Source organism: Pleurodeles waltl, chromosome 4_1, assembly GCF_031143425.1.
Source record: "Pleurodeles waltl isolate 20211129_DDA chromosome 4_1, aPleWal1.hap1.20221129, whole genome shotgun sequence".
Classification (NCBI taxonomy): domain Eukaryota; kingdom Metazoa; phylum Chordata; class Amphibia; order Caudata; family Salamandridae; genus Pleurodeles; species Pleurodeles waltl.
In genome coordinates this window covers 998,788,153-999,815,590 of record NC_090442.1, presented here as the reverse complement: position 1 = coordinate 999,815,590, position 1,027,438 = coordinate 998,788,153, and the positions used below count along the sequence as shown (strand labels likewise).

Below are 1,027,438 nucleotides of genomic sequence, written 5' to 3'. Positions count from 1 at the left end.
GATAAAGTGAAACTACCAGCCCCAGAATGCAACGTGCTGTTTGCTGATACGGCAGGACTGGTTGAAGGAGTCACATATAAGTGCATGTGCTCTCACCTCTAAATATGGTAGTATTGGCTCATCACCAATTGGCATATTTAATGTACTTATAAGTCCCGAGTAAAGTGGTACAGTAAGTACCCAGGGCCTGTAAATTAAATGCTACTAGTGGGCCTGCAGCACTAGTTGTGCCACCCACTTGAGTAACCCTTTAGCAACGTCTCAGGTCTGCCATTGATGAGCCTGTGTGTGCAGTTTAAACTGTCATTTCGACCTGCCAAAATAAACCTTTTGCTATGCCCAAGCCCTCCTTTCTGCTCATTTAAGTCACCCCTGTGGTAGGCCCTGAACGGTGCTCTGTATTTACAAAGTAGGACATGTAATTTTAAGTTTTACATGTCCCAGTAGTGAAAAACTCCTACATTTGTTTTTTACTATGGCTAGGCCTATCTCTCCCGTAGGATAACATTGGAGTTGCCTTATCACACGTTATAAGTGTAATTTCAAAATGGGAAGAGATAAGTGCTTCAAGTTTTGTGTCTCTGGAATCACAATGTCAAACCCTAACTTATGCTAAAGCCAGATTTTAAATGGCAATACTGAAAATTCTGCTTTTTAGAAAGTTGGCATTTTCTTGCCTTAGCCGTTTGGTTCCTGCAGCCTGTCTCTAGTCACCTGACTGGGTGTAGTTGGCCGTTGGGATCGCCAGTGCGAGGCTCCAGACTGCCCATCCCCGACCCTCGGCCTGCTTCTCACATCACGCAGACCATCACCAGCGATGCTGTTTTTGCTTCTGACGAACTTCATTCACTCAAACTGAACTCTTGGCAGAAAACTTGCAAAGGTTATTGAAAGCAGCAAATTGGCTGCCTAGGAGCTCTGTGTCACGCAACACTTTCAGCCAGTCTTGAAAATCAGCTCTAGTAAAGTGGTACTGCAAGTATCCAGGGCCTGTAAATTAAATGCTACTTATGGGCCTGCCACCCACTTAAGTAGCCCTTTAACCATGTCTCACGCCTGCCATTGCAGAGCCTGTATGTGCAGTTTTAACTGCCATTTCAACCTGGCAAAATAAACCTTTTGCCAGGCCCAAGCCTTTATTTTTAATACATATAAGTCGTCCCCCCCCCACCTCCCATCCTCCACCCCCACTGCATGGTAGTCCCTGGACAGCCCAGAAGGCAGGGTGCAATATATTTAAAATATGGGACATGTACTTTTAGGTTTTGCATGTTCTGGTAGTGAAAAACTTCTAAAGTTGTTTTTCACTACTGCAAGGCCTATCTCTCCCATAGGATAACATTAGAGTTGCCTTATTACATGTTATAAGTCTAATTTACAAATGGGAAGAAATCAATGCTTCAAGTTTGGTGTTTTTTGAATCACAATTTAAAACCCTAACTTATGGTGAAGTTGGATTTGAAATTGTAATTTTGAAAATGCCACTTTTACAAAGTTGGCATTTTCTTGCCTTAGCCATTTGGTGCCTACAGCCAGTCTCTGGTCACATGACTGGGTGTAGTTGGCTGTTAGGCTTTATGTATTCCTCCTAGAAAGCCACACACAATGGGAACTTAGGTGTGACTTGATGGGCCACCTCAGACGGGATGGAAGGGAGGAGCTGGACACAGTCTCATTTATATCTGAATAGTCTGTGCCTTGTCCACACACATAGGGCATAACTACCTGCCATTGTCACTCTAGCCTGCTTAGAGTAAGGGCAGGGAAGGCAGGGAATTGTTTGCACTTCAATCCCACTCTATAGAGGTTTCTCTCACCTTCCAGAACCAGGGCACCAGGGTACAAATACTGGACCTCAGACACCACCACTTCAGTACTTTTCTGGACATTTGGATACCCTGCCAGGAAAAATAACTGCTCTGATGATCACAAGATTGCACTCTGCTAGATTGCTACTCTGAAGGAGCTGTTGCTTTTTTGTTCTGACTGTAGTGTCTTTGATATCATGCGCATGATACCTTGCGGTCCTGGGTGGACTCTAGACAGGAATTACGTACTTTGATGGGAGCTGTTAAGGTGTGGTTAAGAAAGTTATGATGCAGTGTGTGCAGAGCACGAAAGCATGCTGAGGAATACAGACATCTGTTACAAAGCTCAGTGTGTGGCATATTCATTTGCATGCTCTTGGGCTGGGGAAAATGCTACAACTGGCGACAAGTAGGGGATACATGCCCCGAAGAAACAAAGCTGCTCTCCCTGAGAGTTTGCAAAGGTGCAGCAAACTGCTTGTGCATGCCACTCACACCAAAAATCGATGCAAAGCAGTCTGCGATTAGCAAATGTGGAGTCAAAACCCTACTCCAGCCCATACACAGTCATCGAAGAAGTTGAAGGCCCTGCAGAGGAGCACATTTGAAAAGCTGAGTGAAGTGCTTTATGACCTTGAAAATCAGACAAGATGATCAGACCCAAGCAACCCTGTGTTGCATGAAGAGGTTGCCAGTCCTGCTTTGTAAGAAGAATGCTGCCTGAACAGCACAAGCTCAAAATCGCGACAGAAGGGACCACAAAGTACAACATGGCTACATTCCTGAAGCCACCACCTTTGTTTGATATAGCGAAGAAGTAGAACATTGGTGCCAGGTGGACTGCATGGACTGAAATGTTTGGTGACTTCGTAGATGTGCTAGGAGAAGAAGACAATAAGGAAATCCTTAAATATTTGAAAAACCTTGCTGGTGATGGAGTGAAAGAAGTGTTAAAGAGAGTCTCACAAGCTGATGATATATCATACCAAAAGGTAAAAGGAGCATTGGATGCCAAGTTCAATCTGGTGGTGAATGTCGACTACAAGAGGTACATTTCCAACCAAGCACGACAACAAGCTGGTGAAACAGTGCATAAATTTGTTGAGAGACTTGATGCACTTCTCAAACACTGTAAGTTCTTTAACTTTAATGATGACGAAGCCATGCGCCTAAGAGTTATTGATGGCTACCTTTCAGATTCCTTCAGAAGACGAATGTTGAGAGAGCAACTCAGTTAGGAGAAAATGCTAATGGCTGCAAGATCAGAAGAACAAGCAGATCTACAAGGTGCTGATATGGAAACGGGAACAGCGCATAATGAATTAGCGTTGATCATGAAAAGCAAGCAAAAACACAAAATAGACACACACAAGTTGACTTCCCAGAAGAAGAAAAAGTTATTCTTCTGATGTGGGTTTTCATTTCCCCATGAAGGTAAAAGTCCAGCGATAGGGCAGACATGCAAATGCTGCAGGAAAAAAAAAACTCTTCATAACGGTCTGCAAATCAAAAGAGAAACCAAATGCTTCACAGCTAGAAGCGAAAATGAATGCCAGAAGGTTCCAGAAGCATTCTGAACACAGCCAATAGGCCAAAAGGCAACATAGGACAAGTAGAAACCAAGCCCAGCCGATCATCATCAAATTCATCATAAAAAGGCTGTTCAATGCTATTATCAAGCACTAGCACAGCAGGCGGATGGGCTTTGATAATATCGACTAAGGAACAACATGCATATGTAGGAGTAGCTGCTTTCAAAGAAAATCAGAAGTCAAAAATGAATTACCAAATGAATAGACAAAATTCAATAGGACACTATCCTAAAGTTACATTAAAGGTGAACGGTTGCCCCATAACCTTCTGTATGGACAGTGGTTCGGCAATTAACATCATGCCAGTAGAAAAGTCCAACAGCCTGACTCCTGTGCCATGCCTTACTCCATCAAACATGAAGGTATGCACATGGGCTGCCTTTCAACCGTTACAGAGTCAAGGGTCATTTACAGCAACTTTATGACACAAAACAAAGTCAGTGCAAGCACCAATCCATATTTTTCAGGTAACTTCATGTAGTGCATTCTTAGTTAGCATTGCCACTGCTGCTGACATGGGATATCTCTCAACAACAACATCCATGCTTAGGCTGAAATTGTGAGTCAGTTCTCGTCAGTGTTTCATGGCTTAGGAAGACTTAAAAAAGATGAAAGAGCAACTTCATATTAATGAGGACATTCGCCCTGTTGCCCAACAGCACTTCAGAGTCGCTTGTCACTTCCAAGCAGCCGTTGAGAAAGAACTAGAAACACTGTTTAAAATGATGTATTTGAACGCTTTACTGGTCCTATGCCGGGTGTTCCGCCCATAGTTGTGTTACTGAAAAAGTGAATGATGTTGAATTCCAAAAATTCAAAAATGTACAGGATGAGTTATCCGTCATCCTAGATGGTATTGTCCTACATGAAAGCCTGAGACAGCAAGTCATTGAGCTAGCCCATGAAGGACATTGTGGCATTGTAGCCACTAAAACAACCCTAAGAGACCTATTGACTCATTATGAGTCTGGTGGTCCTCAGACCGCCAGACTCACAGTGGTGGTCGGACTGCCGCGGTCGTGGCGTTCCGACCGCCATATTATGACCGGTGCGGAGTTACCACGGCCCAACTGTCGACATCGCCAGGCTGCCTGCAGCCTGACCGTCCCGGCGGTTGTAATCCACCAGGGCAGCACTGCAAGCAGCGCTCCCCTGGGGATTATGAGTCCCCATCCGCTAGCTTGTCCCTGACAGTTTACACCACCATGGAAAGGCTGGCAGAATGGGGGATTCGGGAGGGGCCCTAGCGCCCCTGCACCACCCATGCACTTGGCATGGGCAGTGCGAGGGCCCCCACGCACAGCCCTGTCACGCACTCCACTACGGGCAGTGGAATGCACGACAGGTGCTGCTGCACCCGCCGCACCGCCACATTGCAACTGGCTCCATTAGGCCGCATAGGCGGACGGATGGTGGTATGAGTTTGGCGGGCGGCCTCCGCCACCTGCCAAACTCAGAATGAGGCCCCTACTGTGGTTCCCTTGCCTAGATGAACGAGTTGAGAGGGAGCTAAAAGCATGGCATCTGTGTAACTGCCTATCCCCCAAGATGATGCAGCATCCATTGACAATGACTGAGCTTCTTGCACATGCCTGGGAGAGAGTTACAATTAATTTCTTTGGGCCTCCAGAAAATGGGCATCATCTCATGGTAATCATTGACAAATACACATCTTTTCCTTTGGTGGAAAATTTTCACCGACAACCCATGAAAAAGTCATTGAGCAGCTTGATGACATCTTTGCAGCGTGGGTCATCCCCGCTATTCTCAAATCTGATAATGGCCCGCCTTTCAATAGCAAAGAATTCAAGGAGTTTTTTGGTGGACTCAATGTTAAGCATCAAAAGAGTACACCTCTCTGACCCCAAGCCAATGGTGTTCGTGAACGATTTATTAGCACCCTCAAGATGGTAAATCAGCAAGTATTGGGGAAGGGAATCAGTCTAAATCAAGCCCCGTGCCCAGCCCTTCGTGCCTATTGATCAATTCCTCACTCTGCAACTGGTGAAAGCCCTGCCACCTTGCTATTTGGGAGAGCCGCCAGAACTAAGCTACCACAATGGACATCGGACAGATAGATGAACGCCGATATAGTTTGTGTCACACATACTTCTCAAAAGTGCAATCAGCACTGATGCACCAAGGAAACAGGTTTTAAAAATGGGGACTGGGTACTGGTCAAACAGAAATGGAGGCGAAAAACAGACACTCCGTTTGCTGTCGAACCTTTGAGGATTGTGAAGTGCAAAGGGCAAATGGTGATAGCACATCGTCCCGGAAATTCATCACATGGGACTTGTCACACTTTAAACACTTACCTCAATGTTCGTCAACTCCTGAGATAACAAGTGAGGTGACCCTGCCTGAATGTCCAGACCACACATCTGAGCCTATGTCATCAATGCATATTGACAGTGCATCCCAACTACTTTCTATCACCTTATCTGCCAGACCAGTGCGAGCGCCTCAGCAAGTCATTGAAGAAATATGATGCTAATGTTGTTTGCACTTTTTATTTTACAAAGGAGGATATGCAGTGTCTTTGATATCTTGTACACTTGGACCCTTGTGAACTCTAGACAGGAATTATGTAATCTGATGGGAGATGTCAAGATGTGGCTATGAAAGCTATGACGCAGTGCATGCAGAGTGCGAGCGCATGTTGAGCAATAGAGACGTCTGTTTCAGAGCTCCTTGTGTGGCATATTCATTTGCATGCTCCCGGGCTGGCCTGCTTACAGGTATATTGTGTAATTTTCACAGCATGAAATTTGAGAGATCACATCAAATTTCGTTGGTGTGACAAAAATTCTACCCAGGCATAAATAAAAGGAATAGCTTCCAAGAGTCTCCTTCAACTAGCAATCTGCATACCTTTGCCTAAGCTGACCTGCTGCCCTCTTACCTGGGGAAGAAGAACTTGACCTGCAACTCCATCTTGAACCCAGGACTCCAGAGTGACTCCCCAGAGTGGCTCAAAGATCTAGTCTCCTGTTCTCCTGATCTGAGCCTCAGGGACATAACAGGCTTCCCACAGCTCCTGCACCCATCCTCAATGAGTTCCTAAACCCCAAGAGGCACCACTTGGGTCCTGGCCCCTTGGTGTGGCTCTCGAGCTCTTCAATTCAAGCTTTTGGGCTTTTAATGACCGTGAACGGTCCTGTTCTTACTGGAACCACACCACTTGTGCAGAAAATCAGCGCAAGCCATCACAAGTCCATCTCTTCGCACAGCAAGCATTGTCTGCCCATGTAGATCCCCAACGAGAGGCTCTAGCCTGCCTATTTACTACACCCAGCCTGCTCCCTGTGCCACACCAACCATCACCAGTAACGTTCTTCTTGCTCCTGGTGAACTTCCTCCATCAAATGGGGCTCTTGGCACAAACCTTGAGAAGGTAAAACATCAGCAGGACTAATGTCGGACTGCATCTGACCTATGCTCCATCACAGTCAGCTTAAACTATTGACTTTGAGACAGTCCAGCGCTTTCTGCTTTTAGGTGCTATATTGCAATTTATTCTTTAAAACTATATAACTCTGGTTCTCTGATTGGATTTCTGTCGTTTTGGTCTTGTGTTGTTCACTAAATTAAGCTCTACATTTTCTAATCTGGTCTGGGATACTTTTTTCTGGTGCTTTCACTGTTTTATTGTTTAAAGTGTTGCACAAATACTTTTCACATTGTCTCTCAGTTAAGACTGACTGTTCTGTGCCAATCTTCCATGGGGTTAAGCAGATCCTCCAAAAACGTGATTTCGAGAGCCAACAACTGAGTTTCACTTCACAAAGAATTTTCATTGTGTACCTAGTATACACCAATTCATCTGGTAAAATATAAAGAATGAAAAATAGTGATCAAGGAAACCTAGATATTTATTGAATGCACAAAAGACAATAAGTTTAGGAACAGTGGTTATTTGTACACCTCTGAATTTGTCGGTACCAATACTATCATAAATTTGAAGGCATTTTGCAAAATGTCTACTTTCTTGTACACTTGTGTTTGGAAGCCACAAATACAGAGAAATGTAACTGGTAATAGCAAATGTTCCATTATTCTGTGTTTCCACATGTCTCTCAATAAAAACTGTATCTCACTTATGTGGGTGGCCCTAGCTCATGGGACAGGAAAGGGATCCAGAGCAACATGGATAGATGTAAGTTTTTCCTCTCAAAAGTGACCCTCGTTTTGCAATGTGGTTAGCTGTGGATTTTGGGCCTGGATTCAGACGCCTCGCAGGGAAACCTACCAAACCCAGGCATTTCTGAAAACTGGACACCCAAGGAAGTGTAGAGTGGTGTGACTAGTGTGGGAGCAAAATGCTACCCCAAAATTGAGACACCCGCAAATTTACCTAAGTCATATTTTCCACAATTTACTGGATTGGAGAAGGTGGTAAGCCTCAATTTTATGAGGCAATGTGCCCCCGCCTTAAGGCATCTCAGAAGCGCTAGAATCAAGCAAAATACAATACATTAAAAATTTAAGATAAAATGGGTGGAATCAATAACTGAGTTAAAAATAAATGAAAAGTTAAAGGGTTTTATTACAGAATTCAAAAATAAGTCCATGCCATGAAGGCTCTCAAAATGCAGAGTTATACATAGTATGTAAAATAAAAAAATGATTGTAAGTCTCAATAGGCAGCAGAATTAGGAAATAATCGGACAGCATTCCTAGAATGAGAAAGTTTTCCGACTGACTCCCAAAATCAAAGTTTTTTATATACAATGCTTGCATAGAAAATGAGAACTTTTGCAGAATTATTGTGCGTGAGCAAATGTATCATTTATTGAGCACCTTAAAAATAAATGTCTCAGTACCTTAACACCTAAGCACTATCTCACTATATGAATACTATTCAGCACTCACTATGCTAATATCATCTAGAGATGTTCAAACAGAACAAGATACTTTTACAGCATCATGTTATGTGAATGAATAGGTTTCAGTGAACAAATGAAAGACATAGCAGCATGTTGCAAGTTACATCTGAACTACAGAAATTCACAGCAAAAAGAACAAGAACAACAATGGAAATATCCTAATACGTTACAGCTTCACTGTGTGCTGCAGAGCTTGTGGAGAGAGAATGTGAGCAGGAGGGGAAAGCACAGGGTGAGTGGCAGAGATGATCTCCATCTTGGTCAGGATGCATTTTCCACAGAAATGTGGCCTAATGAACACAGATTAGAAAAAAACCTTCTACACAAAATAAAAAAAACGTGTTTCAAAATCAATTGTTTTAAATCAGACTCTGAATGTGGAATTAAATGTAAAATTGCATTTTTCTCATTGCTAAAGATTCACACAAATATAAATCCATAACATTCTCATACACTAGCATGGTTCTTAGGGGAGGTTTTACCCAGAAGCCCTTGCAAATCTCAAAATTTGGCTAAAAATACACATTTTCTCAAATTTCTGCAATAGAGGTTCCAGAATCTGCTGGGACCCACACATTTCCTACCACTCAGAGGGTTCTACAAGTCTTCCGATCTAAACACTAGCCTATTTGTGTGGGTGGTCCAAGTGCCAGCAACAGGAAAGGCCCCAAAACTCATCATGGACATATAAAATGATTCCACTCAAAATCAACCTTTATTTGCAATGTGGTCCGGGGCTTGGCTGGCATCCAGAGAAACTTGCTAAACCCAACATTTCTAAAAACTAAACACCCTGTGGAATCATGGGTGGAGTGACTTGCATGCCTCTCACAAGGCTTTTTATTTTACCCACAAGCCCTTGCGAAACCCAACATGAGAATAAAACACACGCAATTCTGTGTGGGTGTCTAGTTTTCAGAAATGTCTGGGTTGATTAGGTTTCCATGGATGGCTGCCAAGCATAGGCCCCAATACTACAGCTACCCCTATTGCTGATTTCTCCATATTGAGTTTTTGTGGCCTATTGTGTGGTGGGTGCTAGGTCCAGCCACACAAGTGGCGTACTGGTTTTATTGGGACAAGTGTGGAAACGCTGGGTAGTAAGAAATATCTGGATCACTGCAGATTCCAGAACTTTCCGTCACAGAAATGAGAGGTTTTCAGGGCATTGTGAATAAGAAACAAAATATGGGATCAATCCAAGGCACACCACCCAGGAGTTCCCTAGGTGTCTACTTTTCAAAAAACATTTGAGTTTAGTAGGTTTCCCTGGAGGGCAGAACACAGGCCTGGATAGTGCAGCCAATCAGAATGGCAAGTAAGTGTCACGACTCACGTGCTGCTTGCGCCTGGAGTTTGCAGATCTTGAGGCGTGGATCTTGAGAGTTCGACTTTGGCCCAAAAAGGGGCGACTCTTTCTGGTAGCCACGGTGCTGTAGGCAAAGGAAACGCCAAGGACAGACCGTGACCGTGAGAAAGTAGCGCCAGAGGGAAAAAAAACCTTCAGAAGAAGAGGAAAAAACCTCCAAGAAGATTCGCAGAGGATTCCTGAAACAAGAACAGAGGAACAGGAATCAAAAGAACTGACGTAATAACACAGAAATGGCGAAATCCAGAGCCAAAGGCTTGGAAATCAGGAGCGAGGACACTAACTGAACAGAGAGTGTTGCAGCGCAAAGAGGAAAAGAAAACACCACCCTTAAATACCATAAAACAGGAAGTGACCCACAGGAAGAAAAAGGACACCATCTTGGATAGGGAAAAGTAGATAGAATAGACTGGAGCAGAAACCATAGAGAATAGGGAAGGAGGAATGCTGGGAAGACAAGGGTAACCTGGGAAGGGGAAAAGACATAAAGGAAAGAGTAAGAAACAGACCCAAAAAGGAAGAAGACAGAAGAAAGAAGAAAAGGAGCCCAAATAGGTAAGAGGGGTCAGGAGACCCCAACAAAACGGAGGGAGAGAGCAGCGCGAGGCCCCAAGTAAGCCTTGGGGCCTCGTAGGGTGCAGGAAAGGCTCGGGGCGCGCCGCGTCTTAAAGACGCGCAGCGCGGCCCGAGCCGAACGCGCGGCTTGTGCCGAACGCTCGGCTCGCGCCGCGCGGTGCGGCGCAACAGTAGGTCCCCCTCCCGAAGGCCCTGGTTTGAAAGGAAATAAACGGTGAAAGCGCTGAGTCAGAAGAGGAGCATGAACAGAAGATGCATCTTCCCAAGAACATTCACTGAGAGGATAACCCTTCCAATGAATCAGATACTGCAGACGGGTGTGAAAAAGACGAGAGTCACAAATCTCCTGAACCTCATATTCAGGAACATCATCCACTAAGACAGGAGGAGGACAGGAAAACTGACGAGAATACGGATCTGGTACATAAGGTTTGAGTTGGGAGACATGGAAGACTGGATGAATATTCCACGTGTGAGGCAAGTGAAGACGGACAGTGACAGGATTAAGCAACTGGAGAATACGGAAAGGCCCGTAGTAGCGAGGTGTGAATTTGTTCTGAGAAAGACGTGAGGGTAAGAATTTTGAAGAAAGCCAAACTTTATCCTGTGGATGGTAGTCCGGAGTGGCCCTACGTTTCTTGTCTGCTACTTTCTTCATCTATCTCTTGGTGTGTAAGAGATTAGAACGAATCAGTCTATGGATTTGCAGAAGACGTTTGGAAAAATGAGTAATAGCGGGCAAGGGAGTGGGAGACAGAGAAGAAGTAGGCAAAGAGGTAGGATGAAAACCATAAGAACAGAAAAAAGGAGTGGTCTTGGAGGCACTATGGACTGAATTATTGTAAGAGAATTCAGCAATAGGGAGATAAGTGTTCCAGTTGCTTTGAGTTGAGTTGCAAAAACAACGAAGGTATTGTTCTAAGCCTTGGTTCAGACGCTCGGTCTGTCCATTGGTCTGAGGATGGAAGCCCGATGACAGAGCTCTATCGATGTTTAGTGTCTTACAAAAATACCTCCAAAACCGGGAAATGTACTGAGGTCCTCTATCAGATATAATAGTATGAGGAAGTCCATGAAGACGGAAGATATGTTCGATGAATATCTGGCTTAATTCTTGGGATGTAGGTAGCTTTTTCAAGGCAGTGAAGTGAGCCATCTTGGTAAAGGAGTCCACAGTGACCATGATTACCCGGTTTCCTGCTGAAAGTGGTAACGAACACATAAAATCAGTAGAGATGGTGTGCCATGGAGTTGGCGGAACCGGCAAGGGCTGGAGTAATCCTGCAGGTCTGGTTCGGGGAATCTTGACTTGAGCGCATGTGGGACAAGCCTGAACGTATGTTTCAATATCCTGTTTCCAAGTAGGCCACCAGAAAAATCGTGATAACAGTTCTTGTGTGGCCTTGATGCCTCTATGACCAGCAACCGGTGAATCATGACACATTTGTAATGCCTTTTCTCTCACTCTGTTAGTAGGGATGAATAACAGATCGTGATAATAATAGTATCCTTGTCTCTTATGTAAAAGAGGCCTTAAGTTCTCTACTTCATCATCAGATAGATTGGGGTATTCCAGTTGTACCTCCTCCAGAAAAGACTGAGCTACCCCAATGATCTTATTAGGTTCCAGTAGGGGTTGAGCTGGGACAGGAGTACAATCTGGATAACGACGCGACAGAGCATCAGCCAGAATGTTTTGGGAGCCAGGAATATATGTAATGTAGAAATCATACTGGCTGAAGAAGAAGGCCCAACGAGCTTGACGACTATTTTGGCATACGAAATTTCGTAAACATTGTAAGTTTCGATGGTCTGTTCTCACTTCAAAAGGTTCCTTGGAACCCATCAGAAACTGTCTCCATTCAATACAAGCTGTTTTCAGAGCCAACAATTCTCTTTCCAGTACTGAGTAATGTTGTTCTGCAATAGAGAGTATATGAGACAAATAGAAAACAGGATGTTCAAGACCATCATCCTCTTGTTGTTGGAGTAGGACGGCACCAATGGCTTTTTCAGAAGCATCGGTGACGACAATAAATTGTTTGTTGGTATCTGGATGTCTTAAGATGGGAGCTTGTGTAAATGCCTTCTTTAAATCCTGAAAGGCTGTTTCGGCAGCTTTAGTCCAGACAAACCCTTTAATAAGATTTTCCTTCTTTAAAGTGTGAGTTATATGGCTAGTTTGTTTTGCAAAGTCTGCGATGAATTGTCGATAGAAGTTCGCTAATCCTAGAAAGCATTGTGTTTCTTTAATAGAAGATGGAGAAGGCCAATCTAGAATAGCTTGTACCTTTTCTTGATCCATAGCTACACCGGTGGTACTTAAATGATATCCTAGATATTTGACTTCCGTCTTGTCAAACTCACACTTTTCGGGTTTGCAAAATAGTTGATGTGCCCGGAGTCGTTGAAGGACTTGTTTCACATGGAAAGAATGGAGTTCGGGATTTCTGGAGTAAATAAGAATATCATCAAGGTAGATTACAACTGTCTGATTCAGGAGATCCGAGAATACTGAGTCCATAAATCTCTGAAAGATTGCCGGGGCATTAGTAAGACCGAACGGCATTACCCTGTATTCAAAGTGACCAAATGGAGTCCTAAAGGCCGTTTTCCACTCATCTCCTTCTTTAATGCGTAAGAGGTGATAGGCTCCCCGTAGATCTAGTTTGGTAAACCGTTGGGCCCCTCTGACTGCCTCTAAAATGTCCCTTATGAGAGGCAAAGGATAACGATCTTTAATAGTTATTTTATTCAGGCCTCGAAAATCCAGGCAAGGGCGAAGATCCTTTGTCTTCTTGGGTACGAAAAAGAGAGGAGCCCCGGCCGGAGAAGACGATGGAACAATAAGACCACTTTGAATATTTTCATCCAAATACTCCTTTAGTACTTCCTTTTCAGTTTCCGTGAGGGAATACATCCTGCCAAAAGGAACGATAGTGCCAGGTTCCAAGGGAATAGCACAATCGTAATCTCGATGTGGAGGTAACACAGGTTTGGAAGGTTTTTGGAAGACATCTTGAAAATCCAAATAGTGTTCAGGAACTCCTTGGACTGTATTTATGGTCGAACCGGTAGTACCCTCCGTGATTATTGATCTCTTAGGCGACCAATACTTGTCTGAAGCAAAACAGTGCTCGTGACAGAACTGTGAAGACAAGGAAACCGTCCGGGTAGCCCAGTTCACATATGGATTATGTCTGATGAACCACGGGATTCCAAGAATGATGGTATGGTTGGGGGAAGTTATAAGATCAAAGGAGATGTGTTCCTGATGGTTACCGATCTGTAGATTCAGCATCAGGGTAGTTGTATCTACTGGACCCGATGATATCAAAGATCCGTCCACCGTGTGTACTTGTTCTGGAATCTCCTTAGGTTGTATAGGAACTTGTTGAGTAGTGGCCCACTTCTTATCCATATAAATACCACTTTCTCCACAATCTAGTAGTGCCATAGTCTTCTCTTGACGGCCATCAGGTAATTGTAACATGACTGGTAAAATGAACAAGGATGTGGTATTGTCATTGAAAGAACTGATGGAAGGTATAGCTGCTAATCCCGTCCCCTCCCTTCTTACAGAGGACGGGAAGCGGCGTTTCCCGATGGCCTTGATGGACGTACTGGACAGGTACGCAGTATGTGGCCGGCAGAACCGCAGTATAAACACAAACCCTTCTTTCGTCTATCTTCTGGTTCGCTAGCGGAGAGAGGGCCTCGAGTTGTATCCACCTGCATGGGTTCTCCTTCGGTGTCTCTGACAGGAGGGCGAGGTTCCTCAGAGCGATGCGGAAAAACTCGTGAGGTGCTTGGTTGAAAAGACCCTCTGCTCTTTCTCTTCTCTGCTCTCCGTTCCTGAAGGCGATACTCGATGGAGAGGGCTTGATCCATCAGGCCACAAAGATCTTCCACTCTGGTGGAATGTACTAGTTCATCTTTTATTTCTTCTTTGAGTCCTCTACGAAACAAAGTCACCAAAGTACGTTCCACCCAGGTGGTCTCTGCCGCTAGTTGACGAAAGCGTGTAATGTATTGAAGGACATCTTGGGAACCTTGATGAATATCGCATAAGGCTTCTTCCGCTGAAGCCTCCAATCCCGGACGACTAAACATCAGCTTGAAGCGGTTCACAAAGGCGGAATAATCCGACAATACCGGATCGTTAGATGATACCATCGGGGTTGCCCAGGCCAAGGCAGGACCAGATAAGGCACTGATGAGATAACCCACCTTTGTTCTGTCATGGGAGAATTGGGTGGGTCGGAAGGCGAAGTACACTGTTAAGGAATCAAGGAACTCACGCAGCTTGGTTGGTTCACCAGAAAAACGATGGGTAGAGGCGGAGAGCGTCGGAACATCACCACTGCGGAAAGCCAAAGCCTGTCGCAGCGCAGCATTCTCACTACGTAGTTGCTGTAATTCGTGAGCTTGTTGCTGAATTGTAGTTAGAAGAGCTTGATCCGGATCTGCAGCAGCTACCACAGTGTCTTCCATGGTGTTAGAAGACGTCGGGATGGTTAGGCGCTGCAATCTGTCACGACTCACGTGCTGCTTGCGTCTGGAGTTTGCAGATCTTGAGGCGTGGATCTTGAGAGTTCGACTTTGGCCCAAAAAGTGGCGACTCTTTCTGGTAGCCACGGTGCTGTAGGCAAAGGAAACGCCAAGGACAGACCGTGACCGTGAGAAAGTAGCGCCAGAGGGAAAAAAACCCTTCAGAAGAAGAGGAAAAAACCTCCAAGAAGATTCGCAGAGGATTCCTGAAACAAGAACAGAGGAACAGGAATCAAAAGAACTGACGTAATAACACAGAAATGGCGAAATCCAGAGCCAAAGGCTAGGAAATCAGGAGCGAGGACACTAACTGAACAGAGAGTGTTGCAGCGCAAAGAGGAAAAGAAAACACCACCCTTAAATACCATAAAACAGGAAGTGACCCACAGGAAGAAAAAGGACACCATCTTGGATAGGGAAAAGTAGATAGAATAGACTGGAGCAGAAACCATAGAGAATAGGGAAGGAGGAATGCTGGGAAGACAAGGGTAACCTGGGAAGGGGAAAAGACATAAAGGAAAGAGTAAGAAACAGACCCAAAAAGGAAGAAGACAGAAGAAAGAAGAAAAGGAGCCCAAATAGGTAAGAGGGGTCAGGAGACCCCAACAAAACGGAGGGAGAGAGCAGCGCGAGGCCCCAAGTAAGCCTTGGGGCCTCGTAGGGTGCAGGAAAGGCTCGGGGCGCGCCGCGTCTTAAAGACGCGAAGCGCGGCCCGAGCCGAACGCGCGGCTTGTGCCGAACGCTCGGCTCGCGCCGCGCGGTGCGGCGCGACAGTAAGAGGAAATTTGGATTTACTCCTACACTGCTGGTCCATATGTCAAAACTGTGCACCCCAGCCAGGCAGAAAGACTGTTGGTGTTTTAGTGGTAGGGGTTAGGCCAAACACCACGGTGGTCCACTGACCCCTCCCCCATATGATTTTTCTAAAACAAAAAATATATGGGGGTCATTACAAGCTTGGCGGGTGGCTACCGCCGCCCGCCAAGCGGTAACCGCTGTGCGGCCGCCAATGCGGCCGCACTCCCGCGGACCCCATTACAACATCCCCGCTGGGCCGGCGGGCGCAAACCTAGTTTACGCCCGCCGGCCCAGCGAGGATGCGGCCGCAACATAGGAGCCGGCTCCTAATGGAGCCGGCGGTGTTGCGGCCGTGCGACGGGTGCAGTAGCACCCGTCGCGCCTTTCACTGTCTGCTATGCAGACAGTGAAAAGCTGCATGGGGCCCTGTTAGGGGGCCCCTGCACTGCCCATGCCAGTGGCATGGGCAGTGCAGGGGCCCCCAGGGGCCCCAGGACTCCCCTTACCGCCAGCATCTTCCTGCGGTACCGCCGCGGTCGTAATACGGGTCTCCGTACCCCCAGCCTGTTGGCGGTACGGATGCCACATTACCCCTGGCAGTCGGAGACCGCCAGGGTCGTAATGACCCCCTATATCTTTAGTGTCTAGTGGGATGTATGCACTCCAGGGAGCAGATTGGAGGTAAACTCTCCCATTTGACCCCTGTGGGGCAAAACAACTGTTGGGCCCATCTGGGGTAAAAGGTTTTTCCCTGGTGGTCTTGATGACTTTCTGCCCTCACCAGAGGCAGACTGATGGTAAAGTTCCCACATCTTCTCCTGGGGTCGGGGCAGGCAGACTGTGAGGCCTCAAGAAGAGGAGAACACAGGCTTATGCACATGGGATGGCTGCTCCACCTCCCACAAAACAGTACATCTAGCATCTCTAGATATTGCGGGCACAGGCCATGCCCATTTGGTGGTTGCTGCAGGTTTTTGGGTGGATGAAAAGATGGAAGCAGGTGGTGTTGGTGGTACTACCTTACTCAGAGCAGGTTAAATAGAGGTGATTTGCACTTCCTTTGTGCCACTCTCCATACAACTGCTAGTTCATCATCTAGCTCACTTCCAAGGCTTTTGTGAACTTTCCTTTTTCTTTGCCTCTCACGACACGTCTCGATCGCGGTACAATACATGTTAAGATCATCGGAGCGGTGGGCTTGCGGAAGCATGGAGATTGTTTTTTCTTTTCCTTGCAAGAAATTGTGAAGATATGTCCAAAGGAAGAGCAATCACAGCACCAGCTTGCTTTGCAGAAATCTTAACTTCCTGCTTTGCTCCTACCTCCAGAAGATCAGGTGTAGCAGACTGGTTGCTGTTGAGTTTCCTGTGAAGATTCAGTTTGCTCACTACCTATAGGCCATATTCCAGCCCTCTCAGTAACACAAGAGGAGAGTGAACTCGCCTTCTTAAGCAGGCGGGCATTGTGACGATGGGGGATGTCTACCCAGAAGAATGATTCATATAGCCTAGTGACCTGAACTTTATACGACATATGACTGCGCTCTTCACCTTTTATTGCCACCTCCTTAGAGAGGCAGTCAAGATGTTGTTCCCATCTTTCCCGGAAGAGCCCCCAATACTACGTGCCCTGCAAACACTACTCACTAATCCTACTCGTGGCCATCTGGTGACCAACCTACATAATGTCTCACAAGATGACAGTATGCCGCTGGTGGACAAAGCACTGGTGCGGTGGAACACGTTATTAGACACACCTCTAATGCAGGAGGAATGGGCTTGCTGCTGTGCACTGACTGGGCTTCTAACCCCCAAATGCAATTTGCATATCATACATTTTAAATATTTGCAACAGATGTATTATACCGCTGCCAGACAGCATTGGTACAGCCCGAGGGAGGGTGCATTCTGCAGTTGATGTGGGCTAAATGATGCAGATTTCCTGCACCTGGCCTGAAGCTGTGACAGGGTTCAGCACCTCTGGCAACAGGTGGCGCGCAATCTGATCAATATGACAGTGGACTCTGTAGACTGTACTGTCCATATGTTCCTACTAAGGTTGGTACAGAAGATTCAGCTGCATGGGTGCAGATATGTGGCTGTGGTGCTCTTACTGGCCAGGAGAAGGGTAGCTATGCTTTGGGGACAACGCACCCCTCTGAAGCACAAACAATGGTTGGTAGATCTAGTACACTGCAGACACCGTGGATACATACACAGAAGAGCTGCCAGGTTCTTCACGCCCCAGATATATATGGGCCCCCTTGACTACTCATTTGTTAAACCATCCGGACATACTCACTGGGCATTAGTAGACTGCTGTTGAATCTCCATGACATAATGTGAATCAAGGTGTGGGTAGTACTAGATCCTCATGTAAAATGAATGCACAATGTGTTATGAGTATGTACAATGCTGCTGGCATGTTAACTTTTTCCTACTATTTGAACTCAATAAAATTTAATTTAAAAAAAATCAGTTTGCTGCTGTGACATATTGATATCAAACTCATTGTTCTCAGCCATGGCTCGGCTTCAGTTTTGGTGGTGGTAGTGGTATTGTTGTTCGTTCAGAGGTGATGTTTTCTTCAGACTCTTCCTGGCCAGAGAGGGGTGCAGAAGGTTCACCTTTCACCATGTTGCAGGAAACAGGATAAGGGCTTGCTGCCAGTGATGGCAATAGACTTCTCACTGGCTACTTTCTTGGCAAAAAACTCCTTCTTTGAGCCCCCCTTCTTTACTTCTTGTATGTGTCAGCTGCACAATCAGAAGAACTTAGAAGAGAGATATCTCGACTTTGATATGAAATATTTCACAGACTTCTCTTCATCTCAGTTAGGGCCTCATTTACAAAGAAGTGGTGCAGCAGCAAATTTTGCAGCATTGTGTAATTTGAAAAAACACAGGGATGCACCGTATTTACTACAAAATGGCGCACCACTGTATTTTCCCTAGCGCTGGCGCTAAAATTAGCTGCCCAGGGCCAACGCAGGCGTGCCTGTGTTGCAGGGAATTATTGTTTATGTGCAGGAAGGTGTTCCTTCCTGCACATAAACAATTGATAATGGCGGTTTGCTTGTCCTATGTGTGCTGCAGAATGCAGTACACATAGAAAAAGAAAAAGCGAGGAGAAATAAAAGTATTTCTCCTCGTTGCGCCACTCTAACACCGCCCCTGGAGTGGCGTTAGTTTTTTGCCACTGCCTCAGCTTTACAATTTCTTGTAAATCTGGGGAAGTGTCAAAATGCAATGGGTGTTGTGGTGGAACGCCCACAGCAACACCCATTGCACGCCCCTTTCGTGCAAAGTAATGCATGTAAAGGGGCCATATTTACAAGGCGGAGTTAAGCCACAAAAAGTGGCTTAACGCCGCTTTGTAAATATGGAGAAGGGCATTGTGCCAACGTAACATCAGAAAAAGTGACATTCCACTGGTGCAACACCCTTGTATATGGGCCCTTAGGCTTGGCAGTTCTTGTCAATGGAATGCATGTCATAATCACATCACCATCATAAAAATATTAGAATAGTGGTGTCTCTTCAGAGACCATGGGGACCCTATGATAGGCAGGCAACAATCAAATAAATTAATTTAGAAACAACTGGTGTCCGGCTAAGGTCCAGGGGAGCGCTATGGAAGACAGACAAAGATCAAATAAATTAATATAAAAATATCTGATGTTCCTCCTGGGCCCATAGGGCACCTATGGGAGCCAGGGGTAGGCAGGCAAAAATGTATTTAAAACAACTGTGAACTACAAACTACTACTACTGCCACGAGCACAGATAAATATATTAAGAATATATATTTGGATTAAACTAAAAATGAACATAAATGACTTGGTTTCTAATATCAAGCGTCCTAGAAAATGTTTTTTTAAAGTGGGATGGAATTATTATTAATCAGGAAAACACACTGGCCCTCATTCTGACCTTGGCGGGCGGCGGAGGCCGCCCGCCAAAGTCCCGCCGTCAGGTTACCGTTCCGCGGTCGAAAGACCGCGGCGGTAATTCTGACTTTCCCGCTGGGCTGGCGGGCGGTCGCCTTCAGGCCGAAGGCGACCGCCCGCCAGCCCAGCGGGAAAGAGGCTTCCACGATGAAGCCGGCTCGGAATCGAGCCGGCGGAGTGGAAGCTGTGCGACGGGTGCAGTTGCACCCGTCGCGTATTTCACTGTCTGCGCAACTGTCATTTATATAACTTTGTCGCATCTGAAGTAGAAGGAACGTGTGTACTTCCAGTTATTTTCTACTGAGTAACTGAGTCATCAAGGTTAGCTGATCCACAAATATTGCTTTAGTAGGTGTAATGTACTCCTGACTTACTTCTGATTTACCCTTGATTTTCCAGGAGCATGTCACATGTCACACCTGCTCGTGGAAACAAACTTTGTGACTCGTGCTCTCTATATTAAATAGTACAAGGAGCAAGCCAATATCTTTTCACTGGGATTCACCAGAAAGTTGCCAGTGTTTCAGACCCAACAGCGAGATCCAGATGCATTAGCACCTCTCATGTTTCTGAGCTGCCAACCCCCATGCACCCATTTCTGTCAGTGCTTAATTTGTGCTTGTTGTTTCCGGTGTTGAGCACCGGCACTTATTTGTGAGGGCCGTGGCTTATTCTTAAGCCTCAAGCATTTGCTGCGAGCAAAAGACACATATGGGAAAGACAGAGGAAGGAAAAACTAAAAAGCGTCATAAAGGGAGAAAGTAGAAAGTTGCAGAATGAGCTGAAGGGGCATGGGTGGCCGTAAATGGTTTGAAGAGGCCCGAGATGGCTTCAGGATTACGCTGCCTCAGTATTCAGTGCTGGCAGATTTAATTACAGCAGCCTCGTGTTTAAGAGAAGGGCTTTGAGCACCGGCACCTCTTTGTTTACAAATTAAGCACTGATTGCTGTCTTTACTAACCAGGAAGTTAGCCTGGTTCAGAGTCTATGGGTAGCTGCTGGCCAGTGGCGTAACGAAACTTGAGCTCCCCTCTCCCCGCAAGCTATATGGAGGGGCCCCCTCCGGACTTACTCAGGACTCTCAAGACCAAGCGCTGTGCTGAGGGGGCTCTCCGCACCGCAGGGGTTGCAGGGGCTTTTGTTACGCCACTGCTGCTGGCTACTGTAGAGCAAGGCAGGGTCACTTAGGGCCAGATGTAGCAAGCCGTTTGCATGGCGCAAACTGCGATTTTCGCAGTTTGCGCCCTGCAAACGGCCGAATGCGATGCTCATTCCCAAATCGGTACCTACTCGCAATTTGGGAATGCGACTCGCAAATAGGAAGGGGTGTTCCCTTCCTATTTGCGACTCGCATCGCAATTCAGAGTTGCTTTGTGACCGCGAATGCGGTCGCAAACCAACTCGCAGTTACCACCAGTGTCACACTGGTGGTAACTCATTCGCAAAAGGGAAGGGGTCCCCATGGGACCCCTTCCCCTTTGTGAATGTCGACAAAAATATTTTTTTAGAGCAGGCAGTGGTCCTATGGACCACTGCCTACTCTGAAAAAAACGAAACCAAATGGTTTCGGTTTATTTTTCATTTTGCAACTCATTTTCCTTTAAGGAAAACGGGCTGCAAAATGAAGAAAAAAAAAAACTGCTTTATTTATAAAGCAGTCACAGACATGGCGGTCTGCTGACTACAGCAGCCCATCATCCCTGTGAGTGCAGGGACTCGCTATGGGGTCGCAAATGAATATTGATGAGGTGGGTCTTTGCAACGACACAGCGAGTCGCAGAAGGTGTCTAAGACACCGTTCTGCATATGCTTTTGCGAGTCTGAAATTGCGAGTCGCACCGACTCGAAATTTCAGACTCGCAAAAGCATATCTTCCTACATCTGGCCCTTAATGTTTCTCACAGCGGAGATGGGCCACTAACCGTCGGTTACGAATGGTAGCTAAGGGACGACAGAAAGGGCAGACATAGATTGGACAATATGCACTGCAGTGACGTTTCACATTATATGGAGTGTGCACCTCCCCCTGTCAAACTGAGTGACCTCATGGGTTGCTGTAGATCTGATTAGGCCTGCTCGCAAAGGATTCACTCACACACAATTCATTATTTTGAGCTTTGGCATGAGCATTATTAGTTCTCTCAAGTGGTTGCAATTCTGAGCCCTGTGGTTTCCCTTGCAATTCCTCCTCTTCTGGACCAGGATTTGAGATGATGGGAACCTTGTGCAAACCGCACGAGCCAGCAAGGAATTAATGACCAAGGATTTGTTGTCTGAGTAACAGGTAGGAGGGTAATCTTTCAGAAGTGCGCAGGAGTTGCACCTGCTCCCTTTTGTACCACCTCTGGATGGCTTTTAATTACTTCTTCAACCTTTTAAAGTTATTCGTTATTTTAACACTGTAGATTTTAATCAATTTCCTTAGCTCTCTTTAGGTTCAAAGGCAATGCACTTATACTTCCTGTTTAGCCACCTGGGTAAAACTGCTGTGATGCTGTGTCAAGTGATGTCATCAGGGGATGGACATCACTTCCAGTAACCTTTTACTTTGGTGAAATTATGTTAGTGTTTGTCAAGTGTCTCTCTGTACTCATTCACAAAACTCCCGATAGGCAATATTGCAGATCAACTGCACATAAAATAAAAAAGAATTATGGAACATGATCGTGAACAGGCTGTAAACAGAGTTGCTACAGGTAGCTGCCAGCTATTTTAACCGCCACACCAACAAGGTACATACATAATGCTGTATTTTTCAGCAATGTACTGTCTCTCTGAGTAATCTTGCAAGAACACATTTTAGGCTAGGGATGTTTGCCTTTCCAACTTTCACATACTGCTTCGTCGTTTATAAAGACAAGAAAGTATCACACGGGGCCTTTCTTTCTTTTTTACCAATCTTGCAAGCAATTTAATGTTTTCTTTCGGCTTGGTTTTAATGGCTTTCAATTGCTACTGTTCATAGGAAGAACATTTTCTGTATGAAAATACTTATCCAAATAATACTTCTGCGCTGGCAGGAAATTTTAAAGAGCAATGTCAGTCATTCGACTCGAAGTAGTCTTTACTGCTGATATTTTACAGTATATAAAATAAATCTCTGAAAATACAAAACAAGGTTATGTAGGTTTTCACATTCTACACTGAAGAATTCGTAACAAAATCTGTTAATTGGCATGTGTAGCCATGCTCTATAATACAATTACTTAATAGGAAATAGTATATATTTGATTTTGTTGATTTAAAGTGGGCTCTGGAACACAGGAGACCCGGAGCACAGCAACATCTGAGAGAGTGAGAACTCCGGCAGCAGTGAGGCAGGACTGGCTGCATTGCTACTTAAACATTGACTTAGGTCACCCGTTCACACAGCTGACAGTTGATTTGTTTGCAGTAGATTAACAACTCTGAGCAAAAACACCTTAGTATTAAGAATTCCTGGGTCAGATGTACATAGATGTTTTCAGGTCGTAAATCGGGCCGTTGGCGACCGGAAAATGCCTTTTACTATGTACCAAACCTATTTTGAGATGGGTAACCTATTACCGAATTGCAAAATGGGTTAGCGATTCGGTATTAGGAAGGGGCGTGTTAAGGGCGTCCCTTCCTAATAGCGATTCGCAGTGGCATGAAAGAATGTTTTTAGCAAATGAAATGCGGTCACAAAACATTCTCAGTTTACCACCTACTTTAAGTATGTGATAACCCATTCACAAACGGGAAGCGGTCCCTAAGGGACCCTATATCCTTTGTGAATTTTTGAGAAAACGTTTTTTAAGAGCAGGCAGTGGTCCACAGACCACTGCCTGCTCTTAAAAAATGAAATGAAAACTTTTCATTTTGTTTTTAAACCTATTTAAAAAGCAAACACAGACATGGTGGGCTACTGTCCCCAGCAGACCACCATCCCTATGAGTTCAGGCCATTCCCAGTGGTTGCAAATTGTGACCTGCCTCATGAATTTTAATGAAGCAAGTCCCTTGTGACCCATTTGGGAATCGCACTGTTGTACATCAGAGTGTGTGACTCGCAATTTGCGAATCGTTAAAATTCACAAATTGCGAGTCGCAAACTCTGATGGGCGTACATCTGACCCAAAGCTGCATGCCTTAGTGTATGCCAGGTATGTGCAGTTGCGGAGCTTTAGTGGCATCATTGTATACAGTTGCCAAAATTGTGGGCTCTTTATAACAGAAATGTGTTCAATCATTATTAGGGCTGCAGAAAGTTATTGGTTTAGTTGCTTGTGCCTTATTCAATCAATCAATCAATTAAAAAAATGTATAGAGCGCGCTACTCACCCGTGAGGGTCTCAAGGCGCTCTTTAGAACAGAAATGTGTTCAATCATTATTAGGGCTGCAGAAAGTTATTGGTTTAGTTGCTTGTGCCTTGTTCAATCAATCAATCAATTAAAAAAATGTATAGAGCGCGCTACTCACCCGTGAGGGTCTCAAGGCGCTCTTTAGAACAGAAATGTGTTCAATCATTATTAGAGCTGCAGAAAGTTATTGGTTTAGTTGATCGTGCCTTGTTAGTGGTTACAAGGGGCTAGAAAGGAATGAGATCAAACTCTCTACCTTGGTGTTGAACTTGAGTGTGTGATCGATAGAGCTGAACTGTTTTTCCATGGGAACTGGAGGCACATGATGGTTAGATTGTCTTTTCTTTATTGTAGTTGTTCTCACGAGTAGCGCATATCAGTTTACTTCTGCCTAAAATAGCTTGTGTAAGGGGATGAATACTAAGCAGGAAAAGTCTTGCATGGAGATAATAGTCACCACTGGTGAGAAAACACGATGAGTGCATGTCACTGTTTTTTATCAGGAATTCCCACAAAAAACAATTATGATGTGCTCATTATTTGTCAGCAGATGATAGTTCTAGAATTGTTCCCAACGTTTTGCAACAGTTGTTTAGCACATTGGTACACAGAAAAGGTGACGTTTAGCACATAATTGTCCAAAGTTCTAAAGTACATATCAATCAAACAAGTGGAACTGTACTTCCATGATTCTCTTATATATAGGGCTTCCTTAAATGTAGAGTTGTGTTGGTGTCCTCATAGGTACTAAAGTCATGGAATACATATCAGTTTTTGTTTGAAACCAGTCGTTTTCACCTTGGGTCCACTACAATCAATCTATGTTGCAACTATTTAGGAAGTCTCTGGCTACCATAAACATCTGGTATGATTCCGGTAATCAAGCATCAATACTAGACACATCAATTTTAAACAAATTTGGAAGAATAACCAGTTTTAAACACCCTCATATGGACTTTTTACAAATACCAATCCTGTAGTTTATAATTATATAACTTTATTATACTGTTCATTTAAATAGCGTAAATAAGATTTTGTCAGGATATCGAGGACAGAAATATCAGCATGCAAAGATTTCAAGAGCCAAAATATTATGAAGGTAAATATTTACAGCTAAGTACAGATTTCATATTCTTAACTTCACATTCCTGTACATTGAATATATATATATATATATATATATATATATATATATATATATATATACATACATATGTATATATATATATATGTCATCAAGGTACATATGTAGAGTTAAGTATAGTAAGGTATGTTCTTACCAATATAATATTTTATTGGTCAATATTTTGGTCACAGTATTTTTGTAGGATGATATATTTCATCCCATATTATACCCTAAATCATCCATATATGTATAGAGAATCGGGGCTTTTGACATTTTATAGTTATACTTTGGCCTACCTTTGAGCTGGTGGAGGCAAAGATCATGACTATCAAAACTATGACCGGCATTTGTAGCCCATAGTCAGAGGGTCGGTAAAACAGACTGATTTACAGAAGGACACTTCATTGGGCTGTGGAAATCCTATACTCCTCAAAGCACTGGGTAGCTATTGCCACTTTCAGTATGGATTTTTGATGTACTGTGGGGGTCACCTTACTCTAAAAATGACAAAACTTTGGAAGATTATGAACATGTTGAACTTCTCAAAGGACATTGTCCCAGGAGTGACCTCAAAAGATATGGTTGAATAGTGAAACTTTGATCTAAAGAGAAGAGGTGAGATTTACTCCAGGGGCCATGACTTAGGCATAAAAAATGCTTTGTTGAGGTTTGGTCAAACACATATTGGATAGGTGTCCAGCCCTATCTGGAATAGAGAGTTGGGAGGAGCATAGGAGGGGACTAGTTTTAATAAAGAGCTATCCAGTGAGTTTGGGGTTGGTCTTGAAGGGAGGTGGACATAGCCTGGCAACCCTCTTTTCTCTGTGGAAAGTAATGCTACTTTTCATACTTCGACATGCAATTCACAAACTTCCAGACAGAGATTACTGCCTTCTTAATCTTTTCTGTAAGAAGATTATTGCCCCGGGTGGAGCTCTCCTTGCATATACAGTATGTATAGGTTTTAGTAGAGTGTTGGAGGGACAATTAGAGTGATGGGAAAATCTAGATTTAGTACTACAGAATGGGTGGTGTTCATGGAAATTTAAGAGAAATTTAAGGGAGAGCTGTGCAAAAACAAAAATACAATCATCAAAGCCACAGTGGCAGAAGTACTGGTATGAGTATAACCAATGGAGGAACTATCTTTCTACAACTATCCCCTCATAATGTGGGGCATTCATATCTGATTGTCATCTGAATTTTAAGGTACAGTTCCCTATCCAGTAATCTATCTTTCAAATGCTATCCGTCTTGAAGGGGGCCTCTGAATATCCAGTATGCACTTACCAATTGAACAACATTAAACGAGAGGGAGGTCTCCATATACCATCAACCAAAGAGTCACCGGAGCAGATGTGTTTCTCTCTCTCTCTTTCTTCTCTCTCTCTCTCTCTCTCTCTCTCTCTCTCTCTCTCTCTCTCTCTCAATTTCTCTATCTCTCTTTCTCTTGCTCTCTCTCCTTAGTCTCCTCTTGCTGCCACCTATGTTTCATCAATATATCAGCAACACTTGTGGTGGCAAAGGTGTTAAATTAGTAGACTTCCCATTAAAGAGGACCGCAGAGAGAAGTAGAGTAATTTCACTTCTTTATTTAGGGTAGAAGTATAAGTCAGGACATCCCAGCCATCTGACTGACTCAGGCACCAGTCAAATCCGTTTTCAGTCTTTTCATCCTATATATCGAACGAAGCTGTGCCTGAGTTCCATTATACTGACATATTTAACACCAGCGCGTGAAACAGAAATCGTGCCAACTTATATATAACACATCTCCCTCCCATAAACAAGAACCAACTACAAAGAACATATCTACAATATCATATATTTGTGCGGCTACATTAGATAGGCTAAAGTCAAAATTTTGGCTGTACAAGACATAAGAATAATTTCACTTTAAAATATAGTCATTTAGATATGACAGAGTTTAGACGTTTCTGCCAGAGTTCCGTATGCCTGCATCTTAAGAATTAGCATTGTTCCTATCGTCTCAGCTATTTGACTGTTATCTATATTGTCATTTCTTTTATCCACATTGGAATAAGGATTTTCTTTGTCTCTGAACTTTATCACTCTGTTTAGATTCTACACTTAGTGACATCTGTTTTGATAGCATATGTGAACATTTTTATTACCCTCATGGGCTTGGATAATTTTCCTCCACCATTCCTCCAAACCAGGTCTTTTTATCATCACCCAATCACGAACCCCAACTACCTTCTTCTTGACCGAATTTCTTTTGTCAAAATGTTGTTTGCTAATGTTTATACTTTTATCCTCTTTAACTCTCCAGTTCTCAGAAACCACTCTCTTTCCTCTGTCACTCAAGAACTTGTTTACCCTGCATGGTTCCAGTACTGCATTAGGTTGTCTACCATGAAACAATGCAAACAGTGACTCTCCCACAGTGGTATGTGGTGTAAATCTGTATACCCCAACTCTCCTGACCACCTCTTCCTTGCACCATAGTTGGTGGCTTTTGCCATGTCAACAGTCTCTTTCAGCACGTGATTAAACAACTCTACCATTACTTTCAGGATGATATAGAGCCACTTTTATATGTTTTGTGCCACATCCTGCTAAAAAATCCTCCATCTCCTTTGATACTGGTTGTATGCCATTTTCTGTGAGTAATGTTAATGGAATCCCCTCTCTCGATATCAAATCTTTCAAGAACATTATCACATTCTTCATTTCAATGCTCTTGGTAAAATACATTTCTGCCACCTGGAGAACATATTCATTACTACAACTACATAATTCTCTGAATTATGACCATGAATAGGTCCTAATATATCCAGAGCGATATCTTGCCAGGGACCCGAAGGAAGACCTCTGACAAACATGGGTTTTACCTTAGGTTTCATGGCCTTCTCACTAATGGCACACTTTACGCACTCTCGCACCACGCTCTCTGCTTGAGTGTCCATACCCGGCCACCAGTAAGAACACAACCTCTGTTTAGTTTTAGAGATACCCATATGGCATTTATGTGCATGATCGAACAACACTCCTCTTGGACTGCTAGGGGGAACCAACCTGGTGCCGCTAACCAACAAGTCTATATTCAATGATAGTTGGTCTTTAATCCCCCATAAATGTTTACATTAGAGTCCACCTTGACCTTTATATTTCCATTCTACGTCCAATAAGTGTATAACTTTATTTAATAGATCATCTGACCTTACTTCCTTTCACTACTTCTCTTCAGATATGATTTCATAATCAATCTCACAGACCCTTTCAAGTTTGTTCAGAATCATCACTCATTCCATCCTCTGAACATTTGTTCTTATCCGGCACTAGTCTTGATGGGGCATCTGCAGAAATGTTCCCTATGTCTGGAACATATTTTACCTCAAAATCATACTCTTGCAGTCTAACCACCCATTTAGTAATTCTGCTTGAAACAGCATCAATCCATTTTGATTGAAAGATCTCACATAAGGGCTTGTGATCGGTCCTAACAATGAACAAATTCACCCATAAAAAACATCTTTCATTTTCCAATAGCCCGATGTACTGCTAGAGCTTCTCTCTCTATAACAGAGTATTTGCTCTCAGCCTCCCTTAAACTCCTGGAAATTAACATGATGGTGTTATCAGGCCCTACACCACCTTGTTCCAACACTGCGCCTAAACCCTTAAGGCTGGCATCCTTGGTTAACGTAGACTCTTCTTTGGGATCAAAGTTTTTTAACTTAGGTGCTACCGATAATTTATTCTTCAAGTCTACAAAATGCCTCTCATATTCTGAGTATCATAAAAATTCAACCCCCTTTTTTAACAAATGTCTCAGATAGTAACATGATCCAGCAAAGTCCTTAATGGATATGTTATAGTATTCAGCCATACCTAGAAAACCCATAAGTTCCTCTTTGGTTGTAGGAGAAACCATGTGTTGGATGCGGTTAATCAGGTCTGCTTTTGGCATTACACCATCACCTGTGACGGTGTGGCCTAAATAGTTAAGGTGTTGGTACTGAACTTGCATTTCTCTACCTTGACTGTCAGATTGCGATCACTTAGTTTGTTTAATACATTTCTAAGCCCTTCATTGTGTTCAATGGTATCCTTCCCACATACAGGTATATCATCCTGGTACACACACACCCCATCAATCCCGCTCAAGATTTTTTTCCATCACACATTGAAAGACTGAGGCTGCCGAGATTAACCCAAATGATAGTCTAACAAACCTAAAAGTACCAAAAGGTGTCACGAATACCGTGAGACTTCGGGATGATTAATCTAATTCGATCTGATGGTAGGCTGAAGCTAGATCGATAGTATAGAATACATTTGCTCCCCCAAGCATCGTTAATAACTCCAAGATATTAGGGAGGGGATACTTATCAACTAAAACACACCTGCTGAGCTTACGGAGATCTACGCATAGTCTCATACTCCCATTTGGGTTTCCTCACAATAACCATGGGCGCTAACCATTCTGCACCCTCTACTTCTTCTGTTACTCCTTGCTTTTGTAATTTTTCCAATTCAATACACATCTCATGTCGTACTGCTATTTGTACATTACGAACATTGCTGCAAAAAAGTATCACTCCCGGTATCATTTGTATTTTGTGAGAATAACCCTTTGTGCACCCTAGACTATTTCTGAAAACATCAGGTAATTCTTCTCTTAAAACGGTCTGAAAAGTAGAATTAGAAACGTCATCATTCTCAACTTTGTTTACTGTGTGTTGTCTTTTAACAATAATGGGTGGAGAACTATTAGGATCTAACATTACACCAATATCTTTTTCATGCCACCAGCTTATGATGATGTTGCCACACTTAGACACGTAAATGTTTCCTGAAACATAGTGTTGATCATGTTAAATTAGGCCAACAAAATAACTATGCAGTTCTATCAGTACTACACCATACGTTCAAGGTCTGATATCAGGCTTTAGCAATTTGACCTTTCATTTAAGTTTATTCTCAGAGAACTTATTTGCTATTATGGTAATCTTAGCCCCAAAGTTAAACAACACCTTGTTCCTTTTCCCTTCAACTAGGATATAGTCCAAAGGACCACCTTCAGTTGTGTCCTCAACCTGCAGAATTATTTGTCCACATTCAAAATCGGCTCTATATTATCTTCAGCACTACGCACATCCACCTCACTTACACTTTGTTTAGCTTTCCTCAATCTACAAGTAGAAGCAAAGTGCCCCTTCTTTTTGCAAAACAAACAAGTCCCTTTATGTGCTGAACACGTTTTGTCATTGGCAAAATGTCCTTATTTGCCACACCTAAAACACTTTTTTATCTGTCTTATCCTGAATGCCCAATTTATGTGAAATATTTAGCTTTTTCACTTTCTTATCGTCTCTAGCAACGTTCACCTCCTTGCCGGAATCTTTTTTCATAACTTCAACACACTTCACGGAATGCTCAATTTTTTTGGCAATTGTTAAAACCTCATCTAGAGTAGGCTCACCACGTAACCACAGTTCATCCTGCGCTTTCTCAATATTACACCCTAACATAATTCTTTTATCAAGTAAGGTACCAAATTTACATGAGGAATCCAAACGTCTAATATCTGTTACATAGTTCTCAATGGATTCACCCTCATTTTGTATTCTTTTCCCAAAATAGTACCTTTCAAAAATGGTACTCACCTTTGGTAGACAATGTAAATCTGAGTTCCTTATGCATGTTTCATATTCATTAAGAACTACCGCTGCATTGTCTGGAATATCAGACAGGTGGTCAAATACCTCCTGACTCTCAGCCCCAAGACAATTAAGCAACAGTGCCATTCTTTTCTCAGTACTCGGGACGTGCCAAACACTCTGGAATATCTTTCAAATACCTTTTTCCATTTACCCTACTTATTAGGAGGATCACCCGGGCTTGCCAAAAAGAATGGAGGTGCAGTAACATTCTGCATCTTGGATATTAGTTAATGCAAATATTTATGCCAGCAGTGAAATCTATTTTCTATTCATATGTGTTATACTATTACACATGCTTACACATGTGTAATAGTATAACACATATTGAATAGAATAACACATTCATCTTTTCACTTCAGTTGCACAAATGCACAATACACATTGGTATGTACTGTGTGTGTCTCAGAAATAAGTATTAATGATAACCACACTTTATGATGTTAAAGTAATTAAAGACTGAACCCTTCCACGAATGGGAACGGATCAGTACGAATTACTAGTCACTAGAGTTGTATGTGTCCAATAGCAGTCTTTAAAGCATGCCTGTCGCTGGGTTTCGTAAGTAAGTGTAGGAGGCTGGCCTGGCTTGTAGTGGGTACCAATGGTACTTACACCTTATGCTATTCCCAGTTATCCCTTATTAGTAGAGTGTAGTAGTGTTATAGCAGCTTAGGCTGATAGAGGTAGCTATAGCAGAGCAGCTAAGGCTGAACTAGGAGACATGCAAAGCTCATGCAATACCACTTATATCATATAGGTACTATATCATAGGAAAGACAATACTCATAGTTACTAAAAATAAAGGAACTTTATTTTAGTGACAATGTGCCAAAAATATCTCAGAGGATGTACTCACTTAGGTGGTAAGTAACATACACTAAATGTACACAACTAACCAAATCAGGTAAGTAAAACAGTCAGAAAGTAGTGCAAACACTGTCAAATACAATAGGATGCAATAGGCCTAGGGGCAACACAAACCATATCCAAAGAAAGTGGAATGCGAACCACGAATGGACCCCTAGGCAAGTGTAGTGTGTAGAGGGTCGCTGGGAGTGTGAGAAAACACTAAGGGTGTAAAGGAGACCCCAACCCAAGACCCTGGAAAGTAGAAGTAAAGTACTACTATTTCCCCAGAAATACACTAAAGTTGTGATAAAGGATTTTACAAAGACCACAACAGACTTCAAAGCACTGAAGATGGATTCCTGGACCTGAAGACCTGCAAAGGAAGGGGACCAAGTCCAAGAGTCGCTAGAGTGCCTGGTGGGGCAGGAGCCCACTAAACCCCGGATGAAGGTGCAAAATGGCTGCCTCCGGTTGAAAGAAGCTGCAGGATTTGCAACAAAGAAAGGAGGTAGGATGTTCTTCCTCATGCAGAAGATGTTCCACGGCGTGCTGGAGAATGCAGGGTTGTTTCCTTGGCAAAATACCGCAAACAAGCCTTGCTAGCTGCAAGAGTCGCGTTTAGAGAAAAAGGGTGCTGTCCGGGCCCAGGAAGGACCAGGATGTCGCCACTTGGGAGGGGAGACAGAGGGGGCCCTCAGCAACGTATAGAGCCCATGGACAAGAAGGAAGCACTGGCAGAAGTCCTTGAACATGGGTTCAAGAAGTCTGAACGTAGCGGTCGTCTCAACACTGCAAAGAGAGGTCCCACGACACCGGAGATCAACTCAGGGAGCTGAGCATTGCAGGACAGAGTGCTGGGGACCTAGGCTCGGCTGTGCATGCAGGATTTCTTAGAAATGTGCACTGAAGCCCTTTTAGCTGCAGATCACACAGTGCACAGGATTACTGTCTGGGGAAGGGAGGAAAGGACTTACCTCCTCCAAATTCAGACAGTTGGACCACTGAACAGTCTGGGTCACTTGGGTCCACCAACTGTGTTCCAGGGGCCACGCTTGTCAGGATGAGAGGGGACCCAGAGTACCGGTGATGCTGAAGTTTGGTGCCTGCTGTAGCAGGGGGAAGATTCAGTCGACCCACAGGAGATTTCTTTGTGGCTTCTAGTGCAGGGTGAAGGCAGGCAGCCCCCAGAGCATGCACCACCAGGAAACAGTAGAGAAAGCCAGCAGGATTAGGCGCTACAATGTCGCTGGTAGTCTTCTGGCTACTTTGTTGCAGTTTTGCAGGCGTCCTGGAGCAGTCAGCGGTCGATCCTTGGCAGAAGTTGAAGAGAGAAGTGCAGAGGAACCCTGATGGATTCTTGCAAATCATAATCTGAGGGAAAGCCCACTGGAGAGACCCTAAATAGCCCTCAGAGTAGGATTGACCACCTAGTCAGATATGCACCTATCAGGAGGGGTCTGTGACGTCACCTGCTGGCACTGGCCTCTCAGAGGCCTCCAGAGTGCCCCCACACCTCTGGAAACAGGATGGCAGGGGTCTAAGACACACTGGAGGAGCTCTGCACACCACCCCTGGGGTGGTGATGGACAGGGGAGTGGTCACTCCCCTTTCCTTTGACCAGTTTCAAACCAGAGCAGGGACTGGGGGTTCCCTAAACCGGTGTAGACTGGCATATGCAAGGAGGGCACCATCTGTGCCCTTCAAAGCATTTCCAGAGGCTGGGAGAGGCTACACCTCCCCATCCTTTAACACCTATTTCCAAAGAGAGAGGGTGTAACAGCCTGCTCTCAGAGGAAATGTTTTGTTCTGCCTTCCTGGGACTGGGCTGCCCAGACCCCAGCAGGGCAGAACCCTGTCTGTGGGGTGGCAGCAACTGTAGCTGCAGAGAAAACCCCAGAGAGCTGGTTTGGCAGTACTGGGGGCTCCGTAGTGGAGCCCCAAGGATGCATGAAATTGGCTATCCAATAACAGATTTGGAATGGGGGGACAATTCCATGATTTTAGACATGTTACATGGCCATATTCTGAGTTACCATTGTCAAGCTACATATAGGTATTGGCCTATATGTAGTGCACACGTGTAATGGTGTCCCCGCACTCACAAAGTCTGGGGAAATGGCCCTGAACTATGTGGGGGCACCTTTGCTAGTGCAAGGGTGCCCTCACACTTAGTAACTTTGCACCTAACCTTCAGCAAGTGAAGGTTAGACATATAGGTGACTTATAAGTTACTTAAGTGCAGTGTAAATGGCTGTGAAATAACGTGTGCATTATTTCACTCAGGCTACAATGGCAGTCATGTGTAAAGGTTTGTCTGAGCTCCCTATGGGTGGCAAAAGAAATACTGCAGCCCATTTTAATCTCCTGGAACCCCAATACCGTGGGTACCTAGATACCATATATTAGGGAATTATAAGGGTGTTCCAGTATGCCAATTGAAATTTGTAAAAGTGGTCACTAGCCTATAGTGACAACTTTAAAGGCAGAGAGAGCATGAGCACTGATGTTCTGATTAGCAGAGCCTCAGTGACACAGTTAGGCACTACACAAGCATACACATTCAGGCCACAAACTATGAGCACTTGGGTCCTGGCTAGCAGGATCCCAGTGAGACAGGCAAAAACATACTAATATAGATGTAAAATTGGGGGTAACATGCCAAGAAAGATGGTACTTTCCTACAGTAAGTTTCAGGTGTTCCTACTTCAAAGGCAATACGAGAATTTAAATGTATTAATAGTCTATCGCTGTGTGCAAACAACTGACAGGCACGATCTGAAGGCATGCCTGTCGCAGAGGAATAGCTCAGAAAGTTCAAATATCTCAATCCCAAAGCGTCTCGCCAACAGGTTGATGTTGCTAGGAGTTGAAATCAGCTAATTGCATGCCACGTCCACTGTGTGTTCTCATTTGGTCCAAAAACGCAGAATGGTGTAGATTAATGTAATTTTCTCCCACTTGTCTGGCTTCACTGTCGAAGATTGGGCATTTGAGGGGCGTTTGCGGGCACCAAGCGTTCATAGGTTTTTAAGCCTGCACGAGTTTAGAACAGCGTCGTCTGGAGGGTGTGAGCCAGGGGCCCCAGCAGAGAATAAAGATATCTCTTCACAGTAAGGCAGCGCAAGGAAGTTTTATATGACACTTAAACAAAGTCTAAAAAGGCATATGTCTTCAAAATCGAGCAAGAGGGCACCAGCGGACAATAACGACATGCCTTCACAGCAAGGCAGCACGAGGAAGCCTTGAATCGCATGCACAAGTACAGTTAAATCAAATAAAAGTTATTTAAATAGGATTGAAATGTTACTCGAGACAGGCTTGATCGGCAATATCCCACAATGCTTAATTGGTTGAGTCAGAATAGACAAAGAGTCGCCACGTACCCTGTGGGTAACAATAATATACAGCACAGTCCCTATGCGATGTTGCGATGTCCCTTCCGTTAGGGTCGTCGCCAGTGTTAAATTAGTAGACATCCCATGAAGGAGGACCCCATAGAGAAGAAAAGTATTTTCACTTCTTTATTTAGGTTAGAAGTATAAGTCAGGACATCCCAGCCACCTGTCTGACTCAGGCACCGGTCAAACTCGCTTTCAGTCTTCACATTCTATATCGAACCAAGTTTGTGAAACAGAAATCATGCCAACTTATAAATAACAAAAGGGATGGTTGGGCTTATGTTGTGTTCGAAGGACCCTGGTCTTTGACAATAGACAATAGAGTAAATGTAAGATGGCAAGTGAATGGTATAACGCCGAATTGATGCTGTCAGGATGCCCACTGATGTCATCTGCAGGGTTGGTCATAGTGTGGTCACCAGGGGTTGTTGTCTCACTGTAACTGATGTAAGCAGTAGATACAAAGTAATGAGACAGCCAACCACAACATTATACATGTATGGTGATGTCTTCTCTCTTCTCCTGCATGCTAACCCCTCGATTTAAGATTACATTATTGTGCTGACATTGCAATTACTTGTTAGAGGGGAGATGTAGAAGTTGCATTAAAGTACAGGAGGAAGATAAGTGTAGCAGCAAGGAAAGTTAAATTGAGGAGGCGTCCTAAAGCAAAAGCCCAAGTCACCATGCCTCCATCAGAGAAATGCCATTTGATTTGCCTTCTTCAACAAACTTACTTAGATACGTCATTACAAAACAAAATACACTAAACTATATATATCAGGACATCCCAGCCACCTGTCTGACTCAGGCACTGGTCAAATCCGTTTTGGCGGTTGCCAGTAGGTAGTAATATTTAGTTTCTATAGGAAAAGTGTTTTTTTGTTTTGCTAATAACTTTGGTGCCGTTTGACAAAACTTCAAAAGTTTTTCAAGACTAGTTTGCCACTCACTTCAGCTGCTGTCTTGGAAATTCCAGGGTGATTCATCAAGCGGGGACACCCCCAAAATACATTTTGCAATGCAATTTCCTATAGGGAGTTAAGATATGACTACAACCCGAACTGCTGAACGGAATTACACATATGTGCCAGAATGCTAGATTTTTGTACAGAAATATCTCTTTTTGTGATTTCTGTTCAATAGTTTTGGAGCTATAAAAGAAAACAGGTTTATGTATATCTAGGGACGCGGGGGGTCTGGGGATCCCATAGATCTCAAAATGAGATCTGATTAGCTGCCATCACTTCAACAAGAAAGTGGTGGCAGTCATCTTGCGACTCAGACTCAGCTAAGTCCCAAGACAAAAAGGAAAACACAACAGAAGAGGGCAGGGTAGGAATACCCTGATCCCATAGGCCTGATGGTGGGGCTCCTGCCGGGGGGAAAAAACATTTTTTCAAAATATTCCTATGAATTCACAGAGGATCGGTGGGAATTTTTTAAAATAAAAAACACACATGATTACCTGTGCTTACTCTTTTTGCCTCCCCCTTCGGGTGGGCCAGGTACTGGGGGGAATTTAATTGATATATTATGGCAAGGGGTACAAGCAGTCCCCCTCCCGGGCTGATTTTAGCCCTGGGGACCCCATGCCATGGGGCCCAGTCTAATTTGAAAATTGGCGGGGGTCCTCCCAAGGACTCGGCCATGTCTAAAAAGGGTGAGGATGACCACATGGCCCCTTCCCCAGGCTGTTTTGAGTCTTGAGACCCAACCCCCAGGGCTCAGCCATGCACACAAAAGGGGGCAGTGTGGCCCCCCTGCCAGAGCCATTAATGGCCCTGAGGAACCCATTTCCCAGGGCCAGGTCCAAGTAAGCCCTGGGATGCCCACCTCCAGGACATAGCAGTTTCCCTGCTCACACAGGTGCGGGCAGGGAAACCTATGTTTGGTTTCGCTTGGCAGGAGCAGTTACAAACCTGCTGCCAAGCGAGAGCAAAATGTCTGCTCCCAGCGTGCGGGAGCATGAAAAATGCTACCGCCCGCTGGGAGGGGACCTTTCATCTGTTTCTCTGCCCGCACTGAAGTGGTCAGGGAAACAGATGAAACAATGGTTCCTGCCCGCAGGGAGCAGCATTTTCAGCTGCTCCCTATGGATGGGAGCAATGCCGGCTCCCGCTGGAAGAAAGGAGCCAGCTGGGGCAGTAGGGGCATTGAGGATCCCCCTGAAGCCCCCAACAAAGGAGCAGTGGGTGCCCTGGGTGGGCTCCAGGGCAAACACCATTTACTGGCTGGGCCCTAGGGAATGGGGTCCCCAGTTCCAATATTGGCCCAGTGAGGGGGGGCTCCGAGCCCCCCCCCCCTCCTAATATGGCTGGGTCCAAGGAAGTGTGCTCCCCGGGGCGATTTAGCTGTGTGGCCCCACTCCCCACTTATTAATAGAAAAGGTCGAAGGGATGGGGTCCCAGGAACCAATATTAGCCCAGGGAGGTGGCTGCATGCCCCAATTCCCCTTCTAAATATGACCAGACCACAGGAGATGGGGACGCCGGGGCCAGAAATTGGCCCAGTAAGGGAGGCTGCATGCCCCACTCTCCCCTATGTATAATAAGGCCGGGATCGGTGAAATGGAGTCCCAGGGGCTGAAATGCATCCCGGGGAGAGGGTCCATGTGCCCCCCTCCCCTTCAAAATATGTCTGGGCCCCAGAAGATGGGGTCCCTGTGGCCAGTAAGCTGCCAGGGGAGGGGCTGTATGCGCACCTTCCCATTTACAATGAGGCCAGGCCCCTGGAGATGGTGTCCCCAGGGCCGAAATATGGCCCAGAGAGGAGGGCCACATACCCCCAGCCCTACAAAATGTGTCAGGCCCCAGGCGAGGGGGTCCCAGGGGCCGAAATCAGTCTGGGGAGGGGTAGCTGTGTGCTCCCCTCCCGGGTTTATCTGCCTTTAGGGGATTAGCCACAGGGTGTGGCCAACCCCAGCATTATAGAAAACCCTAGAAATTCACTGACAAAAACAAAGGAAATAGAATTTGTGTGGTTTGAACCTGGAGCGGAGCCTCTGCTAGTTTGGAAGTGTGGATTCTGCCTTCCTTTATCCAAGGAGATTCTGATTAGAGGAGCACCTCCCTCCTCCCTTCCACGGGGGCCTGAGACTGGTGATTGGCTCTCTAGCTCCCAGGCACCCTGAGCCCTCCTCTCACACCTGCACTGGGCCTTTAAGTTTGTGGAGGGAACCCCAAGACAGCCACCTCCATTTTGTGAGCCCAGCTTTTCCTGTGCCCTAATACAGCCCAGTGAGCAAGAGTCTTAGGAGACTGATAAGACCCCAGACTTTCAGTGTATTCTTGTTATTTGTTAAAAAGTGTTTTTACTCCCTCGCGTGCCTGTTTATATTAGGCTCCCTGTGTTTCAGCAAACTTGGTGTTTTTAAGCTGCTGTTTTTCACAGGTGACTGTTTGAAATTTTCATCCTAGTTTTTCACAAAGACTGCATAAAGCCCCACCTCTAGTTTAAAAAACAAAAGGCTACATACACCTCAGTGGCTAACTAGTGTGTTTGGTAGACTGCTTAATCTCCTTTGTGATTTAAACTGTGTTTGGAAAGTGTATGCACCACTTGATTTTGCCTTGAAAAAACATATATTTGAGTGTGCGACAATCAGTATTTCAGTTGTTTCAAATCTGTCCCTTACCTGAAGAGGAGACTTTGTTAGCTTAGAAGTGTGGTTTCAGTCTGTCTGTATACAAGGAGATTCTGAATAGAGGAGCACTTCCCTCTCCCTTTCACAGGGGCTTGGGCCTGGTGATTGGCTCTCTAATTCGCCGGGCAACCTGAACCCTCCTCTCACAGCTGCACTGGGCCTTTAAGTTTGTGGAGGGAACCCCAAGACAGCCACCTCCATTTTGTGAGCCCAGCTTTTCCTGCATCCAAATACAGCCCAGAAAGCAAGAGGCTTAGGAAACTGGTAATTCCCCAGGCTTTCTGTGTATTCTTGTTATTTGTTTAAACGGGTTGTTACTCCTACCCGTGCCTGTTTCTATTAGACTTCCTGTGTTCCAGCAAACTTGGTGCTTTTAAACTGCTGTTTTTTACCTGTGACTGTTTGAAATGTCCTAGCGGCTAACTAGAGTGTATTTATGAGACTGCTTAATCTGCTCTGTGATTTAAACTGTGTTTTGAAAGCGTATGTATCACTTGTTTTTGCCTTGAAAAAGCCATATATTTGAGTGTGTGACAAGCAGTATTTCAGTGGTTTCAAATCTATCCCTTACCTGGAGAGGAGACTCTGTTAGCTTGGAAATGTGGATTCTGCCTCTCTGTATCCAAGGAGATTCAGAATAGAGGAGCACTTCACTCCTCCCTTCCACAAGAGCTTGGGCTTAAGGTAACTTGGCCCTTATATGCGTTTCTATTGGTTGTTGCATATGTTGTGATTGGTTGCTGGAGCTGATATTTCTATTGGCTTAAGGGTTAGGGTATGTGTTCTGATAGGTAGTAGGGCTAGGGTTCCTATTGGACTACGGTTTTAGGGTTAGTGTTGTGCCTGGCTGTCAGGGCTAGGGCTGTGATTGGTAGTAGGGCTAGAGTTCCTATTGGACTAAGGTTTTATGGTTACTGTTGTGAATGGCTGTCAAGGCTAGGGTTGTGATTGTTATTAGGGCCATGTATCCCATTGGCTCTGGGGTTTAGGGATAGAAATCTGATTGGTTAGGGTCAGGGCTAAGGTTCCAATGGCCAATAGGGCTATTTAAGCTTAGGGCTCAGGACGTCTCAGTCCGGGTGTCAAGGCTAAGGGTGGAGAGGACAAGGGCAGTTGCCTGTTTGGGCCGGGTCGGGCCTAGGGCCAGAGATGCTGCACAATTATCCACCTTTCAGGAAGGACCTTAATCCCTCCACATCCTCCCACATCCAAGCACAAAATCAGTATAGGCATCCAACTCATGCACTACAAACAAACCTCATACAGATATCAATATATCAACAACCAGAAACCCCACATACCACACCTATACACATATCCACTACAACTACAACATTAAGACACCTTCATTCTCATACCAAACACAACTCTGTCCATTACCACTAACACATCCACACATCGCCCACACAACAGAAAGCCACATTATTCACAACTTTCATCCATCCAGACACAAGCTCCCTATTCATACAAAACACCAGTACTATCCTCTATTTGCTCCCACCACACCCCTTTTAATCATGACAAAACCTATACTCAACCTTGCATAACACCATCCACCAACACACTCCTCATCTTTTGACAACCATGCAATCCTTGCACACCACTCCACCACACATATTACTGCTTCCAGTGATCAAATCTAACACAAACACTCTTAACTCTTGCCCATCCCCTCTTACACACCTCATACACTCTTCTCCAAAACACATCACACCATCCCATATACTATTCAAACACCACTCACCAGCAGTAACTCACATGCAAATCCTTCACAGGAAACCACTACATCAATATCTCCTCTGACTACTCCACAAAAACTAAACAATCCACAAAATCTAAACAAACCACTCACAATAACATAAATGTTCGTAATACTTTTCATCACACTGACTCCCACTCTCATGACTACACAAATGATACAATCCTGACCAATCTTTACTCCAAAATTTTCACTCCTCACCAACATCTACCACATACACCCCAACATAGCAACATTCATTCACCCGCCTCTCATTCATTCCACAATTTAGATCCTTAGATTATGATCCACATGCTCCTCCACCACTCTTGACCTATACTCCTTCCACTCTAAACAGGCACTAACAAAATAAACAACATGCCACTCTTAACAACTTCATAATCGTTTACACAACAAGGCTACTCTTCAAAAAGGAGTACACTCATCATGTCAATCTCAGCTACCAAGTCCACCACCAACAAACACAGAACTAACAAAATGCCTCCTAAGCCTGCTGGATGAGAAACACAATATAGAAAAACAACAATATTGTGACCCTCATACAGTTATCACAACTATTAACACACATGCTACAAGCTCTGCTCACCCTTCTCCAAAACAAAATGACATCACCACCAAAACACATTTTCTAAACTGACTGCTCGTAAATCCTCGATTACGCTAAAAAAACAAGCACCACATCTACCACCTGCTCACTGACACACAACCTGATTTACTATTCATAACAGGATCATGGTTGGGAGATGAAATGGCCCCAGTGTTGCAGGAAGCTGTTTCTCTAGGCTATCAAGCCATCACACAAAACCATATAGGCAAAAGAGGAGGTGGACTAGCTATGATATTCAAACAAGCAATAAAACTCAGCAAAACAGAAAACTTTTCCATACAAGGTTGTGATGCCCTCATCACCAGGTGCTACCCAACACCAAATTCCTCCTGTAACTTTTCCTACGTTGCAGACCTCCGCCTAACAATTCAACATTCCCAGACACATTCCTAGACACAGTTTCAAACCTTATAACGTTATACTCCAACCTCTGCATTCTTGGGGACCTAAACATTTGGTTTGACAAACTCAATATGCCATATCCAAAAAGTATCACCACTGGCCTAGTCACATTGAACCTACATCAGATTGTACACAATCCCACACACATCACTGGACACATCCTAGATGTCATTTTTGCAAACCCGGAACTAGTTACTATTCAAAGCATCATGCCAGTCACATGGTCACACCACCATTTGGTAACTTTCCAACATAGAACACCACAGATCAACACACCAAAGAACACCTTACACACATACATCTATCAACCATGGAGCAAACTCAATTATGAAGACATAGAAACACAACTAACAGCCAACACAGATCTATACACAATACATTTTGTTCCAAAACTTTATGAGTGGCTACAGGAAGCTTTCGGTATCCTAATGCCACTAAAGAAAACTAAACAAGACAAAAGAAAAACAACACCTTGGGGAAATACAGAACTAAAAGAAATAAAACAACAAATCACCTAGCTCAAAGCAAACAACATTCATGCTAAACTTCAGTTACACAAACGTAACAGAATATACAAGTCAACAATCAAAAAAGCTAAAAAAAAAAGGTACTACTCAGACAGAATTCAAAATGCTAAATCTGCAAATAAAGAATTTTATAAAAATCTCAATGAATTTCGAAAACGTAAATGCATGGAAGGAACTTATCCCATTTCTCAAGAATTCCCAGACATACTGGCAAATCATTACACAACCAAGGCAGACACATTGGACTCCTAATTAAAACAAAGGAAAACCACCAGCACCAACCTGTTTCCTAAAATCCCCTCCAAGAGTATGCCAACCCAGCCTCTGCACTCAAACAAAAATCACAAAGTGAATCTATGGATTTGGTCAAAGCAAGCAGGCCTTCTGGCTGCCCTTCCAACCCTTGTCCACCACACGTCTTCAAGAACATTCTTTTATCTACTTCTGCTGCCCCACCAGTAAGAAGGAATCATCAATAATTCTTTAACTACGGGAACCTTTCCTGAAGGCCTTAAAAAGCCATAGATACGCCTGTTATTAAAGAAAACAAACCTGGACCCACATGACCCCAAAAACTACAGACTGATTACAAATGGACCTTTCCTATTCAAAGTGATAGAAAGAGCACCATTCGCTCAGATGTCACAATTCATTGAAGATAACTCCATACTTTCAGACTACCAAACTGGATTCCCCCCAGGAAGAGGCACTGAATCTGCACTCATCGCAATTTGGGATGATCTTAAAAACAATGCAAACATATTATTACCTTTCCTCAAATATTAGAATGGGTACAAAGACCTTGTTCATTATACTAAATATTGTATTCTTGAAGCCAGAATCAAAAACAACTATATATGATATAAATTTATTTTGTATACACCTCTAAATATCATCTATAAAAGAGATATATATTTGAAACTTAAAACACAATAATGAATTTATTAATTTAGACAATCATGAAAACTACTGCAGGTCCGAAATAGAAAACTACTCAATCACAACACAGCGTCCCAAACCTACATTCATACTAGAAACATTCAATAAAAGCAACTAGCATAAAATCAGATTCAATAGTGACTCACCAAACTAACCAAAACGGCAAAAGCAATATGCTGCAAAAAATGTATGCATTAATATTTGTTATCAATTTCTTGAAACAATGGTTCAACTTCTCATTGTAGGTTCAGTATTGATATTCAAAATGCACAACTTGGCATTTTGCAACTGCTGTTACCAATGAATAATCCATAAATACAATTTCACTTTTTATATAAAAAATGGTACTCAAACTTCCAGCATTGGGTCTTGCAGTCCTCTATATGTGCATTGAATTTTACAGTCCACAAATGTGCTAGCAGAGCAGATTATCCATCTTTGTATATTTGAAAATGATGCTCGTTTAACAACATAAGGTTTTGCAGTCCACTATATGTGCTAGCGATCCACATTTTTCACCATATTTTTCGCCGACCCACGTTTCGGTGGGAAAGAACATAGATCAAAGACCACTTTCTTCAGGGTGAAACTGTTAATACAGTAAATAATGGACCCCAGGATTGATTCTCCGAATCTCAGGACAAAAATATGGTCTGCTTAGGCATACTAAGTTTGTCCGATAAAAGAGAACAACTAGCTGTATTAGGAAGGTAAAACCAATCTGAATGGCTAGATATTGAGGGTTAATGACATCTCACTGTATGGTGTCCTATAAGTGGCGAGGAGGAGTGGAATTGGACGACGTTTCACACGAGCCCATCTGCCTGGACTCTGCTGTTCCAGTCGTCTTCATGAAGCTGTGCGGTTGAACACTGCCAATCAGTTGAAGGAGCTCCCAAGCGATGCTGCTCCTGACCATGCTTCTCAGTGGTGCCCTCAGCAGCACATTTTCTGCCCTCTGGAGCTCAGAATATCCTGTTTCTATTTGGGACCTGCAGTAGTTTTCTTGATTGTCTAAATTAATAAATTCATTATTGTTTTTTCAGTTTCAAATATATATCTCTTTGTATTGGTGATATTTCAATGTGTATACAAAATAAAATAATGTATCTTGATTTATATTACATATAGTTGTTTTTGATTCTGGCTTCAAGAATACAATATTTAGTATAATGAACAAGATCTTTGTACCCATTCTAATATTTTAGGAGCGGTAATAATATTTTTTGCATTGTTATTACGCGTTTCCCTGGTTTTAGCTCTCCCTATCTTGCCAGGGGCCCTTTTGGGGCTTTGATGATGATCTTAAAAATTAAAAACACAGTCGACCGCAATGGAGTCGCTGCACTGCTTCTCTTGGACCTCTCAGCAACCTTTGACACTGTTGACCATGACACCCTTATTCAAAGACTCCACGAAGCATGCATAGAAAGGACTGCTCCCAAATGGATCACATCCTACCTTCAAAACAGAACAAATGTCATCTATTCTCCCCCTTTCTTGTCCAAACCCTACTTCACAAAAGCAGGGGTCCCTCAAGGATCAATCATCTCACCTATTCTTTTCAACATCTACATGATGTCATTACCGGAATTGATCAATGATTTTTAACTCATATGCTAAAGCTATGCAAATGACACACAAATACTCCTTAAATTGGAATGCCCCAAATACACTGGAAACTCACAAATCTTCAGTTGCCTCAGAGTCGTTGATCAGTGGATGACTTGGAGCCATCTCAAACTGAATGCTTCTAAAATAGAAATACTCACATGTGGCAACTGGAAAAAATATGACCCACTGTGTGTATGACAACTAGGACCAACTCCTCAAGTATCTAAGGATGTTAAAACACTTGGAATTACCATGGACTCCAAGTTAACAATGAATGCCCAAGTGGACAAATTAGCACAATCAAGCTTCATCACCTTGAAAACTCTGTGACGCATCTTTCCCCAACTTGGATTTCCACACCAGGTGCAGGCTACAATCTCTCATACTAGCTAAAGTAGATTACGCCATGGCCTTTACCATGGACCATCTCTATCTACTATGACAAAGCAACAACACATTTGGAACTCAGCTGCCAGACTACCATTACATGTAAAGCCACAAACCCACATCTCCCCTGCCTTGAGGGCACTACATTGGTTACCGTGTGCCAAAAGATCCACCTTGAAGCTGCTTTGTATCACCCACAAAGAAATACATCGAACAGGATCACTTTTCATCAGTGATAAAATCACCAAAAACATTCAACACAGAAAACCTCCACTCAAGATTGGCACCCACCTTAAAACACCACCATACAAGAAAAAGACTATAGGTGATACATCCTTCTCTGTTAAATTGGCTAAACTATGGAATTCATTACCCTCAAATATAACATCCACAGATAACTATCTTGTCTTTAGAAGACTAGTAAAGAGTTGACTCTTTCCTTCATAAGCACCATACCCAAACAGAAATGGACTGCATATGCCTGTGTTGGTAAACATTTATAATCTGACTGTAGGAAAGTCCTCCTTTTTGCCTTGGTCACCCCAAACCTTTTGGACAGATACTGGTGGTTACTGACACTTGGCTGTGTCCTGGGTACTACTTACCAGTCCCAGGACCAGTACTCTGTGTAAAGTGGATATGCAAATTTGGCTAATTAGAATTGACAATATTAACCTACCTATAAGTCCCTAGTATATGGTAGGGCATGTAGGTTTAGGGACCCCAGCATAGGTAGTGCACCCATAGGTGCACTGCTGAGATGCCCAGTGTCATTTTAAAGGCAGGCCTGCGTTGCTGGCTGCTTTTAAGCTAAAGTTATATGCAAATTCGACTTTGAAATTAAAATTACTTCCAAAGTCTTAAACTACCTTATTCTTACATATAGGTCACCCCTAAGGTGTGCCCTGTGTGCCCCTATGGTTGGGTGTCATGTAACTATAAGCAGGGACCTTATAAAAATTGTTTTATAAGCCCTGGTGAGGTAAAATAGCCAAATGTGTTTTTCCCTCACTGTAGTGAATGGTCTCCAGAGGCTAAAATGGGGAGACTTTATTTTAATTAACAAAGTCTGCCTAAGTGTCAGATACCTCAAGTATGGTATCAAATTAATTGTTATAATGAATCCAACAACTTACAATTGTTGGATTTTATATAACTAGTTCAGGTAAAGAGTTTTAAACTCTACCTGAAAAGTTGCCAACTTCAGCTCTGCAGTTCCCTTCTCTGATTTGCCAGCCTCTGGCAACCTGGCCAAGCTGCCTTGATGAGGTGTGAAGTGGTCTAGGCTGAACACAAAGAGATGTGCCTGAGGGAGGAGAACTACCTCAGCAGATGGGGAAGCAAGAAGGAGGGAAGGCTGCCAAACTGGTCTTCAAAGGCAGGAAAGGACATTTGGAGAGCCCAGCACCTCCCTCACATCCTGAAACCCCAGACAATTAGGTGCCCTCTTGATTAGATTAGGAGAGGGCAGGAAAGGGATGTGTTTAGGATTTTTAGCCACACCAGTGGGTGGGCTCACCCAGATGTAACCTCCAAAAATCATTTTCAGCCATGATGGATTTTTGAAGAATGTTGCTCCCTGGGATTGATTTTTGTAACGCTTTCCAAGAAGTGGTCATCACAGGGGAACGGACCCTGCATCTGATTGGAGAACCAGGACCCCCCTGTTTTTCACCCAGGAGAAATGATAAATATGGCAGAGCTGCACCCACACCTCAGATCCCTAGAAGGAAGACCATCAGAAGAAGAAGGACTGCCCTGCTGGACTCCCTGACCTGCACCTGGGCACTGCACTCTGAATGACTGCACCAGCTGCACACTTGGGCTTCACCACAAGAAGGACTTTGCATGGCTTCAACTGGTTCAAGGAGGGACTCCCTGTTTGCTACAGGTGAAAATTGCTAACCAGAGTCCCCTGCATCAAATGCTGAAGACACTGGACAGCTGACCACTGTCCAGTGGTCAATTTGGAGTTTGAGCCAGGTGCACTCTGGGATTTGTAGTCCGTGCCCTCAAGGAACAACTCAGAGCTTCTGGAACCTTGAGGTGAGCTCTGGACTCCTAAAATACCTTAAAAGACCTTCTGGAAGAAGATCCAGAAGTTTGGAGAACATTTTGGAAAAAGCTCTTTAAAAGGACTGACCCGCCGCAGCAACTCTAGCCAGCTTGCCTCAACCGTGACCCAGCCTGACTTGCAGGTTTGTCCCGCTGATGAAAATCTCCAAAAAAGTGACTGCGTCCGAATGTAGGACGTTGACTGGGACATCCCAGACAGTGTATCTGAAGAGGGCTCCAGGGACGTTGGATCAAGATTCAGGTTTGCCCCGGTCGAAGGATTTTCATCTCGAAAATCTTCACCGATGGCTCCTGTTAGAAATAGCCCTTTTTGCAGGGTCATCCCCAGTCTTTTTGCCTCCTTCCTCCTGTTTTTTCTGACCTGTTTTTGTTGGCTTTAGGACTCTGGGCACTTTACCACTGCTAACCAGTGCTAAAGTGCATATGCTCTCTGTGTAAAGTGCACTGTTGATTGGTTTATCCATGATTGGCATATTTGATTTACTGGTAAGTCCCTAGTAAAGTGCACTAAAGGTGCCCAGGGCCTGTAAATCAAATGCTATTAGTGGGCCTGCAGCACGGGTTGTGCCACCTACATTAGTAGCCCTGTAAACATGACTCAGACCTGCCATTGCAGTGTCTGTGTGTGCAGTTTTAAACTGCCAATTTGACTTGGCAAGTGTACCCACTTGCCAGGCCTAAACCTTCCCTTCTACTACATGTCAGGCACCCCTAAGTTAGGCCCTACGTAGCCCCATGGGCAGGGTGCAGTGTATGTTTATAGTAGGACATATACTACTGTGTTTTCTATGTCCTGACAGTGAAATACTGACAAATTTGGTTTTCACTGTGCAAGGCCTATCTCTCTCATAGGTTAACATGGGGGCTGCCTTTAAATATCCTTAAAGCGCAGATTCTCTTTGAGAGCAGATAAAAATGTGGAGTTTAGGGTCTCTGAGCTCACAATTTTAAAATACATCTTTTACTGAAGTTGGTTTTTAGATTGTTAGTTTGAAAATGCCACTTTTAGAAAGTAAGATTTTCTTGCTTAATCCATTCTGTGACTCTGCCTATTTGTGGATTCCCCGTCTGGGTCAGTTTGACAGTTGGACTGTTCACACCTCTCCTCTAGACAGTGACACAAAAGGGGCTGGGGTGTAGCCTGCATATCTTGATTAGCCATCTGTGCTGGAGGGGAGGGGAGGAGTGGTCACTCACACCTGAAAGGACTGTGCCTGCCCTCACCCAATGCAGTCTCCGACCCCCTGGTGAGTGTCTGGGGCCTGGCCTGGACAAGGAAGGATCTTGCAAACACTTGAGACTTTGCTATGAAGTTTGCCAACTTCAAAGGCAGAACTGGGTATAAGAAGAAGACCCAAAACCCCAGACTTTTATAATCTTTCTGGAATCAAGAGGAACCTCTGCAAGGAGAAGAGCTGAAGAGCTGGAGGAGTACTGTCCCTTTGCTGTGTTGCTTTGCTGGACTGGCCTGCAGTTGCTGCTTCTGCCTGAAAAGAGTGCAAAGGGTGAACTTTGCTGTGTGTCCTGCTTGAGAAAATTCTCCAAGGGCTTGGAGTAGAGCTTGCCTCCTGTTGGAAGTCTCAGGGACACCAAAGATTTCAGTTTCCTCGACCTGCAGCAGTGGGAACTGTGTGTTTTGTGCTGTTCAGGAGGAGAAACCACTGCAACGCCGCCAACGATGCCGCTGGCCTGTACCGTGACCTGCTGACGCCACATGGATTCGCATTTCTCCGCTTCGCACCGCGACCCTGGTCTCCCCGATGCCGTCATCAGACGACTTCACTGAGCCGCTGCTCGCACCGTGACCCGTGGGCCCCGCATTGCGGCATCGCCTGCTCACACCGCAGCCTGGGCATCCCCGACGACGACGCTCCTGCTGACACTGGTGCCACTGCCTGCAATGTGGACTGTGGACACCACTCGTGAGGTACACAAAGCACCGTCCGGTCCCTCACCGCAACCCCGGTCTACCGACGCCAGCACCATCGACTCCTGTGTCGTCACCAGGCATCCTGCCTTCACCGTGGCCTGTGGACACCGCTCGTGAGGGTCATGAAGCACTGTCCCGTCCCACACCGCTGGCTTGAGCCTACCGACGACAGCGCTTCAGCAACGATGATGCCGCTGCCTGCACCATGACCTGTGGGCACTGCATGTCGCACCGCCCTGCTTCACACCGCAGCCCTGGTCTCACCGACGCCCCTGGATGCCGTCACCGAGCGGCTGCCTACACCGTGACCTGTGGGCACGGCATGTCGCATCGTCCCGCTTCGCACCGCTGCCTCGACGCCATCCACGCCGGCGCACCTGACTTAATCAACCTGGAGGTCAACCCGCAATGCGTGGGACCTCAAGGGCCTGACGACTCCTGCACCGACTCGGAATCGACACCATGACGTCAGCAACACCGTTCTCCGGAGCTCACAGCGAGGATCACGACACCCTGCAAATCCAAGGTACTGTTTGTGGGTCTTCCCGACACCATAGCTGGTCTGCAATGCCTCGGCCGGCCTGAACTGTTGGTTTTGTCGATCACAACGCCGTGAAAGCCCCGGGTGGAGCTATCGACTTCAAGGAACTGTATTTTTGAGTAAATCTTGCAGAATTTATATTTTACTTACTATGTGTTGGATTTTTATCGTATTTAGTCTTGTTTGATATAGATAAATATTGGCTATTTTTCTAAAACTGGTGTGGTGTCCGTCTGTAGTGTTTTCACTTATTACTGTGTGTTATGTGCAAATGCTTTACACATTACTTCTGAGATAAGCCGGACTGCTTGTGCCGAGCTACCAAGGGGGTGACCAGGGGTTATCTGAGCGGGTATCTCCCTTATCCTGACTAGAGTAAGGGTCCCTACTTGGACAGGGTGCAAACCGACTTCCAACTAGAGACTCCAATTCTAAAAGCTCCCGCAATGCGTATCCGAGGAAGGGCTCCAGGGAGGTCGGATCGGATTGGTGATTTCGTCCCGCTGAAGAAAGTCTTAAAGAAAACGACTAAGTCTGAATGTAAACTTTTGACCGAGGCATCCCGCTTGCTGTAGCCGAGCAGGGCTCTATCACTGTTGGCCTTAAACTTTGACTTTGCCCCGGTCGAGGTGCGACCAGACAGCCCGATTGGCACTATTAGTTTCTATGCGCTAAAAACACTAAGGGCCTGATTACAACTTTGGTGGAGCGGGTTAATCCGTCTCAATTGTGACGGATATCCCACCCGCCGTATTACAAGTCCATTATATCCTATGGAACTCTTAATACGGTGGGCGGGATATCCGTCACATTTGGGATGGATTAACCCCCTCCGCCAAAGTTGTAATCAGGCCCTAACCCTTTAAAAATGTATATCTCCGGTTCCCTTTATCCAATTGTATTCGTTTTGGTGTCATTTTAAAGCTAAAAATATTTCCTATTTGTATGAATTGGTTTGGGATTTTTAAACTGTTTTCTGTGTTTTATTTAATTACTGTTTTGTGATACTTGAATGCTTTACACTTTATCCCCTAAGTTAAGCCTTGTCGCTTGTTGCCAAGCTACCAAGAGTTGAGCTGGGGTTAATTTATTGAGACCTAACTGAACCTAGTGGGGGTTGGTGGCCTATTGCTAACTGTAGGTACTTACCTGCCCTTACCAATAATCCACTTTACAACATTGATTATGTGTATATATATATATCTTGATATGTGTACTTCTTTAAGAAATATGGATAATTACTACGGTTAAATGTATATATGTGTGTGTATGTGTGTGTGTGTGTGTATGTGTATATATGTGTGCATATATGTATATATATTTATGTATACCATGTATGTATGTGTATGTGTGTGTGTATACATATCTATGCTTAACATGTTCATGGGCCACTGCATGGTTCCTAGATAAGTTGTTAGATTAGATACTTATGAACCCCTGCTTTCATTTTTATCTATCACAATGAGCAAATGTTATCTTAACTATTTTATCAGCAAACATTTGCTATTGAAAATTGAGGAAAGATAAAATAATGTGAGAAAAGTACACAAATAAATTAACTTCAAATATTGCAAATCTTGAAAGTCTGTGTTTATACAACACAACTTTAAATCTCTAAATATTATATCCATTATTATATCACTTACACATCTATTCCCTTACTAAGTATTGACATATCTATTTATTTATTACTATAGTCTTACTGTACAAGAGAGGGAAAAACAAAATTCACCTTTTTTATTGTAGCCACGTGTGGTGGTCCCCACGGCTGCGTTGCGATGCGCAGCTCCCCCATTTTTAATTGGATTTAAGCCTCAGGGAGGTGGCAGTCCCTAGGGCTGCGGGGGGCCCCACGCCCCACTGCATATTACTGAAAAAACCCTGGAAAGGTGTTGGTCCCGGGGCTGCGGGGGTGGCTGAACTCCCCTGTTACAATTCTTTGGCACCCCGGGGAGGCTGTGGTCCCCGGGATTGCGGGTGGGCCGCATGTCCCCCGGCATCATTTAGATTTAAAGCCCTGGAAGATGACGGGCCCGTGGCTGCTGGGGGCCAGGGCGACCTCCCACACACATAATTTTTATGGCCTAGGGAAGGTGGTTGTTCCCAGGGCAGCGGGGGGGGGGGGTAGCAGCCTCCCTCATTAAAATGGTAATGCCCCCAGGACCTGGTCCACCCGGAGGCTTATTACAAAAAAAATGTAAAAAACTTTCATCGGATCCATCGCGAATCGCGGCGAAAATTAAAAAAATATATAGTTTTTAGCTCCAGGGTGGGGGTTCCCTCTGGGACCCCAGCACTAAAGCTTTTGTTTTTTCACACTTTTTTCTGGGACTCGGTTGAAGCTGAGTCCCAACATGGCTGCCAACACTTTGTTGTTGAACTGTTGACAGCCAATCAGATCTCAGCACGAGACTGGGAGGGTTCCCAAATCCTTTGCGTTCCTATATATACAAATTTGAATTTTCTTTAATTTCTCTAAAACTACTGAATGGATTTACATCAAATAACTACAAGCGTTTGCAATGCAAGAGGTCTCGCATTTGCTTGAGTTAGAGCTATTGGCATTGTAAATCAATAACTGGACTTTTCTTGCCACATAAACTGGTCAACTCTGCCTCATAATTTCATCTTTGCCTGTCATATGATTCCAGTGGCCCTACATATAACTAAACCACTTCCATTTACCTTCTTCATCTATCTACAGCAAAAAATGAAAATGTTGCCATTTAGTATCCTTATTTTAATCTGCCATGCTAATTCCAATAGAATACCATTTTCACCAGCCCACCATAAGAGTTGCTGGCTGGCTAACACAATTCCCCAAAAAAGACACAAGACAGCCACATAGGAGAAATAAACTAGAATCGCCGCCCAAACATATCAAGAGTGTTCACACAGTCATAGTGTAATAAGGATGTTCAAGTGGCCTGAATCATGGTCATAATTGTAATAAGGAGAGATTATTAAAACATGTACAATTATCATGTACACCTTTATCTGGAGTAAACTTTTGGCACTAGACTGCAATGCTCAAAACAGCCCCTAGAGAGCACTATAAGAAAAATATAATTTGCAAAAAACATGGCCATGTAACCATATTGATAGACTCTAGAGGGCATAACTCCATGAAAAAACAGGAGAAAGTAATGCAGAGTAACCATATACTTAGCCCTTAGAGGGTGTTTTTAGGGCTAGCAGGCCTACTGCAATGATATTACAAACAAGGCCTTTAAAACAAAACTTCTCCCAGCTGTAAAACAAAGGTTCTAGCCATGAGAAAGCTTAAAAGACACTGAATGGTGGGGGAGGGGTATTATTTTGGGGTCCCCAGTAACCTAGTGTGGGGACCCAGAGATGGTGTAGACAGAAAGAGTGTTTTGAAGGTGGTCCCATTGCCCTAGAAGAGTTATGAGGAAAAATATTTTGTAAAAGTAATGCCCAGCAAAGCATTATGTGGCAGGTTTTCGTGCCATGAATATTATAGTATTTTGACTGCAATGCTCAGAACAGCCCTTTGAGGACACCATAATAAAAGTAGCATTTGTAAGAAACATGGACATCTAACTATATAGTTAGCCCCTAGAGGACATAACCACACAAGAAGAAAATGGTTAATGCAGTGTAATCATATATTTATCCCCTTGAGGGCATAGTGCATTACACATTTTCAGGGGTAGCTGACCTATAACAATGATATTGCAAACAAGGCCCTTAAAACATAAGCTATTCCTAGCTATAAAACAAAACTTCCAGCCATGAGAGTGCTTAAAATTACACTGAATGGTGGGTGGGGTTATTATTTTGAGGTCCCGACTAACCTAGTGTGTGGACCCAGAGATGACCTGAACAGAAAAGGGCATCATGCTGAATGTTTTGAAGGTGGTCCCATTGCCCTAGGACCACCACAGACTGAGTTATGAGCAAAACGTTTTGTAAAACTAATGCCCTGCAAAGCATGATGGGACGAGTTTCCTGAGTGCAGTGAACACTGTAGTATCAGTTCTCCCGCTGTGCCAGGAGAGACACTTTTGCGTTGAGGATGTCTGTTTCATGTAAAGCATTTACCAATTTCAAGTGTTTCTCAGGGGAGTGATGCAAAAAATTACTCTGATTAGGAAACTGTGAACAATATGACCAGTGCTTCAATACCGCTGATCGAGTTCACGCTGTTGTGACTGGTTGCGCTGTGAGCTCCATGGCCGCCATACAGCACGAAGGGGTGAGACAAAAGAAAAGAAAATAGTTCACCTACGCTAAAGTATATCGGCAATCATGCAATAATATGTGTACAGGGGCAGTCTGTAAGGCGTGACAAAAACAGCCTCAAGGCAGGACAAACGTAAAGCATTTACCAATGACATCAAGTGATTTTTGAAAGGCAAGCCCACAAACGAGTGAAAGTGATGGACCTGAAATGAGCATGGGTAGAAGCCCACAAAACTGACAACAGGTCAAAGTTCCTGCACACTGGACCTAAAAAGGCCTCTTTCCTGGACCAAAAGCTACCTTTCTGCCAAATTTGGTGTTATTCCATCCAGTAGTTTGGGCGCTATCGCTGTTCAAAATCCCTATGGAAAAAGTAATGGGGAAACGTGTTTTGGGATCACCCCTTTTTCTCTGCCCCCGCTTGACAGATCACCCCAAAACTTTCCAGACAGCAGCTGAAGTGACAACCATCATTTTCTGGAACTTTTCATGAAGATTCATCAAACGGCGCCAAAGTTATTGGCGAAACAAAAAACACTTTTTCCATAGAAACTAGGTCCCAACTATAACTACCTAGTGGCGATTGCCACTGGGTCATAGATGTAGACATATATACATATATGCATAGAATGGAAATAACTTAGGCCCTGGATGCTAATGTGGTTGTGCATTTTTTGTATATGGTGCACCATTTGCAAATCATTAAAGTTTGACTGAATGTAGTACATTTTAAACAAGTTGAAGACTGAGCCCATCTTATTACTGTTATTAGAGAGTGGCGCTTCAATGTATTAACATTCTCTGCTCTCTGTGCTCAGTTTATGCTGTATATTTCAATTTTGGTGGGGAATTCTACTACAACAACCGAGGAAATGGCAGCTGGAGAACAGCACAGAAGAGAAAAAGACCAGGAAGTTCAGGAGGAGGCTATGAGCTCTTCCCAGTCCCCTGTTTGGGACTTCTTTTCAATCCCTCTAGGAGAGAAGAAGTTGTCAGCAAATATGGTAACATACAACCACTGCCTCAGATAATTTTCCAATGGTATTGGAAAGAAGTACTCATTCAGGATTTCTGGAATTAAAAAACATGCTTGGCTCGCCACTCAGTACAATGCTGGCAAGCGAAGGTGTAACAAAAATGAAAGAGACATAACATCATCTGCTCAACTCCAAACTCCCCAGCCTGGAAAATCAGTTGTTCGCACACTCACCCAAGACACCAACCCATTTATACAGTGGTATTGTCCTGTATTTCACATCATATCCTAAAATAGCCTCTGTTGGAGGACAGAGTACAGCTCATTGAGACTAACTGTTAGCTGCTTACAAAGCAAAACTGCAATAATATATATATATTTTCTTTTTCAGATCCACGTTTAGATGGCCTACTTTCTAGTTATTTATAGTTAACCCCCTAAAAATTGTTTTAAAAGTACATCAACATTTTTAAAGGCATATTCAAATGTTAAAGAAAGAAAAATGAAAATAACAAAGGTTCTTGTTAGAGCTACCTCTCTTAGAAATAGAAAAAACTATGTTGTTTGTCACAGTTGTGTCTGAATGATAAACTGTGTTAAGTTGTGTTTGTATTTTTAAATGGGCGCATTTAATTTTGTTTGGCACAATGTTGTGCATTGTACAAACATCGCCCAGATTTACTAACAGTTTTCTCAGGCTTTGCATTACTTTTGACGTAAAGAAGCATTCCAATGGAATGTCTCCAGCCAGGCTCTGCACAAAACCCTGTTGCAAGCAACCAACTCTCACTGCACAAGTCCTTTGTCTGTGCACAGTAAGAGGTTGGCCATAGGATCTGCCCTCTGGTAACGCCCAGCAAACAACCTCCTGCAGAGGCCCAACTCCCTGCTGCCTATGGCTGTGCACACTTGAGATTGTTTGCAGAGCCTTTCCTCTAGCCAGATGCAATGCACAACCCCCTGCTGGGGTCCAGCCCTGCCTTGGGCATCCAATCCCCTCTGCTCGCAGCTTTTTGCTGTATGCTGCAGTGGCTTGGCCACAGGGCCTAGCCTCTGGTCAGGCCCTGCACCCAACATCCCATGGGTGCCCAACCCTCCATGAGCATCCAAACCCCTGCTGCGTAGGGCCTTTGACCCTGGAGCAGGCACCCAAGTTCCCACTATGGACAGTCGAAGGCCCTGTGCCAAAGCTTGTATCCAACTCACTGCTGGTGCCCAACCCCCCACAGTACACAGGCTTTGCCCATGCACATGAGGGGATTGGCCTCAGGACCTAGACTCCAGCCAGACTCTGCAGCCCACCCCCTGTGGACACCCAATTCCACCTCAGGTGCCCAACCCTCTGCTGTGCATGGCTGAAGGCCCTGCTCCAGGCCCTGAATGCAGGCCAGCATAAGTGCCATATATCTTTAAATATGGGGAGAGGGCATGTGGCTCCCTCCCCGCACCTGAGCCTTTAGGAGGCCCTGGGAACCCCAACCCTAGGACATATACCTTTAACTTTTTAAGGGAATGTGCTTCAGACCCCCCTCCTTGAGCCACAGGAGGGCCCGAAGACCCCTTCCCCCAAGCACAGAAGTGTGCAGTGTCCCAGGGACCTCACTCCCAGGACATTAACTTGTTCCCTATCTGGGATAGTGAGAATGGGGAATGTAAACCTAATTCCCTGTCCACATTCTCCCGGCGAGAGAACACAGTTTTGCTCTCACCTGGTCAGAGCAGAGGAAAAAACTGCCAGCGGGCAGGTGATAACCATCGGAGCCAGCTCTCACTAGCACCCAGGATGGGTGCTGGCTAAGGAGCCAGTATGAACCCCTGTGGCCCCCAAAATTTAAAAAAAATGTGGAGCATACAGTTAAAAGAACATTGACCAGCGTTTACTGGCACCCAGAATGGGTGCTGACTGGTTAGCTGCCATGGGCCACGGAGTCAAGCGGCTCCCACGCAGCCCCAACATTAAAAACCATTTAAAACATTCAAAACCAAAATGTGGGTGCCCCAGGTGGGCCCCCAAGGTAAAATTATGAGCAGCTCTCACCAGCACCCTTTTCTTGTAGACTATGCGCCCAACTAGCGCTTTCTGAACAAGGCCACAAGAGTCCTGTTCTCTCTATAAGCACCCCACATCCCTTGTGTGTTTGTAGCCCTGGGAATAACCTGGGGCCGCAAGGTACATTTGAAGTGTCAATGATCAGTGTCCTGCGTGTGCAGCAGAGGCGGAGGAAGGCAGCACCACCCATTCGCCAACCACACAGAAAGACGGCCGGGCACCCCATCAGGCTTCTCCTCTGGGAGTCAATCTCCACGATTCAAAGAACATCACCAGAAGCTCAGCCCGGGAGCCTCCCCATGGGAAGGGGGGACTCCCAGAGCAGCACAGGGGCCAGGCAGCCCCACCACTGCTGGTCCCTCCCAGAGGACCAGGAGGAACCACACGAGTCTTCAAACCCCTACCCCAGCCACACGGGACCAGGGAAAGCCAGGTACCTGGCAACAAGGGATGGTTGCCCCACCTGCACACCAGCTATCCGCCACCAGATCTCGACCTCTGCAAGTTGAGAGTCACTGGCTTAAGGCAGCAGCCCCTAGCAGTGCCAGCGGGCTGGGGGATAGCCCACCCCCACTGCCTTGACCAGAGGTGCCAGAAGGGAAGAGCCCCCCCCTCCAGCACAACCCCACCCAGGGGAGACAGGGTTCCCTCACAGCCCCAGCTCCTCCTCGTCCAGGCCCCCGCCACCCGAGAAGGGCCACTCTTCAGTCACCTGAAGCCCAGGCAGACCCTTTGGATTCCCTCCCAGGGTCATGCTGGGTGGGCGTGGGTTCCATCTGAGGAGGGGCTTTCTGTCTTCCCGGAAGGAGGAGCCATCCCCACACCCAGTCCTCCCCCATGCACCCCAGTGGCTGCAGACCGCTTGTTACCCAGGAAGCACAAGGGGAGGGCCAGGCCCGGTGCTTACAGGTCTTCCATTGTTGGAAGTGGCCAAGGGCTTCAGGCTGGCACCGTCGGTCTCTTTGGCCACTCCGCCATTAATGATCCTTCTGCAGGTTCACCTACGGAAACTTTGTTATGACTTTTACTTCTTCTAGATAGCCAAGTTTGAGCATCTTCTTGTTGTTCCACCAGGGCCGTTGACGACACTGGCAGGATCGATCAAAGGATCTCCCTAAACCATCCAATCGGTAGTAGCAACGTGCGGTGTGTACAATGGGCAGGGACTTGATCAACGCAAGTTTATGACCCACACTTACTGGGAATTCCTCATTCATGGCAAATAATTGCAATCCTCAATCCCTATCACAAACGGGGTTCAGTGGGTTACTCGCACCTGTCGGCATAGGGTAGACACATGCTGATCTGTTCAGTGTAGCGCATGTGCAGCCCCAGACATCTAAGGGCATCCCAGACCTGTTATTGCTCAATCTCGTGTGGCGCAATGTCACTTGTTCCTCTAAGAAGTTGGACGCCGACCATTGGGGGTCGCATTACTAGTTAGCATGGAGGAGTCTCGCTCGTTATAAGAATTATCCAGACAAATCACTCCACCAACTAAGAACGGCCACGCACCACCACCCACAGATTCAAGAAAGAGCTATCAATCTGTCAATCCTTTCCGTGCCTGGGCTAGGTGAGGTTTCCGGTGTTGAGTCAAATTAAGCCAAAGGCTCCATTCCTGGCGGTGCCCTTCAATCAATTCCTTTAAGTTTCAGCTTTGCAACCATACCACCCCCAGAACCCAGACTTCGGTTTCCCAGAAGCTGCTTGACGAGTCATGGGAATAACACCACCGGATCACTGGTCGTCATCCTTTATGGTTGGAACTATGACGGTATCTGATCGTCTTCGAACCTCCGACTTTCGCTCTTTATTAATGAAAACATTATTGGCAAATGCTTTTGCTATGGTTAGTCTTGCTCCGGTCCAAGAATTTCACTTTTATCGGCACAGTACGAATGCCTCCAGCCGTCCCTCTTAATCATGGCCCGAGTTCTGAAAACCAACAAAATAGAACCGGAGTCCTATTCTATCATTCCTAGCTGAAGTATTCAGGAGACCAGAGTGCTTTGAACACTCATTTTTTCAAAGTAAATGCTTCGGACCCCCCAGGACACTCAGTCAAGAGCATCACGGGGGCACCGAGAGGCAGGGGCTGGGACAGGCGGTAGCTCACCTCACAGCAGACCGCCAGCTCAATTCAAAGATCGAAATACGAGCTTCTTAACTGCAGCAACTTTAATATATGCTATCGGAGCTGGAATTACCGCGTCTGCTGGCACCAGACTTGCCCTCCAATGGAACCTTGTTAATGGATTTAGAGTGTACTCATTACAATTACAGGGCCTCAAAAGAGTCCTGTATTGTTATTTTACATCACTACCTCCCAGAGACGGGAGTGGGTAATTTGGGTGCCTGCTGCCTTCCTTGGATGTGGTAGCTGTTTCTCAGGCTCCCTCTCTGGAATCGAACCCTGATTCCCCGTTTCCCGTGGTCACTATCGTAGGCACAGAAAGTACCATCAAAAGTTGATAGGGCAGACATCCAAATGTATAATTGCTGTCATGGGGACATGCAATTGGCCCAAGGTTATCTAGAGTGACCCAATTGGCCGGGCAAGCCGGGATTGGTCTTGGTCTGATGAATGCACACATCATCGGAGGTCAGCGTTCATTGGCATGTACTAGCTCTAGGATTACCACAGTTATCCAAGTAACAGGTGGAGCGATCTGAGGAACCATAACTGATTTAATGAGCCATTCGCAGTTTCAGTGTACCGGCTGTGTGTACTTATACGTGCATGGCTTAATCTTTGAGACGAGCAAATGCTACTGGCAGGATCAACCAGGTAGCCACATCTGCTGGATGAGGGGAGAGTCGCATGCCTGTCTTGGACCAACCTTCACACCCCACAAGGGGAAGCCTACTGCGGCAAAACCACCCCTGGGGCTTGCTAGCGAGGACATGGCGGTCACACAGGCACCGGCAGGCACCAGCTATCTCCACAGGCGAGAGACAGCCAGGCCTACGCGCAGCTTGAGCAAGAGACAGAGGTGCCTGCCGGCCTGGGCCAGCAGAGGCGCCCCATGGAATGGTCATTCTGAGCTGCTGCGGAAATGTGCTGGGTGGAGGAGGATGATAGCACACAGGTGCCTGGACTGCCAGGCAGCTTGCAGGACCTGGCACCACCCAACCCCTTCCAGTCTGGTCAGACCGCTGGAGGGGCACAAGCTGCTGGCTGCTTGGCCTTCGCTCTGCCGGGTAAGGGAAGGGCCTCTGTAAACCGCAGACCCTCGAGTCGGATGGTCCCTGGTGGGGTGGAAGCTCTTTGCTTGACACAACAGCCGAGGCTGGCCAAGCAGTCCATCCCCAAACAGACCAAATGTGCCCAATCAATCAGAGTACAATGCTGGCTGAACCCTCTTCCCCAGTGAGTAGGGAGGGGGGCACATTGCATGGTGATGTCAGGTTGCACTCTGGGAAGCCAGGTTCGGAGGAGAGACTCATCAGACAGGGCTGCAAGTTGGCTGCACACACAGTCCCCAGGGCAGGCCAGCCCATGCCCTGGCAGCACCCAGTTGAGAACCACTGGACCACAAGGGGTTTGGCATACTTTGTCCCTAGTAATCCGGAGGAAGTCTACCCCCTTTCTTGTACTCTGTGCGCACTGATGGACAGAGGGGACCACCAGTGAGAACGCACTCGACCTCCTGGAGCCCTGGCTGGGCTTGAGGAAGCGAATGAGCCCTCATCGGGACTTCCGGGGCAGCCTGGCCATCTGGATGTGCCACAGAAACACATGGAGTAAGAACAGATGACCTGAGTTGTCAGAGCGACCAGATGGCCAGACCACAAGAGCGTAAAGGAGCCCTGGCTTTGGGGGGCTGGAAAACAAAGACCAGGATGGGGGCTCCCACCCCGGGGCAGCCCAGCCATCTGGACGTGCCATAGGAATGCATGAAGCATGACCAGATGGCTGGGCTCAGAGAAAGGCCATCTGCTAGCACTGTGCATTAACATAAGGGGACAGAGACTCTGTGGTCTGGGTTCTCAGAGCCCCTGCTGGCCCTCAGGCACTGGGCTCTGTGGTGGTCCCTGGTGGACCGCCGACCCAGGGCTCCGAGGCCTCTTTACATGCTGGTGAAGCCCTCCCAAGGCTTGCAGGACTCTGTCCCAGGCACTTTCCCACCCGCCGGGCCGGAGGAAGAATCCCAGAACGGGGTCTCCCACCCTGGGGTCACTGAACCTGAACTGGTAGGGGAAGCCTCCCACCAGCCCATTGGACTCCCAGCCCCTTCATGGTGCGGCACGCTAGAGGAAGGGAGTGCCCACCCCAGAGCCTGGTGGGCCTGGTCAGGGCTCATGAACTCGGACATGCAGGTGAGGCCTCCCTGGGCCCCCCGGGACCCGTCCCAGTCACATTGCCACATGGTGGGCTGGAGGACGAAGACCAGGATAGGGGTTCCCACCCCGACCCCTGTCCCAGGGAACGGATGGGGCCCCAGAGCATGACCTGGTAGGGGAAGCCTCTGTGTACACCGAGGTACGGAGGGGACCGTCGGCGAGAACGCACTTCGTGGATCCCTGGCTAGGTTTGAGGAAGCAAATGAACCCTCATCGGGAGATTCGGTGCAATCTGGCCATCTGGACGTGCCATAGGAACGCAAGGAGCACAACCAGATGACCTGAGTTGTCTGAGCGACCAGATGGCCGGGCCACAAAATTCCCCCCCCCCCCGGAGCCCTGAACTCAGGGAGCCAGAGGACAAAGACCAGGATGGGGGCCCAGTCCCGGGACCCAGCTGGGGCTCCTGAACCCGAACCGGAAGGGAAAGCCTCCCCAGGCCCAGCGGACTCCCAGGCCTGGGCCCCTGAGGGTACAGCAGGCTGGTGGAAGGGAGCACCCACCACATGGCCTGGTGGGGGCCGTGTCGGGTATACCTGAACCCAACTGACAGGGGAAGCCTCGCTTGGCCCAGTGGACTCCCAGGCCTGGGGCCCTCGGAGTACAGCAGGCTGGAGGAAGGGAGCGCCCCCCAGGGCCCGGCAGGGGCCAGGAGCGCGGTCGGAGCTCTCTGAACACAGCCATGCATGGGAGTCCTCCCAGACCCTGTCCCAGGTGCCTTGCCACTTGGTGGGCGACAGGGCTTAGCCCAGGACAGGGGCTCCTACCCTGGGCCCCGCTGGGGCCCCTGAACCCAAACTGACGGGGGAAGCCTTGCTTGACCCAGTGGACTCCCAGGCCGGAGCCCCTCAGGGTACAGCAGGTTGAAGGAAGAGAGCGGCCGCCCCAGGGCCCGATGGGGACCCAGCTGGGGCCCCTGAACCCAAACTGGCAGGGGAAGCCTCTCTGGGCCCAGTGGACTCCCGGGCCTGGGCCCCTCAGGGTACGGCAGGCTGGAGGAAGAGAGTGTCCACCCCAGGGCCCGGTGGGGCCCAGCCGGGACTCCTGAACCCAAACTGGCAGGGGAAGCCTCCCAGGCCTGGTGGACTCCCAGGCCCCTCAGGGCACGGCAGGCTGGAGGAAGGGAGCACCCACCACAGGGCCCGGCAGGGGCCCAGTCGGAGCTCTCTGAACACAGCCATGCATGGGATTCCTTCCCAGACCCTGTCCCAGGTGCCTTGCCACTTGGTGGTCTGGAAGGCAAACCCAGGACAGGGGCTCCCAACCTGGGGCCCGATGGGGCCCCTGAACCCAAACTGACAGGGGAAGCCTCACTTGGCCCGGTGGAATCCCAGGCCTGGGCCCCTCCGGTCACGGCAGGCTGGAGGAAGGGAGAGCCCTCCCCAGGGCCCGGCCAGTGCCCCTGAACTCGAACCGGCAGGGGAAGCCTCCCAGGACCGGCGGACTCCCAGGCCCGGACCCCTCAGGGTACAGCAGGCTAAAGGAAGGGAGCACCCGCTCCAGGGCACGGCAGGGGCCAGGGGCCCGGTCGCTGCTCTCTGAACACAGCCATGCATGGGAGTCCTCCCCAGACCCTGTCCCGGTTGCCTTGCCACTTGGTGGGCTGGAGAGTTTAGCCCAGGACAGGGGCTCCCAACCCGGGGGCCCGCTGGGGCCAATGAACCCAAACTGACAGGGTAAGCCATGCTTGGCCCGGTGGACTCCCAGGCCTGTGCCCCTCAGCGTACAGCAGGCTGGAGGAAAGGAGCACCCTCCTGAGGATCCGGTGAGGGGCTGGCCAGGGCCCCTGAACCCGAACTGGCAGGGAAAGCCTCTCTGGGCCTGGTGGACTCCCAGGCCTGGGCCCCTCAGGGTACGTCAGGCTGTAAGAAGGGAGTGCCCGCCCCAAGGCCCGGTGGGGGCCCAGCCGGAGCCCCTGAACCCAAACTGGCAGGGGAAGCCTCCCCTGGCCCGGTGGACTCCCAGGCCTGGGCCCCTCAGGGTACAGCAGGCTGGAGGGAAGAGAGCGCCTGCCCCAGGGCCTGTGGGAGCCTGGCCAGGGCCCATGAACCCAAACTGACAGGGGAAGCCTACCCAGGCCCGGTGGACTCCCAGGCCTGGGCCCCCCAGGGTACGGCAGGCTGGAGGAAAGGAGTGCCTGGCCCAGGGCCTGGCAAGGGCCAGGGGGCCCGGTCGGAGCTCTCTGAACACAGCCATGCATGGGAGTCCTCCCCAGACCCTGTCCCGGGTGTCTTGCCACTTGGTGGGCCACAGAGCTTAGCCCAGGACAAGGGTTCCTACCCTGGGGCCCGCTGGGGCCCCTGAACCCAAACTGACAGGGGAAGCCTTTCTTGGCCCAGTGGACTGCCAGGCCAGAGCCCCTCAGGGTACAGCAGGCTAGAGGAAGGGAGCGCCCACCCCAGGGCCCTGTGGGGACCCAGCTGGGGCCCCTGAACCCTAACTGGCAGGGGAAGCCTTTCTGGGCCCAGTTGACTACCAGGCCTGGGCCCCTCAGGGTACGGCAGGCTGGAGGAATAGAGTGTCCGCCTCAGGGGCCGGTGGCGGCCCAGCCGGGGCCCCTGAACCCAAACTGTCAGGGGAAGCCTCCCAGGCCCGGCGGACTCCCAGGCCCAGGGTCTCAGGGTACGGCAGGCTGGGGGAAGGGAGCACCCACCCCAGGGCCCGGCAGGGGCCCAGTCAGAGCTCTCTGAACACAGCCATGCATGGGAGTCCTCCCCAGACCCTGTCCCAGGTGCCTTGCCACTTGGTGGTCTGGAGGGCAAAGCCCCGAACAGGGGCTCCCAACCTGGGGCCTGATGGGGGCCCCTGAACCCAAACAAGGAGGGGAAGCCTCACTTGGCCCGGTGAAATCCAAGCCCTGGGCCCCTCAGGGCACGGCAGGCTGAAGGAAGGAAGCGCCCTCCCCAGGGCCCGTTGGGGGCCTGACCAGTGCTCCTGAACTCGAACCGGAAGGGGAAGCCTCCCAGGACCGGCGGACTCCCATGCGCGGGCCCCTCAGGGTACGGCAGGCTAAAGGAAGGGAGCACCTGCTCCAGGGCACGGCAGGGGCCAGGGGCCTGGTTGGAGCTCTGTGAACACAGCCATGCATGGGAGTCCTCCCGAGACCCTGTCCTGGTTGCCTTGCCACTTGGTGGGCTGGAGGGGTTAGCCCAGGACAGGGGCTCCCAACCCGGGGGCCTCTGGGGCCCCTGAACCCAAACTGACAGGGTAAGCCTTGCTTGGCCCTGTGGACTCCCAGGCCTGGGCCCCTTAGCGTACAGCAAGCTGGAGGAAAGGAGCACCCTCCCCAGGGCCCGGTGAGGGGCTGGCCGGGGCTCCTAAATCCGAACTGGCAGGGGAAGCCTCTCTGGGCCCCGTGGACTCCGAGGCCTGGGCCCCTCAGGGTACGGCAGCCTGGAAGAAGGGAGTGCCCGCCCCAGGGCCCAGTGGGGGCCCAGCCAGAGCCCCTGAACCCAAACTGGCAGGGGAAGCCTCCCCAGGCCCAGTGGACTCCCAGGCCTGGGCCCCTCAGGGTACAGCAGGCTGGAGGAAAGAGAGCGCCTGCCCGAGGGCCTGTGGGAGCCTGGCCGGGGCCCCTGAACCCAAACTGACAGGGGAAGCCTCCCCCGGGCCTGGTGGACTCCCAGGCCTGGGCTCCCCAGGGTACGGGAGGCTGGAGGAAAGGAGTGCCTGTCCCAGGGCCTGGTAAGGGCCAGGGGGCCCGGTCATAGCTCTCTGAACACAGCCACGCATGGGAGTCCTCCTCGGACCCTGTCCCGGGTGACTTGCCACCTGGTGGGCTAGAGGGCAAAGCCCAGGACAAGGGCCCCTGAACCCAAACTGGCAGGGGAATCCTCGCTTGGCCCGGTAGACTCCCAGGCCTAGGCCCCTCAGGGTACAGCAGGCTGGAGGGATGAGAGCGCCCGCCACAGGGCCTGGTGGGAACCTGGCTGGGGCCCCTAAACCCAAACTGACAGGGGGAGCCTCCCCGGGCCCGGTGGACTCCCAGGCCGGGGCCCCTCAGGGTACGGCAGGCTGGAGGAAGGGAGTGCCTGTCCCAAAGCCCGGCAAGGGCCACGGGGCCTGGTCGGAGCTCTCTGAACCCAGCCACGCATGGAAGTCCTCCTCAGACCCTGTCCAGGGTGACTTGCCACCTGGTGGGCCTGAGGGCAAAGCCCAGGACAAGGGCTCCCAACCCAGGGCCCGCCAGGGCCCCTGAACCCAAACTGACAGGGGAGTCCTCGCTTGGCCCAGTAGACTCCCAGGCCTTATCTCTCAGGGTACGGCAGGCTGGAGAAAAGGAGTGCCTGCTCCAGGGCCCGTGCGGGCCTGGCTGGGGCCACTGAACCCAAACTGGCAGGGGAAGCCTCCCTAGGCACCTTGGACTCCCAGGCCTGGGCCCCTCAGGTTACAGCAGGCTGGGGGAAGGGAGCGCCAGTCCCAGGTCCTGGCAGGGGCCTGGGGCCCAGCCGGGGCTCTCTGAACACAGCCACGCAGGGGAGGCCTCCCTGGACACCATCCTAGGTGCCTTGCCACACGGCGGATTGGAGGACGAAGCCTAGGAGAGGGATTCCCAAACCGGGACCTGCCAGAGACCTGGCCCCAGGGCCCCTGAATTCAAACCAGAAGGGGAAGCCTCCCCGAGCCCGGCAGACTCCCAGGCCTCGGCTGCTCAGGCTACGGCAGGCTAGAGGAAGGGAGCGCCTGCCCCAGGGCCCGCCAGGGACCTGGGATCCGGTCAGGCTCTCTGAACACGGCAAACCTCAGATTTAGCTAAAAAAAATCACGCTTTTCTCACATTTCTGGCTGAGATCACATTGCCAGCACAATTTTTTTAACACCCAGCATACCCCTTGGTCTCCCGAGTAAAATGATACCTCACTTGTGTGGGTGGCCCAAGTGCCTGCCAGAGGTAAAGGCCAAAAAATATGTAGAGATTGAAGAGATATCACAGCGAGTTGATAAGCGAAATTTTTCAAATGTTTTTAGGCTGACAGTGCTTTGGGCACCCACACAAGGGAGATAGTTTTCCGGGATCCACCATTGTTTTCAGACCAGTCTCTAACTGGAAGAAGGTTGAAAGCACAAAAATAGGAAAAATTGGGTATGTCCCCGTAAAATGCCAAAACTGTGTTGAAAAATGTGGTTTTCTGATTCTAGTCTGCCTGTTCCTGAAAGCTGGAAAGATGGTGGTTTTAGCACGGCAAACCCTTTGTTGATGCCATTTGCAGGGAAATAACCAGATGCTTTCTTCTGCAGCACTTTTTTCTCATTTTTCCCCAAAACTCCAAATTTTTGCTGTATTTTGACTAATTTCTTGGTCCTCATCAGGGGAATCAACAATCTCCGGGTACCTTTAGAATCTCCAGGATGTTGGAAAAAAGGAGGCAAATTTGGCATGGATAGCTTATGTGGACAAAAAGTTATGGGGGCCTAAGTCCAAACTATCCCAAATAGCCAAAAAAAGCTTGCCACAAGAGGGGGAAAAGGCCAGGCAGCAAAGGAGTTAATGGTTTGCAGCTGCTGCTGCTGCTGGCGGGGAGGGTGACGCTCCTCTGCCATAGCGGAGGAGCCGCCATTGTCTCTGGGTCCGCCTACCAACTATGAGAGATTTGGACAAGTTCTCCCATCTGCCCCTGTGGACCACTTACCCCTAAGGCCACACTGGCCACCCCTGTAGAGGACATACCAGTAGGTGGTTTCTTAGAAGAGACAGAGTCCCCCAGCTTGTGTCCTATTTGAGAACAATCAAAGCTCTGGGTTTGGAAATGAGATGCCCCCTGGGCCACCGCCCACCAGAACCTCCTCCATGTTTCTCTGAAGGGGCATGGGAACCCTTTCCCCCACCATGTTCTGAGACTTGTCTGTGTGTCCCTGGACCTCTCCCTCACACTGCTGGAGGGAACCTGAACCACTCTTCTTGGGGTCCCTCCCAGGTATCTTCTTGTGGATCCTGGTGCTGATTTAGAAGCCTGCTACATTTGCAAGCTCCCTCGAGCCAGGTGTTGGTGCAGCTCCATAAAACAAAGACTGAACGCGTGCTGTCTTGCCATCGAAATGTACAGCCCTTGGTAATCTTTTACTTCACTGCTCTTTACCCAACCGTCCAGTGCCTTGCAAAAGGAATTTACATAACTCTCCCCATAACTCTCCCAGGACTGATAGGAGAATTCTGCCATCTGCCTTTACTTTTCTGTGGTGAGACCATATTTCCTGATAAGGGTGTCCTCTGGCCCCTCAATCCTCCTCAGGGACCTATATATCTCCAGAGCAACCTCATAGGCTTCAAACCACTTATCGATGTCATCTCCCACAACAAAGGTAGGCACCAGATCCATTGGGATGTGGACCCTCTTGTCCTTCGAGTGCAAAGGTGGTATGCTGCCACCATTGTTGCCAATCTCCACTTGTTTAACTCTGATGTCTTGCTCTCTGATATTTAGCTCATGGGTCATTCTCCTTTCTTTCAGGACCAGTTTATTTTTCTCCATGGCTGTCTGAGCTGCTGAATCCTCTGTCTTGAGTTTCACTATTTGCAGCCTAAACTTTCTTTCAGCTAGCCGATTCATTGGCCCCTATGGGGGCAGGTCATTTGGCACACTGCTGTCCACTCTGGCAGGGAGTTCCAACTCAGGGGACAAATCATTCCCCTCTCCTGAGTGCTGCATCTCAGGGTTTGCATCCAAGCCCTGCTCCTCCATGTCATCCTCTTTATTCCCATCCTCTGTTGCTGTCAGAAACTGGTCACTTCGGTGCAGACCCTCAGAGCTTTGTAAAGTTCCAACTTCTTTGTGACTTTCTTGGTTGGAAGTCCCCTTTACTTACAGAACTGCTTTATCTCAACCACTTTGTAGTGTAGCCACCGGCACAGACAGTCAGGTACAAAGAGTGTGGATTTGGCAAAAGCAAAAGTGCCAACCAGGGAGAATTTTTGAAAAATTTGAATCGGTATCAAATTATTTATCAAGGATTTTAATATGCAAAATCATTGTATGGCACTGCACAGACACAAGTACAAATCTCCTCGCTGAACACCAATGTAAGAAAATTAGTTATTGGTTGATGAGGGTGAACCCCTAAGCAAGCAGCAACCATAATCTCTGTCAGAGTGAAACACAAGCAAACCTCACATTAACCTATGCTTAACCTTCTGGTAGCTTGGCCAAAGCAGTCAGGCTTAACTTAGAAGTAATGTGTAAAGTATTTATGCAGCACCTCATAGAGTAGTAAGGTGAAAACACAACATAAGAAAAATCCCTCACCAATTTAGAAAAATTGAGTAAAACTAGACCAAAACAACAAAAATTCAATCAGTAGAATCGGAGATATACAATTTTAAAGGTTTAAGTGAAAATATTGCTTAAGAGCACAAAGTGCCCACTGTGGTTGTTTGGTCTTACTGGACTGGGACAAAGTCACAAGTTCAGGCCAACCACAATGGAGCGCGGGCCAGGCACCCGAACCTAGTTAAGCCCAAGTTGAATCCTGGTTGCAGAGTGGTGTGAGATCCCACCTTGAGGTTGCGTCACACAGCAATGATTCTGAGGAAACTGCGGAGTTGTGATGCAGAGTCCTGTATCATCATCCAGAATGCCGTAGATGAGGGGCTTGCTATGCAGAGTCCTGCGTAAAAAATGCATCATGCAGTGGTCATTCCAAGAAAAGTAGAGGCAGCTGCATTGGTTCTGCTCACAGGACCACAGTTGGGCTGGCAGAGCACCTTCAGGCACACTTCCAAGGGTCCAGGACAGGGGTGGCACCACTTGGGGGATAAGAATCACAGCTAACTAAATCCAGGTGCTGGGTTCAAAGCGGATAGAGCATTTTCTGTCCCTGAGACTCTGATCAAGAGGCCAGCTAGTTAGTGCTTGGAGTCCCTCTGGTCATCCTTGTTTCAAGATACAGGTCCAATCCTTTTACTCAGGCAGCAGGGCAACAGAGAAGCAGTCTGTCTTGCAGAGCAGTACAGCAGACCTTCTGAGAGTACCATAGTTCCGGAGGTGTACTGAAGAGTTGAGTCTGAGGGTCCAATATTTATTCCTGGTGCCAGCTTTGAAGTAGGAAACGTTTCTGGAGGTTTGCAACTCCAGCGGTGCTTGGAATTTCCTGCCTCCTTACCCTGGCTCCAGTTTGTCTAGGGGCACAAAGACTACTGTCAAACACTGTGTGAGTGTACTAAGGCAGAGGCCTTGTGAGGTGCAACTGCAAGTACGGTAGGTGACTGTTCCTCCCCCTCATTAAGTCAGTGATGGCCCATCCTACCAACACCTATCCCCGTTTGTCTCACAGTATGGCCACAGTCCAGGCCCTGCGGGCAACCCCCAGCTGTGTTTAAAAAACCCTAGAAATTTACTGAAAAAAACAAAGGTTACAGGGACGTTATAGTTAGGTGCCCTTGGGGGCCGCCAGGGCCCAACAGTGGCTCAGTAGGGGAGCCGCATGCCTCCTCCCTTTTATTTCAGATTGAGCCCTGGGGTTTGGGATCCTAGGGGCCTCTCTGAGGCACAGTGTGGAGCTACATGCCCCCCTCCCCTTGATTTTAGATACAGCCTGGGGTATGGGGTACCCATGGCCCTAGAGTGGTTCAGAAAGGATGGCTGCATGCACTCCTCCCCCTTTTTTTTACATTCAGCCCTGGGGGATGGAGTCCCCTAGGCCCAGGAGTGGCTCTGGGAAAAAACTGCAAATCCCCCTCCCCTTTATTTCACATTTAGTTTAGGGGATAGAGTCCCTGGGGCCTCAACAAGGCACGAGGAGTAGGACCACACACCCTGTTCCCCTCAATAAATGATTTTCCCCGTGGGATGGGGTCTCTGAGGCTTGAAGAGGCTCGGGGTGGGGGCCACACGCCCCCTCCCCTATTAAACTTTACCTCCCCTGGGCCGTAACCCACCAACATGCATGATCTAGTGCTTTTTGTTTTTACCAAGTATACCCCAGCAAATTTGAAGCAAAATGTTAAAAAAATATATTATTTGACCCCAGTGGCGGTTTCTATGGGGCTCCCCCATGTCACCAGGCCTAGGGGGCAGGGTATCCCTAGATTGCCCTATAAGTTTGTTTGGCCTTTTTCTCAGGACAGGACACTGAGTCCCTGAGTCCTGAGACATGGCAGCCACATCTTTAGTGATAAATGGAAACCCTACTTTAAAAATACTTAGGGCCTGATTTAGATCTTGGCGGTATTACCACCAATCTGCCCCGGCGGTGGACCCGAAAACACCTTCAAGTCGGCAGTGTATAACGGCAGTTGCTATGAGATAGAGGTAAGTCACACACACAGTACCTTGCCCATATGTGTCCACCTGCATAACACATGACACAACACACCACATGCACACTATTATGCATTGCCATTCCACCACAATATAACACACACATGCCGAAAACACACATTGCCATACATCCATGACACAACATACACACAACATTGATACAACACTCACACACAATACAACCACAACAACCAACACATCTACACATTCATTTACACAAATACACTCGCACAAAGGCATACCTACACACATCATGACAAAGACCGCCACACCACAACAACACTCTACTGAATGTTGAACACAAATAGGGAAGCAGCACACAAACACACCACCCACTCCAGCTCCATCCACCTCAACCAGCCAATCCAATCCCACACACACATACACGTAGTGACTCACATTCACAACTGGCAGCACAGCATTACAGATCCAGGTCCCCTTGCAATGCGCACACATGGACATAGTTGACAAGTGCTATTGTACTGTCATTGTGGTGCCAGCATTCACTTGGCAATGAATACTGGTGGCATAAAGACAGTTGTGTGCGTGTGTGATATGTGTCATGTACCAGAGTGTCCTAATCCATGTTGGACACAGTTGTTTCCCCAACATATGCATGTCAAAGTAATTTAAAAAAATTACTGCAACATGTATATGACTCCAGTGGTCCCAAGCTCATGTACACTGGCCACACAACGGACACAGGCAATGCAGGTTCCCTACCATTGAGTCCAGCGTCGGGGGTCATGTTTTCCCTGTGGTCCAGAGGCAGCTGTGACAGAAGGTGTTGACCAAACGTGTCCAGTGGAAAACGAAAGTGGGATCAAGAATAAAAGTATGTTTTTACCTCATTTCCCCCCGAATCCGCTAACTAAGTAGTGTAGGTTGGACCACCACGGTTGGTCTAGTGGTAAGGCATTGACATGGATGGGAATCCTTGGTGGAGACGGCGGGACTAGGGCGGGTTTTCGTCTATGGGCCCACCAACATTTAAAACTGGCAGGCGCATCGCCAAGCCAGCAAATGGGTTTTCCATCAAAAAAGTGGCGGCTGACCTGTTACCGCCATGATCTAAATCAGGCCCTTAATAAGTTACTCCTAAGTAGGCCTTGTAGCCCACAAGGTAAGGTGGCTGGCATTTAAAAGGAAGCAAGTAAGAATTTGAGGTTGGCATTTTCCTACAGTGACCAGCCCGCAAAAACTAGTTTCACTGTGTAGGGCCATAGCTGTTTCTATGGAAGAAATTATTAAAATGTAATTTTGGTAACTATGGTTTAGAATAAGCTGCAGAATCCATTCAGCCACTGTTCGTAATATTCATTAAGAATCCAATTCAGTGGTAAAGTTGGATATTTGATAAATATACAGAAAGGGTTACTTTAAGAAAGTTAGACATTTCCTCCCTGAATCTCAAGTAGATTAATTCGCATTAGCCTGACGACAGCTTCCCTCTCTGCCAGTACTTTGCCATTGATGAAGTGTGAAAACTACATCCAGAGCAGAGACAATGGACTGAGCCTTTTGGCAGGAGGACCCAGGTGTGAGGTATGGGACTCATCCTCTTCCAGGAATGGCATTTGGGGAAGGGCCAGGAATTTGATTAATTCGAAAGGTAAACAGTAAAGCTTGCTCATTCACAATTAACTGTAAATTGAAACCTGTATAAGAGGGGTCCTTTCATCATCATCAAATATGTTTACTTCAGGAACAAGCACATAAAACATACAATAAAAACAAGTTAAAAACAGTCATATAAATATAGTAAAAAAACTATACAAAGCAGCATGTGGCATTGTAACTATTCTCACCTGTACATATAAGAGGACAAGCACTAAAAATATTCAAGCTTGTTAATATGTGTACAAAGCAGCTATGAGTACATCAATCAATATAAGAGTTATAAGAGAAATTCTATAATGGAATTCCTGAATCTTTCCTTATATGCCTAGTTAAGTGCCATCTGGGTGCTACAATCTGATCTAAGGATCCCAGAGGCTTTGTTAAAGTGTCTTGGGCCAATAGCAATGCACAGTGGTTTTATCCATAGTTTCCTCAGTCTATCATAAGCCAGGAAAAAGAAAAGCAGATGCTACACATCCCCTGAGTGATAGTTACAAAAGGGACAGTTTGGCACACTGGGCTTGGTGAAAATTTCTTCAAAAGCAAAGTACCAACCTTTTTATCAACAGGGTTCAGGCTAATGGTGGAACAAAGGCATCTATGTAGGGTTCTAAATGAAAAGCTTTGAATAACAAAAAGTTGTCTGTTAACCCTCCTGGTTTGGCATTCTGATTATATGAATCTAGTGTCTGGGTCCAAAACTTTTCTTTGACAACAGTCTTTGGGTTGCTATTAATTTCGGGAGGATTGGACCATACCATACTCAGACCTAAAGTACTCAAATGAGATTTAATATAGCTAAGCCATGGCTATTTCTAGTGTTGATATCCTCCTCCAGAGCCGAGCTATACATAAGAAGGACTGGGATGGACCACAATCTAAATTAATAAAGAAGAAGCCTTAATCTAGCTTGATCACCAGTTCTTTTTAGCCAGGTATTGAAAAACAACCGGACTGTTGGAATACTACTTGGAAGGTTAAACAAGGATTTAATGAGCTCATTTTCCTTTGTGACCAGCCCGCTAAGGTTCTCAGTACCCAATAGTTCTGCACCGTATAAGGCAGCTGATTGCACCTTCGCCTTATGTAGCTTAATAACTGGGGTCACAGATTTTGGTGTGGATGCCCTATATTGCTTCATAACTGCAGGAGCACTGTGTAACAAAGTCATTTCTGATTTAACAATTTGGGCCCTCCATCTAGAGGTTTTATCGATCCTCACACCCAGATAATCAGAATTATCCACCTGGCGCAGTCTTGCCTCACACATAGAGACTCCACCCTAAATTATTTTTGGGGATTAATTACCATAATTTTAGTTTTGGAAATAGAAACTTCAAAGCATCTAAGATCACAGTACTCAACAAAGCAATTAAGAAGATTTTGCATGCCGGCAAGGGTGCAAGAAAGTAACACAGTATAATCTGCAAAAAGTAGGGCAGGAGTTAACAGGTCCCCCCAGCAGATGGCTATGAGCGACACAAGACAATAAATGCTCAACCAGATTATGTATATACAAGAAGAACAAGGCAGAGTTGAGCGCACAGCCCTGACGTACCCCACGAGCAATTGGCTCAACCCCCTTTTGAGCCAATGTAGACCACAACAGATGACTTGGGACCAGGTTAAAAGCACCCCTCAAATCAATAAAAGCTAACTGGAGGTGATCATTTGAGAGCATCAGAAATGTCCATATTATTAAATTAAAACGAAATACCTGGTCAATGGTGCTCAGGTATGAAACCCTGCTTGAAAAGGCGATAGGGTGTTTCTCTCGTCCATCCAGATCTGTAATCTAGCTAAAATGTGATGCTAAAAAAAAACTTCTGGAGGTTATCTGTCAAGCTAATAGGTCAGTAATTGCATGGCAATGTTCGGTCACTCTTTTTATAAATATGGATTATTTCAGCCCCTATCCAAGAGGGGGTATACTTGCGCCTTGTAGAATGTTATTATATATGGTGTTTATATAAGGACCCTGTTTTCCAGGCTCTGAACTGAAAAGGTCGCCTGGAATCTTATTCGGTCCAGGCACCTTGCCAGGATGTAATGAATTAATAGTCAATAGTGTCTCCTCCAAAGTAAATCGAGTGAGCACATCACTATTTGAGTCAGCTATAGTATATGAATCTATTTTACTTTTGGCAGGAGAAGTTGACTGTGGAATTGCAGCATACAAATCTGTAAAGTGTTTAACCCATTGCTGGAGCTGAACTGCAACATCTGGCTGACTTGAGGTCACTATTGGAAATGGCCCTTTTTCAGGGCTTTCTCTAAACTTTTTGCCTTCTTCCTCCTATTTTTTCTGACCTGTTTTGTTGGCTTTAGGGCTCTGGGCACTTTACCACTGCTGACCAGTACTCAAGTGCAAGTGCTCTCTGTATACATTGTATTGGTGATTGGTTCCTCCATGATTTGCATGTTTGATTTATTAGTAAGTCCCTAGTAACATGCACTATGTGTGTCAAGGGCCTGTAGATCAAATACCGTTAGTGGGCCTGCAGCACTGATTGTGCCACCCACATGAGTAGCCCTGTAAACATGTGTAAGACCTGCCACCGCAGTGTCTGTGTGTGTAGTTTTAACCGCAAGTTCAACTTGGCAAGCACACCCACTTTCCAGGTCCCAACCTTCCCTTATACTACATGCAAGTCACCCCTAAAGCAGGCCCAAGGCAACCCCATGGGCAAGGTGCAGTGTATTTAAAAGGTAGGACATGTACTGGTGTGTTTTACATGTCCTGATAGTGAAATATTGCTAAATTCATTTTTCACTACTGAAAGGCTTATCTCTCACATAGGTTAACATGGGGATTGCCTTAAAATACCCAACTCACAATTTAAAAATACATCTTTTGGTAGAGTTGTTTTTTAGATTGTAAGTTTGAAAATGCCACTTTTAGAAAGTGGGCATTTATTTGCTTAACCATGGTGTGCCTTTGCCTGGCTGCTGAATACACATCTGGATTAGAATGACAGTTGGGCTGTTTGTGAATTCACGCTAGATAGTCACACAAAGGGGGCTGAGGTGTGTCCTGCATATCTTGATGGGTCTTCCTGGGCGGTGGTGGGAGGAGCTGACACTGCACCTGAATAGGACTGTGCCTGCCTTCACACAAAGCGTTCTCAACCCCCTTACAGCATGTCTGGGACCATGACAGGTACAGGCAGAGTCTTGTGCACTATAAAGACTTTACTTTGAGGTCTGCCTGCTTCAAAGGGAGGGAGAAGAGCTGGATGCTGGAGGAGGACCTGTCACTTTGCCTGTTTCTTTGCTGGCCTGCTGCTACTTCTGCCCTGGGAGTGAAAGGACTGGGCTTTGCTTTCTACATCCTGCGTTCCAGGATTCTCCAAGGGCTTGAATTGAGCTTGCCTCCTGTTGTGAAGTCTCAGGGACATCAAATACTTAATCTGCCAGTGCCTGGGCTCTTCTGCTGAGAGTCCTGACTTGCCAAGGGGTGCCAAATCCAGTCCCTGGGCTCTTGGAAGTGGAAGTTGGTGACCTAAAGAAAAATCCATGCACTGTGGCTGTTGCAGCTGAAAAATTGACGCAGCCCCTGCACCGTGGCCAAAGAAATCGTCACAGTGCCGGCAAAATGGACGCATTGCCTGCTTCAGTGCGGATCCATCATTTCCATGCATCTGCATTTTCCATGCATCGTCCCTGTGCATCAAATCTTCAACATCAGTGCAAGGAACTGAGGCTGCGTGGCCAGAAATAAACGCATCCTTTTCCTGCAGGGAAAGAATCGATGCATTGTCTCACGGCAGGGAAAGAATCAATGCACGGGCTCATTCGCAAGTAGAGAATTGACGCATCGCCTGCTTTTCTGATACATCACCTCTCCTGCGGCTTTATTTTTTACACTAACCAGGTACTTGGTGATAAAACAACGCATCCAGTGACTCCTATAGATTAAGGCTCTTTTAACTTTAAAAATGTATATATTTTCCTGTGTAGGTGGGTTTTTTGTCATTTTAGTCTTGTTTAAATATTATCTATTTTTCTAAACTGGTGTTGAGTGCCTTTGTGGTGTTTTCACTGTGTTACTGTGTGTGTGTATACAAATACTTTACACATTGCCTCTGAGATAAGCCTGACTGCTTGTGCCAAGCTACCAAGGGGGTGAGCAGGGGTTATCTTAGATGTGTGACTCCCTTACCTTGACTAGAGCGAAGATCCCTACTTGGACAGAGTGTAAACTGACTGCCAACTAGAGACCCCAATTCTAACAATCATCATTCGAACAAATCTGCCAGAATAGCTTCTGGTCATTATCTCTAGAAGAATGGATAAGTAACAATCAGTTTGAGTCAATCTAACGATACTTACTTTGGGCTATAGTAGTTTTATGATTCACACGTTTTTGTCTAATTGAATCACAGTCTTCCAATTTTATTGTCCTTAATAAAAGTTGCTTTGCCTTTCTGTACTCATTCGAGTACCAAGGGGGAGCAGGGCTCGACCTTCCCTTACAGGCCTTCATGGCTCTGGTACATACAAAATGCAGGGCATTAAACAAATCACTATGCAGTTTTCCCCAGGGGACATCATCGAATGGGGTGTCCTCAAAAGGTCCCAGAAAATTACTCAATGCAACATATATTTGCCTAAGTAAATCTGAAGTCAGGCTAATTCTGGACCACTTAACTGCTTTCCTGTTCCTATTCAAGGACAAGACCAATAAAGATAGCGGAGCGATAAATGTTCAGGACTTTACCAAGTTATTGGTCATTGTCAACTGAAGTGCATTGTGGTCACTATCTTGACAAGACACCACTTCAAAATCAAACGCAAAGTGCCAGAGGTCAACGTTGAGGAGAACAAAATGTATTCTACTCATGTGCCAGAGGTCAACGTCGAGGAGAACAAAATGTATTCTACTCATGCTGGACCCTCTGGTATATATTGGTGCACAGTGCTGTCAGAGATAAATGTACAGTTGCAGGGGTCCTTTCATTACAGAGCCAGTAATAGCCAGCCTGGCTCAATTCTAGTGCAAGGGCAGCTGATCCCAGATCAGTTTGTTTTGGTTGAAGAGGAGGGAATTGCTCATTTTTGCTTGATACGCCCCTGGCAGAGCCTCCATCCTTCTCCAGGATCACAAGGGTTCTGCTGTGTTAGATTTCGCTAAGAATAAATCACTGTGGCTAGTTAATAGTAAATCAAACAGGAAATGCTAAAAAAAAGGGAAAAGGTTTGCCCTTGGGAACTTTTATAGTCAATAGTATAATAGTGGCACCTCCCACCCATCTCTTTAGAGCACCTCTAGCTCAGGACCTGCTCTCTGTGACCTGTGCGGAGCCCTGGAGTGCTGGACCTGCTTCTAAATGTACCCGGGATTGTGAAGTGAACTCCAGTCAGTTGACTGACGTCCTATGTGGCTACAGAAACCCAACAAGCTGCAAGAGGCCTTTTCCTGGAGTGACCAGTTGTAACTGGTAACATACACATAGGCCCTCATTTCAACACTGGAGGGCGGCGCAAGATGAATCCGCCGCGCGGTCGCCAATGCCGCCGCACTCCCGCGGTGGCTATTTGGAGATCCCCGCTGGGCCGGCGGGCGGAAACCTACTATCCGCCCGCCGGCCCAGCGGGGATCTCGGACGCAACATGGGAGCCGGCTCCAAATGGAGCCGGCGGCGGTGCGACCGGTGCAGTTGCACCCGTCACGCTTTTCACTGTCTGCTGTGCAGACAGTGAAAAGCTCCATGGGGCCGTGGCAGGGGGCCCCTGCACTGTCCAAGCCAGAGGCATGGGCAGTGCAGGGGCCCCCAGGGGCCCGCAACTCCCCTTTCCGCCAGCCTATTCATGGCGGTCCATACCGCCATGAAAAGGCTGGCGGGAGGGGGACTCGTAATCCCCTGGGCAGCGCTGCAAGCAGCGCTTCCCTGGGGGATTAGAACCACTGGAACCAATGTTGCGGGAAACTGCCGGTCCCGGTGGTGCTGCGGTCGAATCCCATGGGAAGCACCGCCAGCCTGTTGGCGGTGCTTCCGTTGAAACAGCCCTGGCGGTCTTTGACCGCCAGGGTTGTAATGAGGGCCATAATGTTGATGAAAAACAAACCAAGTCACCATCTAAGAAAACCCCTTTTGTGGGTAAAAATGCCCTCACCCGCTAATTGTGGCATGTTCTCCATCAGACTACTACTACACTCCCTGAATGGCCATCTGCAGGGGTGGAGCAAGTGGGTTCTGATTGATTTTAAATTATTAATCTTAGGTCAAGATTGTGCAAGTAGTGATGGGCTAAAACTGCCTCAAGGGTACCAATTTAATTTTGATATATTTAATTCCTTGGTCCTGTAGACAGAATTAAAAATGACTTCATTTGATGGTCTATGGGCTTGTTTTTCGCCATACATATCTCTAAATGTTTTCCATAGTCTGGGCATAGACTGGGCTCTTCTGGTGGCCTCTGCTGGAGAGTGTTCTGACTTGTTACACCTGAGAGCCTGTAATCCTTAGAGATGATTAAGAGGAGCTACTTCAAAAGGTTGGGGTGACCTTGGTGAGCAGAAAAATCAATTTAGTTTTGCTCCGAGCTTTTTGCTGCACAAAGAAGACTTTAGCGGACCCTCACAGCTTTGGTGGGAGGCGCACAAAATCAACTTCAATGCTTGTAACACACTGGAGGTTGTTTCTAAACTTTAAATAACAGATTAAATCTCAAAGTAGAAATCCTGACTGGGGGAAAGTGCGAAAAGTGTCCGGCTGAAGAGAGGACTTCGGCAGGCATGAAATTTGAATGTTCTTGCTAAGTGCTTTTCCCACCACAATCAACAGCTTCAGCAGGACTTCAGCCAACTGCTTTCCGACTTTGAGAGTTCTTCGACGGGTACAGCTTCAACCTTACCCTGCATGAGGATTTCAACTTTCATAAAAAAGAACTAACCCTGTACTACAGCCAGGATACAGGAAAGTTCCACATTGTTAAATGTGAATAAAGGCAATGCCTCAAACGGACAAAGGGGGTATTTAAATAGTGATTAGCAAACAGATGCAGAATAATGATTCAGAAGTATTAACTGTACAAAATAAAGAACTCACAATATTGTGAGTACAATAATTTTGAAGATGGGAATATCAATGATAAGTATATTGTTTTTTTCTACGTTAATATCAAAGTTTAAAATATTGATTATTTAAATATTATGGCATATCATATATTGCCTTTAATAATGTGTCCTTATTTTGTTTTATTTTATATTGTTAGTAATAATATATAATATTTATAAATTGCTTAAAATGTTTATATTTTTGCTTGTTTGGTTTTGATTATTTGGAGGTAGTTGTTTTTATAAGTCTGTACTTTGGGCATTTTGTATATTTTAACTGATTGTTTCAATTGATTTTTAATAATATTTGTAATTATTGAATTAATATATTATTTGGGGGATTTTTTTACCAGCATGGGCATTTTGTATAGCAGTGGTTTTTAATCTGGGGGTCCGTGACATCAGCTCAGACAGTCCGCAAACATTTGGAAAATAAAAACAATAACATTAACAAATAAATGAAGTGTTTGTAGATAAAGAGGCAAAATGTGTATTTGTTTGATGAATGCTTGATTCCTTAATTTTGTGTATTGTTTTTGTGGGTCAAATAAACGAAATTGCTTAATCTTGGGACCCTGGATTCTAGTAATGATTAAGTGGGGGCACAGAAGTCACAAGGTTAAGAACGACTGTTCTAGATGAACAGGCTGTTTTACATATTTTGTATGTTTTTAAAATAATATTAATCTTTAAAATGTTAATTTCTTTTTTAAAACATAAATGATAAAAGTAATTAATAAATAATATAAACAGTTATCTAAATGTTTTATTTACATTTATTTTTATGTAGTTATATGTATTTAATTACAAAATCAGTGATATTTGAAAAATACAAAATATCCTAGCATACATTTTATAATATTGCTATTAACATTCAATATAATGGTATTACATTGGTTATATTTTCAAATATTTCTACAATTTTAAAGTGTGTAAGTTTGGATTTTAAAATTCAAGTTAGAAATATTTTTAGGAAAACATCTTAAGGCCATACCATTTTTGTATTAATTCTGATATCAAAAAATATATGTGTGAAGAATAGTTTACACGATTTTGCTAAATATATGCATTTTCTGTAACACCACTTTGACTGGAGTTAGAAAAGTAATTCGGACTCCCTTGAATATATGCTCTTTTTCTGATATTCTTTGGAGAGGGGTTAGTACAGTATATGCAATCCCACAATCAAAGCTTATTTTTATATAGGTTTTTATCATTTGAGTGAATTATTATATATTATAAATTGTTTTAAGTTTTTATTTTATTTTATTGTTTGAATATTAATTCAGAGCTTCTAAACATCAAACAGGTAATGTCTGGGTATGGCAGTGCCTAGTGCGCAATGGGCATGGGAATTGGCCTTAGCCAACTCCCTGTGGCAATACACTGCCTCTAGGAACCATTGGGCCTAGTCTGAAGCTGTGCCCAGAGGGCACTGGGCACAGGAAATGGTCTAAACCCATGCCCCCTGGCCAGCTACCCTGCTTGCTGTGCAAAGTGGACACTGGGCATGGCTAATGGTGACCGCCCTTAGACTCTTTAGTACGTTATATGACTTCTTACAAACGTCACAATTTTACAAACGTTGTCAGTTCTTAAAACTGCAGGTATCCTGAAACACTTTTGCCTGCTCTGCCATGCATATTCATGGCTCTCCCAGATCCAGAATTATGGAGCCGAACTGGATGGAGGGCTGCTTTGAGCCTTTGTATGGTGGCCTCAGAGTGGCTGTGCAGTATTGATGGTTGGCAGAGATGCTCTGAGCTACTCACGTGGGTGACTGTGGCGTACATGGGACACTTGTGCTCTGCACACCTGGTGTAGATGTCTCTGGTGGCAGGCAGAGGTGCTACGTGCTTTTCATTTAGGTGGCTGTACAGTGCTGTTGTGATGCATGCCTACTCTCATCTTTAACTGTTGATGGTTGTGTAGTATAAGTGCGCACAGTGATTTTAATGGAAATATAGACGTGGAGGTACACACTATTTAGACTACCTATTTGCTCCTGATTAGTGCTGGTACTTTCCCATTAATTGTTTTGCAGCAGTGCTGAGGAGTGCAGGTATTCTCCCTTTCAAATTAAAGAAGAGCAGGTACTCTTTACCTACCCATTTAAAGTACTGATTGCTCAGCAGAGGCGCTATAGGCTACTGTTGTGAGCAGCTCTGTAGAATTGGTGGGCTCAAGAGTGTTCCAGTTGGTGGCTCTGCAGCGTTGGTTGTCAGCTGCAAATGTTTTCTGGGTACCTGGTGTTAATTGATCTGCTGTGTTGATAGGCTGTAGGGTGTTCTGGACCCCTTGTGCGTGTGGCTCTGTATTTCTGGGTGCTGGTAGAGATGTCCTGGGTCCTTGGTATAGGTGGCTGTGGGGTGCTGGGAGCTGTTGAGATGCCAGGGTCCAGGTGTTGGTAACTGTAGTTGAGGGCTGGACGTGTGCTCAGAGCTGCTTGTGTAGTAGAGTATGCAGTGCTAGGGAGCTGCTGATGTATATAGTGTCTGTTTTGGGTACCTCTGCAGCGTTGGAGTCAGCAGACGAAATTCTCTGTTCCCCTGGCGTGGGATGTTCTGCAGAGTTGTCAGGCATCAGGATTTAGTAGTTTGATTGTGCCAGTGGAGTGCAGAGGGTTTCTGTATCCATAGGAATAGGCAGAAAATGAATACCTCCCTCCTCCACCCCCCCCCACACACACACTGAACCAAACCTTTAATGACACTGAGTAAAGTATGTATGCCTGACTTTGTAGAATATGTTTTGACCCGCACATTTATCTATCTATCCATTCATCCTCCTATCCACATTCCACTTTCACCTTATCATCCTTCTGTCATTGAATGCACCCTTTTATTCCATCCATTCTTTCACCACTCCTTCCATCAAAACCCACATTCTTCCATTCATCCATTTTTCACCATTATGTTCAGTGATAATACCGTTCACACACTGATCTATCCACCATCCATCTTTCCCTCTTCCATCCATTCATCCTTTCACCCTTCCAGCCATCCTCCTATCCAGTTACCCATCCTTCCAATCATTCATCCATTCCATTTTCTTCCCATTCTTTCAAAACGTTAATCATTTAACCGTTCAGTCCATACAACGTTGCATCTTTTCTTCTTTTGTTCTTTTCACCCTCCCTTTAAGCTTTTCTTCCTCCCTTTCATGTTTCCGTCATTCCTTTTTCCAGTCCTTCCTTTCACACAAGTGTCCTAGTTTCATCATCCCCTTACATCTTGCCGGTTTCTATCACGCCATCATTCTTTTTTTGTCACCTTAATTTCCCTTTCTCGTATTTTTCTGTCCCACTTGCTTTTTGTCTTTGATGCTCTCTCTGTGATTCCTCCTTGTTGTTTTTATAATTTGCGTCCTTCACTATACATTTACCTGGAAGCCCCTCACCCTCGTATTCCCTTCGAGTACTTTATGAGCTTTTTGTTGACAGAAAGGACAGGGCAAACAATTAACAAATGTTTAAGTGGGTGGGACCCATATTATCAGGTAATCAGTTCCACTGCTAACTCCCACCACCTCCTGTTCCAATGTAGCTGCTAAAGCGGAGGGAGGGCGAGGAGGGGTTTACAATGTCATTGTCTATACCGCTAGAAGTGAACTCTGCAGGACGGGTGGGCTGGGGAGCTGTTTGGGGTCACCGGTGTGTTTGATTATTCAGTATCGGTGGGCTGTAGAGATGCTGTGGTACGCTGGTGTTGGTCACAGTGGCTTTGGATTGCTGGTGGGCTCCAGGGGTGGATTAGCTTGGCTGGCAGGTGTGGGTGACTGTGCAATACTATTTGGCTCAAGGTGCACCATACGGCCCTGCATTGCTGGTGGGTTGCGACTGCAAAAGTGCAGATTCACACACCCCGGGACCCCGGTGTGGGTGACTCTGCATTGCTGGTGGTCAGTAGAGATGCTCTCGCGGCGAGGGGGGCTCCGCTACCCTGGTGCCCGCGCTGCTGGCGGCATGTGGGTTGCTCTGCCCCAGGCTTTAGCCGTCTGTGGAGAGGCTCGGTATGCGCAGGGCATCCCCGGGCGTGGACAGAGAAGAAAGACTGCTCCAGCTGCCGCTGCAGACACCAGCGCGGCTCTTCCTCCGGTTCCGACGCAATGCCCTGGATGGGCGGTTGCCATGGTTGCGGGGTCACATGCGTGCTGCGGGCTCCTGTGGCTGGGGCGCAGCGCCGAGTGACGGAGGAGAGGCGGCGGAGCGCGGCGTGACAGCTGCACCTGGAGCGGACGCTGTGCCTGGCGCGGGGGCTGTGGGGGCTGGCATCACGCGCACACCCGGAGCCGAGCGGCGCCCACTGCGCAGGTTGCTAGGGCGGACCTGCGCCCACACTGCTGCCCAGCCTGCGCGGGCGCTTTGAATGTACAAGGGTTTCCCAGGGCGAGCAGTGCAGCCCTGGATGCGGTATACGTTTAGGTGAACGGGCCCATCTGGGTGCGCAGTGTTCACCACTGTCCACTGCCCTTGAACCCGGTGGTGCAGTGTCTTTGATCTACTGTGACCCTGGAATTAAGTACACGAGTGTGACCGCAGTACCGCTGCAGCCGAGCGTGCAGTGCAGGCATGAAGTGCTCCAGAACCTGAACAGTCTGTGCCACTTAGTGTGCAGCGTTCTTGAGTATACAGTATCCCTCGGATGCAGTGTCCCGTTAACTCAGTGTCGAGCCCTGGATGTGGGTGAGCAGTGGAATCGAGATTTGCCTACGTTGCACTTGGACCTGGGCAGGGTCCCTGAAAGAGAATTGAGAGTCCTATATTTGGGCAGGGCAATGCTACTGGGTCTGAGTGTGCAGAGCATCTGGGTTTTGGTTTTCATTGCATCTGGACCTTAGTGCACAGTGTCCCTTGGTCTGAGTGTACATCGCCCCACATTTGAGTATGAGATGCCCCCTGCTCTTAGCTTGCAGTGCTCCTTGGTCTAAGTGTAAAGTGCCCATTAGAATGAACGTATAATGACCCTTGGTATGAATGTGTAGTGCCTGTGTGTCCAATTGTGCTGCACCACTGGATGGGGCCCAGTTCTAACTGTGTATTGTGCTAGAAGTGTTGTGCCCCCCGGACCAGTGTGTGCCGCGCTCCCAGGTGTTTATTCTCCTCGGTTGTTCGGAGGCCCTGGCTCTGCTGTTTTCCAGCCCCTGTGACTGCAGCGTCCCTGGGCCCCATTCCCACGGGTGCCTGGTGGTCAACGAGTGCGCCCCGCCCTCAGGTGCACAGCAGCGGTGCCTGGGCCCCTCGGGTGCTGCCCCCGGCGCCTCGGGCCGCTCCCACTGGCCTCCGCTGCCACCTCCGGGATGAGTATAGAGATCCCGGCGGGGCTGACCGAGCTGCTGCAGAGCTTCACGGTGGAGGTGCTGCGCTCGCAGCCCGGTGACCTGCTGGACTTCGCCCTGCAGTACTTCACCGAGCTCCGGGAGAGGGAGCGGGACAAGGCCGCCCTGGGAGGACTCGGCCATGAGCGCCGCGGCCAGCCCCGGGGTGTCAACTTCGCCCCCGAGGAGCCCATGCAGACAGACTCCGAGAACGGCGAGGACGAGGACGACGACGAGGAGTTCATCGGTAAGGACTGGCGGCTCTCAGCGTTCATCTTTATGCGATCGATAATATGGTTATTATGCTCACCCTGTTTTCAATATGGCCTGGTTGCTTATTTTTAAATTGTATTTGTGTAGTGTGCACTGTACGGGCTTACAGGACGTACAGTGGGCCCCTCCCTCGTATGCACCTACTCGTCAGTCACAGTGTCTCCTCTCCTTGCACCAGTCTCTTTTTGCTTATAGCAACATGTTCCTTCACAGTCCTACTCACCCTCAAAATGCCCTTAAATGCCCCCCACATTGCCCCTATTTATACACTGTAGCCCCCACTCCCTCAAAGAGCCACCTCTCCGTCACATACCGTGGCGTAATGCAGGTCTCTGCAGCATCTGCCGCACAGGGGGACCCAAGACTTCAGAAGCCCACACCTCTTCAAGGAGCCCCTATTCAGCCTAAGGTAAATTAATATCCGCGAGACGCTGGAGACTAAAGGTCCCATCTCCACACATTCTGCGGGGGGAGAGGGGGTCTTCGTTTGCATTATGCCACTAATAACATTACCACCTGTTCTGAGGGTGTTTATGACTGACTCCCGGGGCCTATCCTGGTCTTTACGCTGCCACTCTATCCCTCTATCTCTCAATGCCTTCCCTTGCAGTGCCCATTCTGGTTCCAGAGCCCCTTTTCATTCTGCCTGTCCCTCAGAGCATCCCGCTGCTTCTGCTTGTCCGTGGCCTTCCACACCGGTTACAAAGGTCCCAGAGTAGGGGCATAACGCACGCTCCTGCGGGACAGACCCCCCCCCCCCCTTTCAGGAACCTCAAACACTTATACAGGGAGTGCAGAATTATTAGGCAAATGAGTATTTTGACCACATCATCCTCTTTATGCATGTTGTCTTACTCCAAGCTGTACAGGGAGTGCAGAATTATTAGGCAAGTTGTATTTTTGAGGATTAATTTTATTATTGAACAACAACCATGTTCTCAATGAACCCAAAAAACTCATTAATATCAAAGCTGAATATTTTTGGAAGTAGTTTTTAGTTTGTTTTTAGTTTTAGCTATGTTAGGGGGATATCTGTGTGTGCAGGTGACTATTACTGTGCATAATTATTAGGCAACTTAACAAACAAAAAATATATACCCATTTCAATTATTTATTATTACCAGTGAAACCAATATAACATCTCAACATTCACAAATATACATTTCTGACATTCAAAAACAAAACAAAAACAAATCAGTGACCAATATAGCCACTTTTCTTTGCAAGGACACTCAAAAGCCTGCCATCCATGGATTCTGTCAGTGTTTTGATCTGTTCACCATCAACATTGCGTGCAGCAGCAACCACAGCCTCCCAGACACTGTTCAGAGAGGTGTACTGTTTTCCCTCCTTGTAAATCTCACATTTGATGATGGACCACAGGTTCTCAATGGGGTTCAGATCAGGTGAACAAGGAGGCCATGTCATTAGATTTCCTTCTTTTGTACCCTTTCTTGCCAGCCACGCTGTGGAGTACTTGGACGCGTGTGATGGAGCATTGTCCTGCATGAAAATCATGTTTTTCTTGAAGGATGCAGACTTCTTCCTGTACCACTGCTTGAAGAAGGTGTCTTCCAGGAACTGGCAGTAGGACTGGGAGTTGAGCTTGACTCCATCCTCAACCCGAAAAGGCCCCACAAGCTCATCTTTGATGATACCAGCCCAAACCAGTACTCCACCTCCACCTTGCTGGCGTCTGAGTCGGACTGGAGCTCTCTGCCCTTTACCAATCCAGCCACGGGCCCATCCATCTGGCCCATCAAGACTCACTCTCATTTCATCAGTCCATAAAACCTTAGAAAAATCAGTCTTGAGATATTTCTTGGCCCAGTCTTGACGTTTCAGCTTGTGTGTCTTGTTCAGTGGTGGTCGTCTTTCAGCCTTTGTTACCTTGGCCATGTCTCTGAGTATTGCACACCTTGTGCTTTTGGGCACTCCAGTGATATTGCAGCTCTGAAATATGGCCAAACTGGTGGCAAGTGGCATCGTGGCAGCTGCACACTTGACTTTTCTCAGTTCATGGGCAGTTATTTTGCGCCTTGGTTTTTCCACACGCTTCTTGCGACCCTGTTGACTATTTTGAATGAAACGCTTGATTGTTCGATGATCACGCTTCAGAAGCTTTGCAATTTTAAGAGTGCTGCATCCCTCTGCATGATATCTCACTATTTTTGACTTTTCTGAGCCTGTCAAGTCCTTCTTTTGACCCATTTTGCCAAAGGAAAGGAAGTTGCCTAATAATTATGCACACCTGATATAGGGTGTTGATGTCATTAGACCACATCCCTTCTCATTACAGAGATGCACATCACCTAATATGCTTAATTGATAGTAGGCTTTCGAGCCTATACAGCTTGGAGTAAGACAACATGCATAAAGAGGATGATGTGGTCAAAATACTCATTTGCCTAATAATTCTGCACTCCCTGTATAGGCTCGAAAGCCTACCAATTAAGCATATTAGGTGATGTGCATCTCTGTAATGAGAAGGGGTGTGGTCTAATGACATCAACACCCTATATCAGGTGTGCATAATTATTAGGCAACTTCCTTTCCTTTGGCAAAATGGGTCAAAAGAAGGACTTGACAGGCTCAGAAAAGTCAAAAATAGTGAGATATCTTGCAGAGGGATGCAGCACTCTTAAAATTGCAAAGCTTCTGAATCGTGATCATTGAACAATCAAGCGTTTCATTCAAAATAGTCAACAGGGTCGCAAGAAGCGTGTGGAAAAACCAAGGCGCAAAATAACTGCCCATGAACTGAGAAAAGTCAAGCGTGCAGCTGCCACGATGCCACTTGCCACCAGTTTGGCCATATTTCAGAGCTGCAACATCACTGGAGTGCCCAAAAGCACAAGGTGTGCAATACTCAGAGACATGGCCAAGGTAAGAAAGGCTGAAAGACGACCACCACTGAACAAGACACACAAGCTGAAACGTCAAGACTGGGCCAAGAAATATCTCAAGACTGATTTTTCTAAGGTTTTATGGACTGATGAAATGAGAGTGAGTCTTGATGGGCCAGATGGATGGGCCCGTAGCTGGATTGGTAAAGGGCAGAGAGCTCCAGTCCGACTCAGACGCCAGCAAGGTGGAGGTGGAGTACTGGTTTGGGCTGGTATCATCAAAGATGAGCTTGTGGGGCCTTTTCGGGTTGAGGATGGAGTCAAGCTCAACTCCCAGTCCTACTGCCAGTTCCTGGAAGACACCTTCTTCAAGCAGTGGTACAGGAAGAAGTCTGCATCCTTCAAGAAAAACATGATTTTCATGCAGGACAATGCTCCATCACACGCGTCCAAGTACTCCATAGCGTGGCTGGCAAGAGAGGGTATAAAAGAAGGAAATCTAATGACATGGCCTCCTTGTTCACCTGATCTGAACCCCATTGAGAACCTGTGGTCCATCATCAAATGTGAGATTTACAAGGAGGGAAAACAGTACACCTCTCTGAACAGTGTCTGGGAGGCTGTGGTTGCTGCTGCACGCAATGTTGATGGTGAACAGATCAAAACACTGACAGAATCCATGGATGGCAGGCTTTTGAGTGTCCTTGCAAAGAAAGGTGGCTATATTGGTCACTGATTTGTTTTTGTTTTGTTTTTGAATGTCAGACATGTATATTTGTCAATGTTGAGATGTTATATTGGTTTCACTGGTAATAATAAATAATTGAAATGGGTATATATATTTTTTTGTTAAGTTGCCTAATAATTATGCACAGTAATAGTCACCTGCCCACACAGATATCCCCCTAACATAGCTAAAACTAAAAACAAACTAAAATCTACTTCCAAAAATATTCAGCTTTGATATTAATGAGTTTTTTGGGTTCATTGAGAACATGGTTGTTGTTCAATAATAAAATTAATCCTCAAAAATACAACTTGCCTAATAATTCTGCACTCCCTGTATGGGCCAGAGGCCAATGAATATGTCTAAGATTTGGGAGACACAGGAGCATTCTGCAGGGGAGGCCCATCATTTTAAGTTAGAGCACGGTAGCAGAGGTCAATAGAGGCTGGGACATGCCTGGCCGGGAATCGACTCACTCCTCCGGGGGACAGCTGGACTCAGGGCAGGCATTCATAGTGCAGAGGCGTGGCCGCTGTCCTAAAGATGCACATGAGACGTGAGACACTTTCGTGCCCTTGTATCCCGGCCTGGCCCCTTAAGACAGAGGTGTTGTGCTGCAAGTTAATGGGGACTGTGCGCCTTCAAAGAGACCGAGATAGTGAAAGGTATCCCGTGGAAGAAGCTCCCTTCCAATCGAATGCAGAGAGAAAAAACAACCCCTAGCAGCCCCTCTAAATCTTGCACACCATGCATTTCAAGGCAGTGTCCTTCCGAGGGAATACCCTTGCGCAGCTGTGAGTGGTGTGTTTTGTATGCACGGCTGCGACCGGGCGATTAAATGAAGGGGTGTGGGTGAGCTGTGTATGCACAGCTGAGGTAGTGTTCTTTAATGACATGTAGAGATGAAATTCCTTGAATGCACAGAGGGAGCGAGGTACTTTGGAATGACAGCTGGGATGGGGTACTAAAGATGCACAGCTAAGATGGAACACTACAAATACACACCAGGGGCAGTACACTTGAGCTTCACATCTTGGATGTACTTTAAATATATACTTTGTACCTTCAATGCACTGTTGGGTTGGTGTACTTTGAATGCAGAACAGGGAGCACATATTTTGAAAATTCACCCTTTAATGCACAGTTGGGATAGTGAACTTTGACTGTAGAGCAGGGAATGTATACTCTGAAAACACACCTGCTACTTTGTACCTATAATGCGCAGCTGGGGTGGTGTACTTTGAATGCAGAGCACGGAATATTTACTTTGAAAGCACACCTGATATTTTGTACATTAATGCACAGCCGGGGTGGTGTATTTGAATGCAGAGCCGTGAATATATACTCTGAAAACATGCCTGACACTTTGTACCTTCAATGCACGATTGGGGTAGTGTGCTTTGAATGCAGAGTAGAGACTAAATAGTTTTAAAACACACTTGATACTTTTTGACTTTAATGTACAGTTGGGACAGTGTACTTTCAATGTAGAGCTGGGAATATATACTTTGAAGACACCCCTGATACTTTGTACACTTTAAGGCACAGTTGAGGCAGTGTACTTTGAATGTAGAGCTGGGAATAAATACTTTGAAAACACACCTGATGCTTTGTACCTTTAAGGCACACTTGGGGTGATGTACTCTGAATGCAGAACTGGGAATACATATTTTAAAAACACACCTGATGCTTTGTACCTTCAGTGCACAGTTGGGGTGGATTACTTTAAATGCACAGTTGGGATGCTGTACATTGAATGCAGATCTGGGAATAAATATTTTGAAAACACACCTGCTACTTTGTACCTTCAGTGCACAATTGGGATGGGGTACCTTGAATGCAGAACTGGAACTGTATACTCTAAAAGCACTCATGGTACTTTGTACCTTTAATACATTTCTGGGGTGACGCACGTTTAAGTGCACAACGGCAGTGGTATCCTTTGACATTGGTGTACGTTGAATTGTTGGTTTATTTTTGAATGTACCCTGGGACGGTGGCCATGAATGCTTAGCTGGGATAATGTACTTTGAATGCATGACTGGGAGGGTGTTCTTTGTATGCACACATGGGATAATGTTCTTTAAATGCACTGTAAGTGCAATAAATATTTTTTAAATGCACAGAGGGACGGTGTACTTTGAAAACACAGCTGGTATTCAAATGCAAGTCTAGGAGGATGCATTTTAAATGTACTGCTGCAGAGACGTAGTTTGAATTGACACTGGGGTGATGTTCTACAGTGTACAGCTGTGGTGGTGTACTTTAATGCACAGCTGGGACTGTATACATTAAATGCGCAACTGAGATTGTTACTTCACATGCACAGCTGCAGTGGCATAATTTGGTTTGCACAGCAGGATGTTATATTTTAAATGTAACAGCTAGAATGATATAGGATGAATTGCACATCTAAAATGCTTACTTTAAATGTTCAACTGCATAAGTGTGCTTTGAATTTCACTTTTGGGATGTATACTTTAAATGCACAGTTCAGACGCTCTGCTTTGAATTGCACAGCAGGGATGGTATACGTTGAATGCACATCTCAGGAGATGCTCTTTTAATGCGTGCCTAGGATGGTATCCTTTGCACAGCTGTGATGGTGTACCTTGAATGCAAAGCATAGACTGTATACTTTAAATGCACACGTAGGACCTTTTACCTTGAATACAAAGCAGAAATGGTATGCTTTAAATGCACAGTTTGGATACTTTACGTTGAATTACATAGCAGAGATTTTATACTTTAAATGCACAGTTGGTAAGGTTGCTATAAATGCACAGTTGCAATTGCGTACTTTGAAGTTCACCATTGGATGTATAGTTCAAATGGTTTACTTTGAATTGTATAGCAGGAATGGTACACTGTAAATGCACAATTGGGATTATATACTTTAGGTGCACAATTGGGGTTATTTACTTTAGGTAGACAATAAGAGTTTGAACACACAGCTGGGGTGGTGCACTTTGAATAAGCGGCTAGAATACACGCCCTTTGAATGCACAGCTGGAGTGTTGTATTTTTAATGCTCAGATGGTGATTTACTTTGAATGCGCATCTGGATCTTCTACTTTGGATGTACTGATGCGATACAGGCTACTTTGGGAAGGACTATTTTGAATGCTTCCTGGATCGGTTATTTTGAATACAAGGGATTGCTTACTTTGAATACAAAGCTGAGATCAGTGCTGGGATAAAAAAAATTCTAGCTTACGCGTCAAGAATTGTCAGTTCTATTAAGGACACGCAGGCGAGGATTATGCTTCTCTCTCTCTTTACTGCAGTTTAACAGCAGCCAGTTAAAACACTTAACAACAAAAACGACTTTTCCCATGAACCCCAGTAGTCCATAATGTCCACCAATCACAGGTCTGCTCCCTGTATATCTGTTTCTGCCAGAACAGTCCTTCCTCTTTCTGTGCTGCTTGCAGCCAGCAGATAAGTAGTCATTTACATTTCTTAATTCATATAGCAAACGGTATTTATTTCAAAATATTGCATTATACACTTATAATAGCAGCATGAAGTGAGAGCAGGGCTCTAAGATGCATCGCGATGCTCCAGGACTATTCACGGTGCTACGCGCATCCAATCACTTCAGATGTGATCGCTTCATGCGTTAGGGCTACTCTGTGAAGTCTGTATCAGGTCCAGGACTCAGTAAATCAGGCTCTTATAAAAGCTTTGAAACCTTTTACTCAGCCACTTGCAAGATTTGGCCAATGTGAATTGAGGGGGGCTCTCTTCCTCAATATGGCTCTAAGCATGACAAGAATTTCGAAATGGGCTTTGCCCGACGAACCCCAAAAGGACCAGCCTCATCTGCAGAAATCCTGGCACACATGGCTGCGTCCTTGATAAAGGACCATGAATATGGTTCCTTTCCAGCATTGGAGGTACCGGAGACCGGTATGGAATCCTCTATACAGAGTGAAGAGATTCCTTTGTCAGTCTCACACTCCTCAGGTTCTAACCAGGAACATGATGCGCCTAAGCCGTCTGGTAAACGCAAATGTAAGTCGCACAACACACAGGAGAGTGACCTGGTTCCCCGCACTTTATCATTTGATCCGGAAAACATAATCCATCCGCGATCCACAGAGTGGATCCCATGTGCAGAGGTGGCGCATTATGTACAAGACCGCCTTAGAAAGGGCTTTGACCGTGACGTGTGCAATAGTTTGCGCTCTGAATGCCCTCAGCCCTCGTTGTTGGGCAAAGTGACAGAGACGCCTGATCTCTATCCAAACATGGCAACTTTCATCAAGAGGTTTTCCAAGGACCCGAAGAAAGGCTTAGACCGAGCCTGCAAAGGCTGTCAAGATAAAGTTTTAGATATATCTGGCCCACTCATGAAGATTTTAGAGCTGGTGGTCCAGGCTAAAGAATCTAATACACCTCTGGATACACAAATTACGTTGGAATGGGCTCAACAGGCCATCTGTTTGTTGGGCAACGCAAATTATGCTATGTCTACTGAGCCCAGACGTTCGTTTTTTATATGAACTGACCCTAAGCTGGCAGAATTGGCCCCTAATGAGGCAGGTTCTTTGGCGAATGGTTTGCTCTTTGGTGACAAATTAGTCAAGGACTTGGGGAAGTATGTTGCTACTTTTTTCTGCACTGGACAAAGCCCAATCTTCAATGAAGAAGATGTTCAGCAGGGGCATTTTTGCCAGGACCGGATGCTACAGGGGTCGAGCGCCAGGCCACGGATTCTACCAGACCTCTGGAGGATACAATCAGCAAAGCCAAAGTTCTTACTACAGATCAGGGTTCTACCCTACTAGAGCCCGGAGAGGCCAAGTTTGGGGTTTCCAGAACAACGAGGTGGTTTCAACTCCTCCGAAGGGTCATCTACAGGTGAGAATTATTCCATTCTCAGAAGTTTTTCTGGGGGGGGGGGAGATGGAAGGAACATATTATGGCTTGGGAGCGCATTTCGCAAAAATCCCTTGGGTTCTACAGACTGTGTGGGGGTACAAACTAGAGTTTTACGCCTCCCCCCCAGCAGAACTCCCTTCCTCGTCCCATTCATTTTTCCCAAATAGAAAGTTATTTCATGGACAAAGAAGTAGAAGCCCTTCTACAGAAGTGAGCCATCATCAGATCGAATCCCCACCCTTCCGGGTTTGTCAGTTCTATTTTCCCAGTGCAGAAAAAAAGCGCTGGTTCACATCTTGTACTCAATCTAAGAGTCTTCAACTCCTGGGTGGTTTACCGTTATTTCAAGATGGAGGGTATCCATCTCTAAAGAAATCTTCTTCCGGAAGGAGACTATCTAGTGCGACTGGATCTCAAAGACGCATATCTTACAGTACCTATATATCCGAACCTCATTGTTGATATCTCCAATTCCATTGGCAAGATCAATGGTGCGAATTTTCCGTTCTCCCTTTCGGTCTTTCTTCCGCTCCTTTGTGTTTCACCAAGTTCTTAAGACCAGTGGTACAGTTCCTCAGAGAAAGGGGCATTCGCCTCATTATATACCTCGATGACATTCTGATCTTGGCTCAAACAGAAGAGTCAGTCTTGTTACATCTCTCTTGAACGGTCCATCTCCTACAGGATCTAGGGTTTCTTATCAACTCAGACAAATCGGTACGGACCCCGTCCAGAGTCATAGAATTCTTAGGCTTTCAGGTAGATTCTGTCAAAGCCCAGCTGTTACTGCCTCCTGTGAAGAGGAGTTCCATCAAGAAAGAGTTGAGGAGATCCCTTGCATCTCCGATTATATTGTTGAAGACCCTAGCACGCTTGGTGGGTCTGTTTGCCTCATCTATTCAAGTGATTTTTCCAGGGCCTCTTCATTACCGAGCCCTACAACGACTGAGGATCATGCATCTTCGCAAGAGTTTATCCTATGCGGAACAGATTGGACTGTCGGAGGAAGCCAGAGCAGAGCTTTCTTGGTGGCTGGCACACATGGATGCTTGAAACGGCAGAGCTATCTTTGCATCAGTCCCAGAGATGATTATAGAGTCGGATGCCAGCCGATGGGGCTCATTGTGGTTCAGTTCAAACAGGAGGCCGGTGGTCTAAAGAGGAATTGAAACTCCGTATCAACTGCCTAGGGCTCTTAGCGGGAGCATTTGCAATCCGTTCGCTTTCCACAAACAAAATGTTGCATTCTTCTATGTATGGACAAGATTTCAGTGGTTCAATATATAAATCGTCTGGGAGGGACCAGATCTTGTGTTCTGGTGGGGATTGCGAAGGAGTTCTGGCAGTTTTGCTTTCAACATCACATTTCAGTGACAGCAGAATATTTACCGGGTCGTGACAATCTGATAGCAGATTGGAACTCCTGCTTCCTCAGAGATGGCAGCAATTGGAAGCTCAGTCCTCTAGTATTTCAACAATTGAATCTTCAGTGGGGCCCTTGTTCAATGGATCTTTTTGCCTCGAAATAATAACGGTAAGAAACTCTAGTGGTTAACTCAGTTATGGGAGAGTCCTGTGTTTTGTCCAGTCGCAGTTTTGATTCAGGAAGTAGCATACAGGGTTGATGAGCTTGCTGCAAAGCATATTGTGTAACATGCAGATCAGAGATTTGTATTTTATTTAGGTAGGTAAGTGGGCTACTGCTTTTAACACTTATCGATTTAGTTCCAGTTTACTGCAAGCCTTCTAATACAGCACAGTGATGCATTTACCGTAGATTCTTACTTTTTTTTCCGCTATCTGTTGTTATTCTAAGGTTGTGAAGAAGGGTTCCTTTTGGGAAGTAAAAAAAGTCCTGCTAATAACGACCACCACAATCACAGTGTTAGTCTTCATATCCTGACTTTCTGTTTCTCTGAACCATTCACTCTTTTTTGTTTGAATCTGTTTATTAAATTATACTGATACAACAGGAGATTTAAGCAAAGAGAACATAATATTTTTGCCACTGAGTAGGCATTTGTGAAAGGAGCGATAGAGTAACAAAGAATAATAAACTATCGCCATATAGTATCTCTCAACATCTTGCGATGGGGTGGTTTGGAAGTTAAGCAGTAGCAATATAGTGGAATTTATGGCCCCAATTTTGAGACAAAGGGAGAAAAAGGAAAGGGAGACCTAAACGTTTGAACAGTTTCCATTTATGTTTTTCAAATAAGAATTAAGACCTAACAAGGCAGGAGGACACCTGCATTAAAATCCTTTTGAGGAGTCTTTCTATCCTTCCCTGCTCACCCCACATCTACAGTGCCGCCCAGATCACTAGTATATCAGTTGTGTCCAAATTCCTAAATCAGGGCGTCCGTGGAGGGGAACCATGTGTGGCAGGTGGTGTACCGTTGTTGGTATCATTGTCCGTGTAATGACCCTGCTCAATGATAGCTAGTCGGCCATGTCCAGGTGGGTGTTGGTTCTAAACTCTGAGAGGAGAGTGTCCCTGCAAGAAGCTATTGGGTACTTACGGAGCCCAAGATTGTCCTCCCTGTGTAATGCAACGCTTTCTGTCTGGGCCCATGTAAGAAAACAGTTGGTCCATGACACCAGTGCCGGAGGTTCAGGAGATTTACATTTCCTGGTAATAAGGTGTTTAGCCATTAGGAAACTCAAGTCTAGGAGATGAGTGGTAGTTTTGGTCTTCTTGTGTCTGTGATAAAGTCCTAAAATACATATTTTCCATGTGTGCAGGTCCGGTCAGTCTGTACAGCGGGGCAGGAGAGATGTGACACCTTGCCAGTAAGGCTGTAGGTTTGGGCAAGCCCACAACATGTGGAGCAAATCCATGTCAATTTGATGACCGCGAGGGCAGTGTGGTAATTGTTGTTTGTAATCCAACAGGGTGGAATATAGGGTTGGAATGTAGAGGGATGGAACGTGAGAATGTGAGAGCTGGCAGTTGGTCGGACAGGGGATGAAGCAGCATTGTTCTCCTTATACTGGTGAACTGGAATAAATACATTTCATCATCGTGCTGTTTCCGGTGTTAACTTAACATTGGCAACGAGTGGGCGAACTACAGGTTATGAATTCGGGAGAACATCGCCATACCTGTTATTGATTCTGGTCTTTCCGAATGGAGATGCTAGGTTATTTGGTTTCCAATTCCTGAATACACTGCTTCAGGTTTCCAATTCCTGAATACACAACTTTAGGTTTCCAATTCTTGAATACACCAATGGATGTGCAGGAGTTGCGGTATTTTCGATGAAGGGAAATACGTATTCCTTCTCCTTTCTTCGTCAGACAGTCATTGACGTCAGCAGTCCTGGCAGCCATCTTTGAAAGCGTCAGAAAGTGTTGAAAACGTCAGGACGTTCTTCCTTACATGGTGGCGTCCATTTTGGGTAACTCTTGTACGGCAAGTGGCACAGCGGCAGTTTCTAATACGTGGATATTACTGATCCGCACACTTTTTGACAATTTCTTCTGTTTACTTACAGTCCACGGTGATCCGCACACCTTGTGTTTTATGGACTTCAATTTATTATTGAACACATTGTTTTTTATTTTTTTTATTTTATTTATTTATTGTTTTATATTCATTCAATTTGGGTTTTGTTGCTCATTGTGGGTAGACAATTAATAGGGGAGTTTCATAACAGTGTATTGTTGGTTGCTAATTGTCCTTGCTAATTGTAATTGTTTAAAAAAAGCTTCGACAAATATTTTTTATAATGTCATCTATTCACCCACCACCATTTTTCCTTTCTGAGCCTGGATAACCACCTATTCAATGGGAACTTTGGATTGACTTATTTGAGGCATACATAGAGGAGTTGAAAGTACAAGAATGTTCTTCGGAAAGGTATTTAGCACTATTAAAGCATAGATTGGGTGCTATTGGCCTTAGGGAGTTTAAAAATGTATCTGCAGTTGAGAATTCTGAAGGTTGTGATGTTTATGAACTTGCTAAAAATCAATTACATGATCGTTATGGGAAAATAATAAATGCTGTGTTTGAAAGATTTAAGTTTTATTCTAGAACCCAATTAGAGGATGAGACAATTGATCAATTTATGGCAGCCTTAAGAGGTTTGGCAGTTACATGTCATTTTGAACAAATGTCTTATGACCAGGTGTTGAGGGACCAATTGCTGATGAAAACCAAGTCTCGCAAAATTCCGGAAAAGCTGTGGTCTTGTGGAAGTGAACTATCGTTAAAAAATGCTATTGATGTAGCTAGAAGTATTGAGGGCTATGAGAAGTGTATTCAAACTGTAAGGGGGGGAAATTGAGACCACAATATTGAATCAATTATTGCCATTTCTTTACATAAAAGTGTTAAGGAGAAGAAAACAGAGCTGAAGAAAGGTGTTACAATAACTTGTTATAGATGTGGGGCTAATGACCATTTGGCAAATTCTAAGAGGTGTCCTGCGATTAACAAGATTTGTAGTTCATGTAAAAAAATGGTCCATTTCAGCAAAGTTTGCAAAGGCTATAGAAAAAATGTCAGTTATGTGTTAGATCATGAGAGTTACGAAGAGGAGAGGTTACAAAATGTGGTGTTAAGTGTACTGAAGGATGACTGTGGTATGTCTACTAGACCGTTCAGCTTACCATCCTGTAGTTTAATTCTAGATGGTTGTGAAGTAAATGCTATGGTGGATTCTTGCGCCTGGTTTACTATTATGTCCAAGCAGAAATTTGGCAAGTTGTGGCCTAATAGAACCTTACTCTCTGCGGATGTGAATCCTGGTAGTTATACGGGGCATAGAATCCCTTTTGTTGGTTCTGCAAATGTGAATATTAGTTTTGGAAGCAAGCATTGTAAAGGCAAGCTTCATGTTGCTGATAAAGGTCAATTTTTACTTGGTTGGGCACATATTAAAGAGCTTGACATAAAACTTGACCCTGCTAGAGATCCACCTGTCTATGTGGTTCATGAGCTAATAGATGTTCATCTTGAGTAAGAAGATATTGACAAGACTTATCCTGGTGCATTTTCTAAATCCTTAGGTAAATTGAAGGCCTTTAAGCATAGGATTGTTTTACGGGAAAATACATCTCCTGTTAGGCACAAGCTACAGGATGTTCCAGTGAATTATAGAGCTAGACCGAAGGAAATGTTGAAAGATTTGTGTGAGAAGGATATCATTGAACCCATTGAAAGCTCAGATTGGATGTCACCTGTTGTAATTTCTGAGAAAAGTAATGGTGATTGGAGACTGTTTCGATTTAGGATGTGTAAATTAAGCCATTTGGATTGACACGTTTACTCTGCCAAATTTGCAAGAATTGTCATCTGTAAACCATGCTACTGTTTTTTCCACTATGGACCTATCTAGTGCATATCATCAAATTCCACTTGATGAGAAGTTAAAACATTACACAACGTTCGTAACAACAGAGGGGGCATTTCAATTAAAGAGGATGCCTTTTGGGTTAGCCAGTGCATCAGCTGTTTTCCAAAGGGAAATTAACAGGATTTTGAGTGAGGTGGAGAATGTGAAAGTCTTCCAAGATGACATTCTAGTTTTTGGTGAAAATAAGTTGGAGCATGATAAAACTTTAAGCAGAGTGTTGTTAATACTTCAAGAAAATAGTTTGACTGTTCGGAAGGAGATGTGTAAATTTGGACAAACTCAAGTGGGGGATTTGGGTCATATCATTTCTCAAGATGGGATTCGTCCCAAGTCTGCCCATGTGAAGGCAATTGTGGAGGCTCCAGAACCAACCAGCAAAGAGCAATTTTTATCCTTCTTGGGTCTTACTGAATTTTATGCACGTTTTATTGAGAACTATTCAACCAAAGTAGAAAATTTAAGAAGATTAGTTAAGAAAAACGCCCGATTTGAGTGGGGTAAAGATCAAGCAGAGTGCTTTGCATCTATAAAAAAGGATGTGTGTCAGGCTCCGTGTTTGAAACCATTTGACATGAATGCTAATTGTATAATTTTTGTGGATGCAAACAATTATGGGATTGGAGCAGGTTTATTACAGACAAAAGGTAATGACAAGTGGATTGTTGTAAATGCTTCACAGACTTTGGCACAATCTGAAAGGAATTATTCATTAATTGAAAATGAGTTATTAGCTGCCTCATGGGCCGCACTGAGATTTAGAATGTATGTATGGGGAAGAAGTTCAAGCTGTGTACTGATCATAAACCACTGGTTAGTATATTGAAACCAGGTGGTGGGAGAAATTTGTCACCAGGACTTGCAAGGCTTTCTTCCAGATTACAAATGTATTTTTTTGAGGTGGAATATGTACCTGGCAGATGTAATACTATTGCTGATGGTTTGTCACGATTACCGATTGATGATATGGATGAGGATTGTAAAAATGGAGACTGTGATGTAGCATTCACATATGATGATGCTGTGACGAGTATTGGAAGTAATGCAGAAGTTGAATATGGAATGTTAACTGAACAAGATTGGGAGCGAGAAATGTTGAAGGATGTTGATATGCAACTGTTGAAAAGGTTTATAATAAATGGCTGGCCACATTAGCGTTTGAGGAAAGGTGAAGGTGCGGTAGTTTGGAAAGTTAAGGATGAATTGAGTGTGTAATGATGTGGTATTAAGAGGAGACAGGATTGTTCCACCTAAGGATGTGCTGGACGTTATAGTAAAAAAAGTAATGTTGGTCATTGTGGCATGTCGAGCAATAAGAGGAAGGTGAAGGAGAATTTTTGGTGGCCAGATGTTGACATGATGGTGGACAGGTTTGTGAGGAATTGTACTATATGTGCACAGAGTGATAAACGTGCCAAACCGTGTTCTGCACCATTGATGCCGGTTTTGAATTACCGGATAAGCCTTGGAGGAAACTGGCCATTGACTGTATGGGTCAGTTTTCTACTTTATCTGAGAGGGAGTCATATACCATTGTCTTAATGTACTATTTTTATAAATGGCCTGTAGTAAGAATTGTCAGCAGAATTACTACGGACATTGTTGTAGATTTTTTGGAGGATGTATTTGCTAGAGAGGGTGTACCAGAAATGTTGGTATCAGAAAACGGTGTTCAGTTTACATCAGAAAAAAATGGATCAGTTTCTCAGGAAGAATGGTGTTGGAGATGTGGAAGTAGCTTTGTATAATCCTTCTTCCAATGGACAGGTGGAAAGGTTTAATAGGGTGATAAAAGAGACTATACAATTAGCTCTCAAACCTGGAATTTCTTGAAAAAAATCTTTACCAAACATGCTTTTGTCCAACAGAGTGACTCCTACTGTTACAGGAAAAATGCCTTTTGAGTTATTAAGAGGGAGGAAATCGTCCACAAGTTTGATGCTGTGGTGGTTGATGGAGAAGAATTGTAAGAAGTTTGGTGTGTTGGTTGATAGTGAAATGAAGGACAAAGTGCGGCGTCATCAAGTGCGCTCTGGATAGTATCGACATAATTGTTTAAAAAGGTGTGTTAAAAGTTGGACAGTATGTACATGTTAAGATTCAGGGTTTTGTTGAAAAAGGGAAATCACAGTGGTCATATCCGTTGAAAATCGTTAATGTTTTGAAAAACTCTGTGCGTTTGGAGGATGGTAAGTTATGGAATGTTCGGTGAGTATTGATTTATAGGAAAGAGAATTTTGATGCAAAGGGTGATCAAGAGGAATGTAATGGTTATTTAATGGGTGGAAGGGATGGCTTAGATGTATATGATTTGAAGGATTATTCGTCGATTGATAAGGTTGTAGGTGTATGTGGTGATGAAGTTATACGGTGCAGTGGAAGAATGAGAAAACCTCCATCGTATTTGGATGATTATGTGAGGAAGTACATTGAAACAATTCTGTATCATATTCTTATTTAAATTTATGTATGTAGAATATATTATAATTCTTTGTCATCATTTATGGGGGGGGAGGTATGTGGTAACTGTTGTTGTTTGTAATCCAACAGGGTGGAATGTAGGGGTGGAATGTTGGAGGGGTAGAATGTGGGAGCCAGTAGTTGGTCGGGGCAGGGGATGAATACATATATTTCATCATCGTGCTGTTTCCGGTGTTCCCTTAACTTAATAGGCAGTCAACATCCAGTTCGGTGGAAGTAACAGTTAATTTTAGCAGGGTACAGTATGCTCTGTGAACAATGTAAAATGTAATACGTTTAAATCAGGTGTTGCATGGAGCATGTGCCGGGCCTTCCAATAAGCCTGCCCATTCTTTGTCTTTGCATGGGTGGGCCAGATCAGTCTCCCAGTGTCTTCAGAGTGCTGTAAGTTCTGGGGTGGTGTGAATGCGCAGTGAGTCTGCAAACCAGCGCACCAGGTGTCGACCATGATTTGGAGCACTTCACTACTTAGAGGTTCTTTGCAAATGGTTTTCTGACGGTTTTTTCCTTTCTTTGTGAGCATTCTCATTTGTTGGTTGGAATCTGAGGACATAAAGGCTCTTCTCTTTTCTTAACGTGGCATTGGGATGTCTGTCGCCTTCTCCAGTTCGGGCCGTTTTTTCATTTTTTCATTTTTTCGTTTTCTTCATTTTTTCAATTTCTTTAATCTTCTCCTTTTGGGAATAATATCTATTTTCATTATATTTGATTATGCATATTGTTATGAGGCACACTTTGCTGCACATAGTGTGATTATCACAGAGTCACTCGGATTTTTCTCTTTTGTGTTTATGGGATCTATGATTGTAAGCTAACTTACCTTATGTACATACTATGTATCCTTTATATCTGTTTCGTTTTTGGTATCTTCTGCAGCCTTGAGGAAGTCGCCAGGAGTATTCTCTCCTATGACGAAACACGTGTTGGCTGTTTTTGCTGGTTTTCTGTTTCAATAAAGGACGAACCTGATACTTTAAGGACCCGATAGGATTTTCTGCCAACCTGTGCATCTTTTCAGACTTGCTCACCTGAAATGTTGATATAGCACCTAGGAACTACAGATCTTATTTATTAATTCAAGTGTGCCTTGACCTTTGTTAAGTAGGTGTCGACCTGTGCCCATCATGTGAAGTACTGAATTGCGAGATGAGATGGGAGTTTGTGTGACATGTCAACTCATTTATGTCTCAGTGAGGAAAGTATGGAGCTGTACAATAGGAACTGTCCAGGGGTAGGCCCTCACCAGTCATTAGAGTGACGTATGAGAGAATAGTGCTGTCTCGATACAGGTTGCCCAATGTGTGGAATCCAGAGGCATGCCTTGTGGTTAGTTCTGATGTCAGGCTGTAAGTGTTTCCCCTAGGAGTGCCCAGAAGCGGTAGTGCAGGTGCATAAGGGACCTGGCAGCACGTGAGGTGGAGGCATCTGCGGTAACAGCGGTAAGCCACATTGAGCAGCAGGGGCCAGGTGTTCGGGCTCGGGTGCATAGATGGAATAAATGTAAAATTGCGGATAGGTCCAGGCGGGAAGGGTCGTAGCTTTATCAGTCAGTATCCAACCAGCGAGCCATCTAGCTCTCCATTGGATCTGGGAGGCACGTAGTATTGCTGTAGGTGTGGAACTGCAAGTCTGCCTTCTCCCACCTATTTACTCTCAGTGTATAATGTCTACAAGTATGGATTATGTGTGATTCCTACACCTTATTGCCCTCACTGTCTTACGAAGCATTTCTTATACAGTGATTTACACACTTGTATATTTTATTGTGCCCCCTTTGTGTGTGATGTAAAGCACTCAGAAACTCTACATTGGGATAAGTAGTGCTATAACAGAATTAAATAAAAAAAAAAGTATGTGCCATTTAAATTAATGTTTGTGGAAATATTAATACAGACAGGTAAATCTTGCATTGTTACAGTGCAAGCAAATCTGTTACATAAGGAACTGAACAAAGTTATTACCTTGCCTCCAAATCATAGTTTATCTTAAGTAGCTGTGAAGTGATAACAAGCTGTGCGACTTTGTTTCCTTTTGTGGCATTGGCGTCTAGTTGTTAGGCTCTAGATAGCTCCCAGCCAGGATGATACTTGAACAAAGGGAGGGCTGATGGCGCTTTAAATTGGACCTTTGGTTTGGGCCCACCTAGATGTTATAATGAGAAAAACCCTTCTCTTACTGCAGTTTGCTGCTCCAAATGAAATGCAGATAACATACGAGCATTGCTTAATTATGTCCCGCTGTCGAAAAATGACAGCAGGACAAATCCAGCATGTTTTCTTGGGTGGACTGGATCCCAGATCCGGTGCTGAAATAGCTGCCGGACCTGGACTCCAGTGGCATACCTCTACTTTCCAGCACTCGCTTGGCTGGAATAGTTTGTACGGAAAGCACACCTGTAGGTGTGCACAGCATCAGTGTCATGACACACTGACCTGAAGCAGTGGAGGTCTCATGAGAGACAAATAGAGTTTACAGCCCGTCTCGTGAGCCACGCGATTAGCGTGTCACTTCCTGTCTTGGTGTCATGATGGCGAGGTGATATTTAGCTGTGGCTGACTTGCTGCTTCCCCCTGTTTTAATATGCGCCATGGTGACATCGGGACCAAAAAGCAGCACATGCATGGCTGGAAGGACACGGTTACCCACACACCCAGGCCCTTTAAGCGTTTATCGGATTAACTACAAGTAAAATGGATTTCTCGCAGGGATAGAGGGCTTTCTGCCAAATGTTTCCTAGGGTAGCACTGAGGTGATCAATAGCTATTCTTATTCTACACAGGACATTCACGCCAGTCTGGGGATACAGTCTTACAATTAACTAATGTGGGTGGGGGGTGCTTTAGCGCCTGCACACATCCTCTGGCCCACCTGTCAGTTTGGTTGCGGGATGGAGGGACCATGGCAAGTGGTCACAGCACAAAGACGTGCGGCCGCCCCACAGCGATACAGGTGGTTTCACATTTGTGGTCTGGGCAGATGAGCAGGTGGAAGGAATATTTAGTACTTAATGCTGTGACATCTCATGGAATGGCTCTTTTTAAATATATGCATGCTACAATCATCGCTATTGACTGCCAAATTCTTAGATGCGTTATTTGTAGATTGTAACGGTTCACATCTGCAATGAGATTTTTATGGTCGTCATGTTTGAGTGATGCTGTTAATAAACATGACCTTTTACTGATGGCGGAGTACAGTGTCTTGTCACTGGTTCGGTTCAGGTGTAGGGGGCGTGGTCAAGACTTAGGGTCTCCAGGTCCTATGAAAACGCAGCTTTGGTGGTAAAATTGGCATGGTGCAAAGGGAGCACCAGGTGTTCTTTGCGTGGCCCACACACAGTCACCCAAGTGCCATGCACTGCAAACAGAGAACTGCAACTATGCTGTGTATGTCACAATCACAGCTGTCGAAGTGTTACGTATGGCACACACAGAGCAGAAAAATGCTTTGTGTGGCACAGAGCTGCGGAAGTGCCATGTATAAAATTCAAAGAATTTCCAACGTGCTGTGCATGGCATACACACACAGCCGCGGAAACTCTGTGTGTGACACAGCTCCATAATGTATGCACGTACAGAGTGCAGGTCACACTAAGACGTGTCAAAGTCCGTTGTGTGGCACACAGGGCTGTCGACTTTTTGTAAATGACGCACTCTCATGAGTGTTGATGTCAGACGCCCTTTAATTGACCCTTTAGCTCCATGGATGTTTCATATGTCTGTGTACCATTTTTCTTATTAGGCGCTTGTGTGTTGTATTCCTCAGCGCGAATGAAATGCCCCTACGGTTTGTATTCACTGTGACAGTGGAAAAAAAATCTGCATCATACTGAAGCAGTCCAAATAGGCTGAAACCGGTTTCGGTTCAGATGGGACCTTGCCAGCGGGACTCCATGCGCTATACCTGTCTGGTGGTGTTGTAGGTCAGAGGTTACTTGTCAATTGGGGGGTAGGGAGATTAGGGGAAGACTGAGCCAGTAAGTCTCCTTCTGCATGAGTGAGATTCTTTGGCCTCTAATTTCTGGGATAACTCTGTGTGGCAGGGAAGAGATTTGCCACGTTTCTTAATCTACTTTGACTGAGGGCATTAAATGGTAGAAGTGCTCTGGATTCTCCTCCAGCCTGTACGTTTATCTCGCAAACTAACTCTTCTTTAATAGACTACCTTTGAGAATCAGTCCAGCATTTTAACCAAGCAAGTGGTTTTGAAGAGATCCAGGATTTTTTCAGCAACCATCCTATGCTAGTTTGTCCTATCCTGGTGCGTATGCCCAGGTGGTCCTTAGTTAAGGTAATTGGTGCTCAAGATGGCACGAATTAGGTGGATTTCCAATATACCAGCTGAAAACGTTGATTCATTGAAGAAGTTTCTTACAGCTGTCCAGGGGGACTTGGTTGCCTTTCCTGTGCAGTGACATACTCTAACTGCACCACTGTTAAACCAATGTTCCTCACACACTACAACACCAGGCCTATGTAAGACATTTCTGCATAGGTATTCATGCACTAAACTAAGAATGCTTAAGAGGCCGTTGAATAATCGCTTGAGAAAGAGTCAAACTATCACCAACTCAAGAGCTCTTACTGAGGAGATACGACAAATAATAGAGACATACAAAGTAAAAGCATGGACCCTGACCAAACAGAAAGACGAAAAACAATGGGCAGAGTTGCATGAGATGTCAAAGCAAAAAAACTCTAGTACATTTTGGAGGTTAGTTCAGCAGAGGTTGAGCGTGACCTTTTCAATAGCCCTGCCTTCTATATCAGCTGCTAGTTGGGTGCAATATGTTTCGAACCTTTATGGTTCACACATGACTAGCCAGTTGGAAGAGACTTGGCCACTGGGTACGGGGTCGCATCTAGACACGTGGGATAATGGTGAGAGAGAGAGTGGATTAAAAAGAACACCTTGCAATCAATAATAGCCCCCCAACGACCCACAGGTGCCCCTGGCCCGAATGGGTTGCTCGCTAGGCTTTTCAAAGTGGCACAAGATGCTTGGTCACACCTCTTAGAGCCACTGTTCAAGCTATGTTTTATCAGAAATGATGTTCCAGATAGTTGGAGGGGATCAACATTATCCCCAATACATGAAAGGGCTCTCCTGACCAGCCAGATAACTTTCGATTAATAGCACTTATTGATGTCGATGGAAAATGTTATGCAAGAGTCCTTAATTGTGAGCTTGAGAAATGGGCCTCAGCTATTGGATTAACCCCGATCACACAGTCTGGGTTCAGACAGGGCTGCAGCATGTAGGATAATTTGGTGATTGTTTCTTCATTGATTGAGGCAGCAAATAAAAAGCAAGTGCCAGCATTGTATGCCACCTTTATCGATTATACTACTGCTTTTGATAAAGTTGACAGAGCAAGGCTTTGGCAAAAGCTTCATAATTGGGGGATTCCATCTGCATTGTTGCGAGCCATCATGAGCTTGTATGTGTAAACATGGGTCAGTGTAAAGGTCTTGGGAATAGGGTGACACAAAAAATCCAGACCAATCAAGGGCCTCCCCTTATTATTCAATCTATATTTGGCTGACCTTAATAATGCTTTGTCTGGAGTGAATGCCTTTCCACCCAAGCTTGCTGGCGTACACTTGCAATGTTTGCAGTATACAAATGACATCATTCTTTTTTACCATACTGCAGTTGGCACGGAGAGGCTGCTGTATGCTCTGTTACACTATTGTAATAAAAATAAGATCTTCATTAACGCCTCAAAAACTAAAATGATGGTTTTCATGAGAAAGAAAGTTAGAAAAAGTAACTGTGTACTGGACCAGGTCAACATTGAGCAGGTATCCAGCTTCAAATATTTAGGCATTTATTTTAATCTACGTGGCTCACATCACACGAACCTTGAGACCATCAAGAGAATGGCAGTAGCAGTGACCATCAGTTTCCAGAAATTGTTGAAACCAATGTCAGGGCCAGACATGATGGCAATTTGCTGAGTAATTGATTCTAAGTTTATTCCAGCACTGACACAGGGCTTGTTGATTTTTAAAGGCAGTCACTACCGCTGTTATGGAAGATTTTTGCAGATCTCCAATGCATCCCTGTCCTCACAAATCCCTTTAGAGTTTAACTTAAGTAAGCAAGTAATTATGGAGGAAACCAGGTTTTTTAATTATTACATGAAACTCAAGACGGCTCCCCCCGGCTCATTAAGGGTTTTGATCTGGTGAAGCATGCAGAATAGTAGGTTGGCATGGAAGAAATACACCAATGAATTCATTCAGGCTGTATTGAAATTATTAGTCTAAACCTTCCAACAAGGCAACGTGCCAAGCTGTTTTTGAAAATTGCGAGGCTGAGATCCGCAGATAAAGACCGACATGATCTGGCCACAAAAGCTCATGCTGACTTATGTATTTCTTTATATCAGTCTAATGGCTTGGACCCCTATTTATCTTGCCCCCTGAAGGTGGGCTGGAAAAAAGATCTAATTAGGTCGAAGTGCAGAATTATACCCCTGAAAGCCCACAAATGCGGCAGTTTGAATGGCTATGAGGCCCAACACTGCAGACTATGGAAGTATAAATTAGACTCATTGTTGCATATAGTGTGTGTTTGTAAAGAACTGAGGGGATTGAGACGCTATTGGTTGATTCTGTTTTTTCGTATGCTAGGGATTAGGAAATCTCAGAAAGAAATTGTTGTATGTTTAAGTGTGCTGCACCCCCAGCTAACTGTAAGATGCCTGAAGTTTTTGAAGGATGCTGGCTTCAATTATTTAATTTTCAGAGTTTCTCTTATTTCTTTGGCACTTTTCTAGATATTGGCACTTCAGTAATATTTTGGGGAATATATTGGGAATGATAAGTGTCATGCATTGAGTTACATTTAATAACGACGAGTGTTAAGTTTTCATTTAATGCAAAGAAGAGACAATGGCCCACATTATTAAGACATTGGCGGTATAAGCCGCCTATCGCCACAGTGACGGCCGCCAAAAGACCATCACCACAGGTACCATCCGTTCGCCAGATTATGACCACAGCCGGATTTCCCCCAGAAGAAGGGCGGAAATGTGGCCGTGGCCATACTGGCGGTTGGTGGTAAGGTGGCACTGCTACCACCAGCAGCGCCACACCAGTAAATAGCCGCAAGCCGTATCATGACACATGATCTGGCCTGGCGGTGTTCTGCTGGCGGGTCCTGCTGGCAGTAGCAGCGCCCCGTCCCGTTCCCTGCCGAAAGACTACCTGGATGGAGGTAAGTTGGGCTTCCGACAGGGGTGGGGGGTGTTGTGTGTGTGTGTGTGTGTGGGGTTGTGTGCATGAATGTGTGAGTGTGTGAGTGAATGCGTCTTTGTGTGTAGTGTTGTTTGCGTGGGTGTATGCCTGTGTGTGAATGTGTGTAAGAATGGAAATGTGAATGCATGTTTGCATGTCAATGTGAATGTGTGTACTAATGTGTGCAAGCATGAATGGATGTATGCGTGGATCTATGTGTGTATGCCAGTGTGAGTGAGTGGGTGTATGCGTCATGCATGTCTGTGAGTGTGTGCGTGTATGGAGGTTGGGAGATCGGAAGGGGAGGAGCATGGATGGAGGGGGCGCCTGGGGAGGTGTTTGGGGGGGTGGGTGAGCCTCCTACTAGTGACAGGGAAGGAATTACCTGTCACTGGTAGGGCCTACCTTCATGGTTTTCGTGGTGTTGCGAACGCCATGAAAACCATGGTGGTAGGCTGGCGCATAATGCTGCCGGCAGTCCTATAGCGGCCGCCGGGCTGGAGATTGTTATCTCCGGCCTGGCGGCTGCTACCGCCATGGCAATAGGAATGGTAAATTGGCGGGTTGGCTGCAGCCAACCTGCCAATGTCATAATGTGGCGTTATGTACCGCCAGCCTGTTGGCGGTACTACCGCCACATTACCACCTACCGCCGGGGTCATAATGACCCCCAATATCTTTTATGTTTTATTTTTAAAGTGTAGCTTGGATTCACTCTAAAGATTAGGGAAATGTTTAAAATGGAATATTTTAGACAAAAGTGTTTGGTTAGTATAATGTAATTATGTTTTTAAGAAGTTAATTATTTTGGGTTATAGGATAACTCGATATAGTGGTTATATTAAGCCTTCATATGCTGTAGTATGAGAAAATCATGTATATTTATTTATTTTTATATATATATATATATATATATATATATATATATATATATATATATATAATATGATCTGTGAGTTTATGTAAATATCGTTTTTCTTGTATACTTTGCATATTATGCTATTGAAGGTCTTTTGAAGTATTGATTAATTAATGTATTTGGTTGATATTTGTACTCTTACGTTGTTATGGTCTAAAGTAACTAAACAATAAAACTTTACCTTACCTTACCCAAATCCAAATAATACAGTTTCTTTCTACAGTCTTGCATCCTCATTTTGCATGCTGTCTCAAAAAGCATCTTCTATATTTCTAAAACCCTGCATAAAACACTAATCTTTATTTAAAGCTTCTCTCTTTTTTTCTTTTGAGTGACCCTCTCCTTTCCTTACACCTTCATCACACTTCCTCTCACTAATCACAGCCCACTCTTGGGGCCAGATGTAGGAAGTTCCGATTTTGCGAATCGGAAATTGCTAGTCGGTGCGACTTGCAATTTGCGATTCGGAAAATTGGATGCAGAACGGTGTCTCAGACACCGTCTGCGATTCGTTATGGGGTCGCAAAGACCCACCTCATTAATATTAATGAGGTGGGTCGCATTTTGCGACCCCTTAGCGAGTCCCTGCACTCACAGGGATGGTGGCCTGCTGAAGACAGCAGACCTCCATGTCTGTGACTGCTTTTTGAATAAAGCAGTTTTTTATTTTTTATTTTGCAGCCCGTTTTCCTTAAAGGAAAACGAGTTGCAAAATAAAAAAAATAACGAAACCATTTGGTTTCGTTTTTTCAGAGTAGGCAGTGGTCCATTGGACCACTGCCTGCTCCGAAAAAACATTTTGGGCAACATTCACAAAGGGGAAGGGGTCCCATGGGTACCCCTTCCCTTTTGCGAATGGGTTACCACCAGTGTGACACTGGTGGTAACTGCGAATTGCTTTGCGACCGCATTCCCGGTCACAAAGCAATTTAGCATTGCGGTGCACGTCGCAAATAGGAAGGGGACACCCCTTCCTATTTGCAAGTTGCATTCACAATTTGTGAGTTGGTACCGACTCGCAAATTGTGAATGAGCATCGCAATGAGCATTTTGCATGGCGCAAACTGCGATTTTCGCAGTTTGCACCATGCAAAATGCTTCCTACATCTGGCCCTTAGTCACATGCATGTTTACTGTAATCTTAATGTATTTCTGCAAATTGCCTAAAACTCATTTGAAAGGTCTGAACCTCTGCTTTTTTGAAAGTCAGACCCTTGCAGCTTAAGAGTACCTTATCTCCTCTAGCTCATCTATTAACCCTGCCCGCCAACTGCATGAACTCACTCACCCCTCCTCCAACTAATGATCATCTGTAACTCCTATTAATTGAATTTACCACAACAAAACTTGTGTAAATACGTGTAACAGTTTGCTTCTGTGCATAAAACTAATCCCAACAACCAACAATAACCAATAACACTGGACTGACCACCGTGGAGACCTCTACATTTTAAAAGTGATAGGGCACAACAAAAATTACATGAAACCCTTTAAAACGAAACTTACGTTTGATGATCTTCTGCAGCACAGCACCCGTTCGGCTCAGCTGCAAATACACATGAAGTTCCTCCTGCCTCACGCTACTTGGTGGATAATAGCATCTAAGCGAGTCCAATCACTGCTCTCTTGCTGCTTACAATGTTAAACTGCGTAAGAGCAATGCTAGGATTGGATGGAATAGTTCAACACAATGCTCCATCGGAGACCTACGGGGCTGTGCCTCTGCTTCTCAGCTGCCTTCCAGCAGTTGATTGCAGAAGCATAAACTGCACCTCAGCCTGGCCACAGTAAAACCACTGGCCAATCTGACATGCGTAGCTCAGATGACACAGCATCAGGTCGTCTCAATCAACTGCTGTGATACAGAGGGCAGGTCAAGGGGTCAGTGCCCCTCCCCCATGTCCGTATGGACAAACTACCACTAACCTTGGATTCTGGAGTAGTGTGCAATCCTGGCATAAAGCACTCTAGCACCTCATTAAGGGTAGTAAGTCCTATATACATGCAGTTACAATGCAATTTGTTTAGCAGTGAAATGGTTGGGGAATCAGAGGCACATATAACCCCAGGAACTGGTGGCCTTTTCTGGTTGAAGAGGGCTGTGTTGATAGAGATGCTTCGTCCCGCCCCTTGTGCAGGAGAGGGTATCCAAGACCAGCTAGTAACCCCTCTGGCCCATCAGAGGGCATTGGAGCATTGCGCTGCCCATTTGGCTGATCTGGGTGTGACAGCCATAGCTCCAGCAAATGGCACATGATCTATGACATACATCTTGTATCAGATGTGTAGCCTTTAGCTGCTGACTCACGTTGTTAGTTTGCCCCCAGTTTTCTATACAAGCAAGATTAGAGCCGGTAGTTACGAAATGTTACATGACTATTACATTGTGGAGATGGGTCTTGTCAGAGACAATAATTGGCTATAAGGTAAAACCAATAATAAACATGCTGATTGCTCCTTTTGACACAGTCCTCCTATAAAGTACTTGATTTGTGATTTTTCTATGTCCAGGCCTTTAAAACTCCTATTAGCTTGCTAACTCCGATATGTCTGTTTTAACGTTTACTCGATTTCTGATGCACAAGAACTATTACACTCTCCAGGTTAGCTATCGTCTATCTAAATTTTTTTAACGTTTTTTTGACTTTATTTTACAGGTCATTATATAAGTATGATTTATATGGTATATTTCTGAGGAAATGTTTACTACATAAACCATTCTAGAAGTTCTTCTCTGGCCAGCTGTTTTTGCACTGCTGGCCACCAGCGCCCCAGCCACTTTCACCTTCCTCATGTGAGCCTGAGCTGCTCTGAAAATGAATTATGACAACTTACAAAAGAAGTACATTTTCTGCTTCTGTCTTTGATGAAAGGATTTACCATTCAAAGCCTTTTAAAAAATGTATTTCTATTTTTGTAAAAAAAAAAATTACGTAAGTGTATAATTAAAATGCAAGCATTATTAGAATTACAAAATGAATGTATTCTAGAATAAACACCTGGCAGCTCAAAAGTGTACAAGTAATATTCATACTGATAAACTATCATCTAAGTTTTCACGAGACCTCTCTGAATAAGTGGAATTTTATCCACATCACTTACCTTTGGTGAGTGGGAGAAGATTCAGGAAGTTAAGTACAAAAGGAAAGCGAAACAAAAACAAGGGATGGAATGTTAAAGAAAACACACCACTGCGATAGTGCATAGATGTTTACATGCGTTTAAAGCCAACAATATAGAGCAAGCATTCAAAACAAGCAAGGCAATTGTCGTTTCAATGGACCAAAGCTTCGCCCTTGATCAGTTGAAGCATATAATGCTAAAATCCATAGATTTCAGTGCTGCGTTTATAGATTTCTTTCTCAAAGAAAGTGAATGGTAGGAGCAACACATGATATAAATTAAGCCTGTAAATATGCACTGACGAGCAGGTGTTAGTATCGTCTGTGGGAAGAATGTGAGAAGACCTTGGCAAACTGATACAACTAGCACCAGCAAGAGCTGACTCTACTATTTTCTAAAATGCTCGCTTCTTTGTGCCAACTTTAGCTTTCCTTAGGATGGTTCAGAAAAAAGTCGTGCAGTGCAGTACACATGATAGAGAACATGAGAGAGATGTGTGTAAGACTGCAATTATCCTAAGGCTTTTTTTTTTTATCTTAAAGGAGGTACAAAAACAAAATTATTAGTAAAATGTAACAGCAAATGTCAGGGTGCACATAGACATTTGCATTTTCATAGTTCACATGTAATTATTAAGGCACATATGCAAGTTAGTTTATGTTGTCAGCCTCCATTTTTCCTCAGAAGGCGAAATTGATACAACTCATTAGCAAGTGAGAGTATTATATCACTTTTGTGTTCTTCATTATCACATTCTTCCTCATCCCCAACTATGCTAAGTGGTGAAGCAAGGTCAATGCTTTTATTGCTGCAAACATGTTGAATGATGTACTTAATCAGTGTAATCAATGCATATAAAATTATTAAAACCAGAATAACTGTAACCACAATTTCAAAAATCTTCATCCTCCACCTCCCAAATATCCTTCCTCAGATGCATACAACACCCAGAGCCTACTATTGCACATACCTCCCCGGAGGTAATCTAAAGCCCTTCTCTTCTGCAAGAACGTGGTCCTTTGGGCATCCGCCTTTGGAGAGGGTGATCTGCAGAATGTCTGACAGCAGGGACTTCATAGTCAGAGTAACAGACCTCCTCCCATTCTTGAGATAGCCAGGGATAGGCTTCCAGGCTGTGTATCCTTCTTGATGTCGATGTTTGTGAAACACCTTACCAGTACGAAGACAGTTTACCGGGGGAGGGTAAAGTACTGTCTTTACAACATTGTCGCTCCAGCTCCCAAAACCACTCTGGTTTCCTGCTTTGCAGTGCCCACAATCTACCACCCATTCTGAAGGAGCAAAGTGAGTGACATCAGGTCTGCAACCACCAACGGGACTGTTATATGTTTCAAGGCCTTGAAAAGACTGTGGGAGATGCCAGCACATTCAGGTAGTCTGTGCTCATAGCCGGACAGATCAAGGCAAGTTTCTTTTTTGCTAAGGTGCACTCCTATCAAAGGTACTCTTCCCCCATGTCATCTGGCAAATAAATGAAGATCCATTAAGAAGAAAGGGTAATCATTTGGCGGTATTTCTTCTAGCAACAGCACATAGGAGTTATTTTCATACACACAGTGGCGGTTCGCTCAAAGATAGATCCAGTATTCAGGATACAGCTGCTTACCTCAGTCGGAGGGGGTAAAAATAAGGGGCGATAAGCACAGCTCAGAGTTGCTATATGTCATGAATACCTCAATTCAAGTGAGTGTATGTCATCACCAATCTTCCTGTTTCCCTCTACACATCAACTTATCTCTTTGTACTGGGCAAGGAAATTAACAATGACCCAGGCTACGGGGAAAATGGGGTAGTGAGCGACGGAGTGATTTAGAGAGACACAGTCAAGTAGGCTTGTATTTGGAATACCCAGAATAGATTTTGGAGGCACATTGTCTCAAAACTGTCAATTTCAAGCGGATAACAAGGCAGGAACCTATATAAAGCAGACAGCTGTCCCCTGTACCATCTCTTCCAAGTTTTGTGTCTCCTCTGCCCAAACGTCTTGAGACCTGACAGTGTAGAGTTGCAGATGAAGAAGGTGGGCACTGGGCATCCGAACCACCAGCAGGTGGCAAAGAAGCAACAGGAACAGGTCAGCAGATGGCCCAGGTCTGGGGCGTGGTGCAGGTCTGGAAATAGGCAACAATGGGCAGTCATCTCGGGAGGTGCGTCACGCTTGCACTGGGAGGAGTAGCTACTCACCGCTAGACCACAACACTCAGCTGTGTTGGTGATAAGCAGGACTTGATAGGGGCCATGCCAACTGGGTTGTAGAGAGGTCTTCCTCAAATGCACACATATGAAAATCCAGTTCCAAACGTTAAGAGTGTGTAGCTTTGGTTTGGCACTCGGGTAAGCCAGCTTGAACCTGAGAACGGAAACTGAAAGGACGCTGTATACGTTTTCTGCATTATAGTAAAACTACATCATGATTCATTTGTAAGTCTAACTTTGCAGCAGAAGTGGGAAGGTTTGCGTGCAACATCAATGAGCACACTATAACTATCTCATATGGGCTCAGCCTGGTTTTCTGTGTCCTAGTGGACCACTGAGCTAAGAGCATGGGGCATGGGCCATTTCAGTTAGGTCTCACAACATATCTTAGATATGTTATTCTTGAGGGTACCATTATTTTGCTCTCTTTTGCCAACTGATTCAGGGCAAAAAGCTCAGTGGAAGTGCTGATCAATTCTTAGGGCCATCTCATCTCTTGCACTATGGATCAAATTATATGTATTCCTCGGTCACTTGTATCCACTAGATTGAGGGAAGAAGAACCATCTCATAGCCAGCCCGGTTTCTCTTCTTAAAACATCTGTAGTGAATGTGGGTCTGTAACAGAATGCACTCGTGCTGTAAAACAGATTCACAGTAGTGAAATCTGTGTTTTGTCTGTTGACTCACACACCTCCGCTTGCTCACATGTTACATCCTGCGCTCCATCCTCCGACTGTTCCTCATGCGCTGCTCCTTTTCCACGTGCATTAGCGACTGCACCCTCCACACCATTGGCTGGCTTGGGCAAAACATCTAGCAAGTCCTTCTTCCTTTGGTCTTCACTCTCCTTCTTTTTAAGATCAGTGATATGTGGCGATAGGGAGGAGGCGGAATAATAGGCGCACAAGCCCAAACTCAGTCCTTGAAGTGATTTATGTGTTATACCCGTTTCTCCAGGGTATTTTTCATACTACAGACTCAGAATGTGTGCTTATGTTTATGGGCTTCTTCATACCATTGTAAAAAGAGTGGCCATTGCTCAGCATCTATCTTATTTTCTGGATGTTTTAGCTTTTTTTGCAGTTTCTCTAATCACTATGTTGGAGGAACCATGTTCAGAAAAGGATTTCTTCCCATCATCGTTAGTCAGTGCCACCCACAGTTTCAGAAACTTACAAGCAGCTTTACCATACTAGTAGTACACAGTGCTTAATTGGAGCTGGTGGTTTCTAGTGTAAGCTGCAATGGCCTCCTGACGAGGGCCCTGGCACTGCTGTGTTTTTTTACAAATTAAAAACTGGTTGTATGTAGTGTGTCCAGGAGTCTCTTATTATAGGCTCTCGCTATATGGAGCACCATTCACTGTTTCTTTGCTTGTGCTCACACAGACAACAGAAAAAAGAATATGCTAGCTTTGTGTCTGCAGCTCATCCAGGGTGGGAGGGGGTATTCTGACGAGGTAATGGTAAGGTTTCCCTCAGTTATTTACCCATTTCCCTTTTACATTCATCCTTCAAGGGGCTGTTCTTCGGATCCTGGCATTCCTGCCTATCTTCCGTATTTCCACACTGTTTCTGGAGCCGTTTGCTCTAAACCATGGATTTACATTCACACAATCACTGTCTCTGGGATTCTTCTATTTCTCCTGATCTAACCAGTCTAATATCACTTTGTCTCCTACTGAGACAACACCCTTTGCGCACATTTAACATATTCCAGACGAATGCAAGACAATTAACCCCTTCGCTGCCAGGCCTTTTCCCCCTCAGGTGCCAAACCTTTTTTTGGCTATTTGGGGTAGTCATGCTTAGCCCCTCATAATTTTTTATCCACATAAGCTATCCAAGCCAAATGTATGCCCTTTTTTCCAACATCCTAGGGATTCTATAGGTACCCAGAGTTTATAGGTTCCCCTGGAGGAGACCAAGAAATTAGCCAAAATACAGTGAAAATTTCGTTTTTTGGGGAAAAATTGGGAAAAAGTGCTGCAGAAGAAACCATGGGGGTCATTCTAACCCTGGCGGTAAAAACCGCCAGGGCGAATGACCGCGGTAGCACCGCCAACAGGCTGGCGGTGCACCGCTGGGCATTCTGACCGCGGCGGTTCAGCCGCGGCCAGTAACGGAAAGTCCGCGGTGTACCGCCGACTTTCCGCTGCCCTTGAGAATCCTCCATGGCGGCGGAGCGCGCTCCGCCGCCATGGGGATTCTGACACCCCCTACCGCCATCCTGTTAGGAACAGGATGGCGGTAGGGGGTGCCGCGGGGCCCCTGGGGGCCCCTGCAGTGCCCATGCCAATGGCATGGGCACTGCAGGGGCCCCCGTAAGAGGGCCCCAAAAAGAATTTCAGTGTCTGCCTAGCAGACACTGAAATTCGCGACGGGTGCTACTGCACCCGTCGCACTCCAGCAACTCCGCCGGCTCCATTCGGAGCCGGCTTCATCGTTGCTGGGTCTTTCCCGCTGTGCTGGCGGGCGGCCTTTTGGCGGTCGCCCGCCAGCACAGCGGGAAAGCCAGAATGGCCGCCGCGGTCTTGTGACCGCGGTGCGGTCATTTGGCGGTAACCGCATGGCGGGCGGCGACCGCCGCCCGCCGTGGTTAGAATCACCGCCCATGTGTTTTTTCTCTGCAAGTGGCATCAACAAAGGGTTTGTGGTGCTAAAATCACCATATTCCCAGCTTTCAGGAATAGGCAGACTTGAATCAGAAAACCATATTTTTCAACACAATTTTGGCATTTTACTGGGACAAGCCCCATTTTTACGATTTTTTTGTGCTTTCAGCCTCCTCCCAGTTAGTGACAGAAGTGGGTGTGAAACCAAAGGTGGATCCTGGACAGGTAGACATTTCTGAAAAATAGACAAAATTCTGAATTCAGCAAGGGGTCTTTTGTGTGGGTCCTTCATGGTTTTCTTACAGGAAGTAACAGCTGAAATAAAAAAAAACTAATATTGAAATTGAGTTGAAAATAAAACAGCCTTTTCTCTCCATCTTGTTTTCTTCTGTAACTTGTTTCAGCAATGGGGGATTTCTGAAAGCAATGTACTGTTACATCTGATGGACTCTTCTGGTTGCGGTGATATATGGGGCTTGAAGGTTCATCAAGAACCCTAGGTACTCAGAGCCAATAAATGAGCTGCACCTTGCAATGGGTTTTCATTGTATTCCAGGTATACAGCAATTTCTTTGGTAAAATATAAAGAGTAAAAAATAGGTATCAAGGAAATCTTTGTATTTACAAAATGGGCACAAAATAAGGTGTTGAGAAGCAGTTGTTATTTGCACATCTCTGAATTCGGGGGTCTGCATACTAGCATGTGAATTACAGGGCATTTCTCAAATAGATGTCTTTCTTACACACTATCTTAGATTTCGAAGGCAAAAATGTAGAGAAAGACAATGGGCAATAACACAAGTCTCCCGATAAAAATGGTACCTCACTTGTGTGGAAAGGCCTAGTGCCCGCAACAGGAAACACAACATGGACTCATCACATTTTTACATTGAAATCTGACGTGTTTTATGGAAAGTGCCTGGCTGTGGATTTTGGCCTCTAGCTCAGCCGGCACCTACCAAAACCTTGCACACCTTTGCATTTTTTTAAACTAGACACCTTTGGGAATCCAGGATGGGGTGACTTGTGGGGCTCTCACCAGAATCCTCTGCAAACCTCAAAATTTGGTAAAAAAACACTTTTTCCTCACACTTTGGTGATGGAAAGTTTTGAAATCTGGGGGGAGCCACAAACTTCCTTCCACCCAGCATTCCCCCAAGTCACCCGATAAAAATTGTACCTCACTTGTGTGAGTAGGCCTAGTGTCCGTGACAGGAAATGCCCCAAAACACAGCGTGGCACATTACACATTTCAAATGAAAACTGACCTGTTTTTTGCAAAGTGCCTAACTGTGGATTTTGGCCTCTATCTCAGCCGACACCCTGGGAAACCTAGCAAACCTATGCATTTTTTAAAACTAGAAACCTAGGGAAATTTAGAATGGGGTGACTTGCGGGACTCTCACAAGGTTCTGGCACCCAAAACCCTTTACAAACCTCAAAATGTGGCAAAAAACACTTTTTCCTCACATTTCGGTGATAGAAAGTTCTGGAATCTGAGAGGAGCCTCAAATTTCATTCCACCCAGCATTCCACCAAGTCTTCCGATAAAAATGATATCTCGCTTGTGTGGGTGGGCCTAGTGCCCACAACAGGTAGGGGTCCAAAGCACAAGATGCACACATCAAAATTATCTATTACAAAACTACCTGTTTTGGCAAGGGGCCACCTGCGTTTTTGGTCCTGGGCTCAGCAGCCATCTAGGGAAACCTACCAAACCCAGACATTTCTAGAGTCCAGGGAGGTGTGACTTTTGTGGATCCCCCAGTGTTTTCTTACCCAGACTCTTCAGCAAACATCCAATTTGGGTAAACAAATCTAATTTTCTTCACATTTCTGTGTGGGATCACTGCACCAGCATAATTTTCCTACTACCCAACGTTCCCTTCAGTCTCCCGATAAAAATGATACCTCACTTGTTTAGGTGTGCTAAGTGCCTGTGACAGGGAAGGGCCAAAAACAAGTTGAAATTGAGAGGGAACCAAAGCGGGTCCAAAAGGGCAGTTTGAAAAAAAACATTTTTAGGTTGACAAGTGTGGCAGAATTTTAATCGGCATACATGTGACTATGCTGGGTGGTAAGAATTTTATGGATTTCGGAAGGTTCTATCACAAAAATGTAGGGAAAACGTGTGATTTCAAGCAAAGTTGGATGTTTGCAGGGCATTGTGGATAAGAAAATGGTGTGGGGTGCATGTGAAGCACACCACCCTGGACTCACCCAGATGTTTAGTTTTCAGATGTGTCTAGGTCGGGTAGATTTTTCTAGGTGGCAGCGTCCCAAAGTCCAGATGCTCACCATTCCAAGTGGCACGATATTGAGAGTTAGCCAAACTCTTTTGGCCCAAATGTAAAATCAAAACCCAAAATAATCAAATGTCCTCTTTCTTGTTGTTAGGATAAGATCCTTTAGTTTGCAAGGGGGCTGAAAGACTGTTACCCCCTTCAGTTGCCCATACTGGTTGGTAGCCCCTACCCTCTATTTTGTTTTTTAATTCCCTGGCATCTAGTAGGCTTTCTGACCCCCCTCTCACCCTGGGAGTGGATTAGGGATAATTGCCCCATCTGCCCACCAGTGGACAGAACAACTTTGTCCCTGTTTATTTGGGGTGGGGGTATGGACATACCCCCACCACCCTCTTTTTTAAAACAAAATTCCTCCCTGGGATCCAGTGGGCTTTCTGCCATGGGGAGGGACCTTTGCCCAAGGAGCAGCCCCCCAAACAAAACACACACACACAACAATCCCTGGTGCCTAAGTGGTTTCTGCCATCCTTGGAGGCTGATGGGCCTAATAGAAATAGGCTGATCTGCCCTCAAGGTGGGCAGAAATGACCTAAAATAATGTGCCCCCCTGGAGAGCGACCCTGGCCTAAGGGGTTGCTCCCCTTATGAAATTATTATTTTTTAAATCCCTGGTGTCTAGTGGTTTCTGCCCCCCTTGAGGCCAGACTGGCCTAATATAAATAAGCTGCTGGGCAGAAATGGCCTACAATAATATTGACCCCCAAGGCAGCGACCCTTGCCCAAGGGGCCTCTCCCCTCATGTGTTTACAAAGTGTAAACACAATCCCTTGTGTCTAGTGGGCATTCCTGCAGCACCATTGCATGACATCAGTGGAAAGGAAAAGCCTTTAGTTTCCTCCAATGCCTCTCTGACCTGATTCCTTCCCCATCCAAGGAGAAACAAATCAGTTTCTTCTCGGGTCACGCTGGAAGCCATGCTTCCAACGCGATGGGGGAGACCTCTGATGAGATTGCGTGCTTACGTCATCAGATGTTACTGGGGGGATTTGAGGGTGGGGTCGGGATGGCAGGGGAAGCGCTTCCCCTGCCATCCCTGCCCAGTGGAGAGGGGTGGTAGGCCCACGGGGGGAATGCTAGTGCTCCCCCCATGGTCCAGGTGCAGGACGTAATGATTATGTCCTCAGCACAGCAGCGCTGTAGCCGAGTACGTAACCGTTACATCCATGGCATCCAAAGTGTTAAGGAAATTCTAACAAACAAGCCAAATTCTGTAAGCGCAGTTAAACTTCATCTAAATTTTCCGTCAGTGGGTTGTGTTCTACCACTTTCACCTGGGAGACATTTCTTGCTTACCTCTTGTGCTTAGGGTTGGGGTGTGGAGTCCAGTTTAGAGCTCTCCAGTTTGCCTAGCAAAGAGGATTCGTGGCACACAATGCACCATGTTATGTAAAAGAAAACTCTGGAAAGCGCATGGAAGATGAACATGAATATAAGGCACAAATAGCAAGCTAGTATTCAAAATACACATGGCAACTATCATTTCAGTGGACAAGGGCTTTACCCCCGATTGGTTGGAGCATATAATACTAAACTCCATACATTTTGGTGCTATATTTATACCATTTTTCCCAATGCAAGTGAATGGAAGGGGGAAGGTATGATAGAAAAAAAACTTGCAGAAAGGCAGTAACAAGAGGGTGCCAGAAGCTTCTGGTGGGAAGAATATGAGAAGACCCTGGCATATTGATACAACTAGCACCAGCAAGAACCGCTCTACTATTTTCTAAAATCCTTGCTTTGTTTTGCCAACTTAAGCTTTGCGAGGAATGGTTCAGTAAAAATGTGCAGCACACTACACAGGTTCACATGGCATAGACTTGTTTAAATGCATGTAAGTCTGCAGTAACATTAAGGCTTTAGTGGTCTTCAAACAGGTACAAAAACCAAATAGTACTTGATTAGTACATTATAACAGTACATGTCAAGGTCTACATGTACATTTGCGTTTTCATAGCACATGGAAATGCATGAATACACATAGGCAAGGTGAATTCACTCTGTCAGGGAAAACTTTCTACATCGACAAGTCTTCAAGAAGAGCATCCCAGTGTGAAGCACGAGCAATAATTTCCATGAGGCATTGCCTCCTGCTTAGACTGAAGAAGAATTTCTGGTATGAGGTATCCCTACGATCTTGGGCAGTCTAGCTCCGAAGCCGCCCAGATTCAGTTGGTTCAAGTCTCAGTTCACCATTTCATATTTACCGTGGGCAAACAATGTGTGTGCCAGCTTTCCGCACAATATTTTATGTTTTGTGTCTGCCACTTGCTTATGTAAACATTAATTATATGGCTGCTAAGCACCCCCCCGCCCACAAACATGAACAACCTTGTACCCCTCCCTCAATGTACTGCAACAACATGCACGTTTTAACTTGTGTTTGGTATTAACTGTGGCGTGGATGCTATGTGTGAAATGTTTTTTTGGTTACAATATTGCTTGTGTCAGCTAGTATAGTCAAATGCTGATGTTCCGGTAGGTATGTAGGTGCCTAGGTTGGGGTCACAGGAAGGTAGAGGTGTGAATGTTGCCTGCACTTAGTTTGCAGACTTGCTTGCTGAAGGCTTGTGGGGTTTAAATGGATGCACTGTTACCCATTACTTGATCAGTCATCAGGGTGAGCAGTCATTATTAGAGGTGGGTGAGCCACTGAAAGCTCAAGTTAGGCTTGAGCCTGAAGACTGGCTGTGACTCAGCTCGAGGTCTTGGAACTTCAAACCGAGAACAAGACAAACTAATGTGCGCCTTCTGCCTGCCTCCCTCCCTCTTGCTGGATGTGGTGTTAGGGCCAGAGCTGCTGACTGTGGAACTCAGGAACCAGGGAACTAAGCTTGAGTCTCAGCATTGGCTCAACATCCGGGGATTCTGGGTAAATCACTTACTTAATCTCCCACTGCCTATAAACAATGCATGTGTAATGTAACTGGTGCTCATGTAAAGCGTCCCAGTACTTTCAGACCAAATGTATGCTGTATTTTTAAAACTCCAGAGGCATGCATTAAGAGGTAAACATAACGGGCATATTTATGTGCACCTTTGGGTCGCTAGAGCGACACAACTGAAAAATGAGATTTATGAAGCCAAGCAAGGCCACCTTGCTTGGCCCTGAGTGACTTCATAAATCTCAAGTAATGCAACACAGTGCAAATTGTTGTGTTGCATTACTCTGCACCAGGGAGACATTTCCCACTCACCATCCATGGATTTTGACACATTCCCAGATTTTCCAGAAGTAGTAGATGTGGCCATGCTCCAAAAACCTATGCCTCCCCAGTTGAGCCATAATAAGGAGAAATGTCTTTATTTCTCCTCACAGAAAGAGGAAAAAGCCTCAGGGGATTGTTTTTGTGCAGGAATGTGTCCCGTCCTGCACAAAAACAATCCTACATCCAACGGGGACTCCATTGTAATGGTGCCTGCATCGGACCTAGGCAGCCCATTATGCACCAGCACTGGGGAAGGGACAGGAATGCACCATTTTTGGATAAATACTGTGTATTCCTGCCCTTTCCCTGTGACGCAACGCAGCATGGTGACATGCTGCGCCGTATGTCACTTGGCCATAAATGTGGCCCAAATCCTTTACATAAGGAAAAGCAAATAGCTTCCCATTTACTTGCTGATCTGTACTGAGTGAAACCAGAAAACCTGGATACATTGCAGCTTCCCAGATTAAACTGTGTGATTTTAGGCAAATATTTTATTTCACCAAAACTCTTTTTGATTTAGTATCAGCTACGAAAGCGTTTTCGATCATAAGTTCAGATTTCCAATTGTACAAAATTATCACTTTTAATAAGTACTTCTCAGGGCAAATGCTACAATGTGCCCTATTATTGTCGATGTTTCCGCCTAGTAAAGATTTTTTTTCAAATCTAAAAGAGACTTTAGCACACTTTACGTGCTTTGCTGTATGATTTACGTAACAGATTTTCAGGGCTCTAAGGTCCGGGCCAGAGCCTTGGCTCGGCTCTCCCTGTCCATCTGTCGGCTCGCCGCCCTCTAGTCCGGAGCTGGTCCGTAGACGCGCTGCAGCCTGCAGCCATGCCACGGAATCCCCGGGGATGTGGCACCGAGAGCTCCTCCCGGTGCTGTGATGAGGGTCCGGTGGCTCTGCGGTGCAGCAGGGTGACCCACATTCTGATGTCAGCGCCGTGCCGTGAATGAGATGTGTGGGCTCCCATTGGCTGCTGCCGGCTGCAGGTGACCTCTTCGCTGGCGACGGAGGCGAGCAGCAGCGAGGTGGCATTTCAGCGATGCGAGCCCTCGCCCCGTGCGCTGGCCCCGTGCTTCCGGCCATGTCTGTCCACTTCGGATCCTTTGGGGCCAGCAGAGCCGTCCACGTCAAAGGCGGTGAGTGGAGCCCCCGGCGGCCAGCAGCCTACTCCACGTGGGGACGGCCGAGCACACATGACGCTTTTGTGGGGCATGCTTTCAGGCACGGCAGAGTTTCTTCATTGGCTCTGCTTTTGTTCTGCGAAGGGTGGATTTGTCAGACTGTTATTAATCCGGCGCCCTTGCAGGATGCGTCTCGAGCAGTAATGGGGTGACGGTGGATGTGTGGAGCCCCCAGGGTGGGGCACGCACATGCCGATACCTGGTGCACATCGGTGCCGTGGGATACGAGTGTCTTTGGAAGGGGCTCCAGTCTGCCCTTCAGTCTGCTGCAGCCAGTGCCTGCTCAGTCAGGCGTGTGTTGTTGCAGTGCAGCGCCTTCTTCTCCGCGCGTCAAACATGTAATCGCTTCCAGTACGTTTCACTGTCTTTCCTCTAAAAAGTCGGGGAAATTCTCTGTTTTATGCTTGCGTAAGCAATGGGCCCAGTCTAGCCGCTATAGCGCTTTCTGCCTCAGCGCTTTGAGTGTTACATATCTGCCTGTTTTATTTTCTGCCCATGAAAGGGTTTCACGTGTAATCTAGATTTGGTGCTGATGTGTACAATGCTTTATGAGAGTTTACAGGGATAGCGGAACTTTAGCGGGTTCAGCCCTCCCAATATACTCATATCCCCTGAGAACACCTGGTGATCGCCCTTTCAGTAGGAAAACAAATTTCACCACAGTAAGAGTCACTTTTGCCTACTCTGTAATATATGTGCACATTCGTGTACATGTTAATGCGCACATGTCGTGTTCATTATGTGGCAAAATACCGTTTATGCAGGCTAAGAGGCGTATTCTGTGGTTGTAAAATTTAAATAGTTTATTAATTTAACGGACGTTGATTCTGCTTGCGCGAACGTTTCACCTCAGTAATTGAATGGCGACCAGAAATTCCCCAAGCGGTCCCAGCACGACACTAAGGGTGTAGCCTGTCTTTTAGTAACTTTTGATCCGTTGTTGTTAGATTTTTTTTTATTAAAGTATGCAAATTGTGCAATAGATCTTGGACATGTAGAAAGTACAATAACTTCATAATTATAAAGAAAATGCTATGACTGCACAATCTAATAATCAGTGGCCTTGCTTTGAATGTGTCTTTAATTTATTACTTTAAATAAATATTCAGTATGGCTTGCTTAACAATCCAGACAGACACTCGCACACTCTTAGAGTGGTACATTATTTTGTATATGTCTCCATAAGGGTCACGAGCTCTCTGTAAATACAGTACTCATTAGTTCCATTCCTCCATCCCCTGCCCCCCACCCCCACGGCTCCTGTCAGTGTGGTTCCGGCCTCCTGGCGAAGAATCCAGATGGGGGAGACAGGATGCGCAGCTGATGCACACACGTATAAAAACATCACATTTAATGCTGTCGAAAGCGATGTCTAAAATGTTAGACGCAAAGTGAGAGGATTGAAAGGTTCGCCTTCTGAGCCTAGCATGAGATGTCGACCAGGACGGAGGGCCTCACACAATAATCTCTGATTGAAAGCTGCATGTGTCAAACATGTCAACATGTGTGTAACGAGCAGGTTTATGTGCAGAAACCTAAGACCATGAGATTTGACACCACTAAGTAGCTTTGTCTTCAGCCTCGGTGGCACCCCAAGGGTTTGACAGGCACGGTGACAGATTTTCCCCATGGCTTTCTCCAGATATCTTCTCTAAAGGTAACAGATGTTGGCGTGGCCTTTTCGGCACGTCGGCTACAACAAATCATATTGTGCGTGTGCTTATAACTTGAAGCCCTCCTGGACCCCATGGCTACAGTTTAGCTCGGTTAATGAACAAAGCATTCACACAAAAATCAACAAAATGAAAACGAAATACTTGAGGTTTTACGACCCCATCTTTGATAGATTGTCTCTTGTTGCGTGACAGGTGTCCAGTGCTAATGCAGGCGTCTAATCCCAGAGACCCTTGGAATAAACCCAGCAAATGAGCTTTTTGCAACTTAGAGCTCTGTAATAATTGTAGCGTGCAGCCTTCTTAGTTGATTTGACGTTTGTAATTAAATTTACAACATAGTTTGTAAAACTGCACTTCACGTATTGGGCAAGATTATTAACTTTGAACCCTGGTGCATTATTTCTCCACAGTCTTTGCAATAGTGGAGCGGGATTCACGTTTTTCGAGGCTGTTAATACCAAAATAACATTTTCACCAAAAAGTCATTATTAGATGGCTTATTGTGTGTCCTGCTGTAGTACTAACCATGGCTGAATTCTGACCTAGATTTTTAAATGTAATCATAATTTTTAAACAGTTCATGCCACTTTTCAGGTAGCTTGCAAGTGCAGCTTTTGAAGCTATCCATACCCAATATGGACTTAATCAAGACAGAGTGCAATACGAAGAGTTCAAGCTCTTCAAGATGGAACAGGCTCTTGTGTCCCCAATTCTTGGACATGGCTGGAGAGGGCCCTGCCATTCTTCCATAGCTTGAAAGGATGAAAACACTACTCCGATGTTAAATCAGAATTAATTGTTGTCAAATCATTCCCGCAACCTTTCTCAGTGATACTAATACACAAAGATCAGATGGACTCTTTCAAGCAGTGGTGTTATTGAAAATATAGAAAGAGAGGGCCCATTTTTGCTAAAGCAAGAGTTGGGAGGAAAATGTGCAGAATCATATATGCTCAGAGAGGAATACAGGCCCGAGTGCTCATGGCATCCAAGTAAAAGGCCAGTGCAGGAGACAGAGAAGAGAGACAAAGGCATAGTTATCCACAAAGCAGCTACACGTAGGAAGGCCTAGAAGCTTGCAATAGATATAGTTACAGGAAAGGCACGCATTTCAAATCCACGTTAATGAGGAAAGGGAGTTTCTGGACAGGAATGTAAAAGCTTTGATGCTAGAAGGTCAGCAGCTGTGTGAGGGAGGCCAGACAGTCGGGGAGAGCTCCAAGCCTGGAGTTAGGAAAGTAGGAGCTACAGACAGCCTTTAGAACGTGAGATAAAAGGTATTGCTGTTTATTAGTAAATGTGCACGTGACAGATATGTAACCTTCGCTTTTCTGCAAATGTGTAATTAGATGCTTTCTCATGAGAAATGCAGCTTCATGCTGACGAAAGCAGTGACACAATGTACCACGTGAGCGCTTAAATCAAAATGCATGACAAGTGATAAGATGCATTCAAGGTAGCAAAAGTATATAAAAAGGGCTGCTTGAGTTGATGATTTTGAGGGCAGTTTCAGACTTAGAGCTGTGCTGTCCTCCCGGCCGTTATTCATAAATGCTCATATTACTTGCCAAACTGAATCCTGTCTTTCTTTATTCGTGACCTGCCAACAACAGTGGTTTGCTGTTGATAGCCGTCATAATCTTAAATGATTTGTTTTTGAAAACAGTGGATTTTCACTCTCCCTGCTGAACCTTCATTGTGTTGCGTTTAGTAATGAATTGTAACTTGTAAAGGGTATAGTTCATTGCTCATGACTGAACATGTAACCAAACCGTCGCTGTAAAACCGTTTAGTGTAAAAATTGCTGAATTTAAGGGGCAAAAATGGCAATTGGACAGAAACCGTGGTCATGAAAGCTAGAGTTGCTCTGATCTGGGATTATAATTTTGCAAACTCTGACACAGTGTGGATGATGACTGCCAAATTGAATGCATTTACTCGTTTTGTATTTTTTCTAATCAGCGTTCAGGTATTAGCGGTCCTCTTACCATGCACTTAACGTTTTCTCCATCTGTCCTTACTCCTCTGTAGTTAGAATCCACCTGTTTAAGGGGACAAGACAGGTGATTGCTTCCAGGCAGGGGCTGCACTGGAGCTATCATTGATTATTCATTCATTGCTTACCTGTTCATCTGTACCGAATATGGTTTTATGAAGATGATCCTTTGGAAAGTGCCAAATGGTAATAGTTCTAATGCCCGGAAGAGAGAATCCAAATGCAGCTCACACCTCCAAGAGAAGTCTATGCTAACTCATGCTTACAGTCCTTTGTTATACTCTGTTCGATTCTTTTTACATAGTGCATCACGTTTTCCACATCTTGGTGCCACTTATGGGTGTCTCTGAGGAGGTGCTTTAATGGGAGGCTCAGTCTCACAAGTTTCTACCACAGCCCCTGTCTGCCTGTCTTTCCACTGGGACTCTTCTAGGGGCAGTGAACGCTGAATACGTTTTTTTTTTTTTTTTAAATCCCTTTTTACTTCTGTGCCCTGCTCACAACATGACCCTGAATAAGGCGCATGTTCAGCCATGACAGTAAATGCAAAGTTCATTATCGTCAGTGGGGTGTTGGAGGCAGCTGTGTGCGTTCATTCTTCATAAAGATACTGTGAATTTCATCCCTGTTGTAGTACTGTGTGTCTCATTTTGATTTTTTTGCACTCCAGTGCGCCTGTCGGTTTGTGTGTTTATAGTGTTGAGTTAATGTTAAGAGAGTAACTCAACACATATGCCCATAAAATAGTAAAGACGGAGATTAGGATAGGGTAAGAGGTGGCAGTGAGAGGAGAACTGAGAAACAGTTTATTTATTTATTCATTTGTTTTATTTACTTGAGGGTTTTTATATAGCACGGATTATTACCATGCAAGTGGCGCCAGAGCGCCTTACAATTACAATAGAAAATTTACAACATTGCTTTTGTTAGTCATATGGAGGCAAAGATATGAGTGTCAAACTATTACCATTGTTTTTTCTTGCCCGGGGGGGGGGAGGCTCAGACAGAGTCACACATTTTTCCAAGAGCAAGCTTATTATTCCAAGATCTACATAGTTTTTTTTAACCTGGGATGTCCATGGGCCACAACGTTTTTGAGTTCCGCAAATGTCTATAAGTTACAGTATAGATAGGTTGGTGTATTGAAGTGTGATTTGTGGCTGGGTGCTTTTGGATGATTTCTTCCTGGTTGTTTATTGTGGAACCCTGAGCTACCGTAGAATTAGTCTAGTTGATAGAGTTTATAACTGTAGTTCATCTATCTCTGAATTTGAAAAGCAGCGCATTAAATTTGAAGGATATTTATGAGGGGTTATAATATTAATATTAAGATGGGGCTAATGACACTGAAGTTGCCCAGTGTTTGAATATGTAATATACAGATTACACAAGGATAACAACAATTCCCAGGTCTGAGGTTACTCACAAGGGTCCTCTTAAATCTAACCCTATTGGTGATTTCACAAGGTCTTGGTTTATTCCACAAATGATCTATATTTTTAAGTAGCTGGGAATCATAAAAGGGTTAAATTTGAATGGTTTACATTTTCGGATTTTCTTGAATTACAATACATTGGAACAGAACAGGAGGGTATGTTTTTAATATTCTAAAAAAGTTTGCCTTAAAAATGTTTCTGTATAACACAATGAATGCTTGAAATTTGGAGGTGAACAGCATTGCCAAGATGGGACGATTTGCTGAATAAATAGCTTAGGGGCATTTGTGTGAATATTACTTGAGGATTTCTTTTTCAGACCTTTTCTTTTTAATACTGTTCTGATATATTTGTTGTTCTTTTTCTTTTCTACCCTCCCCACTGCCTTTCCACTACTCTTGTTTTCCCTTCTCGTCTCTGGCTGGGTGTTACTTAACAGTGGCATTGTGTTTCACAGCACCAGAAATAATATTATAAGGATAATTGAGACATTGTTCAGCTTAGTTCTATCAAATGTTTAAAAGAAAAGAACATTGGTTGCTTTTTCGTATGATACAGTGAAGCAATGAGAGGCTGCAGTTTTCTGCAAAATAAATAGTTTGTAATAGAGGTTTCTACAATTACACCCCCCTTTCATGCTGCCTCTATTACTTTCTCTGACAGTGCAACGGGTATTTCTGTTTTGATCAATTGGGTTTTCCAGTGAGTGAAGAAAATGTGTCATTAACCCGTATGAACAGCACATATTTATTACTGGTAATAAATATTGCCACCAATCCAATATTCTGTATCTGTACTCTTTTTAAATTCTGCAAACCGCATCCACACTGTTTTTAGTTTCTGCTTTTTATGTGAAATGTATTGTTTTGTTAAAGGCAATCTACAGTGACATTTCCAAAAAATAGGACTAATTCATAAAAATATAGAAGCATTCCGTGTCCTCTTATTTGATAACGTTAGCAGATATAGTTATGGTCAGGGATTATTGTTACTTTAGGCTTCATATAATTATTATGTAACCAATTATTGGTACTGGGATCTGGACATTTGGCATTGTTAATCATTTATGTTTATATGTTCTATAAGAAATATGTAATTTTTGTTTGAAGTTTCTTTTTGAACCACAAATTTGCGATAGATACCTTTTTTTCCCTAAAGTGTATGTGGTGACCCCAAAGCTGTCTGCATGACAAGATAGGAGGATGAAATTAGGTGGTTGATGGACAGCCGCAATCCTAGGTTTATAAAGAAGAGAAAATGCCCAACTGTGGGCTAGAGAGACATCCGTCCCTGCTCTGCCACGCACCTGTGCCTTCCTGTGAGCATGAAGGGCTCTTGCTACCAGACAGAATTAAAAGGAGGGAGGCAGGAGTTGTGCTTCTTAATAAATCAGATTTCCTTCAGTCTGCAGCTCTCACTGAGACCTGAGATGGAGATAGAGCAGCCCTGGTAGTCAGCCTGGCTCTCAGCTTTCCGGGTGTGTCCTGATTCCAATCCCTAAGCATACATGTTTCCTTTCAATGCTCAGGCGGTTGGAAACCTTGTACCTCTGATGTTTTCCTATCACCATCGTCGCCATTCTTTTATTTTGGGTATCTCCATTTTAGTACAAACAAGAAACATGTACATTCAAACCACATTTATTTTAAGTCCATGTTACTTACCTATTTGCTCGAACAGCAGTTTGCTAGTTCAAGTGGCCTTACTTGGCTACACAAGACCTGCCTTTGTCCTTATCTTCTTTAAATGCTCAAGTCAATACGGGTTTCTTCTGTCCGCCATATTAGGCGCTCCACGAGCGTACTCCATTGCACCATTTCAAAGCTACAAGTTCTCTCGGTTGGCTGTTGGTTCCAAGTCTGTTTTTCTAAAATCTTAATATTTCATGTATAACACAAGAAAATACAGCTATTTCTTAATTCCTCCCTGATCGCAAACGCCAATATTATTTGTTGTTTTATTTTCCTATTGCCATGTCCTGCTGTTAGAAATAATAAATTAGCTCCTCATTTTGGCATTTTCAATATAGATCAATGTAACAGCATCTACGGGACATGATCTACTTTGCAAACGATTTTCTGCATTCCTTATGTCGTGCAAGGAATATAAATTATGTTTCCCCCCAATCTTCCTGGTCTGTAGTTACCATTGCCTTCTACTCCTGCTATGATAGTTCTAAATTGCCTTGTAGTTTGGTTCTGTTAGCTGGCAGCCTAAATGTACAAATAATGTCAAAATGTGACTGCTTCAGAAAAGTTTCCGTTTTACTCGGATGATATTAATTTTTTGAATTACAGCCTCCAAATGCTTCTATTCCAAGTTAATTCTAAACTCAATTTCACTCGCACGTTGCCTGTCATCCTCTAATATTAGTGTTAAAAAAACATTCAGAATGGTTTAGTCCCCTATCAGCACATGCCAACACCTCACTTTTATAAGAAACTGACGAGAAACTTCATACAAGCAGTTTTTAAAGCCACCTAAAGAAACTGTAGTCCCCTTTACAACTTTGTACACCTGCTTGGTCAATTTTTGGAAACAGCCCAAGTCGGACTATTGCTTTGTTCTCTTAATTATATTTGTCAGCTCCACACCCACTGACTTGTAACAGTTAAAACAATCAATTCAGCAGTAAAGTGTCACTTGAGAGGTGGCAAGGAAAGGACTTTAGAACGTCATAACATTGTACGTAGATCGCTTTACCACCAGGGCTTCCAGCATAGTACATAGGACGGGCTACCTTTAAGGGCTCTTTGGAGTGAGATATCGTATTGAATTGTAAGAGCACTGAGAAGTGTGGCTTCAGCAGGTACCTAGAGGTAGCTGCATAGACCATGAACATTGTGGCATCATATTTTGTTCAGTTAAAGGTAGTGAGTGCCAGGAAGAGATCGCAGTGCGTGCCATCACCATCTGTGAGGTCTGAGCAGGGGCTATTAGCTCATGTATTCTACCAACTAGGTGCCAAATATTGCAACATGGCTTGGACCTGAGATACACTGGAGTGACCCTGGGTTGTAACACAGTCCCCACAGCATCTGTGAGGCAGGAGAGACAGTAGTCCTGATTCAAGAGGTGGGGGCATCACCCACATGTCACTTTTGACCTGATAGTCCACCTCAGTGTGAGGGAGACCCTCCATTTACTCTAGAAGGGGGCACTCCAGTTATGTTAAGCCTCTGTGGTGATAATGCACCAGCTCCTCAGCTGGTAACTTCCCCCTGTTTGCGCTATAGTGACTCTGTATATCTAGTTGTTTGAGTTCATGATGCCAGGGTTTTTGCACAGTTACAGTTCTTGAAAATCCCCCTAATGATCAATACTTAATATAAACATTATTTTGTTCATTGCTCCTACAACAGGTTACACAATTTGGACAGAATGAAAAATATTAGTGGATTCTCGCTTACTGTTCACACTTACAATTCTTTCTGTTAATACTCTTTCGGGTTTTAAACTCAAGCATCTCAATAGCGGGAGCTGGTTTAAATCATTCATCTCCTCAAGGTCAATTTATATATGAATCCCCCGGTCACAGTTTTTCTAGATAATTCCATCTCTGTGCATTAACATGCTTTTGACACTCAGCTTTACCTCTGAATGTATGACCTGCCCAGTGTTGAAAATCTCAAATCCTTCCTAAATTGTCGAGCGAGCTGAATGTCATCACCCTCTCTGACTCTGAATCCTGTGAAGACAGAGTTGGCTAGCTGTTCTGCAACCTCTAAGCATCTCTCTGGTCCCACAAGTGATGTGTCCAGCTTCATCATTGATCAAAACGTCCCTCCAAATTACTATAATGACAAGCTGATAACATCTGCATCCTACCAATTCAGTGTGCAGGCAAAATTTAAGAGAAAAAATATTGTGTGGACAATATATCATGTCAATACTAATATTGAGGACAAAAATATTACAAAGGAAAGTTTCTATAGGTAGGCAAGGTTTTACTATATATAACGCTACTCCTTGACAATACATATATCTTGAAGGTACGTAGATGTGGAGTCAAGAATAGTAAATCTATACTTACCTATCTCCACTTACCTTCTCGATTTGTTTTATTTTTTGGTCCTCGATATTTTTGACACAATATTCTGTCCATTCGATCTTTGTGTTTCCAATATTCTGCCAGTGATCCACCAACTCCATTTGCTCAGGTAGTTGAGACCTTCCATCTCTCACACAGATTTCAGAACTTCAGTACATGCACTCATACCCACTCATCTTGACAGACGTAATGTTATACTGCCAGACCTGTTTGAGCTATCCAACATGATACAGGAGCAAAGAAACCTGATGACATCTCCGCGAGAAGAAGACATTTTCATTGGCTCAAACCTGAGGCAAGAGTTAAATTCAAGATAATCTAGCTTTATAGCCCACGTAGCAGACTATACCGGCCATTAAAGGCCCGCTCCAGCATTAAAGACCTGAGCCAAAGGCGAGGGCCTTTAAGAAGGGAGCAGGCATTTAATGCCCAGTATAAACCAGCTACAACGAGCGATAAAGCTATTAGAACATTCCGCCCCATGAGGGCAGAATGTTCTAATTAATAAAATAGAGGCCTCTTGGAGCCCAAGGAGGTTGGAATCCCCTCCGGGCTCTAGAGCCTTTGTTTCACAGCTCTTGCTGTCAGTGTTCTACAGGTAACAGCATGCTCAAGGCTACAGCTGTTAGCTGTTGAACATTAACAGCAAGAGTTGTGAAAAGGGGCTGAAGTCATCCCCTGGTTCTCCCTGGCTTGGCTGACCTGCTTTTTGTAGTTAAGCCAAGCCAGGGAGACCCAGGAGCTGAGCAGCATTCACCCCTACCTCCTTCTGAAGCCCTAGTGATACTGAGCTACAGGAGGAGGGAAGGGTGAAGGCTGTTTGTGACCTCCGCCGGGACCTCTACCTTTTGCTTTCCTCTGCCGAAATAACATATTTTCAAGAGGCAAGGGAAAGAGAAAGGCAGATGTTGTGCATTAGGACATTGAAATGTTGAGAGCAGCGGGCCTATACCAGTTCATGTAGGCCGCTGCTGCTCCATTGTTCTCAATGAAGCGCTCAACATTCCAATGTTCCAATATGCATTACACATAAAGCAATACATATTGCCCTTTCTCCCTGTGTAAAGAACAAATTCCAATCCACAGACGAACAGTGAAATACCAGGGGCAGCAACTGACTTATTTAAGAAATTCTGAAAACCAGAAAAGGCAAAGAATTCAGGCAGGGATTTTCCCGCCTGACACCTAGATCGTGCGACTCTGTAGCTGACTACATTAGGATAAATCCAAATCTTATTGCGTTCTGGAAGGATTTGCAACACACTTTTTCAGAGTTTAAAGCCCTGGTTAATGATCCCTTTCTTTGGAATCTATTCCCTACTACAACTTTGTATGGTCATGGACCACTTTGTTTTCTGTGAAGCACCCTGCTTCCTTAGTAGCTACGTGAACAATATTGAAATACTTAAAAAACAAATAAATACAGAAGCCTACTGTAAAAACTTAATATGAAAAGGATTTTAATCCATTATTTGCCATCTTATTTTTTTTATGTAACCACTATAGCATGCGTAAAAAATAATTTGGGGATACGGCAGACATATTTTAAATCAGAAACACATTTTTATGTTTTTTTAGGTCTAACATTAGCCTAGCTTTTTTGATTTTACTAAAATATGTATAATAGACTTACATATACAAGGATGCGGAATTCCTATCGCCTGACGCCCGGGACATCTTGTTTGGGGTCAAGGGCAACAAGTTTTTATGTTTACTTTGTCCTTGGGACAAGTAGGCCCAACCCCCTGCAGCACAAACCCTTTGGCTGCCTGTTTACAGAGAGTGGAATTCTCTGCAGTTGAGGTAATGTGTTTCCAAAAGATAATGCTGTTCAAACTTGTATTTATGGTTCATTATTTGAAAGCCTTCATTATTAGGGTGAGTGCTGTAAATAAATGTTTTAAGGTCACACTTCACTACTGACGTTGGTTCCAGTACAAAAAATGTGTACACACATGTTTGAAAAGTTTAGGCTAAGTATAATGCTCCCAGAATGCTCTCTGATTATATGCAAATGAAGTGTCATTTAGTAAAATGTGTTGATGCATGCTAGTATTTCCCAAAAATATTTCTAATGGAAAATCAGTGTAACCATTTTCAACACGATTATGGGAAGCATGAAAATAAACAAACACTGACAAAGCCAACTGATCTGACATATTTTTATAAGTCTTTTAGTTTCATCAATGCGTGTCTTGTTTTGACATGGATTTTGTAACACTTTATTGTTGTAGGAGCTACCAGGCCCTCAACATTGTAACAAACATTGGCAAAACCCCCCCCCAAAAGTTTTTGAACTCTTAAAGCACACGTTGCCACCAGCGGCATAACAAAGGCCCCGCAACTGCCCTTCAGGGGGCCCCTCCAGCACAGCACCTGCCCTGAGTGAGTCTGGAGAGGGGGCTCCTCCATGTTCTTTGCAAAGGGGCACCCTCCAGTTTCGTTACGTCACTGATTGCCACTGTAGTTCCTGACACTGAACAAAACTACTTTGTGTGGCCATATCCTCCTTGTGGAAGAGCAGAATGCGATCACTCACAGTAAAGCCAGATGAAAGAGAGAGAAATAGAAGTTTTTATTAAACAAAATGTCTTTGTTAACACCAGACCTAATTAGGGACCAAGACCCACATGTAGGTAGCTTTTTGCATGTTGCAAACAGCGACTTTCGCTGTTTGCGACGTGCAAAAAGCACATTGCGATGCACAATCCCAGTTTTGCGATTCAGTAACCTGGTTACCGAATCACAAAACGGGTTTGCGACTCGCAATTAGTAAGGGGTGTTCCCTTCCTAATTGCAACTCGCAGTGCAATGTAGGATTGTTTTGTGACCGCGAACGCGGGCGCAAACCAATCGCAGTTTGCACTCATTTCAAATGGGTGCTATGGGTGCTAACACTTTCGCAAAAGGGAAGGGATCCCCATGGGACCCCTTCCCCATTGTGAATGTCACTGTAAACATTTTTTCAGAGCAGGCAGTGGTCCTGGGGACCACTGCCTGCTCTGAAAAAATGAAACGAAAACGTTTCATTTTTCGTTTTTGTTATGCATCTCGTTATCCTTTAAGGAAAACGGGCTGCATTACAAAAAAAACTAAAAAAACTGCTTTATTGAAAAGCAGTCACAGACATGGTGGTCTGCTGTCTCCAGCAGGCCACCATTCGCGAGGGGGGTCGCAAATTGCAACCCACCTCATGATTATTCATGAGGTGGGCATTTGCGAAGCCCTTGCGAATCACAGATGGTGTCAAGGACACCATCCTACATTCGGATTTGCGACTCGCAATTTGCAGGTCACAAATCTGAACCTACCTACATGTGGCCCCAAATTCTTAAAGAAAGTCACAAAAGTGCACCCATGGTATATGTCGTACCCCTATAAAATATTTGTGAACTGTATTTTAGCATGGGTAAATACGATGTGTAGATTTGCTCATGTGAAAATCTATTGAGCATTTGCAAGTTCATTTTCCCTCCAGCCACTTTCTTCCCAACCCTGGAAGAAGTTCTAATTCTGCCATTGTCAGGAGTAAATGTCCAACCTTTCTTATTGTGGGAAAATATTAGAGAGAAGCTGGTAAAAATCTTTAAAACATGCAGGTTAGTAGGTTTGCAGACTCATAGGCATTCCAGCCCTGGAACTATTACTTACTGCTTCCTCCAGCCCCAGTATGCAGATCTGCAGAAAGGTGGGAAAATAAGGAAATTGCTACAGTAGGGATTGAAACTCCAAGAATTCAAGCCCTACTATGGTAGTAGCCCTGGCATAATCAGAGAGGCTATTAATTGCTGCCATAATTTGTCGCCACACTACATGGCACCAAAGGGACAAGTAGATCTTTTTACAGGACAAGTAGATTTGAGAAGCAACCTGTCCCCTGGACAAGTAGATATTTTAATAAATTCCACACCCCTGATATAGGAGCTTTCAGCCACCTCTCTTCATCCAGTGGTCTGTTGTCATGTGATCCATGTTTGCAACCACCCACTATTGCATATAGCAGGCGAAGTGGGAAAGCCTACTTAAGCCACTGGTTATTTTCTCTTTGAGTGACTTCATTTTGCTGTCTCAGTGGGAGCACATTCACACACAAGCTAGTTCCCTTCAGTGCTAGTGTTTTTACTTTATAATTACTTTAGTGTTGCCTTTGTGCTTACAGCCTGATGTGATAGCATGATGCTTCCAATGCACATTTCATGTATTTCAGATCCTATCTCCTCCCAATACTGTTGTAAATTCCTTTTGGAGTGTTATATTTTAATATGAGTTTATTCTATTAGTAGGAGAATAAGGTGGCCAACACATGTTTCGGGACAATTAGGTCACCCCATCAGGGCCAGTACATTGATTAATTATTAATTGATATTCAATTTCCAAGAATTTACCAATTCAAATTAGTCTTAAACATGCACTTTGCATCAATTCATCATCAATATTCTGCTTATCTTCATCATCATTGTAGGAAATTGGGTTACTGGTTGAGGGGGTGAACCCTACTCAAGCAGCAACCACAATTCCTGTCTGGATGAAATACGAGCAACCCCTAAATTAGCCTGTGCTTAACCCTCTGGTACCTTGACATAAAAACAGTCATTCTTAACTTAGAGGCAATATGTCTATTATTTATGCAGTACAAAAACAGTACTAAAGTGAAACGACAACACAAGAACAATCCCACACCAATTTAGCAAAATAGAGTACAATTTATTTCAATTATTTGACACCAAAATGAAAAAAATCCAAATAGTAGAACCGGAGATATGCAATTTCAAAGATTTTGGTAAAAAAATAGCGCTTAAAGAGCACAGCGTCAACTTTGGTTATCTGGTCTCGCTGGACTAGGACATAGTCACAAGTTCAGGCCGACCGCAATGGAGCGCAGGCAGGTTACAGGGAAGAAGTAAGGTCCGCTGAGCGAAGTACCTTAAATACTGGTTGCAGAGCGTTACAAAGTCCTGTGTTGAGGATGTATCGCGCAGCACCTCTTCCAAGGAGGTCTTCCAAGGAGGTCCTGCATTGAGAATGTGTTGTGCAGGGGTAGTTCTGAGGAGCTGTGAAGTTAGGCAACAGGTATGCGTCGCATAGAGAATGATTTGATGTTGAAGAACCGGGAAATGGGCCCTGTGCCCTCTCCCAGAGGTGGACGGTACACCCTATGTCTTCAGGGTCCTATGGAGGATACTTACAAAACAGGTGGAGTCCAGACCGTGAGACAAAAGAAGAGTTTGTCAGACAGACAGAATACAGCTCGAGCCATATACAGAGTCCCAGGACAGTCTCTGAGACTCTCCTAAGGAGGCTGCTGCTTCACTCCGAAGCGTACAGTCTTATATAGTGAGAAACCAACGCCCTTCTGGCCAGGTGCAAGCACATCGCGTGACTAGACGACTGAGAACAGTTGCTCAAGACGTTTTTCCGTTAGCCTGCAAACCCCCCTTTGTTTCCCCTCTCCGAAATATCAAAACAGGGGCTGTAAGAAACACGTCTAGTACATATCTTTACCGCACCCTGCCTATTTCCAGGATTCGAAACAGCCTGCGGTCAAGCTTGAACTGCACATGCAAGCACAACTATTTTCACAGGACTCGGAACATGTTAATCACTGGGGTCAGCAGTAATTTCAGTAAACATGATGAAAGTATGAACAGATACATATTTGTCCTGTTATGGCAAACAATAAAGACGGTTATACTTCGCATTCAGGGGACCTCAAAGTCCAAAACTCCTCAATCCTCAATGTGGAGCTGTGAGGTCATGCATCGCGCGCTTTTGGTTCTGCTAGGACCCGCTTCTAAGGGTCCAGGACTGTGGTGGCACTACTTGGGTGGCAGGATTCAAAGCAAGCCAGTCCATGTGCAGGGTTCAAGGTGGTTGGAGCATTTTCTGTCCCTGAGGCTCTGATCTGGAGGCCTGCCAACAAGCCCTTGGAGACCCTCAGGTGGTCCCGGACTCAAGAGGCAGGCCCAGTCCTTTTCACTCAGGCACCAGGGCAGCTGTCCTTTTTGCAGCAGAGCAGCACAGCAGTCCTTTTTCAGAGACTTCCACAGATCCAGATGTCCACTGAAAAGTTGGGTCTGTTGGTCCAGTATTTATACTTGGTGCCCATTTTGAAGTAGGAGAAGCTTATGGAGTCCTATCTGTACATAAGTATCTGATATGTCTTGCCTCTCTGCCCTGGCTCAACTTGTCTTGGGGCACAAAAGACTAGTGTGAAACGCTTTGTGAGTGTGTTGTGGCAGAGTCTTTGTGATGTGCAAGTGTGGTTGGTGACAGCTACGCCCCCTATCAAGTCAGAGACGGGCCCATACTCATAACTCCTATACCCCCTTTGTCTCACTGTCTAGGAGTAATACACAAAGGCCATGTTCCACCAACACCTTGTCATGTGGCCAGGATACAGGCTGTAGGCACCAAATGGTTAGGGCAAGAAAATGCCAACTTTCTAAAAGTAGCATTTTGTGAATTGTGACTTAAATTCCAACTTTACCATTAAAGAAGGTTTTCAGTTACAATTCTTTAGAGACCAACGTTGACTTTCTTACTTGCTCCCAATTGAATGTTTTCAGGTAATAAATGTAATGAGGTAACCCCAATGTTATCCCATGGGAGAGGCAAGCCTTGCCATAGTGAAAAACTAATTTGAGTTTTTCACTTCCAGGACATGTAAACGTTGAAAGCACAAGTCCAACTTTTTAAATACACAGCACTCTGCTCTATGGGCTGTTTAGAGCCTACCCCAGGGGTGACTTATATGTATTAAAAATAATTGTATAGGCCTGGAAAATTATTTATTTTTGCTTGATTGAAATGGCAGTTTAAACTGCAAACCCAGGGTGCAATGGAAAGCCTAAGTCCTACTTAAAGGGCTACTAAAGTCGGTGGCACAATAAGTGCTGCAGACCCTCTAGTAGCATTTAATTTACAGGCTGTGGATACATGTGGTACCACTTTACTGGGGACTTACAAGTAAATTAAATGTGCCAATTGAGTGGAAGTCAGTGTTACCATGTTTTAGGGAGAGAGCACAAACACTTAATTACTGGTTAGCAGTGATAAAGTGTCCTAAGTCCAGCATAAACAAAGTCTTCAATACCAAGAGTATTGAAACCAAAAAGTTTGGGGGAAAATCACACCAAGGATCTCAGGTTCAACAATCATAAATGAATTGGAGGTACAATTGTAAATATGAACCCTGATCAGTATTTTCTTAGGTATGATCACTAATAATACTTTAAACTACATTTATCGTGAGCCAGTCTGTCCTGAATCAGATTGTGTCCATTTGAAACTATTCTGTATTATCCTTTCTTTTCTTTTCTTTTCTCTTCTTTTCTCTTCTCTTCTCTTCTCTTCTCTTCTCTTCTCTTCTCTTCTCTTCTCTTCTCTTCTCTTCTCTTCTTTCTTTCTTTCTTTCTTTCTTTCTTTCTTTCTTTCTTTCTTTCTTTCGGGAGATCATAGTAGTAAACTGCGGTTTGGGGTGAGCCAGCAGAAGTAGAGGAGGGAGGGAAGAGTCTTGGAAGGGTTATTTTGGATATCATAGAAGTAGAATGGGTATGGGACAGGTCAGAGAGTGGAGATGGAGGATAGATTGATGGGGAGACAGAATAAAGCTTTCAAGGGATTTTCTTTTCTCTTGTACAGTAGGACTAAAGTAATATATAGATACATGATTACATAGTAAGGGAATGTATGTGGAAGGAATATAATATATTGAAATTTAAAGTAGTATCATATAAACACAAACTTTCAAGAGTTGCAGTATTTGAAGTTAATTTCTTTGTGTACTTTTATAACATTATTTTTTCTTTCCTCAATATTTCAATAGTGATGTGCTTGTAGATAAATAGTTACGATAATATTTACCTATTGTGATAGGTAAAATAAAAACAGAGACTCATAAGCATCTAATCAAACAACTTATAGAAACTATGCAATAACCTATGAACATGTTAAGTGTAGAATAATATGCACATATATATGTGTTTCTACATGCATATACATGATATATATATATATATATTTATATATATATATATATATATATATATATACACACACACACACACATACATATGGATGCATACATTAATACATCTAACCATAAGTAAAATATACATTTGTTAAACAGGACTAAAGAGTTTGTATATATTTTAAGATAACATTTGTAATGTACATATTTGCACAAAGAAATACACATATCTAAATATACATATAATACAATTATAAATGTTTATGTACACAGTGATATGCAGTCCACTGCTGTTTGAGTAAGGTGGTTATGTAGAAAACAGCTAACTCTGAGTCTTCTGAAGATAAGATAGTTATCCATGGATCTTATATTTGGGGGTAATGAATTCCATAGTTTGACCACTTGAACAGAGAAAGATGTACCACCTATTGTCTTTTTCTTATATGGTGGTGTTCTGAGACGGGGTGCCAAACTTCAGTGGAGGTGTCTTTGTTGAATGTATTTGGTGATTTTATTCTTGATGAAAAGCGGTCCTGTTCCATGTATTGCTTTGTGGGTGATACAAAGCAGCTTAAGGGTGGATCTTTTGGTAACCAATGTAGGGCCCTTAAAGCAGAGGAGATGTGGGCTTGTGGTTTTACATGTAGGCATAGTCTGGCAGCCAAGTTCTGAATGCGTTGTAATTTTGTCATAGTAGTTAAAGATGAATCATGGTAGAGGCCACTGGCATAATCCAGTTTAGATAATACAACAGAGATAGTAGCCTGCACCTTGAGTAGAAATTCGAGGCGGGGGAAGATGCATCACAGAGTTTTCCTGGTGATGAAGCTTGATCTTGCTAATTTGTCCACTTGGGCATTCATTGTTAACTGGAAGTCCCTGGTAATTCCAAGGTTTCTAACTTCCTTGGATACTTTAAGAGGTGGTCCCAGGTCACCAGGCCCGGAGTGGGACATCATTTTTCCAATTGCCACATCTGAGTATTTCCGTTTTGGAAGCATTTAATTTGAGATTGATCCATGTCATCCACTGATCAACAGCTCTGAGGCAACTGAAGTTTCGTGAGTTTCCAATGACTTTGTGGCATTCCAGTGTAAGTAGTATTTGTGTGTCATCTGCATAGTTGTAGCATGTGAGTTGAAATTCATCGATCATTGCTGGTAATTTCGTCATGTAGATGTTGAAAAGCATTGGTGAGATGATTAAGCCTTGAGGGACCCCTGCTTTTGTGAAGTAGGGTTTGGACGAGAAAGGGGGAGTATGGATGACATTTGTTCTGATTTGTAGGTAGCATGTGATACTGTCAAGAGCAGTCCCATCTGTGCTGGCTTCATTGAGTCATTGTATTAGGGTGTCCTGGTCAACTGTGTCAAAGGCAGCTGAAAGGTCTAAGAGAAGTAGTGCAGCAACTCGACTGTGGTCTATTGTGTTTTTAAGATCATCCAAGTTGATGATAAGGGCAGATTCAGTGCTTCATCCTGGGCGAAATCCAGTTTGGTAGTCTGAATGTATGGAGTTATCTTCAATGAATTGTGACATTTGGGCAAATGCTGCTCTTTCTATCACTTTGCACAGAAAAGGTCCATTTTAAGGAGACTGGTGTAATTTCTCAAAAGGACTCTAATCATAATCCCAGGTTATCTACTTGTTTCAACCAAGGCTCTGAATCACATAGGTGGTCATTACGACTTCGGCGGTCTTGGAAAAAGCCACTGCCACCAACAGACTGCCATATTTTGAGTTTGGTAGGTTTTCCGCCCACTTACGGGTGGATATCCGACCCTGTCGGCCTGGTCGACAGAGGAAGACAAGTGGTTCCACTACCAGCACCGCCACGCCACGCCAAAAAGATTCCGCCTGCCGTAATACAGTACGTAATACGGCGTGGCGGAGTCATGTCGGCAGTGCGGTGCTGGCGGTGGAAAACACAAGGACCCATCCCCTCCCGGACGATCACTGTGCCGGAAAAGGTATGTTGATCATCCGAATGCGGTGTGGGGGGTGTTGGTTTCATGTGTGTGGTGTGTGCATGTATGTGTGTGAATGGGGGTATCTGGGTGTGTGTATGTTTGCGAATGGGGGTGTCTGGGTGCATGTATGTGTGCGAATGGCGGTGTCTGGGTGTGTGCATGAATGTGGAGGGGGGAGAGCATGTGCATGAATGTGGTGGGGGTAGTGCGTGAATGGATGCAGTGGGGGAGTGCGTGAATGAATGTGGAGGGGTGAGGGTGTGCATGATTGCAGAAGGAAGGGTGCGTATATATGTGAGTGCGAGTGGGGGTGTGTGTATTGCTGTGTGTGGTTGGGTGGGAAGGGTGTTTGCATGTGTGTGGAAGTTGGGGGGAGGGTGCGTGCATGTGTGTGGACGTGTTTTCCGGCAACAGGAATGGAGATTCCTGTTGCCGGGTATGTTACCGCCAGGGTTTTTGTGGCGGTGCGATCGCTACGGAAAGCCTGGCGGTCTGCCGGGTCATAATACCGCCTGCCGGCTGTTTCATGGCTGCCGCCGGGCCGGAAGTGCTCACCTCTGGCCCGGCATTCAGACTGCACTGGTGGTACTGGCGGATATGTGGCTGTGTTTGGGTCGGTTTACCGCTGCAGTCGTAATATGGCAGTCTTCAACACCAGCTTGGTGGCGGACCGACCGCCGCCATGGCGGTCAGGTGACTGCCAAATTCATAATAACCACCATAGTGCCTATTAGCCCAGGGAACAATTAGGGATTGAAAAAACACTGGAGACAGTGGTTCTGAACACTGCCAACAGCAGCCTAGGATTGTCTCAGAACCTCTGCTCAGTTATCTTAGAGAGACAGAGACAGAGAGGGAGACAAATGACCATACCTTGTATATCAACAACACTGACTATATCACACCATTTATATTTATGGCTTACCTCCCACTCAGCAAGGACATACTGTGACTAGTGCCAGTCCTACTGGGAATTAAGACCTGGAGCTGAATGACCATGGAGAGGATACAGGAATATCAGAATGCAGCAAGACAGCACACTAGTTCAGCAGGATAGCTGCAGAGTTACTGCAGAAGCTGATACAATTGCCACAGATGTCCAGCTGAACTGTAAAGCAGAAGCACACTTCTAAATATGGAGCACCCAGAGGAGTCAAAAGCAAAATAACTTAGCAGGCTCAAAAGCGAAAAGGGAAAAGACAGAATAATGTAAAAGGGGTTAAAAAAACAAGCAAGGGCGGGGAACTGAGAAGGCTAAAAATAAACAGTGAGGGATTGCGAATGCAGAGTGACAAACTGATGAAAGCGAAGTAAGGTGAAAGATTTTGCCAGGCCCCTATCTATTGCCTGCACTGACCTTTATAGTTACTGGCCCATAAAGTCCCAGAAGTTCCACCCAAAACCCAACTGATTGACTCCAGGGTGTGGGGCATTAACTTGTGTTGAGTGCTCCAACCACTGTGTTGTTGGAGGAACCATTCCCTCATAAAAACACCCCTCCAAGACGGCAGCCCCCGCAGTAGTCATTTCTATTTGTGAGTGAGAGTTATTTGGCCTTAGAAAAGTCGCTCTACCACTGTTGGAGTGCTAACGTAAAATCACAATTATTTTTTTAATGAAGGAGCTCTGGAATAGAAAAATCACATATGAGACCCCTTAGGTCATGGACAACCGGGTGTTTCTATGCGTAGTCCAGAGCAGGCAAACAAGTAGATTTTCACCAAGGAAGAAACAGTACATCTGGGATTAATTTGGGTTTGAGTAGTTAATTAAAAGGCACTGCCTTCTCCTCAGTGCAAACTTCAGTTCAGGATCTCAGTCCCGATTTTGGTATTGTTCAGTGCATGAGGCCTAACTGTCCAGAAAGAGACTGTAAACACGGTAGTCCCTCCGGGCAGTGCAATTATGCATCCTACACCTTCAACAAGCTCTTTACCTCTTTTTAATGCCTCTCATTCTTTAGCTGACTCTGTGGCTATCTGCTTAATCGAGGAGCCTTATCATTTTTATACAGGATGACTCAGCATCTACGGATCATTTACTATTAAAGTACACCTCTATATTGAAATTCTTTTACATAAACAGCAAGGTGAAAGTATTTCCTAACCCCGTATGCCTGAATGTCCATTTCTGCCATGATGATGGCAATGCACTCTGTTTTACTTTCAATTTTAAAGTTAACTAATAAACAACTTGTAGACCAGGAAAAATCTTTGTCAACTCTTCCCCCTGGCTGTGAAGGCCCTTTTGAGGGGAAGTATGTCTTCAATAGACAAATCTGGTCATTACAACCCTGGCGGTCGGTGTTAAAGTGGCGGTAAGACCGCCAACAGGCCGGCGGTAAAAAATTAGCAATTACGACGTGGCGGAAACCGCCAACAAAGGCAGCCACTTTAACACTCCAACCGCCACGGCGGTACAAACAAACAGCGCAGCGGTCACCACCAACAGGCAGGCGGAGGACAATGTACCGCCCACACTATTATGACAGGCCAATCCGCCACCTTTTCCGGGGAGGATCCACTGCTGATAAAAACACGTCAGAAACAGGAATCCCAAAGGGAAAACGCTCACCTCTACACACCCCACGAGGGACGAGGACACCAAGGACCTGTAACTCCAAATGGGGCACCTCAGCCGCTTGAGTGCACAACGCCAAATCCATGAGGGGGCCACATGCCCACTGTTACATCCTGGGGAGTGCAAAGGCACGGTCTCTCAAGTCTCTGCAGTGGGTGGGTTGTCCACTGTTCAATCCTGGGGAGTGCAAAGCTACAGTCTCTCAAGTCTCTACAGTGGGTGGGTTGCCCACTGTTCAATCCTTGGGAGTGCAAAGCCACAGTCTCTCAAGTCTCTACAGTGGGTGGGTTGCCCACTATTCAATCCTGGGGAGTGCAAAGCCACAGTCTCTCAAGTCTCAACAGTGGGTGGTTTGCCCACTGTTCAATCCTGGGGAGTGCAAAGCCACAGTCTCTCAAGTGGATAACAGTCTCCACTGGTTCTGGAGGGGGCATGGTGCCCAGAGTGTTTCATCCTGCTAAGGACAGAGGTAGTGGATGACAGTCTCCACTGGTTCTAGAGGGGGCATGGTGCCCAGAGTGCTTCATCCTGCTAAGGACAGAGGTAGTGGATGACAGTCTCCACTGGTTCTGGAGGGGGCATGGTGCCCAGAGTTCTTCATCCTGCTAAGGACAGAGGTAGTGGATGGCAGTCTCCACTGGTTCTGGAGGGGGCATGGTGCCCAGAGTGCATCATTCACCCCGTGACGAACTCAGTTGCGTCAGTGCCCTTGCCGCTCATGGGCCAGCGGGGCTTGAGATGGCGGTGCCCTGTTCAGCGGTGCTTGAGATGGCGGTGCCCTGTTCAGCGGTGCTTAAGATAGCGGTGCTTGAGATGGCGGTGCCCTGTTCAGCGGTGCTTGAGATGGCGGTGCCCTGTTCAGCGGTCCTTGAGATGGCGGTGCCCTGTTCAGCGGTGCTTGAGATGGCGGTGCCCTGTTCAGCGGTGCTTGAGATGGCGGTGCCCTGTTCAGCGGTGCTTGAGATGGCAGTGCCATGTTCAGCAGTGCTTGAGATGGTGGTGCCCTGTTCAACGGTGCATGAGATGGCGGTCTCCATTGCAGGGTCTCAGCTGCTGGCGGCCCTTCATGGCCCAGCGGGGCATTTGCTGGCGGTCCTTCATGGCCCAGCGGGGCATTTGCTGGCGGTCCTTCATGGCCCAGCGGGGCTTTTGCTGGCGGTCCTTCATGGCCCAGCGGGGCTTTTGCTGGCGGTCCTTCATGGCCCAACCGGCCTAGTGCTGGCGGTGGCCTCCTGGGCAGGTGGGCTGGTGCTGGCCTCCTGGGCAGCTGGGCTGGTGCTGGCGCTGGCCTCCTGGACAGGTTGGCTGGTGCTGGCGGTGGCCTCCTGGGCAGCTGGGCTGGTGCTGGCGGTGGCCTCCTGGGCAGGTGGGCTGGTGCTGGCGGTGACCTCCTGGGCAGCTGGGCTGGTGCTGGCGGTGGCCTCCTGGGCAGCTGGGCTGGTGCTGGTCGTGGCCTCCTGGGCAGGTGGGCTGGTGCTGGCGGTGGCCTCCTGGGCAGCTGGGCTGGTGCTGGCGGTGGCCTCCTGGGCAGCTGGGCTGGTGCTGGCGGTGGCCTCCTGGGCAGGTGGGCTGGTGCTGGCGGTAACCTCCTGGGCAGCTGGGCTGGTGCTGGCGGTGGCCTCCTGGGTAGCTGGGCTGGTGGTGGCCTCCTGGGCAGGTGGGCTGGTGCTGGCGGTGACATCCTGGGCAGCTGGGCTGGTGCTGGCGGTGACCTCCTGGGTAGCTGGGCTGGTGCTGGCGGTGGCCTCCTGGGCAGGTGGGTTAGTGCTGGCGGTGGCCTCCTGGGCAGCTGGGCTGGTGTTGGGGGTGGCCTCCTGGGCTGGTGCAGGCGGTCCTCTCCTGGGCAGCTGGGCTTGTGCTGGAGGTGCCCTCCTGGGCAGCGGGGATGATGGCGGTCTTCTCCGCTGTGCTGCTCTTCCAAGACTTGTCGGGTTTCTTGTGGCCCTTCTCCACCTTGGAAGGTGTCACAGCTGACTCCACACTCCCACCGGGACCCCTGGGAGCGGCTTTGGTGGCTGGAGTCTTCCCCCTCTCCCGCGGGGCACTGGCCAACTTCTGATGCTTCACAGGTGGGGGACTGTCTGTGCTGTGGCTCCGTGCCACACTGGCTGCTCTGGTGGCCGGTGCACTCCAGATTCCGGTGACTACAGGCACCACTGGTCCCGGAGATGTTGTGGTTGAGGTGCTAGTTCGGGACCTAGGAGACGGACGGGGTGGGGGAGGTGTGGGAAAGAGGTCAAGGGTGGACAGGAAAAGTTTTTGGGACACACTGGGACGGGTAGCTGGAGGGGGTTTGGGAGTGGAGGAAGAGGTGGTGGTTGTAGGAGGTGTACGTTTGGTGACTTTGGGTGAAGGTGCATGCGCTGGAGGCTGTCGTGAGGTGGATGGCTGTTGGGTGGGTGTGTGCCTGCGTTTGTGTATCTTGGGAGGGGGCGTCACAGACACACTTGGAGAGGACACAGGGGACGTGTGAATGGTAGTCGGGGTGGTGACTGCACGAGAGCGGGGTGTGGAGGTGGGTGTGCTGGAGAGGGACGTAGGGGCTGTAGATGTAGTGCATGGAGGTGTGAGTGTAGACGAGACTGGGAGGGAGGAGGGAGACAAGGAGGAGGGGGACACAGTGGAGGCAGTGGATGTTGGTGTGTCTGCATGTGTGTGATGCTTGCGTGAGTGCCTGTGGGATGTGTGGTGCTTATGTTTGCCAGAGCTTCCCTTGTGTGTTGACGTGTGTGCATGCTGGTCTGTAGGTGTGCTTGGGATAGGCTGAGGTAGAGGGGATTGGGTCTGGGTGGAGGAAGTTGGACGGGGAGGCTAGAGACGGGGACAATGGCTGCCATCAGTGCTGAGGCCAGAGTCTGAAAAGCTCGCTGAATAGCCGCCTGACCAGAATGAATGCCCTCCAGGAATGCATTAGTTTGTTGCAACTGCCTCTCTACACCCTGGATGGCATTCAAAATGGTAAACTGCCCAACAGTGAGGGACCTGAGGAGGTCAATGGCCTCTTCACTGAGGGCAGCAGGGGTGACTGGGGCAGGGCCTGAGGTGCCTGGGGCGAAGGTGATGCCCACCCTTCTGGGTGAGCGGGCACGGGGCAAAGACTGAGGGGCTGCTGGGAGGGCGGTGCTGGTAGGTGGGGTGGCGGCTGTACCTGTAGATGTGGGGGGCACAGAACAGATGTTGCCGCCACCACAAGGGAGCTCCCATCAGAGGACGAGTCCTTGTCGCTGGTGTCAGCTCCTGTCACTGCCGTGGAGCTCCCCTCGCCCTCCGTCCCACTGGTGAACTCCAAGTCCATAGTCTCGCCCTCCAGGGCCATGTGGGATGCAGCTCCCTCGTGCTCCGGTGCCACTGCTCCTCCGCCTGACGATGCTAATGCACAGAAGAACAGGGAGACCACAAAAAGGGGGGGACGACAGAAGAAAGACATGTTGAGTGCATGCATTACCGCTACCGTTGGCGGACACGACAGACACAGAAGCCCCCTGCACTAAGCCGCGCTCTTGGGCTCCACTGTTCAATTCCTGGGGAATGGCCTACAAGGCTATGGACGACATCTGCACACATAGATGACACAGGGGCATGACTAGGTGTACTTGGCACTCTACAGAGGTGGGGTGGGGTGCCACATGGCCTGCCTTACGGAGGGGCCTTGCCTACGGAACTCGCCCTGGCCTAGGGAAACCCACAGCCTACCTCCCCCACCCAGACCCCTCCACTGCGCGCAAAGTCATCAGAATGAGAGTGTACTCACCCCCTTGTGGCTGCTGTGATGCCCTCAAGCGCCCATCCAACTCCGTGTAGGCCACCGGCAGGATCCTGAACATCAGGGGGGTCACAGTGCGACGGGCACTCCTCCCACGTTGGGAGGCCATCCCCAGCTGAGCCTCCGCCGTCTTCTTGCTCCAGCGGCGAATGTCCTCCCATCTTTTCCGGCAGTGGGTGCTCCGTCTGTGGTAGACCCCAGGGTCCGGACGTCCTTGGCGATGGCACGCCAAATTTCTTTTTTCTGGTGGGCGCTGACCTACATGAAATGTACAGGGGAAAAAGAGAAGTTATTACCAACTGCACTGTCAAAGAGATTGGCCCCCATCCCTACCCTTGCCATGTGGCACATGCATTCACCGTCTTTCATGCACACAGCACTCTCCCCCCTTCCTTCTTACATCCACCCCTCTCCACACAGGCATAGCCCATACAACATGCTCCCTGTGTACTTACCTGTTTGCCTGGAGGACCGTAGAGTAGCATGTACTGGGGGAGGACCCTATCCACGAGCTTCTCCAACTCCTCCGATGTGAAGGCAGGGGCCCTTTCCCCAGACATTGTCTCTTCCAGACCGAGGTCACAGCAGCACTTGCAGTGTAGGTCCCCTCCTGTCGAAGATCAGGTATCGAGTGATTGAACAGATGGAAAATGGCAGTCACATCCGCGGCGGTGCGTACCGTCACCGCCGACGTACATCATCATTGGCTCCTGGGACCCATAGGGTCCAATGTTAACCAATGCAGCATTGCGCCGCGGTCATCGACCGCCTACTGCGATGGTGTACAACGCCAGCGCAGTTACCTCACATCCCATTGTCCCACTTTACAGGTCAGGCAGCCGCCATTTCAGGGGCCCACATGGCTTCATTTTCAACTGCGTCACACATACCTAGGCCTACACTCTACACACATACAGGCCATCTTTTGTGTATGAATGGTGTTCTGTGTAAACTGTGGGTACGTACCTCTGAGTTGTTTGACTCTGTGCTCGCTGTTGTCCTTCATAGGCACCGTCCGCTGGGACATGCGAGGAGATGGCGGCATCCTCCGGTGTGCCGACCGTTGGTGGACCTGTCGACAATGGAGGAGCGACATGTGATTATCACATACAGGCTTGACCGTGCCACAATCCAGGAACTGTGTACCCAGTTGGAGCCAGACCTGATGTCAGCAATCCGCCGTCCCACAGGAATCCCCCCTCAAGTGCAGGTGCTGTCAGCGCTCCATTTCCTTGCAAGTGGGTCTTTTCTAACAACAGTGGCCATAGCATCAGGGATGTCCCAGCCTATGTTTTCCAACGTATTGTCCAGAGTGTTGTCTGCCCTTCTGAAACACATGCGGAGCTACATCGTTTACCCTCAGGTGGAGGATTTGCCTACAGTGAAAGGTGATTTCTATGCCCTGGGGCACATCCCCAACATCATAGGTGCCATTAATGGGACCCATGTGGCTTTGCCCCCCCCCCCCACAGGAGTGAACCGGTGTACAGAAACCAGAAGAGGTATCATTCCATGAATGTACAGATGGTATGTTTGGCAGACCAGTACATCTCCCATGTGAATGCCATGTTCCCTGGCTCAGTGCATGACGCCTACATCCTGCGGAATAGCAGCATCCCTTATGTGATGGGTCAACTCCAGAGGCACCGTGTGTGGCTATTAGATGAGCACCTGGAAGCAAGTCAGTGGGAATGGTTGTCTGGGTCTGGGGATATCCCTCCAGGTTAGTGTGTGTCTAACAGTTGTCCCTCGCCATTTGCAGGTGACTCTCGTTACCCCAACCTGTCATGGCTACTGACCCCAGTGAGGAATCCCAGGACAAGGGCAGAGGAACGCTACAATGAGGCCCATGGGCGAACTAGGAGGGTGATCGAGCGGACCTTCGGCCTCCTGAAGGCCAGGTTCAGGTGCCTCCATATGACAGGTGGATCCCTATTCTACTCACCAAAGAAGGTGTGCCAGATCATCGAGGCCTGCTGTATGCTTCACAACTTGGCTTTGTGACGACAGATGCCTTTTCTGCAGGAGGATGGTCCGGATGGCGGTGTGTGGCAGCTGTGGAGCCTGTGGACAGTGAAGAGGAGGAAGCAGAGGAAGAAGACGTGAACAACAGGGACTCAGTGATCCAGCAATATTTCCAGTGAGACACAGGTAAGAGTACAGACCTGCCTACTACATGTACTTTACCACTACTACCTCTCTACTGTCTGTCGTTTTCACCCAGTGTATGGTCACGGAGTTGTCACTTTCCCTTACGATCTCACAGATGTGGGTCCCACTGTGTGACATCTGCTTAGATTCCTCATGGACTAGAGCTGTGTGACATAGGTATGTTGACATTACAATTGAAAGAGCATTTTGTCACTGTAATTGCTAATACACTATTTCGAAATCACAGACAGACTCCAGATTGTTTTGTGCTTTAAGTGTGTTTATTTAAGTGCTCAATATTGGAGGGGGTAGTGAAATGGTGAGGGGTGATGGCGGAGGAATGTCCATGGCAGAGTCCAGTCCATTAGTCTCACAGGTGCATTGTCCAAAGAGGCATAGGAAGTGGAGCTGGGGCAGTTTAAGTATGGACAGGGTGACAAAGTGGGACAGTAAGATGACAATCAAGGTGGTCTCATTTCTTGGCGGGGGTCTTGGCATCGTGCTCTGTCTTGTTCCTGGATCTCAGGGACCGTTTGCGGGGTGGTTCTCCCTCTGCAGGGGGTGGGCTCCTGGTGTGGTGGTCCTGTGGCGGGGCGTCCTGTCCACTAGCGCCGGCGGAGGTGGTGGGCAGTTCATCGTCCATGCTAGTGTCAGGGGCCCCTTGTAGTGCCACAGTGTCCCTCCTGGTGTTGAGTACTTCCTTCAGCACCCCTACGATGGTGCCCAGGGTGGAGCTGATGGTTCTGAGTTCCTCCCTGAAGCCCATATACTGTTCCTCCTGCAGGCGCTGGGTCTCCTGAAACTTCGCTAGTACCGTTGTCATCGTCTCCTGGGAGTGGTGGTAGGCTCCGATGATGGAGATGAGGGCCTCGTGGAGAGTGGGTTCCCTTGGCCTGTCCGCCCCCTGTCGCACAGCAGCCCTCCCAGTTCCCCTGTGTTCCTGGGCCTCCGTCCCCTGGACCGTGTGCCCACTGCCACTGCCCCCAGGTCCCTGTTGTTGGGGTGGTGGGTTATCCTGGGTTCCCTGTAGTGGTGGACACACAGCTGATTGACGTGTCCTGGGGACGGAGTTATGGGCCCGCTGGGTGGGTGCTGTGCTGGTGTTTCCAGAGGGGGGAAGGTCTGTGGTGGCCTGTGACTAGGTGAGGGGAACCGACTGTCCCGAGGTCCCCGATGGGCCGGGCTGGTCATCTAGATCCAGTTGGACAGACCTGCTGTCATCACTGTGGGCCTCTTCTGTTGGTGGTGTGGACATGTGTGGACGCTCCTGTCCGGTGACGTTGGGTAGGGGTCCTGCATGGGTATAAAAGGATGGTTATTACATCTGTGTGTGTCATGGTGTGCCATGGGTGGGTGACCGTGTACCCCAGTGCTTGCATTCCTGTGTGGGACCTTGTGTGATGATGGTTTAGGGGGTTGTATAGGGATGTGCAGTGGGCATGCTTTAGTGATGGGTGTCCATGCTTTGTTGTTGCATGCAGGGCTTGGTGTTGGGATGTGTGGTTTGTGATGTTGGGACCTATGTGAGGAGTTTGGGTGCTGGGGGTGAGGGTGGGGGTATGTGCTGGCATGCAGGTAGGGTGGGGGATGTAATAATTAAGATTTGTCTTACCAGAGTCCATTCCTCCACCTACTCCTGCGAGGCCCTCAGGATGCAGAATCGCCAAGACCTGCTCCTCCCATGTTGTTAGTTGTGGGGGATGAGGTGGGGGTCCGCCGCCACTCCGCTGACCACGGAACGCACCTTCCCCCGTAGGTCGTTCCACCTCTTCCTGATGTCCTCCCGATTTCTTGGGTGCTGTCCCACTGCGTTTACCCTGTCCACGATTCTTTGCCATAGTTCCATCTTCCTTGCAATTGAGGTGTGCTGCACCTGTGATCCGAATAGCTGTGGCTCCACCCGGACGATTTCCTCCACCATGTCCCTGAGCTCCTCCTCCGAGAACCTGGGGTGTCTTTGCCGTGCCATGGGGTGGTGTAGGTGATGTGTGGGGTGGAGTGTGTGGTGATAAGTGTGCTGATATGTAGTGGTGTGTTGTGTGAGGTGCGTGGAAGTTCTGTGGGTGATGGTATTGTGTGCCTGTGGATGATGCTGTTCTTGCTGGTGCTGTCTCTCTCTGGCCTTCTTTCAGAATTTTTGGTAGTAGGGGTTTGTGGGTGATGTGGGTGTGTGTTTTATATTGTATTGGGTGTGTGGGAGTGGTGTGTGTATGTGTATCAGGTGTGTGTATTTCGAATTGTCCAATGTGGCTGTGTTTTGTATGTGTGTGTGTATTTTGAGCACAGCGGTGTGTAAAGCCAATGGAGTGTGTGGATTCGTGTGTCGTGATAGTGTGGGTGTATTTCTGTTGGCGTGACGGTGGAGGTTTTGTGTTTGCCAGTTTATCACTGACCTTTGGTGTGGCGGACTTGTGTGGGTGTCTGAATTTTGGCGGATTCCGTGCTGTGGGTCATAATAGCTGTGGCGGAATTCCGACGACGCGGCGGTGTGTTGGAGGTCTTCTGCACGGCGGTAAGCGGCTTTTACCGCCAATGTTGTAATGAGGGCCAAAGTGTTTTAAAATTGTTTTGTAACATTTATGAACTCAGACTATTTCGCTGAAGTGACAATAACTGGGTTAAAGTTTCATCAATGTGCAAAAAGGTTCAGGTTCTTCGAGAATTAACTGTATTCTTTTTTCCAACACAGTGGTGAAACAAATATTTTAATTTATGGAAGCTTTTTTTAAATATGGGAATAGGTTTAGTAGTAGATTATTATAACCCAACGCTCACAGTAAAAGATCAATGGTGCATTATGTTCTTCTGTTAAACAGCAGGCTGAAAATGTAATGGTCTCTCATCAACATGGCCTTGGAGAATTGTATGAAAGAGACTCAGATATCATCTCATGGAGGTGAAGAAGCTGAGGCACCTTGGTCTTGGCTCCCTAAGGTTCCAAACCCAGGCTGATATTGGGAACATCATTTGGTCGCTATGTAGATGGAATGTTGCTGGTCTGAAAAACGTATTTGCATTTCCAAATTTTGCTTCTCTTTTTGATTCATTTATGGTTGTTTCTCTGCAGGAAATGTGCTCTTGAATGGCGTTTGAAATGAAAGACTTTAACATCTCCTTGGTTCTATCAATTCCCTTGTTAAAAGAGCATACTAGAGGGGTTCTATGCATCTTACAGGAATCAGTTATGGGGTGGCAAGTCACTGGATTGTTTTCTTCCTTGAACTTTGCAATGATGATCTATTGCTCTGTTGTAGGTATACATGATAGTCTTGTGGAAAATCTTATTTGTCATGTTTACTTCTCACTCACCCATTTGTGACTTCAGAATGATTTATTAGCTCTTTAGAAAGCCATCTTAAATGCAGAAAATGTGTTTCCCGATGCCACTCTATTAATTGTAGGGGGTTTTAATGCTAAAATCTTCTCATCTCTTTATCGGAAGTACAGCTTTTCTGAGCTCAGTACGTTTTGGGACATTGATAAGCAGGCCCTTCGATTACTTGAATGGACACTAGAATTAAAGGTAGCATTGATTAATGGCAGGTTCAGTGACCACACATATGAATTATTTTATGGCAGCAGGGAACCCTTAGGGTTCCTATTAGGTTATGCCTTTATTAGTTACCTGGGTTCTAAATGAATATCCAGTCTTGCATTATATCCCAATTTTGGAGCCGCCATCATAACATAACAGTTTGTCTTAGGTTGTCAAATGATCTACTAAAAACTTGCTGCAGTGGTAATGGAATCATACAATCTTTCCAAAATAGGATTTATTTAAAGAATCTTGCTATGAGTAATAAATCAGGGGCATATATTCAATATATTGCGTTCTCCTTCTAAAGCAATGTGAAAATTCCTTCCTTTGAGAATTTAGGTCAATAACTTTGTAAAGCATTGACCAAACCTATGCACTTCTCTTCTCAAGCCGGCTTCTACTCTGAGAAAGAGCTGATACAATGTAAATTGTTAAAAAAGCAACAAAAAGAGTCTCAAGTAGCAAAAGTATGGTGATTCTTGCCTCGTGCTCTTGTTTCGAGAAATACCAGTAAATTCTGGTTTATTAATGAAAACTGTCTGGGCAAAGACCACTCAAAAAAACAATTCCATTGGATGAAATCCATTGGTGGCCTATTGTATGAGGACACTAGAAAAGAATATCCTTTGTTAGAACTGAAGTCTCCCACTTTTATAGCTTGGGAAGACCTGTCCGTGGAAGAAATCATAAGTGTAATCAAAAAGTTGAACAATTCTCAGTCAGCTAGCCTGGATAAAATTATAGTTGACATATTAAAGTTTTGAACCAATTCTTTGGCAATATACTTAAAACAATTGTTTGATCACTGCCTAAACTCTGGACCTATCCCAACTTTTTGGAGGGGAAGCATTATTATTCCCCGTAAAATAAAAGGGTGATAGGAATGACCGTAAAAGCTACAGACTAATTGCCCTTCTGGATGTAATAGGTAAATTTTTTGCTAAATGTCTCTTAGAAAGATTTTCCGATTGGGTAAACTCAAAACATCTTCTCCCAATGGAGCAGTGTGCTTTTAGGGCGGGTCGTTCAACAATAGATAATATTTTAGCCTTATTAATAATCGATAAATACTATGTAAAGGTGAGAAAGGCTAAACTTTGCATCGCTTTTATCTATTCCAGCAATGCTTTCAACAAAGTTGATTGTCCCCTGTTATGGCAAAAATTAATACATTGGGGCATTCCATATCCGTTATTGAGACCATTGATCTGTTTATATTCTGATAATTGGTTAAAAGTTTTATTTTGGTCTAGGATAGAATACATCTCCAGTCTCACATTTTAAATGGTTTAAAACAGGCTGTATCCTTTCACTCCTGTTATTCTCCTCACATCTGGCTGATTTTTCTAAATGCACACCTTCCTAAACTAGGTGCAAAACCGATTTCAGTATTAATTATAGTGTATGCCGATGAATTAATTCTGAAGTCCCTCACACCTGTTGGTATCCAAAAACAGTTAGTCACTCTGGCAGTTTATCCATCTACCCATAACATAAGTGTTAATTAAGGAAAGACATAAATGATGGTCATAGAGATTCTGGTTTGAATTTGCAATACAAATGGCTTAATGAGCGGTCCAAATTAGAAACTGAGCAGGCGTATACCTATCTCGGGATACTTATTTGAATACTCTTTCATGGTCCAACGATATCAAGGGCCATTTTTCTCAAGCCCCCGCAATTGGGTTTCGTTTAATTCGGTGTGTGTGTCAGGGGGGAGGTTGAGAGACATTTGATCATTATTAAAAGTGTATGCCTGAAAAATCCCGTCGGTAGTATTATATGCGGCAGAGAGTCATACAATAGCTGCCCTGAAAAGTTACATCAGCATTGAGTCTAAACTTTGGAAACGTTATTTAGGCTTGTGCAGTCAGCGCTATATAAATACCATTACAATACAATACAATACAATACTATAGAAATGATTTGTTTAGAGCTGGCATTAGTTACGGGGCTCAAGGTTAAATGCTCCGCTAAGCATGTAGGTGCTTTACTAGTGGTGAAAGTCATTTAGGGAGCATTTGCACATGACTTGAAAGAGTGTTTACTTTTACTAAGTTATTCAGGTATTCAACGGCTCAACTGGCCCTTTCAAAAGATTTAATTTTTGCGTCTAACTCAATTAAAATCCTCTCTTCTAGATTGAAAATACTGATAAAACTCAAAACCTATCATGTGATTTAACACTCTGCCAGCAGAAGATTTCAGGATTACAACTGAACTGTTCATTTGTTGCTCACGGTGCGATGCATTTTAAAGTTTTTAAGAGCAAATTTAGATCCCCAGGCGAGGCCTATTTCCATGAAGTTTAAATTTGGTTTGCTCCCATTAAGCACAAACCCATGGGCAAATTCTGGAGGAGTCCGGAGGCCACCCAGTGGTCAATTTTGTAATGCCATGATTGAGTTCATGTGCTGTTCTTTTGCCCAGGTCTAGAAACTTTGAGATCTAAATATAATGCTCCAATATGGGAAACATTCTCCTTGTGGCATGTAATGAGGCATTATTCTTAATGTTTAACCCGCCTAAATATTTACTATCAGCTAATAAGTTTTAATGTCATTTTTTAAATTGGAAGAAAACCATATGGACCACTTTAAAATTATTTTAGGTTATAACTGTGCACCTCTGTAAACAGCGTCATCGAATGTAGTTAGGATATTTCTATTTGTGAAATATTTGTTTTTTATATAGTTGTCATACATGGATTTAAAATATTAATGATCACTTTTTTACCTAACAGTAATTTGATTGGAGCTGAGAGGGTGATTTTATAACCATAGTTTAATCTTTTTACACGATATGTATGTTTTTAATGTGATTCAGTTTTCACAAGAGCAGTGTCTGTGTGGATACACTGCTGCTTATGTTTTGTAACCTATGACCTACAAAAATAAAAATACATCTGCACTCTGGAAAAAAAACAAAGCGACCTGGATAGCTCCCATGTTTTTTTCTTCTCTACTGGCGAAGACTGGCCTATTCTGCCTTTAAAAGAGGGCTTGAAACCTACGTGCACCTCAGTACTGTGCTAGCATTATCATTCCTGACACGTGTAACCTACTTAAATCATAGTTTTAGAGGGCACAAGTCATCATGAAGCAGACATCAACTTAAATGAAATTGTTGCAAGGCAAACCAAAAACAGGGTAACCCAATTAAAGAATATAGCATTGTATCACATACCAAGTAGGTATTCTGCATATACAAGCATGCATCTCAGAGGCTGAGCAAAATTTGCTTTAGCAGTCCATGTTCATTCATATATAGGTCTTAATTTTATCACTCTCCGTGAATAAAGTCCAGGAATCCTACATTAATAATAAATATCCAAAAAGAAAAAGGGAGCACACTGCCTTGCATTCAAGCGGAAAATAGCCCCAAGGCATCATGGTAAATGCAGTCATTTAAATATAAATAGCAAGAATTTTTAAAAAAATTATTCACCCTTAGTAGGTGCAGCAAGTGCCGTATCGCTGTAGAAAGTCTTTCACCTAAGGTAGGTGCAGCGAGTGCCGTATCTCTGGACACGTGTTTCTGGCTTTCGGCCGTCATCAGCAGAGAGCGTATGTAACTGAAGGGGTCGCTTGAAATGCCGCCAAACGTCTTTACAGGTTTTTGTACCACTCAGTAGGCACACAGGTGCATCGCCAGTGCTCGTCAGCAAGAGGCTCACGGGAGCCGTCATTTAGACATCCAAAAAGAAAAAGGGAGCACACTGCCTTGCATTCAAGCGGAAAATAGCCCCAAGGCATCATGGTAAATGCAGTCATTTAAATATAAATAGCAAGAATTTTTAAAAAAATTATTCACCCTTAGTAGGTGCAGCAAGTGCCGTATCGCTGTAGAAAGTCTTTCACCTAAGGTAGGTGCAGCGAGTGCCGTATCTCTGGACACGTGTTTCTGGCTTTCGGCCGTCATCAGCAGAGAGCGTATGTAACTGAAGGGGTCGCTTGAAATGCCGCCAAACGTCTTTACAGGTTTTTGTACCACTCAGTAGGCACACAGGTGCATCGCCAGTGCTCGTCAGCAAGAGGCTCACGGGAGCCGTCATTTAGACATCCAAAAAGAAAAAGGGAGCACACTGCCTTGCATTCAAGCGGAAAATAGCCCCAAGGCATCATGGTAAATGCAGTCATTTAAATATAAATAGCAAGAATTTTTAAAAAAATTATTCACCCTTAGTAGGTGCAGCAAGTGCCGTATCGCTGTAGAAAGTCTTTCACCTAAGGTAGGTGCAGCGAGTGCCGTATCTCTGGACACGTGTTTCTGGCTTTCGGCCGTCATCAGCAGAGAGCGTATGTAACTGAAGGGGTCGCTTGAAATGCCGCCAAACGTCTTTACAGGTTTTTGTACCACTCAGTAGGCACACAGGTGCATCGCCAGTGCTCGTCAGCAAGAGGCTCACGGGAGCCGTCATTTAGACATCCAAAAAGAAAAAGGGAGCACACTGCCTTGCATTCAAGCGGAAAATAGCCCCAAGGCATCATGGTAAATGCAGTCATTTAAATATAAATAGCAAGAATTTTTAAAAAAATTATTCACCCTTAGTAGGTGCAGCAAGTGCCGTATCGCTGTAGAAAGTCTTTCACCTAAGGTAGGTGCAGCGAGTGCCGTATCTCTGGACACGTGTTTCTGGCTTTCGGCCGTCATCAGCAGAGAGCGTATGTAACTGAAGGGGTCGCTTGAAATGCCGCCAAACGTCTTTACAGGTTTTTGTACCACTCAGTAGGCACACAGGTGCATCGCCAGTGCTCGTCAGCAAGAGGCTCACGGGAGCCGTCATTTAGACATCCAAAAAGAAAAAGGGAGCACACTGCCTTGCATTCAAGCGGAAAATAGCCCCAAGGCATCATGGTAAATGCAGTCATTTAAATATAAATAGCAAGAATTTTTAAAAAAATTATTCACCCTTAGTAGGTGCAGCAAGTGCCGTATCGCTGTAGAAAGTCTTTCACCTAAGGTAGGTGCAGCGAGTGCCGTATCTCTGGACACGTGTTTCTGGCTTTCGGCCGTCATCAGCAGAGAGCGTATGTAACTGAAGGGGTCGCTTGAAATGCCGCCAAACGTCTTTACAGGTTTTTGTACCACTCAGTAGGCACACAGGTGCATCGCCAGTGCTCGTCAGCAAGAGGCTCACGGGAGCCGTCATTTAGACATCCAAAAAGAAAAAGGGAGCACACTGCCTTGCATTCAAGCGGAAAATAGCCCCAAGGCATCATGGTAAATGCAGTCATTTAAATATAAATAGCAAGAATTTTTAAAAAAATTATTCACCCTTAGTAGGTGCAGCAAGTGCCGTATCGCTGTAGAAAGTCTTTCACCTAAGGTAGGTGCAGCGAGTGCCGTATCTCTGGACACGTGTTTCTGGCTTTCGGCCGTCATCAGCAGAGAGCGTATGTAACTGAAGGGGTCGCTTGAAATGCCGCCAAACGTCTTTACAGGTTTTTGTACCACTCAGTAGGCACACAGGTGCATCGCCAGTGCTCGTCAGCAAGAGGCTCACGGGAGCCGTCATTTAGACATCCAAAAAGAAAAAGGGAGCACACTGCCTTGCATTCAAGCGGACTTCTTGAGTGGTACTTAAACCTGTGAATACTTTCAAGGCGGCATTTCAAGCAACCCCGCCAGCTACACGTTGCTCTTCGCTGACGACGGCCAAATAGCCAGAAACACGTGTCCGAAGATACAGCACTCGCCGCACCAACTTATGGTGAAAAACTTTTAAAACTCTGTTCAAATTCGTGCTAATGACTGCATTTACCATGATGCCTTGGGGTCACAAATGCTGGAATGGAAGACAGGGTGCTCCCCATTTTGACTGTTGTAATTAAGGCTCCCGTGAGCCTCTGAGCTGACGAGCTCGGGTGAAGCACCTGTGCGCCTTCTTGAGTGGTACTTAAACCTGTGAATACTTTCAAGGCGGCATTTCAAGCAACCCCGCCAGCTACACGTTGCTCTTCGCTGACGACGGCCAAATAGCCAGAAACACGTGTCCGAAGATACAGCACTCGCCGCACCAACTTATGGTGAAAAACTTTTAAAACTCTGTTCAAATTCGTGCTAATGACTGCATTTACCATGATGCCTTGGGGTCACAAATGCTGGAATGGAAGACAGGGTGCTCCCCATTTTGACTGTTGTAATTAAGGCTCCCGTGAGCCTCTGAGCTGACGAGCTCGGGTGAAGCACCTGTGCGCCTTCTTGAGTGGTACTTAAACCTGTGAATACTTTCAAGGCGGCATTTCAAGCAACCCCGCCAGCTACACGTTGCTCTTCGCTGACGACGGCCAAATAGCCAGAAACACGTGTCCGAAGATACAGCACTCGCCGCACCAACTTATGGTGAAAAACTTTTAAAACTCTGTTCAAATTCGTGCTAATGACTGCATTTACCATGATGCCTTGGGGTCACAAATGCTGGAATGGAAGACAGGGTGCTCCCCATTTTGACTGTTGTAATTAAGGCTCCCGTGAGCCTCTGAGCTGACGAGCTCGGGTGAAGCACCTGTGCGCCTTCTTGAGTGGTACTTAAACCTGTGAATACTTTCAAGGCGGCATTTCAAGCAACCCCGCCAGCTACACGTTGCTCTTCGCTGACGACGGCCAAGTAGCCAGAAACACGTGTCCGAAGATACAGCACTCGCCGCACCAACTTATGGTGAAAAACTTTTAAAACTCTGTTCAAATTCGTGCTAATGACTGCATTTACCATGATGCCTTGGGGTCACAAATGCTGGAATGGAAGACAGGGTGCTCCCCATTTTGACTGTTGTAATTAAGGCTCCCGTGAGCCTCTGAGCTGACGAGCTCGGGTGAAGCACCTGTGCGCCTTCTTGAGTGGTACTTAAACCTGTGAATACTTTCAAGGCGGCATTTCAAGCAACCCCGCCAGCTACACGTTGCTCTTCGCTGACGACGGCCAAATAGCCAGAAACACGTGTCCGAAGATACAGCACTCGCCGCACCAACTTATGGTGAAAACTTTTAAAACTCTGTTCAAATTCGTGCTAATGACTGCATTTACCATGATGCCTTGGGGTCACAAATGCTGGAATGGAAGACAGGGTGCTCCCCATTTTGACTGTTGTAATTAAGGCTCCCGTGAGCCTCTGAGCTGACGAGCTCGGGTGAAGCACCTGTGCGCCTTCTTGAGTGGTACTTAAACCTGTGAATACTTTCAAGGCGGCATTTCAAGCAACCCCGCCAGCTACACGTTGCTCTTCGCTGACGACGGCCAAATAGCCAGAAACACGTGTCCGAAGATACAGCACTCGCCGCACCAACTTATGGTGAAAAACTTTTAAAACTCTGTTCAAATTCGTGCTAATGACTGCATTTACCATGATGCCTTGGGGTCACAAATGCTGGAATGGAAGACAGGGTGCTCCCCATTTTGACTGTTGTAATTAAGGCTCCCGTGAGCCTCTGAGCTGACGAGCTCGGGTGAAGCACCTGTGCGCCTTCTTGAGTGGTACTTAAACCTGTGAATACTTTCAAGGCGGCATTTCAAGCAACCCCGCCAGCTACACGTTGCTCTTCGCTGACGACGGCCAAATAGCCAGAAACACGTGTCCGAAGATACAGCACTCGCCGCACCAACTTATGGTGAAAAACTTTTAAAACTCTGTTCAAATTCGTGCTAATGACTGCATTTACCATGATGCCTTGGGGTCACAAATGCTGGAATGGAAGACAGGGTGCTCCCCATTTTGACTGTTGTAATTAAGGCTCCCGTGAGCCTCTGAGCTGACGAGCTCGGGTGAAGCACCTGTGCGCCTTCTTGAGTGGTACTTAAACCTGTGAATACTTTCAAGGCGGCATTTCAAGCAACCCCGCCAGCTACACGTTGCTCTTCGCTGACGACGGCCAAATAGCCAGAAACACGTGTCCGAAGATACAGCACTCGCCGCACCAACTTATGGTGAAAAACTTTTAAAACTCTGTTCAAATTCGTGCTAATGACTGCATTTACCATGATGCCTTGGGGTCACAAATGCTGGAATGGAAGACAGGGTGCTCCCCATTTTGACTGTTGTAATTAAGGCTCCCGTGAGCCTCTGAGCTGACGAGCTCGGGTGAAGCACCTGTGCGCCTTCTTGAGTGGTACTTAAACCTGTGAATACTTTCAAGGCGGCATTTCAAGCAACCCCGCCAGCTACACGTTGCTCTTCGCTGACGACGGCCAAATAGCCAGAAACACGTGTCCGAAGATACAGCACTCGCCGCACCAACTTATGGTGAAAAACTTTTAAAACTCTGTTCAAATTCGTGCTAATGACTGCATTTACCATGATGCCTTGGGGTCACAAATGCTGGAATGGAAGACAGGGTGCTCCCCATTTTGACTGTTGTAATTAAGGCTCCCGTGAGCCTCTGAGCTGACGAGCTCGGGTGAAGCACCTGTGCGCCTTCTTGAGTGGTACTTAAACCTGTGAATACTTTCAAGGCGGCATTTCAAGCAACCCCGCCAGCTACACGTTGCTCTTCGCTGACGACGGCCAAATAGCCAGAAACACGTGTCCGAAGATACAGCACTCGCCGCACCAACTTATGGTGAAAAACTTTTAAAACTCTGTTCAAATTCGTGCTAATGACTGCATTTACCATGATGCCTTGGGGTCACAAATGCTGGAATGGAAGACAGGGTGCTCCCCATTTTGACTGTTGTAATTAAGGCTCCCGTGAGCCTCTGAGCTGACGAGCTCGGGTGAAGCACCTGTGCGCCTTCTTGAGTGGTACTTAAACCTGTGAATACTTTCAAGGCGGCATTTCAAGCAACCCCGCCAGCTACACGTTGCTCTTCGCTGACGACGGCCAAATAGCCAGAAACACGTGTCCGAAGATACAGCACTCGCCGCACCAACTTATGGTGAAAAACTTTTAAAACTCTGTTCAAATTCGTGCTAATGACTGCATTTACCATGATGCCTTGGGGTCACAAATGCTGGAATGGAAGACAGGGTGCTCCCCATTTTGACTGTTGTAATTAAGGCTCCCGTGAGCCTCTGAGCTGACGAGCTCGGGTGAAGCACCTGTGCGCCTTCTTGAGTGGTACTTAAACCTGTGAATACTTTCAAGGCGGCATTTCAAGCAACCCCGCCAGCTACACGTTGCTCTTCGCTGACGACGGCCAAATAGCCAGAAACACGTGTCCGAAGATACAGCACTCGCCGCACCAACTTATGGTGAAAAACTTTTAAAACTCTGTTCAAATTCGTGCTAATGACTGCATTTACCATGATGCCTTGGGGTCACAAATGCTGGAATGGAAGACAGGGTGCTCCCCATTTTGACTGTTGTAATTAAGGCTCCCGTGAGCCTCTGAGCTGACGAGCTCGGGTGAAGCACCTGTGCGCCTTCTTGAGTGGTACTTAAACCTGTGAATACTTTCAAGGCGGCATTTCAAGCAACCCCGCCAGCTACACGTTGCTCTTCGCTGACGACGGCCAAATAGCCAGAAACACGTGTCCGAAGATACAGCACTCGCCGCACCAACTTATGGTGAAAAACTTTTAAAACTCTGTTCAAATTCGTGCTAATGACTGCATTTACCATGATGCCTTGGGGTCACAAATGCTGGAATGGAAGACAGGGTGCTCCCCATTTTGACTGTTGTAATTAAGGCTCCCGTGAGCCTCTGAGCTGACGAGCTCGGGTGAAGCACCTGTGCGCCTTCTTGAGTGGTACTTAAACCTGTGAATACTTTCAAGGCGGCATTTCAAGCAACCCCGCCAGCTACACGTTGCTCTTCGCTGACGACGGCCAAATAGCCAGAAACACGTGTCCGAAGATACAGCACTCGCCGCACCAACTTATGGTGAAAAACTTTTAAAACTCTGTTCAAATTCGTGCTAATGACTGCATTTACCATGATGCCTTGGGGTCACAAATGCTGGAATGGAAGACAGGGTGCTCCCCATTTTGACTGTTGTAATTAAGGCTCCCGTGAGCCTCTGAGCTGACGAGCTCGGGTGAAGCACCTGTGCGCCTTCTTGAGTGGTACTTAAACCTGTGAATACTTTCAAGGCGGCATTTCAAGCAACCCCGCCAGCTACACGTTGCTCTTCGCTGACGACGGCCAAATAGCCAGAAACACGTGTCCGAAGATACAGCACTCGCCGCACCAACTTATGGTGAAAAACTTTTAAAACTCTGTTCAAATTCGTGCTAATGACTGCATTTACCATGATGCCTTGGGGTCACAAATGCTGGAATGGAAGACAGGGTGCTCCCCATTTTGACTGTTGTAATTAAGGCTCCCGTGAGCCTCTGAGCTGACGAGCTCGGGTGAAGCACCTGTGCGCCTTCTTGAGTGGTACTTAAACCTGTGAATACTTTCAAGGCGGCATTTCAAGCAACCCCGCCAGCTACACGTTGCTCTTCGCTGACGACGGCCAAATAGCCAGAAACACGTGTCCGAAGATACAGCACTCGCCGCACCAACTTATGGTGAAAAACTTTTAAAACTCTGTTCAAATTCGTGCTAATGACTGCATTTACCATGATGCCTTGGGGTCACAAATGCTGGAATGGAAGACAGGGTGCTCCCCATTTTGACTGTTGTAATTAAGGCTCCCGTGAGCCTCTGAGCTGACGAGCTCGGGTGAAGCACCTGTGCGCCTTCTTGAGTGGTACTTAAACCTGTGAATACTTTCAAGGCGGCATTTCAAGCAACCCCGCCAGCTACACGTTGCTCTTCGCTGACGACGGCCAAATAGCCAGAAACACGTGTCCGAAGATACAGCACTCGCCGCACCAACTTATGGTGAAAAACTTTTAAAACTCTGTTCAAATTCGTGCTAATGACTGCATTTACCATGATGCCTTGGGGTCACAAATGCTGGAATGGAAGACAGGGTGCTCCCCATTTTGACTGTTGTAATTAAGGCTCCCGTGAGCCTCTGAGCTGACGAGCTCGGGTGAAGCACCTGTGCGCCTTCTTGAGTGGTACTTAAACCTGTGAATACTTTCAAGGCGGCATTTCAAGCAACCCCGCCAGCTACACGTTGCTCTTCGCTGACGACGGCCAAATAGCCAGAAACACGTGTCCGAAGATACAGCACTCGCCGCACCAACTTATGGTGAAAAACTTTTAAAACTCTGTTCAAATTCGTGCTAATGACTGCATTTACCATGATGCCTTGGGGTCACAAATGCTGGAATGGAAGACAGGGTGCTCCCCATTTTGACTGTTGTAATTAAGGCTCCCGTGAGCCTCTGAGCTGACGAGCTCGGGTGAAGCACCTGTGCGCCTTCTTGAGTGGTACTTAAACCTGTGAATACTTTCAAGGCGGCATTTCAAGCAACCCCGCCAGCTACACGTTGCTCTTCGCTGACGACGGCCAAATAGCCAGAAACACGTGTCCGAAGATACAGCACTCGCCGCACCAACTTATGGTGAAAAACTTTTAAAACTCTGTTCAAATTCGTGCTAATGACTGCATTTACCATGATGCCTTGGGGTCACAAATGCTGGAATGGAAGACAGGGTGCTCCCCATTTTGACTGTTGTAATTAAGGCTCCCGTGAGCCTCTGAGCTGACGAGCTCGGGTGAAGCACCTGTGCGCCTTCTTGAGTGGTACTTAAACCTGTGAATACTTTCAAGGCGGCATTTCAAGCAACCCCGCCAGCTACACGTTGCTCTTCGCTGACGACGGCCAAATAGCCAGAAACACGTGTCCGAAGATACAGCACTCGCCGCACCAACTTATGGTGAAAAACTTTTAAAACTCTGTTCAAATTCGTGCTAATGACTGCATTTACCATGATGCCTTGGGGTCACAAATGCTGGAATGGAAGACAGGGTGCTCCCCATTTTGACTGTTGTAATTAAGGCTCCCGTGAGCCTCTGAGCTGACGAGCTCGGGTGAAGCACCTGTGCGCCTTCTTGAGTGGTACTTAAACCTGTGAATACTTTCAAGGCGGCATTTCAAGCAACCCCGCCAGCTACACGTTGCTCTTCGCTGACGACGGCCAAATAGCCAGAAACACGTGTCCGAAGATACAGCACTCGCCGCACCAACTTATGGTGAAAAACTTTTAAAACTCTGTTCAAATTCGTGCTAATGACTGCATTTACCATGATGCCTTGGGGTCACAAATGCTGGAATGGAAGACAGGGTGCTCCCCATTTTGACTGTTGTAATTAAGGCTCCCGTGAGCCTCTGAGCTGACGAGCTCGGGTGAAGCACCTGTGCGCCTTCTTGAGTGGTACTTAAACCTGTGAATACTTTCAAGGCGGCATTTCAAGCAACCCCGCCAGCTACACGTTGCTCTTCGCTGACGACGGCCAAATAGCCAGAAACACGTGTCCGAAGATACAGCACTCGCCGCACCAACTTATGGTGAAAAACTTTTAAAACTCTGTTCAAATTCGTGCTAATGACTGCATTTACCATGATGCCTTGGGGTCACAAATGCTGGAATGGAAGACAGGGTGCTCCCCATTTTGACTGTTGTAATTAAGGCTCCCGTGAGCCTCTGAGCTGACGAGCTCGGGTGAAGCACCTGTGCGCCTTCTTGAGTGGTACTTAAACCTGTGAATACTTTCAAGGCGGCATTTCAAGCAACCCCGCCAGCTACACGTTGCTCTTCGCTGACGACGGCCAAATAGCCAGAAACACGTGTCCGAAGATACAGCACTCGCCGCACCAACTTATGGTGAAAAACTTTTAAAACTCTGTTCAAATTCGTGCTAATGACTGCATTTACCATGATGCCTTGGGGTCACAAATGCTGGAATGGAAGACAGGGTGCTCCCCATTTTGACTGTTGTAATTAAGGCTCCCGTGAGCCTCTGAGCTGACGAGCTCGGGTGAAGCACCTGTGCGCCTTCTTGAGTGGTACTTAAACCTGTGAATACTTTCAAGGCGGCATTTCAAGCAACCCCGCCAGCTACACGTTGCTCTTCGCTGACGACGGCCAAATAGCCAGAAACACGTGTCCGAAGATACAGCACTCGCCGCACCAACTTATGGTGAAAAACTTTTAAAACTCTGTTCAAATTCGTGCTAATGACTGCATTTACCATGATGCCTTGGGGTCACAAATGCTGGAATGGAAGACAGGGTGCTCCCCATTTTGACTGTTGTAATTAAGGCTCCCGTGAGCCTCTGAGCTGACGAGCTCGGGTGAAGCACCTGTGCGCCTTCTTGAGTGGTACTTAAACCTGTGAATACTTTCAAGGCGGCATTTCAAGCAACCCCGCCAGCTACACGTTGCTCTTCGCTGACGACGGCCAAATAGCCAGAAACACGTGTCCGAAGATACAGCACTCGCCGCACCAACTTATGGTGAAAAACTTTTAAAACTCTGTTCAAATTCGTGCTAATGACTGCATTTACCATGATGCCTTGGGGTCACAAATGCTGGAATGGAAGACAGGGTGCTCCCCATTTTGACTGTTGTAATTAAGGCTCCCGTGAGCCTCTGAGCTGACGAGCTCGGGTGAAGCACCTGTGCGCCTTCTTGAGTGGTACTTAAACCTGTGAATACTTTCAAGGCGGCATTTCAAGCAACCCCGCCAGCTACACGTTGCTCTTCGCTGACGACGGCCAAATAGCCAGAAACACGTGTCCGAAGATACAGCACTCGCCGCACCAACTTATGGTGAAAAACTTTTAAAACTCTGTTCAAATTCGTGCTAATGACTGCATTTACCATGATGCCTTGGGGTCACAAATGCTGGAATGGAAGACAGGGTGCTCCCCATTTTGACTGTTGTAATTAAGGCTCCCGTGAGCCTCTGAGCTGACGAGCTCGGGTGAAGCACCTGTGCGCCTTCTTGAGTGGTACTTAAACCTGTGAATACTTTCAAGGCGGCATTTCAAGCAACCCCGCCAGCTACACGTTGCTCTTCGCTGACGACGGCCAAATAGCCAGAAACACGTGTCCGAAGATACAGCACTCGCCGCACCAACTTATGGTGAAAAACTTTTAAAACTCTGTTCAAATTCGTGCTAATGACTGCATTTACCATGATGCCTTGGGGTCACAAATGCTGGAATGGAAGACAGGGTGCTCCCCATTTTGACTGTTGTAATTAAGGCTCCCGTGAGCCTCTGAGCTGACGAGCTCGGGTGAAGCACCTGTGCGCCTTCTTGAGTGGTACTTAAACCTGTGAATACTTTCAAGGCGGCATTTCAAGCAACCCCGCCAGCTACACGTTGCTCTTCGCTGACGACGGCCAAATAGCCAGAAACACGTGTCCGAAGATACAGCACTCGCCGCACCAACTTATGGTGAAAAACTTTTAAAACTCTGTTCAAATTCGTGCTAATGACTGCATTTACCATGATGCCTTGGGGTCACAAATGCTGGAATGGAAGACAGGGTGCTCCCCATTTTGACTGTTGTAATTAAGGCTCCCGTGAGCCTCTGAGCTGACGAGCTCGGGTGAAGCACCTGTGCGCCTTCTTGAGTGGTACTTAAACCTGTGAATACTTTCAAGGCGGCATTTCAAGCAACCCCGCCAGCTACACGTTGCTCTTCGCTGACGACGGCCAAATAGCCAGAAACACGTGTCCGAAGATACAGCACTCGCCGCACCAACTTATGGTGAAAAACTTTTAAAACTCTGTTCAAATTCGTGCTAATGACTGCATTTACCATGATGCCTTGGGGTCACAAATGCTGGAATGGAAGACAGGGTGCTCCCCATTTTGACTGTTGTAATTAAGGCTCCCGTGAGCCTCTGAGCTGACGAGCTCGGGTGAAGCACCTGTGCGCCTTCTTGAGTGGTACTTAAACCTGTGAATACTTTCAAGGCGGCATTTCAAGCAACCCCGCCAGCTACACGTTGCTCTTCGCTGACGACGGCCAAATAGCCAGAAACACGTGTCCGAAGATACAGCACTCGCCGCACCAACTTATGGTGAAAAACTTTTAAAACTCTGTTCAAATTCGTGCTAATGACTGCATTTACCATGATGCCTTGGGGTCACAAATGCTGGAATGGAAGACAGGGTGCTCCCCATTTTGACTGTTGTAATTAAGGCTCCCGTGAGCCTCTGAGCTGACGAGCTCGGGTGAAGCACCTGTGCGCCTTCTTGAGTGGTACTTAAACCTGTGAATACTTTCAAGGCGGCATTTCAAGCAACCCCGCCAGCTACACGTTGCTCTTCGCTGACGACGGCCAAATAGCCAGAAACACGTGTCCGAAGATACAGCACTCGCCGCACCAACTTATGGTGAAAAACTTTTAAAACTCTGTTCAAATTCGTGCTAATGACTGCATTTACCATGATGCCTTGGGGTCACAAATGCTGGAATGGAAGACAGGGTGCTCCCCATTTTGACTGTTGTAATTAAGGCTCCCGTGAGCCTCTGAGCTGACGAGCTCGGGTGAAGCACCTGTGCGCCTTCTTGAGTGGTACTTAAACCTGTGAATACTTTCAAGGCGGCATTTCAAGCAACCCCGCCAGCTACACGTTGCTCTTCGCTGACGACGGCCAAATAGCCAGAAACACGTGTCCGAAGATACAGCACTCGCCGCACCAACTTATGGTGAAAAACTTTTAAAACTCTGTTCAAATTCGTGCTAATGACTGCATTTACCATGATGCCTTGGGGTCACAAATGCTGGAATGGAAGACAGGGTGCTCCCCATTTTGACTGTTGTAATTAAGGCTCCCGTGAGCCTCTGAGCTGACGAGCTCGGGTGAAGCACCTGTGCGCCTTCTTGAGTGGTACTTAAACCTGTGAATACTTTCAAGGCGGCATTTCAAGCAACCCCGCCAGCTACACGTTGCTCTTCGCTGACGACGGCCAAATAGCCAGAAACACGTGTCCGAAGATACAGCACTCGCCGCACCAACTTATGGTGAAAAACTTTTAAAACTCTGTTCAAATTCGTGCTAATGACTGCATTTACCATGATGCCTTGGGGTCACAAATGCTGGAATGGAAGACAGGGTGCTCCCCATTTTGACTGTTGTAATTAAGGCTCCCGTGAGCCTCTGAGCTGACGAGCTCGGGTGAAGCACCTGTGCGCCTTCTTGAGTGGTACTTAAACCTGTGAATACTTTCAAGGCGGCATTTCAAGCAACCCCGCCAGCTACACGTTGCTCTTCGCTGACGACGGCCAAATAGCCAGAAACACGTGTCCGAAGATACAGCACTCGCCGCACCAACTTATGGTGAAAAACTTTTAAAACTCTGTTCAAATTCGTGCTAATGACTGCATTTACCATGATGCCTTGGGGTCACAAATGCTGGAATGGAAGACAGGGTGCTCCCCATTTTGACTGTTGTAATTAAGGCTCCCGTGAGCCTCTGAGCTGACGAGCTCGGGTGAAGCACCTGTGCGCCTTCTTGAGTGGTACTTAAACCTGTGAATACTTTCAAGGCGGCATTTCAAGCAACCCCGCCAGCTACACGTTGCTCTTCGCTGACGACGGCCAAATAGCCAGAAACACGTGTCCGAAGATACAGCACTCGCCGCACCAACTTATGGTGAAAAACTTTTAAAACTCTGTTCAAATTCGTGCTAATGACTGCATTTACCATGATGCCTTGGGGTCACAAATGCTGGAATGGAAGACAGGGTGCTCCCCATTTTGACTGTTGTAATTAAGGCTCCCGTGAGCCTCTGAGCTGACGAGCTCGGGTGAAGCACCTGTGCGCCTTCTTGAGTGGTACTTAAACCTGTGAATACTTTCAAGGCGGCATTTCAAGCAACCCCGCCAGCTACACGTTGCTCTTCGCTGACGACGGCCAAATAGCCAGAAACACGTGTCCGAAGATACAGCACTCGCCGCACCAACTTATGGTGAAAAACTTTTAAAACTCTGTTCAAATTCGTGCTAATGACTGCATTTACCATGATGCCTTGGGGTCACAAATGCTGGAATGGAAGACAGGGTGCTCCCCATTTTGACTGTTGTAATTAAGGCTCCCGTGAGCCTCTGAGCTGACGAGCTCGGGTGAAGCACCTGTGCGCCTTCTTGAGTGGTACTTAAACCTGTGAATACTTTCAAGGCGGCATTTCAAGCAACCCCGCCAGCTACACGTTGCTCTTCGCTGACGACGGCCAAATAGCCAGAAACACGTGTCCGAAGATACAGCACTCGCCGCACCAACTTATGGTGAAAAACTTTTAAAACTCTGTTCAAATTCGTGCTAATGACTGCATTTACCATGATGCCTTGGGGTCACAAATGCTGGAATGGAAGACAGGGTGCTCCCCATTTTGACTGTTGTAATTAAGGCTCCCGTGAGCCTCTGAGCTGACGAGCTCGGGTGAAGCACCTGTGCGCCTTCTTGAGTGGTACTTAAACCTGTGAATACTTTCAAGGCGGCATTTCAAGCAACCCCGCCAGCTACACGTTGCTCTTCGCTGACGACGGCCAAATAGCCAGAAACACGTGTCCGAAGATACAGCACTCGCCGCACCAACTTATGGTGAAAAACTTTTAAAACTCTGTTCAAATTCGTGCTAATGACTGCATTTACCATGATGCCTTGGGGTCACAAATGCTGGAATGGAAGACAGGGTGCTCCCCATTTTGACTGTTGTAATTAAGGCTCCCGTGAGCCTCTGAGCTGACGAGCTCGGGTGAAGCACCTGTGCGCCTTCTTGAGTGGTACTTAAACCTGTGAATACTTTCAAGGCGGCATTTCAAGCAACCCCGCCAGCTACACGTTGCTCTTCGCTGACGACGGCCAAATAGCCAGAAACACGTGTCCGAAGATACAGCACTCGCCGCACCAACTTATGGTGAAAAACTTTTAAAACTCTGTTCAAATTCGTGCTAATGACTGCATTTACCATGATGCCTTGGGGTCACAAATGCTGGAATGGAAGACAGGGTGCTCCCCATTTTGACTGTTGTAATTAAGGCTCCCGTGAGCCTCTGAGCTGACGAGCTCGGGTGAAGCACCTGTGCGCCTTCTTGAGTGGTACTTAAACCTGTGAATACTTTCAAGGCGGCATTTCAAGCAACCCCGCCAGCTACACGTTGCTCTTCGCTGACGACGGCCAAATAGCCAGAAACACGTGTCCGAAGATACAGCACTCGCCGCACCAACTTATGGTGAAAAACTTTTAAAACTCTGTTCAAATTCGTGCTAATGACTGCATTTACCATGATGCCTTGGGGTCACAAATGCTGGAATGGAAGACAGGGTGCTCCCCATTTTGACTGTTGTAATTAAGGCTCCCGTGAGCCTCTGAGCTGACGAGCTCGGGTGAAGCACCTGTGCGCCTTCTTGAGTGGTACTTAAACCTGTGAATACTTTCAAGGCGGCATTTCAAGCAACCCCGCCAGCTACACGTTGCTCTTCGCTGACGACGGCCAAATAGCCAGAAACACGTGTCCGAAGATACAGCACTCGCCGCACCAACTTATGGTGAAAAACTTTTAAAACTCTGTTCAAATTCGTGCTAATGACTGCATTTACCATGATGCCTTGGGGTCACAAATGCTGGAATGGAAGACAGGGTGCTCCCCATTTTGACTGTTGTAATTAAGGCTCCCGTGAGCCTCTGAGCTGACGAGCTCGGGTGAAGCACCTGTGCGCCTTCTTGAGTGGTACTTAAACCTGTGAATACTTTCAAGGCGGCATTTCAAGCAACCCCGCCAGCTACACGTTGCTCTTCGCTGACGACGGCCAAATAGCCAGAAACACGTGTCCGAAGATACAGCACTCGCCGCACCAACTTATGGTGAAAAACTTTTAAAACTCTGTTCAAATTCGTGCTAATGACTGCATTTACCATGATGCCTTGGGGTCACAAATGCTGGAATGGAAGACAGGGTGCTCCCCATTTTGACTGTTGTAATTAAGGCTCCCGTGAGCCTCTGAGCTGACGAGCTCGGGTGAAGCACCTGTGCGCCTTCTTGAGTGGTACTTAAACCTGTGAATACTTTCAAGGCGGCATTTCAAGCAACCCCGCCAGCTACACGTTGCTCTTCGCTGACGACGGCCAAATAGCCAGAAACACGTGTCCGAAGATACAGCACTCGCCGCACCAACTTATGGTGAAAAACTTTTAAAACTCTGTTCAAATTTGTGCTAATGACTGCATTTACCATGATGCCTTGGGGTCACAAATGCTGGAATGGAAGACAGGGTGCTCCCCATTTTGACTGTTGTAATTAAGGCTCCCGTGAGCCTCTGAGCTGACGAGCTCGGGTGAAGCACCTGTGCGCCTTCTTGAGTGGTACTTAAACCTGTGAATACTTTCAAGGCGGCATTTCAAGCAACCCCGCCAGCTACACGTTGCTCTTCGCTGACGACGGCCAAATAGCCAGAAACACGTGTCCGAAGATACAGCACTCGCCGCACCAACTTATGGTGAAAAACTTTTAAAACTCTGTTCATATTCGTGCTAATGACTGCATTTACCATGATGCCTTGGGGTCACAAATGCTGGAATGGAAGACAGGGTGCTCCCCATTTTGACTGTTGTAATTAAGGCTCCCGTGAGCCTCTGAGCTGACGAGCTCGGGTGAAGCACCTGTGCGCCTTCTTGAGTGGTACTTAAACCTGTGAATACTTTCAAGGCGGCATTTCAAGCAACCCCGCCAGCTACACGTTGCTCTTCGCTGACGACGGCCAAATAGCCAGAAACACGTGTCCGAAGATACAGCACTCGCCGCACCAACTTATGGTGAAAAACTTTTAAAACTCTGTTCAAATTCGTGCTAATGACTGCATTTACCATGATGCCTTGGGGTCACAAATGCTGGAATGGAAGACAGGGTGCTCCCCATTTTGACTGTTGTAATTAAGGCTCCCGTGAGCCTCTGAGCTGACGAGCTCGGGTGAAGCACCTGTGCGCCTTCTTGAGTGGTACTTAAACCTGTGAATACTTTCAAGGCGGCATTTCAAGCAACCCCGCCAGCTACACGTTGCTCTTCGCTGACGACGGCCAAATAGCCAGAAACACGTGTCCGAAGATACAGCACTCGCCGCACCAACTTATGGTGAAAAACTTTTAAAACTCTGTTCAAATTCGTGCTAATGACTGCATTTACCATGATGCCTTGGGGTCACAAATGCTGGAATGGAAGACAGGGTGCTCCCCATTTTGACTGTTGTAATTAAGGCTCCCGTGAGCCTCTGAGCTGACGAGCTCGGGTGAAGCACCTGTGCGCCTTCTTGAGTGGTACTTAAACCTGTGAATACTTTCAAGGCGGCATTTCAAGCAACCCCGCCAGCTACACGTTGCTCTTCGCTGACGACGGCCAAATAGCCAGAAACACGTGTCCGAAGATACAGCACTCGCCGCACCAACTTATGGTGAAAAACTTTTAAAACTCTGTTCAAATTCGTGCTAATGACTGCATTTACCATGATGCCTTGGGGTCACAAATGCTGGAATGGAAGACAGGGTGCTCCCCATTTTGACTGTTAATAATAAATATATTTTTGGTTGTACATCCATCTAGCCATTGTGCTTCTACATCATAGCATCTCAGCCAATATTATACTATCAAAACCAAAGACTAACTTTGTGTAGCATGCTATCAGTAGTCCTCACCTTTCCAAAATGCTAGCAAAAATCTGCTCAAAAACGTCCAACAAATATGACCATACAAAAAAGGTGTTACATTTCAGTTGACTATTCATCCCTATACATAAAACCAAATCCATTCAACACATACATCAGCTTTCTCTTCAATTATTAGGTCAGGCTTAACATCGCCATAAAAATATAGGTGGAATGGGCTTTGGTTTCTCTCTGTGAAGTAACTCTCTGTCACCCTTGTTATTATTAGCTATTTAGGGTATCATACCACTCCTGTGGAATACGCGCATAGCAATGCATGAGGGGCTATTTTACATAATAAAGATAGTCTGAATCATCCCACATTAAAGTATTTCTCTCATAGAAGAATTGTATACAGAAAGCATGTTTTGTTTTGTTTTGACACTACTGCAGGTTTTTTGTAAATGTTTTACTTTTACTCAGGGCTAAAAATGCACACCAGACCTTTTGGGTTTGCCAATGCTTATTGTAAACTGTTTCCATCATTTCAGTAAGGCGGTATACTTTCAAGTGCCTAGCTTGATTGGAGCACTACTTTTCAGCAGCAAAGCTATATGGTTCAACCTCAGGACACATGCCCTGGCGGCACAAAGGACCAAAGTACTTTCAGAAATTGGAGCCCTTCTATGTTTGGGGAAAGACCACCGAGTCCAGACCATCTGCCTTGGTCCACCGTAGATGTCAAAATGGAAGACACATGCTGTAAGGAAACTGTAAACCTGTGATGCAAAGGTCATGAATAAAATGGATCAGCTAGTAAAAATCCAGATCAAGTATCTGGTACTCGGAGGACCTTAAGAACTCACTCATCATTTACTGTTTAATCAAGGATTCCAATTGAGTTAAAAGACAGATAGCCAGATGACATTCAGATACCGCCCCCACTGGTGCTGATTTCCCAGAATTGAACCCATCCTCCTGTGGACCATGAAACTCATGCCTTGGCTATGAAGAGCTCTGGTTGAAACACCCACCACATACCACAGAGCAGAACAAAGGATGCAGAGACACTGTGAAGAATCAGGGAGGCAACACAGCATGTTCATTGTGTTCCACATTCTCTACTTAAATAATTTATTTAAAGTACCTTACTACTGTTCACTGTTGATATTTTGGGGGGCATTACGACCCTGGCGGACAGTGATAATTTGGGGAAAGAGACTGCCAACAGGCTGGTGGTACCTTTTCCCAAATTATGACTTTGGCTTAGGTCAAACCGCCAATGTACCACTCCATCCGTCAGGGTGGTAACGGCCGCTGGGCTGGAGACTTCGGTCTCCAGCCAGGCGGCCGTCACAATCCCACCATCGGGATTATGACCCCGCCTATCGCCATGTTTTTCATGGCTTCCGTACTGCCACGAAAACCATGGCGGTAGGCACTATCAGTGCCAGGGAATTCTTTCCCTGGCACTGATAGGGGTGTCACCCACCCCCTCACCCTACCCAGAGTCCTCCCCCACCCTCTCCCGACCCCCGCATATTTACACACCCACACACGCACACATACACACACGCATACCCACATCCAACCACGCATGCGCACATACATACCCACACACCGCAACACACACTAACATACATTGTTGCACACATGCATTCACAGCATACACGTACACTCACATTCAGTCATTCACACATGCATTCCACTTGCCTCACACCCACATGCACGCATACAGACACCCCCACACACAACACCCCCACACATGCATACAACACCCCCCACCCCCATCTCCTGTCAGACAACCTGACTTACCTGCTGGCAGGGGGTCCTCCGGCAGGAGACGGGACACAGCGCTGCTGCCAGCAGCAGCGTCTGCCAGCAAAACACCGCCAGGCCGTTTCATGGTACATGATACAGTAGGTGGTGTTTTGCTGGTTTGCCTTACCGCCGTCCAAATTCTGCCAACCTTCTGGTTGTAGTTTTGTAAGACAGGTTTTTGGGATGGGAATGTTCCTTGCTTGAATGGGTGTTTATTCCTGACTGCATATGATTCTGGTATCCTGACTTTGATTTTGGCCCCAGCATCACCCGACCTGTGACCTGGAGATGCACACCCAGTGTGCCCTTATGGTGGACAAATGACTGTGTACCCTGGCCTGGGTTTAGCACATATAGCAGTGGAGGCAACACCATGTTTTTCAGATTGATAGTGTGACCCAACCTTTTTGTCTGTGTTAATGAGAGTGTGAACTACTGACCCATTGTGTGTAAAGTTTCACTGTTGTGTGTAGCCCAAAAGTTTTCACTGACACCCTATATTTATGTTAAGTGCATGTATGTTTAGAGTTTGCAAAAAGTACTTATACAATAGTAGGACTTTAGATGTGTGTGAGTCTGGGTACTAAAGCCATTTTTGGTGTTCTGGCTGTAAGATGGCATAAGATGGAGGTTGAGGACAGCTTCCCTAGACAGTGAAAGTGTTTTGCCTGCATTCATGTGGCTGGAACATGGTGCTCCAGACACTAAAGTGAGGACGATAGGGACTGGATACCTTTAGAAATTTCATGAAGACTTTGTTAGCAAGGGGCTGATGATTAGGCCTTCCTGGGCACTGCTATTCTGAGAGTTGGTTAGGGTGAATGGACTGCAGTTTCTGTTGTTCAAAGTAGGGAGGTTTCTTTACCCTTTTGTCTGCCACTGGTTTCTGTTTTTAGAAAGAATGATGACAAGCAGGTGCAGAAAACTCTTAATTTCATTGTGCTCAGTTGGAGGGTGCTCCTTCTTGGAGACAGCACCAGTTTTACCTACTGCAAGAAGCATCACTTCACACAAAAACTGTTTCTAGAAGACAGTTTATCTAACCTACTCAAATTTGTTCCAGTTCCAAGTTCCTCTTGACATAGAAAGGGAGTGCTCCACAGAGTACTTGAAGTGTTGCTGTGTAACCAGGGCAGGTATCTGATTAACGGTCAGTCTCCGAGAGGTGAGTACTTTCTGCTGGAGGAGCTGAGGGTCTGCTAGTGCCTTTAAGTCTGCCTGCCTTCTGAAACAGGTAAGGAGTTTACTTGGGGCTGAACGGGGAGAGACTGTCAAGGAGAAGCCCAGTGTGTAGAACACCCAGAGAATACAGGTACTATCACAGAGCAAAGCCAGGAGTGACCCATATGCCTGAGAACAGCCCCAAAGGCTGTACTAAATCTAGCATAGCCATGTCCTCTGCATCTGTGATTGAAGCCCCCCAACACCAAAAAAAACAGAAGAAGACGCATAGCAATTGTCTACCTCATTACCCTAGGAGTCCGCAACTGCACATCGCCTGAGTGAGTCAGGTTTGCCTGGAAGACCACAACTGCATATCACCTCTGTGAGCTGAATTGACGTGAAAGGTCATACCTACACACCAGCACTGTGAATGGGATTGGCAGTGGAGGCAGTCATTGTTTGGAAGACAACCACACCTGCCTTGCTGCATTCACCCAACAATAGCACCAAAAATAGGCTACCGCAAAGACGACTAACATGAGCGACCCCCACCTCAACACCATTCGACCTGTGACAACAAGTGCACAGGCATAATGAGGCTTCACCTGTGGCTGAAGCAAAAGAACTGAGATATGCTACAAGGAAGTCAAATGCAAGGACTTGAGACTTTTTGCCCAAAACAAACCAGGTAGGAATGAGTGAGTCAGTTCTGCTTTTAAGCTCCACAGGGATAACAGTACATCCGTGCCTAATTCATGTATTTTCAACAGGTAATTAGGACAGTAGCTCCAAGATCTGGTTGGGAAGAGGATACTGGAGTGATGGAGGTTAGCACCTTCTGAAAAACTGAATTATGCAGTATTAAGTTCAGTTGTGTAATTAAAGTACTTACTTTTACTAAAAGGCAAGCAGTGGGCTGCATAATAAATTATTGTGTCTATTGGTTGATTGTTCAGTTCTGAGCTTCTGCCCCCACACTACCTCCTTGAGAAGCCTTTGATTGCTTGCCCTTGTTACCCCGAATGTGAAGGGCAGAAAGTGTGTACTTGGCCCTGTTTGCAGAGCCATAATATGATGGATCCAAGGACACCAGTGGCTAACAACCACCACATTTGGGGGCTGTGACTCCTGTGTGCCCTGCCCCCCCACCTTCTAACCGGGGTTTGACACAAGCACATTTCCCAGGCTCTAGTTATAGTCTTCATGAGTGAGGCTTGCTACCTTTAAGTGCATGTATTTAATTCTTAGCCAAGAGTAAGATGATCCATCCTCCTTCAAATTGAGATAATCACCCCAAAATCAAGCTTCTGAAACCATGTTTGATATCATGACTCTATAGCATTGGCCTAAAATTAGATGGCTGAATCTGTCATTCCAGAACAATTTCAACTATGAGAAGGATAATCTGGTCTATTGGCTAAGTTCTGACTTTGGATTCAAGGCCCCACGTTCTAAACACTATCCTTGGCTTCTGAGCAAAACATGCATAATTCTGGGCGGTTTTGTTACTGACAGTGGGCTTAAGAAAAACCCTCTATAAGCACCATTGCATCTAAGAACGTATTTGTTTCTTTTTCTGCATCATTGCATCTATGAACTCATTGGTTTCCTTTTCTGTAAGTAATAACTTTTAAATTACTTTGTTTTTATTTAAGGTGATGCATGAACTTGAAATCAAGAACATCACCCTGGAAAAAATAAAATAGAGAAAAAAGAGATTAAGTTATTACAAGACAAACGATAACATAAGCACTAGGGAGCAAGAAGAGGTTGAAAATATGCAGCCACCTATTAAGCAAATCTTACACTGGCATATCATATTTTTTTTTAACAGTCCTGTAATGAAGGCCACATTTTCAGGAGCAGGGAGGCATTTCCTTTAAGCTAATTATTACTGTAGAGAATACTAATCATCTATAGACTACTTGATAGATTACAGTTGCGATTAATGACTGGTGGTTGCTGCAAGTGCAGTAAATAACCAGGCACACACACGTGTTGTCTGCCTCTCATAAGGTCTGGGGGCAAGAAAATATTAAGAGTATGCATTTTGTTCCTGATGATGTCTTGAAGATCTGTCCCAGCACCTTGCTGTTCAAGAATTGTAAGGAAATTAAAGAGACCTGTTTCACTGCATCAAAAAGAGTTGAGGTGGCAAAAATATTGGCACAGGAATTGTTCACCAAAATCTTTCTATAATGAAGCATGCCACAATAAGGCCACAATAAGAAGTGCGGCCAGAATGACCTATTAAATAGCTCTTAAGAAAATAATTGGCTGGCTTTTTATAAGTATATGAATGATTAAAGATACTGTTTTATGTACCATGAGTACTTCCTCTGAATGATAAGTGGAGATAAGGAGAAGCCTGCGAGGTCGACTTCATAGTGAATCTGCAAGTTTTCCTACTTTATTTATTAATACATGACAAATACTTTTAAATTACCTGTATTTCTGGACATTAAAACTATCTCTGAGAAAGCTAAGATGGTATACTTATGTCACTTTTTGCTTGACTGCTACATTTTATGAATATTATGATGGAACGATAAAAAAGAGATTCCATCAGTGTTCCTCTCACATTAGTTGAGTCCGCAACCAGTGTTGTGCTGGTAGAGATTTGCTAATTGCGAGGCAGTCAGATAGAAAGTTCAGAATTCTAGTTGGCATAAATGTAAGAGGAAGGAAGGTGCTAAGGTCAATTGGTATATGTGTGACATTATTAAAGTAAGTGGCCAAGACATAGGTTGAGCCCACACCTTCTTTACTGCTCCAAAAATACACTAAAAAGTGACTTCACTGCCAGTGCAGTTTTAAGTGGGTATGCATGAACTAACATATGGTGAACAAATGCTGCATCTAAATGATTGTGGATATTATCTGCTATGTGGAGATGCATAGGAGTGGAGCTGGAGCTGGACTATACTTTCCATAAGTCTGTCTGAGGAGGAGGAGGGGGCTGTCCTTTTGTGCTGGTAGGACGTTACTTAACTCACCTTTTCTGCCAGCCATGCGAGACGCTGCTCTGCATAGGAGCGGAGCTGGACTACACTGCCCATAAGTCTGCCTGTGGAGGAGTAGGGGCTATGCTTTCGTGCCGGTTGGAGGCTACTTAACCCACCTTTCCTGCCTGTGGCACAAGAAGCTGCTCTGCATAGGAGCAGAGCTGGAGCTCAACTACAATGCCTATAAGTCTGCCTGAGAAGGAGGAGGGGCTGTACCTTCCCCGCCAGTTGGGCAATAATTAACTCGCCTTTCCTGCACGCTGCGCTGCTCTGCATAGGAGGGGAGCTGGAATACAATGCCTAAAAGTCTGACAGAAGAGGGGCTGTGCTTTCACGCCAGTTGGGTGCTACTTCACTCACCTTTCCTGCCCACAGGGCGGGATATGTGAGGGACACCCCTGGGTGAATACCAGGCTAAGAGCAGGCCTTACTGCACCTCTCTGTGGCCAGACAAGGCTGGACTGAGTCGCCCCCCACTTAGTTCTTCTGGTCAACTGTATACTCCACTTTGCAGCTCTGTTGGGGATATCCAGCCCCTGAAGGCCAGACATAAAGGGTAAGAGGAAATCTGTAGTGCTGTCTTCTAAGGAGCACCCATTGTCTGCAACCACCACGAACCTCCTCATAATTGCTGTGTTTGCTCTCAATAATGATACAGAGTGTGTGGAAGAGAGGTTGAGGGGAAACAAAAAAGTGCTCCCAAGGATCCCAAATACTGGCACCACCACAGGCACTTCCACCTCAGGGTATATTGTGAACAACAAAGCTATTAGAGAAGATCCTAACCCATTAGTTTTTACTGGTATTCTAGCAATTGACGCCTGTAATGTCCAGATCGACAGTAATGAGAACATGAGTCCCCCTCCCTTAAAAAAGCAAAAGCTAATTGCCGGTTGGCCAACACACATGTAAAAAAAGACCCCAAACACTGGGCTAACACAGCCTCCCTGAGCAGGTGTGGAAAGGAATCCCATGGAGAGGATTCATTGCACGCTATGTTCATTAATGTTCCTGAGACAGATGTGGCTAAATTCTTTGCCCCGGATTAGGGAGCAACAAAGGTGGCAGACAAAGGCTTAAGACCTGTGGGTCCCTCAGATAAAAACAGCTCCCTCCGTGTTGAGACTTCCCACATTGGGAACAGTGATGAGCTGAGGACCGGCCATCTGGGATCCAAATCCCCAAACCCCAATTCATTGTGTAAAGATCCCTCTCCCTCAAGCATTATCCCTGCAGCAGGTAAGTTTGGAAACGTTTGTTGTTCATCAGTCACATGGTAAAGTGGATATGTACAGATGGCCACCTGAGAAAGAGCTGAGACTCTAGAACTGTCAATACCGTCCTTCAGTTGCTGCCTGATGCCACTCCACTCGTGATAGTGGTTGAAAAAAGTTCCTGCTTTAAATAACAACCCGGCTGAGGATAATTTCCTAGTAAAAAACAAAGTTTTACACTGGCTGGCCAAATCAACTGACCTATACAGCTGCGAAGATCTATATAGTGACATAGTCAATGTGCAACAAGTTTACTTGGTACGAAATACCCCAAAAGAGGAATTGGGGGACTGTGTAGTAATACATTTTAGGAATGCACAGATCATAGAAACCCTATTAAACAGGTTGTCCTATGCTTGATTATTTCAGTGGTGTGTCAAGGTGGTGTCCTTGGGATATTTTTATAGGCTAATCAGTATAGTGCTCCCTAAATCCCCCATTGACTGTCTCACTGTATGCAGAAAATGTGTTATACCAACATACAACTGCTTTACCCTTCTTGAACAGATAGATTGACTGCTGAACTCAATGTGATCACTAGATTCAATCTCACGGACCAGTCAATCTCAGAGCTAGGATTTTATGTCCAATACTGGTGGGTGGTTATCACTTTGAAAGGCATGCCGGCATATGGGGCCTAAAAGTCTGTGTGCCCATGGCCGAAAGTTGATAGTCCCTTTAACTTGTGAGGCCCAGGACTCAGCTCTTCCAGGAGTTGAGGTGACAACTGTTAATGATATTAACTTGGTTGTGGCAACAAATATGGTAACATTCTCTGGGCTCACCTCAGATGTTGTTTTACAACCTGCTGTACTTAAACATAATTTTAAATGCTTGTTCTGGAATGTGAAATGCCTCCTGAACAAGGTGAAGAATGTTGATTGGAATTACTTAATTAAGGATTTTCAAATTGTTTGCTTACAAAAGACTTGGGCCCGGAAAGTAGTTCATATAGTTGGATTTGTCTCCATCCATACTTGAGCTGCCTACTCAAGAGGCGGGGGCATCATAGAGGTGGTCTGTTAACATTGATCTCCACAACTCTTAGATAGAAGGATTCATAAAACCTATCTTGATTCACCCCATTTTCAAATTATTTGTTTGTCACACAAGTCCATGGAAATACTCATCATTGTTTATTCTTATCATAACAACTTCATCTACTGTAATACAGACACACCAGCTTTCCTTGATCAGACTTTTAGCAAGGGTTTGAATGAGTTCATTAGGGTTTTGTGGTAATCTGGGGGATGGGGGGAGATTTTGATTGTAGGCTATGACCAATCTCCAGATGCCCTGTTTGTGGGATGTTGGGACATTATACTGAGGATTATTCTCACTTTGAGTACAATTTGTGTGGTGATTGATCTCATTGCGGTCCCTTCACAAAGACACACTACCTTCACTGGTAGAGGCCCAGGCACTCTCATTGTTTTTATCGCCTTTTCGCAGCAACATAAACACAAGGTCATCAACTTTTCGATGTTGGGAAACTGCATGAATGATCATAATCCCCTGGCCCTCTTTCTTGACCTGGGCAGTCAGAAGCAGCAGGGCACACTTACTTTCCTACTAATAGCAGCAAACAGAAATGAGTGCAGTCTTCACAAGTGGGTCATGGTGGACTCAGTGTGCCTGCTCGCAGGCCTTATAGAAATGGGGAGCAGATAGCAGGCTGTTTGGACACCGAACTGGACCCCAAAAGTATGTTGAGGCCATTCACTGGGATCTGTCATACTATTACTGAGCTTTTAACATCTGTCAAAAAGTGTAGGGAGGCTAGGCCACAGAATTAGTTTGACGTAGTGTGCTCGAAGGTTCATAGAGAACTTCTCTGCCCTTGAACAGGTACTAAAAAGAGTAGCAGGCATTGAGACTTTGCAGACAGAACTATTAGCAAGCCATCTTTATTAGGAAGGCAGTGATAAGGCAGGAAGCCTGGGAGGATCTTCGTTAGGCTAGCTTAAAGAACGATGCTTGCCTTGTCTAGAAAACGGTTAACATCCCCTTTTTTGGAGATAGCCATAATGCCCCCTTGATGTTACCATCCTGTCATATAACACTTCTCAAGGGTCTATGATAGTCACACTGAACCTGACAAACATTCCGATACTGTAGTCATCAACCCCTTAGAGGACTGTTCGGACCTACCTCCTTTCACATTAAAAGAGGTTAGATCTGTGATTGAATTGAGTGCCAGGAAGAAGGCCCCCGGCCCTGACGGAGTACCAGTCGATTTTTTTATTGATAATATTGACTTATGGGCTCCGCTTGTTGTTAACATTTTAAGGAGTGCGGTTGCAGTGAGTCCACCCAATTCATGGTCGAATTTATAAGAAGGATCATAGAGCAGACCCCCAACACTACCGGCCTAGCTCTTAAATTGATTCAACAAGTAAAGTATTGAGCAGGATCATACTGGATCGGCTGGAGGCATGGGTGGCACAGAAGGACAGTTTTTCTCTTGTCCAGTATGGATTTAGACAGGGCCTTGGAACAGTTGACCGATATTTAGACCTCAATCTAACCGCCAGCAAGTACACGCAGGCAAAGAAGGGTTGTCTCCATTGAGCATTTATGGCTCTCACCTCAGCTTTTGACTGGGTGAACAAAGGGAAACTCTGGAGGAAAATGATGGAAATAGGCGTGGATGCTTCAGTTGTTCACTTTTTAGCCCAGATGCACAAAGATGTGGCCAGGAGCATAAGGTGCTGGGCTAAGTAGGAATGTACTATCCCCAGTAAAATGAAGTGTGGTGTGAGACAAGGGTGTGTGTTGGCTCCATTTCTCTTTTTTATACATCAATGATAGGGATATCCTTTTAAATATAGTGGAGGCAGATACACACAGAGTGGGCCTGAGTAAACTTCCTTCTCAGCTATATGCGGATGACTGCATTTTAATCTCGAGAACTGGTGTGGGCCTGCAAAAGTTGTTAAACACATTTATCCTATTTATGAGTGATTTGGGATTAATGACAGATATAGCCAAGTAATACACCATGGTCTTTGGGCATACACATTGTAATACAAGGTTACATTTTATCAATGGTGAAAAGCTTCTCTGTGTTCCAACCTTCACATATCTGGGAATACATTTTGATTGTAAAGGTACATGGCTGCAATTAATCAAGGTCAGGAAGTCCCAGTTCGATCAAACCATAGAGGCACTCTTAGATTTACTTTGGAAGCTAGGGTCCAAACCATTGGATGCTATGGATATTATTTTTAAAGTATGTTTTTGCTCCGTTATGACATATGGAACTGGTGTCTGGGGATACTGTGATACTTCTTGCATACCAGTAAGCAAGAATGTGTTTCTGAGAAGGTTTTTGTCTGTACCCAACAGTGTACCCGTATTTCTTTGCCACACGGACCTAGGCCTACTGAATTTGGAAGATTGCATTAAGCTAGGACCACTCTTGCTGTGGAATTCCATCTGGTCTAAACACAAAAACCTTCCTAAATCAGGAGATAATTAATGATTGTCTACATCTTGATAATGCTCACAGTATCCTGGGGCTGAGATATGTCAGAGAACAGTTTGCCTTGTTAGGAAAACTGGATTGTTTCTGCAGCCCGTAGAATATTAACACAGTAATCAATTAAAGCTGGATTTCCTAACTATATGGAGATGGTGTAGAGAAAGTCTAGTGGTAGAAAAGAAAAGGGTGATTACATATCTTCCATTAGTAACTACAGACTGTATTGAACCCCACCTTAGTTTTCTGTTACATCACCACCAGAGATTTCGATTCAACATGGCTCACTTCTTGCTTTCTTACCCCAGCAATGTATACCATGATCCTGACCTTGAACCTTGTCCCTGTGACTCGTGTTCAGTTCAATCTACACTTCATTTTTTCTTTTTCTGTAAATTGTGTGCTACACCTAGGAAAGAAAAATAATTTCACTGCTAAGACGCATGAACGTAAGAAGGTGTAGACCTGCTTTATTTTACTTACAGTTGCTGCAAAGAGAATATATATGATGATCTATAAGTTTATCTCTGCAGCTGTAAGAATGAGAAATTTGGTGAGGACATACATTTTTAGTGGCGACCTACTTATGGAGATCATGAGTATTCCTCTTATCTTTTTGTTTACATGTGCGAGCGTCACTTTATGATCTTAAGTGTTGAACTGGGCCACCAAGATGATTTAAATGCCAATCATTTATTTCTTACAATGTTCTTATCTTTACATTTATTTGTTTAAAAAAAATCTAATTGTTGTGATGTTTTGTAATGCAATGGTTTTTATGCCATGAATTCTTTTATGGTTTTCTAACCCAATAAAGATTGATTTGATTGATTGATTGATATCTGCTGTGTTCTAATGAGTGAGCTCGAAACACAGTCAGGCTTCAAGCTACTGCTTAAGTTTGTGTTCCATTTGCCTGCTGTAAGGTCCAATTTACTAATGGAGGTAACATTTAAATAGCTTAGTTGCTTTTATCTGGAGGCCTGCAGAGAGTGAAACCGAGTCTCTGGTTGAACCTGTAAGCGTTTAAAAAACTGATCGTGGACAGTTCCTATATAGGTTAATACAGAATAGCTTTGAGGTCTTGAGAAAGTTCCACTCCTAAACTGCTCCACAGTAAGGAATAAAGTTAAGATGTTTTGTGATATTGTGGTTTACTATGCAAATGAGCTTTTCACCAGCTTTCAACTAGATAATGGAAGTTTTAGAAAAGTATTCAAGATCAGTGCCAAAACCTGAAGTTCTATTGTTCAGTTTGATTTACTGTTGTCTCTTCTATTTTGTCAGAGGCTACACCTGTTTCATTCAGGCTGACAATATTGTTTGGAACATTTTCAAGCTACATAAGATATATTAAAAGTCACTCTTATAAGTATTCCTGAGATGGAAGTCTCACCATCCCTGGACATTAAAGATGACTTTCAGATGTAAAGACAGACATCACAGATATAGAAATATCCAGGCTCCAGTCTATATAAACAACAAAATGGACCTCATAGGGCTCTATAGCTTTTCTATATAGACCAGAGATCAGTGACTAAGTACCAAGATAAGGGGCAACATTAAAATTTATCACAGTTTTTTTTTGGGGAGTTTTCATACTCCAAAATAATTTTTGTACATCTTAGTCCACACAGTTTACTTGGCATTGCCAGGGCAATGAATTGAGAATATGCTCAATATATTGACCCTAAACTGTGAATGCAAAATATCCCACAGCCACAGAAAAACTAACTCAGTTCTGAAGATGGTAATATTGGGGATGAACATCAAAATGGGCAACCTCCATTAAGTTGCAAGATTGACTGTTGGCCCAGAACCTATCCCTTCCAAATTTGTACTTGATTATGTGATCTTCAAATTACAATGAAAAAGTATGCCATGACACAATGACATAAAACTTTCGGCCAAATGACGAGAAATCAATTGTTCTTGTTTGCGTTCCAAAGCATAAGTCCCAAAATGTGGTGTACAGAGGAGAGGTTGTGCTCTCATTTTGTAAGACATGTTGCCCCTGGGACATGCTTGTGCTAATCTGTTTTCACCCATACCTTGAAAATCCCTCTCACAGGTCCTAATCCCTCCCCCCATCATGGGACCAAATTTGTGGCACTTGCATCGCCACACTCGAGAATACCCGAGAAACTGTCCCTGATAATTAAGCTCTCTGCTTTCCAAACATGCCTGCTGGAAGGACAGATTATTCCCCAGGCAGGTCCTTAGTGTTGTTTACCCTACCTCCACCAAAAGCAGTTAAACAATGTTCACTTAAGGAGTCATCTTGGTGGAAGTGGAGGATGGTGCCCTAACAGGCATATCTTCTACTTCAGTGCTCAAGCCAAGAAAGAGCTGAAGGGTAGATTATGAGTTTTTGCAGCAGCGGGTAGAATTAAAGTGGTAAAAAGATGAAGTGATTTACGTAAAAGCATTCCTAAAACTCGAAAAGTATAGAGAGTCCCTATTATCTCTTCTCCTCAATTGTACAAAAATTAAATTGAAGCTATAAGGGCCAATTAACAAAGACATTTATTAGTACGGAAAGAAGTATACAGGAGCACTGTCTTACATACTCTCACATGCCTTTGTGAATCCCAGTGCTTGAACTTCTTACTGTTTTTCACTCATGCCAGTATAACAACTCAAACAGCAACCAGTCTTGCTCCCTTCTGTTTAATAATTGTTTCTGGTTGGTCTCCAAAGGGAGTAGCTTCCATTGTTTCTGATAAGTCCATATCAAAGTTCTATGACTTTTTCACGGGCAGTCAGAAATGAGCTCAGTTTGAATTGTGGACGGTGTTGAAGGTACTGTTGGGCACCCAATAAAAGGATTAGATCAGATATGCTTTTAAGATGCTACATGACCTATGTGTCATGTGCTATGATGGCAGAATAGCCCCATACTGTCATGTTCACGCCCTTGATGACCGAAAAACTACACTCAGTTGCTCATAAAGCAGAAAACTGTTGACGTGCTTTAGTATTGGTTTCAGTTTTGTTACTTTTGAACTTATTGGCAAGGGACGTTATTTTGCCAAACATCCCTACTGTTGATGTTATGTAGCCCCTCAAAAAGTGCATGTAACCTACATTCCAAATCATACAGTAATTCACCAGCACCTGTTACATTATCACACTTTCACTGTTTAATAAATTTCATTCACCTTCTCATCCCCTGCTCTCAGCCTTCTCAAACTGATCCTGTTCCTGACTTCTGTATCACACATTGCAGTGTGCTGGCACTTATAGATGTGAATGCACCGAAATGCAAGGGGTATCAGAAGTGGGCCTGGACACTCTTTGACCCCCACTGACATCATGTGATTTGTCCCCTCCCCCCTTAAGCCATGAACAGCCTTTTATTTGCAGCTGAAGGTGATCTTGTTGAAGGGAAAGAAGTTGAAACTAAAGAAAGTAAACAAGGTTCTTCTAGCCCAATTTACTTTTCAGTGTTGTTGCTACCTTCAAAGACCCTGGGGCCAGAGCTAGCAAAGGCAGTGCACAGGTACCCCTAATTGACGTCCATGGAACTCCCCTAACCACCAATACCTGCTTGTGTTTAATAATGGAAAGGAAACTTGCATTTTGCTGAAAGTCAATGCTATGTGTGATTCGGCTACACATACCCGTGTTCCATTTGGATTCTACTTCGTGTTCCATATTTGTGCCCTCCAATATAGCTGATGAGCATTACTTGTAGGATTAATTGTTAAGGAAATGCCTGTGGGGCCCATAAGACATTTGAAGGATCAGTAGGTTTGTACATTTTTGTGCAATTTTGAGGTCTAAGAATCACAAATATATTACACCTGGCATGGAGAAAAATAAGAATAGAAAAACTATGCTTGGTTCTGTATCAGTTTATTTACACATATACAAATATTTTTCCTCTTACAGTTAGAAGGTACACATACACTGGTTGGTTTATATACTCGCTCATGGGAAATACATGAAGGAGAAGCTACATAAATGAACAAAAAATATGAATCAGTTTAGACATTAGATTAAAAAACTACATTCTAGTCAAATTCAGCATGGAATGCTGTGGAATGTAATTTATGCAATTTATCTTGATGTACTGTCCTTCCTAATGACCAATGTATCATCTCCATATATTCAAAGCTGTGCTGTACAACCTCCACAAGGACATGCGTGCCTTGACAACATAAGCATCTTTATTAAATAGGCCATACAATGTTCGAAAGAACTTGGGAATTTAGTTAATTGAAGAGATATGTGAAAAATGTTTTTTAATTTACCAATTCAATTCATATAATTACGAACACTGCATAATCAGCAAATATTGATCCAGCCCTGCAAGAGATTGAACGCAAATTATAAATGTGAGGTTGTCTGAAGCATTCTTTGCTTGATTATGTTTTATTGTTAAATAAAAAACGTCCATTTACATAGCTTTATTTCAATAATTGCTAATGTGTTTCATCATAATCATTATTAATGTTATGTATGGCATGTAAGTCATAAAAACGTGCACATATAAAAATCCTTAAAAGCCAAAAGCAGTGAACACTTTTATCATTGAACAATTGCAATTCCAAACTCATCTCACATCTCTATTCTTAGATCATAGTTTAATTTTTCAGGTTATAAAGTACAAAAGAACCTACTACACGATTCTTTAGTTGCATGGAAGCAAACTCAAGCTTGATTCAGCTATAAGTACATAGATCATGAATGTCAATCCATAGATCATAAAGTGTATACAAGTATGGAAAGAGTATGTGTTAATGTATTTATGTGCAGCACTAACCTAACCAAAAGGCAGTGGACAGGACGCAGGAAACTCTAGTACTAAAAAAAATTAAAAAAAATACACCATTACAAAGTAAACAGTCAGCAAATCCTAAAAACACTGCACAAAAGTTTTCTTATCTCCATAGTGGCCTCAAGAGACAGAGACACGAAAGAGCAAACTAACTGAAAATATTGTAGGTTTTTATTCTCAAATATCTTCTTTTAACAAAACTAAGTGCAAAACTTGTTCACGGGAAACAGAATAAAACCTTCAAAAAAGTATAGATCATTCTTTACTAATGTATTTGTTATAAGAAACTATGGCCCTCATTACGACCCTGGCGATGGGTGATAAAGTGGCGGTAATACCACCAACAAGTTGGCGGTAATTACCGCCAAATTATGACCATGGCGCTGAACTCTCCGATAGACAACTAATGTACCACACCGACCACCAGGAGGAAACAACAATCACCACGGCGGTAGCTGCCTACAGCCAGGCGGAAGACAAAGTATCGCCCACCATAGTTTGACACACAAATCCACCACCTTTTCCGGGCCGGTACCAACGGCATCAAAAACCTGGCGGAGACAGAGCACAAAAGTCAAAGGACTCACCATTGGAGACACAGGGATGAACTACGCTGCCATGGAACCCGAACTGCAAGTCATTCTGATGATCTTCTACGTTTTGCTCCACCTGGAACATGAATGCCGGCAAAGACAATGACGGTGAGTACAGCCGCCTAACACACAAGGGAGGGTGGGAGGAAAACGATAGTGACACACACATGCACCACACACACCCGACATACACACACCATACACACAACCTTATGCATTACAAAAACAATTTGGCCACGAAAATCTTCAGAATAATTTAAGGACAACAGGATTTGACGAAAGTGATTGTAATCAATCCAACAATAAAATCAACAATCCGATTTGGCCATGAAACAGATATGTACACTTGTATAAAAAAGGGAGACTGCCCAGTTCATAGTTCAATGGGCCCACATGGCCACAGGGCACAGTCCAAGGCCCAACTCAAATCCTGCACCAATCCAGATAGAACACTGCAGGGGCATCAGTTGTCAAATAGGCAGGCACCTCAAGGGGGGGGGGGCACCTCAGCCAGATGCGGAAACAAGCCCACTCGTTCTGGAGGGAGCAACATGCCCTGTGCTTTGTCCTGGGGAGTGCAAGGCCACAGTCTCTCAAGTGGATGTCTTGCCCACTGGTTCTGGAGTGGGCAAAATTCCCATTTCTTTGTCCTGGGGAGTGCAAGGCCACAATCTCTCAAGTGGGTGTCTTGCCCACTGGTTCTGGAGGGTGCAACATACCCTGTGCTTTGTCCTGTGGAGTGCAAGGCCACCGCCTCTAAAGTGGGTGTCTTGCCCACTGGTTCTAGAGGGGGCAACATACCCTGGGCTTTGTCCTGGGGAGTGCAAGGCCACAGTCTCTCAAGTGGGTGTCTTTCCCACTGGTTCTGGAGGGGGCAGCATGCCCTGTGCTTTGTCCTGGGGTGAGCAAGGCCACAGTCTCTCAAGTGGGTCGCTTGCCCACTGGTTCTGGAGGGGGCAACATGCCCATTGCTTTGTCCTGGGGATTGCAAGGCCACAGTCTCTGGAGTGGGTTTCTTTCCCACTGGTTCAGGAGGGGGCAACATGCCCATTGCTCTTTGACCTGGGGAGTGCAAGGCCACAGTCTCTGGACTGGGTGTCATTCCCACTGGTTCTGCAAGGGACAACCTGCCCTGTGCTTTGTCCTGGGGAGTCTCTCGAGTGGGTGTCTTTCCCACTGGTTCTCGAGGGGGCAACATGCCCATTGCTCTTTGACCTGGGGAGTGCAAGGCCACAGTCTCTGGAGTGGGTGTCCTTCCCACTGGTTCTGGAGGGGGCAACATGCCCATTGCTCTTTGACATGGGGAGTGCAAGGCCACAGTCTCTGTAGTGGGTGTCGTTCCCACTAGTTCTGGAGGGGGCTACATGCCCTGTGCTTTGTCCTGGGGAGTGCAAGGCCACCGTCTCTCAAGTGAGTGAATACCCGACTGGGTTTGGTGGGGGCAGGCCGCCCAGCAGCTCTTGGAGACTGGACTATATGGCGTCCGGCGGCGGTGATGGCTGCAGTGTGGTGGTTGTGGGAGGCTCTTGCTCAGCCCCTGCACTCTCTGATGGCTGCACTGTGGTGGTGGTTGGGGTAGGCTCCTGCTTATCCCCTGCACTCTCTGATGGCTGCACTGTGGTAGTGGTTGGGGGAGGCTCCTGCTCAGCCCCTGCATTCTCTGATGGCTGCACCATGGCTGTGGTTGGGGGAGGCTCCTACTCAGCCCCTTCACCCTCTGGTGACTGCACTGAGGAGGGGGAGACAGTGGAGATAGTGGATGTTGTTGTGTCTGCAACTGAATGGTGTTTGTGTGAGTGCCTGTGGGATGAAGTGTGGTGCTTGTGTTTTCCTGTGACACTCTTGGGTGTTGTCTTGTGTGCATGCTCCTCTTGCTGTGTGCTTGGGATGGGTTGGGGTTGAGGAGAATGGGACTAGGAAGTGGAAGTTGGAGGGGGGACAGTTGAAACAGGGACAATGGCTGCCATCAGAGAGGAGGCTAGAGCCTGGGGTGAAGGAGATGCCCACCCCTGGGTGAGCGGGCACGGGCAACTCCTTGAGGGGCTACTGGGAGGGCGGTGCAAGTGCTACCAGTGCTCCATTTCCTGGCAACTTGTTCTTCCTAAGTGACTGTGGGCTTGGCAGCAAGAATGTCACAGCCAATGTTCTCAAACGTGCTAACAAGAGTGTTGTCTGCCCTGATAAAACACATGTGCAGCTACATTGCTTTCCCCCAGGTTGAGGATTTGGCCACTGTGAAGACTGGGTTCTATGGAATGAGACATATCCCCAATATAATCTCCCACATCAATGCTAAGTATCCTGGGTCTGTGCATGATGCCTTTGTCCTGAGGAATAGCAGCATCCCAAATGTGATGGCCCAACTACAGAGGCACATGTTGTGGCTAATAGGTGAGCCCTGGTTGCCACCCAGTATATATTGGTGTATGCCTATGGTGTTGGCCATATAGGATAGTGTGTGGCTAAATGTTAGCCCTCAATATTTGCAGGTGACTCTGGCTAGCCAAACCTATAATGTCTGCTTACCCCTGTGAGGAATGCAGGGACAAGGGCAGAAGAACAGCTATATTGAGGCACATGGGCGAACCAGAAGGATCATTGAAAGGACCTTTGGCCTCCTGAAGACCAGGTTCATGAGGATGTGAACAGAACATCTGTGATATGTCAGTACTTGCAATGTCACACTGGTGAGACAATGCAACTTCACATTTCTATGACTATTGGTGTATTCTGTGTGGCATTGCCATGCTGGCATTACACACTTCTTTGCCCTACCTACTGTTAGCCCTGGATATTCATTTTGAAGATGTTGGTGATATGACACATTCTCCTGATAGGTTCACAACAGCCATCTATAGGTCATTAATTATATGCTCATTCTATGTACAGTTCATTTGAAATGGTTGTAGCTGTTTCAATCAATACAAATTTGCAATACATTAAATACTAGTAATCTAGTTTTATCCAAGGGTGTTTATTGTAGTGCTAAAATATAGAGGAAAAAGTGTAATGGAATGGGGTGATGATGGAGGAAAGTCCAGGGTATTGTTCCAGTCTGTTTGTAGCACAGGTGTATTGTCCATGGGGACATAAGAAGGGGAGCAATGGCAGTTCAAGGTGGACAAGGTGACTGAGTGGGACACAAGGGGGAAAATCAGGAGAGTCTTATTTCCTGGCAGTGGTCTTGGCAAGTGTCTCTGGCTACTGTCTGGTTCGCAGGGAACGTTTGTGGAGTGGTTCACCTTCTGCAGGGGGAGGGGTGCTGGTGGCCTGTTGGTCCTGTGACGGGGGCTCCTGGCCACTAGCGGCAATGGAAGTGGAAGGCTGTTCAGATGACTGGCTAGTGGTAGGGGCCCGCCGGTGTTACAGTGCCTCCCTCATGATGTTGGCCATGTCTGCCAGCACCCATGCTATGGAGACCAGGCTGGTGTTAATGGCCTGCAAGTCCTCCCTGATCCCCTGATACTGTCCCTCCTGCAGCCGCCTGTTCTCCTGCACGTTGTCTAGGATCCGGTAGGCTCCCAGGATCTCGGAAAGTGCCTCCCGGAGAGTTGTTTCCCTGGTCCTGTCCTCCCCCAGGCACACAGCAGTCCTCCCAGTGTCTCTGTTGGCCTGAGCCTCTGTCCCCTAAACGATGTTCCCACTGCCACTGACCCCATGTCCCTGATTGTCTTGTGTACCAGGTGTGGCCTGGGGTCCCTGTACAGGTGGGCACACTGCTGATTGACGTGTCCTGGGATAGAGGTGTGGGTACGTTGGGTGGGTGCTGTGGTGTTGGATCCTGGTGGGCGATGCTCTGTGGTGGTCTGTGACTGGGCTTGGTTGACCGACTGTCCAGTGGTCCCTGATGGGCCAGGTAGATCGTCCAGGTCCTGAAGTCCAGAGTTACTGTCATCTCTGTGGGCCTCTTCTGTTGGGAGACTGGATAGTGGTGGCACCTCCTCTCCAGTGACATTGGCTGGGGTACCTGTGGGGATGCAAATGATGTATTATGCTTCAGATGTCTGACATTTGTACTTCTGTAGCTTTCCCTCTATGGTTGTTGTTCCCCCGCCAGCTTTTGCTTGTATACGTTGGTGTATGGTGGTTATGATAGTTTCCCTATGCTGTGCATGCTTTGGTGATGAGTGTCCATGCAGGGCTGGGAGGGGTGTTTATGCACTGGTACAGCATGCAGGACTTGGCATTGGGATTAGTGTGATGTGATGGCGGAGTGTGTGGGATTGAGTGGAGTGATGGGAGTGAGGGTGTGGGTGTGTGATGGCATGCAGGTATGGGGGGTGATGATTGTTAAAAGTTGACTTACCAGTGTCCAGTCCTCCTCCAACTCCGGCCAGGCCCTCAGGATGCAGTATTGCCAGTACCTGCTCCTCCCATGCTGTGAGTTGTGGGGGAGGAGGTGGAGGTCCACCGCCAGTCCTCTGTATAGCTAGTTGGTGTCTTGCTGCAATGGAACGTACCTTCCCCCATAGGTCGTTCCACCTCTTCCTGATGTCGTCCCTTGTTCTTGGGTGCTGTCTTACGGCGTTGACCCTGTCCACGATTCTCCGCCTTAGCTCCATCTTCCTTGCTATTGACATCTGCTGCACCTGTGCTCCAAATAGCTGTGCCTCTACCCTGACGATTTCCTCCACCATGACCCTTAACTCCTCCTTCAGTGAAAAGAGGGTGCCTTTTTGGTGCCATGGGTGTTATGTGATGTGTGTTGGTGAGGGTGTGTTGGGTAATGTGTTGGGGTGTGTGATGTGGACTGCGTGAGGGGTGTATGGGTGTGAGTGGTGAGTACGTCTAGTTGTCTCTGTGCTCTTCTTCTCAGCCTCGTGGTGGCAAAAGTTGTTGGTAAAGGGCTGTGGGTAATGTGTGTGTGTGTTTTATAGTGGTGTGTGTGTGTGGTGTGTGTATAGGTGCCTGGTGTGTGTTGTTTGAATTGGCCAATGTGGTGTTGTTTTGTCTGTGGGTGCCCATTGTGAGCGCTGCGGTATGTACCGCCATTGAATGTCCGCCGTGGTGATTCGTGGGTCATAATGTGATGGGCGTTGTTCTGTTGGCGCAACGGTGTGTGTTTTGGGACCGCCACTTTATCACTGACCTTTGGGCTGGCGGATTTGTGTATGTATGGCTGTATTCTGTCAGATTGGTGTGTGGGTGTCATAATATGGTGAAGGTATATTTGCCAGTGCGGCGGTAAGTTGGCAGCCGTTAGCATGGCGGTAAGCTGCATTTACCACCAATGTCATAATGAAGGCCTAAATGACTTGGGATTTTCAATAATGAATATCCTAAAAGAATCAGTGCAAATTTTATATTTAAACATTTCTTCTGTGGTTAGAGATGGGCACACACTATTTGTCTCCTGTGTGAGGTAAAAAATATATATATATGTTTACATGAGGATGTTAGCACACAGGCTTTTTATGGGTTTGTCCTCTGTAACTCAATATAAAATATACTTCTGCTTGCAAATAAGCTGTTTCTACAGTCAGTCTAATTCGCTGGTCCTGTACAAAAATGGATGGCACGTCAGCCTGGACTCGGTGGTCGCTGCTACTTTAAAGAAATTCAGAGTGTTTTCATAGCCATTAACAAACGTTGGTTGATTTACTGGTGAGTCGCATATTTGATAGCAGGAAGTCCTTGCTGAGTGCTTATATTTATGTTATTAAATGCCACCAGTAAGTCGACCAGTTTGCTAGATAATGGTGGTAGGATTGGTCTTCAGAACTCAGCAGGCAACAATAAAGAAGCAGTGAGGCAATTAAATACCTGAAGAGTACACAAGACTGCCCACAAAGCATCAGAATAATTGAAATCAGAATTTCAGTGGCTCCCTAATCTAGCGCTTAAAGGTACTGGATGAAGACAAACGACCACTTATCCTCTAGCAAGGATAATGTGCTTGCTCCCATTTTATATACTCTCGGTATATTCACTCTTAGGACTGTATTGGTTAGCAGTGATTGGCAAAGTGTTTTTCTAAAAGCTACTTGCCCTGAAAAACATTTTTTTTGTTTGTTTACAGCGGGCTGGATTCTATGAGTGTGAAGAGCAGCATTATGCATAGATCACACAAATGTTTTCCTGAAACATAACGTTGATTGTGAATCAGAAGAACTGGAGGGGGCTGTACACCCACTTCCACCTGCGAGTGAGAAAGCTTTACTTGCAATTTCACACATTCATCACCTGGAACAGGAAAGAGCTCTTGCACCCTATGTGTTGTCTATGATTTGGCCCTGGGTGCACCAGGCTATACAAGTCTTGATGTTGCATTTCGAGTTTCTGTTTGTTTGCAAGACAGTTTCGGTTAATTTTTTGTTTAATGTATTTGGATTATCACAGCTTCATCAGCAGATTTAAAAGTGTTTTTTGAGACTGTGATAAATTACAATGCTTCATAAGGTCGATCTATAACTTTATATTACTCTCATGTCCTGATTTTCAGTTGTGTTGGTGTGCACTTGGTGTGCCAAAAAATGTGCAGGGTTTTATTCAGAATTGACGCTTCCGGCCTTAAGAAATGTGAATTGCCTGTGTAGAGTCGTGCGGGATGTGCAAGTGATGCACAACACACTCCTTTATGGTTTACTATCATATATGCATGCAGCTTATTTATGCATGGGTTTCCCACATCCAAGTGATGGATAGTCTGTTCAGCTCATGTCGGAAAATCCCTAATCCTTCATCAAACCAATAGGAGGAAAGCTCTATTGCTGGGGCAAACCTAAAGGGCACATCTTCTGCTTTTCTTAGATTTTCATGTCTACTCTGACAGAGGAGTTCAAATGAATGACACCGACTATGATGCAGCTCTTAAGTCTTGGTGTTAGGAAAGTGAAATGCATACAGGGATCACAAAGTATCTTCTTTGCACCCTTCCCTGAACCCGGTCTGACCAGCTGCAGTACAGTGAAAGACCATACAGAATGATCACACCCTCTTGACTGCCTCTGTTTTTTGTGCAGATGTGCAATGGTGCACTCCGCTGAACATCATGTACACAATTTATGTTGATACAAATGTCAATCATGAATCAGTGCACCTTAAATTTGCACCTTTCATATACAGGTGGAATTTCCACATCCTAAAGTGTGGAACAACCTTCTGCTACACATAAAAGCTTCTTCACTTCTTGAATTCTGCAAGAAGTAAAAAAACTGGCTTTTCAAGTTGTTCCTCTTGGCACTAGGTGTGGTGACTCAAACCTTCTCAGTGCCAGCATATCCTTCCTGGTGATAGTGCACTCTATAAATCTGCATAACATAACACAACTCATCCAAGTAGGCCTTGTTTTGTATGTGCTATTACGTAGAAGGCGATTTCACTGCTTTTTCAATAGTATCCTTCATGGTACTGTGTTGGATGTATTTCTTGTGTTAGGAGAGCATGCTCGCCTCCCTCCTGTGATTGAGAAAAAAGTTAATGAATCTCCTCTGAAGCTTTAGCTTCTGATGATTCAAATGAGGATTTAGCATCCTCATGTTAAGTTTTCTTCTAATTGAATTTTCCGTCCCTAATCTCGTGTTGATTTTGAAAGACGAGGAAGCAACCAGATGTGCGAACATCTGTGGAACAGTGCATCCTGACAAATGGTTCCGAATGATTGCTGAAAATGAGGAGTCAGCACTATAAATGATTACGTAAGTAGAAAGGGAAGTGGCGGGTGCCTTAGTGTTAGTGGCCACTGGTTTCAGAATTGGGTGTTTTGGGATTGATTGTCATTAAGTTTTTCATTCTTTCTGCACTTTTTCTGCTAAACGTACATTAAATTCACCTAAGTTATTAGGTGCAAGCGAAGGTGGAGCATCAGTGTGTTTTTGTATGTGCGTGTGTGTGTATGTGTGTGTGTGTGTATATATATATATATATATATATATATATATATATATATATATATATATATATATATATATATATATATATATATAGGCACCTGAATTTAAGCCAACAACAATCTGGTTGCAAGAGTCACACGAGTTTACTGTAACTGAGCGTCCATGGTCTCAGTAATCTATGCATGTTCTCAAATCACTGTACTACACATCTTGAGTCTCAAGGATATGTACTAAGACATGAAAAACAGGGCTGAGGAAAATGGCAGCAAACTCCTGTCAATGTATGTAGAGGGCAGCTAAAACATTGTGATGTGCTAGGAGTGAATGTATGACACAGACCTTCCAACTACATGACATGTACTTTATTGCTATCTGATCTGGTTATCTGATTACTTGACAGTACAGCTGGCATACTTGCTATAAAGTAAATATGTGAGATGAGTCATCAATGTGATACTTGACCAAAGCGTGTATCTTGTGATTGTACCTTAACCCAAGCAGTACCAATAACTTTACTCAGGTTGGATTAACATATAGTAATTAAAATTAGTTTCTGTTAAAAAACATAGAAATTTACTGAAAGAAACAAATGTTACAGGGATGTTATAGTTAGGAAATAGAACTTGAAAAAACATAGAAATTCATTTGAAAAACCAAAGTTACAGGGACGTTATAGTTAGAAACTGAATTTACTCGCATAAAACTATAGAAATTCAGCAGTTATGGTTAGCTCAAGTAACTATAACTTGCACCCTAAGGTAACTCTAACTCACACACTCGCCATGCACTGCTAATTACCCCACATATTACATCACTCATGGCATCTTTGATAACATCATTGATAATATCAATGTAACAGATGCAGTAAAATTATATAGGAGAAAACTGTGCATGGCGGGGGTGCGAGCTATAGTTACCTTAGGGCACAAGTTATAGTTTCTTGAACCAACTGTAGGAGGCTGGCTCAGTAAATGGTGTACACCTATAAGTGATGCACCCTGCAGTCCAGGCAACCCTTAGTGATAGTGTTAGGGGTTCCTAATAACCAAAGCTCCCAAGGGGTAGCTGTGGAGAGCAGCTAAGGTTTAGCACAGAGGATGTAAAGCAATTACACATACTACAAAGTCAGACAGTGATTTACACACAAGAAGTAACCACACCAAAGTAGTATTTATTAAAACCCAGGCACTAAACTGACTTTGGTATATCTCCTAACTGGAGCTATGAACACACACAAAAAAACTTCAAAACAGGTAGGTGAAAGCATAGAATAACATGGGCCCCTATGGGGACGAAACCTCATGCAAAAAAATGGGTTAAGAACAATACATTCAGGCAAGACTAATATTCAAGAATTCTTTGGACTTTGGACGTACTAGGATACCGAAGGTAAGTAGCAGGAATTCTCTGGGAACCCATGTGCAGAGGTGGTACTTAGCATAGTTGTCCATAGGATAACATGGGATAGTGGTGTTTGGAAAAAGTTTGCAGAAGGACCCTTCCCAGAGGACTCAGAGGAAACCCGTTAGAGCAAGGAATGTTCAAGTGTGCACCCATCTGCAGATACCCAGAGAAGTGGAGTACCTCCACCAGGAAGTCCCAGTGAATAGGTGTGAAATTGTGTCAGAACCTCCTGTTGAAATTAATTGGGACTTCGTCTGTTCAGCTGCTGCAGTGACCCGTGGACCAGTGGAACCCAGGCATGGATTCCAGGCAAGGAGTACCTGAGGAAAGAGGGGACAGGGTCTAAGCCACCCTGAGTCACTCAAGGGGTGCTGGAAGGCAATGCCCCCCCCCCCTTCTCGTGGGTACTTCTCTGCTGGATGGTTGTTGTGTAGGGGCAGAAGGATCCCAGGAGTCATCCAAGAGCTATCGCACCCCAGTCGTTGAATTGGCGGGGGTCAGTGCTAGCAGCCTCGCCAACAAACCTTGGCAAATGCAAAAAGAAGGATGTATGAAGAGTTGCAGAAATGACGAACAGCAAGGTCCAAGGGACTCAACCTTTGCAGGTAAGTCAGGGGCAGCCCTCAGCAACGAGAAGAGCCAGCAGGAATCGATAGAGACGCCAGGAACACGCTGTGGCAGTAAGCACAGAGAGTCGAGAGGAGGCCTCAGCAGCACATAGAAGATGGATGCCCACATTGCAAGTGTTGCAGGGAGGATGTTGGTCTTGGAGCTGTGTGATGCTAGAAGTTGTGGCTTCTTGGAGCTAGGAGGTCTTTGGGCTGAAGAGCCAACAAACCTTGGCAACGACAAACAGACAAACAGACGAGGTGCAAAGGGTTTCCATTCCAGCAGCTCAAGTGAGAGGCCACGACCTTCCTAGTTTTAAAGAGGACAGATCAGACCGCTGGGGAGCCACAGAAATACCACCTGTGTTACAAAGCCTTGAAGAGTCCTTGGGACAGCAGGATCCACAAACCGGCCATCGACGTTGAGGTGCCTGCAGATACAGGGGAGTGACTCCTTCACTCCAAGGGAGATTCCTTCTGGATGTACTTAGTGCAGGCAGAGTTCTTGTGCCTCATGAGGATGCATGGCCATGGAAGTTGCAGAGTCCTTGGAATACCTGGAGACAAAGTTGCAGTAGGATCCCTTCTACTAGTTGCAGTCTTGTCTTGGTTACTGGTGAAGTCCAGCAGCAGAGTCCAGTGTCGCAGAAGTGCCTTGAAGAAGAATCTTGCAGATTAATCTAGGGTCCCACCCTCAGGGGAGCCCTTACGTAACTCAGGAAGGGAGTTGGACAACTGCTGTGATGACCTACTTATCTGTGAGGGGCAGGGGCGCTACTTTACTGGACTGACCAGCCATATGCTCCCAGGGGCCTCAGTTCATCTTTTTTCCAAGATGGCAGAATCAAGTGGCCACGTGGCAGAGCTGTGGGCACCCCCCTAGGGAGGAGCTGGGCAGGGGAGTGGTCTCTTCCCTGTCCTTTGTGTGTTTTGCACCACAGCGGGAGCCTGGGGGATTCTGCCCTGGAAGAAACCAGTTCTGCAAGGAGGGCACCAAATGTGCCCTTCAAAGTAGTCTTGTGACGCTTAGGAGCACTCTCATCCTAGCCCAGAAACACCTATTTCTAAAGGAGAGGTGATATTACCTCTCCTCTACAGGAAATCCTTTCTCCTGTCTTCCCCTCCCCCAGTTAAGCTCAGCAGCAGGAGGGCAGAACAGTCTCTGGTGGGTGGTAAGCACTGGCTTGCACATAGACCCTGCAAGGCTGCACAGGCAGACATGGGGGATTCTCTAAGGAAGCCCCCAGAGTACATGGTATCATGCAACTAACACTGGAATCAGTGTAGTTGCATGATTCCAACATATTTGATACCAAACATGACTAGGTTCTGTGAAACCATTATGTAGTTGGGCATCTCCTGATGACCAGTGTCCACTACATACCTTAAAATGGCTTCCCCGCACTTACAAAGCCCAGAGGATGGAGTCTGGGGTTTGTAGGGGTACCTCTGTTTGTGCAGGTGTACCCTCACACTTAGAACCATGTACCCTGCACTTGGGCTGTAGTGGCCTACCTTAGGGGTGGTTTGTAGGGTCAAAGTGCAGTGATCACGATATAAGGGGAACCTTATATCTGGGTTTAATGGTGCGTGTACCATTTCACACAGGTGGCAATGGCCGGCCTGTAGACACAGTTTTCACGGGCCCCTATGTGTGGTACAATACATGGCTGGAGCCCATGGGGGACCCCTGGTTTACCAATGCCCTGGGTACCAAAGTACCATATACATGGGACGTACAGGGGTACACCAGTATGGCAATTGTGGTGTGTAGAAAGTATTTACGTATTTATGGAGAGAACACTGACACTGGGGTCCTGGTTAGCAGGATCCCAGTGTACTACAGTCAAAACACAGAGACACCAGGCGAAAAGTGGGGGTACCCATGTCAGAAAGATCCCATTTCCTACACTGACCATAGTAATAACTGCTGAATTTCTATGGTTTTATGTGAGTAAATTCAGATCCTAACTAAACATCCCAGTAGTGCAAAAACTACTGGACAGAATTACACCAAATTTGGCAGGAAGGTAGGACCTGCTCCAGAAAGAGTGCTTTTTATGTTTTGGTGTAATTCCATTCAGTACTTTTGAGAAATCAAGGGTAAAACAAATGCGTATATCTAGGGACGCAAAGGATTCGCAACCCCCAACGATCTTGTGCTGTCATCTGATTGGCTGATAACACTTCAACAACAGAAGCTGTTAAAGTCTTGTCAGCCACTTTGGGACTTGGCTTCAGCTGAGTTCCCAAAAAAAACCAAAAGGTGCCAGGGCACAAACACCCTGACCCTTTAGCTCTGATTTTACGAGCAGAGACGTGGTGGATCCGTGAATCAGGCCATAAAAGTTTTTTTTTTAAAGTAAGCACGGTGTCCAGCACTTCGTTAGTTTAATGCCCCCAGATGGGCCAAGTCCCAGGGGCTTTTTAAAAAAAAAAAAAAAGCAGGGGAGGCCTCCTGGCCCTCTCCTGATGCCCCAGGGACCGCCACCTCCCCAGGACTTTTATTTTGGATGTGGGAGGGCCTAATGCCCCCCCTGCTGCCCTGGGGACTGCCACCTCCCCAGGGCTTTAATGTAATATGCCGGGGCGTCTGCCCCCGCTGCCCAGGGGACCACCACCTCTCGGGGCAACACTGTAGTTGGAGTAGGAGGCTGCATGGCCTCCAGGCGCCCTGGGGACCACCACCCCCTGGGGCTAAGTCCTCACTGGAGGGGAGCACCCAGCCCCCCTCGTGGAACCACTGATGGCCCTGAGGACCGCCACCCTCCAGGGCCTTCTCCTGCTATGCCCTGGGGTGCCCACCCCTGGGACATAACTGTTTGCTGTTGCTTGGCTGCAGCGCTGCAACCAAGCCAAGCCACAGCAAACACTTCGGGTTTTGACAGTGGGACCTTTAAAGCAGGTCCCGTTGTCAAAATCCAAAGTTTCATCTCTGCACACGTGCAGGGGACAGAGATGAAATGATTCAACAAGCACAGAGCTGCTGTCAAAGCAGCTCCTTGCTTGCTGAAGCATTGGCAGCCTTAAGGCTTCCCCCGCAGTGCCAGGTAGCCCTGGCACTAATTAAAAAAAGAAAAAGAAAAGAAAAAAGTAGGGAATGCAGGGGAGCCCGTTGAGGGCTTCCTTGTGGTCCCACATAACCCAAAAAAGGCTTTTGGTTATTATTATTTTTTAAATAGATAAAATATGTAAGAACCGTGGGGGAGCCCTTCAGGGCTACCTCGTGGTCCCTGAAAGCCCATAAAAGGCTAAAAAAAAATTAAAATATAAAATAAACCCCCATAGCTCAGCTATGGGGGTTCAAGTCCAGCTGGACTCTTTACCTTTTTTCTTTAATAAAAAAAATATATACTTTAAAAAATATATTAAATACTTTTTTTTGTTAAATCCAACAAAAATATCTCATTCTAAGTACATGAGATATTAAAGCCAAGAAAAACTCTGTCTCTTTCACTTTCTTTCTCTCTTTCTGTCTCTCTTTAAATCAATTTCTCCCACTCACACACCCACTTAGAGACTTACGCACCCACTCACAGACCCACTCAGACACTCGCGTACCCACACACAGACACACACACTCACAGACCCACTGGCACCATCATGCATCCACTCACAGACCTGTGTACAGACTGAAGCACCCACTAAAACACTGATGTACGCATTCTCACACCCAGACAATCTGACAGTCACTGTCACCCCCAGCTTTCACACCTATTCTCACATCCAGCGAAGCTGCGGCCAACTCCTGCCGTATATGGGGAAAGGGCTGTGCCCTGTGGTTGGGGAGTGTTGACCGCAGGGTTTGGCTGAAGGCCAGCTTTTGCGGGCAACCTCCCCTGCGCATGGGTGTAGGACGTGCACGGTTGGGTGCTCATAGTGGGGTGGCCTTTGGCCCTGTGGCTCACCATAAGTGGCAGTGGTTGGATTAACATATAGTAATTAAAATTACTATACGTAAAAAAAAAAACATAGAAATTCACTGAAAAAAACAAAGGTTACAGGGACGTTATAGTTACAAAATAGAATTGAAAAAAACATAGAATTTCACTTAAAAAACCAAAGGTTACAGGGAAGTTATAGTTAAGCACACATTTCAAACGTACAAGACTATAGAAATTCCCCAGTTAGAGTTAGAGTTACCTCAAGTAAATATACCTGTGCCCTAAGGTAACTATAAGTGTAACCTTTGTTTTTTAAGTGAATATATATAAATATAAATATATGTATGTATATATATTCACTTAAAAAACCAAAGGTTACAGGGACGTAACAGTTAGACTCACATTTTAAATGTACAAAACCATAGAAATCCACCTGTTAGAGTTATTTTAAGTAACCATAACTCGTGCCCAAAGGTAACTATAACTCGCCATGCACAGGTTTTTTAATGAATATTTTTACAGCAAGTGTTACAGTGATATTATCAATGATGTTATAAAAGACGTCATGAGTGGTGTAATATCTGGGGTAATTAGCAGTGCATGGCAAGAGCGCGAGTTATAGTTACCTTAGGGCACAAGTTATAGTTACTTCAAATAACTACAACAGGTGAATTTCTATGGTTTTGTACGTTTAAAATGTGAGCCTAACTATAACGTCCCTGTAACCTTTGTTTTTTAAGTGAATTTCTATGCTTTAAAAAAAATTCTGTTTCCTAACTATAACGTCCCTGTAACCTTAGTTTTGTTTTCAGTGAATTTCTATGTTTTTTTTTAACGTAAAGTATTTTTTTGTAATGAATTACTATACGTTAACCTGCAACCAGGCCCTGCAGCTAACCCCCTATAACCACCCACCCCACGCCATGCTCTGCCTTTGGCCCTGCACAACGAGGGATGGCAGTGCCTGTTCCCTATAATCACTGAGCCCCGCACTACGCACAGCTTTTGGCCATGTGTAGAGGGGTTTAACCATAGGGCCTATCCTTCCACTAGGCCCTGCTGCCTACCCCCCTATAACCACCCAATCCCATGCCATGCACGGCCTTTGGCAGGGTGTTGTGGAGGTTGTTCACAGGGGCTGGCCTGCCACCAGGCCCTGCGGCCAACCCCCTATAACCACAAAAACCCTGCGTCATGCACGGGCTTTGGCCATGTGTGGCAGTAGTTGGCCACAGGGCCTGTGGTCAGCCCACGCCATGCACAGCCGAAGGGGTTTGGAGCCTAAAGGGAGGAATGTTAAACATGTGTATTTAGAGGGCCGCACAGCCCCCCCACCCCCAGGCCTTGGGGACCAGCACCTCCCCAGGCCTACATAATAAAAAAGATCTTAAGAAGGCCACACAGACCCCCCTCCCCAGGTTCTGGGGAACCACCATCTCCCCAGGACAACATATGACATATATGAGGGACCGCACAGATCCCCCCGTCTCCCGGGGACCACCACCTTTCCGAGGCTTCATTTTAAAAACTATGTTTGAGGGGGACACGAGGACTCCCCCCAGGTTTTAGGGACGGGCACCTCCCCGGGTCAACATTAAAAAAATATATGGGGGGCTGCATGGACCCCCCCATGCTCCAGGGACCATAACCTTCCTGGGGCTACATTTTAAAAATTATCGGTGGTGCGGACCCCCACCCCCCTCCCCCCCCCCAAGCGACCACCACCTCCCCAGGGCTATTCTAAAAATATTTAAACGGGGACCACAAGGACCCCGGGGCCCTGGGGACCACCTCCTCCCTGGGGTCAAATACCTTTTTTATAAAAGGAAGGGGGGGGCACGTGACCGCCGTCCCTGGGCCAATTTTGGCCTCTAGGGACCCCATCTCCCAGGGCCTGACCACATGTTACTGGGTGGCAAGTGTAAAGTTATGGGGACTGTGGGGGGAGCCTCACGCCACGCCGGTCCCACTGGCTCCTGTCTCCTACAAGAGCCAGTAGTGCTCCTGCCGGCATGGAGCTGAGGCAAATAGAAGCTCCCTGCATGCAAAAGCAATAATTTCATATCTTTCCCTGCCTGCATGGTAGTGGGCAGGGAAAGAGCTCAAAACTCTGCTTTCAGCAAACATGAGTTATGTTTGCTTTCGCTGGGCGGGAGCTGTCATACCTCTGCCAAGCAAAAGCAAACAGCTACTTCTTGAGGGTGGGCACCTCGGGAGGTAGCAGGAACCGGCCCTGGGGGGGTGGTGTTCTCCAGGGTCAGGTATGGCTCCAAGGGGGGCTGCATGGCCTCCCTCCATCTTTTGATGTGGCCCCAGGGAGGTGGTGGTTCTCGGGACCAAGAATCCACAACGGACCCCCTGCTTTAAAGTTATTTGAGCCCTGGGGTGGTGGCAGTCCCCTATTATTGTAATAGTGTTTTGCCCTGTGGAGGTGGTGGTCCCGGGGGTGCCGGGGGCAACGTGGCACCCCTGCATACAGTGAAAAGCTAGCACAGGGGAGGTGACGGTACCAGGGCTCAGGTGGTTCTGCACGACTCTCCCTCTTATTGTAATTGTATTTTGCCCCAGGGAGGTGGTGGTTCCTGGGGTGTGAGGGGGCCACACAGCCCCCGCATACTATTAAGATTGAGCCCCAGGGAGGTGGTGGTCCTCAGAGAGTGGGGCTGCAGCCCCGCATTCTTCATTGATTGATTGCCCCTGGGAGGTGGCAGTGTCCGGAGCAGAGGGGTGGGGTGGGCCCACACGGCACCCCCACATTCTTGAGTCATTAATTGCCCTGGGGAGGTGAGTGTCCCCATAGCACTGGGAGGTTCGTGTGGCACCCCTGCATTCTTCATTCATTGCCTCAGGGAGGTGGCAGTCCCGAGGATGTGGGAGGGTCCACTGAACTCCACCTAGTATCATAGGATTATCTTGCCCCGGGGAGGTGGTGGTCCCCAGGGCACGGGCCCCCCCTGCATATTTTTTTAATCATAGCCCTGGGGGGTGTTGGTCCCTGGGGCTACTAAAAGCCCTAGGAAGCATTCAGTAACGCAGCAGACTGCATTTATTTTTTAAATCAAGGAGAAGTCAGCGGATCCAGCTGCATATATCTCAGTTATTTTAGAAATAAATCTTTTAAGCCTTTCTTAAAAGGGGGGGCCCTGGACCAAGGCTAGGGTGAACATACCATGCCCCCTTTTCCTTTTTTTAAACTTTTTTTTGGAACTCCGCTGAAGCCATGCTTCAAAATGGCTGCCAACACTTCTTGCTTGAAGTATTGGCAGCCAATCAGATCTCACCAGGAGATCTCCCTGGATCCGGTGCCACAGATAAACAAATGTATTTTCCCTTCAATATCTTGAAAACTACTGAACAGATTTACATCAAATAACAAAAAGTGTAATCTGCATACCAGAAGCTACCTTTCTTCCAAATTTTGTGTAATTCCATCCAGCGGTTTCGGCTGTAGTTGTGTTCAAAACTCCTATGGGAATTAACATTGGCAATGCAGTTCTTTTGAACCAACTCCTTTTTCTCGGTCCCCGCTTGATGGATCACCCTGAAACTTTCCATGCACAACAAGATTCATGGCCACACTTTTTTTGGAAAAAAAAGTGAACATTCCTCAAAGGTGCCAAAGATATGGAGAAGTCAAAAATGTTTTTTTTTCAATGGAAACTAGGTCCTAACTATAACTACCTACAGGCACTGCTAGTAGATTTGACGGATCTTCACGAAATGTTACAGAAGTAATGTCTAAGTTACTTTATCTGCTGTATGAGGTTGTAATGTTGCTCACCATCGGCTCACTCCTCAATTACATCTCAGTGCTGAGGTAATAGGAAAAAATGTCTGTCAGCGCCGAGGATCACTCTGTCTTTTTTATTGCAGCCCCTACCACTCTGTCTCTCATCTCCATATCTGCCAGAATGACCATCACCATACCCCTATCTCTTTGTTACTGCCCCTTGGCTTCTTAAGAAGTCTGTAAACTCCTTAACATTTGCTTGCAGAGTTTTGGAGTTTATCATAAGCATTTTGTACAGTATCTTATACATTTCTGTGATCAAGTTCACCTCTTGATTCTGCATAGAGACTCCAAGCACTTTCAGCTGGGGACCCTGTCGTAAGTTATCTAGACACACAATTCCTACCTCCAGGAGTGACATATCTTTAAAGGCACAAGGCGTGAAGTCTACCTAATCTCGTATTGCTGTCGGTTTGCCTATCTGGCTTTCCATGGACTGCATATTCTTCGCTATCAAGCCTTGCTCTCTCTACACCCTTCAGTTTGTTGGTCAGTTCCTCCATTTTATCCTCTACTATCTTCACAGCTCTTTCTACATTTGCACTTTTCTCTACCATTTGAGAGCACATTGAAGTGAGTGAATTTTTTTTATGTTCTGTCACCTGGGTTTCTTTTGCATCTGTCTCCACTCCCTGCCGAAACCTTCCATTAAATTGAAAAAGTCTGCTTTGTTGCATATTTTGTCCATCATTCTCACAGATATATGTAGACATAGAGGGGAACAAGCCATTGTTTTAGTGTAACCCTCCTCATGCGCGGCCAGGGGATCACCAACTCCCTTCAGTTGTGGCCATCCGCAACACAATCTGGGGGGCACCTCGCACTGTTACCTCGGGCAATGGGGATTTTTAGTCCCAGGATCTTGATTGTGCTCTCGGACTCCTGTCTTTTGCTGGCTTCCTCGTTGCGAATGCTTCTTACCATCACCCAGTTAAGCTGTGGCTCAGAGGGTAGAATCTCTCAGTCTCCGCTCCAGGTACCTCAGTTTCTGTTAGTTGTCTGAGGCCGCCTGGTCTCCCACCCTATGAGACAGCCTCTTATGGGTTGCCAGCATTAAGTGATTGTCTCTGGCGGATGCACCTCTGTTTTCGAGGAAGGAACAGGTTGTCACAATGGCTCACTGTTATTGCCGCTGGAAAAGCTAGTCTTCTGTTCCTGTGAGTCTTCTCTGTTTCCAGCTTCTTTTTTGCCTCTTCAGCAGCTAATGTCCCCTGCTGAGAGTGTCTGCTAGCAGTTGCAGCATGCGGGCATGAAAGGGTGGGGAGGGGCACGGGGGAGAGTGGGAATAGACATCAAAATATATATATATTTTTTTAAAACACTTACCTAAATGCCGCGCGCCACTCTGCTACTCCGTCTCCTCTGCTTTATTGCTGGTGCTGCAGGCACAGGCTCCCAGCCTGTCCTGCGGCCAATCCTGACACTGCTCAGAGCTGCATCAGGATTGGCTGGGAGAGCCCAGCCAGGGCACTCCCAAGCAGACTATGAGACTGTGCATGCTCTGAGAGAGCCTTCTGCGCATGTGTGTTTTGATGGCTCAAGGCCGCCGGCCAAACATACATGTGCAGTGAGGGCAAGTGCTGTGCACTCCCCCTCACTGCTCGTCATCCCTGTGGCCCTGCCCCTTTACCAGAAAACGATAATGAACTAAGTTTATTATTGTTTTCTGGTAAAGGTTTTGCAACTGCTGCTGCTGCTGCGAGGACCAATGCTCCTCTACCCCAATGGAGGAGCCGCGCCTGTCCGCTAGTGAGACACTGGGATCCATTCTCAGAGCCTCAGATAATTGCTTCCATCTTGGCCACTGATCAACTCAGCTCTAACATACCCTTTTAAAGCAGCCTGTGATAAGCATACATCTCAACTCCTTTTTTTTTTTTTTTTTGCTCCCTCCTCTGGTGCCCACTAGAGCATATCCACACTATTATACCAGCACTTAAAAATATATTACGCTTTGTTTAGTGCTTTTCATAAATGGCCCTCGAGGGCCAGTATTGGTCAGATCTGTGCCTACAGGTTTTACAAAGGTTCTTGATTCTTTTGGAGCAGTGCTCATAGATTGGCAGTGGGTCAATTGCAACTTCTGGAAACGAATTATTTCTTTCTGTAGGTAAACGTTTAGTTTCAGTAGCAATTTGCTCTTACTAATAGGCCCTCGGTGATTACTTTGCATCCTGGAATGATGCTGAGTCCTCAGGGTAGTCGAAGTAATTGCCCTCAAAGAGCCAGCCATCACTTCATAGTGTTAGAATGCTTATTTTCCAAGCAGCCGCTCTTAAATATGCCTCTCTGGACCACAAGTGCCTTGTTTTTCTCATTCTGTCTTTCTCGCCAGTTTGGACATTTTAGTGCACTCAAAGCTAATCAGATGATGTTGTATTTTGCAGTATGCTTGTCTCTATGAATATTTATGCATAGGCCGTGGTGGCGCTTATTTGAAGCCATAGAGTTCAACACCAGACAGGCAGAAACTTCTAAAAATGGTGGATGGTAGTCCATCAGGGCAGTGGAGGCTATTACCTCTGCCCCCCCCTGCCAAACACTAAATGAGGCTCGATGTTCTTAAATTTCCTGGGCTCTCCTGCCCATTGAACAATCCTCTTCAGGTGGAAAAATGCAGACCTCATGGATATGAATGCATGCAAAATATATAAAACGTTCCTTGTAAATATTGCAGTGGAAGTAGTGCCTTTGGACCTGGGCAGCAAATTAAAAACTGCCTCATCTAAGGCACTGGAAGGATGACTCAGCTGAAATCCCTCAATGAGAAGTGCGTGATAAGATGAATGATATAAGCAGCCTGACCACCTGAAATCCCTCAAGAAGAAGTGGAACAGTGTATTTGGGAGAGGGTTGGCAAATGATAAAAATCCATACCCCAGTTTTGTGCATGCAGCTATCTTCCGGGAATTGTCTTTGATTATGGCTGTAAAAGAGGTGATGCAGATGAGCTCATATCCCTGATATCTTTTCCCTTAATGTATGATCGTCATCCTCTTCGTCTCCCTGCAGTATGCAGTGTTGTTGAGAGAGGTGTGGTGGGGTTGGGGCGCTGGCAAAAGTGTCAGAAGGAGAGAGCGTTGTTAATTCTTTGTGGGCACCACCTTCCCATGTACCACTGTTGATGTTTCTCTAGCACTGACTGCTTAACGTGGGGATGCTCCACACACTCCTCTAAAGAAGCTTATTTGACGTCAACTTGTGGCTGTGCTTGGAGTGGCTCTTGATTTGGACTGCATGCTTCTGAATGCCCAGGCTGCAGGCCTATCCTCTGCAACTCTGGAAGGAATGTACCTTACACTTGTGTGTAAGTTGGGCAACACAGACTGCACTTACAGTCGCCAACACTCCCCTTAAGCAGATGTCACCAGGGAGGCCCTGCGTACAATCAGTGAATTGTGCCTGGAGACTGATCAGTAGTCATTTATACAGTATGCTAAGAGTCTGAATTGTTAACCAAAGATGAGTGATATGATTGTTGCGAATGTTTATGGGATATTTTGTTTTTGGCGATCCTATGGAAATATATTGTTTTGTCCACTGTTGCTTGAATGTTTTACTCTACTGGGGGACTCTAACTAAAATAGAATGCTTGATGTACCCATGCTTAATAGGTCTGATTCGTCCGCCATCCATAATGTCCTTCAACAAGAATTATCAGTCAGACTAGCTCACGGCAACTGCTGTCTGTTATTGCCGTTTTTAGGTTCCTTGGTCTTGGCTGGGTACACTGCGGCCTGTTGAGAAATGTAGATCACTGTTGGGAGAGTCCAAACTTCATGACAATCAGTGGTTATTTCCATTCTTACTACTGCCTCTGGGATTTGGCCAGGAGTGGCCGAGTGCTACCCAGCACTTTAGGGCCTCGGAGGCTTTCTTTGCTAGTGACATTATCTACGGTAGCTTAACTATAGTGTATTTTGGATGACAAATATATGTCAGTGACCTCTTGGGCTACATCTTTATCAAAATAGATTATGGTGTACACCATGACTGGGTGATTGTCTGCATGCCTGCCTCTCTACAGATGTTCAATAAAATCAAACTATTAATTTTCTAGCTATAGTTTTCCAGTTTTTAAGTGAGCATGGTTGCTCTAAATAAAGAATGGAAAATCCTAAATGGAAATCTTAATTTGACCTCAGTGGATATCTTATCATTAGATGCATAGGATGCCTAACTGACTTAATGGTCATAAAAACAAATAGCATAGTTGCAACTAGCACCAGTATAATTTAATTTACAGGTCTGTGTTTCTGCAGCAGCATACACCAGGAAAAACTCAAAGCCGGTTTGCACTGCTGTAAGATTGTAGCATTTCATAAAAAATGTAATTGTACTTAATTGTGAAATCACAGTGGTGTACAATGATGGCCTCGTGTTAAGAAGAGTCCTTCATTACCTCCTCATCAGGTCATCCTTGTCGAAGACCTTACTGCATGAGGTGAGGTGAATTCTCACCCACAGTACAGGCATCTATTGCTTTCCCCATAATCATTTTCTGAAAATAATGTTCCCGTTAGTCAAGACATAGGTTAGTCCTTTTACTCATTTCATCCTTCATGATGAGTATGAAGTAACACCTGCCCTCCCAGAGTTCTTGTTTTTCCTGTCTACATTGAGAGACAGAAGTCTTGCACTACGAAAAAGGGTAACGTCTAATGTTTTCAGAAGTACATCTTGCTGGTCGTTATTAGTGATGCTAAACAGGTCAGTGATTTGTGATACTTTTTGTAGATGACCTTGCTTTTTGTGTAGCAGAAACAAGGCCTGATGATCCTACAGCTTGTACGGGCTGTATGTACACAGATTCAGACGGTCTTTGTCCTCCCCTTGTAATAGTATGTATGTAGGTGTGGATACTGAGGGATATACCAACCAGTGGGCTGCCTGCATCGCAAGGTAATCTTGCAAGAGATAAAGGAGATTTCCCAGGACTGGATAGTTTAAATTCAGACCTTGCAGTAGCAGGTCTATTGCAAACCTCTCTGTTGTGAATCCCGTACTATGGAGGGCAAGAAGTGTACAGAAAAACGCAAGCACATGTGTTCGCCTTCTCCTAAATGCTCCAGTGAAATTACAGCCTCACGTGAGAAACTACAGGAAATTTTGAACAGACCTCTTGCTGCTGCCCTGCAGATTCAGGATGCAGTTAAAAGAACTAGGCTGAAGCCAGGCAATACTGATGATCATAAAGAAGTTAACCATGAACCTCAAAGAAGAACATTGGTACAAAGGCGAAACTGCTGTGTTTTTTTTAATCAGAGACAAATTGGGATTTGATTTAAAAGTGCCTAATGATCTGGATGACTTCTTTAGTTTTCATGGTCCACCTTCTACAGATGTCTTACCAGTCCATAAGGTATTTTGATTCATTCTTGAGAGGGAGTGAATGGATTTGGGAAAAGCTTGAGTCCCTAGATTTGAAGCAAATTTATTCCTAGCTAGCATGTCTTCGAATCTCGCATTTGAGGACTCTGTCCCTCAATATAAACAGACAGAAAGGTCGAAGGGGCACTAAAGTGGGTATATGCCACCTCAAACTTTGCCTTTAGAAGAGTGTCTCACTCTTCTACTTAAAGACTTTCAGGGATGATACGATGATCTACAGAATGGAGACAGCTGCACAGGTACTAGGCACTATGGAAATGATGGTTAGGTTTCCATCATATACTATCTTTGTCTATTTATGTGTGGCAGCCGCATTATCATGTTTGCTGACATTATGGTTGAGCGCTGAACTATTTGATGAAAACAATGGGAGTTGGATAATGTTAAATCATAACAAATCAATCATTTTGAGTATTATGTTTAAAGGTCCAACATTATTTGGAACTTAGCTTGCGGATCTCGTAAAAAAGACAGCAGAATAAAGATAGACTAAACAGCCCTTTGGATGAAATTCAAGTTCCTTTTTTTTCTCGGGCAGGGTATTTCTTCCAACAGTAATCCTTCCAATCAACCCATGTGATTTTACAACACTTAAGAATTTTCATAAGGCATACCTACACATACAAATTGATCAGGAGTTTCAGAACGTTTACAGTTGGCAGTTACCACTTCCAACTCACAGTACTGCCTTTTAGTATGTCTTTGTCTCCTTGGACCTTCACAAAGATATTGACTCCTTTAGTGGCTTTACTGCAATTCAAAGGAAATCAATTGTTTCTTTACCTAAATTATATTTTAATCTGTGCTTCCTTTTTCTTTAAGGCACAAAAAGACACAGACACTGTATGCCAAATGCTGCAAGAGTTCAACTGTCTCTGAAATCAGGACAAATCAAATCGCATGCCATTTGAAGACCAATTGCTTTTCAGGGCAAGAGTCTGGAGATTTGGAGAGAGTATTCTTGAATATCCATGCTACAGCACTATCTGAGTGCATTGTTGTCAAAGGACTGGGCTCCAGCAGAAACATGACTTTAGGTGCAAGGGATCATGGCAGCCACCACACAGTGGTTCCATTGGCTCTCCTGCATCTGAAGCAATAATGTGTAATCATTTGGAATACTGGGATTCAGCAAATATGAATTTCAGAGTGATGGTGCTAGTGTTGCTAAAAACTCAAAAAAACTACTCTAATGGCTAGTGAAAAAGAATTTCTCAAACTGAGTTTTTCTACCCTCACCTTTACTAAAAATAATGGTGACTGATGCAGGTGTCCCCGTTTGGGGGTGATTTTGGAGGATTCAGTAGTGTACAGTCAGTGGTCCCTGAGGGACTCATGAGTTCCAATTAGAGAGAATCAGTGTCAATATTCCAAGCAATACAGGCATTTGCTACTTCGATTCACTTTTAGGCAGTGACGATAAGAAGAACAGACAACAAAGTGGCCCAGTCATATATAATTTTAGGGGGATTCGTTGTCAGACATTGGCCATGTGAGCTCAGACTTTACAACTGTGGGAAGTGAAGAATCTCATATTTCTAATAGCATGCTACATAGGAGGGGCCATCACTATAAAAGCAGTCTATATAAGCAGGATGATTCCATCCTAAAGAACCTTTGCTCTGTGATGGGAAATATTTCTGACTCTGGTTCTTCAGCTAGGGATATTTTTGCATCCCAGGAAGGTGTGTCACTCCTGATGTTTTGTACCAGAACTCTGTGTTCGGAAACTTGTGGTTGGATGTCCTGTCTTATAGGTTGCTGAAATGCCTGCTATATTCATTCCAGTCTGTTTTTCCGTACACCGCTGAAGAAGGTTGAAGTATTGTTAATACCTACATCTTGGTCCATAGGACAGTAGTTTCCACTTCTACTGAAGTTCACAAGGGGACCTCCAGTTCATCTGCTGATGTTTACAATTCCTTTTTATTGGCCTGATCTTTCCTGATCTGCTCTCAGGAGAATTTGCTTAATGGCCTGGAGCCTGAGAGGTTACGTTTGCCAGAAATGGGTTACTTTCTGGAAGAGTATACAGCAAAGTAGAAAACAAACTACTTTAGCCACTTTTGAGGAACAATGGAAATCATTTTCAGATTGGTGTTGTGAGAAAGCTTTAAAAGCTTTGAATCCAAACACACCTAACCCTATAAACGTTTTGGATTTTTTAGAGATATTCTTTCAGATTTTGGTTTCCTCGTTCAAAGTACTGTGAGCAGCAGTCAACATGATTAGAGATGATAGTATTTTACTCTCAAAGGTTGAAACCTTAGTGTGTAGACTACTTATTTTTCAACTGTGCTGGACAATTCTGGCCTGGGATCTTCCTTTAGTTCACAGAATTCAACTTTTGAACAATTATAGCCAGTGGCTTTTTCTTTTTTCCAGTCGACGTTTTTATTAGCAGCTTCATCAACTCAATGTTTAAAAGAACTAGGTGAAAGAGTCACTATGAGCTTTACTTTATGGTCTCACTGGCCACAGTGATTATTTGACCAGGTTCATTGTTTTGACCAAAAGTTGTTCTACATTTCATCTAAAGCAAGAAAATATATTTTGTCAATGTTCTTCCCAAATCCATCATATCCTGAAGAATCCAGGCTACAATTGTTGGTTGTTAGGGGAGCATTACTGGTTTATTTAAATCCAATAGGGTAATTTTACTCTTGCCGTTCATTGTTAGTTACTTTTTGAATAAATGATAAAGAACACAAGTCTACAACTTCCACAACTAATCAATGGTGAAATCAGCTGTTGTCACTGCGTACAAATGAGCGAATCTACTGGCTCCTGTAGGCATCATGGGCAGGACAAGAAGAGGAATGGCAACTTCATGTGGCTGAGGCTATATGTGTCTCAATGTCTGAAAAATATAGAGCAGGATCATGTGCTACCCCTAATAGATGTCTACATTATTATCTTTTGGATGGAGCCTCTAGAAAAGATGGTCACTTTTCAGATACTGTTTTAAGTTCTGTTACATAGGTTTTTTTGTTACTTATTGCATATAAATCAAAATAAAATGTGGTTCTGTATTCAAGTTTTCTATGCATTGTAGTGCTTTATTTCAGCTTGGTGTATACTTTCATGTAATGATCCGATGAGGAGGTAACACTAGAATTACCGTACCTGTAGTCTTTATGATTCAGATTCGAGGTATTTCTCATCACAATAGTCAAATCCTTCCTTTTCCACCTAATGAGTTTAATGATTGATACAAACAGGAAGTCTCTGAGGGTAGCCATAGCTTCATACTTGTTATGTAAAAGTACCACTCTGTGTCTTAAATATCTAGACACGAATTAGAAACTAAATTGTGTTTGTGAGGAAAGCACTAGATGCTTGTCTTGTGGGTGAGGAATCACCTCAGGGGATTAGGAACGTGACAAGGAAGACCCTGAATCAGAGTAATGAAGGTTACTAGTAAGTAAATCTAGCATTCTGCTGCCAATCCGTTATGCTTGGAGAGACTAGAGAGGGTGCTGCTTGCACCTTTTCACCTGCTACTTCCAATCTCAACGATATAGGGGGACCGTACTATGGCCCTCATTCTGACCTTGGCGGGCGGCGGAGGCCGCCCGCCAAAGTCCCGCCGTCAGGTTACCGTTCCGCGGTCGAAAGACCGCGGCGGTAATTCTGACTTTCCCGCTGGGCTGGCGGGCGGTCGCCTTCAGACCGCCAGCCAGCCCAGCGGGAAAGAGGCTTCCACGATGAAGCCGGCTCGGAATCGAGCCGGCGGAGTGGAAGCTGTGCGACGGGTGCAGTTGCACCCGTCGCGTATTTCACTGTCTGCGCAGCAGACAGTGAAATACATGTAGGGGCCCTCTTACGGGGGCCCCTGCAATGCCCATGCCAGTGGCATGGGCACTGCAGGGGCCCCCAGGGGCCCCGCGACCCCCCCTACCGCCATCCGGATCTCGGCGGTCCGACCGCCGGGATCTGGATGGCAGTAGTGGGGGTCGGAATCCCCGCGGCGGTGCAGCAAGCTGCGCCGCCGCGGAGGATTCAATGGGGCCGCGGTACACTGGCGAGACCCCGCCAGTGGTGCCGGTCCGACCGCGGCTTTACCGCCGCGGTCGGAATCCCCATTGGAGCACCGCCGGCCTGTCGGCGGTGCTCCCGCGGTCCTCCGCCCTGGCGGTCAAAGACCGCCAGGGTCAGAATGAGGGCCTATGTCTCAAAATGATCTTACACAACTGTAGCTGAGAAGTTCAGTTTGTTAGCCATAGCAGAACTCTGTGCTTAATCTCTGTTCTCTTGAATGTCAGCAATATGCAGCGTGGGAGTGTAGGACATAGAGAGGGCCTTTAAGGTAGTGTAAGTTAGAAGGACAGCATGTATGATGTATATGTCTGAACTTGGCAGCCCTGATCAGTGGTACATTAGGTATGAATGTTACGAGAGGAAGCCCCGAAGGAAGTTAGGTACCTGGTTCACCTAGTATGATAAATATGAGCTAATCCTTATGGAAATCAGGTAGGAAGAATGTTTGAGGTGAGATGACTTGAGGGAGGTGAGAAAGGATGGCAAGAAAGCAAATATGACATGTAGATTTGAGGTGGGACAAAGGCTTTGATGGAAATAATAGGGTAACTAGTAGTTCCCATATATGATTTATATGATGGAAGTGGGTGAAGGTCAGGGAGGCGGAGGGTCACTAGATATGATCTTGTATATTGGGGGTTGTAGGGAAGGGTTACGCAATACTAGATACAGTACCCCTATGACTGCTTCTCGTACTTCCTACACTTTTGGCGGTTGGGGACAGTTCAGAAGGGAGAAAGGGACACGAGGAAGTCTCAAATGAAAGATAAAAATTGTGCATGCTTTAACCATACATTGCCAGGTTTTTTCCACCTTAAGCATAGAGACACTCGTGGAAACGCCACCATTTATGCCAGTGTCCGCAGTGAAACTGTCCATATACGTCCGATTATAATTTTCTGGCTTTAAACCTCCCAGAATAATCCAGTGAGCATTTCGACTTCGTGTATTACACTGGACACTGGTCCAGATGCCCATGAATTGATGGTCTTTCTGGGGCTGCCCGATGGACTTATACCGTTGTACTGTTGTCTATGCTTTTTTTCTCTCATTCATCTCTCTCACATTATGCACTGACTTTCAGTAGCACAACCTCTTCCGTTGTATAACTGTGATGTGTGATGTGACGCTACCTCAGACTGGTACGTATAGCTTTACAAAATCCGGATAAATACATAAATCAAAACATGTACAAAAGACATCCAGTTTCTATCATGCTCAACATTTAAAGGTCCGGCTGTAACCCGTGAGCTGGGATGTTATTCCATTTTTTGTATAAAAGTTCCAATATAAACACATAATACTCTGAGTTTCAAGATGTAAAAATAATGTCGATAGTATATACACACTCCTTCCGGATACTGGACTCCCTGTTTACTGGAGAGGAGCCAGACGCTGACAGTGTTTGATTCACAGACAGGCAATGATCCAAAATAAAGTAAGTCATGGAACTTATGATTTTTTTTTGTTTTATTGCTGCTAAAGCTTTTAAAATATTAGATTGTTTTCAGCGCTGGTTTTGTAAGCTAGTAAAAGGAGACCTGTGAAATATTACAGGATGTGGTGCAAACTGCAGGACATTTTTGTAAAGTTTTGATTGACTCCAGCCTACGAGAGTTAGGCTGTGTTGTTTAGAATTACGGAGTATAGAAGCTACCGTTACGTTGTTTTCTTCTGAATATAAACAATGATTCGATGACTGCATTTAATCGGCTACATTGCTTTCGAGCCTCATGCAATTTTGCTCTTCGGGGGCCATATTGTGAGAAGTTGAGCTGGCTGGGTTGGCACGGCATATATCATAGGCCGATGGGTCAGCTCACTTCAGACGTACAACATATGTTGGGTATAGCTCACTGAGGCTCTGCAACCAAACTGCACCTGACTGACGAACATCAATCACGGTGAAACTGGCCTTGGTTTGCTTGTGTTCTGGTTCAGAAAGGACCTGGCTGGACTGTTTCTAGGCAGGACGAAGCCTGATTTTCTTATAGCTGGGTCTAATCTGTAGTGACATGATGAGCAAAGTAATGATGGACTGGGATGTGGCTCTGAGTCATTATACGTGGCTGCGATTTATTCAAGCTTTCCCCTTATTATTATTTTTTTTTTAGTGGGTATATTTTTAGGCCTTCACTATGAGCCAGATAGACTAAGCTTTTCGACAGTCACAAATGCTCCAGTTCAGCATTTGCGAGTGTTAATTTGCGTGTTGTTTTATACTAATCCCATTTAAAGAGTCAGAATTTTTTTTCAACTCGGTATCTGGAAGGGGCGTGTTTTAGGCGTCCCTTCCAAATATTGAATCTTATGTATCACCAGGCTCCACGGCCTCATGTACAAATCCCCTTTGTAATCACACACCTTCCGATTCACCAAATCACAAGGTTTGCAACCGTCAAAAGAATTTTCTTTATGTACAAAAGTCAGTCACAAGTTGTGCCTGTCACAAGTTGTAAAAGGGCTTTTGCAACTCCTTCCGAATAGCAAATAAGAGGAGGTGTGAAAAAGGCATGCCCTCCTAATTTACTAGTCACAGAGGACTGTATCAGTATTTGTGACTGCAGTGGCTGTTGCATCTACTGATCTGTTACCAACACCTCAAAGAAGGTTTGTATCAGGTTCACCACACCACTACAAAAGTACTACTAACATAGTACAAAATACTATTCACAAACCTAATTACGGAGGCCTCTGCCTCTCCTATCATTTTTGTGCAGAGATCTCCACTCGATTGCAGAGTTCTCTACACACGTAAGTAAACATTTTAGTAGTCACTGTGGAAGGGTCATGGGGATTAGCTGGAAAATATGAAATACCACGGAATGGGAGGTGTTGAGGGAGGAATAAGGGAAGGTTATGGAAGGATTTGAGGAGGGACATGCACCCATCCACAAAAGAGTAACATTATTACTGTTCACAGACTGTGTTTCTATTGTTATCTCTGCCAAAAGGACTCAAAGCAGTCTTAAATGTACTCTAGTTCCAGCACCACACATGACCAACCTAACTCCCTCCTTAGAAAATAATGAAGGTAGTGACTTACAATAAAAAGCCAGAGGAACTAATGTTAAAATAAATTAAACCATTAAAAAATATAGATTCACTTTGTAATATTAAAAAAAACCTCTATAAATAAAACATACATATTGTGATATATATTATATTAACTTTTTTTAATGAAAAAATTATGAAACATTCATTTTTATTAAAAAGAATGAAACGACATTTAATTAATTTTATACATCACTTTTAAGCATATTAATACAAAATAATATATATATATTTTTTACTTTAGATAGGATTTTTTTTATTTAAAAATCAGAAAGTTTTTTATTTTGATAAGTACAAAAATATATTTTAAATTTAAAATTAAGTTAATGCTGTAATTAAAAAACAAAACATTTTGTACATTCAAGCAATATATTTGAAATTAATTAACAGAAAAATGTAACATATTTTTTTCAGATTTTTAAAAAAGTTTAATAAACTTTAAACCTTTCACTCTACTTTTCCATAGGAAGATCTCCGCCTCAATTGTGAGGTCTCCACCAAGCGTGCGGAACACTGAATACGTCATAAAGTCACTAGCAGTAGTAACCTTACAGACGTACTTGACATTTTTACTGACTCTAACTCCTTTCAGAGATGGGGATATGCAAGTCAACACTTTTGAGTAACTTTTCACTCATAAATTGTTCATAGCCCAAAGTACAAAGTTAATCAAAGGTATAAGAGTAAATGTACTTGTATTAAGTCGTCTAAGAGTAACTTTATTTGTTTTAAGCCTACACATGTAGATTTAACTTAGTGAGTAGGCTCCTATCAGAGAAACCTTTAAAAAAACATTTTTTAAGCACAGTTGTGTTTCTTTAAAAAAAAATCTTTAGTTAACCGCAATCACAGACATGATGAGCTGTTGACCCTTGCAGGCTACCGTCCTTAAGATTGTTGCAAATTGAAGAGGATAGCAAATTGTGACCTGCCTTATAAATGTTTATTAGGCAGGTCATTCTGTTGCACTTTGCAATTGGGTATTTTGTGAACTGACCTAATTATACGTAAGTCAGTTTGGAAAATCAGAATTTATGCACAAAAAGTCAGCGTGCAATTTGAGACCACTTTTTGCAGATCAGTTCTTAGTACATCAGATCCAATGTTTTGTAACTGAAATCAGATTACAAATCATTGCTATTTTACCAACTAACAAAACTAGGTGGTAATTCATTTACAAAAGGCAAAGGTTCTCATTTAGACCCTTTATCTTTTGTGAATGTCAAAAAAATCTTTGTTGAAGAGTAGGCAGTGGTCCGGGTCCACTGCCAACACTTAAACAAACAAAAAAAGTAAACTTTTCTTCTTAAATGCAGTCCAGTATTCTTTAAGGAAAACACACTGTATTTAAAAAATGTCTGCTTCAATAAAAAGTAATAACAAATTACAAAATCTGTGCCTAAATTGATGAACTGATTGTGCAGCATACCTGGCTCTTAGAGGTGATTCAATTGCTCTTTGTATATTACTGTCCCATTTACATTTCTTTACTTTTTTGCACCTTCGGTCATGAAAGTGAGCTTGCTTTAAATTATTTTTATTGTGAGAATCATACAGAGGCAGCTCCTCCATTTGGGCGGAGGCGCGTCGCCGCCCACCAGCAGCGGTGGCTGCAAGCCTTTTACTGAAAAACGATAATAAACTATGTTTATTATTGTTTTTCAGTAAAAGGGGTGGGGCCACAGGGTTGACGAGTAGTGAGCGCAGTCACCCTCACTGTGCATGTATGTTTTGCTGGCCCAGCAACACAGTTGCTGCCCAGCCCAGCAACTGTGTTGCTGGGCTTAAGAGAGCCTGCACAGGACCCCACTCTGCCTAGAAGCGCCCTGGCTGGGCGCTCCCAGCCAATCCCGACACTGCTGGGAGCCTGTGCCTGTTTGCAGCCAGCAACGAAGCAGAGGAGCAGAGCTGTGCGCAGCGGCAAAGGTACATTTATTTTCTTTAAAACATATTTTTTTTAATTTCCTCCCCTACCCCTGCATTCCGCACCACCCCTTCTGCGCTTAGTGAGCCGCCACTGGAATCATATAAGTAAATGTATATTGAGACATTAAACATGTGTATATTTTCTATTCAATAATGTCTGTATGTATGTTTATGACGACATCCAAAGTTACTAAATATGATCTTATTTTAAAATAAGTAATACTTGATCAAGCAGGGTATTTTTACGGCATGGTTGTATTGCAGACCGAGCAGATTCACAATTGATCTTCTGTAGTCACCAAAATAATTTCCCTAGTTTGTTAGCAAAGAAATGTTTTCTCTTTTAATTTTTCATGATATTGAAATATAGCACAATCACTGTTTTAACCCCTCTTCATGTATGTACTTATCATAAACTAATCATACCAATACAGATCTGAACAAGGCCACCTACATCTATTTTTCATTTTAAATCTAGTTTATTTTGAAGAGTCCTATTCACAACAAGCACTACCAAAGACAATATGTCTGGCCTTGGCAAGCCTGCAAACATATGCACATATTTAGCAAATAAATGTGAAAGGCATTAAATGTTTAAAGGTAATAAAAAACAAAAAAAACTGTTTTAAGGTGGTATGGATATGTGTGGAAACGAAATGAAAAAAAATGACACATAAAAGAAAATTAATTAAAAAAGACTACTTTTTAGGCATTTACACAAATATTACTCACAGGGTAGAACCTAATGCCTGGAGTGGGCTGCCCATGCTACAGTGGGCGTAATGGCAATTTGTTTGCCAATAACTTTGGTGCTATTTGACAAATCTACCTGAAACTTTCCAAAAACATATTCTTTTTTTCTTAGCTCCTACCAGGATTTTTTTAACCGCGATCCCATAGTCTTCACACAGGATTGTGATAAAAAAAAGTGATGCCTGGTGTGGACAAGGGCCCATGGGGTCAAACAAAATACATATGGGGTACGGGGGCATGCATGTGGCCTGCCTCCCTCTGCCAATTATGTGCCCGGAGACCCCACCCCGTCGGCCCCAGCATTACTATGTAAGGGGAGAGTGGCACGCTTCCCCGCTCCCCAAGACCCTAAACTGATTACGGCCCTGGGTACCCTAGCCCCTGGGGCCCAGCATAATTATTAAAGGAGTGGGGGTGCACCGCACCCCTTCCCTGAGCCTAGAAAGATGCCCAGCGACTCCATCCTCGGGGCTGCTATCGGGAGGAGGCGTGCGGCCCCCCTCCCTGAGCCACCTAACTCCCCGAGGACACCAACTCCCAGGGCCAGCTCCTTTTTTGTGTCCCGGGGAGCCATCTCCTGGGACACAGTTTCCCTGCCTGAAAACCTATGTGCTCACGCGGGAGCTGCGAAAATACCCTCGCTGGATAGGACCAGACATTTTGCTCCCTGTCCACAATCTTGCGGGCAGGGAAAATTAGATTGTTCACTTCAGGGGAAACAAAAAAAGTACCTCCCCTGTACGAGCAAAGCATCTCTCACTGCACCCAGGATAAGTGCATGCAGGAGGGCCTATGGGGCCATATGTTGTGTGTGCCCCAGGTCGGTACCAGGGCACCCATATTAGGCCCCAGAGAATGAGGTGCCCAGGGCCTAAAAATGCTCATGGAGGGCGGCTGTGGGCCCCTTCTCGCTTTACGAATAGCACCCAGCCCTGGGGATGGGGTCACTAGGGCTTGTAAAAGCTCGAGAATATGGTTGTGCACCCCCTCCCCTTTTAATCAATATTGGGCACAGGGGATGGGTTTGCGGCAACCGATAAAATCGCAGGCAGGGGGCCTGCATGACCCTCCCCTTTTAATAAATGTTGGCTCTAAGGATGGGTCCGCTGGCCTGCAAAGGCTCAGGCGGTGGGGCAGATGCCTCCTCCCCTTTTAATGAATATTTTGCCTAGGAAATAGGGTTTCTGGGGCCTTCCAAAGCTCGTGGAGTGGGGCTGCAGACCACCTCACCATAAAACAGAAATAATTTACTCTGAGGGATTTTATCCCCATGGACAGCATTGGTTTGGGGAGAGAGACACAGACCCTCCTATCCTTTAAATGAAGTCGAGCTATGGGGTATGGGGTTCCCAAGGCCAGTATTGTCTCGGGGAAGGGGACTGGCTGCCCCCTTCCCCTTTAAATGAAGTTTGGCCCCAGTGTATGGGGTCCCTGGGGCCAGTATTGGCTCGGAGAGGGGACCACATGTCCCCCCACCACAGGCCATGCAGCTAATTCTGTTGTGTGTGGCATGGGGTTGGCTGCCGGTTGGGGGGTTAGGCCCTGTGCCCAATCCCTTCCCATGGGTGGCCGAAAGGCGTGCATGACAATGGGCTGGTTGCCTGTTGGGGGGTTGGGGGGGGTTGATGCAATGTCTGGCCAGAGGCAGAGTTTGCTGCCCGTCAGGGGTAAGACACAGGGCCTAGCTGCAGGCCAGGCCTTGTGACCAATCCCACACCACAAATGGCTGAAAGCTGTGCATGTCACAGGGTTGGCTACCTGCGACCAGTTGGATGTGGCCAGGCCCTTCAGTTTACCCCATACCCCACATAACCAGAAACTGTGCAGGGTGTGGGCTTGGGTTTCTGTATGGTAATAAAATATTATTTTACTTTCTGAAAAACTGTAGAAATTCACTGAAAAAACAGAGGCTAAAGCAACATTTTAGTTAGGAATTGTAACTATATCTTACTTGACATCAAAAGAAACCTTACAAATTCACTGATGACACCAAAGGTTAAAGAGACGTTATATATTTTGGTTACAATGTCAGTTAAATCATACCGTTTGAAACAAATCCACTAAAATTCACCAGTTATAGTCATCTCAATTGACTATAACTAGTGCCCTAAAGTAACTATAACTCACACTTTCACCGTGCACTGAGAGTTGCCTCCCTTTTTATATGACATATGACTTGTTCTACTATAACATCACTGATAACATCACTGCAACATCTGACATGACATTATTGATGACAACACTGTGCATGGCGGGGCGAGTCTTGGAAGATAACCTTCTGTTCCTTAAGGGCAGCCCTTGATCGCTTTGAGCAGCTCAAGTTAGCTCTTCTCTCTGCCTTGTAGTATCTAGTCTGTTATGATGTATTGTATTATATATACAAAAAAAATGAGTGCCCTTCCAACGTGGGTTCATAACATTAACAAAAGAATACTAAACTACAGAGCTTCAGAAACATGCATGTAAGATCAATGAAGGTCCATGGGCAAGGCACCATTAAAATAGAAATAGGGCAGATTTCCTTTTCCTAATGTTAGATACTTGTCGGTAACCTCAGAGATTCAGGAGTGCATTGCATAAGTTAGCTGTTTCAGTAGAGAAGGCCCTGTTCCCCGCTGAGGGTTTGCATGTCCTGAGCAGAGATAACATAAAGTGGATCACAACTAGTGCAGAGTGATGTCTAGTAGTAGTTTATTATACCAGAACTGAGGTGCACTACTGTACAATATGCTGTATATGATGATAAGGGAACTGTTTGCAGGCAGGCTGTACACTTCCTGGAAGCTCCCATTAAACACAACGTTTTTGGAAACTATCATTTGCTGGACTCACTTTGAAAATTATGGAGATACATTGTATTGAATAAGCACACAAGAAATGCAAGACATGAGTTTGTATGAGGACTTTATTAACTCATGGGATGATTGGATTCTTGTATGCGTTGTTTATAATTTTTTACTTAGTGTTGACTAACACATGCTAATGGTGTGTCAACCCTAGAAATAATTGAAGCAAATTGATTTTGCATGATGTATAGAAATAATTTGTGCCTCAATTAGTGAATTAGTTTCTACTGTCGAGTCCAAACAGCCAGTGCTCATCAATCCCTATAGGAAAACCCTCTCAAGATAATGAGATTGATGCACAGGTTCACATAGGGGTTATACGAGCCACCTCTTTTCAATAAGAAACTACGTTTTTAGCCTTGTCATCTGGGTTCAGGACTGACTGCATAATGGGCATCTATAATTGGAGAAGCGAGCTAGCCACAACCTTACCCACCATTCTAAATCCATCTTAGGAGGGTTCAGTTTAAAAAAACTCTTTAGCCATCCAGCGGTGGATAATGAATTGAGACAGGGTTGAAAAAGATATTTCAGTTGTCCCTGGGAGCTCAGATTGGAGATAAACTGAGTGTCTCTGCATACGTATCGAATCACATCCCTTGTCCTCCCAGAGGCCAGCCAGAGGGGCCATGTATTTTATGTTAGAAGCTGGGATAAAACAGGCCCTTGCAAGACCCCAGAAACCGAGGCCTTAGGATTAGAGATGAAAGATAGAACGGCTACTGGCTCGACTTGGTCAGTCAGAAAAGAGCAAAACCATGACAGCAACCGATGGTCACACCCTATGGTCTCCAAATTGAATAATGAGGACATCATGGTCCATAGCACTAAAGCTGGCTGACTGGTGAGCAGAACTAATACCAACTGCACTAACAGGACCATGAGCTCAGTACTATGGTCTTTTCTTAAGTTAGACTGCAGCATTGTGACTATTCCTCCAAAAGTCCCACTTGTACCTCAGGTGAGAATCTGCTCGCTTGATAAAGGGAAAGCTCTCCTGAAGATCCCTGTGTTATAAAGGGGAAGCCCTCTTGAAGGTCACTGTGTTTAAGAACTGTAGGAATGCCTTGATGTTTGTTTCTGCAGGAATGGGTGGAAGGCCTAGAACCCTGCTCTAAGGCTGCTTTCACAGCACTCTCTAGCTCATTCTCCATTCTCTCCATCCTTCCTTAGAATAGCCCAGTTGCAGAATGTTGTTTTATTTTGGAGCTCAGTATATTGCATCTAGAACCTCATTATATGTTGGGGGAGGTCTTTCGCCCACTGGCCCTAATATGAGATTCCTGCTGGGCCCTCGGTCTTCAGAGTTTGCGCCCGCTGGCCCAGAGGGAAACTGCCTACAACATTGATGCCAGCTCATAATCGAGCCAGCAGCAACGTTGTGGTGCGTTGGGTGCGACAGCACCTGTCGCGCTTTTCACTGCCTGTAATTCAGGCAGTGAAAAGCGCGACAGGGCTGTTCATGGGGGCCCCTGCACTACCCATGCCAAGTGCATGGGCAGTGCAGGGGCCCTCATCGGGCCCCCAGCATCCCGTCTCCGCCTGCCTTTGCATGCCAGTGGAACCGCCATACAAAAGCTGGCGGATACAGGAGTCGTAATCCCCAGGGCGGATTAAGACAGCAGGCACCGCAGTGCCGGTGGTCGGACCATTGCCCTTTCGCTACGGTCATAATGTGGCAGTTGGACAGCCACATTGGCGGCTGTCTGACCGCCACTGAAAGTACTAGGACCGCCAGACTCGTAAAGAGGGCCTGTGTCCTTTGGACACCTCATACTGAGTAGTCATGTTCGGGCATAAATCTGCACCCCTGTTTTCTTTACAGTGCAGATTTACCACACAAAAGGTCCTGCAATATATCAAAGAAAACAGGCTTTCCTTGTCTAAGGCTAACCGAACGTTTGTGAAGAAGGCCTCTCAGCCACTGTCTATTCAATTGAATCAGAGGATTGGGCGAGGAAAAAGTCCTTTTTCCTTGTTGAACTGGGCTTACGTTCTTTTGAAGGTACTGGTAGCTTCTGCTACTCAGAGCGCAGCTCTCAAATTTACCCAGATATGCATAGTTTACCCACCCTTGCTTGGGGTCCACTGGGTGCTCAATCCGGTATGCCCTCCCAAAATGGATGCGTCGTGGAGGCTCTGTGATCACTGCACTATCGCAGTAAAAGAGTGCGTGCCAGCAGACATCAGTTACCAGCCCCGAGCCTGCCTGCCACTCACACAGTTGTCTTCTGTGATGCACCATACCGGCATGCCAGTCAGTCTGCAGGTCCTCCTCACTGGTACATTGGTGATACCACACAGGCAGCCTCAGAAACAACAGAGACCTGCTCACCAACCTCCATCTCCCGAGAGTCACTAGACCACGGCTGGCGTCCGTTTAAAGGACTTGCGTGCATGTCACGGGAGAGGGCTCACTTTTTAGTCTTCTTTTGGAACAGAACGGCAGCAGCAGTCCCCACACATGGGGCCAGTAGATGCGCGATATCTCACGCAGCTGGACCACTGACTTCAGCTCCTGATCGTCCTGCATGATGTGGCCTGGGAGGATAAGCAGTGCCAGAGCTGCTCACAAAAGCTGTCACCATGAAGCCCAGCCCGCTCAGCCCCTCTTACAGCTATTTTGAAAGACAGTTCTAACTCTGATGGGCTGCACAGGTTAGAACACATTTACAGACAGAAAGCCATTTCTAGAATGCTTTGCAGCTTTTTCATACAAACGTTCAGCCCGTGCAGAACAAAGTGAAGCATTTTCAGGCTGTGTTGCCCACCAACAGAGCTTTCAGTACTGTCACATTGTGTGACCTATGTGACCTGAGTTAGCACTCTAATTCGTTTTCACATGTGTGCGATAATCACACATACCTGTGATGTGAATAAAGTGCATTTTGGGGCTTTTCTCAGATTTTCGTTATTTCGTTATGATTCTTGCAGATAGATAATGCCTCGTATATTGTTGCCATTTTTCCGAAGCCTTTTTAATGGTTTGCTTCTTGGCTCCTTATTTCTCTGGCAGACTGACAAAAAATGCTGTAGATATGTTTTCAGCCCCCTCACTGCGTGGGCACTTAGTACACAATTCTCTGTTTTGTTTTGTGACATTCATTCTTTGGCAAGTCAGCAACAAACTGCAAAATATGGACGTAACCTGTTGGCATTTCAACCTCTGCAAATTCTTTTAATGCAGAGAGGGGACCTCCCTCCTTAGTGCCCTTAACTGCTTCATTACCAAACTTACTGCTTTTCCTATTAAAATAGTTGTTAGAGCCCCAAAATGTTCCTCTGTCAATCAAATAGAACCCCTCCCAGATGTTTTTCCAGTTTAGTAATTTGTAATTTCTGAGTTTGGCGTGCAATCCTCTTCCGTCCACCCAACTGTGGTGCTGATGATGGGCTGCTGAAAAGCTTCTGCTGAAAGTTCAGCAAGGTTTGTATTGGAGCCATCTACTGTTGTTAGTGGACTTCCTGCTTCTACTGCTTCTTTGCCTAATCCTGCAAGTTTCAAGTGGTTTACCAGGCCTTCTCGTCTTGTTATTTAACCAGAGGAAAGATAGACTTTGCTCAGCTGCCTGTCACTTCAAAATTCTGGACCTTAGTGCCAGTGATGTTGCCTCCTTGCATCCAGGATGGAGCCGCGAGGCTTGAAACCCTGTAAAAGGTAGACTGAACAAGGCTACAAGTCTGTTAACTTCTTAGGAGCATTTTGCACTGTTTTAGTAGCTCACAAGCTACCTGTTGGAGACTCTATTAGGAGTCCACTGTGACCAGATGTAGGGGTTGTCTGAAATACATTCTGCTCCACAAGAGCACAATATAACTTCTGGAATTAGTTACAACGTGTCAATTTTCACCCCTGCAGTATGCACTTTTTACGTATTTGGTTAATTTGTAGTGCTAAAACAAAACCTCATCTCAGTGCTTCACCAAGAGATAGTATATTTGTGCACACCTAAAATGAAACCTTGTTCAGAAAGCAGCATGTAAGGCTATTGGTGGCAACAAAACCTTTATTGGCACAACTCCTCCATTAAGGGTCTGCCCAAGGAGCTCCGCCCCCTTTTGTTGGTTCACTTTTCCTCACATTCTGTAGTCTGAAACAGGTTTGTTGTTACACTAGCAGCTACACTTGAGAGCCTTGGCTTTAGAGGGGTTGACCGTCTTTGTTTTGTAGGCTTTGTGATTAGGCACAGTAGCCACTACTGACACATCTGTGTTTGAATGCGATGTGTCACATTAAAGAAGCGTGAATGAGTACATTTACGCTGCAAGAAACTTTCTGCCTTTTCCTTTTGTGGTGATGTTTTTGAGATCAGATACAGTAATTACCACTGTTTTTGTAAACAGGCCAAATAACATGCAAGGGAAGTGTTCGGCATCCTGGAATGCTGCTCCGAAATTCTGGCTACAATTGGACACATTGGGGGTCATTACAACATTGGCGGTATAAGGCGCTTACCGCCGTGCAGAAGACCGCCAAAACACCGTCGCGGCCGCGGTAGACCGCCACAGCTATTATGACACACATCAAGGAATCCGCCGAAATTCAGACACCCACACAATACCGCCACACCAAAGGTCAGCGATAAACATGCGGAAACAAATCCTCCACCTCCACGCCAACAGAAACACGCCCATGCTATTACGACCCACGAATCCACGCGGCGGTCTTTCAAACGCGGGATTCCATTGGTGGTAAACACCGCTGCGCTCAAAATACACACATCTCCAAAACACCGCCACATTGGACAATTCCAAATACACACACCTGATACACATACAAACAACACTCCCACACACCCAACACAATATAAAACACACACCCACATCACCCACAAACCCCTACGACCCAAAATTAGAGAGAAGGCCAGAGAGCGACAGCACAGAATAGAGAACCCCATCACACAGAGGCACACTACACCATCACCCACACAACATCCACGCACAAAACACCACATACCACTACACTCATCACACTCATCACCACATACACCACCTCACACATCACACACACCACCCCATGGCACGCCAAAGACACCCCCGCTTTTCCGAAGAGGAGCTCAGGGTCATGGTGGAGGAAATCGTACAGGTAGAGCCACAGCTATTTGGCTCACAGGTACGGCACACATTCAGAGCCAGGAAGATGGAGCTATGGCAAAGAATAGTCGACAGGGTCAACGCTGTGGGACAGCATCCAAGAAATAGGGAGGACATCAGGAAGACGTGGAACGACCTATGGGGGAAGGTGCGTTCCACAGTATCCAGGCACCACATCGCAGTTCAGCGGACTGGCGGCGGACTCCCACCTCCTCCCCCACAACTAACAACATGGGAGGAGCAAGTCTTGTCCATCTTGCATCCTGAGGGCCTCGCAGGAGTCGTCGGAGGAACGGACACTGGTAAGTCAAATCTTAACTATCATATCCCCCACCTTACCTGCATGCTATCACACACCCCCACCCTCAAACCCTCCCCTATCACCCTAACTCCTCACTAATGTACCCATAACACCAACCACCCATCCCAACACCAAGACCTGCATGACACAACTAAGCATGGATACCCATCACTAAAGCATGCCCACTGCACATACTCAGAACACCCCCCCAACCATCAGCACACAAGCCCCCACACAGGAATGCCTGCACTGCTGTACACGCACACCCAACCATTGCACACCATGAAACACACACATGCAATAATCATGTACTTATACCCCCGCAGTAACCCGAAGGAACGTCACCACACCAGAGGGTCCAGACAACACCACTCCACCCCCAGAAGAGGCCCACAGTGACGAGAGCAGCTCTGCCCTACTGGATCTTGAGGACCAGCCCGGACCATCGTGGGCCTCAGGACAGTCGGTTCCCCTTGCCCAGCCACAGCCCAACACCGAACTTCCACCCTCTGGTAACACCAGCACAGCACCCACCCAGCGGGCCCATACCTCCCTACCCAGGACAGGTCAATCAGCGGTGTGTCCACCACTACAGGGCACCCAGGCTAACCCAACACCCCAACAACAACAGGGACCTGGGGGCAGTGGTAGTGGGCACACGGTCCAGGGGACGGAGGCACAGGAACACAGGGGAACTGGGAGGGCTGCTGTGCGACAGAGGGAGGACAGGCCAAGGGAACCTACTCTAAACGAGGCCCTCTCCTCCATCATGGGAGCATACCACCACTCCCAGGAGACGATGGCAACGGTCCTGGACAAGTTGCAGGAGACCCTGCCTCTGCAGGAGGAGCAGTATTTGGGGTTCAGGGAGGAGCTCAGGACCATCGGCTCCACCCTGGGCACCATTGTAGGGGTGCTGACGGACATTCAAAAGACCTTGAGGGACACCGTGGCACTCCAAGGGGCCCCTGACACTAGCCAGGATGATGAAATGCCCACCACCTCCGCCGGAGCTAGTGGACAGGACGCCCCGCCACAGGACCAACACACCAGCACCCCACCCCCTGCAGACGGACAACCACCACGAAAGCGGTCCCTGAGATCCAGGAACAGGACAGAGCAAGATGGCAAGACCCCCGCCAGGAAATAAGACCACCCTGATTGTCCCCCCACTGTACCACTTTGTTACCCTGTCCAAATCGGAACTGCCCCAGCTCCACTTCCAATGGCCAGATGTGCAATGTACCTGTGAGACTAATCGACTGGACTCTGCCATGGACATTCTTCCACCATAACCCATCCCCATTTCACAACCCCTCTTCATTGTTATGCACTTAAATAAACACCCTTGAAACACTAATAAAACTGGAGTCAGTCAATGATTTTGAACTTTGTATTGTCAATTACAGTGTCAAAAATGGTTACCCATTGGAAGGCCAACATACCAATGTCACACATCACAAGCCTTTCAAGGGTGCAAGCTGTTGACACGTAGGTTACCACATTTGTGAAACTGAAATGGAAGGGGACAACTCAGTTAACAAATAGTGAGTGAAATGTAGGTACAGGATAGAGGTAGACGTGTGAAAGTTAATGTTATGTTAAATTTGAAAATGTACTCATCTGTGTTTCACTGGAAATATTGCTGTATGACTGACTCCCTGTTGTCGTTTTCTTCTTCATCAGCTTCATCCTCATCACTGTCCACAGGCTCCACAGGCTCCACCGCTGCTACAACACCGTCATCTGGTTCATCCTCCTGCAGAAAAGGCACCTGGCGTCGCAATGCCAAATTATGGAGCATGGAGCAGGCGATGATGATGTCGCACACCTTCTTCGGTGAGTAGAATAGGGACCCACCTGTCATATGGAGGCACCTGAACCTCGCCTTCAGGAGGCCGAAGGTGCGTTCGATCACCCTCCTAGTCTGCCCATGGGCCTCATTGTACCGTTCCTCTGCCCTGGTCCTGGGATTCCTCACTGGGGTCAATAGCCAGGACAGGTTGGGGTAACCAGAGTCCCCCAATAGCCATACACGGTGCCTCTGGAGTTGACCCATCATATCAGGGACGCTGCTATTCCGCAGGATGTAGGCGTCATGCACTGAACCAGGGAACATAGCATTTACCTGCGAGATGTACTGGTCTGCCAAACAGACCATCTGGACATTCATGGAATGATAACTCTTCCTGTTCCTGTACACCTGTTCACTCCTGCGGGGGGGACCAGAGCTACATGGGTCCCATCAATGGCACCTATGACGTTCGGGATATGTCCAAGGGCATAGAAGTCACCTTTCACTGTAGGCAAATCCTCCACCTTAGGGAAAATGATGTATCTCCTTACGTGTTTCAGCAGGGCAGACAACACTCTGGACAACACATTGGAAAACATAGGCTGGGACATCCCTGATGCCATGGCCACAGTAGTCTGAAATGACCCACTTGCAAGGAAATGGAGCACTGACAGCACCTGAACGTCAGGGTGGATTGGTGACATCAGGTCGGCTCCAACTGGGTACATAGTTCCTGGATTGTGGCACGGTCGAACCGGTAGGTCACGATCAAATGTCTCTCTTCCATTGTCAACAGGTCCACCAGCGGTCGGTATACCGGCGGATTCCGCCATCTTCCAATATGTCCCAACTGACGGTGCCTAAGAAGGACAACAGCGAAGAAACTGTCACCATTCCTCCAGGTATGTACCCACAGTCACACACAAGACTACAACAGACAATTAACCCATCCGGGAAATGTTTTGAGTGTAGGCCTCGGTATGTGTGACGCAGTAGTAAATGAAGCCATGTGGGCCCCTGAAATGGCGGCTGCCTGACCTCTAAACTGGGACAATGGAATTGTGGGGTAACTGCGCTGGCGTTGGACACCGTCGCGGTAGGCGGTCGTAGAGCGCGGCGTAATGCTGCATTGGTTAACATTGGACCCTATGGGTCCCAGGAGCCAATGAACAGGTGCGCTGGCGGTGATGATGCGCCCTGCCGCGGACGTCACCGCCGCGGACGTCACCACCATTTTCTATCTCTTCAATCACTAGATACCTGACCTTCGACAGGAGAGGACCTACACTGCTAGTGCTTCTGTGACCTCGGTCTGGAAGTGACGATGGCTGCTGCGTCTGGGGAAAGGGCCCCTGCCTTCACTGCACAGGAGTTGGAGAAACTTGTGGATGGGGTCCTCCCCAGTACATACTACTCTACGGTCCTCCAGACCAACAGGTTAGTACACAGGGAGCACGTTGGATGGGCTAGGCCTGGGTGGACAGGGCTGGGTGGGAGAGGGAAGGGGGCAGAGTTCTTACCACAGAAATGCATGGGGATGAATGGGCCACATGGACAGAGTTGGGAGGGGGCCACTCACATTGACGGTGCAGTAGGTAATGACTGTTCCTCTTTCCTTGTGCATGTCATGTAGGTCAGCGCCCACCAGAAGAGGGACATTTGGCGTGCCATCGCCAAGGAAGTCCTGACCCTGGGGGCCCACCAGAGACGGGGCACCCACTGCCGGAAGAGATGGGAGGACATTCGCCGCTGCATCAAGAAGACGGCGGAGGCTCAGCTGGGGATGGCCTCCCAACGTCGCACCATGACCCCCCTGATGTTCCGGATCCTGGCGGTGGCCTACCCGGAGTTGGATGGGCGCTTAAGGACATCACAGCAGACACAAGGGGGTGAGTACAACCTCATTCTGTGGACCGCTGGGCAATGATGGAACGTCAAGCCACATACCAATGTCCAGTGTGGAGATCGTCATGCCACACACCAATGTCCAGTGTGGAAATCGTCATGCCACACACCAATGTCAGTATCCGAACCGCCATGTCAGAGCACCGCTGAACAGGGCAAAGACTGCCATGGCTAAGCACCGCTGAACAGGGCAAAGACCGCCATGGTGAAGACCGCCGAACAAGGCTAACACCGTGTGGGTATGAATAGGCCGCCACATCAGGCATCCTTATCCCATGTGCAGCTGGGACAGTGACAGGACATGAACTTTCACGGGGAGACTCATCCTGTCTGGGCACCAGTCCCACCCAGTACCAGTAGAGAACTGCAGATACTTGCGAAAATGTAGCTTTGCATTCCCCAGGATGGTCTAGTGGGCAACCCACCCACTGTAAAGACTTGGGAGACTGTGGCTTTGCACTCCCCAGGATGTAACAGTGGGCAACCCACCCACTGTAGAGACTTGTGAGACTGTGGCTTTTCACTCCCCAGGATGGTCTAGTGGGCAACCCACCCACTGTAAAGACTTGTGAGACTGTGGCTTTGCACTCCCCAGGATGTAACAGTGGGCAAACCACCCACTGTAAAGACTTGTGAGACTGTGGCTTTGCACTCCCCAGGATGTAACAGTGGGCAACCCACCCACTGTAGAGACTTGTGTGACTGTGGCTTTGACTCCCCAGGATGTAACAGTGGGCAACCCACCCACTGTAGAGACTTGTGAGACTGTGGCTTTGCACTCCCCAGGATGTAACAGTGGGCAACCCACCCACTGTAGAGACTTGTGAGACTGTGGCTTTGCACTCCCCAGGATACATCAATGGGCATGGAGCCCCGTCGTGGATCTGGCTTCGCATTCATCTGGCTGAGGTGCCCCCCCTTCCCTTTCCCCTGAGGTGCCTGTAGTGTTTCTATCTGATGCCCCGGCAGTGTTCTCTCGGATTTTGGTCAGGTATCTATTGTGGGCCTCGCCCATGCATTTTTGGACTGTTGGTGCACGGACATTGTTGTGTACATATCTGCACTACTTCTTGTATTGTATATATAATTATGACAGATTTCCAGATATATATCAGTATTTTTTTGTATGACATGTATATTGGCACATTACAATGTTTTACTGAAATTCGCTTTGTCTTTGCATTCTTCCGGGGGGATTGTGGGTTGTTCATGTGATTTTTGTAAATGCATTGGTGTGTATGTTGTGATATGCGAGGGTTGGGGTGGGGGTGTTTGGTGGGTGTCCCCCTAACTTTTGCCTCCCCCCTCCCCGTGTCGTAGATGCAGTACTCACCGGTATCTTCTGTGCCTACGTAGCTGTTGGTCGTAGAGGAGCAGAAAGACAAAGGCAGGTAGGATTTGGAGTTCCGGCTCCATGGAGTCGTCGTTCCTCGTGGAGTGTGTTAAGGTGAGCGTTTTCCCATAGCAAAAGCTGTTTCCGCCGTGTTTTTATCCACGGAGAATCCGCTTTGGAAAAGGTGGCGGATTGGCCTGTCATAATAGTGTGGGCGGTACATTGTCTCCCGCCTGTCTGTTGGCGGTGACCGCCGCGCTGTTTGTCTGTACCGCCGTGGCGGGCGATGTGTTAAAGTGGCTGTCTTTGTGGGCGGTTTCCGCCAGGGTCGTAATTCCCTTTTTTTGTCCGCCGGCCTGTTTGCGGTATTTCCGCAGCTTTAACACCGTCCGCCAGGGTTGTAATGACCACCATTGTCTTTTTTATCTGAATAGCAATAGATTGTTAGTTACCAATTACATGAACTATGCTGTTAAACAATATAGTATTACATACTTTATTTTAGAATGCATCTGGTGACTCATATACACTTGAAAGACTTTTTATGATAGTCATGAGTTAGAAAGGTATATTAGTATTGCTACAAAGGTCTGCAGCTTGATATTCACTAGTGACTTGAGTATCTGTGTCTCCCACATACCATCTTGCAATGGTTGCCAGAGGCACACTCATCTGAATTCACTGACATATGTCTCATCATAATTGCACATTATTACCTGTAGATGGCAGACAGGCAACTGAAAATAAGGGGTGGCCCATGTCAGTCTGGAAATCGGAAAGGGCCCTCTATAATTGTAAAACATAAACAGAAGCAAGAGGGTGTAGGTGATCTGCTGGCTTGGAAGAGGACGGTCCTTCAAGATGGTTAGTGGTTAGTTTACACATAAGAATGTAGATTTACGTAAGATGTGCAAGGCAGATTTCAGGAAGATACTTGTAAATGTGCATCCACAGGTGAGCAGTCAGAAGTGTGATGATTCTCCAGTTTACATATTTTTATAAAAATAGACCTCAGCGGAGACTGGGTTCGCACTTTGGCAGCCAATCCCTTATTCATATGGGTCATTCTGGAAAGCGTGTGGGTTTACCAATATACAGATTAGGGATGATGGATTTATGGTCCCATCCAGAAAAGATTGAAGTGGTGGTGAGTTGGAAAGTAGCCATGCTGTGCATCTAGACTCTTGCAGTTGGGCCTTAACCCTTGTTAGTTTTTTACTTGGGTCACAACTCTCATCCTGCTCATTGCTCAGTCCATTACTTGTTCCATCCTTGCCATGTCATGTGTTGGTTGTGAGTAGATTTACTGAGGGAGTAAGGCAGCATTTGCTCCATTCCACAATGCTATGGTGAAACCAGGGATGGCTTCTGTAAGTGAAGCAGCATGCCTCCAAGGGTCTTGCAGGGCAACCAAAGAAGACCTGTTACAGTGACATACATGAAAAAAGGGTGAACGCTGAAAATGAGTCTGCAGGCTGAAGAATGTGGGAGCGTGATTTTGTGTGTGTGTCTGATTTAAAAGGAGAGCGAAAGAAAGGCATGTGACGGCAGTACCTGTCAAGAGTTGAGATATAAAGTTGCTACTGCCACTATCCGCAAACATGACAGATAATTTGTCCATGTGTTCTCACTTCTAATGGTATCATGGCAATGTTTGCTTTACTGAGAATTCAGAAATTGGCGGGCGGTCTGGTAACTATTATGGTAAAAGTTCTTGGAGCAATGTAGGTACCAGCATAACAAAGTCTGTTTAAGCTAGGCAATAGAAAACTAGCATGACAGAGTATGAGCTAGCATGGCATTATGTGGCTAATTGGAACTATGTGAAACCCAGGTCCCAGTTTCTGTGAAGTTTAGAAACTGGCATGGGTAGATATGTATAACATGGACAATATTGAAAAAGCTACGACAGTGTCAAAACTGCCATCATACTTGTTTGTGGGCAATTTAAAAATTGCAAGGTAACTATTGCTTAATTGGAGTAATATGAAACTGGCATGTCAGTTTAATGGCTTGCTGATGAGTGCTTACCTGAGGTAATGCGAAAGTAGCTTCTGAAGGAACTTTCAAGATCCGTATTAGGGTTCGTCAGATGTACATATATAGTAGGAGATAGTTCCCTTTTGCCACATAGGGAAATGTAAAGGTGGAATTTGAGAGAGGGGCTTGAAGAGAGGGTAAATGTAGTCCTACCCACTAGCCTCTGTGATCGTTTTTCTATTTGACAATTGTCTTAGAGGCTAGTCTTCAAGGTCATAGCTCCTTTAATTACTGGAGAAAATGGTTACATGTTGTTTTATGTAGTTGGCATTTTAGAACCTTGAAAGAAAGGACCATCTAGACCCATCCATTGTTTTACATGGATGAGGTACATTGTTATAGTTTAGCGATTACTCATATCTACTTGTAGCCCTCAAGATATGGTGACCAATAAGGAACATTATTTCTTGTGTTAAGGTCACTTCAATTGGACAAACCCGTTGCTATATATCATGTGCTTAACTACAGTAAAGTATATTGGCTGAGGCTGTTCACACATGGCATGGGAACGCATTAGAATATGCCAGCATACCCATTGGTAGGCTGAGCGGCCTGAGGCACAGTCAATGAATGCCATATAATCTGTATAAGGACAGTTGGCATGGGTGGGCGTGGCTTCGGGCGTCAAGATGGCGGTCGCACTCTGAGAGTGCTCTGGACCCCTCCGTCATCCGCCCGTAGTTAGAGTGGCCTGACCGAGCCGGAGACGTCGTTTTGACAGTCCTTGTGACCCCTGGGCCCCTGAGAGGCTCCGGCGAGGAACTCCTGGTGAAAGCAGCCCCCGTTGTCGAGCCGCGACCGTCCAGTCCCCGAAAACAAAATGGCGTCCGGGACTGACTTCCGCGGCTGAGCTGGGGCCGGACCGGCGATCCCCCCGGACGCGGACGCGCTGGAACAGAGGTGCGACGGGGTAAGAAGGGGACCCTGGATAGGGTTGAGGCTACGACCCTAGCGCGACTCCCGCGGCGTGTGGGGCGGCGCCGCTGCATCTGGAGGAAGAGAGCGCCGCGTGGATGAGGCTGCGGCCGTGCGCAAACTTGGGGACAGCGGCGGAGGGAGCTAAGCGGCTGCGCTGTACCCGGGACCCCGCTGGCCGGAGCTGGAGCGGCGGAGGGGCGGTTGCAGAGAGGGACTCCCTGGTGCCCTGAGTGACGGCGGAGGCACGCCGGGGGTCCACGGAGCGCGGCGGAGACATCGAGGCAGGATGAGGCTGTGCTAAAGTTACAGATACGGCCGAAAAATCAGCACCGCGATCCGAACTAACGGAAGGGCAATGGCCCTGAGTGACCTCATGGCGCCACTGGAGCAGCGTAATTAACACCGGGGCCGGTCAAGGCTTTACTGAAGGTACCGGCTCGAAGTGAAAACGGGGTGCGGGAGGGGAAAGGAGTCAGGGAGGAAAGATGCCCTACCCCCCCCCTTAGCACTTAATACCTAATGGCAATTGGCAACTGGGCCAAGATGAAACTGGACTCATCAGATCTCAAAGGTGAAGAAGATCACAGCTTGGGCCTGAATGCCTCTCCCCACGCACTCATAATCGCAGTAATAGTAAACGTGCAAGGGATCTAGACTTGATTGGAAAACTACCCGACTCCTGTCTCCGATGCCGTGATGGGGAGAGACAAGGCGAACAAGCAACCTCCATCTTCCCAGCAAAAGATTGACCAGTTCACGACACCGGCTGGCCAACGAGGAGAGGGAGACACAGCTAGCGGAGGCCCCGCACCGGACGGAGTGAGTGCCATCCTTCAAGCATCACAGTCTGCTGTGGAGACTAAGATCGGGGAAGTACGAGAAGACGTGGGTCTGGTTCGGCAAGACCTCAGAAACGCAGTGAGCTGGATCACCGAGGTTGAAACTAGAGTCTCCCAGACTGAAAACGACCTAGCTGACCTTAGAAGTAAAGTGGCCCAGCTGCAGACTCGAACTGGCGAGCTACACCGTCGTGCGGAAGATGCAGAGAACCGATCAAGACGCAACAACCTGCGTTTCATCGGATTTCCGGAGGGCGTGGAGGATGGTGGGGCATCTGAGTTCCTAGAAGGGTGGATTAAAGCATGGATGCCATACCAGTCCCTTTCGCCCTGGTTTGCGATTGAAAGAGCCCACAGGGCATTGGCCCCGCGCCCCCCACCGGGCGGCCCAAAACGACCAATGATTGCGCGCTTCTTTAACTTTAAGGATAGAGACAATATCCTTAAAGAGGCTAGGAGGTCGGAAGATCTTCAATGGGAGAACCATAAAATCTTAATTTTCCCAGACTATACCCGTGAGGTCCAGATCCGCCGCCGGTCTATTGAACACGTTAAGCAGAAACTTAGAGCGATGCAGCTTTCATACATGCTCCTCTTCCCCGCGCGGCTCAAGGTCCTCTTGGCCGGGCGAGCACATTTTTTTGAAACACCTGAAGAGGCTTGGGACTGGCTGACAGAGGAGGGCATCGGTGCCCGGAGGGGGCCCCTGGAGCACACGGAGGGGGCCCCTCGGGTCGGACTCCTCACCCCGGGAGGCCCCCGGAGGAGCCGGAGGCGCACCAGATCCCGGAGAGGGAGACCGAAAGACACAAACAATTTGGACAACAATGAGGAAATCCGAGATTCTGGCTCACAAACAGAGAAGAAATCCACGGACCCTTCTGGGCCTCAGATCTCAGGCCAAACGGCAGATGATAACGGCCTGAGTCAGTCCCCGGTCCTTGGGTAATATGACACACTTGACACCTGCTGATGGGAGTCCAAAATGACTTGAGATGTCCGTTTCACCTATGCAGACCTTACAAGGGTCACTACAGAAGGCGTCATGCCTTTCTACTATAAGATACCTGAGACTTGGCAGGTCACCACTAATTGTAATTGATCCGACTATATGGAGGGGTCCACCACTCCACCCCAAGGACAGTCCTGCTGGCTGTCTGGTTTTGGTTGGGTATTTGGGCGACAGATGCTTCCGGGGTGGGAGTATGGGGAGGAGGGTGGTTGGGGGGAGGGGTTTTTGAAGTTAGCCTAGATAGGAAGAAGTTGATTAGCTTCCTTATTATCTTACTGTTTTGTTTGAAATGGTCGTCCCTGGGTCCACAGCCTGACACTCAGCCCTATGCACCACCTATACAATTCACGCCTGGCACTCATTAACTCAGGTTCTTTCTTGGAACGTAAATGGTCTGTTGGATAAGATTAAGAGGTCAGCAGTATTTAACACTCTCCGCAGATACTCCCCCTTAGAGGTCCTTCTGCAGGAAACCCACCTCCTTGGGACTAGGTGCCCCATGCTCATACGGGGAGGGTATGACAGAGTATACCACGCAGGCTTCTCCAGGGGCTCTAGAGGGGTAGCCATTTTACTTCACCGCTCTCTGCCTGTGGTGATCACAGCAACACAGGCCGACCCACAGGGCAGATTTGTAGTGGCTACGGGGACTCTTCATGGAACTCCGATAAATTTTATATCTGCGTATGCCCCCCCGACGAGACTTGATGTCTTCTTGCACTCGCTTCGCCGAGTGGTTGTGGGATTGCCCCAGGGGACCACCCTGCTGGGGGGGGACTTCAACGCGGTTCTCGATCCGGATTTGGATGTATCCGGCGAGATTACGGCCAGTAGATTAGCCAGGGCTTCGGCTCTTACTAGTTGGACCGAGAGCCTTGGCCTCTGCGAGGTATGGAGAACTTGGCACCCTAGGGATCGCCGGTACACCCACATGTCGGCCACCCACCGGACGCAATCCAGAATTGATCTGGTATTCATGTCTGCTCTGGACCTCTCGAGTGTCACAGGGGCAGAGATACTCCCCCGGGGAGTCTCGGACCACGCACCAGTGCGGGTCCGACTGGGTGGAGCGGATCCCTCCAAACGCCCAGTATGGCGCCTAAACGCATGGTATTTACAAGACAAAGACTACACCCAAGAGATCAGAAATCAACTAACTCAATACTTCGATCTGAATCTGGGGTCGGTCCGCTCCCCAGGATCATTATGGGCCGCCTGTAAGGCTACCCTCAGAGGGCATGCCAAGTACCTTCTCCGTACCCGCGAGCGGGACAGGAACTCCCAGATCTCTGACCTGGAGGCCAGGGCCCTGAGACTGGAACGCCAACAAATGACTTCTTCGTCTGCCGCTGCCCTGAGACAGCTGACTATGGTTAGAGAAGAAATTAAACACATAATGCTAGATTCAGCCAGGTGCATTTGGAGAGCTTCGGTGGCCCGTATATATGGCTGGGGGGACAAAAATGGGAAGCTCCTACATTGGCTGGCCGCGCGTCCTCTGGCCAGCAGGGTTATACCTGAAATTTTGGAGCCCTCGGGCGCCCTCTCTAGGACACCAGCTGAAATCGCACAAAGTTTCGCGTCCTACTATGCCCACCTCTATGCAATGCACCCCCGCCCCGCTATTGAGAAAGAGACTCCCCTCCTGAATGAGATCACTCTCCCCAGGATCCCCCTGGAGGCAAGAGACAGGCTAGATGAAACTATTAGCCTTGCAGAGATCACCAGTGCAATCTCCAGCCTGGCATCGGGCAAGACCCCCGGCCCTGACGGATTCCCGGCAGAGCTATATAGCAAATGCAGTGATATACTGGGTCCCCACTTACTCAACATGTATGGGGAAGCCGAGAAACTAGGCCGATTTCCCACCGAGATTGACCAGGCGACAATAGTAGTGATTCCCAAAACTCAGCCCCCATCGAGACATTGTTCGGCATACCGACCCATCTCACTTCTAAACATTGAGATCAAAGTGCTTTCCTCGACCCTGGCCTCTAGACTGAAAGAGATAATGCCTACACTAGTGCACCCTGACCAGTGTGGCTTTATGCCCACTCATAGCACCAGGCACTGCATTAGGCGGTTGCATCTGGCTCTGGCACATCGCAATACTCTGTCGCACGCACACTTGGCATTACTCTTGCAGGACTTTGAAAAAGCCTTTGACACAGTGGATTGGTCTTACCTTGAACTGGTCTTGCAGAAAAATGGACTCGGTCCCAGATTCCGAGGCCTGGTGAGACTCCTGTACTCCAAACCGACAGCTCGAGTCCGGGTGAATGGAGTGGTCTCTGACCCATTCCCTATTGGCCGCAGAACCCGGCAGGGTTGCCCGCTATCCCCGTTGCTCTTCGCATTAATGATAGAGCCTCTTGCGATACTGCTGCGAGGAGATCCCCTGATCGAGGGCTGGTCCTGGCCTGCCTGTGCAGAAGACTGTGTGGCGCTATACGCAGACGATGTCCTCCTATACCTATCCAACCCGGCTAAAAGTGGCCCCCGCGTGCTAGAGATCCTGGGCCTCTTCGCGGAAGCCTCGGGGCTGATCCTGAACCCCGCCACGTCCCTACTGGTCCCCCTACACCGCTCCGGGGATTGTGTGGACTGGCAGCAAAACATTCCAGTACGAAGAAATAGCTTCAAATATCTGGGAATGTATATTTCACTTCTCCCTGAGTTGTCATGGGAACTTAACATCACACCGTTAACCAGAAAAATCAGAAGTGATCTCCTACACTGGAGGACACTCCCCCTTAACCTGCTCGGTAGAATCGCGCTCTATAAGACGATGATCCTTCCTAGGCTCCTCTACCTCCTGCAAAATTTTCCCCATCCCATCCCTAGGAAATGGTTTGGGGAAATGGACTCATTGGTGCGCCAATTTATATGGAGCGGAGCCCGCCCACGATTAGCGCTCAAAACCTGCCAGAGGGATGTGTATGATGGAGGTTTGGGCATGTCCAATATCCACTCCTACCACCTCGCGACACAAGTACTTGTGATTAATGACTGGATGGGTGGACAGACCCGGCGTACCGACTGGAGCTCCAAACGATGGGTTACCCACGGATTTTGGACACCCTCTATGGAGGTCCGATCTCTCGAGACGTACCAGATGTGACCAGGGTGGTTCTACAGGGATGGCGGACGGCTCAAAAGTCGACGGGGTGGTGGGGACGACTTACCCAGCAGACCCCACTGTGGCATGGGAGGCAATTGGTGGAGGTGGCGGGCTTGGAGGGGTTTCGGAACTGGGACAACATAGGCATCTCCACACTAGGCGATGTCTGGAACGGTTCACACATACGGTCCTTTGAAGATCTCCAGAAAAACTTTTCATACCTGAATGCAGCCTCATGGAGGCCAAGGCATTGATGGGGAGCCTAGGTAGGGGAGGTGTTTCCCAGATATATCGCACCCTGGTTTCCGGCACCTCGGGCTCCCTGGGGGTGCTTTGCCAGAGATGGGAGGGGTGGGTGGGCCCCATGGAAGAGATGGAATGGGGTGAGGCGCTAATGGCCCCGCGGGCCCTGCCGATCGCCACCCGTTTCAGATTGATACAAACTTACTTTTTGCACACAGCATACCTCACACCCGACAAACTACACAGAGCGGGCCTCCGCCCCAACGCGGAGTGCCCTCGCTGCAGAAACCTTACAGCTGACTTCTTCCACATGGTGTGGACCTGCCCGGCCATGGTAGCCTATTGGGGAGCGGTCCTGGGGGAGATTTCTGAGGTGTTGCAGGAGAATATAGAGAGAGAGCCTCTACCCCTCCTCCTCGGGATCATGGGTGACATCGAGCTAAGGAGACCAGATCGAATTTTCCTTGGGGTGGCGTGCTTAGTGGCTAAGAGGGACATAGTGGCAAACTGGAAGGCCAAGAATGCCCCATCATTGGCTAAATGGAGACAGGGAGTGGATTGGTGTGCGCAGAGTGAAAAACTTGTATATGAGGCTAGAGGATGTCCGAATAAATATAATAGGGTATGGGGGAAATGGGAGGCCGCACTAGGCTCCTGAATACTATGTTATCTGTTATCTTTAATACTAGTGCTATCTGGGATCACAGGTTCGACCAATGTTGGATGCCCGTTGGCATTGTGTTATGACGTTTGTATCATGGTTATTTTTTCTTTTGCAAAAATCAATAAAAATTCTTTATAAAAAAAAAAGGACAGTTGGCATGGCTAAGGGTCAGTCACGTGATATGCATGCTTGTAAAAGGCTGGTAACAATATCTTAGATTCAGACGTAGGTCACTGAATTATTTACAGAGTGGGGCACAGTAATACACGTGCCAGGATAACCACTGGAAGGCCGTCTCGGATGGGGCAGAATCAGTCACATATCAGCCTTGCATCAAAAAGGGTGCTCGAGCTAGGGAGAGTCAGTCATGTCCCATGAACCCTCATACATTTGACTGACTGCACCCCAGTGTTACTGCCTATCATGTTGAAAATTAGGAAAACATAACAATTTATAGCCATTTGTAGATGATGCATTTCCTCAATGAGTCTCTTAGCAGTATTGATACTCAGCCTAATTGCACTAATTGTTTCAACTTCAGAAATATGGTAAGCTGGGTTGATCTTTTGGGATGATCATGAGGTTCAACAGATCTGGCAGTTGATGCATTAGTGAACTGAACCCCCACTCCTGAGCTTAATGCGCTCCTTTGATGGATTAAAAAAAACTGTACCTAAATTATTTATTTAATTTCTACTTTAGGACAGTAAGATACGGTGAAACTCTTGTGGGCCTACTACATTTATTAAATTACTCTGCTTGTAGAGACAGTTTAGAGATAATTTGTTAAATGTTCTGTCAGTATTACAAGGGCAATAAACCGTTTGGTATGTTTTTAAAATATTTTGTTTAAAATAAAGAAGTTTTCCCATATGAGAAATTTGAAGTTCTTGTATCTCCAGTTTGGGGAGACTCTTCGTTTTAGAACTGATTGAACACCATTTAATTGCCTCTAGGAATATAGGTTCTTCCAAAAGTGCAAACAGTGCTCCATGAATGCAAAATGACGGACGGTCTCAAATTAATGAACAACTGAAAAGAATATCCGAAGAATAAAAACAACATAGTTAAGTTGGCGCTCATCTTAAAATACATTTTACAACTTTCTGCCCGTCAACTATTTAAAACAAACATTTTGTCCTATTTCTTTCAGTTATACATAAGTAAGGATTGCAAACCGTGCCATTTCTGATTTGTACTTAAGATTTCAAGAAACCCTGGGGTATTTGCTAGCCAGTCTCAGTAAATGGCCACGCTATTGTTGAAATCATCTTTTCGAGCTAATATACCAGAAATAATTGAATCAAAAATATAGACCACAATTGAGATGATCATATTTTGGTGTGAAAGATCTTTGCTTATCTGTACCATTTATTGTACATTTGCTTATATGATAGAAAGTTAAATATGCTAAGACTACGTATGCCCAAGGTCATCTCACTTCACAAAAAATAGTTTTCAGAACTGTGATGGAGTATATCAATACAAGTAGTATGATATATTCAAAGAAAGGAGGAAGGTTACTCGAAGAAAAGATGAAAAGAGGTTAAACAGCAATGAAGGATGACCCAAGTACTTCCTTGACTACAATTTCCTTTATTATACATCTGATAGTTCTGTATTCATTTTCTTTCGGGTTTCTATTAATAATCATGCTTTTGTGTTCTTCTGCACCGAAAACGTACAAATCAAATTAAGAAAAAGAGTAGAAAAAAAGATTAGAGTTCTGTAGATTATTTGTCAACAGTTATAATTGCGCATTTTCATAATGATAACAAAAGTAAAAATGTTTGTGATATTGTGTCGTGTCCTACTTTAAGCATTTCACCCGTGAGTTCTGGTGATGTACATTTTATATGAACGAGTCACAGGTACTCACTCCACTCAATGTATTTAACAGAGGATATAATGTGCCTTTTTCACACAATAACGAGCATCAGTGCATTTTTGTGCTTACGTGCGCACTTACATACGCGCAGATCTGCGCCCATCTCATTTAGCAGTATTTAAAAATTATTTCTGAGTCAACGCTTCCATTTTATCTCGTATTATTATGGCAGCAAGTGTTTTATTAGCTGTTGGAGATGAACTCTATGATCACTTTCTACTTATTAATATTACTTCAAAATATCTGATACGTATCGTAGTAGCATACCAGTGTCATGATGGTCATAGACCGCTGCTGGCAGAGAATACCCTTTTTCCGCCTTGCTGTAGTAGAGGGTGCAGAATCCAGATGGCTCGCGCTCTGGCAGACATTTTTGGATCCGTTCAGTTTTCCTTAAACGATGGCATCTGCAGATTCAGAAACATAAATGGGCAGGATTAGTTAAAACATGAAAAGGCCACTAACCAGATGGCAATAGCAGGGACTGGAGAGGAAAATAAACAAAACAAAAAAAAATAAGCACAAGGCTTTTTGACTGGCAGAGAAAGTCCTCTGATTCTATTACACAGTTAGTAAATCGTAGTGATCGACAATCTTAGTTTTGCAAGTATTTGAGCTTCTGCAGAATATGATGAATAAAAATTGACCCTTCTTACCATTTTGAAAACTTTACACCTTGTATTGGAAACATGGGCGGCCCTCCGCTACAGCGGAGGAGAATCACCCTGCTGCTGAAAGCAGAAAAATAAAGGGATAATTAAAGTAAAACGTCAACAAGTGGAGGAGGAGTAGTGGTGCTTTTCTAAGTGCGACTGTCAGTTTGACTGGCCGTAAAATACAGCTGGGTGGAGACAAAGCACAGTGCCCCACTCCCTCCCTGACTGGCATTTCTGCCCACTCAGGCCAATCGTGGCACTTCTTTCATGCTGTGTAACAACATGAAAGAATCGTCGGGATTGGTTGGGTAAGAAAGAAGACGAGACGCGGCTAGAGCAGGAGAGGCAGATCTCTGAGTGGCAGGTAAGTTTATTATTTTTTTAACTGCCCCCCCCTCCACTTCCCGCACTCCCTGCTCTGTGTGCTGCTCTGTAGTATTGACCATAGTACAAGCTGGTAATTTAGATTAGCTTTTCAAAAGATTAAGACAACATTGTCCATCATCTGATGGTGAGACCAGGATCATCGTGGTGTCTACAGGAAGAGCCATGTTCTGTGCTGAAAGAACAGATCCACACTAACAAACTGAGTTTTCTGTTGTTAACCCTGCAACAGCCTCAGTTTTCCATCCTTGCTGGAGTCTCTTATTGCAAGGATGTGTGGCCAAGTAAAAGGACGCACACCCAAAAACTTTCCTGGCCCTTCGTTAAGGTTTGTGGCTTTACGGGATTGAAAACTAATCTCTACATTGTGGAATAATGATAGAGCCTTGAATTGCCTGCTTTGTCACTTTTCCAGTGGGGTTTCTTTAATATTTTAAAGATGCTTTAAAAAGGGAAAAAGGGAAGGACCATAATTCTACCATGTCTCTTGCCCCAGCCTACTCTATCTCTCACTACACATGAATTGTGAGAGATGTAACTTGGGGCCGCTAGACATGAGGTTGAATTAAGAATTTCATGCAATGAGTGCGTGAAGTGACTTAAGTTCATATTATTTAGAGATGTCTCTGTGTAAGGCTACAGAGACACATTGTGGAAGGGGAATGTATGCCTCTGCAAACGCACCTGGTCCTTAATAAGTAAACTTACAAGGGGACGCGTATAGGCCGATGCACTTTTTGGATCGCATGGAGTATCCTAGTAATGTAATGATCAGTGACATCAATAATCAATGTAATCAATCAATAACCACTAAGAGAATCATTAGTCAATAAACAAATATCACAACAATTCATGAATAACCACAACTCGATGGAGCATTTAACAAATGTTATTTCCCTATTAATTACAATTCTAATGCATTTGATTAACTCAAACTTAATTAGCTATTTAATCAGCTCAGAATTAGTTTATTAGCGACCACAAATAACACAATCTAATCATAACTTGAGAAACCATGTGATCAAAAGCCTTAGCGTAAGCCAACAAAGATGAATATATCAACATTAATAGCAAAGTTCAACATTCAATTCGTCAATCATTTGTCACTGTCAACGTCACCCAGAAAAGAACCTTCCTAACCCAGATTAGCATCAGCATGTGGGATTTCATGCGAGAACAATTTAGAAAAAATGAATTTGGAAAACATCTAGCTAGAAGAGAAAAAAAAAAACTATAAATCAGTGCAGTTGGTACCTAATAGAAAAGGCACAAAGTTAGTCAGTCACATTGTCATAGCTACCTATCCACGGAATGGATCAGCAACAAAGTCAGTCTTCGTCTTCAGGTCATCAATAGATCAGCAACGCATCAGGCTCTCAACAGCATGAGCCCAATGACAGAATCTCAAACCGCGTCTCCTGACGTCATCAATTCTCCCCTCGCATCTGCTGCATCTCCCAAAACTCTGAAGTTTTTTCCCTTTGTCATGACTTTTTATTAGAGTTTTTCAGTCCATCCCCCTAATTTCTAACTGGTCAATTAGTCTTCCATATGTGACGTTACCCAATACTTTTTATTCTACACATCTATGAGTTCTAGGATTTCGTCTTTCTCAGTTCATGGATTGGTCCACTGTACGATGTCTTCATCATCCGGCTCTTCAGGTATCGAAAATGTTGCATGTTCCTCTTCAGTGGGTGCTCTCATTGTTCAAGTCCTGGCAAAGTACATTCAGCCTACTCTACACATAATTGTATCAAATTGACTTCATCATCTCCTGTCCGTTGGTACATTGCAGAAAATTCTAGCTAAGCAACTTTAACATGGGGTGGTTCAGGGTCAGGTTAGCATTGTCGCTTTCTTCCAGCATGTTCTAATAGTTCAGCTACTGTATGAGGCCTGGAAAACTAGGGCACAGCTTTGGCTAAGTTAATTCAACAAATTAATGCAAAACATAGGTTATACATCTCAATATGACATATTACCACATTATTCTTATACATTTTCATTATTTCACACAATCTTAGTTATTTTAGTACAACTTTCATATAAGTAGCTACCACTCCCCGTGGGCACATTTTCAGACGTACACATTGTTTTCCCTACAATTAATTTCTCAATGAGCTTTTTGTTAATCAAAACACATATACATTCATTAATAATTTCTAATTAGCATATCTGCGTCAACACCTCTCCTCTGCATACAAGATGTAGTAAAGACCACAAAACTTGGTGGATAGTCACACTTTTACTTATGGAAGAGGGGGGTTCAAGCACAATGAACGTAGATCAGTGCAACCCCCTCATGTCAATTACGGCAATTATCATCACTTTATCTTTGTCCCAGGCCAAAAGGATACCACAGAAATCCATGAAGGTAGCAACAGGTAGAGTGGATGATCATTGCCCCTTTATTAATCATTCCAATCAAAGACAGCTTAGTGGGAGGGTTACCTTTTAGCTTCTCCAGTGAAAGGCAGAACTGTAGCATCTTGCAATTACCCTGTTTGCCATGTCCCCAGACATTAGCTTGAGATGGCAACACTCATTGATACAGTTTAATAGACCAATTTAATAGCAGGACTGTAGTACAGTTTGATACAGTCCCAACTCATGTGTTGCATCAAAAGACATGATTAAAATTTATAATGTTCTTGTGATCTAAAATTCTCCTGAGTTATATGCCAGGCAAGTAACTAACAAAATGATCCAGTTTTCCCATGGACAAGAGATGGAAGAGCTGTAATGCCTCCTTATGAAATGGGAAAGTAGTAAGTGATTGTCTGGGAATACTCAAGTACCTTTACAGGTATTGGTTGCTTTAAGAAGGAAGAAACACAGATGCACATAGATGTGACAAACACTCTAGCCCTAAGCATGTCACATAAGTGTGATGGACTTGCCGTAAAACATTGAAAACAATTCTGTAATAACTTCAGTCCAAACATTTATGTTAAACTTAAAGTTTCAGGGTGTCTCAGTGACAGGGATTCACTTCTGTATTTAAATCTTATCACTTAGCCCAAGGAAGGTTTCAAATATCAAGAATTCAAAGTCTTCACAGAAACATCGGAGGGTTGCCAACAATTGCAAGTATATCAGAGGACCCAAGGGAGGTTTCAAATGTCAAGAGTTTAGAGTCATCTAGGAGGCATCCGAAGATGGTCAACAATTATCATTGATTGATTGCTACTCAGACTTTTCAGTCTCCATTAGCTGTTAACGAATCTTACAAATTGTCAACCCAGTGAAAGTGTAATGAAAATCAGTACCTGGCTTTCTGGGTCCCATGTTAGTACTCCTTATGTCCTCCACCATTGTCTAAGAAAATCAAATGAAGGTGAAAAATCTGCTGGTGCAACCTTAATATGTGTGTTCCCAGGCAAGCAGATGGCCAGGGGCACACCACACAGGGACATAACGCCATTAGGACCCAAGCCTGTATAAAAAAATACAGTGTTCATAAATCAAGTAAGATGCTATTATTAAGTTATGGAGTTGCTGCAAATTTAACTTGACTTTACTAACAATTTGTCAGTGCTGATCAACTGAAATCACTGATGTTACCTGTGCCCCAGAGATTGACACTGTGGATCACAGGCAGCATAGTAAAAATAAATCAATTACAAAAATATGCCTTTGATGGGACATTATCATCTTCACACTTAAATACTGCTGGTTTCCCAAAAACACAACAGCTGGCTTTGATACAAGAGAAATTGGCTCAGAAGGGTAAAGATCGTGCAAGGTTCTCAGTGGAACACATTTCCCCACGGAAAGTAACCTAAAAAAAGTTTAAGAGGAGAGAAGAAAAATGTTTCCAAACTGCCTTACAATGTCCTAAAAATGAAGAGTAGAAAGGTCTCATAGCCCAGTACAAGTCACAGAAGTCAAAGTCCCAAACTGCACACTGAGCACTCCTAATTTCCATCAGACACACCCAGAAAGATACACTTCTCTGAAGTGCTCATAAATGTGTCCCTATAAAACTGGCCAACGCTTGGTACTGCTAGGAAAGGAGAATAACTTGCTACTGGGACTCTGTGGAAGCCCCTCTTGTCTTTCAGAGGTACATGTTTGTCACCTAGTCATCCAATTTTCCTATGTATCAGGATCCCCAAAGAACTGTGAAGGACATGTTCCTGATAAGGAAAATGTGTATATACCCGATAGGCTAACATGGAGGACAAGATTTGTTTGATGTAGCAGGTGGATTTGATGTGCCTAACATAAAAGACTGTCACTTTACTTTTGGATTCCTCCAAACAAGACATTGGTTTAAATCAAGAGGTAGAGAAACTCTGTTATAGGGAAGTATTGAAAAACACAGGCCATAAAAGACAAATCTTTTTGTATTGTAATATATGCAAAAAGACATAGGCCTCATTTAGCTTTTGGTGAAGCAGGAGGAATGCCACCCAACCCAGTAGTTATCTTGTCAGTATTTCTCTTACAACACTTGTGATGGAGGAACCACTGTTTTACAGAGCCTCAGCTGGCTCTACTGATGGTAACGCCTGGCCCTGTAGTCTCTCCTTCTCAGGGTCACTTGCGTCACAGTGCCAGTAGTCCTCTCCTACTAAAGGTGGGGCTACCATCAACGATTTTCCTACATATGTCTACCAGGCAAGTTATAGTAGATTCCAGGTTGGGATAGCATGCACTAATCACTTTGCACAAGCAGAAAACTCCCTGCACCTCTGTGCTATTTTGTTTTGTTTATAGAAAACAAAACCCCATTTTACTGGTTTGTTTTTTCTAAACAAAACAAAATTACAGAATGGGCGCTTTAAACATGGTTGCCATTCATCAAATCTGTAGTACTTTAAGTGGAGCCACATCACAGCAGCACAGATATGCCTGACAGGTAGGAAAGGATCTTAAATAGGGTGGACAGTCCACTACTAGGGTGGTGGAGGCCATTATGTCCACCCTCCTAGAAAACTAGCAGACGGTCTGCCAAAGCTTAAGCTTTACACACAAGCACAATGATCATAAAAAAATATGTGTTCAACATTCTCATAGAAAATTTGGAGTTAACTTCTATATATAATTGAAAGTTCTTGTGTAGGATATTGCTTTCATATCCATGCATTTTTTAAACAGATTTTTACTGTCATCAACATATAATAGGACCACCATTGCATTTACAGTAAGCCATAGTCAAAAATACAGTATGGACCATCAACTGCAGAGTGTCCAGCTCTGAAGTCCCAGTATTCTGAAACAAGCATAAGGGCATAGAATTAGATGTCTTGGAATCGCCATGCATCATCGCTGTCAGTAGATCCATTCCAGATTGATGTTTATTCATAGGGTTCATGGGTGGTCCCTCACAAGAACATCCAACAATGAACAAAAAAAAGGAACAACCTCCCACTTCCCTCCCTCTCCTGCGGCACCCACTCCCCCCACCCACCTAAGGGATCCAAGAAAGCAATGTAAGAGTGAGGCAGCTCTTTCCTATCACTCCACGGCCTGTGCTCACTCCCGTTGGCCATCACAATGGCTAACACAATCATCTACATCTAGGCATCACCTTTTCAGGGACTTTAGAGGAGTCCCGCCAAGAAAGCCAGACAGCCCTTTTGTGGATCCTCTAGTCAGAAGTATCCCCTGCATTCTTGCTCTCACCCACTGGAAATCAGCCAGTATGGTGCCCCATGCCCATGCAAACTCCATGGATCTCCTGCCCTGACGTGCCTTATGGAGCACTGCAACCCCTTTCCATGCTGCCCAGCACAGTACATCTAAACTCCAGCTCTCCAACCGGGGTCCCTCAGCATGTTTCCAGTGCATCGTAATTCTGCACTTGGTAAGCTCTAAAAATAGGTCTGTGAACTGGGTCGAAACTTTGTGTTTAGCAGGTTGAGGGTAAAAGCCCAGGATGCAAATCCAGGTCTTGGGCCTAGTGTACTGCCCATAGTTTCCACCAGAAGGCACGCTGTCTCAGTCCAATAAGGAGTCAAGCCTTCTATACTAAAGCATAACAAAAAAAATAGTAAGTCCTGGTCTGTGAGTGGCAGACCATGTACATTAGCCTTATATATATTGTACAATTCCAAATGCTCAGGAGTATTGTGATATCATTTGTATACAGTACCATAGAGGTTGTATTATGCAGTCAGCAAAAATAAGTTCAACAGGCGTGGGTGGACACCCGGTAACATTTACTGACCATTTGCGTTCATGTAGTTATTTCAATAAAGAAAGTAGCTGAGGTCAGTTGTCCTGGAAATCTGTCCTGTACTCTGTGTCTTGTGCAGTCTGTCTCAGAAGGTGTATTGTGGATGTTTGGTACAACCTATTGCAGGTCAGCTCGGATGGTGTACTATGAACATTGGATGTAGCTATAGGTAGAGAGATATTGGCGTCTTATGTCATAGCTTAAACATCGCACAAGTCATCTCTTGTAGCATTTTAGTTAGAGTCTATTGACCATGTTGGAAGGAAAAAAATGAATACGGCAGGAAGTGCTCCATCTGGGGTGGCCCTAGTAAGCCGAGAATGTATTGGTGGTCTTGATCTCCCTAGTGTGTCTTTGTGTTAACTGACAAAGCACATCTAGGAGCTGTTGAAAAGAGCATACTCAGGTTTCCCACTCAAAGCCACTACCTTGGAGAATGAGAAGAGGCAGGATACTGATCTGAGAGCCTGATTTAGATATTGGTGGACGAGTTACTCTGTCACAACGTTGACAGATATCCCGTCGACGAAATCTAAATCCCATAGGACAAAATGGGATTTATATTTCAGTGGACAGGATATCCGTCATTGTTGTGACGGAGTAACCCGTCCTCCAATATCTAAATCAGGCCATAAATGTTCAAGTTTCGAACAATGTGAAGTTGGACAAAGTCTCTATATTTTAGTGGCAAACTGACCTCTGTCAAAGAGTTTCCAAACTTTGTAGTTGTGCACACCGAAAAACACATTAGTCATACTGTAGTGAGAGCTGAACACATTCACTTGAAAGGGTGGCTGAGTTATTTGGTATCTTAAGAAACCTATCTCCATTTACAATGTAACTAATTCATAAATGTCTGCCACATTTTTAGGCTTGGAATAGTAACGTATTCTCACTAAAATGTCAGAGGACACTGTATGCCACTGAGTGCGTGTATTTGATGCCTCATTATTACCCAATACATGGTGTATATATCATTGTCTCCATGCCTTCTTGGACACCACTATGGGTATGTCAAAGACTAGGCAACTATTGAGAAGATCCAGTATTGGATTACTAGGGTATGGTTCTGTGGTTCCCTTGGATCAAAGTACAAAATAGCCTTATCTTCTCCTTTATATGGCTCTGGCCTGTAAGTCACTTGTCTCTTTTATGGTAGTAGAGAGAACCCAAGGCCCGCCACATGGGGCACAAAGCTCCCTTGGGTCTTGATGAATTCCAGCAGTTTCCTCCGCGGTTACCACCCAGATAGTCTTATCATGGATGGTGTTAATCCTGCACCTGACGTCTCTCTAGTCCAATGAAGGATCAAACCCAGGAGGGAGGTAGAGGATGCTTCTCATTTCATCATGCATTCTTCATGTACATAAGTTCTGCAGATGGAGATAGTACCATGATGATGAGGTCTTGTGGAGCATTTCCATGCCAACTATTGTCAGCCACCTACAACCATATGTACTCAGGGATACAGTTTCATCAGCGGTAACAGGATGTCAGCAGAATCCACAGAGTATCGTCAGATATGTAATGACATTCATGGGTCTTGCCTACAGAGCGCATGTGCTCTGCTGTGAGACCTGTTGTTTACAATTCAGTGTGCACACACCCAGTCCACAGCTTGCCATTAGGTTTTTTAGTTGTCACTCTCATTTGCAATCTTTCAATTGCTTAGCCCCCGTAGGCTTCTTTTCCTCTTTTGTATTAGCTCCTGCCTGGAGCATGGACCAAGTATGTGTTCTTCCTATTATTTTTGCAATGCACTATTTTTTAATTTGCGTTTTAGGATTATTCATGGACATGCAGTGTGCTTTCTTACTTTTAACACTGACAAATGACCTCTTATTTATGTTGCTTGCACCCTATCTTCTGTCTCTGTTGACACTTTAGTTACTAAAGTACGACTGTACAACTCTTCAAAACTACTCTGCTATTGCACTCTACCCCACTCATCTCCATTTTACACCACTCCACTATGCTCCACTCTACTTTGTCACTCTGCTCAACGCAACTCCACTCAATGTTACTCTACTGTACGCCACTCCACTCTATGCCACTCCACTCCTTGCAGCTCTTCTCCACACCACTCAACTCTAAATGACTCCAGTCCATTTCACATAATACCATTTTACTGCACTCTGTGCCACTCCACGCCACTCAGCTCTATGCCACTCTACATCACGCTACTCTCTGCCACTCCATTCTATTCTACCCACTCCACGCCACTTAAAGTCTCTCTTCTCCAATTCACTCTAAGCCACTGTACTGCACTCTACTCTGTGCTGTTCAACTCTATTCTAAAGCCATTCTACTCTACGTCACTCCACTCAAGGCCACTCCACTATTATCTATGCCACTCTACTGTAAGCCACTCTGCGCAACTTCACTGTATACCACTCCACCGCACTGTGGCACTCTATGCCACTCTACTCTGCACCACTCTACACCACTCCACTCTACACAGCTCTACTGTATGCCACTCCATTCCACTCTACTCCACTCCACTCTCTGCTACTCTACACCACTCTATGGTACTCCTCTCCGCTCTGCTCTATACCACTCTACTGTATGCCACTCCACTCTATGCCACTCCACCACACTCTATGCCACCCTATGGCATTCTACTCTGTGCCACTCCACTCTGCTCTGCACCACTCTATGCCACTCTACTCCACTGTACACTACTGTCCACCACTCCACTCTCCTCTACTCTTTAACAATCAACTTTATGACAGTCTAGTCTACACCACTCTTCTCTATGCCTTAATATCCTATGCCACTCTACAACACTCCAGTCTGTGCCACTCTAGGCCACACCACTCTATGCCACTCCACTTCACTTTACGGTCCTCTACTCTATGCCAATCTACCCCTCCCCATTCTACTCAAAGCCATTCTGTGACTCCACTTGATGCCATTCCACTCTGTGCCACTCTATGCCACTCTGCACCACTCTACTCTTCATCCTACATCACTCCACTCTATGCTACTCCACCCTACTCTACGCCACCCCACTCTGTGATACTCTATGGCACTTTAGTCTACACCACTCTACTCTACTTCACTCAATGCCACTCTGCTGTGTCACTCTACTCTATGCCACTCCACGCCACTCTATGCACTCTTTGCCATTCTACTCTACACACTCCACGCCACCTAACTCTACATCACTCCACTATACCCCACTCTACTCTGCTGTACTTTACACCATTCTCCTTCACTCTCTGTCACTCTATAGCACTCTATTGTACTCCACTCTTTGCCACTCTACTCTACTCTGCATTACTCTACTGTCCACCACTCTACTCTGTGCCATTTCATTCTACACCATTCTACCCTACACCACTCGACTTTAGAATACCCCACTCTACATTATTCTACTATATGCTGCTCTACTCCACTCTCCTCTACTGCACACCACTAACGTTTTAGCCATGCTGACCAGCAGCCGTGCAGCTGTAAAGCATGGCTATATGACACTGGCTAAGCCAATAGCTCTCATATAGGCACGACATATTGGATTGTTGAAATTTTGAATTGTATTTTGAACTACCCTGTCCTGCGGTTGTGGAGGTTGTCAATGTCAAATTTGCACCAGTAATTCTACCATTTGCTGTTGCAGCAGGTAACTACAATTAGAGCTTCAAATACTAATGTGATAATTACTACCTTGAAGCAATAAAATATTTATTATCACCTCTTCCTTTTTTTTTTAACATAAAGGAAATGGTCTTGTTTGGTGGAATCTCGGCTTACACATGTTCAGGTCTAACTCCCATGGAAAGACCGTCTAATCTGGGGTCCAGAATGCGGGAAGGATGAGGAACGGTACAGTGATACATTTATGTCTATAGTACAAGAAGAGTCTTTAAAATTAGCATATCTGCTACCTTTCCTATTGTTGCTAAGATTTTATCCTGTTTACATTTTAAAATGTGATCAGTTGTTATACCTCTTGTGTAAAGCTCTGACAACAAATAAGCTTGAGGATAGGTTTATTTTTTACTATACCCCTGCTGCCTGTGTTCGGTGGCAGCAGTCGGTGACAGCCGCTTTTTCGTGGCTTATTTGTAGTGCTTATTTTACTTCTATCTTGACAATGGTGGAATCTCGGCTTACACATGTTCAGGTCTAACTCCCATGGAAAGACCGTCTAATCTGGGGTGCAGAATGCGGGAAGGATGAGGAACGGTACAGTGATACATTTATGTCTATAGTACAAGAAGAGTCTTTAAAATTAGCATTTCTGCTACCTTTCCTATTGCTGCTAAGATTTTATCCTGTTTATATTTTAAAATGTGATCAGTTGTTATACCTCTTGTGTAAAGCTCTGACAACAAATAAGCTTGAGGATAGGTTTATTTTCGTAAAAAGAGCGGACTGGCAGACTGTATAGCAGACGCTGTGACTTTGTAAAGGTGATTTTAGTCATTGTTCTTAGACATTACATTTTAAAAAACAAACTCTCCCCCACTCTCTTTTTTACTATACCCCTGCTGCCTGTGTTCGGTGGCAGCAGTCGCTGACAGCCGCTTTTTCGTGGCTTATTTGTAGTGCTTATTTTACTTCTATCTTGACAATGGGTGCCATCTTTACCCCAGGCTTCTTGTGCCTAAGGTAGATGCTATCTTGGTAGTGGTCTAGCTGCACGCTCCACCGTCCCCTGACCCCTTTAAAATTTCATTCAGCAGTAGATGCGCGCAGCGGGTGCACCAAAGGGGTGCCAAAGACAAGCCCGTGTGTGCCCGGCCGGGACCGGGGCCAGAGACTCTGCCCTCGCCAGCCGAAATACACAAAACCTTTCAGCCTGCCAACTTTTTTGCCCTCAGAACGCCAGACGCTGGCTGCTGTCTGCAGTCTGTGGACCCTGCTCTGCCTCACTGGTCTTGTAACCATTGCTCATGGACCTCCCAGAATGTGGTCGGGCACGCAAAACAAAAAATCAATGGGTCAGTTGGCAAGTTCCTTTTAGTTAATTGCCGATCCCCTAACAACACACAAAATCTATATTTACTTACTACTTAGCAACCATTTACCAGAAGTCCTGTTTTTATAAGAAATGTGGCTACGTGACGATTCCTCTCTGGACGTCGCCCTGGCCCTGCCTCATGGATACTCTATTAGCCAGTTAGATAGGACACACACAAGGGGCATGGGAATTGCCATAATTTATATAGAGGGCATCACATGTCCTTCCCAACCTTTGACAGCTGACTGTGAAGGTATGACATTCTCCTTAGTAGTGACTCCTACTTTCACACTCTCTGAAGCCCTGATTTACCGCCTCCCTGGGCCTCACAATAGGTTCATTCTTGCCCTCCCTGAACTACCGGCAGACCTAGTGTGCAGCAAATCTAACTTCAGTATTCTCTGGGAGTTTAATTGTCACGCGGATGAGCCTTGTAATGCCGCTGCCAAAAGATTATCTACCGATCTTGAGGTGTTAGGCCTCACACAACTGATTAAGGGACCCATGCGTACTAAGGCCACACAGTAGACCTGTTCAGCAACATAGCTGAATTGTCAGCCCATTTTCCTCTCCCTTTTTCTTGGTCCGATCACTTACTAATTAGACTCGTGCTGCCCTTCTCTGCCACTGACGACGGTAGACAAAAGAACAGCTCATTTGGTCGGCACTGGTCCAAGCTAAACTGCAAGGACTGGATTTCCACTCTTAAGAGCACCAGTGCCACGCACATTAATTCAGTCTCGAGTTCTGCGGACAAATTCATTGAATGGATCTCCACATCCGTAGACTCCATACTACCTATTAAACCTATCACTCGAAGCACAGGCCACAGAAAATCCCCATGGTTCACTCCTCAGCTACTAGTGCTAAAAAAAGAGTGCAAATGGTTGGAAAGGAAATGGAGAAAATCCTATGATATGCAAGCAGAGAAGGACCATAGGAAAGCAATTAGACACTTCTATACAGAAATCAAAACTACGCAGCCCTCTTTTAATGCCTCCAAAATAGATCAATCCTCTAACTCCTCAAAAGAAATCTTCATGATACTCAAAGAAATCATTCACATGCCGGCTCAGATCAATCTGATTAAAGCCTGTGAGGAGAACAATCTGGCCTCTTTTTTCAAAAGAAAATTCTTGACATCTTTTTATCCCTCCCAGATATAACCGCCCAGAATGGTGACCCAGACGGCCGTTCCCAAGCTTTAAACTTCTCAGATCCTTTACTAGACTTCCCACCCCTCACTGAAGACTCAGAAATTAATTTACTACACACCATAAAATCAGGATCTCCTCTGGACCCTGCTCCTCCCCACATTTTGGCACCAGGTTCCGACCTCATTGCCCCCGCCCTGACCAATGTTCTTAATGAGTCCTTAGTAACAAGTCGTTGTTCCATCACATTGGAAACATGCCATCATCAAACCGCTACTTAAAAAGCCTCATCTGGATGCAGCACTATTGAGGAACTACAGGGCCGTCTCGCTCCAGCCTATAGCAGCAACATTGTGAGAAACACGTCAACAGACATTTGGCAGGCTTTCTTAAAGATCATAAAACTTCACCCTTCCAAAATGGGCTTCAAAGACCACCATAGCACTGAGACAGCTCTCCTGGCAGTGGTCGAGGATGTTCGTCGACGACTGGAGTCAGGGGGCACTGTTGCTATTATTCTACTGGACCTAAGTGCCGCATTTGACACTGTGGACACAACATATTGCTTCAAAGAATCTCTTATGCAGGATGTAAGGGTTGCGCCCTGAAATGGTTCTCCTCCTTTCTGGAGGGTAGAACCTTTCAAATTCTCGATCGCAACTTTTTTTCCAACACTCTTCCTCTCAGCTGTGGCATCCCACAGGGCTCCTCTCTCATCCCCACGCTGTTTAATATCTATGTCCTCTGGCTGAGATTGTAGAGCCTTACGGTTTGACTCTGGTCTCCTATGCGGACGACACACAGCTGTGTTTTTTTAATCTCTGCCATCTTCAAGACAGATCAGTCTTACTTGACACCCTGCCTTTAAGCAGTAGCACGATGGATGGCCAACTGTAAACTCGAGTTGAGCCAAGAGAAGACAGAGGTTATGGTTGTAGGTCACTATGGCCCGTCCAAATCCCCCCTCTTCTCCTGCTGGGGTTGGAAAGCCTACCTCCGCCAAAAGATAACATAAAGTCCCTAGGTTTCTGGCTAGACTCTCACCTTACCATGGACTACCAATCAAAAAAACTAGCAGTCACATGCTTTGGCCTTTTAAGACTCTTCAGAAATGTCTTTAAGATCCTTCCATTTCCAGCTAAAAGACTTATCACTCAGGCACTCATATTCTCTTGCCTGGATTATGGAAATGCCTTGTATCTGTGCTCACCCCGTTATGTATTAAGAAGATTTCAAGTAGTACAGAATGCTGCAGCATGCTTACTGTTGAATACCCCCAGACACATCTCGGCGAAGCCTGCCTTAGCCTCCCTCCACTGGCGGCCTGTGGAGCAACGGATTAATTTCAAAGCCCTCAGCACATTACACAGAGCCCTACACAATAGGAGTCCGGCCTTCCTTAAACAGATGGTAACGCCCTATACCCCTCAAAGGGCTCTTAGATCTTTGACTGATTCCCTGCTCAATGTCCCACGGATAAAGAAAGCAAGGTGGTGAGGCCGATCCCTAGCTTTTAGAGCATGACACCTCTGGAAATCTCTATCCTCGGAGCTCCGCCAAGACCAGCAAGAATCTTCCTTCTGCAAAAAAACTGAAAACCTCCCTGTTCACAGTATAAGCTGATTTCCCTTTCTGCTTCTGCTCTAGCGTTGGGAGGCCTTCGGGTAGCCAAGCGCTCTACAAATCCCCCCAAACTAAACTAAACTAAAAAGTTCCCGCTTCTTCATATGGGAGCAGGTGTGGGTGGACTTCCAGAAATGTTATGCTGCTGCTACTTGCACCTTGAAAGGAGAAAAGGTATTCATTGTCACTGTTTACTTCCCTCCCACACTTCAGGTAGCCTCAGCAGACAGCCTAGGCCTTTACTGTTATAGATGGCAGTGAGAACGCTACTGATAGGAGATCACATGAACCAGACACTAAATGACACGTGGATAGGCCAGTGGCACTCGAGGTGGCTTTGCCCCAAGACTTTAAACTCTGTACATTTATTTTGTCATTGGGCTTGGCAAATGTTTTGAGGTAAAGGCACCATAGGAACAGGGAGTATTCTAATTATTTTGGGACTCACTTCTCCTTTTCTAAAGTTTACGATTTTCTGACACACAAGGGATATCAATTTTGATTTAGAGATTAATAATTCCTGGCCTGTGGGACTACTTTCCTCGTGCCCTTGTGGTTATTTGTCGACAATATAATTTCTAGATTTGAGAGTTGGAGATTGGATGCACTGGAGCTGCAAGATATGAAATTGGTGAACAAATTGAGCATTACAAAGATTATATGGAAAAACGGGGTTCGGTCCAAATAGTGATCTGGCTATGGGAGGCACAAAAGACTGTTATCAGAGGTCAGGCAATAGCCAGTGAAGTCAGGGACAGGAGAGCAAGGTGTACAGGAAGCGGTGGAAGCTGAAAGGACCCCTTTGATACCGGAGGGAAAGTGTTAGGAGAAATCGACCTGTTTGCAAATAACTACAGCTGAGGAAACTAGAATTTCAGCATTAGAGACTAATAAATCCCGTAATAATTTCATAACCATGCAGCAAAAGTGCCTTAGAGGCACTAGAAAGGGACAGTGGATTGGGGAGACTGTGACTGCTGATGAATCTGTGATGAAGGGAAATGCAGGAACTGCCCAGACCTTTGTAAACTCATTTTGTAAATTGTGCCTGGCAGTGACAAAGATATGCTCAGATGACCTCCTGGGATTTTGTGAAAGAACTGGAGACACCAAGGGTGTGGTTTAAGAAGTTGTAAAAAACCATCTCTAAACAGATTACCACTAGAGCATCTACACATTTGGGCATTATAGGGAGTTCCACCTTAGGTAAGGTATGGTATCAGGCTGGACTGAAAACATTCAATCATTTGCTGGAGGAATCTGCCTGCCTACAGGTATATACAGTTGGAACATGCTTTGACTGCCTACATTCCACACTCAATCCAGTTCTGATTTGGGAGGTCAAACGTGAACCTGTACATTCCAAGGAAAGGAGTCAGAAGAACATGAGGCCGGCGCCTAAATCCTCTAACACCAAACGCCACTAGGTGCAGTATGGATAAATGATAAACGCAGGAGACTCCTGATACCATATTGAAAATAGGGGATTCAGAGATTTGCGACTTTTCATAACAATATGCAATATTAAGACTGAACTTATGCTTTTAGAAAGAGCTTTTACCCCGAAACATGTATTGATTGTGTTCTAATGCAGTTTGTTTGGCTCTAAATTAAATATGGAAAACAGGAAGCAAGATCATGGAGAGAGTTTGAGTTCACTGTTTATTTGGAGCATCAAGTTTTTTGAATTACTGAGAATTATCCTCCCTTTTCGAAGTAATAGTAAACGTGAACCTGTGTCTTTAGGGATGCCGTCAGGGTGAGCATCGTTTCAATACATTTTGGTTCTGCCCAGAACAAGAGAGTTCTGGGAAGGTGCCTGCCTTGTCTTACCCTCTGCGGTATTACGATATAGATATAGATGTAAACAGAATATTCTTTCTCCAATCCAGTGGCTACGGTAAATAAATGCCTAAGTTGTATTTTTATATTATATGCATGGACATTTTGAAAAATCAATACCTTTTTTAAATGCCGAAAAGAGAAGTTAATATAATTGGTCGCAAATGTTTCTTGGATGGGCGAAAACATTTGAAATGTTTATTTTTTCTGAGCTTTTAACAAGGCCAACTTGTTTTTGTAGCGCTTAATAAAATGTGAAAGTTGTCGTCTTTATGTTTGTTGAAATCTGATGTAGTTGTTTTTTATACCCGCCGCACATAGAGACATCTTAGCTCCTGCAAAATGAGTCCCACACCGGCATAGTATAAGCCAAAAAAATGAATAATGGATCAGCTGTAAATGTAACTGTTTGCTGTGGTCAAAGCTGTGAATGTATGTGTGTGTTTATATTGATATGTTGTGTTGTGTAATTGATGTATGTGTTCCAGTGTATGTGTGTTATTGATTCAGTACATGGTTATGGGTCTCTGTGACTGATTGTCATTCTTTGTATGTGTACCTGCCTCTTTGTTAGGTTGCATTCTCATGGCTCTTGGCTGTGAAGTCCATTAGTGAGCAGTGAGAAAGGTTCACAGTAGCAATTTATCACCACTCTTTCTTCATAGATCTTTATGGTACACCACTATACCAGTATCCACAGAGGCCTGCCACGCATGTCAGATCTCCAGGTGAAACAGTAATTGCGAGAGTAGTTGTTGGAGAGTGGATGCTTGGGTTTAATGAGACATACCTGGTATATGAAGGATTACTAGGGACCAGAAGCATATAGTGCCGGGTACTGGAATTTGATTACAATATTTGACGTGGTTTGGGGCATCTGGACATGTAATACCAGGGGCGGCTCCTCCATATGGGTGGAGGAGTGTCGCCCCCCGGCCAGCATCAGAAGCTGCAAACCTTTCAGAACGAAAGGATAATAAACTATATTTAGTATCTTTTCGTTCTGAAAGTGGCGGGGCCACTCGCCACTCCCCCTCAGACCGCATGTGTGTTTGGCCGGCCCTGTGTTGCCAGGCTGGAGAGAGCCTGTACAGGCTTCCAGTCTGCCCAAGTGCATCCAGGCTGGGTGCTCGCAGCCAATCCTGACACTGCTTTGAGCAGCGTTAGGATTGGCGCAGGGCAGGCTGGGAGCCTGTGCCTGCAGCAACACTGGAAATGAGGGGCGTGGGTGGATGAATGAGGTAAGTTTTTAATTTAAAAAAAAAAAAAAAATTTAATGTACCCCCGCTCCACCCCTCCCCTTGTTCCCCTCTTCCCCGTCGCCCGCATCCGCAAAGCCCCTTTAAAACGCTGTGAGCGACGACTGGCAATACCAGGCTTGTTGTTGAAGCATCTGACCGTGTTACATCAATATTTGGCATAAAGTATGACTATCGTGAGCAGATTGTCAGCATCTAGCCCAATACTGAAGTTGTATGTGTTTCAGAGTCTCCATAATACTATTTCACCCCTTTATTATCACTACATAAATTAACTCATGATAATCACAGTGCATGAATTGTACACCCAGAAATCGAAGCAAACATCGAAACACAAAACCACGTCAAACAAACCATCAACTATCCGACAATACACTGATCCACATTTCATAGCACGCACACTTACAGAGGTAGACTTCACCCAATACTCTGCACCTCTTTGATAAGTCTTATGCACATTTTTTGGACTGGGATGTCTAATTGTAATGAGAACTGGTCACTCACTGGTCACCTGACTCATTTGGATACTTTCACCTGTGGACACAGAATAACCTATACCTTTGTGTGCAGTGGACAGCAGAATAATTGGGGACTAGTGTTTCCGACAATATTGGTAACTAGGAGCCCAACGCTTGCTGGTTGGGCACTGAAGATCTTGTGATTGCTGCTTCTCAAAACTCTGGGAAAATTCTGCTCTGGGGCTGTTCTACACTGTATCACCATAGGCAATTACTGGGAGTTGAATACATCTGTCACTTTTAGGCATTTGTAATGTTGGCACTATTGACAGTTACATATCAGAGCACTCTTGGCGCTGTGCAAATATGGACCTTGTACTAATTTCCAATATGGAGATTCTACTAGAGTTGTTGGTCAGGCAGTTATATGCTAATCTTTATACTACTGTGATAGTGGCACTTAAGGTAACTGGTATCAGAAAACATTTTGAAGGGACGTAGGCCCGCATATAACCTGGAGTAAGAAGACATTGATTTTACCTACATTGATTTTCCTTTCACCATAATTGCAAAACCCACCTTATTTTCTGTCTCAGTTTTACCATATCACTGTGCTTGTTTTTACACATGATCAGTATATACCCTAAAGTCTATAATTTGGTACATAATAACCATAATAGCATGCAAGTCTGCTCTGAGAGTTTTTGTGAAATTTCAAATATTTGTAAAACACAAATGTCCTCTACTCTATTATCTTACACTATTTTCCGTTTTTTACAGCTCCAGTAATAAACAGGTTTACTCGTCGTGCATCAGGTAAGCAAATTACATTTCCAGTTTTTATTGCATTTGTGTACAATCTTCTAGAAATAGTAAATGAACTGTAACATAACTTTCTTGAAAACCAAGGCAGTTCTGTTATTGGACTATACTTTCTTTCTAGTATAAGTGTCAAAATAAATTGTACTTCTGTGAGTGGTGCCTTCCTGTTTCTTGCTGTGCTATGTGCTATGGGAAACAGTTTTTTAAAACTTATTCATAGGAATCAACATCCACTTTAGCGCAGCAACAGTTTGTAATAGTGGATGTCTGGGGTCCTGGTGCCACACAGGAAAATAAAGGGAGTTTCTGAAATAAAAAGTCTTATTCTTGGAAACCTTTCCCTTGTATGTTGGGATATGGCAGGGCCACTGAGTTTGGAATAACTTGTTCAGTGGGCAGGATGTGGTATGGGAGAATAAGCAGCTATTAGAAATGAACAACATTGAGGAAGTGTAATTCGCAGATTACAAGGGCAATAATTGGATCCTGCGCATACACCAGGGAAATATAACTCCATGCACAGTAAGCATAGTACGAAGATGACATCTAACCCTCCTCCTTTATCAGAGCTCTCTCTGCGGAAGCTCTTTTACACCTACCTAACAATTGTCAATGCCTCCTTCATCCAAAGCATCTTCCCAGATGCTCTCAAGACAGGCTAGTTCCCCCACCTCCTAAAGAACCCTACATTAGATCCTGATGACCGTGCCAACTAATGGCCAGTCACTCACCTACCATTTATTGGCAAGATAATTGAAAAGTTAAATCTTCAACCCCAAGATCATATTAATGCTAACCATCTCCTGGACGATTACCAGTCTATCTTCAGATCACAATGCAGCAGGGGGCCCACTACCTTACACATCATAGATGATGTCCCCCTGGCCACAGGTTAAGATAGCTCAACCAACTTAGAATTACTGTTGTTTGAAAAGAAGAACACACACGAAACAGTACAAACCTGGCTAAATGACTTGAATGTTGATGGCTTCAAACCACAACTCTCACCATATGCCACGTCACTAGGATTCACCCTAGACACCAGCCTCATCCTCAACGAACAGTCAGTGACGACTGGTACCCTAAACATGAAGTTGGGCAACCAACCAAATATTTAGGGTACCAGCTGCATGTGGAGCCACGACTGACAGCTCCGGCGTTGAGGGCGAGTCTGATCACAAAATAAAATTAAAAAATAAAAATGCACTTACATCTGCTGGCTCGCCTCCTCCAGTTCTCGTGAGTCCGTCAGCGCTCTGACTGCAGCAGTGGAATTCTCCACACCAATCCAGACACTGCTTTCATGCTGTTGATAATGTTCAGCAGCAAGAGAGCTGCACCAGCATTGTCTGGAGCAGGCTGCCTTGCCACTCCTGGAAGTAATGGTGGGCCTGTGCCTACTCTCCACCTAGCCGTCTTAGACAGCTGGGTGGATAGGTTTACACTGCGCATGTCAGACTGGCCATGGCAACACAGTGTGCCAAAATGACATGCGCAGTGTAATCTGGTGGAGTGAGCACCACTCCCCTGCTGCCAGTCAGCAGCAGTGGCCCCACCCCCAAACACAGCTCAGCTGAGGAAATGGAAAAATAAAATGTAATAAAAGTATTTTATTACATTTTATTTTTCACCTTTGCTGCAGCATTGGCAGCAGGGTGGAGACAAGCCTCTGCCCTAATGGAGGGGCCACTGCTGGGAACAGTAATGGCCTGGTACCCGCTTTCTCTTCCACAGAAAGTGAAAAGTTTTTTCCAAAAAGTCACTTCAGAACTGCCAATCAAGCCACCATTCTCTTTCATCTGTATATTGGTAAAAGTCTAATCCATGGCCCTCAGGACTACACACACGCACCTCTTAAGGGCATCCTACACCCTGCAGCATATCTCATACAATGCCTCCAGAAGAATGATCACATCACCTCCATCCTGATTGAACTCTAAATGCTCCCCTTCCAGGCCCACTGTATCTTCATAACCAGCTGCATCATTTACAAAGTTGTCAAGACTAGCACCCCTGGTTATCTTGCAGACAAGCCCACTATCTTGGGTGGTTCTCAGCATACCTGTTGTCAGAGCACCATTAGACTGTAGATTATGAAGCATAAAAAAGATAAAACAAGGTGGCTGGCCTTTTCCATCTATGCACCCTGGATCTGGAACAGCATTCTTGTATCCATCAGAAATGCCCCAATGTAATTCCTAATTTAGGAAAGAACTGAAGACTCACCTTGTTAAAAAAACAGTACCTCACAATGCATTAACTGTCACAACTCAGCTTCTTCTATCACTCATTTACTTTACACTTGTCTTTGACTCTGTAAAGCACTCCATCATCTTTTGGCTAGGTTTACGCTAAAGAAATACCACATACAAACATACTAGAATATACCTGGAGGAGCACAAATGAAGTGACTCTTCAGACTAGTTACCCTCCAAGAATAGGGGCATTACAGCTATGCATGAAAGGATAGCTGCAATGGGAACTATGCTGAAGTCCCAGTCAGGGATGACGAATAATTTTAGAAATATGAGAGAATGTATGAGATAAATCAAGAAGAGTGATGATGTCTTATCTGTAGCTTTTTAAGGGAATCTGTTTTAAGTTATCACAAGGCTGTGTGGGAACATAGAGGTCTGTGTCTGAACAGGTAATTAAAGCGTGCTTATTTGGTAGGCACAAAGGTACTGATAGGAAATGAGTGGCTCTTTATCTGATATTTTCATGTATCCAAACCCCACATTTGGCCACAAGGAAGAACAAGGAGATTGGTGAAGTTTATCTCCCAGGTACTTTGCATAGAGCACTGGATACGATCCTACCCAGTCTAGGTGAAAATCTTACCAACTGCTAACCAATTCATCCACCCATCTATAAACTGTGGCGCCAAATCTTAGCAGAGGAAATTGACAACAGATTGAAAAGGATTTTATTGACACTCATATATCGGAGTGAGACTGCATTTTTTGCACTTGGAAATATACTGCGAAAGCCATTTACATTTTGTTAAGTTTAAGATTCATTGGAAGATGGACCAAGGTTAATGTTTGAAAAAGACTTTGACACTGAGTTGTAATTGGTTTTGTGGAATTATGACACTAAAACGATTGGGAGAGGGTCTGATAAGTATTAATGTATTGTTATATGTCAATCTAGTTAAAGCTCTATCCACTGGTTTCATAGTCTCTTGTACTTACAACCTACTGCAGAGAACCTAGTATAGTTGCCAATTTGTGATTAGTATTGAGTCACTATCAATGCTGGGTAAGGAATTGTATTGTATTGTAAAATGAAATAGGACTTACTGTTCTTATGTGGGGCTCTGAAGCAGTTAGCAACACATGGAATTTTGAATAGGATGGTGAGACTAAATGTATCTCTCAGCACTAGCTATAGATGGTGTGTTGCTTATTGTGAGATACCTCCACAGTTCATAATCTACCATAATTTAGGCATTTGGATGCATAGCTGACTTTACTGTTTCACGGTCCAAGTCTGAACTATTTGGCGTATCTATGAGTCTTAGCTCAGTCCAAGATAGAATCACCTCTCTGGGGCTGCACATTACTTTGGAAGAAGCCATGTTTTAAGTGAAATGCCAAGAAGGAACTTTCATCCCTTCAAGATGGATTCCTCTGGCAAAAGAAATGTGTCTGATCCTTTATATTTTGTATTTTTTTCATAACGTTTTTTTTCAGTTTTCCAACAAACCAACATACAGCAGTAGACAGTGTACCAGAGCCAGATTCCGACAAGCAAATACAATGAGAACACAATACAAGGCAATTATCAGATATATAATTTATATGACACATAGGCGTTCGTTAAACTCTACCCCTATCAATAACATGTTAATGTGGTGCCTACCTCGGATGTGGTAGTGTAGCAGAGACAGGTTCCATCAAGCAAATACAGTGAAGATGTATTACGAGGCAATTGTCAGCCAAGTAATTTATGACACATAAGCTGTCATTAAAATCTCCCCCTATCTAAGACATGGTAATGTGGTGCCTACCCTGGACGTGACTCTGCTCCTCCCTCCCAGTTGCCCGACCCTCATCTTCATCAGTCATATTGTCACCTTCTGAGGCACTGGAGGTGTCATCCAGGTTCAGTAGTCTGTCGCAGAGTGCCCTCCATACCTCCAGCTTCTCGGCCACTTTATTGTCCCTTCTACTGAATTTTATATGTATTTCCCCCTGCTAGGGCCTGGTCCTTGACATCCCTATGCCAGCATTCTAAGTCAGGTTCTCTTCACCCCATACAGGATATGGCAATTTAGCGTCTTGCTAACAGTAGCGCCAGTTGTAGCAACTTAAAGGCCATTTTCTTACCCTTTGGGCATTTGATGTTACCCAAAAGGCAATGCGAAGGTGTGATCCAGAGCAATGCGCACAGACCTATTCAGGGGCACTACTACTAGACCCCAGTACCTATTCACCTCCCGGCATTCCCATGCTATATGTAGGAATCCTGTGCCGCTGACCCCACATCTAGGGCAGCAATCCTAAAGGGTGTCTGACATCCAGTGGAGATCTTTGGGGGTTAGATAAGTCCAGTGCAGGAAGTAAAAGGGGGCTTATTTAAAATGGCCACTGTAGAAGACCGAGTGTTTGTGGGTGTTAATATGTGCCCAGCCCACTTCCCCTAGTTGCACACCCAACTTCTTCACTGGCCGACCGTGGATGTCACCCATCCTTTTCAGCTCTCATGGCTTTATACAATGGTGTGATCAAGTGGCGGCCTGCCCCGCAGGTCAGGATGATTCCCAGGGATAGTGTTGGACCAGGGGCCTCTAAGAAGGTGGGCCAAGTTTCTCTGGCTATATCAGCGAATCCAGCATAATGCAGGAAGTGACCCTGCCCCAATGCAAATGTGGTGCATGCCTCCTCAGAAGATATAAAGATCATGCTGGGTTAAAGGTTGCCTAGCGTACTACATCCACCTACGCTCCATTCTTGGAAGAGCACTTCCTCCATCAGTGGACGACTGGTTTTAATATCCAGACCAGGAGTTCCCGGTGGAAAGGGGCCCTCTGTAAATCTTTTTGGGCAAATAGTTGCCAGATGGAGGACGTGGTCCGCAATATCTGTGGGACCGTATGTGGGAGTACAGCACCTTTCTTTAGGAGTTTGGGCAAGCGTTTCACCTCCACTCGCTCCACCAGCAAGCTCTTCTCCCATTTATCTCTGGGGTCTCGCCATCAGACTGCATGCTGTAGGTGTGTGGCATAGTAGTATAAGTCAAGGTTCAGGGCTTCCATACCTCCCTCATCATAGGTCATTTTTAGGGTCGACAGGGCCACCCTACAGCACTTACTCGCCCACAGTAGTGAGACAAACAGGGAATCTAGGCATTTTAAAACCCTAACTGAGATGTAACATAACAAGTTTTGTAATACATAGAGACATCTCGGAAGCAGCACCATCTTAGAGATGGCTAGGTGTCCCATTCGCGAGCAGGACAGGGTGTTCAAGAATTGTATTGGTGCACTGAGGCCATCTGTCACATTGTCTATATTGAGGCTAAGTCGACGAGCCTCTGTGTCTGCCACTGTGATGCTCAGGTACCTGAAGTGTGCTGTTTCCCAGTGCAGGCCCGGGGTGGTAGCTCTACAGTGTGCCCCCAGCCAGCAAAGCAAGCAGGAATATCAAGGGGTTGCCTTTGCTTAATCCAAGTCCCGAGAGCACCCTGAAACTTTCAATGAGCCAAATCAATGATGGCATGGAGTCCCTGGGGGAAGACATATAGAACAATACACTGTCCACATAAAGTGATATTATGTGTACCTCCCCAGTTGTATGCCCAAGAGGTGCAGCTCATGGCATGCTCATATTGCCTAAGGCTCTATTGCAAGTGCAATAAAAGTGGGGATAGTGGTCAGCCTTGTTTTGTGCCGTGTCCCGGGGTCCCCCCCTCAGAACGGGTGCCCCCCACCTTAATCTTCACAGAACTTTGGTCCAAAACCTATGATCCACATAACCTCTAGCAAATAGCTACAGTCCACAATATTCAATACCTTTTCCAAGTCGATAGCTACCAACTCCATCTCCTCATCTAGGTCTTGGACCTCATGAAGTATATAGGCTAGTCTGCAAGGGTCATATCAGTGTTACAACCTGAAATGAAGCCACACTGGTCTTCATATACCAGCTGCTGGGTCATATAGGGATGCAGACGAGTTTTGAGTAGTTTATTAAGTATTTTCATGTCTGTGTTGGGAATGACTATAGGCCTTCAGGTAGCTGGGTCAGCCTGCAAACCCCCTGGCTTCAAGAGCATGCAGATCTCACCCTCCCTCATGGTCAGTGGTAGGACACCATTTGCATGGGCCTCTAAGAAAATTTCCAGGAGCTTTTATAAAAGTGGTGCTGTGAAGGTCTGATGAAACTCAGGTGGGAAGCCATCACTATCGGTGCTTTTGAGCGCAGAAAGTCTTTCAAAATTGCCTGGAGCTCTTCCAATGTCCTCCAGTGCTTCTAGCGCCAGCGGATTATGTTTAGGAATAGCTAACCCTTCTAGGAACCTAATATAGTGCTGTTCACCAATGCTCACGTCTGCTTCGTACACCTGCTGAAGGTGTCATTTGAACTAGTCTGGAAGTGACCTTCTTACCCTCGCGAGTCAATAAATGCATTACTATAGGACGGGCAGTTTCCTTGCACAATATGCAGGCCAGTTGCTTTCCTGCATTATCCCCTTCCCAGTGCAATCTTTGGCGGTATTGACATAGGGTGTATTTGTCTAAGCGGTCCGAAATGTGATCCAACAACGCATGCAGAATTCCCTGGCCTGTCCATCGAGTGTACTTGGGGCTTTCACCTGTATTTGTGCTACGTCCGGCTCCTCATGGAGGAGTTCTGACTGTAGTTGCCTACGCACCCTGTATATGAGGCTAAGACATGCGCCCCACCCAACCGCTTTGAGGGCCTCCTATTCTGGGGATCTAAAGGATGTTGGGCTCCAATTTGTTTCCAAATAACCAGTGAGAGCTACAGAGAGATCCTTCCTCCTTTTCTGGTATTCAAGTATGTCAACAGGCATCCACCGTGCTCTGGATTGCCCTCCCTCCTTTCCCCAAACCATCCTACAGCTGACCGGGGAGTGGTCCGAGAGGAATCTTGCCAGGTGCTTCACCTCAACGTTGTCTAGTCCAGGGAACCCAGTGAGCAAGACCCTGTCCAGTCGGCTGAGTGTATTGTGGGTCAGGGAGTGGCATGTGAATACTGTTTGAGTGGGATGCTGCAGGCTCCAAACATCTTGGAGTTTTAGGTTGTGCATCACCCCCCTGAGAGCTTCCGTCAAATTGGGGTTTGTACCGTCCCTCTGAGGCATCCTGTCCAGATTAGGATCCAGCACACAGTTATTCACCCATCCACATTATTGGGGGGCCTAAGTCCTGCACCAATAAGTCCTACATCATGTGAAAGAACCCCGGGTCATCCACATTAGGGGCGTACATATTTAGTTGGGTTAGCAGTTGACCTTCTAACTTTACATGTAAAAGGACATACTGCCCCTGATGTCAGGGTTGGAATAAGTGAGGGAGAAAGGGATTTTAGGGGCAACCAAGATCAAAGTTCCTTCAGCTTAAATAGAACACGAAGAATGATATACTTGACCCTGCCATTTTTTTGCCAAATGCTGGACGTCTATATCTGTGAGACGTGTCTCTTGTAGGCATGCTATATTAATCCTGTGCCGCTTGAAAAATGTGACGACTCTGTACCGTTTTACATATATGCCTAGGCACCTAATATTCCATGTTAGTATTCTAAAGTCATCCTGCATTATCCTCCGCTTGTGCGGGCGAACAAAGCCCCGCCCTGCCTGCATGTAGCCCTAGCATCTGCCATCTGCTGCTGAACAAAACAATCCAAACAATTAATCCAACCCACCCCCGTAAAACCTCCCATGGACAAATATAGTCCAATCATCATACTATAAATGCCCACCCGACATGTTTTCCAGGACTAGCATAACAGGAACCAGTTAACATCTAAAACATCCAATGCTCGCTACGATCCATACACAGCACATTTCCCATGCAATTCAAGCATTCTTTGCATCATTGATTATCGTACCAGCACCTAGTTCTACCTACTGCTTATTGCAGTAAAGCCTCATGTCATGATATGCTCGCTCTAAGTATCCACACAAAGCAGTCAAACTTTGGAGAGCAGTCACTTCACTTTGTTAAGCCGAAGTAGCCCCCCACTTTCACACCGTGGTTCATCAGCCAATCCCCCACCTGCCCCCTACCATTACTATCAGAAAGTTTGCAGACATCAAGTCTCAATCGCTGCCCTGTGCAGGGGTGTCCATGGAGTCCGGTATCGTGTTTTCCAACTTGCATGGTGTTTCATCCCCTGACTTGTCCAAGGGCAGCTGCAAGTCATTCTCCTCCACCCCCAGCTGTGAGGGCACAGTGTGTAATAACATAGTTCCAACCTCTGCAAACGTGACTCTCTGGGATCCAAGGGGAGTAAAAATATGGTTGTCACTGCTTGATGGACGACGTGGAGTTCCTCCCCGTGGTCAGGTCCCCCAGTTCTGCTTCTTGTTATCCCTCACCCCCGTGATTTCTGAGCTATCCCTCAGTTCAAGCCACTCCCATACCTCCCCCAGGCTTTTACAAGAATTAGTTTTGTCTTGAAAGATGATTTTTAGTTTTGTGTGTTATAGCAGCATGTACCTCAGTTGGAGGGAGCGTAGCTTCTTCGTCACCCCTATGAAAATTTTTTGTTGTTCCTAGACCTACCTCCTGTGATCCAGGTATATGACTATAGTGCTGGTGCTAAAGCAGGGGACAGCTTGCCTCCTTGCAGGATGGAGGATACAGTCTCTCCCCCTATAATTTAGCAATTTGGCTATGATTGCTCTGGGTGGGGTCCCTATGGGGGGAGGAGGAACAAGGGCTTTGAGCGCTCTCTCAACAACAAACAGTTATGACTGGTCCTGGGGTTCCAACTCAGTCCAGTCTTCCAAGAACTGTTCGGTGGATGCTCCCTCTTCTTTTTCAGGAAATCCCAATATTCTGATGTTACTTTGGCAGGAGCACCCCTCAGCATCCTCAGCCCTTCTATCAAACTCTGTAGTGTCCTTCTTCATCTGCACCATCTGTTTCTTGAGGTCCTTGACTTCTCCCTGCAGAGCAGCAATATTGGTTTCTGAGGCTGTACCTTATCCGCCACATTCAACAGACATAGGGCGCCATTACGAGTTTGGCAGTCCTGAGAACACCAAACTCGCGGTGGCGGTCCGACTGCTGCAATTCTGGCAGTCCGACAGACAGATTACAATCCTGCCAGGCCATCGCCAGAATCAGGTATCCTGACACCTTGGCAGTGATGAAAGTCATGGCCAGTCACGGTGGTGGTGAGTTCGTCACCACCATGATGATCACGACATTCCTCTCAACCAGCCTTTTCATGGCGGGGTCCCCGACATGAAAAGGCTGGCGGAAAGGCAGAGTTGGGAGCAACAAGGGGCCTCTGCACTGCCCACAACAATCTTGTAGGCAGTGCATGGGTTCCCCTATCAGCACCCTCAGAATGCGCACTGTCTGCTATGGCAGACAATGTGCATTCCGAGGGAGCTGTGTGTGCTGGCTTTTGCCTTGGCTGTCTATTAGAGCCAAGGCCAATGCCACTGCACTGTTTCTGCCAGTCAGCCCGGCAGAAACATCATAATATGATGAAGGTGAGGCTGCCGGCTTGACGTCGGCCTCACCACCACCGCACTGGAGTTCGGGCAGTTCCACCGCCAAACTCATAATCAGGCCCATAGTCTCTATTTGGTGCTCAAGAGCTGTCCGCGCCCCTGAATAGCCACCAAGAAGTCTGCCCTAGAAAGCTCTGCTGGACCCTCCATGGGGTCATCAGTGTCCATGGCAGCTGACTGGCTTGTGATCCTTTGGGTAGGATGCTTTGGGGTGGTGTATTTTGTAATTGTGTTAAAGGCATGAGTGCAGCCCATTTTGTCTTTGCCCATGGCTCCGGCCGCTTTGCGGGGGTCCCAGATGATGCGCCAAAGGGCTCTTTGCTTCAAGGCCACTGTGCCAGTGAAGCAACCGTTTGTGTGGACTCAGGCCAGGCCCAGAGGAGTGCCCACTAATGAGGCACACATTCTACTGCACTACCCTCCTAGGGAGCCATCAGCACCTCCTTGTGGAGCAAGCTCTTGACAGGCAGGGATTCCGCCACTCTTCAGGGAGTCCCCAACCTGGTTATCCAAATCTTAGGTCCACTGACCCACTCGCTCTTAACCCCTTTTTAAGTACCAGGGGTGATCACAGCCGTGTAGCGGTGTTCGTCACCGTCGTATTCAGTAACTTGGGCCTCTTGGAGCTATGTGTGACCAGCAGTTAGGTGTGGCCTTCTGTGCCCCTCCGGGGGGCATCAAGCATCCTCACTGTACAGTGAGCTCTATGCCTTGTCTGGCTGTAGCTTCAATGGCTTGGGGGTCCTGACCCCAGGTCTGCTGAGTGTCAGAAATGCATAGTACCATTGGCGTTACTTTCGGGTTCCCACTGTGGTGTCATGTGCTCGCCTCTTGGAGCCCTCCACATTTCTTGGGGTGAGTTAGAGACATCTAAGGCATTGCTATTAGACGTCACTATGCCACTGTGGAGAAAAGCAAAATGCGTCGCTTCACTTTGTCGCTCTCACCTTCAATGCTTCTTGCTAGTGCCTCCAACCTGAAGGGGAGGGTCCGACGGGACTAAGCATGCCCCCGCAGCACCTCCTCTGCTTCCAGGGCCCACAGGAGCCGAACCTCACTGGTGCAGCCACCCAGTAGACTGAGTTCTACGCAGCTCGAGGGGCGATCACCAGCTCAGCCTGAGGAGCAGCTGTGGGCCCACGGCACCCTTTCCCGACGATTATGGGCATCTGGGTCCACGGCAAAGAATGCCGTCACGGGGGGAGGGGGTGCTGCTCACTTCGTAGTGTTGCTGGCTGCCTCAGGGTACAGCAGATGCAGTTGTCCGGCCCCCATCTTCTCTTTCATGCAATCCAGCTGGGTGCCCTTCTTGGGGGCTGACAGTGCCCTGCTCGCAGGTCCCGCCACTGTGGTTGCCCCCGCTTAAGCAATTGGTTACTGTGGTGGTAGTTTGATGCACTTGCAAAGGGTAGGACATTTCTCCGACTGCTCCTTTGCACTCAGGGTTGCATCCTGGCCCAGGCTCACAGCAGGCTGAGCGAGCCTGTGGCTCCTGTTTTGACCTTGCAGGCACCGCAAACACAGCTCACAGACACTCCTTGTTATCTGTGGGGTGCGACAAGAGCTTAGCCACTTTGGGGGAAAAGGATTATGCAGGATTATAAAGGTTATAGGATGAGGCCAGCCGGGAGCTGTGGAGTTTTACGTATTGGCGGTCATGTTCCTAGGCCATGCCCCTCAATGTGTCCGAGCCCTAATAACCAAATGGGCGGCCCCTCCTTTAGTCACTTAGTGGCACTTCACTGGAATTCCCTACCTCTGGAGATTCGTCCCACTGAGGATCTCCTTGATTTTCGCAAACGCTTGAAGACCTGGCTTTTCCCTTCTTTATTGGTTTTGAGTCTATAGTGTTGGTGTTTTGGTCCAGTGCAGAATATCCCCTGGGGATGATGGTTGTAATTGATAAATAATCTAACTAAAAATAAATTAAATAATAGAAGACAGAAGATACATTTGGAATAGGTTATAGAAATTTGCAGCTAGACATTGGATTCCCTTAGGTGAGATAATTAAGACAGTCTCTATCAATACTTGTACCCCGAAATGTTGTTTAAGATGTACCCAATTATTTCTGATTGCTGTGTTCATCACCCAACTACATCCAGTCGTTCTTAGCAGTTTTAAAGGGAGTGTTTAGGAGTGGCTCTCTTTTGGAATGCAATCACACAATGTTAATGACTACTCACAGCTGCTGCTGGAATATAAGAGACGTAAGAGGGAAGTAGAAGGTTCTACAGTGGTCACTGTCATGCTTGAAGATATAGATGTATAAATGTAATCCCGATTATTCACAAAGAATGTATGATTTTAGGATAAATGCAGTAGTGGAGAGTCAGCAGCCTAAATTGGGCTTAAAATGTTCATCTAGAGAACATTTTCAACTGTATTGGTGTGTTTGAAATGGAAATGGAACTACAGTGGGACACTCAGTAAGAAATTATCTACAAGACACTGTTGGGATTTCAAGAAACATAGCCAAACTGGTTAGTTGGGTTTGTGTGATCTCCACAAAGTGGAGGGGGAGAACTGTATGTTATAATATATTTGACTTAGAATGATGGGGAAACATCTTAGTTGAAGCTTTTAAAAAGATGATATTGGAATGCATGTTTACATACCCAAAGTGCTAAGCAATTGCTTTCATACTGTATCCACAAAACAGATTAGATTAAGCAAGTGTCTCATTGCATGGCAGACATCCCATTACCCTGGCAAACATGTGCATTTAACTTTATGTAGCTGCCTTCCTCTTTTGTTATGTATTAGATTCAGAAGGTAAGAGCAAGAGTGTGAAGCCTTTGTGGAGGGAGGCAAATGTTTGAGATGGGGCAAGGAGTGAAGGCATCCTCTACCTTACTTCAGGTTCACTGTGATCCATGCTTTCTGGCAGGAGGCTGAAAAAATGCTGCCAGGAATCTTGGGCTAGAGTACATTCCTGAAGCTGGAAGAAGCACCATTGGCACTTTTAGAGGACCTAGAATTCCAAAAAGCATGTCCTTACTGCTCATGATAGCAAGAAATGGCATAATTCCAGCATTGAAGTATATATCAGCTACAGATAGTTTCCATAGCTGATGTCATTGGTCCACCACATGATGCAAGAAAAAGCAATTTACTCAATCAGCGATATCTACAAATATTTTCGAAAATGACTTGTTCATAGGACTCCCTAACCATCAGCCTGACTTCATGAATATTACTGTCTTTCCTAGGACTAGATGGCATTGCTTGGCAGACTGGCACCACTGGATTACCTGTGGCTTCATTTTTTCTTGAGGGTTACCCAATGTGTATCTGCTGCCCAGTTATTTCATTATTGTTGTGCAAAGTAACCAATAAGTCCCCCTGTACTTGCATTGCTTGGCGCCTTACATAGCCCTCTTAGTCTACATTTACCTCTGTTTACATAAGCTGTTAGGCATGAAAATGTGAACACGCCAGAGAGTGAGAGGAAGGTTCATAGGATAGACACCAGTGTTTCTTTTTGTCTCTGCCTGACATATCTTGTTTTATGGAACAGCCAGGCCTTTTGGGCACTTTAGAATTCTAATCTAGATGGTTGCTAAGTACTCTTACTGGTGCAGAGAAGGGGGTCCAGAGCTTAGCTTTCTGATTATAGAAAGAGTTCCAGCTGGTCTGGGGTTTTTTTGAATGAGGGAATGATCAAGAGTGGCCTATATGGATTTGAGATTCCTCCTTTGATGTTAGGTTCTAGGTTTGGATTGAAGGTAGGCTTGTCCTGCCCCATGAGTAGCCTGATGTGTAATACAGAGTGGATTGCATGGGTTTAGATTTAGTCTGACCACAGTTTTCTCGATTTGCTGTAGTCTGAGGATTAGATTACCAGAGATGACCAGAGTCAAGATATGGCAGCAGAGTCAAGATATGAAAGTATTCATGGTATCATGGCCTGTCCTTCTGGGGAATCCCAAATGCAGAATGATACATTCAATAGTATCATGGCGCAGCATGGGATTCTTTATTGTTTGGTTACCTTTGTTTTAAGAGAAAGTTTAAAATCCATAATCACATTCAAAGTCTTCACTTCACAAGTGATTAGAGACATCCCAATGTCCTGAGACAATGTGGTGGTAGAGTCATCTATCACAGACAAGTACGTCCACTTTTGAGAAGTTGGATCTCAGGCTAATTTATATACTCTAATGATATACCGGCATACCTTTTTGGGACTGGCGAGGCACACCAGCACATACTTTTCCAAGTCAGACATTTCCTGAGAACAAGAGAGGTAAAAACACACAAAAGGGAAAGAAGGAAGAAAAGAGAGAAAAAGCATCAACAAAGGAGAAAAAATTAGCCTACAAGAGTGAGATAAAGGGACAGATTAGAGTGCCTGTCTGGCTGTGGATTAAAGAGGCATGAGGTGGATTCAGGACAATGCTGCTTTGGTATTTGGTAATAGGCTGCTGTCTTTTGAGCAGTGCTTTGGGCACCATCACTCATTATCTTACGAACTAAGCACTGGTACACGCTTTAGTACATTGAACAAGTGCTGAGGTATCCACTTCAGAGGGGTTTCCACCTTTGAATAATCAACATAGTTGTTACATGGGAGAATGAAAAAGCTAATAAGCTCCAAAAGTGGGAAGAGTTATACATTGAGGAGTAGAAGGGATATGATCAAGCTTTATGATGCCTGCTAGAATAAAAGTGATTTACATGTTTAAATGTTAAATTAAAGAGAAATATGTTTAGTTTTATTTAGGGAAGATGCCAAGGTTTTATGAACATGGTCTTGTTGTTAGTTAGGTTTTAGACATGTTGTTTTAGCTAACTAGGCCTGCCACTGTGCACTTTCACCCTATTACATTTTACAAGGCATTGCTTTGTTTTTCTAGCAATAGCTTAATTTGCCGTCCTGTTTTATTTCTCTTTATCTTCTTGTCCTTTCACCTAGGAAAGCATTGTGTTCTTAGTAGGACATACAGCTTCCTTTGTTCTTTCTCCAAGGCTACAGTCAGATAGGGTTGCCGAAAAACGTATTATGATTTGTCTCCTGCATTCACGAAAACAACATAGTCATACGTGAGGACCATTTCTTAGAATGTGGTCGGGTTTATTATAAAATACCCCTTAGTCCTAGACACGTTAGAGGGGGATTCCAGCCAGATGACCACGACTGTATGCTGATCGCTGCACGCTTCTCTACAGCTACCTGCTTAGATGGCCTAGCCCTGAACCAGATAGGGACAGTGTCTTTTTAGACCTCAAGCCTTTTCATCAGGTATGGGCGATGATATTCTCCCAGGGGGAAACCCGAAGAGCAGATTAGGCTTAGTATGCTCATACTTAGCGTAGGTGAGGAGCTATAGACCCACTCTCTTATTTAGAAAGTATGGGAGGACTGTTCTTGTGCTTTACATTTTTAGTCACATGCCGGCTCCTTTTGTCTTTCATTATCCTCGTTATTGCTATGCACCTGCTTTTATCTAAGAAAAATATATTTTAATAAATGCTTAGTTAAGTATATTCTGCCTCTGTTGTCTTTGCCCGAGTGAGATCTTAGTAACTGAGAGAATGGGATGAGATCTGATGTACCACGATTCCCTGGAGAGCCTGCCTTACCATGAGCTCGGTTGCCACAATCATCTCGGTCAGAGATGGGGTGAAGCTAGTTAGCTGGAAACCTCGGATTAGGCCGACAGGTGTCACCAGGTGTGGAATTGTACTCAGTACCCACAATCCAGACGATCCTACCGTCCAAATCCAGTAGCCTCATTACGCTGATGAGAACCTACGCAACATGGCACCACCAGCGTTTGGTCAGGTACGAAAAATCAGATCCTCCTAAGTATCTCTGTCTCACTGGAGGCTAAAGACACCTCAATACTATATACTGAGACATCCGTGACAGTCACCAAAGCAAGCATGCCGAACGCTAAAGCATTATATCCACGTTGGATACAATGGGCAATGTCTCTGACGGCCACTGATGTTGATTCTGTGTTTGATTCCAAATTACAGACCCAAGAATTCCTACAATACGAACTTGAATATCCTGTTCCAGCAAATACACTACCTATTGAACAATACAAAACAATCTTGTATACCAATGGTTCAGCACAACCTGCTATAGGCACCAAACACCAGTACTCAGCTGCTTGACCAGTCATGAGTGGGTATATGAAGGATAGCAAGTTCCATTCTGAAAAAACATACACCCAAACTCTAGGTGGCTGTTCAGCACAACTTGCAGAGCTTAGGGCTTTGGTGATGGCACTGGAACCTGCGGATCCGGACCAGATTACTCTGATTGTCTGTGATTCGTACTACTGTGTCCAGTCCTTGAATGAATCGTTGCATTACTGGAGACAAAATGGGTTCAGAGATTCAAAAGGCAATACCATAAAACACAGAGTTCTGTGGAGGAAGGTAGCGGATCTGAAGGAAAAGCTACTGAATGTCCATGTTGTGCATACACTGGGACACCAAAATGTTGGAGTACACGTTGAAGGCAACACTTTGGCTGTTGAAGCAGCAAAGTTGGTAGTAGCATTGGCTTCTGTCGTAGCAGTAACACGCTCTAGAATGAGAGTGGATGATGAAACATTAGCAGTTATAGGAGCGACGGTTGAGGGCACACCTATGTCCAAAGCCTATCCCACTAAATATTCCTACTGAATGGGAGGCATATTTGATGCATAAGTAGAAATTGCAGGAGTCGGGTCCGAGTGATTCCCAACAAAGACTTAGGCCCAGAGTTATTAAAACAGCACATGAGGGAGTTGCATCTATACATGCTGGTGTGGGGGTTACAATCTCAATATTGCAATCACGCTATTCGTGACCAGGTCTTTACAAATAGACCACGCAGTATGTCCTTTGCTGTGACAGACACCCCTCTTAGTTTCTAACAAACCTTTACAATGTGTGTACTTGGTCCATCTTGGTCCCCTGACATCGGACAGTGCATACAAATACATTCTAGTCGCTGTAGACTCATGCTACAGATTTCTATGGGTTTGGCCACAGCACTCAGCTGACGCTCAAACTGTTATTAAAGATTTGCAAGTCTATGTTGTTGCATATGCTGTTGCGGTTTTCCATTCGGACCGGGGCCCTGCCTTTGCCTCAAGGGCCTACAGGGATACCATGGCTTCATTAGGGGTCCAACTGCATTACTCGTCTCCATTTCATCCCAAGGGAAATAGTGTTGTGGAGCGACAAATCCGTGATTTAAAACAATCCTTAACAGCAAGAGTATTAGGCACGGGTCGTAGTTGGTTTACACACCTGTATGTAGTTCAGAGAGCACTTAATAATATGCCTAGAAGGTCCCTGGGTGGGCGTACTTCATACGAGTGCCTGTTTGGAACTCAAATGTATGTTCCAGATCTTAATGGTCCTGGCATGGAGGCGGCAGATACGCCTTTTGACATAAATTGAAGTGTCACTGTCTTGCAGGAGTTACAACAATTGCATGATGACAACGCATCTGCCAGTGCTGCCTCCTATGGAATTAGGGATGTACCAGTAACGGCTGGATTCCCAAGCTGCGGGATCTGGTATGTGAAAAGATTGCTGTGACAAAGGAGTTTGGTCCTTCTTATCATGCACCTGTCCCAGTCCTGGGAATACACAGTACCAGAACTGTTATACTACCACCGCAGCCTGGTTCGAAAGAGAATCGTTTTGTCTCCATTGACAATGTCAAGCTACACCATGTGGCCGATCCTGCACTGCAGACCTAGAGGACCCTTGAGTAGTGCCCGAATCCCTCCCACTACCGACCAGGATGTTCCTCTGCAGGTTTTCAACAGCAACGCCGATACCTCTCTGAGCTTGGGGAGGGTGGAAAATGAGCTTTCATTGGTTCCACTGACTACTACTTCATTGAGTCCTGCTGATATAGAGCAGCCTTCTACAACTTCAACACAAATGGATGTTTTAACATACTACACACCACCAAGAGTATCTTCAGCAGTTTCTCCTCCTCCAAATACACCTCCAGCATTTGTTTATACAGATGATGGTTACTTTGTCGATGTTGACAACTTTTCTTCAGACCCATCCGCCTCGACTGTGACTGAATTGTCAAGAGCCCGAAAGCTGATATATGGGCTCAAAATTAACTATCTAATTCATCCTTGGAACTATTTATGGATATCGCTGACTGTGGTTGCTTTTCTTCTTTGGATTGGTTTTGTCATTGTTTTCTTTCTTCTTATACATGGTCATTACCTTCCTGATCATTCGACTGTTGAACCGGTGGATGAAGTCTTGAAACCACATTTTTCTTCACATAAAATATGCAGAGACTTGTCCCTGGGGAACCTTACAGCAGTACCAGTTCCCGATGGGATTGTATGGGATAACGTCTTATTCAACATGTATGGTCCCACAGAGATCATTCATATTCTATATGTGTTCAGACTTTCATTGAGTGATGTAATTACACCTGGAGTGAATTCTGATGATTGGGATGTAAAAACAGTTGATACTATGATGTCTGATCTACAGTATTATACAGTTTTTGAAAATGATGATGTGTACCAATTTAAAGGAAGTTATGGAAATATATTCTGTTATAATCATTATGGACACCATTTCATTCACGGAGCTAGTACCCCGAAAAATATTTTCAAATATGCACAATGGGAACACTGCCCGATTCTGCCAATAGGCAGTTCAAAAATGTATCCTGAAAAGTTTGCATATTTTTCTGGACACAATGTCAAGAGTGCTGAGTCATATTATTTCTAATTGCTAGTGATGAAAGATTTCAATGTATTCTTGACTGATACAAAATTGATATATTCTGATTCCTTTCTTTCCCAATTGGCCATAGTAGGTTATGAACATTGAGTTAATTCAATTGATTTGAAAAGTGTGTGGGGAACAAGAGATTGGCAAATTCGAGGTATAGAAGCTTTATTTCGAGTTTGCATGATTCCTGTTTAGATGATATTCTTAAATGACACAGTACAACAAACGGGCTGTTTAGGCTTAGCAAACATTGAAGAACTAAATGCGCCCAGTATTCCTGTCCCTGCTAAATTTAACAAATGGCAAAGGTATATAAATGCATCTGAAGATCAGCTTAATGAATGGGTACAGAATGGAACATATAACACATCAATATCACATCCTGGCAGGTGGTTATTGTGGTCTGTAGAAACCAATGGGAGGCAAACGCGTTTTATGAACTCCTCTGGGGGTTTTAGAACTAGTAGGCCGGATCCTCGCTATATATCCTCAGAGCACTCGGGTATTGTGACAACATATAGGGGGTCATTTCGACCCTGGCGGTAAAAACCGCCAGGGCCGGGGACCGCGGATGCACCGCCAACAGGCTGGCGGTGCATCCTTGGGCATTGCCGCGGTCAGAAACGGTAAACCGGCGGTGTCCCGCCGCCCTAGGGAATCCTCCATGGCGGCGCTGCAGGCAGCGCCGCCATGGGGATTCCAACCCCCTTACCGCCAGCCTGGCTCTGGCGGTTTTGACCGCCAGAACCTGGCTGGCGGTAACGGGTGTCGTGGGGCCCCTGGGGGCCCCTGCAGTGCCCATGCCAATGGCATGGGCACTGCAGGGGCCCCCTAACAGGGCCCCACCAAGATTTTCAGTGTCTGCCCAGCAGACACTGAAAATCGCGACGGGTGCAACTGCACCCGTCGCACCCCTTCCACTCCGCCGGCTCCATTCGGAGCCGGCATCCTCATGGAAGGGGGTTGCCCGCTGGGCTGGCGGGCAGCCTTCTGGCCCGCCAGCCCAGCGGGAAACTCAGAATTACCGCGGCGGTCTTATGACCGCGCAGCGGTATTCTGACGGCGGGACTTTGGCGGGCGGCCTCCGCCGCCCGCCAAAGTCAGAACGACCCCCATAGTGTAGGCAAACAATGCCAGCAACGGATGAAAGTCTCCTCACTAGATGCTGTTAAAGAACATCTTGGTCTCCTGTCCAATAACCTGTTAGGCCCCAGAAGACAGCACAGAAAACGCTTCATATATGAAACATACAATAAAATTTGGATACTTTCCCAACAAGAAGCGGCTGCCGGTTAAGGCAAATAGATCAGGAAAACTTGCATAAAGCATTAGCCGCCGTAGATAATGGAATTAATACCTTGTCTGACAACATTTACACCCTAAATAATATTGGGCCTGATTCTAACTTTGGAGGACGGTGTTAAACCGTCCCAAAAGTGACGGATATACCACCTACCGTATTACGAGTTCCATAGGATATAATGGACTCGTAATACGGTAGGTGGTATATCCGCCACTTTTGGGACGGTTTAACACCGTCCTCCAAAGTTAGAATCAGGCCCATTGTGTCTTCTGCAATAGCTATAGTACAGAGTGATGTGTTGTTTCTGCAACGTGGGCAAAGTCAGTTACGATCCATCATGCAGTTAAGTTGGACATTACAAATGCTAAATGCAAGTTGCGTCCCCTGGCAACATGTGAGCGCAAGGGAGATTTTTTTAACATTTAATTTAACGCGACAGCAACAAATGATGGCTAAGAAGGAAGCAATATATATGATGTTGAGAATAGAGAAATTAGAAAAGTTGCCTTTTACTGTGGCTGAGGTGCCCTCTGCTGAATGGTTTATACATGAGGTTATTAATCTGCCTGTTTCAACACTTCAATTCACGTCCTGCCTGAAACACATTCTGGTAGGCAGATATGAAAGGCTGGGAGATAATTATATTTTACACAGCATTGCTTTGTTTTTCTAGCAATAGCTTCATTTGCGTGCTGTTTTATTTCTCTCTATCTTCTTGTCCTTTCACCTAGGAAAGCATTGTGTTCTTAGTCGGACATGCAGCTCCCTTTATGCTTTCTCCAAAGCTACAGTCAGATAGAATTGCCGACATACGCGTGTATGCTGTCTCTCCTACATTCACAGAAAACAATACACTCATACGTGGGGACCATTTCTTAGAATGTCAGCAGGTTTATTATAAAACACCCCTTAGTCCCAGACACGTTAGAGGGAGATTCCAGCCAGATGACCACAACTGTATACTGATCGTTGCAAGTTTCGCTACACCTACCTGCTAGACGGCCGAGCCCTGAACCAGATGGGGACGGTGTCTTTTTAGACCTCAGGCCTTTTCATCAGGTATGAGGGATGATGATCTCCCATGGGGAAACCCGAAGGGCAGGTTAGGCTTAATATGCTATGCTCATACTTAGCATAGGTGAGGGGCTATAGATCCACTCTCCTATTTAGACAGTATGGTAGGACTGTTCTTGTGTTTTACATTTTTGGTCGCATGCCTGTTCCTATTGTCATTCATTATCCTCGTTATTGCTATGCACCTGCTTTTATCTAAGATGCAGATATTTTAATAAATGCTTAATCTGATAGAGACGTCTAGTTGCAGATTCCCTACTTTAGAATTTCCCCCAGGCATCAGACTGGAGCCGGAGATTTCTCTTCGAGCAATACCCTTGCACGTTGCTAGGTGGTGTCGGTCAACTCTGCGGGTGTCGTTGGTGTCGTAGTTTTCCAATTGTGTGGAAATATCTCATTCTAAGTATATCATACATCAAACCTAAAAACCATGCGCTCTCTGTCTCACTTTCTCTCTCTCTTTCAGTCTCTTTCTCACTCTCAGACACTTACGCACTCACAGACACATTCAGACACTCAAGCATCCATTCACAGACCCACTTAGAGCCTCGTGCACCCACTCACAGCCCAGTCAGACCCTCCCACATTCACTCACAGACCCACTCAGACAGTTACGCACCCAGTCACAGACCCACTCAGTCTCTCACACACCCACTTACAGACCCACTGACAGCTTCATGTACCCACTCACAGACCCGCAAATACGCTGACCCACTAAACACTGATGTACACACTCTCACACCCAGACAGACACTCTCACAGCCACTCTCACCTGCAGAAACACCCTCTCACACCTGTTCCAACACCCCCGGAGGCCTGCAGCCAACTTCTGGTGCGCACGGCCAAAGGACCGTGCACAGCACGAGGTTGGAAGATAGGGAGGGTTGTTCGCAGGGTCTGGCTGCAGGCCAGTTCTTGTGGGCAACCTCCGCTGCACACTGGCGAAGGCTGTGCACGGTGTAAGGTTGGGTGCTAATAGGGAGTTGGCTTCAGGGCCTGGCTGAGGCAAGGTCATGTCGCCAACTGCCGCCGCGCACGCCCAATAGCCGTGCCTGTAGTGGTTGGATTAACGTATAGTAATGAAAATTATCATATGCTAAAAAAAAATTTAAAAAAAGTTACAGGGACATTCTAGTTAGGAAATAGAATTTTTAAAAAACCTGAAATTCCCTAAAAAACCAAAGGTTACAGTGACGTTATAGTTAGGGTCACATTTTGAACATACCAAACCATAGAAATTCACCAGTTACAGTTAGTTATCTCAAGTAACTATAACTCGGGACCTAAGGTAATTATAACTCATGCCCTCGCCATGCACTGCTAATTACCCCACAAATTATGACACTCATGACATCTTTGATAACAACCCTGATAATATCAATGTAATATTTGAGGAAAAAACTGTGCATGTCGGGCGCAAGTTATAGTTACATTAGGGAATAAGTTGTAGTTACATGATATAACTCTAACTGGTGAATTTCTATGGTTTGGTATGTTTTAAAATGTTTTAAAATGTGAGCCTAACTATAAAGTCACTGTAACCCTTATTTTATTTAACTGAATGTATATATATATATATATATATATATGTATGTTCGATGGCATGTGTAGCTGCAGATACACATGCTGTGCATTAGTCCACCATCTAGTGTTGGGCTCGGAGTGTTACAAGTTGTTTTTCTTCGAAGAAGTCTTTTCGAGTCACGGATCGAGTGACTTCTCCTCTTCGGTTCCATTGCGCATGGGCCTCGACTCCATTGTTAGATTGTTTTCTTTCCGCCGTCGGGTTCGGACGTGTTTCCTCTCGCTCCGAGATTTCGATTAGGAAAACTTTGTTAAAATCTCTTTTCGTCTGTATTGTACTGATCGGGTTCATATTCTTCCATCAACACAGCAGTACCGTTGGAAAAACAACTTTGTTTGCCCTTTGGGGCGTGCGCGCCCAACTCGGGCCGACCCCGTGGAAAGCCTCATGGATCGGTCTCCATTCCGATTCTGTCCTGGGTGCCACGCAAAGTGACCATACACAGACCAGCATCTGGTTTGCAACCTATGCCTTTCCCCGGCCCATCGGGAAGAAAACTGCAAGGCCTGTTAATCCTTCCGATCGAAAAAGACTCTTAGAGACCGAAGAGCAACAAGGCTCGAAATGGCGTCGAGGAGAGGGGAACATCTCGACGTAGAAGAGGAAGAATTGACCCAGACAGCAGTCTCAGTTCGAGATTCGGAGTCGAAGGAGGAATCATAGGAAGACAGACCAGTCACAGCAGGACAACATGTGAGTACCTCTGCCCCTGCACCCTCACAAAAGAAAAAACAAAAGGCCTTGGGTACGCCACTGCTGGAAGGACATGGCTCGGCCCGAAAAAAGACTGTCGGTGACCGACCTCCCAGTTCGGCGTCGAAAAAGGCCACTCCTCCGAAAACGTCAGAGACAAAAAAAAGCTCAGTTTCCGACTCAAGTAGATATCAATTTTCGGAGTCGAAAATTAGAAAGCCAGTTTAGGAGCCGAAACCTTTGTCCTCGTCATCTTTTTCGATCCCGAAAAAGCAGGCTTCTGAGCCGAAAAGACCAACATACACATAGGAGCATGGACTTTCAAAAAGACTTAAAGAAAGCCACAAAACCTCTGAAGAGGAGTTAGAGGTAGAACCAATTCTAGAAATTATGGATGAAAGGCAATCCAGGGTCCACATCCATGAAGAAACTGGAAGAATTCTTACAGCACCTCCTTTAAAAACAAAGAGGAAGCTGGCTTTTCAGGAGGAATTGGACACTATGCAGCCTCCAGCAAAAGTGCTAAAGCAGAAGGAGAAACCATCACCTCCTCAGTCTTCTCCTCCTCACTTACTCTCCTCATTCTCCCCACCTACCTACCTCTCCTCCTACCAACCCTACACCAATGCATTCACCCACTCATTCATATGATTCACAACAGGACACTGTTGATCCATGGGATCTTTATGCCCTGATCCCATTCCAAGTAATGATCCAGACAGCTATCCCTCTAAACCATTACCACCTTAGGATAGTACTGTCTATAACCAGGTCATAGCTAGGACTGCAGCATATCATGGTGTTACCATGCATACAGAGCCACTAGAAGAGGATTTTTTATTCAACACTCTATCCTCAACTCATTCTAGGTACCAATGCCTCCCAATGCTCCCAGGCATGGTAAAACATGCAGATCAGATCTTTAACGAACCGGTAAAGGCACGCATCATAACACCTAGAATAGAGAAGAAATTTAAACCTGCACCCTCTGACCCTGATTATATCACCCATCAGGTACCTCCTGATTCTGTTGTAGTTAGCGCTGCCAGGAAGAGGGCAAATAGTCAGTCATCAGGAAATGCACCCCAACCTGATAAAGAAAGGGTGAAACTTACTATTTCCTCTCCAGTCTGTGCAACAGTTGGGAAAACATTGGTCTTTGAATAGGTTACATTTACCATTCCCACTCTAATCTATGCAACAGTGGGGAAAGCGTTAGACTACGGAGGGATTCCAGTCTGTGCAGCAGTAGAAAAATCATTGGACTTCATAGGGGTTAAGTTTACTATTTTCACTGCAGTCTGTGCAACAGTAGGGAAAGCGTTGGACTTTGAAGGGGTAATATTTACTATTCCAGTTCCAGTCTGTGCCGCAGTAGGGAAAGTACTTGACACATGACAAATTTGAATAACCCTATTAATCTATAAAACATATAAAACTCTAATAAAATCATTATTAAATAACCAAAAAAGTATGTGTGTGATATATATATATATAAAAATAATTTACATGATTATTAAACAATGTATTAATTTATTATCAATAACAAAATTATTTATAACTTAATTACCTTCCCACACTATAACCCCACAAACCTAGCAGCCTACACTTAACATACAAAATAAAATAAATAAGAATAGAACAATTGCCATAATTAGTCATCAATTCAATAATTATAAATAATTATTTATACATTAATAATTAATTGTTAAATAATTATTACTTAAATAATTTCCCATTCTATACTTCTACAAACATTATTAAATAACCAAAGCATGTATGTGTGTGTGTGTGTGTGTATAGATATATGTATATGTATATATATAATATATATATATAATTTACATGATTATCAAACTATGTAATAATTACCAATAACAAAATTATTAATTACTTAATTACCTTCCCATCCCACACTATAACCCAACAAACCTAGCATCCTACACTTAACATACAAAATACAATAAATAAGAATAGAACAATTACCATGATTAGTCATCAATTCAATAATTATTTATACATTAATAATTAATTGTCAAATAAGTATTACTTAAATACCTTCCCACCCTATACCTCTATAAACCCAGCAGCCCGCACCTAATATATAATATAACAAGTATGATTATTGCACAATTTAAATAATTAATAATCAATTAAATAATTAATAAATCAATAATGAATTGTTAATTGAATATTACTTAATTAACTTATCATCCTATACCCTTAGAAACTCAGCAGCCTACATCTAATATATAACTGATAAAATATAATTATTACACAGTTTAAATAATTAACCAATTAAATAATTAATAAAAAATTAAACATTAATTGTAAATTAATTATATTGAATTAATTTCCCACACTGTGCCCCTACAAACCTAGCAACCGACACCTTATATGTAACTAAAGATTAGAATTATTACACAGTTTACATAATTAATAATCAATTAAATAATTACAAACAAATTATTAATTAATTATTAGATTATTATTACTTATCTCCCCACCCTAAACCCCTATAAACCCAGCAGGCGCACCTAATATATAACATAAAAAATAATTATTACACAATTTACATCATTATTATTCAATTAAATAATTAATAATAAATTAAATATTAATTTTACTTAAATGATATCTATTTAACTCCCCATGCTATGCCTCTACAAATCCAGCAACCCACACTTAATATAAAACTAAAGATTATCATTATTACACAGTTTACAGTTAAATAATTAAAAATAAATTAATAATGAATTAAGTCAGTGGTTCCCAACCTTTTGACTTCTGTGGACCCCCACTTTATCATTACTGGAACCCGGGGACCCCCACTGACTCTTTATTGGAATCGGGAGACCCGCCCCACTGAGTCATTACTGAAAGCTGGAGACCTACTCTGTTAATATTATTTAATCAGCCACGGACCACCTGAGAAGGCTTCGTGGACCCCCAGGGGTCCCCGGACCACAAGTTGGGAACCACTGAATTAAGTAATTATTACTTAATTGACCTCCCACCATGTGTCCCTACAAACCCAACAGTCCACATCTAATATATGCTATAAAATATAATTATTACACAAATTGCATAATTAATAATCAATTAAATATTAAAAAATAAATGAATAATTAATTGTTAATTAAGTATTACTTAATTACCTTCCCACCTTATACCCCTACAAACCCAGCCACCTGCATCTAATATAGAACTAAAAAATATAATTTCTACACAATTTACGTAATTAATAATCAATTAAAATATTAACAATACATTAATAATTAATTGTTTAGTAATAACCACTTAATTAACTTCCCACTCTACAAACCTAGCAGCCTGCACCTAATATATAACTTAAATATATAATTATTACACAATTTATATAAGTATCAATCAATTAAATAAGTAATAATATATTAAAAATGAATTGTTAATTAATTATACTTAAGTTCCCATCCTATACCCCTACAAGACTAGCAATCAACTACAACACTGTACATTACTGTTAGCAATTAACTTAAAAATGATAAATTACTTAAAATTACAGACTATATTACAAAACATTACTAACAATTTTACAAACAATAACAACACATAAAAATAATATATGAATTAAAACACATTAAGATAATTAAAAAACTATGGGCCTCATTTTGAGTTTGGTGGTCCCACCGCCGGACAGCCAAACTCACGGAGAGGACACCACAGTCCTGGCAGTTATGTCCACACCGTGCATATTACAAAGTTGACAATGGGCCGACCGGCAGGACCATTGTAATACGTGTTCCCGCTGGTCAGTCCAGCGGGAGCCAATGCTACAATATGTGACTTGAGTTCTATATCGTAGCACGGAGGGGGCTGCCCAGCATTATTTAAAGACACATCTTTCTCCGTTTGTTGTAACCAGCCTACCCGGTTATGCCAGCACAACACCAATCTATCACTATACTACTTTTTTATACAGACAGTGGTTTCAGGCCTTGTGTCTAATGAGGCTGCACAGAGACCACTTCATGTCTACATTTAGTGGCTCTAACTGCTAAGAAACAGCAAAAAATAACTTCACTGTTAGGTTAGCTGGAACTTTTTTCCTAGTTAGTCCCACTACAGAATTCTAATCTGCTGTAACAATATAAAGGTTTTTGGCATGTGTGCTCTTCCTCAGAGTTTGACAATTGCCCATTTGGTCTCTTGGTTATACTGTGTTATTCGGGGTTTAAATAACTCACCATTTGATCATTCTTTGTGCTTGGTCTCAGATTGTAAGCTATCATGTGTAGGTTGTTGATCCCAATCAGCACCCATAGTCAGAGGTCATCCCCAAAGTGTGGCAACAAGAGAAACACAAGTCTAGGTATGGTGACAAAGGACAGGCACGACAAAAGACTAGCCATATTTTTGGTCCTTTTCAGACCTCCCAATCGTCAGCGCTACTGGCATGTGTACTCATGATCGTTGGCTCTCGTTGATAACACCCACAGCCACAATTTGCACCACTCTCAATGCCCTACCCTTTTGCCCCCACCTTGCTTTTATAAGGGATGCTGAGTTTGATCCATATTCGTCCTCCTCAGAAGCCTGACGTCTATCCCCATTTTTCTAACTTCTGCATCCTCCAGCTGCATGTGACCAAGATAAACGTGTCTACACCTTACCTCCACATTAGAGAGGACATCCCAGGGCCATCCTATGAACCAAAGTCTAACACAGATTGGTGGATGTGGAGTGAAAAGACCACTGAGTCCAGTCAAGGCACTGTAGCTCAAAATCTAAAAAAAATCGGCCACGATTATTACTTGTTTGCTCCTGCCACCCCTGCCTTAGTGGAGAAGATTATGTTGTTTGTCGGATTCTCAGCACAAGGCCATTTTGCATTTTTCACTAGGCACATGAGGCCATATCGTTTAATTCTCCATTTGACTTATTAAACCTAGCAGACATTTTCTTGCTATATTGCAGAATAAATCAGTGAAGCTTCAGTTAATTGCACAATTATATATAATATACAGTGAACACACGCGTTGAACTGCAATGTACCATCTGTCACATTTTAGCACAAACTGAAAATTGTAGCAAAAAAGTATTTGGTGATTTAATGAAATACTATCAATTATTTTCATGCTGATCTATGGAAAATGTGGGGTTTTGCAATATATAGGACAAACCTGTTTTCATTTTCTGAGCATCATGATGTGAAATAGGGTCCTTCCATGAAGAACTGTTTCAGGCTAGTCCTTGGGTAAGATTTCTGCTTATGCAGTGGAAAAAGGCAGGCATTAATAGTCATCATTATTGGTTTCTTTGTTGAAATCCATACTTTAAAAGCTGAGTCATGAACTAAATATAGATGTTATAACCGTCCGGGCTACGTGTGCCAGCATACTTCCTTTCAAATGTTTGGAATTTTATGAAATAAATGAAATTACAGCAGTTGATTCTTCTTGTCGTACGAGTCGTATATATTTTAGTGGCAGAGAAGACAATATATTTGGCATTGTTCATCTGCCTGCCTAATTCAAGCTTTGAATGACAGACTGTTATGATAGTTTCAGATCTAGACATTTATACTGTTTTGGGATACGTTTTTTGATTATTGATCGTGCTCTTCTTGATGTTACATTGAGTAGTATCTGAGTGGCCAAGTTGCAAATTTTGGATCATGGTTCTTTATAGTCCCAGCCACAACTCTTGGATGAACAGACGGATCCGCTGAGCGAGACAGAAGAGGATAGGTCTGAGGCCGGACGTGTACTGAGAGGACAATGATGGGTGTTGGGGGTACAACCTTTAGTGGAAGGATGCTGAGCTATGGTAGAGAGGCATGACCCATGTTACAGAGTGTTAAACTCACAAAGAGGAGGGACATCAAATAGAAGGGGGACTGGGCTGTGAAAGTAGAGATATCTACGTGTGTTTACTGAGATGCTCGTTTTTAGTATTTAAATGTAACTCCTCATTATACCTCTACAGAAGTATGTGGTGGTAGGGCTGTTGAGATAAAAGGCAGTGGTGTAAAAAAAAACTAGAGGGGGCCGTCCTGCAAAGTATCTGGAGGGGGCCCCCTCCCACCTGATCCCAGTCAGGGGCCTGCCACCCCTGCACAGTGTACTGTGCGGAGGGCTCCCCTGGAGGTCGCCCCTCCCTGCACCACGGGGGCCTTTGTTATGCCACTGATAAAGGGAGATATTATTCTTCCTCTCTTTAACTATGTTTGACGTTGCTCTCTTTTCCTGTACACCCCTGATTTCACTAGTGACAAATTGAGTCCGTAGGTGTTGGGCAACTGTATTCTCTGAGTAGTTTTTAGGGTCGAGCACGCAAAGCGCCCTTTTCCTGTTGTTATCTCTCTATGACTTGTAACCACACCCATCAGTTTGGTTGGTTCATGGGCCTTGCTTTTTTATATTCGCTTGATTTGATTAGTGAAAGGCATGCATATGCCATGCCTTTTCCGGTGTTTAGCACTCCTCAAGCGCACCAGCCAACTACTGAAAAGATACGAAGCTCCATGTTTTCTGTATGGGTTCTGAACTACTTTTTCTCTTTGTTTCGTAGGCAGCATGATCTCGCTGGGCAGTAGTCGCGCGCTTTGCATGACATCGATCCTGTTACATAGATAATTGCACTTTTGCTGGTTAATGGATAATTGTACTTTTGCAGGTAACATGGATAATTGTGCTTTTGCTGATACGTTTCACTGCTAGCTAACTTCTGTTTCCTTATGTGTGTTTGCTTCGCACTCATGGTGGCCGTCGGCTCGCTTATGTGAAATTACTTTTCATTTTCAGTTATGTGGCAAGAAAAGTCCAGTTAGGAGTTTACAACGCTAATAGCTTTAACTCGAGCAAACGCGAGACCCATTGCATTGAAAATGCTTGTTTGATTAGCTGACTTTTGAGAGGTTCACAAACTCAGTAAACTGTATCTGTCAGAAGAAATGATGCACGTGGTTTGATGTTTACTGGTAGGGCTTTTTATCCATGTGGCATTTTTACAAAACAGACTTTGGAACACTAAAACTGTATTTGATGCTACCAAGTGCCTACCGTAGTAAGAATCCCCCAATCAGTTCCAGCATTGAGGTACCCTATGCACAACCACAAACTGACCACAGTACCCCGTGGTAAACCTAAATAAAAAAAGAGGTTCAAAAGAAAAAGAAATCCAGAAAATATAGGTCAGCCCCAGCCTCTCAATCTCAGAGACATCCTGGTTTTAATCCACAACAAAGGGCACTAGGGATACCTCAAAGCTATCTGCTCTGGTCGGGATCTAAAAGAGATATTTGACATAGTGCTCCCTGTGCTTTAACAACTTATTAATACCTTGTTAGCTGCTGTTCATTGGAATCTGAGTTAAAGAAATGGCAGCCCTATTGTAAACAAGGCCTTCATCAAACACAGTGTAATGTACTAATTCTCTTTACCAATTTTTATGTTTGCGAAATAAGACAACGTACATCAGTTTTCTCTACTTGGCTGCCTCTAGGAACTCCAGAAATCTAGCACTCTTCTGTGTTACCCAAATTGTGGCAGTGAGTTGTTATGCTGCTCTTTTTGGAAACCCCACTTTAATACAGAGTTTCCTTAGGCTCCTCATGGAGCACAGTACAGTTTTAATTCTTCCGCCCTCGCTCGGTTAAACTTATTAGGATCTACAGTCCTCAATTACTTTTTCAAAACACTCAGTACCCATATGAATTTCCAGCATATCGAGGTGTCAAACCCTACAGCTTCCCTCGCTATTAAATCCTATCTTGTGGCTGCTTACCATTGGAACCACCAGAATTTTCTGAATCTGGAATCAAGACTGAGGTTCAGGTATTTGGAATTGAAAATCTATGGACCCAAAATTACAATGCCAGGGTGAAGGGCTCAGTCCCCTTCAATGGCAGGCCAATCCTGAATCAGGTATCAGGATATGCACAGCAGCCAGTGCTTAATTTATAAAAAATAAAAAATAAATTGATAATTGCATTGACCCTGAGTTTTGCTTCGCTGCCTCCTATGGAATGCTAATGTTAAAGAATACAAAGTCTTTCTACTTCATTCTCCCTTTTATAACTTCCTTTCTATTGGTTGGGCCATGTCTGTTGGAAATTGGGTTCCAAATTGAGGGGTGGTGAAACCCTACTTAAGCAGCAACCAGAGTGAAACACAAATTAACATGTGCTTAACCCTCTGGTTGCCTGGCAAAAAACAGTCAAGCCTAACTTAGAGGCAATGTGTAAAGTATGTATGCAATATTTCAAACAGTGATAAAGTGAAAACACAACACAAGAAAAATCTCACACCAAATAAAAAAAATAGAGTACAATTGTAATAAATTATTTGAGACCAAAACAACAAAAATCCAATCAGTAGAACAGGAGATACGCAAATTCAAGGTTTTAGGTAAAAATAGTGGCTAGAAGCACAAAGTGTCAACTGTGGTTATCTGGTCGTGCCGGACTGACGTAAAGGCACAAGTTCAGGCTGAACGCGATATCACACGGGCCAGATACAAGGACCAAATTAGGCCCGCTGAACAAAGTACCTTAAATCCTGATTTGCAGAGCATTGCAATATCCCATGGCGAGGATGCATTACACAGCAGCAGTTCTGTGGATGCCGTTGATGAGTGGTTTCCAATGCAGAGTCCTGTGTCGAAGATGCTCCATGCTTCAGCAGTTCCGAAGGAGCTGTGGGTCCTCGATGTGAAGTCCTGTGGTGTTGCCAAGGATGCTGTTGAGGAGGAGCTTGCAATGTGAAGACCTACGTCGAGGATGATTTGTGCAGCTGCGGTCCTGAGGAGAGTGCAGGCTGCCATGCAATATCCATTGTCAGGGATGCATCCAGCTGCAGAGGTTCCAAAGTGGATCTGCGAGGAGATGCATTGCGCTGTGTCGATTCTGCCCAGAGCTCCACAGCTGGCCTGGCAGAGCACATTTAAGCCCTCTTCCAAGGATCCAGGGCTGGGTTGGCACCACTTGGGGGTAGGACTCGTAGAAGATAGAGTCCAGGTGCTGGGTTTGAGGTTGTTGGAGCCTTTTCTGTCCATGAGGCTGTCATAAGGATGCCAGACAACTAGCTCTTGGAGTCCCTCTGGTGGTCCAGGGATCATGAAGCAGATATAGTCCTCTCATTCAGGCAGCAGGACAGCAGGAGAACAGAGTAGCAGCAGTCCTTCTTGCAGAACAGCAAAGTAGTCCTTCAGAGTCTTCCACATGTTCAGATGCATCCTGAGGAGCTGGGTTTGAGGGTCCAATATTTAAACCTGGTGCCCACTTTGAAGTACGAGAAAGTTCCAGAGACTTCCACCCCCAGAGGTACTTGGAATTTCTTGCCTCCCTGCCCTGGCTTCAGCTTGTATGAGGTTGCAAAAGACTAGTGTCAAACCCTTTGTGAGTGTGCTCACGCAGAGCCTTTGTGATGTGCCAGTGTGGTTGGTGACAGCTCCTCCACCTCATCAAGTCAAAGATGGCCCATCCAGCCAACACTTATTCCACCTTTGTCTCACTATCTGTAAGCAATGCACAAAGACCAACTGCCAGCTACATCTGGTCATCTGACCCAGGATACAGGGTGCAGGCACTAACAGGTTAGGACAAGAAAATGGCAACTTTGTAATAGTGCCATTTTCAGAATTGTGACTTAAAATGCAACGTTACCATTAGAGGGTTTTAAATTATACATCTTTAGACACCAAACTCAATATTCCTACTTACTCCCAATTGAAAGTTAGCAAGTTAACACTTAATTCAATCTAATAAATGTAATAAGTTGAATAAATGTTATCCTATTGTAGAGATAGACTCTGCTGTAGTGAAACAAAAATTTAAGAGTTTTTCACTACCAAGGCATTCAAACTTATAAGTACATGTGCAACCTTTTAAGTACAGCGCAACCTGCCTTATAAGCTGTGTAGGGCCTTCCCTAAAGGGCTACATAAGTGGGTGGCAAAATCAGTGCTGCAGGCCCATTAGCAATTTACAGGCCCTGGGTACATGTATACCACTTTAGAAGGGGCTTACAAGTAAACTAAATATGTCAATTGGGTGTAAGACAATTTCACCATATTTAAAGGAGAGAGAACATGCACACTTTAGCACTGGTTAACAGTGGTAAAGTGCACAGTGTCCTAAGGCCAAAAAGTCAGTCAGCAAACATGGAGGAGTAAAGCAAATCTTTTGGGGGAAGACCACACAACGGTTGACGGGTCTACCAATGTCTGAAGATAAATATATGTCAAGGTCACCAGAAATTAGTGCAGATGGCCACCTGTTACAACCATCTGCACAAATGAATGTCATGAACTTGCCAACTTGCAGGGCCGGAAAAATGACATGAGGCATCATGGAAAAATAGAAAACAGGTCAGATGCATTTTTTTGGAGAGTGGGCGTGTGATGAGTACTAAAACATATCTTAGAGGGAACAAAAACCTAAACTGTGGTTCTTCAGGTTTTATCCCCATAGGCTCTGCTTGGGTGTTTGTGCTTCGTGTTTCCAAACAAGGCATAGCACACTGTACCATCGATCATTGTGTTTGAAGAATCAGGAGCATACTTATTATGTTTGGAAAGCTGCAATCTGAAAACGTATTCACAGCTTACATAGCACTCTGTTTTTCTTTTTAATAGAATATATTTCTTCAATTACATTACAAAATAAGCTTCCATCTTCCTAAAATACTACAGATTCTCCACTATTGTACACTTCTCCGTCCGGATTCTCTCAGAAATGAGTGAAGTGAATGCTGTGCTCTCATGATGGCGTTGTGTTTGATGCTTAGAGGTCGAATCCTATAACTCACAATTACTAGTACAGGTTTCATAGGATTGCTTATACAAATGATCAACATGCGGCCCTTGAGAGGAGGAAGGAAGCTGGCTTGTGGAGCCTGCACTGTCTCATAGGACACCGTCTGGTTGAAAAGAGCCTAGAACAGTATACAGTCGAAATCTCAAAATGTATATCTCATCACTCCTTTACTCTCCCTTCTTTGTAATCCAGGTACACTGTTTTTCAATCCCCCGCCACAGTACTTGTACCCTATGTTCAAATCCTGCCTGAATACTGAAGCGGAATATTTCTTACAATTACAATTTTTGATGGCCTCGATAAGAGAAATTGTGTTTGACTTTTAAAAATGATGCACACATATTCATTTTTAAACCGTGGATGAAACTGTAAGCAGTGTGGTATGCTGTAATCTAATGGGTACCTAGTAATTTTAATTTTAGTGTTTGCTGGAATGGAGTTGGTGGGTTTCCCTTTATTATTTCATTAAAATGCATTTTTATAAAAAGAAATCGGTAATCATGAGTTGGTTTGAATTTACTGAATTTGTTAGTGAAAATTGAATTTACCATCAATATGATTTTTAATTTGGCTAATCTTTACAAGTATATGTTCCTCTTTTGGGCAACATTTAAAAATACCTGGGACTGTATCTTGAGCTCCTTCTGTGCCTACACCAACACAGAAGGGATCTGTAGGTTTTTTACTCCTATCAACAGCGTGCACATGAACTCAAAAAATGTCCTGGAGCCATTCCCAAAATGCAACCCGTTGTGGGTGGCTAACCGTTTCTGCACGTGCTTTTTTACCATGTGTTACGGGGGCTGTAGGCCTGGGCATGACCAGTTCTGCTGCAGGTGTCATTGCCGGGGTTTGCAGACCCTTGGTGTGGATTTGCAGAGCTCTGGGGTCACACAGGAAACTCCTGAACCAGCCTCAGTGTCCTCAGGGGTCATGTAATCTGCTGCAATATTTTTTTTAATTTCTTTACTTTAAAATTGGGGGAGGGAGGAGCAACAAAGCCAGGGACTCAGGAATCTATGCGTGCATCCCCCCCCCCCTTGTAGCTGTTTCATCTATTTTTCTTAGGGTATCAAGTTGCAGCAACGTCCTCACAGAGCTTCAGGTCCACTGGCACGTTTTGGGGTTGTATGTCTGAAATGAACGATGACAGACTAAGCTTTCTCATCTACTCGGATTTAAGTTATTTTTAAAAAAAAGTTTGGTCCACAGATCGACGACAAACCGAGTTTGTGGGCCATCTGTGGACTAACAGTCCAGAAATTTATATCTTAATTGACAACAATTTTCTAATGCTCATTTCTTGAAAACTACTGAACGGATTTCCACCAAACTAAGCAAAGGCACTTCCTTGAGTAAAACTGAACTTTCATGCCACGTTCGGTGTAATTCCATTCAGCTGTTTTTTCTGTCTGAGAGCAAAGAGTCTTATGGAAATTAGAATTCAGCAACAAAGTAATTCAGCAAAAAAAATGTTTTCCCAGGTTTTTCAGTGAAAACGCAGGTCTAGAAATAACTATAGAGGCAAGGATCTTGAGCTGAGACTTAAACCTGGTTCCCCAGGTCCAAAGTCAACAGCTCTGGCCCACACTCCACATTACATATGCAGTTATGCAAGAAATTATTTGGTTGGCTGTTTGGAGTCATGGACAAAATACTTAATACAGCAAGGACCAATATTTTAAAATATTGCACTAGTAAAATATTACAGGATTGCAATTTATTAGGCAAATATATAAATGTGCATTTTGGGGTTATACTTAATTGCAGTTGAAATCAGTGATCCCATATTTTGATAACACCTGATTCTTAAATGTTTTAGTTGTGAACCAAAATTTACCAAGTTCCTTCCTCATTGTTTTGAAGATTATGTAACTATGTTGATGAAGGCTCAATAGAGATATCCACATCCTTGACTTCAGCTCTCTCGGGACCTTATTGTAGCACATTTAAATCAATTATCAATTCATACTGAAGCGTTAGAGTTCCTAACATAATCTGAAATAACAGAACATTTTTAGAGCATCATTTTTCATCATTGCTTAAGTTTGTTGAGACATTATATAAGGGTGTGGGGTGGTTCTTTAACCCCCCATCCTTTGCTCCCCTTAGTGAGTGGCTGCAGCAGTACAACCACTTACCAATAATGAGGATTGATCCTTAGCATAACCAAAGGGTAACATCCGTTTTCCTGGATTTCTGCGTCATGTACTATGCTAATTTCAGGAAACTCCCTTCTGATTTCTTCCAAAATAGCACATAAATATAAATGTTATAATTGCCTTTTAAAGTGCATTTGAACTCATCAGTCCATCAAACGCTAAAGGTATAGTCGTTTTTTTTTAATACACCCAATGAGGTAAATATAAGTACAAAGAATTTCACAAAAAGTATGTGCATACTTGTTGGCCATTTTAAAGACCCCGTCATTCTGATTTTTATTTACTACTTTGTGGTTCGAGGCCGGAGTAATTTAAAGGCAGATTTCCGGAGCCATTCTTAATTAAAAGCTTACTTATGGCCCACTTGCCAATGTAAAGAAAACAATCTGCACACTTCTAACTGCAGAATGCTCCCCCGCCATAGAATCATAGAGAAATACAAATCTGAGACGCCAAACAAATTGGTAAGTAAACCTTTGTGTGTGCTTCGGTTATCATTTCTGCATTGAAGGTTCGCGTGCGCTGTGCTGTCTGTTCAGTAGGAGTCCGATGAGTAATCTAGGGATAATGAGCTGCAGTCCGGGTACCTACCTTCCACGGCTCCACATGTTTCCATTGTGCCCTAAAAGTGTGTACTGGTGCAGCTTCAATATTATTTGCTTACTTTCATTTTAAAATTATGACTGTATTTATGAATTGAACCGTGTGTCTGTGAAGGGAGGGTGCCGATCACAAAGGATGCAGATATTGTACATATTTTTGTGGATTTTCTGCTGTAATTGGCTTGGAGGTTTACCATGTAGTGCTGAAGTCTGTGAACAGACGCCGCAATAAGGATGATCACATAAGCCGCCATGAGGTACTATTGGCGTTCTGGTGCGTCAGTGTCGCTGAACTATAAATCCGGGATGTGTGCAAGCCTATTATTTTTTATAATCCTGGCTCAGATGAGCAATATACTTTTCTGCTACTAATTATCCCATGTATGTTTTTACTCGCGGCTACATTTAATGACATCAGATGTGAAAGGGGAAATTCTAGCTCGAGGGCTTTGACATGACTCCAATAGAGATCTTCTTTAAATATGTCGCGGCTCCTCGGAAGTAGTTTTGGTTTCTCAGAGTGCAGTGGAGTTTTATCAAATATTTCTTGAGGATATGACTTTCCTGTGTGTCCTTAATTTTAATACTCTTAGTTTTTAATTGTTTTTAACATGAATCCGCAGTGCATCTTGTGTCTCAGAAGTACTCTTCTTTCTGTAATATTATGTCTTCTTAAGGCCATGTAGGTACAAACGAGAAGTTGGTCGCACGGTATATAATCGTCCTGTAGCAATGTAAATGTTTTGCTGAATTACTTTCACCCAAAAGAGAAATCGGCACATCCCATAGTTAGCATGGGTGAACAGGCCTATTCCTTTCTTCCTCTCTCGCTCATTCTACATGCTTTGACTGTTTTGTTTTTTACAGCTGTGACTCCTTAATTTTGGTTGCAATATCCTCCCTAGCTCCTTATTTCACCTCTCTCACCGCCTTCTCTGATATTGACATTAGTTTCCGCAGCAATCAGCTGTGTATATGAGGCGCAAACTATTGGAAATGGAACGAAAGAACCTTGGGCCATATGTACGAACACATTTTCCCATTGACACAGAATGGGAAAAACCCTTTGCTACATCTGGCCCCTTGTGTCCGAAAGTTACCAACGCGAGTAGTGTGACGTTCTAGTGCCCCACCCTCGCACCACAATTGGCGACAAAGCAGCTAATAAGCATGCAGATCGTTGTCAATAATTTGCTGATGCAGAAAACACAAAGTTTTATCTCAACCGCAGCTATGCATGGGATCTACCTGCCACCACACCTACCTTGTCGTCTGACGTGGCAGAGTTTGCCAAAGGCATGTGTGCCACTACACCAGCGCTCTTCCAAGAGATTTGTGCACACTTGGAGCAGCACAGGAACAGCACACACTCCTGCAAAAATAAAAGGATTATCTCAAGGAGAAAAGGGCATCTTTTCACAGATAAGTCCTCCATAGGGATGAGGTGGATTTGCCAGTACTTGCATCATTCCTCTAATATTACAGATTGACTGCATCAAAGGCTATCTCATTATAAGTGACATTCTTCTGCCTGTGATTTGAAGCACAACTAAAAAACAACACAAGTGAAGAGCAGCTAAGACCAATCACAGAAACTACCAACAGAGAAGAAGGATGGAGTTGAAATGGGTGAGGTTGCTCTGCAGCCAGGTGGACATGACCCTGCCCCCATGCAGGGACCTGCAAATCCCCCACCAATGACGTGCCCCTTACCAACATTTAGTGAACTGTCTGCATTGGCTATGGCCCCACCCTGATGAGCTATATGGATGGGCTGCCTCAATAACCACTTTATATCCACCAAGGAAGTGAATCCAAGAGTTAAGCACTTATCCTCCTCCACTTGGCAGGAAAAAATATTTTCAATTTTTTTCCAGAACTTAGCTAACAGGGAATGAAACCAACTATGATACAGTGGTTGACACACAAAAAGGCAGATTTTAAACCTCCACTCACTTGACACTACAAGATATTAGGCAACTGCCAGGTGTAGCAGTGAAAGGGTGAATCCATTGATAACCTTATGCCAGGTTACAGAAACTTTCAAGCACCAGCATGGATGATAATGCTGCTGAAGAAGTCAATGCACAACTAATTCAATGATCTAAATGGTTGGTTCTTAGGTGCCTTGTCTTCTGTGAACCCGAAAGACATTGAAAGATATCCTCACACTAGGAAAATCATACAAACTATATAATGCCAGGACAGCCACAATGGAATCATTGCTGGCCCGCATCACTGTGAAGATGGAAACAGACAGCCCCAAACTGGGTCTGGGTGTAGTTCTTCTTCAATAATATTTGCAAGGGTCAATGTAATCAGTTAGCTTTTGTGAACAGAGCACTGACTGAAGTAGAAATGCATTATTCATAGGGAGAGAGAGAAGCATAGGCATAACAAGGGGCTGCTCTTCTTTTCACTTATAATTGTTTAGTTGTGAATTTGATGGATCACAAGCCTCTCCTTCCACTCTTTCAGGGCATTGTTCAACATTTGCCTCCAAAACTTGTAAAGTGGGCTCTCCAGATTCAGAAATATAACTTCTTAATCACATACAGACCAAGAGCAGATAGCATCCTGAATATTTGTCATAACTAGCCGCTGAAAGTAGCAAATGCGGCAGTGAACCTTGTGTGGACACTGAAGAGTAAGATCCACCAATGTAGGAAGTTGGCTCTGTATATACTATCTCAAAGTGAGAGATAGTGTGCACAGAGTCCAAGGGTTCCCCTTAGAGGTTGATAGTGGCAAAATTAGATAATTCTAATGCTGTATTTTGTGGTACTGTGGTTGAGCAGTAGGCTTATCAGAGGGTAGTTTGAGAGAGCATTTGTTGTACACACACAGGCAATAAATGAGGATGACACACTCAAAGAATTAACTCCAGACCAATAGGTTTTTATATAGAAAAATATATTTTCTTAATTTATTTTGAGAACCACAAGATTCAAATTTGAGGTAAGTACATAAAATGCAAGGTACTTCACAAAGGTAAGTATAGAACTTTGATTTAAAACAGTAGTATACACAGTTTTGGTTAAAATGGCAAATAGCTATTTTAAAAGTGGACACTGCAAAAATCCACAGTTTGTGAGGGAGGTAAGTAAACGTTAGTTTCTCAGGTAAGTAAAGCACTTACACAGTCAGTCTCCTCGGCATAGGCAGCCCACCGTTGGGGGTTCAAGGCAGCCCCAAAGCCACAGCACCAGCAACACAGGGCCGGTCAGGTGCAGAGGTCAAAGGATGGCCCAAAACACATAGGAGCGTATGGGTAACAGGGTGCTACAGTTCCAGACTGCTAGCAGGTAAGTAACTGCATCCTCGGGGAGCATACCAGGGGGGTTTTGTAGAGCACTGGGGGGGGACACACAAGCACACAAAATACACCCTCAACTTCTTAAGTTGTTTGCTGGCCTCAATGTTTTTGCTTTCCTTTTCCATGTACTCTGCCATCCTAGAGTGGAGGCCTAGCAAATAGTCCACTCCATCTTGTTTAGGCTAATGGAGAGGTCTCTCCCAGCCTTCTTTTACAAGTTCCAGTGGTCCCCTTACAGGATGGCCAAATAGAAGCTCAAAGGGGGAAACCCCACTCCCTTCTGTGGCACCTCTCTGTAGGCGAAAAGCAGGCATGGCAAGAGGACATCCCATCTCCTTTTGAGTTTTTCAGGAAGCCCCATGATCATGTCCTTCAATGTCTTGTTAAACCTTTCTACAAGACCACTGGTTTGTGGATGGTATGGTGTGGTGAACTTGTAAGTCACCCCACACTCATTCCACATGTGTTTCAGGTAAGCTGACATGAAGGTAGTACCTCTGTCAGAAAACACCTCCTTAGGAAATCCCACTCTGGTAAAAATACCTATGAGTGCTTTAGCTACTACAGAAGCAGTAGTGGACCTACAGGGAATTGCCTCAGGGTACCTGGTAGCATGATCCACCACTACCAGAATATATTGGTTCTCTGATGCTGTGGGAGGTTCAAGTGGACCCACTATGTCCACTCCCGCTCTCTCAAAGGGGACCCCCACCACTAGAAGTGGAATGAGGGGGGCCTTTGGATGGCCACCTTTCTTTCCACTTGTGTGACAGGCGACACAGGAAGTGCAAAACTCCTTAACCTTTTGGGACATATTGGGCCCGTAGAAATGGTTGACTAATCTCTCCCAAGTCTTGGTTTGTCCCAAATGCCTAGCAAGGGCTAAGGTCAGCTTGTACTCCCTAAACTCGTGAGGCACTACCACTCTCCTAGTGGTACCAGGTTTGGGATCTCTTGCCTCAGTGTAAAGGAGTTCATCTTCCCAATAGACCCTGTGGATTCCACTGACATTGCTTTTTTCTTGCTCAGCTGCTTGCTGTCTTAGGCCTTCAAGAGTGGGACAACTCCTTTGTCCCTTACACAGCTGTTCCCTTGAGGGTCCCCCTGGGCCCAAGAGCTCAACCTGATAAGGCTCCAGCTCCATGTACTCAGTTCCCTCAGTGGATAGAACATATTTCTGAGAAGAGAGGTTCTGCTTCTTTTGCTGTGCAGAAGCCGGTTCCCCAGTCTTCTTTCCTTTCCTCTTGGAAGGTTGGGCCATTATTCCAGACTCCAACACTTCTTTTTCACCCTTCGCCCTGCTCTGTGCCCTTGTCTTGACACATATCAGTTCAGGGATACCCAGCATGGCTGCATGGTTATTAAGCTCCACCTCAGCCCATGCTGAGGACTCCAGAACATTCCCTAGCAGACATTCCACTGGAATTGCAGAGGAGACTACCACATGTTTCAGGCCAGTGACCCCTCCCCATTCTAAAGTTACCACTGCCATGGGATGGACTTTAGTTTGATTGTCAGCATTAGTGACTGGATATGTCTGAACAGCCAGGTACTGTCCTGTGGAAACCAGTTTGTCTGTCACCATAGTGACACTGGCACCTGTATCCCTCATGGCTTCTACTCTATTCCCATTTATCAAGAGCTGCTGCCTGTATTTTTGCATGTTAGGCGGCCAGGCAGCACGTGTGGCTAAATCCACCACACCTTCTGAGACTAGTGTAGCTTCAGTGTGGACCCTGATTTGCTCTGGGCACACTGTTGATCCCACCTGGAGACTGGCTAGTCCAGTAGTAACTGGAGTAGTTGTTGTTGTGGGACTTTTCTTTGGACAGGCCTTGTCTCCAGTTTGGTGTCCATGCTGTCTACAGTTTCGACATCAGGCTTTCTTGGGATCAACGTTTTTACCCTTATACCCATTTGTGGACTGTGAAGAGGCTCGGGCCCACCCTCCTGAGCAGGTTTTTTGGGGCCCTGTAGAAGACTCTTTACTTTTGTCCTTGGATGTCTCACCACCCTTCCCCTGGGGAGGCTTTGTGACCCCCTTTATTTTGGTCACCCCCTGTGGAAGTCTTGGTCACCCTAGTCTTGACCCAGTGGTCTGCCTTCTTTCCCAATTCTTGGGGAGAAATTGGACCTAGGTCTACCAGATGTTGATGCAGTTTGTCATTATAGCAATTACCTAATAGATGTTCTTTCATAAATAAATTATACAGCCCATCATAATCACTTACACCACTGCCAGTAATCCAACCATCTAGTGTTTTGACTGAGAAATCAACAAAATCAACCTAGGTCTGGCTCAAGGATTTGCGAGCCCCCCTGAACCTAATCCTGTACTCCTCAGTTGAGAATCCAAAGCCCCCTATCAAGGTAGCCTTCATGAGGTCATACGATTCTGCATCTTTACCAGAGAGTGTGAGGAGTCTATCCCTACACTTTCCAGTGAACATTTCCCAAAGGAGTGCTTCCCAGTGAGATCTGCTTACTTTTCTGGTTGCACAAGCCCTCTCAAAAGTTGTGAACCACTTGGTGATGTCATCACCATCTTCATATTTAGTTACAATCCCTTTGAGGATTTTTAGGATGTCAGTATTCTCTCTGACCCTGTTTAAGTTGCTGCCACCATTTATGGGACTTAAACCCATTTCTTTTCTTTCCCTTTCTATGGCTAGGAGCTTCTTCTCCAAAGCCAATCTCTTGGCCATCCTGGCTAACAGGAGGTCCTCTTCATTGATACAGAGGCAATTGTCTCCCCTGTGGAAGAACCAGGATTTCTGACTATGAGTTGTGGAGTCAGGGTTCTGGCAACCCTGTTCTCCCTAATTAGGACAGGAGGGGTGAGGTCTTCCTCCTGTTCACTAATTTCCCCATCTGAAGGAGTATCCTCCACATCAGACGAGTGGTCCCTTGTGAACTCTGCCAAGAGCTCCTCGAGCTTTGCCTTGGTAGGGTTGGACACATTCTTTATCGTTTTGATTTTACAAAGAGACCTTAAGTCTGACATCCCTAGATGCAGGTAAGGGGTGAGGTTGAGTTCCATCACCATCTCATCTGTTTGACTCATTATTAATGTAAAAGTTGGGATTACTTTTTAAGAGTCTAAAAACGACTTCTAGAACTTAAATCCTAACTTTTACAAATGTTTAAACTTCAAAAGAAATGCTAATAGGGATTTACACAATGCCCTAGCAGGACTTTAAACATTTTTGAAAGATAGTCAAATTGCAAAAATCAATTTCTAATGACAAGTTTTGGAATTTTAGTCATGTGATCAGGTATTGGCTGAGTAGTCCAGCAAATGCAAAGTCTTAGACCCCACCGCTGATCCACCAATATAGGAAGTTGGCTCTGAATATACTATCTCAAAGTGAGCGATAGTGTGCACAGAGTCCAAGGATTCCCCTTAGAGGTTGATAGTGGCAAAACTAGATAATTCTAATGCTGTATTTTGTGGTAGTGTGGTCGAGCAGCAGGCTTATCAGAGGGTAGTGTTAAGCATTTGTTGTACACACACAGGCAATACATGAGGAACACACACTCAAAGACTTAACTCCAGGCCAATAGGTTTTTATATAGAAAATATATTTTCTTAATTTATTTTTAGAACCACAAGATTCAAATTTGAGGTAAGTACATAAAATGCAAGGTACTTCACACAGGTAAGTATAGAACTTTGATTCAAAACAGTAGTACACACAGTTTTGGTTAAAATGGTAAATAGCTATTTTAAAAGTGGACACTGCAAAAATCAACAGTTCGTGAGGGAGGTAAGTAAACGTTAGTTTCTCAGATAATTAAAGCACTTACACAGTCAGTCTCCTGGGCATAGTCAGCCCACTGTTGGGAGTTCAAGGCAACCCCAAAGCTACAGCACCAGCACCACAGGGCCGGTCAGATGCAGAGGTCAAAGGATGGCCCAAAACACATAGGCACCTATGGGGAACAGGGGTGCTACAGTTCTAGACTGCTAGCAGGTAAGTACCTGCGTCCTCGGGGAGCAGACCAGGGGGGTTTTGTGGAGCACTGGGGGGAACACCCACAAGCACACAAAACACACCCTCAGCGGTACATGGGCGGCCGGGTGCAGTGTGCAAAGTAAGCATTGGGTTTTGTATTGAAAACAATGGAGGGACCCAGGGGTCACTATGACGAAGCAGGCAGGACACGGGGGCTTCTTGGGCCAGCCACCGACTGGGCTAGGATGAGGGACGCATGCTGGTCACTCCTGCACTGGTAGGTGGTTCCTCTCGGTCCTGGGGGCTGCGGGTGCAGTGCTTGATCCAGGTGTCCGGTTCCTTTGTTACCAGGCAGTCACGGTCAGGGGGAGCCTCTGGATCCTCTCTGCAGGCATCACTGTGGGGGTGCAGGGAGGTCTACTCAGGGTGTCCACATTGTTGAAGTCGCCTATGAGTCTTTTCTGCAGTGTTGGTTTCTCCAAACTCGAGCCAGGGGCGTCAGGTGCAGAGTGTGAAGACTCACGCTTCTGGTGGGAAGCGAGAGTCTCTTTAAAGTTAGTTTCTTGTTGCTGTTTTGTCATCGTTTCTGGACAGAGCCGCTGTCCTCAAGAGGTTCTTGGTCCTTTAGGTGCAGGTCAGTCCTCTGAGTCCTCCGAGGTCGCTGGGCCCGCTGGATGCGTCGCTGTGCAGGTTCTTTGAGTCTGGAGAGAGGCCGGTAGGGCTGGGGCCATGTCAGTTGGTGTCTCCGTCGTCTCTGCAGGGCTTTCAGGTCAGCAGTCCTTCTTCTTGTTGTAGGTTGCAGGAATCTGATTTTCTGGGTTCAGGGTCGCCCCTAAATACTGAATTTAGGGGTGTGTTTAGGTCTGGGGGGCAGTAGCCAATGGCTACTGCCCTGGAGGGTGGCTACACCCTCTTTGTGCCTCCTCTCCTCCCTGAGGGGAGGGGTCACATCCCCTATTGGGGGAATCCTCCAAAACCAAGATGGATGATTTCTTAAGGCAGGGTTCACCTCAGCTCAGGACACCATAGGGGCTGTCCTGACTCGTGGGTGCGTCCTCCTTGTTTTTCTCATTGTCTCCTCCAGACGTGCCACCAAAAGAGGGGCTGTATACAGAGGGGTGGGCATCTCCACTAGCTGGGATGCCCTGGGGCGCTGTAACAACAGGCATGAGCCTTTGAGGCTTACCGCCAGGTGTTACAGTTCCTGCAGGGGGAGGTGAGAAGCACCTCCACCCAGTCCCCCAGTGCAGGCTTTGTTCCTGGCCACAGAGTGACAAAGGCACTCACCCCATGTGGCCAGAAACTCGTCTGGTTGTGGCAGGCTGGCAGGAACTGGTCAGCCTAACACTAGGAATTGGACTGGTATGCAGAGAGCATCTCTAAGATACCCTCTGTGTGCATTGTTCAATAAATCCCACACTGGCATCAGTGTGCATTTATTGTGCTGAGAAGTTTGATACCAAACTTCCCAGATTTCAGTGTAGCCATTAGGGAACTGTGGAGTTCGTAATTGACAGACTTCCAGACCATATACTCTTTATGGCTACCCTGCACTTACAATGTCTAAGGTTTGGCTTAGACACTGTAGGGGCATAGTGCTCATGCAACTATGCCCTCACCTGTGGTATAGTGCCCCCTGCCTTAGGGCTGTAAGGCCTGCTAGAGGGGTGGTTTACCTATGTCACAGGCAATAGGTTGAGGACATGGCACCCTGAGTGGAGTGCCATGTCGACTTAGTCATTTTCTCCCCACCAGCACACACAAGCTGTGAGGCGGTGTGCATGTGCATAGTGAGGGGTCCCCAGGGTGGCATAATACATGCTGCAGCCCTTAGAGACCTTCTCGGGCCATAGGGCCCTTGGTACCAGTTACAAGGGACTTATCTGTGTGCCAGGACTGTGCCAATTGTGGGAACAATGGTACAGTTTAGGGAAAGAACACTGGTGCTGGGGCCTGGTTAGCAGGGTCCCAGCACACTTTCAATCATAACTGGCATCAACAAAAGGCCAAAAGTGAGGGGGTAACCATGCCAAGGGAGGCATTTCCCTACAGCCACTCTAATGGATGAAATAGTGAGAGGATTTCACCATTGTCAAGCAACTGAGATGGACACTCAACCTGCTCTAGTCATTACAGAGGAAATATGCACTGCACCGTGGTTGAGGGTGAAAGCAGATTTTTGCCTCTTGTCAGATGGACAACTGCTAGTACTCACAGGTGCATATTCCAAATACACCATGTAGGACGCTGGCCTGCTGTGTGGTGGATACCTTCGGTGTTATCACCCTTTACCAGGCCAAGGTATCCCCTATTAGTGAAGTATAGGCAGTGTCTAGGAAGCCAGGGCTCTCTAGAGGTTGCTGTGGATGAGCAGCCAAGACTTGTATAGATGACATGCAGAGCTTATGCAATACCACTATAGTCACACAGCACTATCACATATGAAAGAAACACACAGGGCCTGATTCTAACTTTGGAGGACGGTGTTAAACCGTCCCAAAAGTGACGGATATACCACCTACTACGAGTTCCATAGGACATAATGGACTCGTAATACGGTAGGTGGTATATCCGCCACTTTTGGGACGGTTTAACACCGTCCTCCAAAGTTAGAATCAGGCCCACAGTGTTACAAAAATAAAGATGCTTTATAATGGTAACACAAACACCAGAATACTATTAGGCAGTGTCCACAACTGGAGATAAGTAAACACACTATTATATACACATTAGTAATTAGAAAAGAGCATAAAAAGCAATGAGCATTGGCAAAGTATTGGAAAACAGTGTAGGCCCTAGAGGAGGACCAAACCATATGGTAAATAAGTGGAGCACTGTCCCCCACCCATGTGGAATTGGTAGAGGGGAGCTGGAGGAACTGGGAACCCCAAGAGGTGAGTACCGGAGTAACCCTCAGTGACCACGAGAGCAGAGGTGTCTGGTTTTCCTCAAACCCAACAGGAGGACTTTGGAAAAGGACTGTGCAAGACTCAGACTAGACTGGAAAAACCCAAAGGTGGATTCTGGCAGAATAGAGCTTGTAAAGGAAGGGGACCAAGTCCACTTTGTGATGGAGTGTCCGGTTGTGGCAGGAGCCACTACATACCCTTCTGCCGCTGCAGGGCCAGGTCGACGGGAGATGAAGAAGACCAGCTGTGCAGCACCGGAGCTGTAGAGGAGTCCCTGAAGTGATGCAGTTGGTGTCCCACATTGGCTGTCGGGTTGAGTGGGTCAGTGGTGCAGGAAGATCGCCAACAAGCCTTGGCAAATGCAACAGAGGAAAAAGAAGTGTTGCAAGGCTGAAGAGGACCAACAAGGCCCAGGGGACTCGACCCAAGGAGGGGAGTCCGGGGTGGCCCTCCGCATTCGGAAGAGACACTAGAATAGGAGGAAGCCGCCACAGGCAACCGACTGGCAGCAGGTACAGCAGCCGCAGTGAGGCCCACTCAGCACACCTGAAGAGGAGTCCCACGTCGCTGGAGCAGCAGAGAGGATATTGTGCTTGTCAGGAAGAAGTGCTGGGGGCTGGAGCTACCCGAAGCCTGAAGATTTCTTGTAGGAGGAGCAAATAAGCTTTGGTATTTGCAAGAGTTACGGTGCACAGGAGTACTGTCCTGCAAAGAGATCCTAGGGCTTACCGTCTCCTAAGTTTGGACAGCTGGCAGAAAGGACCATTGGGACCATTCCATACTACCATGTGTGCTGCAGGATCCATGCAGCTCGAGCGGAGAGAAGATCCACACAGCTGGTCATCATTGCAGTTTGCGCCTTCAGATGCAGGGGAGTGACTTCTTCACTCCAAGGGAGATTCCTTCTTACTTCTCGGTGCAGGCTGGAGTCTTGTCAGCCTCTGAGGATGAACAGCTGGGGAAATGTTGCAGTTGCTGGAAGGAGCCGGAGAAAGAATGTTGCAAAGCTGAGTCGTCGATGGAGTTGCAGATTCAGTGGCCAGCAGATGAAGTAAGCATTGCAGAGGAGTCCTGCTGGAATCTTGCACATCGAATCTGAGGACCCACCCAAGAGGGAGGCCCTAAATAGTCCAGGAAGCGGGATTTGTCACCTAGGAGGGTAATGATCTATCAGGAGGTGGCTGTGACGTCACCTACCTGACCTGGCTTCTCAGCTGCTCCCAGAGGGCTCTGCCCACCTTGGATTCAAGATGGCAGAATCGAGTTGCCACCTGGAGGAGCTCTGGACATCACCTCTATGGTCGTGATGGACAGGGGAGTGGTCACTCCCCTTTCCTTTGTCCAGTTTCATGCGAGAGTGGGGACCAGTGGTCCCTGGACTGGTGCAAACCGGTTAATGCAAGGAAGGCACCAAATGTGCCCTTCAAAGCATCCTGGTGGCTTGTAGAGTCTACCCCTCCCAAGCCATGCAACACCTATTTCCAAGGGGAATCCTTTGTTCTGCGTTCCTCTGCCTGAGCTGGTCAAGCAGTAGAAGTTCAGAATCCTGTCTGACGGGTGGCAGCAGCACGGGCTGCCCAGAAAACCCCAGAAGACTGCTAAGGGCAATGCTGGGTGTCTTCTAAGGAGCCCCTATAGTGCATGGAATCATACAACCAATACTGTCAATAGTATTGGGGTATGGTTCTGAAATGTTTGATACCAAACGTGCCCAGGTTTGGAGTTATCATTATGTAGCTGGACACAGGTAGTGGCCTGTGCCCAGTACACGGTTAAAATGGCTTCACACACTTATGAAGTCCACTGTAATGGAGCTGGAGATCTTAGGGACACCTCTGCTCATGCAGGGGTACCCTCACATACAGGTACCTGCGCCCTGCCATCTGGGCTAGGAGGTACTATAATAGTGACTTACAGTGACCTTTTGCAGTGGCCTGAGGTGGAAAGGTGCATGCACCTTTTAACGGAGGCTGCAGCAGTAGGCCTGCAGACACTTTTAGCATGGGCTTACATGGGTGGCACAATACATGCTGCAGCCCATGGGGAACCCCTGGTGCCCCAAAGCCCCAAGTACCTAAGTACCATATGTACTAGGGACTTATATGGGGGCACCAGTATGCCAATAGTGGGGTGTTCAAAGTCCTAGGCAACCAAATTTAGTGGGAGAGTGCACAATCACTGGGGTCCAGGTTAGCAGGACACTTAGAAGAGTGACTTTTCTACACACCTCACCAGAAATAGCCTCATTGGTGGCACTGAAAGATATGAAAAACGCAAACTGGAGCAGGTGTTATCTTCTTATGCCCGGCAACAGTGATCTAAATAGACAATGGACGTCATTCAATCAAGTCAAGTTGCAAGAATATGTGAGGTCCTTAGGAGTCGATCATCACAAAATCATCCCATGCCGGCCCCAGGCAGTTGAGGAGGGTTAGCTATTTATGTGCACACATGTTCATGTGTACTCCAACTAGGGGCAGAACATGGCGAGTTTATAGAATGAACAATTCATAACTTTCTACATATCTATTGGAACACACCACACTGAGCTACCTAATCCACTCCAATATCAGTGGGTTTTTTTATTGCTCCATTACAGATGCTTTGCCACTGCTTGGCTGCACCTACCTGGATGCCCCGAATCTTAGATGTTAAGGCAAGAAAAGACAAAAGGCACAGCAATAATGATCTTGCAAGAGAACCTCGAAATCTACCGCCCAGATTTAGAAATAGTTTTGAACCCTAATTTGTCAAAATCTACTCAGCAGATGTACACCAAATCACGAAATGCACTTTCTGGACCAAGAACAAGCTTCCTGCCAAATGTGGTGTAATTCCTTTAACAGATTTTGTAGTAGTGCTTAGTTAAAAAAAAAGTCTGTAAAAAGTGGATTGGTATTTTGGGTTCCACCTCACCCCTTGATGCATCACACCAAATCTTACTTACTTTCCATGCACACATTAATAAAAATCAGAAAGTTTTGAGAAAGATTAGTGGAGATTCGTCAAAGTTCGCCAAAGTTCGCCAAAGTTCCAAAGTTATTAGCAAAACAAAAAAGGCATTCCATGGAAAAGCAAACCACAAACCCCTCTGATGTGTTTCACACAAGAGATGGCAGTCCAGGCAGCTTAGCGTGATATTGTGTTTATTGATCCAATTAATTCAGCAAGGACACAAGAACTGATAGTCTACGCATTTTCGCTTTTTCCAACCTCTGTCATCACATCGCTATGCAGAACTTGCCATTCTTTCTACACCGATCTGGTACATAAACATAAATGATGGGCTTCTCATCCACAACAAAACATTGCGCCATCTTTAAATGTTGCCTATACGTGGAATGCAAAAATAAAACATTGCTACAATTCAAGGAGGGAAATAATTTCCATGTCATTGCCAGTTACATACCAGACTTAATTTTCTTTGTGCCTATTAACTGTAATCTTTGTACCTTTACAAGATTATGTGAAAGGACATCGTCTGCTTAAACTAACAGCTTATTATGTTGACCATCATGGCATCACCAATTTGGATAATTCATTATTGTGGGTAAAGCCCCAGTGGGCTAATCCCACATCACAAATACGAACAGTCCCACAGGAAGGTTGATTATACCCCCAACCAAAGCAACAGCACTGTAGTTTAGATACACTAAGGGGGTCATTACGACCCTGGCGGACGGTGGTAATTTGGGGAAAGGTACTGCCAACAGGCTGGCGGTACCTTTTCCCAAATTATGACATTGGCGGTTTGGCTCAAGCCACACCACCAATGTACCACTCCATCAGCCAGGGTGGTGACAGCCTCTGGGCTGGAGACTACGGTCTCTAGCCAGGGGGCCGCCACAATCCCACCTTGGGATTATGACCTTGCCTACCGCCATGGTTTTGGTGGCAAATCTACCGCCCCAAAAACCATGGCGGTAGGCACTATCAGTGCCAGGGAATTCCTTCCCTGGCACTGATGGGGTCTCCCCAGCCCCCCTCCCAAGAGTCCTCCCCCTCCCTCTCCTGACCCCCCGACATCCACACACTCACACACTCACACACTCACACACGCACACATACACACTCATACACACATGCATACCCACATCCACCCACGCACGCACACATACATACCCACACCATGCAACACACACTAACATACATTGTAGCACACACGCATTCACAACACACAACATACATGTACGCTCACATTCATTCATTCACGCACGCATTCCACGTGACTCAGACTAGCATGCACGCATACAAAAACAGACAACCCACACACACACACACAACACCCCCACACGCACACACAACACCTCCTCCCCCCTCTCCTGTCAGAGAACCCAATTTATCTGCTTGCAGGGGGTCCTCTGGCAGGAGAAGGGGCACGGCACTGCTGCCAGCAGCAGCGTCCACCAACAAAACACCGCCAGGCGGTATCATGGCTCATGATACGGTAGGCAGTTTTTTGCTGGCGTGGTGCGCCACCTTACCGCCATCTGCTTCCATGACCATCGACGGAATACCGCCAGCCTTCTGGCGGTATTCCATCTATGGTCACAATGGGGTTGGTGCTCTGCAAGCACCCATGGTGATCAGGTAGCCCACCCACCACACTTATACCACACTCATGCATTTGTGTTTATATATATATATATATATAAAGCATTTTTTGTTTTGCTTATAACATTGCTAACATATCAGAACATTTATATAGTGCACTCAACAGAAGATCCGCGGAGCAGACAGATCGAGAGATAAGATCTGATTGGCTTCCATCACATCAACAAAGATGTGGCGCAAGCCATTTTCGCTTCTGGGAATCAGACTCCTGTCCTGGACAAAAAGGAAAAAGCACATAAAGAGGAGAAGAGTAGGTACTGCCACTCCACTCTACTCAACTCCACTCTATGACACTGCAGTGTATGACACTGCACTCTACGTCAGTCTCCTCCAATGCACTCTGTGAAACTCCACTTAGCAGATGACACTCCAGTCTACGATTTGAAACACTTTTTATTAAAAAATAAAAACCATTGAAATTTAGTGAAAAAAGCAAAGGTTTCAATGCACTGTTTATATCCTTTCATATTACATCACATCCCAAATTACATAATTTGTGAGAACACTGCGCATGGTAGAGGGGCAAATTATAGTTAGTGTTATGTGGTTAGCGAGTTGACAATGCTATGTACATAAGTGTGTGTGTTATAGTAATGTAAAGGTAGTACATTCATTTAGGTTTGTTTGGTTTGTATAGAAAAAATAAAAAATGTCCAGTTATTACCAAAGTTACTGTGTGTTTTACATGGAAATATACATGTATATGTGTGTGTGATTCTATATACACACAAATATACATTTACCTATATATATGTTTGAATGTATATGTGCACATACATACATACTCTGTATATATATTCGCAGAAAAAATAAAGATGAAAGTGATGTTAGTTAAAAATGTCAGTTTAATTGTAACATTTTAAATAGAAAAATAAGTAATATTTTCAACTCAAAGAACCACTGAAATTCTCCAGCTATAGTTATTTCAAGTAGTTCTAAATACCTCATGCTCCTGCCAGTCATAGTCTTTTCATTAATAATGTAATTTCAGATGTCATTAATGATGTAATCAGTCATGTCATAGAAAATGTAATGAGTTATGTAATATGTGATGTCATAAGTAGTGCAGGGAGAATGCAAGGTTATAGTTACTTGATACAACTATAACTGCTGAATTTCAGTGTGTTTAGTTTAAAATGTTGTGTTTAACTGACATTTTCACCTAACTACAACATCACTTTAACCTTCATTTTTTCAGTCAATTTCTTATGTTCTTTTAATGTATAGTAATAATATCTTATTTTACCTTTACAATTTTCAGAAATTCACTGAAAGGAACAAAGATTAAGTTGATGTTATAGTTAGGTGAAAATATCATTTAAAATGTAACATTTTTAAGTACAAAAACACTGAAATTTCACCATATATAATTTACTGAAGTAACTATAACTTTCACCCTCGCAATGCACTGTTAACTCCTTCGCTGCCAGGCCTTTTGCCCTCAGGTGCCAGGCATTGTTTTGGCTATTTGGGGCATTTTGCGCTTAGGCCCTCATAACTTTTTTCCAACATCTTAGGGATTCCAGAGGTACCCGGACTTTGTGGGTTCCCCTGAAGGAGACCAAGGTATTTGTCAAAATACAGCAATTTTTTTTCTTTTTTTTAAATGGGAAAAAAGGGCTGCAGAAGAAGGCTCGTGTTGTTTCCCCCTGGAAATGGCAACAACAAAGTGTTTGTGGTGCTAAAATCTCCCTCTTCCCAGCTTTCAGCAAAAGGCAGACTTGAATCAGAAAACCCAATTTTTTCAAAACAATTTTGGCATCTTACTGGGACATACCCCATTTTTACTATTTTTTGTGTTTTCAGCCTCCTTCCAGTTAGTGACAGAAATGGGTATGAAACCAATGCCGGATCCCAGAAAGCTAACCATTTCTGAACAGTAGACAAAATTCTGAATTCAGCAAGGGGTAATTCGTGTAGATCCTTTAAGGGTTTCCTACAGAAAATAATAGCTGAAATAAAAAAACATTGAAATAGAGGTAAAGAAAATCAGGCAATTTTCTCCACGTTTTACTGTGTATCATTTTCCTGCGATGTCAGATTTTTTAAAGCAATATACCGTTACGTCTGCTGGACTCCTCTGGTTGCGGGGATATATAGGGCTTGTAGGTTCATCAAGAACCCTAGGTACCCTAGAGCCAATAAATGAGCTGCACCTTGCAATGGGTTTTCATTCTATACCGGGTATACAGCATTTCATTTGCTGAAATATAAGGAGTGAAAAATAGGTATCAAGAAAACCTTTGTATTTCCAAAATGGCCACAAGATAAGGTGTTGAGAAGCAGTGGTTATTTTCACGTCTCTGAATTCTGGGGTGCCCGTACTAGCATGTGAATTACGGGGCATGACACAAATAGACGTCTTTTGTACACACTGTCTTACATTTGGAAGGACAAAATGTAGAGAAAGACAAGGGGCAATAACACTTGTTTTGCTAATCTGTTTTCCCCCCAGTCTCCCGATAAAAATGGTACCTCACTTGTGTGGGTAGACCTAGAGCGAGTGATTGGAAATGCCCCAAAACACAACGTGGACACATCACATTTTCCAAAAGAAAACAGAGCTGTGTTTTGGAAAGTGCCTAGCTGTGGATTTTGGCCTCTAGCTCAGCCGGCACCTAAGGAAACCTACCAAGCCTGCGCATTTTTGAAAACTAGGCACCTAGGGGAATCCAAGATGGGGTGACTTGTGGGGCTCTGACCAGGTTCTGTTACCCAGAATCCTTTGCAGGGAAGGGCCAAAAACATGTTGAAATTGAGAGGGAACGAAAGCGGATCCAAAAGGGCAGTTTGAAAAAAAACATTTTTAGGCTTAGGAGTGGGGCAGAATTTTTATCGTTATAGATGAGACAATGCTGGGTGGTAGGAATTTTGTGGATTTCTGCAGATTCCAAAAGGTTCCATCTCAATAATGTGGGAAAAATCTGTGATTTCCATCAAAGTTGGAGATTTGAAGGGCATTGTGGGTAAGAACATGGTGCAGGGTGCATGTGAAGCACAACACCCTGGAATCACCCAGATGTTTCATTTTCAGACGTGTCTAGGTCTTGTGGATTTTTCTACATGGCAGCGTCCCAAAGTCCAAAAAGTGCAGCCCTCACATTTCCAAGTGGGACGATTTTGAGAGTTAGCCAAGCTCTCATGGCCCAAATGTAAAACCAAAACCTAAAATAATCAAATGTCCTCTTTCTTGCCGTGGGCTAAGATGTTTTATTGTGCAGGGGAGAGCTGAAAGACTGTTACCCTCTTCAGTTGGGGTGAGAGCATAACCAGGCCCATACTGGTTGGTAGCCACTACCCCACTATTTCATATATATTTTTTAATTCCCTGACATCTAGTATTCTTTCTGCCCCCCCCGGGGAGTGGATCCGGGGTAATTTCCCCATCTGCCAACCAGTGGGCAGAACAACTTTGGCCCCATTTATTTGGATTGGGGGTATGGCCGTACCCCCACCCTCCTCTTTTGGAAAAAGAAATCATCCCTGGTCTTTGGTGGGCTTCCTGACCCCCTTGGGGGCAGATGGTCCTTTCAAAAACAGGCTGATCTGCCCCCGGGGGGGTCAGATTTGACCAACAGTAATGTTCCCCCCATGGGGAGTGACCCTTGCCCAAGGGGCTGCCCCGCCCAAACAAAACACACACATACACACACACCGATCCCTGGTACCTAAGTGGTTTCTGCCCCCCCTCCCCCCAGGGGGGCAGAAATGGCCTAAAGACAATTTGCCCCCCAGGGGAGTGACCCTTGCCTAAGGGGTCGCTCCCCTCACGTGAAACTGACACCAAAAAAAAAATCCCAGAGGGGGCAGAAAAGGCCTAAAAATATTTTGCCCCCCCTGGGGAGCGGCCCTTGTCCAAGGGGCTGCTCCCCTCATGTATAAACACAAATAAAAAACAAAATTCCCTGGTGTCTAGCGGTTTCTGCCCCCCTTGGGGGCAGATTGGCCTAATAAAAATAGGCTGATCGGGGGCAGAAATGGCCTAAAAGTAAATTTGCCCCCAAGGGAACGACCCTTGTCTAAGGGTTCACTCCCCACATATATAAAACAGGAAACAAACAAACTAAAAATTATCCCTGGTGTCTAGCAGTTTCTGCCCCCCCCGGGGGCAGATCAGCCGAATTATAATAGGCCGATCTACCCCTGGGGCGGCAGAAATGGCCTACAAATAAATTGCCCCCCTGGGGAGCAGCCCTTGCCCAAGAGGCCACTCCCCTAATTCAATTATGTGATTGGGCAGCAGAAATGCTCAGAAAGACATCAAAGAAAGGAAAGGCCTTTCCTTTCCTTTGATGCCTTTCTCGGCCCCTCCGGTGATGGGAGGAGAAATGCAAAAGAATTTCTCCTCCGATCGGCACTGGAAACTTCCAGCGCGGAGGGGCAGGCCTCTGATGAGGTCAGCGGGCGATCGCACACTGACGCCATCAGACCCCACGGGGTTGGAAGGGGAAGCGATTCCCCTTCCATCCCTACCCAGGGGAAGGGAGTGCCAGGCCCCTGAGGGGAGCGCTAGCGCTTCCCATGCGGGCCCCTAGCTGGACATAACAGTTACTTCCTGGTCACCTGAGCGGTGGTGCCCAGGACGTAACCTATAAGTCCAGGGGGACCCGAGGGGTTAATGAACTCACAAATTCCATATATTCCATGGCATCATTAATAATATCACTGATGACATCTGAAATGACATCCTCGATAACATCAATGTGCATGGGTTTAGTTACTTTAGTAAACTATAGCTGGTGAATTTCAGTGCTTTCTTTGAGTTCAAAATGTTACATTTCAACTGACATTGTCACCAAACAAATCTGTTTTGCTTCACTAATAATACAGCCAGCTATCATTCCACATCACTTCTTCTGTTCCGCTTAAAGTTTTAGAGGCATCTGTGGTGACTTGATTTAGAGAAAATTTTGACTCCATTGTTCTTTTGGACGTTTATCAGTTTATTGCTACTGCAGCACCAAATCTCTACTTTTAGCATTTTTGACAATTTGAGGTTGATGGATTAGCAGGACTGTGTCAGCACCCTCCTGTTTTTCGATTGCTCAGTAGGATCTGACTCTTCCTTAAGCCAATTCAAGGAATGTTGATTGGGTGATTGTGTAGTGGGCTGATTTTAATCCTTTCTGACCAGGAGAATCAAAGTTTCTTTCCAACTATGCAGGTCCAAATCCAAGCATCACATGTGAAATGTGCCCAATGGCTCTTCCATTGTTCAGTCTTATTAATATCTACTTCATATGTTTTTACATAGGTAGGCATGTCTGTATTTATGCATGTATGTATGTATGTATGTATGAGTGCACCTAGGAGTATTTGTATAGCACAAACTTAGCTGGTGAGAAGCAGAGTGCTGAACAGAAGGATGAGAGATCAATAGAACATTTCAGAACAATTACCTACATGCTCAGAGAGGGTGAGGACCTAAAGGGTGAGGTGGTAATGTTCTATGAAAAGATATGCTTTCAGTTTGTTTAGAAAGTACAGGATGTTAAGAACATTTCTGATGGTCATGTTTGTTGTTTCAGATCTTTGATGGATATTACGGGAATGCTTGCCTACCGGTCTTTTCTTTCCTGCATTCCCCCATTTTTATGTTGAAACCTACCAGACAGTGCAGCTGTCTGGTTTGCTAATGACAAAATGGTAAAATTCTAAAATCTTCCGTAAGAATGCATTCCACCAATTCCTTATTATTGGCTTTGTGTTTTGTAACTCAGAATGTGCTTGCTTTCTATTTGCTTGCTTTATTTGCTTTAAGCTGTCCATCTTGAGTTTGTCCAACCCATGGAGCATAGGCTATTTACTGTATACTTCCACGAGTGCTCACTTTCTGTAAACAGGAATTAAAACCTTGTTCTTATCTTGTCACAGTTGCTGTGCATTCAAAGGTAGAGGTCAAATGTCAGGCTATTTTTTCTGAGCGAGCTTGGTGTTTAATTCTGTTCTTCAAAGTGGAAAACTTTGGGGGTCATTATGACCCTGGCAGTCGGTGTGAATAGGCTTGCGGTACATATCACCACATTATGACATTGGCGGGTTGGCTGAAACCAACCCACCAATATACCACACCGACCGCCATGGTGGTAGCAGCCACCGGGCTGGAGATAGCAATCTCCAACGCAGCGCCGCTACTGTACCGCCGGGGGCATTTTAACCCTGCTTACTGCCATGGTAATCGTGGTGTTCGTAACACCATGAAAACCATGGCGGTAGGCTCTACCAGTGAGAGGGAATTCTTTCCCTGTCACTAGTAGGAGGACCAACCACCCCCCCTTACTCTCCCCAGAAGCCACCATCCCCCACCATTCCCGCTCCCCCGCTTCCAAACCACCCCCATACATGCACACACCACGCATTCACACACTCACTCACACAGGCATACACGCATTTATACATACATGCATCCATTCATTAACGCACGCATCCAGACACACATTCATACTGACACGCAGATACGCATTCACATTTCCATTCATACATGCATTCTCACACATGCACACACACACGCAAACAACACTACACACACATTCGCATTCACGCACACACTCATATTCATGCACCCCCCCACACACACAAAACACCCCCCACCTCCCTCTGCTGGAAACTGGACTCATCTGCATCCAGGGGGTCTTCTGGCAGGGGACGGGGGACTGCTACCACCAGCAGCGCCCGCCAGCAACCACTGCCAGGCCGTATTATTTGACATAATACGGCTGGCGGCAGTCTACTGGCGTGGCGCTGCTGGTGGTAGCAGCACCACCTTAACACTGTCCGCAAGTATGGCCACAGCCGGATTTATGTCCTTCTTGTGGTGGAGATCCGGCTGTGGTCATATTTTGGCTGACGGATGTTAGCCGCGGTGACAGTCTTTTGGCAGCCGTCGCCGCGGGGGTTAGCGGCACTTACCGCCAATGCTATAATGTGCCCCTTTATGTGACAATCTTGCTGTGAAAGTAAAGGCTTTTTTCTAGCACACAACCAAATGTAAATGTCTGTAAAAGAACTGTGCAGCTACTTCAGAATATCTAAAAATTAGAAAAGCACAAATGAGGCACATTTTGTTTGTTATTGTGAAGTGTGGTGGAAACAAATATGTTAATACGATACAAAACAAGTCAATACACTAGGTGATGACATTTCCACACTTTATTGTTTGTGCTGTGTATGCTTTTATCGGTAAAACTGTATGTCTCTGCAAATATAATGGTCATTCCAATGGAAAATGTGTTGTCTGTAATTGCAGTGTGCCACCACATCATGCATACTCCAAACGACACCACTGCAGTTTTCACCACTCCACTGTATAACACTCTGTTCTATACCCCTCCACTCTATACCACTCTACCCCACTCTACCCCATGCCACTTCACTCTACGGCACTCCACACTACAACCATCCATGCCACGCCTCTGTACGCCACTGTACGAAACACCACTCCACTCTGCTGTAACACTCCACTCCACTCTACACCACTCCACTCTTTTCCACTCCACTATGCCCCTCAGTTCTGAGCTCCTCCACTCTACAACACAACACTCCACGTCACTCTGCTTTGTGCCGCTCCACTCTACGACACAGCACTCTACAACATGACACTCTATGGCATGGCACTCTACTCCACGGGATGACATTCCACTTTACTCCACTCCACTCGTCTCTGCTCTACGATACTTTACTCAACTCTATGACACTCCACTTTACAACACTTCACTCTGTGCCACTCCACTCTACACCAGTCTGTGACACTCAATACCACTTTGCAGGCCTCCACCCTACACAACTCCCTCTATATCACTCATTGCCACTGTACTGGACTCTACTCCAATACACTATTCCACTCTATTCTAGTACTCCACTCTACTCTATGCCACAACACTCTACGACTCTCTTTGCTGCTCCACTCCACTCTACGCCACTCCAAATTACAACACTCTGCTTCACGCTATGCCAATTCACTCTATGACACTCCACCCTATAACACTGCACTCAATGACACTCCACTTAACAACACTCCACTCTGCGACACACTACTCCACTCTATGCCACTCCATGGCACTCTACTCCACTCTTTGCCACTCCACTCTACAGCAGTCTACTCTACAACACTCTGCACTTCCCTCTATGGCACCCCATGCCACTTTACTCCACTTTGTGCAAATCCACTCCACTTTACTCCACTCCACTGTATGCTGCTCCATGACATTCCCCTCCACTCTATGCCCCTCCACTCTACTTCCTCCATGCCACTCTGTGCCACTCCACCATATGACACTCTACACTCTGTGCCACTCCATTGTACAACACTCTACTCCACTCTATGCTCCTCCAGTCTACCCCCTTCCACTCTACACTACACCACTCTACTCCCTTCACACCACTCTACGCCTCTCCACGCCACAACATTCCACTCCACACTACTCCGTAACACTCTTCGCCACTCCACTGTAATCTACTCCAGTCCGCACCATTCCACATCACTCCACTCTATGCCACTCCATGACTCTCTATGCCTCTCAATGACACTCCACTCTAATCTACTCCATGCTAACCTACTCCAGTCTAGACCACTCCATGACAGTCTATGCCACTCCACGAACCTCTATGCTACTCCATTCTGTTTCACTGTACTACACTCTATGCCACTCCAATCGACCGCAGTCTACTACACAGTACGCCATGATACTCTACTCCATTGTGCACCACTCCTATGCCATTCCACATCACTTTACTCTACAACACTCCACTCTGTCAGTCTTCTCAATGCCTCTCCACTCTACAACACTCCACTCTACTCCATTCCGCTCCATTCCTCTACTCCCTCCATGACACTTCCTGACACTCCACTCCATGCCATTCCACGGCACTCCACTCCACGACACTCTGTGCCACTCCACGCTACACTATTCTAGTCCATTCTGCGCCCCTCCACAACACTCTACGCTACTTCACGACTCTCCACTCTACGCCACTTCATTCTACACCTCTCCACACCACAAACCTTTATAAAACTAACTTTTAGCCATGCTGAACAGCAGCCACGCTGGTTTACCACATGGCTAAAACACATTGACATAGCCTATAGTTCTTGCATAGGCGAGACCTATTGATTTTGCTAATGCTTGTCTGTGTTGCGGATGGGCCCTCAGAATTCCTAACAAAATTAGCAATTTCCATTTTTACTTCTACCTGGTTGATGCCCAGATTCCCCCCCCCCCCTCCATTTAGACTACTATTTTGGGGTTGAATTCCAATAATGTCTAACAATGCATGATTGATTTTCCGGGTAGGTGAGGCAGCCCCTGGCTCAAACTGAACCCTGATAAAATTGAGGTCATGTTTTTTGGCAGCCATGGGTTGCTGTGGAAGGATACCTTTTGGCCAGAGGAACTTGAAGATTGTTCCAAATATGTCAGTAATGTCAAAATCTGAACTTCCAGTTGAATGTCAAGCCTTTCTTTCAGCCCTGACTTCTCTGCTGTGTTTCTATTGTGCTTCTTCCAGTGTAAAATTGTCTAAAATACTCCACTCTGTCTTTTTCCTAATAGTGCAGATGCAGAAATCACTCAACTAATGGGTTCCAATTTACAATAAGGCAACTCTCTCTCTGTCTCTGAGCTGTCCTAACAGTTTGTGTTCTAGTCTTCAGATAATTCAAAAGATGAGTTTTACTAACCTCTTAAATGGAGCCAGAATGTTTTAACCCACCCCGTCTTTACTCTTTTCTCTTCACTGGCTTCCAGGGTCTGTCTGGATCTTGTTTAAGATCATGCATATATAGGGCACCATTCTGTGGGGAAGTCGCTGTGTTTTTTAACAATTAGCTTTGTGAACATGCCCCAGCCTGCCTTTGCACTCTGATTATGTCCACATTGTCGGAGGCAGTGGAGGATGGCTGTTGCTTTTTGTTTGTTGCATTGACTCCATGGAACAAGAACATCTTTGCTACACCAAAGATCATTTAAAAATTAGAAAACTACTTAAGACCTGGCTATTTGCGACCAGTTATTATGATTAATGTTTCATTCCCTGCAGGGAGCACAGTTTGACTTCTTTTTACTGGTGGTTGTAGTGTGCTTTACCAAACAACACAACATAAGAGGAACACAGTAGAAATGGAATGGGCCAGTGTGCCATTTAAAACTGTGTTTGATTAGTATTGACTTACACTCGACACTGGCCACCCTTACATTCCCATCTGCGCTTTCTCAGGGACCTTACTGCAGAAATCCCTAATAGTCAGTACAAAACTAATAATATCCTGCGGGCTTGAGACCCAACCCACTCAAGTTCAGTAGGTATGTTTACATGTTATAGCATGATATAATTGCTAATAACCTTTGCCGCCAACTACAATACATGAAGGCAGTGTGTTTATTTGAATAGACAAAGGTGAATGACTATGACAGTGTATGACATGCAATGCTACTATACTCATGCACAATTTAATGAAATGGCTTAAAATCAAGTTGAAACCAGATGGATGCCTTCGGTTTGTTGCATTTGAAGCAACCAGTGTGCTTGAATATGGACATGCTGTGAATCTCTAGATCATAATCTCTTTCTATGCTGTAGCCACCCATTAACCACCTTTGCCATCATGCAAAGCGGAATCCTTTGATATAAGGGCCCTATTTAATATGATTAAATTGCCTAGTGTGCGAGGTCAGTAACGGGGGTTGCAGAAAGCCCTGACTGTATATTAGTTATTTGTTAAAACATGCCTTTCACTTTGTCAATGTCTGATTGCTATTTTACTGTTTTCTTTTTTTAAAAGGGACGTAGAGAGCCCCACAGTCATAAAAGATCATAAGCAGTATAATTACGATAGAAATTTACTTGTATAGTGGGTGACTCCAGATCAGATAAAACAAACTTCTTGATATTTATATTCAGACATCAGATTCACATATGAAAAGTGCAAAGGCAATGGGTAAGGGAGCTCTGATATTTATCTAATGATTAGGTGAAGGGGTGAGAGCAGTTCTTCCCCTGCCCAGGGGGCGCACCCAGGAATAGTAGTATGAGAGCAACTGTTAATAATGTGCTTGGTGCGTGTCTGGGGTATTCAGTTCCATTGGCGTGCAGGTGCCCAAGTTTTAATAGAAACTATATGTCAGCCATGAATCATGAGGAGTATCTAGAGTAAATGAGAAGTGTATGGGTTTGCCTGTTCAGGGTGGGCGATTATCATTTTCGGCCTTAATGTTGATGACAAACCCACCCCATTGTTCGCTTCTGGTGCGGGCTAATCCTCTCAGGGAGCACAACACACTTGCCTCAGCACACGTCCACTGCAATAATGTCTGGCACCATTGAGATGTGACTGGTGTGGTGGGCGCCTTCCAATGCATAGCTAATTGTTATTTGAACAATACAAACGCTAACTCAATAAGTCAATGTAAGAAACCCAGACAGGCAGGATTCAGGCATGGGAGATAAGGAGTGTCCCGACAGTTCTGCTGTTAAAGCGATAATCTCATGCCAGATACATTTACCATGTGGTAAAAACCCAAATCCAGCAATCCACATGGGGGGCATTCCGGTGTTGTTGCAGTAAATATGTTGATGCACTAGGGGGACACGTATGCCTGGTGAAGATAATTAAACTGAGTGAAGCAGAACCTAGGATTGCAACATATACCTTTTTCTTGCTGAAAGGTAATTTTCCATTTCTCTATAGGTAAAGAGAATCGTTCATTGTTGTTAGAAATGGGGTCTATGGTTGGCAGTCAGGTTACCCCCTGTCCTAGCAAGGACCCTTACTCTAGTCAGGGTAAGTCACACACAATCCAAATTATCCTGTGCCCACCCTCTGGTAGTTTGGCACTGAGCAGTCATACTTAACTTAGAAGGCAATGTGTAAAGTATTTGTGCAATAAATCATGCAGTAACACAGTATAGCACCACAAAAATACACCACCAAGTGTTTAGAAAGATATATATTATTACAGGTCAAAATAATTAAAATGCAATAAGTATATGTTGAGATATCACTGTAAAAGTGTTATAAAGTGTCTTTAGTCTTTAAAAAGCAATAAATGTCTCTTTCAAGCACAAAGTACCTGATTCGCGTTCAAAATCTCTGCAAAGAACCGCTTAGGAGGAGATGCGTCGAAAACAAGGGGGTGTAAGTCGGTTTCTCGGGTCACACACGGTGATGCATTGTTTAGTTTTCATTCAGGGAGAGCTGTGCGTCGATTTCTGGCGCTCAGTCGTGGATCCTCTTCGGGTTGCGGGGTTTTTGGATGCCCTGGGGACGATACGTGGATTTCCGGTGCTGACAGGATGAAGTCACAGGAGCTGCTTCAATCCGGTGGGCATTGCGTAGAAATTTCTACCTCACGGCAGGTGCTGCGTCAATTCCTCTCTGGAAGTCGGGCTGCGTCGTTCCGTCTCGGCTGTGCGTCGATCCAGTGGGCCATGCGGCAAATTTCCGGTTGCTACGCTGGTGCTGCGTCGATCTTCCCGTTGCAAAGTCGGGCTTCGTCGTTCCAGTTTGGCGTGCAGTGAATTTTTCAACGCATTGCAGGCTATGAATCATTTCTGGCAGGCTGTGCATCGATTTTCACCGCACCAGGAGTCCTTCTTGTAGAAATGAAGTCTTTTTGGTCCTGAGACTTCAGGGAACAGGAGGCAAGCTCTATCCAAGCCTTTGGAGAGCACTTTTCACCACAGCTAGAGAGCAGCAAGGCAGCAGGGCAACAGCAAGGCAGCAGTCCTTCACAGAAAGCAGTCAGGTGAGTCCTTTGGGAGACAGGCAGTTCTTGGCAGGATGCAAGTTCTCTTCTCCAGGAAGTGTCTTGTCAGGTAGAGTGTCTACCTCAGAAGTGTCTGGGTTGGTAGGGGCAGAGGCCCTGTTTAAATACCCAAATGTGCCTTTGAAGTAGGGGAGACTTCAAAGAGTGGCGTAGAAGTGCACAAGGTCCCCTTTCAGTTCAATCCTGTCTGCCAGGGTCCCAGTAGGGGGTGTGGCAGTCCTTTGTGTGAGGGCAGGCCACTGTCCTTTGACATGGAAGTGTCAGGCTCTCCACCCTCCCAGCCCAGGAAGACACATTCAAAATTCAGATGTATGCAAGTGAGGCTGAGCATCCTGTGTTTGGGGTGTGTCTAAGTGAATGCACAAGGGAGCTGTCAACTAAACCCATCCCGACGTGGATTGTAAGGCACGGAAGAATTTAAGTGCAGAGAAATGCTCACTTTCTAAAAGTGGCATTTCTAAAATAGTAATATTAAATCCAACTTCACCAGTCAGCATGATTTTATATCACCATTCTGGCTAAATATGACTTTCCTACTCCTTTCAGATCAGCAGCTACCACTCAAACAATATATGAGGGTAGCCCCAATGTTAGCCTATGAAGGGAGTAGGCCTCACAGCAGTGTAAAAACGAATTTAGGAGTTTAACACTACCAGGACATGTAAACTACACAAGTACATGACCTGCCTTTTGCCTACACAACACCCTGCCCTATGGATTACCTTGGGCATACCTTAGGGGTGACTTATATGTTGAAAAGGGGGAGGTTTAGGCTTGGCAAGTACTTTTAAATGCCAAGTTGAATTGGCAGTGAAACTGCACACACAGGCCTTGCAGTGGCAGGCCTGAGACAAGGGTAATGAGCTACTTAAGTGGGTGGCACAACCAGTGCTGCAGGCCCACTAGTAGCATTTAATCTACAGGCCCTGGGCACATATACAGGGAGTGCAGAATTATTAGGCAAGTTGTATTTTTGAGGATTAATTTTATTATTGAACAACAACCATGTTCTCAATGAACCCAAAAAACTCATTAATATCAAAGCTGAATATTTTTGGAAGTAGTTTTTAGTTTGTTTTTAGTTTTAGCTATGTTAGGGGGATATCTGTGTGTGCAGGAGACTATTACTGTGCATAATTATTAGGCAACTTAACAAAAAAAAATATATACCCATTTCAATTATTTATTATTACCAGTGAAACCAATATAACATCTCAACATTCACAAATATACATTTCTGACATTCAAAAACAAAACAAAAACAAATCAGTGACCAATATAGCCACCTTTCTTTGCAAGGACACTCAAAAGCCTGCCATCCATGGATTCTGTCAGTGTTTTGATCTGTTCACCATCAACATTGCGTGCAGCAGCAACCACAGCCTCCCAGACACTGTTCAGAGAGGTGTACTGTTTTCCCTCCTTGTAAATCTCACATTTGATGATGGACCACAGGTTCTCAATGGGGTTCAGATCAGGTGAACAAGGAGGCCATGTCATTAGATTTCCTTCTTTTATACCCTTTCTTGCCAGCCACGCTGTGGAGTACTTGGACGCGTGTGATGGAGCATTGTCCTGCATGAAAATCATGTTTTTCTTGAAGGATGCAGACTTCTTCCTGTACCACTGCTTGAAGAAGGTGTCTTCCAGGAACTGGCAGTAGGACTGGGAGTTGAGCTTGACTCCATCCTCAACCCGAAAAGGCCCCACAAGCTCATCTTTGATGATACCAGCCCAAACCAGTACTCCACCTCCACCTTGCTGGCGTCTGAGTCGGACTGGAGCTCTCTGCCCTTTACCAATCCAGCCACGGGCCCATCCATCTGGCCCATCAAGACTCACTCTCATTTCATCAGTCCATAAAACCTTATAAAAATCAGTCTTGAGATATTTCTTGGCCCAGTCTTGACGTTTCAGCTTGTGTGTCTTGTTCAGTGGTGGTCGTCTTTCAGCCTTTCTTACCTTGGCCATGTCTCTGAGTATTGCACACCTTGTGCTTTTGGGCACTCCAGTGATGTTGCAGCTCTGAAATATGGCCAAACTGGTGGCAAGTGGCATCGTGGCAGCTGCACGCTTGACTTTTCTCAGTTCATGGGCAGTTATTTTGCGCCTTGGTTTTTCCACTCGCTTCTTGCGACCCTGTTGACTATTTTGAATGAAACGCTTGATTGTTCGATGATCACGCTTCAGAAGCTTTGCAATTTTAAGAGTGCTGCATCCCTCTGCAAGATATCTCACTATTTTTGACTTTTCTGAGCCTGTCAAGTCCTTCTTTTGACCCATTTTGCCAAAGGAAAGGAAGTTGCCTAATAATTATGCACACCTGATATAGGGTGTTGATGTCATTAGACCACACCCCTTCTCATTACAGAGATGCACATCACCTAATATGCTTAATTGGTAGTAGGCTTTCGAGCCTATACAGCTTGGAGTAAGACAACATGCATAAAGAGGATGATGTGGTCAAAATACTCATTTGCCTAATAATTCTGCACTCCCTGTAGTGCACTTTACTAGGGACTTATAAGTAAATTAAATAATTCAATTGGGTATGATCCAATGTTACCATGTTTAACGGGAGAGAGCATATGCACTTTAGCACTGGTTAGCAGTGGTAAAGTGTGCAGAGTCTTTAAACCAGCAAAAACAGTATAGAAAAAAATGGAGAGAGGCAGGCAGAAAGTTAGGGGTGGTCAATTGTGGTCAATTGAAATTTGTTATGAACCCTCAAAGACTGGTCATTAGTTTAGGAAAACAGAAATATACATAAAAGAGAAATAACTAGAGAAACATGGGACCTTATTTAGAGATTGGCGGACTGGAAGGAAGACCATAAACTGCGGTCTGTCTGCTCCACTGAATCCCCAGTTCCACCACTCTTTTTAGGGTTGAGTCTACGAGAGCATGGGCTAGTGCATGCATCTTTCATGCAAGTCTCTGTTGTTATCTAAAAAGGCTTGGGGCCTGCCCTCTCTTTACCACTTGTTGGCTTGCGCAGCACACTTTTTTAAGGCCTCATCATTTGCTATTGCAGTCCAAGCATTATTTCCGTTCCTGTCTGTGAAGCAGGGACCCAGCACTGATTGATTCATCTTTATTAGTGCCCGTCCCCCGCTCCCAACGTTATTGAGGTACTTACAACAACAAGCTTTATTGCATGATTACTTAAAATAATTGCAAAAATGAACACATAATGTACCAAGTTACAAACATCAGCTAAAAATACAAATAGTGCGCCGCTGTTTAAACAATAATCACTCTTTTGGGATTGTAAAATCATTAAAATTGAGGCCTAATAAAGTTAAAGGAAAATAAGAGGTGCAGCTGTAGATATCAGGGCTTGGTATATTCCTTGCGTCATATTTAAAAATAAGATATTAGTTTATATCAGGTAAACAGTTTAAAAGTTAAATCAGTTCAACGTGTAGTTGTCATTTAATTTTGTTTGCAGTTGTGAAATATATTTCCCAAATCTGGCCAGCTCTACTGGCTATTTTAGAGTAAATACCAAAATTCTAGCCTCAGAGCAAGATCTTATGCCATAGTGGAGGAAGAGAGGTCTTAGTAAAGTGCGTTGTGCATTCAGCAGTGCCGGACAGCAGCATAATAAATGGATAAATGCCTCTGTTTTATAGCCACAAAGTCTATACTGGTAAGGGAGCCCCAGTTTGGATTCAGTTCCTTTATTTTTAGGCCAAGCAATCTGGCAAAGGCAATTTTTGTCGCACAGGCCTTCCTGATTGTGCAAGCTAAGTAGGGCTGGGGTACCAGATGCTGTTTATCACTCTTATAAGATGCTGCCACCGCTCTTTGTACTGGTGTGTTTTTCAGTTTACCCAGATCAGATGCTCGGGAAAGGATTTTTATCTGTCTTTTCAGGATCGCCTTGATGGATATTTGTGACTGTGCTAGTTTTGTCAGCACAGCTTGGTCGATTTGTAGGCCTGTTAATGCTGTAATTAAGTATTGTGACCATGGGTTTGACTTTGTTTCGAAGATGTAATGAAGAAATGATTTCAGAGTCTTAGTAGGTGACATAATTAATTTGTGGTAGTACTTCAGGAAGGCCCCCATTTATGTCCAGTTTTGACCTTCCCGCCCAAATTCTATTCTTATCATGTTACTCCTTAAATACTGAGGGAGTTTAAATATTCTTTTATATTCAAATTTATTGCAGTACTTCTTTTTAACTCCTAATGTCGTGCAAACAGAAGGCGTGTGATTGGAAAAAACGTGCCCAGGAGGACAAACACAATTGCAGACTTTTATTTTGTATAGCTAACTCTTTTATTTTATTTTGCCAAGTCTTATTTTCTCACTTTGCACTCTTGTTTTGTTTTTGCTTGTGGGTGCTGTCAAAAGATGACGATTAACTTGTTCTAAATATTGCAAAGCGACATTGTTTCTTTCTTATGTGTAATTTCCAAAATTATGATTTCACACATAATCGTGCTTTACACCCTAATCAACCCCACTCCAATCCAGTGCTCCCCACTTCACTCCACCTCACCTCACCCCACAACAATCCACTCAACTCAATCCAATTGGCCCCAGACCAATCTAATCCACCCCCTCCAAACCAAACCACTCACCCAAATCCACTCAAATCCACCACACTAAAGTCCTCACAACCCACGCCTCTGCAGTCTGCCCCAATCCAAAACAACTTGCCTCACATCAATAGAAAACAATCTGCTCCACTCCAATCTAAAGCAATCTGCCATAATGCCAAACAGTCTGCCTCATTTTCAGTCCGTCCCACTCCAATCTAAAACAATCAGCCCCACTCCAATGCAAAGCAATCTGTCCCGCTCCAATCCGAAACAATCTGGCCCACTCCAATTTGCACCACTCCAATCCAAATAATCTGCCCCACTGCATTCCAAAACAATCTGCCCCACTCCAATCCAAAACAGTGTGCCCTACTCCCATCTGCCCCAAGCCAGTCCAGAACAATCTTCCCTACTCCAATCCATAACAGTCAACCCCATTCCAATCTGTCCCACTCCAATCCAAAACAATATACTGCATGCCAATCTGCCCCACTCCAATCCAAAACAATCTTCCGCTCTCCAATCCAAAACAATCTGCCCCACTCCTCTCTGCACCACTGCAATCCAGAACTATCTGCCCCACTCCAATGCAAAACAATCTGCGCTACTCCAATCTGCCCCAATCCAAACCAAAACAATCTGCCCCATTCCAATCTGCCCCACGCCAATCCCAAACAATCTGCCCCACTTCAGTCCGCCCCACCCAAATCTGCCCCCTCCAATCCAAAACAAAGTGCCCTCTCCAGTCTGCCCCACTCCAGTCCAAAACAATCTACCCCACTCCAGTCTGCCCCACTGCAATCCAAATCAATCTGCCCCCTCCAATCTGCCCCACTCCAATCCGCCCACTCCAATCCGCCCACTCCATCCCATTTCACCCCACTCCAATACACCACACACTGCTACACTCAATCCAATCCACTCCATATCAGTCCAATCCACCCAGACCAATCCATCCCAGTCCAATGCACCCTCTCAAATCCTTTCCACTGCATTCTAATCTAATCTGCCCCACTCAAATCCAACCGTCATACTCTAATCCATCCCACTCCAGTCCAGTCCTGCACACCTCAATCCACCCAACTCCAGTTCACCCCACTTCAAACCACCTTAATCCACCCCACTCCAGTCACTCCACTCCAATCCACCCCACACCAGTCCAGTTGACCCTACTCCAATCCACCCACTTGATTCCAATTCAATTCACCCCACTCCAATCCTCCCCACTCCAGTCCAATCCATCAGAATCCACCCCACTCAAATACAGTCCACTCCTTTCCAATCAACCCACCCCACTGCAGTCCACCCAGTTCCAATCTATTCCATTCTTTTCCAATCCACCCACTCCAGAAATCCATCCCACGCCAACCCAGGTCACCACAATCCACATCACTTCAATCCACCCCACTCTATTCCACCTGACTCCAGTCGGTCCCTCCCCAACCCAGCCTACCGCAGTCCGACCCATCTCATTGCAATCCATCCCACTCCAATTCAATCCACCTCACTCCAATCCAATCCACACCATTGCAGTCCAATCCACCCCACCCCACCCCAATCCACAGCACTACATTCCACCACACTCCAGTCCACCTCACTCAATCCAATTCACCCCACTCCAATCCAGTCCACCCCACCTCAATGCAATGCACCCCACTTAAATCCACCCCAGTCCATACCAGCCCAGTCCACTCCAATCCACCCCAACCCAATCAAACCCACCCCAGTCGAACCCAATCCAATCCAGCCCACCCCACTCCAATCTATTCGACTCCCACCAATTCACCCTACTCCAGGCCACCCTACCCCAATCTAATCCACCCACCCCATTTCAGTCCACCAATCCACCCGTTCTAATCTACCCCATCCAATCCACCCCACTCCAATCTACCCCACTAAAATCCATCCCCATTCACTTAAATCCAATCTACTCCAATCCACCCCACTCTTCTCCAGTCCAATCCACCCCACCCCACCCCAGTTCAGTCCACCCCCCTCTAGTATGCTCCATCCAGCCCACCCTAGCCCATTCCAATCCACTTCAATTCAATCTAGTCCACCCCACTCTAGTCTAATCCACCCCAATCTGTTCTAGTCCACCCCACTCCAATCCAATTAATCCAATGAACCCCGCTCCAATCCACCCGACTCCAGTCCAGTCTAATTCACCATGCTCTACTCCACCCCACTCCAGTTCACCCCACTCCAAACCACTCTATTCCAACCCAGCCCACCCCAATCCTATCAGTCCAATTCAGTCGACCCACCCCTGTCCAATCAAATCTACCCCACTCAAATTCACCCCACTCCAATCCACCCCAATCCAATCTACCTCTCCCCATTTCAATCCACTATACTCCAGTCTGCTTCATCCATTCCACCCACTACAATCCACTTCACTCCACCTAATCCACCCCACACTACCCCAATCTAATCCACCCCGCTCTACCCCAATCCAATTCACCAGACTACCTCAATCCACTCTAACCCACTATACCCTATTCTAGCCCCTCACTTTACTCTACACCACTTCACTCTACGACACTGCACTCTACAACACTCTTTACCACTGAAATCTACTCCCCTCTACTTAACTCTGTTACTCTACTCCACCTACTCTACTCTACGAGATTCTACTCCAACAAATCCACTCAGTAACACTACTCCCCACTCCACTCTATGACACTCCTCGCCACTAACTTTTAGCTCTGCTGAACAGCAGCCACACTGGTGTACAACATGGCAAAAATGCATTGCCAAGCCAATAGCTCTTGTATAGGTGAGGCCTGTTGGCTTTGCCAATGCTTGTTTTGGACTTGGGTAAACCATTGAGATATGATTGCAGATCCTCTGCTAGCTCTGTTGGCAGTAAAGCATGGTGGAAACAGGCAGTGAAAATATTAATTCCCCCTACAGTCAGAAAAAAACTTCTTACGTGTCTCGCTCTGTTACATTTTGTTCTGTGAAAACAGACTGCTGTTTTATGACTCAATTTTCTGTGAGCAAAAAAGGTTGCCGACATGCTCTTCAAACATCGCACCACTTAGCAAACCTATGCAGGTCCCTTCACAACAGGGAGATTCCAGCAAGGCAGACACTAATTTCTAAATTCTGTAGCTAGTCCTGCAGGATGCCAAAGGTCATGACCTCTGTCGACCTGGTAGGACACCGGGCCACCCAACAATGCTTAAATAATGCCCTAGACCGCAAAATATGTCAGTGTTATGGGCAACAGTTTCAAGAATAATTATACAGTGGCATACCTTCCATTGATCACAGCAACCCAACGGCGGCCGCCGCACATGTCAAGCAGTGTGCAGAGGATGGACAATAATTGGGATGGGGGAAGCACAAATAACAAAAAAACAACTTACTGTTCTGCCAGTGCCACTCTCCTCTGCTCTCCTGGTGTCCCAGCAGCCCATATGTGACACCAGCACAGGCTCCTCACACAATCCTAGGGCTGCTCTCATTTTATGCCTAGCATGAGAGAAGCATCAGGATTGATCTGAGTGGTTTGGTCTGCCGCTCAGACAGTGCATGGGAATCTGTGCAGTTTCTCCAATCCAGCTGTGCAATGCAGCCACATTGGAGAAACCTAAGTGCGCATTTCAGTTTGGCCGGCCTAAGACAGACGGCCAAACTAACATGCACACTTAGTGCACTCCACACCTCCTCCCCGCTCTCCCTCCCATGGCCCAGTCATTGGGCCCTCCCTGCACATGGTGGCTGTGCCAGCAGCTGAATAATGAAATGATAATGAATTATCGTTTTATTTTTCAGCTGCTGGCGCTTAGCCAGTGGTTCGACTCTCTTCTGCTATTGCGGAGGAGCCGAACCTGCGGCAACCCATAAAATGTTAAGTTAGTGCCATGTCTGAATTTTACCATTTAGTGTGCCCACCAGTCCTAGGGATATAATCATTAATAAGGGACTTTTCTGATAGATAAGCGTCTTCCCTCTTGAATTAAAGGAGCAGTTTGCAGCACTGTCTATCTTGGCTGTGTTGTCTTAGTGAGCAATACATGTTACATAAAATGATATTTCATTTTACGTAAATTTAAAATAGATTGGGTTAATTTGTTTATTTGGGGTGAGGCTTATTTCTTTAATAATTAGAACTGTGCATTATGAATGTGTTTTTTATGTGTCCAGTAAATTTGGAGTCTGATCAAGTTTCTTTTATAACCATTAATGATTAAATGATTTAGCAAATTAGATTTTACTTTTTACCTCATTCTTGTGGATTGATAGGAACGATATAGGAACGGTCTATCAGAATAGTAGGTCTGATTGATCTCATATGCTTTTACTCTGTAAGGAGAGAGGAAGAGGTCAGAGTGGCGGAAGGCAAGTGGTTAGTGTGCCCGAGGAACTCCTGAAGAGGAAGGATCGGAATTCAGTGAAGGTCGTATTGATCAGGAGAGACAGTTTGAAAAATAATGCCGATTTTGGGATGTGGTGAAAACCACTCTAATCTGATTAAACAAGTAGGAAAGAGAGAAGTTTCGAGATAACTCTTTTGATGAGAAAATGACCCATGGGTGTTTGACAGCGCTTAAAATCAACATCATTATTGTCTGTTGTATGAAGATACAGGAGAGGAGAGATTTTGTACTCCTGAAGAAGATGGTTATTTATTAATAGTGTCCACCGAAACTCATCAAAGGAACAGTAAAGCAAAATCTGCAGAGCACTTGGGGGGGGGGGGGGGGCTTCCTATGGGATTTAATTAATTCATGGACACCTGTTGACACCACGAGTAGCAGACATGCTTTCGTATGAAGACTAATCTATTTTTTTCTCCATTGTTCTCCGTTTTGTTATTGTTTTATTATTTTTATTTTGTGTTATATATATGTGTCTGAGTCACAAATGTGCAATTCGATATGACATTTTAATGTGGAATCCAGTTTCTTATGAAAGAAGATTACAGCCATAGATATGTTTCTAAACTTCTGTAGTACATGGATGTGTTGCAGTTCTTTTTATGTGGGGTGTATGTAGAGTGAATTATGAGTGTTTTATGTGATTTTCATCCTGAGGGGAGTTTTTTTTAATTCTCTGTGAGTAGAACCCTGCCACCCTGGTGTGAGGGGCCTCTCTCTTTTGTTCTGTATACTAATTGATCTCATGGCCTCTATTTAGATAATTTATATTTGCATAGTTTGTACCTTGTTTGTAAACCATCCAATTAGGAAGGCTAAATGTTACAAGCAAAAGAAACCACTTACACAGCAGGTTATATCGACTAGTCTGGTCAACATAGGTTTGTCGGTTATTTGTTAAGCGTGATTCTATGACGCCATCTTTGAATAAGTTAATTGATTGTAATCACAATTTAGCATTTTATTCTTTGGCTGTGTGGCTGAAAGACTGTAAATGGAGTGTATTTTGTACTATGGAGAAAACGGTGGTGTTTCCTTTCAAGGTTGTAATATTTTCCTTAGTGGATATGACCATCTGCATAATGCTGTTCCTGGTCCCCAGTTCAAGAGGTCCAATTCATGTCTGGTTGCGCTAACAGAATGTACATCCAGTTCCTGTCACACCAGCATCTACCTTATAACAGTAACTGAGTCTTCCTCCCATTTATGCTATGCTGGGAACCATCCAGAAGACAAGAGGTCTTAGTCTCTGCAGTCTGATTTTGTCAAAGATAATATATATATATATATGTATATATATATATATATATATATATATATATATATATATATATATATAGCTTGACTAGTTGTTTCTAGCCCCTCCTCTGTCATTCCAGAATGCTCTGGAAGAAGGTAAAACACATGGGAAAGTGAACTCTTTCCAGATTTTTCAGATTTACAAGACTACTGATGAGACCTGTCAATAGTCCCTATTGTCCCGTTACCCACTTGATGTAGAACGGCAGCACTTTGCTGGCAACATTTGGAGGAAACAGACAAAGGGGAAGGGAAAGAGGCATAATAACTGTCGCTGTAGTCAGTAAAGTGCTCCCTCTTACCAGTTTAGTAGGCCGCAAGATAGCAGGATACAGAAAGAATAAATACTTTACACAAATAGAAGAGGTTTAGGAAAGAAACAGTGATGCTCATTGAGTTTTTGCAGGTAAGTATGATGTTATGACTCATCAGTGTCAAGGTGACGTTATATAACAACCTTCAAAATCCAACAGAATACAGGCATGGAACCCAAGAGAATTCCAGTCTCTTTTTATGCAGTTAGGATGGAGTGAAGCAAAAACACCAAGAAATGAGCCAAATTGTGGAACTCACATGTGAGGTGACCTGCAAGGGAAAGAATACAACAAAGGTGTGGGAGTGCAAAGCCAGGTGACAGACTCACAGGGGCAAGATGTTATGGCCAACTTATAAAGCTTTGCCAGGCAAAGGTAGACTGAGCAAAATACCTCCTTGGGTTCACCTTGATTACCCTACTCAGGAAGCATACCATTCTGACCTGGAAGTTACACCCTTTGATTTCTAAAACGCAGTGTTCACTGACCCATTCTCCACCTTCTCCAGGCTTCCAGTCTCCATAATCCAGAGGCAATGTTACTGTGACGTTGTATTGAGTAGATAGAGTGCAAACTGCATTGGACCTTGTGATTCCTTAACTGTCCTGTTAACATGTGCCTCATCTTGACCCACATACCTGATGGTACCCCAACACCCTAAAGGAGGTTTCAGAAAAAAGTTATTATGAACGGTTGATACCAGTTTAAAAACATGTTCAAAAGAGTATGGTACCCATGAATGTTCTGAGGCATCCTTTCTCTTACAAGCCAGGAGATAAAGTAACTAGCCTTCGCTGAATCGCGAATCGAGTATTATCTCTACCTCATACTCAAGAAACCAACTACAAAGATGTGCGGAAGTACTGAGTGAGAGATACCATGAGCCCTTTTAAGTTTAGAGACATAAATCACTACCTAAGTTGATAAAATAGTGCTGCTTTCACAATTCAGTTACTTAAAACACCATTCAGCCTGAAAGCTGTGACAGAGACTGATTCTAAACTTAGCACTCACATGTTTGTTTTTATGTTGGTATGTGTTATATAGGAGTCTTCACACAGGTTGAAGTAGAAGTATGCTTTATTCTTCAATAAAGGAGTAGACAAGTACATTGCAGGTACTGCTTCACGTCAAGTCCCACTGCGCTCTGCCAACCATTTCACCCAGCGTTCTCCTCCTTGTTCATAGTCTACCCTTCATTATCTCTAAACAAACATTCAATTCGCTAACAACTTTAAAGGTATACACTAAAATATATATATATATATATATATATATATATATATATATATATATATATATATATATATATATATATATATATATATATATATTTAAACATATCTATATGTCATAACATATCTATGTAACATATATATATAACACATCCACATTTCCCTTATATATATTTTTTTAATAAACTAAAAAGGAGAGAGAAAATAACAATAAAAGAATAAAATAAATAAAAATATAGCATGTTAAATGACGTATTCTAACATACACGAATATAGGGGGGTCATTACGACCCTGGCGGCCGGCGGTATGTTGGCGGTAACACCGCCAACAGGCTGGCGGTGTTCCGCCAGCAATTATGACCGTGGCGGAATTGCCACGGCCATACCGCCGGCCCCTCCACTTTCCCGCCAGGATTCCGCCTGGCGGTCATAATCCCCAGGGCAGCAGTGCAGGCACCGCTGCCCTGGGTATTATGAGTCCCCGACCGCCAGCCTTTCCATGGCGGTACACACCGCCATGGAAAGGCTGGCGGTAAGGGGGCTGGGGGTGCCCCTGGGGGCCCCTGCACTGCCCATGTACTTGGCATGGGCAGTGCAGGGGCCCCCAGGCATAGCCCCGTCGCGCATTTCACTGCCCGAATTTCGGGCAGTGAAATGCGCGACAGGTGCTACTGCACCCGCTGCACATCAGCATTGCCGCCAGCTCTATTACGAGCCGGCTGCAATGTTGATGTGACATTTCCGCTGGGCCAGCGGACGGTAACACTGTTACCGTCCGCTGGCCCAGCGGAAATGTCATAATAGGGAGACAGAAATACCGCCGGCAATGGCGGTATTCTGTCTCCCGCGGCCTCGGCGGTCTTTTGAAAAGACCGCCGAGGTCGTAATGACCCCCATAGTCTACAATTAAATCAAGATTCAAATTTTGCAATGGAAATTTCTCCGAAATGTAATCTTTCAACCATACTAGTGGTTTTATTTCTCTTCTAGATTCTTTATCCTTACTCCCTCCCTTTGAAAGGTCACATTCAACAGAAGAAGGTACCTTATCCTCAATCCCTTTTTCTACAATAGTTGCCTCAATTGTTTTCTCTAATGTTGTTCTCAGTCATAGTACTTTTACCATTGCTTTTGTCCGTATTGATTGCTCTCAGTTATTATACTTCCACCATTACTCTTGTTTTTGTTTTGAATTTTCCAAACAAGTTGTAGGTGCTCAAATATAGCTACAGCAGATGCCAGACCAGAGGCATTCTCTTAAATTGATAACAACTTTGTGGTGTAACAAATTTGGTATACTTTTTACTATCTTTGGCTATAGGTATTTGGTGATATGCTCCAGACAAACCTATTGTTGAGAACCATTTTGCATCTTTTAACAGAGACATAATTTCCTAAATTTCTGGAACTGGAAACTGATCAACAATTAAGTTGTTGTTTCGCGTGACGTAAATCAACACAAAATCTAAATTTTTCATTTTTGTTACGTGGTACCACAAAGGGTGAAACCAACTCAGATGCCTCTATCAGTTCTATAATTCTAAGATGCTCCAACTAATCTAGTTCCTTTGCTACCTCTTCTCTTAGACAAATCGGTACATTTCTTACTTTATGCACTTTTGGTACTGCTCCTTGTTTTAATCTGATTTTATGTTCAAATCTCTGTAATTTTCCTATTTTACTGTCAAACACTGGAGGAAATGTTTTCCAAAATATTCTCACCCATTCTTACACCCTCAATCAGTACCAACACTTGTTTTATGCTATTGGGATCAAGAATAATATGTAATTCTTTCTGTTCTTTCCATCCTAAGACCAAAGATCCTTATTTTGACACATATAATTTTCCATAAATACATTGATTCTTGAACCATCGGAATCCCTTCATATCAATTTTTTCTTCTCCATTCCTTTCCGGTTCAATATCGGATGGAAATAATTTCATACCCACTTTTTTCTTAAAATATTTCCTCCACACCTCTTCCTTTGTAATTGTGTATGACAAACCTGTCAGCAAAAACCTGGATCTTCACTCCTCCAATCCTCATCCAACTCAGGTTTGATCTGTACTACTAAACACCCATCCACACTTCACAGATTTAAACTTTCTCCTGCACACTTTAGCATAATGCCACATAACTCCACACATAATGCATTAGGCCTTATTTTCAGGACAAGATTTTGCAAATGCCAAGTGGTCAGCACCACCAGATCTACAGCATCTTGCTGGTTCTTTGTATGTTTTTACATATCTGTATTTGTTTCTCCCTGCTTCATTTTTGATTTTCCTTTTATCCTAGCAACCATCACCGATGCTTTTTCTAGAACCTTGCCATCCATTCTCAACATACCTGCACACCTACTTGTTGTTTCTGCATTATGCACTATAGCAAGCACATCATTCAAACATGCATCCCAATTCATCCATAATCTTTCTTGTTTGGCAGGGTTTGAGGTATGCATAACTACTTTGTCTCTAATCAAGGCTTACAACAGTCCCCCCAAATGCACAATCAGTTGCTAACTTTTGTAATTCACTGACACACTCATCCACACTCTGTGTTTTGTTGTTTCCTTGGAAAAATTGTATACCTTGTAATACCTACCTACCATACCTATGCAAACTTTTGGTGAAAAATGGTTGTCTAAATCATCTAACACAATACTAAAGGCATTACTATCTCCACCTCCTGCAACTGTTTTGATCATTTGATTGTAAGGTTTCAGTCTCTGTAGACCTGGAGAATGTAGCAAGATATGTTTTTTGTGCTCCAGAGACATTTTTCCATCCGAATCCACAGAATCAATGCAATTTAAAAAACGACTCTTTCCATTCAACCCATCTTAATACACGTTTCGACGCAGGGGACCAAAATGCCTGTGGAGGGCACAATGAAAAGGTTTGTTAACTCATAACTATAATAAAAGAAAGTAATGAAACATATGGAATTGTTCAGTGATCCAATAACCCATTCTTCACCACATTACTAAATATATATATATATATATATATATATATATATATATATATATATATATATATATATATATTTATTTTTTTTTAATTTAAGTATTACTTTCCATTAACTGTCACCTAAGAAAAGGCTTCCTTTTCTCTCTATTGTTTGTATAAAGCTTCTCTGACTGCTGAAAAATTGTGTAGATCCAACAAAAGAAATAGAAACGCTGCTTTCAAATGAGATAATACAGCCTGATCAATATGCCCACCGATAATGACGTCAGTACGTTATGAACACGTGCAGTAATGCTCTTTTACCCAGCCGCTGTAAACATGTTGCATACTGTTTTCCTCTTAGTGGCTGGGCATGCAAAGACACTCTTTGCTGCCTCAACGTGATTGCGTGCAGCTTTTCCAATGGTTCACGTGAGGAAACACACAGCGCGGGGTAGCTACGAAGTGGTGCATGAGTCAATGCATGAGCCACAGTAGATCAGTTAGGAAGAGGCGCACGAGCCAATTGGTGATCCAAAGCAGCGGCTATTCTTTTCTCAAAACACTACAGAGCCAAAGTAAGTCACTCACAGTTTTCCACCAGGGGCTCTGCATATACAGTATATAGCTGTGCTTAATTTTCAGAAGCGGTATATCTTCTTTTTCAATATTCATCGACGAAGAAATCTTCTAATTTCCGTTAGTATGATTACTGTGACCAGTCTCTGTCCACTCCTTAAAATATGTCCTCTGCCATCAACTCGTCACCAGTTTCATATGTAGGAGTCTTCACACAGGTTAAATACATATATGTCGTAACATATCTTTGTGAAAATAGAAATTATAGAATGCACACCCCTTATGTTCTTTTAAACCATTTAACTGCCTTATACATGCTCTCAGGCAAAAGGTGTTTGGCGTGCAACTCCTGGTGCGTGTTCTGCCCAAATCACACTGATAAATTGATAAACCAGCTGATCACCAATTAAGGTACAGCAGACCCGAGGTGCAAAACCATTAAACAGGCCCGTAGCCCAATTCTGAGTTCAACGACACTTATAATCTTCCAAGTTCATCCATTTTTAATGCATTGTTAATCGTCTTCATCCATTTCACCATTTGTAATCCAGTTCAGAGAAAACTAAACATAACTATTTACTGCTTCCATATTTTATTGGTATTATGATGATTCAAACGTCTGAAAATCCTTGATATTAATAATTTCACAACATTAATCCACATTTCATCTGTGTCATTTTTAACCCAATGCATTTCGAGATACAGGGCCTGATTCTAACTTTGGAGGACGGTGTTAAACCGTCCCAAAAGTGGCGGATATACCACCTACCGTATTACGAGTCCATTATATCCTATGGAACTCGTAATACGGTAGGTGGTATATCCGCCACTTTTGGGATGGTTTAACACCGTCCTCCAAAGTTAGAATCAGGCCCACAGTCTTTTCGTCAGGGGTAACTAAAACAGGAAAATTTAAATTCCATCAGAATCAGCACTAAAATCTCCATTTCCCTCAACCATATACTTAGAGTGACTCAATAATAAGAAGTCAAGTGCTGTATGTTTTCAATGCTGTTTTACCTAACAATTTAAAATTTGCTATCTCTAACATGTCATAAGATTTATGTGCTGATACACTTGCGTGCAGGAAGTTAACCCAGAGCTTAACCCCCAAAACACTTTTGCAGTAAGTTTAAAATGCACCCATATGTGACCAATCTCCCCCTTACACATAACACGTGTAAGAACATTTATAAATTCATAGCCAAACAAAACCAGACTTAGGGCCTGATTACAACATTGGCAGACGGGTTTACTCTATCACAAACGTGACAGATATCCCTTTTGCTGTATTATAAGTTCCATTATATCCTATTGAACTTGTAAAACATGGGGCGGGATATCAGTCATGTTTGTGACGGATTATTCCATCCGCCAAGGTCGTAATCAGGCCCTTACTGTCATATAGTGTGAAGAAACTATTAATACCCAATCAAACCAGTGTACAAATTACGTGTCAGCAAAATGTAACAGCTACTTGTTGGGATGCCAAGTCCGGCAACCCCCTTACGCGATTACCAGCAATCATGATAACCAGAACCAAATGCAACCAGAATGCTTTATTACCAACAGTTAAACTAAACCTGGTGACCTGACGGCACAACAAAAATAAACAAAATATTCCAGTCTCCAGCCTTGTTAAACGCGTGGTGTAAATGCAAAGTGCAAAAACATAATTTACAGATGTGCATGACAACATTTAAAATGATGACCAGCATGACTCAATAAACGCAAGCTGTAAAAATGCATGTTGAACACATCAAGTGTATTTGGAAGTTAAACAGGCAATAAGGAAACAATAAAACGGGGGCATGAATATCTATGACTCAGCTAATTTTATACCATTTTAGCCAGTTATTGCGGGGTGTTCAACATGCATTTTTACAGCTTGCGTCAGTTTATCTAAATATCACATAATATCACATATTAGGGTTGTCGACTGGACTCCGGTTGAAAGGGAGGCTGGAATATTTTGTTTATTTTTGTTGTGCCTTCAGGTCACGAGGTTTACTTTAACTGCTGTTATTAGAGCATTCTGGTTGCATTTGGTTCTGGTTGTCATGAGAGCTGGTAATGGCGTAAGGTGGTTGCCGGACTTGGCATCCCAACAAGGAGCTGTTACATTTTGCTGACATGCAATCGGTACACTTGTTAGACTGGGTATTAATAGTTTCTTCACACCACAGGACAGTAAGTCCGGTTTTGTTTGGCTATGAATTTATAATTGTTTTTAAACGAGTTATGTGTAAGGAGGAGATTAGTCACATATATGGGTGCATTGTAAATTAATTGCAAAAGTGTTTTAGGGGTTAAGCTCTGGGTTAGTTTCTTGCACGCAGGTGCATCAGCACATAAATCTTCACATAGCAAATGATTTTGGTGATGGGATGGTTTTTATTTATGAGTCACTTTGAAGCACTTGTGTAAAATTGTTCATGCGGACTGTTGGTTGGGGAGGAAATGTTAGAGTTAGATAAATTTGAATTTGGTTGGGGAGGAAATGTTAGAGTTAGACAAATGTGATTTTTTTTTTATAAAACAGCATTGAAAATATACAGCACTTCGACTTCTAATTACTGAGTCACTATGGGTGTATGGTCGAGGGAAATGGTTATTTTAGTGCTGATTCTGATGAAATTTTAATTTTCCTGTTTTAGTTACCCCTGACAAAGAGATTGTATCTCAATGGGTTAAAATGACACAGATGAATTGTGGGTTATTGTTGTGCAACTATTAATATCTATCATTTTCACACGTTGGAATCATCATGTTGCCAATAAAATATGGAAGCAGTGAATATTTACTTTTCGTTTTCTTTGAACTGGATTACAGATGGTGAAATGGATGAAGATGATTAACAATGGATTAAAAATGGATGAACTGGGATGATTATAAGTGTCGTTGGACTCAACATTGGCCTACAGGCCTGTTTAATGGCTGTGCACCTCAACTCTGCTGTACCTTAATTGGTCATTAGCTGGTGTAACATATCTATCTAACATATATATATATATATATATATATATATATATATATATATATATATATATATATATATATATATAGTATGGCACTGGATGTGAATGTCATCTCCGAAGATTCTCATGGACGAATGATATTCATTCTGAATGCACAACTCTTAGCTGCACACAAAGGACCGAAAAAAGTGTGGATAACACCCAGGCCCAACCTGGTTACCTGTGGAAGTGCAAACAGCGACTATTTTTGGTGTATTGCCTCAGCCACACTTGATGAGAAAAGGACAGCAATCATCATCCCACCCAAGTGTCATGCTTCATCATCACAATAACAGGAGTGTGTTTTGTTCATGCATTTCCTTGAGTGCACTTCAGCAAGGATATTTTTTTTGTTATTACTAGGTTTAGCCACAATCTTTTTTTGAGGAATTCTATTATCCCATAATAAGTGCAAGGTGTTAAATATATCTGTAGTAATGCGATAGGCAACATAGGACTGTGATTACAAATATGTAGAGGATGGCTCACTGACCTCTCTTGCCTCGCAGAAGAATTCTACAGGCTGCATATGTCTTGAATTTCTGACACTTTAGGGCGTTATTTGGTCTTTTTTGTAGCAGAATAAGTAAATTCTTCTTTCAGATGTCACTGGGACAGAGCTGCATCTAAAATATTAGCATCAACAAGTGCTGGCTGTTTTTGCAGGATATTCTACTAAATGGATCCCTGAAGAATAAATGTTCCTAGCATAAACATCCCCTTGAATAATAATTATTGACATTTTGCTTGTGTACTTCACCTGATCTCACGGAAAAATCTATAGCAATTTTTGCAGGGTATTTTGGTTCACGGTGAGCCAGACTGCTGAATAATAAATGCATTTAAATGCTAGCAGCAGGCCCTTGAGCAATTAACCTCTCGCTGTGCCTTTTTGCCGCTGCTGGGCAGCAGAAAACAAATCTTCCTATCAGCAGTGCGCCAAACTCCCTAGTATTCTGATCCGGCGAAATGAAAGCGAAGCCAGGCCGGGGCCAGGAGATTTGCAGCCTGCGCTTCCTCCATAGGTTCATAGGCTTTGGGGGCCCCTGTGAGGAAGCTGAGAGGTGCACTCTGTCAGACAGAAAGCTTGCGATGCGTTTTAGAATGCCAGTTGGGAGATAGTCTTAGATTGTTAACCAGGAGGAGTTGAGAATAGCCATGGAAGGAATAAGAAAGGGCAATTGAGGATGGTAGGAATATATTGAAATAATACCTGTGCTCAAGACCCTTAAGGAATGCCCTTCCTAATAATTAAACTGATGAAGTTACGTATTTGAAGGCTTTTGGTCAAAATCCCTGTACAGGAGCTGCTTTCTAACTCTTTCTGGGCACCAAATCAACACTTAGGTGAGTATAGTATCAAAGCAGGCTGTAAATCTATGATCATTAATCTTGCTGTTATGACTTTTTTTTCAGTTTTTATCTTGTACAAATTGGATCAGAAGGTAAGGGACCACTTTTACATGAGGACCAGTAACATTATGTTTTTTAGGAACCGGGGAGATTAAGGGCCTACTTTATTGTTTGGTGGACGGGTTACTCCATCACAAACGTGACAGATATCCTGTCAGCCATATTACAGTGTCCACAGGAGGTAATAGAATCGTAAATCAGTGAACTGGATATCCATCACATTTGTGACGGAGTAACCCCATTTGTCCAAACCTAAGTCAGTTCCATACTGATTTGCCAAGAATCAAATGATCCTGTGACTCTAACTTGGTTCTCCGGTTCCCAACTCAGTAGCTCTGATCATATCCATATCCTCTTTCATCAGTACCAGTGCAGATGGCACTTACAATAGGTGACTATCCACCACAAGGGTTTAATGTTTCATTCTTAGGTAAGATTTCAGGGGACGTTGGGCATCAAGGGAGCAGCCATTGCCAATGTTAGGAACTCCTTCAAAGTCTTACTTTCTGTATCTTCATTCTGAAATGCAGTGCCTTTCCCACCTTAAACATATGTGGGTGTAAAGTGGTGCATTTCATGTGAGCAAAGGCAGGGAGCACCTTTACTTTTATAGGAATATGGTAAAGCGGTTTCTCCACTTGGTAAACGATCTGTGTAAAAAAACAAAGTTACGGGAAAAGTGCATTTGCCCTAATCCTAGGACTGCCTCATGTCCGTCCTGTGGGCAATCCACCGTTTCAGACATTGGTTTGACAGGCTTATGCCTGTCATTTTCGTGAACCCCATTAAACAAGGAGATCATGATTTTCCTCGTTAGTCAGCATGGAGTTAGCACCAATGTTGTTAGCATGGCTCACAGAAAGGGAATATTATAAGTTTTTGTATTCTGGGATGCTTCACTCATTGCTGAGATGGCAAGTGACAGGTGCTCCTTGCAAGCAATAGAGGAGCAAGTGACAGTGAAAACCTTGGCTAGGGAACCCTCAGGGGGAATCCTTTCTGCTGGAATATCTCCATGCTCAGTGGGCTATGGCAGAAGATATAGGGCCTTACTCACAAAGGTACTTACACTTTTGAGTAATTTACACTTTGGAGCAAGTGTAATATTTTTTGGTACTATTCAAGTGTAAATTTACTACAAACGTCTTAGCTACATGTTTCCACTCCCTGTTTTGAGCAGTTAGCTTACTCATCTGTGAGTGTGTGACGTCCCTCACTAAACCTTTCTCTGGCACTCCCTAAACCCCTATTACTCCTTCCTAATCCCATCCTCTTTTGTGGTGTCTACCCCTTTTTCTACTCACTCCCTGCAGTCTCTCCCACATTTATTACTCAAACGTATATTGTGCTCAGACTTCACAGCCAGGCAAAGAACCCGCACACATAAATATAGTTAGTGCAGAGGTGTAAACTCATCTCATAGTTAATGAATAGCACTTCATAGCATGTTTTTAGTACTACAAATCGTGAGCTGCAAGACGTACTACAAAGTACAGATTGTGTGTCAGGACCCTTGAATGTAAAACTCTTTTTTGAAAGCCTGCCAAAAAAAAACAAAAAAACAATAGGCAAGTCTCCAACTGAATCACTGTGTTGTGCAGTTTGAATTGAAATCCTAGGAACAAAAGGCGGCTTTGGAGAGCCGTAGAACTTAGAATTTGCCCTTTGACATAAATGATGATAATAATAATTGCCCTTTGACATAACTAATGCAGCTCTTGGATAACTATACACAGCCTTCTAGATTACAGGCCTGGGAGGCACTGATTCCAGATATAGAAGCCATTGTGATGATGCTGCACCTATTTCTACAATCTGATGTTGAAAGACTTAATTTAAAAGTTCACAAGAGTTACAACATTTTTGTAAGCCTACAAAATATGGCTATTACTCTGTTCATGCATTGTTAATGGAAAGGGGATGTTTAATAGGGAGAGGAAGTGGGTCATAAGGCAACATAAAGAGAGATCAAGTTCTCATTACAAAGTAAGACACTGATAAACGGTTTCTGTCTTGCCCAAGGCACATCCCATGCAAACAAGTCACATTTCAGTTACATAACCTAGGTGACTTCCTTCACCACAGCAGACATTGGACAATCAACCAAAAAAAGGCCATTTTAGTCCCTCTATAAACAGTTTTGCTGCTTCAGGGTCAGTAAAAATAATATTTTCTTCCATTTAGGACATTCAGTGTTGCTGGATTCCATATTGTAGCAGAAAACCCGATTACTTTGAGGCTTTATTTACCTCCACAAGCATATGCCAAAGCTCCTTGGTGAGATTACTTACATCAGGGAACTGGGGAATCCTGTTGTTGTTAAATAGGAACTTTTATTCCAAGATTGTCACTCTCGTCAAGACTGGTTTACACCCCTCTGGAACTGCTGATAGCATCATAATCGAACCACACAGTTGATCTTGAAGTCAAACATTTAGCTCTTTTCATGAGGGGTCAGCATGATCAGAAGGGTCAGGTGCAAAGAGCCCCAAAGCTTCAGGAGACCTCAACTGAGGCCACTCCAAGGGTCCGAAACCTTAGGGGCACCACTGGGAGGTCAGGAACTCACTCTAGCAGAGGTCAGCAGGGCTCAGCCATCCTGGCAGCAAGGCAACACACCAGGACCAGGAGTGAGCCGAAGAGTTGGTTCTGAGGTTCCAATATTTTATTTAATCTGGTGCCCACCTTGAAATAGGAGAAGGTTCTGGAGGTTTTCCTCTAAGTCCTTGACGTTTCCTGTCTTCCCTGCCCTGGCTCCAAGCTGGCTGCAGGAACAGTGGTGAAAAGCCCTTTGTGTGAAGGCAGGGCACAGCCTATTCAGTTGCAAGGGGGGCTGTGCCCAGCTCTGCCCGATCCTGCCAGATGATAGAACATCCAGACACACATAATCCCTCTATCCTGTGACTGTCTGGGAGAAGTAAACAAAGTCCAACTGTCAACTACACCCAGACATGGGATCCAGGAAGAGGCTGCAGGCACCAAATAGGGCTGTAAAATGCCATCTTTATAAAAGAGGCATTTTCAGAATTGTACCTTAAAATCCAACTTTACAATTAAAGAGGGTTTCTAATTACAATTTTGCAGACACCAAACATGATCTTCCTATCGACTCCCAATTGAAAGTTATCACGTATTAAGTATAATAAATTAACCCAATGTTATCCTTTGGGAAAGGTAGACCTAGCAGTTGTGAAAATAAATTCCGGGGTATTCTACTACAGAACACATAAAACTTAAAAGTGCATGTCCAAATTCTAAAATGTTTCACTCCACCATCAGGGGCCAACCCTAGGAGTGACATATGAAATAAAAAAATGGCTTTCAGTCTGGCAAGAGGTTTACATTGCCAGGTCAAATTGGCAGTTTAAAACTGTACACAAGCTGCAATGACAGTCCTGAGACATGTTAAGGACTACTTAAGTAAGGGACACAAAGAACGCTGCAGTCCCACTAGTAGCATTTAATTTACAGACCCTGGGTACATGTAGTACCACTTTACTATGGTCTTACAAGTAAATTAAAAATGTCAATGTTACCATGTTTGAAGGAGAGAGCACAAGCACTTCAGAAGTGGTTAGCAGTGGTAAAGTGCACAGAGTAATAAAGTCAGCAAAAACAGGAGACTGGAAGGCAAAGGGTTGGAGGTAAACTACACCAATGATGTCAGATCCAACATTACAGGTACAGTAGTAAAGCAAAGATTAAGTAAATTAGGGGGTAGGCTTGAAAACAGAATAACTGTCACAAGACAGTATAGGAGAAGAAAGGCGAGTGCAGTTGGGAATTGAAAGAAACAATAAAGAAGAAGCAAATTTAGTATGCAGGTCATAAAGAAAATGTAGAATGATGAGTTAGGGTATGTAAGCTTGAGACAGAAAAGTGAAATCAGAGACCGAAATCAGAGCAAGGAATGTAAAAATGTCAATTGAAATGATCAAGTTTGGTAGTGTCCTTCAAAAAGAAGCATTTATAAGATATTTCTTGATCATCTTTTGTAGTGGGGCTGTGGAGAATGGAGGAAGAGACTTCTTAACTATATTAGTACAGCCAGTTAGGCGCAAGACACACAGTTCATAAGTAATGGCCAGTGCACACCTCTCAGCATGCCTGCTTATCCACATGTGTGTGAAAGATCCAGAACAGGCTGTCATATGATATTTGCAGTAATTTCCAGGTGCGACTGTATTATTTGCCTGTAACCCACCTGCTTTTCATGGCCTTGCTGAATCCTTTGCCAGGTCTGCCCTGCTTCCAAACACACTGCGTTGCTTTCGACTTTCCTGTAACCTTCGATGTTCTGCCTCGCAGCAGGCATTTGGATTGCAAAAGCACATCACGATAACTTCCAAGGGTGGCAACACTTGAGGCACAAGTATTCAAAGTCAATTCAAGAAAGCTCTTTTTTTTCGCACAGCTCTGGGTTTTCAAGTGAACACAAGCCAAGGAAGTGAATCATTGTTTATTCTTGTGTGTTGTCAGCAATTGTTTGATGGTTGATGGAGCAGTACACAGTGTTTGGAGTTGACTGGGCGGGATCTGCTTGAGTATGTTACTAGTTCATTTTGTATCCTAGCAAATTGTGATGTGACATCATGCACAGTTTGACACAGTTTGGATGTTGTGACTCTGGAGTGTATGTGAGTGTAATGAACAACTACATAAATAACTCACTATTTGGTAAAGAAAAGTTATCTCTGCTGGTATGGTACCAGAATATAGTAGCCAAAATATTGTGTGATGGAAATATTGTGTCCTAAATGTTACTAATGAAAAAGATTGTCCCATTGGACTTAACAGAAAATCTACACCTAATGTAGTGATATATTTGTAATAGATATTTAGGACACAATATTTCTGTAGGCAATATTTTGCTACTATATTATGACATACAACCAACCGTCACGCTTGAAGTCTACAGGGAGTGCACAATTATTAGGCAAATGAGTATTTTGACCACATCATCCTCTTTATGCATGTTGTCTTACTCCAAGCTGTATAGGCTCGAAAGCCTACTACCAATTAAGCATATTAGGTGATGTGCATCTCTGTAATGAGAAGGGGTCTGGTCTAATGACATCAACACCCTATATCAGGTGTGCATAATTATTAGGCAACTTCCTTTCCTTTGGCAAAATGGGTCAAAAGAAGGACTTGACAGGCTCAGAAAAGTCCAAAATAGTGAGATATCTTGCAGAGGGATGCAGCACTCTTAAAATTGCAAAGCTTCTGAAGCGTGATCATCGAACAATCAAGCGTTTCATTCAAAATAGTCAACAGGGTCGCAAGAAGCGTGTGGAAAAACCAAGGCGCGAAATAACTGCCCATGAACTGAGAAAAGTCAAGCGTGCAGCTGCCACGATGCCACTTGCCACCAGTTTGGCCATATTTCAGAGCTGCAACATCACTGGAGTGCCCAAAAGCACAAGGTGTGCAATACTCAGAGACATGGCCAAGGTAAGAAAGGCTGAAAGACGACCACCACTGAACAAGACACACAAGCTGAAACGTCAAGACTGGGCCAAGAAATATCTCAAGACTGATTTTTCTAAGGTTTTATGGACTGATGAAATGAGAGTGAGTCTTGATGGGCCAGATGGATGGGCCCGTGGCTGGATTGGTAAAGGGCAGAGAGCTCCAGTCCGACTCAGACGCCAGCAAGGTGGAGGTGGAGTACTGGTTTGGGCTGGTATCATCAAAGATGAGCTTGTGGGGCCTTTTCGGGTTGAGGATGGAGTCAAGCTCAACTCCCAGTCCTACTGCCAGTTCCTGGAAGACACCTTCTTCAAGCAGTGGTACAGGAAGAAGTCTGCATCCTTCAAGAAAAACATGATTTTCATGCAGGACAATGCTCCATCACACGCGTCCAAGTACTCCACAGCGTGGCTGGCAAGAAAGGGTATAAAAGAAGGAAATCTAATGACATGGCCTCCTTGTTCACCTGATCTGAACCCCATTGAGAACCTGTGGTCCATCATCAAATGTGAGATTTACAAGGAGGGAAAACAGTACACCTCTCTGAACAGTGTCTGGGAGGCTGTGGTTGCTGCTGCACGCAATGTTGATGGTGAACAGATCAAAACACTGACAGAATCCATGGATGGCAGGCTTTTGTGTGTCCTTGCAAAGAAAGGTGGCTATATTGGTCACTGATTTGTTTTTGTTTTGTTTTTGAATGTCAGAAATGTATATTTGTGAATGTTGAGATGTTATATTGGTTTCACTGGTAATATTAAATAATTGAAATGGGTATATATTTTTTTTTGTTAAGTTGCCTAATAATTATGCACAGTAATAGTCACCTGCACACACAGATATCCCCCTAACATAGCTAAAACTAAAAACAAACTAAAAACTACTTCCAAAAATATTCAGCTTTGATAGTAATGAGTTTTTTGGGTTCATTGAGAACATGGTTGTTGTTCAATAATAAAATTAATCCTCAAAAATACAACTTGCCTAATAATTCTGCACTCCCTGTATTTGCAGATTGTCGGTGTCATCACATCATTACACCTGTATTCTATAACCGTGCTTCCCAAACGTTTTAGAACTGCAACCCACTTTTTAGTATGACAAAAGTTTGTGACCCATTTAGCTTAAATAGACATGAGATTGGTGATATTTCATATAGTAAAGTATTGTGCTGTAGCGTATTGTTATTTACAGACAGCACATCTTCCATTGAAATGATCCCTATATTGGCACAGACATACAGTTTTATAGATGAAAATACATTTCACACAAATTATACTGTGTGGAAATTGGGTTTCAGTGTATATTTAGTATTTATACATCAGAAAGTGAAGTGTCTTGATTAGTGGTGATCCTACTATAATCTTTGTATCCATCACACTTCACAATTACAAAACAAATGTTTTATTTTGCTTTCCTAACTGCTGAATGTGTTCAGTTCATTTACAGGTATTTACATGTTATTGTGTTTTAGGGAAAATAACATCCGCCAGCTTTCCCTTTTACACTTCCTATACCCCAGCAGGATAGTCACATTTCACTATATTTTTCTTTCTCAGACTGCAAAATGAGAGGCGTTTGTAAACACCAGTCTCTGTATTAAAAAATAAGCAACAGAAGACACAGCCTGGCATTTGAACTCTGTCTCTGAAGCGCAGCAAATGTGACACGATAAATACAGAATTTAAAGGATCTTTATTAAATGGCTGGACTTTGACGACCCTCTAAAAATCGGGTGGGTTGCGATCTACAGTTTGGGAAACACTGTTCTTGAAGAATCCACAGAGTTTATGTTGAGATTTAGTTCTAGACATATGACACTGGTCATTATTAGAATATAAATGCGAGCATACAAAAAAAACAGCATTTAGAACTCCGCACTGGCCGTAAAATACACATCACAAGTGGGATGAAAATATTCTTCCGCTGAAAACATTCAACCACTGTAAATGTGTGCAGGAGTCTCTGGGTTATAATATCCAGTGCTGAGCCTGCTCTTTAGAGTACTGTAAAGAACTCTCCGTGCACTTCTAGATTTTCTCCAAGTTTATTCTGATATTCCAACACAATAATAAATCAGGCGATAGATACAATTCATCTGCGTCTTGTGCCATCAGCTGTCGGTGCCGTCTCACACTCCAGAACGTGCAGCTGACTTCAATGACATATGTGAGGGGACATAGGGTATGGTGTCCCCTCAGGACATAAAACGCCATAAGCGATAATCACAACACTACAAGTACCATAGGTTTCATTTTCTAGATATGGTCCTTTGTTTTTTTTTAGGGCAAGTTGCACTTTTGACAAATATCGCAGATCCCTCTCATGAGAAAATTGATAGTTTACTGGTTTTGCTGTACCTAGGCTTTATTTTATGTAGGTGACATTTGATTCCCAGCTGACCATTGCTTGATGCTTCACGTCTAACTGTATTCATTCTATTGCAGAAACTTTGTTCTGGAGCAAATATGACAGGAGAAGTTTGCTCCCATTTTGTTAAATGAGCAGCAAAAATACTGCAAAACCTTACCTTAAATAATTCTTTATTGAAGATTTGTTAAAATCGTTATGATTCAATTAAAATGATTTATAAGTAATACATCACCGTTGATTTGACTATCCGTTTACTCCATTTTGGCAAAAAACATTTGAAACGTGAACTGGAACAAGCCTTGTTAGCCCCTCTCCATGCCACTCCCCTGGAGAACCTTGTCCAAGTTGATGTGTCCTGTTATTGTATCAGTGCTGGGTGTTTGTAACGTATCCTTAAGGGAATATGGTTAATATCTAAATCCTGTGACACATATGTACTGTTGAGTATTTGACAGGGTGAAGTTATGCAAAATATAATGTTTGAAAGTTCACTCGAGCCGTTGACTCAGTTATTGGCGCATTTTGCTTAACAAAGCTTTAAGTGATGCAGTTGATGTATGAGTTATACTGGTCCATTTCATCTCTACCATCCAGACCCCTATTCCGGGAGCCTGTGAAGGCCAAAGAGCCAAGCCCAGTGCATGGGTGATGAAAAACAGATACTTTCTTCGGATACGAACATGTTCTACTGTGTTTTGGAAAGAGGAAGTGATGCAGTTAAAATCCCACAAAATTAGAAGTTTGTGCTGAGTTTTTGTTCTGCAGAGGTAGTCTCTGTATTCATTCTAGCTGCAGAGCGCTGAAAAAGCTACATGTAGAGAAATAATGTGGCACGCTATTAATCGCATCAGTAAAACCCTCACATTTGTGTAGGCTTCAAAGTAACATATATTAGGGAAGCAGGCACAATTTATTTAATTTTTATAGCATTACGATAGTATCACATGTTATATTTGTACTCGGCCACAGCGTCCTTGCTGTGGCAGTTTGTACTGCACAGAAAATGTTTATTATGTTATTATTAATATTAATGTTGTTATGATAGGCTGGAAGTCAAATTTAATGTCTGCTTACAATCTAAGTCACCATTACTGTTAAAATGATTATTCATCTTTGCGCCAATGTCTACAATTTTTACTGAAACATAAAAACGGGTCCAGTTTTAAGGTAAATATTTCATGTGTCTTCTGATAGACACCAGTTATCTGACAATTTATCCAGCGATTGAACTTCTGAATCAGGGTCTCGCTTGTGCTTCACGTGCAATACATTTCTAGCGTATCTTTCTGCTCTTAAATATGTCTTGTGCTTTCTTAAATATAGCTCTTGGTACCGAATATTTGCCTATGCATAGCGCCTAATAATGCTACACATATTGACTTTGAAAGGCTGAAGAACTTATTGTGCTCTGCCGTGATTTGCACCTGTGGCCGCACGGTCACCCATATAGTTCAGCTTTTCTCAGGGAGCCACCTTTCTTCCTACCCTCACACTTTCACCACAAGGAGCCATGCAGAAACGTTCATAAGTTGGGCGGCCCATGTAGGCTTCATCCAAAGCTAGTCCCCTTGTTTACTTGGAAGTCTTATGCCCCCTTCAGCTGACATCAGTCACCAAAAGTTCCGTTCTTATTCCCCACTGTCAGAGTGCAGACTTGTTCTTTCACAAGGGGAAGTGTCTAGTCACTGAGCTGCCAGCTGAGTAAACAGAGCTTTTACGACTATTCACCTAGTACAGTGGGTTTCAGGCCTAAGTGCTTAGGTGCTTAGCCTATAGAATGAGCAGCCCTTTCCTACCAATTGTGTCTTTGAAATTGTAATTTGTTCCTAACCTGCTCAGTATTGCTTTATGTGGTGTGAGTCCTGCCTCTATTGGACCCTCATTTTTGTTTGTGACACCTTTGTCTCTGCCCAAACAAATGAGTGACAGTCGTGGAGTCTCTACCTGACATAAGTCATTGTGGAGATGGCCCGGTATGGAAAGAGGAGTACCAAAAGGAGGAGAATGATGTCCAGCAGGCGTATAAGGACCAAGAGGTGGACCATCAAGAGGTCTATGACGACCAAAGCCAGGAAGATCAGGGCAAGAAGGACCAAGGCCGGAGGGGACCAGGAACACATGTATAGGAGGAATAGAACCAAATCAACAATGGAGAGGATAAGGAGGAGGAAAGTGGAAAAGGGGAATCAGGATGACCAGGGGGCAGAGGAAACAAGAGGACCAATAGGTCCTTGACCATGTGGATAAGGAGGACTAGAAAAGTCTGATAGCAATGACCTGGACCAGCAAAACTAGGAGGGCCAGGGCCAGAAGTGGAAGACCATGGCGGACAAGCCAAAGAGAACCAGTACCAGTGAAACAGGGGAAGAGAGGACCAGAGACAGCTGAACTAGACCACAAAGATCGGATCAATGAGGAACAAAGCACCAGAGCATAAGGACCAGAACTGGGAAGATCATGACTAGGAATGACCAGTGCTGGTAGAACGAGGAGGCTGTAGATCAGCAAGACCACAAGGAATATAAAGATCCGTGAAGTCCAGATTCAGGGGGGCAAACTCAGAATGACCTTTAGGGTCTACATGGACCAGGGTGACCCACACAACAGGAACTTGGAGGACAAGGGCCAGGGGTACAAGGACAAGGAAGACCAGACCCAAGATGAACACTAATAGAAAAACCTTGACTGGGGACTAGAGTCAGAGGGGCAGGCAAACCAGGGGATCAAGAGAACTACCAAACCTAAAGTGAGATGAAGAAAAAGAGCGAAGACCAGAAGTCCTTGAAAAAGGAGGACCCGGATATAGAAGACCAGGTGTAAGAGTACTGCAGATTGATAACCAGAAGTACCAGGAATGGGGTTAGCATCAAAAAAGAGGTCCTGGACCATCCGCACTAGGGAAGACTAAAATGATCAGTGGTGGGCTAAGATAAGTTATTACAGAACCATGAGAAGACCGAGCAGGAGGATCAGGACTAGATTGAGGAGGACTGTGAAGATCAGGACCAAGATGTCAATGTCTACTAGGACCAGTCAGTAGGTTGGAATAAGCAAGAAAGGAACTAGGAAAGCCAGAGGTACTACAAACAATGGCACCAGGAGGACTAGAGAAAGAAGGACGAGGTGATCTAAAATGATCAGAACAAGGTGTTCCAAGAATACGGCTTGGACATACATAAAGATTAAGATCTAGGGAACTAAGGCCCATATTTATACTTTTTGACGCAAACCTGTGCTAGCGCAGATTTGCGTCAAAAAGTTTAACGCGGGCAACCGCCATTACAACGCACCAGCCGGGTGCCTTATTTATGGAATGACGGTAGCCGGCGCTGCGGCCTGGTTAGCGACAAATAAATTACGCTAACCGGGCAGCAGAGGCGTAGGAAAGACTGAGGGTTGTGCGTCAAAGAATGGTGCAAGTCAGGTTACAGTAAAAAATATGGAGTTAGGTTGGCGCCGGACTTGCGTGAAAAAAAATTACGCAAATCTGGCGCAAACAGAGTATAAATATGCCCCTAAATCCCGGATTACTTTGTGGAGCAGATTAAGCAGAGCCTGTGGTATCAGGAGGATCTGATGTAAAAACACCAAACAGAGCAAGGAAGACCAAGTGGACTGGGCAAGGGTGGACAGGATGCACAAGACTAAAATGACCAGGCTCAGGAGAACACAGACAAAAAGAATCATGATCAGAAGCACCAGTACCAGTGGGTACAATATTAAGAGGACCATAAGGGGAAAGAACAGAGACAGTACGACCAGGACAACTTAAAGCAGGAGGACAAGGCTGAGACCAAAGAAGACCAGAGGCCAGAAGGCCAAGGTGAGCCCACAGAACCGACCTACAGCACCAAGAATACTAGGCAGAGGGTGAGAAGGACCAAGACAAGAGAACCAGGGCCAAGGGGATCAGAAAGGAACAGGGCAGAAGGAGCCAGGATTGGGGGAACCAGGAAGTGTGAGCATGGATAGAAGGCAGGTTTTGTTATAACCAATATGAGAGTACAAGAACAAGAATGACCATGAGGACCAGGGCCAACAAAACCAGGACAATCCAAACCAGGAGAACAATGCCTAAGAGGGCCAAGCTTAAGAGAACCAGAACACAAGAGGCCAGGTGGACTAAGGGGACCAGCAGGACCAGGAGATGGGTTTACCAGGAAACAGATGAACAGGGTGAGGAGGATCGGAAGGACCAGGGATAAGGAGACCACGGTCAAAAGGATTTGAATGGGGCCTGGAAGGACAGGAGGGCCACAACCAGGAGAGTTAGCTACACTAACAGCCAAAAAAGGATGATCAGGAATAAGAGGATTACGTTCACTGAGCACAAAATCAGGAGTAAAACAATGCCTGTGAGAACCAGGATTATGAAGAGCAAAAGGAGGAAGACCAGAACCAAAGTGAAGAAGACAGGGTGCACAGGAACTCGAGGATCAGGAGCAGAGTACCAGGCAAACAGAACTAACAGGACAGGAGCTAGGAAGACCAGTGTAAAGAGGACCAGTAGGACAACAACCAAGCGGACCAGACAGATGAAGGCACAGAGGCCCAGGAGAATTAAGACCTGACATACCAGAACAAGAGAAACCAGAGCAGAGAGGAAAAGTACAAGGGGTGATTAATGTCAAAATGACTATAATGAGGAGGACCAAGGCCTGGTGGCTTGGATCAGGATAGTCACAAAAAGGAACAGGATAATCAGAACATGGAGGATCCGGTCTAAGAGAGAGAGTAAGCAAAGAACCTGGATGACAGGGTGGCAGGATGACATGGAGGACTGAGGCAGTCAAGTAAATCAATCAAACAGGATTTGTAAAGCACAGCTAATCACCCTTGAAGGTATCCAGGCACTTTTAGGTCTCAGCAGCTCATTCGAATAGCCAGGTCTTGAGGGCTCTATGGAATTCCGGATGAGAGGTGATGGTCCAGAAATGAGTGGGGAAGCTGTTCCAGGTTTCTGCTGCTATGTCAGAAAAGACATGTCCTCCACTTCTGTTTTGGTGGATGCGTGAGTGTGGGAAAGCAATAGAGAGGCGGAACGTAGTCTTCTTGATGGTTGGTGGAAACTGAGGTGGTGGTTAACGTAGGTGTGCTGTTGTTTGTGTAGGGCTGTGTGTGTGTGTGTGAGTCAGCAGCGTGAATACACATTTCTTCTGCACATGAAGCCAGTGGAGTTGCCTGAGGTGTTGTGTGATTGTCGGGGTAAGTCAATAATGAGTCTGACTGTGGGTTCTGTCTGGTCTGAAATCTTTGTAGGTGTTGAGAGGCAATTCCCACATAGAGGGCTTTGCCGTAGTCTAGTCGACTGCTGATGTGGGCCTGTGTCACCGTGTGTCTTGTGTGCGGCAGTAGCTACTTGAAGATCTTATGTACCATGCCCAAAATGAATAAGGAGGCGGAGGAGAAAGTGAGTATCATCACCAGTTGGAGCAAGATAGCGAGGACTCAGCATATCAAAAGCAAGTGGACTACTGCCATCGGAACAAGGGATCAGAGTGAAGAAAATTAGGTGGTCTAGAGGGATCAGGATAAGTGAGACAAGGAACAGGGATAGTAGGACTAGGTGATGAGAACCAAGGGGACCAGGGCCTGGAGTATCAAGTGGAACAGCAGTACTAGGACCTGGGGCAGCAGGCAAAGGATGATGAGAATCAGACATGCTGAGACAACCAGATTCAGGAGCTGGACCAGAGTCAAAATGACCAGACCAAAGAAAATACTATGATAAGATGCAGGACTAGTAAAAGCAGTCAGTGGCGGCTCACTGCACAGTGAAGGGGTGGGGCGGGGCACGGCAGAGACAATAAAATAAACAACAAGCATTACATAAAATTTATTTAAAAAATTAACCTGACTCCCAAATCCCTGCTGCAATGCCGGTCTACAGGCTGCACTGCAGGCACAGGTTCCCAGCCTGCCCTGTGTCCAATCCTAATGCTGCTGAGAGGAGCATTAGGATTGGCGGAAGCGCCCTGACTTGGTGCTCCCAGGCAGAATGGGAGCCTCTGCCTGCTCTCTCCAACCCGGCAACACAGTGTCTGGTTGGAGAGAGCTCAGTACGCATGTGTGTTTTTGCCGGCCCGAGGTGGCCTGCCAAACACACATGCGCACTGAGGGGAGTGCACAGCACTCCCCCTCTGCCCCTGTCATCTCCCACTGCCCTGACCCTTTAAAAATAAAACAAGAATAAACATTGTTTTTTATCATTTTATTTTTAAAAGTTTGCAGCTGCTGCTGATGGTGTTGGGGGTGCCGCTCACCCGCCATAGCAGAGGAGCCGCCGCTGAAAGCAGTAACACGTGGACCAGGAAGACATGGAGCAGGGGCAGGAGGATCTTGATGACCCAAACTACGAGAACTATGAGTGTCAGATCCAAGCGGACCAGGACAAGAAAGGCCACATAGAGTAAGGTCAAATAGATCAGCAAGACTAGGAAGGACCAGTACAAGGAATTGTCACTAAGGAGTAGGACCAGAAAAAGCAGGGCGAGGTAGGACTAGAAGCAGGATCACCAGATTCAGGAAACTAATACCATTTACACTAGAATATCTCCCTTGTAAAATTTTCTTAGTCAAGCTTCTTATGCTGTCAAAACTTAGAGGCCCTCACCTGTTTCAGCCCACTTAAAAGTATCGATGATAAGTAAGGACACAAAAATCACAGCATGCAAAGTGTATAAAAACTCTTAGTGACAGTAGATGAGGCCTGGTGCTAGTACAGTGGGTTCAGGGTGAATAGGGGTGGGGGGACAGAGGGGCTGACACTTGACAGAGGGGTCTAAAAGTGAATGAGTGAAAATGGTTGTGGTATGTGACGGATGGCAGAGAGAGTTTCAAAGGTCAGAGACATGAAGTCAGCAAAAATGGTCAGTGGCTAACAAACATCGGTCAAAGGGCTGTGGCAGTCAACAAAGGGGGTCTCAAGATCAGAAAAAGGCTCTGCCGAGAAGAGGAGAGAGTCAGGGAGGCTGCAGGTAGATGGGCCCAGGTTGCCTGCAGAGGGACTTTGTGTAACAAAGGGCTCTGGTTGCTAGCTTTGTGAACATCAAAAACTAAGGCCAGTAGTTATAGCTTTCAGCACAAGACACGTGGTCTGCAAAGGTCTGAGGGCAAATAGAAGGGTAATGGAGGTGCATATGCAGCAGAAGTATTTGGAAGGCCAGGAAACAGGTTCTGACTGTCAAGACTGGTAGATTAGTTTACAAAACTCATGCTATCAGAGGAATTTGAATGTGGGTGGCAGAGTTTTAAGTCTGGAGAAAGGGCTGTTATAGCTGTTTGGGTAGCAAAGATCGTGCAGTAATGTTCTGGTTATGGAACAATAGAAAAAACATAAAAATAAAAAAAAAGTATTCTCTGAAAACAATAGTGAGGGGCTCTGAGAGCCATAATAGAGTTGCTGTGCTCATTGAGGGGCAGCAGATGGCTTCAGTGGTCTGTGAAATCTGGCAGAGGAGTGAACAGGCTCTTGAGGGGCAGAAAGGCTGGGTCATGGGAAACAGCGGTAGGGAAAGCTTGTAAAAGTAAATACTTGAGAACCAGCAAGGCATTGTGAAGGCTGACAACATGCTGGATGGAGGAATGAATACCAACATAAGCAATGGGAAGGAAGAGCTAGGCAAGAGACTGTGAGGGGCAGGTAAGGATGGTCCAAAAAGATAAATTTAGAGAGTCAGCTGAGGGGCTCAGAGGGGTGTAAGAGGTGGTACTCAAATGTATCAATGGAAAAGGTGGCATGAGCACTGGTATAGAAGCTATGTGTGCTAAAAAAAAGTAGGTGCCTGAAGGTTTGAGAGACATCTAAAAGATTGTGATGCTGATAAAGAGGGCTTCAGGAGCTTTTCTGTTGACAAACTGTAGCATATGGTTTCATATGGGTGAGAATGGCAGGAATGTACTGAATACTTGCAGAAAACTTTGAAAACTTGAGGCCATCAGGGGGCTGTAAAATCTAGAAGAGTGAACCGGACAGATCAGAAGAGCATTTAGAGTTGGCAACAGGGAGAGTACGGAGGATTCTGAGGGCTGGTGTGGGCTGGCAAGGGTGTTTGAGATGCAGTGGCACTAGCAAAGAAGCTGTGGACTAGCAAGAGAGTTCCAAGAGCCAGTGGCACTAAACTACAGCTTCTAAGGGCTAGTGCAAGTGGTCAGAGAAATGGTGTCGGTGCTGAGTGTTGATAGAAGATCTGTTAGCTACAGAGGGGAGAGGTGTTCTGGGCACTCAGGGTAATCACAGCAGGTGAAATTCTCTTAGTGGTAATGGGAAGGGGCTAAAGTGGAACAGGGTAATTGTCTGAAAGCTATGAGATTGTAGAAGTTCTCTGTGTGCTGGCCCTAGCTAGAGGTAGTTATAGAGTTGACAGGATGGTCTGAAGTGCAGATGGAGAAATTGAAGCACTAGCAGACACTGTTTTGGGGAACTGAATGTTTGATAGATAGATGCTGATGGCCTGAGAATAATGGAGGTGGAGTAGTAAAAATGAGGTGGGTGTTTATACTGTAGTTTGAATGAGTGCTGGGTGTCTGGACTTTGGAGAGGCTCTGCAGTGGATGTTGTTTAATAGAACTTAGACAATGTCAGGACTGAAATGTCCCCTGCATGCTATTAGGATTGATATCCCTGCCCGAATGCATATGGAACTGGCACCCTGACTTTTTTTATTGTCCTGCAGCTAAACCTATTTAGAGTATATGCAGAGGCATAGGCCTGTCCTTACGAGTTCAAGGTGCTGAAACTGTTCTTTGACCTGAAGAGGCACACTAAGCGTGACCTCGTAACCAGCATGGAACAATTGAACAAGTCCTGGGTTTACCACATGAAATGGCAGTGGCAGCATACTGTTGTGTATTTGTATGTTATGTTACATCACTTTGTAGAGCACATTGCTGCCCTAATATCAATAATCACACCCCTTGCTACCTGTACCTCAACCTCTCATGATGATTATTTTAAGAATATTTCAAACTTTCCTATACGCTTCCTTAGTACATTCTTTGTTATTTCTGTAAGTACCATATCACCAGCATATGGAATGAAGAATAAGAATAATTTAATTATCGGTCTATGTGATATAGAAAGTGCCCTTTGATGGCGCCCGCCTCTTTGGAGATAAGGTAGACTCGGTGCTCGAGCACTTCAAGGATTCTCAAGCTATGGACAGGTCCTTGGGCCTCATAGCGTCCCCTCGTCCCCCTCAGTCTGCTTTTTGCCCCTTTTGTGGCTACGGAAGTGGCCTCCAACCGTGTCCATTCCTGGCCAGCCACCGTGCCACGCATGCTGCCCAGCCTCTATGTGGCCAAGGGCGAAGGATCCACGGACCTCGTGGATCAGGGAGCAAGTGGTCTTGGCAGTCTGCCGCCCCACCCCCTTCTGCAGCAGCCTCTAAGCCTTCCTAGTCTTACTCCTCACCAAGGGCCAGTCAAAGGCAGGAGCCAACATCCCCAGCTCTCCTGGCAATCCATCATGTCAGACAGGTGGGTTTTGCAGAGAGTCCAAAGAGGTTTGTCCATCCCCTTCGAGATTACCCCTCTATTTATGCCACCAACCTATGATCGTATGTTGGAGGATCACTTATCCCTTCTCTGTGAGGAAGTTACGTCTCTCCTGGCCAAGGGAGCCATAGAGAGGGTTCCCATGCCAGAAGTAGGTTGTGGTTTCTATTCCCGCTATTTTCTGGTACCCAAAAAGGACAAGGGTCTCCATCCTAACCTAGACCTTCGGTCCCCCAATCTCTTCCTCAAGAAAGAGAAGTTCAAAATGCCCACTCTGGGTCAGGTTCCAGCTGCCCTGGATCCAGGAGACTGGATGGTAGCATTGGACTTGCAGATCGCATATTTCCATATTCCCATCCTGCCTGCCCAGACGTTACTTGTGTTTTACGCAGTTTCAGTTCATCGTGCTCACCTTTGACCTTACCAGCTCCCCTCAGGTGTTCACCAGGGTGATGGCGGTGGTTGAAGCTTATCTGAGCATATCAGTGGTTTCAGTCTTCCCCTATCTCAATGACTTGCTGTTGAAGGGGGGCTCGACCCAGGCTGTCGTCTCCCATCTCCAGACTATGGCGGACCTCCTGCATTTGCTGGGGTTCACTATAAATGTGCCAAAGTCACACCTGAGTTCCTCTAAGATGCTCCCTTTCATCATAGCTGTTCTGGATACAGTTCAGTTTCAGGCTTATCCTCCTGAATGGCAAGTCCAGGATATTCAGGCTATGTTACCGATGTTTTAGCCTCTATCCAGGATTTCGATGATAACGACTCTGGGGCGACTGGGCCTCATGGAATCCTGGTGGTGACACATGCCAGATGAAATATGAAAACTCTGCAGTGGGACCTAAAGTTCCAGTGGGTGCAGCGTCAGGGGAATTTCTTTGACAAGGTTCAGTTCTCAGAGGGAACTGCGCAAGATCTGCAGTGGTTGTTAACGAACCGCGACTTGGTCAGAGGCCGATTCCTCTCCCTTCCCCGACCAGATTTGACAGTAGTGACAGATCATTCCATCTTCTGGCTCCGGACTAGGCATGGAGAGTCTGGCATGCTGCTTAGCATGTCCATCGTTCCTCCAATCAGACTGCCCCCTCAGGAGGTTCTTTTTTTGCAGCCCCCGGGGAGGGATCTGTACACAAACTTGTAACGTAATCTTGGCAGCCAGGCGTCCCTCCACCAAAACGGTATATACCTGTTGTTGGAAGAAATTTGTGGCATGGTGCACAGACAAGTCTGTTGACCCCTTTTCTGCCCCTCACTGAGGTCCTGTTGTTTATCCTTTGTCCGGCCTAGCAGGGCTCTTCTGTGGGCTCTCTCAAAGGTTATTTTTAAGCTACTTCTGTGTTCTTAAGGTTACCTGATCAACCTTCTTTATTTAAGCCTCCTGTTGTTAATAGGTACCTTCAAAACCTTACACATATCTTTTCTCTACCCCAATTCATTATGCCCCAGTGGGATTTGAATTTGGTTTTGAACTTTCTCATGCACCCGCCTTTTGAGCTTCTCCACAGTTGTCCTCTCAGGCTTCTCACTTTGAAAACTGCCTTCCTTGTGGCCATTACATCTGCCAGCAGGTTGAGTGAGCTGCAGGCATTACCATCTAAGCTGCCCTACCTTTTCATCTATCCTAACAAAGTGGTGCTTCGCACTAGAACCTCCTTTTTGCCAAGAGTGGTTATTCCCTTTCATCTAGGTCAATCCTTCACCTCGCCTACTTTTTATGTGCCCGCATCCTTCCAAGGAAGAGGAGAGACTTCACCTGGACCCAAAAAGAGCATTGGCATTCTACCTTGATCGTACAAAAGAGTTCTGGGTGGATGATCAACTTGGTTATGTGGGTGCGGAGAAAGCTCAGGTAGTGCAGAAGCGGAGTATCACCAGATGGGTCATTCTCTGCATCAAGGTTTACGTTCTCATTCTACCGAAGCTACAGCAGCAACCACTGCATTGGCATGCGGAGTTCCAGTCCTTGACATCTGTCAGGCCGCAACGTAGGCATCTTTTCACACATTTACCAAATTCTACTGCCTTGACAGTAAGGTCTGTGGGATGGGTACTTTGCCTGTTCGGTCCTGCAGGACTTTCTAGTATGATCTTGGTTCGCAGACCCACCTCTGGGGATGGTATTGCTTGGGTATCTATTTCAAAGGTAAGGAATCTGCAATGAGAAGTTTTTATAAGATGAGCAAGTTACTTACCTTCGGTATCGCCTTATTTGGTAGAGACAATGTCTAGTTGCAGTTTCCTTACCGACCCACCCATCATCCTCCCTGCTCTGCAAACTGATTTCTAGGGACAGGAACTCCCCTTCCAGGGCCTTAGTTTTGACGCACCAGTAGTCAGTGTTCTTCATTGCTCTGCACTTCTGGCATGGAAAGTTGTGAAAAGAAACGGATGTCAGTGCGCAGGGGTGGCACCTATATAGGAACTGGGACATCATATCCAGCACTGATGATACGGACGCGGACCCGATCGAGCCCACCTAACGGCCCTCAGGGATACTTCTCAAGAAAAATCTCCGGATTCATCCTTACTCCTAGGGGAAATTCAAAGGTAAGGAATCTGCAACTAGATATTGTCTCTACCAGATAAGGCATTACCGAAGGTCAGTAACTTGTTCATTTATTCACTACTCCCTTGGCCCCTGGACAGATTGTACATAATGTCTTCTATTATGCTAGTAGCCAGGTAAAGAGTGAAGTCTCTTGTTACTTTGCAAGGAAGCAGGATCATTAGTGCATGATGTTTGCCTTTGACTGGGATAACAGTGAAATAATTTTGCTACTTATTCGACCAGCATCCATACAGTACATAAGGTCTGCTAATTAGCCGCAGGTCAGATAAATAGTAACTTTTTTTTACTGTTTGCATCGCTGCTGGCCAAAAAGTACATAGTCACTGTTATTTAGCCAGCAGCCATGTACATAGTGCAGTTTCCTTGCTGTTTACTTGCTCACTGGACAAACAATGCATAATCTCTTCTTTTTGGACAGCGGCCGGATAAATAATGAAATTTCTCTGTCATATGGGGTGCTGCCCATCAGCAGTAAATAGTCTCTCAGCTTAAGCCAGTGGGCTGGTAAATTGTAGAGAAAATACACTATTTATCTGGAGACCGGATAAATAGCCGCCAGGTTTCCTCAAATGTCAGCCTCAAAGCTTTGTTTGACAGCTCCCTTTTCTTACACCTCAACAATTTTCTATGTGAATTCGCTATTGAGGTATTGCCCGGCTTTTATTCCTCTGAACCGAGTTTAATGGGAAAGAAAAATAAATGCCACGTAGCTCTCCTCTTTCTTCTGCAATCCAGAGTGATCTCCCTGTTTTCCACACTCTTCTGCGGGTCCATGGGTCCACAGCAGGCTGCTATAAAATGTGGTTTTCTGACTTGCAGTCGCAGGTGCACCCATCTTACAAGCAGGGTCCCTCATGACACTTGCTGAGACTGTTTGGAAAGGGACTATACATGATGGGGATGTGATTTCTTGTCATAAGCATTTGATACACACAAAGACAATCCTTAATGTTTGCTCGTGGTTGCAGGAGGTGGGTACGAGCACTCATTTTTGGGAACCAGGACTATTTTTTATTTTCAGGCTTTGACCAAAAGCAAGAGAAAGAAACGTAAAAGGGAGAAAGATGGAGGAAGAGAATCAAACAGTGGTAAAGAGAGAATACAAAGTTGAAAAAGAATCCGCAAAAGTGAGATGAGACAGAAAGTGTAATGTGGTGGAAGAACAAGGCAAAGCTAAAATCAAGACTTGCCAACCCTGATGTTAGGAAACACTGGTATCCAACAACACCGATAGTGGGCTCCAAAGAAAAATGTAGTGCACCTGCAAATATTTCTTTTTTTGTGGAAATTAAGCAGTGGATCAAATGTTTTCAAAAGTTAGGAATGGAATAAAGCTAAGAGTTAAGGGCAGGTTCTGTTTTTAGTGAATCTGGGACTCCCAGTCCTCAACAGGCCTTATATTTACAATATACTTAGAGTGGCACTATGGGTCTGTCCCCTTAAACCATTGGTTTGTTCTAATCGTCCTCGTTCATCCATTTGCTTCAGATGCTGTCAATGACATATTGGCTCAGCCCAGATGAGTAATGGTTTCTTACCTGATGCCATTGGCTTTCATTGGATGTTATTAGGCATTACAGTGTTTTCATTGAACTGCATTAGGATCTATTTTACAAGTACGGGGTTGTCGCTCCACTTCTGCTGGCTCCCTCCCCTGTGTCCAGCTCACTGTTCTCTCCTGAGCGTACCTTTTTCTTCTGTGTGCTTCTCGTTCTTCCACCCACTAACTCCTCTTGTTCCTTCCTTTTGGTTTCCCATTTGTGCTTGCTCCTCATTCGACCCCCTCTCTCCCCATTCCCCCTCCGAATGTACCGCCTTCTTTCCCCATACATTCGTTCCTTCCGGCAGCTTCACATTAGTGCCTCCAGGACCAGACTTTAAAAATGAAAGGCCGTCTGTATTGAAGTCTTCCTTATATTCGGCACCGTTCTCTTTTGATTCTACGTAAATGAAGGTCAGGTAGTAAAGGAGCCTCCAATTTAGTATATTCCTTTCTTCGAATGTCATAGAATCTAAAGAAGGACTGAAATGAAGGTTACTTGCCGTCTGACCAGAACTTAACATAGAAAATATTAATTAAGCATAGAAACAAAAGCAGGACTTTATCAAAGGCAAGAGAACTTTCAATGCAGGCCGTCTTTCATTGTCTTATCTGGCTTTAATGTGCTTATGCTGCATCCATTAGCACGTTATTCACAGACCTATTGGTTTTGCCTGTTCTTCTTGTTAAAAGTCAGCCTCTCAGCACTCGGCCTGTTGTGTCAACTGAGGTGTATTAAGGCCACCTCAATCAGGGAGGTGTGGAGGTGTACAAACAAGATCTACATGCATGTGCTATGCGCCCCTTGGTTATGAGACAGAGACCACAGGAAATATGAGTCCCTATTTGAGAGAGACACTATGAGATGGGGATCATGTTAACAATGCATGAAAAGAAATGTTTCTTTCATTTGCTGTACAAAGACATAAATTAAATGCAGATGAAAGTCACTAAACTGTTTATAAACTGATAGTCCCACATGTATTTTGATATTGGCAGCGCAAAGGTGTATGATAGAAGTCTGAGTACTGATGCTGTTTAATTGTATATTTCACAAGTGGCTGACTGTTGTACTGGTTCTTTGCAGTGTGTGCGGAAGCCTACAATCCTGACGAAGAAGAGGATGACACAGATTCAAGGGTCAGTATCACGAGAATCTCATTCTATTACTTCCTTTGCAGCCCTTTGCAGGAGTAAACCTCCAACCATTTCCAGGGTGGGGAAGGGTCAGGTCGGAGCTTGTGATCGCTTACAGACGTACAAGATTTGCTTGTAAAGTGATGTCAGGCTGCCTCCATGTTTATACATCCCAGTCCTGCAGGGTATTTCCGGTGGGCCCTGTGTGGCACCGGAGGGCCCTTTGGAAACAAATGACTTCAGGCAACAAATTGCGCTGGTGGTTCGTAGTGATTTGCAGTTTTGCAGCTCATGGTCCCTCAAATAAGGCAAATACGTTGCACACAATTGTTTTATTCAAAAAGTTAATTCTACGTGAAACAATGTTGGCAGGCAGCAGACTACCTGGCATCTCATCTACAGTTTGTGAATGAAGGAACGAGGCCAAGGAGTTGTGTCAGCAGGTGCCTAAGCCTGCAGGGCGGTTGTTGCATCTTTAGTCTCCTTTAATACATTTTCACAGGCTACTGGTGACATGTTTTCTTATTAAAAGTGAGTTCTAGTGTCAACCCTCACCTGTAATAAGAAAATAGATGACAGGCCTTTAGAAGGTGATTACATTCTGCCATGTGTTACAAAAATAGAGAGAGACAGTAATGTTCTCAATTATTTACACGCAGTCGGTTTCTGAGTATAAGATTCTTCACACAACATTTTCTCTAACGTACAGAATGTCTCTGATAGGTCAGCTGAGTTTTAGTAAAATATATTTTTATTGAAAGTCTCACAAGGCATCATCACAAAAGAATGAAGATACATTTAAGACCGTCCAGTCTATTTCCATTCAACAATACTGTATGTGGGGAAGATACAAAGAACTCCCTGCTAGCCATCTCAAAGGTCAGCTGAGTAGGTCAAATGGTCTATCTGCGTCACAACTGATGAGTGATGTCCCAGGTCTGGGGATTTCTCATGAGACACTACTTACAATATTTGGTATTCATGGCTTGTTTTTCCTCAGATTGCTAGAAAATTATCATTCTTTTATGCTTGTTGAGTATAAGATGAATTAATTTCCCGACCTCAACCAAGATTTGGAAATAATCAACCCTAGGATCAGTGGCACCTCTAGACCTCACAGTCTTTTTGGGGATGGGGGGGGGCGAGCTGCAAAAGAGACTGCAGATAAAACTGGTGAGGGCCACCTACAACTACAGATCTTACAGACTGTACACAGGCATCAAAAGACAAATAAATAAATACAAGATAAAAAAATATATATATGTATATATATATATAATATATCAAAGTGGCAGTAGCCACTCTTTAGGTATAGTAAGGATTCCCAGAGATAGGAGTTCCTCAGATGTTTACATTGGCGGACAATGGAAAGTTTAGCGGAAATTGTCTTCTGCAAAGCGATACAATGTAAAAAGGGGAGTCCCAAAACGTGTTATGGCACCAATGCATTTTCCATAGACTATGTACTCATATGTAGCAGCTGAATAGATTTCTGTGAAATTTGTTAGAATTATACATTATGGTGTGCAGATGATCCTTTTTGTTAGTAGAGGTAACAAGGGTAAGTATTTTTAAAGTTATAAGCCATTTAAATTTAGTGATATCTGTGACATGGCAATGAGAAGTCATTATTTTTTTGGCTAATGATTCCCTTTACAAAAGTTAAAGCAGCCATGTTGTTTTAAGGCCACTTTCCCTGTTTTCTGAGTTAGGGGTTCAAATATAGGTAAGTATTAGGTTTGATCATTTTCTCCTACCTAATTAAAGTGGTAATACGTAGTGAAAAATTATATATAGTTTCTACATATTTAAAAAAATAATTCACAGAGTACCATGGTATTACCAGGGAGGTACCGCAATACTAAAAAATATTAAAAGCATAAAACCTGTAAAGAATTAAAAACACCTTAATTCACTATATTTAAAAAATATAGTGTATCACAGTGTATTTTTAATATTTTACGTACTGACTTCTTTATGAAAATGTGTACAGAGTACAGTGGAAATACTGAGAAATTACTGCGCAAATTAAAAATCATTTTTCAAAAAGGTAAAGTTCTTAAAAAAATTGGAACTTCCTAGGTACTATCACAGTACTCTGTAAACTTTTTAAAAAATATATAGAAAAACATAAATACATTTCCTTACTTAGTAAAACTTTATTAAAGTGGTGATAAGTAGGGAACAATAATTAAACCTAATACTTATCTATATTTAAGGCGCTAACCCATAATTCAGATAAAGTGTAGTAAAAAACACACATGCCTTTTAATTTTTTGAAAGAAGTCATTAACCAATTATATAGTGCCTTGTCATCAGTAAGTACTGCGGAATACCGCAAAGTTACCACAGTATACAATTGCACAATATATATCTAAAGCTCTGGTATATTGCATTACCCTTGAATCATGCATTGTCTTACTTGTGCAAAGCAATACTTAGATCACATTTACAAAGCAACACAAGGCCACCATGCTTGGCCCTGCCTTGCTTTCAAAATATGGAGAAATGCAAGGAAGCGCAAATCGATGTCTTGAGTAAATCCGCAAACCATATTGTACATTTCTAACACATTTCTTGTACATCCGCTCACCACCTTACTCAACATCACCCCACTCTGTGCCACTCCACTGTAGGCCTCTCCAGTCTGTGACACTTAGAGTACACCACTCCACTGTACACTACTCCAATTTACACTATTCCAGTCTTCGCCACTCCAGTGTACATTACTCCACTCTACGCTATTCCACTGAATGCTACGCCATTCTATGGCAGTCTTCTGTACACCACTCCACTCTACACTATTCCACTCTATACCACTCCACTCTATGCCACTCCACTGTAAGCTATTCCATCGTACAACATTTCACTCTACACTATTGTACTGTGTGCTGTCCCACTCTATAACACTCCACTGTATGCCACTCCACTCTATACTACTCCACTGTACGCTGTCCCATTGTATGATTCTCCACTATGGGCTACTACACTCTATCACTCTATTCTACGCTTTTCCAATGAACACCACTCAGCTCCATGCACTTCCACTCTACGCCACTCCTCTGTACACTACTCCACTCTACGACAATCTACTCCAAGCTATTTCACTGAATGCAACTCCACTTTATGGCACTCCACTCCATGCTATTCCAGTCTACCCTACTCAACTGCACACCACTACAGTGTATGCCACTCTACTATACGCTAATCCAGTCTTTGGTATTCCACTCTACATCTCTCCACTCTATGCCACTCCATCCTACGCTATTCCACGGTATGCGAGTACACTCTACGCCACTCTACTGTATGTTGTTCCTTTGTATGCACCTCCACTCTGCCACTGTACGCTGTTCCAATGCACCCCACCTCACTCCACTATATGCTACTCCACTAAATACTATTCTACTCTACCCTACTCCACTGTAAGCCACTCCAGTCTGGCCCGCTCCACCATATGTCAGTGCACTGCCACTTCCCTGTACGCTACTCCACTCCACTCCCCTGTATGCCACTCCACTCTATGATATTCCAATGTATGCTTCTTCTCTCTACCCTACTCCACTCTAAGATATTCCACTGGATGCCACTCCAGTGTATGTTAACCACTCTATGCCACTCCACTGTATACAATTCCACTCTACGCCACTCCACTGTACACTATTCCACTGTATGCCACTTCACTCTAAGCCAGTACACTCTACTCCACTCTACGGTATTCCACTGTACACAACTGCATTCTACGCCACACAACTATATGCTATTCCACTCTGCAGTGCTTCAGTTTACGCCCCTACAGTCTACACCTCTATGCTACTTAACTCTTCGCTGTTCCACTCTCCAACACTCCATTGTACAAGACTCCACTCTATGCCTTTCCTCTGTATGCTACTCCCTTCCACACCACTCCATTCTACTCTGTTCTACTGTATGTCACTCCACTGTACGCTACTCCTCTCCACTCCACTATATAGCACTCCACTTTGTGCTATTCAACTCTACGTCACTCTGCGTTACATCTTTCCACTGTATGCCAGTGTACTTTTGTAGGAGGCTGGCCTGGCTTGTAGTGGGTACCAAAGGTACTTACACCTTGTGCCAGGTCCAGTTATCCCTTATTAGTAGAATAGAGGTGTTTCTAGCAGCTTAGGCTGATAGAAGGTAGCTATGGCAAAGCAGCTTAGGCTGAACTAGGAGACTTGCAAAGCTCCTACTATACCACTTATATCATATGCACAATATCATAAGAAAACACAATACACAGAGTTACATAAAATAAAGGTACTTTATTTTTATGACAATATGCCACAAGTATCTCAGTGAGTACCCTCAGTAAAAAGGTACACAAGGTATATGTACACAAACAACAAATAGGTAAGAAAGAGTCAGAAAAGTAATGCAAACAGTGTAGAATTACAATAGATTGCAATAGGCAACCATAGGTCTAGGGGCAACACAAACCATATACTCCAAAAGTGGAATGCGAATCACAAATGGACCCCAGACCTATGTGAGCTTGTGGAGGGTCGCTGGGACTGTAAGAAAACAGTGAGGGTGTCCAAGATACCCCACCCCAAGATGCTGAAAAGTAGGAGTAAAGTAAACCTACTACCCCAAAAGAGCACAATAGTCATGATAGGGGGATTCTGCAAGAACAACAAACACCAGCAGTGCACTGACAACGTATTTCGGGACCTGAGGACCAGAAAGGCAAGGGGACCAAGTCCAATAGTCGCGACAGTGTCCAGGGGGGGCAGGAGCCCAGGAAACCCCAAATGAAGGTGCAAGGAAGCTGCCTCTGGATGGAAGAAGCTTGGATTTCTGCAAGAACGAAGAGGACTAGGAATTTCTCCTTTGGAAGACAGATGTCCCACGTCGTGATGAAGGTTGCAGAAGTTTTCCCACGCAGAAATACCGCAAACAAGCCTTGCTAGCTGCAAGGGTCGTGGTAGAGGTTTTTGGGTGCTGCTTAGGACCAGGAATTACCAGGATGTCGCTTTTTGGAGGAGGAGACAGAGGGGGCGCTCAGCAACTCAGAGAGCCCTCACAGAAGCAGGCAGCACCCGCAGAAGTACCCCAAGAGGCACTTAGAAGATTAGTGAACTGGAGTCCACGCGAAGTTGCAAAAGAGGGTCCCTTACGTCGGAGGCCAACTCAGAGGGTTGTGCACTGCAGGACGGAGTGCTGGGGACCCAGGCTAGGCTGTGCACGAAGGAAATCCTGGAAGAGTGCACAGGAGCCGGAGCAGCTGCAAATTACACAGTACACAGCTTTGCAGTCTAGTGTGGGGAGGCAAGGACTTACCTCCACCAAACTTGGACTGAAGAGTCACTGGACTGTGGGAGTCACTTGGACAGAGTTGCTGTGTTCCAGGGACCACGCTCGTTAGGATGAGAGGGGACCCAGAGGACCAGTGATGCAGTCTTTTGGTGCCTGCGTTAGCAGGGGGAAGATTCCGTCGACCCACGGGAGATTTCTTTGGAGCTTCTGGTGCAGGGTGAAAGCAGGCTACCCCCAGAGCATGCACCACCTGGAAACAGTCGTGAAAGCCGGCAGGATTAGGCGCTACAATGTTGCTGGTAGTCGTCTTGCTACTTTGTTGCAGTTTTGCAGACGTCCTGGAGCAGTTAGCCGTCGATCCTTGGTAGGAGGTGATGAGGGAGATGCAGAGGAACTCTGGTGAGCTCTTGCATTCGTTATCTGAAGAATTCCCCAAAGCAGAGACCCTACATAGCCAGAAAAAGAGGTTTGGCTACCAAGAGAGGTAAGAGCCTCTGACGTCACCTGATGGCACTGGCCACTCAGAGCAGTCCAGTGTGCCCCAACACCTTTGTTTCCAAGATGGCAGAGGTCTGGGACACACTGGAGGAGCTCTGGGCACCTCCCCTGGGAGGTACTGGTCAGGGGAGTGGTCACTCCCCTTTCCTTTGTCCAGTTTCGTGCCAGTGCAGGGATGGGGTATCCCTGAACCGGTGTAGACTGGCTTATGCAGAGATGGGCATCATCTGTGCCCATCAAAGCATTTCCAAAGGCTGGGGGAGGCTACTCCTCCCCAGCCCTTCACACCTATTTCCAAAGGGAGAGGGTGTAACACCCTCTCTCAGAGGAAATCCTTTGTTCTGCCTTCCTGGGCCAGGGCTGCCTGGACCCCAGGAGGGCAGAAACCTGTCTGAGGGGTTGGCAACAGCAGCAGTTGCAGTGGAGACCCTGGAAAGGCAGTTTGGCAGTAGCCGGGTTCTGTGCTAGAGACCCGGGGGATCATGGAATTGTCCCCCCAACACCAGAATGGTATTGGGGTGACAATTCCATTATCTTAGACATGTTACATGGCCATGTTCAGAGTTACCATTGTGACGCTATACATAGTTAGTGACCTATGTATAGTGCACGAGTGTAATGGTGTCCCCGCACTCACAAAGTCCGGGGAATTTGACCTGAACGATGTGGGGGCACCTTGGCTAGTGCCAGGGTGCCCACACACTAAGTAACTTTGCACCCAACCTTCACCAGGTGAAGGTTAGACATATTGGTGACTTATAAGTTACTTATGTGCAGTGGTAAATGGCTGTGAAATAACGTGGACGTTATTTCACGCAGGCTGCAGTGGCAGGCCTGTGTAAGAATTGTCAGAGCTCCCTATGGGTGGCAAAAGAATTTCTGCAGCCCATAGGGATCTCCTGAAACCCCAATACCCGGGGTACCTCAGTACCAAATAGAAGGGAACTTTATGGGTGTACCAGTATGCCAATGTGAATTGGTAAATTTAGTCACTAGCCTGTAGTGACAAATTTGGAAAGCAGAGAGAGCATAAACACTGAGGTTCTGGTTAGCGGAGCCTCAGTGATACAGTTAGGCACCACACAGGGAACACTTACAGGGCACATACTATGAGCACTGGGGCCCTGCCTGGCAGGGTCCCAGTGACACAAGGACTAAAACAACATACATACAGTGAAATATGGGGGTAACATGCCAGGCAAGATGGTACTTTCCTACAACTTTACACTTCTCCACTCTACACCAATCTACTCCATGCTGTCCCACTGTATGCAACTCCAGTCTACGCTGCTCCACTCTATGCTATAGCACTATTCGCCACTCTACTATATGCTGTTCCACTCTACTCTATTCCACTGTATGCCACTCCCACCTTTGCCGCTTAATCCTGCCTCCTAATATACCTTCATAATATAAATGTTGTGCAGAGATTTTCACTTGTGATTTGTGTTTTTCGATCATTAGAGAAGTAATTTAGCTTGGGTTGATATTGCTGATCTGGGCCGAATTTTTCTGGATAACATTTTTAAAAATGGCAGATGTGTTACAGTGATGATGTAATATTTCAGGAACTATGAGTCCTACATACATCATCTCGGTGTCAAAGCATAGGTTTTGTGGGTCAAGTAGTCTTATAGAGACAGAGCATAACTCCTCGGAGCAACCCTTCTGCCTTTTCCTAAATGGCAGCTATAATAGAGGAAGAAGAGACATATATTGAAATGAAACAAATAATAATGTTTTCTAATCCTTTTATGTATACACCAAACAATATTTATGATCTGAATATGAAAAAAAGAATGTTTATCACTCCTGTTTTGGACACATTTTCATTGTTCACTTTATTTAGTTGTTTCGGCAATCGCTCGTGGTACATTTGCAGAATGTTAAACTTTGGACATACGCATATCGACAGGGACATCTTTTTCTAGCACAGGTTTTGCAAGTACATATATGTGTAAGTTCTACGGGTAGAGGCTTTAGAAATTTAGTAGGTTTTAGCACCCCATCAATGTCTTCCCAACCAAATTCACTCAGATCTTTCTCTACATATGCATGATCCAGAACATTTACACATCGTCTGATCAAGTAGAACGTTCTTGTATTGTGTCAACGCACAGAATATGAAATCGGTGGAAGGTCACTTAGCTGGACTGATCGCTTGAACTCACTGTACCGAAGATCTTCAAATGTGTGACAGTCGGAACTCGTTTTCCACACACGCAGAAGGTATTTTTCTACTTCTTTAAAGTCACATTCTTCTTCTGTCACAGCAAATCCTTTTAGAAACTCCACAGATTCAGCATTTAAAGCTCCAAGCTTTGTTCCAATTTTGCTAACAGTGTCATCACCCGTAAGAATATGTGCCTTGATAAGAACACTGAAGCATCTCTGGGTCAAGTTTCTTGTACAGAATATGAAGCAGGATTAAGTGTCTTTTCTCATCTGTTCCATAACACATCTATAACTCTGACAGTCATTGACTTATGAACATTGCAGCAAATCTCAGTAGCACAATCATAATAAGTGTCTCATTTGACAGTACAATGACATGATTGGAAACATTTTGAACAGCTCACTAAACATGTGACACAACAGGAAGGTCACCTTCCTCCAATTTGCTTTTAAGTTCTTAAACACTATGGCCCGTACCTTTTGAATTCATCTATGCAGGCACCAATTCCTCATTGACAATCATTCCACTTGCAATAATTGGAAATTCAGTGTTCACAGGAGCATCAGCAATGTTTTGGCGAGTTAACATCTCCAAGTTCATCTTGTTCAATGTTGATGACCAGAATTTAACACGTTACACAGGTATAGGTGTTGAATTTTTGATGCCTACAAAGTCAGTTGTTCCACTTGTAGACATTCGTCTGATTCCCTCACATTCTTTGACAGATAGTTCAAGATAACTGTCAAAGACAGCAGTTTTCAATGAGGACATCTTTTCGAATGGAAATTCTTCAGGTGAAAGTTTTTTTTAAGCTCTTGTACACGTTTCTGCTTCACTGGTTTGGTTGCAGCATCTACATCAAATAATGCCTTTGTTGGAAGAAAGTCATGCGACAGAATGTCCTTGATAAATGCACCCCTTCCTTTTGCTACATCCATCTCTCTATGTGCTTAGGATTTTTTTTTTTTAATCTGTTATGTAATGGCTGTTTGGAAGAGACTCTTACTTTAGCTATTAAAGCGTGGAAGTATAACTTTAGTGATGATGTCAAATGGCTTTTTCTCTTGCAATACAAATCTCTTCTGCTTCGGTTCCATGAATAGTTTTGATCCATGTTCCAGGACATCTAGTAGGTGTGCCTTCATATCATTATCCACATATTGTTTGGTCAGAAAGTTTTGTAGGCGCACAGAGTCAGTCATTTCAAAGGGGTTTCCTTGCTGCTGCATGGAATGAAGAAGGCTGTCAACATGTTTATTGAAATGTTCCCCTCTCTTTCCCACAAGTTCATGGTGAGGAACAGTTTTGTAATGGTCCATTAATTTTGAATTTGCCATCTCTCTGAAAACATTGCAAATAGAAAGGACTCCATGGTAAGCTAGCTGCTACTGAGCAACATATTCACTTTTACGTGTCTGACCAACAATTCCCTTGGAGCTTTCCTGTGATCTCTGGATCATCTTCTCCAGTTTCGTATCTAGAGCCACAGCATTGAACCTTTCCTCCCTTTCACCACAAAATGTCTTTGGATGAATTTTCAGTAGAGGTGTGGTTTTTCCACCTCTAGCTTCTTCACTCTGTCCAGATACCAGGACCCATATCTTAGGTCAGTGGTTCCCAACCTTTTGATTTCTGTGGACCCCCACTTTAACATTAATGTAACCCAGGGACCCACACTAAATCATCATTGGAATCCGGGGACCCCCGCCTGAGTCATTACTGGAAGCTGAGGACCTAATTTGTCAATATTTATTAATATTATTTTATTTTCTAGGCTCTCGCTGACCCCCTGAGAAGGCTTCGCGGACCTCCAGGGGTCCCCGGACCACAGGTTGGGAACCACTGTCTTAGGTAGTTTATGCAATTGAATTTCCGCATCACTGTAATCAGTGACTCCACAGTCTTCATGTGCAGCTCTCCATCAGCTTCCTGATCAGCATGTACCAGGTTTTTCACTAAGCTATCATGTGTAAAACATTTTCCCAGTACTTGCAAAGTTCTGATTTTTCTTCACATTCTTTGACAAACTCTATGATCTTGGTTTTCAGGTTTTCTGATTTTGAACTGAGTGTATTGAACATTGCCTGGCTTTGCATTATGTCTTTTGAACGAAGTACACCCTGTGTCTTGTTCACTTCTGATATAAGATATACAATACCCAATTTATCATTCTTGTTCCACAAAGCATTCCAATACAATGGTTCTAAAGCCTCAGATATGGTGAGCACGCCTTGTAATGAACAACCAAAATGAGTTCTGCTCAATACTGAATAGACAGTTTTGCTTCCAAAGATTTCAGCCCCAATAAGTGCATTGTCTATGCCACATCCACTGAGATAACTTCCTGTACACCGCAACACAACTTTTATCATGTGGAAAATGCCCATCATTGGATAAAATAAAATCCTACTGTACTGCTCATAAAAATGTCAGCTACAATCCAGTAAATGGCTTCTTCGCAGAAAACTGCCAGGATATGCTGATCTTCAAGCTGAGCATGCACATTTTGGAAATATTTAGATCTGTGTATACTGTTGCGTAGTTTGTGACCGGAGATGACACTACGAGTAAAAAAAAAAAAAAAACCTTCTTTAGTGGGACGGTATTCTGGGATATCAGAGCATCAATTCCTGCCTACGGAGGAACTGGTTTTTCTTCATCCTTCAGTCCACACCAAATACACAATATGATAAATTCAGTTAAATCAGCTTTGCGGACCGAAGCATCAGGTAGAAGAAGATCCATGTCCTCAGCCACTTTTAAACTTTCTGGTAGACTGGGGCATGTTGATGCCTTGTAGTGATTTTGCACATGTTGGCAAGGCAGTTGGGTTATAAGTTTGCAGCTTCCTTTGTTAATGCGTACAGCAGACACAGCTAGTTTACCAGCAGCTGCTTCAATGGTATAGTCTTGAAAACGCACCATGGCAGTATCATGTATGTTGGATGTTCCAGACAAAGAAGAGCGGTCTTCAAAATCAAAATTATAAATAGCAGCAATTATAAATCCTTTCCTGGTAAAGTAATTGGTGATGTCAGATTCACAAGATTTTACAGCATGAGCTGCTAACAAGTTCCTACTCCGTACTCTGTCATTATAACTTGGTGATACACCAATCCTATTCATTGAAGTGATTAGCTCTCTACTTTTGCACTTCTCATAGATTGTGTGGGCAGTCATCATGTGTAGCGGAGTTTTCTTTTTTTCCATGATGTAATTCATAAAACATGATTTTGAAAAAAAGATGGTACATTTGCAAAGCATAAGCCTGCCGGTTCATGGCATTTGTTATCCACTTATTCGCTTATATCTTCAGAGCCATCATCAGTGTTGCCGGCTTCTGTTCCTAACTCTAGAACTTTAGTTTGTAACAATTGTTCTTTGTTGATATTAAACATTGATTAAAAAATGTTAAGACAACATCAGACATTCTTGTTGACTCCCATGATTTGCCATGCTCTGGGGCATCACAACATTTGTCATTAAGTCCAAACCTAAATCTTTCAGGATGTTTCTTAAAATGGCTCATGCTGATTTAATTGCTTCCTGTGATCTTATTTTGGCAGCAAGAACGTCAGGAGTCAAATCAGCTGAGAACACCTTAAGTGACTCATTATTTTTGTAAGAATGACTACTACTAATTCTGTCATTGTACATTCTCAGCAGAAAAATCTTAATTTCATTATTATGGATCAATACAGTTTCGTCAATGTAGATCATTGTTTCTCTCATCTCACTGAGTGTGAACCCATAGCCAGCACTTAAGAGTGGCTTTAAAACATTTTTTTTTTTCAAAGAATGCAAACTTAACTGAAGGCTCGTGGTTATGTTGCTGCTGGGAGCTCATTATACATTCATATTTTCCAATGCATGCACACATGCAGTTCGGGTGGGCATACAAATCCGCTGTAAATACATTTACCTCGCTATTTAGATCAGCTACTCAGCTGAAAACTTCATCTTGGAAGAAACTAGCTGCAGATAAAAACATGTTTGCCCTTTGAGACTTGCATACTCTGTACTTTATTCTTCCATCAATCCCTTTGGTGATTGCTCTGGCTAAACCACAGATAACACATTGAAGATCCTCTGCTTTCTGGTCAGTTGTTGAAGGTAGAAGAAGGGTAGTCATCAATCTCCTAATTGGATGGGCTTTGGGCTTGGTTGTCATCGCTTACTCAGAAGACTCGGATTCTTGTTGTGATTCACTGGTTTCTGCTATTTTTGGACTATTTTTCCAGGCTTTTTCCATTGTATATGACTTGTAGCACTTGTTGTTACAATGATAAAATATTTGATCCTCTTCACCCATCAGTTTCAATCTTTTGTGAACTTCATCTTGCCGTATTTCTGCAGCATCTCGAACTCTCTTCTGTCCAGCCGCATTTGATGTTAGCTTTTCTTTCAGATTAGTTTGGCATATGGTCAGTTCATCTTTTTGCTGTTATACCAATACAACCATAAAACACATGATAAAACAGTAAAACATTTAAAAAAAGTACAAATACTAATACTCATAAGACCTGGATAAAATATATACTAAGAAAAAAAAACTTGACGATTTAGCATACAACACATTTTTCTTTGTTACAAATCCTCATTTTTTGTAGTTAGCAACACTTTGTCAGGAAGTAAAGGTTCTCTGCTACCGCCTGCTTCGCTCATGTTTAAAAATTAGAATCAACGGAAAACGTGGAAAAAAAAAGAAAATAATAAATTAACTTACCAATATGATGGCTAAAACACATCATTATGGAGGCACCATTTCGGAAAATAGCAGAAGGGGTGCTCTGAGGAGTTGGTTTCAGTCTCTATAAGACTACTTGACCCCCTAACCTATGTTTTGACACCAAAATTAAATATATAGATCTCATGGTTCCTGAAATATTACATCATCACTACAACACATTCACCATTTTACAAAATGTCACCCAGAAAAAATCTGCCTGTAATAGCAATGTTTACCCAAGCTAAATTACATCTCTAATGATACAAAACAAAAATGAAAATCTCTGGCGACTATTTTTTTTACGGGGATATGTCAAGGGGCCAGGACTAACTCCACTGAATGCTATTCTACTCTACGCTTTCCACTGTATGCCACTTCACTCTATGCCACTGCACTATACACTAGTGCACTGCCAGTTCACTGTACGTGACTCCACTGTACGATATTCCACTTTATGCCACTTCTCTCTGCCCCACCCCACTCTGCGCTGTTCTGCCGGATGACACTCCATTGTACGTTACTCCACTCTCTGCCACTCCACTGTACTCAACTCCACTCCATCCTTTTTTATTCCATTTTGCGCAACTCCACTCTACGACACACCACTGTATGCCATTCCACTCTACCCTACTCCGTTGTACACCACGCCAGTCTATGCCACTATACTGTGCGCCTCTATGCTACTCCAGTCTACACTATTCCACTCTCCATTCTATACTATTCCACTGTATGCCACTCCACTCCATGCCACTTCACTGTACCTTATTCCACAATATGCCAATCCACTCTATGCTACTCCACTGTACCCCACTACACTGTATGCTGTTCCAGTCTACCCCACTCCACTGTACACCACTGCAGTCTAGGACACTTCACTATACGCCACTCCACTGCACGCTACTTCACTTTTTGCTTTTCCACCTTACGCTACTCCACTGTACACCTCTCCACTCTCCACTATTCCATTATATGCTATTCCACTATATGTAATTCCACTATACGGTACCCCACTCTGTGCCAATCCACTGTACGCCATTCCACACTAGGCTATAGTGTAGCCATTTTTAATATAGCTTTTGCGTGTTTGCTTAAAGCATTAGGCCTCTGTGCACTTTGCTCTAGATGCATTTTATTCAGCCTTGCACTGTTATTTTTCAATAACCAGTTTCACGGTCTTGTTTTATTTTCTTCTATCACACTGTTTAGCTTACTTCAGCACCGGAGTTCTCAAACAATACATTCTTGCTCACTCTGTGCTTCAGTCAAGGATACAGTCTGGTACATTGCCAATAAACGTGGTAGAAGTTTAATCTTTAGGGTTCGTAGAAAGTACACATTCTTACGTAGGGACGTTTCTTAGAAAACTGGCATGTTAATTATAAAAACACTTCCTAGTCCTGGTACACGTGGGAGGGAGATTCCGACCAGGGAACCACAACTAGACGCTGACTGCCCTGTTGCAGATGCTGATCCAGATCACAGGCCTTTGCTCAGGTATGATGGTTGATGTCCTCCAGGGGGAACCTGAAAGGGAGGCTTAGAGCTTAACATGCTGTGCTCAAAATAGAACTTAGAAGAGAGAACGTACTATAGTAGCACCATGATAGCGTTATTCTTATGTTTCACTCTCCTCGTTACTATTTCAATCTTACTGTGTTGTATGGTTCTGGTTATTGCAGCTCACTCCTTGTTATCTAAAATGCAGTCGTTTTATTAAACTAATCTTTAAAACTCAAACTGCCTTTGTCGTTTATATATGAGACCACACTGTGTATGAGAGAACTGGTTGGGATCTGAGTGACCACGACTTCCCTGGGAAGCACTAAGATGTCATGCGCTCAGTTGCCCAATTGTCTCTTCCCTTTGGGAGAGATGAGGCACTGCTAGTTAGCCGGAGCTCAACCTGGATTTGGGGTGACAAGGGTCCTTCGCGTGGGTTAGACTTAGTCCCCCACACTGTGAACGATCTTGCCGCCCAAAAATCCAGTAGTATCATTAGGATAATGAGAGCCTACGCGACAAGGCCACTCCACTGTATGTTATGCCATTGGATGCCACTCCACTCTGTACTATTCCACTGTATGCCGCTCCACTCTACCTTACTCCACTGTACGCTGATCCACTATACATTATTCCAGTCCACGCTACTCCCCTCCACGCTACTTCACTCTACAGTACTCCACTGTACTCCACAACAGTTTATGCCATGATACCGTAAGCCACCATAGTCTACAATATGACAATCTACAACACTCTATGACACTGCACTCTACACCATTCCAGTCTATGCTACTCAAGTCTGTTCCACACTATGAACCTCTACTTCACACCACGATACTTTATGCCCCTCCACTTTACCAACTATGCTGCTCCTTTGTACAATACTTTGCTCCAGTCAGTTACACTTTCCAACATTGTAGTTCTCTCTGTGCCCGTCTACCAAAGTATACTCCACTTTACTACACTTCAAGCGGATCCCTCTACATCACTGCACCAGAATTTACTCCACTCTATAACACACTACTCTACGTGACTGTACTCCACTACTCAGTTCTATGTCACTAATGGCACTTTTTGCCTCTTGACTCTACAGCACTGTATGCCACTCCACTGTACCATACTCTACCAAACTCTACTCTACCTCACTACATTCTATAACACTATACGCCACTCCACTCTACAACAGTTTCCCACACTCTGCAACCCGGCATGCCACTCCACTCCACGGCACTTTACCCCAGTCTGTGCTACAACACTAGACTGTACTGCACTCCATGGCACCACTCCACTGTATGTCACTCTACTCTACACTATTCAAATGTACATCACTCCACTCTATGCCTTTCCACTCTTTGCCACTCCACTCTATGCCACACCACACAATACCACTCCACTTACAGTACTCCAGTCTACGGCAAGCCACTCAATGCCATTCCACTGTGTGCAGCTCCACCCTATGCCACTTCACTCAATGCTATTCCACTCCACCCGACTCCACTGTATGCCACTCCAGAGTATGGCACTCTACTGTATGCTACTCCACTCTAAGGTATTCCACTGTACGCCACTCCACTGTATTCCACTCCATCCTACGCTATTCCACGGCATGCTAGCCCACTGTACACCACTCCAGTGTATGCTATTCCACTGTATGCCACTCCACTATACTCTACTCCACTCTATGGCACTTTACTGTACATCACTCCACTCAACACCACTCCACTCTATGCTCTGCCACTGTATGCCACTCCACTATACACTATTCTACTGTAACCTACTCCACTGTACACCACTCCAGTCTAGGCCAAACCTCTGTACGGCAGTGCACTGCCACTTCACTGTACGCTACTCCACTGTATGCCACTCCACTCTGATATTCCACTGTATGCCTCTCCTCTCTATCCCACTCCACGCTGTTCTACTGCATGCAGTACCACTGTACGTATCCACTCTATTCCTCTCCACTGTACGCAACTCCACTCTACGTCACTCCACTGTGCTCTATTCCACTGTACGCTACTCCACTCTAAGCCTTGCCACTCTATGCCACTAAACACTACTGCAGTCCACTCTACGCCACTAAGCTCTACTGCACTCCACTCTACAGTATTCCACTGTACACAACTGCACTCTATGCCACACCACTATATGCTACTCCACTGTACTCTACTCCATTGTACACCCTCCAGTCTGCCACTCCACTCTGATATTCTACTGAATGCCTCTCCTCTCTATCCCGCTCCACTCTATGCTATTCCACTACATGCAACTCGACTGTACGGTACCCACTCTATTCCACTCCACTGCATGCAACTCCACTGTGCGGTACCCACTCTATTCCACTCCACTGTTTGCAACTCCACTCTACTCCACTCCACTGTGCGCTATTCTACTGTACGCTACTCCACTCTAAGCCACTCCACTCTATGCCACTAAACTCCACTGCCTCCACTCTACGGTATTCCACTGTACACAACTGCTCTCCACACCATTGTATGCTACTCCACTCTACCCTACTTCATTGTATACCCTCCAGTTTGGACCACTACACTGTACGCCTCTACACAACGCTACTCTACACTATTCAACCGTAGACCATTCCACTGTATGCTTTTGCACTGTACCCCACTCCATTCTACCTCACTCCACTGTACTGTGTTCCACTGTATGCCACTCCACTATATGCTACTCAATTCTATGCCACTCCACTGTATCTCACTCAACTATATAACACCAAACTCTATGCTATTCTACTCTTCTTCGCTCTACTGTACGCTACTCAACGGTGTGCTAGTCCACTGTACACTTTTACACTCCATGCCAATCCATTCTACATTATTCCACTGTATGCCACTCCAGTCTGCGCTGCTCCACTGTATGCTATTCTAATCTACCCTACTCCAGTGTATGCCAATCCAGTCTAGACTTCTCCACTGTACGCTAGTGCACTCCCACTTCACTGTATGCTACTCTGTTGTACGCCACTCCACTGTATGATATTCCACTGTAGGCCATTCTTTCTGCCCCACTCCACTCTACGCTATTCCATTGGACGCTACTTCACTGTATGTTAAGCCACTTTATGCGATTCCATTGTATGCAATTCCACTCTTCGCCACTCCACTGTGTGCTGTTCCACTGTACACCACTCCACTGCATGCCACTACACTCCACTACTATCCATCCTATGTTATTCTGCTGTATGCAACACCACTCTACGCCACACCACTATATGCTGTTCCACTCTACCATACTCCATTGTACACCACTCCAGCTTACGTCACTATCTGTACGCCTCTACGCTACACTATTCCACTCTACACCACTTCACTGTACAACACTCCATGCTATTCCACTGTATGCCACTCAACTATACCCTACTCCACTCTACGCTATTCCACTCTAGGCCACTGAACTGTATGCTACTCCACGCTGTACTATTCCACTGTGTGTTGCTTCACTTTACGCAACGCCACTGTACCCTATTCCACTGTATGCCACTCCACTTTGTGCTACTCTACTCTACCCCACTCCTTTGTATGCTATTCCAGTCTACCCTGCTCCATTGTACACCACTCCAGTTGCTGCATCACTACACTGTATGACTCTGTGCTACCCTACAGTACATTATTCCACTCTACCGTCAACACAACTCCACACTATTCCACTGTATGAGACTCCACTGTATGCTACTCCACGCTACCCCAGTCCTTTGTATGCTATTAGAGTCTACCCTACTCCATTGTACACCACTCCAGTCGCTATGTCACTACATTGTATGCCTCTATGCTACTCTACACTACACTATTCCACTCCACTGTACAACACTCTATTCCACTGTATGCCACTCCACAGTATCCTACTTCACTCTGTGCTATTCCTCTCGGCGCTACTCCACTCTGCACTACTCCACTGTGCACCACTCCACTCTACGCTATTCCACTATATGTAACTCCATTATACGCTACACCACTCTATGCCACTCCAGTGTACACCACTCCAGTCTAGGCCACCCCACTGTGCGCTATTCCACTCTATGCCACTCCATGCTCCACTGCTCCACTATATGGTGATCCACTATATGTTTTTCCAGTGCATGCCACTCCACTGTACACCACTACACTGTATGCCACAACACTCTACACCACAACATGCTACATCATGACACTATACGCCACGGTTGTCCATGATACAACACTATGACACAACACTGTACAACACTGCACTCTAAGCCATTCCAGTCTGTGCTACTCAAGCCTATTCCATTCTGCAAATCTCTACTCCACTGTATGACACTCTGAGCCCCTCCACTCTACCAAACCCTACTTGATCCTATGATATTCCACTGTACAACACTGTACTCCAGGCTATGTCACTTTCCGACACTCTAGGTCACTCTATGCCACGCTACCAAAGTATACTCCACTTTACTACACTCTTCACAACTCTCTTTAAAGCACTTCCCCAGAATTTAATCCACTGTACTCAATCATACTCTACTCTACTCCACTCTACTCTATGCCATTCTATGCCACTCCACGGTACCAAATGCCTCTCAGCTCTGTAACACTGTATGCCACTTCACTGTACCACACTCTACCATACTCTACTCCACTTTCCAACACTATACGCCACTCTGTGCCATTCCACTCTATGACAGTTTCCCACATTCTACAACACGGCATACCACTTAACTGTCCAACACGCTACTCCACTGTATGACACTTTACTCCATGCTGTGCTACGCCACTACACAGTACTCCACTCAATGACACTGTACTATAAGAGACACCATTCCACTATATGATACTTTACTCCACTCATTGGAACACCACTTCACTCATCTCTACTGCCTCCAATAGCATATCCCACTCTACGCTACTGTTAGACACTTCGCTTCATGTTGCTCCACTCCTAAATTCTCTACTATACTCTATAGGAGTCCACTCTACTCAACAGTGTGCCACTCTGCAACACTCTACTCTAGGACACACTAGGCAACTATCTCAGTGACACCCCACCTTACTCTACTCTACTCTATGACACACTACTCCACTTTACTTCACTGTACTCCAGTACTCCACTCCATGACACTCCACTCTACACCACTCTATGCCACTCAAGTCTACAACACTCTATACCACTAAACTCTACCACACTCTACAGCACTCTGTACGACTCTCAACTTTGCAACACTCTACTCTCCACTCCACTGTATGACACTTTCCAACACTTTATGGCATGCAAGTCTGCTCCACTGTACCACACAGCACTCCACTCTATGAAACTTTACTCCAGTATATGATATGCCAAGCCACTCTGCCATATAAAATGAATCTTCCAGTAGTCTATCCTACGCAACTGCACTAAAATCTACTCCCTTGTGAGGTAGTTTACCCCCACTCTACGCCACTGTTGGACACTCCAATCCATGCCACTTCACTATATGACACCCTACTTTACTCTATGGATTTCCACAGTACACAACTCTACTGTACTCTACGCCACTATATGACACTCTAATCCACTTTCTGCCCATTTACTGTATGCCAATATATTGCACAGTTTGACACTCTATCACAAACCACTATGCTCCTCTCTATGACACAGCACTCCACAACACTCTCTACCACTGTATGGCACTGTACCACTGTCCATTTTACAACACACCACTCTGTGACACTCCACTGTTCAACACTAAACTGTGCAAGACTCTCCACCACTCTACTGGATGACAACACAACACTGAAATGTACGACACTTTACTGCACTATACTCGACTCTGCCACTACATTGTACAACATTCTTCTCCACTCCAAGCTACTGTACCACACTATACTCACCAACACTCCACTCCTCAACACTCAGCTCCACAATACAGCAGTCAACAACACTACACGGTACAACACTCAGCTATACTGTATGACATATGACATGCCACTCCACTTTGTGATATTCCACTGCACTCTATGACACACCACACCATTCCACTGTATAGCATTTTACTTCGCTATACGCTACACCACTCCACTCCTCTCTATTCCACTGTACAACAATCCACTCTATGACATTACATTGCACAAAACTATCCTCCACTATACTCTGTGACACACCATTTAACAAATCTCAACAGAATGACACTTGGCAAAATGATTTAAAACACATTTCTATTAAAAATAAAAACATTTAAATTCAGTGAAAACTAAGGTTATGGATAAGTTATAGTTAGGAAAAATGTATTATTTATACTTTTTATAGAAACCCAACTTAAACTATACAGTCATTTCAAAATCATTTTTTTTTGTTTTAACTTAAATTTCTGATTTATGCACCACCTTTAATTTACCACAAGTCACGAACCTCCGTACATCGTCTTGTCACCTCACTCGCCCACTCTTCATTGTTTATAACTCGCCCTGTCTCCATGCACAGGTAATCCCATTGCACATTACATAACTTACAGCATGTGAAATTATAGCATTCATGACAACACATATGACATCTGAACTAACATAATTTCTGAGAACACACTGGTTGGTAGAGTGGTGAAAAGAAAGAAAAAGTTAATAAAAAATTACTACCCTGAGCTGCTCATTTTTTATTCACTGCTCCTAGCAAGGGACACCCCATAATTCCTGAAGGCATCTGTAGAAGAATATATTTTCTTGGTGTTGGTGACCTTAGAAGAAGCAGGGGCAAAACCACACTTTTTTATTGTTGAGGCGGAGCTGCAGGGACCCCCTCCAACAACATTTTAAAAAAAGTAGTTCTCCTGCCTCATTAAAACCCAGGAGAGCTTACGATATTTTTCTAAAGCACTCCTGGCTGGAGTTCTATACTCTTCAGCTAGAGTGCAGTGCCCCCTTGCGATTGTGTTCATGGTTGCATTTTGTGGGCTGAAAAATGTTTAAAAAAATACTCAAAAACTTGTTGATTTTGTTTTCATTTTTAATAAAACCTTATTACACACTTTTACAACACTAATTTTCATTAAACATTTGATTGTCTGTTTTAGTGAAATATACATTTGATTACAGTCCAGGCCCCTGGAATTATGCAATTATGCGGCCACAGCCATTTTTTTATTATTAGTCAGATTTGCCACATATTCGATTATCTGCTACACTATTTTCAGAGTTTAACAAAAAACCTTGTTTCTAGCACAAACAGATTAAAAGCTACTAAAGATGTTTCAACATGTGTTCATGTGCAGTGGAAAGCCCTTCACATAGGTTTACTGGTCATCTTTTTTAGTTGCTTATTTCTGTATTTGGCTGCAAAACTGGTACTATTGAGGTGACGTCTTTCCCCAGATAGTATTACCATTTGTAAAAATAAAAAAATAATGAAGAAATACTAATATAAAATGTGGGGCATTATGCTGCATAATTTGACCCTTTTGCTGCATAATGTAGTCAACCCTGCCACATAATTTGGTGCTCCTCTGGTGCGTCACTCCAGTGCCTTGATTATAGTTTTTGGTGATTTTTGGACAATGATAACAGATCTGCCTTAGTTTATAAATGCTGATATTCTCGCCGTTTGATAAAGCCAGTAGGCCCACTTTTATATTTTAGTGTTTTGGCACTTTGACAAAATCAGTAAGTCTACCAGACTTAAAATAGCACCTTTTATATTGTAACAACAGTAGTCAGCCTGTGAGGGTTGAGTGCAGGACCTGGCAGTAGGTCAGGCAGTAGACGATACAAAATGGCTTTGGTGCCTATAAACAAATAAAATAGTAAATCAGCCTCCATCATATACTACTCCTACAGAGTGGTGCATACTTGCCACTTCTGGTAATTTACAAACATTTCCACTAGTACACCATGAAATCTGTGCCAGGCACAGATTTTCTGCCATACTACTGTGAATGTCATGTGACATAATACCTGTGCTCCCATTTCACCAATGGAAAATTGTCCATAATAATGGACTGCATTAACGGATACAATAATGTTGAGATGGTTGATTTGGGACTCCAGGGGCTCATTCAAAGCTTGTGAAAGAAACATTTGTCCAGACCAGAAAAAAATATTTTTATAAAACCTCAAAGATTGCGAAATATTTTCGTCAGAAATGGAGTTGTAAAATGTTACCCATTTCAGTTCTGCATCCACGACCCATTACTCAGTTCCAACATATGTTATAAAATTAACAAATTACCTTGAAATCTCAGTCATAGACATATATATGTCACATCCAGTCTCTGTCCTGATGATGAATCAGATTATTTAGAATCATGTAAATAGCTTCCTCCATTTCGCTCAAGTCAGTCAGGGGCAATTAGGTGCCCATATTTTATTAAAAATGGGTATTCTTTGTTTTCAGTAGACACCATTTGTTATATGTTTTGTAAGTGCAACATGCGCATCTCAATTTGGGTTTAGTAATACTTGTGAATGCAGATTAGGACTAGTCCTTTGATGATATGAAATTAGACAATGATATTTTGGTGGGATCAAGGTAAGAATAAAGAATGAGAGTGCCTTAAAATAATTAATGCTGTTTGATGTCTATTGTGCACCTGTTATGAATCACAATTTTCTGTTATAAGAGTTTTGGGAGCAAGTTGATGAATGTTGTGATCAAAAACATCTTCTGGATGTAATCTCTGTATTGGACATAAATGGTGAAATATCATTCAGTTTATTAAAATTGACCTCAACTCAGGACCAGGATGATATCCCCGGTATTACAGACTTTGATCTCTAATAAGATGTCAAACTGAAAGATCCATTTATTAGCCCATTTGTTACCAGGGGCATTACTGAAGTCCTGTTGTTTTTGTGCAGGTTTGTGTGTCTGGAAACGTATCAGGGAACCCAAGTAGGATTGTGGCCACATCTTCTAGTACAATAGATCATAAACAGTGAATAACACATTATATCAATTTTGCATCTATCTGGTAATTAGATTTGAGAGGTCTAATATTAATCAATATTACTACAAAAGTCTCAGATGATTGAGCTTTTGTTAAAGATAAGCCTGTAATCCTTAGGGAAAACAGGTGACATGGTTAGAAGATGCTCAATTGGCGGTAGGGTTAAAGCTAAGTCCAGGTCCCTTAAGTGAGTTGCTGCTTTCATTCAATAAGATATTGTGGTTTTCACAATTTATTGTGACTGTGTAGCAGGGCAGACTAAAGACAATGCTCTTCTAAACAGAAGGAGCACTAAAAGGAAATGTGGCATGTGTTGACCTATTGTGAAAACAGAAAAAAACACTTGCTAAAGAATATTTTGAAACAGAAGAAAAATATATAAAAATGAAAAATAAAAATAAAAACAGCAAAGCCATGAATAAAGGAATTGAATTCATTTTAACCACTTAGCTGCTGATTCTCCTCTCCCTTTGCCCCCCAGTGCCAAATTTGCATCCTTTTTTTCCAACATCCTGGGGATTCTGAAGATACCCAGGGTTTGTGGATTTCCCTTAAGAGGATCAGCAAAGTAGCCAAAATATAGCCACATTTTGAGTTTTTTTAGAAAAATAGATAAAAAGTGCTCCAGATAAAAGTGGCGGTTTTTTTCTTCTTAAAAATGGCATCCATGATTTGCTGTACTAAAGTCACCAGCTTTAAGAAACATGCAGAGCTTAATCAAAAAACTTAATTTTGTACCACAGTTTTGGCATTTTTCTAAGAGGTAGCTTATTTCCCATAATTGTTGTGCTCCCAACCTACTACCAGCTTGTGATGGAAACCAGTATGAAACCCATGGGTGATCCAGAAAAGCTTTAGATTTCTGAAAAGTAGACAAAAGTCTAAATCCAGCAAGGGGTCATTTATGTTGATCCCTCAAGGTTTTCCCAAGGAAAATAACTGCTGAAATAAATATTGGAAAGGAGTAGGAAATAAAAGGCATTTGTGACCACATTTTGATCTGTACCTTTTTGCCACAATGGCTGTTTTTACAAAAGCAATATGTCATTATGTCTACTAAACCCTTCTGGTTGCAGTGATATATAGGGTATGTAGACTTTCCAAGAAACCACGGTACCCAGAGCCAACAACTAAGCTGCATTGTAAATGGTTTTTTAATGAGTACTGAGTACAGACCAATTCATATAGCAGAAAAGGCATGGTGAAAAATGGATATCAAGGAAACCTGTGTATTGTTGAAATGGGCACAAGATATGGAGTTTAGGAGCAGTGGTTATTTGTACATCTCTGAATTTGTGGGTACCTATACTAGCGTATCGTTTGGAGGGTATTTTTCTAAATATCATTTTTTTTTATACACAGGCATTTGAAAGGCACAAATGCAGCAATATTCAAGTGGTAATAACAAATGTTCTACTATTCTATGGTCCCACAAGTTTAACAATGGTACCTCACTTGTGTAGGTAAGCCTTGTGGCCATGACAGAAAACTACCAAAAACGCAACATGGACGCATCACATTTTTCCACGCAAAACAGACCCTTTTTTTCAAATCTGGGTAGCTCTAGGTTTTGGGCCCTAACTCAGCCGGCACCTAGGGAAACCTAGCCAACCTGTATATTTGTTAAAACTAGACACCTAGGGGTATCCTGAGTGAGCTAACTTGCATTGGCCATACCTTGCAAACCTCAAACTTTGACAAAAAAAACACATTTTCCTCATATTTATGTGATCCAAAGTTCTGGAATCTGCAGGGAGCCACAAACTTCCTTCCACCCGGCATTCCCTTAGGTCTCCTGGTAAAAATGGTACCTCACTTGTGTGGGTAGGTCTAAGGCCCCTGACAACAACGGATCAAACCAAGGTCAATGATAGTCCTGTGGTGAGGTCTCCAGTTGACCTTGCTTTCAGCTGTTCCTGAAGTGGGCACTAGGTCCAGCCACACATGTGGGGCAAGATTGTTTATCGGTGTAAGTGGGGAAATGCAGAATGGTAGGAATTTTCAGGATTCCATACAGATTCCGGGAACTTTCCATTGCGGATATATAACGTAAATGTGTGATTACAGTCAGAGTTTGAAGTTTGTAGAGCCTTGTGGATTAGAAAATCTTGTGGGTTCCATGCAAGGCACACCACCCCGGACTCCCTTGGTTGCCTAGTTTTCAAAATTAAATATGGTTTGTAGGTTTGCATAGGTAGTGTCACAGCACGCCCGAAATACCGCACCTACCTCTGTTGCTTATCTTCTTGACATCAGCATCCAAGGGGATGTGCTCAGATGGATCACTTCCTTTCTCACCAGAAGAACTCAGAAGATCTACCTCCCACCTTTCATCGCCAAAGCCAAGGAGATCACCTGCAGTGTCCCCTAGGGCTCATCTCACATCCCCACACTCTTAAAAGCATATATGAGCCTACTGGTCAACATCGTCTGATCCAACGGCATCAATATAATTTTCTCCGCACTTGACATCAAACTCATCCTCTCACTCACTAACGACCCCTCCACCTCCAGAACCAGCTTCCACAGATGCATGACAAACGTCACTGATTGAGTGAAGAACAACTGCCTGCAGCTGAACACAGACAAGATACAAGTACTTCTAGTGGCCATCAGACCTAAGACCCACAGCCACTCCCTCCGACCATGCAAGAAACCTTAGAATCATCATTGTCAACAAGTTTAACATGAAATCACAGATCAACGCCGTCTCCTCTGCCTGAGTGAGCATATGTACCTTTGAAACTAACACAAACATGCTGGGGAATTTTCCAAAGGTCCCTAAAGAGTACTTCATAAACTAGGAAGAACCGTCATTTTTGACACACAGGGACGTCTGTAAGAACATGCCATATGCCCCATCCATCAGTGCTGCTACTTTACTGCACTTATGCAGCAAACTGAACATCTACTAAGTTCTGATGAGGAATGAACATGGCAGGCAGGTCAAGCATTTACCTATATGTATTTACCCATATACCCACAGTAATTCAGTGTCAGGCGAGTGCTGCACCAATGGGTTTGAATCCATAGATAAAGTCATGACAAGTGTCTCTGTACTACCTTTACTATCTGCCTTCTACCTATGCATTCTCCCTGAAAAAGCACACCTACTGTAAGCTTTTCTCACCCGTTCATGTCTCTGTCCTCGTTAGAGTCCTGACTAATCCTGTATAAATACCAAGTGAACCTATACTAATATCTTCCGTTCCTAGCTACTTGAAGCTCAAGAAAATGTGTCTTTCATGTGCCATTAGCGCATTTACATTGCTAAATCCAACTCTTTCCAATTTGCAGATGCAAGTTGGCAGTGTCCAAGTATGCCTTCCAAGGCCTATTCCTCGAACTAAGCGAGCATATCTCAGGGGTGTGGAATTCCCATAGCCTGACACCCAGGACATATGGTTTGGGATCAAGGACAACTAGTTTTCAGGATTGTTTTGTCCTTTTGACAAGAAGGCCCAACCCCCTTCAGCACATACCCTTTGACTTCCAGTTTGCAGTACCACATTATGGATCAGGGAAGGGCATTGTCTGCAGTTAAGGTAATGTTTGTGTCCATATGTTAATGCTGTTTGAACTTGTATTTATGGTTCATTAATGCAAAGCCTTTATAATTAGGGTGCGCACTCTAAGAAAATGTTTTAAGCTCTGACTGGACTGCTGACAGTGCTCCCAATATAAAAATGTGTACACACATTTCAAAGTTTAACAATATGCATTACGTATAATACTCCTCAAATGTTATCAGATTAGATGCTAATATTTGCAGAAGCTTGAAAGCAAGATTTATGATTCTTTGCTTTCAAAATAAAATGTTCACAAAAAAATGCAACTAGGAAAAAAATGTTTTGCTAAACTCCAGTAATATTTTAAGTGCCATTTTGTAAGCATCATTTAGTAAAATATGTTGATGCATGCTAATATCTCCAAAATGTATGTTCGTAATGGAAAAATCAATGTAAGTCTTTAACATTTTGCCCCACATGGTACTCTGCAACAACATGGCATATGTTCTGTCCACTGGTATGTGCAGTGTAAGGACTATAATGCTCGTGTTACTCTGCAAACAGACCAACTACCATGTTCTGACAGCAGGTAAAGGATTATTATTGGCCATAAGGAAGCCCATGATTTCCTGAAGAAGAGGAACTAAAATTCTGTGGCTGCTTGCCTAGCAAAATAGTGGCCCATGAACAGTAGGTATCCCTGCACAGCCATTGAAAGGTTTACCTAACAACATCTCTACGTCACTGTCCCAGTATTTCACTTAAGTATGATACAACATAAAGCAAGTAGGAAAACACAGGGTGACTGAGATGGACACTGGGGACAGTAAATCCCCTGCCTCTTTCGCTACTTAGAGCAGACTTTACAATGACAACATGGTCGAGCCTTTTTAGGTGTTTCAGGAATGCGATCAGCAAAGTGTCGCTCCTGCAGCCTTGCCACGTCCTCAAGAACAAATGAAGTGGAGGCTGCTGCTTCTGTAGCAGTAAGATTTCAAAAAGGGACAACTGAAAGTCAAGGAAAGACATGAGATTTCCTGTGGTCGTCTGACAGTGAACAACATACATATATTGTATGTTGCCATCTGGCTTAGGTGGGTAAATAGTTTCATGTACCATGTGCAGGTTTTACAACTCGCATTGTATGGCTGTAGAACCTGGTCATTCTTATCCACTCACCCATGTATTTGCTCTAATCAAGTTTACAGGTGGGCTTATGAAATTCAGCCATCTGACTACATCTGTGAAGGGGTAGGTGCTCCCATCATGAATTATAGTGAGCACGTACACGTCATGGCTATGTGAGAACTTGATTGCAAGTGGTTCGTTGGAATACAATGTAGTGCTCTGTGATTTCTGAAGCTTCTTAGACACAAGCTCCTGCGGGAATCCTTTGTGGTGACAACAAACTACCGCAGGCCACAGTGCCAGCTTTGTACAGCTAACTGAACAGCTCTACTCCTGTATAGAAATTGTCCACATAAGGGTTACCAGCTTTGTGAAGGAGTGGCTGGACAAGCTCCCATCCAATCTTTCCTGTGACTCCTACTATGGGAGGGCTACCTGCAAGGTTTAGAGTGGAGGCTTTACCTGTATACTTTCTCAAGGAGTACACATAGCCAGTAGAGCTTTCACACAGGATGTACATCTTGATGCCATAGCAAGCTCTTTTGCTTGCAATGTACTGACTGAACAGCAGCTGTCCTTTGTACGGGACCAATGTCTCATCAATGGCTATATTCTTTCCAATAGTATACATCTCTGGAAACCTGGCAGACAAATGTTCCACAACAGGCCTAATTTTGAACAACCTGTCATGGTCTGGATGGTCCTGGGGTAATTCAGCAGAATTGTCTTTGAAATGCAGCATGCGATGCAATAGCAAAAAATGCTCTCTGCTCATGTACTGTGCGAAGATAGGGATTACCCAAAATGTGCAAGTAGACCAGTAAGACTGCAAGGTTGGGTTCTGCATCAACCCCATTTTGTGCTTATTGGTACAAAAATATCTTCCAACTCCTCAAGCGGAGTTGGAGCCTGCTGGCGTGCTCTAGTAGTGGGCTCTACTGTGCCTCTATGCTCCCTCAAAAATTGTGAGGCACACAAATTTGTTTGTTGCACAATTTGCCAAAGGAAGTCAACATCCAAAAAGAGATGGACGTAGTCACTTGACAAAAAGTTGCCCGTATCCACTTTACATCTAGCATCGCCAGTGAAAGGCGGAATTTGGGGATAAACGAAATTGGGGGTCTGCCAAGTGAGCACTGTGCTTGCTGCTGCATGTGCCTGCTCTCTGGGTTGGTTTAACCTGCTACTGTTGTTCTGCTGCACAGACTGTGCTTGCAAAGGGACAGCACGACTGTCATAATTTTGTCCCTCAGAAGCGCTGGAAGATGAGTCGTCAGATGGATCTGAAAAATCACTTCAAGATTCAGCTCCATTTTTCTCTCCTTTTTGCTGCTGTCTCATTCTCTGATCCTGCCACAGACCTGTCCTACAGAACCTGAATTAGGACTTGCGCAGCAGTCATCCACCGAGATGCATCTCTGTTACTTGCTAAAACCATCCTTCTAGAACACTATCCTACGTAGACGGCAGATATGTTTTTTCTGAGACAGTTGGTAGGTGTGTCCATGAGTAATGTGTGCAACAGTAAATAACAACAAAGTTCCCTTAACCTGTCTACTTTCCTAAATCAACAGGATCTCCAAAGACACTAAAAATGACAACGTATTACTTTACCTTGCCACATACCCTTCATCACAGCCTTTAGCGGTGGTAGTGCACAGTACGACAATCATTTTTGGTGCCCCCCACTTGACCTCCTCCTCAGATTCCCTCACTACCACCCAGAAAGTACCCTTCATCTCTCCATTGCCCCTCTCTCATATACATTTAATTTGCTTTAAAGCACTGGAAATGCCTGGCTTTACTAATCCATTCAGCTATCCACATAAAATATAAGTCTGTTCAATTCGGTCACAGTTGCTGTGGTGTCGCACTCTAGTGTCGGTGACCAGGGAGACCATCCCTGAAAAATTGTTTTCACAAAAATAATTCACTGCATTCCAGAGATCCGATTCACCATGTCTTTAACGACTTTCAGCAACCACCAACGCATTTCAACTCTTGCGAGTTTTGCTCACAGTTAGTGATCCTTTTACCATTTCACTACATATACAATCTGTCCATCCTGCCAACCAGGAGGCATTGTGGATCTTGAAGTACATTGCTAAAAAACATATTTCAAGAACAGATGTTGTTTCATTATGTTCTCACTTAAACACTTTAAGTCAATTCAGTAACACAGTTACGGGAATTAATGGTATGCATATTTATAAAGCAATCTCTGTAATTCTATTATCTCTAAGCTCTTTACATTTATGCCAATACAGCTACTGGTCAGACTTGTGTTTGTAAAATATCACTGCCAACTACATTCTACTGACTTCCAGATTGATCTAGTTCATTGTCATACCTATATAAGGCTAAGTGCCTCAGAACCAAGGTCATCAACTTACAGTCTAGTGACCCACCTATATGTCATCCCCGACCAATGAAGTATCCCTGCTATCTAAGGGCCTCTACATCAGACGCTGTTTGTCCTCTTTGAAGTTCACTTATTATAATATATGGTTCTTGTAACAACCTCCTGTGTTAAATGATACAAAAATATCCCTACAAATTAAGTATTGATACAATATATTATCATACCTATTTAAGGCTACTTGGCTAGGAACTAAGGTCATTAATTCTACAATCCACTGATACACTTGTGTCATCCTGGTGTATCACTATCAGTTAAGTGCCATTACTTTAGATGCTGATGTATCTTATTTAAGGTTCACTTATTCTATTACATTATTGTCTAAATGAACTCAGTACACTATCATATCTCATCTTATTTTCCACTATCATTATATTGCGACTCTAATTTACTCTATAACTTCAGACCTTTTCCTTTGAAGTTCCACCTGTTGAGCCCCAATACTTCATTTTTAAGCCTATGCTCCCACCTCTAGCTACTTAGACCTCCATTATGTATCACCAAGGGAGCCCATTATAATTCAACCAATAGTATCCACAAGTTTCACTGCATAAACGTTTTATGAAATGTCCAAATTAGCAGTCCCATTTACAAATGAACATGCGTTGTTCAATCCATGTGGGGACTTGGTTCGTAACTGTATGATGAATCTACTTTCCAATCTCTGTAATCCCAACGTCCTGTCACCACCCCTTCATCATTGTCTGTCTGAGCTACACCAAAATAATAAAAGCTTTTCCAATTGTTCCCATGCTGTTCTGTGTAATGTTTGGCTACAGCATAGTTTTGATTGTGGTGTTGTATGACTCTGACATGTTCAAGTATTCTTTTCTGTAGTTGGCAGGTGGTGCTTCCTATATATCGTAGACCGCATTCACATTCCATTGCATAAATTACATATATACTGTTGCACGTATTTCTCTGCTTAATAGTAATGTCCATTCCTTTATAGTCTTGGAAAGTTTTTATATTTTGTGCCAGGTGGCAGGCTTTACAGTTGTTTCATTTGTAAAAACCCTTATTTTCCTTGATCCACCAATTCTCAGCAGAAGGTTCTGTGTAGGGACTTTTGACAAGCATGTCTTCTAAGGTCCTTGATCTCTTGTAGGCAACCTGAGGTTAAGATCCTACAATATGTGAAATGTCTAGATCACTTTTCAGAATATCCCAATATTACAGGGGCGTTATAGTTAGGATCTGAATTTATTTGCACAAAACTATCGAAATTCAGTAGTTCTAGTTAGCTCAAGTAACTCCTAACTCGTGCCCTAAGGTAAATATATCTTGCGCTCCCACCCTGCCTCAGTAGAATGGTCCACGTGCCCCCCCCCCATCTATTAATTGAAACCCCAGAGAGATGATGGTCTCCAGGGCTCATTTGAGACCATGGAGGGGTGTCTGCGCAACCCCCTCCAATATATAAATGAAGTTCTGGAAGGTTGTGGTCCCCGGGGCTCAAAGAACCTTAGGAGAAGGGCCCCGTTCACCCCCCTCCTTTTTAAAAACAAAATGCACCATGTGTGGGAGCTCGCACTTGTTTATTTTTTTTTATTGCTGATCCGCCATAATTTTTCTGGAACTTGGTTAAAGTCGAATTGCAAGATAGCTGCCAGCACTTCCTGGTTAAAGTGTTGGCAGCCAATCTGATCCCAGCACAAGTTTAAGAGGGTGTGTAGAGCCTTCATGCCCCCATATATACAAATTTGTTCTTTCTTTATTACCTCTAAAATTAATGAACCAAATTACACTAAATAACAAACAGGGTTCTTTCTGGACCAAGAGCTACCTTTCTACCAAATTTGGTGTAATTCCATCCAGTGGTTTGGGCTGTAATCGTGTTCAAAATCCCTATGGAAAAATAAATTTGGGCATCCTGTTTTGGGACCCCCCACTTTTTCTCGGCCCCCGTTTAACGGATCACCCTGAAACTTTCAAGGCAGCACCTGAAGTGAGCATCCAATTTGTGGCAGAAATTTTGTGAAGATTCATCAACTGGTAGGAAAGATATAAGCCAGTCAAAAAATGTTTTTTCTATAGAAACTAGGTTCTAACTTTAACTACCTAGTGGTGACCACCACTAGGTAATATATGTGCATATATATTGATACATATGTTCTCTGAAAAAACAGAAAGGTTAGAGGGACGTCTTAGTTAGGGGCCCATTTTACCCACACACAAACCATAGCAATTCAATAGTTATAGTTGTACTTATAGTTGTACGTATGTTAAGAAACTATAACTCATAGCCTAAAGGTACTTTCTGGCACAAGTTATAGTTTCTTCAGATAAGTATAACTATAACTGCTGAATTTCTATGGTTTTGTGTGGGTAAAACATGCAACCAACTATAACGTCCCTGTAACCTTTGGTTTTATCAGTGAATTTCTATGTTTTTTTAACTGTAAAGTTATATATACTGTACGTTAGTACAACCACCGCGGTGTGCAGTGGGTATTGGCCGCTGGGCCTGCAGCCAACACCCAGTATGCTCCCAGCCCCATGCTGCGCATGGCTGATGGGGTATTTTTTTGTTTCCCATTAGACTTCAGATCCACAGGTACATGTGGATCCTCCCTGGGTACCCGCTTATCCATGAAAGATCTGCATCCCTAGCTATACCATTTTTTATTTCTTTAGTAACTCCAGTGCTACTGAATAGATTTGCACCATATATTAAAAAGAGATCTTTCTGACCCAAGATCTAGCTTTCTGCCAAATTTGGTGTAAATCTGTTCAGCGGTTCGGGCTGTAGTTGTGTTAAAACAAATGCAAAATTCACATAGACATTGCATGGGGAGAAAGCATGTTGGACCCCCTGCTGTTTCTTGGCCCCCACTTGACAAATCACCCCAAAGCTTTCGACACAGCAGCTAAGGTGAGTGGCAAACTAGTTTTGAAAATTTTCTGAAGATTCGTCAAAAGGTGCCAAAGTTATTAGAAAAACAAAACACACTTTGTGTGAACAGTTGGTCCTAACTATAACTACCTACTGGCTATTGCAAGTAGGTAAAAGGTATATATATATATATATAGAGAGAGAGAGCAATCACGCCCCCCAGGAGAACACTATAGTCTTGTTATAAAAAATATATTCCTCCGCGGGGGAGGCCGGTCCACTTGTATGAGCACCAACCCCCGCCCAATTAATCTCTGGTGACTAGTGGGGTTTACTGGCCATGGATCACAGCACAGCCAGGAAACCCGATCAGGACATGGAAGCGATTTTGCATCTTCCCCTGGGGTTAAGAAAAAAAGGAATCATGCAGTTCTTTGCACCATAGTATTCTTTAAAGCCCTCCCGGTGTTGGCCAGTGCCAAAAGGGTAGAATACAAACAGGAAGGGTAAAATATAAAGCCAGCTTGGAAAGGTATACAGATAATGAAATTAGTTTTAAAACACCAACAAGATCAAATTTAGTCTGCAATAGTAGAATCCTTGATTGCAGGAAGTATAAAAAGTGTTCCTCTCCTGTGGCCGTTGATGCAGACTTGGTAGTGTCTAATACTATAACTAAAATAAATTAGAAGAACTGAACATTTTTAAATAATAGCTGTTTAGAAGTGATAAATCAGATCTTAAAAGTGACTAGTCTAGTTGACATTCAATTAAATGCTGATTAATAGAGTTCCTGGAAATCGCTGGGCCCATGGTCCGGAACTAATCTCCATGTTTGTCATAAAACAAAACAAACATAAAAGGCTAGTGCTGAAACCATTCTTGATGAAGAGTATTTAAAGGCAAACCAAATCAAGATGGCATCCCGGAAATTATGTATTTCCAGTCTCCCAAAAGTATGTCTTGAACAAAACTCAAATGATTTATGCATTTGCCACTTATTGACATCACTCTGCCTTTAACAACATTGATTGGCACAATCTATGAGAACATTATATAAATGTTATTTCCCTGGAGCCTGTAATTATAGAAGAACACACAAAATCCCAACCAAGAGAAATTGTGGAGTCTGATGGAAGTTAAAAACATATTGGCAACATTCTAAGAATGGGATATAATCCTCCTCCACCTTTATTTTCACTATGTGTTGCAGGCTTGATACCATTGCACAAATCATTCCTCCCACAATGGGCTTCTGAGGCAAGCTAATCCTAATGGGTGAAGGTGAGTTAATCATATTGGATTTAACTATATGACTTCGAAGGACTTTGGACTGTGTAGGCCTACATTGACGAAATAGTTTTCTAACTATTAATACTATTAAAGCAAAATATTGTTATTGTCTACAGAATGAGGACATTTCTTCTTGCACTTGGCATCCAGATTTAGCTCCTAAAGAGAGGGCACATAAAATTTACCAAGGCACAACTTCTCAAACTCTCTTATATGGGGATCTGCTTAATTGGCTATTTGGTAGGACTAGGAAGAGACTCTTGCAAATTAGAAAACAAATCTAAAGTGTCATCCATATTGTTAGTTGACTTTGGGCTTTCTGGAAATGCTTATTGTAATTAAATACAACCCAGTAGAAAGGCACATTTTGGGGAAAAAATTGATTTGTGAAGGCGTTACAGTAGAATTGCTCCTGTTGGATTAAGCCTCGGTAGGAGTGAAGGATAAGACCTGCTGTTATCAGTAGATGGCATGAAATACACCAAAGTGCCTGTAGAAACTGTGGCAGGTATAGCATGTAAGATAAAACAATGACAAAGTAACCATTTTGTACAAATCATAGTAAGCAAAGGGTTTGCACTTGAATCTCCTCACATCTACCTGAAAAATCTGGCCAAAAAGATCAATGTCATTTGTTACAACAAATTAAAATTGCAATAAATATATAGTGTTGAACATAATGTATTGCCTTGATCCAAAATTAACAGTTTAATATTGACACCAGCTCCACAAAAGAATGTAGATGCCGCCATTACATGGACTTTATAACACAGCCAAGGAAACCTAAGGAAAGATGTCCCCATACAAATAACTTTGAGTGACCTGTAAGTGATTGTGCAAGAAGAGCCTTACAGTGTCAGTATTTAAAACCTAGCACTTGCGATATTAGTTTGTTCAGCTTGAAGGCAGCTTGTGGTCACTACCTTTGCTTAATGTTCTAAATAGCACTAGGACTTTAAATGAGATAATTGAATTGGTGTATCCACCTCATAATATTATTCAGTGTTTTTCATGACATGAAACAGTTAGATTGTTTTTGCGGGTTTCTGTTTTGTGCACTAATAATGATTAATATTATTAATATTTTGTTTTTGCACATTAAGTTATTGATTTATTGAAATATATATAGAGACATTGCTTTCAATGAACATTTCCCTGTTCTCTATGACTTGTAATGTTTGTCAAGGTCTCCGCTGCCTTCTGCTGTGAACACTAGTCTGTTCATTCACTGAAAGTTTTATTGTTCAATGTTTCATATTAGTTATAACACCTGTAGATGACATTAGCACATAGGAAGTTGAATATTTTTTTTATGAAACTGTGATAGTGCTTATGTTTTAAGATAATGACGTGAAATATTCCTGTGTTCTGATTTGTAAAAGAAATGATCCTTTTGCTCACTCCATGATGATTTTGCAGTTTTTTTTATTTGCTATGCAGGGATTGTGTATAGGAACGCCTTTATTTTGCGGGTGAGCCAGGTTTTGAGAGCTTTTTTTGCTCTTTCCCCTGCTGCTAAGCGGGCTGCCCAATGTTCTTTTGAATTAGCTGCTCATTGAGTCTTAGACTGTTTTTCAGATTTTTACATACACTGTATAACTTTGCATTTAAGAGCCTTCATGGTTTTGACTCAGTACTGCTTATTTCAGCATTTTGTAATAAAGCCATTTAACTTTTCAATTGATCTAGAACTCAGTTTTTGAGAGTTATTTAGTGAACTGTTTTAATCTCCTAATTGATGTTTGGGAAGGTGCCTTGACGTGCAGTTCAATATGTGAGAGAACCTTACGAGGTCAAATTTTGGGGTGTTCAATTTTTGTGGTGTCTACATTTTTGGGTACTGTTTTGTTCACACATATGTTTTCAAATCATTAGGAGATGAACAATGGCTATAAATACTCATTAAGACTAAAATCAAGGATATTTATACTTTTGCTGGGCTGTCTGCTTCTTCCTTCCCTAACTCTGGGCAGGTCTCATCTCCAGCACCTCTCCCTCTCCTCCTCAAACAGTCTGCTGAGAAACTTCCAGCCTGTCGAAGAAGATTAAACTACGTCTTGAGGTTTTCCCACTACATGAGGCTCTGCACACTACCCTAGTCGGGTGATTAAACAGTTTGCTGACAGTATCACACTCTGTCTAATGCTGTTGATTTCCTTGTGAGGTTCTGGTTATGTGCACCTGGAAGGAGGGCACAGATTACTCGGATGTATTAGCTAATGTAGATCAATTTTGCTACTCTTGTTTTTCTTCTAAAATTGTTGCAAATATTGTAAATTCTCAAATCTCTTTAATTGAGGAGAGTCATATTCTAAGTCAGGTACACAGGCAGGATTCTGCCCACAGCTTGGGACAGGTGTTGTCCAAGTGTCAGTATTCAGTAGTCTGAGGCTGGTGTTTGATGAAGGTGGTTCAGCTGCTCTTGTTCTCCTTGACCTCTTAGGAGCTCTCCTGCACTATTCTGATTGAGTGCCCCTGGGAAGTTGGGGTGAGAGACAAGGCATGCAACTGATGAAACCCTTATTTCCATCACACCTAAGTTGGCTCTTACACTCTGTAACTCATTATCTGTGTGGTTTCCAAGGGTTTGGCTTTTGGTCCTGTCTCATTGAATATCTATGTTGCTTCCTTTACTCCTATGTCATTCAGCTCATTGGTCAACTAAATGTTAATACTGTGAGCTAGTAGAGTTCTAAGAACTGTTTGTCAACTGTTGGCAGATGGATAAACAATAGTCTTGTCTGTCTTAACTCTGGCTAAAATGAATATATTGTTTTCAGTAATTCTTCTAGTTTGCGTTCAGATGATTGGAGGTCTGCTGCTCTTGGCTCCCCACCTCTGCCCTATAAATCAGCATATAATCTTGGAATTATATTTAGCTCACTCTCATTCAAAATACAAATCAGCAATGTCATCTCATCCTCCTTTCATATCCTCAGAGTCCCTCATGATGTATTGCATTCATTCCTAGCCAGCTTCAATAAGACGTTCATGCTATCCATTTTATATTAGCTTACTCTAACACTTTAATACTGGCACTCCTCAAAGACCCTTGTCAGCACCTGCAATTGGTACAAAATCTATTTGGCCACCTATTATTTGGCTTAATACACCTCTCTTGTAGTGGTGGTTAATGGCGCGCAACTCACCATTAATGCGGCTTCCGCCCAGTGCAGCACTTCTGTCCCCTGATACTGGTGTCCATGAGCAGGAAAGGGAAGGACTTCTTTCCTGCCCAGTGGAACGCAAATCAAACCCATCCTGGAGCCGTTCTCATGCTGTTTTCTGCATGAAAGCGGCTCCATGATTGAATGGAGCAGGGTAACCCAGTGCTCATTTTGAGGCTGGGGACATGTGCCAGCAATCCCCCGGCTGTTTGACAGACCTGGGATTGCTTGGTCTACAGTGCGCATGTCAGGCCAGCCATTGCAAGACAGCCGGCCTATTCAACATGCGCACTGTAGACCCGGCAGTCATCCTGCAATCACAGGATTCAGCCCTGCCCTTACTCTTGTGCTGGGGAGCCGATGAATTATTAAAATAACATTTCTATGCCATTTTATTTATTTGTGTTTGCCTAATGTGCTTGCAACAGGAAGGGCAATGCTCCCCCACCCTCTAGGAGAAACCACCCAACCTTTCTTGTTTCCAATCATCTTGCCTCTCTTCATTGCCTGTTTGACACCTAACATTGAATGTTTAATGGTGTTTACCTGTGTCATACTGCCCCTACAACCATGACCCAGTTTTCATTCCCAGGGTTTTTAGGCACCTGTTTGTGCCCCTAGTAGCTCCGTGAAGTCATCCAGTGCCAGTCTTCTCACTATTCCCAAATTTAGGCACTTCTGGCAGGGCAGTTGCAATGTATTCTCTCTTTTTACTGCAAAGACATGGAATGCCTTATCTTTTCACCCCAGATGCCTGGATAATCACCTGCTTCTGAGGAGACAACCTAAAGTTGTGCTTTTTCAGACCTCTTAGTACCTTTTTTTCCCTACTCCGACCCATTCAATTAGCAAAAGACACTAGAATCTCATGCAATTCTGCACTCTAAATATATTTAAATAAATAAGGTAACAGCAAACTGTGCTTAGTAGCCCCACGTTTGTGCATTTTATAGCAATGGTTTGTGCTTAAAGGCCCAAGAAGATATTATTGAGCTACAGAAATGCCATTAGGCAGTTATATTAGCGAGCAATAGCATAGACTGTCCCTTCATTGCAAAGCGAAGTTACTTTCTAGTCACAGGACTAAGTGTAATGCAAAAGTCTGTAGCACGTGCGGTCACAGAAAAACAGACCTTGTTTCACTTGGAGAGACACAAGGGGTATATTAAAGGATTCTGGCTCAGCTTTCCTCCACCTTTACCCCCACTGTGATGTCGCAGAGACATTAAGACCAGAATTGTTTCTACTGAGATGGAAAATCATTTATATTTTACTGTAACTGAACCTGCAGATAGAAATAGGGACTAGAAAGAATGGTGGCGAAAACACCGAGAATCCCATGCTAACTTGGCAAGTGAATGGACATTTCAAATATAAAGCTCAATGAATAAACAGCCTAGCTCATACCAAACAAAATGCAGAACAATATATAGAACAGCAGAAGCAAGACATTACTTTAACACCCAACAGGTCTGAAACATAGGATATTTGTTCCTAAAGCCGGTTTCCATTTTCCAACAATTAGTATGTACATGCAAAGAATAAACAAGCATTGGCAACGGCAATAGGTTGGGTGTTGCCTGCGAGCCCTTTGGCTTTTTCAGTGCTTGTTACCATTATATATTTTTTTTCTGCAAAACTTTGTTGTTGGAGACGTTGTCAGGCCCTCATCAATCCCAAAAATGCTTGGCTAAAAGCAAAAGTTCTTTTTAGCCTCAGAAAGCACATACTTCCATAGTTGACCATGGAAGAGAAATTAAAGGAACTATTTGGTATGTGGATGTGTTCCTTGTGAAGTTGTGTCAGTGAAGTTAACCAATGACTGGAGTGGGCTGACCATTGCCCCATGCTGTAAGCTGTAGTGGGTGCAAGAAAAATGTATATGACACATAACAGACCAACCATTCCCAATAGATGAAGAGGTTGGATGAAAGATTGGACATGTACTTTCAAGCTTTGAAGAGGTTGGATGAAAGTCTCTACTAGTAATATATCATACACATACATTTAGTAAAATGTAAAGATCTTCGCAAGCACCAGACCTAAAAATCATTTAATTGAACAATCATTGTGAGTCATAGAGTATACGAGTATACTGAAGCGGGCTATCATACAAAATCACTAGGTAGAAACCGAGCCTGATATTCTTACTGATGGTCTCTGTGGGTTTTAAAGCCATATTGGAAATAGACAACACGTTTTCAATTCACCCAATCCGCCTTAGAACATGAAACCACAAGGATTACATAAGTCTGCCGTATTGTTCGTTGTTTAGGTATGTAACTCCGACATTGTTAACCAACATAAGCAAGCACATATTTACTTAAGTCTGTTCTTGGTGTTCTGCAGATTATTTATCCAAAAACAGATGACCAGAGAAACCGATTGCAAGAGGCTTGCAAAGACATCCTACTATTCAAGAGCCTTGACCCGGTAAGATAGTACCTGACTTCTCATGCTTGGAAAATGTTCACTGAATCAAATCATGTGCTTCTGCATGTTTCACGTTGAAATATGGTGAAATGTACAGTGTACTGAATTACACATAACGTGGTAAAGAAAAATACTCACAATTTCTCAATTGTACTCTCCTGAAATGTGTTTGTGGTGAAAAAAGATAGGTTTTCTGTTTCTCCTAAAACAGAAATATTGGTTCTGTGTAGCAGCCAACGAGCGACTGCATTAGACTGGGATGTTGGACCTGTTTGTAGGGAGAATGGTATTAGTGATGTGCGAACAGACATAGGCCAGCCTCCGTCAAGTCAGAGACAGTAAGCTGCGAGTAATGTAGCCTCTTCCCTCTTTGAGAAGCAGTGGCCCTCTATTTGAAATTGGTGGCAAGAGGTATCATCTTTATTAAGAGTGTGGTACTTCTCCCAGCTCCAGGTTGTGGAAGCGGCACCTCAAGCGCTTTCCAAGAGTGAATGGCAGAAACCAGCGCTCAATGAATCTAGAGCACTGCGCCATGGCATATGTGAGCAGTCATGGAAATATTCAAAGCACCTATGGGAAAATCCTTACACTGGCATATAGTATTTAATTTTTGACATAATGGGGGAAGCCGTGGCATATGCTGGCATTGTCATGCTGGAAATAATTTATGATATAAGGGGGACATCAGTGCCACAGATCTGGCCCAAGCATAGTGGAGATTAAATCGGGACCTACAAGATGACATTTTCAAAGGAAGAGGATCTGCCCCTGCGGAGTGTAAGACTTCCTTGGCACGTCATGAAGTAATTAAAAGGTATCATAAGTGACATTTCAGAACCTAAAACATTTAAGCAAATGTATGTAAAATTGTGCTTTAAGTTTCACAATTTATATCCACATTTTTCAAACTTTTCTTGGGGCAAAAACCTCATTAAAGTTTGGCTCACTCACTTTACTTACTGGAAATCAGGGCCAGCAATACACTCCTCCACTTTCAAAGGTCACCAACATCAACTAGAGAGCAAAAAGGGAAGGGAGCAGAGAGGGCAGTGTGAGTAGAGAAACGACGGGAGAAGAAACTTGGCAGTGAATTTTAAAGCATTGCCCCATCCTAAAATGGCTAAAAATTGCTTACAGTTCTCAAGTGGATAAGCATGCTACATTCCTAACCTACCTACTATTTTCATAATTTGTTTTTTTCAAATTTGGGTCTCCTGACCTCGGTTCCATCGATACTTTCTTGAACTCAGACCCCATAGTGATACACTGGCCTCTAAGTGACATGCTAGGTCATTTAGAGTAACCGTGATCCTACCATCTCCTGCCGTCTACTGCTGTTAGATGGCTGCAGAGTGGGGTCTATAATCCCAGAAATTAGTATTATGAAAATATCTCCAAATAGATTGTAAGCATGTGTGCAGCTGCACAGTATTTCTGCTGCAGTGGTAATGTACAGTGACAAGCGCTCCCTGCAAATCATGGAGGAGTGCCATTATTTCTGCTTCTGCAAGGGCAGCAAACCTACTCCATTTCTGTTTTTGCTTGATGTTCCTTGTGTGGTCACTTGTGACCCTAAATCCTGGCACTTGGGGGAAAGAGTAATGGGTTAAAAACTCACATTGCCCCTCGGTCTTTGTGGTTGTGAGTTATCGATTGACTAGGGTGTGAGATCTGCTCAAGGAACAGCCACAAATCCTTGCAGGGTGAACCACAAAAAGTCACTAAATTCATCTTTGCTTAACCTTGGATAACTTGGCACAGAAAGCAGTCTGGCTTAACTAAGACTCCATATGTAAAGTATTTATACAGCACACAAACAGTACAAAAGTGCAAACACAACCCAAGAAAAATCCCAAACCAATTTTGAAAAATAGGGTAAGTTTTAATAAATTATTCGACACCAAAAAGACAAACATCCAATTAGTAGATCCGAAGTTATGAATTTTAAAAATTTAAGGTTCAAAATAGCACTTAAAAAATCTAAGTGCCAACACAGCCATCTGGTTGTGGGAGACCGGGTCAAAGTCGAAAGTTAAGATTGACCGTGATGGAGAGCGGGTCGGATACAAAAACTGGATTGGGCTCGTTCAGCACTTATCTGCAGACTTAGAACAATTCTTGAAAAAAAATGCCTGAGATGATAAAGTTCAGCGGGCAAAGCTACAAGAGGTATCTATGTAGAGTGTGTCATCATCGGATAGCCGTGCGTCAAAGCCGCAGTGAAGATTTCTATGTTCTGACTTTACGCCGAAATTAAAGTCGATAGACTCCAGCGGGACTAAGCAGAGAGCTATAGCTGAAGGCAGTTCCATGAGGTCGGTACCCCTTGAGAAACGACTGCTGAAGCCGATTTTCTACTGCAGTGAAGAACGTAGCCATAGAAACTGCAAAGTCAATCTAACTGGCAATGCTCCTCAGGCGGATTGGTGAGCAGTTTGGTCCCGGTCTCCTCCTGGTTCTGAATGCTCTTTTCGGCCATATTTTGCCTAAGCTCTCAGTTTTGGAGTTAGACCATCTGGGTACCCTTAGCGCCACAATCAAGGGCCCAGAACTGGTGGGATTCCTCTTAGAGGTTCAGGACTCACTCAGTCTGGGTCCAAGTGTGGGTTCAAGATGGTGGGAGCCTGTTATGTCCCAGTGGCTCTGAACAGAAGGCCAGCAAACTAGCTCTTGGAGTCATGTCTGGTAGTCCTAAGTGCAGTTGTAGATGCAGAGCTCAACAGCAGGGCTGGCATAAGAGGGTTCAAGGCAGGCTCCAGGCAGCAAAGCAGTTCTTCCAAGTACAGCAGCAATCTGACAGAGTGTGCAGCAGGTCACAGCGTCCTAGCTCCAAGCTGCCTTTGGTGACAATACAGGGTCGTTAAGCCCTTCGTGTGAAGGCAGTGCACAGCCTGTTCAGGTGGAAGTGGGGCTGTACTCAGCTTCGCCTCCATCCTGCCAGCAGATGGCCCATTCAGGCACACCTAATCCCTCCATTGTGTGACTGTCTGGGAGGAATTCACAAAGTCTGATTGTCAGTTACACTGAGTCATGTGACCCACGCCAGGATACAGGCATAAAAGGGCTAAGGGCAGGAAAATGCCAACTTTCTAAAAGTATAATTTTCCAACTTGTAGTGAAAAATCTGACTTTCCATTTATGATGGTTTATCATTGCAATTTCATAGGTACCAAACATGACATATCTACCTTCTTCCAATTAGGAACTACAGCTTTTTAAATGTATTAAAGAATCCCCGAACTTATCCTATTGGAGGGGTAGGCCTCACAGTAGTGAAAAACACATTTCAGAGTTCTTCACTACCAGGTCATGTAAAGCTTGAAAGTACATGACCACCATGCCCTATGGGCTACCTAGGGTCTACCTCCGGGGTGACTTATAGGTAATAAAAGGGGAGTTTAAGGCTTGGCAAGGGGATTAAAATGGCAAGTTGACGTGGCAGTGTAACACTGCACTCAAGCTGCAATAGCAGTCCTGGGGCATGATTTAAAGTGCTACTTAAGTGGGTGGCACAATACGTGCTGCAGGCCAGCTGATACCATTTAGTTTACAGACCCTAGAAATATGGTATACATCTCTACAAGGGCATTACAAGTAAATTAAATATGCCAGTTAGGTATATGCCAGTCAAACAATGTTTAGAGGAGTGAGCATAAGCTCTTCAGCATTGGTTAGCAGATGTAAAGTGCACAGAGTCCTAAAGCCAACAAAAATGAATTCATCAAAAAGTGGAAGGTAAAAAGCAACTGAATTTATAGTGGTCCAGACCCTGTAACCCTGTCACAGGTTTGCCCACGTTTTGCTCTGCTATGGAATGTGGACTTGGCCCTGAGTTGGGACTGGGCAGTAAGTGGTTCCCTAATGACTGGTTCTGTAATTTACCACTCTGTATTCAACTGGAGGTCATATTCTTGGTTGATTATCTTGATGCAGATGCTTCTCGGCTGCTTTACCGGTCACAGAAAAGGAATATAAATATGATGCATTGTAAGAATTGTTTGCCCCATATTGTGGACTTTATCAAGATATATGAAATGTTTTTCTGTTTTATTTGTTAGAAACTGTACTTGTACATGCAATTTTGCTACTATTCTGAGAAGTAAAGTTAATCTACATCATACCTTTGAATGCCACAAGTTTGTCAGAATTCTTTCTCTGTTAACATATTCCTAAGGGACGGGGGTTCACAACATTGCACATTACGCGCATCAGTACGGATGCCAGTCCCAGCAATGCTAACGTGTGAATGGATTCCTTTAAGTAGCAGCAGTTGTGGAAGGATGATGGTGATCTTGATTGTTTATCTGTTGGTGGTTTTCTGTAGTGTGCACTGTACATACGTTGTTAGTGTCGGGACCCCTTTGCATAACTTGTCTAGGGTGGGGCACAGATTGTGCCAAAGATGTGTAAAGTAAGCAGACACAAATTGCATCCTTGGCTCTGAGTCAGAGCATACCATTCCAGGATGCTTTGCCTTCCTACCACAGCGAGGAGCAGGAGGAGCAAGAGGACCGAGAAGCCCTGGAACACAGGGAACACTCATTAGGCTAGAAGACGCTTCTGAAAAATACGTTTTGCATGAAGTGAAGTGTATAGCGCTGTGTCACCTGCTGTTAAATCAGGAGCATAGCTATCAGTGGTGCAAGTCAGTGGAGTCTCACCGCGACCTAGAGGTGAAAGAGGGGCCCTAGCCTTCCGTGCACTGTCCTCAAGTATTTTAGAAGCTGCCAGTCCCAAATTTTCTAAGCACAGAGCCTTTCTGTGGACTAGCTCTGTATTTACTCTTGAGAGATAGTGGGGTAGAGAAAAAGGGAGAAATGGAGAAGATAGGTGGGAAGGATAAAAGGAAACAAACAGGTAAATGACGGAGAGAAGAGGGGAAAACAGAATAGGAGCATGGGATAATGGTGAGAGAAATAGAAAGGAGAAATAGATGCACAAAAGAGTGAAGGGTGAGAAAGGGGTCACAAATAAATGTATGGAAGAGAAGAGAGAACGAAGATAAATAGAGCAAGAGAAAGAAGAGAAGAGAGAGACAGAGGAATGGGATAGTGGAAGAGTGAATAGGGGGAAGATGAGAGGAGAGAGGCATGGAGATAGAAGGGAGAGGAGGAAAACCTAAGGAATGAGGAACTGGAGACCTGGAAGCAGGGATGCAGCTATAATTACTGCAGTAGGTGCAGTGACACTGGCTTCACTGGTGTGAGGGAACCACTGCACCCCAATTACGCCTGTATTTTAATAGTGACCTGGGGTGCGCAGCAGCCCATTTTCTTTGCTTGCACTAGGTGTCTTGACATCAAGGCTTATGCCGCTGTGTGAATAATGCAAGATAACTAATATATTTATCTCATCGACCTTTCAAGATGGTGGTGTCCAGTGTCCGCTGCTTTCGCAGAATGTGTGTGCATGTCAGCAAGAAGATTAAGTATAAACAGTATTGCTCATGTTGCTCAATGAGTTTTTCTCTAGAGTGGCTTGTATTTGAAGATAGAAAGATATTTGCTAGTTAAGTCCTTCTGATGTAGTAGTCTTTCTTGAATATAGGAAGGATAGATCCGTCCTCCTGGGAATAATAATACCTCATTTTTGTCAAATGGCGTTGGGGTTGGAGAACTCTCAAAAGGCACACTCGAGGAAGGTATATTCGCTCACTTCCTTGGCTCACTGAAATCCTTCTTTGGGTGGGGTCCGTGGAAGCGGTGGGTACCGCCATTGGAAGGCATAACCACCACCGGGAGAAGTGAGTTTTTCAGTGGAGGAAATGGGTGGCAGTCTCTTAAGATTAATTTTGGGCACCTGTACATATTTTTGTACAAATTAAGCACAGCCTGTTAGAGATGTGTAAACGAAAGGTTACATGTTCCAATCCTGGTAATATAGCATGTTAGTTTATTAGACTTGTTGTATATGTATGTATGTGCGTATATTTTGTATATGTGTATGTGACCTGTAGGTTGCATTTACTTTAGGCCAGTGAGTTATGCAATTCTTGCAGGGATTTTTGAGAGAGATGAAGATCCTTGAATGCCATACCTATGAATGTCTATTCACAAATGTGCAGTTTGGAAGGTAAGGTGGTACTTTGAAAACAAAGGACCGGAGAGACAGTCAATACGTGCCTGATCAGTGATAATGACATACACATAAAAGCTAAACAAAACTATTTCTCCTCACTCTTCTCACTATAAAGTAAATATGTACTAATTTTTAATATAAAACTAAAATACATTCTAATTTATGCAAAATATATACATTAGAATTTAAAATGTGTTTTTGAGAGAATGTGAATTGAAGCCAAGAGTGTGGTACATATGTATCACAATTTCGATAACACTTTGAACTATTTAATAAGTGTGCCCTGTTTAAAAGAAAATCAAGTAGGCTTGAACCTTTTGCACATTTGTTAATGGTCCACTTGCTTCTGTAAATCTATACAAGGGAGGCTTGTGATCACCAATTCCTGTTTCTCCAGTGCATTTTGACTTTCCTTAACCTAGTAATCCACATAGCAGTTTGACTAGAAGATGGAAAAAGACATAGATGTGGAGCTTTCCATTTTTTGGGGATATAGGACTTATTTTGTCTCGACAAATGCGCTTTTCCCAGATTTTACTGTCACCTAGAAAGATTATGGATTTTTTAATGAATGTTTGGGATCTCTTCCCATTACCAGCACGTGTTACAGTCCCCCTCATGACAGTCATGGTGAGGGGAGTTCAGTAATACAGCCGGGAAGTGGGGCTTACCCCACCTACCCCCTCTGGTCAAGTGAGATCACTTCCAGGGTGTGGTGGGTGTTTGGGGGGCTCCCTCCTCCTCTTCTTATTGATTGATTCTCATTTAATTCATTGGCGCTGGTGGGTGATCAGATCAAGGCTGAGGTGGCTGAGCTGAGCAGATACTTTCCAGCACCCGTACACCAGCACCTGCACAAGCCTGTAGAACTCAATTCAGGAAGAGTGGAAGAGAAAGCACAATTACCATGTTTTCACTCCTTCCCTCACAGCACCCTTTGCACTTAGGACATCAGTTTCCATTTTCTACGACCAACAATTGGCGAACTTCCCCACAACTCAGAGAAATATTTCACCACAGCTGTATCACAGAGGTGAAGAGAGAAGTCAGTGTGCACCCCATTGATGTAGCTGACAACATGTAATGGCACACAAAAACCAAAAGAGGGCGCACAAAGTTGGACTCATGTCCAACCACGTCAGAAAAAGGGCTGAAGCTTGCCCATGTGTATTCAGCAGGAATTGAAACTACAAATTGTTTCCAAGTCCTTCAAGTTGCCAAGGATTGTGACACCGATATTGGCAATTTGAAGATCTGAAACAATACGGCGCCCATGAAAGCGATAACTCACGACGAGCTTGGAGAACTACTGGACACACATTGCTCCTCCATTTTCACAATCAAGCCCTCAACTGGAACATGCTAAATCATGCTCACAACACTCAAGGACTACAGGAGAGTGACGAACGTACTTAAGGAGCAGAAACTCAAATGCCACATTTTCTTGTCACGAGTGAAAGCCCAGTGTTTCATAATAAAGGGGCTAACATTAAATGCATCCCTTTAACACTAATTATATGAGCTAGGACTTGCAGTGAAGGATATTATACAGATTGCTTCACTGGCAAAGAAGAATAAAATGTTTCCACTGTTCATAGTAAACTTGGCAGCAAAGCTGGTAGTTCCTTTGGTGGTCCCAAGGCTCTGCAGTTGTACCACAGAAGCACCTACAGGAAAATGTGGTCCTATCATGTGCTACCACTGTCAGCGCTTATGGTATACTTTGCATTCGCCCACCAGAAACCAATGTGTTATATGTTCTGGAAGGGAACACACCTTCAATCTAAGCACCAGAAACAGATATATGGAATCAGCAACATGTGCACACAGTGCAGGAAACCACCATGCAAGCTATTGACGCTGTCCCTACCTGCAGAAAGCAGAGAAGGATGAAAGCAAATTTGAACTTTAACAGCAAATAACATAGCAACAATCATCAGTATCTCGCCATCCATCATCAACTAGCCATGGGCAGTGGAAGACCGACAACCAGTAATCTGGCACGGTACAAAAGATCCAAAGTCATCCATGCGTGAAAAGAAGGAAGTATGCAAATTTTGCAAGACCCAAGCAAAGGCAATCCACCAACTCCAAGCACCCCAGTCTTGTCTTGTGAAATAAGCAGTGCCCTGAAGTGGCAGGAACTCATTGTGAAGGTAGCAAAGGTAGTTGCAGAAATGAACATCCACCCTGTAGTGACAACAGTGGCGGGCCTAGATGGCAGGCTTTTCCATGATGAGGAAGTTAGCCAACATGGCAGCCAAGAGTAAGTGGAGTTCTGTCTTTTTGAAGTGGAGTGCTAACAGCATTCATAGGTAAACTGATGAACTCCTGCACCTGATGAAAGCTAAGAACGTGAGTGCGGTGTTTATCTCTAAGAGCCATCCTCAAAGAGGCCAGAAGTTCAACTTTGCAAATTGTAGAGTGCACTGCACAGACGACTTGACTGGAGCCAAAAGCAGAGGAGAAGCATTGCAAGAGTCCACTAACAGGCAGCATTGAAGCAACTGGTATACAGGTCTAGACATCTGCAGGTTTTCTTTGTTTAACTGCCGCCTACTCCCTCACAACAAAGCTATACCAAAGTGACGTAGATGCTTTACTGGACACTAGCATCCAAACCATAATTGAAGGCAACCTTAATACCAGGCACCAGAGCTCAAACTCTCAGACTGTAGATTGCAGACTGCAAAGGACATGCTCTTCTTGCACATTCAAGAAAAAAGGACTTTGTAGTTGCTGGTCCAACTCATCCAACACACTGTCCCAGCACAGCAAGTCAGAAAGCAGATGTCTTGGATATCATTGTCATGAAGATCCTTTCCCAGTCTATGGAGCTGGAGCCTTTAAAGTGCTGATTATTCGACCACAGCTCTGTATTGATCACCTTTGGGGATGATGTACAAAACCGCCAACAGGGCCTCAAAAACAATTTCAAGAAGGCAGACTGGAGTCCCTGCAAGAGAAATCTGGGAGAAACAGTGGTTCATGGTCCTTTATACTCCAATTAATATATTGAAGCTGTAAACCTCTTCACATTTGCATCCCACAGTGCTATTGAATGCAGCATTCCTAAAAAGAAACCCCAATGACGTTCCGTCTATGACCACCCTAAAGGCATCAAGCAGTCAATAGCCGACAAAAACAAAACACGAAGACACAAAATACAACAGGCTCACAAAACTGCGGAAGACACAACTAAGCCAGTACAGAGGTGCACCATGAGAAGCTGCTATAGGTAACCATAAAGACTCTAACAACTCTCTGGAGAATGACCCATTGTTTAAATGTAAAAAAGGAACCAAACCCACCAATACATGACAAGACTCGCCTGGCATGCAGCAACAGAGAAAAGGCTGATTCCCTTGCTAATTCAATAGTAGAATCCTTCAAGTCTAACCAGGCAAGCAAATTGACAACCGTAATAGAACAAAAAGTCACCTAGCATCACTTGGAACACTTACCGGGGGAAAAAAGTGGCAAACATTTAGTAATGCTCAAGAGATGAAATACTTAGTTTTGTAAAGAAACTGAAAATTGGTAAGTCACTAGGAAGAGATGAAATAACTAAGTAGATGCTCCTAAATGCAGCAATGGATCGTGTTTTCAATGCATGTATCCAGTACCAATACTTCTCTAAAGCCTGGAAAGAAGCAATAGTTATTGTATATGCTAAATCTGGGAAATCACTAAGGACCCCTGCATTCTACCATCCTATAAATCTGCTATCTGGCATATCACAGTTCTTTGAAAAGGTCATTTTAGCCAGTCTTTTTGACTTTGCATCGAGCAAAAACTTTCTCTCCAAATAACATTTTGAGTTACGAAGGAATATTCAACAAATTATTTTCAGAGCAGTGGACATAGTAAGCCATGGATTTAACATCAATAACTCAACTGGAGTACTCTTCCTGGATGTAGCCAAAGCATCTGACAGGGTGTGGCACACAGGACTGATCTGCAAGCTATTTAAGTTAAAGTTTTCAAGTTATTGGTAAACCTGCTGACTAGCTCCCTGGCAGAACACACCTTCCATGTTACACTACAAGAGGAGTGTTCAACAGTATGCTGTATCCTTGTTGGAGTGACTTCACGAATCAATTCTTGGACCATTTCTCTTCAATATTTTTACAATTGATATTCCCACAAACTTAAAGATGACAGACCTTGTGCTACAAGCTGATGATGGTGCCATCATCTCCCAGTCTTTCAGTGGAGAGTAAATAGCTAAGGGCCAGATGTAGGTAAGTATAATTTTGCGACTTGCAATTTGCGAGTCACAGCAACTCGCAAAACCAAATGCAGAAAGGTGTCTCAGCGAGTCCATGCACTCACAGGGATGGTGGCCTGCTGGAGACAGCAGACCTCCATGTCTGTGACTGCTTTTTTAATAAAGCAGTTTTTTTTTCTTTTTGCAGCCCGTTTTCCTTAAAGGAAAACGAGCTGCAAAAAGAAAAAACTTCCGAAACCATTTAGTTTTGGTTTTTTCAGAGTAGGAAGTGGTCCATAGGACCACTGCCTTCTCTGAAAAAACATTTTTGTCGACATTCACAAAGGGGAAGGGGTCCCATGGGGACCCCTTCCCTTTTGCGAATGCGTTACCACCCACTTCAAGTGGATGGTAACTGCGAGTTGGTTTGCGACCGCATTCGCGGTCACAAAGCAACTCAGCATGGCGATGCAGTCGCAAATAGGAAGGGAACACCCCTTCCTATTTGCGAGTCGCAGCCTCAAATTGCGAGTCGGTACCGACTCGCAATTTGAGGTTGTGCATCGCGTTAGGCCTTTTGCACGCCGCAAACTGCGATTTTCGCAGTTTGCGACGTGCAAAAGGCTACCTACATCTGGCCCTAAGAACCCGGAAACATCCCTCAAGAGAATCTCTGGAAGGTATAGCAACTGGCAGATAAACCTCAACACAAAAACAACAGCATCATTATTCACGAGAAAGAGGATCAAACAGCATCCACAGATCAGCCTCAATGGAGAAGAAATAAAGAGAAAAACAGAAGCTCCTACTTATGGGTGACTCTCAACTACAAACTGCTCTGAAGAAACCATATTGAGAAAACATACCAGAAAGCATCAACCAAACAGGCTGCATTGAACCTGCTTCTGAGGTCTAAGTCAATGCCTATGCGGAGCAACATGCGCATAGTCATCAAAATGATTCGACCCATAGTAACATTTATTTTGCTGGTTTGGAGCAGTTACCAGAAAAAGTATTGGAAATCTCTGCATAACCTACAGAACACAGCCCTTCAGATAGCAGCAGGCGTTCCATGCTTCCTTCACAAGAACAGCAGACCTCCACAGAGATCTAGGTGTTGAGCTGCTGGATTACCATCTCCACAAACCCAACAAGAAATTCTACAAATGACTTGATCAAAAGAAAAACCCACTGATCAAAAAACGTCCTGACTTTTCTGCAAACTCTTATGACCGCTACCCCCGGGCAATCACAGTGCGCGCTGACCCTGTGAACCAGTACACCTGTGAAGATATGTCACAGATCAACAGAAGACAAAATTGCGACTAATAAAATCAAACTGAATATGGAGTAATGAGTCCGTATAAACAGCACTGTCAGATCTACTGTGCCTAAAATTTCAGTTTCAATTTCGCTCGCTCTTTCCCGATCCTTAAGTATCTTTAAATAAATGTATAAATGACAATATTTTCTCATCTGCTTGAAATGAAGTTTTCTGGTTAATTTTTTAAGTCTTTTCTATTTGCATTTGCATTTAAAAATATGCATGGACATCATGTTTGCAGAAGAGTTGTTCATATCTTCCAGTGTTTGGGCTATTTTTGTGTTTTTTATTAAACTGCATCGTAACTAACAGAAACCTAGATGAATTTACGGGTGATCACCGACTACCTATTGTTTTTTTATCGACATGACTGTCATCCAAATATTTCTGTAATTATTCTCTTCGGCTTTTGATTTTTCATAATTACTATGTTTGAGCGCCTCCTAGTGTTCCACAGCGTCATATGATTGCACAAATGCTAGTACATTCAGTTTTGAATGGAATTTCAATGTCAGTTAAAGAACACTTTGCAATTTAAAAATTTGTATTTTTTTTTACTAATGTACAGTCGAGTCAAAATGAATCCAGTTACCTATAGGTTTAGGCTTTTTTCTTTTATAATACGTTTTTTATAATAGTTAGCATTTTGATGTTAGATGCGCAGTTTTCATAAAACAATATGTTTTTTCAGTAATTTGATATTACTAAGGTTCACAAGTTTCCTTTGATGGAATGGAGCAGACACTTGTTTGGGCGAGGAGTGGGAGGATTTCTTGTGTTCACAATTTCGCCCTTTCAGTACCTCAGTTTTTGGCATTCTCCTTTGGGAGACAGTTAGTTTGAGCACGATGGCCTTTTTGACTGACTGATGGTTGTGTTGATATTGGTCTAAACCTCCTATTGGACTTGGTCTAAACCTCCTATTGGATTTCCCTTACATGGTCTTCTAAAACATTGCGTACTATTCGATAAAGTATATATTTTACCCTTCCAAGGAGCGTTTAATCATCGAGAATTGAAGCAAGTCTTGGACTGGTTTATGTTTTTCACCCTCATGAAAATTACACACATTCCCTCGCCTCATTTTGTGTCACCGAGTTAGGAGACCCTGTGGTAACCACTACAGGACCCGCGGACGTAAAAGTTTCAAAATATAAATACATATCTTGCACTTCCTTAATTTAGAAATTATTTTTCTAAGATTTAACATGTTGATTTGTTTCTTGGGTAGAGCTGGTTTCAGCTATCCTGGTGTCAGTTGGAGTTGTATCTATGCTTTTCATATGGTGTGCTTTCTAAATTACCTGCCAAAACTGTATTTGTTGCAACAGCATAAAAATAATACACTCATTAAATAAATACATCAAGCAAATTGAAATGACCTAATCAAGGAATACCAAAACATTTGCTCTTTGACAACGATTCCATTATGTTATTTTACACCCATGTGTTGTACATAAACACAGTTTTTATTATTTTTATAAAATATTTTATTGGTTTTTACTTCATACAAACAGAAAATCAAATAATTTACCGTATGCAGAGGTAGTAAATCTTGATAGTTCCCGCTACGACAATCAGTATAGAAAGCATAAATTCTGCACTGCTAAAATCACGATTACATTTACGACTCTTAGATGCAAATGTTCAAGAGACTTACAAAAATACTTTTCCACTACTTGTCCAATAGAATGCTGCACTTGGCAGGGACACACTAGGTAGCCTAACAGGCTTTCAGGGGGCTCCTATATAGAGTAAGTAAATTAGGAGACTATAAACTACTTTGAACGGAAATTTAAGAGAAGAATGCGTTCAAGTCAGATCTGAATGTAGAAGTGTTTCGGCTCAAATACAGTTGACCCACAAAGCATAAGGGGCCTGACCTTCACAGGAGAGACTCTCCCTTCACCCCAATATTATCATACAGACACTGGCACGCCTACATATCTCTGGAGTATACACTGGCTTGTGACAAAAAGCACATTTGTGGCTATAAAACCTCTTGATAAATAGGCAGTAGGCAGTTACTCGCCTTAAGCTGTGCCTATGAATGTGTGTTATGTGTATGTTGTGTACACTTCAGCTTTTGGCTAACATTTCTCCTATGCAAACAAAGCGTACAATAAACCGTGAAGAAACCTTATTTTCTTTTTTGACTATGAACATTCATAATGAGAAGTTTGCTAATGTTGTTCATTAGTACACTGACCTATTTAAAATCCAAAGGTCTACAGTTTCATTTTCAGATGGTAGGGTCAGCTCCTATTTCCTCTGCGCTAATCGAAGGCTAAACTTGCATGGGACACTCGCTTAGTTACTGTATACAACACTGGTACCACTTTAGAAGCTATGCGCATGAGAGACGTTATGTCACAACTTTCCTCTTCTGTTTCCCTGACTTTTCTTCTTGGCCTACAACACATGATGTGAAGTGAAACTTCAAATGTGCCTTGGAGTGGGTGGCTGACAGGATCAATAGTAAAGAGAAAATGAGCAAGAAGATTTAGCAGCACCTGGTGAGGCAACCATTACCGTACAGATAACCAGAACTTAACAAGTGCTCCTTTTGTATCTGCTGGATACCTGTCTGTGCTTCTTAACAAAGGACCTTCTGTGATTCAACGTTGGTAACAGCTTGATCTTATGTGTGAGCACTTCAAGACCTAACTATATATACCACAAGAGTTAATTACAATAGGCAATGTCTGTTGTATTATTAATGTCCAAAAGCAATTCATTCTTCGCTGATGTTTGCAAGTGCGCCATGTACTGTCTTGAGGCCCAGTGCTCCTAGATCAGCTGCAATGTGGTGAGAGTGCCTGAAGGCCACTATACCCTACTGTACTCTTTTTTTCAAGAAGAAGCACAGAACTGTATTGTTATTATGTGAAATAGGAGATATATATATGGTGGTGATCTTGTTTAAGATATGTGGTGGATAGAGCAGAGTTTATTTAAGGTTGGGACTGGTTTACTGGTGCACTGGTATATTGGTGTACTGTGGTTTGCACAACACACTGTAAGGACTGACCTGCATTGCAGCATTATGCGTTTTCTCTGTCTCTGGTTTGATGTTAGGTGTATTTCTATAGCGCAATGGTTGTCAAGTCTATTGACGTGTGTGCAGGGAAGCATGTGAAAATGTTTACCTGCTCACCTCTTTGGTTACTGTTTGTTTTTAACTACTATTGAATTGAAGGTCGCAGACTGGACTGCATAGAGTGTATTTCTCAGCTAAAAGCTGGTCTACCTTCACTTTGGATTCAGAAGGTTTACGCGTTTCAGTCTCGCTTTCATGCTTGATGCTTGTATCTTGCCTCACTTTGTGGTGCTGGCAACTGATGACCATCATAATGAAAGAGTCCAATACAGATGTTGGCAGGCAAAGGTTGGTTTCAAGGTTTGTTGCAGGCTGGGCCTTCTTTTTCATACAAGGCACAAGAAAGGTATTAATGTGGTTATGTTGCATCAGTTCAAGCCTTGTTTCAGGGTTGTTTTTGCTGGGAAGTGCCAGAAGGGTATTAGTGTAGTCACAGCATTTGTGCTGGATTTTTATTTCTCATCTCTGGAAAACCAGTTCCTGAGTTTTACTGCAGTAAAGATGTTGACCCAGCTAGGGTTCCATTTCAGTATTCAAAAGTATTCATGCATCTACTTAGAATCTAGAAATATTTTTTCTGATCTTCATGTTGCCTGCGGAAATAATATCAAGTGCTTCTCTTGATTCCCCCTCCTTAGACAATTGAGATAAAGTGGATTGTACACTGTGTTACTGGTAAGTTGTAATTGTAACTGTAATTGTATTTATATAGCTCTTATGGGGCGTCGAAGCACTTTTCGGCAAGTCACACGCTACTCCAAAAGGATTAGTGGTGGATTAGTATAGGGGAATATAAGTACAGTATTAGTATTGTTATAGAGAGGTATGATTTAATTTGAGCAGATTGCATCGAATAATGGCGGTATAGTGGACGGAAAATTCCAGAAGTGTTAATTAGAAGATCATGGTAGCAAGATGAGGTTTGGGATGAGTAAAGGAGAGATGAAGGAGGGAAGAGTCTGTAGAAAGGGATTGGGGAGATCATAGTAGTATAATGGGTTTTGGGATGAGTTAAAGGAGAGATGAATGAGGGAGAAATTAGTAGGATGATTTGGGAGATCAAAGTAGTAAACTGAGGTTTGGAGTGAGCCAGGACGGGTAGAGGAGGGAAGCGCCTATGAAGAGTTATTTTGGAGATCATTGTAGTAGAATGGGTTTGGGATGAGCCAGAGAGTGGACATAGAGGATAGATTGGTTGAGCTATAGGGTGATGATGAGTCAGAGTAAAGCTTTTAAGAGAGTAATTTGTTTCCTCTTCTTCAGTAGGACTAAAGTAATAAATATATAGATACATAATTATATAGTAAGGGAATATATGTGTAAGGAATATAATATATTGAGTTTTAAGTTGTATCATATAAACTGAGACTTTTATGGGTTGCAGTATTTGAAGTTAATTTATTTGTGTACTTTAATAACTTTATTTAATCTTTCCTCAATATTTCAATAGTGAAATGCTTGTGGATAAATAGTTAAGACAATATGTTCCTATTGCGATAGATAAAACTCTTAAGCATCTAATCAAACAATTTATATAGAAACTATTCAATGACGTAGAAACATGTTAAGCATGTTAATATACATACATACATACACATAATATATATATATACTCATACATACATCTGCACATACACCTACATGCATATATATATATTTAACCATAAGTATAATATACATTTATTAAAACAGGCAAAAAGAATATGTATATATTTCAAGATAAAATAGTTATTTTACCTGTTTATACAAAGAAATACACATAGTACATTGACGTTTGAGTATGGTGGTTATGTAGGAAAGAGCCAACTCTTGAGTAGTCTTCTGAAGATGAGATAGTTATCCATGGACCTTATATTTGTGAGTAATGAATTCCATAGTTTGGCTGCTTGAACAGAGAAAGATCTACCAACTATTGTCTTTTTCTTGTATGGTGGTGTTTTGGCAGGGTGGCAATCTTGAGCGGAGGTTTCTTTTTTGAATGTATTTTATGATTTTATTCCTGATGAAAAGCGGTCCTGTTCCAAGTATTGCTTTGTGGGTGATACAAAGCAGCGTGAAGATGGATCTTCTGGCAACCAGTAACCAATGTAGGGCCCTTAAGGCAGGGGAGATGCGGGCCTGTGGCTTTACATGGAGGAGTAGTCTAGCAGCAGAGTTCTGAATGTGTTGTAGTTTTTTTCATAATAGATAGAGATGATCCCTGGTAGAGTTTAGATAGTTCAGGAGAGACAGTGGTCTGCGCCTTGTGTGGAAATCTGAGGCGGGGGGAGATGTGTCGAAGAGTTTTCGTTGTGATGAAGCTTGAGCTTGCTAATTTGACCATTTGAGCATTGATTATTAACTTGGAGTCCATGGTAATTCCAAGGTTGCTAACTTCCTTAGAGACTTTAGGAGGTGGTCCCAGATCGTCAGGCCAGGTGCAGAGTGGGTCATAATTTTTCTAATCGCCACATGTGAGAATTTCTGTTTTGGAAGCATTCAGGTTGAGATGGCCCCATGTCATCCACTGATCAATGTCTCTGAGGCAATTGAAGATTTGTGAGTTTTCAATGGCTTTGGGGCATTCCAGTTTAAGGATGATTTGTGTGCCATCTGCATAGTTGTAGTTCATTGCTGGTAATGACATAATGTAGATGTTGAAAAGCATGGGTGAGATGGTTGCGCCTTGAGTGACCCCTGCTTATTTGAAGTAGGGATTGGACGAGAAAGGGGGACTATAGATGACATTTGTTCTGTTTTGAAGGTAGGCTGTGATCCAGTCGAGAGCAGTCCCCTCTATGCCGGCTTCATAGAGTCTTTGTATTAGGGTGCCATGGTCATCTGCGTCAAAGGCAGCTTTGAGGTTCAGAATAAGCAGAGCAGCAACTCCAGTGCAGTCTATTGTGTTTTTAAGATTATCCCAGATGGCGTTAAGGGCTGATTCAGTGCCACTACCTGAGCGGAATTCAGTTTGGTAGTCTGAAAGTATGGAGTTATCTTCAATGAATTGTGACACCTGGGCGAAAGCTACTCTTTCTATCAGTTTGCCCAGGAAAGGTCCATTTGGAATACGTCTGTAGTTGTTGGGGTCATGTGGGTCCAGGTTTGTTATCTTTAATAATGGGCGTAAGTATGCCTTTTTAAGGTCTTCAGGAAAGATTCCTGTAGTTTTAGAATTATTAATGATTGTTCTTACTTGGGTGGCAGCAGAGGTAGATCAAAGAATGTTCTTGAAGATGTGTGGTGGACAAGGGTCGGAAAGGCATCCAGAAGGCCTGCTTGCTTTGACCAGATCAATAAATTCACTTTGTGATATTTGTTTGAAGGACTGCATAGACTGTGTTGGCTTACTCTTGCAGGGGATTTTTGGAAAGAGGGTGGTGCTGGTGGCTTTCCTTTGTTTTAAATAGGAGTTCAATGTGTCTGCCTTGGTTGTGTAATGATTTGCTAATTTGTGAATTCTTGAGTAATGGGATGAGTTCCTTCCATGCATTTAAGTTTTAAAAATTCATTGAGCATTTTATAAAATTCTTTATTTGCAGATATAACATTTTAAATTCTGTCTGAGTAGTACCTTTTTTACCTTTTTTTGATCAATGATTTGTGCTTGTGCCCAAAATATAAGATAGATTTTACGTAAAAGATGGCAGGTGTTTTATGAACTAGTCTGGCTGCTGGAGAGGAAGTAGAGAACTAGTGTCTGGTGTTCTTTTTTGAATATTTTATTGCCTATTCTGATATGAATCTTTTACTCTTTATAAGAGTTTGTTTGGTTACTAAGGACTTTATTTACAGCTTGGCAGATGTAGGACATCTGCAAAAAAATGGCAGATGTCGCGTCCCCTCAATGTAGAGTGCATGGATGCCCAGTACACTCCAAATAGGGTGGACAGAAATACAGCCTTTTTTAGAGTATGCCCTGCATCTGCCAAACTCTAAATAAGGCCCTAAGTCACAATATTTGCGTTTGTTGACCAAAATATGTTGTTTGTTGGAAGGCTGAGGACATTTATGTTGAAGACCAGATTGAATTTATTGTTACACTCTTTCTATAGAAATGCCTGGAGAAAGTCCTGCTTCAGGCGGATCTGACAGCTTTCGTGTTAACGGGAAAGTAGGGAGGGTCAGGTGGGGTAATCATTTTCAATGGAAAATAATATTTTTTCTAATTATTATAGCATTAGTTGATAATTCTGTTGCAAAATACCTTTATGATAAGTGTGCTAAGCAATGGGTGAAATTAAATTAATTTGAAATCAAATAGTGTAGAACTAAGACTAAGATACTCTTAAGAAAATGGATTGAATACTCAGTTTTAAGGATACCCTGGCATTCATGTTCTGTGAAACATGCAATGGTATGACTGGATGAGCAGTGGATTGTAATTCTTTATCCATTTCAGAATTCAACAGTATTCACACATCTATTTCATATATTGATTTTGCAAAATCGTTAATGAATGAGTAATCAATAATCCTGCGGTAATCTAAAATAGTTTGTAATGCATAAAATAAATTGGATTGAGCGTATCAGGTCTGTCACAGTCCGATACAGATATGCAGCAAAAATGTTACACTTAATTTCAAATTTGTATGTCAAATTGTATGCCTAAACAAGACAGAAATCGTTGTTCCCAAACCATGCCATTGCGTGCTCAACTTTGCCACTTCAGAATAGAATCTAGAGTCTAGTATTTCTCAGTGTGTCTCTAGTTCGAGAATGCTTTCCCTTCCAAATCATTTACCATTCATCAATGGGAAGATCAGCATTAACGGGCTACCTTTTGTTTTATTACCTTTATGTTCATGTGCAGTTGTTTTAGAGTTCAGGTAGTGATCATCTTCGGAAGCAACCCCTGCCTTGGGACGACTCGTGGTGGCCCGCTTGGACAACCCCGTCACCAACTGACCACGCCTGCAACCTCGGCATCATCATTGACATCAAGCTCACCTTCAAATAGCAGCTAAATGCAGTGGCCTCCTCCTGCTTCTACAGCCTCTGCATGCTACAGAAGATCTTCAAATGGATCCACATAAAAACCAAAATAACAGTCACCCTAGCCATCATCAACAGCAGAGTAGACTACAGAAACACTCTCTACATCGGACCCCCCCCACCCAGTTCTTCCACCGCCTCCAGACCATCCAGAATGCAGCAGCAAGACTTGCCCTGCACCTTTCCTGGAGAACCCACATCTCCACCCACCTCAGAAGTCTACAGTGGCTGCCGGTACACAAGAGGTGCAAATTCAAAGTTCTCACCATTGCCTACAAAGCCTTCCACAACATTGAACCCAAGCTAATCAACCATGGACTCTCCTTCCACCAGCCAACCAGGGAGCTCCGCTCGACAACCCTTACCCTCGCCCATGTCACAAAAATCTGGTGCAGCCACTGCAGAGGGTGCGCCTTACCTAGCTGCCAAGAACTGGAACAACCTCCCCCTACCTCCACACCGCATGCACCCACCTCAGCTTCAGAAAAAAAGTCAAGACTTGGCTCTTTGAGGAGTAGATGGGACACTCAGCGACAACCCTGAGAACCTGGATAGCACCCTGGGTGATAACCCACGCTTTACATATAAAACTACTACTACTACGGTAAGGGGCCTCATAAAGCTTGTTTCATTCAAGATACCACGATGAGATACAGCTAAAATGCCTCCCACACAAAGAAGAACAAATCTCCCAAGCCCACATTTGCTTGCAGTGTGTGAACCTAGAGCCAACCAAAGCACAGGATGTAAACTCTAATGTTATCCAATGGAGAGATATCAGACAGAACATTTGGAATACATCTAAGTTGGAATTGCTGTTGAACAGTAGGTCTATATGTGTGTTGGGTGAGTAGTGCAGTTGACCATGAATGTGTTGCCAGAACTCCAGTATTTGAAAGGAGGCACAGGTCCCTAAGGTGATGGGTGCACTTAGAATCACATCTGGTTTTAGTGTAAGAGCACTCTGCCATAGTGTCAATGGAGCAATTAAACCTAGATCCCTAGATAAAATTTTTATTTGAGGCCAATTATACCGGCTTAGGTTTCTCCTCTGTTGGTTGGGTGCCATTATAGTTGGTACAACAGCGAGAAGTTACCAATGATGTAGTCAAGCTCCATCTACCTTCCAAATATGAATGTGACACTTTCATAGGTCTATTTATCCTGTGAGGATATCTATGAGCCTGGCTTTTAGTGAGCAAAAAAAGTATCCCAGGCTGCTCCTCCTCATACCCAGGTTAATGTGTTCACTTCCAGAAAGGTGTGTTCCTTGCTGAAAGTCTATATGTAGCTGTTATTCTCTTAATACTGAACTACTTACCGCCTGGTAACAGAATTTTTAACAGCCACGCTTAGATGCTAAGTTGGTGACTAAATGTGAAAGTCCATTTTCCTTGCCTATCCAAAGAAGAGTCTTCCAAACCCTTCAGAGCGCCAGGTATGTTTTTTCTGAGTTGCATTCTGGCCTTGCATATCCTTCTATTACCCTTTCCCTGTCCCTTGCATCAACTCAGGAATTACAACTCCACCCCGACACACCTTAGTGATTAATATAACCATATGAAATGTAACTGACTACTAGCCAATACAGGTGTCACTCACAACCCTCTTATGGAGCTACCATTCAGCCTGTAACTGATGTGCAGTAGTTCCAGTCATCACCCTCCACCTATACCAATCGAAATGATTGGTGCAGTTTGTAAGCCCAAACATAAACATTCTTCATGTAGAAGAAGGTTGTCAATGCTGCATTCCAGCCCCACACCCTGGATGACCAATATACAGTAGCAAAAAAGGACAGGGTCATATTTCTTAATGGATGGAGAGTCCCTGAATAATTAGACCAGGGCGTGTTTTAAAATCACCCTCCAGTTTGCGCAGCCTTCAAATGCATATCACATACCCTTGGCACATAGCATATCTTTGACTTCCTTCATACTCCCTTTTGACTGAATTTACTATTGCTCTTGTGTCAAACATCGTCCATGTTTCCAGCCGCAATCAGTAGCCTAACCTTATCAGAAAAAAATATAATGTGTCTCATTATTGGCCATGCCTCTCTCCTGGGACTTGGTGAGCTCTGCCTTAGGTGCAACACAGGCCTTGTCATATTTATACTCTGCCATTACTCAGCTGTGCCTCTACGACCCCTTTCTAGTCACCGCCTCTGGCAGTGCAGGGCTGGTTTGAACATATATTGCGAGGGCTCATTTTTGTTTCCAGTGGAGCCCTGCCACAATGTTCCATGCACAGTGTCCACAAAATACCTTCCAATGTGTTAGAGATAATGTGTGTATGAGATTGGTGAAAAAAAAAGTGAATGTGCAACCACAGTTTTTTCCACTTAAATATGGATTTAACACACTTGCCACTTTCTGCTGCATAATGTCCTCTAACGTCCCCTATATAGACTTCCATCAGGCTCAATTAGGACCTCTCTGATAGGCCTTTAAGGTGTACATTACTGCAGCACAATCTTTCTTTCAGGGAAGTGAGGTTTGCTGGGTGTAATGGTACTTTTATTTAGTTTTTTGACAAATGAAGGATGAATTCATCATTGTTCCTCTGCATCTTGGACTTGTTTTTCAGCCTCTGATGTTCTGTGCCATCCTGGTTGATGGTGTTTATAGTGAGAGAGTTTGTTATATCGACCATCATATTGACCTTTCATAAGTTAAGATCTGAATAGTGGTGAGGCAGGCAAATGGGTGGTTGGTGTGTGCATCCATGTAAAGCAGATGATGACTATAAATATAAAAAGAAATAGTCACTTACCTTGCTTTCTGCTTGACACGTCCACCTTACTCCAGTCCATGTTCTTCTTTTGTCTCTTCCAGGCTCCAGCCAACTCCCCTAACAAACCTGCTGCTGCTCTCATGCTGGTTGCCAGCATGAGAGAAGCACCAAGATGGGAGGGAGCGGCCTCACACGTCGCTCTCAAGTACACTGAATTCCTGTGCTTTTTCTAGCCTAGCTGACTGCGACAGCTGGGTTACAGAGGTTTAAAATGTGCATTTCTTGCTGCCCGTGGCAAGACAGCCAGCCAAACAGACGTGCTTGTTAAACCTAGGTCCACAGCCTACCTCTCCTCCCTGCTGCAGGAATGGCCCTATCCCATCTTGACACCGTTCGGGAAGTGTTGGTGAAAAATAAAATGGTAATAAATTAACTTTATGACCATTTTATTTTTCATCTTGGGCTTTTCTGGGGGCATTTTTGTGAGTGAGGCGACACTCCTCTGCCTTAATGGAGGAGCCACTCCTGCCACACCACCTTTCCATCGCTCCTGAATGCCTGCTCCCAAGGTACGGTTTTCATACATCACTCTTTGCAGTGCTTGCTATTAGGGAGGCAGGTCTGCAGCAGTCTCATGTCCCTTTGCACAGTGCTATTTTGTCATGTTCACTTAAAACCAGAAGAAAACAGAACAAATTGATACCTACATTGTCTCAGTATTTTTCAAACCTTAAAATGCTTTGCAGCGCTGAGGGTTTTAATGTTAATGAAACATGATCACAGCACCAAGAGAGCTTCTAAGACCCCATTGCAAGTGGTGACCTTATTATGAGCTGGCGAGAAATTGGTGCAGGGATCCCGGGGGATCAGAATCTGCAATTTTCCCAGAATAAGGAATAACCAGACAGCACAGGAGAAATCGAGTCCTTTAGCGTATGTTTTCTGACTATTCCCAGGGGCGGGGAACCCCTGACATTTTCCACCCACTCTGAACAGGATGGAAAGTGTCAGCAGGGGGGCCGGTGAGGGCTGTGGGATAGTGGGGAGCAGGAATGCAGGACAGGGTTGGACCTGTCCAGGGGACACCGAAGAGTATTGTCTGCTCACCCTGGACTGCTGCACGGTTGGATTGGGACCGGGTGATGGTTTTCTCCATAGCCTTGCAGTGTATGAAAGGCTCTGTTGTCTCCAGTTCCAGAATCATCAGGTCCAGAGTTTGTGGACCCAATAAATCCAAACCCAGAGCCACTTGAAACTGTGAATTGCAGTGACCTACCAGAAGTTATGGCTCTGGGTGAAATAACCCAACTCATAAAGAGGGTCTGTGAAGCTCTGATGATGCTGGTGTCAGTACTACTGACTGCATTGTGGGTTTATTGGGCCCTTAAAAGTCAGCCACATGGAAATGGGGAATAGCATGCTGAGATCAGTTTCCACCCTTGTTATTCCACACTTTAATGCCATTTTCAGCGGAACATTTGCCTTGCTTCGCGCAGCTAAACTATCCAGCTGAAGACCTCTCGAGCAGTGGTAGCTCCACACACTGGCAATTCTCACTGCAACTGGTGACTGGAGTTACCACATACGAAATTACGGGCCAACTGTAATGAGGAGCTCTGGCGAACCCTGGGGGATAGAACATTCGGACATCTGTGTAAGGTTGTGCTCGCAGCTGCAGCGCTCCCACCAGCTAAAGTAAACAAGTTTCAAGCAAGGTCTCTGCTGTTTTTAAAGAAAATGGATTTTGACAGTAATTTCGCTCTCGCTGCCTGCTAAGCGTCAGAGCGACACACGCTTTCAATAGGCAGGATGGGCCTCTGCATAACATTCTCTTAGCGTGCCCCTGCTCTGTTTCACAAGTTCGTTCCCACTAATGTCTTCATGACACCTTTTTAAGCGTATATTTAATTGCTCGAAATATGTATGTATGTATGTCTTTGGTTCTTTGTAAATAAGGCACAGCAAGAGAGAAGTCAGAGACTGCATTTTAAAACTATTACACCTATCACGGGGGTCGGGGAGGGACAACGCTTTTATTGTTTTTTTAAGTTGTGGGCGGCAGTGTCTGACGTATGAGGTGCACTGTGCTTGTAGGTAAGCCTGGGCTGTCGCTTCGGCCTTCCCTCTACACCCGGTCTGCAGCGGGAAGGTGTACAGCATAAACCGATCACGGAACATCCATTGGCTTGGTTGGAGCCTGTTTTTCTCCTTTCTGGGGTCAAGAAGTACTTTACTTGTGGTAAGTGAAGGTCCTCGGCATATCCAGTTTGGTTCTCACGCAGATTATTAAACTGGCTGCCCAGGACACCTTGGAACTGTCATGGGATCACACCAAGACGTTGACCAGGGGCGTAGCTTGGCCAGTAAGTTTAGGGATGTGTGAGCGTCAGATTTTCCAACAAATACGACAAGCAGGGAACATGAAAGAGGGCTAAAGGGGCAGTGGTAAGGGAGACGAATGTGGAATGGCAGGAGTAGTGAGAGAAAACACAATGTTTTGTAAAATAGCCAACAATGTTATGACTTTCTAAGCAGAGAGTGAGTGTGTGTGATTTTTGTATTTATGTAAAAATTCCTGGTGAAATCCGACAGACACCTCACCATACCAAACTGAAACCACCTGTGCCCAGCCATTTGCCTGACAATTCATTTCTTAGGGTGGGTGTAATACCCCAAATGCCCCCTGTAGTTACCTCCTTATGTTTACAGTTCTTAATTTGTAAAATAATTAGTGCCAGGGTGTTAGACCTGACAAGCTGAGGTAGTGTATCCTCAAACGTTTTTGCTTATTCCTGAAGGTTTTTGCTGATTCTCTTTTAGTGGCCTTAGGGCCCTGGGCATTTTCCCACTGTAAGAACAGTGTGAAAGAGCGTGCACCTTTATACATATGTTTGGAAGTGGCGCTATCCTGTGTGGGCACTTGCATAATAGTGTTTCAACAAGTGCCCATCCCGCCATTGCAGGCCCATGTGTGTGCGCTTCCACAATGGTGTTTAACCTCTGACCGTCCTGCCATTGTAGGCTTGTGCATGCGCACTTTCACAAAGGGTATTTCTTAACGCAGTGAAGAATACCCATGTGTGTTCTTACTACCCATGAGGGTTACTCTCCCCATAGGCTTACATGGGGGAGTGATTGAAATCACTCCCAACTGCAATAGTAGATTGCAGTGGAGCAGCGCCATGTTTCCTATCATTGGCTTCGCAGTGATAAACCTCTACCTTTGGTAATGGTGATTTTGTCATTAATTGCTGAGAAATGCCACTTCTGGAAAGTGGGCATTTCTCTGTGCGAGACCCACGTGGCCCACTTCGTCAATCGTGCCACATCACCCTTGTGCGTCACACTGACTGCATGCTGATTGCGTGCAGTGTCTGATTTATAGGTTGCGACCCTCAGAGATGGAGGCAGAACTGCAGTAGTGCCTTGTTCTACCTCATGCAACACTACTGAACTTGTGCCTTTGTATGGGACCGGACTGTCTTGTGCCACTGTATCAATAAGCACTGGGCGTTGTGCCTCATTTCCAGGGAGGTACTGATCTTGCATCTCTTCGATTGTGTGTGATCAGAACTGTCTGGTGCGACTGATATCAATGTGCATCAGGCATTGTGCCTTATTTCTCGGGAGGCATGGGATTGGTAACTCTTCATTGTAAGTGATCGGAATTGTCTGGTGCGACCCGAACCAAGGCGCCCCAGGCAGTGTGCCTCAATTCCAGCATGGCACGGAAATTGCAACTCATCGTTGTGAGGTTAACTGGAATTGTCTGGTGCGGCTTGGATCATCGCACACCAGATGTTGTGCCCAGATTGCCTTTGTGCAACTTTGTTTAATGTGTACCTGATGTGGCACCTATACCTTCCGAGAGGTTCCTGTGCTACTTTCCCCCTTTTCATTGAATGTTCCTTTTGGGCTTTCTGTGTGGTGAACTATCTTCCCTCTCCTCACCCAGCCCCGATGTCAGCATGTGCTAGGTAGTATTACCCAGACCGGGCCTGGGTGGTGAGAGTAATTGACTAGGTGGAGGAACGCTTCAAAGAGCGACCGGAAGCTGGTCAAGAGACTGCAGGATCCCTTTTCCCCCCCTCCAGTGCTTCGCAGAACTGGTCTGGTCCCAGAAGGCATGTTACAGAATTATTTAATTCAGTTAACTATTGCCCTCAGCCGCTTCTACTTCGCATCCTGTGGGTGACCTTCCTGAATAGTGGCCAACCCCCTTTTGTTTGTCAACTGCCTCCTAATCAGTCCCGCTACCTACCTCCACCATTTTTCCTGGGACCTCAACTAAGTGTGACTCTGGATGAAAGTGGCCTACTCTCTGAGGGGGTTGGGGGAGATGAACTCTTTCTAATCCGTGGGTGTCAGGTAGTAGGAGAACACAGAGGGTGGAGGAGGGTTTGGACCATGGGGTCTTCATTGTGCCACAAACTGGCCTGCCAGATATCAGTGGCACAACAATAAAGTTCTGCTTGTGTGTGTGTGTGTGTGTATGTAAGTGTGCTCCATACAGACCTGCCTGATACCCGTAGCAATGCATAGTGGGTTGGGAGTGCTTGCATGAAGACCACCTGCTAGTGATTACATCAACCTTGGTTCTACCCGTGCAGCCTTGGCCCACAGTGCTGCTAAAAGTGTTGTCATCATCAATGTGTACATATTCCTGATACCGTTGTAATCTGGGGTGCATCCTATAACTGTGTGGTATTACATTATACTAATTGCCAGGTTGGGCCTAGTTCTGACAATGTATTGAACTGCATAAGGGTGCTGGTGATAACGTCAGATGTCTCCCTAATGTGCTTTGGGTCACTTTAAAGTGGTTGGGCTTAGTACTGCTAGTAATATTATCAAGTGTGATTTATGCCCAGAAGTTCTGGAATGTTTTGTTGTGTTAATGTGTGACTGAATACAAACTGTGTTTACCTACACACGTGAAGTCTCTTGTGACGCTCAGAGTATTTATCATGTGAGAGTGCTGTGCCAATGCTTTACACATTGCCACTGTGATAAGCCTGATTGCTCAGTGCCAAGCTACCCAAGGTTGAGTGCAGGTTATACAGTAAGTGTAATTACTCACCCCTGATTTGAGTGGTAGGTTCTGTCTGGCTGGGGCCCTGCCACAGCCAACCAGAATGTGCTGCCTCCAACACAGGGCCCAAAGCTTTTCTCAGGAGCCTGTGGCAGGCATTAGCAAATGTTGTGGTGTCAAATACCAAGGTTGTCTAGTCTTGATTTCACATTAGTCCTCATTCTTCCAGCACCGACACTCTCTTCCCCTTTAGCACACTCTTGAAGGATCTTTTTCATCCCTTCTTTTTGCCGTCATTGAAGTCTCCATGATACACCTGGTGCTTCACTTGCATAGTGGGACAGTGATACATTACTCTGGTGCATATTTTCTCCACTGAGGAATAACTGCCTTAAATGTACAGCATCTATGTTTGTATACATCATGGGTTCCTCACCTGTTCCTGACTTATGGATGAAAACACTTTTTTAACTCACAGTATAATGTGACAGAAACCTTTTCTTGAGGAAAATTCATTTGTTTTGGGCATCTCCGGGGCCAGGAGAGTCAGAGAGATGCAATCACTATCTCTTTCGGAAGCTTTGTCAGGGCTTTCACATAAGCAATATAGAGATCCACATTTTCTACTTTTTTCTCTGAAGGTTCTCTTAGATTTTCTCCTCAGTCAAAGTTCATATTGCATGCTTTTCTAGAGCAGTCATTCCGGCAGAGGTGAAGTGAGAAGACTTCCTAATTTTAACATTATAGGCACTATAAACATTTGCCGTCATAGAACCACAGAGGTGAGAAGTTTTTTTATTCCTGGTCCACACAAAGTGTTGCATAGTATGCTCCATTTCTTGTGAGCATGGCATTTTGGGAGTATATTTTTACAGGACTAAGAGAGCAGCTATGTCCTTCCAAAAGATATTCAGTGGGACGGCCTGCTCAGCACTCTCCTTTAAAGCAGGTATTTTTGGCTTCGAATTCCAAGGACGATGCAGAACTTCCCCTAGCTGATTTAAAAAAATTGGTCCTATTCACGTTAGGCCTGACTCGTGCTTACACTGGCCTGCACACTATATTGACCATGCTTTGAAGTGTGTTGCGAGTGGTAGTGAAAGGCATGGGCAAAATATGTGCCTTTAAGATGATCCTCGTACTTAAAGTTTTATGTGTCTTTCAATTACCAATAACATTTCACCAGTCTAACCGAGCATCTTCTCAATGTCCTAGTAGTGGCTATCCCATGGTATGTGCAGGAGGATATTAGACTGGCAAACCTGAGGAACATGCTTCCATGGTAAAGTTTGAGTAATATTGTAAAATACAGCAGCAGAAAATACATTTTCCAGTCGAATAACAAAGTGGCACCAGTTTCTAGTGTTATACAGTAAGAGACATGCCAAGCGGACTAGAGACCACAAGGTTATCTTGAGCAATATTTTCAGCGAAGTAGCAGGTGTTTCTGCCCAAAGCTCCGGGATCAGTTTACTGACAAATGTCATATCTTGTACTACATCTTAATCGGTCAATGGTTTGGTCCACCAAGGGTGTGAAGGTTCCCAAAGGTGTGTGCTGTAGGTTCAAAAGGGTAGAATCCCTTTGAGCAAATACGTTTGTAACAGTGTCTTGTTCTTTTTCAGGAACAGATGTCTCAGGTACTAGATGCCATGTTTGAAAAACCTGTCAAATGTGGAGAACACGTAATCGACCAGGGTGATGATGGGGACAACTTTTATGTAATTGATTGGTAAGCAATCTAGCGATCTTTCCACGTTTATCACAATTATAATATGTTGTAATGGCAAAATAAGCATTAATCTAACATTTTTTCTAGTAAACCCTTTTAACAGACTTTTTTTTAATAGAAAACGATGCAAATACGAAACGGTTAGGTTGGATTAAATATAAAATGCAATAGAAGGTGGAAACAGGTAGCTTTGTTTACAGGACCATGTAGCAGTGCACGTCAAGGATGCAGTCTGTAGTTGCTCGGAGATCCGACAAGAGCACGGATTTCACTGACGCGCGCACACACTTTTTCAGTCCCTTTTAGTCTCTCTTTCTCTCTCATTAGCGATCACAGACACAAACGCTCACACATAAACAAAAAACTTACCATAGCTTGGCTAGTGAATGGTAATGGGTAAGTCCAAGCAATATTTAGTCTGTAGGTAAGAGAATCTAGAAAGCCTTAATACGAATCATTGTTACGTCTATGTAGCTTTCATGCAAAAGAAATGTTAGACAGCCATTTCATTCAGGTGTAAACTGTGCTTTTTTCTTTTGTTGTCGAGGCTCTTCCTGCCACTTGGCATAATACTGTATCCTACAGGTATTTCGAAAAATTGATTGGAAGTAAAGGAAGTGATAAACTGCATATCCCATCCTTGCATCATTTCTTGTCGTTTGCAAAGGAGTGTTTTCATTGCTGTGCATCATGCAGGCGTGCACATTGGTTTACTCATGGTGCAGGAACCTCTTCTGTGTGGACCAATAGTTCCTCATTTATAACTAGGAAGCACTTGTTTCCCTTTCTGCTTCATTGTCAGTTGAACTGACGCGAGAGTCCTGAAGGTGAACGCATTCATCTAAAAGTGAGACAGGTGCACTTCGTCTGTGGGCCACTGTACCCGAGTACACTGCCTCTAGGGCACTTTCCCCATCTTCCACCAGTACCCTGGGTACCATAAAAGATCTCAGTGTCCTAGGGGCAGCCATGCTCTTTCGAGGATACTTCTTTAAATGGAGATGTACAGACTGTCTTTGACCTTTAAGACTTAGGGCCTGATCTAGATTTCCATGGACTGGTTACTCCATCACAACGGTGAGGGAATCTCCCTTCCGTCGAAAAATAAATTCTATAGGAAACAATGGGATTTATATTTCGGCAGACAGTATATCTGTCACCGTTTTGACAAGTAACCCATCTGCCGAAATCTAAATCAGACCCTTTGTCTGTCAAAGACATTGTTCATCAGGGAAGAGGTAACCCTTGCTTGAGGCACAGTCAGGTCTCTCGGGAAGGCACAAAAGAAGGATATTGATTCAGTATGTGACAGGTCCAAGAGCCATGATGCTGAGAAAAGTATCTTTAAATTCTTAGCATATATTAATCCACAGTCTGCTGTGCTACCGAGGGATGACCAAACCCAGATTTCACTTTGTGTTTCCAAATAATTACTTTATTAAAATGTTTATGTGGGTATTCCAGACCTTAAATGAATGGAAAGCAATACATTCAGTCCAAGGTAAGGAGCCCGTGCATCATCAAATAGTGCGGAAGACTTCAGCCCTATCTCCTGGAAAGAAAACATTTTAAATGCCTTGGTTACAGGTTTTACTCTTACCAGCCTAGTGAATTAAGGTTGGATGAGCTACCTACATGTTTCTTGCTGTAATATCTGTCACCTGCCGCATATCAAGCGCATCAAAATAGCATGTGTGCTTCTCCTTGTTCATATGGTTGAAGGTGAATCCAGCACATTTTATTGAAAAATATTCAAAGACTCTTCCATAGTGACCTCTGCAGATCACTGATGTTGAAAATCTGTCTATGAGTGACATTTTTGTTTCATCAAGGTGTCAGGAAGAAAGAAGGAACAAGTTTCTGGAGTTATGGACTGTGCTGACTCAAATGCCTGCTTTGTGATTTTGAAAAGAAAAACGGGGGGGGAGGGGTCAAAAATGAAGTAAAGAAAGAAAAAGCCCCTCCTTGCCCAGCCTATTAATTATCCTACTTATAGAGAACACAAAACAGTCAATAATTCCTGTTGTGCAGAAATAAAAAAAAGTCCTTATTTAGTCTACTTCTTCTATCAGTTGCTCTAAAAGGCTTTTTTGATACACAAAACAACAACCAGAAGAACCTATTACCACATTAACAATGATACAAATAAAAGATAACACAAAGGAATGACATACACTAAAGTTGCATTTCTCATACTCAATTAAACATAACATATTAGACAAATGTCTACATAAAGATCAATTTTTCAGACAAATCTACTTGCAGATCTAAACTTATATTCAGTATTATGGTTGAGGTCGGCCGGGAAAATAGTTCACATGACTACCCATTAGGTAACTCCCGGGTTAGTAAAGATACTTTTCAAGTCCCACTAGCATAGCTCAGCAGAAGGGAACTAATTTTGGGGATGTCTCAATCACAATGGCTGATAGAGTCCTTGAAATCCCAGAATATAAATTGCCATAGTTTTTAGGGGACAAGAGGGTCTCTCCCCCCTTTACGGAGCTCAAAGTTACCGACACGTTTCAACCTCTACAAAGGTGGGAAATTCAGTGACTGTAGTTGAGAAAGGCTGAATAAATGAAGAGGAGTGCAGCCCCTAAAGTCACAGTGGTGAAATGCATAATATACGACGAGAAGCACGGCCCAGCAGTTACGGTGAGAGAAGCGGACCTGTAATTCATATAGACAGATTGTTGATTGACTGTAAGTCTACTGAGAAATTATCTTTTGCGAGTCTAGTTGGCAAAACAGAATGTAGCCCTGAGGATGACCTCATATCACTGAATTTCCCACCTTTGTGGCATTTAGAGTACAGGCTCTGAAGATAGTTGTTGACGTTTAAGAATATTGGAATCCCCACACTAACTTCTTCAGGATTTCCCCTGCCTGGGGTGAGTAGTATGTTATTTAGTTCACAGTCAGTGACTGAATTTCTTTTGGAATTACACAAGTGAATAACTGGTAAAACTAATTGGCATATATAACAATGAAAATGACAAGAAAAGAGACCTGTTTTATGCCCTTTTGATATGGAATGGGCCATGGGTCGGACTGGCCTATAGGGCAGTCAGGCAACGCCTTATGGCCTGGTCTGACAGATCAGTGCATGAGCCAGTTTTTAGCAGTTTTGGACTGGTTTATGGCCAGTTGGAACAGCTGTTACTGTTGTTTTCCCGGATATAAACACTTTTTTAAGCTATATGCTTTGATAATATGGAGTACTTTAATCTTGGTGCCTGTGCCTATTTTTTGTCCCAGTCTGACCCTGAATGGGCCACTCCATTTGCATTGGTTGGTCTGTTACATTTGCTGAGGAGTTGGAATGGAACTGTACAGTGATTCCATGTTGAAGTATTTTAGTTTGCATTAGTATGTAGTCCATCGTCTTGGGGGCCTCTGAGAAGTATTCAAAGCACTATACACACAGCATCGTTTTCTGTTACTGACAATTACTTTGATCAATAAAACAAGACATAAATGTGGTCGGGTGTTGGGATCCTAGTTCAAACGCCACCATGTATAAGGAAGGTGATGATGTTTTTCTTGCCAATTATGCAGCTGTCTTTTAGTGACCATTACAATCAAATTTGCCTCACTGTCAGCTAGGCTTATAGGGCCACAGAAGAACAGTTTACTAACTCGTCCTCTTTTACTGAGAAACTGGAGTCACAAAGGTTGTGAAGTTTGCTTTATGGTGGACATGATAACTATTGCATACATATAACTTAAACAACATTAGTTTGTGAATTATACACCGGAATCTTGGAAATTATCATGGATGTAACTAAGGCCCCTGTGTCCATTGTGGTGCGGGGGGTCCAAAGCTCCAGGGGGCCCCCCTAAGCGCAGCACCCTAGCATGAGAGCTCCTGAGTGAGTTCAAAGAGGGGCCTCCTCCATGTACTTTGCAGGGGGGGCCCTCAAGTTTTGTTGCACCACTGGTAATTATGTCAGTGTACCCCAGGTTGCCATACTTACATTTTTGTTTTTCTACCAGCGTGCAACACAGTCGTCAGAGACTTCCACATAGTCTTCTGGAGGTGGGTATTCAAAACGAGTCTCTACAGTGGATACAATCTTACCACAAGACTAGATCACACTGGACAATATGCCTCTATAACATCCAGAGTTTAAGGTCATATCACAGGGAGTCCCACAAGGCTCCTCGATTAGTCCGACAGTCGTTAAACTCTATTTGCAGGTGTTGGACCAGTTGATTCACTCCTTCAGGTTACATTTAAGAACTACACCAATGAACTTCAATATTTAATTTCATTCAACAAGTCTTTGTCAGATTCAGAGTCAATTGTTCAGTTTCAGTTGAGAACTCTATGCAGGTTCTGGCAACTTGGCTGTCAGATGACCCATCACAATTCAGTGCTGACAAAACAGAGGTTCTGTGTTTTTTCTGGCCTGTGTAGCCTCTAGTGACATTTTTCCAATCTTTTGCCTATATTCTTAGGATCAGCTCCATGTCTACTGGTGTCAGTGCATAATCTGGGTATTCATTTAGACAATAAGTATCTTTGGTAACAGGTGAATCATCTATCTGCGTTTTCTTTTACCTTGATGCACTTTTTGTATAAAATTATTCCTCTTGTGCTTGCTAAAATTTGACTTTTGGAGGTCCACGCATTAATTCTTAGTTGCCTGGACTATTGTAGCTCTCTCTTCTTGGTATCTCCTAACGGATTGAGTAAGCATCTATAGAGAAAACAAAATGCAGTAGTCCGCACACTAAATCTGAGTCACCTGGACTATTGTAACTCTCTCTTCTTCGTCTTTCCTGCTGGATTGAGTAAGCATCTACAGAGGAAACAAAATGCAGGAGGAAGATTGAACCTGCAGCATCCTAGGACATCTTTGGCCTCAGCTGCATTAAACAATCTCCATTGGCTACCAATATCAAAAACAGTTAGTTTTAAATCTCTTTACATAGCCTATTGAGTTGTTCATGGAAGAAGTCCTCTCTATCCTCAAAACAAATTCTACTACTAAACAGAACAATTGCATTCTTTGGATGCTTCTCTGGGTTCAGTACAGAGTTTTCACTATGTAAAGGTAGGTGGCAGTTCCTTTACATCAGAGTCAGCTGAAATTTGGAACTTGCTAGCAGTGCCTAGAGGAAGACAGATCTGTTACTGCCTCTCCACATACCTTAGAAGACCTTGCTATACACATAGTGAATTAAGAGTTCGAAGAGAATCAGATTATCTAGCACTAGGATACCTTACAATTTGGAGGGCGCTCTATAAGATGTTCTAGTATTAGTATTAGTAGTAATAATAATGAAAATAATATTAGTAATAATGATAATAATTGTTAGAAATGGGGTCTTTGGTTGGCAGTCAGGTTACCCCCTGTCCAAGGAAGGACCCTCACTGTAGTCAGGGCAAAGGAGAAACACTCCTGGTTAACCCCCACTCACCCCCTTGGTAGCTTGGCACAAGCAGAAAGGCTTAATCCAGAAGCAATGTGTAAAGTGTTTGTACAAACACACACAATAATAGAGTGAAAACACTAAAAACTGGACACCACACCAGTTTAGAAAAATAGGCAATATTTATCTAAATCAACCAAGACCAAAACAAAAAAAATCCAACATACACAAGTCAAGATATGAGTTTTCAAAAGAATAAGGGGGTCATTATGACCCCGGTGGTAGGTGATAAGATGGCGGTAGTACCACCAACAGGCTGACGGTATATACCGCCACATTATGACATTGGCTGGTTAATTTACCATTCCTACCACCATGGCGGTAGCAGGCGCCGGGCCACAGTTATCAATCTCGAGCCGGGCTGCTGCTATAGTACTGTCGGCGGCATTATGAGCCAGCCTACCGCCATGATTTTCGTGGCATTAGCAACGCCATGAAAACCATGGTGGTAGGCCCTACCAGTGACAGGGAACTCCTTCCCTGTCACTAGTAGGTGGCTCACTCCCCCCAAATACTCCCCAGACGCCCCCCACCCCCACCTCCATCCACGCTCCCCCCTTCCAATCCTCCACCCACCCATACATGCACACTCCCGCAGACACGCACCACGTATACACCCACTCACTCACACTGGCATACATGCATTCATACACGCATACATCCAGTCATGCTCGCACATATCCGTACACACATTCACAATGACATGCAGACACGCATTCACATTCTTACACCCATTCACACACATGCATACACCCATGCAAACAACACTACACACACTGACACATACACACACATAACCTCCCTCCCCTGTCGGAACCTCAACTTACCTTCATCCAGCTGGTCTTCCGTCAGGGAACGGGACGGGGGCGCTGCTACCACCAGCAGCACCCACCAGCAGAACACCGCCAGGCCGTATCATATATTCTTGTGGCAGAAGTCCATCTTTGGTCATAATCTGGCATACGGATGGTAGCCACCGCAATGGTCTTTTGGCAGCCGTCACCGCAGCAGTAGGTAGTTTGTACCGTCAAAGTCATAATGTGGACCTCAGTGTCTTACTCCATAAAAAACAATGGAAACGTCGGAAAAGTTAGCGATGCATTAATTCCTTTTTCGTAAGTGAGGATGTGCATTGTTTTTTCTCTGGTCAGGTAGGCGATGCGTCATTTGTCTCCCTTGCAAGAGAGCGATTCGTCGATTTCCGGACAGGGCACCTCGGATCCACGCAGGTTCACAATGGCTTTGACGCCCAGTGATGGGTGAGAAATCCAGTCGCACAGTGTTAGAAAATCACACTGTGTGGGGTTTGCATAGTTATCAGCAGGCGCAAGCGGGTGTTGCATCGTTTCTTCAATCATGATGCATTGATCTCCCAGCCGCTATGCAGGTGGAGTGTCTTTTTCAGCTGAAAAGTGGGTGGGGCATCGTTTATCAGCTGCGTTGCAGATGGTGCAGTAAACATTTTCCTGCACAGTGTTCTGTGCATGGATTTCAGTCCTTGTTCTGCCATCTTCATCTTCCAATGGCCCAGGGACTGGTTGGGGCACCACTTGGCAGGGCAGGAGTATCTACAGAGAGTCCAGGTGCTGACAGAGGAAGTCTTTGATGGCCCTGGGACTTCAAAACAGGAGGCAAACTCAGTTCAAGCCCTTGGAGAGTCTTCTCAAGCACAACAAAGTCCAATGTTTGTTCCCTTTCACAGGCAGAAGCAGCAAAGTGTAGGGTAGCCCATCAAAGCACAGTCACAGGTAGGGTCAACACTTCTCCTCAGCTCTTCAGCTATTCTCCTGGCACAGGTTCCACTTGGTTCCAGAAGTGATCTTGAAGAAATGGGTTATAGGTCCACTACTTATACCCCTTTCTGCCTTTGAAGTAGGCAAACGTTAAAATAAAGTATTTGTTGTTTACAGGATCCTGCCTTGCCCAGGCCAGGCCCCAGACACACACCAGGGGGTTGGAGACTGCATTGTGTGAGGGCAGACACAACCCATTCAGGTGTAAGTGACCACCACTCCCTACCACTCTAGTTCAGATGGCTCATCAAGATATTCAGGCTATACCCCAGCTCCTTTTGTGTCACTGTCTAGAGGAGATTCACAAACAGCCCAACTGCCAGTTTGACCTAGACAGGGAATCCACAAACAGGCAGTCACAGAATGGTTAAAGTAAGAAAATGCCTACTTTCTAAAAGTGACATTTTCAAACTAACAATCTAAAAACCAACTTCACTAACAGATGTATTTTTTAATTGTGATTTCAGAGACCCTATATTCCATATTGCCATCTGCTCTCAAAGGGAAGCTGCACTTTAAGGATATTTAAAGGCAGCCCCCATGTTAACCTATGAGAGAGATAGTCCTTGCAAAAGCGAAATCCGAATTTAGCAGTATTTCACTGTTACGACATGTAAATACACACAATTAGATGTCCCACCTTTAACATACACTGCCCCTGCTACCTAGGGCCTACCTTAGGGGTGTCTTATATGTATAAAAAGGGAAGGTTTGGGCCTGGCAAGAGGGTACACTTGCCAGGGCAAATTGGCTGTGCAAACTGCACACACAGACACTGCAGTGGCAGGTCTGAGGCATATTTACAGGGCTACTCATGTGGGTGGTACAATCAGTGCTGCAGGACCACTAGTAGCATTTGATTTACAGGCCCTAGGCACCTCTAGTGCACTTTACTAGGGACTTACCAGTAAATCAGATTGGCCAATCAGGGAAAAGCCAGTTACACCTACAAATTCACATAGGGAGCACTTGCACTTTAGCACTGGTCAGCAGTGGTAAAGTGCCCAGAGTAACAAAAACAGAGTCCAGCACACAGTCAACAACCTGGGAAGCAGAGGCAAAAAGTTAGGGGAGACAACGCCAAGGATGCCAGGTCTAACAATAATATTAACAATAATAATGATAGCAACACCCAATGTGTTCTTTTTTTTTTTTACACATGTCATAACAAATTTTTCTCTTCTTCTTTTATCATGACTATAGTACCCCCAAACAACAAAACCCTTTCTATTGATTTGTTTCCAGAAAGGATACACAATATCTACAAAATACAAAACTCATTCATCCTCTATAGAATAGGATACCATTCAGCAAGCAATACATTTTGAATTCACAGACCTCCCTCCAATATAAAACTAAATTTGGCAGAGAGGCTTGTAAATCCTCATCATCAGTACAGAAGCAGAGAAAAATTCCCCTGTATGCTGGTGAATGCGAGCTGCCTAATAGTTGATAGGCTGTTGGATTCTCAGCATATCTAATCCAAAGGTAGCTGAAAGGAATAGCACTGTTTACGTATGAGCAGATATAGAAAAAGAATGATAATGCATGTACCCATTGTGTCAGGTCTCGAAGCATTGAAATGTTCAGTGAGTTAGTCTTCAGAGCTGCATATAGACACTATGGGCCACCTTCTAAAGTGAGTAGATTCAGACCAAGAGATCTTTGACTTTGTGGGGTGAAGATTTACATTGGTAACATTCTTCTAGGTTATAGCTGGAATCTTGCTTGAATTACAGCTTCACAAGAAAAATCACAGAACCTTTTTGTGTTCCCATTGCAGCAGAAAACATACACATACATTCTCACGTCTGAAAAACTCAGAGAAAGTACAAATGCATTTACTAACTCTTCTATTTTAAGCTTCAATAGGAAAATTGTTTCGCATGTGGAGAAACCACTTTTCTCATACCTCACCAGTATTGGTAGGAGATCCATTCTGCTTTCCACTGTCAATAGGGATTTACCACTCTTCTTTACAAACCGCAGTTCCTGACCATTTCCAAGGTGGGAACAGGTCACAAAACTTTAGTTAATATCCACAAACATGTATGTTTGTGTGGGTGCACAAACGTTCTGGGCATTCCTGACTTGTAACACTCATTCCTCACAGACAGTCTTAAATTTGCTCACATGCAGTCTTCGTGAGGAAACCCATGTATAAATGCAAAACTAAGTCTTTCCCAGTTGTTAAACACTCTTTTGCTCTCAGAAAATCAGGTTAGTTGCATGTGTAATTCTGACTTATTAAAGCAAATAGTTTTACCATTAATTTCTATGGCTTTGCATCCAATATAATTGGAAACTATATTATTACATTCTTAATTTGGTCCCTTTATAAACAGATCATTTGGTAGAGGCCCCCAAAATTCCATGGAGAATATCTAGCGATGGTATTTTAGAACTCATTTCATTCCTGCGTAGAATTCCCAAGTTACCTCCTCATAGGTTTCTATTTGCATAGGAAAAATGAATAGCATATGAATTTAAATTCACTGCTTGGTGAAGGGAATAAACAAGTTAATTATCTGTAGCAATTAATTCACAAACCTTTCTTTCATTCAAGTAATCAATTTTTCATCTCTTTTTCTGAAAAACAGTTTCAACTAAAGGTTATGGAATATGAAAACTGAGGAAAGACACCTTGGCCCTCATCACACAAGGTTATTTAAAAACAAATGTTGCGTACCCTTGATGTAAAAGAGGTTTACCCACAGGAATGAGACTGCAGTGGTGTGCGCAACTGGTGGGATTCCTTTGCTCATGTAAAACACCACACACCTGTAGTGTCTTTTGCCAGCCTGGTACCCGCTGAATAATTAGGCCACACACGGATGTGTAAATCACACATATTTATTCCTCTGCATGTACCTGAGAACTCCAACATTCCAAAACAAACTTTCATACATTGTATTCTAGTGATTACGTCATACACTGATATGGAGTCCTCGGAAATCCAGAAAGGTTCTGTTCTGAATTATGCAAAAGACTACATCTCCCGGTCTGTTAAATGAAAAATTGCTACTTTTTCTACATATATAAAAACATGTACAATTAAATCTTTTCAATTTATCTTCTTGGTGCTTTGATCTGTCAAGCCGATCTGGTTACTGGAAGTTGTAAACAGTTGTTTCAATGTTGTGAATTGCCAATGAAGGTAAGGAACCAGCAATAGTCATTTTGTTTTCAAGCTGAGTCTTTCTTTCACCATCTTGAGTTGAAGACTGATGAAACACAGGCCTGAAGTGAGAAGAGTCTGTGTAAAGGGTCTTCCCTGGTTGGCGGGCAGTCACCATGTGTCCTTTAGTAGACACTACTTGAAAAGTTCAGCATCGTAAGGAGCATCAGATTTTCTCTTCCGTAGCTTTTGAGCGATCACCAAATCCCCTTTTTGGAATGAAAGGTCTTTCGCATGTCCTCTCATCTGCATAGATTTTCATTTTCTGTTTCTGGCCCAAGTCCCTCACACAAATCAGATTTTCATTAGTATCTCTCTTTGTGGTACATTGGGGTATCTTGGCTGCCATTGCTCTCCTGAACATCAAAGTCACAGGGCTTTCACCTGTAGTTGAGTGGTGTGTTGAACAATAAGCTTGCAAAGTAGAGTTCAGTACTGTTTTTAGACTAAGCTTCTTCAGAGTTGCACACGGCACTACTTTCTTCAGTGTACCCATAAAACTCTCAACAAGTCCATTGTTCTGTGGCCACAATGGCGTGATCTTTTGATGCTTTACGTTCAGATGCTCCAGAAATTCTTTGAATTCTTTGCTGTTGAATGGTGGACCATAGTCAGACTTCACAGTAGTTGGCAAACCCCATGTTGCAAATAAAATATGCCATCAAACTTTTTGATTACTCGCTTATGTGTTGTGGACGAGAGACCTTCGACCAATGGAAAACATGAATATTCATCTATTTTCATCATTAAATGATGTTCATTGTCAAGTGGACCAAGGAAACCAATGGCTATTCTCTCCCAGGCATGTTTAGGGCGTTCTGATATGTTTAAAGTACTTTGGTTGACAGGTGTTTCATATGTGACAGGCCTTTAGTTCCTTTTCAACTCTTTCATCTAAGTATGGAAACCAAACTCTGTGTCGGGGAGCTCTCTTGGTTGCAACAATACCACAATATCCTTTGTGAGCCACTTCTATCAACTTTTGTTGCGGACTGTCTGGAATCAGGATCCACGATCCTTGCAGAATAACTCCTTCCTGAGTTATCGATGATTCATCTTATACTTTTGGTATTCACCAAGATTACTGAGAGGTCGAACTTGTTTGTTCCACAACTAATGTGTAATTATGTCTCTCAATTTAAGCAGGTCACTATCATCACTCGTAGCAGTTACAGTTTGGGCTAACAACAGCTGGTGTGCTTGTATTGACAGTGAAATTGATGTAGGCCTCAGCTGTCTGGGATTGAGTGCCATGACCTTGAATGGGCACTCTCAAAAAGTAGTTAGCAGGATTTTGATCCTTTCCTGTATGATGCATAATTGTATAATCATACTCCTACAATCATAGTCCCCATCGTTGAATTCAAGGAGGCATCTTAGCTTTTGGATTGCCAAAGATAGTCAGCAAGGTTTAATGATCAGTCACCAGCTTAAAAGGTTTTCCGTAATAAATGGAAATGTTCACAAGCCCACGCTACAGCCAAACGTAACTTTTCAGACTGTGAGCAAGCATGTTCATTTGTAAGTAAACTTCTACTAGCATACGCCACAGTATGTCGTCTTGCCTTTGAGCGTCCACTATGCTGTGTAAGTATAACCCAACGGAGCTAGCATCAACTACAATCTCTGTATGGAGCTTTGGATTAAAGAGTGGCATTTCTGTGACATTTTCTATTGCATGTTCAATTCTCTTGAAACTCATTTCACATTCTTGTGACCATCTAAAAAACATTTTTTGGTTAACTCTCTTAATGGCGCATTGACAGTGGCAAAGTACTTTATGTATTGTGGACAGTATCTGACCATTCCAAGAAAAGAACGTACCATTGAACTATCTTGTGAGGAGTTCAGCATTTGTTAAAGCTTGTACTTTTGCAGTATCTTGCCCCCATCAGAAAATATATGGCCAAAGAATTTCAGTTTTGTTTTATTGAGCTCACACTTGTTTGCATTTAAACTCAACCTTGCATCATTGAGTAATTGACATACGTGTGTGAGGGCTCTATCTTGCTTCTTCTGTGTATCTGCAAAAACCAGTACATCATCGCTGTAGTTAATTGCATTCACAACAGGTTCTATGAAGCGTCATATGTCTTGGAAAAGTACAGCAGCTGATGACACACCAAAACTAAGTCTCCTGTATCTAAACAAGCCAATATGTGTAGCAAAGGTTGTAATGTATCTCCAGTTTTCCTCTAGTTCTAACTGATGATAACCTTTATTCAAATCAAGTTGAGAGAAGATTTTGTCACCACTGAGTTGCGTAATCATGTTGGTAATGTGTGGACCTGTATGTGGCTCTTGTTCAATTGCTTTGTTCTCCTGGTGCATGTCAATGCATATGCGCACAGCTCCTTCATGGTCCTTTTTAGTCACTACTACGATAGGAGAAACCCATGGCATTGGACCAGTGGAACATTCAATAATGTCATGCTTAACGATTCAAGTTCTTCTTCAACAGCTTCTTGGAAAGGAAAAGCAACTCGTCTATGTCTCAGAGCAACAGGACGGACATCCTCATTATTATGCAATTCTACTTTTGTAGTCTTTAAATTTCTTAATGAATGAAATAATCAAGGGAGTTGACTTACTATTTCGTGATGAGCATTCATGTTGTAATTCACTGAAATCAGACCCATCTCAGCAGCCGTGTTTAAACTGGGCAAACAGGCACTTGCCGCTGTACTTTGAAGTACATGAATTGGTGCTTGCACTTTTGTTTATATGTTTTACTGTTACTATAAATGGACCTTTACTTTTCATAGGTGTTGATGCAGTTCCAAGTGTAGACTTTGGTCTTAGACCGTGTGAGCCACAGTAGTGGAGACAGTTTATTGTACTTGTCTTCAGGCATTGCATTTATTGAAGCACCACTACCAATAATGAACATCCATTTGTTTTCAGCATAATCTTTGGACAGTTTTTGTATGTCTTCGTTATTTTGACATGTCGACTTTTCTTTGACTGACCTTTCATTTCATAGGCAACCAGTCTGACATATGCATGTTTTTCTGAGGTAAGCATTGACATGCACAATCACTTTCTTTACTTTCACTTATTATTGAGGCTGAAGAACTGTTTGACGATGATTTAGATGACTATCGACTTCGTTTAATATCTGTTTGCCTCAACTCATGTCGCCGCTTGGCCATTGTGGGTGCACATTGCTTCTGGAACGTTCTGGCAGCCATTTTGTCTTCACGCCGTGACACTCTTACTTTTTCCTTCGCTCTGCACATCGTGACAGAATGGTTCTCTTTACCACAGCCTTTGCATAACTGACCAATGGCAGGACACTTGCCTTTCTGTGGAAACGCAAATCCACATCTGAAACACAACTTCTTTTTGAATGTAGACATCACTTTGTGTCCTTCAGCCTTTTGTTTTGAATTACTTTTCACATTCATGACTGACTCTCTTTAAGCACCTCTGGCCTCCATGTCAGCAGTTTGTCTCTCCGCACGCTCCTCAGCTCTGACAGCCATCAGCACTCACTCCAGACTAAGAGTTTTTCTCAGCATTTATTGTCTGAATTAATCGGACAAGCATCTCTCGCTCACTGTAAGCCGCATAGTTTCTTTATCATTTAATTAATTGAACTTACAGTGTTTGATGATTGTGTGGAGTCTTTCCATGAATTAATCGATTGTTTCACCAACTTTTTGACGTTCTTGACTGAACAGATGTCGTTCATAATGAACTCCAGGTACTGGATTAAATTTGAGATTCAAAGCATTCTTAATCTGATGGTATGTCATCAGTTCTCAGCATTTTTTATGACTTTTTTCAGACCATCAGCAGCAAGATTTTTGAGATATTTGATAATCCTCCTGTTATCAATCTCTTCAAGTGCATCAATGACATATTAAAATGTCTCTATCCAGGCAGTCCATCTATCGTCAATATTTTGTGTTTTTTGCAGTGTTGGATGGTGGTGGTAGTTTGAGGAAGGTAGCAGCATTGTAAACCAGTGTGGAACTTACTGACTTGGGGATTGGGACTTTCCTCAGCGTCTCGGACTGGAAATCAGGATCTGGGGCTAGAGGCTTGTAAATATGCCCCATAGAATAGAGGACGTGCAATGTAGGCCTGCTGGTTGAGGTCCAGTCAGTCCAGTCCTGCTGCTGCTGTACCTTCTGACTAGGCATGCCATCACAATATCCTTGATCCAGTGAGACCAAAGAAGTAATATTTATACAAGATAATTGATGTCCCGGCCATGGCCCAGCAGTGGGCCAGCCTTGGGGTCATCTTTGGTGGGCTCCATCAGCAGAATGTTTTTCTGCTGAGTTTCTAGTGGCAGGAAATATGGACTCCTACTTTAGCACACCCCTGGGCTCTCCTCTTGGGGCCACTGTCAGCTGTAGTGTGATGATCCTGACTACCGGGCATGGTAAGTTATTTACTTTATTCTTTTTATATTTCCATTTGTATTGTCTTACACCTGGTTGATCTGCCTTTAGTGCTGTTTGGTATCTGATAACTGTCTTTAATTGTGCTTAGTAAACCTGTTGAATTTGCCTTTAGCATTAACGCTCCGTACACTGTATAACTTTTGTGGTACCTTTTTGGATGATCTTGGTCACAGTTTCTTGACCAACGAAATGTAGATTTTTCTGTGAAGCCGTCTTTCCAATTACACGATTCACAAAGGCTGGGGATGTACTTTAACGTCACATACGCCAACCGTTGACTCAGTGCTTCAATGAAGGCACATGTGGCACACACAAGCAGTTTGCTTAGACCACGGCAAACTCTCCAGGAGAGCACTTTATTGTTTTCTAGGTCACTTTTCCACTATCCCGTTGCCAGTTGTAGCGTCTTTCCCAGCCGCATACCTTTGAATAATTAGGCACACTCGAAGCTGTAAATCACACATCTTTATTCCTCTGCATGAACCTGAGAACTTCAACAGTCCAAAGAAAACTTTCATACATTCTATTCTGTAAATTACGTCATACACTGATCTAGAGTCCATGGGAGCCAGAAAGATTTCAAATCATGCAAGACACTACAATACCTATCCAGAGATGATGAGTGGTACTTTCCTGCCTAAAACATGAAATAGTCTAGGCATTGTTGCTCATAAGATGAGTGATACTTGGCTATATCTTTATAAAAAGGTTGACAAAACAAATTTAACCTGGTTTATGTGCAAATTTCTGCCTCAAGGGGAGAAAAAGAGTCAACAAGTGATAAATGCATGTGCCACAACTCTTTGCGATCCAGAGTTACTGGTAAACAACCTGCTAATTTGTGAATTTAGTCACTATCCCTAAGCCTGTTTTTGCATCAGAACAAGTCCTGTACTACAAAGCAGGGGAGAGTCATTCAGCACTGCTGAACTGCTCGACAGAAATAACGTTAATAAGTTTTAATGACATATTGTGTGGTAAAGTTAAACCTCTTTGTAGGAGTGTGCAGCATGGTGTATTTTAATTGTGGCCGACAGCATGTTCCTGTTATATTTTATTTTGGATTATCTTTGACTTTACAAATAATTTATCAAATTTCATCAACAGGGGAACTTATGATATATGTGTAAAATCTGATGGTGTTGGGAGGTGTGTTGGCAATTACGACAACAGAGGGAGCTTTGGCGAATTGGCGCTAATGTATAATACACCTAGAGCAGCTACAATTATTGCAACATCTGTAGGTGCAATATGGGGTTTGGTAAGTATGACTGCCTTTTTCAAGCATAATTTGTTACACATTCTTTCAAAAATAGTTACTATATTAGTGTATGTTATAATAAAACAGTTTTCACCCTGGAATAATGAACAACATTTTCATGTTTGTGTTACTTATTCAGATTGTGATGTATATGTATATATATATATATATATATATATATATATATATATATATATACAGAAAAGACACTGATGACTTTCTTGTAACAGAGTTTGAATCTGGTATGACCAAGACATGTATGAGTGAAGTAGCACTCCCCAAACAAGTTAAAACACTTTGACTCGAAATGGGAGGTAGAACTAGGCCCCTTTAGGGATATGGAGTGGGAGGAATTCTGGCTGTACAATAAGGAGGTGAAAAAATACTCAGAGCTGAGTCTGGTCCAGTTAAAAACTTCCTTCACATATCTCTTGCTCATGCATACAAACATTTACATTTTCTAGGGCAATTGATGAAAGGCAATGGTCAGAAACGAGCATTCATCCATATATTGTGAAGCTTCCTGATGGTTTGATGATTCTGTAAAAAGATTATGGATCAACTCACCCTGATCATGGGGATCTCTTTGAAGTATAGAGGTAAACTCATGTTACCGTATCATATGAAATGACCAGGCCCCCCACATGTCCCGCAATGGTTGGGAATATTGGGTCTGTAGTAGCGTGTAGAGACCTTGGACGTTGATTAGGGTGGTTCAACAGTACGTGGAATTGAATCATGGTTCTCAAACATGGGCTGGTGTATTGCAACAGAGAGTTTAGCATATGCAAGTCTGGGCTTCTTACGGCAATTCCACAAGGTTTGATGTCAGCTGGTTAGACAGGGGTGTTTTTTTCCATTGGCCTGAGGGTGTTGTCCACCAGTGTAAACCTTTAGTGGCATATTAAACATATTAAGTCCAGAATTACTGGGCCCCTTGGTCGTTCTGTTCCATAGGTTCATTGTCAGTAGTGCAATCTGCTGGGGAGGAGCAGTGTAAAGGCAAGGATGGCAGATCCGGGGGATTGGCATTGAATGCCAGCAGTGTAGTGTGGTCAGTTTTACGTATTCATTGCGCTTTAGCTTCAGGCTTTAGGCCTTTATGCACTTTGCCCTGAATATATTTTATTCATTTGCTGACAGCTTAGAGCCTCTGTGCACTTTGCTCTACATGCTTTTTATTAGGCTTCGTACTGTTATTTTTCAAATAGCCAGTTCTACGGTGTTGTTTTTTTATTCATATCACACTGTTTTGCCTACTTCAGCACTGGAGTTCTCCATAACATATTTACTCTGTGCTTCAGTCAAGGATACAGTCTGGTACATTGCCGATAGACGTGGTAGGAGTTTAGACTTGGCATTCCTGCGTAGGGACATTTTGTGATCACAATGACATGTTAGTTATAAAATCACTTCCTTGTCCCAATACACGCAAGAGGGAGATTCCGACCAGGGAACCACAACTAGACGCTGACTGCCTCGTTGCAGATGCTGAACCAAGATCACAGGTCTTTGCTCAGGTATGAGGGCTGATGTCTCCACAGTGATTCTGACAGGCAAGCTAGAAGCTTAACATGCTGTGCTCTAAATAGAACAAGCAGAGGGAGAGTAGAAACTGTTAGACAATATGATAGCTTTGTTCTTATGTTTTACTCTCCTGGTGACTATTTCAATCCTACTGTGTTGTATCGTTCTGGTTATTGCGGCTCACGCCTTAATATCTAAAATACAGTTGTTTTATTAAAATATTATATAAAACTTATACTGTCTTTGTCATTTGTATATGAGATCATATTGGAAATAAGAGAGTTGGTTTGGATCTGAGTGACCACGACTTCCCTGAGAAGTTCCAAAGATGTCATGTGCTCGGCTGCCAAATCATTCCTTCCTCATGGGAAAAATGAGGCACTGCTAGTTAGCCGGAGCAAAAACCGGATTTAGGGTGACAGAGTTCTTTACACGTGGGTCAGACTCAGTCCCCCACACCGTTATCGATCCTGCTGCCTAGAAATCCAGTAGTCTCATTTAGAATAATGAGAGCCCACGCGACATGGCGCCGCCAACGTTTGGTCTGGTTCTAATGTTTAGGTCCGACTGACTCTCTTGGTGTCATATATATTTTGACTCCTCGGTTCCGTATACGGAGATGTCCGTGGGGCTGAGGGTTTCCGCCGCCACGGGATAGGTGCTTCCTATTGCTTAGTGGTTGGTTGTTCAATCTTGAACTTTGAAAGGAAAACCCTGATATTGGTGTGCCTTCTCTGACCTGGAGCTATTTTTTATAAATGGCGAATCCCAATGTAGTGAATATAGCAATCAATATGCGTCACCCGCTCACAGGACATCTGTTGGCACATGGACTGACGGTCCAGGGGGGTCCAGTCACTTTTGTGGTGGACGCCCATGCAGCCTATAGAACGGAACTTTTTTATTCTTGGGTCGGATTTCCAGCAGTGGATGGGGGTACAAATACTTTTCACGAATACACTGTTGTGAATGTCCCTGGACAATACAGGGCTTACGCTTATTTAGAAATACCTCTATCTTATCAAGAACACCATAATTGGCTTGATGGCGCCCTCCCACACACAGTAGCACAAGTTAGGTTAGGTCCGCTGAGTAATGATGGTCCTACCTGGCCTTTATTGGCTACATATACACCTCATCCTGCGGTTGCTCAATTGGCAGTGGTTGAAGTTCGTCGTTTATATACAGAATTAACGGCTACATATAGACGATTAGTTCAGTTTGTCATGCAGACACTAAATATGAATGCAGCGCGTGCTGCTCCAGCGCACCCACAGGCAGTGGTTCCGGGTATTAATCTGGCCACTGTACACTCAGTTATGGGTAAAGTACCGGCTAAACGAGAGGAGACTCAATTTTGGCTGGCGCAAAAAATTAATACGCTGGAAGCAGTATTTCCCCATACGGGACCTCAGGATAAACATAGAATTTTGACGATGTGTTTGCCGTATGGGATGGTTCCTCCGGTGGACCTTTGTAATACCTGGGGCACGGTGTTTGCCGCGCTCTACACTACGGCACACGGTACACCGACATTAGCTAATTTACCGGACGTGCTTAAACAAATTCAAGATGAATATGGGGCTGCCCCTGCCTTAGATTTGGGCATGCAGTTGCTGGGCAATTTTGCCACAGTTTCTTCTATTATTTTGAGTAATCTCAAGGGAGAGGCAGTAGCACTAGCAGTGCGAATGCGTCTTCGGGATGTTCCGATGCTTAATCAGGAGCGGGCACTTCCGAGAATAATAGTGGAAACATATTCTAGTATTGGTCGAGATAGCCTAGGTGCTAGACCACAGAAACCCCAGTTACAGGGTAAGAATAATAAAGATAATGCTAAACAGCAACAACCTGAGGGTTCGAAAAAGCACTGGGAAAAGAAACAGCAAACACCTAAAAAGGATGGTGGGCAGTCTCCGCAACCGGAGACCCCACAGAATAAGTATAATCTCAGGAATAGGGATACTTTGAAGACGCCTGATAGATATCAATATACTGATACACGCCAATCTCGTTCCTTTCAGGACTCCTCGGAAAAGAGAAGTGAGAGAGGTGGGCGGTCAGAGCCGAGGACGGAGTACGTGAAACCGAGACAGGATTCACAACGCTCGGCGGAGGTTTCTATTAAACAAGAAGAGAAACCGCTGCAACAAAAACAGCAATTTAAAAAGAAGAAAGTGGCAGCAGTCTCAGTTAGACATGCCGCTCAAGAAGAGAGTTCTCTTGACGAACAAGACATGGGCGTTAGCACTGTTACACAGCGCGGCAGAGGTCACAATAGTTCGCCGGAGTCTTCTAGAGCATCTGGAGGTGAAAGCAACTGATGACTTCATACAGACGGCGGATATGCGAGTCTCTGATCCTGATAGAGTATATGAAGTGACTCTGCGATTGGAAGGGGACATTGACCGTATTATAAACGCCATTTTTTGGGACCATGTGGTAAAATCATATGATGTTCTGCTGGCCGAACAGGATTGGCCACCTCACTTTGTTCGCGACTGTCCGGTTGGGGAGGAGGTTATTACACCTTCCTTCTCACCACTTGTTCCGAGAGAACTAGCGGAGTCCTATAGTAAATCATGGGCTCTAGCACAGGCTCCCGCCCAGTATAGAAATAACGTGGGGTGGGATAGACAATCACCTTATCATGTAATTCCGATAAAGGGCGAACCTCAGCCACAACCGCAGTATCCTATCAAATTTGAAGCAAGGGCATCGGTTAGGAAAATTCTTACACAATTGGAGTACCAGGGTGTAATTGAGCCCTGTGTCTCGCCGATGAATAATCCCTTATTTCCGGTTGCTAAACCGGACCATTCATATAGGATAGTGGTGGATTACCGACATTTGAATAGTCATACACGCACATATGCAATACAGAATTCACATAGCGCAGCGCTTATGAATAATATCGTACGTAAGAAGTACAAGACAACATTAGATATCTCGAATGGATTTTTCTGCCAGAATATAGCGCCCGAAAGTCGGGACTATACCAGTTTCAGTGCGTTTGGCTCTCAGAAAATTTTTGTCGTTTACCTTAGGGGTATAAGAATAGCCCAGGACTGTTTTCGGCTCCTGTAACTGAAATACTGCATGAGTTCGACCCTGAAACGTTATCATATGTGGATGACATATATCTGACAGACGATGAAATTCTGCAACATCTAAAGCGTGTATCGCGCATTGTTGTGGGGTTTGCTGATATTGGCTATAATTTAAATTTTAAGAAATCAAAGATTGCCTTCCTCAGCGTCATTTTCCTGGGATATGAGTTGTCGAGTGAGGGCAAGAGCTTAGCGCCACATTTTTTGGAGAAATGTGCTTTATTGCAGCCTCCTAATACGGTTCGGAAGCTCCAGTCATTGTTGGGGTTTCTGAATTTTGGCAGAACTTACATTCCTGATTATGCGACGCGTATAAAACCCTTATACGAGTTGATTCGCCCAAATTTTTCGAGTAGATTTTGGACGACTGACATACACACATACTGCGGGAGTTACAGAATGATCTCTTAGCAGTTAAACACTTACACACACGGGACAATAAGACACATTTAGTCATCAGGGTGATACCTGGGGCTGTTGGGTTTACGTATGTCACCTTTAATGAGGGGGAGACAGTCCCGATTGCATACAAGTCTCACTTGTATTCTGCTGCAGAACAACGATTTGCACAGACTGAGAAAATACTCACTGCAGTACAGATGGCTGTTATTAAAGAAAGACCGCTTGCCCAGGGCCAACGCATCATTGTCGTTTCCCCAATTCCGGCCTTAGAGGCAGTTACAAAAGCGAGTGTTCCAAATTCGAAAGCTTTGCACCTGCGATGGATACAATGGGCTACGTCTTTGACAGCCACTGATGTAGATTATGTATTTGACCCTAAACTGCAGACTCAAGAATTTCTTCAAGATGAGATGGAATACCCTGTTCCTGCTGGTACGTTGCCTATTGACCAATATCAAGTGGTCATGTATACCGATGGCTCTGCGCAACCAGCGGTTGGGACTAAACAACAGTATTCTGCTGCATGTGCGGTGGTGAGCGGCACTATGGAGGGGGAGGTGTTCTGCCCCCGACATACTTATACTAAAACCTTGGGAGATTGCACGGCGCAGCTGGCTGAGCTCAAAGCTCTATTGTTAGCGTTGGAGCACGCGGATCCGGCGATTTTAACCTTGCTGGTCTGTGACTCCTACTACTGTGTACAGTCTTTCAATGAATATCTACACTATTGGAAGATGAATGGGTTCAGAGATTCTAAAGGCAACACCATTAAACATAAAATGTTGTGGGGTAAGGTTGCGGATCTGAAGGAAACGCTTCCTAACGTCCATGTTGTGCATACACTTGGACACCAGCGCGTTGGAATACACGTTGCTGGGAATACTTTGGCTGATGAAGCCGCAAAATCTGCAGTGGCTGTCGCCACTGTGGCCGCAGTGACTCGTTCGAGTTCCAAACCAGACACAGAAATTTCGGCTGCCATAAAGGCTACGGCTGATGGCACGCCCTTTCCTAAAGGATTTCCTTCTAACTATAGTTACTGCTTGAATGGTGCGCTGAATGCTTCTGTTACAATTCCAGGCATTGGTGTACGTGAAATTCCCAATAAAATTGAGAGACCTCGATTAATTTCTGCAGCACATGAGGGGGTGGCTTCTGCACATGCTGGGGTGGCTGCCACGATTTCGCTTTTACAGGCTTGTTACTGGTGGCCTTGTCTCTATAAAGAGACGAAGCAATATGTCCTTTGTTGTGACGTTTGTCAACAAGTTAAAGCGTCGTCGGCTAGACACCCGCAGCAGACGCCCCTTCTGATTTCAAATAAACCTTTACAGTGTGTGTACTTGGATCATTGTGGTCCGCTGACACCAGATAGTGCATACAAATATATATTGGTTGCTGTAGATTCGTGCTCCAGATTTGTGTGGGTATGGCCACAACGCTCGGCTGACGCTCGAACTGTTATTAAAGATTTGCGCATCTTTGTCGATACATTTGCAGTTGCGGCTTTTCATTCGGACCAGGGCCCTGCTTTTGCCTCTAAGGCATTCAGAGACACCATGGCTTCGTTGGGGGTCCAACTCCAATTCTCGTCTCCATTTCATCCTGAGGGAAATTCTGTTGTGGAGCGTTTAAATCGTGATTTAAAGCAGTCCTTAACGGCCAGGGTTATAGGTACGGGTCATGGTTGGCTAGCCCACCTATATGGAGTACAGAGAGCACTTAATAACTTGCCTAGAAGGTCACTGGGGGGTCGTACTTCATATGAGTGCCTGTTTGGAACACAAATGTATGTTCCTGATCTAGATGGTCCTGGTGTGGAGGCGGCAGATACGCCCTTTGACATAAATGATCGTGTCACTGTTTTGCAGGATTTACAACAATTCCGTGAAGATAACTCTTCTGCCAGTGCTGCCTCCTCAGGAATTAAGGATGAGCCAGTAACACCTACTGGTTGGATACCCAGGATTGGGGATCTAGTGCGTGAAAAGGTCGCAGTTAAAAAAGAATTTGGTCCTTCTTATCGAGCACCTGTCCCTGTGTTGGGGGTAAGCGGCACGAGAACTGTGTTATTTTACCGCCGCTGCGAGGGGCCAAAGGAAATCGCTTTGTTTCCATTGATAATGTCAAGTTACAACATGTGGTCGATTCTGCACAGCAGACCAAGAGGGACACCCAGTAGTTCCGGAATCCCTCTCACTACTGGGGAAGAAGTCCCGCTGCAGGTGATTTTCACTGACACTGTTTCCTCTCCGAGCTTGGGGAGGGTGGATGATGATCTTGCGATTGTTCCACTGACGACGATTAATATGGAATCTTTTGATCAACTTGCTGTACGTTCTACTGATGTTTCTGAACATGTGGTTTATAGCGTGCCAAGGCGAGAGCCTCCATCTGCTTCTTTGTTCACGGTTGCACCTTTTGCTAGAACTGCCTCTGGCTGCTTCAACGACGCTGATAATGATGTGTCCGGCTCCTCGTCCTAGATATCTTCTGTCCACGGTCCACGACGGCTGCTGGGTTGGCTTAAATGCACATATTTTGTTTTTCCTTGGAACTATTTGTGGCTGTTTTTGGCCGTGATGACTCTTTTATTATGGTTGGGATTTGTGGTTAATTTTTTTCTGATAATACATGGTCATTTTCTTCCTGATCGATCTGACATTGAGCACGTGGAGACTGTGTTAAAACCGCATTTTTCGTCTCATATGGTTCGAAGAGACTTGTCCACAGTAAACATTTCTGCAATACCAATTCCGGATGGGATTGTGTGGGATAAAGTAATGTTTGATATATATGGTCCCACTGAATTGATTAAAATACCGTATGTCCTCAAATTATCAATGAATGATATTGTTATACCTGGCATTGTTTCTGATGATTGAGATGTGAAGACAGTAGATTCTATGCTAACGGATTTGCAATATTATACTGTCTATGACGATGAAGATGCTTACCAATTTAGAGATAATCATGGTGACATGTTTTGCTACAACTATTATGGACACCACTTTATTCATAAAGCTAGTAGCCCTAAGTCCATATTTAATTATGTGCAATGGGAACATTGCTCGACTCCTCCACAAGGGAGTTCGAAAACGTATTATGATAAATTTGCATATTTTTCTGGGCATGATCAACGAAATGCTAAGTCTTACTATTTTAAAGTTGCACCGTATTCTAATAAGCAAATGTTATTGACCGATACTAAATTACTGTATTCAAATTTGTTTGTATCTAAACTTTCGGTCGAGGGGTATGAATACTGGTTTAAAACTGTTGACTTGAAAAGTGTTTGGGGTTCGAAAAATTGGCAAATGCAAGGCAGGGACACGTTATTTAGAGCATGTATTATCCCTGTGCAGATGATTTTCCTCAATGACACCGTACAACAGACTAGCTGTTTGGGCTTAGCGACAATTAGGGAGTTGACTTTGCCTAGTATACCTGTCCCTTCTAAATTAAAAAATTGGCAGCATTATGTGAATGCTACCTTTACTGAATTTACACATTGGGTCCAGAATGGTACGCTTAACATTTCATCGTTACATCCAGGCGGGTGGTTATTATGGCCTGTAGACACTAATGTGTGTCATCAACGTTTTGTCACCTCTTCAGGGGGGTTCAGGACTAGTAGGGCAGACACTTGTTACGTTTCACCAGAACATGCTGATATTATAACTACATACAGTGTGGGGAAGCTTTGTCAGCAATGGGTGAAGTCATCCATGCTGGATGCAGTTAAGTCACATCTCACGTTACTGTCTAATGATACTGATTTACAAGATTTTTTGTCGGGTCCCAAAGTACCACGGAAGAAAAGGTTCTTATACGAAGTTTATAATGAGATTTGGAAGCTTTCACAACAAGAGGCTGCAGCCCGGTTGAGGCAGATTGATCAGGAAAACCTGATGCAGACTTTGTCTGTTGTTGATAATGGCATGCATACCCTTTCTGACCGTGTTTACACGATTGACAGCATTGTTTCCTCTGCCATTGACATTATTAAATCTGACATGTCTTCTTTATATCATGGGCAGAGTCAGACGCGGTCCATCATGCAGCTGGGTTGGACTCTTCAGACCTTGAAGGCGGGTCGCGTTCCATGGCAGCACGTTCGTGCCAGAGAGAGCTTTATCTCTTTTAATTTGACTCGTCAGCTACAACTGATGGCTAAAAAGGAAGCGACATATGTTATGTTGAATATTGAGAAATTAGAGAAACTGCCTTTCACGGTAGCTGAGATTCCGTCAGCTGAGTGGTTGATTCATGGGGTTATTAATTTGCCTATCTCCACTTTGCAATTTACTTCTTGTTTGAAGCACATTCCGGTGGGTAGATATGAACTATTGGGAGACAGTTACATACACGAGGTGTGGGAGCTTCCCTTTCAGTACAGATGTGTTAATGGTTTGAGAGAGGTTTTTCTTAGCGGCAGCGAATGCGAAGCTTCTGTCAGCCATTCAATGGTTTGTAAACAGCTGTCCTTGCACGGGGCGTGTAACGCTTCGATTGCTAACTTAGCTTGTTATCTGAAGGGAGTTCCAGTCCCGGTTATTAAAAACACTTTCCAGGTGCTTTCTAACGGCAGTTTCATTGTTCTTAACAGCGAACGCTGCTGTGGCATGCGTGCCGGAATAGTTTACATCGTCGTTGTCAACAAGGCCGTTACGTGCTGCGGGAATGTGTTGTTTCCCCCCACTCAAATTAGGGAGGTAGCGGACATCTGGCCTCATATTGCTACTTCCAAGGTTGATTTCGACAAGTTGAGTCGGCTAAAAGCTTTATTGTTTCAAAAGCATGTGGCCCTTACATCTGCTAGCGAGACCTACGCACTTCAGGTGGCAAGGTCGTCGGCGGAGATACAGTCCCTTTTGAATACTAACTTTCCATGTCACTTCGGTGAACTTGTGGGACCTATATTTAATGCATCCGGCACTGCTGGTATTGCACATTTTTTCAAAGCCGTTGGTGTTGGTTTTACTCACACCTTCTCTTCCATATTCGGTTTGATACCTTCGGCTATACATTCTATTTTCGGAAGCTTTTTTGGGGGTTTCCCGATTACTTTGGCTTTATTGGCTGGAGTCTTGTTGTTGTTGCTATTTTTTCGCAATGGCTGTCCCGTCACGACAAGATCCTGTATTGCTGCTCCCGTCAGCGCAGCTGTGTCGTGTATGCATGATGCAGCATTTTGGAGCAACACTCCTGGGACATTTGGAGTGTGACTGGTCTCTGTCATTCAGACCGGTTTTGGATTGTGTGCAACCCGTGTTTCGATGCCTTTGGTGCTCGTTTGAACATGCACTGGCTCTCTGTCTCTCACTGCAGCGCCCTCCAGTGGTCGATACTGATCTGTTGATGTTCCCGATTAGGGCTCATTCCCAGACTTGTGCACTACGGATGCGCTTGCTTCGTGAGGCGGTTTATGAGATTCCCTTCCTGGAGGAAGATGGTATTGTCTCTTTCATAGGCCCTGCACGGGGTGCCGCCCTGAATGGTTTCGGGGCTTTGGACCACACCTGCTCCATGGTACTTTGTGGCGTGGATCTTCCGGTATTGACATATATCGAAGTGGAGGAACTCCTGCGTTCTGTTGCTTCTGTTTGACGAATGGATTTTTTTTTTCTTTTACGAAATTGACACAATATTGAATTTGGTTTTATGGTCACATGTTTCCTAAATTTATGACTTTGTTGTCTTCTCACCTTGTCGAAATATATGATTTTATATATGGTTTATATCTGGGGCATCCTTTTATATTATTGGAACCACTTGCTACCGACAAGGGGAGGGTGTAGTGTGGTCAGTTTTACGTATTCATTGCGCTTTAGCTTCAGGCTTTAGGCCTTTGTGCACTTTGCCCTGAATATATTTTATTCATTTGCTGACAGCTTAGAGCCTCTGTGCACTTTGCTCTACATGATTTTTATTAGGCTTCGTACTGTTATTTTTCAAATAGCCAGTTCTACGGTGTTGTTTTTTTATTCATATCACACTGTTTTGCCTACTTCAGCACTGGAGTTCTCCATAACATATTTACTCTGTGCTTCAGTCAAGGATACAGTCTGGTACATTGCCGATAGACGTGGTAGGAGTTTAGACTTGGCATTCCTGCGTAGGGACATTTTGTGATCACGATGACATGTTAGTTATAAAATCACTTCCTTGTCCCAACACACGCAAGAGGGAGATTCCGACCAGGGAACCACAACTAGACGCTGACTGCCTCGTTGCAGATGCTGAACCAAGATCACAGGTCTTTGCTCAGGTATGAGGGCTGATGTCTCCACAGTGATTCTGACAGGCAAGCTAGAAGCTTAACATGGTGTGCTCTAAATAGAACAAGCAGAGGGAGAGTAGAAACTGTTAGACAATATGATAGCTTTGTTCTTATGTTTTACTCTCCTGGTGACTATTTCAATCCTACTGTGTTGTATCGTTCTGGTTATTGCGGCTCACGCCTTAATATCTAAAATACAGTTGTTTTATTAAAATATTATATAAAACGTATACTGTCTTTGCCATTTGTATATGAGATCATATCGGAAATAAGAGAGTTGGTTTGGATCTGAGTGACCACGACTTCCCTGAGAAGTTCCAAAGATGTCATGTGCTCGGCTGCCAAATCATTCCTTCCTCATGGAAAAAATGAGGCACTGCTAGCTAGCCGGAGCAAAAACCGGATTTAGGGTGACAGAGTTCTTTACACGTGGGTCAGACTCAGTCCCCCACACCGTTATCGATCCTGCTGCCTAGAAATCCAGTAGTCTCATTTAGAATGAGAGCCCATGCGACAGCAGCATCAGTTGAAGTCCAGTGCGCATGTCAGGTGGGACAGGTCTCTGACTGTGGCTAACCCGACATGCACACTTCAGACTTCAAAGAAGCTATCTGTTTGGGAGCCAGAGTGAGCACAACACAGCCCACCTGGTCTTCTTTGGAGCGCTAGGCTAACCCGTCCAAACCAATCCTTGCTTTGCATTCATGCAGTTTTAATAAAAAAAAAAAGCATAAGTGCAAAGCCTGAATTGGTTTGTGCAGACCATCTACGGGCCTGCACTTTCAAGGCAGCGCACGGTGGGATGATTAAGGAAATGATCAATCTATGTGTCGCTTTATTTAGTAGCCACACAGTGATTGGTAATGTCCTTTATTGGCTACGTGATGGCGCAGCTCTTCCCCTCATGCACAGCGCGAGGGACAGAACTCTACATGCGGGGAGTGACCTTCTTCTCATGCATCATGCAGACTTAGGGGCTTATTTACATGCCTCCGTGGCGCAGGGCAGCACAGCAAATATCTTGCTTCACCGCCGGTAAAGGGCAGAAATGTGCTGTATCTGCAAGATTTCTGTCCTCTCCCCCTTTGCTGGCGCTAAAATAAGCTGTCTAGCGCCAACACAGTCACCCTTGCACAATAGTGCAAGGGTGCCTGCATTGCAGGGAATGATTGTTTATGTGCAAGAAGGTGTACCTCCCTGCACATAAACAATCAATAATGGCAATTTGTTATTTCTGTGTGTTCTGCAGAATTATCTTTATTTAATGATTGTTTATGTGCAGGAAGGGACACCTTCCTGCACATAAACAATCATTAATGGCATTTTGCTAATTCTGCAGCACATATAGAAGATGGAAAAACGAAGAGAAATAAAAGTATTTCTCCTCTTTGCGCAACTCTAATGCCACCCCTGGTTTAGTTAGTTTTTTGCGCTGCCTCAGGTTTACAATTTCTCATAAATCTGGGGCAGTGTCAAAAAGCAATGGCTGTTGCAAGGAAACGCCCACCGCAATGCCCACTGCACACCCCTCTGCTACAGAAAACTGCGCCTGGGGTCTATATTTACAAGGCGTCTTTAAGCCACTCAAAGTGGCTTAGCACCGCCTTGTAAATTTGGAAAATGGCACAGCGCCACCGGAGCGTCGCTGAAAGTGACGCTCTAGTGGCGCTAGGGACTTGTAAATATGCACCATTGACTAGAGCATGTACAACATAGGCCTGCTGGTTGATGTCCAGTCAGTCCAGTCCAGCTGCTGCTGTACTTTGACCCAGCGTACCATCACAACATCTATTATTCAGTGCGACCTAAGAAGTAATACTTATACAAGGCCATTTTATTTTACATTTTACTGTGCCTGCACTCCTTCCACCCCGAGGGACATAGCGATATTGGTGTGTTTGTGCCAGACTAGGTGTAATGCATCTGCACCTAGCATGGTTGCATCTGAGCCGACAAGGACAGATTCAGACCGAGCATTGAGAGTCTGTGAGGGAAATCAGTTAGTGAATGGTGGCCCTAGTGTTGGTACCAGGCTGAAGCTGCTGCTGCTTGTCCCCGGGTACAGCTAGGTAGATTAGAGAGCAGAACGGGACACTGCCACATCCTGCGTTGTATATCTGAGTGTGGGTCTGGCAGAGCTCACTATGTATATTTTGCAGACCTGTTCTGCAGGAGGCCACCGAGCAGCAGGGACAGGTGCTCAGGAGGTTGGTGCAACAGCACCACACTGAGTACAGACAAGGTGGGCTCCCTAGACGAGAGTACCGATGTAACCACCGGGCAATGTTTGTGTCTCATTGTGTTGTATTGTGGTGCATGTTAATTTCTTCAGTTTCCAAAGCTGAGACTAGTGAACCATTCTTTCGACCACGGGATGAACGCTGCCACCTTCATCACATAATATTTAGAAATTAAGGGATCCTTCGACTGTCATCGCTAGTTTTGCTCTTCAGGTTCACCCCCGAAATTGGTTAGGAAGACCTTCCTTCCCGCAGCCATTCAGTTTCCAGACCCTGAGGCTAAATTGGCAGACTTCTTTTTACCGCCATTAAAATCAGAGGGGACACATTCTGCAATTCAGCGGCTTGTTCACATGATTATAAATCTGAGCACTAATAATTAACAGATGAACCGGTTGCAAGAAGACATCTGCTGTTCTTGCACACGCAGCTGGGAATGACTGTATACATGTGCTCCTCTCTGTCACCTTGAAGGGCTGCCCATGTGCACCATTTTCCACTCCGTTTTTCCAAAATTTGCTCTGGGGTAGGGGAAGAATCACCAAACCCTCCTTGTATCAGTTGGGTTTGCTCAATTTACACGCTTCCTATGTAAAACCCAGCCCCAACTTTGCCCAAGAAGAGGCGGCCTATTTTGTTTCTTAGACATTACTGTCCTGATTCACTAAATACTTCCAGGTTACAGCTTCCAGGTATGTGCATTTGGATATACACATGTTGATAAAATCGAAACTCAATAAAGATGTTTTGAAAAAAAGATTGCTTTTCTGAAATCAACACTGGAGACTACAAGGGCATGGACCACTAATTTTAGATAGCCAGTGCTGGCCAAGACTGGCTCCCCATTGTTGCACCTCTGTTGTCTTGTAAATGTCAATGCTGTCACTTCCTTCCTGGCTCTCTATTGTTTCACCATTCCCTACCCCACTGTTTCCCTGCCCCATATGCCCCACCACAAATTGTTACTGTTTTTACTCTGCATCAACCTTTTTAATGGTTCCCAAACTTATGGATTTCTACCACCAACTTGTGGCAGTGGTATAAGCTTTTTCCTATTAGGCATTGTCAGTTTACACAAATTCAAGACCATTACTCTGTGCACAGATTAGTACCACTTGATGTACAAAACAATAGTGTCTGACAACATGTCTGTTTCTCTCATGATTTTATTAAATGGTCTATCAAGATCTTTTTTAAGCTGACTCCTGTTTGTGAAAACCAGGTTTCCATAATTTTTACTATCTTGGAAACAATTATCTGGTCCGTGTGTATTTTTTATGAGATTACCCCATAACCCCCCCCAACACCTTGTTTTAACTCATGTGCGAAGGGTTTGCTATCTTCACTTAGAGATTGTTGACCTGATTATAAGTTTCCCTAGGCACTGACAGAAGACTCACCAGTTCAAACACAGGATTATCATTTGTAAAAGCATTTGGTGCAAGTCAGTAGGCTACTCCGTCAACTCCAGGGCCTCCTACAAATTGACCATGATCCCTATCTATATTCAAGACAATTGTCCTGTGGGACTTATTTGCCTCATTCCTTAAAGTGTTATGTGATCAGTCTCTAATCAGTTCTAAACATGTAACTTTCACAGCAAAGGTTTTGATACGTTTATAGAGAAAACCTAAACAAAGCCACTCCGTTCCAGATTAGGTAATTCATCTTTTTCTGATGCAGGTCATTATATGCAATTGAAACGTAGTGCAACATATACAGTGCTTATGAAGAGTGACCATGTAAACATAAACAATAAACAAAACACTAATCCTAAAAATATAATTAGATTGAAAAAATGTCTAGAAGAGATTGTCTCCAATGGCATACGTACTCCCAGTCAGTCTATTTTGTAAAGCAACCAGAGCAGGGGGTGTTGACTTTTCAACCCAGACGCACTTGCCGGGTCTCATTAGAACCCATTTACAATCTTGGGATTTGTACAGTGCTTTCTTGATTGCTTGTTTATGTGGTCGTTGTTCACAAGCACTTTGTTGGCTGCACTATGTTTCCACTGTATATAATACACTGCATCCAAATGAGATGAACTACCAAACTTCAACAGAGATATGAGGCTTTGTTTTGACCTTTTGTATGACTATATCAAACTTTTGCAGCCAAAGTTACACATTGGGAGCAGACTAATGACTCCCAATCACATTACCTTAGAGTAACACTGCAGGGAATGAGGCAAATAAGTCCCACAGGACAATTATCTTGAATATGTAGTATTACCCTAGTCCGCATGGGCATATATTGTTCTCCTTGTCTAACTTACACATGTGACTCCTGTCAGGCAACATGGTCTCATAATATCATAGATATTTCAAGTGACAATGTAAAGTCTCAAGTGTCCATCACAAAAAAAATGGCATCTACTTTTGTGGATGGCATTGCTTTTCACAGGTGGCGATTGCTGCACAATGAGGGTTTACATAAGGAAATCTCTTTCCTTCTGGGTAGGTGAAGAAACGGAAGAGACCAAATATTCCCACCCTTCCATTTATTACCAGCAGCCCACTGGACTAAGGACTACAAATGTTTCTGATATGAAGAGTGGAACAGTTTTATGCCCTCACTGGCAGTAATGTGCAGGAGTTCCTCCTGGTGGTGGTCGATTAATTCAAGCTCCCCCCATCACTTTTTTTGTATACTTCAGTGTGACACCCTAAGTGCAACAGGTATGCCCAGACGTGATTGCTTAGTGTGCCATTGAAACCAAGCTACATATGACCGATGATGATCCAGTAAGGGCAGAACTGGTCTTGGGTTACTTGTATTCCGGTTCAGGGATGACTTGGCTTGAAAGTTTATGTAGGATTGTTCCTATTAATGAATGGCCAAGAATCATTTGGAAATGGCTAGGTACAATCTGAGACAGCATGGTGTGAAAAATAACAATGGGCTGGAATACAGACCCAAGTAATTACCAATGGCTGAGATTAATTCAAGCATGCCACCCATCACTTTTTTGTACACTTCCGTACGTTTCCCTAAGTGTGACAGGTATGGCCATACATGGATTCCTGTCAGTGGAATGGTGGGCAAAATAACCATGTACTGGGATGCAGACCTGAGAAATTACCATTGGCTGAAATTATTTCAAGTATTCCAACCATCACTATTTTTTATACTTCAGTGCAACACCCTAAGTGCAAATGGAATGCCCATGCTCACTGTGCCACTGGAAACAAGCTGCACCTGACTGATAAGCCCTGATCAGGACAAAAACGGTCTTGGGAGGAGCCGGTCATGCAGTTTGGGCTGGACTGTTCCTACTGGAGCGTGGTCAAGAGTGATTAGTATATGGCCGGGTCCAAACTAAGTTGCTATAGTGTGCAAAACTACAATGGACTGGGATGTGGCCCCAAGTAATTACCAGTGGTTGAGATTAAATTCAAGCATTCCACAATTTATTATTCTGTATACTTCACTGCTGGTCAGGGTATCACACCCTCTTGAGACTAGGAATATCGTTGCCACCCATTCTGACAGAGGGATATGGTAAACATACATATTAACGATTCATTATTCATTCCATCCCAGATCTCAACCTGGTCAAACTCCAAATTGACACATTTGTTTTGAACTTAGATGCATATTCAGAAGGGAGTAATGTTTTTGGCATGTTTAAAACATCTAGGGCCAGATGTAGCAAGCCGTTTGCATGTCGCAAACTGCGAAAATCACAGTTTGTGCCATGCAAACGGCCGAACGCGATGCACATTCACAAATTGCGAGTCTGTACCGACTCGCAATTTGTGAATGCGACTCGCAAATTGGAAGGGGTGTTCCCTTCCTATTTGCGACTCGCATCGCAATTCAGACTTGCTTTGTGACCGCGAATGCGGTCGCAAAGCAACTCGCAGTTACCACCAGTGTCACACTGGTGGTAACTCATTTGCAAAAGGGAAGGGGTCCCCATGGGACCCCTTACCCTTTGTGAATGTCGACAAAAATATTTTTTCAGAGCAGCCTACTCTGAAAAAACGAAACCAAATGGTTTCGGTATTTTTTTCATTTTGCAACTCGTTTTCCTTTAAGGAAAACGGGCTGCAAAATGAAAAAAAAAAACTGCTTTATTTAAAAAGCAGTCACAGACATGGAGGTCTGCTGACTTCAGCAGGCCACCATCCTGTGAGTGCAGGGACTCGCTATGGGGTCACAAAAAGTGACCCACCTCATTAATATTAATGAGGTGGGTCTTTGCGACCCCATAGCGAGTCGCAGAAGGTGTCTGAGACACCATTCTGCATATGCTTTTGCGAATCTGAAATTGCGATCCGCACCGACTCGCAATTTCAGACTCACAAAAGCATATCTTGCTACATCTGGCCCCTAATCCTTGGGCTGCGGCTAGGATAACCACTGCTCCGTTACCTAAAAGCATCATTAAAAAGGTTGAATTTGTTCTCCTTTTCTGTGGGCGTAGGTCTAACACAGAAGAATGTTATATATACTGCTGGCAGTTCTCATTCAGCACCTGCTAGCTTGTGGGGATTCAGAGGTGGAAACATTTCAAAGAAAATATTTGTCTAGTGTTTCCTTTTCAAGCTAGAACATACTTCTACATACATTCAATCAATCAATCTGTAGATTTGTAAAGTGCTTTTTGTCACATGTGAGGGTATCCAGGTGCTGGCAATTTGAGGAAGATGCTGCTCCTAGTCCTGTGTCAGCTTCTTGGACTCCTAAACTAGGCCTGTTACATTCTTCCCTGTAATCTCTCTTGTTCAATTTCAGATTCCTCTAAAGTAAGATTGAGACCTATTGAATGCCTATCAGCCACAGAAGAGAGAGAAGCCACAGTTGAGTCACTGTTCTCTCTAAAGTGAAATGTAGGTTTTTCGACCTTTAGAAAGAGTGAGACAGTGAGAGGCTAGGTTACTGGATTCCCTGTCTTTATGAGGTGAGTGACTGCCAGGTGGAGGTGTGTCTCTTATTCCATTCATCGCTAACAGTGTTGTACTTAGCCTTATGGTGGTTTCATAGCTGGATGCATAAGTAGCAGATATCCCCGTCAGTTTGTCTGCTTGGTCAGGGCTGGCTGCTCGTGTGTCTGGTTTGAGAGAGTGATTAGGCAGGTGGATAGATGAACGTATCCAAGGTCCACTAGTGCTAAAATATTCTTTGAGATTTCATAGAACCTTGTGTGGCAGATGAAGTGAAAGGCAAACAACACCCTGACCCTATTATCCTGCATCCTGAATGTATTCGAGCCATCAAGGCTGTACGTACGACTACTCAAGGTGTGCTTCTGTGCATTAATTTTTTTTAGGATAGTCTAAGTAGGGCTAATGCCCTCTGAGAGTTATTTGTTTTTTGTTATATGGCATCAGATAATTCCTGATACAGTGACAATGTGAAATTTTGGGATGTCTATCCCTAGGGAGTGATGATCACACTATGCAACTCCACAAATAAAGGAGTGTTTGGCACACTTATGTATCGTCTGTTGTCCTTGAAGGATGGAAATTATATCTCCATGCATTCCCTGGACTATTAAAGCACCATGTTGAGGCTGTTTTTTCTTCTCTTGTTGGGCAGGAGGGAGCTGTACACTAGGAGCACTGCTCCTCATTCAGCCGTGGTTAGGATGGCTAGCCAGTTCCAGTTCACCACTGTAGTTTACATGGTGATTAATTTGTAAATAAAAACGTTCTGGTGCCCGAAGCCCTCCTCTTAAACACGCGGCTGCTGCAATTAAATGTGCAAACATGGAGTATTGAGGCAGCGTAATCCTGAAGCCAACTACAGCCACTTCCTGCCCCTTTGGCTCACTCTTGCAGCTTTCTGCTTTCTCCCATTGTGATGCGTTTTTGTTTTTCTCTTCCTCCATCTTTCCCATATTTTTCTTTTGCTCCCAGTAAATGCTTGAGGCAGAAAAATAAGTGACGGCCCTCAAAAATAAGTGTGGTGCCCCGCACCAGAAATAACAAGCACACATTAAGCACTGAGTTTACCCCAGTCTGGATCCTACCCTATTGACTACAGAGAACTAGACCCTGCCCAGTTGGCTTAACCCCATAAAGGTGAGAAGAGGTAGCAGAAGCTACCTAAAGATGCACATTAGAAAAGGTTATAGCACAATGAGGGCTCAGCCTTGTGCCGCGTCATTGTGAAGGAGGTAACAATGGCCTGTGGTTGCATGAGGATGTGGTAACAGACAGACAGAATTGTGTAACTCCTTACTTGGCCTTTGAAGATAATAAGGAGGCAGATAAACAGCAGCTCTTAAGGAGGTAATACCTAACAAAAGAGGCAACCCTGGCCAGTCTGTGAATTGCCACAGTTGGCTTTGTAAATATTAATTTAACGATCTGATTTAAAATGTGGCGTTTCAGCAGTTAAACGCTGAATTTATCACTGTTACGTGTGCCTTCATTTTGTACTTCTTTTCCACACACTCAGGCGCGGCCCATCCTTTCGGGCGGAGGGGCCACACCCCCCCCCACACCTTTTGCCCCTCATGAAGAGTGTCTGTCAGGCTGAACAAAGGTCAGCCTGACAGACACTCTTCATTTTCAGCTCAGACAGCCAGGAGTGAGACACGCGTGATTTGCGCAGACTCCTGACTGCCTGTACTGAACTTTGCTGGGCTGAGAAGGTCACAGCTCCTATGGGCGTGACCTCCTCAGCTCAGCAAAGGTGCCTTGAGGCCCTCCCCTGGGTGACGAAAAATGCATCACCCATTGACTTCGACCTGGGTGCTTCAGCTTTAAGCCCTGAAGCGCCCAGGGCGAGTGTCAATCAGTGACACTTCGTCACAGAGTGGGGTGGGGTCAGCAGTCTCACTGACCCCATCCCAGTCTGTGATGAGGCTGGGACTGCTGCCTTCCCTCATTGGCTGACCTAAGGTCAGCCAATGAGGGAAGGCAGCAGTCCCAATCCTCCTGGGACCTCGAGGCTGAAGGTAAGTGTGTGTGTGATGTTTTAAAATGAATGTTTGGTGCGTGCGTGCATGTTTGAATGTTATGAGTGTTTTTAATGGATGTGCGTGCGTGTGTGTGAAAGAATGAGTGTGTGTGATCTTTTAAAATCAATGTTTGGTGCGTGTGTGCATGTTTGAATATTATGAGTGTTAATGGATGCGCGCGTGTGTGTGTGAAAGAATGAGTGTGTGTGATGTTTTAAAATGAATGTTTGGTGCGTGCGTGCATGTTTGAATGTGTTGAGTGTTTTTAATGGATGTGTGTGAAAGAATGAGTGTGTGTGATCTTTTAAAATCAATGTTTGGTGCGTGCGTGCATGTTTGAATGTTATGAGTGTTAATGGATGTGCCTGTGTGTGTGAAAGAATGAGTGTGTGTGATGTTTTAAAATGAATGTTTGGTGTGTGTGTGCATGTTTGAATGTTATGAGTGTTGTTAATGGATGTGCATGCGTGCATGTGTGTGTGAAAGAATGAGTGTGTGTCAACTTTTAAAATGAATGTTTTGTGCGTGTGTGCATGTTTGAATGTTATGAGTGTTGTTAATGGATGTGCATGCGTGTCTGTGTGTGAAAGAATGAGTGTGTGTGTGTGTGTGTGCTTCCCGCCCGCCCCCCTCCCTCCGAAAGCTGCTGGCCGCCACTGCACACACTATTAGTTTTCCACTCCAGCTATCTATTAAAAATGCAAAAAGTAAGGCAAGCAGGTAATTTAAAATTCAAGAGTTATGGGACAATATTATTTAAAGAGCTCACTGTACCTGCTTGCGCCACAGGCTTTAAAATAGGTGCGCCGGCCGCAATCAGGGCCAGTGCGCCCTAGTACAATGAATACATTGCATTCATTGAAATACAGAGCCTCTGCTTCAAAGCCAGTCTGTGTAGAGGTGGCATGCTGGCACCCAACCCCCCGCTGTGCATGGCCCGTGACCTCTGCCAGGTCTCCAGTCAGCACCCATCCCGGCTGCTGACGAGGTCTGACCACTTCTTTTTTTGTGGGTGCCGTGTGGTAAGGGGGACATGGTGTGGTGCAGTGCCCCCACATCTCCTGCCAGCATCCAGTATGAATGCTGGTGGGAGCCAGAAACAAATATGTTCCTGCCCAGCTGGAGCAGATTTTCACTCTGCTCCTGCAGCGGGAGCTAACATTTTTCCCTGCCTGCATCCTGAGGGGGAGGTGGCCACATGATCTCTCTCCTAATTCGGCTCTGGGGATCAGGTCCCTGGAGCCTAAAGAAGGGTCTGGAATTGGGGGCTGTGTGGCCCCCTACCCTGTTAAAGCGGTCCTGGGGAATGCTGCACCAACCCCTCTTTATAAAATGGTTGTGCCGACCCCCCCTTGCCCTGCACCAGGGGGGAGCAAAAAAAGAGAAGAGCAGGAGACTGCCATTTTTAGGTCTGGTGTTAGCCAAGACCATTTGATATTATTAAAATAACATGTATAAAATACTTATTTAAAGAGACTTTCAGCCACCTATCCTCACCCATGTGTCCGTTGTTGTGTCATTCCCATTTTGCTTCCAGCTACCACACCATACATCATTGAGCAATGGGTAAATCTACTTAAGCCGCTGGTTAACATCACTTGATTGACTGCATTTCTTCTTTCACAAGGTGCTCATTCACACAAAATAAGTAACTTTTAGAGGCAGTGTTTTCAGATGTGATAGTTGGACACATTTAAAGGGAGTACAGGGCACATTCTGCTTATTCCCTTCTTGGCTGCACTGATCAGGCCCGCTGCCTCCCCTTCATACTTCCTGCTCTTTTTGCTCCCCCCCCTTTCGGCCTCACTGCGTCCTGACATTTTTCCTGCTCTACACCCCCTACCACCCTCACTCCCCTCCCACTCAAGAACCTACTTAATGGCAGTTGCTGAGAGACCCCACTGAGCAGGTCCCTCCAGTTCCCCCTGCACTTACTGCTTAGCGCTCTATAGCGCTTGCAGTATAGCGTCAACTGCTCCTGCCTTGGGTTGTTTTTCTGCTTAGCTGCACTGTTCAGGCCCCCACCCCCTCCCCGTTGCACTTCCTGTTCTTTTTGCTCCCCCGCATCAGGCCCCACCGCATCCCACTGTTTTTCCTGCTCTACACCCCTTCCCACAACCCCCGCAGCCCTCCCCCCCCAGGAACCTACTTACTGGCACCTATCTGCCCCCGTCAGCTCGTGGGCCACGCCCAGCACCAGGACCTCTGGTCCTCCCACCATCTGCCGCTACTGTGCTGTCAGGCGCCTGGTCCTCGATACCGGACACCAAGATTCCCGCTGGTGCATGTCCTCCCCACGCACTAGTGAACTGCTGCTTCTCCTGCCCCACAGGACCACCTACCACACAGGACCCAACACCACTACCTCCCAGAACAACACCATCAACCTGGAACCGCTACAGTGCATCCTGCTCAACAACCGCTCCCTCAGCAAACACGCCACGGAAATCTAGGACACCATCAGCACCCTCACCCCTTATGTCACCTTCATCACCGAAACATGGATCAACCCGCCTCCAATCCCGACATCACTACCGCTACCCCGATGGATGCAAGGTGTTACATCACGTCCGCCCCAACAAGCCCAACGGAGGAATTCACCATAATATTCAAGGAAAAGAGCCAGTGCTCCGCCATGAACGATGACCCAACACCTGTCTATGGAGCACCTTAACTTCCTACTACACATCAACGCCAAGACAACCATAATAAGTACCTTTGCATTCAGACCACCAGGACCCAATCCATCAGAAACTTCATCGCCCCCCCTCCCTGTCAACTCCCTCCAGTACAATGTGCTTGGCGACCTCGACTTCCACATCGAGGACCTCAAGGATGCCTATTCCACATTCCTACTGGAGAACCTCAACAACATCGGACTCACCCAACTGGTCTCCAAACCCACCCACAAAGCCAGACACACTCTCAACATCATCTTCTCCTCCAGGGACAGAATCAACTTCACCCCCACCACAGAACTCTCCTGGACTGACCACCCAATCATCCACTTCACCATCTCCTAGATCCAGCACACCATCACCAAGCACCAAAGTGCCACTTACCGCAACTGGGGAAAAGTAACAAAGAGCCAATGGACGCATGCTCTCAGTACCTCACCACCCGACACAACAATCAACCACAACCAGGCTATGCGCAATTTCTCCACCTGAATCAGCGAATGCACCAACAAAGTTGCTTCTTTGAATGGCAAAAGCCAACAGAACAACAAGACAAGCCACCTGGTACACCCCAGAGCTCAGAACCATCAAGCATAACTGTCTTCTACTCAAATAGCAATTGCGCATCTCCAAAAACCTCTCCAACAGAGCTGCACACAAAACGTCACTCAATGACAACCACCAGCACATCAAGGAAGACAAAAGAACAGCCATCGCTGCTGCAACCAACCACACCAAGTAACTCTTCAAGATCATCAAGGAATTCTCCAACCTGACTGCCACAGAAAACACAGTACACGCCTCCCAACAACTCTGCGACTCACTATCCGACTACTTCCACAGCAAGATTGCCAACATCTACAATAACTTAAACCATCAACCCACTTCACTCATCCTCGACAACCTCTTCCAACCAGCGAACCCGAGCCCAACCATAACCATCTGGTCCCCACTCGACATCCAGACCACTACTACCATCATGTCCTCCATCCATTCCAGGGCACCCACTAAACCTTGCCCCCACCATCTCTTCCACCTTGGATACAACATAATTGGCACAGAACTAACCAACTTCCTCAACTCTCCCATCTCCACAGCATCTTTCCCAGACAGATGAAAGCACACAGACATCAGAACCCTCCTAAAGAAACCTTCACTCGACCCCAGCGACCTCAAGAAATACCGGCCATTCTCCCTGCTCGCAAAGCCAGCCAAAAAACTCGAGAAGGCCATCAACCAACAGCTCACTGACTAACTAGAACGGAACCACCTACTTGACGCATTACAATCATGTTTCTGGGCCAAACATAGCACCAAGACCACGCTCGTCACCACAACAGATAACATCAGAACCGTCATCGACCAAGGAGAAACAGTGGCTCAGATTCTTCTTGATCTGTCTGCAGAATTCGACACCGTCGCCCAACACACTCTCATCGACAGACTTCACAACATCAGCATTCAGCAACAGGCCCTCAAGTGGATCACCTCATTTCTCTCTGGATTCACCTAGAGCATACACCTACCTCATTACCTCCTCTCCCAAGAACATCATATGCGGCGTGCCTAAGGATTATCGCTCAGCCCCACGCTGTTCAACATCTACATGACCCCCCTCGTGTACATCATCAGATCCCACGGACTCAACATCATCTTCTATGCCGACAACACTCAGCTCAGCTTGTCCTCTCACTTATCAAAGACCCCTCTAACATCAAAACCAACATCTGCAAAGCCATGATCAACGTAGCCAACTGGATGAGAGACCGCTGCCTCACACTGAACTCAGAAAAAAACGAAGTACTGATCTTTAGAAAGAATATCTCCGCCTGGGACGGCAGGTGACCCTGCTTGCAACCTCGGCATAACTTTGGACAGCCAACTGACCATGAAATAGCAAGTCAATGTAGTCGCCTCCTCCTGTTTTGACACCCTCCACATGCTCTGCAGGATCTTCAGATGAATCCCAGTAAGCACCACGCACAAGCCCTCGTCAACAGCCGCCTCAACTACAGCAACCTGCTCTACACTGGTATCTCCTCCAAGTTCCTCAGAAGACTACAGACAATAGAGAACATGGCAGCAGCACTCATCCTGGACATCCCCTAGCATACCCACATCACTCCTCAGCTCAGGAAACTCACCTACCTGGCCAGAAAAGATGCCAGTTCAAGACGCTCAGACACGCTTACAAAGTCCTCCATAAACTTGAACCATTATACATCAACAACTGGCTTAGCTTCCATTTTCCCTAGAGACACCTGTGCTCCACCTCACTCGCCCTTGCACATGTCCCCCGCATCCATCGCACCCGAAAGCAGATGCCGTGAATTCTCCTACACAGCTGCCAAAGCCTGGAATGACTTCCCCCTCCACATCCGAATGGCACACTCCCTGGCAGACTTCAGACACTAACTCAAGACCTGGCTTTTCAATGCAGACTCAGCAACCTCAGCACCCAGATACCCCTAGGGGTGATAGTATTGGACTTTACAAAAGATTGATTGATTAATTGAATCCACATTTATCAGTTCCTATCTCCTTCCAGTGCTGTTGTACATTCCTTTTGAAGTGGACTGCTGCTATTTCACATACAATTGTGGTCTTGGACTTAAATTCATCACTGGTTCTTTGGTAAAGTGTGCCCAACAAGAAAGCAAACTTTATGGTGTTTGATTTGCAGCATACTTGTAACAGTTTTATTTAAACATAGTTGGAGACTAATTTGGGTTTTAGTTTCCAGTAATTTATACTGTGAATCCTATTTCCTTCCTTTTTTTGATATGCCTTCTTTCATGTATTCTTTTTTCCTTCTTTTTTCCTTTTTGCTTTTTTCTTCTTTTGTTTTTGTCTTTCCTTTTTGTTTCTTTCCTTTTTTCTTTAGTTTTTCCTTTCCCTTTTCTTTCCTTCTTGCTTTCCTTCTACTTTGCCTCCTTCCCTCTTTTTGTTCCTTCTTTCCTTTCTACTTTTCTTTCTCACTTGCCTTCTTTCATTGTTTCTCTTTCTATATTTTTTCTATTTAACCTTCTTTCCTTTTTATTTCTGCCTTTTTTACTTCATTCTTCTTTCCTCCTTTTTCATTCTCATTTCCTTCTCCTTTTTTTTTGCCTTTTTTCCATCTTTTTTGCCTTCTGGCATATTTTTCTTTATTTCCTTTCTTTCCTTTTTGCCTTAATTCCTTTTTCTTCCCTTTTTTCTTCTTTCCTTCCTTTCTTGTTTTCATTCTTATTTCTTTCTTTCCTTCTTATTTTTTGCATTCTTTATCTTCTTTCTTTAATTCTTCCTGTGTTTTCTACCTTTTTACTTCTTTCTATCCTTTTTCCTTTATTTGCCTTCATTCCTTTCTTTCTTTCTTTCTTTTTTTACTTCTTCCTTTGTTCTTTTTTCCTTCTTTCCTTCTTTTTTTTCTATTCATTTCGCCTTCCTTATTTCATTCTTTCCTTTATTTATTTTCCCTTCTTTCGTTTAATGCCTTCGTGCTTTTCTTTCCTTCTCTCGTTTTTATCTTCTTTCATCCTTTCTTCCCCCTCATTCCTTCTTCTTTGTTTTCTTTCCTTTTTTCTTCTTTGCCATCTTTTCTTCTTTCTTTTTTACCTTCTTTAATTGTTTCTTTCTTCTTGCCTTTTTTGTTTTTTCTTTTCTTCCTTCTTTTTTCCTTTCGTTCTTCACTCCTTTCTTCCTTTTTGCATTCCTTCCTTTTATTTTCCTCCCTCTCTTTCTTCCTTCCTCTTTGTCTTCCTTCCATTTTTGCCCTCTTCCTTTCTTTCTGTCAGCCCTCCTTCCATTTTTGTCTGCCTTCCTTTTTCCCTTCCTTTCTTCCCTTCTTTCTCGCCTTCCTTCTGAAAGGCGAGGCTAGCAGCCTATGTCAGACTGATGCCTTTTTTGGGCCTGTGTTAGCCAAACCTTTTTGATTTTACCAAAAGTATATAACATAGTTACTCATATGGGGTTTTCTGTCAGACTTCATCCATTAGTTTGTCATTGTGTTACTCACATTTTTTCCACCCATTTCTGCATGTATCAAGGGGCAATGTGAGCCTGTTTCAGCCATTGACTGACTTTACTGTGAGTTATGTCATGTTGCCCTTTCACAAGGAGTACATCCACAAAAAAGGTGATTCCCTTCCTGGCTGGTCTATCATGGCAATGTGTACTTTTTGAGAGCAGAAAAATACTTTTGCCTTTAGCCATTGTTTTTAGATTTAATGAGGGCCCTGCAACTTCCTGAACAATAAAGATTTGTAAAAACCATAACAAAACAAGAATTGCCAAAAGGCTGGTGGTCAATGCTAGGTCTGTTGCCTTTGCCAGTGCTTGTTTTTCTTTCTAGATGATCCAAGAATCCTCCGCAGAGCTGTTCTAAAACAAAAATAGCACTTTTAGCCTAGGCTTGATGGCTCACCCAGAAACTTTCCAAGAAGGAGCTGAGGTGGCTGGTCTTTTCTTGGAACGTTTTGTGAGAATACTGTGAAAATCCATTTTCCTACTGTAACTAGGTCCTAACTACCTCACTATAGCTACATACTGGCAACAGCCACTGTGTAATGTGTTTGTGTTTGTGTGTGTCTGTGTGTGTGTGTATGTATGTGTGTGTGTATATATATATATATATATATATATATATATATATATATATATATATGTATAGATACATATATTGCATGACTGCCTGTAAAGAATTGCATTGTAGGCTAATAAGCACTGTAGGTCAGCATTATGGTGTGTTCATGTGTTCTACAGGATAGTATTGCAAGAAACTGCTAGTTTTAGACAAAATGGTTGGTTTCCAGTGGCTGGCCTCAACCCATATTCCACAAACCCACATTCCACAAACCCACCTCAGTTGTATACCATGTGTACACCACAATGGTTGTAAATAGGCAAAAGGCACGGTCTGGGAGAAGACTCCAAGCATGTCTTGGTTGGTGTTTTTTTAATATTAAGACATGATATCACAAGTGACCAGCAATTTCTTTTTTGCCAACGGAGCTCACATTGTATGGGAGGGAGGGGGCCACTTTTGGTTAAAAGACCGAGCAAAGCTAACAAATATCTGTACATCTGGTGGGTGGTTCATAGCTTGGTCGGTGGAAAGGGGCCCTCTCAGTCTATCATACTGCTGAGGCCCCATCTCAGCAGATTGGCAAACCACCCATCAGGGCCTAAATGTTTTGGTGTTTCCCTCTATCTTTCTTGATCTCCCCGAGTAGGCTGTAGATGAATGTCTGCTCTCCGTATACATTTTAAAAAACTTTGATGATAGAATTGTAGTGGAGTTGCCTTGAGTTTTTTTCTAAATTCAAGGTGGACTTGCCATCATTGGATTCTACATAACATTAACAACTGCTCTAGTTCCAGAATTCGTCTAATTACATAGTGTGTTTAATGGCAGTTGTGAGGTATTTGATTTAAAAATTGTTGGGAACACGAGCAATACCATGAGAGCATAGAATATTATGACTGCTGCTTGTACTGTGAACTGGTGATATGTGTTAACGTGGCAGAATATAGGGTTCAAAGAACATTTTTGCACTGTTAGGGAGAGTGGAGAAAGTAAATGTAGTGCAATATCCTTATGGCAAAATTCCAGTTCAATTTGTTCATTATTCTAGCAGAATCAAAATCACTAGTGTCCTCAAAACCCTGGTAAGTAACTGTATAAGATAACACTGTAAAACAGTGAGTTAATGTTACATTAAATGGCGACCACAAGTTTGTTACAGTGGGACATGTTTCACATTGCTATTGAAGAAGTCATGCTGTTTTGTCTGCCTGCGTTTGCTGCAAAAGTTTCACATTTTCTGTCTCATCCTTTCTGGTTTTCAGATAATGCAGCTTCTTGAGACAAAAATAAGTTGTAGATAAAAATGCTTGATTGAGAGTTTCCTAAGTGCAGGAAAGCTCTCAGGGTAACATAATTGTATCTCTTTGCCATTAAAGAAAATGAAACAATATAGAAATGACTCTTGGTCCTGTCCACAGCAGCAGCTCAGCTCAGTGTGCCTCTGCACAACATCACAAAAAGCCCCAGGTACATTTCAATCTTAATATGTCTCATTAAAGGGTTGTGGCTTGAACACAGGACAGGCACATAGGCATGTCCACCTTACCTAGGGAGACTTCCCACCAAAAAGTAACTTTTCACAATAAAATGTGATTGATACAAAAGTGTGACTCACCTTTTAACCAGTAGGAATTAGCCTATGTAAGCTAAGTTAAAGTTTGTCATTGTTTTCTGGTGCTCAAGAAGCTAGTTTGTGAAGTCAGTGAAAAAGGATTGCACATGGCTGATTGTTTGTTTTGTGAGCTGGAGGTGAAAGGAGGCTTTGGGCTGGCTCAGAATAAGGCGGGAAATGTGACATTGATCATAAGGAGACAGCTAGTTGTGTTGCAGCAGGAACTCCGAGATCAGTCATGTGTTTTATTTGGATGCAGGGTCTCTCTGGAACAAATTGTGGGAGAACTCATTCACTTGTGCTCCCTGATGGCATGAAGCGTGTTGTATTTTGTACCTTGGAACTCAATCTTTTAGATACCAGTTGATGTGATAAAATAAGAGATGATGATCCTTATAGAGTCGGAGAAAGAAATGTTGAGGATCAAGTCTCTCAGTCTGCAATCAGGAATGCTTTTTACCCTGTTTGTATATTGGTTCATGGATCCTGGGTATAGAAGCCTTCAACTGTTAAGACATTAGTGGGAAGACAGGCAACACCAGCAGACCACTCAATTGTTACAATATCCCACAAATTGGCTGTCTATACACTGTGCCGACTATAACAAAATAATATTTACCTGATAAGACGACATAAAAATGTAGTTGTGTCTCTGCCCTCTCCTTGACTATCAAATCTCAGATTTTGTTTTTAAATTAATTAAAATAATGGATACTAGTATATATTTTCCATTATTTCAGAAATATTGTTAATTACAAATAGCATAATACCTAAGGGATTGATTGCTATCATAATATTCCTCACCTTAGCAATCATATATCTGAGCTATTGTATAGTTTATCTGAATGGTGTACCATCTTTTACAATATTAAATCCTTTGTAATATTTGGAGCTGGTCTTAATTCTCGTAAAAATTCGATTATTTCTCCTGCTGTTCATCATCTGAAGTTTGTATGTACCAATACTTTAATATTCAAAAATTGATTTCCCCAAAAATAGGATGCAAGAAATAGCTGTCCAAAAAAATAGTAAACTAATGAAATTTTGAGGGATATAAAATGTTCATGCTATCATTAAGTGCATATCAACAGGTATAGATGGATCTTGACCGCACCTTCTTGAAGTTAGTGAGAATTTGGAATGCAAAGAGTATTATATGTAAATTCTGCTTCCAAGCCATGCATTTATAAAGTGGGATTAATTGATCTGACTCAGAACATGGGTCAGCGGGGATTCTTAATTTCCTTGATATTGCAATCCAGTAATGTATTTTTAAATATAGGAATACTTCCTACACCTTTTACTTTTCTGCATACCATATTTTGCCATAAGATGCCACAAATAAAGCACAACGTTTTCATGAAGACTGCTAAATCATTTAGGGACAGATTTTTCAATTCATAATGCAGTGCTGCATAGCAACTACAGTTGCAAAGACTTGGTTAATTTCCCCCCCTCGGATTTTATACAGGAAGCATTTGAAAAGGAAAAATATGTCAAAATTACAATTTTCTTTAAATTGATCCATTGCTCAGAGTTAATGTTATCCTTTTTCAGATCATCAGTCATTAGATTATTGCAATTATCATGTTTTGCATTGTACCGTGATTATGGATCTACTGTGATCAAAACCTCTATGCATTCAAATTCCTCATAGTACTCAGAATGTGCAGTGTATTCAGTGCAGTCAATGCTGTATTTGAATAGTTCAAGTGAAATCCAGATGAATATGTGAAATGATCTTTTGTAGTTATATCACTAGGCCTTTCTTGTGTATAATTAAGATATTACAGCTTGACAACAAGAAAGGTAGCATCTGTGTCCATGTTTCATATCTGTCCTGTGCCCAAGTGCTTGATTCTGAAGTTTGATAAGTAAAGCAAATAGATTTCTGGACATCAGGCCTCCCTGACTTGGACCCATATCAGTATGCATTTTTGCATCTCAGTATTAGTTAAAGATTAAGGTTGCTCTTAGATTGATTAGACTGAAGTTTCTATTTTGTCTATTTAAACTTTTTTCATATATAAGGTTACCTGTGTTTACGAAAAGAACTACACCCTGTCAGACTTTTTTTCTGTAAAAGAGTGCCACTTTGGACAATCTCTGTCATTTGTGCCCGGACTTGGCACACTACGATTCAGATACTCAGCCCTAGTGATGATGGACCCAAAGCATGCGGTAATCTCTTGGTGAAGATACAGAAAAAGCAGGATTATATGCCACCTCATGCATGGCAAAAGCACTCTTATCTGTTAATGCATTTAACTACCTGGTGCCACTGTTTTGTTTATCAAATGTACAATATCTATGGGCTTTGAAACTCCTTTCGGCGGCATGCAGCTCACAGAGAGGTCTTTTAAAGTGAAAAAAACATTAATAGAACTAGTCTGCGCAAGCCATATTGTAACCATTAAAACATGATACTAACCCTTTCCCAATAATACAAAGATCATATCTTAACACTCCTCCCTTATTCCACTCTGTAAGTCAAAATCCCAAAAGAACTCAAGCCCTCCAAACACAAATCACGTTGAAATAACCATTTCCAAAATCTCTTAAACTAATTTCTTCTTGATCCCTGGTAAATGCCTTCACCCAGACTCGCTTTTATTTGTTTATAACATTCTCTTTACCTCCTTCCTCTTGACCCCCCTCCATAAATTCTCTTCTAGCATTTGGAAAATCCTCTCTTGTAATTCTAACAGATAATATCCATTAGCCAAGACCAATAAGTGCACTGCATCAATCTTAAACAGCGTACAATCCTCAATGCCAGTAAAACCAACGTTGATCATTCAAACAACCATTCAGTGCACACAATCTGCATCTCCCACCCCACTCAAAACCCGTCCTGACCTAGTTATGTACATATAAAATATGTACCTGCCCATAATCCTTTCAGCTTAAAAAAATGAGCTAACATTTCTTTCAGTAAAAAATATCAACTGTAGAAAACTGTTTTCTCCATGATGAATGACCAGTAAGTTGGCACAAAACCTACCAATAAATGCTCCACATGCATATGTAAAAGCTGACCTCCACCTCATACTATTCCTACCCTCTCACTGTAAAGATATGAGGCTGCCATTTAGTCACAGCAACCAACTGATATTTATGGTGTCTGCTTGCCTTGCTGGCCCCCTGACCAACAAATGTCCAGCAAACCATACTGTTGTTTTAGATGAAAAAGACTTAGAAACACAACCTGCAACAACATTAACATAAAAGAAAAAAGAACCATAGTTATCATGCTGGTTAAGACGTAGCTTGTCACCTTATCTTTGCAGTGTCAGGATTTTGGAGCCCCGAGGAAGAATTATTTTGGCTTTGGAGGTCAGACTATTGCCTGCAAAAAATTTGAGAAGTTTTAAGGGATGGGCAAAGTGAGCAAATGCCCAGGGCCCTCACCTTTAAAGAGGACCCCTGGAAAGTGAACTTTATCTCTAGCTCTCTTCTGTGTATTTTTGGATCTTAACATTTAATTATAATTCAGTAATTAGTAGACAACATCATAGGGCTTGAATTTACCCATCCCTTAAAATATCTCTGATATATTGCTGGCAACAGTCTGGCCTCCAATGATCAATGAACCTTATTTTCTCCTTGAAAAAAGCCCAGCCAGTCCAGTTGCAGGTCTATTCTGAAATAATGCGTTCCAAAGCACAGAGCTGGCAACAACAACTTCTTGAACACAATAAAAACCTGAAATGCCAATAGTCCACTCACATCCTCATGACAAAATATTAACTTCTGAAAAAACACTAACTCTTAGAAAAGCATGCCAAGCTGTCAATGGGCCAAAAAGTGTATTTTCAGCTCCTGTAAACCTTGACAAAAACCCTTGCCTTACTAGTCTGTTTTATACTGCCTCAAATAGATACATACGTAATGCAGCCTAGTAGGGAAGTAGAATGACAAGCATATTGAATCAAAAATATCATGTGACATCAACATCGTATGAAAAATATTGTTTATACAAAAATATTGAATGTCAAAGTGTTGGAGGTGAGATTATATTTTTTTATGTAGCTAATATTGCTTTTAACAATATTGCTGTAGATAATGTACTTTAATATAGTGGATTAAATATCATTTTTTGAATTAATGTAACATATATTAGTTATATTAAATTTAGTTGTTCATATTAATGTAATTGTTTTAAATGTGTTTTACAAGCTTTAACCTGTTATTTCATTTCTTTTACATTGAATTAGTAATTTATGACTTAGTAGCGGTTTGTAGGGGATAGGGTGGGAAGTTATTTAAATTATTCTTTTATATTTTGTATTCATATTTATGTTATTTAAATGGTGATACATTATATTAACTGATTATTGACAACTGAATTGTTATTTTGTGATTGTTAATATAGATTTTATTTCTTTACACTTATTTTAATGATTTACATTTTAGTTGCAGATGGTTGGGGTTTTAGGTGCATAGGGTAAAAAGCTATTTAAATGATAATTATTTTTATAATTTATTATTTCAATTAAATATTTAACTGATAATTATGTTAATGTTTTGACTATTTATTAAATATTTATGTATTAATTATTAACTAATTAATTAGTGTATTTAACAATACAATTTCCAGAATGTATTTTATATTTATTATTGTTTTAAATTGTATTTGTTTTATTTAATTAATATTCTAATGTTATTATCGTTTTATTAATAATGTATTATAATTTGTTTTTGGGGTGTTATGGTTTTTCTTATTTAGTAGGGAGAGAAGTGCTTTTTGTGATGAAGTTTTTATTTGTTACATTATTGTTGTATTAATGTTTTTACATTTAATTTTATTTAGTTATGTTGTGTATACTTTTTATTTTGAATACATTTTAATGATGCTAAGGTTTTAGGTATTTAAATGTTTGTGTAAAAATGATTAAGATTTGGAACGCAATAAGTAATCCTTTCTAAATACAACACTTTCCATGTTTTTTCTTATGTTGGAGTGGGAATAGTAAATCTAGCCTCTCCAATGTCCAAAACTGTCCCTACTGTTTTAGATTAGAGTAGGAGTAGTAAATAGGAATAGAAAAGTTATCCACTCAAACGTCAAATACTTTCCTACTGTTGCTTACTGTAGAGTGGAATATAGTAAATCTAGCCCTCTGAAGTCTAGCACTTTACCTGCTCTTGCTTACTTTATAGTGGGAATGGTAAATCTAACACCTCCAAAAGTTTTCCAACATTTGCTTACACATGGGTTACATTACTTAATCTGGCTGACTTGTAGTCCAACACTTTTGCTAGTATTGTTTACTTTTGATATTTTTTAATATTGTGTATATTTTTAATGTTAGTATTATTTTTTTTAAACTTACTTTTTCACTTTACATTTTGTACATGTTAGTTTACTGTTTTAAAATATTTTGGCACTGTGTTATATATTTTGTAATTTTAAATTGTTGGTTATTAATATTATTAGGGATATTTAAATATTATTTGAATATATCTTATTTTTTAATATATATATCTTCTATATTTAACAGTATTATTGATCACTTTTTTATATGCATTTTTATTTTCAACATTGGCAATTTATTTATTGTATTTTAAACATTGTTTAATAATTGTAATATTTTGAAAGTGTGTGTGTGTATAACAGGCTTAGATTGCTTCATAAATCATGCAAAAAAGAAGCAGGGAACTCTGGGTAGTTCCCAAGGTTAGGTGGAGAGCTGCTCCTCTTAGAGGCAAAACCCTACAACACTAGTGACACACTAAAATTGCTCAAAATGCCCTCTTTTCTAGCAAAGTTTTTAAGCACAGGATTAGCACAGTGCCATCCATGCCGAGCTAGAAAGGGACAAAGGACGGATTATGACCTTGGCGGACGGAATACTCTGTCACAAACATGACCGATATCCCGCCCGCCATTTTACAAGATCCATAGGATAAAATGGAACTTGTAATACGGCTGACAGGATGTAATAGAACTTGTAATACAGTGGACTGGATATCTGTCACTTTTGTGATGAAGTATCCCATCTGCCAAGGTCGTAATCAGGCCCAAACTATTTTGCCATTTGCGTAGCAAAGTCTTTCAGCTGTTGTAGGGTGTAGGTATTGCTTTGACTTGCACTGGTTGCTCCGTTGTGTCTGGACAAAGCTAAATATCTCTGAAGAGCTATAATGATAGCAAAACATGTGTCAGGGCTTGCTTTTATTCATTCTAGGCTGGCTTGGATGAAATTTTACCCTCCAAAGCTCTAATACTGTGCTTGGAATGTAACGACTCATTTGTCTTTTCACAGCTTAGCTTGGATGGCACTAAGCTAATCCTATGCTTAAAGACTTTGCTACACAAACAGCAAAAGACTTTGGGCCAGATTAAGAACTTGGTGATCCGACTGCCAGACCACCAGTACGGCAGTCGAAAGGACACGGCCAAGCCAGCGACCTCCCCTCTGCCCTATTACAACACTACCGCTGGGCTGGTGGTAGTGTCTGTGGCGGTGCTCATTGCGGCAGCATGCTTTGGCTCATAATGTGAGCCTGATACACACGCCACCATAGTGCAGCACGACATTTACCTTGGGCGCAATGTGTGCCCTCAGCCACACTGCCCAAATAGTCAAAATTGCCCTGGGGCCCTGTTTAGCACTTCCTCCCTGCCTTTCCGTCGAGCTTTTCATGGCGGGGTCCCTTGGTGGAAAGGCAGGTCATGATCAGCACGGCGGTGCCAGCATTGGCACCACCAAGTTGGATCATGCCTTCCCCGGCTGCCAGGGGATCCAGGATCCTGGCGGTTACCGCAGTCTTGTAGTGGTCCAACCGCCAGCTTCATGATCTGGCGGTCGGACCACCAAGGAAGCTGGGATCAGACCACCACTGCGGGTACAGCAGTCCTAGGACCGCCATACTCATAATCTGCCCTTTGTCCCTTTCTAGCTCGGCATGAATGGCACTGTGCTAATCCTATGGTTAAACTTTTTGCTGCAAAGGCAGACATTTGAGATGAGCAATTTTGGAGTGTCGCTGGTGTTGTTGGGTGCTCTAACAGGAACTGCTCTCCACCTAAACTTGGGAACTACCCAGAGTTCTCTGCTATGTTTTGTGTATATATATATATATATATATATATATATATATATATGTATATATATATATATATATATTATTTATCTTACTTGTTAAAGCTATTTAAATTTTATTATATTATTACTTTATACATATTTTAAATAATGTACTTATATTGCTATCTATATTAAAATTATTATTACTTTTCTCTTGGCGATATTCCAAATATTCCACTCCACAATATTTCTGCCTGCCTAAGTATTTTGGTAGTGTACATACAAAGTATGTAAAATTGATAGTTTTGTAGACTTATAAGTAGACTTATAAGTGTGGTGGTCCGTGGACCGCCACACTTGCTGTGACAGTCGTACCGCCGCACTACAGGCGGTCTGACTGCCACATTAAAACTCTGGTGGGTGGACTCACCTAAAGACCGCAGTTCCCAACAGGAACATGTTTCCTGACATGGTGATGGCAGCATGAGTTGGACTCAGCCAGGGCATCGCTTAACTCAGCGCGGCCTGGCTGATTACAACTCAGCATTCCGCCAGCCATTCCATGGCAGGGATCCTGCCATGGAAAGCCTGGAGGAAAGCCAATGCCACGGGCCGGGGCAGAGGTGACATCACCGCCATGGTGGTGGCATCCTCCAAGCGAGGTTGGTGGTCCCGCGATGGGACCACCAAACTCATAATGAGGCCCTATATTATTGACACTATGGGGGTCATTATGAGTTTGGCGGACGGAAAAGACCATCTGCCAAACACCCAAAGTCAGGTTACCGCCTGTGCGGTCCCCTTCCCGCAGGACAATTAAGAGTTTCCAACTAGGTCAGAGGAGGGAAACAGAGTTTTCACTTGCTGGCCCAGCGAGAAACGTCCTACAACATTGATGCTAGCTCATAATAGATCCGGCAGCAATGCTGTAGCACATAGGGGGTCATTCTGACTCCCGCCGGGCGCGGTCACCGCGCGCCCGGCGGGAGCCGCCAAAATACCGTACCGCGGTCGGAAGACCGCGGTGGGTATTTTGAGGTTTCCCCTGGGCTGGCGGGCGGCCTCCAAAAGGCCGCCCGCCAGCCCAGGGGAAAACGTCCTTCCCACGATGAAGCCGGCTCGTAATCGAGCCGGCGGAGTGGGAAGGTGCGACGGGTGCTACTGCACCCGTCGCATATTTCACTGTCTGCTAAGCAGACAGTGAAATACAAGCGGGGCCCTCTTACAGGGGCCCCTGCAGTGCCCATGCCTTTGGCATGGGCACTGCAGGGGCCCCACGACACCCCCTACCGCCATCCTGTTCCTGGCGGGCGAACCGCCAGGAACAGGATGGCGGTAGGGGGTGTCAGAATCCCCTCGGCGGCGCAGCAAGCTGCGCCGCCTTGGAGGATTCCAACGGGCAGTGGTAAACCGGCGGGAGACCGCCGGTTTACCCTTTCTGACCGCGGCTGAACCGCTGCGGTCAGAATGCCCTCGGGAGCACCGTCAGCCTGTTGGCGGTGCTCCCGTGGTCGGTGGCCCTGGCAGCCACCGGCCGCCAGGGTCAGAATGACCCCCATAGTGTCTTAGGCATAGCAGACAATGAAAATCATGACGGGGCTGCACCCCGTCTCCACCAGCCTTTACATGGCAGGGCTACCACCATGTAATTGTAGGCAGAGAGGGGGCTTGTAATCCCCAAGGCAGCACTGCTTGCAGCACTGCTAGTGTAAATTAGTACCACCAGCACCACCAGCCCCTCCAGTGGCAAACAGGGGTCTGGCAGACCATCTTCAGTACTCAGGGGGTCATTCTAAGTCTGGCGGTCTTGAGACCGCCAGACTCGGGGTGGCCATTGGACCACCGAGGTAGTGGTGGTCCGATCCACCACATTCTGACAACGGCCGAAACGCCTCGGTAATACCGCCGAAACCGCCAGGCTGGAGACAGCCTCCAACCGGCGGCCCCAGCGGTTGTAATCCGCCAGGGCAGCGCTGCCCACCGGATTATAATTTCCGTTCAGCCAGCCTTTACATGGCGGTTCATACCGCCTTGGAAAAACTGGCAGAATGAGGGTGCCGGGGCCTCCATGCACAGCCCTGTTGCGCATTTCACTTCCTGAATTACGGGCAGTGAAATGCGTGACAGGTGCTGCTGCACCCACTGACCTGCCACATTGGCACCAGCTCGATTCCATGCCAGCGTCAATGTTAAGGCCCTCTTCACCACAGGGCTGGCGGGCAGAAACGCTGTTTCTGCCCGCCAGCCCTGTGGTGAATTCGGAATAGGGCCGGCTCTGTCCTGACAGCACCAGCAGTCAGGTGGCGGGTTGGCTTTGGGTTTTCTTTATGACCCCCTCAGTGTTGAGGGAAGACAAATAAACCCAAGGTCACACCTACATTAGAAATGTAGAGTTGAAACAGTACGTTATCAGGACCAAAACACACCATGTGTATCGCCTGTTAAACACAAATACACCCAAAAAAAGGTGTTGACACATCACCAAACAATAACTTGTGCATGAAAAGAGCAAAAGTCCCACCAAGAAGCCCAGAACCTAACAATACAATACATAGAAGATCTTACCACATGGGCTAAGCATACGAAGGCATCTAAGTATAAAAAAGCTAAAGTTAAAAATAGACAGATAAGTATATGTTAGCTGCAGGACAGCAGCCCACTAGCCCATCGTCATCTAAGTCTGATTCTACTTGCACACTATGAGTTACAACAACACTTCTAACTGGTTGTGAACTGTCATGGTCCTACAAGCAAACTGACACTCACCTTAATACGGAAGACAGCGAGCGTCTGTTCACATGAATGTGTGCTCTGTAGAGACGAGTCAGCACAAGACGCCGAACTCGTGCATACGCACCTTGAACAAGAAATAGATTCCGCGAAGTCATGTGACAAACACTGCCACTATGGCAGCCATCTTACAATATCTATATCCGCATCCTTAACCATGGATCTCATAAAGGAAAACTAAACCAACAGCATATATTCAAAGGGGAGAGAAAACATTACATGTATATCGATGTGAATGTCCTGTTAATGATATGCAGACAAAGGTGTCTTCCACAATTACGTATGACCTTATCATCAGTCAGGACATAATAACAGGCATGTAAGTACCTGAATTACACATAGCATCAGCCTTGAGACCTCGCTGTCTTGTAGCACACTACACATGTATCTCAATGTTGCCCACAAACCCGAGGTCTTCCAGGAATGCACACAACCTTACCAGCGGTCCACGCATTAAAAAGTCCCATGGGGTCAGAAGAGTATAGATGAACTAAGAAAAGTGTATTCGTAGTATTAATGGGGAAACCACCCAAAAATAACACTGATCCATTTTCGCATATCAATAAACACCTGTCAAACTTAGTCAACTCAGCCTCTAATCAAGACAGATCATACAAACCAACACAAGAAAGGAAATCAAGAATCTAATTAGTTGTATATCTTACATTGAAACGTATCCAATCTAAAGTATGTCTTTTGAATAAAATTACACAAACAATGACTGTGTAATGCAGTGAACAACATCAAGACATGCCAATAAACATGTGAATAATCAAACGTGTCAGAATAACGTAAGAGGTTGCCAGCACCTGTCATTCAACCTGCTGATTCAGACCCTTCCTTATGGTGTCAGCGAGCCAAATCTATCTATTTTCTTTAATGGTTTACAGGCGGTCCACATTCAGTCGTCTCTTTGCATAATTGACAATATCCAATGCAAACGAATGCCTTCCTGGGCCTTCCTGGGCTGGAACGGTAGAGGGGAGCTAACACTTACACTTTAATAAGGAAGTACCTGCCCCCACACAAAGGGCTGATTACCCCCTACTAGTAGTCCGAAGCCAGGTCTAGGAAAAAAGGCTCTCTGTGCACTTCAAGGAGCTGCTTTGACGTCATGCCCACTTCAAAGCCACATTTTGGTATACGTATTGAGCCTCTCACCCCACCAAATCAGTACACTTCTATAGTTTGGAAGAACTCTGCTGAGTTAAGACTGCTGTGCTGTAAGGATTGCCACTTTTGCCTGGACTGACTTTTCCAAGGAACTGCTTCACTGATTTGTGGAGAAGCCCGGCTGCCTGTTTATCTCTGCCCTGCTGAGGACAAGGAGTGGACCCATCCTGCTGAACCCAGAGTGACTCCAAGGGCTTGCTGGCTTGCCCCCTGTTCTTCTGCAGTCTCAGGGACATCAAATACTTCCAACAACTCTCCTGGTGATGCTGGACTCTGCCATCTGTGAGTACTACCCTTGCCTGAGCTGCCCCCTCCTGTACCGAACCTTAGAAGTAGGTTCAGCACTGATTTCTGCCAAAGAGCGATGCATCACCTCAAGTGAGTGAAAAATTCCTCACATTGCTCCTTCAACACCAATGCAGAGGATGTTTGACAGTGGATTCACAGCCTGTGCGGCCCGATGACGACCCTCTGCGCAGCTCGACAATGACGCATCACATTCACTTCAGCAGAGCTCGACGACACAGTGACCAGACTATGTGGAAAATACCTCTGCATTGAGCCCCCAACGTTGACGAGTTGCTCCATCAAAGGTACTGTTTCACTACGCCCAGCGTGGTTTCTGCAGCTGGCCTACCTCCATCGCAGTTGGCCCGAACTTTAGATTTGCACCGGTCTCTCACGACCTCAAGTAACCTTTAGACCGCTAGTGACTTCTAAGCACTATTTCTGGTTTAATCTTCAAAGATTGAAATATCTACCTCTACTGATTGGAGTTTTGTCGTTTTGGTCTTGTTTTACTCAGCTAAATATTCTCTGTGTTTCTAAACCTGTTAGATGTTTTCATTATGTTACTGTGTGTGGGTATGCATGTGTGTGCGTGTGTTGCACAAATACTTTACAAATTGCCTCTTAAGTTAAGCCTGACTGCTCTGTGCCAAGCTACCAGAGGTTGAGCACAGGTTAATTTAGGGAGTGTAACTGATTTACCCTTACTAGGATTGTGGTCCATACTTAGGCAGGGTGCAAATCTCTGCCAACTAGAGACAACATTTCTAACAGTTTCGTTTCCCACATTTAGCACTTTTATGTTTGAATTTTACAAAGTGCATTTGAACACAATCTCTAATTGAGTCCTCAAAATGCCTCTCCAACCACATTCTGTCTTGTTGCCAGTTCTCCCACCAAAAACTGGGAGAGACTTCCCAGAAAGGGTTAATGTTGAATCGTTAATCCATTTGCAGTATGAAGGGCTACTAGGATCCATCCACTGTAGCCATATCTCGCTGTCAACCTCCCACCAGTACTTGTTTGCGGTTACTCCCACTCTTAACCCTAAACTGTTTATTATAGTTCAATAATTCTAACCACCCAAAACTCATCTGCACTGTTCTAATCACATCCAGATACTTACAAAGAGTCCTGTGATGCTCTAAATACTGCTCCCAGTAGGTAATAGCATAAAACAAAACTTTTGAAGTTTCCACCTTAACCTGTACTCTTGGTCTATTGGCTAAATCTCATTCGTCTAAGTCACACTATGTAGCACCTAGTAAACATCTATAAACTCCAGATTATAGATCTTTTCTTCAGCTGCTGTAGACAGATGGGCTCCCAAAGGCATATTAATGCCCATATAAGGATTTTTTTTAAAACATTCTTCTTACCCTTTTCACTTTCTTCTTATCCATATCCTTGCGAGCACCAACTTTGTAGCCCCTTTGCTGTTTTTCTCTTACCCTTCCTTTGAAATCCCCTTCCCCTAAAGCTTCTCATCCTCACCTCACTGTACATTTACTAGCTTGAATCCTTAGATTCCAGCTCCTTTCTTGACCATCAGAGATGCCCCTTTCAGTTTAACACCTACCTCGTACCATGTCTTCACCAGCCCCAAATGACTTCATGTTAACCATGCCTTTCTCCTTCTCTTCTCCCAAATATCGCTAGCTGACTGTCACCTCTTCATACCTTTCCTCACAAATTACACCTTTACTTCATGACTTCTTGTCTCTTGCTTGATTCTACAATTATTTTTTTATACTTCTCTATTCTGCTCATATGGAACGCACCAAAGCTCCTTCCCCCATTAGCTTCTTTTTACCTCTTTTGATGTATCTAAGACCTACCACTTCCTTGTCCCTTGGCCTGTCTCCACACTTATTGCACTTTAGCAGGTTTACCCTCCTCCAGTTCTCCAGTCTTCTCATCAAACTCCAGTCCAGTCTTGTCATCATTGTTCTCCCCCTAGTGTTCTACCTTCATCAACATTGCCAAATTCAAGTCCCAACACCCAAGGGTGCTAGGAAGGAAGCTACACTGATACATTACTTCCTTGATGTCAGGGGCCACGCTGAACTCTCTCTCTTTTCAGACTCATGCACTGGATCAGCTCTGGGATCCAAACCCATGGGAACTCATCTTGGTCTCTAGCTCTAGGATTGGTCAGTGAGTTGGGGCCAAGAGACCAAAACTTGCAGAAAGTGCACCATCAAAGGAACCACATGGCTATCCAGACTATCTGTATAACTATTGTATTCTTCTTCCCCAGGAACCCAAAACAGTTCACTCCTTCTCTGTACACTGCTCCCCAAACCTATTCCAGTATTACCTCCAGAAGAACTTTCTTACGCTTATGAACACCTTACTCTTTCTTTTGACCTCCCAACTTTGGTCATCCTGCTCATCAGGTATCCATTGTGCACCCACCTTCCACTTGAGTTGCCCTCCTACCCATTTTGCTATGAATGGATTATGAGCCATGTCCACTGTGGGCAATCAATAATTCCTCTTCCTTTACTTCTGAGTCATGTTAGTCACAAAATCGAAAACCATATGTCTCCACAAGGTGGTCACCATTTGTCTGCTTTCACTAACCTTCTAACCCCTTTACTTACTTTGCATGGTGAGTCCACCACACACATGCCTACAACTGATGCCCCTGGCACTACACCACACTCCCAAAGGCTATCTCCGATGTGGACCACCTCCATAGATGACCTGTTGGTAAGGCCCACGTCTACTGCTTTGCGCATTACTGCACACTTGCAGGCTACTCAATCATCAGCATCCAGCACATCTGCCATTGCAACAAACACAATGCACTGAAGAGTGCGGCCCAAACCATCAACTTGTGTTCCCCTTCACAGAACCCTCTCACTGGCTGGTGCTGGCATTCAAGGACCTGATACCTGACCCTATGATGGTTAGGCTAAATGGCTTTCTACACAAACCACCACCCTTGGATACCACCCTTACTTTTCACCTTCTATTGGAGTAGTAAACAGGATGAGACTGCTGCCACTACACTGCTTGCTGGCTGCCACGTAGGGCATGTTGAACCGACCCTTGCCTGCCATAAAACACAAGGGCATGTCAAACCCTCCCTATTTGCCTCTAGGGACTTTAGGGACTACACAGACCTTGATGTGCTTAAGCTTCCCCCATCTGCCCACAGTGGACAGGTACAGTGAGTTTAAGCTGACCTTTGTGTGGGAGCTAGTAGGCAAGGCCAAGCCTGCTCAGGTTCATTACATAGGTGTCAGACTATACTTTAGGTGAAGGTCAGAGCCGAACTACTGATCTTTGATCCAATGTTGAAAATTTGAGCCTTTGCAGGGCTGGTAAGAGGCTAGCTGTGAAAATAAAAAATACATTAAGATTCATGCAGCTACTGACTCTCTAGAAGTGAAAAAAATATATCTAGCTGCTGATTAGTGTTACCCTTACAAAAAAGCTCCACAATTAACAAGTGTGTAATTTATGAGGTATCAAAAAAAGTCTTATTTTCCATATGTTATAATGAAAGGCTGGTAGTAGGTGTTTGCTAAGTAAGGTATGTTTGCAGTCCGAAACATAAGATTCTGTGAACTAAAAATGTGTCTTATTTTAATTTTGCTCTACAGGATAGGGTAACCTTCCGGAGAATTATTGTAAAGAACAATGCCAAAAAAAGAAGAATGTATGAAAATTTTATAGAATCATTGCCATTCCTTAAATCATTAGAGGTAAGTTTTCTTTGCTGCATATACTAACTAATGCTGCTGCAGTAATATTCCTTACAACTATTCCCGGTGTTTGTTATACATCGACACAAATTGATTTTTGGAAGGGTTGAGGAAAGATGTTGAACCAAATTTGAGCTTGGGCAGCTAAAATGTTTGAATTATATAAGGACTTTCTATCTAATACTAGCTGGAACTACAAAAATATAAATGTCTTTTAGGAACAGTTACTCTATTATACAATCCACTTCACTTTTTCTAATTTTCTTGATTCCAGATGGCAGTATGTTTTAACTATGACAGGACAGTTTTTGAGGCAGTCTCAGAGAGTTTCAGCTCAGCATAAACAAGTAGCAATGTCCTCATGGATTCCACTCCAGACACCTGGTACAAGTGGTATAAGTGCACAATATGTCTGGATAGTACTTATTTGCATTGAGGTGCTATTTAGCACCATACCAACCTTAGTTGGTATACCAACCTTAGTTGTTGTCATCAAATATAAGTTAATAATAGAAAGTGAATGAAACGTTCATTCAAGGAAGAGTGATCTATAAGTGATTCAGCATTTTGCACCATATCAACCCCCTCCATAGTTGTCTCTACTTTTCTGAAAAACATACAAGGCCAACCTGTCTGCTAAATCTTAGGGAGAGACAGCTTCATTAGCTAAACCACCTGGGATTCCAATATAGTCTAAAGTCCTAAGAGAGCTATTTTGGAATATTATAAGCTTAAACAATGTTGGTACAGCAGTATGTTCTTGTTGCTACTCTCACTAAATGATTATTTGTTGCTTAAAAATAATCTTAACCTGAGGCTCACATTGTTTACAACAGGTTTTTCCAATTTGCATAACATAAGCTTTGTCTTCAGATGTATACCATTTGCAACAAAGGATCTTCTATTTAAAAGAAATCTCTTGCAGAGTTGTAATTTCATTTAGTGTCTGTCTGTACAATTCTGTATTTATTCACTCCTACTTCAGCAACTGTGCTCCCCACAATAAATTCAGAGCTGAGGATTTCTGGAGAAATGTACTCTATTGCTTATAACATTTTTCACAAACTGAATCCTTCAAACCAGTGTTCTTGTTAGAAGTAATCTGAATTAAAAAAGTTATAAACACATGATCTAACAAAGAAGTTTCAGAAGCCTCAGAACTACTACAGAAGTACTAACAATTGTTTCACTGAAAATTTTGTGGTAAAAAAAAATGTTGTTGACAAAAGTTTTGTGTCAAAAATATTGCTTGCCACAATATTGTGTTCCTATACCTAAAATAAAATGTAATTGACAAAAATATTGTGTCAAAAATATAGTGAAAATAAATGTAGTTCACAAACAGGTAAAAATGCCCTTTAAATTCATATGGATTTAAAATTAATACATTTAAAATATTCAACTATATAAAATTATTATGATGCAAAATAAATAGTTTTCATTAATTATGTCATTATTTATGTATTTATTTGTACACACACGTATATTTATATGTATGTGTACAGTTAAAAAAAGAAACATAATTATATAGTTTTTTAAATACATTTATCACAGCGTCGTTGAGGGACTCGTTCCCAACAATACAACGTCACTCGGTAGGAGGGTTGGTAATGACGAAACAAGCCGGTACATGAAGTCTGGGAGGTGAGGCTTCGCTGGATCCAATGGTGCGTTGGTTCCTTACTGCAGAGCAGGGGAGGTGATGTGACGTCGGTGCGAGGCGTCGGTCCTTGAAGATCCAGCAGGGTGAATGGATCCGGCGGGTCAAGACACATTCGGCTACCTCTTGGGGTCACTGTCACGCCATGGGGCTACAAGCGCCGTGGCGGAGACGGGTGTTGCGGACGTCGATGACAGCACTCGGGTGTTACGGACGTCGATGACAGCACTCGGGACTCACAAAGTTGCGGTATGTCAGTGGGGCTGCAGCAGTGTCAGGCCTGTGTTGTCAGTCACAGTTGTGATACTCCAGCGGGGACCTCGGCTTCGGCTGCAGGTGGCGGTGCAGAGTCGGGCAGCAGCTTCGGTCTTGGAGTCGTCCGGAGTCGGTCCACATGGTTCTTCTTGTTAATAGGCCAGCTTTCACTCCCAATGGCCTAGAAACTGGAATAGGCACCACGAGTTAGAGTCCACAGAAAACGAACCCAGAGGCTGGTAGATGAAGCCTTTGATGTCCCTGAGACTTCTTAACAGGAGGCAAGCTCAGTCCAAGCCCTTGGATAAACTTCACAAGCAGGATGCACAACAAAGTCCAGTCTTTGTCCTCTTTAAGGCAGAAGCAGGACCTGCAGGCCAACCTAGCAAAGCACACGTAGCAAGCGGGCAGTACCCCTCCTCCAGCTCTTCAGCTCTTCTCATTGGCAGAGGTTCCTCTTGATCCAGAAGTGTTCTAAAAGTCTGGGGTTTTGGATCCACTGCCTATACTCATTTCTGCTTTTAAAGTAGGCAAACCTCAAATGAAAGTCTCTGTGGTTTACAAGATCCTGCCTTGCCAAGGCCTGGCTTCAGACACACACAGCAGGGGGCTGGAGACTGCATTATGTGAGGACAGGCATAGCCCTTTCAGGTGCAAGTGTCAGCTCATCCCTCCCCATCTAGCCCAGGAAGACCAATCACGATATGCATGACACACCTCAGCTCCCTTTGTGTCAATGGGGGTTATTACAACTTTGGAGGAGGTGTTAATCCGTCCCAAAATTGACGGTAAAGTGACGGATATACCACCAGCCGTATTACGAGTTCCATAGGATATAATGGACTCGTAATACGGCTGGTGGTATATCCTTCACTTTTGGGACTTTTGGGACGGATTAACACCTCCTCCAAAGTTGTAATAACCCCCAATGTCTAGAGGGAATTTACAAACAGCCCAACTGTCAGTCTGACCCAGACATGGATTCCACAGCAGGCATAGGCACAGAAAGGTTAAGAAAAATACCAACTTTTTAAAAGTGGCATTTTCAAACAGACAATCTAAAAAACAACTCTACCAAAAGATATATTTTTAAATTGTGAGTTCAGAGACTCCAATCTCCATATCTCTATCTGCTCCCAATGGGAAACTGGACTTAAAATATATTTAAAACCAGTCCCCTTGTTAACCTATGGGAGAGATAGGCCTTGCAGTAGTGAACATGGAATTTGGCAGTATTTCACTACCAGGACATGTAAAGCACACCAGTACATGTCCTACCTTTTAAATACACTGCACCCTGCCCATGTGGCTACCTATGGCCTATCCTAGGGATGACTTACGTGTAGTAAAAGGGAAGGTTTGGGCCAGGCAAGTGGGCATACTTGTCAGGTCGAATTGGCAGTGCAAAACTGCACACACAGACACTGCAGTGGCAGGTCTGAGATGTTTACAGGGCTACTCATGTGGGTAGCACAGTAGTAGCATTTGATTTGAGGCCATGGGCACCTCTACCAGGGACTTACTAGTAAATCAAATATGCCAATCGGGGATAACCAATCATTATCACAATTTGCACTATAGCAGTGGTCAGCAGTGGTAAGGTGCCCTGAGTACCAAAAACCAGCAAAAACAAAGTCCAGCACACAGTCACTAATACAGGAAGCAGAGGCAAAAAGGCAGGGGACACCACGCCAAGGATGCCATGTCTAACAATTATTTAAAAAACAATTAAAACATATCATATAGAACAAGTACATACTACAATATTTAACAAAAACAAGAAAATATTTTAAATTATAAAATAAAAATATCTTTAAAAAACAAAATTGCTTATACCATTAACTTACCTACCTACACAATTTTTAAATACAAAATTTTAAAATACGTACCAAAAAAGTATTTTAAAATACTTTAAAATCTAATAAAATCTGAAATTACTAATCATTTCAAATACAAAGCTATAAAAACATTAAATTAATTCAAAATTAAAAAAACAAAGTACAGCAGTAAAATTGTACATAATTGAATAAAAATTAAAAGAAAGAATATTATTACTTTAATATTGTCACCCCTATCCTCCTACAAAAGAGACAGAGTATCAAAAATTACATTACTAACAAATATATAGGGCCTCATTATGACGCACCGCCAGACCACCGTAGTGGCGGTCATCAAAAGACCGCCATGTTGATTGTCTTACAGACCGCCGTATTACGAGATACACAGGGAGGACCGACAAAAGCCAGCCAAAAACCCGACCCCACCAGGACTCTGGAGGGCAGGAAATAGACGCTCCAAACTCCAGCACCACCAGCCCGTCAACCACCCAGCGAACCCATTACAAGTTAAAAATCGCAATGGCGGTGAGCAGTCATGACAGTAATACACAACACCACATTGGGTGCATTTGAAAACAACACAGATGACACACAATCTCACACCATCGACACACCTGCAAAGCACACTATAAAACACACCCCTTCACACACCACAATCCTTAGCAACTCCCACGCAAAATACACCATCCAGAGCGCTGAACAATACAAATTTTCCTATGAAATAGCCACCCCTCCATCTCTCACTCAGCACACATCCCACACCCTCAACTCACCCACATCAAACACATTTGCACATTTCCACTGTACATACTCCCCGTCACTTGTTCAGCGACCAGCACCCTCCTGTTTTTTTCCCGTCATCCGAGAAAAATCTCCTTCTCACAGATGACAAGTTAAGCGTCATGGTGGATGAAATTATCAGAGCTGAGACACAACTATTTGGAGCCCAAGTTCAGCAAACTACTATCACTAGAAAAATGGAAATGTGGCAAAGGACAGTCAACTGAGTGAACTCTGTAGGCAGCTTCCTGCGCATAAGAGACAACATCAGGAAAGAGTTGGTATAACCTCAGGGGCAACGTCCATTACCTGGCGTACGGGCACCAGCTTGTGGTCCTGAAGACTAGTGGTGGTCCCCCACCTCCTCCCCTACAGCTCACATCATGGGAGGAGAAGGTCTTGGCCATCCTGCATCTTGAGGGCTTGACAGGAATACCTAGGGGAATGGAGTTGAGTAAGTCACAACTATAAAAATGGCACCAAATGTATTGGCATGCATGCTAACTGATCACCTTTGGCCACCTTCACTGTCAACCCTACCACCAGCCCAGTCACCACGTTTCCAAAGACCACTGTCTGCCACCTCACATGGGAACTAGACCCACCTAAGGGGACCATGTCTCCGTATACTGGGTGTAGCACAGGGCAATAACTGCACCACAATTCCCAGCAGGCACTGTACCACCATTACTAAGACCAGACTGTGTACCACACCTAAGATTATCATGTCCTGCAATTCCCTAGTGACCACTACTCACCTGAGAAGAGGACAGCTCTGCTGTGTGTGGGAGTAGGGCAGGCACTAACTGGAATTCCAAGGCCAGGGGGCAAATGTAGGGTTAACCCCCCCAGCCAACACAGTGTACCCAGATACAAAACACCATTCTCCCTCTACTCACCCATGGAACTGTACTCACCTGACAGGAGGACAACTCTACAGTGTGTGGAATACAGGGAGTGAAATGTTTAGTACTCATAGGAGGACCCCTTACTCACACTCCAAGCAACAGTGCACTGTACACCTGCCAAAATACCTTTACCTGGGAACACACACATGACGTGCACCCACCTGGGAGAGTCAAATTGAAAAACTGCATTTAGAACAGGGAGTCACATGACTGCTGAGGCCAGGAGGCTTTATCTACCCAATCCAATTAGCAAGCCCACTCTGCACATGGTCAAATATCCCTGTTGGTATACTTGCTATGAAAGTCCACTCACCTCAGAGGACGAACAATATGAACTGTGAGTTGTGATAAGAGTAACGTCTGAATAAATTCAAGGAGGACCAAGCCATGAGACCCCAAACACTAGGCCACTGTCCATATGACATTGTGCACAGTCTCTAGACCCACTAATGAACGTGACACATCTGTGAGGGATGAGGTACATCCTGTGATGTGGGGACACACCCATATCCATCTAGAGCTGCTATGTCAAAATGAAAATAGTGTAGACAGGAAGGACAGCTCAAAATGTCTGGAAATAACTTCCTACACAGATCAAAGGCCCCAAATTGTGTCTGCGGTATGGCATTGGTACCAGTCACATCCACAGTGCACTGACCACAGGATGACAGTTATCACATATCATCCAAAGTTCGGACAATGCCTGCATGACAAACAAATAGCTTTTAAGATGACTCAAACAACATCCTGCTCAGCCAATCTCCTGCCTGCACTGCTGGCAAGATATGAGTCTATTACCATCCCTCCAACAGCTAATGATTCCAGACAGTCTGAGGCTAGTCACTGAACAGGAATTGGTATGTGGCAACAATGTCAGCTCACTACAAAAGACAATATGTGTACCTGTCACATAAGGGAAATCAGCAAATACAATGTGACATTGGCCCTAGGCCTATGTCACAGTCAACTATTGGAGGTAGATTTCACAACACAACCACTAACATTGTCTCTCCACATCAACAGATTGTGCTGCCACTGCAACTGCTACTGTACTACCTACAACTCAGAGGAGACTGCAACTATCCCCATGGTCAAAGCCCTAAATGTGGAGAATTCTCCTGTACTGGTGGACGTTGAGGACAGTTCTGGGCCCTCCAGACAACCTGGCCAGACGACACCGGTCAGCCTCACCCTGACAACATCAACTCTTCCCAGCCCCGTGGCTTCTACATCGCTGGCAGCCAGTCACCTCCAGACCTGTGTCTCTATAACACCCACCAACATCTAGTGCGCCTAAGTCCAGGTTCCAGAGTCACTACCTGCTAACCCTGACAGTGATGGACCTGGAACTTGTGGAAGGGGGCAGGCTACACCAAGGGCGCAGGCATGTGGGGGTAGGGTGTGTGGGAGGGATGGTGTGGCCCAGCGGCAAGAGGCTGCTGGTGATGCCCCTGGCCAGGATATCATCAGCCAGGTTTTGGGAACCTACCAACAGTTCCAAGGCGTGATGGGCCAGGTACTGATCGAACTCAGGGAAATCAAGGAGCTACAGAGGGATTTCCATTGTGAGATGCAGGAACAGTGGGAGGCCAACAATTACAACATGGACTCCCTAACGGTTGCTGAGGGACATTAACAGCATCCTGAGCAGTAACAGGCAACAACATCCCACCCCTACCTTTGGCGCAGCCACACCAGGCCCTTCATCAGTGCCAGGTACTTGTAGAGAGGCCCTGTCAGGGGAGGTACCCACCTCAGGCACCCTTGCCTGTAGTTTCTGACCCCCCCGCTAATCACATGTAATCTATATGATTAAGACATACGAAGGCAATGGATGGAGGGAGATGTCTTGGGTAGTGTCATGCAGAGGATGACTAGCAACACAATATTACAATTGTCTAGTCACAGCAAACGTTTTGTTGTACTGTATTGCCCATAAGGTGTTAAGAATGTCTGCACAGCCAAGAACGTCCTAGCCATATGGAGTTAGGCCAGATATCCTAGTACTACCGTGCACCAGACTACACCAGAAAGGGCTTGTAAGACCTTGTCCTGTAGATTAGGCCAACAGAGTATGTGATGTTGTCTCCAGTTTGACCCTTATCATACCAGAACAAGGCCTGCCAACTTAACATACGCCATGGCAGAGACAGATGGCAGTACAACAGACCCAGAGCCCAGGCCCTTCCCATAACAATGATCAAGCATCCGGTGGAATGTCACAAACCTTTTTCAGTGTTGTGGCACAGGCACACTGCAATACAATGAGGAAACACATTGACAGCCACTAACAGGTCATACAGGATCTATGTCAACACAATGTGAAGGTAGAATGCATGGATTGCACAGGATGACATGTTGCAAGGCCACATGATCACACACGAGACCATTTGACCAACACACCATGGCAAACAGGTCTAATGTGTAGCTCAGATTCCTGCCCTCCCCCTGTCCAGGCAGCCTGTGCATAGGACTCAAACACCCCAGATCTGCGACCGACATTACCTGGATCAATCAATGTCCACTTCACATGTCAAACCAGCAACAGCCACCTGCCAATGACACAACTCTGAAATGCCCACATGAGGATGGCACAGTGAAGGCACATGGAAGGAAAAAGTGACATACAAGGAGTTTAGGCAGGTAAAGGCATATACAAGACACAAACCCCATTTCAAACTTCAGTTGTTTCACTGACATTGCAATGTGACTGCCCCAAACAAAGGAGATCATCAAGAGTCACATCTTCAGATCTGAAGTAGCCAGCAAACCTTGGCTGTATGATGCATAGCATGAGATGCCCTGTCTCATGGTGACAGAGATACCCTTCTCAACAACTCCTGACCCGATGCAGTCACAGCAATCACAGAACATCACATACTTGCACTCAAGTGAAGTAGTGATTGATGGGATCTGCCAGCAGGTCTCCACTTTCATCCTCCTCGCTTGACATTTCAGGAGGCTTACCCAGTGGCACTGCCAACTCCCCCTCATCAGGTTTGTATGGGATGTTTCTCCTCAGGGCAAGATTGTGGAGCATGCATCAGGCCACAATGATCTTACACACTTTTCCAGGTGAGTAGAGGAGGGCTCCATCAGTCTTGTCTATGCTATGAAATCTGGCTTTCAGGAGCCCAGAAGGCCGCTCCATGACACGTCGTGTCCATCCTTGTGCCTCGTTGAAGTGGACTTCCCCTGACATAGTTGGGTTCCTCACCCGTGTCAACAATCATGGATGGTTTGGGTATGCAGTGTCCCCTGTAAGTGAAAGCAAGATGTGTGCAACCATGAGTCCCAAGTATCATCTCACTAGAAGCAGACATAGCATACAAACACACATTAAATATGTTACTTACCAACCACCCAGGCCCTCTCTGGATACACACATGTCATCAGCTATGGAATAGCCCTGTTCTGCATGATGAAGGCATCATGGACTGAACCTGGATAACGGGCACATACCTGGGAAATGTAGAGGTCTCCCAAAACAAACGACTTGATTATTGATGGAATGGTAGTTCTTCCTGTTCCGAGAGACCTGTTCATTGCCATGCCGTGGAACCAAGGCTACATGGGGACCATTAATGGCTCCCACCACATGTGGGATGTGTGCCAAAGCATAGAACTCAGCCTTCACATTGGCAAAATCCTCACTTTGAGGAAACCGGATGTAGCTGTCCAGGTGTTTCAACACTGCTGAGAGGACATTCTTCAAAACCACACTGAACGTAGGCTAGGACATCTCTGCAGTTAGGGCCACTGTATTTTGGAAGGATCCTGTGGCCAGGAAGTGCAACAGTGACATGACTTTTGCAATTGGTGGTATGCTGTTTGGATGACTGATGGCTGGCATTAATTCTGGCTCCAACTGATGACAAAGATCCACGATTGTCTGCCTATCCAGGTGGTATATATGGATTACATGTCTGTCCTCCATGGCATGCAGATCTGTCAGTGGACACTACACAGGAGGTTGTCTAATCCTTCTCCTCATAGGGTAACTGAGTTGGCGAAAAGGAGTATATGGCCATCATTCACTGTGTCCCTTGCAATTTAAATGTTACATGTCAAATACGAACTGTGACATGTCATGTGATTCACAGAGGACATGATACACACCACACATCACCACTAACAATTACACATTAGTAACTTGTTACCCCCTTGCTTTTCCACATAGGTGAACATATCATCTATCTGGCCAGCAACAAAATGTGCATGTAACTTGCCCCTCAGACTGTGATTCAATGTTCCAAATCCTGGATTGCCCATGAGGGAGGGGGTGGTGGTTGTGCCCCCAATTATGTTGTCATATGTGCTAGACCACATACCAATATAATTACTAAAATGATTGACATACATGACAGGACAAGGCCAGCACTCAAGAATCATCAGGACAACATTTTCTGTTTTGGGACACATTAAAAATAGCGTTTTATTGCAGTGTATGCCTCTAAAATGGCGGCTGCCTGACGTACTCCACTGGACATTAGGAACTGCCCTCGACCGGCAGCGGAAGTCGTCATGGTGGTAGGCAGATACTACCGCGGAAGACACTGCCATTGGATAACATTCCTGCCTGTGGCGGTCTTGGGCCAATGGCAGTGTCCACCGGCGGTGACATTGTGGACATGACCCCTGACTCCTTGACTCCTGACACTGCTACCATCAAGACCTCCACTACCTGAGGTGCTGTGTACCGCCTCTGGGAGCAATCATGACGCATCCTACAGGTGATAGGGCCCCTGCCTTCTCACCGGAAGAGCTGGAGAAGCTGGTGGATGAGGTTCTACCCCTGAATGGACAGCTCTTTGGTGCACCAGAGGTGCAGGTAAGTGACCCATGTGCACACTTTTTTCAGTACTTCTACTTATTTTAACTTTAGTTAGCCTAGGCTTAGGCCCAGTTGTGAGATTGTGGAGTCAAAGCCCTTTAGGTGCTTTAGTCCGTGGGCATGTTTCTATGTCCAGTGACAGGTAGTGTGCCCTGAGACAATGTGGTGAGTGTTTATTGAGTGTTTCCTGACCCAACTTGTGTTGGATGCACATAACTAAATGAGGTGACGCTCTTGCCCAAAGATGTTATCCATGGGTGGTCACAGGTGTTTGCATGACAGCAGAAGGGGTGAATGGATATTTATGTGTTGGTTGATCGCTGATTTAGCTCTGCCTATGTTAGCACAGTAATCTCAGGTCACATTTGACCTTGTTGGACTGTTGTTCGGAAGCCAGGTAATGACTCACAATGCCCGCAGCTCTTCACATAGACACCCAATGGCAACTGGCCGTAGGCTAAACGATGTACTATGAGGAATGTGATTGCCAGATATGGTGTTTTGTGTTTTGTGTAGGTCTGTCTGCTCAGCCTGCAGAGACCGGGGCCTATCTATTGTTACTTACAGTATGAGTCGAAATCTGGTCTGGTATCAATTCCCTTTTGCAGTACAGGTGTGACACTGTACCCACACCCTGTAATCCTGCACAGCATGCGATGGTGCCAAATCATGTCTGCCAATATGCAGCTTCCTGAGCCACTGTCCACTGATTAGAATGGTAATTGCATTGGGGGCAGAATGGTGATCTGTGACTGTGAGCTCTTATTCTCTTTGACAATGTGTGTTACAAAGCCTTGACAGCCCTATTGTCTCTTTCAGCTCTAATGTGTCCTGTGCACGGGCCCTGCATTTTGGTCAGTGCACATTTGCAAACCTTGTGTTGTTAACTGATGTCCCCTGATATCAGACTCTGTTGTTTGGGCTTATAGCTGGACATGTCCAGAGCATGGCCAGGTTTCTTTTAGGGTGCTCTAGGTTTAGTGAACACATGTTTGTGGAAGTGTGTATTTTAATGTTGATGTGACAAACACACACATACTCACCCCTGAAGTAGCAGGTGCTTGCATCTGTATCTGTACATGTCCATACATGGACAGTCTTGACTTTTTGTGTGCCGAACATGTCACTCCCTTCATTGTGGTCCAAGTGCGATAGGTCAGTCTGTAGGCTGGCTGAGACCTGTAGGGACTGTATGCAGCGGGTGACATTTAGAGGTAGTGGATGTTTGTGTGCATTGTTTGCTGGGTGGTTTACCCGTCACTTGCCACTTTGTGTGATGTTTCCCATAGTGTTTCTGGTCAAAGTCATGTTGCTAGCTCATTTCCCTCAAAAGTCACAGTTGGCTTACCTAGTCAGTGCAGGGCCTGAACTGGGGGGGTGTAGGGCACCCTATTGGAGAGTGTTTGGAGTCATGTCTCTGTGTCCAATGACTGCCACAGGTGGACAGGATGGTCAAGACAGGATGTTATGAGCTTGGTGCACTGACATGTATGTGACTCAGCCATTTTGTGTGGCATGCTGAGCAAAAGAATGATGGATTAAACCCAGATCAGTGACTGGGGGTGAGTGTTTGCATTGTTCAGCACTCCGTCCATCATCCTTTTGTGTTGCTAAAGTTGCCCTAAGTGGGAAGGGTATGCCCAGACGTGGGTCCCTTGCTCACTGTGCCACTGGATTCAAGCTAGCCTGGCTGATGAGGGGTGAAACCCTGAAACCGGTCCCAGGATGCTTGTTTCCGGTCCAGTGAGGACCTGGCTCGGCAGTTCGGGCTGGACTGTTCCCATGAGGAACAGGGTCAAGACTGATTTGCATATGGCTGGGTCCAAACTGGGGTGGCATGGTGAGCAAAAGAACGATGGATTAAACCCAGATCAGTGACTGGTGGTGAGTGTTTGCATTGTTCAGCACTCCGTCCATCATCCTTTTGTGTTGCTAAAGTTGCCCTAAGTGGGAAGGGTATGCCCAGACGTGGGTCCCTTGCTCACTGTGCCACTGGATTCAAGCTAGCCTGGCTGATGAGGGGTGAAACCCTGATACCGGTCCCAGGATGCTTGTTTCCGGTCCAGTGAGGACCTGGCTTGGCAGTTCGGGCTGGACTGTTCCCATGAGGAACAGGGTCAAGACTGATTTGCATATGGCTGGGTCCAAACTGGGGTGGCATGGTGAGCAAAAGGATGATGGATTAAACCCAGATCAGTGACTGGGGGTGATTGTTTGCATTGTTCAGCACTCCTTCCATCATCCTTTTGTGTTGCTATTGTGGACATGATATCCTGTCTTGTCTTTTGCATCCATGCAGGTCAGCACCCTTAAAAAGAAGGGGATCTCCAGAGCCATCGCCAAGAAGGTGGGGACCCTGGGGGTCCACCACCGGCGGAGCATCCACTGTTAGAAGAGATGGTAGGACCCTAAACGCTGGGACTGGAAGATCGCAAAGGCCCAGCTGGGGCTCTCCTCTCAATGAGGACGGGGTGCCTGGCAGACAATGCTCCCCCTCCCCCCCGAATGGTACGCATTTTGGTATTGGCCTACCTGGCCTTGGATGGGTGTGTAAAGGCAGCACAGCAGCCACAAGGGGGTGAGTACAAGGCATATTCATGCGTGACCCTTTGCCAGGTGATTGAGTGAGGGACTGTCTGCCTACCCTGACAATGTGGGATGTGTCATGTATCACAGATCATCTGGGATTAAATTGGTTTAGATGGGTCATGTGTTTCAAACTGGTGTGCTCATTCTTTTGGAGCTGGGACCTAGGACTAAACTATGGGGAGGCCTCAGTCCAGTTGCACAGCAGGGAGGACATATGGCTGTGTTTAATGTACACATATTCTGCTTTACCTACTCTGCTGTGTGTTGGTGAAAACTACCAGATCACTCCTCCCAAATGTCACAGGACAAAAATTGGTGGGATGTGGCTCACTGTCCTCTGCCATGTGTCTGGGGATATGTGTAGGCAGACATCTGCCACCCAGGGGCAGGTTTTGAATGATGGGTGATGGTACCTCACAGCAGTCTGTGATGCATGGGTGTCCATCATACATGTGACATGACTTACATGGCTAAATCTTGGCAGCTGTAGCAAACTGCTTTGCCTTGGTAAGTGGGGAATGTGCATTGTCAAGGGTGATGTGTCATCACTGTAGCCAACATTCATTGTGCCTACATGTCTGCTTGTGCTCTATTCCCACTAGGATATATATCTGTACATTAGATGTAGACATAGGCTAGCCATGTGGATGTGATGATGTCTGGATCTCTCAAATATATGTGCATATGGTCCTGTTGTCGTAATGGTCATCTGCAATGGTTGACCATTTACTGTGATACCCCAGACAGGCTGTGTCGCCATCATATTGTTTCTGACAGATACATTCATGCCTCATAGTATGTCATTAGTCATATGTAACTGCAGTGGCTATAAGGGACATGACAGGTAGGGCAAGGGTGTGGATCCACTTCATGATCATTTGTACCCTTGATGTGGAATGATGGTTGTAAGTGCACCACACCTATTTGATGATTGGGGATTGTGCTCTGACTGTTGGGATGCATCATGGATTGACTCGCAGTGATGTATGAATCACATGTGTGGGGTCAGGGATTCATCCACAGACAGATGCCATGCCTGCCATGTCTGAGATGTGGGTAGTGATGTTGATTCTCATTGGAGAACAAGTTGGGATCCTACTGTTAGTGGTTGCAAGGTCTGTGTCGCCTCTCCCTGCACGGTACGGTTGTCTACTACAAACACACTCAGAGGTTAACATGTGAATGGGTGTGGGACATTGGTGGGGGCTATCTTGGACCTTACAGGATCATTCTTGTGTGTATTCTAGAGGTATCTCTCCATAAGGTTTAAGACCTGACTTCATTGTTGTTCCTTGCAACACCACATGTGGGGCGTGTAAGAGTGATCTTGCTACTACCTCCTTGACTCATTTTGGGCAGGTGTCACTTGTGTAGTTGTACATTGTTGGGATGTGTCCATAGTGACATGAATGTTGCCATGTCACCTAATCCAGGTATGGCACGTTCGTACCAGTGTTGTCTGCATTTCCTTAGCAACATCTGTTTTTGTTGGTACATTACGTCAGTGCATTTCAGATGTATGCATAGGCTTGTATCTGTGTAATTGGTAGGGTACATTACAATGGGATCCAGTTGTTGGCTACTGGTTCACTGGGGTGTGCTGCATGTGGCACAGATTGGGGTGGAATGGTCACCTAGTTGTAGTATGGTTAGTGTGATAGCTAGACTTCAGCCATGCTATTGTAGTTGTCTAAGACCAAGATTGTCTCATGTGTTACTTTTGTAATTCCAGATGTCATGCATGGGTTTGTTTTGGCACATGATGGTGCCACTTTGCTGGCACTTCATGCAGGGGGGCACTTGACAAAATGGTATGTTTTGTCTCTGAGTTGTGATTGAAATCATGTCATGACCCTACTTTACTTTTTTTGGCAGCACTGGCAGGCGAAGGACACGGGCCGAGCCAAGTGGGTAAGCATCTGGCCACAGGATCTTGGGTCAAGACACCACTTACACAGAGTGGCCCAGAGGGCAAGGGGAGTGCCATAGGGGAAACCAGATCTGCATCATCATCCTTGGATTCCTCCTCCAGTGGCCACTCCCTAGTGGTGGTGGACCCATTGGTGACCCCCCCCTTACCATCCTTGTCGACCACCCCCCTTCTATCACCACCCTCCCTGTTGCTCCCCACCCAGTTGACCGTGCCTGCTCACCCAAGAGGGTTGGCGTCTCCTTTGCTGCAGGCACCTCTGCCCAGCCCCTGCTACCCTTGCTGCCCTCACTGAGGAGGCTATTGACCTCCTTGGGTCGATCTCATTGGGTCAGTCTGCCATAATGAATGCCATCCAGGGACTGGCAACCCAAGTCCAGCAGAGCTATGCGTTCCTTGAGGGCATTCACTGTGCAATGGCTGGCCTTCAGAGATCTTTTCAGGGTCTGGCCTCCACACTGACAGCAGCCAGTCCTCTTCCCATTCCACATCCCCGCCAGCACAGAGACGGACTTGCATACATCCACTTCAACAGACAAGGGTAGCACCCACAGACATAAGCACCACAAATCAGCACACACACAAACAACATCCACCCGCAGACACAGCAACAGTCATGACTTGCCCTGACATCCCCCGACCCCCAGCATAACACACGACATCTGGCATAACTACAGACACCACCACAACAGCCACTGATACAGCCACCACACCCATCCTACCTGCAGACACCACCCAATCAGGCCGTCAGATGTCCACCACAACCACAGACACACCTACATGCAGCACATCCACCACACCTGCAGTCCCTAACCCAACAGACACCCACTCACCAACCACAGCATCCTCCCACTCCTTCACCCCCCCTTAGCCCAAGACACATAAACACCCTCACTCACCCACCCAACAGACACCGACCACACACAAGCACACCTCCCTCAAGTACGCAACCAAGACGTCCACTTCTACACATCAGGCAACCACTCTCTCAACCTCCAAATCCCAACCCTGTTCTCATTCCCATCCATGTCTGTCTAAGAAACTTTTCCTGTGTGAGCTTGACCTTACCCCTGTTCTCCCCCCCGTTCCACACTCAAAAGGACCTCAACCTTCTCCAAAGCCATCCCTTCCACCTCCAAGGCCTCCCCTGCAAGCCCACCTTGCCCCTCCCATTGCCAAGAGGAAGCCCACCCCTCCAAAGAAGTATCCCCCCTCCCAAGCCAAAACCCAATCCTCTCCCCCTATAATTTCTGAGGTGCCTACTGCTCCATTGATGCCTGTGCCTGTGGAGGTTACATGGCAGTCAGGAGTACAGCAGGGACCCAACACTGTGCCTTTAGGGCAAACATTTTCAGACTGGCCTATGGCCTTGGACTAAGAAAAGTTTATTGAATAAACCCAACCAGTTGTTCGTTTGCTGGGTACACCTTTGCCCTGAACTTCCTTCCTCAGCTTTCTGTTGTTCCTGGCTGACATTGGTTGTGTGCCTGTAGTTGATCTGTGTGTGTGGCCTGCTTGCTGCTCCATGTGGTGTGGTTTGCAGTATGTAAGTTGCTGTGCAGTGCTGTTGTCTCCCAAGGGGAGGGGGTCTGCTGTGTGATGGGTATGTGTGTCTGTAGATGCAATGTTGGTGTCATGGCATTGTGTTGTGTTTGTTGTGGTATGTGTGTCTTTTTGTGTTGTGCGATGTGGGCATGTATGGTGTAGGACTTGTCCCCCTGATATGGCTATTGTCTACATTTGGTGTGTGTGTTTTTGAGTTTTGTCAGGGCGGACAAATAGTGTGTTGAGTTGTGATAGCTTGCTTTGCATTTGAGTGTGCATGTGTCTATTTAGGTGTGGGTCCCTTGCAGCTGGTTGGAGTAGGGGTATGTCACGTGGAGTGTGAGTTGTGTGTGCTTTGTTGACTTGCCCTTCCCTGTTGTGTGGCTTGCATGACAATTGATTTTGATATTGCTCGTCTGTGAGATCCAATTATGGCCAATTCCTGTGTGCATGTTGTTTGAGACCCTGTTAAACATGATATGTGTCCCAATGCAGCCTCCTTCCATGTATGGTCCTGGTGCTCGAGTCCCAGCTGTTGTTGTCGTGTTGCACTTGTCTCTTTTGTCTATTTGTCTCTCATTGTATTGTGCATGGCATTGTGCTTCCATTGTGCTGTGTGTGTCCATTGCAGGGTTGTTTGATGGTGATGTTGTGCATGTGTGCCGTGGCACATGGATGTATATGTTTGTTGTATGTGTGGACAGTCCCTGTAAAGTGTTCGTTGTGACTGTGTGGAATGTCTTTGTATCTGTGCAGTAGTTGTTTTGTTGTTGCTGTGTGTGTGAATGTTGTGTGGCCTTCAGTGTCCCTGAGCCTGTGCTGGTTAGCCGTACGTAAATGTTTAGTGTTGCCATGCAGTGTGTGTGTGCTGGCTGAAGTGTGCGTGTTATGAATGTGTGGGTGTCTGTGTGTGTGTGTTGAGTCATGGGTGTAGCTGCTGCCCGTGGCGCTGCCCCATGATGTGTTTTTGCCGGTGCTGCGTTGTGTTTCTAAAGGGTTAATGATACAGGTGGGTGTTTGTACTTATGGTTGCCATCGTCCATGTCGGCGTTGATTTCATTGTCTTTCGGCGAGTAGGAGCAGCGTCATGACATTTGCGAAGGGATCCATGGCGGCTCCAGATGTGCATGGCTGCCTGCAGGTGAGTGTCTCCCTTTATACTGTCTGTTTCTGCCAGCTAGTAGGTGGTAGTTGGACCGCCATTGTCACATTGGCGGTGTGCAACCTTGTAATAGGTCCGGTGGAAACATGGTCTCCTCTGGCCTCTTTATGCTTCCGGGTGACCGTGGCGGTCCGTGCTGCCTGGCGGTGGACCGCTGGCGGTCTTCTATTTGTTTGACCGCCAGACTCGTAATTTGGCGGTCCGCTCTGCCAGCCTGTTGGCGGTCGGACCGCCAAACTCATAATCAGCTCATTGAAATTAAACTACATATTAAAAGACATAAAACACTAACTAAACAACAATTATACAATTAAATTATACAACTAAATAATTTACATATTTAACAATCAACTACATTTTTAAATAAATTAACATTAAAATGTAATACATGTTAATTAAATTAACTTCTCACCTTGTTTTCCTATAAACCCAACTGCCCACTGCTAAAACCTAGCTTACTATTGAAAATAATAAAATTAAAATATACAGGCCCTCATTACGAGCCTGGCGGTCTGTGACCGCCAGGCTCGCGGTTGGCGAGAGCACCGCCGACAGCCTGGCGGTGCCCCTTAGGGCATTCTGACCGCGGCGCTTTGGCCGCGGTCAGTGCAGGAAAACCGGCGGTCTCCCGCCGGTTTTCCGCTGCCCGTCAGAATCCTCCAAGGCGGCGCAGCATGCTGCGCCGCCTTGGGGATTCTGACACCCCCTACCGCCATCCTGTTCCTGGCGGTTCGCCCGCCAGGAATAGGATGGCGGTAGGGGGTGTCGCGGGGCCCCTGGGGGCCCCTGCAGTGCCCATGCCAATGGCATGGGCACTGCAGGGGCCCCCGTAAGAGGGCCCCGCTTGTATTTCACTGTCTGCATAGCAGACAGTGAAATACGCGACGGGTGCAGTAGCACCCGTCGCACCTTCCCACTCCGCCGGCTCGATTACGAGCCGGCTTCATGGTGGGAAGGTCGTTTTCCCCCTGGGCTGGCGGGCGGCCTTTTGAAGGCCGCCCGCCAGCCCAGGGGAAAACTCAAAATACCCGCCGCGGTCTTGCGACCGCGGTACGGTATTTTGGCGGCTCCCGCCAGGCGCGCGGTCACCGTGTCCGGCGGGAGTCGTAATGACCCCCACAGTGACCAATTGAGCTGGAACATATAAAATAACAATTAAATAATTTACATAATTAATAATGTAAAAAACTTAAAATATCAAGGTGATAACCGCTAAATCTAAATTAATTATAATCGAATTAACTTCACATCGGATTCTTCTGAATACCCAACAACTGGCTACTACATTATAAATTAGAAATTACATTTAAATCTAAACTACTAAAAAAAAACTTACAACTGCAAGCTTTATTCATGACAATATTAACAACTAAATATGTTAAATTAATTTTGAAAAACAATATTTGCTACAACTATGTAAAGAAAACAATATTAAAAATGATATTCTCGACAACGAGATTAACAAAAAAACAATATCCTTGCAATATTTATGTTCCACAATATTTAAATATTGTTATTCTGTCCAAACATCTGAAAAAGTAACTGAAGCTTGGAGCCAGCTTGATAGGTAAACCTGTCAACTCCATGGATAAAATGGTGGGGTCTCATATTCCTGAGCAATAGCTGTGCCTAGCTGAGCTAATCCTATTAAATTAATTTTCATTTGAGGCTGGGTCTGGAAAGTAAGGATGATCCCAGAACTTAGACCTGAACTTCCTAACAATGATAACAAAAAGGTTATTTCTACCTGCATATTGAGAGCAGGTTTTATTGCTGATTTCTAAAGAGGCATTAAATGACTGTTGCTCACTCCATACTTTCATATTTTGGCAGTTACAGAGAAATACATTATATTGAGGTTGGACCAGGACTTCTATTATCAAATGACAGACATTTTCCCATCAATGTTCAGTTAGAAACAGTAAGTGTAGTTCATTATCAATAATCAACTTATTTAAAAAGGAGTTTTCATTGCAGATGGCATTTCAAGTCCAGCATTTAGTCTAGCATTATTTTTTATTTTCTAATTCCGATTTTATGACTCTTAAGAAGTCTCCTTATAGAAAGGTCACCTCGTAAATGATTTTCACACATAGCTTTGTTACTGTGGATTGATCTACCTTTAGGTTTGATTAAGAGCATGCTAATAGAGATGCCCTTCACTTCTCAGACATAGTGGCTGGCGACCGACTGGCTGGGATGGAGACAGATGGGATTGCCTTAGGCCTGCCTTCTGCATACATGTGGTGCTCCCACACCGCAGCTGCCATTTAAAGGTAGCCCACATTCTGGAACAGTAGGTTCCAAGTGAGGGAGTGATTGGATGCAAGTGAAAGTGGCCAAAATAACCCATCTGCAGACTAAGCCAATAAATAATATAAGGAAAGCTAATGAGATATAAATGAGGCTGGGCACCCTGAAATGCTAGTACAAGCTAAAGAACACAAATAAGAAAATATATAGAGAAATGTAATAAAATGAGGTCCAAGCACCTCTTTGATGATATGAGAAAATATTTGGCAAAAGTAAAATGGCGATCCTTAATGATTAAAAAGGTGTCCAGCACAAATAATTGACAATAATTAGTCTTTACCAGGCAATTGAAACATGGCAGGCAGCCAGGCCCCTACTTCCAACTGGAGCACTTTCAGAAAAAATCCTGGTGGGGTACTGTAAATATGGCGGCCCAGACACAACAGAGCCCACAGAAGTGGGGCCTACACTATTCCAGTGACATGGCTGATGGTCTACCATTTTACCCATTTAGGTTGAGAAACAGGGTGGGAGGACTGGTTCTCCAGTCTGGTGAATTCTCATCCTACTACTTCTTTCTCTGGACTAGCTCTGTAGTTTTCCATGCGCCTAACATGTCCATATTTACATCTGTTCATCCTCAGTTGCCTGTCACAAGAGACAGGTGTTGCCTGTGACCACACACTTGAGCACTAATGAAAAACTGCAATAGTGTGGCAACCTCACTCCATGCCATAATGAACAGTGGTTCCAAATACACTTTTATGTTATGACCTAATGCCGTAGTCTTAATTTCTTTCCACTGAACTAATTAGTTTCCGTCCTTTGAACTAATTAGACTACATTCCTGATTGCAGTGATTTGGGCGATAAAAGCCAGTATCGGAAAAGGTGACTGTGATGATATAGCATGAGGTTGCAAACTTGATAGCAGCCAAAACCCCACTTTTTCTCCTGATTTGGTGAACACTGGTCTAAATAAAGAAGCTATAGAGTGAGACAAAAACACTTTTATGATGCTTGGTACGACCAAGACAGCCTGAACGTCAAACCCCTTTACTTTCAGTGCAGTCACAATTTCAGGAGCAAGGGTAAGAGGAAGAATTGTAGCTCTTTGCTGGATGAACAGCAGGAAGGTGTCTCTTTATAGAGTCCACAAGTGTGGGTGTAGAATTGCAACAGCTGAGCCAGATGTGGAAGCTATTCTGCAGTAAAATCACTCTTGGCAGCTTGTGGTAATCGAAGTGCGGTGACTGTGCTGACCTGTATGCGGTACAGGTGAGAAGCACAAGCTGAGATGCCCCTCATATTCTACTCAACATGCCTGCAGTAGTATATTTAACATCATCCAAGTCGCCAATAAATGCAACATGGAGAGTCAGCCTCCTGAAAGCCAGGATTCCGCTTTTTTGGTACTGCCATGGAGACTGCCTGGGCCAAGATGTAGGAAAGATTGTGAACATAGAGACAGAAGGCCCTGGTGTGTGACACCATCACAGCCAGGAGTGGCACAGCTTTAGATTGATATGTTTTCCTGTAGTCCCCGATCTTGTGAACTACATTGAAAATAATACCGTCCAACCCTCTCAGTTTTTAACATCCATGCCTCATGCAAAACCAGATGAGAGGCAATGGAGCATTGAAAAGCCCTAGAGTACAAATCACTATTGTTTTCTTGGAAGCAAGTACATTAAGTTTTCTATCTCGTAGTCTAGATATGTTCTTTGTAGAGAAATGCCTTAATTTTCTTTCTGAATGGTTGATGAGTTTATTCACTTCTGAAGTCAATGGGAATTTTGTTGCAGTAATTGAATGAATAAATTATGTATTCTGTTCTACTCCTTTCCTTCTTGCATTTCTTGATCTCCATTTTGGTGATGTCCTGGCTACTGCATTAGCACTGTGCACCAGAGCTGATTAGGTTCTCAGCAAAGCATATATATGTAGATGACCTTTTGATAAAACAGTGTTGTTCCTTTGGTGGTGGGGGGATGTGGTCTTCAAGCCATTGATAAGATCACATGAAACAACTGGCTTGCAGGCACTGCCATAGCAGGAAATCCTTTCTTGTTATAATGCTGTCCTTAAGTCACAGACTGTCATTTCATGATACAAGAATGCTGAAGCCCAGTAGACTATCCTCCATCACTTGAGTTTTCACTAGGTAGCATGCTGCTCTCAAATATTATGCCTTTATATTTCCCTTAGCCAGTCAATAGTCCATGCATTTCTTTTTGAGACAGAAGTTGTTTGTTGTCTTCCAGACCAATAAACATTTGTTTGTTGATTGAAACGTTCTGCTTCACACACACTATTCTGCCTTCAATGCGAATGTCTAATTATAATACCCTCAGGTTTACATTTTTCCTCCATATATACCATTTGTACTTTTGCTATGTCCGGCTTCCTACCTTAATGATTCATCCTTTCTCCTTGAGATGTGTGTTGTTTGTTTTTAACTGAAGATGTTAATTTTTTCTGTTTAGATCAGCCTTCAGTAAATGTTGCACTTCCCCACAAGAACCTACTATTGATAGGGATTTAGCTGGGTTGTGGGAAAGGACATTGAAGGACAGGGCCACTCTATGTTTTTTTTTTTAACTTGTTTATTTATGGATAAAAAAGGACTCATATAACTAAGCACTATATCGTAGCATATTACATTAAAGGAAAAATACAGACAGTCGACCATCCAACAACTGTACCAATTCGAGGTCCCCACCCAGGTCCACGTATTGTGCATTGACCTAGTAAGCATAAGGAAAAAAACATTTATACTATCAGACAAAACATAATCATAGAGAATACACAGACGGGTAGTAAGGGTGAAAGGCGCCGCACATCTGAGCAATAAAACAGTTGTACCGAGACAAGTAGTCAAAGTGAAAGCAGGGTCTGGTGCAGCCTGGCCCAGTGCCTTACTACCCGGTAGGCACAAAGAAGGGTAACAAAATACCCATAGACAAATTAGAACGAGATGGCCACAGCACACAGAGTATAAAGTTCAATGGTGTGACAGGGAAAATCTTCCTGAAAGTATATTTGTTGAAATGTAAAGTAGACTGGAGTCCAAGTTCTTGTTTTGCAGTTGTAGCCTTTAATTGTAGATATCAAAGATCATTGTGTCATCAACGAGATACAGCCCAAGGCTGCAAAACAGTAATGAAATACAAAAAAGGAAAAGTTCTAATATTATGGCATACATAAGTGTGTGAGGTTACACATGGGCTCATAAGTGAGCACATGAAACAGACTCCAAATCGTTGAATGTCAAAAACACTCAGTAATTTATATGTGAACTCAGTGGAACTAGTGTGGTGAGTAGGTAAGTGTAGAAAACACACATCAGAACTTGGTGCGTGATAGGGACCCTAGACGTAGTGCATAAAACAGCAAAATAGTGAATTACCGTGGAAAAAAATTCAAAGTTTAAAATTGGACAAGTGCAACCATGGTCTGGAGTGGAATCCATGTGCCTATGAAGTGAAGTGTATCAGGTGAAAGAAAAAAGAAGGGCTGAGAGACAGATCCGAACCGCGGATGAGTAAGAGTACTAAAGTTAATCAGGTGCCTTGACTGATGAGAGAAGTGGCGGTAACTAAATGCGTAGATCATACCTGGGCCGTCAGGCCAAAGTGGAAAGTAACAAAGGTAAGTGGAGCGGGAGCCTCCTGTTCAGTTAGCTGGGCTCCAGAGGTCAATTGTAACTGGTACGAGAGAAACAGGACTATAAGTACGCAAAGAAACAGTCCAGAGTAAAGAAGAAAGGATAAGAAATAGAATCAGAGAGTAAGTAAAAGGGAGAAGAGAAGAGGTATAGATGAGTGGTGTGTAAATGAAGAGAGAAAGGTAAAGAGAAATAGGTCATCCAATACATACCTTCTATGAGTCGATCTGTCACTAGTGTACCTGGGTAGGTAGTGAATAAGTAAGAGGAGGACAATGGTAGTAATGGACCCTGATAAGTCTCTGGTCAAAGAAACCTAGGAAAATGGCCTAAAAAGGGGAACAAAGTGCGAATGAGCCAATGAAGCCTGGACAAAGAGAACATGAACGTAAGTAATTGGTATGTATGCAGGTGATGTTAAGGCGATAGGGAGTGCGTAGTTTAAATAGAGAACAATAGTAAGTGAGGCACTGGAATGGAACGTCAAGTATTAATGGCCGCAACGATTTTGTACTAGAGAACAGTAGTAAATGCAGAATGAGCTGAGGGTGGTAGGGGTGACGGCTAAGCGCGGTAAGTCCATCTAGGAAATGTAAACTGGTAACACTGAGAAAATCCAGAAACGTAAACTGGTATGGTGGTAGTGGAGTAGGTAGAAACTAAGCGGGGCCCCAGAAACTATGGCTACTTAATTAACGTGGGGCAAGTAATCATAAACACGAACAGACTAAGGGAAGGGGCAGGAAGTATATACGCGTTTTTAAGATCAAACGGTCAAAAAGAGATTGGGCAGTGGATACAATTGCGAATGAGCCAACACACGAAAAAGGGGCGAACCACTAAAATGAAAGTGAAGTCGATGGGTCATGGCGTGAGGTGATGAGGTAAGGACGTGCTAAGTTATAGAACAGGAAACCGTAGGGAAGTGTGGCAAACCAGCAGCACGGTAAGAAGAGCACTAAACACACTAAGCCGGTAAATGGCGCAAGAACGCACATAAGGAAGTCGTCAACGGAGAGTGGGCTATGTGCAGGATGAGAATTACCACTAGAACATTACGTCAGAGAAACGATACGGTTTAGAGGAAGTAGACGGAAGCGGGAGTAATAGACGGCATACCTGAAGTTCGAGGAACGTGGCACGAAGTAAGCGGAACGTAGTAATGGGCCGAGAGAGCTACCGGTCTCATTTTAAAGCTCTCGGAAGGGAGAATAGTAGAAATCGAAGATGGACTAGTATAGTGAAAGACTAGTCAGCGCGGCGGCCATAATGGATATGAAAATAAAACGCAAGGTCGCCTAGAGTAGAAGACGACCGCGTATGCAAAATGAAATCTGGAGGAGGCGGCCATCTTTAAAGAGAGGAGAAATAGAAGGTTGAAAATAGGCGTTTCATGAAAGAATAATGTAGACAGAGAGTGTGCATGCATAAAACGAAATACAGGTTGGCAGAGAAAAGTGTAAGTGCGCTGTTGAAGTAAGGTGCGAACGGTTACAATGGTACAAATGGTTGGTTATGGTGGTAAAGAGAAGCACTATAAACAAAATAAGCAGCAAGAACACAGAATCACACAGAGGTCATGAAGCATGGTACATATGATAGTTGCAGTCTACCAAAAACAATCGAGCATATACAGCCAAAGGTCATGGAGCATGATAATTTTACACATACAATGGTGATGCATGGGCATGAATAGGTAGTGCAGCATACGTAAATACAATGCAATATGATATAAACAGGGATGTCATGACCCGTAAAGAGTATAGTGTAAAAGCAAAAGTAATCATGTATATTGGCCACGGAAGGGCCCAATTAGCAAATGGAAGGCAACATGGGAGTCGGTCTTCAGAATTTACGCAAGAAAATAATGAAGCTCACGGTCAGTGTTTAAGCCTGATTCAACTGAACGAAGTTTTAAGATCCACTTAGCCTCGCATCTACGCAAGTCCCTTGTTCTGTCCCCCCATCTTGGGGAGTTTGGAACATGCATCATGCCATGGAATCTAATGTTCAAGAGATCTTTTTCCCCATGCAGGGTGTTGAAGTGAACAGCAAGAGGATAGTTGGTGTTGACATTTCTAATGGCTCTGACATGCTCTTGTATTCGTTCCTTAAGTGGACGTATGGAGCTACCAATGTAAATTAAGCCGCATACACATATTAAGCAATACACAGTGAACTTTGTGTTGCAGTTCATGAAGGTCTTGATTTGGTACGTGATCCCGGTATTGTAGGAAAATGTTACTTTCTTGTTGAGGGCCAATTGGCAGGATATGCAACAGCCACATTTGTAAAAACCGTAAGGTTTTTCTGGCAACCAACCCACTGTACGAGTTGAGGGGGAGGGGCCAAGAAAGCTGGGACACAGGATGTTTCTGAGCGTACGACCTCTGGTGTGCACAATGGTAGGTGACAACCCTACTGAGTTTTTGAGGCAGGTGTCCAACATTAGCAAGTGCCAATGTTTCTTCAGGATGCGCAGAACCGTCTTACTCACAGGGCTGTATTGGGTGATGAAAGCGACCGGTCTCCTGTTGGGAGAGCCGCTGGCGTCAGATTTTTTAGGGGTTTTGAGCAATAAGGCGTGTTGGTTCTTGCTAGATATGCGTTTGCTGGCACCCAAGATGAGTTTATCAGTGTATCCCCTAGCCCGGAAGCGATGTGATAGGCTTTTTAGTTCTTGCCTGAAGATGTTCGTGTCCGTACAGTTACGTCTAATCCTAACCATCTCTCCATATGGAATGGCCCTGATCAAGGCCATTTCTAGCATATCTAGCAAGAACCAACACGCCTTATTGCTCAAAACCCCTAAAAAATCTGACGCCAGCGGCTCTCCCAACAGGAGACCGGTCGCTTTCATCACCCAATACAGCCCTGTGAGTAAGACGGTTCTGCGCATCCTGAAGAAACATTGGCACTTGCTAATGTTGGACACCTGCCTCAAAAACTCAGTAGGGTTGTCACCTACCATTGTGCACACCAGAGGTCGTACGCTCAGAAACATCCTGTGTCCCAGCTTTCTTGGCCCCTCCCCCTCAACTCGTACAGTGGGTTGGTTGCCAGAAAAACCTTACGGTTTTTACAAATGTGGCTGTTGTATATCCTGCCAATTGGCCCTCAACAAGAAAGTAACATTTTCCTACAATACCGGGATCACGTACCAAATCAAGACCTTCATGAACTGCAACACAAAGTTCACTGTGTATTGCTTAATATGTGTATGCGGCTTAATTTACATTGGTAGCTCCATACGTCCACTTAAGGAACGAATACAAGAGCATGTCAGAGCCATTAGAAATGTCAACACCAACTATCCTCTTGCTGTTCACTTCAACACCCTGCATGGGGAAAAAGATCTCTTGAACATTAGATTCCATGGCATGATGCATGTTCCAAACTCCCCAAGATGGGGGGACAGAACAAGGGACTTGCGTAGATGCGAGGCTAAGTGGATCTTAAAACTTCGTTCAGTTGAATCAGGCTTAAACACTGACCGTGAGCTTCATTATTTTCTTTCGTAAGTTCTGAAGACCGACTCCCATGTTGCCTTCCATTTGCTAATTGGGCCCTTCCGTGGCCAATATACATGATTACTTTTGCTTTTACACTATACTCTTTACGGGTCATGACATCACTGTTTATATCATATTGCATTGTATTTACGTATGCTGCACTACCTATTCATGCCCATGCATCACCATTGTATGTGTAAAATTATCATGCTCCATGACCTTTGGCCGTATATGCTCGATTGTTTTTGGTAGACTGCAACTATCATATGTACCATGCTTCATGACCTCTGTGTGATTCTGTGTTCTTGCTGCTTATTTTGTTTATAGTGCTTCTCTTTACCACCATAACCAACCATTTGTACAATTGTAACCGTTCGCACCTTACTTCAACAGCGCACTTACACTTTTCTCTGCCAACCTGTATTTCGTTTTATGCATGCACACTCTCTGTCTACATTATTCTTTCATGAAACGCCTATTTTCAACCTTCTATTTCTCCTCTCTTTAAAGATGGCCGCCTCCTCCAGATTTCATTTTGCATACGCGGTCGTCTTCTACTCTAGGCGACCTTGCGTTTTATTTTCATATCCATTATGGCCGCCGCGCTGACTAGTCTTTCACTATACTAGTCCATCTTCGATTTCTACTATTCTCCCTTCCGAGAGCTTTAAAATGAGACCGGTAGCTCTCTCGGCCCATTACTACGTTCCGCTTACTTCGTGCCACGTTCCTCGAACTTCAGGTATGCCGTCTATTACTCCCGCTTCCGTCTACTTCCTCTAAACCGTATCGTTTCTCTGACGTAATGTTCTAGTGGTAATTCTCATCCTGCACATAGCCCACTCTCCGTTGACGACTTCCTTATGTGCGTTCTTGCGCCATTTACCGGCTTAGTGTGTTTAGTGCTCTTCTTACCGTGCTGCTGGTTTGCCACACTTCCCTACGGTTTCCTGTTCTATAACTTAGCACGTCCTTACCTCATCACCTCACGCCATGACCCATCGACTCCACTTTCATTTTAGTGGTTCGCCCCTTTTTCGTGTGTTGGCTCATTCGCAATTGTATCCACTGCCCAATCTCTTTTTGACCGTTTGATCTTAAAAACGCGTATATACTTCCTGCCCCTTCCCTTAGTCTGTTCGTGTTTATGATTACTTGCCCCACGTTAATTAAGTAGCCATAGTTTCTGGGGCCCGCTTAGTTTCTACCTACTCCACTACCACCATACCAGTTTACGTTTCTGGATTTTCTCAGTGTTACCAGTTTACATTTCCTAGATGGACTTACCGCGCTTAGCCGTCACCCCTACCACCCTCAGCTCATTCTGCATTTACTACTGTTCTCTAGTACAAAATCGTTGCGGCCATTAATACTTGACCTTCCATTCCAGTGCCTCACTTACTATTGTTCTCTATTTAAACTACGCACTCCCTATCGCCTTAACATCACCTGCATACATACCAATTACTTACGTTCATGTTCTCTTTGTCCAGGCTTCATTGGCTCATTCGCACTTTGTTCCCCTTTTTACGCCATTTTCCTAGGTTTCTTTGACCAGAGACTTATCAGGGTCCATTACTACCATTGTCCTCCTCTTACTTATTCACTACCTACCCAGGTACACTAGTGACAGATCGACTCATAGAAGGTATGTATTGGATGACCTATTTCTCTTTACCTTTCTCTCTTCATTTACACACCACTCATCTATACCTCTTCTCTTCTCCCTTTTACTTACTCTCTGATTCTATTTCTTATCCTTTCTTCTTTACTCTGGACTGTTTCTTTGCGTACTTATAGTCCTGTTTCTCTCGTACCAGTTACAATTGACCTCTGGAGCCCAGCTAACTGAACAGGAGGCTCCCGCTCCACTTACCTTTGTTACTTTCCACTTTGGCCTGACGGCCCAGGTATGATCTACGCATTTAGTTACCGCCACTTCTCTCATCAGTCAAGGCACCTGATTAACTTTAGTACTCTTACTCATCCGCGGTTCGGATCTGTCTCTCAGCCCTTCTTTTTTCTTTCACCTGATACACTTCACTTCTTAGGCACATGGATTCCACTCCAGACCATGGTTGCACTTGTCCAATTTTAAACTTTGAATTTGTTTCCACGGTAATTCACTATTTTGCTGTTTTATGCACTACGTCTAGGGTCCCTATCACGCACCAAGTTCTGATGTGTGTTTTCTACACTTACCTACTCACCACACTAGTTCCACTGAGTTCACATATAAATTACTGAGTGTTTTTGACATTCAACGATTTGGAGTCTGTTTCATGTGCTCACTTATGAGCCCATGTGTAACCTCACACACTTATGTATGCCATAATATTAGAACTTTTCCTTTTTTGTATTTCATTACTGTTTTGCAGCCTTGGGCTGTATCTCGTTGATGACACAATGATCTTTGATATCTACAATTAAAGGCTACAACTGCAAAACAAGAACTTGGACTCCAGTCTACTTTACATTTCAACAAATATACTTTCAGGAAGATTTTCCCTGTCACACCATTGAACTTTATACTCTGTGTGCTGTGGCCATCTCGTTCTAATTATACTATCAGACAAGGTCAAGCCAATCATCATAAACGTAATGGGCACATCGATTAGTGGCGCCAACCACTATACAGCTCGTGCAGTGCATTTCAGTCTCACAACTATCAAACAAAAATAACACTATGATTATGATGAGCACTGATAGAACAGATAAAATGTGCAACAACACCCATATGACATAGAAGGTAACACGCACACGCAGCCGGGGGGGGAACGCCCGGGGAGGGGGCCAACCGCAAAACAGTCCATATATAAATCAAGGACCAGGATGAGGAGGAGTTCCACTCGCGACAACCCCCACATCAACAGCCAACCCTGGAGTCACATCTCACCATGATGTCTCAAAAACTCATAGCCATGCCTCTATAGCCGCTAACCTTATTCCGCGAATAGACGAACTATATCCGGAACTCAGCAGTTGGAAGCGTCTGTTAAGGGGTCCTCCCCCTAGCTCTACCGCACACCAGGTAACTCAATAACCATGTAGTGCAGAGCTCTATGTCGCGGCCAGCATGTTCATCCACTCGCACCGTTCGCAGGCTGCACTCCTCCGCGGTGGCCCATTCAGCCAAGTCACTCAGCCAATCAGAATGCAGCTGGGGGTGCGGGGCTAGCCCATCGCATCACAGTACGCCTTTTCACCAAGATAAGCCCCAATTGCGCAAAATCTGTACGCCATCTTACGACCTTCCTTAGGGACAGGGAGCAGGCCCAGTAAACAGTGTTTCATTGCTACCTGCACCCGCACAGCCATGACTTCCCTGAGCGCCACCACCACTTGACGCCAAAAGGGCTGGATAGCACTACAGACCCATGCCATATGATCAAATGAAGCCAACGGCATCCCACAACGGCCACATCTGTCAGGTCCTGAGGGGGGTATTCTATGCAGTTATTGGGGCATCAGGTATGCTCTATGCAAATAATAGGAGTGTGTCAATTTAAACCGAGCATTGCTAGTCGCATCCTGTACCAACGAACAGGCCCTATTCCATACCCCGTCCGTGAGCGCTACACCCAGGTCAGCCTCCCAGCAGCCCCTGATTCTCTGTGTTCCAGTTAGCATATCTCCCTTAAGAGCTTTATACATTCGGGACAGGAGCCCGCGTTCACCTCCCAGATCCAGAAGAGTCACCAGGAGGTGAGATTCTGCCGGCTCCTCCGGAAACGTCACCCAAATCTCTCTGGCCGTCAGTGAAATGTTCGCATATTGTAGGAACTGCCCCCTGCCCACTCCAAACAGGGATTCCGCTTCTTCCTTTGTAATAAACGTGCCATTTTGGTACAGGTCACCCGCATTATTACAACCCCCTGTGCACCACTTCTCAAAATCCATCACCTCAGCGGCTTTGACAAAGGGCCGGACCCACCACAACGGTAGCAGACGCACGTACTGGGCCCTGCGGAGAACCCGCACAACCGCACTCTCCCAAGCTCTCAACGCCTGCTCTATTAGATAAGGGGCACCCCACGGAACCCTAGAGCCCCCCATCAACATATGCAGGAGTCTCTCCACAAAGAACGAGCCAGTCAACAAATCTTATTTCCCAGTTAGGAGTGTCCTCACACCACCGCACTGCGTACTGTAGTAACCCGGCCAGATAATATAGGTAGAGATCTGGCAGTCCCAGTCCCCCACTAGCCAGGTCCAATTTCAGAAACTCCAAGCGGACTCTGCACCGTCTACCAGCCCAGACTAGGGATAATAATCATCCATCCAGCTCCTGGAATAATGAGAGAGGAAGCTCACAGAGCGAGTTCTGCATGACATACAGGCATCTGGGGAGAACAATCATTTTGCTAAGTGCGATTCTACCCATAAACGATAATGGAAGGGAGGTCCAGAAATGAATAGAGGAGCGGAGGCCCTCCAATACTTTCCCCATTCTTAATGTAAATTGAAGCTGCGGGGAGTGCGTCTCTCGAATGCCTAAATATGTGAAGGACTCTGTCTCCCAAGACAGCCCCAAATTGGGTAGCTCAGGCACCGCCGATGTCGACAGCCCTGCCATTGGGAATAATGCCGTTTTGTGCCAATAGACTTGGAGGCCTGACACCTCCCCAAAAATATCCATCATACCCAACAAGAGGGGGACCGCTCGCTCCGGATCAGTGACATACACCAAGGCATCATCAGCATACAGTGATATTATATGCATTCTGGTCCCCACACCGATGCCCAACCCATCCAATCCAGACCGTAGTCGTATGGCCAGAGGCTGCATAGCCAACGCGAACAGCAGTGGCGATAAGGGACATCCCTGCCACGTGCCTTGTTCGATAGTAAAGGACTCCGACACTATCGCTCCCGTACACACTCTTACCCGTGGCGCTGTATATAAAAGACGCACCCAGGATAGAAAGACCGGGCCAATACCCATCCGACGCATCACCTCCCATAAGTATTCCCAGGATAAAGTGTTAAATGCTTTCTCCATATCATGAGCCACCAGAGCTGTGGGGAACGCAAAGCCACAGGTCTCGTGCAGTGTATGTGCTAGGCGCTGTATATTCATATGAGGCCCCCTCCCTGATATAAATCTGCATTGATCAATCTGTACCAAGTGGGTCACCACTCGACTCAAACGAGAGGCCAAAACCTTGGCCAACAACTTAACATCCACATACAACATAGATAATGGCCTATAGGCACCCGGGTCGTCCACCGCCTTCCCAGGTTTCGGCAGCATGACTATCAGTGCTTCCCGCATATTCTCTGGGAGAAGTCCCACACCCTGTGCCTCATGAAGCAATTCCAACAGTTGTGTCAGAATCGCAGCGGGATAAGTACAGTAAAATTCAACAGGTAGCCCATCAGGACCAGGTGCTTTCCCGGACGCCATTCCTCCCAACGCCTCCACCAAATCATCCAAGGACATCTCCACCTCTAACTCTTCCAACTGGGTCTTTGTAAGGCGAGGCAGCCGCAGACCATCCAAGTATTCCCCTATCCGAGTCACATCTACACCACATGGTGCGGTATAAATAGCCCGCAGGTGCGAATTCACCCGCAGCTGTCCCAAAATCATTTCACCGGAAGGAACACGGAGCATCTGAACAATAGGAACCGGGCGTTCCTGCCGAAGGAGCCAAGCCAATATACGCACAGAACGGTCCCTCTCCCGATACAACCGCTGCCTATAATTCTGGCGTACATAACTATCCAGTCTATCCCAGAGTTCTACAATTCTGCCACGCACCTCAAGGCACACCGATTCCGACGCGTCGCAATTATCTATTTGCCGCTGTAAGGATGACAATACATCTTCCAGCTGTGTGAGCTCTTGGTCCAAGCGCTTCCTAATACCATAGATTTTACTAAGGCTTTCCCCTCTAACAACTACTTTCAATGCCTCTCATTCGATGCCCCGGGCCGTAGCTGTACCCCAATTAGTACTGAAATAACCATTCAGCGCCCCCTGGAGGTCTTGTTTATATTTGGGATCACTCAGTCGGTCTGGCCGCAGATGCCACAGGGGAATCGCCGGCTAGGGTACGTGTGTTTCACATTCCAGAAGGAGAGGGGCATGGTCTGATAAGAACCGGACCTGATAGGCAATACGGCAAACATCAAGCAATCCGTCATTGGCAAGGAGGAATGGATCCAGGCGGCTATAACACGAAAATATTCTAGAAGTAGGGTACATTTCCCTCCACACATCCACAAAATGTAAATTCCTCATAACCATCCGCAACTTGGCAGTCCTTTGCGACTTAGTGTTCAGTTTTGGCGGGTCCCTATCCAGGGCCCCGTCTAGGACACAATTAAAGTCACCAGCCCACACAATAGGCATCCCTGTGTAAGATATTAATTCCTGTTGGAGCTGATGATAGAACCCTGCATCATCAGTGTTAGGGGCATAAACATTCAACAGACAGAGCTCCCGGCTACCTAATACACCATGTAAGAATATATATCAGCCTTGAACATCTGCTTTTAAGCTTCTTAACGTGAAGGGAGTCCCGGGGGCAATCCAAACAGAGACCCCCCTAGTGTAGGAGGTGTAGGTTGCCGAATAAAACTGCCCTCTCCATTTTTTCTGTACTTTTTGTGCTTCACTTTCTATCAGATGCGTCTCCTGCTGGAGCACAACTTACATTAGCCGCTTAAGATATGTGTAGCGAGTCACAAAGGAGTTCAAGCCTCTAACATTCCACGTAACTATGCGTGTCAGGGTACCAGCCATATTTTGTTCCAAACCGCCTGGACCCCTACAGGGCTGCACCGCCTCCTCCTCACCCACACGTAGCCCCCCCAACCCCAGCCACGGCGCACGCGCAACCCGATGATCGGATACCTTCTCAGCAGGAGAATGCTCACAGTGCTCACCACATCAAAAACAAAATACCAACACCTGCTAGAACCCACATAACACTCCACCATCCCACCCCGGGTAAACACCACCCAAAACTAGTGCCTGCCCAATTGTGTGTGTACCCCGCTATCACTTCCAGTGCCCAGAAGTGGGGAACAATCGCCGCTCCCACTCGATAGCCAGTGTCAGGTCCGGACTACACTGCATTCTGTCACCTCTCACCAGTAGTCCAGCCCGCACACACACTTCCCCCAACAAATAAACTAACAACGGAGGGGGAATTTCACAAGCTCACCACTTTGCCGCGGCCCCCATTCAAACGCCATCCCGGATCCCCGCTTCCCCAGCACCTAAAAGGCAGCAATAGACAGGAGGAAAAACAGAGGCCACAGAGCCAGAGGAGAGCCAACAGAGGTAGGACCCCAAGCATCGACCCCAAACCAAAGTACTTGATTCCAATCACAACGAAAGGTCCAGTATATCATTCAGGTGACCTCGGCCTCCCCTTCCGGAGACAGACCACTCGCAACACAGGGGGAGCCGGAGCACGAGGATGCCTCCGACGTGACAGTTTGTACCAACAGTTTAGCCTCCTCACGCTCCTGTCTCCTCTGCTGAAGGCTCAGAGTACCCTCCGAGCGCACAATCACTCGGCTTCCATGGACGGCACGATGGCGCCTGGTACTCCTGCGCGCTGCAGTACGCACTTCCTCTTGCCCTCAGAGTCTCCTACTACTCTCCCCTGTGGGGATTCCGGCGTTCCTGTCCCATCGCTCCGCTCCAACCAGTCACACACTGCTTCAGGAGATTGAAAGAAATGAGCACGGCCCTCATGAAGAACCTTCAGTTTGGCTGGATACAACAACATATAAGTATAGCCCAGGTCTCTTAGCTTACGCCTAACCCCAGCATATGTCTGTCGTTGGAGCTGCACCGCCCTGGTGTAGTCTGGGGAAAAAACAGATAGTGTGGTTCTCAAATGTGGGATCTCCATGTTTGCGCACTTCCAGCAAGATTGCATTGCGGTCTCTGAGTTAAGGACCTTGGCTATGATCGTACGCAGAGGGGCCCCCGGCGGTGCTCCACCACAAACACAGTCGACAGAGGGGCAGCAGGCAATGATTTTCGGATCCAGTCCTCCAGGAAGGCCTCAACATTCACCCCCTCTACTCCCTCGGGGAAGCCCACCACACGGAGGTTACAGCGCCTCCCCCTACTCTCCGCATCCTCGACACGCACTTCCAGTTTGCATGTTTGAGCCTCAAGGATGGCCAACGAAGCCTTCAATGTGTCCACAGCCGACTGCATGCAAGTCACTTTTTGCTCAGTGGCCACCGATCGTTCCGCCACTACACTCAAATCAGCTCTCAGCAGGTTAACATCTAGCGCTATGGCCGCAATCTGAGGCTGCGTTGCCCGGCTAGATGACTCAATGGCAGCCAGGATCTGTGCCCCGATGGGCTCCACTCCCTTCTCCGAGGTGGCAGGAGGGTCTTTTTGCTGACTCGCTCCTGTATTCTGCACCGTGTATTGATCCGTCCTTGTTTACTGCATTCCCTTGTTCGCTCTGTCCTTTCCCATGGTGCGCACCTGATGGGGCACCTGCTACAAGCGGATACTCACAATGTTGTGCCCCACACCACCAGGCGTAGCGCAGTGGTCGAATCTCATGTCCTTGTCACACACCACCGCATGGTTCCCAACTGTCTCACCCACAGCAGATCACCGTGGGGTGAACACCGGCTCGGGCAGGAGCAGCGCAGGCATCGTCTTCCATTCAACGGGTCCGTCTTAACACCAGCCAGTCCCGCAGTCCAGGAGCCAGCCGATATAAGGCCGCCCAATCAGCACTCTGCCACAGAAGGAGGGAGGTGGTACCCCCCCAGGCCAAGTCCAGCAAAAGTCCCCCACCGATGTGTCACATTCCGTGCAGCTCCGTCCGCTTCCGGCAGGCCAAACGTCCTCCTCAGCTGCTCAAGGAACAGCACCCTGCAAAATTCAGGTCACTACGAAGGGCCACCAGGCCTACAGAAAGGGCACCTCCACCTGTTTGCAGGGGGGTGGAGGGGGCGCCAGGTGGGGCACAGAACCTGAACACCACTGCATCCAAATTTTGAAGCCCCCCCAACTGGGTCATTCCCCCTCAACTCCGCCTCACTTTCTTTGCAAGCAGCCGAATTTAACTGGTGCTCAAAAAAGCGCACACGATCATGGCCGCCATTTTGGGGTTAGGCGCTCACCAAATGCGCTCCTCCCGCGGCACGATCGCGGCGCCGAACTCCGTTTGCCAGTGTTTTCACCGCTCCCCCTCCACTCTGGGGGGGCTCCAATACCCCACTGCCGGCTCCGGAACAGTCTGCTGTCGGCCTGCTCAAGCCACGCCCGCAGCCGCCATCAGGGGGTCAGGCGCTCACCTCATGCGCTCCCCTCACGGCACCCCGCTCCGGTCGCCGGTGCACTTCTTGCTCTCTCCTCCGCTCCAAGGGGCACCAGGACCCGTACACCAGGACCCGTATGCTGGGTCAGCGGGGGCTCAGGGCGGCAGGATTGCAGAGGATTCCGAGTCCGGGGCCGGGAGCACTCCTCTAGTGCTGCCAGTCGGCCATCTTGCCGGCCAAGCCCTCCAGGGCATCTCTATGTTAATATTTAATCCCCCTCAAATGACCCTGGCAGATCAATTGGATTCACCTTGAAATACAAACACACACAAAACACACAATCAGATTTTCACTCATGGTTGTGAGAATGTGAGGATGTAGTGTAGCTTCCTCTCATTTATCAGATTAGAGTTTGTTATCCCAGTTATGGTTATTTTAATATTTTCTGTTTCTGATGTAGACCATAGCTATTTCTATTTCTGGGTGTATTCTTTTCATCCCTGTGTCCTCTGTGTCTGCTTTTTGTCTTTTTCTTGGAGAAATATAGATAGATTTTGTGTGCTGTTTTAAAATGAACAGCTTGTGTATGTATGAAGGAACCTATGCTTATTGTTTTGTAAGAATATGTGCTTGAAAAGAATAGTGAGATGTGTTGGCTTGGTTAACCACTTTGGTTGTAATCCCATCTCTATTTGAATGCACTGTTAGATCTTTGGTAAATCACTTTATTGTGAGGTATACAGTTCCTATGTCTGGAAACATAGAGTTCTTGCACGCATACTGGTGTGAAGTGTGATGCATGGAACTGAACATTTATATTACGTGTTGCTAGTCTCTGTAGGGGTTGTATGGTTATGGTATTCCCAACCCAAGTTTACATTCTTAGGTAGCTGTGAAGCACACTTCTGGGCATTGGGGGAAGCTAATAGCTTTCATTTACAAGACTTGCATGATGTTTTGCAAAATTGGGCTACTTCAAGTTTAGGGGGCAGTGCCACTACTATATAGCATAATCGTAATATAACTGCCTTTGCTGTGGCAGGGGATTTAACACTACTTCTCTTTATTTCACTGTTACAGTGCTTTTAGTGTCTTTTTGAAAAGTGGGTGACTAATTCTTATTGACATTGTACGAGTCATGACTGAGAACCCAATATTTGAATGCACATGGTCTATTGCAAACATTGTTGGGGATTTGTCTACTGGGAAGAAATTTTATTATGGCGGGAAGTTGAACTACTTGAAATGTCTTCTAATTAGCAGAGATCACATATCTACATTGGTATTTTTAAGAAAGTAAAGTGCTGTGCCTGATTGGATTTTGAAGTGCACATCATAATGATACATACAGCCACTGATAGAGAATGCACATCATCAACGATCTAACTTGCTGCTTTCAAGGCATTTTTCAGTTGATGCATTGAGGCACAATTTTGAGGCTGTCCTTTGAATGTGAAAAAGTTGAAGACAATGGCCCAGTTTCTCAATATTGGTATAGGATCGTGTCTGACTCAAATTATCACACTGCACTAAATTAAATTTTGGGTGAATTTGTAACTTTATTTTTGTTTGCAAAAAAGTTCTTTGACCACTATTAAAACTGTACATTATTAAAGACTTGCTAAATTAACAAATGGTGCTCCAGAGAAACAGTATTTTAGAGCAGCACAGTGGAAGATATGCTTGCTTTGTATGGGGATGCCTAAGATTTCAACAGCTTAAGTCTTTTCTCTTTTTGTTTCATTTTGTGAGAATATGCAAAAAAAGGCTCCTTGGATGAATGGAAGGAGTGTGCAGGTCTGTAAATTCAGGAAATAGCAACATAAGTACAGGGAGTGCAGAATTATTAGGCAAATGAGTATTTTGACCACATCATCCTCTTTATGCATGTTGTCTTACTCCAAGCTGTATAGGCTCGAAAGCCTACTACCAATTAAGCATATTAGGTGATGTGCATCTCTGTAATGAGAAGGGGTGTGGTCTAATGACATCAACACCCTATATCAGATGTGCATAATTATTAGGCAACTTCCTTTCCTTTGGCAAAATGGGTCAAAAGAAGGACTTGACAGGCTCAGAAAAGTCAAAAATAGTGAGATATCGTGCAGAGGGATGCAGCACTCTTAAAATTGCAAAGCTTCTGAAGCGTGATCATCGAACAATCAAGCGTTTCATTCAAAATAGTCAACAGGGTCGCAAGAAGCGTGTGGAAAAACCAAGGCGCAAAATAACTGCCCATGAACTGAGAAAAGTCAAGCGTGCAGCTGCCACAATGCCACTTGCCACCAGTTTGGCCATATTTCAGAGCTGCAACATCACTGGAGTGCCCAAAAGCACAAGGTGTGCAATACTCAGAGACATGGCCAAGGTAAGAAAGGCTGAAAGACGACCACCACTGAACAAGACACACAAGCTGAAACGTCAAGAATGGGCCAATAAATATCTCAAGACTGATTTTTCTAAGGTTTTATGGACTGATGAAATGAGAGTGAGTCTTGATGGGCCAGATGGATGGGCCCGTGGCTGGATTGGTAAAGGGCAGAGAGCTCCAGTCCGACTCAGACGCCAGCAAGGTGGAGGTGGAGTACTGGTTTGGGCTGGTATCATCAAAGATGAGCTTGTGGGGCCTTTTCGGGTTCAGGATGGAGTCAAGCTCAACTCCCAGTCCTACTGCCAGTTCCTGGAAGACACCTTCTTCAAGCAGTGGTACAGGAAGAAGTCTGCATCCTTCAAGAAAAACATGATTTTCATGCAGGACAATGCTCCATCACACGCGTCCAAGTACTCCACAGCGTGGCTGGCAAGAAAGGGTATAAAAGAAGGAAATCTAATGACATGGCCTCCTTGTTCACCTGATCTGAACCCCATTGAGAACCTGTGGTCCATCATCAAATGTGAGATTTACAAGGAGGGAAAACAGTACACCTCTCTGAACAGTGTCTGGGAGGCTGTGGTTGCTGCTGCACGCAATGTTGATGGTGAACAGAGCAAAACACTGACAGAATCCATGGATGGCAGGCTTTTGAGTGTCCTTGCAAAGAAAGGTGGCTATATTGGTCACTGATTTGTTTTTGAATGTCAGAAATGTATATTTGTGAATGTTGAGATGTTATATTGGTTTCACTGGTAATAATAAATAATTGAAATGGGTATATATTTTTTTTTTGTTAAGTTGCCTAATAATTATGCACAGTAATAGTCACCTGCACACACAGATATCCCCCTAACATAGCTAAAACTAAAAACAAACTAAAAACTACTTCCAAAAATATTCAGCTTTGATATTAATGAGTTTTTTGGGTTCATTGAGAACATGGTTGTTGTTCAATAATAAAATGAATCCTCAAAAATACAACTTGCCTAATAATTCTGCACTCCCTGTATATTTCAGCTTGCAACTAGCTATTTATAAATACTTGTTAAAAAGTATAAGAATCCTTGATCTTTGCTGGTTGTGTGATGCCTGATCATATCTATTAATAAACAAGAAGTGTGTGGTGGCAGAGCATGTAAAAGGTGTGTGTTTAAAATCTTGCTAGACATGGTAAAGGTCCTTCTCAGAATGCTTACCAGTGCCTTTAGGTTTCTAAAGTTGTTGATATGTGAGGAACGTTTGAAGAGTCAGGTGTCAAAATAGTGTCATTAAATTTAGAATACTTCTTGTGGGTTGTTATTTTATTTCCCTGCTTCGATTGTTTTCTATCAGACTGTGTTTCAGTACTAGTGGGTGGCCATGTATTGTTCTTGAATTAGTCCAAGGCTGGGCTGGAATGCATTTATTACCGATTTGACCCCTTTATGGGTTTAGCAATTTTCGAAATGTAGTTTGTGACTAGGAATAGTCTTTTATGGGTGTGTCATTTTTATTCGCATACCTCTTTCTAAACCCCTCCTTAAATTTCTGTAAACCTCTCCCATTTAGTAGTCAATATTGCCTACTTTTATGCCACTCTTCTTGTCCTTCCCACATTTATTGCTAAAATGTATGCTTGTGTGTGCTCATACCTCCACCACCGTGGCACAAATCTCCACACAGAAAGAAATAGTAGAGTCTTTGGCTGTAAGTTTGATAACAGCATTGCTTAGTATGTGAATTGAACTACTATACTACTACTTTACAAGCCACTAAATGTAGTTTGTTTAATAAGCCCCATTATGTCCAGAGGCATACTAACCGCAGAACCTCCCTGGCCGGCGGGGGAAGCCAAAATACTGACAAACAACACATGCACCTGCATGTTTTCTATGCATATAGACTTAGGGCCTGATTTCGAGTTTGGCGAAGGGGGTTACTCAGTGACAAACGTGACAGCTACCCCGTCCGATGTATTATGTTCTTATAATAGCCTATGGCGATCGTAAGGGCAGACAGGATATCCAGCACGTTTGTGACGGAGTAACCCGTCTGCCAAAATCTAAATCAGGCCCTAAGACTAGAGAGCAGCCTGTACTTGAACCAGAGTCTTGCGCTGTCTCAGGTGTAACGCAAGTCATATCTCAAATCCCTCCTCTTCACAGTCATTTAATCATTCTAGACCGATTTATTTTCCTCTCCCACCTCACCTCATTGTTTTCTTATGTCGGATCTCCTCTTTATTTTTACTCACTTACTGTCCATAGTTCACATAAAAAATGTATGTGCATGCTGCTGCATTCCTACATATTAGTTACATAACTTGCTGCTATGTCCAGTGCTATTTCGACCTCCAATAGGATAGCACTGTATACGTCCTCACAATCAAATAAAATAAAAGGTGCTAAACACTGTAATGAAATTGTGACCTAACATCCAACTTCAGTCCTGGATTTGTCTTACTGTTATTGGTAAGTGGTATTTAACGAGTAGTCTGCCAATATTTTTCACTGTTTGGTGCTGAAGACTGGATTGTGTTAATTCGCATTCAGAAGTGGTTTACCCCATTGGTGTTCCTGTCTCTCTTCTGTATGTTCCTGCGTACACCACATCCCTTCCCTGTGTCTCCTGGTCACCTTGTGAGTGAATCTCTTTCCTCATTCTTTTCAGGTTTCTGTCATCCTCTCCCGATGTCTCTGTAACTCTATCCCATTGTCCGTGTCACTGCACCATAGTGTCTGTTTTTCCTACTTAAGTACCCATGCTTCTTCCATTCAGCAGTGTTGGTGTCTCCCTGTCCTAATCCGTGTGTCACCCTTTCCACCGCCCATCAACGATTTTGCATACCAAAACTGTCTATTATTATAAAAATATTTTCCTAGATGTTTCTTTGAGAGAACACTTTCCTCTCTAGTATTTTAAGCATTTTTTTCAATTAGGTATTTTACTATGAACACATGAATCTCCACTTAGCAATGATTCTGTGATCACTATTAATATTCAAAAATATAACTCTGTTGTTTTTTCATCAGTTGTCAGAACGTATGAAAGTGGTGGATGTAATAGGAACCAAATCTTACACGGATGGAGAACAAATTATTGCCCAGGTGAAGTTGGATTACTTTTTTTTGCTTTATATAGAAGTAGCACGGAAAGTATTTTGACAATGTATTAAAACCCACACATGAAGGATAGAAAATGTCTATTGAAATTATGTACTTTTTAGCACACTTTGTTAGGATCCTATTCATGCTTGAACTGTTAGTGTAGGACAGCGCAAGTGGTATTCCAGTTCATTTCTCTTAATTCATGTTTTTGCCCGAAGAATAGAAATGTAAAAATGTCTAAACATTCGAATTCTGAAAATCATTAATCACTCAGTTATTTCACTGTTTGATATATACTCAGTGGTGTAGTAAGCCTTTGCCCCAGCAACGATGAGTGCTAATGGGAAACCAACTTCAGCAGTCTTCCACAAGGCTTTTCCATTCTTCGGACCTCCACTTGAGATTGAAGTTAATCCAGCTTCGTAGGAATTTATTTTGAGTGCAGTTCTTGATATATATGGTACCACCATTAGTAATGCTTACTTTAAAAGCACGCAGACCTCATAATACATATAACATATAGGAATACATACATGAATGCAACATAAATTAGTATCTCCTTATCGCTAGTATAAGCAATTGATCACCAACATATAGGTCTAGTTGAGTTAAATATAAAAGGCATACATTTGGGAACAAATGATTATATGGATTTCAAAACTCAAATATTGATCTATATCAGGGATTTTAATGTTAGTTGGAGTGTCGGTTACTGAACCAGAGCTCCCGCTCTCTGGGCTGACTGGCTTGTCAGTGCAGGTGGCATCCTGATTTAAAGGGAAGGGAAGAATAGGGGTGACATAAATCTAGGAGAGTATGTAAAGAGTTCCTTGTGCTGGTGTTGGATGCACAGTGTTAGAAATAGGGTCTTCAGTTGGCAGTCAGGTTGCCCCCTGTCGAAGAAAGGACCCTCACTCTAGTCAGGGTAAAGGAGAATCACCCTCAGTTATCCCCCGCTCACCCCTTTGGTAGCTTGGCACGAGCAGACAGGCTTAACTTCAGAAGCAATGTGTAAAGTATTAGTACCAACACGCACAGTAATTCAGTGAAAACACTACAAAATGACACAACACAGGTTTAGAAAAATAGGGAATATGTATCTAAACAAAACAAGACCAAAACGACAAAAATCCAACATAAACACAAGTCAAGTTATGACATTTCAAAAAATAAGAGTCATAAATACATTAGAAAACAGAACGTTGTTAGCGTACAAAAGTACACACAGTAGGTGCGAGTGTGCATCGTAAAAGGCCAGCGATGCATCGATTTCTCACTTGCAAGCGAGACCACGCATTGTTCCTTCTCTGGTCGGGTCGGCGTGCGACGTTTCTCCTCTCCCGCAAGAGAGCGATGCGTCGATCCGGACAGGCACCTTGGGTCCAAGCAGGCTTTGCGTTGTTTTTCCGCACCCAGCGATGTTGCGTTAAAATCCGGTTGCGCTGTATCACAAAACCGCGCTGCGTGGGGTTTGCGTCGTTATCAGCCTCCATTAGCGGGTGTTGCGTGTTGTTTCTCCAGCCCCGTTGCGTCGATCTTCCAGCCGTGATGCAGGTGGAGCGTTGTTTCCAGCCACGAAACCGGCGGCGTGTCATTTATCAGCTGTGTCACGGAAGTTGCATTGAAAATTTCCCCGCACGACGGTCTGTGTGTGGATTTTCAGTCTTTGTCTGCCAAGTTCACCTTTCAAGGGCCCAGGAACTGGATAGAGCACCACTTGGCAGGGCAGGAGACTCAGCAGAGAGTCCAGGTGCTGGCAGGGGAAGTCTTTGATGGTCCTGAGTCTTCGACAACAGGAGGCAAGCTCATTTCAAGCCCTTGGAGTTTCTTCACAAGCAGGAATGCACAACAAAGTCCAGTCTTTGTCCCCTTTCACAGGCAGAAGGAGCAACTGCAGGATAGCTCCACAAAGCACAGTCACAGGCAGGGCAGCACTTCTCCTCAGCTCTTCAGCTATTCTGCTTGGCAGAGGTTCCTCTTGATTCCAGAAGTGATCTAACTTTCAGGGGTTTTGGGTGCACTTCATATCCCCTTTTCTGCCTTTGAAGTAGGCCTACTTCAAAGGAAAGTCTCTCTTGTTTGTGAGGTCCTGTCTTGCCCAGGCTAGGTCCCAGACACATACCAGGTGGTTGGAGACCGCATTGTGTGAGGGCAGGCACAGCTCTTTCAGTTGTGAGTGCCCACTCCTCCCCCACTCCTAGCACATATGGCTCATAAGGATATGCAAGCTACACCCCAGCTCTCTTTGTGTCACTGTCTAGAGAGAGGTGCAAACAGCCCAACTGTCAAACTAATCCAGACAGGGAATCCACAGAATGGTTTAAGTAAGAAAGGGCCTACTTTCTAAAAGTGGCATTTTCAAACACACAATCTCAAAACCAATTTTACTAAAAGAAGCATTTTGAAATCTTGAGTTCAGAGACCCCAAACTCCACATGTCCATCTGCTTCTGAAGGGAATCTACGATTTAATCATATTTAAAGGCAGCCCCCGTGTTAACCTATGAGAGAGATAGGCCGTGCAACCGAATTTGGTAGTATTTCACTGTCAGGACATATAAAACACATTAGTATATGTCCTTCCTTAAAAATACACTGCATCCTGCCCATGGGGCTACCTAGGGCCTAATTAGTGGTGTCTTACATGTAAGACAAGGGAAGGTTTAGACCTGGCAAGTGGGTACACTTGCCAAGTCGAATTGGCAGTTAAAACTGCACTCTCAGACACTGCAGTGGCAGGTCTAAGCCATGTTTATAAAGCTACTAATGTGGGTGGCACAACCAGTGCTGGAGGCCCACTAGTAGCATTTGATTTACAGGCCCTGGGCACCTCTAGTGCCCTGTACTAGGGACTTACTAGTAAATCAAATATGGCAATCATGGAAAGCCAATTACACATACATTTTACATAGGATCACTTGCACTTTAGCACTGTATAGCAGTGTTAAAGTGCCCAGAGTAACAAAAACAGAGTCCAGCACACATCAGCAACCTGGAAACAGAGGCAAAAAGTTAGGGGATACCACACCAAGGATGCCAAGTCTAACACACATAGTGTGAGTTTTTTTGCAGCTCAGAACCTCTGCGTTGTGGGAAGGTGATATATGGGCCGGGAAGGCCCCCATAGCAGAGAGCATGGGACAACTTGGCCAGACTAGCCTGTAGGTCAATCAGGCAGTGCCCAGTGGGTTGGTCTGATTGATCATTTTGTAGGCTGTTTTTTTAGCAGTTTGTGGGTCTGTTTTATGGTCCGATTTAGCAGTTTTTACTGTTGATTTCCCAGATAGTACCACAGACATTGTCCGCAGCAAACACAAATGCTTGCAGTCTCCCATACCATGCAAAATACTCATATAATGTGTCTTTCAAAACTGTCTGATTTGCAAATGGGGGACACTTTTTTAGCTCTCTGATTCGCTAATGTGGGGCACTTTTATTTTGGTGCCGGGACTATTTTGTTCTAGTCTGATCCTGGGGGGCAATACTTGCTGCCTATTATATCGCAAGTCTGACTTACCACACTATACTCTCTGCACCATAGTAGCCCAGTGGACCAAGGAACACCAGCTAATGCCTCTTTATTCCCTGTACCTATTGGAAAAATTGTTAGAGCAGGTAAATGTATACATACTTCTTTACACTGCTACAGTATTGCCCTTTGAACAACAGCCCACTGCAGAATGTTTAAAAAAAATCATCTTCCTTGTGGAACAGTGAACGCTAATGTGATCAATCTCCTTCTAAAACAGACTCCTCATTTTTATGTCAAGCGTGCAAGCGATCTGATGTGTTGTAATCTATCTGTGGGCTTTTAACCACGCCCACTTCACACCCATCACTTTCACTCGTTCGTGAGCTTGCCTTTCAAAATTCCTTTGTTATCATTGGTAAAATGATTTACGTTTGTCCCTCCTTGGGGCAGTTTTGTTACCGCCTTGGCCAGCGACTCTGTAACATGGATAATTGCACAATTGCCTATACGTTTGACTGCAACCGAACTTCTTTTTCCTTTTGTGCCTCTCCTTCGCGCTCACGCTCCTGGCGGCCATGGCGCTTTGAATTGGCTCGCTTATGTCAGCTGTTTTACTTTTCATTTTCAATTTATGCGGCAAGAAAATTCCAGATAGGAATTTACAACGCTAATAGCTCTAACTCGAGCAAACGCAAGACCCATTGCATTGTAAATGCTTGTTTAAAAGGCTGTCTTTTATTATCTCTGTAACTCTCTCCCATGTCGCTGCTCATGGACAGCTACATCTGCGACTATGTCCTTCAATGAGTGTCAATACATGTGGATGGTGTAAAATGGCATAAATATAATATAGATTTGCATTGTACAGAAGTATACATTATAAAATGACATGTCCCCTATTGAATAGAGGGATGGCTCTGTTCTTCTCTAGGGCAAATGACCTGAATTATTTTTCAGATTTATCTCAGAATCACTAGTATAGCCAAGATCACAGTTATCCTTGCAAAGCACACTTTGAATATAATAGTGTAGTAAGTAAACATAAGTTGATACCATTAAAAAAATTAGTGCATCCCCAAACTATTTATATCATATTAAAATTAAAGGCAGAAAATCAAATTTTGATATTTATTAATATCCCTATAACAACATTTGCGTATTGCCATTATGGATTTAGCCAAATAATGTTCATTCAGATGTGTGTGGCCTCAGTACAGCAGTGAAAGTGCTACTTTGCGTGTCGTTTATCCATGCCTAGTCTAACTAGTTCTTGAATATCATCAGTGTATGATTAATAAAAATTATCCATCTATACTTATTAGGAGAGGTCGATTCGATTCACATCTTTACTTTGTACTATCACCATAGATCATAAAAGAACAAAGATTAATGCAATACTTCATAAAATTCAGGCTAAAAACATAAAATATTCTTTCAAAACGAAGCATTAGTCAAAAATAAGACAGTACTGCAATTAAAAAAGGAGAATTTTCTTAAGATGTATTGCTTCCCAAATGTAAAAGACAACACTAAAACATATTGTGGGGGCTTCCAAAGTACACAAAAAAAGCATTGCAGTATTATGATCCTTAATGTTGTTTGTAATTAAAGTTGGTTTCAGAAAGTGCTTCATTAGATCGGGATAAATATACAGAAAAGCAAAAAGTGCTGAGTGTTCTGTTTCGAGGTACCATCACAAGGGAACTGAACAGTGCTCGATATCCCTGGTTGATAAAAGGGTAAGTAATAAAGTGGCAAACAGTACCCAACCGCAAACATGTTAAAACAAAATGGTGTTGGGTATTCGTCAGTAGAGACAAGTACATTTGAAATCACTCGGGAAGACCATACAACATAATAATTGTGGATTTCCTACTGTCAACAAGTGCTCTCTTTTCCACTCTCACACCCAAAAAGATAGCTTCAACCTCGGACTTCTGGGGCTCAAGAATTCTTGAGGGGTCCCGTGAAACCAAACACAAACGTAAGCGTACCATTGATGTAGAAGAGCCACAGATTGCTAAAAGCATTGTCTAGCGTTAAACAATCCTGATTAATTGCCTTCAAAAATTCTGTCTTGGTCTGGCCCATATTGAATGCCACAGTAGGATAGGTTTGAGTAACAACAGATCTTCTAGGTGGGTTAACCCTACTTCAATATGAACAATAGTAGAGGAAGTGCACAGTAGGCACCTTAAAAAGGCATTTTCTTCCACCTGCAAAGGACTGCTAGGTGTAAACTCCCCACCCACCAAACAAAGTGGTTGATAGTGCTTTATAGATGGTAATCATCTACCTGGCAGGGCAACATCTGAGTTAAGGGGAAAACCTGAACACACCCTCACATACTCTGTTCATGTTCATGTTGAGGCGTACATTCCGAAAATGTTGGGCCAATAAACCATTGCTAGAGAAAAGGATGCCCAGACAGCAGAAAAAAATGACCTTTACAATTGGTGTACCAATGAAAAAGGTCCTAGCCTTTTGGGCAGTTTTGCCACTGAGCATGCTAAATGTTTTTGATTTATTGGTTTTTAATTTCCTGGTTTCCATAAAACTAGCAAAAGTGTCCATTAAACACTGTAGGCAATTGCTGTCCTAGACATTAGACCGGTGTCGTCTGCGTACAGGAAAACAGGGACAGGGCCATCAGCGACAATTGGAACATCAGCCTGCAAGGACCGAAGAGCATCATGAAACCCATTTATATAAAGTGACAATAAAAAAGGGGCCAGTATACACCCCTGTCTCATGCCTCATCTAATTTTAAAAGAAGAGGAGCATTCCTGGTTGGGACAATATTGTACCTTTGCTGAAAGATTCTTACACAGCTGGGAAAGCAGACAGACTATATTTATCGCGAGCCCCAAATGAAAGCAGAATATGCCACGGAATTGAGTGGTCCATGAAATCAAACGCGCTGCTAAGGTCAGCAAGACACAAATAAAGCAATAGTGGCTTAGCATACTTCCCAATGAGAAGTTAATAATTTACACACTGTTCCACCGTCCCCAGACCCTTCTTGAACCCCTCCGGATGGAGTTGTCATTAGCCCAATCTTCCAGTCTCTGCTGGACAACCCAGAAGTATCACAAACGGATCCAGTAGGGGAATGGGATAATAATACTGTGGGTCAGATCTGTCCCCCTTCTTAAAAAATGGAGACAATAATGGAGTTAGCCCACATAGTATTATGTCCATTGTCACTGCATTAAAAACTGGAGTCAAAATAGGTCCCCATAGCTCACACATATCTTTAAAAGCATCAAGTGAGACCCCATCAGGTCCGGGAGCTTTTAGCTCTGGCACATTCTTAAAGTGCTTTGAGGACCTCGTCCAAGGTAAAGTCTACGGCCCTACCACTCTTAGAGATAATACTCAATTTTGCCTCATATATGGCAGCGTGGATATGTGTCAATACAATATGAGCTGAGGGGTCAAAAACCCTTTCAGAATGATCGACCCAGGCTTGACAGGGAACATGTAAGGATAATTTAGGAATTGTATCATTTTTCAAAATCGGGGCATTTACCGTATTCCAGAACAATATATCATCCTTGGTCTCAGCTGCCTGGACCAAGTTTGCCCAGGCTTCTCCCCCTAACTCCTTTTTCCTAGAACCTAAAACTTCATTGTATTGCTTCTATAGGGATATGATGACTAGATAGTCCCTCTGGTGCAGTGGAAAGCGTCTCTAAACTTCTTGGCAGCCTGCGTACATGCATGATTAAACCAGCCATGTCTATTGGGGGCCCCTGCGTTAACAGGACAAAAGGATGTTAAGAGCCCTAGTAATCAGCTCAAAGTCATGGACCAAACCAACATTATCCACATCAAGATCTAAGCAGAGATCAAACTTGTTGACATTCGTAACTAGCAACCTCAGCAATAAGCGCATTACAAACTTGGGATCAACCCAAAACCATCTAATGAAAACTCCATTCGGCCTAACTGTAACAAGATTAGTTACACAATTAGGGACTGTAGGGCAGGCAGCATTTATGGCCATAGGTAACACAACTGGATTGTGGTAACTTACAGTAGTCTGTTTTACCTCAGTATTATGGACTAGATGCTAGCAGTAGAGATAATTAAAAAATGATAAACTGTGGAATGTGCATCTCTACTCACAAAAGTATAAGTCTGTGTATTGGATGAAGTGTTGCGGTCTTCCAACAACAGAAGATCGTATTTGTCAATCAAAGTGTTTAAAGCCTTTCCATACGCACTATGTTGGAACTGTGGGGCTCCCTCCCCCAACCACTTTGTAAAACCACACACCCATCTTGCCTGGAGATTGCATCTTTGGATGTTAAAATCACCAGCCCGTACAATTAAACAGATAGGATTGAATAATAACAAAAACACATTTAAGTCCACTTCAAGTGCTGCAACAACATCACAGTGGGTGGAATCGAACACCCGTTAAAGAACAAGAACATAGGGAGACATTAAATGGAATAGAGGGTGTGATGAGACGGAGATGACCCACCAGCAATAGAGACCAGGGAACATAGTTAGCCAGGAACATAGTTAGCATAAAGAATATATGGAGACCTTAACAATAATGAAAGAAGTAATGCACCAGTTGGAACTTCACAGTAATTTAGGCGAACACAAAGGGTGGTCATGACTTGTAGAATAAAGTAAGTCAAATTATATACTGTAGTAATAGGGTATGTTCCACATTCCGTAGTAGTTGATGACTATATCCTGCTTTTTTGTTGCTGCTTAAGGATCACTAACTCATCAGCGATGAAGTAGGCAGTAGATTTGATTCTAGTCCTCAACCTCAGGAACCAGCTTCATGTTTGGTTTCTGGGAGCTGCTTGAAATCCTCCAGCTTAATTTCAAAAGGACCATCTGAACTCAAACCTTGAAAAGGCTTTTTTCCTCCCAATCAGCCACATGTTGGAGCACTTTCTTAAGCATTACAGTGTGATTGTTGCATGGGTCCAGAATCTTTGTGGACTAAGGGAATCCTCATATGAGTGGTCTCCCACATCAATCTCTACTTTAGTTGTGTGCATCACCATTTCACATAACATTTGAATCAGTTGCTGGACAACCAGTCCAAACCTGTCCTTCCCTTTCTATCATTGGTCCTGGTCTTGTGAACGCCTCACACAACCAGGTCGTTCAGTATTTCTGAGCCAGGTCATTCAGTATTTCTGAGCAAATCACCACGCAATAGGTCACAGAAAAATACATTTAGTCAAGGTATTTCCTTTGCCTCCAAAAAGAGAGAGGGTTAAGACCTATTAGCAATCCATGTTTCCTCAACCGATTTCTAAGTACAGAAAAGTTCGGAATTGTTTCTCTGCAGCAAGAGCTTCTAGCTATCCAGGAACAGGATTCAATGAAATCTTTGTAGCTCTAGGATGCCTTTTTTCTATATTTCAATGAGGAAATGTAACAGCAGCAGCCACGATTTGTAACCATTTACCAGTTTTTGGTTCTGCCATCTTGCCTTTCATCAGCTCACTGAGTCTTCACCTAAGAACTAACAGTGGAGGCAGCCTTTCATGGGGTTCCACCTTACCCTTATTTTGGTGGCTGGCTTGTGAAACAAGGTGTCTGGCTTTGCTGTTGCAGCACTTGAAAAAGATGGTGTCCGTTCTTCACAATCTAGGATTTTCGATAATCAAGCAGATATCTTGCCTCACTCCTATTCAGGATCTCTCAAGTGGATAGCTTCTCTGCGGTACATGAAAAGGGGCTTCGTGTTTCTAAAGATGTAAATGCTAAGGAATATCCAGAAGTTCATCCATTTACTTGTTTTCTCAGAAGTCAGAATGTGGTGCCTTTTGCAGCTGATAGTGCCTTTCTTGGGCCTCCTTCTAATCAGAGAATATATGCTGCAGTGGATCCTCCATATGCAATGAAATCAGTTCTATGGCTGGCCAACTGAAAAATATATTGTTTATACCTTCTACATTTCAGATTGATCTCAGTTGGTGAGCTTGCCAACTCAAAAATTTTCTGTGCAAGCCATTAACACCAGATGGCCTCCAAACACAGTTGCTTCTAATGCATTGGGCAGGGGAGCTCACCTCAAAAACTTCCATATAACTGCACAAAGCTTTCACCAGGTATTTCTCTTGGCATAAATCTGCTGGAATTGAGAACAGTGAAACTTGCTCTCTTAGATTTTCTCCTGAGAGTTCAAGGGAAGCATTATCAAATGGTGACAGACAATACAAAATCAAAGCTGAGGTGTTAGTTCCCGGACCATTATTCCCCTGCACAAATAGGGAAATTGTGTGTGGGGAACACTCCAACATTCCAAAACTTTTGTAATTTGTGACTGGTAAAAATGATGATAATGCCACATTGTCCAACATTCCAAGGACCAGTTCTAGGAATGGGGATGTAATACCTTAGAAAGTAAATACTTCACCCCATGATATCTGTATTTGTTGGGTGATGTATTCCTTCCCATAGTAATGGCACTCAGATAGAGAGTGTAAGGCTGAAAACTCCAAAAATAAAAACAAATTCACCAATCTACTGGTGAGTCCTTCCACCAGCTCTGCAAATTACCTTGTTAAATGATCTCTAGGAAGTCAGCTCTGATACAGCAGTTCATTAAAAATACAGTTTTCTGTTCTCTTCATAAGTCCACCCAATTTTCTCATATTCTCTTAGTTTGTTTATCATATTATTGGCAAATCATTCCACAGTTTTCATTTGTTGGACTGTTACATGTTGATCAAAGTAAGAACCCATTAAACCTCATTCTCCTCTTGGTTGTAATACCACATGTTTTGTTCTTCAGTGAGGAATTAAAGAACTTGAAACACTGGATCTTCATTAGAGAACTTGTGCTTACTGGAAACTGCAAGCAACAAAAGGGTCGACATGAGGTTATACATGTTTCATGATATTCGTTGTTATCTAATTTGGGTTGGCAGCCTGCTGATGATATCCATGGCTATACCTTCGGGAGAGAAGAGATGAGCAGAAGAGTTTAGAATCTTGGTTTGTGGCATGCATGTTCAGAAGCTTTTGCGGGGCCTGGCCATCAAATTGAAAAAGTGGTCTTCCTTGGAAGAGGATGTTTCAAAGTTTAAAAAACACATCCGGTAGAGGTGAAGGCACAGTGATTTAGTATCTGGAGCCATATATTGGCATGGCTGCTTAAGCTAACTCACCATAAATAAAGGGCAGCTTTGCTCTAGTAGCAATTCAAAAGTAAAATCGATATTACATTGATAATATTGAGTTTTAGGGGCACATGCTGTGTCCTGTGTTCTTGTGAATCCAGCATTTGCATTGTGCCTTCCTATATATGAAGCATTTCATAAACATGGTTTATTAAAATAAATGGTCTACCTTGAGGCAGCAGTTGTTGTGTTACAGGAGAGCTTCTATCATGCCTAAATCCACTAGAATTATGCATCATTGTTTATCATATCCACAAACCATTTTCAAGCAGCTAATTCAGTCAATGTCAAATTTGACATATATAGGTATACATTCTCTAATATGGCACTTCATTGAGACTGGCTAAGGCTTAACAACGTTTTAACTAATGGGATATGAAATTAGCGTATAAGGAATGTGGTAACCAGTATAGACCCTAGCAAGTGATTTCTTGGAGCTGATTCACATAAAATGAGTACATTTAAAAGCTGCAGGTTTTTCATTATGTTTTTTGTAGATGTACCTGTGTTTTTAGATTTCATGGCATAGCCCTGTTTCCTCTACCGCTACACATGAAATTTGTCCACAGTTGGACAAGCCACCAATGACTGAGAGGAATATGGAACCTGCGCATCAACATACTTCCACCTTCGAAAAAGCTAGCAATGTATTCTGTTCAAGAGCAGTAGTATATGCATACCTAGGGTGGGAGAAGGCACGGAAACCCCCCCAAAATTGGTAGAGGGCAAGGGTTCTCCAAAGGAAAAAATATTTTCCCCGTGGCAAAAGAAATAGAAAGGAAGTAAGTAGTAGTTCACTAAACCTTTCCAGGAGTCGTGCTGGAAGCCTGCAGCGGTCATAGGTTTCCAGGAATACTCTTGAAAAGTATCATCTGTAGATATGGACCCTGTTGAATATATATTTATAAATTCCTTAAGATCTGCATGTAATGTGGAAAATGCAATTGCCAATGTATATGAATATCCACAGAGCTCTGACTTTGTGTGCCAACAGTTCAAATGAGTATCTTCCTCCAAATCCCTAGGCGCAAATATTCCCAATGTCTTTCTTGTATGTAAAATGGTGGACGTTCTCTCCCTGATGCATTTATGCCAGTTGTAGTGCCGTTTTTGCTCATAAAATTCCAAAGATTCTGATCTTGACACTGAATATGTCACTTTTTTGCCCAGCAAATCATAACTTGTGAATCAGGACCACATGGCATGTACTGGGTTCTTGGAGAGAAAGTGGTGTGGGGGAGTGGTTCAACTTATGCATATTTATACAAGGGACTGTTTGGCAGTGAAGATAAAAGGCAAGATAAAAGACTTGATAGTATACTGACTTTTCCATCTCCTTTTTCTTTACAGGGTGATGGGGCTGAAAGTTTTTTTATTGTAGAATCCGGAGAAGTGAGAATAGTCATGACAAGGAAGGTAACAAATAATTGAGTATTGATAAATTTAAGAATTGTGGAGAATTGTTATTTTTACAGTGCCCTATTTTTTGAAACCATAAGTTTGCATTTATTTCGTCAGATCATAACTTTTTTGTAGATGTACAAGATGACACCAGTGTATCCGCCACAGATGATAGTGGGACATTACTATAATTAAAGTAATATTGCACCATTGTGAAAAGTTTGATCAGCATATATCTATGTGCCCGTTTGCTCTGAATGTATGAAATGTAACAGCCCATTATAAAAGTCTTGCTGGCACTTGACATGTATAATATTAAAACCATCCCCTCAAACTTGTGACAAAATATCCACCTTAGCAGCAACAAACTGGTGTCTGTGTTTTATGGCACTGAAACCAAAATACACTTAAGATACCACAAGCTCAATAGCTTTGATATGCAGGATGGACTCTTTATGTTCTAAACTAAACACTTAGAGCCTTATTTGAATGGTCATCTGCCTAAAGGTGAAAGATGTCTGTCACCAATATTGATAGTGCCATTGACATCAATTCCTTCCTATTACAGAGCATGGGACATCTGCCATTTTTTGGAGGATGTCTTACATATGCCCAACTCTATACAAGGCTGTTAGACTGAGGAGAGACCCAAGAATCTAAATTTTCCATTAAAAAAATAGTTTTTAATAGGAAAATTTGATTTATAAAGAAAACCTTGGCGTAGCAGGAGCATGCTGAGTTGCTGCACTATTATAAAACAAATGCTTCTTTAGCCTAGGCACATCACTTGCCATGAAACCAAAATATCACTGTAACAACACAGAGCCCATAAAACTCTGAGCCACAGAGCATATTTTTAATCATCGTTATCCACCTTTCAGAGAAGATTTATGGAAAATTGGCCTTTCTAGCAGGCCTTCAAGAATGTTAAGAAGCACAGAAAGCATGAGTGTTTTTTAGCTAGCCATTATTTTTTATTCCTTCCACCATTTTATTGTTTTATAATGTTCTTTCACTAATACATACAGTTTCTATTGATGCAATCAGATGTGATTACAGTTTTCTTTCCCACAACCCTTATCTGTCATGGTGGTTTACTGAATTTTCTTGAGGCTACCATGAGCCAAGCCAATATAATGCATTCAACCCATCGAACTAAATGGACTTAGAAGAAAGATGTGGTTTTCAACAAGCCAAGGATTCTTCAGCTCTGATATCTCTTTTAAAGAAGAGAATGTCTAGCCTACCACAAAATCCAAGGCTTAATGCCAGAATGTCATAAGGCAAATTTAGTGACATAAGTGGGAGCATTAAAGGTCTCATTATTACCTACTGTGACAAAAACGTTTAATGCAGCCTCAGAAATTGTCATATCTCCCATAACACCAAAGCCTTCTATGGCGTAGAGTGATCTCCCAAAATATAGGTGGTGTTGACTTCTCATTTTCTACTGATGGTGCCTTTCGTTCCAATGTAATTTCTGCTTCTTGGTCCACAGTGCCCACTTTAACTTAACTTTCTTACTAGCTCGCAGATTGTAGTCATTATTTTCAGGATGAACCACCAAAGATGTTGGCTTAAGTTCTCAAGCAAAATAAAGACATCTTTGAGTTTAATACCTCAATTGAACCTCAAACTTCAGTGCAACAATCATATATAGAAACTGAAAATCAAAACAAGAGGGACGGTATGTAAGTAATTTGTTATTTGATGTGTGCTCAGGAAACCTATCAAAACTAGTACAGATTTAGAAGGAAGGCTCACCTTTAGTGCTCTGAGATGGACTAAGTAGAAAAGGTAAAGCCAACGGGACCAGCAGCAAGTGGCAAATTCTGCCACCTATGAAAGGGGTAAAATGAAAGCAAGGAGGAGAAATATGATGAACAGGTAGGGGGAAGAAATCATTGTAGTATGGGCAAGTGAAAGGAAACAAGTGGAGGAAGAGAGCCTTAACAGAATAGTAGCTGGTTGTTGGGGCTGGGGTGCAGTACCCATACGCAAAGGAGACATATTAGAAGGCTGGGTAAAAGATGGTGCACAGCATCAAGGCTGAAAGAGAAGATGGAGGTGTTTAATGGTGACTAAACTGAAGAACTGTTAGACAGACAGAAGAAGATGAGAGAAGGATGAGACAGGAAACTATCTGGAAAGGGAAAATGCACTGGGTATAGAAAGGATAAAAATATAAGAGGATTTGAATCAAGGAGCATGCATACAGAATGTAGGTGAGCATGTTATTCGTGGGAAGGATGACTAGGAGCACAAACCTCTCGGACTTATCAGTATAACAAGTTGGTGGATAAGTGAATACATTTAGAAGGACACATGCATGTTTGCCTGTAGACTCCACGCATGGTTTGAATCTTCTTTGAATGTAATGCAGTAGATTGGATAGGTAGGAGGAAACGTAATGAAGGACATTGTTGGTGGCGTCAGTTTCAGACTTCTGGTTATGGAGGAAGGTGGGATGATCAACAGTGTTGAAGGCAGCTGAGAAATCCAACAATAGCAGGAAGCAGGTGTCACTTTTGTGTCTCTGATTTATATTGTAGCTGCTGTGATCTGATGAAAGATTGGCATTTCCACTGGAGATGATTGATACTGATGTAACTTTGAAGTGATGCCTAGGCTACCTTTTCCAGGATCTTGTTAATGAAGGGTAACTGAACAATTGGTGGTAGTTGGCAAGGCAATTACGGTCTAGTGTGTTTTTTTTCAGAAAGAATCTGGCATGTCTTGAAAGCTTCTGACAAGATGCCATGAGTGAAGGAAGCATTGACAATGTCATTTGGAGTGAGACAGCTTCTTTATAGAGGGCTTCTATGAAGGACAAAGGCAAGATACTATCTTCATAGCACATGGTTTTGAGGGAAATTAAGATTTCAATGAAGATTGTGAGAGACAGGATTTTGAAGGATTACCATAGTGGGATGCAGTTCCGAGAGTTAGTGTCAAGAGTAGTAGCAGGCCTGGTGTTGTCAGTGTGCTGTTAGATCTTCTGTTTTTTTTTACTGAAGGAGATATTGTTGGCATTGTACTTATCAGTGGAGTGTGGGAGTGAAGGGTCTGGTAGAGACTAGATGCAGAGGTTCATTGTCTTGAAAAGTGTTGTGGCAGCTTTATTGATGGTGTTGGCATAGTACTTGGCTTTGGCTCATGTAATGAGTTGTTTGCGGGTTGTGAGGATAGAGGTCACTTGTGTAAGGCTTTTGTGGACACCAGCAAGGCAAGAGATGGGTCTGAGGCTTAGGTTGTTGATGACAAAATCTTTGAAGCATTGGAAGGTTTGTTGTTCATTTTGTGTTGACTTCAGTTTGTTACTTGGATACTGAGAAGGGTGATGTGGGTGTCAAGGTGGTCAGTCTAGTCCATGGGTATAGGAGGTTTGCTTTGGTTTGTTAATGATCATGAGAAGAAGAGGTTGGGGATTTGAGCTTTAGAGTATGTTGGGTGAGTGTCAGGCTGTATCATACTGAGTGTATCAATAAGGTTGATGAGGTTGTCTCTTGTGTTTTTCATGCTTGAGTTGTCTGGCAAATTCAAGTTAATAAAGAAGGTGGTGTGGACTTTCTAGGTGGATGAGGAGATTAGGTCTAAAATTTGCCTATGACATCCTTGTTTTGACTGGGTGTTTGGAGATAAGGTTGAAGGTGGCAGACTTAGTTGTGGAATGGGAAGTGCCATCTGAGGAGCTCTACTGAGATGGGTTTTGCTTTGTTGCCTAGGGTGCAGGCCCAGGTAAACACATTAATGATAGCAAGGCCAGGACACTAAATGATGTAGCTTATGGGAACAAGGAACGCCATGATGTGTGAGGATGTGAAAGTGAGCCACGTTTCTGTGATTAAGAGTGCATCAGGCTTGTGGTGAGGCCTGCACAGGAGCACGAAGTACTACAAAGCATGCATTAATGAGTATAAGTTGGAGTGTGTGGTTGGTAATTTGAGGGTGAGTGGTGGTTAACTGGATGTATATGAGGCTGGGTTTATGTTTTGTGAGGATGCTGTATTTGTTTAGTCTAAGTATGTCAGAAACTACTAACCTGCATTCTGAATCCAACTGGAGTGATGAACTGTTCTGTACTCCTCCCTAACCATAGCCAACCATAGACAAAAGGAATATGCTAGTTAGCCATAGGCCCGGGGAAAGAGAGTGGCATACGGGAGAACAAAGAGGGGCTGAATACCTCTGACTCATCACCCTACTGGTACAGATGTGTACTGGGTTGTTGTGGGGGTATCTAAAAACAATAATATTTTCTTTAATGCATGATCTCTGTGTAGCAGCATATAACACTTGTTATAAGAAAGCTAGAGATCTCAAAGGGACCTATGTGGGTATGGAGTCTTATAAATTGTGATTCTCCAGGGGACAGATTCTCATCAAAAATGGGCACAGCAGTGTGGACGCCATCCTGAATCAAAGTTTCCCCATGCCTTTGTTTGAATCAAAGAGTAAGTGGCATTTATTACATAATGAGCACAACAGAATTGTTCATACTATGCCACTGCAGTTCCTCCTCATCAGCACCCTGAGACTTCAGCTCACGTCACACGCCCCCCAGAAGCAAGGAGTAGTGGCAAGGAGCAGGCAAGTGGCAAGGGCCGGAGGAGGCCTGGCTGCTGCGAGGAGTGAGGGGGCCAGAGGAGAATGGGCCGCCGGAGACAAGGATGTGGCAGTAGCCCCTGGCAGTTGTTTTTCCAGTGTGGATACCATGCCTCTGTGCTGTGTTTTTCCAGTGTTGTGCCCGCTCGCCTTCGGAGAGGAGAGACCGGTCGTTGTGAGTGCTGGGTGTATCTCAGGCAGAGAGACTGCACCAAGCCTCAGCAAGTGTGGGGTGAGGCGGGACAGGTCAGGGCAGCCTAGGAGTGTGTGGAGTATTCAGGGTGTTCATGAGTTAGAAGGCTTAATGCTGCAGGTTCCACCGAGTGGTGCGAAATCGGCCGGCATTAGTCCGGTGCAGCTTGCTCCAGGGCAGGCCTCCCTACTATACCTGTATCTGTATATGCCGTATTCAAATACTCCTGACTCTATTTTTCCTTTTCTGGCCAGGGTTGCACCTCCCTACTGGTGCCTGCCTCCCACTGCTTCCCACTGTCGCCTACTCGAGCCCTTACTTGAGTGACTTTGTGTAATCAACTGGGCAGTACTTGAGCCATCATTGGACTCCCCTTTAACCACCCATTGTCACTTTTTCTTCAATATGCCTGAATAAGCTTTGTCAGGAGCTTAAATTAAACTGTTTTGCCACCATCTCCGATATTACCGATGAGTAATTTGGGGTCTGCTGCCTTGTTCACCCTTCCCCCCACACTCACAGTGTTGTGGAGTGGAGTAGAGTGAGGGGGAGGTTTATCAGCAGCTCGCTATGGCTGTGGATATTACGGTCAACATAAGTCCCCCTTAAGGACTATGTGGGTAAGCGTTAGGCAGCGGTTTTCTGGTATGGGGTGCGGAAGCAGGCAACAATAGGCTGGTGGGGTTTGTGCCTCGGTTAGGGGTTGTGTACCCACTCACCTGTTCTATATTGGGTTGGGCTGACTGGTTTTCAAGGTGACAGTCCTGCTAGGTCGGGGTGCGATCCCCCATGTTGCTCCTAGGTCAGGTGGAACTCTTAATGGCGAGGCTCCCCCCTTTTCCCCTTCGGTACAGCTGCCTATTTCGGTGGGCTGGATCAAGATAACAGTAATTATGAGGAGAGCTATGATTCTGGTAATACTTCTAATACTGTTTCTAATACTTTGCATTTTGTTTCCCTGTTTGATAGTGAACTGGGCCCTTTGAACAGAAGCTTCATTTTGCATCTCTTACAGGAAATTGAGGCATTAAGCCTGGTAAATAGTAGTGATATTGTGTACCTGGATCCCCTAGCTTCTCTGCAAGTCCTACAGTTACATTCTGCTCCGGGATAGTCGTAATGCTGATCTTGGGTAATGCGGAAAAGTGGCATTGATGTTTTTCCGTTAAAAATTATTGTTGGCCCTAACTTAGAAATCCCAAGTTTGGATCTTCAGGGGGTCCCTCTGGAGCGAGATCGAGGTGGGAGGGGTGTAAAATTGAGGAATATGGTAATCTCCATTGGAAGGGATACTGGACGGAGAGTGATAAATATTGTGGGTTATGAGGAATTGTGTGCCAGGGAGATTAGGATAGGTGAAGAATTAGCACCCTGGGGCTGGGTAGCAGGTGTGTTGATTGCTGCAAAACCCAATACAAATTTTCCCATGTTATAGAGGTAGCCGGTTGGGTAAATTGCTTTTCTGGAATATGGCGGGCCTGGGTCAAACTAATTCTAAATTCAATTTTATAACCACGTCTTAGTCTGTTAATGGTTTGCTTGCAGGAAACTTGGAGATGTGATGATTTTAAGTGTGAGAAATATTTTGTTTATGCCTGTGCAGCAAGACCATCAGCAAAAGGACATGCTAGTGGAGGTATAGGCATTTTATTGAGAAGCAACATAAATTGGAATCCCATGGTGTTTGTTCATCCGTTGAAATTATGCCTCTGTTTAAAGTTAGCCCTGCCCAAAACGCCAGATGGACTGCACACAGCCCTTTTACTGATAAACATGTATATTCCACTGGGGAGTCTTATGATGCCTTAGTTACTTCTCTGTTTTCTTTCACACATAATATCAGTGTTTCTGAAGATTGCTCTTTGATCATTGTTGCAGGGATTTTAATACTAAAATCTCGAATCCTGCTGGTATGTCCCTGATACTATTTTCCCTTGAAGAATTATACTAGATAGAGGAGTGTATGCTTCTTAGAGAGCTTAAGATCTAATGAGTTTGTGACCCTAAATGGCAGATTTTCTAAGGATTCTCATGCTTCCTTCACCATTTTTCCTTCTTGTGGGCATTCATTAGTTGATCATATGGTGGTATCCTATTAAATGTTTAGAGCCTGTACCCAGTTTGAGGTATTGAGGACGGACCTTAGTCATCATGGTATTCTTTCGGTATACATAGATTTAGAGTTCAAGGTGTCTGATTCTTGGGTACTGTAGTTTTTAATAAAACAAATGGGTGTACCTTTGGTCTAGCAATAATACTCAGAAACTGCCCTCTTGTATAAAAACAGTGAGTTTAGGCTTGTCTAACTCTTTATCTGATAATCCAATCCCTTGGTTTAAAAATCAGTTGTCTTTATTTTGTTCCTTTGGGAGTAAAGCTGGTAGTATTAGTGCCAAGCCATTAGTGACCATCCCTTGGGATGTAAGAAAGCAGAATTGTGAACTAATTCCTTGGTAAGGTTACAGTTTAAATCACTAACAGTATTAAGGCAAAGGGAAATCAGTTAGCATGTAAGAACTAGATTGAAGATGTCTGAACGCAGGAAGGAGGAAGATCAGAATTGGATTAATTTGAGAGAAGCTGCTTATTCTTGTGACTCACGGAAATATTAGACTTTAATAGACCAATACTGTGACTCCAGAGTAAAGGCTGTCTATTCCCATCTCTGACGTGGAGTGTACTCAGTATGTTTCGCAGTTATATGCCGCTAATTCTAGTAGTGATGTTCGCCTGAAATGGATCGCTGAAGCTGATTCTTTGAATGCATTTGTCCGCCCTCGTGCTTGGAGATAGACTGCATGATTAAGGGTGCAATGTCCTCAGGGGCAATGGGCCCAGAGGAGCCCCCAATATGCATTAAGCAATAAATGCCTGCCTGGGCTCTATTTGTATGCCCTCTGTTTCAATTTTGCATGCGGACTGTGATTATTCTGTCCTCTTGGAAGGAAGTATTGTTGTACTAATATATACAAAAGGTCCCAAAACCTTCCCTGCCAGTTATAAGCAGATTGCGCTGTTGGATGCGATTGGGAAACTGTTTGCTAAAAGTAGTCTTCTTCGCCTTCAAGAATGGGCCTTTGGAAATAACCTCATTCCGCCTGAACTGGCTGGTTTTCATAAGAACTGTGGCACCCTACATAACATCACGGTTCTCCAAACATTGATTGAAAATATCCAGTGGGGAATGGTATGCCTATATATTCTGCCTTCATCAATTTCTCCACAGCATTCAATAGGGTTGACCGTGGGATGCTGTGGAGGAAGTTGTCTGTATTGGGGATTCCGTCCCACCTCCTTTGGCTAATTATTGCCTTGTACTCTTCCACCTGGACTCAGGTCCTGATGGGAGGAAATCACGGTTATCTAGTAAAGTGGAAACACATAACCGTTTGAAGCAAGGGTGCCTATCAAGACTGATTTGCATATGACTGGGTCCAAACTGGGGTGGCATGGTGAGCAAAAGAACAATGGATTAAACCCAGATCTGTGACTGGGGGTGAGTGTTTGCATTGTTCAGCACTCCGTCCATCATCCTTTTGGGTTGCTAAAGTTGCCCTAATTGGGAAGGGTATGCCCAGACGTGGGTCCCTTGCTCACTGTGCCACTGGATTCAAGCTAGCCGGGCTGATGAAGGGTGAAACCCTGAAACCGATCCCAGGATGCTCGTTTCCGGTCCAGGGAGGACCTGGCTTGGCATTTCGGGCTGCCCTGTTCCCATAAGGAACGGGGTCAAGACTGATTTGCATATGGCTGGGTCCAAACTGGGGATGGCATGGTGAGCAAAAGAACGATGGATTAAACCCAGATCTGTGACTGGGGGTGAGTGTTTGCATTGTTCAGCACTCCGTCCATCATCCTTTTGTGTTGCCTATTGGCACCCCTTCTTTTTTCTCTCTACATACATGATTTACCTAGTAGAGTCGGACAAGTGAAAGGTGATTCGCCTAAATTGGGATCAATGAATGTCAGTTGTTTACTTTATGCTGACAACGTTGTTATGTTCAATTTAACCCCAATAGGATTGCAGAGGACTCTTCCAGCATTAGGAAATTTTGCTGATGAACATTTTCTGAAAACAAACATCTCAAAGAGTAAAGTTGGATCCGTGGATGCAGAGTCAGGAAAGGTCTTTTTTGGATCTTGGGAAATGAGAGGCTGGAAATGGTGAATTTTTATCCATACCTGGGCAGACTTTTTTGAAGTAATTGTTTAAGTAATGATCATACAAGTCAGTGTAGCAGTAAGGCATTTCCACTGAATTCTGCTATTGGTAGACTGTATAAGTGGTGTGGCAGAGACACTTTGCCCATGGGCTTGCAGTCTATAAGATTGAAATACCGCCTTCTTTTGGATTTGCTTGTGGGGTACTGGAAGAGCAGTATTGGTCTTTCTTTGAGAAGGAAGAAGGGCATATTTAGCAACAAATGTGTAACTTAATTAATCTGGCTGCCCCTTCCACCCTCCGGCTTGAGTTTGGTCTCCTTTCTACAACGGTGTTTGTTATGGCAGTTAGTTTGAGGTGGAGGAACAATTTACTGAATAGTGATTCAGGTTCTATGTGTGCGGCCTTGAAACATGAAATATTTTATAATCTAAAGGAAAAAAGTGTGTGTTTTTTCAAATTGATCAAAAGCTCTGGATATGGTTGATATTGGTCAAAATGATATGGCATCTCTGCCTAAGTTTCTGTTAAAATATTTGATTAAAAAGTCTATTTACGCAGTGAGTCGGAAAAGGGACATTATGCTTTGTGCTCAGCTTGCACAGAACAATATCATTGTGGAGAGGAGCACTTATAAAAATCCTCAACCTTATGTGGTATGCAATCTTCCTCATGGTGTGTGTAGAACAATTGTATTATTAAGGTTGAATTTGCTCCCCCTTCGAGTTGTTACTGGTGCTTGGTAAGGTACACCCAGGGAGGAGAGGCTTTGTGATCTTTGCCTGAGTTCTGTCCAATATTTAAATCATGTGTTATTTTTGTGTCCTTTACTTTATACACTATGTTGTCAAGTGTTAAGACCATTGTTCTTAAATTATAGTATAAATTCAGTGGCAGAAGCTCTTCAGTGCTCATTTGCCCCTTGCACTGAAATAGATTGCACTAAAAACTTTAAAATATTTTTTAAATGTTTACATATGCGCTTCTTGAATCAGCATTTTTATATGTTATGTATCAAGTTAGGCCCCGTTCTTCATTAGTATTTTTTCATAATGAACTTTAGTATCTAGCTTGTTACTGTATTAAGATGAATAGTTTATTGTGTTGTTAGGACTAGCACTGTTCTTTGAATTAATTTCTTGCATTTGCACTTTACATGCATTTTATTTGCTTTTGGGCCTTTACTGTAATGCATGGCTGTAGGGTTTATGTCCTTTTCAGTAATTTGTATTATTTTTTATTGATAGCTGTTTCTGTTTAATTTGTTTGTATTTATGTGGTTCTTTTCGGAATGCCAAATCATAATAAAATCCTTGTCTTTGTCATAATGTGCCCGATGTAAATTGTGTATCTTGTGTTTATGTTAGGAGTTTGACAACATAGCGTATTCGTGCCAATTTCCTAGTTACCAAGCAGGTGCTGGTTTTGAGTCCTGAATGTATCTCTGAGCATCCACTAATGACCACCATACCCCATCAGGGAAAGAAGCTTGGTGGTGTTTTGCAACTGTTAAATCACGCACATTCATTAATTAATGAGGAATCATTTTAAATGATTTTATGCTGGTTTTCAGCTCCTGAGACTACTTGAATAGCCCATAGAGGTGAAGGATATGTTGCGGACAATGTTTTTGTGTCAGACTGGAACATTGCTAGTGATTAGTGGTTCCGAATAAGTGAAGCATTCCTTGATGAACAAGCAAAATCCTATTATTGGGATGGCCACGCCCACCTACTGGTCTCTCCTGCTGAAAGATGCTACACACTAGCTGTAATGTCTATTGTATATTTCTATTATTCTGCATCAGTGCTATAGAACAATACTAAATACATTTGGAAATATATGCCGATACACACACAGGAACACATGCTGCACACTTAAACAAATTTACTCATTAGGGATTTGAACTTTGGTGAATCAAATGTAAACTAACCTCACTAGTTTCTTCTCCTTACACATATGACGCACCATTTTTGTACCCAAATTCCTAAGAGATATTTTAGCTTATAGATCACTATGATGAAAAATATATAAGATCTATTGAACAGTGGGGATTTAAATTGTCCCAGCAAAAAAAAAATTGAAACGTGCACTTAAAATAAAAAAAAGCTTTGCAAGTGTAATACATTTAACAAAATTTTAATTTTTTAAACATTATTGCTATTGTTACATAGAACAAAGATCGTTCTACAAAGTTCCTAAAAATACCCCGGTAACCACTTCAGGCACCTCTGGAAGTGGGCTGCTGAGAACAAACTTCTGTATTTCTTACATGCTAGCAGTATCACCAGAGCTCTTGCAGCCACAGTGCATGGTGGCCATCAAGTGGTTTAGCACCTGGAAACACATTGGAAACACATATCGCTAGCATCTGATACGGCCATTGCATATGCCAAAAGAGGGGGGGGTACAGCAAGACAGTAAAGAGGGCAAAGAAGGACCACTATGCCACATTGACCAAATAACACACTAAACTAGCTAATTGTTCAAAATATTTTGAGATGGGACGGCGCTGCCAGAAACCAAAAATGGTTACACCACTTTTCAAAAATTCTCAGAAAAAAATAAGTTTACCCCTTCACACCATCCAGGATTCAGGTTTCCCCGACTGTATTTGTACTCAGATTGTTAAAGCGTGACTAAAGTCAAAGCATACAACCTCCCATTTGGTCCTGTCCGGCTGTGACAAGTAATGACCAAATTGACTCCTTAGGTCCATACAGTGTGCTGCTTATAAACACATCCTTTAGCATGGTTGAGTTTTGAAGAATGTCAAGCATGCCAGGATTACTCAGGTATTGAATTAGCCATCTGCCAGTCCCAAAGAACTAATGAATTATGTATTACAAACCAGAAGTGAGCAACATCCTGCAGGATGACCAGTCAGCATTGAGGGGCTACTGAGTCCCCTCCAACTGATGCTAGGAAAGACCTCTCTACTCAGTTCAAGACAGTTTGAAGTCTTGATCCTTTTGATCTGTCAGCGGCAGACCACACCAGTACCCAGAACCCTAGTCCTTCCCCCTTCTGCCACTACCCTGCTGTGACCCTCCATACCCTCCATCCCGGCTGGTGCTCCCTACGCTGCTGCCTTGTCGGTCCACACAACTCTGAGGGAGCGTTTTCTTTTGCCTTCTGCATGAAAAGATGCACGTATCCACACCTAACACTTACTGAAGTCATGCTGGCAGCATCCATCACCCCACTCTCTCACACAGGCCTGCAACCACCCACACAACACTCCACACTTGCATGCATGCTCCTCAAAACCCGCTCACTCACCAAAGAGTCACAGAGATCTGGGACCAGTCACACAACAATGCCCCGCACCCACTTCATGGAAACCTTGCTGAACCCTTCATCGGCACCAGACATCACCCCAGTCACGGACAGCCCCTCATCTTCAAGACTGACAGGTAAGACAGACTTCACAAGCCAACATCCTCAAGATCACCATCAGCTGAACTACCTCCACGGACACCTTATCTTCCAGCATGGAACATCTGTTGTTCAAACTCCATATCACAACCAACTTCACCCTAAGTGGCACTCTCATCTACCTACCACCGGGATCCAACATCAGCTTCACAGACACCATCATTGACTTTACACACCATTCGCCCTCAACACTAGCAATTACATCCTTCTTGCAGACCTGAATTTCAACCTAGAGGACCAGGCCAAACCCAACTCAAAAGCACTTATCGAAAAGCTTGGAAGCTTGGGTCTCATCCATCGAGTAAAGATACCTACCACATCGCCAGACACCTCCAGGACCCTAATTTCACCCCCTTTACAACATCTGAGTTGATGAGCCAATACCAGTCTCCTGGTCAAGCCATGCCCTTGTCAAATTCAGCATCCTTGCCCCAGTCCAACACAGCCACACCACGGCCAGACCGGCCTGCCAAAAACCGAACATCATTACTGATAAGGACTAGAACACAGTTCTAAATACCCACCGACCTAAACACAGCAACAGCCTCCCCAAAGCCATCAGGGATTTCTACAACTGGATCACTTACTGTGCCGACTCCCTGGCCCACCTCTAATACAGCAATACAACAAGGTCTAGCCCACAGGCCAGTTGGTACGCAGAGAAACTCAGATTGATAAAACGCCACTTCAAACAACTGGAGCAGAAATGGAGAATCAGCAGGCACAATGCAGACAGGTGTATGTTCCAATCCGCCCTGAGACATTACCACAAAAGTATCCAAACAACCAAATGCACCGCTCTGGTGAACCGCATTAATATCAGCACCAACAGAAGCACAGAAATATTTACCACCATGAAGGATTTCACCTCACCAGCATCCGCCTCTAACTCAATCACCTCCATCTCAGGACCTCCACGACAATCTCTCTTGATTGCTCAGTCACAAAATCACTGCCATTTGCAGCAACTTCATTCTGCAACTGGACCTGACAGATCTCGCAAAATGCCTTCCGATCACATCCCAAGAACCAATGCTGACCACATGGCCTCTCATCATCCTAGAAAAAAATGCTGCCACCATGAAGTACATCCACTTATGGACCCCATCAGACCCCTCCCCACACCACTCCTACTGCAGAAGACTGTAGCCCATCAGCGCCATGCTCACACCCAGTATGAATGCCTACACCTCTTCTGGACTATGCTTGTAAACAAACAACTCTCCTCACATTGCTGTAAAAACCCTCTGTGGACCCTTCAATGCTCATCGACTACAGATAAATTTACATGAATCAACAGATGCCTCACGGAATACCTGAGTGACCACTAACTCCTCAACATCACTAAGTCTGGTTTCAGACACAACCAAGCATGGAAAATGCCCTCACTGCCACCATTGATGACATCTGCATGACTCTCGACAGAGGCATCACAGTGACCTTCATTCTCCTGGACCTCCTTGAAGCATCAAGTTACCCTTCACCCCCATCCAACTCCAATGACTGCACGACATTGGAATCAAAAGACTCACACTAATTAGACCAGAAGGACCCAGTCAGTCAGCCTGGCACCATACATCTCGAATGCACACAACCTCATCTGCGGAGTTCCACAGGAATCGTCACTGAGCCTGACCCTATTCAACACATGCATAATCCCTCTAGCTAGCATCATATGCTCTTACAACATCAGTGTCCTCTCCTATGTTAACGTCACAAAACTCATCCTCTCCCACACAGACAAAACGCCAAGTACTGGATCAAGTTTAGTGCATGCATGACTGACATAGCTCACTGAAAGAAGACGAACTGTCTGAATTTGAACATCAACAAGACTGAAAAAGTGATCTTCTGGAAGACCACTTCACATTTGGACTCCTCATGGTGGCAACAGAGCTAGGACTGACAACTTTCACCCAAGCCAAAAAAGAACTGGGATCGTCATTAGTGGAAAACTCAGCATGACCACCCAAGACAACGCTGTCAACCCTTCATGCTCCCATACCATGAAGATGCTGAGGAAGATTTTCAAACGGCTCCCAATCAATGCCTGGAAAACCATCACACAGTGCCTGGTCACAGGCAAGCTGGGCTACAGGAACACCTTCAATGCCGGGATTAACAAAAAACTCCCCAGAAGGCTACAGATCATCCAAAACTTGACAGCAAGAATCACTTTCAACCTCCCATGCCACATACAGATCACTCCACACCTGAAGGAGTTCCACTGACTCCTCGTACACAAACAAGCACCATTCAAACTCTTCACCCACACTTTAGAGGCACTACATTGCAAGGCATATCTTAACAATCATATGAGTTTCCATAAACCTTCCAGACATCTCTCCTTGTCCATACTCCTGCTTGCACTCATCCCACACATTGGAAAAACAGATTTGGCTGTCATGTCTTCCTGTACATCACTCCTGAAGCCTGGAATTGGCTGATGCTACACATAAGGGCCTCTTCCTCACTTCTTGAATTCTGCAGGAAGCTGAAGACCTGGCTAGTCCCACTAGGCCCCGGATTTGGCTAGTCTCACTTCTGCTCAGCGCTGGAATACCCTCCCAGGTCAATGTGCACTCTAGAAATCTGGATAACACAAAGGATCATGAAATTCTTCTGAGCTGTTATTAACAATTGTCTACCTCCATGTTTTGATTCTGAGAGATGTACCCCCTTTCTGTAATGAAAAGGCTCAATTGAACTAACTAGGGCTGTGGGCTTTTCAGGGCTGGACTGTTGCATCCTGGTCTGTGCGGAGGCACAAAGTAAAGAGATGTGTGAACTTTAAAGAACTAAAATCAAGTGGTCTTGGTATGTTGGAGCATAAAAAATTCTGAAACCAGGCAACAAAGCATATGCTGAAAAAGACCCAACATACATGTGAATGCTGACTCTCAAGTACACACCTTCAGTTAAAACCTAAGATCAGGCAGTGTCATGCCGTTAATTCACACCAAATTCAACTACAAAACACAGAGAAAAACCACATCAAAGTGACTCTGAAAGTCTCTGAATGCACGCTTGAAAAACATTACCATCGTACCATCTTTGTCAAAAGTCCTATAACGCACATATGTGAAATCTACCTGCCCAGTGCTGCAACACTCCCCAACCCTTTTCTGAATATAGAACCTGAACTAAGAAACGCGGTCAAACCACCCAGAACCAAATCAAATGTGACAGAACCCAGATGCAGAGCCCATTGCACATTCACCTTCCTAATAATCTAAACGTTTATCTCAAACAGAAGTAATCAAAAGCTCCTCTAGGCAGGTTTGTTAAAAAGTTGCACAAACACCTGCCTGAGTGCAAAGCCATGTGTCCCGTTATTAGTTCATAGGGTTTTGAGTCAAAAACCTTGGGTGGTAGCATGGGAGCGTCCATGTACCACCCTGGGGGCATTCCTTGGTGCAGAATAACAGAGATCTCTTCATGTCCTATTTGCGTCAGTGTTTATCACTGAACCGCACAAAGTGTTGATAAATATCCCACTTAGTGCCCCCTAAACAAAGTACATCTTGGTAATCTGCAAAAAGGCTTCACTGTCAAAAATTATGCACCCCTGATGAAAAAACACTTCAGCCTGTTTGAACCAGGAGGATGTGGGCCTTTAGTTAAAGTGAAAAAAAAAAAAAAAAGAGAAACCTGCTTTGTATTGAAGATGACAACTTCCTCACTGCAATATTCACAAAGCCGACAGACCCAGTCGCTTCCACTACAAATGTTTGCATCCGAGAAATTAATGATACAGTTTACCATTCAGAGAGTTATTATGGATCAGAAGTAACACTACAAACAAAGATCACTGGTTTGAAAATTGAGCCCTCAAAAACACCTCCAAACGAGCCTGGTGTGACCTATGAGAAGAATTGCTCAAAAGCAAAAACAAATCCTGTGTCGTGTTACCACCTTCAATCCTAATTATTAACTTCAGTCTTTGAAAGGACATCATAGATGTGCAAGTCTAGCATATGCAGTTCGACATTGACTGGATAAGAATTTCATTTTAATAAAATTTGAATTTCTAGGCCACACTTTTCCAACTGCAATACAAAAATGGTAGTTATGACACCCTATGTCTGTACAATAAACTGCACATAGGAAAATCTTTCCAGGAGATCACACATTTCGTCCTACACCAGTCCAAGAAAAGATAAAAGGCCGTCACAGCAGCCTTGTTGCATGGACGAAATTGTGAACCCTTTCATCAGAAAATCATTTAGAAGAATCCTTCAAATGGGCAATTATTTAAGTGGTTAAGCAAGACTCTGTGGGCAGCAGCATTAAATAAAAACGTTTAAAAAATGAAGTCATCTACATCTTAAAACTCAAAACGACATTCACAGGACTAAATGAAACAACGAAGCTGCAAAACACCTAACCAGCCATATCATTCCACAAAGATAAATAGATAATTGGTGATCCCTATTGTTTTTAATTTAAGGACCAAGACTTCAGTAGAAAACAGCTTTTACACCAAAGAGCTAGTTAGCTAGTTGACTCTCATTGGCAGCTAAGAAACAGAACATCCCTTATCAGGCTCAGAAGCATTTAGATCCCTTTATTCACCCATAATCATGTTATTGAAATAAGTAACACCGGTTCAGTCTCACCCCAAAAGTCCACAATTTAAGCCCAGCACGAAATGCAGGCAGCCAGGATAACATACTCATGAGCAAATCCCCAGATGCTTTCATAAAAATAATTCTTCAAGTTGTATTCAGCTCCTGTTAACTGTGGGAAACATTTCAACCAATACTTTCAACTCAAACACGCATGAAAAACGTCATGAATAAAATGCCATTCCAGAAGATGTGTTGCCATTACCACAGATCAAGAAGCAGCATTGTTGGCTCCTCTCTTTCGGATGAACCATAAGTGGATGTGGCACACCTCCCTGTCAACTCGGAAGTACAGTTTAACTGCATCCTTCTTTATGGTTTATTTTGTATGCCCAAGTTCAATTGGCCACTTCTTGTGTGAGAAGCCACGAGAGAACCCATCAAGTTAAGCGGGTTCACTAAAGAGCAACAAGAGCATAATAAAGCTAAAGGAACTACATTCTGCCTGGACGTAATTCAGTTACAAGCACCCACAAGAGCGGTCCAATTGAAGTGACACCATAAAGAAACGGACTGCAACTTTCAAGAGTGACGAAAGTACTTTTGTGTGAAACCTTCGCATTTCCAACAAGCAATGATTCATTTTCATTGTATTTTTCTCGATTTGTCTGTAGATTTATACTCAAGTCTACACATTATGGACCACTATATATGAGGAACCATTTTATAGACTCAGCTATCGAATTCACTTTCATCAAACTTAGGAATTGGCTTTAATATTGCCCCTTGGTTGTTCAGAATAGGTCACGCAGTCCAATGACACCAGAGGATTAGTAAGGTAAAACAAACGCTTTGGAGTGTATGCTAGCAATCACTTTAGCGCCCCACTATGCTAAGTCTGCTTTTTACAAATTTTTCATGTATACCTTAGGCTCTGAATTAAAGTTCCCCAGGGCTTGTCCTGAATACACTCGACAAACCTGCCCTAGTAGTTGAAAAGCATCAGTGTGTCAGAGACGCTGATCTAAGTAATTTGAAAAAAGCCTAAAACATTGAGCGGTAAAGGACAATAGATGAACTCCAGCTGTCCCTCTGAGGCTGGACTCCTGCTTCTTTCCCTGCATTTAAAGAAATACATTAATGATGGATTGCTTCAGCCATGGTAAATGTGCTCTGAGATCTTTTCCAAGATGAGTCCCCTTCACAAAGCTTTTGACCAATCTCTTTCTTTTAAGAGTTGTAATCTCACTTGGTTTCAATGAACCTAACAGATCAACCATCACTATGATTTAATTTATATTATCACTCCATGCTATTTAATTTGGAGATCACAAAAGTTGTTCTACTGTGTGCCTCACCGGGCCTTCAGCTGCTCCCGTGATACCATAACAATAGTTAATTGCTTTGATAATAATGGAATATAGTGTTTGGCAAACCTAATTCTAATCTAATAGCACTATATAGTGTACACTTCGGTAGAGACTTAACCAGTTTTTCCACCTACTCATCTCAACCGTCTGGATTTGCAAATCACTTTTTCCATCAGAATCTTGTTGCCATAGAGCAACAAATTAACAATTTGTATATTGTATGTTTCCTTCAAACCACACAAGGATTTAAAACTGAGTTCAATGTACATTTTTTTCAAGGCCCTTGCTACCGAGTTTGCCCATTATTCCAGCACCTCAGTATATCTCTTGAAACACAAATTGCTTTTAAAAATTACTCCCAGATAGATATATTCATCAACAGTCTCCAGTTGTTGAGCATTCAGTAACCATCTCCGCTTGTTTATATTTATTTTTTGTTGAAGGCCATAGTTTTTGTTTTAGCCACAGTTGTAATCAATTAATTCATGCTGCAGCATTTAGCAAATTCATTCAGTTGTCTCTGCAGGCCTACTGGTGCAAGATCCACTAAAACAGTGTCATTCACATAAAATACATTTGGAATAGATTATTCACTTCGTTTTGGGGGCAACAAGTGAACATAGTTCAACAGTTTGGGAGCATCTTCTATAAAGATGGAAAAGAGGAGGGGCACCAGGATACAACCTTGCTTCATTTGGGTATCGCTCTTCCTTAATAAAGTTCTGTTAGTGCCTCGTTGGATTTGAGTCCAGGAGTCAATACGTAGTTTCAATAGCAGTTTCAATAAACCTAAAGGATTACCCCAATATTCAAGTTCCCCTACAATCTTGTTCTGTCAAATTTGGCAGATGTTGTGGTTAAGTCAACATAAGCCACACAGAGTGGTTTTCTTTTCCATATACCATATTTACAAATACTTTTAATATGAAATATCCATCTGTAGTTGTACAGCCTTCCGAACTCATAGTTGTGTTTTAGGTAGCACATTTCAAACTTTCTGCCCAATCCTCTAGATCAACATATATGTTGCATACATTATGTTACGAATATCTGTAAGGTATTTCATCCAGTAGTTGTTAGGCAGTTCTCATGCCCCCTTATTCATATATTGACACTATTATACTACCTCTCCGTGTATCAGGAATTTTATTTAGTTTAATTACTGCATCGTGTTTCAAGACTTAGGTCCACAGTGCCGCGTTTACTTTTTGGTGACTTGTGAGCAAATAACCTTGCCCTTGGAGTCTTGAGTTTTTTGTTCTCTTAATTATTAATTCTAGTTCTTTAATTGAAGGCGATGGAACCCACTGAGGGATGTTTGTTATTTTATTGTATGTTTTCCCTATCTAATTAAATATGATTAGTTACAGCTTTTTCTATTATCTTACTGTTCAGTTTCGTTCTTGCCTTATCCATCATTGTAATGGCTCTTTTGGGTTTATTGTTCTCTTGAAGGCACTATTATTTATATATATTTTTAAAGTTATTGAGGTCTTCTTATATTTCATATACTGAATTATTTTTAAAAAAGTAATCAGCTCCATGATTTTAAATTCACTTGCAACTTTGATGACCAGTAATACTTCTGTTATTAGAATAATATATTAATATATTTTAAGGTTGTCCAAATTTCTCTATCATTTGCCCAATATTCCAATGTGAATAGAAAAGGCTTATGGTCACTTCCATTCTGCTCCCATCTTTCATACCTCTTGCATATTTGAAGCCCTCTGATGAGATTACTGCACCATCAATAACACACTATTTCAACATTATGATATGTACATGCTGCTGGCTGATCACTAATAGTCCTTCCATTTATTAGAGTTATATTAAGACTGAAGGCTTTTTGCACTGAAAATGAGTCTTTTTCTCAGTGCAGAAACCACTTTCCGCTTATTCGGGTTAGGGGGCATTATGGGGTGTTAATTGGGTGGATGAGCAAAAATACTCATAGGTTTTGATGCAAAGGCCAACCTACTAAGCCAGCCAGAGTGGGCAATGTGTCAAAAGTGAACGCCTCCTTAAAGCTGACATTTACTGGGAGGCATTTTTTTTATTTGTCAAGAAGCTGTCGCACACATCCAGTGCATGGGATCCTTCTCTGTTTGTCTTGGCATAGGAGTTTGCACTAAAAGGATAAGCTACCAGTATAAATTCTTGCAGCCTACACTCGCCTCTACGAGACTGTACATCACGCAAGGCAAACCGTTAAAACACCAGTGTTGGGGAAGAGAGCAGCAGCATTCCAATCTTAATAGATATGACTCTGCCCTGTGTTTTCTTTCATGTGTTACGCAGCATTGGACAGCAGATTTCATTGCTGCACTGCGTTGCAAAAAAATTATTAAATCTGAGCCTATGTATTTACTGTAAAGACCAGTAAACCTTTTACAGCAAAAGTTGTCACATTTTGTAAAAACACAGATTTACAAAAATTATAGCACAATGTAGCGCAGCAACTAAAGTTCATGCACTGTACTAGGGGAAGAAAGCAGCAAGGAGCCATATTTACTAAAAATGGCCTTCTGCTGCTCTCTTCCCTTGTGCTGGTGTACATGCAGGCTGCCTAACACCACACAAACCTTTCCACGATAGTGCAAAGGTATGTGCATAATGTCTAGCATAGGTTTTTACTGGGAGGGTACAAACTTAAAAACATTTCACACACTGAGGGCCAGATATACTAAGATTTAGCGTCTGGGTAGCATCACCTTTTTTGGCGCAGCCCTGATGCATAAGCTATTTTGGGACTTACGAAGCCACGCAAAGCCCAGTTTGCGTGGCTTTGCCTGGCTTTGTGAGAAGAAATTAATACTATGCACTGCCTTGCATTACCTTGCGTCAGCTCGGTGTTACATGGGTGGAGCATGGATGTTTCCATGCATTCACCCATGTATTTTGCCACAAACCCATATTTACAGAGACTTGTAGACATGAGTTTGTGCCCAGATAGAGCCCTTACCTGACGCTGGTGTAACAAGGAAGACTACCGTATTTCTCCACGTTTTTCTCTTTGAATGTGTACTATTTTTTTGCAGTACATATACAAAGAAGAAATAGCCTTGAAAGGTAGTTATTGTGCAGAAACGAATCCCTTCTGCACAAAAAAATATCCTGTCCACAACACAGGCATCCTTGGAGCATGAAGCAAGCATCAGTGGTGTAACATTAGTCCTTGCAGCCCCCGGGGTGCGAAAGTGGGTCCGAGCTCCAGGGGGGCTCATCAGCACATCCACCACTGTGCATGGACGGCAGGCCCCTGGCCTGAGAGATCCTGACTGTGTGGGAGCCTCAATGTAGTTTGCAGGCTTGCCCCCTCAAGTTTCGCTACGCCACTCGCTAGCGTGGCTGCACTGGAGCTAGTAGCCATAAGTGCACCTACTGTAGGAGGGCAGAACTGCACCATATCTCTTTAAATATATGACGCAGGCCTGCTCTCTCCCTTTCACGGAATGTGGCGCAGAAACTTCCCTTGCATCACTGCCTTTGGGTGGGTGAAATCATAGTAAATCCGGTCCTTAATGTGTGCTGTACACTGGATGAAATGTGGCAGGACGGGAAATAGAAGCCCAAAATGCACATATAAAATATATCAATGTAATCAGTCTTTTGCCGTCAATAATACCATATGTGATGTTTAGTGAAGCTAATAACAAATTTAAGTAAGAAGACGATATATAAAACTTGTTTTTTTTTAATTAACTGTATACCATGTGGTGAAGTAATTTTTTTGATCTCTTCCTCATCAGAGTAATTTGGATATGGAGGACAACGGAGCAGTGGAAATTGCTCGATATTCCAGAGGACAATATTTTGGAGAGCTTGCCTTGGTAACAAATAAACCTCGGGCAGCTTCTGCATACGCCATTGGGAATGTCAAGTGTTTAGGTACTGAATTTGTTTTCTTTGTTTGATGTCAAATGAGTTATGTTAGCACATTAGGTGAGTGTTCAGTTCTGTCATTTGCATAGTATAATACAATGAAAACGCATGGTATAATATTACTCTCTTTCAGGCACGGCCCATCCTTTAGGGCGGAGGGGCCACACACCCCCACCTTTTGCCCCTCATGAAGAGTTACTGTCAGGCTGAGCAAAGGTCAGCCTGACAGACACTCTTCATTTTCAGCTCAGACAGCCAGAAGTGAGACATGTGCGATTTGCGCAGACTCGTGGCTGCCTGAGCTGAACTTTGCTGGGCTGCGGAGGTCACAGCTCCTATGGGCATGACCTCCTCGGCTCAGCAAAGGTGCCTTGAGGCCCTCCCCTGGGTGACGAGGAAAGCGTCACCCATTGACACTCACCCTGGGCGCTTCAAGTTTAACCCCGGAAGCGCCCAGGGTGCGGGTCAATCAGTGACACTTTGTCACAGAGTGGGGTGGGGTCAGCAGCCTCACTGACCCCATCCCACTCTGTGACAAGGCTGGGACTGCTTCCTTTCCTCATTGGCTGACCTAAGGTCAGCCAATGAGGGAAGGCAGCAGTCCCAACCCTCCTGGGACCTCGAGGCTGAAGGTAAGTGTGTGTGTGTGTGTGTGTGTGATGTTTTAAAATGAATGTTTGATGCGTGCATGCATGTTTGAATGTTATGAGTGTTAATGGGTGTGCGTGCGTGCGTGAAAGAATGAGTGTGTGTGATGTTTTAAAATGAATGTTTGGTGCGTGCGTGCATGTTTGAATGGTCTGAGTGTTGTTAATGGATGTGCGTGCATGCGTGTATGTGTGAACTTTTTAAATGAATGTTTGGTGCGTGCGTGCATGTTTGAATGTTATGAGTGTTGTTAATGGATGTGTGTGCGTGCGTGTCTGTGTGTGAAAGAACGAGTGTGTGTGTGTGTGTGTGTGTGTGTGTGTGTGTGCGCTTCCTGCCCGCCCCCTCCCTCCTAAAGCTGCCGGCCTCCACTGCTCTCTTTGTGGGTCTTACTTGGTGAGGTCTATCTTGGATCTTAAAGTATATTTCTTGCCTACCAAAGGAGTTACCTAGGGATTCCTAGAGGGAAACATGAGAGCTATAGAGAAGTATTGGCAAAGTGACAAAAGCCCTCCTCCCTCTACCAAGATAAGGACCCCATACTTTCCCCCAAAGACATTCATGTGCTCACAATCCTATTCAATATGTCTCACAACCATATTCAATACAAGTCTCAGGAAGTATATACTTCTAGTCTAAGCATGGGTATGTTGAATGTTGATTTGTAACTCCAGCAAATGTAATCTGGTGCTTACCTCATGCTACGTAATGCTCAGTTCTTATAAAAGTTGAATGCAAGGGTTCTCAGTGCCCTGCAGTCAGACATGAATTCAAATTCCAAATTTCAGAACAGAATGATTATTACCTAAGCAGTTCCAATACAAGTATAAATCACTGCGGTCTGCTGAGTAAAATCAATCAATGTAGCTTTAATTCATCAGCTGACTTTATATCTCCACAATGACAGCTTCTCTTAATTCAAATAAATCATTTAACTAAAGCAGTAAGCCTACGTTCTGAAACATTTTTAATGGTTGTCCCTCTGACTGCCTCCAAACTCAATCATTCTTGTTACTATTTCAGAAGCATTTGCATGTAAAAATGTGTGTATTCCCGTAGTAAACAATCTTAGAAATAAAGTGAGCTGGCCACGAATATGAAAGTGTCATAACAAAGGAGATTGGGACTAGCTAGCAGTGTCTTGCTTTTATGATCAGGAGCAGAGTTAGATATTAACGGTCAAAGTTAATTACAGAATCTTATCCCACAGTCTGTACAAAAAGTCAGTTCACAAACTGAAATCAGTTCAACTTCCGATATCAATAACAAAGTATTAGGTAGAAGAGAAACAGTACCAAAAATGTGATCATGTATTTTCAATTCTTGATATATTTATGGAAAGGGAGATGTTGTACATAGCTAAACGTATGTAAACACAAGTTCATACAGCACTTTATATGCATACAATCATTCACAGAAACATTCATACAGTATCTTACACATACCATACTTACTTTCACTCATGCACTTGCACACACCTTCAACCAATGATAGTTGAGAAGCACAGGTGCTCCAGCACCATTCACACGTCAGTTCCATATTGCCAGCCCGAGCGATTAAAGAATCCTGGCACGAGCAAGTACAAAATGCATCCATGAGCGAATAAGGGTAAATGAACCTGCGTGCGATAAGTATGGCGTTTAAATGTTACCCCGAAGACCGTTATATGCTTAAACAAGTTCAAAGTTAATACGGCAGAGCCCAGATTTAAGAGGGCCTAGCGCCTCCTTGCGCCACAGTAGCATAATTTGTTTTTCACTAATGTGGTCCAGAGAGGCCAAAATCGCCAAGCTAGATGTTCAAAGTGGCGCAGTGCATGCATTGTGCCACTTTGTAACCCCTTGCGCCACATTATGCCTGTGCCAGGCATAATATATGCAAAGGGGGGGCGTTCCCCTGTTGGGGGAGAAAATAAAATGGCGATAAGAAATCTAAATAATTTATTTGCGGCATTTTCAACGTCTGCTCAAAGCAGGAGTTAAAAGGGGGCACACCATTATTTATAATGAGCCCCTATGTACTGTTCTGGGTTAGCATCAATGTTTTGGCGCTAACCCTGAACAGTACATCAATAGCGTCAAAAATGTTGACATTGTTGCCCCTTACCCTGCGCCCTGTAGTTTAAATACGGTGTACACATGGTGGCGGTATGGGGATGCAAAGGGGCACAAAAAAAGAGGCGCTGCCCTGAGTGCAGCACCACGTTTCTTAAATCTGGCCCCCATATGTTTTAAAGTTCGTACTTGCTGTGACCAGGGGTGCAGCTTGGTTACTAAGACTGGGCGGTTTCAGCTTCAGATATTCTGACAGTCAGACTGGCATATCATGTTTAAATACATTATACAACAAGCAGGGTGCATGAGAGGGGCATAAGGGGCAGTGGAAAGGGAGTGGGATGCAGATTGGTAGGAGCACTAAGAAAGAAAGCACATTATTTTGTAAAATAACCAATATTTTTGAAGGCTTTCAAAGGAGTGTGAGTGTGTGTGTGTGTGTGTGTGTGTTTTTGCCTGTGTGTGTGTAAAAATTCCTGACTGATAGCACCTGTACCCAACTATTTATCAGAAAATACATTTATTATGGGGTGTAACACCTTCAACACCCCCTCCCCCCCCGAAGTTACAGCCCTGGCTGTGAGACATTTATGACAGCGACTTGCGCTGTCTTGCATTACACCAGGTTTACCAAGCCACGCAGGGTGGCATGGTGTGGCTAGGTAATTTTGATTCTAGGTTTTGCATCACCCTACATCGCCTTGCGTGGCACAAGAGGGAAACAAAACATGGATAAATCTATCCCCAGTGCTTTAACTTATCTACAATTCTTGTTTAACAGTGGAAGGTCTTCCTTATTATAGGCACTACCAAAGGCTCATTTATCACTTTATTCAATGGCACATCAGCCAGCTTTGATGTCCAATGTCTCATGAGATTTGCCAACTCTGATTTCTTGTAGTTGTGAGTTTTGTTGAGGTCATTAAAGTTACTTGAGTGCTTTCAAAATGTTGATTTTAAAGGATGCAACTTTAGAACAATATCCTTATGGAAGTTACAGATGGGAATTTTGAATACAGTGTTTAGTTTTCAGGTTATATTTTAGGATTACTTTTGGTCTTATGTTAAAACCACCAATTTCTGTATCTTTTCACCATACTCATATGCAGCTGTGTATACTCATTAGCATTTGTTACAGCTATTTAAAACTATGGTATCATGTTCTTGCAGCGGCGTCTCTCCGCAATGGAGAAGTTGTGTCGCCCCACTGGCTCACAGCCAGCAGCTGAAAAATGAAATAATATTTTAATGTTGTTTTATATTCCAGCTGCTGGCTGAGCCAGCGTGTGTAGAGAGGGGCCATGTGAGAGAGGAGGAGTAGTGGAATGGAGTCACTGGAGTGCACTTAAAAGAATGCATGTCAGTTTGGCTGGCTGCTTTAGGCCGGCCAAACAGACATGCCCACTTAGGTTTCTTCAACCCAGCTGTGTTGCACAGCCAGATTGGAGAAACAGCACAGTCTCCCAAGTACTATCTGAGCAGCAGACCAAGCCGCTGAGACCATTCCAGGTGCTACTCTCCTGCTAGGCATAACATGAGAGCAGCGCCAAGATTGCATGGGGAGCCTGTGCTGGTGTCCCAGTGACTACTAGGACACCATCAGGAGAGCAGAGGAGTGAGACGGGTCCAAGTGTACATGCAAAGATGGCATTGTACTATGTATTTGCACTCTTTGGATGTCTCAGATGAGAGCTCTCATTTTTAGTGACACTGTAGGGTTGAAAACAATTGTAGATATTGCTGAGCTAACTTCAGATCCATGAAGCATGCAAATACATTGTGGTCTTTGGGAAAACAGTAGAAGAGGATACCATGGTAAAACCTAAACCAATCTCTTCAAGTAAAACTTGGAATGCGAAGTATGAATAACAGAGGGGACAAAGAAGATTTTAAAACGATTGCCAAAATACATTATGTTGACAATTGGTTCTGTAAAGAGCTGTGGTTAGCGGCTCACTCAACTTCCATTTCCCATGCTACAAAACAAGGGCATATATTATGGTTCTGACCGTACCAAGAACAAAAATCATCAAAATCCTGCCAATACAATAAACTGTTAAACTGTGCCTCCAGTGGTTTAATGGAAGGGGTAGAATCTTGGTCCAGTATTTAATAGGTAACTTGGAATTCTCATTTTGAATGAAACTCAACAAAAATATATTCAAGGCATATATATATATATATATATATATATATATATATATATATATATATATTTCCCAGCATCTAATTTGGGACCATAACAAAACTCACATACTCAAGGAGGTAGTAAAATTAAACTCATTAAGTGGCATCCCTATGGTTTGATATAGGTACTATAACGTTGGGTCTTAAGGACTTGATGTCACTGCTTATGTTTAATGTGTATAAAACCCTTTTGGAAGATCTCCTGGGACTGCCAAGCAGTTGATAGCAGTTAAATGCCCGAAAGACACTCCACCACAATTGACCCACTGTTTATCACCAATTATGGGATTTATTAACAATAGAAAAACGTTCTCACACAGTGTCTCAGCAAAAATATATTCTGTGGTTTCTGGAATCCACTACTGTAATCTTTTCTCAAAGTGGACAGGACACTGACATTGTCCTCATTAGTAGATGTCTGTCTAGCTGCAATCTTGAGTAAGGGATGAGATACTGGAGAGGGCCTCTTGCTTTGTACCTTACTCCAATCCTGGATAACTCTTTGTTCTCACCTAGTGCTGTGGCAGCTGAATTTCATAAGGTTAAATATAATTTTGCATTTGTTAACAGTAAAGCAATGCTGATGCTAATAGCTGTGCAAGAATTCCTGAATATGCAATGTAAAGGTGATGTTTGCTCTTTTATATTGCTTCTATGAAAATTAATGCCGAGCTTTAAACAAAAAATACTCTCAATCATTGCTGTAGTGACAACCCTTAAGAAAGGCCAAACCCGAGCCAGTGCCCAGGATCTCCACCATGGAAACTTGAAATAAAATCATAGCCTCGACTAACACCATCACAGTGGACACACAAGAAATTACAATGTGACAATTCAACAACTAGATTTACACCTCCAGCTTCCTAACTGAAGTGCATACAAATAAAACATGTTGCCATTAATGAAATCCAAATCCAAAATTATGATGTGGGAGAGTAGTCTATGATGAAAGGGAGACGAGGCCAATTGCTTAATTCACTGGCAGCGGCAGGGGGATGAGTTATTTTGTAGCTCAGTACTGTTGAAACAGTATCTTCATGGTAAATTTCGGTTTTAACACAATGCAATCTTTTCGTCCCTGTTAAGCATAATTTCTTTCATCTGTTAAAAAAATGTTACTCTCTCATTTTATTAGAAACATGAAGCTCACTCTTGTGCATTTTGTACGAAAATATAAAGTTTATTTCAGCAAACTAATTTATCCAGATTATGAAGACAGATGTGAGTCCCAGTTGTTCAGATGAACATACATTCCTTTAGTAGCCACTTAGAGACATCACATCTCAGTCATTTTAAGAGTACTGTAATCAGTTCAGTTTATTGGGACCATTGCCATTCAAATATACATAGTCTGGGTGCTCTCCTGAGGAGCTGAATTAATTAACTCTTCACTTCCACGTGAAGTGCACACTGTTATATTGCTGAAAGCTGTACTATTGAGGCAAATCTGATTGTTAGTGGATCCTTAAGCCAAGGTGTCTATCACACAATGCTCTAGAATATGCTTCACATCCTATTACACTACCGTATAGTCAATAGACTAGGATACCTGCACCATACACTTAGGCAGCTAGTCACTACAGTATAGAGATGAAACTGATACATTTACTTCAGCATTTCATTTCACAATCTGATAAGTCATTATCGGTATTTATGCATACCTATTACTAATAGCATATTTTTATGTTCTTACCTGGTTATGTGGTTTGGCTTACCAAGTTTGTAACCTTAAAATTGCCCGCTAGGGCATGTGATCATCTTGAGGAATTCAAACACCTCATTGTCTTGAAGGTCAAAGTAATGTGGAGCCTTTTAAACAATGTCACATGGTCAAATTGGATTGTCGATCAACATAGTGGATGCCATATTGTTTAAATAATTCTGACAATTAATTCTGTATGTCTATAGAAAGCAAGGGATTATCCCTGATTAGGCTCTCATGACAATTCTGGGGAACCTCAGACTTGTGTCATATTTGAACCAAAGATGTGCAAGTGTAGACTGTACCTTCAATCTAAACATTTTAAAACATTTTGGAATAACTAACTTTAAATGAAAAAAAATTAATTTGCAAAAAGCAAAGAAATAGCTTCTGGTCCTTTTCCTTTGTAATACAAATTCATGGACTGTGCTAATTGAGTTCCCTCCCTGGGTTGCCCAATAGTATGAGCAGAAATCAAATGGTGAAATGTAATCTTTAACATTGTGCAGTGAAAGATTCATCGTACAATAATGTGTGGTGTTGTTTCGTTAATTTATAAACAGTCTGTAGCGAGTAATGGAATTGAGATGGCACAAACCTTGCTATTAAACAACGGAATGATGCCCTTTGCAAAAGAAATCAAAGAAATCAAACAGTTCAAGATTTTGTACAATGGTTTTTTTTTTTTTCTTCAGATGAAGGCGGGCTGGGATGAGCTTGAAGTTCATTACTGGTGCAAGCTCTATTGTGTCACTTTATCCCATGCCACCCTCCGTTTACTGTCCAGGTGTCTGTTTGACCCAAATTAAATTCTAAGAATTCGAGTTGCTCAAACACATATGCATTGCAAAACCATTTGATAAGTTTCAATGTGTAGCACAATGGTATGATCAATATTAGTGAAAAAAAAGTGTGGCCCAAACAGTTCACAAACTTAAAGGCTATCGATTGAAAATGGCAGTCAATTCTTTTGATCTATTTCGATAGGAAAATTACCAGGTTGGCAATTTTTAAGAAAAAACGGCATTTGCTCAGAATGCATTCAAATTTGGATTGCTATTTATTGTGTAGTGCAACCTTATATATTTTAACACATTTTAGGAAAACTGTGAACCATTATCTTACCAACTATTTACATTATCTCATTAGTGCTTCTTGTACTATGATCCAAATCCTCTTTTAACTCAGTCTAATAGCTACATTAGCAATTTAACGGACTGAAAAACAGTGATAACCTAAGCATGTACCATGCATAAATATCAACCTGCAAAAAATTTGACGTGCATCTGAACCTGCAATCGAGTACCTGCTCTCAACTGTTTAAGAGTTTGAGTAAAAATATTAAATTGAAATGTCCTTGTTTATGTGGTTAGTAAATTTCGGCATTTAAACAATTCTATTTTTTTGTAGGGGGATATTTATGTAGTGTTGATATTCTGGTAGCCTATAATTTTGATTTTAAGATTTGAGGGATCTGTGTTTTTACCCACATTCGAATATACATGAATGGAAACCTGCAACAGCTACATCTAACGTTTATGCTTTTCACTCTCTTTTAAATCTAGTTATGGATGTCCAAGCATTTGAAAGACTTTTGGGACCATGTATGGAAATCATGAAAAGGAATATTGCAAACTATGAAGAACAGCTAGTTGCCCTATTTGGAACAAACATGGACATTGCTGATTCCAGTGCATGATTGACAAAAATACAGTGCAACAAGGCCTGTTGCAGGGAAATAGCACAGTAGTGGTTAGTCCACTGGGAATGTGTCTATCTTTGTGTAGATGCCAAGCATTTTCTTTGATTTAGTTTACCACCTTTTTTACATATTATAACGAAATGTATCAGCTATATAAATAATGATTTAATAGAGGAAAACTCGATCTACAACTTTTCTTATAGTGTAGTTTTAGGAAGTCCATTGCCTATGAAGTTATGGAATCCATTCCGCACTAAGAAATGGTTTCAGGTTCCCCAATGATGTTACATACAAACAGCTCCCAACCTTGGATCTCCACAAATATTGTACGTCAAATTCAGCTTACTCACATCACTTTGTCCAGGCATCACTGTTTTAAGCTTAGATATTGAGAAATTTTTGAGGCAGTGTCCTCGGATGCCCATCATTCTAGGTCTTATGGCTCTCCCATTAAACTGTTTTTTTTACTTTCAGCATACACTGTCATGAAGGACACTCTGGCAGTCCCTGACTCTTGTTATAACTGTGCTCACGTTGGCAAGAGAGGTCAGGCTCCTTGACTTATTAGACGGAGACAATCAAATTAAGGAAATACAGAGAGAGTACCCGAAGGAATCCTCAACTGCCTTGTTACCGTTGAGCATTGGTATAGATTGGGGTGCTAAAGTGACTCTATGCTTTGACATTTCCATTTGTCTGGCAAGCGCGGCTCAGTTCTGCTGTGCCTGTCTGCCCTTTATGTGAGACTCAGTGTTCAATTTGATTTAGATGTCATCTTGAGCACAGTCCATTTACTGTAATTTATCATGTCACAAGCAAAAACACCTAAAATGGAATCCTAATGCTTGCAAAATAAGACACTCCATTTCTTCACTCACCCATACCATTTTGATTTCTGAAATAATTTGTTGTTTCAAAAATAATGCCTAATGTAAGGCAGACATAACAGGACAGTCTGCTGCATTAAATGTAAAGTAGAATTGTTCTGTACTACATCTTTTATGTATGACATACATTTACACATCTGTATTAAATGAGCAGGACACTTATTATAGAGGCCTTGAATGAGCCAGGCTGCCTATTTATATCCCCAGATTTGCTCTAGTGAAGGAAATCCTCAATAGTTGCAATTATGTAAGATTCCTGTAAGCTTGACCTCGTAACAGCTACTCATAACACATACTTTATCAAAATGAGTATCATCACTAGGCAAGGGTCTGTCACTGAAATATAATTTCCCTTGGCTAACCGTGCCATGCAGCAGGGGTTCTCATAATGCACCTCAGCAGCCCCCGGGATACAATAGTACAATCACTCTACTTTGTATTACAACCATGCAGTATCCATCACTGACAAACAATCAAAGCAAAGTTTCTATCACCAAAAACCTTTTGCAAAAACTTCTTTCCTACTCTGTACCCATATCACAAGCAAAACATCTGTCTGCTTACACACTTGCCTAAAACAATGTATGCAAGGAGAGGCAATGGCATCAGGTATATATAGGCACTTACTCTTTTCTACAGCGATCCACCATTTTGCAGCCAACCTAGTTGGTTTTTTTACCCACCAATTCATTCCTTTCACAAAAGCTCTTCACAGTGTTACTTGATTTTGGCTTTATATTGTCAACTGCTGTACAATTGGAGGCAACTCGGCACAGCTTCCTGGTGATTTAGTGCTGTCAGTAGTTCATGACAACCAGGAGTATCACTCTCAACTCTCAGGTAGTAAAGGCTGAATTGTTTTGCAATGGGCGCTAGATTTCAAGATGGCTTCCCATCTACTTTCCAGCACTCTCAGCAAACGGAAAAGACATTCCGGTTAACAAGCTGTGCAAGAACACTTCTTGGAGGAAAACGTGTATCTACTGTAAGCACCTGCTTGCTAGTACTGAAAAGTGAATTCTATATATTGCAGTCAATTGTCTACGTGCTTTTAGGTAGTGTACCCCTGCTTCTGTTGCATTTGACTGTGTTGCATTTACTTTGACTCCAACTCGGATGAGTCAAAAACACATATCCCAAACAGAAAAATAAATCAATTTGTATCAAAAACACGTTGTTTGAAAAAAATGTTTTAACTGATTTGTGACAAAAATATATTTGTGATAATACTCAAGAGGAATTATCCAATCTGTGATCACATATCAGAAATCATCAGAGTAATCCTGATTCACAAGGCAGTAAAATACTTGTTTTAGCCCCTGTTTATAGACATTTTATATCTATAAACCTATCTGCAATATTTCTAACAAATACGACTTCTAAAAAAAAGTCAGCTAAGATTGTAAATGCATGCATTAAACATGACTCAGTTTTGTCTTCAGCTTGCAAACAACTCTTCTCATAACAGCAGCAAACTAGAATTTAGTTGCTGAAGAACCATTAGATACACACAAAAGGGTACAGATATATTAACTTTTGGCGATACGCAACACAGCCTCACTTGTTGTTGGTGCTGCCACTAACACCCCTGAAGGGTGAACTTCTGCTACATGAAATCCATGTTCTTATTTGAAAGCTCCCCTAAGTCTTAATTTCAGAAAGGATATCCCCAAAGAACAAATCTAAACTAAAGCTTGTTGTGGACTGCTGGCCTTGCTGTCCTCTGATAATTCTACATCACAGACCATATTGGGCACCCATAAGCCCTTTCCCAAAATCTATCCTGTGGATCAACCTGGACGAAGAATATAAGGCCCAGGCCTTTGTTTACATTCCAGTGCTTGTTCCAAGGGTCAACTTTGCATGTTCACCTTCCAAGGAATTGCTTTTGCCACTGCTTTCAGCTGCTGATTCCATCCTAGCACCGGGTGGGCTTATATCATTATATGTGCCTTTCGTAGAAAGTCATTGCATCTCTGGTGTGTCAGATCATACTCTCCTGCTTCAATAACTTCCCATAACTAGGATGACCTTAAGGTGCTTGGCGAGATCTCAAATTCTCCACCCTCATGCTGCTCACAGCGCATTTGCTTGTTGAGGCAGCTATCTTTTCCATACCACAAAGCACAGGTCTTAAAGGAGAGAAGAAGCCTAGCACAGGCTCTGGCTTCTTATTGCCTTCTCACGTAGTCTTATCACTCAAATGCACTACTGCTTCATCTAGAGCATTTTTAAAGCCTTTAATTGTGAAGTGATCTCTCCGAATCTCCTTCTCTACTGGAAATAAAGTGAAACCCCTGTACTCAGCAACCTTTTGTATCAGCGAGTTCATTTCCCCACATTGCTTATTATTGGCTCACATTAAAAGCTTGAGAGCCAATCATACAGTCACAGTTTACATTCTTGCTTCCATCCTGCCAGTACACATACAGATCCATTTCCTTACTTGGACATGCAAATTATTATATCAAAGTGTGCTGGTATTGTCGGATCATGCTGTGATCTGTTGAAAGCTGACTTACCAGCTAAGCCTATATTTGCCTTGGATCATCTCTAAAATCTTCATATCATTCCTATGTTGGCAACACAGATTCCTGACTTACTCTGATATGTGAATAGATTGGAACCCTTTGCCATGCTAGACAGACTCACTTCCACACAATGTGTTCTTATGGAACTAATCTTTGGTCCATCAACATGTGGCTTCTGCACAAAGGTACTGGTTAAAAATGTAGCTAATTCCTGTTAAGTGTGGGGCTGGATCGGAATGCATTTAGTAAACATTCAACAGTGGACACCTAAGGTGGATTTGCCGTTACAAAAACAACTCTAAAAGTAAACTTCTTTTGTGATGCAGCATTGTTACTTATTAGGTGTTTGGCGAAGACTAGTGCAGTTGTAGCTGTTCTCAATGTTTAGCTGTCAAGAAGCATAGGAGGTAGAGGAAATCTGCTAACAGAAGGGAGGAAGTTACAAATAATTTATTACTGTAAATTATTTAGATAGGACCACTGAGGCACAGTGTATTTTGTTCCAAGCTATTTGTGAAAATGATGTCCATGTCAATTTCCCTCTGTGGCACTAAAAGCAAAGTATATATTTTTCCGCCACCCACTAGGTGACATTAAGGATGACCACCAGTGTTTCCTAGGACTAGGAATAGGCACCTAAGTTATTTTTAAATTATTCAGATTGACTTTCTCAGACTCATTAAACATCACCAGCCACAATTCTGATTTAACTTCTGAACTGTTTACTTATAAACGCTCTTAAGCAAATTGGGCCTAACATACCTAAGGTGAGGTACTGAGTGCCTCTGTACTCTTCACATTCTAATGCCATGCATGCAAATACTAGCCCTCTGCTGCAGACCATGCATCTTAGGATGCCTGTGGACAATATTCTTTCACCTGGAGGTCTAGCTCCAAATGCATAGCTCCTGTGGGGATTATCTTACTAGAAAGGCCAGAGTGGATCTGTAATTGACAACAGGTCACATCATTACAAGTGCCTCTTCATGGAATATTCAAAGTGGACCAACATCCTGACACTCAAAAATATTGTACACCAAAAAAGGAAACAAATATGGTGACATATCCTCCACGCTGAAAATTCTCTATAGATAAGCTATTGTTCTAAACATGCATTTCACGATACTCATAGAGAACCAGAATGAACAATCACTGACTATATGTCTGCAAAAAGTCAACTTTAGCAATGCATCAGTAGCCATTTGCTTTTCTAATGCTGTATGATTTCACAATGCCAGAATCTTTCTCTCCTGCTTGGGCAGCGAAGTATTGTCACATCTCACCCACAGGCTTTTTATTTGCCAGCCGGTATCATTTCCTTCCTATCTAGGGCATCCCTCTTTCAAGATGAATATGTTCTTCTCCCTCTCATTCTCCTTATCAACCTACTGTACATGCAGAGGACGTGTGAAGGTTAGGCTTTCTGTGATTTTTCTCAATGAAAAAATCATATTGTATCGATCTGTGATACTGAAATGGCAGTCCCACCCTCTCTGCTCTTTACATGAATCCATGTTGGTGTTCTGTATCCTTGCGTTGAATTCAGTTGAAAGAAGGAGCTTTATTACTAAATCCATTACTTTTTTTTTAACCAAAACAGTCCTTCACACTTTACCTCAAAACATTTAATAGTATATGCACTATTGTTTTCATTTTATTTTATGACCCTGTTTGCTACCCTTAGTGCTGCATTTTTTCAGGCCTATTGTATTTAACATTTTTTAGACAATGTGAATTGGGGCTCTCTGTTGACAGAGAACAAGACTTGGTTTCACAAACCAGATTCATATTCTGAATTGAACCCGCAACGAAAGACGTATTTGAAGACACAACGATATGGCCATATTGCAACTAGAAGTACAGCAAGTGGAGACATCTGCTGTACAAAACGAAGATCGTGAATAGATGTCATATACTGTTTCACGAATAGACTTTGGAAGAAAAACGACTGACTTTGAAATATATTCAAGGGATGCCAGAATGGAAGTGCAGGGGCATACAGCACATACCTTTGAAAAGTCCACAACCAGAATGGCAAATTTAGGTTCAGGATATCAGTCAAGCATTGAATAACAACTACTGGAATCACGTGAACTGAATTCGCCACTTAGCTCACATTGCAATGTAAACATGTTAGTGTCCATTTTGTCAAGAGTAGTGTATTCAAAATGTTAAAACAACTGTGTGAAGTGCTGACTGATACATATCATTTACTGAACAAAATGGGTACTATTTCAACACTTTGGCTGTACCTAAGTAATATAGGATGGACAGACGCCACTGTGATGTTATTTAGCAATTAGTTTCAAATACAGTGTATTTGTATAGATTGATTTAATTATGTACCTGTGTTAAAAATGTTCAGTCGGGACAGTTTGCGCATTCACAACACATTATAAATAATAAATATAAACATGGTACTTTTGAAACTATTAAACCTTCAGTGTTCACTATAAAGTTTTAGGATATTATCTGCAAACAAACATGGTTCAGTCAGCAAGTTAAGCTAACGAATGGGATTGAACGTGTTGAAGAACAAGTCCTGTTCAATAGATTGGTAATATTGATACAACAATTCTATGTAAAAACCTTCAAATGAACAGTATTGAAATGTCAAAATATTCAAAGCAAGACGATGATTTTTGTAGTTTCAGTAAATTTCAATGTTGATGTTTGTGATTGATATCATCTCTGCCCTCTGTAACCCCCCTCAATAATTGCCTTATGAAATTCCTCCCACCTACAAATCCCTACTACTTTATCCTGTGTCTCCTAATGTCCCCAGGCCGGTTTTCCCACGGACTTAAGCAAGAGAAAAGCGCCCTACTTGAACGCAGGATATGTAAGAACAGAAAACAAAGTTACTCATTTCTTGCGGATTTACTGCTATGATAGTTCAGTTTTCCTCACTCCTACTCTGTGCAGTTTTAGGATACCTTTAATTATGCTTAAGTTCTCATGCAACTTCTCTTCAAATTCTAAACTGTAATTTACAGTGTGCTGCTCAATTTAAATGAAAACAAGTACTCTGTCAAAGGTCACAGCCTTATCTAAACTGATGGTGTTATATTTTCTTCATAGAGAGTCCTAAATTGGAGACGTGATTCTGCTTATCAAAAATCTTAAGTTGGCTGCCATGTGTTTGCTTTGCTATGATTTTGTACCAGGTGCTTGCCTTGACTGTTATATGAATATATGAAATATGTGATGAACATCCAACAGCCGATCTTGCTTAGTCTTTCAAGAACCTTACTTGATTGCACTAGTTAAACAACAACTCTTCCAGCATCTGCAAAATAAGAATGTGTATGAATTTATTAATTCGAATTAACACTGCAAAAAAAGTCATAATATTTTCAGTATTATTGGTTCTATTTCATTTTCCTTATAATAAACATTACTTTTTCAATAGAACGGAGTCTGTTTCTTTTGCCCACGTGCGCTAATTGTATCACGGATTATCTGATGACCTGAACAGGCAATTTGCATTCCTCATGTGAATTTTCCATCACTTCCAATATAATTTCCTGTTTAAAATATTTACTTACGGTGTGGCCGATGTGGGCAGTGGACATAATGCAGGTCTCTGCAGCCCCGGGGGAAGGTGGGGAGGGGGAGCTGAAGGGTGCCTCAACCCTTCAGGGGCCCCATTTCACCAAGGACCAATGAATATCTGTGAGATATGGGAGACTCAGGGCCCCTCTTTATATTCTGCTGCGGACCTCATCATTTTACGTTAACCCTCTGGATGAGGATCCAAGATGGCGGTGGGCAGACGGAGCTCATGCGTAGGGCCCTGTTCTCTGCTCGTCGTTATTATCTCCAGTGGCATTTAGATGCTAAAGCATGCACTGCAGTGGTGGGGGTGCAGGAGATCTAGATGGATCAAGTAAAACGAGGACTAGTGGCAGCGATAGATTATCTCTTCTCATTGTACACTTCCTGACCTGGCTGCAGGGAAGGCAGGCTGCAAGATAAGACTGAGCATGATGGCCGGTGGCAATAGCCCAGAAAGGTTTGTCTCTAGGAGCTTGCCTGAGGACAATGGCTTAACCAGGACCATGGCATTAGGCGGACAAGTGGAATAGTGTGGCACAATGGTTAGAGCGGCAGACCCTGATGCAGAGATCTGGCCCAGGACCAGGGTTCAAATCCCACCTCAGTGGTTCTTGGGCTCAAGTCCCTTGGACCAGATAATTCTCACCTTGGTGCCTAATCTAATTAATGGGTCCCACTCTGTAACTCTGGGCAATAGCTTGCTTAATCTCCACCAAGGCCCTCACAGCGCTTGGATGCCTGGCTTCACCCTGTGGCTGTCCAGGAGTGGGTGCCTCACAGGGAAAAGCCAGGAGGAGTTCCACAGTGGTATGCGTACAGCGCCTTGAGACCCTAACAGGTGAGTAGTGTGCTATACAAGTGCGAAGTTTAAAGTTTTTACAGTTTTACACACCCAGTAGGAGGGCGGAGGAAAGGCCTTCCTTGCTAGATGAGAAACATAGCGGCCTCCAAAGTGTCCAATGAGATCTTGGGCATAAAACCCCAGTTGGAGCAGAAGGTGGCACTGATGAGTCTTGTTAGGCCTGCAGGAAAAACTTATCCCAGGTATTGCCGTACCTTGATCTAGGCATCATTCATTTGAGGTGAATCGTGCCTGCATGCTTCCAAATTAATACGGCAGACAAAAAAAGACACAAGGAATATGTTGTTCGAGCCCAAAAGAGGCAAAGGCAAAAAACATTTAATCTGTGGAGCCTAATGGGACGCCTAAGCTCACTCACTGAAAAAACATTGCTGCACATCATTAACACCATACACACTGAAATAGGTGAAAAGACCACAAATACTGAAAAAGCAGTAATGTCTTCAGAGAGTAAGGTGAAGGGTCTGACCAGCAGGGCAACAGGGGTGGAGAAACAGCAACAAAGCTGCAAACCCTGCAGGAAGAGATGGATGCCTCATCTGATGCTGCGAGTTAGCTGGAGACTGTTAGATCGAAGGTGACTGACTGAGTCTAAATGTTGATATGGATTCAGCATTTTGATAATCTTCAGAGAGGGACACAGTTGAGAATATTTGGGAGTGCCACCTGAAATCGAGCCAGATACCTTGAAACAAAAAGTGTGTTGAGTAGCATGAATAGGTGGAGATGGGGATGCTAGGTCTAAAAGTGAGTTAGAATGTAAAGCTGCTCCAGAAATGCAGGAGCAACAACATGGTCACTTAGGGAACCTTGGTGGTTACCCTTGTAACAATGCATGCGAGAGACAATGGGCCTCAGTACGACTTTGGCGATCTTTTACAGAAGACCAGCGCGGTTCGGCGGCCAAAGGACTGCCATGTGGCGGTAATCAGACTGCCGTATTACGACTCACACCATGAAGATCGACACAAACAGCCACAAATCTGACACCACAAGGAGACAGGAGGGTGGGAAAGAGGCAGTTCCACCACCAGCACCGACACAATTCCACCCACCAGATTATGAGCCACAAATCACCAAAGCGGTTCTTTCACTGTGGAAAATCATTGGCGGTGCGAACCGCAGCGCTCAAAATCCACCACTGTTTGAGCACAACACCACATAGGTTAGTTTGAATAAGCCACACCTGACACACATACACACACCAGACACACCTACCCACTGCACTATATAACACACCCCAACACAAACCACAATCCTTTGCTACATAATCGATTTACACATACACAGAGAGTAGGCAAATACACTCACATAGCACAATTAGACCATAGGCACAGATACACATCCCACCCAGCAAACACATATAACAACCACACTCACACCATAAGCGTCCATCACCCAATACACACCACCCACACCCCATCAATCATCACCCTTCACTGCACCCTTACTCACACAACACCCCCCACACACACACAACACAACCACTACCATGTCCCCACAAAAGCTCCCACGCTTCACAGATGACAAGTTGAGGGTCATGGTGGATGAAATCTTTAGGGCAGAGCTACAACTGTTTGGAGCACAGGTCCAGTAAACCTCGATAGCCAGGAAAGTGAAGTTGTGCCAGAGAATAGTCGACAGAGTTAACTCAAGTAGGCAGCCATCCATTCACAGGGGAAGACTTCAGGAAGAGGTGGAATGACCTCAGGGGGAAGGTGCATTCCATGGCATCACAACACCAGATCGCCATGCACAAGACTAGCGGTGGGCGCCCACCTCCTCCCCCACACTTCACATCTTGGGAGAAGGTCTTGGGCATCCCGCATTCCGAGGGCCTGACTGGTATACCTGGCGGGCTGGACTCTGGTAAGTGCACACAAGCTCTGTCACACAATTGCTGTGTACTGCATGCTGCCTCACCACCCAAATACTCCCCAATGTAATGCATGTCTCACTACACATCCCATCTATCCACCTACTGCCCCTCTCCTGCACCTCCACCCAGCCCAACTGCCCACACAGCCCTTGGCAAAGGCACACTTTGCATGGGCTAATACTAACACTACAACTCCCACAATGCACAAGCCCATCTATGTGAATACCTGGATTATGCACATCACATCCCTTTCATGTATCCATATTGGACTAGCTATACCAATTAGATGGCACGACTGAGGACCACTACATATCAATGACAGCAATGCAATGGAATAACACAATGCCACGCCAGGCTAAGCACAGCTGCAGCACTGTGACTAATCCAATTGGCCACTAATCAGGATCCACAACCCAGAAAGTGACCCACCAAGGTATGGCATGTTAGATGGTACCCTCCATGCACATGCACAGCATTCACGGAAAGGATACTTTTACCTTGCATACTCCCATACCCTTCTCCCACTGGGACACTATGCTGCTATGTCCAGCAATCTTCCACTCACAACTACCAAGCCTGAATAGCCACTAGCTAACAGTGCAGAACAGTCATGTGAACTATCAGTGTGTACCAGTACCCATCCACAGAGCCAGAGGTACTAAACCTGAATGACACCAACCTAAATGGAGTATGGTACACATGTCATAGACCACTATCTAACACCAATGGTATGCTGTGCGGCATCTGTCATTGTCATTGCTAGGCAAGCCAATGTATGCATATGATAAAGAGATAACCAAACACATCTTCAATATGTAAATCCCTCTCTCACTCCATCCACAGGTACCCCTGCCAGTGCCACCATGGAGAGGATGCCAGAGACTGCTAGCCCACCACAGGATGAAGGCCCCAGTGAGGACAACACGCCTGGATGTTTGGACACTGACGACCTACCTGGCCCATCTGGGACACCTGGTCAGTCTACGACTCCCTTCCTCACCCTGCCCACATCAATCCCCCCAAACCCTGAGGCTTCAGCATCACAGCCAACCCTTTGTCCCCAAGCCTGTGTCCCAAGGACAGATCAAACTATTGTGTGCCCCACAGTACAGGGACCAGAGTCGACCCCTCACAATGAAGGTTCTGCGAACACTGGGACTGGGCACACTGTGCCAGGGGCACAGGCACATGGAGGCAGGGGGCATGGTAGGGAAGCTGTGGGCCAGAGGATGGGGCCCCCAAGGGACTCTACTGAGCAGGCAATCATCTCCAAAGTCCTGGGAGCATACCAACAATCTGAGGACAGGATGGGCCAGATCATAACCATGTTGGGGGACCAACAAAGCCTACAGAGGGAATACCACCAGGAGGTCATGCAGCAGTGGCAGGCCCACAATGCCACCATGGCCACCATTGCAGGGGTGCTGAGGGATAGCAACACCAGCCTGTGTGCTTCCTCCTCCCACTAGCAGGCCCCTTCCATTAGCAACATAACATCAGACTCATCCACATCAGCCATAGCCATGGGAACCACAACCCTTAGACACCCCTCCCTCTATAACTGAACAACCCCCGCAAACTTGGACGTACATCCAGACATCCAGCTGGAGCAGATGCCAAGACCACATCCACTGCCAGGAAGTGTCCCTCACCTGACTTGTCTCCCTTGTGTGCCACTGAGACACCCTGTTGACTGTTCAATTACATAACCCCATCTCCCCATAGGCAATTGAACACTGGACCTGTGCAACCAAAAGCTGTACCACTTACTCTGATGATTCCATCTACCATGACCCCACTCATCACCTCGTGGACAATATATGCACCGTATGTTTTTGTCACAATTTCAATATATGCGCAATAAAAACCAATGGAACACAGCTACTGTATATGTGTCTTCATTACAACATCAACAAAATTCATGATTGCTATATGTTAGATGGCTATGCACCCCTACATCCAACAGGTACTGTAATGGACAGCTGAGAGAGGTATCCTCAGCAGGAGACACAGTACAACATATATGTTCCAGGACACATCAGACAGTCCAAAATCCTGACCCACACAAGAGTATAGTCTGTATGCAAACATGCAAAAAGACAATGACAGGGAGTACATCACGATGGAAGGCATGAAGCCACACAAAGCATATATGCAGCACATAGAGGTTGTCCCCAGTGTAGATTACCTCCTAACCAGGGGCCCCCAGAGATTACCTCTACAACACCAGTCACAGACTATTCATCATAAATCACTGTAGCTGCCATCTGTCATTTACAACCCTCAATTCTCAAGTCATTCAGCAATGGCTAGTGACTATAAATGCTTCAAGATATAGGTAGCAGAGGCACAAGTTTTATTAACACAGTCAGTGGGTGAAATGACATGAGTACAGGAGAATGCAGCACACATTGTTCAATACTGGTCTATACATTGGATACTTGATTCTAAGAAACTTCAGTGGGTACACTTGTTAGATATGAGGCACTTTTACTGTGCACCTGAAATTCAAACGGTCTGCTCCTCCAACACACACATAGGGATAGGATCACATCACCCCCCACTGATGAGTCAACTCAGGAGGACTATTGTCAGCAAATCATGTGGATATACAACACCTGCCAACCCACATTCACCATACCTGAACATCACTGGAAGTACTGATTGATGAGCTCAGTCGTGGAGTCAGCTGCACCTTCCTCCTGTGCCTCTTCATCACTTGCCATGTCAGCATTACCAGCCACTGGTCCAACCTCCTCACCCTCATCAGCTGGCAATGGTATCTGACATCTCAGGGCTAGATTGTGGAGCATGCAGCAGGCTACTACTATCTGGCATACCTTATGGGGTGAGTAGAGGAGGGCACCTCAAGATAGGTCCAGGCACCTTAGTGTGGCCTTCAGGAGGCCAGATGTCCTTTTGATTACACACCCCTTCCTCCCGTGGACCTCATTGAAATGGCCTTCCCCATCCGTGGTAGGGTACCTCACTGGTGTTAACAGCCAGGGAAGGTTGGGATAGACCGTCACCTGTGTGACAAAATATAGGACCAGTGACATAACACGTACAGTACAGGGAAGATTTTGATGACAGATGCAATAACAGTGAACCACCTTCAAATGCATACATACCAAGGAGCCAGGCCCTCTCTGTGTGTAGCTGTGCCATCATGTGTAGGACATTGCTGTTCTTCAAAATGAAGGAGTCATGGACAGATCCAGGAAACTTGGCTGTGACCTGTGAGATGTACTGGTCTGCCAGACACACCAGCTGAACATTCATGGAGTGGTAGTTCTTCCTGTTCCTATACGCCAATTCATTGGCATGAGTAGGAACCAGAGCCAAATGGGTGCCATCAATTGCCCCTATCACATGAGGGATGTGTCCCATATCATAAAAGTCTGCTTTCTCATAGGCCAAATCTGCACATTGAGGGAACCTGATGGAGCTGTCCAGGTGTTTCAACAATGCAATATTACATCCTTCAACACAAGACTGAACATGGGCTCTGACGTCCCTGCTGCCAAGCCCACTGTATTCTGAAAGGAGCCTGTGGCAAGAAAGTATAGCACTGACAGGACTTGTACTGTGGGAGAGATGGGATAGGGATTGCCTATGGCTGGTAACAGATCTGGCTCCAACTCTGTACACAGATCTATGAAGGTCTGACGATTCAGACGATATGTTTGTATGATATGCCTGTCCTCCGGGGTTGAAAGTTTAGCTAGTGGACGGTAGGTATACTGTTGGTTGTCTCAATCTTCTCATGGCAGGATATCTAGGTGGAGAGGAGAGAATGTACAATGAGAAATGCACTTGACACGTGGAAGCCGAAAATATCAAAATTGCACGCACTTAACACTGTTGGACATGCGTAGCACTGCTTACATACACTATAATGGGCATTCAGAAGCGCTTTGGACACCCGCCTTGCAGCACAATGCTGAACCTGTAAGTTGGTTAGGACACGTCACATGTGTAATCTGCCATATGTGGCAGACTGGGCTATCCTACATTGATCATTACAAAAGTAATGGGATACATCAATATCGTGCCACCACCTATGTGCCACTGAGTATCTAAGCAATGCCATCAACCCACATACTGGCACATCACATCACTGTCATGCATGTCACGTGTCAGCACTATCATTATGGCACAACATGGGGTTACTTCCCATTTTGTCCTTATATGTGTATTGCACACTTATAGAGGCACATCAATGTATGAGATGTGCACAAAATGGTAGCCACCTGCCTGCAGCACTGGACAGATGGAAGTAACCTAATTCCAACGGCGTATGTTGTCATGGCAGTAGGCAGTCGCAACCGCAGTGCAACTTGTCACTGTTTAACATTGCTGCCTATGGGGGATTGGGGCCAATGATGATGACCGCCGGAGGTGACAGTTCTGTATGTGGCGGCTGTGACTGCCATTTTCTGCAGCCTTGCTCACTTGTCTCCTGAGACTGTTGCTAGCAAGACCTCCACAACCTGAGATGCTGTTTTCTGTCTCTGGGAGCCATTATGCCATGTCCTGCAGGTGATAGGGCCCAAGCCTTCACCCCAGAAGAGCTGGAGTAGCTTGTGGACGGTTCCTACCTCTGTATGGAGAGCTATATGGGGCACCAAAGGAACAGGTGAGCCAAATCCCATGGTCATGTGTGATAGGGGTGCATTTGACGGTGAACGGGGTAAACGTACCAGTGAGGGGGTATAGATGCATACAGAGGGCATTAAGAGAAGGCGTGTGGGCAGAGAGGATGGGTATGTGTGGGCACTTGGTGAGTCAGATGTGTACAGGCCTCTCCTGTTAGTATGGTGCCGGTGTACATGGCTTTCTCCTGTTGTTTGTATCATCCATGAAAGAAGAAAGGGATATGGTGTGTCATCACCAAGGAAGTGCAGACCCTGGGGGTGCATAGCCGGCAGAGCACCCATTGTCACAAGCAGTGGGAGGACTTGAGACGCTGGACCCGGAAGACAGCAGAGGCCCCGCTGGGGATGTCCTCCCAACAAGGGAGGGGTGCCGTCAGACTCTGAACCCCCTAGTGGCCCGTATTTTGGCAGTGGCCTACCCTGAGGTGGATGGGCATTTAAGGGCAGCACAGCAGTCACAAGGGGGTGAGTCCTGACTGTATCCTGGGTCTTGGCTCGGGTTGTACGGGAATAGCTGCCTCACTGTAGCTTATGTGAAAATTTAGTCAATGCAACGTGTAGGTAGACTTGGGGGAAATGGGTAGTAACCACCTGGCCTGAGCATTAGTTGTAGATGTGTCTTGATGATTTGCTGTCAGTTGATCTCCCATATCCAGAATTCTCCATGGCTGCATTGTGGAGATGCCTTTACTATGGATGTGAACTTGTGTCTCACGCTACACACTTAGTATGACCTGCTCCATCCTTCTGCATTTGGGCATTTGTGGCTCCGAGGTGTCAGTCCACTCCCATCTATGTACATCAGGTACTGGTAATGGTGTTGACTCCATGTGAGGCAGCATTACATTTCCACCATAGATATGGCTTGTATAGGACTGGACTAATGGCTTAACAGTTGTAGCCCCATATATTGGTAATCTGCTGTCAATTGGGTATGTGAAGGTTGGTCAAGCAGGGTCATTTTAAATGTACCTTTGGAATGGTGTAATTGCAATCATTATGAATTTCTAAGTGCCAGACTTCTGGGGATGAAACCTTGAACCCAGTGGGATAGTACTAGAGGTGGTAAGTGCCTAGACAGACCTCGTCATTCCTAATTTGTAATTTTAATGCCATGTATGCCAGTGCCCTAGCAATTATAGTGCAACATAGCTTTTTAGCTGCCTACATCATGTCTCAATTGTTACTTGGGGGTACATCTGTTGAAGTGTGAAAATATCTGCTAACCTTAGCCTGGCTGAAGTGGGTGATTATGACAGGATTCGTTACTGTATGACTTCTGAGATGTTGGTGTGGCATGAAATGTATGTTTTCTCTTCTGAGGCTGCCATATGTAGTAGTGTGATGTGTTGTCCGAGCAAAGGCAGTGGTGTAGGACCATATATACATGTGTATACAGTTAGAGATGTGTGTTGTCTGGACTTTGGTACAGGTATTCCCAAATCTGGAATGGTGTGAGTAAGGGTGGTGTTATAATGTTGTGAAGCAGTACTGGTGAAAATGGATGTTTGGTGGTTTTGTATGTGGACCATGATGTCATATGTGTGTTCCTGATGTTCATCAGTTGTGACACTGCCCTCAGTTGGGTATGGATGTGTAATATGTGCAATATGGGCCATTGATGATGCTCTTATATGTATGATTAGTTGTGATACACATGTGTTTGGTGTCTGCAGATCTTCCTCTGTGATTGGGTCAGACTAATCAAAGGCCGGTACCCCTAAATTGCAGTGGCTTAATCAGTTATTAGATCCAAATTGCCGTTTTTGTACAGTGTGTTATGTCAGTCATGTAATGTGACATTCAGATGGTATGTGGGTGTAGCTTCACTGTCATTATATCACACAAAGGCCATGGACTGATCAGCTGTTGTAACTGTACAGGCCTGATGTGTTTTGTTCAGTCAGCTGCACATCCAATGGGTGATAGGAGTATGGAAAGGTATGATGTGACTTCAGGGAGACATTTGTACTTCATCCAGGGCATGATGTCCATGCAGACATGGCTATTGTGATCATGTGGATGATTCCAGTCGTGCAGACTTAATTGGATGTATGTTGGTATGACGTTTGCATACCGGGGTGGGTAGTGGTGACATGTTTTGACATGATGTAGGACATGTGTATTAGCATCTGAGAAAGCTTAATCAGGATATGTATTGTCACAGATGTGCATGTTTACAAGTGTGTACATGAGTTATGTGTTAACCCTCTCTCTCCCTATCTCTCTCCCCCTCGCTCTCTATTTGTGTGTATATCAGCATCAGCAGGCGATGGAGAAGGGGCACAGGCCAATGGGGATGACTCCGGCCACGGGACCCGAAGTGCTGCTGCAAGCGACAGCGAGGGACCCAGTGGCAAAGAGGGCAAGGGGAGTGCCACGGGGAGACCAGATCATCCGCGTCATCTTCGGAATCCTCCTCCAGTGGACACTCCCTGGTGGTGGCGGACCCTTCTGGGACCACCCCAGAACCATCATTGTCTGCCACTCCCCTTACTACCACCAGCCTCCCTGTAGCTCCTCACCCAGTTGCCCCTGACCACTCACCCAGGAGGGTGGGTGACTTCTTTGCCACAGGCACCGCTGCCCCTACCCAAGTCAGCCCTGCTGCCCTCAGTGAGGAGGCTATTGATCTCCTGAGATGATCTCTGTGGGTCAGTCGACCATTGTGAATGCCCTCCAGGGACTGGCAGTTCAAGTCCAGCAGAGCAGTGCATTCCTGGAAGGCATTCACTGTGTACTGTCTGGCCTACAGCGATCGCTTCAGGCTCTGGCCTCCACACTGACAGCAGCCAGTCACCCTTTGTCTACCGTTCCCCGACCACCTATGTCTTCCCAAACCCAGCCAAAGCACACAGGCACACACGCATGCATCCACCTCAACAGCCAAAGATACCACTGACAAACACAAGCACCAAAAGACCCTCTACCAGCATGCACACAAACAACACCCACCTGCAGACACACCAACATCCACTACCTGCACTGACTCCACCACCACCCTCTCCTTCACAGACACTACACCAGACACACCTGCACCCACCACACCAACATTGACTGATCCAGTCACAACTCCTATCTTACCCACAGTCAGCACAACCACAGACCTGCAGACATCCACCCCAGTCACCACATCCATAGCCACCACAACCACAGACACACCCACATGTAGCACATCTATCGTACCTGCAGACACCACCCCAACAGTCACCCATCCAACATGGCATCTCCCAGGACCTCCTCCCCCTCTCCTCCCAAGACACATAAACGCCTGCACTCACCCACCCAGACGCCCAGCACCCACAAGCATTCATCGCACGCACTTGCACCCAAGACATCCACACCAACACCTCCTACAATCACTCCCTCTACCTCCACTCTCCAACCTTTTTGCCATGACTGCCCCAGTGTGTCTAAGAAGCATTTCCTCTCAGAGTTTTCCCTGTTCCCTACTCCTCTCCCACCCCATGACACCCCCAAACGGTATGTGTCCTTCCCCAAGTCCAGCCCTTCCACCTCCAAGTCCTCCACTGCCCCCCCACTAGTAGTGATGCCCCTCCCCCTGCCAAGAAGTCAACCCTCCTAAAACCCAAGCCCAAAGACCCCTCTCCCAAACCCAAGCCCAACCCCCCACTCACCCCCAGCCCCTGAGGTGCCTGTCTGCCCCTTGATGCCCCTACCCTGTGGAGGTCATTTAGCAGTCAGGAGTCAAGTAGGTGCACACAGAGGTGACATTTGTGCCTTTGGCACTTTGGACATTGGACTCGCCAATGGCCTGCTGATTGTATATAGTTATTTATTTTCATCACTAATTTACGATTTTAATACATCTGGCCTAACTTGTTGTTGGATTCGATTGTAACATAGTTGTCCTGCCTTTCTTTTCACATGGCTGTTTTGTATTTGGCATCTTTGGTTTGTTTGTGTGTGACGTGTGTGTGTTGGTTTTGCTAGCTGTAGTGTCTGGCCTGCATGTGTGTGTGTGTGTGTGTGGCCCTGCTATTTGTCCTGCTGTGATGGCTGTGCATTGTGTGTAGAATATGTTTGTGTTTGGTACATGCATGTATGTGGATTAATTGTGTATTGTTTGTGTTGACGTGTAATGGTGGTGTTGTGTGTCCTTGTGTGGTTGTTGTGTTGGTACTAGATATGTCAGATGCATTGTGTGTTGTGTTAGTGTGGTATGACATATGTTTTATTGTATGGCTGTGTGATTGTGTATTTTGGATGTCAGGTGTTGTTAAGTGTTGTAGTATGTATGTGGTGTCATGTGTAGGTGTGTACTGAAATTGTTTGATGAAGCATTTGTGTAGTTAGGGTTGTAGTGTTGTTGTGTGAATCAGTGCTATTGTGTTTGACTGTGCTGGGGCTGTGTATCTGCAGGTTGCTGTGTGTATTGCACGTGTGTGTTGGCCGTGGTGTGTGTACTATGGGTGTGCGTATGGGTGTATGGTTATGTGTGTGTGTGCCGCAAGCCGTCCTGGATGTGTATGTTGTCTGTGCGTGTGTACTTTGGATTTTCCCTACAGTGTCAGGTAGATGTGTGTACTCACTTGTCTTTGTTGCTGATTCTACAGTTGTTGTGCAAGCAGGAGCAGTGGGAGGACTTCCAGTTCGAGTTCCATGGCGGCTCCAGACAGGTATGTGTTTCAGAAGGTGAGTGCCTCCTTTTATAGAGTTTGTTTCCGCCAGGGTTTCGTGTTGATGCAACCGCAGTGAAAACCTTGGCAGTGTGCAGCCTTGCAATGTGTCCGGCGGGACATGGTGTCCGCCGGCCGGAAGGTCTTCTCCGCCGGGCCCATTGGCGTTATGACCGCCGACATGGTGGTCCTGGTACCACCAAACCCGTAATGACCCCCTGTGTGTTACAGGACTCTGTTGAAAAGGGTGAAGTGATGTTGGGGTCAGGCTGGCTTCTTTTCTTTGACATAAGCCCACAGACGCTGTCCCACAAGGGAACACTTTTGAAGATGGTTTATTAGACAACTTGCCTGCAGGAGGCACGGAATAACAGTGATGTGAGATATGCAGGTTAACGTACAGGGACTTTGATGCTACAAAAGAGATGTGATATAAAGGTTTTTGGTGTCCTCGAGGAGTGTAGGATTTGTGGAGTGAAGAATGCTTAAGAGAAGATAACTGGATTTTTTGTTTAGAATTGCGTTCTCCTTCCCTTCTCCCCCTCTATTTGCCCCTTCTGACCTGCTGCTTTAAATTTCTGTGTAAGATGGCAGAGCTTTGTCCTTAATCGATTTAAATTCCAGTGAATTTTGCTATATGTTTTTCTGGATAAAGTATAGCAAATGCTTTTGTGTGGTAGCATGGCTGAATAACATTTTGTACCTGAGAAGAATTAGTAAAAAGATTTAACCCATACATTTTTTTAACACAATGATCAAACAGTTCTGTATGAAATGTCATTCTAAATATTATGGACTACTAATAGTCGTGCAAGGCTGTTTTTGTTTTGTTTGTTTATAAGACTCTGTGAGACAAACAATTGTTTTTCAAATTGTTTGTTTGTAGTAGCACAAATGAATGTCCAGGCATGGGGAAGTCAGCGAGCATCAAAAATGTAGGACAGTTCTAAGCCAGCAACCCGCAAAAGCATCATACAGATCGAAGTACGTATCAATTGAAGGGTTTATGTTTCATGGAACATTAACTGCAAACCAAAAATGCTGTTATCTCATCCCGTACAAGAGATGCCCATAGGGCAATTAAGTAGGCAAGAACAAACAAGCAAAAATAGTTCACTTTCACAGTACAGGACTCAATTGCAAAGGATGGTTAACTTTCACAATCCAGAACTTCATAAGTAGAAGAGTTCAATTTTCACAATATAGGACTCCATTAGTAAAAATGATCAGCTGTATAATAAATGGCTCCAGTAGCATTAATGGTCAGCAATCCCAAAACAGGACTCCATTAGCAAAAATAGTCAGCCTTCATAAAGCAGGAATCCATTAGCAATCTCCAAGTGGAATAATATTCTTCAATGATGGCACAGTGTAGTGGATTCATCAGTCTTGACCTTATGTTACAATCAGAAACCGCACTGGAAAAACACATCAGCAACATCTCACTTACGTTTTCTTATGTTCTGTAGTTTATCAACAATCTGAGATTAGGTTATCAACAGTGATGCTGGAACTAGAGGTGTGGAAGATGCTGACCCCCAGAAAATCTAAAAACGTCACAAACTTTGTTTTCAGTTACATTCTCATTAGGATACAGGAGAGTCAGAAAAGATTGCTGTATGTCAATGCATTAAGTCACAAATGTAATTAAATACATCGGCTTGGTTTACAACCTAAAGCTTTCATGTATTTTTACTAATTGTTTTATAAATTGTAATAAACTGTTTAAATTTTACTCAAACCTGACAGGGAGTCTCCCTTTGGTTAAGTGTAACATAAAAATGTATTAAAATGTATTTAACTAAAAAACATTATTATGAAAATGTGTATATTAAATATTAATGTAAATTATTTTCGTTATTTAAATGTGCAACAAAATAAAAAAAGACCATCAACTTAATTTTGAATTATATCTTTAAATTAATATAGTAAATTAAATTAAAATTAGTTTTCTGATGTTTTAAATTTAAAAATAAAATCCCACTTGAAGTAGAAAATTTACATTTTTGTTAGGTATTAATAATTATTAGTGATGAATAGAACTGATTGAAAGTAATTTAATTATATGTCAATAAATGTAAAACAATGTAAACCTATTATATTTGTTTAGATTTTTAAATATTTTAATGAAATTTACCATTATTTACTATGTGGTTTTATTTTATGTCCTTATTCCATTATTTTCTATGGGAGGGTGTTGCAATACCAGCGACTGGCTATGTGTGTGTCAGGCTCCTACCTGTTCGCAGGGGTGAAATGGTTGCAACAAAAATACCCTTTCTCCCAAATAACCAAACCCACTCAAAAAAATAGGAGTTGGTCTGGCTCCCCGGGCTGAAGGGATGAACTCTGATAAAACCAGGTTGCCACCTGTTACTTCAAACTCATCTGGCTGTTGTTTACATCTATAAAAATAAATACCAATGTAAATAACACCTATATTCTCGTGGGAGAAAAAACAAGTATATTTATTTATTTGATTTACCTAATTCCCTTCTCCCTTTGTTCAGTAAGTAAGATGGTCCCTGAATCTAAAAGGGAAGCTTATAAGGTGAGGGTTATGACTACTTAATACAAAATAGTAAATGTGTATTAAGAGAGGTGACTTTGCATACCTAATATACACAGCAGGAGGGAACCAGCTAATGTGCAGAAATCCAAAGAGTGCTTCCACAATGTTTCTGACTTAGTTTACTCAAATCACACAGTTCTGGCAAGGTCACAAATTGAGTTTGATGTGTACTGGATAAACATTGTCCATCAGTTTATGCTTGATCGGGAGTATGACTTCATACCCTTGATAATAGAAGTTCTCATAGTCCCATAACACAAATGAATAGAAATAGATCATTTACACAAACAACCCTTTATAGTTCCTTAGATTTCATAGGTTATAGACTTGACAGGGATCCATAAGTTAATTAAATCAGTTCCAGAAACAAATGAGGTGACTGCTGACTCCCAGTAAATAGGCAACAGTTTCTATCATGGGTAAATAGTATTTGATTATACAAATATGATGAAAAATAAATCTGCTGAACCAACAGCATCTAGCATATTCTCAAAGTTTGAAAAGACGAAAAGACAATAAAGGATATTCCATAGTTCAGATTTAGGCACCAAAGGTGCGTTACCCAGGGGACAATTGAGAGGCTTTGCAACCCCGAGCCTGGAGGAACCCGACGTAAGAACAGCAGGAAAAGCATTCCACGATGTCAGACAACAACTTCAGTATCACAAAAGAAATGGATGCAGAACGCTGCGTTCGAACAGGTAAGTGCAGGATGGGAACTCAGACAACAAGCAGAGCCTGGGATGCCGTGTGTGCAGCCTTCAAGGCTACAGGCTCCACCTCCTTCAAGTGCTTGCTCCCCGGCAATGGCACCTACATGGCATGCCCAACAGTACACCCCTCCCAAAAACTTCCCCACAGGGTTGGGCTTGTCAGGATATCGACGTTCAAAAAGACACATCACTCGAGGGGCGTATAGATGACATGCAGGCTCTCAGGTGCAATCCTCAGGACCATAACCTTTCCATTGGTTCATATAATACAGTTTATGACGTACTCGTTTAGAGTTTAAAATTGCATTGACTTAAAACTCGGATTCATTATTCACCATTATAGCAGGAGGGTTGTCAGGGAACTTCATGCCAGATGACACTAGTTTCAATAATGACACATGGAACACTGGATGTACTCGTATTGATGGAGGCAATTCCAATGTCATAGCAACATCATTGAATCTCTGGATGATTGGATAAGGGTCTATAAATCTAGGTTGAAATTTTCGAGGACCTTTCCAATGTGCATCTGTGTTGCATTTGTATGTCTGTTTTGCTTGCCTCAGATTAGTTTGTACAGTGCGTTGAATATCTTTGATCTGATCTACATACTCGGTAGATGAAGAGGGAGTATGTAATAAGAAACGAAGATGGCGACCATAATTACATTGACATTACATGGTATAACTTTGTTGTGCATTGTTATATGCAAATTCTGTGGCTCAAAGAAATGTATCCCATTCCGCAGCATCCAATAACACCTGGCACATGATGTATTGCTCCAAACACTGATTCACCCTCTCAGTTTGACCGTCAGTTTGGGGATGATAACTAGTAGACAAATGTATCTCTATCTGTAAAACTCAACACAATTGTCTCCAGAATTTGGAAATTAACTGGGGACCAAGATCAGATGCCATTATGAATGGAAAACCATGTAAACAAACAATAAATGGTATAAAGGCATCTGCTACAGTTTTAGAAGTAGGTAACCCATGTAACAGTATAGAATTAGCTATTTTGGAGAACAGATCAACTGTGGCCATTACTGTAGTATAGCCTTGTTCTGTCTTGGGTAGTTCTGTTACGAAATCCATAGATACACTGTGCCAGGGATATGGTGAAGTAGGCAGTGTATGCAATAAGCCAGCAGGTGCCTGATTTAGACTTTAATTTTGAGCACACACAGCACATTACTGTACAAATTGTTTAGTATCAGATACCAGCGAAGGCCACTAAAACTGATGCTTAACCAAATTAATAGTTTTCTTTTCACCTGGATGCACAGCAAATAAATGTTGTTGTGAGACGGCTGGTCTTGCGACAAATAATAAGTTCTGCCCATAATATATATCATTAACTACTTTGTTTTCTTGTTTTTGTATGATCTCTTGCGCTTCGTTGGTTTATTGGCTGCAGTTACACAAGCCAAGAAGGTGTTTTCAGACATTATGGCAGCAAGGATACGGACAGGGAGAATAATCGGGGGACTCTCTGTTTCTTGCTCAACTACAACATGTTCTAGTCGTGATAATGCATCTGCTTTTCCATGTTGCCTCCCTGCTTGATACTGAATGACAAAAACATAGGCAGAAAAGAAATGAGTCCATCTTAACTGACTCAAAGACAAGGCCTTGGAGGTTTTTCGAAACTTAAGGTTTTGATGATCTGTAATGACAGTTACTGTATTCATGGCAACCATCAAATAATGTCACCTTTCCTAAAAAAGCTAACAGCTCTCTATCACCCACGGAATAATTTACTTCAGTCGGCAGAAGTTTATATGAAAAGAAGGCTACAGGATGGAGCTGGCCTGTCTCTTTGGTTCTCTGTGACAATACCCCTCCAACAGCTACACTGGAAGCATCCGCTTCAACTATAAACAGTTAGCTGGTATCAGGATGTTGTAAGACTGGAGCCGTAACAAAGGCCTTTTTTAACTGTTGAAAAGCACATTCAGCAGCCTCCATCCACTTAAACACCACACCTTTTTTAGTAACTGCATTATAGGGGCTACCAATGAGGAAAAATAATCAAAGAATCGCCAATAAAAACTGTTGAAACAAAGAAAACTTTCTACTTCTTTCACAGACAGATTTCCATTGCAAAATTGCAGAGACGTTCTGTGGACCCATGTTAACTCCTTGTGGAGACAGGACATACCCCAGAAAAGACATCTCGGTTTTATGAAAGCCACATTTCTCTAGTTTAACATAGAGTCTGTTCTCTCGTAGATGCTATAAGATGGCTCTAACATGCTTTTTGTGTTCTATCAGAGAGGAGGGGTATATCAGAATCTCATCAAGATAAGCCACAGCACAAACATCCAGAAAATCCTGCAATGCCTCATTTATAAAAAAAAAAACTGAAAGGCATCTTGACCATTATACAGCCCAAAGGGCATGACCAAATATTCATATAAACCAAATTTGGTGCAAAAGGCTGTCTTCCACTCATCTTCCTCCCTAAACTGCTCCAAGTTATAGGCCCCTCTCAGATCTAACTTACTGAACACTTTTGCTTCCTTAATTTGATCCAACAGACTGGAAATCAGAGGCAAATGATGGTGGTTCTTAACTGTGGCAACACTGAAGGCTCTGTAGTCAATACACGCATAGCTCACTCCTTTTTTTTGGGGCCGAAAAATAGAGGAGATGATGCTGGGGTGTGGGATAGTCTGATAAAGCCTATGCATAACATTTCGTCCACATATTCCCCGAGACGTATAGTCTCTTTCTCGGTCAGGGGATAGATCCTACTGCATGGCATACGAGCCCCAGGAACTAAGTCAATCTGACAATCATATAGGTGATGAGAAGGAAGAGTAGTAGCCTGTTTGTCAAAAACATCTGCAAGATCATGATCACAAGGGGTCACTATGGGACCTTCAGCCTCTGTAGATATTGCCACTATAGTCTCTGAAGCTCTACAGGAAGGTTCAGAAAAACAATGTTTAATACAATAGGAAGAGCAGAAGGAGATCTTACGTGTTTCCCAATCTATCACAGGATTATGGGTCTCAAGCCAGTAAATACCCAAAACAGCTTGAAACTGCGGGCCTGAATCACATCAATCTTACTATTCTCCTTGTGGGATCCCTTTATACTATGTTCTATGCCAGTGGTGGAATGAGTGATAGGTCCCAATTCCAAAGCACTTCATCTATGGTTTTGACTTCATCCACTTGCCTTTTTTGTTAACACAGAATACCATAGAGGGACACAAGGGACTGATCAATACAGTTTCTAGTAGCCCCTCAGTCAGTTAATAGCTGGAAGCTAGCAGAGCCTCCGTCCCAGGTCATCTGGGCTGTCAGGAATAGATGGAAATTCTGTTGCATACATGAGGTTTGTGCAAGATTCTTTGAGGCAGTAGAAGTCTGTCCACCTGAAACATTTGCCTCCCAAAGTTCCAGGTGCCTTTGTTTCCCGCTTCACCCTTTCTCTTAAGTTTTACTGGGCAGTCCCATAGATAGTGCCCTTTACTGCAGCAGTATAAGCAAAGTCATAAGGTTCTACATCTGTCGTTCGTCCTCACTCAATGATCCTCTCAGACTCCCTCTCTGCATAGACTCTATTTCTTCAGATTTGTCAGACTGGCTTTTTCTTTCTTTTTAAACCACTATCTTAGTCTTTTGTCGCCCTTTCTCCTGGCAATGTTCTGCTAACAGATGGTCTAATTTCACAACTAAGTCAATCGGTTCATTACATTTGTCTGGGGGATTCACAACTTGGGCCAGTATTTCTTTCAGGTCGTCCCTCAATCCCTTATAAAATATATAACTCCTTTTACTTTCAGGCCAGCTGGATTCCGCCACTAACCTATTAAAGTGTGTTGTAAATGTTAATTGATCTTCATTTCCTTGACACAAGTTTAACAATTCTGTATCTACTGATTGTATAAAAGAGTGTCGATCAAACAACCTTTTCAACTTGGCCTTAAAAGCGGTATAATTGTATAGCAGTGGTTTGTCCTTTTCTACTAAGGGAATTGACCATGAAGCCGCTGTATCCCCCAAATAAAACAATACACAGGCCACCTTAGATTGATCATTAGGGAAGCAAGAATATTTGCACAGAAAATGTAATTGGCACTGATTCATGAATATCACAAACTTGGTGGGCTCTCCAGAAACGCATTTTGAGAGAGCCTCAGGTATAGCAGCTTGTGTAGTAACATGTATTATGGAATCCCCGGCACCCTGGCTGGAACTACCTGCGGTGTAGTGTGAGAAATCCACTTCTGATGACCCTTCCCCTTGATTTATCTGTTGATTACTAGAACTTTTTGAGGTGGCGTTTTATAATGCATCCTCTCTCTGAGCTAATGCCTGTAGTTGCCAATCATGTGAGCTAGATCAGCCAAGGAAATATCACAAGCTTCCAATTTACCCAGGAGACAGCTTAGACTTGGGATTGTCATACTCTCAGGCTCCTACCTGTTCGCTTGGTTAAATGGTCACAAAGATAATACCCTTTATCCCAAATAAATAAACCTACTTCAGAAATTAGGAGTTGGTCTGGCTCCCTGGGATGAAGGGATGAACTCTGATGACACCAGGTTGCCACTTGTTACTTCAAGCTTATCGGCTCTTGTCTGCCTCTATAAAAATAAATACCAATATAAATATCACTTATATTCTTGTGGGAGACAAAACAAGTATGTGTATATACTTGGTTTACTTTATTCCCTTCTCTCTTTCTTCGGTACGTAACAAATGTCTTTTTCAGGCTCCAGTCCCTGAATCTAGAAGGAAAACTTATTAGGTGATTGTTATGACAACTAAGTACAAAATAGTAAATGTGTGTTAAGAGAGGTAACTTTAAGTACCTAATATACTCAGCAGTGGGGAACCAAGAAATGTGCATAAATCCAAACAGCGCTTCCACAATCTTTCTAACTTAGTTCACTCAGACCACACAGTACTGGCAAGGTCACAAATTCAATTTGATGTGTACTAGATAAACATTATTCATCAGTTTATACTTCATCAGGAGTATTATTTCATTCCCTTGTATTATTCTTGATAATATAAGTTCTCATAGTCCCATAACACAAGTGAATTCAGATAGATAATTTACACAAACAACCCTTTATAGTTCTTTAGAGTCCATAGGTTATAGACTCAACAGAGTTCCATAAGTTAATTACATCAGTTCCAGAAACAAATGAGGTGACTTGTGACTCCCAGTAAATAGACAACAGTTTCTATCGTAGGTAAATAGTCTTTGTTTATGCAAATATGATGAAAAATAAATCCCCTGAACCAACACCATCTTATATATTCTCTAAGTCCAAATATGGTGCTGTAGGCCCGATTATTCCCAAAGAAGAAAAGACAATAAAGGATTTTCCATAGTTCAGGTAGGTTACCCAGGGTAAAATTGTGAGGCTTCACAAACCTGCGGCCTGGAGAAGCCCGAACATGTATATATAAAAAATAACACTCCGAGACAAGGAACTCTTGTGGCTGTTTTGAGGATTACATTGTTTGGGCTGAAAAATGTTAAAAGACTCAGGGGGTCATACTTTGGCAGTATTTCGGCAAGACCGCCGTGCTGGCGGCCGCCGAAATACCACCAGTGATGTTGGTCTCCTGTCTGTCGTATTATGAGGCATACATAGGAGACCGCCAAAATACGGCCACATTCCACGCACCGCCAGGCCGACCGACGGCGAGAGACAGTCCCACCACCAGCACTGCCACGAGAAGATTCCACCTGTCAGATTATGAGCCACAATTCAGTACGGCGGTCAAAGCGCGGCAGTGAACCATTGGCTGTTCGTACCACCGTGCGACAAATAATGGTGTACCATCGCTGTGTATGGGGGTTGAGGCCCATGACATGACAAGCCGGCAGTGACAGCCTAGTATGCGCCGGCTGTCACCTCCTTCATCTGCGCTGAGTGATTCCTGCCAGGTATGTGGGATGACTGTTATGGGGGGGAGTGTTTGCGAGATGTGTATGTTTGGGGTGTGTGCATATGTGTGTGCATCTGAATGGGTGTGTGCTGAGGTGCGGTTGTGTGGGACAGAAATGCATTTTCCTGTCTTGAGGTGTGTTAACACCAGGGTTTCGTGGCGGGTGACCGCCGCAAAAACCCTGGAGGTGTGCAGCCTCGTAGTATGGTCAGCGGTGTCATGCATGCCGCTGGCATGGAGAAGGCACACGGCGGCGGCGGTGGTCCGCCCGCACTGGCGGCGGTGTGGCTGATTGGCATCGGCCACACCACATTCTTCATAATACGGCGGTCTTCACCGCCGGGACTGCGGCAGTAGAACCGCCACATGCGGCGGTTCCCAGACCGCCAGAGTCGTAATGAGCACCTCAGACGTTTGTTTTTTTTTTTTTTTTTTAAAAAGTCTTGACTGCTTACTTTTCACCCACAAATTTTAATAATAAAAACTATGTAAAAAAAATAAGACACTTTTTTTAATAAAACGTTTTAGTAATCAATTTTAATAAACATTGCATTGTGCGAATTATTGAAATATACATATGATTCAAATTATTGGTGATTTTTCGAGAAAGATGATAGATCTGCTTTATATATAATAATATGCTCGACCCATTATAAAGCCAAAAACTCACTTATATATATTTTGCTGTTGCACAAGCCTGTGTTTGGCGTAGGGTAGGCTGCACACAGGGGGTTGTGTGCGCTGTGAGAGGTTGGATGCCTGCATGGGGGTTGGCTGCAGGGCATAGCAACCCCCCACTGTGCATGGCCAGAGGGGTGGCTGGGTTTACATATGGTAATAAAATATTATTTTATGTCAACCAACCCCCTCAAATTCACTGAAAAAACTAAGGTTAAAGTGACGTTATAGTTAGGTGAAGATGCCAGTTAAACAATGCATAGAAATTCACCAATTTTAGTTACCCCGGGGAGGTGGTGGTCCCTGGAGCTGCGGGGGGGATGTGAGATGGCCCCCAGCATTATATTTAGATGTGCCCTGGGGAGGGGGCAGTCACCAGGACTGCGGAGGGCTGGGCACCAGCCACATTAAATTTAGATCTGCCCCAGGGAGGTGGCTATCCCCGGGGCCACGGGGGGACCGGTCATCCCCCCCTCATTTCATTAGCAATAGTGCCTTGGGGAGGTGGCGCCCACAGGGCTGCGGGTGCTGGGCAGCCCCCCACAATTAATTCAAACTGTGCCCTGGGGATGTAGCAGTCCCCGGGGCTGCCAGAGGCAGGGCAGCCCACCTGAATTTACTTACAAAATGTGCCCCAGGGAGGTGGCAATCCATGGGACTGCAGGGGGGACGAGCAGGGCCCCCTAATATTCATTATATGTAGAGCCCCGGGGAGGTGGCGGACCCCAGGGCATATAAATTCCCTGGGGGGGGGCATGTGCACTTCCCTCCTTATTCTTGACATGCCCCCGGGACCTGGCACACCCAAGTAATTCATAAAAACAACCAGAGGAGCCTGTGCTTGTTTTTTTCAATTATTTTTTTATTTTTGCTGTGCATTTACTGCAACAAATGTTTTGAACAAGGTGCCTTTTTGCTCTGGAGGGTTCCCTCTATGACCCCAGCACCAGAGCTAAGGGGTCAAGGTGACCCAACCCTGGCCTCTTTTCCATTTTTTTGCACTTTTTGGTGGGACTGGGTTGAAGCGGAGTCCCATGATGGCTGCCAATTCTTCCTGGTATGTGTTGGCAGCCAATCAGAACTCCACAGCTCCATGCACAAGCTCATCATTATTTGCAAAGTCCTCGTGGCCACAGATATACACTTTTTTTTCCCTTTAAGTTCTTGAAAACTACTGAATGGATTTACACCAAATAACCAAAATCACAATTTTGCTTACCAACAGCTAGCTTTTTTGCCAAATCTGATGCAATTCAGTCCAGTGGTTCGGGCTGCAGTCGTGTTCAAAGCTCCTATGGGAATTAACATGGGAAACGCATGTTTTTTGACCCACACCTTTTTCTCTGTCCCCGCTTGACGGATCACCCCAAAACTTTCTGTGTGCAAAAAGAATCACTGGGGCACAATTTTTGGAACATTTTGTGAAGATTCGTCAACAGTGCGAAAGATTTAGGCAAGTCAGAAAAAAGGTTTTTCCTATGGAACATAGTCCTAACTATTAACTACCTACCGGCAACCAGCATTAGGTAATACATTTATGAGGTAACCTACCCTGTAAGTTTCTGTTCATGGCATGTTGTGCTGTAGAGTCAAATGCTCTGCAAACTCCTGCCATCTAGTGTTGGGATCGGAAGTGTACAACTTGTTTTTCTTCTAAAAGGTAATTTGAGTCACGAGGTAGTGACTCCTATGACTGGTATTTTGCATTGTTAGATTGCTTTCCTGCACAGGGGTGAGAATGGAGGTGGAACAGAAAGTAATATAGGATGGCCATGCAAAAGTGTGTATGAAGAGTAAAGAATATTTATCACATCTACATATATAAGCATTTATGTAGCTATATCTGCAACAGCCACATTTATCACATCTAAATATATAGGCCTTCATATAGCTTTATCTGCAACAGCCGAAGGCTTCTGGGGAGGAGAGTGAATGCATGTGAACCTACAGCACTACATGCCACAAACACATGCTTACAGGGTATGCAACATTTTCCATATATATATTATGTACATTAGCTCTATATACACATGCTCTGCATAGACTGCAAATCAACTAAATAAATGCATCTAAATTAATATTTTAAACTGAAAATGTTTATTCACAATCCATAGTACACGCAGAGGTAACATTGGCAACCCACAGGACAAGGTGCTTTTGCCCAGCTCGGGAGACGACGCAGAGTACAACAACCACAACAGCAACTACCACATTACTGCAGCAACTACAACCACCACTATGCCACCCACAAAGACAATGCAGAGGCAGGAGAGGGTATTTAGGAACAGGACAACCCTCCTTGGCCTCATGGGACAAGACCTCATTAGGACATACCTACTCAACCGGCAAGCCATACTACGCCTGCTGCACCACATTGAGCCACAGATCACAGACAGCCTGCAGACACCACATAATATACCACCTGTCACAAAGCTGCTAGTTGTCCTGCATATGCTGGCAAGTGGCTCATTCCAGACAACGGGTGCACTGATTGCTGGTGTGTCACAGCCGTCTTTCTCAGTCTTCCTGCCAAAGGTGTTAGACGCAATCATCTCTCTGACACCCTGCCACATCTGCTTCCCCAACACCCAGCAAATGCAGCAGGAGATAAAACAGGGATTTTACCAATTTGCATGCTACCCGCATGTATGCACCCGAGCAAAATACACACAACACACCAACCCTATAGGACACGCAAGACATACACCACTCCAAAAACACAATATAACGGCCATCACATACCATGTGCCAGATTTGTGAGAAGTGGCACCACACCTACTGTAGTGCCACCTCATCTGCACCACTTACTGACCCACAACACCATCATGTCTGTACCGTAGACAATAAATGGCCCACCATGGGGCAGGGTCACTGTTAGACAGTGCAGATCATGGACCCTGTAGGAGTATTTAGGACATCACTGACCTTACATGCACCGTGCTAAGGGACACATTTGCACTTGTCTGCCTCTGCCGCCCACATATCACACACATGTGCAGAGTCTGTTCCACTAGCCGACAGCTCCTCACTGACAGCATGAGGCTGAACTACATCAGCTCCATCTCTGCCACATCACTCACTAACCTGCAACTCCAGATGCATCCTCTGACCACAGAGCAAGTGTGTCTGTGTTGAACGCTTTGTCTATGCCCATGTACTTCTCCCTCACTGGATTGACACCACTGTACAATGGCAGCAGTGGCAGGCCAACCAGTATTTGCAATACATACATGTCACAAGGCAGTCAATGTGCAGGTAGACAAAGCAACTGCACATAAGTCCACAGCCATGGCAATTCCTTAGGTGTTTCTGTCTTGTGATGGCACACATATTTAACTATGTTCATTGCAGGGTGTGTAATGCAAATCCCCAACAGCTTGCAATACCCACACAATCCCAGGGTAGAACCCTGTCTGTGAGCTATGATGCTGACATAGGTGCTACCTACATCTGTGGTATGTAGAAATGCCATGGGTGTGACATATATCAGTGCCATTGAATTTTCTGGAATGTGAGTTGAAGTGCATGTGTAATTAGATGTAGCAGTGTAGGCTACTAATCTGTACAGACTTCACACAATGCTGACACTGATGGCTGCCTGTCTCCATTTAACAGCTGCCAACATGACCAATGATGAGCAGCCGACATTTCAGAAGAGGGCAGTGCGGTACAGCCGTATCCTGGCAGTGGAGTCTGGGTTCAGACGAATGGCTCGCCACTACCGTGCAGAGAAGGCAACAGGTGAAAGGTGACCCACAAGGGGTCCCCACACTGCCTAGGAAAGCTCAGCAGACTCCTAGCTCCTCAGCAGTGCAGGATCATTGTCATCTTACTTCCCAAACATTGTTCCTGTATATCATGGTTGCAGTCTATCAGCCCTTTGCCTAACCTGAGTGTCACATGAGGAGAAGCTCAGGTGGCGCAATTGGCTGCATCATTTCTACTAGGTGTGATGTAAATCCTTTTGGTGGCTTGACACCATCTTGTTATTGTAGAGTCTCCCTATGCATCCATTTGCATGGTAGGGCCTTGTAATGGGTGTAGCAGTTGTCAAGCCACAGCAACACACATTGCAATATGCCCATGTCCCAGTCTTACATGTTTCACATACACCCGGGCGGTACTAAAACCTTACAGCACCCCAGAGACGGCATTGCCAAGACACTATGCTGTTGTTTCCTTTGATAGATCCTCATGTTGAAGTATGTGTATGTGTGATACATTGCACAGCACACATGGACCTAGCAGATTTCCATTTCATCTTCTGTCTGTGCTGGAAGGTGCTCCTTTCTACATAACTATGATCTCCCCCTCAATGCAGCCATCCTTGCACTACGATGCAAGCGATGCAGCATTGTGGCATTTCAGCTAAATTGATACAGGCACAGGGATGGACCTAGGGATGGCCAGCATAGTTATCATTTGTTGCTGTGTACATCATTTTCTACATGACAGTGCCTGATGCTAAATTAGTCTATGGACTGAGCCAGTTAACTGGAGTTGAACTTAGGTCAGGGCCTCCAACTAATTTGATGGTGATTTTGCAGGTAGTCATCCTGGTGCATACATGGACCATCATTACAAGTCTGGCAGTCCTATAACCACATGACTGCCATTCTCTATATGACCACTCACAACAGCGCAGGTGGTAGTGGCACATGTTGTCCACGGGGAATGGTCCAATGGCCTGGCACTGGCAGGTTGACAGCAGCTTACAGACTGGCAATGCCACCTGTCTTGTGACACCAGACCAGTATTACGATCAGCGATACCCTCCAGGTATGTTCCTGCTTTTCCACGAGCCTTTGCATGGTGCACAAGCCTTTGAAAACCACATTCAAAGGTTGGTGGTGAAGTGGTGTGGTGTGTCCCATGCCCTGCCCCTTTGCCCTTTCCACTGCCCGATTTGCAGGGCTAAGAGCAGCATGCCCTGTCATACCCAATGCACCCCAAGACTGGCACTGACTATTTGATCCATCAACAATGTTGTGCTAAGTGCCCCACAGAGCGACCATGAGTAGACAGATTTCCACCCGCCATCCCAACGTGTGACTCATACTGCCAACCGCAAAGGGTAAACTGCACTGGCAGTCTTACCAACACCAGACTTGCCCATGCACCATCCCTCGCCCATCAATGTGAAATTGTACACCATTATGTTCACAGTCATACACTATGGCCCTCATTACAACCCTGGCGGTAAATGCTGCCTACTGCCGTGCTGACGGCCACCAACATACCGTGAGCATGGCAGTAATCCGCCACGGGTGTTATGACCCACACATAGAATTCCGCCACTATACAAACACCCACACAAGTCTGCCACACCATCAGGTCAGTGATAAGCTGGCGATAGCAAAACCCACACCGTTACGCCAACAGGAATACGCCCACAGTATCACGACTCACGAATCACTGCGGCGGTCTTTCAAATGCGGTAAACCATTGGCGGTACACAATCGCCGCGCTCAAAATACACACACACAAAACAACACCGCATTGGACAAATCAAAATACACACACCTGACACACATACACACCCCACACCCAGGCACCCAAATCACTATAAAACACACACCCACAATACCCACAACCCTTTACGGTGAAAAAAAGAGACCAAGCACAGAGAGACAAGCAAGGAGCACCCACTCAATCAGAGGCACAGACCACCATCACCCATACACCATTCACGCACATCTTAGCATACACGACAACACATCACCCCACACAACACCCCATGCATCCTCACACATATTACTCACACCACATCCATGGCACCCCAAAGACACCCCAGGTTTTCAGAGGAGGAGCTAAGGGTAATGGTGGAGGAAATCATCCAGGCAGAGCCACAGCTTTTCCTATCACAGGTGCAGCAGACGTCCATTGCGAGTAAGATGGAGCTATGGCGGAGGATCGTGGACAGGGTCAATGCCATGGGACAGCACCCAAGAACAAGGGATGACATCAGGAAGAGGTGGAACGACCTACGGGAGAAGGTGCGTTCCGTGGTATCAAGACACCAGATTGCTGTACAGAGGACTGGCGGTGGACCCCCACCTCCTCCCCCACAACTAACAACATGGAAGGAGCAAGTCTTGGCGATCATGCATCCTAAGGGCCTCGCACGAGTAGCAGGAGGACTGGACTCTGGTAAGTCAAATATTTACCACTATATCCCCCACCTTACCTGCATGCCATCACAAACTCCTACCCCTACCCCTACCCTCACCCCCATCACTCCACCAACTCACATATACCCCACTATCACAACCCACCCATCCCAATACCAAGCCCTGCATGCAACACCAGTGCATGGACACCCATCACAGACCTGCATGGACACGCATCACCACAGCATGCCCAGTAGAGAGACTCACCCATCACCCAGCCCACAAAATCAGCACTCGCACAAGGGTAAGCCGACAGGGAAATCACAATCAGAGATGGAAACACACTCATTCACAATATGGCCCACACAGATACATTAACAATGCATTTGCATCCCAACAGGACCCCTACTCAACGTCACCGAAGAGGAGGTGCCAGCTACATTCAGTCCCCCCCCGAAGAGGCCCACAGTGACGACAGCAGCTCTGCACGCCTGGATCACAATGACCAACCTGGTCCATCAGGGGCCTCTGGACAGTCGGTTCCCCTGCCACAGTCCCAACGCACCACAGAGGATCCCCCCTCAGGAAACACCAGCACAGCACCCACCCAGCGGGCCCATGCCACTGTCCCCATGACACGCATGACACGTCAATCAGCAGTGTGTCCACCACTACAGGGACCCCAGGCAACCCCACAAACAGAGGACGATCAGGGACCTGGGGTCAGTGGCAGTGAGCACACGGTTCAGGGGACAGAGGCACAGGACAACAGGGAAGCTGGGAGGACTGCTGTGCGTCAGGGGGAGGACAGGCCCAGGGAACCCACTCTCCACGAGGCACTCTCCAGCATCCTGGGAGCATACCACCATTCACAGGAGACCACGGGCCAGATACTGGCCAAGTTGCAGCAGACCCAACGGCTGCAGGAGGGACAGTACTTGGGGATCAGGGATGACCTAACAAAAATCTACACTATCCTGGTCACCATTGCAGGGGTGCTGGCTGACATGGGCAACACCATGAGGGAGGCAGTGGCACAACAAAGGGTGCCTGACACTAGCCAAACCGAGGAACAGCCTTCCACCTCCACCAGAGCTGGTGGACAGGAGGCCCCACCACAGGAGCAACAGGCCACCAGCACCCCACCCCCTGCAGAAGGAGAACCACCCCACAAACGGTCCCTGTAATCCAGGCAGAAGACAGAGAACATTGCCAAGACCCCCGCCAGGAAATAGGACTCTCCTGATTGTCACCCTTATGTCCCACTCTGTTACCCTGTCCAACTTTAACTGTCATTGCTCCCCTTCCCATGCCCCCTTGGACAATGCACCTGTGATACCAAGAGACTGGACACTACCATGGACTTTCCTCCACCATCACCCCAGCCCCTTGCACATACCCCTATACTTATTAGCACCTAAATAAACACCCTTGAAACAAATAACAATTTGGAGTCAATCTAATGATTCACAAATGTATTAGTACGACATTATCAAAGCACTTCAACGTATATGTACAGTGAAATATACTACAGGATGACCTTTGGTGGGCAGCAGTACACATAGCAGGAGCCAGAATGGGGCACAGTGATCTGAAAATAGAGATTCCAAAGAGAACAGTCAGTGGCCATGGACATAGGGAAACAGGCTGCCATGTACAATCTCCAACAGAAAACTGAAATGTAAAGTGAACTTACAGTGTCTTACCTGTGTGTCACTGGATTTATTTTGTATTATGTTTGTTCTGTTGTCCACATCTTCTTCCTCTCCCTCCTCTTCGTCACTGTCCACAGGCTCCTCAGCTGCAACAAGACCATCTCCAGGCACATCCTCCTGCAGAAAAGGCACCTGGTGTCTCAAGGCCAGGTTGTGCAACATACAGCATGCCACAATGATCTGGCACACCTTCTTGGGTGAGTAGTACAGGGATCCACCTGTCAGATGGAGGCACCGGAACCTGGCCTTCAGGAGGCCGAAGGTCCTTTCTATAATCCTCCTTGTACGCCCAGGTGCCTCATTGTAACGTTCTTCTGCCCTTGTCCTGGCATTCCTCACTGGGGTCAATAGCCATGAGCGGTTGGAGTAACCAGAGCCACCTGCAGATTTTGAGGGACAACTGTTAGGCACACGCTAACCCTTAGGGGCAATCCCATACCTAGACATCAACATATACTCGGAAGGGGACCTTTGGCTCACCTATTAGCCATACCCGGTGCCTCTGGAGTTGGCCCATCACATATGGGATGCTGCTAGTCATCAATATATAGGCGTCATGCACAGAGCCAGGATATTTGGCATTCACATGGGAGACGTACTGGTCCGCCAAACACACCAACTGCACATTTATCGAGTGATAGCTTTTTCTATTCCTGTAAACCTGTTCATTTCTCCCGGGGGGGGGGGGAACAAATGCTACATGTGTACCATCAATGGCACCAATGATGTTGGGGATATGTCCCAGGGCATAAAAGTCAGCTTTCACTGTGGCCAGATCCTCCACCTGGGGGAATACAATGTAGCTGCGCATGTGTTTCAGCAGGGCTGACAACACTCTGGTCAACACGTTGGAGAACATTGCTGAGACATCCCTGATGCCATGGCCACTGTTGTTTGGAAGGAACCACTTGCCAGGAAATGGAGCACTGACAGGACCTGCACTAGAGGAGGGATTCCTGTTGTGGGCTGGCGGATAGCTGACATCAGGTCTGGTTCCAATTGTGTGTCCTCCTGGCTGATTCCTGGTTGAATAGGGCCACCCTAGGGTCTCTCCTGGCTTTCAGGGTCCATTTTGCCTCTCCTTTGCAATGTTTTCTCGATTAGCGTCTGAAGTTGATGCTAATGCGGTTAAAAATGCTGCATATCCGTTTTGGAACAAGTTTACATGCCATAAAACACGTTTGAGTCATTTTTGCTGCGTTAACATCATTTTGGTACAATGATTAATGGCAAAATATTTGACTCTAACCAGTTTTAGCGCCGTCTTGCGTCATAAATTTGACGACCAGTTGGTGCTAAAAAATGTCGCTAGCCAGCGCTAAGCTTGATGCAAAACTGCGCCCCACTCCACTCTCACTATTTTATGCACAACTGGCTGATACGAGTCCTGATATGACTTGCAGGGTGCATTGGGCAGCCATGCTGTCACGCCTTCATATCCTCCCGCTACCACAAGCAATCGGGCTGACTGGAGACCCCACCTGGGACAGTACAGCATCAACATACAAAACAGCAACAAGCTCCCTCCCCTTTCCCCAAGCACCATCTAGCGGCATGATGACAAAATGCACTGCCTCCAATAACTTAATGTGCTCCTTCTGCTGAGACACTGGGTGGCCTGTGGGGAAATGGCTATGGATGTGTGACGGTCACATTTTTGGTATGGAGCCATATCAGCAGTCCACCTGTGTGACAGAAGGCAGAAGAAGTCCTACTCAAGATGAAGGGGGAGTGAAACAACTGCGACATAGCCAGTGAAGCAAAAACTTAGAACTATGGGACTGCAATACATGCTCCTCTTTCAGGCTAAATTGGGTGTGCTTCATGAGTGGAAATCACACCTCTTTACATTGCCAGAGCAAATATGGGAGTGGATGTATGTGGGGGATCCTGCTGGGGCCTGTGGGCTTTCTGCCAAGGACCCTGGAGCTGGCTATTTGATACCCCAGCCCCACCTGTCCAGCTCCACATGCCACTGGAGGCAGAGAGGAAAGTAGGCTCTTGATAGACCCGAGGTTAGCACCGACTGTACCCTGACAATGCGAACAGACTTACTAGAACATTCTCCTACAAGCACCACCGGAATGGATCTAAGTTGGCCACAGGAAACGGCGGACACTTATGGTTAACTGTTGAACACTCCTCAGACGGGGGGTGCTATGGATACATTTGGGGCCTCTTCCTGGGCTTTGTTGGGCTATGCACAACTAACTTAGTTATAAGTAGTTAGGGCAGCTGGAGCACCTCAGGTTTCCTGGGGGATGGCGTAGAGGGGGGAGGGGGTAAGACACAACACTGACCAGCATGCAAGGTGAAAGGGGCAGGCACCCTAGGCTTCTAGAGACCCCCACTGGGCGTGGGTGGGGAGAGTATCACCTTGATAAAACAATACTATCACATAATATAAGTTAGGTAATACATTACAGAATACTGACCTGGAACATTAGAGGCCTGGGTGCCTACATGAAACTATACAGAGGGCTCTCTTTCTTTAAACATCTTGGCATAAACATAGCTTGCCCACCTTAAGATCATGAAATTGGAAGAAAATGCTGAGGGCAAATCTACTCCTCCTGTTACTTAGCTTATGCCACAGCAGTGTCTATTTGGGTTGTACCAGTGGTACACTTTAAACTCAGTTATTCTGAGGCGGGCACTGAAGGCAGATATCTTCTGTTATCAGGCACTTTAGATGGGCGGGACACCAATGTTCTGTCTACATCCATAACACAGACAATCAAGGGTTCTACCCCAAGATACAGGACCTCCTAGCTGCTTATACTGACAGCCCTTTCATTTGGCCAAGGGACTTTAACTGTGTCATAGATGGTACTCTTGACCGGTCCACAGCACATCCGGACACAAAGCCAGGGATAACAAGAACACTACGGGATCTCATGGGTAATCCGAGGTGTATTGACATATGGAGGGCATTTCACCTGACGGCCCATGAATACTTCTGTTGCTCCTTGACCCATAAAATGTACAGCAGTCTGGACCGAATACCATTTGTGGCACGTCATGCACTGGCAGTTCGGGCAGCCCTCTACCTCAGCAGTTACTTATCGGATCATGCACCATTACAGGTGAATTATGCTTTTGACAAAGCTACTTGAACACCTTCGGAGTGGAGGCTACCCTTGGGTATGCTCACAGATCCCATTGCCATTGAGACTACTGGGAAAGCTTTGACAGAAAACTCAGAGCAATTGGGACACTAGAGTAATCCAGGGTAATGTGTGGGAGGCGATGAAAGCATCGATTAGGGGGAAGTGTAGACGTATGACTTGCAGCATCCTGGAGCAATGCCACAAAGACTTGAAGGTTCAGGTGGCCAGACTGGCGGCAATCAGAGCCAGTCACCCACACTCCTATGCTTATAGTGCGAGTGCCCACCAATTAGTTAGTATTGGGTAAAAGTATTTTGCACACTAACAGCTACCTTGGGTACTTCACTGGAGAAAGGTCCGATTCAAGGTCTACCGGGAGTGATCCCCAAAATAAAAGGGAAAAACATGCATCATAAATGTTTGAGACTGACATTGATATTAGTGCATAGGCGAAGGTGATGGGGTGGATCGACACCCAAGATCCCAAGCTCTCCATGTGGAACAGAGATGTTCTAAAATGGGTACTAGTTGAGGAAAAACATATCAAATTAACCAAAAGGTGTGATAAAGTATGGGTCGACTTGCAGAGATGAGGGACCTTTGAGACCAGATTATAGAGAGTGAGGACCCAGGCGATGGGTTGTCTACAGAAGAGCAATTCTCTGATGTGTAAGTAACTGATGAAGATTAGCAACCTTGTCCCCCCCTTGCAGGAACTGACTCCTTCATGTCCCAAATGTGAATGGAAGACCTAAATAGTCAGGGGGCACGGATCTCAGTTGATTATGGAGGTCATACTTAATTGCCCAATGTTGTCTAGGGGGCAGGATGTAAGTGCATATGTCATGCAAAGATGGGCCAGCTACAATTTTAATTCATGTTGATGCTTCAGAACAATAGATGTCTTACTGTTCTAGTTAATTGCATAGAATGACAAAGAAAAGGATTTGGGGCAGGTGTAAGCCCACTGATGTGAGTTGAGACCTGCGCCACAAGTCCAGAGATCTCGATGTCAGTACACCCCACTTAAGGGGTGGGAATATGGGTGTTCCTAGGCATTTCAATGACTGATTTACCCTGGACATTTTTGAACACCCACAAAAGTATGTTTATAGGCGTTCACAAACCGCACTCATTCCCCTTTCTGCACTGAAAATTGAACAGAAAAATGTTATTTAATCAATATAATTTAAACAATCTAAACAGACCTATACAGCTACTATCTAGCAGCTCAAATGGCGATCATTTATGAGTGGTTCAATCGAGGCTGGGATAACTCCCCCTACCTTGTGGAACTGCACCTATTGGGCCTAGCTGGCCTTCTGGGCATCCTCTACAGTACCCCAATCCCTATCTGCCTTCCTGACTGTAACCGGTTAAACTTGCTCAGCCGAAGAGCGGCACTCCATCTCATTAAGCAGGATCATAAACTCAGCTGGGTTGGGGGCGACCCCACTATGGCGGGTGACTAGGCTGCATCATGTAGCGGGACTGCAGGGCTTTATCAAATGGGACGAAATAGGGATCTCCCCCCTGGAAGATATCTAGCGAGGGAACACCATGATGTCATTTTGAGACCTTCAAGAGCACTACTAGCTCTCTCCCACACAATTCTATGGCTACCTCCAACTGCGCCAGAACACAGTCCCACGGACATGCAAATACCAGACGTCACCGGGAGTTGGATGTTGATGATGACTAGTGTGAGGCCCGGATGGCCCCAAAGGGAACTAGCTGTCTCTGCCTTCTTGAGAATGGTTCAACTCAAGGCAAGAGGATGTCCACAGAAGCAGGACAAAATCTAGGGAAAATGGTGGGAATACCACGACTTGAATGGGGGACAATAAGACCATATTATTACTGGTTAGATGCTGCTTACTATAATCATACCCTGAGGTGATAGATTCTGACTGTGTAATATTCAGTTAAAAAAATCAATAACATTGATTATTGAAAAACCAAATCTAAGTAGTTTCTTTTACCACAGTGTTTCTCTGACAGTGATGCTTTCTTTTAAGTAGGGTAAAAATGCAAGATAAATACTGGTCCATATGAATTTTAGTGCACAAATACATGTTTTGGTCAATCATTGTAAACGGTTCTCTTTATTGCACATGATAAATTCTAATTCATGTCAATCTCTTACATATTAGATCAGAATTTCCATAGGAAGAGTGTTGCTGGGTCATGGTTTCCATGGGAAGAGCGTTTTTTGTTTTGCTAATACGTTTGGTAAAGTTTGAAAAACCTTTCAAAACAAAAGTTCATTCATGTCAGCTCCTTCCTGGAAAGTTTCAGGGTGACGTTTCAAGTAGGTGCGTGGAAGGTGGTTGAGCTGGGGTCAGGTCCTGTGGCTGATCCCACACCTCGCATGGCCCAAAACTGTGAAGGAGTTGGCTGAATATGATCAATAAATGCTGGAAATCCACAAAAACAAGAAAGGGTAATGCAATGGTATAATCAAGTAGCTATAAGATTTTGAAAAACACCCTAGAAATTCACTGAAAAAACAAAAACCGCAGTGAATTTATAGTTGTGTAAATTGAGATTTTAGCTTATGTTTCTAGTAAAAATATAAAAACTAAAGTTTTTAAAAAAACAGAGAAATTCACAGGTTATACTTTACTGAGCTAACCATTACTTGCTCTCCGCCTTCATTGATGACATCATCCAACATGTATGACACTTTGCTACAAGATCTGCATATTAGTAACTACTCAGCAAGGTACACATATACCAAATGTTACTTTTGCAACAAGCAGAATATGAATCATACCTCTGAAATCACCCACATTAAGTAGATATTAAGCTCTTTTTAGATTGAAGCTGTATCTTTTTGGATCGTAGCGGTCTGGTTTGCTAAAGACATCTTGGGGACATTCAGAAAGCTGACCTAGGAATACATTATGGCCTGTGCTTTCCATTGGCTTTGTGAATTGTAACTGACATTTTCTGGCTTTCTTATGCTGGCTTTGTTTGCTTTAGGCTGTCCAGTTTGAGTTTGTCCATCCCATTGCCCAAACATTGTTTACTGTATTCTTCCACAAACTTGCTTTCTGTAACCAGGCCTTTAAATCTTGTTTTTATCTTATCACATTTGCTGTGCATTCAAAGAATTTATGCAACACACCTGCTGAGTATCCATGTATGAGGAAAGGATGTAGAATGTTTTTCCCTAGCACACAAAAAATGAACTGAGCTTATGTTTCATAATATATCAGAATTAGTAGAAATGAATCACATTTTTTTGTAATTCTGAAGTGTGATGGAAACAAATTTTTGAATACAATCAAAACATCAATACTCTAGGTGATGGCATTTGCACACATTATCGTTTATGTGCAGTAAAAACGTATTTTTGTGCAAATGCAATGGTCATTTCGATTGAAAATGTGTTGTCTCTCACGGCAGTGCACTGCCACACTATGCATACTCCACACTACACCACTCTACTCTATGACACTCCATTCTAAGACATGCTCCTCCACGCTAAGACACTCTATGACACAACACTTGATTCTACACCACCCACTCCACGACACACCACTTCACTCTACGCCCCTCTACTCCACACCACCTACCCCACTCCACTGTACTCCATTCCACTCTAACATGTACCCCAATCTACCCAACCCCACTTCGCTACAATATACCCTAATACTCAATCTACCAAACTCCACTCCAATCTACCCCACCCTACCACAATCTACCCGACTCTAACCCAATCAACCCCACTCCACTCTACCCCATCTCCACTTAATCTAACCCCACGCCAGTGTACTTCAATCCAATCTACCCCACTCCACTCTGATCCACCCCAGTCCAGTTTACCCCACTCCACTCTAATTGACCCCACTCCAAATTCCACTGCAATCTATCCGACTCCTCTCTAATCTACCCCACTCGACCCCAATTTACCACACTCCACCACAATCTCCCCCACTCCAATCTACCACAATCTACCCCACTCCACCCAATCTACCACACTCCACTCTGATCTACTCCACTCTACCCAAATATATCCCACTCCACTTCATCTAATCTATCCCAGCTCACTCCAATATACCCCACTCCAATCTACCCCTATCTACTCCACTCCAATGTAGTCCACTCCACTGTACCCTGGCTACAATCTACCCCAACCCACTCTACCCTACTCCAACCTACTCTACCTCACCCTACTCCAAACTACCCCACTCCATTCCAAACGTCCCTACTCTAATCTACCCAATTTACCCCACTCCACCCTAAGCTACCTCTCTACACCCCACTCCACTCTACCCCAGTCTAATTTAACCCACTCTACCCCAATCCACTCCAGTCTACCCTTCCCAACTCCAACCCAAACTACTCTACTGCAATCTACCATCCAATCCATCCTACTCAATCTACCTGACTACAATCTACCCTAATCTACTCCAATCTAGTCCACCCCAATCTACTCCACCCTAACCCAATCTATTCCACTCCAGTCTACCGACCCCATCCCAATCTACCCTCACACCACTCTATCCAACTCCAATCTACTCGACTCCTATCTACCCCACTCCAAACTACCCCACTCCTAGATCCAATCTTCCCCACTACACTCCCAACTACCTCACCTCACTCCAATCTACCCACAAGCTACCCAATCCGACCCACTCCACTCTACCCACACTAATCTACCCCACTTCACTCCAATCTACCCTACCATAATCCATCCATTCTACCCCACTCCAATCTACCACGCTCATATACCCAACTCTCACAGTGCAGTCTACCCCAATCCACCCCACTCCACTCCACTCCAATGTACCCGACTCCACTCTGCCTTAATTTATCCCATTCCACTCTATCCCAATCTACCCCCCTCCAATCTAACTCACCCCACACTACTTTTAGTTATACTCTCCACTTCTACCATACTTCACTCCAAACTACCCCACTCCAATCCACTGCAGTCCACTCTTCCCCAATCTACCCCACTCCAATCTACCCCAATATATCACACTCCACTCTACCCTACTGTAACCCATCTACCCCACTCCAATCTATCCCAGTCTACCCCACTCGCCCAATCTACCCCACTCCATACTACTCAGCGAGGAGCTTACAATCACCAACCACAGTGTTTTATTAATGGAGCATTCTTCAGAGCATTCGAGCCTGCAGCAGCACCTGATGAAAGCAAACCATCTGGCGCTGACTAGCTTCAAAAGGCTGATTCCAAACGAATCTGCGCCGGTGAAGCAGATCTTGGGATCTTGAAAACGTGTCTATTAATTTTAATTATTGTTCCTTTAAGCAAGACACTGTCTTGAGCTCACAAAGCCTCACTGCTGTAAGTGAGGGTTGAGCAAAGTTTTGTAGCCATGATTGTCAGCAAGGGTGTGAGTGTTGGTCTGTTTAGATTATTGTATAGGGTGAGAAAAGCAGATGACAAGGCGTTACATTTTCTTGCTATCTCATGCTTTTGCAATAGGAAAGATCCTTTATTGTCAATCATGCCCCCAAGTATTTGTAGACATCCACACACACACACACACACAAGACACTGCCCATTTAGAAACCAGCTTGTGCTATGTTTGTTTCTGGCCTAGATTGACTTTTTCAATCTTGTTTCTGTTGATTTCCAACATGTTCTTATGGGTGTATTCTGAAAGACAATCTAATAAGCACTGTAGCCCAACCTTTGTTTGGCTGCAGAGGAACACCTCATTAGCATACAATAAATGGCTAAGCTGCAGTGGACCCAGACAGACAGGATGATACTTTGATTGACAGGCTTCGTCAGGTCAGACAAAAACGATTAAAGAGAAACGGAGCAAGGACACAGCCCTGCTTGAGGCCTTGATGCATCTATATTTTCCTTGAGACACAAGTACCTTTGCCTATTTTAAATTCTGATTCTGATGTTGGAATACAGTGGTTGTATCCCTGTCAAGAGAGGTTGAGGAATGTCCCATTTGATTAACTTGGGCCATAATTTCTCTTGATCAACACAATCAAAGCGACTTAAGATCGGTGAAACATAGATGTAAGGTTCGTTTGTTTTCTTCAGTGTGTCAATGATAGGCATCAGCGCCAAGATATCTGTTGTCGCCCTGACCCTCTCATAAAACCTGTTTGATTTATGATTTTATTTGTGCTTGATGAGGTGGTTAGATTAGCCAGGAGAGATGATGCAAAATACTTTGCCTCAGCAGCCAATAAGGCTATTAATCAGTAATTTTCTGGTTTTTACCTATCTCCACCTTTAAAGATTGGATTTAAGATGGAGTCGTGGCTGGTGTCTGGAGTTATGCTTGAGTTGGAAACATAATTAAAGACACTGGTAAATTTTTTACCCCAAAACTGGAGGTTTTCTTTTTAGATAGTCAGTGGAAGGACATTTGGACCAAGCTCGCCATCACTCCTGCCTGATCTGATGATTTTTAAAAGGTCAGGTTTATACAATTTTAATTATGACCATGACTCTCCGGAGTCTTGGGAACAGCACAGTGTAATCAGTCCTGCTGTGGTTGATTCTAGACTAGATTTCCGGCTTAGGTCTGCCATTGTGTTGGACAGTTTTTGGCGAGTGCCTGCTGGGCTGTCTTCTGGCAAATACACTGGTTAAATGGGTAGCCCAAATATTTTCTGGGATGTTGGAGTTGCTTATGGTGCAAGTTGGTTTTGTGACTTAATTTACTGTTTTCCAAACAAATGTTAAGTTATTTTGTTTGTTATCATTGAATCTATTTGAAGCTGCCGCTCCTTCAATAGCTGTTTCTTGTACTGCCTGTTATTTTTTTAACTGTAACCGTTCAAGATGACGTTCTGAGGGAGGGAATTCTGGTGGTTTGCTATGCCTTGTTCCACTTGTTTTGCCTGACTGCAGGACGGTGTTACTTTCTCCTTGCCTTGAAGCTGGTGTTTGATATGTTTGTTTTTGGTGCCTTCTTCTCCTTTACTATACTTTGAAAGTATTCAGATTTATGTAGAATTTCTTCAGCTCTTAATGTGGGCTGGTTTATTGGTAAGACTGAGCATTTTAGTTTTTTGTAATTCACTATCTACAAAGCGACAATCTTTTTTTTATCCTAACAGGATGTTTTGAAGCTGCTAAAGATAGCTCCATCACTTGAGGGAAATGGTTGCTCTCTATTGTTGCGCTTATTTTGTACTCCTTTAGCAACAGGAACAAGTTAAGTGAAACAAAGGTATAGTCGAAGATAGCCTGTGAATTTGGTCCTAAGTGTGTGATGCAAAGGTGGAGTGTCTTCTGTCATCCTGCCATTCAGGACACTCATACCTGAGTATTCCAGCCCGTTGACTAGATGCTCTCCTTGTTTGTCCCAGCACCTATAGCTTTTTGCCCTGTAGGTGGATGGATCTTCGTGAACTCACTGACTGCCAAGTATTGTGCAAATTCATCCATGAGGGTCGAAAGTTAAAGACGAATTTAAAAAATGCATTTTCAATGGAGAATATGACTCAAACACAAATACACTTTGCAGTGACTTTGCATCGTTACAAAACGGTGGATGCACAAGTTTGCCAATGTTTGTTCAGTTACTCTTGCAGTCCATTTTTTCTTTTCACTGTGGGTTTTGAATGCAAGGTTTAAAAGTACTATGGGTATACACAGTTCCTGACCCGTGAGCACGTAGACACGTTCTCCGAAACGCGTTGGGCTTGTTATAGCAGTGCTTGTTGAACTGTGCGGAATTTGGTTTGGAATATATATATGTATATATATATAAATAAATGTATGGATTTTTTTTTTAAGGTGAGAGTAACATAGCGGGCAAGAGCAGCTGGCCGTGAAAGTCAAGTACTGGGCCACTTCTCACTTCTGGTGTTTGGATAACAGGCACAACCCGTGGCAAAATGCATGTGGAAATATGAGGACATCTCGAGTTACACTGTCACACCAGCCCTTGCAACACCTATCAACAGAGTGTCCTTTTGCTTGTGCAGAGCGCTGGTGGGAGGCAGTGACAACTGTCAGTGAGTGGACACGCTGTGTTCACCCACCACCATTCTTTTACTCTTCAATGTCTTACCTTTTTTTCAGACTGCAAGACTGTTCTATATGAACAACTGTCCACTGACCCCCATTGTCATTAACCAGAAGTGAAGTGCCCATATCTACACAGGCCAAGGGGCCGACGTCCCCGGTGCACAGGCTCGCTTGTCACGGCGGCCTCACCACAAGCTCTATGGGCGAAGCAGGTGTCTGATATCTTCGGGGACATTCTTTTGCTATGCATCTGAGAATGATTGGAGGGGTGTGCGTGTGTGCAGCAGTTTGAAAAGGGGTAGGGTGACCACCTGGCATTGAGGCAAATTATGGACAGGACTGTAAAAAATTCAGGACAAAGGGTCAAAATTCAGGACAAAAATTCAGGATAAAGGGTCAAAATTCAGGACAAAAATTCAAGAACAAATGTCAGTTTTACAGACACACACAAGAGAGGCCATGCCTCACTATGTTGTCAGTGCATTTATTTACTCTTTTTTAACATGGCACTATTTATTCACTGTGCTACATTCGGGTGTCACATTACGTCCTTGTTCAGTAGTAAATGAATGACCTCCAGTACTGCGGCAAGGCCATCACCCCTCCCCAAATCTACCCAATCTTTCTTGAAGAGAAAGTAACAGCAACATTTTGATTATGTTTCTGAACATTTTAAAACCCCTGGCAAACAGCTTGGGAAACATTAAGGTAATTATAAGTATGCTAGCTTAAACAAATTGAACAAAAACATCCGGTTTACCCCAACCGCCCATGGACTTTCAACCTAAAAAAAAATGTAAAGAGGCAGGGTAGATGGTGTGGGCGACAGTCTCACGCCTAATGCCAGGATGTGAGGTACCCACAACTTGTCTGTAGTCTCACAGCACTAGAGTGTATGTCTGGGACTCTACATTTATCTCAGAAATGGGAGCCCGGACTACAAATCAAAGATAATAAAAGATGAAGATGAAATTGAGATCAAAAGGGAGATCCACGGAAAGTGATTCAAAGGCTTGGTGCAATGAACTGGATAAATAAGGAAGAGAAGAACAAGGTGGGACAGTTCCTAAAATCAGACAAGATGGGTTCATCAAGACTATTGGAAGGTATTGGGTACCTGGGGAGTTGCCTCTGCAGACAGGAGAGAAACAGAAGAGGCACTGTCAAGTGGTTGAACAAGCGGCACCCACCCACCTTGGCAGACTCTTCCGGTGCAATGGTCCGCTGTTCGTACTTGTGAAGGGGGAGCAGGGGCCAGACCCCTGGCAAGGTTGTGCAGGGCAATTGCCAGATTTGTCCATGTCTTTAACTGGTTTTGAAATTGAGCAAAAGCAAAACTAGTGATCTGGGTTATCCCCAAGTGTCAAGTACACATAGACTCTTCAAAATATTTGGGATGTAAATTGCACAAACAAAATGTAAAAAATGAAAAATGTTATTAGTGTTTCCTTAACATATGGCACTGTTTTTCCCTTTATGTACAATTAGATCTCAGATTGAACTGGGAACCAGGTACCTTTTGATATCTAGTGATTAATATCTACCATTCTCCCACAGATTTGCAGGATGAAAATCTCGGCAGAACATCACGGTCCCACCAAGCTCAGTTTGCCTTTTGGTCTTCTCTTATGCTTTCTGTAGTGGGCCACGTGGCACTAGTGAAGATGGTGTGCTACCCCAATGATAGTATTATTTTGCAAACCTTCCCCTGCTCGTCCTTCATTCCTTCTTCAGACATGCCACACATCTGATTTGGTTGCTGCGGTGCCGTCGGGTAGCTCTTTTCACTCTAAAGCTACCCGTGACTGCTGGTGGATTAGGTCTTCTGGACTTAGAATGCTATTATTCAGCTGCTAGGGTCCAATGGGTGGCTCGCTGGCTTTCTGCCCACCTCCCTGCATGAGATGGGGTTTACCAGTAAAGACTTTTAAGGAAGGCTTAATGCACTGCTCATTGTTTCCTACTGACCATTCTACGGATCACCATCCGGGGTTATCATGCACAGCTTTCTCTTGGCTTGCTAGAACCTGTAAACTCACTAACACGAAGAAATCCTATGCTCCTGCACTACCTTTTGCTGAGCCTTCCCACTCGCACAGGACGGCTGTGCTCAGAGCAACTCCATCAGAGGCATGCTGCAGGTATCTTAAAATTGGGGGATTTGTTTCTGGATGGCGACCTACTAAATTTCCAAACCCTTGTGGCAGACTACCATCTTCACCCCAGTCAACTCCTTGCTTAAAACCACCTTAAATAATCATTAAATGCCCTATTTCATGTCTGCCACCTAGCACGAACCCGACAAGAGGTGTGCCAGAAGCTCTATGCCATAGGAACTGGGAGCAAACTGATAGAATCGGTGTACAGACCTTTCCTGCAACATGGAAACCACTTCTTGTCATACTACCTGGGTGATTGATGTGGCCAAACCTCTGCAAGATAAGGACTGGACTAAAATACTGGACTTTCCCCACAAAGTATCCCACAGCTGTCACTTGAAGTACATTCATAGTGCTTCCTTGTGAATGCATTCTGCCCGTTGCTTGCCATTGGCTTGGTGGTTTGTTACTCACATTTTGTTGCTTTCAATTTGCTAGCTTTATTTGTTTTAGGCTATGCAGCTTGAGTTTGTCTCTTCCCTTGCCAAAACGTTATTTATAGTATCCTTCTGAGTGCTCCCTTTCTGTAAACAGGCCTGTAAATCTTGTTCTTATCACATTTGCTGTGCATTCAAAGAACAAAGTCAAATGTCAGGCTCTGTCGTCTGTGGGAGCTTAGTATTTACTTTTCTTTCTCTGACCTCAAAGTGAGAGGATTTATGTGACAATTTTGCTGAATACTGGGGTTAGGAAAGAGTTTTTTCTATCACATGACAACATTTAAATAAACATCAGAATATATCAGCATTAGGAGTACAAATGAAGCACATATTTGTTAAATCTGAACTGTGCTGGAGACAAATACCTTTATATGATTAAAACAAATCATTGCATTATGTGATGCAATTTCCACACATCATCGTCTGTGCACAGTATAGTTTGATTTGAAAAACTGTATATCTGTGCCAATGTAATGGTCATTTCAATCAAAAATGTGTTGTCTGTAAAGGCAGTGTGTTACCACACCGTACATAGTCCGCTCCAATTTGCTCTGCACCACTCCACTCCACTGCACCCTACTCTGTATCACTCCACTTTTCTCCACTCCATGCCACTGCACTCTTCTCCATTCTGAACCACTCCATATTATGCGACTGCACTCTATGCTACTTCGCACTATGCCTCTTTACTCTACTCTGTACCACTCTACTCTATGCCACTGCATTTTACGCCTCTCTACACCACTGCGCTCTGCTCCTCTGCGCGCTATACCACTCCAGTCTAGGCAACACCAATCTAGTCTGCACAACTCCACCCTATGCCACTCTGCAACACTGCACTGTATGCCACTGCACTCTAAGCTAATACACTCTATGCTAGTGCACTCTACTCTGTAATACTCAATTCTGTGCCCCTGTACTCAACACACTGTACGTCACTCTAATCTACTCTGCACTCTATGCCATCACACTCTATACCACTCTATGCAACTCCACTCTACCCTGCACCGCTCCACTACAAGCCACTTCACTCTACTGTGAAACAATCTACTTGATGCCACTGCACTCTGTGCCACTGCCTTCTATGCCACTGCACTCTACACTGTACCTCTCCACTCTATGCAACTGCACTCTGCTCTGAAACAATCTATTCTACGCCACTGCACTCTATGCCACTCTTACCACTGCACTCTAGTTCAATGCACTCTACACCACTGCACACTGACACTCTACTCTGCAACACTGCACTGGCTGCCACTATACTCTACACCACTCTACTCTGTACTACTACATTCTGCACCAATACACTCTTTTCCACTGCACTCTCTGCCACTCTACTCTGCCCCATGCCACTCTATGCCACTGCACTCTACACCAGTGCACTCTAAACACCTGCACTATATGCCACTGCCCTTTACTCTGCACCACTGTACTCTATGCCACTGTTCTCTAAACCACTCTACACCACTGCACTGACACTCTACTCTGCAACACTGCACTCTACTCTGTAGAACTGCATTCTGTGCCACTGCACTCTATGCCACTGAACTCTAGGCACTGTACTCTACTCTGCACCAGTGTACAATACTCCACTCTGCACCACTCTTTGCTACTGCACTCTATGCCACATGAGTATACTCTGCACTTTATGACACTGCACCACTCTGCATTACTGCACTCTCTGCCACTCTATTGTATGCCACTCTACTCCATTGCACTCTATGCTACTCTACCCCATGCCATTCTATGCCACTGCACTCTGTGCCAATTCAGTCTAAACAACTGCACTGTACGCCACTGCCCTCTACGCTGCACCACTGTACTCTACGGCACTGCTCTCTGTGCCACTCTACTCCACTGTACATCACTGCACTGACACTCCACAACATGGCACTCTCCACCACTGTACTGTATACCAATCTACTCTGTACTACTGCATTCTATGCCACTGCACTCTATGCCACTCTACTCTGCATCACTCCACTCTATGTGACTGCACTCTACAGCACTATACTCTACTCTTGCGTAGAGGAGACCTATTGGCTTTGCCAATGTTTGTTAGTACTATGAGGTACAGAGGTCCCTGAAAGAATTGTGAATGTGTAAGTCCTTATTTTAAACATGCATTAGACACCTCGTCAGGGGTAGTAAGCGCTATATAAATACAATTACATCAAAATATAGAATGGTACAAAATGCGCCAATACATTTCGGTTAAATAAAAAAAAGTGATTCTCAAATAGAGATTTGAATAATATACAGTTTATACCTAGTACTAGTATTTTTTATTACACTCTTTAAAACCACACACTCCACAGCTCACCTTGGAACACCATTTCAATACCTCTCTAAAAGAAAATGTCTTTGCCATCAGAAAGCTTCAAGTGACTCCTTTGGTTAAAGTCAATGCAGGTTTTCAAGCCCCTTTGCATTTGTAGATTTAGCAGTTGCCCACATTTGCATTTCTTTAAGGAAGGAGACACCCTGGCTAGAAGGCCTTTTCTTATCTGTCTTCCCCTCCCTCCCTCAGAGCACAGGAGACTCCCTGCTGTTTAATCCAGCTGGGGAAACTAATCTTCACTTAATTTCACCCTACCATCCGTTGTCGTTTTGGTGAAAGGCTAAAATTACGGACAAATGCCGTCCATTAAGACTTTCATCACGGACAATGGACGGCAGGGCGAAATTACAGGTAGTCCGTGAAATTTACGGACGGGTGGTCACCCTAAAAAGGGGGTGGGGGAACAAAGCAAGCCAGTGGAAAAAACAGTGCCAAAGGGAAGTCATTTGACTCAGATTTTTGAATTGCACCTGTGGGAGGAAGAGGAGCTGCTAAAAACCAGCAGGGTCACGAAAGGAAGACTACATAATAGACAAATCGGCGGTGAGTGCTGGCCACAGTGAAATAAGGTAGTAACATAACTAGCATGTATTGCCTGAGGCTCCAGGGGCCCGTAACCCATAAAGAGTTCTCCATGTACAGTGACATAAATACCTATTTTAATTTTCTTTCTTTTTAGTATAGGAAGTTGTGTTAAGCATGCAATTGAAAAAATAGCTGATATTTATCCATCTTTCTTGATAACAAATACTCTCCGCTGCATATTCAAATCTACATTTTTGACATCCTGTCAAAAAGCACAGTTTGTGTTATAAATAAGTGTATTTCCCTAAAGTAAAAAAACACAAATAAATAGTACAGCGTCCCACCTACCAGTAGCATTGTTTCTACGGTGACCAGATTTTCAAAACCATAAACTGGTACGTATGGGCAATTGACATCGATATAGGACTAAATGTTGCTATGGACCATGGAAAAAGAACTAGAATGACTGCACATACTGACACTGAAGGACACGTCCCACAAACCTATGAGACGGATTACATGCTAAATAGACAAAAACGATCAGAATTTTAGAGCCCTTGGTCCCATTTCAGAAACCTCTGATTAGCCCATCAAAGACATTACCGATATCTCAAGTTGCTCCATAAGTAGAGTTACCGGATGTCCCGGTTTAACAGGACTGTAAGCGTTTTTAGCTTGTTTCTCGAGAAATACTTTGGAACACATAAATGCCCTAGATTCAGCCTAAAGCACAGTTTAGACAAAGGTTTCTTGGGTGCGACCAACCAGACAACTTTAGTCTATCAATGGGAAGTATTTGGCTTTCTACGAGGGTGAAACAGCTTTAAGGCACCAGGGGCCAGATGTACAAAGCGTTTTGCATGGTGCAAACAGCGAATTTAGCTGTTTGCACCATGCAAAACACGCATCGCGATGCTCATTCCCAATTTGCAAGTCGGTAACCTGGTTACCGACTCGCAAAATGGGAATGCGATTCGCAAATAGGAAGGGGTGTTCCCCTTCCTATTTGCGATTCGCATCGCGATGCAGAATTGTTTTGTGACCGCAAATGCGGTCGCAAAGCAATTCGCAGTTAGCACCCATTACAAATGGGTGCTAACCCATTCGCAAAAGGGAAGGGGTCCCTATGGGACCCCTTCCCCTTTGTGAATGGCTCTGAAAAAATGAAACAAAAAAGTCTCATTTTCTCGAGTGTATTGCAACTCATTTTCCTTTAAGGAAAATGAGCTGCAATACAAAAAAAACTGCTTTATTAAAAAGCAGTCACAGACATGGTGGTCTGCTGTCTCAAGCAGGCCACCATCCCTGTGAGTGCAGCGAATCACAAGGGGGTCGCAAATTGCAATCCACCTCATTAATATTAATGAGGTGGGTCTTTGCGACCCCCTTTCGATCCGCATATGGTGTCAGGGACACTATCCTGCATATGGGTTTGCGACTCGCAAATTGCGAGTTGCTCAGGCTCGCAATTTGCGAGTCGCAAACCCAAGTTTTGGTACATCTAGCCCTAGGTGCGAGTCTGTATGATACTGATTTAACTTCAGTTGTTTTATACAGTTATTTCAAGTGAACAACAGAAAAAACGTGATTTACTTTAACTCTATAACCTATAAATTCAAAGAACTGAAAACGACATCTGGGCACATGGCTCCTTCATGTTCACAATAATGGTCCTTTAATCACTCCGCTGGGAATACTACATTTAGCTGTTTTTAAATGCACGGTATGTCAGAACTGATACTTTAGAAGTTTTGTTTTTATGGGGAAAAACAACAGCGTTCAAAGCATAGTTTTCCTGTTAAGTTAGATTTTGTGTCAACGTCACATCTATTGTAGTTTCATTTCATTAAATCTCTCAGTTGCTGCATTACCTCCTAGCAAGGACAGCATTACTGATTTTTTTCAAACTGTGGACTTCTGATGGCAACTTTTAACAAGCATTTGCAATGCAATGAGTCTCGCGTTTGCTTGAGTTAGAGCTGTTAGCACTGTAAATTCCTAACTGGACTTTTCCTGCCACATAAATTGAAAATGAAAAGTAAAACAGTTGACATATGCAAGTCATTTCAAAGCGCCACAGACGCCTTGAACGCGAGCGCAAGAGTTATTGGCTCCCTGCGTGAATGTCTAGAAAGGATTGCGGATGGGATGAAAGCCAAACTGAAACCAGAGGAGGGGCCGTCACATGCTGTAGCAGGAGAAAGCGTGAAGTAGTGTGATGGCCAACAAAAATGTTCACTTAGTGAAATTGTCTGGGAGGGAACTCAGCACACAAAGTGTGGAACATTCACGAAATGCACCAATAAAAATGAAGCATTTACAACAAGCATTTAAGACAAGCACAACAAAGAATGATTAGCAGTAGTGGGCATGCTTAAAAGCCCACAGAGAGATTACAACAGGCCAGAGCGCTTGTGCGCTAAAGCCTAAAAAGGAGTCGATTTTCTTAATGTATTCTTTTAAAATTTGCATGTGAAACCATCACTTCCTAGGGCTTTATTGTTTTCCATGCCCCTAATAAAGTTATTAACCTTTGCAAGTGTTAGAGAGCAACACAGTGTTTCTCGCTAAAACCCTTCAACTCAGACGAGTATAACTTTTAGCTTTTTCTGAAAAATTATTGACATCTTAGGTGCATTTAGAAGCTCGGGAGCAACAGAGTTTAGATTGGTAATGTGTGAAAACACCCAATATGTCTTTGGGACAATGTTGTGCAGTGCCTTCCTCTGACTCGGTTGACACTACATCTGATGCTGTCCACAGTATCCTGGTGAGTTTAGGTAGTGTGCATCCTGGTCTCTCACTATCTTCATAGATTCTGGCAGTGGCATATTTACTAAAGAATTTAGGCCTTCATTACGAGTTTGGCCAGTGGTGGCAGTATAGTGACCGCCGCATTACAAGTCACAAAGCACAAACCGCCCAAAAACAGACATGAAACCAACACTGCCAGGCCACCCCAAGGCGAAAGAGTGACAGCAACCGGCGGCCAGCCACGCTGAGACCATTCCAATCTCTATATTTAGAGGCAACCTCCAACACAGTGGAACATGCAAGGCAGAAACCGTTGGCGTTCTGAACCGCAGCGGAACAACAAGGCACTGCCGAAAGAAGCCAACACCACATTGGCCAATTCAAATATCACACACCTGAAACTCATACACACACCACGCACACACCACGCACACACCACCATATAACACCCCCACACACATAACCACAATCATTTGCGACAACTACGAGCAGCCACAGAAACACTCGATGCAAAGCACACCCCAAACACAAATCACACAGTACACATTGCACAAGTCAACACCAGCACACCAGCACCCACAGCCAAACACCCCACATCATCACACAACCCGCATTGCACCCGATACGCACACCACATACCCACCGCACAACATGTCACATCAGAAGCACCCACAGTTCAACGAGAATGAGTTGTGGGTCATGGTGGACGAGATCATCCGAGTAGAGCCAGAGCTCAAGGGAATTGAGGTTCAGCAGACATCGATAGTCAAGAAGACAGAGTTATGGAAGAGGATCATCGACAGGGTCAATGCAGTCGGCACCTACCCACGCACAGGACATCAGGAAGAGGTGGCAAGACCTCCTGGGGAAGGTCCGTACCCCTACCCATGTGGCAACAACAGCACAGCCAGCCCCTGAACTCCAAACCTGTGGCATCACAATCGGAGGTGTGCCCCATAGTACAGGGGACAGAGTCAAGGGCACACACACCCCAGACAACGAAGGCCCAGCTGCTACTGGGAGTGGGCACAATGTGCCAGGGGCACAGGCACAGGGGGCCAGGGGTAGTGGGAGGGGATCCGTGGCCCAAGGCTTGGGCCCACCACACCAACTGGCTGCCCAGGAGGCCTCCAACCAAGTCCTGGGTGTATACCAGCAGACCCAGGGCACAGCAGCCCAGATTCTCGCTACCGTGCACGAGACCCAGAGGCTGCAGGGGGCATATAATTAGGAGGCCATGCAACAGTGGCACACCCACAATGCCACCATGGCCTCCATAGCAGGGGTGCTCAAGGACCTCACCACCGCCATGCGTGAGACCACCACCCACCAGCAGGCCCCTTCCACTGGCCACATCCCATCAGAGCCCTCTACATCAGCAGCAGCCAGTGGCAAGGAGGCCTGCCATAGGACTCACAGGACACCAGCACCCCTACCCCTACCCCTACCCCTGTAGCTGAGGAACCCGCACACAGCTAAGACATCCAACTAGACATCCAGCCAGACATGATGCGCAGACCACGACCCCCGCCAGGAAGTGACCCTCTCCCTTGTGTGTGACTGAGACACTCTGTCGACTGTCCACTCTCATATCTCCGTTTTCCCATGGGCCAGCAGACTGTACCTGGACTACCCACAGCTGGCCTCACCACTCTGATGATCTCAGCCACCATGACCCCACTCATCACCCCTTTCACTTGTCAATCCCAAATAAACACCATTTGAGCACAGTTACTGCCTACATCTTTTATTGTCATGAATACGAATGGAATTGACAAGACGTGCAGATGGCAACCCATCGGCCAGCACCTGCATGGGAGGGTGACAGAGGGGGAGCAAAATTCAGGGAGGTCGATCGTGGAGCAGCCAGTGGCTGGAGATATGTGTCAAGGGTGGCAACAGGCCAGGCAAGGACCAGAGTTCACCATTACAATGTCCTGAAAGCAGAGCAAAACAGAGACAATAATCAGTGTAGGAGTCACAGATGCTAACTCAATACAAATTCACTGTAGGAACAGGTATTCAAGGCAGATTTGCCAGTCCAGTCCACGACCATATGTCCAGTACCAACACACAAAAACAACACATACCAATCCAATGGTCCCACCCACACAGCACCCAGCGCCAGACCTGACCCCATACCGATTGCCAACAACAACATTGTACCACTGCCACCCAGTATTGACTCTCAAAATAGATGCTGCACTGATGCAAGAACCCTGTGTGGCACACACATAGCACATAAACTGGCAGCTCAGGGCACACTGTTCATACACGTTGATGGCACTAGTGCACCAGCACAACAGCTGCCTGACTATAGGCCTGACCTGTGCACTGTGACTACCTGAGTCATGGGCACATGTCACACCTCCTCAACCCACCCAAAGGCAGAGCTGCAACCAATACCGTCAGTGGTCACAGACAACAGGTGATTGCAGGGACAAGGCAGACAGTTGTAGAGGACACATACCAGACAGTTGTCACATACCTACATCTCAGCTGAAGTAATGTCGAATCAGCTCTGCCCTGGAGTCAGCTGCATGCTCATCATCCTCCTCCTCATCACTCCCCATGTCCCCTTCATCAGCCACTGGTAGAGCTACCTCCTCCTCTGCATCCAGCAATGGGATCTGACACCTCAGGGCCAGACTGTGCAGCATGCAGCAGGCCACAATGATCTGGCACACCTTCTGTGTTTTGTAGAGCAGGGCACCCCCGCAGACATGCAGACACCGGAACCTGGCCTTCAGAAGGCTGAAGCACCTCTCAATTGCCCGTCTGGTACGACCGTGAGTCTCACTGTAACGGTCCTCTGCAGCTGAAGTTGGATACCTCACCAGTGTCAGGAGCCAGGGCAGGTTGGGATAGCCAGAGTCACCTGTGTGCACAGAGGGAAGAGGCATGTCAAGGTCTGTAGGGCGATAGGGCAGGGACACATGAGTGCAGAGAGCTGAGAGGCACACATATGCAGGGGTGCATACCGATGAGCCAGGCCGGGTCCCTCTGGAGTGGTGCCATCATGTGTGGGGCACTGCTGCTCCACAGGACGTAGGAATCATGCACAGAGCCTGGGTACCTGAACGTCACCTGGGAGATGTACTGGTCTGCGGGACACACTACCTGCACATTTACCGAATGGAAGTTTTTACGGTACCTATAGACCTGTTCACTCCTCCTGGGTGGCACCAGGACAATGTGGGTACCATCATCAGCCCCAATGACATGAGGGACATCTGCCACACCATAGAATGCAGCTTTGACAGTGGGCAATTCTGCATGTTGGGGGAACCGGATGTAGCTGCACATATGTTTGAGCAGGGCACATAGTACATCCCTCATGACGTTGCTAAACATGGGCAGCGACGTCCCAGCTCCCAGGCCCACTGTGACCTGGAAGGAGCCTGATGCAAGGTAGTGGAGGACTGACAACACCTGCACTGTGGGAGGGATGGCATTAGGATGACGAATGGCAGGCAACAGATCCGGCTCCAACTGGGCCACCTTTTCCATGATGGTCACACGGTTCAAGCGATAGGTCTGGATGACGTGAGCCTCCTCCAGGGTGGCAAGGTCGACAAGGGGCCTGTACACCGGTGCATACCTCATTCTCAACCTTCCATCATACCAGGGAACAGGAGAGAGTTAGAATTATGTTGTGCACCATAGACTTTGTCAACGGTGTTGATGTTGCCTCAGTACAGCAAATTTTTACTCGACACACAAACTTACACACACATTACACATTGGACATGTAAAATGGCAAGCGCCTGTCTGCATGCATGGAACAGGTGGCAGTGAGATCATCCTGCCGGCGTAACACATCATGGCGGTAGGCAGTCACGACTGCTGTGCAACTCACCATTGGTTAACACTGTTGCCTATGGGAGGCAGGAGCCAATGGTGATCGCCGGCAGCGGTGATGTCTGCGGGGGCCTTGACCGCCATTTCATGTGCACATGACAGCAGCCAAGTAGGGCTGCCAACTAGCCGTGCAGGATTCTGTTGGGTGTGCAGTCCTTTACATGCCTGTCTCAAAGGCTCAAAGGCCATGGGTGGTGGGCAAGCACAGGACAGTTGTGGCGGGTATGCCGCTCCTCATGTATATGTTTGCATCAGTCAGACCTTCAGTGGTTGACGTGCATTGTTGTGGTTTCCCCCATAGTGTTCCCTAGTTGTAGGATGTGCAGGGGTGGGCATGGTGTATTGTGGCATGGCATCAAATGTTGATGTTCTACTCTGTGTCATTGTTGGGCTGGCATTGACTGATTGCACTCTGTCTCTGTCTCTCTCTCTCTCTCTCTCTCTCGCTTTCTCTCTCCCTCCCTCCCTGTCCTCCTCTGTCTTTGCAGCATCCTCTGGCAAAGGAAAAGGAGCACCGGTGAGTGGAGAAGCTGCAGCCCACGGGACCCAGGAGACTCACACCAGCGGAGCTGAGGGGACCAGTGGGATGGCGGGTGAGGTGAGTGGCACAGGGGAGACCGGATCGACCACTACATCTACAGAGATCATTTCAGGCTCTGGCCTTCTCGTTGACGGCAGCCAGTGCCCCTTCTATTTCCGTCGCCCCTCCAGCTACCTGTACCCATACCCACATCCCTCTCCCCTCACTCATCCAAGACAAACCTACTGACCCACATGCATCCACATCAACAGGCACGGTACACAAGGACAGACAGAAGCACCACAAACGCCACCACCGCCATGCACACACACACACCAGACACAACAACATCCTCACCCTGCACCGACTCCCCCACCACCTCCACCTTCACAGTCAGTACACCACTCACACCTGCAGTCAGCACCACATCAGTCACTGATCCAGCCACATGTGCCCTCACTGCCACCATCACCACATTATCTGACCCCCATTCAAGCACTCCATACACCACTGGTGCAGACACCACAACTTTTAACACCCCCACATGCAGCACATCCACCCTACCAGCAGACACCACCCCAACATACACTCACACGTCCCACCTGCCATCTCCCTGCATCTCCTCCCCACCTCCTCCCAGTACATATAAACGCCCGCACTCACCCACCCAACAGTCCCCCAGCACACACATTTCATCCACCCACGCACCTGCACCCAAGGCACCTACACACCTCACAACCATACCCACTCCCTCCACTCCCAAACATCCTTACCTTGACCTCCCTTGTGTCCCTAAAAAACGGTTCCTCCGAGAACTTTCCCTGTTCCCCACCACTGAACCAGTCCCTGTTCTCCCCAAGTGCCTTGCTACCCTTCCAAAGGCCCTCCTTTCCACCTCCCAGTCCACCACTGCCCCTGGCCATGCCCCTCCACCACCTGCCACTTAGACCCCTGTCATGTCCACTGCTCCTCCTGCCAGATCTATGCCCATGCCCGCTCCCTCCACTTCCAAGGCCAAGTCCGCTCCCTCCACTCCCAAGGCCAAGGCCAAGGCCAGTCCGTCAACTTCCAAGCCCAAGCCCACTCCCTCCAGTTCCAAGGCCAAGCCCAAACACCCCCCTGCTAAACCCCCCACCTCCAAGGGCAAGTTCAAGGACCCCGTTCCAAGCCCAGACCAAAGGACCCTCCCTCCAAGCCCAAAGCCCCCCTGCCCCACCCATGAGGTGCCTGCATACCCCATTGATGCCCCTGACCTGTGGAGGCCTGTACTTTGCAGTCAGGAGTCAAGTTGGGACGTCACCTTGTGCCCAGTGTACTCGAGGCACTGTGGGAATTTTGGACTGGCCCCTGGACCTGTGTGTTCATGGTTTGTTAAAAATTTAACTTTTATTATATATTAGCGGCACAACACCGTTGGTGTCGATGGTACCTACCTAATCCTGGCCTTCCTTTTGCATGTATGTGTGGTGGTTGTAGGTATTAGCATGTATGTGTGTGTGTGTTGGTACTGGTGTTTGCGTGTGTGGCTTCCCACATTGTGTGTGTGTGTGTGTGTGTGTGTGTGTGTGTGTGTGTGTGTGTGTACTAACGTCGTTCCCCCAAGTGTTTGCTAGGCTAGTGTACTTACGGTTGGTTTCTTGGTTGCCGTCATTGGTCCGGGAGTTGCATGGACACATAGGGGGTTATTACAACTTTGGAGGAGGTGTTAATCCGTCCCAAATGTGACGGATATACCACCAGCCGTATTACGAGTTCCATAGGATATAATGGACTCGTAATACGGCTGGTGGTATATCCGTCACTTTACCGTCACTTTTGGGACGGAGGAACACCTCCTCCAAAGTTGTAATAACCCCCCATAGAGTATTGGGAGGAGTTGCAATTCGCATGCCATGGCGCCTACAGATGTGCCTGTGTTCCTGAAGGTAGGTGTTCCCTTTTATATTGTTTGTTTCCTCCAAGCTTTAATCCTGGTGTGTGCAACCTCGTACGTACTAGGGTCGTGGGATACGGCCTGACTGCCAGCCTGAAGATGGGTGCCGCCTGCCACGCCAGCCCATTCACTGTGGTACGAATGGTTACTTGGCTGTGTTCTGCAGTACCAACAATAAACTATAATGAGGGACAGGGAGATTAAAGGTCCAGTGTATGTCCTCCCAAACTCGTTAACAACAAATATACTGTTCCTAATTTCTGCAGGTGCCTTCCCTGTACTTGTGATATGGCGGTCTTCACCGCTGGGCATGCGGCGTTGCGTCCGCCAACTCCACCGCGGTGGAACGCTCAACACCGTACACGTAATGAGGGCCTTATTTTCCTTATCCGCTTTTTTATATTTCTACAACTTTACATGTACATCTTCTAACATGTCCTCCTGTTGTGCTGCATTCCTATGTGCGTTTTCCAAGTGTTTAGCTCTGTTTCCAAACCAGCTATCTTACCGCATATGGATTTGTGTATGCCATGAATGTATGTACAAGGGTTCGGTGTGGACCAATCAACAGTTACTAAATCAAAGGTATAAATATTACAACAAATACCGAGCAATATGAAGCGGAGGGCATAAAACATTCAATAATAATAACATAAATCAACTCGACCCACCAGTAACTTCTCATAAGATATTATATTCGCAGTTTCATACAAAGCACTCAGTGGTCAAGTGATCAAACAGTGAATGCCAAAAAACACAGTGCAATAGGGTGTATTTAAAAACAAACAACAAAGGAATAATTATTTTCTGTACTGGGTAAATCGTGGAGTCCCGTCCGTTCAGATACCCAGACAGTGTTATAGCTATTTCGTCCCAATTTTCAGAATCGTCAACTGCCTTTCAATCGTGTTGTTTGTTGGGGTCATCCTCAGGACAAATGTATTTCCCAAGAAGCAAGTGCAATATGCCTTTTAAGTGAGGATCGGGAATCAATGGAGTTGTGGGACACAATTGCAAAATAACCCCGTTAGAGTAGCTAAAAAATGAAGTACTCGCTGAGCTCTGAGTAATTAAAGGGGGTCCAAAATAGACATTGAAAAACATGGCATTAGTCATGGGAAAATAAGAATTACACAAATGCCACATGGGTAGTAGGTTTATTCATGAACAATCACCTTGAAGACACGTTATGCAGTATTTACTGAGCTCCACGTAACTGAAGGGAGCCTGAAATGGATATTGTAAAACCTTAGTATATTCCACCACAGCAGTCGCTAAAAGATCTCCGGCAAAGAGCCCCCTCACGGGGAGCCCGTCAGACATTGCAGTGCCGGTCTGACGAGGAGCACCCCTGATGATGAAGCATGACATCCGGAAGGATGTGTGAGGGCTCTTGCTCCTACACATGTAGGTTCCCACTTCCTCTCCTTTGGAACAGTGTACCCTGTGCTTTGATAGTATTACCCTAAGGAGACTGTACACTGGACCATCAACCTCCCTGTCCCTCCTTTTTGATGTTGACACCTACTGAAATCACCTGAGATGGAACTCAGCACACAAAGGAGTGACATTTCACAAAGTCCGCCAATAAAGATGAGCATTGAAGACAAACACAACAAAGAATGAATAGCAAGAGTGGGTGTGGTTAAAAGCCCACAGAGAGATTGCAACAGGCCACAGCCCTTGCCCGCTGGAGCCTAAAAAGAGTAATGACTGTGCACATGTTAACTGAGTGCATGCAGTTATTCAAACTTGGAGCACCTAAACTGTATTCATTTTGAAAGGAAAATGATTACAGTATCAGAAGCTTTGCAAAGATGCTAAAGTGTTTTCATATCATAGTCAACAAATGCTCTATTGCCTATTTGGTCTCACTTTTCTAAATAGGCAATAAAACGATCAATAAAATGTTTACTTGCACTCTGTATGGTTGTCTGCAGTAGGTTCAATGGCAGTCAAAGGATTTTGTATTGGAAAACGCAAAGCAGACTTTCCATTTGATTCTTCAGACTGACAGTATTCAGAGGATGGCTACAGAGACAGAGGGACTCAACTACTTCTCAGGCTGCAGGATAGCATCATTAAAACAATTTATTATGTTGTTGAAAAAAGAAAGGTATTCTCCCCTTTGTGACCCAGTTGTTGGCGTTCTTTTTTTTCCAGGCTTAGAAAATTAATCCACACTGTTGACCGGTAATGCAATATTCTATCAATCGCTGGAAACAAGATGAGCTAACATAATGGCAAAAGCTGGAACAAAGGCAGTGGGAGTTTGTTTTGCAGAACAGAAATGACTTTAGTCTTTTAAAATAAATGTTACAACATCAAATGTATGCAGAATGTGGGCAAAACAGTTTTCTCAAAAAATATCTTCACTGATTCCTTGTAGTACCTGAAAATTAGAATTGCAATGTCCATAATTCAAATGTGAATTGACACCACAACACCGGGTTATATAACTGAATTGCAGGAGCAGTCTTTGCAACATCAATATAGATGTCTACCAAAGTGTAGGTCACACAAGAGGTTTGACTGAAGTATCTTAAACAAGCACTGGCACAGCCAATAGGTTTCGCCTACACAACAGCTATTGGCTTTGGCAATATGTTTTTGCCATGTTGTACATCAGTGTGGCTGCTGTTCAGCTTGGCTAAAAGTTAGTGGTGTGGAGGTTTGTAGAGTGTAGTGGGGGGGAAAAGTGTTGTAAAGTGGAGTAGGGAGAGTAGAGTGTCATAGAGTTTAAAAGAGTAGAGTTCAGTGGTTTCTGACTGTGAGTGGAGTGGCATCAAGTGGTGTGGAATAGGGTGGAGTGTCACGTTGGTTCTCATTATCCTAATGAGACTACTGAATTTGGGTGGAAGAATCACTCGAATTGTGGGATACTGAGTACACTCCCACACCTGTGACACTAACCTGGTTTTCCCGGCCAACTAGCAATCATCCCTGAGTGGCAACTAGGCACATTACAGAGAGGACTCCTCAGGGGAATCGTGCTCGGTCCGGTCAGATCTCATCCCTTTCTCTCATTTACATTAGTCTCACACAGGCAAAGACAAACAGAAGCAGAGTATAGTTCAAAAAGGTTTATTGAAGTAACTGCATCTTAGATAAAATGGCATGTTTTGCAATAACTAGGATGATGAAACACACTAGAAGTAAAATTGTGACAAGAAGAGTGAAACACAAAAACAGTCCCACTATACTGTCACTAGGAATTATATATTTGTAATTCCTACCTAAGCTATGTTAGAGCGCAGTGTGATAAGCCTTAATCCGCCCTTCAGGTTTTCCCTCCCCAGGGAAGACATCATCCCCCATACCCGAGCAAGGAAGCCTCTTGCCTAGAAAGACACTGTCCCCATTTAGGCCAGGGATCCCGCAGTCTAAGCAAGCAGCTGTAGTGAAGACATTCAGCAATCAGCATGCAGTAGTGGTCATCTAGCTGGACTCTCCCTCTTACGTGTATAGGACAAAGAAGTGTTTTATAATAAAACAAATGATGTTCCACGAAAAGGTCTCTACGTAAGGATATGTATGTTTCTGTGAATGTCAGAGATACAGCGTACCACTTTTGCCGGCAACCCTATCTGACTGCAGCCTTGAGGAAAGCATAAAGTGCCATGCTAAGAACATGATGCTTTCCTAGGCAAAAGTACAACTAGATAGACAAAATAAAACAACACAGTAAATGTGGCTGATGCTAGCAAAATAAAACGATGCTGAATAAAATGTGACTGGGCTAAAATGCACAACGCAGGCCTAGTTTTCTAAAATAACATGCCTAAAACATGGCTAAATAGCTGTACAACAGGAGTGGTTTGGAGTGGACTGAGGTAGTGGGGTGGATTGAACTGGAGTACAGTGGGGTGGATTGAAATGGGTTGAGATGGATTAGAGCGGGGTGATTAGATTGGATTGGGGTGGGTGAATTGGACTGAAGTGATAGGACTAGGGTGGGAAGGATTGAATTAGGGTGTTTTGAGAAGGGTGAATTGGAGTGGGGTGGATTAGACTGGACTGCAATGGGGAGGTTTGGAGTGGGGTGGATTGGATTCATTTGACTGGAGTGGACTGGAGTAGGGTGGGTTGGACTGGAGAGGATTGTGGAGTGGATTGGACTGGAGTTGAGTGGATGTATTAGACTGGGGTAGACTGGATTGGACAGAGTGGAGTGGATTGGACTATAGTGGAATGGGTGGAGTGTGGTGGAGTGAAGTGGGGTTGACTGGATTGAACAGGGGTGGCATGGTCTGGAGTGAGGTGGATTAGATTGGAGTGGGGTGGATTGGAGTGGGGTGGGGTGGTTTGGATTGAGGGGGGTTGGATTGGGGTGTGGTGAATTTGACTGGAGTGAGGTGGATTAGACTGGAGTGGGTTGAATTGGACTGGAGTGGGGTGGACTGGACTTGGTTGGATTAGACTGGAGTGGGGTGGATTGGATTGAGTGGGGTCGACTGGATTGGGGTGGGGTGGACTGGATTGGGGTGGGGTGGGGTAGATTGGTGTGGATTTTTTTTGGAGTGGGGTGGATTGGAGTGGACTGGATTTGAGTATGGTGGATTGTGGTGGACTGGACTGAAGTGGGGTGGACTGGACTGGAGTGGGTTGAATTGGTGTGGGGGGACTGGAGTACGATGGATAGGAATGGAGTGGGTGGTTTGGAATGGTGTGTGTGTGTAGATTGGATTGGTGTGGGTTGCATTAAGGTGGTTTTGAGTGGGGTGGTTTGGACAGGAGTGGGTGGATTAAGGTGGACTGGACTGAGTGGGTTGGGTTAAGGTGAATTGGATTGCAATGGGATGGACTAGAGCAGAGTGAACTGGAGTGGGATGGACTGCACTGGGATGGTGTGGATTGGATTGGGGTGTACTGGGGTAGAGTGGGGCAGATTGGAGTAGAGTGAAGTGGTATGGAGTGGGGTGGATTGGAGGAGAGTGGGGTGGATTGGAGTAGAGTGGGGTGGATTGGAGTAGAGTGGGGTGGACTGAAGTGGAGTGCGGTGGACTGGAATGATGGACTGGGGTGGGGTGAGATGGATTGGATTGTGGTGTGGTAGGGTGGATTGGAGTGAGGTGGAATGCACTGAGGTGAGGTGCCGTGGCTTGGACTGGGGTGGGGTGAAATGGATTAAGTGGGGTGGACTGGATTGAAGTGGAGTGAAATTGACTGGAGTGAGGTGGATTGGAATGGAGTGGTTGGAGTGGAGAGGAATGGAGTGAGGTGGATTGGACTGAGTGGGTTGTATTGTATTGGGGTGGACTGGATGCAGTAGATTGGGGTGGGTTGGACTGGAGTGGGTTAGATTGGAATGGGTAGGACTGGAGTGGGGTGGGTTGGATTGGAATGTGGTGGTTTGGAGTGAGATGGCCTGAATTGGAGTGGTGGGGACCGGACTGGAGTAGGGTGGTTTGGACTGCAGTGGCATGGGTTGGACTGGAGTGGGATGGATTGTGGTGAATTGGAGTGGGGCAGATTAGAGTGTTTTGGATTGGAGTGATGCAGACTGGAGTGGGGTAGAATGGATTGGTCTGGATTGCGGAGGACTGGATTGGTGTAGGGTGGACTGTGGTGGATTGGAGTGGGGTAGATTGTGGTGGATTGGAGTGGGGTGAACTGGGATTGGGTGGATTGGGGTGAGGTGGACTGGAGTGGGTCAGACTGTTTTGGATTGAAGTGGGACAGTTTGTTTTGTTTTGGAGTGGGTCAGATTGTTTTGGATTGGAGTGATGCAGACTGGAGTGGGGTAGACTGGATTGGATAGAGTGGGGGGCATTGGATTAGAGTTGGGCGGACAGAACTATGGTGGAATGGAGTGTGGTGGATGAAGTGAAGTGGGGTGGATTGGAGTGGGGTTGAATGGTTTGAACTGGGGTGGCGTGTACTGGAGTGAGGTGGATTGGAATGGAGTGGGGTAGATTGGAGTGGGGTGGGGTGGATTGGATTGAGGCGGGTTGGATTGGGGTGGGTTAGACTGGAGTGGGTGGACTGGACAGGAGTGGGTTGGCCTGACCTGTAATGGCATGGGTTGGACTGGAGTGGGTTGAACTGCGGTGGATTGGAGTGGGGTAGATTCTACTGGAGTGGAGTGGGGTGGGGTAGACTGGAGTGGGGTAGAATGGATTGGTCTGGATTGTGGTGGACTGGGGTGGACTGTGGTGGATTGGAATGGGGTAGATTGGATTGGTCTGGATTGGATTGGTGTGGGGTAGATTGTGGTTGACTGGAGTGGGGTGAACGGGGGTGAATTGGAATAGAGTGGGGGGGACTGGAGTGGTTCAGATTGTTTTGAATTGGAATGGAACAGATTGTTTTAAATTGGAGTGGGTCAGATTGTTTTGGATTGGAGTGGATTAGACTGATTTGGATAGTGTGGTGAATTGGATTAGAGTGGGGTGGATTGGACTGTAGTGGAATGGGTGGAGTGCAGTATCGTGGACTGAAGTAAAGTGGGGTGGATTGGAGTTGACTGGATTGAACTGGGGTGGCATGGACTGGAGTGTGGTGGATTGGAATGGAGTGGAGTGGGGTGGATTGGTTGGGTTGGGTTGGATTGGGGGACTGGAGTACAATGGATTGGAATGGAGTGGGGTGGTTTGGAGTGGTGGTGTGTGTAGATTGGATTGATATGGGTTGGATTGGGCTGGTGTGGGTTGCATTAAGGTGGTTTTGAGTGGAGTGGACTGGACATGAGTGGGTGGATTAAGGTGGACTGTACTGGGTGGACTGGAGTGGGTTAGACTGGAAAGGGTAGGATTGGAGTGGGGTGGGTTGGATTGGAATGTGGCGGTTTGGAGTGAGATGGGCTGAAATGGAGTGGTGTGGACCGGACTGGAGTAGGGTGGTTTGGACTGTAGTGGCATGAGTTGGACTGGAGTGGGTTGGATTGTGGTGAATTGGAGTGGGGTAGATTAGAGTGGAGCGGGGTGGGGTAGAATGGATTGGTCTGGATTGGTGTGGGGTGGACTGTGGTGGATTGGAGTGGGGTAGATTGGACTGGTCTGGATTGGTGTGGGGTAGATTGTGGGTGATTGTAGCGGGGTGAACTGGGATGGAGTGGGGGGAAAAGGGATTGGGGTGAGGTGGACTGGCATGGGGCAGGCTGTTTTGGATTGGAGTGGGACAGATTCTTTTGGATTGGAGTGGGGTAGACTGGATTGGATAGAGTGGGGTGAATTGGATTACAATGGTGTGGACTGAATTATAGTGGAATGGGTGGAATGGAGTGTGGTAGACTAAAGTGAAGTGGGGTGGATTGGAGTGGGGTTGAATGGGTTGAACTGGGGTGGCATGTACTGGAGTGAGGTGGATTGGAGTGGGGTGGATTGGATTGGAGTGGGGTGGATTGGATTGAGGCGGGTTGGATTGGGGTGGGGTGGGTTAGATTGGGGTGGGTGGATTGGACTGCAGTGGGTTGGAATGGACTAGAGTGGGGTGGACTGGACTGGAGTAGGGTGGTTTGGACTGTAGTGGCATGGGTTGGACTGGAGTGGGTTGGATTGCGGTGGATTGGAGTGGGGTAGATTAGAGTGGAGTGGGGTGGGGTTAATTGGTGTGGGGTAGAATGGATTGGTCTGAATTGGGGTGGATTGGATTGGTGTGGGGTGGTTTGTGGTTGATTGGAGTGGGGTGAATTGGGATAGAGTGTGGTGGACTGGAGTGGCTCAGACTGTTTTGGATTGGAGTGGAACAGGTTGTTTTGGATTGGAATGGGTCAGATTGTTTTGGATTGGAGTGAGGCAGATTGGAGTGGGGTAGACTGGATTGGATAGAGTGGGGTGAACTGGATTAGAGTGGGGTGGAGTGGACTATGGTGAACTGAAGTGGGGTGGATTGAAGTGGGGTTGACTGGATTGAACTGGGGTGGTGTGAATTGGAGTGATGTGGATTGGACTGGAGTGTGGTGGGGTGGGGTGGAATGGGGTGGGGTGGGTTGGACTGGAGTGGGATGAATGTGACTGGAGTGAGATGGATTGGACTGGAGTGTGGTGAACTGGACTTGGTTGGATTAGATTGGAGTGGGGTGGAATGGAGTGGGGTGGATTGGACTGAGTGAGATTGACTATATTTGAGTAGACTGGTTTGGGGTGGGCTGGACTGAAGTGGACTGAATCTGAGTGGGGTAGGGTAGGGTGGGGTGGATTGGTGTGGAATATTTTTGGGAGTGGGATGGATTGGAGTGGACTGAATTTGAGTATGGTGGGTTGGACTGAAGTAGAGTGGACTGGAGTGGGCTGAATTTGATTGCAGTGGGGAGACTGGAGTACAGTGGATTAGAATGGAGTGGGGTGGTCTGGAATGGTGGGTGGTAGATTGGATTGGTGTGGGATGGACTGGATTGGTGTGGGTTGGATTAAGGTGGTTTTGAGTGGAGTGCACTGGACAGGAGTGGGTGGATTAAGCTGGACTGTACTGGACTGGAGTGGGGTGGATAGGATTGAGGGATTGGGATGGGGTGAGATGGATTGCAATGGGGTGTGGTAGGGTGGATTGGAGTTAGGTAGAATGCATTGAGGTGTGGTGGTTTGGGGCTGAAGTGGGGTGAGCTGGATTAAATGGGGTTGATTAGAGTGGGGTGGGTTGGGTTAGATTGGAGTAGGGTGAATTTGACTGGAGTGAGGTGGATTGGACTGGGACAGATTGTTTTGGATTGGAGTGAGGCAGATTGGACTGGAGCAGATTGTTTTGGATTGGAGTGCGGCAGATTGTTTTGTATTAGAGTGGGTGCAGATTATTTTGGAGTGGAGTGGGTGCAGATTGGTTTGGGGCAGATTAATTTGGATTGGAGTGGGGTAGATTTTTTTTAATTGGAGTGGGGCAGACTGGAGTGGGCATGTTGTTTTTGATTGGAGTGAGTCAGACTGTTTTGGATTGGAGTAGCAGCAGATTGTTTTGGATTGGGGTGGGATCAGAATGCTTTTGATTGGAGTGGGGTGGAACGGAGTGGGGTGGATTGGGATGAGATGGACTGGATTGGAGTAGGGTGGATTTGAGTAGATGGATTGGAGTGGGGGAATAGGACTGAGGTGGATTGTTTAGGATTGAGTGGGTAGGTTGTTTTGGATTGGAGTGGGTCAGATTGAAGTGGTGCACATTTGTTGGACTGGAGTGGGGCATATGGTAAGATGGTGCCACCCGAAGTCTGGTATCAGCCCTTCTTTTCATAGTTTGTTTAGAAGCCGAAAGAGTGGTACCGATCAGGTCCTGAATATGGCGGAGTCGGCGAGCAAATGATGTAACCACAGGAACAGGAGGCAGCACACAAGGTATAGTAGGAAAGGTCTTGGGATGGAAGCCGTAGGTATAAACCAAAGTGTTGATCCTGTTGCACTATGCACCGTATTATTATATGAAAACTCAGCTATAGAAAGGAAATCAGACCAGTTACTATTTGTGGTGTTACAGAAACAACGTAGATACTGTTGGAGTTCCTGATTCAAGCATTCAGTTTGACCATCTGTGAATGAAATCCACATGAAAGAGACATCAATGTGTAATGAGGTACAAAAAGCCTTCCAAAAATGTGACACATTTTGAGGTCCCCGATCTGAAATGATTACTTGTGGAAGACCATGTAGACGAAAAGTCTCTTTCATGAAAATATGGCTCATTTCTTTGGCTATAGGCAATTTCTTTAAGGCTGTGAAATGCGCATCTTGATAAATGAGTCAATGGTTGAAGACAATGATTCCCTGAAGAAGACGGTAACAACATATGAAATCTGTAGACAGGGTGTGCCATGGGGCAGAGGGAAGAGGCAAGGGCATCAATAATCGTGCTGGCTTGGTCCGAGGTGTCTTGGTTTGAGCACATACAGGGCACGATGTTACATAGGATTCGGCATCAATCTTAAGTGTAGGCCACCAAAAAAAACCTAGGAGCAACTCCTGTGTCTACTTGATTCCACGATGTCCAGCCATGGGAGAATCATGGCACATCTGTAAAGCCTCGGTATGTACTTTCTTGGTAGGCAAAAATAGACTGTTTTGATGATAGAAGTAGTCCTGACTCTTTTGTAATTGAGGACTCAAGATATTCCATTCTTCAATCAATGATCCAACTGGGTTCTATTATTTTTAGGGGGGGAAGAGTTTGCGCTTTCTGGATAGCGACGAGATAACGCATCAGCTACTAGGTTCTGAGATCCAGGAATGTAGGTCACTACAAAGTCATATTGGCTGAAAAAGAAAGCCCATCCTGCCTGCCGGCTATTTCGACACTGGAAATTTCGGAGACACTGTAGATTACGGTGATCAGTTCTTGCTTTGAATGGTTCTTTGGTACCCATTAGGAAATGTCTCCTTTCTTTACAGGCAGCCTTGAGAGCAAGTAATTCCCGTTCTAACACAGAATAATTGTGTTCGGCTTCTGTCAGTATGTGGGATAAGTAAAAGACAGGATGTTCCAAGCCACCGTCTTCTTGTTTCTGAAGTAAGACTACACCAATAGCTCTCTGGTAGGCGTCAGTGACGACTATAAACTTCTTAGTTGTATCTGGGTACCGTAAGATAGGACCTTGGGTAAAGGCCTGTTTCAGATTTTGAAAGGCCATCTCTGCATTTTCAACTTTGTTGATGGGCAAAGTCTTGTATGAATTGCCAATAGAAGCTGGAGAGACCTAGGAAGCATTGGGTTTCCTTAATAGAAGAGGGAGAGGGCCAATCCAAAATGGCCTATACTTTGTCTGGATCCATAGCTATTTCAGTCTGAATAATGCAGAACCCAAGATACTGTACTTCTGTCTTGTTAAATTCAATTTTTTCAGGTTTGCAGTATAGCTGATTTTGTCTGAGTCTTTCCAAAACTTGAAGTACATGCTCAGTATGCTGCTCAGGTATACAAGAATATACTAGGATGTCGCCCAGATATATCACCACACTGTGATTCAATAAATCAGAAAACACGGAGTCCATGAATTGTTTGAATATTGAGGGTGCGTTTGTTAAACCAAAAGGCATAACTTGGTATTCATAATGACCAAATGGAGTACGAAAAGCTGTTTTCCATTCATCTCCTTCCTTGACACGTAAGAGGTGATAGGTACCCCTCAGATCCAATGTGGTAAACCTCTTGGCACCTTGGGCTACGTCAAGTATATCCCTAATAAGGGGTAAGGGATATCGATCCTTGATGGTTTTCTTGTTCAGTCCACGAAAGTCAACACAGGACAAAGATCTTTTGCTTTCTTTGGAACGAAAAAAAGAGGAGCTGGAGATGAAGAGGGGGCGATTAAACTACTCTATTGATTATCATCTATGTATTTTTTAAGTACCTTCTTTTCTTGTTCGGTCAACGAATACATCTGTCCAAATGGAGCCACTTCTCCAGGAATCAAAGGAATGGGGCAGTCATAGACACGATGTAGAGGTAAAACGGGTTTGCTAGGCTTCTGAATTACATCACGATATAGTAGAAAAGGAAAAGGAAAAAGGCATGATGGGAAGACAAACATCAAGGAAAAAGACAATATGGAGGACCAAGAAGAAAGAAAACATGAAGATGGAAGAAAAAGGAGAAAAAAGAAGAAAAAAGAGAAAGGACCCAAGTAGGTACGTTGGAAGGGAACGTCAGGGAGACTGCCAGGGGCTGCGGCGTGACCCAGAGCACGAAATGTGCCTCCTGGGCGCACTGCAGCAAAAATGAGCACAAAAAATCCAGGCGCGGCGGTTCCGGCGTCCCGAAATGTGGACTGGTGGACCGACCGCGGTACGAAAAAGGGATGCCGTGGTAGTCTGTATTTTTTGGGTCGTGGAGAGGTCCATTGGTCCAGCTGGAGAAGTTTGGGTGGTTCCCGGTTTGAGCGGGAGCGGCGGCTGAAGGTCTTGGTGCTAGCGCACAAAGTGTAAGGGGGCCACTTGGAAACCCATGGCACAGAGGGACTTAGAGGTAAGTCCACCAGGTCTCCCTTGGAGAGGGGAGGTCGCAAGGGCTTGGGGACCACGAGAGCACAGCTGGTTTGTCAGCGCGGAGGCCAGGGAGGCCGGGTGCAGTGCAGATAGTTAAGCCAGGCAGTGTGCATCTTGGAGTCCTTGCTGTAAGAGGCAGACAGCTCTGAGGGTGGATTGCAGGTCAGCAGGGCCACTCAGGGGGTGGATCTTAGGTGTTCTGAAATCCCACCACCTGATGTCCCTGAACTGGTGCTTGCTCCTGTGCTTTTGGGAGTCTGTAGAGGACTCCTCTGGGTGTCCAGCGTTGGGGGTCCAGTACCAAGGGTACTGGTATGCCACAGCCCTAGAAAGTGCTAGTGCCTCCAAACTTGTCATGGTGGTAGGTCTTGTCCTCTGGAGTGGTTATATGCTGGGTCTGGGTCATTGGTCAGTGGCAAGTCAGTAAACCGGACTTCACGGGTTCCTTACATGCAGGGTGCATAAGAGTGATACCTTCACTCAGAAGGAGGTTATTGGGAATTTTCAGAAGGCTGGTGGTGCTCCGGGGTTTTGTAGAGTCATTCAGGTTTCCAGGTGACACCTCCGTGGCGATGGCCGAGTCCTTGAGCAGCAGGCAGAGTTTGGCACTTTTTTCTTTGTGCAGCAGGACTTCAGTTCTCATGCCTTGGGTCTTCTTTGTTCCTGGTCTTCTTATGTCTGTCGAATCTAAAGTTCTTGGCCTGGGGATTCCCTCTAAATACTGTATTTAGGGGGTGTTAGAGGAAGTACCTGGAAGTGGCCAATGGGCAGATACCTTAGGTTGGCTACACCCATTAAGTGACCACTTCCTGTGGGAAGGGGACACATCCCTGACAGGCTATTTTTCCTACCATCCAAAATGAAGGAAAATGAAATGCTGTGTTCACCTCGCCTACCACCTCCAAGGGGTGTTGCAGGATGAGGGTGGCCACTCCTCCTATTCTTGCTAAGTTTCTCACCAGTTTTCCTGCCCAAAGTGGAGGTAAAACCGTTGGGATGCCGTCTGCTGCTAGTAGATGAGGCAGGGGTCTGATTTCAAAGGTGGCAAAGTCTTTGAAGCTGAACACTGGAGCAGGGTGCCTACCTGGGGGAGGAGGTGTGACACTTCTGACCCAGGAAAGGCTTTGGCCCATATTTATACTTTTTTAGCGCCGCATTTGCGTCATTTTTTTTACGCAAAAGCAGCGCAAACTTACAACATACTATTGTAGTTTGTAAGTTTGCGCCGCTTTTGCGTCAAAAAATGACGCAAATGCGTGCTAAAAAAGTATAAATATGGGCCTTTGTTTTCTGGCTCCTGAGAGCAGAGGCTCTCACCCCAAGAGTCCAGAATTGTGTCTGGTGGTGACAGACTGGATAGGAGTAATCAACAACCATGCCAGGGCTGTCAGGTTTTGCAGGGAGAACCTCTAAGGTGCCCTCTGGGTTCATTTTATAAATCCCACAATGGCATCAGTGTGGATTTATTCCTCTGAGTGGTTTGATACCAAACAACCCAGGGCTCAGAAAGGCCATCATGAACTGGGGAACTTGTAGTGACCGGTGTCCAGCACACGGTTTGCAATGGCTTCCCTGTACACTTACTATGTCTAAGACACAGTAGGGGTATATTTCCTCATGCACAAATTTGCCCTCACATGCATTACAGTGTACCCTGTCTTGGGACTACAAGACCTGCCAGAGGGGTGATTTACCTATATCATGCAGTGTTCGTGGACATGGCACTCATGGTGAGTGCCATGTTGAGTTTGCAACTTTGGGTACACCTTGTCATGTACTTGCAATGGCAGTCTGCATGAGGCTGGTGTGGAGCCTCTCAGGGTGGCGGAATTGTTGCTGCAGCTCTCAGGGCCCTCTTCAGTACCCATGCCCTAGGTACCAGGTGTACCATTTACTAGGGACTTACAAGGGTGGCTGAAGTGCCAATCACAGTACAGTTTTTGGGAAACGGTTTAGCAAGGGCCCAGGGCACTTAAGGTCGAAACCACATCATTTTCCAGGCACAAATTGTGGGGCAGGGGGGCTAACCATGTCAAAAGAGGCCCTTTTTCCCAAGCAGGAAAACTTTGGATCAGGCCTCAAAAAGTTAACAAGTTCTGCAGCCATCACCACCAGAGGCCACCTCGTATGCCAACAGGACACATCTTCACTGGAGGCCCCACCCCTGCACTTTGGCTAGAGCAGCTACCCGTGGTGCCATTCATACAAGGCCCACTGCATCATGTTCAGCGATGGCAGGTAATCCCGAGCCCATTTATACAGTACACCCACCTGCCACAGGTAGCTGTCATCCATCAGGCCAGCCACCTAAGACTCTGAAGCGGTGAACTTCTGCCCACCACGGCATCATCAGCACATTGCATGTACCCTGCTGCAGTTTCCAGCACACACACCCAGCCAGGCAGCCCCACTGCCCCTTGTTAGACGCATGTAGACATGGCATGGCATCCATCCCACCACTAGAACCTTTTTTTCTTACAGAGCTTCCACCTACGCAAGCAGTGAGATGGGAAATGTGGGTTGAGGAACATACTTTGCAGGGCTACCCATTAAAGGGGACATACAACAGGTAGGAGGTGTAAATATACAAGATATCCAAAAACGTCAATGAAACAAACCCACCACACACATGAGACACTCAAGAACATGCTCAGACCTCACTTTGAACCACTTGCCAATCCACATTATAAGTGCTTCCTGCTCTGTCGGGTGCACCAACACCAGGACTAATCAGTGGATACATTCTATACCTGCTTTAAAGAGTTGGCCAGTACCTGCATCCTGCCCGACAAACAAGACAAAATTATGGCACACTTCACCCAGGGCTGCGCCTCCACCAAATTGAGAGAAGAAATTCGACAAGTCTTGAACATGCCAGTGTGTGACATTGTCATCCTAGGATGTTCAAAGGAGCTATCCAAGACAAGAGTAGCCCACATGGAGACTGCCCTACAGAGATCTATCAAGACAGAACCTGTGAACTGCTTCTGCAAGGGCCTCCAAAAAGAGAAGTAACCGGTTACACATGCTGGTGGTGAAGGGAGCAATTTCCCCACACCAGGTACTGTCTCACCTAAGGAAAAAAAATGCTTTGAGTGTGAAAATGTAAATCATTTTTCAAAAGTCTGGTGAACCACCCCAAAACAAACAATGCCATTATAGAAGAGTATACACACAGAAGCCCTTGAAGATAATGACATGGATAACGATGAGCTAAGTGAGTCCATCCATGTTGTTGAGTCAAAGGTAATGCCTACCCCTATCATCCCGGTGTCAAATTCAACTACAAGAGCAACTCATCATGGCCCTTATTGATACTGGGCCTTGATCAACCTCATGGCCATCGAACTACATCAAAACTTTGCCAAACCCCCCCAAGCTACGACCAACAAAAGTAAAAGTATACGCCTTCAGGAACAGCACCCCGCTATTGCTGGAGGGAGTATTCCATACTGAGATAAGCCACCATGACACTACTACATAAGCAAAGGTGTACGCCTCCAAAGAAGCAACAGCTTCCTCCTAGGCTTCCAGACGGCACAAGACCTCCCCCGGCCTTGTCCATTTTGGCTTCAGAATACATGTCACAGGGGTTAAAACACTAATACAGGAATTTGCCTCCCTGTTCCACAGCATTGGGTCCCTCCAAGGAAGATCTGTGCGCCTCCACATAGACAAATCCATAGAGCCGATAGCACTCCCCCACAGAAGGACTGCATTCTACTAACGGCCCAAAGCAGAACAGGAATGGAAACATCTAGAGGACGCAGATATTATCAGAAAGGTAACAGGGCCATCCTATGGGTTTCTCCCAAAGTAGTGGCAAGGAAACCAAAACAGCCTGGTGCTGCAAGGATTTGTGTGGACATTGGATTGCCAAACTTAGCCATCAAGAGGGAACGCCACCTGACACCCACCATGGACGACATTGTAGGTTAGCTCTCAAGGTCAAATTGGTTTTCAAAAATGTATTTAAGATAAGGATACCATCAAATACCATTACACCCCGACTCACGCCTGATAACCATGTTCTCAACTCATGTGGGGCTGAGACAATAAAAAAGGTTAAACTTTGCCATCTCCAGCAACCGCCTAACTTTTCAAAAATATTATCAAAGGGGTACTCACAGGGCTATCAGGGGTGCTAAATGTCAGCAATGACATCCTTGTCCACGCCCCCAACCTAGAGAGTCACCTCACCAACCTGAGAGCCATGGTCGACTGACTAAGAGACCACAAAACAAACACTACACCTGAGAAAATGTGAACTTCTCAAACAAATCAGTTTTTTTCAGCATCAGTTCTCAGCAGAAATAGTTGCGCCAGATCCTGAACAAGTGAAGGGCATTTAGGAAGCCCCAGCACCAATGTTCATATCCGGGGTCAAGAGCTTCCTCAGAATGGTTACATACTATGGACACTTCATTCAAAACCTGAGCAACCCTACTGTGCCTCTGCAGGACCGTACCAAAACTTCTACTCCCTGGGTGTGGGGGAGCGAACAAGAACAAGCCTTATAAAACACAAAAAGGGCACTCTGCAGAACCAACTCTTGCATACTTTGACTTACAAAAAGTAACAGAACTGGTGGTGAATGCCAGCGCCATAGGACTGGGAGCTGTCTTATCACAACTGCAAAGTTGTGGAGAGTGGGCTCCCACTGCCTACACAAGAAGAGCTCTACCACCACCAGATCAAAGATACACATAAATCAAAATGAAAACCATTGCTGTACACCGGGAGTGCTGCCACTTTCACATCTATCTGTACGGGCATCTATTCATGGTTCACACAGATCATAAACTACTCATTCTGTTATTCAGGGGGTCCACTTCCAACCTACCACCCAGGACTAAAAAATGGATTCTACACCTTTAAGAATTTCACTTCACCACTGAGTACTGAAAGGTTCACACAATGCAGCAGACTTTCTCTCATGGCATGCCAGAACTGCCACCATGACACTGCATAGCATGTGAAGTTGCTGCTAGAATAGGGCCAACCACTCCTATTGTCTGTTTCAGATTGTTGTAGAGGCTACCCATCAGAATGACTGCTTCAAACTGGCCATACCTGCACTCCAGACTAACAATTGGATGCTCCTACTAGATCACTCTGCTCCCCACACTGAAGCACAGCTGGTCCACCAATCCCTCCACCATGTGTGACATGAGCGGATTGTCACAAAAGAAAGGTGTCTCATGCAAGGAACAAGGTTGGTCCTTCCCAGCAGCAAAGTGATAAATCTGACTCAAGGGTCACATCAAGGAGTGGTGAAGACCAAAAGCCAACTCCAGTGCAAAGTCTGGTTCATCGATTTAGACCTACTTATGGAAAGCTGTGCAAGAGTGTGTGGTATGCCAAGCAGCTGGGAATCTGGACTCTCCGTCTCCCGATATCACCGTGGACCGACCGAATGCCCCATTGCAAAGAGCCAGTGCAGACTTTGGCAGCCTGCCAGATGGCAAGCACATGCTGATAATCATCAATGACTTCTCAAAATATATTGAAGTGAGATAGTCCACTTCGGCTGTATAAGTCATACAAAAATTTGAAAAGATCATGGCAACCCACTGCCTCATAGGAGAGGTGTAGACAGACAACGGGCCACTGTTTGACGGATGAAAATGGGCCAAACACCTCCAATCTCGAGAAACTAAACATAGTCACATCACACCACGGTGGGGCAGGTGAATGGGGGAGTTAAGTGGTTTAAGCAAACAATAACCAAAGTACCTGTATTGCTGAAGCGGAGACGGCGAGCATAGAAAATGCATCTATACTTTCCTGCGAGAGTACAGTTACTCCCCATACCACCGCTGTATCTCAAACAGTCAGCTATGTCTTGAGCAAGCCATAACCGACACTATTCCCCTTCCGCCGATCTAGGCAGAACACCCAGACACTCAAAACTGCTAGGAAGATCGTCAAAATTGCCACAACAGCTATGCCAGTCGCAAGAGACAAGACAGGTATTGTGACACACAACTCAAACAGGTGCTTATGAAAGATCATCATCTAGGAGGAAAATTCTATCTCCCATTCGAGCCCAACTCACAGGCGGTCATGGGCGTTGTTACGGTAAGTATGTCACTAGGGAGGGTCCTGTCTTTCTTTAGACGTCATACGTGATGAATTAGACTGACTCACTTAAGTTTGCTCTACACAACCAAAAATTAATTATTTGTGTTTCTCCAGAATTCCAAATAATGTCTCTCTCTAACAGTCCGTTGTGTGTTCATATTGTCCTTTCTCTTTGTTCTTTTCCCTCTTCTTCTTTATACGTTTTCCTTCGGTGTCTTCCAGATGGTCCTCGAGTTAACGACACAGTCATAGAGGAGCGTGAGGAAAGAGAACAGAAGATATAATGGCGGAAGGTAAGTGGTTTGTTCCGATAATATGTATATTTTACTGCTGTCTATAACGGGGGGTAGGTGAGGGTCTAGTGACTTTGGTGCTTCTTTAATATGCATTTGTGCTCAGTGAAAAAAAGTGCAGGTGTTCCCACAAAACATGCGTTGCAGTATGAACTTAATACTTCTTCTCCTTTTCTGTTTTTCTTATGTGGTTTTTCCTTGGTTTTGTAGGGCCCCTTCCCCTTCACCCCCTGTTACCATCCCCCCCTTTCCTAAATAATCTGGTGGAAGAGCCCGTATACATTCACATACCTAGGCTAGCCACGTCCCTCCTGGGACGTAGCAGGCTGCTGGGTCTATCAGGTGCTTCTGAACTCCGTGTTCTCCGCTGTCTTCTGACACGTCCCCTTCTTCTTCCTCTTCTAGGAGGCGTTCCACCCGTTCATCTAGAGCGCTCCAGACGCCAGTTGGATCCGCTGCTTCCCCTGCACTGTAGGTAGCTTCCAGCTCCATTTCTTGTCTCTCTCTTTTTCCGCGACCTCTCTCAGCGTCTTCCTTCTGTGTGTGCGCGTCTGTTCCTTCTTCCGGGTTATCCTCTTTTTCGTGCTGATGTCGGCACGCGATTTTCCTTGTCCCCCCTGGGGTACCGTTCTATCGGCCCTAGTTATTTGTCTGTTCCGCCAGGGACCAATGCCCTGTTACACCCGCGCCCCCCACCCCTGTAAAGAGCTGCTCTAGCCCTAAACCTACAGGATGTTTTGAGAGGTAGTCGGCAGGTATCAGTTGCGAGCCAGGGGAATGTTGTATCTGAAATACAAAAGGTTGGAGTGCCATGAACCACTGTAATACTCTAGGATTTGTTTCTTTATGGTGTGCTAACCATGTCAGTGGGGCCTGGTCTGTGGTTAATGTAAAAGGATGTCTTAATAGATAATATTGTAAACTTTCAATGGCCCACTTTATGGCCAGACACTCCTTTTCTATGGTGGGGTAATGTTTATCTTTCGGTAACAACTTTCTACTAATATATATTATTGGATGAGCCATCCCCGCCTCAATATTCTGAGAGAGTACAGCTCCCAGGCCCACATCTGATGCATCCGTTTGTAACCAAAATAGTTTTTAAAATCGGGACAGTGAAAAACGGTTTTGTCACCAAGAATTCTTTAAGGTTTTGATAACTTGCCATTTGAGAGCCAGTCAGTTCACATATCTTATTCCGTAGTTCCTTCTTTAAAAGATTAGTCAAAGGGGCTGCATAGGTGGAATCATTCCCAAATCATTCCCAAAAAGGAACGTATTTCCGGCTTGGTTTTAGGGGGTGGTATCTTAGTGATGGTGTCGACTTTGTCAACTTGAGCTCGTAAACATCCTTTTTCTATGTTGTATCCAAGATAAGCAATTGAGGTTCTGGCTAATTTACATTTCTCTGGATTAGCCATTAATCCGGTTTCTGTAAGGGATTGAAATACGTTAGACAAGTGGTTTATGTGTTGGTCCCAGGTTTTACTATAGATGACAATGTCATCCAGATAGGCAGCAGCATAGCCAATATGCGGTCTTAATATTCTGTCTATCAAATGTTGAAAGGTAGCAGGGGTTCCATGCACATCAAAAGGTAATACCACAAAGTGGTATAATCCTGACGGGGTGGAAAAAGCATTTTTTTTCTTTATCATTAGGGTTTAGTGGTATTTGCCAATATCCCTTCGTCACATCTACTGTGGAGAGATATTGTGCCTGACCTAATTGTTCAATTAGCTCGTCTACTCTGGGTATTGGTTATGTGTCAAATTTTGGAGTGGAGTTGCTTAAAGTTAATACAAAAATGGATCGTACCATTTGGTTTTGGTACTAAAACAACTGGAGAGCACCAGGGACTCGTGGATGGTTCAATTATACCCAGATTTAGCATTGTTTGTACCTCTTGCTCAACTATCTGTCTACGGGTCTCGGGTATGCGATAAGGGTTTACCAGATTATTTTCTCTCGCTCAGTGACAATATTATGCTGTATTAAGGGAGTCCTCCCAGGATTCGGTGAAAAGAGTATTCTATGTTTGTTTGTACACCAATATCTGGGTTTTATTGTCATCGGGTAGATCGGGATTAATATGGGGTACGCTCTCTTAGGATTCATCTGGTTGGGGGGACACAGTAATCTTGCGAGGTTTTATGTAATTGATGAAAAAGACCGAGTCTCCAGTTGTGGTTTGTATGTCTTTTTCTTCCCATTTTTTTAGGTCATTATTATGATATTCCTGGGTTTTCTTTGGGCGTTTGTGACATTTCCAGACGATACACGTCTGGGGTTATTCTTTTGAGTACTTTATAGGGACCTTGCCATTTTGCTAACAATTTATGTTCGGTACTCAGTAAAAGAAGCAATACCTTATCTCCTTTAGATAATTCTGTTAAAGTTTTTCCAGTATTAGAATATTTTTTTTGTTTCTCCTGCGCCCCCTCTAACTGGATCTTGACATCTTCCCATACAGACTGTATATTGTCTCTCAACTGTTGAGTGTATTTAAGTGCATCTTTACATTCGGTTTCCTTCTCCTACCACTGCTTAGCTGCCATGTCCAGGAGAGTTCTAGGTTGTCTGCCAAATACCAATTCAAAAGGGCTATGTCCAGTTGAAGCCTGAACATGAGTGCGAATGGCATACAGGACCAACGGCAATTTCTTATCCCAATCTCTCCCTGAGTCCAATATCATTTTTTAGGAGTGTTTTAATTTTTCGGTTATACCTCTCTACTAGTCCGTCTGTCTGTGGATGATATAAAGAGGTGCGAATATGTTTGACCCCAAGTAGTTGGCATATCTGTGACATAAGGCGGGACATAAAACGTGTACCCTGGTCTGTCAGTAGTTCTTTTGGAAATCCCACTCTCAGAAAATACCCAATCATAGCATTTGCCACACTTTTAGTGGTCATACTGGTAGGAGGAATGGCTTCATAGTATCGAGTAGCGTAATCTAAGAGGACTAAAATGTATAGCTATCCACGCGAGAACAGAGTTAATGGTCCTACTAGATCCATTCCTACTCTTGAAAAAAGGGACGTCAATAATGGGTAAAGGGTCGAGAGGTGCCTTTGGGACCATCCCTGGGTTAAACAGTTGGCATTTGGGACATTGCGCAGAAAATATGCCTTTGTCAGAGAATACCCCAGGCCAACAGAAACTCCATAGAAGATATTCTTCTGTTTTCTCTCATCCATAATGTCCTCCCCCAACCTTACCCTGTACTAGATGAAGTACCTGTATTTGATATGGAGTGGGCACCACTAATTGAATTTTTTAAATGTTATTTTGGTGAACAGTCCTATATAACAGTCCGTTTTGTACGAGAAAGTGAGGACCCACCTGACCTGTTGATTCTGTAACAGCAGAAGTCCAGGAGCGTTTCAACGCGGGGTCTTCCCTTTGACAGACTCTGAAGGGTGGTGGAATCGATAAGACGGTCTTCTCTGTGGGGAACGAAGGAGGAGGGTTGGTTGGGACATGGGTTTGGTGTTTTCTTTTTTCCTCTCTTTTCTACTTAATTTCGGTTTCACCTTACCCGCTTCCATGGACATATCGGAGAAAGGGGCTTTCTGAAGCCACGGTTCTATTTTGTCATCCTCTTTTACGCTTTCAAGTAGTTTATGGAAGTCATAATAGTCAGTTCCTATGATCAATTCCTCCACTAGATGAGGTACTACACCTACTCTAAAATGTTCCTCTCATCCTCTCCATTTTATACTAATCTCCGCTATCGGATATTGTTTACTGTCTCCATGTATACAACATATTGTCACTGTTTCTCCTTGCCGCCCTTGATCCTTAGACAGTAAGTCAGCCTTGATCACCGATTGACCACATCCAGAATCAACTAATGCCTTAATGGGGATATTATTTACAGACATCCTTTTGATATACTGTGGTATCTTCCCTCCTGTACAGAAAACCCTGCCTCTAGTAACTCCTATTTCCATAGGTTCGGGCTTGGGTAACTTATGGGGACAGTTGCGTGCGGTATGTCCCCATTCTGCACAGTGATAACACTGTGGGATTTGATTGGGTTCTTTTTCTGTAAAACGCAAACCTGGACCGCCTTCCAGGTTATGCGATAGACAAGATTTTGGTATGGGACTGACTCTTTTGGTTGTTATATTCAGTCCTTTAGGTGGGGTCACTCTAAAATCGAGAGCTCTATGATAAGCACATCCAAGCTCTATAGCAGAGGTTGCTGTGACTTTGGGGTGTTGTTTAATCCAGTTCCGTGTTTGTGTTGGTAGTGCTTCTAGGAACTGTTCCAATAGTATAATTTCTATAACGTCTTCCTTCGAAGTACCTATGGGATTCAACCATTTCAGTCCTAGATCTTGCACTCTATAGTAGAGGGCCCTAGGGTTTTCCATAGGAGTCCATTTGGTTTTTGGAAATCGTATATGGTAATATTCAGTGTCAAACCCTACTTGTTCCAGATTAGCCTTCTTAATGTCCCCATATGGAGTTGTCCCTCCTGGATTTACCACCTGTTATGTGGCTTGTAGCATACCAATTAAAATGGATGCCACATATTGTCCCCATCTGTCTTGTGGCCAGTTTGCTGATGTGGCAACCTGCTCGAAGTTAGTAAAGAAGGCATCCAGGTCTACCCCTCCCTGGAACTTCTGTAAAACTGGACTAGGTACATTTGGGTGGACTTTATGGTAGCTATGGAATCGGTCAGTTTCTGTATCGCTGTCTCGTGGAACAATTGATGGTTTGCTATAATGGTGGCTTGACTTTTGAGGGCCGTCTGTAACATCTCCCTATCGGGTCGGGCTTCCCTTAACTGCTCTTCTGATACTAATTGAAGATGTCTTTGACCCTCAGCGAGTTGACTGATCATGTCCTCCAAGATGGGTTTCTCCTCCATGGTCCCTAGTTGTATGCGAGGACAAAAATCCCACTTCTGACACCAAAATGTTAGGGTTGTTCTAGAAAGGTATGTCACAGGGGAGGGTCTTGTCTTTCTTTAGACGTCGTATGTGAGGAATTAGACAGACTCACATACGTTTGCTCTACACAACCAAAAATTATTTATTTGTGTTTCTCCAGAATTCCTGATAATGTCTCTCTCTCTAACAGTCCGTTGCGTGTTCGTATTGTCCTTTCTTTTTCTGTTTGTTATTTTTCCTTCTTTTTCCTCTTTCTTGTATGTTTTCCAATTAATCTACCTTCTGTGTCTTCCAGGTGGTCCTCGTGTTAACAACACAGTCATAGAGGAGCGTGAGGAAAGAGAACAGAAGATATTGTGGCGGAAGGTAAGTGGTTTGTTCTGATAGTATGTACATTTTATTGCTGTCTATAACGGGGGTAGGGGACTTTGGTGCTTCTTTAATATGTATTTGTGCTCAGAGGAAAAAAAGTACAGGTGTCCCCACAAAACATGCGTTGCAGTACGAACTTAATACTTCTTCTCCTTTTCTGTTTTTCTTATGTGGTTTTTCCTCGATTTTGTAGGGCCCCTTCCACTTCACCCCGTTACCATTCCCCCCCCTTCCACTTCACCCCCTGTTACCATCCCCCCCCTTCCCTTTCCTAAATAATCTGGTGGCAGAGCCCCGTATACGTTCACATACCTGGGCTAGCCACGTTCCTCCTGGGACATGGCGGACTGCTGGATCTATCAGGCGCTTCTGAACTCCGTCTTCTGACGCATCCCCTTCTTCTAGGAGGTGTTCCACCCGTTCTTCTCGTGCACTCCAGTCGCCGGTTGGATCCGCGTCTTCCCCAGCACTGTAGATAAGGAGGGGGGGGGGGGGGGGGGGGGGGGGTGTGTGTGTGTGTGTGTGTGTGTGTGTGTGTGTGTGTGTGTGTGTGTGTGTGTGTGTGTGTGTGTGTGTGTGTGTGTGTGTGTGTGTGTGTGTGTGTGTGTGTGTGTGTGTGTGTGTGTGTGTGTGTGTGTGTGTGTGTGTGTGTGTGTGTGTGTGTGTGTGTGTGTGTGTGTGTGTGTGTGTGTGTGTGTGTGTGTGTGTGTGTGTGTGTGTGTGTGTGTGTGTGTGTGTGTGTGTGTGTGTGTGTGTGTGTGTGTGTGTGTGTGTGTGTGTGTGTGTGTGTGTGTGTGTGTGTGTGTGTGTGTGGTTTTTCTAGGTTATCCTATTTTTCGTGCTGACGTTGGCACATGATTTTCCTTGTTGTCCCCCTGGGGCACCGTTCTACTGGCCCCAGTTCTTCGTCTGTTCCGCCAGGGCCCAATGCCCTGTTAGAGGCGTCAAAGGGACTATGATCACCGCATGTCAAAGAACAAAAGCTTTTATCCAGAATGTCTTGCATTTCAAAATATTTCGAAATATACCCTGGAGGACACTTGGGATCCTGAGCTTTGCCTAATTCAGACAAGATAATGAGCCCAACGACTTCGCTGAGTGCACAGACCCTAGATCAGCTGGATCAGCTATAAGCGACCTCTTGTTAACCTGTGCCAGGACTGATAAGCTGCTACTTCCGGAAGTTCATGTAGTGTGCGACATAGTAGATTGCTTTAAGTAGAATGTAGATACATAGAATGTTGAATGTAACAGAATGTAGAGTTTGAGTATGTCATGGTGTGTGACGCAAGATATGACAGTTGGAGCAGAGAGTAGCTCGGTGGTTGTTAAGCTGCTTCTCATCTTAAGAAAATAAAGCTTTTTCTTTCCTTCCCGCACTGTGTGATTTCCACACAATTTGTTGACGAGCGGGAGAAGAGCAGCGTTCACCTTGAACTTCTGTGCCGTCCTTTCCTCTGTTCTCTGTCTACGCTTCGAACTTACGTGAACATTTTGAACTTATCTTTTACATCGAGTAAGATTAATTCAGGTGACCTGGCATGCTTGTCTATGGTCTACGGTATATGGCCAAGGAGGCGTGCTGGTTATGAGAGGTAGGACCAGCGGAGAATAGTTTAACGTTGAAAACTGGTAGAGAACAGCATGTTCCCTGCGCGTTATACAGGTGTACAAAAGCGTCAAGCAGCGTTATACTGTATCTGGGATTACATCAATTATTTCCATTGTGATCACTGTCAAGAGTGCGCACTGTGAACTACAGCAGAATCAACTATATTTCCTTACAGGTGAACTGCCACATTGAACAGAGACTGTGTCAACATTTCCTTGGTAACTGCGTGCGCAAACAGATGTCACAGCGCATTCACACCACCTTTGCGCATTATCTTAGAATCTCTGCCGGTATTGAAGAAATCCTAGATCATGACACCATCTACTGGTCGTTTGCATGTACATCAGTTATATTTCTCCACATTGAAAAGAACAGGAGTAATTTCTGGCAGGAAAAAAATATATATAAAGGACTATTAAAGCTGACATAAGATTGTTATACAATCTTTAAAGTTCTTCGGAAAACAATCTTCTAGAGGAACACTTGAGCCTGATTACAACTTTGGCGGAGGGGGTTAATCCGTCCCAAATGTGACGGATATCCCACCCGCCATATTACAAGTCCATTATATCCTATGAAACTCGTAATTTGGTGGGCGGGATATCCGTCACATTTGGGACGGATTAACCCCCTCCGCCAAAGTTGTAATCAGGCCCTTAGATTGTTGAAAAAAAAAAAAACTATAGAATACTTATTTATTTGTTGTTGAGAATCTTCCCATCATATATTTGCCTTCTTCTTGTCCATTTCGTTTTGCTGACATTTTCACCATGGCAAGTATTGTGGCTCCAACCCATTTTTTGCAATCAGGTGGAGAACCAAAAATGGAATGGGAACTGGCCTACGTGGAAGTTCTGGAAACTAAAGATTGTTCACCACAAAGTAAACTGTTATTACTTAAGCATTGTTTAAGAATTTAATAATTTACCTCCTTTGGATGGAGTTGGTGATATGAATATTTTTGACCAAGATGTTAAACGTTTCAGTATTTGTTTTGGAAGAAAAATCAACACAGTTATGGAAAGGTTTAACTTTTATTCACATGCACAAAAAAAGAGGACTAATCAATAGAGGATTACGTAGCAGTTTTAAGAATGTTAGCTGGATCCTGTGAATTTGAAACCTAAATGGTTTCTCAGGGAAGCTGTGGTCACTCAGGTCACATCAGTTTCTCTCAGTTACATTAGTCTCATATACATAATGTCAAACAGAGACAGTATATGGATCAATAAGATTTTAATGAAGCGACTGTATCTTATTTAGCAAAGCATGAGCTGCAATAACCAAAACACCACAACATAACAAGATTAGAATTTTGACGAAGAGAGTAAAGCATAAAAATAACACCACCATGTTGTCACTAGAGTCAATAGGCTAATTCCTACCTAGATTATAATACAACACAGCGTGTTAAACTCTAAATCTGCCCTACAGGTTTCCCTGGGAAGACATCATCCCCCATACCCGAGAAAGGCCTGAATTCTGCATTAGCATCTGTAGCGAAGCATTCGGCAATCAGCATACAGTTGTGGTTCTCTGGCTGGAATCTCCCTCTAACGTGTAAAGGACAGGGAAGTGTTTTTATAATAATACAGCTGATGTTCTAAGCAACTGTCCCTACGTAAGGATGTGTGTTTTCTATGAATGTCAGAGACTAAACTCATACCACGTTCACCGGCAACCTATCTTTCTATAGGCTTGGAAGAAGCACAGAGTGAGCAAGAATGTCTTGTTTGAGAACAGAGTGCTGGCCTAGGCAAAAACAGTCAGATAGAAGAAAATAAAACAAGACCGTAAAAGTGACTACTGTAACAAAAATAAAACGAAGCTGAATAAAACATAAATAGCTGAAAGTGAACAGCGACAGGCCTAGTATGCCAAAATAACATACATGAAGCTTACAATAAAAATGGCTATATAACACCCTCCCCTTGTCGGTTGAAGGTGGTTCAAGGCCTAAATATACATAAAAGCTACTAAATCTCGCTTTAAGATATACGTAAAAATGTCAATAATGGCAAGTTAAAAAAAACACATGAGCATATAAAAGGACAATTTAAAACTGTTAACAGGAGGCATAAAAAAAAAACAATTTTTAAAAAAGCGAATTTCAAGAGTCAAAGTGATTTTTAGAATTCCCAATTGATTCCGGGACAATAGAGGACAGGAAATCTTCCACTTCGGCAGGTGTTAAAGTTGGAAAGGCATCGCCCAGAAGGACCATGGAGCATTCGTGTTCCATAGCCTGAGCCTCAGCCAAGGCAGAATTCCTTGGTGTGCCCAGTGTTAATTATTAGCCACATCCTCCAGGAAGGGCAACTCATAAGTAGCTTCCTGTAGCAAACGCACCCTCAACGCGCATGTCTGGTAATGAGCACTCAGCGAGAACATCAATATATCAGCATCCAATGAAAGCAAACGCTGTGTAGAAAGACAGACTTTCAGTGCATGTTCAAAAGCACACCAGAGGCGCCGAAAAACGGGCTGCACACAATATTAAACCAGTCTGAATGACAGAGACCAGTCACACTCCAATTGCTCCAGGTGTGTTGCTCCAAAATACTGCATCATGCGTTCACGACCCAGCTGCGCTGATGGGAGCGCTTTCATTCCTCTTTCTTGCGGCAGGACAGCCATTGTACATGAAAAATAGCAACAGCAAAACACCAGCTATTATAGCCAAAGTTATTGGAAATCCCCCGAAAATACTGGAGAAAATTGAGTGAATGGCTGATGGTATTAAACCGAATATGGAGGAGAAGGTGTGAATGAAACCAGAACCAACAGCCTTAAAGAAGTTTGCGATTCCAGTAGTACTGGACGCATTAAATATTCATCCCACGAGTTCACCGAAGTGTCTGGGAAAGTTTCTACTTAAAAGGGGCTGTATCTCTGCTGACGACCTTGCCACCTGAAGTCCGTAGGTCTCGCGTGCAGAAGTAAGAGCCACATGTTTTTTAAACAATAAAGCCTTGAGTCTGCTAAACTTGCCAAAATTCACATTAGAAGTAGCAATGTGAGGCCAAATGTCAGCTACCTCTTTCACTCTTGTGGGAGGAAAAAGTATGTTCCCGCAGTATGTAACGATCTTAGAGACAGAAACATAAACTATTCTGGCTCACATCCCACAACAGTCTTCACCATTGAGGAGGACATAGCTGCCGTTTGAAAGCACCTGGAATGTAGATCTAATCAAGGGGACTAGAACTCCCTTCAGATAACAAGCCAAGTTCACTGCAGACGCGTTACACACCCCATGCAAGGACAGCTGTTTACAAACCATCGAATGGCTGACTGAAGTCTCACATTCACTACCACTAAGAAAGACCTATTTCATGCCATTGAGACATTTGTATGAGAAGGGCAGCTCCCACACTTCATGAATGTAACTTATCTCCCAGCCTTTCATATTTGCCTACCAGAATGTGTTTTTAAACAAGAGGTGAATTGTAGTGTGGAAATAGGCAGATTAATGACCCCGTGTATTGACCATTCAGCAAATGGTATTTCATCCACAGTAAAAGGCAACTTTTCTAATTTCTCGATGTTTAACATGACAGAAGTTGCTTCCTTCTTAGCCATTAGTTGTTGTTGTTGCGTTAAGTTAAAAGAAGAAAATATTTCCCTTACGCTGACATGCTGTTAGGGAATGCGACCCGCCTTCAATATTTGAAGTGTCCAACCCAGCTGCATAATGGACCTTAGTTGACTCTGTCCATGATGTAATGAAGACATCTCAGTTTGTATAATGTCTACTGCAGAAGAAACAATGTTGTTTAAAGTGTATATCCGGTTGGACAGGGTATTAATCCCATTATCTACAACAGCTAATGCCTTTTTCAAATTTTCCTGGTCTATCTGCCTTAACCGGGCAGCAGCTTCTTGTTGTGAAAGCTTCCAAATTTCATTGTACACTTCATATAAGAAGCGTTTTTTACATTGTTTTCTGGGGCCTAACAGGAAATCCTGTAAGTTGGTGTTATTAGACAAGAGACTGAGGTGTTCGCTAACCACATCTAGTGAGGAAGTCTTTAACCATTGCTGGCATAGTTTCCCTACACGGTATGTTGTTACTATACCTGCTTGTGCGGACAATATATCGCGGCCTACTTGTTCTAAAACTCCCTGAGGAGTTAATAAAACGTTTGTATGCGTGCTCACTACAATTTACGATGAGAGTACGTCCCCCATCATGGTTTGGGGTCAGATGGCCGAAGTCCACAAGCCCACTTGTACAGTATACTTGGTTACAATAAGTACATGGGCTAAGTGGACAAGAGCCACCAGGTTCTTCGACCATAGAAAACTTGCCCTTGTTACAAGAAACTGTTTACCCACTTGATCCAGGTGGCAATATACAATGTGTATGTTATTTATTGTCAGACAACCACAGGAAGACTCATGACTTTCCTTGACTTCCAGTTGGCTGCAACGGAAAGCCTCACTGCTGTTACAGAAGCAGCAGACTCCATCTCATATGTTCAAGTGGCAAGGCTGCAGGATGTGGCAAGGCTGCTGGAGCGACACTTTGCTGATTGCATTCCTAAAACACCCAAAAAGGATCATCCATGTTGTCGCTATAAAGTGTGCTTAAAGCATGGAAAGTGGCAGGAGAGTCGATATTACTGTCCCCAGTGCCCATCTCAGCCAGGCCTCTGTGTCCCTACTTGCTTTACGTTGTATCATACTAAAGCAAAGTTCTGGAAAATCAACTGAGGTGGAGCTGCCGTTGGGTAAATCTTTCCGTGGCTGTGCATGGATACTGAACGCCCATGGGCCACTGCTCCGTTAGGCAAGCAGCCACAGAATTTTACTTCATCTATTTCAGAAAAGCATGGACTTCCTTATGGCCTGCTTGACACCTATATCTACCGTCAGAACATGGTAGGTGTTCTGTTCGATTAATGTGCATTATAGTCCCCACACTGCATATAATAGTGTACAGAACATATGCCATATTGTCACTGAGTACCCTGTGTGGCAAAATTTTAAAGGCATGACTGAATTTTGAAGTACTTGTTAGTGAACTTATGTATGCTACACAAGGACCACCATGATTAACAACGAGAACCAGAGTAAGTGTAATAAGTCAAACAAATGTCCTGTCGGACATATTCACCAACCTTTCTACTTGTCCGAAAGTGTGCAAACTCAAATTGTAGTTTCACTTTCAGAGCAAAATTAGAAGTGTTGGTGAATGAGTCCCACAGCATTTGTGTTTGACTTTTTACTTTAGAGACCTTACGATGTATTCACCAGCATGCCTGCCTTAGTTTCAACGGTAGATATGCTTTCTCAGTTCAAAGAATAGGCCTCCCAAGGCATACTCGGACACCCCCAACTTGCATCCACAAACTGGAAGGAGTTGGATTTAGCACATTAAGAGCGCTGGTGGCGCATGAAAAACATGTCTCGTTGAGCCTCAGGTGGATGTCATGGGAGTCATTAGTAAAAGGTCCTCATGCATGCCTTCGGTAATGTTCAGGAAGAAGGAGGCGGTTACTTGACAGGTGGTAAAATGTAGTCAAACGTATTCCGTCCTGTGGCATATGACTGTGATGGGCCCTTGTCTAGCAGCGGTAAGTTGATGGGAGTGCAGTGATTGGTTGGATTGGCGGTATGAAAGTGTTGTTTGTTGTGCGTGAATGGCGTGTGAATGGACCACAAAGCGGCTGGTGCCTTGAAGTGGCTTTATGGCTCACCTTCAGAAGGCTTGGTTTCAATATTCAGATACTTTGATAAGTATTCATGCTTTGAAATCATAATTTCTGGAGGCGCAAAAACCAACCACTGTGAGTGGTGGATTAATTTTAACATACAAGTACCAGGGGAGTCCAAAGGTGCAGGACTTGCGTGGCTCTTACCAGTTTTCCTTCACCCAGAATCTCCTTAAAATCACAATCTTTGATTTAAAAACACATTTGCCTTGCATTTCAGTGAGGTGTATTCCTGGAATCTGCAGGCAGACACAAATTTTCTACCACCTAGCGTTCCACTAAGTCTCCAGAGAAAAATGTTGCCTCACTTGTGTGGGTGGGCAAGTGACCACGACAAGGAAGTGCCTAAAACAGATTGTGGAGACATCAAAATTACCCACCACAAAACATTCTGGTTTTGTAAGACAGTCACCTGTTTATTTGGTCCTGGGCTCGGCGGCCATATAGGGAAACCTACCAAACCCAGACATTTCTGAAAACTAGACACCTGTGGCAGTCTACAGAAGAGTGCCGTAAAGGATCTTGAAGGATCTACACAAATGACCCCTTGCTGTATTCAGAATTTTGTCTACTTTTCAGAAATGTTTAGCTGTCCGGTATCCACCATTGGTTTCACACCCATTTCTGCCACTAACTGGAAGGAGGCTGAAAACACACAAAAAACAGTAGAAATGGGGTATGTCCCAGTAAAATATCAAAACTGTGTTGAACTGTTTGAGTCTGACTGTTCCTGAAGGCTGGGAAGATTGTGACTTCAGCACCACAAACTCTTTGTTGATGGCATTTACAGGGGAAAAAACAGATGCTTTCTTCTGCAGCACTTTTTTGCCATTTTCCCAAAAATAAAATTTAAAACATTAGCTGTATTTTGGCTAATTTCTTGGTCTCCTCAAGGGTAACTCACAAACTTTGGGTACCTTTATAATCCCCATAATGCTGGGAAACAAAGGACACAGATTTGGCGTGGATAGCTTATGTGCACAAAAAGTTATGGGGGCCCAAGCTCAAACTACCCTATAAAGCCAAAAAAGGGCTCAGCATTGGTGGGCAAAGGGCCCAGCAGCTAAGGGGTTAAGTGCTGGCATAAATATTGCAAAAGTATAGAACAGTCTGAAACGTTTGTAAATGAGATCAGAAACCAGAATGCCAAAACACATGATACCAATTCTGAAGTTAGCCTCGGGAAGAGTCAGGCGATATCCAGGATCAGGAAAGACTCCGAAAATAAAAACAACTAGAAAAACTTTTGTTTTAGATGTGGTAGTTCATTCCATGTGGGGAATTTTAAGGGTTGTCTGCAAATCGGGAACTTCTCCAATAGGTAATCGCATAACTGATTGTGATAAGGAAAAGGATGACTACGTGGATTTTAATTCCATATTATGCGAGAATGACATTAAATGTAAAAATCTCCATAGGTGCAGGTTAATTGATGAAAAACTGATAACAATGATGGCTGATTCTTGCGCTTGGTATAGTATTATTGGGAAAACTTTATTTGATGAGATCTAGGGAAACAAGAAGTTGTTTCCATCTGATAGCCAATCAAGGGGATATTCAGGTCACAAAATCGAATAACAAGGATATTTTTGGGCAGATATACAAATTGAAAGGAGAAGGACAAGAGGGAAGGTAAGGTATATGTAGCAACCAAAGGAGATGTTATACTAGGATGGCCCCATCAACAAGAAATGGATATGATTAGATCCAAATGCTTCTCAGCCAATGTATGTAATTATACCTGACAAAACTGAGTATGTTTATGAAATACAAAAATCGTTCCCTGATTTTTTTCAAGAGAAATTGGGGGAAATATGTAGGAGTTAAACATAAAATCATATTGAATGAGGAAGCAACACCAGTCAAGCACAAAGTTAAGAAAGTACCTCTGGTGAATAGGGATAAACTTAAATTTATGTTGAAAGATCTTGTGGAGAAGAAAATAATAGAACCCATAGAGTTTTCTTCTTGGGTGTCTCAGATTGTTTAATCTCTCAAAAGGATCTGGTGAACTGCGCTCATGTATAGACCTAAGCAGTCTTAGCAAGAAAATTTGGGTAGACAAACATCCGTTACCTAATATCCGCGAGATGATATTGACTCTCGCTGGTAAGACAGCTTTTTCCACAGTGGATCTGGCAATTGCGTACCACCAGGTGGAATCACATGAAGACTCAAGACACCTTATGGCATTTGTTACACCAGAGGACACGTACCAGAACTTGTGTATGACATTTGGATTGGCAAGTGCTGACTCTGTGTTTCAACGTCTATTGAAGAATGTTTTAGAAGGGATAGAGGGAGCTGTTGCATTCCAGGATGATATATTGATATTTGGAAAGACACATGAGGAAGATGATAAAATATTGCAGAGTGTTAAGAAATTACAAGAAAAGGGCTTGACATTAAAATGTATTTTCAAAGTGTAAATTCAGGTAGGATGGAGTTGAGTACCTAGGACATGAAATCTCCAGAGAAGGCAATAAACCTAAATGCAACCATGTGAACAGCATTTAAATGCTCCTGCACCTACTTCTTAAGAAAAATTGGTGTCCTTTTTGGGGTTGACAGAATTTTACCGGAAGTGTATGTAGGATTATGAAACCAAGGTATATCCACTCAGGCAATTACTTAGGGAAAGTACTAAATTTGAATGGTGCAGGGGTGTGACATTGGGCGTCAAGATGGCGGTCGCACTCTGAGAGTGCTCTGGACCCCTCCGTCATCCGCCCCAAGAAGCTGCCGTTATCTAAATAAATGGCGCTGCCCTAAATGCTCCCATGGGCTCCCAGACCCCGAAGATCCCCTTGAGACGAGCGCTGGTGGAATCTAAGCCGCGGACTCCTACCGCGACGGGATCGGCAAAATCAAGATGGTGGCCGAATTTGCAGCACCCCGCCGAGCCCGGAGTGGGGGGCTGGCCCGTTGACGCGGCCGCTCCGAGCACCCTGAGCGACACCGAAGGAACCGGAGCTGCGCCCCGGGACCCGGCCCCTGTGGGCCGGAGCGAGGGTGTAGTGCGGACGGCTGAGGGAGAACTCCCGGCGGCCCGGACCCCGCCGAGCAGGTACGCGGAGGTCCGGGAGGAGGGAGAAGCAAGCTGAGATGAGGAGAGGACTCCTCCACCTGAAATGAGTGGAGGGGCCGCCGCGCAGAGCACCTGCGCTCCCGGCCGCCGGCTCTGGACGCCTGGAGCGAGGCGGGCGGCCCTCCGGGGTCCGCTGGTCTCCGGAGATCGGCATTGAGGGAAAAAAGTGTTGCGGAGTCGGGGGGGGGGGGGGGAAAGGGAGCCCCCCCTTCCCCCCGGGAGAAAGAAAGAGATCCAGCCCAAAATCAACAAGGAGAAAAGACCCAATTGAAATAGCAGGCCGAGCGGCTGAACAGCCCCAAGCATCCCCTGATAAAGGGACCAATTGCTGAATATCACCACAACTGGGCCCACAGAAGAAGAGATCTATAATCCTGACTGGTGGGGGGGGACCTCTCCGGGCCCCAGCCACATCTCAAGGACGCAACGCAGGCAGTGCACACCAGCCAACCCCGGCCAAAGAGACCTGCTGGGGGTATGCTGGGCCGCCGGGGAAGCAAAGGATTCTGCGATCTCCTGGTGACCTGGGGGAGCGAGACGGGGTCTGGTGCGGGACCAGGCGGTCGCTTGACGGCGTGACCCGGCGGAGTGGAGTGGACCAGTGGCTGCCGGACCCCAGGGAAGAGACTGGGACAGGGTCCACCCGCATGTACTGTTGAGACCCCGCTGGTGGACCTCCTCCGAGACGGCTCCCTGTGGAGGCGATTCGGGTGCTGGAATCTAGACGAGGTGGCTCTGGGAGTCGCTATAAGCCGCCCCCCAACTTCCTGAGACAAAATGGGGAAGGACAGAGAGAACAAACAACCCCCGGCCTTCCAGCAAAAGATCGACAAGTTCACAACGCCGGCGGGCCCCAGGAGAGATGGGGAAACAGCTAACAGAGGCCCAGCGCTAGACGGAGTGAGTGCCATCCTCCAAGCAATCCAGTCATCGCAGTCAGCCGTGGAGACTAGAATCGGGGAAGTGCGAGAGGATATGGGCCTTATCAGGCAAGACCTCAGAAATGCAGTGAGACGAATTACTGAAGTGGAAGGCAGGGTCTCCCAAACTGAGGACGAACTGGCTGATCTTAGAACCAAAGTGGCCCAATTACAGACTCGAACAAGCAAGTTGCAGCGCCGTGCAGAAGATGCAGAAAATCGGTCAAGACGCAACAACTTACGCTTTGTCGGGTTCCCGGAGGGCGCGGAGGAAGACAAAGCTTCGGAATTCTTAGAGCGCTGGATCAAGACCTGGATACCAGACCAGACTCTCTCACCCTGGTTTGCAGTTGAACGCGCCCACAGAGCCCTTGCTCCGTGCCCCCCTCCGGGTGGCCCGAGGCGCCCGATGATCGCATGCTTTTTCAACTTCAAAGATCGAGACAATATCCTTAAAGAGGCGAGACGCTCGGAAGATCTTCAATGGGAGAACCATAAGATCTTAATATTCACAGACTACACCCGGGAGGTCCAGACCCGCCGCCGGTCATACCAGCAAGTCAAACAAAAACTTAGAGCAATGCAACTCTCGTACATGCTCCTCTTTCCTGCGTGGCTTAAAGTCATTATGGCTGGTAGGGCGCATTTCTTTGAATCTCCGGAGGAGGCATGGGACTGGCTGACTGAGGAGGGCATCGAAGCCCAAAAGGGACCCCTGAAACAAGGGGGGGGGGAGCCCTCCCGGGAAGGGCCCCACCCCTTTGGGAGGATCCCGGAGGAGCCAGAGACGCACCAGATCTCGGAAAGGGAGGCGAAGGGGCCTAGACATTCCCATAGGCGGGGAAACAGCTGGACACCCTGGCTCCCAGATGGAGGGAACCTCCGTTGAGTCCCCGGAGGTGCAGGACCAGATACGGACCGAGGATGGCGGCCGCCTGAGCCAGTCCCCGGTGCTTGGCTGAAATGTTACACGGAGTTCCCGTCGTGACACATGGAGGGGGCCAGAGTGACCGGGTCACCCCTGTGAGCCCCTCTGGGGTGCTCCACCGGTGGCCTGGCAGCTCCCTAATGTTCGCCAAGTATGGCTTTAATTCTTACTGATGATTGCAAATGATCCGACTGAATGGAGGGGTCCACCACTCCACTCCTACGGCAGTCTTACTGGCTGTTTTGTTCTGGTTGGGTACTTGGGCGACAGATGCTTCCTGGGTGGGAGTATGGGGCAGGGGGCGGTTGGGGGGTGAGAAGTTTGAGTTGGGGTTAGATAGTAACATTCTGACATTCGTTTCCTATGGTTTTAGTATTTCACTGTTACGTTTTAAACGGTCATCCCTGTGTCCACTGACAGACACCTGACAATGTACTGCGCCCACGCCTGGTCCTCACTGACACAAATCATCTCCTGGAATGTGAACGGACTGTTGGACAAGATCAAGAGATCCGCAGTATTCAACACCCTTCGTAGATACTCCCCCCTCGGTGGTCCTAATGCAGGAAACCCACCTCCTGGGAACTAAGTGCCCTATGCTCGCACGAGGAGGATTTGATAGAGTTTTCCACACTGGCTTCTCCAGAGGCTCTGGAGGAGTGGCCATCCTACTCCACCGCTCAGTACCTGTGGTGATTACATCTATGCTGTCCGACCCACAGGGCAGGTTTGTAGTTGCTTCAGGGGTGCTTCACGGTTCACCGCTGAACCTTGTATGCATACGCCCCCCCAGCGGGATTTGATGCCTTTCTATTCTCACTCCGCCAGGTAGTAGCGGGACTCCCCCAAGGAACCACGTTGGTGGGAGGAGACTTCAATGCTGTTCTGGACCCCAGACTAGATGTATCCGGTGACATTACTGTTGGCAGGTCCTCCCGGGCCACGAGTCTTAATGGCTGGGCTGAGAGCCTTGGCCTATGCGAGGTATGGAGAACTTGGTACCCCAAGGAACGTCAATACACACACACACACACACATCAGCCGCCCATTGGACACACTCCAGAATTGACTTAGTATTTATGCCTGCTCGAGACATCACCGGAGTCACGGGGGTGGAGATACTGCCTCGGGGGTCTCAGAACACGCACCTGTGCGAGTCCGGCTGAGTGGGGCAGACCCCGCCAGGCGCCCGATGTGGTGTCTGAACGCATGGTACTTACAAGATAACGAATATACCCTTGAAATTAGGGACCACCTTGCTCAGTATTTTTAGCTGAACTTGGGAACGGTCCGGTCCCCAGGTATAATATGGGCCGCCTGCAAAGCTACCCTAAGAGGACATGCCAAGTGTCTCCTTCGTACACGTGAACGTGCTCAAGACTCACGAGTGTCTGAGTTGGAGGCTGAGGCGCTAAACCTGGAGCGCCAACAAACAACGTCATCCTCGGCCTCTATTCTGAGGCAAATCACTAGGGTCCGAGAGGAAATTAGTCACTTAGTGCTAGAGTCAGCAAAACACCTATGGAGAGCATCGGCCGCCCGAGTATATGGCTGGGGAGACAAGAACGGGAAACTTCTGCACTGGCTGGCCACCCGCCCCTTAGCTAATAGAATCATACCTGAAATCAGGGACGACTCGGGTGCTCTCTCTAAAACACCCATCGAGATTGCACAGAGCTTCGCCTCCTATTATGCATGCCTTTACGCAGAACACCCTCGGCCCACTATTGAAAGGGAATCCCCCCTCCTGAATGACATAACTCTCTCTAGAGTTTCCCAGGCGGCCAGGAGCAGGATGGATGAGACAATTAGCCTCGCAGAAATAGTCAGTGCGATCGCCAGCCTGGCATCGGGCAAGACCCCAGGGCCTGATGGGTTCCCGGCAGAGATTTACAGGAAGTGCAGTGATATTTTGGCTCCACATCTGCTCAATATGTATGAAGAAGCTGAACAGAAGGGCCACTTCCCTCCTGGGATTGACTTAGCTACAATAGTAGTGATCCCCAAGACCCAACCTCCGTAGCAATACTGTTCGGCATACCGACCCATTTCACTCCTGAATACCGAAATCAAAGTGTTAGCCTCAATCCTCGCCTCAAGGCTAAGAGACGTAATGCCCACATTGGTACATCCTGACCAGTGTGGCTTCATGCCTACCCGTAGCACTAGGCACTGCATTAGGCGGTTGCATCTAGCCTTGGCGTACCGCAAGACCCTGTCTCATACCCCCCTGGCTTTGCTTTTACTCGATTTCGAGAAAGCCTTTGACACGGTAGACTGGTCCTACCTTGAGCACGTCCTACAAAGAAACGGATTTGGACCCAAATTCCGGGGCCTGGTGAGGCTACTCTACTCTAACCTGACGGCCCGTGTCCAAGTAAACGGGGTAATTTCTGACCCATTCCCTATTGGCCGTGGCACCTGACAGGGGTGCCCGTTATCCCCCCTGCTCTTTGCGCTAATAATAGAGCCTCTGGCAAAGTTGCTACGGGAGGACCCGCTGATAGAGGGTTGGCCCTGGCCTGTCTGCCCAGAGGACCGTGTGGCATTGTACGCGGACGATGTCCTGCTGTACATCTCTAACCCGGCCAAAAGTGGCCCCCGCATTTTACAAATTCTAGGTCTCTTCTCGGAAGCCTCAGGACTAACCCTAAATCCTAGTAAATCCTTGCTGGTTCCCCTCCATCAATCTCGGGACTGTGTGGATTGGCAGCAAAACATTCCAGTACGGAGGAATAGCTTTAAATACTTGGGTGTACATGTCTCAATGCTCACTGAATTAACATGGGAACTCAACATCACACCATTAACCAAGAGAATAAAAAATGATCTCCAGCGATGGAGGGACCTCCCCCTTAACCTACTTGGAAGAATCGCACTTTATAAGATGATGGTTCTCCCCAGACTTCTCTACCTCCTCCAGAATTTCCCTCACCCTATCCCCATGAGATGGTTCAGAGAGATGGACTCGCAAGCACGCCAATTTTTATGGAATGCCACCTGTCCACGGTTGGCGCTTGAAACCTGCCAGAGAGACGTTTATGAAGGGGGATTAGGAATGTCCAACATCCAGTATTACCACCTAGCAATGCACCTACTCGTGATCAATGACTGGATGGGGGGTGGATGGACAGACCCAGCGTACCGGCTAGAACTCCAGACACTGAGTTATCCAAAGATTTTTGATGCCCTATACGGCGGTCCGATCTCGCGTGGGACCCCGGAAGTGACCGGGGTGGTACAGCGGGGTTGGCGGACGGCCCAAAAGGTGTCGGGTGGTGGGGGCGCCTCACCCTGCAGACCCCACTATGGCATGGGACGCACTTAAGAGAAGTGGCGGGTCTGGAAGGATTCCAGAAATGGGACAGCATAGGTATCTCTTTACTGGGCGACGTATGGGATGGCTCACACATGCGTTCCTTTGAAGACCTCCAGAAAATCATTTCACTAAACAAGACGCAATTCCATAAATACCTCCAGATCCGCCACGCCCTACTGACACAAGTCCAGACAGGGGACAACATACCTGAATATAGCCCTATGGAGGCGAGAGCACTGATGGGGAACCTGGGTAGGGGAGGCGTCTCCCAGATATATCGCACGTTAATCGCCATCACTGCCTGTTCCCTGGGAGGGCTTCGTCAGAGATGGGAGGGATGGGTGGGTCCTATGGAAGAGGTGGACTGGAACGAGGCACTGACAGCTCCACACACCTTAACGATGACGACTCGTCTCCGACTAATTCAGACCTACTATCTCCATGCGGCCTACCTTACACCCACCAAACTAGGCAGAGCAGGTCTCCGATCCACAGCTGACTGCCCCCGTTGTAGGATCCCGGATGCTGATTTCTTCCACATGGTATGGACATGCCCAACTATTAAAGCCTACTGGAGGGCGGTCACAAGGGAGATCTCAGCGGTCTTGCAGGTAGACATGGGGTTGACACCAATGCCACTCCTGCTGGGGATCATGGGAGATACTGGACTGAGGAGAGCGGAACAAACCTTTCTAGGGGTGGCGTGCCTAGTGGCCAAAAGAGACATAATGACAGACTGGAAAACCAAAAGCGCACCTGACTAAGTGGAGGCGAGGGGTGGATTGGTGTGCTCAGCGTGAAAAACTCGTATATGAGGCTAGAGGGTGCCCGAATAAATATAATAAGGTGTGGGGGAAGTGGGAGGCCGCAACATTCAACCTCCCTGCACTATTGACCGGCTCAACACTGGGGAGAGCCGGAACAAGCCCCTCTTCCCCCCCCCCCCCATAATGGGTTGAAGCATTCACGAGACACTCCAACAGGGAGGTACACAACCTACTCGTTCAACGTGTTGTCTGGGACTTGGGATTGACCACTGTTCGTTGCCCGTTGGCGCCTAGTTACATGTATGTACCACTGTTTTACTTTTTTGCAAAATCAATAAAAATTTCTTTATCAAAAAAAAATAAAAAATTGAATGGTGCATTGAACAACAAGTAGCTTTTGAATCGTTGAAAAAAGGAATTGTCAGTGCACCATTTTTAAAATACTATGTGGCGGGGAAACACTGCATTATATCAGTAGATGTCAGTGGAGTAGGATTGGGAGCAGTGCTTGTACAAAAAGATAGACAGGAAGAATGGATAGTTTCATATGCTTCCAGGTCACTGAAGAATTTGGAGTACAATTATTCCACTATTGGGAAAGAACTGTTGACCTGTACTTGGGCAGAGCAACATTTTTGTCAGTTTTTGTGGGACATGAAATTTGTTTTAAGAACCAACGATAAACCATAAACCATTGGTTAATATGTTGGCTGCCAGTGTCAGAATGTTGACTGCTCTATTAGCAAGATTAGCAGCCAAGTCACAAGAATACCAGTCTGTTGTGGAATATGTACCTGGTCGCGTGAATGTGTATGCTGATTCAGGGCTCGAAAAATCTACTCAACAACTCACATTGGCGAGTCTTAATTGATCAGGTCGAGCTATTTTTAAGAATTACTCGCCCCTTCTGGTGAGTTGACACTGAACAGGTGTTCTGTTCAGTTGAAAAGTGGAGGGGCAATAAAAGATGCCTTTAAATCTTGTTCTTATGTCACATTTGCTCTGTGTTCACAGACAGAAGTCAAAAGTCAGGTTTTCTTACAATTAATTTTCCTTCTCACTGCAGAGTTCCAGGACTTTGAAGGGTGAACTGTGTGACCTGTTGCTTAGAATGTAAAATAAAAGGATATAGGGTGTCAGGTTTTTCCTAACACACAACATTTAAATGACTAAGTCAACTATGCAAACATTTCAAAATATATTTCAGTAGTTTGGAAAGCACTTTTTTATATTTCTGTGTGATGAAAAAAATATTTTAATAGGATGAAAACAAATCAGAATACTTTACGTGTTGATGTGCAAAGGATATGTTTTCTGAAACCAATTTTTCACAGATTGTTAATGCACTATATAGTTTTATCAGTAAAGCTGCAAGTTAGTGGAGTGGTTTTTGGACATTTCTTAGAAAGTTACTGTGTGCAGATGACAATATGTTACCACATCATGCTTTAGTACTATATTTATTAAAATTTTGTGTTTAAACAAACTGAGAAACACTCCTGCCCTGATGGCAATGTTGTTAGTAAACTAAAAGAAATCCTGGGTTATGTGGGCTAGACGTCGTGGGTATGTGGGCTAGATTCTTGTGATGCATGCAGCAAACTTTAGTCTACTTAATCAAACAAAAGAGGTTTTGTCTATTGCAGAAATACCAAGCTCACATATTTGAAGGTGCAATCATATGCAAGAATGAAGAAAAGGTGACTCTGTAAACTATTTGCCTAAGATCACACAATTTGAGACCCGTTTACAGGTCAAGTACATTACAGTTAGGTCGGGTAGATTTTTTGAGTTACTCGACCGGCAGGTCTAGTAAAATTTTTATGATTTTTCATGCCCTGTGATTGTATGTCCTGGTTTCCCACTGCGGATGAAGAGCAATTGAATGTGATGTGGAAGTAGAATGTGAAGTAGAAGTAGAATGTGATGTGGCATTTACCTTAGATGCATTTAACTTATATGTGATAATAATGGGGTAAATACTATATCTGAAGAAAGGTGGGAGTAAGCTATGTGTAGTGATAATGTTTCGAGAGAAGTTCAGACTTACTTGAGCAATAGTTAGCCAGTAGAGAGGAAGTTGATTGGAGAAGCTGTTTCATTTTTCAAAGTGAAAGAGGCATGAATGATAACTGATAGTATAGTCATTAGAAGTGACAAAATAGTTTCATCATGGAATTTAAGAAAATACATTTTAATGTTAGCACACGAAGGTCATATGGGAATGTCTACCATAAAAAGGAGGATATGAGAGTATTAATGGTGGCCTGGAATTGATGGCATGGTTGATAACTGGGTGAGAGAACGTAAACCATGTGCAAGTAATGGCAAGTCAGCTAGAGCATTGGCAGTCGATGTAGGTCCTACTGAATTTGCTAAAGGACCTTGGCGGAAGTTGGGAGTGAATATGTTGGGTCCGTTCTGTACACTATCAAGTAAGGATGCGTACGCCATAGTTGTAATTGATTATTTCACTAAATGTCCGGAGCTGAAAATAGTGGAGAAGGTTACATCCACTCACATTACAGAATTCTTGGATCATATTTTTTGTCGTGAAGGGGTACCTGAGGAACTAATATCCAACAATGGTCCTCAATTTGTAAGTCAAGAAATGGACAGTTATTTTTTTTTTTAAAGATGTGGAGTTTTACATAAGAGTGTGTCAAATTATCACCCACGGGACAATGGTCAAGTACAACACTTTAGCAGGGTGGTTAAAGAGTCAATTCAATTATCCAGAAAGAGTGGATTATCTTGGCTAAAATCTTTAAAGGCTACATTATTAACATACAGGAAGTCGCCTAATTCTATCACAGGTTTCTCCCCGTTTAAAATGTTGCATGGAAGGAAGCCAGGTTCGAAGTTAGTGCTGTGGTGGTTGACAGGGAAGAATGCTGATGATGTGGATATAGACTTTGCTAAGATTAGGGAGGCAGTTAAAACATATCAAGAGAAGATGTGTAGAAGGGGATCGAAAGCTACATCTGCATGTTCCAAGTTGAAAGTTGACAATATATTAAAGGTGAAGATGAGTGGTATGTTTAGTAAGAGTTTGGCTCAATGGTCTGATCATGTAAAAGTTGTGGAAGATTTTAGTAAGGCTGTTAAGAGTAGAAGATAAAAAGATATGGAATTTCAGGAGAATTTCTGTGTGGTTAAAAAATGCATTGATGAGGAGTCAAGGATCAAAGGATGGTGACCACAGTGATCCTTATGTGAACATGGGCTGATTTCAACAACACCAATTAGGACAGAAGAACTGAATTGGGTAATGTATTTGATAAAACCACATGTTCTGAAGGGGCATTTAACAGCACAAGAGCAACAAGTAGTGGTGAACACAAAGATACATGTGTAGGATTCGCTGATTCCAATGACCTGACTCATGTCAAACAAGCATAAAGAAAAATGGGGATGTTTCTCAGCAATTTATTAACAATGTGATCGATGAAGGACAGAAGGTTAATGTCCTAGAACCAAGAACATGCTCATGAAATTGAGAGATGTACAGTTTTGATTCTAACCTATGTATTGTATTTGTTTTGTATTTTAGCAAGCTTTTTATTTTTAAGTCTTCAGTTCTCTTTGTTTTGAGTATTATTTTTTGCTAATGAAGGGGGACGTGTACGATATGCGACATCATAGTTTGCTTTAAGCAGAATGTAGATATATAGAATGTTGAATGTGATAGAATGTAGAGTATGTCACAGTGACAGTTGGAGCAGAGAGCAGTCAGGTGGTTGTTGGGCTGCTCTTCATCTTAAGAAAATAAAGCGTTTTCAGTCTCTACCCTCGTTGTGTGATTTCGCCCAGTTGATCCTTGACCTATACTCACAGCGGAAAATGACCAGCCATCCCAAGCTCTGACCGAATGTTGCAGTTTATAAAGATTTTACTTGATCTCCAATACTGCACCGTCAAAGAGATACATGGACTTTGAGTTAGAGTGAGATGGTCCACCTAGCCTGAACGAAAGAAGAGCTGGACCAGTGTCACAGTATCTATAAGTTTGTTTTTGTCGATTTGTTTTACCCTATGTTTTCGTTTGACATGCCTCCCCCACAGTTTGGGAATATGAGAAAGCTGCCTGTTTTTAATTTTATATTAAGGGATATGGTGTCGCGGTCAGTGATGATGTGGGCCTGACATATTTAAACCACTATACAGCCGACCAGTTTAGGCACAAAACTACGAACACTGTTAGGTGTTTTATTTGCCATTGCACAGCACGAGCCTGTAGATTTAAGTCCACTCAACATCTTTAAGTACAAAATGTAATGTATTTACCTACAATTCGGCGCACGTCTGAACTGCAACCGGCTAACCCTGAAGTGCCCTGCAACTGCCGTTGACAGAGTCTACATACAGCGCAACCGTTCCACAGTCAATAACATGTACCACAGAGAACCAATGAAACACATTGCGGGTTAAACACAGCCTTAACGTACTTACAACCCCTGTTAACGTTTCAGAAACCATAAACAGCATAATACTACACAACCGCAACTCTTCAGGAAACAACAACAACTCAATCCAGGCACCCACAGCTAGCTCACCCGCGGGCCGACAGTCAGTTGGGAACTGACCGGCCAGTCACATGATCAGCAGCCGAGAACAGTGTCCGACGATTACTCAATCTCGCCACCCGGAGCCAATCCTGCTCCGAAGCGCCTCACTTCCTTCTGCCACTGTTATCATCACCCAAAGCCTCCCTCCCCTTCAGTGCGCTCCTACATCTCAAGCTGAATCAGGGAACGAACTGGTGGCACGGCCTCAACTCAACTCCTACTGCAACGCCAGTGACTGTTCCATCCCATATTACCCACCCGCAAAGTTTAAGCAGCGCTTGCCATATGTCCCAAAGTGCCTCAACACAGTGCTTACCCACCACAAAAGCACGTGCGGACTCCACAACCAATAAGCACTTCCGAATTCTGTACACTACACTTGGATTTGTTAAAGTGCTGACAATCCTCCAATCCTAGATCGCCTTATGTATTATGAGTCCCTCCCACCCTGAGACAAATGGAAGATTATATTCAGCAATGGGATTGGCTCTCATGCGACCCGGAAGTACTAAAATCACAAAAGCAAATGTCGTCCGTCAAAAGATCGATAACAAACAACGGACGTTGAGTTGGATTTACGGATGGCCCGTGTAAGTAACGGACGGGTGGTCAATTTAGTTCCTCGCTTGCTTTAACTCATAGAGATTCTTGATTTCCTCACCCACGATTCCACAAACTGACATGAAAACTGTAACCAGGATGATTTCGACGTATGCCCAAGCCGTATAACCTGCGCAATTCATTTGGCGCCGGTGAACGTTAAAACTGCCTATTCTGTGCTGGGTAGTGAGCGCAGGGCTTGGGCAGCGCTTTCTGGGGCCTGTTTCATTTGTTAATGCGAGTGCCGCTTTCGTTTTGTCGTAAATCTGCCACGGCAATTTGCGCAGCATAAAGACTGACTGAACCGGTGCCATCTGTTTGTCCCTTGTCTGTTGTATCTGCTCATCTAACGCCGCTTGTGTTGGACACAATTGCAGCTGTGTTTATTCTACAGTTGCCTTGATATTTGAAGATCGCCCGTAGGAATGATTCATTTTTCTTTTGTCTTCTTCGGGTTTCCGATCTATGTAAATTGGTGCACAACAAGAAAGATTAACATTCGTCATCTCATCCTTAGTCCGTATATCAATTGAATTACTCGATAAACCATTGCGCGCTGCCTGTTTGAAGGAACAGCGCCCTATTTGTGAACTCAGTAGTTCTGTATGAGAGTGACCGTCGAGCTCTTTAGTTGCCCATGTCACACTAAAGTATCTCGCTCGGTCCTGTTGCTTTTTATTTTGCAACTTCAAACGCTCATGTTGTGTTTTGAAATGAAAAAGGCAACATGCCAGGTATCTGAAAGGGAAGTCAAACCGTTCTAGGAGCGCTTTTCACTTAAAAGGGTGTAGCTCTAGATATGTGTAAGAAAGTAACAAAGCACGGTCTGAACCGATCTTCCTCACCTCCTCTTTCTCGAACTCTTCAATTGGCACTAGACTTCCAGTGATAGACCGTTCTTAGATAATTTTTCCCTTCATTTGTTTTCTGACAGTTGAGCTTTTAGTCGTTACTCCATTACATACCTTTTTCCTTTGATCAGGACCAAACGGTAATCTGATGTCTTAGTATTGAAAAAAACACGGTGACTTCAAAACATTTACAATACTTTTAAGCTGCTGTCAAAACAACTGTGAAATGTATAGTCTACAGAGACACACTTCTGCAGTTGTTTCATTGTGTGTTAGGGACTAGCCACACAAAACAGTGGTATCTGCTCATATGACAAGCTTGACTCTCCGTGCCCAATTAAGATATATTAATGCTGAAAAAAATGAGAAATTGATACCGAAGCTGTCGTTTGCCATTGGTGTCTTTAATGGTTTAATTCCATCTGAAAACTTCTGTATATGTACATTTTTGTCGTTAAGCATAAGGCTTCTCTGATCCGATGGAAAAAAAAACATCTCTTTAAAGTGAGCCTCTTCCAAGTCTCTCATAACTTTTCAGTTCCAGGTTATATCGGGGTGTAAAAACAAAGTTCCCTACTTTCTGAATAAATAGTCACAATGGCGTCTCTTAGTAGTTTCTGTTGGCCGTAGAAGTATAAGGCTCAGTGTTGTGCGGTCCTCTCCAGAGGTGCCTCCTGTGAGAGCGTCCTTCTCTAGCTGACAATTTACAAGGGAAAGCCTGTACGTGAGACTCCGACTACCCAGCTGGGGCCACCAGCAAGCTGCCCCGGCCTGTAAAAAGGTTCTAATGTTACATCACTCACTCCAAACAAAAGGGTGCCCAGGCCCATCCTCACTTTATGTGGTTCTTTTTGGTGATCCATACGTGTTGCATAGTTAGTGTTCCGTTCTAGCATCAGATAAAGGTCAGTCTAGATCATCAGAGCATCAGTGGAGAAGGTCACCCCAGAGGACCATCTTCCAATAGCTCGTTATGGACCTTTTGTTCTACTGGGTCTATTCCTGCCCTGAAGGGATTACCTTATATGCAGGGATCTCAGGATTGAACACACATTGCTGTCTGAGAAGCTGCACTTTCACAGAAGCGTTCTTTCTTTCAAACTCTGGACCAGACTAGCACCTTTCAACCAATATGCAGAGAAAGGAAAGGGTAGTGGAGGTCTAAAGGGGTGCACCTCCTGAAAGTTATAAGAGTGCAATCAGTGATAGTTCGTGTTGATGGCTGTCCAAAGTAGGGTAGAACACGGTGCTAAGCGGCAAGGTATGCTCCACTACCCAAAAGCATAATATGGTGTTCAGAAGAAAACACTGTGCAAGTCGTTATCAAAGAAACCGCAGCACTCGGAAATAGACTGTGATTAACCAGTCATCCAGATGAGTTTGGTTGTAGTAGGTTCCTTTTAATCTGTAGATATGGACATCATAGTAATAAGATGAGTGTAATACCACCATCACAACCAACACGTGTTTCGTCAAAACAGGTGACTTTTTCAAGGCTCATTAGGTAAGAGGGCTAACTTGGAAGAGTCACACCAGCGTGTGTCTCTAAGTAACAGCATAAAACACGAGTTAGATATGAGGTCAGTCACAAGTTCCTGCACCAGGGTAACAGGTGATCCCTGATGCAACAGACCATAGTAAGTCTCGACCTGTAGTCATGCAGCAAACATACGGAAAACGTACACCTCTCAACCAGTCTGGCCAATCGCAGCAAACTCTACCTGTGCATTCTGGAAACCGGTTCCTGCTCATGCAGTCTCTCTACTCTTCTGAGGTTGAGGAAAACAGTGACCCCAACCTCTTTATGCCATATCTGTCAATGCAACCTACTGGGGCGAACAGACAAAAGCACGCAGTTGTCTCACTGCTAATTGGGCCATTCACTCCATTGAACTAGTCATTCAATCAATCAATATTTGTAAAGTGCGGTTACTCACCTGTGAGGGTCTCAAGGTTTTGGGGGGGGGGGGGCGACATCACCTGAAGAGCACGTCTTGAGGTTCTTCCTGAAGATGGTAAGCGACAGGCTTTGTCTGAAGTGCAGGGGGAGGTTGTTCCAGCTCTTTGCTTGTATTATCAGCCGGCGTCAATGTTGTTGTGTGTTTCCCGCCTGGCGAAAACAGTTTCTGGCCGTTGACCCAGTGCAAAACTCATAATAGGGCCGGCAGGAAGGAGAGCGCGCTGGCAGTCTCCTGACTGCAGGAGTTTGGCGGGCGGCCTTTTCCGCCCACCAAACTCGTAATTGGAGCCTAAATCTGCATTGTTTCTGTCATTAGTAATATTAAGTTCCATATACCCTCCCCTACCTACCCAATTGGGTAGTTCCCTTCATGGTCTAATTCTTGAAATTTGGTCTCAGTTATGTTAGATTGCTCACTGTAGCGAGTTGCTACTGGATAGCCAAGGTCCTTGTTTCTTACAGTTCATGAATTCTCACATAAAGGTCTGCTACCTACATATATTTATTTACATTTACGTATTAGAAAGTTCAATACTCCTTTTACAAAAGTTACTAAAGTTGCAAATGGGCTACGTTCTGTTAAATTTACGTTTTTACACATTTCTCAGTTGTGAATTTGCCAACTTGACAGGCGCAGTACTTATGGGAGTTTCTCCTATTATCAGTTAACCAGTTTCTTTTATCTCTTTGAGGTGAATAGCTGTGGTAGATTAGATTTTTAATCATAGCGCCATGCCTGAATGAGATGTTTGACCATATTGAGTTATTTTTGCTTGTAATTGGGTCACTTGTCAGCAAATGTCAGTCGTTAATATATGTTCACTTTAGATCTATTTTTGTTATAATAAGTGATACGTTGATCAGTTTTAGTCTTGGTTCATATGTTTTGGTCCAGGGGTTAAACAAGCTTTCTTGAGGAACTTTCTTCCTAGCCCGAGTTCACTCCTTTTTATCATGCCCTCTCTTATGAAATCCACGCTTTAAATCAAATGAGACTCTTGGAAAACTATGCCTGTGCTACACTTTCTCCTAACCCTAATCATCTTTTTCATAGGGGTAGCTCTTATTTTTGGCTTGGGGTGAGCACTACTGGCAATTTGTATATCTTTACACAGCTGTCTTTCCGTGAGCTGTGATAAACCATGTTTAAATGCTGTTAAAGGTGTACTGTAAATACGATTGTTAATGAATGCAAACAAGCAGTGTACGCAGTTAACAATGGCAACTTGCTTTTTGTAAAATTGTTCAGAATTACAGGAAACATTAGGTGATTGCCAGGCCTCCATCGTGCTGGTATACAAATGAATACACAAGCATACCTAGTCCTCAAATTTACTTGTGGGTAGATCTGTGGCTGCTGTCTATATTACATTACTGCAGCACCTGTGTAGCATGAGTGCTTTTTTGGTATTTACGTGACAGACACATTTTGTTCCTTTGAGATAATGGGAGCATGCATAAGGTTTCTGCTATTTTGTGTAAAATGAATGTTAATGATATATATTGACTGCAATCTAGTACTATATTGAGCTGCTTACTTATCTCATTTGAGAACCATAATGCTGATTTTACCCACAAACAGTTTTGGTTTGAACCTTTAATAACCTGGGTTAATGAAGTTATATTACTAAGATGCCAATAATTATTCCTGAGTCTGCTGCAAAACATTCTAGATGTTCACAGAATCATACAAGTTGGTTTGTGAGTGATTGCAAGGAGGCTCCCAATTGAAGTTAATAATGCTATTTTATATTTAGTCTGTACATTATGATTTTCAGATAGATAACGTTTGCAACATTACACACTGCAGTGGTGAGGAATTGAATAACATATCTACTTGTCTATGAGACAGGTTGCTTCATAAATCTACCTGTCCTGTTGAAAAATCCAGTTGTCCCTTTGTGCCAAGTAGTGCAGTGATAAAGTACAGCAGCAATCTCATTATGTAACAGCTATGATAGTAGCCTCTCTGAATATGCCGGGGCTTGTACTATAGTAGGGTTTGAATTCCAGAATTTCCTGCACTTTGCTACCTTTCCACAGATATACATACTAGGATTAGTGGTAGTGTTAAGCAGTAGTTCTAGGGTTGAAATGCACTTTAGAGTCTGTGCAGACATATTGCATGTTTAGGTGTTTTCACCAGTTCTTCTAAATCTTTTCCCATACTGAGAAAAGTTGGAAATGTGCTCCTGACAAGGGCAGAAGTAAAACATCTTCGACGGGTGGGGAAAAAAGTGATTTGGAGTGAAAGTGAACTTTTATACGTTCAACAGATTTTCGCATGAGCATATCTACACATGCATATTTGCTCGTGCTAAAATGCAGTTCAGAAATATTTTCTAGGAGTACAATTTCTTGGCCTACTTCTGTAAATTATTGTGAATTCATGAAAATTGTAACTCTGTACCAATGCAAGGGCATATAACATAGGTGCACTTTTGTGACTTTATTTTTTAAGAATTTGATCCCTAACTGTGTCTTGAGTTAACTAAAAACCTTTTGTTTTAATTAAAATTCTGTCTTTAAATTAGCTTCAGTGTGAGTGACAGCATTCTCCTCTTTCACAAGGACCATTTTGGCGCACAAAGTAGTTCTGTTCATTGCCAGTGTCTGCTTGGTAATATGTGCTTTTTGAGACCAATACATGCTGCTGGTTTTTGACAATGCTTGTTATAATGGTGTGGGCCTGGCAGCCCCCCAAAACAATAAAGTTTTACAAAAAACATGTAAAAACAAGACAAGCATTGACAAAACCAAAGGCTGGCTGCCAATGTCAGACCTTTTGGCTTTGCCAATGATTGTTTAGTTTCATGTTCCCCATAATATTGTTGAAACTGGCTGTGCTGTTTTTTCCATTGTGTATGAATCATGCATGAACACATTTTAATGATGATGCTTCAAAAACCGTAGCTAAAATTTAATTGGGGTTTAGCAAAATGTTTTTTTCATAGTTGCATTTTTGTGAACATACAATTGGGAAGCAAAAACTCATCAATCTGGTATTGACGCGTCTACAAAAAGTTGCCTCTAATCAGAGAGCATCCTGGGTACATTGTATGTAGCCTCATATCGGTAAACTTTGCATATGTGTGTTTACATTTTTATACTGGAACCACTGTCAGTAGTGCAGTCCAAGCTTACAAAAGTTCCTTAGCGCTCTCACTCTGATAATGAAGACTGCATTAATGAACCATAAATGCAAGTTTGGACATCATTAACATAGGGATACAAATATTACCTTGACAATACCCATAAGTATCTAATTTAATGATTGTATTTGTTGAATTCTAGTTTGTAGTAAAGGAATCTGTGATCTAGGACACAGAAGAATGTGGGGGCGGAGGCAAGGATTTTGACCCAGAGGGTTGTGACGAGGTTTATAGTGTACTCCAGCCTTTATTTTAGTGTTACATTGGCGGTTTGCTAACCGTTAGATGCTTATAACAGTATTTGTTCCAACTGTGCACTCACTTGATAGGTACACAAGTATTGCAAGCATTTAATGCATGTTAATGTTTTTACTTGGTGATCCAAGCACAATACATCATTGCCCTCTCTGTTTGGAAGAGCTAGCAATTAATGTAAACTGCAGGAATGAAAGGACCCTGCAGCTGTCTCCCTTCCTTCCCCATTGATATGCCTCACTGTTCTCTCCCTGTCTTCTTTCACTATCATTCCTTTTGTGCTGCACACATAGAAAGAGGAATATAACTCCCAGGATTGTTTTTGTTCAGGAAAGTGTCCCTTCCTGGACAAAAACAATCCTGCATGAAATGCAGGCATCCTTGCACCATGGTGCAAGGGTACCTGCATTGGTGCTAGGCAGCCCATTGTGCATCAGTTCATGGGAAAGGACAGGAATACGCCCTATTGCCCTAAATACAGCGCATTCCTGTCCTTTCTTGGTCACTCAGTGCAGCAAGGTGACTTGCTGCGCTGCACTACGTGACTGCCTCATAAATTAAGCCCTAAGAATACAGCCCACATTTAGGGTACACATGATCCCTTACTTGCCTCTTGGTCTACTGATAGCATTGCCACCAGGGCAGAGGCAGAAGCGTTTCCCAATTTATGTTTAACCACTCACTTTTAATATAGTACTAAGGGATGATGTGGTAGCGCGCTGTCATTTACAGACAGTACATTTCCAAGAAATGGCCAGATACCTTCCCACTAACTTGCAGCTTTACTGATAAAAATAAGTAGTGTATTCACAATCTATGACAATTGGGTTTCATAAAATATATTTATCATCTGCACATGTATTTATGTAGTAATTATTACTCCTGGTGAGACTACTTAGTTGGTTTGTTTGGTGGGCAGGACACTACTCTATGTATACTAGGTTAGTGGGTACTCATTTAATTACTTTAATAAAGATTTCCATATGTACTCTTCAGATGAAAACCATTGCTTGCATTGGTTTAGGATTCTTGTGGATTGAAGATTCCTTTTGACAAACTGTTTTGTTTGGATTGTCTAGCTTTGAAATTAGAATGATAGGTTAAATTTATAAATGTAAGTGATTCATTACATTAGAGATGCTGGACAGTTACTGCTGCTAGACGATGCGTGTGAGCTTGAAAATTAGAAAAATGTTGTAGGTAGACAGACTGAAGTCTTTTGATGTGTGAGATGATTAAAGTGCAGAGCAAGAGAGGAAAGGTTGATGGGACAGCCTTTGAAGAGAGAAGTCCTGTTCATTTTAATGCATTGGATTAAAGGACCAGTGATCATTGTAGGTGTGATGTTCTTTATATTGTGCCCTGTTGGGCAATAAGATTAACTACCAAAAGAGTCGTGGTCATTACTGTAATAAAGTTAGTTTGATACATATGTGTCTCCAAATTCTTTATGAGAATATCTTGTCCATATTGTCCAGTTTGGTAAGCCTGGGATTTCTGGTATGTTAGAACAAGTCGTCTGGCAGGACGTTTGTCTGTAAAAAGTGTTGATGTGCTCTCCATTGGTCTTAGACAAGTAGTGCATAGCCATCAGTCAGACAGATCATCCAGCATTTTCTCTCTATGCAGACACATCATTCCGATGTACTATAGTAATTACATTGGAAATGACCAGCTCTTTAACATTACTGTGAATTATAAATGGTTCTCAGTGACTTATATTTTTGCTGGTAGAGAATTTTATGATTTGGCAGCCGGTACAGAGAAATTAATGCCACCAAAACTTTTTTTCCCTTGTACGCTGGAATTGTTAGAGTCAAGGCTAGAGTGGAACATAAGTTCCTGGGTTAGAGACATTTGAATTTTGTCTGCAAACGTTTAGGGCCTTTGCTATTTATCAGCAGGGATGTGGAATTCCTATCGCCCGACGCCCGGGACATCTTGTTTGGGGTCAAGGGCAACAAGTTTTTATGTTTACTTTGTCCTTGGGACAAGTAGGCCCAACCCCCTGCAGCACAAACCCTTTGGCTGCCTGTTTACAGAGAGTGGCACTCTCTGCAGTTGAGGTAATGTTTTTCCAAAAGATAATGCTGTTCGAACTTGTATTTATGGTTCATCATTTGAAAGCCTTCATTATTAGGGTGCGTGCTGTAAATAAATGTTTTAAGGTCACACTTCACTACTGACGTTGGTTCCAGTACAAAATAAAAAAAACGTGTACACACATGATTGAAAAGTTTAGGCTAAGAGGCCAAGTATAATGCTCCCAGAATGCTCTCTGATTATATGCAAATGAAGTGTCATTTAGTAAAATGTGTTGATGCATGCTAGTATTTCCCAAAAATATTTCTAATGGAAAATCAGTGTAACCATTTTCAACACGATTATGGGAAGCATGAAAATAAACAAACACTGACAAAGCCAGCTGATCTGACATATTTTTATAAGTCTTTTAGTTTCATCAATGCATGTCTTGTTTTGACATGGCTTTTGGAACACTTTATTGTTGTGGGAGCTACCAGGCCCTCAACATTGTAACAAACATTGGCAAAACCCCCCCCAAAAGGTTTTGAACTCTTAAAGCACACGTTGCCACCAGCGGCATAACAAAGGCCCCGCAGCCGCCCTCCAGGTTGCCCCTTCAGCATAGCACCTGCCCTGAGTGAGTCTGGAGAGGGGGCTCCTCCATGTTCTTTGCAAAGGGGCACCCTCCAGTTTCGTTACGTCACTGATTGCCACTGTAGTTCCTGACACTGAACAAAACTACTTTGTGTGGCAATATGCTCCTTATGGAAGAGCAGAATGTGATCACTCACAGTAAAGCCAGCCGAAAGAGAGAGAAATAGAAGTTTAATAAAAACAAAATGTCTTTGTTAACACCAGACCTAATTAGAGACCAAGACCCACATGTAGGTAGCTTTTTGCATGTCGCAAACAGCGACTTTCGCTGTTTGCGACGTGCAAAAAGCACATTGCGATGCACAAACCCAGTTTTGAGATTCAGTAACCTGGTTACCGAATCACAAAACGGGTTTGCGACTCGCAATTAGTAAGGGGTGTTCCCTTCCTAATTGCAACTCGCAGTGCAATGTAGGATTGTTTTGTGACTGCGAACGCGGGCGCAAACCAATCGCAGTTTGCACCCATTTCAAATGGGTGCTAACACTTTCGCAAAAGGGAAGGGATCCCCATGGGACCCCTTCCCCATTGTGAATGTCACTGTAAACATTTTTTCAGAGCAGGCAGTGGTCCTGCGGACCACTGCCTGCTCTGAAAAAATGAAACAAAAACATTTCATTTTTGTTATGCATCTCGTTTTCCTTTAAGGAAAACGGGCTGCATTACAAAAAAAAAACTGCTTTATTGAAAAGCAGTCACAGACATGGTGGTCTGCTGTCTCCAGCAGGCCACCATTCGCGAGGGGGTCGCAAATTGCGACCCACCTCATGATTATTCATGATGTGGGCATTTACGAAGCCCTTGCGAATCACAGATGGTGTCAAGGACACCATCCTACATTCGGATTTGCGACTCGCAATTTGCAGGTCACAAATCTGAACCTACCTACATGTGGCCCCAAATTCTTAAAGAAAGTCACAAAAGTGCACCCATGGTATATGTCGTACCCCTATAAAATATTTGTGAACTGTATTTTAGCATGGGTAAATACGATGTGTAGATTTGCTCATGTGAAAATCTATTGAGCATTTGCAAGTTCATTTTCCCTCCAGCCACTTTCTTCCCAACCCTGGAAGAAGTTCTAATTCTGCCATTGTCAGGAGTAAATGTCCAACCTTTCTTATTATGGGAAAATATTAGAGAGAAGCTGGTAAAAATCTTTAAAACATGCAGGTTAGTAGGTTTGCAGACTCAAAGGCATTCCAGCCCTGCAACTATTGCTTACTGCTTCCTCCAGCCCCATTATGCAGATCTGCAGAAAGGTGGCAAAATAAGGAAATTGCTACAGTAGGGATTGAAACTGCAAGTATTCAAGCCCTACTATGGTAGTAGCCCTGGCATAATCAGAGAGGCTATTAATTGCTGCCATAATTTGTCGCCACACTACATGGCACCAAAGGGACAAGTAGATCTTTTTACCGAACAAGTAGATTTGAGAAGCAACCTGTCCCCTGGACAAGTAGATATTTTAATAAATTCCACACCCCTGTATCAGGCTGTGAGTGATGCACAATTGCATGAATGACTATTTTTTTTTTGTCACCAGTCATTTTGTTACATGTGGAAGGAGTGTTGCTACTGAGGTCTGAATTATTTGCCGTCCTCTTAGTTGAGTGGGATATCCAGTCCATTAGCATAACCCAATTTTGATAGAAGTGTTTTTATTGGTGGATTTTGTTTTGGAGGTAATCCATTTGTTTTTTTCATGATGTTGAAGGTGGACCTACACAGGTAGTGTCATTGACCGTTCATAAAAGGTGCAAAATATGTCCAGACAAATATTTTGTACCTCATTAGCATTTTTGGTGTAGGTGTTAGTTTGTCTTGCCAGAAGCATAAAGGTTTATAAGTTTTCTGTTCACTGCAGGTGAGTTTTCAATTTTTTAAGTGTTTAGATTGAAGCAATTCAGTGCCATTCATTGGACTTCTGCTATGAGGCAACTGTTACGATTTGATTTTTCATATGTCAATAGGGCTCCCTTAGTTTTAGAATTATCCGTGTCATCCACCTTATTGTAGTGGGTAAGTGCTAAGCTGTTGATTAGCTCTGGTACCAGTTGCATGTTCATGTTGAAGCGCAGAGGTATTATGTTAGATACTTGTGGAACTTCTTCTTATATGTTGTATTGTTAAGAAAGGGGTTGGTGATGGGAATCATCTTATTACTGTTATAGAAGTAGGATTATCAATTCCATTTTCTTAAGGGATAACGAATTGTGATTAGCCCTGATGAAATTCTTTTTAGGTGGAATCCAATTTTAGTCTGAAAGTAAAAACGTTTCTTCTATGAATTTTGAGATATTGAGAAATTCTGCTCTTTAGTTTCTCAAGGAAAGTTCCGTTAGAGATTTGTCTGTAATTAGGGCCTTGCATGTGCACATGTATTTATTTTTTACATTTTTAATTATTTCTTTTTGTTGAATGATGTCTGAAGGTTTGCTGTCATTAAGTCCTTGAAAACGTCCAGAGAATAGTAATGGCTGAATTTTTGCTTTCTTTAAGGCCTATCTGTGATAGAAGAATCTTTATGAAAATTTGTCACAGGCAAGGATCAAATGGACAGGCAGTCGGGCTTTTACAAGATCATGAAGTTTCCATTGTAATTTCTTAAAAGGATGGAACATATGACAATATTTCTACCACCTAACTTGTTTAGGTTGTATTTTCAAGAAACAAACTGGATTTCTTGAATGCTAAGTGAGTTCAATTTGTCCTCTTTGGTTATGTAATGGGCCGCTAACTTATTGCATAAATATTGATAGATGGGAGCAGAAACGTGACTGCTTTCTCGATTGAGGAATTCCAATAGAATTTTGTGGAGTTTTTTTTTAAAGTGGATTTGGCAGCATCAACTAAGTTTGAGGATGTGTTTTTCATTCTTTGGCATACTTAAGTATGATTTGTACATTCTATTGTCAGACACATTTTGCTTGAGGATTCTTGGATTTATACCTGGTGCATTAAAGTGTTGAGTTTTATCCTTTTATCTTATTTAGATCTTCGTTCTCCCAACAAACGTTTGTTTTTTAAATGACATTTATTTTTAAAGTTTTTCTACTGAGGTTCTCTCTAATTTGGTGTTTGTAGTTTGAGATTCCAAGTCCTCCATGTTCAGTGTGTTCAAGAAGCCTGTATGTTAAACCATGAAGAGAAATTATATTTATTTTGGATCCTGTGAGAAAAGGTGACAAAGAGATCTGACCATGTGACAGGAGTTCTTCTTTGAATAATTATCTCTGGATTGCAAATGATGACATCTAAGTTATGACCTGCTATGTGGTTGAGTCCTGAGACCATCTGCCATAGGTTGAGCATGTTCGGACCTGATAGAATTGCCCTTGATTGAGGCATATTTGATTTGTCAAACCAGATGATAAGGTCACCAAGATTGAATAGTTTGGAATGTGTAATTCATAGATCTGAAAGTGCATCCAAAATAGTTCTGTGGAGGCTTCGCTGATGGATGAAGGAGTGTGGAGCAGAAGGAATTGCAGGTGAATATAGGCCTAGGTTGCATCTAATAAGGGTTTTGCAAATGTGTAATACAACATCTTCCATTTTGTTCACGGTTAGGGTTTCCTTACTGACTGTTGTCAGTCTGTCTTCTTTTTTGTTTTTTTTTGTTTTGTATTGGTAGCCATTTTATAACCCGGTGGGATAGCTTCATGAATTATTGTTGCCATCAACTCTCTCAACCTGGTTTCTTTTATGAATTAAATGTCTATCTGTTTTCGTCAGGAGATCAACAATAATGTATTTGGTTTTAGTCATTGAATTTGTATTCATCAACATAGAGGTGGAGTAAATTACTTTTGAGCAGGCATACTGGAGTCCCGAAAGGTGTTGCTATCATACTTTATGCTCTCTATTGATCCATCATTGTTGAACAGAATAATCTTCCTCTTGTGTATTAGGTGGTGGAGAGGGTAGGGTGGATGAGCTGTTGGGCCTGATACCCTTGCTTTTCTGAAGACAACAAAGAATCAATGGGTGATTTGCTTGAATTAATTTCAGTCACTGGTAATAACTCTGGGCTGCAAATCAGTCCATCTTTTTTTTATTTTATCATGCCACCTCAAATAGGAACTAGCTATGTGCAAAACCATCCACGGTCATACTCCAGTAGGGACTTTCACGCCATTTCACCTCTAAACAGCATCAATCACATCCCCAGACCAGTTTCGGCCTAGTAGGCCCTCTAACTATGGTGCTGCTTAAAACCTGGTCTAGCTTAAGCCCTGTACTCCTTTAGTTGCCTTCGGGGGGAGTGGGGGAGGTAGATAGCGGCAGACTGAGGCTGCTGTAACTGTGTAGCTGCTCATCCTCCGCTCTTCCACTCTTCCTCACCCTTCGGTAGCCCCACTGGTCATGGCTTTGGAGACCAGAAACAACAAGCTTCATATGGCTGCTGTATGGCCAGACTCTTTCGGAAGAGCTCCTGCTCTTTAGGGTATATGTGGTCCTCATCGCCTGCATCATTGGAATGGTGCTGACTAACACCACAGCGCACCAAATATTATTCTCTACCAGTGGTTAACCGAGCATCACTGGGATTGGTGCAGGATCCTTCAAGGAGAAACATGCATCCTCTTCACAGATCAACTGCTCAGTTTTGATACTTTTGGCTGATTATCCTGGAGCCCTTATGGATCTTCTTGGGCCGCAGCACCCAACTCTCCCTCCGGTCGAGCCTCTTGTGCAAGCAGTTGGAGACACCAAGGGTGGTTCAACTAGCTCTCTATCTGCACCTCCCCAATACATATAGCACTGGTGGTTGCCCTCATCCCCAGAGATTGATACAAAGTAACAAAGGCACAAGAAGACGTTTGGGCTATACAAGTTACATTTACAACCTGTAATTTGAAATCTGCAAGTGGAAAGCCTGTAACTCTATCAGCTGATGAGTTTGATTTACCTGATTCTTCAGAACAGGCGGTTCAGCAGATATTAATGACTGTCACGGATTGGCAGCCTTTATTTAGGACAAGTGGATAGGGACAGTGTATCTTCTTATGCTGATAAAAACTCAATTTTGCATGTTCATACTACGGATAGTACAAATGTTACTAATGTAAAGGTAACTGCTGCTGTAGAGCAAACGAGCCCAGGGAGTCTCGCAACTTTTGTGCATAACAAAGGCATAAAACATTTGCACAGGATTTGGCTAGGCCCCAAGGGACCAATGTACCCGACATGTGTGGGGCTGGACCTGATCCCCTAGGTCGACAGGGCAAAATAACTGCCAGTTTGCCCCCCACCCTACAGCCATACTGACTGCTTAACCCTTGGTGCTGATCTGATCAATAGCCAGGCACTAGGAACCCTACGAAAGGAAAATCCTATACGTTAATGGGCAATAGAAAGGCTGCTCTTCTCATTGCACCCTCACTAGGAAGCTAAGTTCTGAACTGCAAGTATGGCAATCTGTGGCATCCAGTATAAAGAAAACGCAGGATCTCCTGGCTGATATTAATCTTGGTACTCCTGTAGTGCCAGATATGACACCTGGTGTCTCTATGGTTGCTAAAGAGGTGCTAAGGATACATTTTTACTGGGAAGCTCATCTGCTGTAGTCAGAATAACCACAACCCAACGCCATAACTAAGTGAGGTTGAACATGAGCAGAAGATTGTTCTTCTCATCAATAACTCAGAACCATCGTTAGCCAATGTTATTGAACTTATACAAGCTAACCATCACTGGCTTCAAATACTACGCCGAGGCTAGAGCAGATAATGTGCATCTACAGTAGGCACTCTCAGAAATGACTGAGAAGCTCTCTACCTTGACCTCTCAGTTGCTCGAGCTACAGCAAAGGGTAGTGGGTACAGAAGAGATGGCTATGGCGGCATCTAAGGTAGCTCTGCAGCATGAAACGCAACTGCTGCAAGTTCAGCCTAAACTGGAGGACCTCGAATTGTCAATGCCGCAATATTCTCAGGGTGCTGGGGGTGTCGTAGGACTCCAGTTGATGGAACAAGACTGCTTGATTATAGGCAGCAGACCCACTGTTGTGGATGACTGAGTCAATTCAGCCCAGCGTTGGCGGCTGTCAGCAAACCCTTCTGGATAGCTAGCAGCACCTCACCCCAACATGACAGAGAAGGCGATTTGTGGCAGTCTGAAACATGCCTCTCAGTGGCTTCCCAGGGAAAGTCATAGTTGACAAGACTCTCCCCTTTCTCTTGTTGGCAAAAGGTCTCATACACACACACATAGGCAAAGAATGTGATGCAGGATGGTTTTTAATACTTTTATTGAAAAGACTGCAATCTATGATTAAATATATGAACTAGCAATAATTAGGATAATGAGGCATAACAGTGTTAGAATGGTGGTGACCAGCGAGAAGAAAATAAACAGTTCCAACATATTGAAATGACATAAATAAATGAACTCTACCTCACCCCTAACTCCTAAGCCAGAGCTTAACGGTGATAGCCAGGCCTAAAAAAATAATAAAAATGCTACTAAACCTGCAGACCCAGTAACTTGAATAATGTACTTGACAATACCTGTAATATACTTGACCCATAAAAGGGTCTCAAATTGTGTGATCCTAGGGAAATATTTTATAATACAGAGTTGCCTCTTTCCTCATTCTCACATATGAGTGCTGTATTAAAAAAAAAAAAAAGTATTTGTTTGGTTAAATAGACTAAATGTTTGGTCCATGTATAAAAAGCATCTGTCCTACATAAAGGGGACACATGATCTATTACTTGCCTCTTAGTTTACTAATAGCATTACTACCAGGGCAGAAGTATTTATAGGTTGATAATTAAACATTCACTTTTAATAAATAGATTACTAAAGCATGATGTGGTTGCACACTATCTTGCAGACAGAAAATTTCCAAGAATCATCTAAAAACGGTCCCCACTACCTTGCAGCTTTACTGATAAAACAATAAAATGTATTGACAATCTGTGAAAATTGGGTTTCAGAATACATATTTATTCTTTGCACAGCACCAAGTAAAGTGTTCTGATTTGTTTTCCTCCTATTAAAATAATTTTTGAATCACATAGAAGTACAAACAATGGGCTTTCACAACTACTGAAATATATTTTGAAATGTTTGTACAGTTGACTTAGCTATTTAAATGTTGGGTGTTAGGAAAAAAATTACAAAATCCTGTAACTCTGCAGTCAGAAAGAAAATTAATTGTAAGACATACTGACTTTTGACCTCTGTCTCTGAACACAAACCAGATGTGACAAGAACAAGATTTAAAGTGCATCTTTATTGCCCTTTTACTTTCTGACTGGCTAGAACATATGTTCTTTAGCGAGTTGTGAGTCAGAAGGGGCGAGTAGGTCCTAAAAATAGCTGGACCTGTTAAAATATGACTCTCCATAGCGTGTGGGTGAGTAGATTTTCCAAGGCCTGATTGCCCAATCTGTCCGTACTGAATCCCTGAAGGAGCACCCATCCCCTTTACCTGAAGGATAGGGGTCTGCCTTTCGTCTTTGGGTTAGCTGTAGGGACGGGGCCAAGGTCAGCAATGAAATAGCAAGCAGCATGGACGGAATCCTGGCTGTAATTACCTCCCTGCTGTCCCTTGCCCGGCACATTGCTTTTATAAGAAAACATATTTCCGTTCACTGTAAAGACTTGATGTTGGTAAGTGCCTGAGCATCAGACTGATAGCAGTTGTCACCACAAGAGTTTACAATCTGGATTATCATGTACTCCGACTTGTCAACTTTGGACAGGGGTACATTGTGAAATGTCATGCACAGAACAATAATAAAAATGCTTTTGCAGAATCCCAAAGTTACAGCTGATTAGAAAATAAAAACATCCCAGCTGAAAGCTGGCTAACTTAAATAAATAAAATAAAATCAACGAAATTAGAGCACATATATAGGTAAAAGGGCAAAGGCCCAAGCTAAGCTAAATTGTGTGCCCAAGCAGAGTGGAAAATAGCCCCCATGACAGGGGTACCTAAAGGGAGAGAAGGGGTCAACCTTTGGTTATTTATTATCCAATTGTTTCAACATACTTTCTAGAATTGTCAGATTGCATCCGGCAGTCGAAGTCCCAGTGTGCACATTGATTGCCCTCTGCCCGGGCAATGGCAAATACTTACGCTAACAGGCCACAGCCAATTTTGACCTATTTTGGGAACTTTCTATCATGACAAGCAGTCTTTAAAAGGGCCCGACCATTTGCATCAGTAAATGTTGACTCAGTCTCTTTCTATGTGGGTCTGACTTTTGTAAGACAACCAACGACTGTAGATGGAAGCTGCAACAGATGACTTAACTGTTGAAAGCGGCAGGGGCCCAAGTCAATCAGCTTCTTTATTCGGTTATCACAACCATCAAAGTATACATAAAATAATAGATTAAAAAAGTACACATTATATAAACACATTTTGCGCAAATGGGGATTAAAAACATGTAAAAAAAACCAATACAAAATAATACAATAATTTCACTCTGATAAAAAAACGTGTAAAACTTCTCAAAGTCCAAATGAGGAGTAGTTCCAATAGTACCAGTCCTAAGATCCCTGCAATAAAAGCAAACTTCATTATCTAAAGATTGCTATGAAAACATCCTACGGCACCAGAATCATTTGTTTACAAAACAATAATACATAAGCATGTTGAGTTATAATATAGCACAGGGATACCTAGCTTAACAGACATGGTTCTTGAACAAATAGTGGGGTAACCCAGTTCACTGCAGATGTCCTAATTTAGGATGGAAGCTGAGACCTGGCCTTGTTCCAAACATTTGCGTGAAATCGACTCCCCGCAAAAGCTATGGGACCCTATTTGTTAGTTTTTAATATCATATAACCTATTAGATAGCATGTCGTCCCCAAATTCAGTTACACTCAGCGTATCCACTTGCAGAGGATACCGTGGTATGCTGGGCAGAAGAACAAAACATGCTCCACTGTTTTGGAATCCATGCCACACGCAGGACACAAACTGGAGGTCAGTCCATTACTCCACCTCTTGGTAAGGGCCTTGAGTGGTAGGTAACCGAATCTAAAGCGAACTTACACGTTTTTGGCAAGAGGAGGTACAGTAGTATCTAAAAACAGTTCTAACTGAGAAGTTGATCTTGGTCTCAAAATACTGGTTAATTAAATGCCTATTACTCCTATCTGGGACTCAATCTTCGAGGATAGATGCGCAGTAACAAGTCTTTAGAACCGTAGCCTCTGCTTTAAAGATGCTTTCCGGTTGTTTCCACAGCTTGGTTAAGCCCAATTTAGTGACCCAACTTCAGGCCTTGAAAAATCTTCTTGTTCACTCACTAAGGTGTGTCATATTTTATCTGATCTAGCTATTTTTATGACCTACTGGTTCTGGCGAGTTGACAAAGAACAGGTGTTATGTTCAGTCAAAAAGAAAGAGAGCAATAAAGATGCCTTTAAATCTTGTTCTTATTTTGTTGCATTTGTTCTGTATTCAGAGACCGAGGTCAAAAGTCAGTTTGTCTTCTTACAATTAATTTTCCTTCTGATTGCAGAGCTCCAGAATGTGAACTGTATGACCTGCTGTATAAAGAGTGTGAAATGAGAGGCTGTAGGATGTCAGGTGTTTCCTAACACACAACATTTAACTAACTTAGGCAATAGTACAAACATTTCAAACTATGTTTCAGTTGTGAAAGTCCATTTTGTGTACTCTTGTGTGATGGAAAAAAAATAAGAGGATGAAAACAAATCGGAACACTTGGTGATCTGCAAAGGAAAAATATTTTTTCTGCAACTAAATTTCCACAGATTGTTGTTAAAGTTATCAGTAAAGCTGCAAGTTTAGCAGGAAGGTTTTTAGATATTCCCTGGATATTTACGGTCTGTAAATGATGGTGTGCTACTACATCATGCTTTAGTAATATATTTATTAAAAGTGAGTGTTTAAACATAAGCTGAGAAATACTCCTGCTCTGATGGCAAGTCATGGATCATGTGTACCTCTATATGTGGGCTAGATTCTTATAATACATGAAGCAAATGTTTAGTCTGTTTAATCAAACAAAATAGTTTTATTTTTGTAAAGCAGTAATGCTGAGCTCACATATTTGAGGGCACACTCATATGTGAGAATGAAGAAAAAGGTGACTCTGTAAACTTAAATATTTGCCTAAGTTCACACAATTTGAGACCAGTTAGGTTGAGTAGATTATTTAAGTTACTCGACCCGCAGGTCTAGTAACATTTTTATGATTTTTCAATGCCTGTAACTTGATATGTATTTTAGCCAAGGGATGACTTGCAATTAATTTGTCATGCTCACTAGTAATCTTAGAATCCTTGTCATCAAATAGCTCTGGAGTGGACCATATTCCTATCAAGTAAACCAGAGGCTTAAATTTCCCCAAATAAGGGATTGTTTTAAGATCAGTATAAAAAAAATAAAGGAACAAGGGTAGTACTACGTGGAACTTAACAGTTAATACAAAATAGTTTTCAGCCATAGTTAGCCTATGCATTTCTTCATTACCCCACAATTCTGCTCTGTGGCGAGCAGCATTCTGCGCCTTACCACGAGAAACATCGGGTGTAGGAGAAATAGAGTGAAAACTAGTTCTAAGGTGCATTCTTTCAATATTTTGACCTATAATGGAGTTGGAGACCCTTGTTAAGTTAGGGGCACTCTGCGCCAGGTACTTTGTGTTAAAAAGATACACCCATTGATTCCTATGGACTTATCTAAATCTATAAAAAGTGATATCTTGACTTGTGCATATTGGATTCTTGTCATTTTGGTCTTATTTTATTCAGATGAGTATTAATCTATTTCCCTAAACTGGTGTGGGGTACTTTTTTGTGGTGTTTTCACGGTTACTGCATGAGTTATTGCACAAATACTTTACACATTGACTTCTAAGTTAAGCCCGCCTGCATTGTGCAAAGCTAGTTGAGGGTAAGCACAAGATAATTCAGGTTGTGTTGTGGCGTACCCTCACTAGATTTGTGGTCCCTACTTGGACAGGGTGCACACCTCTGCCAACTAGAGAGCCAATTTCTAACACTTCCAATGTATATTTGCGGTAGAGTGCGAAGAAGGGCAAAAATAACACACCATTTCTTAGTTTAATTGGATGTGTTGGAATGTTGCCAGGAGGAATCGCCCACTGAAATGTAGACTGTCGGAGAGGAGATTCTAACTTACAAACTTAGAGTAGTGTGTTTAACTGAACCCCATGTGGCTCTTACGATCGGGCCCTACAGTGGCATTTTGGTTATGATATTGTACTGCAAAAAAGTTTTCGATTCGAGGAGTTGCTATTTTAAGCTCTCATTGTCTTAAATATACCACTCTTAGAACAGCATCAGATGCTTAAGGCAGTTGAGTAATCACACATATTAAGCTACAATGAAATAGCTATGCCATCTGTGCTTTATAGGTGAATACCGATGACCCAAGTATGTTTGACATGTGGAATCTTGAGCTAGCACACTGGCCAGTGGAGCTGATTATGCTTTGGGATTTTAATCAGTACGACAAATCGAGGTGCAACTATTTGTTTGGTGAAAGTTAGGGAATCGATAAATGACATGGGCAGTGTTCATGGGCTAGTATATTTATGGAGCGCACTTAACCCATTTACACCCAGATATACTTTCTACTATATTCCAGAATAGATCAGGTGTTTGTGAAATTGAGGATGATATGTCAATATAAAATAGAAGTATGCTCCAAGATCATGTCTGATCATAGCCCCATACTTGTCACGCTTAGCTATCTCAGTCAGGAAAGGCATAGGTGGATGTTTCCGAGGTCATTGCTACTGCATTGGGAATATAGAATTGGAATAACTCATTATTTGGGAGAGTTTATAAACGTGAACCTGGGCTCTGCTGACCGGTGCGTGGTCTAGGACTCCATGAAGATTGACATATGAAGGGTCACCACTAAGTATATTTTGGAACTAAATAAAACTCTGAGAGACAGAGTTCCTCAAGCATATTTTGAATTACAGAATTTAGAACACCGACATGCTCAAGCAATCTTGATTTGAGGTATAGGTGAGCGAGTGATTTACGGTACATTAGTGAAACATCGCAGCATTATGAATTGTGTCTATAGAGACACAATTGCGGCGACCTATAAGTCTCATGAAGTTTCAAAATTAGTATGGGAAGCAGCTTGATAGAGTTCTGGCATATAACATGGCTGAATGGAGTCTTCAGAATATGATCAAGTGTATTAGGGTCAGGAACGGAAAAAGTCACTATGACCCGCAAAATATATTGGATCAGTTTAGACATTCTATAAGGAATTATATGGTTTGTACGTTGTCCCCCCAGCAAAATGAGGTAGAGAATTATCTCCAGAGGGCAGAAATATCTCATCTGGTCCTGCCACAAATTCATAGCTCAAATTTATATGTTGGATGTAGAGAATGCTATTGAGTCCCTACTTTCAGGAAAAACTGCTGGAGAGTATGCTGTACCTGTGGAATTTTATAGGATATCTGTAGAAGTATTAGCTTCTGTATTTATGCTGGTGGTCTCTAGTACTAATCAGGTTGGCAATGTCCCTGCATCTCGAAACTACACTAATATAACTGTTTTCTTAAAGTAAGAGAAACCACCGGAGGAAAGGGGGTCGTACTGATCATCTCCTTAATTCAATGGTGATGTTAAAGTATAGGCAAGAATTTTAGTTTCCCAGCTTGCTGCAGACCTTCAACAGCTAGCCTCTCTGCAACAGCACAGGTTTATCCTTGGCAGAGAAGCTACTAGTTATATAAATACTGCCATTGTACTATTTAATGTAATGCCCACCAAGGGGGAAAGGGTTGGCATGCTTTTATTAGACGTTGTAAAAGTGTTTGTCTGTATTCCATGGGTATATATCTAGTTGACAATGCGAGCTATACATGTTGGTGATACGTTTTTAAACTGTGTTAGAAGCCTATATTAAAAACCAATGGCCAGGGTGGTGCTTGACGGATACTGTTTCGCCCCATTTATTTAGTATAAGTAGGGGGACACAGTAGGGATCTCTTCTATGGCCCCTAAAGTTTGCTTTGTACATATGACCTTTTCTTAGACTACTTGGTGATGAATTCTTTGATTCAATCAGTAACCTTAAGTAGGGTTGGAGTCCAAATGAGCACATGTGCCGACAATGTGGCTGTATTCTCCTTGAATCCCCTTCAAACTATACCACCAATAGCATTGGATGGTAGAAAATCTCGGGTTACTTCTGGGTACAAGCTAAACTTATCGAAAACACAAACTATACTTCAAAACACAGTAAAGGTAGAGGGAATGGTTCTGGTGGCCACTTATTTAGGGGTACAGATTACAAGTAAAGTAGAACAGGTTGTCAATCTAAACTATGAACAGCTATTTCTTACATGTATTGTTAAAATTCAGCACTGAAATTGCCTTTCAGGAGGGAATGCGATTCCGTGACACGAGAACTAAAATGGTGTAGGGTGCCGGGGGGGGGGGGGGGTCACTGGGGCACCCCTGTAGATTAAAAGAAAACATCCAAGTCTCCTATGCAGTCCCATGAAATGGAACCGCTTGCAGGGAGCTGGTGGGGACTTGTGGGATCTGGGGCTCCCCCCACAGTCCTTTATTTAATAAAATAAACCTGTGGGTATCCTGGGTGGGGCTGCGACACCCAGAAAATTAGCCATGTGCCTCCAATTACAGCACACATTGCATATTTCATGTCTTCTTCTATGACATAATTGATAATATCACTGCAACTTGCCCTAGACTTCGAGATTAATTGCAGCAAATCACATTTCATGGTTTTTGGTAAGCCATTGAGTAGGGTGGGTGTGCTGCGAACAAAGGAGCAGGTAATTGATAAAGTACAAGTTCTGATGGAGACAACTACCTGTGGGTTCCTCACTCATTGAATTTTCCCCATGCGCCAGCATCCAACGGAAATGTTCTCCTAGCTTCTGCACATCGACGAGGATGTCACAATTACCTGGCTCCCACGCGATGCTGTCTGACGTTATACAGGCAATAAGAGGTCCTAGCCGGCGTGCTGACGTCAGTTCCCTTTTTTCCGTGCCTTCGAGCAATGGTTATTCTTCGAGGGAGAAACTGTTTCTGCTGCGTAGTTAGTTACTGTTTCTATTAAAATGTCACAGCGAAAGTCGGGCTTTAAGCCTTGTAGAGAGTGCGGAGGCAAGATGTCGGTGACAGACCCACATGTGGATTGCTTGTGGTGTCTGAGCTCCGACCATGAAGTGGAGAAATGTGAATCCTGTCAACGCATGAATCCTAAGGCGTTGAAGGAACGGGAGGCTAAGCTGTTTTTAGCGAAGTCCAAAAAGAAGGAAAAGCTGCACCGGCGCAGATCGTCCTCACCGAAATCTCATCTACGTCACCGTGACTCCCGGCGCCGTCGTGATTCTCGATGCTGTTCGAGTAGAGAGCGTTCACGCTCGAGGTCGCCTTCAGTTCGGCGCCGTAAGACATGGGAGGTTAGCCCCACCATCACTCCTCAGCCGCAGAAGCCTCCCACTTCTCCGCCGTCTGTCTTCGAGGTCATACCTCAACAGGATCCTGAGTGTTCACCTGCACAATCAGAGATGCCTGGGCCGGCACCGTTATCACCTCGGGTGCAGGCTCCGCAATATCCATCATTCCCGGCGCCAGGTGCTGACAGTTCTGCATTTCTTAATGCGATGTTTGCCATTTTTCAACAGATGGCTCCAGGTGGTGGTCCAGCTGGTCTTTTGGGGCCATTGGCTTTTAATATGGGTGCTCCGGCTCCTTTACGACCGGCACCTTTCATGCCCTTCCTTTCAATGGGAGGTGCTGGCTCGGCGCTGGTTCCTTTGGCGTCGCCTACAAGACCTGCGACTCCGATGAAGACTGCTGTCTCTGCGCCGGAGGGTTCTTCACCATCTCGCCTCAGTCGGCGCCGAAAAAGCCCACGGCGCCGATGGATCCAGCGTCGGATGGATCAGAGGATCGGCGTCAGACGAGGTCATCGGCGGACGCCTTGTCGACGCCAAGGATCGATGCCAGGCTTCATTCTAGGAGGCTAGCTCTTCGCCTCCTTGAAGAACAGGAGTATAACAGGCAGGCCTTGGAGGAGGGTGAGATTGAGGAGCCTCTGACAGATCTTCATGGTTTGGACACTGCTAGTGGCTTGGACACTTCCCCGGAGTGGGACATGACATCTCCTGGGGAATATACAGAGGAGGCTGCTTCTTTCCACTCTGTTTTAAGGAAAGCAGCTGACTTTTTAGGCCTTCCCTTCCCAGTGGCTGAGGCGAAACCCAACATTTTGACGGAAGTACTGCATCCAGCCTCGGCTTTTGCAGAACCTCTTTTGCCTTTTAATGAGGCTCTCCTTGATCCAATTATGGAGATTTGGAAAAAGCCAGTGACATCTACGGCTGTTAACAGGACAGTAGCGTGCTGATATCGTGTGGCTCCTGCGGATCCAGGCTTTTTGTCGAGGCACCCGACTCCAGAAAGCTTGGCTGTGCAAGCTTCATGTTCCTCACGTACTGCTCCAGGTTCCTTTCTGGGTGTTCCTTCGGACAGAGATTCTAAAAAGATGGACCATTCTTCAAAAAAGACTTTCTCTTCTTGTAGTATGGCCCTTAAGTCCACGAATGCCACATGTATCTTGGGCAGATACATCTACGCCCTTATGGAAGAGGTCAAGTCATCTCATTCTGGATTACCTCAGGAGGTGTTGGGCCTTGTGTCAGATGCTCAGGCTGCAGTGACCCAAGTAATCCAGTCAGGGCTGGACACAACTGATTCTGTGGTAAGGGCTATGGGCACCACTGTCGCTACGAGAAGACAGGCCTGGCTTCGTTCTTCAGGTTTTTCACCAGATGTTCAGTCGGCCCTGCTTGATCTACCCTTTGATGGGGATAAACTTTTTGGGTCAAAGGCGGACTCTGCCCTTGAAAGGTTTAAAGAAAGTAGAGCCACAGCAAAATCTTTGGGCTTGCAGGCCTCCTCCTCTGTTTCTTCACGATTGTTCAGAAGGTTTAGGGGGTTTGGTCGTGGCTCCTCCTTTTGGGGCATGTTTCAACAGCAAGCTACCACTGCCCTCCCACTATAGATCACACAGGGGGAGGGGTAGGGTTCGAACCAGAGGGGCCACCCAGCAGCACTCTGCCTCTTCCTCTGGAGGGGTGCAGCACGGAAAGCAGCCTTAGTCATCCACCAATTCCAGTGCATACTACTCCTGTAGGGGGGAGGTTAATGTACTTTCTCCACATGTGGGAGGCGATAACATCGGACTCCTGGGTCACCAGTATTGTGGGGAAAGGCTATGTCGTTCCCTTCCGGGAGTTTCCACCCCCCATCCCGCCCCGTCCATCCTTCTGTTCGGAAGAACATCTCCTGTTGCTAGAACAGGAGGTTCTAGTCCTCCTTTCAAAGGGTGCAGTGGAGTTGGTTCCAGAGCAAGAGAGGGGTCAGGGTTTTTATTCAATATATTTCCTGATCCCCCAAGAAGGATGGTCGGTTGAGACCAATCCTGGACCTGAGGATTTTGAATTGGTTCCTCAAACAGGAAAAGTTCAAGATGCTGACCCTAGCACAGGTGCTTTTGGCGTTGAACAAAGGAGATTGGATGATGTCTGTCGACTTGCAGGATGCTTACTTTCATATCCCGATACTCAAGTCGCACAGGAAGTATCTCCGGTTTGCGGTGGGATCGCAACACTATCAGTTTGCAGTTCTTCCGTTTGGTCTTACTTCAGCACCTCAAGTCTTCACGAAGGTGATGGCGGTGGTTGCAGCAGAGCTCAGGAGGAAGGGGATAGCGGTATTTCCTTACCTAGACGGTTGGTTGATCAAGGCCAAGTCTCCGGAGCTCGTGCTGAGTCACCTGCAGTCGACAACCCAGTTGTTGTTCGATCTGGGCTTTTCGGTGAACGTGCCCAAATCTCACCTGGAGCCCTCTCAACGTCTCCTGTTCATAGGGGCGGCAGTGGATACAACATTGAATCGTGCCTTTCCTCCGCCCCAGCGGATTCAGGACATTCAGGCGTTGGTTCCAATGTTTCAAAGTGGAGCGGTCATTCCAGTCCTCAAGGTCCTTCGTCTGCTCGGTCTGTTTGCTTCTTGCATTCTTTTGGTCACTCATGCACGCTGGCACATGAGGGCTCTTCAGTGGTGCCTCCGAAAGCAGTGGTCTCAACACAAAGGGGATCTCAAGGGATTAGTAAAGATTTCCAGAAACGCTGCAGCAGATCTTCGATGGTGGGCTGCGGACGGCAACCTTTCTCAAGGAAGGCCGTTCTCGCTGCCTCCTCCAGTGGCCTCAGTGATAACGGATGCTTCCACTCTAGGGTGGGGGAGCTCATCTGGGGGACCTGGAGGTCAAAGGTCATTGGTCTCCAGTGGAACAGATGTTTCACATAAATCTGTTGGAATTGCGGGCGATACGTCTGGCTCTCAAGGCCTTCCTCCCTTCCCTTTGCAGTCAGTCCAGGTCCTGACGGACCACACTACCGCGATGTGGTACATCAACAAGCAGGGAGAAGTAGGGCCGTACCTTCTCTGCAGAGAAGCTCTTCGGCTATGGTCCTGGGCAAGGGACCATCGGATTTGCTTGGTAGCAAACCATCTGGCTGGAGTCTTGTGCGTGCGGACAGTCTCAGTCGGCACATCTCGACCGATCACGAGTGGCGTCTTCATCCAGATCTAACACTGTACATCTTCCAGATGTGGGGATTACCTCGGGTAGATCTTTTTGCCACTCGGGAGAACGTGCACTGTCCGTTGTTCTGCAGCCAAGACCGGGCCCAAGTCATCTTAAGATGCTGACCGGATTGGCCAAGAAGGGGCTGGTATTCAGATCTTCTCCAACTCTCACTGTGCCTCTCGCTCCGTCTCCCTCACAGGGCAGACCACCTCTCACAATCACAGGGGCAGGTTTTACACCCCCACCTCCAGAGCCTGCACCTTCATTCCTGGAGATGGAACGGGGCAACATGAGTTCCTTTTTTCTCCCACCCGAGGTGGTGGATGTTATTTTATCGGCCAGGCTGAATTGGTGTGGAGAGAAGAAAATTGATCCTTTACCTGCCCACTTATCGGACATTTTGTCTTTTGCGTTATCCTTGGCACAGAGGGGTTGTGCAGTTGCGACAGTTAAGGGCTACTTGTCGGCTCTGTCAGCCTTTCTATGTCTGCCTGATCAACCCTCTTTATTTAAATCCCCATTAGTTTTGAGGTTCATAAAGGGCCTGACTAATAGATATCCTCCCACTCCTTTCATTATGCCTCAGTGGGATTTGAACCTAGTTTTAACATTTCTAATGTGCTCACCGTTTGAGCCGATGCATTCTTGCCCCTTAAGGCTATTGGTTCTAAAAACTGTTTTCCTTGTTGCCATTACTTCGGCTAGAAGGGTGAGTGAGCTACAGGCTCTTTCTGTTAAGCCCCCGTACACATCCTTTTATGGGGATAAGGTGGTGTTGAGGACCAAGGCTGCTTTCTTGCCAAAGGTTGTTTCACCCTTCCATATGGGTCAGTCTATTACACTCTCCTCTTTTTATCCTCCACCTCATCCTTCGAAAGAGGAAGAAAGACTGCATCGTCTGGACCTGAGAAGAGCACTGAGCTTCTTCGTCGACAGAACGAAGGAGTTCAGATTGGAAGATCAGCTCTTCATCGGGTACGTGGGAAAGAGGAAAGGAAAGGCAGTCCACAAGAGAACACTCTCCAGGTGGGTCATTATTTGCATTAATGCTGTGTTACTCTCTGGCAAAGAAGGAACCCCCTGATGGAATAAGAGCTCATTCCACAAGAGCGAAGTCGGCCTCTTCGGCCCTAGCTAGAGGTGTGCCTGTGGTTGACATCTGCAAGGCCGCAACTTGGTCATCCCTCCACACTTTTGCGAAGCATTATTGCTTGGATTCGAAGGTGAGGAGGGATGGCCATTTTGCACGGTCGGTGCTGCAGGATTTCTTGGTCTGACCATTCAGGCACCCTCCACCGAGTGCGGTACTGCTTTGGGACTCTATTCAATGAGTGAGGAATCCACAGGTAGTTTTATCCATCAGAAGATTCCTCACGGTCCCACCCGCCTCCCCATTGCCTGTCTGGTCTTACAAAGATTTCCTTGGGTGAGCACCTGTAAGTCATTGATTTGTTTATACTGATGCAGATGTTATACATGCTTGTGTTTTTATATATATATATATATATATATATATATATATATATATAATTGTATATTTGTAAATTATTTTATATGTATATATTTTTGTATATATGCATATTTATACAAATGTTTTTCTATTTAATTTAATTAAATATTATGGTATAAGATTTTATTTGATGTGTTCGTATCAGACATGTTTTGTTGATATTTACCTGTTCGCCTCAAAGGCACATAAAAATGTTGATAACTGACGTCAGCACGCTGGCGAGGACCTCTTATTGCCTGTATGACGTCAGACGGCGTCGCGTGGGAGCCGGGCAATTGTGACGTCCTCGTCGACGTGCAGAAGCTAGGAGAAAATTTCCATCGGATGCTGCCGCATGGGGAAATTCAATGAGTGAGGAATCCACAGGTAACTAGTGTATCCACCAGAAAAGGCGTTACCGAAGGTAAGTAACTTGTTTATTTGCCTTATCTAGGTGTAAACTTTGCTGATAAGAGCTCCTGTAAACCCTGTATCTCTAAGAGAGGGATGCTTTTAACTCTACTGTAGGTGCCACGTTTGAGTTCGCGGTCAGGGTGGGCAACAAACCTATCAAGCCCTTGCTTGAGGTCTATAGGCGTAAATGCCTGCCAGTTGCGATGTATGGGGCCCCACTCTGGGGCTATACGAATAATAGGGCCCCTGTGATTGAGGAGAATCGGTTTTGTAGAAGACTACTAGGGGTGGGCCAATATATTCTTAGGTTTTGCTTGCATGTTGAACTGGATCTGGATTTTATAGAAGATGCCATTAAAATAGATCCCTCTCTATTGTGGATTTCAATCTGGACTAATGAGTTTTCGTCCCTCAACAGGGAAATCCTGCAGGATTGTCTGTTATGCGATCACGCAAAGGAAATTCCCTGGCTGGCTTATGTAAGAAAGGCAGCCAGTGCACTGGGGGCAAGCAGATATTTTTGATGCTCCAGAGGGTCTAACTAGGACTGACAAATGGTGGGTGAAGGAGAACTTCCTCAAAATTCTTGGGGCCGAAAGGGAGGAGGTAGAGCTAAGGAAAAAATCAGTGAGGGATTTTATTATGATATAGATGGGGGCGGGTCAAAAATGTGTGGGAATGGACCCTCATTACACAATTTCATCTCTGAGCAATCGGAAGTAATTTGTGTTTTCTGTTAGAGCAGTTTGACCAAATTCCATAAAATTGTGCCTGTGTGATGGTTTATCCCCACAGACCTTAATTCATTTGTCTATGTTTTGTGAGTTTTGTGCACCTTTTAGGAAACGCTATCTAGTCCCTATCCTGAGGGACAGGGTTTTTGTGCAATATCGCCTAGCCTCTGTGTCTGTGTATGACTTCTGATGCGCTGGTGTGGCAAAGGATAGGCTCCTATCTAAAGGGAGATATAACTTGGCGGAATAGTGTAAATTTTTAAATTTCGCTTAGGTTGCAGCAAATGAGTATTGTAATTGCCTTTTTAACAGTTTTTATGTGCTGTTTATTTATATGTTCTTATGGTTGAAATTGTTTGAACCAAATAAAGTGACTTGATGATGATATCACTGCAACATTTGCACTGAAATTATTGATGAGAAAACTGTGCATGGCAGGGGGGCGTGAGTTATAGTTACCTTAGGGCACAAATTACCATTACTTGAGAAAACTATAACTGATCAGTTTCTGTTGTTTTTAGAGTAAAACATTATGTTACTGAACATTTCGCCTAACTATAACATTACTTTATCCTTTGGTACTTTCAAGCTCTTCAAATCAGCTTCTGCAAGCTCCCCATAGGCTGACTTGTCATGGCCAATACAATGAGTGATCTCCAAACTACCTGTGCTTTTGACTCTAACTTTATAGTCAGCACCAAGTTCCTGCATTCTAGACGTCTCTTCTTGCTGCCAACAGCACAATATAGCTTATGATTCATGGGTTCAATATCATGCTTGAGGGTTATCATTTTTTTTATTATTATTTAAAAAAACAAAAAACGTTTACTTCACCAATCTCATCTCTGAACACTCTTGATACTTCTCATCACGTTCTTCAGTTCTTCGGCCATCACACTTCATTGAGCTGCATAAATATAGTGCTGTCTGGAAACCCTTATAATTTGACAACCATAAAATCTTTAATCCGTTTTTCACTATGCACTGGTTTCCAAGGTTTTCCCTGAACACACAGCAATTCTTTGTCTAGAAATGTCAAAGCAGTGCGGTCTTCCAACTCCATAAGTGAATGAATGAAGGAAAAGTAGTGTGACAGACGTATAATATTCTACTTTCAAAGCAAAATTTACACCACACTAATGACAAGACTGGTTTTCACACCAGAAGCACACACAGGGAGTTTCTCACTTTGTCTTTTGTCACCATTAGCACCAGATTTTTCAAAACTTATTCCATTGCTTCCTGATTATTTCTTTTCACGTGTACCATGCTTCCCATCTCCATCCTGCATAACTTTGCAAAATAGCAGCGCTTCAGCAAACTTTCATTAATGCTGGGCACCCTTTGTAATTTGCTATTTTTTTTTTTTGATATACTATCCGACTCTGATATCACCTTTTTTTTTTTTTTTTTTTTTTTGCCAACAACATGCAGAAAATATCTGACCTACTATCTTTGTTCATTTGTCCCTTTTACTTTATGCTGACTGCCACATGTATTTCAGTTGACACAGGAATTTGGTTTCTCTGTGCTGAAACAGATACCATATATGTTGGGATGTTAGAGTCCCCTGAACGTTAAATAACCCTGCCCTGAGTAACCCGACTGCCTGTGAATCTGGTATCCTGACTTTTCTTCGGCTCAGCTAACAAAGTAATCTGGCATGTGGTCTGAGCAATGTCCACCATGTTACTTATGTCTGAGAATTGTTATGTGGCTTGGGGGAGCGCACCAAGTGTACATGCCCTGGGTTTTTGGTATAAAGTGTTTGTGGCAGCATGCCAGTTTTGGATAATAGTACTTAATAAACCTTTTTCTCTTCAAAATAAGGAATGCCGCATTTATGTCCAGTTGGGAAGTAATTTGATTATTGTGTGGCTTAGTGATAGAGAGCATTGGGGTGGGCTTGGGTTGTGATTTTATTAGACAAGCTAGTAATACCCCTGATTTATTGGCTTCAAGATGTGTGCTCAGTATTTAAGCCCTATAGTCCACTACACACAATCGTTCTAATAATTCCACATATTCTATCCTGGCATCTTGTAACTTTCCTGTGTGTTTCTCATTATTGGCTGTTGCCGTCTCTAGGGGTCCCAGACTTTCCCCCACTCGGATAAGCTCTCTAAGTATCGCTTTATGGGCTCCTACTATTGTACTTATGGATGTCCCTCGTATCACAATTTAAAAGCCTCCCATTCTGTTAAAACGGATGAGATGGAGCCAGTGTTCTCTGTGAAATATATATCTTTTGGTAGCCAATGTTTCATGAAAGGCTGAATCTTACAATAACTAGGGCTGAAGATGCCATGTGGGGGATGAGGACAAGTATGCGTCCCCATGTTATTGTTATTTCTAGGGGATTATGATCAAAGAGAGGTTTTCACAAATACGTCGCATGTGTAACATTGGATTGGAGGGGGGGTTGTGCGTAGGATCCTATCAAGTTGTGTATGGAGCAAATGTGGCAGCCAGTAATAGGAATACTCGAACATGCCAGCATTGCGATTGCGCCAAACTTAATTAAGTGACCATCCCTCCACCCATTGTCGTAGGGCTTTAGCTTGGCGTACTGAGGCAGCAGTTGGAAGAGGGGGTAGTGATCTTTTGAGGTCGATCTGACAACAGACCATGTCATAAGTGTGGTGGGATCAATTACTGGACAGCCACAGAGGACATACCGGAGGTGGGGAAGCGGAAGGAATAGTATTCACGAAAACCTTAGCCCAGCAGGTCATGAGTCATTTGTGGGGTGATTGTGGGGAACAACGCCAAACTGCCTTCTGAGACTGAGGCACTGTCTCGAGAGGAACTGGGACTGATGTTTGGGTAGGTGGTACGGAAGGAGGTTACTGAAATAAGTGCTACCTTCTGGCCTGCAAGGGCTTGTTGATGGATGGAATTGTGCCTCTGTGTTTGGAGTGGGGTGTTTTCCTCAGCTGGTTTCGAAGTGGGCACTGAATGGTTAGCTGTGAAGTCTTGGGTATGTGCGTGTCCGGGAAGGGATGTTCAATCAAGTCCCATGCTTCGTCCGGGCCCTCAAAGAAATAGGATTGATGTTCATAGTTTACCTTGAGCCGTGCCGGTAACAGGAGAGCATAGGTGGGACCTGCAGTGTGGAGCCAATTTTTAACTGTTTGAAAAGAGGCTTGGCTATGCTGCACCATAAGCGTATAGTCAGAGAAAACAGAAAGCCAGACATTTTCTATTAAGATGGGCAGCTTTTTACATGCTTTAAGGAGAATTGTGTCCCTGTCTTTATAGTTCAGAATGCGAGCCACGATTGGACGTGGCGGAGCACCTGGATTAGGTCTCTTGGTTGGGACTGGGGAAGCCCTTTTAACCATAAACGGGTCAGAAAGGTCACCTGGTGCTACCTTAGTAGGGAGCCATTCTTCGATGTATTTTGTGGCATTGGATCCCTCCGAACCCTCCGGCATTCCAATAATTCTGATATTATTATGGCGCGCCCGCCCCTCTGTGTCCTTGGCGCGGTCCTGTAGCATTTTAACCTGTTGTTGTAGGAGTGTGGTAGTGGCTGTTTTTTCTTTTTTCCATGTAGATAAAGAAGATGTTGTTTCTGGTTTTTACCCTATCTTTCAACTTGTGGTCATCTTTGAGGGTAAGATCCGAGGTGAGATCTCTGAGACTCTGCTCAATGGCCAGTCATGAGTCTCAGATTTCTTGTATGATATCTAGCTTGTCCATAAATGGGTTTGTTAAAGTAGGTGGTCTGCAATCGTCTGGTGTCACCACAGATGAGCCCTCAAATTGTGGAGTGGGAACTTGTGGGCGTATTTTGGGCTCAATTGCTTTTGCTTTAGTGTGACCCATCATATATGAGCTGGACTGGTATTATGGGTGGACAATCTGGCCGTTGTCAGGTGTGTTCTTCAGCTAGCCGGCGACAGTGGGAGCGCAGAGCAAGCACAGCAGTAGTGCCAGCAGCCTGATGGGGAAAGGCCTTCCAGAGTTCGGTAGGAGACAGTAAAAGGACGGAGGGGCGGTGCGCACATAGGCACTGTCTTCAGTAGTTGCTTAATAATGGCTTCAGGGTGTATCAAACGTGAGTCATTTGCAGCATGGTACAATTGTTGAGGGGAGAGCCCCATCTCCGGCATCCTAGGACGAGAAGTGCTGTGCCGAGGGAAGTGTGCATGTGTGGCAAGCTGAGAGTATTCATTCAGGGCTGCAGGATAGGAAAACACTCTGAGTCCACTGTATTCAATGTCAGGTTTTATACTTGCAGGCTTCAAACTATGTTTTCTGCATCTCCACCACCAGACAAGTGTTGCGCTGGTTGCTTAGACATACATGTTACGGGAGTGCTATGCTGGCGGTTTTGAGTCTTTTTGGGTGTTTGGCCAGTGGTATATTGTGGCAATTAATGGGCGGTTGATAAGGCAACGAAGTAACGTTTAGACTCTGGGTAGTAGCGCCGTAGGGGCTCACTTTAAGGCCGGTCGAGGCTTCTATCAGGCCTGGGGATGCTTCTGCTCTACACCCAGTCCATGCCTGTCTACTCGGGGTTGAGGGGGCGGGGTGGTCCTCTGGACAGATGAGGCTGGTGGCACCGCCTTGGGGTATGTCTCTTGCCTGCGCCTTAGGCTGTCAGGTCTGACGGGAGGGCTCACTGGGTACAGGTGTTGTGCAGGTTTTGTTCTTTGCCCCTCTGGCCACACCTTCAGGAGTCACATTCGCTGTCCCGTTCCTCTGCTCGTTTCGGAGAGGAATTAGAGATGCAGTGGTCTGAGTAGGGCTCCTGTCTTGGCCCCCAACTCTAGTGACAATGCTTTGCTCCTGATGAGGACTGCTGTAGCAGGCTGAGACGTCACGGGGCGAGGCCTGACATCACTGAGGGCATGTAATGGAGTGATGTCGCTCGCCAGGCGCAGAAGTCAGTGCCCATCACAACTGGGGGGGGTTTTCAGGGTGATTCAAGGTGACAGGATGCCTCGGTGTTGAGCTAGATAGCGTTAGATGAGCGGTCCGGGTCTGGGAGCTCAGTGATCGTGCTGCAGCTATCTTCGGCGGTTAGCCATGTCCCCTACTTCGGAAAGACTGATAACAATCTGGTGAAGAGGTTTTACACTCCATTGTCACGTTTTGGGTACACTCTGTTGGAGCCAACATTGTCACTACCTAGAGTGAGATCCATCACCTTTCACAAAGATTGTATTTACACTGCAGTTAGAAAAAGGAGCCACCCTAAACTGGTTCCTGGACATTGCACAATGGCTTAACATGTACAGTCTGGCAAATCAAACCACCCAACTTTATTCCACTTACAAGTTCTTCTGGACCAAGGAAAGGAGTGCTTTGGAAAGAGCTCAAAAAGCTGTTGTGATCCAGGACTTGTGTCTGTCGGACAGCCAGTCTCCTGGAGGTGATGGAACATAGGTTTGAAGTCTGCCCAACGTGCTAATGAACTGTGGGTCTGCTAGTGCCTGTACACCCGCCTACTCGTTGAGGAAAGTATTGTGCCTGGCCTGCAGGTTGAAGAAGAGCTGAGGAGGAGAAACCTTGCAGTGTTCTGAGGTGTGCGCCATCCAGAAGACAGGACTTGCTAATAAGAGTGTAATGTTGCTGACCCCAGCTAGAAGAGGTATCCCAGCCTCTCTGCATGGTTTCTGTGACAAACTGTTAAGCACCATCAGTCCAAATTGAAGGCGTGTTGTTCGGCATCACCAGGATGTGACATGAGGGATCAGATTTGCCTCTTTCCTCTGCATGCTGTGAGGCTTTACAATACCTCTGTGGTGGACTACCCCCACCAACCTGGAGGCCGTGTCTGCCGAAGACAAGTAAATGCTGTAGAGGCCTACCATACTGTTCTGGATTAAGTGTCAAGAGAGGTGGTGTTGCTTACTGTACTCTTGTAGAAGGTGCACCACCAACCCCTACACCTGATCACTACCAAGAAAACCGGTCACACAGGTCCTGAATCTATAAAGTGATTCTGTCTTGCACTCTGGCAGTTCTGCACAACAGTGAAATAAATAGTTTTTCTTGATAATAAAGATATGGTACAAAATGACCTATGAATTGATTAACAGAGTAGTGCTCTCACATTCCATTTGAGAGCTTGCACCTGTGCTTGATTCCCATCTGTGATCTTTTTCATTGCTGTTATTACCCTGTAGTCTAGTGGGAGATGCATAATGAACTTTAGAAGGCCTAGTCATTGAGCTTTGTAGAACCCTGTGGCTGAACCCATTTTAATTTATGTAGTATTTTGTTTTGCAGTGAGATCAAAATGTGTCTCTTATTAATAAGACAATCAGTGGATTGGACGGTCAATTATTCGGTTTGACTGTTTAAGTTCTGAGTCTCTATATCCACCATGTCCACACACTCCCTCAACAATGTCTTTCTGAGTAACATTTAACTGCTCACCTTCACTACCCTGAGAGTCCAGTGCTGAAGAGGTGTACATGGCCCAGTTTGCAGGGGTGAGTGACCCCAACCCCTTTCGTGACACCAACCAACTACCAGAGTTGGAGTAAAAAAAAAAACTCATCCATTCCCCTGTCACCCCACCAACCACCAGGGTTGTGGCCCAGTAGCTCCTGCTTCCTCTCTGACCCGACAACTTATTTGTCTTTTTTTGCCCCCTTTATAGTGGTTGGATTGTAATGTTGTTGTGAATAGTTTGGTCTATGAACTCTAGAACTGGCATGCTAAAGTACAGAATTAATTCAAACTAGTTTGTTTCCTCTGCCTGGGAGGTTCACTCAGCTGCTGTAGTAGCTAACCTTAATGGTGTACCTATTTCTATCTCTTTTTCCTAGTCTGAACCCTTGTTGTTGTGCTTGGCTTAGATTATTGTGCAGTGCTCTTGGTTTAGATTATTGGGTAGTGCTGAATAACACAGCTTGACTAATGCTACAGTTTTACTAGTGGAAAACAAAAAATAATGGGTTGCTTGATTTGGCCTCGGACAGTGTTAATTACTCTGGTCTTTAATCCAGGTCCATTGTTTTATGTTTATCATGTCGTCTCAGACAGGAGCTAGGTAGAAGCAAATCAGTCTGGATCCTGGTTCAATAGTAAAAAAAAAAAAATACAAACTTCTGCATGGTTGAGCTCCCTAACTTGACAATTGACAAGTTCCTGCACACATTGAAATTCTGTGAGGCTTTGTTAATCCTTCCAATTGTGTCCTTGTTCTATCTACTTGACAGACTGAGCTGTCTGTCTGGTATATAGTAAAGTGTTTGTTTCCTGGAGCAAGTCTGAAATAGGAGGCCCTATTTTCCAAGCTTTTGTAACAGAGGTGTCTCTTCTTGGTAGGTGATATCAAACACTGAATTTTGACCACTGATGTAAAATGATTGAGTGAAAGTGATGTATTGAGTGATGAAGGATAGCAGTATCATTGATGGAATTAATGATATGATTTGCTAGTTTCCATTGTTAATCCACGTGCTGAGCTTTCATGTACTTCACTCTAAAGTCAGATCTGCTCCAGAATAATAGGAAGGAAGAGTGACTATAAATTTAAAATACCAACAAGGCTGCTTAAAGCACCAATTACAAACCAGACATATCAATGCAGAACCTCCATGCAGAACATTTGCTGTTAAATATGTTCACATGCATTTTTAAAAGGTGCTTAAAGTTGAGTCTTAAAAAAACAGACTTGGATATGTGGTCTTCTGAATTTGAAATGCCTTCTAGAGCGAAGAGAATTAGCCGATTTGAAAGTGGCATGTTTATAAACCTAATCAGACAATTATGACCAAAAGAAATTTGTGTTCCACCTGAAATATACTTGGCCATTTTTTTTTTTTATCCTTATGGTTATTCAATCTCTTTACTTGATCATGAATAAATCATGTTAATGTTTTTTTGTAAGTGCAACTCTATTTTCTTATTTCCACAGCAGACTACAATTTTACTGGGGTAAAATCCGAAGAGCAATTTGATTTGTTATCCATCAGAATAAATTTAAATAGTGTTCGACCAATATTAAACCCTTATATTTTCACCTCAAAATAGCCTTTGAATTTGATTTAAAATAATCCAGTCACAGCCAACCCGTTTCAGAAATGATGTGCATTTTCAGGCTTGTAATAAACGTGTTAAATTGGGTCTAATAGCTTAATGAGCATTTTAAGGCACAAAAATGTAACACATGATTACTTAAATTCAAACACGATTTCTGTATTTTTATATAATTGTCATTTTGGGAAATGAAGGAAACCAAAAGCATTTTCCATTGTCTGATGAATACTTATATGACAGGTGGCTAAAATGTATTAAAGATAGGCTTTACTGGACAAGTGTGCCAAAGTATGAACAGTGAGGAGCGGCTTAAATGTACTTTTGAAGTTTATTTTTATAAGAACAGATAAAGGAAGAATTAAGGGCTGTTCTGAGAAAGGATGCACTATAAAACCTCCACTCCTTTCCCCACAAAGGATGTAGATGGAGAGAGGCAGACAACACTGTTGTCAATGAGGAATTCTATCCAACATTTTCTTGGACATAGAAATCCAAAATTCCAGAATCATTCAGTCATTTTAGTTTTCTCATTTTCTGTCATTTTTTTTCCAATTTCAACACCTGAAGGGTAACTTGTTATTCCTTTAAGGAATCTTATAAAGTTGGGGCTCAATGTTCTATGTTATGCACTGAACAGGACAATCTGTAGTAATCAGATGCATCAAAATGTTTAGCAAACAACTAAGCATATTCATTGTCCCAGTGGTTGTCCTACAGTATTGTTCACATTATTTGGTCTAGTTCACTGTGGTTGTGCTGCACTCCCGTAACCAATGAGAAAGACCCGGTGGGGTCGAAACACGTCGGGAAAAGACAGCAGACAAACAGATTTTGGCAGTTATAGGAGCGTCTGAGTGTATCCTTCTAATAGGGATAATAAATGAGGTGTGTGTATGTGTATATATGTGTATATATGTATATATATATATATATATATATATATATATATATTTGTGTGTGTGTGTAAAAGGTTTATACCTTTGCTAAAGGCATCCTGGTGGTAAAAAAATGAACAGGTAAGTGTACATTTATTTCTATATATAGATATCACCCCAATAACCTTCAGTCCTATCCCCTAAATATAGCCGTGCCATTCCAAAACCTATACCAACCCAAAAAATACCCTTACTTCCCAAAAACCCATTCCCACCCTAAAATATCCTTCCAACCCAAACCACCATATGCACCTAAACCCTAAAATTACCCTTACCACCCTAAAAACCATACCCACCCTTAAAATTACCTTTGTGGTCCCAAAACCTATACCCACCATAGAATACCCTTACCACCCAAAAACCTATACCCACCCAGGGATCTAAAAATCCACTCGACCTCTTGCATTGTCAGTCTTATTTGATCAGGTCTAGCTATTATTAATACTTACTCTTAATACTTACTCTTCCCTTCTGACAAGTTGTCATTGAACAGATGTTCAGTTGAAAAGTGGAGGGGCAATAAAAGACACCTTTAAGTCTTGTTCTAAAGTCACATTTGCTCTGTGTTCACAGACAGAGGTCAAAAGTCAGTTTTTCTTACAATTAATTTTCCATCTCACTGCAGAGTTCCAGGACTTTGTAAGGTGAAATGTGTGACCTGCTGCTTAGAATGTAAAATAAAAGGATATAGGGTGTCAGGTTTTTTATAATGCACAACATTTAAATGACTAAGTCAACTGTACAAACATTTCAAAATATATTTCAGTAGTTGTGAAAGCCCTTTTTTATATTTCTGTGTGATGAAAAAGTATTTTAATAGGATTACAACAAATCAGAATACTTTACATGTTGATGTGCAAAGGATAGGTTTTCTGAAACCCAATTTTCACAGATTGTTTATACATTATATAGTTTTATCAGTAAAGCTGCAAGTTAGTGGAGAGGTTTTTGGACATTTCTTGGAAAGTTACTCTGTGTAGATGACAATATGTTACCACTTCATGTTTTAGTAATACATTTATTAAAATTGAGTGTTTAAACATCCTGCCCTGATGGCAATGTTGTTAGTAAACTAAAAAGTCCTAGGTTATGTGGGCTAGACCTCATGGGTATGTGGGCTAGAGTCATGTGATGCATGCAGCAAACTTTAGCCTACTTAATCAAACAAAAGAGTTTTTATTTTTCTATTGCAGAAATGGTGAGCTCACGTATTTGAAGGTGCAATCATATGTGAGAATTAAGAAAAGGCGACTCTGTAAACTGTTTGCCTAGCATCACACATTTTGAGACCCTTTTACGGGTCAAGTACATTAGTTAGGTCAAGTAGATTATTTAAGTTACTTGACCTGCAGGTCTAATAACATTTTTAGGATTTTTCGAGCCCTGCCACTCAAAAAAATTACCCTTGCCATCCCAAAACCTATTCCCACCCTAAAAATACCCTTACCACCCAAAAACCATACTCCCCTAAAATTACCCTCACCACCCAAAGAAACCCATACCCAACCTAGCCCCTAAAATTACCATTCCTACCCAAAAAACATACCTACCATAAACCCTAATATTACCCTTACCACCCAAAAACCATACCCACCTTAAACACTAAAGCTACCCTTGCACCCAAAAATCCATGCCTACTCTGAACCCTAAAAGGTACACTTGTTACACAAAACCCCATACCCATTGTAAACCCTAAAAATACCCTTGCCATCCCAAAACCTATACCCATCCTAATATTAACTCTGTCTGTTTGCGTGTCTATCTTTGTGGCGGTCACCATTAGGTAGTTATAGTTGGGACCATGTTTCCAGAGGAAAAGCGTTTTTTGACATGCCTATATCTTTGGCACCGTTTGATGAATCTTCATGAAATTTTCCAAAAAAAAGGGTTGCAGTGATTTTTGTTGTGCATGGAATGTTTCGGGGTGATCCGTCAAGCGGGGGCCGAGAAAAAGGGGCCTTAAAAAAGGTTGTTTCTCATGTTAATTTCCATAGGGTTCTTTAGACACGACTACAGGCCCGAACCACTGGAAGGAATTACACCAAATTTGGCAGAAAGCTAGCTGTCGGCATGCAGAATAAGCTTACAATTATTTGGTGTGAACCTGTTAAGCAGTTTTTGAGATATTGAAGGTAAAACAAATTCTTATATTCCTGACCCCAGGGGTGTGTGATATAGGTGTGTTTTAGGTGATAATTATTGGCTTTAAACTATTTTGAGTCACCATGCTCAGTATTTGTGAATTATTTGCCAAAATGGAAAATTTTTGAAAAACTACATTCATTTATACACTAATTCACTCAATCATTCATGCATTCCTTCACACCCACTTTCAGACACACTCACGCACCCACTCACAGATCCACTGACATAGACCGATCCTGTGGCCAACTTGTGCTGCTCACAGCCAAAGGACGTGCGTGGCATGGGGTTGGATGGTTATAAGGGGTTTGCGAAGGCTGTGCATGGCGTGGGTTGGAATTATGTATAGTAATTAAAATTGCTTTACATAAAAAAAAAACTTTAAAAAAAATAGAAATTCACTGGAAAAAAAATAAAAATATTCCAGGGACATTAGTTAGGTTCTGAATTTACTCAAAAAATCCATAGAAATTTAAGCAGTTAGTTCTTTTAACTATAACTCGCACCTTCGCCATGCATAGCTAATTATTCCACTTATATCATTGATGAGATCTTGTACGGCATCTTTGATATTATCACTGCAACATTTGCAATAAAATTATTGAGAAGAAAACTGAAATGACGGAGAAGAGGGACAAGAAAACAAATGCACTCTTATTGGAGTGGTGAATGAAGAAGACAAATAGGTTTCCCTGAATTACTTCATGTTTCAGCAAAAAAAAAAAACCAAGGACTGTACTTTTTATTTTTATTTTTTTTATTTACAGTTGGGTAGCTTGATCTAAAACATGCCATATTTTAAGACATGCCGTGCTGGACTCCCAGTTCCTCAATTGTTTTATTATCCATTTAGTGTAATGAATCCATTGTATATAAACTCCTAATCACTCTAATTCCTAGCTCATTTCGGTCTTATTGTACACAGGCACTATTCTACCCCGAGGCCAGGAGTGGGGATTGGATCCAGTTATCAGTATGGCCTCAGATCAGCAAAACAAACTGAAGGTATGCCTATAGGACACCTGCTTTAAGGTTTTGTTCATCTTTGATTTTCTGTTTGTCTTTCAGGTGATCAGAGGATTATATTTCTTTTGGACGTTGATAAAAGCTAGAATGTGGATATGGGTCTAATGCAGCCATAGGAAAATGGGAAATAATCCTTTCCAAGGGTACATCTGAGAAGCATTTGAACAGTTAACTTGGCCTTTAACCCTTTTGTCGCCACGGACTTAATGGTTACGTCCATGGCTGCGCCCGTGTGGCACCATGGACGTAACCACCACGTCCTGGGACCGGCCCTCGGGGAAGCGATAGCGCTCCCCCTGTACCCCCCCCCTTCCCTTCCTTTCCTTCCCTTTGAAGTCTCTCTCTGCGTTTTGGCAGCCGGATTGAAAGCAATCCGGCTGTCAAAACGCCCACTAGACACCAGGGAGTTTTTTTTTTTTTTTTAATGAAACTGACATAAGGGAGCGACCCCTTGGGCAAGGGTCGCTCCCGGGAGGGCATTTTTTTTTTGTTAATGCCTTTTCTGCCCCCCCTCGGGGCAGAAACCTCTAGGCACCAGGGATAAAAAAAAAATGTTGTTTTGTTTTTGTTTAGTTTTTTGTTTTAGAGATGGGGAGCGACCCATTAGGCAAGGGTCGCTCCCATAGGGGGCAAATTATATTTAGGCCATTTCTATTTTTATGAGGCCAATCTGCCCACAAGGGGGACAGAAACCACTAGACACCCGGGATTTTTTTATTTTTTTTTGTTGGGGAATTTCACGTAAGGGGAGCGACCCCTTAGGCAAGGGTCGTTCCCCTTGTGGGCAATTTTTTTTCAGGCCATTTCTGCCCCCCAGGGGGGCAGATAAGCCTATTTTAATTAGGCCGATCTGGGGGGCAGAAACCACTAGGCACCAGGGATCTTTTTTTTTTGCGCTGTCATGCAAGGGGAGCGACCCCGTAGGCAAGGGTCGCTCCCCAGGGGTGGGTGGGGGGGCACATTTATTTTAGGCCATTTCTGCCTCCCCGGGGACAGATCGGCCTATTGTTATTAGGCAGATCTGCCCCCGGGGGGCAGAAACCTCTAGGTGCCAGGGCAATAATTTTTTTTGTTTTTTTTAGAGATGGGGAGCGACCCCTAAGGCAAGGGTCGCTCCCCTGGAGGGGCAAATTGTATTTAGACCATTTCTGCCCCCCCCCCCCACCCCCCCCCCCCCCCCCCCCCCCCCCGGGCCGGCTGAGCTAGAAGCCAAAATCCACAGGTAGGCACTTTGCAAAAAACACCTCTGTTTTCGGTGGAAAAAATGTGATGTGTCCACGTTGTGTTTTGGGCCATTTCCTTTCGTGGGCACTAGGCCCACCCACACAAGTGAGGTACCATTTTTATCAGGAGACTTGGGGGAATGCTGGGTGGAAGGACATTTGTGGCTCCTCTCCGATTCCAGAACTTTCTGTCACTGAAATGAGAGGAAAAAGTGTTTGTTTGGCCAAATTTTGAGGTTTGCAAAGGATTTCTGGGTAACAGAACCTGGTCAGAGCCCCACAAGTCACCCCATCTTAGATTCCCCTAGGTGTCTAGTTTTCATAAATGTGCTGGTTTGCTAGGTTTCCCCAGGTGCCGGCTGAGCTAGAGGCCAAAATCCACAGGTAGGCATTGTTTTCTGTGAAAAAATGTGATGTGTCCATGTTGTGTTTTGGGACATTTCCTTTCGTGGGCGCTACGCCTACCCACACAAGTGAGGTAGCATTTTTATTGGGAGACTTGAGGGAACGCTGGGTGGAAGGAAATTTGTGGCTCCTCTCAGATTCAAGAACTTTCTGTCACCGAAATGTGAGGAAAATGTTTATTTTAATTTTTTTAGCCATATTTTGAGGTTTGCAAAGGATTCTGGGTAACAGAACCTGGTCAGAGCCCCACAAGTCACCCCATCTTGGATTCCCCTGGGTCTCTAGTTTTAAAAAATGCACAGGTTGGGTAGGTTTCCCTAGGTGCCGGCTGAGCTAGAGGCCAAAATCTACAGGTAGGCACTTTTCCAAAAACACCTCTGTTTTCTGTCAAAAAATGTGATGTGTCCACGTTGTGTTTTGGGGCATTTCCTGTCGCGGGCGCTAGGCATACCCACACAAGTGAGGTATCATTTTTATCGGGAGACTTGGGGGGAACATAAAATGGCAAAACAAGTGTTATTGCTCCTTGTCTTTCTCTACATGTTTTCCTTCCAAATATAAGAGTGTGTGTAAAAAAGATGTCTATTTAAGAAATGCCCTGTAATTCACATGCTAGGATGGGCACCCTGGAATTTAGAGATGTGCAAATAACCACTGCTCCTCAACACCTTATCTTGTGCCCATTTTGGAAATACAAAGGTTTTCTTGATAGCTATTTTTTACTCTTTATATTTCAGCAAATGAATTGCTGTATACCCTGTATAGAATGAAAACCCATTGCAGGGTGCAGGTCATTTATTGGCTCTGGTTACCTAGAGTTCTTAATGAACCTACAAGCCCTATATATCCCCGCAACCAGAAGAGTCCAGCAGACATAACGGTATATTGCTTTAAAAAATCTGACAGGAAAAAGTTACAGAGTAAAACGTAGAGAAAAATGGCAGATTTTTTCACCTCAATTTCAATTGTTTTTTTTTTCCAGTTGTTATTTTCTGTAGGAAACCTTTGTAGGATCTACACAAATTACCCCTTGCTCAATTCAGAATTTTGTCTACTTTTCAGAAATGTTTCGGTTTCTGGGATCCAGCATTGGTCTCATGCCCATTTCTGTCGCTGACTGGAAGGAGGCTGAAAGCACAAAAAATCGTAAAAATGGGTTATGTCCCAGTAAAATGCCAAAATTGTGTTGAAAAATTGGGTTTTCTGATTCAAGTCTGCCTGTTCCTGAAAGCTGGGAAGCTGGTGATTGTAGCACTGCAAACCCTTTGTTGATGCCAATTTCAGGGAAAAAACCACAAGCCTTCTTCTGCAGCCCGTTTTTCCAATTTTTTGGGGAAAAAAAACGACATTTTTACTGTACTTTGGCTAATTTCTTGGCCTCCTTCTGGGGAACCCACAAAGTCTGGGTACCTCTAGAATCCCTAGGATGTTGGGGAAAAAAAGGACGCAAATTTTGCGTGGGTAGCTTATGTGGACAAAAAGTTATGAGGGCCTAAGCGCAAACTGCCCCAAATAGCCAAAAAAAGGCTTGGCACCTGAGGGGGGGAAAAGGCCTGGCAGCGAAGGGGTTAATAGTTACTGTGAAGAGGCATGCTAGTGTTTCTCTTGAGTTGTTTTGTATTTTGTGAAGGCTCTGTAATACAAAGCTTTCTTTTATTTTTTTTATTTTTCTTATTTTGTCCCCTTTTTGGCTCAAGAGGTCCTAAAAGCCAGAAGACTTCTGAAAGCTAATCACTGAACATTGTTACAGTGGAGTTGGAATGCCTGAGCTTAAAATCAGTTTACTTCGCTTGACAGCGTCAATCCAGGCAGAGGGAAGATTTATTTCTGAACTGTAGACTAATTTTCAAATTCTGTGACTGCCATTAAACTGTTTATAAGGGTGTTTCATTAATGCTACCACCTTGGCTGAATAATTAGTTATTTTACTGTTGTGGCTGTGAAATTTTTAAACTACCTAGAGTCTTCAGATCCAGGCTCCAGATTCTTGTTTTCATTTCTTCGTTTTTATAAACTTTAAGTTATCATGTGGCAATCTGACCGGCCTTTTCAGCTCAGGCTTACGGCTTGGTGTGGTCCAATGCAAAGGTTGTGAATTACTCACAGTGCTCAACTAAAGATTTAGTGATGGACTGTTCAGTAGAGAATGGGAAATTATGTCTTTCAATTGTAAAACCATATCAAGGAATAAAAAGTCTTTCCTTTTGCATGAACTCAAATGATCTCTGGAGACAGGTCCCCACTTTGGGGCGTTTATCCTTCCTGATTACCTCAATAAATATCCGTGTTTTCCTGTTGTGCTTCAAGAAAAACATTAGCTCCCATCTATCTGGGGTGCCATCGTCTTACCCGCACTTTGATCAGAATTCCACAGTTGGCTCACTGGACCCTTCAATTCTGTTTTCATCCAGATAGAAAAAAGAAGCTAAATAAAATCCCATTCTCCTTCAAAAAAGCAGATTTGCTTTTATTGCCGACATCTGAAATTCCAAGGTTTTTTTCATGTACCTAACAGACCTAGCCCCTCTCACCTCATCAGTCATTAATACCTCTCTTTATTGTTCGAACCTGAAGGCTGAAGCAAGACATTATCACACTACTCTTAAAACTCCTAATTGAGAATTACCCTTACCAGATACGGAGGATGTGGTTCCGAGCTCTCACAGCAAAATTTACCAATTTCCTTTGAAACCGAGGGCGGCATAAAATTAGCTTTTGACAGTGCGCGGAAGTTCCCGTATGAGGGGGGTATGGGAGTCCCAGACCTATTTATCTACTACTTAGCTGCCCAGGTGGTGCCTATAAATGACTGGTTTGCGGGAGGTTGGGATGACCCAGCGTATCGACTTGAGATCCACGAGGTGGTCTTTGGAGGCTTATTGGGTATGCTTTATGATGGTAGGATTCTTGTCCAGGCTGCGTCTTGCACCCAGGTGGCAGTGGGTTGCTGGAGGGGGGCCCTAAAACTCATAAAATGGGATGGCCTTTTTACTCGAATGACCGCACTGTGGCACGGAGCCTGGCTGCACCAACTCACTGCATTAAAGAGCTTACAGTACTGGAACTTAATAGGGGTTATTTATTTAAGAGATGTGTACACAGTGGGTAGCCTTATGTCCATTCCAGGACATGAGAGAAGAGTATGGGCTACACCAGACACAATTTTTCCGATACCTGCAGCTGCGCCACACCTTAGGTGCCCACATTCCGGTAAATACCCAGCTCCCCAACTATAGCCCGCTTGAGGCGAAACTGTTAACTGGGAGCCTGGGGAGGAAAGCAGTGTCCCAGGTTTATAAATCCCTATTTACGAACACACCAGATGTGCTTGACCACATGCGACAGAAGTGGGCACACTGGGTGGGGGAGATGGATGGACAAAGAAGACTGGCGAAGGCACTATTTGTCCCCCCCCACCCTCCTTGGGAAATAGCCATCTCAATCGGGTGACGAATGGTGCAATTCAACTACCTCCACGCATCTTTCTTGACCCCCTCAATAACGTTGAGGATGTCCCACGGATTGGGGTCCGCCAGTGCTAGGTGTGGTCTCCATGTGACTTGGAGCTGCCCCCAAATACAACCCTTTTGGGAGAGGGTGGGTATGAAAATGGCAGAGGTCCTGGGGCATTCTATAGAATGAAGCCCCAAGGTTGCATTTCTGGGGTTAATGGAGGAATTTGGGGGGCCCCCGCGGTGACGAATTTTTGTAGGAATTGCATGCCTTGTCGCTAAGAGAGATATTGCTTGTAGGAGGAGGCTTCCTGCAACTCCTTCGTTGGCGGGATGGAGGGTGGGGGTTGATTGGTGTGCGCATCAAGAAAAAACGATCTATGCTGCTCGAGAGTGCCCCGGAAAACATGATACAATATGGGGGAAAATGGTGGGCCTACCACGATGTTTTATCTTAATGTAACACTGAACACTGGTGGTCCAGGTATGGATTGTGTTCTCCGCTGTGCAACTGTATTATTGATGATGTCGGAGCTCAATTGTGTGTGCGTTGTTTTCAAACTGAACTAAAATAATAAAAATTTGGTTCTGAAATAAAAATAAAATAAAAAATCCTAATTGAAGGCAGATATTCTGGCAAACCCTTCAGACCAAAAGCAACTGTCTTTCTAAAAGCTATTGCTCTGCTCTTTCGGATGCCTACTGTAACACTAAAAGAAGCAAAACATTTGGTAATAACTACCTGCTGTATTGTAATTTTTTTATATATATATATATATATATATATATATATATATATATATATATATATATATATATAAACTACTGAACGGATTTACATCAAATAATCGATAGCACAATCTATGTTCTTAGAGCTAGCTTTCTGCCAGATTTGATGTAATTCCGTCTAGTGGTTCTGGCTTTAGTCTTGTTTAAAGGTCCTGTGGGAATTAACATGATAAAGACAAAATTTTTGACACCCCCACCCCTTTTTTCCCAGCCCCTGCTTGATAAACCACCTCAAAACTTTCTGTGCACAACAAGAATCACCGGCACACTTTTTTGGGGGAAAATGTTGTGAAGATTTGTCAAAATGTTCCAAAGATATAGGCAAGTGGAAAAATAATGTTTTTTCCATTGAAACATGGTCCTAACTATAACTACCTAGTGGTGACTGCCACTAGGATGGATGGATGGATGGAGATATTCCTAGTAAGTCTTCCCAGGTTGTTGGGCCTTAAATTCAACGTTGGATTACCTTATCAATGTTGAACACTTTATATAGGCTAAAAGTCAAGAGGTCTCATGTGAGCAATTATTTGTGTATAATTTGTACTCTAAAGGTGATACTATTCCAAACATTGTCTCGGATTTAATGAATGGTGAACTGTTGATAAATCTAGGCCATATATATTTGGACAGAAGCAGACTGTCTAATATTCAGAATTGAGAAAAATCACTGAGTGCGACTAATGTAAAAGGGTTGGCCCTAACAGCTGGTGGGCAACTCAGATGTTAGCCCTGAATACTGAAATGATATTGCATTCGGGCCACAAGAACTCCTTAGCAATTTTAATATTGGTGTTACTCTCATGGTCTTATAAAAGCATTAAATAAGCATTGGTGTGTCTAAAGAGGCTGTTAATCCTTGTTATGTCTCCTAAAAGTTGACTTAGAATGGACATAGGTCCTAATGGGTGCCTGTAGGCAGAGGTACTTGTTGGTGCCCTGTTTGTGTTCTCCCAAAACTTAGCATATCCTTCACCCGTATTGAAGGGATTTAAGTTCAATCAGTTTTTGTAAAGCACAACTACTTGCATTTGAGGGCCTAAAGGCACTGGTGGTGGGTCTGGGCCTTATCTGAAGAGCCATGTTTTGAGGTTTTTCCTGAAGATGGTGAGAGATGGGCTTTGTCTGAGGTGCGTGGGCAGGTTGTTCCAGCTCTTGGCTGAGAGGTGTGCGAAGGATCTGTCTCCGGCAGTGGTTTTCCGGATGCGTGGGAAGGTAGCTAGTGCTTGCTGGTAGGACCAGAGGGGTCTGGCAGGATTATGGAAGGAGATGCAATGGTTCAGGTAGGTCAGTCCGATGTTGTGCAGGGCCTTGTAGGTGAGTAGTTTGAAGTTCATTCACCTCTCTACTAGGAGCCAATGAAGGGTCCATAGGTTTTGGGAGATGTGTTATTGGCCGGGGAGATTCAGGGCGAGTATTGTGGTGGCGTTTTGGATGAGTTGTAGTTTGCAGATGTTCTTCGTGTGGTGCCCGCGTACAGTGCATTGCCATAGTCAAGCTTGCTAGTGACTAGGGCACGGATGATTGTTTTGCGGCAGTTGACCGAGATCCATTTGAAGATTTTGCAGAGGGTGTGCCAGCAGGAAGAGGTGACTGTGTTTACCTGTCTGGTCATTGATAGGGAGGAGTCAAGGATGATTCCTAGGTTGTGGCCGTGGTTGGTCTGAATAGGTGGTGCGCTGAGCGATGTGGGCCACCAGGAGTCATCCCCGGCTGAGGTGGAGTTTCGAAAGATGATGAGCTCTGTCTTGTCAGAGTTGATCTTGAGGCAGCTCTTCCTCATCCAGGCGGTGACTGCTTTCATCCCGGTGTGACAGTTCCTCTTCGCTTTGTCCGGGTCTTCAGTGAGGGATATGATGAGTTGTGTGTCATCGACGTATGACATGATGATCATTTCGTGGTCTATGATGATGGCTGCCGGCGGGGCCATGTATAAGTTGAAGAGCTTTGGGCTCAGGGAGCATCCCTGAGGGACTCCGCAACTGACTTCTGTTGGTTAGGATATGAAGGGTGGGAGCCTGACTCTGTGTTCTTCTGGTGAGGAGGGAGTGGATCCATTGCAAGGCTTTTCCGCGGATTTCTGCGTTGTGGAGTCTGGTGCATAAGGAGCTGTGGAAGACTGTGCTAAAGGCTGCTGAGAGGTCAAGGGGTATGAGTGCTGCGTTGTGTCCGTGGTTGAGGAGTGTACAGATGTCATTGGTGGCTGCAAGAAGAGCTGTTTCTGTGCTGTGGTTGCTGTGGAATCCAGACTGAGAGGTATCCAAGGAGTTGTTGTCCTCGAACTGTTGCAGTTGCAGGTTTCTGGCTTTCTTCAGGACTTTGGCTGGGTGGGGTAGGAGCGAGATAGGTCAGAAGTTCTTGAGCTCTGGTGAGTCAGCTGTGGGTTTCTTCAGGAGGGGGGTGGACTTCGGCTGCTGCGATGGAGAAATTCAGTGTCTTGTGGAGTTCGGGGGTGATAGATGCACTGGCTCTGTTTTAGATCTGGTGAGGACATGTCTGTTGGAGCTCCAGAGTGAATGCTGTTCATGATTGTTTGTCTCTTCTGTGGTGAGCGTGGACCAGCTGTTGATGGTTTGGGTGGGTTCTGGGTCGGTCGTAGGTTCTGACGCTGGGTGGGTTCTGCGGGAGAAAGTTGTTATAGATGTCCCTAATCTTGCGGTGCCCGAAAGTGGCCAGTTTGTAGCTGAGGTTTCTCCATCCTTTAGTATATCATGTGTATGCTACTTGTTATGTTGTGGTATAAGGGATTTATGTAGTGTGTTGCCACTCATAAGGCTTCTAAACGCAGTTACATCCTGTCCCTAAAGTACCTTAATCTCACACTGATTTAGGCTTCAGCAAGGCATTCCCCATTTAAGAGCCCATCCTATGATTGATCTCACAATACGTCACAAAACTCAATTAGCTGTCACTAAACAAAGCAACATCCAAGAACGGTTTTGGAGGTGATTGTTAGTGATGCATGACTGGGTAAAGAGACCAGTTTTTTTTTTTCCTCTTTACTGGATGGCTACATTAAGCTGCTTAGCCAAAGAGGACATTTTCTTAAATAAATGCATTGCACAGTAAAATAATAATATTTGGGAAGCCTCCAATGAAAGTAGGTTTTCCATTTAAGATAACTGGTTGTTAGTGTGGAGCTAGTGAGATTATATTTTGAGGATGTAGCGACACAACATCTAAATAGCAAATTTCACATAATAAAGCATGTACCTAAGGCAGTGTTTCATAATGGGGGTCTTTAAATTGCCTTTTAATGCAAAGTGCAGTAAACATGTGTTGAGTGGGTGTTGTTAATATGCTTTCATCATTACTATATGAAGGGGAAAGACTACCACATTATTATTACTATATGCATTTGGTAATAGCCAAAGGACATATTTTGGAAAAATCCGTTCAGTTTACGGAAGGGCCAGTCTGATCAAACAATTTGATTAGAGAAATGTGTCCTATGGATAGAGTAGAAAGTATGAGCAGCAGTGATAAGAGTTTTGATTCAAATGTTACACACTGCTTCAGGGTCACTGTGACTTGTATTGTTTGAACTTATTTTAAATTCATTTTGTTTTTATGTTGTCAATACAATTTTGAGGTATGCATTTGCGGCCTTACACATTTGAATTTAGATAGTACTAATTCCTGCAGTAATGAGCATGATGACAAATATAAATAAATAGATAAGATAAATGGTTTTAGAAAATTATAGTAGCTCTAGTAATAACTGTTCTAACACCAGACGACTGACCACAGCTTACTTATTAAGAGCACTCGGATGCCGTGTTCCAACTTTGGCACTGCATATATGAAATTGATGACAGAAGAAAAGGCTCTCTTACAATCGAATTTAATTTTCTTTCCATTTTGGAATTCATAGATATCCGCAGATGAGATTTGTGAATCATTTGAACAGTAAAGATATACAAAAGTGTTAACCCCTTGAAGGCTCCCTGGCATGTGTTTTTTTTTTTTTTTAGTTTTTTTAATTTTTATTTTTTATTTTTAATCTTTACATCTCAAACTACTGAAGGGATTTAGCCTAAACCAATGAAAGCATGCTTTCTGAATGCAGTTCTACTTTCATGCCAAGTTTGGTATGAATCTGTAACACTGTTCTGGCTGTAGGCAAAACTAAAATTCCTGTTGAAGCTGTTTTTTTCAATCCAACTACACCCACCCCCATGCTCCATTCAACTATTTTCCCTAGCACAGATCTACATGAAAAAGTGCATGTCAGACCTTAGCTGACTAAGTCAAGCATCTGACAAATTTGATACACATCCTTCCAGGGGTCAAATCAAAAAATGCCCTTTCAGAGGAAAGTATGACTAAGCCTTTACTACACAGTGGCACTTTGAAGACCACTGCTTTTTCGAGCCAACGAGTGCAAAATGTTTTCTAAAAAAGTCATATATTGTCATATCGGGGTTTTGGTGACATTTATAAACCACTCTTCCAGCTTCGTGGTTTATGATGTCACCAAGATCTCTCAGTGGCAATATTAAACCATATTACATGGTTATCTGTTATTTATTGTGTGCATACATGTATACTGTTGACACGTCTCTCTGATTCTGCCAAGGCTCACATGATGTATGTTAAAATAGATAGCTAAAATGTTGGCTTGAATGGCATTGAAGGGACTGCTGTAAATATAGCAGCTCCACCCACACTATTCTTGTTGGCATGGAGCCTTGAGAGTGAGTTTCCAAATGACAGAGCTGTCAGGGTCTCAGCTGTCAAAAAGTCACCATCCCCCTGCATCTAGAACAAAGGAGTGGAGTTGTTGAAAGTGATGGGATAGGTGTTGACTTTTGGCAGCTGCCCCTCTACCGCCCATATCTAATTTCATTACTAAATGATGTTCTAAATATTTAAAATGTTCATGTTAAAGCCCGAAAACTGACACTATCTTTATTTTATTTCTTTCATTTTTAATTTGTCATCAAAATATTGAAATAAAGATATATTCACTTTTATTTATTTAGTTTTTTTGAGTATGCTGACATTCTTTGATTTTTGTGTATCCAAACAATGCATGAGATTTTTGGCTAGCAGGTAGTTAAGTTTTTCTGGTTTGTGACGCTAAAATATATATATATAATAAGATTTATTAAGAATCTGGAATTTAGAGGTTTTCTTCAGTAGACAAAGATTTGGGGCCAGATGTACTAAGAATGAAGTCTGTAAGTTATTGCAGATTTCTCAAAAACATAATTTGCAGTGGGTCGCAGTTCAACATACCTCATGAATAATGAGGTAGTTCGCAAATTGCGAGCCACTTTGAATTGCTGCCATCACAGGGATATTGTCCTGCTGAAGTCAACAGACCACCATGTCTAGATTCCTTTTAAATAAAGTGATGATTTAAATAAAATAAATGCAGTCCATTTGCATTAAATGAAAACCGGATGTGTTAATTTTTTATTTATTTAAACAATTGAAAGGTTTAACTAACATCACTAGGCAGGGGTCTGTTTATCTCGACTCGCACGAGGGGGGATGGGGTCCCTTGAGAACTTTCTCGTTTGTGAAAGCCTTACTAATACCTTTCAGCAATCTGTAGAATGTTAATGTTTTGCAAATGGATTTTGTTTTAAAAACACGCACATATATATGTTTGATGGCATGTGTAGTTGCAGATACACGTGCTAGGCATTATTCCACCATCTAGTGTGGGGCTCGGAGTGTTACAAGTTGTTCTTCTTTGAAGAAGTCTTTTTGGAGTCATGGGATCGAGTGACTTCTCCTCTCATCGACCGACCTTCGGGTTCGACGTCGAAAAAGGCCACTCCTCCGTGGGTATCAGAGACGAGTAAGTCCATCAAAACTTCAACATCCGTCTCGAGCAAGCATCTGGAGTTGAAGCCTCGACGCCCTGCTTCAGAGCCGAAACAGCCGGCTGTATTTTCGGGCCTGAAAAAACTACCATCTTCGGAGCCGAAAAAGTCGTCTTATTCAGAAGAGCAAGGACTTTCGAGCCATCTCAAACAGAGCTCAAAATCACTGGATGAACAAGCAGTCTTATAGACCTTCTGAGGACACGGAGATCCAACCTGTCCTTGAGGTCATGAATGAAAGACAATCAAGAATTCACATCCATAAAGAGACTTGCAGAATAATTACTGCACCTCCGCTAAAGACCAAGAGAAAGTTGGCCTTTCAAGAACATTTAGACATTGCTCCACCACCAGCAAAGATTTCTAAACAAAAAGGAGAAGCCATTACCTATCCACACTTCTCCCCCTCATTCACCACATTTTTTTTTTTCGCCACTAGCCCACCACCTTTACCAACTCATTCACAGTATTCTCATGGTGATATGGTTGATCCTTGGGATCGCTACAATCTAGATCCTATTCCGGGCAGTGACCCAGACTTATACTCTTCTAAGCCTTCTTCACCAGAAGACACTACTGCATACACGCAGGTTATTTCCAGGACAGCAGCGTACCATGGGGTGCTTATGCACACTGAACCCCTAGAAGAGGATTTTCTCTTTAACACATTATCCTCCACACACACAAAATATCAGTCTTCCAGTGGTACCTGGCATGATTAAACATGCAGATCAAATATTCAGTGAGCCAGTCAAAGCTAGAGTTTTAACACCACTCATTGATTAAAAAAAAAAATATATATATATATATATATATATATATATATATATATATATATATATATATACATATACACATACATACACCTGCTCCTACAGACCCTGATTATATTACCCACCAAGTTCCTCCAGACTCCATGGTAGTGAGAGCTGCTAGAAAGAGGGCTAATAGCCAGTCATCAGGGGATGCTCTGCCACCTGACTAAGAAAGTTGAAAATTCGATGCTGCTGGCAAGAGGGTAGTGACACAGGCTGCCAACCAATGGCGAATTACAAATTCGCAAGCCTTGCTAGCAAGGTATGATAGAGCACACTGGGACGAGATGCAGGAACTCCTACAACACCTCCCAAAGGAACACCAAAAAAGGGCACAACAGATTGTGGAAGAAGGTCAGGCCATAAGCAATAATCAAATACGATCTGCCCTTGATGCTGCAGTATGTAGCAGCTAGAAGAGTGAATACTGCCACCACTATACGCAGACACTCATGGGTTTTAAACCAGAAATACAGCAGGCAGTGCTGAATATGCATTTTAATAAAAAGCACCTGTTTGACCCCGAAGACGACACAGCCATAGAGAAACTGAGAAAAGACTCAGACACTGCCAAAGCAATGGGAGCCTTATACACAACACCCTATAGAGGCTCCTTTCACAGACAACAATTCCGAGGAGGATTCAAGCCACAATCCACAGAGGCTTCTACCTCCCAGGCAAAATAAGGGCAACAGCAGCACCAGAGGGGAAGATTTACAGGGTCTTATAGAGGCCAATACCTCAGAACTAGGAGCAAGTTTCAGACTTCAAAACAAGCCACTACCCCATCAAAACAGTGACTTATTTACCATCCCTCAACCCCACATATCTCCTTATGGAGGGCAGACTGCAGTAATTCCTCTCCCAATGGCACAATATCACCACAGATCAATGGGTATTGCCAATTATCCACAATGGCTATATCCTATAATTGATTTCTATCCCCCCCAAACATTCCTCCATGTTATTACAAACTGTCCCCAGAACACAATGTTCTGTTACAACAAGAAGTACAATCACTACTACTAAAACAGGCATTATAATTGGTCCCACATTCTCAACAAGGAACAGGAGTATACTCCATATACTTCCTCATTCCCAAAAAGGATGGCACTCTCAGGCCCATCCTAGATCTCAGATCACTAAATCTATATATCCCGTCAGAACACTTTCACATGCTAACTCTGCAGGACATCATTCCACTGTTACAAAAACAAGATTACATCACTGCATAAGACCTCGAAGATGTGTAATTCCATATACCCATCCATCCAGCTCACAGAAAATACCTGAGGTTTGTGATAGCAGGAAACCATTATCAATTCAAAGTTCTACGATTCGGCATAACAGCCCCAAGGGTATTCACAAAATGTCTAGCGGTAGTAGCAGCCTACCTAAGAAGACAACACATACATGTCTCTCCATATCTAGACGATTGGCTAATAAAATCAAGCAATGTCAAAAACGCACTTAATACACAATAGAGACCCTACATACACTAGGGTTCACTCTCAACTACCAAAAATCCCATCTTCAACCATCAAAGGTCCAGACTTAGCTTATCCAAATACACAAAAGGTACAAGCTTTTCAAAATCTCCTACCACAAATGCAGCCAAATCAACAATACACCGTAAGATTTATCATTAAATTATTAGGAATGATGGCATCCTGCATAGCAATAGTACCGCATGCAGGACTAAACATGAGGACACTACAACAGTGCCTCTCACAGAAATGGTCTCAAGCACAAGGTCAATTGCAAGATCTAGTGTTAGACCGCCAAACGCACAAGTCCATTCAGTGGTGGAATCTCTGCACTTTAATGAAGGGGCGTCATTATCAAGACTCTGTGCCTTAGACCACAATAACAACGGATGCATCAATGACAGGTTGGGGAGCTCATCTCAACAACCTTACCATTCAAGGGGAATGGGATTCAAAACAACTAAATTATCACATAAACCATTTAGAATTATTAGCTGTGTTCCTTGCCCTAAAAGCGTTTCAGCCGCTTCTCAAACACAAGACTGTCTTGATACAAACAGGCAATATGGCGACCATGTATTACCTAAAGAAACAAGGCAGGACACATTCATCTTAATTGTCCCTTCTAGCCCAAACAATATGGATATGGGCAACTCACAATCAAATTAATCTACTAGCAGAATAAATCCCAGGAATCCACAATCAGCTAGCAGATCTCCTAAGCAGAACACACCAACCGACACACGAATGGGGAAATTCACTCTCAAGTACTTCATCAGTACTTTCAAAAGTGGGGGACACCAGAAATACATCTATTCACAAGAAGCGAAAACGCAAAATGCCATCCAGACACCCACACCCTCTGTCCAAGGGCAATACTCCTATGGATCAACTGGTCAGGGATATTTTCTTAAATTTTTTCCCCCTCTCCCACTACTTTCATTTCTGGTTAACAAACTGCATCTGACTTCTCTCACCATGATACTCGTAGCCCTAACGTGGGCACAACAACATTGCTACACAACACTCCTAGACCTGTCAGTAGGACCTCACTACAAACTTCCAAACAGACCGGATTTGTTAACACAAAACAAAGGACAAATCGGACATCCAAATCCCAGTGCTCTCAACTTCGCGATTTGGCTCCTGAAGTCATAGAATTTGGATATTTACAAATTCCATTAGAATGCATGGAAGTTCTCAAACAAGCATGTAAGCCTACAGCTAGGCAATGCTATGCCAACAAATGGAAAAGATTTGTTTATTACCGTCAATCTAAAAATACTGACCCACTTACAGCATCAATTCAAGATATTGTATGCTACCTACTTCACTTACAGAAATCAAATTTAGCTTTCTCGTATTACACTTCATCTTACTGCCATATCAGCATATTTACAAACTGTACAACATACCTCACTCTTAAGTCCCAGTTATTAAAGCCTTCATGGAAGGACTAAAACGTATTATTCCACCCAGAACACCACCTGTTCTTGCTGGGAATCTCATTATTGTACTCACCAGGTTAATGGGCCCACCTTTTGAACCCATGCATTCCTGTGAGATTCAATTCTTAACCTGGAAAGTTGCTTTCTTAGTAGCTATTGCTTCATTACGAAGAGTTAGTGAAATACAAGCAATCACTCTTGAAGAACCTTTTTTCGAAGTACACAAACAAAGTTGTACTTAGAACCAAGCCAAAATTTCTTCCAAAGGTGGTATCACCTTTTCACATAAACCAAACAGTGGAATTGCCAGTCTTCTTCCCATAGCCAGATTCAATTGCAGAAAGAGCCCTTCAGACTCTTGACCTTTAAAAGAGCTCTCATGTACTATGTGGATAGAATAAAAGAATTCAGAAAAACAAAACCGCTTTTTGTTGCTTTTCAACAACCGCATAAAGGGAATCCTATCTCTAAACAATGATTAGCAAGATGGATTGTTAGATGTATACAAACATGTTACATCAAGGCAAAAAGGTGCATCTATAGCATTTTTAGGAAACATACCAATGGCAAACATGTAAAGCTGCCACATGGTCTACATCACATACATTTGCAAAGCATTACCGTGCAGTTGTATTTTCAAAGCAACAGGCCAATGTTGGTCAAGCTGTCTTAAAAACATTATTTCAAACAACTCCAACTCCTAAAGGCTAGCCACCGCATATCTTTGGGAGAGTAACTGCTTTGTAGTCTATGCATAGCATGTGTATCTGCAACTATACATGCCATTGAACTGAAAATGCCACTTACCCAGTGTACATCTGTTCGTGGCATGTAGTGCTGCAGATTCACATGCACCCTCCCTCCTCCCTGGAAGCCTGTAGTTGTTGCAGTTAGTTTTTGTACATATGTATATACATTTACATTTGCATGGACATGTATTTTTACTTACTATTTATATACAACATTTATATTACTACACTCTATCACTCCTTCCTACACCCTTTTGCGGGAAAACAATTTAACAACAAAGTCAATGGCCATGCGTAGTATGACCCGCGAGAAGGAGTCACTCGGCCCTGTGACTCCAAAAAGACTTCTTTGAAGATAAACAACTTGTAACACTCCGAGCCCAACACTAGATGGCGGAATACTGCATAGCATGTGAATCTGCAGCACTACATGCCACAAACAGATGTACACTAAGTATATCCCTAAACTAAACTTGCATTTTCCAAAAACCGATTTGTTATGTATGAAGTCCCAAACCCAAATTGTGATTTAGGAACGTTGCCAATTACAATTTGAATTCCTTGGATTTCAAAAGAATTTTTTGCGGTTGGATCCTTTGTGACCACTAAAAGCCTTCATACATATGGCCCATTTATTTGTGAGGGAGGATAAACAAAAGCGTTTCTAAAGGACTGAACATGCCTCTTCAAAGATTACTGGTACAGGTAGAAGGAACCATCCATCATAGTAATTGCTTTACATTTGAAAAATATTTTTATCTGCTGACCTGTGATAATGCAATAGACTCCAGTATATCCCCTATTCATTACACTCTGTTTATGTTGGCTTTTGAAAAGAAGTTTGTACTTAACACATATTTACGTAAGGTAGTGTTAAGGGTACGCAATTTGGGTTGTCACCTCTATCAGATGACATAGTATTTTCACTGAGCTTATAATGTTTGTGAAACAGTGAACTCTTGTATAAATTCCCAAATATGTATGCTTTCTTGTGCTGCTTTACCAACATCTTTTCTCTAAATGATGTTCTTTTTATATATATAAACATCATCATTTGTAACAAACAGATTGGTTGGGTCAGGATCTTATCCTGAAGAAGTACAATTTGCACATACGGAAGCCATGAAGCCCGCACAACAGAAATGTCCTTCGTGATTAAAGGAGCAAAATTGAGGAGTTAATTGTACCAAAGAACCAAATTGTAATTTTCTCAACATTGGACAACTGGTACATAGACAGTGATCCCTATTTAACCCCTTCTCTGCCAGGCCTTTTCCCCCTCAGGTGCCAGGCCTTTTTTTGGCTATTTGGGGCAGGGCACGCTTAGGCCCTCATAACTTTTTGTCTACTTAACTTCCCACGCCAAATTTGCGTCCTTTTTTTCCCAACATCCTAGGGATTCTAGAGGTACCCAGACTTTGTGGGTTCCCCTGAAGGAAACCAAAAATTAGCCAAAATATAGTGAACATTTCGTTTTTTTTTTTTTTTTTTTTTTTTTTTTTTTTAAATGGTAAAAAAGGGGCGCAGAAGAAGGCTTTTGGTTTTTTCCCTGAAAATGGCATTAACAAAGGGTTTGCAGTGCTAAAATCACCTGCTTTCAGTAACAGGCAGACTGGAATGAGAAAACCCAATTTTTCAACACAATGTTGGCATTTTACTGGGACATACCCAATTTTTATGATTTTTTTTTTTTTTTTTTTTTTGTTGTTTTTTTGTGTGTGCTTTCAGCCTCCTTCCAGTCAGTGACAGAAATGGATGTGAAACCAATGCTGGATCCCAGAAACCTAACTTCTGAGAAGTAGACAAAATTTTGAATTCAGCAATGGGTAATTTGTGTAGATCCTACAAGGGTTTCCTACAGAAAATAACAACTGAAATAAAAAAATATTGAAATTGAGGTGCAATGTCAGAGTTTTGAAAGCAATATACTGCTACGTCCTCTGAACTCCTTAGGTTGTGGGATGTATAGGGCTTGTAGGTTCATCAAGAACCCTAGGTACCCAGAGCCAATAAATGAGCTGCACCTTGCAGTGGGTTTTCATTGTATACATGGGGGAACAGCAATCAAGTGGCTGAAATAAAAAGAGTGAAAAATAGGTATCAAGAAAACCTTTGTATCTCCAAAATGGGCTCAAGATAAGGTGTTGAGGAGCAGTGGTTATTTGCACATCTCTGAATTCCGGTGTGCCCATACTAGCATGTGAATTACAGGGCATTTCTCAAATAGACGTCCTTTTTTACATAGTCTTATATTTGGAAGGAAAAAATGTAGAGAAAGACAAGGGGCAATAACACTTGTTTTGCTATTCTATGTTCCCCCAAGTCTCCCGATTAAAAATGGTACCTCACTTGTGTGGGTAGGCCTAGTGCCTGCAACAGGAAATGCCCCAAAACACTACGCGGACGCATCACATTTTTCCAAAGAAAACAGAGGTGTTTTTTGCAAAGTGCCTCCCTGTGGATTTTGGCCTCTAGATCAGCCGGCACATAGGGAAACCTATCACAACTATGCATTTTTTTAAAACTAGACACCTAGGGGAATCCAAGATGGGGTGACTTGTGGGGCTCTCACCAGGTTCTGTTACCCAAAATCCTTTGCAAACCTCAAATTTGACTAAAAAAACACTTTTTCCTCACATTTCGGTGACAAAGTTCTGGAATCTGAGAGGAGCCACAAATGTCCTTCCACCCAGTGTTCTCCCAAGTGTCCTGATAAAAATGGTACCTCACTTGTGTGGGTAGGCCTTGTGATCGCAACAGGAAATGCCCCAAAACACTATCTAGACACATCAAAATTATCGAATACAAAACTACCTGTTTTTGGTCCTGGGCTCACAGCCATCTAGGGAAGCCTATCAAACCCAGACATTTCTGAAAACTAGACACCCGAAGGAGTCCAGGGAGGTGTGACTTGCGTGGATCCCCCAGTGTTTTTTTTTACCCAGAATCCTCAGCAAACCTCAAGTTTAGCTAAAAAAATCTCATTTTTCCCACATTTCTGTGTGGGATCACCGCACAGGGCTGCATGTGAAGTACACCACCTTGGACTCACCCAGATGTTTAGTTTTCAGATGTGTCTAGGTCTTGTGGATTTTTCTACATGGCAGCATCCCAAAGTCCAAAAAGTGCAGCCGTCACCATTCCAAGTGGGACGATTTGAGAGTTAGCCAAGCTCTCTTGGCCCAAATGTAAAACCAAAACCCCAAATAATCAAATGTCCACTTGCTTGCCGTGGGATAAGATGTTTTAGTATGCGGGGGGAGCTGAAAGACTGTTGCCCTCTTCAGTTAAGGTGGGGGCATAACCATGCCCATACTGGTTGGTAGCCACCACCACCTTTTTTTTTTTTTCTTGTTTTTTTTTTTTTATTCCCTGGCATTTAGTGGACTTTCTGCCCACCCTCTTATTTTGAAAACAAAAAAAAATCTTCTCTGGTGGTCTTTCTGCCACCCCTTGGGGGCATATGGGCATTCCAAAAATAGGCCAATCTGCCCCCATGGGGAGTGACCCTTGCCCAAGGGGCTGCCCCCCCATACCCCCCAAACAAAACACACATATACACACACACACACACACCAATCCCTGGTGCCTAAGGGGTTTCTGCCCCTGGGGTTGATCGGCCTATCTGCCCCCAAGGGGAACACAAATGGGCTAAAATAAATTTGCCCCCCAAGGGGAGTGACCCTTGCCTAAGGGGTCGCTCCCCTTGCATGAATGTGGCGCAAAAAAAAATCCCTGGTGCCTAGAAGTTTCTGCCCCCCTTGGGGGCAGATCGGCCTAATAAACATAGGCAAACCTGCCCCCAAGGGGTGGACAGAAATGGCCTAAAATACATTTTCCCACCAGGGGAATGACCCTTGCCTAAGAGGTCGCTTCCCTTGCATCAAACTGATGCAAAGAAATAAAAATCCCTTGTATCTAGTGGGTTCTGCCCCCCTTGAGGGCAGATTGGCCTAATTACAATAGGCCGATCTGCCCCTGGGGAGGGGGGTGAGGGGGGGGGGCATGGAAGGGCAGAAACCCCTAGACACCAAGGATTTCTCTCTGCCCCCTCCACGTGATCGGAGGAGAAATGCTTTTGCATTTCTCATTCGATCGGTGCTGGAAGCTGAGCTTCCAACGCAGAGGGAAAGACCTCTCGCGTGCTGACATCATCAGACGCTACAGAGGGGTCGGGGGTGGGGGGATGCAAGGAGAAGCGATTCCCCTTCCATCTCTGCCCAGGGGAGGGGGGTGCTTGGCCATCTGGGAAAGCTCCTCGGCACCGGGCAACCGTTGCCGAGTGCAAAACTAGCTCTTCCTGGGCACCCTAGGGCTTAAAAGTGTAACCAATTTCTTAGGGATTCTTATGGCTCCTATCCAGCTGGCATAAAAACTGGTCAATTTCTGACACTAGTGAGAGGAACAATCGTAGCAAGTCCTAAAACTTAAGACATTTTGTGCGTGAAAAAGGGCCCTTAAACTGAGCGGATGGGGGGCTGAGGTGAGGTGGGGTGGGGGGGGTAAGCATGATGAATGTTTGATCAGTATTTTTGAGTACACTCTCCATTGAGGAACTCTGTGTACTTGCTTTCTTTTACTTGAGTTCATATTTATTACTTCCTCCCATATTATATTTTTTTCAACTTTTAAGATTTTGATTTCCAAGCAAGATACTTGGATGCTTACAGTTGCTTTCTTTGATCAGCATGCTATCCTGCGCTTGACTGACTTGTTTCTGTCTGATGCACGTGAGCTTCCAACATAAAGGTTTTTACTGCTCACCTCACGTTTGATCTTTAGAGCATTATGTTATAACACACTTGTTTCCAAGCCAGGAACCTCAAACTAAACACACTTCACTACACATAGTTTGAATGAATACAACTCCAGGTACAAAAATACATGCACACAGTATATGACTTTGTATTTTTTAAATTGAAACATTTTAGACTCAGTAAATGGCTGCAAAGAGACTACTAGAGTTTTACAGGTTGCCTAGTGTGTTACCTTTACTATAGCTATTTGTCATGGTATAAATGTTTTTTGCGCCTACCTTCAATTTTATTCCTCTGGCTTAGCTGCATCCTATATTAGCACAGATTAACTATTTACGTTTATTAATATATTCTTGAGGTTTTGGGAGTACTTTTCCTGGAGTGCTTTTCTTTCCGTCCAGCACCACTTGCCATCCCCATTTTTATACTTTATGGCTATTTTCAATTTCTATTTCACTATTGTGGTCTTTTAGATCACTTTTTCAATAAGGTTGTCATGAATTGAAACCCTTTAAAATGTCTTTAGGCTACATACAAAGACAAAACTGTACCATGTCTGTAGTTTTCTATTGGAGTTTTTTCCACATTCAGACAGAAGCCAAGTGGTAATAAACCGCTCTGATGAAGAGCCTGAAGGGGCCTGAAACCACGATCTTGGTTGAACCTTTTGTTAATCTCAGGCACCCTCTCTTGCTCTTTTGTGTTATAATGCACAGATCTATATGTAATGCTATATTCCATTGCTACTGTGCATTAAAAGTAATATGATTAGATTAATTATTCTTCCTATCTCGGAATGATATGTGTCGGTCTGTGTGGTCCTCTTCACCAGTCTAGTAGATTTGCTGAAGCGCCTGTGGACGCAAAACACACCACAATATTGAGATGCAATCAGCGGATCTTTTGATCTAAATGGTTGGCCAGCTCATCTCCACGTTTACCCCCAAAGCTCAGGAGTGTATCTTGAACAAACGTCAAGTCTAAAAGATAGAGCCTCCTGCCTCTGAATGTTAATTTTAATAATGTAGAGTAGGTATGAGACAGGAGATAATTGTAGATTGGTTTCAGTTATTTATAATTAGATCAAAACACTATGCCTTGTCTTTAGAAGAAATATACTCATTGCTGTGATCTAGAGAGACACCTTTTAGTTTACAAAGACCATAGATGTGGATTTGAGTTTCTTCTTTGCTTGTGTATTTCTGATTTAGTACTGGACTGTATAATTAGTTGAATGGTGCTAAATAAATACATTAATAGGGTTTTTAGCCTATTAGTTTACCAATTGTATATTATAAGTTTCCCATTTAAACTTTAAAATATAACTCTTAAATACTTTTTAATTTTGAGTGTTTTGAACATATTGTACAAATGTTAAATCATTGCTGTTTGCTTGAAATGAACAAAAAATAAGTTGTTATCTTGTAAATTAGATTTTTTTAAAATCTTTAGTACATGTTCTGCTTATGTGATACGGCAGTGTTGACAACTAATGTGTTATATTTCATCTTTTTTTTCTTCTAGTCAAGTCATTTGAAGTTCTACAACATGGTGTGGGAAGTAAAAACTGATGAAATTCCCTGTTTAGTTCAAAAAGTGCAATTATTGGTTGATAAAACTTCATCTGGAATAAATCGATCTATAGAGATGCTCAAGTGTAATGAAAATCTTCCCTCTTCACCTGGATATGAATCTTCTGATGATCATATGGAACTTGGTTAGTAATTCTGTGTTCCGAGTATGACGATTTCATAATTTCTACTAATTGTTATGCTAGTTGACATTGATGTTTGATTTAATCACTTATATTTTACTAGAATCTTTGTAAGAAATGCTTTTAAGAACATGTGCTCCCAAGAAAACAGTCTACTGATAACTGGAAATTATGCACAATTAATATTTGACCTTTTTTCAAACTACAACAGTTGCTCATTCATTTGATAAATCACACGTCAGCTGTAGCTAGAATAAGACATTTGTATTTAACATTTTCTTTAGAATGCATTTGGCAGGAGATGTGGCTGAATGGAGCCTAGGAGGCTACATCTGAGTGAGCCTCCAATCTAAGCCCCACTCGTCTTACCTAGTCAGGAACATGGGGGCACCTAAGCTGTCCTGGGGAGGCTTCAGTGCAGGAAGAGAAACTGCATTGAGCAGACAGTGCAATGTAGTGGACAAGGGTCTCTATATTTGTTTTGTGTTTTTTTTATTTTTTTTTATGTTCTATTAATCACATATCTGCCCAACTAAGTCTTCCCATTCTCATTGTAATATGACTAGAACACAAAGTTTGACTTACAAAAGCCAGGTTTTGAGAGGTTTCCTAAAAAGAGCTTTGTGAATAAGATGAAGGGTAAGAGTTAACGTTTAGAGGTCAGGTATTTAAAGGACCGGCTTTCTGCTCTGGCTTTTCTAAATTTAAGATGATAACCAAATTCGAGCTTGCTGATCTCAGTGCACTAGTGGGAACATATGATTGAATCATGTGCTTGGGAAACACAGAACCAGATTCCGAAAAGATCCTATATGCAAAGCATAAAGTTTTGAATTTGATCCACTTCTACATGGGGAGCCAGTAAAGAAGAGGCAACTGAGATTAAACTTGTTCGCCCTTCAGTATATGGAACAACAACTCTGCAGCATTTTGGATAGCATGCAGTCATTTGATGGAGGACTGTGCATCCTCCAGGTAAAGGACGTTCCTGTTATCCAGGTGGAGAGATGATAGTTGCATGGCCTACAGTCTTAGTATGTACTGCCAGAGGATATTTTGTATGCTGTGCTGAAGGCCAAAAACACAGTGTGCCAGCCTTTTAATTTTGAAGTCTGTGGCCATATCACTGTCCATCTAAATCCAGTAATCTTTTACGGCAGGCTTCAGAGAGGGGAAGAGCCATGATCATCCGGCTACCAGACAGGGGACGAGTAAACAGGCTGGTTTCCTACCACTATCCCCTTCCAGTTGGAAACAGCAGAGAGGAAGGTTCTAAGACACTCTGATAAACTGCCATGGTAAAGAGAAAGATAAAATACCAACGTGGTGTCATCAGAGTATAACAGTAGAGTGAAACCAAATGATTCCACAAGGTCCACCAGTTGCCAGACAGATAATAAAAAGAGTCAGACTCAAGGTCGAATCTTGCAGTGCTCCACACTCGGCCTCCGAACAATACTACCCTGTAACGGGACACTACCCAATCCCATTACACTGTATTGGGACAAGCTCACCTACCTAAGTGAAGGATTGCATGGAGATATATGCCAGCCCCAGGAGAGCCAGCCTTTCTCAGTGTCCCTCTTCACAAATAAGTTTGATGGCGCAGGCCTTGTGTAAAAAACAAGATCTGGGTTCTTTACCTATGGCCCTGCCAGGTAAGGAATCCAAGAAGTTGGAAGCAACAGGAAAGAAAGTGTTCTTGGTGGGTCAGTAAGCCCTCCGGGCAATGAATGCCGCTTGCTGGCTTGCCAGATATGCCCACTCTATGGGGCATGGCTGCCATGTTAGTACCAAACTTACCAATGCATCTCACTTTGTGAAGGTGGTGAATGACTACCAGGATGCTTCCAGGCAGATCAAAAGGACAGTCTTTGAGACTGGACTCTTTTGCCAGAGTCATGGGTGCTTCTCTAACCCCAAGGAGGCATGCATGGCTATATTTGACTCTGTTCCCTGGTCATGTGCAGGGACTCCAATAGATATGCCTGTCGATTGTACATGCCTATTTGGAGACTGGCTACTCTAGAAAAGTTCAAGGCAGGGAGAGCGTCCGCACTGTCTTTGGGGTTTCATTCTTCAGTTCAAGATTAAGGCAATATCAGAAGTTGTGTGGCTTCTCCAAAGGGTTTATTTTTGGTCAGGCCTGCCAGCTGACCCATTTGCAGAACCAATTTCTGCTGCAGAGGCAATAGAGGCAGAGGCAAACTAAAAGGTTGCTAAGTCTGGCAACTTTTCTCTTCCTCTCTTGCACTGTCTGGAAAGCTGCTTTAGCTTCTTACAGAAGCACATGCGGCCATTTGAAGGGAGAGGGTGTCTTCCTTCTGCAGGCCTGGAGACCACTGGCTTTCACAAATCATAGAAAGAGGATACCCATTTTATTCCAACAGACACCTTCCTAGCACTCTCCCCCCTGAGCCCCTTTTGTCGGAGAATAATGTTCAGATACTCCTGAGGTGGCGGTCTTGTTGCTGAAAGGAGCAGTGCAGGTGCTCCCAGAGCAGAATATTGAGCATGGATGCCATTCTCAGTACATCCTAGTTCCCAGGAATGACAGCAGTGTAAGTCTGAACCTAGATCTCGGTATCTTGAACTTCTTTCTGCCGTTGCAAAGAAATGTTCAGGGTGATGTTCCTGGTTTGGGTAAATTTCGCAGTGGAAGCAAAAGACTGGATTTTCCCTGGAGCCCTGCTTTCCCATGCTGATGTAGCAGACCCACAGAAGATACTTCTTATTCGTAGTAGGTTCTTCCCATTACCGGTTAATGTACTTTTGTTTGGGTTGACATCAGCACCTTGAGCCTTCATTAAGGTGATTACCAAGGTTGTGCTGCATCTGTGCATTTCAGAGACTGTGGTGTTTCCTGTACCTTCACAATTGGCTGCTCAAGGCAGACTTGCTGCACCAGTGACAAATCCCTGCTGTTCACCTTTTGCTTTTCCAGCACTGTGCCCATGTGTCATCCAGATCCTTATCACTATCTCCTGGTTAAGGTGCCAGTACTGATCGCAACATCTTTTAGTGCCTTTCTTTCTCCCACGGGGACCATGGTGTTTAGGATCTGATTCAGATGTTCAGTAGGGAGCTCAAGATCCAGTTCTGATGGTTCTTCATCTACTATGTCTGCTGGCTTTCTCCATTCTACTTGTTAAGTATGTGAAGGATGCATCACCCTAGGGATGGGATGCAAGTCTGAAAAAACTGGATATCTGACCTTTGGACTCCAGAGGAGCAGGCCCTTCACATCAGCCTACCCAAGCTGCAGGCGATTTGCATGACCCTGAAGGTCTTTCTGCCCACCGTTTGCAGCTGGTCCATCCAGCTCTTGACAGACAACACCGCCACGATCTGGTTTGCCAACAATCAGTCTGGTGTCTCATATTCTCTGACAGAGAGCCAAGACTCTGGAATTGGGCGTATGCTTATTGGATCTGGCTGGTTGCTAACAATTTGACAGGCCCTCTGAATACCAGAGCCAACATGAATAACCGCGCTTCATTTTACTGACGAGTCATGTCTTCACCCACAGATAATCCAGAATAACTTTGCCCAGTAAAATGCCTCTTAGGTGGACCTCTTTGACACTCAAGAGAATGTGCACTGTCCACACCTTTGTGCCGTCCAGTATCCACTGAAGAGAGCCTTGGGGGACATGTTGTGACTGAGTAGTTATTTATTGTTTATTTAACTTCACCATGCACTTCCACATATACCTTTTTTGATTCGACCCCAAAATCTATTCAGGTGAGTGGAACAGTTTTGTCCATGCTAGACATGTTGGTCAATGCACATGAGTTCCCAGGGTAAAGCCATGGCTGGTTGGTCCTAGAGGGTCGCAGCAAATCTGTAGGAGGATCAAAAGAAGGTATGCTGCTGGTCTGGCTTTTGCGCCGCTGGGTAGATGGTCTGGTGAAAGAGGGGGCAAGCTGAGCTGCAGAGTGAGTGGCGGGGTGCAGGGTGCTGTATGATCTGGGAAGAGCTTGTGCAGGAGCCGAACAGGGATCCTGCCTTCACTGCAGGAATTTGGGCAAAAACTAATTGGAGGAATGTGCAGGTTTGGGGTGGAAGTAGCTGCAGTGGTCCTTGATGCTCAAAACCAATTTCAAAAATGTATTAGACCAATGTGAATGTATTGAGAGAGGCAATTAAAATGTGCTCCTCAGTATCCTTGTTACTGGATGCCTAACATGTGAGGACATTAAATGAAAATGTTACCAGAACATTCGAAGATACAAGATAGTCCTTCAAAATGTATCATTTATAAGAGTCTTCATTACAATCACATCTGCACTCCAGTGAAATTTGGCCTGCACTGCTCTCCTTTTCCCAACTGAAGCAAACTTAGTTGCTTGCCATTAAGGTTAATTTAGCGAACTGTTTTGGGGAATTCTGCTCATTTCGAAAGAAGCGTTTCCTCAATATTATCTTCATACTGGCTGCAAACTGCTGCTGTGCTTACTATGTTTGAAATGGCAAGCACAACAGTAATACTCTTTCAGTGGCATAACATAAGGCCCTGAACTCCATGGAAACCCCTCAGCAAAAGTAATAAGTAGTGGGGTGGGGAGGGTCGGCTACCTCCGTGTACTTTTGCAGGGGGCCCCCTCAAGTTTCGTTGCACCACGGTCTGCTTTGTACAGTGGAAACTGAGCTTTGAATCTTTTGCATATGGGAGATTTGTAAAGCATAGTCTGGCGTAGAGCAGCCTGAGCACAACCCTCAGCAAATGCAATATTTGTGACACAAGGACCCCCTGTGTATAGTAGTTGACTTCTATATCCCCTTGTTCATACATGTCCATAGCTGTGTACATTATACAATCCAAAAAGTTACCAGGCCCATCATACCTAGTTGTCATGGTATTTAACACTCTTAACTTTGGGAGATAAGTGAATGAATGTACCACGGTAGTGTGGAAAGGATAAGGCACCAACTGCCCTAATGGCAAGTAGTGATCTCTGACAACTGGATGCTCCATATTGTACAGCAGGTTTATGCCATTCCATTGGCCACTATCCTCACAATGCCTAACTTGCCACGTCCTCAGAACAGCTGGCATAAGTCCATCTCTTCTTGCTCCATTGGATGCACAAATTCTCTTATGGCCAAAGGAGCCATCAACAGGGTGTCGGTATTAGAAGTAGGGCATGGTTGTTATTCTTGCTATTTTCTGGTGCCAGAAAAGGGTCTGATATATCCTTCCTATCCTAGATCTTTGCCCTCTTGATGCCTTCCTACGAAAAGAGAATTCAAGCTGCTCACCTTGGCTGATGTTCTGTTTGCGCTGGACCCCAAGGACTCTGTGGTAGCATGTGACCTCCAGGACCTGTATTTTCACATTCCTGTCCTTCAGGTGCCGAAGGTTTACTACTGTTCATGATAGGTCAGGTTCCTTTCCAGTTTGGTGTGTTCCCCTATGGCCTCAGAAGTGCTCCTTGGTGTTCCTGAAAGTGATGACAGTGGTTGCATCACATCCGTGGGGAGGCCAGGGTTCCCAGTCTTTCCCTACTTCGATGACTGAATGTTGAAGGCGGGCTCACCCCAGGCAGTCGTTGCCCACCTCCATACTATGGCAATTTTTAAGCTCTTGTTGGTGTTCACTATCAACATGCTGAAGTCACACCTGACTCCCTCTCACACACTCCCTTTCCCTTTCATCGAAGCCACTCTGGACACTGTGCAGTCCCACGCCTGCCCTCTGGAACCAAGTGTTCAGGACATTCGGGGTGTGATCCCAATGTATTAACCTCAGTCTTGGATTTCGGTGAGACTGACTCTGAGGCTACTGTGTCTGATGGCTTGTATCCTGTGGGCGAAGAACCTTGATGGAATAGGTGGGCTCTGCAGTGGGATATGAAGTCCAAGTGGGCACAGCAACAGAATCTATCTTATCTGGTCCAGATTTGAGAGGAAACTGCAAAAGATTTGCACTGGTGGTTGACTGATCATGATTATATCAATGGCAGACCCCTCTCCCTTCCACAGTTCAAGCTTGCATCGCTTCTGGGCTTGGGTGGCCACCTGGGGGAAGGCGAAGATCAGAGGACTCAGGTCTCCAGTGGAATCTCGACTTCATATCAGTCTTCGGGAGCTGTAGGCTGTCTGCTTAACATTGAAGGCTTTCCTTCCATACATCAAGGAGAGCTGGTTCAGGTGTTCACGGACAACACAACTTTCATGTGATATTACAATAAGCTGAGTGAGGTTGTGGACCCAGTCCCACCCTGTGCCAGGTGGGATCTCGGCATGCAGTGTAGGGCAGACTAACTAAGACATCAATGCTGTGCAGATTACAGTTGGCATCTACAGCCAGAGAAGTATGAGAAAAATCTTGGTTCGATCTGTTTGCCACAGGTGAGAATATGCAGTATCAGCACTTCTTTGCTTTGGAGTTTTCCAAGTGGCATTTGCTGGGAGACACGTTCCACGTTGGCTGGAACCTGGGACTCCTGTACTCTTTTCTGCTGATACTGCTTCTAACCTGGGTTCTCACAACTATTAGGACTGACCAGGCCCAGGTCTGCTAAGTGGCTGTGGACTGCCCAACAAAAGTTTGATAGCCCAAACTTCTGTGCATGAGCATCTGTCATCCGATCAGGCTGCCCTTTCGGAAGGATCTCTTGTCACAGCAGCGGGGCAGAGTCCTGAACTCGAAACTGCACACATGCCACCTTCATGAGTGGAGATTTAGCGGCGACAGAAGAATGTCTTTAATATTCCTTCTGAGATTTTTTTGTGATGTCATCTTGGCAGCCAGGTGTCCCTCAATAAAAACTGTATATGTCTACCGTTGGGACACATTTGTGGCTTGGAGTTCTTAAGAATATGTTGATTATTTTCCTGCCTCTTTGTTGATGGTGGTGGTGTTGTTTGCATTGTTGTTAGCCTGGTAAGGCCTTGGTCACTGTTAAAGTCATCTCCGCTTTTGTGCAGCGGCCAGATCAGCCCTTACTGTTTTGTCACTTGTTGTGGAATGTTTCCTTAGGGGCTTGCAACATTTGTTCCCTTTTACCCCTTTATACTAATTTGTTCCTGATGTTTCTTATGGGCTTTCAATTCGAGCCACCACACGTCTGACATCTGAGACTTCTGATTCTCAAGATTATCTTTTTAGTGGCCATTACATCGGCCAGGAAGGTCAGTGAACTTTAAGCTCTTTCAGGTAACCCTCCGTACACTAGCGTCTACCCAAATAAACTGGTTCTTCTGACTCGTGCCTCCTTATGACGTGTTGACTCTATTCCTATTCTGCCAAAACATCATGTTGCTGGCATTTGTTTGCCCCACCTTATCCTTTTAAGGAAAAGGAAAGGCTCTGCCGTCTGGGTTTGAAAAGAGCCTTGCCTTATTACATTGTTCATGCGAAAGACTACAGGGTGAATGGTCAGCTGTTTGATTCATATGAGTGTCAAAAGGCAGGGCTGTGCAGAAGAGAATCCTCTCTCAATGGATTGTGCTTTTCTTCAATAGCAACTATGTAGTAGTTAAGAAGCAGCCTTCTGAGGGCTTGCAGTGCCATTCCACAGGGCTAAGGCTGCTGCTACTGCTTTAGCACGCAGATTGCCTGTCCTGGACATCTGTTAAGCTGCTACATGGGCGTCACTTCACATGATTATGAAACATTACTGCTTGGACAGTCGGGTTTGGTGAGACAGCCATTTTGCCCATTTCGCTCAAACTAGGAAATCTTGATGACCTGTTTGTAGAACCACCTCTGAGGAAGAATTTTATGGATATCTATTCTAAGATGAGGAACATGCGGTTAAGTCTTCCTCAGAAGAAGAAGTTACTTACCTTTTTTTAGTAACCTCTATCTAACTGCAGATACCACCTCTATACTCCCATCCTTCTCGATCTGCGAAATGGCTTTTAACCCAAAAAGCTCCTGTTAGATTCTGAATACTGGTTACTCATCATGTAGTCAAATCTCCACGTTTTTGGAGCAGAAATAGTCACGAAAGAAACTGATGTAGCACAGTAGGGTGGTGCCTGCATAGCCACTGCACATTTCACTTCTGACATAGATCAATTCAACGCTTAGCTGCTCAATGGCACCTTCATGTGCACAGAGGTACTGCTCAAGATTTTCCAAATACAGTCTGATGTCTGGGAAATATTCTAAGATGAGGAATCTGCAGTTAGAGTCTCTATCAGAAAAGGCATTACCAGAGGTAAGTAACTTGTTTGTTTATAGCTTTGTAGGGGGTGGGGCTGATGTCCTGCCTCCGATTTCCCTCCTTTGAGGCGAAGTGGAAATGCAACACTTGCCTGCATTCCTGTGGCTGAATAATGGAGACCAGACACTGGGGTGGGAAGAAATGGAGACCGGGCTCCCATTGGAAATTCTTCAAGTCCCTCATTAGCTAGTGGCTTCTTATTATTTATTCTTCCCATTTGCCAAACCAGCAGTGCTCAGGAAGTGTGAAGTGTGAAGAGTGAGACTGCAGATTCTATTGCTCCGGTAAGGACGTTACTAAGCAGAGGAGTTCCTCTGTATGTCTGATTACTGTTACAAGAAGGCTGAATGATAGCCAAATGCAGGATCTCACACTGCATTTGCCTATGTTGGTGGTGCTCCAGATTAGACACTGCACCAGTGCTACCTGGCCTGAGAAGCATTACTGTACATCCACTAAAAGACTGGTCACCTTCATCTTAACCTGATCATCTGAGGATACGAGGATGTTCATCTCTTTAAAGAACAGCATTCCTAGTTTGTGATTTTGTTCTGTTGGATTTTATGGGAAAAGGAAACCAGCTTTATTTTAATACTATTTACTCAGATGTGATTGTGTGTATGTGTGGAATGGTGTGCAGTGATAATTGTTAATGCAGGTTTGCTTGCTGTCTCAAAGTATCACCATATTCCTAAAAACCTTACATGAAAATGGACTGACTTCAAAGTTCCAATTCTCAACTCTCCTTTTTCTTTCAAATGACTCATCCTTGTCATCCTCTGCATACCTCTGTTCTCACAGTACAGCCTACTGTAAATCACATGAATGTTTGCCACAATTCTTACTATATCGCCTCTGAAAATTGCCCAATCCTTATTTCAGAGATCACAAACTCTTTATTATAAATCACACCATTTACCCTAACAATACTTAATCTTCTATAGCTCCTCTATTAATACCGTCAAATAATACATGAAATTCCCATATCCTCCTCTCCCACTAACGATCACACTTAATTTCTACTAATGTAATCAACTGCATTGACTGGAGTAAAGTAATTAAATGGTTCCTGTGGACTAACCCCAGTAACTAATAATAACTGCCAAAAATCACTAACCCTGGTCCTGGAGTCGTGTGCACAGCGTAAAAGCACAACAGTGCCTTGACAGGTGTAGTAAGTGCTGTATAATGCAATTACAATATAGTGTATAACCCACATTAAAACTAATACCTTAGCACTTAGCAGTCAGTTGATTGTAGTTCATACAGGCTGCTTATTAATTCCTTTTACTGTTTGACAGTCTTGCACTCACATAAGACAAAACTGCTAAGGTTCATAGCCATCACCCAAAACTATGCCAGTCCCCAGCAATAAACCACTCATCACCATAGAATAACCGATGAGATCACCAACGTAGGACTATGTACATAAGTAATATTAAAAATGGACCTGCAGAGCTGCTGAAAGCTGCCAGCTTACTGAAAACCATAAAGTGAACGCCTATCCCTCACACTTCTTCATCCATCACACTTCGCTGCATCCTTTAACGTGATAACCACACCTCAGTGGTCCTCATGCACATCATGAAAAATCCTCCCACATGGAGGGGCGTGGATTGAGGCTGATGGAGTAGCACGCTCAGAGCGAAGCTCCTGGTGGCCTCCGGACATTAGCTGGTATCCTGAATCCCCGGACGATCCAAACCCAGCCCGGAAAGCCGGTGCTCAGTGCAGAAACACTCGGTCGACGCAGTCCCGTTGGCTGGAGCTGTCCTTAGAAGCCTGCGCGGCCTGCAACGGCAGCACAAAATGGCAGGCAGGAAAAAAAAACATAGTGGAAGATACCTAGAGCGGTGAAGGAGTCTGGGTGCGAAACTTAAGATGCGTGGCTGCCTGGCACACCCATGAGGGGAGGGAGCTGAGCGGCTGATTGAAGATCGGCGACTGTCTAAAAGTGATGATCCCCCCCCCCCCCCCCCCCCCCCCCCCCAAAAAAAAACCCACAAAAAGCAGAACCTAGGACGGACCATGGACGAAGGAAGGAGCTACCTGAGATGGTAGGGGGAGCCTAGGAATGGAGACAGGAGAGCTGGCGAACAGCTGAACGGTGCTGCAAGCCCTCCTCTATCCATCGATAGTTCAGCCTGTGCTAGATACTAGCTGAGTGAGGACGGGCGGTGCAGCAGCACCACCGGCCTGGAGTGAGGAGCCGTGGGAGACACTCCATATACTGGCAAAAGTAACTGAAGCTTGTATGCTATGCTGTTCCCAGCCAAACTACGAATCGTTACCAACAACGAAGTATTATTATTTTTTTTTTTTCTTCACCTCCTCACAACAGGTGTGGGAATGGCTGAATTTGTCTTTCCCAGCTCTGGCGAAGACAACAAGAAGTCACCAAGACCCACGTGAGAGACTGCGAAAGAAACCCATTTGACTGACCACATCTGCAGCACCGCCACGCACACAGTCGCTGCTGGAAATGCAGGAGGCAGTGGACATAGCAGTGTCCCTTAATGGACAGGGACCCGGAACTGCTCAAAACTACAGGCTAGGCCATTGGTCCGAAGGAGTCCTTACCGAAACTCTGGGGTGGAAGACCATGAAGGGTCTTTCATTGTGAATGGGGTGGGCTGCCACATCAATCAATCAATCAATCAATCAGCAGAACACTAAGCTCTGTGCGAGGTCACCCCACACAACAGCTGGGGACAGAACTACCCGGGAACATCAGATGGCAGAGAGCATGCTCGGTGGAGTCTGCTCCTGATTTCTTGCACTGACCCCTTTATTTGAAAAGTTGGAAACATTATTGAAAGTTTGGAAAGGGATGGTTGAGATGCCGGTCCTGGGGAAAGGGAGCTGGGATGTTTACTTGTTTTGTTATTCACATGTTCAAACACCAAGGTCGTATCTGCTCAACCACATCTATTGATACACCAGTGTGCGTTAGTAAAGACTTCCAGAGGAGTCGTCCTATGGATTCGGCCTGGGGTCCCCTTTAAAAAAACAAATGAAATAATAGATCAAGAGGGCCACTAAGTTTTGATCTTTGGAAGGTTAGAGGGCAGAGACATCATGATAGGGGTTTTTTACGCACCTAAGCAGGAACAGTGCTCCTTTTTGGCGTTGTATACACAAGTCACACAGGCAACTATTATCAGAGGAGACTTCAATTGTGTCTCTAACACAACTTGATAGATCGCACCCCCTGCTGCTGCGTTCCCTTACACACCGATCGGCAAAGGCATTGACAGACTGGCAACAACACCAGACTCTTGGAGACATTTGCATCCCAGAGAACGAGATTACTCCTTTTATTCAAGCCTACATAATCTACATGTCCGACTGGACATTTTCTTTGGATCACCCAAAGTCAATAGCACGGCCCATACTGCAGAGTACCTTTGCTGCACGGTTTCAGGTCATAATCCTTTATTGCTTACTTTAGCGTGGCACAGGGAGCGCCCTTGAATACTGGATTGGCGGCTTAGAGTGGAAACACTAGAAGATGGCTTCTTCCAACAGTCGATTGGTGATACAATTTGGACTTATTTCGAGCACGATAAGGGAACTGCATCCTCTCGCGCACTAGAATGGGAGGCCTTCAAAATTGTAGTCAGAGGTCGGTGCATGACTGGGGTAATGGGAGTTAAGAAGACCCTCAAAGGAAATTGGGGACAACAAAGAGAGACCCTGGAGCACTGGAACAGAAGAGACCAGGTGCCCTGGAAATATCCCCCTTAATTACAGATGCTAATGAAAAGGTTGCTTTAGCAATCGAGTGACAGATGTTTGGATCATAAAAACTGCATGACACGAATGCATACAGTGGGGGACAAATTGGAGGCTCTACTCTGCATGGCTCGCAGCCCCTCCGACAGCACTCATTAGTGATTGAGATAGAGGATGAAAGGGAGGCCCGGCTATTCAGGCATGGGGAAATAAATACCAGATTTACATATTATTCCTTGTTATATGCTTCTCCGGCAGAGGACATCTCTCGCGCTGAGCTAAGGAGCCTGGGGGAGCTTCAACTACCCCAGTTAGAGGAGGCAGACCGTCTAGCATTGGGAGATACAATTTCCCCCCTAGAATTTGGCGAACCGGTGAAGGCCAGGGGCAAAGTGCGGGGGCAGACAGACTCCCTGCAGAATTTCACAGCGTGTATAATGAGTTCCTAGCTCCTCAACTTAGTGCACTCTATTTGGAGGCGCTGAAGACAGGAACGCTGCCCCCTTCCACTAATGAAGATGTAGTTATACCCTACATGACCAGATTGATTCATCCGGATCAGACAGGATTCATTTCTCACCATAATACGGCTATTACAATTGACGCTTGATCTCTGTCCTTCAACATCAAGCACCGGACTTGCAGAAAGCAGTGATTTATAGCGGTTGACATATAAAAAGCCTTTGAGAGTCTCAGAGGGGGCTACTTATACCAGGTGATTGAGCGGATGGGTTTAGGACAGGGCTTTATCAAGTGGACGAAATTACTATACACGAAGCAGACGCAGAGTAGCCTTGACTGAACTTTAGCGGCCTACTGACGAGGGGGAGATGGCAGCGCCTGATGTAGAACTCTATTGTCTGGCGTGCCTGGCACGGGAGAGATGCACCCAGCGACACCATTTACAAGAGTAGGGCATCAACCAGAGAATTCTGGAAATGACCTGCTTCGGATTCTACTGAACTCCAGAGGGTGACACCCAATGGGCCAACCAGACATGCAAACACTGTGCAATAGCTGGCTACGCAGGTTACAGTGCACTAGAACCGCCTTGCCTTATGCACCGTAAATGCCCATTATTGGGCTCTTTACACTCCCAGAAGGCCAGGCCCTAATGGGAATATCGCGACTTGCAGAGTACAGTATCTCCACATGGGGGAATTTGTATAGCAATGGGGTGCTATTGTCTTTTGAAGCCCTTATGGACAATCTCAATATCCCCCCAGGGCTTGTTCTCAAACACAGATCACGGATAGCCATCATACAATGTTGTTGGAAGCAAGGGATGATGGAACCACCGACACATACGGGATGTCAGGCTGTATGCACTGTTGGTGGGGAGGGGAAGGCCGTATCCACCTTCTATAAAGCACTGAGGAAAGACACATTGCTCCCACTGGACACTTTAAGGGTGGAGGAGGTAAAACCAACACAGTCGTTTGTGTATGTTGTGTTAAAAACACCAATAAAAATGTAAAAAAAAAAAAAATGAAAAAACCTCTCACACAGGAGAAAAGCACACTTTCAACCAAACACCCTACATGGTGCAGTGTGCTTCCCATGTAGGCAAGTGCTTCACATAGGTTTAAAAGTCTTAATTCAACATCTGTGAGAGTAAGAAGGCCATCTCTGACCCACATTCTGTATTTGTAGTCCTAATCCTCTTTGCACACTGTCAAGTAGTGGAAATTCTGTTAGAAAACAACAAAAAGATAATTTCCAGATGTGAGAGATTAATTTGTTGCTTGACTGGGGTGTGAACCCTGGTCAAGCAACAGCCACAATCCCTTGTATCATGAGTCACAAAGTCACTAAATGACCCTGTGCTTAACCCAGGGTAGCTTGAAACAAAAAGCAGTCAGGCTTAACTTGGAAGCAATATATTTATGCACCAAACAAACAGTAATAATGTAAAAATACAGAAAATTCCAAAACCAATTGAGAAAATAAATTAGTTTTTCATAAATTTGCCACAAAAATATTGGCCTTTATGACTTTTTTAAGTTTTTAGTGAAAAGTAGCACCTGAAAGATCAAAGCTCCTACTTTAGACAATTAGTTGTGTGAGAACTGGTTAAACTCAAAATTTAAGGCCAACCGCAATGGAGTGCACTTTGAATACAAGAAGTGGATTGGGCCAGGTCAGTGCTTACTTTCGGACTTAGAAGAAATTCTGAGAAAAAGTGTCTGAGAAGGTAAAGGTCAGCAGGGCAAGACTGCAGGAAGTGTCCGAGGAGAGAATTTATTCATCGGATGACAAAGCTGCAGTGAAGATTTCTACATTGACGTAGTAGCTGGCAGGAAGTCAATAATTTCTGGCTGGTCGAGGCAGATGGCTGTAGACGAAGACAGTTCAGTAAGGTCAGATACCCCTTTGGCTAAGGACCACCAAAACTGATTTGCTACTGTGGAGAAGAACGTGGCGGTAGAAGCCACAAAGTTAATCCGACCAGCGATTCACCTCGGGCAGATAGGTGAGCAGGTTGGTCCTAGTTTCCTCCTGGTTCTCAAAGCACTTTTGGGCCAAAATGTGTCTAAGTTCTCAGTTTTGATTTTTGGCCATCTGAGCACCTTTAGCACCACAACAAAGGGTTCATGAGGTTAAGGACTCTGTCTGGGTCCCGGTTCAAGATTATGTGAGTCTTTTACATCCCTGTCGCTCTGAACAGGAGGACAGCAAACTAGTTCTTAGTCACTTATGGTAGTACTGGGTGCAAGTGAAGATGCAGGGTTCAAGAGCAGGGCAGGCCTCTGAGGGTTCAGGGCAGGCTCCACCCATCGAAGCTGCCCTTCCAGGTACAGAAGCATCCTGGAAGAGTGCACAGCAGGTTCAAGCAGCAGGCATTCTTCTGAGAGTCCTTCTGCAGGTCCGGTATTGAGCTGAAGAGTGGGGTCTGAAGGTCCTATTTTGATATCCTGGTGCCCTTCTTCTTAGAAGGTGAGAGAAGTTTCTGGAAAGGCTTTTTGAAGTGCATAGACTTTTCTGACTCCCCTGCACTTGCTCCAAGCTGGCTGCAGTGATAGTACAATGTTGTTAAGCCCTTTGTGTGAAGGCATAGCACAAGTTATTCAGGGGTATGTGGGACAGTGCTCCGCTGCGCCCTGCCATTATGCAAGCAGACGGCCCAGTGGGGCACACTTAATCCCGCTATTGGAATTCATTAAGCCTAACTCTCAGCTACATTCAGTCTTGTATCCCAAGAAAGGCTGCAGGCAAAAAGGGCAGGAAATTTCCAACTTTCTAAAAGTGGCATTTTGAAAATTGCAATGAAAAATCAAACTTTACCATTAGGGACTGTTTATCATTACATTTCCAAAGGTACTAAACACAATGTAGCAACCTGCTCCCAATCAGGAATTGCAGCTTATTCAGTATAGCAAGGAATCCGCAATGTTATCTTATGGGAGGGATAGGCCTCAGAGTAGTGAAAAACAAATTTAGGATTTTTTCACTGCCAGAACATGCCCTATAAGCTTCCTAGTGGCCTATCTTAGGGGTGACATGCATTATAAGAGGAGTTCAAAGATTTGCAAAGGGATTTTAATGCCAGGTTGACATGTCCCATGACAGGCCTGGGACATGTTTTGAAGTCTTAATTCGGGGCACAAAAAGTACTGCAGACCCACTGGTAGCATTTCATTTATAGTCCCTGGGTATATGGCATACTGTCTTCTAAGTAAATTAAATATGCTTATTGGGTATAGGTCATTAAAACCATGTTTTAGAGAGCCAGCACGAGCACTGGTTTGCGGTGGTAAAGTTCGCAGAGCCCTAAGACCAACTCAGCAAAAAGTGGAGGGTAACAGGCAAAGCATCTGTTGGTGACCCTGCAGAGAGGACCAGGTTCAGTATCGTAACGCAAGAGGATTTGTCTGAGAGTGAAACTAGAAGATGTAGGGGCAGAGATAGAAACATTGAATGTTGGCCAGAAAAGGTAATTCTTCTGCAGCGTCTGTGTGCACTCCAGAAAAGAACGCACAGAGGGAGATCTAGGGAGAAGGGGAGCCGCCACCATCCTCACTCTAAACACTCCTGAGATCGCAAAGCAAGAAAAACTGTTTTGTTTAAGAGGACGGCGTGTCATCCATTCAGGACAAATGTCAACCTTTCATGAAGATTACAAATAAAACAACTCACCATGTGCCTGTGCTTCTAGGGTTGATGACTTCCTGCATTGCTGACGTCCCAAATGCAAGAGATGAAACCATTACAACAGTGCCTATAAGGCAAATCGTTGCAAGTAAAGATCAGTTTGGGAGGGGGTGGCATACTCAAAATGGTAGTGATGCTTTCTCTTTTTGGTGATGCTTGAAAAACAGCCTACTGTATACCATTTGTACACTGTCCTCATTACCAAATGAGTCACAGTTGAGTGTGCTAGGTTGAGATGCTCAACTGAGCGATTTAGTAGTGCAAAACCTATGGACTCAAAGCGAGAGCTTCTGTCGCATCAGGTTTCTGGAGCTCAGGGCAGTTCACTCTCTGAAGGCCTTCCTGCCATTTCTGACAGCAGGTTGAACCCTAGTGCACGCATAGCACCACCACCATACACAGCTTAAATAGCAACTAAGGCACCAGATCAATACCACTCTCAGTGGAGGTACAGAGAATTTGAGCATGGCTGTTAGCCAGGAACATGTAATAAAGCTTCCAGGAATAACAGAATCAACATGCAACTCGAATAAGCAGGTTCTTCTTTTATATTTGAGGAGGCTTTCAAGACCCTTTCTTCAACAGATTGGTTTCCCACATGTAGACCTCCTCACCACTACTTGAAACACCAGACGCACAAGCTTGACTTCTAGCAGAAGGGAATCAATCAGACTCACTGGGCAATGCCATTTTGATTAAACCGGTCAAGGACTGTACTGTATGCTTCTTCTCCAATCTGTCTGCTTTCAACTATGATACTGAACTCAAGAAGCACCAGAGCAACACTAATCTTGACTGCCCAGGCAATAGCAACTTACAGACATACTAATGTTGCTGGAGCTACAAAAACTGAACTTCTTGACCAGGTAGCTGGTTCAGTTATTCCATCTGAAATCAACATCATTGCACTTTTATTTATATCTGTTTCTGTTTAAGTCCATGTTTAAATGTGATTTGCAGGCACTCATCCACATGTTTCACTGTCAGTCCTTTTCTACTTTTTAGTGGGGGCCTTATTCGGGATGTCCATGAGACATTTTTTAGCATTGCCTCCCATTCAGCTAGGTTGTCAGTAAAGTCATCATCCCCTTCATTTGGCTGTCCTCTGCTGTAGCCATTTCCAACATATCTGTGACCCATCCACAAAGTGTTGGCATTGAACGTATGGCTGTCCTTTGTTTGGCCAGTGCCACCCCCAAAGCGGCAAAACTCTGTATGATCTTACCGGCATAGCTTTTGTATACCTTGACAAGTCTGCCTCGGGGAAACTGGGGGAGTGCCCCAGGTACTTAATTTAAGCAGTCTCAAGTGAGTCATGTGAAGATTGTTATATTGAACTGTGTATTACTGGATGCTCTTTTAACCCACTGGGATGCCTATTTTCATTCCCCCCATCTGTAAGCGGTTACAAGCATTCTGCAGCACACCTTCTGAGCCACTGCAGCGCTTCTTACTTTGTCTTGTCTAAAGTTCTTGATATGCATTATTCACTGATCTTTTACTTTGTACTAGTAGTAACACCCTAGTCACTGTGTACATAGTTTCCAGTTCATCATGATAGGTTTGCCAAGTCTTCCTAGTAATTTGTACATGTGCATATTGCAAGAATATACCACTTCCAGTCCTAAATAAAACCTGCACCTTTGCAACCAAGACAGATTGGATTGCCGCAAACTTTGCATCCAGTCTCTCTCCATCTTATTATTGTTAGATGATGAATATTCTGTCTTAAGGGGTTGGTACTCCACAAATGCTCATGGCCACAAATGGTGAATGTTTCATAATCACTTTGACCACCCTGTCTCTGGCTACACACATGTCTAGTCACATAGGGGAAAGTACCCTGTTATGTTCTCACACATCATAAAGAGATCCTGAAGTGGCACATCTGTGTCCACCACAGTAGATATTTTGTTTGCTTTTGTTGTCCAGCCATTACAATGTAGGGTGAAGTTCTATTGATGCCAAATAATGTAGTCCCATGAACTCCATTTACCCTTTCTCCTGTGGCGACTTCAAAATGTCAAGTCTGATTCTGCTCCATTTCCCTCCAATAAAACGGAGACCAGTAATTAGTCCACATCTTTACAAGTATGCTGTTTGATAGGGGACGTAGACACTTGGAGAACATAAAGGCAGCAAGACAGAAATTCAGTTTTTCCAAGCAAGACTTTGCCCATCTGAATGTGGCACTGTGTTCAAGAATTTAGAGCTCTTCAGTCCCACCATAATTCTATCCATGTCCTGTGAATGTTGAGTTTCTGTGTTGTGAGATCTGAATGTCCAAGTACTGGAAACTGGGAGTATTTCATTAAAAGCTGTGGGAGCGGATCTCCAATAATCATCTGAACCCCAAAAATCTGATCACCCCAATTTTACTAAAGTTATTTGGTTCCAGTGTCTCCACTGGAACTAGCCATTAGAGACTGCTAAAATTGTGTTTTCCGGATGAAAGGTACAGAGTTAAACAGAATACAATATTGGAAGCTTGAAGAACTGAGTTCTAGATCAAAAATGAAGCAAAACATATCTTTATTATAGAATAGTAAAATGGTGCAACGAAAAAGCATGAATTGAAATGAAGGCCCAATTACAGAAGCATAGATAAATGCAAAATACATAGATTTAATAATCCCTAGTTAGGAAGTATCTGAGCAAAACAATTCTAAGTGCCAAACTGAAAGAATACTGACTGCATCCCAATAATAAATAGCAGCAAAAGAGGAGCATGGTAAGTCACCTAGAAGTTAAATAGTAAAAGGAAAACATCTCACGAAGAACAGAAACCCAAAGGTTTTATAGACCAATCATATAAGCTGTTAATAAATTCTGCAGATTCAGCATGGTACGATCGTGGTTAGGGTTGCGTCGGCAAATCAGAAACAAGAATGTGATTTTCTGAATCTTTAATACTGACCTATCTCTTAGGATAAGAGAAATCTTCTGCTTGCTCCCTCATCAAGTGCACTCAGGAGCTGTACAACACATATGAAACATTTCTTAAATAATGCCTCATTGAGTTAACACATCTACACTAACAGAAATCCTTGAAAATACTTTGAGCCCACGGTGGAAGCTTCCTTCACAATACATGCTTTCTAATATTGTTGTATATTGCTATTACATTGACATCGTTCACTTGATTGCTTCACACAAACAAGTGGAGAGCTGGCTTTGCAGCGGGATACTGATTGGGAGCTGGAATGAGCAGGATCAAGTTGTATAGAAAACCAGAAACTGCATCCATATAAAAAATAATGACACATCACACGAAAACGTAGCATAGCTATCCATAGCGTTAACTACACTTTTGATTGACATAGAACACTTGTTTCAAGTGCAAAATCATTAGTTCATCCGTTACAACTCAATGAATCATTAAAACACTAATTATCAAATATAATTGTTAAATGATATTTTCATGTTATTGCATATTTCAAAAAAGCTACATCCGTTTCCCCCGCCAAATATTTTACTGATCACTAAAAACCCCATTAATAACTATTAATTATTAGTCTCTGAAGTCTTCAGCTTTTTAGCTCTCCGAACATCCTCCTCCATTCGTCTCCTCTGTTGGAACACTCAATCCCAGTATTCATCCATCTCAAAATCCTCTGATCTCCTCCCTTTTCTAGGAATTTGTAGCACTTTGTTTCTCTCGCTTCTTGTTACCATATCCTTACATTGTACACTTTGTGACATTAAAAACAGTTAGATATGGAGAAAGAAACTCCTCATAATTAAAGATAGCAACAAACACATTGCAGGAGTTGCTCGTAGGTCCCCTGGGTTGACTTACAAAGAAAAGTTCACTCAAAACAGTTGTTAACCCTCATAATCTCAACATGCTCATTCTTGTGTACACATTATCCCTACAACTACTAATTAAATGCTTTTCGTGTACTGGTAACCCTTTTCCTAATTTCTCATGGTTTATTCTGATTACAGCATCACTGGTTGTTTGTTCTAAATTATTTCCCACAGGAGTCAGTAAGCACACTAACACACCAACTAATATCACTAATGTTAAAGTTAATAATGTCATCCCTAACATTTTACATCAAGTGCTTTATCTTATCTTCATGTTAGAGAGCAAAAAAAAGGGAAAAACACAACATTTTGGTTGCAAAAAAGTGAAGATCCTTTATCTGCTTCTGTTCCAGCACGGCTCCCTGGCTGAACAGCCAACCACAACATTTTGTTGTTGTTGTTTTTTAATTTGGTGAACAGGGAAACTACAAAAGCACAAGACACCTTTATAGATTTAAAAAAAATAAAAAAAAAAACTTGCCTGTGTACCCTAGAAAGAAAAATAACTCAGTATTTCACAAGTCCGAATATTCTCAACAGTAGAAACTCTGATTCGAGCAAACAAAACAGTACCAGGAAATAAGGTTGAATCTGAAACCGTCTTCTCGCTAGGCAAACTTCTGACCAGCAGAATTTGACCATCCGATTTTAATGTACTACATCTTATGCACTTAGGGCAAGCACAGTAACCCAAATGAGTCTCTCAATTCTGAGAAAGGAAATGTACTAATACAGGTCCCTATCTATGTGTAAATTGTGCCTTGATCAGCACACCACTATACAGACAAGGTAACAATATCTCGAGACCTTGGATTTTCCACAACTTAATTTTCTTCTATAACAAAACATTAAATGGTTTCACAGATACGAATATTACAGTATCAGAATAGTAATCAGCCCACCAATTAATGCTACAATCATCATCACTTACCCAAACAACTCACTACAAAAACCGAAATCCATCATCACAAAAAACTCAAACTTATGCATTCAAGTTATCCTTGTTCATATTTACACACTAGTGCATTTACGACTGCACTGCCATACTGCTTGTCACCCTGTTGGAGGCTCCAGTAATGGAAAGTTGGTCAAACTCCTTTCTCCTTCAATCTAGGCACCTAGGACCAAACATCTTCCAATAATCTTTTGGGAACCCTTTAAAGAGGAGGTGCTCCAATGCAAACTATCCTCTGCTACCAACTTTGTAGGAGCTGAACCCCAATAATCATCTGAATCCCAAAATTTGATCACCCCAGTTCTTACCAAAATAAATCAGCTCTGATACTTCCAGTTGATCTTCAGCCTCAGGAAAACACAATTTGAGCAGAGTAAGTCCCCTACAAGGAAAACAGTAAAATGGAAATTTTTTGAAAAACAAACCAAAGGGTTGTTTACACCAATCACATAAGCTATTGGTTAGGATTGCATCTGCAAATCAAAAACAACATGATTTTCTAAATCTTTAGTACTAACCCATTTCTTAAGATAAGAGAAATGTTGTGCTTGCTCCCTCTTCAACTGCATTCTGGAGATTTATAACGCAAACAAAGCAGTTCTTAAATTAACGCATCTACACTAACATTTACAGTGGAAGTCCTTGAAAATGATACTCTGAGTGCATAGCGGAGCAATACATGCTTTCGAACATTGACATCATTCACTCCATTGCTCTGCAGAAACAAAGGGAGAGCTGGCTCTGCAACAGGACACTTATTAGGTGAGAGAATGAACAGGAGCAAGTTGACTAGAACACCTGATTGACATAAGAAACTCACTCCAAGTACATCATCATTATTTCATTGGTTACGAATCCATGCATCATTAAAATCACTTATCAAAAATAATTATAACATGTTATTTTCACATTTTTGCACAGTTCCCTTTAGATATACAGGTACCTTGTCCACATACAGAGACACTCTTGATTCACAATACCTATATTCTGACACTTCAGCCCTACAAGACAACAGGTAGGTCAGTGGCCAGCATTTCCATCCCCAGTGTGAATAATAAAGGCAATCCTGTCTGGTTTGCCGTTCACAGGCCAAACTCTCTGAAACCTCTTGTGTGAAGTGCACTGAAAAAGTTAAGACTGGACAACAGCTTGACACAGTTAAGATATGTACCTCCTATGCCCATCCCTTTCACCACCCTCCAGATGTATGTCTAAATCCAGAATGCCTTTTCATTATGGAATAATGCCAAGGCATATTGATTGTCTTTCCCCTTTAAGCTGTGAACAAAATGAGTAAGTCATCTGAGACGGCACAGTGTATTTAAACACGCATTGGTTGCTATGTACTAGTTGTGTTATTGTTGGAAATGGGGTCTCTAGATGGCATTGGTTTTCACCCTGTCCAAGTAAGGACCCTCACTCTAGTCAGGGTGAGGGAACCACACAGCTAAGATAGCCCCTGCTCACCCTCTTGGCACCTTGGCTCAAGCAGTCAGGCTTATCTCGGAGGCAGTGTGTAAAGTATGTGTACACACACACACACACACACACATACAGTAACACAGTGAAAACACCACAAAAGTACTCCACACCAATTTAGAATAGCAGCCAGTATTTATCTGAATAAAACAAGACCAAAACGACGACGATACACACAAGTAAAGATATCATTTTTTAAAGGTTTAAATGTGTGTTTAGTCCATAGGAATCAATGGTTGTATCATTTTATTACAAAGTACCTGGGATGCATCAAACAAAAAGACGATGCGGACCACAGGAGCGTTGAGGTGCTGAAAAAGCAAAGCATTGCGTTGATTCCTTACTACACTGGGAAGGTGATGGGTTGATTCTTTTCTCACAGGAGAGGTGATGTGTTGATTTCCAGACACACATCCTTGGTTCCTTACTAAGGTGCGCGATCAATGAGAAATTGGCGCCCAGGGATGACGCGTGGAAAATACAGACGCGTTGTGATGATGGGACCGCTGTGAAACAGGCTCTGCGTCAGTTCTTCAGCCGCGGTGCGCTGGTGCCTTGGTTCACTCCTTCAGATTACCAGCTTACACTTCCAGGGCCTAGGGATTGGAGTTGGCACCACTTGGCAAGTCAGGGCTCTCAGCAGAAGAGCCCAGGCACTGGCAGATGGAGTCTTTGATATCCCCCCTGAGACTTCTTAATAGGAGGCAAGCTCAGTTCAAGCCCTTGGATAATTTTGGAAAGCAGGATGTAGAAAGCAAAGTCCAGTCCTTTCACTCCCAGGACAGAAGCAGCAGGTTAGCACAAAAAAGCAACCGGCAGAGTGGCAGTCCCTCCTACAGCATTCCATCCCTTCTTCCTGGCAGAATGTCCTCAATCAGAGGTCCAGTACTTATACCCATTTCTGTCTTTGAAGTAGGTAAACTTCAAAGAGAAGTCTTTGTTGTGCACAAGACCCTGCCTTTCCTTGCCCTGACCCCAGACACGCTACAGGGGGTTGGAAACTGCTTTGGGTGAGGACAGGCTCAACCTTATTCATGTGTAAAAGTCAGCTACTACCACCACTCTAGCCCAGGAAGATCTATCAGAACATGCAGGATACACCTCAGCTCCCTTTCTGTGACTGTCTTCAGTTAATTCACAAACAGCACAACTGTCATCCGGACCTAGATGTGTATTCCGCAGACAGCCAGAGGATCAGAATGGTTAATAAAGAAAATGCCCACTTTCTAAAAGTGGCAATTCAAATTTACAATTCAAAAACCAACCTCACAAAAATATGTATTTTTAAATTGTGAGTTCAGAGACCCCAAACTCCATATCTCGATCTTTTCCCAATAGGACATCACACTCAAAAGATATTTCAAGCCAGTCCCCATGTTACCCTATGGGAGAGATGGTTCTTGCCATAGTGAAAAAGCTAATTTAGCAGTATTGCACTTTCAGGACATGTAAACCAGACAGAAACATGTCCTACCTTTTAAATACACTGCACCCTGCCCATGGGGCTACCTTGGCCCTACGTTTGGGGGTGACTTGCCAGAAGTAGAAGGGAATGCTTGGGCCTGTTAAGTGGGTGCACTTGCCACCGAGTGGCAGGTTAAAACTGCCTATGCAGTCACTGCAGTGGCAGGTCTGAGGCATATCTACAGGGCTACTCATGTGGGTGGCACAATCATTGGTGCAGGCCCACGAGTAGCTTTTGACGTACAGGCCCTGGGCTTACACAGTTTGCTTTATTATGGACTTACTAGTAAATCAGATATGCCAATCATGGATAAGCCAATCACCAATACAATTTAGACAGGAAGCACTTACACTTTAGAACTGGTCAGCAGTGGTAAAGTGGCAGAGTCCTAAAGCCAGCAACAATAGGTCCGAAAAAGTAGGAGGAAGAAGGCAAAACGTTTGGGATAACCCTGCAAAAAGGAACAAGTCCAACAGTTTTCACCTTTAAATAGTATTTTGTCCACAATTTTGCTTAGAGTCTGTGTTTGTATTGGTCATATAAAACGGATGATATGCCTTACCTGTTAAACCCCTATCTGGTTTAGAGATTAAGGAGACTAGAACCTCCCTCATAGTTGCTGGCTAGTGCCCGGTTTTATACACCTCTGGGTAGATCTCCCGCCAAATCGCCCATCCATGATTGCTACAGGTCAGTGGGTGAATGATTACTACCTGGGGTTTTGCTTTTTTGCATTTCTTAAATGGGTGGGATTGTAGGGTTACCCCTTGTGATCACATCATCTAATGTGCACACTTAGCTCTAATGTCCTGTTCTAAGGCCATCCGTGTATTTCTATATGAAGGTCTCCTTCACTGGCTATAGAGCTCAGCCAGATGGGGATAAAGAGCGTTGTTGATGACTACTTGGGTTACAGTATCCTCCCCTGGTATCTTTCAAATGTGCAGTGGGGTCATGGGACGTTTCCCACTTTACCAACCAGTCAGCATCTTGCCAATGTTATCACTGTCCCTTTAAAGCCTCTGGAAGTAGTAGTAGTAGTAGTAGTAGTAGTAGTAGTAGTAGTAGTAGTAGTAGTAGTAGTAGTAGTAGTAGTAGTAGTAGTAGTAGTAGTAGTAGTAGTAGTAGTAGTAGTAGTAGTAGTAGTAGTAGTAGTAGTAGTAGTAGTAGTAGTAGTAGTAGTAGTAGTAGTAGTAGTAGTAGTAGTAGTAGTAGTAGTAGTAGTAGTAGTAGTAGTAGTAGTAGTAGTAGTAGTAGTAGTAGTAGTAGTAGTAGTAGTAGTAGTAGTAGTAGTAGTAGTAGTAGTAGTAGTAGTAGTAGTAGTAGTAGTAGTAGTAGTAGTAGTAGTAGTAGTAGTAGTAGTAGTAGTAGTAGTAGTAGTAGTAGTAGTAGTAGTAGTAGTAGTAGTAGTAGTAGTAGTAGTAGTAGTAGTAGTAGTAGTAGTAGTAGTAGTAGTAGTAGTAGTAGTAGTAGTAGTAGTAGTAGTAGTAGTAGTAGTAGTAGTAGTAGTAGTAGTAGTAGTAGTAGTAGTAGTAGTAGTAGTAGTAGTAGTAGTAGTAGTAGTAGTAGTAGTAGTAGTAGTAGTAGTAGTAGTAGTAGTAGTAGTAGTAGTAGTAGTAGTAGTAGTAGTAGTAGTAGTAGTAGTAGTAGTAGTAGTAGTAGTAGTAGTAGTAGTAGTAGTAGTAGTAGTAGTAGTAGTAGTAGTAGTAGTAGTAGTAGTAGTAGTAGTAGTAGTAGTAGTAGTAGTAGTAGTAGTAGTAGTAGTAGTAGTAGTAGTAGTAGTAGTAGTAGTAGTAGTAGTAGTAGTAGTAGTAGTAGTAGTAGTAGTAGTAGTAGTAGTAGTAGTAGTAGTAGTAGTAATAGTAATAATTATTACCCAGTTTACATTTGGAAAAGTTAAGGAGGAGTATGAGGACCTGTAATGAAGAGGTATAACATCATTAGGAGACTGTCTCCAAAGCGTTAAATGTGGGCAAGCCCATCTGGCATTCACATTATTGATCTGATGGGCAATCTGCCACTGGCACCCGGTGAAAGAGAGGGAGCTGATATATGTATTCATGTTGTATGTTGGTTCACCACACCATATGTCCACCATATTTGGAACAGAAATATTGATTCCATCACAGTAGTCACAAGTATACTAAACATGATGAGGTTTAAGAATGCCTTACTAAAATACCAAAATGTTGTGCTTCATCAATCCTCCTGTCAAATGCTATGAGTTAAAAGAAGAATAAAACTATAGGAAGCTTCCTTTTATTACTGTTGCAGTACCGACACAGGCTGAAATGCACATGCATGTACACACAGCATTCATTGCATTTGTAAAAGTATTTACATCCACAACTCTCATAGTTCACTCTCTGAGCTGGCCACCCTGATTCTCATTTGTTCACAACATGCCAGATTTAGGGGCAGGCTCTGAATCGCTATTGTAAATGTGAATGACAAAGTATGATTGGGCACTGTACTGCCAGTCATAGTATGACACACAGCCTCCCAACACCTGCCCAGCACTGAGAGCGTTTCAGGCACGGAACCATACCTGCCCAGCACTGAGAGTGTTTCAGGTACAGAACCATAATGGCACGCAGTTTCTGTTCTGAAAATCTTGTCCTCAGCAATACTGCTTCATCTGGCAACAGAACTTGAACCTGGCCCACTATCCCCAATCTGTACTGGTGCTTCGGAAGGCCATGGGTGAAGTTCAGATACTCAACAGAAAAAAAGTATGAAGTACTGGTGCTCATTACCTGTGAGCACCACCCCACTTAAAGCACTGGGCCTAGTCAGTAATTTAGCATTTAAAGTTGCTTCACTGTAGGTTTGAGAAAAAGGATTTTAATATAGGACTGTGGAATGTTGGGAAAATAGTCTAGCTCTTCCAGTAACACCCTTCAAAGCCTATGAAAAATTGATAAATTTTTACCATTCTCCTTGTAAGTATGGCCCAGGTAGGCTTTCACAGCCCTCCGGTAAGCAAATGCATGGACCAGTTTACCAACACAAGCAGGAAAAACAGTTTGCGAACCACGCACCGCCCATGACTCACATGGATATGATGCATATAGGATAATAACCATTCCTGCAGGCTACTAGAATTACAGTGAGTTCTGGAACTCTTTTCCCCCATAGAAGGGCACACAAGAAATCCACACTATGTATTTGAAAATGCTTTATCCAAAATTAAATTCAGTTCTTGTGCAAATTATGAATAAGTGTTATTGCAGAAATTAAATTAATGGTAAAAGCTAAAATAAGATAAATGTAAATATAAGTGAAAATGGCAAGATATCAGATGATAACCAGTCATTGATGGGATCCATCTTTATCAGAAATCCTCCCTTCCTAGCCCCTACATAATGTTTATATTAGGAGCAAAAATGGCATATAAAATTTTCTGCTTGATGACATTTCTTATGCAAATTCCTTTTGCTTATATCTATTTGATGTTTCACAGTTTGCAGTGAGCAAGAACATTCTTTTTATTATTGGATCTTTCATAGATTCACATGCTTGAATCATCCCCGTTGTTGAAGTGGGAGTCCCACTGTATGTTAACATAGAAGTATATACCATTACCATGGGTCCTAATGGCAATGAACATTATCTTTAATAACATATCCATGTCCTTTTCTGAAGAAAGAAAAAAAGGATCAAACTTGACTTATGACCAATCAGGTGACACCACCTTCTAGAGTACTCACAAGAAAGGCTGATTCCCTCAGATTTTCTACCACATGTTGTGTGAAGGGAGTCTCCCTGAGCTCTCCTCAGCATTTTTCCTCTACTTCTGGTATTGTACCTTTTTATTTCAATTTGGATGTGGCTGAAACACCCAAAAAGGGTTATTTAGACCCTGTAATTCATGCGGAAAGAAAAGACTACCCTTTTCATAAGGTGAAAGACTGTAAAATCTGTTGCACTTTTTCAACAAAGACATTCAAATATTGTGATGGTAGACGTTTACTGTGGCTGCTGAGGTCTACAGCTTCTATAATTATCAGCTCTGAAGAGGATTCGGATTCCTCTGTGGCCTGTCACAAAAGGTCATCAAAAAGGGAAAGGTCTTTTTACAAGGAACGCTGATAAACATCAAAAAAGGCCTTAAAGTCTTGAAATGAGACTATCAAGGGCACAGCTGACAAGGACGAAAAGGAAAAGATTTCATCTAAGCATAGTAGATCTCATCCTTCTACTCCACCTAAAAAAAAAAGTGGTGTCAGTTCTTCAAAATACTCTTCAGAAGCGTCAACTGTAAAATCTACTTTAAAACTCTTGTTGATGAGCACAGCGTAGACACCACCACTGACGACGAGGACAGGCACTACTTTAATGTTGAATATGGCGTTGACAACTACAACATGGAGAACTCTGTCCACTTTTGGCTTGACACCTATTCTGTTGATTACTATAATCCTACCGTCAATGATACCACAGTCAACGACCATACCGTTGACAACCCTGCCGTCTACGACATTCTGGTCGGCGAAGATACTACCACCATTAACTTAAAACATCGACGACGACACAGTCAACGATCATTAAAATTTCAACAAAAAAAATTAGTCCTGAACACACCTCTCCCAGCAAGGTGCCTCCATACCCTCCAAGTCATTTCCTGGATTTTGATGACTGATAATGAGGTTCCATTCGGAATAGCACATAGTCCCTCCGAATTAAGGGTAAAATGCCAAGACCTAGATGACTATGACAAGGATGAACAGTTTTATGAGGAATTCTATCAAGAACCCAGATTTGCTAATAGGCCGTCTCTATCACATGAGCATTACCAGTTTCATGAGCAACCTCAGTACCTGCCTTTATCCTTATTCCAGGACCTACAGGGCATGCTAAAATATTATCACACTAGATTTCCTGATCTGGCTCAGCAGTCCACTGCAGGTTATGCCACTGTTTCACATCCTCCACAAGTACCGAGAACACCAGAGCATCCACCTCCTCCAGTGACGCCAAGAATGACTCCAGCATCCACTATAGCTCCTCCTCCTCGAGATGATCCTTCATCATCTAGTAACGAACATGAAGGATAAATCCATGACACGTGTTCACACCAAGAGTGGGACAAATATCTCCTTTCAACACAATCTCCACCTGCCTTCCACCCAGTAGACTCTCTGCCCGAAGAAATTGGTGGGTTTCATGCTCTAATGGAGAGAGCGCCTAATAGATTTCAGCTTCCAATAAAAGTGAAACAATCGGACTGTTTTTTTGTATGATCTTAGAGAACCACAACGTAAATCAGCGCGTTACATCTGGCAGGAAGGCATTAAAATCAGGACATCAGGCATTCCCATACCTCAACGACTGGCTGATCAAGGCACCCTCAGCCAGTCAAGCAACGAAAGCCACCTCAGCTTGCCTGAAGCTCTTCAGCAACCTGGGCTTAACAGTCAACCACCTAAAATCTTCAAATATACCATCAATGCATTTAATGTTCCTAGGACTAACTTTCGACACCATACAGAACAAGCTCTATCGCAGGACAGCCAACAAAAACTACACTGCTTAGCTCTGAAACTTCAAACAAAAAAGTACGTTTCGCTGTTAGGAATTATGACCTCTTCCACAGATCTCCTACTGTTCGCTCGCTTAAAGATGAGGGCTTTGCATGAGGAGCTCAACAAGCAGAGGTTGCAGGAAAACGGATCCTTCGAGTATATAATCGGTCACTTCTCAAATGATAGCCCTAAGCTGATGGACTCTTCCTCTTGGATAAGGTACTCTCATTCCTTACTCAAGTTCACAACTGTTATTTCTGCAGATGCATCCCTGGACGGATGGAGAGGACACTTGCCAGATTTGCAAGTTCAAGAGAAGTAGTCTGCAGCTCAGAAAATGTTGCACATCAACCACTTGGAGCTATAAGCAAATTTCCTCAGCCTCCGAGCTTTCCTACCGAGAATAAAACATGCTTCAGCGCTCTTGGGTACGGACAACACCACAAGCATGTCCTGTATAAACAAACGGGGAGGTAAGATCGTTACCCCTCTCCATGGAAGCACAGAGAATATGGAATTTGATGTTGAAACACCGCATCGCTCTCCGCGCCGAGCATGCGCCCAGGCTCTGCAACTCCTTTGCAGACAGCCTCAGCAGGATGAAGTCATTCTGCCACGAATAGGAACTGGATCAATCCACACTAGAAGAGATAGTCTTTCTATGGGACAAGCCAGTGCTCGATCTGTTTGCGACACAACAAAACAACAATTGCCAATCCTTCGCAGCTGGCATCCCCATCCAGAGTCGCGGGGAATGCCTTTCCGATAGGATGGTCCGGAATCTTTGCTTATGCTTTTCCCCTGATTCCTGTGATCCCAAAAGTTCTCAGGAAGATCTAGACAGAGAGGTATTGTATCATTCTAATAGCTCCCAAGTGGCCCAGACAACACTGGTTCATGGAATTCCTCCTTTTAGCCGAGACCACCCGCATTTGCCTCAGACCAGTTCCTTACTTAATGATGAACAGAGGCCAAGTATGTCATCTGGACCCAGTGTCCCTCCATTTATGTGCATCACTTATGAATTCAATGAATTAAAAAATCTGAGTATTTCACAAGAGTGTTGAGAGATTCTCTCGAAGGCGCAAGCAGACTCTACATTAAAAGCATGAAGATTGAATTGGAAAGAATTCTGCATGTGGCGTCAGATCAAATTTACATCCTCTACAAATATCACCGGAGCACTTTCTACCTTACCTTCTTTCACTGACCCAGTCAGCTCTGGTTTATTCCTCTCTAAAGGTACATCTGACTGCAATCTCCAGATATACTTGTACAGACAGCGTTTCCTCCTTGTGTTCCAACAGAATCATCAAACAGTTTCTTAAAGGCATCTTCAGAGCGTTTCCCCCAGTGAGGGCTCCATCCACCTGAATGACATTTAAAGATGGTTTTGTCTTAACAGATGAAACCACCATTGGAACCCATTCATGCAGCTGACCTCAAGTTTCTCACCTGGAAGGTCTCTTTACTCGTGGCTCTTACATGCACCAGAAGAGTTAGTGAAATTCAGGCCTTTACAATCCAAGAGCCTTTCCTACATTTCATAGATGATGCAGTCATCCTTGTAATTAACCCAAAATTCATCCCTGAAGTACCTTGCGATTTCCATCTCAATTACCCTATCTTACCGAAAACATTTTTCCCGGATCCAAACTCACCAGTAGAAAAATCATTGCACACTTTGGATACCAAACAATGCCTCAAGTTTTACTTAGATCATACAAAGGATCGCAGAAAGACGTCTCAACTAGTAGTATCATATGGTCAGTTGAGCAAAGGAGCCCTAGTGACTAAAGAGACCATCGCTAGATGGATTTCAGCCGCGATACAGTTTTGCCTCTGTAAAGCAGGAAGACCATTATCAATCAAAGTTAGAGAACACTCCACCAGGGCAGTTTCCACATCTACAGCCCTGTTCGCTGGTGTGCCTTTGGACAAAATATGTTGTGCTGCGACTTAGTGAAGTGTGCATTAGTTCACACAGCACTATTGCCTCAAATCTGCTCAAATCACTGATGCAGCTGTTGGTCAAGCAGTGCTGCACCATTTATTTCAATAAGGTGAGCCTCCATTGCTCTTTTAAGATATATAGTTGTAGATATTAAAATATTTACATTTATTTAATATCGTGTGTATATATATGAAAACTTAAAAATATATGCTCAATATTATGACTCACCATCCACAAATATATCTAGAACAAATGTTTCTTCTGCTTACAGTTACTGCTTGCTACTCTGATTCAAGCATGTAAATCTATGAAAGATCCAATACTGGAGAAGAAAACGTGTTTCTTACCTGGAAATTTAGTTCTCCAGTATTGGCATCTTTCATAGATTCACATGCGACTCCCCTTTCCCCTCAGAGAGGCTCCCCTCATAACTAGGGATAACATTCCCAGTTGTGCTTGAAAATCTGAGGGAATCGGCCTCTCTTGAGGGTGCCGTCACCTGATTGGTCATAAGTCAAGTTTGGCCCTTTAAAAAAAAAAAAAAAAGGACATGGCTATGTTATTAAAGATACTGTGCATTGCCATTAGGGCCTATGGTAATGGGATATACTGCTAAGTTAATATACCGTGGGACTCCTACTTCAACAATGATGATGATTCAAGCATGTGAATCTATAAAAGATGCCAATACTGGAGTCATTCTTCGCATGAGAAAGTGACACTCCACACCGGCCATGCATGTGCGTGACCTTCAAGCAGACTGTTGATGACTTAGATGCTTTCCTGAATTTGTAAAGCTTCTTTTTCACTAAAATGCTTGTGTATCCAATGTCTGTATGATATTTCAGTACCACCTGGAAATAGGCCTTCTGACCTGTGATCTAAGGTGTGAAAAAGGAACGTGAATTTCTCCTCTAAATTTGCCAAAATCCACTGTGCACTATAAATCACACAATTGATACATACCTTATGAGCCATTGATCCACTAACCTATATCAAAGCATAACTCTATATAATAAATATAAACTGAAATAATGAGCTCACTCATGCATCTATAATTATTGAAGGAGTGCCATGAGAAGCTCATAATCAGGAAAAATGTAATGCTCCTGACAAAACAATTCACCCTATCTAAAATATATGTTTGGTGTTTGAGTTCCAGGTCTCCGCATGTAGCGGGGAAATATTCTAATGTTTAGGAGGTCAATAAATATCACTACAGAATTGCAGAATTAGGACAGAAAGTAACCATTTCATCCCCAATAGCATGTGCACCTGAAACAAGGTAGGTCCCTAATGTTTGCCTGCAAGCACTGTGGCAGGCCTTTTAGTCTCCAAACTAGTTTAAAATATATATATATATATATGCACAGCCCATTGGAAATGATTTGAGATACCTGTTCATTTTTCAGGACTGAACCCGTGTCTCTGGGGACTCGGGAAATCTAACCAGGTGTGTCCCTACAAAAGGTAGGAGCAAGCAACACCATCTAATCGAGTAAGCCTTGAATGCTTAAACCCCACCACTATGAGTGTCACTAATTTTAAGTGCAACAGTGTTGTAGCCCCAGGACACCAGTAAACATATATTGGTATCACCCAGTAGCCTCCACCTGCCCTGATGCTTCAAGAAAAAAAGACTCCAAGGAAGACACAGATCTCTTAAAAACGTACAGAAACAGAGAATGGTAAATTGTGGTACCCACTACCCCCGTCACCGGGAGCAATCGATGAAGGGATTGGTCGGGAATATTGACTACCCCCACCACTTCCATATATAATATAGAAGATGCATCAGTTTCTTATAACAAGAAAACTCCTTTCTCCAAGAGGGGCATGTCCACTATGGCTCACCCATTTCCTGGAAACGTCAATACAACCATTCTGCAAGTTACCAAACTTGTAAGACTTGTACGATCAACGGGGAGGGAAATGATTGCATTGAAGTTCAAAGCCAGCCCATTTGGCACTTAAGTTTATAGAATGGGGAAACTTGCAGCTTCGTTGGAGTACATGCACATTTTTATAGGAGCAGTGTCCAGCTTCAAGAACATGCAGTGCACCAAAGTGGAAACACTTCCTACCTACAGTGTTACACGTTGATGCTCTTTGATCATCATTACCAGCTGATAAGTATCTCATAACTTTTTAATAGTTAGGCTTGGCTTATTTGTTCGTTGACATTATTACAGCACACTTAAATATTGTTGTTTGTTCCACTTTTCAGCCGTTGACATGAAAGGTGGTTTTCTTAGTAGGAATAATGTAATTGGGCTGACAGTGAGTTACAGTTTTTGTCAGTTAGAAACCATATTTGCAGGTGCACATGGACCTTTTGTTTACCTAACCACTTTTTCTGCCTAAAGTTCGGTCTCCTTTCCATATTAGCCAATCCATTATTGAGTTCCCAAAGTTTTTTGCTAATCCACGGACTTGGCAGTAAAGATTTCATATGCTAACTGTGAGTGATCCTGTACTACATTGATCATGCTAAACCTATTAGGGAAATAAGTGTTGCACTGTAGTTGTAAAACCACATCCTGGCATTCAGGCTTGGTATGCAAGGGCAAAACAAGCACTTCGAGATATGCCACATGCACACATCACTCAGTGGAAGAGACAACAGCACCATTCTTCGGCATCATTCCAATAACTGGCATCTGTTGGGTAGAAACATGGCCCTTTATTCACAAATTCACCGTCCACTATTGTTTGGATACACAATCCAGAAAAGAAGAACAAGTTGGTCAGAAAGTTCTAAAGACTGAATTTGCTTTGTCTTGTTCCACTCTATGCCTGCTGTGCATAAAAAGGAGAGTGCTCTGATTTTTAATCTGTCCACATTCTGTATCGCTGTCAAAAGGAGATGGTAACTCGGGTAAAATACCACAGAGGGTGGGAAATGCAGACTAACAAAAGAAATCTGGATTCGAATTATCGATTTTCTCCTGCTAATTCTTCATTACTACGGGGACCTTCAGGATCCCTCTCAGTAACTAGTACCTCTGCCACCTAAACATACTGAAGTCGAAATATCTGTGTCACTGGGGTGAGCGGGTGGGAGAGAAGGATGGACACAGTTACCAGGTACTAATCTAGGAAGCTCTGATGCCATCTGTTGGGTTCGGAATATTCTAACTTCAGAGGACTTTATTCAAAGTGCATCTGAATCTACATCTTGTAACTCAATTACTGTTATTGCAGCCAACGCATTTCAGCTTTTGCATTAGTGAGATAATATCCAATTCTATCTGGTCTAGAGTGATTTATTCTGTTTGTCAAAATAACCCTTCACAGGAGTATAGCTGACTCCAGAATGCCATTTAAACTAACCTCTTAACACAAAGGAGCATCTTGACATGCTTGTTGCTCTGATGAAAACTTATCAGAGTATTTTTTTTAGTCCAGACATGAGCCAAGCCATGAATGCATGTGAAACTAAACCCTCAATCCATAAATGTTGATCTTTCAGCGGCCCAGATTGCCACTTATGGGCTCGTTTTTTTTTTTTTTTTTTTTTTTGTGTGTGTTTTTTTTTTTTTTGCATCACAGCTCTCCAATTGTAATTGGAGCCAAAGTTGGAAATATTAAGTTGTTTGTGCCTTGAACGTTTTGATTAGTCTACGCGCATATACATTATAACTTCTTCATTTCAGACCGTTTGCTTATTTTGCTTAATATGATGGTAATTGTTCTTCTAGATGATCTTCCTGAATTGCAAGCTGTCCAGACCGATGACACCCCTCATTCTGTGTTCCACATAAGTGCAGATGTTTCACACCAAGAGTATACAAGCATCCAGTGGAACAAGCATACCTCAGATACATATGAAAGTGCCTACTCACGTGATGGGGGAGTAAATTGGCTTACAGAGCTTGCTGATATAGCCACTAGCCCACAAAGCCCTCTTATGCAATGTTCATTTAATAACCGGTAGGCCATTTTTTCTGTATTCTTTCGAATTGCAGTTTTCTAATGTTTCAATTCAAGTACTGTGTTAGTAATACATGATTCTAACTAAAATAAGGTTAAAGCAGTTAGATAACTGGGAAAATATGTATGACTGAGGACCCTGCTGGCAAATGTAAGACTTGACTAACTCGTAAAGGTCCCGGATTAATTTTTCTTTACTTTGTTTTCCTGTTCTTCCTCATTCCTAGTTGGCTACATTTGTTATTTAAAGAGTTGGGGGAACTGTTGGTGTGGGGTGGAGGGGTTTGGGGAGAGGTGTTTAGCTCCACACCCTCATCTGTATGTTATCAACCTCCCCACCTGCTTTCTCCTACTCTACCTCCCTGTTCTCTTATCCTCCAACTCCTGCAACATCAGCCAGACAATTTGGTATACTCACTTCATTGTAGAAAAACGTATGTCTACTGTATCCGCAGCAGCCAGATTTAAACTAATTACCATTATGAAACTATGGCCTTATATTCTTCTACACAGTCTAGACAACTGGTATCCTCACTTGTTCTCCGCAACGTGACCATTTCTATAACTATTTTATTGGGATTTTAATGATGAAAAGTACCTAAGCAATACATTAACACGTCAAAAAGCAAATATTGAATGTTTCAATACAGGGTCAGGGCATCCAAAATTGGAGTCTACGGTTGCGGTAAGTAAGGCTTTGCATGCATAGTTATTGCACTATGACCAAAGAAAAACAAAGCAACCATGTAAAACTATAGAAAACATTGATCAGACTGGTTGGGTAACATGAGAGTAAGTGAATCAGGGCAGATCACTGGGAGAAATCTGAAGCCTTCTATCAGGTGTATGGGTGTACATATAGGCTTGAAATCGGTAGATGAGGCGTTCTGTACTGCGCTACATCCAGTGTAATGGAGGATGTACCATGTGTGTAGAAATGTGGAGAAAGACCTCTCAAGAGGGTCTGGTGTTGTCCTGTGCTCTTTCTTTAAAAGTAATTCTCAGCTCATTCCATGAGGTCGCAATTGGACCCCTGCATAGACCGCTCTCCTCTATACAGCAAGACTCTTCCATCACAGCCCAACAAACCACCACATCACACCAGTGGGCTTCACCAGGTAGGGATAGAGCCTTCCATTTTATAATGCTAGAGCATCTATCGAAAAGCTATGCAAACATGACTGATACAACCGACTTCTAGTGTGTGTGTTCCATACTCTTCTCACCCAACTTCCCCACCCCCCAAAACTAGAAAATCTTCCAAACACACTTGTAACTCAAGCTACTGTTAAAAAGTCTGTATATCTGCCAAGAATATCTATACATGCTACAGATTTTGGAATGCAATGCCTCAGACAGCTCCCCCAACTTGTAACCTGCACCCAGGCAACCTAAATCGTCTAGTCACCATCAGATCTCTATGGGCAGTTTCAAGATTTAGGTACTTTGTCACCTTTGGACCCATGATTTGCAACTCTTCATCTGGAGTATGATTCATCTCTTCACTTACCTCAAAGGCCACTTTCAAAGTTAACCACATGTTCTGGAAATCCTAATCGCAGGTTACATGTCATCCTCTCCTTTGCAATACATTGGGCAATATAACACTGTAATAGTGCTTATGAGTAATTTGTTCTGACATGTTTGGTAACTATCCATCATCCATCCACCCATTAACCTCAACTATTTGTTTCCATTATGACAACCCCTTTGTTACTGTGTAACAATTGCATGTACAACATTTCTTGTTGATATGCTTTTTATTGCTTTTTAAATAAGCAAGTTAGAAAAATATTGACAGTAGCAGTGCAGGGAGCTGAAGGGCTCGGCAATTGAACCAGTATTTGCAGTATTAGACTGGACCATATTTAATGTGGATGCCTTGCCTAGCTTGACACTTTCCAAGGCCCGCCCAATAATGTAGACCCAGTGATGGAGATAGACAATGATGATCTCGTTATCCGGTATGTAACTGGAGAGTGAGCTGTCAAGTAATATTGGGGCTGCTTAATGGTGTTCATCCAAAGCCTTAGGATGTTTCTTGTAGATGGTAATCTTCACTATTATTCTCTTGTTTGAAACCCCATTGCATGATAAGGTGGAGAACCATTCCTCAAGAGCAACGTAGAAGGTCGATGACAGACTAATACTAGACAGCAACATGTAGGCGCAACTCTATTATGTAAACAAGTTTCAGGCATTTTCTTATTATGCTATTGCCTGCAGCACACTTCTCAGATATGAAGTGGATGTTGAGAAAATGAATGCCGAAATCGACAGTGTGACACTCATTACATCAGCTTCAACAGTTTTACTTCCAGGAGCGTGCTTCTACTCCAAGGTGCTTCCCCTGGAAGGTATCCCTGTGCCTTGGCAAAAGTATCTTCCGCTGCTTTCCTGAGACTCGTACATATTTCATGCTTCTAATGTGCGCTTCCCATTCAATGAGCATGTTCTTTATGCACAAGCTTAAGTGTTATCGGTATGAACAGCTTTGTTCTTTGAAAAAAACAATCCTCACGTATTAGGAATGAAGCAGAACATAAACACATACGTTACTTATGAAATGTGTACAGCCTCTCATTAATCACCTTTGATAACATCTCATGCATTTTGACAGCCTAAGCCAATTTATGACGTGCTAATTGTTGATATTTGCATGCCTTTGGTCATATGATTTGCAGATTGAGCTAGTTTTCTAGTGACGTGACACTATTGTCATTGTTTTTATTTTAGAATATGCATCTTATTTGGGGCTTCGTACATATCATAAAAACTCATCAAGGTGATTGTAGTGACAGAAAGTAAATTATAAGAACGTACCCCAACCAACAGAGATGTTAGGATATTACAACTGTACCAACTTTTTACATTAACAGTAATGCTGTTGTGTGTGTTGTAATCACTATGAAGAGGTGTAGTATCCACCAGAAACTACATAACGTGTTGCATGGATGAAAACAGTTTCATCATGGGGAACTTAAGGAAACTGATGTTCTGTTATTTGGAGTGCAGGACTTTCTCCTAGCATACCATGCCTCCTTGATCTGGTCCCTTTATCACGTATGCAGCAATTTATACATTTTGTTTTACTAATTTTGCATACATGCTTTTATTTCTTGATATATTTTATGATTATTTCTTACAGATCTTCTCCTGTTAACATAATTGCCACTAGTAAAAGTTTACATTCCTACGCTCGTCCTCCACCTGCTTCTTCTGATTCTGAGCTAAACCCTTCAAAGCATCATTGGAAGGAGGAAGCTTCAATAAAGCAGGAGCGGGTAAGGCTTAAGTTTTAATACGGAATCCTCAGAATTGTTAATTACAGTAGTTGCTGAAGCTTTGTCAAATTATTTCTTCAAAAAGTCAGAACTTTCAAAAGAATGGATTTCAAGAATGTTTTCTGATGGCTGTTTCTTAACGGCAGATTCCCCTGCTTGTGAATGCCCTCAGATACCAGACTGGATCTTTAGATATTTTTTTCAAAATATTTTTTTCTCCTGTCCAAAAGGGAAATGTCATCCCCTCAAACCACATGCTTTAAACCTTGTAGGAATAGTTGCGATCAAATGTCTGTGACCGATCACCACAAGATGTGACTCTGGTATCTAGGGTCAGGCCACAACTCCATGTTGTGTGGGGAGTGTGCCCTGATTAATCAAAAGTGACCTGGCACCATGAATCCAAGCTTTACCTCATTGCACTTGATCAGAAATAGTGTAAGCTCTGCTCCTGCTCATAGTAAGTCTCTGACCTGTTCTTATTCTCTGAGCTGGTCCAGCAATGAATCTTTTGTGCACTACAAGTTTGTAGGTAAGTCAAAATCAAAGAAATAAAATGCAAGAAGTCTAAGCAAGCCTGACCACTTTCCTTCTGAGCAGTTGTGAGGACTTCTAGGTGCTCTTTTGTCTCACTCCCAGTTCCAAGCTGATTTTGCAGCTGATTCTGATGATCTTAGCTTCTGCGCTGGTCTGCAACTACGAAATAAATTGAGGTGCTTAAGGATGCCATGCTTTCCCGTCTTTGGAACCTTACCTGTTACCTCTGGCACACCTTCAGGCCCCAAGGATCTGCAGAGGGCCCTAGTCGGGTTACTCCTGGCTGGCCACCCTCAGCGCCAGCTTTGTCTTCTTGAACCCTGTTTGAGTCCAGCTCAGATACCAGAGCCAGTCTCACACCCGGTGCCATGATCCATGCGAGTTCCTGCCACACCAGCATAGCTAGCAGACATCAAGCCCATAGTTTTGCCAGACTCTGAACCAAATCTGTCCAACCTCAAACATATTTGCTTGCAAATTAACTTCCTATGTGCCCGGCCCATGTTTTTGCTGAATCCGACAAAACAGTGCCTTTGCTTAGTCTGCCCTCCAGTACTCACACAACTCTTTGGGTCAGACTGTGATCAGAGCCAGACTCAATTTGGTGATGGCTATTATGGTGGGGAGTATTTTTTCCATCAATACAATGATGACACTTTCTATATGGACCTACAAGAGGCCAGTGGACTATACACGTCCCCTGACACAGGGCTGGTGTCTCTCTGGCCTCTGACCCAACTTCCCCCACCCGGACCTGCTACAGAAGAATCTGTCCTTTGCCATGGTGATTAGAAGGGCAGCTGAAGTACTGGATCTGCAACTACCTTTAGTTGAAGTGAAGACTGATATGCTCACAGGGGTCTTTCATCTTGGACAATCATCCTCGGAACCACTGTTGCCATTTAATGAGTCACTTATTGAAGCCCTTATGGGCACTAGGGGACAAACCTTCTGTGTGCCCACCAGTGAATAGACAATTGGGACGTCACAATAAGCCAGCTCCTGGTGACCTTGCATTCCCTAGTCAGTACCCTACTCCAGTGAGCCTGGTGGTACAGACCTCCACCATTAGAGTCAATCCCAATCCCTTCCCTAAAACCTCAGCAGATAGGGAGTTGAGGAGAATGAAGGCATTCGAAAAGAGGATGTTTTCTTTGACCTGCCTTGCCCTTAGATCTGTCAAGGCCTGCTGATTACCAGAATGCTAGTCCTATGCAATATGAGACTCTGTGGCTGACATGTTCCCGTCAGTCCAAGAGGGGTTCAAGGCCAATTTGACTTGAATCATTCAAGATGGTTAGGATGAAGCAAAGTAAGTCAACTGCTCTGGGCTGGGCACCACTGGCTGCTTTGATAGGGCATTCTGTATCAGTTCGTTGCTTCACTGCCGCACGTGGATGAGGTCCACGGGGTTCTCAGGTAGCATTCAAGTATCACTAATGGACATGACATTTGATAACACCTGCCTGTTTGGAGAGAAGGCAGACTCGGCCTGGGAGAGCTTTGAGGCAACCAGGGCCATAGTTCATTCCCTCTGCCTTTCTGTGCCTGTGTTGAACCATCCCTAACAGTTTCACCAATTTTGAGGCTTCAGAAGGGACTTTTTCTCCGATACCACACAGAAGCCCACTTCCACAGCAACAGACCACACAAACGCCCACCCTCCCAGTATTTTCAAGGATGGGGACGAGGATCCAGCTGACAACACCTGGGCCATTCAGGGCAGTGGCTTGCCCAATCCCCATCCCTCCTGTTACCACCACCATAATGCTTATGTTTGCTCTCAGTGGCACATGGCCATACTGTTAGAGGCAGGATACCTCCATGGATGGCAGAGCCTTACATCTGAGATGTGGTTGCTTCATATAGTCCGGCAACAGTCTGCCCTATCATTCCTCCCCAGTACGATACTTATTCTGCATCAGAACGGCTGTTGGAGGACGATTTGTTCTTTTGTGGCTGGAGGTTGCTGATCTTTTGGACTAAGAAGCCATAGACCAGGTCCCTGCATCGGAAATAGAGACTGGATATTAACTTCAGGTTTTCCAGGTGCCGAAGAAGGATGGAGGTCTTCGCCCTGTTTTAGTTCTTTGCTCTCAGTTTCTTCCTATGAGTTTATTATGCTCACATTAGCTCAAGTTCTAATTGACCTGATCCATGACACTGGATGGTAGCGTTGGACCTGCAAGACATGAGTTTTCATGTTCCTGTTCTGCACTCCCACAGGTGTTGCCTCCAGTTCATGTTGGGCCAGGAGCATTTTCAGTTTTCCACTGCCCTTCAGATGTTTGCAGAAGTCATGGCAGTGATTGCAGCACCACCTCAGAGTTTGGGGATGCCAGTCTACGGCTATCTCTGATTGGCTGTTGAAGATTGGCTTGCCACAAGTGTAGACAACCTCCACCTAACAATGACAAACCTCCTAACCAATCAATCAGTCAATCAAGGATTTGTAAAGCGTGGCTAATCACCCATAGGCTCTCAAGGCTCTGAGTGTAGGCGTGCTGCTCAGTTGAAGAGCCAGGTCTTGAGGTCCTTCCTGAACTACTTCAGTGATGCGGTCTGCCTGAGCTTGAAGGGAAGTGTATTCCATGTCCGGGCTGGTAAGTAGGTGTTAGGTAGGCTGCTAGGTAGGAGAAGGATCCTTCCTCCTGCTGTACTTTCCCTAACACCTTTGGGGTCTGTTAACTCAACGAACAACATACATGAGTTGGTGTAAGGGAAGAGGAGCACTTATGAGTATCTACCACTTTTTTTTTTGATTTTATGATTCAGTTGGGAGATTATTGCAGATAATCAAAAATCAGTGAAACTACTTGCATTTTTTTAAGCCATCCACTTTGTGAGTCTGGCTTCAAAACACAGAGTGATTTCTTTCGGTTAGGTGCCAAAAGCTTGATTGGAACTCTGGTACTAATTTGCTCTTACAGCACCTCCAATCCAAGCTCCACTTTCTTTGCTGAGTGAGGCAACTTAGGTCTCAATCACACTAATATCCGTTTATTTTCTCAGACGCTGTTGTTAATCAAAGGTGATTCCAGTTTGGGGTCACAGCTCAAACGTCCTAGACTCAATATTTCAGCCTTGGGCTTTGGCCTCTTTGAGGCTGGCTCTGGGAGATCTTGGTTTCTATGCCTGTTGCAACCTTCTGGTGCAATATGCCAGAGGGCAATTACAAGCTGTGCAATGGGATCTAAAGTCTGATTGGGCTCAGCACCTAGGAAACCTGTCAGATGCCACCCAGGTTTCAGAAGAGACTGCAAAAGACCTCCTGTGGTGGCTGTTCAACTGCATTTGGACCAATGGCAGACTCCTCTCCATATCCCTACCTAGAGCTGACGATGTGATGAACGTTTCATTACTGTGTTTGGGTTGACTACTGGGACAGGCTGATATCAGAGGACTGTGGTCTCCTCCGGAGACACGTCTCCACATCATTCTGTTTGAGTTGAACGCCATTTACCTGGCATTGGAAGGCCTTCCTATCATCCATCAAAGGGAGGCTGGTCCAGGTCCTCACAGACAGTTCCACTGCCATGTGGTAGTGCAACAATTAGGGGAGAGTAGAATTGTGGGCCTGCCCCAAGAGGCCCTGCATCTTTGGCACTGACAGCAGGGCATCTCTCAGGTCATGAACCACCATGCAGGATCTTTAAATGCCGGGGTGGATGAGCTCAGTCAGTGATACCTAGTGGATCACAATGGCAGCTACACTTGGAGGTATATTCCTGCAGTGGGAACAACCCTGGCTTGGTCTGTTTGCCACTGCCAAGAACACAGTGTCAACACTTTGGCATCCTGGAGTTTCCAAAATGCCTCTTTCTGAGACTCAGTCCACCTGGAGTGGAACTTCTGTATGCCTTCCTTTCTCTGCCTCTGCCCAGAGTTCTGAAGATGATAATGAGCGACTGAGCCCATGTCATTAGAGTGGCTTTGGATTATGCCATGAAAGTGTGGTACTCTGGGCTACCAGGCGTGAGCACCTCTCCGCCAATTGGGCTACTGCTTCAGCAGCTTAGTAGGGTCCTGCATTCCAACCTGTTCATTCCCCATCTCAATTCTTGGAGATGGGCAATTGAGGGTTCTCCCCTGCACCCACTCCCACCCTAACCACCCAACAGGAAGTAGTTGAGGCTTCAACTACAAGAACTGTTGATGCCAGACGCTGGGATAAGTTTGTGTCTTGGTGTAATTCACAATATATAGACCCATTACAGGCAAAGTTGTGTGTTTTGCTTTTTGTAATGTAGCCCAGCAGTGATTTGCTATGAGCATTGTTAAAGGTTGTTTGTTAGCCCTTTCTGCTTTTTGTCTTTATCAGTTCAGCTGTCCTTATTTAAATCTGTTATTCTCCGTTTTCTTAAAGGTCTTGTTCATAGGTTCCCAAACCATTGTGATTTCGCAGTGGGACTTTCTTTGTGTACCCTATTTGAGCCAATAAACAGCTGGCCTTTGCATCTACTGACTCAAAACACTCCTTCTCATAGTGATAACTTCAGCTCATCCTGAGAATGAGCTGTGAGCTTTTTTTGTTCATCCACAATATACAACCCTATTCCCTTATTGGTGCTGGGAAATAGGCCAGCATTCTTGACGAAGGTTATGATGCCTTTTAATTCCGTAAAATCCATCAGTCTTTGCTACTCCTCACCCATCGAAATACGTTCTATTGTTTGGACCCTAACAAAAAAAATCTTTGGTGCATGCTGTTTCTATCTACAAAATCCACACCACCCTCGATCCTTCCTGATCTGTAAAATTGACTTTTTGGGGCAATTTCCCAATTTAGAGACTTGCATAATGTCATATGTGATTACTCTTTCCGCTCTGCCTCCAGTGGCGCAGACAGTCTAGAAGAAAACTTGTATGTGGCTCCGGCATACCTTCCAATGCTGGACAGAATCGATGCAGAATTGCACGATGCCACCTGTTGGCATGCAGGAGCAATGTTGAGAAAAGTCTCTGGATCCAGTCTTGCACCTGGGTGTATTCATAAGGCGAGGAATCTGCGCTTAGATAGTGTCCTCCTGAAATAACGTTGCAGAAGGCAATTAACTTGTTCTACATGTAGAAAGGAAAGAAAAAACGTTTCTCATGTTCATTGTGTTTTTCCATTTACTAGGCAAGTATTGAGTCAGAGTCTGGTATTTTCTCACTGTCTTCGCTGTCTGATGACGATGATCTAGGATGGTGCCATTCTTGGCCTACAACAATTTGGCACTGTTTCTTAAAAGGTAGAATATTCGGTAAATATTACTCTAACAATTTTAGATCTTATGGAAACCAGTACATCTTAACCTAAATTTATTTGTTGTTTTATCAGGTACTCGTTTGTACTTTCATAAAGATAATAAAGAATGGCAGGATGTTGAAGAATATGCTAGATCTGAAGGCTCTGAGAATGAAGACGATAGTTCCATTGGCAGCAATAAGGTAACCATTTAATATACATTTATTGCCATTTAACCTTTCACTTACATGAAGCTCTAGTGCAGTCAAAATATTTATTGATATGATTCCTCCATCTAAATGTACAATACCTTACAAAATATGCAAGTACATAAAATCAGCTTTACCTAAACAGTCTTAAACAACATCTGACAGGTACGTGACTCAATAAAAAAAAAAAAAAAGCTCTCCAATACTAGGTCTTTTATAGATTCATATGCTTGAATCTATCCCCATTGTCTGTGTGGGAGTTCCAAGATAAAATCAGAAAGCAATACTGTATTATACATAGCCTATAAGGGCTAAAAATATGAATGGAAGGATCGAATTCCCTTAATTTAAAAAAGAAACAAACTTTCAACCAATCAGACTGCACCACCCTGATCCCCATTCCCCTATGAGGCCACCGTACTTTGGATTTTGTACCTCGCATCATATGAAGGGAATTTCCCTGAGGTCTGCTCAATTTGCTCCAGGAAAACCTGGAAATGTTCGATTATGTCACTTCTCAACCAGAAGGAACTATTTGAAGGCAATTTATAGCACCAGTTGATTAAAAAGAAAAAAAAATCTCATTGCACATCATGGTATATATCCCCAAAATAACTCCAGATCTTCGTGTAGTTTTGGGAAGAGGAGACTGCATTCAGAAGATACCAACAAGGATTTCATTTACTGGCAGCTACCCTCTCTTAAGGTGAAGGACTGTAAAATCTGCCAAACCTTTTCCTCAGAAACCGTGAACAGAGCGAGTAGGTGGTAATCTGTCTTTTAAATTAATAGCCAAAGAAAACCATGACCGGCAGGTCCGCCTAAGCACGCCCGAGCATATTTAAAATACATGAAAAAAAAAATCTGTCTTATGCAGTTAGGCTAGATATTTTTATCAAAAAGCAGATAGGCATATCAGTGGGTAGTGCTAAGCAAGTAAGGAACACACTCGTACAGTAAGTGAGACACACAGTCCAAGAAATCCAACACCAATTTATAAAAATAACATACTTTTATATAAACTTTGATACCAAGATCACCTTGATCAGGTCAGTACTTTTCGAGTTAGGAATTTTTTGAGTTTGTAAAAGTTGACAGCGCGTTTTTCAGATGCGGTAATGTGATCCTGTGGAGGAAGAACAAGCACTGCATACAGGTATAGTACAGCGACTTGTGTGACCAATCTCCTGGACTTGGGGTAAGTATGGGGGAAGGCTCAAGGCCACACCTGCAGGTCACCTTGGGCGGCACAGGGGCGGCCGGGTGCAGTTCAGCGTTGGGTGCCCTGTGTAAGTCTACAAACACAAATGATGGACGGAATGCGGAGCCAATCTAACATTCACACCCAGTCACAGATCTGGGTTTAATCCAGCAATTCTTTTGCTCACTATGCCATCCCAGTTTGGACCCAGCCATATGCAAATCAATCTTGACTCTGTTCCCCATGGGAACAGTCCAGCCCGAACTGCCAGGCCAGGTCCTCCCTGCACCAGAAACAAGCATCCTTGGATCGGTTTCAGGGTATCATCCTTCTTCAGCCAGGCTAGCTTGAATCCAGTGGCACGGTGAGCCCGGGACCCTCGTCTGGGCATACCAAGCGCACTTATGGCAACAAAAGCAACCAAACACAAATGTGTAAGTCTATGGGCACTGTCCGGTTACAAAGTTGCTGCAGAGGTGGACTGAGTGTCCAGTCCGGATGAACCACTGAGGGTGTTCAGTTCTGGTGATGCTCAGGACGTAGGGACTCCAGTGATCCTCTTCTCCTCTGTCTAGGTGCAGTGGACCATCGTGTCTGACACCAGAGGCAGTTGCGGTGAAGGAGGGGGGTCTACAGAATCAGGCTTCAAACGCTGTTGGAAAGTCTACAGAATGCAAGCTCGGGTGGGCTTTGTCTCTGTAGGGCCTGGGAACCACGCTAGCACTTTTGGCCCACTTCAGCTCAGGTGCAGTGGTACTGTCTAACGTTGGATTTTTGGCGGTCCCGGTCCTCAGTGTTCTTTCTTGGCTGCCAGCAAATGCAAATCTATTCTACTCCAGGGAGTTCTTCTTGACAATTTGCAAAGCACTGGCATTTCTCCTGGTTTCTTGGAGGTGACAGGACAGGTCAATTGCTCCGCGAGGATGGGTTGGTTTGTCATGCTCCACGGTTCTCGGGTTCAGCAGGCTTCTTGTCCACTCCTTCTTTAGTGTCCATCAAAGATCTGCGTTCCTGGTATCAGGAGGTCCCCTAAATACTTAACTTAGGGGGCATTAACAGGAGTGGAGGGTAGTAGCCAATGGGCTACTTACTTTTGGGATCACAGCACCCCCTAGATGACCACTTCCTGTGGGGAGTGGGCATCACCCTGTCCAGAGTTCCTAAATTCTACCACACGCAAGATGGCGGAATTTCCTAACCTGTGTATACTTCGGACTGGTCACCCTAGGGGTGTGTCCAGCCAGGAAGTGCAACACTCCTACTGCATAGCTAATTTTTCCGCCTACCAGGTGGCAGATGGTCCCTGGGGGAGGGTGGTCATCATCCTCATCTGAGGAGAACCAGTTCTGCATACCAAAGGCAGTGGGCTTCTTTGACGCCTCCTTCATTGGAATACAGATCATTCTGTGGGGATGGGTGTGTAACACCCCTGCCTGAGCAGGCTTTGTACTGACCTCTAGAGAGCAAAGGCTCTCACCTTTGGGGGTCAGATACCTGTCTGTTGGTGGCAGACGGGTTAGTAATAGTCTGAGAGATCACAAGCAGTTGGTAAGTTTTTATGGGGCACCTCTAAGGTGCCCTCTGGGTGTATGTATTAATAAATGCATCACTGGAATCAGTGAGGGGTTATTAGTACGAAATGTTTGATACCAAACATCGCTATTTTCAGTGAATCCATCATTTAGCTGGTGAACTTGTGTTGACCAGTGTCTAGCACATGCGTACGTAAAATGGCTTCCCTGTGCACTTACTGTGTCTAACAATCAACAAAAACAAAGTAGGGGTATATGTGCTATTGCAGATGTGCCCACACATGTAATATAATGCACCCTGCCTTTGGGCTGTAAGGCCGGCTGTAGGGGTGACTTTCAAATATTACATGCAGTGTTTAGGGCACATGGTACACAGACTGTATGCCATGTTGTGTTTTCAGTTTTAGGGAGCACCGTGTCTGGTGCTGGGTACCTCAAAGTAGCACAAGCTGTGTTGCAGGTCTTGGGGACCCTCTGCAGAACCTAGGCCCTAGGTACTAGAGGCACCACTTACTAGGGACTTACAGGGCCTGGTGACTTGGGGCTCAACTGACCAGGTGTCTTGTTTTGGGGAAAGAACACTGGCGCTGTGGACCAGGTTGGAACCCAGTGCACTTCAGTCAAAGTTGCTTTAAAATTTTTTATTTTTAAACGAGGGTTTTTTTTTTTTTTTTTTTTTTTACTGCAACCAGAGCTCAGCTTCTTACAGCCTGATCAAACACAACAAAAATAGGGACTATATCGTACCCATCGCAGTGGTGAGGACAGGCGCGCCATCTTAAACATTCCCCATTCCATTAAGAACACACAATGAAGTAACTGCCTTGTGTGGTTGGGCTGAGTATTATAACCTCTTTCTTAAAAAGAGTTTGGTGCAGAGAATATGTTGAGCTAAAAAAAAAAAGTTTTCATAAATCTACAGGAAGTGAAATAGAAGCACTGAAAAGAGGTGAATAAGCAATTAGTCATATGACGCATCCAAATTATAAATGGCATATGATTTTGGGTGTAAGATCAAATAAAACAGCATCTCACATAAAAATATATGATGAACTTGCAATCATAAGAAATATCGTCAGAGAAATCACTAATTAAATCAGTCCAACAGTTCCATATGAATACTAAACATGTCCTGTATCAAATAAAGGTTCATGGTATGTCCAGTGTTGGTACATAGTATAGGTTTAGACAGGTTAATTTAGAAGTAATACATGAGACAACCATGTTCTTTGAAAGTCCCATGTCTGTAATTTTGAAGAATTTTACTAATAGTACAAAATGACCTAGACAGTACTGGTTCATGGAGCTACTTCTTTCGGAACAACATCCTATTCAGCTAACACCAGTTCACAATGTGTTGAGTCTACACAGGAGGCAACCACTTTGCCTAGATCCAAAATCTTTAAGATGTATTGACTTGGCTCCTGAGCACAATGTATACTCTCATCTTGATATATCTTAGGGTTGTAATGAGCTCTCACCTAAAGCTAGAGGGTAAACCACAAGCAGAACTTACAAATTTAAATGGAAACTATTCCATGTATGGTGGCTGGACAATAATAGTCATTGTTTATCTTCTTTACTAGAGCAGGTGCTACCTTATCTGTTTTATCTTGCATGATCAGGCCTTTGCCACATGTCTGTTAAAGTACATTTAGGAGCTGTGTCACACTGTAGGAGCTCTACCTTCAAATCATCCCTGTGGTGAAATCAAATTGATAAGGAGTTATTTTGAAGATTTTTTTAGAACATAAACTCTGAAGCATCCGCCAAATCCTTGGCATTTCAAAACTGTTTGCGGTTAATGAACAGTCCTTTTGAACCCATTTGTAAAGCTGAATTTAAATATTTTTCATGGAAAATGGCATTGTTCTAGCAGTGACTTCCTGAGGAAGAGCAGGTGAAATACAAACCCTTACTATTGAGGGGCACTAAACACAATTTAGGGATGATCAGATTACATTCACCCCTTTGGTGCGTGCGACAGAATGGTTCAATCATACATACCGAAGCTTCTGTGCCGAGAAGAGAACCATTTTGCCCTCATCACACAAGCCCCAAACCCCTCTGCTGTTTTTGTAAAAATAGCTAAATAGCTACTGGAGCTGGGAAAGAGGTGGGAGAGGGGTCAGAAAAACCCACCAGACCCAGAGATTATTTATTTACTTATTTTTTTTTTTTTAAGTTTTAGGGGTGGGGGCGGCCGAAAATGGGCATGCCAATGCCCCCCATCCCTTCCCAGACACAAACAGGAACAGCCTTTCTGAACACCCCCCCCACCCCCCCCCCCCTCCTCCACCCCACAAGGGCAGAGCGTAGAACACAGACTAGACACCAGGGTTTTTGTATTTGCATTGGTGGAGTCTGCCCTGCATGGAGATGCTGTTTCATCCACCCACCCTCAAATATAGGGAAACCGTCTTTCTGCAAGCACCCCCTCTTCCCCCCCCCCACCCCCCCCAGGAGCAGATGGAGCTAATTACCCCCATCTGCCACGGGGGGCTGTGAGTGGGTGCAGAAAGCCCACTAGATACCAGGGATTACTTTTTTGTAGGGGTGGGTGCTGCATGGCATGGCTATGGCCATGCCCCCTCAAAAATGGGGAAAGTTTATCTGCTTCCCTGCAGACCAAAGCATTTCACTCCAATGGCAAGCATGAGGATATTTAATTTTGGTGGGTGTTGTTTTTACAAATTAGGCCAGGACAGTTTGGCCAACTTCCAGTCTCATCTCACTTGCAATGGTTAACATCTGCACTTTTTGGGCTTCAGTAGACTGATACCTGGAAAAATCTACCAGACCCAAACAATTCTGAAAAATAGAAAACTGGAGGAGTCCAAGTTGGTCTGCTTCGCATCCATCCCATGCCATTTTCTTACCCACAATGCCCATCAAACCTCAAAATGTGACTAAAATGACACATTTTCGTTGCATTTCTGTGCCATATTCTTATGGAAACCGAAATAAATAACAAATTTCCTACCACCCTGCCTTCCCCTCAGTCTCCCGATATAAATGATACCTCACTTGTGTGGAGTGCCCAAAACAGAGTCAGACTAAAAACGTATTAAGAAAACTGCCCTTTTAGACCTGCTTTGGTTCCCCCTCAAAATATACAAGTTTTTGGCCCTTGCATTTTGTAGGCACTTTGCCCACCCACACATGTGAGGTGTCATTTTTATCGGGAGACCGAGGGGAATGGTGAGTGGTAGGAAATTTGTGCCTCCCCACAGTTTCCAGAACTTTCCATCACAGAAATGTGAGGAAAATGTTGTCTTTTCTTTTTTTTAAAAACATTTTTTTTAACAAAGTTTAAGGTGTGCAAGGAATTCTGGGTAACAAAATGTGGTGGGAGCCACACAAGTTTCCACCCCTCCCCGGATTTCCCTAGGTGTCTAGTTTTAAAAAATGTACTGGTTTTTCCTTAGGTGCTGGCTGATCTAAGGTCCAATCATTACAGCTACTCACTTAGCAAAAAAAAAATGGGTTAGTTTTGCATAGAAAAATTTGATGTATCCATGTTGTGTTTTGGGCCGGTTCCTGTCATAGGCACTAGGCCTACCCGCACAAATGAGGTGCCATTTTTATTGGGAAACTTAAGTGAACACAGAGTAGTAGAGCATGTGTTATTATCAATTGTATTTCTCAGCATTTGCACCTTCCAAATGTAGGAAAGAAGTAATTTTGAGAAATACCCTCTAACTCACATGCTAGTTAGGGGTACCCACGAATTCAGAGATGTGCGAATAACCACTGCTTCTAAACTCCAGATCCTGTGCCCATTTCAGAAATACATTGGTTTCCTTGATATCTATTTTTCACTATTTATATTTTACCACATGAATTGTTGTATACCCGGTACACAATGAAAAACTATTGCAAGGTACAGCGCAGTTATGCACGCTGGGTACCTCGGGTCCATGGTGAACCTACAAGCCCTATATATCCCTGCAACCAGAAGGGTCCAGCGGACGTAATAGTATATTGCTTTCGAAAATCTGCTGTAGTTAGAAAAAGTTACAGATGAAAACGTAGACACACATGGATGTTTTTTTTAACTCAATTTCAATATTTTTTTTATTTCAACTGTTATCTTCTATAGGAAAACTTTGAAGGATCTACACAAATGATTTGTAGAGTGCTACTATTGCTCATAAAGAGCTTTTATGTGGTAACCCTCAACAAATGGGAGAAGTGAGCCCGAAAGGGAGGCGTCTTAGAATGGTGGTACAGCCAAGAAAGTTATATCAGTGTTTGCTTAAATAACCATGCTTTAAGATCTTTCAAGAATCAGGAGTGGTTCTTCGTAAGCCGGAGTGAGATAAGGAGCCTTTTCCACAGCTTGACCACTAGTGCCATGCCGGAGCTGCCTCCTGTTCTACTCGACTGGAATTTTGGAGAAAGGAGTTTGAGGACCCGAGTTCCCTTGATGGAAAATAAGGCTTGGACAAATTCTGGAGAGTTGTGGGGACCACAGCATAAGATGTAGAGCTCTCTGGATATGCATCAAGGTTTTAAATTGAATCCTTCTAACAATGGGGAGCCAAGGCAGATCTTACATAAGGAGGCAACAAAGCTATGGTATTGAAGATCCAGAAGGACCGTTGACTTGTTCCGAAGGTACCATCGGAATTTCACTTAAATGAGCATGTGGTTTTAAAGACATTCTTTCAAAGTAATTAAAATGTAGTGGAAAAGCACCTAAAATATTGCCATAAAAAGATATTTGCATTTCTGTACTGACAGAACTAAAGATCAGAAAGACAGATCAACTATTGGTTGCCTACAGTACCACGTAATGGCCTCTCTTTCAAAACAAAGCACAATCTGCTGGATCTTTGTGGCTATTGTGTTCTGTCATTCTAAAACAAGAAGACCTTTGGAAGGGAAAGCAAGAGCACAAGGATTGTTTGGTATTGATCAATTTGCCTTTGTGTCAATAAACAATATCTGTAGGGCAACAACTTGGAAATTTACAAACCTATTCACTGAACAAAACTGTTTATATTCAAAAGTGCTAAAAAAAGAATGCAGCTGTGGGACAAGCAGTATTGCTTAATTTTTTCCTATAAGATGATTCTTGTTTTACTCATGTCCCACCATCCACTGCAATGATTATGCATTTATTCCTATTCAGACATGTCCATTTATGAAAGATCCCGTTCTAGAGAAGGAAGAAAAGTAACTGTAGTTCTCCACTATTGGTATCTTTCATAGACTCACATATGACCACCCCCCCTCCTATTTAACCAGGCTATTTATTCTTCAAAGTTGTAGTAGAAAAAATGTAAGTAATGTAGCCTCTAAGGGGAGTGGCGATAAGGGTCCCGTAGTCTGATTGGTTGAAGTTTGGTTCCTGTTAAAATAATATGAACAGGATACTTAAGTTTTACAGGTTATATATAATAATGTACTCCATTCAATATTTACTGTGGGGGCTTCCACCTCAATGATGGAGAATGATTTAAGTAATTCTGAGGAATCTTGCTGGCATCAAAAGCCACTGGGACCCCAACATCCACAATTATTTTCCCCAGAGAGGAGATGGGGATACAAAGGGAAAGGCTATTTAGCGCGCTGCAACATCCCGCAAGCGTGGTCATTCTGAGAGACTTTGCTGGCATCAAACCTGCTGGGACTCCAGCATCCACAATCCTTTCCACCAGAGAGGAGGAGGGGCCTCAGAGGGAGCACTGTTTAGCACGCTCCGCTTTCCCGCAAGCGGGATGTGCCCAGGCAAAGACCACACCTCACTGAGGCTGGGCTGGGCCATTCTCTCTTCGCTCTTCTTAATTCATTCTGGAATCTACTTGATAACAGTTGCAACTCTATGGCTTATCTCCGACAGACTTTGTTGCTCACTTTGAAGTGTACTTATACTCCCATTTCTAAACCCTTGCTAGCCAGCTTGATTGTCTTACACTAACACACCATCTCTGATTTGTATTACAAAGATACTCTCTGTGGCCAATTCTGCCTAAATGCAAAGACAGTGCAAATTGACCAAAACTTGCTTCTTTTTTGCCATTGTATTGTAACACTGTTGCCATCTACTGAGGGCCACTCTATTGTGTAATTTTTTTAACACAAAAATCTTGCTAAATCTTGATAAATTCCAACCACCGCAAACCTGCTGCCTCTTGTTCTCGCATTGCAATTTTGAGATTGTAGGAAGCGGAGTCTTTATATAATATACCAAAAAGAGCTATGCTGTGTAAAGAGTGCAGGTATCCCTTTAGAGTGGACAGGGCTTTCTTTAAAAATCCCAAGAGCTCTATTTGTGGCAGGGTGGTTGAGCAGCTTAGGCTAATCAAAAGGGAGTGTTAGACATTTGCTGCATACACACAGTCAATAAATGGCACACACAAACACACGCATACTCACAAAGGAAATCTACACCACTTTAGAAAAATAACACATTTTTATATATTTTTTTTTAACACCAAGAACTTCGTTATTGGGTGAGTACTTTTAGGTTAGCAGTTTTGAAGTGTACAGCAAATACACTTGCGTTCACTTTAATGTGGTAACGTTATCCTATCGGAAAAGAAGCATATACACCATACAAGGTCCAAGGCAGCACCAGCAGGTATACACCATACAAGGTCCAAGGCAGCACCAGCAGGTCACCATGGTTTGCTCTGGGGCATCCGGGTGAAGAGGTGCTGTTCAGTTTCGGGGGCCCTAATATTATCCTATGGAAAAGAAACATATACTGCAGACAGGTATGTGGTAACGACTTACAGGACTGTTCTTCTGGAAGTAAGGTAAGTATGGGGCAAGGTCCAAGGCAGCACCAACAGGTCTCTTCTGGAGGCACTGTGGCGTCCGGGTGCAGAGGTGCTTTACAGTGTTGGGTGTCACATTCACTTTAATGGGAAAAGGTCCTGGGAAAAAGAGGCTGCTAGTGGGGACTGGGTGACCAGTCTGGCTGAATCCAAACGGGGCTCAAGTCTTGAGCATGCAGACACACCGTCGATCCATGGTAACTCAGGCTGGGAGGCACGTGTGCAATGATGCTTTGTCAGGCAGGGCGCGTCATGAAGACTTCTTGGTTCCTGCATAAGAGGTTGCAGGCTGCGACTGGGGGACCAATCTGGCCAAACCCACAGTGGGGGGGTTCAGCTCTGGAGAGTCACAGGACCTTGTTGGTCCATTTCGACTCTTGATGGGGGTCTCTGCTGCAGTGGTGCTTTTTGAGATCAGGTTTTCCACAGTGAAGGGCCCTCACTGTTCTTCTTGGGTGCCTGCATGGCGCAGGGGAGTAGCTCTGTTACTCCATAGTGGCTGCTGGTGGTTCCTTGAGGTGCTGGCAGTCCTCCCAGGCTTTTGGAGGCAGAGCACCTGCAGGATGAGTCAACTTTGGTGCAATTGTCTAGGACAGCAGGCATGCCGGCAGAGTTGGGGCCAAGTCAGTTGCTGCTCCTCAGTTCTTGCTTACACCCTCCTTATTTGACCACTTCCAGTGGGAAGTGGGCATAACCCTGTCCCAGAGTGCCTAAGTCCACCAACCACATGACTGTAGAATTCCTATTTTTGTATTCACTTCAGGTAAGCCACCCTTGTGTTGCGACAAGCCTGGGAGTGTAAAACAGCTTCTGACTATCTAATTTAATGCCTGTCCTGGTGCAAAATGGGCATCAGAGCAGGGTGTGGTATCACCCAAGACCAGTGGAAGCCAGGGTTCCATATTGAGGGTGTCAGGGACTATAAGGTCCCTGGCCTTGGTATGCTAGATAAATAACCATCCTGTGGAGGAGGTGTGAACACCTTCCTCTGGAGCAGGCATTGTTTGTGGCCTCCAAGAGCATGGGCTGTCATGTGCAGGGGGTCAGAAACATGTCTGTGGTGGTAGGCTGGACTGTACAAGTCAGCCAGTGGAATAGAGGACTAGGTTTCAGGGGGTACCTCTAAGACACCTTCTAGGTGCATGTATTAATAAATTCATCACTGGAATCAGTGTGGGTTTATTAGTACAAGGTGTTTGGTATCAAACACTTTAGTTTTCAGTGAAGCCATCAAGTAGCTGGCAAACTTGTTTTGACCAGTGCCCAGTACATACCTTAAGATGATGATCCTGTTCACTTGTCTTAAGAATTTACTTAGACATCACAGGGGCATGCAGATATTCTCATGCAAATATGTCCCCACTGCAGCATAATACACCCTTCCTTAGGTCTCCAAGGCCTCCTGTAGCAGTGACTTACATATAGCCCATGCACTGTCTTTGTCGTGGCACACTGGAGTGTGCCATATCGTGTTTTCAAACACGATTTGCACCATATCACACATCCTGCGATGGCAACCTGTGTGTAATTACGTGGATGGGTCACTTAGGGTGGCATAAGACATGCTTGAGCCCTCAGGGACCACCCATGCCCTAGGTGCCAGAGGTGCTAAAGATGATGCCAGTTGGGTCACAATAGGTATTGACTTGTTTTAGGGGAAAGAACACTGACAATGAGGTCTGGTCAGCAGGCCTCTGTGCACTGTCCGAGTCAAAAGCCAGCATCTACTAGTTCTGAAGGGGGCAAAAAGTGTGGGGACATCCTCAAAGAAGTCCACTTTCCTACAGCCACTATTCATTGAGTGCATTCCAAGGGTGCTCGCTTTGCTTATCGATCATTTCACCCTTTCTCAGCTTTATCTAAGTTGTTATCAATCACGTTTCTCTACTACTACTCCAGTAATAAATGAGCACTGGCAAAGTCAGTCGGTCTCACCTATGGGCAAACTATTGGCTGTGGCAACTGGGTGGGGTGGAAAACAGGAGGGTGGGTGGAGGTGGTGAACAGGAGGGAGGGTAGGGGTGTAACAGCAAGTATAACAAGCATTTGTAAAGCAATGGGTCTTGCGTTTGCTCGAGTTAGAGCTGTTAGCGTTGTAAATTTATAACTGGAATTTTCTTGCCACACAAACTGAAAAGAAAGAGTAAAACAGTTGACATAAGCAAGCCGATTCAAAGCTCCACAGCCGTCATGAGCGTGAGCCCCAAGGAGAGAGACAAAAGGAAAAAAGTTAGCTCGCAGTCAAAGTTATCAGCAAAAGTGCAATTATCCATGTAACAGACAGGGTCGATGGCCAACACAGTAACAAAACCACCCCAAGGAGGGACAAATTTAAAGCATTTACCAATGATAACAAAGGATTTTTGAAAGGCAAGCCCATTAATCCCTTCGCTGCCAGGCCTCCCCCCCCCCCACCCTCTAGTGCCAAGCCTTTTTTTGGCTATTTGGGGCAGTTTGCGCTTAGGCCCTCATAACTTTGTTAACATAAGCTACCCACGCCAAATGTGCATCCTTTTTTTTTCCCCCAACATCCTAGGGATTTTAGAGGTACCCAAACTTTGTGGAGACCAAGAAATTAGCCAAAATACAGCGATAATTTCATTTAAAAAAAGAAAAAAAATTGGGGGGGGTGGGGGGGGAGGGCTGTACAAGAAGGCTTGTGGTTTTCCCCCCCTGAAAATGGCATCAACAAAGGGTTTGCGGTGCTAAAATCACCATCTTCCCAGCTTTTAGGAACAGACAGACTTGAATCAGAAAACCCAATTTTTCAACACAATTTTGGTATTTTACTGGGACATACCCCATTTTTACTATTTTTGGGGCTTCCAGCCTCCTTCCAGTTAGTGACAGAAATAGGTGTGAAACCAATGTTGGATCCCAGAGAGCTAAACATTTCTGAAAAGTAGACACAATTCTGAATTCAGCAAGGGGTCATTTGTGTAGATCCTACAAGTGTTTCCTACAGAAAATAACAGCTGAAATAAAAAATATTGAAATTGAGGTGAAAAAACAGCCATTTTTCTCCACGTTTTACTCTTTACCTTTTGCCTGCCATGTCAGATTTTTTAAAGCAATATACCGTTACGTCTGTTGGACTCTTCTGGTTGCGGGGATATATAGGTCTTGTAGCTTCATCAAGAACCCTAGGTACGCAGAGCCAATAAATGGGCTACACCGTGCAGTGGATTTTCATTCGATACCTGGTATATAGCAATTAATTTGCTGAAATATAAAAAGTGAAAAATAGGTATCAAGAAAACCTTTGTATTTCCAAACTGGGCACAAGATAAAGTGACGAGAAGCAGTGGTTATTTGCGCATCTCTAAATTCCGGGGTGCCCAAACTAGCATGTGAATTACAGGGCATTTCTCAAATAGACGTCTTTTTTTACACAAAAATTTGGGAGGAAATTTTTTTAAGAAAGACATGGGACAATAACACTTTTTGCTGTTCTGTGTTCCCCCAAGTCTCCCGATAAAAATGGTAACTTACTTGTGTGGGTAGGCCTAATGCTTGCGACGGAAAAAACAACATGGACACATCACATTTTTACATTGAAATCTGACATGTTTTTTGCAAAGTGCCTAGCTGTACATTTTCGCTCTAGGTCAGCCGGCACCTAGGGAAACCTACCAAACCTGTGCATTTTTGAAAACTAGACACCTAGGGAATCCAAGATGGGGTGACTTGTGGTGGGGCTCTCACCAGGTTCTGTTACCCAGAATCCTTTGCAAACCTCAATTTGGCCAACAAAAACACTTTTTCCACTCATTTCTGTGTCAAAGCTCTGGAATCTGAGAGGAGCCACAAATTTCCTTCCGCCTAGCGTTCCCCCAAGTCTCCCAATAAAAATGGTACCTCACTTGTGGGGGTAGGCCTAGTGCCCGTGCCAGGAACTGCCCCAAAACACTATGTGGACACATCAGATTTATCAAATACAAAACTGTTTTTGCGGTGGAGTGGGACACCTGCGGTTTTGGTCCTGGGCTCCGCAACCATATAGGGAAACCTACCAAACCCAAACATTTCTGAAAACTAGACATCAGAGGGAATCCAGGAATGTGTTACTTGAATGGATCCACCGGTGTTTTCTTACCCAGAATCCTTTGCAAACCCCAAAATGTGGCTAAAAAAAACACTTTTTCCTCACATTGCAGTGACCTAAAGTTCTGGAATCTGACAGCAGCCACAAATTTCCTTCCACCCAGTGTTCCCCCAAGTCTCCCGATTAAAAATGATACCTCACTTGTGTGGGTGGCCCAGGTGCCTGCAACAGAAAAATGCCAATAACCTGTAGAGATTGAGGGGTTAGGACAGCGAGTTGATGAGCACATATTTTTCTTTTATACATCTTTTAGGCTGACTCTGCTTTGGGGACCCACACAAGTGAGGTATAATTTTACTTGGGAACTGAGGGGAAAGCTGGGTGGTAGGAAATTTGTGTCAGAGCAGTGATCCTACAAAGAAAAGTGAGGAAAATATGCTTTTTTAAGCAAATGTTGAGGTTTGCAGAGGAGTCTGGGTAAGAAAATGTTGGGGGATCTTGACAAGCCAAACCTCCCTGGACCCCTTGGGGTGTCTAGTTTTAAAACCTGTCTAGGTTTGGTAGGATTCCCTAGATGAAAGCCAGTACCAAAAACATAGGTGCCCCCCCTCCCCCCCCCCCCACCTCCCAAACACAGGTAGTTTTGCAATAGATCATTTTGATGTGTCCACATACTTATGTGATGTTCCAAACACTAAAATTGTGAAACGAAATGCACTTAGGTTATGTTAAAAAGACCCCTCACCCACCAGCCAAGTTGGTGAAATGCTTCATCGTTGGAGTCCCACCTGAGACACCTAGCGGGTCATGGGTGTGCTGCGACGCCTGATTACAGTGGAGCAGGTTTTATTTTTACCACACATACTGGTTGGATTTTGCACGAGGGTGAGTGATGGTTCAGTAGATCAAGTTTTATTAACAAGAAATTTCACAAAAATGAAATGCACGGTTAATAACTGAAAGGCCAAAAAACTGAACCAATGACTCACAGCTCGTGAGCTGTAAAGCCACGACAAGGCACCAACCGCTTTACAGTCCATTCACACACCTGTCATACATGACATGCACAAGACCATTCATGCACAGAAGGGGTCTAGGATTGCATGGAAGAAACTGCGTAGAAGGAAGGAGAAAGGAGGCCTCACACTTCCGGATTTACAATATTACGCATGGGCATTCCATTTGAGGAATGTAAGAATGTTATTTAATGATCCAGAATATGCAGCAGTTGGAGAAATGCTTAATTGTATGTTAACAACAGTTAAAGGCGCGGCTATTTATTTTTTTGCATACGTTTGAGGATCTCAAGTTTTTTAAGAAAGTGAGACTTAAGATATTGCAGGATGCGGATAAAGTGTGGTATAGGGTGCGGCAATTGGCAGGTATTGAGTATTAACATTTTTGGGCACCGGTTTGGGAGTCCCCAGGGACGCAGGAATGTCTCACTGATGTGCTAGCTTTGCCGCTGAAGAGAGCGGGGATCCAATACTGGGGGGAACTAGCCGATATAGATTTGTTATTATCTTGGGAAGATCTTTCGGAATGGATGGGTCATAGTTTATCAAGCCTGAAATATATACAATTGAGGAATTGGTCTCAGAAGGTTATAGCCAGGTTGGGGGGCTGAAAATCAGTTCTTAGACAATATAATAAATAACCACGCAAGTTTAGCAAAGGTTTCCAGTTAGTATAGGGCCCTGGTAGAGGTGCAGGATGGGGATTTCAACTTGCCGCACTCTCTTTGGGGGGAAGTTATGCCTGTAGATCAAATACAAAGATGGTGGGGAGACTCAATGCATAATGTATGTGAAGAAGTTAAGTTAGCATCACTATTAAGGAACCACCTCTTTACCTTGCATAGGGTCTTTTTTTTTTACACCAGCGAAGCTATCAAAGATGAGAGGAGGTGACTCAGTTAACTGTGCAAAATGTGGTTTGAGAGCATCAGACGTCCATATGTTCTGGGATTGCCCATTGGTACAAAGCTTTTTGGTAAAAGTGTGTAAGGTTATTACGAAGGTTGTGCAACGACTGATAGTGCCAAGTCTCCCTTTAGTGATTTTTAGTGTCCCGAATGAAGGTGAAGTTAAGAATAGGGTGAAGGAGAGTAATTTGTTTTGCGATAATTTTGCTAAGGCAGGAAATATGTTGTAAGTGGACTTCCCCTCTCCCTCCGTCCTATACGGATTGGTTGTGGGCACTTAAGGGGATTTCTAGGTGGGAGGTAATAATTAAGGATGCGAATAGGGAGGGGAAGGCGGAGGTATGGTCACATTTATGGGCCATTGTTGTACAGGACAGCACTGCTTAATAGATATTTTCATAAATGTAAGTCTTGTCCAATGATTAAAGGCTGGGTTAATTGAACTCGCGAGTGGTCTGTTATTGAGATCAAATGAGAGAAACCCAAGCCCCCCTTTTTTGACGTCATGGACTTATATGTAAGTGAGATCATTTTGATAACATGAAGCTGATCCAATTAGGGGTGTATGAGGACAAAAAAAAAAGACAATTCACGCCGCCAGCCATGGGCCCAGCACATTACAACACTTGCATCGACAGACAGCGCCACTCAAGGGCCCATCACTTACATACGCCCTCATGCCTGATACAGCAATCACGCCACCTGATGGGAGTGTGTGGACTGGCCTTTGGCTGGCAGTGTGTTGCAGTAGCCAACTGCAGGTCAATCAAGTCAGTATTTACACCGCCACCCCCGTGCACACTGCCAGCCAAGCGCCACCCCACGCACACCGCCAGACAAGCGCCACCCCACGCACGCCGCCATCACTTTTTTTTGTTTTTAAACAACAAAGAAACCACTAATTATAAATAAGTACAAAACTAGAAACACAAAAGCTCTAACTGAATACATGACCGTAATGCCAACCGTGAAACTGAACAAATGAAAATATAAAACAGGAGTTTACGCTCACGGTATTTCCCAATAATTCTTATGTGTGTGGTAGCTCCTGAAACAGCCACCCACACAGCCCAGGCTTAGAAGGACAATCCGGGCAGTACATCCTAGTCTCCTTCCTGATACCTCTTCGAGCACAGACTCTACATCTCTTAGCAGTAAAGTTTTTTTGGGCCGTGGGAGGAATGTGCTCAGCAAAGTGACGATCTTTCAATCTAGCCACATCCTAGAGAAGCAGTGGTGGAGGAACTCTTGCCTGTTCCAGCACAACAAGGCTCTCTATGATCGACTTCTGAAATTTTACAAATCTCATCCTTGACTCTGGAGAACTATCCTTGAACACAACAAAAGCATTCAAATTTGCCAAGTGAAACCGGTGAACCGCTAATTTCTTATACCTAACATAAGACTTACAAGCAGCAGTCTAAGGTTCCAACCTCTGATCTACTCTATCAACACCACCCATGTGCTTATTGTAGTCTAAAATGCACACAAGTTTGCGCACTTCTGCAACTTGACCCCAAACAGCCACAGGTGAAGTACTCTCCTCCTGGATGGTAGTTAGCATGTACACATCCCCCCTGTCTACGAATTTCAGAGCTAGCAGCTCATCATTCCGCAAGGCAGTGCACTGTCCCTTCTCTAGTTTCTTACAGACAAGCTCTCTTGGATAGCCTTTCCGATTTATAGCGGATAGTGCCGCAAGCAACAGTGTCCACTCTGAACACCTCCTTGAACAACTGAACTCCAGTATAGAAGTTATCTACATATCAATGGTGACCTTTGTTAAACAGACGTCTACCAAGTTCCCACACAATTCTATCACTAACTCCAAAAGTGGGTGGACAACCAGGCGGGTCAATACTGGAATCCCTACCAGTGTAGACCCGGATATTAAAAACATATCCTGTACTACTTTCAGACAGCCTATACAATTTAATTCCATACTATGCCCTCTTGCTAGGAGTGTACTACCTAAAAACTAAACAACCCTTGAACAGGACCAAAGACTCATCTACAGATATTTCTTTGTGTGGAACATAGATCTCTGAAAACCGATCTACCAAATGATCAAGGACAGGTCTAATCTTAAAAAGACTGTCAGAATCAGGGTGCTCTCGTGGCAAGGCTAAGGCATTATCTACAAAATGCAACATCTGAAGAAGAAGCTCATACTGTTATGAATTGTGATTGCAGGAAATATAGCAGTTGCCATCAAGGGACTAGTAGACCAATATGAAGACAGTGATGGCTTCCTTATCAACCCCATCAAAAAAGTTAAACCCAAGAACTTTTCAACTCTTCCAGATTTGTGGGAATCCACCGGCTAGCTGGAGTGTGGCCTAAGTCTGGCAGCGTTGTCCCTCAAATACTGCTCTGCATACAAATTAGTCTGCTCAACAATCTCTTCCAAAAATATATCGTCCATAAACAACTCAAAAAAAGTTGACTGGCAAAACGTTTTCTGTATTAACTCGACACCCTGGGAAACCAGTAAACCTGGGCATCTGTGGCTGTTCCATGTTTCAGGTCTTCCAATGGGAAGCCTTTCAGCCGCTGGCTGGTGCACCATTGGCACATCAGTGTCCTCCTCTAAAACAGGCCCTTCATCAGCACTGAGAGTGGCTTCATCATCTGATGATTCCTCTCTGACAGAAAATTCACTTCCAGAATCTTGAACTTCCTCCTCTGCCTCAGATGCAGAGCCAGTCTCATAATCATGGTCAGAAGACGACTGAAAAAGCACGCCAACAGCCTGCTGAGCGGTCATCCTATGGCTAGCCATGATCCTTCCTACAAAAAGTAACTGGGCAGATGCACCAACAACAGCCAGCACTGTGTAAGATAAGTAACAAACAAAGTGTAGCTTTATCACTAAGAGTTATAAACTCAAACTATACCGCTAACTTGCCTGAAAAAGCTTGACTCACCAGCACGTACTCTGCACAGCTACAGCAATCGCCAATGATATCCCACTAAAAAGGAAAAAAAAAAGAAAATTAGACAAAAGACAATACAATAATCATTGTGCATAAATCTAAGGACAATTTCCCCGGGGGGGCAGAAGGGCCTAAAAAAAAAAAAAAAAAAAAGGCCAATCTGCACCCAAGGGGGGCAGAAATGGCCTAGATTATATTGCCTCCTTTGGGGAGAGGGGGCAATCCTTGCCCAAGGGGCGCCACACACACACTTGATGCCTGGCGCTAAGTGGATTCCGCCCCCCTCGGTGCCAGATGGGCCTTAAAAAATATAGGCGGATCTGCCCCCAAGGGGGCTTTTTGCCCCTTGGGGGCGACGCTTGCCCAAGGGGCTGCTCTCCAACACAAAAAAATCAGCCACAAAAACAATCCGTGGTTTCTAGTGGCTTTGTCGCTCCCCCCCCCCTCCCCCCTTGGGGGCAGGTCGGCCGAAAAATAAAAGGCTGAATTCCCCCTAAGGGGGGCAGAAACAGTGAAAAATACGTTGGCCCAAGCGGTCGCTCTCCCACACTGCAAACGCACACACACTAATTCCCTGGTGTCTAGTGGGCATTCCTGCTGCTGGATCGCATCGCGATCGGACAGCAGGAATGCTAAAAGAGACATTGATGCCTCTTTTACGGAGATTTCCCCCCCCCCCCCCCCCCCCCCCCGGAGGTAAAACACACCTCCTTTCCTCTTGACGCGCTGGAAGCAAATGGCTTGCAGCACATCTTTGCACCCTTTCATGTCAGCGCGCAATCGCGTGCTGATGTCATTGGGGCGTAGGTCTGGGGGGGAAGGGGAACGATTCCCCTTCTAACCTTGACCTGGTGGGGAGGGGGATCGGGAGGGAGCGCTAGCGCTTCCCCCGAGGCACTGCCACGGACGTAACCTTTACATCCGTGGCTTACAAGGGGTTAACGAGTAATGGGTGTGGTTAAAAGCCCAGATACATACCAACATGTCGGAAAAGCAGTGCTTGCGCGCTGCCCTACTCAGGCTAAAGGCAGTATGAAGCAAGCAGCGCTGGTCGCGTAATAGCGCTTTTCCCCCTTTTGTTGGTTGGGATCAGACGATGCTGGGAGGGGGAGTAGAAACAGCAATGGGGCATGCTCATAATTTTAGTGAGAGCAAACCACAAAAGATGCACCCATAAGACGCTCAAGTTGCAAAACCGTATCTTCAAAGTACAATTGGAACATTTATGTATGTATGGAGTACACAGAATGGCTTAAGACCCTCCATGAGTCCAGGCAGCACAAGTTTTTTTTCTTTTTTGTTTTTTTGTGTGTGTGTTTTTTTTAACAGGTTTTTATATAGCAAACTAAACCTGAAGGTACTGGAGCGCTTTACATGAGCACCAGTTATGTTACATAAGAACACATTCATTTATAGAAGGCATGGGGAGATTAAGTGATTTGCCCAGAATCACAGGCTGTTGAGCCGGTGCTGCGGCTCGAACCTGGTTCCCCAGCTCCAAGGTCGGCAGTTCAGGTTGTTACGCCACACCCCTTGGTGTAGATGAGCACATAATTAAACAGTCCAGTACCTGCACTAAAACACATAATTAAAAGGACATCACTGTTCTCTACTAAAGCCTTCCCAATATGTAGCAGCATAAATCTCACATGTAAGTTACATTGCATTAATTGTGAGAGGTGCAAGAGGTCTTCCACCTGCCAATCCTCACTTCGCAGACTGCCCCCAACACGCTCACGCACCATACAAAGAACCCCCCTCCATCTTGCAGCCTTTGTCAGGCGCAGACACCACAGAGAAACAGCGAGATGCCTGAAAACAAAGATACGTTTTAGCAAACAGCTACAACCTTTTTCACCAGACTTAATAACTTCGGAAGAATAGCCAATACATTGTTAAGCTGTAATTCCCGATCTGAGAGGAGTAGCTGTAGTATTTGAATGGTGTCTTTAGTGGTTAAGTCAGATTTATTATTAATAATATAAAAATGCTATTTTTAGAAAGTGGGCATTTCTCTGCTCTCACTGCCCTATGTGCATACAGCCTGTCTTCAGTATAGGTCTGACCTGGGATAGGTGACAGCTATACTTGTGCATTCCCTCAAGACACCCACAACAAAGGATACTCAACTGCATTAATTGGCATACTGATGGGTGTTCCTGGAGAGTGGGTTGGGAAGGGCTCATATTTACACTTCAAACAGTAGTGACCGGAGTCCACACAAAGGGGCTGATTACCTCCCACTGATAGTCTGGGGCCAGGATGAGCTGAAAGGGGGACCTGTGCACTTCACAGAAACCTTTTGAAGTCACCCCTACATCAAAATCACTTTTTAGTATAAGTACTGGGTCTTTGACCCACTAGAGACAATACACTTCTGAACTCAAGAAAACTCTGCTGGAGTAAAGACTGTTGTGCTGGAGGATCACCACTTTGCCTAACAGTTTCAAGGAACTGCTGCTCTGCCTTGCTGAGCCGCCCTGCTGCCTGCTGATCTCTGCCCTGCAACCTAAGAATCAACAATCACCCCCAGAGTGACTCCAAGGGCTTGCCGACTTGCACCTGGATCTACGGCAGGTCTCCAGGACATCACAGACCTCAAAAGCGGCTTTGTTGAAGCCTGCCCCTCATTTCATCACAACTTTGTAGTGTCTTCATTGCAGCCTGCCACTTGTTTCATCAAGTCTTCGGAGCAGCATCAATGCAGCCTGCCGCTCGTTTAATCAAGACTTCCGAGCAGCTTCGTTGCAGTCTGACGCCCATTGCATCAAGACTTCGGACTGGCTTCGCTGCAGCCTGCCACCTGCCTCATCAGGACTTTGGAGCAGCTTCATGGCAACCTGCTACCCGTCTCATCAGGACTTTGAAGCAGCTTCAGTGCGTACCGCCACCTATGTTGCTAAGTGACGGAGACGTGCAACACATGCTTGCCTTCCCTAACTGGTGAGCTACGTTTGCCTGCAACCCAGCTTGTTGACCATGTGTTAGCCCGACTCATACCTCTTTGCCCTGAACCCAGGCCTGAGCAGCCTTCGAGTTTCTGTTGCGCTCTCTGCATTGCGAAGGCAAATACCTTGTACTCTCTTCCTGGGTCTGTCCCGAATGGCCCTAATCTGTCTGCACTGAGCTCCTCGCAGAAGGACACTCGTACTCTCATAAAATACTGTAAAGACTCTAAAACAAGCCCCAAACAAAGTGTGCATATTGTGATACCTCTTAAAAGTGAATATTCATTGGATTTTTGTTTTGTCTCAACCTATTCAGATAAATATTTCTATTCTTAATACACCTGTGTGGAGTCCTTTTTGTGGTGTTTCAATGGGGGTTTTTGTATGTGTGTTGCACAAATACTTTACACATTGCCTTCTAAGTTAAATCTGCCTGCTCTATGCCAAGCTACCCGAGGGTGAGCACTGATTAATTTAGATACTGTATTTGACTTACCGTGACTAGGATTGTGGTCCCTCCTTAGACAGGATGAATACCACAGCCAACTAGAGACCCAATTTCTAACACATAGTTTTTTTTTTTAAATACATTTTATACAAAGATTGCTAAACACCCATTCGGGCACACATATTGAACCAACACAGAATGAATCAAGTACAATCGGTTGGGCCAATACAATACAACATCATTAAGTTTAGCAACAAAAAGATCTCCCAGCCCTGAGAAGGGCAAATCTCCTTTACCTTCAGCTTATCCATCTCTCCTGCCTGTCGAACAGGTTCTCCTCCCCCTATCTTGTCCATACAAAGTACCATAATAGTCCCTCCATGGTCCCCAGATCTTATAGAATTTTTTCGTACATCCTCTTGCTTTCTTTGTGACTTTTTCTGCTACAATATAGAGGTCCATCCCTGCCTTCCATTCTTTCATAGTGGGTGTCTCAATTGCACCATAGTGTTTTGCCATGTCTCTCTTGAACACTACAAGTCTCAGATTGCTAAAGAGGAGCTTAGGCCGTGGGAGGTCAATATCAGTTGGGCTACCCAGGAGCACTTATTTGGGATTAGAGGAATCGTGACCCCCACTATCTTCCCTAAAGTCTTTAGGATTTTGAGCCAGTAGGGTTGGACACTAGGACATTCCCATAATGTGTCTACAAACGTCCCTCTCTGTGTTGCACACCTCAGTCATTCAGGTGTTGCGGCCCTCCCACATCTATGTAGTCTTACTCTGTCATAGTAAGCTCTGTGAAGAATTTTATACTGAACCAGTTTTAGGCAGGATTGGATTGCCACCTTCCATGGGAACAGCAATGCCACCTCCCAATCAATATCGTCCAGCGTTCCCAGGTCCCGTTCCCAACTGTCTCTTAGGCCCCCCAGCTTGCCCGGGATATTATTATTAATGGTCCTGTACATCCCGGAAACCGCTTTCAACACCAGTTGCCCCATCAGCAGCCTCCCTTCCAGCGGGGCATACAGGGGGAGGCTTGTCACCTCCAACCTGTCTGCATTCCAGACATGTGCGAATTGCATGCACTTGTATTTTTGTGTGCTTGACATTCAATACTCTTTTTATGGTGCATTGAATTACTTTAATTCCCCATTGTCTATCATGTCCCCCAACTGGGAAATTACAATTGTGTCCCAGGACCCCAAATCTATAAGTTTCCCAATCTCCTTCAACTGTGAACCTTGATGCAGAGGTGTTTCTCTTGTGTGTTTCGCATACCATCCTGTTCTTGTGCTGGTTTTCTTCCAGGCCTCTATTACCAGTTGCGTTGGTAGCAGTAGCCTCTAGATGCCCTTCTCACTATAAAGGTAGTGAAGTAATGATCTGCTCTCAAACTGACTTTTTTCTAGTAGGTACATGGGGTGACCCCGGGGCGTATATTCAGTCATTTATCACAATAAGGTGTGCAGCCCAGTGATAGGCCCTCACATCCGGAAGGGTGATACCCCCATTGTAGAAATTTATCTGCAGCATTTGCATGGAAATGCGCGGGTGTTTCCTGTTCCATAGGAATTTGAAAGTCTCTCCCTCTAATCTAGTGAAAACTTCCTCCGGGACCCTCACATTTTTATTTTGTAGGGTATATAGTAATTTTGATAGGATTCTCATCTTGTATAGTGCTGCCCTGCCCAGCAGGGTTAATGGTAGAGTTGCGCACCTTTCCATATCCTTGTGGGCATTTGCCATGACGGTCTTAATGTTCCAATCTAGAGATCGTTCCTGCCGTATTGTCACATAGACCTCCCAGGTATCTAAATCCCTCCTTCCAATTCTCAGATTACTAGGGAGTTCTAATTGTCCTATCCCCCTCCGCCCCACCAGGTATTAGGTTGATTTGGACCAATTAATATTGTACCAGGAGTACTCGTCCAATTGTTCAAAGGTATGTAATATCTGAGCGAGTGACTCCCAGGGATTGGCACTATACAAGATTACATCATCTGTGTATAGCAATATCCTTTCATCCTCCCTTCTTCCTTCCTGGATTTGGAAGCCCGGTATGCCACAGTGGAATCGGACCCTGCATGCCTGGGGTTCTACCACCAGGGTGAACAGCAGTGGTGAGAGGTAACAGTCCTGCTGCGTCCCTCTCTCTATGCAAAATTCAGAGGATGTGACCCCGTTCACACTAACTTTTGCCACAGGGTCCGTGTATTGCAGGGTTATCCAGCCCATAAATTGGGGTCTTAACCCAAATCTCTCCAGCACCTGCCTCATGTACTGCCAGTTGACAGTATTGAACGCCTTCTCAGCGTATAGTGACATAACTATGTGAGGTGTCTGCCTCTAGTTCACTTTGGTCAGCCAGTTGTGCAGCCTCCGGAGGTTGAGCCTTGTGGACCTCTTCGGCATCAGTGGGGCTTTCATCTGTATCAATCATGCTGCTAGTATTGTTGCTAAAATTTTTGTTTCTATTCTCAGGAGAGATATTGGGCGGTAAGAACTGTACTCCATGAGGAGTTTCCCCTCTTTTGGGATCACCACTATCTTTGCGCGTCTCAGGTCCCAGGTAAGGCAGACCCTTTCCTTGGCCTCATTATATATGTGGAGAAGGTGCGGACTCATGATGTCTGCGTTCTTTTTAAAAAGATCTACAGGAAGCTCATTGGGCCCAGGCGTTTTCAGAGACTTCAGTTTTCCTATTGCATCTCTGATTTCTGATAATTCCAGCTCCCTCTCCAGCATATCTCACCCCTCCTGGTGCAGTTGTGGGAGTTGTACTTTATTTAGGTAGTCCCTGATTTGGGCTACGTTGGCAAGCTTAAGCTGCTGGTACAAGTCCTCAATGAATCGAGCGAATTCCACAGCTATTTCTTGGTCAGTGGTGTGAGTGACAGTGCAATTCCCTCTGAATTTAGCTACCCATCGTGTCTCCCCGTCCCTACTGCTTAGCCATGCAGCAGTTTGCCTGCCCTATCCCCGCCTCATATAGGCGGTGTTCTGCAGCCAGTGCAGGAACCCTCGTTTCCCCCTGCGCTAATGCCTGATATTCCTTACTGAGGATCAAAATTTTACGGAGGATGATGGGGTCCTCATTTGTCAGTAACCTCCCTTCCAATTCTAGTAGCTGGGATTCCAGGGATTCCACTTCCTGCCTCTCCCTTTTATTTTTGTGCCCGATTATGTTCTGGGCGCTCTCCCTAAGCACTGTCTTTTAGGCTTCCCAAACTGTGATCACAGATGTTACTGAGACTTTATTTTCTTTGAACAATAGCTCGGTCTCTGTCCTGAGTTCGTGGGCTACCCTGTCATCTTTCAGTTCCTATGCACTCAGTCTCCAGCAGTCCCTCTTCCGCCTGGGCCAGAGTCATATTTCCAGCCATAAGGGGGAGTGGTCCTACAAACCTCTTGCTTGGTATTTCGCTTCCATGACCTCCTCTACTTCGCCCGCGGGAGCTAGTATAAAATCAAGGTGAAAAAAAACTTGGTGTGCCCCTGAGGAGTATAAGTATTGTCTGGTATCTGGGTGAACACGTCACCACAGGTCTGTCAACCCCAAAGTTCCCGCCCATTCCACCAAGGGGATTTCTCTCAAGGGGAGGGGACCCGAGCAATCCAAGACTGGGTTGATCACATCATTAAAATCCCCCCAATGAGGTGGAGGGCCGTCTCGGATTCTAAAAGGATCTCTGTGATTTTTGTGTATGTTTGCTGTTGGAGGCGAAGCGGTGCATAAATGCTGGCAAGTGTTACCCACTCATCTCACCCACCTCCCCCTGACTGCTGCGTATGTACCATTGAGATCTCTCCAGAGTTTCTCTGCTGTAAATGGGGGAGATTTCCTTATCAGTATTTCCCCCCTTGGGAGTCTGAAGTGCACCCCCCATGGGCCAGCAGCATGTATGCCCCCCTGCCTAGAAAGCTACACTCTGTACCCCTACGGTGCGTTTCTTGGAGCATAACTGTGTCAGGTTTATTGTGCTTTATGTAGGCTGCAGCAAGACCCCATTTCACCTTACTGCCTAGACCGTTTACATTCCAAGACAACGGTGTGTATGTATAGTTGTCTCCTGCTGTATCTATAGCCAATGTTATAGTTGTCTAACCTATAACTTTTGGCACCAGTATGAGCATCTTTTTTCTCCTTGCATCTGTGTTGGGGTTCATTCCGTGCCCTATTTAACTCAACTTGAAACCTTCCACAACCTCCACCGTACAACCCCACCATCCAGATACCCCTGTGAGCATGACTATCAAAAAACATTATAACTGCTCAACAGAGAGATCAGCGAGGTCTGTTGTCCCCCTCCCCTTTTCAGTGTCCCTGTAACTTACAACGTTGACCAACCAGTGGGTGAGGTGCCCCAGGACTTGGCACTCAGGAGTGTGAGTATGTCAGTGGCTGTGAGTATTTGTTCACTCAGCAGTGTCTGACAATGTTTCTGCTTTTTTTAACTTCCGTCTGTGCTCCTTAGTTGTTCTTGGTGATTAGCTATGTCCCAAGTTATTCAGATATGATGTGGCCTAGCGGTGAAGTCTCTTTTCCCATTGGTGTTTCCTCAAGATTGTCTATAGCCACTGCCAAAGGATATTGGAAATCCTCAGCATCTTCCTGCTCGGTACATGGGAAATCTCTGGATGTGGGGAATGATTTAGCATTAACTTTGCTTCTTTTTATGCTGGTAGAGTGTTCCTCTTTTGAGTCGGATGTGGTGTCTCCTCAGCGAATAGGATGGGCACCTCTCCGCCCTTAGTTTCTGTTTCACGGGTGGCTGACCTTTATTCGTGGATGGATGCTGTTACGTCTCTGAAGCTAATTTCCTCCGGGGTTTCGTCCGTTCATGCCTTCGTTCCCTGCTTGTAGTTGCATCGCATTATTGGGTCCAGTCTGTATTTGTTGCAGCGTTGGTTCCTCCACCAGCACAGCGACAACTCTGGCATATTTGTCTAGTTTCCCCTGGCGGGCTCATATTGGTCCCTCTCCCTCATCATCTTGGCGCAGTAACCGGCGGCGCTGTGAGGGTAAGCCAAGCCTCTTGTCTGTATGAGATCTGTCCCTGTTGTTTCTCTTCTCCCCCTCTTTTGTGCTCATATTTGTTAACACTGTAAGCCGGAGTAGGGATATGCCCCATCATTTCCCGGCGGTACCTCCCCAGTCTCAGGATACCACTCTGGTTGTTGTCCAAAGAAACAAACCCAAACTCTGATTGGAGATAGTGCCAGACTGAGAAAGAAACAACATACTGCCACGGAGCTTGAAGCGGAGAGGCAAAAGTAAAAAGTAGTTTGCCGACACCAAGAAATATGGCTGATCGTGCAATAATCCACGTAACAGGGTCAGTCTCCAAGGTGGTACAAAACAGCCTAAAGGCGGGTCAACCGTAAAGCATTACCCTAAGAAACCAAAGAAATTTTTAAAGGCAGGCCAAGGAACAAATGAAAGTGATGAGTTTGTAATGGGCATAGTGAAAGCCCACAGAAGTAGATTACAACATGTCGAGAGAGAGAGAGAGAGAGAGAGAGAGAGAGAGGGGGCATGCCTAAAAAGGGCTTACCTAGACCAAGTCCCACAAATAGGAAAAAGGAAGTGCAACAGAAAACAGTTGAGAGAGCCTATAAACAAGAAAGCCCCTGGACCAGTTTTTAAAAATTGCACCCTATGAAATACTGATGGACTTATAGACGAAGTAGAGCAAATTTTGTTCCCGGATATCCCCGGTTTTTCAATTACAACTGTAAAAATAGCTAACGTAATCTTTTTATTCCATAAAAAGGGAAATAAAAAAAACTCCCTAGTTGCAATGAATCCCTTGCTCCCCACACACTAATCTTCTTCCGAGAGCAACACTGCATTAGTTCCCCACATTCAACCACAAACTGAACCCTGTGTCCCTTTAGAACTTACAATACTTTGCGCAATCCACTTTTCACATATAGCACCATGCGATGCATCAAACACGGAGCCCAGTCCGACATCGGCTAGTAATTTGCAGCCAACAGCACCAGATGAGGCTAGGGATAAAACAGGTGATTTATGGGAAATCATTAACATTACGAGGCCAGAGATTTTGGACATAAGAATTTAGTTGCACAAGAAGCACGACCCACCCCAGTTACTATCCTTACGAACCATTCCTTAACTGAGACCGTGAAGGCAGGATGGGGGTGGATCGAAATAACGCAAAGCTAACCACTTTGGGCCCCTTGCATCCTCCTAGAAGCAAAAGCTGTGAGCCTCCAAAGCACTCTAACATTCATGGCAGACCTGAACCCCTTACACACAGTGGGGGGGGCTCTCTGATTGTCCACCTGGAATTTCAACAGGAGAAGACGGTAAGAGCTACTAATCTACCATGTCGCTTGGAGCTTCTTTCCCTCTGCCCAAGTCCCCACATAATCAGTAACTCTAATACTTCCACGCCCCCAACATGTCTGCATCCTTATTTTGACACACTTTGCCCTCTAAACCCATAACAACCTCTCTCCAAAATTACTCAGGAGATGACCTAGGTAGTGAAAGATCTCTTTGTAGTAAGACGGTTTATATGACAGGTGTCCCTAAACTCCAGTCACACTCTAGAGGAAATGAGGTTCTTTTAATTGAGTGACACTCTGGATCAGAGATGTCCCGAAGTGGCAGAGTGTAATTTACTCGGAAATCCTTTGGGCCTCATGTCTACTTTCAGCTGATGCCAATTCAGATTCCATCAAGCTGACATTCAAACATTCTTCTATTGGAAGTGGTCTTTGATCATTTCATGACAACACCTTTCCGTCATCCAGCTCCAAGATCGAATTTAAGATCCATCCATCTGGTCTGGAAAGAGCTGAAAGAGTTTGTGTCTCTTCCCCTACGCACCTTGTCAATTGACTGGAGCCTCTTGAGAACTGCATCCTCAGCAGATGAGCAAGGGCCAAAGTAAACTCTAGGCAATGGAGTTCTCAAGATATTGCCACCATGAATATAAGCCAGACACTAGCTTCCCCTGAGCAGGTTCAAACAAGCTGTTCCGTCATGGAGAAACTGTTCATGCAAACCCTGTCATGCATACCATATTGGGCATCTGTAATATCTCAGCAGGGGTCTCCAATCACAGACACCTCGAACACTAATATTTTATCAATAGTGTCATGGAACATCAGTGGGACTAAGGAATAAAATGCCATAAGAAGGCTGGGGGGGGTTTATTGAGAAAAGGAAATGTGGGAAATAGTGGCATCCCACAAGCAAGGCTTTAAAAATTTTTCACACCAACCATAAGGTCACATGCTGGTAGACCATTTGGTAGCCTCACTACATGGGTTAGAATTGCTCTAGGCCTAGGGTGTCAGGTAAAACTAGCCACTTAAACCCCTGACATACTTGGGCTAGAGTTCATTTTGGAATGGGGAAAAAAAAAGCTCTTGTCGTACAATGTGTACAACAGAAGCACATCCAAATCGATTGAGTCCCCTGTTTTATTATTACTGAGAGAATGTATACAAAGTTCAGGTAATATGGATGCTGTAATTCTGAAGAGGAAATTTTAACGCAAGCGTCGAGCCTTCAGCCATTTTAAGGGACATTGTCTGTGATGAAGAACAGTTGTATTCCACAACCACCATGCCCTTGCATATTGCATGTCATTTATGGCCAAGGTAGTTCTACAGATGATAGACCTCTTTGTCCTGCCACCTGAGAGCCTGTAATGGCCGTATAGCCACCGCAGCATTAAGGCGGCCTTCCTTCAAAAGGAACACCTACAAGAGTAGCATCAACTATATATTTTTGGATCTAAATTCTTGGCCTAATCTTATTAATATGGAAGTTATACAGCGAAATGAAAATTACCATTTTCCCCTTCCCCTCTGGGGCAAGCCCGACCATCCAGGTCAGCGGTTGGAATTGCCCCGTGGGCACCTGTCACCAACAACCAGAGGAATTTCAGGTGGGACACTGTAGCCAACAATGAAGTTACCTATGCCCAAGTATATCATTATTACAACTTAACCCTTGACCGCATTTGTCAATTCGGTCCTTTCCCCCCCATACCACAATGGATTTCAACAGGATGTGCTTTGAGGATTTGAAAAACTTTCTTCACTAAACCCCCTCCCAGACAGTGTACTTCACAAGGCCTGCAGAAAAGCTAATTCTGACCTAATCAAAGCCATGAAAAGCAGCCCTTCACTTGCTATTCAGGCTGCTAGAGCCAAGTATAAAGAGGCCCCAAAACAGGCCAAAGTATCATGGAATAAATCTGTTTTGAGTGAAATCCTGGACGCTCCCTGTTCTGGGATCCAGGCAGTTTTCTGACACATATAATCAGCCATGGTGGCAAAACAAACACAATGAGGCCAAAGAATAACATCCTATCCCGGGACTGGGCCAGACATTTCCAAGCTCTTTACAGTCAAGACACCATGGATTCTGTGGTTTCCAATACCCACGATTTTGAAGGGCTACCCTAAGAAGTTGACATTGATCTACCTGCTACAAACACCAAGAAAGTGAGGAAGCAAGACGATGATATAGAAGTCTTTTCCCTGACTGAAACGAGCCACATTATTTGCGTGATGAAAATGGGCAAGGCCACTGGAGAGGACAAGATCCCTTTGGATCTATTTAATTCAGAGCCCAATATCTGGGTTTCTTACTTGAACAGCATTGCCAATGCCAACATGGCCGGTGCTCTGATACCTGCTACCTGGAGAGGAGCCAAGATTAATTTTTCCATCTTCAAGAACGGCCCAAAATCGACTCTCGCAAATTATTGACCTATAAGCCTGATTGATATAGCCCAAAAAGTATTCTGCAAACAAATCTTGGATCGTTTATTGACCTGGATCCGAAGACAACAAGATCCTCCCCCAGTTTCAAGCAGGGTTCTGTTTCAAAGCAAACATGGTAGATCATGTCTTGAGATTCCAGCTTCTAAGATGGAAAGCATTTGTTGACCTCAAGGCTGCATTTAACATGGTTCCCAGTGATGGACTCTATCTAAAGGGAGGCCTGGTTACCACCTCCCCTAATGAATATTATAGTGCTCCTTCACACCGATAACTATGATCAAGTAAGGTGGGTAGCAAATGGGGGATTAACGGACCTGATAAAAGTTGTCAGATGTGTTCTTGCCCCAGCAGTATTTCTACAGTTTAAAAATGGCTGCACAGATTTTCTTCTGGGCTGCTAAAATGACTCCCCGGTTTCTGGGGAAGTGGAAAACACCAGCCCTATTGTTTGCTGATGACACTTTATTAGTGTAAAAAAAAAACCACAAAGAACCGAGACCTTACTTGCCAGTTTCACTCTTTTCTGTGTCAACCATGGCCTGGCTGTCAATACAAAGCATCTGAAGAGCGCAGAGGTCGGTCTGAATGATATGACTTAATCCTTTTTCATTAAGTAATGTGGCCCTGATTGGAAAAAGGCTTTGCGAGTCAACATGAGTCCTTTAAGCCTTTGTTTGTTAGGAAGCCAGTGCAACTCTTTAAAATTAAGCTGAATTTCTTATTTTAGGCATTTTTAAAAGGAGCCTAGCTGCCGCATTCTGAACTAGCTGCAATCTTCTTAGTTGGTATGCTGGTAGGTCCCAGCAAAGGGAGTTTGCATAATCCAGTCGAGAAGTGGCAAGGGCTTGCACTATCATTTTCTGAAATTGCCTAGGTAAAAGGTACAAACATTTCTTAAGGGATTTCACCAGGCCGTAGCACATGCCTCCAACAGCACTAACCTGCATGTTAAATGAAGTATTGTCACATTTTACCCCAAGAGTCCGCACTGTAGAGGTTGAGGCCGGCGGAGATGGGACGTGACTGGGCCAAAAGTGGCCTTCCCATAAAGGAGGAGGTTACCAAGTAACAGAATCTCTGTTTTACTTGCGTTGCATTGCAGATTGCTCAAATGCAAACACCGGAAAGCAGCTGAGAGGCAGGCCTTGAAATGTGATAAGGAATTGGGGGCTTTCCTGTCTAACGTGAGAACAATCTGTGTGTCATCAGTGTAAGACACCACTTGCAGTTAATGTACTCTAAAGGCAACATTTCTCTAAGTTCTCACTGTAAGGAAGAAGGCAACTGGCAGTACAGGCATAATGGACAGTGTTGAGCTCCTGGACACTTAAAGGAATGGCAGTCTATTTTCATATTCGTTTTATAATGAAAGCCTATCTAGTTGCTCTTTTCCATCAAAATTAGACCAATTTTGCCTGTCTTGCATTTCAGTGCTGTCATGAAGTTTACAAGGATTATTTTAAATAGAAAGCAGTCTATATTTTGACACAAATCGTGCCTTGTATAGGCTTTTCTGAGGGGTGTTGCAGCTCATATGGACAATGATACCCTTTGTACTTAATTAACTACGTGGATAAACATTGAATTTGAAACGTAGCAGGATCAACTCATACAGTGAGAATTATTCTAACGTCTGAACTGAATAAAGATTCCCATGATGCAGCCCTCGGACTAAAAGTAAGTAACCATTTCTTCTGACTCGTAGGATTTTCACTGATAGTCATAAACATATAATATTACATTAATATTGCAGGGAACTCAGAACACGTTTTTCGTGATTGTAGTAGTGTAAGTTTGTAGTTGGAGGTAGCCCCCTCAATATTCCACAATTTGGTAGTACCTTCATCTTTAGTAGGACAGGCCAGCCCTTTGCTTCATTTTTCTCTTGGGTCACCTTCCTTTTATACAGTACAATTATTACATTGCTACACATAGCTGAAAGAAATGTGCTGCACTAACAGTATTACCCTGTGGACGTTCCTACAGAGATAAAAATGAAGGAAACGTGCAGAAACTGAAAAAGTATACACCGCTCATTTAAAGATCCAGCATTTTCTATTTCCCAGCATGCCTTGTACTGTCAGTTTCACTCACAGCTTCAGTTCTTTCTTTTAGCTAGTGCTACGTGAATCTAAAAAAAAACTACAAGAGTATTGACCTATTTTTACCTGAGGAGTTTTCATCTTCATTAGGGATTTTAAACATCTGTGAACATTTTGTCTTAATTTTTCACCTTTTGAAGGGATTTTTCCTCAGAAAATGTCCTCACTTTTTGTAAAGGCACTCATGAGAGATAATATGCTGGCTCTGAACCTTACGCAGCATGTGTGGTCTGTCTAGACTCTACATATACAATTAAGTAATACAAAGTTTGTCAGAAAATGACAAAAACAGCCCTGAAAGATTGACAGAGGATTCTACTCAGAGGAGAGCTGGAAATTGTCAGGGCGAAGGAAAAAGCAAAGAATGGAAACCCATAGAAAGGGCTCCCTCTGAGTCACAAGTACAGAGTACTTGACCTCAACAACACAATCAGCTAGTGATGTCAAGGCTTTTACCAACATGCCCTTCAGCTTCAAAACATTGAAGGGGGAGCTGTCAACGCCCTTAAGACACAAACTATCATCTTCGAAAAGGCCTCCTTCTGTGCTGTTAATTATATAGTTGTGACAGAGAGTAGGATCTAGGGATTCTTCAGACTCTAATTTCTCTATCAATTTAAAGAGTCATCCTAGACAACTTCCTGCAGAGATGCCATTGTGTTCTTCAGTCCCTAGAATGATTATTTCAGCCGAGGACCCTGTTCAGTAACCCCTTGGACCATTTGACCTTCCTCTAAGGCCTCTTATACCTCCAAGACCAGCTATACCCTCGAGGTTAGTCCTGCCACTACTCCCATTGATGGTACACTCATACAGTCCTTTAATGTGGGAGCATGGCTCCTGAGGTCATCAATATGAATATCTGAACTGAACGTACAGTCAATCTGCATGAACATACTTAAAGAGGCTAAACCTCTTTGTAATAGTAGCTTTTAGTCATTCAAACTGAAGGGGTTTGCAGTGTGGTGTCTAAACAACCACCATGATCCAATTTCCAGTCTGGAACATGTACTTACTGCTTATCTGCTTCTCTTGGCTCATTCAGGGCTTCAGGACTCTTCAATAATAGTCTGTCTCGCTGCCATTATGGTTTACTGTTAAGGACCTACCTAAAGGTCTGTATTTGTATCTCCTGTAATAAAATATTTTATGGAATGGCTAAGACTTTTCCTCCAACAAGACCTCCTCCTCCTCCCTCATGGGAGCTGAATCTCATTCTATCCAAACTAAAGGCTCTTTATTAAGTGATTTTTTTAGCCCTCTTTAGAATGATTTGAACATTTTGTCATCCATTTGCTATTCGTTGTTTGCCTGAGACTGCAGATATGTCTGTATGTGTTTTGATAAATGTATCCATTTGTTGTGTGTACTGTACTAATATTTACAAAGTGTTTTATGCAGCGGTGTGTATTGGTATCAATCCAATTTTAAATGCAAAGGGATTTTAATGGAATTAGAAGCATGCGTTCTAAAATGTACTTTTTTCTTGTAGCACATTGACACTACAGAGTAGGTTTAACAATACATATATAAAGATAGAAAATAAAGTGCAATGCGAGACAGTGTAACACATGCTCTGCATACCTCCGCCCTCTAGTGTTGGGTTTGAAGTTGTTTTTCTTCTAGAAGCATTTTCGAGTCACAGAATCAAGTGGGTCCTTTCTCTGTGATACTGCACATGGGCATAGAGTCCTTTGTTAGATCGTTTTCTCTCCGCTGTCTGGTTCGGATGTGGATTTCTTCACTCCGTCTTAGACTAGCTCCGATCCGAGGCTTTCATTCCGTTTATCCTTTATTACCCAATATTGTTATTTCAATTGCGTTTTCCATCTTGCGTTCATTCTTTCCAGTTCATCTGGTCCAGTACTGACCGGGTGCCCTACAGGGCGGGCCTCATCTGGCATCCAGTCTTCATCCACGCAGCACCAAAGCAAATGCTGAACCAATAGAACAGAAACCGGTCTGTTTCTGCCCTCTGTGCCACTCCCAAGTTCCCCTACACGGACCATCACCAGATGTGTTACTTGTGCCTCTCACTGGATCACCACGAGGCTGCCTTTGACACGTGCTGATCGTTCAGATTGAAGAAGACCCTTCGGGACCGAAGAGCTCACAGGTTGGAGATGGTACATTAATCCCCAGAAGACATCCCAGACATCTTTGGGGAAGAAAACGCGCAGGAGGAGCCCAAACAGGAGGATGCCGTCTCCTTTCAAGAGTCAGACTCTGATGTTCAGTCTGACATGGAGAGCCACGAGGTAACGTTGGTTCAGCGAGTGAGTACTGTGGCTTGTCCTGCCCCCACCAGGACTCATAAAAAAGCTCTTACTGAGGTGTCAGGACCATCACTACCACTGCTTGATGCCTCAAGTTCAATAAGTGGTTCTTAATATGCTCCTTGACAAAGAGCATCTCTTTGGTCCTCAAGTTGACTCCACACTTGAGAAATTAAAGAAAGATACAAAACTGCAAAGGCCATGGGGGCTCTTCAGTCCCAAGCACGCATGGGGTTTCTTTCATTGCCCAACATACAGAGGCGGTTATAAAACATCAACATCACTGACCCAAGCACCTCCCAAACTAAATAAGCCTCAATCTCTTACTCTCAAGGTTCTTTCAGAGGGACATATAGAGGCAACAATTTCAGAGGCAGAGTTAACAGCACTACTAGCTGTGGCTCACCCTCCTCAGAAAAACACTCACTGTATACATTTCCCCAAACTCACACCACACCTGGAGGGGCCGCCTTCAGTATTATCACATGCAATGGACAGACATGGTCCTCACCATTATCCAACATGGTTATTATCTGGAGCTTATGTCCACACCTCCAAACATTGCCCCTCACATACACAGGTTATCTCACGAACATTGCAACCTTCTAAAAGAAGTGCAGTCTCTACTCCTCAAAGAGGCCATAGAGCCTGTCCCATTACAGTATCAGGAAAGAGGATTATAAGCCCTATACTTCCTCATCACCAAAAAAAGACGGGTCACTCAGACCTATACTGGATCGCAGACCCTAAACCACTACATTCTCTCAGAACAGTTTCACATGGTTACACTTCAGGGTGTTATTCTACTCCTTCAACAAGGTGAATACATGAGGGCTTTAGATCTGAAGGACGCCTACTTCCACATCCCCATTCACCCTGCACACCAAACACGCCTAAGATTTGTGGTCACAGGAAAACAATATAATTTCCAAGTTTTCTTTTGGAGACGCAACTGCTCCCAGGGTATTTACTGAGTGCCTAGCAGTTGTTGCAGCACATCTCCGAAGAGAGAAAAATTTGGTCCCTTACCTAGTACCTAGATAACTGGCTCACCAAAGCTAGCATAGTACCGCAGTGTCAATCCCACTCTCAAACATTTTTTACAAACCAGGGTTCGCAATCAACTTTCTCAAATCCCACTTGCAACCTCTTCAAATTCAACCGTATCTATGAGCTATTCTCAATGCTGTGCTGGGGTTAGCATAGAATAATGCACTGAAGAGGACTGAAGACTGAAGAGCCCCCATGGCCTTTGCATGAGGATCTTCTTCCTCAGTTTCAGGACAATCACGCTTATACAGTGAGGGCTGTTATGCATCTCTTGGGGATGATGGGATCCTGTATTGCCATCGACCCTTATGCCGGACTCCACATGTGTCCACTACAGCAATGTGTCTTGTCAGTGGTCTCAGTCACAGAGTCACCTTCAGGATCTAGTGTTAGACTGCGAAACGTACCTCTCGAGGAGGGGTTGAGGGAGAGACACTGTATTCAAGTTATCACAACTTGCACAAACAATATGGAAGTGGGCTCATCACCATCACATTCAGCTACTGCCAGAGTATCTCCCATAAACAGACAAGTTCACAGGCCTGCTCAGCAGGATACATCAACAAGTCCATGAATGGGAACTCCACCCACAAGTCCTTCAAAAATACTTCCAGAAGTGGGTATCTCCTCAAATAGACCTTTTCTCCACAGTAGATAATGCAAAATGCCCAAGCTTCGCATCCAGGTAACCACATCCTCTGTCCAAGGGCAATGCTCTATGGATGAACTGGTCAGGGATATTTGCTTATGCTTTTCCTCCTTTCCTTCTCATTCCATTTCTGGTTCGGAAACTCAGACAGACATCTCTCACCATGATCCTGATAGCTCCCATTTGGGCATGTCAGCCATGGTTCACAACACTTCTGGACATCTCGCAGGTTCCCCACGAGAAGCTCCCCAACAAGCCAGACCTTCTCACACAGGACCAAGGACGAATCAGACATCCTGACCACAAGTCACTCAGCCTTGCTATATGGCTCCTGAAGTTATAGTTTGGTTACCTCCAGTTACCTTCTGAGTGTATGGAGATTATTAAGGAAACTCGTAGGCCAACAACTAGAGCATGCTATGCAGCTAAATGAAATTTTGTTTGCTACTGGCAATCCAAAAACACTGACTCCATTAAAACATCGGTCCAAGATATTGTTTCCTATTTGCTTCACTTCCAAAAAGTAAACTTGTCGTACACTTCAATCTGATTACATCTTGCAGCCATAGCTGCGTATTTACAAAACGGACAACATACTTCTCTGTACAGGATCGCAGTTATTAAAGCCTCACGGAAAGGACTTAAGAGTAATCTTGCATAGATTACCCCAAGTCCAATCCTGGAATCTTAATATTGTACTCACTAGGCTTATGGGCCCTCCTTTAGAGCCACTTCATTTATGACCTATTCAGTTCCTTTCTTGAAAAGTGGCTTTTTAGTCGCTATTACATCACTCAGATGTGTAGGTGAGCTCCAGGCATTAACTTTAGAAGAACCTTTCTTTCAAATACACAAAGACAAGATGGTCCTATGTACAAACCCAAGGTTCCTACCAAAAGTAGTTTTTCAATTCCACATCAATCAAACCATTGAGTTGCTTGTTTTCTTTCCGTAGCCTACTCGCTGGCAGAAAGAGCACTCCACACTTAAGATGTCAAAAGGGCACTCATGTATTACACTGACAGGACTGAAGAATTTAGGAAATCTAAACCGCTTTTTGTAGCTTTTTCAGTACCACAAAGGGGTAATGCAGTCTCAAATAATAGCATAGCCAAGTAGATTGTTAAGCACATACAAACTTGTTATGCTAAAGCAAAAAGACTGCTGCCACTAACTCCTAGCTCACGTTCCTACGAAGAAAGGTGCCACTTATACGTTCTTGGGAAACATTACCTTTGCTGACATTTGTAAAGCAGCTACTTGGGCGACACTGCATACTTTCACAAATCATTACTGTGTAGATGTACTCTCACGTCTGCAATACAGTGCAGGACAGGCTGTCCTAAGAGCACTTTTCCAGACAACTGCAACTCCCACAGAATAGCCACCTATTTTATGGAGGGACTGCTCTATAGTCTATGCAGAGCATGTGTATCCACAGCCACACATGCCATCAAACAGGAAATGTTACTTACTCAGGAGGCATCTGTTCGTGGCATGTAGTGCTGTATAATCACACGTGCCCTTCCTCCTCCCCGGATGCCTGTGGCCATTTCAGTTACCTTATAATTGTATATATTTGTACATATGTATATACTCTTCCATGGACATCTTTCTCTATACTTCTCCTATGCTCACTCTCACCCACCTGTGGGAAAACAATCTAACAAAAGACTCCGTGCCCATGTGCAGTATCACCGAGAATGAGGAGCCAATCAATCCCATGACTCGAAAATGCTTCTAGAAGAAAAACAACTTGTAACACTCTGAACCCAACACTAGATGGCAGAAGTATGCAGAGCATGTGAATCTACAGCACTATAGGCCACGCACAGATGTCTACTAGATAAATAACAGTTCAATGGCATATGCAGCTGTAGATACACATGCTTTGCATCAGCTCGACATCTAGTGTTGGGTTCTCTGTAGTACAACTAGTTTTTGTTCATTGAAAAAAAGTGGGTAGAGCTTTGTTGGAGAAAGGCAAGGATCCCACAAAATTAATTACAATATTTTTTGCTTTTGGGGGAGAGGGGGAAGAGGTTTGCATTCAGGAATTGACAGACTACTACAGAAGAGCCAATAGCCGTTGGTCAAACAAGAGAGACAAAAGTCAAAGTATAGAGCAAGCTTATAAGCCTGTCAAAAAATAAAAACTTCAGAGATGGGATGACACTGCCGCTGTAGTGCGCCTCATCCCTGCTTCCGGTTCTCTAATTCCGCTCACCCCCGCTCTCCACTCATGACTATAGTGCATCAGCTTGGACGCAGAGAAAAACCACAGGGAGTGTTTTTCCAAGCCGGAGCCTTTGTATGCGAAGTACAGCTTCCCTGCTGAGTTAAATTTAGACTCTTTCTTTCTACCAGCAAGTGGTGTTTGCTGCACAAAACTCCTGGACTTCTGCTCGACTAAAGCCTGTATACCATCCCTGCAACCTTAAAAGTCTGGTAGCACTGTATTTTGTCTCCGAGCAGATAGTGGTGGGAACAGATGGGATGTGCTTTTGCACTGAATCAACCTTGAGGATAGTCCTTTTTTCTGCATTGCATATTTTGAGACTGGCACTGGCTCGCTACTTCTTCTCTATTCTCCTGCTTCTCGTCTGCCTATTGATTGAGTAGGGGCTGACTGGCTTGGGTGGGGCTTGGATGTTTGAATGCTCAATACAAGAATAGCAAGAAGTATTAAGCGCACATAGGAAGATGCCACCCAAAATTCCTAAGTCTGCAAGATCTACCAAATAGTCTGTATAGAGGAAGAAAACTTTGATAACCGAGTCTCTGAGCCCTCAGAAGAGGATGCCAGGCTCTATTAAAGGGTCTGCTTCATTCGCAATTGTGAACCCCAACCAGTTACAAAGTAAATGCCCACCTGTCAGTTCTTTGGACAGTACCCCTGTTAAACCCCTTCTAGCCTTCCAAGTACCCCATCCCTTGATACCGTAGAGGCTGGAGTTACGCCTGCAAGAGAGTGGGAAGCTGATCCTCCTGGAGATGAGGGGCTGAGTGGTGTTTTTGAGACATGGCAGCTGGGGCGCAATATCAGCGAGTGTTGTACAAGAGGTGCATGTAGGACATGGAGGGGCAAGAGGCAGAGCAAGGATCAGCTAAGTAGCTAGGCAGAGCAAAGTTCAGCTAGGATATCATCAAGATCGTCTGAAATTTCCACAAGGGACAGTAATGTGGGGTTTTCCACTGAAAACGCTGAGGGTGGTGGCCTGTACCCCTTATTTCAAACTAACCTGACATGATTGCCAGGACTGAAGGCAATTTCAGGCAGAGAGGCCAGACTCCCTGAGGTTCCCAGACCTCTGGCATGATTGTGGAGCCAAACCAAAGCCAGCTTGGAGTATTGGTGGGCAGTAAACGTGCAAAATCTGAATCCGAGGGCCAGGGGGTGCTGGTGCAGGAGCAGGGTGAGACTATGGTTTTACAGACTGAGGTGGCAGTTGTTTTCCAACGCTGGGTCTCTATGCTCTCGGAGCTCTTATAAGAGATGAAAGCTTTTAATGCCCCGCAGGTCAAGATGGCGGATGAATAAAGAGAGCGGTTAGACTCGCTATGCATACAGCTGTGGGGTTCTCTCCTCCCGGCTAAATGAGATGGAACAGAGGGTGTCTGATTGTGACAATAAGGTGAAGAAAAGATCTTTACTAAGGCAATAAAAGAGGCTTTTAAGTCTGGAAAATTTTTAATTTTTTTTTTTTTTAGATCTGACTGTTGAATCTGTCAGGAGGCTCAAAGAATTTAAATCTTTGATTCCTAAATTCAGATGGCAGGGGGGCAGGCTTCGATAATTCATTTTTCTAAACTCCAAAGTGCTTTACAAGGATTCCTTTCGTATATTTGGCAATGTGACAGAAGCCACTAAGTTCCTAGTGTCAGTGCTTTCATTGCAGCGCGCAGTCTGTTTTGAAACTTCGCAGTGCTGAGTTAGGAAGTTGTGTGGGTCTAATGCTGCTTTTCTGTTCTTTTCAAATATTTATGGCTGATGGGAGAACGCTGAGGTAAGGGCTGGAGGGGAGCAGCTGGATGCCTTGGCACTGTGTCAGGGTTGCCAGTATCTCCTTGGGCAAGGGCTGGGTTGCATGCAGGGAGTGGGTGGAAAGGCGGTCCACCCACTGTGGCTTGGGTCTGAGAGGGGGCACGACGCTGGTGGAGGTTGGAGTCAAAGGGTGGGGTTCAGGGTGCCTGATTAAAAGCGTCCCAGAATGGTGAAAGAACTGATAAATACCAGTGTAGAGTGATGGGTTTAAAATTTGGGGTGCTTACAATGGAGCTACCTGGTGGATTGGTGTTTCTGAAAAAGGTATTGATTTAAAGGACTGTGTGGGGTAGGACCTCGTTTTCGGGTATGGTGGGCCAGCCGAGTTAGGGAAGAGCTGCCGTAAGTGTTTTGGGGCCATTCATGCCCACACTTTAGTAGAAGTATGAGAGTACTATATAAGGTGGTAGGCAGTTTAGGTTCTACCTTAGAGACAAGATGCACTTTAAGTTTTGGCTTTTCGCTGGCACTTTCTATAGCTTTGCACCTTTTTGTATTTGGCACTTCAGGCACTTTTATGCACCTTTGCACTTTTGATGAATCACGTTTCGTGCCGGGGAAAAGAAGGCTTGAGTGATGTCTAAGAGCACTTTGAAAGTGGTCTTTTTCAATGCTAATGGGCTTAATAATAAAAAGAAATTGCATGCTATAGAAGCCTAGATGGAAGATGAGTCCCTCTGTGGTATTATTGCAGGAAACACGTATACCAGTTGGAAAGCTTTGAGCTCTCCGTGTTTAAAATCTTGGCCAGTTATAGAGGTTTTTCATCTGCCCAGGTTGCGCATCGTTTTTTTGGCTAAGAGACTTGGTGCTAAAGTGCTGAACTCTGCCAGTGAGAGAGAGAGAGAGAGAGAGATATGTATATGTGTGTGTATATATATGTATATGTGTGTGTATATATATGTATATGCGTGTGTGTGTATATATATATATATATATGTATATGTGTGTGTATATATATATATATATATATGTGTATGTATATGTTTGATGGCATGTGTAGCTGCAGATACACATGCTGTGCATATCCCGCCATCTAGTGTTGGGCTTGGAGTGTTACAAGTTGTTTTTCTTCGAAGAAGTCTTTTCGAGTCACGAGATCGAGGGACTCCTCCCATTTCGGCTCCATTGCGCATCGGCGTTGACTCCACCTTAGATTGTTTTCTTTCCGCCATCGGGTTCGGACGTGTTCCTCTTCGCTCCGTGTTTCGGTTTGGAAAGTTAGTTAAATCTCGGAAAACGCGACTGTATTGTTTGCGTTCGGTATCGGGTTAGTGATAGCAGATCGACACCGAATAAAAGAACAGCTCCGGTAGCCCTTTGGGGCTTCCATTCCCCGGCGGGGCCTGGTCGGCCCGACAAGTGCGTCTTCAAGGCTAATGGAACGGACCCCATTCCGCTTCTGCCCCGAATGCCACAATAAGTATCCTTACACAGACCAGCATTTGGTCTGTAATTTGTGTTTGTCCCCCGAACACAAAGAGGATACCTGCGAGGCCTGCCGGGCATTTCAGTCAAAAAAGACACTACGGGACCGGAGAGCTCGAAGGCTACAAATGGCGTCGACGCCGTCAGGACAACAATACGTCGAAGAGGAGGAGACTTACTCCATTCCAGATAGGCCGAAAGTGAGCAGCCGGCGAAAACAGTGAGTAAAACTGCCACGGCTAAAACTCACACCAAGATAATGAAAGCCCAGGGGACGCCACTGCCTGCAGGCCAATGCTTAACCCGTAAACACGGTGACCAACCATCTGCACCGAAAAAGGGCACACACGTGTCGAAGACATCCGACTCCGGTCGAGATACCGGCTCCGAGCAAAGTCGGCACCGAGAGATCGGCACCCAGAAAACCGAAAAAGGTGGCTTCGGAGCCGAAAAAGACTGCTGAAAAAGTTTTGGTGCCGAAACATCTAGCATCGGAGCCGAAACAGAGCTCCTATTCTGAGGAACAAGGCCTGTCATCCCAACTTCAAGGCCATAGATTTGGACAAGAATTGGAGCTGGGAGAGCCAGACTATACACAAAGAAGGCTCCATATTCAAAAAGACAGAGGGAAAATAAGAACTCTTCCCCCTATTAAAATGAAAAGGTAACTTGCTTTCCAAGAAACAGAGAAAAAGGCAAAGGTGGCAAAAGAAAAAAACTCCACCACGTTTTTCGCCACAACCATCGCCACTGCACTCGCCGCAACGGTCACCAATTGCAACACCCCCTATGATGCAATCTCCAACGCACACAGGCATATCCCAGGATGACCCAGATGCATGGGATCTCTACGATGCACCAGTATCTGACAATAGTCCAGACTGCTACCCGGCAAGACCGTCACCACCTGAAGATAGTACTGCTTACATGCAGGTTGTGTCCAGAGCAGCTACTTTTCACAATATAGCACTGCATGCTGAACCTATTGAGGATGACTTTTTATTTAATACTTTGTCGTCAACACACAGCCAGTACCAGAGTCTGCCGATGTTACCAGGGATGTTAAAACACGCAAAACAAATGTTTCAAGACCCCGTCAAATGCAGAGCTATTACACCTAGAGTGGAAAAAAAAAGTACAAGCCTCCCCCTACGGACCCCGTGTACATCACGCAGCAACTAACACCTGACTCAGTGGTGGTAGGCGCAGCACGCAAAAGGGCAAACTCACAGACTTCTGGGGATGCACCACCACCCGACAAAGAAAGTCGAAAGTTTGATGCAGAGGGGAAAAGAGTTGCAGCACAAGCAGCCAATTAGTGGCGCATTGCCAATTCACAAGCTTTATTGGCAAGATATGACAGGGCTCATTAGGATGAAATGCAGCATTTTATTGAACATCTTCCCAAGGAGTTTCAAAAGCGTGCACAGCAAGTGGTGGAGGACGGCCAAAGTATCTCCAACAACCAGATACGATCGGCAATGGACGCAACGGACACAGCCGCCAGAACTGTGAACACAGCAGTCACTATTCGGAGACACGCATGGCTCTGCACCTCCGAATTTAAGCCAGAGATCCAACAGGCTGTGCTTAATATGCCTTTTAATGGACAACAGTTGTTTGGGCCGGAGGTGGATACAGCTATAGAAAAGCTAAAGAAAGACACGGACCCGGCCAAAGCCATGGGTGCGCTCTACTCACCACAGAGCAGAGGCACATTCAGGAAGCCACACTTTAGAGGGGGGTTTCTGATGGATACAACTACCTGTAGATTCCTCACCTTATGATTTCGATCCTTGCGCCAGCATCCGACGGAAAGTCTTCTTCCTAGCTGTCTACGTCGACGAGGACGTCATAATGGCACGGCTCCACGTTACTCCGTCTGATGTCAACGTGCCAATAAGAGGTCCTCGTCGGCGTACTGACGTCAGTTTTTCCTTTTTCCGTGCCTTCGCCAACGGTTTTTCTTCCTGGCTCGTTGATAACTGTAACGGTTTTTGAAGGTTACAATGTCGCCTCCGAAGAAGTCCGGTTTCAAGCAGTGTAGAGAATGCGGGGTCGGATGTCAGTGACCGACCCCCACTCGGACTGTATTTGGTGCCTTAGTTCAGAACATGTAGAAGGTTGCTCTTCGTGTCAGAGCATGAATCCAAAAGCTCTGAAGGAGGGCGAGGCGAAGCTCTTCTTAGCTAAAGCAAAGAAGAAGGGCCATAAAAAGGATTCCTCCCATGCTTCTTCTAAAAAGCATAAGAAGCGGCGTCATCATGATTCTCGGCGCCGTCATGACTCTCGGCGCCGTTCGGAGCGGAGCCGATCGAGGTCGAGGTCTCGTTCTTCACGACGCCAGAAGACATGGGAGATGAGTCCTACTGTCACGCCTCAGCAGGAGAGTCTGGAGTTGTCACTGGCGCCTTCAGTTTTTGAGGTCACTCAATGTAGCCCTCACTTTTCGCCGGCGCCGAGGGATCCTGATGTTCAGCAGACTTCTGCACAACAGTACCTGGCTTTCACGACGGCAGGGACGGATCCGGCCGCATTTTTGAATGCAATGTATTCTGTCTTTCAGTCCATGGCCCCTCCTGGTGCACCGGCGGGTCCCACGGGGCCATTGGCATTCAATTTGGGCTCACCGGCGTTGTACAGGGCTTCTCCATTCATGCCCTTCTGCCCTACAGAGACTGGCGGTTCGGCGCCTAGGGTCTCCCCTGGCAGGAGTCCTCCACCTGTGACTGTGGATCCGCCTGCACGTCAACCGACTCCTTCTCCGCGCCATCCGCCGGCGTCGTTGTCTCCATCCAGACCGGCTCCATCACCTTCCGGCCATTCGACTTCAAGAAGGTCATCAGCCGACTTCATGTCGGCGCCGGCACCAGCGCCGGTGGAGCCTAGGAGCCTAGGAGCCTTCCTGGCCCTGTTCAGGGTTCGAGATCGTCGGCGTCGATGGATTCTATGTCGACACCGGCCTTGGAAACACATCTTAGATCTCAGAGGAAGGCATTGAGACTTCTGGAGGAGGAGGAATACAGGCAGCTTGAGGAAGGCGAGATCGAGCCTTCTGATGACTTCCAGGGTCTTGCCACTGCAAGTGGTTTGGATACTTCCCCGGAGTGGGACATTGCGTCTCCGGGGAGTTTACTGGAGAGGCTGCTACCTTCCATGCAGTGGTGAGAAAGGCAGCTGAGTATCTGGATTTGCCTTTGTCCGTGGCAGAAGTAAAAACTAACCTGCTCACAGAGGTACTTCATCCCTCTTTGTCCAGTGCTGACCCTTTGCCGCCTTTCAACGAGGCTTTGACTGAGCCTATTTTGGACTTGTGGAAAAGGCCAGTGTCATCTCCTGCTGTAAATAGAGCAGTGGCGAGGAGACATAGAAGTGCCCCAGGAGATCTGGTTTTTCTATCTCTTCACCCGACTCCGGAGAGCTTGGTAGTTCAGGCGTCATGTTCTGCAAAGACTACCCCTGGAACATCCCCTGGAGTTCCCATTGATAGGGAATCCAAGAGAATGGAACAATCTTCAAAGAAGATTTTTTTCTTCTTGCAGCATGGCCCTTAAAGTAACTAATTCCACCTGTGTGCTAGGCAGATACATCCATGCCCTAATGGACTCTGCAAAGGAAATGGCGAGGGATCTGCCTCAGGAGAATTCATTTGGGTCCCTTTTCTTGGATGCTCAAGCTGCTGCACAGCAGATTATACAATCTGGTCTGGATACCTCAGATTCCATTGCCAGGGCCATGGGAACATCGGTGGCTACAAGGAGGCATGCCTGGTTAAGATCCTGTAGTTTCTCATCAGATGTACAATCCACCTTGATGGACCTCCCTTTTGACGGGGAAAAGCTGTTTGGGGACAAGGCAGACTCTGCCCTTGAACGGTTTAAGGACTGTCAGGCTACAGCTAAGTCCCTGGGGGTTACAGGCCTCTACTACAACGCCTTATAGACCTTTTCGTAGGTTTCGAGGGTTCATTCGAGGTTCTGCCTTACGAAGGTCACAGTCTTATGCCCAGCAACCTGCCAATCCGCCCTATCATGCCTTTAGAGGGTGGGGTAGGGGTAGGGCTAGAGGTCCAGCCCAGCAGCTCTCTTCTTCTTCATCCTCCTCCGGTGGACAACAGCAGAAGCAGCCCTAGTTTTCCTCACTTTATCATCCATACTTCTCCTGTAGGGGGAAGATTGAGTTTTTTTCTGCAGAAATGGAAGTCAATTACAACGGACTCATGGGTGCTAGGAATTGTAGAAAAGGGCTATGCTCTTCCCCTTTCAGGAGTTCCCTCCTCCCTTTCCCCCCCGTCCCTCCTTTTGTTCAGAAGACCATCTTCTGTTGTTGCAACAGGAGGTTGTCACCATGTTGGCAAAGGGCGCAATAGAGTTGGTGCCGTTGCAGGAAAGGGGTCAGGGGTGTTATTCAAGATATTTCCTGATTCCCAAAGTGGACGGTCGGTTGCGGCCGATCCTAGACTTGAGGATTTTGAATTTGTTCCTCAAGCAGGAAAAAGTCAAAATGCTGACCCTAGCGCAGGTGCTATTGGCGTTGAACGAAGGAGACTGGATGGTGTCTGTCGACTTGCAGGACGCGTACTTTCATGTTCCCATAATCAAGTCGCACAGGAAGTATCTCCGTTTTGTGGTCGGATCGCAACACTACCAGTTTGCTGTCCTTCCTTTTGGACTTACTTCAGCACCTCGGGTTTTCACGAAGGTGAAGTCAGTTGTTGCAGCACATCTCAGAAGGAGGGAGGTAGCAGTTTTTCCCTACCTGGACGATTGGTTGATCAAAGTCAAGTCTCCAGAGCTTGTGTTGTCTCATCTGCGCATGACATCCCAGTTGTTGTTCGATCTGGGTTTTTCTGTAAATGTGCCCAAATCTCACCTAGAGCCCTCTCAACGCCTCCTGTTCATAGGGGCAGTACTGGACACAACAAATTTTCGGGCAGATGTTGCATATCAATCTGATGGAATTGCGGGCGGTACGTTTGGCACTCAAGGCCTTCCTCCCTTCCCTTCGCGGTCGGTCAGTTCAGATCTTAACAGACAACACTACCGCGATGTGGTATATAAACAAGCAGGGAGGAGTAGGGTCGTACCTTCTCTGGTCCTGGGCTCAGGACCATCAGATTTGCTTGGTAGCAAATCATTTGGCCGGGGTGCTGAATGTACGAGCGGACGGTCTCAGTCGTCACTTCTTGGTAGATCACGAGTGGCGTCTCCATCCGGATCTAGTCCTCCACATCTTTGGGATGTGGGGTACTCCTCAGGTGGATTTATTCGCCACTCGGGAGAACGCGCATTGCCCGTTATTCTGCAGCCTCCAGTATCCGATGCAAGGGGCGTTGGGGGACGCGTTTCAGATGTCCTGGAGTGGCCAGTTGCTTTACGTGTTCCCCCCCCCATACCCTTGATTCCTCGGGTTTTGAGGAAGGTTCGTCAAGACCGGGCCCAAGTCATCTTGGTGGCACCGGACTGGCCGAGGAGGGTATGGTATACAGACCTGCTTCAACTCTCTCAGTGCCCTCAGCTCCGTCTCCCGCTCAGGGCAGACCTTCTTTCGCAGTCGCTGGGGCAGGTTCTACACCCCCACCTCCAGAGCCTGCACCTTCATGCCTGGAGATTGAACGGGGCAACCTGAGTTCCTTTTCTCTCCCACCGGATGTAGTGGATGTTATACTATCATCCGTGCGTCACTCCACTAAATCGATTTATGCTGGTAGATGGGCAAAATTTGTGCTTTGGTGTGGAGAGAACCAAAAAGATCCCTTAAAAGCCCACCTTTCAGATGTACTTTTGTTTGCTCTTAGTCTAGCTAAGAAAGGCTGTGCGATAGCTACAGTTAAGGGTTATTTGGCGGCTCTGTCGGCGTTTCTTTGCCTTCCGGACCAGCCATCTTTATTTAAGTCTCCAGTTGTAAACAGGTTCCTTAAGGGTTTGGTGAATAGATTTCCTCCTACTCCCTTTCACATGCTTCAGTGGGACTTAAATCTTGTTTTGACATTCTTAATGGGTTCGCCTTTCGAGCCCATGCATTCATGTCCTTTGAGATTTTTAGTCTTTAAGACCGTTTTCTTAATAGCAATCACTTATGCCAGGAGGATTGGAGAGCTTCAGGCACTTTCCGTTAAGCCTCCTTTTACCATGTTTTTCCCTGATAAAGTGGTTCTAAAAACCAGGGCTGCTTTTCTGCTGAAAGTTGTCACCCCTTTTCATATAGGGCAAACTATCACTCTACCTGCGTTTTACCGTCCTCCCCACCCGTCTAAAGAGGAAGAGAGGCTACATAGGTTGGACCCTAAGAGGGCCCTGAGTTTTTACCTAGAGAGGACTAAGGACTTTCGCTTAGATGATCAACTGTTTGTTGGGTATGCTGGACAGCAAAAGGGCAGAGCGGTCCAGAAAAGAACACCTCTCCAGGTGGGTCATCTTGTGTATTAAGATTTGTTACTCTCTGGTGAGAAAAGTCCCTCCTGAAGGTATCAGGGCCCACTCTACTAGGGCTAGGTCTGCATCCTCTGCCCTAGTGAGAGGAGTTCCGTTAATAGACATATGTAAAGCGGCAACTTGGGCGTCCCTTCATACTTTCATGAAACATTATTGTTTAGACTCTGAGATGAGGAGGGACGGTCATTTTGCTCGCTCAGTATTGCAAGATTTCTTAGTGTAATCAGGCGGGCACCCACCACCGAGTGCGGTACTGCTTGGGACTCTATTCATAAGGTGAGGAATCCACAAGTAGTTGTATCCATCAGAAGAACAATTTACTTACCTTCGGTAACGCTTTTTCTGTTGGATACACTAACTACTTGTGGATTCCTCACAGTCCCTCCCGCCTCCCCGTTGCCTGCCTGGTTACACTCTTATCTTGCAGTTTTTGGATTAATATTTCTTCTTTTATTTATATATTTGTATATATATATCTATATGTTTTTGTATATTCATGTATTTAAGGTGATAATGTAAATATATGGTTTCAATTGACAAGATTTTTGTGTTCGTATATATTTATACATATCAATTTTCATGGTCGGTTTACACCTGCTAGCCGTAAAGGCACGAAAAAAATGAGGTGAAACTGACATCAGTACGCCAACGAGGACCTCTTATTGGCACGTTGACATCAGACGGAGTCACGTGGAGCCGTGCCATTATGACGTCCTCGTCGAAGTAGACAGCTAGGAAGAAGACTTTCCGTCGGATGCTGGCGCAAGGATCGAATTCATAAGGTGAGGAATCCACAGGTAGTTAGTGTATCCACCAGAAAAAGCGTTACCAAAGGTAAATAACTTGTTCTTTGAGGCCAAAGCACAGAACCCTCAACCTCACAAGCCAGACCCACATACCAGGGCCAGTATCAAAGAGGAGGCTTTCGGGGACAATATAGAGGTGGAAAGTTCCCTAAAACCAGAGGGAAATTCCAAAGCCCAAAAACCCCACAAACTAAACAGTGACTTCAACGTCACAAATCCCCAACACATAACACCAGTGGGGGGGAGACTCACAGATTATTACCAAAATTGGGAAGAAATAACTACAGACTCGTGGGTCCTAGCCATTATCCAACATGGTTCTTGCATAGAATTCCTACAATTACCACCAAATGTGCCCCCAAGAACACACAACATGTCCAAACAGCACTTGGATCTATTACAACTAGAAGTCCAAGCGTTGTTACAAAAAGACGCAATAGAACTGGTACCCAACCATCAAAAAGGAACAGGGGTTTATTCCCTGTATTTTTTAGTACCCAAAAAGGACAAAACTCTGAGACCCATCTTAGATCTCAGAACACTAAATCTTTACATCAAATCAGATCACTTTCACATGGTAACACTTCAAGACGTGATTCCCTTGCTCAAACAACAAGACTACATGTCAACATTAGACCTCAAGGATGCTTACTTCCATATACCCATACATCCTTCCCACAGGAAATACTTAAGGTTTGTAATCCAAGGAGTACACTACCAATTCAAAGTGTTACCATTCGGGATAACAACAGCACCAAGGGTATTTACAAAATGCCTTGCAGTAGTAGTAGCACATATCAGAAGGCAGCACATACACGAATTCCCGTATCTAGACGATTGGTTAATAAAAACCAACACTCAGAAACAATGTCTTCAACACACAAAATACGTCATAGAAACCCTTCACAAACTAGGGTTCTCAATAAACTACCTAAAATCACACTTACAACCGTGTCAAATACAACAATACTTAGGAGCGACAATCAACACAAAAAAAGGGATTGCCACTTCAAGTCCACAAAGGGTACAAGCATTCCAAAACGTAATACAAAGCATGCACCCAAACCAACAATATCAAGTAAAATTAGTGATGAAACTTCTAGGCATGATGTCTTCATGCATAGCCATTGTCCCAAACGCAAGATTAAACATGCAGCCCTTACAACAGTGCCTAGCGACACAATGGACACAAGCACAGGGTCAACTTCAGGATCTAGTGTTGATAGACCGCCAAACACACACCTCGCTTCAATGGTGGAATCCTATACATTTAAACCAAGGGCGGCCCTTCCAATACCCAGTGCCTCAATACGTGATCACAACAGATGCTTCCATGGTAGGGTGGGGAGCACACCTCAACCAACACAGCATCCAGGGACAATGGGACACTCAGCAAAAACAACTTCATATAAATCAACTAGAACTACTAGCAATGTTTCTAGCACTAAAAGCATTTCAACCACTAATAGCCCACAAACACATTCTTGTCAAAACAGACAAAATGACAACAATGTATTACCTAAACAAACAGGGAGGGACACACTCATCACAGTTGTGTCTCTTAGCACAAAAGATTTGGCATTGGGCGATTCACAATCACATTCGCCTAATAGCGCAATACATACAAGGAATTCAGAACCAGTTAGCCGACAATCTGTTGAGATCACCAACAGATCCACGAATGGGAAATTCATCCCCAGATACTACAAACCTACTTCCAAAACTGGGGAACACCACAAATAGACCTATTCGCAACAAAAGAAAACGCAAAATGCCAAAACTTCGCATCCAGGTACCCACACCCTCACTCCAAGGGCAATGCGTTATGGATGAGTTGGTCAGGGATATTTGCTTACGCTTTTCCCCCTCTCCCACTCCTTCCGTATCTAGTAAACAAATTGAGTCAAAACAAACTCAAACTAATATTAGTGTAGCTGCAGATACACATGCTTTGCACAGGTCCTGCCATCTAGTGTTGGGCTCGGAGTGTTACAAGTTGTTTTTCTTCGAAGAAGTCTTTTCGAGTCACGGGATCGAGTGACTCCTCCTTTTCGGCTCCATTGCGCATGGGCATCGACTCCATCTTAGATTGTTTTCTTTCCGCCATCGGGTTCGGACGTGTTCCTCTTCACTCCGGTTGTTTGCATCGGAAAAATCTTACAAACCCTCTAAATCACGTGTCTTCAAACTAGGGGGCCTCAATTGATCCCAGGTGGGGCGCCAGGCTCTGCCCAAAAGAAGCATTTCACAGATAACATGTTTCTGCTTAAAACAAAACACTTATTTCATTTTTAAAATGGCAACAGTACTTACCTGCAATGTTTAAATATATCTAGGCATATTTAAACATTGCCATCTTTATAAAATATTTGTGAAACATTCTGAAGGGGGGCCCAGTGATTTTTATTTTTCAACTAGTGGGGGGCGCAGCATTAAAAAGTTTGAAGACCTCTGCTCTAAATTCATTGGTGTTGTTTTCGATCGCGTATCATCCAGCATCGACACCTTGGTACCGGCGGATACAGATCTTTAATTGCGCTTCGGGACACCCGTGCCCAACTTGGGCCTGGTCGGCCTGACCAAAAGTATCATTGAAGCCTCATGGACTGGACCCGTTTAGATTCAGCCCTCGGTGCCACGCCAAGTATCCCAACACAGATAAAGATCTGGTTTGTAACCTGTGTTTATCTCTGGATCATCGAGAGGATACCTGCGAAGCTTGTAAATCCTTCCTCTCGAAAAAGAACAGATGTACACTGGGTAAGTGACATTTTCCAAATATATATATATATATATATATTCAATGGCATGTGTAGCTTCAGATACACATGCTATGCGTACGTCTGCCATCTAGTGTTGGGCTTGGAGTGTTACAAGTTGTTTTTCTTCGAAGAAGTATTTTCGAGTCACTGGATCTTCAGCTCTGTTGCGCATGGGCATCAACTCCATGTTAGATTGTTTTCTTTCCGCCATTGGGTTCGAATGAGTTTCCTTTCTCTCCTATAGTTCGATTTGGAAAAGCTTAAAACTCTTCATTTCTCGTTGGTATTGTTTACGATCGCATTACACTTTGATCGCCACTTCCGTACCGTCGAAACAAACATCTTTACTCGCCCTTCGGGGCGCGCGTGCACCTAACTTGGGCCTCGTCGGGCCGACCGCGTGGAAGCCTCATGGATCGGACTCCATTCGAGTCTGTCTTCTGTGCCACTCTAAATTCCATTATACGGACCAACACCTCGCCTAATCTCTGCCTTTCCTCCGACCATCGAGAAGAAAATTGCGAGGCCTGCAGATCCTTCCGGTCGAAGAAGATGCTCCGAGACAGAAGAGCACGGAGACTCGAGATGGCATCAAAGAGCACCGAACATCTCGACATCGAAGTGGAAGAAATCATGCAGACCGCAGTCTCCCTTCGAGGATCCGACTCCGACCAGGATTCCGAGGAGGACAGACCGGTCACGGCAGGACAGCACATGATTACGTCTACCCCTGTGTCATCTAGCCTAAACATAAGGCATTGGGAATGCCACTGCCAGAAGGCCATGGCTCGACCCAAAAGATAACGCTCGGTGACCAACCGACCAGCTTGGCACCGAAGAAGGCCACCCCTCCGAAGCCATCGGACTCGAGCCGAAGCTCCGTCTCCGAATTGAGCAAATACCCGCTCTTCCGAGTCGAAATCTCGAAGAAAAAAAATCAGAGCTGAGACCATTTCAACCCCGTCTTTATCGATACCGAAAAATCCAGCTTCGGAGCCAAAAAAAAACCTATTTATACTGAGGAGCATGGACTTTCACAAGCATCAAAGAAAGCCTCAAAACTACTGAGGAGGACTCACCAATAGAAGCAATGGATGAAAGGCACGCCAGGATTCATAGCCATAAAGAAACTGGCAGAATTTTGACTGCACCTCCTCCAAAACCAAAGAAGAAATTAGCCTTTCAGGAGGAATTGGACACTACACAGCCTCCAGCTAAAGTGCCAAGAGGGAGAGACCTCCACTTTCTCAGTCTCCTCCTCACTCTCCACATCTACATATCTCTCCTCCTATCAGTCCTACACCTATGCAGTCACCATCACACTCATTTGATTCACAGCAGGACAATGTGGATCCATGGGATCTTTATGATCCAGACCCCATTCCAGACAATAACCCAGATTGCTATCCCTCTAAGCCTTCACCACCAGAGGATAGTACAGGCTACACTCAAGTGATAGCTAGGGCGGCAACATATCACAATGTCACCATGCATACTGAGCCATTAGTGGATGATTTCTTATTTAATACACTCTCCTCCACGCATGCAACATATCAGTCGCTTCCTATGCTCCCCGGCATGCTAAAACATGTTGACCAGATATTTAGAGAGCCAGTAAAAACAAGGATAATTACTCCTAGAGAAAAAATATAAGCCACCTCCTTCCGATCCTGTCGATATTACCCAACAGCTACCTCCAGACTCAGTAGTGTTAAGCGCTGCCAGGAAAAGAGCAAGCTCACAGTCGTCAGGTGATGCACCCCCACTAGACAAAGAGAGTAGGAAGTTTGATGCTGCAGGGAAAAGGGTGGTATCTCAGGCAGCCAATCAGTGGAGAATAGCCAACTCTCAGGCATTGTTGGCTAGATGTGACAGGGCCCACTGGGACAAAATGAAAGATGTAATCCATTATCTCCCCAAAGAACAGCAAAAAAGGGCACAACAGATAGTAGAGGAAGTGCAGTCCATCACTAACAATCAGATTAAGTCGGCCCTAGACTCTGCAGATACAGCAGCCAGAACCATCAACACTGATGTAACCATAAGGAGACATGCATGGCTTAGGTCTACAGGATTTAAACCTGAAATCCAACAGGCAGTGTTGAATATGCTATTCAACCAAAAACAGCTTTTCAGCCCAGAAGTCGACACCTCTATTCAAAATATGCAAAATGATTCGGACATCGCAAAAACCATGGGTGCACTGTATACCACACAATACAGGGGATCCTTTCGTAAACCCCAATTTAGAGGTGGGTTTAGAGCCCAAACTGCCGAGGCATCCACGTCACAACCAAAGCCGGCCTACCAACCTCCATACCAACGAGGTGGTTTCAAAAGCACTTAGAGGCCAGTACCCCAGAGGCAGGGGAAAATATTAAACACCAAAACAAGCCTCACAACAAATTAACCAGTGACTTGTGCCATTTCTTTCCAATTTACACCTCCCCTGTGGGGGGGGGGGGGGGGGGGGGAGAGAGACTGCAAACGTTCTACAACAATTGGCTAACCATTACCACAGACAACTGGGTATTATCAATTATTCGCAATGGCTATTGCGTAGAATTGATACAAACTCCACCAAAAATTCCACCAAAACCACACAGGCTATCCACAGCCCATATTACTCTGATACAGGAAGAAGTCAAATCTATATTACTCAAACAAGCAGTAGCTGTGCCACAAAATCAAGTAGGGACGGGAGTTTACTCACTGTATTTCCTCATTCCCAAAAATGATGGAACCTTAAGGCCAGTATTAGATCTAAGAACCCTCAATCTTTACATCCTGTCTGAACACTTTCATATGGTGACACTACAGGATGTTATCCCACTTCTTCAGCAACACGATTTCATGGCAACATCAGACCTCAAAGATGTTGATTTTCACATACCCATCCATCCTGCACCCAGAAAATATCTCAGGTTTGTCTTTCAAGGAAAGCTTTATCAGTTCAAAATGTTACCCTTTGGAATAACAACAGCTCCAAGGGTATTCACAAAGTGCCTGGTGGTAGTCGCAGCCTACCTAAGAAGACAACACATTCTTGTCTTTCCATATCTAGACGATTGGCTAATAAAATCAAACAGTCATACGCAATGTCAAAACCATGCGCATTATGTAATGCACACGCTAGGGTTCTCCATAAACTACCAAAAGTCACAACTACAACCTGTGCAAATACAACAGTATTTAGGGGCAATACTAAATACTCAAAAAGCACTTGCAAGTCCAAATACGCAAAGAATACAAGCATTTCACAATATATTGGCACAAATACAGACAGTTCAATAGTACACTGTCACATTAGTCATGAAAGAATTAGGCATGATGGCATCGTGTATTGCAATTGTTCCACATGCAAGACTAAACATGCGGCCCTTGCAACAGTGCCTTGCACAACAATGGTCACAAGCACAGGGTCAACTTCAAGATCTAGTGTTGATAGACTGCCAAACATACATGTCCCTTCAGTGGTGGAATAAAAAAAATTCTAGCTATCGCGTCAAGAATTTTCAATTCTAATAAGGACACAGAGGCGAGGATTATGCTTTCTCTTTCTTTACTGACTTAAACAGCAGCCAATCAAATACAAGTAACAGAAAAAACAACACCCAGGATGCCTAACATCCTGTCACATGGTCCAATCACCGTCCATGTCCTCTGCTATGAGTCCTTTGACCTATGAAGTCACTTCCTCTTTCTTTGTTCAAATCAGATAAGATCAACTTGAAAACAAAACTTCTTACGCCATCCCGAAATCCGGAGTCATGAACTTCTTCTCCATACTGAAGAACCGAAACTTGGATGGCTCCATGCCGGAGAAACAACCGGTTAGAACATTATAACCCAAACTTTCCTTGAGGTTATGAATTTCAGGCATTCGTCTGATCAGAAGCTGTAACAATAAACAGGTAGGTAATATCTCATAAAATATACATTGTCTCAAACTTTATACTTGAAAATAATGGGAGGGTTAAATAACAATATATCATAAGATATGCACAATAATTGATAATAAATATTAATTATATATAACAAGGGAGGGATAATCCTCGCCTTCGTGTCCTTAATAGAATTGAAAATTCTTGACGCAATAGCTAGAAATTTGTTTATTCTATGTCAGGACCGGAGGCTCCGATTATGCTAGTTTAAAGCTGTTCCCTCACCACACTAGCTACATCCAATACCAGTTTATGATAAAACTTACGAAAAGTATTTTCTGAAGACCAATCTGCAGTTTTCATTATGTCCTCTAAACGAGAACCTAAGGCAAATGATTTTGAAGCCATAGCCCCTCTAGCAGAATGGGCCCCAAATACAGAGGTGTCAATACCTGCTTCACTCATCAGCCATCTCATCCATCTAGCTAAAGTAGCTGAGGAAACTGGTTTAAAAGGTTTTTGCAAAGCAATTAACAATTGACCTTTAGCATCCTGTCGCAATTCTTCTGTAATAACTTCATAATCCTTTAAACACTGAACAACACATAATTTTGAATTTTCAGTATAAACTGGATAGGATACTGACCTGCAATTTGTTTTAGTTCTTCTTGTCACCGAAAAGGGGACTCCTTCTGGTGAAAAAGTTCTACCTAATAAATCAAAGGCTCTGACATCCGAAACTCTTTTGCAAGAGACAAGGCATAAAAGCATGGTCAATTTAGCTGAAAGCTGCTTGCGAGACAAATACCTGCTGGCAGGCCAAGAATCAATGAATTTTAAAATAATATTAACATCCCATAACACAGTATATTTAGCTTGAGGGGGTTTTGAAAGACGTATACCCCTCAAAAGCTTGCAAATTAATGGATGTTCTCCAATGGGCTTACCTTCTAACTGAGAATGTCCTGCTGAAATGGCAGATCAAAAATTGTTGATCGGCCGATAAGCCAAACCCGAACTAGCTAGTGTTGCTAGAAAGTTAACAATCAAACCAATATGTGCCTCTACTGGATTGGCACCCCTTCCATCACACCAACTAGACCATCTGTGCCAGGCTGAATCATCTCTCTTATGGGTACTACTGGCCCAGGCCTGTTTAATGAACTCCGCAGCTTGTTGCGAAACATCTGGGGTATTCCATCTCGACCTGAAATTAACCAGACTAGAAGTGTTAACTTCCCTGACAAGATCAGAGGATGTTGAAGGCCCTCTGGACTCAAGAGAAGATTCGGACGAGGAGGAATCAGAAGAGGAGAGGCACAGGCTGGATGAAGAGCACTGGGGAACCAAGGCTGTGCTCTCCAAAACTGAGTCACCAGAACAATCTTTGTTTTCTGTCTCCGCACTTGAGAAAGAACTCTGGCAATCATCAGAAAAGGAGGAAACGCATAACCTCGAAACTGGGGCCAGTCCTGAAGAAAGGCATCTGTCTTTAATGCATAAGGGTCTGGACGCCAACTGTAAAAATTTTGAATTTGGCAATTGAGTCGTGATGCAAACAGGTCCACTTCGCAATTGCCCCATTCCTTGACTATCTGAGCAAAAATCAGAGGATCTAACTTCCAATCGCTGGAGTCTGATAGGTATCTGGAGTTCCAGTCTGCTATGATATTCTGGTCCCCAGGTAGGTATTCCGCTATGACTACTAAACGCTGAGTTAGGCAATAATGCCAGAAGTCCTTGGCAATCTCTGCCAAGATTCTGGACTTCGTGCCTCCCAATTTGTTGACATTCCTCACTGCTGATATATTGTCCATCCGTAATAGTATGCAACAATCTGTTTTCTGCGGGGAGAGGCTCTTTATGGCAAATGAACCCGCTAGAAGTTCCAGACAATTGATGTGAAGGGATTGTTCCCAATCTGACCATCTGCCCCCGTCACTAGGGAGTTGCAACGAGCTCCCCGACCCCATCTGCTGGCATCGGATTCTATCACTACCTCTGGGCAAGAACTGAAAATCGCCCTGCCGTTCAAGCTTCCATCTGATGAAGCCACCATCGTATTTCTGATCTTACTTCGGTAGTCAATGGGATTTGTTCTGAGTAACTCAGACCCTGTTGTAAATGTCTGATCTTGAGCCTTTGAAGTGCTCAATAATGTAGGGGTGCAGGGAATATCGCCTGAATAGATGAAGCTAATAAGCCCACTATTCTGGCTATAGTCCTCAATGATACGGTCTGGCAGGTTAAAACCGATCTCAATTCCCTCTTGATGTTGCGTATCTTCTGAGAGGGAAGGAGAAGTTGACATAAAGTGGAATTTATCTGGAATCCCAGAAGCTCTATTATCTGTGAGGGTATCAACAATGACTTCTGTACATTGATCAGGAAACCTAAATCCTGTAGGAGACTGATGGTCCAATCCAAGTGCGAGATTAGGACTTGAGGGGACTGAGCCATCAGCAGAATATCATCCAGATATATAATCAATCTTACTCCCTTGGTTCTGAGGCATTCCATCACTGGTCTCAGTAACTTCGTGAAGCACCAAGGGGCTGACGATAGACCGAATGGGAGTGCCAGGAACTCCAGGCATTGACCCTTCCACTGAAATTGTAGAAATCTCCTGTGGGGAGGAAAAATTGTAATCGACAAATAGGCATCTTTTAGATCCAGATGCACCATCCAATCCCCTTCTAATAGGATGTCCCTTAGCATGTGGATACCCTCCATCTTGAAATGTCTGTATAGGATCCACTGGTTGAAATCCTTTAGGTTCAAGACTAAGCGGTGACCTCCTCCCTTTTTGCCTACTACAAAAATAGGGCTGAGGAAACCGAAAGGATGAGGTGAAGCAGATTGTACGGCTCCTTTGTCTAAGAGAGCTTGTACTACTTTGTCTATAAAATCTTGATTTGCTTGGGAAAAACACATTAGTAACGGGGGAGAGAGTTGTTTGGGGGTACTGACAAACTCCAGTCAAAATCCCTCTACCGTTTGGAGAACCCATGGATCTCTGAATATCCGTTTCCAATTTGTTAAGCAAGATGCAATTCTGCCCCCAAGTCTGACCTGAGAAAAATGAATAATGCTCACCTGTGAAACTTGAGTCTTGGATGGCTCCTTGTTGCCCCCCTGCGATGACCCCTGCGGAAGCGGGGTCAACCCCCTCTGGGTCGCGTGGGGTAGAAGGTGGAGTCTTGATCTCCGTACCAACCACCTCTGCCTCTTGGGTAGTAGTTTTGGGGACTGTTAAAGGAGCTGCGGCCGGACATACGTCCCCCGTAACGACCGGCCCTGCCAAAAAGGCCTCGTTTGAAAACCTTCTTGAGTGACATTTGTGCTTTGTCAAGAGAAGAAAAGGTGGAGCAGAACTTGGTTAGGTCTTTGATGAATGATGATCCAAAGAGCAGTCCTTCGGCCAAAGGTCCCGCTTCTGAGGACGCAAGATCCGATAATTTGGGATCAATGTGCATAAGCACAGATTTCCTTCGTTCTGCTGAAATGGCAGTTAGAATTTCCTAATAGGCACACAGCTCTTTGTGCCCACCCGATAAGGACATCGGTGTCCACTGGAGAACCAGATTCTTTGGCTACATACGCCAATTCCAGGATCTTAGTCAAGGGTCCTGAAAGATCCAATAGTTTGTCTTGGCAGCTACGCCATGAGCGGTCTAAGCCTTTTTTGGGATCTTTAGCGAATTTTTTCATGAAGGTGACCATGGTAGGGTCTATCTCTGGAGTCTCAGAAACCTTGCCCTCCAGGTCAGGTCTGGGGCACTCCGTCTTCAGGCGTGACCTAACTTCTTTATCAAAACTTTTTCACAAATTGGCTTGAACATATTGCGCTACTTCGGGAGGGGGAACCCAATTGGAGGACCTGGGATGAATAATTTCTGTAGGATCAAAGTCCAGAACCTGGAACAGGGTGGAGGGCGCGTTTTCTTACTTTTCTTACTCTGTACAGGAACATCAGAAACATCTGAATCGTCAGAGGAGGAAGTCTTATCAGAGGAAGAGGAAGAAATGGGTATTCCTTTTTTCGAACTGTAATTGTGTTCGCCACTGTGTTTTTTCCGCAGTTTCTCGAAAGCGTCAGCATGAATAGCACTGACCTCTGCTCCTGGTTCCAGATTTTTGGCTTTATCTTTTACTTTTTTGGGTTCTTGTTGTCCCTGAGACCAACCCTGTGATCGTGCGAGGTCAAATATTTGCCCAGAAAAAGGGCCCAGAGCTCTCACTAGTGCATCATTAACTGATTGTTGGACCCTGGTATCAAGGGCTTTCACCAGATCAACTTCGTTGATTGCCCAACTCCTCTGTGCAGTACTCGGCTTCTTGTTCATCCCATTGAGCCATGGTTCAAGAGCAGCAACAGTATTGTGGAGGAAAAATATTTTAAATCAAGAGTCCAACCGGGGGAGCGCAAAAACCCCAAGTTCAGGCCAGGAAAAGGAGCCCTTAAATTAAAGTGTGGAGAGAGCAACCTGAAATGCACTCTAGGCAGAAGCCTGTTCCTTATTTTACAACCCAGTCAGCTTTTTTTATCTGGTGGGCGTCAGGGAGCAAGTTTTAGTTGAGGGAATAGGCACAGACGAACACGTAGCACACACGAGCCGATCGATTTCCAAATCTGGAAAGAGATCGGCTCGATAATGCGTGCGCGCGCATGTGCACGCTAAAAATAGAAAAGAGACTGACTGAGGGCAGCTCAGCTCCCGCTCCACAAAAAGTCGGGCCTCATAAATTGGCAAAACGCCAAAAATACTAAGCGCGAGGGCGCTTAAACAAATACCATGAAAGCGCGCTGAATCGCAACGCTTATTTATGCAAGTTACACAATCTAAAACACTTGTAATACATTGAGAATAGAGGAGAGAAAATAAACGTGTACTTATCTGCTGCGAAGCAGCAAAGAAAGAGGAAGTGACTTCATAGGTCAAAGGACTCATAGCAGAGGACATGGACGGTGATTGGACCATGTGACAGGATGTTAGGCATCCTGGGTGTTGTAGTTTTTTCTGTTACTTGTATTTGATTGACTGCTGTTTAAGTCAGTAAAGAAAGAGAAAGCATAATCGGAGCCTTCCGGTCCTGACATAGAATTCCACAAATCTAAACAAAGGGCGACCATTTCAAGACCCTGTGCATCAGACCATACTTACAACAGATGCATCAATGATTGGCTGGGGAGCTCACCTCAACAATCACAACATTTAAGGACAATGGGATGCCCAACACAAACAGCTACATATAAATCCATTAGAGCTGTTAGCTGTCTTCCTAGCACTCAAAGCTTTTCAGCCTTCTTATTCATAAAAATGTCTTGATCAAAATAGACAACATGACCACCATTTATTATCTGAACAAACAAGGAGGGACACATTCTTCCCAGCTCTCCCTCCTAACTCAAAAAATTTGGATATGGGCAATACACAACCGAATTCACCTGGTAGCACAATACATTCCAGGGATACACAACCAATTAGCAGATGTTCTCAGTAGAAATCATCAACAGACACACGAGTGGGAGATTCACCCTCAAGTACTTCAAAAATACTTTCATCAATGGGGAACACCAGACATAGATCCGTTCGCCACGAGCAAAATGCCAAAACTTTGCATCCAGATATCCACATCCCCTATCCAAGGGCAATGCTCTATGGATCAATTGGTCAGGGATATTTGCTTATGCTTTTCCCCCTCTCCCACTCATTCCATTTCTAGTCAACAAACTACATCAAAACACGCTCAATCTGATACTCATAGCGCCAATGTGGGCACGTCAGCCATGGTACACAACACTACTAGACCGGTCAGTAGTACCACACTCCAAACTCCCAAACAGACCAGATCTGTTGACACAAAACAAAGGGCAGAACAAGCACCCAAATCCCAACACACTCAGTCTAGTGATTTGGCTCCTGAGGTCATAGAATTTGGGTATTTACAACTACCAACTGAATGTATGGAAGTAATTAAGCAAGCAAGAAAACCCACTACCAGACAGTTCTATGCCAACAAATGGAAAATATTTGTATATTACTGTTAATCTAAACAAATTGCCCCTCTTTCAGCATCAATACAAGATATTGTATGCTATTTACTTCATTTACAAAAATCAAATTTAGCATTCTCTTCCAGAAAAATACATCTCACTGCAATTTCTGCATATTTGCAAAATATACAGCACAGCTCTTTATTTAGAGTTCCTGTTATCAAAGCCTTCATGGAATGTTTAAAACGCATCATCCCACCCAGAACACCTCCAGTTCCTTCGTGGAATCTAAACATAGTGCTTACGCGACTTATGGGTCCACCGTTTGAACCTATGCACACATGTCAATTACAATTCTTAACATGGAAGGTTGCCTTTCTAGTCGCAATTACATCATTGCGAATAGTTAGTGAAATTCAAGCTTTCACTATTGAAGAACCGTTCATACAAGTACATAAACATAAAGTCGTACTACGAACTAACCCTAAATTTCTTCCTAAAGTAGTATCACCTTTTTCATATCAGCCAAACACTGGAACTACCAGTCTTCTTCCCACAGCCAGATTCTGTGGCAGAAAGAGCTCTACATACATTAGACATTAAAAGAGCTCTAATGTACTACATAGATAGAACAAAACCATTCAGGAAAACTAAACAGCTATTTGTAGCTTTTCAAAAACCTCATACTGGTAACCCCATTTCAAAACAAGGTTTAGCAAGATGGATAGTAAAATGCATCCAAACATGTTACCTTAAAGCTAAAAGACAACTCTTAGTTGCACCTAAAGTACATTCCACAAGGAAAAAAGGTGCTACAATGGCCTTAGGAAATATACCAATGGCTGAAATATGTAAATTAGCTACTAGGTCAACACCACATACATTTACTAAACATTATTGTGTAGATGTTTTAGCAGCGCAGCAAGCCACAGTAAGTCAAGCTGTACTAAGAACATTATTTCAAACAACTTCAACTCCTACAGGTTAATCACCGTTTTTATGGGAGGAATAACTGCTTTCTAGTCTATACATAGCATGTGTATCTGCAGCTACACATGCCATTCAACAGAAAATGTCACTTACACAGTGTACATCTGTTCATGGCATGTTCCGCTGCAGATTCACATGCACCCTCCCACCTCCCCGGAAGCCTGTAGCCGTTTAAGTTCAACATTTACTTGTGTATATGTGTGTGTGTGTGTATGTGTGTGTATATATGTATGTATATGTATATATATATATATATATACACCATTTGCATGGACATCTCTTTTCTTTATACTCTATCACTCCTACCTTACCCTTTTCGGGAAAACAATCTAACATGGAGTCGATGCCCATGCGCAAAGGAGCCGAAGAGGAGGAGTCACTCGATCCCGTGACTCAAACACTTCTTCGAAGAATAACAACTTGTAACACTCCGACCCCAACACTAGATGCCAGACGTATGCATAGCATGTGAATCTGCAGCGGAACATGCCATGAACAGATGTACACTGGGTAAGTGACATTTTCCATATATATGTAGATCTAGATATATCTATATCTAGATATATAGTTGCTGGTGTTGTATGAATTGCTTGGTGTCTTCTAGGTTGTTTACATTTGTGAGCTTCTATGCCTCAGTGGAAGGTAATGCTGGGCCTTACGAAGGCCTATTCCAATCACTATTGCAAGTCCCAGGGGAGATTATTATTAGTGGGGAATTTTACTTTTTGCGGAGCCCTAGAATAGTCATCTGTAAAATATAGTTAAACCTAAAGTTGCAAACGTTTTGTAGAGTTATCAAAAAACTTTTGCAATCATTGGTCCTTGGCGGAAGGCCTTCCAAACAAAAATAGAATTCAAATGCTTGTCGGGAAGATTGCTTAATTTTTCAGGTATTGATTTTTTTCCTTTTTTCTCTAAAGCCCTGATTTTTAAGGGCATACTGATCCTTCCTAATGGCTTTTCAGATCATGCAGCCCTTGAGCTAGAGATTCTTGTGGAGAAAGGTTCTCCATGAGTTAGGAGATGGGTTTTTAATAAACAGTATTTACAAGAGGAGGGATGGGTTTGGACATGCAAAGAATAAATAAAGAAATGTTTGATCAGGAACCATGGGTCAGCCCCACCAAGCGTGGTATGGGACACATTGTGTAGGAGGGCTGGTGACAGCGAAGGATGTGGGAAATATTAGAAATGCAAGAGAACAGAAGCAGATTCTAGAAAAGAACAGTCAGGATATGCATGATAATTTTTTAACTCTCTTGTCCACAGGAAAACAGAAAAGAGTTGGAAAAGGCTAAACAGGCATTAAGCGACTTTAATTATCCTAAATGCTCTGCATCCAATCAGGTTTTCATGCAAAAGGTTTGAGGAGAATAATTTCACTGGAAGGTTCCTAGCTTGGCAGGCACACGAACAAGCTGCAAGTAATTTGATTCATGCTTTGAAGTACCCAGTTTCTAGGGGCAGGTGTAAATAACAGGGAAAACTGGGCAAAAGTTTGCTCAAGCACTATTGGCAGATTGAAGTGATTGGTAAAGAAGCCATAGGCAATTATCTGGCAGGGCTGAATATTCCTACTCTTACTGAGGAAGATGTAGAAAATATAGCCCACCCCTTTTCAAAAGAAGACCTTGTTGAGTTGGTTAAAAGTCTCCCAAACAGTAAGGTCTATGGTACGGATGGTTTTCCGGCTGAAGTTTATAAATGGTTCCTGGAGGTTCAGGTGGATTATTTATTATTGGTTGCTAATTCCATGTTGGACGATGGCTCTTTACCGGCAGAGCTTAATATGAGAAACGTGGTCCGTTTTCTTTAAAAATAAATAAATACATAAAAAAAGAAGGAAAGGTTAGTGAAGACCCAAGTTCTTATTGTTCAATCACATTGTTAAATTCAGATTACACAACCTAGTGGATTTTATGATTGAAGAAAGGTGGAAGAACCTTTCGGAAATCCAAGAATTAGTTCAAGGTAACTTTTTCCTCCTCTGTTCTTATAGAATGCTGGCCAGTATATTTGGTTTGGAGATCTGCCAGGTCTACGGCAGCTAAAAAATGTTAATGGAGTTAGTTGAAGCCCTTGATTGTAAACAGGCAGGAGAATGGAGAAGATGGCTTGCTTCTAAGAAGGGTCCCGATCTCTGTCAAATAGCAATTAATAAATGGGAGAAGTATGAAGGGCTTGAATTAACTAGAATGATGGGAGAAGTATGAACTGCTTGAGTTTACTAGAATGATGCGGGATTAAATAGATATATTACATTTTACGGTCTTGAGAGGAGCCAATTTGATGAAATGTGGGGACATTTCATATTAGAAATCCTTGGGTTGGACTAAGAGGCTGATTGTCTTTCTTGGTATGGCTTTGATTTAACTTGTTTCCTGTGTCAGTGAAATGTGCCCTTTTAAGGTGTATTCTTCCTATGAATTTATATTGCTATGAAATGTGATCTGTGCATCTATTTAAGGGCTGGTATATGTGTGTAATGGTTTTGTGCTTTTTTTTTTGCCTACATGGATCTCAATAATAAACAAAAAAAGACACTTGGGTTGGGAAAACAGGGTCAGGACGGGTGACTTACCAAGGTAAACATTGAAGAGATAACCTACACGACCGTGCACAAATGTTTTACATTTCAAGAAACTAACCCAAGAATAAGAAAATAAAGTATTTAGACCTTCAAATATCACTTGTGAGTTAATGTGCACACAGTACTCTAGCATGCAGATGGCGTTCATGTAACCTTTGGAGAATCCCATACGTGTGTTTAATATGTGAGAGTATAGAAGCATGTCATCCAGGTGGGCTGCCAGGAAGATGCCAACTAAAATGTTGTGATTAAGCCTCTGCAGGGCTCCAACAGAATTTCATTAAAGGCATTACTCTGTACTCAGAGTCCTTATTTGGTGTTCAATGTTGTCTTCAATTTTTCTCCAGCCCTAATCCTAACATTAAGAGACAAAGGCATTTCACTTTCACTTGATCTGTGAGATTCAGTATTGGAAGCAGAAGATATAGTTTATTTTTTTTTATCAGATGTTTTTCAGTTCACCATAGTGTATGCAAAGGTATAAGTCACCTAGGTTTTTCTGCATGGAGAACAAAGGCACTCTGGCTAATGGCATAGACGTCACATGGACCTCTTGCATGAGATAGCATCATTGTATTCTTTGAGACCTTCCTTTGGAGATGCAAAATACATTTCCCTATTTGAAATTACACCATCAGAGACCAGTTATATAAAACAATCCTATTTCTGGTGGAATGGCAAGGCTTCATGGAAAGGACTTAAAACATCTTAATCCTCGTAATACATTGGTATGAGCGAGACATTAGCGGGTATAGCTGGAGCTATGGTTGTTTGGAAGGACGTTGTTCTCTTTTTCTAGTCCGTAATGGGATTGTTATATGTTATTCAAGCAATACCCAAAACCACTTAAATTGAGGTGTATCAGTGATATCAAAACTGATTCTTTGTGACTTTATTTTTCTACAGGATTCAGTGAGTTTGTTAGCAATGGTGCTGAAAGGCAATAAAGAACCATCTACAAAGCCTGTAGTTTTAGAATAGGACTTCCTTATCCTAGGTATTGCACACTTTTGAGCATAGTATTGATCCATAGATTTAACCACAACTCTGGAATTCACAGGCTTCAAACATGACAGAACTAATTGCTCAGGCTAATGTAACTGCAAGGAGGAATGTGCAGCTAGATAGCAGTGACCAATCTACAATACTGAAACATAACATTTTCTTCATGGACTTGTTTATTACTCTGACTAAGAACATTGATCCACGAAATTCTCATCCACCACAATAGAAAATTCAAATTATGTTTCTTCTCATTGGTCAGTTGTCCTCTCAACACACCTTCCTGCATAGTTTCTGCATGCAGAGGAAAAAGCAGGTGGGACTTCAACAGGAAACTGGGATTGCAACCATGTTTGGACTGCGGTTGTGGTGAAGTTGTGTCAGCATTCTTGTAGAAGATTGTCTAGTTGTGGGTCACTTCAGTTACAGTCGCTGAGTCAGTGTATCATGTAGATTGTCCCTTAGCCTGAAATGACATTATATTATTTGGGACTACTCAAAAAATCACTTTTATTATCTGCCACTTTTTATAAGAAGTGTAGGCAATGTAAAACTTACATTTGTGTCAGTCGAGTTTATTGTAGGATTAATTAAAATATTTACAATGTTAAAATATTTATGATGTGTAGAGCATGTAAAACAAATTCATTAAACGGAAATGAGCGCGTGTTTAAAATAAATTAAGACCATAAATGAACCAAAAATTGTAACAGCACTCATGCATGTACATACAAAATTGTATAGTGTTTAGTTGTAGCTGAGATGCTTATTTGTTATAAAGTGCATCTGTCACAGTGCTAGTAGCTGGACGTTGAATGCTGATGGAATAGCTAGCAAGAAATTCATATGCAGGGTAGAATGGACTGCTCTTTGGGTGTAGTAAATGGGGATTTCACATGTTTAATAAGGTTTGGTCACTTTCTGGCAATTACTTGCTGAGATTGGGTTTGTCCTTTCCAGGCAAGGTCTATTCAAGCTTGTTAGATGTGTGAGGCTGATGTACTTGCAAATTCGACCAATTCATTTGGCTCCATTATAGTAAACAAAAGATTCCTTGCCTTGTTGCAGTTTCTGATCCCAAATAATAGAAAAAGCATTTTCTAACATGGTATGCCAAGTGTGTAGTAGCGCCTGGCAGCAGCATAGCAGATGGTTAAAAGATTCATGCTTATAATCTTAAAGTCTGCAGTAGAGGATCTTAGAGAGAGAGGGCCATGTGGGGTTTAGTTCTTTGATCTGTAGCCCCATCAGCCTTGTGGCCTTATTTATTTGAGACCGGCTTTCCAAATTGAGCAGTGAAGGTATAGCTGCAGGCAATGTTGCTCCTTAATGGCGAAAGATTTTGCCACTGCTTGTAGTACCGGTGAGCTTTTCAAATTTGCCATATTGCTTGTTTTTGAGAGTGAGCTTGTCTATTTTTTCAGAATTGCTTTAAATGCTGCGTGGGAATGTTACTGCTTGTCCAGCTATGACTGATCTATTTGGAGTGTCGTGATTTTTTGAGGTAGTGTGTCCAGGGGCCCTTCTCTTCTCTGATTTAAAGACATGCTGTAGAACTGCTTTCAGGGACTTAGGTAGCACCTTTATGATCCAGTTATAGTGCTTTAAAAAGGTTGCCATATTCTCCCACATTCAGCCCTTCAAGCCACATTCCATGTAACCTTATGTGCCCTTATGTGTATGGTGGTAGCCTAAAGACAGTTCTATACACTTTAAGCTGGAGATTTTCTATGGCTTTGGCAAATTGCCCCGGGTAGATTTCATGTCCATATTTGATTGTGGGGAGGAGTGTTCCCCCATATTACGCATCATGTTGGGTTTGTGGAAGGGCTTTCTAATGAGTTATTGAGTTGACAGGCTCTAGTGATTATTTATTCCACCTTTGCTTTGAGATGCCCAGGTGTCTATCTACTTCTGTTTCAGGACAATCAGACTCCCAACTAATTATTTGATTCAGTGCTTTTTATTTTTAATGGGATGATATGGTTTATTTTTTGAGAATTCTACCAAAGATTCCCACTTTTGTTTTGGAGCCATTTATCATCATTTTATTGGCTAGATTGTGTTTATGAAGGGCATTGAGTGTTTTCTGGATCCCTAGAGGGATCCAGGACGACGATGATATCTGCAAATGATAATATCGTAACTTTAGTGTCCCTGAATGTTGGCGGAATTACGTTGTCCTGTTTCAGTGCTGAACACACATCTGTGTACAGAGTGAATAATAATTCCACTATTAGGCACCCTTGTTTTAAGCCATTGTCTTTGGGGATTTTCCTTGTGACATGAATCTGTAATAACTTGACCCCCCACCCAGGTTGAAGTATATAGTGATATTGGCTGAAACAGATTGCAGTTTCCTCCACAGGTTTTCCCTATCCATGGCGTCAAACTCAGCAGCTAGTCAACAAAACATGTGGAGGGGGAGCTGCTTCTGGCAAGTGGTCTAGTGAATTAAATAACATAGTTCCACTATATTGTCCGTTGTTGAGGAATTTGCCCTGAAGCCCGTTGGGCAAAACAGAATTCTCATTCGCTTCCGCCCAATGCCCCAGTTCTTTCAGGAGGACAGAGGTATAGGGATTTTCTTTAATATTGATATGGACAATGAGCCAGTAGTTTGCTGAATCTTTCCTGTTGGAAATGTATACTACTTACTATTCTGATTCAAGCATGTCACTGTGCATGATCCAGGGCTTCAGAAGAAATAAGTTACTCCAGGTCTCCATCATCAATGTCTTTCTTGGATTCACATGCAGCCCTCCATCCTCCCTCTTTATTGATGCTCACATCTACTGGGTATCCTTAGACACCTGCACTAAAGAAATCTGAGCTGCCATGGTTGTAGTATGAATGGAATGCTGAGCACATTGACCTAATTGTTTGAAGTTGGGTTACTTTCAATGACAGGAACGTGGTCCTAAAATGCAGGCGTGTTAATAATGTTTACTCCTAAATACAGAATTACCAGTCACTCCCAGTCTGACAACTAGGAATGATTTAAGCATATGAATCGTATTGAAGATATCAAAGTTGTAGCTTATGTCTTTTGGTCAATTGTGACCTTGGTATCAGGTCAGTTTGATTGGAAGTATAAGTTCTGTTTATAAGAAACTCTAATGAAATTTGCACTGGCTTGTGGGAGTAACAATATAGCTAATTTTTTCTTTATTATGTTCATTTTCAGGGTTATGGCTGTGATGGTCTTAAGCTGACATCATATGAAGAAAGTCTTTCATTTGGTGAATCAATGTTGAAGCTAACGTTTGATCCAGGAACAGCAGAAGATAACTTTCTCACAGTCCAGTGCAGATTAGACCACCCATTCTATGTTAAAAATAAAGGTTTGTTAGAGATGCATTGCCATACTTCTTTACTAATTTATTATCTTCATAATGTCCTGTGATGATTGTGATGTAGGTTCTAGTAAATATAATTCCCCTTGGCTTTCATTCATTGAAATATTTCGGTTTCTTGGTGGCATCATTTGTTTGCTTACAAAGTGTCACCCAAGCACCACACAATGCTGATTGGACAAGGCTGAACTGTGTACTTAAATGGTGTGGCAGGGTGTGATCCCTTCAGCCTTTTTGGTTCCTACATCAATGTGCCACAACCCTACAACATGCTCTGAGCCATGATCAGTGGTCCAGCTGCTTTAAAGGTGTTCTGTTTTATTTATCTTTATTTATTTCTCTCACAGTGAGCGAAAGAGCTTTACTAATCCCCCGTAGTATAGTGAAACACTGATCATGATGATTGCTGTATGTGGTGCCTGGGTGGTGGCATTGCCTCTGGTTAACTTGGAAGTGCTTGCACCCTGGTTGGGGTGATAGGTTGATGGGGTGAGGTTGTAATTGAGGATTTAGACGGGTATATCTCCGAAGAGCTGAGCTGTCTCCCATGTGTAGGTAGCGACCATGATCTCAGCACTTACAGTGCCAGGACTCTCATCAGGATTTTCTTTTGGCACCAGGAGGGTCTTAAAAAAAAAAAAAAAAAGGGAAAATAAAAGGTAAAGGTCAGGGTCTCCAAATTTTTGCTGTTTTCCTGTCATATGTCCTGAAAAAAGGAGAACTCACTTTTGAGAGCCCGAGGACAAACCCAAGCCCATAATTAAGCCATTTGGTAAACTGCTCATTGACCAGGTTTTGTGCTTGGCCTTTGTGTGGCTTCTTTGGCTCACTTTAAATCTTGTAAAGGTGAGGACCTGGCCTTAAAGGCCCATCCTAGGAGGTGACCCTCTTTGTACCTCTCTTACTGTGCAAATTATGGTGCCAGACCCAGGTGTGGATTTGATGGTTGCTTGATGCCAGACTGCAGATTTTACCACCCACTGAAGTTTATACTGCCAAGTGAACTGAGGTGGAGTTGTTGCTTTCTGGGAGTCAGTATATTGTGCAACTACCTCTATAGTCCAAAGGCACAATTCAGGGTGTTGCCCTTCTGAGTCATCACAGCCCCAGGGGTGTTCACAAAATGTCAGGCAGTGGTAGCTGCTCACCTAGGGGCTCACTTATTCACTTGTTTCCCTACCTAAACACTTGGCTGATCAAGAATGCAGGCAACAGTGTCAGGCCCTATCCGCTATTCATCTGCTCCACAGCTTGGTATTTACCATGAATGCTACCAAGTCCCCTCTCTAACTCAGTCAGGTTCATCCCTTTCTAGGGTCCATTCTAAACAGTCCCTGCAAAAGCATACCTAGACAAACAAAGGGTAGCAGCACATCAGCAGCTACTGCTTCCTTTTCCACTACCTCGTCCCTCAGTCAGAACGGTAATGTGCCTCCTATGGATGATGCCATCCCAACTGCAAATGCTTCTGTTACAGGAGTGCCTCTCTGTACAGTGGTCCCGGGGTAGTTGGTGGGAAGATCCACTATTATGGGCCAGCACCTCTGCAGTGGTAGAACAGTATCCACTTGTTAAGTCTGTCCCTTTATGAACCCAATTCCACAGGTGACCACCACCACCACCACCACCACAACGCATCACTCATAGGTGGGGAGGTGAGGGGTTGTATCTCCAAGACATGACAGTCCAGATTCACCTCACCAACAAGTCTCCACGTCATCCATCTGGATCTTCTAGCCATGCAGCTAGACCTCAAATCGTTTTTTCAGGTCATTCAAGACAAGGTAGTCCAAATACATACAGACAACATGACCATCATGTCATATCAAAACAAATAGGGTGGCAAGCATTCCTGGCTGCTTCAACAGAGTTGGCACAGATTTGGTACTGGGCAATTCACCTTCGCATATCCTTCTTAGCGGAGTACCTCCCAGGGGTGGACAACGACTTTACAGAACTGCTCAACAAGATTTTTTAACCAGTCCACAAATGGAAACACCGACTTATATACTACCATATTTCAGTCTTTGCAGTGTTCCAGAGATAGACCTTTTCGCCTGTTACGAACTTCGCCTCCAGGTTTCCACACCCTCACTCCATGCGCAAATCTGTTGGTCAAGGATCTTTGCATACGCTTCTACTCCTCTCCCACCTCCCTCCCCATACATAGTCAAGAAGCTTCTGTAAATGCCCCTCATTCTCATAGTAGCTCCCTCCCGGGGCAGACAGCCATGTTTCTCAGTTCTCCTAGAGATGGCTGTCTCTCCCCATGAGAAACTCCCCAAAAGGCTGAACCATCTCACACAGAAACAAGGCAGTCAGACACCCAGTCCCCGGGCAGCTCAACCTAGCAGTCTGACTCCTAAAGGGAGCCAGCAGACCCACTACACAGGCCTGTTATGCCACCAAGTAGCAACATTTTGTCCAATTTACAAAATCAGGGCAAGCCTAAACTTTTATACACCTGTACCTAGCTATCATTGCCTCATATATACAGAAGAGGGAACACACGTCACTTTTCAGAATCCCTGTCATCAAGGCGTTTGTGGAGGACCAGTGCCTTGAGACCCTAACGGGTGAGTAGTGCACTTAAGAAATGTTCTTGATTGATTGAATGTTGTCCTTACCAGGCTTTTGGACCCTCCTTCAATGCCCCTATACTCTACAGTTCCTCTCATGGAAAGTCTCCTTCCTTATAGCTTTTGCATTGTTAAGGCGTATTAGTGAATTGCAGGCTCTTACACTCGAGGATTCTTTCTTTCAAGTTCACAACGATAAGGTTGTTCTCAGCAATAATCCTTGATTCCTACCCAGAGTTGTCACCCTTCCATATCAATCAAACTATACAGCTCCCAGTATTTTTCCCCAACCAGACTATGTAGCCGAAAGGGAGAGTCTCACACTTGACGTTAAGCATGCCACAATATACTACATTGACAGGACCCCATCCTTCTCGGGACCCAACAGGTTTTTGTTGTCTTTGCTAAACCCCATGGTCATCCTCTATCAATGACAGATATAGCTAGATAGATCGTAAAATGCATCCAGACCTGCTTTCTAAATAAAATCTTACTTGCCCCTCCTATGCTACATTCCACCCATAAGAAGGACACACTAATGACTTTCCTGAGAAATATCCCCATGGCTGACATTTGTAAAGCCACTACATTGTCCGCTCCACACACTTTAAAAAAGTGGACATCCTAGTAACTAAGCAAGCTAGAGTTGGCCAAACAGTCTTAAGGACGTTGTTTCATGTAACTGCACCATCCATTAGCTGACCATGCTTTATAGTCAATGCAGAGCATGTGTATGTACAGCAGCAAATACTACAAATAGAATGTTACTTAGCATGTAAGCATCTGTTTGGAGTGTGTAGTGCTGTTGCTAGATCAAGCTTAGACAAAACGTACGTAGTGAATTCAGGTCGGTGTTCATAGGAATCCTTTTTTCTGCAGTTGCCTATTTAATATTCCATTGTGACTCAATACATTCATACTTTCCTCGATCGTTAGTTTTCTGCTGTCCTGTACACCTTTCTAGGCTCATATTGGTACGTTGAGGGGATAGGGAATTACAAAGTGGAAGGTGAATGAAGTAAACGGCAGTTTAGGGATCAGCAGTGAAGCATATCCCAGAGGATGACACTGCATACCCTGGGCTCAGTGTTAACAGCAGTGAATTTATACATTAGAAAGGGGAAGTAGTCACCAGACCATAAAAGCTACAGGAAACATTGCTTCCCATTCACTGTGCTTGCACATCCACCATGGGTTGCAAGGAAGAGAAGGTGGGGGCTGCAGACCAGAGAGCTAGTAATCAAAGACGCAAGGCAAGGTCAGAAGATCCAACACCATAGATAGCCATTAAGCACTTCTAAGGGCTCTGGGAACCAAGGCTGTGGATTTAGCCCAGTAAACAGTCATTTGGGAGCGGTGGTCCTTGATCTAATGTCAGCATGAACCCTTCAGACTTCGATTAGTGGTGGGACGAAGCCTGAGCTTTTACCACCCAACAGCACAAGGTGCCTAATTAGCCCCACCTTTAGCCTACTTTAGGATACATTACTTTCGAAGAGTATAAGAAGCTTGGACTTCGCCCAATTTGCGTTCAGTAATTGCATTGCATTCTTATTCCAGCTTAATCTGTTGATGCCCCAGGATGCACATCTTCCAGAGAGCAACAAAATCCAAGAAAACAGTAATTGTTGATTGGTACTACAGCATGGGTGGGGTTACCAGTTGAGGGTAGCAGACAGCGGGACCCACGCAAGGACTGTAATTTTTACCCCTGTCTCGTCCCATCCATAATTTTAACAGAGCTATAGCAGCAGCAGAAAATGCTAATTTTGCTGCTGGGTATTACATAACTCACAGCCTCATGTACCTTTCCTCCCTCACTGCTGGCACATATGAAGCATATATGAAACACCAACACCTGGCAAGAGGAGAACAAGGAAAACATCTGCCTCCACTACGAGAGAGCAACACCTTCTGTTAGCTCCACTTAACAGACTTGCCTCTTTGATACATCAGTCAGCATTGCTGCCCGATTATGAGAGGGGTGAATACACCAGATGCACTTGGTAGCCAAACGTTCCTGATAATACTAGCACAAAGACCACTGCTGGACTCTGAATCACCTGCTCTGTTCCCCTGCACGCCTCAGTGACTCAGTGTTGTCTGGTTCAATACACAATTTCACTTATAGCAACGGATGTGTCCGAAACCCGAGTTGTGCAGACGGTACTCTACTTTCCTCATCATATCCCCCCCCCCCCAGAAAGTGGAAGTTATTCAAGCATGTGGTACTTTTAAACGTCCAATGCTGGGGAGCTGTAGTTACAGGTGAGTAACTTTATCTATTGAGGGATCTTCATTCACATTGATTATCAGTGAATAGTTCAGCCTAGGCAATGGGGACCTGGAAGCTTTTTTTAATAAAAAAATATATATATATTTCATTAATATTTTTAGCCTATAAAAAGCTAAATGCTTTGAAAATATTAAATACGTTATTATACAATTAAAAATGGTTTCAACAACCCAGTGTCCCCCAAAAATATTTCATTTTCCTCTTTTAAAAATAAATAAAAAAGGAAATACCATTTTAGACATGCAGACACACAGAGAGAAAAAAACAAGTGTTACTTATAGGCTGACAATGGACCTCCACAATATCCACCATGCAATACAGTGACACTATACTTTCCAGATGAAAGGATTACAAAACACAGTGCTCTCCTTTTTTGTACTCCTTCACTTAAATATATTTGAGGCTTTGTGTTCCACCCTTGCTTCTGGCTGCCTATGGTGTGGCATTCTTTTGACAGCAATTTTACAAACTCTGAATCAGGGGCAAATTTTTCTGTAGCTCCCCAGTGATTGTTGTTTGTCTTTCTCATTGTAAAATGAAGGTTTTACTCTTTGGACCGGCATTATTGGGTTTGGGATTCTAAATCATGCTCTGTAGTTTCAGATCCTCATAACACCTTGAGGGTCAGCTTGCTCAGCAGGAAGGCGTGGAAAGGGGAGTGGGGTGGTGGGTTGAGTCGATATACCCTTGCCGACCTTGATTCTCTGATACCTTGTGTTATGTTAGGCAGATTTGCAGAGTGCGCTATCACCTGGGAGGGTATCCCAACGCTAAGCAGGTGAGTCTAGCCAAACCTAGGGCCTGTTGGGACTACTTGAAAAGCCTGGTCTTCAGCTTCTTGTGGAATTAAAGAAGTGATGAGGAGGCTCTAATGTGGTTACATGCTTTCTGAGCAATGTAGAAGGCTTGACTGACAGATCTGGTTTTACGTATGCGTGTGGTGTGTGGAATTAGGAGTCTGGATGAGCCGAGGTGTCTGGATGGTTTGTGAAAGCAGATGCAGTTGTTGAAGTATGCTAGGCCAAAAGTTTTTCTTGCCTTTTGTCTCCAATTCCTTGACTAGGTCTAGATGCCTTGCCGATGCCATAGACTTCAAGAGTGTTTGGTGTCAAAAGTGTTCAGTGTTGAAGCCACAGATAAACCGACCTTATGTGAAAATGCAAATATTAACAAAAATGAATGAGAAAAAGTAACAGTAAGTTAATGTGATCATTTACCAGTAGGCTGAACTATGTCGAGCAGTTGAAGTACATATACATTTTCAGTGTATTCACCAACAACCAGATGTGGTAGTAGTTATAGTAATTCTCAAGAACTAGAATTGGACTGCATTCTCAATTACTGCAGTAGACATCCTGTCAAAGCATGCTGATCATTAGAGTAATTCTCAATAAGCAGAAATTAGCTGGCAGATTGGCCAGTTCTTTAAATTTAAAAATAAAGTCTCATATTCACCTGTGACATTGCCAAAATGATACTGGCAACATCTTATCTAGATTCAGACTGTAAGAGTTGCAGCTCTCCTAATTGGAAATGTGTTACAAGCTTGCGTTATTTTTTAACACATTTATTTTGCATAAAAGAATATGACACACAGTACCGGATAAAGCAATGTGGAGAATAAAGTATGGGTAACACAACCCTTATACACTTGTTAAAAACAATATTTGCTCATTTGGTATTTCCCTGCTCAATAAATACATAGGAAGACCCCGAGACCCCCTCCATGGGTCCCCAGTGGGCCATGTCAATCTGGGGAGGGTCGGCTCCCGATGATCCACCTTCAGCGTCCAAGAGCGTCTTAACATATATTTCAGAAGCACTCAGAGTCTTGGACGTTGCTAGGTGTAGCCCCCTACATCCTTTGTAGCTGTCGTACGTAAGGGGTGAATGGCCACCTGATCTCGAACAATTGCTGTTAGTTTTTTCATGGCGTACAGTGACCATTTCTTTCCCTACCACATGTTTAATGAAAGCACCTGTGGCTGTTTCCACAGCTGGGACACTCATCTGCGTAGCTAGTAATATGTGAGAGAACAATTGCCCCTGAGGAGTCGTCGTGGGGAAGAGTGTATCCGCCCCAGATCCCTTAAAAGGATTGTGAGAGGTCGTGTGTTAGCAAGACATTAGTGATGGCTTGGATTGTGTGGAGGACTTGGTCCCAGAATGTTTGGATTATGGGACATGACCACCAAGTGTGTAGGAACGTGCAGGACTCGCCACACCCCTTCTAATACAAGTTAGACTCTCCAAACATCTTTGTGAGTCTAAAAGGGCAAAGTTCGAGATGTTTTGGTATAGCCATGATATGCCCCTGTGGCGGAATTTGTTAAGGTGTTCAGGGCCTTGATAGGAGTTTCTTCCTGTGTATGGCTAAGCAAGCCTAAGGTCTGCCTGTCCAGTGTACTGCCTGACTTCAGGCCTGATTTAGATTTCAGCGATGGCTTACTGTATCACAACGGTGATGGATATCCCATCCATTGAAATATAAATACCATTATTTCCTATGGGATTTATATTTCAGTACATGGGATATCTATCACCGTTGTGACAGAGTAACCTTTCCGCCAAAATCTAAATCGGGCCCTTAGTCTATAGATGCCCCCATGGCCATATATCCCAATTGTTGTGGAAATCTCGTAAGGGGAGGGTAGCAGCCTTTGCTCCAACTAAGGGAGCCAGAGTTGGCCATGGGGGGGGGTCAGGGGGAAGAGTCTAGATTGTGTGTCAAGTGGGTAAGCAGGAAGGGGTAAGCCAGAAATGTCCATCTCTTCTCCACCTCCTGCCAATTCTCCAAACGTGTTGATGTCCGCAGCAGAAGATTGGGGAGACCTTGACCAAGCCACCAAGGGAAGCCAGAGAAGCCTTGACAGGGGAATCTGGTAGAAGCCCTGTTCCACCTATACTAATGTTTTTTCTTCGGGGTTGTGGTTCCAGTTGCGGAGTTGTGCGGCGAGGATGTATGTGATAACTCCTAGAAAGCCCAGACCTCCCTCTGCTGTAGATGTAGAAAGTGATGCCCTCGCCACTCTCTAGGACTTGCCCCCCTCCGTCCCCCTCCAAAAGTCAAGCATTTTGGTACGGATCTGAATGCAAGTTGTTTTGGGGAGGGTAAGAGGCAGTGTTTGTAGATTATAAAATAGTCTAGGTATGAAGTTCATTTTTAGGCTTTTGAGTCTACCCAGCCAGGAAATTTCTAGCTTGCCGCACCTGTAGAACTCCTTTAAAAGGGAAGTGAGAAGAGTGACATTGCTGTATATATGTTGCTCATACGTGGTGGGAGTTGAATCCCTTGGTAGGTGATCAGAGACTTCTCCCATTGGAAGCCACCTCTGTGGAGGGGGTCTTTGAGGCTGTTCTGTGGGTCTGCCACCCCATGCCCTGTTGATTTGGAGCAATTGTGAAGCACAACGCTTGAGAGAATTGATCTAGCTCCCTCATCACCTGGGATGGTGATGTATGGGTCAGTAATGAAACAGATTATGTATTCGGCAAAGAGACAATTTGTATTCTCTGCCATCTACTGTTGTGCCACTGACTACAGTGTTATTTTGGATCCTAGCCACTAAAGGGTCCATAGTGAGGGCAAAAACATGGGGCATAAGGGACACCCCTGCCCTGTACTTACGGTGAGCCCGATTGATGGGGAATGTGAGGCATTGATTTTGAGTTTGGCAGCAGATTTCTTAAAGTTAGCTTCAATTAAGGTTTTTATCTTGGGCCCTAAGTGAACCTTATCAAGAACCTTGTGCAGAAATAACATGTCTTCTCTGTCATACACCTTCTCTGCATCTAGGGAGAGGAGAGCAATCGGCTGCTTCCACCATTCAACCACTTTCATGAGTGCCACCGCTAGCCGTGTGTTATAGTTTGTTGTCTGTTGTAAATTAATTTGGAATGGAGCAGAGCTATTAGAGAAGGCTGTATGTGATGGAGACTGGCTACAAGGATTGATGCAAAAAATGTCACATTGCAATTTAATAGCTCAATGGGCCTATATGAGGAGCAGTGTGTAGGGGGTTTAACCAGCTTCAGGAGAAACGTAATATAAGATTCTAGCATGGAATCATTATCCACTCCGGGTATCAGAAAGAAACTGAACACCTTCACTAGCAGTTTTATCAGTAGGAAGACGTAGGCTTTATAAAATGCAGCTGAATACCCATCTGGGCCTGGCGCTTTTGCGCACAAAGATTACTAATTACCCGAACTTCATTTGGGGGTAATGTCTTCTTCGAGGAAGCACAACTCCATCTCTACTTGAGGGACTGTAGGTAAGAAGGTAATTTTCTTGATGTTGGTCAGTGATATGTTGGGCCTGGTAAAGAGCTGAATAATAGTGGTGAAGAACTGAAATTATGTCGCCCATCTCGTGTTAAAGGTGGCCTCCCTATCCTTTATCTCCCTGATGTAATTGCATGTTCTGTGAATGAGTAATTAGTGGCAAGGATCCTGTCTGCCTTATCCCCCTCCTCATAGTAATTTTGGTTGATGTAAAGCAGCTTCTTAGCTGCTTCCTTCATCAAGATGTGTTTCAGTTCACCCCTTAGTAGATACGAATCTTGCCGGATCCTGTGTGATCCTACCTCTCTGTGTCTCGTTTGTTGTATCTGTGTTTCCAATTCTTGTTTGCAGAGTTTGGCCAATCGTTCAAATGTTACCGTATGGGAGGGAAGCTCCCCTCTGAAGATAACTTTTGCAGCGTCCTATAGGGTCTCAGGGGACAGCTCACTGGAGTTGTTTTCAGTGAAGTAATGTTCAATTATATCTTTAATGCAGACTAGGAGAGCTGGGTCTTGGAGTGTGACTTCATTGATAACCCATAGCCTTGAAAATAGTCGCTTTGGAGCAACAGGGCCCACCGATAGCCACAGTGGGGGTGATTGGACAGGACTTGAATGTCTGTCTTAGTGTCTACAAGCCTGGGGATCAGAGGACGGTGTGACCAAAATAGTTGTTGTGAGTGCATCTTGTGGACATCAGACTAAAACAAGTAGTCGCACTCCTGAGGGGTTGTTGCCGCCAGGCCTCCACCAGGGCTGTGTCTAATATCCCCTAGATTAGAGTAGGGTGTGCGCAAGTGATTGAGTCCTGGGTCATGTGGGACATTAATATCCCCAACTATCATATCGCCTTTTGCAAAGCAGGAGAGCCTCAGAAAAAGATCCAAGTAGAACTCTTCTCTGTCCCTTTGAGGCCATATATGGAAGCTATAGTCATCTGGGTAGAGTCAAACATGCCATGTATCCCCACCTGTTGTCCCTCCCAATCTCTGTATGTGCTGTCTAGTTTGAAGGAGAGGTCTCCATGGAGGAGAACAGCCACCCTTAAGGACTTACCAAGTGTAAGATGAGCGTAACTGTGTAGAGTACCAATAGGAGTGGAGGCATTTTGTGTTGATTTGGAGTCGCTGTCTCTCCTGTAGGAGTGTCAGGTCTACCTCTTTGTGGCGTAGCCAATTCATCAATGCCTTATGCTTGCGCGAGGTAGTCAAGCCTTGTATTTTGAGGGAAATGATGTGCAGAGTGGTAATGAAACTATAAGTGGGTGATCCCTGCTCATGAAAGAGGCGTAGTGTATGGAGTGTGGCCTCTCCTCATCAGTCCAAAACTTGGCGCACATGTCAATAAAAACAAAAATTATATAACAGTGCAACAGTAACCTAGGCGGGAAGCCTAGCATTGAGTAGTCAACCCGGCCGCCTGTGTGGCCTATAGGCCTTCTCGCTTAGGGATAAGCAAAGTAGAGAGTCTTGGAAAAACAGAGTTCAACAAGGTAGGGGCAGGCTCCTGGAAACCCCCCCCCCCACCCTTCCTCTTCAGTTCTCAGTCAGACTCTATGGAAGGAATCTGTGTTTGACAGAAGGTAGAAAAAAATGGCAACTGATCGCCTAAGAAGGTGAGATGTCCATGGTCTCCCATGCTCCAAGAGGAACTTCAGGGTGGGGTATCATCATCTGAGAAAGGTGAGCGGCAGTCTTTATCCGCTTAGCACCACTGCTTGCATCCTTTATTCTTCTCCTGTCGTGAGGGTTGGAAACCCCAACCACCCTCTCCAACATTCACTAATGCAATCTTCTCTGGATTTGTGAAGGGACTCCACGTCGGTAGGTAGAGGCAGTCCAGTCGCCTTGCTAACCTCCTCCTGTCGTGTGTGGGCTGCAGTCATCTTGTCCTGGAAACCCATAACCACAAGGGTACCCTCAAAGAAGTCCAAGGAAATATCTTTTACATTGAAGTTGATTCAATTCTGTACAAATACAATCTGTTGAGTCAGGAAATGTTTCTTAAGTCTGTCATAATGGGGAAGCCATATTGCGGTGTTCAATTTAATTTTATTAATATTCTTCAGACATCAGAATCCAGCCCAGCCAACGTGTTTTGTCCTTGACGAACTTCATCAGGGTTAGCCAATGAGTTTTTTTCTTTATCAGAACATGACAAAAGTCCAGACAATACGCCAGTTTAATGTTGTATATTTCTCCCTAGTGGATCCTGGAAAATAAAGCGTTTGCACCACACTATCATAATAAATTAGGAATTCCTCATATTGTCCTGAAATGTGAAGTGGATGCAAAGCAGAAAGCCCCATTGGTACAGAATCTTTCCTACAGGTGGAAGTAGTGTACTCTGGTGAGAGTCTCAGGCACCAAGTTCTTCTGTTTTAGCAAGGCAGAGAGCACCCTGTGAGTGCGGCAGAGGATCACTGGTTGGTCTTCAGGCAGTTGCAAAAGATGTGCAAAATGGGCCGGGACATGGGCCTTTAGGTCTGCCTGTGAGATACTGGATGCCAGTCCCTTGATCCTAAAGTTGATGCTTCTCAAGAGATTTTCAAGATCTTCCATCCTGTTGTGGAGTGCTGCTTGCCTCCGTTCCAGCTTCTCTATGCAGGACATTCGTTACACGTTTTCCAGAGCGTGGTCTGCCACTGTCGATTCCACCATTGCTAGGCAGTCTGACACAAGGACTGATCAAGGTTGGGGAGGGCCCTGGTGGAATCCTTCTGAAGTGAATTGAGATCTTTACGATATTCAGAGAGCAAATGCTGTATGTCGTCTTTAGTCGATGGGGCGTGGGATTCTGGGCTCCCCACTGGACCATGAGGTTGTGTTTGGGGAGGGGCGGCATGTCCCGAATTGAGGAGGAGCCGGGGTCTTTACTCTGTTCACTGCCATCGTTATGGGGCTGATCTGCCAGTAATCAGCACTTATTGTTCAGCAAGCAAAAGAAGCCAGGACACCATGTTCTCTGTCAGGGCTTTAGCCAGTGCTCAGGACACATGATTTCCCTAATTGGGTTCACCTTACGCAGTCTCTAGCTCGGCGTTCTCTCAGGGGCAGGAGGACCTCGATTCCAACTGCCTTTATTCCATTAAATGTGGATGTTGCCCTTCAGGCAATGCAGATCTGCAGCACTGTTGGTTGCGTATTGATAAAGGAAGGCAATTATGTCTGCAAGCTGTAGGTTCGTGCCTGAGGAATGTTGTATGCGGCCCCAGCTAGTTATTCTCATGCTTCTCAATGGGCAGTGGGGGAATCTTTGGGGCTCGCCACTTCACGCTAAACCTCTCTACTTTACACCACTCTACCTCATGCCAGTGCACTCTTCTCCTCTCTACTCTACAGTACTGCACTTTTCGCCACCGCACTCTACACCACTCCAGGCTAGGCCACACCAATCTACTCTGCACAATTCCACTCTACGCCACTCTGCCAATTCACTCTACACCATTGCACTTTACTCTGTAACAATCTACTATATGCCCCTTCCCTGTAGGCCAATCCACTGTACACCACTCTAATCTACTCTGCACCAGTGCACTCTATGCCACTGCACTCTACAACACTTTACGCCACTACACACTATGCAACTCAGCGCAGCTATACGCTGCCTTGCACCACTTCACTCTACACTGCTTATCTCTACTGTAAAACAATCTACTCAATGCATTTCACTCTACTACATGCCATTACTCCGTGCCACTCCACCCCACTCTACTGTTAACCCCTGCACTCTACGCCAATGCACTCTATATTACTGCACTATACTCTGCGCCACTGCTCTCCGTGCTACTCTACACCTCAACACTGACACTCTATTTTGCAACACTGCACTCTCTGCCATTGAACTCTATGCCACTCTCCTCTGCACTGCCCACTCTACACCACTGCACTATATGGCACTATAATATACTCTGCACCTCGCCACTGTACTCTGTGCCGCTCCACTCTACACCATTATACTCTGCAACACTCTGTGCCAGTGCAGTCTACTCTATGCCCCTCCCTGCGACTCCACACTGTGCCACTCCCAAACATGAAACTCTGCCACTCCACTCTACTCTTAGCTATTCCACTCTACGACTCTACTCCACTGTTCACCATTCCACTCTGACTCTACTCTTTACCATTCCGCTGTACGACACTCAATTAATCACCAATGCGCTCTACAACACTCCAGGCACTCTTCGCTAAGCCACTAACTTTTAGCTATGCTGAACCGCAGCCACGCTGATAAACAACAAGGCTAAAAATTATTGGCAAAGCCAATAGCTCTTGCATAGGCAATACTTGTTTTCAACCACTGTGGCATACAGCTTCAGTAACTTCTTCCATAGAAATGTTCTGAAAATGTGTTCTTTTTTTGCCACCGTTTAAAACTTGCTAGGCATTGTGGGCAAGAAAACAGTGAGATTCAGTCACACCACTCTGGTCTTACCTCAGTGTTAAGTTTTCAAGAATGTCTCTGTTTACTATGTCTCCCTGGGCCCAAATATCACTGCTATCCACAGAGCCCAAATAGGTCAGTTTTCAAGGTGAAAATGTGATGTTATCCCGTTGTGTGTTGTAGCCTTGCCTGTCACGGGCAGTTGGCCCTGCTCACAAACTTGGGATTGCTATTTTTATTTAGAGAAGCGTGCCAATATAGGATAGTAGAACATTTGTCACCAGCAATTGAATTTCTTTCAAGTTTTGGCTTCTAAATGTCAGCCAGAGTGCAAAACAAAATTCCCTCTGAATTATGATAGTATGGATAACCCTATTTCAGAGTTACTTAAATAAACACTATTCCTAAACTGCACAAGTATTCTTTATGCTCATTTTTTATTTATTAGATTTTACCTTATGAATTGCTGCACAGTCAGTCATTACATGATGAAAAATCATTATAAGCTGCAACACAGTTGGCTATGGGAGTCATGTGTTTGGACAACCAACAAACACCGTATAACCCCGTGACCAGCAGGGTGTGACGAGCAGACATTGGTATATTAATTTTGTAAATTGATGCTTTGGGCAAGAAATATATTTTTTTATTTTCCTATTTGATTTTTGTTTACCTTCTATATGATTACTTTCTTTGGAAAAACAACGAGCTACTCAAATGACACCTTGCAGAATTAAACCTTTTGTCTTATTTTCAGAAATGTTTAGCCAAATTTTTTACATTCCCGTTTCCACCACTAACTGCCAACAGGTGAAAATTCACAAAAATAGGAGAAATCGACTTCTACATAGAAAAATTAAAAAACTGTGGGGACTTTTTTTTTTTTTTTTTTTACAACTCTGCTTGTTCCCGGCAGCTGGGTAGACTGTGATTGTAGCACAGCAAAACGTTTGTTTTGTTGATGCCATTTTCAAGAAAACAAATTCTTGCACAGCACGTGTTCCCATGTTTATTAAAAAAATAATTATATATATATATATATATATATATATATATATATATATATATATATATATATCGGCTATTTTCTTAGTTTTCTCCTGATCTGGGTTCATTTGATGCTCTTTTTGTAGTCTTACTTCCCATTATGGAGGTTAGTTATTTCATGCATAGCTTGGACGCATGTTATGATCAATATTGTCAGCTTTGCTGTTTTTTTAATACAGATTTTATTATATGTTTACAAATTATGTCCATTATTTATCCAGGATGGTCCTCTTTTTATCCAAGTTTGACTGTGGTCCAGCATGGCATTCCTTGTTGTGAAATGCACGTTGGTGATATCTGCCTGCCTCCTGGGCACCCTGATGCCATGAACTTTGATGATTCGGGTGTATTTGATACTTTCAAAAGGTACTCCTTTAGATTTGTAAACATTGTAAAATGTTGTGAAGCCTCTTAATTGTGTAGCATAATCGGAATTGTTAAACTCGTATGTTGTATGTCATGGCACAAAACTTAGGAGCACAAATTTAAAGGATGATCATTAAATGGCAATTTTATCCTTCTATATCAAGCCAACTTGGATGCAAGTGTTGCATGGTGTTTTAAATGTATACACCCTGAGTATCGGCATCTGGCTAACCATTCTACCCTTGCCTGCCAGGAGATATACATCAACGTTATTCGCACTCAGGAGAAAGGCACCTTTCCATTGTGCAATTTAGTTTACTTGTGTGCTAATGCGTCCTCCTGTTTTATGTCCTAATACTCCTCACTTCAACTGCAATACTTTCTACTGCAGTGAACACATTCAATGCTTTATTATTGTATCATTATGCCTCACAATGCTCAACCATGTTAATTAATGCAGGAGCACATTACTGTGCTACCTTTTGCACTGAATCTGTATTGAAAGGGATTTCCGGTATCACAAGATGCAAAGTTCTCTCCACAAGTTGCCAGCAAGTTCATCAGCTTGAAGATTCCTCATCTGAATGGGTGATAGGACCCCAACATGGGGGCACAACCTGTAGGAAAGTACCCTCTTTTTGGCATGGTTACCCCCACTTTTTGCCTGCTGTTTTCATTGGGATCCTGCTAACCAGGACCCTAGTGATTGTCCTCTCGCACTCTAAATTTGGTTGCCTAGGACTTTGCACACCCCACAATTGGCATACTGGTGCCCCCATATAAGTCCCTAGTATATGGTTCTTGGGTACCCAGGGCATTGGGGAACCAGGGGTTCCCCATGGGCTGCGGCATGTATTATGGCACCCATGGGAGCCCATGGAAATGTGTCTGCAGGCCTGCCATTGCAGCCTGAGCGAAAAGACGCATGCACCCTTTCACTACAGGTCTCTGCACCAGGTCACCTTGAATCACCTTTATCGTAGGCCCTCCTTGCCTAGAGGGCAGGTATCTGTGTGTGAGGCACTCCTGCATGAGCTGAGGTGCTCCTACGAACACCAGCTCCATTAAATTGGACTTCGTAAGTGCGGGGAAGCCATTTTACCGATGTACTGGACAAGTGACACTACCTGTGTCCAGCTACATAATGGTAACTCCGAACCTGAGCATGTTTTGTTTCAAACATTTTGGAATCCTACCTCACTACTGTTGCAAGTATTGGTTGTATGATTCCATGCACTCTGGGTGCTCCTCAGAAGACCCCCAGCATTGCTCCTACCAGTCAGATGGAGGTTTTCTGGGCAGCCCGCGCTGCTGCCACCCCTCAGACAGGTTTCTGCCCTACTGCTGCTTGGCCAGCTCAGGCAGACGAAGGCAGAACAAAGGATTTCCTGTGGGATAGGGAGGTAACACCTGCTTCCTTGGAAATAGGTGTTACATGGCTTGGAAGGGGTAGCCTCCCCAAGATACCAGTATGCTTTGAAGGGCACATTTGGTGCCCTCCTTGCATAAACTGGTTTGCACCAGTCCAAGAACCCCGGTCCCTGCCCTGGTGTGAAACTGGACAAAGAAAAGGGGAGTTACCACTCCCCTGTCCATCCCCATGCATGGGGTGGTGCCCAGAGCTCCAGGTGGCCCCTTGATTCTGCCATCTTGAATCCAAGGTGGGCAGAGGCCCCTGGGAGCATCTGAGTGGCCAGGTCAGGTAGGTGTTGTCACAGCCCCTTCCTGATAGGTGGTCACCCTTCCTCAGCTATTTAGGGTCTCCCTTCTGGGTGGGTCCTCAGATTCGAAGTTCAAGAACCCAGCAGGACTCCTCTGCATTGTTTACTTCTACTACCTACTGCAACTGGACCCTCCAGGAACCAACAGTCTATAACTTCAGTAACAACTCCGCTCTGTAACTTTGTTTCTACGGCTCCTTCCAGCAACTGAAACACTTCCCCGGCTGTGCATTCTCTGAGAGCAGCGAGTCTTCAGCCTGCACAATAAGTAAGGAGTCTCCCTTGGAGTGAAGGAGTCACTCCCCTGCATCTGCAGGCACCAAATGCAAGAACGGCTGGCTACGTGGATCTTCTCTCCTCTGGAGCTGCGTGGGTCTTGCATCACAGGTGGTGGTCTCTGCCAGCTGTGCAACTTGAGAGACGGTCAGCCCTTTCTCTCTCTTTGCAGGAAGGTATGCTAGTGCACCTCTACTCTTGCAGCTACCAAGGCGTGTTTACTTCTCCAAGGGATCTTCAGGCTTCGTGTAGGCCTGGCCCCTATCACTTCTTCCTGCCGAGCACAGTATACTCTCTGCTGCTCCAGCAACATGGTACTTCTCTTCAGGTGGGCTGAGTGGGTCTCACTGCGACTACTGCGACTGCTGTGCCTGCTGCTGGCGGGTTACCTGTGGGGGGCTGCCTCCTCTTCTGATGACTCTCCTGACTGCTGAAGGTCAGCCCGGACTTCCCTCCTTGCGGCAAGTCTCCTGGGCCTTGCTGCTCCTCTTCAGCCTTACAACTCTTCTGCTTCCTCTCTTGCATTTGCCAAGGCTTGTTGGTGGTTCTCAGCACCACTGACCTACTGCAGCCGGCAGCCAACGTGGGCCACCATCTACATCACTTCAGGGACCCTTCTTCGGCTCTTGTGCTACAGCTGGTCTTCTTTGTCCACTGTCGACCTGGTCCTGCATCCACAGAAGGGTAAGTTGTGGCTCCTGCCACCACTGGACACTCCATCACAAACTGGACTTGGCCCCCTTCCTTTGCAGGTCCTCATCTGCCAGAATCCACCTTTGGGTTCTTCCAGTCTTGTCTGGGTCTTGCAAAATCCTTTTCCAAAGTCCTCCTGTTGGTTTTAGGGAAAACCAGGTACTTACCTCTGCTTTCCTTGTTGCTGGGGGTCACTCTGGTACTCACCTCATGCGGTTCCTAGTTTCTTCAGCTCCCCTCTAAGAATTCCACATCCTTGGATGGGGGACTGTTTCTCGAATTCCGCTTTTTTTAGAATATGGTTTGGCCCTCCCCTCGGGCCTACACTATTTTCTTTTGGTTTTGCCAATGCCTATTGCTTTTTTTGCTCTTTGATGATTCCTCATGTGTATATAATAGTGTGTTTAGTTACCTCCAGTTGTGGGAACTGCCTAATAGTATTCTAGTGTTTGTGTTAGCATAATAAAGTACCTTTATTTTGGGAACACTGTGTGGTTATTTCATGTGTGATAGTTCTGTGTGACTATAGTGGTATTGCATAAGCTTTGCATGTCTCCAAGATAAGTCTTGGCTGCTCATCCAAAGCTACCTCTAGAGAGCCCTGGCTTCCTAGACACTGCCTACATTTCACTAATAGGGGATACATTGACCTGGTTTAAGGTGATAACACTATAGGTTTCTCACCAGGCCAGCTTCCAACACAATCCCCCACTTCTGGGTAGCAAACTTGCTTTTTTTTCTTTGTTTTCTATGTAGTACAGTACCCACCGCAGAAGCTTCCACTCTGTATACCAGTACCATGCAATCTGCTTCAGGGAAGCTTGCCACTGCCATGAGGTGCAAGCTTGCATGGCAGTGCCAGCTGTAGTGCCACACAACCTCAAAGGAGGGCCGTGCTTTGTCCAGCTAGAGTAATGTGATACCAACTGGCCAAAGAAAATAACTTAAACTCTAGGGTGTCCCTCTTGATAAGACCTCTGCACAAGTGCCTGGGATCAAGGTGTTCCTACCATATATTATTTTTATATATAAACTTTTCAGGTTTACAGGACATGGGTATGGAATATTTTTGTTCTGAGTTGCGACCATCCAGTCAGATCACTTCCATTGGGCAGCGGTCTTGCATTACCAAAAAGCCAACAGGAGAACAAGCTCCCTCTGCCAATCAGAAGGTCCTCCTTTTAATTTTTAGTTCCGCTGGACTCCAGTGGGACCAACCCTCCGGTATACTTAACATTTTAACTGCTTAAAGCCCAACATAGACTCCTCCTGTAAATGCTAATTTCTCCAAAGTGGCTAAACAGATGTACACAAAATCACAAAAAGCACACTCTTTGATTAAAGCTTCACCTTTCTGCAAATTTGGTGTAATTCTGTTCAGCTATCTTTCCTATGGGAATTATCATGGAAAATCCACATTTTGGCACCTTTTTGTTCTTTGCCACCAGCATGACTGATCAACACAATGTTTTCCATCAAAAAATCAAAGGTAGATAAACATTTGCTTTATTTAAATTTTTTTGGGGAAAGAAAAATGCAAATTTTCAAATGGTGGCAAAGTGATTAGAGAAAAACAAGCATTTTCAATGCAATAGGTCTCGCATTTGCTTGAGTTAGAGCTATTGGCATTGTAAATTCATAACTGGACTTTTCTTGCCACATAAATTGGTCAGCCCTGCCTCATAATTACTTCTTTTCTTACCATATATTTCCAGTGGCCCTGCATATAACTAAAGCACTTACTTCCATTTGCCTTCTTACACTGTCTGCAGGAACAAATGAAAATGTTGCCATTTAGCATCCTAAATCTGCCATGCTAATTCCAATAGAATACCACTTTCACCACCCCACCATCGGAGGTGCTGGCTAATAAAATTCCCCCCAAAAAGAGACACTACAGCCACAGATGAGAAATAAACTAGAACGGGTCACCTAAACATATCAAGACTGTTCAAACAGTCATAGAGTAAAAAGGATGTTAACTTTGGCCTGAATTATGGTCATAACTGTAATAAGGAGAGATTATTAAAACATATACACTTATCTTATGAACATTTATCGGAAACAAACTTTTGACATTAGACTGTAGTGCTTAGAACAGCCCCTAGAGGGCGTCATAGCAAAAATATCATTTGTGAGAAACATGGTCATGTGACCATATTGTTAGCCGATAGAGTGGATAACCCCATGAAAAAAAAACAGGAGAAAGTAATGCAGTGTAACCATATACTTAGCCCCTAGAGAACATTTGTAGGGCTACCAGGCCAACTGCAAAGATATTACAAGCACATTGTGGTCAGTGTTTTGAAGGTGGTCCCATTGTCCTAAGACCACCACAGGCTGAGTTATAAGTAAAAATGTTCTCTAAAAGTAATGCTCTGTAACGCATTATGGCACACGTTTATGTGCCATTAATATTTTAATATGTATGAGCCCCTAGAGGACACGACAATGAAAATAGCATTTGTAAGAAACATGGGCATGTAACTATATGGGTAGCCCCTACATTACCACACAAAAAAATGGCAATAAATAATGCAGTGTAATCATAGCTCCTAGACGACGTAGTGCATTAAATATATTCAGGGGTAAAAAGCCTGTAACAATGATAATACAACCAATGCCCTTAAAAAACAAGCAGCTCCCAGCTGTAAAACAAAAGCTTCAGCCATGGGAGAACTTAAACAGACACTGAATGGTGGGTGGGGTTATTATTTTGGGGTCCCCACTAACCTAGTGAACGTGTTGATGGTGGTCCCATTTTTCTAGGACCACCACAGGCTCAGTTATGAGCAAAAATGTTTTGTGTAAAAAAAATAAAATTAAAAAAAAAGGCTTTGCAAAGCATTATGGTTCGAGTTTTCCCGAGTGCAGTGAATATTGTATCAGCTATCCCGCTGTGCTGGGGAGCCGCTTTCACTTTGAGGATTTCCGTTTTACCTAAAGCATTCACTATTTCAAGTGTTTTAAGGGGCGAGCCACAAGAAATTAATCTGATTGGATAACTGAACAATGTGACGAACACTCCAATACTTCCTATCGAGTTCACGCTGTGACGCCATGGCCGACATGCAGCACGAATCCGAGAGAGAAAAGAAATAGTTTGCCCACGCTGAAGTATAGCAGCAATCGTGCAGTAATCCATGTAACAAGGGCACTCTGCAAGGCAGGACAAAAACAGCCTCAAGGCAGGACAACTGTAAAGCATTTGTGTGTGTGTGTGTGTGTGTGTGTGTGTGTGTGTATTTGTTAGATGGCATGTGTAGCTGTAGATACACATGCTGCGCATAAGCTCGCCATCTCGTGTTGGGTACATTTGTTTTTCTTTGAAGAAAGTTTTCGAGTCACAGGATCGAGTGACTCCTCCTCTCAGTAATTCTGTGCATGGGCATAGAGTCCTTTGTCAGATTGTTTCTCTCTGCTGTCTGGTTCGTAAGTGTATTCCTCTTGCTACGAGTTCTCGGCTCCATACAGTCCAAAACTGTATTCTTTCCGTCATACTATCATCGTTGGTATAGTTTCTGACCGCGTTTTCTTTAATAATTTAACTTTCGGTTCCATTTCCATACTCTGAATCTAATTTTTTCAGCCCTGTTCGGGCTTGCCTCTTCCAAGTGATATCGAAGTATGCACCCCTAATAGAAGGTACTTCATTCCGGTTTTGCCCTCCTTGCTATTCAAAGTTTCCACATACCGACCACCATCAAGTGTGTAATTTGTGTCTTTCACCAGACCACAACAACCGGACCTGCGAAGCATGTCATTCTTTTCGATCAAAAAGCTAATTGGATGGGAATGGCGTCTCGACATCTAGATGATACACCGGACATCTTCGGTGACGAGCAGGCGCAAGAAGATTTGAAACAGGAGGTGGCCTTCTTGGTTGAAGATTCGGACTTTGATGTGCAGTTGCCCATTGAGAGTCCACCATTACAACCAGCACAAACTGTAAGTAAAAAGCCCCCTTTCCCATTGTACAAAAGAACAACAAAAGAGGTCACCGGTCTGCCTCTGCCTTCCAGCTATGGTCAGAGCCAAGAAACTTATTTGGATTCCCTGCATACCAGCTCAGCTCTGAAAAAAGACAAATCTTCGGCATCGACCTTCAGTACCTCTATTTCGGCACCAACAAAACTGAAAATATATGGTGCTTCCGTGCCGACCACTTCAGCACCGAAAAAGAGACAACAGTCAGCTAATGTTTTGGCACTGAGAATTTTCCATCCACAAAAACCTTTGGAACTGAAAACATCACAAAAGACTTTCAGTGACTGGACAGTCTATAACAACTCCTACATCACAGGTGGAACCAATTTTAGAAGTTATGGACGCTAGGCAGCATCAAATTCAACAAGGAACAGGGAGGATTATAACATCAACTCCACCACCTTTAAAAAGGAAATTAGCTTTCCAAGGGAATCTTTAGTTCGATGGCATCTGTCGCTGTAGATACGCATGTTCTGCAATAGCTCGCCATCTGGTGTTGGGCCGGAGTGTTACAAGTTGTTTTTCTTCGAAGAAGTCTTTCGAGTCACGGGACCGAGTGACTCCTCCTTTTGTCTCCATTGCGCATGGGCGTCGACTCCATCTTCGATTGTTTTTTTTCCGCCATCGGGTTCGGACGTGTTCCTGTCGCTCCGAGTTTCGGAACGGAAAATTAGCTAATTTCGGAAGATTTTCGTCGGTATTGTTGCGTTCGGGATCGGCGTACTTAGATTCCACACCGCATCGAAGATCGAAGAGCTCCGGTGCCCTTCGGGGTAGTTTTTCGATCCTCCGTCGGGGCCTGGTCGGCCCGACCGCGTGCTGAAGAACGCCGATGGAACGGACCCCGTTTCGTTTCTGCCCCAAATGCCACAATAAATACCCCTACACAGACCAACACTTGGTCTGCAACCTGTGCCTGTCACCTGAGCACAGCGAAGACACCTGCGAGGCCTGTCGTGCGTTCCGGTCCCGAAAAACACTCCGAGACCGTCGAGCCAGAAGACTTCAAATGGCGTCCGCACCGACAGCCCAACGGGAGTTCGAGGAACAGGAAGAAGAAGAAGGTACCTTCTCGATCCAAGACTCAGACTCCGAAGGATTCGACGACACACAAACCGTGAGTAAGACGTCGAAAACCACACAAAGAAACATTTACAAGGCCCAGGGGACGCCACTGCCACCAGGCCATGGCTCCACCCATAAATTCGGTGAACGACCGTCGGCACCGAAAAAGGCCAAAACAGTGCCGAGATCGTCCGACTCCGGTCGAGACACCGGCACGCAGCCTTCTCGGGACCGAGAAAGTGCTGGAGACAAGCCTCGACACCGAGATGCCGGTGTGGACACGGCTCGACGCCGAGACAGCGGCACCGAAACAGATCGACGCCGAGAGGTTTCGGCCCCGAAAAGGAAAAAAGTCACCTCGGAGCCGAAAAAACACGCAGACAAAGTTTCAACGCCGAAACAAACTGCAAGCGACCCAGCTTCAGGCTCTTATACAGAAGAGCACTCGCTAACCTCCCAAATGCAAAAGCATAGGTTTGAGGAAGAGCTACAAGCAACTGATGTGGACCATACGCAAAAGCGTATCTTCATTCAGCAGGGGACAGGAAAAATAAGCACCCTTCCCCCCATTAGGAGAAAGAGAAGGTTGGAGTTCCAGACGGAACAAGCACCACAACCAAAAGTGGTTAAAAGAATTACACCACCACCCTCTCCTCCGCCCGTGATTAACGTTTCACCAGCACAAACTCCATCTCACTCCCCAGCTCACACCACCATGAGCCAGGGTGACCAAGATCAGGACGCATGGGACCTATACGACGCCCCAGTGTCAGATAACAGCCCGGAGACCTACCCTACAAAGCCATCTCCACCAGAAGACAGCACCGCGTACTCTCAGGTGGTGGCTAGAGCAGCACAATTTCATAACGTAAGCCTCCACTCAGAACAGGTCGAGGATGATTTCTTGTTCAACACACTCTCCTCCACCCACAGCTCCTACCAAAGCCTGCCTATGCTCCCTGGTATGCTCCGGCACGCAAAAGACATATTTAAGGAGCCGGTCAAAAGTAGGGCAATCACACCAAGGGTGGAAAAGAAGTATAAGCCGCCTCCTACGGACCCGGTTTTCATCACTACACAGCTGCCACCAGACTCTGTTGTTGTAGGAGCAGCTAGGAAAAGGGCCAACTCTCACACATCTGGAGATGCACCACCCCCAGATAAAGAAAGCCGCAAGTTCGATGCAGCTGGTAAAAGAGTCGCAGCACAAGCTGCAAACCAGTGGCGCATCGCGAACTCCCAGGCACTACTTGCGCGCTATGGCAGAGCCCACTGGGACGAGATGCAACATCTCATTGAACATCTGCCCAAGGACTTCCAAAATAGGGCGAAACAAGTGGTTGAGGAGGGACAGACCATCTCCAACAACCAGATACGTTCCTCCATGGACGCTGCAGATACAGCTGCACGGACAATTAATACATCTGTAACTATCAGACGGCATGCATGGCTCCGAACGTCTGGATTTAAACCAGAGATTCAACAAGCAGTTCTCAATATGCCTTTTAATGAAAAAGAACTGTTCGGTCCAGAAGTGGACACAGCGATTGAGAAACTCAAAAAAGATACGGACACTGCCAAAGCCATGGGCGCACTCTACTCCCCGCAGAGCAGAGGGAATTACAGCACATTCCGTAAAACGCCCTTTCGAGGGGGGTTTCGGGGTCAAAGCACACAAGCCAGCACCTCACAAGCAACACCGTCCACTTACCAGGGACAGTATAGAGGAGGTTTTCGGGGACAATATAGAGGAGGGCAATTCCCTAGAAATAGAGGGAGATTTCAAAGCCCCAAAACCCCTACTACTAAACAATGACTCACATGTCACTCACCCCCTCCACACAACACCAGTGGGGGGAAGAATAGGTCATTATTACAAAGCATGGGAGGAAATCACTACAGACACTTGGGTTCTAGCAATTATCCAACATGGTTATTGCATAGAATTTCTTCAATTCCCTCCAAACATACCACCAAAAGCACAAAATTTAACAACACACCATTCCAATCTCCTGGAGATAGAAGTGCAGGCACTATTGCAAAAGAATGCAATCGAATTAGTGCCAAACACACAAATAAACACAGGAGTTTACTCACTGTACTTTCTGATACCAAAGAAGGACAAAACGCTGAGACCAATCCTAGACCTCAGAGTAGTGAACACTTTCGTCAAATCAGACCACTTCCACATGGTCACACTACAAGAAGTATTGCCATTGCTAAAACTACACGACTACATGGCAACTTTAGACCTCAAGGATGCTTATTTCCATATACCAATACACCCATCTCACAGGAAATACCTAAGGTTTGTATTCAAAGGAATACATTACCAATTCAAGGTACTGCCTTTCGGATTAACAACCGCACCAAGAGTCTTTACCAAATGTCTAGCGGTAGTCGCTGCACACATAAGAAGGCAGCAAATACATGTGTTCCCATATTTGGACGACTGGCTAATCAAGGCCCATTCGTTCATACAGTGCTCAAATCACACAAATCAGATCATACAAACCCTCTTCAAACTCGGGTTCACCGTCAATTTCACAAAATCCAAAATTCTGCCACGCAAGGTACAACAATACCTGGGAGCCATAATAGACACATCAAAGGGAGTAGCCACTCCAAGTCCACAAAGAATTCAAAATTTCAACACCATCATACAACGCATGTATCCAACACAAAAGATACAGGCAAAGATGGTATTACAACTCCTAGGCATGATGTCATCATGCATAGCCATTGTCCCAAACGCAAGACTGCACATGAGGCCCTTACAACAGTGCCTAGCATCACAGTGGTCACAAGCACAGGGTCACCTTATAGATCTGGTGTTAATAGACCGCCAAACTTACCTCTCGCTTCTATGGTGGAACAATATAAATTTAAACAAAGGGCGGCCTTTCCAAGACCCAGTGCCACAATACGTAATAACAACAGATGCTTCCATGACAGGGTGGGGAGCACACCTCGATCAACACAGCATACAAGGACAATGGAACGTACATCAAACAAAACTGCATATCAATCACCTAGAACTTCTAGCAGTTTTTCAAGCACTAAAAGCTTTCCAACCAATAATAGTTCACAAATACATTCTCGTCAGAACAGACAACATGACAACAATGTATTCTCTAAACAAGCAGGGAGGGACGCACTCCACGCAGTTAAGCCTGCTAGCACAAAAAATTTGGCATTGGGCAATTCACAACCAAATTCGCCTAATTGCACAGTTTATACCAGGGATACAAAATCAACTCGCAGACAATCTCTCTCGAGATCACCAACAGGTCCACGAATGGGAAATTCACCCCCAAATTCTGAACACTTATTTCAAACTCTGGGGAACACCTCAGATAGACTTGTTTGCGACAAGGGAGAACGCAAAATGCCAAAACTTCGCATCCAGGTACCCACACAAACAATCCCAAGGCAATGCCCTATGGATGAACTGGTCAGGGATATTTGCTTACGCTTTTCCTCCTCTCCCTCTCCTTCCTTACCTGGTAAACAAACTCAGTCAAAGCAAACTCAAACTCATATTGATAGCACCAACTTGGGCAAGGCAACCCTGGTACACAACGCTGCTAGACCTATCAGTGGTACCCTGCATCAAATTGCCCAACAGGCCAGATCTGTTGACACAGCACAACCAAAAGATCAGACACCCAGATCCAGCATCGCTGAATCTAGCAATCTGGCTCCTGAAATCCTAGAATTCGGGCACTTACAACTTACCCAAGAATGTATGGAAGTCATAAAACAAGCAAGAAGGCCATCCACCAGGCACTGCTATGCAAGTAAATGGAAGAGGTTTGTTTGCTACTGCCATATTAATCAAATACAACCATTACACACAACTCCAGAACATGTAGTGGGTTACTTGCTTCACTTACAAAAATCTAACCTAGCTTTCTCTTCCATTAAGATTCACCTTGCAGCAATATCTGCATACCTGCAGACTACCTATTCAACTTCCCTATATAAAATACCAGTCATTAAAGCATTCATGGAGGGCCTTAGGAGAATTATACCACCAAGAACACCACCTGTTCCTTCATGGAACCTAAATGTTGTCCTAACTAGACTTATGGGTCCACCTTTTGAACCCATGCACTCCTGCGACATACAGTTCCTAACCTGGAAGGTGGCATTTCTCATCGCCATTACTTCCCTGAGAAGAGTAAGCGAGATTCAGGCGTTTACTATACAAGAACCTTTTATACAACTACACAAAAATAAAGTCGTCCTAAGGACCAATCCTAAATTTTTGCCAAAGGTTATTTCACCGTTCCATCTAAATCAAACAGTGGAACTTCCAGTGTTCTTTCCACAGCCAGATACCGTAGCTGAAAGGGCACTACATACATTAGATGTCAAAAGAGCATTAATGTATTACATTGACAGAACAAAAAACATCAGACAGACTAAACAACTCTTTATTGCATTTCAAAAACCTCACGCAGGAAACCCAATTTCAAAACAAGGTATAGCCAGATGGATAGTTAAATGCATCCAAATCTGCTACCTTAAAGCTAAACGACAGCTGCCCATTACACCAAGGGCACACTCAACCAGAAAGAAAGGTGCTACCATGGCCTTTCTAGGAAACATCCCAATGCAAGAAATATGTAAGGCAGCAACATGGTCTACGCCTCACACATTCACCAAGCACTACTGTGTAGACGTGTTATCCGCACAACAAGCCACAGTAGGTCAAGCCGTATTAAGGACATTATTTCAGACTACTTCCACTCCTACAGGCTGATCCACCGCTTTTGGGGAAATAACTGCTTACTAGTCTATGCAGAACATGCGTATCTACAGCGACAGATGCCATCGAACTGAAAATGTCACTTACCCAGTGTACATCTGTTCGTGGCATCAGTCGCAGTAGATTCGCATGTGCCCACCCGCCTCCCCGGGAGCCTGTAGCAGTTTGGAAGTTACCTTCAATTATTTCTATATGTATCATCTCAACCTTAAATAGGTGCATACTTAGTCACTCCATTGCATGGGCACTATTACTACAATTCAACTCCTACCTCACCCTCTGCGGGGAAAAACAATCGAAGATGGAGTCGACGCCCATGCGCAATGGAGACAAAAGGAGGAGTCACTCGGTCCCGTGACTCGAAAGACTTCTTCGAAGAAAAACAACTTGTAACACTCCGGCCCAACACCAGATGGCGAGCTATTGCAGAACATGCGAATCTACTGCGACTGATGCCACGAACAGATGTACACTGGGTAAGTGACATTTTCATTCCTCTGCACCTCCAAAAAAAGACTACCAAAGAAAGGACTTCTTTTCATACTCAAACTTCTCCACCTTCACCTACCTCTCCACAACATACTACTCCACCAACATCTCCCCCTTCTTCAGGGTTCACACCATCTAGTTCACCACCGTCTCAAGATATAGGAGATGCCTTAGATGAACAGGACCCATGGGATGAGAATGATCCGGATCCTACTACACCAAATGATCTGGATCTTTACCCAGCTAGACCTTCACTACCTTGAGGATTCCACCTCATACCAACAGGTTATAGCTAGAGCAGCAGCATCTCACAATGTGCATATGTACACTGGTCCAATAGAAGATTTTTTTATTTGACACCCTTAGCACAATTCATAAGGTATGTCAGTTCCTTCCAATGCTTCCAGGAATGCTCAGACATGCAGAAGAAATATTTAAAGAGCCTTTTAGAGCAAGGGTTATCACTCCCAGAGTTGATAAAAAGTACAAGGCTGCACCCACTAATCCATTATATATAAAAACACAAATCCCTCCTCTATTGTTGCCTCTACTGCACACAAAAGGGCTAATAGCCAGTCAACAGGAGACCTACCTCCTCCTGATTGACTAAAAAATTAGATGCGGCAGGAAAAAGAGTGGCAGCTCAAGCAGTCACTCACTGGCGAATTGCAAATGCACAAGCTTTGCTATACAGATATGAGAGGTCAGTGGGATGCTATGGAGGAACTTTTACAATACCTCCCAGAAGAACATCGTAAAAGAAGGGTAGAAATTGTAAATGAGGGACTAACAATTTCCAGCAACTCCATTAGGTGTGCGCTTGATGCTGCTGATACAGCAGCACACAGTATTAACACAAGTGTCATAATAAGGCGCCATGCCTGGCTCAGATGTTCAGGGTTTTAACAGGAGGTACAACAGGCATTTTTAAATATGCCCTTTGATAAAGAGCATTTATTTGGTTCACAAGTGGGTACCACACTTGAAAAATTAAATCAAGATAATCAAACTGCCAAAGCTATGGAAACCCTACAAGCCAGTACATTTATGGGTACTTTTCATCATGCTGCGTTTACAAGAGGATTTAGATCATCATATCAAGAACATTCCACAAATCAAACTAAACCCACCTCTCAGTACACCAGTGGTTACTTTAGAGGATCCAATAATAAGGGACGAAGAAAATTATCTACATCTAGAGGTTCCTCATCCGTCACTAAACAATGACTTGAAACAAACAATACCAACACACACCACTCTTGTAGGAAGAAGGTTACAACTCTATTACCCTCAATGGACTCAAATTACCACAGATCAATGGGTACTTCAAATGATCCAAAATGGTTATTGTCTGGAGCTCATTTCCACTCAACCACATACCCACATGTACTCACAGACTCTCACAAGATCATCTCACTCCTTTCAAAAAGAAAGCACATTCCCTTCTTCTAAAGGGGGCTATAGAACCAGTACCATTACAATATCTAGGAACAGGAGTTTACTCCCTGTATTTTCTAATCCCCCAAAAAGACGGGTCTCTCAGACCAGTATTAGATCTCAGACCCTTAAACCACTACATCCTATCTGTAAATACTGAAATTGAGAACCCACTTGATTAATGCTGGTAAGATAACATTGCATAATGCAGTTTGCAAGAAGTCGAGATTTCATCCAGTCCATGTGTTGTAATTCAAGTAATATTTATTGGTTTATTCGTTGTTATCCAGTCTTGGAAGAGACTTGAAAGTTACACAAAGAACACAGCCGACACGTGTTTCGCCCCTATGGTGTGTTCACCTAGGGCTTTCTCATGGCTGCAAGTGATTGAAAATGAGCAAGTCCGATATTAAAAATGAACCTTCCAAGTATATATGAGTTAGGGACAAGAGAAGGTCATGCAGGGCTCTCACCCATCAGTGTAATTACTCAATGAACTGTGTGAGGATAGTGAGATTATATACGAGAGGAAAGGCCTGAGAGTGCGCCCTGTGAACCACCTTAAGAGGAAAAGAGACAGGAAGGTGTTTACTCACTATAGCCCCTACCCTGTTAGTCAAGATTGAGTAAATATCAAGAAAGACCTGTACATATAGTAATATTAGAGGACCGAATAGTCGATAGACGGGTGTAAAGTTAATAGTGGTGCTGGCACATCAAACTGTGATGTAGTGTGAGGTTAAATAGTCTAGAATGTCCAAATAGTCCTGCAAAGTTGGTTAATCATGCACTCTTATAGATATTCAACAAAAATAAAGAAACATACCATTGAAATTTTCATATCTAATTGTGCATGATAATGTATATGGTCTAAATGCAAGAAAAATACCACACATAAATAGCTAGTATACATTGGATGTTGTAGAAAATTAGAGATGCGATGGCGCTAAGTAATACAATCAATCTGGGATAGTTGTGATGATATATTGAGGCGAAATAAATAAACTAGATAAAGTTAATATTATCTACTGTTAAAGACTTAAGAGTAATTTATAATCACAGAAGACCCACATAAAGTAGTATTAAGAATTAATTTAGCAGTATAACAAAATAGCTGTGTTTCCTGAGACTCACCCAAATACCAGTAGCGACATTGGGAGGAATCGACGCGGGCCTGACGATTCAGCGTGTTATTCGGGCGCCATTTTGAAAGCGTATGAAGCGCGAGCACGCGCGGTGGGGATTATTAAGTGAATGTGTGCGGACAAGTCCTACTTCTATTTTCAGAACACTAAATGTGAGGAAGCTAAACTGTAAATAGAGCGCCATATTTGAAAACGAGAAAACGCGAGTGGGCATATTACCAAGTATACATGCAAGCGCATACTTTGCCAGATTAGTCGATCGTCTTATTTTTGACTGAATGAGTCTATATTTACAATTTGTACAGAGACTAACTCTGTTAAAGCTAGCATATTTGTAGTAAGGTCAATTGTGCAATTGCAAAACATGGCTCGAGCGTCGGCCATTTTTGGAACACTAAATGTGAGGAAGCTAAACTGTAAATAGAGCGCCATAATGTAAATGAAAAGAAAACGTGAGTGAGCATATTACCAAGTATACATGCAAGCTCATACTTTGCCAAATAAGTCGATCATCTTATTTTTTGAATGACTGAATGAGTCGATATTTACAATTTGTACAGAGACTAACTCTGTTAAGGCTAGCATATTTGTAGTAATGTCAATTGTGCTATTGCAAAACATGGCTCGAGCATCGGCCATGTTGTATTTATAGTATAAAATATATAGGAGGGTCGATTGATAAAAGGCGGCCTATATATAATATTGTGGTACTGTGGGCAAAGAATATTTTTTAGAAGAATGATCTTAATATTAATGCAATAGTGGGGTGAGTGATTGAGGACCAATAACATGAGCTTTAGTTTTTTAATGTTAAATGTTAAGGGCCACTACCTATCCTGATATATGGACAATTTTGATGTAACTTTGATATATTCACAGTAAGTAGTGATAATAGAGAAATAAATATACTCGTAACTAAAATAAATAACCTAGTAAATAGTGAAGTAGAAATACTCATATATAAAAGACATAGCTGTTGCATGTGACGGACCTGGTTGTAACAATGTCCCTATTTAGAATACAGAGATGACATGGACATAAGTGGCGAATAATGGATAAAATAAACATAATCTTGTAGACAGTCTGATATTAGTGAATTGTCCTTGTATATTCAGAGGGGTCCCTTTGGGTTGTCAACTACTCTCCAAAACAGAGGAGTATGCTTGGGCCGACTTCCAGACTGAACGTAACACAACAGGATAAGTTAGCCATTGATATCCGGTTCATCAGTGGTGTAGAATTCGTCGGACAGTACTGATCAAGCTTTACTAATGAAGCCAATAGTGCCACTCAGGATCGCTGTTGAGACCTTGCCGTGCGGTATCATAACAAATGATGAATCGACTTTCATTTTGTTGTTACTGCAGTTCAAGATTACCACCGCTAGGGTGTGGTTTCAATTGCAGCAGGCCACAAAAAGTAAAAGTACGTATATATGGGTGACATTGTACAAAATGTTCAACCATGGGAAATTTTGTGTCATTTTTTTGTATATTGCGATAGTGTTCTTGTATCTGAATCTTCAATGCTCTGATTGTGCTCCCTATATAGGATTTGTTACAGGGACAGTTAATGAGGTAGACTGTATTAGTGCTTTCACAATTGATGAAATCTCATATCACAAATGGTTGATCATTGGTTGAGATTGATTTAAATTTTGTAGGACCAAGTTTGCAAATAGAACACTTTGTGCAGGTATAAAAACCTTTGGGTCGTCATATGACACTTTAGATGGGGGGATTTATCCAAATAGAACGAAGAACACAGTTTGAGCTAAGATTGGGAGCTCTTCTAAAACCAATCTGAGGGTTCATGGATGGATTATTCTGAAGTAGATGCCAATGTTTATGGAGTAGTTTACGAATCAAACGATAACCATTGTGGAAGTGTGTAATGAAGCGGACATGAGCGTTCTTAGATGTAGTTTTAGGCTTGTTTAGCATGGTGTTGCAATCTATTTTAGCAAAGTGTTCTTTAGTGTTCTTTAGCGTTCTTTAAACTTGAAATGTTGTATCCTCTGGTACACGTTGAACAATTTCAGAAGAGACTACCTCATAATCGGATGTGTTACTACAGTTCAGTCGAGCTCGCAGGAATTCTCCTGCCAGGATGTTGCGAATTGTGCTAGATGGATGACAGCTGGAGGCATGTAGGATGGAATTTGCAGCTGTGCTCTTTCTATGAAAGCGAGTATGTAATTTGTCATTTTCAATATACAGTGTGAGATCTAAATATTCAACTCTAGTTCTGGAGAATTGGTACGTGATTTCAATATTCCATCTGTTTGGTGTAAGAGATTCAAGAAAGTTGAAGTGAAGATTCCTGACCCTGCCAAATTAGCAGGATGTCATCTATGTAGCAGCCCCAAAAGATTATATGTTGTGGGAAGTGTTCAAAGTTATCATTCCAGAGCCAGCGTCTTTCTATGGCTCCCATTAGAATGCATGCATTTGGCGGCGCAAATATGGCTCCCATCGCGTGCCTTGCAGTTGAAGATAATATTGTCCTTCAAAGAGGAAAAAATTATTCTTGAGGCAGAATTATAACCTTTCTATTATCATCTGGTTCCGTTAAATTAAGTGAACTGATTGTGTAGAAAGACCACTATTAACCGCTTCAATCCCATCTTGATGTCTGATGGAGGTGTATAAACTGACCACATCTATGGTAGCAAGAATATAATCTGGTTGCCAGTCAATGTTTTGTAGTTTTTGTAGTACATCCTTAGTGTCTTTGATGAATGAAGGTAAATCCTGCATGAAAGGTTGTAACTCGAAGTCGATGAGAGTACCTAGATTGGAACAGATAGAGGTGATACCTGAAATGATTGGTCTACATCCTATCACTTTCATATGGTCACTCTTCAGGATGTTATTCCACTATTACAAATAGGTGACCTCATGACAGTGTTAGACCTAAAGGATGCTTACTTTCACGTTTCCATTCAACCTGCACACCGCAAATACCTAAGATTTATAGTTGCAGGAAAACATTACCAATTCAAAGTATTACCATTCGGAATCACAACTGCTCCCAGAGTATTCACAAAATGTCTTGCAGTGGTTGCAGCACATCTCAAAAGAAAACAAATTATTGTTTTCCCCTATTTGGACGACTGGCTCATCAAAGCCAATTCTTTCACACAGTGCCAAAGACACACTCAAACTACAATTCGTCTCCTACACTCTCTGGGGTTCACCATAAACTACGTCAAATCTCATCTGCAACCTCTCCAAGTAAAACCCAAGCGTTTCAGACATTAATTTCTACATTAAAATAAAACCAAACATACACAGTAAGAACTGTTAGGAATGATGCATCTTGCATTGCCATAGTGCCTCATGCCTGTCTTCATATGCGTCTTCTTCAACAATGTCTCTCTCGTCAATGGTCTCAGACACTGGGTCAAATGAAAGATCTAGTGTTGTTGGATCGCCAAACTTATCTCTGTCTACATTGGTGGAATATCTCAATCCTTATGAAAGGGCAGTCCATTGTGGAGCCTGTGCCTCAGGTAACTTTCACAACCGATTCCTCAAACAACGATGGGGAACTTATCTCCTCAACCTCACAATTTAGGGGACATGGGACAATACTCAACCATCTCCTCTTGTCAATTACGTGGAACTTCAAGCAGTATTCTTGGCAATGAAAGCATTCCTTTCACAATTGCAACACAAGACAGTTATGGTATGTACAGACAACATGACTGCCATGTACTATCTTCAAAAACGGGGGGGGGGGCACAATCTCATCAACTGTCCCATCTTGCACTAACAATATGGAAATGGGCGACTCGTCACCAAATTAAAGTAGTGGCACAATATCTCCCAGGGACAGACAACCACTTAGCAGACCTACTAAGCAGTTAGCAGCAACAAACACACAAGTGGGAACTCCACCCACAAGTCCTTCAGCAGTACCTCAAAAAGTGAGGAACACCTCAAATGGATCTGTTTGCAACATATCAAAAGAAAAATGCCAAAACTTTGCATCAAGGTACCCACACCCTCAGTCCAAGGGCAATGCTCTATGGATGAGCTGGTCAGGGATATTTGTTTACGATTTTTCCCACTCTTACTATTTCAAGTCCAGAAAATAAAATAATCTTCCCTCAACATGATTTTAGTGGCCCCTACATGGGCATGTCAACCATGGTACACAACACTTTTGGAAATGTGTTGTTCCACATCAAAAACATCCCAACAGACCAGATGTCCTGACACAAAAACCGAGCCAAATAAGACATTCAAATCCCATATCACTCAGCCTAGCAATGTGGCTCATGAAGTCATAGAATTTAGATATTTACAATTGCCACAGGATTGTATTGATATCCTTAAACAGGCACGCAACCCTACAACTAGACAATGCTGTGCGGCAAAATAGAAATGTTGTGTTTGTTATTCTCAAACAAAAAACGTTGACCCTCTCAAACCAACAGTACAAAACATACAATATTTACTGCACCTGCAAAAAGAAAATTTAGCTTACACATCTATTCATTTATATTTAGCTGCTATAGCTGCATATCTTCAAAATAGACAACATATTTTTGTTTAAAATTCCAGTTAATAAAGCATTTATGGAAGGACTAAAAAGAGTAATTCCACCAAGAATTTCTCCATCTCCATCTTGGAATCATAACGTTGTACTCGCAAGGCTTATGGCTCCACCGTTTGAGCCACTTCACTCATGCTTCCTACAATTCCTCTCATGAAAGTAGCCTTTTTAATTGCTATCACCTCCCTTAGATGTGTCAGTGAGCTCCAGGCTTTAACTTTGGAAGATCCTTTCTTTCAAGTTCATAAAGAGAAAATTGTGTTAAGAACAAATCCAAAAGTAATTTTGCAATTTCATATTAATCAAACAATAGAATTACCAGTTTTCTTCCCACAACCAGATTTGGTAGCAGAAAGAGCTCTACATGCTCTAGATGTTAAAAGAGCTCTTATGTCATATATAAAAAGAACAAAACATTTTGGGAAAACAAAACAACTTTTTGTGGCTTTCTCCTTACCACACAAAGAAGATAGTATATCTAAAACAACTATAGTCAGATGGATAGTGAAATGTAATCAGACTTGCTATACTAAAGCTAAACGAAAATTACCTGTACCACCTAGAGCACACTTCACTAGGAAAAAATGTGCATCTATGGCATTTTTAGGTAACATACCTATACCAGATATTTGTAAAGCAGCAACATCGTCTACACCACACACATTTACAAAACATTATTGTGTAGATGTCTTTGCACGACAACAAGCAAATGTTGAGCAAACTGTACTTAAAACACTTTTTCAAACAATTGCAACTCCTGCACGTTGTCCACCGCTTTATGGGAGGGACTGCTTTACATCCTATGCTCAGCATGTGTATCTACAGCTACACATGCCATCAAACATAAAATGTTACTTACCAGTAGATATCTGTTTGTGGCATGTAGTGCAGTAGATTCACATGCGCCTTCCTGGTCACGTGTAGACGTTGCAATTTAATCTTATATAAATAATGTATATTTGTAAATACATAGCATGGACCTCCTTTCTACCCTATTTTCTATTTTTCACTACTTCACTCTCATGCCTGCGGAGAAACAATCTAACAAAGGACTCGATGCCCATGCTCCGTATTACCGAGAGGAGGAGTCATTCGATCCTGTGACTCGAAAACCTTCTTTGAGGAAAAACAAATTGTACAACTCCGAACTCAACAGTAGATGGCAAGCTAATGCACAGCTTGTGAATCTACAGCACTGCATGCCACGAACAGATGTCTACTGGTAAGTAACAATTTCCATAGATATATATATGTTAGCTGCAGATACACATGCTATGCATACCGTCTGCCATCTAGTGTTGGGCTCGGAGTGTTACAAGTAGTTTTTCTTCAAAGAAGTCTTTTCGAGTACAGAATCGAGTGACTCCTCCTCTTCGGCTCCATTGCGCATGGGTATCGACTTCATGTTAGATTGTTTTCTTTCCGCCATCTGGTTCGGCCGTGTTTCCTTTCGCTCTGTTAGTTCGAGTAGGAAAAGTTACAAAACTCTCTAATTCTCATTGGTATTGTTTCGTTTGCGTTCTATCTGCTATCGACACTTAGGTACCGTCGGGTCAAAAATCTTTATTCGCCCTTCGGGGTGCCCGCGCCCAATTCGGGCCTGGTCGGGTTGACCGCGTGGAAGCCTCATGTACCGGACCCCATTCCGCTTTTGTCCTCGGTGCCACGCTAAATTTCCCTACACAGACCAACATCTCATCTGTAATGTCTGCCTTTCCCCAGACCATCGGGAAGGAAATTGCGAGGCCTGCAGATCCTTCCGCTCCAAGAAAACACTCCAAGACCGAAGAGCATGGAGACTCGAGATGGCATCCAAGAGCACCGAACGTCTCGACGTCGAAGAGGAGGAGAGCATGCAGACGGCTGTCTCCGTTCGAGGATCCGACTCCGAGCAGGAGTCTGAGGAGGACAGGCCGGTCACGGCAGGACAGCACGTGAGTGCGCCTGCCCCTGTCCCAGCCAAGCCCAAACATAAGGCCTTGGGAGCACCACTGCCGGAAGGCCATGGCTCGACCCAGAAAAAGACCTTCGGTGACCAACCCACAATTTCGGCACCGAAAAAGGCCACGCCACCCAAGGCTCTGTCTCTGAGCACACCAAACATCGATCCTTCGAGTCGAAAACTTGAAAATCGTTTTCAGAGCCGAGACCATCCTCGACCTGACTTTTTTTTTATATCGAAAAAGCCAATTTACACGGAGGAACATGGACTTTCTCAGGTACTCAAAGAAAGCCATAAACCTACTGAGGAACACTCACAAATGGAGGCAATGGATGAAAGGCAAGGCAGGATTTACATCCATAAAGAGACTGGCAGAATTTTAACAGCACTACCTCTTAAGCCAAATAGGAAATTAGCCTTTCAGGAAGAATTGGACACTGCCCAGCCTCCAGCTAAAGTGCCAAGAATCAAGGAGAAACCTCCACCTCCTCAATTTTCTCCTCCTCAGTCTCCTCCTCACTCTCCTCATTTGCTTAACTCTCCCCTAGTAGTCCTATACCTATGCAATCACCAGCACACTCATTCGATTCACAGCAGGACAATGTGGATCCATGGGATCTTTATGATCTAGACCCCATTCTAGACAACAACCCAGAATGCTGTCCCTCTAAGCCATCTCCACCAGAGGATAGTATAGGCTACACTCAGGTCATAGCTAGGGAGGCATCCTATCACAATGTCGCCATGCAGACTGAGCCGTTTGAGAATGACTTCCTTTTTAATACACTTTCCTCTACACATGCAACTTATCAGTCGCTTCCCATGCTCCCTGGCATGTTAAAGCATGCTGAACAAATATTCAAGGAGCCAGTTAAAACTAGAATAATTACTCCTAGGGTGGAGAAAAAATATAAGCCACCTCCCTCTGATCCTGTCTTTATCACACAACAGTTGCCTCCAGACTTAGTGGTAAGCGCAGCCAGGAAAAGAGCAAACTCGCAGTCATTAGGGGATGCACCCCCACCAGACAAGGAGAGTAGAAAGTTTGATGCTGCGGGAAAAAGGGTGGCATCTCAAGCAGCCAACCAGTGGAGGATAGCCAGCTCTCAGGCATTGTTGGCTAGATACGACAGGGCCCACTGGGATGAGATGAAGGACATCATACAGCATCTCCCCAAGGAACAGCAGAAGAGGGCACAACAAATAGTAGAGGGAGGGCAAGCCATCACCAATAACCAGATCAGGTCAGCCCTGGTCTCTGCAGACATGGCAGCTAGAACCATCAACACTGCTGTAGCAATAAGAAGACCTGCATGGCTTAAGTCTTCAGGATTTAAGCCTGAAATACAACAGGCTGTCCTCAATATGCTGTTTAACCAAAAACAGCTTTTTGGCCCAGAGGTGGACATGGCGATTGAAAAAATTAAAAAAGATTCCGACAAAAGCCATGGGTGCTTTGTTTACCATGCCATACAGGGGATCCTTTCGTAAGCCCCAATACAGAGGTGGATGTAGAACCCAAACAGCCGAGGCGTCTACCTCAGAAACAAAGCCGGCCTACCAACCTCAATATCAACAAGGTGTTTTCAAAAGTACTTACAGAGGCCAGTACCCCAGAGGCAGGGGAAAATATCAGACAGCAAAACAAGCCTCACAACAAGCAAAGCAGTGACTTGAGTCATCCCTTCCCCGTTCACACCTCACCTGTGGGGGGAAGACTGCAAAGGTTCCACTACAATTGGCTACCCATCACCACAGCCAGCTGGGTATTATCAATTATCCGCCACGGATATTGCATAGAATTGACACAAACGCCACCAGATATTCCACCAAAACCACACAACCTCTCCACACAACATATCGCCCTGTTGCAAGAGGAAGTAAAATCTCTATTACTCAAACAAGCAACAGAGGCAGTGCCACAAAATCAAATAGGAACAGGAGTTTACTCACTGTATTTCCTCATTCCCAAAAAGGATGGAACCTTAAGGCCAATATTAGATCTAAGAACCCACATCTTTACATCCTGTCAGAAACTTTTCACATGGTAACACTACAGGATGTTGTCCCACTACTTCAACCACACGATTTTATGGCAACACTAGACCTCAACTTTCAACCGTACTTTCAAATACCCATCCATCCAGTGCACAGAAAGTATCTCAGGTTTGTCATTCAAAGAAAGCATTATCAGTTCAAAGTGTTACCCTTCGGAATAACAACAGCTCCCAGAGTATTCACAAATTGCCTGGCGGTAGTTGCAGCCTACCTAAGAAGGCAACACATTCATGTCTTTCCATATCTGGACGATTGGCTAATAAAATCCAACAGTCAAACACAGTGTCAAAACCATACGCAATATGTAATACAGACCCTACACACACACACACACACACACACACACACACTAGGGTGCTCTGCATACTCCTGCCATTTAGTGTTGGGTCGAGAGTGGTGCAACTTGTTTTTCTTCGTAGAAGAGTTTTGAGTCAGAAGATGAAGTGGTGACGACTCAGTGATATTGCCCATCGACTCCTTGGTTAGATTGTTTTCTCTCCATTTGGTTCGGATGTGTGTGTGTCTCTGCTCCATCTTTCAGTCCTGGTTCTCTCAATCTTTAGTTTCTGTTCCAAGGGTATTGTTGTTGTTTGCACTTCTCCCATCTTAGCGCTCTTGCTGCTTCTGTCGGTTAGAGCTCCGACTGACCACCCTTTGGAGCTCTAGCACCTGCCTCAGGTCTACCTTCCACGTGGCTCCAGCGTCAATGGTAATGGTTCCCTGACGGAATGGGCTCTATTCAGCTTCTGTCCTCAATGCCACGTTAAGTTCCCGCTCACTGACCAACACCTCGTCTGCAATATCTGTCTCTCTCCAGACCACCGAAAGGCCGACTGTGATGCCTGCAAGTCTTTCCGGTCAAAAAGACCATTCTAGATCGACCAACTCGTGTGCTGGAAATGGCTCACAAGATGCTGCACGAGACACCCATGGACCTCTTTGGAGAAGAGCTTACTCAGGAGGAACCAGCGCAGGAGGAGGAAGCTTTTTGCATCAAGGACCACTCCGAGTCAGAGGTCAGGTTTAACATCAAAAGCCAAAAACTTTCCTCTGTCCAGTGCCGGAGTACTGTGGCCCCTGCTGTTCTGCACAAATCCTTCAAAAAGGCCTTAAAGCCCATCATAGAGGTTGCCAGTCCACCACTGCCATCTGGCCCTCAACAGCCTCAAACCGAGAGACTGTTTGTTTGTCGATCCAAACCTTGGGACTGAGCCGACCGCCTTGACATCGGCGCCCACGGAGCTTCCAAACAACAAAACTTGGGCACTGAATTCCTTGGAGCTGAAAATCTCTGCAGTCAGAGACTCAGGCCAGTTCTCCACCAGCCCCTCTCTGGGCGAGCTGATCCTGGAGAAAATGGACACTAGACAATGCAAGCTCTATATCCAAGAAGGCACAGGTCAGATCATTGGCACACCTTCGTCTCCTGTACTTTCCAAAAGGAAACTTTTATTTCAAAAGGTCCTGGATGTTCCTGTCCCTTCCAAAAAGAGGACAAAGGACAAGGCTACAGCCCACCTCATTGGGTTCCTCCTCACCCACCACCTACTCCTCCTTCTCCACTGCCTAACCCACACCTTTCATCACCTCCACTCCCTTCCCCTCCTCAACCTCCTCAATCACCCATACAAGGGGACGACACTCCTCAGGGTTCACCACAGTCCTACACTGGGGGTTTAGGGAGGTCCTCCTGATGACACTGAAATATGGGATGCCTATGACCCGGATCTCATTCCCTCAAATGACCCTCATCTTTACCCTTCATACCCATCATCACCAGAAGACAGTACCTCTTATCAGCAGGTATTTGCTAGGGCAGCTGCCTTTCACCATGTAGAGCTGCACAAAGAACCCACTAAGCAAAGTTTCTTGTTCAACACCCTTTCCGCTACACATAGGGATACACAATACCTCTCCATGTTCCCTGGTGTGCTCAGGCATGCAGAGGAGATATTTAAGGAGCCTGTATGCTCCAGGTTCCTTGTATTTTTCGTACACCCCTTCTGACCCGCTTTACATCAGGGCACCGGTACCACCCGACTTCATAGTAGCAACACCTGCCCGTATACAGGCTAACAGCCAGGCTACCGGGGACTCCCCTCCCCGGAAAAGGAGCAAGAAGATTGATACTGCAGGGAAGCGGGTGGCGGCACAGGCCGATAACCATTGACACATAGCCAATTCCAAAGCACTTTTGTCCCAGTATGATTGGGCTGATTGGGATGAGATGGAGGAGTTACTGCAGTACCTCCCAGGGGAGCATTGTAAGTGGGGACACCAGATTGTCTTGGAGGGTCAAACCGTCATCAATAAGTGTGCCCTTTATGCAACAGACACTGCAGCATGGGGAATGAATACCAGCATCCTTCTAAGAAGGCATGCTTGGATTCAGTACTCTGGCTATATACCGGAGGTCTAGCAGGCTGTTCTGAACATTCCTTTTGAGAAAGATCAACTGTTTGGGCCACAGGTGAATACCAGTCCAGAAAAACTAAAGGACACCTACACCATCAACGCCATGGGGGCCCTCCAAACTAGCACACAGAGGGGCTCCTTTCGTTGTCATGGGTACAGGGGGACATACAAATCCTCCACAACAGAAGCTTCCACATCACACTCCAGACATCCTAAGCCTTCTTATACTAGGGGCTTCTACAGAGGCTCCTACAGAGGGTCCATTAATAAGGGAAAAGCACTGCCACATGCAGATCCTCCTCCCCTGCAAGCACTGACTACCTACACCTTCCCCCCGATCATCTAGTACCTGTTGGGGAAAGACTCCCAACTTTTCCACACCACTTGGGACACCATCACCATAAACCAGTGGGCCCATAGCATTATCTAAAATGGATTTTGTCTGGAGCTCATTACCACGCCTCCCAATATTCCCCCCTCAAACTCACAGGCTATCACAGAAACATTTAACCCTTCTCAAACAAGATTTCCAAGCCCTTCTTCTCAAGGGGCCATAGAGCCCATTACCCCAGAACATCAGGGCTCTGGAGTATACCCCCTATATTTCCTGATTCCCCAAAAGGACACGTCCCCCAGACCAATATTGGACCTTCGTTGTCTAAACAAAAAAATCCTCTCGGAACACTTTCACTTGGTCACTCTTCAGGATGTAATTCCAGCAAGGCAACTTTGACAGCTCTAGATCTAAAGGACGCCTACTTTCACATACCATTTCACCCTGCACACCGAAAGTACTTAAGATTTGTCATTGCAGGCAAACATTATCACTTCAAATTCCTTCCCTTTGGAGTCACTACAGCTCCCAGGGTGCTCTCATAATGTTTAGCAGTAGTCACACTACACCTGTGAAGACAGAATGTCCATGTGTATACTTACCTGGACGACTGGCTCATCAAAGCCAGTGCACTGCAGGAGTGTCAACAACACACTCAGATGAAAGTGGATCTCCTTCAGAAACTGGGATTCACTCTCAGTATTCCCAAATCCCATCTCCAGCCACTACAAGTTCAAACTTACCTGGGGCAATTTTTAACACTGAGTTAGGACTAGCGTACCCCAATACTGCTCGCATCCAGAGTTTTCAGACACTTCTATCTCACTTTCAGGAAAACCAGTCCTACACAATACGGACGATTATGCATCTGTTGGGGAGGATGGCTTCTTACATCGCCATAGTTCCCCATGCCAGAATACACAGGCGTCCCCTACATCAGTGTCTGTCTCTCCAATGGTCTCAGTCACAGGGTCATCTGGAAAATCCAGTGTTGTTAGACATTCAAACTCACAGTTCTCTGCAACGGTGGAACATCACCAACCTTATAAACAGTGGCCTTCTTTAGACCTTGTGCCTCACATCACATTGATCACAGACGGATTGTTGTGCTTACCTCCAAGACTTGATGGCACAGGGTCTCTAGGATGCCAAACACTAGTCCCTACACATCACAACTACCTGGAACTTCAGGCTGTTTTTCTAGACCTGAAATTTTTCCTTCCTCGACGGGGAAGCATGTGAATCTATAAAAGATATCAACCACAGTGTACCGGTAAGTAACTTTTTTTTTCCTGCAACCGAACTATCCTTTGAGGCTTATTCCTCTTTCCATATATTCAGAATGCAGTACACATGCAAAGTGGAAGCATAGGGAGAAATACATACATTTCTCCTAGTTACGCCAGCTTTAGGTAGGCACACCATTTTGGTGCAAACCCATGTGTACCTAGTCGTTAGAAAATGGGGTTGTTCCACAAAAACACGGGTGGATTAATGAGAATGTGCATGCTCCACCCATGCAACACCTACCTGATGCAAAGTAATGTAAAGCATTTTGCCTCACTTTTTGGGGGGGTTACAAAGCCACGCAAATCAGGCTTTGCATGGCTTAGTCAGTACCCAAATAGATTTTGTCGGGCTGGGTCTAAAACTTGACATAATCATGACCCAAATCCTTATTAATTCTGGGCCCTTGACCATGCAAATTAAATGTAGTTTTTACATGGTTCCAGTTTTGGTCTGTTAATAAGAAGTTGATTAAAAACACACACCCACAACTACACACACCCACAACTACACACACCCACAACTACACACACCCACAACTACACACACCCACAACTACACACACCCACACACTCACACACTCGCACACACACTCACATACATCCACACATCCTCCCCCTCACACTCACACACACATCCTCCCCCTCACACACACATCCTCCCCCTCACACACACATCCTCCCCCTCACACACACACAGCCCTGCCCTCCCCACACACACACACACAGCCCTGCCCTCCCCACACACACACACCCCTGCCCTCCCCACACACACCCACCCCTGCCCTCTCCACACACCCACCCCTGCCCTCTCCACACACCCACCCCTGCCCTCCCCACACACACCCACCCCTGCCCTCCCCCACACACCCACCCCTGCCCTCCCCCACACACCCACCCCTGCCCTCCCCCACACACCCACCCCTGCCCTCCCCCACACACCCACCCCTGCCCTCCCCCACACACCCACCCCTGCCCTCCCCCACACACACGCCTGCCCTCCCCCACACACACACACGCCTGCCCTCCCCCACACACACACCCCTGCCCTCCCCCCACACACACACCCCTGCCCTCCCCCCACACACACACACCCCTGCCCTCCCCCCACACACACACACCCCTGCCCTCCCCCCACACACACACCCCTGCCCTCCCCCCACACACACACCCCTGCCCTCCCCCCACACACACACCCCTGCCCTCCCCCCACACACACACCCCTGCCCTCCCCCCACACACACACCCCTGCCCTCCCCCCACACACACCCCTGCCCTCTCCCCACACACACACCCCTGCCCTCCCCCCCACACACACCCCTGCCCTCCCCCCCACACACCCCTGCCCTCCCCCCCACACACCCCTGCCCTCCCCCCACACACCCCTGCCCTCCCCCCACACACCCCTGCCCTCCCCCCACACACCCCTGCCCTCCCCACACACACCCCTGCCCTCTGCGCACACACACCCCTGCCCTCTGCGCACACACACCCCTGCCCTCTGCGCACACACACCCCTGCCCTCTGCGCACACACACCCCTGCCCTCTGCGCACACACACCCCTGCCCTCCGCGCACACACACCCCTGCCCTCCGCGCACACACACCCCTGCCCTCCGCGCACACACACCCCTGCCCTCCGCGCACACACACCACCCCTCCCCCCACACACTCCTCCCCACACACTCCTCCCCACACACTCCTCCCCACACACTCCTCCCCACACACACCTCCCCACACACACCTCCCCACACACCACACCCCCACACCTCCCCACACACACACCTCCCCACACACACACCTCCCCACACCTCCCCACACACCCCTACTCAGAACCCCCCACACACACACCTGCACTCAACACCTTCCATCACACACACCTCCCCAGATATACATACCTCCTCACACACACACACCCCTACCCCGCACGCACCCTTCCCCCGCACAAACCCACATCTCCACATACCCCCTCCATTCACACCCCCTCCACCACATATGCATACACACACCCACTCACCCCCTCCTCACAAACCCCTCGCCACACCCTTTCCTACACACTCCTTCCCTCAAACCTCACATACTCCTCCCCACCACACTTCTCCCCCCCAAGCCCCCCACAAACACCTCTCCCTGCACACCCCCTTCATACCCCTCCCCCCCACACAACCTACCCCGACACGCACACACACACACACACACACACACACACACACACACACCCGAACCGCCCCCCCACCCAACTGAAATGCTGCAGCTATCAGCTGTGGAAAGAGAGAGCAATTTGGGTATTTTTGGGGTGATTGCAGGGCATTCTTGGTAGGAAACTGTGCTGGTCTCAATGCAAGCCATGCCTGAGTTTCCGAAATGCCTGTATTTTTGGGGTTTCCTGGGTACTGCAGCCGTTACCCGTGACAACTAGGAGTACATAGGGATTTCTTAGGGATTAGATTTGACATATAGGGTTAGTACCCTACTCCCCCCCCCCTTCCCGTCCTCATTCTGCTTTCCCCTATGGTCTAGAACCCAAGGAGTCCAGTGGCAAGGTGATGAAGCACCCAACCACATTCCTTTTCTCACACTTACAGATCTTGAGGGTAGTAGTGAGGGGGTTCACAAAGCCCACAATACTAGGGTTGGGGATCAGAACACCCAACAGGCCAGCAGGGAAAAAAGTGAGGAATAGAAATGGGGTATGGGAATTGTCCATTTTAGTACTGGACAGCCGTCCCTACCCCTAGGCAACATGCAGTTCTTTTGCAGTCTTAGGGTGAAAATTAGAGGGAAAGAAAGTCTCCTACACACCAGAGATTGGAGTCCAAAAACTGGAATGTGTGGGGTGTCTGCCTTGGACACCAGATAGTCTTTTGTTTACTCCAGAGAGGAATTAAATGGGGGGGAGGGAATTTGTCCCCTGCCTGTGCCCCTGGGTGTAGTGGGGAGGGGGTCAAAAAGACTTTTTGGGCTCCACGGGTAGAAGTGTGACCTGATATGACACTAGTCCAGCCCCCCACCCCATTCTTCTTTTTTTTTTTTTTTCTAGACTCCATTTCACGCCAGATACCAGATTCTATTCAAAAAAGTTATCTTCTGTGGCACCGGCAACAGCTTTGACGGTTTGCACCTTTGCTGATTAGAGCACACTTGTAAAACACAGGGCTGTGAATTGAAACTGCTGCTCTGCTTTTCACTTGTATTGGACTGGTGTCACTTTAATAGGAGGACTGGGGTTCTCGGGACGCCCTATGCCTCCTTCCCAAGAGGATCACTGACTCCGCCAATGAACAATTTTCCATTCAAGTGAGAGAACAGTTCCTCATAATTGTGCAGGTGCAAGATGTGCATCCCTGTTAATAATTTTTGTAGAAGGGGCTGTGCAACAATCTGTGACCTCTTCTGTAATATGAAAATGGCCGTGGGGCTCCAGGAGCCCCCAACGAACGTTCGGTAACATGGCCACTGGTATCTAGTGTGATTTCTGACCCAATTCTATGGGGCAGAGAGACGTTTTGGGCCTTGTTTTATGGTCTGAGCTTCCAGGATTACCCTTACCCTCCCACCCCACACCTCTAAGAGCTTCACTGGCTCCCAATCCACAAACTAGTAGTCTTTGAACATCTCACACACACATAAAACACCTTACACAACATTGTCCCTACATACCTTAACCGCATAAGCTTCCACAAACCTACCAGACAACTCCGCTCAGTCATTCTTCTACTTGCATGGACCTCCGCTTGCCCATGCACAACCATATCTGGTGGTCGTGCCTTCTCATACCTCACTCCTAAAGCCTGGTACAACCTGGCACTGCACATAAGAGCTGCCTCCTCAGTTCTTGAATTCCGCAAGCAACTGTAGACCTGGCCATTGAATTAGCACCTACCCTGTTAAAGCTTCTGCTTGAACATCAGAATACTCTCCTGGGTAAGTTACGCACTATACAAATACCATAACATGAGTGGGTGCGCAATGACAGTTATTGCCCAATGCTGGGATGGAGTGGCGCCCCACCTGAGGGGTTCCGTAGCTATAGTATGAGGATGTGACATTCACATTCTACACACTGCAGGTAGTGTGGTGTAAGTAAATGTCATGTTTCTTGCACTTAAGCTATAAATTCTTCCTCTCCCTCCTTCACAAAACCCCACGATCTTACCTCCCCATGAGCTATGCTCTTGCTCTGCCTCAACAAAAACATGACTTATGTGGGACAAAGAGGGGTAAGCTGGTATGAGCAAGTCACAGGAGCAGAGGGATGTCTAGTGGCACGGGGTGAAAAATGATGGGTTGGAATACTACTCAGAGCAACTGCTACTGGTCTGGAATATTTGCAAACATGATGTGTTTGATGTCCATGAGGTTATTAGAAATCTTTTAAAACTTAGAAAACGTTTTGAAAACTTGAAAAATGTTCTGTCTTGCTTTTGGTATACAGGCAATTCTGTCTAGTTGTTGTGGATAAATGAACAAGCACTAAGAGTATCACAAACCTCTTAAAGGTATGTTTTGTTGTTTTAGCTATGATTTTACGCCGATGGATTCATCTGCGGTTTATGTGCTAAGCAGTATGGCACGCCAACGCCGCGCATCTGTATCTGGTGGAGGATCTAACAGCCCAGACTCTGAGAGATCAGAATATAGTCAAGACTTCATGTCTGCCAGTCCACAACTTTCTTACAGTTATTTGTGTAGCAAAGCTGCAAAAGGCAACAACTCAGGAACAACAACTGCTGCAAGTGCCACTTCTCCCATCAAGTGTAAAAGACCAATGAATGCCTTCATGCTTTTTGCCAAAAAGTACAGAGTTGAGTACACTCAGATGTACCCAGGGAAAGATAATAGGTAAGGAATAGTAAGCACATAAGTCTCTGATTTCCTAAAAATTTGAAAAGTAATTGCCTCATTTCAGAACACTTGATGCCCTTCTCCAATCTTAACACACACCAGCATTCATGAATGAATCCAGGAAATGCCACGCTTTAAAATATTTATTTTGTATACTCAATCAAATGTGTGCTTAAGTTGTAAATCACAATATACCATCTTATGTCTGTATAACATTTTTCTTTCAGTCACCTCTGGTATGAAAATATGGAAAAAAATATTTGCTTGATTAAAATAGCAGCATATGTTTTCTGACTAAATATCCTGGCAAATCTACTTTTCCAGTGGTTGTTAAAAACTTTGTTCAACATCAAAGGGAAGTGGAATGTGTGGCATGCAGTGGTTGCCTCATGTTACAAGACACATTTCTTCAGAGACCTTGAGTTTCAAAAACGTAAATCTGGAGTTATTCATTAGTATTTTTATTTATTAAAAAAACAAAGTTTAAAGGTTAGTTATAGTTGAAAAACATTGTTCGTTGGCATGTGTGGCTGTAGATAGACATGCTCTGCATACTTCTGCCATCTAGTGTTGGGTTCGGAGTGCTACAAGTTGTTTTTCTTCGAGAACATATTTGATTCACAGGATGGAGTGCCTCCTCCTTCTTGATGATACTGCGCATGGGCTTCGAGTCCTTTTTAGATTGTTTAGTCTCTGCCTTTGGGTTGGGACATGTATTCTTTGCTCTGTCTTCGATTTGCTCCTATCCGAGACTTTCTATCTGTCTATCTTTTATTCAACGGTATTGTTATTTCAAGCATGTTTTCCATCTTGCGTTCAAAGTTTTCAGTTCGTCGGGCCAGTACCGACTGTGCACCTTTGCGGCGGGCCTCTGGCCTACCTCCACCCAGCACTGAAGAAAATTCTGGACTGATGAAACAGACACCGTCTCGTTTCTGTCCTCAGTGCCACTCCAAGTTCCCCCACGCCCACCATCACTAGATGTGAAACTTGTGCCTCTCACAGGATCACCAAGAGACTACTAGTGACACGTCAGTCGTTCAGATCGAAGAGGAGCCTTTGGGACTGAAGAGCACACAGATTGGAGATGGTGCATAAATCTCCAGAGGACACTCTGAACATCTTCAGGGAGGAATACGCACAGAAGGAGCCTGAGTAGGAGGAGGCTGTCTCCATTCAAGATGTGGACTCTGACATTCGGTCTGACATGGGAAGCCACTGAGGTACCACCGGTGCAGCGAGTGGGTGCTGCAGCCCCTCCTGCCCCAACTATGACTCATAGTTAAGCCCTGACTGAAGACACCGGACCACCACTGTCACCAGGCCATGGTCAGTCTCGGAAGGACATTCCGGCTGCCCGGCCCGTCAGCTTGGTACTGAAGAGATTGAAGGCTACTGCTGCATCTTCGGTATGAGCCTCTTCCATTTCAGTCCGAATGATAAGCACCAAACTTTCAGCATCAAGTGTTTCAGCTCCTAGCAGAAACCGTTTCAGCAGCGAAAAAGGTCTACCCTCCGAAATCATTGGTGCCAAAAACTCAAGACACTGCCCTTTTGGAGCAGTTCGATTCTAGTCAATCCACCACTACACCGCCTCCTATTGAGCCGATACAGGAGACTATGGACGCTAAACAGCACCGAATATATATTCAAGAAGGGATAGGATGTATTTTGGCTGCCCCTCTGTTACTTTTAACAGGAAGCTAACTTTCCAGGAGGCCTTGGACACCTCACCGCCTCCGAAAAAGACCTTAAAGGACAAAGCCTCTGCAACCAAGCCTTTACTTCCTGCTCCTCCTGATGATCCACATTCTCCACCCCAGCTTCTTACTTCCCTTCTACCTCTTTCTCCTCCTTATTTTCCTGCCTTTCCCACTGCAAGAGACCTCACCTCTCAGGGTTCACCTTTATTTGTAGGGAAATACTTACAGGACACACATCGAGACACAAACCCTTGGGACTCTTATGATCCAGATCCTATTGTTAACACAGATCCAGACTTATATCCTGCATGGCCCTCTCCTCCAGAGGATACTACTAGCTAACAACAGGTCATTGCTAGGGCAGGACATGTGTTGCCTTACCAAGATGACTGGCTCATCAAAGCAAGTACACTACAACAGTGTCAATCACACACTCAAACAACAGTAAACCTTCGTCACCAATTAGGGTTCACAATCAATTTTCTCAAAGGCGACCTACAACCTCTTCAAATTCAGCCATATCTAGGAGCCCTTCTCAGTGTGGCGCTGGGGTTAGTATATTCCAATCCAGAACGTATTCACAATTTCCAGCATCTTCCTTAATTTCAGGAGAATCACACTTACATAGTCAGGACTGTCATGCGCCTCTTAGGGATGATGGCATCCTGTATTGCCATCGTCCCTTATGTTATACTCCACATGCATCCACTACAGCAATGTCTGTCTCGTCAGTGGTCTCAGTCACAGGGTCACCTTCAGGATCCAGTGTTGTTAGACTGCTAAACGTATATATTTCTCTGTAAAGGTGGAACTCTACCAACCTATTAAAAGGGTGGCCTTTTCGGGACCCTGTGCTTCAGGTCATTCTGACCATGCATGCATCCCTGACGGTTTGGGGGCACACGTTTTCAGAACTTCACAGTCCAAGGCACCTGGGATCTCAATCAACAATCCATGCACACCAACTATCTGGAATTTGAAACAGTATTTCTAGCCCTGAGAGCTTTCCTTCCTCACCTGTCACACAAAGTTGTCTTAGTCTGCATGGACAACATGACAGCAATGTATTGACAAAAACGCGGGGGAGGGGGGAGGATGAGAGACACGGTCATTCCAGTTATCACAACTTGCACAAACAATATGGAAGTGGGTTCATCACATCTACCCACCTGCAGAGTATCTCTCTGGAACAGACAACAAGTTTGCAGACCTGCTCAGCAGGATGTATCAACAAGGCCACAAATGGGAACTCCACTCCTAAGTCCTACAAAATACTCCCAAAAGTGGGGAACTCCTCAAATAGACCTTTTCGCCACAGTAGAAAACGCAAATTGCCCAAGCTTCGCATCTTGGTTCCCTCAGCCTCTTTCCAAGGCCAATGATCTAAGGATGAACTTATCAGGGATATTTACCTACACTTTTACTCCTCTTCCTCTCATTCCATTTGTGGATTGGAAACTCACACAGACATCTCTCAGCATGATCATGGTAGCTTCCTTTTGGGCACATCAGCCATGGTTCACAACACTCCTGGCCCTCTTGCAGGTTTCCCACGAGAAGCTCCTCAACAGGCTGGACTTCCTCAGACAGGACCAAGGACAAATCAGACACCGAGACTCCCAAGTCACTCAACCTTGCGATATGGCTCCTGAAGTCATAGTTTGGTTATCTCCAGTTACCTTCTTAGTGTTTGGAGATTCTTAAGAAAGCTCATAGGCCAACAACTAGAGAATGTTATGCAGCGAAATGGAAACATTTTGTATTTTAGTGCTCATCCAAAAACACTGACCTCATTAAAGCATCTGTCCAAGATATTGTTTGCTATTTGCTTCACTTGCAAAACGCAAACTTGGCTTACACTTCAATCCGAAGTACATCTTGCAGCCTTAGCTGCTTATTTACAAAACATACAACATACTTCTCTGTTCAGAATCCTAGTTATCAATGCCTTTATTGAAGGACTTAAGAGTAATTCCACCTAGACTACCCCCAGTACAATCCTAAAATCTTAATCTAGTACTCACTAGGCTCAGGGGCCCACCTTTTTAGCCACGTCATTCATGTCCTATTCAATTCCTCTCTTGGAAAGTGTTTTTTTTTTTTTTTGTCACTCTTAAATCACTCACACGTATAAGTGAGCTCCAAGCATTAACTTTAGAAGAACCATTCTTTCAAAGACACAAAGACAAGGTGGTCCTCAGTACAAATCCAAGGTTCCTGCCAAAAGTAGTTTCTCGATTCCACATCAGTCAAACCATTGAGCTACCAGTTTTCTTTCCGCAACCTGACTGTGGCAGAAAGAGCACACTTAAGATGTCAAAAAGGCACTCATGTATTCCATTGCTAGGACTAAAAAAATTAGGAAAACATAACCACTTTTTGTAGCCTTTTCATTACTGCATAGGGGAAATACAATTGGAAAAAAAAATGGCATAGTGAATCGCTAGGTACATACAAACATGTAATGCTAATGCAAAAATACAGCTGCCACTCTCTCCTAGAGCACATTCCACTAAAAAGAAGGGTGCCATTGTGGCGTTCTTGGGAAACATTCCTTTAGCTGACATTTGTTAAGCAGTTACTTGGTCTACACCGGATACTTTCACAAAGCATTACTGTGTAGATGTACTAGCACATCAGCAAGCCAATGTAGGACAGGCTGTCCTAAGAACACTTTTCCAGACAACTGCAACTCCCACAGGCTAGCCACCGCTTTTATGGAGCGGGATGCTTTACAGTCTATGCAGAGCATGTGTATCTACAGCCACACATGCCATCAAATGGAAGATGTTACTTACCCAGTAGACATCTGTTTGTGGCATGTAGTGCTGTAGATTCACATGTGCCCTCCCTCCTCTCTGCATCCTTTGGCTACTTCAGTTACCTTATAATTGTATATATATTTGTACATATGTACATACTATTGCATGGACATCTCTTTCTCTATACTTCTCCTATACTGTCGCTCACCTGCCTGTGGGAAACAATCTAGCAAAGGACTCAATGCACAGTATCGCCGAGAAGGAGGAGCCACTCGTTCCTGTGATTTGAAAATACTTCTTGAAGAAAAACAACTTGTAGCACTCCGAACACAACACTAGATGGCGTAAGTATGCAGAGCATGTGAATCTACAGCACTACATGCCACGCACAGTTGTCTATTTGGTAAGTAACATTTTATTTTCCCTATACAAGCCTTGTTTAAACTACCCAAACCTTAAAAATGCAAAAGTTATAGTTATAACTTTCATTTACAATGTATCCACCATCTTCAATCTATTATAAGCAGCATTAAGCAGCAGTCTTCGTTACACACTTCTCAGCTTGCTAACCAGACTGTACTAACTATAACTCACCACTCTACCATGCACTGTGTTGTGACAAATAATGTTGTCTGAAAAGTTATAGCATGTGAAGTTATATCATTCATAACACTTATAAGTGATGTAGTATGCAAGGGCATAAACAGTGCATGGAAAAGGCATGAGTTATAATTAATGTAGTGTGGCAAGTGATTTGACAAGGCAGTTTTCAGAGGTGTGCGACTTGCAGTAATTTGAAGGTGGTGCATAAATTACAAATTGTAGTTATAATTATCCGTTTACAATTTTTAGCGTTTGTGTATTTTAAGTTGGGTGTGTATAGAAAGCATAAATAAGGTATTTATAACTGAATTATCCTTAACCTTTGTTTTTTTTTTTTTTTTTTTACTGTATATAGATGTTTTTCATTTTTTAATATAGATGTGCTTCAGATTGCAGTGTGGAGGGTCATTGATTAGAGTGTTATAAAGTGGAGTGTAGTACAGTGAAGGAGAGTGTAGTAGAGTGGAATATTGTAGAGTGGAATGACAGAGTACAGTGGAGTAAAGTGTTATGCAGTGGCGAGACATAATTGTTGCATAATGGAGTGTAGTATTGTAGAGTGGAGCGGTGTATTGTACAGTGCAGTGGCGTGTCCAATAGTGTAGTGGCGTGTCGAACAGTAGAGCTTAGTGTTGTACAGTGGAGTGTTGTTCACTGGAGTGTCATGAAATGAAGTATGGTGGAGTAGAGTGGCTTATAGTGTAGCAGAGTGTAGTGGCATGCAGTGGAGTAGTGTTTTGTAGTGTCACGCAGTAGAGTGGCAGAGAGTCTCGTACAGTGTAGTGTTGTACAGTGAAGTAGCATTATTTGTGAGAACACATTACATGGTAGAATAAGCGCTGTCTCGTTAGCAAGTTGAAAACCATGTGCAATGAGGTCCACTACTTATAATAATTTGAAGGTGGTGGATAAATTGTGAATGAGTTATAACTATAACTTCGAAAAATCCTAAAGTTTGTGTAGGTTAAACTTGGTTTGTATAGGGAAAATACATTTTCCTATCTATAACTTCAACCTTTGGTTTTTTTTTCAGTGAATTTCAATGCTTTTTAAAAAAAAAAAATGTTTCAAATCCTAGAATCCAGTGTCGTAAGTGAAGAGTTATGTGGAATGTCATACACTACAGTGGAGGAGAGTGTTCTAAAGTCTATTGTCATTGACTGGGTTATTGTAGATTGGAATCCAGTAGAGTGTAGTAGCATATCATACAGTGTAGTAAAGCATTATATTCTGTAGTGGCATGGTGTCTTCTGTAGTATAGTCAGGTATTGTAGACTGGAGCGGTGAGTTGCACAGTGGCATGGTGTTTTGAACATGAGTAGGGCGTTGTAGACTGCCATAGTGTGGAGTAGGGTGAGGTAGAGCCTCAGAGTGGAGTATTGTCAAGTGGAGTGTTGTAGATTGCAATGGAGGAGAGTATTGTAGAGTGGAGCACTGCGTCAAATAGTGGAATGGTGTACTGTAAAGAGAAATTGAGTGGTGTGTTGTCAAGTGTAGTACAGTGGTGTAAAGTGGATGGATGTAGAGTGGCATAGAGTGTAGTACAGTGGCATAGATTGGAGTTGCATACAGTGGAGCAGTGTTTAGTACAGTGGCAGAGTGGGGTAAAGTATAGTGGAGTACACAGGAGTGGGGTAGTGTGGAGTAAAGTGTCAGAGTGGAGTGGCATATCGTAGATTATAGGGGTGTGGAGTGGCATAAAGTCAAGTAAAGTGCATAAATTGGAGTACTGTGTTGTACTGTAGAGTGTAGTGGGGTGCCGTACAGCATTGGAAAGTGATGTTGAGCGGCTTACGGTCTAATGGATTTTTGTGGGGTGGTGTACAGTACAGTGTTGTACAATGTGGTACAGTGAAATGGCATTCGGTGTTATATAGCACAATAGCTTTGAGTGGTGTATAGTAGAATACTGTGTCAGAGTAAAGTGGGGTGCAGAGGTATACAAAGAGCTTTGTGGACTAGAGTATTGTACAGTAGAGTGTTGTACTGTGGCATATGGTATAGTACAGTGTTGTACAGTGGAGCAAAGGGGTTTAGACAGGAGTAAAGTGTTAGAGGTTGGTGTACAGTGATAGTCTTGAGTGTAGTTGCATAGAGTACAGTATATTTGAAACGGTGAACCTGCATACAGTGGATTGTTGTATAATAACGTAGACTGAGATAGTCTTGTACAGTGGAGTATAGTACAGTGGAATGGTGCAATGTAGTGTGGAAAAAAGTACAATAGAGTGAAGGGTGTGTCATGGAGCAGAGTGGCTTGGAGTGTGCAGGTGTAGTGTAGGTAGTAAACTGTTTTATAAATTGGAGTGGGATCTCGTACAGTAGAGTGGAGTGCTGTTGTAGAGAAAAATGTTGTGTAGTGGAATGGAGTGTTGTACATTGGAATGTCCGGACAGAAAGGAAGATAGTTGGACAGTGGAGGGTATGTTGATTAAGTGAAATAGAATGTCAGAGTGCCATGAAGCGCGTTAGACATTTATAGAATGGAGGAAAGAGTTATACAGTTGAGCTGTTTAGAGTGGAGTGGCGTACACTTTAGTGGCGTAGAGGGGATTACTGTAAAGTTGAGTAGCATACAGTGGAGGAGAGTGGAGTGGCATAGAGTGGAATAGCTTGGAATGGAATGGCATAGAGTGGAGTGTCGTCGAATGAAGTAGGGTGCAGTGAATTACCATAGTGTGTGGTGGCTTACATTAAAGTAGCGTAGAGTCTCATATAGTAGAGTGGAGTGCTGTCATACAGTGTTGAAAGCTGTCATAGAGTGAAGTAGTGTGTTGAGTGTATGAGCATAGAGTTAAATGCAAATTTGACAGTGGAGTATACGGGGTTAGAGTGGACTAGAGTGGCATAGTGTGTAGTAGAGTTTTGTAGAGTGGTGTTTTATAAGGTCAAGGAGAGTACACTGGAGTGGTGTAGAGTGGTGTATCGTACAGAGGTGTGGCACAGAGTGGAATACGGTATTGTGTAGTAGGGTACAGTGTAGTGGAATAGCGGTTAGTGTAGTAGCCTACAGTGATGTGACATACAGTGAAGGGGATTAGACTGGAGTGGTGTATTTTGGGATGGGGGTAGAGTGTAATAGCATACAGTGGAGTGGTGTACAGAGGAGTGTGGTAGAACGAAATACTGTACAGTAGAGGGGCAAAGATTGAAGTTGCATACAGTGCAATAGCATAGATTGAAGTGATGTACAGTGGAATAGCGTGGAGTACAGTGGAGTGGCCTAGAGTAGAATAGCGTATTGAAATAGCATAGAGTGGACTGGTGTAGACTGAAGTAATGTACAGTGGGGTAGAGAGAAATAGCATATAGTGGAGTGACATCCAGCAGACCAGCGTAGAATGAAGTGGTATGGAGTAGTGTATAGTGGAGTGGAGTTATGTAGAGTGGTGTAGAATGGAATAGCATATAGTGGAGGAGTGTACTGTGAAGTGGTGTAGACTGAAGTGGCACACCCTGGAATGGAGTAGGGTGTAATAACATACAGTGGAGTGGTGTCTGATAGAGTAGGGTAGAGTGGAGTGGCATACAGTGGAATAGCATAAAGTGGAGTGGCATACAGTGGAATGGCGTAGAGTGGAATAGCATATGCTGAAGTAGCATATAGCAGAGTGTCATACAGTGAAGTGGCGTACACTGGAGAGGTGTAGCGTAGAGTTGCATACAGCATGATAGCATAGAGTGGACTCGCGTAGAGTGGAGTTGTGTACAGTTTAAAAGTATAGAGTGGATTGGCGTAGAGCGGAGTATTATATAGTGGATTGGTATTGAGTGTAATAGTGTATAGTGCAGTGGAGTGACGTATAATGGAGTGGTGTAGGCTGGAACGACGTACAGTGGCGTGGGGTAGAGTGTAATAGCATACAGTGGAGTCCCGTACATTGGAGTGGGGTCCAGTCAAATAATGTAGAATGAAGTGGCGTAAAGTGGAGTGCCATACACTGGAGTGGTGTAGAGTGAAGTAGCTTAAAGTGGAATAGCATACATTTGAGTGTTGTAGAATGGAGTGTAATACAGTGGAGTAGAATGGAGTGGCTTACAGTAGAATGGCGTAGAGTGGAATAGCATATAGCGCAGTGGTGTACAGTAGAGTGACGTAGACTGGACTGGAGTGGTGTGCAGTGCTGTTGTGTACAAAGTAACAGCGTTGAGTGGCATAGAGTGGAGTCTTGTACAGTGGAGAGGTGCAGAGCAGCGTAGTGGAATAGCATATAATGGAGTTGCTACAGTGGCGTAACATACAGATGTATGTGAAGTTAGCAATGTAGATTATGGTGTACAGAATAATGCAATACAGCAAATTGCTTTGCCTTGCGTTTCTTCAAACTTGCCAATCAACGCAGGGCCGTCCATGGTGATATAGGTAAGTAATAGGTCTTTATATATCACCAATTAAAAAAAGTGGTAATACTTAGGGAAATGTATTTATATTATTTTGTCAATTTTTATGTAACATGGTAGTTTCACAAACGTTAGTGAAATTCAGTGAAAGTACTGCAGTGACAGATGTCAATATGTTTATATGTCCTATTACTTAAAAAATACTTCCATACTTAACTGCAGTACCCAAAAAGCATAATCGCTGCACCATAATGTGTAATCCTTCCAAATTTGTTGTATATCCATTCAGCCGTTTTTGCGCTGGGTTAAATACAAAAGGTCCCAGCCTTCCTCTATTTGGGGGTAATATAAGCTGGAACCCCTTGGTGGAGGGAATGACTTGCGATCTGGTTAAGACCACAGGGTAGGTAGCCAGTTTTGCTCAGAGGTTGGGCTCTTGGTTCGCCGGCTACTTTAGTTAAGATCTTCCAGTCTAAGTGTACCTCTAAAGTGATATATGGCAGTGAAGAATGGGACTACAGACGGATGGACAAGATCCAACCTGCAGAAAATGTGTTAGATGCCATAGTGTTGGGTTCAGAGTGATACAACTTGTTTTTGTACGAACACAAACAAATGTCTACTGGTAAGGCACATCCTTAGGGTCCCACACAGTACCCTGGCGTTTTTGTTTGACGAGAAGTTGGGTCTGAGACATATTAGTGACCTAATAACTCTCAAGCCCTTGTTGTGTTGGGTTAAATTATTGACTCAGGAAGGCCTTCAGCTTAATAGGTCGATCTTGTCAGATTGTTTATTTCTTGATCATGTGTACAAAATCCCCTGGATAGCGTATGTGAAGCCGACTTTGTCTAGTCTAGTGAGGGCAGACCTGTTTTATAACCATCATTCCTTGTGTCTGTCGGAGAAAAAAAGGGTAACTGAGTTGATTTTTGGATGTGCCTCTCTACAGTGCGACCAGTCAGAGCTTGGGAAATCCATGGTTCCGGGTCATTTCTTGTCAAAAACTGTGTGGGGTATGGAGCCATACTTTTCCTTGCTAACGAATGCAAGGGACAGGTTTGCGGTAACTAGTTTCAGATTTAATTTGCTAAATCACCTATCTGCCTCCCTGAGTGGCTGGTCTAGTCTAGGCTCCTTGGGGCCCTGTGACTGCATCAATGTGTCTCCAGAGAATACCCTACATTTTGTATTGGTGTTTAAATATTTTAGTATCCCCAGGAAGCGATTCCTTTTCCCATAAAAGCTCTGGGATTTGCTCAACCTCTCCCAGTGCTTATGTACCTCCAGATATTGCCAGATGTGCACTTTCTGTCTGCTGTTTTTTGCGTCCTGCTGTAAGATCAATGTCTCACTTAAAAATGCTCCTAGAGAAATTGTTTAGATCTAATTTGTGTACATAAGATCCAGTCTTCAATAATGAATAAGACAAATCCATACTGTTCAAATCAGATATAGTAATCAATAGGATTTAGGAATTGAAAACATTTACAACAAATGTCCACCACATAAACGTCAACACTGTATATAACACCCTTAGATCACACGATTGCATCCTAACAGAAGATCTAGGACGGGGTTATAAACCTGCTCTTGACACAGTCCTGCACAATAATTGCCTGGTTTTCAGTCCCAGTTCAAGCAATATAATGGTCTTTCAATTCAGCCTGTCAAATGAGAAGGGAATGTGGACGTTTTGGTCTGTGGTGGCAGTCTGAGGTCTATCAGACCATCATCCGGACTCAGCGTTGTATATAATATCTACACATAAGGAGAATTAATTATATAACAGTATGTGCAATCAGGCAAATGACACCATGTGTACCGCCTGTTGAACCCAAGAAAACACCACAAACATAGGTGTGGATACTAGTACAGACCACCACCTACATGGCAACGAAAGTTAAAAAAGTACCTCAAAAACATAGAAAGCAGGCACCACATAATACACTGTCAGGCTCCCCACCAAGATAACTACATTCTGCTACTTACAACAGGTTGCAAAAATAGACTCCATAGCAACACACAAGGATACTTCAACCAACAAGCCTAGGTAAACAAATCCGCAAATATTGAAATAATAAAATATTAAAATCGCTTAACCGCCATATAACATAAACTGCCTATTCATACCCTTTAAATATGGGACCGCTAGTGTCTGGCTCCATCAGCATCCGCTCAACCCATGCAAGTCTGAATCAAACATTGCTGGTCCTTCCGGCATGTTTTAATAATAAAGTGACAAGTCATGTGGCCATTCCGGTGACTATGGCAGCCATCTTGAAATGGTAAAGAACAAATCCACAGAGTTTAGAGACAGTTGGAATTACGGTACGTTTACTGTTGTGGACCTCAACAACTCAATAAATATAATATCCATCTAGGCCATCCACTCAGTTCGTGTTAGTAAGATACACAAGCTGTCGTTCTCCCTGATGCAGAGCATTCAAGTAGTAACATGTCATGACCTTTACAATTACTGTAAATGCTCTAACAGCCCATCTAAATGCTCTCCAACACTAGATCCACATTCATAACCCTGCTGTAGTTAGCCCCAGAGCCTAACTTATACACAGAACAGTAAGAAAAGATTGACCCAACCAATTATTCTCAGGGATTATTATACAGCAACCACAACAACCAATACAACATAATGTCAGAAATATAAGTACAGATAAATGGACTTACAACCCTCATACTATTCATAGGAAAGAAAAAGAAACAATAGGTACCCATGAAAGGAACAATACCCTATCTAGTAGAACTACTAGATATCGATTTAGCATCCGCAGTTACAGGCACAGAACCATGAAAGGAGGTTGAGATCCATAACCCGCTAGTATTTGCCATTCCATCTGTTGATTCAGACCCTTCACTGTATCTGCAAGCCAAATCCATTGGTTCTATTTAATGGTCAACAGGCAGTCCACGTTTAAACGTCTCTTCAATGGTTTTATAACATCAAGTACAAACCAGTGCATATCATTGGGGGCATGTTTCATAAGATTGTAATGTTCAACCATAGGAGCATTCACGACATTACACCATATTTGTGAGTGATGTATAATCAATTTTCTGACCTCATGTGAGTTGTTTTACCAATGTAAAACAAAGAACATGGGCATTGAATACAATAAATAACATTTTTAGAGCCACAGTTAGTGAAATGTTTCAGCTGCCAAGTTCTCTCGTTTAGACAGCATGTTTTTACGATTCTGGTGGAAGCGCATGACTGCTGTTCCCACATGGGTAATGTCCAACCCTTGATGTTAGACCCCAGATGTTACTCACTGTCCGTGATTCTGGTTCAGTGTAGGCCCTCACTAGACTGTCTCAAGTTTATGCCTCTTTTAAAGGCAAATAATTTCTCAAGTGGAATGTCAAGAGAGGCTAACAAATGCCAATTGTTCAAAATAATCTTTGTAATTCCATTTGACTCTGAACCAAAAGTTGTAACAAAACTCATACGAGAGTGAACAGCTTTCTCTTTGACCTGGAGTAAGGCTTGTCGATCATAATACCAGGCACGTTTCAGGGATCTTTTAACCAGTCTATATGGATAGCCTCTCTTAATCAATGTGGACATTCAAGTTTTTCTTGTTGCAATTACGCTTAATCCTTAGGAATTGCCCAAACAGTAAATTGTGCCTTAAATTCCTGGAATGATAGCTATTATATCTCACTAGAATATTTCTGGCAGTGGGTTTAGTATGTAGGCCTACCTACAACTCATCCTCATCAACTGAAATTTTCAAACCTAAAAAATAAATGCAATGGGTATCATATTCAAGGCAAAATTTTAAGTTTGTATTTTGATTTTTAATCCATTCGTGAAACAGTAGTAAATCACTTATTGGACCATGCTAAACAAAGAAAATGTAATCTATATACTGGAGCCATTGTGTGATGACTGCCATAAGAATTGCCTTCCCTATAGATAGTATGCTGTTCAAAAGTGGCCACATATAGATTCGCAATATCAGGAGCAAAAATAGCTCCTATTGCTACGTCCTTCATTTGTGCAAAACACTCATCATTAAACAGTAAGTAACTGCGTTCCAGTGTAATCTGAACACAACTTGTGATAAAATCAGTGGGGACCCTAAGAGGTCTTGGTCTAGAGTCAAGAATGGTGGTAATTACCTCAATTGCCTCTCCTTGTGGAATATTATTGAACAAGTTTTCTATATCCATCGTAACCAAGATGTCAACCTCAGGATTAAAATGAGCCCCTTCTGTTTGAGTGATCACAGACAAACTGTCTTTCGTGTAGGACTTGGTTAGAGGTACAAAACTGTTTGATGAAAAAGTTAGCATATTCTTCAAGTGGTTGTAAAACCGACTCGCAGCCAGCCACAATAGGTCTTCCTGGTGGCTTATTTTTGTATCTTTGTGGATTTTAGGTAAAACACAGAAGGCTGGTATGCAAAATCATCCTTATTAAGGTTTTCCTGTTCCATTTTACTTAACCACGCACCATGCAGACCCTTATAGGTCACTTCAAGGATTTCACTTTTGATGGATGGTGCTGGGTCTTTCTTTAATTTGTTGTAATGTGAAGGATTATGTAGTTGTCTTAAAATTTCCTGTTCATAATCTGTTCTATCTTGAATAATGATGCTTCCTCCCTTATCAGCAGGTTTGATAACTATATTTTTATTGCTGCATAGGAAGGGTAAAGCTTCGTTTTGAGCTCTAGTAAAGTTGGACTGCACATATTTATGTTCCTTGCCTACTTTCTCTACATCAAACAGAACTGCATTCTCAGACGTTATGATTGCCTTTAGCATCAAGTTAGTCGAGGAAAAAAATGTAGAGGCCCATCACAGGCCTGTGATACCCTCTGGACTCACATGTGGATTCTTGGTAAACCAAAATGTAAGTCTCAAGGCCCTAAAAATGTTATAACTCAGATTTAAAAAATGGGTAATTCCTATAAGTTAACACAAAGGATAGACCAGTACTCAGGACTTCATATTTCTTTAGAACTGATGTGAAGACAAGTTGAAGATCGGTACCTCCTCCAAACCAGGATTATATACTGTAGTGTCTACTACTTGTAATTTTGATTCCTGGTTTGTCAGAAGCCTTGGGTGTATTGGGTCCTGAACCACCCCCGCCTGAAGTTCCTTAAGTTTCTACGTGCTGGTCTCTGGCCTTTTACTAAAAAAGTATTTCTGATGGATACAAACTACCTGTGGATTCCTCACCTTATGAATTCCTCACCTTATGAATTCATCCTTGCGCCAGCATCCGACGTAAAGTCTTCTTCCTAGCTCTCCACGTCGACGAGGACGTCACAATTGCACGGCTCCACACGACTCCGTCTGAGGTCCTCGCTGGCGTGCTGACGTCAGTTTCCTTTTTTCCATGCCTTGAACGCCAACGGATTTTTTTCCTGGCTCGTTGGATAGTGTGTATCTTTGGTAGTTACAATGTCTCCCCAGAGAAAATCGGGTTTCAAGCCTTGTAATGAATGCGGCGGTAGGATGTCGGTCACTGATCAGGCATGAAAACTGCCTTTGGTGTCTTAGCTCTGAGCACGATGTCGAAGGGTGTGGATTGTGCCACAGTATGAATCCTAAGGCACTTAAAGAAAGAGAGGCCAAGTTTTTCTTAGCAAAGGCCAAGAAGAAGGGCCATAAGAGGGCTTCATCTCACGCTTCTTCCAGGAGGCAGAAGAAGAGGCGTCGTCCTGACTCATGGCGTCGTCCTGACTCATGGCGCCGATCGAGGTCTCCATCTGCTAGACGTCGAAGTAATTGGGAGGTGAGCCCTACTGTGACTCCGATGCCACAGAGTCTAGAAGTATCTCCGACGCCGTCAGTCTATGAGGTGGCTCCTCAGAGCCCTCAATTTTCACCGGCGCCGCAAGAGCCTGATGTGTAGCAGCAGGATCAAGATCAGAGATGTACTGCCTTCTCGGCTCTGGCAGCGGATCCAGTGGCATTTTTAAATGCCATGTATGCGTTTTTCAAGGCTATGGCCCCTGCTCATGCACCGGCGGGTCCACGGGGCCATTAGCTTTTTCACTGGCCTACCCAGCATATCAGATGAAGCTGTTTATGCTGTTTTGCCTGGTTGAGGGGACCGGGTCGACGTCGATTCCTCGAGGTATGGCGTTGCCATCTCCGCGTCAGCCGATGCTCTCCCCTGGCCAGCCGGCTCCATTACCTGTGTGCCAGCCGACTCCGAAGAAGGCGCCATTGGAGTCCGTGTCGGCGCCTGGTCCGAGTGATTGATGTTCGGATCCATACATCTTCTGGTAGGGATTCAGAAGCAGTGTCTTCTGCGGATTCGATGTCGACGCCGAGGTTAGAATCCCGCATGAGATCCTGGAGAAAGACCTTGCATACCCTTGAAGAAGAAGAATACCGGCAGTTGGAAGAGGGTGAGCTTATGGAGCCTTTGGAGGAATACCAAGGATTGGGGTCAGCCAGTGGGCTGGATACTTCCCCGGAATGGGACATTTCATCTCTGGGGGAGTTTACGGAGAAGGCAGCGTCATTCCACTCGGTCATTAGAAAGGCAGCGGACTATTTAGACCTTCCTTTATCTGCGGCAGCGGTAAAGACAAATCTGCTAACTGAGGTGCTGAATCCCTCTACATCTTCAGCTGATCCTTTGCTGCCCTTCAATGAGTCATTGTTGGAGCCTATTGTGGACTTGTGGAGAAAACCAGTTTCGTCTCCAGCTGTTAATAGAGCTGTGGCAAGGAGGCATAGGGGGAGCACCCGGGGATCCTGGGTTCCTGTCACGTCATCCAACCCCGGAGAGTTTAGTGGTTCAAGCGTCTTGCTCCACAAAGTCTGCTCCTGGTTCGTTCCCTGTGGCCAATCTGATCAGGAGTCCAAACGAATGGAGCAGTCTTCAAAAAAGATCTTTTCGTCTTGCAGCATGGCGCTTAAGGCTTCGAACGCTACCTGTGTGCTGGGCAGGTATGTCCATGCCCTTATGGACTCAGCCAAAGCTATGGTCGGGGATCTGCCACAGGAGGCACAGAGGCCTTTTGGAACACTCTTGTCGGATGGACAGGCTGCGTCGCAGCAGATTATACAATCTGGCCTTGATACAACAGACTCATTTGCTAGGGCGATGGGGCCATTTGTTGCTACAAGGAGGCACGCTTGGCGGAGGTCCTCCGGATTCTCCTCAGATGTACAGACCACCTTACTAGACTTGCCTTTCGATGGTGAAAAGCTGTTTGGGGAGAAAGCTGACTCTGCCCTTTAACTTTTTAAGGAGAGCTGAGCTACAGCAAAGTCCTTAGACTTACAGACTACCCCTGCCTCCCATTATAGGTCTTTTCGCAGGTTCAGAGGTTTTGGTCATGGGGCAGTTTTTCGGAGGCCCCAGTACTCGGCCCAACAGCCTGCCAATCCATCTTATCGTCCCTTTAGAGGGCGTTGGAGGGCTAGAGCTAAAGGGGCAGTCCAGCAGCACCCTTCTTTGTCATCCTCTTCCTCTGGTGGACAACAGCAGGGGAAGCAGCCCTAGTTTTCCCCACTTTATCGAACATGCTTCTCCTGTAGAGGAAGGCTTTGTCTTTTTCTCCGCAGGTGGGAGTTGATAACAGCAGACTCCTGGGTGTTGAATATTGTGGAAAAAGGATATGCTCTCCCCTTTCAAGAGTTCCCCCCCCCCCCCTCCCCCCCCATCCCTCATTTTGTTCAGAGGACCATCTTCTATTGTTGCAACAGGAGGTTCTGGCCATGTTATCAAAGGGTGCGATAGAGTTGGTTCCGGAGCAGGAAAGGGGTCAGGGTTGTTATTCAAGATATTTCCTGATCCCCAAGAGGGACGGTCACCTGAGGCTGATCCTAGACCTCAGGATTTTGAATTGGTTCCTCAAGCAGGAGAAATTCAAAATGCTGACTCTAGCGCTGGTTACTTATAACGTTGAACAAAGAGGATTGGATGGTGTCTGTCGACTTGCAGGATGTGTACTTTCATATCCCTATACTCAAGTCGCACAGGAAGTATCTCCGGTTTGTGGTGGGGTCTCAACACTACCAGTTTGCGGTCCTTCCGTTTGGGTTTACTTCAGCACCTCGAATCTTCACAAAGGTGATGTCGGTGGTTGCAGCACATCTCAGGCGGAAGGGAATAGCGGTATTACCTTACCTGGACGATTGGTTGGTCAAAGCCAAGTCTACAGAGCTGGTGCTGCATCACCTGCTGGTGACAACCCAGTTGTTCGATCTGGGGGTTTCGGTAAACGTGCCCAAGTATCACCTGGAGCCCTCTCAATGCCTCCTGTTCACAGGGGCAGTACTGGATACAACATTGTATCAGGCCTACCCTCCGCCTCAGCGATTTCGGGACATTCAGCTGCTGATTCCAATGTTTCGAAATGGAGTGGTTGTTCCGGTCCTCAAGGTCTTACGCCTGCTTGGTCGGTTTGCTTCTTGCATTCTGTTGGTCACTCATGCGCGCTGTCATATGAGGGCTTTTCAGGGGGCTATAAAACTAGACGGCAAAATGGCCACCACGCAAGAAGAGATAAATGGGGCGTTTAGGGAATACTACACGAACCTTTACACCAAACGCACAGTATGCACAGCCGAACAACTTGAATCCTTTCTCGCAGGATCACCCCTGGCGCAACTGACACAGGCAGACGGGGAGAGGCTGCAGGCCTCACTGGGAATGGAGGAACTGGACTTAGCGTTAGGACAGATGCCCAGGAACAAAGCGCCAGGTATAGGCTGCCTCCCTATAGAATACTACGCGATGTATTCGAAACACTTAAAGCCTCACTTGCTGAAAATGTTCGAGGAGGCATGGCGCCGCAAGATATTGCCCCCACACAGAGAGAGGCAATGATAGTGGTTCTTCCTAAGCAAGGGCGCGATCCCACAGACGTTAAGTCCTATAGACCACTCTCACTCCTAAATCTCGATTTTAAAATCCTAGGCAAAATATTGGCTAACAGGTTAGCTCCCATCATACACACTTTGATACACGAAGACCAAAACGGTTTCATCCCAAAACGTAATACTTTTTAAAAATATCTCTAGATTGTTGAGTGTAATGGGAGACACCCCCCCAGATGCATGTGATGAAATGGTACTTTTGCTAGAGATTGAGAAAGCATTTGATACACTAGGGTGGGACTTTTTATTTGCCACCATGCAGAAAATGGGTATCGGCCCTAATTACATACAGTGGGTACAGACATTGTACACCAATCCACAAGCACGGGTGAAAACAGGAGGGGGTCATATCGGACAGCTTCCCGATTGCTAGAGGCACCAGGCAGGGATGCCCTCTATCTCCTTTGTTGTTCACTATAGCGATGGAACCACTAGCGACTCGACTACAGGCCATGGAAGATAGCTGGGGAATAGTCAGGAATGGGCTACACCATGTTATATCATTATATGTAGATGACGCCCTAATATACGTGCGGAAAGGGAGCGAGACGATACCCTTAGCAATCTCACTCCTGACTGAATTCGGGGAGATATCGGGCTTGGCGGTAAATTGGGAAAAATCGTGTGTTCCCACTAACCATATGGTCCCTTTTGAGAAAAGAAAAGGCCCCAGCAGGACACCTGAAATAGTGTTTTGATACGTCCAAATACCTGGGGGTCCACATATATCATAGAACTGAAGACCTTAGAGATGGAAACTTGGGAAGAGCACTGGCTTCTATGAAGGGATCGCTGCGATTCTGGAGTAAACTACCATTGTCACCCCTGGGCAGAGTGGCAGTAGCAAACATGCTGTTATTGCCCCGGCTGTTATATTACTTTGCGGTTCTGCCACTCTTGATCCCCATGAGTTTCTTTCGCGACTTGAACGCAATCCTGTTGCAGCTTATATGGGGAGGGGGCAGAGCGCGCGTCGCACTCGCCAAACTGCAGCGCCCAGTAAGTGCAGGTGGCCTGGGAGCCCCCAACTTCGAACTCTATTACGCTGCAGCACAGTTACAGTGGATACTGAATTTGCTACATAGACCCACACAGGCGGAAACCGCGTGGGTGCTGGCGAGACTACACAGAGAACTTCTGATCACTTGGCTAACAAATAAAATTTCGAAGGGGGCATCTGATAATCCGTTAATGCTAGCGGCACATTCATGTTGGAAGAGATACATTCAAAACGGTTCCAGAACGATCCCCTATTCGCCGCTCATCCCACTGGGACTGATTCCTGGATGTACCAACGCGGCTAGGACGCACTCGCTAATGGCCTGGGCAGAGGTGGGTATATTGTCAACAGGAGACTGCTTTGAAGAGGGGAAACTGATGTCATTTGAATCCATGCAAGCCCTCACAGCAGTGAATCCCGGGCAATTTATAACATACTATGCTATATGTCACGTAATTAAGAAGGCATGGGAAGCTGGAGAACAAGAACCAGTGATCTCCCCTACACTACACCACATGCTACAATATGACAACCAAATAAAAGTTGTGTCGAACTTATATAAAATTCTGAACAAACTCCCCGAACCTAACCTGGAGAATGTAAGGGAAAGATGGAATACAGTTCTGCCAAACCCGATAACGCAAGAGGACTGGCCGAAAGTTTTACACCACACACGGGGGGTATCGAGAAATCCCAGATTTTGCTACACACAATTCAACTACACACACCAAACGTACCTTTCGTCAGCTAGGATTAAACACATGTTTCCCGGCTCGGACCCAACCTGTCCTAGATGCAACGCCCCAGTGGCACATTTTTATCATATGGTCTGGGAATGTGCTCAGGTGAACAGGGAGTGGAGTGGTAGAAGTGGTTTCAGAGTTGACGGGTCTGGCGCTCAGTTGATCCTAAATCCTGCCTGTTAGGGCTGAGACCCTACATAAGTTCACAGACCTAGCAAATGTGTTGTACAAAAGATAGATAGCTATGAATTGGAAAGCGTCCATAGCACCAGATTTGAAATCCTGGCACAACACAACATTGCGATGGGCGTGCACAGAATCTCTGGTACTACGGAAATTAGCAAGGGAGGGCCAACAACACACAGGTTGTGAAACCTGGGAAACTTTAGGAAGTAGATTAGAGGCCAAGAACAATGAAAGGCAGAACTTGACTAAGGGTCAGCTTTGTGACAAATAGGCACTCACCCGACTACCACTAATATAATCAGTAAACCAGACGAGATACATCATAAGCGTCAAGAGTGCTCCCTTCCCCACACCCTCAATCTGCTACAACCTACAGCAGCTAACAAAAGTTGAGTAAACAACTAGAATATGTACAATAAGTACTACAGCAGCATATGCCATAAACAGACATTAGTCCGGAACCCCCCACCATCACAAACAAAACATACACTAGCAGGGAAGAGCATAACCAAGCCTATCACCCAGGTACAGCAGACAAATATTTTCTGAGTATTATAATAAGACCTAAGTTAAGTTTTCATTGTTTGTTTTGAATGTATATTTTGTATCAGATCAACCAACTCCTGACATTGTAACTGCAAAATTATGGAAAGCAGATTTGTATTGAAAATTCAATAAAACATTTTTTTTTAAAACAAATGAGGGCTCTTCAGTGGTGCCTCCGCAGGCAGTGGTTTCAGCACAAATGGGATCTCGAGGATTCGATAAAGATCTCCAGGGATACTGCAGCGGATCTCCAGTGGTGGGCAGTGGACGGCAACCTTTCCCAAGGAATGCCGTTCTCACTACCACCTCCAGTGGCCACAGTTGTTACAGATGCCTCCACTCTAGGGTGGGGGGGCTCATCTGGGGGATCTGGAGATCAAGGGTCATTGGTCTCCGGTGGAACAGATGTTTCATATCAATCTGTTGGAGCTGCAGGCGTTACATCTGGCTCTCAAGGCCTTCCTCCCTTCCCTTTGCGGTCAGTTGGTTCAAGTCCACACGGACAACACTACTGCGATGTGGTACGTGAACAAGCAGAGAGGAGTAGGGTCGTACCTTCTCTGCAGAGAAGCTCTGCGGCTCTGGTCCTGGGTTCAGGACCATCAGATTTGCTTGATAGCAAATCATTTGGCCGGGGTTCTGAATGTACGTGCAGGCTGTCTCATTCGGCACTTCTTCGCCGATCACGAGTGGCGTCTCCATCCAGACCTAGTCTGGTACATCTTCGAGATGTGGGGGTCTCCGCAGGTAGATCTATTCGCCACTCGAGAGAATGCGCCCGTTGTTCTGCAGTCTCCAGTATCCGTTGCAAGGAGCGTTGGGGGACGCGTTTCAAATACCCTGGGACGGCCAGTTGCTTTACGCGTTTCCCCGCCATACCCTTGATTCCTCGGGTCCTGAGGAAGATTAGCCAAGACAGGGTCCAAGTCATCTTGGTGGCACCAGATTGGCCAGAAGGGTGTGGTAAAAGACCTTCTACAACTCTCAAAGTGCCCTCCGCTCCATCTCCCACTCAGGGCAGACCTCCTTTCGCAGTCCCAGGGGCAGGTTCCACACCCTCACCTCCAGAGCCTTCACCTTCGTGCCTGGAGATTGAACGGGGCAACCTGAGTTATTTTTCTCTCCCACCGATGTAGTGGATGTTATTCTATCGTCCAGGTGACATTCTACTAAATCCATTTATGCCAGTAGGTGGGCTAAATTTGTTATTTGGTGTGGAGAGAAATAGAAAGATCCCTTGAAAGCCCACCTTTCTGATGTTTTGTTATTTGCTCTTGACTTAGCAAAGAAAGGCTGTTCAGTAGCTACAGTGAAAGGTTATTTGGCCGCTCTATCGGCTTTTCTTTGTCTCCGATTGTAAATAGGTGTTCGGTGGCATGTGTAGCTGCAGATACACATGCTGTGCATAGTCCGCCGTCTGGTGTTGGGTACAAGTTGTTTTTCTTCGAAGAAGTCTTTTCGAGTCACGAGACCGAGGGACTCCTCCCACTTCGGTTCCATTGCGCATGGGCGTCGACTCCATCTTAGATTGTTTTTTTTTCCGCCATCGGGTTCGGACGTGTTCCTTTTGCTCCGTGTTTCGGGTCGGAAAGTTAGTCAGAATCAACGGAAAATTTGGCGGTATTGTTTCGTTCGGTATCGGGATAGTTAGGGCAAATCGACACCGAGCCTTAAAGAGCTCCGGAAGCCCTTCGGGGTATTTTCGATCCCCCGTCGGGGCCTGGTCGGCCCGACCGCGTGCAACATCGAGACTGATGGAACGGACCCCGTTCCGATTCTGTCCTAAATGCCACAGTAAATATCCTTATACAGACCAACATTTGGTCTGTAACTTGTGCCTGTCCCCCGAGCACAAGGAAGAGTCGTGTGAGGCCTGTCGCGCGTTTCGGTCGAGAAAAACGCTCAGGGACCGAAGAGCCAGGAGGTTGCAGATGGCTTCCACGCCGACAGGACAACAAGGGTTCGAGGAGGAGGAAGAAGAAGAAACTTTCTCCATCCGCGAATCGGATTCCGAAGAATTCGACGTCGACGAGCAACCAACCGTGAGTAAGACGTCGAAAGAAAGATCACACGACAAAACAGACAAAGCCCAGGGGACGCCACTGCCAACAGGCCATGGCATAACCCATAAAGTAGGTGACCGTCCATCGACACCGAAAAAGGGCGAGCTGGTGCCGAAGTCGTCCGACTCAGGTCGAGACACAGGCACGCAACACTGTCGGGACCGAGAGAGTGGTGCAGAAAAGGCTCGGCACAGAGACAGCGGCACCGAAGCTGCTCGGCACAGAGACAGCGGCACCGAAGCTGCTCGGCACAGAGACAGCGGCACCGAAGCTGCTCGGCACAGACACAGCGGCACCGAAGATGGTCGGCACCGAGAGGCCAAGACACCGAAGATGGTCGGCACCGAGAGGCCAAGACACCGAAGATGGTCGGCACCGAGAGGCCAAGACACCGAAAAAGAGAAAGATCTCGTCGGAGCCGAAAACAACTAAAGACACGGTTTCAGTGCCAAAACACCCGGCAACCGAACCAAAAACCAGTTCCTACTCAGAGGAACAATCACTGTCCTCCCAACTAAAAAGACACAGATTTGAGGAGGAATTACAAACTGCAGAGGTAGATCACTTCTCAAAAGCGGATCTTTATCCAAAGGGGTACAGGAAAAATCAGCACTCTTCCCCCAATCAGAAGGAAAAGGAAACTTGACTTCCAGCAACAAGACAAGCTACCACAAGCAAAGGTGGTAAAGAGGGTAACTCCACCACCCCCTCCACCACAGTCAATTCATGTATCACCGGCACAGACTCCACCACAATCACCAGCTCATACCACCATGAGCCAGGATGATCAGGAAGCATGGGACCTCTATGATGCTCCAGTATCGGACAATAGTCCAGAGTCGTACCCAACTAAACCCTCACCACCTGAGGACAGTACAGCATATGCACAGGTGGTAGCTAGGGCAGCCGAATTTCATAATGTATCTCTACATTCGGAGCCTATTGAGGATGACTTCCTCTTTAACACCCTGTCCTCCACCCACAGCCATTATCAAAGCCTTCCCATGCTCCCGGGAATGCTAAGGCACGCTAAACAGATTTTCAAGGAGCCTGTTAAAAGCAGAGCAATAACTCCAAGGGTGGAGAAAAAATACAAGGCACCGCTCACAGACCCTGCTTTTATTACATCACAACTGACACCAGATTCAGTAGTCGTAGGAGCAGCTCGTAAAAGAGCCAACTCGCATATATCAGGCGACGCACCACCTCCGGACAAGGAGAGCCGCAAGTTTGATGCAGCTGGGAAAAGGGTTGCAGCACAAGCTGCAAATCAGTGCCGCATCGCCAACTCGCAAGCACTCCTAGCGCGATACGACAGGGCCCATTGGGACGAGATGCAGCATCTCATCGAGCACCTCCCAAAAGAATTCCAGAAACAAGTGGTTGAAGAGGGGCAAAATATCTCCAACAACCAAATACGTTCTTCTATGGATGCAGCAGATACAGCTGCAAGAACAATAAATACTGCTGTGACAATAAGGAGGCACGAATGGCTGCTCACATCTGGCTTCAAACCCGAGATACAACAGGCAGTGCTCAATATGCCGTTCAATGAACAGCAATTGTTTGGCCCAGAAGTGGACACTGCAATTGAAAAATTTAAGAAGGACACTGACACAGCCAAAGCCATGGGCGCACTCTATTCCCCGCAGGGCAGAGGCACATTTGGCACATTTCGCAAAACAACTTTCAGAGGAGGGTTTTGAGGTCAAGCCACAGAAGCCAGCACCTCACAAACAAGACCACCCACCTACCAGGGACAATATCAAAGGGGTGGCTTTCGAGGCCAATACAGAGGGGGCCAATTCCCAAGAAACCGGGGAAAATTTCAAGGTCCCAAAACCCCTCAAAATAAACAGTGACTCACAGGTCACACAACCCCTTCACACAACACCAGTGGGGGGAAGACTAAGCCAGTTCCACAAATCATGGGAGGAAATAACAACAGACACTTGGGTCTTAGCAATTATCCAACATGGTTATTGCATAGAATTTCTCCAACTCCCTCCAAACGTCCCACCAAAAACACACAATATGTCAAAACAGCATATAGACCTTCTAGGACTAGAAGTTCAAGCATTACTGCAAAAAGACGCAATAGAATTAGTACCAAAAACACAAAAGAACACAGGAGTTTACTCACTGTACTTTCTAATACCGAAAAAGGACAAAAGTCTGAGACCAATATTAGATATCCGAACACTAAACACCTACATCAAATCAGACCACTTTCACATGGTCACGTTACAAGACGTAATACCACTACTGAAACAGCAAGACTACATGACAACGTTAGATCTAAAAGACGCGTATTTCCATATACCAATACATCCCTCGCACAGGAAATACCTAAGGTTCGTATTCAAAGGAATACATTACCAATTCAAAGTGTTGCCATTCGGAATAACAACAGCACCAAGAGTCTTTACAAAATGTCTAGCAGTAGTAGCTGCACATATCAGGAGGCAGCAAATACACGTGTTCCCGTACCTAGACGATTGGTTAATCAAGACCAACTCGCTAACAAGGTGTTCACACCACACAGATTATGTTATACAAACCCTTTACAAACTGGGTTTCTCCATCAACTATGCAAAGTCACACCTTTTGCCGTGTCAAACACAGCAATACTTAGGAGCGACAATCAACACAACAAAAGGGATAGCCACTCCAAGTCCACAAAGGGTTCAAAATTTGCACAAGGTGATACAAGCTATATATCCAACACAAAAGATACACGCAAAGATGGTATTAAAACTCCAAGGCATGATGTCCTCATGCATAGCCATTGTCCCAAACGCAAGATTGCACATGGGGCCCTTACAACAGTGCCTAGCATCACAATGGTCACATGCACAGGGTCAACTTCTAGATCTGGTGTTGATAGACCGCCAAACATACATCTCGCTTCTATGGTGGAACAGTACAAATTTAAACAAAGGGCGGCCTTTCCAAGACCCAGTGCCACAATACGTGATAACAACAGATGCTTCCATGACAGGGTGGGGAGCACACCTCAATCAACACAGCATCCAAGGACAATGGGACGTACATCAAAGAAAGTTTCATATAAATCACCTAGAATTGTTAGCAGTATTTCTAGCGCTGAAAGCATTCCAACCAATGATAACCCACAAATACATTCTTGTCAAAACAGACAACATGACGACAATGTATTATTTAAACAAACAGGGGGGAACACACTCGACACAGTTGTGTCTCCTAACACAAAAAATATGGCATTGGGCAATTCACAACCACATTCGCCTAATAGCACAGTTTATTCCAGGGATCCAGAACCAGCTAGCAGACAATCTCTCTCGGGATCACCAACAGGTCCACGAATGGGAAATTCACCCCCAAATCCTAAACACTTACTTCCAAATTTGGGGAACACCTCAAATAGATCTATTTGCAACAAAAGAAAACGCAAAATGCCAAAACTTCGCATCCAGGTACCCACACCGGCAATCTCAAGGCAATGCTCTATGGATGAATTGGTCAGGGATATTTGCGTACGCTTTTCCCCCTCTCCCTCTCCTTCCATATCTAGTAAACAGATTGAGTCAAAACAAACTCAAACTCATACTAATAGCACCAACATGGGCAAGACAACCTTGGTATACCACACTACTAGACCTGTCAGTAGTACCTCATGTCAAACTACCCAACAGGCCAGATCTGTTAACACAACACAAACAACAGATCAGGCATCCAAACCCAGCATCGCTGAATCTAGCAATTTGGCTCCTGAAATCCTAGAATTTGGACACTTAAACCTCACACAAGAGTGTATGGAGGTCATAAAACAAGCTAGAAGACCATCCACTAGACACTGCTATGCAAGTAAATGGAAAAGATTTGTTTGTTACTGCCATAATAATCAAGTCCAGCCATTGCATGCATCTCCAAAAGATGTAGTAGGATATTTACTACATTTACAAAAATCAAATCTAGCTTTCTCTTCCGTAAAAATACATCTCGCAGCAATATCTGCTTACCTGCAGATTACTCATTCAACTTCCCTATTTAGAATACCTGTCATTAAAGCGTTTATGGAGGGCCTAAAGAGAATTATACCACCAAGGACACCACCTGTTCCTTCATGGAACCTCAAAATTGTCTTAACAAGGCTCATGGGTCCACCTTTCGAACCCATGCATTCTTGTGAAATGCAATACTTAACGTGGAAAGTTGCATTTCTCATTGCCATCACATCTCTAAGAAGAGTAAGTGAAATACAGGCGTTTACCATACAAGAACCATTTATTCAAATACACAAAAATAAGGTTGTTCTAAGAACAAATCCAAAATTCTTACCAAAGGTTATCTCACCGTTCCACTTAAACCAAACAGTGGAATTACCAGTGTTCTTCCCACAGCCAGATGCAATAGCTGAAAGAGCACTACATACATTAGACATCAAAAGAGCGCTAATGTACTACATTGACAGGACAAAAGAAATTAGGAAGACAAAACAACTATTTATTGCCTTCCAAAAACCTCATACAGGAAATCCAATTTCAAAACAAGGTATCGCCAGATGGATAGTAAAGTGCATCCAAACCTGCTATCTTAAAGCAAAGAGAGAACTGCCTATTACACCAAAGGCACACTCAACCAGAAAGAAAGGTGCGACTATGGCCTTTCTAGGAAATATTCCAATGACCGAAATATGTAAGGCAGCAACATGGTCTACGCCTCATACATTTACTAAACACTACTGTGTAGATGTGTTATCTGCACAACAGGCCACAGTAGGTCAAGCCGTACTAAGAACTTTATTTCAAACTACTTCCACTCCTACAGGCTGAACCACCGCTTTTGGGGAGATAACTGCTTACTAGTCTATGCACAGCATGTGTATCTGCAGCTACACATGCCACCGAATGGAAAATGTCACTTACCCAGTGTACATCTGTTCGTGGCATTAGTCGCTGCAGATTCACATGCGCCCACCCTCCTCCCCGGGAGTCTGTAGCCGTTTAGAAGTAGATCTTGAACATTTGTACATTTGTAAATATATTACATTAAACCTTCATTTTATACACACGTATTTATTCCATTGCATGGGCACTATTCTTAGCTTACACAACTCCTACCTCACCCTCTGCGGGGAAAACAATCTAAGATGGAGTCGACGCCCATGCGCAATGGAACCAAAGTGGGAGGAGTCCCTCGGTCTCGTGACTCGAAAAGACTTCTTCGAAGAAAAACAACTTGTAACACTCCGACCCAACACCAGACGGCGGACTATGCACAGCATGTGACTCTGCAGCGACTAATGCCACGAACAGATGTACACTGGGTAAGTGACATTTTCCTTATTAAGGGCTTGCTTAATAAGTTTCCCCCCCACGCCTTTTCACATGCCTCAGTGGGATTTAAATCTTGTTTTAACATTTCTGATGGGTTCACTGTTCGAGCCCATGCATTCATGTCCTTTAAGGTATTTGGTTCTTAAGACTGTATTCCTTATTGCTATAACCTCTGCTAGGAGGGTTGGGGAACTTAAAGCCCTTTCCGTAAAAAAAAACCTTTACCTTGTTTTTTTCCTGATAAAGTGGTACTGAAAACCAGGGTGGCTTTCCTGCCACAATTTGTCACTCCTTTTCATATGGGGCAAACTATTACCCTTCCCTCTTTCTACCCTCCTCCCCACCCCTCTAAAGAGGAAGAGAGACTCCATCGATTGGACCCTATAAGGGCTCTCAGTTTTTATATCGAGAGGACTAAAGACTTTCGCCTGGAGGATCAGCTGTTCATGGGGTATGTTGGTCAGCGGAAGGGCAGAGCAGTCCATAAAAGAACAATCTCCAGGTGGGTCATTCTTTGTATAAAGGTTTGCTGCTCACTGGCAAAGAAAGGTCCTCCTGAGGGTATCGGGGCCCACTCCACCAGGGCTAAGTTGGCCACTTTGGCCTTGGCAAGGGGAGTCCCGGTGGTGGACATTTGTAAGGTGGCAACTTGGGCGTCCCTCCACACTTTCGCTAAGCATTACAGTTTGGATGCTGAGGTTCGGAGGAACGGCCATTTTGCGCGATCTGTTTTACAGGATTTCTTGGTGTAATCAGACGGGGACCCACATCCAAGTGCGGTACTGCTTTGGGACTCTATTCATAAGGTGAGGAATCCACAGGTAGTTTGTATCCATCAGAAGAACAAGTTACTTACCTTTGGTAACGCTTTTTCTGGTGGATACAATAGCTACCTGTGGATTCCTCAGTCCCATCCGCCTCCCCGTTGCCTGTCTGATTGCACTAGGATATGTGGTTGTATAAATATGTGTATATTGATATTTGTTCCTGTATATATAAATGATGGTTTTTGATTGCATCATGAGGGATATATATATATATATATATTCCTCATCAACAAAAATAATTGCAACATTCTATACTTGTAATCCCACCGGGATGATATTTGCATTTAAACAATTGGTTAAAAACGTGGCATGTAGCTCAGTCCTTACCAATTTCTCATACAATTCTTACCAATTTCTCATACAATATTTTGAGTTGGACCAAGGTGGAGTCCTGTTGTGTACTTAAAATTGATGCCCTATGTTGTCCCAAAAGAGATAGGCTACTGGCTGTTCTAGCAGTGTAATCATCATAGTAAGATAATGTTTCCTGCTCAGACATTTAGCCAGTTATCAAGGTGCACTCAACAAAAATATTTACACAAATTAAACATAGATATCAAAAACTAACTCGAGAGTTTTTCCAGCATCTATCGTAGTACTCAAGATACCAAAACCTCTTCTCTTGTAAATCAATACAGTTAGGGGCAACCCATTATTCCCCTAATAACGGGGTACAGATAATGTCTCACTTTAAAATGCTCTTAGAGGAATTGTTTAGATATAATTTGTGTACATAAGATCCAGTCTTCAATTAATGAATAAGACAACTCCATACTGTTTAAATCAAATACATTAATAGGGTTCAGGAAGTTCAAAAAGTGTACAACAAATACATCAAATGCCCATCCCATAGACCACAACACTGTGTACAACCCCCCCAAGATAACACAATGGTATCACAACCGAAGATCCAGGAAGGGTTTCTAACCCTCCTCTTGACACAGTCCTGCACAATAATTGCCTGGTTTTCAGTCCCAGTTCAAGCAATATCATGGTCTTTCAATTCAGCTTGTCAAGTGAGAAGGCGATATTGACGTTTCGGTCTGTGGTGGCGAGGTCCGTCAGACCGTCATCAGGACTCAGTGGTGTAAAATAATACCCACACATAAGGAAAATTTATTATAAAACAATACGCGCAATCAGCCAATTCACACTGTGTACCGCCCGTTGAACCCAAGAAAACACCACGAACACAGGTGTGGATAAGAGTATAGGCCGTTACTTACATGGCAAAGAAAGTTCAAAAAGTACCTCAAAAACCTAGAAAGCGTCCCCCACTCTAGACTGGATTAACTTTGTTGTTGTCCCAGAATTTTACTTATTTGCCCTTCTTAATGCCATTGCTCTTATATGTTTTTTTAAATATGATGCGAGGATGTGTTTATGGTTTTATGTGCTTTTATGATTGCATTCAAAATCGAATAAGGATTTTCAAACAAATACAATAGTCTATGGAAAATGCATTGGTGGAAAAATGGGTTTTCGGACCCCCTTTTATCTTTGCACTCCCTTAACGATTCACTACAAAAATGTACATCATCCCAAAATGTAGAAACTGCTACAGGGCTGGAAAGCTTTTGGTGCTTCGTCAAACAGGTGGAAAGTTATTAGGGAGGTAATATGTAAGGAATTACTATCTTTGGGAATACTAACTATAACTACAGAGTGGCAGTCAGATTGAATGTGATTTCTTTCTTTTTATCTGTTGTATTTGTTATGTATTTTTTTTATTGGTTTACATAATCATGTGACCATAAATGTCTTTTAGATGTTCGTGTAGTAATTCTAAAACTTTACATATGAAGTCTAGTTAGTTTTTTGGCTTCCTAGCTACTTTTAGTAGGATTATGGTACATATGAAGCCCGAAGTCAATGAAAGCTAATAGTTGCTGTAAAAATTAAGATTATTATTTTTTGTTACTAATGGCCAATTATCTTGTCCTCCATATAGTAGTTTGTGTAGCTCACTGCTAAATCACTTTCCATTTTTTTGCACGGGAGTACATAAGGACAATGGTTTTTGTTTGGCCTGTTGGGCACAGTTTTATTTTGTGAGCTAGAGAGCATACAAAAGAAAACCTATGTATAGTAAGATGTATTCTATTAGATATGTATTTGTTTATAGGTTTCCTTTAGCATGTGACCATAAATGGGTCTTATATGCAATTTAGTTTATTTGCTGGGTTTCCTTGCTACTTTTATTAGCATTGTGCTGCAAAATCTCACTAAGGTGATACTCCTTATGACTTAATAATGACTTACTCTACTCACCTGCAGTATGCCACAGAATCATCTGTGCCTCCTAATATGTAATACTGGGAAATTTAATACAAATCCAGCTGCTTTTGCGCTATGCGAAATACAAAAGTCTATGGAAAGTGCATGGGGTTTGAAGCCGTTTTGAGACCTCCACTTTTTTCTTTGCACCTCCTTAACCAAATGCCATGAAACTTTCTCCCCCTCCCCCAAAAAAAAATTAAACGGGGGCAGTAAGTCTGCAAAGTTTCTCGCACATTAGTCAAAAGGATGTAAAGTTAGAAAGGGACAACATATATATATTGTTTTTAAACAATCTCTGGTCATCCTAACTATAACTAGAGCGTGGCTATCGCCACTATGTAAAGCACAGAATAAAACAGTCTATAATCTGGTTTCCTTTTTATCAGAAAAAAAACTGAACGTTTTCTGTATGTTTATTCCCCTCAAAGGAATAAAACCACTTTTTATTTATCTCCATGTAAAGTGATTAATTGCAGGAAATTAGTCTGATGGGCGCCAGTCTCATTCAAGAGGAGATCTGATAAAAAAAACTTCTAGTTGCAGATCCCTTACCTTTGAATTTATCCCAGGCATACGCTTGATCGTGAGAATTTTCCGTGCAGTCTCACTGCGCATAGTTAAATGGCGTTGATTGGTTACGCCCTGGATATGATGTTGTGAGTGAGTTCCATATAGCAGCCACCCTGGCGCGCTGACATCAGTTTTTATTTATGCGCCAGCTAGTGCCAATCCCAAGAGAGCTACCCCTCTGTCACTTTTTTGACTGTCCTGTTTTTGACATTTGTCAAAGATTTTCTTGAGTTGTCTACTCCTGGTGCGTCGAAGACGTCATTGAGGAAGGCCGGGTTTAAGCCCTGCTTATCGTGTCAGCTGGTGATGTCGATGACGGATCCACATGTTGTGTGTCTTTGGTACCTGGATCTCGACCATGACCCGAAGTCGTGCTCTTGAGTGTCGGGCCATGCATCCGAAGGCTTTGAGGGAGCGTTCCCTGAAGCTGATGGTTGCCCGACTCGACTCCGCAAGTCAAAGTCCCGCTTGAGAGGAAGGTCCCCGCAGTGGTCATGGAGTTTATCGTCGTTGTCCCACTCCAAGCCCTCAAGGCGATTGAGTAAGTCGAGGCACTAAGAAGAACAGCAAGAAGTCGAAGCGTTCTTCGACTTCTCATATGTTGGCTGATGAGACAAGGGAGTGTTGGTGCTCTAGGCCTCATTCCTAGGAACCAGTGCCTGGGCTGCCTCCCTGAGTTTCCCGCTGGTGGAGTGACCCCTGCCCAACTTCGAAAATTTTATGAGACCATGTGCCTCATTTTTGGGCAGCCTGACTCAGCTGGAGCTCCTTCGGCCTCAGCATCGAGGGGCACCCATGGATCCAGTCCTAGATCCATTCAGGCATTGGTTGTACCACAATGACCTTCCCTGATGCTGGTTCCAATGCTCTCAGCACCCTCTATAAGCTGTGCCATCCCCATTCTCATTGGCGACTCTGATTTGGATGGGCATCGTACGATGGCGACTCAGATGCTAGCTGGATCCTTGCCTTCAATGTCGGACCTGAGCCTCTTTCATATGGGCTAGATTAGGGTGACTAATGCGAGGGGTCACTGGACCCTTTAGAATACGAGCTCCAAGACCCTATGGACTGGCATGCTGAATTGGGTGAGGACAGCAGACTGGATACTTCTCCAGATACTAGCATGCATTCTATCCCTACTGTTGCTACAGAGGAGGGATCTTCCTATTCCATGATGGTGAGAAGGACTGCTGAGGTCTTGGACCTTGAGCTGCCTTCTGTGGCAGTCAGGAATTTGCTCCTGACAGAGGTGCTTCAACCTGGATCTTCCACTTGAACCCATGCCCCCCTTTAATGAAGCCCTCACTGATGTCCTAGTGGGTACCTGGTTCAAGCCCAGCACAGGGGCTCCTGTGAACAGGACAATTGCCCTCTGCCACCGCCCTGCTCCTGAGGACCAAAGCTTTGATGCAACGCCCAACCCCGAGAGCTTGGTCATCCAAGCCTTCTTTTCCCAGGGTGCTTTCCCTTCTCCCCCTAGCCCCCCATAGGGAATTCAAAAGGTTGGTTACTCTTAGTGAAGAATTTTTGTTCCTCCAACCTAGCATTGTGGTCAGTGAACACCACATGCCTTGTTGACTGTTATTCCCACATGCTACGGTTGCCCACAGTGCTGACATAGGCCCCACAGGAGGCCCAGGCTGTACTCTCTCAGGCAGTTACTGATGGGAGAGATGTAGCAAAGTTCACTATTCGTTGAGGGCTGGACACAACCGACTCACTGGGCAGAGCTATTTCATCGACAGTGACCCTGAGATGCCACGCTTGGTTCAAGACGTCTGACTTTTTGGGGGATGTCCAGGCCACTGTAATGGACATGGCCTTTGATGGCACTCATCTCTTCGGAGACGAAGCAGACTCGGCGCGCAAACGCTTAAAGGATTCTTCTGCTACGGCCAGGTCCTTGGGCCTCACTGCTGCCCCTCGTCCCCCCGTTTGTGGCTGCGGAAAGGGCCTTCAAATGTGTCCATACTCAGTCTCCTCGCTAACCCCCCCCCCCCCCCAACCCACCCCCCCCCCCACCTGCACCCACCTCCCTTTCATGTCACACATGCTGGTCAGCCTCTGGGTGGGATCCACCAACCTTGTGGATCAGGGAACCAGCGGTCTAGCCAGTCCACCTCCCCACCCCCTGCAGCCACCTTTAAGCTTTCCTACTATGAATCTCCACCAAGTGCCAGTCAGAGGCAGGATTTGCCATCGCATCCTGCGCTGGCAATCCATCACGTCAGACAGGCGGGTTTTTCAGATAGTCCGAAGGGGCTACTCCCTCCCCTTCAAGACTGCCCCCTCCATCCATGCCACCGTCATGATAGGATGACTGAGGTTCACCTGTCCTTTCTCTGTGAGGAAGTTACAGCACTCTTCCCCAAGGGAGAATATAGAGTTTTTGCGTCAGTTCACAGTGATCCCCTTTGGCCTTACGAGTGCCCCTTCTGGTGTTCACCAAGGTGAAGCCAGTTGTCGCAGCTCATTTGCACAGATCAGGGTTTCCAGTCTTCCCCTATCTCGACAACTGGCTACTGAAGGCAGGCTCATCTGAGGCTGTTGTCTCCCATGTCGAGACTACTGCGCTCCTCCTGCATTCACTGGGGTTGACCGTAAACGTGCCAAAGTCACATCTGACTCCCTCTCAGATGCTTCCTTTCATCTGAGCTGTTCTGGACACAATGAAGTTTTGGGCTTATCCTCCAGAGTGGAGAGTCCAGGATATTCAGGCTATGACACTGATGTTTCAGTCTCTATCTTGGATTTTGGTGAGTGACTGTGGCTGGTAGGCCCCATGGCCTCCTGAATACTGCTGGTGACACATGCCAGATGGCATATGCGGGCTCTGCAGTGGGACTTGAAGTTCCAGTGGGGGCAGCATCAAAGCAATCTCTCCGACAAGGTGCAGCTCTTGGAATGAACTGTGCAAGATCTGCAGTGGTGATTATCAAACTGCGATTGGTTCAGAGGCAGATCTCTCTACCCTGCCACAACCAGATATGACAGAAGTGTCGCACGTGGGATGGGGCAGCCATCTGTGGGAGGTGGAGATCACAGGCATCTGGTAGAGTCCAGACTCCATATCAACCTGGCTCCGTGCAATCCGGCAAGCATTGAAGGCAATTTTTCCCCTCTGTCAGCGGGAAGATGGTGCTGGTGTTCACGGACAACTGCACCGCCATGTGGTACTGCAACAAGCTCTCTGAATGCTAGAGCCAACAATCTCGGGCGACAATGTCTACAGGATCATGAATGGCTTTTCCATTCGGAGGTGGCGCAAGGTCTCTTTCAGCAGTGGGGCGAGCCTTTGTTAGATCACACAATGTCAGCAGTTTTGCTTTTGGAGTTTCCAAGGTGGCAATCGCTAGGAGACTCTCTTCGTCTTCAGCGGAATTCAAGCCTCCTGTATGCCTTTCCACAACTACCACTTCTGCCCAGAGTTCTCAAGAATGACAGGCCCCAAATAATCCTTGTGGCTCCGGACAGGTCACAAAGTATTGTATCACGATCTATTGAGTATGTCCATTGATCCTCCAGATAGACTGCCCCTTCGGGTGGATCTTCAGTTGGAGCAGCAGGGGAGGGTTCTGAACCTGTCCACTCTCTACCTTCTTGCATGGAGATTGAGCAGCGGGAATGGACAGCATTTGACCTTCTGCCTGAAGTCTCTAACGGTATCTTGGCAGCTAGCTGTCTCTCCACTAAAACGGCATATGCCTGTCGGAAGAAATTTGTGGCATGGTGCGCAGACAAGCCTACGGGCCTCCCCACCCACCTTTCTGCCCCTCTCTCTGAGGTTCTGTTTATACTTTTTGGCCCAGCAGGGCTCTGCTATGGGCAATCTCAAAGGTTATTTGTCTGCAATTTGTGCTTTATTGAGGTTGCCTGATCAACCGTCTTTGTTTAAATCCACCATTGTAAATAGATTCCTTAAAGGCCTTACACATGTTTCCTTCATCCCATTTCTTTATGCCCCAATCGGATTTGAATTTGGTTTTACATTTCTAATGTGCACTCCTTTCAAGCCTTTCCACAATAAATTGTCTTCTCACTTGCCTTCCTTATGGCCATTACATCTGCCCGCAAAGTGAGCGAGTTGCAGGCATTGTTGCTTAAGCTACCCTACCTTTCCATCTACCCTGATAGTGGTGCTTTGCACTAGGGCCTCTTTTCTGCCAAAAGTGGTAACGCCCTTTCATGTAGGCTAATGGATCACCTTGCCTACATTTTACTCACCTCCACATCCTTCCAAGGAAGAGGAGAGATTCCACCGCCTGGACCCAAAAAGAGCATTGTCATTTTACCTTGATGGTACAAAGGAGATCAACTTTTTGTCAGTTATGTGGGTGCAAAGAAAGGTCTGGCAGGCGGAAGCGAACGATCTCCAGATGGGTTGTACTGTTTATCAAGATCTGCTACGCACTGGTGAAAAACCAGCCACTTGAAGGCTTGCTTGTTCATTCTACTCGAGCTAGAGCTGCAACCACAACATTAGCTTGCTAAGTTCCAGTCTTGTTATCTGTTAGGCGGCAACGTGGGCATCTCTACACACGTTCAACTAACACTACTGCTTTGACAGTCAAGTCCATAAGGTCGGGTACTTTGCCCATTTGGTCCTGCTGGACTTTCTAGTATGATCTTGGTTCACAGACCCTCCTCCAGGGATGATATTGCTTGGGTATCTATTCAGAGGTAAGGAACATGCAACTAGAAGTCTTTATCAGATGGACAGGTTAGTTACCTTCAGTAATGCCTTATCTGGTACAGACATTTTAGTTGCAGATTCCTTACCAACCCACCCATCCTCCCTGCACTACAAACGGATTTCTAGGGACAGAGACTCCATTTCAGGGCCTTAGTTTGGATGCACCAATAGTCTGTGTTCTTCATGGCTCTGAGCTTCTGGTGTGGAAAGTCATAAAAAGAAACTGACGTCAGAGTGCCAGGGTGGGGCCTAAATAGGACCCAAGATGTGATATCCGACACAGGCGCCACTGGGGACGGGCGAGAAGCTGACCCGATGCCACCTAATGGCACACAGGGTACTGCTCGGAAAATTCTACAGATCAAGCAGACGCCTGGGGGAAATTCAAAAGTAAGGAATCTGCAACTAGAATAGGTCTGTACCAGGTAAGGCATTACCCGAGGGTACATTACTTGTTCTTTAGCATTACAATTTCATCAGGCTGCAGGATTAGCCCATGTATAAAATGCAATGAAAGTAATCTCCTCTCCCCCCACTTTTCTGCTATTGGTAAAGTTCTCAAACTTAGGGCACTACCCTTCTTGTAATTTTTACGGATTTGTTTAAGGATTGATCTGCTTCTCTCAGAATTTTGCACCCCCTTTGTGTCCTTAGTGTTTTGGTTGAAACATGATCTGTTTTGTATGTGTGTTTTTTTTTTTTTTTTTTTTTTTTTTTTTTTTTAGCTTTTCTACCTTTCAGCCATCAGATCACTGTTTTGACAGAGGTTGTCTGAAGCCTGGTATTTATAATTCATATGCAAAGCAAAACACAACGCTGTGGGATAGCGTAACTGGATGGACGGAATGCAGAACCAATCAAACATTCACCCCCAGTCACAGATCTGGGTTTAATCCATCCATTATTTTGCTCACCATGCCACCCCAGTTTGAACCCAGCCATATGCAAATCAGTCTTGACCCTGTTCCTCATGGGAACAGTCCAGCCCGAACTGCAAGGCCAGGTTCTCCCTGGACCGGAAACAAGCATCCTGGGACCGGTTTCGGGGTTTCGCCCCTCATCAGCCAGGCTAGCTTGAATCCAGTGGCACAGTGAGCCCGGGACCCACGTCTGGGCATACCCGGCGCACTTAGGGCGGCAAAAGCAAAGCAAAACACAACGCTGTGGGATATCTTTTTGTGTTGTTATAGTTGCCCTATGTGGGAAGGGTATGCCCAGACGTGGGTCTGGGCATACCCTTGGGCCGCCTTTCTGGCCCTAGGCCTCAACAGCCCAAACAGGCAACTGCCCTTGTCCTCTCCGCCCTTAGCCTCGACGCCGGGCTGAGACACCCTGAGCCCTAGGCATAAATAGCCCTATTGGTCAATAGAAATCTAGTCCTAACTAATCAGATTCATAACCCTAGAGCCAGTGTGAGACCTAGCCCTATTAACCAATCACACCCCTAATCCTGACCACCATTCACAACAGTAACCCTAAAACCTCAGTCCAATGGGAACCCTATTCCTAGTACCAATCACAATAGAAACCCTAAAACCACAGATCAATAGGAATCCAAGCCCTAGTACCAATCACAATAGAAGCCCTAATCCATAAGCCAATAAAAAACTATTTGCTTACTATACTATTTTATACTATAAAATAGCCCAGTCAGTGCTGGTTGCTGAACATACTGCTCCTTTGATAAGAATTACCTATTCCTCTGGTTTCACAAACCCTGCATCACAACCCATATTGTTTGAAGGGATAAGCCTTGCCTCAGAGTTCAATCAATTATCTCACTTAGACATTCCTGCAGAATTTCGAGATGGATTCTGTATTTGGTGCTCATCTAGAGGCTTCATCCTTTTTCATTTCAGCCATAGTGAGATTTTCAGACTTCAGAGCTGGCTCAGACAGGCTTCAATTAGAGTGCATTTTACAGTAATTTCAGGTTTCCTTGATTTCAGGAATATCCTGCTTCATAATCTCGTTAACAGGTGTGATAAAAGGTATTTTTGGGGCTTTCACTTCATTGTGTAGTCCACCAACAAAATAGGTGCTTAACATAGTATTGTCCCAGTGGGTGGGGAGCCAATTCAGAGCTTTCCTTAGATAACTCTCTTGGAAAACAGTGTTATTACGAACTCTGTTGTCAGCTAGCAGATTAAGCAGAATGTAGGCATTTGCAGTTGAAGCCTTTCATGCAATTCATCAAGAATAATCACAGTAGGCACTAATCCAAGTTGTATTAGAAGCCTTTATGATGCACCTAAAAGAGTTCCGCATTCTCTTGACGTCTGTAAAGCATGAAATTCGGCGACACGAGCAAGGTAAACGCTTACTGCACATTCTACATGAAGTAAGGCAGCTTCAGTAGCCCTCTGTTAAGGTACTCCTTGTGACCCTCTGCCGTGCAGCTACAATGAGCACACTCCCATTCAGTACAACTGTCTGACGTTAATAGCAGAAAAAAAGTAGTGGTGAAACAAGCATCTTTTCAGATAAGGTGAGCTGTTGTAGCATTCACCTACCAGCTGCACAGTCAAAGTTGTCCGTTTGATTCAAGCACATGATTCTATTAAAGATCCACTGCGGGATAGAAAAAGCAACTTATCTGTAACTAACTACAGTTCTCCATCTGGGGATATGCATTGATAATAAGCTCTGAACAGCCCTGCCCCCAGACACTGTCTTCTGGAGCACAGATTACTAAACTATACATATTTACACTTTTACGGAAGAAACGCTAAATTGTAAAAATTACAATGTAAATCAAATCGAACAGTCTAATGCAGGCTCTATTGGGCAACTGTCAGATACTTTCTTTAAAAAGGAAACAACTACATTGACCTGGGCAGACATCACCACAGACTAGATCGCAGTACCATGCAGTCTATCCACTGTTGTGCCCCATGGACACTTGCTCTCACCACTGCTTCACCAGACAACTTCTACCTATCAACCACAGCACTCCCCCTGATCCTGAATCAATCCATCACCTTCTGGATTCATGAAAACACACTACAGTTGTCGCACTGCTGGAAAAGTCTTTTGAAGCCCCTTCAACGCTTGTGAACTAAAGACCCATTGCCCGGACACTGTACCCTGCCAGAGTCCTGGATAAACTCCTTTTTAAATACCTCACCAACCATCTGAACCAACTCCTTGACATGCCACAGTCAAGCGCCAGACCCACTACAGCATGGACACTGCCCGCTTTGCCTCCAAAGACATCATCCGCATGATCATCAACTGAGCAGACATTTCTTCCCTTATCTTAATGGACCTCTGCTGCTTTTGACACAGTATCCCACCCCATCATCATCATCATCCTCATCTGATGCCTACACAAGATTAAAGGACTCTTCCTCCCATTCCCAGCATCTTGGGATCATCGTGAACAGCAAGCTCCACGTGACCACCAAAGGCATTGCTGTGAATACATCATGCCTCTTCTCAATTTGAAGATGCTGAGGAAAATCCTAAAATGGCTCCAGCACAGCCTCATCACTAGCAAGTTGATTATGGGAACACCCTCTATTCCAGGATCAGCAAACAACTCACCAGACTACAAACCTGCTGCAAAAATCACACTTAACCTCCCTCACCGCACACACGCTGCACCACACGATTAGGAACTTCACTGGCTCCCAGAACACAAACAAGCACAGTTCAAACTACACACAAACCCACCCACCTTCAAAGCACTATGCAACATTGGCCCAGGCTAACTCAGTAGGTGCATCTCCTTCCACAAACCATTTCAGTAGCTGCATCTCCTTCCACAAACTATCAACACACCTCCGCTTGGCAAAACTACTACTTGCACACATCCTGTGCATACCAAGACCATATCAGGTGGTCAGGCCTCCTACAATCCCCCCTTGAGCCTGGACCGACTTGCCATTATTCATCATAAGCCCCTCTTGACTTATTCAATACTGAAAGAAGCTGACCTGGCTCTTTGAATAGCCCCCTTGCCCTCCCAGATGAGAGTAGTTCCACATCTGCTCTGGACCAGGATACTCTCCTGAATAATAGCACACTGTACAATTAGGCTTAACATAACAGAGTCAGATTATGCATTTCGCCCTACCATTAATGAGCTTGGTGGCAGTTTTACTGAACTTATCCAATATGATCACATTTGCCTTCCAGTAGACTCTATGGACATTCTAAGAGAAGTAAAGTGCCCATCCACCAGAACAGCGAAATACTTTGTAATGAAAGATGTTCTCCATTTGGTTCATTCAGAAGAACAAAAACTCAGTGCCAAGAAGCAGTATTTCCTTAACTACTCTATTTGGCTTAAACAAAGTTGCAGTTTCCCTCTATTAAGTTTCGTTTGGCTGCCATAATTGCATATAGAAATTGTCCTTCACAAGCCTGTCCCTCCCCACCCCCCAAATCCCAGCAGTTAAGGACTCCATCTAAGGTCTTAAAGTTTTCTCCTGACAGGTAGATCACTTCCTTCCTCTGAAATGAATGTGGTCCTTTCAAAATTGATGGGCCCTCCTTTCAAACTAGTTCACAGTGCTTCCTTTCAAAATTCATAAAGGAAATCAGATTTTTTTCAGTGGGCATCACTTTTGTCCATAGGTTAAGCAAGATTCAAGCCTCTTTCTTCCATGAACCTTACACAGTATTCTATAAGAATAAAGCGGGAAATAGGATGTACCAGAGATTCCTTCCTAAAGTAGTTGCAGATTTCCATGTTAATCCGCCCATATCTCTCCTAAGCTTTTTTAAGAATTACTCCTCTCCAGCAGATATGTAGCTGCATTCATGAAATGTTGAGAGTTTTGAAAGTTTATCTAGATAAGACTTTCAGAAATCAAAAGCTTGTTTTTTGAATTATGATCCTCTTTGTATAGCGTTACCTACTTGTATTTCCAGGTGGATTGTATCCTGCATTTAAATTTATCAGAAAATCAAACAGAATTTGCCAGCTAGAACTATTGCTCTCTACGTAAGAGGGTTTTCAAAGTAACATCCCTTTGGTTAAAATCTCCAAAGCTGCCACCTGGAAGTTGGTCCGTACTTTCACAAGATACAACTGTTTTAAATCTAACTCTAGAGCTGACACTCAAGTGTGTCAAGACTCTCTTAGATAAACAGTTTTTGTTTTTTCTTTGTCTTTCATTTTGTGCTATTGTGCCTGCTGCTTATAATGAACAATGAAAGGCCCATGAAGAGGGAAAAGATGCCTGTAATCCTAGGTCTCCTTCAGGGTATTTTTGTGTATTTTTAAAGTGAACTATCAACTAGGATGATATCCTGGCTTCAACACGTGTGTGCGCCTAGCCCTGCCTATGGTATGTTGGTTAATTGAAAAGAGCCAGGTCTTCAGCCTCTTGCAAAATTAAAAAAGAGCAGAGACTGCTGTGATGTAGAGTGGGAGAACGTTACACGCTTTAAGCACAATGTAAGAGAATGCCCGTCCTCCTGATCTGGTTATGAGAATGTGTGAGATGTGAGTCAGTAGAACTACCACGGAGTGGAAGTATTTCAGTGCTTAGCAGAAGGAGATGGTGCTATTGAGGTGGGTGGGACCTAAATTGTGTAGTGCCTTTAATGTGTGTTGGAAATTAGAAATGAGCAACTCTGTATCAGGAGCCATTGGATCTCCCTGAGGTGTGGTGTGGTGTGTTGGGAGTTGTGTGTCAGAGGTTGAGGATGAGTGTGCTGCGGAGTTCTGGATAATCTTCCAGTACGCTGCCTGGTGATCCCGATGTAGAGGGTGTTACTGTAGTCCAACTTGCTGGTGACTAAGACGTGACAGTTTTTATAGGGTTGCCTGGGGGAGATTTGAAGATCTTCCTCAGGATCGTCCGGGTTTGGAAGTAGGATGCAATGATAACATTAGCTCGTGTGATCATGTCACTTTTCGGACTATGATTATTCTGAGGTTCCTAGCATGGGTTCTGGGTATTGATCAGAGTTTGGCCGGCCACCAGTTGGAGACTCCCAAAACGTTTTGTTTGAGGTGAAGGGCAACAAGTTTTAATAATTATTTTGTCCTTGGGACAAGTAATCCCAACCCTTGGCAGCGCAAGCCCTTTGGCTGCCTGTTTACAGTACTGAATTATGCATCAGGGAAGGACATTGGCTGCAGTTAAGGTAAAGTGTCTATACGTTAATGCTGTTCCAAATTGTATTTATGATACATTAATGAAAAGCCTTTATTATTAGGGTGAGCCATCCAAGGCAATGTTGTTAGCTCGGACTGCTCTGCTGACAGTGGTCCCAGTATAAAAATGTGCGCACACATTTGCAAGGTTTAACAATATTATGCTACGTATAATGCTCCCAGAATGTTCTCTGATTAGATGCAAGTACTTGCTTAAGCTTGAAAGCAAGATTGATGAGTCTTTGCTTCATATTAATTGCTCCCAAAAATACAAACTACTGTGAAAATGTAGGTACCATTTCTTTGAAGCCTCATCTACTAAAATGTGTAGATGCATGCTAGTATTCCCAAAAATATTCATAGTTAAAATATCAGTGCAACCAGTTTTAACATGGCACATGAACATGAAAATAATCAATAATTGGCAAAGCCAATAGGTATGATACTGGTGGTTAGCTTTTTGGTTTTGTCAATGTGTGGCTTGTTTTGACATGGTTTTTGTAAAACCTTATTGCTGTGGGAGCTACCAGACCCTCGCCTTTATAACAAACATTGGCAAAAAGCATTAATGATTTTTGGTCTCAGAAAGCACACACTGTCACAGTAGTCTGTGGCACTGAAAAAAACTACTTTGTCTGCTGATGTGCTCCTTGTGAAAGAACAGAATGTTGTCACTCACAGTGAAGCCAGTCTTTAGAGAGCGAGAAATAGATTTTTAATAAAAACAAAATATCTTGGTTAAATCAAGACCAAAGTAGGGGCTCAATCCTTCAGTAAAGTCACAAAAGTGCACCTATGATATGTGCCCTTGCATTTGTGCAGATTTACAGCTTTCATGAATTCACAATAATTTACATAAGTATGCCAGGAAATCGTACTCCTAGAAAATATTTGTGATCTGCATTTTAGCACAAGCAAATATGCATGTGTAGATTGGCTCATGTGAAAATCTGAGCGTTTACACGTTCACTTTCCCTCCAACCACTTCTTTCTCCAACTGTGGAAGAAGTTTTTTTCTGCCCTTGTCAAGAGTAAAGTTCCAACCTTTCTCAATATGGGAAAAGATTAGAGAAAATCTGGTGAAAACCCCTAAAACATGCAAATTAGTACATTTGCACAGACTCCAAAGCGCAATCCAACCCTGTAAATATTGCTTAATCCTACTTCCAGTATGTAGATCTGTGGAAAGGTAGAAAAATGTGGGAGTTGTTAGAATTCAAGCCCTACTGTAGTATGAGCCCTGGCATAATCAGAGGCTGTTATCAGAGCTCATATATAATGAGATTGCTGCCATAATTTGTCGGCACACAATCTGGCACCAAAGGGACAAGTGGATTTTTTTGCAGGACAAGTAGATTTATGAAGCAACTGTTGCCATGGATAAGTAGATTTTGTTTTTAAATTACACACCCCTGGTGAGGTGTTCTTACTGAAAATCAGTACTTTTGTCTGTGTTGCATTTGAAAGAGTTGTCTTTCATACAGTTTACAACTTCGGTCAACTTTCTTCTTGTGTGGGGTGTCTTGTCCCAGAGGGAGAGTATGCTTTTCATCTGGTCGGCATAGGAGAGAATGTTGTTTGTGCCAATGATCATAGTCAGGGGGCTCATATATGTGTTGCAAAGGTTGGGGCTGAGCATTGAACCATGAGGCATTCTGCATATGTTTTCTATCTTCTGAGAAGAAAGATGCCAGGCTGATAGCTTGTGTTCTATCTGTTAAGAAAGTGCAAATACAGTGGAAAATGGGCTTTTGAATGCCAATCTTATGCAGGTGCCTGATGAGAATAGGGTGTGCGACCGTGAATGCTGCAGAGCTATCCAGGAGAACGAGAACTGCTGTGTCTCTGCCATCAAGGATCATGCAGATGTTGTCAGTGGTGGCAATGAGTGCTGTTTCTCTACTGTGGTTGAGACTGAATCTGGACTTCCTAGTGTGAAGGAGCTGGTAGTTGCTGAGGTGGCTGGTGAGGCACAAGTTGATTGGCTTTTCTAACACCTTTGCTGTGTATGGTAGGAAGGAGATGGGTCTGTATTTGAAGTGTGACTGGGTCAGCAGACAGCTAGGAGGTCTTTGGTTAGATGTGTTGGGAACACAGGTCCGAAGGGGCCCCCGAGTGGATGATCTTCATGTTAGCAACTATTTCAACTGTGTTTTCAGCCATGATGAGAAGTAGAGTTGTGACGGTGACTGGGTCTGGTTGAGGTTCAAAGTTGCTCTATATGGATGTGATCTTGTCACAGAAGACTTCTGCAAGCTCATTGCAAAGCTCTTGAGGGGGGTGATGTTGATGTAGGCGGAAGCACAAGCTGTGAAAACTTTAATGGCAAAGATTTCCCTGCAGCTGTCAGTGCCGGTGGATAATGTTTTCTGAAACTTTGCGCTTGGTATGCTGTATCTGGTTTTGGTAGCATCTTTGCAGTGATTTGAAATTGGTTTTATCTGTGGTGTCTTGACTTTTTCTCCTTTTGTGTACCCGTTGTTTGCAGTGGTATTTTATCAGCCTGAGTTCCTCTGTGTATCAACTAGCCTGTGGTCAGTCTATTGCCATTTGGTTACTCTTGAGGGGAGCCAGGGTGTTGGCTCATGCTGTGATCCATGATTACATTAACTCATCTGCACAAGAAGTGACATCACTGGATTTCCCATCATCCATAGTATGTGATTTTGATGGCAAAATTGGTGCAGGTCTTGGTTGTCTGTGTATGAGGGTTTTGCCCAGGGGGAAGTCTGCTATGATACGTATCGAAGGTGAAGTTAAATAGGTTCTGGGACAGGGAGAGCAGTGCAGGGTGAAGTTGGCAGGAAACCAGTGATGTCACGTCCTGTGGAGAAGGGTGAAAGGAATAGAGCTCTCTTACTTTGCTTCTTTTAAAGACTGTTTTGGCATGAAATCAGAAATGTCACTTTCTGTGCAGATGAGTGATAGGAAATCAAGTGACGTCACTTCCTGCGTAGAAGGGTGATGAGAAATCCAGTGATGTCACTTCCTGTGCAGATTGGAGCTGGGGATAGAGTCCTCTTGCTTGGCTTCTTCTTTTAATTACTGTTTTGGGTGAAAACCAGAGAAATCACTGTCTGCACAGATGGATGATGGGAAATCCAGTGATGTCACTTCCTGTGCAGATGAATTATTGAAATCATAAGCAGTTTACCTTTCTTCTGTCACATTTATAAATCTAGTGAATATTTTGAGTTCTAACTGGCTTCTCAGAAAGTATGGGCAAATTGCCAAATATCACCTCTATTATGTTGTTGTAAAACCCTGTTTGATATAATGCAAGTTGGCTTTCCTGGAAGAAAAATGTAAATGTGTACTTTTTGTAATGTGTGCTCTACTCTCCCACTCATGGGCAGGGCTGTTCAGTAAGATTTCCCTGAAGGGATACCTAGGATTACAAAAAGTAAAATTTCCTTCTCCAGCACTGGTGTCCTTCATAGATTCACATATGAGCCTCCTGTAATAGAGACACAGGTTCAGTTACACTTCTCAAACTTCTGCTGTGTATCCATGATGGGGCTGAGGACAGTCACAGGAACTTGTTCAATGAGACAGTGTTACTAAAATGTTACTGGTTCAAGGTCTTGTTACTGAACGTTATGTTCTCACACTGCTGTTGCAAAATAACTGGGGGACTCCCACCTTAACAAATGGGAATGATTATAGCATGTGTATCCGTTAAAGATACTAATGCTGGAGAACTGTAGTAACAAGTAAGTACATTTTTATATCCTTCCTGAAAGCCACATCTTTAAGCTATCCATTCTGAAGCTCCATGCAGGTATGGTAATGTGGGGATTGCCTGGCAACACTTTAGCCAACAGGAGAGCATGATCTGATAGGTGCCTGCCCAAGTATTAAGATTCCTTGAAGTCCAGTGTATGTTAAAACCACCTGTTAACAATGTAGGCGTTACCTTATATGATTTGTACCCGAGTGAGTGAAAATGGTAAACACACTCCTTCCAATGAGTCCTTTAAACCGGTCCCAGATCCTAATACCTCATTGAAGTTAATAGTCTTAGAAGGGGTATTCAACAGTCTAATGGGGTCTTGAAGGGTCTTTGACCAGATCTAGTATGCAATTAAAGTATCCCCTCCCAACAAGTTGTTTCTATCTGGTGCTATCGGTATTGCTATTTTACTGCAAAAGCAGGGCCCTCAATATTAGGGGCATTATGCATAAAGGAGTGGATAAGGTCTACCATTCTTATCGCTTGTAACCCACACACAATGCCTCAAGTCGTAATTCAGTATTGCACAAAGTTTAAACTAAACTTGGTCCATAGCAGTAAACCTTCAGATGTGGAAGGTGAGAAATACATTTGACAGCACCATTTGTGTAATCTTTACTATCAATCTAATCCAAATGTTTTCTGCAATTTCCTGCAGCATAACAATGTCCACATACCTTTTAATCCGATATGGCGGTCTTTCATTCATTTCCAGTGCCATTTGCACCTTCATATTACAACTGTATGTGCTGAGATCAGAGATCTATAATATGGATTTGGGTTTACAAATAATTTTCCAGTTGGGAATACTTATGAACTTAAAACCAACCTCCCTCTCCCAGCTCCGATTTGCTAAACATATTTCTCAACTTCTCATCTCCACCTGATGCATCCCCAAGCCCAACATGGAAAGAATCACTACAAGCCAGCATTACAGGCTGCCAATGTTGCATTCACCAATCATTCTTCACCCATTCCATGGCAGGCAATCCTAGCCCAACTACCCTTACTATGAAGGAGCCATGTCTAACTTGTTGCACCACTTTGTTACCTGCAACAGCTCATGTGTTATCAAATGAAATAAAGGTAATCAGCAATAATGGATGACTTGCACCTCAGGGTGTGCCCCTCTTATAGTGTAATTGTTACATATACCAAACAGCCCGGGAAGACCCTGCAGGTTATGACGTTCCAATACACACCTGTTAGGAATCCCTATGGTATCGGTTCCCAGACTTTTGACTCCTGAACGTGATTCTCTTGTTGACTGGGAGACAGTGCTGGTCTCTCAGGTGGGCTGTGATGTGGCTGTGGCGGGGGATGTCCAGGTAGGCGAAAGGTCCAGGAGGATGAGGGCCGCAGTTTTGCTGTTGTCAAGTAGGGTCCTGATGTTGTCAGTGGTGGCGATGAGGGCAGTTTCGGTGCTGTGGTTGCTGCGGAATCCAGATTGGGACGGGTCAAGAGTGTTAGTCTCCTCGCGGAAGTGGGTTAGTTGTTTGTTGACAATTTCTCGATTACTTTTGTCGGGAAGGGGAGCAGGGAGATGGGCTGAAAGTTCTTGAGGTCCTCTGGGTCTGCCTTGGGTTTCTTGAGGAGGGCATTGATCTCTGCGTGTTTCCAGCTCTCTGGGAAGGTGGTGGTCTCGAAGGAAGTGTTGATGATCTTCCGGAGTTGGGATGTGATGACGGAGCTCGCTTTGATGAAGATGTGGTGAGGGCAGGGGTCGGATGGTGAGCCGGAGTGGATGGTGCTCATGATTTTGATGGTGGTGTCGTTGTTGACATGGGTCCAGGAGAGCAGGAGGCTGTTGTGGCTGGGGGGGGGTGGGGGGAGGGTGGTGAATCTGTGGTGTCGGTGGTAGACAGGGGGGGAGGAGTTTGAGTATTGAAACTGTCATTGATGTCTGCGATCTTGCGGTGTAAGAAGGTGGTTAGGGAGTTGCAGAGGTCTTGCGATGGCGGGATGTCTGTGATGTTGGAGCCGGGGTTGGAGAGTTCCTTCACGATGTTGAAGAGCTCCTTATAGCTGTGTGCATTGTTGTCGGTGCGTTCTTTGAAGGCAGTTCTTTTGGTGGTTCGGATGAGTTGGTGGTGTCTGCGGATGGAGTTCTTGATGGCTGTGTGGTGGTCCCGGTGTCTGTTCTTGCATCACTTTTTCTCGAGTCTTCGGCATTTTTGGTTTGGCACTTGGAGTTCTGCAGTGAACCAGAAGGCCTTTCTGTCTGTGCGTCTGTTTGAAGGTTTCTTGATCGGGGTGAGAGTGTTGGCACAGTCGTCGATCCATTGCCTGAGGGTTCTGGGAAAGGGTGGTGATCAGCTGGTCTTCGGTGACCTTGTTCCATCAGCAGTGGGGAATCCGCTGTGAGTAATGGTGTGTTGTGGGTTTCTTGAAGGAGAAGTGGATGCAGAGGTAAATGAACTTTGCAGTGCCTTTAAAAGTGCTGCACAAAGTAATAATTCTAAAAACACGCACATGTTGATGTGAATCCCCAGCTGGAGAAGTGCCTTCTTGCCAGCCCAGGCCTATGGACCCTTGGGGATGGGGAGAAGGGTATGGGGGGGGGGGGGTGCACGGACCACAGGTTGGGAATCACTGCCCTATGGGATTGTCTGTGTTAGAGTCTGCCGCCACGTTAATCAAACTTGTATTATTAATGATCAATTTCTCTTTCTAATAGCCAGCACATTGGTGTGAGTGCCTCCTACCCCACGTTCCTGGGCAGTCCTAGGGATCCAGTGTCACTGTGGAGAAGCGTGACTTCCCATCATCTTTAACGTAACTTGGTGGGAAGCATGTTTCTATCAAGTCTGCATTTCAACTACTTTTTGACTGATTTCTGTCTGGGGAAATGGGCTCCCTCACAACTGTAACTTTTGTCAAGCAGACTCTTATCGCATCCCTATTTTGCACATGAAGGAGTCCAGGAAGAGAACTATTAATTGGGACACTATGCACCTGCCCCCTTTGCTGCTTCTCGTGATGCCGACATCCCTCTTGGAATAGTTCTAAAATAGACTTACTTTACAGGTCCAACACACAGATGTGTTCAGTTCGAGTCTTTAGCCTGCCCTCCATTACGAATGCCAGTAGTTTCCAATAGTGAATACAGACTTGCCACTTTTATTTTGAGGTCCTGTCCAGACTGTCTACCTTTATCCTCAGATTACAGTGGCACAATTTAACTTTTTGTCCAGCATCTTCAGTGTAATTCTCTGGGGCATGCTGTGAGTCTTGTTGAGCCCTTGGTATGCCACCAGCGTCAATCTGTTTCAGCCACTAGATCCCAAGTACAGCAGGTGGGAGTTGTGTGCTTGCTGGTATATTGGTGCCCGTCCCTGTCTCCATGTTATATACTCATAGTGTTCATATGCATTTCGAGTACCCTTGTCTTTCGCCAAGTTTTCGCTTTTAGATATATGTGTCTGCTTACCTCTTTTTTTCCCCAGCAGTTAAAGTCTTACTATGGATGTCAGGTTTTTTTTGAGCCAGCAGATACTGGCGGTAACAGCAGCAGTCTGACTTTCGAATCTGTGATTAGAATATCCACCAGAAATAGTTTTACCAAAGGTCTGCTTAACTAAAATAGATGACCTGGGTTAGAGGTGAGAAAAACTAGGAATGTCAGTAAGGTCAGCAGAAAACCAGCCGTATTAACTTACTAAAAATTAGCTGAGACCAAGGGGACATCAGGCAGTCCCTTGTTACACATTCATCCATTCCATCAACATCTGTCAGGGGAAGGTTGGATATTTTTCACAGCAGTAGAGTGCCTTCTACACAGACAAATGGATCACAAAGGTTATCTTATAGTTTGATAATCTCCTACCTGCCACAGCCGCATAAGACATACAAAGACTGTTTACTGCACCTGTTGAACGAGAATGCATCCTAAGTAGCCAGTGAAACAAAGAATGCAAGGAGGTTAACCTGCTTGCTTCCTGATCCCCCCCCTCCCAAAAGATAGCTTCCTTAAACAAATCCTGAAGTTGAGACTCAAAAATTACCTGAAGACTATTCATTTCAAGATGAATACCCTTCAGAAAGTGATCCCACTTCTTCAGAAGGTAGACTTTCTGATGATGCTAAATTCAAAAGGGTGTCTACTTTGAATTTCCAATGCATCCTGCTCACTGTCAGTGATGTGAATTTGTGGTAAGTGGAACTCATTACCTTTCAAAGTATTCCTTTTCAATAAAAACAAGCACCAAGAGTGTTCACAGAATGCCTGTCTGTGTTAGCAGCACATTTATGTTGTCAGCGTGTTCTTTGGTATCCATATCTGACACAGCCTTCTAGCTGCGGATTCCTTACTTTTGAATTTCCTGGCGTCAGCTTCAAATCTGGAATTTTGGCATTTGGATCCGCTTGTGTCGTTTGGCTCCGCGTGGCATCGTCAACATCGTTGGAGCCGGCTGTGACGTCACGGTTGCCTATAAAGGCACCACCCCGGCAGGCGTACGTCAGTTCTTTTCCTTCCGCGCTGGTTAAGCGCAGGTCTGGGATCAAGCTACCTTTGAGCTACCCTCTGCTTCTTTTTGTCAGGCCCTTTTCGACCTTTTTGTCGGATGTTTTTTCGAAGTCTGTGTGAGATGTCATCGAGGAAGACGGGGTTCAAACCATGTGGTGCATGTCATCGTGCCATGTCGGTGATGGACCCCCACCATGTATGTTTCTAGTGCCTCGACAGAGACCATGACTCAAAGTTGTGTTCTGGCTGCTGGGCCATGGCCCCGAAAAGTTTGAGAGAGCGGTCTCTGAAGCTCATGGCGGCCTGGCAGTCGACGTCATTTGGCACAACTCCTAGGAGGTCACGATCCTGCTCGAGGAGGAGGAGGCAGGATTGCTCCAGGAGCCTTGTGTCCTCCTCTTCATCCTCTAGGTTCTCTGGGCACTCGGGGAAGAGGCACAAGAAGAAGTCCAAGAGGACTTCGACTTTGCCACGCCTGTCGGCCAAACGAGGCAGCTCAGGAATGTCAACGTTCCATGCACGGTTCTGCAGAGCCCATGCCAGGGCTGACTTGGCCTCAAACCACCCCCCCACCACCCCCATCACCCCCACCCCCAACCCCACCCCCCTTCCCCCTCCCAAATTCTGGGATCCGAAGTGACCCCTGCTCAATTTAAAGAATTTTACAAAGCCATGCACCTCATATTTGATCAGGCTGCCCCTGCTGGTGAGCCTTTGGGCCGGTTGGGGGTTTCAGTCTTCCCCTACCTCGAGGACTGGCTGTTGAAGGCTCCTACGCCCCAGGCTCTCATCACCCACCTTCAGACTACGACTGACCTCCGGCATTCGATGGGGTTCACTATAAACATGCCAAAGTCACACCTGACTCCCTCTCAGAAGCTCCCTTCCATCGGAGCTGTTCTGGACACAGTGCTGTTTAGAGCTTATCCCCCCGAGCAGTGAGTCTAGGATATTCAGGTTATGATACCAATATTTTGCCCTCTCTTGGATTTCGGTGAGACAGACTCTGAGGCTGTTGGGACTCATGGCTTCCTGCATCCTGTTAGTCAAGCATGCCAGATGGCATATGAGGGCTCTGCAGTGGGACTTGAAGTTCCAGTGGGGACAGAATAAGGGGAATCTTATCGACACAGTTCAGATCTCGAAGGGAACTGCAAAAGACCTGCAGTGATGGTTACTGAACTGCGACTGGGTCAGAGGCAGACTCCTCTCCCTTCCCCAGCCAGAGCTCACAGTAATGACAGATGTGTCACTTCTGGGATGGGGCGGCCATCTGGGAGAGGTGGAGATCAGAGGTCTCTGGTCTCCAGCGGAATCCGGACTCAATATCAACTTACTGGAGCTCCGGGCGATCCTATTGACATTGAAAGCATTTCTTCCTGTTGTAAAAGGGAAGATAGTGCAGGTGTTCATGGACAACACCACCACCACAACGTGGTACTGCAGCAAGCAGGGCAGTGTGGGGTTGTGGACCCTTTGTCAAGAGGCTCCGCGTCTCTGGAGATGGCTGGAACAGCAGGGCATAACCCTGGTGATTCAACACCTGGCAGGTTCTCTGGATGCCAGGGCGGGCAAACTCAGCCGTCGGTGCCCAGCTGATTATGAATGATATCTCCAACCGAAGGTGGCGCAAGGACTCTTTCAGCAGTGGGATGAGCCTTGGTTAGATCGGTTTGCCTCCGCAGAGAAAGCATAATGTCAGTTATTTTAGCGCGTTAGAGTTTCCAAGGCGGCAATCGCTCGGCGATGCTTTTTGTTGCGAATGGAGTTCAGTCGTCCTGTAGGCCTTTCTGCCCATAAAGTTCTCAAGAAGATCAAGAACGACCTGGCACAAGTAATCCTAGTGGCACTAGATTGGGTACGGAGAGTCTGGTATCCCGAGCTTCTGAAAATGAGCATTGATCCTCCGATCAGGTTTGCCACTTTGGGAGGATCTTCTGTCACAGCAGCAGGGGAGGGTTCTCCACCCGAACCTTTCAACTCTGCGCCTTCATGCTTGGTGATTGAGCGGCGGCAGTTGATGGCTTTTGACCTTCCTCCTGAAGTCTGTAAAGTTATTTTGGCAGCCAGGCGTCCCTCCACTAAAATGGTACATGCCTGCCATTGGAAACACTTTGTATGTTATTGTACAGAAAGGTCTTTTGATGCTCTTTTGATGCTCTTTCTGCTTCTCTTACTGACATCCTTCTCTTTATACTGTCCCTTGCCCAGCAGGGTTCTGCCTTGGGTACTCTCAAGGACTATCTTTCCGCCTTATCAGCGTTCCTTCGGCTGCCTGATAAGCCTTCACTTTTCAAATCTCCCATTGTACATAAACTCCTCAAAGGGCTTGTACATATGTTTCCCCCTATGCCCTTTGTTATGCCCCAATGGGACTTAAATCTGGTCCTCACATTTCCTATGTGTGCTGCCTTTGAGCCCTTGCACAACTGTCCCCTCCGGCTGCTCACCATCAAGACAGTGGCAATAACATCTGCCAGGAGGGTGAGTGAGATGCATGCTCTTTCATCCAAACCACCGTTAACTCACCATGTTTTCGAACAAGGTGGTTCTCAGAACTCAGGCCTCTTTCCTCCCCACAGTGGTGACCCCATTTCATATGGGTCAAAATATCACCCTGCACACCTTCTTTGCTCCACTGCATCCCTCTAAGGAAGAGGAGTGACTTCCCTGGCTGGACCCAAAAAGAGCGTTGTCATTCTACCTTGACCGGACAAAAGAGTTCTGGGTGGATGACCAACTATTTATGGGGTACGTGAGTGCAAAGAAGGGCTGGGCAGGGCAGAAACTAACCATTTCGCGCTGGGTCATTCTCTGCATCAAGATATGCAATGCATTGGACAGGAAGCAACCTCAAGAAGGCTTGAGGAGCTCATTCTACCAGGGGTAATGATCGCTTCTTGAATTGTGGTGGTATCCAAAGCATATTCTAAATATACTCAGGGAATCATTAAAACAATGGTTGTCTCAAGCGACTGGTTATTTTGTGTGAAGATCTGAGGAAAGCACTGTATAAGGAGGTGAAATCAGAAAAAAAAAATGTTTCTTGGCCAATCATTTGTAGACCTCCATGCATAAGTATGAATAGCAACAGATGCCTCCTTGACATGATTGAGCCCTCCTATGATTCCTTATCAATCAGGGCAAATGGTCTTGCATCACACATCAAGGCGCTAGTTTTTAAAAAAAAATTAAAACCCTCCCTAACAAAGCTACACAACAAAACTGTTTATTAAAAGAGACAATAGGACTTTGTGGTGCAGAGAAACAGTGTTCTACGTTTACATAAAAGATTTTTCATGTGGCTCTGTCCTATGAGATACATCAATAGCAGAGCCCTTATCTGTTGGTGAGAGCATCATAAGATGCCCTTGTTACAAATATAGTATGAATCGTGCGCAGACTATGATTCCGGTTGCTCCCTCCGTGCTACAGATGTGGTGTTCACAGCTATTTGAAATGTCCAGCCAGGGTGGAGGTGTGGTATACGTAATCCAAATGATTAGTCTCAACGTCACTAAAACATTGGAACAAGCAGATAATATATTCTTTTTTTCTTTAGTATTGGAGATTAAGGGGGTCATTATGAACACAGTGGGAAACCCTGCAATGTTCATGCTGGCGGTCTTATCACAAACCGCCAGCCCCCTTGAGATCCCGCTGGCCAAATAATATACATTCTGCTGGGCCGGCAGGCGGAAACAGTGTTCCCAGCAGCAGCACCCATCACGCAGATCACTGCCCGTAAATCGGGGAGTGACCTGCGCGACGGGACACTGCACGGGGGCCCCAGAGCACCCCTTCCGGCAGACTTTCCCTGGCCAGAGAACCCACCAGGGAAAGGCTGGAGGAACAAGGGTTCTTTATCCAGAGGGCAGCACTGAATGCAGTGCTGCCCTGTCGGATAAAGTAATCCCCCATCATCAGGCTGCCTGTCAGCAGTAGCCTGGCAGCCCTCCCTTGTTCAGAATATGGTGGTTCAGACCGCCATGCCGGTGGCGGTATTTTCCGCCACCGCTGGCATGGCGGTCTGAACCGCCATGTTCGTAATGAGGGCCTAAGACCTTAATTGCACACAGAGATATCACTCTGAATATATTCATCATTTTTTATGAAATACTTAAATTTTAGTGTTCATGTTTCTGATGTTTTTTTAGAGTGTCCATTTATATAAATAATTAGTCATTATTGTTCATGCCATAAACTGAAAATTGACAATACTGGTTTGTGATGTAAGTAATCAAATCACTTCCTCACTGACTTGAAACTAGCATGTACACAGACATCAGGGTTCAAATGGTTAGAATTAAACAGTATTTCTCAGATGGTGTCAGTGTCCTGGGGTATTGTGTGTGAGGTCACAAGTCCCTCCATTCATGCTTGAAACTGAGACTGTTGTGTGTGAGGTCACAAGTCCCTCCATTCATGCTTGAAACTGAGACTTCAAAGAGAAACAACTTAGTGTATTGCAAACCCAATAGTAGTTAGCCAAGAGTGCACAGCATGTAAATCTACAACACTGCAAGCTGTAAACTGAGAGTTATATAAAAAAAAAAATTATTATTGGCCTAGGGCCTATGTTATTGAGTTTACTTTGGCTGTTTATGGATCTCGCAAAGTTCTGGAGTCTTTGGCGGCTCAATTGAAACTAAAACATCTCAAAGGTGGGCAAGTGATATAGTTTGAGAAACTCTGTACCCAAGTCTGTTCTCTTGGTACCACTTTGGTTCCAAGGTGTTGAATAAAAGGTGGCACTCTATAGAGTACATCTAGTCTGTAATACAAGATGGCACTCCAAAATTATAGAGGCCAAAACATCCACCATCCAGGGAGGCAGGATTGTACCCAAAAAGTCTCCATAGGGTATTGATGTCCCGGTGACGCAGTGTTCGGTCAGTTTCGGAAGCTATCATATTCACTACATTCTAAAGAGACCAATCATGGCCTTCATCCAGTCCCTACCAGGTTCAGTTAAGATTTTCCAGTGTTTGGGTTACAAGGATGACTGGGGTCACCTCCTGTGGTCCGTGGTGAAACTAGTGCCCACTGGTAAATGGTTAACTTGGTGTTAGCTTTCATTGTGGCTTCAGATAGTGAAATCTTCAGAACTGTAGGGCTGGAAAGACTGTTATGGCTGTCTCCTCCAGCCCAGGGCAGAGGGGGTGAAGACGAACTGTGTACAGGTCCCACTGGGCTGCGTCCCGCTTCTCTGCTGGCTGCAGGCAGACACAGGCTCCCAGCCTGCCCTGCGGCCAATCCTGACACTGCTCAGAGCAGCATCAGGATTGGCTGGGCTGGAGAGCCCTGTGCACATGAGCTCTGACGGGGGAGTGTTCACACTCGTACCCCGCCCCTTTACAAGGAAACGATAATAAACATTTATTATTGTTTCCTTCTAAAGGTTTTGCAGCTGCTGGCGGGGGGATGTATTGGGCGTCGCTCCTCCACCCTCATGTGACCCCGCTTCTCCCTCATAGAGGAGCTGCCCCTGGTCTGTAGGCAATGGACCAACTCAGCACAGTAAATTATTTTTTTGATTTAGGCTGTGGCAGCCTAATGGCTTCAGGGCAGACACAGGCTAATGAGCTGTCCTCATCCAGGTCCTTGGTGGGCCTTGTCCATATACCAGTGAGCAAGTCCTTTTTTGTGGTAGACACAATCCATATCCTTGACAGACAGGTAAGTTCTTCCTTCCTATCCCCTTGTCACATCAACAAGGCAAGCTCACTGGCTTTCCCAGATTTAGTTGCAGTCGCTAGGGGAGTGGGGGTGTAGCAATTGAGAAGACAGTCTGCCTCTCATCTCTACATAGTTTGTTTCTACATATGGGAGCAGGTGTCTCCAGTATCCCAATTTCAACAATGCAATCATGTATGGTATAAACTAAGTGTCTGGTTCTTATAATCCTCCAGTTGCACGTTTACTTATTGTCCGAGCCCATCGATCAACCTGTTTCAGCTGGTGAAGATGTGGTGTGTATTTACCTGAGACTGGAGGGATGTGTCTGCCGATTGCCACAGCATAGGGCATTTTCCCTGGCTGGGGTAAGTAAATCTACACCAGGGCAAAGAGAACGGACTGTAGTACCCCCTCCACCTCCTAGATATACAGCTTTTTTGAGTTTCAGGGGGAGAGGAGTGTGCTCCCAAACTGAACTATCTAATATGGAACCAACCATTTTGTGCAGCATTTATTGGTTCTGCTCCAATTGGAATAGCCCAGTTTGAACTGCTGGTACAGGTCCTGCCCAGACATGAACACAAGCAACCACGGACTTCTTTCAACATACATAAGCTTTCTCTGTGAGGTATAGCTTGAATCCGATTTAAAATACAGCCAAGTGGACAACAGCACATTTTTAGTGAAAATACAATTTTTTTTTTTTTTTAAATGTAAGTATTCTATCAAATTTATTTTTCTTTGAAAATTAAATGCCATCAAAGATTTGGGGATGATTTATTTCCTCGACCCTCTCTGTTTTTCAAGAGGAGGGTGGATTTTGTTTCATCTGAATAGGTTTGCAAACTTAACCTAATAATCAAAAAAGTGTGGCGCACAAGATGTGCATGCTGAAGTGGTTCTTGTTACCCTTCGGCTTCAACTGTGTTAATAAATATATTTACACCCTTAGCAGAACTGCTTGTATGGTTTGTGCTGCTGCCTTTTTTAATGTACATTAGTTATTAACAACAGTATATAAAAATATCCAGTACACAAGAAGTCACATCTGTGCAGTTAGATAGAATTACTAAACATATACTTTGAAGGTTAGGCCCCAGTTATCTTATGTCAGCTATTTGTAGAATATTATCTGTGAAGCAAAAACATGGGAATGTTGAATCTAATTATGATTTCAGTTGAAGAGACTTCAGTGAAGAAGTAGACTTAGATGATAGGTGCTCTTGGAAATATGGGTCAACATTCAATGTTTTGACGTACAGTCATAGGACATCGAATGCCTCGACGGCTCCAGAATCTGTATCTGAGATGTAAAATTACATGAGGGTTATTTGCAGCCTGTTTTAGTGCCACACTATGGGCACTTTGACAAAAAGCGGAGGCATACTTCTTGACTCACGTGCGAGCAAAAAATGACTGAAAAAATGTGAACTCATCAGGAACGTGTTGTATATAACACTTGTGTCTGTGAAAGATATCAAATGTATTTTCAATAATCCGGTTTTACACACAAACTGTCACAAGTGTCAACCACTTGAGAGCGTAGTGTTCAGGGATCCCTCCGCTGTGAGCTGGAAAAAAGAACTGAAGGAGCTCTCTGTGCAAGGCATGATGTCATGTGCAAGCCCCTGGCGTCAGGGCGCATTACCACGTTTCTGTATTCTTTTGCTGCTGCCTATCTGGCTGCATTTTTCTCGGTTTCATAAAGTTTCCCTTTATATCACAGCCTTTATGTTAATTGTATGCTACAGGGGTGTTTCTGAACTGTTTTTGTCTCTAGGAGGCTGTTTTTCTAAGGCGAAACAAACTAGATTACTTACATTTAGCCTCTGAGTGCCTTTGATAAACTGCGGCTGCAGTATCCTCAATGAATATTCTACGTAGAACTAGGATTACAAGTAAGTAACTTCTACATACACAAAATGTATTTTCTAAAGCTCTGTTTCCGATATGGCATAGACCATAGAGACACAAGTTAAAGAGACTGAACGGACACTACTGAGACATCAGAGCATGGTTCTGTTGCGGACATACAAACAGAGCACCTCAGTGGGTTTGCCTAGGTTGTCCAGCAATACAAAGAAGGGCATGGCAGCAGGGGAGTTTTATCCCAATACTTGTAAATGATTCAGGTCCTGGTGCTAGCTGGATATTTGTTTTATTAAATTTGTTATAATTGTCATGATGTATTTAAGTGTATAGCCCCTGTCTGCTCCTAGATTAAGTTTTGACTTCACAACTGTGCTCTGCCTAGAAAATGAAATGCTCATTTGGAGTATGTATGTAAGTTGGGACTGGGTAACACCAGTGCTACGCAATAGTACCTAGATAATGACCAGTAAACCACTGACTGCACCGTGATGCCAAAAAACATTGTCGCAGTCACCCATCAACAATACTCGAGGTATGGGATTTTATCTGGAATGTTGTGCTACAAATCAGTGGCCTTGTAGGTTTACTGTTTGTGTTCCTCACAATTTCCCTCCACTCAGTTGATTTGTTGGTCTTGATTGTCTAATTATATGTGCTAGAAACATTACTGTTTCTCCAGTATTGGGGTATCTTTCATAGATTCACATGCTTGAATCATTCCCCGTCGTCGAAGTGGGAGTCCCACAGTACATAGAAAGCAATAAATAGAGAAATTATTATTATTATTATTTTTTTTTTTTCATTGAAGTCAATAGGAAAAAACACATTCAATTGTACAACTATCAGCCTCTTTGGAAAGAGCCCAAACTTCAGCCAATCAGGCGTGACCACCCCTTTAGAATCCTCAGCACAGAGGCTCAGTCTCTCAGATTTTCTACCGCACGTCGTGTGTAAGGGAGTCTCCCTGAGCTCTGCTCAGTTTTTCTATCTCTTCAAGAGAAAATCTTCAATTTTTCACTTTTGTTCTTACTGTAGTATTATTCCATCATGTCTACAGCAAGAAAAGGTTTATTTAGACCTTGTGGGACCTGTGGAAAGTTAAGACTTCACTGTGAGGACCCTCACAAGGAATGTATCTACTGTCTACATCCAGAGCATAAGGTCAAGGACTGTAAGATCTGCAGGACCTTTCCCAACAAGACTCTGAGAGACAGAGAAGCCAGGCTCCTACTTTGGCTTCAGAAAAGAAAGGCCAGAGAAGCTCTTTCTGAGGAGGAAGACAGCGACACTTCAGTGACCTCAAAGAAAAGGAAGAGGTCTGTGGAGAGCTTCTCCCCCAAGAGCAGTAAGTCAGCTAAAAAGCTGCATGCATTTAAGGACAGGCCGGAGGAGCAAGCTTCAACATCCAAGGTAATGTGTGGTAAAGTTCGCTCAGAGCCATCCACACCTGCTTCTTCATCAAAGAAGCTCAAAAGACCTTCAAGTTCACTACCACCGTCGGCGTCCAGAAAATCCACACAGTCGACTACACCGTCGACGAGCGCATCGTCGACTGCAGGCCTTCCTTTATCGACCACAACAGCGATGGCCACGCTTACGGCTCCATCGTCGCCAATGATCGTAACCTCGTCTCCACTGTCATCTACGACGATAACGTTGGTGAGCTTGAAGTATGGTCCATCGTCGGCTCACACCCTGAAAATTACAAAGAAGACGTCGACGGGTAAGAAGATGAAATCTATACCGTCGACGCACTCATCGACGAATAAATTCAGAACATCTCCGTTGGTCTCACCGACGAAAATAGCGACAACGCACCGTTGTCGACATTGGCACCGTCGACGGCAACTTCGTCGACGCTCACGGCATCGATAACGGCTCCACTGACGGCGGCTCCATCGACGCCTACACCGTCGACGAGAACACCATCGACGAGAGCTCCGTCGACAGCGGCTCCGTCGATGGCTCAATATCCTGATCCGATACCTAAACATTTTGGAGCATCTCCTTACCTGCCACAGAGAATTCTACCTATAAAGAGCAAGTCTTCTCTCTTACTTCCATCGCATACATCACCCAGTAAGGTCACACCAGTACCTCCGCAGCATCTTTTTGCTGACGAGGAGGATGACGATGATGTTTATTCTGATGATGGTTTCTTTCCGGTGGCACGTAGTCCATCTGAACTACGCATTAAGTGTCAGGAGGAAGATGAAGAAGATGATGTCCAGCCTTATTCGGACCAGCAAGATCAGAGTCACCTACAACTTCAGGGGCAACAGGAACAGACAGTTCAGATGCCTGTCTCGTTGATAGCCAATCTTCAACAGGTGATGCAGGATTATTATTCAAGATTTCCTCCACCTGGCTTGTCTACCCCGGTGCAACCTCCGCAGACACCAGTGTCCACCCCTGCTAGACCATCTGAATTTCCTGATCCTACCACAGCACCTTCATCTGGACAAGATATTGCTCCACCTTCATCTGAGGACGAGCAGGAAGAAGGTGAAATTCAGGACACGGATTCACTCATTCCAGAATGGGATGAGTGTCCGATTCAAACACCATCTCCATCTACGCCACCACCAGTGGACTCTCCACCGCAGGATATTGGTGTTTTCCATAGTGTGATGGAAAGAGCTGCGAAAAGATTCCAGCTGCCAATAACATCAAAGCAGTCAGACTGTTTTCTTTATGACTTCAAAGAAGATACTAGGAAGTCTGTAAGGGCCATACCCATTGTTGACTTCATTTAGGAGGAAGGCTCTAAGGTCATGCAGACTCCATCCTCCATTCCCGCAGTCTTACCGAGACTTGAAAAGAAATATAAAGCACCGGACAATTCTCCAGCATGTCTGGTTAGTCACCCTAAACTGGACTCGGTCATATCGCAGGCAGCTCAGAGGAGGTCCAGGAATCCATCGGCATCTCTGACTGCCCCCCCAGACAAAGAAGGACGTCGATTGGATTCAATAGGGAAGAAGTTCTCAACGATGGCGGCCACTACAGTTAGAGCAGCAAATTCCCTAGAACTCCTAGGGAGATATGACCGCCAGATGTGGTCTGATATGTCGCAGTTTATAGACATGTTACCTGAGGATAGTAGAGTAGAAGCGCGCAAGATTCTACAGGAAGGTGAAAAGATTTCGGCTGAAATCATAGACTGCGCCATAGACGTCTCGTCTACAGGTTTTCGCCAGTTGGCCGGAGCGGCCGTACTCAGGCACCAGGGGTGGCTGAAAGCTACTTCTTTTAGGCCGGAAGTACAATTAAAGATCCTGGACATGCCGTATGATGGCGAGCTCTTGTTTGGCAAGCATGTGGATGATGCGTTACAATCCATTAAAGCAGACACTGAGACAGCCAGATCTCTGGCAACACTACAATACAAGAGACAGCCCTTTCGGGGAGCGAGAGGGAGAGGAACCTTTTCGTATAGAGGAGGTGCTCAACAATATCGCCAATACTCCTCTTGCCAAGGACAGTTTCGCTCCGCCTTTGGCCAGCAACAACCACATTCCTTTCGACAACAGTCATCCACTCATTTCAGGCAACAAGCGAGAGGAAAGGCGGCTTACAAGACCAAGGAGACAACAAGAAAGCACTTACCTTCATCGGATGCCTGCACCCAGCCCCTATATCAACACTCTAATAGGGGGCAGAATTTCCAAGTTTCTACACCAGTGGTGCAAAATAACTTCAGACAAATGGGTACTCGATATTGTCAACCGAGGACATACACTAGAATTCAACCAACCTCCCCCTCATGTACCACCAAGAGGTCCCCCGCCAGCCCATCTCAACGAGCTTATGGAACAGATTGCTATCTTAATGAAAAAGGGAGCAATAGAGATCGTACCAAGGAGCCAGAGGGGAATAGGTTTTTACTCCCGCTTCTTCCTTATTCGGAAAAAGACAGGGGACTGGAGACCTATTTTAGATCTTCGTTCTCAACAAATACCTCAAGAAGCAGTCTTTTTGCATGATCTCCCTTCAAGACGTCCTGCGCCTACTCAACCGAGGGGACTTTATGACATCTTTAGATCTCCAGGATGCATATTTCCACATTCCCATTCACCCCAGTCATCGGAAATTCTTACGATTCAGGGTTGCAGGCACTCACTACCAGTTCAGAGTGTTGCCCTTTGGCCTCAGGTCGGCCCCAAGAGTATTTACCAAAGTTTTGGCACCGGTGGCAGCCCACCTCAGGCAACTAGGGATACAGGTGTTCCCGTATTTAGACGACTGGCTAATAAAGGCACGAACAACATCAAAGTCTGCCATTGACACGGAAACATGTCTATCTCTTTTCAGAACTCTGGGCTTGACAGTCAATTACCCCAAGTCTCACCTAGATCCTACCCAGAACATCACCTTTCTAGGGGCCATCTTGGACACAGTCCAGGCAAAGGCCTTTGCTTCACACGACAGACGAAAGAAACTTCGAGACTTAGCAGCACGTCTCAGCAAAAGAAAGTCCGCTTCTGTGCAGACTTACAAGTCTTTTCTGGGGATGCTTTCGTCTTGCATTCCGTTGATAGAAAACTGTCGTCTGCACATGAGGACACTTCAACAGCAGTTAGACAATCAATGGAAACAAATAGAAGGTTCTTTCGACAATGTAATTCGAATAACCCCATCAGCAAGACAAGCTCTCAAATGGTGGAAGGATACTCCCCTCGTCTCGGAAGGTCTGTCATTTCTGAAGGACAAGACGATGCACATTATAACAACAGATGCATCCCTAGAGGGATGGGGTGCTCATTTGCAGGATCTTTCAGTGAGAGGGAAATGGTCCACTCAGGAGTCGACTCTTCACATAAACGTATTGGAGTTAAGGGCGGTAGCCTTGGCACTCAAATCCTTCCTCACAAACATCAGGGATTCTTCAGTCTTGATAAGAACAGACAATACCACAGTCATGCATTACATCAACAAACAGGGGGGGCACAAGATCTCAAGCATTATCGCTAGAGACGCAGAAGCTGTGGCATTGGGTAATTCAACATCGAATATCCATCAGAGCAGAACATCTCCCGGGGATCACCAACACCTGGGCAGATGCCTTAGGCAGGACTCGAACCAGCTGCCACGAGTGGGAACTCAATCAGTCAGTTCTCGACCGTCTCTTTCGTCGTTAGGACAAACCCAATCTGGATCTGTTCGCGACCAGAGACAACAAGAAAGGCCAACACTTCGCAAGCTGGCGACCGCAGAAGGGATCAAAGGGGAATGCGTTTTTGATCAGATGGTCCGGGATTTATGCATACGCTTTTCCCCCGCTTCCAGTCATCCCGAGACTTCTGCAGAAGATGAAGAGGGAACCATGCAGACTTCTATTAATTGTTCCCAGATGGCCACGCCAGTTCTGGTTCACAGAACTTCTATTACTCTCGGAGCAGCCTCACGTTCGACTGAAGACACTACCGGACTTGTTAACAACGAATCAGGGTCAGGTACGTCATCCCAACCCGACGTCTCTTCGTTTATCAGCCTGGCTCCTGAATTCTATGAATTCGACGGGCTAGATATCCCTCCAGATTGCAGGGAGGTATTTGCCTGTGCCAGGGCTCAGTCTACAAACCGGACATATAAGTTCAAGTGGAAGAGGTTTTGCTTATGGTGCTCAACTTCCAACGTTCATCCTCTAAGGTCCTCTCCTGAACAGATTCTGCCATATCTATTGCATTTAGCTAAATCCGGCCTTTCGCATTCGTCTATTAGAGTGCACCTGGCTGCCATATCCCGTTTCCGACGAACGTCTCAGTCACCTTCTTTATGGTCGTCCAGATTAATAAAACAATTTCTTAAGGGTTTGTTCAGGATGTTTCCGCCGATTCACCGTCTTTCACCTCAGTGGCATTTGAATATTGTGCTCTCCCAGTTAATGAAACATACGTTTGAGCCCATTCATAAGGTGGAACTCAAATTCATTTCTTTTAAAACAGCCCTCCTTCTGGCCTTGACGTCAGCGAAGAGGGTTAGCGATATCCAAGCCTTCACAATCTCTCCACCTTTCCTCCAATTCAAGCCAGAGGTGGTCATTTTAAGAACTAATCCAAAATTTATACCTAAGGTTCCATCTTCTTTTCATCTAAATGAGCCAGTGGTTCTGAGAACATTTTTTCCAAATCCACAAACTGCAGCGGAGCGAGCATTACATTCTCTGGACATTAAACGCTGTTTAAAATTTTATATACAAAGGACAAGCAACTTCCGTAAATCTGAGCAACTGTTTATCAGTTATGGAAGGATCAATAAAGGTAAAGCCGTTACTAAGCAGACCATAGCGCGCTGGATCTCTTCTGCCATACAGTTATGCCACCAGTTGGCAGGGAAGCCGTTATCATCCAGCGTCAGAGCGCACTCCACCAGAGCGGTATCCACTTCGGCAGCTCTATTCGCAGGAGTCCCTCTGAGCCAGATCTGCAGAGCAGCAACATGGACACGTGCTCACACCTTTACCCAGCACTACTGCCTGGATGCTTCGGAAAAAATGGATGCCGCGATAGGACAAGCAGTGTTACGTAAATTATTTGCATAAGGTGAGCCAATAACCTCTTACCCTCCATCCTCTACGTATTGTCAGAATGATATTTTCATGTTTATATATCTATGTGTAGATGTATATATATTTATATATGTAATATTTTAAACGGTTGATTGACAAATGTTAATTACCTATATGAGTCCATATAGCATGAATTATGCACAAGCATGCTTTTGGTGTTTCAGAACTCAAAAATTTTTTCCTACTGCTGGCTATTCTGATTCAAGCATGTGAATCTATGAAAGATACCCCAATACTGGAGAAGAAAATAAGTTACTTACCTTACCTGTAACTGTGGTTCTCCAGTATTGGTATCTTTCATAGATTCACATGCGACCCACCCTCCTCCCCAGAGAGGCTCACCTTTTTTGGCTTTCCTGTAATCACTAGTGCGGAGAAATCTGAGAGACTGAGCCTCTGTGCTGAGGATTCTAAAGGGGTGGTCATGCCTGATTGGCTGAAGTTTGGGCTCTTTCCAAAGAGGCTGATAGTTGTACAATTGAATGTGTTTTTTCCTATTGACTTCAATGGAAAAAAAAAAAAATGTACCGTGGGACTCCCACTTCGACGACTGGGAATGATTCAAGCATGTGAATCTATAAAAGATACCAATACTGGAGACCCACAGTTACAGGTAAGTAACTTATTTTCTTTTGTCACGTGGTTTTGAAGACAGCAGTTTCTAAAGATCTCTCCCAAACATGGAAGGGACTTCTAAACTAATGTGGTTCATGTATTTAAATATTTATTCTCCAGAGCCATAAGTGTGATACTTGGTGACAGGTGGAAGAAAATGAAAAACGAAGAGAGGCGAATGTACACATTAGAAGCCAAAGCCCTGGCTGAAGAACAAAAGCGTTTGAATCCAGACTGTTGGAAAAGGAAAAGAACGAATTCGGTATGTTTAAAAAAATATATATATGCATTTTTCATTAACCTTTTACTGTTAGAAGTGAATAAACTTCTTCAAGCCCTTCTTCGAGGACAGTTTAAGGCATAGGCAAATTGGGCTGTCTCGGGCCCCGACTTTTAAGGGGGTCCCTCATTAATTGATCATATACTTTCAGCCAAATTAAAAAATCTTCACCTAGCTGCTTATCATACATTTTAAAAACATACTCTTTCCCTGGGGAAAAAAACAAGAAGCCGGTTAGCAAAAAAGCACAACAATCCATTCGGAGGCAACGGCCATCTTTGAGCAGCTGATCCAAGGCATAATAGTAGTGAAAAGTAAATGCCAAACAAGTTTAGCCAGATAGAATCTGGGTTATAAAAGTGAATATTGAGTGTTCTCAGTAAAATGCACAGATTACTCAAAAAGGTTTAGATGCAGCCGCCTATTTATATAATGGTTACAACTAATGGTGGATCAGTGTGTAGAACTGCGATATAGACCATTGTTTTATGTTATGTATTCTGTAAGAATCTCGGAGGTCCTACCAGTCATGGGGTGCTTGGCTAATAAAGCTATGATGGGAAAATGGGGCCTGCCACAGACACTGTAAGAGAGTGGCAGTGACAGAGTGGCTGAGGTGGAACCCAAGGCTGAGCTGACCACTGTTAAATACAAGCAAGACAATGGCAATAAACTGACAGTGGGCGCTCTTCCGCTAAAGCGGAGGAACGTTGCCACAGTGGATTGTGGGGGAAAGGAAATAAAATGATAACGCTATGTTATTATCATTTTATTTTTCCTGGGAGAAGGAGTGGGGCTAGGGTGGAGGGAGGGGGGCGGAGGAGGGCGATGTGCACCACAAAGTGCACATGTCTGTTTGCCGGCCATGTTGGACCGGCCAAACAGACATGCGCACTTTGCATGTTCTCTAGCCAGCTGTATTGCACAGATGAGTGGATAACATGCCCAGGCTCCCTCTCCCAGTCTGAGCGGTGAAGTTCGTGACAGCAGTGTTATTGTCTGGCAGCCTGTGTGCAGCGGGGAAGAGGAAGAGGAAGAGGACGGAGGGGAGACAAATTTGTCTCCCTCATAGGTAAGAGTTGTATTCTACCCAAAAAGTACGAGGGCCTTTGTCCTATCCTAGACCCCCGGCCCCTCAATCTCTTCCTCAGAAAGGAGAAGTTGAACATGCTCACTATGGCTCAAGTCCTTTCTGCCATGGACCCTGGAGACTAGATAGTAACGTTGGACTTGCAGGACACCTATTTTCATATTACCATCCTGCCTGCTCATTGACGTTACGTGCAGTTCGTGGTAGGTCACGAGCACTCTCAGTTCACCTTGCTCCCCTTTGGCCGTACCAGAGTCCCTCTGGTGTTCACGAAAGTGATGGCAATGTTCACAGCTCATCTGTGCTGGATAGTATTTTCAGTCTTCCCCTACCTCGACGACAGGCTGTTTAAGGCAGACTACGACAAACCTCCTGCATTTGCTGGGGTTCACTAAAAACATGCCAAAGTCACACCTGACTCCCTCTGACAATCTTTAATCAGAGCTGTTCTGGATAGTTTCGGGCCTACCCTCCCAAGGGGTGGATCCAGGATATTCAGGCAATGATACCGATGTTTCAGCCTCTATACTGGGTTTCGGTGAGACTGACTCTGAGGCTGCCGGGCCTCATTGCCTCCTGCATCATGCTGGTCACACATGCCAGGTCGCATAAGTGGGGTCTACAATGTGACCTGAAGTTGCAGTGGGTGCAGCATCCGGGGAATCTCTCTGACATGTTCCAGATCTGAGGGAAATGCACAAGATCTACAGTGGTGGCTAACAAACCAAGATTGGATTAGGGGCGGATCCCTCTTCCTTCCCCAACCAGATCAAACAGTAGTGACAGATGCATCACTTCTGGGATGGGGTGGCCACATAGAGGCAGAATTCAGAGGCGTCTGGTCTCCGGTGGAGTCCAGACTTCATATCATTTTTCTGGGGCACAGGGCGATCAGGCCTGCATTGAGGGCATTCCTTCCCTCTCTCAAAGGGAACCTGGTACAGGTGTTCAGACACCACTCCCATGTGGTACTTCAACAAGCAGGCCGGGGTAGGGTTGTGGACCCTTTGCCAAGAGGCTCTGCATCTTTAGACCTGGCTGGAACTTCCGGGCATATCCCTGGTGGTTCAACATCTTGCGGGCTCTCTGAACGCCAGAGCAAGCTAACTCAGACGTCAATGCATGGTTGATCACAAATGGTGTCTTTATCCAGAGGTGGCGCAAGGTCTCTTTCAGCAGTGGGGAGAGCCTTGGTTAGACCTGTTCGCCTCCACAGAGAATGCACAATTTCAGCAGTTTTGTGGGTTGAAGTTTCCAAGGCGGCACTCACTCGGTGACGCTTATCGTCCTCAGTGGAACCCAGGCCTCCTGTATGCCTTTCCGCCAATACCACTTCTGCCCATAGTTCTCAAGAAGATCAAGAACGACCGGGCCCAAATAATTCTTGTGGCTCCGAAATGGGCATGGAGAGTATGTTATCCCGAGCTTCTGAAAATGAGCATCAATCTTCCACTCTGACTGCTTCTTTGGGAGGATCTTCTGCAGCAGCTACAGGGGAGGGTACTCCACCCGAACCTGTCCATTCTCCGTCTTCTTGTGTGAAGATTGAGCGGCGGCAGTTGACAGCTTTCGACCTTCCGCCCGAAGTCTGTGATGTTATCTTGGTAGCCAGGCATCCCTCCAGCAAAATGGTAATAAATTTGTGGCATGGTGTACCAACAAATCTGTTGATCCCCCTTTCTGCACCTCTTTCTGAGGTTATTTTGTTCATTCTCTCCTGCCCAACAGGGCTTTGCTTTGGGTCCTTAATGGTTATCCGTCTGCAATCTCTGCCTTCCTCGGACTTCCTGGTCAAACCCTCTTGTTTAAATCTCCCATTGTTGTGAGATTCTTCGAAGGTCTTACCCATATGTTTCCACCTACCCCTTTCATAGTGCCCCATTGGGATTTGAACCTGGTCCTTAGCTTCCTCATGTGTGCTCCTTTAGAGGTGCTTCATAATTGTCCTCTTTGGCTCTTCATCTTAAAACCGCCCTTCCTTGTCGCCATCGCTTCTGCATGGAGAGTGAGTGAACTACACGCTCTTTCGTCAAAGCCACCCTTCATCTTGGTCCATCCTGATAAAGTGGTGGTTCGTACTAGTGCCTCTTTCCTCCCTAAAATTGTCACACCTTTCACATTGGCCAATCTATCACCTTGCCTACTTTTTATGCACCCCACATCCTTCTCGTGAGGAGGAGAGACTCCACCATCTAAGTCTAAAAAGTGTGTTGGTGCTCTATCTCAATCATACCAAAGACTTCGAGATGGACGATCAATGGATCAACTCTTTGTGGGTTATATGGGTGCGAAGAAAGGAGAGGCAGTGCAGAAGAGATCCATTTCCAGATGGGCTGTTCTCTGCATCAAAACGTGCTATGCTTTGACTAATAAGCAAACCTCTGAGGGTTTGCATCCTCCCTCCACCAGACCAGGCTGGGGATGATATTGCTTGGGTATCTATTCTAAGCTAAGATGAACATGTTACTTACCTTCGGTAATGAATTATCTGGTAGAGACATATTCTAGTTGCAGATTCGTTACCAACCCATACATCTTCCCCACTCTGCAAACTGATTTCTAGTGACAGGGACTCCCTTTCAGGGCCCTAGTTCTGCACACCAGTCTGTGTTCTTCATGGGGTGGAAAGTCGTGAAAAGAAACTGATGTCATATACGACCATGATGTCATCACGGCGACCACGCCGCCAACGACAGATGCAGAGTTGACCAATGCCACCTTAAGGCAGGCCAGGGTACTGCTCGAAGGAAAAATCTCTGGATCCAGTCTGCCGCCTGGGGAAATTCTAAGGTAAGAAATCTGCATTTAGAATATGTCTCTACCAGATGATTCATTACCGAAGATAAGCAACTTGTTCATTACAGCCAGTGTGCGCTGTTGAGTCCTTTTTGAAGACCGTCACATCAGTGTGGGTGTTGTGTGTTCCATTTTAGTTAGTTTCTTGGGCTTAGCTTAGGGTTGCGGCCTGTGCCCTTTTTCCAGTTATTATACTCTTTATTCAGTATTACTCATTTTACTATTGCTTGTTTAGTTGCATTGTTTTAATTTCATTATCAACTGTTATTTTGCTAAAGCGTCATTATCAGTTCTATGGGTGACATGTTCTTTTCCTCAGAATTGCAAGACCAGAATGCAAGGCACACAGAATAATATTTGGTATTTCTGCCCCAAGATGGCGAAAACAGTCCATTGCTTGGGTACATACCCGTGTCTGACTTCTGTGCATGAACCTATACATGTCCATTATAAAACCATCTTGTAGGACAAAGGGCATTAGAGGGGATTCCTACCAGAATTTCCATCCATGTTGCATGCTGGTTTTCAGTAGACTTGAGCGTTTGTGTCTCCATGGATCCTGACCTTGTACCAAGGTAACAAGGGTAGGGGTCTGCTTCTCATGGACACTGTATGGACAGATTTGGCTTACATCATCATGCTTTCACTTAGGGGCTAAAGTTTAGGCTTTTGGGTAGGAGTTGTATAATTGTTATGGCAATATGCTGGGTTTGTTTATATTAACATCTCTAATTTTTACAATCCTTATTTTGTTGCTCCTCATTATCCTAATCATTGCAGCTCATGCATTTATCGAGATTGTAGTCCTTTCAATAAAAGTATAGAAAACTGTTCTGCATCTTTTCTTGCCTCTGTGTGTCTGTGTCTATAAGAGACTTGTATGTGGAGAGAAAAGGTAAGACTTGTTTTCACCACGATTTCCATGAGGGGTTTTCAGAGTCCACGCAAGGCTGCCACAAATCACCTTTACCAGTTGATTTTGGTGAGGTGCTCCAAGAGAGCCTGAAGGGTTGAACTGACAGCTGCCACCTGGAGTAGGAGTGACTCAGTTGCCTACAACGTAAAAGTGCTATTGCCCCAAATCCAGCAGTCTCGTTACTTTGCAAGAGTCTTTATTGTAAATTATAGCTCTCAAGCTGTAGTGGAACTTATTGGTATCTTAGCAACTGTTTACTAGAACTGGAACATGTAACCTGGTTACGGTAATGTTAAGGCAGTTGCTGTCTGAGATCTGCCAGGGTTGGTCGCATGTTTGGACTTGAAATAAAACACAATTAGTCAAGAATATTGTGAAGTGGTCCTTTCACTTATGACATGGAGGGGGGTGGACAACCCTGCTGGCCTATGACTGAAAGGAGCTGACCAGATGCCACGGTTTTTATCTTTATGCATATGGTGTATGGTGAATGCTGTATGTTTGTGTTTGTGCACTGAGAGACCATGAGTTCTCGCCAGGCATCCAGGGCTATCTGTAGGCAAGACCTAAAAGGTTACTTATTTCTTTATCTCATTTATTGTTTTTGTGTGGTAACCAGCCTCTCCCTCTCTAAAAATTGCAAAGTTGAGCATGAGTTAATAATGGCATCATGCTAGACATGTTCTGAATGGGCTTCATTAAGCATCTTCTAAGAGTGCACGCGCTTCCCAATCTCATGTGTATTTCATTATTGCTCTCAAATCCAACAGTGTGAGGAGTGTATGACATTGTGCCTCACGCCTTTTCATTGCCACACTACTACACAACCCCCTTACGCCATGGATTTGCAGGCCTGCAAGCAGTCAACAGTTATGCACCAAAAAAGATTAGGCTGAGGAAATGAGGTGAGAAGGGGTAAATCAGCTACAGCTATGTTTTCTTATTGCATTGTACAATGTTTGTGTGCTGTCAGAGGATGGGGCTGGGGCTAACCAGTCCATTCGTGGTGTGCCTAATGCAGCAAGTTATAGTGCAGATAGCAGTGTGCCCTTGCATCCTTTTGTCCGGTGCTTAAACCTCTCTCCCTCACTTGATGTGTCCAAAATGAGATCCCCAAAATGTGATGATTAGTATTTTCTCACTTACTCTGTTCTCTCTGAATCACATGCTTGAATCATTCCCAGTCGTCGAGATGGAAGTCCCAAGGTACTTTAGAAAAGCAATGCTGTGATAGGTATGTACCATAAAGGCCCTAGGCCCTTAAGTTTAGTAACATATTATAGTCATTTTGACACCAGGCCAAAGACTGCAAGGTATGTCATACCTTTTTAACCAAGGCTTTGAAAGACGATGAGGGTATACTGTTATGGATTAGGAAGCTTAAATGCAGAAAAATAACCTCTCTCAGAGGATGAGGACAGTGAGGAATCTTCATCTTTCTCAAGGAAGTCTCAGAAGAGAGAAAGAGAGGTTTCCCTTTGTCACTCCTCTCAGGAGCCACCAAAAAAATCCTCCATAAAGACCTCTCATGGGTCTTTCAGGGAGGGAAGCGCATCTACGTCCCCACAGGAAGGTCAGGTCTCCTCAAGACAAAAAGAGGAAAAAGGTACTGCTTTTGCCCCAAAAACACCTCAAAAAACATTGTTTGAGCCTCCTAACCTCCACCTAGGGCACCGGTGATGACCAAAGCAACCACTGCCTCCCCTGCCAGCAACGTCTCCATGTTATCAACGGCTTTGTCCTTCTCGACAAAATCATTGTTGACGAGCCAAACACCAATTTCCTCGATGCAGAAGATCTTTCTAACCTCCTCGACTACAATCTCAACGACGACACCACCCTTGTCGGTGACTACCCTTGTGTCATCTACTAAAACACTCCCGATGACAAGGATGATAGGGAGAAAGGTGAACTCAAGCTGATTGGGAAGATTACATGATAACAATGCCATCATCTACAGCACCGCCTCCTGTGGACTCCCCTCCAGAAGAGGTTGGAGGCTTTCATAACCTTCTTGAGAGGTTAGCAAAAAGATTCAATCTGCCAATGCCCACAAAACAGACTGTTTTCTGTATGACTTTAAAGAGTCCTTTCATAAGATTATCAGGCTATGCCAATTATTAATTATATCTGGAATGAGGCAATAAAGTAATGAAGACCCCAGCTTCAGTAGCAGCAATGTTTCCACGCATTGACAAGAAATATAAGGCTCCTGATGATGCTTTCGCCTGTCTCGTTGGTCACCCCAAGCCAGATTCTATGGTCACCCAGGCAGCGCAGCACTTGTCCAAAAACCCTTCAGCACCTCTTCCAGTGCCTCCAGACAAAGAGGGTAGGTACAACTGCCAGATGTGGTCGGACATTGCTCCGTACCTCGACAAGTTACCCGAGGACGTCAAAGCGGAAGCTAAGAAAGTATTGAAGGAGAGTGAGCGCACATCATCCAAAATCATAGATTGCGCCATGGACATTGCTAGTACTGGTTTCTGAGTGCTAGCAGATGCAGCACTGCTTAGGCATCTGGGCTGGCTCAAAGCTGCCTCTATTCAGCTAAAATATTAGACCTCCATTATGATGATGAAGCCCTTTTCGGCAAGCTTGTGGATGAGGCCCCCCAGGCCATAAACCCTTACACTGACACAGCCAAGTCTTTGGGGACTCTGCAGTACAGAAAACTGTTGTTTCAAGGTGCTCATGGAAGAGAGCAACCCCTCTATAGAAGAAGCTACCAGCAGTATCGCTACCCCACATATACATCAGCCTCCCAGCAGTTTCGGCCTTAATACCCGCAAAGGCCACCACCACAAGCGGCCTATAATAGGCCCCTTCCAAGGGGAAAATTGGGGCGCCAAGGAAAGAATACTGGCCGCTTGTTGCAGGCACCAGCTACTCCCCTGCCTTCTCCATCCCGGCTAGGAGGGAGAATAATCAATCACTTTCAACGCTGGCAAGAAATGCCAACCAATCAGTGGGTCTTAGACCTTGTTCAATTCGGCTGTATGTTAGAATTCATCTGAACAACTCCTTAAACAACACCTCAAAACTCCATGCAAAATCTGCAATTTCTCAAGTAGGAGGTTAAAACCATGCTCCAAAAGGAGCTGTAGCGAGAGTTCCAGTAGCACAGGGAAAAAAAGGCTTCTATTCCAGTTTCTTCTTGATCTGCAACAAGTCAAGGCAGTGGCAACTAATTCTAGACCGGAGAAACCTAAACACTTATCTTAAAATACAATCATTCAGCATGGTAGTGCTGCAGGATATACTGCAGCTCCTAAACCAAGGAGACTTTGTCAACCCTTGACCTCCAAGATACGTATTTTCATACTCCCATTCACCCGAAACACAGGAAGTTTCTCAAATTCACAGTAGCCCGCAGCCACTATGAATTCCGGGTGCTCCCCTCTGGCCTAAAATCCGTCTCTCACATCTTTACAAACGGCTCACATCTGTAGCAGCCTTTCTGAGACAACACAAACATCAAGTGTTCCCTTATCTCGACAATTGGTTGGTCAAGGCCCCTTCCAGGCAGGCTACACAAGTGTCAACAACAATCTGCATGAACCTCTTCAGAGAGCTAGGCCTCACCCTGAATCCAGAGAAGTCTATTCTTCATCCATCACAACACATAACATGTTTGGGGGCCACAGTGGATACAACACTAACCAAAGCATACCCCACACCAGAAAGGCAATTAAAGTTGATCACTCTGGCAAAATGTTTGCAAAGAAGAAAAGTCAACTTCTGTTCGCTTCTACAAGTCCCTCATAGGGATATCATCTTTCATTCCTCTCATTCCACTCTGCAGTTTCCGGATGCACCCACTGCAGGAGGAATAGGACGGGCAATAAATTCAAGCAACAGGATCTTTCGACTACCTCATTCAGATCACTCCGGGCATAGTCAGCACCCTAACCTTGTGGACGTGACAGGAACATCTCTCAATCAGCCTGTCTTTTCTTCCTCAGACTTCTCCTTTAGTTATCAACACAGACACTTCTCTAGAGCGGTGGGGAGCTTATCTTCAAGATCTTCAAGTCATTAGCAAATGAAAACCTCAACTTCATCTACACATCAATCTGCTAGAACTCAAAGCAGTACATCTAGCTTTACAGGCGTTCCTTCCCAGAATACACAATTCTGCAGTGCTCAGCTGCAAGGACAATACACCCACTATGCACTACATCAACAAGCAGGGTGGCACAAGATCTCACCTGCTATCCCAGGAAGCACAACAAATCTGGTAATGGTCCATCCATGACAAGGTGCTTCAACGAGCAGAACTTGTCCATGGAAAGCAGAATACTATAGCGGACACTCTGAGCAGACTGAAAATATCTTGCCACAAGTGGGAACAAGATCAGGAGATCCTGGACAACATTCTCACCAAACCAAACCTGGACCACACTGCAGAGACATACTAGCCATAGTCCGAGCAGACTAATAAAACCCATTGCCTAAGGTTAAAAATGTTTTGCATTTGATGTCAAAGGGCTAATGTGCATCCTCTTTCCTCTTTACTGGAAGACATTCTCCCTTATCTTCTACATCTAGCTCAATCTGGTCTGGCTCATGCATTCGTTAAAGTCCACTTAGCTGCCATTTCCCACTTCGGGCTATCTTCCACATAACCGTCACTATGGTCTACAAAACTCATTAAACAATTCCTCAAATGATTATTCAGGACATTCCCACAAGTGCGGCTGCTTCCTCCCCTTTGGCAGCTCAACACTGTATTTTCTCAGCCAATGAAGGATCCCTTTGAGCCCGTCCACAAAGCGGACATCCAATTTCTGTCCTGGAAGGTAGCTATCCTGGCCTTAACCCCTGCAAGAAGAGTCAGTGAAATACAGGATTTCACCATTCCGGAGCCTTTCCTTCAATTGAGCGATGATACTGTTATTCTCTGCCCAAACCCTAAATTCATTCCTAAAGTACCATCAGACTTTCACCTCGATGAACCAGTGGTTATCAAGTTTATTTATTTTTTATTCCAGACCCTAAGACACCAGCTGAAAGAGCATTACATTCTTTAGATGTCAAAAGATGCTTAAAGTTCTATTTGGACAAAACTAAGCACTTTCAAAAATCCAGTCAACTCTGTGTAGCACACAGCGCTCCAAGAAAAGGCTATACTGTCTCAAAGCAAAGCATCACTAGAAGGATATCCAGCACCATTCATTTCTGGCATCAGAAGGCTGACAGGCCATTAAGCACAACTGGGTGTACTTGTCTCTACTATGTCCACTTCTATACATTGTTTCCGGGTGTATACCTCCCAGAAATCTGCTGAGTAGCAACCTGGAAAAAATAGACACACCTTTATGCAGCAGTTCACAGTGATGCAGCAGTGGGACAAGCTGTTACAACATCTTTTCCAGGGAAGGTGAGTCGTCCCCTTGTTCCTGCCACCCTCTTACCTATGACGCATTTTAATGTGTGTATATATATATATATATATATATATATATATATATATATATATATATATATATATATATATATATATATTTATACATGTGTGTGTGTTCGATGGCATGTGTAGCTGCAGATACACATGCTGTGCATTATCCTGCCATCTAGTGTTGGGCTCGGAGTGTTACAAGTTGTTTTTCTTCAAAGAAGTCTTTTCGAGTCACGAGATCGAGGGACTCCTCCCCTTTCGGCTCCATTGCGCATGGGCGTCGACTCCATCTTGGATTGTTTTCTTTCCGCCATCGGGTTCGGACGTGTTCCTCTTCGCTCCGTGTTTCGGTTCGGAAAGTTAGTTAAATCTTGGAAAATTTGACTGTATTGTTTGCGTTCGTGTCTGGTTAGTAATAGCAGATCGACACCGAAGAAAAGAAGAGCTCCGGTAGCCCTTTGGGGCTTCCACTCCCCGGCGGGGCCTGGTCGGCCCGACCGGGTGCGTCTTCAAGGCTCATGGAACGGACCCCATTCCGCTTCTGCCCCGAATGCCACAATAAGTATCCTTATACAGACCAGCATTTAGTCTGTAATTTGTGTTTGTGCCCCGAACACAAAGAGGATACCTGTGAGGCCTGTCGGGCATTTCGGTCAAAGAAGACGCTACGGGACCGGAGAGCTCGAAGGCTTCAAATGGCGTTGACGTCGGCAGGACACCACGACGTTGAAGAAGAGGAGACTTTCTCCATTCCTGATTCGGACGAGGCCGAAAGTGAGCAGCCGGCGAGGCAACAAACCGTGAGTAAAACTGCCCCGGCCAAAACTCACACAAAGATAATGAAAGCCCAGGGGACGCCACCGCCAGCAGGCCATGGCTTAACCCGTAAGCACGATGACCAACCATCGTCACTGAAAAAGGGCACACACGTGTCGAAGACATCCGACTCCGATCGAGATACCGGCACAGAGTTTACTCAGCACCGAGATACTGTCTCCGACCAAACTCGGCACCTAGATATCGGCACTCCGAAACTGAAAAAGGTGGCTTCGGCGCCGAAAAAGACTGCGGAAAAGGTTCCGGTGCCGAAACTCCCAGCCTCGGAGCCAAAACAGAGCTCCTATTCAGAAGAACAAGGCCTTTCATCACAACTATAAGGCCATAAATTTGGACAAGAATTAGAGATGGGAGAGGCAGACTATACACAAAGAAGGCTCCATATTCAGAAGGACACAGGGAAAATAAGAACTCTTCCCCCAATTAAAATGAAACGGAAACTCGCTTTCCAAGAAACAGAAAAACAGCCAAAAGCAAAAGTGGCTAAAGAAAAAACTCCACCACGTTTTTTGCCACAGCCATTGCCACAGCACTCACCACAACTGTCACCAATTGCAACACCCCCAATGATGCAATCACCAACGCACACAGGGATGAGCCAGGATGACCCAGATGCATGGGCTCTATATGATGCACCAGTATCTGACAATAGTCCGGATTGCTACCCGGCAAGACCATCACCACCAGAAGACAGTACTGCTTACATGCAGATGGTGTCCAGAGCAGCTACTTTTCACAATGTAGCACTGCATGCAGAACCTATAGAGGATGACTTTTTATTCAATACCCTGTCATCAACACATAGCCAATACCAGAGTCTGCCTATGTTACCAGGCATGTTAAAACACGCGAAACAGGTGTTTCAAGACCCCGTCAAAGGCAGAGCCATCACACCTAGGGTGGAGAAGAAATACAAAGCTCCCCCTACGGACCCTGTGTACATCACGCAACAACTAACACCTGACTCGGTGGTAGTAGGGGCAGCCCGGAAAAGGGCAAACTCACAGACTTCTGGGGATGCACCACCACCCGACAAAGAAAGTCGAAAGTTTGATGCAGCAGGAAAAAGGGTTGCAGCACAAGCAGCCAATTAATGGCGTATTGCCGATTCCCAAGCTTTATTGGCAAGATATGACAGGGCTCATTGGGACGAAATGCAGCATTTCATTGAACATCTTCCCAAAGAGTTTCAAAAGCGTGCACAAGTGGTGGAGGACGGCCAAAGTATCTCCAACAACCAGATACGATCGGCTATGGACGCAGCGGACACAGCCGCCAGAACAGTGAACACGGCGGTCACTATTCGGCAACACGCATGGCTACGCGCCTCCGGATTTAAACCAGAGATCCAGCAGGCTGTGCTTAATATGCCTTTTAATGGACAACAGTTGTTAGGGCCGGAGGTGGATACAGCTATAGAAAAGCTAAAGAAAGACACGGACAAGGCCAAAGCCATCGGCGTGCTTTCTCCCCACAGAGCAGAGGCACCTTTAGGAAGCCACACTTTAGAGGGGGGGGTTTTGAGCCCAAAGCACAGAACCTTCAACCTCACAGACCAGACCCACATACCAGGGCCAATACCAAAGAGGAGGTTTTCAGGGTCAATATAGGGGTGGACAGTTTCCTAAAACAAGAGGAAAATTCCAAAGCCCAAAAACCCCACAAACTAAAAAGTGACTCCAATGTCACAAATCCCCAACACATAACACCAGTGGGGGGGAGACTCACAAATTATTACAAAAATTGGGAAGACATAACTACGGACTCGTGGGTCCTAGCCATTATCCAACATGGTTATTGTATAGAATTCCTACAATTACCACCAAATGTGCCTCCAGAAGCACACAACATGTCCAAACAGCACTTGGATCTATTACAACTAGAAGTCCAAGCGTTATTACAAAAAGAGGCAATAGAACTAGTGCCCAACCATCAGAAAGGAACAGGCGTTTATTCCCTGTATTTTCTAATACCAAAAAAGGACAAAACACTGAGACCCATCTTAGATCTCAGAACACTAAACCTTTACATCGAATCAGATCACTTTCACATGGTAACACTTCAAGACGTGATTACCTTGCTCAAACAACAAGACTACATGTCAACATTAGACCTCAAGGATGCTTACTTCCATATACCCATACATCCTTCCCACAGGAAATACTTAAGGTTTGTAATCCAAGGAGTACACTACCAATTCAAAGTGTTACCATTTGGGATAACAACAGCATCAAGGGTATTTACAAAATGCCTTGCAGTAGTAGCTGCAACTATCAGAAGACAGCACATACACGTATTCCCGTACCTAGACGATTGGTTAATAAAAACCAGCACTCAGAAACAGTGTCTTCAACACACAAAATACGTCATAGAAACCCTTCACAAGCTAGGGTTCTCAATAAACTACCTAAAATCACACTTACAACCGTGTTAAATACAACAATACTTAGGAGCAACAATCAACACAGAAAAAGGGATTGCCACTCCAAGTCCACAAAGGGTACAAGCATTCCAAAACGTAGTACAAAGCATGCACCCAAATCAACAGTATCAAGTAAGGTTTGTGATGAAACTTCTAGGCATGATGTCTTCATGCATAGCCATTGTCCCAAACGCAAGGTTACACATACAGCCCTTACAACAGTGTACGGCGACACAATGGACACAAGCACAGGGTCAACTTCAAGATCTAGTGTTCATAGACCGCCAAACACACTCCTCGCTTCAATGGTGGAATCCTATAAATTTAAACCAAGGGCGGCTTTTCCAGGACCCAGTGCCTCAATACGTGATCACAACAGATGCTTCCATGGTAGGGTGGGGAGAACACCTCAACCAACACAGCATCCAGGGACAATGGGACACTCAACAAAGACAACTTCATATAAATCAACTAGAACTACTAGCAGTGTTTCTAGCATTGAAAGCTTTTCAACCGTTAATAGCCCACAAACACATTCTTGTCAAAACAGACAACATGACAACAATGTATTACCTAAACAAACAGGGAGGGACACACTCATCACAGCTGTGTCTCTTAACACAGAAGATTTGGCATTGGGCGACTCACAATCACATTCGCCTAATAGCACAGTACATCCCAGGAATTCAAAACCAGTTGGCCGACAATCTCAGTCGAGATCACCAACAGATACACGAATGGAACTTCATCCCCAGATACTGCAAACCTACTTTCAAAACTGGGGAACACCGCAAATAGACCTATTCGCAACACAAGAAAACACAAAATGCCAAAACTTCGCATCCAGGTACCCACACCCTCACTCCAAGGACAATGCGTTATGGATGAGTTGGTATGGGATATTTGCTTACGCTTTTCCCTCCTCTCCCACTCCTTCCGTATCTAGTAAACAAATTGAGTCAAAACAAACTCAAACTAACACTAGTAGCACAAACTTGGGCTCGCCAACCATGGTACACAACACTACTAGACCGGTCAGTAGTACCTCATATCAAGCTACCAAACATACCAGAACTGTTAACTCAACACAAACAACAGATCAGACACCCGAATCCAGCATCGCTCAATCTAGCAATCTGGCTCCTGAAGTCTTAGAATTTGGACATCTAGACCTTACACAAGAATGTATGGAGGTCATTAAACAAGCTAGGAAACCTACTACAAGACATTGCTACGCAAATAAATGGAAAAGATTTGTTTATTACTGTCATAATAATCAAATTCAACCACTGCATGCTACTTATTACACTTACAAAAATCTAAGCTAGCTTTTTCATCCATTAAAATACATCTCACAGCAATCTCTGCCTATCTGCAAATTACACATTCAACATCACTTTTTAGAATCCCAGTCATAAAAGCATTTATGGAGGGTCTAAAAAGAATCATTCCCCCAAGAACACCACCGGTTCCTTCATGGAATCTCAATATTGTATTAACACGACTCATGGGTCCACCATTTGAACCCATGCACTCTTGAGGGATGCAATACTTAACATGTAAAGTCGCCTTCCTAATAGCTATCACATCTCTTAGAAGAGTAAGTGAAATACAAGCATTTACCATACAGGAACCCTTTATACAAATACACAAACATAAAGTGGTTCTACGCACAAATCCAAAATTTTTACCAAAAGTTATATCACTGTTCCACTTAAACTGTGGAACTCCCAGTATTTTTTCCACAACCAGATTCTGTAGCTGAAAGAGCATTACATACATTAGATATCAAAAGGGCACTAATGTATTACATTGATAGAACCAAACAAATTCGCAAAAAAAAACAATTGTTTGTAGCTTTTCAAAAACCTCATGCAAGAAAACCAATATCCAAACAAGGCATTGCGAGATGGATAGTTAAGTGTATTCAAACCTGCTATGTAAAAGCTAAGAGAGACCTGCCTATTACACCAAAGGCACACTCCACTAGAAAGAAAGGCGCCACAATGGCCTTTCTAGGAAATATACCCATGACAGAAATCTGTAAGGCAGCCACATGGTCTACGCCTCATACATTCATGAAACATTACTGTGTGGATGTGTTAACACAACAGGCCACAGTAGGACAGGCAGTATTACGGACATTATTTCAAACAACTTCAACTCCTACAGGCTAAACCACCGCTTTTGGGGAGATAACTGCTTACTAGTCTATGCACAGCATGTGTATCTGCAGCTACACATGCCATCGAACGGAAAATGTCACTTACCCAGTGTACATCTGTTCGTGGCATGAGACGCTGCAGATTCACATGCGCCCTCCCACCTCCCCGGTAGCCTGTAGCCGTTATAAGTTCATAGAAATAAACCTGTACATTTGTAAATTTGTAAATATATATATCACTTTTAAACACATTATGTACATACATACTTACTCCATTGCATGGGCACTATTACTATATACACAACTCCTACCTCACCCTCTGCGGGGAAAACAATCTAAGATGGAGTCGACGCCCATGCGCAATGGAGCTGAAAGGGGAGAAGTCCCTCGATCTCGTGACTCGAAAAGACTTCTTCGAAGAAAAACAACTTGTAACACTCCGAGCCCAACACTAGATGGCAGGATAATGCACAGCATGTGAATCTGCAGCCTCTCATGCCACGAACAGATGTACACTGGGTAAGTGACATTTTCCATATATATATATATATATATATATATATGTGTGTTCGATGGCATGTGTAGCTGCAGATAAACATGCTGTGCATATATCGCCATCTTGTGTTGGGCTCAGAATGTTACAAGTTGTTTTTCTTTGAAGAAGCTTTTTTCGAGTCACAGGATCGGGAGTGACTCCTCTCGGTGATAGTGCGCATGGGCATCAACTCCTTTGTTAGATTGTTTTCTTTTGCCGTCTGGTTTGGGCGTGTTCCCTCTCGCTCCGGTACTTTCGGTTCAGTACTATCTGAACTCCTCTATCTTTTATCTTACCATCGGTATAGTTTTGATCGCAGTTTCCCACTACACTCGATCAGATTGTAGCATCTGGATTGATTAAACGCCCTTTCAGGTGCCCGCGCCCTTCTCGGGCCTCTTTGGCCCTACAGCGTCACAGGCTCATTTAGCGGATTCCATTCCGATTCTGTCCTTGGTGCCACGCCAAGTTCCCCTACACCGACCAGCATTCAGTGTGTAACCTCTGTCTTTCTCCAGACCACCGAGAAGAAAGCTGCGCGGCATGTCTGTCTTTTTGATCAAAGAAGACATTACGAGATCGGAGAGCAAGGAGGTTGGAGATGGCGTTGAAATCCACAGAGCCTGGGTCCGGCATCCTTAGTGAAGAACAGGCTCAGACGACAGTCTCCATTCGAGATTCGGACTCTGACAGAGAATCAGAGGAGGAAGGGCCAGACACTCCCTGCTGCGCAGTACACGAGTACACCAGCACCTACCCACCAAACTAAAAGTCCACACAAGGCCTTGGGGACACCACTGCTTGTTAGCCATGGGTCTACCCGAAAACATGAACTCGTCGTCCTCTGGTTCGGCGCCGAAGAAGGCCAAAGCTCACCCCCAGCAACAGACTGCCACGTCTGTTTCGGCATTGAGTCGAATGATGGAGGCTTCCACCTCTGAACCGAATCTGCTTCCAAGTAAAAGTACTCAAACTGCTTTTTTGGCCAGTACGGAGCATACTACCACCAAACATTCGGAACATTCTCAAAATCAGAAAACATGCTTCATCTTCAGAACAAGAGGGGGATGAGTCCGACGTTATACCCAATCTTGAGGTCATGGGCCAGAAACAAAGGAGGTTTCAAATCCAGAAAGAGACTGGAAAGATTATTGCCTCTCGTCCTCCTGCAACAGAGGAAATTAGCATTCCAGGAGAGTTTGGATGCTGGACCTTCACCAGCAAAAATATTTAAGCATAAGGAAAAGCCAAAGACTATTCAGCCTTCTCCTCCACATTCGCCTTATCTTTCCTCTTCTCCACCACCTCCTACTCCACCACCACCAACTTCACCCATACAATCTCATGCTTCTTCACATGGGGACTATATGGGTGAAAGTATTTTTAACATGGATCCTTGGGACATGTATGACTCTGATTCAAGTTGTATCCCACAAGACAATCTCCACCTGAGGATACCACAGCGTATTACCAGGTCATTTCCAGGGCTGCCATATTTTATAGTGTGCAGATGCACTCTGAGCCATTAGAAGAGGTTTTTCTTTTTAACACTCTTTCCTCAAGGCACAAACAATATCAATGCTGCTGGGTATGCTCAAACACGCAGATTACATTTTTAATGAGTCAGACAAAGCCAGGGTGTTAACACCTAGAATAGACAAGAAATATAAACCAGCACCAACAGATCCAGTTTTCATTTCCCAACAGTTACCGCCCGACTCCATTATAGTCTGTGCAGCCAGAAAATGTGCTAACAGCCAGTCCACAGGGGACTCTCCTCCCCCTGATAAAGCCGCAGATTCGATGCAGCAGGCAAAAGGGTGGCAACCCAAGTTGTGAATAACTGGCGTTTTGCTAATTCACAAGCCCTTTTGCCTAGATACGACAGGGCACATTGGGATGAGATGCAGGAGTTCCTGCAATACCTCCCAAAGGAACACCAGAAAACGGCACAGCAGGTAGTGGAAGAGCGACAAGCCATTGCCAATAACCAGATCAGGTCAGCATTAGACGCGGCTGACACAGCAGTTAGAGGCATAAACACTAGCATTACAATTAGACATGCTTGGTTGAGGTCCTCAGGCTTTAACCTGAAATACAACAAACGATGCTTAACATGCCTTTTAATAAGCAGCAACTATTTGGACCCGGAAGTGGACACAACCACTGAAAAATAAAGAAAGGACTCTGAAACAGCAAAAGCTATGGGAGCCATTTATACAAAACCGTTTCAGGGCTCATTTTGAAAACCTCACTTTAGAGGAGGTTTTAAACTACAAGTTTCAGAGGCCTCTACATCCCAGCAAAGACATGGACAACAATATTATCCCAGGGGATCTTTCAGGGACTCTTATAGAGCACACAATTTTAGATCCAGAGCTAAATCCCCTGCCGCAAGAGGTGCTCTACCTCGTCAAAGCAGTGACTTCCCCTGCATTCCCAAACAGCATGAATCTCCTGTGGGAGGAAGAATGCAATATTTCTATCCTCACTGGCAATAAATTACAACAGATCAATGGGTACTGTCAATTATCCACAATGGTTATTGCCTAGAACTCATCTCCACTCCACCAAACATTCTACCCAGATCACACTGGCTTTCTCTTGAACACATTGCTCTGTTGAAACAAGAGGTAGAATCTCTTCTACTCAAAGGTGCAATAGAGATGGTTCCCATCAGTCAACAAGGTACAGGGATATATTCTCTTTACTTCCTCATACCAAAAAAGGATGGCACTCTCAGACTAATTCTCGATCTCAGATCTCTAATTCAAAATATCCTGTCAGAACATTTCCACATGGTCACTCTACAGGATGTCATTGCCTTGTTACAAAAACAAGACTACATGACCGCATTATTTAAAGGACGCTTACTTCCACATTCCTATACATCCAGCACACTGCAAGTACTTAAGATTTGTAATAGCAGGCAAGCACTACCAATTCAAAGTACTACCCTTTGGAGTAACAGCACCAAGGGTATTCTCAAAATGTCTAGCAGTAATTGCGGCATACCTCAGAAGACAACACATACATGTCTTTCCATATCTGGACGACTGGCTAATAAAAGCCAGCACCATTCAAAACTGTCAACATCATACACAGTAGATACCCTACACAGGTTAGGGTTCACAATCAATTACCAGAATTCTCACCTTCAGCCAGCACAAATTCAACCATATCTGGGAGCAATTCTGAACATTGCCAGCATTAGCCTATCCAAATCCACAACGAATCTGAGCGTTTCACAATCTTATATCCCAATTACAAGTCAATCAAACCTACACAGTAAGATTTGTCATGAAGCTATTAGGAATGATGGCATCATGCACAGCAATAGTGCCCAATGCACGTCTAAACATCAGACCACTACAGCAGTGTCTCTCGCAACAATGGTCTCAGGCACAGGGTCAGTTACAGGATCTAGTGTTATTAGACCGCCAAACTTAGAAATCTCTGCAATTGTGGAATCACACCAACTTATCAAAAGGGCGGCCATTTCAGAACCCTGTGCCACAGACCATAATTACCACGGATGCATCAATGACGGTTGGGGAGCCCATCTCAACAATTTTACAATACAGGAAGAATGGGACTCAATCCAGCAAACTTACCTCATAAACCACTTGAAATTGCTAGCCGTGTTCTTAGCCATAAAAGCATTTCAATCACAGATTGTACACAAAATAATCCTAATAAGGACAGACAACATGACAACAATGTATTATCTGCAAAAACAGGGGAATGCGCTCATCCCAATTGTTACTACTACCACAAGCAATTTGGAAATGGGCAATTCACAATCTCATTCACCTGGTAGTGGAGTACATCCCAGGGATACTCAGCTAGTTAGCAGATCTTTTAAGCAGGATGCAGCAACAAATACACGAATGGGAGATTCACCCACAAGGATTTCAACATTACTTTCAGATGTGGGGAACACCAAACATAGACCTTTTCGCAACAAGCAAAATGCAAAAATTTTGTGTCCAGATACCCACACCTGCAATCCAAGGGCAATGTTCTATGGATCAATTGGTCAGAGATATTTGCTTGCGCTGCCCCCCCCCCCCCCCCCCCCCCCACACTAATTCCGTTTCTAATCAACAAGATCCGTCACACTTCTCTGGCCATGATACTCATAGCTCCCACGTGGGCACGTCAACATTGGTACACAACATTATTGGACCTGTCAGTAGTACTAAATCGCAAACTCTCAAACAGGCCAGACCTATTGACTCAGAACAAGGAGCAGATCAGGCATCCTAATCCCAGTATGCTCAGCCTGGCGATTTGGCTCCTGAGTTCATAGAATTTGGATATCTACAGCTTCCAGCAGAAAGTATGGACATTCTAAAACAAGCATGTAAACCTATAATCAGGCAATGCTACGCAAATAAATGCATATGTTTTTTATATTACTGCCAACCTAAAAACATTGATCCACTTAAAGCATCTGTTCAGGATATTGTGTATTACTTACTTCACTTACAGAAAGTAAATCTGGCATATTCATACATTAAAATTCATTTAACAGCAATATCAGCATACCTCCAAAACAGACAACATACCTCTCCGTTTAGAATAAAAGCTTTTATGTAAGGTCTTAAAAGAGTTATTCCACCTACAGGTCCACCAGCTCCTGCATGGAATCTTAATATTGTGCTCACAAGACGTATGGGTCCACCTTTTGAGCCCATGCATTCTTGCGCCCTTCAGTTTCTCTCATGGAAGGTTGCTTTCCTAGTAGCAATTACTTCCTTAAGAAATGTAAGTGAAATTCAAGCATTCACTTTAGAAGAACCCTTCTTCCAAGTGCTCAAACACAAAATGGTACTTAGGACAAATCCAAAATCTTTACCCAACGTCGTTTCACCATTTCACATTAATCAATCAGTGGAATTGCCAGTCCTCTTTCCATAGCCAGATTCAGTTGCTGAAAGAGCTGTCCACACTATTGATCTTAAAAGAGCTCTCATGAACTATATAGACAGAACAAAAGATTTTAGAAAATCACAACAACTTTTTGTGGCTTTCCAACAACCTTATAAGGGTAATCCCATTTCCAAACCAGGTTTGTCCAGATGGATAGTAAAGTATATCCAAACTTGCTATCTTAAAGCGAAAAGGCAACTCTTTGTAAATCCTAAAGCACATCCCACTAGAAAGAAAGCAGCTTCAATGGCATTTTTAGGAAATATACCAATGGCAGACATATGCAAAGCAACCACATGGTCCACACCACACACATTTACTAAACACTACTGTGTAGATGTGTTCTCAACAACAAGCAAATGTTGGTCAAACAGTGCTTAAAACATTATTTCAAACTACTTCAACTCCTACAGGCTAACCACTGCTTACTATAAAGAGGGACTGCTTTTCAGTCTATGCACAGCATTTGTATCTGCCGCTACACATGCCATTGAACGGAATATGTCACCTACCCAGTGTACATCTGTTCATGGTATGCAGTGCTGCAGATTCACATACTCCCTCCCTCCTCCACGGAAACCTGTAGCCTTTGTAGTACTTTGTTATGTAAATATGTATATACATTGCATGGATATCTTCTTGACTTACTATATATATATATATATATATATATATATATATATATATATATATATATATATAATATATTTGTAGATACACAATTTTCCACTCCTTACTTCACCCTCCTGCGAGAAAACTATCTAACAAAGTGCGCATGGGCATGGACTCCTATCACCGAGAGCAGGAGTCACTCGATCCTGTGACTCGAAAAAAGCTTCTTCGAAGAAAAACAACTTGTAACACTCCGAGCCCAACACTAGACGGCGATATATGCACAGCATGTGAATCTGCAGCACTACATGCCACGAACAGATGTACACTGGGTAAGTGACATTTTCCGTATCTCCTACTGACAGTCAACAGTAGGTATAGTTAGGATAATGTTTCCATAGGAAAAACATTTTATGACCTGCATATATCTTTGGCGCTGCTTGGCAGATCTTCATGAAATTTTCCTAAAAAAGATGTGCTGGTAGTTCTAGTTGTCCATGGAAAGTTTTGGGGTGATCAGTCAAGTGGGGGCCAAGAAAAATGGGTTCAAAAAAAGTGTTTCCCCCATTTTAATCCTCTAGGAGTTTGGAACACAACTACAGCCTGAACCGCTGGACATAATTATAACAAAGTTGCCAGAAAAGTAGATTTTGTTCTTCCACTTTTGCTTTTTGTCATTTGGTGTACATCAGTTCAGTAGTTGTTGAAACGTTTAAGGAAATCTAAATTTGTATATCTGTGGTTGCAACAATGTAGCGAAAAATGACGACCTTGTGCAGGGAAAGTTTTAGCAGCCGTCTTGGGACTAAATAAAAACTGAAAGGGGGACAGGGTAGGAATACCCTGACCCTCAAGCTTTGGGCCCGTTGGGGCAAAAAAGCACTTTTGTAGAGAGGGAAAAAAAAAAAAATTGAGACTAATTTGCTGCTGCAATTTTACTTATTTCGTTTTAAAGTGCAGTATCCCACACTTGTTTACACTAAAGCCCCTGAATGGGCCAGGTCCCGTGGGCATGTAAATCTTTTCAAAATAAAGGAGGTGGGCACACAGTTTTATGCCCTGGTGATCACCACCTCCCCGTGGCTCATGTAAATGATAACAGTGTGGCCTTGTTGACCCTCCTGGCTCCAGGTACCTCTACATCCTTGGGGCAAATCATAAAATGAATGGGGGGGGGCATGTAGGCCCCCTGCAGCCTTAGGGACCACCACCTTCCCGGGACTGAAAATGAAAATAATGAAGTGCGTCGGTTGCTGACCCCCAATTCCTGGGGACTGCCACCTCCCCGGGGCTGTCTTCAACATTGGAGGGGGGCCGTCCATACATAGCCCTGGAGACAGCCACCCCCTAGGGCTGGCTCCTTCTATGTCCCGGGGTGCCCACACCTGGGGCATAGCTGATTGCTGTGACTTGGCGGGAGCTTTGACAGCTCCTGCCCACCAAGTCAGAGCAAACATTCTGCTTCCAGTGGACGAGAGCTGTCAAAGTACTTGCGCCTGCTGGAAGCCCACAGACATGCGAGCAGGAAAAGAGATGAAACGATTGATCTGCACACAGGGTGCTGCATGTTTAGCAGCTTCCTGTGTGCAAGTGCAATGCCAGCTCCCGCAGGAGATGGACAGCCGGCTAGGACCGCAGGAGCAATCGGGCTCCCCCTGCTGTCCCATTGCACACTGGGTTCTCTGGGGGGCATTTAGGAGAGATGGCTGGAGGATGGGGTCCCTGGGGCTGAAATTGGCCAGGGGAGGGAACCCGTGCCCCTCCTCTTACCGCATTGAATTGTGGTGGGTCCCCAGGGCATACGCCCCTCCCCGATTGAATTGTCCCTGCACTGTCCACCTTAGTACTATGCAAAGGTCTTCTGGCTTTTTGCCAGAATGATGGACAGCTGATCAAGGGCCCCGCCTTGCGTTTCCAGCCGATTTTGGTGGCGCGTTCATGATGCCGAGAAATATGTGTGTAGGAAGCTGGCTCTTTATATACTATACCAAATGAGATATAGTGTGTACAGAGTCCAAGGGTTCCCCAGAGGCTTAACAGAGGCTAACATAGATAATACTAATGCTCTCTTTTGTGGTAATGTGGTCGAGCAGTTAGGCTTATCGGAGGATAGTGCAAAGCATTTGTTGTACACACACACAGTCGAGAAACGAGGCACACACTCAATGACTAACTCCAGGCCAATGTTTTTATATAGCAAAAGTATATTTTGTGACTTTATTTCTAGAATCAAAAGGTGTTTGTTTGTGGTAAGTACAGTTGTAAGTAGGTATCAAGCATATTTATCAAGTGTACTTTGTTTAGGTTTTGTAAATAAAACAGTTTACAAGTAAGTAACACTTTCAGTTTCGAAAGTTGACAGTGCAATTTCTTATAGGAACCTAGATGAGAAAAAGTGTTACCACAGTTAACAGGTAAATGCTCTACTTATGTTCCCAGTCTTCGGAGGTTAGGATGTCCACCGGTCAAAGTTTGTTACCCCAAAAGTGTACCACCAGCAACACAGGGCCGGCCGGGTGCAGAGGTCCGATTTCCTGTCTGGTTTTCAATGGAGTCCTGTGAGGACTGGGGGCACTCGGAAGGAAACAGATTGCAGGTAAGTACCCTTGGCTTCAGGGCACATACCTGGGGGGTTTAGAGGAGCACTGGGGAAGCCACAGGAGAGCACCAAACACACACACCCTCAGCAGCACACAGGCAGCCGGGTGCAAGGTGCAAACACAGCTTCGGGCACCCAATGATTTTCAATGGGAGAACCTTGGGTGTCACAAAGGTGCTGCAGGCTGGGTTCCTGGGGTCGGTTCCGGAAAACTAAAGACTGGACAAGTAGGAGAGGTGCCAGCTGGACTGTTGGTCGGATTCCCCAAGGCCAGGGTGCTGCGGGTGTAGGGGTATCTTTGGGTGTCCGGAATCTTTGTTGGATGCGGTCGTGGGCAGCGGGTTCTCCGGATTCAGGCTTTGCTGTGTTGGCCACAAGGGGTCAACCCAGGGTGGACTTGAGGTCTGAATCGCCTGAGGACCTTCTCTGGTCTGGTGGGCCACCTGTACACAGGCGGTGGGCATTGGGTGCAGAATGGGCAGGACTCACGGATACGAGGCAGTTCTGGAGTCCTTTTGGATGATTTCTTCTGGACAGGGCCGCTGTCCTCTGGAGTTCTTGGTCATCATTGATATCATTGACCATGTTATGAGTAATGTAATATGTGAGGTCATAAGCAGTGGATTGCGGGCCGGAAGTTAGTTCAGGCAACTATAACTGCTGAATTTCACTGGTTTTTTACAAGTGAAATGTGAGCCTAACTATAACGTCCCTCAAACACTTGTTTATTTTTCTGAGAATTTTCATATTTTTTTTTAAATTCTATTTCCTAACTATAACGTCCCTGTAACCTTTCTTTTTTTTTTTTTTTTTTTTAAATAAAGTGTGTGGGTGTATTTTTTTTCTCCTCAATGCACATGCATTGGATTTTGTAGAAAATTTGCTTTTCACTTCTGTTTACCCTGATTCAAGCATGTGATTTTATGAATGTTCCTATACTGGAGTAAGAAATTAAGTTACTTACCTGTAACTATAGTTCTCCAGTATTGGAGTCTTTCATAGATTCACAAGCAATGCATCTTCCTCTCCTGGGAAGCTCACCTTTCGCTTTCAGTGGGTGTTTACTTATACACACTCGTGCTTAAAAAATCTGAGGGACTGGAGTGTTCCACAGGGTGGGGCAAAATGATTGCTAAAGGCTTAAGTGTAGTCTCTTTTTAAAAGTGACTAATACATTACTAAACTGAATGGCCTAAGGACTTTATGGCCTATACCAGTGGTTCGCAGCCTGTGTCCGGGGACCCATTGTGGTCCGTGGAGCCTCCTCAGGGGGTCCACGACTGCTCAGAAAGTTAAATAATATTAACAGATTAGGTCTCCAGCTTTCAGTAATCCCCGGATTCCAATAATGGTTCAGTGGGGGTTCCCAGGTTCCACTTATGATGAAGTGGGGGTCCACAGAAGTCAAAAGGTTGGGAACCACTGGTCTATACCCATCATAGCATTGCTTTTCTATGATACCGTGGGACTCCCATCTCAACGATTGGGATTGATTCAAGCATGTAAATCTATGAAATATTCCAGTACTGAGAACTACAGTTACAGATAAGTTACTTAATTTATTTCTGCACCACCACTCATCTGTTCGTCAGAAATCCATCTATAAATCTGTGCACAGCTATGAGGGACTAAGGAGACATTGCCACCACAGCAGACAGGGCTTGAAATGGAAATATAAAAATACAAGTATTCACTATCCCAGAGCATCTGTTCACTAATGTAAAGTGTGGGTACTTCCCCATTAAAAGTATTGCACCCCTGTTGAGAAGTGCAGATACCTAGTACCTGACAGCACCTGCCTGATTAAATCCCTGTCACTGCTCCACTCCTGTTTTCTGCAGCAGGTGCAATTTGTGTGGACGAGTCCATGGACACTTTGATGGCTAGAGCTCAACTAGTGTTTAAAAATGTCTATAAGTGAGAGGGAGAGATGACTAGAACAGCTCAGGAGCATTGTAGAGAATCCAACACTGCACTGACCAGGCCATCACGGTGCCCTTGCAGAAAGGTCTAGGTAGGACCTCATTGTGGAATATCAGTAACATGCTGTCGAAAGAGGACAGCTCTCTTTCATTCCCAAAACATTGCTTTTATCTGGCAGGCTGGATCCAGCACGTAAACAGTGACATACCAGACAGGAAGAAATTATATCCAGCGCATACATCAGTCACATTATGGTTTTTAACCCCATCACAACCAAGCTTTAGTTAGAGTCAATAATTAGACTGTTCTTCATACTGTTGTATATCATTGATATTTAGTTACTTTTAATAAGGGGATATAAAGTTTCCATATTGTTGGGTACTTCTAATTCTAGAAGTGCATTTAACATTTAGAAAGAAAATTGTCTTTATCATTGTGTTTCATTATGTGACCTGTGCCCTAATCAGGTGGTGGCAGATGGGCCAAAATGGTTTACCTAGGTTGAACATATATAATCTCATTCTAACTTGGTGCATTTCGGTTCTCGGATCATTCTCTTGCGTTCCTTGCATTTTTGCCCATTTATTTTGCCCTTCCTTCAATGACAGGACATCAGTCTGTTGGAGTTGAGAGCAATCCACTTGGCGCTGGAGGTCCTCATGTCAACTGTCAAAGGGAGTATGGTACAGGTTTTCAGACAACCACACCGCCATGTTGTACTGCAGCAAGCAGGACAGCTTGGGTTCTTGTATCATGTGCGAGGAAGCTCTGTGCCTAAGGAAGTGGATAACTTTCTAGGGCATTTCTCTGGTTGTGCACTACCTGGCAGAACTTCTTCATGCCAGGGCGGACAAACTCAGTCGCAACCCCTTAACAAATCACGAATGGCAACTGCATCCGCAAGTGGTACTGCACATCATAAGAGCCCTGGTCCGATGGTAGTCACCAGATCCTCTGCACCGTCCTCTTGGGTGCAGTCCTTAACCACATGGGCACAGGTTAAGAGTGCTGCCCTGCGCAGAGAGGAAAACTTAGGACTCTGAAAATATCCATTAGCCAGTGCCTGGGACACTATTCTATCTAACTTTCATTCTGCTATTCATGACCCATGTATACTACACTGGAACCCTTTGCCCCAGAACCTTTATCACCAGAGGGGGTGTTTCCCTCTCTTCTTGGATCACCTGAATCTCATGCTCATCCGGACCACATTCCCGGACACCACACAATTAACTGCCAGAGCGTCCACAGATAAGCCTGCTCCTTTCCCTTGCATGATCACTACACTAATGGTGGGGGGGGGGGGCATCAGGATGATATTAGGTATGTATGTTGAATGTCCTGAAAATTTACCAGCTCTGTTACTCTGTTATGTATGTAAAATTCAGTTTATCTCTGCACAAAGACATACGTGCTGCACAGGGGATATGCTCAGAATGGGGCAGTGTTCGAAATAGCCCATTTTGCAGGGTTACCCTTAAACTTTTTGCCTTTGTCCTCTTATTTTTTCAGGTCTGTTTTTGGTGGTTTATTGTCTCTGCGCACGTTACCACTGCTAATCAGTGCTAAAGTGAAAGTGCTCCCTAGGTAAATTGTACTGTTGATTTGGTTTATCCGTGATTGGCATATTTTACTTACTGGTAAGTCCCTAGTAAAGTGCACCAGTGGTTCCAAGGGCCTGTAAATCAAATGCTACTAGTGGACCTGCAGCACTAATTGTGCTACCCACATACGTAGCCAGGTAAACATGGTTCAGACCTGCCACTGCAGTGTCTGTGTGTGCAGTTTTAAACTGGCAATTAGACCTGGCGAGAAACCTTTCCTTTTGGTACATGTAAGGCACCCCTAAGGTAGGCCCTAGGTAGCCCGATGGGCAGGGTGTAGTGTATTTAAAAGGTAGGACATCTACTGGTGTGTTTTACATGTCCTAACAGTGAAATACTGCCAAATTTGTGTTTCACTGTTGAAAGGTCTGTCTCCCTCATAGATGAACATGGTGGCTTCCTTTAAATAACTTTAAAGCATAGATTCCCTGTGAGGGCAGATACAAATATGGAGTTTAGGGTCTCTGAACTCACAATTTAAAAATACATCTTTTAGTGAAGTTGGTTTTTGGATAGTGAGTTTGAAAATGCCACTTTTAGAAAGTAGGCATTTTCTTGCTTAAACCATTCTGTAACTCTGCCCGTTTGTGAATTCCGCATCTGGGTCAGTTTGACAGTTAGGCTGTTCACACCTCTCCTCTAGACAGTTACACAAAAGAGAGCTGGGGTGTAGCCTGCATATCCTGATGAGCCATCTGAGCTAGAGTGGAGGGAGGAGTGGTCACTTGCACCTGAGAGGACTGTGCCTGCCCTCCCACAATGCAGTCTCCAACACCCTGGTGTGTCTGGGGCCTGGCCTGGACAAGGAAGGATCTTGCAAACACTTGAGACTTTGCTTTGAAGTTTACCAACTTCAAAGGCAGAACGCAGGGTATAAGAAGGCAGACCAAAACCGCAGACCTTTAGAATCTTTCTGGAATCATGAGGAACCTCTGCCAAGGAGAAGAGCTGAATTGCTGGAGAAGGACTACTGTCCCTTTGCTGTGTTGCTTTGCTGGATTGGCCTGCAGTTGCTGCTTCTACCTTAAAAGAGAGCAAAAGGTGAACTTTGCTATGTATCCTGCTTGAAGGTTCTTCAAGGGCTTGGAGTAGAGCTTGCCTCCTGTTGGAAGTCTCAGGGACACCAAAGACTTCAGTTTCCTCTACCTGCAGCACTGGGAACTGTGCTCTGTGCTGTAAAAAAAGAAAAACCACTGCAATGCTGTAAAAGAAGCCACTGGCCTGCACCATGACCTGCTGACACCGCACGGAGCCGTCATGCCCCACTTCACACCACGACCCTGGTCTCACCGACGCAGTCATCGGACAACTTCACCGAGCCACGGCTTGCTCCCGACCTGTGGGCCCCGCACTCCAGCATCACCTGCTCACACCGCAGCCTGGGCTTCTCCGACGCGGCCACTGGCCCGTGGACACCGCTCCTGAGGAGCAAGAAGCACCGTCCCGTCCTGCACCACAGCCCCCGTCCACCTACGCCAGCTCCATCGACTCCAGTGTCGTCACCGGGCATCCCTGCCTGCATCGTGGCCTGGGACACCGCTCGTGAGGGTCACAAAGCACCGTCCTGCACCACTGGGTTGGGCCTGCCGACGACAGCACTTCAGCAACAACGATGACGCTGTCTGCACCGTGACCTGGTGACACCGCACGTCACACTGCCCCGCTTCACATCAGAGCCCTGGGCTCACTGACGTCACTGGATGCCGTCACTGAGCTGCTGCCTGCATCATGACCTGTGCACATCGCATCGTCCCGCTTCGCACCCCAGCCCGACACCATCCACGCCAGTACTCCGTACTTCATCAGCCCAGAGTTTGATCCACAACACGTGTGAACTTCAAGGGCCCGATGACTCCTGCACCGACTCCAGAACCGACAATACGACATCAGCGACACTGTTCTCTGGAGCTCACTGCGAGGATCATGACGCTCTGCAAATCCAAGGTACTGTTTGCGGGTCTTCCCGACACCGTAGCTGGCCCGCGACGCCGTGGCTGGCCTGAACTGTTGGTTTTGTTGATCTCGACGCCGTGATAGCCCCAGGTGGAGCTATCGACTGGAACAGTGTTTGTAGGATAAATCTTACAAAATTCTTATCTTTAGCAGGTTATGTTGGATCATTTTCGTCTTGATTTACACAGGTAAATATTGGTTATTTTTCTAAAACTGGTGTGGTGTCCTTTTGTAGTGTTTTCACTTATTGCTGGGTGTTATGTGCAAATGCTTTACACAATGCCTCTGAGATAAGCCTGACTGCTCGTGCCAAGCTAACAAGTGGGTGAGCAGGGGTTATCTGAGCGGGTATCTCCCTTATCCTGACTAGAGTGAGGGTTCCTACTTGGACAGGGTTCAAACGGACTTCCAACTAGAGACCCCATTTCTAACAGGCAGCAAACATCTGCCTGCCGAACTGCTGGTGACACTAACGCCCCTTGCAGCGGCATCTCTGTGTTGATGTCAGATGACTGAACAATCCATTTCCGACCTGATCATAGCCCACTATACTGTGCATTACGGTCTGTGTGTATTGACTGACTTGAATGTAGTCTCTTGTATCCTCCAAAAGCGATGTTGTAATTATCTTCTCACGACTAAACTAATAAATGTATTTAAACAAAAAAATGAAGCATTATGGCCTTGATGGTCTGGTCTGATCGTGATGGGCATTTTGCACGTTCATTCCTGCAGGACTTTAAATCTGAGACGTTCCATGGACCCACCACCTGGAGAGGTACAGCTTTGGTATCTATTTACAAGGTGAGGAGTCTGTGATTAAAATTATCCATCAGAAGAACAAGTTACTTACCTTCAGTAACTCCCTTTCTGGTAAAAACTATATCTGACTACCTATTTTTGACCCCCTCCTGCCTCCCTGTTCTGTGAAATGGTCTCTTTTCTGTCTAAAAAGGTCCCAATCTATATAGCTGCACACTGATTTTTAAATGGGCTCAGTCTGAGGGCGCAGACAAGCCTGTTAAAAATATTAACATCCGCACCCAGAGGTGGCACTCCGTCATCACTTTTGGAATGGAACGACATTGACACCAAACTGCACAGCGCCACGTATCAGGAGTAATGCTTCTGAGTTTTTTGGATCCAGTCTGACACCTGGGGAATATTCACAAAATGAGGATAATGCGGTTGGATAGAGTAGGCACCGGAAGGAGCATTACTTTTGGCACAGAAGAAAATTCTGAGTGGCCAAAGTATCCATTCAGGTTTCTGGAACCACATTCCTATGGGATTAAGTTATTTAGTATACCACGCTGGGACATCTGAAGGCTTTTTCTTCCAAATCCAGTGCTGCTGAAGGTAATTGTCAAGGTTCAAGTACCATGGGGCCACAGTTATTCTGGCCTAGCCAAATGCGGAAATCAAATTTCAGGTAGTAATGCATCTGGCCAAGCAGGAGGTTTCTGAGCAGTTCAAATTTCCTCTGCAGAAAGTCAGGATTCTTAAAGCCATTTTTCAAGGGGAGGCGGTTCTGTATCTTGTGACTGGGGAAGAAAATGAACTAAACGACTTGTCACGAGGAAACCCTACTATGCTATTGTCCTTTTTTTTGCTTACAGTTCTCTCAGTATATTTGGCTGCTTTATCTGCTTATGTAAACTTCTTTAGCATAGTTTTTGCTTTGTAGTTCCAATGAGTAAGAATCCCATAGACAACCTTTTTGAGAATTCATCACAGTCTTTTTTTATATTAATTAGTCCTCCTTTCTAGTCTGTGGGCAAGTTACATCTGCTGGAAAGGCGAGCTTCAAGCTTTCTGTACTGAAAAAGCATGCACAATTTTCCACCATAAGGTTTCTCGCAGTCCTACATTTCTTTTAATTGTTTACTCTGATCCTCATATCAATCATACATTTGTACTCCTGGCCTACTTCCTGGATCCCTTTACTCAGACAGGAAGGTCCTTACGCATATTGAAGAGCTCTTAGTTATGACGTGGACAGAACAAATGACCTATGCAAGTCGGAGCAACTCTTCAATAGTTGTGGAGCTGTTCGCACAGGACTGGCCTCAAAGCAATTCTGTTGCTAGATAGATATAATCATGCATCTTAAGCTGCTTCCAGAAGGACAATAACCTCCTACAGGCTAATCTCATGGCTCACTTTACTAGAGGAAAACCAACCAATACCTCTCCAATCAGAAATGTCTCTATTCAGACATGTCATCTGTCACTTTTTAGGTTCTGGTCTGTATAACTTGTACGTCCTCCTCACTGCAATTCACTATTAACTGGCATTGAGGCAAGTCCCACCTCAAGAGACTTCAAAAAAGCAATAAAATGACATATGTTCCAGTCAAAAGAACAGTCTGCCTGTATGTTTCCCCAGATACAGGCTTGAATTTAGATGTGTTTCTTTGTCAATGATGTCCATTCAGATGGTGCAAATCTGCCCATTCTACGAATTATCACTTTGTTTGAATGTAAGCACACGTTCTTCTGTATACCACTACTCATGTATTTAAAAGAGCTATACATTTCAAACAGAAGCACTACCCACACGAATTTTGTAAGCCTGCCCCCAAATGATCAGTGAAGGCTTTTGTTAAGCATCACTTCATAGACCAATCCTGAAAGGAAACAACGCATCTGCTGACTGTGTAAATAGTCATAGTTGAACAGGTGAGCAACTCCCCTGGCATTATGGCCGATTTCTCCTAAGAGCCACGTATCCCAAGACCGGCCTCATCAGTGAAGTTAAAGCTCCCGAAGACCTCAAAAAGAAAGACTTGAACTCTAGCGGTGAAACATGCCTGAAAAGACTTATATTTATACTTTTTTTTAGCGCCGCATTTGCGTCGTTTTTTACGCAAAATCGGCGCACACTTACAAAACACAATTGTATTTTGTAAGTTTGCATTTGCGTTATGTTTTGACGCAAATGCGGCGCCAAAAAAGTATAAATATGGCCCATAGTCAATGAAGGTAAGATCAAAGCCAAAAAAGAACCTTTATTTCAGATTTTACACCAAATGGAAATTGCGGGAAACCACCCAGGTCAGAGGCCGGGCAGAAAAGAATCATCATAGACCTGGGAAAAAGCCATTTAGTAGGCCAGTCCCCGGAAAATCAGTCAGAAACACGCATGCTACAGGGTTAGTCTCAAAAGGAGACTAAATGGACAATTGGAGAGCCATTTCAGTTCATCTGTGAAAGGTGACCTTATGTGGCTTGGTACAATAGACTGCCAACATGATCGTGGTAGCACTGAAATGAACAGAACTGATCTGGTTCCCCAAGCTGCTCTGTGTTTTAGTGTGCTGAGACTCCAAACTACCAGTTTCCAGCTGCCGTCCAACAGGGTGCAGGCAGGTTCACATCACAACTACATCTGTTTCTTTGTTTGTCAACCTCAAGACTTAGGTGGCACTTTATAATTTACAATTTTCTAGGACTGCATGGAGCTGTCGACCATCTCCACTTCTGATTGGAAGTGAAAGGTTGTGTGCATTTATTTCGTTGAATTGTGTATTCAGTGGACAAGCTACAAGGACAGTTGCTATACTTGCTTGACTTAGTTAAGTCGAGACATCAGAATCCCACGGGATTTGTGTATTAAGCTGTGATCCAAGACTTTCTCAGGGGATTTCAGGACTGTTACCTTTACTACAATGTTCTAGTATATTGTGTGTTGGCATGATTATGTTTTGTTGCTTACCTTTCTTAACATAAAACCAATAAAAATACTTTCTCAAGGGGTTAGTGCACATATTGGTGGCCAAGAGGCCGTGCCAAGGCAGGAACTCAATGCAGTACTGGAGGGCTTTTTGTCTGGAACTTATAAACCGATGCTTCTCACACGTTTCTCACATGGAAGGCAGCCTTCCAGGTGGGTATTGCACTGCCAGGAGGGTGGGGAGAAGTAGGCGTTCTTCAAGGAACCTTGTAACATTTTCAGCGCAACAAGGTCACACGCCAGACATACCCCACCCCATGTTCTTGCTGAAAGTCGACAGATGCCCAGGCACATGGTAGTTGTTATTCTATTAACATTGCATCTCAATGTTAAAAAAAAAAATAGGGCTCGAGAATAACCTACTTGGATATAAAGGTGGTTCCAGGATGGATATCTCAGATACGTTCTTCCCGGCCTTTTCCGTCGTCTCATTCTTTGGCTGTTGATGCGTTTTTTAAAAACATTTTAATGATGTGCTCCAGAATTTCAGGACGGTGGGTGCTACAGGAAAGTATCACTACAACCATGGAGGTCATTTAAGGCTTGCTAGCTGGGCCCCTTAGCTTGCCCCTTGAGACCCCTGACACTGTAGTTGTGACCGCTGGCCCCAGATGTCGCAAAATGAGTGTCTGGGACACAGGGGCAGCTCATCCAAATGGACGTCAGTTGGGGTCCAACTTTCCTGGATTTCTGTCAATTTTTTACTAGCCAAATAGTGAGTAGTGAATAGTAATATTCACCATTTGTGTAATAAAAATGGAGTACAATTAGCTGGAATATGAATCTGGCAGCTAAGGTAAAGACAAATTATTTAAATACAGGGAGTGCAGAATTATTAGGCAAGTTGTATTTTTGAGGATTAATTTTATTATTGAACAACAACCATGTTCTCAATGAACCCAAAAAACTCATTAATATCAAAGCTGAATATTTTTGGAAGTAGTTTTTAGTTTGTTTTTAGTTTTAGCTATGTTAGGGGGATATCTGTGTGTGCAGGTGACTATTACTGTGCATAATTATTAGGCAACTTAACAAAAAACAAATATATACCCATTTCAATTATTTATTATTACCAGTGAAACCAATATAACATCTCAACATTCACAAATATACATTTCTGACATTCAAAAACAAAACAAAAACAAATCAGTGACCAATATAGCCACCTTTCTTTGCAAGGACACTCAAAAGCCTGCCATCCATGGATTCTGTCAGTGTTTTGATCTGTTCACCATCAACATTGCGTGCAGCAGCAACCACAGCCTCCCAAACACTGTTCAGAGAGGTGTACTGTTTTCCCTCCTTGTAAATCTCACATTTGATGATGGACCACGGGTTCTCAATGGGGTTCAGATCAGGTGAACAAGGAGGCCATGTCATTAGATTTCCTTCTTTTATACCCTTTCTTGCCAGCCACACTGTGGAGTACTTGGACGCGTGTGATGGAGCATTGTCCTGCATGAAAATCATGTTTTTCTTGAAGGATGCAGACTTCTTCCTGTACCACTGCTTGAAGAAGGTGTCTACCAGGAGCTGGCAGTAGGACTGGGAGTTGAGCTTGACTCCATCCTCAACCCGAAAAGGCCCCACAAGCTCATCTTTGATGATACCAGCCCAAACCAGTACTCCACCTCCACCTTGCTGGCGTCTGAGTCGGACTGGAGCTCTCTGCCCTTTACCAATCCAGCCACGGGCCCATCCATCTGGCCCATCAAGACTCACTCTCATTTCATCAGTCCATAAAACCTTAGAAAATCAGTCTTGAGATATTTCTTGGCCCAGTCTTGACGTTTCAGCCTGTGTGTCTTGTTCAGTGGTGGTCGTCTTTCAGCCTTTCTTACCTTGGCCATGTCTCTGAGTATTGCACACCTTGTGCTTTTGGGCACTCCAGTGATGTTGCAGCTCTGAAATATGGCCAAACTGGTGGCAAGTGGCATCGTGGCAGCTGCACGCTTGACTTTTCTCAGTTCATGGGCAGTTATTTTGCGCCTTGGTTTTTCCACACGCTTCTTGCGACCCTGTTGACTATTTTGAATGAAACGCTTGATTGTTCGATGATCACGCTTCAGAAGCTTTGCAATTTTAAGAGTGCTGCATCCCTATGCAAGATATCTCACTATTTTTGACTTTTCTGAGCCTGTCAAGTCCTTCTTTTGACCCATTTTGCCAAAGGAAAGGAAGTTGCCTAATAATTATGCACACCTGATATAGGGTGTTGATGTCATTAGACCACACCCCTTCTCATTACAGAGATGCACATCACCTAATATGCTTAATTGGTAGTAGGCTTTCGAGCCTATACAGCTTGGAGTAAGACAACATGCATAAAGAGGATGATGTGGTCAAAATACTCATTTGCCTAATAATTCTGCACTCCCTGTATATATGTTGTATGCACGCTTGCTTGTGGGGGTGTGTTCATGTGAAAGAACGCGTGTATATGTAACCATGTGTGTGAGTCAAAGTAAAGGTAAAACAGTTGTGTGTGATGTCTCTTCCGCTAACTGGCATTTTGGTGAATTGACGCACATGACTACAATAGGTATGAGCAAAGTCAACCAACTCAATAAAAGTGACACTGCAGAGTTTTCTGTTAAAGACAACATGGTATGTGTTCATTTTACGAGAGTTTACCCAACCCATCATGGCAGAATATTGAAATGGCACATGGACCTGCACACTATACTAACGCAGCAGATCCCCTTTTGCAGGCAAATAACTTAGTCTTACAGATAAGTGACTTTTCCATTACCTTCTACCAAGTAAAAACTTATATCTGTTTTTATTTTCGCAGGGATCGCAACAGCATTAAATGGAATTTCCACTTTCATAAATGTGTATTTCAATCACTTCGATGACACTTGATGGAAATACTTGGAAAACTCTCGTCTGGCTCTCACCATACATTTTGAATTTGCTGACCAGGAAACCTACAGCAACAGCATAAAATGCACTCGTATGGAAGAGTTTTCTTTCCACAGTAGACAATTAAGTAAGCTTCAACTATCAACATTTAAAACCAAATTGCCTTATTATTCTTCCAAACTTCTTACACATCTGTCAGGTAATCTAGCTTGAAATTGGTAGCCTGTTGTGCGTATGTAAAAGGAGTGTATACATGTTTTATTTTTAAACAAGGGTGTTGAAAACGTAACTTCTGATTATATATTGACTTTTGTAGCTTGTTATACATTGCACAGATTCATTTAACTGACGCTATAAGTTGGGGTTTAGCAGCATAATGGCAACATTGAATCACAGATGCCAACGCAATAGACTAAAAGCCTCTGCACCAAGAGGCTACTGAAAGATAATTAGCGGTAGTTTGTGTTTGATACTTTAAATTTATATTGCTTTTAGTTGCCTTTATCATTGTTCTTTATGCTGAGTGCTTGCCACCCTTGTTCTTTGTGCTGAGTACTTGCCACCCTTGGTTTAACTAGGAAATTAAGCTCCGTGCCCTTTTCAGCTAATCCGATAGCCATATGGTATCCTTGGCATAGAGAAGTGTCTTGATTCGAGGATAGTTGTTCCACTTCTTTTATGAATGAGACAAAAAAGCAATTAACTAAAATATAAAATATACTTTGCACAATAATATTGAAGGGGTAGTAGATGGATCATACTGTGTAAAAAAAAAACGAAAATGTAAGATGTAGCTTGGGATTTCTCTACGTTGTGATGCATCATTTACTCTGCCACGTATTTTAGATATATTTTATTTTTGACATAGTCATCTTTATGTTGGGGCGTAATTTGCACTTACTGTTGGTGCAACACTTGCACTTTACATTTTCTTGCAACGGTATTTTAAAATTAAAACAGACGCATTAGCTTTACAGTTGCTTGACTGTGTACCTCTACAATCATAGCTTTGTTATTTAACAACTAATGTTCATGCTGTAAATTAATTTCAGTTCATGCCTCAAGTCCACACGATGTTGCCGATACAATTTTGCACATTATATTCTTGTATATTATTGAAAATAAATTTTTAAAATATATTGTGTATTTTGTAAATGAAAACATGTATGGAAAATAGACATACGTGCTGTGTCAGTGTTTTAACTTGTAGAAATGATTGGTATAGGACATATCTGGTTTTGCTGGCGTGTCCTAAAATAATAAATAAAAACTCTGACAGTGCAGTGTCTGTGTTTTTCTTCAATATATATATATTTTTTTAATGCAATAGACAGCGCAGCCTTAGTACTTTTGGACCTGTTGGGAGTCTTCAATACCATGTACAGCACTAACTTGCGAGATTGGTGGCAAGGTGTTACAATGGCTCTCTTTTCTCGTCTCGGTCTACTGTCAGTCTGTGTCATGCCTTCATTTAGATCTTTCCCTAGAACTGTGTCCATTGGGGTTTCCTGGGTTTCTTTCCTTAGCTCAACCCTCCCCCCCCCCCCCCCGTTTAGTCTGTATATGATACCTATTGCCAGACTTGTTCAACGTTTCTTTTGTGCTCTCCTTATGACAATCAGTTCATAGCATGGTAGCTGCTCGATGTTTCCGTCCTAATTTCGCCGTGATCTAGCTGCTGTGTCTGCTTGGATGCCAGCCAACTGCCTTAAATTATTTGACTTCTGCTTGGTGGGCCAGACATTCTGGAAACATTTTCCCTGACCTCCAGGTGAGTGAAAATTCTGGGGGTTAATTTGAGGATGAGCTAACTTTTAAAACACATACAGCAAGAGTGACTGCCACATTCCTGGTCCTTTTGAGAACCCATAACAAAAAATTATTTTCTCCTTAAGAACACTGACTAGCCTATTCTCCGGGCATTCAGTGTTCAGTGGTTTCAGACTTGCTTGTTCAAATGCCCTTTCTCTCTTTGGGCTTCCTTCTGTGACCACCCATCCTCTGCAGCTGGTTCAAAATGTAGCAGCCCATTTGCTGCTTAAATTAAGTTTGGTGGCATGTGTGCATCCGAGTTTTGGGGTGAGGAGGTATCTCGCTCAGGTTTTGTACCGGAGGGGTCTCCTTCCAGTACAAATTACTATGCCTAGACAACTTTTAAAACGTTTCCTACTTTGTGTGTGCTGTACAGTGCCTCACACAGCAAAGTTGAAAAGCAAAGAAGAAAGGAAAACATTTTCCCTTTAAATACCTACACAGTAATTGCAAAAGTGTTTACTGCGGTGAACACATGGCTAGTTAGAGGACATTTCATCTTTTGAAGCCTCAGAGTTAAGAAGGCATTGCACCAGCGCTAGAGTGACACGAAAACACATAGCAGCAGTAGTAATTTACTTCCAGTGCAAAAGGTAGTTTGAGCTTGGATGGTGCCGTTTTCAGAACATCTTATCCACTTTGTGTTGCTCTGTTGATAGGTATCCCACTTGATGCAAACACCCATAGGTTTTGATGCAAAGCCTAATATACTAAGACAAGTGGACTGGGCTTTGTGCCGACAACTAATGCCTACTGGTCTTGTGTGGGAAATGTGTTGGTTTCTCTCAGAAACTTCAAACATTGCATTGTGCAGCAGTGCACAGCATACATATAATGCGTCGGAACATTCTGTGTTTTTCTAGGATAGAAATTTGCACTAAAAGGCTATATTTCCAGCAGATATCTATGCTAAACAGTGCATACTCACCTCTGTGCCATGGTGTAAGGTGATGCATAGCACAAATCAGCCAGTTCGTGAACCAGCAAAAGGGATGACCCAGCAGCAGAGGCTAGTCTTTGTAGATATGCCTCGTGTGTCTTCCCCTTCATGCAACACTGTATTGTTTGTAATCTTTGTAAATCTGTGCCTGAGTTTCAAAACAATAAGACATGGTTCTTTTCTTCGCAGCATGACTTTCTGTATTTTATTAGTGCCTGCTGCTCATCTACAAATGCCTTGGAAAACCAATGATTTCAGGTAATAGGAGACTGAGAACAAAAGATTCAGCTGAACAACTCCATCCCCTTTCATGGGGGTGCAAGATGTCCAATATGCTCTCAGGGATTCCATGTGAAACACCTGCTTTAACGCAAACAATTGATGCAGTTCTTTTTAAGAAGTATGGATCATTTGATGAAATTGTGTCCCTTTCAGAGCAGGAATATCACATCAGTATACCGAAGACAGTCAATTTTGCCTACAAATCATTTGGTCTAGCAAAAAATGTAACATCCATCTTTGTTCTGCAATATAGATGGCTTATCTCAACGAGCAGAAGAAACCAGATCCTGTTTCCATTTGAGAAAGCACAGTCGAAATGCCATTATACTATATCAACAGGCATCCCTTTTAATGGTGTGCATTTTCCAGGACTACAGAATGGAAGATAGACCAACTTAACACATACCTCATGGAAGAACATTAATGCCTGCTGAATGACTATAATCTGAAAGAGACTTCTAGCTGCAGATTCATTACCTTTCAAATTGCCCGGCGTCAGCTTGGAATCCGGAGCTTTTGCAAAGCAATACCCTTGCGCATGCCTTTGGGTGGCATCGTTCAGATCTGCATGGTGTCGTCGGCATTGTTGGAGCAGTCTGTGATGTTACGGTCGCCTAGAAAGGCACCATCCAGGCGTGCATACCTGTTCTTTTCCTTCCATGCCGGTTAAAGCACAGATCCGGAATCAAACTGCCCTGTCTTGTTTGATAGGCCTTTTTCAACCCCTTTTTTTCCAAGACTTTTTTTTTTTGTCTGTGCAGGAGAGGACATCGTGGAAGGTAGGGTCCAAGCCATGCGGTGCCTGTCACTGCGCCATGTTGGTGATGAATCCCCACCAGGTATGTCTCCGGTGCTTAGTCTGAGACCACGACTCAGTTGTGT

At 44.3% G+C, this 1,027,438-nt stretch overlaps 2 protein-coding genes across 4 annotated transcripts; both read left to right on the top strand.

Moving 5' to 3' along the window:
• The first annotated feature begins 82,897 nt into the window (after window positions 1-82,897).
• Window positions 82,898-594,338, top strand: PRKAR2B (protein kinase cAMP-dependent type II regulatory subunit beta). Of its 2 annotated transcripts, none has more exons than XM_069229843.1 (11): window positions 82,898-84,420; window positions 267,252-267,287; window positions 373,801-373,853; window positions 413,616-413,699; window positions 442,779-442,885; window positions 458,821-458,974; window positions 503,203-503,304; window positions 544,880-544,954; window positions 556,942-557,007; window positions 579,081-579,219; window positions 587,370-594,338. In XM_069229843.1, exons 1-11 carry the CDS (start codon window positions 84,156-84,158, stop codon window positions 587,501-587,503), a joined length of 1,215 nt encoding a protein of 404 aa, XP_069085944.1. In that variant the 5' UTR covers window positions 82,898-84,155; the 3' UTR covers window positions 587,504-594,338. The 2 variants fall into 2 exon arrangements, with proteins under 2 accessions (XP_069085944.1, XP_069085945.1); XM_069229844.1 differs by lacking the exon at window positions 82,898-84,420 and adding an exon at window positions 123,235-123,526 and having other exon boundaries at window positions 587,370-589,558.
• Window positions 594,339-694,834: 100,496 nt separating this feature from the next.
• On the top strand, window positions 694,835-1,024,805 carry HBP1 (HMG-box transcription factor 1). Of its 2 annotated transcripts, XM_069229841.1 has the most exons (12): window positions 694,836-694,931; window positions 736,114-736,193; window positions 758,701-758,893; window positions 793,844-794,075; window positions 797,224-797,359; window positions 803,019-803,130; window positions 803,220-803,329; window positions 873,139-873,295; window positions 888,117-888,261; window positions 920,965-921,288; window positions 986,976-987,117; window positions 1,023,452-1,024,805. In XM_069229841.1, the coding sequence occupies exons 2-12, from the start codon at window positions 736,164-736,166 to the stop codon at window positions 1,023,467-1,023,469; spliced, it is 1,599 nt and encodes a 532-aa protein (XP_069085942.1). In that variant the 5' UTR covers window positions 694,836-694,931; window positions 736,114-736,163; the 3' UTR covers window positions 1,023,470-1,024,805. The 2 variants fall into 2 exon arrangements, with proteins under 2 accessions (XP_069085943.1, XP_069085942.1); XM_069229842.1 differs by lacking the exon at window positions 736,114-736,193 and having other exon boundaries at window positions 694,835-694,931.
• Window positions 1,024,806-1,027,438: the final 2,633 nt, after the last annotated feature.

What these genes read in the sequence shown, in the direction of transcription:
- PRKAR2B (XM_069229843.1), top strand. Translation starts at nt 84,156, where the DNA reads ATGAGTATAGAGATCCCGGCGGGGCTGACCGAGCTGCTGCAGAGCTTC. An exon ending in CGACGACGAGGAGTTCATCG is followed by an intron (nt 84,421 to 267,251) that starts GTAAGGACTGGC and finishes CGTTTTTTACAG; the next exon opens with CTCCAGTAATAAACAGGTTT. An exon ending in TAGGTGCAATATGGGGTTTG is followed by an intron (nt 458,975 to 503,202) that starts GTAAGTATGACT and finishes TTTGCTCTACAG; the next exon opens with GATAGGGTAACCTTCCGGAG.
- HBP1 (XM_069229841.1), top strand. Translation starts at nt 736,164, where the DNA reads ATGGCCTCAGATCAGCAAAACAAACTGAAG. An exon ending in CTTCAATAAAGCAGGAGCGG is followed by an intron (nt 797,360 to 803,018) that starts GTAAGGCTTAAG and finishes TCCATTTACTAG; the next exon opens with GCAAGTATTGAGTCAGAGTC. An exon ending in TTGGCACTGTTTCTTAAAAG is followed by an intron (nt 803,131 to 803,219) that starts GTAGAATATTCG and finishes TTGTTTTATCAG; the next exon opens with GTACTCGTTTGTACTTTCAT.